The sequence below is a fragment of the Panthera pardus genome, unplaced genomic scaffold (genome assembly GCF_024362965.1).
Source record: "Panthera pardus isolate Hobbes unplaced genomic scaffold, ASM2436296v1 HiC_scaffold_2, whole genome shotgun sequence".
Classification (NCBI taxonomy): domain Eukaryota; kingdom Metazoa; phylum Chordata; class Mammalia; order Carnivora; family Felidae; genus Panthera; species Panthera pardus.
In genome coordinates this window covers 58,785,040-59,734,807 of record NW_026526765.1, presented here as the reverse complement: position 1 = coordinate 59,734,807, position 949,768 = coordinate 58,785,040, and the positions used below count along the sequence as shown (strand labels likewise).

At 42.5% G+C, this 949,768-nt stretch overlaps 2 protein-coding genes, 2 long non-coding RNA genes, 2 other non-coding genes and 1 pseudogene across 10 annotated transcripts; 2 read left to right on the top strand and 5 right to left on the bottom strand.

The window, feature by feature from the left end:
• Positions 1-30,856: 30,856 nt before the first annotated feature.
• Positions 30,857-53,003, bottom strand: SPDL1 (spindle apparatus coiled-coil protein 1). Of its 4 annotated transcripts, XM_019450256.2 has the most exons (12): positions 52,789-52,998; positions 48,017-48,199; positions 45,746-45,922; positions 43,271-43,465; positions 42,562-42,711; positions 42,364-42,462; positions 42,175-42,285; positions 39,847-39,987; positions 39,312-39,415; positions 38,501-38,688; positions 36,018-36,360; positions 30,857-33,439 (listed from the first exon to the last, which is right to left on the bottom strand). In XM_019450256.2, the coding sequence occupies exons 2-12, from the start codon at positions 48,173-48,175 to the stop codon at positions 33,292-33,294; spliced, it is 1,815 nt and encodes a 604-aa protein (XP_019305801.2). In that variant the 5' UTR covers positions 48,176-48,199; positions 52,789-52,998; the 3' UTR covers positions 30,857-33,291. The 4 variants fall into 4 exon arrangements, with proteins under 4 accessions (XP_019305801.2, XP_053763061.1, XP_019305799.2 ...); XM_053907086.1 differs by lacking the exon at positions 30,857-33,439 and having other exon boundaries at positions 34,132-36,360; positions 48,017-48,196; positions 52,801-53,003; XM_019450254.2 differs by lacking the exon at positions 30,857-33,439 and having other exon boundaries at positions 34,132-36,360; positions 52,789-53,002.
• Positions 53,004-53,185: 182 nt separating this feature from the next.
• Positions 53,186-58,087, top strand: LOC109267472 (uncharacterized). The gene is made up of 2 exons (XR_002080120.2): positions 53,186-53,409; positions 58,028-58,087. It is a non-coding gene; the product is annotated as an uncharacterized LOC109267472 (long non-coding RNA).
• Positions 58,088-96,574: 38,487 nt separating this feature from the next.
• LOC128778400 (U6 spliceosomal RNA) lies at positions 96,575-96,681 on the bottom strand. The gene has a single exon (XR_008423991.1). It is a non-coding gene; the product is annotated as a U6 spliceosomal RNA (small nuclear RNA).
• Positions 96,682-248,790: 152,109 nt separating this feature from the next.
• On the bottom strand, positions 248,791-248,897 carry LOC128778422 (U6 spliceosomal RNA). The gene has a single exon (XR_008424012.1). It is a non-coding gene; the product is annotated as a U6 spliceosomal RNA (small nuclear RNA).
• A 16,704-nt stretch (positions 248,898-265,601) lies between these two features.
• LOC109267469 (60S ribosomal protein L5-like) lies at positions 265,602-266,555 on the bottom strand (annotated as a pseudogene).
• Positions 266,556-312,591: 46,036 nt separating this feature from the next.
• SLIT3 (slit guidance ligand 3) lies at positions 312,592-905,625 on the top strand. The gene is made up of 36 exons (XM_019450253.2): positions 312,592-313,227; positions 358,352-358,423; positions 365,150-365,221; positions 414,514-414,585; positions 715,607-715,678; positions 752,302-752,373; positions 772,881-772,952; positions 778,999-779,162; positions 788,317-788,458; positions 798,518-798,589; positions 803,382-803,453; positions 807,086-807,157; positions 818,850-818,993; positions 820,147-820,310; positions 830,252-830,402; positions 831,370-831,444; positions 838,777-838,920; positions 839,609-839,752; positions 842,542-842,705; positions 843,810-843,942; positions 855,423-855,491; positions 857,224-857,295; positions 857,918-857,989; positions 866,037-866,108; positions 867,855-868,018; positions 870,248-870,372; positions 876,288-876,385; positions 880,358-880,497; positions 883,464-883,557; positions 889,104-889,241; positions 890,790-891,030; positions 892,924-893,054; positions 900,687-900,841; positions 901,987-902,272; positions 903,082-903,290; positions 905,022-905,625. The coding sequence occupies exons 1-36, from the start codon at positions 313,022-313,024 to the stop codon at positions 905,255-905,257; spliced, it is 4,581 nt and encodes a 1,526-aa protein (XP_019305798.2). The 5' UTR covers positions 312,592-313,021; the 3' UTR covers positions 905,258-905,625.
• On the bottom strand, positions 568,338-591,294 carry LOC109267467 (uncharacterized). Of its 2 annotated transcripts, XR_008423741.1 has the most exons (4): positions 591,025-591,294; positions 590,549-590,678; positions 578,903-579,055; positions 568,338-568,656 (listed from the first exon to the last, which is right to left on the bottom strand). It is a non-coding gene; the product is annotated as an uncharacterized LOC109267467 (long non-coding RNA). The 2 variants fall into 2 exon arrangements; XR_002080117.2 differs by lacking the exon at positions 590,549-590,678 and having other exon boundaries at positions 591,025-591,280.
• Positions 905,626-949,768: the final 44,143 nt, after the last annotated feature.

The following is a 949,768-nucleotide window of genomic DNA, read 5'->3' as shown; positions in this document are numbered from 1 at the left end:
TCCCTCCCCTGGCTCCGGAGCAGGAGCTTTGGTATCTGATGTGAATTCAAATCCACACTCTTTTGCTTATCAGCACAAGATGGGATATGCCTACTATAATTATAGGATTGTTGTGTGGATTAGAGGAGATAATGTACACAGCAGATGACCCATTATGGTAAATATATACCTACAGAGGAGGTCATTTGTGGTTTTTATCCTGTTGGTGCCACGGACTCATATGAAAATCTGATAAAAGCCCAGAATACTCTCCTGTAAAGCTTGGGATTTACCAACAATGCCAGAAGGTAAGGGTGCTCTGAAAGCCAGCAACAGGGCCCCCAGGAAAAGAGTCCTAGAGGTAAGCTAATGAAGACATTTCTTGGAAAAATCTCACTTTTGCTCTGGGAACAGATTCTATCAAGAAACAAAGAAGTAAGGGAGCCTGGATACCTCAGTCTGTTAGGCCTCTGACTTCAGCTCAGGTCATGATCTTGTGGGTGCCTGAGTTCGAGCCCCCGCAATGGTCTCTGTGCTGACAGCCTGGAGCCTGCTTCAGATTCTGTGCCTCCTTCACTCTCTGCCCCTCCCCCACTTGCACTCTGTGTTTCTCTCAAAAATAAACATTTTTAAAAAGTTTTTTTATTAAAAAAAAAGTTGCTTTGACCCAAATTTTAAAGTCTTCCCAAATTTTCTTTATTCATAACTCTCACTACCCTTTCTGCCTTAAAAAGTCAATTAGATTAGGCAATAATATCACAGCTGACAGGCAGCTATGGCAAAATATTAATTTCATTTTATATAAAATTATTTCCTTTTTCAGGCATCTGGGTGGCTCAGCCGGTCAAGCATCTGACTGCAGCTTAGATCATATTCTCACCGCTTATGAGTTCGAGCCCCACATTAGGCTCTGTGCTGACAGCTCAGATCCTGGAGCCCGCTTTGAGTTCTGTGTGTGTATCTCTCTCTGCCCCTCCCCTGCTTGTGCTCTCTCTCTCAAAAATAAATAAACATTAAAAATAAAATAAAATAATTTCCCTTTTGGTTTTCTAGCAGCACAGTTTAGGTGGTATGTTTTGTAGTGAGCAGCTGAATCAGTCAGGATTCCACCAGAGAAACAGAACCAGTAGGATAAGTATATAAATATAAAGAAATGTAATGTAATGTAAATATAAAGAAATTGGCTTATGTGAATGTGGGGCTGGTTTGGCACATCTCAAATCCATAGGGCAGGCCATCAGGAAGTGCAGGCTAAAAATTTTCAGGCAGGAGCTGCTGTCCACAGATGGAATTTCTTCTTTTTCAAGGAAAGCTCATTTAAGGCCTCTCAACTGATTGGACCAGGCCTTCTCAGACTATTGAGGACAGTCTCCTTCACTTAAAGTCAACTGATTGTAGATGTTAATTACATCTACAAAAGGCTTCCACAGCAACACCTAGATTGGTGCTTGATTGAATAATAAGGTCTGTAGTCTCACCAAGTTAACTCATAAAACTAATCATCTCAGCAGTATGACAAATCAGACTGTACATCAGAGGTTGGTGGACTTTTTCTGTAAAAGGATCAGATAGTAAATATTTCAGTCTTTGCAGGCCAATAAGCAAAATCGAGGGTATTATGTAAGTACTTATATAACAAGAGGGAAAACAAATTTCCACATTTTTTATTGATAAAATTCTAAATTTGATATTACTAATTGAGTATATTCTTTTGTGAGTAGGTCTAATAATGAGAAAAATAAATTATGGGGGAAGATCACATTTTACTTCATTGGAGTTAAAAATTAGCATTCCCTTTAATCAAAACAGATTGCAAATATTCATGTTAATGCTGATCTGTAATAAAATTTTACAGGTTTCATCTTTGAAAATGTCTTTTCCCACAGGTGGTATGTAGTGAAGCATTAATCTTACCCAGTAAGAGGTCTGATATTTGTCCTCAGCTACTAGGAAGTGATCTTAGGCCCTTGGAATGTCATGGTTTGCTTGGGAAACTTCGATCACACTGAACAGTCTAAAAATGTGATTTAGGGAAGGGGCTGACCATGCCAAAAAGACAAAATGTGATATGGGCCACATGGTATCAGTTGACCTGGAGGTTGATCAACTATTGTGGGCAATCAATCAATCATGCCTATGTGATAGAGCCCTAATTCTACTCTATGTACTTCTTCCCTAGACTATGAAATCTGTATCCTTTCCCAGTAATAAATGGTAAGTGAGCATAATAGCTTTCGGTAAGTTCTGTGAGTCCTTCTAATGAATTATTGACTCCGAAGGTGGTTTGGGAAATACCCCAAACTTGCAACTGGTGTTGAAAGTGAGGGTAATCTTGTGTGGAGTGAGTGCCCTCTAAACTTTGTAGTTGGCTTCGTCTCACAGTTGGTTAAAACTCTCAAAGGAAGGTACTGACAAATACTGATTATCAATCCATGAGCATAAGATTTTATTAAACATTTTCACTGCTTGGAAGCCATCTATAGAATTTTATTAAATTTTCCTTTTAGCATGTCATTATATTGCAGATTAATCACTTCCAGTTGAAGGTTATATGGAAGCTCCTCAATTGCTCAGATAAATGGATTTTGAAATTTAAAAGTTTCTTTTGTACTTGTATTGAGGTCTGAAAAACATTGTTAGAACTATAGTTTGAGCTGGGAAAATATGTTCACTGAAAATTTGTGTAGTAATGGAAATCTTATTTTTTGTTTTAAGTTTTGACAGCATAGGAAGTTTTTAAAGCAGCTTGACATTACTTGTGATTTCATCAAAATGACTTTACTACTCTGTATATAATCGTTGTTTTGTTTTAAATTTTGGTTGAATCCATTAAGAATCATTATGACATCAGGGGCACCTGGGTGGCTCAGTTGGTTGAATCCGACTTTGGCTCAGGTCATGATCTAGTGGTTTGTGAGTTCGAGCCCCATATCGGGCTCTGTGCTGACAGCTTGGAGCCTGGAGCCTGCTTCAGATTCTGTGTCTCCCTCTCTCTCTGCTCCTCCCCTGCTCATGCTCTGTCTCTCTCTGTCTCAAAAATAAATAAGCATTAAAAAAAATGTTTTTAAAAAGAATCATTATGACATCTGAAGAAACGGCTAATTTCCAAAGCCATCCAGTGTTCAACAGTAGTGATTGAAGACTGTTCTCTTTAAGAAAAATGTCAGTCTCGACCCTGAGCTCAAAGTCACAGGGGACTTATAACTGTTAAGCGATCAGCAGTATGAGTTGGTAAGGCAGGTCAGGATATTCAGCTTCTGTTTTTGACAAAAGTTCACAAAAACAGATAATGGTTAAGTCCAGAAAAGCTAATGAAATTCACCTTTGACACAATTGGTTCAATAACACATGATAGATTCAAATACTTTCTACAAAGTACCTTCTGATGACTATTGTAATAAATTAGCATAGGCTATGTAAATTGTAAATTCATCCAAAAAGCCATTCTGTGCTCCACACATATTTTCACCAAGAGTTGTAACACATCTTAGCAGATTCCACTTCAGTTTGTACTGAATTAGTGTTTCCTCATTTTCTTTGAAAATATTTTTGCCTATAGTTTTTCTACATGGACTATTCATAGAAGCTAATTCATCATTCACTTCAAACTCAGCATGAACTCATCAAATAACACCTGAGCTGTATTGGCAGCAGCTTTTAACTTATCAAGAGCCAAAGAAAATCACTAGGAATCATTTGCCTTGTTTTTAAATTGATTATTGATGTTGCTCCCAATGTCCTCAGCTTTTCGGGCAACCACTGTTATCAGAAGGCTAATGGTCTTAAACTACTTCATTTTCAAAGACACATGTAAGATGTGTCTTTACTGGTGTGATAATAAATGAACCACTTAGAAAAGCACATCAGTTGTTCATTTTCATGTTTTATTTTCATGAAGAAATTATGGTATGATGACATTCTGTTTTAAATTTTCCAATTTTTCTGGCCATTGCTCTCTTGTGGTTGAGTGTTGTGATGAATACTTACTCTGTTATAACTGTATTCTTTTAGCACAGTTGTGTCACTGCATAGTAAACACACTGCTTTCCTGTCTAATTCAATAACAAAATAACTCACACTCCACCGTGTCTTAACACCGTGACATTTGGATCCCACTACTCTTCCCTTCTTTTCCTTCTCCTTCTGAAATGATGGCTATTGTACTGGTCATTAAAATAAAATAAAATAAAATAAAATATTGCTCTACAGAAATACACATGGCACTTGAAACACTGTGGAGTTATAACCACATACTTGAGATTTGTAGGTTGCTGAACACTACTGCAAAGCAATGAGAGCACCATAAATCTTTGTCACAAGTTCTCACCTTTGCCATCATAACATGAAAGCTCCTATTGATGTTAGGTAAATGAGTGGACAAGACTGTGTTCCAATAAAACTTTATTCATTTATGGACAATGAAATTTGCATTTCATATAATTTTCACATCATGAAATATTCTTCTTCTTATTTCTTTGCAACTATTTAAAAATATAAAAACTATTCTTAGTTCATGCTCCATATAAAAACAGCTGGTGAGCCAGAATTTCGCCAATGAACCATAGTTAGTCACCTCTTGCCATACACAATTCTATCATCTTCATAAACCCATATCCAGGTGTTTTAAAAGACACCTATTTTTTCACCTTAGGTTTCTGATATATACACAGACAAGTCCACATCAGCAGTATGATAAAGTACTTGGTGGGGGGATAAGAGTAGGTGCTAATGTCAGAAGGTAAATAAGGTTGAGATCTGAGGAAGACTAAAGCTTGTGACACAACCTAAAGTATGGGTCTTTCTTTTCTTTCTTTCTCTTTCTCTCTCTCTTTCTTTCTTTCTTTTCTCTTTCTTTCTTTCTTTCTTTCTTTCTTTCTTTCTTTCTTTCTTTCTTTCTTTCTCTCTTTCTTTCTTATAATGTTAACATATTGAAAGAGTTGAAAAATTGCTTGTAGTCCAGAGAGATGACATTTGGGAAGTTATCCTTTTTTTTTTTTTTTTTTTTTTGGGAAGTTATCTTGACCAAAGATTAATTAACTTCTTAAAGGAGTGTTTTTTAATACAGAAATCTTTAAACATCATACTGATTAGGATATGGCTTTTGTATTTCTGAAATATAGGCTTTTTATTATAGTTACTGATTATATGGCATCCTGAAAAATTTTGGCAAGTGAGACTGATGGTCAAATGTAAAAATCTAACTAATACCACCTAAAGAATTTACAATTATCTTGATCACATAATTTTATTAAACACGCTCTGGCTATTTATCAAAGCCACAAACCTGGTTATTAGGTGGTGCACTATTCATGACTATAATTTCACAGACTGAGATATGAACAAGGACTTCTCTGCCCAAGACCCTCCTGAAGTCCAGATCCATGTGTCCAACTTCTTCCTGGACTTCCTCTCCCCACCCCACTTTTACATCTCCTTTTCCAAAACCAAGCTCATCATCATAGCCACATCCCGGACCTGTCCCTCTTTTGATGGTTTCTATCCTATGTAACAGGTAAAGTGACCAGACACTACTCCAACAGATATGCTAGAATCCCAACTCTATCAGTCACCTAACTGTGTAGTTTGAAGCAAATTACTTAACTTTTCTAAGGCTGTTTCCTGAAGAAAAAAATTGCTAACATTTATTGAGTACTTACTGCATGCCAGTCCCATATTTAACATTCTACGTGCATTATTCCATTTAGTCCACAAAGTAATCCTATGAAGTAGGTACCATTATTATCTCATTTTGCTAATAAGTATTCAGAGACCAGAGGGATGAGACCCCTTTTATAGCCACCAACCACTATGACTCCCTATGAGCAGTATCATTACTTTCTCTTTCGCTCAGGTCAGAAACTTGACTCATCTTAATCTCCCTTTTACTCCATATGATCATATCAAAAACAGCTCTTGGATCTGCCCTCTCCTCCACACTGCTACCTTGTCAAGATTCTCATTTGAAACTTGGACTCAAGCTCCCTGCCTCAAGTCTTGCCTCCTTCCAATCTCTTCATCACGTTACTTCCAGGACACTTTGCCCAAGCAATTGTGGTCTCCTCAAAGTCTTGAACCACACTAGAAAAGATAAACAAAGCAGGCTTGTGGTAATGTGGGAGATTTTACTACCTTTGTAAAATCAAGACATTGCACAGAAAAGTGCCATGCAAAGCTTCAAGTGAAGGTCAAAGAAATCCATCTGGAACTATGTTTAGGCAAATTGTAGAAATGTCTTTCCACAAGGCACAGCAGAAGGGGAAGTTTTTAATGTCTATTTTTCTCAGAATCATAGATTTAGGTCTCTATTTTGCTACATTTCACTAGTATGGCTCTAATGACTATTAAATATTGAAATATTCCCATGTTAAGTTGCTAAAAAGCCACTGTTCCAAGCCCCTGAAGTGGCCTCCTTCTATTCCTTTCCTTGGGAAGTCCTCAGTGGGTACCACTGGGGTCACTGGTGCCTGCCAGCTTGTCCCCTATAGATCACAGGGGTGGGGCCTCTTCCCTGTGTGTCTCCCTAGTTCTCAGCCAGAGTGCATCTGGACCCAGTATAGGGAGGTAGCACTGGAATGTCAATTGGTAAATGCTGGGAGTCTTCTGGCCCATCCACTGGTGTCTTTCATGTGGCTGCCTTTGGGAACTTCAGCCTCCAGGGTATTATTCAATATTTTTACCATCATCTCTTCTTGTGTTACTCATGGCAAATAGCTTCTATGAGCATGTTCTGATCAGTTCAAACAATCTGGAGTGAAAACTTACACTACCCAACTTTCCTTTACCAGAGTAAATCCTAGGTCCCTATCAGGACCAGAAAGAAAGACTCTAGGTAAGAAGGATAAGCATACTCAAAAGTAATTAGCTACACTAAAGGAAGCAGCAATTGCAAACATGAAGATTTTATGTGATAAGGAGGCACTCAAATAATTCTGCCACAAGGCAACAGTGAAGTCTCTAGAAGTGAATGTGGGAGTGGGGGTTGGAGATGAGGGAGGATCAGAAGCTTTCCTGCTTAACAGGATCCAGTTTATTTCATTAAATGTAAATAGCCTCAAACCTTACTGCTAATTAACACTCCACAGGCTGCCTGGGAATCTGTCCAAACTGCAAAGCTAAGATGTCAAAGCCCTAGTTAATGTCCCTCAGTGCATCCTCCATACCCTTTAGGACACTAGTGAAACTCCTAAGTAGAACATCATCCAGGCCCCTCATGATCAGATTCTAGCTCTCCTTACAGCTTCATTTCCTGCCTCCTCTGCACTGCCCGTTCCTCCACCACCACCTCTCCCTCCCTGTACCACACACACACGCACACAGTCACTCTCCACCACACGACACCATAGAACAGAGGTAGTGTCTTACCACATGTAGTATTTGAAGTGTCCCCACAGTGCCACAGGTTCTCACATCTCTGTATGCTCTTGTCTTTCCCCCAACAATAACACCCCTTCGTCTCTAGGCTAACCTGTTATGAGAAGACTTCCTCAGTAACACCCTCCCCACCTCCCAGCTCCTCCTCCAGCCACAGCCAGACAACCCTCCTGGGCACCCACAGCAGCCCATGCTCACTGCTATCCTTACTCCTTAGCTGCCTATTCTGTCCAGAAGCTCTGGGCAAAGCTGCCAAGGCTCATATTGTGCATACAGGGACATCAATACTCTGTTCCCTGTTCATGTCTGACTGGCACCGACTGGTTGCTCATCTAGAGACAACTACTTTCAAGAGTTCCAGTGCCAACAGCCCAAGTGCCAAATCTGGAGGGTGGCCTATTTGTTGAATAAGCTCATTTGGTTCTCAGTGTTTAATGAAAATTAAATATTACCAAGAACTAACAATCAAGGGATTTCACCTAAACTTCTAGATTTTGAGTTTTTCTCGGAATAAATATGAAAATCTAGCAACTTGGGTTTGCACTTCCACAAAGCCAAAATCATCCAGAGCAAAGTCCCCAGAGCACATTGTCTTACCAACCGTGGTTCTCAGCACCCTCTTTTCCCCATCCAGTACCGAGGCCAGGTCTCCACCACCATTTGTCATTAGATTTACATTATTGATTTTCTTAATAAAGACAAAAATGATAAACTATTTGAGCTCATATTCTATCAGAAGTGGGAAAACAAGAGAGACTGAGAGGATAGGTTTCAGGAAACATGGGAGAAGGGGTATAGGTTTTGAGATGTGAAGAACAGTTCTAGATGGAGGTCTATGTCCAAAGAGTCCTTAAGTTGCCATAACCCAGTTTACTTCACTCACTTAAGGTGCCTGCTTAGTCCCTATAGACATTTGAGTTATGACTCTTGGTAGGTGTGCTGGAAATGAGGTGATAGCAAACCAATACAATCAGGTTCTCTCATTTCGAAAGTATAAATGTAGGTGTTCCTAAGGAAAGCAAATCGCTAGAGCCAAGAGTATCTCTTGAACAATGTCAATCTTGCAGAAATCAAAACCAGATCAGGTATATGGCTTAACAGGAGACAAGAGATTCCTCATAAACTCTTGTGTTCTGGCAATAAGCCTCCAACAATTTGGGTGTGACTCATCCCCAAGAAGTCCAGTGTACACTTGCACACCATGTTGTAATTGTTGACCTACTTGCCCTCCACCCATCCCTAGAGGTTGAGAGTTCCTTTACTCCACAAAAATCTATTGACAGTCCCTTATGTGAAGTACTATGATAGGCACTGAGGATACACCTTGGTGAACAACACAGACAAAATTCCTGCTCTTACAGATCTCATAGCCTAGCAGGGACGGCAGAAAACCAACAAGTACACCATAAGGTTTAATAAAGAAAATAAAACATAGAAATGATACAAAAAATGTCTTGCGGGTCTGGAAAAGGGAAGAGTCAGGGAAGAACTCCATGATGAAGTAATATTTAAGAAGTGATATTTGGGAAAAGAATATTCTAGGGAGAATTAACTGCAAATATAAAAGTCCTAAAGGGAGAACAAACTTGGAGCATTCAAAAAACCAAAAAACAAAAAAAAAAAGGGGGGGGGGCAGTGTTAAGGGAATGCAGTGACTGTGTGGTAGGAAATGAGTTTGGAAATTAGGTAGGAACCAGATCATGGAGGGCCTTGAAGGCCATGGTAAAAAGTTTGAAGTTTAATCTAACACTGGGAAGGGAGAAAGAGACAAGCAAGCAGCCCTGTACCATCAGGAGCTGGCCTGGCACTCAGTCTATGGTGTTGTTCCCACTGAAGATCAACAATTTCTCAAAAAATTAACATCAGATGATCTATGGCCATGATGGATAAAAAAAACAAAACTACTCTGTAATCATGACTAAACACAGAAAAAATATGAACATTGTATAAACCAGAAAATGACCAAACATGTCCCTATCATGGCTAATATGAGTGGCTAATGCTTTTTTTTTTTTTAATCAATTTCAGCTTTAGCCTTATTCTAATCTTCATCCTTCTAGGTGAGATTTATTAATATATCTAATAATAGAATTAACCCTGCTTCCTTCAACACTACCCAAAATCACCAACACAAGCCCAAATCCTATAATAGAGTCCCTTGTAACACCTATGGCTCCCTACAGCATACAGTTACAAGCACTTTAGGTGTGTTGCTGGTGGTATTTTGATAGACAGCATTGCCAAATGTCACTGGAGGATTTTAAGTAGGAGGTGATATAACTTTTTTAAAAATCATTTTCATTGTGAAAAATAACAACAAGCCCTCTAGGTAAAGAATAGAAGAACAAGATGAGTGTGAGGCTGTTTAAGCAGTCAGGGAAAAATAATGGTAGGTTGGACCAAAGTGGTGCAACAAAACAGCCAAATTCAAGATATATTTCAGAGATGCTGTCAGTAGAACTTGCCTGTGGAGTGGATGGATATATAAAGTAGGAAACCAAAGTCAGAGATCCAAAATAAAATGAGCTCAAATAAGATAAAAGCCTATCTCTTTTTCACGTAAAGTCCTGGTTATGGCATTGCAGCTCTGTGAAATCATCAGGGGTACAGTCTCCTTTCTTGCTCTTCCACTATCCTTAAGGTTTACAAACACTAAGTGCAGGATCCAAGATGGCTCATTACTACATTCCCATTCCAGCCAACAGGAAGGGAGACAGGGATAGAAGAGGGCATGGCTGAGAAGTATCACTCATCACTTTTGCTCATATTCCTCTGGCCAGGATTTGGTCCTGTGGCCACACCTACTTCAAAGAAGTTTGGGAAATATACACTTTACCTGGGTGGCCATATGTTCAACCAAATGGTCTGTTTCTATGAGAGAAAACAGTTATTGAAGAAAGACAAATCCTGGTTGGATTTAGTTAAGGAGGGAATATAACATAAAAGGATAGAAGCAGTGAATATAATCAACTCTTTTGAAGAGTTTTATTAGAATGGAGGACAGATAAATGGGGTAGCAGCCGGCTGGAGACCATAAAATCAAGAAGTTTAGAGAGGTGTGGTGACAGTGAATATGAATCTTTCAAATCTCCTGTGAAGAACATAATTGCCTATGGTCTAAGGTGCTGTTATGAAATCCTTTCCTCCTCATTCATACCGACGATATGTCCCATGGCCTACTCAAGGCAGTAACTAGGGGTGGCAGAGAGATAAAGGTATGTATGTTCCTGCATGACACGGGACTTCTCTGACCAGCAACTTTGGCCTGAGGACTCAACCTTGGCATTGCTAAAACTTTCTTAGAATTGCAATGCAACCTAAGACCTTCATCTGTCCCTCCTTCCCTCCCTCCCTCCCTCCCTCCCTCCCTCCCTCCCTTCCTTCCTTCCTTCCTTCCTTCCTTCCTTCCTTCCTTCCTTCCTTTCCTCCCTCCCTCCCTCCTTTCCCTCTCCTTCACAGAGCTCAAATCTGCATCATGATCTGATCAGCTCTCCCAATCTTCTTCCCATTTCCCCTCACTAGTGTCTGAGAGAAATGTCTCAATACATTGTTTACACATCTATTTCTGTCTTGGAATCTGCTTCTTGGAAGACCTGAACTGATGCAAGACTTGATTTCAGAGCATGTTTGTAGCCTGATGAGAATGATCCAGGCATGAGGGGAAAAAGGGAACATGGTTAAGAGAGAGGGAATCCTTACAGGTGACCAGTCCTTGAGTATATGAGATGGGATGGGATGCATGTCTTTAGATGGGGGTATCCAGAGTCACTCATTCTAAAAGGAAGGAAGGCAGAAGACATGGTGAAGATCCAGACTTATAAGTAAAGGTGATAGAAGGAAACAACAGTTGTTCTTTTCAGAGAGGTAGTTGTTTCAGCATACAATAAGAGGTGGGTGAAAGCTGGATTCTAGAGCCAGCCTAACTAGGTTCAAAGGAAAACTCATTCCATTACCAGCTGTGTTACTTAGTCCCTCAGTTTCCTCATCTTTAAAATAGAGATGTTTTGCAGCATCAACTTCAGAGAGTTGAGAGGACTAAATGAGTTAATACTTGCAAGCATGTGGAACATTCATATTTAGCATATAAACATGCAACGAATGTTAACTATTTTCTCAGTAAAGTATGAAGTCATCAGCTGAAATTAAGGAAGGAAAGAAGGTACAGAAAGAGAAGTGAAAGTCATCTTGGAGAATCAGAAAATGAGTGCCCGCTGGTCAAAAGGTTGAAGTGAGAGAGTCAAGATGATTGGATTTCTTCTGCCACATTCATCTATTTAGGCACAGATAAGCTTGTGATTCTCTACTCTGGCTGCTATTAGAATCACCTGGAGAGCTTTTAAAACTTACTAATGTCTCAGGTCCTCCTCTATCCCCCAGATTCTGATTAAACTGGTCTGAGATGAGAGTTCAATAGACTTTCAAAAATTCTAACGTGTCACCAGAGCAGAGAAGCACTGGAGTAAGGGGAAGAGCTCACTCAGTTATACTAAGTTGGGTTTAACTGAAGTTTGGAGGTCTTTCCAGGGGAATTCAGAGGAGAGATCAAGGGAGGGGTTAATTATGGATAATAGAATATAAGTTAGCTAAGGAAAAAAATGAAGACTTTCATGATGGACAGTAGAATAATGGTAGAGTGAAGGGTTTGGTGTTTCCACTGGAGTAGAATTGTTGACATGGGAAGGACTTTGAGAGCAGAAATATCTCACGATCATATATATCTTTATCCCAAGTGCCAAATACATAGTAAGCCCTCAAATGTTTTAACACAACACAATTCAAGTAATTGAAGTATACCATGAGAATTATTCTTTTATTTTTTAAGTTCATTTATTTTTGAGAGAGAGTGAGAGACAGCGAGCAAGCAAGCATGAGCAAGGGAGGGAGACAGTCCCACTGACAGTGCAGAGCCCAACGCAGGGCTCAATCTCACGAACCGTGAGATAGTGACATGAGCTGAAATCGAGAGTCGGACGCTTAACCAACTGAGCCACCCAGGTACACCCCAAGAATTATTCTTGTTCTGGTGACTTTTTCAAAGTCCACCCTAAGAAGTTATTATTTGAATCTAGTTGACCTAAAGTGGTTTTATTCTAAAAGGAGCTTAATTACAGAGAACAGAATCTACTATGACTAATTTAAGCAGGAAGCCATGTATTATAGAGTATTAAGTGGGTCACAGAATTGATGAGGGGGCTGAAGCAACAGAGACAGGATTTCCAGAAATAACTAACTACCAAAGCTACACTATGGAACTGGACTTAGTAATTGTTACAACTGCCATGGTTGATATCCTCCTTCCGTAGTAAATAAGCAAGACAAAGAGAAAAAAAAAAGCCATCAAATAAGTTTGGTGCCAAATATATACCAATACAATCTTAAGCCTTTTTGCATGTTGCTACTTAGGTAAAATAGAAAAGTGTTAATAAATGCTGAAAATTATGTTTTACTGTACAAGGTGTCCACAAAGTCAAGAAATAGGAAAGAAACTTATTTTTAAAGAGTTATTGATTACTTTGTCAAATAATATGCTCAATATATTTTTCTTCATCATTTTGATACCTTTTCAAGTGAAAGACCTCTAAGTATAAGACAAGGGTTCAACTGTTAATCCTAAAAAAAATGTACAATAAACATGATTTTCCCTGTTATACTTTTTTTTTCAGGTTAGCAATTAGACCTATTGCTTTATAGTATTTTGTATGAAAACTTATGGAACAATATTACTTAAAAATGTAAAGTAATATATAGTTTAAACACAAGTTTATCTTATGTTTCCCAACTTTGTGGACAGCTTGCACAGTTAAAACAGCTGAAGCCAACTTTCTTCTCTTCACTTCTAAGGCATAGCTCCAAAATGAAGTTTGTTTTCTTTCTTTTTCCCTCTCTGTCTTCCCTTTTTTTCTTTTTCCTTCCTTCCTTCCTCCCTTCCTCCCTCTTCCTCCCTCTTCCTTCCTCTCCCTTCCCTTCCCTTCCTCTTCCTTCCCTTCCCTTCCCTTTTTTCTTTCCAGAAAGAAAGTTTTACAACCAGAATCTAGAGGAAAGATAAATAACAGATTATTCAGGGTAAATAATCCATTGTAACCAGATAGGAAAAAGATTGTTTCAAAGGGCCATCCCTTCACAGTTAGGATACAGAAAAAAGTAATTGATATACAAGGCCAGTATCAATTTCACAAGTCCCAATGTTCCTAATAGGTCAAATTAAGTTAAAAACGTTTCAGGTTTTCTCATCTATATCTTGTGTCTCACAAACTTCTTGTATATTTTATTTTAGTTAGCTGTATATTACTGTCTTAAAAATAACATGTAAATTTTAATATCCTATCTGGAAACAGAATAAAACATTTACAAAGATTTTTAAAAATTTATTTATTTTAGGTGGAGATGGGGATTGAAATTTATTTTTTCTTCATACATTATACAAATCGACCCAGAATTATTCTTCAAAAAGGCCATCCTTTTCCCATGTGTCAATTTTTTTTTGGTCACAAATTAGGGAAGCAATCTCACAAACCAAGTGATCATGACCTGAGCTGAAACCAAGAGTCAGATACCTAACCAACTGAGCTACCCAGATGGCCCTCCCCAGTCATCTTTTGTTGTAATGATTATTCTCTGGAGACTCAAGAAGGGTCCATGGGTACAAAAATTCCTAAACCTTACCATGTTTAAACTGTTTTCCTAGAGCCTTGATGTCTGAAAAATAGCTTTAATACAAGTAAAATCCTTTCTCTCCTTAAGGTGTTTTGTTTTGTTTTGTTTTGTTTTGTTTTAAAGGCTGAATCATTAATGCCTTTCTCTGAATGTTGTTTTAGAGAAGTCTGATGTCTGACTAATTCTCTTGCCTCTGTAAGTTATTTTTTTTCCTGGAGTTTATGAGATTTTTATTTCTTTCTTTAAAAAATCTAATAGTTTTGGGGCGCCTGGGTGGCTCAGTCGGTTAAGCATCCGACTTCCGCTCAGGTCATGATCTCACAGTCCGTGAGTTCGAGCCCCATGTTGGGCTCTGTGCTGACAGCTCAGAGCCTGGAACCTGCTTCAGATTGTGTCTCCTTCTCTCTGACCCTCCCCCATCCATGCTCTGTCTCTCTCTGTCTCAAAAATAAATAAACATTTAAAAAAATTTTTAAAAATCTAATAGTTTTGAGTGTTCTAGATCAGTTTTCCCTGTTTGGAGTGCTGTGTTATCATTTGCTTCTCCTTCATAGAGCTTTTGGGGCAGGAAGCAGGGGGTTCAACAGTTCATAATGTGGTCTTGTTTTCTGTTTCCTTCATATAATTGGTTTGCATGGTTTTAGTCTGTTTTTGCCTATTTATGTCATGGAAATTCAGTGACTTTTGCAAGGGTCCTAGTCAGAGAGCGCCCCCTCCTGTCAGTGCAGAGAAGTATGGTCTTTAATTAACTTTGGGGGCTTTGGGAGAGTTCTGAGTCCTTTGATGTTATGGTTCTTTTATCTTATAAGATCCCACATTTTCCCTTTTACTTCTTTTCCTTTTGCTTCCCAACCTACAAAGAAATTCTCAGTAAGAAATTACTGGTTTCAATTTTTGAAATTAATAAAGTTGTTGTTTTGTGTGTGTTTTAAGTTTGCATAAAAATAGAGTAGAAAATACAGAGTTACCCTTAATTTAGCATGCATCTAGAAGCTGACTGTGTTCCTCTCCAGAGAACAGCTAAGTCTGTGGCTACCTTCCCTGCCCTCTCCCTCTAGCTCACCCTGTCACCAGTATCTCCCTGGAAGAAGCTTGTACACATGTCTATCTTTTGCAGTTGCCACACAAGAGCTGGGCCCCTGGAATGTCTGGCTCTGATAGCCAAAGAAGCTTGTATTCATGAGTCCCACAGGATTGCAGCAAACAAACAGTGTCAACAGGCACAGGAGTACTCACCTGTGGCTATACACTTGGTTCCAGGGCAGAGGGAGCAGGCAAAAAAGCCCGTCTTCTAGTTTCTCCATGGAAGGGACCTAACTACATGTTTCCTCAGCTGCAGCCTGAGGGTCTAGGTGCTGGTGGCAATCCTCTCCTTTGGGACACTGACAGGTCTTGGCAAACCCTCAATTACTAGGAGCCGCAAGAAAAAAGAAGGTAGCTTGGACAATTACAAAGGATTGAGAGACAACCAAGAGCCCAAGCTGCCTTAATCAGTAAGGTTAATCTCTTATGTGAGACCACAAAGTCAAGACTAGAAATGGTGGCTATTTTATCTAATGCACAGAAACCAACACAGAGTTGAGAAATATGTTCTGAACAAACAAACATAGCTTAATGAAACAGATAAGTGACTTGCCTGATAAAGAATTCAAAACAACAGTCATAAAGATGCTCACCAAAGTCAGGAGAACAATGCATGAATAAGTGAAAATTTCAACGGAAGATAGAAAATATAAGAAAATACCAAATAGAAGTGACAGAATTGAAGAATACAACAACTGAAATTAAAAATTCAATAGAGAGGTTCAACAGTAGACTAGATCAAGTGAAAGAAATGATCACCAAACTCAAAGACAGGGCTGTGAAATTCATCCAATTAGAGGAGCAAAAAGAAAAAAAAAAGAATGAAAAAGAGTGAGGATAGATTAAGAAACTTATGGGAAACCATTAAATAGACCAATATTCACTTTATAGAGGTCCCAGAAAGAGAAGATTGAGAGAAAGGGGCAGAAAGCTTATTCAAAGAAATAATGCATGAAAACTTCTTCAATAAGGGGAAAGAAACAGACATTCAGATCCAGGAAGTACAGAGAATTCCAAAATTATAAATGCATGGAGGCCCACACCAACACACAACATAATTAAATTGCATAAAGTTAAAGACAAGGAGAGAATCTTAAAAACTGCCAGAGAAAAATAACTTGTTACATACAAAAGAAACCTCTGAAGACTATCCCCAGATTTTTCAGCAGACTTTGCAAATCACAATGGGGTAGCATGATATATTGAAAGGGCTGAAAAAAAGAAAAAATGTCAATTAAGGATACACTCCACTACCTGGCTAAGTTGTCCTTCAGAATCGGTGTCCTTCAGGGCACCTGGGTGGCTCAGTCAGTTGAGCATCCAACTTTGGCTCAGGTCATGATCTCACAGCTTGTGAGTTTGAGCCCCTCAACAGGCTCTGCTGTCAGCATGGAGCCCACTTTGGATCATCTGTCTCCTTCTCTCTCTCCCATCCCCTACTCGCTTTCTATCTCTCTCTCAAAAATAATTAAAAATAAAAAAAATCAAATCCAGAATTGAAGAAAGATAAAGAAGTTTCAATACAAGAAAAAGCTAAAGGAGTTCATCATCACTAGACTAACCTTACAAGAAATGTTAAAGAGAGTTCTTCAAGCTCAACCCAAAGGATGCTAATTAGTAATAGGAAAATATATGTAGGTATAAATATCACTGGTAAAGGTAAATACATAACTTAATTCAGAATATTCTAATGTTGTAATGGTGATGGGTAAATCACTTGTAACTCTACTATCAAGGTTAAAAGACAAAGTTATATATTTAAAAACACCATAAAACTACAATAATTTGTTAATGGATATACATGTTAAAAATGTAAGTTGTGATTTCAAATACATAAAATGCAGAGAGGGAGAGAATAAAAATGTAGAGCATTAGTATGCATTAAAAGTTAAGTTGCTATCAACTTAAAATAGACTGTTATGTTACATGTAAGCCTTATGGTAATAACAAAACAAAAGTCTATAGTAACACAGAAAAGATAAAGAGAAAGGAATCTAAGCATATCACTACAGAAAATCATCAAATCATAAAGAAAGAAATCAGGAGAGGAACAAAAGACCAAAGGAATTAATCACAGCCAGAAAACAAAATGGCAAGAATAAGTTTAAACCTATCAATACTTATTCTAAATGTAAATGGACTAACTTATCCAAAGACATGAAATAATTAAAAAAAAAAAAAGCAACACCCTTATATGCTGCCACAAGAGACTCACTTCATCTTTAAGACCACACATAGTGTGAAGGGATGTAAAAAAAAAAAAAAAAAAAAAAAAAAAAGTCCAAGCAAATGGAAACCAAAAGAAAGCAGAGATAGCTATACTTATATCTGACAAAATAGACTTTTAGCCAAAGACTGAAGAAAGAGACATTGAAGGTCATTATATAACGTCAGTCCAACAAGAAGATAAAACATTTGTAAATATTACACACTCAACATATGAGAACCTAGATACTGAAAGCAAATATTAACAGACTTAAAGGGAGAAATAGACAGAAATACAATAACAGTAAAAAGTTTCATTATCCCACTTCAACAATGGTTAGATCATCCAGACAGAAAATACATATAAGACCAGAGAGATTTAACAGACATTTAAAGAATATTCTATAAAACAGTAGAAGAGTACACATCCTTCTGAAGTACACATGGAATATTCTCCGGAAAGATTATATGTTTTATCACAAAACAAGTCAGAATAGTTTCCAACCACAATGATATGGGATAAAAAAAACCAGTTTACAAAAAGAAAACTAGAAAATTCATAAATATATGGAGATTAAACTATGTGTTACTGAAAAACCAAAGAGTCCAGGAAAAAATCAAGAGAGACATAAAAAAAAAATCTGGAAACAAATGAAAATGTAAATACAACATACAAAACTTATGGGATTCAGCAAAATTAGTTCTAAGAGGGAATTTCATAGCAATAAATGCCTGCATTAAGAAAAAAGAAAGATCATAGATAACAACCTAAATTTACACCTCAAGGAGCTAGAGAAAGAAGAACAAACTAAAGCTAAAGTTAGTAGAAGGTTGAAATGTAGAAATGACAAAGATCATAGTAGAAATGAATAATATAGAAACTAAAAAAAATCAATAAAACTAAAAGTTGTTTTTTTAAAAAGATAAAGTCGACAAACCTTTAGCTACTCTTACCAAGAAAAAAAGAAAAAGAGGATTCAAGTAAATAAAACTAGAAATGAAAAAGAAGACATTATACTTAACACCAGAGAAATATAAATTATCATAAGAAAATACTATGAAAAATATATACCAACAAATTGGAAAACCTAGATGCAATGAACAAATTTCTGAAACATACAACCTACCAAGACTGATCATAAAAAAACATAAGATCTGAACAGACCAATTACTAGGAAGGAGATAGAATCAGCAATCAAAACGCTCCCAACAGAGAGAAGTCTAAGACTAGATGGTTTCACTGCTGCATTCTACCAAAAATTTAAAAAAGAATTAATAGCAATGCCTCTCAAACTCTTGCAACATATAGGAGAGGAGGAAATACATCTAAACTCCTTTTACAAAGCCAGCATTACCTTGATACCAGAATCAGACCAGGTCACTATAAGAAAAGAAATTATAAGTAAATATCCTGGATAAACATAAATGCACAAATCCTCAATAAAATACTAGGAAACTAAATTCAGCAGTGCATTAGAAGGATCATTATACCAGGTTTCTAATGGGACTTATTGCAGAGATGCAAGGATGACTTGAAATCTGCAAAACAGTCATTGTGATACACCACACTAACAAAAAGAAGGATAAAAATCATATGATTATCTCAACGATGCAAAAAATGCACTTGACAAAATTCAACATCCATTCATGATAAAAACTCTCAACAGATGTAGAGAACATATCTTAACATAATAAAGACCATATATGACAAGCCCACAGCTGACATCATACTGAACAGTGAAAGGCTGAAAGCTTTTCCTATAAGATCAGGAATAAGACAAAGATGCCCACTCTCACTACTTTTACTCAACATAGTACTGGAAGTCCTAGCCAGAGCAATTAGGCAAGAGAATAAAAATAAAAGGTATCCAAATTGGAAAGAAAGAAATAAAATTGTCTCTATATGCAGACATGATATATAGAAAAAGTTAAGTACTCCGCTAAAATTTTGTTAAAACTAATCAACAAATTCAGCAAAGTTGCAGGATACAAAATCAACATGCAAAAATCTGTTGATTTTAATGATTTAATGAACTACCAGAAAAATAAATTAAGAAAACACCTCCATTTATAATAGCATCAAAAAGAATAAAATGTGTAGGAATAAATTTAACCAAGAAGTGAAACAACCGCACATGAAAACTGTAAGACACTGATGAAAGAAATTGAGGAAGACACAAATAAATAGAAATTCCACACTCATGGAGTGGAGGAATTGATGTTGTTAAAATGTCCACACTACCCAAAGCAAGGTACAGATTCAACACAATCCCTATCAACATTCCAATGGCATTTTTCATAGAAATAAAACAAACAAAATTTGTAAGGAAGCACAACAGAACCCAAATACCAAAACAGTCATAAGAAAGAAGAACAAAACTTGAGGCATCATGCTCCCTGATTGCAAACTGCACTATAAAGCTATAGTAAAGAAACCAGTAAGGTACTGACATAAAAACAGACACACAGATCAATAGAAGAAAGTAGAGAAGCCAGAAGTAAACCCATACATACATGGTCAATTAATTTAGAGAAAAAGGGCCAAGAATATACAATGGGGAAAGGACTGTCTCCTCATAATGATACTGGGAAAACTGGAAAGCTACATGCAAAAGAATGAAACTGGAACTCTATCTTACACCACACACAAAAAATCAACTCAAAATGGAATAAAGGCTTAAACCTAAGATATGAAATCATAAAACTCCTGGAAGAAAGTATAGGGGGTAAGCTACCTCACACCAGTCTTGGAAATGAATTTTTTATATATAACACCAAAAGCAAAAGGCAACAAATGAAAAAAATCAACAAGTGGGACATCAAACTAAAAATCTTCTGCACAGAAGAAACCAGCAACAAAATAAAAAGGCAACTAGTGGAATGGGAGAAATTATTGCAAAATATGTATCTGTTAAGGGGTTACTATCCAAAATATATAAAGAACCCAAAAATTCAATACAAAAAAATTAAAAATGGGTAGACGATCTGAATAGATATTTTTCCAAAGAAAACATACAAATGGTCATCAGCTACATGAAAAAATATTCAACATGACTAATCATCAGGGAAATGCAAATCAAAACCACAATGAAATACCACCTCACACCTGTTAGAATGGCCATAATCAAAAAGACAAGAAGTAACAAGTGTTGACAAGGATGTGGAGAAAAGGCAACCCCTGTGTATTGTTGGCAGAAATGTAAATTGGTACAGCTACTATGGAAAACAATATTAAAATTCCTCAAAAAATTAAAAATACAACTACCATTTGATCCAGCAATTCTATTGCTGGGTATATATTCAAAGAAAATGAAAACAGTATAACAGATATATCTGCACTCATATGTTCACTGCAGCATTACTCATAATAGTTGAGATATGAAAACAACTTAAATGCTCCTCAATGAATGAAACGATAAAGATGTAACATGTGTGTATATGTATATGTGTATGTATATGTATACATATATATACATGTATACATATATATGTATATACACACACAATGAAATATTGGAATGGAAGACAAATACTACATGTTATCACTTATATGTAGAATCTAAAAAAAAAAAAAAAAAAAGGCAAACCCATAGAAACAGAGAGTAGAAAAATGGTAGCCAGGGGCCTAGGGGTGGGGAGTTATGGGGATTAGGGAGAGGTTGCTAAAAAACACAAACTTTCATTTGTAAGGTGAATAAGGTCTGAGGGTCTAATATATAACATGATGACTGTAATTGATAACACTGTTATCAAATTATTGAAATTTTCTAAGAGAACAGAACTTAACTGTTCATGTATGTATGTATATATGTATGTGATGTGATAGATGTGTTAATTATCTAGACAGGAGGAATCCTTTCATAATGTATACATACATCAGCTCATCACAAGGTACACTTTAAATATCATACAACTTTGTCAATTATACCTCAGTAAAGCTGAAAAAGACTGACTTCTTTCTGTTAGCAATATGCATTTAAGTGTCTTCCATATATTTTTGTGACAATAGCTTATTTCCTTTTATCGGCCAATAATACTCCATTGTTTAGATGTACCCAGTTTGTTTTATCCATTCACCTATTGAAGGAAATTTTGGTTGCTTCCAAGTTCAGGTATATGAATAAAGTTACTATAAATATTTATAAGTCAGATTTAAGTGGATATAGGTTCTCAATTCATTTGACTAAGTAACAAGGAGTGCGATCACTGGATTCCATGGTAAGAGGATACCTAGATTTGAAAGAAACTGCCAAAAAGTCTTCCAAAGTAACTGTACAATTTTGCATTTCTATGAGCAAAAAATGAGAGCTCCTGTTGCTCCATATCCTTACCAGTATTTGCTCTTTTCATTGTTCTGGATTTTAGCTATTCAAATAGGAGTATCATAGTACCTCATTGTTTTAATTTCTAATCTTGTAATGACATATGATGTTAAGCATCTTTGCATATACTTATTCATTATCTGTATATTTTCTTTGATGAGATATCCATTCAAATATTGGGAACATTTTTTAAAAGATATTTTTAAGTAATTTCTATACCCAATATGGGGCTCAAATCCACAACCCTGAGATCAAGGCTCTCATGTGCTACCTACTGAGTCAACCAGGAGCCCCTCTTGTGTTTGTTTTCTTACTGTTGAGTTTTAAGAGCTCTTTATATATTTGGGTACAAAACCTTTAACAGATATGTTGTTTGCAAATATTTTTTCCCACTCTGGCTTTTCATTCTCTTAAAAGTGAGTCTTGCAGAGCATAAATGTTTAATTTTAATGAAGGGCATTTTTATTTTCATGGATCATGAATCATGCTTTTGGTGTTGCATCTAAAATGTCATCACCAAACTCAAGGCCACCTAGAATTTCTCCTGTTACCTTCTAGAAGTTTTTATAGCTTTGCACTTTACATTTAGATCTATGATCCATTGTTATGGAGTTATTTTCTTGAAATATGTAAGGTCTATGTTTAGGTTTATTATTATTGTTGTACATATGGATGTCCACAGAAGTCCCAGTATCATTTGTTGAAAAGACAATTCTTTCTCCATTGAATTGTCTTTGTTTCTTTGCCAAAGATCAGTTGACTTTATTTCTGTTTATCTATTTCTGGGCTTTCTATTCTGTTCCATTGATCAGTTTTGTCTACTCTTTCCTCAGTAGCACATTGTTTTGATTATTATGCCTATATATTAGGTCCTGAAGTTCAGTAGTATCAGCCATCCAACTTTGTTCTTCTTTTTCTTCAATACTGTGCTATTCTTGGTCTTCTGCATTTTCACATAAACCTTATAATCAGTTTATCAATATTCACAAGATAACTTGCTGGGGTCTTGATGTAGGTTACATTAAATCTATGTATCAAGTTGGAAAGAACCAACATCTTAATAATACTGAATTTTCCTACCAAAAAATATGAACTATTTATTTATATCTTCTATGATTTCTTTCATCCAACTTTTATAGTTTTCCTCATATATATCTTATACATATTTTGCTAATGACCATGCATTTCATTTTGGGGAGTGATAATGTAAATGGAATTATATTTAAATTTTAAATTCCAATTCCTTATTGCTGGTATGTAAGAAAGCAACTGACTTTCATACATTAACTTTTATCCCACAATCTTGTTGTAATCATTTATTAGTTCCAACAGGGTTTTTGTTGTTGTTGATTATTTGGGATTTTCTAAATATGCAATAATGTCATCTGTGAACAAAGTTTTATTTCTTCCTTCCAAAGCTGTACACCTTTTATTCCCTTTTGTCTTATGGCATTAGCTAGAACTTCTAGAACATGTGGAATAGGATGGTGTGAGGGGACATTTTCCATTATTCTTCATTTTTGGGGGAAAGCATCTAGTTTCTCACCATTAAGCGTGATGTTAGCTATAGCGTTTTTGCAGATCTTCTTTATCAAGTTTTACTCTGTTGCTAGTTTGCTGAGAGTTTTTATCATGAATAGGTTTTGGATTTGTCAAATAGTTTTTCTGCATCTATTGATATGATCATAAGATTTTTCTTCTTTAGTCTATTGATGTGACAGGTTAGTTGATTTGTAAATGTTGAACCATCCTCACATAGCTGGAATAAATACCATTGGGCATGGCATATAATTATGCGATATAATTATGGACATTACTAGATTCAGTTTGCTCATACTTTTTTGAGAATGTTTGCATTTACGTTCATAAGAAATATTGGTCTGTTCATTTTTTATAATGTCTTTGTCTGGTTTTGGTATTGGTGGTAATTGGTGGTATTGGTATTGGCTTCATAGAATCAGGAGGTAATCAATCCCTCTGCTTCTTTTGTGGAAGAGATTGAAGAGAGTTAGTATAATTTTTTCCTTAAATATTTGGTATTCACCAGTACCACCACCTGAGTATACTTCTTTCTGTTTTTCAATATTATTTACTACTGATTCATTTTCTTTAATAGATTTAGGCCTATTTGAATTATGCATTTCTCCTCATGTGGGTTTTGGTAAATCATGTCTTTCAGGGAACTGATCCATTTCACCTAGTTATCAATTTGTGGGCATAGAGTTGTTATAATATCCCTTTACTATCTTTTTAATGTCCATGGGATTGGTAGTGATGACTACTCTTTCATTTCTAATTTTTTTTTTCTTAGTCTGGCTATAGGTTTATCAATTTTATGTATCTTTCCAAAGAACTACCTTTTGCTTTCACTAATTTTCTGTATTAGTGTCCTGTTTTAAATTTTATTGACTTTAGCTTTTATTATTTTTCTTCTGCTTACCTTGCATTTAATTTTTTTCTAGTTTCCTAAGGTTGAAGCTTAGATTATTTAGATCTTTCTTCTGTTCTAACATACACATTCTCTGTGACATATTTCCCTCCTTTACCACTGTTTTTGCTATATCCAATAATTTTGATAAATTGTTTTCATTTTCACTTAATTTTTTTTTAACATTTTTGAGAGATAGAGTACGAACAGGGAGGAGCAGAGAGAGGGAGACACAGGATCCGAAGCAGGCTCCAGACTCTGAGCTGTCAACACAGAGCCCGACACGGGGCTTGAACCCACTGACTGAGAGATCATGACCTGAGCTGAAGTTGGACGCTTAACTGACTGAGCCACCCAGGTGCCCTCATTTTCACTTAACTCAAAAAATTTTTAAGTTTTTCTTGAGACCTCTTCTTTGACCTACTTGTTATTTAGAAGTGTGTTGAATAATCTCCAAATATTTGGGAATTTGTTCAGCTATCTTTCTGTTATGGATTTTTAGTTAAATTCCATTGTAGTCTGAAGGTATACTTTGTAGGATTGCTATTTGTTTATATATGTGAAAGCATGTTTTATAGCCTAAAATGTGATCTATCTTGGTGACTGTTCCATGTAAGCTTTAAAAGAATGTATTCTGCTGTTGTTCTATAAATGTCAATTACATTCAGTTCATTAAAGGTGCTGTTCAGTTCAAGATGTAATGATGGATTTGTTTCTCCTTGCAGTTCTATCAGTTTTTGCTTCATATATTTGACACTTATTAGATGCACATACATTAAGGATTGTCATATCTTCTTGGAAAACTGACCCATTCAGCATTATGTAAAGACTGTCTATTCCTGATAATTGTTCTTAAAGTCTGCTTTGTCTGAAATTAATATAGCTATTCTAGCTTTCTTTTGATTAGTGTCAATATATCTTTCTCCATCCCTTTAGTTTTAATCTGTCTTTAAAGTGGGTTTATTCTAAATAATATACAGTTGGTCTTGTTTTATTTTTATGTACTCTGACAGGCTGTCTTTTAATTGGTGTATTTAGACCATTAACATTTAAAATGATAGTTGAATATCCACCGTATTTGTAAATGTCTTCTATTCATCACCCTTGTTCCACTTTTTTGTCTTTGTCTTCCACTTTTTCTACCTTTTATAGTTTTAATTAAGCATTTTATGATTCTATTTTATTTCCTCTTAGCTAATCAATTACAATTCTAAAAAACATTAGTGGTTGACCTAAAATTTACAATATACATGTGCAACTAATCTAATTCCATTTTCAAATAATAATATACCACTTCATAGGTAATGCAGATAGATACCTTATGAAAGAGCATTCTCAATTCCTCCCTCCCATTTCTTAGTTCATTGTTGTCACTCATTTTACTTGGCTATAAGCTCTAATCACCCAATTCATTGTTGCCTCACTGTTTTCTATTAGAGCAATTAAAAATAAGAAAAATAAAAAATTTGGGGGCGCCTGGGTGGCTCAGTTGGTTAAGCGTCTGACTGGCTCAGGTCATGATCTCTGGTTCATGAGTTTGAGCCTCGCGTCGGGCTCTGTGCCGATGGCTTGGAGACTGGAGCCTGCTTTGAATTCTCTCACTCTCTCTCTACCCTCCCCCACTCATGCTCTCTCTCTCTCTCCTTCAAAAATTAAAATTAAAAAAAATTTTTTAAAGAAAAAAGAAAAATAAAAAATTTTATTTTACCTTCATTTATCCCTTGTCTAATGCTCTTCCTTGTGTATATCCAAGTTTTTGACCCAGATCATTTTCCTTTTCTCTGAAATATTACTTTTGACATTTCTTCCAAAGCAGGTCTACTGGTAAGATTCCCTCAATTTTCATTTTTCTGAGAAAGTATTTCTCCTTCACTTTGGGGGAAAATTGCACGAAGTACAGAATTCTAGGCGGGTGAGGTTTTTTCTTTCAATACTCTCTTGCTTTCAGGCTCCTGAAAATAAGTCTGATGTGGTTTATATTTTTGTTTTTTGTATAGGTAGTTTGGTTTTTATTCACATTTTCCCCCTCTGTTTTCATTCAAGATTTTTTTGTTTCTTGATCTTATTTTTTTTTTTTTTTCTTTTGCAGTTCATTATACTTCTAGCTGTAGATGTTCTTGTATTTATACTGGTTGGTGCTCTCTGAGCTTCCTCAATCTGTAGTTTGGTATCTGTCATTAATTCTGGAAAATTCTCAGCCATTATTAATATATTATTAAAATATTTTCTTCTGTTTCTTTACTTCTTTTTTCTCATTCAAGTCATTTTCTTACAGGCATTTTACACCTTTTCTAACTGAACCTGAGTTCTTGGATATTTTGTTCTAGTTTTTAAAATTTTCTTTCTCATTATTTTTGTTTTTCAGTTTTAAATGTTTCTATGGACATACCTTCATGTTCACTGATTCTTTCCTCATCTATGTCCAGTCTGACACTTTTAGACTTCAGCCTCCAGAACTATGAGACAGTCAATTTCTATTGTTTTAAGGCACTCAGCTTGTGGTAATTTATTATGATGGTCCTTGGCAACAAATACAGTAATATTACATTGATTTTCATCTTGATTCGTTCTTCATTTCTGGGATAAATCTCAATTGGTCATAGTGCATAATCCTTCTAAAATGTTTCTGAATTGGGTTTGCTAATATTTTGTTGTGAATTATAGCATAATATTCATAGTATTCATAAGTATATTGGTCTGTAGTTTTCTTATGATGTTTTTGGCATTAGAAAAATACTTCATAGAATGAGTGAAGAAATGCTATCTCCTATTTTTTGGAATAGTTTCAGAAGAATTAATGTTAACTCTTAGCATTTACTATTGAAGCCATCTGATCTTAAGCTTCTCTGTTGAGACTTTGATTACTGATTCAATCTTTCACTTTTTTGTTATAGCTCTATTTAGATTTACTTCTTCTTCAATAAGTTTTGATAATTTGATTCTAGGAACTTGATGATTTCATCTAGGATGGCTTATTTGCTGGCACATGATTGTATTCTCTCATAATCATTTTTATTTCTGTAAGATTAGTAGTATTGCCTCCAATTTAATTTCTTACTTTAGGAATTTGAGGTTCTCTCATTTTTTCTTGGTCAGTCTAGCTAAAAGTTGGTCAATTTTGCTGATCATTTCAAGAATGAACCTTTGGTTTCATTGATTCTCTGTTGTTTTTCTGTTCTTGGTTTATCTTTGCTCTAACCTTAATTTCCTTCTATTACCTTTGAGCTTAGTTTTCTTTTTCAGCTCTGCAAAGTCCTGCTTTTTGATTTGACATTTTTTTTTTTAATGTAGGCATTTACAGCTATAAATTTCCCTGTGAGTACTGACTTTCCTATACCCAATAAGTTTTGTTATGGTGTGTTTTGTTTTCATTCATCTTAAGGTATTTTTAAATTTCCCTAGTGATTTCTTTTTTGATCTACTTGCTGCTTAAGAGTGTGTTGGTTTATTTCTAAATATTTACAAATTTTTCAGTTTCCTTTATGTCACTGATTTCTACTTTCATTTCACTCTGATCAGAGAAAATACTGTGTGAGTTCAACTTTTCAAATTTATTCAGATTTGATTTGTGGTCTAACATATAGTCTATGCTATAATGTCCCATGTGCACTTGAGAAGTATATGTATTCTGTTGTTGGAGTCTTCTATATTTCTGTGACGTCTAGTTGGTGTATAGAGTTTATTCAAGTCTTCTGTTTCCTTGTCTATATTAATTCTATTATTAAAAGTGAGTGTTAACATCTCCAACTATTATTGTATTATCTTTTTTTCTAGTTGTGTTTTTTTAAATATGAAATTTATTGTCAAATTGGTTTCGACACAACACTCAGTGCTCATCCCAAGAGGTGACCTCCTCAATGCCCATCACCCACTTTGCCCTCCCTCCCACCCCCCCATCAACCCTCAGTTTATTCTCCATTTATTATTGTATTATCTATTTCTCCCTTCAATTCTTTCAGTTTTTGCTTCATGTATTTCAGGGCTCTCTTGTTAGATGCATGTTTACTATTGTCCCATCTTCTTGATGGACTGATCCTTTTACCATTATATAATGTCCTACTTGGATATGTAAATTCATGTTTGTAGGGTGTTTGAGAGATTTGGCGATTGATTGAGAAAAAAGTGATATAACCATGAGAAGGAGTTAACACACAGTAAGTTTTACTGGGTGGCACTAGGACAGGGTTTTCTGAGTGACAAAGTCCCTCACAACATGAGACTATCCAGAGGTCACAGGGGAGGGGCCCACCATCAAGAAGGGGAGCACAAGGAAACTCCTGGCAGAGAAGGGGACTGAAGAGACAGCTTACATATGTAGGTGATACTGCTCAGCAACATGGTGGGAGTCTCCAAGTGAGAGAATTCTGGAAAGCCGCAGTAGTTTCGGATCTGTTAACTGCAAGGCCCTCTCTTATTAGGCAACAACTAATGTGGTCAGTTTTGCAGAGTACACAAAAGAAGCAAGTTCAAAATGACTAAGAATCTGCTTGTTTAGGCTATTTTTTAAATAACTGGATGTGTTAACATTTGAGGTTGACACTGATGGGCTAATAGGTCTCTGCCTGTAGTAAAGAAATAAAGTAGGAGCCAATTCACAGAGACCATATTTGGCTCATTTATATATTACCGTCTTTTGTATTTTGGAAAATTTGTAGCCGTGATTTCTTCAAATATACTTTTTGCACCATTCTCTCTTTCTAGGATTCCTATTACACATATGTTGCTATGCTTGATAGTGCCCTACAGATCTCTTATACCCTGTTCATTTCTCTTCATTCCTTTCCCTTTCCACTCTTTAGGCTAAATCACCTTAGCCAATCTTCAAGTTCACTAACTCTTCTACTTGTTCAAATCTGCCGTTGTACCTCTCCAGTGAGTTTCTCATTTATTATTGTACTCTTCAACTCCAGAGTTTCTTTCCAGTTCCTTTTATTATTTGTTGATAACCCCTATGTGGCATTGTTCTCATGGTTTCTATTAGCAATTTAAGCATATTTGTAATTATTGATTTAAAGTTTCTATTTAATGAGTCCAATTTCTGGGCTTCCTTATGGATAGTTCATTATTTTTCTTCCCCTATATACAGGCCATACTTTTTTGTTTCTTGGCATGCCTTGAAATTTTTTACTGAAAACTGAACATTTCAAGTATTATAATGTGAAAACTCTGGAAATCATATTTTCTCCCCTCCTCAGAGTTTATTGTCACTGCTTTAGTTGTTGCTGTAATTTTAAAATGACTTTTCTGCACGAATTTTGTAAAGTTTTGTGTTGTTTGTTGTATGTGGCCACTGAAGTCTCTACTGCATTAGTTTAGTGGTCAGCAAGTGATTCATCAAAAATTTTCTGAAATGTCAAGACTCAGCTGTCTTTTCTTGAATAATTGCTCACCTGGTTGTTATAAGTCTTCGGGTCCAGAGTCCAATACATTTAATTCTGATAATCCTTGTCAAGTTTATTGGCTGATTTTTGTGGGGAGATTGGCTTTTGGCATTTCCTATCCACAATTTTTCTCTGGTATTAGTATTCCACTGTATTCTACTTTTATGTAAGAAAGAGGATGAAGATTATACCAACCTACGTATCTATACCTCCTATGTAAAGAAAAAAAGGAAAAACAAACTATAAAAGGTAAATGGCTCCTAGTGGGAAAAAGAGGAAACAGGAACAAAAGACAGATTTCTTTAAATACACGTTATTTTGTAGATTTTACTTTGGATCCATTTATTTACATAATTATTAAAAAATTAAAATATTAGGGCACCTGGGTGGCTCAGTTAGTTCAGTGTCTAACTCTTGAATTTGGCTCAGCTCATGATCTCACAGTTCATGAGTCTGAACCCTGCAGCAGACTCCATGCTGACAGAACAAAGCCTGCTTGGGATCTCTCCCTCCCTCTCTTTGTCCCTCCTCTGCTCATGCTCACACGCTCTCTCTCTCTCTCTCTCTCAAAATAAATAAATAAAACAAAGTTTTTTTAGAAATTAAAATATTTAAAAAAAATTACCTAAACAAATTATTCCCAGAGCCATACACTTGCCCACATCTAATTAACATTTATGTGAAGTTGAGACTTTAGATACTCTACAAGTGCTACAATATTAACTATTATGCTAAACTACATAGTATTAAGAGACGTAACATAGGTAAAACACCTAGAAAATCAATAAAAAAATTAGTTCCCTTTCACCAACACCTTACTTGGGGAGACAAAACATAATTCTTTCGCCATCTTTTTTCTCAGCTCATATACAGGGCTCATTTTGTCTAATTAGTGAAAACTGAATAAACCAAGGTTAGGAGTATAAACATTTGACCACAAGGTTACTTTCTGAATAATGATGAGGAAAATAAATGTCTGTTAGAATAGTTACGTTAGTCTTACATTTTCCTTACAAAAATAAAGATTTAATGAACAGATTTATTAGTTTTGATTACATAAAGAAACAAACATATCCCTTACCCCCAACATGGACACCCTATAGGTACTTCAATAAAACTATCCTCAAAACTAAAAAATCTCCTACTCCTATTTTCTGTTAACACCACCATGAGTTAACACTCATCCATTCATATCAGATGTATCCTTTACACCAGCGTTCCACATCCTATTTGGTCTTGCTTCTCTAAACAGTATCTTGAATCCAATGGCCAATCTTCATTCCCACTGTCACTGCCTCAGTTTGCATCTGTATTTCCTACTTGGAGTAACCAAATGGTCAAACTAGTCTTTCCTGCCTCAATATTATCTTTTGCAACATCCAATTTTCCATTATGCTTCTAGTGTTTTTATTAAAAATAAATTCAATAATGTATTCAACCTTATCAGTTTATTCAATAATTGCTTTTTTATATCAATTATTCAGTTGCTTCCTATCATCTACAATGGTTTTCAAAATACATTCTTAAAAGATTCAAGACTAAGGGGCGCCTGGGTGGCTCAGTCAGTTAAGCATCCAACTTTGACTTAGGTCATGATCTCATGGTATGTGAGTTCAAGCCCCGTGTCAGGCTCTGTGCTGACAGGTCAGAACCTGGAGCTTGCTTCAGATTCTGTGTCTCCCTCTCTCTCTGTTCCTCCCCCGCTCATGCTGTCTCTCTCTCTCTCAAAAATAAATAAACATTTAAAAAATAAAAAGACTCAAGACTCAACAGAACACCTAAGGGTGATAAAGCAGAAGGTAGATGGATAAGGTTCTCTTCTCATCCCTATTCTTCAACCTTTAATCACAGTTGCTCAGTTTGTCTATAGGATTAGAAATGTTGTTTCATGCCTTTACTCTTTGAACAGCTATTTCTCCCACCTGTAGTGCTATTCTCTCCATGCCTCAGGAAACCTCTGAGACACTGTAAAAGATGACAAAGATACAGGAAGGCCACAGGCAGTTTCTTGTTTCCCTCTCTGTTATTACAGTACTTTGTATACTTTGCTATTAATAACCTCTACCACACTTTTCATCACTTACTAACACCTGTGCCCTTGGATTAATAACTTCTCTGACCTTGTTTTCTTCATCTATAAAATGAGGATAGTAAGTACAAATATCTAACTCTCAGGGATGTTGGAAGGTTAAATGTGGTAATACATGAAAGGGCTTAGAAGAATGCCTGGACATTAGGTTTATTCAAATGTTAAATATGATTGTTATTACAAGTAATAACAGTACTACCACTACTCATCTATGTGGGTCTATTAAACTGAGCTCTAAAGGGTTATTTTTGCACCCCTAGCACACAGCTTCACATAACAACTCAATATTGGAAGGAATTAATGTATATTTTATAATATGCAATGAATATGGTCAATTATTTGTTTATTATCCTCAGGTTAAAATTTTCATTCCCTGGTGCCTTCAGCTACTTCTTTTTGCAAGAGTTATTATTTAATGTGAAACCTCTAAATTGTTTAGAGTATGCTTTTTTCAGAAAATTAGAATTAAAAGTTTATTTAATTTCTTAGAAGTGAGAGGCAAGTTCCTTCTATCTAATATATTTCAATAAACTTAAGTAACTGACTGTGATGGTTAATGGTATGTATCAATTTGGCAAGGCTAAGGAGCCTAGATATGTGGTCAAACATTATTTTGGATGTTTCTTTGAGAGTGTTTTTGGATTAGGTTAACATTTAAACCTGCAGACTTTGAGTAAAGTAGTTTGCATTCCATAAAGTGAATCGGTCTATGTATCCAGTTAGTTCAAGTCCTGTTTAGAACAAAAGACTGAGCTCCCCAGAGCAAGAGAGAATTCTGCACCAAACAGCTTCTGGATTTGAACTGTAACACTGGCTCTTCCTTGGGTCTCCAGCCTGCTAGTCCATCATGATGATTTTGAACTTGCCAGGCTTCATAATCACATAAACCAAGATCTTAACTCTCTCTCTATATATAAATAAATACATCCACCTACAGTATATGTATATATATGACATTAAGTTGTAGACAAGATTATAATCATTTAAAGGAAAAAAAAAGACTTTATTTGGAAAGTTTAGAATTAAAAATATATATTATATATGTATATAATTATATAAATTATATATATGTGTGTGTGTGTGTGTATATATATATATATATAAATTATATGTACCAGGGAATTAAGAATTTCTGAAGTTTCATTTTACTTCCTTTATCCCCTTTTGATAACAATGTGTTATCTATACAGAGTAAAAAAATAGGGGATCATTTATGGCAGTTTTAAGTTTCAAAATTATATTTTTCATATGCTTGAGACTTAAAATTTAAATCATGTACATGAATACAAAGATAAACATAGATGCTTTAAACACTGATAAAATCCAGTTACAATATAATATATTTTTTTAAACTAAGTTTTCTATTTTTATAATATAGTGAAAAACTAAGTTCATTAAAAAGTACATAGGAAAATGTAATCGTTAATGATTTGTGTTCTTTCCAAATATGTGACTTAGAAGGTATGTGTTAATGACACTTAAAAAATCCATATACAATGCAACAAATAATTTATAATAACACTTTCCTTCAGTTATTAGTTTATTTACTGTCATTAATAGAAGTTCCATGAAGAGTCATCATTTAAGGAACTCTCCTGCTTAGAATCACAACCAAATTTTAAACATTTGGTCAGAGGAACATGAAAATGCCAGGTCTTGGCACAACAGGTAGAAAGAAATAACCTACAAGGTTGTATACTTCTGATAAAGACAATCTTAACAAAGCTCCAAATCAACCTTTCGGGCAAGTGGTACCTTACTCTCATTAAAGAAAAGTCCTTACTGCTGAGGGCACTGGGTCTCTGGAGTTGATTTGGAGGACACGTATACAATAGGATGTGATTTCTTACAAGTTTCCTTTTCCAATTTGCTTGCAGTTTCTTTCCTTTCTTTAACTTCTGTTTGAAGCCTTGATTCAGCAGCTAACCTACAGGCATTAAAGCATCCACTCTGAATTCAAATATGGTTAAGAAAAATTACAGAAGAAACAATCTTCTCATATAATGGGCCTCTAATGAGACATAATTGTTTGTATGTATACGAGGAAAAATTATAGGTGACTCCAATACCATTAAGAAAACTAAGTAACTGCCTCTCTAAAAGAGACTTTTTACGTCAACAGACTTAATATTTTAAATGTCCAAAGAAATATTTTTAACGCCTATAAAAGTCATGGCAAAGCCTAAATTTAAGAATTAAAATATAATGGGATGTCTACTATAAGCACACCTAACAAAAAAATTTAAATGCTAGAGCATAACTTTAATGTTAACATGACCTACAAAAGGAAAACACAAGATAAAAATAACATGGAATACTGAAGTGCATGAACACATGGCAATTTGTCTCATAAAAGAAACACAAAACTTAAATTGAATTTTAACTAGCAGAATAATCATTTATGAAAAAACAGTGAAGATATATTTTAAAAGGTTTATAAAGATTTAATAGCAAGATTATCAGTTAAATTTATAAAGCATGCAATAGTGAAGTCCCCAGTAAACCCATATTTACTATTGTAATATTATCATAGTATTGTGTGTCTAAGTTAATCATGCAACGAGCAAAAGGCTGGAAACATATTGAGTTAGCAGATGGACTCACACATACACAAAAACAAACGTTTTGTGGTATTTTATTTGTTTTTGTTTCAGTAGCCAGACAAAATTCCAACGTGCTACTTAATTTGAGTCAAACAAGTAGCTAAATACATTTGCTTAAGTAATTTTTATCAAGCAAAAAAGAGCAGAAAAAGAAATGAAGACAACACAGGTAGCAAGGTCTGCACTGATTAATTCTGGAACTGCACCTCCAGAAATATACAATGGTCAAGCACACTTACACAATGAATCACATATATACAAACATAACCTACTGACTTCATTTCAAAACTACTTGGAACTCTGTGTGTGTGTGTGTGTGTGTGTGTGTGTGTGTGTGACTTATAATTTATTTGAAGTTACTTTTTCTTTGAGAATATTAGGCTTTTACCTTATGAGACTTATAATGTTACTATATAAAAATTCAAGGAATGGAGTAATAAATTATAGATGACCTGTGAACAATGCTGACCCCTGCAGTCAAAAATCCTCATATAACCTCTGACTCCCCCCAAACTTAACTACTGATAGCCTACTGTTGATTGGAAGCCTTACCCATAACATAAACAAGTGATTAACACATATTTTATATATGTATCAAATGCTGCATTCTTAAAGTAAATCTACAGAAATGAAAATGTTAAGAAAATCATAAGAAAAACACATTTACAATAATGTATGGTATATATATATATATATGAAAAAAAAAATTCGCATGGAAGTGGACCTGCACAGTTCAAACCCATGTTGCTCAGGGGTCAACAGTCCTTCTCTTAATAATAATAGCTGCTCACATTGTTGAGGTGCTTTCACTGTACAGTACCTTCAGTAGCACTGAAGACTTACTAAAAAAAATCAGGCAAAACATACAAAACAGCCCTTTTACAAAGGTGGGCTATGTCTTACTATCTTAACTCAAATACACACTAGTAAAATGTCTTATTCTGTACCTTCCCATCAAAGACTCATGTAGCCCTAGTAGCACCTTAAAGATCATTTTAATAAGTAGACAATCCAACCTGTTTTCACATCAATATGCTTAATTTTTAAAATGTCTAAAGATACTCATTTTAAATGCATCTATCATTCCATTGCATACAGACATCCTTCATCATCTTTTTATTACCTTCTCCATTCTCATTCCTTTTTTCCCTACTCTTGGTCCTGCTACACTTGCCCTGAGCTTGTATCTTATTCTATCCTAGCTTCAGTCACTGTTACCTACCTTTTCCTTTCACTCACTTTCTCTTACCTCCCAATCTCTATTATTTTAATTTGTTTTAAAGATAAGGCCCTTAAAATGTTAATTCCTATAGACACATGTCTGACACTTCCTCTTTGAGTCACAAACTCAAACATGTAGAAACTAGAGGCTTTGAAGTTTTGATATAAAAATGAAAATAAATTACCTTTGATATTTAAAAATGTCAAAATCAAAGCTGTTTCTTGTAGACTTAGGATAAACAATTTCAAAAGCCATAAAAAAATTTCACCTAACAGTTTCTAGAAGGCTGAAATTTCTTAGACTACTAGAAAGCCCTTTTAGGACATAAGTTAATTTTTCTTTCATGGTCACTCTTGAACTAGGGGAAAAATAACCAACTATACATTTCTTGAAACCAACAAAACATTCAGAGATGTACTAGACTGTGGTATTTCTGTTTCTTGAAATAGCAAAGTGTAACTCTCGAAAATAATTCCCTTATTCAGGAGTCCTTTCCCTTTGTGATCATTTTAGTTTTTCTTAAAGTTTTAAAAAAGTTGAAGGTAGGCAGATGAAATTGGGGAATTATACTACATGCAATACTAAGAAAATAGATAAAGAAACAGATAGCACAGTTCATGCAGCGATAGAGAAGAGATGGAGAGGTCTGCTGGTTGCCCTGAGGAAAATAGGCCACTGACCTGGGAGAATTCGGGGTGTTTCCACTTCTTTCACTTAAGACTTCAGAGTCTGCTGAAACTCCTATAAGTTTTACACACTTCTTTTCCTTCCTTGGCTGAGTATCCATGGGCAGACTCTTATGAGGAGACAGAATGACTTCTGGTGTATTTACAGAAACTGTCTTTTCTATCTGCAAGTTGTTATTTTCTGAATTGCTGGGACAGCACTGTGCCTCCTCTTTCTGAGGTGGTAATCTACAAACTTCTTCCTCTACTGCACTTTTGGCACACACACTGTGAGGGGTGGTTATATCCACAGGCAGGACCTCACGCCTCTTTTTGGCCACAGGCACTTCAATTTTCTCTGAGGATAAAAACATTAAAAGTATATTCAGTCAATAAGTCAAAACAAAGACACCATAAACATAAAAAGATAGAACTAGTTATATTGGTTTTTCCTTTCCTTTTCTTCATTCTTTTAAAACCCACTTATCTCTTTATTGAAATATATTGTTTCTGTCTTTTATCCTTTCTTTTTCATAGACTTCACTAACTATATCTTTTAAAGGTTATCTGGCTATAAATTTTCCTTGGGAACTCAAAAGATTTGGCTCTCAGAAGTAACACTTATATGTTCTCTTCTGATATTGTGATAAAAGTTACACAGGGCTTTATAAGACTTCAGCATGGAGGTGAGGAAGGATGCAGTGACTAAGAGTCAAGGAATCCAGATACAAATCCTCATAGTAGTACTCTGTAGCTGGGTGACCTGGAGGAAGTACTTAACCTCTTGAACTTTATTTTCTTTGTAAAATGGGGATTAAAAACACTTACTCCACTCAATATTGTGTGTTGTAATGACTACATGCAAAGAACAAGTCAAATTCTCTATGGCAATTTGTGCTTATTAGCCCCACCCACAAAGTATGTTCAAAATCTGAGTACTTCTACTGTGGATACCTCCCAAGTTCAAACCATAGTACATCTCACTGCAGACTACAGCAATAGCCTTCTACCCCCACTGCCTAACATAGCATCATTCCACCCCCTTTGCAGGCCTACTTACAGTCACTAAATTAATTGTTTTATCTTTTCCCTATCCTCTTACCAATGTGTTTTTCATTTTCAAAATCAAAATTGTTAGTGAAGGTGGGAGAAACCATGGGTGGACATGGGGTTGGTGTCCCTGCTCTATCTACACTGTTCTTTTTATATCATTATCTTCCCTTTCTCTTGCATCAGCTAGATTCTCCCTGAATCAACTAGATTCACGACACTTTCCTCTGTTTGCAGTGTTCAGTTCAGCAGACCTTTGAAATTCATAATGTGTAATTTTTAAGTAGGAAAGCCTATTAGAATCAGCAAAGAGAAAAAGGATGAGAAGAGCAGCCTTTTTAAACTATAAAAAAGCTTACTATTACTGACAACCTCCCCATTACTATTGAGAATGACATGAGTCATGAACAATAATGACAGTCTTAGGTATGTGAACAGCATAGGAGCAAAAACTGGCTGAAAATCTATAACCTAAAACATGTAACAACACTTTTTTTTTGCTTTAAGAACCATCACGTTATTAGGCTTTGTTTTATTTTTAGCCTCTTATTTTTTAATTTACAAACAGACAGTAAAACTACTCTTTTTTAGTATGTGAGATGCAAAGCCTATATATTAAGGCTATTTTCTACCTCAGTGATCAGACTTGCTAGTTGTCCTCTAATATCTGTCCCACTAGTCTTCCTCAATAATAGATCCCCCAAGAATATACTCAATAATATTGTAATAACTTTGCATGATGACTTATCATGGGGGGGTATCATTTTATTATGTATAAATATTGAATCATTATGATATACCCCTGAAACTAATAAAATATTATATGTCTATTACACTTAGGAAAAAAAAAAAAAATCCCAAGATGTAGTTGGGAATATGACCCCTGAGAATCAAGATTGCCTTTCTCAGCTTTTCTTGTAGGGGAGTCATGTGACTCAATTCTACTCAAGGATTATACTGATGAACAATGCAAATGAAGCCTAGATCCTGACACTCTGACCAGTTCTGGAATGTCTCTTCCAGACTTTTGTAAGGGGAAGAATTAATACCTATCTTTTTTAAGTCTCCATTTTTAGGTTTTCTATAAATGGTATTAACTAATAAAGAGCCCAAGCATCAGTTGCCTCAACAAAATCAAACTCTTTGGTATTATGTAAGGTGTCCACAATCTTAAATGGAAAAATCTCTAAGGTTTTCAAACCTTATCAAGGCTCTAATATACAGATATCCAACAGAATACCTATCATATTCATACATACCCAGTATCCAGTTCTCTTAGAATTTTCCTACATCTTTTGTAGGAGTAAATCTGTTTTATTAGATACAGATACATAACCATAAATTAGTTTGTAATGGGATTTGCATAAAGCTGTAGTAAGAAAAAAACTTGATATGATTTCTCAGGGTGTCTCATAATTTAAAAGACAACATAAATGAGACATGCATACCTTCAGGTTCATACTTCAGTTTTAACTCATCTAATTTAGCTCTCAGTTTCATATTTTCACTTTGGGAGAGCTGGAGGCATCTTTCATTTGCAAAAAGTTTTCTTTCAATATCCAAAGCCCGTTGGCTCTCAAATAATGCTTTCATTCGCTGGATGGACAATTCACCTTTAGTGCTTTCATTTTCTTTGCTATATAAATACAAAAAGGAGAATCAAGGAATATTAAAATAACACACAATATACATACATGTTTTATACACACACACACACACACACACAAGGTATATTGTTACTGCAAGATCTTTTACTATATACTTGAACTCTTAGACAAAAATACATTTTTGGGGGGTTTTAGATAAGAAAGAAACAATAAACAAAATAAGCTTTAACAATAGCATTTTCAAACAAAAAAAAGTCATGCATTCTTCAAAGGAAATGGACAAAGGGGCAAAATATTATTTCCGCAGTAATGCACGTACAAATAACTTTCAAGTTTTAAATTAGGTGATATTAATCTTGAAAAATTTAGAGTATAAGTACATTTTCTGTATTAAAGTTCTTTTCACTTACCAGTCTAAAAAACTAAACTCAAAGAAATCAAAATCTTTAATTATTCATTGAAAATATTTTTTCTTCAATAACCAGCACTAATTATATCTTCAATATATCTCATCTGCCACCAATATATTTTTGTTGCTTTTCTTTTCCGGAATTTCTTTTGGCAATGTGAAAACAAAAATTTGTAGTCACTAATACTACTTATTATAAGCAAGTCAAGAGTGTGTCCATCTTTCTAACCACCCAACACTTACTTTAAGTTGTCAAGCTTTATCTGAAGTAAATCTGTATAGTAAGTGTTATCTTCTGGAGTGTCAGAGTTGACGGACTGCCTAGATTCCGTACTTTCATATAAACTCTAAAGAAAACAACAATTCTTATTACTCAAAATGAATAGCATATTAGGTTAATACAGTTGTCCTTTGAATAACACAGGTTTGAGTGGTATAGGTCCACTCATATGTGAATTTTTCACAGTAGAGTACTGTAAATGTTATTTTTTCTTCCTTATAATTTAATAACACTTTATTTTCTCCAACTTATTTTATTGTAAGAATATGGTGTATTATACATATAACATACTAAACATGTGTCAATCAACTGTTTATGTCATCAGTAAGGCTTCCAATAAACAGTAAGCTACTAATACAGTTTTGGGGGAGTCAAAAATTATGCAGAGTTTTGACAGCACAGGGGTGAGCATCCCTAACCCCTGTGTTACTCAAGGGTCAACTGATGTTAAGATATTCAAACCAAATCTGGCTGCACTATTGAAGGGGTTACACATACCTTAAATTTCTCCAGGTTTCTGATTTCACCTAAGAGGTGTTTAATTTCACCGTTCTTCTGCTCCAACATGGCAAGCAGCCGCTCCTGTTGCTCAAACTCAGTTTGAGATCCTTTCATTTGTAGCAATGTCGCAATTTGTAACTGGGGAAAAAAAAAAAATTACAATTCCACCCCCACCCCCCACAGATCTGAGTTGGGGAGAGGAAAATTCTAACAATAACATTTTTGGTATAATGCATATTTTGTACTATATTACCCCCTGAACTCAGTTTGGAAACAAAACTAGCTATGTCTAATTTAATAATCTAATAATTTGAAAATATTTATATCAATAAGTTTAGTTATAGATATAACTCTGAGTACTTATCTGAATACTTAGGAGTAATATCTGATAATAATTATTTGTACTTTGGTGAAACATAATATTGAAATGAATGGCTATGATCCAGAAGCATCACTTAACCAGTAAATAAACCTGCTCAAATGCTATAATGTTATACTTTATTCATCACATCCACTGTCATTAAGGGTCTGCTGGGGTTTTTCTAAAATTTTGATTAACCTCAATAGTATTAAGTGGGAGAAATTATGAAGCTACTTATATTTATAAAGGTGGGATTCACAAATGAAAAGGATAGAAAGCAAAGGTAAAAGTCATCTAAGGACACTGAGGGAATCTTCAATACAAATATAAAGAAATTTATTTAAGAGCAGCACCTAATTATGACTCCACCTAAACCTGGAGTTGCATACCAGCTGAAAGGAAATTAACTAGAATCTAAAATTACCATTCCTTTCTGCCTTCAGAAAATTTTGAAGTTCTAAAAAGTATCAGTTAGTTTAAATATAGTTTGAGGAAAGCAAACAATGATATTACGTTGCAGTTATGGTCACAAAGGCAGAAAGATGACTTCTAACATTTTTAAGGACCCATATTTTGTTCCACTTCAGACTAGAGTCTAGACACATTTAGCCTAAGAAGATTCAGAATGCTACTTGTTGTCCCAATATCATGGGAACACTGGGAGATTAATAGTAACCCAACAAATATGGAAAGAAAACAAAAAGCAAATGTGAGAAAATTTACAAAAAGTGTCATTCCTGGATTGGGGAGAGCCTCAGTAAACCAGGCAGCACAATCAAAATCCTTAAAAACCACAGATCTTTATTAAGTCAGTACTTCCTTCTACGCCAAGCACCATGTAAGCATTTTACTATACTTTTATTTAATTCCAGGACAATTTAAGAGGCAGGTTCTATCATATCTACTTCATAGATGAGGTGACTGATGTCCTGAAAAGTAAAAATACTTGTCTAAAGTCACACAGCTAACAATGGACAGAACTAGGATTCAATCCCAAGTTCATCTAACACCAAAGTTTAATTATGACTTTTCATATTTCTTTGTAAATCTCACCATCCTAAATAAAAGGCAGGAAGCCCTTCGAGACTTCCAGTTACCAGTTAAGCAAAACAGTTTAAGGATCAGGATTCTAAAAGCTGGGTACAATACTACAATCTTTATAACTTCCACATGTTTTTCTGTTACTGCCTGTTTGACTAAAATGACCAAAAACTCCTTAAATCAAAACATGCTTGACTTGAGGAACTGCAAGAAAAGGAAATCTAAATCCCACTCTTTAATAAGCCTTTGCAGGAGAACTGAAGAATGGTGAGAGAGCTAGCTTCCATTGAAGTAGGAACCTTAGGGCTGTGCTAAGAGATGCCAGGACAACAGCAGGAAATAAAAACTTTTCAAGTTCTTTTCCCTACTACACAAACATTTATACATTTCTGGCAAAGTTATTGAGCAACCATTAAAAAAAAAAAAAAATCAATGGATGCTAACTGTATTACTACTAAATATTTACTAAGGAATTAATTTTTTAAATAAAATACAATAGATCTTTTAGTCAATTTTAAAATGTAGATTTTTGGGGGTGCCTGGGTGGCTCAGTTGGTAGAGCGTCCAACTTTGGCTCAGGTCATGATCTCACGGTTCGTGAGTTCTAGCCCCGCATTGGGCTCTGTGCTAACAGCTCAGAGCCTAGAGCCTGCTTTGGATTCTCCTTCTCTCTCTGCCCCTCCCCACGTGTGCTCTGTTTCTCTGTTTCTCAAAAATAAATAAATGTAAAAAAAAAAAAAAAAAATTTAAAAAAACTTCAATTAAAAAAAATAAAAAAATAAATATTTTTTTCGAAAATCATAGAGTTCTAGAAATAACTAAGTACATTCTTTGAATGAAAAGATGCTTTCTTTGATATATTTGTACATGTAATATGGATACAAAATAGGTTTAATAAGCCTCCAATGATGATAACTCGATACCTTCATTCTCTGCATCTGTTCTCTATTAAATGCATTTTGCTTCTTTAGTGACTGATACTTGACTTTCATACTGATGAACTGACGTTCCATTGCTGCCCTTCGATCTTCCACCTAGAAAATATTAACATGTGTAATTATTCTTGTATTAAGTGAAATGCCAATTTAATCAATGGAGTATTTGTTAAGTACCTCTGCAAACAAAGAGTTGCCTTTACTACTGGGGTCCAAGGCTTGCTGGAGGGCCTGGTCTAATTGCACCTGAAGATCTTGATTTGCTACACGAGCTTTCTAAATTTAAAAGAAAACAATTTAGCTGATAGGGGTTAAGTTAGCAGGGAAACAACTTATTATAAATTGGAAAAAATAATGTTACCGTAATCACAGTACCTCTAAGGCATTATAGTAAGAAACTGCTTCTTTCTCTCGCTCCTCTTTTTCTTCTTTAAGACGGTCTACCTGGCGCATTAAATTAGTACTAAGAAGTTCTAGTTGTTCTTGTCTATACTGTAATTCATTCACTTCTTCTTTGAGGGTAGTCTATTCAACAGGAATTGAAAAAGAGGAAATTCTCCTCAATAAACCTTTCATTTAGCAGCTGCTCAGTTTATCAGCCGTGGTTCAAAACTAAAACTAAAGAACTAGTCAAAGGTTGTAAGGTGCATCATAAAATAATAAAATTATATTTTTCAGCAGGGAACAAAATGAAAAGGTATCTTTCTCTCCTATGAAGTCAAGACTTTAATTTTTAATTAACCTCAGCCTACAATAAAAAAAACCCTACATTCATATGCATATCAATTTCCATGAAACCAACATTTATATAGGGTTTTTAGACACAAACTAGGATCAGTTAATGACTCTAAATTCTTCCAGAGGTTTCATTAATCGGAAGGTAGTCTGCTTTACATAATCACATAATTTAAAGCTTTACTATGCATGAAGTAATCCACCTAAAAACTCTCTAAAATATTTTTTAATTAGTTACATCAAAATGAAGCCAAAAAGTATTTCAGCCTTAAAATTATAACAAAAACATGTAACAAAAATATGCAAGAAAAAAAAAAAACTCTAAGAACATACATGCCATAAATATTACCTTCATACTTTCCATTTCAGTCAGCTCAATTTGAAGAGCCAGCATCTCTGAAGACATACTTTCGTGTACACGCTCAGACATTATTCTCATTTCCTCTGATTTACATGAAAGGAGTTCCTTCTGATGATCTACTTTGTGCTTCAGCTGCTTTTCACTAAGCCTAGCTTCGTCTAATTCTGCCTTTAGTTTTTCTAACTAAAGTAAAAAAAAAAAAATTGAAATCTTAAAAAATCAAAAGGTAATTGAAGGTCATCAGAATATATAGCTGCAGTACAAATTATTCTGGTAACTGCAGTATAACTATTTTGGAAGACAGTTAAGCTGAACAAAACAAATTACATTTTCATATAGTTCTAAATCTTGAAAAACTGAAAATATATAGTTTAAAGGGAACAAACTTATAGCAGAAGGATGAATTTTTAAGCTAAAGCCTAGATTTAGCCTATTTCATTCCTCCTATGTAAAACTGGTAAATGATTGTATCAACCATTCCTGGGTTACTGTGAGCCTCTCAACTGAGATCAGGTGGGTAAAACATATAACACAATGCCTAGTATTCACTACACAATTTCTGTTACCAACAAAAACTTTTGCTTGATGTCCAGGGTTACAATTATCATCTATATTGAATTATCTTCAATTGGGTATCAACTTTCTTAGATTATATCCTAATATTTTCTATTCAAAATATAAGAGCCTTTGACTTACTTTCCCTTTCCTATTTTCATAATGTGAAAAAAAAAAAATTTAGCTGAATGATCTATGTTGGAGTGACTGACTGACCCAAATTTACTACATGATGAGACGATTAGGGTTTCCTATTTGGCCAAGGCTAGGCATCTTTTATAATAGTGATAGGCTCTGTCTTACAAACATACAAATAGTCCATATTAGTAATCAAAGTAAGTCTGGACTTGGCCACTTTGGCTACTGTGTGAAGAGTGAATGTTATGAATAGCAACGATGGAGGCAGGCTACCTGGATAGAAGGTTACAATAGTAGTCTGGGGGAGAGATGATGGTGATCTGGACTAGAATGGTAACAGCACACATGGATGTTTTATAGATCAGGTTCTTAGAACTTGTTGATGGATTATATGTGAGAAAGAAGTGAAAAATTTCAGATAAAATGTGAAAATTTTGGCACAAGTGACTTGAGAACATCCATTAAGACTGAAAATATTTTTTGACTAATTTAGTCTTTGCTCCACCAAAAAGCCGTCTCTTATATAGGTGGCTTTGCCTCAGACTCTGAGTATTTCCTACATTACTCTTTTATTCTTTTTTGTTTACATAATGAAAGCCACTGCTAAAATGAAAATAACATGGCGAGGAGCGGGGGAAGAAGAATGCATCATTATCAGCCATTGGTGTCTCAACTTAGATTAGTTTCAGACAAGGTGGATTACTGTTTGCCTGAATGAATGTAAGATGATTCTAACTATTACCATGAAAGCATATTTTGATAGTCATGTTTTTCTGACAACATTTTAGGAAAAAATATAACCAGCTCAAATATATAATTTCAATGACATCATTACTTAAAATAATAAAACATAAAAAGAGAGTCAAAGAAATTAATTAACAGTATAGGTGGTACAGATACATAGAAATCTTGAAGGATGATACACGAAACAATGAAAATTAGAAAACAGGCTTCTGAGAAAATAGGCAAAAAGTCAGGCGAGGTTTTGTAGAGAGGGGTCTGGGAAGTAGGGACTCTATACAAAGAGGAGCCATGATAAAGGTTCTGGATTCCTTAGAAGTAACCTGAAGGCACTGGATAGTTGGGGGTACCAGAAAAGAATGGACAACTTGTATTTATGCATGAAATGAAGCCAGTATAACATGTCATTAGACTAAGAACAGCAACATGGACTTTAAAATCAGACAGCTTCAGTTCAAATCTCGACTGATTTCTGTGGTTTTGTCCAATTTACTCACTCTGTTTAAACATTGATTTTCTCATCTGTTAAATGGAGACAATCATGGTATCCTCCCTAAGGAGTTGTTGTAGGAGGCAGATCATATGTTATCAGTTAACCTTCAATAAACAAACTAGAAAGTATCAATTCTAATGTATGTTATTTTACAATAAATAAACTACTGGTTTCTTCTGTAGAATTACAAAGTATATCACTAGTTGCAGTGAAAACTAGGAGACCAGTCTTTCTAAAAGGGGACTGCCATACTATGCACTTTAAAAAAGGTCATGGTGGTTAGTAAACTAAAACTCCATTCAAATACCCAGTTAATAAAATTAAATAACTGTATTCAATTAGTACAATGTTATTAATACAAGTCCCTCAGGTAAACTTGTTTCTCAGTGTTCCCACTCCCAACATTATGATGGAACCCTTGATCTCAGCTATTATGAATAGACAATATCAAGAAAATCATCATCACCTAACATTTACAGATTGGTAATTCCATAAGCATGAAATATTTTTGTTTTGACATACATAGAAATCCAAACCTTAGTTTTTAGTTCATTCACTTCCTGTCCGTGGCTTCTGCTTAGTTGTTCTTTTAATTGCTCCAGGTGTGTTTTCTGTTGTTGTTTAACAGCTTCACATTCAGAGCTCAAACTTTCTAACATTCGACTCTTAAGCTCAACTTCTCTCTGAAGAGTATATTTTTCTTGTTCATAATTCTGAAAACAGATTCAATTATAATCCAATTACGTAAAACTAACTTAAAGCCATCATATATAAGCACTTCTCACCTTGAACTGTTTCATTCCTACTTCACCTATTTGCTGCTTTCTACCTAACCAGCACATGTTAGATATGGAGTAACTTTGTAGCTAATCAGTCCTAAGAAAACCCAGAGGCTTTCAACCCATGCTACTCATGTGGTAATTGCTTCTATGCCCTGTTAAGGAAAAAAAAGGTGTTCATGGAATGTCAACATGTCAAGTAATCTCTGCTAGGGAAAACAAAAACAAAAATAAAAACAAAACAAAACATTTTATAGCACTTCAGCTTTCCTAGTGAGAATTACTTGGTTTCATAATGATGTGCTCTACTTATGACTCTGAAAATAAAATAGTGGACTAGGTAAAAAATGAAATACTAAATTAGACCTTTCAGAATGTAGTCATCTGAGAAATGTTCACAAGTGACTTCTCAAATGAATACAGTGCAGAGATAAAAGGAGGATTTAAGAGGGCTTTTGCTTCTGACAGGGAAGTTTAAAGATTAAAAAAAGCATTAGTTCAAACTCCTTCAATAAGCTGTTAAAAATAAGAGAAAATTAAATAAGAGAAAAATAAGCAAGTTATTTTTACTTGCTGTACTTAAATATTGAGATCAAAGTTTAACCATATTACTGAGCACTTACTACATAAAACGGAAAACAGATTAATTCATTCTTTCAATAAATGTGTGCCAGACACTACAGATACAGCAGTGAACAAGACAAACAAAATTCCTTCTCTCATGGAGCTTAGAATCTGATTTAATTAGCTGGATCAGTGAATGATGGCAACTTTACAAAACAGTCAGGGAAGGTCTCTCAAGCTGAGGTAACATTAAACAGAAATGTAAAGGTTGAGGACTCAATCCAAGGGTTGGGACAGGGAATGAGCAATGCAGATGAAGGCAACAGCTCATGTAAAGCCTGTAAGGCAGGATTAGTATAGCTAAGAACAAGGAAAAATAGTTAAAGATGAGGTCAAAAGTAGTTAAAGATGAGTAAAGTAGTTGCCATGAGTCAGATCACATACAAATCTGCAAACCCCGGTAAGGAGTTTAGATTTTGTTGTAAATATAATCGGAAGTCATAGGTGGGCACGTGTGTGTGTTTAATGTTTATTTTTGAGAGAGAGTGCACACAGGAGCAGGGGCAGAGATAGAGGGAGAGAGAGAATCCCAAACAGGCTCCATGACACACTGTCAGTGCAGAGCCCAACGCAGGACTTGATCACTTGATCCCACAAACCATGAGATCATGACCTGAGCCGAAATCAAGAGTCAGATGCTCAACCAACTGAGCCACCCAGGTGCCCCCATAGGAGTGATTTTAGCAGGGCTGTAACATGATCTTTTGTTTCTCTTTCAATGGCCAGTTGGCTGCTGTGTGAAGAATGAATAGTATGAAAGGCAATGAGGGAAGCAGGCAACCTGGTTAAAAGGCTACAGTAGTCTAGGGGACAGATGATGGTGGTCTGGATCAGAATGGTCAGTAACATAGATGGATGGTCAAGTTCTTAGATCTTCCTAATGGATTAAACATGAGAAATAAAGGACACAAAGATATTGAATAAAACTCCTAGAAATTTGCTTAAATTATTTACGTTTACTAAGTAAGCTAAATTGCAAGAGAATGTTTTGTTAGCAGGCAGAGAATCAATGATTCTGTTTGTTACATTTGAGATGCCTATTAGTAGGCAATGGAATATACAAATCTAGACTTTAAGGGTAAAGTAAGGACCTGGTATAGTGTCATAGGACATTTAGGTATTATCTAAAGCTATGAAACAAGTGAGGTCACCAAGGAAGACTGCAGACAAAATAAAATCTAAAATCCAGTATGAGAACAATAACTTTCCAAATTCAGAACACACAGGGTCAGAAAGAATATTAGGAATTCATTTACTTCAGTTCCTTTTATTAGAGATGGGGGTGAGTAGGAACTAGAACTAAAATCTTCAAAAAGGAATCAAACTAATATTAATAATTTCTAGACAATACAAATCTTCAATAACTAAGCACACCCTTATAAACAGAGGAGTCCAGGGTCCTACCTCAGTCATGGTCATCATTTCATTACGACATTTATCCAACTGATTCTGCAACTCATTTTGGCTCTCTACTAGTTGTAAACCATACTGTGCAGCTTTTAGTCGCTCTTCTTCAACCTCTTTGAGCTTGCATCGAAGATCTGCAATGATATCTGCCTCCATGATTTTTTTTTTGCTTCTGGTCTACTGTAAACAGAGGAAGTGTAAGTACTTAAGCTTAAACAAAATACTCCATACAATAACAATAATAAAAAAAAATAGATATATCTTTTCCCCTAATACTACTGACATACAGAAAAACATAGCATCAAAGATATTATTCCTGACTTTTAAATGGTCAAATTCACTTGTTCTAAAAGAAAGGTCTGTTAATTCCATTACCTGATTTGAGACCAAATCACAGAGGAAAACAAAAACAAAACCTGAACACACTTGTTTCTAAGAAATGCAGGGAACTGTTCAGTTGTGTGCTAAGCTTCTTAAATACTAAGGTTGGATGGGTCTCATACATCACTAAACAGGTAATCAAGTTAAGAGAACAATGAAAGAAATCAAGAAACTTTATAGTAACATGACTGCTAACTTAAAATGTAAGAAGGCAGCTTTGAATAAGGTTTGTAAGGCAAAGACTCTCAGGCCCACAATTTTTTGAAACAGTGTTAACTTCTTGAACACATTAAATATGCTTTATTGACAACAGGCTCCTAGTATTTTCCTAGTTATTCATAAGAAGACATGCAAAACAGAATCATGTTCAGAGTAACTAAAGAACATTTCTCATTCTAGATTTCTAATCAATGACTGAAACATTGTATATAGAAACATTCCACTGTAACTGGACCTTACTCATGATCCTTTCCAAATTGGTCCCAGTCTCTCAGACCAGATTTAAACTCAGCTTTGCATTCAAAGAGCAACAGGATTTTAATAAGGTGTTTCCCCACTCTCCAGTCAATGTAGTCATTCATTCACCAAATATTTTTTTTTAATGTTTTATTTTTGAGAGAGAGACAGAGACAGAGTATGAGCAGGGGAGGGGCACAGAGAGAGGGAGACACAGAATCCAAATCGGGCTCCAAGCTCTGAGCTGTCAGCACAGAGCCCAACATGGAGCTTGAACTCACAAACCGTGAGATCATGACCTGAGCCGAGGTTGAACACTTAACCAACTGAGCCACTGAGGCGCCCCCAACAATATTTCTTAAAGCCTGTGTGCTGAGCTCCATTCTGGGCATTTCAGATCCATCAGCATCCAAATGGACCAAAAGAAAAAGCACTCTTCTTTCATGAAACTTAACTTCCAGTGGGAGGAGATAAGCAAAAGTAGTATAATAATTAAATGCATTAAAGTGGAAATAAAATTAAAAAAAGAACAGGATAAGGGAACTTAGAAGAGGTAGGAGTATTGTAAGTAGGATGAAATCTAAAATAAGCATTGGGGGAAAAGCCCTCAAGGGACTTAGGAGCAAAGCCTTGCAGAAGGTAAGAGAATTAGCCATGTACCTTTTTCCAGAAAGATAAAGGAATAGAGGTAGAAGGGTAGCATTAAAGTGGAAGGAAACCCAAGGAATGAACAAGAATGAATTTAGATCAGAGGAGAGAATAGGCTAATTGGGCTATTGTGAGGACTTTGGCTTCTACTATGGGTGAAATTGAGATTCATTACAAAGTCTGGAGTAGAGATCTGATACATTTAAAAGGATCATTTTGGCTGCTATGTTGAATAGTTTGGAGGGGAGCAAGTGAAAGACCAAGTGAGATGATTGCTCACATGAGAGTGGTTATATAAGGAGTACGGAGAAATGGTCAAATTCTGCATGAAGCTTGGACATAAACCCAACATGATTTTCTAACAATTAAATGTGGGGTATATAAAAAAGAGAAAAGTCAAAAATATCTCCAAGGCTGGCCTGAGCAACAAGTAGAGCAGATTTGCCATCAGTTGAAGCCACAAAAATTGTGAGCAAAAATTGTTTAAAAAAAAAAAAAAATCGGGGGCTTGGGGTGTCTGGGTGGTGCAGCTGGTTAAGCGTCATGATCTCACGGTTTGTGAGTTCGAGCCTTTCATCGGGCTCTGTGTGACAGAGCCTGCTTAGGAGTGTCTCTCTCTCTCTCTCCCTCCCTCTCTCAAAATAAATAAACTTAAAAAAAAAAATCAGGGGCTTATGTTTTGGACATCATATATGTCAAGTAACCAGTTGGCTATACTAGTAGAAGGATCTGGGCTGGTAATATAAACCTAGGAGTTATTAACATAAATCCTTGAGCCTTGGTATCTCCAGAGTACAAGCATAATTAAAAAGAAGAGGACCAAGGTTTGAGGCATTAAGAGGTGGAAAGAAGAAGTAAAGTGTACTTAGGCATGACCAATGAGGTAGGAGGAAAACCAAGAGCATGTGTTATCCTGGAAGCCAACTGAAATGGGTGGAGAGAATGGTGGGAAAATAGGAAAACAAGTAGTTTTGCTGCAAAGGAGACTACTAGATAAACAGGGCAGTAGCTGAAAGGGGAATAGGTTTGTCTTTTAAAAACAAAAAAAAAAATTAAGAAAAAATAACAGCATGTGTACACGTCATGGGATAGATTCAGGAGAAAAGAAAAACTGATGCTAGAGAGGTCATGGCAAACTGCTAAAGAGATGAAAAGACAATGAGGTCTAATGTACAGGGACTGATTTCAGAAAGGAGCATGAATATTTCATCTAAAGTAAGGGAAAGCAAAGTATATGGGTACAGACATTGATAAGTAGGTAGATTAGTGGTGGAAGTCTGCATAAGTGCTCTTCTAACTGCTCCAATTTATCAGTGAATCAGGAAGCAAGGTCATTAAGAATGAAGATGAAATGGGAGACATATGATTTTAGAAGACAGAGGGAAATAAAAGGTATCCTACGTTATCCAGGGCTGGCAGTTACTGCTCTAAAATAGAAGACCTTTCCATGGGTGCCTGGATGGCTCAGTCGGTTGAGTGTCTGATTCTTGATTTCAGCTCAGGTCATGGTCTCATGCTTCATGGGTTCGACAGCTCCATGTGCTGTCAGCTTGGGACCTGCTTGGGATTCTCAACCCCCCATACCCTTCCCCTGCTCACTTGCAGACACTCCCTCTCTCTCACACACAAAATAAACAAACTTTAAAAATAAAAGACCTTTCCAAAGCCTGGCGATGGGGCTAGGCACTAATTATTGCATTGTTAGTAATAACATATACTCTGTGAGGATCTACTATTTGCCAGGCAGAGTGCTTCAAATGAATTATCTCATTTAACGGACCTAAGTTAAATATTATAATCGACATTTACAAAAAAAAAAAAAGGGGGGGGGGGAACTAGCCCCAAGACATCCTGGCCAACAATGTCAAGGAAGCCAAAAAACTAGCTCTCATTCATTCAAAGACTTGCTAGAATTCTTACTGTGTGTCAGATACTATGCTATTACTGAGGACACAATGATGACCCCAAAACTAGACAATATCCCTGCCTTCTTGAATGTAACAGTCTGTTAGTGGAAAGGCATTAAATCAAATAAATGAACTGTAAAGATTTATAAGTGTGGTAAGTGCAAGAGGGAGAGATGTATCAGGCTGTAACATGGAGGTGCTGTCCTCAATTGGGAAGTGGGGTGGGGACAGAGCAGGGTTAAGTATGGGCAAGAAAGATTTCGCTGAGGAAGTAACTTTCCGGCAAAGGTCTGATGGATGAATAAGAGTTAACCTATAAATCTGCAAAGAGGTAGCCAGGGTTGAATAACTACAGCTAACAGGTGCCAGACATCGTACTTGGTGCTTTGCATATGGTATCTAATTCTCTCAACAACTCCGTGAAGTATAAGGTATTTCCCCCATTCACACATGTGCAAACGGAGGCACAGAAAGGCTTAGTAACTTGGCCGGGGTAATCAGTAAGTGGCTGAGATGGGAACGAGGGTCCAGCTCCGAAGCCTGGTGCTCCTAACCACATTTTAACCTCTCAGAAACATAACAAAGCATTCAGGAGGCAGGGAGCTCAGGGATTCCGGCTGCCTTAGCTCTTATTCCACTTCCACAACTCACTGGCAGCATGAACTTGGACAGTTTAAGGTCTTCTTTGCTCACCCATAAAGTAAAGACAGCAATATCGACCTAACAGGGCTTTTGAGAATATTACACCAGCTAAGGGATGAAAAGCAATTACAACCTGACACGCAGCTGTCTGCGGCTGCGCTGTCCAACGGAAATAGAATGCGAGCTACATCTGCGATTTTTAATTTTCTAGGAGCCAGGTTAAAAAAAGTAAATACGGTGAAATTCATGTTAGTAATATTTTATTCAGCCCAATACATCCAAAAACACTATCATTTCAACATGTAATCTTTATAAAAATTATCAACGGGCCATTCCTCCTTTTGTGTAGTCTTCGAAATTCAGCCTGCATCTTCCATTTTACAGCACTTCTCAATTCAGACTGCCACTAGTGGCTAGCGGCTACCGTACTGGACCGAGCGGACCCGGTGTTTGTTATCACCCGGAGGCCCAGGCGAGCGACCCCGTCTTCCGTACAGAGGCAGAACACCCGGAGGTGGCCACCCGGCCCAACGGAAGATTGAGACCGGCTCGGAACCTGGTTGAGAAGAACTCCGGGTTCCGCTGAAGAAGTTGTTCCTGCTAAAGGCCTCCGCCGTGACCCGGACCCCAAGTTTCCCTAGGCCCTGCTTTCCCCCACTCCCCAGAGAGCACTCCCCTTTGCCGCTCCCACAGCTCCTCTCCACACGCACCTCCCTCCAGGACCCTTGCCCCTACCTCTCTCCTCACCCTTTTCCCCCGCTGCTGCAGCCAGCCGCTTGAGACGAGGGCTCACGGCGCCCAGGTTCGCGATGGCAACCCCACTTCACGACCAGAGTCGTCTACACATTCATTCAGCTAGTTCTCAGGTAAGCGCCAGGGCTTTTTGAATGCTGTTCCCGCGAGAACTCACAGGTATCGCGAGATGTTCCCCTCAAGCCGCGCGTTAAGGAAAAACTGGCAGGAACCTCCAATTGAGCGCCCCGCTCCGCCTACTGCGACTGCGCACATGCACGTGGCCAGACTGGGGCTTTGCGCAGGCGCAGACGTAGTTCTTTAGCTGATCGGCTTTACTCAGAGTTGTTCTTCTGCGTGTCTTCGGCGTCCACTTTGAATTGCCATATTGTTTGTTTATTCGCCATTACCTTCGGGAGAGACAGTGTCACTAAAAGGCGAGACAGTGGGAAAATCTGTGGTGTGCAGAAGCCTCCTGCTTCCTACCGCAGACTGGCCGGCTTGCGCTCCGAGGGCCATGCCCTCACTTATCTCCCCAGGGTTCCAGGAGTCTGAATCAGTGTGACAGTGCCTAAACTCATCAAAGGACAGAAGCACAGTTACTGTTATAGAACAGGATGACAGGTATCATTATAATGGCATTGACATTTGTCAGTACAGTGTTAAATTCTATGCGGATTATATCAGTTAAGTCCACAAACAGCCTTAGGAAGTAGGTAGTACCCTCTCTTTTCTGTAAAGAAAACAGCCCCAAGAAGAAAGGTATATTGGTCAAATGGAAGAGCTAGAATTTGAACTAATGCAGTCTGCTGCTAGAGGCCAAGCTCTTGCGTACGTGTTTAAATAACGAATTTATGTTTTGTAAGCGTGATGTCTATTCATAATTCAAAAATTTAAGCAATCAGAACTAACAATAGCCAGAATATACTGAGCAATTCTGAGTCCTAGTAATTGTTCTAAAGGTCATGTGCTTTGAGATCATCTTTCTTGCCTACTTGAGCCCTTGGCCATAGCTCCTCTCTTTTTCATCATCAGTGTTTTTCTTCCTTGGTGGATCTTAGCAGCAAATAAGCATGCTGTAAGGACTTACATCTCAAAAAATAATTCTAATCTTCCTTGACTCCAGCCAGCTATTTGCTTCCCTTGATCACAAAATTCCTGGGAAAAAAATTGATATTGACTATCTTCATTATCTTACTTTTATTCTTACATTTTTTTCCCACTTAAGGTTTGGGTCCCCACAAGTCCAGTAAAAATGGCTGTTCTCAATGTCACCAGTGAGTTCTGTCTTTCAAAATTTATTACTTAGTCCTCATTTCTCTTGTATTATGGCAGAGGTGATCAGTCTTATTGAGTCTGGCTTTAGGTCTTAGGGTGCTACACCCTCCTTGCTTTCCTCTTTTCAGTTTCTTTTGTGGACTTCTAGTTCTTTTTTTAAATTTATTTATTTAAATTCAAGTTAGTTAACATACAGTGTAGTCTTGGCTTCAGGAGTAGAGCTCAGTGATTCATTCATCTCTTACATGTGACACCCAGTGTTCATTCCAAAAGGTGCCCTCCTTAATGCCCATCACCCATTTAACCCATACCCCCCACTCACCTCCCCTCCAGCAGCCCTCAGGTTGTTCTCTGTATTTACGAGTCTTTTATGGTTTGCCTCCCTCTCTTGTTTTTATGTTATTTTTCCTTCCCTTCCCCTATGTTATGTTATGTTTCTCAAATTCCACACATGAGTGAAATCATAAGCTATTTATCTTTCTCTGACTTACCTCGCTTAGCAGCATACCCTCTAGTTCCATTCATGTTGTTGCACTTGGCAAGATTTCATTGTTTTTGATCGCTGAATAGTATTCCATTATATATACATACATATATATGTATATATATGTATGTATGTGTGTATATATATATATGTACGTATACACACACACACACACACATCTTCTTTATCCATCCATCATTTGATGGGCTTTTTGGCTCTATCTGTAATTTGGCTATTGTTGCTAACGCTGCTGTAAACATTGGGGTGCATGTGCCCCCTTTGAATCAGCATTTTTGTATCCTGTGGACCTCTAGTTCTAACTGAGTGAGGCCAGACAATGAAGGGTTGACATAGGTTTGAAGACTGGCAACAACTGATACCTTCCAGTTGCCTAGCAGATGCACTTTGGGTCTGAATGAGCCAGGTGCTTGTTCATTTGTCATCACTCCCGTGTTCTTGAGTAAATGAAATTCCATTTTCCCTATCATTTAACAAAGATTTCTCAACCCAACTCCATAAGTAAGACAACATTCTAGCCTAGGTCAACCATGATCTGAACTTCATTTTTTTTTTTTTTTTGTTACATGAGAAGGTAGACCTACATTTCACTAATGTTTATTCCAAATCTAGGTTTTAATATTTTAAACTATTAACTGAGTGGCCACAATGTGTTAAGCATAGTGGAAGGAATTCAGAGATGTGATAATCCCTACCTCTGTCTGAAAGATGTTCAGAATACAGTAGGGGACTAAAAAATAAAACATAAATAACTGCAGGGCTATATATTAATGCCATGTGAATAGTACATACCTTACACTAAAAGAGTTGTGTGAAGGGAGAGGTCAATTTTGTGTGGGTGCTCCTTTAATGTGTCACAGTGCAGGTGACGCTTGAGCAGGGCCATTAAGGATGGCTGAGCTAAGGGGAAGTGCATTCAAGGGGAGGGGACATTAGCAAAATCATAGAAGTTAGCTATTTCATAATTATGGTCATTCCTTAGGAACAGTCTGGATAAGTTGTTACCACTACCACCATTGGACACTAGATGTCACAATTGAAATAATTCTAGATGGTCCCTGCTTGTTTGGAAAACTTGATTAAGATTCATAGTTCCAAATACAGATGCACATACCCAGATGAGGTCCACAGACCATGCACTAAATGCCATGGGTCAGAAAAAAAAAAGCATATTATCTGTCATTTTCAGTTTACATAATGTGAGGTGAGATTTTGCTTCCTCACACAGGTTTTGGATTCACCAAGCATAGGCAGGGAATTTAAATGATGGGAAAGAACAACCCTCCTTCCCAATACAATTTTTAATATTATAGCTGTTCAAAACTAGAAGAGACTGCTATTGTGAACTGGCCATCATTCCTTCACTATGACTGTTCCAGTGGAAATAAGAGGATTGTTTACCAGAAATGGTGTTGAAAGAGTGTTGCATCGTACTGAAAGCTGTGTGTATTTTGACATGAACTAACTGAATGACTAAATTTGCTTTTGGTATTATAGGGGAATAGTCTTTGTCCTCAAGGAATTTAGAACTTAGTGAAAGAGGCATTTACCAAAATGAACTCTTACTGAGAGTATGGTTTAGACTTTCTTATTCATTTATATTATTAAGTAAAGTTCTCAGCTAGTTTGGAGCACTAGACAAACAAGAACAATACCAAGGCTCTATGACACAGTTTGCAAATAGAAACTGGATAATTTACAAAGCTCCATAATTCATAGGATGGGCCAAGAAACGAAGTTTTAGAAGTTACATTCAAGGTTGTGGTGATTGAAACCCAGAGAATGGCTGAGATCAAGAAAAAGTCTAAGAGAGAGAAGAGAGGGCTGTGTGTAGGACTTTGGTGATTGTCTTAATCCACAGAACAGGAGAAGAGTAAGATACTATAGCAGCAACAACAAACAACAACAAAAGAACCATTTTAAAAGTGACCAGGAAATTTAACCGTCACAGTTATTGCGTTAATTAGTTATCTACATGAATGACTGTACCAGGCAGGTGGATTTGACTCTTTAATAGTAATAATAATGATAGTGGCAGTCTTCCTTGGCTCTGCTATGTGTATCCAGCTTCAATTTTTGATAAGCTCTATTGCTATACTCCTTTTCCTCCTCAACAGATGCAGTCCTCACTTGGAGCAAAGGTGCATCATCCTGCCATTGTTGACATTTATTGGTTAGCTTCCCAGAACCAATTCCATACTCTTTTTCTTGTCTGAAGCATTCCAATTATTCTTTAATAATTCATCTTTCTCTCCATTTTCAACCATGTGGGTTGTTTGATACTACCCTTCAGTTGTAAGGTAGCCCATCACTTTGGTTATAGTAATTTGTTCAAAGATGGGCATGCAACTGAATCCAAGTCAGTGAAACAGAATGGAATATCCACTGAGACTTCTGGAAAATGGATTTTGTTAACCCACTTTGTACCTAAACTTTGTAGCCCAGAGCTGCCAGCTGCTATCCTAGTTCTATGAAGCTTAAGTCTGTTAGGAATAAACTCAGAAGCAGAGCTAATAATTAGAGAAGTTGAAAAAGAGTCCAGGTAATTTTGTTTGTGCCTTACATCAAGCTAGAGATATCCATGAACTATTTAGTCTTTGCTCAAGTGTCTTAATTTTTGTTTTCTGCTACTTGTAACATGAAGGGTTTTAACCAATACACTCAATAATACTTAAGTCTGAGCTTGAGTGAAGTAATTAACTTTTCATGTTCCCACTTTACATTTAGGATGCTATGAGGCCAAAACTGGAAGTTGCTAACATCCAGAGATAGGATCTAAGATGGCTTCTCTGAGAAAAATGCATTGGTTGAAGGAAGACTTATCCTAAATGAAGGGGCCTAGTGTATAGTGCAGTAAAATAAGGACCCAAAATAGTTTGTATGTAATCCCCTTCTTGGCACCACTTCATGTTACCATTATGCCTCTGTTAAGCTAACTTCAGGTGATTTTAGCACCCAAGACAGTTAGAATTAAGACTGAAGTGTCATATCAGCTATAGTTTTTACTTGCCCAGAATAGTTCCCAGTCTAAAGATATATATGTAAATTAAAAATACCAGTTTTAATTTTTGCACCTATTCACAAGACTGTAGTTGCTATTTATCATATCCTATCTTTCAGTGCCCATTACATATTTCTTTTATTTTCTGTCAGCATCCCAACTAGTTGAGGCTCTTTATCCAGTATAGTGACCCAAATCTGCACCGCAAAATAGAACATATTCACTAGTTATGATTTATATTAATTACTGTTCTCTTGGCCCTAATTTATTTGGTCTGATTCAGAGTGAGACAGGATAAAACTTAGGGTCTTGTTCTTTGAGAGCTTGAAACTGTCACACTGCTTTTCTGTGTGTGTGTGTGTGTGTGTGTGTGTGTGTGTGCATGCGCACATAAATTTGGTGGAAAGAAGTGGAGATTGTCTTGATGTTGTAACACTTAGTTTCATATATCTTATTCCTAGAAAAAAACAACTTGGGAGTGTACGCAGGAAAAGGAGAAATGGATGAGTCAGCGTCCCCAAGTAAGCAGCTGAGTACACCTGTTCAATAATCCTTGCCCATGAACTACCTCCTGCGTGTTGCCACTAGGTGACAGTCTTTACAAATATTTTATCTGAAAGAGCGTCTTTCTGCTACAAAAATTAGATTCTGTTGGGAGAGATGGTTACCTTGCTAGTTTCAGCTAGAAAATTAAGCAAACACATGTATTTGTTATGAAACTATATTCTTAAGTTATGTGAGGTCATAGTTATTCTTCATCTGGAACACTCTTCTCCTATTATTTAGTTTATTCTATTCTGCAGACTGAAATTTTCCCCCTAAAATTCATATGTTGAAGCCCCAACCTCCACTGTGACTGTATTTGGAGATAGGCTTTCGGAGGTAATTGTAGTTGGATAATGTCAAGAGCGTGGAACCCTAATCTGATAAGGTTAGTGTCCTTATAACAAGAGAAAGAGAAAGATCATGGAGATCTTTCTCTCTCTCTCTCTCTCTCTCTCTCTGTCTCTCTCTCTTTCTCTCTCTCTGTTTCTCTCTCTCTCTCTCTCTCTCTCTCTCTGTCTCTCTCTCTCCCCCATGTCCCACAGAAGAAAGGCCATGAAAGAAGGTGGCATCTACAAATCAGGAAGAGAGCCCTCACCAAGGAATGGGCCAGCACCTTGATCTTAGACTTCTCAGCCTTCAGAACTGTGAGAAATAAATTCTCTGTTGTTTAAGTATGTTGTTATTGTAGACTGGCACAGACTGTCCACAGCTGTAGAGACCCTATGACTCATGGTTCAGAATACAGTACATGTTCTAGAGTCAACATCTGGGTTCATTTGGAGGCTGTGTTTCTCCGTAGCAGTGTTACCTTTAACAAACTTCTTAGCCTTTCTAAGACTCAGTTTCTTCAAGTACAAAATGAAATAATCAAAGGAGCTAATTCAATAGGTCATTGTGTAGTTTAATACTTTTTAAACATTTAGCATGATGTCAGTAATGTCAGCTATTATTAAGAGCATTGTCTTAGCCAAGATGTCACTCCCTCTGGGACAGAAAAGAGTTCCCCTTTTCTGAGTCCTTATCCTAGAGCATGTCTTTTATGTACAGTTTTATAGCACCCTGGGCTTATCCTTTTGGAACACTTACAATAGTTTACAGTAATTTGTGTCATTTATGTCTGCCTGCCTCACTAAACTGTAAGCTATTTGAGGCTAGAAAGGCCTTTATATGTTTTACTCACTGTGGTTTCTCTTGGCAAGGGTCATAGTGCATGGGAGAGCTAGGTGCTAAAGTCAAATTTCCTTAATGAATGAAAAATGAAATTCATTAATTTAAATGAGGACTCTGTAAATGGAGAGAACTAAGTAACTTGTATTCTTAATTCTGAATCAAATATGCAGAAAATGTATTAACTGTGAAACAAATTAAATGTCTCAGAGATGGTATGCCAAATGTGTAGTTTAGGATATTTGATAACCTTTGAAATTTTAATCACTTCGTTCACTTATGATAATATGTGTCCCTCACTTGAATCAGTTTTTATTCATTGAGAATTTACATATTGATGTAATTTCTTTAATTCAGGCATTTTAAATTATACTCAGGAACCTGGTGTAAAAAATAACCCTATGGGAGGGCCTGTAAAGCAAAGCATTTTTGGCCAAAGGAAATGTTCACTTTTATGTAAATGCAGACTTGTATTAAATTATTTTAAAGGAAGATCCACCCTTGATTAACTTAAAGTTTTAAAACTCACGTTTTCCTGATACTTTATCATGTCATGGACAGGTTTATCTATTTCGTGCAAAACAAAATATGTTGTCTTATTAATTTTCCAAAAATAGAAAATATTAAAAAGGGTGTATAATTGCAGTAATTCTTAAAGTCTTTTGGTTATGGAATGCCCAACTAAGCAAGATAGCCCAAAAGCGTAATAATGAGAAATGTATGAGAAGTATTAGTTATTCATATTTAAAAAGCTAATCTTATGTTTACAAAGTTTTCTTAAAATATGAGGAATGAGAAAGTGTTTTGTGGGTCTTACATACCTTAGACAGATAGTAAAACTCCCTTTTTCCTACCATGGTGATAAAACTTTAGGAAGCCTTGATATGGGATATGATCCTTTCTTCAAATATTGCTTTACCATTTTATTTGCCTCTGCATTATCAGGCAGGATGCTTGGACCCTGGCTTCATCACAGATGAACCCCATCAACTCCCCTATGACATACTACATGCTGGCAGTACTTGGCTACTTTTGATAAATTGGTCAGTCTTGTGAAATACTTCTCTGAGCTGAAGTTCTGGAACTTGTCAGGTGTCCTCTCTGACACTCATGTCTTCCTTCGGCTCTCAGATTACCCAACCAGCTGGGGCAAAGCCCATTTTCTCCCACAAAGCATGCTTCTTTGGAAATTTGGATCTATTGGCTTTTGGCACTAAAAAGTAACACTCTTGCACTTTCTGTCAGATCAGTACTGAATAATCTCTCTGGGCTGAGTAACCTTTTAATGTTGGAAGAGTAACAATTCCATAGACCAATGTGCATTTACAATTTGTAAGAAAACTCATAGGAGTACAGTGTACCTTTTGACTGCATTTGAATATAGCAAGGCCCAAATCTCTATGAACAAAATAGGTATGTCTTATGAATTACATCGGCATGTAATTATTATTATTATATATGACTGAAGGCAGGGAGTTACGAAAGGGTCTTGGTGACTGTTATCCTCCTACCAATAAAACTCCTGCCAAAGGGATTAATAAGCGTCCTATAAACAGGCAGAGTTAAGTTCTTGAAAACAGCATATCTTTCACAGGATTTAAATCTCCCAGTCAAAGGGAAAAATAGGTTAAAAAAACTAACATCTTGTCTATTCTTAAATATGATGGGAAGGTCTGATTTCATTCCAACTGCCACAAAAATAAGCAGTGCTACTCTCAGTCTAAGAAATAGATATACGTATGTACATTTCAAAGAGTGGTTTCCAAACTTTGTTCTACATTAGAAACACCTAATATAGAACATTAATGAGGAGCTTTTACAACTCCTGATGCTCAGGCTGTACCCAACACTAATTAAATTGGAATGTCTGGGGGTGGGTGCCAGGCATCAGTAAGTTTTAAAGATCCCTGGGAGAATGCAACGTGCAGCAAAGTTTGGGAACCTGGGTTAACACAGGCATGCACTCGCTCCTGCACTCCAGCTTTTCTTTACTGCCTCTTTAGCTCAATGGTTCTCAACCTGACTGCCCATTAGAATCACAGAAAATGTTTTTAAAAAATCCCATTCTTATTCATTTGGTATAAGAATCAGAAATGTTTGGCTCTTTCGCAGGTGACTCTAATGTACAACCATGGTGGAATCACTGGGCTAGCTGATTATATAAAGAGGTAGGATAAGGTGGGTCCTTTAGTCTTTTTCTGGCAGTTAAGAGCTTTCTACATTTTTAAATTATTGTTCACGTGCTTTGTTGAATGAATTTTTTCTTCAGTTCACTAGACTGTAAAGTCCAACCATTTTCCTGAATCCATTGGTGGTAGGATTGTCCAATAAAATACAGGACAGCCAGTTAAATTTGATTTCAGCCACACAATGAATAATTTTTAGTACAGGTATGCTCATGCAATATTTGGGATATATAATAAAAAAACATTATTTATCAGAAAGTCAAGTTTAACTGGTGTCCTGTGTTTTTATTTGCTACTTCTGATCATGTTAAGTAGTGGGAGAACATGGCTCATGCTTGGGAAAATCAGCAGCTGAATTTAGTGAGACTTTCATCCTTTTAATCTTCAGGGTTTATGGTCTCTGTCTTTTAGCTCTTACCCTTCTAGCTGTAGAGGTGGTAGATAAAAAGGCAGGAGCAGTTTGGGAATTAAAAGCTGCTTAAGGGGCACCTGGGTGGCTTGGTCGGTTGGGCATCCGACTTCGGCTCAGGTCATGATCTCACGGTCCGTGGGTTCGAGCCCCACGTCGGGCTCTGTGCTGACAGCTCGGAGCCTGGAGCCTGTTTCAGATTCTGTGTCTCCCTCTCTCTCTGCTCCTCCCCTGTTCATGCTCTGTCTCTCTCTGTCTCAAAAATAAATAAACGTTAAAAAAAATTTTTTTTTAAAGCTGCTTAAAATCCTGCAGCGAGCCAAGTATTTACCCACCATTCCTTTTGCTTAGGGTATCATCGAGTGACTAACAGGGGGGGCAAGCATGAGCACTATGCAAGAAAATAGAACATGGAAAGTGGTAAAGATCTGAGTCTTCAGTATAAGCTTTAGTTTCAGGAACCCAAGTTCTTCACGTGCTCTCAATACGATTGCCATTTTGAGCCTTTTGTATGACTTTTAAATGGTTCAGAATTGCTTCTTTAAAAAGTATTTCTTCTAATCTACCTGAATATCAGATGCTTGCTGCTTCAGCTGGTGTTGAGATAGTTTACAGGTGAAACTGTTCTCAGAGCATAGCTTACTGAGTCTGAACTAATGGAAACTTTAGATTGTCCCCTGCAATCTTGTAAGAACTCCGTCATCTCAAGCAGCTTCCCAAGTGGTCTGGATGCCTTTCAGCCCCATCCTCTAAGGACTGTGCACCATAAGCTGATTACTGAAATTTCCTTCCTCCCCACTATCCCAAATAGGCCTTGAATTGTAAATAAAAGCTGTGGGTAGGTATATTTCTTGGCCTATAGCAGGCTTTATACAAAGGGGAAAGGAGCAAGATTTCACGATAATTCCCAGAAAGCAGGTGTTGTAATGATTTTAGCAAATCGGAGCCTGACATTTTGATGAACAGCTCTTGAGCACCCCTCATAATTTCCTCTATTGGAGAGATAGGCAAAGGGGTAATATGTCAAATCCCCATTTTTCTGGTCCAAGTTTACTAATAGAAGGAGGTGAAACAGGTGAAGCACATTAACTTTTAACCTGTTAACATTGATTTTTTTCACTAAGCGTTAGATGTTTAAAAGGGAAATGCACGCTGGCAGAAAGGAGACAAGACAGAGGGTGATAGGAAGGGGCTGAAAGCTGGCCTGCATCATGGAACATATTTGCAAGCCACCTGGGCCCATGTGCAGATGTTTTTATAGGAATAAGAAGGAGGGACAAGTGTTCTAATATTCAGTGCATTAATGAAGTAGTGGAATTTCTCTTTCTGTGATGCTGCTCCTTTCTGTGGCTGGAGGTGAGGTTAGAGGATCAGAGGCTTTGAGATAAAATTATTATTCAAACTGAGTTCAAGGAAATTGCTTACAGTGATAGTAATGCTTTTTTCCAAGTTCACTTAAAACGGGTTAATTTTTTAGTATGCTGACTCTGAAAACCAAAGAGCCACATGTTAATTTGCCTATGGATAAAACAATCAAATCATCATCATATACTTTTTTCATAGGTGGGCAGACATGTACCTAGTTGGAGAAAATGGTTTTAAAATTGATCTTCTTGAGTCCAAATGTTGAGCATGTTTTAGGGCAATAGAAGTTAAGTCCTCCCTTACCCAAATGGTTAGCTTGGTCTTCCACTTTTTGCCTGAATGCTTCAGTACCATGTCTATGCAGCATGCATTCCAGAAAATGGAGGAAGTCAACTTTTCTATGTTAGTTGGAGGTTTACAAATTGATGGCCCACTGTTTGGCGCACATAGTGCAGGAAAAGGGGGGTAAAACACCTTTGAGCCAAAATTAGGAACCAGAGAATTTACACACACACACACACACACACACACACACACACACACACACACACACATACAAACACTCACGCACATAGAAATTTGGATTGCCAGCTTCTCTTGAAAATTCAGATTTGGTTATGCTGTGTCCACATTCTCATGGCAACACCTTTGTATTTTTCTGGACACATGTTTTCCAGTTTACTGTAGTGCCTGTCACTGAATCATTGGTTTTATTTATTCAGTGAAATAGGTGAGATATAAGGAGACATTTATTGTACCTTTATTTATGGTTCCTATATATATTTGAATTTATCATCTATGATATGAGGCTAGACTAGATTATATTATTGCTCCAATGTCTTTCAAGTTGATTCTGTGATTCTTATATAAATGTTTTTTAATATTGTTGGAGATTATCTGATACTTTGCTTGAGCAAAGAACTTGACTGTATTGTAGCTCTAAAAGTCACTTCTGTCCTATGTCAATTTAGTCTGCTTAAAGTGTGAATGAATTTATGACTAACAGAATAACTCTTAAGTTAATTTTCTTCTTTGGCTGTGTTTTCATTGATGGGAATTAAAGAGATCATCTGGATAAGCTTATTTATAAATGGACAACAGAACTAAATAATTTGAATGTTCAGAAGTGATTGCCTGTGAAGGTAAAATCTGGCAATGAGATGTTCAACTGCTGACTCCACCTAGTATCAGACAACTTAACACAAGGAAGTACCTTAGGGATAAAATCCACCCCCTTTGTTTGACAGATGAAACTGAATTTAAGAGAAGTAAAGCCATTTATTCTTAATCACGCTATAGATTTGTGTCAAAGCTGGGCCTAAATCCATCTCTTTTGACTTTAACCAAAGCCAGTGTTATTTCTTTTATGCTTAATTGCCTCTAATTATATAGATACAGTTTTGGGTTTATTTCTCAGTTTTCATTGTTATTCTAATAAACATTATTTACAATAAAAATTATTACAACTTTGTCATACCTATGCACTTCATAGTTATCAAAATTATTTATGATGAAATTATAAATCATTTCATAGGTACTTTACTTGAAAATATGAAAATGACCCTTAATAATAAAAAGTTTATAATTCATAGTTTAATTTTAAAAGACTTCCAAACAATAGGAAATGCTAACAATATTTGTCTTTGCATAATTTTAGATAGCTTCCCTACTTCTTTCCTGTTATTTTCTGTTTGTCCAAATTTTCCATAATGAATCTATATCATTTTTATAATTGTTAGAATTTTAAAACAGTTATATAAAAGAAACAAAGGCAAATACAGCTTAATAAAGACATGAAACACTTATATGAAAGTAAAATGTTCTCACACCTCATTCAGTCCTATGAATGGGATGTAAAGACCATTTCCTGTGACTCAAACATGCACACACAAAGAGAAAGGATTTGACACTTTCCCACAGTGAAAGAAAAATGTCTGGTGGCCATGATTGCAAGGGGCATGTGCTGAGGGCTGTGACCTAGAGTGCATTCCAGGCTGAGTAACGCTGACTTTAAAATTGAAAATCCAGCAGTTCCAACCCTCTGAATCATGATCCTTTACAGTATCTGGCTAATTGACTTAGCCCAATCTTCTAGCATGGACTTGTCAAAAAAAAAAATTTTTTTTTTTTTGAAATTCTGAAAGCTAAGGAAAATTCAGATTTTGATTTACTTTTGTCTAGTGTTAGGAAATGTAAAGGAAATTTGCACCCAACATCTAAAGGCTACTGCAACAGCTGCATGGTTACCAGGGGAAGAATTTACTTGGATGGAGAGAGAAAATACTTCTTTATAAGTAACCTGTTTTTATGACTCCTGTTTCTGGGAAACCTGATATATACAATGCACCTATGAGTATTAGAGGTCAAGTTCTGACTGTGTTTTTATTAAATATTTGACTGTTTTATGTTTTATTGTAATCACTAAGTTTGAGATCTGGGTGATTAAAGAGCTTGTCTGTAAGGAACTTGCCACTGTCTCTCTTCTCCCTCTCTCTCTCTCTCTCTCTCTCTCTCTCTCTCTCTATATATATATATATATATATATATATATCCTTCTCCCTCCCCTTTCCTTCTACCTCTCTCTATATATTTTGAAAATACTAAGTTTAAAAATAAGGATCAGTCTACTTTCTCACGCTTTTTAGTTTTGATTTCTTAAGAAGATGAAGCATCAGAGAATATTGCATAGCTCGGTGTTGATTGAACAATTACTGTCCTCAGTCCTTTAATGTCCTTTCTGCAAAGGCAGGATGCTTGAGAGAATAGTATTGAAAAATACATCCGGTGTTTTTTGTCTGCTAGAAAAGCACCATTTTACTTACTTTCCCTTTATCATGAGAAGGGACACACACCCATCTTACAAGACGATATTTTAGGACTCCAGATAACCTATTTTAATTATGAATCTCAATAAAATAGTGCATCAAGTTTTTCTATCAGCAGTTAGCTCTTAGCAAGACTGTTCCCTTTTTAAATTTTTATTATGTTTTCAGATAAATCATAACCTCTTTTAATATCTAAGTCAGCACTAACACACACACACACACACACACACACACACACACACACACACTTACCTCTAATCTGCTAGCTGTATCTATAAACCTTCCTAATATAGTTGGGATGTGGAACTGCTTCTGCTTATAGAGTTGGACAAAAGAGCCCTTCGACAAGGCCTAGTGATACTTCACATAACACAGGCATGAAATTTCCTCCCTCCTGTTTTCCCCACTAAGTATAATTTACCAAAGTAAATTTCATATTTTCTTTCTCAGAGTCAGAGTGATGAGCTCTGGCTGGGAATGCTGAGGCTCTGACACACAGCCAGGAGGGTACTTAGAATCTAAGTGACAAAAGAGTACTTCAGTTTAGAAGGAAGAGTAATTGAAAAATCTCAGGCTGTTCCATGCAGTTCTTCTTAAGTGATTCCTGGAAACAAACTTTTATAGTCAAACTCCCTCTCACTCATGAGTCTTCTTGCTTCTAACCCTACAATGACATAGGTATAAAATAAAACACATTTACAGTTGCAGATGTGAGTAAAGAAAATTCCAAAGAGCAACCTTAACACAAGTTTTGGCTTCTTTTAAAAGTCTTTTAAAATAACTTTTCAAAAAGTTGTAGGTTTAAAATGCTACTTAGGTTGGAGAATAAGTAAAGTTTTTGTATTGCCTTATACTTTATGAAACACTTACAGGTAGATTACATTATTTAGCAGAAAAAAATAAAAGAGTCTCCCAAGTAGAAAATGGGTTGTGCAATTTAGTCAGATCCCTGAGTGAGTGTGAGGTATTAATATTCAGCACAATGTGCAAACTTGGGAGGGAGAAACTTGGACAGGCAGTGGAATAAACGTGACTGGGGAAGCACCTAGTTCTGAAAGCTTCAGCTGGTGGAATGGGTAAGTCCTGCCACCAGAGACAGACAAATGTTGGTTCTAATCTCTACTTTACTTCTTTATAGAGAGTGGCCTAAGAGTGGAGGTTTGGGTGACATTTCTTGGATCCAAATCCTGCATTCATAACTTATTCTGTGACCTTGTTATCCTCATGGTGTTTCTGTTTTCTCATCACAGAATAGAGACAATAATACCAACTAGTACATAGTGCTGTGAGGATTGAATGAGATCTGATATGCATTATGATTGGAAAGGTGCTGGCACATAGTTCATCTGTAATAAATAACAGTGAGCCACTGTTAGTTAATGTGTAACCTTAATAAAGGCCAGTCATGTGACTGCTCCCTATCTCAATGTCCTCATATAATAAAAGGGGAGAGGAGAATTATTGTAAGGATTAACTGAGAGCATGTTAATTTAATTTTAACCTTTTTATTAAAAATATTGCAAACAGACACAAAAGTAGAGACTAATGTGACCTTGGTTCCTGGTTCTGCATGTAAGGAACTTGGAAGTTGCCTCTCTTGTTCTAACAAGTAAAAGTCAAACAAACTTAAAAAATAATAACTCTTCTAGGATATGTAAAAGTGGGGAAGATGCAGGACATACCACTGCCCTCAAGATTGGAGAGTCAGAGAGATGAATACAGGGAGGCATGACTTCCTGGAACAGAGACTTATAAGCAGGTACCAGTGGGGGAACAAGTGCCAGGTAGGAAAACCCAAATCATAATTGACGAACTGCTGGAGGCTCAATGCAGACAAGTCTCAGAGTTAAAAACAACAGGGAGGGGGTGCCTGGGTGGCTCAGTCAGTTAAGCGTCCGACTTTGGCTCAGGTCATATTCTCACGGCTCGTGAGTTCAAGCCCCATGTCCGGCTCTGTACTGACAGCTCTTACGGCTCAGAGCCTGGAGCCTGCTTTGGATTCTGTGTCTCCCCACCACCTCTGCCCTTCCTCTGCTCGCTCTCTCTCTCTCTCTCTCTCTCTCTCTCTCTCTCTGAAAAAAAGAAAAAAAACACACAACAGGGAGATGCAGGCATAAGGGGACTACCCCCCCCCCCACACAACAATATTGTGAGATTTACCAGATTCCCATGGTAAATATGGGAGAAAAATCCCATCATGCTTCTAGCAAAAGGAGGGGAAAATAAACAAGTTTGAAATATGCTGGAGCACTCTCTTCTTAACAAGACCTGCCATCAGGAGCAGCTAGTTAACCAGAGCCTAACCTGGCAAGGTATCATCAGAGCCTAACTGACCTGGGGAAGGGAAATACCCAATTTCAGCTGGCTCCAGCCACCTTGTGCCACCTAACAGGGGAGAAAAGAAACTGAGAAAGACTTGTGAAGTTCACAGTCCTGACATAGGCTCACTAAAAGACTGAAACCTGATCATAGGACTATAGAGTATCTCTCCCCAGCCACTACCACATTATGAAAGACCTATTTACAACAATACCTTTACCCCAAAACATATCTGGCTATCAAGAAAAAAATTACATGGCATACCAAAAGTAAAAAGCAAACAAACAAACAAAACATATCACACAGTTTAAAGAGATAGAGCAAGCATCAGAACCAGACATGGCAGGATGTTACAATTATCAGACTGAGAATTTAAAACAGCAATGATTAATATGCTAAGGGCTCTCTTGGATAAAAGAGACAGCATGCAAGAACAGATGGGCAATGTAAGCAGAAAGATGGAAATCCAAAGAAAAAAATCAAAAAGAAATGCTAGGGAGACTGATGTAAATAATTGCATTTGCCCATCATCAAGTTTTAACAATGATCTCTTTTTGCTATTTCTGTTTCAATTACTACCCCATCAATTTTTTTCTGAGACTTTTTGAGAAAATGTCAGACATTATTTAACCATAAATTCTTCACCATGCAGATATAGTAGATTGTTTGCAGAATTGCCGCAATGATTCTTCTGTGTATAATGTGAATTGCGATATGACTTGGTGTCTCCTCCAGTTAGGAAGTAGAGTCTGTTTCCAGTCTTGGGACGTGCCTTGACTAATGAATGTGAAAAACGTGATATTGTAGGATTCCAAACCTCCAAAAATTGCCCACCTGAGCCCAATCCAAGTTGCCGACCTTACAGAATCATGAGTAAATAACACTACTAAGTCTGGGGTGGTTTACTGTGCAGCAATAGATACCTAACACAGTGATGTGTTTTTAAAAGTGCCTAACATAGGTCTTCATGCATAATAAACATTATTTTGCCATCCTGTCCAGGAGACTGAACTCACAAGGTTTGAGACGTTTTGTAACTCTGAGAGAGATTGTCAGCATGCTAGGATTAGTGTGGCATTAATTCCATGGCATTAATGCTAACTAAGATAGTCTTTCGTGGCTGAATTAGATATTTCAACTTAAGGTACAGGAGGCTGATCCTTGACCCAAGCTTTACTGGGTCACCGTCTCCTTTGAGAATCTGATGAAGTCTATAGAACTTCTTCCTGGAAAAGAATTCCCATGTACACAGATCACCTTGCATGTGCATCCACATTTGTATGTGCCCACATGCACGTGAAAGTTTACTTACATTGTAGGGACTCATGAGCCAGTCACCTTAGGTGAACGCTGAATCCCCCTGGCTGCATTATCAGTGCTAATGGCCAAAGAACCGGTTTATGACTATTTCCTAGGCATTTGCTTCCATTGCGATTGCTGTTACAGCTACTAGTGAATGAGGAGGAACTGTTGGTAAGGGTCTGGCTGGATTTCAGATTTAGAGTCTAAAAGCTTCTTCATCAATGCTTGGTTTAAACAGATCTGTTTTAAGGCCCTTCAAAGATTTTAGCTCATTTGTCCCACTCCTACCCAGACCTTGCTTTTTAGACCAAGCTCTGGATGACAGAATGCTCAGGAAGTTGGCAGCTGCCCACAGAACCTCAGCAGCTGCATTTTACCATGCTGCTTGCACTGTCCAGTGAGCTGGATGCTTCCATGTGACTTTTGCTGTCCATTTCATGAAGATTGTAATTGGTTATTTATTAGTATTGTGCAAACTATAAATATTTGTTCATATTTTACACTGTTTAATTGTTGTCAACACTAGTGTGTTCAAGATCTTATTGATGGAGATGGCCAGCTCTTCGGCCGTTGAGTCCATCTCTTGCTAATACTCCATAGTGTCCAGTATTCTCCAGCAATAGGTAGAGCTGGATGGAAACAAGGACATGCTAAAGACTAGAGAGCCATCCCCAAACTCAGGTGCACTGAGAAGTTGGAATGCCTGTAATTCAAAATTAAAGTAACTTGATTGTTTTTAAGAAATATAAATCAAAAGTGTTATTAATAAACATAAAGTAGTACCCACCCCATATCACTTATTAGTCTCTTTCCTCTTTGCTTTATTCTTTGTAACAACACTTACCACCTTGCATAATAATACACATTTATTTGGTTATTGTTTGCCTTCCTTTATTTTAATGTAAGCTTTATTAGAACAGGGACTTTATATTGCCAGCACAGTGACTGGCACATAGTAGGTTCTCAGTAATTATTTTAATTTTCTTTTGAATAAATTAATTTAAAATTGATTCAACAATTCTATACATTACTTGGTGCTTATCACAGTAAGTGTACTCTTAATCCTGTCCACCTATTTTACCCATCCCCCTACCTCCTCTCTCTGACAGCTACCAGTGTGTTCTTTATATTTAAGGTCTAGGTTTTTTTGTTTGACTCTTTTTTTCTTTGTTTTGTTTTTTAAATTCCACATATAGTGAAATCATATGGTATTTGTATTTCTCTCACTGACTTATTTATTTCACTTTGCATTATGCTCTCTAGATCCATCCATGTTGTTGCAACTGGCAAGATTCCATTATTTTTTACGGCTGAGGAATATTCCATTGTATATATACCACATCTTTTTTTTTTTTTTTGAATCAATCTTCTGGTATTTATTGTCTGTATCAGGGAGGGACCATTTCTTTTTTTTTTTTTTTAAATTTTATTTTTTTTAATTTACATCCAAATTAGTTAGCATATAGTGCAACAGTGATTTCAGGAGTAAATTCCTTAATGCCCCTTACCCATTTAGCCCATCCCCCTTCCATAACCCCTCCAGTAACCCTCTGTTTGTTCTCCATATTTAAGAGTCTTTTATATTTTGTCCCCCTCCCTGTTTTTATATTATTTTTGCTTCCCTTCCCTTATGTTCATCTGTTTTGTCTCTTAAAGTCCTCGTATGAGTGAAGTCATATGATATTTGTCTTTCTCTGACTAATTTCGCTTAGTATAATACCCTCCACATAGTTGCAAATGGCAAGATTTCCATCTTTTTCATTGCCGAGTAATATTCCATTGTGTGTGTGTGTGTGTGTGTGTGTGTGTGTGTGTGTGTGTGTGTGTATATATATATATATATATACATATATATATGTATATATACGTATACATATATATATCACATCTTCTTTATCCGTTCATCAACTGATGGACATTTGGGCTCTTTCCATGCTTTGGCTATTGTTGATAGTGCTCCTATAAACATTGGGGTGCATATATCCCTTCGAAACAGCACACCTGTATACCTTGGATAAATACCTAGTAGTGCAATTGCTGGGTCATAGGGTAGTTCTATTTTTAGTTTTTTGAGGAACCTCCATACTGTTTTCCAGAGTGGCTGCACCAGCTTGCATTCCCACCAGCAATACAAAAGAGATCCTCTTTCTTCGCATCCTTGCCAACATCTGTTGTTGCCTGAGTTGTTAATGTTAGCCATTCTGACAGGTGTGAGGTGGTGTCTCATTGTGGTTTTGATTTGTATTTCCCTGATGATGAGTGATGTTGAGCATTTTTTCATGTGTCAGTTGGCCATCTGGATGTCTTCTTTGGAGAAGTGTCTATTCATGTCTTTTGCCCATTTCTTCACTGGATTGTTTGCTTTTTGGGTGTTGAGTTTGATAAGTTCTTTATAGATTTTGGATACTAACCCTTTAATCTGATATGTTGTTTGCAAATATCTTCTCCATTCTGTCAGTTGCCTTTTAGTTTTGCTGATTGTTTCCTTTGCTGTGAAGAAGCTTTTTATTGTGATGAGGTCCCAGTAGTTCATTTTTGCTTTTGTTTCCCTTGCCTCCAGAGACGTGTTGAGTAAGAAGTTGCTGCAGCCAAGATCAAAGAGGTTTTTGCCTGCTTTCTCCTTGAGGATTTTGATGGCTTCCTGTCTTACATTTAGGTATTTCATCCATTTTGAGTTTATTTTTGTGTATGGTGTAAGAAAGTGGTCCAGGTTCATTCTTCTGCATGTCACTGTCCAGTTTTCCCAGCACCACTTGCTGAAGAGACTGTATTCCATTGGATATTCTTTCCTGCCTTGTCAGAGATTAGTTGGCCATACGTTTGTGAGTCCATTCCTGGGTTCTCTAGTCGGTTCCATTGAACTGAGTGTCTGTTCTTGTGCCAGTCCCATACTGTCTTGAAGCTTTGTAGTATAGCTTGAAGTCCGAGATTGTGATGCCTCCTGCTTTGGTTTTCTTTTTCAAGATTGCTTTGGCTAATTCAGGGTCTTTTGTGGTTCCATACACATTTTGTGATTATTTGTTCTAGCTCTGTGAAGAATGCTGGTGTTATTTTGATAGGGATTGCGTTGAATATGTAGAATTCTTTGGCTAATATCAACATTTTAACAATATTTGTTCTTCCTATCCAGGAGCATGGAATCTTTTCCATTTTTTTTGTGTCTTCTTCAATTTATTTCATAAGCTTTCTATAGTTTTCAGTGTATAGATTTTTTCACCTCTTTGGTTAGATTTATTCCCAGGTATTTTATGGTTTTGGTGCAATTGTAAATGGGATTGATGCCTTGATTTCTCTTTCTGTTGCTTCATTGTTGGTGAATAGGAATGCAACCGATTTCTGTACATTGATTTTATATCCTGCAACTTTGCTGAATTCCTGAATCAGTTCTAGCAGTTTTTTGGTGGAATCTTTTGGGTTTTCCACATAGAGTATCATGTCATCTGTGAAGAGTGAGAGTTTGACCTCCTCCTGGCCAATTTGGATGCCTTTTATTTCTTTGTGTTGTCTGATTGCAGAAGCTAAGACTTCTAATACTATGTTGAATAACAATGGTGAGAGTGGACATCCCTGTCTTGTTCCTAACCTTAGGGGGAAAGCTCTCAGTTTTTCCCCATTGAGTATGATATTAGCATATGGCTTTTATGATCTCGAGGTATGATCCTTCTATCCCTACTTTCTTGAGGGTTTTTATCAAGAAAGGATGCTGTATTTTGTCAAATGCTTTCTCTGCATCTATTGAGAGAATCATATGGTTCTTGTCCTTTCTTTTATTGATGTGATGAATCATGTTAATTGTTTTGCAGATATTGAACCAGCCCTGCCTCCCAGGTATAAATCCCACCTGGTCATGGTGAATAATTTTTTTAATGTATTATTGGATCCGGTTGGCTAATATCTTATTGAGGATTTTTGCATCCATGTTCATCAGGGAAATTGGTCTATAGTTCTCCTTTTTAGTGGGGTCTCTGTCTGGTTTTGGAATCAAGGTAATGCTGGTGTCATAGCGTTGGGGAGTTTTCCTTCCATTCTATTTTTTGGAACAGCTTCAAGAGACAAGGTGCTAACTCTTCCTTAAATGTTTGGTAGAATTCCCCTGGAAAGCCATCTGGCCCTGGACTCTTGCTTTTTTGGGAGATTTTTGATTAGTAATTCGATTTCTTTACTCGTTATGGGTCTGTTCAAATTTTCTATTCCTGTTTCAGTTTTGGTAGTGTATATGTTTCTAGGAATTTGTCCATTTCTTCCAGATTGCCCATTTTATTGGCATATAATTGCTCATAATATTCTCTTATTATTGTTTTTATTTCTGCTGTGTTGGTTGTGATCTCTCCTCTTTCATTCCTGATTTTATTTATTTGGGTCCTTTCCTTTTTCTTCTTGATCAAGCTAGCTAGTGGTTTATCAATTTTGTTAATTCTTTCAAAAAAACAGCTTCTGGTTTCATTGATCTGTTCACTGTTTTTTTTGGTTTCGATAGCATTAATTTCTGCTCTAATCTTTATTATTTCCTGTCTTCTGCTGGTTTGGGGTTTTATTTGATGTTCTTTTTCCAGTTCTTTAAGGTATAAGTTTAGGTTGTGTATCTGAGATCTTTCTTCCTTCTTTAGGAAGGCCTGGATTGCTATATACTTTCCTCATATGACTGCCTTTGCTGCATCCCAGAGGTTTTGGGTTGTGATGTTGTCATTTTCATTGGCTTCCATATGCTTTTTAATTTCTTCTTTAACTTCTTGGCTGGCCCATTCATTCTTTAGTAGGATGTTCTTTAGTCTCAAAGTATTTGTTATCTTTCCAAATTTTTTATTGTGGTTGATTTTGAGTTTCCTAACATTGTGGTCTGAAAATATGCATGGTATGATCTTGATCTTTTTGTACTTGCTGAGGGCTGATTTGTGTCCCAGTATGTGGTCTATTCTGGAGAACGTCCCATGTGCACTGGAGAAGAATGTATGTTCTGCTGCTTTAGGATGAAGTGTTCTAAATATATCTATTAAGTACATCTGGTCTAGTGTGTCATTCAAAGCCATTGTTTCCTTGTTGATTTTTTGATTAGATGATCTGTCCATTGCTGTGAGTGGGGTGTTGAAGTCTCCTACTATTATGGTACTACTATGAATGAGTTTCTTTATGTTTGTGATTAATTGGTTTATATATTTGGGTTTTTCCACATTTGGCACATAAATGTTTGCAATTGTTAGGTCTTCTTGGTGGATAGACCCCTTAATTATGATATAATGCCCTTCTTCATCTCTTGATACAGTCTTTATTTTAAAGTATAGATTGTCTGATATAAGTATGGCTACTCTGGCTTTCTTTTGTTGACCATTAGCATGATAGATGGTTCTCCATCCCCTTACTTTCAATCTAAAGGTGTCTTTAGGTCTAAAGTGGGTATCTTGTAAACAGCATATAGGTGGATCTTGTTTTCTTATCCATTCTGTTACTCTGTGTCTTTTTATTGGAGCATTGAGTCCATTGACGATTAGAGTGAGTACTGAAAGATACAAATTTATTGCCATTATGTTGCTTGTAGAGTTGGAGTTTCTGGTGGTGTTCTCTGGCCCTTCCTAATCTTTGTTGCTTTTGGTATTTATGTATGTGTGTATGTATGTATGTATGTATGTATATATGTATGTATTTTTTCCCCTCAGAGTCCCCCTTAAAATTTCTTTCAGCACTGGTTTAGTGGTCACCAACTCCTTTAATTTGTGTTTGTCTGGGAAACTTTTTATCTCTCCTTCTATTTTGAATTACAGCCTTGCTGGATAAAGAATTCTTGGCTGCATATTTTTCTGATTCAGCACATTGAATATATCCTTCCACTCCTTTCTGGCCTGCCAAGTTTCTGTGGATAGGTCTGCTGCAAACCTGATCTGTCTTACCTTGTAGGTTAAGGACTTTTCTTCCTCTTGATGCTTTCATGATTCTCTCCTTGCCTTAGTATTTTGTGAATTTGACTATGATATGCCTTGTTGATGGTCAGTTCTTGTTGAATCTAATGGGAGTCCTCTGTGCTTCCTGAATTTTGATATCTGTGTCTTTCCCCAGGTTAGGAAAGTTTTCTGCTATGATTTGCTCACATAACCCTTCTACCTCCATTTCTTTCTCTTCCTCTTCTGGGACCCCCTATGATTCTGATGTTTTTCCTTTTTAATGAATCACTGATTTCTCTAATTCTTTTTTTTTTTATTTTTATTTTTATTTTTATTTTTTTTATTTTTTTTGCCATTTTATAATGTATTTTTATTTATTTATTTTTTTTTATTTTTTAATATATGAAATTTACTGTCAAATTGGTTTCCATACAACACCCAGTGCTCATCCCAAAAGGTGCCCTCCTCAATACCCATCACCCACCCTGCCCTCCCTCCCACCCCCCATCAACCCTCAGTTTGTTCTCAGTTTTTAACAGTCTCTAATGCTTTGGCTCTCTCCCACTCTAACCTCTTTTTTTTTTTTTTTTTTTTTTCTTCCTTCCCCTCCCCCATGGGTTTCTGTTATGTTTCTCAGGTTCCACATAAGAGTGAAACCATATGGTATCTGTCTTTCTCTGTATGGCTTATTTCACTTAGCATCACACTCTCCAGTTCCATCCATGTTGCTACAAAAGGCCATATTTCATTTTTTCTCATTGCCACGTAGTATTCCATTGTGTATATAAACCACAATTTCTTTATCCATTCATCAGTTGATGGACATTTAGGCTCTTTCCATAATTTGGCTATTGTTGAGAGTGCCGCTATAAACATTGGGGTACAGGTGCCCCTATGCATCAGTACTCCTGTATCCCTTGGATAAATTCCTAGCAGTGCTATTGCTGGGTCATAGGGTAGGTCTATTTTTAATTTTATGAGGAACCTCCACACTGCTTTCCAGAGCGGCTGCACCAATTTGCATTCCCACCAACAGTGCAAGAGGGTTCCTGTTTCTCCACATCCTCTCCAGCATCTATAGTCTCCTGATTTCTTCATTTTGGCCACTCTGACTGGCGTGAGGTGGTATCTGAGTGTGGTTTTGATTTGTATTTCCCTGATAAGGAGCGATGTTGAACATCTTTTCATGTGCCTGTTGGCCATCCGGATGTCTTCTTTAGAGAAGTGTCTATTCATGTTTTCTGCCCATTTCTTCACTGGGTTATTTGTTTTTCTGGTGTGGAGTTTGATGAGCTCTTTATAGATTTTGGATACTAGCCCTTTGTCCGATGTGTCATTTGCAAATATCTTTTCCCATTCCGTTGGTTGCCTTTTAGTTTTGTTGGTTGTTTCCTTTGCTGTGCAGAAGCTTTTTATCTTCATAAGGTCCCAGTAATTCACTTTTGCTTTTAATTCCCTTGCCTTTGGGGATGTGCCGAGTAAGAGATTGCTACGGCTGAGGTCAGAGAGGTCTTTTCCTGCTTTCTCCTCTAAGGTTTTGATGGTTTCCTGTCTCACATTTAGGTCCTTTATCCATTTTGAGTTTATTTTTGTGAATGGTGTGAGAAAGTGGTCTAGTTTCAACCTTCTGCATGTTGCTGTCCAGTTCTCCCAGCACCATTTGTTAAAGAGACTGTCTTTTTTCCATTGGATGTTCTTTCCTGCTTTGTCAAAGATGAGTTGGCCATACGTTTGTGGGTCTAGTTCTGGGGTTTCTATTCTATGATTTCTCTAATTCTTAAATCATGCTCTTTTGTCTTATTCTCCCTCTATTTGTCTGCTTTCTTATTCTCCATAAGTTTGTCCTCTATATTGCTGATTCTCTGTTCTGCCTCATTCATCCTTGCTGCCACGGCATCCATTCAAGATTGCAGCTCAGTTATAGTATTTTTTTATTTAATCCTGACTAGCTTTTACTTCTTTTATCTCCACAGAAAGGGATTCTAATCTATTTTCGACTCCAGCCAGTATTCTTATTATCGTGATTCTAAGTTCTGGTTCATACATCTTGCTTGTATCTGTGTTGGTTAAGTCCCTGGCTGTCATTTCTTCCTGCTCCTTCTTTTGGGGTGAATTCCTTCATTCTGTCGTTTTGAAGGGTGAAAAGGAATTAATGAGATAGAAAAAATTAAAATTAAAAAAAAATAAAATTAGGGATGCCTGGGTGGCTCGATTGGGTGTCTGACTTCAGCTCAGGTCACGATCTCACAGCTCGTGGGTTTGAGCCCCATGTCGGGCTCTGTGCTGACAGCTCAGAGCCTGGAGCCTGCTTCAGATTCTGTGTCTCCCTCTCTCTCTCCACACCTCCTCCACTCATGCTGTCTCTGTCTCAAAAATAAATAAACATTAATTTTTTTGTAAAAATTAAAATTAAAAAATATTAAAATTAAAAAATTAAAAACACACACACACAAAATCAAATAAATGATGCTAGATCCTAGGTGTGTTTTGGTCTGGGTGTTGAAAGTGGCTTGATAGATTAGAGAAAAGAGGGGAAAAAAGAAAAAAAAAAGAAATCACTTGAAAATTTGAAAAAATGAATACACTGAAGTAGACTAAAATGAAATGATGGAAGTAAAATAGAATTTGAAAAAAATTACACAAAAGTAAAAAATATAGTAGAATAAAATTAAAGAAAAATATTTTTAATAAAAATGAATTTTTTTCTTTCTGTATTCAAGAAAAACAAAAGTAATGAAAAAGAGAAAAAGAAAGAAAAAATAAGAGAAAGAAAATTGAAGAGTTGGGCCGGCAAACAGTGAAATACGACTGAAATTACTTCGTTTTCCCCTAGAAGTCAAACTATGAAACTCTTTATAGTCCATAAACTAAGCTGGTGGTGAGACTTGGGTTCTTGAACAGCGACGATGGCCCAGTTGGGTGGGGCTTAGTGTAATGGCTCTGTTCTCCACTAAATGGTGCTGCTAGCCTACTGGGGTGGATTGTTGTGGCGCTTGTATGTGCATATGCACATGTATGGGAGTGGTGAAAATGGCGTTGCCCAGCTACCCAGTCTCTAGTATCGGAACTCTTTTCTCCCTGATCAGCAATCCTCACCGGTCCTTCGTATTCAGCTTCTGTCCACTCCCCACTTCCACACTGTCTGTAACCAAGCTCCAGGCAGCACCTACCTCCTGAGTTTTGTCTCAGATGCGGCTGCCTTCCCCAGTCCCCCACTTCTGAGGGAGTTCGGCTTTGACCTGCTCCATGCCTCTGTGGAGTGTCTCACCGAGCAATGGCTGGGTGCTGGCTGCACCCAGGAATGCTTGCAGGACCGTGCTCCTGTGATGCCCAGAGACTACGGCCAGGTGTCAGCCTGCCCCAGAAAAAGTTTGCCAGACAGTGTAGCAGCAGCATCTCAGGGATTATGGAAAATCACAACACACATCTGGCACCAGGCTTAACCCCCAATGACCTTGTTCCAGCACCAGCGAATGTGGCTGTTCTCTGTTCTCTGGGGTCTGCTGGGCCCCAGTGGCCTCACAGCGTCTACCAAATGGCCTTTCAGCAGTGGAACCATTTCTCCCTGTGTGACCCAAGAACCTCCCGGGCCCCATTCGGCTCCTGGGGATTCACTCTTCCCACCAGAGCCCTGCCAGCTATCGAGCTGCGGGGTTTCAGACTTTGTGCTCCCCCTGTTTACAGTCTTAATGGAATTTAAACCCTCTCCTTTCTCCTTTCTCCTTTCTCCCTTTTTAGTTCAGTCCCTGTGGCTGTTTCCAATTTTCCACTTTCTCTCCAGCTGCTTTTGGGGAAGGGTGCTTTTCCTGTATTCTCCCCCCACCCCCATCTCTGTCCCCTCTCTGCATGCAAAAGCGGCTCCCTCCATGGCTTCTCTCTCCCCATGTTCACCTCTCCATGCCATGTACCTGCTGAATTCTGTGGTTCAGGGTATGCAGATTGTTGTGTTAATCCTCAGATCAGTTTTTTAGGTGTGCAGGATGGTTTAGTGTTGGTCTGGTTGTATTTCATGGACATGAGACACACAGAAGACTTCCATGCTGTTCCACCATCTTGGCTCCTTCCCTATACCCACATCTTTTTTGTCCATTCATCTGTTGATGGACACTTGGGTTGTGTCCATATTTTGGCTTTTGTAAATAATGCCGCAATAAATATAGTGGGGCATATGTCTCTTCCAATTAGTGTTTTCATTTTCTTTGGGTGAATATGCAGTAGTGGAGTTACTGGATCATAGGGTAGTTCTATTTTTAATTTTTTGAGGAACCTCCATACTATCTTCTACAGTGGCTGCACCAGTTTCCATTCCCACAAGCAGTTCCTTTTTCTCCACATCCTTGCCAACATTTGTTTCTTGTGTTTTTTTATTTGTTTTCTATAGGTTTTCCTGAGATATACATCTCAGAAAGGCTGAAAGTTTCTCCTGATTGTATTTTTTTTCCACCTGAGAAAAATTTGGTAGCATTCTTAATAATGTAAAAAAAAAAAAGTTTGAAAAATGGGTGGACTCACTCTTGCCTCTGGTCTTAATTTAAAGAGTACATAGGCCAACTAATAACTATAATAAAATAATCTGTTAAGCCTCAAAGAATATAATTAAGTAATTCATTTTAAAAGAGGAATATGAATAACTTAAAATATTTGTGAATCTTTAAACTTTTTTACTGATGAAAGAAATGCATATGAAAAGAGTAATGAGATTTTTCACTGACTTGTTTGGCAAAAATTAGTGTCTGGTGTGGGAAATGTGGAAAAATAGCCAGGCTTGTACGCAAAAAGAAGCACTCCTGCATGACCTGGAATAAATTTTCTAAGGGGCAGCTTGGAAGTAAGTGTCAATTTTAGGTGTGGATATCCTTTGGCCCAGCAATTATATTTGAGGGAATGTATCCATAGGAAATTATTGGACATGTGTTCAAAGATATATTTTCAAGGATATTAATGGATGGGCCATTTATAAAATAAAATATTTTAAAACAATACTAATATCTACTAGCCAAGATTAATGAAATTAGTTGACATATATCCATAAAATAAAAATAGCTGACATTTATTGAGCACTTACTATTTGCTTGCCACTGTACTAGTTCATTATAGGGATTAACTCATTTAGTTTTCACAAGCATTCTCTGTATAGATAGTATTATTATCTCATTTTAAAGATGAGGAAAGTGAGACACAAGGAGGTCGAGTAACTTACCCAAGTTTACGCAGCTGCCAAGTGGCAGAGTAGGGGTGACACCCAGGCAGTCTTGTGTGAGTCTGTACATGTGGAATATAACACAACCAGTTTATGGAAAGGGGCATGGGTGTCTTTAGTAGAGGAAAGTAGATTTCAGGAGAATCTAGCATGATTATTGGAAGAATAGAGTGGAGGAAGGAAGAAGATATGTGGAATGCTTAGAAAAAATTGGAAAGAGTTTATGCCAAGATATATCAGGGATTACTTGTAGGTGACTTCCACTTTCTTCTTTATAATTCCTTATAATCTGAGATTCTTGTACAGTAAGCTTGTATTTTTTTTAACAATTAAAAAGGTGTTTTTTAAAAATCAGCGAACTTTTGGGGCACCTGGTGGCTCAGTTGGCTAAGCATCCGACTCTTGATTTCAGTTCAGGTCATGGTCTCAAGGTTTGTGAGATCGAGCCCCACATCAGGCTTTGCACTGACAATGCGGAGCCTGCTTGGGATTCTCATTCTCCATCTCTCTGTCTCTCTGCCCCTCCCCCCACTCTCAAAATAAATAAATAAACATTAAAAATAAAAAAAATAAAAATCAGCCAAGTTTTAGCCTTAATTTGTTTTGAGACATTCCTTTTTGACTCAAATGGTATTGGTTTTCTCGTCTAACGTTTCCTACAAGCCAGTACCTTCCTAAATTTCAATTATTCAATAGTTTAATGTTGGCTATACATCTATATTTTAATAAAACCCTATGTAACTATCCTATGAGTCGTAATTAAGGAGATTGTAGGGATATGAAGATATAATACTGAAATGATTATAATTGACACAGTTACTTGGCTGACCAAATAGCCATTGATGGGATCTCCACTTTTTGCAGATTGGAGAAGCTGGATACTCACTTTCATAGCCATCCTTGGACCTAGAGTTGACCATGGGACAGAAGAGACCAAAGGGGCTGGTGGCTTCATAAGCCCCTACAAAATGTTTTCTTTTCCTTGTAGGAAGAGCAAACCTAACTGGCACTGCTTTCCTCTTCAAGCTTTTAGCCTGTTGTGAGGGCATGATTTTTGCAGTTGTAGTAGCCACTTTTTGAACTTCAGGTTACATATGAGGGCCAAATCAAAAGATATTCTGACCCTAACATGTGGTAGTATTGAACCTAAGACAGCTGAAGCTTATCTCCAGACTTCTTGTTCTGTGGGAAAAATAAAACCTTATTTGTTTAAGCCACCATGAACTCTTTCATAACTTGAAGGCAAGCATATTCCCAATGGATAGTCTATTCAAAATGCTCAGGTGTTATTTTATATTGCATTTAAGAATGTTATAAGGGCACCCGTGTGACTTAGTCAGTAAAACGTCCAACTCTTGATTTTGGCTCAGGTCATGATCTCACAGTTTGTGACACTGAGCCCTGCAGTTGGACTCTGTGCTGACAGCATGGAGCCTGCTTGGGATTCTCTCTCTCCCTCTCTCTCTCTCTGCCCCTCCCCCCTCTTAAAATAAACATTTAAAAAATGTTTCATATCTTACCTTGTGAAGAAATGTTTGAATCATTTCCATAGAGTCCTAAAGGACTGTATGAAAATTAGAACTAAAATTAAAACTTATTTAGAAATAAAGTTCATCTGGTTAAATTTCTTCTTTTTTATATACAAAAAAAAGTATTTAAAGAGGGTAAATTACTAGCACAAGTTTATATGACTAGTTGTTCTTTTCTTTTATAAACATTTTTAGAACTTTGTATGGTGACACCTTCAGGTGGCTATTTCTGTTTACTATAAGTCATAAGTCACAAGGTATATGAAGTGCAAGATGATAAACTATGAGCATCCTGCCACATTTCAGTAGATAGACTGCCTGACAAGAAATACATCTTCTCCTTACCCTGAGCATGGGAACTGCTGGCTGATGAATTCACAGAAGATATGAATGAAGAATGCTTGCCTGGGTGTATTAGTGGGTGTTCTTCATCATAAGCACTTCAAGAGTCATCTTGTTGGATGATTTTGGTCACTGATAGAGGCTGAGATGTGCAAGCTTATGGCAGCCGGCACAGCAATGAACTCATTATTTTTTTCTCAAAGGCCAGCTCAGCCTCTGCTAGAATGTCTTTTTGGGATTTCTGTATCACTCACAGCTAATGAGTCTGGACTTGCCACTTACATTTCCAAAGTGGATTCCAGTGGTATAATATCATTTTAGAATGAAGCTTATAAAGGAAGAAGGTTGACACTGAGAGTATACTATAGAGCCCCATCCACAAGATATTTATTATAAAACTGCATTTGAATGTGTACCAATAAGGTCTTTTTCTCATGGCCAAGCTATAAAATAGCCCCACAAAATCAGAAGACACAGTTGTATCCTAAACACTTGTAAGCTCTCAGCTCCAAAATCACCTCCAAGGGAACATTCCCTAATTCTTCAGTCTGAGGCAGCCTTATAGCTACTCCAAGATATAACTCCACCTTAGTTTCTTCTAGGCTCTTATTATCATCTGACCATTATGTTATGAATTCTTTTCCTTGTTCTCTGTATCTCTCCCCACACTAGCATGTTATATCAGAAGCAGCGGGACCCGCTCAGTCTTGTTCACTGTGGCATCCTCAGTGAAGATGCAAGGCCAAAGAGCAGGAGTTCAATAAATTATTGTTGAGAGAAGGAGAGAGTGACTGTGATGCTGTAGCTACTTTGGCTATTTAGTGAAGTTAATAAATTTTCTTTTAAGGGTGAGATGGAAGATGAATTCTCTCTTTTTAGTTTTGGTGAGGGTATTGATTTGTATGTTAGCCAAGTACTTGTGTATCTTAGCCTGAAGAGTTACAGTATAAATAAGTAGAAATATACAGGAGCAGTTGCAACTAGCATATGTCTTAGTCATGATAAAATTTTTGTGTGTGTGTGTGTGTGTGTGTGTGTGTGTGTGCGTGTCTGTGTGTCTGTGTCTGTGTGTGTATGCATATAGGTTGGTTAGCTTTATATAACTTGCTTTAGCCTGAGTGGCCAAGGGTCTGGGTTACTGGGGAAAATATATATTTTTTAGATTGTGCCAGAATTATACATATATTTTCATAATTCATTGCATAATATGTTAAACAGATATTTTCACAATCTTCAACTGATCCTATTCTCTAAGTATACATACACGTTGGTTCCCCAGTATAGAACCCAATATAAAAAGCACGAAAACCAGGCCAACATTAGCCTCACTTAGGAAACCTGCAGGGAGTTTGATGGAAAGGAAACCTGGGCGTCTGCAAGAGGTTGACACTGGGCCCAAGAGAGAAGAGCCCATAGAAAATCATGTAGCACCCCACCTACTCTTGGGATGGAAAGTCATGTAGGATGTGATATAGCAAAAACATTATTCAGCTCCAAAGAGCAGCTAAATCTGCCAGCAAACTGAATTTTCAGAGCAAGATAAAACATTAATTACAGATGACAAGATTAGCGTTTGCTTTTTCTGCAAATTCCATGGGGTCTCTAAGCAACTTGATCTTTGAATTCCCAAGGTACTAAAAAATCCACACAGAAGAGTTTGTTGTCTTAATGTTGCAAGAATCCTTGAGCAATTTACTTGAGCACTGCCAAGTAAAAATCTAGCTTAATGACACAGACTATAAGGAATATTTTTGAACTTCTTTTAGAGGACTGACATTTAAAACACAGTTTAAGCTGATAATTTTAAGTATAAATTCTTCCAAAATTCTGTGAGTACTCAAGGTGACTTGCCGGAGCTTAAAGAAACAACTGTGTCATCATCAACATTGGATTTTCATTTTAGAAAGCCTTTCCACACACTACTTTTTGAAAGTATTTGTCACTTTGAAAGTGTTTGTAATTTTAACAGAGAAGCACTTCCCAAAAGAGAAGTTTGGCTGCTGGAAGGCAAAAAGCTGAGGCCTCATATTTGATATTCATAAATGTGAAGTCACCTTTCCTCTCTTCTTGGCCCAGTCCATTAATACCGACCTCAGAGAATCCTAGGGAACACAGTACAGATTAAATTACCAATGTTCAAGGTTTGGAATAAGTTACCAATGTCCAAGCAGTATCTGTTAGAGAGAAAATGTTGCTGTTGTGGGTATAGACTCTCAGACAACAAGACAAACACAAGTGTACAAGAAATAGAATACTTTTTTTTTTTTTTTTTTTTTTAGCATGGACCCTCATCTTAATGTCAATTCCCCATTCTGTTGAATGGCATAAAACATAAAGTTAGTTGTGGGTACATTCAGTCTTTTCAGGTTTAAACTTCGTAAGTTGAGAGTTTCTTTTTCTCCATCATTCTTCTTGGAGTAGCAGGTAGCATCGTGACAATTTACAAATCCCTCTGAAGTACCTGGAATGATGCAGAGTTTATTCTGCCTTGGCAATATGGTTGGCTATCTTAAGGTCACTAGGCCTTCAACAATCCATGCAGCCCTCTTTTCCTTATTCTTCCAGGCAAGACCACTGCCTCCCAGAAATCTGGCTGGGAACTACAGTACAAGTCTCCTCTATTTTATCTGAACATTATATCATTTCCCCTTTTGCAACAAACATTAGCCCCTTCGCTGAGAGCCCCCCCATCAGCATCTCACTATTTCGCTCTCTTTTCTGATTTTTTTTCTCCCATCTCAAAAAGTGTGTTAATTCTGAAAAACAAAAACTCAACTTTCAGAAAAGTTGTAAGACTAATATAATTAATGACTGTATACCTTTTATGTAGCTACACCAGTTAAGATTTTGTATCATTTGCTTTATCTCTTTCTGTCTACACACAGGGATACACACACGCACACTTTTTATTCTCCTGAATCAATAGAGAGTTGCTTACATCATGCCATTTCACCCTGAAATAGTTAATCATGCATCTCCCAAGGTTAAGGCATTCTTCTACCTTGTCACATTTGGGAATTTAATATTGACACAATGCCTTTACTAGTATTACTAATGTAGCTCTATATCTAAAAGTTTCCAGTCATCTCAGCAAGGTCCTTTATACATTTTTCCTTTATAATAATAATCTTTGTATAATGATCTGTGATCCAATTTGGGCCCACTAACTGCATTTAGTTATCAGGGGTCTTACCCTTAACTGAGATTATCAGCTCAGAGAATTATCTTGTAAGAGTACATGTAGGGAGAAGGGTTGGGAGTGGAGAAGGAAAAACTCACTTTGTTCTTTAAGCCAGACCCGTGGTTTTTAAAGCTCAGAAACCCAGAGATCACTTCTTTTGTCATTATTTACATCCTTGCTCTTAGCTGCCTACCCTGTAGGCAATGAGGGCCAGTAAAGGAAAACTAGAGGCAGGAAAACCATGCCAGTTAATATTACACTTCAAATTATTACCCTGACCCAATGTTATTACAGAAAAATGGATTTGTGCCTCCCATTAAGGTGGATTTTTCTCCTTGGGGATTTTTTAATAGTCCACAGTGTCATTTTGTTCCGCCTTATAGAACTCAGTATCTGGAGGACGATGTTCTTCCTTCTCGCCTTACTTTCTCTTTTCTGATTCCCTTCTTAGTGTCATATTGTTGCAATTGATACCAGAGAACAAATACTTATAGTTGCCTTCTTGGAGGGAAATTTTGGCCACTGACTAAATTTAGAAGGGCAGTCGCGTGGACCAGGTATGAAATCAGTAATGTTATAGATGAAAATTTGCAGGACCCTGGTATGAAGTAAATTGCTTTCACATAGGCCTCCTATAGCTAAAAGCATCAGTAGCAGCCTCAAGTTAAGTATAGTAAGTTAAGAGTGTCTTTGCTTTCTGATAGTCTCTGAAACTGTCATTTGGACGATGAGCTCAGTTTATTAATTAGAGCTGATAACTTGTGAACTCTAAATCAGTTGTAGGTTTTCAACATGACAACCTTCTGCATTTGAGAGGCTTATATTATAAAGCCAACAACTTTATGACAATGAACCAAGGGCCTTTTGTGCTGTTCTAGGCAGTATTTTACTTGACATCAGGAAGATGTTATATAAATACTCACTGATTGAAACACAGAAGAGTAATTATTCTTATTCAAATGATAACATAAACAATTGAGCTCAGATTCCAGGATTTACTCAACTAACCCTCAGAACATGCTTTGCTGCTACTAAGATGTGCAGGGGGTAAAAAAAGAAACCAACCAAAAAAGAAAAAAAAAGAACTACTTTTATATTTTATATTTGAAAGACAAGTCATAGACTGCAAAAAAAAAATATTCACTATGCACTTACATGATAAAGCAGTTGTGTGAGAATATAAAAAGAACTCTTACAGTTCAATAATATGAAGGCAAACAACCCAGTTAAAAATGGGCAAAAGATAAAAACAGACACTTGGGTTGAAACGCAGGCCAAAAGGTGCTCAATAGCATTATTCATCACGGGAATGTGAATTATAATGAGATACTACCTCATACCCACTAGAATGGATAAAGTTAAAAATACTACCTAATACTAAGTATTAGCAACCCAAATATCTATCAAGATGTGAATATGTTATACGCGAACAATGGGATACTCTCAGAGAAATTATAAAATGGAATGAGGCAACAGCCTGGATAAATCTCGAAATGATTATACGGAGTAAAAAAAATCCAGGCCAAAAAGAGTACATATTATATAATTCCTGTCATATGAAATTCTAGAAAATGCAAAATAATTAGAGGCAGAAAGCATACAGAAACAGTATCTTGATTGTAGTGACGGTTTCATAGGTGTATGGATAGGCTAAAAACTCATCAAATTGTACACATTAAATATGTGCAGTTTTTGTATATCAATTATACCTCCATAAAGCTGTTTTATATAAAAAAAAGAAACCATAGATTGGGAGGGAATATTTATAATATGTAAACCTAAAAAAGGGACTAATATCTAGAATATTAAAAATTAAATTCCACAGCCCAATAAAGAAAAAATATAACCCAATAGGAAAATGGGCAAATATCTCTAATGGGATATATATCTGACCATGGTAGCATGAAAGTAAGACAAGAGGAGGAAGGTAAATAGACTTAGAGTGTTCTAACGTCCTTGAATTTCTTGGGAATTGGCAAAAGTACTTACTTATATTAGACTTAAATATGTTAAGGATAAATATGTCATTTCTAGGAGAACCACAATAAGATAATATAAAAATACATGACTAACAAGGTAATAGAGAAGGGAAATGTAATAATAAGAAAACTTTGTTAATGCTCTCCATTCCAAGAACTCTGAGCTTAAATTTTTCATATCCCTCTTTAACCCTGGTTCAATGTTCAAAATAGGACAAATTTGTAAATTCTTCAGGTTTTTTTTTTCTTTTTTCCTGATTTGGGGTAAGAGTTGTGTGTGTGTGTGTGTGTATATATAATTTTATTTTATTTTTTGCTGCTGCTAGTTTTTACTGTTATTGCTATCATTATTATTACTATGACTAATTATTTGCCCTATGCCAGAGGGAAAGTAATGAAAGATAATTTAATCTTCTACTTAAAACCCAGATAAAATACTTAGCTGAGAAGGAGTCTGAAACTCATAGTTTAAATGCATAATTCATGTCTCCTATAGTTTTGTCTGTACTGTCACAGTGTCCTATGCAAGCAGATAATTGAAAGTTGTGATATTTTGCTTTCAAATGTGTCTCAGGGACAACAATAGAGTCCCATCACATTTATATATATAAGCTACCTAATGCAGGCATCAGCCCTTTAGCCCCTACACTCAGAAGTTTTCTTAGTCCTTTTCCCACTGAGTCATGACTGTGGAATTGCCAGAGTGTCAGATGAGAGATTTTAAGTTTGTGGACTAATCTACAGGAGCTCTATAATAAATTATTACTGTTTATGAAGTTAGTATTTACATATATTTATTCACATATTTATGTTGCTCTTCATTACTTCCCAGATATCTGTGCTTCAATCTAGGATCATTTTTTCTTCCCCATCCCTTTACTGTTTGTTTATATAAAAATGTCTATTTTTCCTTCATTTTTAATAATATTTTTTGTTGGAGATTGAATTAAAAATTGACAGGATTTTTTCCCAAGTGTTTTCCTGATCTGCTTCCATTGTCTTCTGACTTCCATTGTTTACGTTGAGAAGTCAGTATCAGTGGTTTTTTGTCTTGTTAACAATGCATCATTTTTCATTGCCTACTTTTCTCCCCTTTTTATTTTGAAAAAATTCAGAGCTATAGAAAATTTGAAAGAACAGTACAATGAAAAATCTATATATACTTTACCAATATATACCAATTTTAAATATTTTTCCACATTTGTCTTCTTTTTCACTCTCTCTGTCTGCCATACACATACATATGTATGTCCTCACTATCCTCACTCAGAATACCTCCCAATATCTGTCCTCATTCAGAAATTCATTGCTCTTAGCAGTAGAATCTATCTTTCCTAATTCATCTGACCAACAATACTGTCCACTGTTTTTGATTGAGACAGTCTCTAAACATCTAGCCAAACAATATAAATATTTAAAAAATTTCAAGCATATTAGTTTTCTATCACTGCATAAGAAATTACCATAAACTTAGCACCTTAAAACAACATATATTTATTATCTCAAAGTTTCTATGGAACAGGAGTCCTAATATGGGTTATCCAGGTCCTCTGCCAAGGATCTCATGAGCCTGAAATTACAATGTTATAGCTGGCACTGTGATCTCATTGAGACTCAGGGTCTTTTTTCCAGCTTACTAGTTGGTAGGATTCAGTTCCTTATGATTATAGGACTGAAGTCCTCAATTTCTTCCTTGCTAGAAAGAGGGACAACTCTCAGCTCCTAGAGGCTACCCTCAGGTCTTTGCCACATGTTCCTCTCCATAGGCATTTTAGACATACTGCTTCTTCAAGGTCAGCAGGAGAATCTCACTCTTGTCTGCTATGACAGAGTCTCATGTACAGGAGTGATTATCCCATCATAGTTACAGTCCCTACCCACACTCACAAGGAGAGAATTACACAGCACAAATACACCAACAGGCAGGAATCTTGGGGGCCATCTTAGAATTCTGCCTACTACAGCAAGATTTAATGACATTGATGACAATGATGTTTGGAGAACTGCTTGATTCCTACACAAATCATAGATAAATGAGTAGATCAATTAACAAGTGAAAACAAAACAGATGAAATTGATAGCATTTCCAAAGAGAATGATTGGTTATCAAGGAATTAAGAGATACTCCTGGAAAAATTGCTAAATGTCATAGAAATTTTTATAAAAATATGCTTACATAGTAAGTATTGAAACTATGGGTATTGTTTTAGGTTTCTAAAACATTTGTTAGAGAAATTTTGTCTCTCTAAACTATCAAAATGTGATTCATTTTTTTGTCCTAATAATTAGAAGATAGTTATGATAATTTAAATTTTATAAATTATAAAAACAAAACTGGAAGTACATTCATTAAAAAGTGGTGGGTTTTTTTTTCATTTTATGAGATAAATCCAGAATCACTTTTCTCTCCCCATTTGATACTGAATTTTGGTCTCTATTTAATTTATCTATCTATCTATCTATCTATCTATCTATGTTTATTTTTTTATTTTTGAGAGAGAAAGAACACAAATGAGACAGGGACAGAGTGAGAGGGAGACACAGAATCTGAAGCAGGATCCAAGCTCTGAGCTGTGAGCAGAGAGCCTGAAGCAGGGCTCGAACTCATGAACTGTGAGATCATGACCTAAGCTGAAGTCAGACCCTCAACCAATTGAGCCATCCTGGTGTCCCTTGGTCTCCATTTTAAATTGATTTACTTTATGTGGCTTTATCTGGGATCAACTTCCCTGGTGTATTGAATCCCTGCACTTGAAAAATGCATCATGTTTGGGGGGACTATCTGGCTTGGTATATGAAATACAAGAACTATTGTCAGCTAGTAGTATTGCCATGCAGTGAAGTAGACTAAACTATCAGTATCTACAGTGGTTAGCTCAACTTGTTGGAGTACATATGAAATTATTTATTGAACCATGGTCTTAGTTTTTCACAGTTATGGTATTCAAAATTATTTACAAATAAGAAGGCATGGCCACTGACCAATCAGATTGAATGTCTTCCATAAACAAATGATAAGACCATACTAGGGCATTTCAGGCAGATAGGCAAATACCACTCTGTTTTGTATATTTCATTTCATTATGGGCGAGTATCATATTGCATTCCTAAGCCTAGATAATTTTACAAATGATTATACAGATATGACACTAGGAAAAGGAAGAGACTGAATTCCCTGTCCAACCATTTGAGAGTCCAAAGCTTACTACTCAAGCATTTAAAGAGACCAATGAAATCTCCCCTCACAACTCCCAAACCACAGAAACAATCTTTTTTGTAAGGATGACATTGCAGAAGGGAAAAGTGAATAGTTACAAAGAGGGTGGGGCTTTTGTTCAGTGTGAATTCTGGGACACTGCACCTGGGTATGTCAGACTTAAACTCCAGATGTTAATAATCAAATAAGTTATTATTTTTTTTCTTTAAAGTAGGGGTGGAGAGAGAATGAAGTCTATGCCGTATAGTTCGGGACATTGGCTTTGTGTGATACTGTCTGCTAAGAAGCACATCCTTTGGAGGGTGGTTTTTTTCTGTTTATTTTTTTTATTTTTTAATATAATTTATTGTCAAGTTGGTTAACATACAATGTATACAGTGTGCCCTTGATTTTAGGGGTAGATTCCTGTGATTCATCACTTATATACAACACCCAGTGCTCATTCCAGCAAGTGCCCTCCTCAATGCCCATCACCCATTTTCCCCTTCCCCCTGCACCTCCATCAACCCTCAGGTTTTTCTCTGTATTTAAGAGTCTCTTATGGTTTGCCTCCCTCCCTCTCTGTTTCTAACTATTATTTTTTCCCTTCCCTTTCCCATGGTCGTCTGTTAAATTTCTCAAATTCCACATATGAGTGAAAAATTATATCTGTCCTTCTCTGACTGACTTATTTCACTTAGCATAATACCCTCCAGTTCCATCTATGTTGCTGCAAATGGCAGGATTTCATTCTCTCATTGCCAAGTAGTATTCCATTGTATATATAAACCACATCTTCTTTATCCATTCATCAGTTGATGGACATTTGGGCTTTTTTCATAATTTGGCTATTGTTGAACATTGGGGTACATGTGCCCCTATGCATAAGTGCTCCTGTATCCTTTGGATAAATTCCCAGTAGCGCTATTGCTGAGTCATAGGGTAGTTCTATTTTTGATTTTTTGAGGAACCTCCACACTGTTTTCCAGAGTGGCTGTACCAGTTTGCATTCCCACCAACAGTGCAAGAGGATTCTCATTTCTCCACATCCTTGCCAGCATCCATGGTTTTCTGAGTTGTTAATTTTAGCCACTCTGACTGGTGTGAGGTATCTCAATGTGTTTTGATTTGTATTTCTCTAATGATGAGTAATGTTGAGCATCTTTTCATGTGCCTGTTGACCATCTGGATGTCTTCTTTGAAAAAGTGTCTATTCATGTCTTCTGCCCATTTCTTCACTGGATTATTTGTTTTTCAGGTGTTGAGTTTGGTAAGTGCTGTATAGATTTTAGATAGTAACCTTTTATCTGATATGTCATTTGCAAATATCTTTTCCCATTCCATTGATTGCCTTTTAGTTTTGTTGATTGTTTTCTTTGCAGTGCAGAAGCCTTTTATCTTCATGAGGTCCCAAATAGTAAATTTTGCTTTTATTTCCCTTGCCTTTGGAGATGTGTCGAGCAAGAAATTGCTGCAGCTGAGGTCAAAGAGGTTGTTGTCTGTCTTCTCCTCTAGGGTTTTGATGGTTTGCCATCTCACATTTAGGTCTTTTATCCATTTTGTTTTTGTGTATGGTGTCAGAAAGTGGTCCAGTTTCATTCTTTTGCATGTTGCTGTCCAGTTCTCCCAGCACCATTTGCTAAAGAGACTGTCTTTTTTCCATTGGATACTCTTTCCTGCTTTGTCAAAGATTAATTGGCCATACATTTGTGGGTCCAATTCTGGAGTCTCTATTCCATTGTTCTATGTGTCTGTTTTTGTGTGAATACAATACTGTCTTGATGATTACAGCTTTGTAGTAGAGGCTAAAGTCTGGGATTGTGATGCCTCCTGCTTTGGTTTTCTTTTTCAACATTACTTTGGCTGTTCGGGGTCTGTTTGTGGTTCCAAACAGATTTTAGAATTGTTTGTTCTAGCTTCGAGAAGAATGCTGGTGCAATTTTGACTGGGATTGCATTGAATGTGTAGATTGCTTTGGGTAGTATTAACATTTTAACAATATTTGTTCTTTCAATCCATAAGCATGGAATGTTTCTCCATTTCTTTGTGTCTTCTTCAATTTCCTTCATAAGGTTTCTATAGTTTTCAGCATACAGATCTTTTACATCTTTGGTTAGGATTATTCCTAGGTATCTTATGGTTCTTGGTGCAATTGTAAATGGAATTGATTTCTTTATTTCTATTTCTGTTGCTTCATTATTGGTGTATAAAAGTGCAACTGATTTATGTACATTAATTTTGTATCCTGTGACTTTGCTGAATTCATGTATCAGTTCTAGCAGCTTTTTGGTAGATTCTTTCAGATTTTCCATGTAGAGTATCATGTTATCTGCAAAAAGTGAAAGTTTGACTTCTTCTTTGCCAATTTGGATGCCTTTTATTCCACTTTGTCATCTGATTGCTGATGGTAGGACTTCCAACACCATGTTAAACAATGGTGGTGAGAGTGGACATCCCTGTTGTGTTCCTGATTTCATGGGAAAAGCTCTGTTTCTCCCCATTGAGGATGATACTGGCTGAGGGCTTTTCATATATGGCTTTTATGATGTTAAGATATGTTCCTTCTATCCTGACTTTCTTGAGGGTTTTTATTAAGAAAGGGTGCTGTGTTTTGTCAAATGCTTTTACTGCATCTATTGACAGAATCATATGGTTCTTATCCTTTCTTTTATTAATGTGATGTATCACATTGAATGATTTGCAAATATTGAACCAGCCCTGCAGCCCAGGAATGAATCCCAATTAATCATGGTGAATAATTCTTTTTATATGCTTTTGAATTTGATTTGCTAGTATCTTGTTGAGAATTTTTGCATCCATGCTCATCAGAAATATTGGCCTATAATTCTCCTTTTTTTGTGGGGTCACTGTCTGGCTTGGGAATCAAGGTAATGCTCACTTCATAGAATGAGTCTAGAAGCTTTCTTTCCATTTATATTTTTTGGAACAGCTTGAGAAAGGTAGGTATTAGCTCTTCTTTAAATGTTCAGTAGAATTCCCCTGGGAAGCCATTTGGCCCAAGACTCTTATTCGTTGGGATATTTTTTTTTTAATTTTTTTTTAACGTTTATTTATTTTTGAGACAGAGAGAGACAGAGCATGAACGGGGGAGGGGCAGAGAGAGAGGGAGACACAGAATTGGAAACAGGCTCCAGGCTCCAAGCCATCAGCCCAGAGCCCAATGCGGGGCTTGAACCCACAGACCGCGAGATCGTGACCTGAGTTGAAGTCGGACGCTTAACCGACTGAGCCACCCGGGGCGCCCCTCGTTGGGAGATTTTTGATAACTGATTAAATTTCTTTGCTGGTTATGGGTCTGTTCAAATTTTCTATTTCTTCCCATTTGAGTTTTGGTAGTGTGTGGGTGTCTAGGAATTTGTCATTTCTTTGAGGTCCAGTTTGTTGGCATATAATTTTCTGTAGTATTCTCTGATAATTGTTTGTATTTCTGTGGTGTTGGTTGTGATATATCCTATTTCATTTGTGATTTTATCTATTTGGGTCCTCTCTCATTTCTTTTTGAGAAGTCTGGCTAGGGGTTTATCAACTTTGTTTATTTTTTCAAAACCAGCTCTTTGTTTCATTGATCTGTTTTATTGGTGGGGTTTTTGTTTTTTGGTTTTTTTTTGGATTCTATATTGTTTATTTCCTCTCTAATCTTTTTTTTTTTTTTTATAATTTATATCCAAATTAGTTAGCATATAGTGCAACAATGATTTCAGGAGTAGATTCCTTAGTGCCCCTTACCCATTTAGCACATCCCCCCTCCCACAACCCCCTCAGTAACCCTCAGTTTGTTCTCCATATTTATGAGTCTCTTATATTTTATCCCCATCCCTGTTTTTATATTATTTTTGTTTCCCTTCCCTTATGTGCATCTGTTTTGTCTCTTAAAGTCCTCATATGAGTGAAGTCATATGATATTTGTCTTTCTCTGACTGACTAATTTCACTTAGCGTAATACCCTCCAGTTCCATCCACGTAGTTGCAAATGGCAAGATTTCATTCTTTTTGATTGCCAAGTAATACTCCATTGTATATATATACCACATCTTCTTTATCCATTTATCCATCGATCTACATTTGGGCTCTTTCCATACTTTGGCTATTGTTGATAGTGCTGCTATAAACATTGGGGTGCATGTGTCCCTTCAAAACAGCACACCTATATCCCTTGGATAAATACCTAGTAGTGCAATTGCTGGGTCATAGGGTAGTTCTATTTTTAGTTTTTTGAGGAACCTCCATACTGTTTTCCAGAGTGGCTGCAGCAGCTTGCATTCCCATGCTCTAATCTTTATTATTTTTCTTCCTCTGCTGGCCTTAGGGTTTCTTTGCTCTTCTGCTCCTAGTTCCTTTAGATGTGCTGTTATATTTTGTATTTGGGATTTTTCTTGTTTCTTGAAATAGGCCTGGATTGCAATGTATATTCCTCTTAGGACTGCTTTTGCTACATCCTAAAGTTTTGGATTGTCATGCTTTCATTTTCATTTTCTTTCATATTTTTTTTTATTTCTTCTTTAATTGCCTGGTTGACCCATTCATTCTTTACCAGGATGTTCTTTTGATCTCCATGCATTTGGAGGTTTTCCAAACTTTTTCCTGTAGTTGATTTCAAGTTTCATAACATTGTGATTTGTAAATATGCATTATGTGGTCTCAATTCTTTTATATTTATTAAGGGCTGTTTTGTGAGCCAGTGTATGATCTATCTTGGAGAATGTTCCATGTGCACTCGAGAAGAATGTGTATTCTGCTGCTTTTGGATGAATATATCTGCCAAGTCCATCTGGTCCAGTCTATCATTCAGGGCCATTGTTTCGTTATTGATTTCTGTCTAGATGATCTGTCCCCTGCTGTAAGTGCAGTATTAAAGTTACCTGCAATTATGATATTCTTATCAATAAAATTGCTTATGTTTGTGAATGATGTATATATTTGGGTGTTCCCAATTGGGTGCATAAACATTTATAATTGCTAGCTCTTCTTGATGGATAGACCCCATAATTAGGATATAATGCCCAACTTCCTCTCTTGTTACAGTTAGTTTAAAATCTTCTTTGTCTGATATAACTATGGATACTCCAGCTTTCTTTTGATTTCTAGTAGCATGATAGATGGTTGTTCATCCTGTCACTTTCAATCTGAAGGTGTCCTCAGGTCTAAAATGGGTCTCTTGTAGACAGCATAGATGGATCTTATTTTTTATCCATTCTGATACCTTGTGTCTTTTGATTGAAGCATTTAGTCCGTTGGCATTCAGCATTATTATTGTAAGATATAGATTTAGTGTCATTGTGTTATCTCTAGGTTTCATGCTTGTGGTGATGTCTCTGGACGTTTGTAGTCTTTGCAACATTCCACTCACAGAGTCCCCCTTAGGATCTCTTGCAGGGCTGGTTTAATGGCCATGAACTCCTTAAGTTTTTGTTTATCTGGGAAAGACTTTATCTCTCCTTGTATTGCGAATGACAGATTTGCTGGATAAAGGATTCTTGGCTGCCTATTTTTCCCATTCAGCACATTGAATATTTCCTTCCACTCCCTTCTGGCCTGCCAAGTTTCAGTGGACAGGTCTACTACTACCTTTAAAAATACAGACACTTCAAGAATTTGCGTGTCATCCTTGAGCAGGGGCCATGCTAATTTTCTCTGTATTGTGCCAGTTTTAGTAAATGTGCTGCCGAAGCAAGCCCTGGAATGTTTTCAATGTAATATTAGACCAGAGCCATATCTAAGGATTGTGTGAGTCATGGCCCTAAAAATCAGCTCCTTCTTCAGTTTTTTGGTACTAGCTATTGCTTGCCATGTCTTAGTCCTGTGCTTGTGTTAGACCTATGACCATAGACTGAGAAGTCCTGTTTCCCTTTTCCTTAGAAACTCAGAATGTTAAAACACTGTAGACATTCACTTGTTCAGAATTGTTTTCACTATTCTTATTGCATCTTTACTTGGTCGTCTTCTTACTTTATTTTCTGAAGTATATACAGTTGACCCTTGAACAATGCAGGGGTTAGGGATGCTGACCCCTACAGAGTTGAAAATCCATATATAACCTCGACCCCCCCAAAACTTAACTACCAATAGCCTACTGTTGACCAGAAGCCTTACCAATGACATAAACAGTCGATTAACATATATTTTGTATGTTATATTTATTATATATGGTATTCTTACAATAAAGTAAGCTAGAGAAAAGAAAACATTATTAAAAAAGTCATAAGGTAGAGAAAATAAATTTATGGTACTCTATTGATACTTTAAATTTACATCATCTGCAAGATGGATTGTCTGTCAGTATCTGTTTCAATATTGTCTTGTATGATACAAAACACTGTAGATGTTCTGTGTATTAGTAACCCTGGACATCAAAACTGGAAAAGCAATGTGAAAAATGTTTATTTATAGGTATGGTAATTCATGCATTGATAATAAAGAAGCAGCAATATGATTGCTTTATGGTAGCCTAGTGTAATCAATATGATCACTTAAGGGTAGCCTAATCTACACACCAATGAATGAATAGTTATAAAAATTCTATTGCATAGAGTATTATAGTCATATTCATAATACTGTATTGGAAACATTGCTAACATTTTCTAACAACACACTTACCTGTAATGATACACAGTTTCTCTAATTAGGGAGAGAGAGAGAGCAGGCATACTGTATAGTAATATAATTCTTGGAAAGAAAAGTTATAAAACAGTAAGAAACACAAAAATCATTAATCTTATATTAAATGTCACTCACCTTACGCCTATGTAAGGATATGCCTATGTAAGGAAATCCATTTCCATACAAGTCTTGCACACAATGTTTTACATGATACTTAGGCGGTGATGATGACACAAAAACGTCTCTTGCAGTTCTTGCCATACAGTTGTTAGTTTTCACATGAAGACACACACATGGATACACAACAGGTACGTTTATTAACTGCATGGTGTGATGATTACCTGCTATTCACTAAATGAAAGTGGATCATCATAAAGGTCTTCATCCTTGTCATTTTCACATCGAATAGGCTGAGGGGACAGAGGAAGAGGAGGGGTTGGTCTTGCTGTGTCTGTGGTGGCAGAGGTGGAAAAGGTGGAAGAAGTGCAAGGGAAGGCAGAAGCAGAAGGCACACTGGCTATAACTTCACAGAAATACATTGTAATTTCTGACTTTTTGCTTTATCATTTCTCTAAAAATATTTCTATATAGTGCCAATTCTTCCACCGTTTGCTTTAGTTTCAGTGCCTGTTTCATAGAAGGGTCTATGTTGTAAAAGAAGTCAAAAGCAGTCTTAAATAATCAGAATCCTTCTGCCAGATTGTCTAATGTCAATTTGTTTTCTGGCACTGCTTCTGCTTCTTTTCCTCATTGTCTGGCACTGGTTTAGAAGCACTCATCTCCATCAAATTGTTTCTGTTCATTCCTTTGGTGTGGTGTCTATTAGCTCTTGAATTTCTCCAAGATCCATGTCTTGAAACCCTTCACCTCCCACCTTTTTTGTCATATCCACAATCTCTTTCATGATTTCCTTGATTGACTCTGTTGTGAATGCTGTGAAGTCATGAACAACATCTGGACACAGTATTCTCTAGCAGGAATTTATTGTTTCAGGCTTTAATGGCTTTCACAGCTTTTTATGTAACAAGGATAGCATCTCTAATGGTGTAATCCTTCCAGATTTTCATGATATTCTCTCTATCGGGGTTCTCTTCCATAGCTTGACATTTCTTTCCATGAGGTACCATGTGTAAACAGCTTTAAAGGTCCTTATGATAACCTGATCTATAGGCTGAATTAGAGAATTTGTGTTTGGGGGCAAATAGAACACTTAATTGCTTTCAATGTTGAAGCCATGGAGTTCTGAATGGCCAGGAACACTGTCCAATATAAAAAGAACTTAAAAAGCAGTCCCTTACTGGCACAGTACTTCCTGACTTCATGGAAAAAAACATTCATAGAACCAATCCAGAAAAAAAGGGTTCTCATTGTCCAGGCCTTCTTGTTGTACGATCAAAGACTAGCAGCTTGTGTTTATCTTTTCCCTTCAAGTCTTGGGGGTTAACCACTTTATAGATAAGGGTAGATAAGGATAGTCCTGATCATAAAACCAACTGCATTTGCACAAAACAGTAGAATTAATTTATCCCTTCTTGCATTAGATAATGGTGCTCACTTCTTTCCCTTAGTATTAAATTTCCTTTGTGGCATTTTGTCCAAAATAGGACACCTTTATCTGCATTAAAAACCTGATGCACATGTCCTTTTTCCTCAATGATTTTCTCATGGCATTTCATCTGGGAACTCATCTGCTGAGTCTCGATTGGCAGAAGGTGCTTCTTTTGTTATGTTGACATTTTTTAAGCCAAACCTCTGTAAAATTATCAAACCATCCTTTGTTGACATCATATTCTCCAACTTCAGATCCTTTACTTTTTTTTTTTTTTGCTTACAGTTGTCATATAATGATTTTGCTATTTTTCAAATCATATCAGAGTCTGTAGGTATGTCTTTCTTATAATAATCCTGCACTCATGTAAAAGTTGCATTTTCAATACAAGATAAAAAAGGTATTTCACAAAAAGTGCAAGGTTTTTGCACCTGCTCGTGTGGCCACAGTGACAGCTTTACACATTTCCTTTTCTTTTTTTACTATGTTCTTACACTGGATTCATTTATCTTGAAATGGCAGGCAACCACAGCTACAGACCTCAATCTATGCTACATATCAAGCAATTCATCTTTTTCTTGTAATGTCATGACTTTTCTCTACTTCTTGAGAGCACTTCCAGCATCACTAATGGCACTTCATATGGGTCCCGTGGTGTTATTCAAAGCTTATGGTATTTCAGTCAACACAGTGAAAAATATGCAAGACCTATGAGAAATCACTTTTTACTGCAGTACACAATTTACCAGAGAGATGAACTGCTCGCCCAGAGATGATTAGCATCATATAGCATTTTAAGCTGATAATCCTAGCACTTGAGCTCACCGCTATGACAGTTTTGTAGTGTGTGCTACAATTAATTTTATGCAGTTATGATTTAGTACTGCATCTTTACATTTGTTTACATTTCTCTGGATTGCAAGTGGTTCCATGTACAATCTGTAAGTGTGTGTGTAAGTTTTGATAAATTTTAACTTTTGGTAATAGATTTGTATATACATTTTATGGTAGCAAGTGATAAAATAGATTAGCACCTACATATAATTTATGTATTCATGACAAGCCTAACTTTTTCATAATTTTTCAATTATTTCTAGAGCACACGATTCATCTTCAAGTTGTTTCAAATTGTCACAAATATAAAAAAAATGTCCAATATATTTATTGAAAAAGTCCACATGTAAGTAGACCTGTGCAGTTCAAACCTGTGTTGTTCTGGGGTCAACTGTATTTTTAAAAGTACTTAACTAAAACAGAAATCTATGTTTGTAAAAAAGCTCAAGTGCAAAAATATAAAGAGGAAGAAAGTGATCTTCTTTCGGTTCCTCTCTCCATTCAGTCCAGTTCATTTTCTAGAGATAATTGTTGCTATTGACTCGTTCTTCCACACTTTCTTCTCCATTTATATGCATACATATGCATTTTGCCTATATACACTTAAATAATTAATGGAATCATCCTTTATTTATTGTTTTGCAACCTTTTTTCATCTCACGGTATATTTTGCAGAGTTTTCTATGGCAGAAGCTACAGCTAGATTCTGTTTTTAAATGCTGCATAATTGTGTGTTCAAAATAAGAAACATGCTAACATACTAAGTACCTGCTATGTGCCAGATAATATTCTGGCTGTTTAGAATGGTATCACATTTATTTCTCACAATAGCCCTATAAACAAGGAAATCTTGTCTTCTTTTCTTACCACTGGGGAATACTGAGTCACTGAAAAGTTAAGCAATTTGGCCAAGGTCACATTGCTGGTAAACAGTGGAGCTGAGATATGAACCCAAGCATTTTGGTGCTGAAGACTTTATTCCATTACACTCTGCTCCTAGTATAAATATATCAAATTTTGTTTAGCACTCCCCTATTCCTGGGCATTTAGGTTTTTCCAATTTTAGAATATTGTAAGTGATGTTGAGTTGAAAAAATCCTCATTTATATGTCTTTGTGTGCATGTACAAATATTTCTTTAGGATAGAGCCTTAAAAAATGTACTCTCTGGGTAAAAAGCCATGCACACATTAAGGTGTGATAGTTTAGATAAAAGGAGGCCCATTGCATTTGGTTAATTATTGGTCATGACCAAGATCAAATTCAGGGCAAGTTATGACAGGTACATCTATGACAGGAGTTGAGAAATGTCTGGGTTCTCAAGCCTGGTTTATCCTTTTATACTGTGATTTCATCCTTTGATTCATGGACCCTCCAAAACTCCTGCAATCTGTCTCTCAGGAGAAATTGCCTAGTCCACATGTTGCTCTGCCCCAAATTATTGTTTATTTCATTTGCATTTGGCTTGTCTCATAATGATGCAATTAGCATGCAGAGGAGGTCTAATTGCCCAGGGGATTGTGAGTGGGGACCAGAGTTCCATTTCATTGGGACCTCCTCAGGTCTTTTTGGTTGGTTGGACTCTAACAGTGCTCTTGGTTATGCTTATTCTTGTGGTCACAGGAATATAAACATCTTTTCTGCATTTCTTTGTTTATAAAAGGTCTCATCAGCCTATTCTTTTTCTTTAAGTTTTCTAATTTAACTCTTTATTTCTACTTATCTTGCTACCTTTCTCTTCTCCACTATAACATATTCACTTTCTGAACAATTTGGAACACACAACATAGATATCGTTGCACACTTATGTTAAGTGTCTTATTTAGATGGGTGCCTTAACTGAGTCTAGAAACTGGAATTTCCAAATGGTCAAATATCTTTGCCTTGATTTACTGAAAATGCAAACAAGGGTTCACATTTGAGTGCCCTGACCATAGAGTAAGCAGATGATATGATACAGAGAGTATGAAATCATATTTAACATAAACCTTTACTTTCTGGGAACTACATGAGCATTCCCCACTTGAATAAGCAAAAAAGGACATTTTTATAAGGGTCTGATTCTGTGAAAATTTTTAGAGAAGGCAGAATTTTAGAGATGACAGAATTTTTAGAGAATACAGAGAAGGCTGTGCTTGTTGGTGGAATGGTATTTGCTTTCCTGACAAATATTCTCTTTCTGCTTATACTTTAAAATAATCTATGTTACACCAGGACTTTAATAAATATTTGTTATTGTATTTTGTTTCTTGTATCTTGGATAAACTGATGGTAGAAAACCTAAATCAGGTGTTTAAGAGAAGTTCAGTTATAACCTCCCTTCATTTTTATATATACCATACAACTCCCTCTGTCAAATACATTTTTTTTTTAACTTGAAGTCTCCATTGCCTGGTTAAGTAATGGTATTTCTCACCTCTGTGAAGATAAAAATTAATATGAAAGTCTTATCACTGAATTAAAGTCAATTCCTGAAATTGAGGCTGGACTTCAAAACTATTTCCATTTGATTGCTGAGAGCTCCTGTTTTCCACAGGAATGAGAAAGTGTCCTGGTAAAAGGTAAGATTACCATTATTATCATCCTCATTGTCATCACGACCATGCATTCTCAACTGAGGAAAGAACATTTTGAGGTTGTAGGTGTTTATGAATTTTCATAGCTCTGCCTTGAAGTTTCCATATATATTTTTTTAAAAAGACATGGACATTTGTGTAGAAAAGGCTAACTCTACTCATCCTTTTGATGTGATAGGCAAGCACTTTGTAGGAACTGCTTCCTTTCAGACTCCATTGTCAGAAAAATATCATATCCTACTTTTTTGTGGGATATGGTTACATGGAAAGAAGCCACAAGTCTCTTACCGTACATTGACATCATGAGCTATACTAATCGTATTCATGACTCACTATTAGTATCCTGCTCCCAAATCAAGCTGAATAAAAGAGGTGTCTGAATAATTCTAACTACAGCTACCACTGAGATTTCCTTTTAACTCACTTCTGTATATTTATGAATTAATACATGTTTTTGCTGGGTTGCCTCTGGAAAATATTATTAAATAGAGAAGGAGCTTGTCTGGGCTGAATTCCTTCAGCCTGAATTCCCTGAACCCTTTGAATATGAAAACATATTCAAGTCCTTGTAAATCCTGAGTTGGTAGTATTTTTCAGCCTAAGATCCATGTAAACAAAGATGAGAAGATTTCTATTCCTAGTTCATTTAAGTGTGAGATTTTATGATGAAGTTATTTGTTCCTTTGACTATTCTATTGAAAGAAAGAGGAGAATTCCAAACACATAAAGAGTTTCTATGTTTTTTTTTTCTTGAGGTATTGTCTATACTAGAATGAGATTGACTTCCCAAACCACACATAAAAATCACCTTCAACTTCCTGCATTGTGTCATTTAGAATGAAGCACCATCCTAAACTTGAGGTTCTTTGGTTGCTGCCCTGACTTTTTGCTGATCTCAGGCTCCTTAGCCTCAGCTTTTGGCTCAGACTTCTCCTTGAGAAGCCTGATCCCCTGAGACCATGTTTAAAGAGCCTGCCCAATTCTAGATGTTGCCTCTATCTGGAACCTTGTGCCAGACTAGACAACTTTAGGTATTAGTTCAAATCTGGATCTAGGCTGAGTTTTCCATACTCTGTTTTGATCCTGAATACTGAACTTCTGGTCTTGGGAGTCAGGTCTAGAACTGGTTAATGGCTAATACTCCCAGCCCTACCTGACCCCAATTTCTTTCTCTGCCCATCAGTTTGTGTCCTTGGCAGACATCACCAAAATTATGACAGGCATAAACTCAATAGTAGAAAAAATGCAAATGAACTTGGATATGAGATTTCAAACGGTTAATAGGCAAATGCACTTAAGCAATCTCTCAAAATAAAGCTAACAGTTTTAAGTTTCATCTTTTGTTTAGGGTTTTATATATTATGCCCCTTCCTATTCATATTAATCATTGAGAGCTGATTAGATTTCTAGAGGCATTACAATAAGTGATTAAGTTATAAGCCACCGGATGTCACTCTTAAGCTATACAAGTACGGCTGCAGTAGAGATTTTTGATAGCAAATTGGAAGTGGATAGTTAGGAGATAGAGCCAGGGATAGAAACCATTTGAACTGTTTGGGTAGGTACATTTACAATGTCAGTGAACTATGGCAGAGTTTGCCCTTAGGTTCTTATATATTTTCTTTAGTTTTGCTTCTCAATGGCAGTTAAACTGGGTTAATAATCAGAGAAAATTCCCTCAGCACCAAAAAGCCAAAAAGACATTCATTTTTCCATTCAATATGTACATTAATCACATGCTATAAGCAGGATATTGGGCTAATGAACTATGGGATTCCAAGAAAAAGTGAATTGGCATCATGAATACATTTGACTTACAGGGATTCAACTATGGTAAAAGAAAATGAAGGAAAATTCTGCTTTTTATTCCACTCAGTGAGTTTATGCCTGATAGTAATTTTACCTACTCTGTCTCAGCCTCAAGCTCAGGCTTTTTACACTCCACTCTGTGACACTGGAGCTGGGACCATGCAAACTACATTTCCCAGACTTCTTTGCTGGCTAGCTTCTGGTTAGGTTATACTGCTGGAGGCATGATAGGAGAGCAGAAGGAGTATTTCTGTTTTTGGTTCTAGCTAGCTTCCTTCCAGCAGTAGCACTCAAGTAGGGCTCCAGACTTCAACTTATTCCAGCATTTCTAGCACCAGTTCTCTTGTGGCCCCTGCAGAGCACCAGTAACAACTGTGCCACTCTTCCTTTTAGAGCTGTCTATCAGAGTCCACGTAGCAATCACGTGATGTCCCCCTCAGAGGTCCTGGAACCAGCTGAGCTGTGACACCTTGGGGGTCTGACCATCTGCTCTGTAGAGACACTTCCCCCAAGATCCCAAGTTTTGCTAATAGCATTTATTCTCTTTCACTCTCCCAGCCCAAAGAATGGTAGCTGTTTCCTGAGCTACTAATACCAGGGTGGCCTTAGCAACTGGTTTTGCTCTTTCAGCTTTCTAAATGCTGTATAACTGACCCCCTGTATTAAATCACCTTGTGAAACATCGTGTATGGTTTCTGTTTACTTAATGGGATTCTGACTACATTGAACAAGAGATGAGAGACATGAATGTTCTCTGTCCTCATTCAGTATCGGATCCTTGTGTGTTTCTTATGGTTGAGACATCTTATAACAATGAGATTCTAGTGTTTATATTTTAGTTATATTTTTCAAATACTATGGGACCTAATCACAAGTCTACTAAAAACATTAGAATGTAAGGCATCATCCAAATAAAGGATGTAATGATACACTAGCCTATTCCAACACAAAAGGAAACCTGATGTTGAACTTAACAAAACATGGCTTCAAAGTTGCCCCTTTCTAAGAGCTTCCACAGGTTTGATCATATAAGATTTTTGCCTTTCAAGTTGATTTTAGAAACTGAACTTCTCACAGTACACATCTCCATAGTACAATCTTACAAAGTTGAATAGGACAATAGTTCTTGTCTTCAGGAGCTTTCAATCTGGTAGAAGAAATAAACAAACAGGAAGAAAATACATGGCAACGTTTGATAGAAACAACATTATAAGGATAGACCCAGTTGTCACGTTAGTGGTCAGACTTCATGAAATAGGTTGGAGAGTGGAAGGAAAACAGGGAACTTGATGCATAAATTCTGCTAGAAATTTTAGTCACTCCCTTGCTTAGAACATTATTATTATTATTATTAATTATCCCGTTTATAACAAGAAATTATTACTTAATATTATTTCAATTTTAAAGACCTATTTGGAAGAAGATGCTTGCCTAGTCATGGATTTTGCTTAGTGTATAAATTTCTTTTTATATATTTCAGTGCCATTTTATTTTATTTTTTTTCAGTGACAGTGGAGAACATCTTATTCCTTCCTCAATGTCTCTCAATAATACACTCTTTAGAGGTTTACTAGACCAGTGTTAATTCTTCATTTTATATTGTCAGAGTTTCTTTTTCAATTTGTCTCATTTCCCCCCTAGAAAACACATGATTATATTTACTAGCTCTAATTTTTATCAGCCTCCATCCTTCTTTATGTCTCACTTCTGTAGATGATGAAGTAATCATTGTTCTTTCAGCACAGAACTCCAGGTTTAGAAAGACAAGGAAAGAAATCTTCCATTTCTAGTGCTGGGACCATCACTCCATGGGCACTTTTGAACTTCAGCCTGTGCCGTCCTCATACCAGGTCATTTATCTTTGAAGGTGGTGACATACTAGGGTGAGAGATGACCTAATGATGAGAGATGCCTTCAGAAGTGATCATTTGAAGAAGTGGTTTCTGAAGAATAAGGAGGGCATGTGGGAGGGGGGTTAGCAGTTAATTTTTTTCTTAACTTCTAATCTTAACTGTTAAATCTTTCAGGACTCAACACTCTTTCAAAATATATTTGCCTATAATTCTTCAGGGATTCCTTTAAAGGAGAAGAGTAAGAGGGAAAGATAGAGGTTCAAAGCTGAAGAGAAAATTTTTGTTGCTTAAATAGTGGTTGTCTTGCCAAATGACTTAGTTTGAGGGGTTTTCTTCTTGTTTTGAACACTGATGAGAGTGTAGAAAAATGTTTTTTTCCTGAAAATGCCCCTCCTATTACTTCAGAGCACACTCTGTGCATAATTCTGTACATTTATCTCTTTTTATTATGGCAGCTCATTCTAGATGAATGTGACAGCCTGAGAGGCACTAATACAATGGAAGTAATAAACTTATTTAAAATGGGGCGTGCTCTACCCTAAAACAAAATATCTATGTAACTATAGCTTGCTGAGTAAAACTTTTTACAAATGGAGGATCTAATGAGATACTGGTATGTTTTGAATATTGATCCATGTGATTGTTAGAAGAACTTGGCTGCCTTACAGCATTACGTTATGGACACACTTCAGTGTGGGGTAATACAATTCATGTACACCTTAATGGGAACCTCCTGGCTCTGACTCACAGCAAGAAAGGAAGCCAAACACTCCAGTCTGTAGTACTTGTTCTGTTCAAGTTCCTGGATTTAAATCTGGAGTCATATTTACTTTACATTTATTTTCTAAAGTGAATGATATCATGGTGGCCAGGATTCCAGGTATGGAACACTAATAGATAGTTAGGAGATGCTTCATCTTTCAAAAAACAAATGTCAAAGATTTTCATAAGATAAGCCAAAAGAGACTATTTTTAAACAGAAAAGATGTAGGCAAGAGCCCATAGAGAAAAAGCCAATGGAGGAATTCAATTCTATTTAGAAGTCATCTAACTAGGATATGTGAAGAAGAATGTTAGTTTCTAAAACAGGAAAAAAATAATTAGGTGTCTGTAGCACCTGACCATAAGAGTGTGTAAAGGAATTTAAAACTTGCAGCCAATTAATTAAATAATAGTGTCAAACCAGCACTGGGTATCATTTGAGCTAGTTTGGTTGATTGACTAGTCATTTTGGTGTTTCATAAAATAAAACTGGGAATAAGTTTAATGTTAGATCTGTGTAATGTGATTAAATTGCTTTGGGACAACTAAATTAATGTGTTTTACTCTCTCCACAACTGATTGTGTTAAAGGTAACTTGATCCACAGTGATGCAGCAAAATTTTTGTTTTTGAGATAGGCCTCCATGGCTGGTTCAACTATGGTTATTTTAGTTGTGAAAACACAGTCTCAATCTCCGTGACCCAAGCCATACAGGTGGTTAGGGCAATTCTCCAAGTACTCTAATTCAGAGAAAACATTGGCTCTTCTGGAAATTACCTGGGTCATTTGACATATGTTTTGCTTGAACTTATTCAAGAATTTTTCCAATCCTTTACTTTGCTTTTGCCAAAGAGACACAACCCTATCTTGTCTGGACATAGAATATAAGCTAGAGATGGAGAATTTTCCTTGCTATAGGCCTTCAATAGGATTTTTCTGACTTGGCAGGTGCAGTCTCATCTAAAATTAGGAAAAAGGTTGTTTGTCTACGTCATTGTGGCACTGGAAGTGTCTGGAGTGAAATAATAGAGATCTGTAGCTGTTCAAGATCAGGAACTATAAGGCCACAATACTTAGCTTTGCAATCAGGCTTACAAATAATAGGATATTCCACACCGGTGGTTTTCAAAAGTTATTACTAATAATTCTATCTAATAATCAGGATTCCATTATCTTAGTTAGAAAAAGCCAGTATTCTAAAGAAGGAGATTTATGTGATTATAGTAGGAAATACAAACTTACATGTTGGGACAAAATGACAAAATTAAATACCTAAATATAAGTAATATGGAGTGCTGAAGACTATGACAAATTGGAACATTCATGCCCCATCGAAAGGTGGCTGCCATTCATTACTCAGCTCAGCTAGTGGATACTAGGTGCAAATATGGAGCCAGTCTTGCCAGTCCTTCCATTTTTTAATAAAAGTCATAAACCTTGATCTTTATATGAAATTTCCCAATATTTAGATGGTGGCAACCTCTTGGGGTTTGTGGAAGCCAATTTATAACACCCTCTCCCTTCTTCTCTTGAGTTCATTAGCAGTTGAGAAATGACACAGGAGTAAGACAAATGGAAATCAAGATGTCAGCATTATTACTGATAAAGCTGATTGAAGAACAAGGCTGATATCTGTAGCCAAATGTATTTTCTAATTACCTCTTTCCTCAGAAGAAACCTTAGGTATGCAGAACTGAGGGCTCATAGTGTTCTCAGATTGTTAACAGAATAACTTTACCCAATTAAGAAATGAGGAGTAATAAATGTCAGATATAGCCTCCTGTATCTCTTCCATCAGGGAGAGAGATCAAAGGGTTCCTAGAAAGGAAGTCCCCCAACATACACTATCACATACACATGAAAATATTAGGTATAAGGCCAGGGGAATTGTAGAAGTTTCACCATAGTGAGAACTAGTTCATTTTTAAAAATGCTGTGCAAGGCAAATACAACTGGACTCAGCACACGGATAACCAAGTATAACCTCTGGTTTATACTTATACCATTTTTTGGTCAGTTAATGGCAATTTTATGACTAAAAAAAATTCAGTAATATTATAAGCATAAATACTAAAAGTAATATTTACTTTTATGAGAAATTCAATATATTAGGATACTTTTTGATAATTTTATACAATAATTGTTGTGTCTTTTTTTCATTGGCTAAGTTTTCCCAACAATGTATGTCTGGATATAGATTTTAGTTGATGTCCAACTCTATACTCTTTACTTATTTATCTGACCCCGTAAAGCCAGTGTTCAAAGTTCATGGCCCCAGTTATGATTTCACATTTCTCTCCCACTTACACTTTAGTTTCATATCTGCTAAGACTCACCTTCTAATTTTGTCCTTGCCTCACCCTTCTTTTTAAACATTTGAAGTTGTTTTCTTGGTGACTGTTTTAACTGCTCCGTGATTCTGGTTTCTCCTCCCCCATCCATTTCTAGCCATGCTCCCTTGAGGTGCTTTGAGTAAACACTCTACTAGATTCAACAACAGAGACCCCCAAACACTGCATGGTTCTCCTCTTACACTTGCTCCAGACACTTCAACAGGAAATGGCATTCATAGGTTTTCCATTCTTGGTGGTTCTGGAAATGTTTATTAAATCATTTTGCAATGAGTGAACCATTGGCCAGGGCAATGATATTTGTCATAACAGGATCAGTTCTGTTGTAATGGCCTGGCATTTTAAATGGGTTTCTTATTCAACAGAGCGAGAAAACAAAGTCGTCTTCAATGGAAATATCTTGATGTTTCCTCCCTAATGTGACTGAATCTCAAAAAGTGATTTTAAAATCTAGCTTCTATTTTTTATAAAACCCCTCTCTTAGAATCATAATTGACTAAAAATGTCTCTTTAATTTCATTGTAGAAGTGGTCTGGGGCATTTTTGATGTGTAGCCCTAATTCACTGTTTGTTTTTTGGTGTGTTTTTGATTATTCAAGAGCTGTTTTTTAGGAAAATGACACCCACATTTAAAATGAGGACTCTTTCTTGCATATTAACCCTGGAATTTTCCCACTGGGAGCTTTCTTCTACTAATATTCAAGGGAGGTCTGTCTGGTCAGAGTGCTTTGAAGGAGGCACTAAACTGGATGCTGGAATCCATGCCTGGTATTGTCCTATTTTGTTCTAAGATGGCCCTGTAAGTGAGATTTACCATCTGTGTGGGGGTACAGGGGGAAAAAAAAAACTCAGCCCTGTCTTCTCAGCCTTCTAAGCTATGGGCCTTGAACTTCTGCTATTGCTTCCAGTATGGAAGTTATTCTCAACTCAGGCAGGCAGAAGGCCGGAAGACTTGGGTCGACCAGCCATGAGCTATGCAATGAGTTGGCTAGAAGTCATAGGTTCCAACTAGGATGAGCCCTAGGCATATGGCATCCACCAAACCTCAGTAACCAAATGGCTGCCATTTACTGAGTATCTATCATGGTTCTGGAGCTATACTAAGTGTTTTTCATATATTATCTCTTCTAATTTAATCCTTACTACATCCATGAGATAGGGATCCTCATATGTGAAGAAACTCAGGCTCAGAATAGTTAAAGACATACACAAGGTCACATATCTAGTTAATAGCAGAGCTAGAATTTCACTCAATGCCTGTCAAACCTTGTCCATTGCCCACCCCCACTCCCCACCTACAATGTTTTTTTGTTTTGTTTTGTTTTGTTTTGCCTAGACATCCTGTTAAGCATTCCAGGTCTCCTTTTGGCTGAGAACTGCAGCATTTGCCTTGCTTTTAGTAAACCGCCCAGGTAGATTTAGAGCTGCCATCTATGGGGTGGCTCTGACTATATCTTTTATGCTGAACTCTCTGTTAGAGACGGTCTGTCTTGACTTTCTTCCCTTCCCATCCAACAGAAAGAGGGGCCTCAAAACACCTGTCATTATGCCCATGACTGAAAAGATTAATGTTCAAGGCCATTCTCTTAACATAAAATTATTCCATGGACTCCAGTTATATTATAGATTTAAGCTATATCCTTACTTGAGGCTCTTACTTTTCACCTTAAGGCTACCTTTTGATCTTTACACCATATGTTGAACCTGATCTCTCAGGAAGACAGTTTTATAGCTGATGAGTATTGAAAAGTATCTTTTGGAGAGGTCCTAGCAATGGAATATAGTAGTTATGCACATAAGCTCTGGGATCTGATTGCCCTGGTTAGTATTTGAGCACTACTTTACTACTAAGTCATCTTGGGTGAGTTTCTTGATCTCTTTATGTTATGCTTTCCTCATATAAAAAGAGGAAAATATAAGAACACCTACATAATGGATTTGTTGTTAGGATTAAATAACTTAAAACATATAATGAAGTTACAACAGTGTCTGGCCCACAGTAAGTACTCAAAAATCTTAAATCTAAGTTATATTGATAGTGTAAGAGTTTGTAGAATTGTCTTTATCCTTTATTTTATCCTGGGTAATTTTTACAAAATGTGCATATGTATATAATTTATGGAGATTTTTAGTTTACAAAAGAGAAAAATTCAACCAAACTGGTTTATAGATGGAAAAGAAGTTATTGACTCTTAAAGATCAAGCAGTTCACAGACAAACCAGCTTCCAATATGGCTTGATCCAGGGACCAAAGGTGAGGACTCCAGAATTCAGTATGTCTCTCTACATTTCTCAGCTATGTTGCCTTGGTGTTATTTCCATTCTTGGTAGCTCTTTTCTTGTGTTTGAAAGTTGACTTTCATCAACCTTTGGAGCTGCATGCTTCTATGTTGAAATCCAGTGAAAAAGAGTGAGCATCTTTATCCTAGCATTTCCAGAAAACATTCTAGGGTCTACTCTCATTGGACTAAGTCAGTCTATGTGCTCATCTTTGATTTGATATCTGATGCCATTTTGGCCAGATCTGGATCATTCACCCCATTTTTGAATTAAGGGTAGAGTTGACTCCACTGGAAGCACATGAACTGAATGTGGGGGGAATTGGGGAATAGCTACCAGAACAAAGATAAAAAAAATATTCCAGACAGCAAAATAATAGATGCTCACAGCATGAATGCTTTTAAATAGATTTGGAGTACTTTGTACCTATGGGGACTCTAGTACATATTACTCAGTTCACTGAGTGTCCAAATACATTATGTTTGATGACTAATTATTTCTAGCATTATATAAAAGATAGCACTAATGTAATAGAGATAGTGGGTCTCCTAAAAGAACCAAGTAGACATATGGTAACATATACAATGGTGAGGTATGAAAGATGTTCACATTTTGGTTTCTAAGAATGGAGAAGAATTCTTAAACTCTTCCTTTATTTATTATAATCTCTACCCTCCACCTGCAAAAGGGGGAGTTATGGCTACCGTTGGCCACATTAGGTAAAGTCCCTGTACACAGATCATTAGGAATTTTTTCTCCTCTCCTCTGGGGTGGTATACTGGCTTAGTCCTGCTACATTGGGAGAAGGCCTAGCCATCTCTCTGGGTGCTTATTTTCTACTAGAGCCTAAGAATGCCAAGTTAAGCTTTGGGTACTGAAAAATTTGCAGAGATAAGCATTAAAACTGGTTAGGCTTGGGGCACCTGGGTGGCTTAGCTGGTTAAGCATCCGACTTCGGCTCAGGTCATGATCTTGCGGTCTGTGAGTTTGAGCCCCATATTGGGCTCTGTGCTGATAGCTCAGAGCCTGGAGCCAGCTTCAGATTCTGTGTCTCTCTCTGCCCCTCTCTCGCTTACACTTCTGTCTCTCTCTCTCTCTCTCTCTCTCTCTCTCTCTCTCTCAAAAGTAAATAAACATTAAAAATAAACAAAATTTAAAAATCTGGTTAGGCTTTGTTGAGACAGAAAAGCCTTTCTACTGACTTGTATTCCATTCAGAGCTGCTTCATTTTGTTATATAGGAGCTCTCTCTAGATTCATTCCTGGCTTCCTTGAATTCTGCTTTGGCATTTGAGGTCAAAGCCCCAGTACTTTATCTTCTTTGTTTAATAGATCCCTTGTAGTCTTTATAAAATAAGTAGTGGTATACTCAGGGCAAGAATTCAGGTAGTACTAGAGCCTCTGGTTAAAATACCATCATAATATCTTTATACCACCACTTCATTGCACCTAATTATACATTCCAAACACAACTTTTGAGATCATTTAGACGTAATATTATTGTCTTTAAACTCCAGAATTAAAGGCCCAAGGAATGAATAAAAGGGAAATCAAAGGCACATTATATTGCTCATACACTTGAAGAATATAGATCAGTAGTCTGAGCTGGGCTGTCAAAACTTCTTGTTAAGAACAAAGGAATCTGTCTCAGAAAACCAAACTTGAGTAAAACCACTTAATGGAACAAACTGTTTACTAATACGATTTTCATGGGAGGAATCTGGCCCTAGCTCAAAATTTTATTTAGTACAAACTAATCTACTAAGGGGATTTGTTTTCTTAACCCAAAGCCTGAAAATAATTTTTGTGAAGCTCACCACTGTATATAGTGTGACTGTTGTGCATTTTCCTCGTTAGGAGAAAGAGTGGAAAATATCAAATCTTGTCAAATGAAGCAAAGGAAAGAAATTAGACTTTCATTTGTAGGAGAGAAAATAACACCCCAGGGATTGAAATGCCTGCTCTGTATTACTAGGCAGTCTCTAATTGAGCCCTCCTTCAAAAATCCAACTTCACAACTTATGTCTTAGAAATTCCCTTTAATTTAAAGTACTCAACAGTTTAGCATCTGAGAATGTCCCCTTCTGAGCTGTAAGGACTAATGATCAAAAGGAAACCTGTGAGGTATAAAGATAGTTAACTTCTCTCATGTGAGTTCAGTGATTTAGAAGAGATTGATATGCCAGGTTTCTTTTTTTTTTTTAATGACCTTTCCCGCATGTGGCCTCTCTGATTCCCATAATAACACTTTGTTTATACAGATAATTTTCTCTCCAGCAGGAGCTCTTACATGCTTTAATAACCCTTTCTCATAAATCAACTCAGTGCCCTGTAAAGTTTGATGAGGTACAGGGGCTAGGAAGGGTTTCCCTCAAGTCTGTCAACTGGGGCTCTGATTGCTCTATTGCCCCCTCCTGGACTTCCAAGTGGGCTGATGTTGGTGTAGGGACCTAGAGGAAGGGTTTAACTGGACAGGACAGTCATGCCACAGTGGCCCAGGGGTGAGTGCAAGCTCTATGATAAACAGAGTGTCTGAGAAGGTCCTGTGTGAAGAAGCCAAAATCTGAATTTGGGTTCATATTGAGGAAACCTTGGATCAGAGATTCTCGGGTTGGGTGTTGGTTATCTCTTAGGAATGCCATACTTTTTACTGACCCAAGCCTTCATTTAAAAAATAAAATATCTTCACCAGATGATTCAGGTGGATTAGATAGTGTTCTTTTGGTAACATAAGAAAGAAACAGAGCTCAAATTAGCATAGTCACACAAAAAAATAGTGAATGATGTTATTGGGACACCCAAAGAAGGGCTTCAGGTACAGTCTGATCCAGAGAGCTTTTTCTTTTTCTCATTTCTTGGCTTTGGTGTTCTCAGCCAGGCTTTTTACACATAATGAGAAAAAAGGCAATTAGCAGCCTCCTTTTCTGAGATCTTAATAACTTAGGATCCAAAGGAAGAGAGAGACCTTTTTTTCTCTTGGCATGTCTGTATCAGGCTTCAAGGAATACAGTGACACTGTAATTGATAATCCCAGCAGAACTACATGGACTCCATGTGAATGAATTTCCCCAAGGCGTCAGACAAAGGAGATGCAAAAATCTGCTAGACTGACCCATCTCTGTCAGCTCTATACTTCTCTTTCCTGTAACCTGCTCTGCCCTGTGACAGCCCTCTACACACACATATGCAGGTGTGCATATACAACACACACATACACAGCAAGTATTTTTACAGTCCTGGCTAAAATATTCTGAAAGGAAAGCTCATATGATAAAAATAAAAAAAAATAAATAAATGTGGCATAAGCAACAAATTACAGTTCTTAGGGGTCTCATTGTAGTACCACAAGAAATTCTCTAGTACCACTTACCATGTCTGTTTTATTTCACAGATGCTATTTTATATGTTAGGCACTATTCTAAGTATTTTATAAATATTAACTTATTTAATCCTTATAACACCTGGAAATTGAGGCACAGAGTGGCTAAAGCATGTGTACACAGGTAGTGGGAGTCAGAGCTGGGATTTGAATCTGGGTAGTCTAGAAAAAGTTCCTTTAAAAAGATCTTAAATGTATTAAATGCACTATCTCCTGCTCATTAGCCCTTGTCCTATTAAAACCACTTCATTAATGGCTGCTATGTCCTTTGTTTGAACTGCACTTCAGAGTTACCAGAAGGTACATGTCATATGCTGTCCACTCCCCTCACCTAGTACATACAGTAGGATTGGCATTGCTTGTGACCCAGACAGACCACAGAGATACTATGCAAAGAATCTAACACACAGCAGACTCTCAATATGAATTCATTTATTCTACTGTACCTAGTTTTGTTTTAGCTAACCTTTCTTGGCTGTTTTATTTATTTATTTTTCTTTTAGTAATTTCAGTCTTTAAAAATACGGATATCATTGTATCCTATTTGGAAGAGCCAACACCTTGAGCTTTGAGCAGAGTCAGGAATAGCTTTATGTTCTCATAGAAATATAAATGCCTTTCTTCCCTGTATCCATTAGATCATGGAGTACTTATTCAGGTAGATAATCCAGCAACTGATATCTCACTCCAGCCCTGAGAGCCTCCCAGACTATAATCCTATGATAAAGGAACTAAACCATTTGTACTGGGTTGAATAATATTACCCCCACCCCCACCCCCACTGCCAAATTCATGACTATCTGGAATCAGAACGTGACCTTATTTGGAAATAGGGTCTTTGCAGATAGAATTAGTTAAGAAGAGGTCATACTAGATTAGAGGGGGCCCTAAACCAAATAACTGGTGTCCTTATAAGAAGGCCACGTGAAGATACAGACGCAGAGAGGGAGGAGGGCTATGGGAAAACAGAGGGAGTGATACAGCTACAACCAAGGAATGCCAAGAATCTCTGGCAACCACCAGAAACTAAAAGAGGCAAGGAAGGATTCCTCTCTAGAATCCTTGGAGAGGGTGTGGCCCTCCTGATGCCTTGATTTCAGACTTCTAACCTGTACACACTGTGACAGGATAAGTTTCTGTTGTTTGAAGCTACCCAGTTTGTAGTAATTTGGTATAGCAGCCCCAGGAAGCTAATGCACGCTTTGTGCTAATTATTTTCTCAAAGTTTCAAGTACTCCTTCCTAGACTCTGCTCTGTGATGCTGGGACTGGTACTCTGAAACCAGGTTTATGCTTTGCCAGAAGCTTCCTGTTAAGATCTGCCAATGTGGGCCCTAGATGGAAACTTCAGAATTGGGGAGAGTTATGGGGTAAGGTTCTTCTGTTTGGTCCTCTTCTGATCTGTGTTAGTACTGTAATGCTTCTTCACCCTAGTGTGGACAGTTGATTCCAGTAGCAGCAGTTTTCTCCATCCTGTCCTCTCAAAACTAGCCTCATTGACCTCCCCACCCAAGAAATCAGTATCAGTATTCTGACTTCCCCACAGTAATCATGGGGGTTCCAGGTTCTAGGAGATCCTCCTCTAAGCTTCTACATTGTAATAATCCAACCTCCCATCTTTCTTTGTTCCCGCAGCCCTACGGGTGGCAGATGCAGTTAGTATCTGTGTCATATTTAACTCTTCTCTTTTTGCTCTTTCAGTGCTTAGTACCTAGCTAACAAGTCTTTATATTTCACTCTTAAAATCACCGATGTGGTTTCTGTTTCTTAACTGGACTCTGACTGATGCAGCCTATAGTCCTTGGCTTAATCCTCCCTGTTTGTTCAAATTAGCTATGGGGAGGCAGACCAATCAGGAGGGTTGGAAGCAGTAACACTAAGACCTGACTATAATGCCTTAACCCAAAGTATTTCTTTTTTTTTTTTTTCAATTAGGACTTTTTTAAAAAATGTTTTCTTAATGTTTATTTATTTTTGAAGGACAGAGAGAGATAAAGCATGAGTGGTGGGGGGGAGGAGCAGAGAGAGAGGGAGACACAAAATCTGAAGCAGGCTCCAGGCTCTGATCTGTCAGCACAGAGCCCAACATGGGGTTCAAACCCACAGACTGTGAGATCATGACCTGAGCTGAAGTTGGACGCCTAACTGACTGAGCCAGCCAGGCACCCCAAGACTTTATTTTTTTAGAGCAGTTTTAGGTTCACAGTAAAACTGAAGGGAAGGTACAGAGAGTTCCCATATACCTCCTGTTGCCTCGCACACAGCCTCCCCCATTACCAACTTCCCACACCAGAGCAGGACATTTGTTACAACTGATGAAACTGCATTGACACATGGTAATCACACAAGATCCATAGTTTACCTGAGGGTTCACTCTTGGTTTTGGACATTCTGTGGGTATGGACAAACGTATAATGACATATATCCAGCACTAAAATATCATACATAGTATTTTCACTGCCCTACAAATCCTCTGTGCTCTGCCATTTATTCTATTCCCTGCCCACCGCCATCCACAACCACTGATCTTTTTACTGTTCCCATAGTTTTACCTTTTCCAGAATGTCATATAGTCGGAATCACAGAGTGGCCTTTTCACATTGGCTTCTTTCATGTAGTAATATGCATTTAAAATTCCCCCATGTCTTTTTATGGATTGATAGCTCATATCTTTTTGGTGCTTAGTAATACCCCATTGCCTGGATGTACTGCTGTTTATCCACTCACCTACTGAAGGACATCTTGGTTACTTTCAAGGTTTATCAATTATGAATAAGTATGCTATAAACATCTTTGTCCAGGTTTTTGTGTAGACGTATGTTTTCAACTCCTTTGGTTAAATACAAAGGAGCACCAAAGTCATTTTTTATGAGGATATCCAGAAGCCGGCTCTCCCTATTGGTTAATTCAGTGACTCAAGGCTATGGTATCATGACTGGCACAAAAGCTTTTTTTCTTTTTTGCCTCTACAACTTTGGTGAGTTGGTAATACCAGCTGTCATGGCTGTGGGATGGCTGCAAAAGTTCTAGATGTCACATGGAGAAGTGAGGACATGTAGTGAGGAAAAGTGGCATGCTTCCTCCTGCATACCTTTTTAAAAAATGTTTATTTATTTACTTTGAAAGAGACGGGCAGGGGGAAGGGGCAGAGAGAGAGAGGGAGAGAGAGAATCCCAAGCAGGCTCCACTCTGTCAGCACAGAGCCCGATGCAGGGCTTGATCCCATGAACCATGAGGTCATGCATAACCTGAGCCGAAATCCGGAGCCAGAAGCTTAACCGACTAAGCCACCCAGGCACCCCCTGCATACCTTCTTTAAAAATGTTTATTCATTTATTTTTAAAGGGAGAGAGTGTGTGTACACATGAGCATGGGAGAGGCAGAGAGAGAGGGAGAGAGAGAATCCCAAGCAGGCTCTGCACTATCAGCACAGACCTTCTGCATACCTTTTATTAGGGAGTAAAATGTTTATAGAAGCCCCTAACAAATCCCCCTCAGGGCTTATTGACCAGAATTGGAACACACATCTGCACTCTATCTAGGATAGGTGTCAAAAGTGAGCACTTGGTATTTGTAGCCCTGTATACGAATGAGGGGCAGTCACTTCCATCTTCCTTCACCTGACAAAACTTCTCTAAAATGAGCCTCATTTTCCTTGTCTATTAAGTAGGGATAATAATAACTATCCATACAGGGGTTTTACAGGAACTAAATGAGGTAGGGGCTAAAATGTTTCCACCATAACATGTGCATTTAGTGCACATTCTATAGAAACAGACTTGCCCTCCTATTACCTAACTTTTGTCCCAGGGGTACCCTATACAATCAGGAAGCTGCTCTTGGTTGACTGAGGTATATTTGGGAAGTCAGAGTTCAAAACTCCTGCTGTAGCTCATGGGTGTTCCATTTACATGGCCCTTCCCCCCCCCCCACTTTTTTTTGAGTGCTGTCACCTGTGGTATATTATTAGTCACAAAAACTGTGTGAGGAAACCATCATCACCCTCAAATGTAGGGTTGAAGCACTGAGAAGGAAAGAGTCTCTGATGAGTTTATCAATATGACTTTTAAGTCCAGAGTTGTGGGGACCATTCTTCCTTTGAGGATGAATCTACATGTCCACAGAGATTTTACCACAAATAACATAGATCCCCATTCTATGGTAATGGAGTTTTCAGCTCAAGTCTGAACCAGTAAATTTTTCTTAAGGCTTCCTGGGAGAAACATGTCTGCACATAGTTGCAAATGTATTCATCTGTAGCCTAAGGCATTGTATTTCTATCTCTGCATTTTTATTTTGACTTCTACTCTCCCCAGCCTTGTTCATCCACAAAGGACCTCTTTGAATCCTTTCTGCTTGTGCTTAATTCACTAGCATATTAGAAGCATCAAGGAAAAAAAAGGAGGCTGTTGGATCTGGGACAATGCATTCTGAGTAATGGAGAATGTGCTGTGTTATGGCCCAGGGCAGCCCCCAAGACAGAAAGCTCCTCAGCTTGTTTCTAGGACCATTGGGGCATCTTCATGCTATAGCATGAAGCTATAGAAGCATCTTCATGCTTCTTGTGGATGTTGGGAGAATTTCTCCTCCGAACAATCAGGAACACTCAACCTTTTCTCCATTTTGCCCTGTTTGTGTTACATAGTATCCTTCCTGACATGGACTATTAAGTATACAATCTTCTTTACCATAGTGTATCAGGAAGCAAAGAATATTCAAATTGGTTAAGTAAGAGGTAAATTGCCAATCGCCTTGACTTCAAACCATCTCTCTGAATCTCGAATTTTGCAAGAGTTCTATAAGGCACTAGTTTCCTCTCCTTACCTTTACTGTGATGGCGGAGACTTCTGTTCTGAGAAACACTGTTTTTCCTTTTTAGCCAGGCAGACAGTGTTACAATGGAGTGGTTCTTAAACCACAGTAAAGTATTAGGTTCTGCCACTTAACATCCTGAAGAACTGTTTAAATCCATTGTGTGTGTGTGTGTGTGTGTGTGTGTGTGTGTGTGTGCACATGCACGCGTGTGCATGTGAGTGTGATTGCACAGATGTATGATGAGTTGGAGGGTAGGCAGTAAATGTCACATTTTTCCTTAGGACAATCAGAATTTCTCATTCCCTTACAAATCCTCCACAACAAAAGAGCTGAAATACTCTCTTGCAATTTTTCATGGGGTGGGGTGCTTAAAAACCTGTTACTAAGTCTCTGGCTATACAGAGAGGACAGGAGGTGAAGGGCCCCAGGTTTGTGAGAAGCTTCCCTTCAGTCAGCAGGAAGCTGACTCGTCTACTCTGTGGAACTTGGAGCACTGCCTGCTCCCTACAGTAGCTGTATGCAGTGTTATCAGGAAGGAAGCTATTGACAAATGGAGATCAAACTGGCCTTATGGGTGGTAATTCTTATTTTTGCATGTATTCTTGCATGGTGGGTTATCTGGTGAGCTGTCACACCTCCATTTAATTTAATGAAAATGCAAACAATGTTATGTGAAAGGCAAATCAAAAGCCTTTCAAAGTATTTTGAGGAATGATGGAGACAGAACAACAAATAAAAACAAAGTATTTCCTTTTCAGAGAACTGTATATGGAAACTTCTGGAGAAGCAAGAAACAGCCTGACTAGGAACAAAGATTTTCCTCAGGCGTGGATTCTTTTCCCATCCCTGAAACTTACCCAGGGATCATGCACAGGTCACTTAACCTCTGACACTTCACAGGGTTAGCTGTCCTTTTTTTGGAATTACAGGATTAAATGCAGGTACATCTTGCTGTGACTGCAGGGGCAGCCTGGCATTGGGGAAGGGTGAGAGCCAGGTGTTCACTAACAACTGAGTTTTATATTTTGTTTTGTAAGTTGGAAAATCTTTTCTACTTCAACACATGATATATTTGTACATGTAAATCTCTGACGTGCATCTCAACATGGGGTGCATATTACTCCAAAGAAGCAGCATATTTTGAAATTCTGCGCATATGTGGCTTATTTTTAAAGAATCTGAAATGAATTATTCTTTTTTTATATACAAAATAATTTAGGGGAAAAGGTCAAACCTCAAATTTCTCTGTTTTCCTTCCAAAAAAAAAAAAAAAGACCCTTCAAAGTTGAATATGAAGTCAAAATTTCTATACTTCTAAATAGGTAACAAGTGCCAAAAAAATTAATCTAATAGGTTTTCAGACTCAAAAAACATGGTTCTCTGTACAGGAGACAAACTGATGCTCAGTAGATGGAGGAGGGGTAGGTGTAGTGATCAAGGGATTGATATCTATAAGGTTTTCACTTATCCTCAACCTACCTCTGCTATCACCATTCTCACCCCCTGAAACCTGTGACAAATGAATTTTGCTACTAAATTATGACTTTAACTTTGTTGATTTCTAATGTTATGCCCAGAATTCGTGATCCCCAAAGACTGCCAGGGAGCCGAGTCCGATGTAAAAGCAAAAGAGCCTTTATTCGAGCTAGCTCAAGCTCAATCCCCTACCTGCACCGACACAGCGGTGAGATACCAGGGAGAGAGAGCGAGTTTCAAAAGGACAAAGGTTTTATTGGGGCCTAGGGGCAGTTGGTGAGGTAATGGCTATGGCCTCAGCCGATTGGCTGGGGAAGGGTCCGAGTCCTGTTAGGCAGGTGAGGGGGGGTGTTACTCAAGGGGAGGAGGTGTGGTCAAGGTGAAGGACACAGAACAAGATGGAGTCGGCTGGCGTAGGCCCGCCCTTTCACTAAGAGTTAAAAATTAGCATTTTTAAAATATTTAGCCTAAACGTATGATGCAATCATAAAAACCGTGTTTTAGCCTAGCACTAATCTAAGTTGTTTTACTACTAATAAGACAGATAAAACTGCATTTTCATGTCTTATCCTATAGCAAATAATCTGTTGCCTAGTTCAAAAATAGTTTATTCAGAGAAGGTGTATAGGAATGATCCCCAGGATAAAAAATACTTGATTTTCAGTATTTGCTATTATGACCAATGCTGCTATGGACATTCTTACATGTGCCTTCTGGCGCAGGGATACAGCAGTTTGGTGTATCAGCCCAAGAGAGGAATCGATGGGAAATAGTAAATGCAATTGTTTAGTCTTACGAAATAGTGTCCAGTTGTTTTCTAAAGTGTTTACACTAATTTACACTACTCAAGCAGTTGAGGTGGGTCCACGTCCTCAGTGATTCTTCATATTCTCAGACCAGTCAATCTCTGCTAACATCCATCTACATATTGATGCAATAATACAGTGAAAAAAGTCAAAAAGATGACATAAGGTATACTATTCTCATAAAGTTCATTAAAAAGACAAAATGAAACTATTATTTAGGAACACATCCATGAAAGAGTTTTTAGAAAGAATCAGTCTAAAACTCAATAATGGTTACTTTGGGGAGTGAAGAGAAGGACAGGGACAGGATTGGACAGGAGCACACAGATATTGGTAATGTTCTAGCTTTGCTATTCTGCTTCATAACTTACAATACTTTATGTATATTCCTTTGTGTATAAAAACTATTTTATAATACTTTGAGAATAAAAAAAAATTTCCCTCCAGCTGGAGGTGGGATACTGAAAATGGCCCAGTGATGTAACAGTGCAACCAAGAAAGGGTGCAGACACAGGGAATGAAGGATCAGAGCAATAGCATGAAAGGGTGAGTGAGGCAGCTTATGTTGGACATTAGCCCTTTTGAATTTGAGTCTTGACTCTGCCACTTACCAAGAGTGTGGTTTTGGGGAAGTAATTGAACCACTCAGGCCTGCATTCACCCTCTCTGTAAAATGAGGCCAGTGAAGAATTCAAATTTCCTAGGGTGGTTGTGAGGACTAAATGACAAAATGCAAATAAAGCCCTTATTCTAGACCTGATACCTTTCAATATTTTAGTATTTGTTTTACAAGAACTCTTGTTGGAGCTTGGAAGTTTAGAGAAAAGCATGGGTAATTTGCATTTAGATCTTAGGCACCTTTGGAAGGGAAGCCTTTGAAACTTTTCCTCCCAGACACCCAGAAGAATCACAGTCCATCTGGATGTGTATGATGGAGTGAAGTTGGTGTTTGTCAAGTCCATGGGGCAGGATTATACTCAGAAATCACATCATTTTTGTGGTAGAATGAGATGGTGCCTGTGGGCTGGTGGTTAAAAGGGTCTGCAGAGTTGCAGGCACACTAAAACTTGTCCCAATTTATGCATCTAGGTGTCAAGCCACAGTCCTAGAACAAAAATGGTGGCCATGAATCTAAACAGACCAGAATTAGACCACCACTATCACCTTGTATCATTAATTTGCAATAGTTGCCACATTAGCGAAGTTACCAGGACACTCAGCCCCAGTCATATTTCTTTGTACTGCTGGAATTTCCTTGAATGTTGAGTTGGGCTCTGGCTTTGGTGCATACAGCAGCAGTAAGTAGGGCATGGAGACATTCCAAGCTTATAACCCTGTTGGGGTATGTATTTCCAGAAGGGCTAGGATTCCAACCAGTCTTCCAGCTCCAACTGAGGCATCTTTGGCAAACAGGTATCTTTTTGGCAGTGACAGGGAGACGTCAGCCTCAATGTGAGTTTGCAGGTGAGAGCAAGCAGGTCTGTATCTTGGAGCATGATGAGTAAGCACCACTGGGTTTGTACTTTCTGGACTTTGCAAAGTCAGGGGGAAACCTGTGTGAGGAAAGACAGGGTTTCTCCTCTAAGACTGGCCATGAGAGGTCTGAGTGTTTGCTATACTTTGGCCCACAACTGGTTGGTGAGCTATCATTATTCAGAACCCAACCTGTAAAACCAGACACTCCAATGAAAATATTTTCATATTGGTTACAATAAAATGACATCTGCAAAATGTGCAGGCTGTCATCAGTTGAAAACAAGGCCTGCCTTATGCTCTGTCAGCAGGGAACATATTTGTGTCCTCATCTTGCTTAGATCTTGTGAGATGGAAGAGAAACTCTTTTTGCATGTACGCTGGATAACACAGGACCTAAAGTGATAGTTTAAATTTTTTTTAATGTTGTTATTTTTGAGAGGGAGACAGAGACAGAGACAGACAGAGCATGAGCGATGGAGGGGCAGAGAGAGAGGGTTACAGAATTTGAAGCAGGCTCAAGGCTTTGAGCTGTCAAAATGCGAGGCTCAAACTCATGAACTGTGAGATCATGGCCTGAGGCTAAGTCAGATGCTTAACTGACTGAGCCACCCAGGTGCCCCTAAAGTGATAGTTTTAAGTCTTCTAAATTGCATTTAGAAGGGTTTTTTTAAAATTATGTTTGTATAATTTTTTAATCAGATAATATAATAAGCACTCTTATTCCTACAATATAATATTAATAATTCCAACATTTGTTCTACTTGCTAATTTTTTTTTAAAAAGGAACAAACCATTATAAATAGATCAAATTGAAGTTCTCTTTGCTTACACATTCTGTCCCACTGTTCTCTTGCTCTTCTGAACTGTTCAGAGACAACTGATAATACAAATTAGGAGCATCCTTCCCCTGCATTTTTAAAAGTATATTTCTTTATTTTGAGAGACAGAGAGAGAGAGAGCGTGCATGTACTCACAGGGCAGAGAGAGGGAAAGAGAGAACCCCAGGCAGGCCAAGTTGTCAGTGCAGAGCCCAACATGGAGCTTGACCTCACAAACTGTGAGATCATGACCTAAGCTGAGATCAAGAGCCAGACGCTTAACCAATGAGCCACGCAGGAGCCTCCCTGCTGCTTATTTTTATACATTTACCATACTTGATATATATATATATATATATATATATATATATATATATATATACACACACACATATATACGTATACATATACATACGTATATACATATATACGTATACATATACATACGTATATACATATATACGTATACATATACATACGTATATACATATATATATATATATATATACATATATATATATATGTATATATATACATTTTTTAGGTTTGGTTCTTTGTTTTTTAAATCAATGTAAATTGCATCATCTGTACACATTTTTATGAAACTTCCTTTCACTATTTTTTTTTTTTTTGAGATCTATCTACTTTTGATGCATTACCATTGTGGCATAATATGAATTCCATAATACAAATATTCCATAATACAAATATATAATGTTTTATTTATCTATTTTTTTTTACCTGTGGATATTTAGATTTTTTAAAATATTCACAATTTTAAATAGGCTATAATGAAAAACCTCTTAAAGGATGTTCTTAACATGTTGTACCAGCTAGACTTGTCTGCTTTACAGGAAACATGGGTTATTGTAACATCAACATTAACATCAAGGGCAACCAACTGCTTCTGTGATCACACCGTGGCCAGCTCGTTTTGTTTTGTAAGAGGCAATTGTTAAAATTTTATGAATTTTGCGAGGCAGTTAAGAACAGCCATTATTAAAAATGCAATCTGTACTTTTACAATGTAATAAAATTATATTTTAAAGGTAATAAGTACTCAAAACTCAACACTTTCTAATTATTTTACTAGACCTTGTGATTATGCTCTTGAAATTATATCTATCATTTCCATGTGGTGGAAATACTGTATAATGGTGTGTGACTCTACATTTCCTCTCAACTCTGTGCTGTATTGTTAGCTTGAAATCAGCCATAGAGGGAAGATTTACACTATAGAAATCAGCAGTGCTACCAAATCAAGGCTTGATTGATTGTTTTGTTGATTATGTAGACCAAGAGTTGGCCAATTTTTTCCATAAGATCCACCAAGTAAATATTTTAGGCTTTGCTGAGCACATTCAGTTGCTTTCCTACCCCCTTCTTCCTCCCCCCAGCACTCTTCCTCCTTCTTTATAATCCTTTTTAAAAACATTTTTTAAGTTTATTTATTTATTTTGAGAGAGAGGGAGAAAGTGTAAGTAGGGGAGGGTCAGAGAAAGATGGGGGGAGAGAGAGAATCCCAAGCAGGCTTCATACTATCAGTGCAGAACACAATATGGGGCTCAAACTCATGAATTGTGAGATCATGACTTGAGCTGAAGTTGGATGCTCAACTAACTGAGCCACCCGGGTGCCCCTATAATCCTTTTAAAATGGGTCAAAAACAGTCAGCTAATGAGATTTACAAAAACAGGAGCCAGTGGTCTGTAGTTGGCTAGCCCCTGGTCTAAACATAAGAAAGTGTTAGGGAAAATGTTACTGCAGATTAATTTAAGAGTGCATTGTATACATAGTATTCACATTTGTGAATAGTGGAAAAAAATTAAGGAAATGTTCTTCCAATGTTTGAAAACTGTTACATGATTCAACAACAACAAAGTTATTCACATCCTTCACAAATGAATGAAATTTTGACATGTTCTCATTATTTATCTCATTTTCACCTTACTCATTAACACAAGTGAAATATCAACCAACATTCATCAGAAATACACCTGGAAATCTTGTTGTTAAACATTCATCAATATGTCTGGATCACACTCATTCAATTTATGAGGAAAAGAAGCACTGGTTCCTCTGATTGAGATGCCTTATTAACACCACACCCACACCCTGCCCCCTCCCACACCCCACACCTCCTCACACACATACACAAACACAAACACACACCACCCCTCCTCATACACACACCTCCATACTCCCTACACACACCCATACACCCACACCCCATACCCCTCACACACTCCCACACACACATCCACATGCACCCCACACCCCTCCTACGTGTGCACACCCCCCCACAAATGCACACACACTCACACCCATCCCCATACGCACCACACACACAAACACACACACTACCCCTCCTCACACACATGCACACACAACACACCCCACACTCCCTACACACACCCATACACCCATACCCCTCACACACTCATACACCCACACCCCACACCCCCTACATGTACACACACCCCTAAATGCGCACACACACACACCACACCACTCATACAGTTGGCACATCTTCTGTCTTATGTATGATCTTCTAGTTTTTTTCTTAAAGCAATTTAAATTGCTACTAATATTAATATTATGAACATCATCATCATCATCACCCTTCCACAGTCTGACACCCTACCAGGTGCTGATCTACTCAAGTGCAGGGACTGACTGTGTTGCAGTTATTCTCTCTAAGCCTCAGTATTCTCATTCAAAAAATAAGCTTAATAGTAGTAACCACCTAATAGGAAGTCTCTATGGGGATTAAATGAGATAATATATATGAAGTGCTTTTGATGCTACCTGGCATATTGTAAATACTCAGTAACTATTAGCTATTATAACCATTATAAATGTTAGTGGTATTTGTATTATTCTCAGCAACCTCAATATCAGGGTAGCTTCAAATCCCAGAATAATTCCTGGCCAATTGCATGTACACTGAAAGTGTTAAATTCATGAATGTGACCTCTTCTTAGCATATGGGATGTACTAATAAAAAAAATGAACTATGTTCTCCTTCTAATGTCTCTAGGACAAAATGCTAGATAATGTGGTAATACTAATGTGTGTAAGACATAAATGCAATGACAGTTAATTGGGGAGACTAACCACCCTAAACTGTAGAAGGAAAGTCCAGTGGAATGGAACAGGCTCTAAGCCCCAGATGCATAAGAGGTCAGGGAAGCTACGTCACTTTCTGTGATGATCAGGGAAGACTTATGCGTGAGATGGGTCATGGGCTGAGCTGTTTCAGAGGGGAAGAATTTCCTTTGTCATGGCCACCTAATGACACAAATTAATGTAGATCCTTAAAAAATAACATATCTATTTCTCTCTCTCATTTTTTTTCAAATCTTTTTCTTCACTCTATAAAATGTCCTCAGTCTCTCTAACTTATGTATTTTGAAAATTATCTCACATCTTAAACCATAAAAGCTAACCCTGACATACAAACAGCACAAAGTACATCCTTGCAGATGCTGGCAGCCTCCATATCTAAGAGCATTTGCAAATTCCTAACAACTATAAACAAGACTCCCACATCCCATAAAGTGCTGCAGCAAATCACTCTGGGAATATTCCACTTTCATGTTAATATTCTCAATATCTGATGGGGACATCTTGCAAGAGGGCCTGACATCCATCTTAATGGTGCTTATCCATAAAGCTGTCTTATGGTGAGCCAGGCTTTCTCTGAAATGACCTCACCCATTCCCCCAGGACTTTCCTCTCTATGTTTGTTGTGATGTTTCTGATATACAGGGTGTCCTAGGGCTCTCATCACAAGTTTAGGAAGAGTCTGAGGAGGAAGCCTAATGCCAGAAGAGTGGTGTTGGAACATTTTGTTGGCCTGCCAAAAAGGCCTGCATGTTCTATCAGCTGGGTTTCTAGCATTGCAGAGTAGAGCTGGTAACATGAAATACCTTTCTCTTTACCTACTGGGTTTTGCGAGGGGGAAATAAAACTCACTCTTCACCCCCTTTGAGTTCTAAGCCTTTTAAGAAATAGACACCCAAGTTAGATGGACCTCACAATATCCATAACATAATTGGCAAAGCTGGTAGAAGAATGTGACTTCGGAGGGCCTAGTGGGCATCCTGTTCTTTACCTCCAAGTCTAGACCTTAGGATGAACACGGAGAAAGTGTTTCTGCATAGCACTCTCCTCCAGCCTGCCATGCAGACAGACATGGCCAACCTCATACCCTCCTGACACCAGAGGCCTGAAAGAGAGGCACAGAGATTGGGCTCCAGGCAAACATTGGCTTAAAATCATTACCCTGCCCATAAAGACTTGCAGACAGTGAATGCCAGAGTCTGATCACCTCACCAAAAAGATAAATCACTCTTTGTCATGGAGAAGGACCAGAAACAGGTAGAGTGGGGGGCCGCAGTCTCCCACTCCTTCCCCACCCCTAAGGCTTCTGAGAAAGGGACATTCTTATTTGGGAGGCAAGATTCTGAACAGAGGAAAAATGCTCCATTTTATGACACACCCAGAGGAATACCTCACTCCCAAATAAACTGCTGACCAATCACTATGCATCTCCATGTTGTGACCAGTTGTTGGTGGCCTAGGGGAAAGGCCCTGTCTCTGCTCCCCTCCCCTCCCCTCCCTGCCTTCACTCCCCTTTCCTCCACTTTCCTCCATTCTCCCCTTTTTTCTTTTCTCTCCTGTTTCCTTCCTTTGTTTTGTTTTATTTTCTTACCCTTTTCTTTATATTTTCCTTTCAACAAATATTTATTGAGTGCATAGTGTATGCTGGTGATAGAGTGGTGACCAAGACCAATGCAACACTTACTTTCAAGGAGCTTAAATTCAAGTGGGAAAGACTGTTAAAAAAAATAAGCACATAAGCAAATAGAAATTGTAAGTCATGTAAATGATATGAGGGAATCAAAGTAATATCTGAGATAGAAAATAATGGGAGGCATTTAGGCATTTATTTAGAGAGCTAAGTAAGGTCTCTATGGAAAGTCTCTTTGGAGAGGTGTGTTTTGGCTGATTGGGAGGGTAAGAAGTCAGGTGTGAGAAGGGAGTAGAGGGAAAGGGAGAATAGGGCAGGGAAGAGCTTTTCCTAGGCTTCTTATAGGATTGGGCCTTTCTAGAGGTCAGGGAAAGCAACCTCTACTACAGATAGGAGCTGACCTGTTGGTTTTCTGTCTGTATGCAATGCTGATAAGTTGGTAGTGGCTTCCTGGAATGTTGTGTTGAAAAGGATTTTTAGGTCCTTAAGGGCCCAGTAGTAAAGAGGTCCATGGAAAATTGGTTGTGACTGCTGTGAAAGCCCCCTGGGTCAAAATTGTCCCTCCTGTTCTAGAGGATTTTTCCAGTGGTCTGATGTCTTGGAGGTGAGCTGGGAGAACTGTGAGGATGATGTATTTACCACTATTACCCTTAAAATCAACTTATTCCACTCCAAGCCTTTCATTGAAGGAGGTTTAATAACTAATTCAGAAAACATTTAGTGAATGAGCTGCAGAATTGAAGGTATCTGACCCCACCTTAGTTTATCTCTTCAAAATTATTCCATAGCTCTATGTGTCACTTGCAGCAGTTGAGCAAATTCCTAAAGAGAAGAAAAGTGAAGAGTATATCCCTCCCCATCCTGCTTTCCCATTTTAAAATCTTTTTGTGACCCTACCATACAGAAAGTTAGGTGGACTATTTCTGTAAGACTGATGAGATGCTTTAGAGCAATTGGAAATGTAAGGACTACCCCCTAAATGGGATTTGCCTCATTCAATAAAAACCTATAAAACCCCATATCACATGGAATATGTACACACCTGCACATTTATGAGCCATTTGGATTTGTGTTTCTCAAAAGGTGGTTATTCATACCAGTGGTAGTACATGAGATAATGTTATGTGGTATTTTTATTTTTAATGTTTATTATTTTAATATTAACTAACATTAAAATTACATTAATTTTAATTAACATTAATAAAAAGTATTTGAAATAAAAATTAATTAACATTAATATTAAAATAAATTAATATATTAATTAATATTTTTAATACTTTGTGTTTTAATGTTAATGTTAATATATATTAGAAAAGCATTAGATTATTATTTATATGAGAGAAAATCACCTTTTACAGTAAATCTATGTTAGTACAACAAAGTGATTTTTAAATAGTAAATACTCATATACAGGGTATATGAATGTAGCAGATATATGATGATAATATATACACACATGGCTAAAATTTGGGAAACACTGATTTTGAGTTTTGTATGGGTTCAGTTGTTCCCCCCCAAATTAGTATGTTGAAGTCCTAACCCCTGGTACCTTAGAATATGACCTTATTTAGAGGTAGGTTCTTTTACTAAGTGTGAGCCCTAATCCAGTATGGCTAGCATCCTTATAAAATGGGGAATTTTGGATACAAATACAGGCATGCAAAGAGGGAAGACAGTGTGAAAAGATACATAGAGAAGAAAGCTATCTATAAATCAAGCAAAAAGGCCTAGAACAGATTCTTCCCTCACAGCCCTCAGAAAGAATGAACCCTACCCCGCTAACAACTTGATTTTAAACTGCTAGCCTCCAGAACTACAAGGCAATAAATATCTATTGTTTAAACCATCTTGTTTATTTCATTTCAGTAGCCCTAGAAAACTATTACAGAATTTATTTTCATATGATTGAGACCAATTGCCTCCTGGATGATTGTTGAAATCTCAGAAGTGTGGACTTCCAAAGGATGGGAACTTCCAAAGTGCCTGTAATGCCCACCAGCAGGTGCAGAAGATGGCTTAGTAAATCCCATTTTCACAGACGATCAATACTCTGTTAAATGTAGAGAAAGAGGGAATATATTTCTCAATATCTATATCTTCTAGTAGAAACACTGGCCTTCGAGTCCAAAAACCTGAGCTCAAGGTCTTAATATGCCACAGACTGGTTTTGTTTTTTTTGTTTTTGTTTTTTGGAACAAGTTTCTTCATTTATGAACGCTCCCTAATGGAGTTCTACAGTTCCCATTAAGTTCTATTTTCTCACTTTAAGAACCCATGTTTAGAAAGTATATGTCTCTAAGCTTCCAAAATGTCAGTCATCTCCACAGCTGGAGAGAGGGAGAGTCAGGGCAGGGCTCATGGGAGATGTGAAGAGGTTTGAATAGCTGTCTAGACAGACAATCTCAATGTTTAAACTTGACTGAACGTCTGTTAATCATCTAAGATGCTCCTGATGCTACATCAGCCTGGTCACCTGGCCGCCAAAGATGTTTGATTGTGGCAACTCAGGGGCTACAAGATAATGAACTAATGAATGGGAAAAAAGTCTATCTAGTCTACACAGAATCCAGATCCTAAGTGATACTAGGAACTCAGTTAGGCTACTAGCTTTGGTCTACCATGAATGGAATTTAGTTTTCCTCATAATTGGCAGGATTCCAGGACCCAAAAACCCTCATTTCCAACTGTTTAGTCTGCCTATAAGAAAGTGTATAAATTTTATTCTCAAAAAACAAGTTAATCTGAATTGGACAAAGCATCTCTTTCTTTAGTCTTTACTCCAACAGAGGTCCCTTTCTCTCTAGCTACTACCAAACAAGTGAGGGAAGGGCACTTATTCTGACATTGGAGATTGTCTCCTACCATGTGGGTTGTTCTCTCTCTTTTGAATTTTGGGGAACTTGGAATGAAAATTCAAAAAGAATTTAAAAATCTAATCAAATGAAATCAAGTTAATCAAATCATATCAATCCAATCAGGGCATGCTACTGTCTTGCTGAATCTGTCTGAAGGAGCAAGAATCAGACCAAGACTCCAGCCAGGTTGTTGGAGGTTATTTAGTTCCCATCTTTCTATACAGTGATAGTTGCTGACACTGCAGGAGAAAATGGAATCTTTAGATGGGAAAGACCTACGCTCACCCTCAAAAATGTATTTATCTGGCTTCAAATGAGAGAATCTCTCTTTCTAGGGAGAACGAAGAGGGTACAAATGTTTCTTCAGTCTCTTCTCCAGTATCACAAGTGTCAATAATGGCAATAAATATTTTATGAGACACTGTTAGGCAGTGATCAGCCAATAGCAAATGTAGCACTGGTCCTTTCTGAATCTATGTGTTAGGAGGGAAGCCCATCATTTTTCAGACCACTGGCTACACTAGTACTTTACATGGGATTTTCTCATTAAATATTCCAACAACCCTACTGGGGGGCTATTATGATACCTGTTCTATAGTTAGGAAAGTTGAGAGTGTGCATAGTTTATCTTTGCCTATGGTCATGTATCCTAAAGGTGGTGATGGTGGCATTTGATTCCAGGCACTCTGGGGTGGAAGACAGTACACCTATTCAGCCTTCTCCCCAACTTCCCAATGCGGTCCTGTAAACAGAGTTACATGTCTTACCTCTATCCTGTTTACATGTGTGATGGTGCCCCAGGAACCAGGACACATCTCTGGCCAGGCTTTGGCTTACTCACCAATATCTCTCTTTCCCCTTAGATCCTGGAGTCTAGAATTCAGCATTTTTATTTTAACTCAGCTCTGTCTCTCAGAAAGCACAGTTGCAGAATGTTATTTCAGTTCTGCAGTGTACTTTTTTTTTCCCTCTGTCTTCTGACCCCTTTCTCATTCTCGTTCTCTCATAATTATAATAACAGTTTGAGAAGGAGGTTATACTTGATTTTGGACTAGTATTTCTTCCAGATTTTGGTTCTGTATTCGAGGTTTGAGGATGCTAATTATCCATTCATTTTCTGTTGTTGCTTTTTGTTGTTTTTGTTTTGTTTTGTTTTGTTTTACCAGTGGCAGACAGATATAATGAGATTGGGGAAGACCAAATTCTAGGATCAGTTTTGTGAATTCCAGATTTGGGGCTGCTGGCACTCTGTGCTGAAATATACAGATTGGCCTTGAAATAATAATGGTTCTTCCCACTACTTCCTCTTCCCTATGCCCCAAATGTAAACTTTGGTACCCTCTCTGGGGTCTGCATGACTGACATTTAGCTAGCCAGTTACCTGAAAGGCTGTACCTGGTAACTGGCAGGATAGAGAGCTGAGGAGGGGACTGAGTCTCCAAGTCTTCTCTTGGAGGCAGATCCACAGCCTGACCTAGCATGCTTTCTGCCTAACAGCAGGAGCACAAAGTACAATTTGGCCCCCTTGCTGGCAGGTGGGATGAAGTGAGAGTGGACAGAGCCTGTTTCCCACTTTTGTGGCAGAGTATCTCCATGGACTAGAGCCAGGACATGGTCTTCCAAATTTACTGGGCAGGAAGGGAGTGATCATATTAGTGGGTAGAGAGAAGAGTAGAAGTGTTGGTGAAAGTACCCCCTTTTCTGAAAGACTAAAAGTAAGAAGAATAAGCACTTCATTTAATACTCAGACATCTGACACATGATTTCTCCCATTTAGCAGACTGTAGAATTCTTTCTGTGTGGAAGAAAGAGCCAGGGAAACACTTAGTGCTGGAAGAGGCAAGCTCGTTCGTGTTGCAGACGAGAAAACTGAGAACCTCGGCGACTCGCCCAAGGATACACATGTGCTTAGGAACTGGACCAAGAAACCCAGAAGTCCTGACTCCCCTCCCTGTGTTCCTCTGTTCATTGACTCAGGCTGGAACTTGGAGGCTTCTCCCTGAGAACATCCACAACACCCACAAACGATTTTCAGCTTGCTCTCAAAAGCTTCATATGATATCTAAGTTCTCTTTGTTCAAGAGCTTTAATCAAGTGGCCTTAGGCAATACATGGCTCATCCCAGTCCCAATCCAATTGTCTCTATCTGTTGACTGTCACCCTCTTCCCTGCAGTCTTTTGTTCTACACTAGGAACCCTAAGGGCAAGCTTGGAAAATCAAAGAGCCCTTCTAGTAGGTGCCCTGTCAGTCTGGACCAGACAGGAACAGGAAAAGGTGTTTAGTGACCCATCTTCTGTATCTTCTCCTTCTTGAGAAATTTTTAATTTGAATTTCTGTTTATTACACAAGTAATATCTTGAGAGCTATGAATAGAAGATGGTATTTTCATCTAACCAGAGAAGGACATGAGAAGAATACAGACTTTGAAATCAAGAAGGACTGGATGCAAATTCTAGCTCTGCCACTCTATTGATTTATGACACGAAACAAACTTAACCACTAGAATTGCAGTTTCTTCATCTATAAGTGCGAATAATAAAAGCTGTGTGTGTGTGTGTGTGTGTGTGTGTGTGTGTGTGTGTGTGTGTTAAAATAATAATGTTTATAAGGTCCTGGACATGTACATTTAATAAGTTTTAGTTCTCTCCCACTCTCCTTTACTATAACTGTTTGTAATTTTGCTGTACTTCTTTAAGTTCTTGTCCAAATGCAGATATACTTTCACTTCCTGTAGATGTAATTTTGCTTCTTAAGATTTTCACCTAATGTTACACCATCATTTGTTTTCCTCTGTTACTCTTAAGTTTGGATTAGATGAAATTGCTCATATTCATCTGTTTTGAGCCAGATAGAAGATTTTGTATATTTCCACCTACTACAGACTTTTCAGAATCATCATTGTAAAGGAATGAATAATATTTTATTGAGTTGATATATCATGATTTGTATAAGAACTCCCCATTGTTGACTCCCCATTTTTGGTTATTTCTCATTTTCCCCATTAAAAAATAGTTCTAAGTAAAAATCTTCACATAGATTTTTTTTTTTCCTTCTTTGAATTATTTTCTTGGGATAAATCCAGAAGTAGCTCCAGTTTTTATTTTAAGGCCCAATATTTTGCCCATGTTTTGCCCATATTTGTCACTTCCAAAATCTGTTCCCAAAGTCTGTCTAAGGAGTTAAATCTTTGACAAGAACCACTCAGAAAACAATGGGAATTCTAAAAATCAGCACCTGGTATGTGTCAGGGCTGAGGCAGAGGGGCAAACAACAAAGATACAGTGGGAATTCTTCTCTGGAAGCCTGGTCAATCTCAGATAGAAAAAAAAAGATATTTCATTCATTTTGAACTGTCAGGAAAGTCAGGGGGGAAATGCACAAAAAGGAGAATCTTGGAAGCCACTTTAATGTTCATCAGTAGGAGAATAAAAAAATAAAATGTAATATAGTTCCCTGATGGACAATTATAAGCAGTTAAAAATGAACTAAATCAATATATAGCAATATGGAAAAATTCTCAAAAATAGTTAATGAAGAAAAGTTAAAGTACAATATAGTATACACTTATATCAACTTAAAAACCAAATGTTACAATATTTTGTATTCTCATGTATACTAACATATTCATTTAGAAATAAAAAAATAAACTGGAAAGATGCACATCAAAATCATGATCCTCTTTACTTTTGGAAAGGAAAACAGAGGTGATTTGAATTATACCTATATTTTTTATTAAAAAAAACACAGAAGAAAATATGGCAAAAAGTGAATGAGAGTGAATTCTAGGAAGAGGACATCTAAATGCTTGTTTTATTATGTTTGGTATTTGTCTGTATTTGTTAAATTTCTCAAATCATCATTATCATCATCATCAATAACAAAAGATCTAAAGACAAGAAGTGGTGGAATTGTTGGAGAGACCACCCAGGTGGAACCTGTATCTCTTCAAGGTGGTCATGAATCAGCATATTAGTTACTCTTGTTAAGTTACTCTTTGTTACTCTTTAAGTTAGTTTTCCTTTCCTTGCATTAAAACAGCTCTACCCTATTGTCTGCTCTGTGACACTTTCAAGTGTTTGGTCAGCTGGTGTTTCTGGGAAGCACTGAAACCCCAAGGCTACTTCTCTAGTCTTATCTCAGATGGGATCCCACAAAGACTGAATCTTCACTTGAGATTCTAGGAATCACCTGACTGAACAACTACTTATCTGATTTGAGAGATTTGAATACTGACCAATTGCTAGTTCAGCTGATAAGTAGTTTTTGATAATTTGTTTCTGATAAATGAAACAAGAAACTGCAAAGAAGGAAGAACTTGTGATGAATTAAAATTTTGATCTACAATGAACATGTTTTAAGTCAGGTCAGGCAGGTAAAACATCATAGCCAGAGAACGGGTGGAGCTAGCTGAGTGCCAAGCATAGAAGTTTAGCCGAGAAGGCCAAGAGATCATATTGTCATGTTACCCAACTGTAGCAGATAGTGTGGTATACCACCAGATTCTGCCCAAGGCACTTACTCTACCAGTTGCTAGTACTGTTGACTCCTGACAGCTTACAGCTGCATCCCTTTCCAGGAACTGCCAAAACCGGTTGCCTTGCCTAATGTTATTCTTTATCCTTAGGAATAAACTACATCCAAGGAATGGTCTTAGTGAACATGCAAATACCTGGCTCTTTTGCTACAATTGGGACAATTTAAGGGGCATTTCAGCACCAGAGCTCCCTACAACATTGACTGAAGACTATTGTTAAGTATAGCACATTCAGCCTCTTACTTCTTCCTCTACCCAATCTTCATCCTTACCTCTTGCCCCTCATGCCCCAGAGGTGTTGTTGATCTAAGAGCAATGACTTCCTGAATTAAAATCTCAGAATCTGGAACAATAGCAAAAGTAAAATTGAAAACAAAATAATGATAAAAACCCTTAGAGTTCTCATGGTCTATCTTACAGGGAGCCTGATCTATCACCTATGGACCTTGAAATCCAACTTTTTCTTACGCTTGGGTTGTTTGGGTTGTTTAAATTAGTTTTATAAGTTGATATTCCTTGTTCCTGTCATCCCTTATAATTAATTAATCAACTACTCTGCTTGCAAGAAGAAGAATCAGATACAACCCCTGGTCTTGAGGAATTTGTAATTCAGATTAAAAACTAAGACATCATTTTAAAAAATAGTCAAACTTCCACCAAATGAAATAACAATACAAAAATCTCGCTAAGAAATACTACAAATTTACTTGCTTGGTGAGTGGAACAGATGTCTTCTCTCTCAAAAGAGAGAGAATGTGGTGAGTTAGAGAAGTTAGGAAAGAGATTGGAAAGTTAGCAAACAATAAAAGAATTAGAAAATTGGAAAAGAGCAAGGAAGTTCACAAATATATTGTCCACAGATACAATGATGAATTAGATGGTTAAGAGGAGAATGGAGGTAATTCTGTATTAGAGTTTGGACTGATTGAAGCCGGAACAAAAAGCCTAGCTGGAAGAACTGTGAGAAAAAGGAGGACAAAGGTATTCTGGGACATAACTGAATGCAGTTCATTGTCAGATTGCGAAGAGCATCACATATTGGGCTAAGGAGCTTGGTTTTACCCTGAAGATAGTGGGATGGGCTTAAGGATGGGGGAGACACTGAAGGCTTAGGAACAGGGGAGAGACAAGAGGTCAGCAGTGTTGAAAGAAAGCTGAACTGGTGGAGGGTGTATAAGATCCACTGAAAGGATGAGCCCAGAGGCAGCCTGAGGCTTGTGCAGAGGTCTACTTTTAAGCTGTAGGTCAGAAAATAAGGGTGATGTCAAGCCTCCTTCCTGGGCTGATCACTGAAAACTAGTCCAGATGTCGCAATAGTCCCCATCTCCCTGCTTTTGATGCTTTTCTCTCAATAACCTCCTATCTGTCTTCTCATCTACATCCTACTTGTTCAGTGCAGCCCAGGACAAGAGCCCATGCCTCCTTCATAGAGTCTTCTCTGTCCCCTTCAGCCCACAGTGATCTCTCTCTTCTTTGAACTCCTACAGTCCTTGAAGCCAAACTATTTAACTGTTCTGAGTTTAATCTAAGTCAGCACTGTCTTATAAGTTATTGTTGAAGCTCATCATTATGTCTAGACAAGAGCTAGGAATCCAGTTATACACCACTGTGTTGTCTGGTTTCTTAATTCTCTTCAAAAAATTTAAAGATATATGTTTTTTTTAATTGATATGTAACCTGATATTTGTTTCAGGTATATAACATGATTAACATTTGTTAATGATCACCACAATAAGTGTAGTTAACTTCTGTCACCTTACATTGTTGGAAAACATTTTTTTTCTTGTAGTGAGAACTTTTAAGATCTGTGTTCTAGCAACTTTAAAATATGCAATTCAGTGTTATTACCACATAGTCACTATGTGGTACACTCCACCCCATGACTTATTTATTTTATAACTAGAAGTCTGTACCTTTCGACTCTCTTCACCCATTTCTCCTACCCTCCATTCCCCACCTCTGGAAATCTCCAATCTGCTCTCTGTATCTATGAGCTTGGATTTTTTGTTTGTATTGGTTTTATTTTCATTTATTTATATTCCACATATAAGTGAGCTCATATGACATTTGTCTTTCTCTTTTTGATTTCTTAATTCTCAATTAGTTGATGGCTTTCTCTTCTTTACCCTCATTTATAAAAACATTCTTTTCACCTATCTTTTCCTCTTCTGACTTTAAAACATTAAACCCTCATTGTGTGTCAAACCCTGGCTTTTCATTTGTAGCTCTCTAACTCTCACAGCAATCCTGAGAGGTAAGTCTTATCATTATCCCCATTTTACAGATATGGACATGAGGCACAAGAGGTTAAATAACTTGCTCATATTTATACAGCTAGTGAGTAGTAGAGTCAGGGTTCTAAAGTAGGCAGCCTGACTCTACTACCTACCCATTTAATCCCTACCCTATTCAACAAGGGACTCAAAAAAGGGTTGATGGATGCAGGAGGGAATGAGAAATGGATCATGTATGACATGTTCAAGTCTTCTTGCACAGTAAGAGATTAGCTTCTCAAAGAAGGCATTCTCTGAACGTTTGTAAGGAAAGAAACATTGCTACCAATCCCAGGTATTCCCATAGTGGATTTAGTGTGTGTATATAGGCTACTGCTGATGGGGCCTCTGAGGTCTCATTCAATTCTTAAAGATTAAGAGACTATAAAACTCTCAGAAAAGGTATTGAAACCAGGAATTTCTACAAAGCATGTTTGGTTGACTTAGATGTGTATTTAAAATTAAGGTGCTAAACAAGTCACAAACCCTTTAAAGTATATTGTTCATCTTAATCTGTAGCTTCAAATGCTCATAAACCTCTCCAGATATTAGATAGGCCTATAGGGCTTGGGATTCCTTTGGGGCTCAGTTAACTTAAAAAGACCAAGGCACAAGCACAGCCAGGGGTGTTTATCATTAAGGCTCATCATTGTTTCCCACTTTCCTCTTCCTTTATCAAAAGTCAAAGGCAATGTGAAAGATATGTGGCTATCAGAGGGTTATCGCTTGTTGCCAAGTGAAAAAACACAGCTGAGTTGGATTTAGCTTGATGGCCCCTCTGTTGAAATTCAGGATCTCTTATCTTTGCTTCCACTTCTCCTGTCTAGACACTTGACAATGATTTGCAGGAAATTGAGGCACTTACCCTGCTGAGAAGTCAGCGCTAAAACATTTCTGAATATAATGTGTGTGTGTGTGTGTGTGTGTGTGTGTGTGTGTGTGTGTGTGTGTTTGTGTGATGCAAGTTAACGACAATTCAAAAGGAAAACATCGATGTTTTTATTCTGGGTATAGGATTAGCAGACCTTCACTCAGGCAGAGGAATGTGACTTTCCATACTCTAGTTTTTCTAGGCTGGTAAATTTGTCCATTTATTTAGGGCACAAAACACTGGTCTGTCTCATAGGACAAAAGAAAATTAGAAGATCTAAGATTCTTATTTGCAACTACTTTTTCCTTATTTACTTTCTATTTTATTTTTCTTACAAAAACAGGAAAATAATTTTATTTTCTCCACAGCTGGTATCAGAACTTCTTACAATGAAATTTGGCTTTTGTTGAGAAAATGCACTCATAAATTCACTTTGGGGTTTTCAGGGCCTAGGTGTTATCATCTGGCATCCAGGTTTTGAGAGGAAAGAGGTTTTGCTGCTGGATGGATTGGAGAAGAAATTTGGGATTTGGCTTTCCTGTGAGCATCTAGAGGGGGTAAGCCTGTAGGGTGAATGTTGTTGGAAAAAGAAAAGAGAGAAGACTTCCAAAGTTGTCAATTCTAAGGAAAATATTTGAGGGAGTATGAAAACGTCTAAAGGCCAGTTTTAAGATTTTCTCTGTAGGATAATTAGTATAAACTACTCCCACCTCACCTCTCATTTCTCTTATGAAATCTAATTTTTTTGGAGGAAGAGAAGGTAAATTGTGTGTTCATGTTGATGACCAAAATGCTTTCATGGATTCAATAGCCAGAGTTTAGGGAGAAAACAATTGTCTGGGTCACATTTTAGGGTTATCTAAATGATTAATTTTTGCACAGTGGACCCAATTGGCTGCAGATTTGATCTGATTTAGTCAAGATGCTAACTCTTCAATAGGCAGTGCTCAACCACATTATCTTTCATTCTGCAATACATTCAGGAGAAAGGAAATGAGGAAGAACCAGCCATTTGTAGAAGGCCAACCTTTCCTGTAAGAAGCATTTCAGAATGCAATGGAAATTTATTTTCTCACAGTTCTGGAAGCTAGTCTGAGATCATGGTATCAGCAAGGTTGATTACATTGTGAGGTTTCTCTCCTTGGCTTGTAGATGGATGTCTTCTCCCTTTTGTTCACATGGGCTTTCCTCAGTCTGTGCGTCTGTGTCCTAATCCTCTCTTAGAATACCAATCCTGTTAGGTTAAGGCCTACTCATATGACCTCATTTTACCTTAATTACCTCTTTAAAGGCCTATTTCCAGATACAGTCACATTCTGAGGTATTGGGGGTTAGGACTTGAACATATACACTTTTGAGGGGATACAATTCAGTCCATAACAGAAATTGGGGAAATTTCTTCACATATGCACACATAACACACACACCCTACATCTGAAGACACACATGTTTTTAGCTGCTACACAATAACACACATGCATTTTAGCAAAGTTTGAAGGATTTCTGCCATGGCTGGAGGCATGTAGTGGGGGATATGCAGTAAATTCTACTGAATACAGCATGATGTAGCCCACCAGGAATGTTTTCTGTTTTGCAGCACTCTTTACAATCACACTGGGGCTTTTTTTCCCCATGTCTGTAAACTCCAAATGGTATTATTTTAAACCGTGCTATACTTGTGAAACTCAGACCTTAGCTCTGTCTTCTGCAAGAGCCAATGCTGTTTTGTTTGTTTGTCTCAGCTCTGTTCCTAGCTTTCTTTAGTATTTCTACAATTGATCTAACAGAACACTTCCAGTATCTACCAAGGGAATTAGCAATTCCTTTAAATATCTCCAGCCTGCCCACCTTGCTTTTTTGAGAAACCTATCAACCTTGCTTGAATGTGTCTATGGGTGTTCCTTTTATAGCTGGAGATGGAGAAGTTAGCTATAGCATCAGAGCCCAGCTTTTGTTCTGGTGTTTGTGGCCATGTTCTTGAAGAAATGGGGGGCCTCCACTCTGGAGAAGCTTGTGTGAATCATGATTTGCTTAAGATAATTGTAATAATTTTCATTCCTCTTGCTGGTGATTAGTTTGAGCATGGAACCTTAGAGAAAGTCTGCTCAGTGGCTTTTTGGAAGAGGTACATGGTAGACAGTAACAATACCCATTCCATTTATTACTGATTGTGCTTTTATCTGCTTTAATATTTGGCTTTTTGCAGCTATCTTATGTCCATGAAGACTCTCTATCTCAGTAAAACAATATCCATCTCATAGGAGTTTCGAGAGGACCAGCTATGTCAAAATGCTTGTAAAACATTTAGAACTGCTTAAAACTTACAGGCATTCAACATATGAAAGTGAGGACCATTTTGAAGGCATGCTGAAGATGGCAAGGGACCAACCCTAATGATACTGCTGAGATGCTGAAGTAACTAACTGCAACTCTGAGTTAGCTACCACTGGGCATCTTATTTTGTGAGATAATACATACCCTCTTTATTGCTGAAGTTACTTTTAGTTGGGATTTATGTTACTTGCAACAAAAATAATTCTTACTGATACATATCAGTAGATCCTTCTGAGTGAAGGCCTGGTTAACATCACCAGGTGGTTCCATTGTTTCCAGTGCTACTAAATGTGCTTGGGAAATTAGTCATTTGTTAAAGAGTTAACTATGCTTCATAGTCAAGAGCAGTATTTTTCATCTTCCAAGTAATTCGTGCCAGGTACTCTGGGATTTCAAGAGCAATAGACCTTGTATTCCTTGGAGTAATACTATAGAAAAGAGCCTGGATTTTGTAGTCTCTAAAAGTTGGGTTTAAGTACCTAATGTGCCACTTACTGGTTCTATGACCCTGGAAAATTTGCTTAATCTGTATGTGTCTGAGTTTCTTTATCTGTAGGATGGAAACAAATAATCTTCATGTCCCATAGTTACTGAAGTGATTTTTAAAAATTACACATGTAGTAATAATATTGAGTTTTTTCTGTGTGGCACCAGTCACTGTGCTAAAACACAGACATGTTATTCTCCCATCCGTGAATCTGCCTAAAACTGTATTAAAGAATTCATCAAAGCAGAGTCCCATTTTATTCACAGATTTTAAACTGTCCTGGATGAAGATCTGGACATTAGGGCTCTTGAGAATTGGAGTGATACTAGTTATAGATGAGCCTCTTCATAGTTATTGCCATTTGTGAAACATTTGGAAATGGGCATTGGTTTTCAGGGATGTGCCATGAGAAATTATGACATTCCGCCCCCCCCCCTCCCGCTTGACTCAAAACCTTAAAATCATCTTGTTTCATTTTTATCAGAAATGCACTTATTTAATTTCAGTGTCCTCAAGACTATTCCCAACCAAAAAGCAGTGGATCAGAACAATTCACATTGAATAGAGCCTTTAAGAGGCCAAAGAACTGCTTGCCAAACACAAATGACCTGAGAAAAACATGTGCCAAGGCAGGCTTGCTGTCAGATACCCGAGTAACTGATGTGTTCCGAGTTCAGGTTCCATGATGGAGGTGTGTTGATCAATATTCCTTAAGATACCTATAAAAAGAATCTTAATGTCATGTTCTTCCCTTTAAACACAGAACAGCATGTGTCTTTTATATTTTCATGATGATGTTTACTTTTTATGTCTTAATTACCAGAAATCCCAGAGGTAAAATTTTGTGTTTAATAGTGATAAATAGCTTTAGGTAAGCGTTCTGGTGGAATTAAATTTCCCTTCTCCACCATTACATGGTTCTTGATCCAATGTCCTTCTTAAAATGGTCCCATATATGGTGAGTCACCTCAACTCTTCTTCTAGGAAGTAGTTATTATCCATTCATTGATTTATTCACACCAGCATGAACAGATACTTTTGGGTTAACTGTGCTATTTGCAGAGAAATCAGAGGTAAATTAGAACCTCTGCCTTCATCCCCATGATTCTCATAACCCATTGGGAATGATAGACATTAAATAATTTTTTAAGTATTTTTTAATTACTAAAAATTAGAAACACAGGTTCCAATGAGAATGTGAAATAGACATTGTGGGAATACATGGTCATCATATGCATATTCTATAAAAAGGCTTCCTTGCACTCCATGAATCTGAGTTGCAACTATCAAGATCTTTAGCTGATATGTATAGACAGAGACTGAAGGGGATATTTTACACATAAAGAAGTGGGTCCTCATTATTATTTGTCATTTAAAAAATTCATCCACAGGACGCCTGGTTGGCTCAGTCAGTGGAGCATGCAATTCTTGATCTCAGGATTGTGAGTTTGAGCCCCATACTGAGTAGAGAGATTACTTAAAAATTAAATCTTTATTAAAAAAAAGTCATCCATATTTAGCTCATAATTATCCCATCAACAAATATAATCTTCAAATTCCCCAAACTATAACATACTGTAAAAAATTTACTTGGCATACATTTTCTCAACATGTGGGTTCTGTTGTCATTATCACTTTTTTCTCTATCTCTGCTGACAACAGAATGAATTGCAAGTTCCAAGAGGTGGGTTCTACATCTTTCTACATTGTTTTGCAGCATATACTGCACCCAATCTACAAGCCCGTTTTAAATAGGAATTTTGGTTATTTTATTTTGAGATATTTGTCTTGTCCATTTAGTCTTTGGGAATTTTGTAGGCAGAATTCAGAGCCAAGTATGTATATTGAAAGTTGTATAGGGGAAATTGTTCAAGAATTTAGAAATGTAAAATCTCAGAGTTGGAAGGACTGAAGACATCATCAAGGCTTACCACCTCATTTTTGATGGAGAAACTATGACCAGATAGAAGTAGTATACATAAGTGCTATATCTCACAGGGTACTGCTTATATATCTTATTCTTGGTAGACTCCAATTTCATCATCACTTGTGATATTTTTTACTATAATTTCTGAACTGGTAAAGGGGCAGCTTGGAGTGGGGAAATGGAGTAAAGAGCAAAGGCATCCAAATGACATTAGGCCATCTAAGAAAGTCACATTTGATGGCTACATTTAACTTCTTTTCAGAACAATTTCTTGCTCTTTATCCATATATAAAGCAGCATCCAATAGAGTACAAATGTAGAAACTGGAAATTTGTGGAAGTACATATCTAGGAAAAGCCCAAGAAATCACTTTATTCATGTTTTGGTTTCATCCGGATACACATGGTTAGAACACAATTTATGTGGAAAAAATAAAACATGACATTGTTCGTTTTGAGGAAGGATGTGCCCCGCAAATCCAAGGCAGTGAACTGATTTTTTTTTTTTTTTCAAACAAAACCTACTTAGCCTGACTGAGGAACCTGCTGTTTCTACCTTTTGCAAAATCGCTGTTTAAATGTAACCTAATGGTAAATTTCATTGTTTTGCATGAAGAATTTCTGTTGCCTTTTGTCTGACAGGAAGTCAAGGTCATGAAGTGTTTACACCTTCCAGAATCTACTCTGAAATAACATAAGCTTCTGAGGTGTAATGGCTTTCTAAGGTGTCCTTCTAGGTAGCTCCGCCATTTTTTAGTTGAAAGGAAAAAATAGGGTACCACGATATGAAATTTACTCCTCTTGGTTTGTTGTGATGGATGCTTTGGGGTAGTGTTTTTCAGTGCTGGCTGAACATTTAAATAATCCAGTAACCTTAAAAATAATGCAAGTTCACAGACATTCTTAATCAGGAGTGAGGTAGGGTCAGAATTACAAAGGACATGTGCTTTATGCACCTTGTTAGCTTTCCTTCATCTCTTCCATCTTTCTAAAGGATCTTCTTGCCTCTCTGATCATTTTCACTGTTTCTCCTTTGCTAGACCCTTGCTTAACCACCACCCCCTCCATCCCACCCCCACCCCCACATGCAGACACACTACTCCTTAACTCCCACCTCTCCTGAGCTGGCTGGAGCTCAAACTCCAAGCAGCAAGAATCTCAAGAACCAAATGTTGATGTTAGCTGCTAAAAGTCATCTCTCTTTTTATGTAGATTTGGATAAAATGCTATACCCCATGACATGGAATTTGATTTCCTGAGAGTAGCCATGGGCTAAATGATGCCCAGGAAGCAGCTTGCTGTGAGGTGAACCTTGAGTAATGAGCAATAGAGAGGGAATTGGCAGATAAACCTCTTCCCTCTTTCTCTCTTCTGTGGACTGTTCAGATGTGTCACTGTTCCTTGCATTTCTGGAGAGGTCCTGATGAGTGCTGGCCATCAAAGGAAAACTACATAACATTACTTTGCATCTTTCTTTGCCCACTTCCCTTATCTCTTCACCTTCTTTGTCCTGGGCTTGCACCACCCAAATAAAGTGTCAAGCATTTTAATCTTTGCCTCAGGCTCTGCTTCCTACAGAACTTGAATTCACACCATTTTTTTTTTTTTTTCTATTCCCCAAGTGATTCTACCTTATAGCCAGAATTGAAAAGCACTCCTGAGAAAGACCTAAACTCCCATCTCTTCAAGAATATCACATGGGAATGAGGTTTTTCTTAACGTTGTTTCCTTTTATTAACTTTTCAAAACAAGCATAGAATTAAATTTAAAACTGTCTCTTTACATTCCTATTTTTCACTATTCCCTATTCATTCACTTTCTCAGAGTTCCAACATTAACTACTGTAAATGGTTTGATGTGCTGCCGTATAGAAATGTGCTTTATAAACAGAGTCCCAAGGTTCTTTTATTTTTTGCATGAACTTGATTATCTATCCATATTGTCTTATAATAGTTTTTGTCATTTAACAGTATCTCTCAAAGATTGTTATAATACCAAAGACTTCTTTATCTTTTGAGTTGTGGTATAATATTTTATTTTGTTTTATTTTATTTTATTTTATTTTATTTTATTTTATTTTATTTTATTTTATTATTTAAATGTTTACTTATTTTTGAGAGGGAGGGAGGGAGGGGTGGAGAGAGAGAGAGAGAGATCGAGTGAGCATAGCAGAAAATCCTAAGAAGGTTCTATGCCCAGTGCTAAGCCTGACTTGGGACTCTATCCCATGAACCATGAGATCATGACCTGAGCTGAAATCAAGAGTCAGATGCTTGAACAACTGATATACCCAGGCACACCTGTGGTATAGTATTTTATAATGTGGGTATATGGAATAACTTTTTCTTACCCTTATTACCAGAGATTTAGGGGCACCTGGGTGGCTCAATCAATTCAGCATCTAACTCTTGATTCCAGCTCAGGTCATCATCTCATGGTTGGTGAGATCGAACCTCACATTAGGCTCCATGCTGACAGCACGGAGCCTGCTTGGGAATCTCTCCCTCTCTCTCTACCCCTTCTCACCGTGTGTTCATTCTCTCTCTCTCTCTCTCTCTCTCTCTCTCTCTCTCTCTCTCCCCCTCCCTCCCTCCCTCTCAAAATACATGAATGAACTTAAAGATATAAAAAAAACAGATTTAGATTGCTTCTAACTTTTTGATATTAAAAACAGTGCTGAGTTGATATCCCCTGGTGTGTACCTTTGTGCACACGTGAATGTAGTTCTCAAGGATAGATAGTTAGAATGGGAATTGTTGAGTTGAACGGCAAAATAAATTTTGATATATTATCCCCAAGTGCCCTTTTAAAATGGTGTCTCAATGTATACTTCCACCAAGAGTATAAGAGAACTACCATTTCTTCACACCTTTGCTAACACTGGATATTTTCAGTTAAAAAAAATTGTCAATTGGTATGAATAATGATATCCCATCATTGTTTTAATTTATTAAACATCATATTTTAATCTTTATTTTAAGTCTCTTTTGGCCTTGCATCTCCAGTATGGAAATTTTTATTAAACTTTATTAGAACAGGATGTGAGTATAGTGTGGTTGCTGAGAAGTTGGACTGTTCTTTATAACAATAGTCTTTAAGGCAGGTCTAATTACTTCATACTCTCTATAACACTGGGTTTGGGAATTTAGAGAGCTGACCCATCCCAGCCCCATCTCTGAGAGGAATCAGACCTAGGCACCAGAAGATGTTTGAAAAGCCTTCTAATAATTGACTTGCTGGAAGAAGCCTTCACTCCTGCCTGGCCTGCTCTCCAAATCCCCTGTTGACTCTAGCTCTAAACAGCCAGTTTGAACAGAGGCAGAGCATGCTGACACTTTCTCCAAAGACAAACCAACATGCTCTGCCAGGGAGTCTGCATCAGAGAAGCTGGGCCAATATTTCTTTGATAAACAAGCTTTAGGCAAAGCTGATGTTGACTTGCCAATGTGAAACATCCCAGGTCCTCAATATGATTGAAGCGTGGTTGTTGTATAGATAGGGAAACTGTGGTAAAAATGAGCCTTATGATCAGATATGGACTGTAGACACCAAGCCAGCCTTGCATCTCTACTCCTTATATAGTCATTATTTTTGTGTATTAACTTTCCCTGGATGGGGGTGGGGGGGAAGGCATGCTCCTAACCTTAGGATGCACGTAGTCTGATAAAGAGACATGGTCTTTGCTCCTAAGCTCTCCCAAACTTACTGAGAAAATAGGTAGTGTTATGTCTAGTTAGAATTTATAATATAATTGGTGAAATGAAACATCTTCACATAAAATGACTCAAGAACACTTCAAAAAGCAATGCATAATGAATTTAGTGTAAGCACATTCAGAACAGAAGGGAGCAATAGGAGTGGTTAATTTGGACACAGTTCTAAGAGGCAATGTTTAGCATTTAGGAGCCCAGAAATTTGGCTCCCTTCCATTCTTTCCACTTAATTTTCCATCCTTTGCTTATCCCCAGGTATATACTTCACAGTGGCCTGAAATGGAAAGCCAGTCAGTGCCCCAGACTGGCTCTGCTTCTCAATCCATCCTTCAGAGAGAAAGACCAGGTCCTGTTCAGTGTAATAGCTTTTAGCTTAGACTGTTTGTCTCCCCTGTCTCTGAAGATCCCCTTATATGTGGAATTCAATTTAACTGAACATACTTATTGAGAAGATATCTACTGTTAGGAACTGTGCTAAGTGTCGGAAAAACAGCAATGATGAAAACATAATCTCTACTAACAATTTAAGGAGAGAGAAATACAAACAACTAGCTGTAAATAGTGTGATGAATACGACAGGGAGATTTACATAAGTGTTTGTGGGAACATGTAGAAGGGGCTGTTTATTTTGTATATGTTGAGTTCAAGCAGCTTGTGGGACATCTAGCAAAAGATGACCAGTAAATTGTTGGCTAGATAGAACTAGAATTTACGAGTATGGACTCAGATTATGATGGAAATTTAGGATGAATTTAGGATTCATTAACACATGGGTTTACTTGAAACTTTGGGATGAGATACCCCAGAGAGAGTGATGAAGGTGAAGAACAAATGGATGGAAAAACACCGTGTTTTAAAGAGTGAACAGAACTAAAGCCCATGAAAAACTAAGGAAACACAGTCTCATCAAAGTGTTATAACCAGGGACTTCCACATTCACTTAATATAGAGCAAACGTGATCAGATTCATTCTCCCACCTGAAAAAAAAAAAAAAAACCCACCACCACCACCACCAACAAAACAGAAATATTATACAACAAGAATTTTCAAAATACTGGACATTGAGTAACAAAGGATAGTGATTCATGTGAGATTAGGAAAACATGAGGTAAGCCCTAAAATTGCCCCAGCTTACTGCCTTGAGAGAGTTTCCAGGCTACAGCACAGAGGGAACCCTGATATTGCCTGGTGGACTCCATGAGCTGAAGAGAGAGAGAGAGAGAGTAGAGACTCTGGGGAGACCAAGACAGCTAGGGTTCACAGGATAGGATATAGGAGGGAGAGAACTGCACAGAAAGAGAACTTCAGAGATCTGAGGATGGTGTTTCTCTAATATTCAGATGAGTACTAGTGCATGCATATGAGGAAACTATTCAAAACCAAGGAAACAATCACCTGAGATTGATAAAGAGATAATCTAGGGCTCCTATATACAAGACCAGGGTTAGTGTTTGTTTTTACTAGCTAGATCCTTAATTACATGTAAGGGAAAGTACTCAAATGGATTTTCCATTAGTAGTATGGTAAAATTAGCCCTAGAGTAAATTCACCTAACAAAACTTATAACCAAGACCAAAAGGACCAAACTCTCTCCAAGTAATATAAGTAATAGGAATATAAAAATAACCAACAGCCAACAATGTAAAAATCACAATGTCTTGTATTCAACCAAAATTACATTTAATTGAAACTGCTCCAAAAATAAAACAGATAAAGTGAGCATTGCATAATGCATAGAATTGTTGCATCACCATGCTGTATACCTGAAACTAACATAGTATGTCAACTATACTTCACTTAAAAACATAACTTAAAAATTAATAAAATAAATGATAACAGTAGACAAAGATATTAAACATTGTTATAATTGTATCCTCTATATTCACAAAACTAGGGGTATGAATATATTAGAGTCATGGAAGATAGAAAAAAGAGCCAACTCAAACTTTTAGAGATGAAACTACAAAGTCTAGGATAAAAATACCCTGGAGGGGATTAATATCCAATTACACATTGCAGAAGAAAATACTGATGCACTTGAATACATAGCAATAGAAATGATCCAAAATGAAACACACCAAAAAAACAAAACAACCCACAAACAAAACAAACAAACTACATCATGGCACATAATAATGAAATTGTTCAAAAATAGTGATAAAATACTAAAAACAGCTAAAGGAAAGAAAAGCACACTATATACAGAGAAACGAAGATGTGGATGATAGCAGATTTCTTATTAGAAACAATTTAAGCAGGAAGATGGTGGAACATCTCTAAGTACTGAAAGAAAAAATAAAGTCATAATTATATACCCAGTGAAAATAACTTTCAAACTAAAGATTAAATAAAGACATTTTCAGACATGTAAAAACTGAAGGAATTCATGATCAGAATTACTGCACTACAAGAAATGTTAAAGACATGTTAAAGAAAATCCTTTGGACAGAATTAAAATGTAACAGATAAAAATTTCTACACAAAGGCATGAAGAGCCCTAGATGTGGTAATTATATGTACATGAATATAATTTTTTTCATATTAAGTAATGGTCTCTAAGAGAAAATTGTTTAGACAATGACTACCAATATATTCGGGGATTAATTACATAGGTATAGGTATAGATATAGGTATAGGTATAGATATAGATATAGGTATAGGTATAGGTATAGGTAAAATGTATGACAAAAATAGCAAAAGGCCTGAAAGGACAGAAATGAAGTGTAGTATTTATTACAAGGTTTTATGTATGAAGTATTATACTATCACTTGAAGCTAGATTTTAATGTTATAGCTGTATATTAAAAACTTTTTTAAAAACATGTATTTTTATTTTTGAGAGACAGAGAGAGAGAGAGAGAGAGAGAGAGAGAGAGCGCGTGCACAAGCGGGGGAGGGGCAGAGAGAGAGGAAGAAACAGAATCTGAAGCAGGCTCCAAGCTCTGAGCTGTCAGCAGAGCCTGGCTTGGAGCTCAAACTCACAAATCACGAGATTATGACCTGAGCTGAAGTTGGATGCTTAACCAACTGAGCCACCCAGGTGCTCCTGTATATTACAACCTTAAAGCAACCAATAAAATAAGAAAAGAGTTATAACTAATAAGCCAATAAAGATAAAATGAAATAATAAAAAATACTTAATGCAAAATAACTCAGAAAAAGAGGGAAAGAAGAACAAAGAACAAAGGAGACCTATAAAACAACTAGCAAGATGATAGACTTAGACTAACCAATCAATAATCACATTAAATGTAAATTTTTTAAACACCCTATTTAAAGTCTGGGACTTTCAGATTCAGTAAAAAACAACTTGGTGTTGTCTACAATAAATATATTATATAAAGACAAAAAAATAGATTAGTGGTAAAAAGATGGCAAAGATATCCTGTGCCAACACTATTCAAAAGGAAGTCTAAGTTGCCATATTAATCTCAGACAAAGTGTCATTCAGAGCAAATAATTTTACCAAAGATTAAAAGGTCATTTCACGATGATAAAGGGTTCAATTTGTTGAGAGGATATAACATCCTAAATGTATATGCTCCTAATAACAGAGCTTTAAAATACATGAGGCAAACCCAAAAGAACTATAAAGAGAAATAGAAAATCATCCCATTATACTCAGAGAAATGACTCCTTCTCAGTATTGTAGAACAAGCAAACAGAAAGTCAGCAAGTATGTAGTAGACTTGAACAATCCTAGCAACCAACTTGTTCTTTGTTGTTGTTGTTGTTGTTGTTGTTGTTGTTGTTGTTGTTAAATATAAAATTTATTGTCAAATTGGTTTCCATACAACACCCAGTGCTCATCCCAACAGGTGCCCTCCTCAGTGCCCATCACCCACTTTCCCCTCCCTCCCACCCCCCCATCAACTCTCAGTTTATTCTCAGTCTTTAAGGGTCTCTTATGGTTTGCCTCCCTCCCTCTCTAACTTTTTTTTCCCCCTTCCCCATGGTCTTCTGTTAAGTTTCTCAGGATCCACATAAGAGTGAAAACATATGGTATCTGTCTTTCTCTCTATGACTTATTTCGCTTAGCATAACACTCTCCACTTCCATTCACGTTGCTACAAAAGGCCATATTTCATTCTTTCTCATTGCTAAGTAGTATTCCATTGTATATATAAACCACAACTTCTTTACCCATTCATCGGTTGAGGGACATTTAGGCTCTTTTCATAATTTGGCTATTGTTGAAAGTGCTGCTATAAACATTGGGGTACAAGTGCCCCTATGCATCAGCACTCCTGTATCCCTTGGGTAAATTCCTAGCAGTGCTATTGCTGAGTCATAGGGTAGGTCTATTTTTAATTTTTTAAGGAACCTCCACACTGTTTTCCAGAGCGGCTGCACCAGTTTGCATTCCCACCAACAGTGCGAGAGTGTTCCCGTTTCTCCACATCCTCTCCAGCATCTGTAATCTCCTGATTTGTTCATTTTAGCCACTCTGACTGGCGTGTGGTGATATCTGAGTGTGGTTTTGATTTGTATTTCCCTGATGAGGAGTGACGTTGAGCATATTTTCATGTGCCTGTTGGCCATCTGGATGTCTTCTTTAGAGAAGTGTCTATTCATGTCTTCTGCCCATTTCTTCACTGGATTATTTGTTTTTCGGGTGTGGAGTTTGGTGAGCTCTTTATAGATTTTGGATACTAGCCCTTTGTCCGATATGTCATTTGTAAATATCTTTTCCCATTCCGTTGGTTGCCTTTTAGTTTTGTTGATTGTCTCCTTTGTAGTGCAGAAGCTTTTTATCTTCATAAGGTCCTAATAGTTCATTTTTGCTTTTAATTCCCTTGCCTTTGGAGATGTGTCAGGTAAAAGATTGCTGTGGCTGAGGTCAGAGAGGTTTTTTCCTGCCTTCTCCTCTAGGGTTTTGATGGTTTCCTGTCTCACATTCAGGTCCTTTATCCATTTTGAGTTTATTTTTGTGAATGGTGTGAGAAAGTGGTCTAGTTTCAATCTTCTGCATGTTGCTGTCCAGTTCTCCCAGCATCATTTGTTAAAGAGACTGTCTTTTTTCCATTGGATATTCTTTCCTGCTTTGTCAAATATTAGTTGGCCATACTTTTGTGGGTCCAGTTCTGGGGTCTCTGTTCTATTCCATTGGTCTATGTGTCTGTTTTGTGCAAATACCATGCTGTCTTGATGATTACAGCTTTGTAGTAGAGGCTAAAGTCTGGGATTGTGATGCCTCCTGCTTTGGTCTTCTTCAATTACTTTGGCTATTTGGGGTCTTTTGTGGTTCCACACAAATTTTAAGATTGCTTGTTCTAGCTTCGAGAAGAATGCTGGTGCAATTTGATTGGGATTGCATTGAATGTGTAGATAGCTTTGGGTAGTATTGACATTTTAACAATATTTATTCTTCCAATCCATGAGCATGGAATGTTTTTCCATTTCTTTATATCTTCTTCAGTTTCCTTCATAAGCTTTCTATAGTTTTCAGCATACAGATCTTTTACATCTTTGGTTAGGTTTATTCCTAGGTATCTTATGGTTCTGGGTGCAATTGTAAGTGGAATTGATTTCTTGATTTCTCTTTCTGTTGCTTCATTATTGGTGTATAAAAATGCAACTGATTTCTCTACATTAATTTTGTATCCTGTGACTTTGCTGAATTCATGTATCAGTTCTAGCAGACTTTTTGTGGAGTCTGTTGGGGTTTCCATGTATAGTATCATGTCATCTGCAAAAAGTGAAAGATTGACTTCATCTTTGCCAGTTTTGATGCCTTTGATTTCCTTTTGTCGTCTGATTGCTGATGCTAGAACTTCTAACACTATGCTAAACAACAGCAGTGAGAGTAGACATCCCTGTTGTGTTCCTGACCTCAGGGGGAAAGTTCTCAGTTTTTCCCCATTAAGGATGATATTAGCTGTGGGATTTTCATAAGTGGCTTTTATGATGTTTAAGTATGTTCCTTCTATCCCAACTTTCTCCAGGGTTTTTATTAAGAAAGGATGCTGAATTTTGTCAAATGCTTTTTCTGCGATTGACAGCATCATATGGTTCTTATCTTTTCTTTTATTAATATCATGTATCACACTGATTGATTTGCGAATATTGAGCCAGTCCTGCAGCCCAGGAATGAATCCCACTTGATCACGGTGAATAATTCTTTTTATATGCTGTTGAATTCAATTTGCTAGTATCTTGTGTAGAATTTTTGCATCCCTATTCATCAGGGATATTGGCCTGTAGTTCTCTGTTTTTGCTGGGTCTCTGTCTGGTTTGGGAATCAAAGTAATGCTGGCTTCATAGAATGAGTCTGGAAGTTTTCCTTCCCTTTCTATTTTTTGGAACAGCTTGAGAAGGATAGGTATTATTTCTGCTTTAAATGTCTGGTAGAATTCCCCAGGGAAGCCATCTGGTCCTGGACTCTTATTTGTTGGGATATTTTTTATAACTGATTCAATTTCTACACTGATTATGGTCTTTCAAATTTTCTATTTCTTCCTGTTTGAGTTTTGGAAGTGTGTGGGTGCTTAGGAATTTGTCCATTTCTTCCAGGTTGTCCAGTTTGTTGGCATATCATTTTCATAGTATTCCTGATAATTGCTTGTATTTCTGAGGGATTGGTTGTAATAATTCCATTTTCATTCATGATTTTATCTATTTGGGTCATCTCCCTTTTCTTTTTGAGAAGTCTGGCTAGAGGTTTATTAATTTTGTTTATTTTTTCAAAAAACCAACTCTTGGTTTCATTGATCTCCTCTACAGTTTTGTTTTTTTTGTTTTTTTTGTTTTTTTTGTTTTGCTTTTTTTGTTTTTTTGGTTCTGTATTGTTTATTTCTGCTCTGATGTTTATTATTTCTCTTCTTCTGCTGGGTTTCAGGTGTCTTTGCTGTTCTGCTTCTATTTCCTTTAGGTGTGCTGTTAGACTTTGTATTTGGGATTTTTCTTCTTTCTTGAGATAGGCCTGGATTGCAATGTATTTTCCTCTCAGGACTGCCTTCACTGCATCCCAAAGCATTTAAATTGTTGTATTTTCATTTTCATTTGTTTCCATATATTTTTTAATTTCTTCTCTAATTGCCTGGTTGACCAATTCATTCTTTAGTCGGGTGTTCTTTAACCTCCATGCTTTTGGAGGTTTTCCAGACTTTTTCCTGTGGTTGATTTCAAGTTTCATAGCATTGTGGTCTGAAAGTGTGTATGGTATGATCTCAGTTCTTTTACACTTATTAAGGGCTGTTTCGTGACCCAGTATGTGATCTATCTTGGAGAATGTTCCATGTGCACTCGAGAAGAAAGTATATTCTGTTGCTTTGGGATGAAGAGTTCTAAATATATCTGTCAAGTCCGTCTGATCCAATGTATCATTCAGGGCCCTTGTTTCTTTATTGATTCTGTGTCTAGATGATCTATCCATTGTTGTAAGTGTGGTATTAAAGTCTCCTGAAATTACCATATTCTTATCAATAAGGTTGCTTATGTTTGTGATTGTTTTATATATTTGGGAGCTCCCATATTTGGCACATAGACATTTATAATTGTTAGCTCTTCCTGATGGATAGACCCTATAATTTTTATATAATACTCTTCTTCATCTCTTGTTAAAGGCTTTAATTTAAAGTCTAGTTTGTCTGATATAACTATGGCTACTCCAGCCTTCTTTTGACTTCTAGTTGCATGGTAGATAGTACTCCATCCCCTCACTTTCAATCTGAAGGTGTCCTCAGGTCTAAAATGAGTCTCTTGTAGACAGAAAATATATGGGTCTCATTTGTTTATCCATTCTGATACCCTATGTCTTTTGGTTGGAGCATTTAGTCCATTTACATTCAATGTTTTTGTTGAAATATATGGGTTTAGAGTCATTGTGATGTCTGTAGGTTTCATGCTTATAGTGATGTCTCTGGTACTTTGTGGTCCTTACAACATTTCACTCACAGAGTCCCCCTGAGGATCTCTTGTAGGGCTGGTTTAGTGGAGATTAATTCCTTCAGTTTTTTTTTGGGGGGGGGGAAACCTTTATCTCTCCTTCTATTCTGAATGACAGACTTGCTGGCTAAAGGATTCTTGGCTGCATATTTTTTCTCAACCAACTTGTTCTAACTGACATTTAGAGAACACTTGATTCAACAACAGCAAAATGCACATTCCTTTAAAATGCACACAGAATATGTACCAAGATAGACCATATTCTAGGCCATGAAACAAGTTGCAATAAATTGTAAAGGACTCAAGTCATAACAGTATATTCTCTGATCACAGTGAAATTGAATTAGAAATCAGCCACAGAGAGAAATAGAAAACCCCCAAATAATTAGAAACTAACTCTTCTAAATAACCTATGAGACAAAGAATAAGTAAAAAAGAAATTAGAAAGTTATTTTGAACTGAATGAAAATGAAAACATAGCATATTAGCATTTGTGGGATGTTACTAAGGTAGTAATGAGAAAACGTACAGCAGCAAATGACTGCATTAGAAAATGAAAAAAAAAAAGGTGTCAATCAATGCATTCAGCTTCTTCCATAACAAACAAAAAGGAAGAACAAATTAAAGCCAAACTAAGGATAGAAAGGCACTAATAAAGATTAAAGCCGAAATCAATGAAATATAAAACAAAAAATAATGGAGAAAATCAATCAAATAAAAGTTGATTCTTTGATATCATTGAATTCGATAAGGTGTAGCCAAACTGCTAAGAAGAGCACAAAAATTACCAATATCAGGAACCATTGAGGTAACATCACTACAGATGTTCACTATAGATATTAAAAGAATATTAAAAGAATATATTAAAAGAATAATAAAGGGATATCATGAACAACTTTATGCCTATTAACCGAACAACTTAGATAAATTGGACAAATGTCCTTGAAAGACATAAACTACCAAAGCTCATTCAAGAAGAAGTAGATGACCTGAATCGCCTATTTAAGAAACTGAATTTGTAATTAAAAATTTTCCCATAAAGAAGCTATTTAGACATGGTTGGCTTCACTGGTGAATTCTACCTAACAATTCAGGAAGAAATAACACCAATTCTACAAAAACTCTTCTAAGAAAGAAAAGAGAGGGAAATACTTTCCTACTCGTTATTTGGTACCAATATTATCCTGATTCCAAAGTACGACAAAGACATTATAAAAAAAGGAAACTACAACTTGATAAATATTTCACCAACATAAAAACTTCTGCTTTTTGAAAGACACTGCTAAGAGAATGAAAAGACAATGCACAACTAGTAGAAAATATTTGCAAAACATATCTTGATAAACTACTTGCATTCAGAATATATAGACAACCTTATAACTCCATAATAATAAAACATCAATGCAATTTAAAAATACATGTACATTTGAAATGACATTTTATCAAAGAATATATCCAATGACAAGCACACACACAAAAATAATATTATTAGTCACTGAAGAGATACAAATTAAACACAAAATTATATACCACTAAATACTTATTAGAATTTCTGAAATTAATGACTAACCCTTATCAAGTGTTGGTGAAGGTGTGGAGGAACAGGAACTGTCATATACTCCTGTTGAGAATGTGGAATGATAACAATCGCTTAAGAAAAAAAGTTTGGCATGTTCTTAAAAAATTAAACATGCACATAGCATATTATCCAACCATTCTGTTCCTAGGTTTTTACTCAAGATAACAGAAAACATATGTCCATATCAAGTCCTGTACATGAATATTCACAGTAGCTTTGTTTGTGAGAGCTCAAAACTGGAAATAACCCAAAAGTCTATCAACAGGTGAATGGATAAACAAATTGTGGTATATATTTACAAAGGAATACTACTTAGCAATAAAGGGGAATAAACTATTGATGCTGGAAACAATCTAATATATTTCAGAATAATTATGCTGAGCAAAAGAAGCCAGACCAAAACCAAAATACCTTGTATATTTCCTTTTACAAAAAACTCCTGAAAATGCAAACTAATCCATAATGATAGAAAGCAGATCAGTGCTTGCTGGGAATGAGGGGTCAGAGCCTGAGAAGGCAGGATTACTGTGGGGCATAAGGAAATATGTGGGGGTGATAGATACACTTATGCTCTTTTGATTGTGATGAGAGTATCATGGGTAAAGCTTACATACATCAAAACTTATCAAACTATAAATGGGTAGTTTATTAATTATGTATAGTTTATTGTACATCAATTAAATCTTAATAATTCAGTTTTAAAAATCCTATAATCATTTTTCCATATTGCCATATATGGAATTGATTTTCTTGGTGGAATGTTAAACAAAAAACTTTTCAGGGGCCTTACACTGTTTCAATGCCATCATAAACCCAAACAACCTAAGTCATCTTTACCATGATAACTGAAATGCCTTTAAGAGGTAGCAAAGCCAATATACCAACTTAGATAAGGTTTAAAATATCCAGCTTAATTTGTAATCTTCTACAGATCTTCCACATGGGTGTGCTTCCTTTATATGTGTGATATAAATAACTTGAGATGATTTAAAATAGTAGGCAGGAGATGGCCACTATGAAGAGATTCCTATCTTTGCCATTAACTAGCTCTGTATCTTCAGGCAAATCACTCGCCCTCTCTGTTCCTTTATGCAGTTTTAAGGTAAAGTTGGACTAGATGGTCTCTAACTTCTTTCAGGCTCCAAGATTAGTTTATTTTTAACCTACCCTACCATCACACAGAGGTTTTTAACACTTTTTCCAAAATATGGAGGACTAATTTCCCAGTTACCCTTTGATAACATGATTCCACATTCAGGTAGATTTATTGCTATTATAGCCACCTCCTAGAGTATTGCAGTGCATTGCAGTGTACTTTGGCATGTTAAGTGCCCTGGTATAAGTTTGTTTTTACTCTGTCTTTCCAAATTTTGACCACAGCATCATATGTTTCACTAAACACCTAATAAATACCTCATGATTTGGGGGATGGTGATGTTACAGATTGTTTTCTAGAGAGCAGGGATTAACTGGGGGAGGATGCCTTTGGATGGCTGGTGTGCCAACACTCTGGAACCAGGAAATGGGGAAGTTGAAAGGGATGTGCATGAAAGTGACCAAGATGTGGAAAGAGACAGCTGGAAGATGATGAAAATGAGTAGACATTTTGGAGTGGGTTCTGGGGAAAGGAGGGGCAAGTGACTTCCTTTGGGATATGTATTCCAAGACCCTCCAAGTTGCCTTCATTCTCTCCCCACCCTCCCCAGCTCCATGCAGAGTCACTGCAAAGTACTTTTCTGTGTATCCATCAGTCTGCATATTTTGCTTGGCTTTGATTCTCTCTAATTAAATTTTTAGCAGATGGAAGTCTATTGACTTGGGTCAATATTTCCCATTGTGTGTGGAAGAGGGAGGTTTGGTGGAGGTGGGATTCGGTAGGACCAAAGTTTCTCTGAGGCTGAAGCTCCCCATCCAGGGCCCAGTACTTCTGATATTTGAGGGTATTCAGATTACACATCAGAGTAAAAGTAATCATTTTCACCAATGAAACTAGCTTTGTTGCTTTTATTCCATACATAGACATAAATATTCAAAAAGATAAAACTCTATGTAGAATTTTGAGGGAAAAGGTAAAGAACTGAATTTTACTGCTTGTGATAACCACTATCATTTGATGACCATCTTCCATTTGTCATAATATATACACACACACGTGTGTGTGTTTGTGTGTATGCATCCACATTTTGCACGAATGGGATCATAATTTGTGGTAGGCAAGTTCTCGCAGATGTTCATGTCCTGATCCCCAGGACCTATGACTATGTTACATTAAGTGGCCAAGGCAATGAAGGTAGGTAGCAGGTGGAATTAAGGTTGCTAATCAGCTGACCTTAAAGTAGAGAAATTATGCTGGATTATTCTGATGGCCCAATAAGGTCATAAGGATTTTCAACATGAAAGTCAGACACAGAAAAGTTACTGTCAAAGTGATATGATGTAAGAAACATTAGACCAGTCATTGCTGCCTTTGAAGATAGAAAAAGGAGCTTCCAGCCAAGGAATGTGGGTGGCTTCTCGAAACTGTAAAAGCATTTTAAACTAATACATGATGTAAATACTGTTATTATGAAGAACACTTTCCCCCCAGTCTTTCTGTCTCCTTTCTTGGTTTCTGCCTCTCCACCCCACATAAACAATTTTAATGACCTGTTATGTACCCTTTCATGCATTTTCATGCTTATACGTACACACACAGATACATAGCTTAGAAAATATTTTATAAAAATAGACAAACAGTTCCCATTTGGATCATATTTGAACATTTTAGATTGATTTTACAACTAAATATGGCTGCACTGACACAGTTGAGGCAGGAGTCAACCTCCCTTATGAGGATTTTCTTGGTTTCTGAATGGAGCACAAGGATATGACTGAACCATAGAAGGCAAAAAAAAAAAAAAAAGTGATGTAAAGGGTCTGAACTGTTGGGGACAGTGCTTGAGCTGTTAGATTGAGCATGGCTGTCTATTTGTGAGAACCACTTCTGGACTTTTTAGCTGCATAGGTCAATAAATTTCCTTTACTTTTTTTTAGCCATTTTGAACTGTTTTTTTTTTTCCAAGTAACTTAACAACACATGGTCCTAAGATATAAACTCCAAAAGTCTGTTCATCTTTGGCTACTATACTATTACAAGCTTTGGGTGACTAGATGGCTTATCAGCTCCTTTCCCTACCCCACCACATTTCAAACCTTGGCAATTATTTTAGTCAAAGGACCAAAACAGCCTGGCTTATACTATATATATATATATATATATATATATATATATATATATATATATTATACACACACACACATATATATATATATATATATATATATATATACACACCAGGAAGTAGAGAACCAGGAAATGCTACAGAAGTTGTTATCTTATTATCTTTCCATTTTCTCTGAGAAGCTCTCTTCGGTGGTCTGGAACTATGCCAGGAAGTGCTTAGCTCGTATCCTTAAAGTATGCCAACCAAATAAGAAATCTTTGGTTTCTTCGGTTTAGAAAATTCAGAGAAAGTTTTCTGATCGGCTGGCTTGGATCATGTGCACAGGTGATGAGAAGCTATGATTGGTCATCCTGGGCACCAGTCTACCTCAGTGGCCCTGGTTGGGGCCAAGGTCTGTTACCAGTGAAAGAGTCATAGCATAGACATTTCCACAGTATTATTGCAAATACATTACAGGCAAACTTGACAGTCAATAGAGACTGAATCAAAGAAAGGTAAGTCAGAGAACTCTCAGATTTTGAATGTGTCCCTCTTGGGTGTATAGGGTTTCTTGCTAAAATATGAGTAAAATTTAGGACAAAGTGGAATAGTTATGATGTATCACTAAGTGAGGAAAAAGAAGACTCAGAGAAGTGACATGGAATGTATGATCTGTTCCATATGTTTAACTTTTAAGGCAGGTTGAGGCCAGAGGCTAATACTGAAGGCCCCTAATGCTCAATGAGATAGTCCCTGATAGGCCGGTAATTTTCAGAGGTCATAGGCCCACCTCTATGAAAGGTGAAAGAAACACCTTTCAGATGCTCATGTTCCTAGAGTTCTCCTGTGAGGAGGATTCTGGCCATCATCTTTTCTGTCCCTCCCTGCTAGACAAGTCCTAGTCCTCTCCCTGGCATAGGACTAGATGACATTTTGAGTCAAGCTGTCTCTTGGAAACTGAAACCATTATGAGAGGCTGGGTTGGGATGGTGGGACAACTGGCATTCAGCTGAGTGGGAGGATGAGAAACAAACAGCTTGCCAGATGCTGAAGAAAGTGTTTGCAAAGTATATGAAAGAGCGATGGAAGAAAAATTGTGGAAATTGTGTGTGTGTGTGTGTGTGTGTGTGTGTGTGTGTGTACAAATGTCGTTCTCCCATCCAAGGCTAGAGAAGAGACAAATGGCATGAGAGCCCCAAACTTCCCACGGATTGTGTAGGACCCTTGTGTGACCTAGAAGGTGGAGTGGATGGTTTCTTTCTCCCCGAGGCCTCCATCACACCATTTAAAGCCTGTCAGTGCTTGCATTACCTCTGTGTCTATGGAGGACTCATTGCCTTTCACCCATTTGTACACTTTAGGTGGGTAATTTAAGCTGCTTTGTGGGTTGATCCCAGTGACTTGCCCATCCAAGGTTCTCTTCAGCTACTATCCCTTATGATGATGAAATAGGCACTGTTTATTGATCTCCTATTATGTGCATGGACTGTGGAGTCAGACACCTTGACTTCAAATACTGACCCTTCTAAGCTGTTAATTTGGATGTATCACTTAAATGCTATCAGCTTCAAATTTCTCACCTGGAGAATGTGACTAAAAAGTAGTACCCAGTTGCACAGAGATGTTTGGGGCAGTGAGATAATAAAAAAGGTGTAGAACAGTAAATGCTCAACAAATGTTAGCTATTGATATTAATCTTCATATCCTTCTTAAGAAGGGGGGTATATTATCTGCATTTTAGAAATGAGGAAACTGAATGTCAGAGAATAAATTAATAACTGGCTGCAGATCACACAGATTCTGAGAGATGGAACCAGAATTCATACTTTTCCTTCCAAATGGAAAAACTATACCTTGTGAAAGGGGCACCTCCTTACAAAGTTCATGAGCATGTAGGAAAGCAAATTCCTTCTTTTTTTTTTTTAAATTTTTTTAACGTTTATTCGTTTTTTGATATAGAGAGACAGAGCGTGAGCAGGGGAGGGGCAGAGAGAGAGGAAGACGCAGAATCTGAAGTAGGCTCCAGGCTCTGAACTGACAGCATGGAGCCCGACGCGGGGCTAGAACTCACGGACCTTGAGATCATGACCTGAGCTGAAGTCGGATGCTCAACCGACTGAGCCACCCAGGCGCCCCGAGCAAATTCCTTCTTGTAAGACTGAGCAGTTTATGTAATGTCTCAGGACCTGTTTCCTCATTTATATGAAGTGGGTAACGTTATGCTTGCATAATAGTTGTTATGATGGCTAAATGAGATAATGTCACAGAAGTAGTAAATATTCATTTCTTTTCAGCCTCCTTTCTTTTTATTGTAAGCAGAATGAAATATGATGGAAAAGGTATATTTCCTACCTAAGAAAATATTCTCAAGTGATAAATTCTTTTTGGTTTATTTCATGTTGTAGATCATCTGCATTCCTGCTCTCCTCATGATGATGGAGAATCAGCTGATAATGACTCAGCATCTTCTTACTCAAAGTGTCTCTTTTCTTTGGAAAGATGTGAGATTTATGTGTGGCAGTAGATGTACAGGGCAGTGACAAGTATTGCACAGGCATTCAGAACATTGGCTCCCCAGCCTGGCTCTGCTCTCACCCACCATGTATGTGACCTTGTCAATCACTGAATGTCATTGGGACCCCATTTCTTCATTTTAAAATATAGGCGATGGTATGTTGTCTGATGTCCTCACATGATTATTGTGAAGGACACATCAAAGAGTGAAAGCAAAATAAATTCAATGAGTGACATGCTGTAAAAATGTAGGGATTTTAATTGATGTCATACCCAACTTGATCACTCTTCTTGGGAACTTCTGACAGTGCCTGCTTGTTAGTAACAAGGCACTGTGGAGGGCTGGACTTGGCATCTACATGCCACAGTTCAAATTCTACCTTCAGAACCTTAGCAAGTCACATCTCTTCTCTGGACTTACGTCTTCTTTTCTGTGAAACTGGAATTATCACTTCTGCCCTGAAAACCAAAATATTTGTCATGAAGATCAGATGAGATCACATATATGAAAGAGTTTTACAATCTGCGTGACATCATGGAAACTGTATAGAACCCAAATGGAATCATTCTAGGAATTTCTATTATGTGAAAAGAAGGCTTCTGGATTTTATTCTCACCCTGAGAACTTTACAGATCCTACCCCATTCCATATTCTCTCAGGCTTTCCATCTTTTTCTTCCCCAGCTCAGAGATGGTACATCTTCCCACTAGCTTTGTTTGTCTTGAGTGGTGGCCAAAGGCAAGTTGCTGGTAACATCCAAACTGGCCTGGTGTCTGGTGTTCTCAGACTATCAGATGCTCAGCCAGAGACAGCTAGGGGTGAACAAAGCAATTTAGGGGAGGAAAACTTTTCCTTTCTTTCCTTCCTTGGCTGGCCTAATAATTAAATTGAGATAAGACAGATTAACAGAAGGAAAAATAATTTAATTTTGTCTATACAAGAGCTCATAAAAAATATCAGACTTAAAGAAGTGACCAAAGCAGGCAGCTTTCATACCTTTAGACAAATAAACAATGAAATTATGAAGAATGAACAAGACCTAAGAAGTCTAGGCCTGAGATAGTGAAGAAGTAACAAGGTTTAAAACTTTCTTGGCTCTGAATTCCATCTCTGTGATAACGATGCCTCTTTAACTCCTGGTACAGGGAGGGTAACTTTCATATGGGAGATTCATTTCCTGTTTCCGGGGGGACAAAGGAGGGCCAGAATGTCCTTTTTGCACTGGCTCTTTCTTAAGTAACTTTAATTTCTAAATTATCAATATGCCAAAATGACATCTTTTGGGGCAGCTTGCCCTGAACTCATCAACAAGGAATGGTTTGGATAATAGCAACCCCATTACAGGCTGCAGAATAGAAATTTCTGCCTTGGGGGTGATGGTCAAAATATTTAATGACCTATAGGACAGAAAGATTGGGCAATGCCACCCTGGTAATGGATCAGGTTTGGAGAGACCCCTGCAGTGTTAGGAGACACCCATTTGTTGCTGGGTAGTGTGGAAGTGTGGATCATAGGGGGTGGACCAAGCACCTGATATGATAGTAGAACATTCAGGGGGTTGGAAGCAATTGACATTTACTAACCAGTTTGCAAGTCAGCATTTTTAGTGTGTAACTATTTTTCAGTACTGCCTTAGCTGAGACTACCAGATGAGTATCAGATTTGCTTTTTACCCAGATATAACAAACATGAACCTTATCTTCAGTATCTTCAAAGACTAGGACAATATGCTTGAAGCTGCTTCTTCCTCCTCCTTTACCTTCACCCCTCTCTCCTTCATCATCTCCACCTCCCCTTCTACTTCTGCCTTTTTCCTCCTCCTCCTTGTTACTTTCAACACAGTATGAAAGAAAAACACAAACATATGAAAAAAAAAAAAGGTGGATGCACTCCTATACATTTGGAGCCCTGGTCAGAGTTTGGCCCTGTCCCTTCTAAGTCATTCATTAAAACAATTTCATTCTCTCTTTAGTCTTAAAAAAAAAATCCATTTATAATTCAGCTATGGGGTTAAGTAAACACTTGATTCAAACAGGAACAAGATTCTTCCTTTTCTCCCCCAACCTTCCACTTAAGGCAAGACTTGAAGGTTCTCTTTATAGACAGGGAACCACAAAGAATAATGGGAAACACAAAACGATGATTAATTAGGCCAGGATGCAATAAGAACATATATGGAGAAAATGCAAATATATTAACATGAAAAGGTTGAATTTAAAACTGTCTTTGTAACACAAGAAGTGATGTTTGTTGTTGTTGTTGTTGTTCCCAAGATGAGAGGATTTGAGATCTAAAAGGTCACCTAAAGAAGTTCTGGGGAGTATGGCAGCTTTATTGGGACACTGTGTTTGAATTCATTCTCTACCACTTACTAGCTATGTGAACTTGGGAAAATAGCTTAATCTCTGTTCCTCAGTTTTCTCATCTGTAAAATGTGAAAAAAGGAATTGTTAGTAACTCAGAGTTGATGTGGGATTAAATGAGATCATTCACTAGCATTCTTAGAACATTGACGTGTAGTAATTGCCGAATAAATGTTTATATTAATTGAGCTTCTCCAGGGAACAGAACAAATAGGATATCTATCTCCATATATCAATATCTATCTCTCTACATATGTATGCATATGTGTGTGTGTGTGTGTGTGTGTGTGTGTGTGTGTGTGTGTGTGTGGAGAGAGAGAGAGAGAGAGAGAGGAGGGAGAGAGGGAGGGAGAGACAGAGAAAGGCAAAGAGAGTGACAGAAAAATATTATGAAGAATTGTCTTACACAATTACAGAGGTTAAGAAGTCCCACAGTCTGCCTTCTGCAGGCTGGAGACCCAGAAAGTCAGTGGTGTAATTCCAGTCTGGGTCTGAAGCCATAAGAACCAGGGGAGCTAAAGGTGTAAATCCCATTCCAAGGACAGGGGCAAAATGATGGCCCAGCTTAATTAGTGAGGCAGGGAGAAAAAAATGGGCAAATTTCTCCTTCCTCCACTTTTTGTGCCATTCAGGCCCTCAAGAGATTAGATGATGCCTACCCACAATGGAGAAGCCAAAATACTTTACTGAATTCATGGATTCAAATGCTGATGTCATCCAGAAACGCCCTTACAGATACACCCAGAAGCAATGTATATAGGTACCCCATGGCACATCAAGTTAACTTAAAATTTACTATCACAATGTTCACTATGTGTTCCAAATCCTTACTATGGTAGAGACAATGCTATGTGTTCATCAAAACCATGTTTTCTTTTCCTCTTAGTCACATGGCTCGACTTTCCTTATAGTTTTGTTCAGACGTATAACTGAATTCTGCCAGAAGTGATAGTAGAAGTCATGTGACACCTCCAGGTCAAGATAGTTAAGAGATGGGTAGTTTGTCCATGCCCTTCTCAACACTTGAGAACCTGAGGTAACAATGTGAAGACATCATGGTCTCTGAATGACTGTGAGGAGCAGATCACCTCTCTACCACCATTCTCTTTTGAACTGTGACACCAATAATAAATAAAATTTTATTGTGTTTTCCACTGAGATTTGTGCAGGAGGGGGATGTTTGGTATACCAGTTAGTATACCCTGACAATACAAAGTGAGTCACTTCACTTAAAAGTTATGTAGGGAATGATTAAGACTCTGTTTTTCCTTCTTGTTTCCTGAGGAATGGGCAAGGATTTAAGAAAATATTGTCCTCAATTTAATGGGCATTGGCTGTAGTTCAGCTCTGGCTCTTCCTGGATAGCATGACATCATGGAAAACACATAGGACTTGGAATCAGATATCTTGGGTTTAAATCTTGGCTCTGTCAGTCTCCAATTATGTGACCTAGGATAAACTTCTTAACCTCTCTCAATATGTTTCCTTATCTTAAAAATTAGGATAACACAAAATTTAAAATTCACTGCTCTTGACCCAGAAATCATACTTTTAGGAATCAGTGTCATGGAAGAATTCCTACATGTGTCCGACAATGTATGTGTAAAGAGACCTGTTGTACTGATGTATGTAATAACTTTAGGTCCATCAATTAGGGAAAGCTACATAAGTCATATGTGTATCTTTATCGTAGAGATACCTAAAACTTTTTAAAAAGCAATGAGATAGCATTGTATATGCTGGATATAGAAGAACTATCCACAACATATTATTAAATGCAAAAGCAAATGCATGATACAAAATTATCTGATCTCATTTATGTTCTTTAAATGGGTGTATACACACGCACACACACACACACACACACGTATGTATGAATATACACACACATAGAAAAAGCTCTTGAAAGATGTAGAACATCAGTGGTACATCTATGAAGTATAGTATTCCAGTAGGTACTTTTGAGATATTATGTTAGGTACTTTTGAAATGGGATGAATAAATTAGTTAGATAAGGAAATAAAGGGGAACCTTCATTTTTACTCTAAGACTTCTAAATTTAAGAAAAAATTCATGAAGAAACTGTAAGTCTTTTATAATAGTAAAAACTAAAAAAAGTAAAAGGTGATAGAAAGGTAAATAACCTCACAGAGTTTTTGTAAAGTTAAATTTACTTAATATAAATGGAAGTTTGGGGCACATAATGTCCTTAAGGAAAACAACTTATTTTTTAGTTTTTTTTACTCTTCTTGGGGATCCAAACCTATAGTGGTTTGGATTTTAAACACTTTATTATATTACTTATGGATGTATCTCAAGTGGATGTGTTGTTCATTTTACTCTGTTCTCTTTAATTCCACTGTTGTGTGTCCTTTTTTTTTAAAGGAGGCTTTTTTTATGCCATGTGACCCTGATTTCCTGCTGCCACTGTAGTCTTGACTGTCCCACTTTATGTTCCCTTAAGTACTTTCTTCTAAAGAGGCAACATCTCACTTACCAAGCATGACCTCAGAATCCTTGAAAAATCAACTGCAGTCTTCTTTCAACCAGGGCTAACTCCTCTGGTCATTTTATTAACAGATTGTTGAGGCCAAAATGACTATGATGGGAAACCAGCAGAAGGGTTTCAGAGCACTGGAGATCTTGGCCCTTGAGATTCTTGAGATTCAGAGTACTAACTCTCTACTTTCTTATAGATTCAGTGGGTTGGGAATTCAGATAGGGCAGAAAAGGGACAGTTTGCTCTGCTCCGGGATGTATGGGGTCTCAACTGGAAGACTTGTAGGCTGGAGGCTGGAATCAATCATCTGAAGGTTTATTTACTCACATTTTTAGTGGTTGGTACTGGTTGTTGGCTTATGACCTCAGTTACTCTCCTTGTGGGCCCCGTGAGACAGTCTCCTCACATGGGCTTGATTGGGCTTCCTCATAGCATGGTGACTGGGTTCCAAGCTCAAACATCTTGAGAAAGATAGCCTTTTATAATTTAGCCTCAGAAGTCACACAGTATCATTTCTACTGCACTGTGTTCATCAGATTAGTTACAAAGATTTCCCCAGTTTCAAGAGAAGGGAAAATAGATTCTACAAGCTTCTGGAAGAGCATGTGGAACCAGAAATATTGCTGTGGCCATTTTTGGAAATTATGACTTTTCATAGTTTATAAGCTCTAAAGTTCCTGAGATGGGAAAGATCATCATATACTTGCAGCTTTGGGGATTACAGCTAAATGAAGTTATTCTGGGGGCTCTTGGGTTGATGATTTGAGCTTATAAATTATGCTGAAGGCTGAGTATGGCCTTGTTCTTTTAGAGTTTCTCCAGTTATTTGTTTGTTTGTAGCTTTTCTGGTTAGAAAGTGAAGACCTACAGCAGCAAATACTTTTACATGTTTATTGCCTTGCTCCAGGCCACAAACCTTCCACAGTAAATGCTGCCCATTAAATAAGTTAAAGGATTCAACTGACCATATCTTCTGCCTTTTTGTTGAAAGTGTATTTAATTGCTACCCCTCAAATCCCAACATTTGGATACCAAGGTCCTACAAAGTTGATGATAGGGAAGGAGTCCAGACTAGGAATCTGAATTAGGGATCAAGTTAGAAAAGCAGTCATTTTTCTTGCAGCACAGCTGCGTGTAAGGAGCATTCATCTCTGTCCATTTGCATGCTCGGTTCTTTACTCAGAAACATCCCACATAAATATTTTAATGTGGTGATGGTGATAACACATTCTGGTTTTTTTCTGCCATTAGAGTAAAGTATTCTGTCACAGTGGCCAGTTAATGTAGGTTTCTGTCTTTGGTCCTCAAGCTACTAAGGATTGAGAAGTAAAATTAATTTATAATGGATTTGAATTAAATGCTTCACTCTTTTTTATTTTATTCTTAAATCAACTGCCTCTGGTCTGCATCTGCAGAGAAGTCAGGAAATTTGAATGTAGTTACGATTGTGGTGGTGGTGGCAGATCATGGGGGTGAGTTGGGGTGGGGATGATGCTCTCCCTTTCTTGAGGTTGTACATCTTGTCTAGAATACCATGGTTGTAGCTTCCCATCTTCAATCCATTGTTATTGCCACTGATATTCTTATCATTCAAGCTAAAGGATCAACAGCAACCCAAAGGAAGTTCTTCCTAAGACAAGGACAGAATAGAACATGGTGAGTGAAAACCCAAGAGGTCTCCTAAGGCCTTAGCTCAGAGTTTTGCAGTCAGTTCTGCTCCATTCTATTTTTCGAGCAACTTTCATTGCCAGGCCCATGTCAAGGGCAGTAAAGTACACTTCTTCCACAGTGAAGCCATGCCATGGGTATGGATGTAGAAAAGGGTAAATAATGGAGGCCAACATGTCAGTTGATCACAGTTTCCTTTCTTCATTTTTTCCTGCTTATAATTTATTTGTTGAAGAAACCAAATAATTTGTCCTGTGGAATTTCCCACATCCTGTATTTTTCTGATTGCATATCCATAGTATCATTTAACATGCTTCTCAGTTTTTGCATTTCTGTAACTTGGTAGTTAGATATAGCAGCTTCATCTGACATGAATTTTTACAAGGATCTTTTATAGGTAGTGATGTGTCCTTTTATCAGGAAGAACACAGTGTCTCTTTTTGTGTTAGTTGCTATCATTGATCTTTACCTAAATCCATTAGTTAGTTGGGGGTTTGCAAAAGAATAATAGCATTTTTCCTTCATTTATTATTGGGAACCCTTATATAAAGAAAAAACTTTTCTTCATCAACCCTTATCTGAGGTACAGGTCCTACAGGAAATCAGGCCAACTGCTTAATTCTTTCCTTTACCAGTTTCTGAGTAATGTGGTACTGCAGCAAGCTCCAGAGAAGACATTGAGTGTTGTTTTTAGTATCTTATGAACTCATGGATTTTAATACATTTGAAGTTTTTGGGGGCACCTGGGTGGCTCAGTCAGTTGAGCATCTGACTTCAGCTCAGGCCATGATCTTGCAGTTTGTGAGTTCAAGCCATGATCTTGCAGTTTGTGAGTTCAAGCCCCACATCAGGCTCACTGCTGTCGGCCTGTCAGTGCAGAGCCTGCTTCAGATCCTCTGTCCCCCTCTCTCTATGCCCTTCCCCTGCTTATGCTCTCTCTCTCAAAAAAATAAATAAATCATTAAAAAATATATGTATTTGAAGTTTTTTCCTTCCTTGGTATATTATTCATGTCAGTGCTTGACTTGCCTTGTTTTAGTCAATGGAAGCCATTTTGAGCTAATTCTTGACCTTCTGACTTGACTACCATTGTCTTTGATGGTGTCCCTGCTTTCAGGTGTGATAAGACATTCCAGGGTCATCTTATACATTCTCTGCCTATGTTTTTGTTGTTGTTGTTCTGAATGTTCCAAGGTAACTCAGCTATATTTGGGTGCTAAATTGAAGAAAGATATCAGACTTTTTTGGAATAGTGCTTCAGCTAATATATTTAGAGGTAGGCAAGAAGATTCAATGAGGAAATGGACATTGATAATGGATAGGACTGTATTTGTTGACTGAGCCACTGAGGAAAGTGGCAGATCCATACTAAGAGCAGTTTTTGTGGTTTCAGGACTCTGAAATTCCTGTTTACCTCTTTGTAGGTCTGATTACCCACAGATTCATGACCCACTGTTCTCTGGGAGCTTTTGATCAAGACAAGAAATTTGTGTATCAGCAATTAATGAGCATAATGGCTTCATCTCAAGGCAATGCCATCTCTGGACAATAAAACATAGCCTTTAGGCCCTGAGGAACAGCCTCATTTTGAAGCTGTCTGCCTACTTGTTCAGATAACCATTTACAGACCAGCCCCTGAGTCTTGGGTTTTGAACAGCTGGTAGTAATTTTCTTGCACTAAATGACTGCTAATTATCCTATGCACCACACTTAATTTATGTGTTGTTGGCTGAGTTGTGAGTTCACCTACTCATTATAATTACTTCTTGCCTTCATCCTTTTAAAAAAATTTTTTTAACATTCATTTTTGAGAGACAGAGTGTGAGTTGGGGAGAGGTGGGGAGAGAGGGAGACACAGAATTTGAAGCAGGCTCTAGACTCTGGGCTGTCAGCACAGAACCCAACGTGGGGCTCGAACTCATGGACCCCAAGATCATGACCTGAGCTGAAGTCGATGCTTAATTGACTTAGCCACCCAGGTGCCCCTACTGCCCCCTTCTCTCTTATTCCAGCTTTCATTTCCAGCACCACAATTCAGGGAGTTAGATACAACTGAACAAAGGTTTCATAGCAGTAGCCAGTCTTAGTGGATCAGCAGATGAACTCTGGTCTCTGAAACAGGCCACTAGATGATGAGAAAATGAAAGCTCCAAGGAGAAACTGTCATTTCAGCATCATGGTGACCTAGAAAGCGTCATAACCAAGAGGCTGACAGCCTGAGATCTAGTGCCAGGGACTCTGTTGTTAGGCTGTGTTACTTTGATTGTGTCATTTAATATTTCACTCTGTTTTTTCACCTCTAGAATAAGGATGGTATCTCTTGCCCTGTCCATTTCACAGGCTAAAGTGGGATAACGTATATAATTTGGATTTATACATTATAAAGTCCTAGTAAGTATTAATGTTGACAATTCATGTTTTATGAAATATTACTATCTCTTCACAGCAAATAGTAAAGGGGAGAAACTCTTCCAGGCATGTGAATATTAATATATCATTTCAAAAGTCTTTTTCCATGAAGACATTATGTCTAAAGACATTGGCTTACTGAGTCCTCATAACAAGTGATGAGATGGATTAGAGAGGTGGAATTATCCCTGTTCCAAGCTGAATTGTGTCTCCCAAAAAGATATGTTGAAATCCTAGCCCCCAGGACCTCAGAATGCAAACTTATTTAGAAATAGTATATTGCAGAGGTGCCTGGGTGGCTCAGTCGGTTGAGCGTCCAACTTTGGCTCAGGTCATGGTCTCACAGTTGGTGAGTTCAAGCCCTGCGTCGGGCTCTGTGCTAACAAACAGCTCAGAGCCTGGAGCCTGTTTCGGATTCAGTGTCTCCGTCTTTCTCTCTCTGCCCCTCCCCTGTTCATGCTCTGTCTCTCTAAAATAAATAAATGTTAAAAAAAAAAGTTAAAAAAAAAGGAAATAGTGTATTGCAGGGGTGCCTTGGTGGCTCAGTCAGTTAAGTGTCTGACTCTTTATTTTGGCTCAGGTCATGATCTTATGGTTCATGAGTTTGAACCCCTCATCAGGCTCTGCACTGACATCATGGAGCCTGCTTGGGATTCTGTCTCCCTCTCTCCCTGCCTCTCCCCTGCTTACTCTCTATCTCTCAAGATAAATAAAAATTATCTTTAAAAAATTATTTAAAAAAAGAAAGAAATAGCGTGTTGCAGATGTAGTTAAGGAATAGGTGGACCCCTAACCCAGTAGGACTGGTGTACCAATAAGAAGAGGAGAAACAAACACACAGAGAGAACACCATGTGACAACAGAGGCAGAGGTTGCAGTGATGGAGCTCTAAGCCAAGGAGTGCCAAGGATTGACAGCCACCACCATAAAAGGAAGAGGTAAGGAAGGATTCTTCCCTACAGATTTCAGAGGATTGATACCCTGACATTGGATCCATACTCCACAAATGTGACAAAATAAATTTCTGTCACTTTAAACCACCTAGTTTGTGGTACTTTGTTATGAAAGTCTTAGGAAACTAATACAATCCCCATTTTCTGACCAGTATTTTGAAGTTTAGAGAGTTCAATCAGGAAGTATTTGTCAAGAGTCTGCAGTGTGTCAGGTACTCTTCCAGTCCCTATGCATACAGCTCTAAATAAAACAAAATTAAAATCATGCTTTAGGGTATACAGCTTGTTAAAGACAAATAATATGATGACACCCAAGTGCCAGGACTTCCAGATCAGCATTTCTGTTTTGGTTTATTTTCATTATATCCTCCAAAGTAAGGACTGACTTTAATATTGGCAGTGCTGGGGCACCTGGGTGGCTCATTCAGTTAGGTGTCCGACTTCAGCTAAGGTCATGATCTCACACTTCATGAGTTTGAACCCCATGTCAGGCTCTGTGCTGAGAGCTCAAGAGCCTGGAGCCTGCTCCAGATTCTGTGTCTCCCTTTCTCCCTCATCCCTGCTCATGCTCTGTCTCTCTCTGTCTCTCAAAAATGAATAAACATTGAAAAAATTTTTTTTAAAAATTGGCAATTCTTATACTGCTTGTGAATGTGCCTGGATTGTTTTGCTATTCTCTAGGGAGCTCAATAACCTGTTTCCTTACTGGCAAACTTATATTCTCCTTTAGACACGATACATGCATTATCACAATCCTCTCTAGCCCTGGGGATGGGCACCCTTCTTTTTTTCCTTGACTCTGAATTCAGGATCAGATAATCTGATGCAAGAACAACTTTGTGATGGGGCATTTCTGAACAAAGAGAAAAAGCGGAATTCCAAATTGCCACATTTCTAGTTATGTAAGTAGGTATTTAAAACACTATGAAGGTCTAAGAGTCACTAGTCAAGGGACTTGTTAAAAAAAAGTCCTTCTGGAGCACCTGAACTCATTCTTCCAGGTATGAGGAAGTATAGCAGATGGTGGAGTATGGCCTGACAATAGCCTCCTGATGGAGAGAACAAACGTTGGCTTTTGAGCTCCCTGGTGAAGGTGCTAACGGACTTGGTTATTTCATCACTTAAGAGTAAGAAAGGGTAAAATAAGTGTGTACAGGAACCTTACTTCATAAATAAAACCAACCATGGCAATAGCCTTGAAAGACTTAATTCAAGACCTCCTTTCCTTCCCACCTTGACATTTTAATGGGGTCGGCAGCTTGAGCTTCATTGTAATGGAAACCAGAAGACAATCTCCAAAAGTGAAGGCTACAACAGAGGCCCAGCAGCCTTTGTGTCTGAATGTATCAACTCTGTCCTCAGCAAATGGCAATGTTGCCTGACAGGCAATTACTGCTGTTCCTAATTGCTTCCATCAAACCCGGCTGTTTGAAATACCTAGAGCCCCATACCACCTCGTGTCTCAGCCAACAGTTTTCTTGGCTTTGGTTAATGCTTTATTTTTGGCATGCTGGTTTTTGTCTGGCCATCAAGTCCATTCTGACCCATTAAACTTTCCAAAGACCTTCTCTGATCAAAGCTAGAAGACAATCTAATTAGGTTGATTTAAGTGGAAGACTGGCAAGGCAAAGTGTCTCCTGTTTGGCTTGTCGGTACACGGGGAGAAGATGAAAGCTCTACTTAGGACTCTGCCTGCAGATATAGAGTTCATGGTAGAGCTGCCTGATAGTGGCATTTTCTTGAATGCCTATAGAAATGGGTTTTGTGTGGGGAACTCTGAGCATCATGAGAAAGGGTGAATGGGTTTACATGTTAAAGTACGTAAGTTTTGGGGCACCTGGGTGGCTTAGTCGGTTAAGCATCCGACTTCAGCTCAGGTCATGATCTCTCAGTTCATGGGTTCAAGCCCTGCATCAGGCTCTGTGCTGACAGCCCAGAGCCTGGAGCCTGCTTCAGATTCTGTGTCTCCCTCTCTCTCTGCCGCTCCATCTCTCATGCTCTCTTTCTCTCTCAAAAATAAACATTAAAAAAATAATAAAGTACATAAGTTTCATTAGTGTGCTATAGGAAGCATGATTTTTTTCTTAACCCAAAATGTTTCCAATGTGATTAAATTAGAACTTTTGATATTTTTCTCTACCAGTAGTATCCCCAACTCAGGAAAGGCCACAACCACACAGATAATTATGAGTCATCTTTGGTGTTTCCATGGCCCTAATCCCCTATTACTTTGAGTTCATTCTCTATCTCCACTCTTATATTGTTTTTCAGTTCCCACCATCTTGCACCTGGACTAGGAAATAGCTTTTTAATGATTCTTACTGATTCCTATCTTGACTTTCTCTAATTCATTCTCCACAAGGCAGCAGGGATGCATTTTTTAAAAATGTACATCCAGGGGCACCTGTGTGGCTCAGTTGGTCAAGTGGCTGACCATTGATTTTGACTCAGGTCATGAACTCACTGTTCATGAGTTTGAGTCCCACATTGGGCTCTGTGCTGACAGCACAGGGCCTGCTTGGGATTCTCTGCCTCTCTCTCCTTCTCTCTCTCTCAAAAATAAATAAACATTTTTTTAAATGTACATCCAACAAAAGGCTACTTACTGTATGATTTCCTGTATATGACATTATAGAAAAGGCAAAACTAGAAAGAGAGAAAGAAAGAAAGAAAGAAAGAAAGAAAGAAAGAAAGAAAGAAAAAGAAAGAAAGAAACAGTATTTTCCAATGTCTAGGGAGGGGATTAACTCTGCAAAGGGGAAAAGGGAAACTTTTTGGGGGGTGATGGAAATGTTCTATATCTTGATTGTGACATTGGTTATATGAGTATAGGCATTGCCAAAACTCATCAATCTATGTACTTAAAAAGGTCGATTTCATTGTATGTAAGTCACAATAAACCTGACTTAAAAAAAATGTCAAAAAGTGTAAAAATCTCCAGTCTTAGGGCTTGTCTTTATTTGGCTGATGCAAAGATCTGCTGTCTTTGAACAACCCTATCCCTAGGAAATTTGTCAAAAACAGTGACAGGGCACCTGGGTGGCTCAGTTGTTTAAGTGTCCAATTTCGGCTCAGGTTACAATCTCGTGGTTTGTGAGTCCCAGGCCCACATTGGGCTGTCTGCTGTAAGCACAGAGCCCATTTCAGATCCTGATCCTCTGTCTCCCTCTCTCTCTGCCCCTTCCCCACTCTCTCTGTCACTATTTCTCTCTCTCTCAGTCTCTCTCTCTCTCTCAATAATAAATAAACATTAAAAAAATCAGTGGCAATTGTTTAACATGAGAGTTGCCTGTGGTGGAAATATCCGTTGAGGCTAACAAGAAACTTTCAGACAAAAAACTTATCAATCCATAAGGAATAAAATGTAAAAATTATAAACATATACACCTAACATGGTTAGGAGCTGAAAATACATGAAGCGAAAAATTGGGGAATGAGATGTCCATGAAAGAATTTGAAAACCTGAGACATATTCCTGGGAATCTAGAAGGACCTGCATATATGCAGGGCAGTGCACATACCCAGAAAAGACATTAGAAGACCTGAATCACACCTCTGAGGAGATGTTAATCACACCTCTGGCTGATCTTGAGGACATGTACAATCAGAAAGTGAAAATTAAGGCAGAATTGTCAGCTGCCTGTTGGAGTGTTGAAATCATGCCCCCAATAAACACAGAAAACCTCTTGATAAAGGCTGAGAAATACATTGACTCAAGACATTTAAGTAAATATGTGTCAAACCATTAGTTGAACACTAAGTTAACCAAGCAGAGACTTCAGCAGCTCTACACAATAAAGAATAAAGACTTTATAGAACTAGTCCTGGAAAGCTACTAAACAAATAGCAATAATGACAAACTCTGGAAGGGGGATGGATCTGATTTTTAGAGTTGTTAGATGTATTATTGAAATTGTTCCTTTTTCAACAAAAGAAATGATGAATGCAAAGAAATGGAAAGTACGGCCCAAAAACAAGGAAAAAAGAAGTTAATACAAACTTCCATGAGGAATCCCAGACATTGGGCTAACTGGTTAAATACTTTAAATCAGCTGCTATGAATAAGTTCAAAGAAATAAATAAATAAAATAAAGGAAACCATGTAAAAATGAAGTGTGAAAATGATATTTTCTAAATGGAGAATATCAATAAGAGATATAAATTATTTTTAAAAATAAATATTCTGGAGTTGAAAGATACAATAACAAATGAAAAATCCACTAGAGGAGCTTAAAAGCACACGAGCTAGGAGAAGAAAGAATCATCAAAACTGAAGATCGATCATTTGTGACATTAACTAGTTTGAGGAACAGAAAGGAAAAAGAATGAAGAAAAAAGAACAGAGCCTCAGAAACCTATGGGAAATATCAAGCCTACAAACATACACAAAATGGAATCCTAGAAGGAGAGGAGAAGGAGAAAGGGAAGAAATAGTATCTGAAGCAACAGTTGCCAAAAATTTTTCAAATGTGGTGAAAACCATGAATCTACATATTCAAGATGCTCAATGAATCCAAGTAGAAAAAAACTCAGGGATATGTACCTAACTATATTATAACCAAACTATTGAAAGGCAAAGAGAAAATCTTGAACGAAGTAATAGAAAAAGAACTCACCATGTACAAATGATCTTCAATAATAATTAAAACTGATTTCTGTTCAGAACCTCCTATGGAGGCCAGAAAGCAGTGGGATGACATATTCAAAGTGTCAAAAGAAAAGACTGTGAACTAGGAATTCTATAACCAGAAAATTATCCTTCAATAATGAAGAGAAGTTAGATAATTTTCAGATAATAAAAACAGAGAATTTGTTATTAGCAGATATGACCTACAAGAACTGCTAAAAGGTGTCCTTTAGGCTGAAATAAAAGGACACTAGAGAGTTACTTGAATTCACACAAAGATATAAAGTTTGTAATGTATATCAAAGCTAATACATGTATAAATGTGTAATTTTTATGACCATAAAAGCATGAATAAAGGGAAAGAAATGAAGCTTTATTGGAGGAATTTTTTTGTATGATATTGAAAATAAGTCGGTATTACTCTAATTTGTTTTAGGTTAAGATGCTACGGCAACCACTAAGACTAACTTAAATAAATAAATAAATAAATAAATAAAATGATACTATATATTATATATAATAATAAATACATAACATCATGTTTATATATGACAATGAAATTAAAATGATATGTGAGTAAATATGTATTTAACACAAAAGAAGGCAATAATGGAGGACTAGAGGAACAAAATGAACATAAAACATATAGTAAACAAAGAGCAAAATGGCAAATGTAAATCCTAGCTTATCAGTAATTATATTAACTGTAAATGGACTAAACACTAATTAAGAGGCAGAGATTGACAAAATGGATTTTTAAAAAATACAACTGTATACTATCTAAAAGAGACACATTTAAACATAAAATACATACAAAATAATAAAAAAATGAAAAGAGATATCATGCAAACAATAACCAAAGAGAACTGAGGGAAAGGATTATATTAAAACAAGACAAAATAGACTTTAAGACAAAAAGTATCACTAGAGACAAAGAGGATTTTGTAATGGTGTAAGTGTCAATCCATAAGGGAGAAAATGTAAAAATTATAAACATATACACCTAACAATGGAGCTGAAAATACATGAAAAGAGACAATTATAAAGAGAAAAAGATAATTCAACAATAAGAGTTGGAGATTTCAATATCTACATTAATAGATAGAACAACTATATAGAAAATCAAATAGATATACAAAAATTGAACAACACTATAAACCAACTAGATCTAACAGATATCTACAGAACACTACCCAACAAGAGTAGAATAGATCATCTTCTTAAGCACAGGGTAGAACATATTTTAGGCCATAAAAGAAGTAAAAAATTTTTAAAAGGATTGAAAACATACAAATTATGTTCTCTGACCACAATGGAATGAAATTAGAAATCATTAACAAAAGTAGATTTGAGGATTTCACAAATATGTGGAAATTATACACTGTGCTCCTAGATAACCAGTGGATCAGAGAATAAGTCACAAGGAATATTAGAAAATTATTTGAGATGAATGAAATAAAAACACAGAATACCAAAACTATGGTATGTAGTAAAAAGCAGTACTTAGAGGAAAATTTTACCTTTAACTTTTTATATTAAAGAAGATCTTAAATCAAGAGCCTAAACTGCCACTTTAAGAAACTAGAAGAAAGAAGAGCAAACTAAAACCAAAGCTATGAGAAGGAAAACTATAATTAAGATGAGAGTTGAAGTTAATAATTAGAAAAACAATAAAGAAAACTCATAAAGCCGAAAGTTGGTTCTTTCAAAAGATCAATAAAATTGACAGACTTTTAGCCAAACTGATCAAGAAAAAAAAAAAAGGACTCAAATTATTTAATTCAGGAAAGAAAATAGGAGGCACCACTACTGAACTTACAGATATAAAAAAGTAGTATAAGAGAATAGTGTGAACAATTGTATGAAATGAAGTAAAAAAAATCATAGAAAGACACAAACTACTAAAACTGGCTTAAAAAGAAATAGACAATTTGAATAGGCCTACAGTAAGTAAGTGGAATGGATTACTAATAAAATGTGTTTTGTTTTTTTTTTTCACAAAGAAAAGCTCAGGCATGGATGATTTTGCTATTGAATTCTACCATATGTCTAAAAAGAATACTAATCATTTGCAAATTCTCCCAAAAAGGAGAAGAAGCAGGAACACTTTCTTATGTATTCTATGAAGCCAGTATTATTCTGATACCAAAACCAGACAAAGACATTACAAGAAAACCACAGAGTAATATACCTTATGAATATAAATGCAAAAACTGCTCAACAACATACCATCAGACTGAATCCAGCAACATATTTAAACTATTATACACTATGACCAAGTGTGATGTATCTTAAGAATGAAAATTTGGCTTAACATATAAAAAGAAATTAATGTAATATATCATATTAACAGAATAAATAACAGAAATGTAACAATACCTTTGACTCAAAAAAGGCATTGACAAAATAGTACACATGATAAAAATACCTAACAAAGTAGTAATTGAAGGCAACTTCCTCAGCCTGATAAAGGACTTCTATAAAATACACATTTCTAACATCATATTTAATGATGAAAGACTTAAAACCTTATCCCTAGGGTCAGGCATAACAGAAAGATGGTCTACTCTTTCCACTTACATTCAGCACTGTTTTAGAGATTCTAGTCTGGGCAATTAAAAAAAAAAAAGACACACACACGCACACACACACACACACACACATACACACACACATCCTTATGCTATTGGAATTAAGAAAAGAGTTCAGTAAGATTACAGGTGTAAGATCAATATATAAAAATCAGTTGTATTTCTGTAAACTACTAATGAACAATCTAAAATGAAATTTAAAAATCCCATTTGCAGTGCCTCAAACAGAATAAAGTACATTAAGCGTCATCTTAACAAAAGAAGTACAAGATATGCACACTGAAAAATACAAAACATTTTTGAAAGAAATTAAAGAAGACATAAATAAATGAAAAATCATGCTGTATTCATGGTTTATAAGACTTAAGATGGCAATACTTTCCAAATTGATCTACAGATTCAACACTATCTCTATCAAAATTCCAGTTGGCTTCTTTTCAAATATTGACATGCTAAATCTAAAATTCTTGTGCAAGTGCAAGAGAACAACAATATTCAAAAGAACCCTAAAAGAGAAGAACAAAATTGGAGGACTCACACTTCTCAATTTCAAAATTTACCACAAATCTACAGTAATCTAGACTGTGGAGCACTATCATAGGATAGACATATAGATAAGGGAAGGGAATTGCAAATCCATAAATATACTCTCATGTTTTTTATCAAATGATTTTTGACAAGGGTGCTAAGATCATTCAATGGGAAAAGAATAATCTTTTTGATAAATGGTATTGGGGCATTCAAAAGATGAAGTGGGATTCCTCATACCACACACAAAAGTTAATTCAAATGGAACATAGACCTAAATGTAAGAGCCAAATCTATCAAACTCTTAAAAACAGAAAATATAAGAGTAAATCTTTTTGACCTTGGGTTAGACAAAGCCTTATTAGCTATTGCAACAAAAGCACAAGGAACAAAATTTAAAAATAGGTAAATTGGACTTCATAAAAAATAAAGCCTTTGTGCTTCAAAAGACATCATTAAGAAAACTAAAAGACAACCCCCAGAATGGGAGAAAATATTTGCAAATAATATATCTGATAGAGGATTGTATCTAGAAAATATAAAGATTCTTCAAAATGAAAAATAAAAAGTCACCCAATTAAAAATGGGCAAATTATTTGAAGATTTCTTCAAAGAGCATGTAAAAATGGCCAATAAACACATAGAAGATACTCAACATCATTAGTCATTATGGACATGTAAATCAAAATCACAATGAGATACCACTCCATGCCCACTAAGATGGCTAAAATTAAAAATTAAACAAGGCAGATAATAACAAGTGTTGGTGAGGATGTGGAGAAATTGGATCATCATATATTGCCAATGGGATTGTAAAATGGTATAGCCATTTTGGAAAATGGTTTGGCAATTCCTTGAAAAGTTTAACATAGAGTCACTCATATTACTCAATAATTCCACTTTTAGTCATATGCCCAAGATAAATCTAAAAAAATTTCCACACAAACTTTTATACAAATGTTTATAATAGCATATTTCTACAGCCAAAAAGTAGAAACAACCAGAATGTTCATCAACAGATGAATGGGTAAATAAAAAATTCTATCCATACAATGCAATATTATCCAACCATAGAAGGAATGTACTGATACATGCTGCAAAATGGATAAACTCTGAAAACTATGCTAAGTGAAAGAAACCAGACACAAAAGGCCACACATCAGATGATTCCATTTATAGGAAATATCCAAAATAGGCAAATCCACAGAGAAAGTGATCAGTAGTTGCCAGGGTCTGGGAGTAGGAGAGAATGGGGAGTGAATACTAACTGGTATGGAGTTTCTTTCTGAAATAATTAAAATGTTCTAAAATTAGGTAATGGTAATGGTTGTACAACTCTGTGAACATACTAAGACTACTAAATTGTACACTTTAAAAAGGATGAATTTTGTGGTATATGGATTATAGTTTAATAAGGCTATTATTTTTTAATATAAATTAATATTATTCTGAATACATCTTTTAAGCTGCTCAATAGCTCTCTTCATTCTTAGGATAAAGTCCAAAGTTTGGCCATGGTCTACACTGTCTTGCCCACGCTTCTGAACTGTCTTGTTCCACGTGTTTCTTTCTGAGTATATGCTAGTCACCCTGACCTATAATCTGTTCTTTGAATACATGTAGTTTCTACTGCAGTCCTGGTTTTTGCTCTTCCTTCTGCCTGGAATGTCCTTTCCTGCTTTGCCCCTGGCTTTCTCCATTTTGTTTTTTCTCTATATAAAGTAATTGCTTCTCCTTCCATACATTTTATCACATCATATTTAAAATTTGTCCTTATACACTTATAATCCCCAATCTTGTTTATATATGTATTTATTTGTGTATTTGCTTATTGACACTCTAGCCTCATCCCTCTACCACAGGATATAGCTTCCTTGGGGAGGACCATCTCTGTCTTGTTCTTCACTGTATATCTCATTTTGAGAAAAGTGTTTGTCCAATAGTTAATGCTCAATGTATGTTCCTTGAACAAATAAATAAATTCTCAGGTATAATGAGTGACATATTTGACTCCAGACTTCTCAAAAACAGTACATTTTACACAAGGGCCTTCTCATAAACAAACTTTAGAAATGGTTCCTGAGGAGCCAGATGAGTAGTCATGTTTTTCCTCTTAATGGCATCAGGAAACCTAGAAGTTCTTGCTTCTTGCCCTTGTTTGACATTTCATTCACTGAGCCCCACATTCAGGTATTCTTTCAGGTGGTAGGAATGCAAAGATGTGGAGCCTGCTCTTGAGGAGCTCACATTCTAGGGAGGGAAACATACCTGAACAATTATGAAATAATGCAATAAATGCTAATAGAGAGCCACAGGACACTAGGGAAGTACAAAGTTGAAGCTTTAAATTCTTGGTTGTAGGAATATGGCTTTAGGGAAGACTTCACTGAAGAGGTTAAATTTGTAACCAGTGATTCTCAAATTGGGGGTGGGTGTGGTAGGAGAAGTGGTTTTGCCCTGCAGGGCACATTTGGCAATGTCTACACTTTTTTTTTTTTTTTTTTTTTTTTTTTTGCCACAGTTGAAGGCAGAAGAGGTGCTACTACTGGAATCTAGTAGGTAGAGACTGGGATGTTGCTAAACCTCCTACAATGCACAGAACAGCTCCCACAACAAAGAATTATATGGTCCAAAATGCCAATAGTGCTGAGGCTGAGAAACTCTGATTAAGACATTAATTATTAATTGTTGCTTAAGCTGTTATGTGAGAGGCTGCTAGGTAATTTTAGACTGGATGGGTCAGGCTGATAACACTGATCAATCTTACCTGAAACAAAGAGAGATAACTAGTTGTTCTATGTCCCCTCATGTAGTAGGGTATGAAATATTCTCACCAAAGCATCAACTCTCAACCTGACCAAGCCTCTAGTATAGCACTGGCTATGTGAAATATGTGAGCCACATATGTAATTCCAAATTTTCTAATAGCCATGTTAAAAAAATTAAAAAAGTAGATAAAAATTAATTTTAATGATACAGTTGACCCTTGAATAACACAAGTTTGAACTGTGTGGGCCACTTTACACAGATTTTTACAGTACAGTACTCTAAATATATCTTCTCTTCCTCATGATTTTCTTAATAACATTTTCTTTTCTCTAGCTTACTTTATTATAAAAATATGATACAGAATACATATAACTAGAAAATATGTGTTAGTCAATGGTTTGTGTTTTCGGTAAGGCTTCTGGTCAACATTAGGCTATTAATAGCCAAGTTTGGGGCAAGCCAAAAGTTATACATGAATTTTTGACCATTAGTGGGTCAGCTCACCTACCCCCTGTGTTATTCAAGAATCAACTGCATATTTTGTTAAACCCAATATAAACAAAGTGCTATTATTTCAACATTTAGTCATAAACATTATTAATGAGATATGTTACTTTTCTGCACCAAGTCTGGTATGTATTTTTTATTAAGAGAACATCTCCATTCAGACTAGCCACATTTCAAGTGCTTAAAAAGCAGCAGCTAGTGGCTGCTGTTTTGGATAGAACAGCTCTAGAATTAAACACCAATTTGTAGGACAATTAGAGAACAGAGGCATATGTTACACACACTCCAAGGATATAATCAGAAAAGATCTGGAATGTGGGAAACATTTTAGGACAATGATCTGTTTTCTTTCAAAAATGAAAAAAAGGAGGGGGAGGGAGGTGTTATCAATTTTAAATGACTTATGAAATATACCTGTCAAATAGACTGTGTGGATTTTGTATGGATCCTAATTTGAACAAAATGACTGTAAAAAATTACATTTTGAACACTAGCTATTTTATTATTTTAAATAGTTATTAATTTTATTAGGTGTGAAACTGGTATCATGATTACAGTCAAAATCAAACTCCTCTTAAAGACACATACTGAAATATTTACAGATGAAATGAAGCAATGTCTGTGACTTGCCTCATGATAATCCACTGGGAAGGGAGAAATGGGTGTGAGTATAGAGGAAACAAGGTTGGCCATGAGCTGGTAATGCTTGAAAGTAGGTGATGGGTATGTGGGTATTATACTGTCCTCTTTACTTATGTAAATATTTTAAAAAATTAAGATTCAGGAAATATTTTAATAAAAATTTTTTTATGTACATCATTTTAACAAATATTGCCTGTGGATATGGTTTGTTGCCCTGGTCCATGGTGTGCACATGCCTCTGACACTTGATGGTGGCTTTCCAGAAGGGATCTCTGTCTTCTCTTCTCCCTTATTCCCCTACAGAAGCCACTTATAGACAGTATTTTCAAAGAGAATTGAAAAGAATCAATGGTTGTACTATTTATTTTCACTTGGGAATCCTAAGCTTTAAAAAAAAGAAAGGGCATTCTGGAGATTCTGCATATTCTATCATTGAGATCAGAGCAGCAATTGAAAGTTGGCATAAAAGTTTATGTCAGGAACAAAAATAAAAGAGAAACAGAAAGAGAATTGCTTATATTGCTAACCTTCTGAGACAGCATGCCCCTATTCAACTTAGGAAGTGGGTTTTTTTCCCTAAAAAAAATTTACCCATAGGGTATGATTTTAGGTGGTATAAAAATTGGAACTTTTAAACCTTAATATTATATTTAGTTTATGTGTAGGAAAACAAAAACTAGCTAGCATACCAAACTCACAATTATATGGATGATATCAATTAGAACAGATAGAAAGAAGTATGAAATAATAGATAAGTTTAAGTGAAAACATGAAATAAAAATAGTAGCTGGGACACATATATGGCATAAACTCTGAAAGTGATTCACAAATAGGTGAATTTTGGGAAATGCTCAATATAGAGATTTTCTTCTGCTAACCTGGATCAGAGGGGATGAAATTTATTGAAAAGCCCATGGAGAAAAAAATAATACAAAACAACTCAGGCTGAGACATCATTTTAATAGAGTGATTTTCATTATGAGAGTGACATATTCCTGGATTAATCTCTTTGTGTTGTGCCAAGACATATTTTTCTATATCTTGTGCCTCCCAGAACGCAAATCTGGTGGGAAATATAATGAGAGAAAGGATGGTGGCTTTTGTTTTAGGGACAACATGTGCTAGGTAAAAAAGTTCTGAGTAGGAGTGGAGACCTGTGCTTATGCATGCTGTATCAGATATTAAGTCAACTAGTTTCTTAATTGTTGCCTCCTTATTATCCCAGGGCCCTGTGTGACCTGGTCCCTGCTCTTCTCTAGCTTTACCCTGTAAACTACAGTTTCATGGCCAGCTTTCTGTTCTCCAGCACGGGAGTCTTATTCTATCTCAAAGCCTTTGCACTTGCTCTTTCCTCTTTGCCTTCCCAAAGATCTTTGCTTGACTAGTTTTTTATTACTTCATCTCAGGTCCAATATTGTTGCTTCCTCTCAGGGTCTTTCTATTGAAAGAACCACTTCTTTATCACATTATCTCGGTTTGTTTTTTTTTTTTTTTTGTCTTCTTCATAGAAACTAACAGGCCCTGAAATTATGCTATTTGTTTACTTGCTCCATAAAAGAGGAGCCTTGTCTGCTTTGTTCCCAGTATGTCTCCATCATGTTGAATGGTGTCTGGCATGTAGAAGGAGCTTGGCAAATATTTGTTGAATGAATACATGTATTAGATAAGCTGGGGTTTGGACTAGATCATCTCTGAGGGTCTCCTTCCAGCTATGAAGTACTATGATTTTCAAAATCCATCACCAAAAGCATTCATCTTTCCAACAGAGAGGTTTTCTCCACAAATTGGCCAAGATAGGATTTCCCAAGGCTTAAGTGAAATGGTGGGTAAGCAAGCCGAGTGAAACAGATGCCTCCGGGTGCCGACATATCATTCTCCGAGTTTAGCAACAGAGCAAAGAGCAATCATCGTAATCAGTAAAGAGGTGGATGAGAGAGTAAGTCAGTCCTCTGCCAAATTGCCTTTGTGGATGTCAGAGCCAGCTTCTCTGAAAACAGCCCTTTATTTAAAACATTACTCCAAGTGGAGCTAGCCCCCAACCCCACCCCTTCCCTCTTACTTGGGCCCTCCAACTTGTCACATATGTGTTCAATTGCTTTCTTAACATCAGTTTGGGTAACCCTGATGTGAGGGAGATGTGAGAGTCAGCCATTAGGTCTGTGAAGCCCTGATGAAAGCAACTTTAACACATAACCATTTGCTTTGGCAGGAGCTCAGGCCAAGAGCAAAAGTCCTCTTGATGTGTCAAATTATAGATAAACACAAGTTTCAAAAACATTTGTGATATAACTGCAAATAAATGCTGGTAACTGGCAGGGTGCTCCGTTTACAAATAGTTTCTGTCAACCAAACAGTAAGAAGATAAACTTGAACACGACTGACTTCCCAAACATTTGAAAACACTTTAATAGCAAGACTCTGAGGCTGCAAGTATAAAACAGAATAATAATTAAGGCTTAGAATACCATCCAGCCAACAGAAAAACTGCACAGGGCTGTGCCTTGGGTTCTGGGGTTTATCATGATGACTTAGTGTCTGATTCCTTGAACCCCTCCCATTTTTTGAAGACCCTCTGAGATGTCCACGTCCCTGATTTTGGTTTGGGTTGTCCTATCTTCTTCACGTCCCCAGTCTGAGAAGCATAACCCCTGAGAACTGACTGGAAGAGTTCGTACTTAAGAATAGATGGTGCATTTCTTCCCTAGGTGGGGAGTTTTAGGCCTTAATAAAGTAGTTTCATTTGGAAGATTGTTTCTAAAGAGGAAAAGTCAGGAGGGACACTTGCCCTGTCTGTGAAGCTCTTTGGTGATGGTTTTAGTGGTAGGAGGAGAAATGGGGGTATACTTCCTTCTGCTCATTGGCCACCATGAGCTTTTATCCATGAGCTGAGAAATAGGTATTGAGTTCTTCTGATGTGTTAAACACTGTGCTAAACACCAGAATACACTGGCAAGAAAAACTTGGGTGCTGGAGTCTGATCTCTATGATACAGTAAAGCTCTGAAAAGGGAAGTCATAGGTTTAAGTTCAGGTCTGCATTAACACTAAATCTGCTGTCTTAGTGCTATATCAGGAGCTTCAGATTCAGTACTTGATCAGGTAGCAAAAGAATGAAGCACTCAGGGTGGGCACCATGTCCATTCTGGAAATGTACAGTAGTTGGTGAGCCCCACCTCTGGTTAACTCTCTTTGTGCTGGAAGACAGCACAGGTTCCCCTATTTTCAAGACAAGCAGGAAATCTTGACCTTTAAGATGCAAAGTTTCCAGGGGCGCCTGCGTGGCTCAGTTGGTTAAGTGTCCAACTTCGGCTCAGATCATGATTTCATGGTTCGTGGGTTTTAGCCCCATTCTGTGCTAACAGCTCAGAGCCTGGAGCCTGCTTCGGATTCTGTGTCCACCTCTCTCTCTCTCTGCTCGTGTTCTGTCTCTTTCTCTCTCTCTCAAAAGTAAATATTGAAAAAAAATTTTTAAATACAAAATTCCCTCATGTTAAATATTGATGATTTCGTTTTTAAAAACACTGATCAGGGCAAAACTAAACAAAATCTAGGGTATGTGTCTTCTCAATTTGTTCATAAATAAGAGAAAAGTCCTATATCTATGCAGTCTGATGGTCTGTGTGGTGATTTACAACCTGCAGTTGGGGAAGAGAGAGGCTGGATCTGCAGGGCACTGCCCTCCACCTAATTTCAGTCAGTGAAGTGCTGTTTCCACCTGTGTTCCCAGTTGTCATTTGGGTCTTCTTTGCCACCTGTGATCCAAGTTGTATTGCCTAAAATCCATCAATTTCAAAGTTCAGTACCCTGCCCAAAATTCTGAGAAGTCCTGGAAGTGGGGTGTATATTTTCATGGCTTCCTCTATCTCCCAGGCTACCACACCACCCCTTGAAGTGGTACTGTGCCCAAACATGGCACTTGGCCATTTCTTTGCATTCCATAAGTAAGTATCTCAGGCACCCAAGTGTTTGTAGACTTTACAACAGACATTTTTGGTAGAGGTGGGGGCAAAGTTAGGGAAAGCAGAAGTTTTATTTTGCAGCAAGCCAAATTAACTTCATGTCAAATAGCAGACTTGAGTGTTTTTAAGATGCCATTTCGTCTGCTTCCTTCCTGCTTCATGTTTGCTACTTGTAGGATCTGGTTAAGTTGTTTAGCCTTTCTGTTCTTCAGAGTAACTTTTAAAATGAGAACTACAATAATATCTACTCACAAGATTGGTATGGGGATGAAATGAGTTAATATAAGAAAAATGATTAGAACAAGGCGAGATATGTGTGTGTGAGAGAGAGAGAGAGAGGGAGGGAGGTGGATGGATGGAAAGATGATAGATAGATACATAGATAGATAGATGATAGATAGATAGATAGATAGATAGATAGATAGATAGATAGATAGATAATATCTCTATTATATTATATTCTATTCAATTCTATATATAAAATAAGGTTATTGTTATTTTAATTTCTAGTTCCTTTCACTCCTGCATTCTTTTCTCTCCTCACTGACCTCTCCTTTTCCCATTCAGGAATAACAGCTAAAAATTTGCCTATGACCCTTCTCTATTTTCACCCAGAATAGTTTGTCTTCTTTCTCCTCTGAGGTCTTGGCTCTTGCTGATGTCATATCCCAAGTATGTTTATCAAGGTATTTTCCAAATAATGATAGTTTCCTCCCTAAGAAGGATTAAGATGTCAAATGTCAAGATAATAGTTTTTGAACTTGTTATATTTATTATATACACAAAGGGTTCCATATTTTAAAAATAAATATTACAAACACTGGCTAGGTCTTCAGGGTGTTTTCAGTTTCTAAAATTATGTGATTCCATAGAAATAAAATTTTCTGGTGGAGTGGGATGCCTCAGTACATGACTCCTCATGATGGATCAGGGAAGGCTGGAGCACCCAGCCTGGCAAGATCTCCTCCAGGCACATACCTAGGAGCTTGGAGATACTGTTGGCCCTTGCCTAGGAGTCGAGGATGCTGCAGTGCCAGAAGGTCGGAACCCCATCCAATATTCATATAATATGCTTTTCCTCTCACACAAAAAAAATTCATCCTATTACTTTTAGAGTATTTCTAACCTCTTTAATCTACCCAACCTTCAGATGATCAGTCACACAGATGATATATATGGAGACAGTCTTCTCTCAGTGAAGACAAAGAATTAAAGATTTTATCAATCTCACTTTTATGTTTTGATATTGGCTTGTAGCTAGTATTAGCAAACACAAAATCTCCAAAGATCCATTCATTTCTTATTCTCTAATAAAGCTAATAATCATATATGTATATAATTTTAATTTATAAATTACATATATATGTATGCTTTATAATTTATAGGAAGCATTTTTGCATTTATTACAATACCCATAGAAAATAACAACACCAAAAACAAAACCCTCCAAGATTGATCTCAGTTTCTAATCTGCATGTGAGTCCTTCTTTTCTTGCTACTATGGCTCAGATAAGAGGATGGCAGTCTGATTTTTAAGCCACTAGTTGCTATCCTTGGCATTTGTCAGGTTGAGAAGTTGATTTTGGAAGCACTATAACAGAGATGTTCTATCGTAGGTTCAGGAAAGAGATATTAACAAAGTTAAAGAAACAGGAAAGGTGTGTTCTGTAATCTCTTTCTCACGGGCGTGTCATGGCAATTGTAGAGCAGACTTGGCTTTGTGTCATGGCAATTGTAGAGCAGACTTGGCTTTGAGTTTTAGCTCTGACACTAGTGCTGTGGTCTTGGGAAAATGTAAAATTAACCTGTCTCAGTTTATATTCTTCATCTCTAAAATAGGAATGATAATATCTGTCTCAGGAGTCTATGTGATAACACACATAGCAGCGGTTGCTTCTCCTTTGTGAAACACGTTCTTCTCCTGGTGGCCTCCATCACCATCGTTCTAGCATTTTATTCCTACCTTTCTGGCTCCTCCTTGTCAGTCTCCTTTTCTTTCCTCTAGGCTAGCTTGAGTTGAATGAAGCTCTTCAACATTTGTTTCTGAAAACAATTCTCCCTTGATACTCTTATCCTGGATGATTTCACACATACTATATTTATTTTTCTTCCACTAGAAAAGATAGGAAGATGGTTTCTCATTACTTTATGGAGCAGAACAAGAGGAAGGGGATATATAGTAACATATTGGCATTCCAGGTGGTTTTCAGGTTTGGATTTTTCCAGAAGATACCGCCCGAGGTACAGTAGAGCCTCCCAGGGGAGCAGCTGGAGTGGGCTGGAATGGGGTCATGCTCAGCTGCCCAACAAAGCCAACACCCTATATTCATAACAGCAGTATCCTGAAAACATGGAATATTCATGAGACACTAGTAGTGGGTCCCAAAAATTATTTGGGGGAATTCTGAAGCCTTGCTGCCATGCAGGGGATGGTGGAGGGCACTGAGGTACAAATGTGGTTATACATGGCAACATGGCCATATTTGTATCCACAGGCTAGTGAGAACATCAAGAACACCTGTTGCAGATGTAGAATGCCTAACCTACAGTGGGTTCCTAATACATTTTAAATACATTTTAAATAATCTCTCTCCCGTTTATTTAGATGCAAGAGGCCATAAGTCTTGTTTAGAACTAGTCACTTTTGCTCTAATAATTGGATTTTAGATTAAAGATTTCATGGAATTTTATAGTCAAAAGGGACCTTAAAAGGTCAGGTGATCCACTTCTTCCAGTGGGATTAAATAAGCTTGAAGATTCTTTCAGTATAAAATAAACCATTTAAGGAAAATGAAAGCTGGGAATATCCGAAGGACTCAAAAGGAGTTGATGTCTTTAGGCACCTGATTTGGGCTAATTCTAACACTTGGGCTAATATATTTTTGGCACAAGCTTCCTGGCAGTGAAGGCAAAGTGGAAACATCTTGGGTTATTTAGTTTTGGTTTTCTGACGATGGAAAGCATACACATTTTTCTTTAGAGACAAACTTTTTCCTGGAACCAAACTTAGGCATTTATCACATGAGTCACTGTGGGACAGAATGGACAATATCTCCCTCCATAGCTTCTTATATAATGTGCAGTTTTTCATCTGGATGGTCTCATCTTGACCATTTATGAAATCAAACATTCTAGTCACTGGGAATCCCCTTTCTAATACGCTGAGAGAGCCTGAAATAAACCAAAAAAGGAATCACTTATGCTGACCTCCTCACCACTATGGAGAAAACCTATGGAGAAAAACTTTGGAAGCAGTTCTGTTTACAAATAAACTAAAGGCAGTCATATTTTTCATCATCACCATAACTACCTTTTATCAAGCACAAGTGCATTTCATATGTATAAGCAAGTTAACTAAAGCTTGAATAACTCTTCCAAACCCACATAGCTCATCCTGGTTTCTAACTACATTTGATTGGTGGTGTTTTCTTGAAGCATTGTGTTGAGGAGAATTCTGAGGTCACATTGTTTAATAACGGGAAAGAGAGGGGCACCTGAGTGCCTCAGTTGGTTACTCATCCCATTCTTGATTTCAGCTCAGGTCATGATCTCATGGTTCTTGATATTGAGCCCTGTGTTGGGCTCTGCACTGACAGTGGAGAGCCTGCTTGGGATTCTCTCTCTCCCTCTCTCTCTTCCCCTCCCTCACTCACACACACTCTCTTTTAAAATTACTAAATAAACTAAAACAAATGAACAAACAAACAAACAAAAAAAACAATGGGAAAGAGAGCCTTGACCAATTCATGATGTTTGCATGTGAGAAGGTAGTGAGACATGCTGGCTATGCATTTGCCATCATTGTGTGATTACATTTCCCACTAGCAAAGCAAATTTCACATGGTAGTAATTAGCAGATAAATGTGTTACCTATAATTCCTCTAAATTTGTCGGCGGAAATATCCCAAGATGTATATTACTTCACTGCTTTTCATTACATACCACTGGGAACCTCAGTATGCACAGAAGCTGATATAAACTCATAGGAACCAAACCAAATGAAAATTCCAACCTCATCACCTCCCACCAAAAAACACCCAAACCCACACTGCAAATAAGAATTATTTATGTGAATTAAACATATCTACATAACCCAGTTTACAAATATATTAACTGTTTTTTTAATCTTATCCCATAGCTAGGGAATTGTATGCATGTATGTATGTATGTGTGTATCAGATTTTATTTATTTATTTATTTATTTATTTATTTATTTATTTATTTATTCAACTAACTGAAAGAACCCATTAAGAGTTGCAAACTTTACAGGTTCTCTGTGTGACACTTTGAATGATTCAGCAATTGCAGCCTACATGCAGCAGTTGAAATGTGTGTCTATATCCTGAAGGGTTGTGGTCCCTCAAAATGAAACACTTATTCCAAGTTTGCTTGAGGCAACTGATTGTTCTGAGTAGGCATCTGCTGCCTTTGCCTGACCTCTCTACATTTGGTAACAGACCATCCATCTCTTCCTTCATCCTCAGAGCATCAAGTTCTGGTAGAACTGACTCTACTTCCTCACCCTGGCATCATGTTCCCCTGACCAATGAATGATGCAAGGAGGTACATGCTATGAAGTCAGACAAGGTAAGCCCTACCTGTGACTTTGGCTGGAGCTACAAGATAAATGCCCTCACTATCTTTGGGTTGCTAGGCTGGTAGAATACACACCCAATAGCTGCAGGTGGACATAGTCCCTGAAAATAAATCTAGCTCCAAAGCAAGTATCGGTGAATGGAGAAAGAGGGATTCAAGGCTTTGAGTCTATACACAGAGTTGTGCATCCATAACCACAATCAATTTTAGAACATTTTTATTACCTAGAAAATAGCACACTCCTGTTAGCCATCATCCTCAAACTCTCCAAGTACTACCTCCAGTCTAGGCAACCACTAATGTACTTTTTCTCTCCAGATTTGCCTGTTCTAGACATTACTTATAAATGGAATAATAAAATATGTGGTCCTTAGTTCCCTTTTTAAAAATTTTTCATAGTTCCTTTTACTTCTTCTTACAGTCCTCATTAAAACTAAAATTTTAAAACATGTGTTATCATTTGTTTAATGTTTGTCTCTTCCATTATACCATACATTTCCATCAGAGCACAGACTCCGTGTGTTTAATTCATATTGTACTCCCAATACCAGTGCCTACCCCAATACCTGTGCACTGCAGAATAGACACTTAATAATATTTACTCAATAAATGGATGAATGGATAATAAAGGGATGGCTGAATGAATAAATCAGATATCCACCCTGCTGTCACCACCAAGATTGATCCAGAAATACCAGTCTACTTAGTACAGTGAAAGAGGCTGATCTGGTTAACTTCAAAACCAGTTCCTCATGTTGGGCAGAAAGAGAAATAAATATCTATTTAACAAGACAGAGTGTGGTTACACATACAGATGTGTAATATTTGTAAATGAGAAGTGAATTGTTTGTGTATAGGGGTAGAGAAGCGAGAGACTCAGTAAGCTGGAGCTGAGTTAAAGTAAATTATTTACTGCACTAAGCCACAATATGGCCACAGCCAACTGGTTACAACTGCTGTTCCTTTTTCTTAAAGGCCTCAGTCTCTGTAAATATACTCTGAGTAATAGGAAAGAAAGCATTCTGTTGCTCAGAATTTGCTCATGGCATCCTCAATTGTTTAAGGCCTTATTCCGTGAGTATTTAAGTCTGGTTGTTTTCTTCCTGTGCCTGTAACCACACAGGGAGAGAATGGGATGGGAGAGAAGTCAGAGATGCCTGCTCTGTTCCTTGGACAAGCAGATCTTAGAGTGGGAAGCACACTCCCTTCTTAGATGGCTTCTACACTTTGAGGCTTGGCAAAGCAGTTGCTGAAAACACTGAACAAAATAAACTACAGAATAGAGAAGGAATGCAGAAAAAGTCATGAAAAACAAATTGGTGATTCATAGAGATTGCAGTCTAATGGCTACAAGATTTTCCCGTCTTTGATTTAGAATTTTTCAAGAAATCAGTTGTAGTAGAGTCTCCCTTGATGGTTGGATACGAGAGGGGATTTTCTAGAAATAATGAGTTTTTGTTTAGGGTATTTAGTTTATTTTTAATAAAGCCAATATTGTTTTTATTCCCTTCTCCACAAGAAATAAAATCTCTAAGTAATCCCAGATCCTGCATGCCAGCAGCATAAAGAATACACACACAGAGATCATTTCAGAGATGGGATCATTTCTTTGTGTGTGAGTTGTGAGCACTTCAACAATTATATAAAGAGTTATAAGTGGCAGATGTGGCAGGTGTGTGTGTGTGTGGGGTGCACACACGCACATGTGCACCCATGTGTTTTGCCCCTTCTCTTATGCTGAGCAAATCCTTGATTAAAAATGTAGTGAGATTGATTTCTTGAATTATGATCTATTATGATGGTCCACAAGGTTATAATTGATATTTTAAAAAAGATTTAAGATTCAAATAAATAAGTAACCAGGATAATTTTTGATATTTAATAGTGGGATATTTAATAATATATTTTTTGGAGTATGTACTCCAAAGGTTAAATGCCCAGCCTAGCTTTGCCCAGTGAAGGGTTATTCACATGCTTACCTGGTGTAATAAATAGGAGGAGCCCTGTAGAGTTTTCTTCCTTGACCTTGCCCCCAACCAAATATCTCACACTTTTCTGTAGGTCTTGCTGTTAAATTCATCATTCGTTCCTCATTTCTTTCAGATAATTCAGAACCTTATAAATTCTTCTAATGGTAAAAATCACCTGGGACGCTTGTTAAAATCACAGATTCCAGGTCCCACCCATGGAAACAGACTTTTCAGACAAATCTCTCTTTTTAATAAGTATCCTAGGTGATTTTATGATCAGAAGAATTTAGGAATATAAGGTTAATAATAGTTTTCCAGTTTCATTTTAGGATAATAAAGTACTTTCATGAAACCCTTTCATGAGATTATCATCATGAATTTGTGACAAAAAATATTATTCCTGTTTTACGTAAAAGGAAACTAAACTTTTAAAAGGTAAAGTACCCTGATTAAGGTGATTCAGGGCTGGAACTTGGCTCCAGGCCGTGTGGCTTCTAGTCCAGGCTTTCCCCACCAAGCCCCACTGCCTTTCAGGGGCTTATGATAATGATGGTGATGTTGGTATCCAGCAAGTCTTGTTTGAGCAAAGAAAGGAGAGGAGGGAATTATGACAGAGGCTCTGAGAGCACCTGAAGAGCCTTGAAGGAAGAGAAATCCTTTAATAGTTGAAGATGAGAGAAGAGAGTAGATGAACAGTCATGGAAATGTGAATGTCAATCTATTGTTGGTTAATGAGATGGTGTTGAAAATAGTGGGACCCTAAGAGTTTTGTAAAGTCTCCTCTACAGAACACTTCTTCCTCAAGATACTCCATGAAACGGGGGTTCTTGATTCAAATAAATTTGGAAAATGTAGTGAACTTTACTCTAGCGAATAGATTCCGAAAGTACATCAACATATTAAAGGTCTGAGAAGTCCAGCAGGAAAACAAAAATTAAAACTTTAAGCCTGCAATATCACAAACTTATTTGACCATGGAACCCTTTCCCCTTCTTTCTATAAAATATACATAAACATCTGACTGAGCCCACTTTGGGAAATGCTGGCCTAAGGCATAGATTTGGAGTTGGGAATATATAACTGGGGGTAATTGTAGTATTAACACCCCCAGAGATTGTTGTTGTTTTTTCTAGTGTGTGTTTTCTCATTCTGGAGAGAAACACTACCACACATAAAATAAGTAACAGAATATTTATTGCTCTGAAGTTTGTTGATACTTTCGTATTGCTAACACAAAGCAAATGTATGGCAAGAGAATCAATCAGGAGCTGAGCTAAGCTTTGTGATGGAAAAACATGGTCTCTTTGGACCCCCTGCCTCTCTCCAGGCACCTGGATTGGAAGCCCAGTTTATCTTCCTTTCTGCCCTCACCAATTTGCCTCTTTGGGAATGAGAGAGTCTAATGATATCTCCTCATGGACATGCTTCCTGCACTTTGTGTTTAACTGTATTGATTCAGAGGAATTCTGCATTCCAGAGGCCTCTTGGGCTCCAGAACTGCCTAAGCAAGATCTGGGTGGCCTCTGGTCAGAGAGAATAGCAGCAGGAGCATAACTACTCAGGCTTGCCAGCTGCATCAGTCTTCCCAATATGAACACCACTCTGGCAAGAATGGAAATGCTATTGACTTGTGGTTGTAAGTTCCATATGTCAGAGCCCGATGGCACCCAGAGATGCCTTCTTAGCTTAAATGGGTAGTCAGGTAGAGATGGACATGGTGTGTAACAGTTCAGATAATTGGGATGGGGCTCACAAAAAGAGTGGAGGGTTAGGGAAGAAAGATCTTCCTTCTTCATTTTTTTTTAAACTTAGCCTTTATACAGGGAGAGAACCTATTTCTTTGCTTGTGTTTATATGCTTTGGAGATGATTGATTTCTCAAAACTGTGAACTCTACTGTTATTATTCAAGTGGGCCCTGACCTTGACCTGTCAAAGGTCTGACACAGCAAAAATGGCAGTGGGAAGAGGGTAGAGTGAAGAAGTTTTGTTTAGAAGGGTAGTGTTTATATGCATAGAATTTTATGCATTCTCAAGTGATGGTTGATTACCATCTCAATGTCCCAGTTGTTTGTTGATGAATGTTTAATGACCAGTTCTCCAAAAAATAATAAAATGTGTGTATATGGGTATATATGTATACACACACACATACATTACTGATAAAAAGGATGTGTAGCATAAAATTTGTAAATAATAATAAAATATACAATATTCTTCATTGTAAATTTCATAAAGCCAATTGATTCTCACAGGATTATTCTATACCTTTCATCAAACTCTTTTATCCATAGCCAACTGCAACTGACAAGTACATTTCCAACGTGAATGTTTGTTGATATTTTTATCTATGTTAACACGTAAGATAAAATTGCAACAATGAAGATATATGTCTAAGATTGCCAGATTTGACAAATAAAAATACAGAAGGCTCAGTTAAATTTAAGTTTCAGATAAGCAAAAAATAGTATAAGTATGTTCTGAACAATAGTTGAGACATACTTAGGCTACAAATATTTGTGTCAGTTTAAATTTAAATTTGACTAGGCTGCCTGGCTGGCTTAGATGGAAAAGCATGCAACTCTTGACCTCAGGGTTGTGAGTCTGAGCCCCATGTTGGGTATAGGGATTACAAAAATAAATAAATTAACTTAACTAGACATCCTGTATTTTACCTAGCATTAAAGAACTTCACTGGTTCTTCAATAACACAAGTGACTTCTTTACTGAATCACAAACTAGGTTCTGAATACTAGAAAACTATTGCCTCGATTTTTTATGCTACTCATCATGTAATGACTGAAACGTAATACAGTTTTACTTTTATCATCATTAATGACATTTTTGTCATCACTCTCTTCAGTAGAAAATCAACAAAACAATAGGCCAAACACTGATTTGTAGCGTTAGCCAATTTCCTTAATGTCCAAACTCCTACCATAGCCAATTTCAACCAACCAACTTGACATCACTGGGTGAGGACTGGAAAGAGATGCACAGGAACACACACTATGGCATTTCCATCATACTAGTACAATAGACACAACCTCAGAAACATAGCTAAGGCAACACATTAAAATAGTTAGGAAGTGATGAGTTTTTAGTATTTATTACCTTTGTTTTCTAATATAATTTATGTAGTGGTAAGTTATTAAAGCTTTGTTTAAACTGGCCCACAGAAGTCCTCACAGTATAACAATTGGCTCTTAAACAAGCTGTAAAACCACTGCAGTGTACTAAACCTGTCCAAATCACCCTATACCCAGCCTGTTTTATTAATTAACAAGACCTGCTTGGTTCCTAGAGATGTTTGAGTTTGTGACCTTTGTTAAGTTGTTGAGATTTTAAAGACAAAAAAAAAAAAATGATACATCCCTTCTCTAGGGAACTTTTAACTGTTCAAGGGAGGACTTAACATTTATTGAGCATCTTCTCTATTTGAGACACTGCTCTAGAGCTACCACAAATTTAAGATTACAACCTTATAGGATACCATGCTATATAAAAGCTAGAAAGGTAGACGGGGCATGCACTCTAGACATAAAAATGTCACTAACATTGTAAGGTAGAAAGTTAAAAGATAAAGTCAATTTGCTTTTTCACCAACAGTACATAAGTATTCCTTTTTCCCACATCCTTGCCGACACCTGTTGTTTCTTCTGTTGTTGATTTTAGCCATTCTGACAGGAATAAGGTGATATCTTATTGTAGTTTTGACTTCTGTTTCCCTGATGATAAGTGATGATGAGCATCTTTTCATGGACCTGTTGGCCATCTGGATGTCTTCTTTGGAGAAATGTCTGTTCATGTCTTCTGCCCATTTTTTAATTGGATTATTTGGTTTTTGGGTGTTGAGTTGTGTAAGTTCTTTATATATTTTGGATACTAACCCTTTATCAGATATATCATTTGCAAATATCTTCTCCCATTCTGTAGGTTGCCTTTTAGTTTTGTTGATTGTTTCCTTTGCTGTGAGAGGCTTTTTTTTATTTTGATGTAGTCCCAATAGTTTATTTTTGCTTTTGTTTCCCTTGCCTCAGAACACATACCTAGAAAGAAGTTGCTATGGCTGATGTCAAAGAAGTTACTGCCTGTTTTCTCTTCCAGTCTTTTTATGGTTTCAGGTCTCACATTGAGAATTTTTAATTTATTTTTGTCTATGGTGTAAGAAAGTGGTTCAGTTTCTTTCTCTTGCATGTTGCTGTCCAGTTTTCCCAATGCCATTTGTTGAAGAGACATTCTTTTTCCCATTGGATATTCTTTACTGCTTTGTTGAAGATTAATTGACCATATAATTGTGGATTTATTTCTGGATTTTCTATTCTGCTCCATTGATCTATGTGTCTGTTTTTGTGCCAGTACCATACTGTTTTGATCACTACAACTTTGTAATATAATTTGAAATCCAGAATTGTGATGCCTCAAACTTTGCTTTTCTTTTTCAAGATTGCTTTGGATATTCAGGGTCTTTATGGTTCTATACAAATTTTAGCATTCCTTGTCCTAGTTCAGTGAAAACTGTTGCTGGTATTTTGATAAGGATTGCATTAACTGTGTAGATTGTTTTGGGTAGTATAGACATTTTAATAATGTTTGTTCTTCTGATTTATGAGCATGGAATGTATTTCCATTTCTTTAAGTTTTTATTCAAATTCCAGTTAGTTAACATAAGGTGTAGTGTTAGTTTCAGGTATACAATATAGTGATTCAACACTTCCATACATCATCCTGGGCTCATCACAGCAGGTGTACTCTTTAATCCCCATCACCTGTTTAATCCATCCCCAACTCATCTCTCTTCTGGTAACTGTCAGTTTGTTCTCTATAGTTAAGAGTCTCTTTCTTGGTTTGCCTCTCTCTCATTTTTTTCTTTGCTCATTTGTTTTGTTTCTTAAATTCCACACATGAGTGAAATTATATGGTATTTGTCTTTCTCTGACTGACTTACTTTGCTTAGCATAATACTCTCTAGCTTTATCCATGTTGTTGCAAATGGCAAGATTTCATTCCTTTTTATGGCTGAGTAATATTCCATTCCATACATACATACATACATACATATATACACACACAATTGTATATTGTATATATACCTCCATGATGTTTTGTCTTTTGATTTCTTTGTGTCATCTTCAGTTTCTTTCATCAGTGTTTTAGTTTTCAGAGTATAAGTCTTTCACCTCTTTGGTTAGGTTTATTCTTAGGTATCTTATTATTTTGGATGCAATTATAAATGGGATTGTTTTCTTAATTTCTCTTTCTTCTGCTTCATTATTGGTGGGAATGCAAACTGGTACAGAGATGGTGAACAACAGTACAAAGGTTCTTCAAAAAGTTAAAAATAGAACCTACCCTGTGATCCAGTAGTCACACTACTAAGTATTTACCCAAAGAATTCAAGAACATTAATTCAAAGGGATACATGCACCCCTGTGTTTATAGAAACACCATTTACAATAACCACAATATGGAAACAGCCCAAGTGTCCATCAGTTAATGAATAGATAAAGAAGTTGTGGTACATATATAATGGAATATCACTCAGCCATAAAGAATGAAATCTTGCCATTTGCAACAACATGGATGGAGCTAGAGAGTATTATGCTAAGAAAAATAAGTCAGTCAGAGAAAGACAAATGCCATATAATTTCAGTCATGTGTGGAATTTAAGAAACAAAACAAACAAGCAAAGGGGAAAAAAAATAAGAGAGAGCAAAATCAAGAAACAGACCCTCAATTATAGAGAACTGATGGTTACCAGAGGGGAGGAGGGGGGTTGGGGGCTGGGTGAAATAGGTGATGGGAATTAAGGGAGCACTTGTGATGAGCCCAGAGTGATGTATGAAAGCATTAAATCACTACATTGTACTCCTGATACTAAGATAACGCTGTATGTTAAATAATTGGAACTAAAAACTTAAAAAAATAATAGAGGCTTACTTTTTAAAAACTGATGAAATCAAAATTCCTAGCATAGTTATAATATCATTGATTATCTATACTCATAATTAAGGATTGGAAGGGATTTGTGTAATTGTTCCTTTAGGACAATGGTCTTAAGGAGTGATGCATTTTCTTGTATATTTTTCTTTGAAGTTTTGTGAAGAGTTTTTGGACAATAAGTACTAAAGTCTTCAATTCAGACAACAAAGACATTAAAGTAATTTAAGGGGCATTTCTCTGTGCTGGGACAGCTTTGAGGGAGCACATGGAGTATAAGTTAGGCCTTAAAGAATGGGAAGGATTTAGAGAAGTACAGAACGCATTCCAAGCAGGACAAATGGCATAAGGGTTAGAGACAGGTATTTCAAAGGAACAATAAATAAAATAGTCTGTCTGGAAAAGGTTCAGATGTATTCATGTATGTGTCAGCTGTATAAAACCAGGCCCTAGAAAGCCTGCTTTTGGCATGAAATCAAATTCAAATAAGTAATAGTTGGAAAAATTGAAACTAATTTAAAGCTTTACTACAGTTGTTTAAGGGAACACTAAGGCTGGAGGACTTCTGCTCCTCCTCACCAATCTTTCTCTCCTCTTAGGTTCTCATTTCTTCTGGCAAATTATTCTCTCCCTGTTTCAGCCCTTCTCTACTTCATTAATTACCTCAGTCTTCCCATTAAGTTTCAGGACAGAGTCGAGTGGCAACCAGAATTTTCCTTAGTAGGCTGGGGAGAGAAATGGGCTGGATACTAATGCAGATATCTTTTGTTTGGTACACCTGGTAATAATAGTCACACCCACACATAACAGTTCTGTCAATAAGCAGTTTCTCTACACTTCCTTTCCTTTCCAACTCTGTAATATTAAATTATGTTCATTTCTTCATTTTTTGGTGTGTTCTCCCTTGCATGAGGTCTTATACTTGCTACCAACCTGCATATAATATGCAATTCCTCTATCTTTTACCTACCCAATTAGTGTTAATCCTGAAGGATTAATTTTAGAAGTGACTTCACCCAGAAGTCTTCTCTGATCACATGAGCTGGATTAGTTGCCTCTCCCCTTTAAACCCATAGTACCAGATACTACCTCCTAGTACCTTACCTGGTACCTGGTACCTGGTACTCCTGGTACTTTAGCACTTATTACATTATCTTATCATTGCCTATTTTACCTGTTCTGTCTCTACTGGACTGTGGAAGATTTGAGGACAAGCCCTAAGTCTTATTTGGGGCATGTGTGTTTGTAATTATATATATTTATATTTATATAGGCATATATAACAATATATTTACGTTTATGCATGTAGCATACATTTCTGATGCATTTATATACATATATATTTATTTTTTAGTGTTCCTTTTATATTTTTGGATAAATTAATGCATTTATAAGCAACTTCTATGTAGCAGGCACTATATTAAGCAATTTGCAAATATCTCTTTTCCTGCTCTGACCAACCGTATAAAGTAGAACTTACCCTTTATTATCAGAAGAGAAATCTGTGGTGCTGGGGTTAGTTAAGCCTCAGTTGGCTAAGCCTCTGACTCTGACTCTTCATTTTGGCTCAGGTCATGATCTTGAGGCTTGTGAGATTGAGCCCTGTGTCAGATTCTGCACTGACAGTGTGGAGCCTGCTTGGGATTCTCTTTCTCTCCCTCTTTTTCTGTCCCTCCCCGACTTGTGCTCACACTCTCTCTCTGAAAATAAATAAATAAACATTTTTAAGAACACAAAGTACAAAAGAGAAATCTAGGGCTCAAAGAGATGTGGTGCTTGCCCAAGGTCACACAACCAGGAAATGGCAACAACAAAATTTGAACCCCAGACTGTGATTGGTTCATGTGCATGCCTCAGCATAAAGCTAAAAAAGTCCATTATGAGACTGCCTTCAGTGGGGTGGAGGGAGAAGATGTGTTATCAGATCAGAAGGTAGGCTCTGCTTGGGACTGTCAGCCAGGCCTTTGGTTGGCCGTAGGAAGAAGAGCTTGTGCCAGCTAGCTGTTGCTGATTCAATCAAATGCTGCAAAAAGATGGGTGGAGAACGGATGCAACCACACATTCATCACCTGTGCTTAAGGGACTCTTGTTTATTGATTTTTTCACTTCCCTTATGATGAGACATTTAAATATAAACAGCACTTTTTTTCAATAATGATCTGTCCTCCCTCAAAGGACTGTGAATGAGTCTGCATAGTGGGTCTCTGAAGTGACAAGCATATATTCTCTTTTAAAAGTTATAACAATTGTATAAAATAGTATGAGCTTCGTACAGTGGCTGTTACTAAGAACCACATACTTAGTGGCTAAAACAACACAAATTAAGTTCTGTAGGTCAGAAGTGCAACATGCGTGTTGCTGGGCTAAAATCAAGGTGTCAACAGAGATGCATTCTTTTTTAGAAGCTCTAGGGGAGAATCTGTTCCCTTGTCTTTTCTAGTTTTTAGAGATGACGTGCGTTCCTTGGCGTGTGACCCATTCCTCCATCTTCAAAGCCAGCAACATTAGGCCAAATTCTTCTCATGCCGCTATCTCTCTGGCACACTTCCATTGCCACACTGCATCCAACAACAACCAGGAAAGATGCTCCACCTTTAAGAATTCATATGATTAGATTCCTACCCACCCCCCCCCCCCCCCCGATAAGGCAGGATAATCTCTGCATCTCAAGGTCCTTATTCTTAATGACATTTGCAAAGTTTCTTTTGCCACATAGGGTAACATATGCCACAGGTTCTGGGGATTAGAATATGGACATATTGGGGGGGCTATTATTCTGTTTGCCACAATGTAACCCATTCTGCAAATGAGGAAACTAAGACTCAGAGAGGTGAAGTTACTTTTCCACAGTCCCAGATCTAGTTAAGTGACAGATTTGAGGTTCAGACTTGCGTCTTTGTGACTCAAAAGTGCTCACTCTTTCTGGAACAGCAAGCTGCCTCTTATAACCTTTCTGTAGAGGTCATAGAACTGTGTGTCAGTCTTGAAGAGGTGGCAATTTATAGAATGTAATGAATGGATGTCTTTCTAATTGGGAGCAGGGAAGCATCCTTGAATAATGAGAAAACAGAGACCCCTTACTGATCAAAAGGATAATGTTGCATTTTATCTCAGGGGTCTTTTTACGGTTTCCTAGCACAAGTTACACTGGGGGTGAGCACTACCACGTATTAGCTGTCAGACCATGGCACATTTATTAGTCAGCTTGGGCTGCCATAGCAAGATACCACAGACTGGGTGGCTTAAACAGAATTAGTTTTCTCAAAGTTCTGGAGGCTAGAATTCTAAGACCAAGGTATTGTCAGGGTTGATTTTTGTGAGGCCTCTCTTCTTGGCTTATAGATGGCCAACTTCTTGCTCCATCCTCACAGGGCCTTCCTCAGTGTGTGCAGAGAGAGAGTGCTCTGGTGTCTCTTCCTCTTCTTACAAGCACACAAGTCCTGTAAGAATCGGTCTCTACCCATATGCCCCCATTTAACCTTATTACCTCCTTAATGCCCATATTTCCAAATACAGGGGGTTCAACTGATACAGATTTTGAGAGGACACAATTCAGTCATAATGCATTTAAGATAGTCAGTAAGTATTGGCTGAATAAAAGACTGAATTAGTTAATTCATAAATTTATTGAGCAAATATTACATACCAGATATTTATGAGGACTCAACATTTGTTGTTCTTTCAATCCTTAGAAAAATGTATGGTATAAGGCTTATTATCCATACTTCTCTAGGCGTTGATACATTGAGCTGTAATCCAAAGTAGTCTCATAATTTCCTTTCATATTTAAGAATCTGTGATCCTCTTAATTGCCTTCTGTGTCCTGTTCAGGGCCCTGTTTTCCAGACCAAAGATCATGATTTTTAAGAGCCTTGGCTTCTTTTAGACAAGCCTTATAAGTTATTTTCCCTTGATCTTGTATGTAGGTCAGCCTTCCACAGGAGGTATAATAATCCCTGAGTCAGCATTTTCATTGACCTGAGGTCAATAGAGCACATTACCTGGAGTGCATTACCTAAAGAGGTTACGATGGAGGAGGCCTATGTAAGCAGAGAAGTGTGCCACATATACCCCTGCAGAGCACCAGCCTACTCAAGTGCTTGCTTTGCATTGACTCAGACCAACCTATTGAACATCTGTTATATCCCAGGTGCCAGGATTATAGAAATTACTCTACCCTAATGTGTTTCTAATCTAGCCAGATAGACATACAGGTAAATTAGCGAGTGCAATCTAATATGCTATAGAGTGAAGACCTAGGGCTATAAAAGTATAGAATAGGGGCATCTAAACAAGTCTGGAAGGGTTGGGAAAGGCTTCCTGGGAAAGGTGATGCTTGAACTGAGTATACAAGGATGACAAATATGTAGCCAAAGGAAGAAAGTGGAGGGAGGAAGAAAGGGTGATTGAATTATAACTGTCATTCCTGTGTGTGCACAGCAAGAAAGAGGGCAGTATGTATCGAGGTACTTCAAAATGAATGTAACTCTTCATCTGTTAATTCCACTTCTATGAATTTACCCTGAAGTTACTAGACATGCATGTAAAGATTTATGTGTATAGATGTTCTTTTCTGTATGATTTATAATAACAAAAATAGAAATAGCCCAAATGTTTATAGTGAATTGGATAAATGAACCCATATGATAGAATATAATGTAGCTATTAAAAGCCATATTTAATAAGAGGAAAGTGCTCAAGCTGTAGTAAGTAGGGAAAAAGTAGTTTGAAATATGATCTCAATATTGTGTTAAAATTGGATGTAAAGTAGGACAAATGCATATTAGTTATATAAGTTCTGCATGAAAAAATATTGGAATGAAATACATCAAAATGGTCAGTGGATAGTAGAAATATTGATTTAAATTTTTTCTCTTTTTGCTCTTTTAGATTTTCTACAGAATAATTCATTATAACTATAATTTTAATGTAAATTTAACCCCTCAAAACTGTAAAGTGGTGTTATTTGCCACTCACGCGTCCCTTCACATCCTGTCAGTGCTATATATCCCACTCATGCTGGGGCCCCAATCTCTATGTCACCATCTCTACCTGGTTTTGTGCACATGTCTGCAAGAGAGACTAGAAACACAATTTAGAAATGGTACTTCTATTCCAGTGCCCACAGCTTTCTTTTTTCCATGTCCCTTTCCACCTCTTCTCGATCTCTTTTCCCCAGAAGTGTCCCATTCTGCCCACATGACTTTCTTGATCAACCCTACTTTTAGGGAATAAAATAGAGCTTTAAGGATAGCTAAATATCCCTAGATATTATGTAACCTCCATTTTACTGATGGGTGCACCAAGGCCTGAGGGAAATTCAAGAACAGGCCCAAGTTCACCTGATTACTAAGTGCTGGAACATGGATTTGAGTGCAGGAAGTCCCTGTGCACACTACAGACTCCTGAAGAGATGTTGATACGTAACCAGAAGCAGAACCTTTCCCAATAAGGTGTGTATTTTAGTAGAAGACAAAATTTTCAACTGACTTAGACCAGTGCAATGGGACTGAGACAGAGAAGTTAATATTAGGGAGTGCTGGGTCTCCCATTCCGATGAGATTCTCAGGGTCTTCTGTAGACCTGTTGACATGTGGATCTTTATGTTCCTATTTCTTTGAAGCTCACTTCTGGGCAAAACGCCCACGGAATAATAAGAATTAGGCTCCTGCATGTAGCTGAGAGGGTGTGCCTGTAGAAAGGGCACATAGAACTGTGTTCCGTGATTCTGCAATTTCATGAGCCTCCCTGTTATTATTTTTCCTCATGTCATGGAGGGGAAAACCCAATCTGTAAATAATGATATGAAAAAAAAAAAAAGAAGAAAAAAAGCTAGCTTGCAAAAGAGCCTAGCCAGAGCTTTTAGCAGGTTGAGTACCTTGGATGGATCAGTTCCTGTGTGAGCAATCCTGAAGAGGTCCCTCAGTGGGACAAACCCTTTCTATTAAGGTCAGCATGGGCAGCAAAGGCAGAGGCCTAGGCCTGAAGGCAAAGTTAGCACCCAGCTTTGTATAAGCTGGGGTTTCAGGGAGCTCCAGCTTATTGGCATTCACCAACTCTACCGAGTCCAAGGTGACCTTTTATATTTATGCCATGTGTTCTATCCGGTCAGAGTGCATGGTGGTTTATGCAGCCCTCTAAGAGAACTTTTTGGACTGCCTGAAAAGGAAATCAATTGTTAGAGGGCCAGGCTTCTGGCCAGGAGATGTCTTTTCAGCTTTAATGTAGGTAGCCTGAAGCCAAGATAATGGCTGCAGTAATATTAATAATACCCAGTTCAGTTTCACATACATTGATTCAGGGGCAAATGAAGCATTTTAAAGCCTACATTGAGGTGCTTGGCCTATTGTTTTTGTCACAGGAAGGCATTGCTTTATCAGTCATTTTGATTTCCTCTCCATGTTTGCGTTGTACCTTCAGTCAACAGGATGAGTATGACCCTAAAGGCCTGTCCCCACTCCACCCTGTTTCTGATACAAGGCATGAGTCACCCACTACAGAATCAAGATACAAAGGCCATAAGCCCATGCTATCAATTTCCAAAATATGAAACAGAAGGAGCATTCTAATGGATACCTGCAAAATAGTTGCCCCACCTTTTGACTAGAAAAAAGTCATTGGGTTGAGAAAAAAGGAAGGAGACTCAACAATGTAAGACTGATAAACACAGCAGACTCCATTTATCAGAAGGAGCCAGGTGACAGCTAAAATAGCACCCATTTCTCTTTGTCACAATCAGTGAGGATGACCAACCATTGGCTGGATGGTCCCCAATAACCAGGAAATGATTTTCTGGGCTTAAGAACCCCATACAACCACCCCATGCAGACAGCCCTCATTTAATGGCCCAGGATTCTCAGCATCCTTGAATGGACTCTGCACTCCTAGAGGCCATGTCTTAGCATGAGAGGGAAGCTCCTGTCTCATGCTGGTGGGACTAGATAGAACCAGACCTGGAATTCATATGATACCAGAGGCAGAGGTGGAAATCACAGACACAGCACAGTTTTATGTGTGCGTGCGTGTGTGTGTGTGTGTGTGTCTGCGTGCGCGCGCCGTGCGCTCTGTTATCCTCCCTGTCTCAGCAGCGATGAGTAGTTGGAAAGAGTCCCAAGCAGGGCATAGAAACCTCACTTTTGGTACTTATTCAAAAGGACTAGCCTATGCATTGGAGTAAGTCCTTCCAGTTTCCTCTCTGCATTTTGGCTACCTTAAGCAAAAATATCAGGCCAAGTGATTTCCATCAGCTCTGCAGTTAAATCATCTGCTCTCCTTTTTCCTAACATATGCCCTTGGGCAAACTGACCTTCACCTCTATGAACCTCAGTTCCTCATATATGCATTGGGGATTGAAATACTTATTCAGAAAACAAAATAAGACATACATAAGACAGTTGTTGTCAACTCTGGTGCATGTTGGAATCCTCTGCAGAGCTTTAAAAATACTGATACTTTGGTCCCACCTCCAAAAATATAATTTAGTTGGTGTGCAGTACAGCTTCCAGGTGATTCCAATGTGAAGCCAAAACCGAGAACACCTAATATAAAAAGAATAACACATTTTCTGGCCCTCAAATACACATTTGATGTTGGAAATTCTTCGATAATGCCCCCCAGGAAGGTTCCTGATAGTAGAAACTTCAGGCTTGGTGAAGAAATCTACGGCCATTAATGTGGCCACTAAAGTCATGGCAAATGCAGCCAAATGTGTCCACGGCAGAAGGGTTCAGATGCAATACTATGTGTTTAAATCCTGTTTTTAAAAAATAAGTAATACTTGTTCTCAATGTAGAAAACTTGGAAGCCACAGAAAATTATGAAGAATTCCATCACTGAGGGCCAACCACCATTAATAATTTGATGTATCTTCTAGGTTTTCCCCACCATAGCTAAACTGAACAATTAATTTAATCAATAGATATTTACTAGTGCTTATTATGTATCTACAATATACCAGCACTTTTTGGGCTGCTAAACTAATTTATCACAGTGAACAAGACAAACTAGAATATAATTTTGCATTCTACTTTTTTCACTTGACATTTTAGTTCAAGTGTGTTTTACCACCTTATTAAATATTCTTTATAAATCCATAGTTGTTAAGGACTAGATCATAATCCATTTCATGATCATACTACAATATAGCCACTGTTGGACATTTAAATTATTTCTTATAACTGCTCAGATCTTGGAAATAAATTTTAAAGCATTTCATTGGAGAAATTTTAAAATATTATTGCTACATCTTAGCTATCTTTTACCTTTTGAACTAGGGGTAGAACTCAGCCACTTTTCGTGAAGCTTGTTTCCCCTGATATCCACATGGCTCCCTCCCTTGTTGCCTTCAGATCTTCACTCGAGCTTCACCTGTGGAGTAAGGTCTCCCTCTGGGTCTCCCTACCCATATCCTGCTTTATTTAACTCCGTAGAACTTGTGTCATACTGTCTATTTTGCTTTTTGAATTTTGTTTATTATTTGTGTGTGTCTGCCTGAGCATAAACTCCACAAGAGTAGAGATGGTTCTTCAGTTCTGTTCACTACTATATCCCTGGTGCCTAGATAGGGGATTTGCTGTGTGAATCAGAACATTTGTCATAGACCATGCCCAGCAAAGATGGGAAGGATGGAACATATGCTGTTGGAGGTACTGAGAGAAGGCTTGTGTGGCAGAAACCCAGAGAACAATAGAGCCCAGTTTCAGAATAATGGTTGAGAGTAAACTCTCTTCTACATTTGACTGTTCTCTTACCAAACTTGTACTGGGACCTAGCATTAGAAATGCCTTGCTCTGGGAAGCTGAGAGTAAGTTTCCTGCATCAGCATTAGAGCCTTTCTTTCTTCAGAAAAGTTGCCCCTGAGATTGTTTACAGTGATTGGTTCAGCTCAGTATCCATGGATAGAAGTAACTCGCAAGAATTAAATGGCCCTAAGCAGCCACAAAGGCCTGGGCTTAAGATGTCAACTGTTGGTAGGAAGTGTTCAATATCAGCCAAATAGAGACCTTTGTCTTTTTGGCACATGGGTCCCTGGCAAGGGTGCCAGATGCCTGTAGCCTAGGTGAAAGGATGGCGCCTGTTCCCTGTGCCTGAGTCCAGCCTCCTTGGGGAACCCTTTGTTATTTACACGCAGAATGGCAGGCAGATCAATGAAATCATTCTTAATCCCTAAACCTTGTTAAGCCATAACAATGACCCAGCCTAGGACTGAGGCATTTAGTGAAATGTTCTAAAGACAGCAAAAGGGCAGGGAAGGTGACCGGTAGTTATGTTGTGTCTGCCAGAGCCAGGATCTGATTTATTTATTTGTTTATTATTTGCTTATATACTATAACTCAAGATAAAGCACACACAATTTTTTAAAAATCAAATAAGGTAAAGGATTAAGAGTTGAAATTTTCCTTTCCCCACAGCTCTCTGCTCTCCTAGCTTTCCCCACCCAAAGGAAACCACTTTTACAATTTTTTATACAATCTTTTCAGAAATGTGTGCTTGTGTGTGCATGTTTATGCAAATGGAAGTATACTGTATGTTTTATTCACCTTGCTTTTTTTCCTTAATGTAGTGTAACAAATGTACCATAGCAGATGAAATAGATCTTAATTTTTAAGTGTTTTATCATAATCTATTATTTAACTGAACTATAATTCATTTAACCAACTTCCTATGATGGAGTTTAGATGTTTTCAATTTCTGCAGTTATAAAAATTGCTGTAATGAATAACCTTACATATGTTTTTAATAATATTTTTTCCTGATTATGAAAAAAAATACTTATCTGTATAGATAAATAAATACAGATAAACAAAGAAAATAACATTTGTCTAGAGACCACCATCATTAATACTTATTTCCTTTGCCTTTCTTCTTAGTACTTTGTTTTCATGTTAATTTGTACAGTATAATATTCTAGTCTTCACTTAACTTTTACTTGTTGTGAGCATTTTCCCATGTCACTAAACACTCTTCAAAAACAACATTTTGGAACACTACAGACTTTTCCATAATATGGGTATATTTTGATTTATTTAACTATTGTCCTGCTATTGGACATTCTAGTTGTTTTTGTTTGTTTGTTTGTTTGTATATATAGCACTTCAACACACACATTTATTCATAATCTTTGCCTGGGTTTCTACTTCTACTAAGGGAAGGTTACTTGAAGAGGAGAATGAACTTCCCTTTAGACCCTTAGCACACATTTTCAATTTGCTTTCTAGATAATCTGTGTCAATTTACACTGCTATCAAGGTGCCAGTGAATGTCCATCTCACCTACCTCTTGCTAATGTTGTATGGTAGTCACTAGGCCTGCTCGCAAATATTTTCCTTCTCCTCCTTCCAGGCATGTCAAATGGCACTTCCCTGCTGCCTTAAAGTTAGAAGTGACTGTAGCTTGGTTTGGTCACTGAAATGCAAGTGGAATTGACATGTGTCATTTCTAGGTGGAAGTTTATGAGGCGGTGTGAAAATCACTGTTTTTCCCCCTGTCACAGCAACCAGAGACATTCTGGATGGTGAAGGCTCTATCTGCCTCAGTTTCTGAAGGAGGAGATGTGGTGCAAAATTCCCAGCCAACCGTCATTAGATACTTTGCATGAATGAGAAATAAACCTTTGTTTGTTTGTTTTTTTGTTAATATAGTTTATTGACAAATTGGTTCCCATACAACACCCAGTGGTCATCCCAACAAGTGCCCTCCTCAATGCCCATCACCCACTTTCCCCTCTCCCTCACCCCCATCAACACTCAGTCTGTTCTCAGTATCCAAGTGAGTATGGTTTGCCTCCCTCCCTCTCTGTAACTTTTTTTTCCTCCATTCCTCTCCCCTATGGTCTTCTGTTAAGTTTCTCAAGATCCACCTATGAGTGAAAACATATGGTATCTGTCTTTCTCTGACTGATATCACTTAGCATAATATGTTCCTAAACCTTTGTTTTTAAAAGGCACTAAAACTTAGGTTTTTTTTTTTTTTTTAAATGGGGTTCATCATGAGAATTAAGCCTTCATGTCCTAAGGATCTGTTGTATATGATGAATTATCTTTTCTCCTATTTATCTAAATGGTACTAGTTATGCATTTTCCACAAACCTTGTATATGCCTCTATAAATAGAACAATTAAATTCCTTCAGTTAATATCTTTAAATGTACATCTTTTTCCTGCCAGGACCTCAACAGTTATAACAATTAACATTTACTGTGCTCTCACTATGTACCAGGTGTGGGTGCTACACACCTCTTATTTATTGCTCAATGCAATGTTTCTATGATTTTATTCCTGTTTTACATAGAGTGAGATTAAAATTTAGGAGCTTAACTAATCTGCTTTTAAAAAGTAACCTTATTACACGTTAGTGGTCAATGGTGAAGCTAGTTTGCAACCATATCTTTGGTTGGTTTAAATCCTATCTGACTCCAGGATTTATAGTTGATTAACTCTGCTTCTCCATTCCCAACCGTCTCCACTGGACATCAAGAGCAGGAATCATAAGTAGATCTTTTTCAGATAGGACCTAGCCATCAGATAAATTTAGTTTTATTTTTTCTGGGTTTTAAAAATTGGAAATTCTCATAGAAATCTCTGTTTCTGGCTTCTACTGATAAACCAGGTCTGAAAGCAATGAACCTGAATTGTGTGGAAACAATTGTCTGGATCCAAATAGCAGCTTCCTCCTTTAGACGGAGTATGAGATCTGCTGTCTCTAGAGTCCCCACCACTCTCTTTAATCTTATAACTAAATCACTGTGTTCATGGCTGCTACCCATTCAGCCTCTAGAGTCATTGGGTTTGTGAATCCTGACCTTGAATCTCATTATGATATTATGCAAAGAATGCCTCACTAGAAAGTATGCTCCCGAAGGCAGGAATTGTCTGTTTTCCAACTGTATCTCCAGGACTTGGAATAGTGCCTAGACGATTCTAGACTTGCAATAAATATTTGTGAATGAATGAATGGTGTCTTTGTGTGGACCAGGTGTTTTGAGGGTGGAGCTGCAATCCAGTAGGAGGCCGTCAGTAGCAGTAGTCAAGAAAATTCCTCTGATTAAGAAATATGTGCAGAGCCATCTCATATTAAATCTCTTTCTTTGTCTGACTTCATACCATGGAGGTTCCAGCTCTTCTGCCGGCTGAACTTGAGTTTGGACGCAGATGCGCTAAATGTTACAGACTCCACTTCCCTTACCTTCCCTTTTCTGCCCACTGGACTATTCTACTCTGTCATCCTGAGGCCCCTGCAAGTATAAATTGTAACATGTCTGAATTACAGACAATTTTCATTATCTTTCAAGAGCTCTTTTCCCCCATCCTCCTATGTGAGATTCTACCATCCAAGAAAACTGCTTTGCGTTCAGAACTCAAGATGCATTGGGTGGGTTCTTGCAAAGAAAGGATATTTGAACCTAGATGAAAAGTGTTAAGAATAACTAGGCTTGAAATCACTGGGCTGCTGCATTAGTGGAGATAGGACTTTTTTGGATCCAGAGGCAGGGACAGAGGAGATCTTTGGAGACTTTCTCTTCCTCTACTTAGATCCACGCGGAGCCCAGAAGAAGTGAATTTCATCCTCCTGGCTCTATTATGACTCCATCAGAGGGGATTCAGGCACACTGGGACAGTGGATCCTCTATGTCGCCTCTATAGTGTGACCCACACAAAGCATTTACCTTGACTTGAAGTGGCAGCACTCATTCCTCAGCATGCGCTTGTGGAAATAAGTTTTCTCTGCATGTGCTGGCAGAAGTAAGTTTTGCTGCAATATAGTAGCAACTTTCTGTCAATAATGCCGAGCCTTGCTTGGGAAGAAGTGAACCGCAGTCACTGGAGCTTCTCAGGGGAATAGCAACCCTCCATAAGCATGTGCTATATGCTTGACAGAGAGCTAGCTGCATATCTGTTATCTCTTTCAATCCTTATCCTATTTCATAAATAGAGAAGCAGAGGCTCAGAGAGTTTCAATGACTTGCCCAATGTCACATAAACAGTAAGTAGAAGAGTGTCAGAATTTAATCCCAGAACTCCAAAAATGCTTGCTCTTGGTGTCTGTATTTGCCATAGAGAAGAAGAAAGGGCCATCTCGGAAGAGATGCAATTTGCATGTGTAAGACAAATATATGAAAGGATGGGATATTGAAGCAAGTGGGGAGACTAGATTGCAAATTGCACCAAGGGTACCTGTCATGGGGAGAGGGGCCAGATTTCTTTTTTAAACAACTTTTATAATACTTTTAGAAATATGAGAACCGAATACATAAGCTGTTCTTCTTGGGTATTACAGTAAAAGAAGCTGAAAGATTTTTAAGATCCAGACAGTGAATAAGGAGCCCATGTTCACTTAACATTTTCACCACTTAATCCTTAAATCTTCCCTCACCCGCCCACACTCTTGCAGCTAGGGCCAAAGAGGCCTTGGCTTCTCTTACCCAGAAACTGGAGCTGCTTCTGTGGTGAGCCACAGCTCCCTGGGGCCTGGCCTCTGATCAGGGTTAGTGACGTCATCTTCAGCAGGAGTTTCAGATGGAGAAGTCCCCAAGGACCTTACAATCAATATGTCTCCTGCCCCCGTTGCCTTCCCAGACAGAAAATATGTTCATTCCATAAGTTTTATATGTTGTTGTAATATCTCAGCTTGCCACCAAGCTTGACATCCCTTCTTACTCTCAGCTACACCCTAGCCCCACCCTATTTCATTACAGCCGAGCTCAAGTATGGTGAACTTCAGAGCATTTCAGCAATAGAAATGCCTGAAGTTGGAACATATTCCCTTTGTCCTGTGTGGCTTCTTCAGTGACCAGGGAGGGGAGATGGGGCTCCAGAGTACATCCTCCCTCCTCACCTCTTTTTAAGGACGGCAGATGCTCTTTTATCTGTTTTAGATTTTGAGCTTCTGCATATAATTAGTTTTGAACTGAGACTGAAAGAATTCAAAACCTACCTCCTTACAGAACATCTCTGTAGAGGTGGTAGGGGTTCTTGGGAAGCTGTCTGATTCTACCATATTTCTCAATCTTCCTTTCCCTCCTGTTTTTCCTTTTCTGGACAAAGCTGTATGGGACCCATCTGGCAGGGCAAATGGGAGCCATAATGTGAGCTCATGGAAGGAGCATGAATAACTGTCACTTCCTGGCCCCACTTGCATTACTGAAAAGGTGGATGGAGGAGAATTATCATGCATCTCATTAAATCAATATTTTATTTCCTCCCTGCCCCCAGCTACTTTCCCAGCTTTGATCTTTTTGCATCTAGAGCAAAGCTGGACAGGTGACTTTCACAATGCAAATTAGGATCACTGGGCTCTCTGCCCAGTCTTTGATCTCCTACCTAAGGAGAAGGCTGGTAGGGAATGTCATGTGCCCTGGTCCTTTCTCACCCACTATAACCTTGGGTTAAGGTGGAGCCTGTGGAAGGACTTTCCTTTCATCATGTAGAAGACTAATGTGGCTCATAGCAGCAGTCATTAAACTATCTGAGTTATGATAATTTACACCATATGAGGCACTGGAGGGGCTAGAGAGGAAAGGGCATCTTGTTGAAAAGATTTTATCTATTTACTTATTTTTACTCAAATACAGGTTAAGAAGCTGAGTTTAGAGCAAGCCAAGGGCATTGGGAAATAATAGATTTCCCCACCTGTCTTATATTGAGGGTTGCTTTATTGAGTCTGATAAAAGCTATATACCCTCCCCCTTTTCCCAAATGTTTGTACTTCCGATGGTCCATTTTATACTATCTGCCTTGGTGCTTAGCCATGAGTCTGGGGTAGAAGAAGGGCAGGACATAGAGGGAGTGGGAAGTCTGCAACCACCTTTCCCTAAGGGAAGTGCATGTTGATCGAGAAAGGGAGATAAAAGCAACTCCTAACCTTTTCAGCTCTGGGGCTTGTGGGGAGAAGCAGAGAGATGGAGGAGAGTGAAGGAGAGAGGTACGAATGTTGCCAACTCTTGATAACTGGGAATTTGGTGATGAATGCTTGGGAGGTGGGGGATTTGATACCATCCTACTTCCCATTTCAGACTCTGAGTGCATCTACTTGCCTTCATTGACTTAATTTAGGTTCATGAACAAAAACTCCTACATTGTGTTTATATTTCTAATTACATTACAGAGTTGTGAAGACCCTATTATTTCAAGTATTTATCCATGGACTAGCTTCTGGAAACCCCTGTCCTCCACTATTACCAGGTATTTACTTCAGTCTCTTTCTAGTTGTGGTTTGTTTGATTGATTGATTAGATTTTTAAAGAAAAGAGATCTTAAGCTTCTTCAAGTAAGTGGTATTTTGAAGATAGATGTGGCTCTGCTAAGGGCTAGAAGTCTTGGACACCACAGAAGTCCTGGGAACTGACACTTCTCTTGGAAACTACTTCTCTGTGTCCATCTTCATCCTTTTCTGTGGAACTGCTCTGGTTATCTATTGCTGCCCAATCCACTCTGAAACTTAGTGACTTAAAATAACAATAATCATTATCTTTCCTGGTTCTGTGAGCTGACTACACTCTACAGTTCTGACCTGAGTTATTTTGTGGTTGCAGTCAGATGGCAGCTGGAAATAGAGTGATCTAAAGGCTCAACTGGGCTAGACTTCCAAAATGTCTCTCTCACATGGTCTGCACTTGATTCTGGCTGCTGCTGCTGGCAGTTCAGCTGAGGCTATTGACTGGAAGAACTACATGTGGCCTCCCTATGTGGCTTGGATTTCTCTTTGCATGGCATCTGGGTTTTCTAAGAGACACCATCCCAAGACCCAGCATTCCAAGAGATGTAGGTGAAAGCTTCAAGGCTTCTTGTGGTCTATCCTTGGAAACCATGTTCTATCACTTTCACCATGTGTGACAGGTTGCAGGGTCATGCCAAATTCAAGGGGAAAAAGACTACAACAGAACATGAATATCAAGTTGGTATTGGGGTTGACTGGGAAGGCCATTTTTGAAGACCAGTTACCATAGGACCATTTATTTGCTTACCCATAGTTTCTGCTCCCTCATAACTTTGGTTTGCATGTAATCCCTCCCAACTGCTGCTCTGCTTTTCTAGACTTTTTTCAAGACATTCTTTCAAGTTCCTATCCCCGCTCTCACTGGTTTAATCACCTAGTTCACAAATTCCAAATTTTTTTATAATGGTTTTGTATTGTGCTTTATTGGTCCCAACACATTTTTGTATATATGTTTTTTATTATTAAAGTATAGTTGACATACAATGTTATGTAAGTTTCAGGTGTACAACATAGTGATTTGACAATTCCAAACATTACTCAGTGTTTACTGCAATAAGTGTAGTCACCATCTGTCACCATACAACATTATTATAGTATTATTGATTATATTCCCTAGGCTATACATTTCATTCCCATGACTTATTTATTTTGTAATTGGAAGTTTGTACCTCTTAATCCCTTTCACCTATTTCTCCCATCCCACTACATCCCATATCCCACACATACATTTATCACATCTTTTATATCAATTCATCTGTTAGTGGACACTTAGGTTCCTTCCATACCTTGGCTAATATAAATACGCTGCAGTGGGGTGCCCAGGTTTTGCTCAGTTGGTTGAGCATCCAACTTTGGCTGAGGTCATGATCTCATGGTTCATGGGTTTGAGCCCCACGTTGGGCTCTGTGCTGACAGCTTGGAGCCTGGAGCTTGCTTCAGATTCTGTGTCTCCCTATGTTGTTTCTTCTTCTTCTTCTTCTTCTTCTTCTTCTTCTTCTTCTTCTTCTTCTTCTTCTTCTTCTTCTTTTCTCTCTCTCAAAAATAAACATTAAATAATGCTGCTGTAAACATAAGTTTGCATATATCTTTTTGAATTTTTTTTCATTTTCTTTGTGTAAATACGCAGTAGTAGAGTTACTGAATCATATGGTATTTCTATTTTTAGTTTTTTGAGGACCCTCTATACTGTTTTCCACAGTAATTTTACAAATTTACGTTCTCACCAACAGTGCATGAGGTTTTCCTTTTCTCCATATCCTCACCAACACTTGTTATTTCTTGTCTTTTTGATTCTAGCCACTGTGACTGGTGTGGGGTGTTATCTCATTGTTGTTTTTATTTTCATTTCCCTGATGATTTGTGATATTGACAAATTCCAAGTTCTTGATGGAGCACTCTGTCCGAAGTTTCTCTGGACAGCCTATGGATTTCTTGTTTAATTCCTGTCCTATCAGTTGTAGCCAGCTTTGTGTGGGGCCCAGTGGTGTTAACATAGCAACCCGGGTTTGCCTTCTCATTAGGGTTATGGGTAGGACAATCACTCTAGAAGATACATCTCATACAAATTGTTTTTGCTTTTCGCTTGCTCATAGGATTTGATAATTAGCTTTTAATAACTCTAAAGGGACCAAGAGTCCAGAGAGCCTCTGTCTTATGTCTGACATACAGTTTGCAGCTCTTGAATTCTGCCATATAAATCTATTATGATGGCCTCTATAAATCATAGCATTTAACTTTGGCCTTTGTTGTGTCTTAGTTCTTGAGTAGAAGATGTGGTCATGAATTCTAGACCCCTCCTTTTACAGATGAGGAAATAGTGACTTCAGAAGCATATTGATTACAAATTCCCTAAGTACATAAAGGCAGAGACAGATCAAACTCATTTCCCAAAACTCCAAATCTAGCATTCCCAGTGTACCCTGATGCCTCCCTGGGAGGAACAAGCAACTAAGGGACCAGCAAAAGTAAATACACAGAGCAAAAATGATAGCAGGTGGGCCTATGTTTATGCCACCTAACCCCATTCAGACAGAAAATACTACTCACTTTCCTCACAACCAGGTTTCTACTCTGTGGTTGGACCCTCACTCTTAAGTTGGTATGCAAGTTTTGCTTAGCTCAATTCTCTACCCATCCTGGTGACCAGCATTGGCTCTGAATCTCCCATATTTACCCATGCTTCTCAAAGAGAAAGAAGTCAGCATCTTGGCACATCTCTTTAAAGCCATTTTCACGTGCTGCTGTAGGCTCTCTGGGGATTTCAATAATATTCTGGGCTCAGTGACTTCAGCCTATATAAACTCATGGAGTATTTACTTATATGGGATTTTTCAACCCCACTTTCCACTCTGGGCTGAAGAATTAGGCAAAATGCCTTGAATTTATCCTGGGAATCATAAAATGGATTCTGCAGAGCGGTATTGGTTAAAAAATAGTTCTCCATATGGAACATAGAAGAGTGCTGGAGAACAACCTTCCTTGAAGATTTTAAGATAAAAACAACAATGTTTATGGTTTAGGAATGAATTGGGTGACAGGAGGAGCAAGATTTGTCAAGGTTCTTTCCAGGTACAGCTCTTAGGAAATAGTGTTTTTCTTAAATATAGTTAGAAGAAGATACTACAGTTCCCAATTTGATATATTTTTAAGTCCTTGAGGCAGAGCTGTGGCTTTAGAGTCAATCAGCTTTAAGGTCTACTTGGACAAAATTGTGAATTCAACTGATCTACTATTTTACCATTCCTTTAGGCATGTTTTCACTCCCATCATGGAAATCCTTTTCTCCCCCTTCCAGAGGAATTCCATTCCTTTAATCTATTATCAAAAACTGCTAAATTTCAAGCATAACCTAGTGTATATTGAGTGATGATCATCATCTAATATATTAACTAATTTAAGAGAGGGACTTCTCTGGTATTTCTAAAACTATGAAGGCAGAAAGACTCTTCCACTTTGTTGATGTGTTGACGCTGGACCTCTCTGCCTGGTATGGTATCATGGAAATAGCCAGACAGACCTTGAGTGAATTTGAACAGTTATCAGTTCTTAAGCCTCACTTTTCTCCTTTGTAAAACAATAGCTATTAGGGTGAACTCTGTGAAATTGTCAGTTTAGTGTCTCAACCTGATATTTCTCATGGTTGTCATGAGTTTTAAATGAGATAATGTCTGGCAAGTGTGTAGCACATGGCTGGTCACATGTCAGATGCTCCTCCGGTGTTAGTTCATTCCCCTTGCTTATTCAGTCTGTTCCAAAGCCATGACAATGGTATTACTCTTTCTTTCTAAAAATGAAAAACAGGTCCCACCACTTCTCTATGTAAAGTCCTTTTATCTTTCACTTCTGTTTGTGGTTCACATGTTGAAACTTTGCTCATCTAAATAACAGAGAGCTACTGAAGTGGTAGGATTTCCTTATATCCAGAATTTTCTTATAAAAACTGATAATGGCCTCTTCCCCTCCCTTTCCCTTGCTTTCCCCCCTCTCTTGAAAATATGCTTTGACCCAGAAACTGGTTATTTACAATAGGTATGCTCCAGAAATCCCTTGTAATGAACCATACAAATCTATTTGTCCTGCTGCTACTATAATTGCCTATATCTTATTATAACTTAATATGTAACAGATTTTTTTGGTGAGGCCAGAAGCAACTGAGCATTCACTGAAAATGCAGACGCTGAAGGTTGTTGAGGAGCCAGTGAACCCACTAATTGGATAAAGGGGGGATGGTGTGGAAATTTAATTAAACTGGCATTTGCTCTAGCTGCTGAAAATATTAATCAGAAAATGAATTTCACAAAAAAAGTAAAAGGTGGGGGTGGGGAGCAAAATGAAAAATGCCATAGGTGCCAGGCTTCCTAGCATTGATGAGAAAGTGATTCTTTTTTTCCACGAGGCGTGGGTCATCTGTCCAGTGAGCTCTGCCTACAGCTTATTTGGGCAGAGATCACAAAGAAAGGCGCTTGGAAAGCTGTGAGTTGGGAGGAGGAGTGTGAGATTCTTGATTTGGGGACCAGATGCATCTCTTGGCAATCCTTGATACAAACATAAAGATAAAATATGTGTCTGGAAAAAAAAGAAAAGAAAAAGAAAGAAGAAAAAAGACAATTTCCCCTTTTCTTCTAAAGAAACACTCCTCCCAACATGAGATGAGCTGAACATCTGCATCCATTCAAGCAATAATGCTTAAACAATTGTCAAATTTGAGAGGGGTGGATGAGGATTTTGAACAAGGCATTTAAATACATTCCATAACCCAGGAGCCATTGGGAAGACATTGCCCTCCCTAGGCTTGCAAACAAGAGTGGTGGAGGGCAAACACAGATGGGGACTCTTGTGTTTGGTTTGAGCTGCTCTCATAGGTTTGTTTAAGTGCTGTGAGTGGCCTGGACAGTTGTTCCCCTAGAGACACTTGCCCCATCTCCACTGGGGACAGCTGGGCCCTACAGGAAATTCTGGGTTAGCTAGAGAAGCAGAGGAAGATAATTCTTCACTCAGAAGGCCAAAGACCCCAGAGCTTTCTCCTCAGACTTGGCCATTTGGACTTCAGCTTCTAGAAGAGACTTTGTGGGCAATGGATGCTTCAGCTCAAGATTTAACCTTGCTCCAAGAAAACCTATTATATGAAAATGAGAATGTACAAAAGCACAATGTTCTTGCTACTTTGTCATAGTTGCTTTAAACATTTTTTTTATCAATTGGGAAAACTATGATGACCAATGCTGATCTGGGACAGAATGTGTGGCCATACTTTTACATAAATTTTTGACTATTCTTGTGAGTGGCAAAGGCCCTGAGAACCACAGCCCTCAAATGAGCAACTGCTGAATGGGGCGTATTTTTCTATAGCCTCTGATGTGCAGATCCTCTGTCACCTCCCCTGCCCTTTCTTTGGCCATGTAGCAAGACAGCAGAGCCAAAAACAAGGAGGAGAGGAGATATTTTTCCTTGGCTTCTTTCACTTTACCCACAATAGGCTCTGTATTAGTTTTCCTAGGGCTGCTGTAACAAAATACCACAAACTGGGTAGTTTAAAATAACAGAAATTTATTGTCTCACAGTTCTGGAGGCCAAAAGTCCAAAATTAAGGTGTTGACAGGGCCAACCTCCCTCTGAAGCTCCTGAGGGGGTAATCCTTCCTTGCCTCTTCCTAGCCTCTGCTGGTTCCTGGCAATCCTTGGCATTTCTTGGTTTGCCTCCATCTCCACATGGCCATCTTCCTTCTGTGTGTGTCTCTGTATCTGTGATGCTCTCCTTCTTCTCATAAAGATACCAATCCCTGGACTAGGGCCCACTGTAAGCCATTATGACCTCATCATAACTTGATTGCATCTACAGAACTATTTCAAAAAAAAAATCATATTCTCAGGTTCTAGGAGTTGAGACTTCAGCATATTTCTTTGGGTGATACAATTCAATCTACCACAGTCTTTACTGAAAGAAATGGTATTAGTTATATTGTTTCCATTTGTGTGCACATGCTTAAGTCAACCTGGATTTTAAATAAAGTCCATGATAAATTTTTTAAAAAATGAATGTTTGAACTTTAATTTGTGTTCTCCTGGTGAATGTACATTCCTAACTTGACCAAACTTGTACCAAAAATAACATGCAAAATAACACCACAAATTTAGAACATATCCTGCAATTCTTCAATATTTAAAAGGTGTTTAAAGAATCATTGTATTGTACTATATACTCCAATCTAATATAACACTGTATGTTAATTATACTTGAATAAAAAAACAAAATAAAAAATAAATACATAAATAAAATTTGATGTAAAAAAATCTATTTTAAAATCAGTACATCACTGCCAACTGTTGTTAATTCTTTGCTAGTTTATGGCCTTTTTGCATTTTGGTGTTCAAATGTCCCTCCTGTAATAAGTAATGGTGATTCTAAATGGTATTCATTTAAAAACTTTTTATAATGTCATTACTTGGTAAACTAAAGTGTTGACAGTCTTGTCAATTCCTAAAATACTTTGGGCCATTTTGTCTTAAATTTATATTTATTAACTTTTTAAATTTTGTATAATTTTTTTTAATTCCAGTATAATTTATATACAGTATTATATTATTTTCAGGTGTACAATATCAACAATTCTGTACATTTCTCAGTGCTCATCATATTAAATGTACTCAATCTCCTTCATTTATTTCACCCATCCTCCACCCACCTCTTCTCTAGGCAACCACCAGTTTGTTTTCTACATGTAAGGGTCTGTTTTTTTTTTACTTGTATCTTTTTTTCTTTGCTTGTTTTGTTCCTTAAATCCCACATATGAGTGAAATCATATGATATTTTTCTTTATCTGACTGACCTATTTCACTTAGCATTATACATTCTAGATCCATCCCTTTTGTTGCAAATGGCAAGATACAATTCTTTTTTATGGCTGAATAATATTCCATTACATATATACCACATCTTCCTTATCCATTCATATATTGACAGACCTTTGGGTTGCTTCCATATCTTAGCTATTGTAATGCTGCTCTAAATACAGGGATGAATATATATTTTCAAACTAATGCTTTTGTTTTCTTTGGGGGAAATACTTAGTAGTGGAGTAGTAGAGTCATATGGTAATTCTGTTTTTAACTTTGGTCCATTTTACAACCCAGTAAAATCCCAAAGTATGGGAATCACTGTAATAGGAGATTCATATTTTCATTTTTATGTTTAAATTGTTCTTTATTAAAGTAATCTCTTAAATAGAGGCCATCACTAGTTCCTTAAAGCTTGGATTTTTGTTGTTGTTGTTGTTGTTGTTGTTGTGTTGTTGTCATCCAAAAATTGTCTAGGGATAGGATGGGGTGGGAATTTAGAGATAAACCCAAGACTGGCATATTGAATCAGAAATTGAGGATTGTTAAAATGTAGTTGACAATACATATGGAAAGTTAATTCTGGTTTACAAAAATTCTGCATATTCCTGGCTTTTCAGAGACTCATCTTCTGTATCAAATGTACTGTGTCATTTTAAAATTGTGATGCTGATGCCTAAATGTGTGGCAATGATTCAGTATGTCTATAAAAACTAAAATGCCACAAGCCTCCATGTAAGTGGTCTGAACATCTCTTACAATTAGTCATGAGATTGGAAGGCCCAGCATGGTTATAGTCTTGAATGGTCCAACAAATAAGTAGGTCACAGGTAGGATAGCTGAACTAATCATATAAAATAGGTCTATAGATTTTTTTAATGTGAAAACTAATTCAGATGTACACACTTCAGCAGGAACAGCTTCTCATCATGAGAAGGAGGTTAGGCAAACATTAGACCTGATTATTAGACAAGATTGACTCTGGATATCATCACTTAACCTTATCAGAGATCTTTAGAGCTCTCAAGAGAGGTTGATTAATTATTGACAGGCAGGATATGAAGAAATCCTGCTGATTGTGGTTACCTAGTGACAGAAATAAAAGCTAAGGAATGACTTAACAAAGTCTGTCATATGACCTAAAGAAATAAAATGGATTCCAACTGTAATGAGGGTGGGGGAGAGATAGGACAACTGGAAGAACTTCCTACCAGGACCTTGAGGAGTTTTCAAGTTTAATTGTGGTGTTATTTTCCCAGACATCTTTTAGGTTTAAATGAAGTGACACATCTGGGATGGGTAGACATTTTCTCCTATGTGGGCAGGGGAGTATCTCTGAGCTGTATACCACTGTAATGATAGGGCTGGGAATTCTTTTTTCTGTCTTTTTCCATGGTCTCTATTATGTGTTCCTGTGAATACAGGAAATTATGACTTGGCTGTCTCCATCAGGGTTCTCTCTCAAGCTATGTTCATTGACTGAGTAAGTGCATTTAATGTGTAGACACATCATACCTCACCTATACACAACCCAGGGTCAGTTTTAACTTCAGTGAATGATCTTTTCAAGATTAGGTCATTCATAAATGGCATAGGTTTGTTTGGGACAGCCTAAATTGAGAAAAGTCCTTTGTATAGGGAAGTTGATTTTCTGTCCTTTCCCTCCACAATTCTGCCTAAGTCTGGAAGGGAGAAAACTGCATCCTTCTTCCCATCTCCACTTATATATTCTATCCTTCCCAAAGAAGTGCTAGTAATTCCATTGATAGAATAAACAGCATTCACTGGGCCACCTGATGCTAGTGGGTGAGTTAGCAACATCAGGCCCCAGGTATAGTCTTCCTTCTCTTTCTGCCTCCTTATGCTACTCACAGAGGCCTTGCTCTTTTTGGACAGGCTGGTCATCCCTGGCCATACAGATTGTGGTGTTAATAAATTAGGAATCTTCTCTGCAGACCTAGCTGTATCTATTAAAGGAGTAAGTAGACAAAGCCACATTTTCTAGCATCATCCACCAGCTATGTCCCAAATTGTGGGAAAGAAAAGGAATGGAAGGTAAGAAGGAAGTGACTTGGTGGTACTTTTCTACATTTCACCCACAAGTTTGCAGTTAGTTTCTTTGTAAATAAACCTTATTAAATGAGTGTGCCCCTGGGGTCCTAATTGATGGAATAACCCTTGTATAAATGTCAGTGTTAGAAGATTGATTTTTGTATATTATATCACTAATTACTTTTCAAAGGAGATCTATCTTCAAATTTGACTTTTCTTACATTAGTAGCTTCATAATTCCTCACCTTTCTCTAACTATTACCTTTGGATTACTGAATGGTAGACGTGCTATGTTGTTTTAGAGAAGTCAGTTTTCAGTGCCCCACCCCCTGACACACGACTTTGGAACCTCTTGGGGAAACAGATATAGAAGGCAGAGAGGAATCAAGATTTTACTTTTATTGCCTATTGAGAATAGACTTCTCCCTGGGCGCGGTGGCACATGCCTGTAGTCCCAGCTACTTGGGAGGCTGCGGCAGAAGGATAGCTTGAGCCCAGGAGTTCTGCGCTGCAGTGCGCTATGCCAATCGGGTGTCCACAGTAAGCTTGGCATCAATATGATGACCTCCCCGGAGAATGGACTTCTCCCTTTCCACCTGAAATTAATTATATGCCCACCCATATGTATGGAGGAGAAGCCCTGCTCAGGTGAGTTTACATTCCATGGGACTGTAGGAAAGCAAGGAACACTCATGTTCTGTGGGCAGGTCCCAGGGAGCCAAACCAGAAAGGGATGAGCCTCTGCAAGTTTTGCTCTGTTTTCTATTTCATGAGTCAAACCATTCCTTCCTGATTGGCACGGGGCAGAGAGGGACTTAAAAGCAGAAGAACCTGTTGTCTTTCAAGTATTTTGGAAAAATGAGGAGTTTCTATTTTATGGAACAAGGTAAGAATACTGGGAGCATTATACAAAAATAGTCATCTGTGGGTGGGAGGATGGGCTAAATGGGTGATGAGCATTAAGGAGGGCACTTGTTGGGATGAGCACTGGTTATTATATGTAAGTGATTCATCAGTACTCCTGAAATCAATGCTATACTATATGTTAACTAACTTGAATTAAAAAAAAAAAAAAAGAAAGAAAGAAAGAAGAAGAAAGTCTTCTAAAATCAAAACCTCCATCTGGGTTGACCATAGGTGGCAATGGTGTGACTTTCCTGATGTTTTAAAATGAAGGTTTCCTCCCCAGTCTGGTCCCCATATGATGGGGGAGAGAAGGGGAATGTATCATGCCCTGGGTTGCTATCATACTTCTATTCCTCAGGCACTTTTTGAATAAATTTAGTATTATTTTTCAGTAAGAATGAATGAATGAGATGCTCTTTAATTCAACAAACTTCATTGAGTGTCTGTCATATGCTAGGTTCTATACTAGATGGTGATACCCTATACTGAAGATGTTCACAGATCAATGGGAAAAATTGGTGTGTAAATATAAGGTGACCATAACAAATGATAAGAATAATGGTAGCTCATACTTATTGAGTGTTGAATGTGCCAGATATTGATGTAAGCACTTTACATGTACTATATCATTTAATCCTCATCCAAGCCTACAAGGTGCATAGTTTTATCATCTCTATTTTACAGATGAGGAACCTGAAGCACAGACTTACTAAGTAACTTGTCCATGGTAACAGTAAATGGCAGAGTTGGGATTTGAACTCAAGCAGTTTGACTAATGTCCTGAGCTGCTGATTCATATAAACCTGCTATGTTTGCTATGGGTAACTCTGGGTGTGCAGAGGAAGGGTCCCTAACCAGGACCACGGAGGTTCAAGAGATTCTATCAGGGGACCTCTGGGGTCACAACTTGTTTCTACAACCTTTGGGGGCAGCAGGAGCTTACCACGGAGAGGAGAGCTTCTGTTCATCCTAATGCAAGGTCCAGGGGAGTCAGAGTCTCCTCTGAGATCCACTTGGCTTTGTCTTCACATCTTTCCCTTCTAGAGATGGACTCAGGGACTGAACCAGAAGAACCAAGCTCCCCTTCCTTCAAAACATCCCCAGGGGTTAAGTCAATGTGTCTCTATTAGGAATCCAGAAATGGATCCTCTCTTTTTGCCATCCTTTGTTACAAAGAACAGAGTTTCATGAGCAAATCTGGCTGCTTCCTGCCTAATGACAAACTTGTGAGCATCTCTCTGCTGTAGTCAAATGTGACCTTTGTGTGATTAAATCCACTTATGCCATTGTAAGATCTTGGACATGCAGAGCACTCTGGAGAGTGTCTTATTGTTCCAAGACTTATTGCTTTGGAGACGGGTTGGGAATCCTATGAGGAATTCCATTCAAATTCCCCCATGGACTGCAGAGTAAATGCTCTCTGTGCCGACACCCACAAAGTGACAGATGTGGTTAGCAACTGTGTAAAGTCTCTGTTTGCTCCCAACTCAGCTTCCTGGAATCCCTGCAGGCCAAGGCTGTTGATTATCTCCAGGACACACTTTCTGTTCTCACACTTTCCCTTAACACTGAGGTGAAGAGAGTAGGATTTGGAGTCTAGGAGCCAGGGCTTGAGCCCCTTTCCTCCACCTATATTGACTGCTGTACCTTGTAAAACAACCCCATACGATTGGCGGGAGTGTCAGTGAGCATGGCAGGCTGTGTTCAGTATGTTGTCAGCTTCCAGTAAGCGATGGCTAGTATTATTACCGTTACTGTTTTAGCTATTAAGTATTAAAAAATAAGTGTACATAAATATCCTAAACCGAAGACACACCTTATCCTCTAGAATTCTCGGAAGCCTACCTTTCCCAGTCTCATTTTTTCATGGCTGTCATCATGGGACAGGTCGTCAAGGACCAGGCTACCTGGGGCCCAGGTAGAAATTGATGTTCTTGATGCCAGCTCTATATCCCAAACATACTTCTTTTTATCTAGGAGCTTACCAAAATCATTCTTGGAGTTATTCTTAGTTGTATACAAAAGCTAAAGAAGATTCCCGTCTGATTTGTAAAGTAGCATTTTAGCTGCCACTGATCTGATCCTATGAGGTCTAGTTTTCTAGGACTGCATAAACCTATCTTTGCTTGCTCTATCCATGCCCAGTATGATTTTACACACCTGTATTTGGTTCTTTCCTCTAAGGAAGAATTTCTTCACAAGTACCGATGCCCATTTAAAGCATTCACGAGACGCCTGGGTGGCTCAGTTGATTAAGTGTCCAACATGAGCTCAGGTCATGATCTCACGGTTCTTGAGTTTGAGCCCTGTGTTGGGCTCTGTGCTGACAGCTCACAGCCTGGAGCCTGCTTTGGATTCTGTGTCTCCCTCTCTCTCTCTGCCCTTCCCCTGCTTGCGTTCTCTCAAAAATAAATCAACATTAAAAAATTTTAAAGAGCCATTCACACATCTCTCTCTTCTAATATCTTTGGTGTCCTATAAGAGGCAGAAAGACTCTACAATTATGGATTATCTTTCTTATGAATTTTAACTCCATTCTTGACTGGGCTGCCTACATCCCAAAGGACAGGATAATTTAGTGGCCAAACATATACTTCACTAAGTAGTTTCCTTCAAGTACCAGCAATATGAATTCTCTAATCACACATCCTTATCTGTAAATAGGGATGATAATAATAATTTCTACTTTGTAAGGCTTTTATAGGATTTAAATAAAACAAAGACCTTGGTACAGCACCTCACTCCTAGTAATCCTCAATAAATGGAATATTAGGATTAGCAATGCAAATTGGAATTGGGATTAGTATTAGGATTAATATTAGTACTCCATGTCTTCACATATTCTATGCCTCTGTCTGGTTGGCCCTTCCCCTGTGTTCTTTGTAGATACCAAATCATCCTTCAAAATCCAATTTATTTTTTTTCCTTTTCAGAATCTTTAATACTAATTAATATTAATTATTTTTAATATGAAATTTATTGTCAGATTGGTTTCCATACAACACGCAGTGGTCATCCCAACAGGTGCCCTCCTCAATGCCCATCACCTACTCTGCCCTCCCTCCCACCCCCCATCAACCTTCAGTTTATTCTCAGTTTTTAAGAGTCTCTTATGGTTTGGCTCTCTCCCTCTCTAACTTTTTTTTTCCTTCCCCTCCCCCATGGTCTTCTGTTAAGTTTCTCAGGATCCACATAAGAGTGAAAACATATGGTATCTGTCTTTCTCTGTATGACTTATCTCACTTAGCACAACACTCTCCAGTTCCATCCCAAATCCAATTTAGATGCTGTCTCTTCTAGGAACTTCCTTACTCTCCCAGGTAGAATTTATCCATTCCCTAGTACCTTTTAATCTTCCTCCATTGTAATACTGATGTCTCAAGATGGCATTCATGTATTAATGTGGACTTTCTCCAGCTAGTCGGCTTCCTGAGAGAGGGCACCGAGTCTAGGTCATGTCAGCACGACCCGTCAGAAAATCTGTTAGAACTGTTCTTTCTTAAGTGCTCTATAATTTGAAAAGAACTGTAGAGGCTGCTCAGGAGATAAACAGACCCAGAAGTGCCCAGAGATCTAATGACTATAAGAAAATCAAGATGGAACCCTCCAACCCAGCTGCATTGTGCAACTTCCAGATAGTGTTTTTTTTCACAGGAGCTAGGCCAACTGTACCAGTGTTGGGACCCAACAAGGAAGTTTCCAAAAGTTACACCAAGTCTCTGCCTGCCCTGAGAGACAGGACCTAGTGAGTGACTGCCTTGTCATGCTGTTAGATGCAGTGAAGACACCAACCAGGGCACATGATGGAGTGTGGAATGGAGGCACATCACTCTTAAGTTGTTGGCATTGCTTTATTTATTTGCTTTGTAGGAAGGCGAGTTGTGTGCTTCATGGCAGTCTCACTCCTCTTTTATTCATGAAGGGCTTCTTTCTTCTTGGTATTTATTGCTGTGAGTCACTTCTCTGTGTGCCAGATGGAAGATGCAGAAGGCTCAGGCTCCTGTGAAGAAACATGAAGTTTGGGGGGTGGGGGGGAGGCGGGGTTTCAGGCTGAGAGTGGGGGATGGAAAGAGAGCTGGGATAGGGACATGCAGATTTGTTTTTAGATGGAATGATGTTCCCAGTCTCCTCCCTCTAGTCCCACAGAATTTGATCAATTCTCTAGAGATGGTTATTTGCATGTGTTTTTTTCTTGCTCTTTGAGCCCATCTGCACATTGCAGAAAAATTTAATCCTTATGGGCTCATTCATTAAACTCATTAAGCTGTTGTTTAATGAGAACAATTTTGTGACTGTGAATCCTTCAAAGTTGACTTCTAGCAGCTATGATTTCCTGTCTGTGAAGAACTTGGGCACTCAGGTCTGAAATGGTTGTTCCTCAGGCATCTTGTTCCAGAAATTAGACCTCTCTATTCCAGAGAGGGCTGGAGAGGCTGTGTCTCCTGATTACCAGGTACAGCACTGGCACCATATCTGGCCTTCTAGGTCAGGATGACCACATATATCTAGACCTGAAAGATTTTAGAATCTAAAAATCCAGGGTCTTTTGGATTTATGACAAGTTACATAACTTCTGTGAAGCTTGCTGCACTAATTGGGCTGAACATGATTTCCTCCTTGGTTTGATTCTCTTTCTACCTTTATCTTCAATTTTAGTATATGTGCTGCCGAAGCAAACACTCTACCTTTATCTTCAAATTTAGTAGAAATACAAAAGTATTTCCAAAGTGTACCAAATTATAATTCTATCAGTGTATGAGAATCCCATTACTTTCCATCCTTACCAACACTCGATATTATCCATCCTTTGAAGTTTCAGCCATTAGACTAGGTGCGTGATAATATTTTATTTTGGTTTTAATTTTCCTTTTCTTGATTATTGATAGATTTTGTACCTTTATTTATGCTTATGAATTATTGGATTTTCTCCCTTCTGAAGGACCTGTTAGGGTCTTTGCTCCATTTTCCTTTTATTAAAACTTTTCTTTCTTTGCCTGTTTTTCTGCTGGATTGTCCATAATAATTTTATCAACTTATAAGAATTCTTTATATCTTCTGAATATGAGCCCCTTTGGGGTTATATGTTTTGCTACTATCTATTCACACTCTGTGGTATGCCTTTTTATTTGCTTACTAATACATTTTGAAGATATGAAGATCTTAATTTGAATGTAGTCAAATTGATCAATGTCATGCTTTTTACATCATAGTTAGGAACTTTTGTCTCAAACTAAAGTCATAAAGATAGTCTTCTCTATTATAATCTAAAATGTTATTGTTTCCTTTTCATATTTAAGTCTGTAATCCACCTAGAATTGTTTTCTTTTTTGTTGTTGTTGTTTATGGTGTTAAGATAGTAGTCAAATTTATTTTTTTTCCCATGTGCATACATAATTATCCCAGCACTGTTTATTAAAAAGACCATCCTTACCTTACTTCTCTACAGTGACATTTTAGGATAAATCAAATGTCCCTTTATTGTGTAGATGTGCTTCTATTGTGCATTATTGATCTATTTGTCTAAACTAATACTAATAAAATATTGTTTTAATTATTATAACTTTATAATAAGTCTTGATATCTAGTACAGCAAGTCTCCCCACCTTGTTTTCTCTATTTAAATTGTCTTTGCTATTCTTATATGTTGACATTTCTATTTTGAAATCATATTGCAAAATTCCACAGAAAAAAATTTGGGATTGATTTGAAAGCAGAATCAATCTGGAGAGTATTGAATACTTTGCAATAATGAGTCTTCTACTTTACAATCAAGATATATCTGTCTGTTTAGGACTTTTAAAATTTTATCATTATATTCTATTATACTCTAGTAGGAAGTTTTTCACAGATTTTGTTAGATTAATTCCTAGGAATCTAATATTTTGAATCTATTATGAATGGTTTCTGTTCATAAAATTTATTTTCAAACTGCCACTTGAATTTAGAAATGCAGTTGATTTTTGTATCACCTTTGTTAATTTTACTTTGCTTAGTCATTTCATTCAGATTATTTCCCATATTGAACATTTTAATTGCTCCTTGTTCCTTCCTGCACCTCACTTTCCTTCTGTCTTAAGAGCACCCTTTAGTATTTAGTATTTCCTATAGTGCAGATCCACTGGCAGTGAATTCTATCACTTTTCATGGTCTGAAAATGACTGTATTTAATCTTTTTTTTTCCAGTTTGTTTGAATTGGAATTCTAATAAAATCTATATACATGGTAACTTCTTAATAATATTTTAAATTATTTTCACCTATAGTTTCTCTTCATGTCTTCTTTTTTATTGCATTTTAATTTTTGAAGCTATCATGATTTGTCCTGTAGAATTTCTCCATAAACTTAGTTTTGCTGATAGCATCCCTGGAGGGCTGCTTAACATGCCCGTCTCTGCCTCTATTTCTCACAACTTAGTAGTTAATGGATTTATTGCATGCATATTCATTTGGCAAGACTATTCAGATATGCTATTGAATCCTTTCATCAGGAGGCACATGATACTGATTGCTTTTTTTTTTTTTTCCTGATGAGAGCGGTTATCCATCAAGTATAATTATATTATGTCAATAACTCTCACATTATGTTAGAAAACTCACTTTGGTTGTCTGAAGCCTTTCATCTAATGCTTTCTTCCACACGTGCTAATGAGAATAATAGTCCTAATGTTCATGGTTTGTTTGGGCCTTTATTCTTAAAATACAGTGTGAATGACTAAATGATCAGCCCACATTTCCCTACATAGGAATTTTAAACATGTTACATCATTGTCCTCTGGCATAATGTATAGCTATTAAAAAAATCAGATAACTATAGGATTTTTTTTCTTATAAGCGACTTGGTAATTTCGTCTGGATAGCCAAAAGATTTTTTTTTTCCATTTCTATAAAGTTCTGCTGTTTTTTTTCTAGAATGTGTTTGGTGTTGGTTGTTCTGGTTTGATTTTCCCAGCCAAGAGATGAATCGTTTCAATATGTACTTTCATGTCATTTCTTTTCAAATTCCACAAATTTTTCTTTTATTGTAATTCAATATTTTCTCCATTGCTTTATTTTTTAGAGACTTCAACTATGCATTCAGAGATCTTTGCCTACCTTCTTTATCTTGTATTGTCTCTCAGTTAATTTCAGTCTCTTCATTTCAGTTTTTTATTCTTTCCATTTCACTTTCCAAGTCATAATTTATTTTGTTTATTCCTGTGCTACTTCTAGTTTAATCTTCATTTCTGAAATACATTTGTTTTCCTTTTCTTTCTCTTTCTTTCCTAAATTCCATCACTTCATTTCTGAGTTTTTAAATTTCTGATGTATATTATCTTTTTATATCTTTGTCAACTTTCTTAATCTCTTTTAGCTTGGTTTGATATATAACTTTGCAATCTTTAGGTGTGGGTTAAAATCTTTATCTTTATTTCTGGGGTAGTTTCCATGTCTGTGGGATGTTATTATGCTCCTCATTTTCTTTTTTCTCATCATATCTTCCAATGGGTAATGCACAAAGGTCTTTTCAGTTTCTTTTTTTTTTTTTTTTTTTTTACACATAAAGTTAGTGTTATTGGACTTCCAGAAATGAGGGTGAATAGTTTCTCTAGCTTTGCTACTCAAGAATTTGTCCTTCTATTATTTTTGTAAAGTGTTTAAAAATATGGCATCATATTTTATGAGACCTCCTGGCATTTTCCCCCTTCTCCACTTTTATCTGGCTCTTTTCTTTTCTTTGCCCCTATTAACCCTGCCTTACTCAATTTTTAACTCTTTTTCTAGCCCTTTTCCTACAGTGGAGGGTTTTATGCTGAAAGGAAACTTGAGTGGTTAGTTTTGAGAATTGGTAAGGCCCTGGCTGCTTCAGCCATTCACACCTTCCTACAGATCCCTTGCCCTCAATTGTAAATTGCAATGTAAAAAAAAAAAAAATCCCTCCCAGTTTTGGCTCCTCAGTCTCAGTTTGGACTCTTAATGCTTTTCAGAGAATAACTGTCAAGGATTTTGTAGTTCTTATTTCAGGACAGTAAATGCCCTGTTGCTTCCCTCTGCTGCCATTCATATACATGCTGACAGTATTAATGTCCAGTAGCTGCTGTCCAATGATTCATCTAAATCATGTATGTTTGGATAGGTGGAGATACCTTAATCTCTATTTCTCTTATAGATATTATTCTTGGTCTCTTTTTCAATCTTAGTTGCTCTGAATATTTTTATGGGGTGATTCAGAGAGACTAAAAAACAACCATCTCTCATCTTTATTATTGAAGAATATTTTTTGCTGTCAATTGTTTTCTTAAAGCAAATAAAATGCTGTCATTCCACTCTCTGCTGGCTTTCCCTGCTGATGTGGAAAGTCAGCTGTCACTCTCATTGTTACTCCTTTGAAGGGTAACTGCATTTTCCTTTAGCTACTTTAAAGAATATTTTCTTTAAAAAAATTCTATATGATATTTTTAGGTGTAGGTATATTTTTATGTTATGCTTGTTATTTATTAGGTTACCTCAAATCGGTAGATCAGTACTTTCATCAATGTTGGGCCATTCCCAGTCATCATCCCTTCTTCCATCTTCTCTTTTCTCCTTCCTGTTCTCCAGTTACAGGTATGTTAGACCTCCTCATTGTATCCTTTGGGATCCTACTTACTCTACTCTGTTTTTATATACATTTTTCTCCCTGTGATACTTCCTGAATAATTTATTCTGACCTCTCTTCTAGTCTTATTTTCTTTATATCTATTTAATAAACTACTGAATCCAACCAATGTGTTCCTTTTTTAATTCTAGAATTTCTAGTTATTTTCTAAATCTGCAAAGCTAGATTTAATAATTTCTAGTTCTTTGCTGAATATACTAAGTTCAACTTTTATATAGGTAAGAATAGTAAGCTAATTCTTTTCATAACTTATGCCTAGAATTTCCACTATTTGGAGCATTTATCTATTTAAGTTATTTTTACTAGTTTCCTTTTATGTTGTCTGGTCTCCTATTAGTCTGGTTATCATTGTATACTGGCTATTGTGTATGAAAATTAATTTTTGAAAATAATTTTATGGCTATTCTGTTCCTATCTTTGTCAAGACAGCATTCTCATTTGCTTTTTGTAGATACCTGGGGTCACTAGCATCATAGGATCATCTGAATCCAATTTCAGGGCTTGAAATTTTTCTTGGCCATCCAGATGAATTAAAATTATTTCATATGACTGTGATTTCTGCATTAGTTCTTCCAGGTTCTAGTCCTTAATGTAGCATGTTTTCTTAGGACCCCTAAGTTTGGCAATCCTGGGATTTCAACTTTTATTTCCCTAAACCTGTATGATGCTGTGAAAAGTATTGCTCAGCCTCTTATCTACTTCTACTGCATTAGTATATATGATATATATATTATATATATTATATATACTATATATATATAGTATATATTACATATACTATTACTAATTAGTATTAGTAATTAAGTAATTAGTATATATGTTAGTAATTAGTATATATATGATATATATAAAATATATATTAGTAATATTAGTAAATGTCCTCTGGGATAAAGTGGAACCAAATGTAGTCTCCCTTTTCCTGATGTTTGTTTTACTCCATATCTTTGCTTAGTAATTCCACTCTCTAACTTGATTCCTCTTTAATGCTTTTAGAGGAAGATGGTTTACATGTTTCTTCCAAAATTTTTAAAATTGCCTTCAGCAAGAATATCAGCTTGAGCTACCTAATCCACCAATACTCAAGACTTTATTTTTTCAAGTGTATGAAGAATTCATAAATACTGATATTATGGTATGGCTGTGAGGCCCAAATGATACATTGATAAAATATTAAGCAAACTGTTTCACACATAATGAACTCTCTTTTTAAAATAGCTATTATTGTCCTTCTGTCATTGGCAAGGACAATGTCTTACTAATTGTTACACCTATGCAACAACTATTAACTCTCTCCGGCAGGAGGGAAAATAGTCATATAATTGGCAAATTATTGAGAATTTCAAAGTATGTGAATGCAAAGAATATTTTTCCAGTCCAAGATTAACCTTGTAGCTAAGATAATCAGAAATGGATGGGCAGAAATCATTAAAGAATAGTTAGAATACATTCTTGCTTCTTAAACATTTCAACCAATTGTCCATTGATTATGGAAGGGACATTGGTTAGTATTTTTTATCTTGTTTGCGTTTTATTCACTATCTTGCTGGAAAATAAGCTCCTTTGGCCTTTCTAGTCTTCATCTACTTAACACTCTGTAAGATTACATGGTAGGTAGGAGAGACAAGAAAATGCATTAATTTCTTAAAATATGGAATGAACAAAAGGTCATGAAGCCTATAGAGTAATTTAGTTTCCTCCTGTGATGTATTTCTGCTGAAAATTCTTCATTGGCAGGAGTGACTGCTGAGTTTAGTGACACTTGAGATGATATCAGTTTGGAGATTCAGATGCGTCTCCTTCCTTATCCAAGGGCTCTAACGGCTTTTGGTTTCTCGGTCAGGAGAAATAAAAGGACACTGAACTCTCTTGCCCCATTTATCTGAGTCTAAAGCTTTCTTAAAGTAGCAATCCTGTGTTCCACTCAGACCCATTACTGAAAGCTATGAAATAATGACAGTAATACAGCTATTACTGTAATCACTGAATTACTAAGCACTTTAAATGGTTTTCTGTTTGTATATTTTTAAAGTTTATTTATTTATTTATTTTGAGGGAGAGAGAGAGAGAGCAGGGGAGGGGCAGAGAGAGAATCCCAAGCAGGCTCTGTGCTGTCAGTGCAGAGGGCTCAATCTAACACAGGTCTCAGTCTCACAAACCGAGCGATCATGACCTGAGCCAAAAATCACAAGTCAGACACTTAACTGATTGAGCCACTCAGGCAACCCCCTTACTTTTTTTTAAAGTTAGCACTTTACATGTTTTAGCTTGCTATACTCATCACAAGAACTCTAAGCATTGAATGTTATTATTATATCCATGAAGAAATGGAAGCAAATAAAGTGTGATCATCCAAAGTCACATATTGAATAACTTCTTGTTAACCTTTCTGACTTTATAGTTTACATCTCCAAAATGGTAAATAGTAATTAGTGTTGATAGGATGGTTGGATAAGGTAATTATGTAATATACCTGGCTTGTGGTAGGTACTCAGTATTGTTAGTTGCCTACATAGACAGAGACATGTCATAGAATTATAGACTCCACTGAACTACTTTTCGCTTGGGTGGGTTATTTGTATCATTATAGTATCTCAGTGCCTACCTAACACAGTGCCAGGTACATTATTTGTACCCAATAAGTATTTGTTAAAATGTAAGCACACAAATGTTAGAGTTAAAGGACATTAGAAGACATCAAATCCAATCTGACTCATTAAAGGAATCCTTTTTTAGGGAACCTCCAAAGAGAAAAGGCAACTAATTCACCATTTTTATAAGCCAATCGCTCGATTGTTGAAAAATTCTTATTCTTAGAAAATTCTCTCTCTCTCTTTTTTTTTTATGTTAAGGCGAATGATCAATAAATGTAGGGCATTAGCTCTGGTTCTCCCCTCCAGCAGTGCATGGAATAAATTTGCTTGTTTGTTTTAAATTTTATTTTATTTTGCCTGAGATACTGCACTACAGTTCATAGATCCACTCGGTATCTTCCATTCCAGGCCTATATGTCCAATAACTTCCATCACTCCTCATATAAACCAGATGTCAATTCAGGACAGTCTTTCCTTTGAGATTTAAATAAAATTGGCTAGAACCTTATATCCCACATCCTGTGGGAAATCCAGGGCCCAACCCAAGGTTTCTGTGAATTCCTGGGAATTTATATTCTTAAGGTAATCTCTGGCTTTGAGTTTCTGGTTCCATAGAACTGTCTTACTCATTTCTTTGTCTTGGATTTTCTCAATTCTCTACCCAATCATGATCTTGACATAAGCTCATCCTCTTGAACCCTTAAAACCACACACGTGTCATACTTGGGTGCATGAGAGAATTTACTGATAGTGATGATAGAGGCAATTTCCACTGTTAAACACGATTTGATGATATAATTCTTTAAATCTCTTATTCATTATGCCAGTGGAAATTTATTATTTGCCCCCTTTTTCCTTGGATTATGTCTTTTAGCATATTGCCCTCATTCCCCTCTCTTCATTCTCTCCCCATTTCCTACTCTTTTTTTTTCTAACAATATTCAAATTTCTGTTTATTACTTATGCAGTGCTCTCTCCTTTCAAGGTATGCCCATAGAGTCTTCCATACGAAAGCTATTTATCAAAATATTTTCCTAAACAACAAGAGTATCTTCCTAAAAGGGCTCCTGCTTAATAACCCTTCTTCTGTCTCCTAGATGTGCTCATTAAACAAGCTTTGCTTCTTAATATCTCTCCTGGAATAGAGCTCCCAGATGGGACACAAGAGGTCTGAGAAAATACCTTCAATAATGTAAAAACTGCACCTGATAGAGTTCCAGAATTGTGCCTAGATAGGGCCTACATGTAATATAAATGCCAGACATGAATAACATGGTGTCTGTTATTTCTTCTCCCTCAAGGTATTTCAGCCAGCTAGAGATTTAATTTACATATGCATGCACCAGTAGAATCCTTAGTTGTTACTCCAGCAAATATTCTGCACTACGAATGGGATGCAGACAGGACACCCTAGGCACATGACTCCCATTCTGAGTGATGGACATGTTTTCTTATCACTATGTATCTGGGGAAAGTTATATTAATGTCACATGCATACTTTTAAATCTACATTTGATTGCTTCTGGATGTCAAGATGTGACTTGGACTTTTTAAAGCATAAGAAAGCAATCAGAGAGATCCAGAATGATAAATAACAACTTGGGAAAGCCCCAATTTTGGTCCACCAGTTATCATGTCTGTAGACAGTTTTGCAGTTCCCTAGAATGCTAAGTTGAAGTTCTATTCATAAGTGGTGGTTTGAAGGACAGAGGAACTTGGGATTCTTTCAGGTACAGTTGTGTGTATTTCCTAAGTACCTACTTTGAGCCAGGTGCTGTGCTAAATGCATTATATCTATTATCTCATTTCTTCCTCACTAAAACCCTAGACTATACGTAACTTTATTCTCCCCATTTTATAGATGAGGAGCTAAGGTTTAGAGAGGTAAAATAGTGTGCTCAAGGGGACACAGCTAAGGAGCAGGAGAGTGAGCTGTCGACTCAGCCTAGCTTGGCTCTCTGCACTGTTCTCCCACCCCTCCTACCCGGAGAGATGGGAGAACAGAGATCAGGTAGAACATTTCTCTTTTTAGTTTTAATTTTTATGCAGGGTGTCTCAACAGCCTCCTTTTGGGTCTTTTACATACCATTATTGGCACATCTAAACCAGGTGGCTAGTTGATTTTTTAAAAGGAGCCTGGAAGAGGAATTGCTTTTTTGTCTTTCCCTTGTGGGAGACAGAGCTGCACAAGAAGTAATGGGAAAGTTCACTGAATTTTAAAGAGGAGAGAGGCTTTGGCTCAGAGGGGCCATGAAGAGGTTACCAGGGAGATGCAGGGGTGACAGCTATCAGAGATGAACTGGCCCCATCTTGGTCTCTGTGGAAATGTCAGTCCCTTTCTGAGAGGATTATTTTGCATCTTTATTAAAGTGTCTCAGGAGATGAACCTTATTAAACAGAGCCAATGGGTTGAAAGCATGTAATTAAGCTAAACCATTTTTGTTCTTAATGCCTTAAATACCTGTTTGTGTGGGGGACTGAACATCAAATAGCTTCCTCAGGCAAAAGACAGTGGAAACCATAGAGTTACAGTAATAAGAATTCTCTGGACAATTAAGAGTCCTCAAAAAAAAAAAAAAAAAGAGGCCTCATATTTCTTCAAGGGCTGAGCTCACTTTCTAAAACTTACACAGAAAACACATACACGCTCACAGTCTGGAATATCAGAATCAGAGACCGTTCTTGGGACATCACCTACCTCATTGATTTGCTTATTGACTCATACAGTATTTACTAAGGGCCTAATGTGTATCAGGCACGAGGAACCCAGGAGTGAATAAGGCATATTCCTGGTCTCAAGGAATGTATACTCTAGTAGACAACAAAGCAGCCTTCTTTTAGTATTCTTTAGGAATCCATTCTATGTTTGTTTCCTTTTCTTCTACTTTCACTTTATATTCTCACCTAGGTGATCTTAGCCATTCTCACAAAATCACACCACTTTTATGAAAATGATTCTCCAATATATATATCCTGTCCACTCTTCTCTTTGGAACTTCACATCTATATACTTAACCATCTATATGTTTTTTCAACTTAAATGACTCATATGAATCTTAAAGTTCACATGACCAAAACACAACTTTCAGTTGTCCTCCAAAATCCTTCTCCAACTGTCCTCCGTCTTGATAAATGGGCCCATAATCCACCTTGGGCTTCAAATCAGAAACCTGGGAGACACACTGAACTTTCTCTCCTCTCTTACCCTCCAGTCCAATGGATACACAAGCCTTCTTCCTGCTCCTTTCAAAGCTTATCTCATTAGATTATGTCTCCTCATCCCTCTTACCACTTCATTACTCTAAACCTCTAGTATCTTTCACCAGAGCTACTACAATAGCCTCCTAACCAGTTTCCTTGCTTCTGTTCTTATCCATCTCCAACCTGATCTTCACACAGCAGCCAGAGTGGCCTTCTCAAAGTATAAATTGGACTATCCCTATTCTGCATAAATTAGCATAATGTTCACAATAATTACAATGTTCTACAAGGCCTCTCAGATATGGCTCTACCTACCCCAAAACCCTTCTTAGAAATCTCAGCCCTCACAGGCCTAGTTTGGCTTGATAGTGGGTTGCAGTGGGGGAGTATATGTGAGAGATTCTAAAGTCCTTATTATAATAGCTACCATATGCCCAACTTTGTACTAAATGGTTTACTTATAGAATTTGCAATCTCAAATCTCACTCCCCTGCAAGGAAGCATTAATATACCCATTCTACAGATGAATAAATATAGATGTGATATCATTCAGCTAGTGATTGGAAGCACTTGGACTCAACCCTAGGCCTCTCTCACTTCAAAGTGGACCCTACATCTAATTTATCTCTGCTGTGCTGCTTAATGCTGCCTCAAATTGTACAGTATCAGTAACTCTTTGAAATAAAATTAGAACCCAGAACTCCAAAGCCTGTGCTGTTTTGATGCCACTGGGATAACTCTTCCTCTTCTACTAAGAAACTTTCCATGGAGACCAGGAAGCCACTAGAATCATGCTGGCTGTGCAGAAGAGATTTTAAATGTCCCTAGCAGTTATAGTCAACCTTAGCATCATAAGCTCGTGGAGAACTTTCATAAAATAATGATATGCAGGCTGCCTCTTCAGGGAGTCTGATTGAATTGGACTCTGATAGAATGTGGGCTCTGGGTATATTTTTAAAATGTGTTCTAAGTGATTCTAACTTGTATTCAAGATTGAGAAGCTATTCTAACTTGGTTGGAAGGTGCCTGGTTCAAGTTGAGATGATCGTCATAGGCTGTTTCTCCCATTTTAAGCCCACTGGATAGTTCAGGTGAGCAGGCAGCTTCAGCACCTGACTAACTAGAGTCAGACGGAGAGCCCACATCACTTCCTGGATAGTACTCTTGGACAAGGAACACTCTGAGAGGCAAATATGATAAAGGGGGTTTCTAGAGCCTATTTGGTTATGTGGGATCATTTGAACACTAGTTTCAGATCTCCTCCAAAAATTCATTTCATGCTGAGCAGCTTCTGAGGAAATGAAATCAATGTCTCTCTTCCTGCCATCCTCCTGCTATTTCTTTTCAAGTAGATGAATGGTTCCTAAAGGTTGAGGCTCCATTCATCCCTCGGGGTAACTTTGAAAGCTTTGTTAAGATCTGCAGGGAGTTTGGGAGAAGGATGAAGAATTAAGGACAAGGCTTAGGTAGAAGGAGACATTAGTAAGCTCTCTCACTTTCCTATTCCACTGAACTGCCCTCATGGAGATTTAAGATGATCCCTCAGCAGGTTAAACTGGGAGTTTAAATATACTACTTTTCACCCTAAGGAGGAAGACGCATCATATTGTTTCCAGTCTGCAGATCTTACCTTGTAGTGTGAAGATTACCTCGACAATGGGTACCTTCCTCTTTTTTATCATCATCACATCATTGCTGAGTACTATCAACAGAATCAAAATAATTGAAGTCTCACTTTACTCCCTTTATAATGGTAGAGCTGTATGACTAGAAGCCTGAACTCTGGAGCTTGATTCTTTAGCAGATTAGATTCTTTAGATTCAGAGAATGTACTCTTTACTAATGGATTACTTTAGGCAAATTACTTTGCCTAGTTCCTCTATCTATAAAATGGGCAGTCTCGGGGCGCCTGGGTGGCTCAGTCGGTTGATCATCTGACTTCAGCTCAGGTCATGATCTCACAGTTTGTGGGTTCGAGCCCCACGTCGGGCTCTGTGCTGACAGCTGGGAGCCTGGAGCCTGCTTCGAATTCTCTATCTCCCTCTCTCTCTGCCCCTCCCCCCGCTTGTGCTCTGTCTCTCTCTGTGTCTCAAAAATAAATAAAAATGTTTTAAAAAAAAATGGGCAGTCTAATTTATTTGGATTAAAATAATCAATACGTGTGGAGTACTTATAATTGTTCCTGGCACTTAGTAAATACTACATAAATATTTATTTTAAAATATCATAAAATAAAGCTCACAACCACACAGATTAACTGCTAGCTTGTTAAACTCTCATGAGAAATCTAGGAGAATGTTCAGTCTTTGAGTTTGGTGGTATTCCCTATCTTATATCTATTTTATTATGAGGTAGAGAGTAGAGAATACTTCTCTATGTTATTCTTGTCATCTTTCAGCTCATAAAAAAAAGCCTGGGTTATTAGCTGTGGCCTTCTAAGATGCTCTATGCACCATTGCTAATGTCAGTAGAGACACCTAACATCCCTTCTTGGGTACTATTTCATCTGTCTGCTCCTACGCTTTCTTAATCCTTTCAATTCCTTTGTTTCCCCCAAACTCCACTCTTTAGATTCTGCCTAATCATCTGCTCAGGCTGGAATAATACATCATTTGTATATGTCCCTTGCTTCCAACACTGCTTAAAAGTTGGAGGTTAGATCTTGAGAATAGAGGTAGGAAGACAAGAAGATGCCCTCACCGTGGTTTGGTCACAGAATGAGTCTCTCCATGACAATCAGACCTTTCATTCTATCAATATTACATGCTTGCTGGAGTATTTTTTTTTATTCAGCAACATGCTAAATTTTTTTCTCTGCCATTTATTTTCTTGGATTGTTATGTGTCAGCTTCCATGGCAAATCTATCCATCTCACTGTGAAATAATAAATAATAGCTGCCATTTATTGAACACCTACATGTACCGCACACAAACTATATTGACACTGTGTATGCCAAGATGCCTCAAAAGTAGGCAAGTGTTATTATTCTAAGTTAGAGTCAAAGAAATCAAGGATATAGGGACTCCTTCATCTACATAATGCTGCTTTTCAAAAGCTTAAAAAGGTGAGTCACTTTAAGCACCACAGGCACTAAAATATTTAAAGACTGCTTTAACCACATTTTAACATTTATTCTTTGAAACATCACAAGGAAGCATTCATTATCTTTCCCATTTTTTAAATAGGAAAACCAAATTTGAGAGGATTTAAAGGGCATGCCCTAGGTGACACAGCTAGTACAAAATTGGGACCAAAAGCCGGGTCTCCTGACATGAAATCCACATCCTGACCACTGCACCAGTTGTTGTCATTTCTTTGTGGCTTTTCTTAGTACAAGATTGGAGCCTGGCATGCTGTAGATTATCATCATATATTTTTTGAATAGATGAATGAAAAAGTAAAGCCTGTCTTTAGTCCCTTCTTCACCTCTTTTCCATGTACCCCCTAGATGGCTAATCTTAGTTAATACTTAGGAATTTCCAACCCTGTGGCTCTCAGGTAGCTTCCTGTTCCCTATGCCCATTAAGAACTTAGCCATTTTTGGGATGCCTGGGTGGCTCAGTCGGTTAAGCATCTGACTTCAGCTCAGGTCATGAACTCGAAGTTCATGGTTTTAAGCCCCACATTGGGCTCTGTGCTGACAGCTCAAAGCCTGAAGCCTGCTTTGGATTCTGTATCTCTCTATCTGTGCTTCCCCCACTCATATTCTCTCTCTCTCTCTCTCTCTCTCTCTCTCTCTCTCTCTCTCAAAATAAATAAACATTTAAAAAGTTTAAATAAAGAACTTAGCCATTTTTAAATCTCATTCTTTCTAGTTTGTAAGAACATAAACTATAAGACCAGTTAACATTGAGTGTGCACTATGCATTAGGTACTTACTTATATCCTTAAAGCAAATTTAAAGGATTTTGGATTATTATTTCCATTTACAGATGAAAAGACTTAAAAATTACATGAGTTAGCTAAAAAGTGTGGAACCTCGTATTCTATCCCAGATTTATCTGACTCCTGAAGTTGAAGGCCATACTTACTGAACTCTCCTGCCTCCACACAAACCTGACAGTGACTGACAAGAGTTTATTTTTTCGCTCATCCTTCCCAGATGACACTTGCATTTTAATAAGGTCTTTCAACACTTTATCCCAAAAGTTCTCAAAGTGCACTCCATGGGCCTCTGGGGTCCTTAAGAACCTTTCAGGAGGTCTACAAAATCACAACTATTTTCATAATAATACTAAGATGTTATCGGGCATTCTCACAGAGTTAACATTTGCACTGATGGTACAGAAGCAACTGTGGACATAACTGATGCCACTTTAGAGCAAATCAAGGCAGGATACTCAAGTATCATTGCATTCTTCAACACCACACACTCATGGGAAAGACAAAAAGGCAGTTTTCTTAAGAATATTTGTGATGAAGCTGTATTAGTACTTTTATTAAAATCCCAACCCTTGAGTATACATATTTTTAATATTTCCTGTGACAAAATGGGAAGCATACATAAAACAGTTTTGAGACATACCAAATTCTCAAGAAAAAGCACTTGTGAGATTTTTTGAGCTGTGAATTAAACCAGTCACTTTTTGCCATGGAACACCATCTTTTTTTTTTTGAAAAACTGACTGACAGACAAACTGGTTATTCAGACTTGAGTATCTTGGCAGATGTTTTCTCAAAAATGAACAAAGTGAGTCTGTCACTTAAAGGAAAATAACTGACAATATCTGATTTCAATGATAAAATTTGAGCTTTCAAAGTGAAAATTAGAATTAAAAAAATTTTTACCTGCTGCCATGAGCTTGACAAGTTTCCAATACTTAAAGATTTTTTCTGATAAGATCAGTGGTGTTATTAAGAGATGTGAGATTTTTTTTATATTGTATAATGAAATGTACCAACATTTAGCAGATCTGTATACCTCAGTGAATCAATATTTCCCAAATGATTAATGAATAATATTACAAAACCATGCATTGGTAAAAGATCTATTCAAAGTGCAGGACAAATCAATAGATTTTAATGTAATAGAGTATGTAAAGTTCATTGATATGGGGTCAGATTCCATACTACAACTAACCTGTTTTGATGTGATAAAAAAAAAAATAAAATCACCACAGTTATCTAAAAAGGCTATTGCAATACTCCTCCCTTGCTTAATTACATACTGTGTGAAGTGGGATTTTCTTCATAACCTTCATCCCAAATAACATATCACAACAGATTGAAAGCAGAAGCAGATCTTAGAATCCAGCTGCCTTCTATTAAGCCAGACATTAAAGAGATTTTCAAAAATGTAAAACAGCGACAGTCTTCTCAACCAAATATTTTTGTTTTGTAAAATATATTTATTTTTCAGAAAAATATTGTGTTAACTTAGGATAGTGTATTGTTATTTTAAAAAGAATTCATGAAGTTTAAAATTTTTCTCAGTTTTAATTTTCAATGTGATAAATATTGAGAGGTCTAAATCACATAAACAAAAGCTCTTTGGGAGCCTATATTATTCTTTTTTTAAACTTTTTAAAAAATTTATTTATTTATTTTGAGAGACAGAGATAGCAGGGGGAGGGCCAGAGAGAGGAAGAGAGACAGAATCCCAAGCAGGTTCTGCACTGGCAGCGCAAAGCCCCACTCAGGGCTCGAACTAACAAACTGTGAGATCACGACCTGAGCCTAAATCAAGACTTGGGACACTTAACCGACTGAGCCACCCATACGCCCGTATTATTTTTAAGAGTATAAATGAGATTTGAGATCAAAATGTTTGAGAACCATTGCTTTAACCCAAGGAAGTGATGATTAGGTATTTCTGACTGACCAGCGGGGTGGGCATTGAGCAGAAGGACTTGTTCTCTCTAAAAACCAAATGTACAATCTATGCATGTTCCTCTGAGAAAATTTGCTTCCAGGGAAGCCCCAGTCAAGATTTGGGTTACATTACCATTTCACAGTGCCAGTTAAATCTGTGCTCAGGCAAAAGCTCAGCGTGGCATGCATTTAATTCAGATCTTTTCATGGATCATGACCTTCAAACTATAGGAGTGAGTGAGGGAGGGAGTTTCTATGTAGTACCACTGGGAGGGTATCTTTCACCCCCAGTGTGAATCTTAGTCTGAGAACATTTCTTGGCGGGTCCTGAGAGTCTGTGTCTAATTAATCACCTTTTCAGACACTCAAGTGGATAGCCTTTGGGGCAGGAAGGGAGAAGCCTGGGAGGCAGAGCAGAATAAACATCTTAATCCAAATCAAGACCGAGGCCAGCTGTCCAGGCTGTTCTTGTGGCCACAGCTTGCAGGGCTACTGCCCACGGCTGCCTCTACTTTATTCTGCTTCCCCTTGAAAGTGCCTCCTTCCTTCTCCTTCCCACACAAGCAGCCAGTCCAGTGCATGAATTTGTGGGTTGGACTCTAATTGCTAGCTGTGCTGGGAAGCCCGCCTCCCTCTAATTCAGCCTTGACACAAATAGCTAGAAAGTTCACTTGCAAAGCCACAACTCCCACAGCAGTGCACCGAGGGGTTCCCTTCTAGAGAGAGGACTTCTATTCCATGCAAATCAACAGATACTTACCAAGCACCTATTTGGTACTTAGCACGTCCTGTGAAGAATGAATCCAAAAAACGTATTTGACAAAATCATAGTAGCTTGGAGTTCCCAGTCTTCTCATCACAGTTCTACCCTCACACAGTGCCCACCAGCTTCCACTTGGACTACTTCAGTGATGAAGACCTGGCCACCTCTTGTAGCATTTTTAGAGAGCTATAGTTGGTAGATAATTCTTTCTGCTGCTCTGGGAGAGCCAGCATAGCACAGTGGTTAAGCCACATAGACCTGGGTCTTAATCCTATCTCAGTCATTTATGATCTTGAGCAAGTTTGCTTTATCTATCTATGCCTCAGTGTCCTTATCTGTAAAAGGGAATAGCAAAACCCATCACAAGCCATTGTGGTATTGAAATAAAGTATGCTTGTAAAATGTATTGCCCAGGTCCTGGTACAACTTAAGTGTTTATTAAGCCAGTTCCACCATTTAATTACCTTTGACCTTTAGCAAATTTGGTAATTCAGGTTTTTTTGTAAATGAAATTGTACCTACATCATAGGGTTGTCAGGATTCATCCCTGATTAAGAACTTAATGGTTTTAGGACCTTGGGCAAGTAATTTTAATTTTTTCAGCTTGGATTTTTTTTAAATCTGTAAATAGAGGTAGCAGTGCTTGTTACTTAAAGGGGTTTGTGAGAAATAAAGTATATAAGGTACATATTAGCTTTGTGCTTGGTAAACAGTAGGTTTCATTGTCATTCACTTCCATCACTTTGCCCTGAGAGATGTCTCCCTTGCATGGTCTGTGGTCCACTATTTGGATCTACAAAGACTAAGTCAAATCTTTCTTCTAGTTGGACCTTTCATTATGTTTCCCACATGTTTTCTTTCCTCTGGTATAGACTTCCCCAGTATCTCCAAGGCATTTCTTGCATAAGATTTTGAGCTTTTCACTACCCTGGGAATGTTTCCCAGATGGCCTTTGGTTTGTCAAGGTTCTTTTCAAAATATGATGTTTAGATTTTTTTTAACGTTTATTTTTTTCTGAGAGATAGAGAGGATAGAGCATGAGTGGGGGAGGGGCAGAGAGAGAGGGAGACACAGAATCTGAAGCAGGATCCAGCCTCTGAGCTGTCAGCACACAGCCTGACACGGGGCTTGAACTCACGACCATGAGATCATGACCTGAGCTGAAGTTGGTCGCCCAGCCAACTGAGCCACCCAGGCACTCCTGATGTTTAGATTTAAATGTGAAATTCCAGGTGAAGATTGATCAGCCCAGAACACTTTGAGACCATCATCTTCATTGTGTATGATGCTGAATTTTTTTTTTGAATGGAGCCAAGTTTAAGTGAAAGATATGCCAAATTATCGATTCATATTGAGCTTGTAATCAACTTAAATCATAGAATTGTTTTCATATTTTCTGCTGTTAAACCATGTATCCCCAATTCTCTACTCGTGACGTATAATAAAAAAAAAAATTGGAACACTTCACAAATTTGTGTGTCATGATTGCACAGGGGCCACATTAACCTTCTCTGTATCATTCCAATATCAGTATATGTGCTGTTGAAGTGAGCATGTTTAATTTTTTAAATCATAAATATGGGATTTCTTTTTTTCTTGATCTCTGGTTAAATTGGTTTCAATATTTTGACTCACTATTCTTATCTATTTATTTTAAAATGACTTTGGATTTTGATGTCCAGCATATTGCCCACTTGTTGCACTCTCTGTTTTCATATTTAATCAGAATTCCCTTTATTTAAGTTAATTAAACTGTTGAAGAAGATAGGCCACTCCGGAGCTCTATGGGGTGAAAGAGTGTACCCCATCCCCAACCAGGTGAATTTTGATGAACATTATGGAGGTCTGGTCAATTAAATGCTATAAACTCTCCATACTGTAATATCATTCAGTTCTTAGTTCTTTATCATTTCATATAATCTGTGCTTAAGAAATGAAGAAATGAAGTTATCTCCCTCCTCCATGGCATAGGGGAAAGCATATAGCCAAGAACAGGATTCATATCTTTGTTCTTTAACATACTTGTTGGGTGTCATATGAAAAATCACTTAAATTTACCCTGGATGTTCTCATATGCAAAAAAAGATAACACTGTTACATTTTGCACTGCTTACTGAGAAAATTAAGAATGGTAATAATTAGAATAAGTTCTCCATGAAATGAAGATATTGTTTATTTCAGTAACTGGATCGGGAAACAGATCATCTTTTATTATTGTATATGTTTTAAACATGCAGATGAAGAAAAGAGGCTCAGAGAAGAAAGGTATCACCAATATTCAAACTCATATCTGTTTTGCTTAAAAATATATTATCTTTCCATAATGCTATGGTACTTCACTGAGAATTACCTGTTTAAAGTGCTTTGTATTTTAAAGTCCCAGATTAATATGAATTGTTGTTATAATTTAGTTTACCAGTTAGAAAAGACAGTTAGGTTCATTTAGCATAATTTATCCTTTGTGAATGCAAGTAGCCTCTTGATGATTACAGATTCACCTTTTGTATACTCACAAATCACCTTTCAATAATTATTGTTGCTAGTTGTTTACTTTAGACACAATAAGGAGTTTATAAATTCTAGAATCATCCCTTCTTTTTCAGAAAAAATCTGACTATTTATCCTTCTCCAGGTTTCTGGTACTTCTGACATTGAGAAATATGCTATGTTATTGTATGTGTGTGCGTGCGTGTGTGTGTGTATGTGTGTGTGTTTTCTACAAACTGCTTACATGTAACTGTGGAGTTGCACAAAACGTAGTCAGGTATTAAAATGAATAACAGAAGGGCTCTGGGGTGGCTCAGTCGGTTAAGCATCAGACTCTTGATTTCGGCTCTGGTCCTGATCTCATGGTTCAGTTCATGAGATCGAGCCCTGTACAAGGCTCAGTTGTGGACAGTGTGGAGCCTGCTTCAGATTCTCTCTCTCTGCCCCTCCCCTGCTTGCACGTGTGCACTCTGTCTCCCAAACTAAAATTGAAACTAAAACTAAAACTAAAACTAAACTGAATAACAGAAATAGAGAATTATCCTAGATGATCAAGAAAGTGAACAGTGTGAATTGCAAGTATCAGCAAAGACCTCATAGTAAGGACTGTAATTCTAGACTCCAAAAGATCAGTCCTTCATTTTTGAATTTTCCCTGATCAAGCAAGGAAGCATTGATTGTGTTCCTTGGAGATTTCAAGAATCTGTTTATACTTTCCTGTGCTTTTTGGGCTCCTTCTGTCTGCATTGGTACCCAGAAGCAGTGCTGACTGTCAGAGCTGTCTGGTTCACTCCTCTCAGCCTGTGGTCCATGAACTGAGATACACTGAGCTGAGGGAACCATCAGAAGAGTCTGGGGGAAAACTTGTGTTGACTGAAAAGCAGGGGGTAGTTATTGCCCACAATGTGAGAAGATGGAGCTGCAACCAGCCCAGGCAGTTTTGCCCAAAATCTGTAGGTTTGTAATTTATTTATATTATAAACATGTATCTAACACTTACTCTATACTGGGCACTGGGCTAAATGTTGGAGATAAAAAATCAAGCCAAATGTGTCTTCTAGGAAGTTTCTCATAGACGATGAAAATTGAACTTCTTAGTTGAGTTTTGAAGAGACACTAGCTATTAGTTGGATGAAAATGTTAACAGAGGTAAGGTATACCAGAGAGTGAAAACAGGTCAGGGGAAGCAAGTAGAAAAGCATGAAATAACCTGTCAAATCTGGGAAACTGAAAATGCTTCTGGATGACTAGACAATACATTGACTGTGAAGAAGTGATGGGGGCAAAGTTGGAGGAGTGGTCAGGAGCCAGATGATGAAGAATTTTTGTTGCTAAATCTTATCCTAAAAGCTGTGGTGGCCTACTGAAGGAATTTAATCAGCATAATAAAATGATTAAAGCTATGCTTTTGGAAGATGTCTTTTATGAGATGTGTAGAGAGTAAATGGGAAAAGAACCATTTTGAAACCCAGAAAGTCTAGTTAGGAGACTATGGGAGTAATCAGATTAGAAACTATGGCTACTGACTAGAGCAGTGGCCATTAGTGGGAGTCAAGTAGAAGGAACAAATGCAAATGATATTAAAGGATGTATAATTTGCATCCTTGGGTGTTAAGAGGGACGACATGGGAAGAAAGGGATAATAATACAGTGAAGAGTCTGGGTTAATTCTCACATTTCCTATATGGCTCAATGCATTGATTATGATTCCTTTCATTGAGATAGGGTATGAAGCAGGAGGATCAAGTTTTGGGTGGTCAGATGATGAATTCAGTCTTTGACATGTTAAGATTTGGGTCTACAGGATTTCTAAGGAGATATTTCAGTTGGAAGTTTTATATAAGAATCTGAAGCTCATTTAAAAAAAGGGAGGAGAAAGAAATTCATCAATATATAAAAATGGTGGTTTGAAGCCATGGATTGACATGGAAGGAGGAGATACCAATAACCATTATTTTGGAAGATCTGTCCAAACATATACTTCTTGCCATTTGCAATGATGTGGATGGAGCTAGAGTGAATTATGCTAAGCAAAATAAGTCAGTCAGAGAAAGACACATACCACATGATTTCACTCATATGTGGAATTTAAGAAACAAAACATATGGAAAAGGAGGGGGAAGAGAAAGGGAAATAAGTGATGAGAGGCTCTTAAAGGTAGAGAACAAACTGAGGGTTGATGGAGGGAGGTGAGTGGGGGATGGGCCAGATATATGATGGATATTAAGGAGGGCACTTATTACAATGAGCACTGGGTGTTGTATGTAATTGATGAATCACTGAATTCTACTCCTGAAACCAATATTGCACTCTATATTAACTAGCTAGAATTTAAATACAATTTTGGAAGGAAAAAAAAAAAAAAAAACCATGCACTTCTTCTCTAAGAACTCTCCCTCACCTGATCCACAGGTGGACATATTTGAACTGTGTGACTTTGCCATACTGTCCTAATAGTCATAACTGGTGGGTCCAAACTGGACTAATCAGAATATGTCATCTAGGGGATCTGACATTGAAACATCCTTGCACAATATCTCTGCATGTTGTTTGGCTGGGGAAATGTAAATGCAGGAAGTATGGGGCAACCATATTTGGCTATGAAAAAGCTAAACAAGTTAAGTTGAGAGGAATGGAGGCAAGCCTGGGGAGGTAAGAGAGAGAAGTTCCCTATTGCCTAATGGTTTTTGAGACTCTGAAAACTCTTCAAGAAGCCTTGGTTCCTGGAAATACCCCAAAAATTCTTCCAATAAATTCCAGTCCACCCCCTCAAACACCCTTTAATCTTGTATGGAATGAACATGTTACTTACGAACAGAGGGAGAATTAGACTATAACTACTTTGAAAGCCTTAATGAAAGTATGAATCTAGGCAGTAAATAGTGATAGCTGCTAACAAAACAAAAACTAAACAATCAAATGTTATGTGTCTCCTAGGTAAAATTGGACAGCATTACTTATGGTGAATCACTGCTAGAAAATCAACCTTGGGTCTGATCAAGTCTCTAAATCTAACTAACAGTTTACAGGAAATATAGGGTTAGAGGAGCATGTTAAACTCTACCATGGGGATAAAACTGGTAAAACCTAGACAGTGGCAAGCATTACTAAATTATCTTACTTTTTTCATGCAAAAAAAGAGATGGGAAGAGGTGGAAAGGTGATCCAAAAAGTTAAATGAGAGTTAAGGGACACATGAATCAATTTTAATATATAGACCTGATTTTGATCTTGAGTCAGATTTTTTAACTAAAGAAATTTTTTCACTGGACATTTTATTATATTAAGGAATTATTTTAATTATGATGATATTATGACTATTTTTAAATAGTCTTACACCCTTTGAGATACATACACAAATAGTAACAGATGAAAAATATATTTTTTTGGATTTCCCTCAAAATTATTAGAATGTGGCAGAGCTAAGCAAGGAGTATAGATGAATCAAATTGGTCCTGGAGTAGATAATAATTGACACTGAGGGTTCACTATATTATTCTACTTTTTATGTGTTTGAAATTTATAACAACATAACAAAAAGTTGGTTGCTTTTTTAATAATAGCTTGACATACCCAGGAATTGACATCTGAATATCAATGTAATATACACTATCAATAAAGGATAAAACCCACATGATCCTTTCAATAGATGAGAAAAAGCATTTGACAAAATCAACACCCCTTCATAAACACACACACACACACACACACACACACACACACACACACAAACTTACCAAACTAGAAATATAAAGGGACTTTCTCAACTTAATAAAGGTTGTCTACTAAAAAAAACCCAATAAATACGATACTTCATTGCGAAAGACTCAATGCTTTCACTCTAAGATCAAGAACAAGACCAGGATGCCTGCTTTTGCTGTTTATTTAACATTCTGCTAGAAGTTCTAACCAGCACAATTAGACAAGAAAATTAAATAGACATTTAATTTAAATTTTAAAATAAGAAATATTTAAGTTTAAAAAGACATTTAAGTTTTAAAGGAAGAAATAGAACAATCTCTATTTATAGATGATATGACCTTCTATGCAGGAAATCCTAAAGAATCCACTAAAAAACTATTAGAATAATAAATAAGTTCACTAAAGGTTCAAGACATAAGATCAATATACAAAAATCAATTGCATTTCTATACATTAGCAATGAACAATCTGAAAATGAAATTAAGAAAACAATTGTATTTATATTAGTATCAAAAAGAATAATAGAGGGGTGCCTGGGTGGCTCAGTCAGTTAAGTGTCTGACTTCAGCTCAGGTCATGATCTCACAGTTTGTGAGTTTGAGCCCCACATCAGGTTCTCAGATGTCAGCACAGAGCCACTTTGGATCCTCTGTCTTCTTCTCTGTGCCCCGCTCCTGTTTGCTCACGTTCTCTTTCTCTCAAAAATAAACACTTAAAAAATAATAAATGGAATCCAAAAAATAACACACTTAACAACTGATTTAACAAAATACTACAAAACTTATAATCTAGGGGCCCCTGGGTGGCTTAGTCAGCTAAGTGTCCAACTTTGGCTCAGATTGTGATCTCAGGGTCCGTAGGTTTGAGCTCTGCGTTGTGCTCTGTGCTGACACCTCAGAGCCTGGAGCCTGTTTCCGATTCTGTGTCTCCCTCTGTTTCTGCCCCTCCCTCCCTCATGCTCTGTCTCTCTCTCTCTCTTAAAAAATAAATAAACATTAAAAATTTTTAAATAAAAATAAAAAACTTACAATCTGAAAACCATAAAACATTGATGAAAGAAACTAAAGAACTGAATAAATGGAAAGAAATGTCATGTTCATGAATCAGAGGCTTAATATTGTTACGATAACAGTATGTCCCCAAATGATTGACAGATTCAATGTAATTACTATTCAGATCCCAGTTTGCATCTTTTCAGAAATTAACAAGCTCATATAGAAGTACAAGGGAATAAGCATGGCCAAAACAGTTTTGAAAAAGAACAATGTTGGAGGACTCATGCTTTCTGATTTTAAAATTTTGTACAATGCTAAGCGAAATAAGTCAGAAAAAGATAAATATATGATTTCATTCATGTGGAATTTAAGAAAGAAAACAGATGAATATTGGGGAAGAGAAAGAAAAGTAAGATAAAAACAGAGAGGGAGGCAAACCATAAGAGATTCTTAAATACAGAGAACAAACTGAGAGTTGCTGGAGGGGTGTTGGGTGGGGGGGATGGGCTAAATGGGTGATGGGCATTAAGGAGAGCACTTGTTGGGATGAGGAAGCACTGGGTGTTATATGTAAGTGATGGATCACTAAATTCTTCCTGAAATCATTATTACAGTATATGTTAACTAACTTGGAATTAAATACAATTTAAAAATTAAAAAAAAAGCAGTACATATCTATGCTAATCAAAACAATGTCATACTGGCATAATGATAGACATATAACTCAATGGAATAGAATTGAAAGTCCTGGAATAAGACTCTCACTTTCAAGAATGGAAAGTTCTTTTTCTACTAAACAGTGATGACTATAAGAACAGAGTGGTTGCTTTTTACCAGGGGAGAGGGAAATGTAGGCCATTTGGCCCTACTTAATTTTGATGGCTTTAATATATAGGTCATTAGAAAAAACGTAAAGTCTTGTGCATATGTAAAACAGTTCATAAAAATCAGAAGACACAGAAAAAAAAGGAGAGAAGACACTAATTACAACTACAATGGTGATGCCAATTACAGCCAACATTTATATAACATTTACTAAATGCCACTCCTATTTCCAAATATTTTAAATTTATTAAGTCATTTAGTACTCACAAAAATTATAACTACCATTATTATTCTCATTATGTAGATGAGAAAACTGAAGCACTAAGTGTTTGTATAACTTACCCACAATCAGAGAGTTGGAAGTGTTAAGACAGGGGTACTCAACACTGACTGCACATAAGAATCATGTCAGGAGCTTGTAAAACACTTAATGATCTACCCATACCTCAGACCAATTAATTCAGACCCTGGTGGGTTTTTAAATCTCCCAGATGATTTCAATGTGCAGCCAAGGCTAAGAACCACTGTATTAAGGCCCAGTTCTTACCCAATGACCAGAGTAAGAGGCCAACTCACCTAATATTACAGCATCCTCTGGGTTTAAAGACTGAGTTTTCAGAAGGTAGTTCCTAGAGCATTGCATGAACATTGAAATGCAAGTGAATTGAAAATTGTCATGTCTCCATCAAGACCTTGGATCTGTGTTTTAACTGTCCTACAAGGTAATTCTGATGCTTATTCAAGTTTGGGAACCAGTAATATAAGGATTAGGACAAGTTTCTCCTCCTGTCTTATATCATGGCCTAGGAGACCAAAAATCTGAATTTAATGCAGAGTTTTGTCTGTAGATGTTTATCCACCAGCAAGTGTTTTGACCATGAAGTCCTCAGATTTCTTCAGTTGTGAAGAGAAAGACAAAATCTCTTTCTTTTTAAAATTTTTTTAATGTTCTTCTTTTTTTTTTGAGAGAGACAGAGTGCTAGCGGGGGAGAGAGGGAGACAGAATCTGAAGCAGGCTCCAGGCTCTGAGCTGTCTGCACAGAGCCTGACATGGAGCTTGAACTCACTGACTGTGAGATCATGACCTGAGCCAAAGTCGGACACTTAACTGACTGAGCCACCCAGGCTCCCCTGAAGGACAAAATTTCTAAGATAGTCTCTGAGGTTAAAAGTCTGCATTCAGATAATTCTTCCATACGTTTCAGAACTGATTCAAGTTCCCTGGTGGAAGGAGATTTTCCTAAACCATAAACAAATGTATAGCAAAGTGATTAAGAGCATGGCCTCCTGGCTCTATCTAGGTTTGAATACCATTTCTACTTCTTCCTATCTGATCTTAGAAAAGTTTTTAAATCTGTGAGCCTCAGTCTTTATTATAAAGTTGGATTCCTATTCATACTTAGGCTTGTATCAAGGGTTAAAAAAAAAGTGCTTATAGAACACTTAACATCAACTCAGGCACACAGTGAGCTCTCAATAAATGAAAGCTATACTTATATTTATAATTATTTTTTCATACTGGTTATTGCACAAAATTTGAATTTCAATATTGTCCCTATTTCCAGGCATACTTCAGAGGCAGGTATGAAATGAGAAAGCTTTGGAAATTAGAAGAGAAAGTGACTGTAGAGGACATGGGGCTATGAGCAGAGATTATATAACAAGAATGAAATCCTAGGATCATTTAGTCTTACAGCTGCCTCATGTAGGCCTCAGTCTTAGCTGACAGTTAAGACAGGGACCTTAACTGTCTTCTAGATCAACCTTCCAACCCTGTGGATCTGGGGAAAGAGGCCATGTTAGAGTAGAGTCTTGGCCTTGGAGGGGCATCAATTTATGAAGCCTTAATGGGTGGGGTCCTATTAATGGATGTGACTGGGATTGGGTTCCTCCAGAGGCTTTCAGCCTACAAATAGACTACTTTTAATTCAAAGTGAAAAGAAAAGCCAATGTAGGAGACAGAAGATTTTGTATTGAGGAAGACCCACATTGTCTTAACCATCAAACCAAAATTTAAGTGTCTTCTCAGCTCACCAGAATGGCTCCTGGAAGTATTGCACCTTGCATACTGACACGTGTTTCACCTATCAGAAAATTCTATGTCAGACACCTACAAGATTTACCACCTGTGCTACAAAATTCCCAGTATCTTTCCAGTGCTAAATACTAATTTTACACACACATGAGATGAAGGCCAGTGAGAGGGGAGGATGCAGAATGGAATTAAGGTTGAAAGAGTAACACAGGGCTGAGGAGGGCACTGGAAGGTTTTCTTGGCTATGAGAAAGCAGAGTGGGGTGCTGATACCTGAGGCCAGAGGCATGAGAAGGAATTGTCAGGTGTAGAAAGCAGATGTGAGAGAGTGTTGAGGGCAAACTGTACTCTCTTAACAATCATGTATTTTTGATCCCTGGTCTGTGATAGTCTGCTACTTTATCAAAAGCAGAGGAGGGTGGAAAGTAAAAGACCCTGAATCACTGTAGCAATATAGGTCTTCTGGGAAACAGCCTCTAATAGTTTTCTGGGGCTGCTTAAACAAAATTCAGAGGCTAGAAGTCCAAAACCAAGGTGTTAGCAGGGTTGGTACCTTCTAAGTTCTGTGAGGGAGAATTTGTTTCATGCCTCTCCTAGCTTCTGATGGCCTCAGGCATTCCTTGGCTTACAGATGGTATTCTCCCTGGGACTTCACATTTCCTCCTTCTGTATATGTCTGTCTCTGTGTCCAAATTTCCCCTTTCATAAGGACACAGTCATATTAGATTATGGCCCACCATAATGACCTTATATTAATTTGACCATCTGCAAAGACCCATGATTTCTAAATAAGGTCACATCCATAGTTACTAGGGGTTAGGACTTCAATACCGTTTGGACAGAAACACAGTTCAAACCATAACATAGCCCATGCTCTGCTCCCATCTTCTGGTTAACATGAGGCCTACAGAAACTTCCCTTGGTCACTAGATTTCTTGAGTCCAGTTTTCTATCTCTAATTCAGGGCTGCATGTCTTTCAGGCACATTCCCTATTGTCTTCCACGTGGAGAAGTGTAGGGGGTCCTGTACCTCCCTGAAAGGTACTCTGTCTAGCAGAGAAAAGCCTCAAAGTCCTCTCCCTATAGCTGTTGACAGGCAGCTGTTGCACAAAGAAAATGTAGATCTGGGAGGAACCTCAGTACTCATGTGGTCCATACTATAGAAAAGTGGAGTGGGACCCAAAAAGTCATTTTTGTTCAGGTGCATGGCAGAACCAGTTACAAACTCAGTTTCCTCATTTGAAGGGCAACACTCTTCCCATTCCACTTTTGACCAACTCAGTATTATGTTAGGCACTGTAAGAGAGTCACAGGAAGTATAATATTCCATTAGTTAAAGATGTGCATTATTTCATGTTTTTAAAATCTTTGGAATAGAGATGCTATTTATAATCAATGGCAAGTCTAATTGGCAGCATTTTCTCCTTATTAGTGGAATACAACAGTAAACACACATCTTATTTAGATATCTTAAATCCAATAAAATATAGTTTAAGAAATAATCCCAGCCTTCATGGTGTCTCCCCTCTAGTTAGGAAGATAATATTTTGTCATTTGATGTCATAATAAGCATTATTAAGACAGACTGTAACTTAGAAATTCACACTAACAGCTTTGGCTACAGAAAAAGAAAAACATAATTGAAAATTCACAACTCATCATGTCCCTAACCACTCCCTTTTTAAAACCCTTCCAACAGCTTCTTCTTGCTCTTAGGATGAAGACTAAACTCCTTATGTGGACCATGAGATTTGGTATGTCCTGGCACTTGTTAAGTTTCTATCCTCATCTTGCACCACTCTTCTTCTTTCACTCTCTCCACAGTGGTCCTCTGTTTTTCTTTTCTTTTCTTTTCTTTTCTTTTCTTTTCTTTTCTTTTCTTTTCTTTTATATTTATTTATTTATGTTTGTTTGTTTGTTTGTTTGTTTTAGTCCATCTTATTTCTATGCCTCCCCCCCCGCCCCCCCGGAATTTTCCCTTGCTGTTTCCTCTTCTTGGAGTGTCTTCCTTAACATTCTTCAACCAGATAACTCTTAATCCTTCTTCTGATTTCTTTAAAAGAGTCACTTCTTTGGAAAAACTTTCTCTAATTTTCTGATTAAGTCAAATTGGTTCCTTATATGCTCTCAAAGCAATGTGTATCCTTTTCTTTGTAGCCCTTGCCATGAATACATATAGTTACATATTAATTTGATCATTTGAATAATACCAGTTTCTCCTATTAGACTTGAAGCTCCTTGGGGATGGATTCCTGTCTGTTTTTCTCATTATTGTGTCCCAGGACCTAGCATAAACCCTGGTACATGGATGATGCAAATACATATGTATTGATGAATAAATGATGAATCTGTACATGTTCACAGAAGATGTCATGGTAGCTTTGTGATTTGACCCTCATCTTGCAAATGGTGGGCAGTGAGCATAGAGAATATTACAGTCATTGGGTCACACTAACGTGAAGTAAAATCTCAATTCTGCCTTCAATGGAATTATTGAGATCATTAAATTATCATATACAAAACACTTGTGCAGTATCTGGACTGCAGATAACACTTAATAAATCACAGCCTTTATTGTTGTTACTACATGCTTATGTCTAAGAGGCTGTTTGGAGGTTGGGGTCATGCCCGATTTTTGTACATTTGTAGTACCTTCTGCCTGCCACGTGTCCATAAACATCCATAACTGAACACATGGCATAAAGGTTAAAGAAATGTTTCTGGGAGCAAGTATAGGAATGATTGAATTTGCTTTGTGTCTAGGTCCATGTCTAAATAATTACTGTAAAAGTTGCCTTTATGTTTTTCAAGAAATCATTTATGAATGGTAGGAAATCCTTCTGAATGGTAGGGAGCTATCTAATCTTTCTCAGTGCAAATGTTCCTCATGCAGCATCTGTGATTCAGTAGCATTTTCAGGTTTGGCACGAGTACATGGTTTTAAAGGGGAATAGAATCCCTAAATCAAATCATGGGGCAGGGGCTTATTAATGCCCCTGGCTTATGAATTCCCACTGTGGCACCCAGGGCTGTTCACAAGCTCCTGGCTCCTAGCTACTTCATCTGGCTGTCATTTTTGGCTGCAAGCCTCATAATATAGAAAGTATGTCACAATGTGTTTAAGAATAAATTTATTTTCTCTCATTAGGCCTAGATTTTGAGGAGTCCTTTAAATCCATTAATATTGGCATTTTTCAGCAGAGAAACATTTTCATCTGTTTTTACCTTTGATCATTGATTTTAGTTCCATTTTATAACACTATTTGTCTGTGTATTGGTTCTCTATTCTCTTATCTCTAATTCTCTCTAAATGTCTTTATAGTTTTGGGGTGTGTGTGTGTGTGTGTGTGTGTGAATTAACATTACTTTGAGATCATTGTAGATTAACATACAGGTGTAAGAAATAATATATAAAGATCCCATATACCTTTTGTTCAGTTTTCTTCCAGGGTAATATCTTTCAAAAATATAATAAAGCATCACAGGCAGGATATTGACATTTCTACAACCTACCAATCTTATTCAGATTTCCCCAGTTTTACTTGTACTCATCCGTGTGTGTGTGTGTGTGTGTGTGTGTGTGTGTGTGTGTGTGTGCATACTTAGTTATATGTAATGTTGTTACATGTGTTGGCCCATTTTCCACCTCCATAGTCAAGACACAGAATAGTTCCATCACCACAAATATCCCTGACATTGCCTTTTTATAATGACACTCAACTCCTTCTTGCCTGACTCCTCACTTTGTTCTTTTTTTCTACATGACTTTTATATTTGTCTACCATATTACTGATTGGATTTTCTGCAATATCAATCCTGCTCTTCACTGCTTCCAGTATAAATCGTAATTATACAGACATACTCTTTTTCCTCATAGTCCTTTTTAAAAAATCTTATTCATATCCCCTGCTTTGTTATTCCCTTTTCCCTTTGTAGCTATTTTCACATGAGCATAAAATTGGGCAGGATCCTGGGGAGTCATCTAATCCAGGGAAGCAAATTCTTGGAAAATATGCTGACATATACTTCTGTACTTCATATACTGCAGGCTTATGGCTTGCAGTTCTCCAAGGCAAATACAACTAATCAATTGGATATGGCATACAAAAGCAAATCTGTTTGCCATTCATGGTCTTTTCCAATCTTTCATTTCACAAATGAAGAAACTAAGGACAAATATAAAAGAGTCTGTAACAAAGTATACAGATAAGATTGGGAAACAGATCCATATCTGAAAATGATGAAATGGAAAACCAATGCCATTTGCATTCTTATAGTTCCAAGTCTTTGCTTGACCTCAGGGATGTTTTGCATCTAGGCTGGATGTATGGTACTTCTGGATGACAAAGAACTCTCAGGAAGGATCTGCTGATAAAGCTATTTTTCAAAAGTGTTCTGTGCCTGAAGAATTTCCTGCCTAAATAAGGCAAAAGAACGAAGGACTGTGGATCCCACCTCTAGTTATATGTATGTTATTTGAGACTTTTCTTCCCACCTTTCTCTTCAGCCAGTTAAAGAGCTTTAAAAGCAAGTGGGATTCAACCTGGCTGTGTGTAACTAACAATGTAAAATAGCACTGATAAGAATGGATAATAAAGGGTAATTTTCAATCTTGAACACAAAGGATGTGGTCATATAATACAGACCTCACTTCAGAAGAGAGGCAGTATTATTTAGTGGTTAGGGCCATACACACTGGGTCCAGCTTCTGAGATTTGAAGCCAATCTCCAGCACCTATTAGCTGGTGACTTTGAGCAAGTTACTTAACTTTTTTTTGCTTCAGCTTCTTCATCTGTAAAATGGGGATTATAATATCAGTACCTACTTTACAGCAATGTTGTGAAGATTAAATAAATCAACATATACAAAGCACTTGGAAGGGTTCCTGACATATAGTAAGTGATATATTCGTGTTTGCAATGGTTATTTTCACCACATCTAGACATAATGTATGTATCTTATGAAGTATATATTGCTTTTCCCATAAAGGAAATAAAACTGAGGAAGTTACATAATAAATAAGTACCAATTTTGAATAGAGAAAAGAAAACTAATATTTCTAATTTGGGGAAGTCATGGATGCTTCTTAGAAGAATAGGCTGATGAGGGGCACGTGGGTGGCTCAGTCAGTTAAATGTCCATCACAGTTTGAGGTTTGAATAGGTTTGAGTCCTGAGTCGGGCTTTGTGCTGACAGCTGAGAGCCTGGAGCCTGCTTCAGATTCTGTGTCTCCCTCTCTCTCTGCCCTTCCCCCACTCATGCTCTGTCTCAAAAATAAATAAACATTAAAAAAAGAAAAGAATAGCCAGATGACTACATATGGGAGGAAGGAGACTATTAAAACAGGAATAGATGGAGAAAAGAAGAAAACATGTCATATCCTGGTGTCAGGTCTCCTGGGGGAGGGTACCAGATGCATAAGACCTAGAGCAGCAATGTCATTTCATTCCTTACCTATTTATTTGGCAATAGTTAAATATATACCATGATGCAATTATGATGAGGAACAAAAGACAATAAAGAAACTAAACCCCAGCCTCAAATATAAGTAACGTGTTCTTCCAGGAGAGAAGATGTAGAGGGTAGAGATTGGTCATTTTCATGCCCTTTTATTATATTACTTTCTAATAAATTTTTTAGCACTGAGTAGGTGAAATTTTCCAGAGAGATAATACTTTGAGGTCCTTTTCTATTACTGAAAATATCATCAGAGTTTGTCCTCTTGATGATGGCTTCAGAATAGGGGTTGCAAACTCAAATCCTACAGGGGCCATAAGGGACAATAAACCAATGAAGCATTCTGAGTATAAGTGTAGGAGCACCAGAATGTAAAAGTTGGGGTCTAGACCATGGAAACTTTGGGAGCACACAGACTATATAAAGGGCATCCATTCTGGAGTAGGTTATTGCCAGGTCTTTTAAATCTTTGAGAGAATTCAGAAATACAGAATTTAACATGAAAGCTCTTTTTTTATTTAAAAATTTTTTTAATGTTCATTTATTTTTGAGGAAGAGAGAGAAACAGAGTGTGAGTGGGGGAGGGACAGAGAGAGAGGGAGACCCAGAATCCAAAGCAGGCTTCAGGCTCTGAGCTGTCAGCGCAGAGCCCGACATGGGGCTTGAACTCATGGACCTTGAAATCATGACCTGAACCAAAGTTGGACGCTTAACTGACTGAGCCACCCAGGTGCCCCAAAAGCTCTTTATTTTTAAATACTGCATCAAATACTGTAAACAAAATAGGTGTGCCAAACAAAGTGTGTTTGAATATCATTTTTTAGCCTTTGGCAACCAGCTGGAATTTAAACAAGCAATGACATATAGTGGGTGCTGTTGTCTTTCCAGCTGTCTGAGAAAACCCAGAGTTCCTGCTCCAAAGCCCACCCCCCACCCAGATACCCTCTACTCTATCCTCTCACACCCACTGGCTCTCCAGACAATAAGCTGGACAACTGAAACCAAGAGTCTTACTGCCAAGGTATTGCTGCTGAGATTTTCAAGTTTCAAGTCCCTGGTTTAGAGTGAGTCATCTCAGATTCAATTAATGGAGAATTCCTCTGGGTTTGTCACCATTGGCAGAGGGGGAAATGACTCAGACAGAGGAGTATGCAGTGCCTAATGGGTCCAGCATGTGAGGGCTTTTGAGATTGCTGGGTATGGTGCTCATGGTGCCCAAAGGGAGCACAGAGGAGGGCTAGAGGTTACAACATGCTCTCAGCTAAATTCACTGCTGGCTCTTTTGGACTAAAAAGAATTTGAGATATTTGCATCTGACCTCAAACATAAAGTAGGTCCAGCATCTCAAGGAGATGTATTATTACAAGCTCTCTGTTTCCTTCCCCAGCCTTATTTCCTTCTGCCTGCCCAAACTGTGCACTTTGCATCCTGGTATCACCAAACTACTTACAGTTCTCCCAACCCCCTTTCTTGCTTTTATACCTTTGTAAATTCCATTTTGCCTTTCTGGAATACCTTTGGCCTTATATTTATATTTTGCCTTTATTCCACAGTGCCTTGTGCATGGACAAAGGTTTATAAAACTGTATTGAATTGAATACAGTCACTACACAGCCCTGAAGTGACCACAGTGTGACCTGTCTCAATCCTGTGGGTCAGACCTAAAGCATCATTGACTCAGGCTCTGCCATCTAAGCCCTTCTGAGTTATCTGCGGGCATAATTGGGGTGATTAGAGCACAGAAAGTAAGAATGCACAGATAACTGAGAAGCCAGTAGTTTCACCTTACTGCTATCATTCACTCACATTTAGGAAACATTCATTGAAAAAATACTTTGTCAGGCATTGTTCTAAGCACTGGGGATACAGCAGTCAGGAAGAGGAATCTCCTTTTCTAAAGTTTCTATTATATGTGGCAGGGGAGAAGTAAATCAGTAAATATAAACACTAGAATACCAGGTAACATTAAATTCAATGAAGAAAACCACACAGAATAATCTGATACAGCTAGAATAGTTGGGGTAGGATTTTCAGATAGAGTAGCAGTGTTGGTCTTTCTAGGAAAGCATTTTTTTGTGTGTGTGCTGAGACCTACATGATTAGGACTCATGGTAAGACATAAGGGAAGAAAGTGCATTCCCATAGAGGAAGGAATGACTGGAAATGTTCAGAGCTTGGAATGAACTTGGTGTGTTCCAAAAAGAAAAGGGCAAGAATGGCTGGAACAGCGTTAGAGAGGGCAAGAAATAAACTCTGAAAAGTACTCAGGTGCCAGAGAATGAAGGGCCCTGTGAGACCACAATAAGGAATCTGAACTATTGTGAGTGTGATAGCAAACCAGTAGAGGGTTTTATGCAGCTTCCTGTATGTTATGACTTTCCTTCAGTTGGTATGGATTGCTGCATGACAAGAGGAGAAACAGTAAAATAACTGAGACTGAGATTGAGGACTGGATGCCCCTTTACTTATGGACCCAATTTCAGACCAAAAGGCCTTTATTAGTCGTATTGAGAAAAATGCCTTGGCAGTGATATTAGGAACTTGTAGACTCCATGAGGTGCAGTATTATTGAAATGATTGGACATGGACTGTGTCCTTTCTTATGCATACAAATATCTTTGTGGGCCTATATTCCTCCTTTGCATATATAATCTAGTAGTATAGTGTTTCTTAAACCTTAGCATATGTATGAAACACCCACAGATCATGTTAAATTGCAGGTTTTGATTTGATAGACTTGGGGTGCTGCATTCCCCCCTTTTTTTAGCTGCCTGGTGAATAAGTTTATTATTGTCTTTATCTGAAAAATCTTCATAGAAAATTGTGGTTTGGTTTATTAGCTCTCAGCAGCCTGCTCCTAAGCTCTAAGGAATCTTGCCTTCTGAACTACCTAATCTTTCTTCTGGACAAGAGACATTTGGGGGGACGGTTTCACCTCTTCTTCTTAACTTATTTCTTAGGCTTCTTCTTATAAACTGGATTCTCTCATATAGCAGTGTGAGCTTTCTTAAACACCCCCATCATGTCTGGAGTTATGTTGTTCCTTATGTAATGAGAGAATTGTTTCTTGTAAGAATCTTCATCTTTTCCCACTAGGTAATGCATATAATCTGCAACTTTCTGACCCAGGATGTTCTTCCAGTATACTTCTACATTGAATTCCTTGCTTTCTGAACTATACCAGGGAATTGTTTGAACTGTGAAGGATAGACAAGCCTCCATCCACAGCTCCCTTGAGGGCCCCATAAACTTTATTTCTAGTAGTAGTTCTGGCAAGCCCTGTATCCAAATAGCAGCTGAAGGTACCAGGTTGACCATCAGTGCTTTCCACATTGTATTCATCTCTAGTCACCTCCATTTGGCCTTCATAGGTCTTGTCCATACCAAATGAGTTAAGAAGACTGCAGGCCAGCAGCAGGCTGGTACAATATGCTGCAACATAATTTGTCAGGCCAACCTTCACACTTTGGGAGCTCAAGAGCAAAGCTACACAAACTATCATATCTCCTTCTCTACAGGCATAAGCAATCTGACAAATGATATGCATGAACTATCATCCTCTATTTAGATGTGTTGTACTTATTTTTATCCTGAATTACCAAGTGTTTCCAAGCATAGTAATCATTTTACCCTCTCATCTGTTTCTAAATTTCATTTGGTATCTCTTGAAATAAGCCTTATTCTTGACACTTTTAACAAACCCCATCCTGTGGAACAAAGGCCAGTCAGTGTCTATGGCTCACCACAGACCAACTGGGGTGCTGCATTTCTAATAATCTCCCAGGTGGTGCTGAGGTATCATGTAATCAGATTATGCAGTCTGAGGACTACATTTTGAGAAGCCCCTTTGACCAGGATGCAATCAGAGTCCTTCACCTGTTTTCAGTTTACCTGTTCAGATTCAATCTCCTTGGTTCCAGGGTTGGAGTGACCTTGTATAAAAGGAGATAGAAGATGAAAAGTGATGTTGAAATCATACCTAGGCCCATGGGATCCTGAATTAAGTAGCGAGGCCAGATGGACTATGTCAATTCAAAGTCCTCTCCATTTTAAGTGGTCATTCCAGATGCCCTCCTAAGGCACCAGGGCCATTTGTTACAGAATCTCCTAGAAGACAGAAGGCAATTTGAAACAAACCTGAGCCCTGAGCCCTGAGCACCCAGGACTGGCCAGTGGGGCCAGCTGACCATAATCTAATGGCACCCCATTTCTGTTTCCTAGAAACACCAGGCTCCCCTAGCCTGTTCCTTCAAGGAAAGCTCTTTGTATTGCTTCAAAGTCTTGCACAGGATATTAGCCACTTCCTTCTCTATAATTCATCCTTCCACTTTGCCATCTGGAATATTTCTCTTTTACAAGTGCCTAAGTTGTTACAGTTTGAGGCAGTTGAATCTTAAATTTGGTAATTTATTGTTTTTAATGCTTTCTTCCCCAAATTCATATTTTGTGGTTTGAAACAGACTCCAGCCAGGATTTCTGCTTCCTAGCTAGACATCTGGTGGTCTGCCCTTTCCAGGTCTTCTCTGGGTTTATTTTTCAGCTTCCCACTAGTGACTATCAAGGGTTTCTTCAGTTCACTCCTCCCATTGCATCCATTAGTTTCTTTCATCTCATCACTGCCCTGAATGCCTAGGACAGACCCCTTATGGTGGGAGCTAAGATAGAGTTACTGGGGACCAGTAGGCTATAATTTCAATTGCAACACAAAGCTCTTGCTGTGCCTGAAATATCTTCCTACTGATACTTGAAATCCTACCTTTAAAAACCATTGGGGTTATGGGTCATATAAATAATAGGTAGAAATAAGTACAAGGTAAACAGTGAGATTTGAGAGGAAAGGGACCTCACAATTGTTGAATATTTACTATGTGTCAAACTCTGAACTGGGATAGAATAGGTAAAATCACCCTTACTCTGCAGATGAAGAAACCAAGTCTCCAAATGTCCCAAGGAATTCTGATTACAGAATGGTGGGGTCAAGACTTGAACAAGATCTAACTCAAAGCCCATGTGTTTGTCATCAGGTTAGTATTGAAGAATTACATGAGGGACAGGACACAAGGCAGAGGATGTAAACCAGATTCTGGGAGGTATTTAAGGGTGGGATAATTGAGTACAATCAAGCCAGGAGGCACAATGGGCACAGAATTTCCAGAACAAGGTACCAGCTACTAGATATAAACTTCATATTGAACTAACCTTGGCATTACTTCAAGATTTTTTGAGCTTCTTATTTATGGCAAGAACTGTACTTCCAGTCTGGTTAGCTTGAAGCTTGTAAGTAAAAGTGAATGGCAGTAATCTGCTTTATGGAAATTCTGAGTAGGAGTAGGACAAGATTAGTTGATCCCTGGAACTTTTTCCATGATTTTCTTTGAAGAGGTGCTTTTAGGTAACAATACCCTGGTGGTTCTCATCCCATGGAAGTTTTAGCCCAATACTTGGGCCCCATCCAAGACCAACTGTTGGGTTTCTAGCTGTAGGACCCTGACATCTTTGCTCTCTGAAGATATCCAGGACTGATGAGAAGCCACAGTTAAAACCACAGCCTCAGGATAAATGAGCTTACTATTTTTCCTTGCTCTGAAAAGGACAAATCTAAAACACAGGACAATTCTAGGAGGCAGAGGAAAATAGGGAAAGTTTTTTGGTGCTGAAAGCTAGAAAACTGAATTTTTGTCATTCGGAAGGAGAAAAAGACAAATTTTGACCATTTTACAATTTTGCCAAAAGACCAACCACCCAGAAATTCCCTTCATCTCATGTTTTGATGAGTCCAACTTCCAATGTTTAACCTTCATGGAGTCAAGAGTCAGGAGTAGGTTCGATTCCGACACCCACCTGAAAAGCTCAATTTTAAAACTCCTTATACTACATACAGGGTCCCCTATTTGTCTAAAGTACTTGCAACTAGGAAAAGCCTGCTTCATTGATTTTAGATCCAGAAAATCTAAGAGACACAGTAGTTATTTGTCCTGACCAAGGTTGCTTACTAAGTCATCAGGGAGCCAGAGCTAGATCTGTGCCCTCCTAGAGCTGTCTTCTTTAAGTGTGGCAGCATTTAAGACATTACTGGAGGGGTTCCTGGGTGGCTCAGTCAGTTAAGCGTCCAACTCTTGATTTCAGATCAGGTCATGATCTCACGGTCATGAGATCTAGCCTTGCGTTGGACTCGGTGCTGGGCATGGAGCCTGCTTGAAATTCTTTCTCTCCCTCTGCTCTCTCTCTCTCTCTCTCTCTCTCTCTCTCTCTCTCTCTCTTTCTCTCTCTCAAAAACAATACAAAAGTGCTCCTGGAATGTGATGAGGAATACAATCATCCCTACAAGATTAATAGGGGATGCTGAGAGAAATAGTCTGTGTGCCCAGCTTAATACAGCCTTGTAACAGTGGCCTAAGGATCCATGGGGCACCATGGTTACAGTTACAAGTTTTTAGCAAGTCTCTGTCTTTTTGGAATTGCTACAAGACCCCAAGATGAACTATGTCCCACGAAATCAGAAATGAGCTGTAGAAGATGATGGAAACTTCAGAGCAAGATGATCCCAGCTAGCATTTATTCTTTCTGGATTTGTCCTCCATCTATTTCTGCGATTTATTAAAATCCAGAAGAAAATAAATGAACTAGATTCACGATATGTAAATGAGCTTTTTGCCTAAGAAAAGGTATGGCCAAGAGAGAAAACATAAAAATCCCAAAGAGTTGAAGTAGACTTTTATTTTTATTTTTATTTTTTTTAAAAACTTTATTCATTGTTGAAAGACAGAGAGCATGAGCAGAGAAAGGGCAGAGGGAGGAAGACACAGAATCTGAAGCAGGCTCCAGGCTCTGAGCTGTCAGCACAGAGCCCGACGTGGGGCTTGAACTCACAAACTGTGAGATCATGACCTGAGCCGAAGTCGGATGCTCAACTGACTGAGCCACCCAGGCGCCCCGAAGTAGACTTTTATAGATCATCTAGGTCAGTGTATCCGTCAGGATTGGGAAAGAAATGAAAATGTCTTCCCCATCTCACATGAGTGAGTTCATCTTATTGGTAGAGTGTAATCCAAATGCAAAACTCACACTTCAGGAGGTCTGAGAAGTACAGTTTTTGTCCCTAACCACTCTAAATAGAAGGATGGTAAAAAGAAGGTTTAGAGAATCAATCCAACTATTAGGCAAAAACAGCAGTTCAACCAATAAACCATAGAATAGTGAGATGTAGCTACATGTTATTTTTTAAAAAAGAGATTTTGTTCTCAAATGAATTTGAGCCATGCTTGGCAAAACAAAGTTGAATATGGTTCTTTACTGAAATATGTCTCAGGATCTTCAATATCCACTTACACAGCCCCATTCTTCATATTTTGGAAAACATGAATTAGGTAAACACTTATCTAAGCCCATTTTGCAGATGGGAAAACTGGAGTCCAGAGAGATTAAATAAGTGCCTGAAATTGAATAGCCAGTTGTTGGCAAAGCCTGGACCAAAATCTATGCCTCTTAACAAGCCAGGAGTGTTCTTTCTGCTAGGAGAGAATGAGGAGGAGGTAAGGGTGGCAGGCAGGCAAGAAAGAAGAAAGAGGAAACTGACAGGAAGGTGAGAAGAGCTAGAAATCTAGAGGAAGACTATGCATCTCTGTCTCCCCCAGTTACTGAGAGTAAAAAGTACAAACACTGCATGCGTCCTGACCCCAGATGCAGAATGAATTCATTAAAGAAGGTCAGAGCCCTGAACCCACATCTCATCCCTTCCCACATGTGCCTGGAATATGTTGATGCTTTGGCCTCGATTAGTAACAGGGAAAACTGGTTCTGTGGAACATGTCATCTTTATAAATAGAACCAGAGGCCAGCGGTTTCTAAACAGTCAGGAGACACTCTGTCTTCTGGTGTCAGCTATTTATTTGTATTTCCGTTTCATAAAATGCACCTTCTCTGGTTCTAGGCTTTGCCCCATTAGACGTCTGCTCTCCTGCCCCAGATGTGCTACACAGATTCCTGGCCTCTTGACTCAAACCCCCGGGAACGGGGCCAGTGGGCACTTTCTCCTCTGGTCCCTGCCAAGGTTGTCACTGTGGTGAGGATGTTTGCATTTGATAGTAATTCCTCCTTTAGATGGTGCACTTAGGGGAAAGAAGAAAAAGAAAAATATCTTTCTCAGCTGCTATGCCTCAGTGGCCACATCTCTTTCTTTCAACCAACGTGCACATTTGTTAATTCTTTTTAACAAAACTTTTGGTGGGTTAGTTCTTTCTGGTTTGTCATTCACAAGAAGTAGGTAGTAATTCTGAAATGATGAGCAATCTGGTGATGTTATAGTGCAGTCTCTTCCCCACTCATGTCTTTCTTCCTTCCCTCCTTCCTTCCTCCTTCCCTCCCTCACTCCCTCCTTTCCTCTTTCCCTTCCTCTGTCCATTTCTTCCTTCCTTCCTTCCTTCCTTCCTTCCTTCCTTCCTTCCTTCCTTCCTTCCTTTCTTTTTCTTCACACTATCTTCCTCAGGTAAATGGACACAAACCTATCCTCAATCAACAAGGCTAAAAAAGGATTTAGGGTTCTCCAGTGATACAGCATTTCCTTTTCTGATAGACTTAATTTTATATGAACCATTCTGGAAATGGGCAACTCAATCCTCTGTGAAGCAACTTATACTGTGGATAGCTATTTATCTCCCTTAGCCAACACACGTTTTGCCACAAGTAATAGAAGAGCCAATTAAAACTGGCTTAAATCCCACCCCACGCATAGCCGCCAGAAAAGGTAATTTAAAGATCACCCAAAGAACAGTTAAGGAATAGACCTACTTCTTGTATTTTTGGATCCAGGAGCTAAAACAATGTTACCAATTTCTCTGTTTCTTCCTCTTAGTCCTGCTTCCTGTATGGAAATTCACCCTTAGAAGACTTCTCTTCACCAAGACACCCCCAGATGCCCCAGACTGAGGAAGAGAGATTCTATCCTCCGACTGCTCAAACAGGTCCTGATATTTGTCTCACTGTACCAAGTTCAACCATGTCCAGTCTCCTGAACCAGTCACTGGCCAGGGCTGTTCATTATTTGATTGCCAAGGCTGGGGTCATGGGCCCACTTCTGGAGCCAGGGGTCAGGTGCTATTACCAGGAAGGAGGGCAATGCATGCTGATCAGGAGAAAATACTCTCAGTTACACTCTGTTTATTTATCATTTGTTCATTCATTCATTCATTCATTCATTTTGCAGAACTGAATTGAGGGCTTGTTTTGTGCTGGAAACTAGGGATAAAATCCTGGATAACTACTACTTATCTGTCATGATGCAGCTGAAGAATCATCAATTTTATGAGGAATTCCTTCACTGACACCCTGTCCTGATGCTCCTTCTTTTCTCAGTAAATGCCTCCACTATAGCACACACCATTCAGAACTATATTAATGTCTCCTCATCTTTCTCTCTAGTTTACATGAGCTTCTGAAGGATAAGCATTGTATCTTATTTATCTTGGACTCCCCAGGTACCAACAGTAGGCACAAAGCACTCAAAAAACCTTTGTTGAGTAAATATATGAGTGTTGAGTTATTTATTTAATTATGAATTAATATATATGGCCCCAGTCCTTGGAGATTTTGAAAACTCTCAGGGGGAAAGAAATCCATACATAACTAACTAGAATACAGTGTGATCAGTGAGACAATAGCTATATGAACAAAGGGCTGGGAAGCACAATGGAAGATGACATATAACAGAATTATTGAAAAGTTTTAAGTTATCCTTTCGTATTACAAATTTATTTTTTTATTATGAAATTTATTATTGTCAAATTGGTTTCCATACAACACCCAGTGCTCATCCCAACAGGTGCCCTCAATACCCATCACCTACCCACCCCTCCCTCCCACCCCCCCATAAACCCTCAGTTTGTTCTCAGTTTTTAGGAGTTTCTTATGTTTTGGCTCCCTCCCTCTCTAACCATTTTTTTTCTTCCCCTCCCCTATGGTCTTCTGTTAAGTTTCTCAGGATCCACATAGGAGTGAAAACATATGGAGTCTGTCCTTCTCTGTATGACTTATTTCACTTAGCATAACACTCTCCAGTTCCATCCATGCTGCTACAAAAGGCCATGTTTCATTCTTTCTCATTGCCATGTAGTATTCCATTGTGTGTATAAACCACAATTTCTTTATTCATTCATCAGTTGATGGACATTTAGGCTCTTTCCATAATTTACTATTGTTGAGAGTGCTGCTATAAACATTGGGGTACAAGTGCCCCTATGCCTCAGTACTTCTGTATCCCTTAGGTAAATTCCTAGCAGTGCTACTGCTGGGTCATAGGGTAGGTCTATTTTTAATTTTTTGAGGAACCTCCAAATTTTTTGACGAACTGTTTTCCAGAGCGGCTGCACCAGTTTGCATTCCCACCAACAGTGCAAGAAGGTTCCCGTTTCTCCACATCCTCTCTAGCATCTATAGTCTCCTGTTTTGTTCATTTTAGCCACTCTGACTGGCGTGAGGTGATATCTGAGTGTGGTTTTGATTTGTATTTCCCTGATGAGGAGTGACGTTGAGCATCTTTTCATGTGCCTGTTGGCCATCTGGATGTCTTCTTTAGAGAAGTGTCTATTCATGTCTTCTGCCCATTTCTTCACTGGATTATTTGTTTTTCGGGTGTGGAGTTTGGTGAGCTCTTTATAGATTTTGGATACTAGCCCTTTGTCCAATATGTCATTTGCAAATATCTTTTCCCATTCCGTTGGTTGCCTTTTAGTTTTGTTCATTGTTTCCTTTGCTGTGTAGAAGCTTTTTATCTTCATGAGGTCCCAATAGTTCATTTTTGCTTTTAATTCCCTTGCCTTTGGGGATGTGCCAAGTAAGAAATTGCTGTGGCTGAGGTCAGAAGGGTTTTTCCCTGATGTCTCCTCCAGGGTTTTGATGGTTTCCTGTCTCACATTTAGGTCCTTTATCCATTTTGAGTTTGTTTTTGTGAATGGTGTAAGTGGTCTAGTTTCATCCTTCTGCATGTTGCTTTCTAGTTCTCCCAGCACCACTTGTTAATGAGACTGTCTTTTTTCCATTGGATATTCTTTCCTGCTTTGTCAAAGGTTAGTTGGCCATACTTTTGTGGGTCTAGTTCTGGGGTTTCTATTCTATTCCGTTGGTCTATGCGTCTGTTTTTGTGCCAATACCTTGCTGTCTTGATGATTACAGCTTTGTAGTAGAGGCTAAAGTCTGGGATTGTGATGCCTCCTGCTTTGGTCTTCTTCTTCAAAATTACTTTGGCTATTCGGGGCCTTTTGTGGTTCCATACAAATTTTAGGATTGCTTGTTCTAGCTTCAAGAAGAATGCTGGTGCAATTTTGATTGGGATTGCATTGAATGTGTAGATAGCTTTGGGTAGTATTGACATTTTAACAATATTTATTCTTTCAATCCATGAGCACAGAATGTTTTTCCATTTCTTTATATCTTCTTAAATTTCCTTCATAAGCTTTCTATAGTTTTCAGCATACAGATCTTTTACATCTTTGGTCAGGTTTATTCCTAGGTATTTTATGATTCTTGGTGCAATTCATATTACAAATTTAAATCTATCTCCCTATAATGTCTCCCTGCATTTTCTTAGTTCTTCATTCTTGAATAGCTCCAAATATGTCTACCTATTTTTCTAGCACCTGGGACAATTCCTGACAACACATAGACATTTAATCAATATTTCTAAAATAATTAATTGCATTTTTTCAGCTATGTAACAATATCAGTTGTGTAATGGTAGATATCTTATCCTACTCTTGGATATTCTCTGATAATGGTTGTATCATTGTAAGCAAAATTACTCTCTTGTTGATAATCCCCTGTGTTGGTATGTCTGCAACCAAAAGTCAACTTCAAAATTGGTTGTTTGAAACCTGAATTACATTTTCTTTTAGGTAAAATATGGTCAATGCTGCTTGCTTTCCAAGCTAGTACACACTAGCTAATTTGGTGGATTTTGGTACTGGTCTAGATCTCAGGAGTCAGAAACCTCTAAATAGTCCAAACCTTCATTTGAAGTATGAGTTGAGTTTTGAGCAGAACTGGGCCAAATCAGTCTTGGCCTCCCTTACCTGGCGGTATCCCTCTTCCTTCCTCTATTGTCCTATTCATCCATCGCCTTCTGCTACACTAAGGCTTCCATAGCTATGGTGGCCTTAAAAATGCACCACTTAGAATTCCTGCTGTGTCATGGGGACCATATTTAATAAATATCCCTAGATGCTGTGCTCCAAATCCATGCCATCTGCTCTGAGGCTTTGCTTCCCTTGAGATACTCTCAGCCAATGATTGAGCACAAGGGGGGTTCTAAGGCAGGCCCATACCTGTGAGATGCTAGATAAATTGGTACTAGGGCTCTCTATCAACCTAGCCAAAAATTTCCTAGCACTGTGCTGCAGTCTGAGACTGCTAACCCAGCACTCTGTCCTTCTTTCCCTCTTGCCTTCACAGGGTCAGCCCTGTTCTATGGTCTGACAGCTCTCCTTGTCTTCTCTGACTCCACCTCTGTTTCTCTCACAGACATTTTCCAGTAGATTGCTTGCATGTCTAATTCCATCTTGGCTTCTGCTTCTTGCAGGATGAGGTGTAACAGATTTGTGACCTTGAGATTGCATACAGGAAGCATGCAGCAGGGAGGCTTCTTCAACCCCAACAACTGATGAGCATTTCCTTGCTTGGGGTACAGAAGAGAGTGGTTGGACAGTGCATCAAGGAAGTATTAATTTGAACAAGAGGGGTTGGATCTACCTAATGGAGCTGGAAAAGATCTTAGACTCTTATACATGCAGTTAGCACCCAATCTTCCTCAAAACCCTAAGGTCAAACACGTGATCTGTTCTTCCTCATTTCCTGACTTATATTTCAGACTGTTTCTTGTTTTTACATTATTAAAGTTACTTTGAAGATTCACTTTGATCTGATTTAAATGGAAACAAATAGGAGTAGAAAGAAAAGGTTTCCAGTGCAATTTTCTGCCCCTTCACTCCAAGCACTATGTGTGCATCCAGTCCATACTGAGACGTTGGGCATGTCAGATGAGTAACTTCGGTCCTTTTTACATGATTTTGTCTATTCTTTACATTTCTATTCAATATTTAATAGGAATGGGAAAAATAATAAAAGTAAATGCTTTTTACATTCAAAATAAAGGTATATTTTCCATGTACATATTACATGTGATTTTCTGAACTAGACAATTTATTGAGAGGCATAGTAAACTCTTTAAATGTAGACATGCTAATAAATCATCCCCAGGAAAGAGCACATACAGCATCATGAATTTTTCAGTTTCAGAATTTAAGCAGGCTGGACTGTTACAGGGAACTCCCAGAAGGCCAGTCTCAAAGTTAGTAGTGAGACCTTATACACACCATGTAAATTTCATGTATTTGCCATAAAAAAATATCAACAGAGAGAGACTGGCAGCAATAGGGAGTGTTTAATTGCAGCCAAATCCATTCATGTCTCATGAGTTTTGTCAGCAGTCATGTATGGAGACCTGAATTGACTGGCTCCCTACTCTAGTTTTATGCCAGTAGCATTTTGGTGGCCCCTATTGACTGGTGCTCTGGACAGCTGCCTAATGGCTCACCCATGAATCTGGCCTGTATCATCCTAATCCTGGGGTATAGAATGGACTCAGCCTGAAACACTGTGTCATTTCTATGAAATGCCCCCTGGAGAGCCTGGGTGCCATCTGGCCAGAGGAAGACTGGGGAGAGGGGAGCCTGCTGGAGCTAGATGAAGGGATTTGGTTTTGGTCATGTAGCTGGAAGGGTGAAGTATAGTTGTGGTAGAAAGTCACAGGTTTTTCTCACCATCTGAGAGGGAAAGTCTTCAGAGAAATAAGGGAGGTGGCAGTGCTTTTCAGTTTTGCCATTCTTACCACCTGCAAAACATTTGGCAAAGTATGGAGACTTTTTTTGTGGTTGTCACAAGTGGCAGATAAGTGCTACTGGCATCTAGTGGGTAGAGGCCAGAGATGCTGCTAAATATCCTATAATGTTTGGGACAGCCCCACAACAAAGAATTTTCTGGTCTAAAATGTAAGTAGTGCTGAGTTTGAGAAACCCTGCTAGACCCAGGATTAGCTCTAGTCCTGGGCTAGGATAGATTATGGGTGTTTTCTTTCCTTTCTAGGATAAAAGCTTTCCTGCAAGGCCCACACCTCCCTTTGCTTCAACCTTGGCTTACCTTCTTCTCATCTGAGTCTTGCAGCATCTACAGTCCGTTCCGCATCCTCACCCCATACTGGTGGAGAACATGCATGGCCAGAAGTTGGGAGGGAAGGGAAGGCAGAGAGCTTTGATCTAAGGTACTCCCCATCTTCACTGGCTTTCATTTGTACCCTGAGGCATTCACAGGAAGGAAAGGTTTTATAGACTAACAAGGAGACTGGGCTCAAGAATTAGTGGGGTCCGGATTTGTGCAGAGGAGGGAAAGATTCCAAGAAAGAGGCTCCTTATTAACAGTTATGTGGGAGAGGGAATGTGTGTGGTATGCTTATGTTCCATTTGTCTAAATGTTTCCATGAAGTCAGAAACATTACCCAATATTCTGACTATCCATAAATGCATAACAAATCACCCCCAAATTAGCAGCTTAAAGCAATTTGTTAGTATCTCTCACAGTTCTTGAGTTGGCCTGGCTCATCCAGGTGGTTCTTGCTTGGACATCTTACATGTGGTTATAATCAGATGGCAGTTGAAGGCTGTAGTCATCTGAAGGCTCGACTGCCCTGGATGTCCAAGACAGCTCACTTGTATGGGTTGCACTTACTGTTGGCTCTTGGCTTAGAACTCAGCTGAAGTTGCACCTGGAACATCTCCATGTGGCTTCTCCATGTGGCTTGGGTTTCTTACAGCAGGGCATCTGGCTTCTAAGAGGGAACATATGGAAAAGCAAGCTGCAAATCTTTTTGTGACCTAGCCTCAGAAATCCCAGATTTCAGATGGTTAAAATAAAGTCACTGAGGCCAGCTCAGATTAATGAAGAGGGAAATTAGACAACTTCTCTAGATGTGAAGAGTATCATGTACACACGCAGGAAGGGAAGGGATTGATTGTTGCCATCTTTGACTGTTTACCACCTCCTACTCTTTGATGCCTCAGACTCTCCTTCCCAACTCCAACACCCCAAACAAGAAGGCCTAGCATTATGCTGTGCCAAGTAGGTGAGAGCCAGTATGGAGTAGTGGTTAAGACCATAGATGTTTAGAGGCAGGGAGACCTGGGTTTGAGTATGGGATTTTCTACTTAACAGCTGTGGATCTTGGACAATTTGTCTAACCTGTTTGAGTCTCAGTTGGCTCATTTGTAAAAGGGTATTAATATATATGTACCTCCCTTCTTTGTACCTAGTTGGGGGTGAGAAGGGTGTTGGCCTCAATGGATTCCTTTGGCTTTCTGGCTTATATTTAGGTTCAGGCATTGAAGGATCCAGCAGGAGACTGGAGAACACAAGGCAGGAGAGTTTGAAATATTTAATCCCAGTGGAATGCTGCAGTTCTGTCATTATCTGTGACATTTCATGACCACAGCTTCTGCAGGGCAGCTCACTTTCCTGGCTCCAGCTCTCACTGTTCCTCCCCTTGCCTCTACAGGCCTAGAGGTAAAAACAGCTTCTCAGTGTTGCTTTTCTTGGGTGCCTCAACATCCCTCCTTAGTTCCTTTAACTCCCCCCATCCCCATGAAAAGAATTCCTTCTGTAAATTACCCCAACATTTAACCTCAAGTATGATTCAAGGAAACCAGCAGTTTCCTCCTGAGGCTGTAAGGGCTACATCCACCAATGACTTCCTATTGGTCTCAGGGTGGAGCTCAAGCTCCTCTTCACAAGACACCCACAGCCCTGCCAGATCTAGACCCTGCCTGCCTCTGCAGCCCCACTGTGCTGTTTGTCTCCTTCTTTGTATCTGGTACCTGACCCTAACTCAGTTCTTAAAATGCTCATTCCCACCTCTCAGCTTTTGGATGTGCCTTTATGTCTTCCTGGAAATCCTATCCTCATTATCCTTCTTCCCTTGCAGAGTTAACTCCACTTACCCTCAGCTCAAATGTTGCTTTCTTCCAAAAATCTCCATAAATCACTAGATTGTGCATTATATTAGTTCTTTAGATTTCCTTCATACTTGTATCACAATTGTTGCATTTGTTTGATCAGTTTGTCTCTCCTACTAGACTATAAGAAGGAAGGGATTGAACTCACAGAAGCAGAAAATAGAGAAGTAGTTACCAGGGGCTGGGAAGTGGAGGAAATAGGGAGAGCTGGTAAAAGGGTAAAAATTTGAGCTATAAGATGAATAAGGTCTGAAGATCTAATGTATAATATGGTTACTTTGGTTGATAACATTATATCATATAATTGAAATTTGCTAAGAAATATGTGAGGTGTTGGATGTGTTAATTAACTCACTGGGGGGGAATCCTTTCACAATGTGTATGTTTATCAAATCATCACATTGTACACTTTAAATATCGTACAATTTAATTTCTCAATTATACCTCAATAAAGCTGGGGGTGGGGCAGAGTTAAGGAGTGGGCACCGTGTCAATTTTGGCTTACTTTTATATCCTCAACATGTAACATGGTACGCTAGTACATTGCAGAAATTGTTAATCAATATGTATAATCCAAAATCCCAAATCTTATCACTGGAGGATAGAAAAAAATGATTTGGTGCTTCCAAGGTCATTTTAAGAAATTAGACACTGTGTTAAGGACTTGAGTCACCAGATTGCATATAAGTTAAATTGCCCCTCTGCACCTCCAATTCCTTTTGGATATTTTTAGAAACCATGTGTCCAAACAAAGCTCTGCAAGGAAAATTTATACCCCTACCACCACCACATGTGTGGTATGCAGCAGAGCAGAAAAACAATCAGAAATGCACTTGATGAAGAAGAAAACAGCAGAATGTGAGTCCCTGGGCAAAGCATCTTGGAGAAGCCAGCCCAACAGCTGCTTGCATTAAAAATGATTGCTTTATATTTATGGCGGACAGGCAACAATAAGCAGTTTATAGCCTATAATCTAACACAAATGACTTGGGAAAATAGTCTTAATAGATAGTTTAGCTGAGTGTCCCAGGGCGTTAGGAAGCCCAGCAGGGAACACTCAGAATTGGCCTTTATTGATCTGACAAATCCTCCCCGACTGGCTGCATGTTAAACCATTTCTCTGCACAATTTTGTATTCTCCCACTTAAGGAAACTGCAGAAGACCTATCAAACGCCGGGGGCACAGACTCTCCTAGGTAGTCATCCCCAGACTATCTTCTGGCTTCTTAGAAACCAAACCCTCCTCCCTGGGCTGTATCAAACCAGGGAAAATGAAGCGTGACCTTGTAAAATATCAGTCCCTGGCTGTTTTCCCCCCTAATTGTGGGGATGTTATCATGGCAAAAGAAAAATATCATTTTCCGCACTCCATTCTGGAAAACGATATCCATCTGTGGGAACGCTGAGTAGGCATGACTGTTGTGGCCAGGCGTGGTATCAGACTGACAGGTTGAATGAGAGTTTGGTTTCCATAAGGGGTCAGCAGAAAGAAAAGAAGTAGGTTCCAGGGGAATTCGAGTTCTCAGTGCCCTTTCTTCTGGCCATCTGTCTTCCCTTGGGCCTTTTTGCTGTTCAGTGATGCCCATTTGAGCTCAGAACACCATCTTATATCATTGGATCCTATGTTGTACACACGTATTCCTAACTGGACTGCATCCTCCTTTTTTAGGCATGCCTCAGACCTCTTTGTCTCTCTTGGACCACATTAGGACAATCCTTTCTATTAAAAAGGACTAGAAAATAGTAGTTCCGTCTATGAGAAAGAATGCAGCCTCCTACTTTTAACCACAGATAATATTTTGTATTGCACCAGTCCCCCCCACCCCCGTGTTAAACTGGTCTGACCTAAACTCCTGTTTCTCTGTCCCTTTAATGATTAAGAATTTAAGATCCAGTGCTAAGGAATTAGGGGCCAGCATTCCAGCTGTCTCATTCCAGTGGTGTGGTCTTTGGACAGTTATTTAACCTCTCAGAGCTTCACTATTCTTATGTGTAAAATGTGGATAAAAATGATATCTATGTCACGGCGATGTTATAAAGCCTGAGTGTGATGTGTGTTAATGTCGTTTGTACAGTGCATACAGATAGTTAGCACTCAATCAATGTTAGATTCTTGCTGTAATTTGAATGTTTATGTATCTTCAAAATTCAGTTGTTGAAATCCTAGTGGCCAGTGTGATGGTATTAGGAAGTAGGAGCTTTGGGAGGTGATAGGGTCGTAAGGGTAAAGCCCTCAAGAATGGGGTTAATGCTGTTATAAAAGAGACTCCACAGAGCTCTCTCACCCCTTCCAATGTGTGAGAACACAGGGAGAATGTGATATCTATGAACCAGGAAGAAGAGAGACCTCACAAGAGTGTGACCATGCAAGTGATTTGATCTTGGACTTCCCAGCCTCCAAAACGGTGGGAAATAAATTTTCTTTTTATAATCTGCCCATTCTGTGTTATTTCGTTATAGCAGCCAAATGGACTAAAACAATTCTTCTCTCCCTTTCCTTCTTTTTCTTCTTTTTTATGAGGGTAATCTCATCTTGGCCTAAAAATACTTACAGAATGTTTAAAAAAAAAGTAGATATTTCTGCTGGAGATGATTGTCCTAATGAAGTCCAAGAAAAAGAGTTCTGAGACATGGATCTTTCCTTGAGGAGCTTGTAGTCCAGTTAGTGATAAATGTGTACAATACAGGAAACAACAATATAAGACAGTGAGCTCTGAGTTCACAGCAAAAGATCAAATGCTGTGAGCACAGAAAGAATGAGCTCTGTGAGCATGAGAAATCTTACCAGAGAAGCAGTGTCTTCAAGTTCTCAGAAAAATTAACAGGAGGATAAATACTCTGGATAGAAAAATGACATCAATAAAAATCTTTAGGTAAGAAATAGAGTAGTAAGTTCAAAGGACAACAAATAGACCATATGACTGAATGGTCCTACATATGTTTGGCCAGTAGTGAAATATATGGCTAGAGAAAGCCTTTGCTCCATTAACCATAGCTCCCATGGGTGTTTTTACACGTGAACTTGGGCTGTTCAACGTCATAGGATAAACATAGTATTTTTTTCTGCAGCTTCAATTTACTTAAAAATTAAATTTTAAATGCATCATGTTTTCATTAAAATAAATCCAGATATAATGTGGGGTAGACTAAAAAATTCACATAAAAATTTAGGATAAATAATGAGAATTTATAAGTACTTTGCATTTTATTTTATTTTATTTTATTTTTTATTTTATTTTATTTTATATGTTTATTATTTTTGAGAGAGAGACAGAGAGACAGAGAGCAAGCAGGGGAGAGGCATGAGTCACAGGGAGACACAGAATCCAAAGCAGGCTTCAGGCTCTGAGCTGTCAGCATAGAGCCAGATGCGGGGCTTGAACTCACAAGCTGTGAGATCATGACCTGAGCCGAAGTCAGATGCTCAACAGACAGAGCCACCCATGTGCCTTTATAAATGCTTTGCAATTTATTGTATCTTAGAGCTATGTCGCAGATCTTATGGAGACTCTTCGTGAGAGTACTTGGTAGTCAAAGTTTGAGATTCACAACTAAACCAGTGGTAGACATTGCATGGGACAAAAAGGGGTATATTTTGGGTCAGAGGAAAAAAAAATGATGACATGTTAGATACCAAATCCTTTTTCCTAATTTTTGTATAGAGAGAATGAGGTTTCAAGAGAAGGCAGTTTTTGCCTGGGGGTGCACAGGTAAGGCTCACCAACCAAGAGATAGCTCATATGTGGGGTGACAGTAATATAATTTGTTTGCCTGCTTCTGAGATGCTCTCTCAAAATTAAACCTTACAAGTTGCAGTAGAAACCTTGTACAATGGTTTTGATAGCTGGTAAGTTTTCTATGTGAAATGTAAAGTTTCCCATTCAGGGATACTGACCTAGGTACCATTTACAGTCTGTGAAAGGCATGTAGGAAATCTTTCCCTGGCAGCATGTCATTTGTCGCTGAAATTGTGACATTTTAGATCTCCAGTCTTTTTAGCTTTCATTCTGATGGTGTCAGGTGAAGTGGCTTCTGGAGGTCTAGGGTGACCAGTGAACGCTGAAACCTACTGACAGTCAAGAGTCCTAAAGACATAAGTCAGTAAGGAAAATCAACCCAGCTTCAAGAGCAGTGTCTACATGGGTCCCAGAGGAACATGGAAATGTCACCTACTCCTATGGTGTCCACACCACACTGTAGCAAATGGAAAAGCAGAAATGATACATTTTAGCAAATAGAGACTACAGAAATCTCAACCAAGTAAGGTTTTCTTCAGACTCTAAGGAAGTTTTACAAGCCACAAACTAGAAGAAAATACTTACAATTCACTTACAATTATATCCAGAAATTACAAAGCTTCTTCATAAATCAATAAAGGAAAGATTAACTCAAAATATAAAAATGGATAATTCACAGAAGAAACCTGAAAAACCATTATCATGGGAAAAAAATCTCAACCTCATAGTAATCTTGTAACCACAAATTGAAACCATAATGAGAGAATATTTTATATCAGATGGAAAAAAAAGTAAAAGGTCTAACAAAACCAAGTTTTGACTTGGATATTGAACTCAAGATTGGAACACCTGGGTAGCTCAGTCAGTTGAGCATCCAACTTTGGCTCAGGTCATGATCTCACAGTTTGTGGGTTAGCCCAGCATCCGGCTCTCTGCTGACAGCTCAGAGCCTGGAACCTGCTTCAGATTCTGTGTCTCCCTCTTTCTCTGCCTCTCCCCCACCAGTGCTCTCTCTTTCTCTGTATCTCAAAAATGAATAAACATTTTGAAATGTTTTTTTAAAAAAATAAAAGAAAGAGGGGTATCTGCGTGGCTCGGTCAGTTAAGCGTCTGACTTTGGCTCCTGCCATGATCTCATGGTTCATGGGTTCGAGCCCAGCGTTGGGCTCTGTGCTGACAGCTCAGGGCCTGGAGCCCGCTTCAGATTCTGTGTCTCACTTTCTCTCTGCCCCTCCCCCACTCGCACTCTGTCTCTTCTATATCTCAATAATAAACATTAAAATAAAAATGAAAGTCAAGATTATATTCTCTATCAAAATGTTTATGGCTATAAATTAGCACAACCACTTAAGATAGTAATTTGTCAATACTTAATAAAGTTAAAGATTTCCAAATCCTATGATCCAATAATTGCAAAACAAGCATAAAGCTCAAATAAACTTCCACAAATGTGTGCAAAGAATATTCATGCATCAGTAAGTTATAACAGTGAAGAACTAGAAACAACCTATACTTACAATAATAGAAAAATCATAAAATGTTGAGTTTTTGAGGTTTTTTTGGTAATGGAATACTACACAGCAATTAAAATGAATGAGCCTGATCTGTATTGATCAGCATATTTAAATCTTCAAAATATGTTTACTACAAGAAAACAAGTTGTTGGGGCGCCTGGGTGGCTCAGCCGGTTAAGCGTCCGACTTCAGCTCAGGTCACGATCTCGAGGTCCATGAGTTCGAGCCCCGCGTCGGGCTCTGGGCTGATGGCTCAGAGCCTGGAGCTTGCTTCCAGTTCTGTGTCTCCCTCTCTCTCTGCCCCTCCCCCATTCATGCTCTGTCTCTCTCTGTCTCAAAAATAAATAAACGTTAAAAAAAGTTTTAAAAAAAAAAGAAAACAAGTTGCAGTGCATAACCACAACATGATGCCATTGGTATAAACTTTAAACCGCAGATCAATAGTGTACAGTAGTTTTAAACAACCCAAAGTATAAATACATGAATGGGAAAGATATAAGCCATCTCCAAATATGAATCACCTCTGGGGAAGAGAGTTGGGAAGGGGTAAGAAAAGTTTTAACTGAATCCTCTATGACTCAGAGAGGTTAGAAATTTCCCATGAGAAATCATACCCTGGGCTTGGTGCTGGACAAGTATGAGCCTAAATTTACACAGCTTGGATGACATACAAATCTCCACCTGAGAAATTGTTTAGAAAAAAAAAAAGCAATATTGGACTGATGAATCCCTGAAAGCACATGATAGAAATACTTCCACAACTTGGGGTACACAAGATTGACCTACCATAGTTATGCACACATAAATCCCTACTGATAATCAGCTCACAAACAAAAATTAAAAAATACACAACCTAGAATGTAGTCCATCATGAGGGAGAGTCAGGAGACACTACTAACTGGAGAATGAGCCTTCCAAGAAGCTGATATTGTAGAACATTCCTAAAGAAACTAAATAATAATCAAGAAGTTCCTATCCCTATTGAAGTGGGCCTTCTCAATATCTGCCCAGTGCCATTTTAGAATGGCTATCGACCAAAGACTGCTCTGCATCTTCCTTTCTCCCATTTCTGAATGGATGTGTTCACTGAAATTATCCTGCTGGTATTCTACCACAGTGTTGGGGAGAGGGGCAGAATTTGTCTTTTTGGTGTATCAACCTTAAGGCAAAGAGGAACCATGTCCAGATCTGAGGGAGTTTGGATGAAAGGACTGGATAGACCTTTGGGTAGCTTCCCTTGGGGGAGGGGAGGGCTTGAATGTGTTCTACAACTGGGAGGAAGAGGGAAAAAGAGTATTCAGTGATTTAAAAGTAGAAACACTTCCCCAACAATTTTCTGGCCACTTATGGTTTGTCAGGACCATGCGACTATTTCTAAGCAATGGATTGTAAGTGGAAGTGACATGGGTTACTTCCGGATTGAATCATAGAAGAGAAGGCATAAGATCTCCTGCCCTTCCTTTTCATTCCTCAATGACAGTGGCAGCTCCACCTTGAGATAGTTTAGCCACTAGATGGAAACAGCTGGATTGCCAGATCACTGCTTAGAAGGAGCTGCAGACTTTCCATGAGAGAAAAATAAACTTTCATGTGTCAAGCTAAAACTCATATTGCATGTGACTCTTATACATAAATGCACACACACACACACACACACACACACACACACACACAGTGCTCATTGAAAAAAAGATCACATACAAAAAAGAAAACTACGCTGGGAGGCAATCCACTGTGAGGAGAACTGCAGATATAACAAAATGAGAATTAATGCCCTGAAAGTCTGAAATAATGGAACTATATGATAGAGACTATATTAAAAATTACATTTTAAATATTTGAATTGCCATTTACAGAGATATAGGTACTATTGGGAAATTTTTTAAAACTATTTAAAGACAAAATCAACAGGCCTTAAAAAATTTTTTTTAAGTTTATTTATTTTTGAGACAGAGAAAGACAGAGCATGAGTGAAGGAGGGTAGAGAGAGAGAGGGAGACCCAGAATCCAAAGCATCAACGGGCCTTTTAAAAAAGGAAAAGCATTACATTTGAAATTGAAAAGTCAGTAGAAGACACACACATATATGTTTACTCATTTTATGACAAAGATGAAACTGAAATGTAGTAGGAAGTGAGGTTTCTTTTAAATAATTTAATTTTTCATTAATTGGATACCTATATGAGGAAACATTTTGATTTATACCTTGCATTATAAAAAATTCCAGATGTGTTATACATCTAAATATAAAAATAAAGTTTCTACATGAAAACAGGAAATATTTTTAGGCAAAGATTTCTTAAGTAGAATAACCATAAAATACTAACAATAAAAGACAGTTGGACTGTGTTAGAAGTAAGAAATTGTTTGTCAAAACATACCACTATGAAAGTGAAAAGGCAAGACATAGGATGTGAGAAGATATTTATAGTACATACATCTGATCAAGGATTGCTATCCATAATATCAAAGCAACTCCCACAGATTAATAACAAAGACATAAACCCAATAGAAAAATGGGTGAAGGACTCAAAGAGGCATTTCAGAAAGAAAGCTTTCCAAAAGCCAGTTAGCACTGAAAAAGATATTCAGTATCATTGGTAACTAGGGAAATACAAATTAAAACTTCAGTTAAGTTACCAATCCAATATCATCGAAATGAATAAAATGAAAAAATAAGTATTGGCAAAGATATCAAACAACTGGAACTTTCCTCTACTGCTATAGAAGTGTAAATTGATAGAGCCACTTCAGAAAACTATTACATAGTAAACTGAAACTGAAAATATGCATATTCTCTGTAGTAGACAGAATACTGGATCCCTGAAGATGTCCATGTCCTAATCTCCAGAACCTGTGTTAGATTACCTGGCAAAGAGGAATCAAGTTTGCAGATGGAATTAAGGTTGCAAATCACCTCATCTTAAAATAGATTAATGGGATGTTCCCAATGTAATCACAAGAGTCCTTAAAGATGGAAGAAGGTATGAGAAAAGACAATGGGTAAAACAAGAAGTATTCACATCAAAGTTACTGGGAGGAAGGCAGACACAAGCCAGGGAAAGCTGGTGGCCTCTAGACGCTGGAAAAGGTAAGGAAACGGATTATCTCCTAGAACCTCCAGGAAGAAAGGCCGCCCTTCTAAAACCTTGACCTTAGCCCAGTGAGATTCATGTTGGACTTATGATCTACAGAACTGTACATTATTAAATTTTTTTTTAGGCCACTATGTTTATGACAGTTTGTCACAACATCAAAAGAAAACTGATGTATCCTATGGCTCAGTAATTCTACTCCTAGATATATACCCAATGGGAATGCAGAGATACATATATTTAAAAAAAAAAAACATGTACAAGACTGTTCATACAGCCTTATTCATAGTTACCTCAAATGAGAAACTACCCATATTTACATAAATGTACAATGGATCATGTGTAATATCTTAATACAATGGAATACTAAACCACAATGAGAAAATTCGAATGCTACATACAGTGGGTATGATGGCTCTCACAAACATAAAGTTGCATAAAAGAAGTCAAGAGTTAAGGTTGAAAATTCCATTTATATTAAGCATAAGACTAGCAAAACTATTCTATTGCGTTATAATCAGAATTGTGGTTGCCTTGGCAGGGGTCTAGTGACTGAAAAAAGGGTGCAAAGGGGTTTTACTGGGCGCTGGCAACACTCAATTTCTTGATCTGGGTGGTGGTCTCACAGTGTGTTTGGTTTGTGGAAATTGGGCTGACATTTATGATTTATGCATATTTTGCATATTTTTGTATGTATTCTTTATTTCAATAACTAGTTTAACTTTAAAAAGGCAAGGGATTGGTTAGAAAACATCAGACACAACCAAGGTGAAAATTGAAAATTGAGAAATATACCTGAAGAAATTCTCTAGAATGCAAGTAGATGATAAAAAGATGGAAAATGTGGAAAGGAATGTAGGAATGAGAAAGATCAAATTTATCTATAATAGATGCTACGTAAGGAGAGAGTAGAGAGAATAGGAGAGGAAACATTCAAAGAGATAATGCTAAAAATTGTCCAGGCCTAATAAAAGATATAAGTCCTCAGATTTGAAAAGCAGGATAAATAAAAATGAAAATAAATACATACCTTGATATATTGTAGTTAAGCCAAGAAATACCGTTAACAACAATACAGGATAAAAACAGTGCAATAATAATTTCAAAGTTCAGAGGCAGAAACAGAGCAGTCAGCCTAGATTTTTTTTAAACCTAGGTGTATTAAATATAGTTTCCATAAGGCAAAATTCTCTTTTTAGTGTATGGTTCTATGAGATTTGACAAATGCATACAGTTATGTAATCTCTAATGTTATCAAGATATAGAATGGTTCCATCACACACACAAAAATTCCCTCATGCCCCATGCTGATCAACCCCTTCTCCCATTCAGTCCATGGCAACCACTGATCTATTTTCTGTCCCTGTAATTTTCATTTTCCAGAATATCATATAAATTGAATCATACAGAAGTTAGTGAGAAAGACTGATTTCACTCAATATAATTCATTTGAGATTTATCTAAGGTGTTGTGTGTATCGATTCGTTTTTTATTGCTGCATAGTATTCCATTGAATACATGTACTATAGTTTATTTACCTATTCACCAAGTAGAAAGGCATTTGTGTTGTTTCCAGACAATAAAGTTTGTGAATAAAATTACTATACATATATGCATACAAAGTTTTGTGTAAATATGTTTCCGTTTTGGGGGTTAAGTACCTCCAAATGCATATTCAACTATATGAAGAAACTGATGGTTTTCTAATGTGTCTGTACTGTTTTGCATTCCTACTAGCAATATATGAGAATTTTGCTTTCTCTAGACCCTCACTAGAACTTTGTAGTATCCATTTTTTCTTCTAATATGTGTGTAGTGATATTTCATTGCCATTTTAATTTGTATCCTTTCATGTGCTCATTTATCATTTATCACTGGTATACAGTTTGGTTAAGTGTTCAAATCTTTGCCCAATTTAGTTGGTTGTTGGTTTTCTCTTTTGATTGTTTTAACTGTGTTTTGAAGAATAGAAGTTTTTAATTTAAATGAAGACTAATTTGTGATTTTTTAAATACATGATGCTCTTGATGTGATGTCATATCTAAGAAATATTTGCCTAATCTAAGATCACAAAGAATTTTTCCTTGGTTTTCTTTCTAAGAATTTTGTACTTTACCTTTAGGTTTATATCCACTTTTTAAAAAAAAATTTTTTTTTTAAACGTTTATTTATCTTGAGACAGAGACAGAGCATGAATGGGGGAAGGTCAGAGAGAGAGGGAGACACAGAATCCGAAACAGGCTCCAGGCTCTGAGCTGTCAGCACACAGCCCAATGCGGGGCTTGAACTCACAGACCGCGAGATAATGACCTGAGCCGAAGTCGGACGCTCAACCCACTGAGCCACCCAGGCGCCCCTAGATCCACTTTAAATTCATTGTTGTCAATGATATGCGTGGAGGGCTTTTGTTTTTTATTTTGTTTTCTTTCATGGAGATGTCCAATTATTCCATCAAAAATTGTTGAAAAGAGCATCATTTTCTACTGAATTACCTTTGTGCCTTTGTTAAAATCTATTGTGTATTTATGTATGGATCTTTTTCTGGACACTGTCTCTATACTATCAATCTATATGTCTACTTTTTCACCAATACCACGCTGTCTTAAATACTATAGCTTGACACTGAGTTCTGAAATCAGGTGGTATAAGTCTCCAACTTTGTTCTTTTTCTAATTATTTTGACTATCCTAGTTTTTTTTTTTTTGCCTTTACAAATAAATTTTAGATGCAATTTGTCAATTTCTACCAGAATGTTGGTTATCTTAAATCTATATACAGATTTACATCTGTAGAATATTGTGTTTATCCATCTATAATTCTGATGTATTTATTTTAAGTCTTTAAAATTGTTTAAAATTGTTTCTTCAATATTTTGTAACTTTAGCATACAGGTCTTGTACAAATTTTATTAGGTGTACATCTACTTACTTCATTATTTTTGGTAATATTATAAATTACACTGCTGTTTGAAATTCTAATTTTTCATTGCTATTTTTCTAATAGAAAAAATTATTTTTGAATCCTCTATCCTATAACATGTTACTATTGGTAGATTTTTGGAGATTGAGATTTTCTATATAGCAATCATGTTATTGGTGAATGTAGACAGTTTTGTTTCTAATTTTTTAATGTAAAAGCTTTTTTTCTTGCTTTCTGGAACTGGCTAGTACCTCTAATATGGTGTTGAATAGAATTCATGAGAGTAGATATCTTCACTTTATTCTTGAGGAAGCATTCAGTAACAATACATCTTACATTTTAGTAACAATACATCTACAAAACTCTACAACTAACATCACACTGTAACAAATGCCAAATACTAACAGTATAAACCAGCACCCCTACATCTATTGAGTGTACCATGTAAGTGTTACTGTACTAAGTTTTGCCTATATCAGAGAATTCATCTTTTATAGCTGTACAATGTAATAGATAATGCCAGAATCCTTTTTCATAGATAAGGAAAATGAAACTCTTATTTATTAAGTCACTTTTCTTAGGTCACACAGCCAGAAAATGGAAAGGCTGGGTCTCTAATCCAAGTCTGATTGATTCAAAGTCTGCACTATAAGGGACTAGCATGCTTTCTTTATTGAGTTCAAGGCTTTTCTCACTAAAGTTTAGTGTCTCATGGGTCTAAGATTGGAAAGGCAATCTCTCATTCCAGTCACCATAAGATATTTTATGGCTTACACCCCACCTCATGGACAACCATTCTCACATACCTATAGTTCAGAGATAAATGGTCAGTATAGTATAATATGTTCCTTCCTACATATGTGATGTAGCTACAAGGATCTACCTTCAGAATCATGAAGCCTAAACCCAGAATTAAAGACGGTAGGAGACTTCCTCAAGGCACATTTGGGAGGAGAGCAGAGGTCTCAAATGATCTTTTGACTTTTTTTATTTATTTAAATTTTAGTTAACATACAGAAACACAACATGCTTTTTAAAATTTTACTTCAATAAATGGTTTTCCCCAAGCATATGAATAACTTATATTAGCTAGCATGGGTTGAATGGAAAAGCTTGGAGTCAGACAGACCCACCTCTTTAACCTACCATGTGAAATTAGGCAATTTGCTTATTAGTTTATTCATTCAGTGATACTATTTTGAATATCTACTACATTCCAGGCTCTGTTCTTAATCCTGGGTTATATCACTAAACAAAGTAGAGAGTCCTTCCCTCAGGAAGCTCATATTCTATCACAGGAGGTAGTCAATAAATAATAAACATGAAAAAATGAGTGACTTATACCAAAAAAAAAAAAAAGGTAAGTTCTTGGCAAAAAAAGGAAAAAAAAAAAATAAGGCAGGGCAAGGAGGAGTCCTGAGAATAGGTAGGAGGGAATGGAAGTAGATGGCTATATTAAATAACATGGTCAGCATAGGACTCATTGAATAGTCATATATGAGCAAAGACATGAAAGGGGAAAGGGTGAGACAAGGGGATATATACGGGAAGTTTGCTCTAGGCTAAGGGAAAATGTGGAGCAAAGCAAGGTTTAACAGTGTCTGACATATTCAACAAACAGGAAGGAAGTCAGTGGGGCTGGAGTGGAATAAACAAAGCAGGGAATAATAAGGAAGGAGGTCACGGATATAATGGGGGTATGTGTCCGACTATGTAGAATTTAAGACATTACAAGGACTTTGGCTTTGAGTGAATTGGGGTGTCCTTGAGGTATTTTGGACAGCAATGATAGAAACAGCCCAATTAAGGGACTATTGCAGTACCCAAAGAAAAATGTGATCATGGCTTGGAGAAGGGTCATGGAAGTGGTGAGAATTAGCCAGAATCTGAATGTATTTTGAAAATTAAACTGACAGGATTTTCTTATATATTAGATATGGGGCGAGAAAAGGAAAGGAATCAGGGATGATTATAAAGTTTTTGGACTGAGAGCCTGGAAGGATGAAGTTGCCATCCACTGAGATGGGGAAGGCAATAAACAGAAAGTTTGAGAGGAAACACCAAAAATTCAGTTCTGAATTTGCTAAGTTTGAGATTTCCATTAAGCATCCAAGTAGAAATGTTGAATAGACAGTTGGATATTCAAATCTAGAATCTAGGATAAAAATACACATTTGAGAGCCATAAGTATAGAGATAGTGTTTAAAGTCTTGAAATCAGATAAGATCACTGAGGGAATTTGTAAAGAAAAAGAAGAGATGCAAGGACTGAGTTCTGAAGCCTGTGAACATGAATAGGTTGGGGAGAAGACAAAGCAGAGAACACTGAAGGAGACTATTCAGCAAGGAAGGAGGAAAAGCAGCTAAGTGTAATGAAAAAAAATGTAGTAAGAGAATGATTAACTCTGTGAAATAGATCAAAACGATGACTGAAGACTTAGAATTGACCATGGATTCAGAAACACATGGAGGTCATTGTTGACCTTGGCAAGGGGTTTTTAGTGGAGTGTTGGAGGAGGAACACTGGTGGCAACTGGTGGCAATAGAAAACTTCCTTTCAAATTGGAGCAAAGTTGGTGATGGATGTTGAAGTGGGGTCAAAGAGAATTTTCTTTTTTAATTGGAGGCAAAACATGTTTTGTGCTGAGGGAAAGGCCTGGTAGAAAAACTTAATTATATAGAAGAAAGAGGGGAGAATTGCTAGAATGATCATAGAAGAGAGGGGTTAGGATCTGGTGCACAGGTGGAGGGGCTTAGCTTTAGATGGGAACGTGGATGTTTCACACACAGGTGAGAAGGCAAAGAGAAATCTTTGGATGGAAATTGTAGCAGGTGGCTAGATGTGGTGGTGGGATCTATAGAAGTAGAAATTCTCCTGTGGTTGCTTCAGTTTTCTCAATGATGTAGGAAGCAAGTTCAGACACAGAGACTACGGAAGTGAAAAGGGGAAAAACAGGACAGAGAAAAGGAGAGAGACTCTTGTGGTGGTTTGAGAACAGAGAGGATGTGAAAATCACATATATCTTTGAGCCTCAGTTATATTGGAGATAAGAATTCATGAATTGCACAATAGTATATCAAAAGCCAATGTTCAAAAACTTACAGTTATCATCATCAAATCTACTGTCTGTATCTGCTTCTTGCTCTCAGGCTCTCAGTTTGGAGAAGATGAATCATGTAGCACTTTTTTCTTTAGATGCTACCTAGAAAAGTATGAACTCCATTTGATATCTGAATTTTTTAAATCTAAGGAAATTGGAACAAAAAATTGCAGAGAGAGGAAAAAAGATAAATCACCCATAATTCTACCACTTCTCTAGTGTTATGCTTTTATTTATGTCAGTGTGTATTCCAATCTACTCCTAATTAGATATCACATATACATTACACATTGTTTCTTTAATATTATATATTAAACATTTTCTGTAATGTTAATCTTCAAAGCCATTGTCTCACTGGTTGCATATTTTTCATGTGTACATTCATGTGAATGACTGTATTTTATACAACAGTTCATTATTGGACACTTAAATTGCTTCAAATATGTTATTAAAATTTATTATTATGAATGTATTTGAGCATATTTAAGAATAATTGGTGAGTTTATAATAAAGGTACCTACCATTTAATCACTAATTATCTACTACCAATTATAGAGCAGTGTGCTAATGATTTTTCATACCTCTCATTAGATTATCTTAATGGCAGAAAAGTGATTTTATGTTGAAATACTTTAGCATATGTAAAAGTTGGAAATTAATATAAACAAACATTCTTTAACTGCCTCATCATCTTTACTAGATCTTAATATTTCGCTATATTTGATTTATAATTTTCCAAAGAAATAAAATATCGCAGGTAGAGTTGAAAATTCTTATTCCATTGCCCTCCCTTCTTCACCGTAAGTCACTACTATCCAGAATTTAGTGTTTACATTTCTACTGATCTTCTAATGACTTCATTCATATAAATGTGTCAATAAAGAAAATTTAGTATTAAATTTGCTTGTGTTAAGCTTTATATATATGGCATAATTCTTCACATGTCATTTTTGAACTTCATTTTTTACTGAATTGTGTTGTATATTTATGTTGATACACAATACTCTCATTGATTCAAACAGCTGCATATTTTTCACTGTATATATAATCACAATTTATTTAACCATTATTTTGGTAGACATTTAGGTTCTCCTAATAATTTACATTTGTGAGCAATGCTCTATTAGCATCTTTTTACACTAAGTGTGGAATTGTCAAATTCTTTAGGATGTATATCTAGATGTGAAATTAGCTGCAATGGTGTTTGGGAATACATATAGTTTAAAGTTTTTCCAGGATGTCTAGTGTGTGGCCTGGGTTGAGAATGGCTACTCTAGATTTTATCCTTCTCAGGTACAGTTAAATTATTGCCTACCTTTTTGCGTTATAAGTGTACAACTAGATGCATAAAATTGTGGCCACTGAAGGTGCTGCCTCAGTGTTTTGGGGCTGACAAATCTTAAGAGCAGCTGTAGCTTTCTGTGTATATGGTCTCTCAGAAGAGAGATTCCAAAGCAGACTGGTCGGTCACTAGATGACACCTTTGCAATTCATCTGCCACCTCTGTCTGTGCTTTCACCTGTAGAAGGGAAGAATCAATACGCAAGCCAAACAAGCTCAGCTAAGACAGGGATGGAAAATGATTCTTCTCTACCATTGAAAATCAGTTGATGGAAGCTTCCTCAGCAGAATAACAGGAATGATTGGAAAGCCACTTAGGAACTCTGTGGAAGGTTGCTGTGATTGATTAGTGATGTCTGCCATGGGTTGAATATAAGGAAGTGGTCATATGGGTGCATAATTACCAACTCGCCCCCCATGATTTGCCTACCAGCAATCAAGGAAAAGCAGCTCTCTGGAGATTGGCTCTGTTATAATAAAAGAGGAGATCTAAAGGTTGTCAATGGCTTAAAAGGAAAGTTTTGCCAAGTTTTTTTTTTTTTTTTTTGGAAGTCTCATTTCTTTTTCTCTTTTCAAAAGTTTGGCCTAAATTTACCCCTGGGCCAACATGTTCTTGCTGATAGGCAGGGTGAACTCTTGATCCTTCTCACCCAGGGAAGAATATAGGTTTTGGACAACAAACATAGGTGCTGGAGCCCAGATCTTCAAGTCACAGGCTGTGTGGCCCAGGAAATGCCATTGGGATGCTCTGTGCCTCAATTCCTGATTGTAAAATAGGGACATTACCTATGTCACATGTTGTTCTGAGGGGGAATTATAGGTGTTTAGTATTTTCCTGAGCCAAATTACCAATGAATGGTAATGATTGACATATTATTATAATTATTGTAATTGTTATAATTTTTATTAAAAAGCAAAATAATGATCATGGTGGTGCAGTTTGAAGATAGGTCTGGTATAGAAAATTTAACTATGGGTAGGTTTAAGGAGTCTGTCTCCAGTTACAATGAATGACTAGAAATTGGGCCCATACAATGGGATACACCAGGATGGTTGGGGGAGAAAATCTGTGAAGGCAGTAGACACAAAGGTCAAGCAACAAGAATTCCTGTTAGAGTTGTAATAGGACATAAACACAGGCAGAGTTCTGAGGCCAAATGAAGGAATACCCCCACCTCCAGAGGAAATGGAGGAAAACACAAAATGGATTCAATTACTCTGAGCATAATTATGTCAGCTATGAAGATGCATTTACATGTTGTACTGCTGTATGTCAGAACTCTGATACCTCCTAGGCCATGAGAAATAAATACAAACATTTCTGAGAAATTCTTCCTTCAACCCAGTCAACATTCCAATGCAAACTAAGAAAAGAGGTCAGGGTGTGAATTCTAAAAGCAAAATGTTCCCACTACAGTTTGGAGTCTAGCATATCTGCTTGGACACTGAAAAGATTGACTTTCACTTCCTCTTTTATTAAATATCATGCTCATTTAAGTATTGCACAATTTACTAGTACATATGAAGCATAGTGAAAGATGCTTGTCATAAGTATATTTTAATTTTATTTCAATGACACAAAATGGCAAATAGTAATCAGAGCATTGACTTAGAAATCAGAACCAGAATGATATTTCCATGGAAAAGGATCATTAAAAAAAATCATAACAGTGGCTACAAATGTATAAATGAAGAAACTGAGGCTTACATGTAATTTTGGGGGATCAGGTTTATTGAGATATTTATAGACAATAAAATATTCCCTTTTTAAGAGTGTAGTGCAGTGAGTTTTGACAAATGTGCATAGTCCTGTAACCCAAACCATTATTATGTTAGAGACCATTTCTATTACTAAGAAAAGTTTATTTGTGACCATTTGTAGTCAATTATCTCCCCTCACCTAGTAATCAGTGACCTGGTTTCTGATCTGTTTTTTGCCTTTTCAAAATATCATACAAATATAATCATAAAGTATGTAAGTTTTGTGCCTTCTTTCTCTGGCATAGTGCTTTTTTGAGAGTCACCTATTTTTTTTTTTTTGCCTGTATTGATGCTTTATTTTTTATTTCTAAATTATATTCTATTACATTAACGTACCACAAATTAGTTATCCATTTAGCAGTAGATGAGCATTTGAGTTGCTTCTATTGTTTGTTATACATAAAGTTTCCATAAAAATTTACATACAGATCTTTTGTGGATATAGGTTTTCAATTTTCTTGGTTAAAATATGAGGGGTGGGATTTCTGGGTCACATAGTAAGTGATGAATGCATTACTTTACTAGAAAGTGCCAAAGACCTTACCTTTTGCATTCCCATGAATAATGTGTATAAGGCTTCCAGATGTCCTATTCTCAATAGCACTTTTCAGTTTTAGCTATTCTTATGGGTATGTGGTGATATCTCAATATGATTTTAATTTTCATTTCCTCAGTAACTAATGATGTGTTTCTTTTCATGAGTTTGTCATCTATATGTCTTCTGTAGTAAAGCTTTTACCCAGTTTTTGCTTTCTTGTCTTACTGAATTTTGAGAGGTGCTTTATATATTCTGGACATGAACCCATTATGAGATATGTTGCTTATCTTTTTTATTTATGTCACCATGTCTTTCAAAGAAGAGATGTTTTTAATTTTGATTAAGTTCAACTTATTTTCTGTCTGTTGTGGTCTGTGCTTTAAGTATATTATCTAAGAACTCTTTGCCTAATTCAAGCTCAAAAGGATTTTATCCTATGTCATCTTCTAGAAGTTTTTATACATTTAACACTGACATTTAGATATAGACCATTTCAAGTTAATTTTGTACATAGTGCAGGAAAAGATCAAGGTTATTTCCGTATTTAGCATATAGATAGCCAATCGCTCCAGTACCCATTGCTGAAAAGATGATCTTTTGTCTGTTGAATTATCTTGGCACTTTGGTTGAAGATCAGTGACTATATATATATGTGGGTCTATTTCTGAACTCTTGATTCTATTCCCTTGATCTCTGTGTCTCTCTTTTATCTAATACCACACTGTCTTGATTATTATATCCTTATAGTAAATCTTCAGATCAGGTTATTTGAATCCTCCAACTTTATTCTTTGTATTCAAAATTACCTATTTAGCTATTTTAGTTCCTTTGTTTTTCTGTATAAATTTTAGAATTAACCTATAAATTTCTACAAAAAAAATCATGCTGAGATTTTGATTGGGATTGCTTTGAGTGAATAGATCAATTTGAAGAGAATTGATATCCTAACAATGTTGAATTTTCCAATCCATGAGCACAGGTATAGCTATCCATAGATAACTTCCTCTTGATTTCACTAATCAACATTTTGTCATTTTCAGCATTTAAATCCTGTACAAACTTAGTTAGTTTTGCCTCTAAGTATTTCATGTTTTTTAATGCTATTATAAATGGTACTGTTTTTGTAATTTCAGTTTCCAGTTATTCTTTGCCAGTATCTGATGAAACAATTGATTTTCATATATTGACCATATATCCTGCAACCTTACTAAACTCACTTATAAGCAGATTCTTTAGGATTTCTTATGTAGACAATCATGTTGTCATTTATATAAATGTAAGTTTATGCCTTCCTTTCACATCTGCATGCCTTTTTACATTTTTTCATATTACTGCATTGGCTAGGATCCCCAACATAGTGTTGAAAATGAGTGGTCAATCAGACATTCTTCCCTTGTTCCTAATTTTAGGAGGAACACATTCATTTTCATCTTAGCTAACTAGTTTTTTTTTCTAGATGCCCCTTATCAGGCTAAGGAAGTTTCCTCTTTCCTAATTTCTGAGAATTTTGTCATGAATACATGTGAAATTTTGTCAAATGCTTTTTCTCCATCTATCTAGATGATCATATGCTTTTTCTTTTTTATACTCTGTTAATGTAATAAATGACACAGATTAATTTTCAAGCACTGAACCAACTTTTCATACTTGAGGTAAACTTCAGTTGGTCATGATGTATTATCTTATTAAATACTGAATTCCATTTTCTAGTATTTTGTTAAATTTTTAAATATTTATGATGGGCATTGGTATATAATTTTTATTTTTTATAATGTCTTTGTCTAGTTTTGGTATCATGGTAATTCTGACCTCATTAACAAGTTGGAAAGTGTTCTCTTCTATTTTCTTGATGACTTTGTGTAAAATTGGTCATTTTTGCCAGGGAGACTATAACCTGGTTTTTTTTTTGTGGGAAGGTTTTCAAACTATGAATTCAAAGTTTAATAGATATAGGGTTGGTTTGGTTATTTCTTCTTGAGCTTTTGTAGTTTGTGTCTTTCAAGAAATTTGTCCATTCCATCTAAATTATCAAATGTTTGGCATAAAGCTTTTCATAATATTCTATTATTCTTCCTTTAATGTTAGTTGGCTTTGTAGAAATGTCTCCTGTTTCGTTCCTGATATTAATCATTTATGTCTTCTCTTTTTTATGATTAATCTTTCTAGAGATTTTCAATTTTATTTGTCTTTTCAAAGCACAAATTTTGATTTCATCGGTTTTCTCCATTGCATCTCTGTTTCACTTTTAGTGATTTCTGCTCTTCATTATTCTTTCCTCCTCTTTACTTTGTGTTTGACACGCTCTTCTTCATCTAGTTTCTTAAAGTAGAAAATTAGGTTATTGATTTTCATCCTTCCTTCTTATCTAATACCAAAACATTCCCTTTAGACACTGCTTTAGCTTCATTCCACAAATGTTCACATGTTGTATTTTCATTTTCATTAAATTAAAAATATTTTCTAATTTCTCTTGTGATTTCTTCTTTGACCATGGTTTATTTACAAGAGTGATGTTTAATTTTCAACATTTTAAATGATTTTTGTGTGTCTTTGATTTCAATTTTAGTTCTAATGTAGTCAGATAATATTTTTTTTTACAATTTGAATCCTTTAAAAATTATTGAACCTTATTTTATAGTCTAGACTATGGTTTATCATAGTGAATGTTCCAAGTGGATTTGAAAATAATGTATATTCTGCTGTTGTTGGGTGGAGAGTTCTCTAAATGTCAATGAGTCTTATTTGGTTACTAGTGTTTTTTTGTTTGTTTGTTTTGTTTTTTTTTAATTTTCATATGTCTTTAGTGATTTCTTGTCCACTTGTAGCAATTACTGAGATAAGAGTGTTGATAGCCACAGCATAATTATGGATTGGGCTATTCTTTTTTTTTAGGCCTACTAGGTTTTGTTTTTATGTGTTTTGAAGCTCTCTTGTTGGGTACATCCACATTTAGGATTGTTATGTTCTCTTGGTGAACTGACCCCTTTATCATTATAAAACATCTCCTCTTTATCTGGGGAAGCAATGCTTATTTAAATTCTACCTTGTCTGATAATAATATAGCTACTCTAGCTTTCTTTGAGTAGTGTTTTCATGCTTCATTCTTTTCCATCCTGTTATTGTCACCATCTTTGAGTCTATTTATTTATTTATTTACTTTTTATTTACATTTATTTATTTTTGAGAGACAGAGAGAGAGCACAAGTGGGGGAGGGGCAGAGATAGAAGGAGACACAGAATCCGAAGCAGGCTCCAGGCTCCAAGCTGTCAGCACAACGGGGCTGTGCCTGGCTTGAACACACAAACTGCGAGATCATGACCTGAGCCGAAGTCGGACGCTCAAGTGACTGAGCCACCCAGGTGCCCCGAGTCTTTATATTTAAAGAGGATTTATTATAGATATCATTCAGTTGGGTCTTGCTTTGTTTAAACAAACCCCATAAGTCGCTGGCTTTAAACTGAATTGTTTAGACCATTTATATCTGATGAAATTACTACCACATGGGTTTAAGTCTGCCATCTTGCTATTTGTTTAATATTTGTCCCCTCTGTTCTTTAATTTTTTTAATGTTTATTTATTTTTCAGAGAGAGAGAGAGAGAGCGCAAGCGAGCATGAGCAGGGGAGGAGTAGTGAGAGAGGGAGACGCAGAATCTGAAGCAGGCTCCAGGCTGTGAGCTGTCAGCACAGAGCCCGGTGCGGGGGCTGGAACCCACAAACTGTGAAGTTGGAAGCTTAACCAACTGAGCCATCCAGTCACCCCCTATCTGTTCTTTCTTGCCTTTTTTCCTATTTTCTTACTTTAGATATAGTGAGAATTTTTCATCATTTTATTTTATTTCTTCTGCCGTTTTGCTATATGTTTTTGCTTTACTTTTTGATAGTTTCCCTAAAATATTGTTTACAACACATATTTCAAATTTTCATAGTTTGTCTTCTACTCTCTAATAATATTATACCATGTTCCCTATAGTGGAGTAATCTTACAAGAGTATACTTCGGCTACTTTCCTCCTGTCCTTTTTGCTATTATTTTCATATCCTTTATTTTTGCATATATTATAAACTCATTGATACATTGTTGTTATTTTACTTTAAACAATTGTCTTTTAGCAGATTTATTGAGGTATAATTTAAATACAATAAATTTTTTAAGTTCAGTTGACTTTTTGAGTTTTAGTAAACTTATATAATTGACTGACTATCACCAAAATCCAATCTTAGAACAATTCCATTAACCCCAAAAGTTCTCTTATACCTGTTAGCAGTTAATTTCCACTGTCCACCCTACCCCATCCCCAGTTCTAGGAAACCACTGATCTGCTTTCTATACCTATAGCTTTCCTTTTCTTCATATTTAATTAAATTGATTCACACAATATGTAGTCTTGTATTTGTATCTGCCTTATTACAATTAACATTATGCTTCTGAGCTGCGTGAGCTGTATCCACATCATTGCATGTATCAGGAGTTTGTTCCTTTTTTAAACATCTATTTATTTATTTTGACAGAGAGAGAGAGAGATACAGCACTCACATATGAGAGGGAGAGGAAGAGAAAGAGGGAGAGAGAGAGAATCCCAAGTAGGCCCCATGCCAGCACAGAGCCTGATAGGGCTCGATCCCACCACTGTTGCGATCATGACCTGAGCCAAAACCAAGGGTCAGATGCTTAACTGACTGAGATACCCAGCCACTTCACTCTTTTTAATTGGGGAGTAATATTCCATCATATGGATGTATCATTTTTAGTTTTAGTTTTTATCCCATCATCAATGATAGACATATGGATGGTTTCCAGTTTTGAGCTATTATGAGTAATATTGCTATATAAGACTGTGTAGACATATATTTCCCTTTCTCTTTGGTAGGCATTTAGAAGCAAAATTACTAGGTCATATGATAAGTGTGTGTTTAACTTTTAAGAAACTGCCAAGCTACTATCCAAAGTTGTACCATTTTTCTTCCTATTAGCACTGAATGGGAGCTCCAGTTTCTCTACGTCCTTTTCAAGGCTTAGTAATTCCAATCTTTTTAATGTTGGCCATTCTAGTGGCTATATAGTGGTATCTCATTGCGATTTTAGTTTGCATTTCTCTTATGATTGATTTTGAGCATCTTTCCATGTGTCTACTTGTTATTTATATCTCTTCATCTACCTTCTTTGATGAAGTGTCTCTTCAAGTCTTTGGTTTATTTTTAATTTGGCTATTTGTCTTTTAATTATGGAGTTGTAAGAGTTTTCTTTTTTTATAAATAAATTTTGGGCACAAGACATTTTGGTGAATTTTACCTGCTGCCAATACCATCCAGTGCGTTTACATGTTAAATATTCTATTTTGCATTTCTAGAAATTCCATTTGCTTCTTTTTATATCTTCCATTTTTTTCTACTTCCTAAATATACAAATTATGTTTATAATAGCTGTTTTAATATCCTTGTCTATTAACTACATCATTACTACCATTTATGTGTCTGTACTGGTTTTCTTTTCTTCTTTTTTTTTTTTCTTTTTTCATAAGGCATATTTTCAGGCTTGTTTGCATTGCTGGTGATTTTTGACTGGATGGCAGTCATATGAAATTTACATTGTTTGGTGCTCTTGTGTATCTTTAAACAGTGTGGGACTATGTTCTTGTCACAGTTAAGTTACAAAAAATCAGTTGGAGCCTTTTGCAACTTGTTTTTAAGCTTTTCTTAAGGTGGGTCCAAGATATCTTTAGCTCCACTGCAAAAGCAATACTCTTCTGAGGTTTCTATTCAATGCCTTATGTTATTATGAGGGTCTTTCACTGTGGCTGGTGGAAACACTAACCATTCCCAGTATTGTGTGAACTGTGGGAATGATTCAGCCTATTCCTGTCAGGTGGTTCTTTCCTCAGCCTCCTGTATTTTTCTCTCACAAATACTCAGTGAAAGACTCAAAGGAACATCTCAATAGATTCTAGAATTCTCTTCTGTTCAGTACCCACCTCTTAGGTACACAGTGTTACAAGTCTAGACACAGTTGTCTTTCCAGTCTCTGTCTCCTCAACTTAGAATGCTGAGTTCGCATCCCTGGACTTCAGCCTAGAAATTATCTCTTGGAAGTAAGGTGGCATAATTGTACAACTTTACCTCATTTGTTTCACATTTCAGGGAGCAGTCGTATACCTCCTATTTTCCAACGTTTGAAAATCATCTTTTTTATATATATTTGTGTCCACTTTTCTACAGGCTTCAGGTAGAAAGGTGAACCTAGTTTTTGTTATTCCCTACAGCTAGAAGCAGAAGTCTCTATAGGAAGCTTTGGATCATAAGAATTACATGATCAGATGTATATTTCAATAATGTGGGGCTGCTGAGTTAAAGGTTGGCTATAGAAGGTGGGGGGTAGTAGAGGCAAGGAGTTAGGAGATGACTGCTAGGATCCAGATGAGAAGTGACAGTCATTTGTTGTAATGGTAGACATGAAACAAAATGATTGAATTCTGGACTTGAAGAAAAAATATAGGAATTGCTGATTACTGGGATGTTGTGTATGAAAAGAACGGAGAAATTAAGGATGACTAAGACTTTTGGCTTAATTAGTTAGAAAAATGGAGAGGTCTTTGAAAACAACAATTTCACTGTTGGGGAGAAATTCTGAAAGGGGTGTACTGAAGAAAGAATAAGAGAGGAATCAGACACAGTGAGGACAGACAGCTCTCTCAAGAAGTTCAATCAATTACATTCCATCTGTCAAGAGACCTACAATCTAGTTGGGCAGGAGTATTATTCATAAATAGATAATTATATTAGTGTAAGGAGTATAGAATAGAGATTTCTACAGCCACAAATCAAATGAAAAAATCTCTAATATAAGGAGGGTATTAATGGAGGAAAGTATAAAATGCTTCACAGAGGTGGAGAGGCTTGAGCTGCATGGCAAAAGACCAGGACAGTTTCACCAGAGGAGGTGGGCCAGGGCATTGCATAAAGTGTGAAGAACATGAGGTAACTTGACAGATGGAAAACACATCACCACTTTCAGGAAATTATTTTTAATGTTTATTTATTATTGAGAGACAGAGACAGAGCATGAGCATGGGAGGAGCTGAGAGACGGGGAGACACAGAATCTGAAGCAGTCTCCAGGCTCCAAGCTGTCAGCACAGAGCCCGACACGGGGCTCGAACTCACAAACCACAAGATCGTGCCCTAAGCCAAAGTCAGACGTTTAACCAACTGAGCCACCCAGGTGCCCCAACGCATTCAGGAAATTTTAATTCTCTATGGCTCAGCTTAAGGTGGGAAGGATTTGTGAAAAAAAAGAAGCAAGAGACAAAGGCAGAGACAAGGTTGATTGACAAAGACCCTTCTTTACCATGTACATACTTTAGACTACTTTGTAAGTAATGGAAATGCCTCTAAGTATCTGGAATGTGACTGGAGGTGGTGAGCAGTGAAGTAAGTGGGTTGAAGGGCCTGGGTGAGAGGCCTTTATGGCCAGAACAAATCCAAGGAGAAGGAACATTTGGAGTAGGATCTCACAGTGTTTGAAGTTGAGGAGTCAACAGGTCTTGGTCTTGGTGAACTGATGGATAGGGTGAATTAGAGGATTAAAAGGGGAAAGTTAAAGATGATGTTTAGGTTTTTGGCTTGGCCATCTGGGTAGATCGTGATACCATTAGCTAAACTTGGGAAATAAAATATTTTACAGAAATTCACACTCCTCACCCAAGACTGAGTAATCACTCATTAAGGTGGTAGTTCCAAGAGTGGGTTAGAAGGTCCTTAACCTCCTACTCTAGTGGTTTTCATCAACTCCACCCCTTATCCCCTAGCCATACTGAAAACTTAAAAGCTGTGGGAAAAAAGAAAATATGATGCTGCCTATACAAAATAGCTTTGCTACAAATCCCCTAATTAACATGCCTTTTGTCAGTCCCTTTATCTACAAATATCCCTGGAATTGCAATTGACTCTGCATCAGGTCAGATTAGTCCAAAACATTAGACTTCTCTTCATACACACAAATGATAGTATTACACCAAATGATAGTGGTATTACCACTCATGGTAGTACTTCACATAGACTAGGCTTAGTACAGTGGTGAAGAAGAAATAATTCTGACCTTCTCAGAAGGGGTCTCCCTCACGTTCTAGGATCCATCTACAGAGCCCTTTCTTATGTTTCTCCAACTAGCCCACTCATACCAGGGCTTTTGCATGTGCCATTTTGTCTCTTGGAGTAGTGACCTATCCCACTACATACCTTATTATTTAAAAAAAATTTTTTTAATGTTTATTTATTATTGAGAGACAGAGCATGAGCATGGGAGGGGCAGAGAGAGAAGGAGACACAGAATCCGAAGCAGGCTCCAGGCTCTGAACTGTCAGCACAGAGCCCAACACGGGGCTCGAACTCACAAACTGAGAGATCATGACCTGAGCCAAAGTCGGACACTTAACTGACTGAACCACCCAGGCACCCTTCTCCATACCTTATTATATCATAGCCAGATTCTTCTTGTCTTTTGAATCTCCTTCTATGGCCATTTTTCTGAGACCTTTCCAGCCTCAATTAGTCTTTATCATATCACCCTGTTGATTCTCTTCCCAACACTTTATAATTTTTATTCATATATTTATTCTCTTGCTTAATTGATTGTTTTATATCTATTGCCCAAACAAGACTCCATGAGTAGCAATCATGTTTTACTTTGCGCAACTTCACTATAATGTGACCTTCACCCAAAAAGTATACAGTAAACACATGTGGAATCAATAAATAATAAATAAAAGGCAGATAATTAGGGCTACTATTTAAAAGCATTTCATTAATTGACCAATAGGAAAAGGTATTTATTTTGGGAAGGGGAGAATTTCCTGTTGTTTCTGAAATTATACCACATAGATAACAGCTTTCCCTAAGATTCGTCTTGTGTGATTTGGAGAAAATATAATTTCAAGATTGCATTGGTATATCATCCTGGGCAAGTAATGCCAATGACTATGATAAACAACCTCCAAATCTTAGTTGGGGGGCTTAGGTTATTCTGTTAAAGACTGTATGGTCATTGCCTTCTATGTGTTGATTCAAAGATTCCAGTGTCTTCCTTTCTGTGGCTCCACCATCCTCTTAGGACCCTGTGATTCTTCAGTGGATCCCCTCTATTTGTCTAGCCAACAGGCAAAGACAGAAGACCTGCCTGATTATAGGGGTTTCAAAGGCCATGTCCGGGAGTGATATGCATCACTTCTGCATAAGCTCCATTGGTCAAAATGAAGCATATGGCCCCAACTTAACTGCAAAGGAGGCTGGGAAATATAGTCTTCCCGTGTTCCAAGAAAGAACTGTATCTGTGAGCATCAAGCTAGCCTCTGCCACAATAGGGGGCTTCATTTGGTTGTTATCAAGATTAGAGAGTTTATATACATGAAACACTCAGAACAGTACCCAGCATATCAGGGGCATCAATGATGCCAGGTAAGTTGCAAGAGGAGTTTCTTTGAGTTGGCACTAATTACTGCTTGCTAAACAAGGGTGGTATTCTAAAGTTTCTTTCAGTCCCAACAGCTGGCTGGAGAGTTTTGTGAGCCCCAGTGCCCAAGGAAGCCAGCCAAGAATGCAGATGCCACCGCCAAGTCTGTGTGGCACATCTTCATGCTTTGTTTAATTTGGTTCCCTGGGTGGGATGAGTTTTATGAGCAGGTGTTCTGGTTAATTAGGTGATTAATACTCCTCAAATTGGAGAGCCATTTCCCCAGTGACAATTCTTGATCTGCTCAAATATGAGACAAATCTTCATTGCACAGTTTGGACAGACCCATGATTGCACTCACCTGTCTGCTAGGCTTCTCAGGTCAGCACTCTGGCACTGAGAACTAGGAGCCTGACCTCACATCTGGCTGAGTCACTATCTTGATGCACCAGTTTGGAGAAATAAGAGCTCCCCAATTCATTTGCTGTTCTTTCAGACTAGGGCAAAGTCGATCTGGGGCACATTTATGGTTCCTTTCTGGGGATTCCAATCCATATAATCTCTGAAGATCAGAGTCATTGTCTCTGCACAGAGCCCTCTAGCTTCTAAAGCAAGGTGGCTGACCCACATCTAAGGGGAAATCAGGCATCAAAGCTTTTACTCAAATTTTCTCTCAGACCAATAGAAATCTGCCCTAAATTCTCCTATATTCCACATTCCCAAATCCCTTTCCTCACACTCATATACCATTCTATTTCTGTCTCCTTGTCTTTGCTTTCCTCAAGATGAAGACCCTTTTCCTCCCATTGAGATCATCAATTCTATATATCCTTCCAAAGCCAAATGGCATTCCTCAGCACTTCCAATCCAGCTTGAAGTGATTTCTCCCTTTTTAGAATTTTTGTAGCACTTACTACCTGACTCACATTAATTAGCATTTAATCATATACCATATCTTTTATCTTCTTTCATGTATCTTAATCTTATCTTCCTAATTGGATTATTGGCAGCTGTGGGCTGTGTCTTCTAGGCATATATAAAGTTCTCAGTAAATCGCTGTTAATTGCTAAATTAAGCTAGAATGCCTCTTATACTTCCAGAAAATGGGTCAAATACCAGCTCGGCCACACAGCTGAAAATATGGCTACTAATTTTAGTTCCTCACATGCTCAAGCTTTACAACCACAGAGGGACTGAATCTCTTCCTCCAGTTCCAGTTGGAAAAAATTCAGGGAAGACCCAGATTGGCTTATCTCAGTCATGTGCTCACCCCTAGAAAATCACTGTCTTGACGAGGCGAGATCTGTAAGAACAAGAAAGTTCTAAGTTATAATCACATAGTTGGAGTGGAAGATCAAGTAAGAGTTGTCCACTACAGAGGGATCTGGATTTTGGAAGGTTCTATTCTATCTTCTTCTCCAGGATAAGTTATTTATTTAAAATTATGTATTCATTCATCAAACATTTACCTAGTCAGAGTAGATCCTGCCCTTTGGAGAAGGTCAATAGTTTAACTGGCAATAAACCTTTACTATTCTTTCTTTCTCAAGGGCGAGAAAAAGAATCATTTGCATAGAAAAAAAAAATAACCTTCCAGGTCCAGCTGATAGTACCTTTCCTTAATCCTGTGCTCCAAAAGTGACCTGAAATTCACATATGTGAATTCTTCCCTCTCCCAGGAAGATTTAATAGGAATCACAGTCTTAATCTCAAATTAAAGTTTTCATCCTCTTTCCCTCCCCCTCCCCATTCACATACTCCTCAGAGAGCTGCCTTGATGGCTCAGTGAGGTAGTGTTTCAGTTTCAGGGCCTCAGATAGGAAACAGACAACACAACCTGAAAGAGTCATTTGAAGAAGGGTTAGTAAAGGGACTATTTAGAAAAGTGAGGCAGGGTTAAGGAATCAATAAGAGATGAGGAGTCCCTAAGGTTTAGGAATAGTGGGAAGCCATTCCTATTCCTACCCTCTAAAGAGAAAAGGGGATGGGAATGGCAGCTGGAGGCCAGGGCTGGAGAACATGAACTATGACCTTCAGTAAAGGAAGGCAGCCGCTGCCAAACTGCTGTCCTTATGGAGGAAGCCCTGGTTTTTCCTCCAGATCTCTGGGCTAGTTCCCTACATTGGCAGACCCAAGAGAATACGGGTGATACAGTCCATAGAGGTCAGCTTTCCAGTGAAGATAATGGGGTGTCAGTGGGCAGAGCGATCTGGAAAATTCACTGGAGAATGACTAGCACAAATGCTAAGTTTCAATGAGATAGGAGCAAACATACCAGAATGGAGGTGTGGGGCAGGGAATGTGTATAGTTAAAAAAAAAACCCACTCAGAGATTCTAGAAGAATATAGTCTCATCATCCTCCCCCAAAAGGTCGAGTAACACTGATCAAAATAAGTAAAACTGCAGCGAAATAATGTCAAATAAGCTAGCTGATTGGGTGGATCATTCAAATATTTGTTAATTAGTCCTTCGTCAACCATCACAGAGGTATTTGTACCTCTAGGCATCAAGTATGCAAAAATGAATTAGATACTTCTGTATGTTTGAAATTTTTTATAATAAATGTTGCCTTAATGGATTACACAGGTTCACTGACTTTGAGAATCCAACAGATTGGACCAGCAAGGTTTCCTGGAGGAGTGGACAGCTCAGCTGACTCTGGGCTAGTCAGATAGGAAAGAGCCAGGAAGAATGCTCTGGAGGGATGTTGAGAGATGGGAGAGTGGGGGGAGATGAGGTATAGAGGTATAAATCAAAGTTCAGGATTGCATTGTCAGGTGTGCATTTTAGAAAAACCCCTTGATCATCACGGCTAAGGCTGAATTGGTGGAGGAAACCAGACAGAGACTTGGTGAGGTGGGGGGAGCGGTATGAGCATTGGCCATGCATGAAGCCAGGATCTGAACAATAGCAGGAGATCCAAAGATGAAGAGGGGCAGATCAAGTGATAATCATGAGGAAGAATTAATGGGACTCAGGAACTGAAAGGCTGCGGTGGGAAGCAGAGTCAAGATGCTTTGGTGCTGTTTGGCTTCTCGTCATCCCCCTGCTTTTTTCACCTAACAGCTCCCCAGTTTTTCTTTGAGAGCACAGCTGCTTACCTGCCCAACTGAGTATAGTTTCCATGGAACCGTTATCCACACATTCTTGTCTTCTTTGACTAAGAGGACGATTACATGACCTAAGCCAGGCCAGTCTTTCCCTCTTGGGAATTTGGATACCTTGGGCTTGGGCTTGATCCTAGATCCAGCCTTGATTTGTGTCTTTTTTAAAGCTTCCTTCTTTAGTTTCTTCCCCCTTAATTTTGTATGCTACCCAAAGACTTTCTTTAAAAGTATTACTTTTTTACTTCAATCAGTTATTTTCTATTGTTGCAACCAGAAAACCTCAACTAATTATAGTGGCCATGTAAATGGTGGTGCCTTTTCCTGAGAGACAGAAAAGAGGTAGAGGAGAAAATTTGAGGTGGGTTTCTTGGTAGGCAGTTTGCTTTTGAGAAGCCTCTAGAAAACCAAAGGGAAGAATCCAAAAGTTTGCCCCAGAGGCTTATGTGGAATCTGAAAATCACACCACAGAGTGTAAAAGCCATCTCTGGCAGTTAAACATAAAAAGTCCTACCCAACAAACTGACCTCTGAAGGACTTACTCATCTTATTCATGCTCCTCTGGGAAGAGTAATGCTTCCATGTAGAGGCTGACATATTCTAAAGATGCCTCAGAATTAGTGGGGGAAAGTGGATAGAGCCTAATTCTAGGCACTGGGAGCCCTGGGTCTTGGCTCTGGTTCTTTCACTAATTAGCTTGATAAACTTGTACCAGTGCCCTTCCCTCTCTGAGACTCAGTTTGTGTGTTATTGAATACAGGGGCTGATTGATATTGGGTGGTCTCCAAAATATTCAAAAGAATTTTAAGTTTACATGTAAACTGGGAAACTGGGTTCAAAAAACCTTAAACCAGTTTCCTTACTACAAGACTTCTCAGGGTCATAAATATGCTCATCGGAGATGCAGATCTCCAAGAGAGGTGAAAGTGAGCATTTCTCACCCTGTTTTTGCCCAAGATCACCCCCCACCAACATTCTTGAAGAAACATGTAGAACTAGTAGTCGTCAGAACACACATGCAGAGATTTTGGATTAGGTGGTAGCTAAGATTGTTCCACTTACACTCCCTGATTCTGTATGGCTGGTGTCCTGTGTACCTCCTGTTTTTCCCACTTGTCCCTTCCTCAGGGATGCTGGACTCCCAGGCTCTGTTCTAAAGTGTTCTCCCAAGGAAAAGCAAGCACGCTTGAATGCCTATGAAGTCACTTAAAGATCTAGTCAGACTCATGAAATCCCCCATCAGCTTAAATGGAAAACACAGTCCCTGCCCCCCCTTTGCCCCCGCCCATCATACTGTGCTCAGAGCTCAGACCCAGGCCCAGCCTAAAGGGATTGCAAAACATGCTCTAGCGTGGACTTGGGAAAACAAAGAAAACTCTACTCTTTTCTCCTCCAGACAGTCTGAGACGCTTTTGTGCCCTTGGGCTTTTGCCCAGTTCTCTCATCTGCCTCAGTCCTGGTACTAAATTGGTTCAAGGTTTGGAGGAAAGTTTCAGAGGAAAGGATGTTTAGAGTTCTTAGAAGCTGAAGTCACTCTATGGACCAGAGCATAGACCACCTATGGCCACCAGAGGGCGATGACAACAGCTTCGTGTAGAAAGCTGCTCCCAAGAATAACAGCAGTAAATTACACCTAATGTGTTTATGAATGATGGAGGGGCTGAAGTGTGTGCGACCATACATGTATGTGCAGTTGGATGCCTGCAGCTATGAGTCTGAAAACATGCTAAATAGAATAAAATAAAAGCTGTACCTCTACTATATATTCACAGGATATGGCCAAGTCGTTGAAAATTTCCTTGAAGGAAAATGAGGTAGAAGGAATTAGAATAGCATTCATAATTGTAATTGTGGTATGCGTGATTGTGTGTGGTGTGAGAGTATGCATATACACGTGTGTATTTGAGTGTGAATGTGTAGATGGATGTGTGTGTGTGAGCCTGAGTGTAAGCATGTGTGTGCACAAGTGTGTGTGCACACGTGTGCACACGTGCACACGCATGGTCAGGGCTTATTTAGACTTTGCCAGTATGAGCAGACTTCAAGGAAGTCTGGGCAATGTTTCCTACAGTTCCTGCCCTCTCCCTCCAAACAAACAAACAAAATCATTCCTACAAGTATTTATGGAGCCTGTAACACACGCGCCCCTCCCCACCAGCATCTGGAAAAGCTCAGACCTGGCCAATTTAGAGCGCTATGGAAGAATGAAGGCTCTGGGGGCTGAAGGGATGCCTCACATGCGAATGACTGTTTTGCAAAAACACTTTCTCTTCTTTGATGCTCGAAACATCCCAGTGAGGTGTTCCCAGACAGAGCTGTGGCCCCTTGCTTTGAGGAAACCAAGGCTCAGAGGTGATGTGATTGGCCCAGAGTCATCCAGTCAGGAAGCAGAAGCTGACTATGAACAGGCATTGTCAATCCAAGTCCCTGCCATCACTGCTTTGAGCAGCACAGCTGGCACTGGGTCTAGGCAGAGCAGGACAGGTCTCTGAGTAGGGGTTGACAGCAGCAACCTAAATAACACGGACAACCATTTTATGTGACACATGTGACTGTGAAGTGTGTTAGTATCAATACAATAGGTCCTTTAGGAAGAACTTGGGGATCTTTGCCGAGATGAGGTAGGATCTTTGCCAAGGTGAGGTAGGATCTTTGAGGATCTTTGTAGATGAGGTAAGGACGAAGCTCCTATCGGCTGTGATGTAAAATATGAGTGAATGTGAGTGCTGCGGTTTGGGGTACCTAGCAGCTGTGTGGCCTTGGGCAAGTCACTTGACTTCTCTGAGCTTTATTTCATCTATAAAACACGGTACTCAGATGCCCCCTTGCGGGACGCTGTTGGAATGGAAGGAAAGACTAGGAGCAGAGTGCCTAGCTCAGTGTCAGAATAAAGGAAAAGTGCCACCAGCGAGAACAATCCTTAGCTCCTTAAAAGTTAATGGATCTCAATTCTGGGGCCCTCCTGGCGAAGCCCCTTTCCTTCCCTCATCTCCTGCCTCCTCCCCTCCACGCTCTCAGTTGCTCCAGCAAAGTTCCCAACTTAGTCGACATGACGCGCGGCTCAGCCAATGGGAGGCGGAGCTGGCGGTTTTGGGGGGGCGGGAGGGGTGGGCCCCGCGTCTCCGGTGTCTGCCCTGCTCAGTGAATGGAGAGAGCGAGCGCCGGCCAGCTCACCCGGCTGCCCCGTGCCCCAGCCGCCGCCGCCGCGCTCCCGAGCTCAGACTCAAGCCGGACCTCCCCAGGCGCCGTGCCCCAGTGCGCTCGTCCTCAGGTCCCCGACCCGGCCCACGCACTGGGCTGCGGGCCACCGGGGCCAGGAGGCGCTCGGCACCTGGGCACTCCGAGCGATGCGCAGCGGGGCAGCGCCGGCCCCGCGGATGGAGCTGCTGCCGCCGCCGCCGCCGCCGCCGCCCGGCGCGCCCCGCTCCGCCCGCGCCCCGTGCGCCTGAGCGCCGAGCTCGCTCCTCCTCCGCGCCAACTCCGCCGCCGGCTCCCCAGGCCGCTCGGGCTCCGCGCGCGCTTCCCCAGGCTCCACGCGTCTTGCCCCGCCGAGGCAGCCTCCTCCAGGCGCGGGCCCATGCACACCATGGCCACCGGGCGGACAGGGGCCGGCGCCGCCGTGCGCGCCCGCCTGGCGCTGGCCTTTGCGCTGGCGAGCGTCCTGAGCGGGCCCCCAGCCGCCGCCTGCCCCACCAAGTGTACCTGCTCCGCCGCCAGCGTGGACTGCCACGGGCTGGGCCTGCGGGCGGTTCCCCGGGGCATACCCCGCAACGCCGAGCGCCTGTGAGTACCTCCGCCCCCGCCCAACCCGGGCCACCCACCTGGGTCCACAGTGGGGCCCCAGGCACCAGATCTTTCCTTTCCCTTTGGCCACACTGGATGCAGTCTCTGCTGTCACCCTCTCCTGGGTCGGATCTTTCCTTCTCTGAGTTGGGGTCTCTGGCGTTGGGCACGTCTAGAGAGAGGTCTTGAAGCCCACCGGGATGGGCAAAGAGCAGTGCTTCTCCAGGGGTGAAGGCTCCAGACGTAGGGCCCGGTGACAGCTTCCAGCAGAACGCTGGCAGGAAGCGAAGGGAGTAGACAACACTGCAGCCAGCGAGGTCTTAGGGTGAGAGCATGGGGTCTGCGCTCATGAAAGAAGGGAGGCGAAGGAGAAAGCTGAAGGGTGATGGGGCGTCAGGGCACGGAGAGGGGAGAGGGCCGAGACTGTGACCAGCTTGGAGATCAGAATGGGCCACTTTCCGGCTGCCCTTGCGAGCGAAGTTGGGTGTGTGTGTGAAGGTCTAACTTCTGAGGAACCAAACGAATTCAGAGTGGGTGCTTGCAAAACCCGCCCTGCCTGGAGTGCAGTCTCAGAGATGCCAAGTTGCAGCCCGGGTGAATTTTTTATGGCTCGGTTATAAATGCCTCCCCAAACGGGCCGGAGAATGGAAATGCTGACAGCCCTTTAAATGAGACCGAGCGCTATAATCTTACAAACCGCACTCAGCCTCGGATCCAGGGTTTGGCAGCGAGAGGAGAGGCGTTTGGAGAGTGGGGTGGATTGACCCTCGTTTTAACCCCAATTGTGCAACCAAATATTTACTTTTCATATGTCAACGTTTTGGAAACATTTATCATTTTGATCCTCGGACCAAACTCAAAACTTGGACTCCGAGGGTGGGCTCTTCCCAGCCCGCAGTTGGGGAGTACGGAAGGAGGGAGAAATGGTGGAGGGGGTTGGAATCGGCCTGGGAACACAGCCCAGAAGTGGGTGAGGGTTTGCTCCAGTGTAATAGACTTCTCCACGTCTTGCTCTCCTTGTGTCTCCCTTCCCCACGTGTCTTAGGGGTAGGTGCGTGGGTATTCCATTCTGCCTTCTTGACTTTAGGCTGGCAGAGAGAGAGTGGCATGAGACTAAGTGGATTGTCCTGGGGTGTGTTATTCCTCTTGATCACGTCCTGTCACCCCACTCTCTTCCTCAAACTCTATGTGTCCCTGGGCAGAGACTCAAAGGTACTACCCTCCTTTTCCCTGGAGCTTTCCTGTGGCTCAAAACATCTTTTTTTCAAGTGCATTGATTATTCTGTGTGGTCGTGAAATTCTAGAGGGTTGGAGCTGAACCTTCGTTAACACATGTAGAAAAGGTTCAGAAATGTGAAACAACTTGCCCAAGGTAATACAACAAGTTAATGGCAATAAAGGGGCCACAATCTACATTTCCACAGCTTAATTCAGACATTATAGTTTACCGTACCAGTTACAATTTTGTTTTAGTGGTATTTTGGGGTAGCTACCACTGTGCTAGCCATCTTTGGAACAAGAGTCAGTGTGGGCCAAAGTCTGTAAACAGACAGTCTTGGGAGGGTTCTGGCTGGGCTTGGGTCTTCGAATAGGGTGCTCTTGCTACTGTTTCAGGTATACCCTGCAAACATTCAGTTTGCTTTGACATTAGCTCTCCTGTTGGGAGTTTTGAGACTCCCTCTCCTCCATTGTAAAAAAACATGGTGCATATTTGGGAAGCCAGGGGGAGTGAGCCCTTCTCATGCTGTCATGGAGGAAGTCTTCAAAAGCTGCAAGCACAGCACAGCAGCCAATATGCCACCCACCTACCTTCCCCAAGAGACCCAGGCAGCTTGGGGCTGTCCATCTGCTCTACAACTGGAGAAACTGGGTGGAGACTGAGTCCTGGGCGTTCACATGGGGCCCTGCTGCAGTCACGGTCATTCGCAGACCTTGGCAGAGTGGGCTGTACTTTGGAATAGTCTCCGGTCACTGGTGCCTCTTCGGCTGGGGTGCATTGGGTGACACGGCTACCCAGTCTAGCTCCTCATTCTGTTCTCCTTCCTCCCTGGGAGAGGGGGCAGCCTTTAGAAGAAAGCTGGGCAAGGAGTGCTGCGGGGCTAGGAGCAGCCGACCAACAGTCCTTCACCACCTCTCACCCTCTTTTGGTCAGCCCAGCTGTAACATTTGAATTCTGCAAACTCTCGGGTCCAGTGTGTGTGTGGGGGGGGGGGGGGGTGATGTTTGGCATTTCAAAGCTATGGAAAGGATTTCTTTAGGGAGGAATTTCTCATTCATCCCTCTCTTCATTCATTCAACAAACATTACTTGAACCCCTACTGCATTCCAGTAACTGTATATAAAATCATTGCATATACAGAAGAAAACTGGCAATTCAGCTTAAGGAATGTAAGCAAAGGACCGAGCAAAGGGAACTTCCTTTAGTGAGTCTTCTAAACTTTCCAGGACTCATTTCTTCATGGGGCATATGTTTTGTCAGCATCAGCATCATATGCTCGGGACCTTCCTAAAATCCAGTTTTCTGATCTCAAATGTTTCTGTTCTGTTTTATAACAAAGAAGAAGCATTTCTGCCTTCTGCATTCCTGCTACTTTACCTCCCAGAGAGGCTTTCCTGAGGAGTGTGTGTGGTTGGTTTTCTGGGGGTTTTTGAGTTCTGAGGCCTCATTTGCTCATGCTACCCCTTAAGGAAAATCTGCCAGGGGATAATGTGGTCACCATTTGGACTTTGCTTCAGGCCTGAAATGGGGTCTATTATATTGTTCATAATTAAGCTGGTATCAGAGTTGGGGGGGGGGGTGTCTGTGTTCCAGCTTCTTCTCCATAATGTCAGCACATTGCACAGAAAGAGAAACTCTATGTCGTTTATAAACTACCAACAATCTTTTTCCCTCAATGAGGAGGTGACACCCACAAGAAAGCTAAATAAACGCAGGGGAGAATTCAGTGTAATTTATTATCCGTGCAGCAAAGATAGAGGACAAGAGGAGAGGAAGTGAATGGTGGTGCCTGAAACAAAACATTTACCATGGAGCACAGAGTAAACAGATGTCGCATTTACCCCTCTGAGTACAAAAGGAGCCCACAGATGTAATTCTTCTGCAACCACAATCTCAGCCTGGAAGAAGAGGAGACAGATGAAAATGAACTCTCACGAGGGGCCCCTTCTCTCTGTGCTGCCTAAAGGCAGGCAGAGGCCTACTTCTCACCCACGGCGAGGTGGTGGCCCAAACAGCAGAGTGGGGCAAGAGTGGACATCTTTGGTTTTTCACTTGGCTCCGGAACATAATGGAGACTGCTGTATTTAAATAAACATTTCCTGTTTGCGAAGGAAAACGGGCGAAAGGCTGAAACGTGAGAATGTGGTAACTTAATTTTCTCCGTCACTCCAGATGATGGCAAGCTTCGCCGGTGGTTGGGTCCAATAAAAACCAACACCGTGTCACAGGCTTTCCCTCACTTGACCACAGAGGTCTCCAGGTCAAGTGGGAGGCTTTCCAAGATGCTCTGTGGCCAGGCCCTGCATCCTGGTATTCTTAGCCTCAGGGCCAGCCCAGAGTACTAGGGGCAGTTTGGTGAATCCTGGGGCCTCTCTGAACACAGTGCTCTCCTGGTGAACCTGTGGGTTGGACACGAGCAGTTAAGTGCACCTGCCTCCAGTGTACTGTGCAGCTGAACAGATTGCTCTACCTTTCGGGGCTTATTTTCCTGAAAGCAGAATTCTAGTGTAGTCCTAATAGTTTTCCTTGTATGGGCCTCTTCCCCTGTGCCTAGAACAGTGCCTGGCACATAGTAGTTTTTCAACCAGTATGTGTTGACTAAATGAATGCATCTCAAAAATACAAGTTTTTCTTTAGTTCTTGCACGTGAAAGATGGGCAATTAGAGCTTTGCATTTTTTATGTATGGCCAAGGGCAACTTACTAGTAACCTATTACATGAGTTATTAAGGGTTCCTGAAATTTAGCTTTCATGAACTAAAATTATTGCCTTACTAGAGTTAGCAAGGACTCCTAATGAGTGACACAACTCTGGAGTCTGGTTGCCAGGCATTGCTTAGCAACCTTGCAAAACTCCTACTGTGCACATGCCCCTGAGAAGAGCTAGAAATCCCGAACACTTAAACTGTAGGCCTTTCTAATCAGGAACTCATCAGCATCATCCTGCGCTCTCTGTGGTTTTTGATTGCTGCTCTTCTTGTATTAATTGATGTATTTGTAGGATCATTATTAAGTTTTGCTTTCGCGGATCATCTGGGTCTTGTATATTTCTGCATTTTCTTTGCATTTTAACAGTTATTTTGTTTCTCTCTGGTTCTGTTTGTTGTCACTGAGTTCGTCCTCCCCTGGAAAGTGAGAATGGTAGATCTGAGAGCCATGGAGTCTTTTCCACCGACTAAGTAGACTACATGGGCCGTGGCAAGGTTTCAGAACCCTGTGCCTATTAGTTCAGGGTGTCGGCTCTGGAGGCAGAAGGCTCTGGTTTGAATTCTGGCTCTGTTACATCTTTGCTGTTGCACCCTGGGTGGGTTACTCCACTTCTCTGGGCTGCAGTCTGTTTACTCCCTTTGTACTGTATTTCCACAGCTCTACTACAGGGATGACGATCACTCTGGCCCCCTGTGTGCATGTTGTGAATGTGGCCCGAGACAGATCACATCATACACTCAGCACAGCGCTTGGCACTTCGATTCTCCAGCTACCTCTCCTTACTTGGAAAGTATGCATAGTAAATGTTCCTCTTGGGGAATCAAATGAAATAATGGACAGGAAGTGCTTAACACAGTACCTAGCACTTAGGCCTCCATCAGCCATTGATGGTAGTGACCATGGCCATTATTTCTATGGCTTCATCTCAGGCCCCATCCAGCTGGAAAGCTTGAGATGCCCACTCTAAATGTACCCCATGGAGGCAAGGTCTTCGCCAGCACGTAGGCTGTGCCCAGCAAGCTCGTGCCTGGTCCTCCTCCCCCTTCCTCTCCAGTTAAGCCCAGGTTGGCCTCCGTTCCATAAAAAGGGGATTACAGTTGAAGTGGTTTATATCTTTTCCATGGGCGTGCTGCTTTGTGGTATATTTAAATAAGGAATGCATTTTATTTATTTATTTTGGGGGGTTAGATTTTCAGGGGGAATTTTTGGCCCTGACTTTTTTTTTCAGTGCTCATTCCTTCTGTCTTTCCCTAAATACCTTTTACTGACTTCCCATGTCTGCCTCTGTTACTGCTTTTACTTGAAACAGCTGTATTTACTAGTATGCTCCACCCTCATTATGTAAGGTGGTGTTAACCCTTTTTAGAACTGCTGAAAAGGAAACAAAACAAAACAAGTCATGGGAGGCTTTTCCAGAAAGCTGTTGTGGACCATCACTAATTCCAGATAGGATAGATGCAAAAGGTGCCCTGCTATGGTGCACGGTGTTGAGTTTTCAAAGCTCTTCATTATTTGTCATTCTCCAGCCTTAAATTTAAATCAGTCTTGCCCAGGTAGGAAGAGCTCACAGTGGGAATCTTCTGCTTCTCTGTTCTGCAGACCTGGATTATGTTTTGTAAGTAGTGCTATTGCTGGTCTGCCAAAGGCTGTACTTTCTTCCCACTCACTGTGGTCTTCATAGTTCTGTCGCCAGCACTATATTTGATACGCCATTCTCTGGGAAAAATTCCTCAAGAGTGTGTGATTAAAAGTCCTCAATAGTGAGGGGAGAGGGAGGTGAGAAAAGTAAGGATCTTTGGGTAAAGGTATAGACTTCAGAGCCAGATAGGGTCCGCTCCTGGTTTCTCCATTTACCAGCTGGGTGACCTCAGTTTTCTCACTTGTAGAATGGGAATAATAAAAATACTGCTTCCCCCCCCCCCCCGCCTTCATAGGGTGCTATGAGTACTGAATTTACTCGCATAGACTGCCTAGATCATAGTGCAGCCTTCATAAGTGTGGCTGTTATTGTTATCATCATAATTCTTACCAACTATAGTCCTTCCAGAGCTCCAGATAAAGCCTGATTTGAAACAATACAGATTGTTAGGGTTGAAAGGGCTCCTCTAGTCCAAGTTCACAGGCAGCTTGATCTTCCACCAGCATAATTTTGGAGAGAGCGGTCATTCTCCTTTGCTTGGTTACATCTAGTGGTGAAGAACTCAGTTCTTTCTAAAGCAATTAATTCCATTTTAGAAAACAGTTTTAACCTGAAAATTTTCTTTGCCTGGGGGTTGAGCTTATCTCCCACTGACTGTTGTTACACAGAGCAAGTATAATCCTTCTTCCAAATGGTAGGATTTCAAAAAATTTATTGCCGTTGTGTTTCTCACTACCCACTTATCTAAGTCTTCTCCTCTCTTCCATACATTTTTATAATTACCTCAGCGGTTCTGTATGTGTTAGACTTTGAGACAGGCCCCCTCCCCATTCCCAGTTGTCTTCCTCTAAATACGTTTCACTGTTCTTTGCTTGTATTAGTTTGATTGAGTCCTTCCACTGCCTTGCTACCTTGACTTCTGTTGACATCCTAAAGGGACATTTTCAGTTTAGACAGGCACACCCCTAGGTTGCTCATTTCTACCAGGCTATTCCCTGCCTCCCCCATGTCTTCCAGCCTTCCCTGCTGTTGATCCTATTTTCCCCATCCCAGATTTGTGCAGTTGGCTTTTTGGAGTCTAAGCGCAACACTTTGCATTATCCTAATTAAATTTTGGCAAATAGTTTAATTTCATCAGCTTTTCAGCAACATTTTCTATTTTGATTCTCCCATCTAGTGTGTTGTGACTCCTCCCCCCACTCCCTCTGCAGTGAGGAGCTTGCCCTGTGGATCTTTATCCAGGTTGTCAATATAATCAGCACAGTCTTCTCTGCTCTCTTGAAGTCTTTCTATGGCCGGGATGTGGATCATGTAAATATATTGTCCGGTTCTTTCTGGCTGGGAAATTTTGAGGTCTTATTGGCCTGTAGCATCTTCTTTCCCTGGGGTTCTGTTGTTCATATTTTCTCTGGAATGATTTCCTATTAATGCTTAATTCCTCTGTTTGTTGAGTATTTTCTAAACTGTTGGTTTCTCATAGCACTTTCCATTGTGATTTTAGCTTCATCCTTGTTGTAGTAGTCTGATGCCAGAAGCCCTACCAGCATAGGATGTGGCGTGTGTGTGTGTGTGTGTGTGTGTGTGTGTGTGTTATTCTCTCCTGTAAAGCATTGTAGCCTGAGAAATGGGGCTCTTCTGTCAGTAGCAGAGCCCAGCTGAAAAGCCTCACTCTTGTAAAGTGATTTCCTTTAGCATCTTTTAGCACAGAGCACATTCTTTAGCACAGAGCACATTCGCTTGAGTAGTGCTGAGAATGAATGTGTTGGAGGATGAAGCATAGAGGTGCACATGCTTTCCCCAAATTGCTAAACAATAATAATGATAATGACAATGACAGTCACTGCCACCGCACCAGCTGCTGTTTATTGAGCCCCTCTTTGTGCCTGGCACAGCTCTCCCACTTTACACACTTGCTCTCACTTAATCTAACAGTCATGCAAAACAGAAGCTCATCCTGTCCTCATTTTACAAATAAGGAAACTAAGAGAGGCAAAGTGACTTCCCCAGGTTGGAGCAGTAGAGTCAGAGCTCATTCACGCAGGCTGGTCTCAGCTCCGTGCCCCACCCGCTGATCATGCCAGTCTTCAGCAAGCCTTTGAAGTCGGCCCCCTTTCTTGTCTTCCAAAACCAATTCTCAAGTAAGAAGAAGAAGGAAAGAAGGAGGAAAAAAGTGAGTCCCAGTTGAAACAGGGAGCACCTGTTTGAAGCAAGGCACCCCGAGAGGAATGGCAGTGCTGTGTTCTGGACCTCTGGTGGTACAGCCGTCATGTCCAGTTTGGGGAAGTAGGCGGCATTCAAATTAGAGCTTGAAGGATGAATAGTGTTCCCGGAGGTATTAATGGAAACATGGTAGAGATTTGCAGAAGTTCATCGTTACCTGGAACGAAAGAGAGCCTGCACCCATTTTAAAATGATAGGAGCAAAGGTGGGGTCTGGGTGTCTCAGTCAGTTAAGCGTCCGACTTCAGCTCAGGTCATGATCTTGCAGTCTGTGGGTTCAAGCCCTGTGTTGGGCTCTGTGCTGACAGTCCAGAGCCTGGAGCTTGCTTCAGATTCTGTGTCTCCCTCTCTCTCTGCCCCTCCCCTGCATGCTCTCTCTCTCGCTGTCTCTCTCTCTCTCTCTCTCTCATAAATAAGTAAGTAAATAAATGAAGTTAAAATGATAGGAGCTATACTTGAGGAAGTTTCATCTAACAAGGGTGTTTAGAGATAGTCAGGTCTTAGGAAAAGTATCACCGTGGTTATGTGGCTAATTATTATTTTTATTTTGGATTTTAGGGGATAAACCCTCCAGGAAGGGTCCTGATGAGGTTTCTTGACCAGTATTCTTCCCCCACAAGGATCTGTTTAAATTTTTGTAGGGACTGCCTTTCTCTCCAGTTAGAGGTACCACTTGCCTTCTCTCAGCCATGATCTCTGGGCTCCCCCACCCTGAGATCAGGTCCTGATAGAACAGGACAAGTATAAGATGCATCCTGGCTGGAGTGAAGATGACTTCACTCTTCACAACCTTATCACTGCTTGTGTGGCCTCAGACTCCTCTTGTCCGAAACACCAGTCTGGGTTCTCGACCCCTGATTCATTCTGCACTTTGGCAGTACTGTGAATTGTGGTTCCTGAAAGTCAGCCAGCACATTTAACCACCCACCTTGACTCCCTCTTGAGTTTTTCGGCCTCCCTAGTTCCTGTCTGCTACCTGGCATACCCACTCCTTGCTCCCCTGCACTCCAGAATTATTAGTGTATGCCTTGACTCTGGCTGTGGAGTTCACGGTCCTCTTCTGACCTGAGTTGTGTGTGGGCTTAACCATGGACTTGTGTATTTTCTGCATCTCTCCTTGAGCTTGAGCTGCTCCTGGCCCTTGCCTTGACCCTTCCAGCTTGGCTTCTTGCCTCCTCACCTTCCCCTGCCTTCCATGTAGCTCTCCATAGCCTTGGCGCTGAATTCAGACATTCATTCTCTAAGCCTCAGGTCCTGAGATTGGATTACAGGAGCATCTTTGTGGCCTGGACCTTCCTTGGAGACTGGAGACTCGAGACTCCAACTTGTGCTTATGTCCTGGAAACAACCTCAGACTTCATCTTCATGGCCACCTGAAAAGCCTTTTATGATGTCTAGCGTGAAATGTAGAGATGAAATATAGAGATGTTCCAGGGCTGGACTCTGTGAATGATAAATTGCTTGCAACATGCTCCCAAGTTATCTGCAACCCAAACAGAGGGTAGAACATGTTTTTCTGTATTGAAAAGCCCAGCAATGGTGATTTCATTGAAGAGATGTCCTGTTCATAAATGTGTTACAGAAGTTTCTGGACTATCTAGTACTTTGCTGATATTCTTTCTTCTCCTCCGCATCTCTGCCCAGCCCTAGAATGTAGTTAGAGAAGTGTTTTATATATGGGGTTTCTAACTGGTATTAATGTGAAACCAGTAGGGAGTCCAATTTGATATAACTTAAAATGAGTAAAAAGAGGGTGCCTGGGTAGCTTGGTCGGTTAAGCACCTGACCCTGGATTTCAGATATCAGTTTCATTGGTTCGAGCCCCCCATTGGTCAGTGCAAAGCCTGCATGGGATTCTCTGTCTTTTTCTCTCTCTGCCCCTCCCCCCCAATTGTGTGTACATGTGCTCTCTCTCTCCCCCCAATAAATAAATATTTTTAAAAAATGAGTAAAAAGACCCAGGCAGAATCCTGGTTTCCATCCCCCTCCCCTTTTTCTTTTAACTGTGGGACTTTGTAGGAGCATCTTTCTGAGTCTTAGGTGCCTCATCTGTAGCCTTTAGAATGGTAGGACTAATTCTTCTCTCCTGGGGCTGATGCAAGGTTTATATGAGATCAGATGTCTGCAGATACCTCCTAAATTTAGTGCTCTGCGAATACCTTAATGAGTCCACCCACGATATCTGATTTTAACCACTAAATCCTGTATTTGAAAGATGATCAGTGTGAATTTTCAGAAGAGGAAATGCAGTGAGTTCCAAGTCACCCATGCCTTCACGCTCTTGTTGGGGGTTCCTTTTCACTTACTAAGGTGCATTGTTTACAAAAGCAAAGAAAGCGCCTCACTAGCCAAGTCAGCAGCCCAACCAGGTGGAGCTTAGAGGACTTTTTGTCTAACAGAGTAATGAATAAGTGGCAGTTTCCAAAAAAGTAGAACCCCATAGGGGGCTGTATGAAGGATGAAGTTGTTTAAAGGAACTATTTATTGAGTGCCTACTATGTGCCAGGAATGGCGATGCATAAAGCAAGCAAAATGTCCTCATAACTAGGACAGCTCAAAATAATATGATGTAGTCTGGGCCGTTGCTTCCCACAAAATGACTGACAAGGCAAAGGCCACCATGCTAGGTTCAGAGAGGAGATTCATAGGATGGCAGGGGAAATGCTAGAACAATGAGGGAGGCGGGACACCAAGCCCTCAGGAACCACTGATGAAAGCGAGTCTCACTCATCCCTTTTAGTGGGTACAAATATGCAGAAAAACTCACACATCATAAAAAAAATAGTACAAGTGGAATTAAAAAAACTCATGGGGAAAATATTAATCTGAGAACAATTGTATCCGAGAAAGCATTCAAGTATGCCTCTGCAGCTAGCTGGCAAACAGCACAAGTTCTGCATTTTATTAGAGCCCTAACTCTGTGTAGAACACTGACCTTATTTGAGAAGCATTTCATAAACACTGACACACAGCACAGCAGCATTTGAGGCTATGAGGAGATACAGGGCCTCCTCTGGGCGGCCAGCTTCCCTTCCCGGACGCTTGCAGCTGTAACCAGACCACTGGACGTTGTTCCCCTGTGGTGTTATTTCACTTATTCTCTCTCAGGTTTAACAAGCAGGTAGGAATTTTCTCAGGGGAAAATGAAAGAGGGGGCTTTGGACTGAAATGTGCTCTTTGGGCAAGTTTTCCTGGGAGTGCAGTGGGCCATGAGCAAGACTAAGCTTTGGAGGGAAGGGTCTGAGAACTTAGATTTGGCCCAGTTTCTTGTTGGAGAGCTCATCCTGTGCCTGGAAACCAGTGATGTGTATGTGTATAGGAGGGTGGTTCTCAAGCAGCTTTTACCTGGTCCTGTGGAATAGAAGACCCGTGGCTTGCAATAGCCCTAAGAAATGTGTGCACCGCCTTTCCTCCTACTACAAGTTGGCAGTTTTCTTTCCATCTGCTGCCAACTTGAAAGTCCTGAATTTCTGCCATGGAACTCGGTTCTGTCCCTCTCCCTCTCATTTCCTTCCTTAGCCAAGAGATTTTTAGGCTTTTGAGGCATGTTTGGAGATCATCTGGTCTGCCCCTTCCCCACTGATCTGACCCACCTGGACAGAGAAGTGTCTCAGAAAAATCGTGGGAGGGGATGTCATCTTTGTGGTGGGAGCTTCCCTTCTGAGAAGCTTGCCTCCTTTCATTTCAGCCTTGCTCACAGCATTAGTCCTGAATAAAGATCTCTCAGCCTTAGGAATCCTCTGCCAATCTGAGAAGCTAGGGAGAGAGAAGAGGGACCAAATCTAGTACAAAAATAAATAAGTAAATGAAAGGGATAATGTGGAGCTAGAGGGGAGAGGCACAAAATGGGTGACTTGGGATTGCAGTCCCAAGACCCTAAGCACCAGGTACAAGCAAGTACCTAAGCTTGTGTAGAGTCTAGAAAGGGAAGCCCTCAGATAGGAAAACTGCAAGGGAAGGGACGCGGGGAACCAGGACTGGAGTGGGAATCCAAAATGGGAAGGCCAACTACTTCATGGGAGTTTTTAATGAGTCTAGTGCCCCCCGCCTTCTAATTACTTCTTACTACAAGATGGTAACCAGTCTGTTCTGTTTACTCTGTTTACGCATACATTTTAATACTTTCTGAAACATTTCCCATAAGCTTCCTCCTGCCCTGTGTCCTCCTTGTATGTTCTAGAAATTTTGCAAAGACCTAAATCTCCTCTGTGTTCTTTCCCGACTGGAGCTGCATGCTGATTCAAGCCATATTCAGCCAGGAAGCTCTCTTGCCGTCTTTAAAACAAGAAACATCTTCTTCTGAGAAGACTGCACTACAGTTTTCTTTGTCTGTGTTGCTAACGAACAAAGAGGCCCCGTTGCAAAACAGCATTTCACGAGCAGAGCGGGGCTGATAGCACCTCTTGCCAAATGTGACTGTGTGTAGTTGTGTGTGGGGGGAAAACAGCTTTGTCAAGAGGAGAGCCGACGGAGGCAGCTCTGGGGAATTTTTAGCAACTGCAGCATGGTGTAGTGGAAAGAATGCTTGCATGGGAATTTGGAGACCTGGCTGTGCCTCTGACCCACCGTGTGACCTCGGACAAGTCACTTGACCTCTCTGGGCCTCAGTTTCCTGGTCTTTAAAGGGGATGAAGGGAGCAGGCTGGATGATCTCCAAGGATCTTTTCAGCCCCATGCGTCCTCACTTCTGGGGGCTGGGATTTGAGGTTTAGACCTGAGCCAGCATCCATCCAACCCAAGGGACTTTCTAGAAGCAATAGAATGGCCAGGACAGCTGCTTCAGGGAGTGGCTGGTCCTTGATTAAGGCTCAAATAATTAGCTCAGCTCCACAGTTAGCCTTCTGAAATTAGGAAAGAAAAAGATGTTTAGGTTCAAAAATAGCAGTTGGGGTTCCTTAAAACCGATTGGCTTTGGGCTTTGTACACTTTATGCACAGACATAATTTCCCTTCTTCCTCTATAGAAAGCTGTTTAAAGTATTGATACTGGAGTTAGTGTGACCGGGCTTAAATGCCATAGCTAGGTAGGTAATCTTGGGCATGTTCTTTGATAGTAACCTGCTTCATTGGGTTGCTGGAAGGTTCAAATGAGGTAATACATTTCAAGCTTAGAGGGCAGTGTTTAACCTTAAATAACCACTCAGAAAGTCATTTTTCTGATTACCTATTTCTGCTTAACAAATCATCCCAAAACTTAGGGTTGGAAAGCAACAACCGTTTCATTGGTTGTTTCTCCATGCTTCTTTGAGTCAGGATTTGGGACATGGCTCAGAGGGATGGTTTGTCTCTACCTCCTGATGTCTGAGGCATCAGCTAAAGAATGTGAGAATGACTAGGGGAGATTTGAACCGCTGGGTGTTAGAATCATCTTCAGGCTGTTCTCTTACACATCTGGCAGACAGGCTGGGCTGACTTGAAGGAAGGTTGGCCTTAGGCTGGGATCGTTGACCAGAGTCCCTCCATGTGACTTCTCTGTGTGGCTTGGGCTTGTTTGCCACATGGTGGCCATGAAGTGTTCTAACTTCTTACATGGAGACTCAGAGCTCCAAGAACAATATGCCAGTAAATAATCCAGAGGTTGCATGACTTTTTAGGAACTAGCCTTAGAAGCAACAAAGTGCCCCTTCTGTTGTATTTTATTGTTCTAAGCAGCACAAGTTAGTTAGCTTGCATTCAAGTTAAGGACCACCTGTCAAAGAGAAGTCCCAAAGAATTTGTGGCCATGTTTTAAGACCTCTGTAGCCATACAATTATCATTGTTACTTTCTGTACTGTGTATATAATCTCTTAACTAGATAAGAAGCTTCTTGAAGGCAGAAGCTATACATTTCTCTACAGAGGTTTAGTACAACACTTATGAATGTAGAGCTAAGTGAACACATTTAAAAAAATCAAATTGACTTGGATAGGCAGGAGGTTTAGTGGAAAGACCCTGATCATTAAAGCCAAAGAGAGTTTGGTTAAAAAAATGAATTAAAAAAATGTGCCCTTTGGCAAATCACTTGTCTTTCTAGACTCAGTTTTCTCACTCCCCGCTCAAATGGAGACATTATACCTATCTCAAGGATTGTTGTAAGAATTAGGGATAATATGTGCAAAATGGCCAACACATATTTGATGCTAATGAGCATTGTGAGACGTTGTGGCACTGTGGCAAGCACATAGATGCTTAAGGTGACAGAGTGGTTTCAAATCCCATTGCTTTCTTTTCTTGGAGGGCAAAATGGGTATAAAAGTATATTATGTCTAGGTTTATTGTAAGGAAGATTAATACATCATGTAAAGCTTCCAGCTCAGTCCCTAACACATAGCAGGGACTTAATACCTGTAAGGCCTGTAAGAGTACCTGTTGAGTAGCCACAGTTAAAATTGCTGTTCTTTTGTTTGTACACTGATTCATTTATGAATTTATGCATCGAACAATTATTTATTTAATGCTCATATCTCATAATAGCTTCATTTCTTAAGTCCTTGCTTGGTAGGGCCTGTTAATGCCTAGATCTGGGAAGATACATTCATGGGTGGAGAATTGGCCCTTCAGCAAGGAGCTCACAGGTGCAGGCCAGCTGCTTGGGACAGTATTCTATTTGAACACAGGTGCAATTGAGTTTTAATTGTCCCTGTTGACTTTTGACCCGAGAGTGCCTCCTGGCTTCCTCCAGTTATAACCCTTTTTGCTCAGATATCCACATGTGTCCTTTCCTCTTTGAGCCTGTCTTCTTATTTTTTTTTAAAGTTTATTTATTTTGAGAGAGAGAGAGAGAGAGAGAGAGCGCCAGAGCACATAAGTACATGCATGAGTTGGGGAGGGGCAGAGAGAGAGGGAGAAAGAGAATCCTAAGTAGTCTCCCCACAAGGGGCTCCATCACACGAACTGTGAGATTATGACCTGAGCCAAAATCAAGAGTCCGAGGTTTAACCGACTGAGCCACCCAGGCGCCCTCGGTGGGTCCGTGTTCTTTACTACTGTGTAACTACAGGCAACATGTGAGCTCTTTGTGTCTGTTTTTGCTGTTGTCTTTTTAAAAAGCATTGTTTTCCTAGCTCAGATGTGTCAAACTATACCAATCTGGTCTGTGTGGTGCCAAGAAGGACACTCAGTCATTTCTCCAGGTGGTTCCTAGGACCTGAGGCTCTATTAGGAACCATTGACTAGGAGCTCCTCCCTTTCTTCCTGAAGATCCCTCCCCAAAGCCCTAGCCTTAGCCTTTTTTTAAAAACGAGTCTAGAGAATCTGATAAATTGTCTTTGTCTTTAGAAAAATACACAGACACAATACGAACACAATGTATTTTGTAGACGATTTTGAGGTTATTCATGGCCACCTCACCAGGTGGCATATTTCTTCGGAATGATTCTGTTTTAGTGATTGTGATTACACCATCTTCTGGCCTTTTGCTGAGTTCTACTTGAGGATCATAGTGTACCTGTGAGACTTAGGTCTCACTTTTCCAAGTCCTGCATCAGTCCATTGCGGTAGACATGTGATGTATTTGGCTGCCAAGAACTCGGCTTTCCTTCCTAGCCAAGTATCATCTTCTGCGCCCACAGGATGCAGTTGACTGGGTTTGTCACCAGGGGCCTTGCCCTCCTCTAGTCAGGGGATGAGCTCATGCCCCAAGTCAAGTCCTTTGGGTGCTTCCTGCCTGGAAATGGAATCTTGACCAAAGGGATGAAGAGATTGGACATGATGGCTTGCCATTTCATCTAAGCACTTCTGCAAAATGGCCAGACATGCCTGCTTTTCTTTTCCCCAGACCTGTTCTTCAGATTCCCATTGAATCCAGAAGTTCCTGATAGCCTTCTAGTGAATTCCCTTTTGCTCAAGCTTATAAACTTGCCACCAGATAACACTAACTGAGAAAGCAACAGACAACAAACTTGTGGAGGAGAAAGTGGCATAATGAGAAAGATTATGACTGGCGTTTGGAGAAAGGCAGACCCAGGTCTGAATCACAGTTTTACCATTCACCAGCTGGGTACCCTGAGGCAAGTTCATTCTTCTCTTAGGATGTCAATGTCATTGCAAAACAGGGATAATGAGTCCTGAAACCTTGATTCTCAAACTTGGCTGTGCATGGAAATCACCTGGGGAGATTTTAAAATTACTGGTGCCTGGGTCCCATCCCCAGAGATTCTCTTGAATGATTTTTGGGGTGCTTTCCTGGGTGTTGTGATTTTATAACGCTCCCAGGTATTTCTGATGTGCAGCAGCGTTGGAGAAAATTGACCTAAAGAAATTCTTCAAATTATAGAGGAGATTAAATGATGATAAGCACAGTGGAGGGATTGATAAAAGTCATTCTCCTTTCCTTTCCTTTCTTAAGGTGAGCCAGAATCGCTTGCCTTTGCTTCTAGTACAATTTTCTTTGTTTGGAACAGTCATCGCCATGCATGACAAGCACGGTGCAATATAACCCTGCTTATTTATACCATTTGAGGTGAAGGCCAATCGTAGATGTATCCAGAATTATAGAATATACAAAAATGTGACTACTGGCACATCTGGGGAATAACTAGGACGAGTTCAACAGTGTTTCGTGAGAACGTTCTATGGAGTAACTGCTTTAATGAGAGATGAAATTGATTTATAATTACCATGGCAACAGCAAAATAGAGTGATGTCTCCCCAAGGGACCTGGACCAGGACCCATGAGGATTCTCTCCCACGTCTTCCCTGTAACTTGCTGAGTGGCTTTGGCTCAGACAGTTCATCACTCAAGTCCTCGGTTTCCTGAGAGCACATTTTCTGATGGGTGCAACTTCAACAGAATTTTTTAGGAAATCTGTTGATGTGACTGTTGTTAAGACACTGATGAAAAGATTCTATAGGAAGCAGAGTGAAAGCAGGGCCTTGAGCCTCTCAGAAAAGATAATTATAGATATCGGTTCTCCTATCTCCCCTCTTCCCCTACCCCACAGCCTCTCCCACATCTTACCATGTAGGAACCTGTCCAAACCTCTATCTTTATGAAGGGCTTTCTATAGAGAGGGTACCAAGGGAAACTCCTATCTTAGCCCAGGGCTTCTCTACCTAGGAACTATTGACATTTGGGGATGGGTTTTTTTTTTTTTTTTGGTTGTGGGGAGCTGTCCTGTTCGTTTTAAGATATTTAGCAGCATCCCTGACCTCTACCCACAGATTCCAGTATAAGCAAGCCCCTCTCCTGTCTGACATCCAAAAGATGTCGCCAGACACTGCCAAGTCTTCACTTCCAGTCTCAGCGAAATGGGTTTAAGTAAACAAAGCAGCATAAATGTTGTGGGTGCACAGTGGTTAACCTCCTTAGTGCCCTCAAATCCCAGGGAGCCAGACAGCTATCAGGAATCCCTACATCCATTGTTACAGATGGGGGTTCTGAGTTCCAGAAAAGTTAATAGTAATCATAATAACCACCGGCTACCATTTATTGAGTGTTTATTATGTGTTATGTGCATGGCTAAGTGCTTTATATATTATATTGTCTCAATTAATAGTTACATTGACAGAGCTTGCAAACCAGTGGCCAGTAGGCCAAATTCAGCCTTCCAGTGTGTTGTACTTGGCTCACATGGTATTGGCTCATAGAGTTGTTATTTTTCTTTTGAATGTCCGTTTCTTGCCAACATTTTAAGATTGAGTGAATTCATATAAAAATCTACGTCCAGCTTCTTTTTAAGAAATTGGTAAATTTGGGGGTACCTGGGTGGTTCGGTCACTTAAGTGTCTAACTCTCGATTTTGGCTCTGGTCATGACCTCATGGTTCGTGGGTTTGTGCCCCACGTTGGGCTCTGCACTGAAAGTACAGAGCCTACTTGGGATTCTCTCTCTCTTTCTCTCTCTGTGCCCCTCCCCCACACGCAGTATGCTCTCTCACTCTCTCAATAAATAAGTTTTCAAGGTAAATTTGGCAGTAGGGTGTCAGATTGGCTCAGTGGTAGTAATTGTCTGGATTTTAGATGAGGCACATCTCCTTTGCACTGCAGTCCCCACCACTCCTGGCTGGGACTCCCAACTGTGTGTCAGATGCCATTTGGCATCATGTTATTTTTCTTTTGCTTCCCTTGTTGATGTCGCGCGCCTGGCTCCTCTAGGTTGTTGCTCCTTCCTTATACCTACCCTGTGTTGCATATATTACTGTTCCAATTTTAAAGTTTATTTATTTATTTTGAGAGAGGGAGAGAGAATCCCAAGCAGGCCCTGTGCTATCAGCGCAGAACTGGATGTGGGGCACAAACCCATGAAATGTGAGCTCATGACCTGAGCCAAAATCGAGAGTTGGACCCTGAACCGACTGAGTCACCTGGGAGCCTCAGTTCCCATTTTAAAGATGGGAAAACAGAGGCTCAGCCAAAGGAAAGCTCTTGTCCAAATTCACACAACAAGTAAGCTGGGAGAGAAACCCGAGCCCCGACCTTGCCAGCAAGCATACCCGTTCCCGACATCACAGAGTAGCTGCTGGGAGAGCCTCCCTGCATCCCAGGATGCCCCAGCCAGATCTTCGGCAGTTTAGGGTTTCCTTGGAGAACCAAATCTCATTGCCCTTTTGCTCACCAGGAAACCACATGTCACCAGCATAGGAAGAGTGTCTTCTGAGTGTAGCTCCCAAGCTGCGTTTCCCCTATGTCTGTGCCACTCTTTGGTCTGTGTCCAAGGGCTGCTCACACACTCCCACGTAGCTGAGGGGCCAGCTGGTGTGTGTGCTTCTGCCTAAGATGAGGCTGCTTGCCTGTGGGGAGGCTGTGATTGCTTTAGGAAATTAAGTGGGAGTGATTAATTAGGAAATGTACTGAGGACTCTGGAAAGAAATAGCTGAAAAAGAAAAAAAAAATTGGAACTCTAAATATGGAATGCTTCTGGCCACATGGCTAAGGATGCTGTGTTCAGTGGAACTGAAGGCATTTGATTCTGTTATTTCTGCTGCTGCTGCTTTGATATACCCCCCTTGCATAAGGATGCTGGAAGGAACCACAGAATCAGCTGGCTCAACCTCTTCTTTCACCAAGTGGCAGTGAGAGCTCAGAGAGGCCACCAGGGGAAGCTGGCAGCTTCGAAGGAACAGCAAGGCTTGAGACTCAGAAAGACCTGATGTATAATCCTGGGCAAATCTCTGAGTCTTGGGCTTCTTACTGTGAAACCAAGGTAGCACTGGCCATTGCCAAGAGTTGTTGCAAAGAATTAGTGAACAAAAGCATGAGCACTGACTGCTTCTAAGTAACATGTGCCAGGCACTGTTCCAGCATGTTGCTGTGTTTTCTTACTCTACGACAGTCCTATGAGGGGGGTACTATTATTAGCTCAATTTATAGATGAAGAACAAAGGCACTGAGAGGATACATTATTTACTCAGCGTCCACAGCTGGTCAGCAGCAGAGCCAGGTTTCCTATGCAGTCTAAGAATCCACCTTCTCAACCACTAAGCATTCAGCCTCCTTTACATATTGTATAATGTGTAGGTGACATTATATAATCAATAAAATAGGGAATTTATGTATGATACAATTTATTGTGTATAAGATAATTAGCATATAAGTAATTAATATATAATGTGTTATATTAGGTGGAAACCTATGAGATTGCCTTTTTTGTTAGCAGGAAATGTTTAATAGTAGTAATTTCATAGAGTTCATCCTAATATATGATACGTAAGTCACAGAAATTTTTCCGTCTCTCACCTTCAGTGAATTCCCAACTTTGAACCTTGGTTTCTTCCTCCATAAAGTGGGGCCAGCATCCCCACTGATGCTGCTATACTGTATCAGTCAGACCATGTGTGGAGAGTACCTAGCACAGTGCCCAGAAAATAGGATCCATTATTTTTTGTTTGTTTGTTTGTTTTGCTTGTTTCCAGTCACAGCCATGGCTCCCTACACACCTGCAGAGTCCTGATATGTAATAGTCCTTTCACCCCCAGTGGTTTGGCTTTTGGTTTGAGGGTCTCCGTGTCCAAGAAAACTTGTAAGTTATAGGTAAAGTATTGGGCCCAGGGACTGTTTTTCATTCCATGGACTTTGATATTTTCAATATGCTTCAGTCTAATATAAAGCTTCCTGTCAGGCCAAACTGAATGTGTTGCCTTCCACTCACTTAAGAATTATGGTGCTGCCTGCATGAAATACCACCCCGCCTAGGCTCGTTCCTTCTCTGTTTCCCCTTGGGTCCTTGTGGTAAAGCCCCTTGCTATAGTTACTGAATTTTTGTTAGTGAGCCTTGTCTTTGGAAACTCTACCCAACTGGAGTCCTCTCTGTGGGTTTTAATGAAAGTTCTCTCTGATCCCTTGGGGTATGGGCTTTGTATCCTTGCAGGAGAACCATATGGTGATGGCACCACTCTCTTTACCAAAATGAGAAATAAGACTGAGTCCTCATCTCAAATCCTGGCTGTGACTCTGGATGGGTATTCTGAGTCCTTCCAGTCAGCCTGGAAGATCATTAGGAGACTAAGTGATGAGTCCGCCCTCATCCCAGAGCTCTTCTGCTTTCCCAGGGGTCTTGGAGACTAGAGGAAGTAGCTGAAGCAGGGTGTGGAAGGAGGGTTGGGTCTGTGCAGTAACCCTAGAGTAACAATAAGAGCTTACTTTCATGGGGACATTACATTGTGTCAGGCACTGTACTAAATGTTTCTTATTGTTTCATTTAATCCTCACAAGACTAGGATTAGGGCCTGACTGAGGCACAGAAGGGATGAATAGTTTGTCCATGGTCATACATGTGACAAACAGTAGAGCTGAAATTCAGGCCCATCTGTTTGACCCGTAACTTTGGTTTCTTAGCCACCATGCTCTATAGCTTATAGTCTTCTTTACTTTTGAGGAACTACCAAGTGGGCTTCCTTGATTCCAAAGCAGTAAGTTTTACTGATTCCTAAGTGTGAAAGCAAAAGCAGAAAGATGGTGCAGATGGTCCGTGAATTAAAGCCCTGAGCTACTTGTCATCTCAGTTGCTGCTTGGGTCTCTTTTGTGGAGCTGTGCTTCCTTGTGCAAGTTTCAAATCCTGTAAACAGGAGACTCAGGGAAGAGTTGTATAGGACATCAGGTACCAACATACTATCCATTCGTTCATTTGGCAAAGCTGTACTCAGTACACCCATATGCACCTGTGATGCTCTGATGACCAAGCCATTTCTTATCTCCTCAGTTTGCTCTTCCGAAAAACAACCACACATCACACCTACCACAATGGCTGTAGTCAAAACAACAAAACAAAGACCAAAAACCCAGCAAGTAACAAGTGTTGGTGAGAATGTGGAGAAATTAAAATACAATGTAAAATGGTTTCTGTGAAAAGCATAAAAATAAAACGGTTTCTGTGAAAAGCAGTATGGCGGTTCCTCAGAAAGTTAAACATAGAATTACCATATGATCCTGCAGCTCCACTACCAAGGTTACACTCCAAAGAATCGAAAGCGAGGACTCTAACAGATACTTATGCCACTATTCACTGTGGCATTATTCACTAGCCAAAAGGTAGGAGCAATCCAGGTGTCCATCAACAGATGAATGAATAAGCAAAATGTGGTGTATGCACACAATAGAATATTATTCAGCCTTAACAAGGAATGGAGTTCTGACACACAACAAGGATGAGCCTTGAAAACATTATGTTAAGCAAAATAAGCTAGACACAGAAGGACCAATGTTGCATGATGTCACTTAAATGACATATAGAATAGGCGAATTCATGGAGATAGAATGTAGATTATAGGTTATCAGGGGCTGGGGGTAGGGTGGGGAATAGGAAGTTAATGCTTAATAGGTATAGAGTTTCTGTTTGGGGTGATGAAAAAGATTTGGAAATAGATAGTGACTGCGGTTGCGTAATATTGGGAATGTTCTTAATGCTACTGAGCTATGTACTTAAAAATAGTTACAGTTGTAAATTTTATGTTACATATATTTTACCAAAAGATGATAAAAAAATAATCTCATCACAAGAGAAGCAAAAAGTCTTCTCTGTAAAGGAGCAAAATCTTACAGACATCTCTTATTCATCTCAGCACCCAGGCCTTACACCTAGCACAGGGCCTGGTATATAGTGCATGCATATTCCTTTTTTTGCTGAACCAAACTGGGAACAGACTAATTCCATTTGTAGTTGAAAATGGCAGTGAGGCTGTTGAGTGTAAATTTTACTACCATGGCAACTGTGGAACACAAAGACAATAAATATGAAAATGCAGTAATATTTTTGGCAGGTGGGGTCAGCCGGAGGTAACATGGCCCATTGCAGGTAAATATAAGATTTGAGGGAGAGCAAAGTGTTAGTGATTGTTACAAAAACTCAGAAAGCACCCAAGCAGTGTCCTCTTTGTTCTGGTTGGGAGCATTCAGACAGCTTTCTGGGCCAATGGAACCAAAATGGGTAAAAGGTTGGAATCCGTGTTGGTGTTAGACTCCAGGAATCTTTGTTCGAAGCTCTCAAGGGCAGACGAGAGGCCAACCATACTTCTCTCCATTTATTCATGACATCGTTCAAATCCTCAGGAAGAGGCGTTGTGGGTCTACACATCTCCTTGGCTGTTGGCAGAATGCTATCCACTATCTAAGGGGAAGAAGACAGACCACAATTTGGCATTTAAGGAAATAGACTGGGAAGAGATGAGAGGGATTCATCTTGCTGCGTTGTCTCATGGGCCAAAAGCTTCGTTTCGAAGAAAATGGTTTCTAAAAGCTGGTGTGAGTTTTGTGTTACATTTAGTTGTGCTCCTTCTGTGCACAGAGGCTTAGATAACCATTTTGGGTGGGAAAGAAAGTCACTTCTCCTCCTCCCCTCCAACACCCTTTCCCTCTTGACTGATACACACATTTAATCATTATTAGCAAGTGGGGGTCCGTCTTAGAATCCAAGAGCCTGATCTCCTGCAGTGTCCACCGTCCTGCTGTCAGCCCACCTGTGACTTCCTTTCAGACTCAGAGTTGGGAGCTGTATTCCCTTCTTATGTTTTGTGTGACACAGTGTCACCATGAGAGAGTCTGGCCCTCTGACACTACTCGGGGGGTAGACCCCATTTGGAAAGATTCTTAGGCAGCCTGTGGAGGAAGTCCGGAGCTGATTTCATGACAGTAGAAAGACCGTGGGGTTTGGAATTAGGGCTGCATTCGAATCCAGGTTTTGACACTCGATAGTTGTAAAACTGTGATGAGTCACTAAACTTCAGTTTCCTTATCTGCAAAATGGGCACAGTGGTAGTTAGGTCTTAGGGTTCACTGTACAGCCCCTATTCATGAGAAGTACCTGCATACAACCTGCAAGTAAGCATCTGTCCAGTACTTGGCAGCTACTGCTGGTGTGAAGAAACCCAACAGCTATTTTGTGTTGTTTGGATCTGGCACTCAAGCATAGTGATGCTGGTCTGCTGGAAAAATCCCAGCCAGTCGTAATTTAGTAGAGGTCAGGGTAGCATCCAGCTGCATGCCGTGATACAAAGAGCTAACATTTAGAGATGGCTCGCTATATTTAAAGCACCAAGCTGATTGCTTTATGCAAGTTAATCGTGTTCAATTCTCACAACTCTATATGTTGGTCCTATTATTATACCCATTTTTCAGAAGACAAAACTGAGGCTTAATGAGGTTAAGTGACTCATCTGAGACCACCCAACTAGTAAGCACTTGAGCCCAGATAGTTTGACTCCAGAGCCCCAGTGCATAAGCAACACATGGCTGCTATGGCGGGAAAACCTTCCTTGAGATTGCTTTGCAAGCTGACCCAGGAAGATGCCAGTCTCAAGATCTGTCATGTGTTATGACCACTCAGTCTTAGAAGCCTGTGTCTCATCTTGAAAATCTCCCCATTTGCCCAAGAATGAAGTCCCCATTCTTTGTTGCCTTTCCAGGCTTGCCAAATCCAGTCCCCATCAATCATGCATTAATTAATTAGTTCATTCTTTCATTCACTCTGTCAACATTCATTTGCTCAACAGCTCCTTTGGACCATGACTATTAGTGCTGGAGATCACTTATGGAGTACTTACTAGACCCCAGGCACTGTTGTGGTGACTTTTACACATTACCCAGGTACTCATAATACAACTCTACATGGTAGACCTCATTACCACTTACTGCTTATTACTACTTTACAGATGACAAAATAGAGGCCATAAGGAGGCTAAAGTAGTTGCTTAAGGTTCCAAGAAGTATGTCAGAGCCAGGAGTCAAATCCTTTCATCAACCCTTGATCCGAGGAACTTTCTTCCCTTTCTCAATGCCTGTAGCATTAACTAGTTCTCTAGTTCCTAAACTTGAGGAGGCATCAGAATCACCTGGGCTTGTTTAAAAATAATTTTTTAATATATATTTATTTTTGAGAGAGAGAGAAAGAGAGAGAGGGAGAGAGAGAAACAGAGCATGAGTGAGGGAGGGGCAGAGAGAGGGAGAAACAGAACTTGAAGCAGGCTCCAGGCTCTGAGCTGTGAGCACAGAGCCCGATACGGGGCTCGAACTCATGAACCGCGACATCATGACCTGAGCCAAAGTCAGACGCTCAACCGACTGAGCCACTCAGATATCCCATGGGCTTGTTTAAACACAGACTGATGGGCCTCACCTCCAGAAGTTCTGATCTAGGAGGTTGGAATGAGGCTGAAGAATGTGCATTTCAAATAATAGGTTCCCAGGTGATGCTGATGCTCCTGGCTGGGTGACCCCACTTTGGGAACCACTGTTCTAGTCCAAGCTCTTTGAGGACAAGGATCCTATCTTTGTTGTTCTCCTTGCATTACAGTACCTGGCACAAAGTAGATGCTTGATGTGTCTTTGTCATTTTGAATTGTTTGATCACATATTCATTTCTCCTTCATATACCATGTTTTTATTTCTCCATGTGCAAATAGGCTTTGCCATGTAGGATTTAAACTCCTGGGGGTCAGAAATTTCACCTTCTTAAAAAAAAAAAAGGAATTTCACCTGATATTTCATAGCATCTTTTACAGAGCCAGCCTCGCACACACTGGGTGTTAGGTAAATGTCAGTTGGTCGGTTGGTTGATTCAGAGACCAGCCTTGCTAAGACCGAATTTACAAGCCACTTGAACTCTGCACGTATAGCTCTTGAGACAATCTCTAGATACCTAGAAGAGGTCCCAGTATATAGTTCGTGCTCAGTAGTGCCTGTTGAATGAATATCCTCAATCTCTGTGGCTTTGTGACCAAAAACCTCAGGTTTCCCTCATATCTTGAGCACAGTTCCAGCTTGGGAGCTCAGCCTCAAAGTGTAGTTTGGAGGATGGAATTTTCCAGGGTTTTTGGTTTACCCAGGGCAATGATTCTTAACATTAGCTACACATTGGAATCACCTGGGGGGCTTTAAAATAATATTGATGACTGATACCTACCCCTGGAGATTCTGATTTCATTGTTCTCAGTGTGGCCTGGGCAGCAAGTTTTGTATAGATCCCTTGGTGATTCTACTGTGCATCCAAGAATGGGAACCCTGATCTAGAGCACTTGGTGGCATAAATTTCTCTTGAGCATTTGTAGAAGGTTGTGCATGTATGTGAACATGAGTGCACATGTGTGTAGAGAAGTGCAGGGCTATGCGCTCCTGGAGTGGCACAGAGTGATCCTCTCTGACGCTAGAATAAGGGTACAGGAACTAGAAGTCAAGCCTTGGGTAAAACCCTGGCAAAGCCAGAGGGTACTTGAGAGTGCTGAGCAGGCCTGCCTCTGTCTCCCATGGCTGCCTTTAGCTGACTGTTGGTTGCCACATTCCGTGGCCAAGGAGGCTCTGTTTCAAGGCTGAATGCAGGTGGTGTGGCTTTTGCAAGGCCTTTTTGTTCACTCTCAAATCAGAAGGGGCTGTCCTCCCAGGGGCTGAGGTGTGGGGCTTAGTATTTGGCATCACGCACATCAGTGCTGAGCTTATTCTTAGGTTTCTCAGTGGAAATGCACCCGGCTACTTGAGACCCAGGAGCTGGCTGAGAGCAATGGGAAAGGTCATGCCTGGGCCCCCACCCTAACAGGTTGCTTGACTCAGCATAATCCTGGTGTAATTAAGCATGACAAGAAGAAAAGGGGGAAAGGGCTAGCGGTTACCAGTGTGCACTCAGCCCAGGCCCCCAGGGACTAGGGTATTCAGAAGTGCCAGCTGTTCTCAATTTTATTGGAGCTAAGACTTGGCTCACCTACAGCCATCTCCACCAATTTGTCCCTGGGCATTTGGGGTGTGGTTCAGTGGACCTGTAGCATCAAGTATCCCAGAGAGATGGTTGGGTGAGTAATTCTTCCCTTCTCTTCTCTCTTGTCATATCCTCTCAGAAGCTGTGTGTGAGAGACACAATCACGTTAGTACATACAAATCACCCACTGTTGTCTGAGTGGTTGTATTAGGTAAGGCAGGCACTGTGCTGGGCCCTGGAGCAAGGACTAGTTCCTGAGACTTGGTTACACTAGTGGGAAAGCATTTAGTCAGGATAAAGTCTGGAATCAAATCTAATCACGTACTTGAGCCAGATAGATAATATAAATGGGTGAATTGGGCTGCCTGTGAAGACATAGGGAATGATGGGGGCTCATAAGGGCATACGTGAACGGGGGACCACACGCTCAGCAAAAACTCATTATTTAAAAACCCTTGTTTTCCAAGCAAACAAAACAGGGTCTGTACAGTGGGATTCAATGGTGGGGAGCCAATGTGACACCCACTTCTAGCCACTTAGGGTGGGGAGTACTCAGCCAAAAGATTGCAGGCTCCCTCATGTCTATGTGCAGGTCTAGAAACCTAAATTCCAGAATGGACTCATGATTCTGGAGGTGTTGTCTTTTGGGGCCAGCTGCACCCACAGTTGCTGCTTAGGGAGTCTACATTGAGCATCTGTGAAAGCTTCCAGAATGCAACTGGCCAAATCAGGAATTGACCAGGAATCAGGAATCAGGAATTGGTCTGGTGGAAACATCTAATAAGACTGCAAACATGATAGGGAAGAAATTGCAACGACTCTGTCCTCACTCTCCCTTTATGTTCCCTTAGGAACATGAGAAGCAAAGGACAGAGGAAGGAACAGAGAGGGATCCTGAGCACACTTACCCATGTTTCCTTCAACTTAGACTTAGGAGAGCTTGGTAGATTTCTGTCCTGTTCCCACCCAGTTTCCTTCTGGTCTCCTTCTTCCTCACCTGCCTACCTTACCCAGCACTGTGTTCATTTATCCATCACTGAACTATGGACCCAGATTTCCCAGGGGGAAGCCCCAGAGGCTTTTCCTGTGGTCTCAGTTTCCTGAGCTCTACTCTGCAGTACTAGGGTCAATGGCAAGGTTTCTGTGGATCACGAGGCCTTCAAAGGTCAGAGCCTCAAAGGTCCTTCCAGCAAGAGGCTTGTGAAGAAACAAGTCACTTGTGTTTATGGAATTTGAATGGCAAGTCCCTTTCTCTGGGGTTTGAAGCACTACATAGCTTCTAGTGCTTGCTCGCTTCTGACATGGAGCTATTTTTAGCATTGTTCTCCAGATATATGGGACTCTCCCACTGTTGTTCTCTTTTTATTTGTTCATCCATGTGCTTGTATTTTCCACAGTGAGTGTGCTGCAGTGAAATGGTTTCTGCAAAGCCCCTTGCCTCCTTCCTAAAACAATTTACCCCTTTGCAGTGCCCCACACACCAACACCATGGCCCCAAGCCACGTCAGAGTGAACAAACCACAGACTGAAATTGCAACCATTCAGGAAAGAGGAGTCTTTAATTTGGGCTTAAAATAGTCCACAGCCTGAGAGTTTGGGGGACCAGGAGCAAGGTGTAATCGTAGGAGTGGGCATTGGAGACCCACCCTGGAATGACTGGGCAGAGACTGTGGGCAGAGCGAAAGACAGGCATAGAAGTTGGGGGTCTGGGCTGGAGTCCCCCACAGTTCATTTAATACTGTCTTCTTGAGTCTCTTTTCATAATGGAAAAGTGAATGACATGGCAATAAAAATACATGGCAACCACCTACTCCATTTGGAATGGTGTGTCTGCTCCCCTCTTTCTTCAAAACTCTGTGCAGGCATCATTGTAATATTAGCTGTAATCAGAGCCACCATATTGCTGAACTCCTGGGTAACTATGCACATTATGTCCTTCAGGGGTGCCATTCTCACTGTATGCTCTTGAACAGCATCTCCTGAAGTTGTGCAAGCAGCAGGAGTGGTGATAATAAGAGTAAAGGGATGTTGAGTGTTTATGGGCTGGGCATTGTCCTGTCCTCTTGATATGCATACACTAGATTAATTCTCAACCCATGAAGAGGACATTGCAATTGTCTCCATTTTACAGATAGAGAAATGGAGGCACAGAGAATTTAAATAACTCCCTGCATCATGATGCTAAGTCAGCCACGGTGCAGAATAAGCTTCAGTCCAACCCTGGTGCCCATACTTAAGCATTATGCATCACCCTCCATGTTAATATTGTGGTTTTTATTCTTCTGGTTATTGTGAATGCTGCCTGTCTTAGCTCAGGATGCTATAACAAAATGCCATAGACAGGATGGCTTAAACAGCAGACTTTTATTTCCCATAGTTGTGGAGGCTGAAAATCTGAAATCAGGGTACAAACACGATTGAGTTCTGGTGAAAGCTGTCTTCCTGGCTTGGGTATGGCTGCCTTCTCTCTTCCTCACATGTGGAAGAGAGTGGTCTGATGTCTCTTCCTCTTCTTATAAGGGCACTCATCTCCTCATGGGGCTCTACTCTCACGACCTCATCTAAACATAATTACCTTCCAAGGCACCCCCTCCAAACATCATCACACTGGGGATTAGGACTTTAACAGAAGAATTTGGGGGAGACACATTCAGTTATAACACTGATATTTCCTTGTTTTCAAACCTGCCAGACTTTGTAAGCTCCTAGATCAGGGGTCAGCAAAAATTCTCTGTAAAGTACATATTTAGGCCCTTGGTACCAGTCTCAATAGCAGCTACTCAACTCTGCCCGTGTAGCACGAAAGCAGCCACAGACAGTCTATAAACAGATGAGTGTGGCTGTGTTCCAGAAAAACTGTATTTATGGGTACTGAAATTTGAATTTCATATATTTTTATGTGTCGTGAAATATTATTCTTCTTTTGATTTTTCAACCATTTAAAAATATAGAAGCCATTCTTAGTTCATGGGCCATACAAAAACAGGCAGTGGGCTTGATTTGGCCTGTGGGCCATAGCTTGCTGACCTCCATCCCAGAGTACAGGGATTTGGAAGGTTATGTATTTATTTTAATCCATGGCTTCCCAGGATCTCTCTTGATCCTGACCCTCAGTTTCCACCCATAAATGCTGATTGAACGAATTACTGCATAGTAGGCTCTCTGAGGTATACTAGATGATTCTGGGATACTGATTTTCGGAAAATGAGTAAAAAGTTCCCTTTACTCAAAGCAAGGGATGGAAATCCAGTCTTTGTCACAATTGCTAGAAGACGGCAGGAGCCTCCCTTCAGGGATTTTTGTAGAACAGCGAAAAGAGAATTTTTTTTTTCTGCATGAAGTGTAGAGATTTATTCTTCGCAAATAGACCTACAGAATGTGATTCGTAATAGGAAACAGATTTTCCCCTGAAGATAAATGGAATGTCCCCCACCTCCCAAACTGAGAAGAGAATTGTTTCCTCTTTACAAAGGAAACAAATTGGATTCTCAAAGGAATCATCAGAGAAGTTTTAAAAATTGTCATAATAAGCAAGATATGGTTTCATGAATGATGAAAGGGATATTTGCCTCTTTGGGTCTGGACATGCAGGACTGGTTGGAGAATCAGATGAGCCCTTCTCTCTCCCAACCTAGCTCTTGTCCCTAGGCATTTTATTGGTGCCAGATGCAGGAAAGTGGCTCCCACCTGACTGGGGTTGGTGGGTCCATCACTGCCCCGCTGGTGTACTATAAAGGTATCCTCTTCCTTTCTAGCTCTTCTTCTTTAGCACACTATTAAAGAAGGTCCTTATTCCTCAGCCAAGCTTCCTGTTAGCTACATTCATTTTGGTCCATGGGAGAAGGCATTACAAATGGGAGACTTGCCTGAGCAAAGGCATGGTACTTGAGATGAGCCTGGTGTGTATGTGGGGTATGGGGGGGGGGGGCAGTGGGTGGTGTGGAGAACCTGCCTAGATAGATGAGCTCTTTGGGCTACATTTCAAGGCAGCCAGGGCACAAGGCTGAGGCCTCTTGTCTTGCTGAGAGCAGAGAAGCACAATGATGCTTTTGGTTATGGATGCCAAGAGTTGGTACACAAGAGTGGCTGGGTGAGGGAGGAGCTAGTCATTTGATCCAAAAGCCTTAATTTTCCCATTCTTTGCTGGATCCTGGAGATGTACAGGAGACTCCCACACAACCCTTGCCCTCTGGTTGTTCATGGTAAAGTAGACAGATATAATTCGTTTAATTCCTTCAATTCCTTGTGATGTAGGAGAGCAGAGAGCAGGGAGCCCTGACAATCTAGCCTGCCTTCCAAAATCATTACTTCGTGGATAATACTTAGATGTGCGAACTGGGGGATGTTGCATAACCTCTAGGGAGCTCAGTTTTCTGTAAAACAGGGCCAATAATAGTACCCACCTCTTAGAATTTCTGTGGGAACTCAAAGGAGATGAACAGTACCTGACACATAGTGATAAATCAACACATGCCAAACTATTATTATTATTGTTTATTATTATTATGCTTTCCAGCAGTTATACTTTCCAACATTTGTACAACTCTTTTAATTTATCAGGCCCTTTATCTTGAATATTTTATCATCTTGAAAGCCTGCTAAGGTTCAGTAGGTGCTATTAACCCCATCCTCACATGAGCAGAGCGGCTTGCCCCAACCACACAGTTATACTGTGTCGTGATCCCTGATGGTACACAAGAAGATTCTGGGTGTCATCTGATGGTTCCATTAGAGGACTCTTGGCCAGTCCATTTCTGGCCTGGAGAAGAAATGCTTTCTTGCAGGGGTACGGGGCCATGTCAGCCTGATGGGTGATTCCAGATAGGTGAGAAGTATTCTCTGCTCTCAAGGAGCTTATAGTCTAGTTGAGATTTGAAGAGCCTTGTTCTAGGAAGTAGAGTCCACATACAAGTAGAAGCCACTTTTGCTGTCTCCAGCAAGAGAAAGCAGGCCAGAAATGGACTGGCCAAGAGTCCTCTAATGGAACCATCAGATGACACCCAGAATCTTCTTGTGCTGAACCTGCAAAGACCTGTCTCTGATTTCCTGCATGTCACTCGGCAAATTCCCTCCATGTGTGAAATGAGCAATGGAGCCAACTCTCTGGTAGATGGTGTTAGCTCCAAGTTGCATCACATTCCACCCCCTCCTCCTTCGCAACAGACCTTAACATTATTCTGTGATTACTTCGCATCATCCTTCCCAAATGTGCATCAAATTAAAGAGTTATTAGGGCATGGCAGGACATGTTTATGGGGAAGAATTTCCTTTAAAGTCACAGCTCAGCCTGAACTCACTTTATTAGTGTTTATACAAAGTATGTAGTCTGTTCCAATGCAATCCATGTTTATATTCCTGTAGCAATCATTGCATTCCTGGGGCTGCTCCTTCCTGTTTTCTTAAAGTGATTACTGCACCTATATTAAAAGTTAATAGTGTGTGTGCTCTATGGCTGTTGGGTTAGGAGATGTGCATCATTTGGAGAATGACACTTAACCATGACATGTCCTGCAAATGGTATAAGCTTTGAAGTGTTTGCCGCCCAAGTGGACAAGAAGGGACATTCCTTAAGAACAAGGACATTGTGAACAGTCAGGCCCCTTGGGAGTACTTCCTTTGTCACTCACCTCTGTTGTGGGTTTTTGTGACTGTAGCTAGGATGACCACTTGTGCTGAATTGCTTAGAACAGTCCTAATTTCTGCCTCTTTGCCTGAAATAATCATTAATGGCATCTCCTTTGATTCACAAAAGCATTCAAGTTTGGATGAGAAATTATATGATCACTCTAGTTCTAACTGGTGATCAGATTTACTGGTACAAATGAAATACTGATACTGAATTTGGATCACAAGTCATTGTCAATGAAAGACAAATGTAACTCAGTTAAAAATGTCAATAAAGAGCTAGGTTCAGATCACTCAGCCATTCAACAAATGTTTATTTGTGCTTTTTATATGTCAGACATTGTGCAGGACCCTGGAGATTCAAACATAAGTAAGATACAGCCCCAACTCCCAAAAAGTTGGAGTTTACTGGTTTAGCTAAAATTGTGGGTATGTTAAGGAAACTCTCTGATCAGACCATTTCATTTTGCCTTTCACCCCTCAGGACTCTATTTTTTGCAAGTTGATTGATTGCTAAGTTCTCAGGCACTGACCTCTAACTGTCTGAATATAAATGCCCTTGGTGTACTTACCAGCTTGTAATCATAGATAAGGGTCATAATCTCTCTGTGCCTCCATTTGTTCATTCATAAAATGGGACTAATAATAGCACCAGCCTTGAAGGCTGGTTGTAAGGATTACAAGAGGCACTGAATGTGAAGTACTTAGAATAGTGCTTAGTACATGGTCAACACCCAGCACACATTGGCTCTTGCATAATAATTACTCCACAAATATTTATTTAGACTCTAATGTGGGCTGGCTGCAGGTTTCCTACCTCTGTTGACTAGAACTTAGGTGGCCTTCTTAAAAACATAATTTAAGGTAATGTGTGTTAATGGAGTCCAAAGCCTGTGAGAATTTTCATGGGTGAGAATTCAGGGTCAGTGAGATTCTGACCCTGGGGATCAACCAGTTTATTTTCCTCCTTTCAAAGGTTGGGGGCAGGTAGCTTTTCCAAAATCATGCTATGGGTTAGAAACAGAGCACAGAGAAAAATCATGGATACTTAGCTTCTTAGGCCTTTCTTTCCCACTCTGCCAGACGCCCATGTGTATCAGTCAGTACGGACAAGACTATGCTGCAGAAACAAATCCAGATTAGCAGTGGCAAAACACTATAATATTGTATTACTTTTTTATATCAGAGTCTAGTGTAGTTGGTCTTGGTAGTAGGCTGTGACCATCTTGTCACTCAGGAACCCAGGTTCCTTCCATCACAGGACACTATCATTTTTGAGACATGGCCTACACATGTCAAAGAAGGCAAGAGAAGGGAAGAGAGTATAATGTGAAGGATGTTTTATAGCCTTGCCTGGAAATGGCTTGTATCACTTTCATCCACATTTCTTCAATCAGAAATCAGTCAGGTGGTCCCACCTAGATATAAGGGGTGCCCAGAAATTTAATCTTGCTGTTTACCTAGGAGGAAAACAGAATTGTTTGGTGAACACATAGCATTGTTCCTGCCATATCATGTGCCTTACATTTCTTGCCACATTTTCAAAGGCTGATCCCAATCTCTTCTGAGATTTCTGTTTCATAATTTCCAGCGATTTGTGGAGCCTTTCACAGATGCCCTCCTCTATAGGGTAGAGAGGGGTTTTAAGAATGGGCCTTCTGGGAAGAATTTGGAAGGTTTGAGATTTCTGGACATGTAGTCATTACCTGGAGGTTACTGCTCAGAAAGAAAGAAATTGTCATATGTCATTGTAGGAAGAATTGGGGAAGGATTTATTCTTTTGTTTGTTTCTGAGAGTCAGGACTGGGATGCCCTGGGGTGTGTCATGAAGGGAGAGATAATCCCTCTGGATGTTTTATTGAAGGGTGTGCTTGAGTGGACTAGGAAGATCTGGGAAGAGAGCTGTGGATTGGAGTATGCGTGCCTTTGAGTTTAGTTCAGCACTGAGGTCTCACTAACCTATTCTCCATCTTCCTGTGCTCATGTTTTGTACGAATAATAATCAACAAATTAATGACAATGTTTACATATTGGGTATTTACTAGATGACCGGTCCTGTGCTAAATCACTTTCTCATCTCATTTAATCCTCACAACATCCTAGGAAATAGGCACTGTTATTATACCCATTTTACAGACGAGAAAACAGAAACTTAGGGATGAGTTTGCCTAAAATCATTACCACTGTCTGGTAAAATTTGAGCCCAGGCTGTCTGATTCTAGTGCCTGCTTCCTTAAGCATTATGCTCTGGAGCAGGGAGAAGGATCTCAAACTGCAGTGCCTGTAAGGGCCAAGCAGGTGGCATAAGTGAGGAAGCAGATGAATGAGAGTCCATACCTTATCCAAAATGGGCACTTGCCTCTTAGCTATAGTTTCCGGTGGCCATGAGAGCCCAGTGGGTCGGATCACCTGATTTTTTGGAGACAATCTAGAATTCCAGATTTGTTTGTGAAATGCTTCCAAATTGGCAATTAATTAATAAATGTTAAAAGTATATCAAGGGCCAGACTAAACATGTCTGCAGGCCAGAATTGGCCCATGGGCTACCAGTTTACAAGTTCTACTCTACTGCCTCCAGCAAAGAGCTAGATATGCCCCCTGTATGCCCTTTCCTGCTGGAGCATGAAGCTGAACAGAGCAAGACAGGGGCCAGCCGGGAGCCCTCCTGCTGCAGGGAGAGGAAGAGCAGAGACCCATGCTTGCCCGTCCTCCTTGTAGGGCCCTCACCACCCCCACATCCAACCATCCAGGTTGCCCCTCTCTCTGGCTCCTCTCCTCCCTGCAGGTAGCTGTCTGTATAGCACTGGCTGCAAACTTCTGCAGGTGTAAAATTATATATGCGAGAGTGTTGCCAAGTCAGAAATTCAGCCCAGGGAGGCTTAGTTCCCAAACAACTGAGGTAGTGTGAAGCCAGTTTTTTAAATCAAATTCAGTCATTTCTCTCCCGAATGCGTGTATGTGTTTTTAAACTTGTATGTAGTTATGTAACTGATGAGGATGAAGTGAAAAAGTCAGAAAATAAATCAGTAATGTCTCTGTTGTACAGGTTGGGGGGGGCGGGTAGCATGAAGGGGAAGCTCTGTGAGGGTGATCCACAGTGAAATGTGGCCACGTATGACCTAGTGGGGTGGTGATTTGATGGTTCTTGAACACATACTGTTTCCTCTCCTCTATCATGAAAGATGAATGGATGGCTGGGGAGAGAAAGCAAAGAAAGAAAGACACATATAAGCATAGGGCCATCTGAGCAGATTCTAAGAACTGCCCTTGGGCTTATCAAAGTACATCTTCCTTTGGCCAGATTTCCAGCTCTTAGATGGCTTTAGCTCTGCTGGTCACTTTAGCCATGAGAAAAGTCCTATTTCAGCCAGGCCACTTTTTCCAACATTTTGCGGGGGAGAGAGGGAAGGGTGCGTGAGTAATACATATTTATTGCAGAAAACATTGGCAGTCCTAAGAAGCAAAATGTAAAATATTTAAGGAAAAAAACAACAAAACTCTTCACCCCAGCATCCAGAGAACGCTAGTGTACATTTCTCTGAGTGTCTCCAAGGGACCTCACTTCATCCAAGGTGTCTGGGAGGAAGTGAGGGGAGTGTGATATGTGGTTTTGGCTCCCACAGAGCATCACAGTCCTTTGGGAGACGAGACAAACACACAGGAAACAGGCAGCACACACGAGGTGGAAGGAAATGTGATGAAAGGCCAAAATGGATTGTGCAGAGGCTAAATGATGCAGAAGTTCAGAAGTTCAGAGAAGGGAGAGTCAGTGTGGGATGGAGAGGCTGGGAAAGCTGCAGAGAAGAGGCTTGGGGGGGCCTTGCAAAGCCTGAAGAGAAGCCATATGTTTCCTGAGGTGGCCAAACCAAAGTACCACAAACTGAGTGGCTTAAATCAACAGAAACACATTCTGTCACACTTCTGGGGGCTAAGAGTCCAAAATCAAGGAATCGGTATGGCCGTGCTCACTCTGAAGTGTATAGCGGGGGGATCCTTCCTTGCCTCTTCCTAGCTTCTGGTCCTTGGTGGTCCTTGGCATCCACTGATGCAGTGGCTGCCTCACTCCAGCTCCTGCCTCTGGTGTTTGTTCCTGTCCTCCCTGTGTTTGTCCTGTTGTCTTGTGAAGACTCTAGGCATATTGGATTGGGGCCACCCTAATGGCTTCATTTGAAACTAACTCCATCTGCAAAGACCCTATTTCCAGATAAGGTCACATTTACAGGTATTGGCAGTTAGGACTTCAACATATCTTTTGAGTAGACATAGTGGTAGGATTTGGAGGGAGAAAGGATGTTGAGGGCTTTCGAGGCTAGCAGATAGCGGGGACGTATGTGTTGATAGAGTGCCTCACAGAGTCCCAGATCTGTAAGATGTTCAGTAAAGGTTTGTGGACTGAAAGAAGAAAGAATTAAACGTGACAGGCTGAGGATAGCCATGATGCCCACCTGGCTGCAGTGCTGCTGCACTGTGAGAGACATTGACATCTTGGGGACACAAATCTGGTTGTGGGGGTAGGTTTAATGTCAGGGGAAAGAGCCGAGGGCTGTTAAACCAGTTGCTTCCCTGCTTGACCTCTTCTGTGGTTCTGAGTGCTGAAAGCATGCAGGCTGCCCCATGGATGCTCCACAGCCTGGGTGCCCCCTGCCTCTGTGACCCCATTTGGTATCTGCTCCAGTCACTCCCATTCTGCTCCAGTCACCTGACCTTTCTGTTGCTTAGACCCTCCAAATGCTTGCTCTACTCAGGGCCGTTGTGATTCTGTTCCTGTATTTGGAAATATCTCCCTTCAGCCTCTCCCTTCACCTGGCTCCTCCTTTCCCTTCAGGTCTCAGGCCAAATGTCTCTACCAAAGAGAGGCCCCTCCCACCACCCTTGCTAGAGCCTTCACTTCCTCTCATGCTTACTTTCATTCTCTTAGCCTCACCCTGAAATGATTTTCGGATATTTATTTTTTGTAACCTGTAGTTCTGTCGTTTATTCGTGGTTGCCTGTGGCCCCCTGTGTTAGTTTTCTGTTGCTGTGTAACAGTCTTACCACAGACTTGGTCGCTTGAAACAACTCCTGTTTATCACCTTACAGTTCACCAGAGGCTTCTGCTTCAAGATCTCACAAAGCTGTTAGTTGGGGAATGTGGTCTCATCTGAAGGCTGAACTGGGATGGAACCACTTCTAAGCTCTTTATGTTGTTAGCAGAATTGCAGTCTGTTAGATTGAAGACTTCAGACTCTTGGTGGTTGTCCTCAGTTCCTCCTTGGTTCTTTTGTGGGGACTTCCCTTAGTTCCTTGTCATATGGGCCTCCCTAATATGGCCACTTGCTGATCACAGGTAATAAGAGTAAAGGTCCCCTAGCAAGATGGGCATTATACTTGTATGTAATATAATCACAGAAGTGACATCCTGTCACTTTGCCGTGTTATATTGGTGAGAAGCAAATAAGTAGGTCCTGCTTTGCTCAAGGAGAAGGGATTACATAAGGGTGCTAGTACTAGGAGACAGGGATCATGTAACCTACCCTATAGTCTATCTGCCATGATTACTAAGAGAATAAAGTTCCCAGAAGGGAACTATTTTTGTTGTTGTTCAACACACTATCCCTAGTCATAAGTACAGTACCAGGTCCAAAGTAGGTGTGTAATAAAGGCCTATTGTAGGAATAAAAGAAGGATGAAGGGAAGGACAGAAAGAGGGATCGAGGGATGGAGGAAGGAAGGAAGGAACAAATGGAGGGAAGAAGGAAGGAAAGATGGAGAGAAGGAATGTCCTGCTTTCTCCTGTAACATGCTTTAACAGCCCAACAAATCTGCTTGCAGTTATCCTCAGGTAATGCCTCTAGGCTTTTATACGTGCTCTTTCCTTTACCTAGAATCCTTTTCCTCCCTCTCACATAGTCCTATGCCAGCCAACCTGGCCATGGCCAACTCATCCTTGAAGTCTCGATTAAAACATTACCTTTTCCTGGAAGCTCTTCCTGACCCTTAAAACATGATTTTTCTATACTCTCCCATAAGCTTTTGTTTATACCTCTGGCACAGTATAGAACAGGAGTCTGTAAACTGTAGCTTCCAGACCAAACCTGGCCTTCAGCCTGTTTTGTAAATAAAGTTTTACTGGAGCACAGCCATACCCATTAGTTTGTGTATTGTCTATGGCTGCTTTCATGCTACACAACTGAGTTGAATAGTTGTGATAATAAATATGGCTGGAAAAACCTAAATTATTTACTATCTGGCCCTTTACAGACAGCGTGAATCAACACTTAGTGTAGACTGTTTAGCACAGCCTGTGGTAATTGATCCTATCTATTTTTCCTACTAAACTCTGAGTTGCTTAAGGTCAGAGACCATACCAGTCTTGTTTACACCTGCATCTCAACATTTAATATAGTAGCTGAAACTTAAGGGTTAAGACAGTTTATTGAATGAATGAATGAATGAATGATGTATCATATCAGTCAGAAAAAGAGAGCCGGTAGAAAAACTCAAATTAGAATTATTCCAGAAAGGTTGATTTATAAAGGGACTATTTCAGAAACTGGGTGTGGCTCAGGGAACCAGGACTAGAAGCAGTAGGGCTGTTACCGCCCCTGAGCCAGAAGAGATGAGAGGAGGCAAAATGTTCTGGAACCAGGAAGAGGTCAGTCATGAAGAGGAACCGTGACATTTGGTAGAGATAGTAGCTAACCTGGATGACCTCTCAGGGAGGGAAGCAGGAGAATAAATACACTGTCCTCACTCTGTTCCCTTCCTCTATCTGCTGCTCAACTCAAAGCGAAATAAGACACAAGAGCCAGCCCTATAATGTGGTCCAATCAGGTTAGTTTCCCAGGGTAGAGAGTGAATAATTGAAACTGAGGTCAGAGCCCCTCCACTAAGTTATTCTGGTTTGGTTGGAACCTGTTCTTTGCTAGTGGTAAACAAGGGGTCAGGCTGGACCACAAGACATCTTAATTCTGCCCCCCACCCTTACCACTTTCCTAATCCCCAGATTCGGCTTTGGGATCTGGAATGTGAATGCATCACACCGTCTGAAGGCTTGTTCAGAAGCTTGTTTTCCCTGTCCTCAGACACTCCACTTCTCTGTGATTCCTATCATGGCCCTTGCTGTCACCACCCCATCACAATGCACTTGCTTCCCATCTGCTCCAGGTCTTTTGAGCTCCTGTTCTCACAGCAGTCTCAAATCTTTGATTGTTCACTCTCCATGGAATCTAAACCACATCTCTTAACATCTAAATTTTGCATATTCTTACATTGTTCTCTAAGTAGCTTGCAAGTCTCAGTTCATCTCCTCAACGAGACTCTAAGCTGACGGCAAGGTCTAAGCCATATTTTTTAAGGCCACTTGGTTCTGGGCCCCCAAAACACAAGAGTTATAGATCACAAAATTATTAAGACTTTATACGTTATGTTGTCCAGTTTCCTACCCATCACAAGTACATCATGTCTGGCGTGAGTTAACTACTAATCTCTGCTTATATACTCCTGTAAGAGGGAATTAATTCATTGTGAGGTAACCCTTCCAAGTTCACCTTATACTGAGATCTTCTTTCCTGAAACCCAGAAAGCAGCACTCTGTAGATACTTGTTGTGCAGGGGCAGATGGTCTTATCTGAACTGATGGTATGTTCTCTAACTCCGTACATTGTACCATCACACAGAAACATCTTTTTTTGACACCAGTCCTAACTTCTACCTCTGCATCCTCTTCCAACAAGTTGTTGGCTGTGAGTGAAAAATTAACCACCCCAAATGCTGTTTAGAAAGTGTTTCCTCACACAGTTTATCTCTTGAGCCTTAGAGCTGGTGTTCTTGGTCATATTTTATAAAAGTCTCAACAACAATACCAACAACTGGGGTTCAACAGATTTAAGTGATGTTCCCAAATTCACACAGCTAAGAAGGAAGAGGGGACTCAAATCTACATCTTATGGGTTTGGTGTTGAAGCCCTTTTCTCCACACTATGCTATTTTACTGGAGGTTGTTTTTACTGCTTCCTCTTCCCAGATGTGCCATGGCAAAAAGAATGTTTTGCTGGAATGCCGCAGAATGAATCAAAAGAAGGATGTGAATATACATATGCCAAGTTAGGGACAGTAGTCTGCCCTAGAACATTTTTGTTTCATTTTTTCCAGTGTTGTTCTGAATTCCTTGCCCTCCCTACCCCACCCAAGGTGTCAAGCAGATGTGAAAATACCACAAAGCTGCGACTCATAGCATTGGTTTGTGATTCACTGATTGGGATGGGGGAAAATAATGCTGGAGATTACCATGGTGATGCCTGTTTATGGAGGCAATATGGTAGATGATGAGCATCATGGCAGAAACCAGACATGGGCAAAAACAGCAAGATAGCACTCCCCCCTGGAGTTTGCAGAGGGGCTCAGCACTCCCACTGGCCCAGACCTCACTGGAAGACAGAAGAGGAAATGGGCTCTGTTGGCTGGAGAGGGGAGCAGCCAAACCACCAGGAGTGCCCTTTGCTTTCTTCAAGATGGGATGGGAAATTCTACTCTGTACTGCTCTGTTCTATTTATTTATTCATTTATTCATTCATTCATTTTTCTTCCTGCCAGAAGTTCACCTGATGCAGTAAATGCTTAGACTCTAGATGTAGATGGACAGCATGATGTGATTTAAAACAAAACAAAACAAAACAAAACAAAAACACAAAAAACACTTGTCTTCTGCATCCAGAGAGCCCAAATTCACATCCTAGCCTTTGCCCCTTACTGGTTGTGTGACCTCATGGCAAGTTGCTCTGTTGGTAAAATCTAAGCTAGACTGGTGATGGAAGAGAGGATGCTTCAGCTTCCTCATGTGAAAAATGGGGTAATAATAGTACCTACCACATATGATTGCTGTCTGGGATAAGAGAGAATGAACATACAGTTTTTAGCACAGTGTCTGGTGCAGAGTTTGGGCCCCAAAACATCAGCTTTTGTTAATTCGTATCTTCAGTATTTTTATCTTGAAGGAAGATCGTAACACTTATGTTTCAGAAACTGTTGCAAAGAAAAAGGAAAAAAAAAGATGGAAAGTTCCTGACTCAAAGATACTGCATTTGTCCATGTAGACTGCTATAACGAATAGGCCCCAAATTTCAGAGGCTTAAGAATTATTTATTGAATATGTATTATGAATGTGAATTATTATTTATTGAATGAGTTTTATGTGGGTAAATGGAGAGACAGGGGAGGGAGGGTCTCTATTCTGTGAAGTCATTCAGGGACTCAGGTTCTTTCTGTCTGCCAGTCTTGGAGTCCTCCACTGGATTTACTGAATTCAGCCCAAGATGAAGGAAGAGAAAGAGCATGGAGGACTGAGCAAGAAGTGTTATGGGTCAGGCCTGAAGGCAGCACATATTGCCTCTGCCCACATAATAGTGAGAACTCAGTCACATGGTTGCACCTACCTGCCAGAGAAGCTGACAAATGTACACTATCTGTGTGTACCAGACAGGGAAAATGGTTCGGTGGACAGCTTGCCAGGCTCTGTTCAATGAATGGTACCCACTATTGTGATTACTAATAATACACCAGGGTGATTCTCATGGTGTCCTAAGGCCCACTTGGTGGGATGGACAACCTTAATTACACAGTCTTTACTCCTGAGAACCAGAGACGAGGGCCAATTCTCACTTCATTCCTAGGATGACAGGGTATCTTTGGCCCCTTGTGATCCATCCTTGACCATATGACAGGACTGAGGATCTCAAGAGTGGCAGTCAGGGGCAGAAAGGACATGCCTTTGAGAGTTATCTGAAGGGCATTCCATTGTTAATGGTAAATTAAATATTCAGAAAATGTCTTTCTCTTCCTTTCTCTTCCATATCTGTATTGTGCCAAATGACTCATTTCAGAACTTAATGGCTTAAGACACAGGACTCACTTTAGTATTCTTCCTCATAGTGTCTGTGGGCAGGAATTCAAGAGTACTTCAGCTAGGTGATCTGGCCCAGGATTTCTCATAAGTCCTACCCAGATGGTGGCTGGAGCTAAAATCTCAAAGGTGTTGCACTTACGTGCCTGACCTCCAGGCTGGAAAGAATCAAACAGCCAGGGTGGAACCACCAGGGCTCCTTCAGCACCTCTCTGTCTCTCTCTGTATTCTCTTTCTGGTCTTCTTACGTGGCCTTAACCAGTGGCGACTCTAGGTCTTCTGGTCTTCCAATGTGACAGCTGAGGACTCTCATGCAAGTGCTCTGAAAGAGAGCCAGGCAGTCACTTCTTACCTCTTTTAAGCCAGCCTCAGAAATTCCACATCATTCCTACCCCAGGCTTGTCTAAGCAGTCATGAGGCCCGCTCAGGTTCAAGGGAGAGGGACACAGACTGTACATGTCCATGGCAGGTTTGTCAAAGAAACAACTTGCAGACATGTTTTCCTGCCACCCCAAGTCCCTACCCCTCATCTAGAACCATAGTGGCTTCCCATCTCATGAGCAGGCTTGCAGCTGGTTTGGAACTCATGCTAGGTAGGCTAAGATATACTAATTCCCTCAAAGCCCAAAGCTGAAGGCTAAGAAATCTGGCTAAAGTTCCAGAGCAGCCTGGACTGGGCCGGGGGGGGGGGGGGGGGGAGGGGGGGGCTGGGGGAGTGATGGGCACATGAGGTACCGCAGCCTCTTCTCAGTGTCCATTTAATGAATTCTTATGTTCAGCCAAGCATGCTGGCAGTCTAGTTTGTGTTTCTTGCCATTCGAAGGTTGCAAGTAGGAGGGGCTGACATAGAGCATGGAGGCTCAGCGAAGTTAAGTAAAATACTGAAACTCACCCAGCTGGGAGTGGGGGGGATGGGGAAGAGATTTGAACCCTGACCTGTGCCACTTCAAAGCCCATGAACGTGTTCCCTGACCTCCTCCCTGGCAGTCAGAAGGATATGGAAATAGGTGTCATAGAAATGTGAGAGAGAGGCAGCGTGAGGGGCCTGCTGGTAGTGCCATCCTACCACTTATTGGTCACAAAATGCACCCCTCTTTCATCTGTAGGAAGATAGTCTCTTGGGGATCCCAGGATTCATCTGTAGGCACAGAGTTTGAGGTGCTGCAGGCAGCAGCTCTTGGTGCACTGAAATTTCAGAGTGGAAGTGGGGGGGTGCAGGTAAGAGGGATGCAGTTCAACTGATTACAGTAGCAGTAGCTGCCACGATTGAGTCTTTAACAAGTGCCAGATAAGCACTGGGATAAGCAGTGCGTACGTATCATCTCATTTGACCTTCCTAAAAGCTCTGGAGGTTGAGGTGATTACCCTCATTCTGTGGATGGAATAGCTGAGCCTCAGAGATGAAGTGAACTACCGGTAGGTCACTCACTAGGTGGCAGGGCAGGAAGTCAAACTCAGGGCTGCTTGCTTCTGAAGCTCCGCCTCCCAAACATGGACTATGTGCCTGGGGCAACCCTATGACCCGTCCCTGCTGAAATCCTCAATGTTTCAGCAGAGCACACTATGTGCCCCTTCACATAATAAATATTAATTGAAAATATTGGTGCGATAGCCACCAGCACAAGCTGCTAAGATATCATGCTGTGTCCTGGTAATTAAACCCTGAGATGCATTGTCATATCTGCAATTTTCAGTGTCCCCAAACATCAGTCCCAACTGAGACTGGAGGTGAGAAGAATACTTAGAGTGAGGATAAGCATGAGATTCCTGTCTATGTGCTCGTTTCTAACCCTCACACGAGCAACTTTCTTCATTTTCCTGTGTAATTCTTGCTCTTCCTTTTACCAGCACTCGACTACATCTGAAAAGACTGTATACTGCCTCACTCCATCACAGGCTGGCTAAGAAACAACTTGGTTGCTATTTTTGGTAGTGGAAAACTGGATGAGGAAGGGAGGTGGTTCCCAGGTGAGGTTACCCAAGGACTCACTTGATTTTTATTTTTGATATTATTTTCAATACTAGGAGAATAATCCCTCCTCATACCAAGTATGAGAATCTGAAGATTGTGTCTCCATTCCCTTTATGCAGCTGTAGAGCTCCCAAGTCCCTCTGAGGCATGACTGATGGATGGCAACTTTAGGACTTGGATAGGTAAACCAAAGAAATAGTGAGCGTGTGCGTGGGGATCTGTCATGGGGAAAATGGCTTCTTAGTTCCTGAATGTTCAGGAAGGAGCAAAGTCATTTTACAAATACCTTGTTGAGGGGTGCCTGGGTGGTTCCGTCAGTCAGGTGTCTGACTTTGGCTCAGTTCATGATCTCACGGTCATGAGTTTGAGCCCCACATTGGGCTCTGTGCTTATAGCTCAGAGCCTGGAGCCTGCTTTGGATTCTATGTCTCCCTCAGTCTCTGCCCCTCCCCCACTCACGCTCTGTCTCCATCTCTTTCTCTTTCAAAAGTAAATAAAATATTTTTAAAAAATCTTAAAAACAAAACAAAACAAAACAAATACCTTGTTGAAACTACAGTGTGGCCAAAACCTGAAAAGTTTCTCAAAAAGGCATAGTAGATAGGAATTAATCACTCAGTATCTATTATTAAGAATTGTAACATATTATTCCTGGTCTTACTTGTTTATTTATTTTTGCATCTAATCTTCTTAGATAATTTTAGTAAACATATAATATATATATATATTTTATATATATTTTATATATATATATTTTATATATATATATTTTATATATATATATAACTTGTTCATAAGTTCATTTTTGACTTTGATTTTCTCTAACCCTGGTGTCCTAAGACCCATGGTACCCTTTTTCGCCAACACAAATATCACCATGATGCTTTCAGTTCTTCCATGGCAAGTTCTTCTCTTTGGGACCATTTTTGCAGGAGCAATCCATGTAGCTGCCTTTACCTAATGTATGAGATTAGTAAAATTACCTCCACTCTCTGCCAGGCACATACTTTCTATATTGGGGTATGGAGTTAAATGAGATATTATCTTTGTCCTCAGGGACTTTACAAACTAGCTGGAAAATAAATAGTTACCTAGGTAGGTACCAAAGTCAGTCGAGATTCTTTTGTTTTCAAGTCGTAGAAAATTCAACTCAAACTGTTTAAAGATAATAGGGATATGGGATAGACGGGCTCGTGTGATTTTGAAATACAGAAGTATTTGGCTTCAGCATGGGCAGGTCCAGATACTCATAAGATAGCACCAGGAATCAGTCTCTCTTTATCTTTTGACTCTGGAAAACTCTCTCTTCATAGTGGCAAGTTGGCTTTTGGCAGTGCTGAACAGCTTGGAAACCTAGTGGGGAGAGAGCTGTTAGAAATTTGAGTCATGTACGCATTTCTGAAACAATTCCTGTGGTCAGAGGGAGTGAAGATGCTTACAAGCCTAGCCTGGAGCTGGGAAGAGGGGCAAGCCTCACTTATGTGACATGATCTGAGAGTTGGGGGAGGGGACTTCCAAAGAAAAGTTGTTACCCAAAGAAGGGGCAACAGAAGCCAGGAAGCTAAATATAACAGGGCTCTACTACATATATAATGGATGGCTTATTCCATACAGTATCCTTAAGTTGGTTGGGCATGCTCAGGGGATGACATTAATCATTGGAATTACCTTTTCCTTGACAAGCAGCATTCCTTCAAGACTGTCTGGGTTGAATAGACCATAAACGTAACCTGCAAAAATCTGACCTAGATCTGCTCTCCATTGCAGTGACCTGGACAGAAATAATATTACCAGGATTACCAAGATGGACTTCGCTGGACTCAAGAACCTCCGGGTCTTGTAAGTAACGCATGGCTCTCCAGTGCATTTCATTTTCAACTCTTAGGCCTTGTGAAAATGTTCTGCTGCCCTGACATCACACCGTATGCACTAGGTGACAGGACTTACCATTCTGCAGCAGAAAGCACTTCATTAGCGTACCCAGGTTTTCACAGGTATCTCATTCTGTGTCTCCATGCTGCTGGCTAGGCTAGACCGATGGAAGAAGTCAATTCCAGTGACAGGGAAAACAGAGGGCTATTCACAAATAAATCAAAAGGCCCAGCTTCTAGGATGACAGCAATGTCAGGTTGACTGACCATGCTACTCTTCCATAGAGATTATAATTTCTTCTCCAGCCTGTGCATTAAAAGAGCAATCAGAACAAAAGTTATTTATGTTGTTGCCTAATGGAGAGGAGGAGAGGAGGGAGGGGGAGAGTCAGACAGGGTCAGAGCCCTTGTTATACACCCACAGCTGTATAGACAGGTAGCAAAATTTGGGACGGGTATTGGTGCAAAAGGGGAGCAAGGATATCAGGTTTCCTTGCTAAATATTGAACACTTTAACCCATCCCTAAATCTGTCAGTGGTAAGAATGTGCCTAAAGGCTTGTCTATTGGCAAGTCTCGGACATTTAGAGGTATAGGAGAGGAGCAATTGGAGCCTCTTTCCTACTTTATTCAGAGGTTGATTTTGACCCATAAGTGTGGCTCCAGACCTGGAGCACCGTTTGGGCAATCTGGCCACTGCCTTGGTGTTTGTTGTGTTATGGAATTGTGGATGGCAAATGTCTACTAGAAGCAGCGGCTAAAGTCTTGGTATCTGAAGCCACCTCCTTTTTACCAATAGCCCTTTGTAATACAATGAATTTTGTGGTAGGGACAGGAAGCACCAGGTTCTGGTCCTGCATCAGAATTAACTGCCCATGGGATCTTAGGTGAATCACTGTACCTCTGTGGGCTTCAGTTTTCTTGTGTGTAAGATGAGGAATGGCTAGTATACTAGTTTGCTAAGGCTGCTGTAACAAAGTACCACACACTGGGTGGCTTAAACAACAAAACTTATCACCTCACAGTTTCTGAGGCCTGAAATCCAAAACCAAGGTGTCAGCGGGTTTGGTTTCCTTTTGAGGGCTGAGAGAGGGTGGGGATCTGATCTAGGCCCCCCTTCTAGCTTCTGGTGGCCTTGGGAATCCCTGGTTTCTAGATAATTGTCTTCTTGCTGAGTCTCTCACATTTTCTTCCTTCTATGCAGGTCTCTGGTTTACATTTTCTGTTTTTATAAGGACACCAGTCAGATTAGAGCCCACTCTAATAACCACAATTTCAACTTATTTACAATTTCAACTGAATTACCTCAGTGAGGACCTTATCTCCAAATAAGGTCACATTATGATAGCCTGGAGGTTAGGACATCAACATATGAATTTGGGGGGCATAAGTTCTTCTGACTCTTATAATTGTGCATTTAATGCTTTATGGTTTTAACATTTTCATGTAGTCTATTTATTCTCACTGCAACCTGTGGAATATTACTTGTGCTACGTTGTTTTCCTGATTGAGAAGTAGATAGTACTGGAGTGCCTGGGTGGCTCAGTCGGTTGAGCGTCCAACTTCCACTCAGGTCACGATCTCACGGTCGTTGAGTTTGAGCCCCATGTTGTGCTCTGAGCTGACAGCCCAGAGCCTGGAGCCTGTTTCGGATTCTGTCTCCCTCTCTCTGTGCCCCTGCCCCCATTCATGCTCTGTCTCTCTCTCTGTCTCAAAAATAAACATTAAAACAATTTTTTTAATTTAAAAAAAAAATTTAGAAAAGAGAAGTAGATAGTAGTAATGATGGTGATGACAACCAATGTATATATGGTACCTTTCACAGACCAAGCTCTGTGTTATGTGGTTATTAACTCCTCTCTGCCCAGGAGAAATAAGGGGCATAGTTGGTTTAGTTGTCCCAGCTTCACATGGCAGGTAACCATGTGGAAGAGAAATCAGAACCCTGAACATGTTCTTTCTGACCTCTGTGCAGAGCTGCTGTCCATTTACATTATAGAAATTTTAGAAAACCAAGAAGAAACAGCCTACCCATTTTGTAAATGCAGCCCTGATGTGCAAGTAAGTTGCTTATGTGAGTTTCCCTGAACACCAGTGTGTGGGGGCACTAGGATCTGAATGTCAGGCCTCCAGATAACAGATGTTTTCCCCTTGATGTGTTCTCCAGTCTGTGACATGTTCGCGCTCCTCTCACCATCCTCTGGGTGGGAGTGGTGGGGGATGGGGAGAGAAGGTGGAGGGCAGAAGGGGGAGACTCCACCCTCTGCCCAGTCTTTCTTTTGTCCTGAGGAGTCACATGTCTGTGAAATGACCAGCAGCTCTCACAAGATGTATGTGGGTCAGAACTGAGACTGGGACAGGTTGAGGGAATTCTATGGCTCAGTTTCAGGGTAATTTTATTGAAGAAATAGAGGTAGTAAACTCCTGATTCCAGGTCATTTGACAGCTTAAAGAACAAACATGTAACTTCTGTTTCCATTTCCGCCCCCTGTATCTGTTAGAGATTTCCTTTTATATAAGTCAGAAATTTTGCCTAATGTTTCATTTTCTAACCAAGTTAGCAAAGAAAACCCTTTGATTTTGTTACCATTACATCAGAAGACTAATAAAAATTCCAATTTCCATATCTGCTCTCTACAAATAAGAAAGTTTAAAATAATCACAAAAGATCGTATTAATATCTTCTGTATGGTCTACAGCATTTCTTTGACTCCAGTTTATCTTTTGTTTAATTGGCACGTTCTTCTTATTTTGATAACCAATGCCAAAACACTGCCCCTCCCCTGCTTTATAGACACTGTTAATATACTGTGTTTCATTACCTTCCTTATCAACTCAAAGACAATTCCATTCAAGTGGCCCTTTATTACTGTGAAAGAATCTGCTAGGTGGGATAGCTGAAATGCTTTCTAACACCAGTAAAATACCCAGACATTTAAACCATATTTTCCCTCACTCTATTCTTTTCAGCTGAGTAACCTAGACAACTATCTTTTTTGAAAAGCTTTCATCACACCTTAGCACATTCCCTATGTCTGTTTCTTATTTACAATTTATAGTGAAGCCAGAAAAGACTCAATAGTCCTGAATAATTTGAGTTTGCCACCTATTTCCATGCAGAACTGTTAATACAGTGCAGGTGAATGGGCAAAAACAGATAAAATGGAGATTAGGGAACTTTGGTCTCATCGAAAGGCAATTTTCCCCAAATAAAGTACATTCAAGAAGATATAAGAATTGCCCATAACAATCCTTTGTCCCACAGAGTGGGAGTAAGGAAGGATCTCTTCTGGTGGTATCAATTATATTCCCTTTCTTAGTAGTCTGTTGCAAGAACTCTGCTATGCCCACAATGTGGGAACCAGCTTTACCCCAAATGGGGTTAATAAAAGAGTTAAAATCCACCCAGCCATCATCACAAGGGGCGATTTCCGATTCTGATCCAGTGTTAAAACTAAAAAAATAACAGTGCCAAAAGAGCTGAAAATGAACACAGTCTGTGTGTCTTTAACTCAGAACAGACTCAAACCATGGGCAGCCTTCTGGTCTTCCAGCCTTTCCTGGATCCCTGACCTCCTGCATCTGGTCAGTAAAATGAGAGTGATATCAGTGGCATTAGCACATTCTCCTGAACTGCATCCCAGCCTAGAATTCTGGATGGAAGGTTCACAACGTCTGCATTCACTGATTCATTGATTCATCAAATGTTGATTATTCATTGAGCCTCTAAAAGTCAGGTACTAGGCTGGAATCTGATAGATCTAGGAATTAGATCTAGAAAGGAACCCTAGCTACCTTACCAGTCAGGATGCCAGCAGGAAAAAGATGGCACTCAGAGCTAAATAAAGAATTATTTACCAAAGTGTGGGCAAAGTTAAGAGAAACCAAGGAGACATGGTGCAGTTTCCTGGGTATAGTGACAACAAAGAGCCCCAGCAGCCCTCTGGGCCTCAAGGAGCAGTGGGAGGAAGTGGTTATCTAAGCCTACAAAGGTAGGAGCTACCTGATAATTGGACCTATGGTCTTAGGTAGAGGGACACAATCAACCTGAAATGACTTGGCAGGGAAGGAGGTGGCAATAAATCCCTCAGTCTCACTTTTGTCCTGCCCTCTCATCTCTTGCTGGTGACTTCCATTGGCTAAACCCAACTGGAAGCCGAAGTCAGAGAAGCTTCTTGAAGTGATAAAAGTTAGATTCCCAGAGCCTGAGCAAAGTGGAGAAGAGGAAGATATCTAACAAAGATATATTTGCATTTTTTTTACCCCCCTTTCTGAAAGAAGCAGAACTAAAAGATTCATCATAGGAGGTTGGAGTTAAACTCCTTCAGAAACCCGGTGAGAATATGACACTCGGTCCCCATCGTGTTGCTCCTTGTTATTATTGGGAAGTAATCACAACAAGCTCTGTGATGGATTGATTGATAGTAAAAACCCAGCTAAACAAACCCCCAGCCACTAATATTGAACTAGCTCCCTGGTTAGCAAGATGTGCTAGTGTGAGTCTGTTAGCATTCCAAGGCACTCCTTGCCATATGGCAAAATGGAGAGGGAGAGAAGGGAAGAAAAAGAACATTTATTAAGCCTCTAATTGTACTCCAGATCCTGGGCTAGATAATTTATACACTCGGTTCCATTTTTATTCAGACAAGGACTTATGTGATGTTTTATTTATTTATTTATTTATTTATTTATTTATTTATTTATTTATTTATTTTAATTTTACAAATGAAACAGAGTCCCTGAGAGGTTGACTAGATAGCCCAATGTCACACCATCAGCCGGTAAGAAAGCAGGAAAGGGATTTTACACCAGATTTGGCAAGCACACCAGACTGGGAGTTAGGGAGTCTACCCAGTATACAAATAATTTTTCCTTGGGTGAGTCTCTTAGCCTCCCTGCTCCATGGTGTCCATATCTGTTAAGTAAGGAGGGCCAGCCTCCAGAGACAGAGTAACATGAATGTACAGACTGAAGTAGGTGAGGACGGTGGAAGACTGAGGAACCTGTGTGCCTTGCCTGACCCCATACTCAGTTCCCGCCAATTGTTGGTATTTGGAAATGCAGGAGCTGATTTTTCAAAAGGAGTTTCTTTTGTGATGTGATGTGATGTGATGTGGTGTGATGTGATGTGATGTGATGTGATAGTGATTTTTAATTATTTGTAAAAAAAAAAAAAAAACCTCACAAAAATGTAGAATGTCATTGAACCCAAACAAAATACCCTTATCATTCTGATAGTCTCAGACACCTCATGCATCCTAGACTAGACTTTTCCTTGATATAAAATCAATATGTTATGCAGCCCAAAGTCTTCTTTAGCTTTTCATTTGTCAAAAGCCTTTATTAGGTGGCTGTTGTGCTAGGCAACTGTGTTAGGGCTAGGAATATGATGACGAGCAGAAGTTCTCACCTTCTTGGGCCGCCTGGGTGGCTCAGTCGGTTAAGCATGCGACTTCAGCTCAGGTCATGATCTCACAGTCTGTGGGTTCGAGCCCTGTGTTGGGCTCTGTGCTTACAGCCCAGAGCCTGGAGCCTGCTTCGGATTCTGTGTCTCCCTTTCTCTCTGCCCCTCCCCTGCTCACGCTCTGTCTCTCTCAAAAATATAAAAAAAAAAAAAAAAAAAAAAAAAAAAAAAAAAAAAAAAAAAAAGTTCTCACATTCTTAGTCCTTACACATAGTGGGAAAGATGGACTTAAAAATAAATGCAAAGACCCAAGTGTTAAGCCCAAGAAGTACAGGGGTTATAAAATGCCTTGGAGGTGGTGGGCTAGCATAGATGCAGTTGTTTTGAAATGAAGGCCAAACCTTCCCTAAAGTTTCCTTCTGTCCTTCTGATTTTCCTTCAGGTGCTTCAGGGCACCCCTCCTCCTGCCTAATCCAGAGGAACCCTAGACTCTACCTTCCAAACAAACATCCTCCAATCACAGATGCATCCTCCTAAGTCTCATTCAGTGACCAGGGTTAGTCCTAGATGGAAACTGTGCAGCCTCCATATTTCCCTTCCCTACTGTTCAGCTAATCCATTTTAGGCTGCCATTTTTTTTTAATTAGGAAAACAAATGTTTCATTGTATACTCAATTCTTAGGATATGGCGTATGCAGGAATCAACCTCGCTTAATTAGTGGAGGACTTTGGAGGTCAGCAGAGTTCGTGGCTGGACTAGCTTTTAAAACCATCACCCAGATGTTGGGAACAGCCAGGCCCTGGGCAAGCAGAGTTCCTGGCATGGGCAGTTGTCCAACAATAGGGTCACCCTTCCTGCTAGGTGACCCAGAGACAGTGCACAGAGAAGGCCCTTTTTAATGAAGTATTTTTGAATCCTTAGAGGAGGGAGCTCCAAGGGAAGAGATGCTGAATATATGTGTGGTTTTCATAAGAAGCTGCTTTTACCTCTTCCTTTTCTGTGCAACATCCTGCAGTGCTTGGGGGGACATTTGCTGAGAACATTCTTAAAATAGAGGCATGGAAACCAATCTGTCAGGTAGAAGTGTGCAGGCGGCGAAACCCTGGTTACCGTGACACCAAGCTGGCATGTGAATTATCTTGTCCCACCAGACTGATCCCAGCTGGGGGGCGGGGGGCAGGGCAGAGTGTTGTGGGAGGGGCTGAGTGACCATGCCGGCTGGGCCTGATGCCTAGCATGGAGACCCCTTAGACCGCTTGTCCTTGACCACTGCTGTCTCTGTGGTTCTAGGCATCTGGAAGACAACCAGGTCAGCGTCATCGAGAGAGGCGCCTTCCAGGATCTGAAGCAGCTGGAACGATTGTAAGTATAATACAACCTCCTTTCTTGAAAAGTCTTTTTTTTTTTTTTTTTTTTTTTTTGTAAATTGACTTCATTGCGACCTTGCCAAAAAAAAGTCTCCAATGTTTAATAAAATGTTTGCTATTTTATTTAAAGCACATCAGATGCATGTTAAAGAGACATGGAGATCCTTTTAAACTCTTTTGCTTTATTTTATTTTTTTAAAGTCTTTCTCTTCAAAAGATGCTAGATTTGGCATCTGGGCTTTGTTTTTCTTCTTCCCAGGCTTGAGCCGTTGCTATTGGTATCTGTACATGGGGGTCCTTCTGGACCAAGCCTCAGCCTTCCCTTTTGCAGAGGAAGGAAGCCAGAAGCCGGTTATCCCTGCCATGGAGGCCAGTGTCAGATACGCTCTATTCCCCTGCATGGGTAGCAGGCTCCCTCGTCAGGCCCTCTCCTCCCCGAACCCCCTCTGCCCTTCACGGGAGAAGGATGGGAGAGTGGGCAGTACTGCTGGTGTGCCTGTATCTCCTCTGAGCATCAGCCTGTGTCAGGGAGCCCACATGTTTCCAGGAGAGAATGTGGTGCCAGGGTTTAAAAATAGGCTGCTGTTCTGACTATCAGAGGGAGAGATGAAGAGGGGTGGGGATGGAGATGGATGGAGCCTCCATTTGTTTTGGTGATTAATGCCTTTGCAGAAAACTCTTGGGTCACTTTGATGGGGTGCTGCTCAGATGGTTAAGTGGGCAGCTTCACCTTTCCTCAGTTAATCACATCTGGCAGCTCATAACATCTGGAGATTTGCTTCCTGCGCTCTAAGTGGGGATTGTCCCCAGGAGCACTTAGTCATGCTGGTGGGCGGCTCTCTTCCCCGTTTCCCTCCACATCCTGGTTGGCCTGACATTTCAGCCTCTTTCTCCTGCAGTTGGGGAATAGGGCTGCAACAGCTCCCTGCTCCATCATCCTCCCTAGAAGGATCCTGTTCGATTTACCTGTTGCCAAATCTCGTCTACAGAGATGGGGTTGGGTGAGGTGGAGGGCCTGCCACCACCACGTTAGCTTTGTGATCCTCCATCTTTTCCCTTGGAGTCATTGCATCTGGGGCAACACAGCTATTATCCAGCAAAACCCTTTACTGCTCCTCTTTTGTGTGAACCGTCCCATTTATTGCTCTCCTTGTAGGTCATAGGTCAGCATATGTTCTGTTGTTGGTTTAAAAATGTGAGGCACCTGGGTGGCTCAGTCGGTTAAGTGTCCAACTTTGGTTCAGGTCATGATCTTTTGGTTCATGAGTTTGAGCCCCGTGTTGGACTCTGTGCTGATGGCTCAGAGCCCAGAGCCTGCTCGGATTCTGTGTCTCCCTCTCTTTCTCTGCCCTTCCCCTGCTCATGCTCTGTCTTTGTCTCTCTCAAAAATAAATAAACATTTAAAAAATGTGACATTTATTTTTTTATAAAGGAAAAGAGTTCTAAAAATAATGAATGCTGCCTCTGTTTACATTTATATTTTTAAGTTTCTTAAACTTTAAATTCTTCTCCTTATTTAGACCAATGGAAAAATAAAAGTATTTATTGAACCTGGTTCCTTTGTATGAGATATTAAACATTTCTATGGAAGAGTAAAATATATAGTCCCTTGTGTTTTATGTTAATGTTTATTGATTTTGAGAGGGTGGGGGGAACATGAGTGGGGGAGGGACAGAGAGGAGGAGAGAGAGAATCCTAAGCAGGCTCCGCATTGCCAGCAAAGAGCCCGATGTGGGGCTCAAACTCATGAACTGTAAGATCATGACCTGAGCCAAAATCAAGAGTCGCACACTGAGCCGACTGAGCCATCCGGGCGCCCCTGTACAGTCCTTTGTGAAAAGGCCACCTCTTGCTTAGTCTTCTGATTAGAAGGGTAAGCAAACTCCTAATTTATTCATTTCATGATTGTTGGGAGGGAACTAATTGAGTGCCTTAGACATGCTGGGAACTATGCTGATGTTTTATGTGCTATCTGTTATTTTATCCCCATAAAATTCCTGTGAGGTGTTACTACCCTCATTTTGCAGATGAAGAAACAAAGGCTCAGGGAGGTGAAGCCAAAGAAATGTCAAGGGTGGGGGGCAGACAAAATTCAAAGCCACATCTGTCTGACATCAAAGTCCTACACCCTTTCATACTTCTGTGCTCGGACATTAGATGAAGTGTGATCTTTAGCAGTGGCCCTGCAAATGGCCTCTCACATACGCACTTAACTCCAGGGAATATCAGTGAAATATGCTGGCAAAAGGCACTTTTCTTTGGCATGGTGAACACAGCTGAAATACTGTGCATGTCTGGGGGACTGAGGGGATTACAATTGCAGGGTAAACCTGGCTGTTTCTCTACTTTGGTGTATTAAGAAGCTAATGCTAGCTGCTGTACTAGATAAACCCTCAAATCTCACAGCTTAACACAGTGGAAGTTTACCTCTTATTCATATCAAACCCAGTAAGGGTGTTCTTGGTTTCTGGGCCTCTCCCCTTCAAGGGGAGAGTTGGGGACACAGGCTCCTTTTACTCTTCAGGTCCGCTATCATTAAACCTTGGCTTCCAAGGTACCAATGTGTGTCTGAATCAAGCCACTGGAAAACAGCATGAAGGGTTGCACGTGGAAGGTTTTCATGGGCAAGACCTAGAAAGAGTATATATCACTTTCACCATTATATACCTTGGATTAGAAATTGTTCATGTGGCCACAGTAATCTGCAGGAGAGGCTAGGAAAGGTAATCAAGCTATATGCCCAGGAAATAGAGGAAATGGGGTTAGTGAAAAGCTAACCAGTCTCTGACTTATAGTGCAAGTGATCTAAAGAAATCGTTGGGCAAGAAGGAGAATGGAAGTAGAGGTAGCTGGCTCAGTGTGCACAGTTAGATGGGCCCCTTTAGTTAGGGTTTCCCGGTGTCAGTGAGGGGGAGGGTGTATGTGACATTATCCTGATGTGTTATTCTGGTGTTGGTTTTCCAGTCTGCTCCCAGACAGATGAGAGCTATAGAATGGGAAAATGTAACATATTTGTTGTTAACAGCTAAAGAAGTAGACGGCTGATTGTGCCGTCTGTAGCTCTCACTCCTGGCTTCCCTTACCTGTGTCTCCGTATTTTGTGGTAGATTCATCTTTGTCATACTTTGAAATACAGCCTAGAAATGTTATGGGTTTTGATAATTCATTTCTGAAGTACTGATTTTCATTATGAATGGTCTTTATTGGTTCGATCTCTTGAGCCTTAATGAGGAAGGAGAGAGAATTCTGTCCCTCACGTCTCAAATCTGAGTTCTTCATTCTTCCATGAAAGGCCTCTGCTGTAGACTGAGTAAGGTGCTTCTCCTCACATACAGCAATGATTGTCCTTATGACAGCACTGATCATACCATGTGTTAATTCTCTATTTGCCTGATTCTTCCTCCCCAAAACCATAAATATGTTGAAGTCAGAAATCCTGTTTCATTAGGTCTTAATCTCAGAGCTTTGCACAAGGCATGATGGTTAGTGCTTGTGGAATACTTATCAAATACTTGGGTTTTTGTTCCTTACCAGTGGTTCTGAACTGGGACCAATCCCCCCACCCCCCATCCCCACCCAGAGAATACTTGGCAATGTCTGGAGACATTTTTGATGGTCACGACTGGAGGATGCTACTGGTATAAAATGGGTGGAGGTCAGGAATGCTGCTAAACATCCTACAATGCACAGGACAGTTCCCACAACAGAAAATTATCTGATCTAAAATATTAACAGTGCTGAGGGTGAGAAACTGTGCTCTTTATTTACTATGTGTCAGGTAGCATCACAGACACTTGACGTATGCCATCTCATTTAATCTATACAATATTATGAGGTTAGAATGACTGTGTCCCTGACATGACAATATAAAATTCAGAGCATTGCCTTTAAAGTTGTATTTGTAAATATGTCTTCCCTACATCTAATTTAGCTACATCTCACTTTTGGTTTCCCAAAAGAGGATAGGGTAGAGGACCGAGTTAAATGAAACCAAGAAGCATAAACAAATCCCGTAGGTGGGACATTCTACAAGACAACTGCCTTGGTCTCTTCAAAAATCAATGTCATGAAAGACATGGGAGTTGGCAGTTGCAGATTAAAAGAAGCTTAAGATATAAACAGTAGCAAAAAGTTGGAAGGGTCAATAGAGTATAAGTGTTCTAAGATCTTTGAATTAACCAAGAAGTGATAATATCACTAATGTTTATTGCTTTATCAAATCAAGGATGCATGTTGCAATCTGTAGGATAGCTTCTAGAAAGAATGGTTTAAAAAATATAATAGCCTAGTAGAGGGAGAAAGCACATAGAATGACACAAAGAGAAATACGATTCATTCAAATCAGGGATAAAAGGAAAGAGAAAGGAACATAGGACAAATAAAACACAGAGAAAACAAATAGAGGATGATCTTAAACACAGAAATATCACAATTATTTTGTATGTAAACAGGTTACTCCTCCATTTGAAAGGCAGAGTAGATAAAATAACAAACAATAATTATATGCTTTATACAAAGACAAACATTAAGCATGAAGATAGAGACAAATTGAGAGTAAAAGGATGGAAAAGATACCATGAAAATATGAACCAAAAGAAGGTTGGTGTGATTCTGTTAATACTACATAAAATAGACTTTTAAAAAAGTAACGCTGTTGGAGATGAAGAAGGCTATTTCATAATGATAAAGGAGTAAATACACCAGAAAAATAGAGAGAATCTGTATTTGTATGTGTCTAAAAACATAGCCTAAAAATACACAAAGCAAATATTGACATAATTAAAAGGATAGGTAAGTTTATATTCATAGTTAAGATACTGTTATTGTAATTAGTGGGATAAACAGATACAGTTATTAGTAACAACATGGATTATTATGATATTAGTAACAATATGAAGTATTATTCATAACAATGTGGAATAATATGACAGACTTTGCAGATCTGACCCAAATCATATGTAGAGAACACTGCAACCAAAAAATGTAGAATAAACATTTTTTTTCAGGTGCATATGAAACTTTTATCAAGCACTGGTCTACAATCGGGTCTCAACAAATATCAAAGGGTTGAAATCATATGGAATATTTTCTCTGACTACAGCAGCAGAAATTTTTAAGTCAATAAGAAAACAATAACTGGAAAGTTCAATATATTTGGAAATTGAGAATTATACTTCTAAATAAAATCTTAAAATATCACATGGAAACTGGAAGGTATATTTTCTGAATGTTAATAAACACACTGTATATCACACAATGGATTATAGCCAAAGCCATGCTCAGAAGATAGTGTATAGTCTTTAAGCTATATTATTCAAGTTATGATATATGCTATCATATACTTAAATTGAAGTAAGGATAAAATCTTGATGAAAGAACCCATCTTAAGAAGCTAGAGAAAGGACAAAACAATAGAAGAAAGGAAGTCAGTAAAAGCAGAAGTATATGAAATATAAATATAAAAAAAAAAATATATATATATATATATATATATATATATATATATATATATATTTTAAAACTCTGAAAAGCCAAACTTTCATTCTTACAACAATAAAATTATAAAAACTAACAAGACTGATCATAAAACAAAAAAGAGGGGCACGTGGGTGTCTCAGTTGGTTAAACATCCAACTCTTGAGTTTGGCTCAGGTCATTATCCCAGGGTCGTGGGATCAAGCACTGCGTAGGGTCCATGCTGAGCATGGAGTCTGCTTAAGATTCCCTCTCTCTCCTCTTCCCCTACCCCCAGCTCTCTCTCTTTCTCTCTCAAAACAAAAATAAAACAGAACAAAGGAATACAAAAAGAAAGAAGTAGTCTTTCCAATTGCCAGTATGAAAGATAAAAAGGAGGACATTTGTATGAATTTTACAGATTAAAATGATAAAAGAGTAGTTTTTTTAAAGTTAATTTATTTTGGGAGAGAGCGAGAGAGCACGTAAGCAGGGGAGGGGCAGAGAGAGAGGGAGAGAGAGAACCCCAAGCAGGCTCTATGCTCAGCAGGAGCCCAGCACAGGACTAGATCCCACAACCCTGGGATCATGACCTGAGCCAAGGTCAAAAGCTGGATGATCAGTCAACTGAGCCACCCAGATGCCCCAAGAAGAAATTTTGAACAACTTTAGTTCAATGATTTTAAAGATTAAGTGAAATTAAAAACTGAAGCAAGAAGGGATAGAAAATCTATATAGTCCTGTATTAAAGAAATTAAATCTTCAACTGAAACACCCCACCCAAATCCATTTACACTCAGATGGCTTAACTAGTGAATTCTACCAAAGTTTTAAGGAATAAATAATATCAACATAAAATTATTGTATAAAAAGAATGGACATTTGTCATTTGGACAGTATAATTTTTATGGCAAAATCCAGCAAAAACATTTCAGGAAAAAATATAAATCAACATATTTTATTAATATTTATATGAATTTCCTAACAACATATTAGCAAAGAGAATTTAGTGGTACATGAAAAAGATATATTAACAACCAAGCTTGAATTATTCAAGGAATACAAGGTTGGTTTAATATTTAAAGATCCCTCTCCTATATAAAAAAATGTGAAACAACTAGGATAGCAAAGCCAAAGACACACACATCTACAATAAAACTAGTTTACAAAGTATCTTAGTAAACTCTTGCACCCCTGATAAAAGTAGACAGGGAAAAACAATCGATGTTTACAAAACCATTGTGTTATCTCATCTGTGTAGGACAAAGCAGAGGCAAGCCAATTGAAATTCTTATGACTCTGGGAGCAGGAGATCACTTAAATGACTAATATGTAGTCATTGGAAAACATAGTGGCCAGCCTGAAAAAGGCTGCCAAAAATGGAGGGGAGCTGGATTAGATGCATTTCATGGTAAGTACAGAGGAACCATGATGTGATAATGACTTATATAGTAGTTGGAGTATTCTGGGCCCTATAAATTCTTTAACAAAAACAGGGCTCTTTTTCAAAGAAAGGCCTAGCATTAATAAGTAATTAATAAGTAACCTGAGGGTAGTTGATCAGAACAGGAACAATAGTAGAAATGAAAAGAGAACTTCTTCGTGAAAGTGTTAGAAATCACCAGAAGAGTTAGATCTCAGAAAATACAAGGCCGTGGTTTTCATTATTTTGTGCAAAAAAAAAAAAAAAAAAAAAAAAAAAAATTAAAAAAAAAATTAAAAAAAGCAAAGCAAGAATGAACTCTAGACTCTTGAAGCTAAAAAAGCTATCAATTCCCACCCCTTCCTCATAAAACTACAGGAATTTATTTCATTTAAGAAATAACCAAAAAGATTATGGTTGAAGATCATACAAAGTGCTTTTTCATAAGAAAAATTAAAAAAGTAAGAAGTATAATAACCTTTCTAGAAACAATGAAAACATGCAAGAAAGTGGTACCCACAAAACAGATGAAAACTATAATAGAATAGTTCAAAACCAGCTACACAAATTTAAGGTCTTACAAACTATAAAAATAAAACATAAATTTGAATAAAAAAACTCAGAATTTAGATGATTAGAGAAAAATAGGATTTGAAAGGAAGGATAAAGAACGCAGGGAATGATTTTGAAATAAAAGAACTAATTTAAAAATAAATGCTGTCAACTCTGAAGAAGAAGAATGAACTTGAACTTAGAGAATCACACTATCCATTTCAAGACCTATTGTAAAGCTATAGTAATCAAGACAGCATGGTATTGATGAAGCAATAGACATATGAATTAGCAGAACAGAATAAAAAAGACAGAAATAGACTCATTCAAATATGGTCAACTGGCTTTTAACAAAAGTGCAAAGACAACTCAATGGAGAAATAGTCTTTTCAACAAATGATACTGGGACAATTAGATGTTCATATGTAGATAATTGAACCTAGATATAAACCTTATATCTTACACAGAATTCAATTCAAAGTGGATCATAGACCTGAATGTAAAATGTAAAACTACTAGACTTCTAGGAGAGACAAGAGAAAAAATGTACATGACGTTGGGTTTAGGGATATGTTTCTTGACATAACAACAAAAGCATGATCTATAAAAGAAGAAAAAAACTTGATCAATTGAACTTTATTAAAATTAAAAACTTATGTTCCACAAAGAACACTGTTAGGGGAATGGAAAGACCAGTCACAGACGGGGAAAAAATTTTTGCAAAATGCATATCTGACTTGCATACAATATATACAAAGAACTTTCAAAAATTTAACAATAAGAAAGCACTTCTACCCCCACAAAGAGAAAGAAATGGGCAAAAGATTTGAACAAGTACTGCATCAAATATATGCAGATGGCAAGTAAGCATATGTAAAATTCTTGATACCACTTTTTTAGGGTAATGCAAATTAAACAACAATGAAATATCACTCCCCCCCCCTTAATTATAATGGCTAAAATACTAAAAACTGGTAATACTAATTGGTGGTGAGAAGGTAGGGTACTAGGGACTCTCATTTATTGCTTGTGGGAATGCAAAATACTATAGCCACTATGGAAGACAATTTAGCAGTTTCTTACAAAGCTAAATATAGTCATATCTTACAGTTCAGTTCAGTGTTTAGGGGTGCAGAGAAGAGGGGATGGAGGGTTGAATAGGTGAAACCATGGGAAAGGAGGGGCTTAGGGTGGTGAAATTATGCAGTATGATACTAAAATAGTGAATATATGACATTTGCATTGATGAAAGCCCATAGAATTTTATAGCACAGAGAGTGAACCTTAATGTATGAACATTTCTAAAAATCATTTAGAAAATTGGAGGATCCCAACATGGAATACAGACTGTGACGATGAATGTATGAATCAACCTCTTAAAGGTAATGGGGAAAGTTGCTGACCTAAATGGATTTGAAAATGAGCAGAGGGAACCACACACATGAACTGTACTGTGGTTGATAAAATTTCCCACAGGAGTATGGGTTACTCTGAAATCGCTGTACATGTGTATTGGAATTGAACAATGGATGGTGGATGGTAGAGACAGGTTTCTCATTGCTGAAATGCATGGTTACAGACAAGCAATGAAGAAAACTATAATGATCTTTGTGGCAATGGATAAGAGTTGGAGACATCAGTATGAAAAAATGTTTAGTCTGATAATGATATGTTCACTTAATATAGATGGATATATATAGAAATATATAGATATAAAAAAAAGAAATATATTGATATGTAAATATACATAGGCTTGTACACAAGCAGATACGTCCTTGTTCTCTTAGCAGGAGAGCCTAGAGGCAGTGACACCACAGCAGCAGTGAGCATACCTAGTGTCCTGATCTTGGTTTCTAATACCATTGTCCAATGAAAGGGAACTAAGACTCTTGGAGAAATGGGTTGATTCTAGGACTTGGTATGAGATAGGTTGTACCAGAAAGGAAGTGCTCAAAACAAAACAAGACAAAACCCACAATTAGGGGATATATGAAAAGAACATAGAAGCAAACCAAAAGAGCTAACTGCCAAAGCTGAAACCATTTCAGCAACAAAGAAGCAAATCAGTATTGGGTTATAACCAAAGTGTAAAATATTCATGAGTCCATACTGACATAAGTAAATGATTGAATAAATAAATGAATGGGGAGAGGAGAAATCTCCCATTCAGGAGAATTCTAAATGATTTATGTAGATTTTCTGTTCTTAAGGAGGAGGAGCATAACTCTCCACTCCTTAAATGGAGGCTTTGCACAGTGACTTCCTTCAAAAGAGTACTGTATGAAAAATGGCAGAGCATAGTAATTTCACAGTGGAGAAATGTGACACACACTACTATCTCAGCCAGATGATCAAGACCAATGTCCAAAGTGGTAAGTCATGTTGATAGTATGTACCTTTGATATGATGTAATGAAAATAGCAGTTTACATCTGTGATCTCCAGCTCAAAAACCCCTACCTACATTCTAATGAGAAAAACATCAGAAAAATTCCAGTTGAGGGACATTCTTAAAAACATCTCAACAGTCCTCAAAACTGTCAAAGTCATCAAAAACAAGAAAAGTCAGTGAAGCTGTCAGAGCTAAAAGGAACATAAGGAGACATGATGACTAACTATAATGTGACATCCTTGATAGTATCCGAAAAAAGGGGAAAAAAAAACCATACAGGTAAAAACTAAGGGAATCGAAATAAAGTATTGACTTTAGTTCATAATAATGTATCAATATTGGCTCATTAATTGTGGCAAAGGTACTAATGTAAGACATTAATGATAGAGGAAACTGAGCAGGGGATATATGAGATTGCTCTGTGCTATCTTCCCAACTTTATGTACATATAAATCTATTCTATAAAAAGGTTATTTTTTTTAAAAAGTTGACTATGCCAATCCCTACTTGAACAACAGATTCATAAGCAAAATAAATGTGGTTATTGTTTTACACCAAAAATATATACATACATATTAATCTAGATATAATTCAAGGGCATATAAATGTAATGGATGATGTCTTAAGAGAAATGAAAAATGGAAAAGAGTAGTTTTTTCAATCAATAAGAAGTTAGTACAGAGATTAAGAGGATTAAATACAAAGCGATAGATACAGAAGTCAAAGTCTTTCTATCACATTTATAATACAAATTTCTGAGGAAGAAAACTAAAGCAATTACTCTGAAAAACTCTTTGGCAGTATCAGCTAGAGCTGAACATACACATACCCCGTGACCCAGCAATTCCATTCTTGGCTATACATCCCATAAAAAGATATACACAAGAATGTTCATAGGAGCACTATCCATAATAACCCCAAATTGGAAACAGGCCAAACGATCATCACCATGAGAAAAGATAGATTGTGGTATATTCATATAATGGAATAGACTGATGGAAAATGAAAAGTTACACCAACACAAAACGACTGCAATATGTAACAACACGACAAATCTCAGAAACAGAATGAGTGACAAAAGCCAGACATAAAAGAATATATATTACCTGATTCCATTTATATAATCTTCAAAATAGGCAAAACTAATTTATGGTATTAAAAGTCAAGGTAGTGTTTATCATTGGAGGGCTATAAATGGAAGAGAGCATTCGAGGGTTTCTGGGGTGTGTCATCATCTGTTTCTAGATCTGAGTAGAGGTGTTGTGGATCTGTTCCACTAGGTGAAAGTGCTTCTAGCCACAAAATTTACATTTGTTTATTTTTCTATGTATATGTTTTACTTCAAAACAATTATTTTAAAAGGAGACTTTAGAGACAAATATAACAACCAAATTCAGTGCCTTGCTCTTAATTGAAGCCTGGTTTGAAGAAACAAATATATAAAATAAAATTTTGAGACAAATGGAGAAATCTGAACATGGATTAGATATCACGAACACAATGTCAGGGAATCGTTTATTAATTTTGCTAAATGTGATAATGGTACTCTAGTTATCTGGGAAAGCCTCTTAAGGTTTTGAGATGCATGCAGAAATCAAACATCCTGATTTCCATAATTTACCTTACATGGTTCAGAGTAAAACAAATACAGCAAAAGGAAAATAATTGTGGAATCTAATTGGTGGGCATACAAGGTTCAAAATACATATTTTTTCTTTACACTTGAACATTTTTAATTTTTTTGTAAATTTTTTAAAGTTTATTTATTTTGAGTGAGAGAGAGAGCACACACGCTGGGGAGGGGCAGAGAGGAGAGACAGAATCCCAAGTAGGCTCCACGCTGTCAGCGCAGAGCCTGATGTGGGGCTCAAACTCACAAACTGTGAGATCATGACTGGAGCCGAGATCAAGAGTCGGACACTTAACCGACTGCGCCACCCAGGCGCATTTTTTATTAAAATTTAAATCTTTTTTAATTATCATGTACTTTTCATGGAGAAAAAACCCTGAAGCTCTAAAATTAAGGTAACTTGCCACGCTGAGATTTAAATCCAGGACTATTCTGAATTTAGGTGCTAGGAAAAGAAAACATAACTGTCAGGAATTTGGAGGAGATTATGATGTTGTATTATCCAGTTTCCTCATTTTACAGACAAGGAAACAGGCTAGAGAGGAATTTGACTTCTATGAAATGTTAATGCAGCATGCAGTATTTGAGGGGTTGAGTTGCCTTGGTGTTAGCTCAGTTTTTCCAAAGAGCAGAACACAATGGTGTTCTTAGCCCTAAGCCAGAGTTCCCATTTACTCTTTAATTAGATGTGAAGTCAATAATTAGATTATATATTTAAATGCATATGTGTGGCAAATATATATTTTTAAATTATTGCAAGATTTATTTTGTTTCTGGTAGGATAGAAGTCTGCTTGTCCCACCAGAACTAAGATTGTGTTATGTTCCTTGAGCCAATCATTTAGAGGCCAGACATTCAAACAGCCCATGAATGTGGCTTTTTCTTCCTTTGGCCTCATTTGTATCAACATCAAACACTGACCATTGTTACTAACTCAGAATTATGGACAGGGTTTTCTTTGTGCAATTTTATCGCCTGCGGTGTCTACACTTAAATTACTCTACGTCCATGAAAAAAAACCCAGTGCCTGTGTGGGTGTATAAGCTGCCAACACCAGAAACACCACTGTTGACAGATTTTTGATTGGTTTATGTTTTTATTCCCTTAAGAAAAAAAACTTCTATCTTGGAATATATTCTCCATTGGTTCCTTAAGAATTGCAAAACAGTGTGAAGGGTATGCCTTAAGACTAGGGAAATGTTAGGGGAAAAATAAAAACTGGAGACTGTGTTCACCATCACGCCTGGAGGCCTGCGATCATAGACCAGCCTGCTTGATTCTCTCCCACCAAGCCCTTTCCTCTCTGGTTGCATTGAAGGACCAAGACAGATGAGGAGGAGGTTGTTGGAAGACTCAAACCTAAAATCTTCAACTATACCTTATAACCATAACCATAACCATAACTATAACTTCGTATAATGGGCGTTGGGGCCATCTCCCTAGAGAACAAGACTCAGGATTATAAGCTTAGTGATGGCAGGAAATTTAAGTGAATATGTAGGAAGTGTAGCAAAGTAGTAAGGAATGTGGGCTCTGACATCATGGCCCACACTTACATGCTGTTTGACCTTGGACAAATTAATGAGCCTCTCCTAGCCTCAGTTGCCTTATCTATAAAACATCTGTATATCTACCTCATAGGGTTGCTGGTAAAACTAAATAGCATACATGAGAAGAATTTAGAACAGGGTCTGGTTCGTAGTAAATGCTTGTAAGCATTTCACTGCAGTCTCTGGGGGGAAAAAAAAGACTGATTATGTGTTCCTGGAGATTCCTTAAGACCAGCATTTTCAGACTTTTTTCCAGCGACTTCCTCTCCCACTCCACCCTACAGCAGCTCACCCATCTGCAGACAATTCCAGATTAACAAACATCTGTTAAGCATCTGCTATGGCACCAGGTACTATGTCAGTTCAAGAGTTTTTGAGAAGAATACAGTGGAACCCATGCCATCAAGTTGCTTACAGTCTATTTAGGAAGGCAAACGTGTAATCACAAACCTTTCAACACGGCAAATAGTGAACCCTCAAGAGTACAGAGGAATGGCCATCTCTACCAGTGAGGCCAGGGAAAACTTTACCCAGGAGGCATTGCTTGAACTGAGTCTTGACTATCAAGGAGTACAACTCGTGACCACCACATCGGCAAAGGATTATATGATCTGGGGTCATTTGGAATAGAAACAAGAATAGCAAGGGCCAGTCTCTAAAAGTTTCCACGGGCCCTTAGATCTGCCAATTTTGATAGAGTGAGTGTGTGATAGATATTTAGTCTAGTGATTTAAAGATTAAGAATGTGGACTCAAAGTTAGGGTAGACCTGGATTTGAACTGGGGTAAGTCTTTCCATTTCCCTTACTAGCCATGTGTCCTCAGGCAAGTTTCTCAATAGTTCCAAGCTCCATCTGTGAAATGGGGATAATCATTGTTGAGTAGCATTGCCTTTTAAATAGAAACCCATTTCTAAAGTTGGCATGAAAGATTAAAAATGGAAAATATTCAAAATTCTTGACAGTTCTGTCTCCCATGAACAAGACATGTAGGGACTGTTTTATACTGAAAAGCACTATTGACCACTGGAATCCCCATCAGCAAAATGCTCAGGGTGAGTGGCACAGGAGGACTGAGATTGAGGGAGGGGCAGATTCTTGTCTCTCATCCGAGTCATTTGGGGGCACAGGTTCATTGAGAAGAATGTTGGTAGGACCTGCTGTACCTTGTATTTCTTATTGTCTTTTAATCTTTGCTGAGTGCCTGTACTTGGGTTCACCCATAAATTACAGGCACATGTATTGTGATTCCACTAGACCACTTCATGAGGCGCTCACGAGATGACCCATGTGAAGGGCTTCATTCACACAGCGATTGGCACAATTGTCATTCAGTGTATTGAGTCATCCTTGCAGATCCTCCTCTTCTTCTTCATCGTCCATCATGGGCTAAGAGTGATGGATAAATAAAAAGAGCAGTTTATTTGACCAAATGAGCCAAATAACTATATTTTTATGCATTGCTTTGTTTCCAGCTCTTAGGCCAAAGACCCCGTGCTAAATACGTGCCAACTTGGCTTCCTGTTCTTATTTTCCCATTAAAAATCATCAAAGCATGTTTTCTCATATGGAAAATGAGCCTAATAGTATTTTCTGTCTGATAAGAGTAAGGCTGTTGTCAGAAAATATGTATCTGCTAAAGTACTCTAAAAAGGCAGACAAAACAAAGCAAATTGTCATGATTATTTCTATCATCATGTGGGGGCACAGCAACATAGCCGGGTTAGATTGTACCCACTTCTTCCCCTGAATGCCTTGAAGATCAAAAGAATTAATACTTTTTGGTTCATTTGTTTTATTCTCTTTCTTTATATTATACTATTTTGTGGGAAGTAGAGATCTATCTGAAAGATTGGTCTTCTAATTTCAAAGTGTAACAAGTAGAGCGCTCTAAGTCTGGGAATATGTCAGCCAAAGTTTCAATCTCAAAATGCTTGTGTCTCTCTCGCTCTGCCTCTCTGGGGTGAGTGTGTGTGTGTGTGCACATGTGTGTGTGTGTGTGTGCACATGTGTGTGTGTGTGTGTGTGTGTGTGTGTTGGGCTTCTCCAAGACGTGGAGGTTTGGAATGAAAATGGTAATTGACCTTTAACAAGAGAGCTGAGAGCACTGCTTCTGTGTGTTATATGACTGTGAGCTGGATTTTAAATGTTTGATTAAGTTATTAGAGTGTTTTGCTTTGGCATAAAGTACTGTAAATTTACGATTGCTGGCCAAAGCGGTTAGTCAGTGGAGAAGAATAAATTGTTTTGAGAGGTGCTTCAAAACCTGGATTTTATTCTCTTGGAAAGACAGGGTTTTAAATAAATCATGTAATACAAATGAGAATTTCCATAATTGAGGTTCAAACCAGGAAGATCCCTAGGAGCTTTGGAGTAGTAAAATGAAAAACAATATTCCAAGATGCTTTCTTTCTTTTTTCTTTTCTCTTTAAATTTGTGTTTTGAAGGTGCCTGGGTGGCTCAGTCAGTTAAGGATTTAACTCTTGGTTTCAGCTCAGGTCATGATCTCATGGTTCGTGAGTTTGAGCCCTGTGTCTGGCTTTGTGCTGACAGTGTGGAGCCTGCTTGGATTCTCTCTCTCTCCTCTCTGTCTCTGCCCCTCCTGCTCATTCTCTCTCTCTCCCCCCTCCTCTCTCTCTCTCTTGCTCCCTCCCTCTCTTTAAAAAATAAAGAAACACACTTTAAAAATAAAATTTACGTTTTGAGTGTGCTAACTTTGTTTTTAGGGATCCAGAGACCAAAAAACACAAAACAAACACACATTAAATATATGTTGTCACACAATTTTTGTCTGAGATGTGAATGCTGTAGAGAGACTTAAAAAAAAAAAAGTTTCCGGGACACCTTTGCTTATAGTGATTCACACAGTTAGAGGCCCCTGTCATCTGCACCCATGTCATTACCTGGAGAATTTCTGTCTGGCAGTCCTCACTCCCTGTCACCCAGTAATTTCATTCTCTGACAGCTTTCATGTTTTCAGAGCATGTTCTCTTCTGTCAGTTAGGAAATCTATCTTAAATGGCAACTCCCCTCTCTTGGGGGCCTTTTTTGGCTTGTGGCCTCAGACCTTCTCCCAGGATCCTTCCACCTGTTTCCTCAAAGTCCCCAGCCTTCCCCCAGCACAGCTAAGCTTCTCCCAGGAGCACCAAAGTAAATAAAACATGATTAAATGTATGTGATTGGTTTTTGTACTGCTTTATGTATTTGATATAGGTATACACTAGAGAACTTTGTACCATACAGTGTATAAATATACCACATATAATTGATTAAGTAGGGCAATTGTGGCCATTTCTAGAACAGTATGCCATCAACCCTCTGTTTGGAACCTGGGCATGTATTCTGATATTTGTTTTTATGGGGTCATGTGAAATAAAGTTAGGGCTGCAGCCCTTTGTACAAGATTGTAGAGCGCTACCCAAATTGTACTGCTAAAACACTGATTCTCATAGGAGATTAGCTCAGTGATTAAGAGCACAGGCTGTGTCCTCAGGCTACCTCCCTGGGAATCTCAGGTTCTCCACTGGCCAGCGGCACAGCCTTAGGCAAGTACCTTAATCTCTCATCTGTACAAAGGGGTAATAGAATTACCTACCCCAGAGTTGTTGAGAGAATTGAATGAAATAATGCATGTTTTGGGTCTAGCAAAGCACCTGACACAAAACAAAGTAAGTGGTGAATACATATTAACTATTAATTACAACATCATCATGATCAGATTTAAGTGGTGTTTAGTATATAAAAAAAAAAATCTCTCCTCAAAATGGAAACAAATGTAAATGTGGGGATGGTCTGTTCAGCTGTTCCCTCACTCATGAATGCTCAAGTATATGCTAATGCCCACCCTGGGTTGGACACCCCAATCATCTGTACCCAGCAACACTCATCTCCTCAGTGGCCTCCATGCCTCCCATTCACCCATGATCTTGTAGACCTGCTATTGCCTGGGAGCCATCCTTTTCCCAGCTGGTCCTCACCTCCTGTAGGGTGAGGGCTATTTTGACAGGACTGAAGGATGGAGAGTCCACAGATGTGGAAAGTTCAGTAAAGTCACTGGCACTCCTCCAGCCTTAGCATCTATCTCACTGAAGCATCCCCTGGGCTCAGAATGTTAAAATAACTCTTCCAACATCCACATTGTAAGATATCAGAGAGATTCCAGGCCTGGATCGTAGCAAAATTGAAGATGATCTTGAGTCTTTGAGCATCCTGAGACCTACCATTACTACCTTTAGAGTTTGTGACAGAGTGAGAAAAGGGACTGAGGATAACAGATGTGTTTGTGATTTTGGCCTTTACCTTGCCCTGAGAATAGTGAATAAGTACTGGCATTTATTAAACACCTTCTTAGTCAGACACAGTGCATGGTTCTGTACAAATACTGGCTCACTGCATTCTCTGAGCTATCTTCCAAGGCAGAGGTTATTGTCAGCGTTTTACAGATGAGGTCACTGAGTCTCCGGGAAGTTAAATCACTTGTTTTCAGCCCCACAAAGCAGAGACCGGAGGCTGCAACCTAAGTTTAGACCAAAGCCAAGTGCTTTGGTCTCTATGGGTCTTTGGTTTTGTGTTAGGCACCAAATAGGTGGGAAGTGGTTATAAGGCCACTTTCTTTCCACCCCAGGAGTGGGGAAGGAGCAGGGAGAAGACAAGGGCTGAGGAGGAGTCCATCCTGTCTCCCAAATGCATGTCTAGAAAGAAGTTGTCCCCCACAGAGGTGCAAACATTCAGCCCCACTCTCTAGTCCTCCTTCTACCCCTTAAGAGTTCTCAGATTTACCTAGCTCTATACCTCTGGAGCTCCCATTGCTCAATGATGAGTGGTTAGCAGACATGAGGGTGGGGATTTCACATCCATGTTGATATTCCTAGGGGGTGGCAGGGCCTGGAGAGGATTGCAGAATGACAGGGAGATGGTGGGGGCTGCGTCCAACAATGGCCTCTCGTTTCTCCTCTCATCTTCATCCCCACCACTGCTGAACTCACCCATGTCATCATCAGCTCTTATTTGAAGGACCACAGTTCTCCTCTCTTACCTGTCTGCTTCCATTCTGGCTGCAGAGAAAGTGTTCTTCACTCTAGAGTAAGCCAGAGTGAGTTTCTCAAATACATGTAGTGCTTAAAATTTTTCGCAGTCTTCCTTTGGCTCTTAAAATCCACTTCAATCCCTTGTCCCATCTTCCTTCGCCCCCTCCTCAGCTAGGAACCACCAGTCATCCTTTGGCTCTTAGCAACAGGGTCCCTTCCTCAGGTCCCTTCCCTTTCTGTGCCCCTCCAGCCTGCTCAGTTCTTCTCTCACACATTCTTACAGGACCCTGACCTTTTGTTCATCTCAGTCTGTATTGAAACATTCCTTAGTGATGCTCAATTGATGTTTGTCTCCCTCACGAGACTGTAAGCCCCCTGAGACAAATGTGTCAGTGCTCAGCACAGCAATGCTAGCACCTAACATTCAGGTGTGCCTAGCCACACCCTGAATTTGTTAACATTTGTCATGTGTGTGAGTAACATCACTGGTGAGTCCTTGCTTTGGAAACCTAGGAAGAACACACATACAGATGTAGCCACACTATGGTTACCCCTCACCGCTTCCCTTCCATTTCCAGTTAGAGAGGCTCTGCTGGGCTCTCCTCCGCCCCACCCATAATGAGAACTACCAGCAGAACTTCCTTTGGGGTACCTTCTTGTTATACTCATTATTTTGTGAAGCCCTACACTGATCCCAGGGAGGAACCCATTTGTGGAACACCTCTACCTTCACCTCTCCTGTGGTTGTGAGAGAAGACCTGGCACATAGTAGGTATTCTGGGAATATTTGGTAAATGCTCAGCAGCATATTTCTTTGACCATTCTGTATAGCAAATATTTTTTATTGAAATAGGTATGTATGTAAAAGAAAATGTATACATTTTGAATGTTATGTAATTACTTGTTGGAATCTACATTTTATTTAAAAACTGGGTGATCCATTTGGGGCCTGGTCAAGTAATTATAGTATGTCAGTAAGCTGAGCAATGTCGTATCATAGTAATTTTCTCTATACCATCTAATTTCTGTAGTGATCTCCTGTTATGGATCTGGCATTCATTCATTATTTAATCCTTACCGTAATGTTAGGGAGTACTTACTATTAGCCTCCCATTTACCAGTAAGGAAACAGAGAGGGTCCAGAGAGGTTAAATAATTTGGCCAAAGTCTCAATGCTGTGAGAAATGGAGGCAAGGTTTGAAAGCAGCTCTCCCTGCCTCCAGAGCAGATGACATTGCCATTGTCCCATCCTGTGCATCTCCTTAAGATCTAAGTAGTAAGGACAAGATGTGGTTACAAATCAAAAGCCTGCTTGTTTTGTGCGCCTTGTAAATAGACTCTGAAGGGGCTTCCTCCACCAAAGGTGGAGGACTCCTCTCTCAGCCCTTCCCATTCCCTGCAGCCTCCTCCCTTCCCTCCGAGATATCTCTGCAGATGGTCTGGGAGACATGCGCAGGCCTTGCTACAGAATCAGATCTCTGAGTCAGCCCTTGAAAAAAAGAAATCTCTTTGCTGGTTTTATTTTTCTTGGTTGATTTATTTGACAAGGAACCATTTTGTACATCATTTTGGAATTTCAAAATCTTTTTTTATCTCCAAAGGTCTGTCTTAAAAAGCTGAAGAAATAAAAGAGAGGCTATGTATGCTATTCCCTGTGTGATGCTTTCTAAACCAAGGCTCTGCCTTTTTATTTTGTGACCCTGAGAGCACACAGGTTGCAGGATAGGGGCTGAGAAGAGCTAAATCCCAGCAGGTAGGAGTCCGATTTTCACTAATCCCTAAAGACACATCTCTGTCACTGTTGTTTGACTTGTCAGGACACCTACGTTGCTAAACCCCACAGAGGAAGAGCAAGCACATGAATTATTCACTTTCTGACAGAGCTTCTCTGGTGAGATTAGGTGTTGCAACCAGCCAGCAAAAGGAAATGTTCCCAGCTCTGGCTGGCTGCAGATACAATCACTGTTGATCTTTACCTGGAGGTCCATGAAGCCCCACTCTGAGGCCTTCCGTAGATATTCTAGCTTGGTGTTCCTGGGGTCACAGTTTCAGCAGCAAGTCATTTCCAGAGGAATCCTTTATCCTGGCACATGGCATGCCAGATGCAACCAAAAGAGGCACCAAGCTTCCCTGGAACTTTCTCCACTTTCACATGTGTTTCAGCTGAGGGAAAAGCACCAGGGGCAGGGGGCTAGGGGAGGTTGGGAGAGCCTCTGACTGAATTTATAGTTGCATTTAATTACCCATGCAACTCAATTTATTAGGTCACAATGCCCCTTTGAACTGTGGCATGAAATTTTGCATGCATAGTCTGGTTTCTCCAGTGAGAAGCAGACCTTCCCCATTCAGTTTTGTGTCCTTGTTGAATGAAATGTCCATGCCTTGACCATTTTGGTTAAGAACAAGCTTTGATCAAGCGTGGACTGGGGCATTTCACCATGGCCCTTGATGCTTATGTCTGCTGACAGTGGCTAAAGCACTGTACCCACCCATGTGGATTACCATCCGTGTACCAACTCTGCATGAAAGGTCTGCATCTGCAGACATTCTTCCTCCTAAAGACACTTAAAGCAGAGTTCTGTGTCTTTTTTTTGCAAGCTCTGCTTTCTGTTTTGCTAAGAATAAGTTATGGCATAACTTTGTCTGTTTCCTTAGACCCTTCTAATTGAACCAAGAAGTTCAGGGCGATGATGTTTTTTGAGCAGTTTCCAAATCTCAAGGCGTGGAAATCAGGGAAATAATTTGCTTAGATCGTGGAATATCTTTTTTTTTTTTTTCACCACAATCCTGAGAAGTAGAGTTTGGTTAAATGGCACCTGAGATCAATTCAAATGAGCGAATTTATATTGAGCACTTATTGTGTGAAAAATCCCTTGCTAGTGATGATGGGAGATAGAGTTCAAGACAAAATGGAGTCTATTGACTTCTGAGTCATGATTTGCCTTGTAAGAGTGCCAAGGTGTAAGAGACATAACATTTTCATTTTTATGATTTTTTTGTGATGTGTATTAGATAAATAGCTCTTCAAATGCATGGCCCTGTGGGTGATTTCACTATGAATGAGAGTAAAGCAGGCATTTAAGGAAAATAAAAAAGGTGAGTTAACTTAGGAATACATTAAGTAATAATATAGATGATACCTAGAAGTGATAACAAGGTAGTTGGTGATTTATTAGAATATCAAAAGCCACTATCCTAGATGTACTGAAGCACACATCTCCAAGGAAGCAAGTCAGTTTATTATTCAGGAAGGTAAGCCAAGGGCCTTTGAGTATTTGACGATACCTGGTCATTAGCTTGCATGGCTCACTGCACAGCCAAGCCATGATGGATTTTAATGAAATTGCTCACACATGTCCTTGTGTACTTCCCATCATCCACACAGCAGTAACATTGAGATGTAGACCACTTCCTGCCATCTTGACTATCCTGATGTGGAGGAGACATGGTAGAGAGAAATGAGCTTCCCATTAAGCTTTGCACATCCCATTCCAAGCATTTGCATTGGAAGGGAGTTGCTGGAGACATGATGAAAGGCGGATACAGCACCACAAGCTAGATGGCCCAAGGTCAGAGGAGAGACAGAGGGAAAAGGATGTCTTGAGGCATGGGGACTGCTGGTCTGATGTGCCACAGCTAGTGACATCCCATCCCCTGCAACAGAAGCAATGTATAAACCCCACCACACACCCCTCTGAGGAGCCTTAAACCCATTCAGATGTGTAATACTGTTGAGTGCAGTGAATAGACTAATATCGTCTTGGCATCTCTGCAGTGACTAATTTGTGGGCTCTCTGATTTTGTTCTGAGTTAAGTGGTCTTTATGTTCCAATTCTGGCTGCACTGAACAGTGATATATTGTGTCCACAATTCCGCCCGGTTTATTGGCGCTCACATAATGACAGCCTGTTGAATGGGAAGAAGTAGTGCGTAAACAAAACAGCCTGAGCTGGAGGGGAAGCACTAATTTTCTGAGCCGTGTTTGTTCTGAGTTAGGCGTGAGATTTTCTTCTATCTGTGTAAGTTGGGATTTTGAAACTTGATATGTATATAAGTTCACATTTACACTTAGAGTTCCAAAAGAGCTTAAGTTTGATTACATGGGGAAATCAAAAACTAGCATAAAGCCATCTTTGCCTGATAGAAGAAGTGAATTCTGGAGTCCTGACTCCTCACAGTGCCTGGGAGAATCCCTCTAGGTTTGGGATCTCAGGAGTCAACACAAGACACCCCACACTAAGGAGAACCCTGAGGGCCTATCATGGGCAGAGTCCTTTGTCCTAAGAAGACAGATCAGTTGATTAATACAAAGAGTGGGAGCTGGAAATAGAGGCCATGTTCCGGGTCACACACTGGAAGGGTCTGGTACAAAAGAGGAGCCACTGTTGGTGTCAGGATTGAAGTGGATGCTGTGTTTGTCTTGAAGTGTGTTTTTCATTGTTGACATGTGTCTAGTGTGCTTTGTCGGAAAGGAGTTGGTTTGAAGAACCAGTTTAGAGTGGACACATGAAATGATTGTATTTCTCACTAATTCCATATACTTTTTATTGTTATTATTGGCTGGTTTTGAAATTGAAATTAGCAGATACTACGTATTCATGGTACAAACTATTAAGGACTAAAAGTATATAAAAGAAAGTGTCCCTGCTTTACCTGATACCTGGTTCCCCTTCCCAAATGTAGCCGTTGTCTTGTTTTTTGTTTTTGTTTTGCATATTTCCAGAAATTATTCTTATACAGGGTCATCTGGGTGGCTCAGCCGGGTAGGCTTCTGACTTTGACTCAGGTCATGATCTCACAGTTCATGAGTTCGAACCCTGTGTCAGGCTCTGTGCTGACAGCTCGGAGCCTGGAGCCTGCTTCAGATTCTGTGTGTGTGTGTCCTCTCTCTCTGCCCCTCCCTTGCCCACACTCTGTCTCATTCTCTCTCAAAAAAAAAAAAAAAACATTAAAAAAATGAAAAAAATTATTCTTATAGATACTTAAGCGTGTGTGTGTACATATGTATTTATGTATATATGTGTGATTTTCTACACCAATCAGAACTCTATCCATAGATAGAGAAGATAATCATTTACTTGGTGTGGTTGAAGGAAGCCAGAAGGTCCCATAGCCAAAAAAACATATGCCCAGGGCCTACCATGGATCCAAGGTTGTTGTTGTTTTTAAATTTTTTTTTAATGTTTATTTTTGAGAGACAGAGACAGAGCATGAGTGGCAGATGGGGAGCGGGAGAGGGGAAGACACAGAACTCATAGCAGACTCCAGGCTCTATGCTGATAGCCTGAGGCAGGACTCAAACCCATAAACTGTGAGATTATGATCCGAGCCAAAGTCTGATGCTTAACTGAGCCACCCAGGCTCCCCTGTTTGTTTGTTTGTTTTTTTTTTTTTTGAACTATTTGAAAATTATTCTTTAGATTTTAAAAAATTATTAAGACTATTTTTTTAGAGCAGTTTTAGGTTCACAATAAAATTGAGGGGAAGGTACAGAGATTTGCCATATGCCTCCTTCCCCTGTACGTGCATAGCCTCCCCCATTGTCAACGTCACCCACCAGAATGGGAGAGTTAAGACAATTGAACCTACCTTGACACATCAAAATCACTCAAGAAAACACAGTTTATATTACTATTCATTCTGGGTTGTACGGTCTCTGGGCTTGGATTTAGATTTTTTTTTTTCTTTTAATTCCAAATTAAGACTTCTCTTGCAGTTGACTAGGATTCATCTGCGCGTTTGTGAATGAAGAGGGCCTGTTTGCAAGTGGGTTGATTTTAGTATCTTTTCTCTGCCTGTGGGGGCCACATGGGGGCACTTGGCCCACTGGGCACTGTGGTGTGCAGAGCAGCATGGGGTCCCAAGGACTGGCAGGGGCTGAATGGGAAAGCCATGAGTGCAGCAGGACCAGAGGCGGGGAGTGAGGCTGTGTCTCACTGTCACAGAGGAGGAGGGGAGCCAGGAGACACTACTGGAGAATTGGGGGCTGGGACAAGAGCCCCATACTCACTCGCATTGGCCACCTGGTGCGTGGTGTGTAGGCGGTGAAGAGACAGCACGGAGGAGAAATCACAGCCTCCATGCTTGCGTCTGCATCTGTCTCCGCACACACACAGAGACATTGAGTCTCTGCAACCAGAGACTTCTTGACAACTCGGGGTCTCAAAAGACTTCTGAGAGCAGCAGGGAAGGAGCCACTCAATGAATGCTCACCTATAATCATATGCCTTTGTTGACAGATGCCTGTCTTTGTACTTAGTGTGATAAACTGCTTCTGTGATTTCATCTTTTGAATTTCCATGTTGCTATTCCTTGGGATAGGAATAGGCATCCCAGAAAGTGTCACCACTTGCTTGTAGCTGAGGCTGAGTAAGATGAGAAGCCCTCCCTCAGGCGTGGTGTGGAATCCATCCCTCCCAAGATGGGGCGAGCTCCTTGTTGCATGCCTCAGTCAGCCCACCCTTGCCTTTTGTGGGCAACACAGGATGTCCCGGCCACATGGACAGATGGCAGGAGAGCAATGGTCAGTTAAGGCACAGATGAGGTGCAAGGGGCATTGGGCACCCTGCCAAAATCCTAGTTCTGCCACTTACTAGTGGGGTGATGAATCATATAATAAGTAACTTAAGTTCTCCAAGCCTTGGTTTTATCATCTGTAAAATGATATAAGTAAATAACGGTCTGGACCTTATAGGGTTGTTGAGAGGATTCAATTAGTTAAAACCTACAAAACCCTTAGAACACTGCCTGTGAGCACTCAAAAGAGGTTAGGTGTTGCTGCTGTTAATCTGGAAGCTTGTTCTGCTTCCTTTGTCAGTTGATAGCACTGTCTGTAACAAAGGTGGGTCAGTCCAATCCTATGGCCTTTCTCTTCCTTTTGGCTATAAACCACTGCTGGGCTGGGCCTGAGGTTGACCCAATTTGTATCTGCATCGGTCCTCTGCGAATGTGTCCTCTGGAGGCCCGGGTGTGTTAGCTGATCTAATCAGGGGAGGGATTCAGGGCCCATTCCAATGTTTAAGTTGGCACTCAGCCTAATCTTGTCTGTCTTGAACTGTAAGTCCAAGAAGATGGGCCAGATCTGGTTCAAGTACTCTGCAGGGTGGAGCCTTTCAAACATTTGGAGTGATAAATAAATGTATCTGGGGAGGGTGGCTGGGTTGGTGGTAGCTTAATCATAGTTTTACTGTTTCATTCCTTTGAGACCATCTTGTTACCTGAAGAGAGTGGTCAGTTGGACCATCATTCTGCCCCCTGTCTTGGACACTGGGTTTTTAATAACCATTGCTGGCATTAATTGGGCATTTACCAGTTATAAGCTTGTGTTAACCACTTCCATATGCATGGTTTGGGGCAAGCCTCAGAACTACCTGATGAGTCAGCTTGATTGTTTTTTCCTCTGCCTAGATGAAAAAAATGGAAGCTTGGAGATGTTAAATCACTTGCCTAGGTCACAGATGTTGTAAGTGCAGAACCAAAATTTATGCAGCCTGTCTATAGAGCTCTAAACTCTCAGACCTTAATGTTCAACAAGTCACCTGGAGATATGGCTAACAGGCAGAGTTGGTTTAGCAGATCCCAGGCATGACCTAAGAAACCGCATTTCTTACAGGCTGACCTGTTGGTCCCTAGACCATGCTTTGAGTGACATGGCACCAAACCAGGAAGTCACATAGCCTTGACCTGACATGTTATCTTTTTGGCTGGGTCTAAGGGTTGACCTCACACACAGTTTCCTGAAAGCTATCAGCTCACCTCCTCATGGTGAAAATGATGTCATAAAGGGCTCTCCACAAGTGACGCAATAAACAATACACTCTTAGAGTCTTTGGCAAAGGTACTTGTTGAGACCATTGCTCTGCCCTTAAAAGGTCTAATAATGCATCCTACTTGACTGACTGAGGGCCTTCTGTGCCCCTGAATGTTTCTTTTTTTCTAGTCTCAGCTGGGTTTCTGGATTTGAGACCTAGGGGAGGCTACCATGACCTTAATTTTTTACCCAGACCTCTTTCTCTTGTGCTCCCCCCGTCTCTGATCATCGTCTCATTCACCCTTTCATTCCCCCCAGGCTCAAATATTTTCAGGAGTTTGAATCCTTCCTTAACCCCAGCCTTCCTTCAGTTGTCAAATCTCAAAATAATTCAGCCCGCAGAATATCTCTGACATCTCTGCCTTCCAAAACCTAGAGAAAGGGACAAGGCCCTGATCACCTCCTGATAAAAGAAGCTGGTATTTATTAGATAGCCAGTATGTGCATTATCTACTTCACTGAGCTCTATCACTATCTAGCAAAGGCATTATCAATTATTGCCATTGGTCTGATGATATATACAAGAGTTAAGATACCCAGTCACTCCAGGTCACCCGGAAAGTAAGTTTTGGCTCCAGGACTGAACGCTGAGCATCCAACCCAACCCTCTCACTCTTAACCCTATGCAATACTGCCTCTATCCTTTCTGTCCATCTCCACTACAGCTAGAGGCACCACGATCAAACACATTTGGCCACTTGTTCATTCACCAGCTACCTATTAGACCTCCAGTATGTTCCAGCACTATATGAGGTACTGGTGATTACAATGGCTAGTGATACAGGTATACTCCCTACCTGTGTGGAGTTTCATGTCAGTAATCACATTATTGCTACTTGCTAGCCATGTGACTTTTATTGGGTAATTCAACTCCTATGAATCTATATGGCCCATATGAACCTCAGTTTTCTCATCTGTAAATGGGGATTGTTACAGTACCTACCCAACTGGGATGCTGCAGATATCAAACAAGGTCATGTATGTAGCAGTTAACACTGGCATATAGTAGATGGACAATATCTTACCTGAAATTGCATGTGAATGAAATCTATGTTCCTCGGCATGCCATTCCAAAACTTTCATTCCAAGCACCCATGTATCACCCAAGATAAAGCGTTGTTCTTTCCCAGGTATGGCACACTTTTTCCCGATTCCATGATCCTACTCAAATACTACTTTCCTTTGTTGTGATGGTATCTTACCTCTTCTCCACTCTCAAACTCCCACCTACTCTTCAAAGCCCAACACAAATGGCACCTTCTCCACTAAGCCTTCAATCTCACCTGTGTAAGAACAGCTCTCTGTCCTGTGATTCTCTTGTACTCTGTCTCCCATGTAGTATGGAATCATGCTTCCTTGTGTTCTAGTTTTTGAGTCTGCCTCCCTGGCTTTTCACTCATTAGCAAATATTTCACGGACATTCACTGCATGGTAGGTACTGTGCTACCTGTGGAGGTATATAATGGAGCTAATAACTGTCATGATACCTCTTTTCACAGAGTGTACAGTCTAGCACAGCACTGTCCAATAGAATGTTCTCTGCATTGTCTCTGCATTGTCCAATATGATAGCCATTAGCCGCATGTGGCTATTGAGCACTTAAAATGTGACTAATGTAGCTGAGGGACTGAATTTATTTATTTTGAGAGAGCGAGAGAGAGAGAGCGAGCACAAGCAGGAAAGGGGCAGAGAGAGAGGAAGAGAGAATCCCAAGCAGGCTTCACTCAGCATAGAGCCCACTGCAGGGCTCAATCTCATGACGGTGAGCTCACAACCTGAGCCAATATCAAGAGTTGGTCTCAGTATTTAAGAATCTCTCATGGTTTGCCTCCCTCCCTCTTCTCCTCCCCCTGGGTGTTGTATGGAAACCAATTTGACAATAAATTATATTTAATATAAAAAAAAGAGTTGGTCTCTTAAGTGACATCCATCCAGGTGGCCTTTAATTAAATTTTTAAGTGTATTTATTTGGCGGGGGGGGGGGACAGAAAGAAAGGGAGGGAGAGAATCCCAAGCAGGCTCCGCACTGTCCACATGGAGCTGGTGTGGGGCCCGATTCCATGAACTGTGAGATCATGACCTGAGCTGAAATCAAGAGTCAGATGCTTAACAGATTGAGGCACCCAGGTGCCCCAATTAATTTTAATTAAACTAGTCACATGGCTAGTGGACACTGTATTGAACAATGCAGGTAGTGGGAAAAAGCTGTTAAATAATCACACACACACACACACACACACACACACACACACAAAACAATGGAAGGTTACGGTTGTACTAAGTACTCTGCAGAAGGAATGCATGGTTGCACAAAGGCATACTAGGACATCTGACTTAGTATGGGCGGGGTGGTAGTCAGGGAAAGTAATGATTTCCTGAGGTAGTAATGATTGAGCAAAGATCTGAAGCTTCTCAAAAGAAGGTTAGGAAGCATGAAGGGCATGCATGCAGATAAGCAAGCAGCATGTACAAATGGTCTGTGGTGGAAAAGAACATGTCCTATGAGATGACTTCTGAGAGTCCAAGAGCAAACACCATCTCCCTCCTTTCCTCTTATTTGAAATCTCCAAAGTACTTAGCACCATGCTTTGCACACAGTAGGCATGGAATTAAATTTCAAATTCGGATGTGTGAAGCCAGGGCCTCACTAACTATGCAACCTCACCCATTTCCTCCTCAGAAATGCCCCAGCTGGAGAGCCAGGAAACAGGAGCCTCCTAATCCATCTCTGCTGTGGTGGCTCCAATCACTAAGGAATCTTGGTTTTTGTCTCAGAGAACTTTCTTTACTATATATATGGCTGGCAGCCTGCAACCTCCCACCTGTTAGTATTGTGGGAAATTATTCCAGGTGTTGTTTGGAGGAGATGTGGCCATAGGCAGGGGCTGGAATCACAAGGGAACCTGTATTTTGTACCATTTGTTCATTATTGGACAAACATGTGTGAGTACTTACTACAAGCAGATGCTCTGCTAGGTGTTGAGGATGTGGTCAAGAAAAAAGCAATAGTGTCCTTGACCTCACAGAGCTTGTATTGTGGCAAAGAACCTCAGGAATCCCAGCCTATAGCAGCCAGGGCTACTAGCTCTTGGTGGAAACAACAGAGTGTTTGTGGTATTCTTTCATGTTCTCCTGGGTCAATGCACAACTCAAACATGCTCTCCAAACCCAGTCATCCTACACTGGGGTCCCAAAAGCCTTGGACACAGAGTTGAACCTTCAGATTGCCCAGTAATTGAGCTGTAGACTTCTGAGACCTATACATAATTTGCTATATATTCTCCCCAGGAACTCTGCCTTGCCTACAAGTTGGGAGTGTGTGAACTCTACAAAGTCATCATCTTCTAATAAGAAGAAACAAATAACTCCTTGTTTACACCCCAGCTTGCAGTCCCCACACCAACTTCTTATTCACACCCTTGGCTCACAAAAGAGCTTAAACAAAGTTTAGTTCCCCAAGGCTGGGGGAAGGGTGGAAAGTCTAATTTTTTTTTTAACCTACTCAAGGTCTTGTCCAAACGAGTTGTCACCAAAAAATGAAAGCCAGATGTTATTTTAGTGAGAAATAAATATGTGGCCAAGCTGCAGATTGAACCTGAGGTCCCCCTGGATAGTTTCCACGTGTGTCGGTAGCTGGACTCCCAGGTATCGGCAGCCCACATTCTTTCTCTTGTCTTTTAGCTGAGGCGCAGCTCGCACAGATGGCTAATGAGCAATTAACATCTCAGCCTCACATCCTGCCATGGTGATACCCATCGGTTCATAAGTTAGATTCAAACCAGTGCCGTGAGTTGCCAGGGGCTGCTGAGTTCAGGGTGAGAGGCAGAGACCCATGTCTGGAAAGGGGGGAGAGGACAAATTCAGGCTGAAAGTGCTGCCTCTAGCTTCTCAATGAGGGATCTGCTTTTGTTGGGAGCCCTTAAATCCTCGCAGGGAACATACTTCTGATAAACATCGAGGAATTACAGATGAAATCAGGGCCTCGGAGCAAAGAGCGGCCCTTTGGGGTTTAACATTACAGTGTGTTCTTCCTCAAGTCTGATTCAGTGGTGAGCTTTTCAGCCAAAGGAAGTGTTTTTGGTAATTGGCCGAATCTCCGTAGGAAGACCGCTGAGCTTGCTACTGCTTCTATCAGAGCAGTTTTCATCTCTTGGATTTTTCTCACACTTTTCAAGTTCTAGATGCAGTCGTTTGTGCCCTGGACTTTGAAATAGGGCATGCTGGTATTAGAACTTCCTTGGAGGACAGAATCGAGACGAGAGAGGGGAAAAGTGAGAGAATGGAGCTCAAAGGGTCAGTAGGGCCCAGAGTAGTGCCAAACCCCTGGGGAAAAGGCCAGCAGTATCAGACCCAGAGATTGTGGGTGAGGCATTTAGAGGGTTAGGCAGGCAGGCGATCCAAATTAGGAACGTGTGACCTCAGACTGGGTGCATGGCACATAGGCACAGCAGGCCAGGGGGAGGCAAGGCTTCAGGCCCACCACAAAGACAGTGGGGGAGGAAGCCCAGTGAAGGTCTGGATCACTGGCACTGAGCAAGGGTCTCTAGAGAAGGAGGGCTCTGCTGAAGGCAAGGCAGACCTCTAGCTTTGAGGAACCTCTCTGAGGTTTCTTCCTGCGTAAACTGAAGACAAAATCGTTCATAGCTCATAGGGTTATTTTGAGGATGTAATAGATTCATCGTTGTCAAGTGTTTAAAAGGGTGACACTCAACAAATATTATTTCATGACAGAGTTTCAAACATGAGGGAATAAGAAAAGGGACAGTTCCTAAAATACAAGTTTAATTCTAGGAAAGATATTTTTCAAACTAGGTCAGCTTGGCCTTTAAAACAGCATTCATTGGGGCACCTGGGTGGCTCAGTGGGTTAAGTGTCTGACTCTTGGTTTTGGCTCAAGTCATGATCTCATGGTTCATGAGTCTGAGCCCATCATTGGGCTCCATGCTGACAGTGTGGAGCCTGCTTGGGATTCTGTCTGTCTCTCTCTCTCCCTGCCCTTCCCTTGCTCATGATCTCTCTCTCTCTCTCTCTCTCTCTCTCTCTCTCTCTCTCTCTCTCAAAATAATAAGATTTAAATTAAAAAATTAATAAAACATATCATTCATTTACTCATATATCCTTCATTCAGTCTTTCCTTCTTTATTCAAGAAATCTTTATGGATCCCCTTGGGTGTATAAGGAATTCTTCTAGTCCTAGGGATACAGTGTCAGTCTAGAACAGGGTTTGGCAAAGCATAGCCTTCAGGCCAAATCCAGCCCACTGCCTGTTTTTGTAAATAAAGTTTTACTGGAACACAGCCATGCCCATTCATGGATGTGTTGTTGATGGCTGCTTTTATGCTACATTGGCAGAATTGAGTGGCTGTGACAGGTAGTGTAAAGCCTGAAAAGCCAAAGGTAATTGCTACCTGGCTCTTTACAGAAAACATATACAGACCTTGGTGTCGAGAGATCTTTTAGTACAGCACTCACTCTCCAATGAAAGAAGCCAGCCAATGGGAAGTTTCAGTATAGTGAAATAATTTCAGAGGACTGTAGGAGTAGAGGAGGGTCAGATAGGATTCCTAGAAGAGATACCTTCTCAGTTGAGATCCGGAGGCTGAATTGGAATTACTGAAGTAGAGGAGAAAGGAAAAGAATTCCAGATAGAGGGAATCTATCTGCGGAAGCCCAGAGATGAGGGAGAGCAGGGTATGTTCAGGAGCTAAATGAAATTCATCACAGCTGGAGTGAGAAGGGACAGATGACACCAAGCTTCCCAGGTAGGATGAAGATATTTTAATATTTTTGGAGAGCAGTGAGGAGCTATTGAGGAATGTTCAGCACGGGAACAACATAATCAGTCCCATAAGGAGATAAATTCACCTGGAATATGTAGAATCACTTTAAGAGTTGGGTGGGAGGGGGGCGCCTGGGTGGCTCAGTTGGTTGAGTGTCCGACTTCAGCTCAGATCATGATCTCACGGTTTATGAGTTCGAGCCCTGCATTGGGCTCTGTGCTGACAGCTCGGAGCCTGGAACCTGCTTGGATTTTGTGTCTTCCTCTCTGTCTGCCCCTCCCCCATTCACATTCTGTTTCTCTCTCAAAAATAAATACTTAAAAAAATGTTAAAAAAGAGAGTTGGGTGGGAGGGTGAGGAACAAGAATAGAGGCAAGAAGGCTGGCAGGGGGAGCCCCTGGTAGCCTGAAGTATGAAAGAGGCAGTGGAAGTACAAGAAAAGCATGGTTTGAAGACATGCTTAAGAGGCAAAGCTCACAGCACATAGTGATTTGTGGCACATGGGGAGTGTCAAGTGAAAAGGAGTGAAGTACGAGAAAGGATCACTCCCTCAGATGGGGATCATGTGGGCAAGAGCAAGTTTGGGGTCGAGGGAGATGCAATATCCACATTGGACATGCCTATGGGATGCTCATGAGAAGTCAAGTTGGATTCTTTTCAGAGCAGGCCATGTCATTTATTGTACTGCTTGAGACGAGATGAAGATGTTAGCTCTTTGTGTATCTGAAGGAAGTGTTTTCTAGGAAGAGGACAGCAAGGGGATGTCCTGAGGATGGGAAGACCCTGATGTGTCCCAGGAGAGGCAGGGAGGCTGTGTAGCTAGAGCAGCATGAGAATGTGGGAGAGTGGAAGGAGCTGAAGTTTGAGAGGTAAAGGGGGAGGGAGGTAGACAGATCATGTGGACACATGTGACCCATTGCAAGACCATCGACTTTCACTGAGTTAGATGGGAGCCACTAGAGGATTCTGAACAAAGGAATGACTTGATTAATGTGTATTTTGAAAGGATCTTTCTAGCTGCTAGAGGTGAATAGGATGTAGGTGGGCAATGGTAGAAGCAGGGGGACCAGTCAGGAGACTACTGCAAATCTGAAGGCAACTCCTCCTCCTCCCCCGCCTCCTCCATATTAGTCAATTTCCCTTTTTATCCAAACAATCTCAGAATCTCAGTGTCTTATAAAAATAAATGCCTGTTTTTCTTGCTTATGGGTCATAAGTTGGCTGAGTTTAGCTGATATCAGCTGACTTCAGCTAGGCTCAGCAGGGCTTGGGTTCAGGCTGTAGACTAGGTTTAGTATCCTTCATGTGATTTCTTATTCTCCTCTGGCTCATGACTACCAGAGGCCTATTTTCTCAAGCACGTGGAAGAAGAGATGAGATCCAGCCAAGTCAGAGAAGCGCATTTAAAGCTTCTGCTCACATCACACCCGCCAACCTTCTATTCGCCAAATCAAGGTACATGTCCAAGTCTGGCACCAGCAGTGCAAGGAGATATACACTGCCCCCTTTCATGGGAAACACTGCAAAGACACATGGTCCAAGTCTTAGGTATATGATTCTATAGCAGAGAAGGAGGGAAGAATTAGAACCCATCTACCATGGTAGGGTAAACCCTATCTACCATGTTCTGTCTGTATTCCAATTATCCTCATCTTCTGTCATCACGTTTTGCCTTGTCATCTTCCTGTTTGTCAGCCAGTTTTCACTCTGGTCATGTTTGACTTACACAATGATCACCTTCATTTTCTCCCCCATCAGCTCTTGCTTCTCCCCGATAAAACATCCTGCATGCCCTGCCTGAGTCTTCTTCCTACAGTGTTCCTTTCTTCACGTCAAGCCTGGTCATGAAACTTGAGTGACCATTTAGCAACACAAATTTCCCCCAATGCGAGTCATTTCTGTATGCCCTTCATGGTTTTGGTCAACCTGTGTAACACCTGAACTGTTATTAGTTAATATTTTCTTTCACTTGACTTTAAGTCAACTTACTTTTTTTCCCCTTTGCTTCATCTTTTTAAAACAGATTTTAAAAAAAAAATTTTTTAACTTTTTTAAATTTATTTTTGAGACAGAGAGAGACAGAGCGTGAACGGGGGAGGGGCAGAGAGAGAGGGAGACACAGAATCGGAAGCAGGCTCCAGGCTCTGAGCCATCAGCCCAGAGCCCGACGTGGGGCTCGAACTCACGGACTGTGAGATCGTGACCAGAGCTGAAGTTGGACACTTAACGGACTGAGCCACCCAGGCACCCCTTCCTTAGCTTCATCTTAAGTAATAACTACCATAAGAGAGTTGCACATTATTCTAAAAACATAAAAATCTGTGCTGATTAAAATAAACATACTTACTCATTTACTGTCTGAAATCACTTAGAAGTCTGATGACTGCATCTTGGGGACCCACAGGCCTCCCACCAGCCCTAGGGCCTTATCCCCATCCATCTACTCTTCTGTCTCATCCCTATGTATTTCTACTGCTGGGACCATGATGGTTGCCTGTCTCTGCACCTGTTGTGGAAAAGCATTTGCCCCTGGCTTTGTTCATACTGCCCTCTGAGCTTGGAAGACCCTCCCTCCCCCTTTCTCTCTATCTGTCCTTGAAGACTTGCCCCATCCACAAGTCCCTAGTCCCTGGTTGGCTCTCTCTCCCCACTTCCCTTCCAGTCTGTGCCCATCATCCAGGGTTCCAGCTCATGCTTCTCTCATTGCTTCATGTGTGTTTGTCTTACCAGCTCAGCTCACAAGTGCGCCTTGCCTCACATGACTATATCTGCCAAGTCTTAGTCCACCCACCCACAGGAGATCCTCATCCTTCACTCTTGCACGTTGAAACAGATGCTGGTTCTATAGTGTCCTATCACAGGTCTTTTGACCAGGTACTCTCTCTGGCCTTTTTCTGTTTTTCTTTTTCTTTTTTTTTTTTAATTTTTTTTAACGTTTATTGATTTTTGAGACAGAGAGAGACAGAGCATGAATGGGGGAGGGTCAGAGAGAGGGAGACACAGAATCGGAAACAGGCTCCAGGCTCTGAGCTGTCAGCACAGAGCCCGACACGGGGCTCAAACTCACGGACCGCGAGATCATGACCTGAGCCGAAGTCGGCCGCTCAACCGACTGAGCCACCCAGGCGCCCCAACTGTTTTTCAGTCCTTTCCTCCTTCTCTTTCCAGATGCTAATCAAATATCGCCTCCTCCAAGAAGCTGTAAAGACTTCTCCCACAGCTTCCTAGATTTCCTTCTCCATCAGCATACAGCACATTTGCCTGTGGTCATCAGTGAACTTATCTTCCTTCCCTACTAGACTGTAAGCTCTTTAAGGAGAGGATCTCGCTGGATTTTGTGTGCCAGAGCATGACATAGAATAGGCACTAAGAAGATGTGATGATATAGGTATAGATATAGATATAGATATATAGGAATACAGTTACAATTACATTTACATATACATATAGACACAATGGAATATTATTCAGCCGTAAAAGGAATGAAATCTTGCCATTTGCAAGATTTAGATGAATCTAAAGGGAACAATGCTAAGTGAAATAAATCAGAGAAAGACAAATTCTATATGATTCCATTCATGTGGGATTTAAGGAACCAAACAAAGGGGGAAAAAAAGAGACAAAAAAACCCCAGCCTCTTAAATATAGAGAATAAACTGGCTGTTGCCAGAGGGGAGGTGGGGGAATGAGTGAAATAGGTAAAGGGGGATTGAGTACAATTATTTTTGGAACACTGAAAAATGAATAGAGTTGTTGAATCACTATATTGTACACCTGTAGCTAACACTGTGTGTTAATTATACTTGAATTGAAAAAAGGGAAGCATCCAAAAAATGAGTAAAAATAAAAAGGAATAGGCACTGAGTAAACATTAAATTTCTCAATTTATGAATTAAGTCACTTGAACTTGGCTGTTTCAGCAGGACTCTATGTTCATTAAGGCAGAGATCTTGCCTTCTCTCTTTTTTCCTTCCCTATATTGCTTGTCCCAGGTAGGCCCATGGTAGGTGCTTGTTAAATTTGCAATAAGGGGAGTTTCATAGGAAATGCAGGAAGTGGCTAAGATGGGCAATGAAAATTGATGCCAATTAAGATAGTTCAGCAATTCTAAGCACCTTCAGGCCTAACCCGATTTTGAACATCAAATGTATTATGCTTTTGATTATCGAAGGCAAGGGGGATATGTTTGGAGCCCTTTGCCTTTGTCCATGATTGAAAAGATGTAATTCGTGTTAGGTAACTAGTCCTGTCCTTTCTACATCTGGAGATGGTGTCGAATTCTTTTTCAGGATAGAACTGGTGTGTGTGTGTGTGTGTGTGTGTGTGTGTGCGCGCGTGCGCGCACGCATACACATGCGTGTGTGTGTGCGTGTATGTAAAACAGAGAAAAAGATAGCAATCCAGATGCCAACACACCTGGAATCTATTTGTGAGGATCACTGATTCAGTCCACAGCTTGGGCCATTCATTTATTTCTTGCTAAGTGAACATCTGGGATTCAGTTTGAGACGCCAACAAGTTTGGAAGGGATCTCAAAGCTGTGGTTGGGATGGGGAACTGCTCGCCTGAGGTGGGAGTGAGAGAGGTGAGCAGGGGCTCTTAAACTATTCTGCAGACTTTGGTTCAAATGCAACAGCCAGAGGGTTGAGAAACCATTCCCATGCTGGAAAAGCATTCACAGAAAGAAAAAACCAAAGAAGATTCAATCAGATTAAAGCAATAATGCAATCTGAAAAATGCCCCCTTTCCACTTTCCCCATTCCCTTTCCACCTCACAGTTATAAATGTGTCCAGGTATCTTCCTTTTCTAGGAAAAAAGAAAAAAAAAAGAAGAAGAAAAAAACCTTGGACCTGGACCAGGAAGGAAATGCTATGAGAAAGTAAAATTCTAATTAGTTATAGATGAGAATTGGTCACAGATAATTACTCTGCATTCCTTGGCTCATGCCTGAGAAAGCCTCAGAGATCTTTTTTGTTGCTTGATGTGTAGACATATATCTAGATACCTAGATAAACACCCAGGAAAGCGCACCGTCATTAACAAATCTTGCAGAGCGAGAGTGTTTATAACAGAAACGAAAGGGAAATTTGTCATTCACAAGCTAGGAATGTTTGAATGATTTTGCTGTCAGGACTCTTTTTTCCTTTCTCTCTCTCTTTTTTTTTTACTTTGAGCTTTCTTAAACCAAAAGCAAAGGCCAATGGGTTCAAACAGGACCATTTTAAACAGTACACTTCCAGAGGATTTGTGCTGAGTCGTAGGCGCCCCCGTGACATCCACCAGCTAGAGTATTTCTCCTTCGATTTGCATCTGTCATTTTCCTACCTGTGGGTCAAAGGGGTTGGAGACCCAGATGACGGGCTGAGAATAAGCCAGAGAGAACATGTGAAGTCTGTGATGGGCTGTGCTCATGCCATCCTATTTAGAACCAGCTTTGCTGCATTGTTTGGGGGATTTTAAGTGGGGAGGGGGGTACTCCCATAGCTGCCTAAAGTATTTTTCTCTTAAATCCTAGTAGAAATAACTTAACATTAACTATAGGCTGCTTGAGGCATGCTTAATGTCTTGATGGAGTGTGCTTTTACAGAGCAATACTGACTTCTGGGGAATTCTCAGTCCTTCTCCTCTGCCCCCCAACATGGCTCTCCTATATTCATTCCCAGACAGATAAGAGAGAGTTAGCCTTTGGGGGCCTTCTACCTTTTCTCTTTAGCACCCCTCATTCTGCTGTTATAGAGGCCCCACTCTAATGCCCCATGTGGTATAAGGGACCTTCACCCTCCCTCTGGCTTTCCTCGATTCTGAAACTGTCCTTGCTTCCCCCTCAGCCCACTGTATAAATCAGATGGCATGTGCCCAGTGCTCCGTACTCTTAGGACCCTCCTTCCGGGACTGTGACCCAGGGTTTTAGTCTCTGCTATTATGATTGCAACTCTCCAGTAATCTGGTTGCAGTACTCCAGCAGGTCCCTAACAAGATACTCTGGTTTTAATAACCAGAGTGAAATGGGCAGCACAGGGGTGCTTGGGCATCATTGCATAGCAACGTACAGCACGGCAGACTTCTTACAAAGTTTACCATCTCTGTCTCATTTGTTCCCCAGTAATTTTGTGGAATAGGTGAAGTGGGTATTCACTCACTCACCCATTCATTTCATTTAACCAACCAACCAACCAACCAACCAACCAACAAACCAATCAACCAACCAATCAACCAAATAGCCAAACAGCAAATATTTGTTGAGCACTATTGCTTGCTAGACTAAGTTCTGAGTTGCAATGAACAAAATTGGCCAAAAAAATCCCTCTTTTCTCATGGCACCTCTTATTTTTGTGGATAATCTAATAGGTATCATTATTCCCATTTTTCATGTGAAGAAGCCAAGAGAAAGAGAAGTTAAACCCAAAGGACTCTAGAGGTGGATGTAGAATCCAGGTATCCTACCCATCTTTCAGAAGAAGGAGAGTTATATAGGGATCTTAGGAATCATCTCAGTAACCCACCGATTCTGTTGATGTAGAAAACCAGGGTACTGTGGTTTACACAGACCTGCAGCTCTTGGGGATAGAGCTAGAACCATCACCCAGCTTCCCAAAGCCCATACCCTGTCCATGAGTTCTTGGCCCTTATAGGCTCTGTCATCTTGTCACTGTCCCTCACCCACCTAATGACCTCAGTCTTATTCCATTTGGACTGCTACAACAAAAGACCACAGACTGGGTAGCATAAAGCAACAGACATATTTCTCACAGTCTGGAGGCTGCAAGTCCAAGATCAGGATGCCAGCATGGTTATGTACTGTGGAGGGCCCTCTGCTGGGCTGACTTCTTGCTGTGTCCTCACCTGATGGAGAGGGCAATAGATCTCTCTGGAACCTGTTTTACAAAGGTATTAATCCCATTCATTAAGGCTTTGCTCTCAGGTCCTCATCAGCCTCCCAAGGCCCCATAACCTAAATCATCCCATTGGGGGGTAGGATCCTAGAATATGAATGTGTTGGGGGCAGGGGAGACACAAACATTCGAACTGTAACAACCTCTCCCCCCTTACTCCTTCAACTCCCTTGTCCATCTTTTCCAACATTGTAGTTCCTGGAAAAACCCCAGCTTAGGCTGAATTCAATTTCAGTTGTTTGCATGCCCTCACCCAGGCAGCTTGGATGTGTCTGGAGAACAGACACATGCTTATGTAGGCAGATGTCACAACTCAGGATCACTAACCTCACTGGCTGCTGTCCCACCAGCCTCAGCCTTTCCTGATCAATTCACTCTCCTGCTCTTTCCTGAACAATGGTTTCTTATCTCCTCTCCTCAGTCACTCAACACCTCCTTCCCCTCCTCAGTCTCTGCTGATGATCCAGCTTCCTTTTTCAGTGAGAAAACAGGAGTAGTCAGAGGAGACCTTCCATAGACTCCCATAACTGTATCTGCCATACCTCTGTCCCCTAACCTCTGCCTCTCCTGCAGTTGCCACAGGTGACCTGTCTTCCGCCCTGTCAAGGGCCATTGCCATCACTTGTGCATTGGAATTTTCCCTGTCACCTATTCAGGAGCCTTGGTCTAAAAATTTCCCCCTCAATCCCCTGCTTACTTTACCCTGTTTTCCAGATCATTCTCATCAGCATATAAAAATGTTGCAATTCTCCCCCATCCTAAAAACTAAAAACAAAAAGCCTTTCTTGACCCCATGTTCCCTACCAGCTACCAGCCCGTTTCTCTCCCCCTTTATAGCAAGCCCCCTCAAAATCAGTGTTTCCCCTTGATTTTCTCCTCCCACTTTTTCTTGAGCCACTCCAGATAATAGTCAATTCCTACCTCTACACAAAGCTGCTTTTTCCACATCACCATTGAGCTGCATGTTGCTAGAGCCAATGTCATCCTCATCTTTCTATACCTCTCAGCAGCAATCCCACCCCGCCTTGGAACTCTCTCCCCTCAGTTGGCTTCCACTATTCCACCCTCTCTTGATTCTTCTTCTACCACACTGGTGGCTATTTCCTCCTCCCTCTGCTCTCCAGTGGATGGCACAGCCCATGACTGTCCTTATTCCTCTTCCCCTTTCTTCATTTCCCATGGTGGGGCTGTAGTTAGTGCATTTATTTATTTATTTTTGAATATTTATTTTGGGAGAGAACGTGAGCATGGGAGGGGCAGAGAGAGGGAGAGAGAGAATCTCAAGCAGGCTCTGCACTGTGAGCACAGAGCCCAAAGTGGGGCTTGATCTCGCAAACCATGAGATCATGACCTGGGCTGTAACCAAGAGTCAGACGCTTAGCCATCTGAGCCACCCAGGTGCCTCAGTGGTTCATGCATTTAAGTATCATCTACATCTCTATCATGGTCTTATTCCTGAAGCCCAGGTTTGCGTATCCAACTGCCTACCAGGTATCTACACTTAGGTATTTATAGGCATATCAAATTTAATATATCTGAATCTGGTTCCCAGACTTCCTCTGTCCACCCTCCTCTCCCTTCTCTAGTAGCAGTAGTTCTACAGTTTTAGATGCACAGGCCAAGCCTCGGTGTCAACTTTCATCACCCTGTCTCTCCAGCTTCACTGCAATGCATTGACAAATCCTGTCTGCTCCACCTTCAAAACATTTCTGTTAACATCTCCACGGCTGCCATCCTGGTCACAGGGTAAAAAGAATTCCCAGGGAAGGGAAGAATGTGTGCAAAAACCCTGAGGCAGGAGAGGATGCAAGGCTGGAGTATCTCAGAGGGGATGAGTCATGATTCTTGAGTCTGGGGAGCTGCCTGACCTTTCAGAATGAGGACATCACTGTGCAGATCCAAGCTTTGGCCATCGTCAAGTAGTCTGGCTGGCTGAAATGGATCTGGTCAGCTCTGAGGGATATACATGGCCCTGTGGCATGCTCAGCATGTCTGCAGTGTATGTTGGATGCACATGTGTATGTATGTGCATTGACATGCATGCACAAATGTGTGTTTTCTCCCACCCTAGACATGTTTTCCTGGAGTCTGAGCCTTGGTGTACTAAGGTGGTTCCATGTACAATCCACTGGGAAATTCCCAGAGACCCCTGCTTGTGAATTTAGTCCTAGATAAAGCAGCATGTTGGTCACAGTCTCTGGGGTTCCCTGAATTGTTCTAGGCATGGTGACTTAGGTGTCATGGGTTAGCCACCCCGGAACAAGAGGGCTCTCAGTGCCTTTTGGCTCATTCTCTGTAGAGTCAGTGGTATTCTGCTATAGCTGCACACACAGGACTCTTGCCCTTCTTTCTCTCCACCCCCTCTCCCCTCCTGAAATCAAAGTTTTCTGGAGGGAGGGGTATTTGGGCATAGGGGTCAGAGACAAGGCAGGCTCAGGCCACTGATGTGCTCTGCTTTCTTTCTGACAACCGTGTAATTGGAGGAAAATTGGTCCAATGTGAGGTGCGGGGAAGTTCAAAACGGGTTGTTTGGGAGTCTTTGTGCTTGTTTTCTTTTCCTGCTAGCATCCTGAGTTGGATCCCAGCAAGGTGAGATGTTGGGCAAGCCCCAGAGCTCCCTAAAACAGTACATAAACCCCAGTACAAAGTCACGTACAAGGGCAGGCAGGGAAGTTCTGAATGGACAGATCCTTTACATCTGAAAGGGGAACGAGAATAAATGTCCTTTAGAAATGGCTCTGGATTTCCCTCCTGCCCTGGGGACAGTGATTCTGGGACCCTCAGAGCCTTCTGAAACCAGAGGGAAATGATCATTATATAAGCCTTGGACAGTAAGACCAAGAGAGCACAGGCTCAGCTTCCTAGTCTGCCTTGACTCAGTTTGTCTCGCTATAAAACGGACAGATGCTCTCTATTGCTGACCTCCATCTTGGGATTGTTATAAGGCCTGCTGGTCAACCAGCACGAAAGTGTTACTCGGAAGCAGAATGGTGAATGGATTCAAAGACAGCCTTTGGTATCAGAGAGACCTCTTTCTAAACCTTACTTATCAGCTGTGTGACTTTGGACAAATTACATAATCTCTCTGTTGCCTCAGCTTCCTTATGTAAAATAATGACAGTAACAATGTTTACTTCAAGAGTCACTCTAAGAGTGAAGTGAGATAGTACATATAAAACATCTCACACTGTCCTTAGTACAGCATAAGTGCCCTGTCTTAATAGAAAAAAAGGAAGGAACAGCAAAAACAAAGAGATCATCATTGTTGCTTTAATGTAAAGACAGCTGGCTATTACCATAGTTCTTACCAAATATCCAAGATCCCTGTAGATTTCCCACCTTCCTTTACAGTTCTGTTCATGCTGTGCCGTTAGTTCTGGCCAGTAGACTGAGTGCAGAAGTGATAGGAGTCCCACTAGGTGGAGAAAGCTGGGAGCTGCTGGCTCCTTGTTTCCTCTCTTCCCTAGCGCTGTGGCCTTGGAGGCCACATGTTCCCTCTGTCATCTGGCAAGATGGAGCAAGTCCTTTATGAGAGTGTAGAGTCTGTGTTTAGTGTGTTAACCCAGTGGGATTTAGGAACTCATTTGTTATGCTAATAGCCTTGCTGACCAACACAGTCATCTATGGAGAAGTAAATCTATATTTCTGGGTCCTGGGGCATCTAGGGATGGTGATGCTGATAAGAACAGTTGCTGCAACTGCCATCATTTATTGACTCTTTGAGAAGCACTACGGGGACCTTTGCAGTTGTTAAACCCTTCCTCCCTCTCAGGTACCTCGTGAGGTACGTGTTTTGCTATTACATAATAATTGTGTTCCTAAAATACACTTTAAGTTATTTTTAAAATGGGTTCTCTCAAGCAACTTCAGTGAGGAAAAAAAAACTGCTTAGGGGCAAGAATTTTAGATGATGAAAACAAAGTTATTTCTCCCACAGAAATGTCAAAAATAAAGATTTTTAATTGCTATTAAGGACGTTTTGAAGTTACAAACTAAAAATAACAGATTTTCAAAATTGGCATAAGCCAACCTAAATGTCAATGAGCAAATGCTGAATTCTGTGGAAGATGAGACTCAGGTCAACTTGCTTCATTCAGAACCATCAAAATAAATCGTGGTTTGGACTAGAAGTGCTTTTAAAAGGAAGCCCCGTTAGATCTCAAGAAAGCTGCTAGCAAAAGAAAAAAAAGAAAAAGGAGAGAAAGAAAGATTAAAAATGGAAATCCCACTGGCAAAGAAGAGTCAGTCACCCAGCGAAAAGAGGCCATGGGTGCTGAGGCAAATAGGCTTTCTTTCCACACATATGGGAACCATTTCTGACATGACAATGATGTAAACCAACAACATCACAAATCAGTTTTCTTACTGAACTGATCAGGTTACATCCAGTTTGCATTATGAAATTTGCATAACAGGAAAAAAGCCTGAATTTGATTTGTTTGACCAGTAAGGAAACCAAAAAAATAAGAGGCCATTGTTTTTATAGGGAGCAACTGTAGAAATAACCCCAAATCAGGGCTGTCTGCTTTTTTCCCTTGCCAAAGTTCAAGTTTTTTCTCTTATGCTCACAGAGTTCCCCTGATGTATAGTGACACCCGTATATCCTCATGGATGATGGTGCCACCTCTGAGTTTGGTGCTGCCCTTCTTCTGGGCTTGCCTGGAGCCCCAGCTCCATGGGCCTCTCCATCTATCCACTGGGGGAGGCTTGGAGCTTCTGCTCTGAATAACAAAGCCACTTTAGCCCTGTTGCTTAGACATGTTGATGCTTCTGAAAGTACCAGTAGACCTGGAGAGCATCCAGGCTGCCTAGCAAAGTGCCTGGGGCTGAGGAACCAATTGATTTCATTACTAAAGTAAGCAATCCCAGTGACCTTTGGGAGTTAGCACACTGACTTTTTCCCTCCTTCAGGCCGTAGCTGGGCAGCTGGACAGGCCACTGTTCCCTGAAGAAAGGAAAGGACTTGGCAAGCCTTGCCCTGGCTTGCTGACATACATGCTTCTGGCCTGGAGGCCTCTTGCACTGTCCTTCCCCCGGGGGGTGGGGGGAAGTACTGAGTGAGCCCCCATAGTTCTTACCTTGCCTATCAGTGAGGCAGGTGAGTCTGCAAGAAGTTTCTGGAGAATGCAGACAGACAGGTGGGCCCTCTGGGAGTTTTATTCACCTCCAAACAGGATGACTTCTGTCACCTAGCCCAGGAAGGTCATTGATCTTTGAGGCTCCCCAAATTTGCCGTTCCTCCCTTATGATTTATTCATGAAACTCAACAGACCCTTCCTGAAGCACCACCCGCTTGCATGCCTGGGGCTTTGTGGGCTAAAGTTGGGATCGCAGGGAGACATTAGATGCATATTCTACACTTGAGGACCTTTAGAGTTTCCTGGGAAGATGATACTCATACATTAGGTGATAAGACAGTCTATAATGAAGAGCTAAGCTAAATACTATCATTATCCGTGGCAGCCAGGAGCACAGACTTCACATCAGGTGCCTGGGCTCAAATCCTGTCACCATCATTTTGGTCAAGTTGGTCTTTGGGCAAGTGCTTTAACCATTTTAGGCTTCTGTTTCCTTATTATGGGGCTACTGAGAGTACTAGCCTCAAAGCATTTCCGTGGGTAATGGGAAGCCCAGTGCTTCATGGTGGGATAGTTCATGTAAAGTGCTTAGTACAGTGTCCGAGTCATGGCTTTACTGTTATTACTAGCTACTGATACTAGTTGTCAGAACATATTTGAGAGATCCCAGTAGCATAGAAATCTTGAATCTGAACACAGCGCGTTCTGCATGCTGTCTCCCTTCTCTGTTCCTTTTGGCAGTGATTGGTAATCTCAGCTGATCAGTTACCCACTTAGCAGGAGCCCTGGGGGCCTGTTTTAACACCTCCACCCCTGGAACTCCTTTGGACTGTCAATGATGCCTCACATGCATCTCCTACACTCCAATACCATTCTCATCCTTAACCAGGTCCTCACACAGTCATGTGGATTATGCAAGAGCCCTCATAATTAGTCTCCTTGCTTCCTTTTTCACTCTGCCAAACGAGACTTACTGCTATTCAAGAGGACTTTCCAAAACCCAAGCCAGGTGATCATTCCCTTGCTTACCCCTCTCCTGTGGCTTCCCATTACTCCCAGGAAACAACCGAACCCAGATCCTTTATCATTACCCATGAGGGCCCTTGCTGTAAGACCTCTGCCTGGCTCTGCAGCTTCATTACTTCTGCTTCTCATGTCCTCTCTGGAATCCAGCGGTGCAGCCTACTTCCCAGGGGCCCCTTGGTGTCGTGGCCCTCCGTAGACATACAAAAGTGTAGAACTCTTCGTCCCTGTCTCTTAAAGAGTTGTACTCCTGCTTCAAAAGTAAATTCCAGCCACTTCCTTTTGGAAGCCCTCCTTTACCAGGTCTGGGTTAGCTGGCCCTCCTCTGTACTCCCATGATACCTTTGTTTTCCTGTCTTCTCCACTAGCATCGATATTCGGAAGGGAATATTCTTACTCATCTTCATACATTCCTACTTAGAAAGGACTGACGAGATGAATGGATGGGGGTTGGATGGAAAGGTGGGTAGATGGATGATTGAAGGGATAGATGAATGGACAAATTCAACAAAAAAAGTGGCAAAATCTCGAATCAGATCTTACACCCAGGTACCTCCAGAAAGGTGATCAGCAGTACTGCAGTGCTTCATGGTTCAGGCTGAAAAGCAGTATGACCTTGCAACTCACAGCCTGTGGGCTTTTGACATTGATGCTGCCCATTGTTCTAGCAGGTAAAGCTGAAAAAGAGTGCTGATCTCCGAGGGACAGGGGATAGCCAGGAGGGCTTTATCTTATCACTGACCTGGCCTGTGGTTGGTGTCAATCCCCTCAGGTCTGCCCTCATATGAGTCCCATTTGGTCCTTTTCATCCAGGCCTGATGGATCTGTTTTCAGCTTGAACCACAGTAGGAGAGTTTCACCTCTGGATGCAGGGTGACAGAGCAGTGGATGACATGAGGGATGAAGGGCATCATGGCCACAGCCCCTGTCTGCAGCCCAGTGCTTCCCTGTTCCTCTACCAGGAGAACGGCACATTGTGTACTATTCATTTTCCTGCTCAGGAGCTGCTCTACAGCAGCCACGTGGGAAATGCACTTTATGCAGCTTGGAGCCTCCATCAGCCCTTCAAGGAAGACCTTTCAGCTGGCTCAGTTTGCTAAGTAAACGTGAATAAACCCTGGAATGAACTGGAAATGAAATGGAGCATCAGACTCCTTGTGATAGGGAGAACCAGCATGAGGCCCGCCCAAGCTGAAGCGGAAAAACCCAGAGGCTCTGGGAGAACAAGCCGGGTCCAGCTGCCCTGGAAGCCTCATCAGGGTTTATGAAGCAGCAGGCAGAGCACAATTGGCTCACTTTGGTTGTGTTTTTATTTTTGTCCAGCCACAAATACTGAAAAATGATTCCTTCCCTTCCTGGAGCTTTGGAGCCAAGCTGGTTTTATTTTTAGCTTCAACTCTGGTTTAGGGCTTTTAGCACACTAAACACCCTACCCACTGCAGGCCTCGGTGGGCTGAATTTTAGGATTTTTGCCTAGACTGAAGTGTTGGTCGTCTGAATATAACCGTCACCCGGCTCTGTGCAGCTGTGACAATAGAGGGTGGTTCCAGACAGACACATAGAGACCCAATTCTGGCCTTAGGGACCTCCAAGAGAGTTCTTTTCAGGGAGGGAAATGTATTCAGGATGGATGGTTGTCTGAGCTGGGGCTGAGGAGGTGGTAACCCTGAATGAAAGGAAGGAAAGGGGGGAGGAGAAAGAAGAAAGGAAAAGAGGAAGGGAACTGTCAGTTATTACAAGGCTTTGAGAGGTTAGTGGTTCAGAACTTGGGCGCTGGAGGCAGACTGCCTGGGTTCAGATGCTGACCCTACCACTTCCTAACACTGTGGCCTTGTGGAACGTACTCATCCTCTCCAGGCATCAGCATCCTCATCTATGAGATGTGGGTAGTAATGATGCCTGCTTCCAAGCTCTCCTGCCTGTGATTGTGCCCATCCAGCATGTAGCATAGCATCTGATGTGCAGTTAGGGCTGCATCATTTTTATTATTATCTCCATGCTCTTATTGCAGTGCTAGACACTTGGGCACACACTGTGTCATTAAGAATTTCTGTAACCCAATGTATAGGGTTATTTTGAAGATGGAACACTGAGGTTCAGCAGACCAGGTAACTACCCAAAAGTCCCACAGGGAGATCAAGACATAGTTAGACCTGAACCCAGCTTTGGCCAAAGTCATATCACCGCACCTTCTCTGGGATCAGTGCTCCCATATGACATCAAAGGACATATCACAAACTTATGGGAGCTGCTCTGAAGAGCAACTAGATTACCCATTACCCTTCTCTCCCCTGGGCTCCTCCTGTATTTCCATTTTAGTGACAGGAACATGAACAGTGGATACTGGGAGTGATCACTGGTCACAGGGCACCTGGGTGGCTCAGTTGGTTAAGCGTCTGACTTCGGCTCAGGTCATGATCTCACAGTTCGTGAATTCAAGCCTTGCGTTAGGCCCAGTGCTGACAGCTCAGAGCCTGGAGCTTGCTTCAGATTCTGTGTCTCCCTCTCTCTGTCCCTCCCCTGCTTGTGCTCTGTCTCTCTCTACCAAAAATAAATAAACATTGGGGCGCCTGGGTGGCTCAGTTAAATGTCCATCTTTGGCTCAGGTCATGATCTCGTGATTCGTGAGTTCAAGCCCCACATTGGGCTCTGTACTGTCAGCTCAGAGCCTGGAGCCTACTTTGGATTGTGTGTCTCCTCTCTCTGAACACCACCCCCCCCACCTCTCATGCTCTGTTTCTCTCTCTCTCTCTCTCTCTCTCTCTCTCTCTCTCTCTCTCTCTCAAAAATAAATAAACATTTAAAAATTAAAAAAAGAAAAAGCAAACACTGGTCATACTCATGGAAACAGAAAGTAGAGTGCCGGCTATCAGGGACTGGGGTGGGGAGTTGTTCAATGGTGATAGTGTTTCAGTTTTGTGAGATGAAAAAGTTCTGGAGATCTGCACAACATTATGAATATACTTAACACCACTGAACTGTATACTTGAAAATGGTTAAGATGGAAAATTTCATGTTTTTGTTTTTTACCACAATTAATAAAACATTACAGAAGAGCACTAGTGTGGGAGTCATGCTGCTTTTGGAGTGTCGCTGGGAACTTGAGCTTATCCGTCCAACTTCTCAGCCTCTTGTCTGGTCTCCTTGCAGTCAGGAGGCCCACAAACAGCATCACTGGACCACACCTGCCCACACACACCGTGAGCCCCTTCAGGGCTGAGCAGCACACTTCTGACAGGAGCCTTATTCTGGGGTCTTCAAAGCTCCTCTCTCACATGCTTTGCCCTTTCTGACCTCCTGCTTGTCCCCTGTCTCTTAGAAATTTTTGGCCATCAACCTGGGACAAAAGGGGGAAAATAGCAAAATCCCCCCAGGGAAGCATGTCTGCTTGGCGTGGTGGAGAGAGTGTGGGCTTTGGGCAGAAGCAGGGAAGAAGCTCATCTTATCTTTTCTTCAGCTTGCTTAACTCTAAGATAGGATAGTATGGTTGTCCCAGGTAACGAAATGGGCAGGTCACTCCAAGCAAAAATTTCAACCAGGCTATAAACTGTTCTTTTGCTGCAGGAGATTCTGAGGATTCTGGGGACAGGTTTGGAGACACTGGTTTGGGCACTCACTGATGAGGCTGTGTAAAGATGCTAGGACAGAGAGTCATGGGACTGGGCAGGGATGAGGGTCTCCCTCTTGGCCTCCTCCTCCCCAGAGAACAGCCTTCTTGGAGGCCACAGTAAGGGCTTGGTGTCCCTTGAAAACTCATGTGGACTTCTTCACTGTTGGCATTAGCATTGACCATTCTCAGGAGAGCATGAGATTGGCTCTGTTGCTGCCATCCAATGTGGGGCATCCCTTCTGGGAGGAGTTTACCTCCAGCCACATGGCTTGCCCAGACTGTGGTTTTTGACCCAAAGCTGACTGCTCCATTAGGCACAGCGGGGACAGTGCTCAGGGCCAACAATACTTTCAGAGGCCCATGAAAATGTTTTCATTTCTTTTAAAATTAGAAGGAAAAAAAAAGCCTTTCAGGTCAAAGTGAATGTTATAATATATAATATTAATATATTTTTATACCAACATAGTTATAAAATGTGATATTAATTTTTTATATAGAGTTAGGGGCATGCAAAGGCAAAAGTGCCAAGGGCCCATGAAAGTTATAATACAGCCCCACTCCAGGCTGGCAGGGATTCCATTTGGCCCCTCAACCCATGGCCTCTTCTGTTTCCATAGTAACTGCTATCTCCCTACTGCAACCACCACCACTATCTAGGATGAAATACTCTCTCTGGTATTTTATTTCTTTTTAGGGACCCATTTTGCATATCAGTTTCATCGCTTGGCAATTGCTACCTGGAGCACATGGCCGGAAAATTTCAAAAGCCTTGTCTGGAATCTGTGGGAAAGAATGGTGTGATCAATTAGTGATGTCTGTCCTAGGCTCTTGATGGGGAAGGGACAGCACACATGCTGTGTTCTTGCCTTTGACTGACCTTTGCTTTATATCTCCAACTTGACTGCAAGCCTTGCAAAACAGAATATGCCTTAACATGCTGTGCATCCCATGTTGAAATATCTAGAAAGTCTCTTAATACCTGTTGATTGATTGAAGTGAGTATCTGTGAATACTCTTAATCCATTTAATGTCTCCTGATACCCTTTCATTCTGTTCTTTATCTCTAGGCGCCTGAACAAGAATAAGCTCCAGGTCCTTCCGGAATTGCTTTTCCAGAGTACACCAAAGCTCACCAGACTGTAAGTAGAGCCGAATTATGTTCTCTACCTGGTGTCCTGCCTGGCTTTGGTGATATGGATATTGTGGTTGCCTTTGTGAGTGGAGCCTAGTACCATGCAGAGCTTGGTAGTTAGGCCATATGTATGGAGACTAGGAGCTGGGCTTCAATATGGCGTGCCCCTACACTCCCCTCCACACCCGACTTTTGCTCCCATTCTTCAGATATCAGTGGCTTAAGTGGCCAATGAGGGCTGGTGGCTTGTGGTAGTAGATCTCTTCTTTGCAAAGAAGGACACACTGCCATTTAACATGGTCTGACCTCACCTCAGGGAAATGCCCTGGGGATGGGATTTGAGGTAGGTTTACTCAAAGGAGACACCAGTGGTCTCAGAGGGCATTGTATTGGACTGAACACTTTAACCTCACCATTCTGCAGACCAGAACAACTCCAGCCCTTTGCCTGCTTCCTACCTCCGCCAGTCTGAGAACCCTGGGTCTGGAGATCTATGATTTTGTGGGAAAAGGAAGAAACATCTTAAATTTTGCTTTATCTTCTGGAATGGTCCAAGACATAATGCAGGGGGAAGATTGGAGATGTTTCTGTGCATTTATTCAGTATGAGAGTTTGGAGGTTCAAGGAACTTGAGATGCACGTCAGAATGGAGATTGCGGTTGGCATATTGTGGGTATTAGGCAAGTGTTAATTAATTGACAGTGAATGGCTCTATGATTCTGAGCCTATAAGTCATACTGGCAGTGACTCGTGTAGCTCATGGGGTGAACTGGGTTGGCCCAAGCCTTGATTTTCTGAATGGAGTGACAGTGTCTGGCTGCTTAGTAGCCAAGCAGTGAGATTTACAGCCTGGGTGGGAAGACTGTAACATTACTGGGGAGGCTCCAAACTTGTGGCCACCATTTACATTCCCAGTGGCTGTGTTTAATACCTATTTATGCAGTCAAACAATGCATGTAGGCTCCAGGATACATTGAGAAATACAAAACACATGTCAGTGTGTGTGCTTAAGAATGAGTTCTGAATTAGGAGTCTGTATCTATATCTATATCTGTGTGTGCATACACAGAAAGAGACTATATACATAAATGTATTTTAAAGGACACTTTGTTGGAACAGGAACCACAAGGGTTGGCTGGTGTTTAAGTGGTACAGCAGCGTCGTTTGCCTTCTCTAGGACACACCTGTACCTTGTCAAGGTCTTCTCGTGCTGTGTACTGCATTTCTCTGGCTTGGTCCACCTGGCTGACTTTGCTATTTGTGGGGAAGAGTATGCCCCCCTTTTCGCCCTTCCACATTGAATCCATCTTGATGGGCATGAGGATGGCTAAAGTGATGTTCAGCAGCCTGAGCGTCTAGCTGAGCTGGATAAACAATACTAAATGGGCATATGGGGAAACAACCTGGTTTTTAATTTCCTCTTCCTATGTAGTTCTTTCCTTACATGCTCACCTAATAGCTGTCTTTCCACCCAGCACCACATTGTGCCTTTTCAACCTGCTCCTAAATAATGCTGACTCTAAGCTCTTCATCTGGAATCTCAGCATCACATTCTAAGCAAACAGAAGGTGTCTGTGGGGCTGGGGCTGCTGGAAAGCTTTGAGCAGGTGGGGTCTGAGTGTTCCACTTGTTGCAGGGTGTCAAGCAGGCTGGTTCTTGCTCATGGAACATGGCCTCATAGCCGCTCCCGTCAGATGATGCCCATTTTGTGCGAGGCTGCTTTTGATGCAGGCAGAGGAGGAATTTCAGGCAGTGATAACAGGTCTCTGAGATGCTGGGGGCCAGGCCCAGGCAGGCAGCCTAGGGCATGGGAACCCCCAGGGTGGTATCCTGTCACTTTCTGAGAGAGGTTGGGGGAGTCATTTTCCCTTCTGTGCCTGAATATCCCCATCAGTATAAGGCTGACACTCCTCTTCCCTTTTATCTTCCTCGCCAAGGAGCTGTGAGTATCAGATGAGATCATAGTGTGTGTGCATTTGTTTTCTAGGGTTTACAGTGCGGTGTGAGTGTAATTACCAAGATAACTAGTGTTACTCCCGCACTTCCCATTTCCTCAGCTTTGGTCTCTGATCTCTTTCTTCCGGATGCACGAAGACACTGGCAGTTGCTATGGGCACTGAGGTGGATGACTCTGAGCTTTTGCTTCAAGCCAGAGAGCTGCAGCTGGGAAGGCAGGCACGACATTTGACTCAGTCTGTTATCTGTCCTGCTCCAGGTCCTAGCCAGGCACAGAAGTGGGCACACATAAGCACTCAGTGAATGGATAGATGAATAAGTGAAGGATATAGGCCTAAGTATTATAAACAGTACCCTTAGGGAGCTTTGGTTCTTTTATCCTTCATTCATTCATTCCCTCATTCATTTATTCAGTAAGCTCTTCCTCTGTGCTTGTTCCAACCTGGCCTCTGCTGGGTTTTCAGGTACAGACATGAAGGATGCCCACTTCTCGGTATGCCTCATCATGACACATTCTGAATGGCTGCCAAAAAGCTTAGAGCTAAATATAATTTTTTTTTTATTATTTAAGCAACTATATTAACTCAGGTTTTGGCTATAATCAGCAATCTCTTTTTTCTCTCTGGGCTTGATCTTTGATTTTTCTTAATGGCCCTATTGTGTCTTTGTCTTATTTTGCAGGGTACAAATTAGAAATCAATAAATGTGCAATCATGGGTGTGTATACATATGTCACTAGCTCTGTAAAGGAGTGTTGCATCTCAATAGACACAGTGAACCATTTTCCAGGGAATGCTAAATGTGGGTACTGTGTGGCTGTCTACTCCGTAGCATGCCATGTGGGATAAGTAGCAATTCTGGACACGCCTTTTCCTTTCTTATTAGATCTGTAGACAAAAACTGCTTAATACTCACTATTTATCCAAAGAATACCTTTTGTTAAGGCTATGGATGTGTAATAAGATGTTTGGAGGAGTGATGGGAAAGGGAAATAATATTTGTTGGAAACCTGCTATTATAATAACACTACTAACCACTAAGTGACAGAAATGTGACTAAAATTAGTTTAATCCAAAGAGGAAAGATACTGGTTTATATGCCTGGAAAGTTCAGGGACAGTTATGGACAGCTTCAGGAACAACTGGATCCAGGGGCTTGGTGAAGTTATTGGGACTTCATGTCACTCCTTACATCTTTTGTAGCAGTGCACGTGATGGTGAGCAAAAGCAGAAGACCCAGGGTACTAATCTGGCAATCCGGGTGGAGTCAACAGTCCTTCAGAAAAGAACCAGTGGTAGATTGCTTAGCTTGGTGACATGTCCATGTCTGAGCCCATCGCTATTGCCAGTGAGGTGGTGTCCTCTGACCAGTCAAGTTTTGGAAGTGGGTTCATCCCACTTGTTTGGGGATGAGAGTTTGCAGGGCTTGGGAATGGGTTTCCCAAAAGAAAGAAAAATTCTGTTATCCAAAGATGGGGGAAATGATGCCAAACTTGAAAACAACAGATGTCTACAAATTCATTGAGCAATGACTTTGGTCAGTCTGCTGTGCTTTAACTGAATGCGTTGGGTCCTCAGAAACACTTCAACGTAATAACAATTGCAAACCCATTGGCTGGCAGATACTGTTCTGAGCACTTGAGGTATAATTCATTTGATACTCCTTACAGCCCTGTGGGGTGATACTATGACTAACATTATTCTATAGATGTGAAACTTAGGCTTAAAGAAGTTAAGAACTTGCCTGATATCCTACAACTACTTAGTGACAGAACCAGAGTTCACATTTGGGTAATCTGACTCTGGAGTCTGTGCCGTTTTTCTACTATAGGCAGCAACCTGCCTCATTCCTCCCATTTTATAGTAGAGGCAACTAAAACTCAGAGTTTAAATTACTTACTCATATAGCCCACATTTCTAAGAAGTAGCACTACCCTGGGGACTTTGCCTCAATGCTCAGACTTAACCTTTACACTAATCCTATAGAGAGAATCATTATCACATCTACTTCTGAGGCTGAGAGGGGTTATCTAACTTACTCCATTGCTGTACAACCAGGATACAATGGAACTGGGACTCAGACGTGTGTCTGTGTCACTGCAGAGTCCTTCAGTTTTCTACTATGCCAAGCTAGCTATTGTGGAGACCTAAAATGGTGATAAAAAGGATTGATAATGGACCTGTCATATGTCCAAGTGCTTCTGTCAGGCCTTGCTGACCACTCTACCCCCATCCACCCTCAGATCCAGCACCAGTAATTCATTGATCCATATGTATATTAATGGTGTATCTGTCCTCTTCCTGTTTTCAAGCACACAGAGAACAGGACAGAGAATCCTAGAGCTTGGGAGTGCCCTGAAGATTAGGTAACATCACTGTGGTCTGTAAAGGGCCAGCAAGGTCTCTGCCATGCCTTGGGCACTCAATAAAATAAATATTAGCTTCCCCCCATCCTGACATAGATCAGAAGGTTCTCAAGTGTCGGGATTATGTTTCTGCTCCTCCTAAGTTCCCTACCACTCCTGACTCAGAGCTGGGCATAGGAGGTGGCAGTAGAGTGGAGGGCTTAAGGGGCTGTGAGCTCGTGGACAAGTCACTTAACTTTCCCAGGTCTCAGGTTCATCATCAGTACAATAAACAAGAGAACCTACTTCTCTACATTGTTATGAGGATAGATGGAAGTGGCCCATGGACAGCCTTCAGCATTGACTGTAGCACATAGCAAGTGCTCAATGAAAGATGTCTGTGGTCGACTATGCTGGCTGACTGAGGCGAGCAGTGCATATGCTATGGCTCTGGCATCGGTGGTGTCAACACTTCAGCACCTGACAGGGTTCAGGCTCCGAGAGAGATGAAGATGAGGCGGCGGTGCCCTTGAAGTGGGAAGATCCTGGTGTTCAGACTGGTCCTCCACCACCCACAAGCTCTGTGGCCTAAGACATGTTACTTTCCCTCTCTGGGCCTCAGTTGTCTCATCCAGACAGGATGGCACAGAGCATGGTCTGTTACATGGTCTATAGGTGATTAGTTTCTCCTTTTTTGTGTCCCCTTCCAGCTTTCTCTTTCACCTACCCATGGGAGAGGGAGTGAAGGATTTCTGGTTTTTTGGAGGTTAAAGGGTTAATGTTACCAGAAATCCTTAGAAGGAGCAGAAGACAAGGTGAAAACAGTGATTGAATGTCCTCTGCATTCTACTCATTAGAGAGCTTTAAGGAGATGAGGGGCACAATGGTTCACAGCCGGTTTTTAAGAGTTGGACTTTGCCATATGAGGATGAGCGGGTCCTGTTGGCCCCTCTGTTCTGGATTCATGTCCAAAGAGCCCATTCAGTGTTTGGTAGTGGTTTTCAACCTGTCGCTGAATAAGCAGCTTGATAGCAGCAGCACAGAGGCCTCCAATTATTCTCCACTCAGTTCTACGAGGTATTTGACAGCTTTAAAAACATGCCACTGGGGTTAAACCCCCTGGCCCTCACTCGCATCTGCGGAGTTGCAAGAGACTTGGAAGGTTAATCCCTCAGGCCGCTGAAAACACTCTGAAGTGTGGCCAGCCAACTAGCCCCAAGTCACTGGGGCTGTTGTTGTGGTGGAGCACCGTCCTTCCCAGAAGTAAAGGCTGTAAAACCTCAGTTTCCAGGGAACTTCCTTCCAATGAGGGAGACCTCCTCTGAACTCTCCTCTCTGCTTGCTTGTACCTCTCCTTCCTTTTCTCCATCGTCCTGTCTTGTCACTGCCTTGTGTGTAAGTGCCATGTACTCCCCCACACACAGAAAGTTGCATTCAGCAAGGTGGTCCAGTGCCTCTTTGAGGCAGCCCAGTGCTAGAGTAAAGAATGTGGCCTTTGGAGCCGTACACACCTGGGTTGGGGTCCTACCCTCTGGTGACCCTGAGCAAGTGACTTCAACTTTCTCTGCTTCGGGTTGATTCACTGTGCAACAGAGGTCACAGCCACAGCTCCTGTCTTTGTTTGCTTGGGCTGCCATAACAAAGTATCTCAGATGGGATGGCTTAAACAGCAGAAATTTGTTTTCTCATAGTTTGGATCCTGAAAGTTTGAGATCAGGGTGCTGGCAGGGTTGGTTTTCTGAGGCCTCTCTCCTTGTCTTAGAGCCAGCATCTTCCTGTGCCTCTACGTGCGGTTGTCCCTCTCTTCATGCTCAGCCCTGGTGTTTCTTCCTCTTCTCATAAGGAAACCAGGCATACTGGTTTAGGGCTCCTCCCTTATGGGTGTGTTTTAACTTAATCACCTCTATAAAGACCTGATCTCTAAATACAGTCACATGCTGAAGGAATGGGTCCAAGGGCTTCAATTTTAGGGGGACATAGCAGTCCACAATAGTTCCCAAGTGCATATTACATCGGGTGCTTTGTGACCTGCTTCTATGTGAATCCTCCTTCTACATCTCAGGTCTAGGAGGTGAGATACTGTAATATTTCCTTTTTAGAGATGAAGAAACAGAGTCCTAAAGATTTGGACAGCTTGCCCAAGGTCACAGAGCCAGTAACTGGCAGAGCCAAAATTCAAACCCAAACTTGCCTGACTCCAGAGCTTACATTCCTTACTGTACTTATGAGAAGTTAATAACTAGTTAATGTGCTGGGCACTTAGTAGAAGCTCAGTTAATGTTTGTTCCTTTATGTCTTTGAAGCCCTCAGTGGGCCGAGACGTGTTGAGTGACTGGGGCCCCATAACTCTAGGTAGTACCTTTTGCAGTTCGTAGATCCTTTTGTAGCCAGCCACCTTTAGTCTTCCAGTTCTACACTAAACTTGAAAACATAACTACATGCAATATGTGTCACCATAAAACTCTATATCAATGTGAAATAATACTATAAAAGTGAAACACCAGTGGAGAAAACAAAAACCATACTACCCAGTTTTCTAGCAGAGTTGTTATCTGATGTGGTGAAATGATAATAGGGCGATGGGGAAACCAATCCATCAGGATGGTGGGGGGTTCAGAACCGCCTGCCTGCCAGGAGCTGCATCCCAGAGACCCGCTCCCCCTGTGCCGGCCTAGCCCTCAGAGGCCAGGGACGGGCCAGCCTCACCGTTGCAGACGTGGGGTCATTTTTTCCAGGGGCACAGCCACTAAAAGCTCATGGAAAATCTCCCTGCAAACTGGAGCTCCATCCCTACTCCCTCTCCATTCCCCCACCCCCTGAACACTGCAGTGAGGCCTCAGCCTTCTGTTTGTGTTATGCCATGCTCTGTCCCCTGCGGTTTCATCATGTGCTTGAGGACAGGTTAGCTTTAATCTGCATGTGGACAGATAATGGATTACAATGGGTGCCGTGGCACTCTTGGGATTTCTGTTTTACGTGATTTGCTCGTGCTTTAACCTAGAGCCAGGAAAGAAGGCATGGAAGGTTTCTTTTCTCCTCCACTGAGGCTTTATCCAGCTGAACACAAGTCTGTTGTCTATCCACAGAGTTGATTACAAGGCTAATACTTTGAATTGTCCTGTAGACTCTTAAATGATAGAATTTTAGAGGTAGGAATTAAAGTTATCCAGGCCAGAATTTCTCAAACTTCTCTGAGCATCTGAACACCTGGGAATCTTATTAAAATGTGAATTCTGGTTCTGTAGTTCTGAGGTGGGACCTAGGAGTCTGTTTATAACAAACTTCCAGGTGATGCTCCTGGCCTAGGACCACATTTGGTGAGCAAGGATCTAAGTTCCACTGCTTCTCAAGCTTAGCACATGGGAAAAAAAAAATCTCTTGAGGTGCTGGTTAAAATGCTGATTCCCAGTCTGTGTAACCAAAACATCTAGTTCATGAGATCTGGAATGGACCCAGGATTCTGACCTTATAAATAGGCAACCTACACCTTTGGTGTATGTCACCCATGGGTATACTTTGAGAAATGCTGATCTATTACAAACCCTATTATTTTATAGATTGGGGAGCAGGCAAACAACCAAACATTTCTTGAGCACCTACTGTGTACTAGGCACCTTATGCGTATACAGTCTTCTTTAGTCTTCCTGAAGTGTAGATATTTTTATGCCTACTGTACAGATGATAAAACTGAGGCTTAAGAGTTTAACTAAGTCACCAGGAATAAACCCAGGCTTTTCTGACCTCCAGTTCTGTGGGTTGTTTTCTACCTTATCATGTGCCCCTGTGCTGAAACACACCTTAAAGAAGAGAGAGGAAAAACAATCATGGATCTCTGAAGGTTTCAAGGTTCAGTATTTTGTACTTTTATGCTTATATGAGCCTCTGTGAGCACGTGCTCATATCTGAGATCTAAAGTATTAAGACTTGAAATATTAAAACAGAAAATTTATAGACTCAAATGCATGTGTGCGAGTAGAACTTTCTAAATTCCCTACAATGTATCAAAGTTAGAGTTGGGTTTTATATTTTAAAACTCTTTGGCCCTTTGGGCCAACAGAAGAACTTTCTAAAGTGATCAGGTAATACTTATACTGAGAACATTCTACCAGCTTGAAAAGTTTTTTGTTTTTTTTTTTTCCAGAAAGAAAGAAAACCAAGCTGTGACTTTACAATGCTTTGGAATTACAGAATATGCTTGTAATTTTTACAATTCTGCACAGACTTCTTTGCCACATCTGGTTGATATTACTGGCAGGGATATATGGGGGAATAAACCATAGGCTGGAATGTGAAACATCCCACAAAATGAGTTTCTTATAGGTTGCTGCATAAAACATTTTGATTCTCCCTTTCTTTGGAAGGATGGCTTAAGTGATTTCATGGATTTAGTATTTTCTTTGGTTTGAAGGTAAGAGGTTTTGCTGGTCTACCTGGTGGGGGTTCCAAGGTGGCTTTCTGAAGATGTGTGCAAAGGGTTAACTATTCTATAGTCATGCCATGGATCACGGTGAGGAAAGTAACCCTTGAAGGTCAGACCGACACTGGACACTGGTGATGATGGTGAAACCCTGGGGCCAGCTGAATTGCTACAGAAAAGGGGAGAATGTCGAAAGAAAAGGTTATATGTATAAGGGCTTCAGAAAACCTCTTGAATTTTAGTTCTGATGGTGCATTAAACAGCTCACAGCAAGAAGAGCTCAGCTCCTTGCACATACAGCCGGAAGCCTTCATATGTCGGTGTGTTCTCTGTGCTGTATGTGAAAACAGTGAGTTGAGAAGGTGGAAAAATAAAACAAACACCCAGCTGATACCTGGCACATAGTCCATTCCCTGTTGGGGACATTCCTGCCCAATTCCTAGGAAGAGAACTGTGTGACCAGGGACAACTAAAACATTCATTAAACACCTACTGTGTGTGTGTGTGTGTGTGTGTGTGTGTGTGTGTGTCTGCAATGTGCTGGTTGTTGGGATGCTGAGTATAGAATGCAGACATGTCTAATCTGAGCCCAGAGGGTGTGAGGATGGGCTTCTTGCCACCTGGCTTCTTCTCAGACTTCCTTGGCTGGGACCCACCTGCAGAGTTGGAACCTCTCTGTACAACACCATGTGCTGCTCTCAGCACCTTGTGGCATGTGGTAGAGTCAGCTAGCCTCAGCGGGTCTGTGTGGCCAGCACCAAGGGTGCTCACATAAAGACTGTGCTCTCAGTGGCAACTTAGCCCATTATTGAGAATGAGAACCAGAGGCCAGCCTATGTGCACACCCGGGGATCCTTGTTCCCCTTATCTGGAGTTAAAAACTGTCAAGGGAATTGAAAATTTCTGGGAAATATCACATTATATATAGAAAAATATAAGTCTTTTGAGGTGGGCAGACCCCAAACACACGTTCTTCAATTGCCTGAATGATGCAAATGTACCCACATCTAATAATCGTGAATTATTTGTTCTTGAATCACGTTCAGCATCAACAGAAACATTTCTGAGAGCCTAATTATCCCTCATTTCCAACCAACATTTGGGAATCTTTCCAGGGGACAAATAGTGTTTTAATTTGATGCCCAAATTCTAGCATAATTTCAAATTATCAAAAAAAAATAATAAAAGACGTCTGTAACTTTGACTTTCTTTTATCTTTCCTGTGGGCTCAGTATCGTATATGTTGAACATTAATCTTCACTTGTAAGGTTTTCAGTCCATTTACAAAGTCCTGGAGATTGAAGATTGTAATGAAAATGTTTATGCCTTATTAACAACAAAACTGTGCTAACACAGTACTGTCTAAGCCAAATAAAAAATGGAGAAGTTTGAGGGGACAGTTCAAGAAGGAAGCATAGGAAGATCCTGAACTCACCTCCTTCCATAGACATGCCAAATATATAGCTACATATAGAACAATCCTCTATGAAAAAGACCTGAAAACTAGCTGAACAGCTCCTCCACAACAAAGGATAAAAAGGCCACATAGAGATGATTAGGAAAGAGAGAGATATGGTCTTGCCAAAAGCCCCACCCCTAGTTAGGAGTAACCCACTACTGGGAGGGGTCCTATAAATATAGATTGTATCCATAAGGAGCAAGGGGTTCAAACCCCACATTAGGCACCCCAGTCATTGGGACCTGGGCTGGAGAAATGAGCCTCCAAAATATATGGCTTTAAAAACCAATGGGGCTTATGTCCAGGAGACCTAAAGGGCTGTAGGATACTGAGACTCAACTCTTAAAGGGCTCACACAGATTCACTCACCCCAGGACCCAGCTCAAAAGCAGCAAGCTGAAAAGCACCTAGACTATATGTGAAGGAAATTCACTGGCTAAGCTTAAAGGGTCTGCCAGAGGAGTAGAGGTCTGTTGGAACTCTCTCCAGGAACAGACACATGGGAAGGCACCATTTTTGTATTCTCCCTCCACCTTGCTACCTTGTCCCACCCCCCGTGCTGTCCTGCAGCCCTGCCAAACCCAGTAAGTGGGCTCATCCCAGCCTAGCATGCCCCCACAGCCCTACTTTGCCAAACCTGGGGGACCTCTTGCCCTAGGCCACTTCTCTGCCATGACCCCACCTTGAAAAACTCACTTGGCAGGCTCATTACAGTCTGGCACTCTCCTATAACCTCAAAGTTAGCAGGTGTGCACATTCCACACAGGGAATGCCCCTTGAATGCTTGGCTTTGAAGCCAGGTGTACTTGCATTTCTGGGCCCCACAGAACTGAGATAATAGAAGAGTTAGTTCTTATAAGGCTATGACACCCAGGGCATTGCACAGACATCAGACTGAAATTTACCTCCAGGCTTCCTGTGGCCACTTCTTAAAATTAGGAGAGATATCTGCTTTGCCTAATACACAGAAAAAAAACACAGAGAGTCAAGCAAAACAAGGCAACAGAAGAATATGTTCCACATGAAAGAACAAGATAAAACTCCAGGAAACATTCTTAATGAAATGGAGATAGGTAATTTACTTGATGAAGAGTTCAAAATATGGTCATAAAGATGCTCACAAAAAGAAATAGAGGAAGAAAAGAAAAGAAAAGCAAAAGATGCTCACCAATCTCAGGACAAGAATGGATGAACACAGAGAGAATTTTAAGGAAGAGATAGAAAATATAAGAAAATACCAAACAGAAGTCACAGAGTTGAAGACTATAGTAACTGAACTGAAAAATACACTGAGGGGTTCAACAGCAGACCAGATGAAGCAATAGAATAAATCAGTGACCTGAAGACAGAGCAGTGGAACTTACCCAGAGCAGCAAAAAGAAAAAGGAATTTTAAAAAGTGAAGATAGCTTAAAGCACCTATGGCACAAATCAAATAGATCAACATTCACATAATAGGGAGTTCCAGGAAGAGGAGAGAGATAAAGGGACCTAAAACTTATTTGAAGAAATAATGGCTGGAAACTTTACTAACCTGGGGAAAGAAACAGACATCCAGATGCAGGAATCCCAGAAACTCCCTAATAAGGGAAATCAAAGGGACCCACACCAAGGCACCTTATAATTCAGGTGTCAAAAGGTAAAGATAAAAGAAAAAATATTAAAAACAGCAAGGAAAAAACAATGTTTTACATACAAGGGAATCCCCATAAGACTATCAATTGAGTTTGGGGCACCTGCATGGCTCTGTTGGCTAAGTGCCTGACTTCAGCTCAGGTCACGATCTCATGGTTCATGGGTTCGAGCCCTGCATCAGGCTCTGTGCTGACAGCTCAGAGCCTGGAGCCTACTTCAGATTCTGTGTCTCCCTCTCTTTCTGCACCTCTACCTCTCTGTTCATTCTCTGTCTCTGTCTCATTCTCTCTTTCAAAAATAAATAAAAACATTTAAAAAAAATTTAAGACTATCAGTTGAGTTTTCAGCAGAGATTTTGCAGGCCATAAGGGAGGGGCATGATATATTCAAAGTACTGAAACTTCCAACAAGAATACTTAACCCAGTGAGGTTACCATATAAAAGGAGAGAAGAATTTTTCAAACAAGCAAAAACTAAAGGAATTCACCACTAATAAGCCAGACTTACAAGAAATGTTAAAGGGACTTCTTTTTAAGCCAAAAAGAAAGGACACTAATTATTAACAAGAAAAATTATGAAAGCAAAAATTCTCACTGGTAAAAGTAAATATATAGTAAATGTAGTGGACAAATCACTTATAAAGCTACCATGAAGAGTAAAAGACAAGGTAGTAAAACTATTAAAAATTAGTTAAGAGATAACACAAAATAAAAATATGTAAAATATGACATCAAAACATAAAATGTAGGAGAGAAGAGTAAAAATGTAGTTCTAGAATGCATTTAAACTTAACTTTCTATCAACTTAGAATATCTACATCTGTATGTCTGTATATCTATATCCTATATATACATACATACACACATACATACATACGTACACACATACATACATATGTGTGTATGTGTGTATGTTTGTGTGTGTGTGTATACAGATACACAGAAGATAATGAGAATGGAGTTGGAAAATAACACTAAAAAATGGCATCAAGCCACAAGGGAAGAAAGCAATAGGATAAAAGAACAGAGAGGAACTACAAAACCGCCAGTAAACAGTGAACAAAATGGCAATAAGTACATACCTATCTATAATTACCTTAAATATAAATGGACTAAATTCTCCAATCAAAAGACATAGAGTAGCTGAATGGATATACATACATACATACATACATACATACGACCCAATATATGCTGCCTGGAAAAGACTCAACTCTGAAATAAGGACACCTACAGACTAAAAGTAAGGCATGGAAAAAAAAAAGATGTTTGTGCAAGTGGAAACCAAAAGAAAACTGGGGTAACTATACTTATATCACAAAATAGGCTTTAAAACAAAGACTGTAGTTGAAGAAAAAATGGGCATTACGTAATGATGAAGGAGTTAATCCAGCAAGAAGAAATAACATTTGTAAATATTTATGAACCAACCTAGGAGAACCTAATACATAGAAAGTAAGTATTAACAGACCTAAACATAAATCAATAGTAATATAATAATAGCAGGGGATTTTAGTACCTACTTAAATCAATGGATAGATCACATAGATGTAAAATCAATAAGGAAACATCAGCCTTAACACATTAAATCAGTTGGGCTTAATAGGTATATACAGAACATTTCACCCAAATGGAGCAGAGTGCACATTCTTCTCCAGTGCACATAGAAGTTCTCCAGGATAGATCATAGGTTAGGCCACAAAACAAGTCTCAATAAATTTAAGAAAATTGGAATCATATCAGGTATCCTTTCAGACCACAATAATATGAAACTGGAAATGAATCACAAAAGAGAAAACTGAAAAAAATCACAATTATGTGGAGGTTAAACAATACTTTACTGAACAACCAATGGGTTAATGAAAAAAAATCGAAGGAGAAATTCAAAAATACCTTGAGACAAATGAAAATGGGAATGCAACATACCAAAATCTAGATGCAGCAAAAGCAGTTCTAAGAGGGAGGTTCATAGCAGTACAGGCCTACTTCAAGAAAAAAGAAAAATCTCAAATTAACAATCTAGCTTTAAACCTTAAGAAACTAGAAAAAAGAGGAACAAATGAAGGCCAAAGTTAGTAGAAGGAGGGAAGTAATGAAGCTCAGAGCAGAAATTAATAAAATGGACACTAAAATGACAATAGAATCAATGAAATGAAGAGCTGATTGAAAAGGTAAATAAATTGATAAAGCTTTAGCTAGACTCACTAAGAAATAAAGTGATAGGGTTCAAATAAATGAAATCAGAAATGAAAGAAGATATATTACAACTGATACCACAGAAATATAAAGGGTCATAAGAGACTGCTATTAATAATTATTTGCCAACAAATTGAACAACCTAGAAGGAATAGATAAATTCCTAGAAACATACAATACTTCACAATCAATTCATGAAGAAAGAAGATCTGAGTAGACTGATTACTAGCAAGGAGACTGAATCAGTAATCAAAAACCTCCCAACAAATAAAAGTTTATGCTTCACTGGTAAGTTCTACCATACAAAGATTTTATACCTATATATCTCAAAGTCTTCCAAAAAACTGAAGAGGAGGAAATCCTTTCAAACTCATTTTACACAGACAGCATTACCCTGATACCAAAACCAGACAAGAAAACCACAAAAAAAGGAAAATTACAGGAATATATCCCCAATGGATATAGATGCAAAAATCCTCAACAAAATATTACCAAGCCAAATTAGATAATTCATTGACAGGATCATACACCATAATCAAGTGGAGATTTATTCCAGTGGAGATTTATTCCAAGGATGCAGGGATGGCTAATATTCACAGGTCAATTAATGTGATATACCACATCAACAAAGTGAAGGATAAAAATCATATGATTATCTCAGTGGATATAGAAAAAGCATTTGACGAAATTCACCATCGATTTATGGTAAAAACTCTCAACAAAGCAGGTATATAGAGAATGCACCTCAACATAACAAAGGCTGTTTATGACATACCCACAGCTAACATCATACTCAATGGGCAAATCTGAAAGCTTTTCCTCTAAGATCAGGAACAAGACAGGATACCTGCTCTTGCCACTTTTATTCAACATAATATTGGAAGTCCTAGCCAGAGCAGTTAGGAAGTAAAAGAAATAAAAGTCATTGAAAACAGAAAGGAAGAAGTAAAACTGACACTATTTGTGGATGCCATGACATCATATATAGTAAACCCTAACATCACCACTAAAATTGTTAGAACTAATAAATTCAGTAAAGTTTCAGGGTACAAAGTCAATATACAAAATTTTTTTGCATTTTAATACACTAACAAAAACTACCTGAAAGAGACATTAAGAAAACTGTCCCATTTATAATTGAATTAAAAAAATAAAATGCCTAGGAATAAATTTAACCAAGGAGGTGAAAGACCTGTACACTGAAAGGTACAAGACATTAGTGAAAGAAATTAGAGAGGGCACAAATAAGTGAAAAGGTATTTCTTGGTTATGGTGTGGAAGAATTATATTGTTAAAATGTCCATATCACCGAAAGCAATTTACAGATTCAGTGCAACCCCTATCAAAATCCCAATGGCATTTTTTCACAGAAATAGAACAAACAGCCCTAAAATTTGTATGGAACCACAAAATATTCTGAATAACCAAAGCAATCTTGAGAAAGAACAAATCTGGAGGCATTCCTGTGCTCCCTGATTTCAGTCTATATTACAAAGCTATAGTATTGAAAACTGTATGGTATTGGGGAAAAAAAAAAAAACAGACACATAGATCAATGGAACAGAATAGAGAGCCCAGATACCCATTCATATATGGTCAATTAATTTATGACAAAGGAGGCAGGAGTATACAATGGGGAAAGGACAGTGTCTTCAATAAATGTTATTGGGATAGCTGAACAGCCATATGCAAAAGAATGAAACTGGACCATCATCTTATACCATATACAAAAATTAATTCACAGTGGATTAAAAACTTAAATATAAGATCAGATATCATAAAACTCCTAGAAGAAATCATAAGTGGTAAACTTCTTGACATCATTCTTGGAGACATGTTTTTGGATCTGACTCCAAAGGTAATGGCAATTAAAGCAAAAATAAACAAATGGGACTACATCAAACTAAAACACACAGTGAAGGAAACCATCAACAAAATTAAAAATAAAACTAAATGGGAGAAAATATTTGTAAATCATAGATCTTATAAGGGGTTAATATCCAAAATATATTTTTAAAAAAGCACAGAACTCAATAACAAAAAACAGTCTGAATAATAAATGGGCAGAGGATCTAAATAGACATTTTTTTAAAAGACATACAGATGGCCAACAGGCACATGGAAAGATGTTCAACATCACTAACCACCAGGGAAATGTATATCAAAACCACAATGAGGTATCATCTCATAATGTGAGAATGGCCATTACAATAAAGACAAGAAATAACAAGTGTTGGTGAGGATGTGGAGAAAAGGGAACCCTCATGCATTGTTGGTGGGAATTTATTTATTTTTATTTTTTAATTTTTTTTTTAATTTTAACATTTATTTATTTTTGAGGCAGAGAGAGACACAGCATGAACGGGGGGGGGGGGGGGGGCAGAGAGAGAGGGAGACACAGAATCGGAAGCAAGCTCCAGGCTCTGAGCCATCAGCCCAGAGCCCGACGTGGGGCTTGAACTCACGGACCGCGAGATCGTGACCTGAGCTGAAGTCGGACGTTTAACCGACTGAGCCACCCAGGCGCCCCTATTTTTTAATTTTTTTAATGTGAAATTTCTTGTCAAATTGGTTTCCAAACAACACCCAATTCTCATCCCAACAGGTGCCCTCCTCAATGCCCATCACCCACCCCGCCCTCCCTCCCACCCCCCATCAACCCTCAGTTTATTCTCAGTTTTTAAGAGTTTCTTATGGTTTGGCTCCCTCCCTCTCTAACTTTTTTTTTTCCTTTCCCTCCCCCATGGTCTTCTGTTAAGTTTCTCAGGATCCATGTAAGAGTGAAAACATATGGTATCTGCCTTTGTCTGTATGACTTATTTCACTTAGCATAACACTCTCCAGTTCCATCCACATTGCTACAAAAGACCACATTTCATTCTTTCTCATTGCCAAGTAGTATTCCATTGTGTATATAAACCACAATTTCTTTATCCATTCATCAGTTGATGGACATTTAGACTCTTTCCATAATTTTGTGGGAATTTAAATTGATGCAGCCATTGTGGAAAACAGTATGGAGGTGCCTCAAAAATATAAAAATAGAACTACCATATGATCTAGCAACTCCACCTCTGGGTATTTATTTGGAAAAAAAACAAAAGCACTAATTTGAAAAGATATCTGCACCCCTATGTTTACAGCAGTGTTAGTCATAGTAGCTGAGATATGGAAACACCAAAGGGTCTACTGATGCATGAATGGATAAAGAAGATGTGGTGTTTATATATATTAGAATACTACTCAGCCATTAAAAAAGAGAATGAAACCTTGCCATTTGGGACAACATGGATTGGCCTCGAGGGCATTATGTTTGGTGAAATAAGTCACAGAAAAATACTGTATGCTCTCACTTATATGTGGAATGTGAAAAGCAAAACAAATGAACAAACAAAACCAACCACATAGATGCAAAAAACAGAGTGGTGGTTGCCATAGGGGAGAGGAGATTAGGGGACGGGTGAAAAGGGAGAAGAGGGTCAAGAGGTACAGAATTCCGATCATGAAATAAATAACCCATGGAGATGTAATGTACAACATGGTGACTATAATCAACAATGTGGTATTGCATATTTTATAACTTTATGGTGGCAAGGAAGCTAGGCCCACTGTGGTGGTCATTTTGCATTGTATACAGGTGTCAAATGGTTATGTTGTACACCTGAAACTATTATAATGCTATATGTCAATTATACTTCCATAAAAAATAATAAATAAGTAAAATCTGTTTTAAGTTAAGAAGAAGAAGAAGAAGAAGAAGAAGAAGAAGAAGAAGAAGAAGAAGAAGAAGCAGCAGCAGCAGCAGCAGCAGCAGCAGCAGCAGCAGCAGGGGGAGGGGGAGGGGGAGGGGGAGGGAAAATGGAGAAGTTTAAGTAAATTTTATGCTCCTTGCCTGAATGTGGTGTGCTGGACCTGAGTTTTGGTTCATGGTTTAGAAAAATATTTTGATCTTTTATTCATGATGTTTCTTTCTTCCCATCCTTCCTTCTTTAATTCTACTCACTTTGCTTATGGTGATGAAGCCTATTTGGAAGTCTGGCCTCATCTTGATTGGGGCTGCCTGTTGTATAGCCAAAAACTTACCATGGTTGGCTGAATGGAGTAGTTAGCTATTAAACTGATGGTTTGGCCTCTCATTGGTCTGTCTAGGACTCTGGATGAGAATTTCTCATGAGTGAGTCAGCTTTTGATCAAAATATACATACAATCATGCCAACATATCTCCTAGCGAAAACATCTCAACTTTTGGAGGTCAAAATGCTCTAAGGGAAAAAAAATTACATCTCTAAGAGGGTTAAAGGGTAACCAAGGACTAATCCCCTCCATCTCAATTTCATTTAATTTTAGATGTATGAGATTCTAAGATGTATGTGTGTCAAGATGCTCAGAGAGATCTAACTTCAATAATTTTTTAGAATGTTTTGCATGGGAATCAGTGATAGGTATAGAAAGAAATGCTAGATCATCCATTTTATTAATATCATGGCCTTAATCATCTCCTTCCTGTGTCTCCACATCTCCTACTCTGTCCTTTCTCTTTCCCAAAGTACTTGCGCATATACATAACATACCACCCACACATACACATAAAACATTCTCTCTATAGCAGAATCCTAGACAGATAAATGAAGCTCCCTTCCAGGCTGTTACATCTAAGCACAGATATAATTTCACTTTAGTACAAGATACTGACTTTTAAATTAGCTCACATTGTTGAGCAACACTGTGAAAAGATATCAGGGGTCAGAAAGGCAGCACTGGTGGTGGAGGGGAAAGATGCTTTTTCTCCTTGGCTCATAATTGGTGTTTTAGGTGCATAAAGATGGTAGTGGCAGATCTGTGTCAGAGACAGTAAATTATTAGTGTAAATGTTTTCCAGTCTCCAGAGAGAGCTTCTGTCTTCCCTGGAAGAGACGTGCATGGTCAGGCTTCTCTACCCGAGACCTTCCAGGGTTTTCATCCCATTTTACAACACAGAACAGAGGATTGTCAACCACCAGTTCCCAAGGGTTCAGTCATTGGGCAAAATTATCTTAGGGAATAATTGTTATGGCTTCTGTCACTAATGGTGTTTTCTGCAGATCCTGTTCTGCATAGCACTTCCTTTATTTAAATGAGAGTGAAAGATGGGAGATCATTAGGCCTAATGAGGCCAGGAAAGCAGTAGCAGGGGAAGACGGGTAGCCCAGAGACTACTCTACTCACAAGTCTCTCCCCAAGTGTAGAGTCATTGACAGGACGATGAGGAGATTGGGTAAAATTCGTCAGCTCTATCTTTACCAGTTTGTCCACCACCTTCTGTCTCTGCTGCTGTCACCCTAATACAAGCCACCATCCTTTCTTGATTAGATGACCTCAGGGACCTCCTCACTACATCTTCCTGCTTTTACTTATGTTCCTTCATTATCCAAGGTCCATCCAACAGATGCCCAGATCGTTTTAAGACAAAAATCAGATCTCCTCATTCCACAATCAAGCCTTCCAATGACTTTCTGTTGTTCTAAGAAAAAACACAAGCTCCTATCTTACACAGTCTAACCTCTGCCACTCTTCCTGGTGCCATCCTAGGCCACTGTCCCCACTTCCACCATGGCAGCTTTACATGCCTTCTTCCTGTTGCCCCAAATCTCCCCTATCTTTCTCAACTCAGGGTCTTGGACTTGCTATTACTTCTGCCTGGGACTTCCTGACTCTAGATGTTGGCCTGGGTAAGTCCTTCTTGAAATGCATATCCTAGCTCAAACATCACTTTCTCAGAGAGCCCTTTTCTGATACCTATAGCATTGTGTCTTCCTTGCTGGTCATTGTACGTAACATGATCCTGTTTTCTTCATGGTACTTACCACTACCTGAAATTCTTTTGCTCATTTATTTGTTTAGTTGTTTATTTTCTGCTCTCCCATTCCCTATTAGAATGTAAGCTTCTTAAGAGTAGAGGTTTTGTCTTATTGACTCTATAATTGCCTAATACTGCATCTAGCACATACTGGGCACTCGATAAATGTTCTGTAAATGAGTGAATGAGAGAAGGAACTTGATCTTTCCAAAATCTACTTTTTTTCCCTCACTGTATAGTCAAATGCACCTTCTCTTCCAAATCATTGCCCTGAAAAAGCCCCAAATCACTATTTAATAGCACATGTGCACATACAATGCATACATGCACACTCAAAAGTGAGGTAACACACCAGATTTTCTTCCTCAGTTTCTGATCTCTACTTTACTTTTGGCAAGAAAAATGACTTGGCTTTAAAAAACAGAAGGTTCCTGCCCTGGAGTTTTGAGAGGGCCTTCGTAGGATGAGCCCATCCACACACAGGTGGGGCCATGCTGCATGCAGGGGAGCTGACTTCAAGAGCCAGCAGGTGGATTTCATACTCCCACCAAAGAGAGAGAAACAGCCTATGCGAGATCCTCTGCTGGCAGATGTGAGCCAGTGCCTGAGACCGAGAGCTGGGGAGGGAATGCTATTTTTTGATGCTTATTTCAAAGGCCTGGGAATAATATTCTGTGATACAATGAAATGAAAAGATAAACTGTGTTTGCTTCATCTCCTGGCCTCATTGATTTTTTACTTCTAATGGGCATTGAAAGGGATTGTGTAGCTATTGGGAGCCTCAGCTCAGTGAAGGCTTTACAAAAAAGGAAAAAGAAAACTTGTGGGGGATCAAACAAAAACCAAGCCTTAGTCTGGAAGAAAAAAAAAAAAAGAATAGATTACACTAATTTACTGAACACTGACCTAAACCTCCAAATTATTCTTCTCTTGATCTGAGATCTAAACCAGAGATTGTTTGAAAGACATCTGGTGAATTAGTCCAAACCTGAAGTGAACCCTGTCTTCTAAAACAATTGAACCAGAGCCATACTGGAACATCAAATTATTAATGTTTTCCAAACTAACCCTCTCTGAGTGTCTGGCTGGTGTTGTATAAAGCTGCAATACCAATGGCCCTTTATTCATCTTTGCTCCCATCCTGCCTCCTGCTCCTATCCACCATTTCTCCCTTCTGTGCGGATACCAGCCTTCAGTAATGGGTCTACCCTCCATACTGCACTGTAGAATGTGGACTGTCTGTCCTGCTTCTGTGATCGTGAGGGATGCTGCTGTTCTGAACAGCTTGGCCCAGTCACCAGCTTTGATTTCACGTCATGGGGAAAAGAGGAGTATCTTTTCAGTGAAGGCAGACTTACTAGATAAATTGGGGGAAAAGGGACTATAGAATGGAATAAAGGAAGAAAACCTGGAATAAGGAAGAGAGGGAGGAAGACCAGAAAGCAAACGTGGAGCAGAGGTAGTAAAGATGGGGACTCGGTGGAGGACAAAGGAAAGGAAAGAAAGAGAATAGGAATATTTGGGATGGCATGTATTTCAGGTTCATTTTTGTCTTTTTCTCATTCCTTCCAAGGTAAATGGAATAACTTTTGGTCACACGTGTCCCTCTTCAATCTGTGCCAAGCTCATTGTGAGTTCTTGTCTGTACAGTAACCCCCCAGGAGGTAAGAAGCATCATCTTCATAGATTACCAGAGTTGAACCCTTCTGGAACTTCTAGACCAATGCCCCTATTTTATAGCTGGAGGACCTGAGGCACCGAGTAGTAGGGAATGCACAAACCCCAGCCCTCAGATTTTTGGTCTGGTGCTGTGGACCCAGCTGGAAGATACATTCTTTACCTTGGCCATGATTTTTCATTAGGTGACAGAGAAGAGAAACCATGGAAGAAGGATCATTGGCTTATAAGGAATCAAGTATTGATGCCTGAGAGGTCAGGCTACGTAGCAGTTACCTTAATAGAAAAGGATATTTCTTTGAAAGATGTAATACTGGTAATAGATCTGCTGGATAAGTAAGGATTAGTGATTCTTGTCTATGATAGGATTGTTGGAGGTTCTATGGAAGCATTATGACTACTTTCTAGTAGTTATGTCATGACATATCTGAGGAAGGAAATTGAAAGGTCAAACCCCACATGAGAGCCATTCCAAGGAAAAAAGCACCAAAATAGGCAATCAGAAGGCATGAATAGAGGCTAACTCCCTAGGATGTCCACCCTGGTGTTGGAAGAATGGACGAGAAGAGGAAGTCTTCTGGAAGCAGGGTGATGGAGACTGCTTCTCGGAGCCTGCAGGCTTCCCAGGGACAACAAGCCTGGTATATTTGAATTTCCACCCCGTAGGAATTTTAGAAATTCAGAAGCTGAAGGCAGCTTGGTATCAGCCTGAGCAGCATTTTCTTTCCCTCTTCTTTCCCTCTTCCTTACTTCTATAAGGACACATTCTTTATAAGGAGCCTGTGCATTTAAGAAAAAAGACTCCAGCCTGTTACTTATAACCCAGCAGACACTGAGGAACTCACCAGGTTTTCCTAGTGGGCAAGGGCACTGCACCCTGCTTACCTGTCATAAATAACCCATTTACCTGGAGCTAATTAGCTAGACTTCAGTGTGGAGTCCCAAATTGCTATGCTAATGATGGCAGCCCTCCCCTCCCAAGCAGTGCTGATTTCCCAGCTCAGCATGAGGGCCTTCAATAATATCTCTTTCCAATGATATAATTTGATTCCTCCATGGGAGACTGCTCTGGTCCTAGCTCACTTAGCACTAAATCTCTTGCTAGATAGTCTCATTACTTAATCTTTTCAGGCCCCAGACCAGCCCCGGCCTCTTATTTATTTATCTGGGGCCCTGTTTACTTCCCTCTTGTAAATTATTTCTGGCTCCTGGCCGTCTGATTGCTGCAGTGATAGACTAATAGCTCGGAGCTACCGCATTTGCCTTGTGTGATGAGGCAAATAATATGCTTAACTTATGGGAGAGAAGTGCACCCTCCATTTATTTCAGTGGGGGAAAATATTACTCAGGGGAAAGGGCCAAATCATTTACCTAATGGCTGCTGGTGGAAGTCGGTGTAATTACTGACAGAATTATGTGAAACAAATTGCCACGTGCATAAATCTAAACTTCCAGTTTCTCAAAGGCAGAGAGAATTTCAGCAGTTGGCAAGGGTTCTGCATTTCTGATGGGTGGGTTTCTGAGGGGGTGTTGGCAGAAAGAGGATCTTGGCCCACTGGTTCGCTTGGCAAGGGGGACACTCTTCCTCAGCTCCAAACTCTTTAAACATCTAAGGCCCGGGTGGGCAATCTACAACCTTCTTGCCTGTGCAGCCCACTGCCACCTGCTGTAGTAAATAAAGTTTTATTGGAACACAGCCACACCCATTTATTTACATAGTGTCTGTGACCCTATCTGTGCTATAGTGGCAGAGTTGCATGGTTGTGGCAGAGACTGTATGGCCCCCAAAGCCAAAATTATTTACAATATGGCTCTATAGAAAGTTTGCTGAGCCTTGCTCTACCAGAAGAACCTTCGAATATTTTATATGGAGATGGAGGGATTAAATTGGATGACTCCCCTTAACTTTACTTCAGACAGTTCAGTCCCATGGCAAGGAAATTTGAAGGGAACTAGAACGGTTATCTTGCTTTGTAGGACTTCTGAAACTATTCATTGACCCTTCTCAACAATTGTGTGGTTTGGTAGGGATCGTGAGCCCAGTTGACAGAAGAGAAAACGGAGACCCTGAAAAGTGAGGTGTTTTGCCCAAGTCCTTCAGTGAGGAAATTGCAGAACTGGGATTCATGCCTTCACTGTCTGGCTCCAAATTCTGTGCCCTTTCAGCTAAACCTCACTTCTTCCCAAGGTAAAGAAGGACAGAGGCCTCGGCAGTGGGAGAGGATGTATCTAGGCAGAAGGGCTACTGAAAGGGGTCACATGAGCCGCCAAGTCACAAGGAACACCAAAGCTAGAGGAGAAATGAGGGGGCTCTTGCTTTCTTCAGTCCACCCTTGCAGTGGGGTAGATGGTGGAGCAGTTGTAAGAGTACCTTATCATGAAACACAACAGCCACTTGTCAGGCAGCAAGAGAAAATCCAAAAAGAAGAAAGCCTGGGTGATAAAAGTTTATTTCATGGCCTGTGTTGCCCATGCAATGCCGGTTGCTGAAGAAAGAGCCTGGTCCATATGGCCTCCTTCTGGGGGAGGTGAATGCCACCAGCTGCGCTGCAGCCAGGGCTGAAAGCTAGCCTTGGCTCTTGGAACCCTTTGGAAGCAGTGCTCTAGGCTTTGGAGCAGCATGGAGGCAGACTCTGATGCCCCAAACTTCTGCTCTGAGTGTGAGAAGGGTGGGGTGTCCACAGGCCTGCAGGCATCAGCAGTGTGCCTGCTGCAGGTATAGACATCTCTGGTTGAAAACGTGACCTAAAACTCCTGGCAAAGCAGTCTTTGGGCGCTGCACCTAGGAAGACAGGAGGGCACAGTGGAAATGATAGTAAATAACACAACCGTGGAGGAGCAGCTACGATTTGTTGGGTGCTTACAAAGCACCAGACATTGTTCTAAACCCTGTAATCTTCAAGAGCTCACTTAATCCTCATAATCATCCTGTGAGGTGGGTGTAACTGTTCCATTTTATCAGAGAGGAAATGAAACTCAGAGATTATAAAAAATCTGCTCAAGCTAATGTATAAATGGTGGAGCTGAGAACCGAATCTGCCTGACACCTTAACCGTTCCACACACCAGGGGTGGGAGGTGCGAAAGCCACACACACAGAGCCAAATGCCATAGAGTAGCTCAGCCATGTGGATACATAATTTTGCTCCTTAGAACCTCAGTGTCCAATGTTTGAATGTATGTAACAGCCAGGGGCGTGGAGACAACCAAAGGTGATGGTATATTTTCAGCCTAAACCTGCTGTCTGACTCATAAGAGCTAAGCAGGTTCCTCTTCACTTTCTTCCCTCTTCCTGTGCCTGATAAAACACAAATCCAAGCTTTTCCATCACTACCATTATTATCCATGATATTCTGCCGAGCTCCGCAGGGAGTGGGATACACAGACCCAGCCTCTCCCTTTAAGGCATTTTCTGCGGAGATGGACATATATTTACCCATGTATAAATGGATATGCATTTATGGACTGTGCCAGGGGTGTGGGGGAGAGAACATTCCGCCACATGTGAATGAAGCAAAAGGTTTGTGTATTGCATGCATGTCAAGGGAAGTTGTGTTTTAGAGGAAGACGTTTTTACAGTTCATTCATCCTTGCTGAGCTGCTGCTCTGGGAGATAGAAAGCAAAGAGCAATTTGAAAATAGGCAGATGGGACAGATGAGGCCTTGCTGTTACTTGTCTTTTGATCAAGCCACAAAGGCTCTTGGTTCAGTCCTCTCTTCTCCTGGAACTGGCATGGATTGTGAGTACTGATGGGTTGCCTTCAGTAGGATATCTTGACACACAAGAGAATTAACATTGTTTTGTGTTGTACTACATGCTGGGCAAGTTCTTCTCTGGAATTTTCATTTTTTCCTTCCATCCCTGTGAGGTGGAACATTTTATGTCCATTTGATGTGGAGGGAAGAAGTTTAAAGCACTTATGGTCTTACAGTTAAGGAGAGATGGAAACAAGATCAGAACCCGTATCTTTCCAACCCTGGAGCTCATTATACACTACACATCAGGTCATGTCTTCACTCTGAGAAGGAGAGGTACTGTCTTTGTGCCCTCTGCCATTTCTCATGATATCCCAACTGTCTCCAGAGAATTTCTAGAAATTATTACAGGGTCTGTGTATAGCTTCTTGGGGTGTGACTACTTCCAGCTTAAAGAAACTGGGATTTTTAGGACTGTCTCAAGATTACCACTGATAGAAACCTGAAGCAAAGTAGAATAAGGAAAAACTAACAAGCATCAACAATGACAACACAAAGCCATGAGATGGGACTGGTGTTAAAGATCCCAAGGTTCTAGGCCTAGAGCCCACTGGGTCTTTGTGACTCTCCAGATGTCATCTCTGCAGCTCTCTGCCTGGCAGCTCCATTCATTCAGGTGCTCCCCTGTGATAGAGCCCTAGCAGACTGGCGCTATATCCTTACAGCTTTGGTCTCTGGACCAGTCACCCTGGCCAGAGCCTGAGCCTATAATCAGCCCAGTCTGGGTCACATGCCCACCTTCTGTTGCTGGAAGGAAGTTGGATTGATTCTAGGCAGACAGAGCTGAGAACAAACATGCCTCAACCAGGTGGGGTTCTGACTATGATTCCAAGGGTCATAGTCACCTTATATGCAGAACATTAGGCCTGTTCAAGTCAGCAGCCATGTCGAGAGAGCCTTGTTATTTCATTCCTCGTCTTCCCTAAAATAGGGAAGGCACATCTGCAGCTCTTGCCAGGACTCACACAAAGGGAGCTAAAGAAGCACACTTAATAGGATTGGGAAGACATCAAGGCTGCTGGAGGAACAGTGAACATTTGAATTCCTAAGGCTGGGGAAATCATGGGAAGAAGGGAGGCAACTTGGGAAGGCCATGGCCTTGTTTCCAGAGCTAAGAGACAGCATTCTTGGAGCTTGGCAGGACTTTAGGAGAACAGAGGAGACTTGATGCAAGTCTAGATCTCTCCTCTGCCTCCCTCTCCCCCTTTCATTCCTGCCATGCCCTCGCTCACTTCTTCTAATCCTGCCATTTCAAAACTGCCTTTTGCAGTTCAGAAGTTCACCAGGTTTTATTTTCTCTGCATCTCTGTGCCTTCTTATTCATATCTAGAAGGCTCTTCTCACATCATATTGTCTAATTAAATGTCACTCTTTAAAACTCAGCTATCATTTCACCTCCTCCAGGAAGTCCTCCCTGATGTCACTGGTTTTATGTATTAGAAAGAGTTCCTCTGGCCCTAGCCTCCTGGGCGAACTATTATCTGAGGATCAACCACACCTACTCTTGAGACTGATGCTTTGCCTGACCTTCTACCTAACTCTAAGCCACTTGTGAGTGGGGAATTGTTTTTGTTTTTTTGTTTTTTTTGTTATCAAGGTTTAGTACAGTGCTAAAATATTTTTATTGGAAAAACTGAGTAAATGATGTCTTAGCTCAGACTGTTACAACAAAATACCAAAGACTGGGTGACTTATAAACGATAGATATTTATTTCTCACAGTTCTGGAGACTGGAAGTTTGAGATCAAGGTGCCAGTATGGTTGACTTGGGGTGAGAGCTCTTTTCCTGGTTTGCAGATGGCCATCTTCTTGAAGTATCCTTACATGGAAGGAGAGAGACCAAGAGATGGGGTGGGGAGGGGAAGAGGGAGGGAGGGATGGAGGGAGGGCGGGGGTGGAGAGAGAGAGAGAGAGAGAGAGAGAGAGAGAGAGAGAGAGAGAGAGAGAACAAGAGAAGAGAACTCTCTGGTCTCTTAGAAGGGCACTAATCCCAACATGAAGACCCTACCTTCATGACCTCATCTAATCTTAGTTACCTCCCAAAGGCCTCACCTCCAAATACCATCACATTAGAGGTGATGGTAGGACACAAACATTCAGTTCATAACAAATGGGAAGTAGTGCCATAGAGCAGATGTTGATTTTGTAGAACTAATTACCTCAGAGGTATTTGAGGTGGAGGATTTGAACATCACTCTTAAATGTCTACATATGCATTTTCCAGATGTGTTCTGTCTTAATAGATCTTCAGCAAAAGAAAAAGAAAAAAAAAAGTGTCCTGGTCAAACCAGTTTGGGAAATGTTTTAAAGGAAATACGGAAGGCTTCATGATCGCATGACTTATTTGGAACTTTATTTCGTCAGTACGCATTGTGAATTTCCAAGAGGTGAAAACAAGCACGCAACTAGTTCCCATTTTTTGACTGTGGAATCTGTTTTCACGGTGCATTTGGTGGGTCTTGAGGTTTATAGGACTGGTATTGAGATGATATGAGGTTAGTTAAAACTTTTTTATAAATTAGGTTAATCCATAGAGCCTGAAAAAAATTCTGAGGGCAATTCAGTATTTCCTCTGGGAATGCCATGGTGATCAAAGCAGGTTGGTGATTCTAAGGCACCATTTAATTGCAATCTCACTGTGGCCCTGGAGAGCCTTCTCATTGTTGGTTCTGATACGGTGCTAAGGTCCCTCTTCAGGCACTTCCTTCCACTGAGGTCCAGAAGCATTTCAGAGGCTTTCTGAACATCCCACCTCTTTCTCAAAGCTTCCCCTGATTTGCTAGAGGAAAGGTGTTCTTTTCCCTCTGTGCCACTTGTCTAAACTTCCTGGTCCTCTCTTTCTCTCTCTCCGGGGCCTACCACCCTCAACATTTCCCCCTTTGACTCTATCTTTGCAGAATTCCTCTTGCCTCAAAGGAAGAGAATATCTGTGGCCTGCTGAGGATTCTGAGTGGGTTGTGGGAACCCAGATCCCTGTCTGAATCCACTATCCTTACCCCAGCCCGCCCAATCTCCCTCCAGAGGTGGAGTGAGTTCTTCCCAGCTGAATCCTATGAGATGGGATGCCTGCAAATATTCAGCACATTCCCCAAAGCTATTAATATTTATGCATTTACAGGGTGGGCTACATTCTAGCCTAGGGTCCTTTCCTGCTGGGCCACCCTGTCCCTCAGGACTGTAGTCTGATCCATGTACCTTCCGTGGGGAGAATGGCAATTAAGTGGAGCCTCAGAATCACCAGCCTGGATTGATCACCATGGAGCTCCCAGAGGAAATACTGAATTGCTCTCAGATACTTTTTCTCTTTCCTGAGGCTTCAGATCAGGGGAGGGCTACACCACCTCAGGGCTGCTGTCACCTCTGGAATCTTGGTGTCAGACTCTTGCACAAAGCACATAAGCACAAAGGAAACCTTCAACACATGCCCGTACCTCCCCCTCCCCTTCTGCCCATGCACTTGTTTGACCAATTACTACTCCCCACGCTTTTGTTCATGCCCATTTCTCCTGCCTGGGATGCCCTACCTTCTCTTCCAAGACCTATCCAAGGCTAGAGATGGTGCCATGTGGTTCTTAAGAGTAAGCATTCTAAGTTGGAAGATTATTGCAAACATTAAATGAAGTATTCCTTATAAAGCGTTTAGTAGACTGCTTGGTGTTCAGTAAATGTCAGTTACTTTTATCTTGTCCACAAGCCTCAACACCCCCCCCCATTCAATGAAGACCTTGTGGGAATCTCATCCCACATTGGTCCCCCAGATTCCTCACTGTGATCTCCAGAACCACTTTGATCACACTTCTGATGATATCGTTTGCACTGTTTTAATGGACTGCTGTTCATCTTTGGTGTTATTAAACAGGGTCTTCCCTCCATTTCTGTCTTTTTCTCCCACCTGCATGGTTGACAAACATGTTGCCTTCTGGAGTAGACTGCACACACAGGCTGGTTAATTTACTTGTCTGTTTAATTCAGACACCTGAGTGGCTAAAGTCAAAGATTTGGAAAAATCACCTTTGTTCTTCTGGCAGCCACCCTTTCATTTAAAGAGCTTGCAAAATGGCAGTCCCACAGATGGAATCCTGCCCACAGATCTATTGTGTTTGGCCTGCATAATTAAAAAAAAAATGGACTACATTTAAAAATTGAGAGTTCATATAAAAATCCAGATTGCTTGTTCCTTCCAGCAAATCAGGAGCTCTGGCAGCAATACAGGGCCCCGATTCCCATGTAACAGCAGTCCTCAGAGCCAAGTCTTGGGAGCCCCTTTTGAGGAACATGCTTTCTCCAAATTGCTAAAATCCCATCACTGTCACTGCCCCACATGGGCCTTGCTCATTTATTTTCCTAACCCTTGTAGTCTTTAAAATCTGGGTACAAGACCACCTTTCTTCTCTAGCAGCATTGTACAGAAGAGGCACCTGAGGCCGACAAAGCGAGGGCCACTGATCGGGCAGTGATGGCAGAGATCTTTGAAGGGGGATGGCCATCAGGCCACTTCTCCATTCCCCTAAATGAAAAGCAGGTCCCTAGCAGGATTTCACACTCCTTTGCTGGATTTGGAAATTGTGGAAGACCCTGCTGGGCGTTTCTTTGATGGTTTCCACAGTCCTTTCACTCTTGAGCAGTGGGTAGGGCAGACCTCATGATCTCCATCCCATAGAATAGGGTGCCCAGCAAAGTTGACGTCCTCAATGCTCTTTTGGCCCTCTGAAGTCCAGCATGAGAGCCTCTCAAATGTGGGAGTCTGAGGAATCTGCCACCTCCAGTCCGGCAAGATCAGATCTCCCACTCTGGGTGCAATCATGCAAGCACAGAGAGGATCCCCCCTCAGGGCATCCCCCTAGGAAGTACTCCACCTGTACACACCATTCCCTGTCCCAGGAAAGGCACACCTGAGCTCCCTGCCCCATGTTACAGAGCTGTCCCCCGGGGGGAGGGCTGGACTCAGTCTGTGTGGCTGGTCCATGCAGCCACTAGTGGCATCACATGGTCAAGATCAGGCCTTGGAGGTCCTCTGCCTGGTAGGGCTTTGCAAATAGGGTGTTTAGAGAAATGGGAACGTCTGTTTTTAATTGAAACAATTGCTTCACTTCATCTCAGAGTCCCTGGGTCAGGGCTCTGTTTTTGCGGTAATGCTGCTTCTCTAAAGTTCAGGCCTCTCTGTCTCCAGGTCTTACTTATGTTGTTGCCGGCAAGTGATTTGGGGTGCGCTAATTACTACCTGAACCGAGCAGCAATTCTCTGTGGTAAGAGAGACTTCCCGTGCCAGGGATCCCCTCTCTAATTTTCTGTACCGTGAAAACTTCCATTCTCTCTCATTTGACATCTCTAAGTTCCTGGACTCAGGACGTTTTTACATGGAAAGGTTTGGGGGAAGCCAGCTAATTTATTTTCCCAAGTTATGTCATTGAAAGCTGATTCCATTATTTATTCCAGAAAAAATGTGTGTTTTCATACACTTCGTGTGTAGACATACCATAAAATGATATATTCATCTGGAAGGGTCCTTTGAGATCTTCTCGTTTAGGCATGGCAAATAGATTACATCTTGAATGCCAACTGTGATTAGATAAATAGCATGCAGGGTAATACGTTGAAAAGGATTCTGGGGCCCATCCAAACTCGGGCAGGCACCCTGAGATCTATTACGCCTGGTTGCCCAGGAGTCAGTACCGGAGTGGCAGCACATTCTCTAGGTACAGTTACCCCCAATGAGGGTCAGACTCCCCATTTTACAGATGAGGAACTTGTGCCCGAGAACTGAAGGCAGCTGGGGTTCTATTAGCTCTTAACAACACCCCAATGTGAGGGGCACCTGGGTGGCACAGTCGGTTAAGCCTCTGACTCTTGATCTCGACTCAGGTCATGATATTACAGTTGGTGAGTTCGAGCCCACATCAGGCTCTGCCCTGAGTGCACAGAGCCTGCTTAGGATTCTGTTTCTCCTTCACTCTGCCTCTCCCCCACTTGTGGGTGCTCACTCTCTCTCTCAAAAATAAATACATAAACTTAAAAAAGAAACACCCCAAAATGAGTTGGAAGAGGAAACCTCTCCTGGGCTGTCAGTGCTCCGGGATCACGGATTTGGAATGTATCTTAAATGAATGACTCCTAAGAAAAATTCCCACTACCATGGTGGAGGGAGGAGAGTCACAGAGCTATCCCAGCAGGGTCTCTGGCCAGTGGCCACATCCTGTCACCATTTCCTGTGGTCTCTACTGAAGGATACAGGCAGGTCGGACATCAGACATCAGCCATCAGCCGTTAGGAGCATTCCTTATAGTTGAGAGCTCGAAGAAGATTCTGTACAACGAGTGGTTCAAGACTGTGAAATCCAGACAGACATAGGTTTGAATTCTGACTTTGACACTTTGGGGTCCTTGCCAAGTTACTTCATTTCCCAGAGATTCAATTTTGCTTTATTTTGTTTTGAAGTAGTGATACTAACACCTACCTCATTGAGCTGTGTAAAATTTAAATGAGATGATACATGTAAAACTTCTAGCACAGTGCACAGCATTTAATTAACACTGTCCCAGTAAATGTATGCTATTTTTATCATCTGACTCCATGGAGCACATGTTACCCTGTCAAAAGGCTCTAAGGCATAGAACTTACCAGATTATTGGGCAGTCCCAGGGCTCTGAGAATCTATAGTCCTGCAACAATAGAAAACAAGATGGCAGAATACTTATTATTTTCTAAAGTTATTTTTTACCTAATTAAAAATGATTTGAGCAAACAATTTTGGAAATAAGTGCTAAATCACAGTTTTGCAAGACATGTAGCCTACTGTCTAGAAACTGTTTTCATTACCATGAGGTTGTAGAAAGGGGCTGACCCTTGCTCAGAATGAATGGCCCAGGAGAATGTGTGGGACTCTGGTTCTGTTGACCTAAGGTACAAGAGAAATGCTTGAAAAGGATGAAGAGGAGCTCCCACAGGAAATTCCCTCATTAATGCCCATCTTCATTGCCAGGAACCTCAACAGAGCATTAAAATCCAAATCCTCACTTTGGAGATATTAGGAAGTTCTCCAGTAGTGCTCCAAAAGAGCTGTGTGCTCCCCTTCCCCCAGGTCAAAGCACTTTCCAGAGTTCACGCACTCCCTGTCCCTCCTCCCCTCCCACCTCCTCCTGCCTGTGAGGAGGCAGGTGGGGTGAGCAGAAGTGCCCAAATTCAGCCAATCTGGGCTTGAATCCTGTGGTCCTTATCTCAGGAAGATTATTTCATCTCTTGGGGTCTCAATGTTGTCATCTGTTAAATGGGTATGATAATAGTTCCTAGCTCACAGGATTGCTGTGGGGATGAAATGAGTTAATGTATATAAGTGCCTAGAACAGGACCTGGAACTCAGTAAGCATTCAGTTCATGTTGGCCAACATCATTGTTACTAATGCAAGAGTAGGGGAAGGGAGGTGGGAATGTCACTTTGGAGAATGTCCCAGATTCTTATGGACTTTTGTAGACAGGAAGGATCATTTTCCTCATTTCTATCTTTCCTGAGTTTCTCCTACCTGTACTTTCAGTACTATTGCTGGAATAAACCAGAAACTGGAAAGGATGAGACCTGTAGCATTAGGGAAGTTGATATTGGCGGGGAGGTACCCACCAATTCCCCAGCCCTCTGTTAAGTGCTTACTGGATTAGCCTAACCAAAATGCAAGGGAGTGTTTCTCTATCAGTAAGGAGATGGGTGCCAGGAGAGGTGAACTGACTTGACAAAGATATCACAGCTCTGTTATAACAAGGTCTCACTAGGAATCATACTGACGTGTATGGCTCTGGGACCCAGGCTGTTTCTGCCACCTTTACTTCTGCCCTGTTGCTCAGGAAGATTCCCGTCACCCTGCCAACAATAACACCACTATCGTGTACCTTGATATGTCCGCTGCTAAATGAAGCATCTGAGCATGAACACACTGAGTGAATCATTTACCGGGCAGCAGTTTTCTCATTAAGAACACGTGTCAGCAAATGAGTCTGTATCTGGGGATGAATGAGTCCTGTGGAGGGGGAGGGGTGTCATTGGTCTCTATGCAAAAGAAGGCCAGAAACAAAAGCAGTGATCCCAGAAGAGGAGAAGGAGGAGGAAGAATAAAAAATAAGGAACAGACCCTGACCTTAGACAGAAAAGTGAAAGAATATAGTGTGTGGTTTCTGAATTTGAATCCTGGCTTTGATCTTTACTGTGTGACCTTGGATTAGTTATTTAACCTTACCAAGCCTCAGTTTCTTTATCCGCAAGATAGACATAATGATGCTAATACTACTGACCCTGTAGGTTTCATTCAGTCAACAAATGTCTGTTGAGTACCCACTCTGAGCTAGACCATTCTGTTCCAGTTGCTGGGGACACAGCTGGGAATGAAATAGAGCAAAATGGAGGCACCTGGATGGCTCAGTCAGTTAAGCATCTGACTTTGTTTCAGGTCATGATCTCACAGTTCATGGGTTCAAGCCTTGCATTGGGCTCTGTGCTGACAGCTCAGAGCCTGGAGCCTGCTTCAGATTCTGTATCTCCCTCTTCCTCTGCTCCTTACCCCACTTGTGCTCTGTCTCTGTCTCTGTCTCTCTCTCTCTCTCTCTCTCTCTCTGTCAAAAATAAATAAACATTAAAAAAAAAGAAATAGAGCAAAATGCCTGTCCCCAGGGATCTTATGTTCTAGTAAGAAGTGCATATCATAAACAAGGTTAATAAGTAAAACAACTAGTGTGTTGGATAGTGGTACATGCTAAGAACAGTTACACAGAGATGATTGCAGGTGGCAAGGTGAATTTTAGGTGAGGTAGCCACAGAAGCCCACAGTACAAAGGTGACATTTGAGCAGTGACCTGAAGAAGGTGAGACAAAGAACAACGTGGGTATCTGGGGAAGAACACTATCGAATGAATGCATGCATACATGCACGTGTGCATGCATGGGGTTATGTGGATGAAATATGATTGCCATAAGTGTAAAGCACTTAAAACAGTGTCTGATGTGTAGTATGTGCTCAATAAATGTTGGCTATTCTTATAATTTATCAGATTAATCACTGAAGTTGCTGCTGTACCTTTTGTTTCTGGCTTTCTGAAAAGTCATTTTCAAAATAGGCAGAAAGGAAGGCTGCAGAAACCGCTTTCTGATTTGTTGGGAGCATACAACACGACCCCTCTTTCAGGTTGGCCTGGGCACAAGTTGAGACTCATCACACATTCAGGGATTGTGCTCATGTTTCCTCACGCATGGAGCCCTTTGGAGATTCTTCATACTTTCTCATAGCCTGCATTACTTCCCACAGCCGCCTGGGGTAGGAAAGGCAGGCGCTTCCCCACAAAGGGGATCTAGTGTCTCCTGAGTAGCCTCTCTAGAGCCAGGTGCTCTGTAGTTCCTTCATGCTTATGTGTCCGTCACTTCTCTTAATCCTTCCCGGAGTCCAGTAGGACCTGAGTTATCACTGCTATCTGACAGGTGAGAAAACCAAGTGGGGCTAGGGCCGTGGCTGCCTCAGAGAGGCACAGCAGTGAGTGGCCTGGGGGGAACCCCTGACATCCTGTGGCAGCACATCTAGGGTAGCTCATGTAGTGTGCCTGCCCCCATCTTTCTCCCTGGTGCCACCTTGGGATGGCCAGCCATGCATGGGAATCCAGGGGACAGGGCCTGTGGTAGGCTTGCAGTTGAAGTGAAGTGGAAAGCAGCCCAGTGAGGCAGGCACACATCTGCTAATCCTGATCTTAAGAATGTCAGAATTCAAAGCAACCGTGGGCCCAGAGAACAATAGCTCCACATACCAGCAGAAAGGGGCATGGGTCACTGCCCCCCCACCCAAACAACTGTTCTTTATCTAGCAGAGCCAGGGCCTGGAGGGTTTGGCTGGGTCCAGCCCAGGAAAAGGCTGACTCACAAGAGATGAGAGAACTGTCCGGAGAGAATGGGAAAATGCAGAAGCCAAGTTTGCCCCTAGTGACATATACTTTGGGGCTGAGTAATGTGGCAGACAAATCACTCCCTTTACCATCCCACCCAGAATGGAAGCACACCCTGAAACCTCAAAGATAATTTTTACTACAACAATAAAGTAAAAGGGAACCACAGACTCCACTGCTTCTTCAGGAGAAGATGCTATGGTCCTGAGCCCTCCCCCTACCCCTCCCGCCCCGCCACTGCTTTCTAGAGTGGGATCTTTGGAAGTAAACATTCCTCTAAGGGAATTGAATTAGCCAGAAATATTTCCGATCACATCTTCCCTCCCATTGACTTACAGTTACTGGTCTTGGTGGGGAGTCTGAGGGTGGTGTTTAGAGGGCCTTCAAGGGAAATTCTAAAACAATAGGCTAGACTTTCAAATATGTGGTCATGTTGAGATGTCTTGGGTTGTTTAACCCTGGCTTGGAAAAGGAGCAGCCAAAACATCTTGACTTTCTAAAATCTCTCCAGAACATAAGTCACTGGGTGCTCTTAGAGCTCATCGTGAGATGGGCCCAGTGCCCGTCTCCATAATCTTCCAGTTGGACTCTGCCCTCCGCCTCAGAGCCGGTCTCTGCGGGGCCAGCAAGCACCATTTCTGCCCAGGCCCCAAAGGAACTAACAGGACAAAAGTCTGAGAAATGTGTCTTGGTAAGTTTTACAGGAAAACTAGCCTGAAAGTCATAAGATTGGAAGAGGACAAGAGTGACCGTGTCACATCCTTCCATTGTCCTGGGGATTGTTCTTGGACATCTTTAGTATTTCCTGATATGCCCTAGGCAAAAAGGTAAACCAAAGTTTCCAGGTCTTTTGCCCTTGCTCTGGGCTAATAGGTCATGCTGTTGAGGTTTTAGGACTCCAGAACAAGGAGGAAATACATGGGACAGAATCAAAACTTAAATTTTTTTCAAATATTTTTCCCAGCACATGAGTTATATTTTGGATATTCCTCCAAAGAATGTCCAGAGAAAGAGGAATAGCTATAGGAATATCCACATCCCTTTTCCTGAACACCTGGTGAATTAACAGAGAGTGGCTTAGAGAGCCTGTATCCAGCTGTGTCTAACACACTACGAGATCTTGATTCTGCATTCTCAAGGTGAAAGTCATGTAGATCAGACTGCTTTGGCCTACTGTTAGCCTGGCATGCTTTTTAATTTCCTTCTTTAATCAATGGTACCAGGGGTGCCTGGGTGGTTTAGCCGGTTAAGCATCTGACTTAGGTTCAAGTCATGATCTTGTGTTCCATGAGTTTGAGCCCCGCATTGGACTCTGTGATGATAGCTTTGGAGCCTGGAACCTACTTCAGATTCTGTGTCTCCCTCTCTCTCTGCCCCTTATCTGCTCATACTCTGTCTCTCTCTCTCTCAAAAATAAACATTTAAAAATTTTTTAAAAATTAAAAAACACATTTAAATAATCAGTGGTACCATTTTCTTCTTTCCCCTTATGCCCATTTGCTGAGATTTTCACCCTACGTTGAAAACAAGTTCAAGTTCCTTTCTCTGTAAGCCTTCCTCTCTCAGCAGCCATCTCCTCACCCCATCTTACCTTTCTGTCATGATTTGGCAATGTAATCTGTATCATCTGGTGACAAATCTTAATGATGACCCCAGCCATTTAATAATCAAGCCCTATACCCTGTGCCAGCCACCATGAAAGGTGGTTGACCTAATTTCATTTCATCCTTAAAGCAGCCCCAGGAGTCAGGGAGAGAAGCCGGCCCCATGAGGTCACATGACTTCATTAAAGTCCCAGCTTGTGAACATGGAGACCAGAGTTGGCACCAGCTCTGTTTGACCTCCCAACCTCTGAACACTGATGCTTTTGACTCCTAGCGTGGTCTGCGCTGTTGGATAACTCTGTGCACATGCTTGTCTGGGCTTGATAATCAGGGAATACTCTCCACAGGCAGGAAGCTCACATTTCTTTGTGTCCCCATGGCATCTAGCACAGCACCTTGCACCCAGAAGACCTGTGTTTCTGTGTATTTTTGAAAGGTGTGTGTTCTGTTCACTTTGTACCAATTACCAGGAGACAGGAAGAAAGGAAGCTTCTTCTCTTGCTGTGAGGGGAAGGTGGTGATAGGGCATCTCAACCTCTCGGCATCACACCCTCCTGAAGAGCTGATTAAGATATCACTGAACCCACCCCAGAATTCCTGACTCAGTAAGTCTGGGTGGGGCTGAGGAATTTGCATTTCTACCAAGTTCCTAGGTGGTCTGGGACCTCACTTTGAGAACCATTGTCACAGTGGGAAGTTTAACCCAAGTTCAAATCCCAGGTTTGCCACTTACTGTCTGACCACAGACAAGTTTCTATAACTCAGGGATGCAGTAGACTTTTCTCTAAAGAGTTTCTCTAATAACCTCATCAAGCCATTGTGAAAATGAACTGAATATCATATATATACACATATATATATGTATGTGTATATACATATATATATATGTATGTATATACACACATGTACATGTATAAAGTATACATATATATAGTTGTTGTTTTTTATTTTTTTTTTTAACCAAACATGGACATAGCTCTTGCTATCCTTTATAAATATGAACTCATGTAATAGCTATAATGAGCTTAGGAGGTGATCCTCTTATTTTCTTCATTGTTCAGAGAGATGAATGAGGCCAAGAGAAGTTCTGTGACTTGCCCAAACTCCCCTAGGTAAGTCTGTGGAGCTGGGTTACAACCCAGGCGGACTAGCTTGAGTCCATATGCTCAGCACTACACAATGCACCATACCTGGTCCATCGTTGGCACACATTCTTTCCCATTCCCAGGTAGGCTAAGAACAGGCTCTCCAAAAGGGCAGAGAGACTGGTTTTCTAGTTCATAGGCATATTAACCAGAAATGACAAAGAAAAGACAACTGTTTTATGACCACAGCTTGAAAATCACATGCTTGACCTCACTTCTGATACCAATATGTTTGGTAGGGAGTGGCTGTTTCTCTTTAAACTTCTCTGGCACCAAAGTTTATCATTGCTCAGAAGGAGGGTGCTTGAAAGAAGCCTTGTGGGCTGAAGGAGTGTAGGAGGTGGGTTGCGGGTCAGTAATAAAAGCAGAGAGAGGTTTGCAGCTCCCCTGCTGAGGGCCTCAGGATTCTGGTCAGCAGGCGGGTGCAGAGGCGCAGCCTAAGGAAGGGGCAGTGATGGACAGAGTGGGAGGGGAGCAAATAGTTTCAGCCTGGCCGGGTAGCTGACTCCAGAGAGCAGGCAGTGGGAGAATTCCAGCTATGTCATGGGAAATGGCTATGGCCAGGGCTCTGATTAGCAGCCGACCACAAATCCTCTGGGACCCAGCCAGGGGTCAGGAGACTGGGGCACACTGAGATGCCAAATGATTGCTGTATTTTATTGTCAGAGAAGAAGGAGGCGATTTTGACTGTTATCCCTGAATGTGAATGCTGGCACTGCCAGGAGCCGAGAGCTGGGTGGGGACGTGGGAGTGAGAAGGAAGCTAGAAAAATCCACTTTTCATTCCAGGGAACATAGAGGAAAGACCAAGCCATGCTGCTGGGGCTTGGCATGATCTCAAAGCTTTTTGACCACCCTCTCTGAAGCATCTCTGCCCTTTCTTCTTCTGTCAGCAAGGTGAGACGTCAGAGTCTCCCATTGCCATGTTGGGGACATTAAAGGGAAAACTTGACCTAGATGCCTCAAAGTGTAGGGGGGTTGGGACAGCAGGGCTTCTGGGAGAATGGATGGCACCAGTGAACCCCCATAGTCTGCTTGTTTGACATGTTAGGCTTGGAGCTGAGCAATGAGATGTGGAAAATTCCACTTTCAGAGTAAACAAGCTCAGTGCCCAGGCTATAAATGGGGACACCTATGGGAACAGGATCAGGTCACCTAATTCATTCTTCTAGCTTATCTCAAGGCCCAGTACCATGAAGCCTTTATAAATGCTTGTTGAATGAATGAAGAGGCTGATTCATTAATTGATTGATTATGTCCAAAAGGATAATAGATTTAGCAAGAATATTAGCTAACTCTTTTTTTAATTTTATTTTTAATTTTTTTTAAAATTTACATCCAAATTAGTTAGCATATAGTGAAACAATGATTTCAGGAGTAGATTCCTTAGGGCCCCCTACCCATTTAGCCCATCCCTCCTCCCACAACCCCTCCAGTAACCCTGAGTTTGTTCTCCATATTTATGAGTCTCTTCTGTTTTGTCCCCCTCCCTGTTTTTATATTATTTTTGTTTCCCTTCCCTTATGTTCATCTGTTTTGTCTCTTAAAGTCCTCATATGAGTGAAGTCATATGATTTTTGTCTTTCTCTGACTGACTAATTTCACTTAGCATAATACCCTCCAATTCCATCCATGTAGTTGCAAATGGCAAGATTTCATTCTTTTTGATTGCCGAGTAATAGTCTATTGTATGTATGTGTGTGTGTGTGTGTACATGTATATATATATATGTATATATATATATATACACACGTATATATATATATATATACGTATATATATATGTGTATATATATACACGTATATACATATGTGTATATATATATACATCTTCTTTATCCATTCATCCATCGATGGACATTTGGGTTCTTTCCATATTTTGGCTATTGTCGATAGTGCTGCTATAAACCTGGGGTGCATGTGTCCCTTCGAAACAGCACACCTGTATCCCGTGGATAAATGTATTAGCCAATTCTTTAGAAATGTCTGACAAATAAAAGCCTTCTCTGGACTCACATGGTCCCGTGTGACTGTGAAAGAAGCCTTTCAGCCACAGGGAATGGTACAAGCCTCTTTTTAAAGGGGATTTTACAAAAAAATAAAAATAAAAATAAATAAAAGGGATTTTACTTGGTTTTACAGTACACTGTTTAGATTAACATCCCAGGCCCTGCAGTTAGACTTCTTATGTTTGTACTGGGCAGATGAAATGTGTGACCTTGGGCAAGTCACTTAACTTTTCTGAGCAGTAGTTTCCTAATCATTATCAAATGAGGAAAATAGTTCTTTCCTCTTCAATTCATTAAAATAATCTCTTTGAAGGACTTGGTATAGTGATAGACCCGTAGTAGCTCTCAGTAAGAATAACTCTTTGATATTAGTGAGCGTTGGGTTTAACTGCAAGAAATAGAAAAATCCCATAGTAACAGGGTTTAAACAAGATAGAGATTTATTTTCCTCTGAACTAACAATCCTTGGATAAGTCCAGAGTTGGTGTAGCAGCTCTGCTGTAACAAGTATTCAAAGAGTCAGGTTGCTTTAGCTTTTACTTCCATTTTCCCTATGTTGTGGCCTTACCCTGACAGTCTAAGTTGGAAAGACAGCCATCACCTATAACTTCTAAGAGACAGAATGGAGGAAAATTCAAGAAGAAGAAAGGACATGTGCCAGTTGCCTTTTTTTTAAAAATTTTTTAATGTTTATTTTTTTTTTGAGAGACAGAGAACGAGTGGGGGAGGGGCAGAGAGAGAAGGAGACACAGAATCCAAAGCAGGCTCCAGACTCTGAGCTGTCAGCACGGACCTAATGCAGGGTTCAAACTCATGGACTACGAGATCGTGACCTGAGCCAAAGTTGGACACTTAACCAACTGAGCCACGCAGGTACCCTGTGCCAGTTGCCTTTTAAGGGAACTAGCCAAATAACAATTTTGCTTACGTTGTATTAGCATATACTTGGGTCATACATCTTTTATTTTAACCCATCAATCTCTGTCTTTAAATTGGTGTATTTGGGTTATTTACATTTAATGCAATTTATTGTAATTATTGGCTTCTTAAGTCTGCCATTTTATTTTCTGTTTTCTGTTTGTTCTTTTTTTTTTCTTTCGTTTTCTTTTTCTTGCCTTATGGTGGGTTACATGAACATTTTTTTAGAATTCCATTTTGATTCATCTGTAGTGTTCTGAATGTCTCTTTTTTGTATAGCATTTTTAGTTGTTCATCTAGGTATTACATTATATATACTTAATTTATCACATTCTACTGGTGTTGACAATTTACCAGTTTGAGTGAAGTGTAGAAATCTTCCTAACCTCCATTTATATCCCTTTATCATCCCCAATTTATAATAATTGTTTTAAATATTTCTTCCGAATACACTGAGAAGCACAACAGACAGTGTTATAGTTTTTGCTTCAACCACCAAACATAATTTAGAAAACTTAAAAGAAAAGGAAATAAAATTACCCATATTTTTTTTTTACTCTTCCAATTGTTCTTTCTCTTTTTTTAATGTTCATTTTCTTTCTGTTTTGAGAATTTCCTTTAACCATTCTTTCTTTGTAGGCTATATCTGCTAGTGACAAATTCTTAGTTTTATTTACTAAACTTTATTTACTAAAATTTATTTACTAACCATTTACTAAATGGTTTCTGATGAGAAATTTGCTGTTATTTACATTATTTTTTCTCTAATAGGTAAGGGGTTGTTTCTCTCTCACTGCTTTCAAGATTTTTTCTTTTGTCTTTAGTTTTCAGAAGTTTGACATATGTGTCTTGGCATAGATTTTTGTTTTGTATACCCTGGTTGAGTCTGCTCACATTTTTGAATATGTGGATTTATGCCTTTTTCCAAATTTGGGAAGTTTTCAGCCATTATTTCCTGAAGAACTTTTTCAGCTCTGCCATCTTTCTTTCCTTCTGGGTCTCCAATAACATGTTAGGTCTTTAAGGCTATGTCCATTTCTTTTCAGTCTGTTTTCTCTCTGTTGTTGAGATTGGGTCATTTCTATTGTTTTATCCTCGAGCTTATCAGTTCTTTCCTCTGTTCCCTCCATTTTGCAGTGGAGCCCATCCACTGAATTTATCATTTTGATCAGTTTATTTTTCAGTCCTAAAATTTCCATTTGGCTCTTCTTCTTTTATCTTCACTTCCTTGCTGAGAACTTCCAGTTTTTCATTTGTACCAGATATCTTCTTTGTTGCTCATGGAAGCATTTCTCCTGTGGCTGCTTTAAAATCCATGCTAATATTGGCATTTTTTATTGTCTTTTCTCATTTAAGTTGTTATTTTTCTTGTTCTTGGTGTGACAGGTGATTTTCAATTAAAATTGAATAATTTGGGTACGTAATGGGACTCTGGATCTTATTTAAATCTTTTGCTTTAGCTGACATTTGCTTGGCTCCTGACATTGCTCTGGTGGGGGAGGAGTTGGCATGGCCTTATTACTGCCAGGTGGGGGTAGGAATGCTGATTCACCACTTGGACTCCAGTGATACCTGGAAGAAAGGGCTCTGTGTTACAGCTGGGTGGGACTGGGAATCTTAGGTCCCCACTAAACTTCTGTTGATGCTATCTAGCTGGGAAGGCAAGAATATCCTATTACTGCTTCCCACATGGCCTTACCAACACCACAAGGGTAGAGGGTGTAGAAGTGGCCTCATTACCACTGGGTATTGGTAAAATTACTGACTTTCCTTGAGACTCCTCTGATACTACTTCAATGGTTATTTCGTTGGGGAAAGCCACCATGTTACCTACCACCAGGTAAATCTGGAAGACCAAACTCCCCCCATGGTCTCCACTAATATTATGGAGAAGAATTTCTTTACTACTCAGCAAGGATAACATGCCCTTATCTGAACAAGGACTTGGGGTAGTAATGAGGCTGATGAGGGTAGAGGTCTAGCTTCCCCACTCAGCCAGTGCTGGAGGAGGTGATGGCTACAGATTTTTCAGTGTGTTTGGTTGGAGTAAAGTCATTATCATCTGGAAGTTTCCTGTTTGGTAGGCTGCCTCTTTTCTACTCCTTAGACTAGGAAAGCAGGCTTTGTTTGTGCCCATTGGCATGCTGGGGCTGCTGGCTTCACTAGCACTAGGTATGGGATACATGAAGCAGAAAGATAACCCAGAGAACTCACCACAATCCTATTTCTTGGGTTCCAAGTGCCTGGCCAGACTACCTTCTTCTATCCATCTCTTAGAGTCTTCTGATACTTGTTTTATGTCATGTCCAGGGCTTTAAATTAAACCCAGTGGAAAGAATAAGGAAAAGTGTCTGTATCTATTCCATCTTCCCAGAAGAGGATGTCCTGTAAATGGACTTTTCAACCATTTTATCAGGTATCTCAGTGGTTCTGACAGAGTAGACCTTTGATGATTTGGGCCATGGTTTGTTCATATATAAATCTACCTTTAAATCCCCTGTGATTTTCTTTTAAAGATTCTGCTTGGTGCCCGTAAGAAGTGAAATAGAAGATTCTCTCTATTGAACTCTTGATAAAAAGCTGCCCTCAGTGGGAGAAAACAGGCCAAGACAGGGCAAAGGAGGGGCAGAGATGGGCCTTCAAACCTCCACAGCCTGGGAATGCTTCTCCTCCTGCCGATCCCAGGACCAGGCTGCTGGAGCAAGAAGACTTGACTGGCTGAACAGAACATTTGTTATAGTAGCCACTGGGGGTGGGAATCAATCAGGACATCCTCAGTTTGGGTCATAAGGGTCATTAAATGGGATGTTGCTTGGCCTTGTGTGTGTGTGCGCTCACACACACATGCATATGTGTTACAGCTTTCTGCAAGACATCCGTCTTGGAGGAAACCATTTTTTCAAGGCTTTCCCTTTACCATTATGTTGATTTCCTACTCCCGTCAGGGTGGAATGATCCAGGATGAGAATTGTTGGTTTTTAGTTAGCAATCAGATGAATGAACTAGGTAGCTTATAATAAGCTTGACATTTCTTGAAGCTTCTATGGGCTAATAAATTACAAGGTCTCTCAGTTATAGCCCTGTATCCACATTAGAAATGAAAATTCTCATTTAGGGGCCATTTTGCTTCAATGATTTGATTTTAACCTAAGACAAAAGGTTTCTACCTTAGCAGCTTCTGGGGCATTGAGGTTTTCAATAAGTTAATTTCAGATCCAAATTGTTCATGATGTTGCTTTATGTAAACGTGACTTGGGCCAGGAGAAAGGCTCTGATTGCTATCAGTTGCAGACACCGAGGTGTTGACAGCGGTTGGAACAGTCTTGCTTTGTCTGAGTAGGAATGCAGCCTCCGAGAGCTGACCGCACCGATAGGGAGAACCTGAGTGAATTGTCCTTTTGTTGAGGCAAAACTGTGGATGTGCTTTGTAAATTAGTTCTTATCTGACTCACAGACACAGGGTTCAAAGACTCAAACACCAGCCACGGACACTGGGTTACCAAAAACTGCCACCACATGTGTAAATTGTAGTTCCTTTAACCAGGTCCTAGTTGAGGCCTAGTAGGCCAAAATGTCTTTCTCATCCTATCTTATCCTTAGAGCTGAGTTTTAGACGACTTCCTCTGATAATGTTCCTAAGTAAAGCATTCTTTTTGCCATGAGATAGACCCCCCAAAGGACTTGGTCTGAGGTTGCTTTGAAGGTGAATTTGGAAAAGCCTTGGTGCACTTATACATTCCAAAGAAATGTTCTAACCAGTCATGTTGATTTTCTCTGATTCTCATTCTCGGTTTGCTTCAGACTTCATAATAAATTTTAGAATTCCCAAGTGTTGACACCACATAATTAGTATAATAGCTAATATTTAATGTGTACTTAAAAGTTACCAAGTATCATACTATTCTTTCTATTCATTATCAGATTTAATTCCCACAACAATTCCATGCGGCTATGTTGACTTTACAATGAGGAAAGTGAGGCACAGAGTGATTGAGGAATGTGTCCATGATTGTACAGCCAATGAAGCTCTGGGGCTGGGATTTGAAGTCAATAATCTAACCCCAGAGACTATGCATCCTCTTTCAGAACAGGCTTGGGCATGGTCCAGTTCCTGGCATTGAGATGAGACAGGCAGGCAGAGGCTGGACCTGGAACCTGAGGAAGAAGCAGAAGGGGCATAGTGTAGGTGATGACAACAGGAAGAACCCAGGAAGTGGAAGGTATGGCTCAGGTAATGCCAAGGAGCTGTCAGCATGGGGAGGTGCAATTAGGAGTAATTCAAGCAGAACAAAGGATGAAGTCAGGAGTCTGTGTTACCCAGAGATCTGGAAGGACTGGGAGCATCAGGTCTCAGCTGGGTGGGTAGGGTTCAGAGGCAGGACCCACACGTGAAGAGACTCCTGTGCCACCTAGTTAATTTCAGTGGACCTCAGGCCAGAAGAAAATGTCTGGAACCTATAACCAGAACCAGAGTCCAAAGTGGAGACTGAAGGCAAGATCTGATCTGAAAGGTCACGGTTAGAACCAGAGTCAAAGCCATATTGATGATGGAGAATCCCAGTATGTGAGGCAGAGATCCCAAAGTCCTCTCAGACCAAATGATAATTAACTCCTAGTATTGATTCAAGACATACCCCCCCCCCCCCCCCGGTAGAATGCAAGCGAGCTCTGCCTGACACACCGCCTGTCCTGGAGCCAAAGAGAAAACCCAGGCCTGGGCGTTTCCAAAAAAATGCCAAGTATCTGAATGTTGTCTGACAGTCTGTTAGTGGAGATAGGAAAACAGCAGACTTGGGTGTTGCAATACCACCTAGCTGCTCACTCAAATAAAACACTGTCTGCTGCCACAGTAGACAGCATGTAATATTTGTTGAGAGAATGGGAATTCTACAAAGGGACCTGTAAACTGCGCAATATAATTTCCATTGCTTTGTAAAGTCTGGAAGTTGGAAATGAAGTTTCTGGACTTCAGCGGTTGTTCAGGGAGATAAAAATCATTGTCCATTTGCCCGATACTGGAAATTCGACCTGGTCCTCCTGCGCTCCTCCTGGGCCTAAATGGAGTGAGGGGTAGGCCATGTAACTTGGTTTGAGGCAGCTTGTCAGTACTCAGCTGTGAATTCTGAAACCTGGCCCACATCAGCGAAAGTGATGTCTTATCCAGACACACGCCATAGGAGATATGAACTGGATTGAAATCAGAGCAGGGAAGGCTGTGGGGACCTCAGCGCCTTCTGAAGGTATTTTTAGAATGCTTTTAACCTGAAAAAGGGAAAGTGCTACCCTTCTGGAGACCATGAAGCTGAGAATGGCTCATAGATAAATCAGGCTAATACTTAATTGGGGGGGAGCCCCTGGGCTGCTCGCCTGGGATTGGGGTAGGCGTGTCTGTTGTAATGCTCTGGGAATGTGACATGCAGAGGTTGGTTGGCTGTCATCAGAGCCACCCCTCCCCCTCTCTTTAGCCTGAGACTGGGACACCAACAGTGTCAGGGAAGGAAATAATTATTCCCTATATTTGTAAATGTGGTTTATAGAACACATGGGCAGATTTTATACCAGTGACAGCACTGGATACACAGGCTACTGCCCCCACTTTTCTCATGAGGGTCTCGAGGATCACACCACATGTCCACACAGCTCTACAGGAGACCCTGCCTGGAGACTCTCAGCCCCTACATTCAGCACATAAAGCAAAAGATTATATATAGTCAAAGTTACTCTGAAAAATCACACAAATCGCCCTCCGAAAACGGTGCCTGGCCAAGTTTGCCATAGTTGGATGAGATCAATCTCTTCCATGGACTACTGGCGCTATAGTTGCCTTGCATTTAGAAGTCATGTTTTATGGGGGGAAAAAAGAAAAGAATTTCTTTGTGCTCAGCCTGCTGAGATACACACACAGGAGAAGCATGTAGAAGCTGAGACTGAGTGAGGGGCAGCTTTGAGTCCTTTGTGCATGCTCAGTGGGGGCATTTGCCTTCTGAGCAGTGCGGTGGCCAACAGTTCAGTAAGTGACTTTCTCTCTCTTCTCCTCCATGACAAATGCATGAAGTTGAATTTTCCCAGTTTAAATGTGTGTGTGCTGGGATTGTACTGTAAGACACAGAGCAGGCGTTCCAGCCAAAGGTCCCCACCTCAGACCTGGTACTCTTTGTGCCATTTTCCCTGGCCTCCCATGGTCCAGTGTCACCTAGCTATGGGAACTGTTGTCTGCTAACCTTTTAATAATAATAATAATAATAATGGTAGAAAGTATTGAGATCTCATCTTGCAGTAAGTGTGGTACATGCTTTATCTTCTTTGCTCTCCAAACAACACCTTGGGATAGGTGCTGTGATTATCTCCATTTTATCGATAGAGAAACTAAGGCACAGAGCGAATGAACCAAGTCACTCATCTTATAAGAGCCTGGAGCAGGATTTGAACCCAGACTTAGGCATCACCAAAATCCATGCTATTATATCACTTGGCTCTTCTGCCTCTGTCTTACCCTTTTCCTGACCACTGAGCCCTGAACCCACATACCCTGTTAGGAAGGCAAACCCTCTAGAGGCCAGAAGGATCAGGCCTGAGCACCTTACCCTGGGCTCTCTGGTTTGCTCTTTTTTTTTTTTTTTTTTAATTTTTTTTTTTCAACGTTTTTTATTTATTTTTGGGACAGAGAGAGACAGAGCATGAACGGGGGAGGGGCAGAGAGAGAGGGAGACACAGAATCGGAAACAGGCTCCAGGCTCCGAGCCATCAGCCCAGAGCCTGACGCGGGGCTCGAACTCACAGACCGCGAGATCGTGACCTGGCTGAAGTCGGACGCTTAACCGACTGCGCCACCCAGGCGCCCCTCTCTGGTTTGCTCTTGATCATGGTCCTGGAAGTTAGTAGCAAATGACCCTGTCATCTGACTAAAGTTCCCAGGAAGTGTGACACAGATGGCCAGTGGAATCCCAGCCAGCCCTTCTTCTGCCCATACTGACAAAGTTCCTCAGACACTACACACTGTAATCTCCAGAGGGGGCTCATCTGGGTCCCCAACAGGGGGTTACCCAGCATTGGTTTTTCAACTGCTAGAGCTGTTATTCCAGACTAACTTTTAAAGTTATTTCACTCTTTGGAGTGCCACACCTTCCATTAGAACCCCTTACATCTGATGGCACTGGCTGGAACTCAGGGAAGTCTCAGAAGTGAGGTCAGGAGTTTTGATCACAATAAAGAGGGAAACAGGGTCATGTAGGGCAGACGGAAGTACACTCTCAGTCTGCTGATGGTGCACTTAATAAATGGCCACCGCTGTGCTGAGAGAGGGGGCCCCAGCCAGGCCAGGAGCCCAGGCTCAGTTGAAACAGGGGTGATAGCTGCTTTCGTTCAAAACATTGATCTCAAGTGTCCCTTTCACTGACCTCTTTCTCCCAGCCCCAGTTCCTGGCCTGCCACCCAGCTTCCAAGTCCCAAGTTAATGTTGCTAGTGTTTCTTCTCTCATCCAGAAGTCCAGGAGCAAAATGTTTAAGGGCTCTCTTTTCTAGGGAAAGGGGAGTTTAAGTTTTCCTTTCCTCAAGTTTCTGGGGACTTGTTTTCAGTAGATATTTCCAGCACCTCTGTCATGAGTTCAAATTGCCTCTTCCCAACGCCACATTCTTCTGATTCCCAGGCCAGCCTTCTTACCCTCTACATTCTGGTGTCTCCATAAGGCAAAGAAGTTCCAGAGTGACTACTCCACCTGAAATTCTTAAATTCCTATGTGAGATAGGTGTGTGTGTGTGTGTGTGTGTGTGTGTGTGAGAGATTGAGAGAAGTACATGTATGTGATATGTGTGTATGCTCACACCTGTGTGTATGACAGAAGTGGTGTATGTTTGTGCATGATCACACATGTGTGTATGAGAGAGATGTGGTGTGTGTGTGTGTGCATGCGCTCGTGCGCACAAAGTAGGATGGGAAATTATTCCTTGATCCCACACTGGGACAGAGACCATTTACCCTTCCTTATTTAGACCTTTGTTTAACCCAAGTGTCATTTGCTTGTCCCTGAGAACCTGCATAGCCTCATGGCTTTATCTCTATCTTACTTTATATTTAACCTCATTAGCTATTGGTGGGCCTCGCCTGGGCCAGATCATAATGGCAGACACACAGGATAAGGGGCCCTGATGTTTATCTCTGCTATGGAGTGTCTGGTATAGTAATTAACTTTGAGGTCTTGAATACAACAGGATATGGAAGGAAACATCAGAAAAGCCCTTGCTAATTTGCAGAAGGCTTTATAAAACAGAAATCAATTATTTATTTGTTGCCTGTATAAGGAATATTTACAGTATCCAATTGCACATCAAAATATAATGGAGAAGAACCTGGTTTTGGCCTGTAGCTGCCAGGGCTGGAATCCTACCCACTGGCTGCATGATCCTGGGTGAGATACTTTATCTCTCAGAGCCTCAGTCTCCTCAGGTGTGAAACAGCAATGATAAAATGTGGATTAAATGGAATATACAGTTAAAGCACTTTGCATTTTCCCTGGCATGCAGCAAGGTCAACAAAAGTAGGAGCTCCTATCCAGCCTGCTGTAGCCATCCAGTGACCAGTTGTACCCATCATGCCTGCAGCTCAGATTCCGGCTGATGTGGGGCCACCTAACAGTGATCATTCCAACATCACATTCAAAAGTGAGTTTAATTTAATTATTAAGGGAGTACCCCTAGACCTTCCTACTTTGGGATACCATTGCAAAAAGAGATTTTAAAAATCTCAGATTTAAAAAATTATTCTATATTATTCATGTGCTTGATCCCTCAGGTTGTACAGTATCTGGTAACTTGCCCCTCTTTGCTTTCACAGGAGCGCGCACCCACACACACACAAATGTTGAATGTCTCCTTGATTTGTGGAAGCTCCCAGTGTCTTGATTCTGTGGATTTGTCCTGATAGCCACTAGAGGGTGCCCCAGGGGTCTCTGGGGTCTGGGTCTCCTACTGATAGGCTGAAGAGTCAAGTCAGTAATAGCAGAACCCTCCTAGGGAAGAGCCAGACTGCAGTTCAGATGATGGGAACAGGATTTTGGAGCTGGAATTAATAAAGGATTCTTGCTACATGATGAAAAAAAGCCCGTGTTGTATTCCTTTGTGAAGTTGTAGGCCATATCTTTTTCTAACAAGACCATTTACAATGATTTTACCCCTAAACAATCATTGAGTACAAAACGCCTATCTATAAGCAATCAAATAAAATCTGTGAGTATCATTTCCTTTTAATTAGTCATGCAATTAGTGTGTGATTAGAATTTCCCAGGTTGTCTTTCTTCTGTTTTAGGAGGCTAGGTGGCTGGTGATCATAGATTTCAGAGTTAGATCTAGCTTCAAATCCCAGCTTCTTCCATTACAAGCTGGGTAGCTTTTGAGGTCATGTAACCTTTCTGAGCCTCAGTTTTCTGCTCTTTAAAATGGGACTGATGAGGGACATCTGGCTGGCTCAGTCGGTAGACCGTATGGCTTTTGATCTAGGTGTTGTGAGTTCGAGCCCCACGTCGGGTGTAGAGATTACTTAAAAAAGTAAAATAAAATGGGACTAATTATATTCCTTTAAAGGACTTCTTTGCCTGGGTGGTTCAGTTGGTTAGGCATCTGACATCAGCTCAGGTCATGATCTCACGATTTGTAAGTTCGAGCCTCACATTGGGCTCTGTGATGACAGCTTGGAGCCTGGAGCCTGCTTTGGATTCTGTGCCTCCCTTGCTCTCTGCCCCTCCCCCGCTTGTACTCTGTCTCTTTCAAAAATAAACATTAAAAAAATTAAAAAAGAAGGACTTCTGTGTATAGTAGATGTATAGTGAGTCCCATATTGATCTGGGATGTGGTAGCTTTGTAATAAATGGCAGATATTATGCTCACTTTGATTCTTTTAAATGACACTGTTAGTCACAAACATCACTGGTCTGCCTTGGAGAGCAACTTCATGATATAATGACATGTGTCAGCTCTTCGGCCATCACGGTTTAAATTTGATCCATCCTATTTCCTTGTTATGTGTTTATTCAACTATTTAAGAAATAAGCATTTTACACAGCACCAATGCCAAATCACAATTAGTGACAACTTTTATACAACACATAACAGAGGCCGGGAACTGTTTATGCAAGACGACAACAGCCACTGAGCAATGTGCAAAGAAAATATTGTGCCTTCCTGGCCATTCCTAACATTTCAAGTCAAGGTGTTGCATTTAATGAATCTCCAGAAGGTTTAATCTTAGACTTATTAAGAGCATTATTTTGTGCAGGCAAACAAACAGCCCTGCTGGCGGCACCAAACATGTTTATTCCGAATAGTTAATTACATTGTGTCAGTTCCTGCCCTGGAGCCTTCAGGCTATTCTGTTTTTCTACCCATGTGGACATTCCGTCATCATTCATTTTTATTTCCTCTCTGGCCTTTTAAAAAGCCAAGCGGAGAGGAAGCGCATGCATGGGTATAGCTGGAGCATCTTGCAAAGTGAAATAGGCCAAATACAGTCCCAGTGGCTGTTGGGAGCTGTCTTCAGTGTTCAAAACTCATTGGGGTTTTCCAGCAACGTCAAAAGATTCCTGAATGATTCTGACCTTGAAGCCTTAGCCCCAGTGACCAAGGCTTGGGAGTCTTTGGAAGTCCCTGGAGCTTGAAGCTGTGTGGAAAGAGGAGCATAGATTGGAATCTGGGAGCAAGAAGATATGGCGGTTGGCTTACAAAACTACTAACCCACATCTCTTTCTCTTTCTCTCTGACTTGCAAAAACAGGATATATCAGCTTAGGATCTTTCTCTAAGAAGTATGGGGGCCTCCTTGGGACGCCTGGGTGGCTCAGTTGGTTACGTCTCCGACTTCAGCTCAGGTCATGCTCTCGCAGTTTGTGAGTTCAAGCCCTGTGTCTGTCTCTGTGCTGACAGGTCAGAGCCTGGAGTCTGCTTGGGGTTCTGTGTCTCCCTCTCTCTCTGCCCCTCCCCCACTCGTGCTCTGTCTCTCTGTCTCTCTCTCTTTCTCTCTACCTCTCAAAAATGAAATAAAAGCATTTTTAAAAAAATTAAACAAACAAGTATAGGGGCTTCCTTTGGCTTCAGGAAAGCAGAGTGCCAGCCCTCTGAAGGGCCAGGGGGACACGGAAGCAGAGGGAAAGGCACATAGCTCTGTTTGCCTGGCCTGGAGTATATGGTGAGTCAGCAACAAGGAGACTCCAGTTCTTAGACATCCAAGGCCCAGGGACACTGGATCTGGGGCAGGCTGGACCAGACACCCATCACTGAGAAGCAGGAGGCTCCAGGTCTCTCCACACTCCCAGTCTGGCACCTCCAAAGCAGTTAGAAAGGAAGGTGTAGCGAGCTAAGCACTCCCAAAATAGTCCACAAGTAGATCCGTACTCACCAGTCATACTTGCACATGAGCATCAGACATGGTTCCATCCTCAAGGAGCTATAATTCTCTGTGATAGGGAGTAACAATGGACATTTATGGGGCACTTAACTGTGAGCCAGACACTAGGCTAAGTAGTTTCCCTGCATTAACTTCAAACACCTCTATGAGGCAGGCACACTCGTTATCTCCATTCAGCAATCTGGGAAACTAAGGCACAAAGAAGTGAAGCACCTTGCCAAAGGTCACACAGCTAGTAAGCGGCAGCTCAGGGATTTTGTTGCATGAAAGGATAATAAATGGTGTCATAAATTAAAACACATGCATATACCGGCTTGGCAAACTTATGTGCCAAGTAAGGCCTGAAAAACTCCAGGTCAGGAGGTTTCAAGGAAGAAGGGGTCTCAGTGAGCTGAGTTTGGCAGAGGTGTCGTAAGACATGGAGGGGTGCACCAGTTGGGTTTGGAAGGACCTACAAATGTAGAGAGAGGCAGGAAGAACATCCCGGCTGGAGAAAGTTTTGCAGGTAGCCGAGGAGGCAGGAGGAGCTGGGATGATCCGAGCAGGTGGCAGAGGAGGATGTGTGAAGGGCAGGAGGATGGCTGGGGACAGCTGGCTCATAGAGGGCCTTGAACTTGAAGCCATCGTCATCAAACCAGAACCAGAGAAAATGAAGTGATTAAATCCCTGCAGCTGGCAGAGTCCTGGTGGGGGCGGAGGATGGCACTGGGCTCCACAAGGGCAGTCAGTCCCCTTGCCAGAAAGATGGAAACTGCCCTCAGTTAGCAGGGTCATGGACCAGCCACCGCATCACTGCTATTTTACAGCACCAGCCTCTGCTTGAGAGGGAATATGCTTTGTGGTTAGGAACAAGTGCCCAGGTTTGTGTTCTGGTCCTGCCGTGGAGCTCTGTGTCAGTGAAAGAGTGACTCAGTTTCTCTGTGCCACCTCAGTTTTCTCTGCACTATAAAATGGAGTGACGCATTCCTGGTGGGATTGTTGTAATTAAACTAAAGTCCTTGACACGTAGTAGGTACTCAGTATGTGTTAGCTACTACTGTTTCTGTTGGTGGTGGTGCTGGTGGTGTTGTCATTGTCATCTCCAGCTTTGAGACATGAGCATCATCCCAGAGCCTAGAAAATGGCAGGGACAGACTATGACTATGCAGGTTCACTTATCTCGCTGTTTCTCAGCCATGTGAGGTCGTTAGCGCTGCTAAAGGGTGACAGGGAGACCAACCAATGTGGTCTGGCCACTTGGGTGTGACCAACTTCTTTTTGGCTGCCCTACCACAAGGCTAATAGCATAGGTATGGTTCTTTTGACACACAGAGCCTCAGCCGGTGGAGGTCCATGCACGGGGGCTCTGCCTGTGGCTTTGAGCTTCTCTAACATCTGCACATTCACGTTTGTACCTTATGAGCAGCATTGATGGGGGAGATGCTGACATGCAGTGCAGTGGCTTTTCTAGGAAGGCCTCTTGTCCTCAGTGGACCTAGTGTGCATTGAGCAATAATAAATTGTATTTCCTCTCCAGTCCAGGAGGCAGGAAGCTCCAAATGGGACTCTAATTAACTCTGAAGGAACAACAGATTTCTCCAGAGCCTGGCAGTTCCGACGGGGTCTGAGAAGGTGTCACACAGCCTTGGGAAATATTTACAACCATAATGACGATGCCTCAAAAGTCGGGCTCCTGACGCTACACCTCAAACAAATGTGTGTTTCTCCCTCCTCACAAGGTTCGCTGCCCTTAATTGCTACCCTGCTTCATTAAGGGGCAATTAATTTTGTGACTGGGTTTTAAAAGGCCGTAATTATAAGGCGAGGACAAAAAGCCCATGGTTAAACATAATCAGCTGGATGTAAAAGGTGTTCCCTGGCAGATTACAGAAGGAAAGAGAGAAGGATCTTATGTCCCAGGCAGCTGACACTTCTTTACGGTTTTTCTTTTCTCATTTCACAACTGCCTCTGCTGTTACAGGGTCGGGTGTAGAACAAGCCCATCTTTTTGAGGGTATGAGACTTAACTATCTTATAGATCTTTGATTTTGAGATATTGGCCCAGTGGGCTTTCTCCTGCCATAAAAGTCGACTAGAAGGCCTGGGCCAAGGTCAGTGACCTGAGGTCTTGAGTGGGGGGCCTGGCTTCCCAAAGAGACCAAACCCCTTTTTAGGATTTTTACATGTTAGGAGTACTTTTTATTTCAGGATCATTCTGGACACACATCCATTTCTTCATTCATCACTCATCAAACGTTTGCTGAGAGCATCATAGACACCATGCTAGACTCTTGGGATGAAATGGTGAGTGCAACAAGCATGTTCCATGCCTTCAAGAGTTTATAGTCACGGAGGCCAGCTGAATGTTAATGAGATGATAACCCATATACATCATTAGAAGGAGGATTTATTTATTTATTTATTTAAATTCTGGTTACTGAACATACAGTGTAGTATTGGTTTCAGGACTAGAACCCAGTGATTCATCACTTCCATATAACACCCAGTGCTCATCCCAACAAGCACCTTCCTTAATGCCTGTCACCTATTTAGCCCATCCCCCACCCACCTCCCTTCCAGCAGCCCTCAGTTTGTTCTCCTGCCATGAGACAAAGGGGGGCTATGGGAGCAGAAACTGGAGACATCAGAGTGGTCACAGAAGATGACCCCAAGAAAATACTTCTGCACTGAGGGAGTGGAACTCAGTTAGCCAGGTCATGTGGGAGGGAGGGAGTATTCCAGGCCCAGGGAAGAGCGGGTATAAGGGCTCCCAAGATAAGAGTGAGTGTGACACTTCCAAAGAAGAGAAAATACAAGTCAGTGAAGTGCGGCACAGAGGTAAAGGGGGATGGGTGTCACAAGATAAAGGGAAGAAGCTGGGTAGCTTAATGGGCCTCACTTTTCCCATTGAAATAAAAATGGTATTGCCTTCTCTTGTCTACACCAGAGAGGATAAAGTGAGAGAATAGCTATATGATTGTGTTATCTGTGCAACAGTATTTATTAAGCTCCTGCCATGTACCAGCCTATTCCTTTGAAGTGGATAGAGAGTTAAGGCCTCAGCTTAATGTCACTATGTAATGTGAGCCAGGTGACATAATAGGACCTTCTCCTTTGGTATTTCTGTATTGTTGCCCCATTTTCACCATGGACCCATGTGATCCTGCCTGTCATGAGCCTTCCCCCTCGACCCATCTCTCTTTCTCTCTGTCTCTCTCTCTCCCTCCCTCTCTCTGTCTCTGTCTCTGTCTCTCTCTCTCTCTCTCTCTCTCACACACACACACACACACACACACACACACACACACACATACACACACATTTTTTATGCAAATAAAATTGCAATCACACTGCAGCAAGATAGTATGGGGGTTAGGATGGGGGCATGGGCTTCAGTGCCATTGAGTTTATATCCTGGCTATACTAATCAGTAGCCATAGAACCTTGGAAAAGGTACTTAACTTTAAGCCTCAATTTCTACATCCGCTAAATGAAGGTGAGAACATCTTCACTGGTGGTGTTTGGATTAGATGCAACGGTCCTGGAAAGCCTTTGACAAACTTCAGGCCCTCAATAAAAGTAACAATAGTCTTAACATTATTAGCACCCAATGGCTTATTGCGATGTTTGCTACCTAGTGGGTGCTCAATAAATGATACAGTTATTGAAAGTAGGGTTAATGAAGACTCTTTGGGATAACGAGCAGGGACTTAACTTACACAAAAATGAGGACCCCCTAGTCATTAGGACTCATCTTCTTTTCCTCTCTGCTTCTTTCTGCATCTCAGTTTCATTCTGCCTTGGGCAAGTAGGCTTTCTTTTTGTTTAAAGACTTTATTTTTTTTAGAGCAGTTTTGGTTTTAGAGCAAAATTGAGAGGCAGGTACAGAAACTTCCCACAAGCCCCTGCCCCTACACATGCACAGCCTCCCCCACGATCAACATCTGTCACCGGAGTGGACATTTGTTACAACCGATGTGCCGATACTGATACATCACAATCACCCCAATCCCATAGTTTATGTTAGAGTTCAGTCTTGATAGTGTACATTCTGTGGGTCTGGACAAATGTACACTGATGTGCATCCCTTCCCTTCCCTTTCCTCCTTTCTGTTTTTTGTGGAAGGTGGGGGTGGACCTTTGTGGAGGTGGACCTCTGTGTGAAAGTTTGCTCTTGGAAAGAAGGAAGGAAGGAAGGAAGGAAGGAAGGAAGGAAGGAAGGAAGAAAGGAAGGAAAGAAAGAAGGAAAGAAAGAAGGAAGGAAAGAAGGAAGGAAGGAGAGGGAGGGAGGGAGGGAGGAAGGAAGGAAGGAAAGAAGGAAGGAAGGAAGGAGAGGGAGGGAGGAAGGAAGGAAGGAAGGAAGGAAGGACGGATGGACTGCAGGGTATCATAGAGCATTTTCACTGTGAATTGGCTTTCTTCGTGTAGCAAGAAATGTGGTCTCTGGTAGCTCCAAAGACGTGTTCTTCCATCGAGTAAGCAACCTGGAAAGGGATGCGGCTATAGTATGAACAAGCCCGAACGTGGGCTCTCACTGGCTTTCCTTGGATATGTACCTCACACTCGGAGCAGTCACTGTGGCCCCTGGATCCAAGGTGGGTGACTGGCAGCCCCCAACCATATGGTTGGGTTGAGGGGTGGGTATTGGGGGATGGGAACAAAGTGTCCCAGAGAGGGTGGGGCAGTTTAGCAGAGACAGCCCTTGATGAGGGCCCATGTCCACAGTGTAGCACGGTCGCAACCTACTGACACTCCTGCCCTGACCAGTCTGGTTATGTGGGCTGAGAGGATGAGGGTGTTGGGACCTAGACATTTCATGAGTCCCAGTTTATACTCTGTCTGAGAGCTAATGAACTGCTTTGCCATTTCTCTCTGTCTCTGGGCTGAATCCAGTGGGCAGTGACCCAACGCCCAAGTGATTTGTGGGCCTGAAGGAGGAGGGGAGAAGCTGATTATGGAGTCAGCAATTACTCTGCCCAAGCCCATGCCTGGCAGGGCCTTATCTTTATTTATAGCTGGCTGAGCCTCCCAGAGCCCAGTTTTTGCCCTTGAGTGACTAGTGCACTGCAGTTTTAGTTCATAAAACACTGTTTGTTTATAATCCTTAACGGATTCTGTTTTATTAAAAGAGAAGGCTCCATCCAGAGTATAAATAAAGTTAACTGGTTAAGTTTTAGTTTATATCCACAGTGAATATGCAATGGATGGGCATTCACCACAGAATTATGCACACTCATGACCTAACTTTATTAATTTTTTTAAAGGTCTCTGTGGCCTGGACAAAACCTTTTCCAAAGCAGGGCGGGTTAGAGTGGAGGAATTTAAGAACCTAAAATCAGCTTTGTGGCAGTGGGTTTTTTTTTTTTCTTTTTAGTTACTTGTGTTTTTTGTTTGTGTATCGCAGGCAATATGTCTTCACGTCCAATTCTGTGATTTGGGGGATGAAATTGGGGTAGACTCAGATATGTTTCTATTTTACTGTGTGTATGAGTATAAGAATGTGTGTGTGTGTGTAAGAGTGTGTGTGGGGGGGGGGGGGAAGGGAGGAAGAGAGAGATTGAGCGAGAGAGCACAACCCAGGGAATAGTGAAGGCTTCTTGGAGCAGGTGGCATGGAGCTGAATCTTGAAGGATAGATCAGATTCTGACCAAAAAGCAAAAAGGAAGGAAAAAACCATGAGTCAAATTCATGCTCAAGGGGGCAGTTGAGGTTGTTTTGGTATTGCATGAGGATTAATCTGTCAGGAGCATGAAGATGACACAGGGGAGACTGGATTCAAGGATAGGGTCTCCTGCTGTCAGATCAAAGGTTTTTATACTTGACTTAGAAGGCAGTGGGAACTGCTGATTTTCTGAGGTGGGGGAGGGGCGTGGTTGGCCTTACCCTTTGGCTTGTGTGACTCTTCCAACTGGCACCATCCCTCTTCCCTCTTTTAACCAGTATCTTTCCTGAACGCTGGAAGAACAGCCCCACATCGCTCTCCTGATTGCCCCTCACCCTAGCCTTCCTTCTCTTCCTCCTGGTCTTTGTGGTTGCTGCAGCCCCAGGTGCAGGTGGGCCTCTGTGTGAAGGTTTGCTCTTAGAAGGAAAGATGGGCAACTTCAAGGTCTCTGCGAAGTGAACGGCTCTGAATTTCTTACCCAAGACCTCCCAGGGCTCCAGAAGTTTCTGAGTCAATTTGGCCACTGGCAAGCAGAACAATGTTTCAGGTCTTTCTGCAGCAGCCTTGACGAGGGCAAATAAGCCCAGGTGTGAAGATGGGATTTTTCAAGGCAGTGAAGCTCCAGGGGATGAGGGGGGTGTCCTGCCTGCATCCTCCCTCCCTTCTGGGTTTTCTTCCAATAAATATATATTTATTAAGTGCCTGTTATATACTTGCCATTCTGCATCGCATGCTCCACTTTCTCTCCTTGGAGGGACCTGGAAGGGTTTCTTGACAAAGAGAAAACAACCGCAAGTATCATCATTACCCTTATACACTCAGGAAGGCATGGCAAGTAATTGGCCTGTTTGTTGAGACTCTCCCCCTGTGCCCATGGTAGACATCACAAATAGATCACAAGACACCATCTCATAGAGCCTGGAAGGTGCCTCCGAACCACTCTTGACACAATGCTCCAGGCAGCAATTTGCAGTTAGTATGACTGGGCTTCTAGGATTGCCCCCTGCATATCTGACATCCTCACTCTATACCAGCTGGGCATAACTGACTTCCTTCACACAGGGCTTCCTGGCATGCCTAGAGGTCCATGTATGCCCTACTCCTCTTGCCCTGCGTCCTATACTGTTTCTGTAGACACAGCGGCCTCCCCTAGAAACTGGCAGTTGATATTTGAGCTTGGGGAGGCAAGTGTTGTATGCAGGGTTTACTACTGCAGAAAACAGAAGCCTGGGCCCTCTTCTGGGCTTGGCTTTACTGCTTAGGACCTTGGGCAAATCAGCTCACCTGCCTGGGTCTTGGTTTCGTCATCATTAAAAGGAGAGAGTGGATGAAGTGGTATCTTGTGTCCCGTCCAGCTCTGGCATTTTCTGATCTGATCAATGAAGATACTTCCCTTTCAAATCTAAGAAACTAAGTTCCAGTCTTTTCTTTAGTGACAGAAAAAATAACAAGGGGAAAAAAGGCAAAATGGGTTTCTGGTTTTTATTACTATCTATGAGTCATATACATAAATATAACTAAGATCTCCATCACCCATAACTGAGCAGAACTCAGTGCTGGGTCTCCACTTTGACTGTTGGCATCATTATTACATCTCTTGAGCTCCTTGTTCCCTGGGTCCCTGTTCCTGGCCTAATTTACATATCCCTGAAGCCTGCAGAAGAAAGTGATGGGAGTCCCTGGAGCTCTTTATGCACAGACATGGCTCCATCCCCAGCCTGCCCGTCCACTTGCCTGTCATGAGGGTGGCAGGTCTTAACATCCCCTGGACTCTTGTTCCTGAGCCAGCCCTGGTTCAAGAGCCTTGCAGACCCCCCCACCAGGAAGGAGATCCTGTTTCTGGCTCTGATGAGGGCCACGGGGGAGGTGGCAGGGGGCCAGGCTCCCCCTCCCTGCTGAGGCATGCTCGCTGCATTCGCAGTGTTTGAGCTGTGGTTAATATATCAATATTTGCTCGGGAGGGTATTTGGCACAGAGTGGGTCCCTGGGAAGCCGGCAGATAGATTGCCTTCTCTTGTAGCATTCTTTGTTTTCTGGCAGGGGTGGAGGGGTCCCTAGCTGCTGACAAGAGGCATGGAAAAGGAGCCCCTACTTTTCTCATGAACACTTCCATCTCACAACTTGGCACTGTATGATGTTGTCAGTGCCTCATGTTGTCCCCATCATTTACTGTTTCCCCGTGTACCTCACTCCCCCCGCCTCTGCTAGAATTCTGTTCCTTAAACTCACAGTTATTTCAGCCACTCCACTGAAAGCCCCTGGGGGTCAGGCTAGTGTTAGGAGGGGTGGAGCTTAGTAGAGGCGAATGTGGGCCAGAAGCAGTCTGCCTGGGATGACTCCTGCTCCCTTTGTCTAGACACACACACTGGGCAAGCTCCTTGCTCTCCCACAGTCTCCTATATCCCTCTGGGAAGTGACAGGGAGGATGATAGAAGAGCTATGAGGATTAACTAATATCACCTATGCAAAGCAGTTAGCAAAACACCCCATGCATAGTAAGTGCTCAGTAAAGGTTGGATCTTGGTAATCATTGTTTTTCTTTTTCAGTAAATGTCTGATGATTCTTGTGTCCTTTTGCCTGCCCTAAGTTTCTGGAGGACAAGGACTGAAACCTTGATTCCTTCTCTAGTTTTTCTGTCTCTCCTAGAGCAGGATTGGCTCCTTACAACTTTGGGGTTTTAATCTAAATGTTCCTTATCAAAGGCTGGTGCCCTCACAGCCCTGGGAAGTGGCATCCACAGAGAAACCACCAGCACCAAGGAGAAAACTTGTCCCTGAACTTGGGACAGGGCTTGCCAGTGGAAGATGAGAGGAGGAACCTTCTGTCTATGATCTCTTTAGGAAGCACATTGAAAGAGGACCCAGGCCTCCTGGAAGGCCTGGGATAGTGGGGCCTAGATGTAGGCAGCCATTCTCAACTGTGATCAATGTAAGAAATCTGCTATTTCTCCTACTCCTGGGGCTTGCAGGTGGTTACTTCAAAACTCAGAACAATATCCTCTGTAACAAGGTTATAGGGACATTTCCATTCTAGAATAGAAGTTGTGAGTCAGGGGTTGCATAACAGCTTGGGGTACCCAGCATTTGGTACACCTAGGATATGCCCGTGCACCTGTGTCATGCATGGGGGTGTTAGCAACTGAGGTGCCACAGGGAGGCAGGGGGAGACAAGACTTGTGGTACCATGGGACAAGACTAACTCATACAGGTCAGCACAGAACAGCTAGAGTACGGGAACTTACTATGTGCAGGCTCTGACAAGACTAACTCATACAGGTCAGCACAGAACAGCTAGAGTACGGGAACTTACTATGTGCAGGCTCTGACAGGATAAGCACTTTATCACAGTCTCTCCTTTAGTCTTTCCAGCAGTTCTATGAAGCAGGTGTCTCAGCTCATGCTCTCTAGGAGCAGAGCCTGAGCCAGGGATTCTTGGACAAGTGATTTGTTGAGAAAGTGAGGGAAGCGGGATAGGATGGGGGAGGAAGCCAAGCAGAGATGTGGCTGCAGGAGAAATCCAGTCTCTGCCTGACCCCACAGGGAGCGCTGGCATGTGAATGGCACCACAGATCTGTTCTCACTTGAGGCAAGGCGGCTGGGCTTCTGTTCTCTGGTGTCAGTCACTGGCTATAGGTCACACTTCCCAGGAGGGTGTGTGGCATCACTTCCTATGCATTTCGGGAGTGACTCCTGTATTCCAAGGGCAGCTTTATGCTATTAGCAGCCAAACCCCAGCTGGGGGACCAGTGTACCAACCAGGAAAAAGGGAACTGGGTGGAACACCCAACAGCTTGCCGACCATCTACTGGTCAGTACAATTAATAGCCCCATTTTTCATATCAGTAAACTGAGGTCTAGAGTGTTCATGTAATTGGTCTATAGCTGTGTAGAGCCAGAAATCAAACCTAGGCATCTGTCTCCAAGCCTTTGGTCTGGCATGACTTGTATTCCCTCTCCTGTTAACTCCAGTGTCCCTGCTGTGGGCCAAGTAGGAATTGGTAAACCAGAGATAGATAAGACATGTGCTCAGGAGGCCTGGAGAAAGGTCATCAGAGGAGCCCAAGGGGGCAAGACCAGACTTTAGGGTTCTAGAGTATGACCAAATCATCCTTCTTTGCTCAGGACTTTCCCAGTTTTGACGCTGAAAACTCTGCATCCTGGGAACCCCGTCACTCCTGGGCAAATCAGGTGGGTGGGTCAGCCTGGCTTTCTGGATGGGAGAAAGGTAAGAATGTGAGGGACCTTATAGTGCTTGGTGGTGTCAGGTGAGGCAGGGTTAATGGTAATTAGAGCTACCATTTCCTGGGCTACTAAAGTCACAGCCACCTTACCTAGAGGCTGTTTGGGGAACATAGGTATGGGGGACTAAGCCAGGAAAAGCCCCTGGCAGGGGGGTATCCTGTCCAGGAGCTAAGCAGAGAGGGTGGTCTGAGATCCAGGGTGGGCTAATGAGAGGAGAGACTTGGATGGCTCAAAGAAGGGGAAGGGAGTGAGTTACCAGTCCCCTGAGGCCTCCTCGGGGAGCTTGCCAGAAATAGATACCGTTCTCCTGCCTCAAAGCAGGCTGTGTGTTTGCTGTGTGTGTGTGTGTGTGTGTGTGTGTGTGTGTGTGTGTGTGTGAGAGAGAGAGAGAGAGAGAGAGAGAGAGAGAGAGAGAGAGAGAGAGATTGAGAGAGAGAAGGGGGTGATGTACATTTGAATTTATTTGTGCATTTATTTGTCCCATTAAGTTCCTACCCCATCCATAGGGTAAAATAGGCTCCTGTGCTTTTGAAAAACCCCATCACCTGAATCTGAGTAATATTCTGTAGACCTAATAAGAAAAGCTATCAAGAAGCCAGGAGCCAGGAAACTCATGAATAATCATGTCCTTTGGTGAAGCTTCCTGGGGAAGAGTCAATGAAGGTGATTAAGACCTGAGGTCCAGAAGTCTAAAGCAAAAAAGTGGGTTCTGGATCCCCAGGGTTGAGCCCTGGGCTATAATGGGTCAGCAGTTATACATAATACACATTATACACACACACATACACTCACACATATGTATTCATGTATGTGTATACACACACCTATACATGTACACACACACACACACACACACACACACACACACACACACACACACACAATCTCCCTGTAGCCAGAAAAACATGCTGGCCCATTCTCCATATGGGAAAGCTGAGCCCAGGCCCCTACCTATGGGTTAGGCTTGTTTTTCAGAGTTGAAAGGAAGGTCCAGGGGTCACCAGGTTTAACCTCCAAGGTGGTCAAATTGCATTGTTGACACATGGTCCAGTCTGACCACATGATGGGACTGCTCTCTCCTGCCACCTTAGGAATGAAAGTGCTCACTTGATTTTCCAGCAGCCTAGGAGTGAGAAGCAGCCCTGCCTCTGTTGCAAAATGCCCCACCTCAGTGTCAGGAAGCCCTGCCTTGGTGGCAGGTGGTGGAAGGAAGTGTAAGGCGTGTCCAGGATATGGCAGCATGGGTTTGGAGGGATGTTGGGAAAGTGGCAAGCCAGTACAAGAGGCAGTGCCCACTGGCTCCCTTTTATTTGGAGTCTTTGGGTTCACCATGGGTATTTCTATCTCATGCTGCTTTTCTAACAGTCCCTAATCAGCATTTCCTCCTGAGTGGTCTGCCACTTTGGAGGAAGACTCTGGGGAAGGGGCCCCCCTCCTCCCAGCCCTGGCCTCTGACTGTGGTGTCCAGCCTGGCTCCTCTCCATACAGTAGTGAAATGGAGAGAGATTATTCCTAGTTCTCTCTATCTGGCATTCTGACCTCTCTGTTAAATAAAGGTGATAAAGGCAGGACTGACTGAGACATGCCTTCCTGGGGACCAACTCTAAAGTCTCTTCTTGGTCTCCGGGGTCAAAGAATGCTGTCCCATTTAGACAGATCTTCCCAGCTTGCCCTAGGGGTGAAGGGGGAGTGGGGAGAAAGATCCTGGAAGGCCAAGGCTGGGAGCCAGCTTCAAGGTCTTGGAGCTTCTGTAGTCCAGGCCTTTCCCAGCGTCCCATGTTTGTAAAACTTGTTGATGTTTTTTGTCTGTGGCCCACAGGAATACACACATATCCTTGACATCACAACCAAGTGAACAAATGCATGCAAATATATAGGTGCCAAAAAAAGAATATCATGAAATGGTACTTACCCTTCTGGTTTTCCTGGTGGTGAGAGTAAGCATTGTTTCCATGTTTCTGGTCATTTCTATGCGATTTCATGTTTCTGTGAGTGTTAGTCTTTGACAACCACTGAATTGGTCTCATGAATCCAGAAGTAGATAACCACCCACAGGTGGAGAGAGCAATGATCCAGTATACACTCTCACTTTGTAGAAGAGAAAACAGGTGCACAGTGAGGGAAATGACACCCAAGGCTGGATATAATCACCTAGGTTTATTGAGCAGTTACTACATGCCAGGAACTGCCTAAGGTGGATACATAGTAGTGAGCAAAACACATGTGATCTGTATCCCCCAGATGCTTAGAGTCTCATAGGGGTGGTACACATTGAACAGTTAAAAGAACAAATTGGCATATAAAATTATAGCATGAAATGTGATCAACTATGGGAAAGGAAGCCGGGAGCTTTAGTGGAGACCAGCTGGGGTCAGGGAGGGGTAGGGACTCCTTTTTGTAGGGTGGTCGGAAAGCTCTCCCTGTGGCTACGAAAGCTAGGTCCAGTCCTGTGGAAGAGACAGTTACGGAGGGGTGGGGGATGGAGGAGAACAGGAGCCAGAGGAGTGGCAGAGGAGTGTGCTGAGCAAGGGAAGTGTCCAATGTGAAGACCTCGGGTAGAAGAGGAATTGAACCTGAACTGAAGGAAAGACAGTGTGGCTGGAGCTCAGTGTCCCTAGGCGGTCAGGAGGAGGCATAGGAGCGCTTTTGGCCTTTGGATCTTATTCTGAGGTCACTGGGAACGTTGAAAGATCTTAAATCACGTATGTGACATGATCTGACTTATGGCTTTAAAATATTCCCTTGGCTGCCATGTGGAGAAGAGATTGGATGGGGCAAGTGTGGAAAGAAGGAGAGATCTGTCGATTTTTGTCTGCAAAGTCTCTAGAAGGAGGCCAGTGGGTCTGCCTTTGTAGTGGCCCAGATCTATGCACACTTAAAAAGACTGCACTATTAATGAAACGTTGGCATCTTAGGAAATGATAAAACAGGCTGCTACATGTAAAAATTAAGTAACTCAATTTGTTTTAACAGCTTGTGCTCTAGTACAGCAATTTGTTTGGCATATACACAGGCTCCATCTGAACAGTAATTATGCCATGCTAATTATTTTACTGCATTGTGTACATCTGACATTTAGTTACGGGCAAGTGTGTGAGAGTAGATTTTCTTCCTCCCTCCACCTGCGTGACAGGTAGTTTTGTTTCCCGTACCTCTTTTCCACCTACATTGTCTTTATGCCAACTTGTCATCTGCAACGAAATCGTGTTTCCATGACAGCTTTGCTCAGCCATGTTGCCTGCAACTAGCAGACAATCACCAAAATAAACAGTTGACACAGATGTCATTCTCATCCTCCCATTCTGCCTCTCCCTCCCCCTTGATCTAGCTCCTACTATAAAGATTTTATTTTTTTTTCTTCCACGTTGAGAAAGGAAAGTGATCCCTGTCAACCTGCAGCATATCCTCTGCTACGTCGGCATGTCTCTCAGTGGCTTCTCTTGTGACCTCTGCCCTTCTCCATGGAGACTGCTGGCAAGCTGACTCCTGTGGCCCTGTGCATGGGTGACGCAGTTCAGCAGCTGTGGGTGGTAGACAGACAGGCTCCAGTCTTTGCATCCATGGGGTGGGGATGGGGGGTGACAAAAGTGGGCTCATGGTTCAAGAAGCTGGACCAAGGCTGCAGCGTGCCCTTCAGATGGTGCCATTTATGAATACCATAAAGCCACATCAAGCTTGGTACTGGCCCTGCCTGCAGAGATGGGCCGAGGGCTGGAGGGGGAGGGCTGGGGAATGACATGAGAAAGGACAGGAAGCTCCTGCCTATGGACAGAAATGCAACATCTCTGCTGGGATAAGGGCAGGAAAAGGAGGGAGACACAGATCAGCACCTCCTGTTGGTCTGTCCTCTAGGCTGGTGTCTCTGTAATGGCCTTTCCACAAAGAGGAAACACTGTGCCTCTCTGCTGGAGGGAGGTAGTTGAAAGGAGAGGGGGGGGAGTTGTGAGACCAGAACAAGAAAGAAGAAATGTCTTGCAAGAGAAAGCTACCAGAACCCCATAAGGCATTTTATAAAAAAATGAGCCTTGCTATAGGACTCTAAATCTCAACATATAGCACATGCACATTAAAATGAACACGCAGTCTTGTTAAGGGTAAAAATAAGTGTCCTAGGGGTTTAGAGATCACAGAGCCTTCCCAAGGCATTCTTTGTGTTCATTATATTTCCTTGTGTACTTGGGGTTAGCTAAGATATGTGGTGTACCTTAGGGAAATACAGACAATAGACATGAAGACCTTCCACTTGGTACAGAAATGTGCTCTCTGAGAAGTACTGGTTCCTGCTAAGTTCAAGCAAGCTTAGATTTGGATCTTTCCAGCTTACATTTTGCTATTTCAGACCTAAAGCTGCAAACCCTCTGGCCATGAATTTGCATAATCCAGCGCTCCCTGTGAGTGCCAGGCAACCTTCTGTTGGTTCACGAGATGATTTTTGGTGGCACATGAGCCAATATATATGTGTGTGTGTGTATGTGTGTATAAATTTTAAGAGTTATGTATTCATTTTAGTGTGCATTAAAATATGTATAACCAGCACATCAAACCCATGTTTTAATGGATATAATAAAGTTTCTTGTATAAATACAGGTTTGGCATGCCTTCTTTTTCCTTTCTGCGAGGCTTGTTCTCACTTTACATACTTGCTCAAAACTTACTCCTTTTAGGCATCCTGTCCTCAGTAATTCCACCTGCTCACTGTAGCCCTCAGTTCTCTCTCTACTTCTTGTCCCAGAATGACATCAAAGTCTTCCTGATCCTGCACCCTTCCCGTGTGACCCTCATGTTTGCAAGAAGGCCGCTACACAGGACTGATGCCTATGTAAGACCTCCTTCCCTCCAGACTGTATTTTATATTTAGAAAGCTCAACCCTTTCGCTCACATATCCTAGGGGGATCTATTTCATACGGGTGTACCTACCGCAAGGGAAGTGGAGAGTGCGTTTCAGCTTTACAGTCTCAGTAGTAAAGGAAGGCAAGGGAGAGCGAGGTAATGGATGGATTAGGGGTAGCTAAGCCACAGTCAGCCAATGGAGAAGATAGTAAGAAGTACAGATAATGGTCTCTGGCCTTATATTCTCCAAGGTGAAAAAGTCTGATGAAAAGTTAAACTTAAAATCGTTTATAAATTTCATATTAAAAAAAACTACAGAGAAAAAAACAATAAATAACCTTTCTTTAAAAAAAATAGTTTAAGTCAGTTTATGGTCATAAACTTGGAGAATTGAAAAGGAATTGGGAGATCATTTGGACCTGATCAGTATTTTAAGAAATGAAGAAATAAGTCAGAGATAAAAGGGCTTAGTTTTGGCTAAGCAGGTCAGGATCCCTTCTCGGCCCACCCTGCTAATCCAGTGGTTCTCATCTGGAGCAAGCTTCAGAATCACCAACAGGGTTTATTAAAACACCCGTTGCTCAGCCCTACCCCTAAAGTTCAGAAGGTCTGGGGTGGAACCTGTGAATTGCATTTAAAAAAAAACATTTTAAGTTTATTTATTTTTTAAAAAGAGACAGAGCACGAGTGGGGAAGGGGCAGAGAGAGAGGGAGACACAGAATCTGAAGCAGGCTCCAGGCTCAGAGCTGTCAGCACAGGGCTCGAACCCACGAACCGTGAGATCATGACCAGAGTCAAAGTCAGACGCTCAACAACTGACTGAGCCACCCAGACACCCCAAATTTGCATGTTTTAAAGTTTATTTATCTTAGGAGAGAGAGAAAGAGAGAATGAAACAGCACGTGAGCAAACGGGGGAAGGACAGAGAGAGAGGGAGAGAGAATCCCAAGCAGGCTCTGTGCTGTTGGCACAGAGCCCAACCTAGGGCTTGATCTCAGGAACTCAGCCTGAATGGAGATCAAGAGTCGGACACTTAACTGACTCAGCCACCCAAGTGCCCCGACTTTGCACTTTTATAAAGTTCCCAAGTGATGTTGGTGCTGCTGGTCAAGGAACCCCACCTCGAGAACCATTATGCCAACCAATTGCAAGCATGCAATTAAACCAGTACTCTCACAGCAGGTTTTCCTAAATTATGCTGTTTTAATTTGTGTTTCTTTGTGTGCTCTTTAGCAACTAAGTAATATAGTAGCAGATAATCAATGTGGTTAACAGGCCTGCTAACTTCATTCTTGGAATTGTCAGTGGTCGCACTGTTCGGAAGCCAGAGTCTCTCTGCTAGTATACCTCAAAACGGCTGAAAAGTGGTCCATCTCAGTCACTCTGCTCTTGCCCTGCAATGACCACTACGACACATCTAAGGAACCTTTCTGGTCCACGTTTCTTGATACTTTTCACCATGCAAATAAGTATCTAGAATCTGTATATGGCAACCTTTTATGTATTCTCAGGCATTTTGCATAAATGGTATCACATGTACTGTTGTGTAACTATTTAACATATTTTATTCAACATTATGTCAAGCTCTGGTTGTAGTGAAACATCTCAACCTACTTTATTTTAATTGCTTTGTGGTGTTTCATTTGCATATACCCAAGTGCGTTTACCTCCCCTTATGTTTCAAATTATTTTCAATAGGGTTGGTAAGGTTTTAATATTGCTATTAATAGAACAATAAATTGAAGTAAGATTACCATTTTGAACTTTGTTCATATATTCACTCACATAACGATCATTTGTCAGGTAGCTAATTTGTGCCAGGCACTGTTATAGGCACGGGAACTACAGCAGGTAATGAACTAAATCCCTCCCTCCTGATGAGTACTTCATAGGATACTTGAAGCAAGCCTGCCCCACACATGTTACTACTCATATTTCACAGATGAGAAAACTAAAGTTCTCTGATGTTAAGTGACTCACTCAAGTTCTCATTGAAAAGAGCAGGGAGTTTTGAATCAGATCTTTTTTCTGTAATTCCAACCGTCTTTCTAGCATTTCACCCAGATTTCTGGTGAACCTACAATTACCATTCCTCATCTTCATTCTCTTTGGAGGCCCTGGTTCCTTTTTTTAGCAAACTGTTAATTTGGAAGTAATTTTAGATTTACAGAAAAGTCTCAAAGACAGTACAGAGAATGCCTACATACCCCTCATCCAGTTTCCCTCATTATTAACATATTACCGTGATATGTTTGCCAAAACTATGAAACTGACATTTCTGTATTACCATTAATTAAACTCTAGACTTTGTTTGGTTGTCACCAATTTTTCCATTAATGTCCTCCCTATTTCAGAATTGTGTCCAGGTCACCCCATTGCATTTAGTTCTCATTGTCTGCCTGGCACCCTTTGGTCTCTGACAGCTTCTCAGTCTTTCCTTGTTTTTCATGACCTTCACAATCAGTGTACTGAGGCGTTTAGTTGAGTTCATTACAAGGTCCAATTAAGGCAGTATCAAGAGGTTAAGGGGCTGTAACCAACTCACCTGAGAATTAGTTTTGTGGGCCCTGGCAGTAAAGGGAAGTTGCCACTTCAGCACATCAGAAAGGGACATCTTGTCGACCCTGCTGCCTGATGCTCTCCTGGTGCAAAGATGCAGGGAGACAATGGAGTGACCCAGTGTCTTGAGTGAGGGTAGAGGGGCTGGATGCTGGCCATCTATGGCTGATGATAGGTTTCAGTGGCTTACCAGGGGATTTTAACCTCCTGCCCCTTAAGGTCCTGTTCCATTTCTAAGTATCATGGAACCTCAATGTGACATGATTGCATCTCCCCCAGCTCTGCCTTTTTTTATGAATATCTGTATCTCTCATAAGTGTGTGCTTACTTCTGATGACTCCCAATAAAAGACCTTCAGTCACAAAGGGATGAGAAGGAGCTTCCACTGTCTGGGTTCTGTGATACTGTCACCAGAAGGAATTTGATTATTACATTTTCCAAGCCCACTGTCCATGTTGGCAGCAACATGGAGGGATCAGAACTCTTTGAAACAATGTATAAATTATTGATTAAAATTATTATTAGGCTCAGGATGGGAGAGCCCAGAAAGGGTCAATTTTTAAAGCCCACTAAATAGCCACCTACTTTCTTAGAAGGGCAGTGTTTGGGACAGTTTCCATTTTAAATTTATATATGTAAGTATATATATTTTAAGTTTATTTTATCTTGAATTTATATTTATATATGTATATGTATATATATGTGTGTATATACATAAGTATATATATAGATGTGCATATATATGTGTGTATATACATATATGCGTGTGTGTATATATATATATATACGTATATATGTGTATATATATAACTTGTATGTATATAACTTGTTTACTTCCACCACATTATAAAGTGAATGTTCAATGCAAAATTTTTAGAAAATTTTTGGAAAATAAAATCTAAAAATGACTATCTGTGATCCACTTCCTGGAAGACAATTACTGTTGGTATTTTGCTTGTTTCCTTCCATACGTTTTGTTCTCAGGACGTATTATGTAACATACTTTAAAAATATTTTTCTTACGATACGATCATAAGCAATTTACTTGTTTCAAGTAACTATAAATAAATACATAATAGTTTTATATTTAAATAACCTTTAATTCACTTGATCATTCTATGATACATTTGGTTAATTTTTGATACTGAGAGAAATGTTTTTGAAAGTAGAGCATGTCCTTTCCTTATATATTCAATTAACTCCATAAAATAGAGTCCCAGAAGTGGGACTACTGGGTCAAAGATTATAAACATTTTTAAGGCTTCTGATACATTTTGAAGTAGAGGGGCAATTCAGCTTATTAGAGCTCTATGGCAGCCAAGTAATGGTGCTACCTTTCCTAACTTTGTCCTATGTCACGGCTTGCTCTCTAGACTTCAACAAACTTTGACTTGTTCATAATAACTAAAGTTCTGATTCTTTCATTCCTTCATCAGTCAGTGTCTGTGTCAGGCTATCAGATGCTAAGGATGAGCATAGCAAAACCAGAGCCCCCCTGCTGTTGTGTCAGAAGCAGCATCTGGCTCTGGAAGACCCTGATTTGGTTGAGAAGAGAGTTAGATAAACCCTTTTGAAAGCATCTCTCTTTACCAGAGGCTTGATGCCTACTATCTACTTCCTGAACCTGAACTGTTTTGATTTTAGAGAAAGATGGCCATCCCATGTTCAATTTGAGGGGCATTTGATCTGAGCCCAGGAGACCAAACTAAAGTATCTTGTTTATGGTGGATAAACCATTTTAATTGAAAGGCTGATGCTGGGGCCTTGCTGTTGCTGCCTCCTTTTGACAATTGAAATACACCTGGATTTCTCATAACAATTGAAAGTGAAGTCTGGAGGGTTTCTTCACTGGTTTTGCAGGCGGTACCTACTTTACTGTTCTCTGAGTAAAGTCCCTGGTTTTATGGCTCTACCCTTTAGATCTTCCTCATTGGTCATCTTAACCTCACACAAAGGGTCTTCATTGGACTTTTTCCTTTTTGTGATTTTGACTGGGTGGGAGAGTGCCATCTTGAAGTGGCTTCCCAAAAGGATTGGAGAAACAAATGTCTGCGTCTTGGCAGCCAGTAACTGAAGTCTACAGGAGTAACTCTCAGACCAGCTCTCTGATGATGAAGCCGTGGTCAGTTGTCTGGGGAACATTTTGTCTAAGTCACTTGAATCATTGAAATCAGTGTAGACTTTTCATTGTAATTATGTGGATCATGAAGTCCTGATGACTCCCAGTGGATGTCAGTAAAGAGTGACTAATGGATCATGGGGTCATTTGGTTAAGTTGGCGGGGGAAGAATCTGGGCAACCAAGGACAGTGCTTGAGGCGGTCCTTATCTGTGGCCAACCTCTGGCAAGTGCTCTCTCCTTCTGTCACTTAGGAACTCTGACTCATCAGGGCCTGCCTCCCCAGCCTCATTACAGGAAAGCCGGAGACACATGGGCAGGTTTGTGCCTCTCCAGCTTTGTCCCATGCCCCCTGGTGCCTCGGTAGTTGATATCACTGTGTCAAGAGAGCAGAGCCTGTGTCTGTGAGCAAAGCTGCCATGGAGTGCTTGTGAAAGGCAGTGCCCAGTGTCAACCATGATGTCATTTGAGAGTCAGCCCAGCCCAGGCCGTGCTCTTTATGATGTCACCACTAAAGTCTCTTGGCTCTGAATTATAGTTGTTTCTCTTATGCTAGCTTTTTGTGTTGTTAGAGAGGAAATCGTCTCTGCAGATATTTTACCTTTACCTCTAAATACTTTAAATATTTTATCTCTCGCAACATCCTGATGTTCCCTGGGTGAGGTCTCGCATCTCTTTCTCTCTTCCCCATTTCTCTTTCTCTCTCCCATTCTCTCCATCTCTCTCTTCTTTTTTGTATACATTTGATTTTTAATTGGTCAGGGTACCTGTCACTTCAGAACATAAATAGAATATCCAAAGTGGATGAGTGTTAAAAGAAAAGGTTTTAAATAAAAATCTATCATAGATCTTGCATGGGAGGATATTCCTACAGGGTCTTTTGAGGTCAATTTTTGCCATAGGAGAGCTAGAATCAGGCTGTATCAGTCTTCCTATGGTTTATGGGGCCATGGGGCCCCTTCTCTCTGTGGGCTCCAATGCAAATGTGTTGTCATGAGATGAACTAAAGAGCAAGTTAACCAAAATGAAGTCCCTAAGGAGTGTCAACTCTGGGACACCAGTCGATGCTTTTCCAACATTCAGGCTAGAAGCGCATTTCATCTCTTGGCAAGCTGGTTTCATCTCTACCTGAGGAAAAATTAAGAATTTTGCTCAGGAAATGTAAGCCCCTGTTCCCAAGCCTTGTTCCTCTCAAGCTGATGGACAGGTATGGAAGGAATGCGTTTGTTGGCAGGTATTAGTTCATACTCAGGCACAAATGGAAGTCATGTTCTCATCCATCCTCTCTGGGCTTTGGGGAAAAAAGTCATGGTGGGGGAGATATTGTGCAGGGAGAGGGTGCAGAACAAGCTGTCTTAGTTTCAGCCAGCTGTCACTTGTCAGTGGATTCCAACAATGGCGTCTGGCTCAGCAAACATGGAAGCCAGGAATGTGCCTAGTGATGGAAGCAGAGTGACCAGTGGGAGGCAAGATAAACCTCCACTGCAAGTCAGGAGCAGGCTACGAGGACTTTGCTTGCCCTGGATATATTCTCCCAAAGAAGGGTTTTTCCCCACCCTGTGCTGTTAATCAGTCATGGCTCCATCCCAACTGGGAGGCTTGGTATTCCCTTTGCTTCTGTTTCCAGACAGATGGCTTTTCATGGCAAGCAGGTGGCTAAGACAGGAATTTAGAGACCTAGTTAACCTGAAGTTCCAACCACAGGCTTGGCCAAATGCATTACAGTTCAAGAGGATGCTGCATGGCTGTTGCAAGCGATGCTGGAGATCTTAGCTCCTGTGTAAGGATGTGCAGGATGTAATAGGCAAAAAGCAAAGACCATAAAACAATAGGTACAGAACATTACCATATTAGTAATCTCTATTCTCTCTTTTTTCAATATGTCTTTGAAAAAGAAGAATGGAAAGCAAACATGCCAAAGATTTAAATAGTCATAATTTCTCAAGGTGGTATTTTTTCTGGTGGTTATTTTTTCTTTGAGTTTTTTCTGTTTTCCAAATTTTTTTATTTCCCTTGATGACATATGATCACTATGTCTAACAACCTCTACCTATATCCATAGTCCATATCCATGTATATTTTTCTCCAGGGTCGCTGTACAGAGGGGTAGGTTGAGCACTGCACCAGCACTGGCTTAGAAGGGGTTAGTGGGGTCTCAAATCTGTCACTTGATTTAATTGTCAAACTATCCCTGGACTATGTCTTCCCAGAGAAAAGGAAGCCTTTTTCTAATTTATCTGTGCAGAAGGGATGCCTTTTTCTAATTCATAGAGTGACACTGGATTTCTTGGAGCAGCCCTGCGTGTGTGCGTGTGTGTGTGTGTGTGTGTTCATGTTAATAATTTTGGCCATTCCATTTAATCACCATATTGTTTTATAAAGGGGTAATTATTCCTCACTCTAAATGTGTCAGGAATCTTAATACACAGATTGAGAGTTTGGAAATTGCTTCCTGGAGGGGTAAAGTTCAAGAGTTCTTCAGAAGGACCAGTTTTCTTTGGGCCTTATGACTATGCTTTTATGTGCTTAAATCCATATTTCTTAGGGGTCAGAATGGGTTGGGGGAGGAGCACGAATATGTCACTTTAAATTTGTCAGTAACAGACATTAACCAATAAAAGCTCAGGTAAACACCCAGTGTCGTAGGGATGTAGTCAGCGTTCACTGTTCCAGGAGATAGTGATGGTGTCACCAGCAGCGTGAAATAAAGGGACCATGACCATGTGGCTCTGCTGGGGAGTGGGAGATGCAAATTCTTTCATCATCTTTCTAATCTATTTGTTTGTGTAGCCTCGCCTTTGTTATGTTGAGGAAACTGAGCTAGCTTAACATAGAGAGCATATAGTTAGCATGAAATATCCAGCAAGCATGAAATAATGGAACCAAATGGCTCCTAGGGTTCTTTCCTCAAGTCAGAGAAAAGTGTGACGAACTAAGAGGATGCTGGGCTTTGATACACATGCTCAAGGCAAGCTCATTCCAGAAATAGTATCCCTGACCCCAGAGATGGGGGAGGCCTTGTTTTAATTTCAGGGTTGGAATAATGACAGTTTTATGAACAACCAAATAGTTATTCCGGGTTCTTCCCTTGAGAGTGTGGTCTGAGACCTTGGCTTGTGTAGTCTAAGTGTGTAATAACATCTGATTGTGCTCCCAATGATCCTGTGACAGCCTTCACTTTGAGTTCTATTTCGGAATGCCCTCCTATCGGGGAGCACCTAAACATAGGCCCTAGTGGGGCGGAATTTAGAAGCAGCATTATCTCAGGACAGTCTGGGGCCAAGCTGGTCAACTCCCCACTCTCAGCTCGGTGAAAAGAAAAAAAAGTCACCCCCAACATTTTGGGGATGGTAAAAAGAGCTACCATTTGGTAAGCAGAGGGATTGCTTGTAGGGTGGCTTACGAACAGCTCTAGAATTCTCTGAGGAATAGCTAGAATTGGCATGTCAGGTAAGGTAGGGTAGAGGGAAATGCACAGAATTGGAATTACAACAGCTCCTGGGTGACTCAAATTCGTCATTGTCCTTGATGTTATCTCCAGTTTGCAACTAGAGGAAAAGCTTTCAAACCAGAAAGGAATGTTGATTGGTTTTCCCTCTCTTTGCAGAATAAATGCTTCCAATTTTTACTGACAGTGGGGTCTTCAAAAATGTTAATGATGAGATTGTGTTCACTTCATAGAATGGCTTCCAAAAGTAAATACAGAGCAGCAAGGAATATCAAGATGAGTGATCCCTTGATTAGTGGTTGATTATGAAAACCAAGCCCCTTCAGTTCTGAACACTAAACATCAACAGGATAGGACAGCCTTGGTGTCAGTCAGTAGTTGAGGTAGACAGGCCATCAGGGGTCATGGGAGAGTCTCTCTATGGAAAAATCAGGTGTTTGAGGCCCAGACACAATAGACACAAGCCCATGGGGGGCATCTTTTGCATCACTGTGGTTGATAAATCTAAAACTATATAAAGTATGATACTCTAGAACTTGGATTTAGTCTTGCTCTCTCTTGAATGCACTTAGGTAGAGATTAAGTCAGTTTCAGCACTCACCAGAAAGGTGTAGGTATTGAAACTCCTAAAGTTAATTCTGAGCCATTGGAGTTCAGAGATAAGGTCCTGGGCCACAGCTCCTGGAGTTTCCCATAGGGGTGGTTCAAGAATGGCCATGCTGAAGAGTCCTTGAGAACACAGATGTGGAGTTTGGCATCTGGACTGCAATCCTGGCCTTACCAGTTAGTAGCTGTGTTAATAGTTCTCTAACTTCAGCCTCCTTGTTGCTAAATGGGGGGAAATACAGTATTTCTATATATAGTAAATAGTTATGAGACATTAGAGATCTCATGGCAAATTCCCAAGGAATCGAAGCTAGGATTATAAGAGAGGATCCTATATGAATCTTGAGACAAAAAACACTACGTTTATCGTTTACTTATTTTATAACTGGAGGGTTGTACCTCGTCATTCCTCTTATCTATTTCTAAAACAAGTAGGTCTTGAGGTTGTAATGTACGACTTAGGGAATATAGTCAATAATATTGTAATAACTTTGGTAACTAGACTCATTGTGGAGATCATTTTGTGATGTATAAAAATATCAAATTACTATGATGTATGCCTAAAACTAATAGGATATTGAATGCCAATTATACTTCAATTAAAACACACACACACACACACTATGAGCAGACCAGGCAGCACAAAAACAGGGAAAAAGAGGCTATCCAGCTTCTGGGATGTGGGTGTTGGGTCAGAAGCAGGTAAACCAAGACTGTGGTAAATAAAAAACCAGTGAGAAGCTAAGGGCAGATAGATGCAACAGTGAGGGTGGATGGACACAGAGCAGGTACGTGTGCAAGGTAGCAGAAGTCTTAGATCACATGCTGTGTTAGTTTCTTAGTACAGCTGTAACAAATTACTACAAATTTAGTGGCAAACAGCAACACAAATTTATTATCTTACAGTTCTGGAGGTCAGAAGTCTGAAATGTATTTCACGGGGCCGAAATCAAGATGTTGGCAGGGCCACACTCCTTCTGGAGGCTCTAAGGGAGAATCTACTTCCTTGCCTTTTGCAGATTCTAGAGGCCACCTGCATTCCTTGGCTCATGGTACCCCCTCAATTTTCAAAACATCAGCATAGCATTTAAATCTCACTCTCTGTTTCTGTTATCACATCACCTTCTTTCTTCCTCCTGGGCTGGAAGTGAATTCTGATGGATGGCACTAGACAGAAATCACTTCTCTTAGAAAGGATTTCTCCAAAGCATGTGTTCCCAGAGCAACTCTCTGAGGAAGATGGGCAAGGCTAGAAAATCAGGTCTCTGTTGCTTCTCTTATTTATGTCTTATACCATCACCCCCAAGCCAAGCACTCTGACATTGTATCTGTGATCAACTGACTGTGTTTCTTGAAAGATCAAGTTAAGTCCAATTTTAAATGGGAAGAAAGGTAGGACTCTCTTTACATTCCTACTTAAGCAGATATTCTTCTTGGTTCTGTTCTGCCCATGGAGTAGTTTTAATAGCCAGAATCAAGGCTGGTTTTGGAAGCTGATGAGCGATGAAGAGCTTTATAATAAAAGGGCTTTTATTGGCCTCCCATCAGTTAGCTGATTTTTTTTTCCTTTCTTTAAATAATATGACAAATTAGTGTTCTGATAAGGTTGCCTTTGGTGTGGTTTCATGAGTTGACATAATTAAGAGCCATTCCACTTGGCAGTGTTGCAAGAAAACCATCCAAGTCAGATGAACAAGGAAATTACTTAATTAGCCACTCAGGTGAAGACTGGCTCTTGAGAAAGTGGATGTTAAGATTGGAGGGAAGACAGGAGAGGCACACAGAGGCAGCGTACCGTGGTTGGGTGGCCTGCCGAAGACAAACTCCCCCATCCCTTTCCTGCTGCCCCTGCATGAGTACTTGCTGACCGTGTACCTGAAATGGGACATGGATGCATTCTGGATGTACTGCTGCTCACCTGTCAACACCAAAGAATGATTGCGATTTTGGTTCCCTCCACTTCTCATGAAATAAACATCACCTGGAAATTCCTTTGAGATTGATTAGTCACTATTTCTTTCCCCTGGGTCCTTCTTTCTGAGTTAATCATTGTTCTAAACAATGGCAGCATTAATCAGGATGATAACAGTTTTTAGTCATTAACAGCATAACCAGCTTTTGTGCCTATTGGAGGTGCCTTTATCAAACCATCATGAAGATCGGAAACTCATTCTACAGTGGGCGCTATTTCCCGGGAGAGCCACCTGTGCCCATATCAGGAATGTGCCTGTGGGAGACTTAGTTTTGGATAGTTTCCAGGGGTCAACTGCAAGGCAAGCTGGAGAAGTCTGTTCTGGTGGAACTCCAAGACCTTTGCTGTGGGTGAGCCAGGGTCTTTGACTTCCATATGTATCAACTTGGATGCTTTTAGTAGCTGCAGAGGCAGTCCAAATGTCGTAGTTCAGTAGAATGGGTTTGGGATCTAGACAGACTTAAGTTCAAATATAAGCGTCAGCACTAACAGGTCATTGGACCTTGGGAATATTTTAACACAAGAGTAAATATAATCATCTATGTGGAGTACTTTTACATGGTGCCTGATACATGGTAAGTGCTCGTAAATGGTAATTTAAAAACTGAGACCACTGAAATTGTTTAAAAAATTCATGAGACTCCAGTCTGTTTTCTGGGACTTTAGAACCATGGAGTATATATCCTGAGGGGGCAGAAACAAACCACAGAATGTCATAAATGCCATTCAGGTGAAAAGATGGCTAGAGTGTTCCCTACTCTCAAAGTGAGTCACCATCAGAGTGGCAGACTAGTGTATAAACAGGTTCCTACAGGTGCCAAATGACACAATTACCCCTTTTAACAAATGTTCAGTTTCATCTCCTATTGATGGCCAAGGTCCTAAATCCCTCAGAACTATATACCATCCAAATTCCTGGGTCATCGTTTCTCTGGAGATCCAGAGCTGACCACTTGGGTGACTACTCTTGCACCTTAAGCTTAAAGTGCAGACTGAGGTCTGCTCCTTGACCCTGTTCTCCTGGGTTAAAAGCTTGGCCTTGGGTGCCTGGGTGGCTCAGTTGGTTAAGGATCCAACTCTTGATTTTGGCGCAGGTCATGATTTCACAGTTAGTGAGATTGAGCCTCACGTTAGTCTCTGCTCTGACAGTACAGAGCCTGCCTGCTTCGGATTCTCTCTCTCTCTCTCTCTCTCTCTCTCAAAATAAATAAATACACTTTAAAAGAAAAAGAAAGCCTCGACTTGGTCTGGCTCTGCCTAAGGTTTCAAGAAGAACAGTTAGTGAAACCACTAACTCCAAATCTTCTTTCCATTTCGTGCTCACATCTGCCCTATCAAAGGTGGGGCACTGAAAGACTGGATGAAACCTCCAGGCCAGAAACAGCTCCAGGCACTGTCACTAGGGAGGCAAACTCAGAGCAGGCTAGTGCGTGGTCTTAGCGCCATCTGCCAAAGACTTTTCCACCAATACATGCAAGTCTTCCATTTAAGACCTCATGTGACACACAACTATCTAACATGAATTCCTGGGAAAATAAAGACACTGTCATATGTACACATCAGAAAGGTACATGTTTCACAAATATTCACAAATTCACAAAAAAAAATCAGTTTCAGTGGTCTCAGTTTCTAAATTACCATTTATGAGCACTTACCATGTATCAGGCACCATGTAAAAGTACTCCACATAGATGATTGTATTTATTCTTGTGTTAAAATTTTCCCAAGGTCCAAGTGGAAAGCATGTATCATAGAATCAAAGAGCTACGGCCACTGTTCTGGGCCCATGTCAGAGTGCCATTTCCTTGTTATGTCAACTCATGCTTAAGAAACACTCTGGAGGGTTCTCAGGTGCTATTTAAATGGCTGAAAGAGAAAAACTCTAAGTTTTCAAATTTATTACATCTATTTCTGACTTCACTGGCAATGTTCAGAGCTCACCTTGCATAGGCAGACAAGAGAGTTCTTCTGTTGAGAATAGAGACCTCTGGGTGCCATGGAATAGTATTTGTCAGATATTTCCAGGGAATGGGAACCCTTGACTGTGGGTTGCATAAGATGTTTTAAATAAACAGGAATTGGCTAATACCACCCACGAGTGCTTAGAAATCCTGCCTTCCTCTTCCCTACAGCAAACTTGAGGTGACGTTCTGGTTGGCAGCAGCTTGGCTCTGCCATCATGTTCAAATTCCACTATTGCTGGCCTGAATTTGCTTTTTCTGGCAGACTTGAGCCCAGTCCCAATGAAACATATCCACGGCTTGCAAAATTACTGGCAAAATTGGGCTGGCAAGAGGTGAGGGGGAGAGGAGGGAGGTTGGGGGGGAGAGCGTCCAGGGTAATTGCCATGAATGGCCCAGTGATGAGTATCTACATCCAGGAAGTAATTTCGTGAGATCTCTGCTCACTCACTTCTGGTTTGGCTCTCCCAGCTCACTCATGCTGGTCACAGAGCAGTACTTTTTACAGACCGTAAGTCCATTGTGAGCTTACGTATCCTAGCAGTTTGTAAAGTGGTATTTTCTTCATTTTTAATGGTGGAATAGTACAGGCACACATATTTATTGGTGCCTTCCCGTTCCACACTGTCCCCAAATAACTGAGAAGGACTGTCCCCCTTAAGCCATTCCTAGCAAGCCATGTTTCTTCTGGGCCCAGGACAGCTTCTGATTTGCTGTATGTCCCTGGTTGAGGGTCCCCCAGCCCATCCCAATGTCGTGGGAATGAAGGAAGCATACGGTTGCAGCCCTTCCTGAAGGGTTGTATAAATCTGAAAGATTTACTTTGATCCCGGCCAAGGGAAACTTCAGCTAATCAGCAATCCCTTGCTTTTTGTTAGACTCCCCATAAACCACGAGGCCACAATTGTGAAGGAATCAGAGGACGGTAGGTGTTTGATGCCTGAAGCCTCTCCTCGAGTGCCAGTGCCAAGCAGTTGGAGCTTCTTCTCGTAATGCAGGCTTGATTAGCTGGTTCTCCCTCCGACCTCAACCTTTTGTGGAAGCATTTGTGGCCAAAGGAAATATAATTAGCAGAAAGATCCTGTACGCAAACTGTCGTCTTATCAGTGATGATAATAACAGGCCTGGTTTCCTATATTTTTCCGGTTAGCCACCGTGTTCTGCCAGTATGGCATTCATAACTCCCCCCTTCATTCCATTATCGATGTCTTTGGACTCCTAGTCTTTCCCTCTACAAATCCATCCCAAATACCATAACCAGGCCATTCATCCTGGAGAGGTATCTTGGCACGTTGCCCCCAAACATTCAATAGTTCCCTATTTCACAAAGGTAAAATCTGAACTTGGTATGTGACATCCAAATCCCTGCACGGTGTGGTGTCAGCCCGTATTTATGGCATCATGCCCTGTGCTGCCTCTGTGTGTACCATACCAGAGAGCTCGTGGTCCCTCAGACACCTGCCTTACCACATCTCTGCTCAGAAGGGCCTCCTTTGTCTGGACTTCCTGCAGTAATGCTCCATTCAGATCCTCATTCCTCACAAGCATCTGCGACAGCTCTATCCCCAGGGTCTCTCTCCTCTCTCTCTCTCCCTCCCCTTCTCCCTCACTGCAAGCTCCTTTAACACTTGTAAACTGGGAACGTATTTTTCACCACTTTGTAGAATACCTGCCCCAAGTGCAGGGACCACCCTCCACCTCTCTGCAGAGCCCATTGAGCCTGCTCTGCTAGATGGGCCTTGTCCAAAGCAGAGGTGGACTGACACGGAGGTCTGGAGCACCAGCCTGAGTCAGGAGCACTAAGCCTTGAATCCCACCATAGTGCACAGCCCTGGCCCAGTCCCTTAATCTCTCCGGTCCAGAGTCTCCAGGTTTGCAAAGTAAGGAGTGATGACTCATTTGACGGAAATAGTTGTAAGGATTAAATTAGCTATTCTGGGTTAGGCACTTAGCATGGTGCTCAAGGCACTATTGGTATCATTCTCATTATCGTTAAGTAGATGTGTGTTGATGAATAGACTTCTGGTCCTAGGACCCCGGGCCTTTCTGAGGAGTTGGACACATGGCTTGGTCTGCATGTGGAACCCCTGGTCTACTTCTGTAAGTTTGACTAAATCTCAGTTTCCTCGTGTGTAAATCGGGAAGAAGAGGAGTCCCCATGTCCCAGGTTGTTGTGAGAACTGAATATGATGATGAGTATAAGATGTCTGTGCTTAGGAAAGGCTTGGTTAGTGAATAAGCTATGGAATCCTGAGAATGGCTGGGGTTAGCAGTCAGGAATCATGACCTGTGTCGTGATTTCTTTCCTTGCAAGGCTTTCCTTGCAAGGGGTCGGGGCAGGGTGCGGGGGGGCTTAGTTTCCCTAGTCCCTACATTGAGTCACATTGGGGTGGGCGAGGGAAGCCTCATCAGACTCTGAATTGACGTAATTCTCTTCTTCTGCCACCCTTTGCCCACCCTATCTGACCAGAGCCGGCAGAATTTGGGGATCTTAGAAAGATGGTCACCTTCAAGTGGCCATGGCAGACAGGTCACCTGTGTGCCCCCCAGGCAGCTCATCCGACCCCGCAGATGCTTCTCAGTGAACACTGAGCACCCCTGGGACGTTGTGCTCTGGGTGGCTGTGAGGGCTAGTGCAGACATATTAGCACCCCTCCTCTTCGTCCCTGCCCTCTCCTTTTCATCAGCTTTATCCTGAGGTGGATAATGTTTCTCTAACTGCCTAATTGGGAGAACTTAGCTGGAAAATTGCCATCATGCTCTCTTTAAAAGGGTGCCAGCAGCCGGAGGCTGCCAGCTGTAATGTCAGTAGGTAATCCTGGCTTTGCTGCCATGGAGCTAGGAGTACCCCTCTCTCTTCAGTCTACTTTCCTCATGGTTGGACCATGCCACAGGCTCTAAGAGAAAAAACCGAACATGGAAGAGCAGGACAGAGGTAGCCCAGGAAGCTGCTGCAAGCACTGATCAGTGTTCCTCCTGCCCCCCCCCCCATGGCCTTCTGCTGCCTGTACCAGTGGGGGATGAAATGCCATCAGTTGGACAGCCAGGGCACCTTGGCACCACACCTTGGTGCGCTGGTTAGCTCCATGGACTCCCACGGCAGCAACCCTGAGTTTAGACTGTGTCTGAGGGCCGTCCTGGAAAAGGAAAATCTAATCGTGAAAACTTGTTCCTGAGTTTGAGAGAGTATGTACAGCAGTGTTTAGGAGTGTGGAGCCTGGAGCCAGACCGCTTGCTTTATTTCAAATCTAGGCTCTGCCACCTGCTCGACAAGTTACCAAATCGCCTGATTTTATCATCTGTGAAATGTGGGTGATAATTCTAGCACCTACCTCTGCTCCACACATCAAGGGACCCTGGCTGATGGCAGCACTGCCACCCTTACTTAACACATGGCATCCAGGGTCATCCTGCAAGGTGGATGTCTAGCCCACACAGAGAGAAGGCACAAAGGATTGGATGTCAGAGGTTTCGATGGACCAGGCTTAGAAGGGGGGCGCCTCACTCCAGTCACATTCCACTCTCAAGAAAGAATGTAGTCATATGGTCCCAGCCTAACTCAGCTAGAGAAGATAGTTTGCTGGTGCTGAAAATGAACAGGCACGGCACTCTAGTCTCTGCCCCACAGAGAAACCTTCCCGGTAACAAACAGCAGGCATTAATTGAGCACTCGCGTTAAGTGCTTTACACGTATTAACTAAATTACTCAACATGACATGATGAAACTACACACACATACTATATATCAGTGAGGGTCTTGCTAGAAACCCAGTGGAACCCTCAGAGGACCAATTAGAGAGGGTTTAAGGATATCTGTACGACATGTTCATAACAGTATTATTCTCATTAGCCAAAAGGCAGAAGCAACCTAAGTGTTCACCGACAGATGAATGGATAAGCAGAATGCAGCATGAACGTACATAGAATATTACTCAGCCTTTTTAAGAAAGGAAATTCTAGTACGTACCATATAATACAACATGGATGAGACAGAAAGTAGAATGGTTGTTACCAGGGGCTGGAGGGAGGGGGAAGGAGGTCTTACTGTGGATACAGAGTTTCTGTTTTGTAGGAGGAAAAGAGCTCTGGAGAAGGGTAGTGGTGATGGTAGCCGAACAAGGTGAATGTATCTCATGCTTCTAATCTGTAGGGTTAAAAACTATTCAAATGGTAAGTTTTATGCTACATGTATTTTACCACAATGAAGAATCATTTTAAAAGAGGGCTTAGGGGCACCTAGGTGGTGCAGTCAGTTAAGCCTCCGACTTCGGCTCCAGGTCGTGAGCTTGTGGTCTGTGAGTTCGAGCCCCATATTGGGCTCTGTGCTGACAGCTCAGAGCCTGGAGTCTGATTCAGATTCTGTGTCTCCCTCTCTCTCTGCCCCTCCCCCGCTTGCATGTGGGCTCTCTCCCTCTCAAAAATAAAGATTAAAAAATTTAAAAGAGGGCTTAAGGAAGGGGCTATTTGCAAAATGTAAATGAGTCCTAGGTGCCAATGAGTGATGGTTAAGCACAGAGGGAAGAGCAACCATGGGAAGCTACATCCACCCAGAAACCTGAGGGGTAGAGGAGGGAGCAGTTACCAGAATGAGGTGGGAACAGTAGCCATGGGAGAAGGGCCACTGAACAGAAGGTGGGGCTTTAGGTAGAGGAACTCAGCACTTGCAAACCACAGCCCAGCAGAGTGGAACCAGTAGATAAATACCCAGATCCCTGTCCTCCTGCCCATGACCCCTCTGGCTGTACCCAGCTGGAATCAGAGGGCACGCCCGGGAAGCTGGTGATGTCTTCCAGTGACTCAGCCTCCCCAGGGCTCAGAGATGGGCTGAGGGTGGAAGAGAACCCTTGGGGGTAACCAAAAAAGATTGGGTTCAGCCACCATATTCCCATTCTATAGATGGGGATACTGAAGTAAAGTAACTCATCCGAGGTCACACACTTAGTGAATGCAGAGCAGGCTTTCAGCCCTGCTGGCCTCAGAGCCTCCTGCAGGAAAGGGCAGAAACTAAAATGTCAGGAAGGTCTGCGAAATACCCAGCACTGTGCTTTCTCCTCAAATGAGTGAGAAAAGAGAGACTCAGAGAGCTTAATTTAGTAATTTTCCCGGGTCAGGCAGCTAATAAGCAGCAGATCCAGGATTTCTGACTCCAGAGCTAAGCACTTCCCACCCACTACAGGAACCTTCAGGCAGGCAGTCACTCACTGTCACCACCATTATCACCAGCATCAGGACGCGGTCCGTGAGCAAGGCTTTCAGTGTGCCTTGTGTCTGGACAAAGGAAGCCACTATGTACAGACCCTATGCCTCTCCCACCCCCACTAAGCCTTCAGGCCAGGGCATCTACTTTGTAAAAAGCCACACTAAACACGAACCCAAAACACAGTCCCTCCCCTGTCAGCAGACACCAGAATGTTGAGCTAAAAGATATGTTTGAAGCCATCTATCAAACCCCCTCATTTTGCCTGGGCTGAAATGACCTGTTTGTCCAGTGTAAGTTCAGGTCACAAGTTCAACGTTTACTGAGCACCTGGCTAGTGCCCAGCATGAGTTAGATGTGAGAGTGACCCAAGATGCAGACCTGGGTATCTCACATACCATCTGCTTCTTTTAATCCGCACCACCATCGCCTAGACCCAGAGTCCAAAAGCTATGGCCCGTGGACCAGCCCCACCTGTTGGCTGTTTTGGGGCATCAAGGGTCATTGGCACACAGTAACACCCTTTGTTTACCTATTGTCTATGGCTGCTTTCACATTATGACAGCTTAGTTGAGTAATGATGACAGGGATATTATGGTCCCTCAAGCCAAAAATATTTATATCACACCCTTTAAAGAAGTTTGCTGACTCCTGACCTAAGCCAAGTGCGTTAGTTTGCCGTGGCTGCCCTAACAAAATTCCGCATGTTGGGTGACTTAAAATAACAGGCCTTTATTGTTTCACAGCTGGAGGCTAGATGTCCAGGATCACTGTGTCAGCAGGGTTAGTTTCTTATAGGGGCTGCGAAGGAGAGTCTGTACATGCCTCTTCTAGCTTCTGATAGCCTCAAGCATCCTTGGCTTGGAGATGGCATTCTTCTGTGTCTTCACATCACCTTCCCTGTATGCATGTCTATCTCTATGTCCAAGTCCTCTCTTTTGGATAGTCATGTTGGATTTGGACCCATCCTAATGACCTCATCCTTATTTGATGGATCCAGGAAGGCCATTTCCCAATAAGGCTATTTCCAAGTAAGGCTACTTTCACAGGCGCTGCGGGCTAGAATATCAACTTTTCGGGGGACACAATTCAACCCATAGCCCCAAGCTACATTATCTCTTCCTGAACTATGGCAATAGCTTCCTAACTTGTTTCCCCCAGCCATTTTTGCACTGCACCTCATCCCATCCTCAAACCCTTATTCCACAACCCACTGTCCATGTCTCAGATTAATCATTTCTCAGCGTCATTGGAATATGTCATTCTCATGTTCGAAGCCCAATGCACACTCTGTGGGTAAAGGCTGAACTTTACTATCATCTGTGATGTGCTGCTGCCCCTTGGGGGACCTTGCCACTTGCTCATACCCCATGTACCTGTACTCTCTCTGTTGCTGCCTCGCTGGCTTTCCTTCTGGTATTCAAACTTGCTATGCATCCTTCCTAGACAGGGCCTGTGTTTAAACCATCCCTCTTCCTGAGCCTTTGTTCACCTCACATCTGTGGGTTCAACTCTTACTCATCCTTCATAGATCATCATAACTATCCTTTTCTCACTCGCTAGGTCACATCACCCATTAGTGGCTTAGAGCATTTCTCTGACATTTATCCACAGCCATAATGCTCTGAGAGATGAGTCCTTTGTCATTAGGTCCATGAGATAAGAACAGGATCTTTATGCTGCTGCTATTGTTTGCCTTTGTATCCTAGCAACTAGCATACTGCCCAGCCCACTGTGAGCACTCCAAAACCATCTGTCAAAGGTAAGAAGAACGGAGGAAAGAAAATGGAAAGACAGTCAGGACCCTTGCCCCTGAGGAGCTCAGGGCCTAGTGAGTGCAATCAATGTGCAAACAGAAAATGACAATATAGTGTCAAAAGTTATTATAGAGCAAACATAGGTAGCATTGGGGGAGGCACAGATGAGGGACTTCTAGAATGGGAACAGAGTAAGAATAGGGAAGGTTTCCTAGAAGGGATGATGTTGAAACTTAGTCTCGTGAGTGCCCTTAGTCCCACCTTTGCAGATGGAGGAAGGCCATGATTAAGGCCTGGAGGCTTTGTTGCTTTTCCATTGTTGTGTAACAACTTACTACAAACTTAGAGATTTATAAACAGCATACATTTACTGTCTCATGTTCATGTGGTCAGGAGTCTGGACACAGTTTGGATAGAGCCTCCATGCAGGGTCTCACAGTACTATAGTCAAGCTGCTGGCTGGACTTCATTTCATCTAGAGGTCTGACTAGGGAAGAATCCTTTCCAAGATCCTTCAGGTTGTTGGAAGAATTCATTCCTTTGCGACTGTATGAATGCCTGCTTTTTGCTGGCCATTGGCTAGAGGCTGCCCTCATGTTCTAGAGGCCTCCCACACTTCTCTGCCATGGGGGCCTCCCCAACATGCCTTGTTTCATCACACCAGCAAGGAGAACCTCTCTCCAGTCCACTAAAAACAGAGTCTGGTGTAACTGCAGGGAGTCACAGGAATGACAGCCCATCACTCTTTCCATATACATAAAGCAATCGTGGGAGGCTCATCTTACCTCCTTTGCTATGTTACTTAACTGAGTTGAGGAGTTACATTCCATTACCTTTCCCATATTCTGTTGGTTAGAAGCAAGTCACAGGTCCTTGCCTCACTCAAGGGGAGAGATCACACAAAGGCATGAACACCAGTTGGTATAGAGTCATCAGGGGTCACTCTAGGGCCTGTCCACCACAGAAGCCTGAGAGGAAATTGTGTGAGGACACCAACTATTCCCTCTTTTACTCACGTAGGCTTGATGGAGGACCCACTGTGTAGCAGGCACCATCCTTGGTGCTGAGAACACAGTGGAGAACAAGACAGACCAACCATCTACCTTCCTGGAGCTTCTCCATTCAGAGTAGCTGAAGTATGCAGGGGAGGGGGAGATTACTTTCACTGGCATGGTCTTGGGGAATCTTCCATTCAACAGCCTGACGAGTAGAGGACCTTCCTTATGGAGAGCTGCTGCATCCTCTAAAAGCATTAGGCGGGGTCTTTGGCCCAGCCATTGGTTTAACCATCCCAGAGACCTCATGGGTTATTATGCCCCCAATCATTACTAGCAGGTGAAGCTGTCATTGCTCACTCTTACAATATTTGAGCCAACCCTCTGTGGCCTTATGCCCTTTCTCTGCCCCTACCATTTTTCCAGCCCTGCTTCTTCCCAGCCTTGAAGAGATATCTCTGAAAAACCCCTCTGGACTTCAGACCAGTGGTAGGATGCTTCCCCTGGGTCTGTTTTTCTGCTGGTCCTTAGAGTGTGCTGTGCCAACTGCCTCTGAGTCTGCCAAAAACCTGCTCTTAAATGTGGAAATATAAGCATCCAAGTGTCCAGGCCAGGACTTGAACCCAGGTCACCTGGACTTGAAGACCCTTCTCTTCCACTGCAACTTGCTGTCTGAGACTGAGAGCACCTGATCCTTGCCCTCCATCTAGAGAATTTTTGATCTCTTGCTTATCCCAGGGGTGTTCATTGAGTGCCTAATCAGTGCCCTAGGCTGAAAACAGGCAGAGTGCTCGCCCTTAGCAAGCTTACAGCCTAATGGGGGAGACAGGTATAGATTGAAGTATCACACACATAAATGGAAAAGGCATCTGATTCCACCTGTAATAAATGTTAAGAGTGACCAGAACGTGGTGATAAGAGAGCCCATGGGACAGCATTAGAGCTGGTCAGCAAGGACGGGAAAGGCACCCCTGCCTCACAGGTTCTTGACCCGAAATTAGGAAGAAGAAAAGTCAACTAAGCCAAGGGCACAAGGAGAGGCAGTTAGAACAGTAATCCAGGCAGAGGATATAATGTGGGCAAAGGCTGTAGACTGGGAGAAAGTTTAGTTGGGCTGGAGGGAAGAAGGCCAGGTGGTTGTTCTTGCTCAATCTGAAGTCAGACAGCTAGACCCAAACAGAGAGAGTGCAAAGGCCCTAAGCTTGTCTCATTCCCAGGCTCCCTGTGATCCCGACATGCCAAGGCCTCCCATTTATCATTCTGAAGAGCCCTGCCATGCTTCCTCCCTGGGGCTGTCACCCCTTGGGAGAGGTTATCACCACATAGAAATCCAACCAATCCCTTTACCATATTTAAGGCACACAACTTAGAATAATAACCTTTTTTTTCAAGCCTTCAGAAATATCAAACCCACATATATTTGGAATGTAAGATGAATAATACAACTCTTAGCACCAGGGAAGTATGCAGGCCGCAGCTCTTAGGAAAATGAAACCAATAAGCACATGCGCATCTGTAAAAGGGGAGAGAGAAGCTTGGTTTTCTACACCTTCGGGTTTGGGAGTGCAAGGTTGCACTGGGAGGACAGCAAGCTGCAAAGACTCATCTGTGAAAAAGGGAAAGGGAGACAGACAAACCCACTCGTCTTGTCCATGAGCAGCAAGGAGCAGGGTCCAGCCATATGGGCAGTCATGAGGAGGCAGGACTGTGTGCCCTGCTCAGCACTAATTAGAAGCAAACTAAGGCCTGGCTGGAGTGGCTGCAAGGACACCCAGCAGGGACCATTTCCTGCACAGGGCGGGCTGCCCTGGACGAGGGGGCCGACAGGTGCTGCCTCCTCTGACACTTTTGGCAGCATCTCCCCTGCTTTCCTCCTGCAGCTCATCCCAACAAGCGCGTGACCTTGGAATGCCCAGGGAAGCTGGGTTTGGCTAAAGGTTCTGGAGGCTGCTTTCTGCAGGCGATTACTGTCTCTCCAGCTCTCTCTTTGGAGGGCTTATCTATAAACACTGAAGGACCTTCGCGTCTTCTGAAGTTCAGCACAGGAGTGGGTGGTAGTTAGACCTGGCCATCTTGACACAGGGTCATTTTGACATGACCTAGAAATCAAGCCAGTAAATTGTCAGTGTGTATTACGATGCCTTGATGTGCCACAGGGAGACAGGGAGGGGGTGACGGGACATGTGCAACAGCCTCAGAGATGGGGAAGCTCAGGACTGAGGCAGAGAATGAGAAGAGGATCAGAAATAGTAAAAGGTCCAGGATACGACAGCCACACTGAATATCGGTAATTTTTAAAACCGTATTTTGCATGTTGAAGCAACAGTTGTAACATTGGAACGATTGTGTCAGAAAGCTCAGATCAACATGACCCACTTTGCATTGGTTGTACAGAGGAAGTGTCTATTTGACAGACTCTCGGAGTTCTTCCCTCTCTCCTTTTCTTTCACACCCTTGGCCTAGACTTCCGTCATCACTCACTCATACTATTGCAGCAGCCCCAACACCGATCACTCTGTGACCTACCCTCCATGCAGCAGCCAGAGAGATTTTTTCTGAAAGGCATCTGATTGAAAAGGATGCTTGGCCTTTGAATCCTGATACCAACTCAAGGCTGCTGACCCTGGTCCCTGAATCCTGTTCCTTCTACTTCCCTCTGCTCTGGAACCTGTTGATTTATCCAAAGATGATCTTGAGGGGCATTAACTGGTAGACAAGTCTGACCTTCATAAGCCTGATGCCTCCCAAGGCTGCCCTCTACCCAGAAGGTGTCCTCAAACCTTGGTAACACTCAGCACGCCTTCGGAGGGCCAGGGGACAGTGTTGTGGAGTATGGCCCTCGTCCGCTCCTTGGCCTATGAGCTGCTTCTCCATGAGGATGAAGAAGGGACAAGAAGTTGTACCTTGGGTATTTCCCTGGTTTAAAAGGAAAAAGAAAAGCCTTCTCAGTCTGTGAGCACGTGCATATACGTGCATTAGAATTGTTAATGTTTCTTTGAAGAGAGGTAAAATTTATGTGTGGTTTAACCAAACGATGTGTCTCCAGTGGGGGAGAAAACCGCCCCTGACCCCATTAAACACTATTTGTGATGCATGGGGGCGGGGGGGGGGGACCTTGAACTCTATGAGCGTGAGAAAACAAAGGGGAAATCGAAATTGTGCATCTGCCAGAAACCTGCCATTCATAGAGCCCACAAATCACAGGGAAACAAAGAGAAATGGAAAGATTTGGTATTAAAAACCCATTCTTCCCTGAACCTGTGCCAGCATCTATAAAACAATTACATGTGATCATACTTGAGGCTTTTCTGAGACACTAATTCTTCTCTTGACATTAAAATGTTGTACATGCTGCTTTCAAAATGTCGCACCCAGTCAAGAAGGGCACACATCAGAAGGGCAGACACAGCATGCAGGCCAGGTTAGCCCCGCTCCTGAAAACTGGGAATCCTCTGTGGTTTTCTTCCTTTTCTCCCCTGGGAAGTTTCCTTGGAGCTGCTAATTTGTGACCCCCAGGGTGTGATATCCTTGCCTAGCTCCCAAACGGCTCCCTTGTTGCCAAGAGACCAGACAAGGGGTGGTTGGTTCCCTAAGTTCCCCCCACGCTCCCTCCTCCAAAATTTGAGAAAACTCACCAAAGCTCATGACCAGGAGAAGGTGAGGAGGCTTCAAGCGTGGCCCAAGGTGGAATGAATGCACATGCTCAGTTACTGTGAGAAAGCTGACCCCCAGGTCCATTTGTGGATGCTGAGTTCCTCATTGTGTTCAATGGGTCTTTGATTTAAGATTAAATAGGGCCCCTGTGTGAAATCGGCTGTTAGTTTTAAAAGCCTTTTCATTTTGACAGGTGAAAACTTCATTAGAATTACCCTATGCAAAGATGTCAGGAAAAGTATACAAAGGGAAATTGGAAAATGTGATTGAGTCGAGCGTGCGCTTCCTCTGTCCTGGTGTTTCTGCACGGGCATATTTATTTCTCATGCACTTGCTGTTTGGCATGTCCCCTAATTGAGGCTTAGATGTAAAAATGCACAAAAGGCAGGTGATTCCACGGCTTTTGGCTCCTTGCTGGCATGGTTTCACTGGCTCATTTCTTGGCAGGGGACCCATCTTTGGATCAAATGTGGGGGTATTTCCAAATTGAGCTTTGAGAGGAAGAGCCCGGAGAAGGAGAGGCAAGAAGAAAAATAGGTGAATTAAGTGAAAAGCATGTTGTGGGCCAATTTAATTAGGGCTAATATATCAGGCCCCATATTGTTTTTGGAACTGGATTCGGGAGTAACAGGATCCCTGACAAGTTGTAGCCAGCCCTGCTAACGAGTGACTCTGGAGTTCACAGACCGGTCTTGAGGAAACCCCAACACAGAGCAGAAAGTGGCAAGTCCTCTCTGGTGGCAGGGGTGGGACACGGGGCCAACCATGGCTCTTTCTTCCCTTGGTCTCACTGCCCTTCCTGCTGAGGAGAGACAAGGGCTGGGAGCAAGGGCTTCTGGCAGTGTGGCTGGCCCTGGGCCGTGCAGGCCTGCCCTGGCCAGAGGTATGGGCCTGCTTTCAGAAAGCTCCGGTATGGAGAGCTGCACATGTTCCATCTGGGCCTAGAAAACGGGCAGACCCTTCCATCTCCCAGTCACAGCATGGGGACCATGGGGAAGGGGCTCTGAGGTATGTAATTTAATCCCCGCATTTTGTGAATAGAAAAGGACTGGCCCAGAGTAGGAAAGGGTCTCACTCCCCACGTACACTGCTGGCTTCAGCCCAAGGGAAGACTTAGGAGACTAGCAGCCAGGCAGAATTGACCTTTCTTTTGCTAGGGACCACAGGCTCCCATATCCTCTGCTTGGTTTCCCTCACAGACTTTGAGGATCACTTGAGCCATGGCTTCTCAAACCCTTCCTCAGAGGCTACAATCCAGGGACACTGCTAGGAGGAAGGGGCCACATGTCCACTTCCAAGAAAATAAGCTTGATTTGTCTGTTTTATGTAACGTGCTGAGGAGAAACCCTACTCCTTGTGGTCAAACACAGTCCTCACTATTTGTAAGCTGTGTGACTGAATATGTTATCTTACCTCTTCTTTGTCCCCAATTTCCACCTCTGAGAAATGGGAGTAGAATAATAGTACGTATTTAACAGGATTTCTATGGAGATTCAATGAGCCAGTGTATGTAACACACCAAGAATGGGACCTGGATGTAATAATCACTCAAAAATGTTACTACTACTACTACTGTTTATTTGTATTACCATGGTTATTATCATATTAGAGTTGTAGGAAAGATTCAGTTTGAAGAAAAAGGGGGTTTCCTGAAGGATAAAACAAGTTTGAAATCTATTGATTTGGAACAGAAGTAACCTGTGATAGTAAGTTAAATATGTCAACTTGACAGGGCCATGGGATGCCCAGATATTTGGTCAAACATTAACCTGGGTGTTTCTGTAAGGGTGTTTCTGGATGAGATTAACATTTGAATCGCTAGACCAAATAAAGCTCTCTGTGGTGTGGGTGGGCCTCATCCAATCAGTTGAAGGCCTGAATAGAACAAAAAGGCTGACCTCTCCCAACTAAGAAACCATTCTCCTGCCTGACAGCCTTTGAACTAGGACATCAACTCCTCCTGGTTCTATAGCAGCCTAGTGGCCTTTGAACTCAAACTGATTTGTCTGTTTTATGTAAGGGACATCAGCTGTATAGATTTGGACTTGTCAGTCTCCATATAATAAATCTTTCTTTATATGTGTATCTGTATGCATATAACCACACGCTTATTATATATGGAGTATATAGTATATTCTATATGTAACATGTATATATAACAGGATATATATACATATATGTGTATGTATACACACATACACACACATAATATGTATCTCCTATTGGTTCTGCTTCTCTGAGAACCCTAATACATGACCTAAGGACCACACTTGGCCCTCAGTAATGTGTATGTGTGTGTGTGTGTGCGCGCGCACATGTATGCATGATTGTCTACATGTTTTCATGTTAAAAATAATCCACATATCCAGTTTCTTTGAAAAATCATAAGGTATAGTAGCAGTAGTCTCAAATTGGCTGAAAGTGATTTCAGCTTATTCCCATTAGGACACGTGATCCCCAGTTCTCACCCAGACCTAGACATATATACTCCTTTTTATAGCCAGCTCTACATAGGGAATAGAGAAAAATTTTGAGGGATACTGGGAAAGTTGATTGCCCTCTAGAATACAAGATTCATTCATATAGTCAATAGCACTGGTAGGTGGCATGGTGAATTAGACATAACTTAAGGAGCTCATTGTCTTAGAGAACAGACATTTGAGTGGAAAACTGAAGTGCTGAATGGTAAGGGGTAGATCAGATGAAAGGCCAAGTTCTCTGGGGTTATACAGTCTGGGATATAGGAGATGTTGAGGAAGGCCCCTGGAAAGTGAGGAATCCTTGAATTGAGTCGTAAAGGTTGCATAGACATTTAGATAACTGAGGAAGAAGATAAAAAAATAGCTCTAAGAAGAGGGAATGGCATGTGCAAAGACCCTGTGGTAAGAGAAGCAGAATAGATTTAAAGAACATTTTGCCATAGCTGGAGCATATGGTGGCACTTAGATGTTGAGGCCAGAGAGATAGGGAAAAGAAGAATCATCAGGATCATTTTTCTTGAAAATGATTCAAGACCATTAAGGATTTTTAGTAGAGAAATAACAGATATATTTCCATTTTAGGAAGATCTCTCTAGCTACATTATGGAGAACGAGTTGGGAGGAAAAGCTGTAGATAAGATGACCAAGGAGTTGCCATGGAAGATGTCTGAAAGTCTAAGATTTCCATTCTAGTAGTTAAAGCTTGTATCCCTGTCATATTATATATGGGATAAGAACTTAATCTCTATCACTCTTCATTGTGAATAAGTTCAGGGACCTTCTCCAGGAGGGGGTTTCCGTAGTAGGAGGTGCAGAAGGTAGTACGGCATTAAAAACAAATGTCACTTATTCATGATTTTGCCCAGGTCGTATCCTATGAAGAGGGACCATTCAAGAGCTCAGTAATGACCTTTAGGGGGATGTTTATAGGCTGTTCTTCGGGACAAAGAGACAAAGGTCTCTGCCCCCTGATGTTCACATTTACGGCTTTCTTCTTGGAGAATGATGACCAGTTTTCCTTTGTTCCCTAAGACTATCAAAATGAAAACACTATTTTCAGACATCCATGGGACTCAGGGTGAGACTGAATGCTCGACATTAACTTTTCCTTTATAAAAACAAACAGAACTCAAAACCAGTTAGCCAGGATGAGTCCCTTGGGATTAGGACTCTGATTGTCAACTTTTACTTAGGCTCCCACAGTGGGCTGTTTGTTTAAACATCAGGAGGACATTTGGAGAGGCAGCAACTAGCATTTTCTTGCCAGCAGATATTGTTGATAAATGGTGTTTCCCTGTGTCAGCTTATCATCAGTAACCATGGAGAGAATCCTAATGAGTCAGCCTGATCCTAAACCTTGAAGCACCCCTAGCCCTTTGGTAAAGATGGAAGCACCTAGAATTAGCCACAAGTTCACTAGAAGATGGAATGAGTCAGTATCTGCTCTGGCCTCTCCCCCCATCGCAGGCTTATGATGGAAGTTCTGGTACAGGTCATCATGATGAAGGTTGTAGATCATGTTCTTGGTGTCTTTGTATCCCTGTTTTCCCTCGGTGTCTAAAGAAATGATCCAACATTGAAAGGGATCTCACACATCATGTGTTGAGTGACCAATTTCTGCCCTCTGCCTAGGTGAGAGCATGGACCCTCTTGCATTTTAGAACATCTTGCCTGCTTTCATTTACAGAGCACTTTCTTGGCACTCTTCCCTTTGTGGCTGAAATAACCCTATGAAGGTGCAGTTCATAATCCCTATTTAACTAATAGGTAGACTGAAGTTTGTCTACTTTGAAGATCTTGACCCAAGTTCACAAAGCTTCCATAATTGCTCCAGGACTGAACCCAGCTGTTAAATCCAGAGCATTTTGCTGTCCCATCTTCCGCATCCAGCTGGTGGCTGTAACATTGTCTCCTCGGGCCCAGGGGAATCCTGCAGTGCCACTCTTCCTTGGCTTTCCTTGTTTTGAACTGGATCCCACACTCTGCCCAGCTCTGCTGCAGGCCTGCACCTCCCTGCTTCTACTCTGTTATCACTGAATCCTGAGCACTCAAGGAACCAGAGGAGGGCTTGACAGGGTGATTAGATACATTGGAGGTGAGGCAGAGCAAGGCCCTCCGAGCTCAAGGCCAGTTGCTTCTCTGACATCTCCCTGGGGAAGAAGCTGCTCTCTGGCTCAAGGTCAGTTGGCCTTTGTTTAAGTAAACCCAGTAAGTAGGACTGGACCTCTCTCTACCAGCTGGCAAAAGTCCCACTTGCCTTCAGCACTCACCTTAGGTGAGTATTACCTGGACACCTTGTTCATTGTACCATGAGCCACTGAGGCTGAGACCAAGGTTATGTGGCAGGCCACTGTTACAGTTAGGTCAGTAGCCGTATGACCCACTTAGAGGATGTTTTCATATTTGTGAAATAGAGCCAATAATCATACCTGATCAAAAAGTTATTATGAGGATAAAATGGCATGATGTCTAGAAAGTATTCAGCATTATGGAGGGCACACAGTAGGTGGCCATCATGTCAGTTGTTGTTGTTGTTATTTTTTTTATTATATTGTATTGCTAGTGTCTAGAAGGTACATATGAATGGGAGAGAGGAGGAGGAGGCAACTTGGAAGAAAGAATTGATTGGATTAAGAAATGATGAATGATTGAATAGCTGATGAACAAGTCATATGTGTGTATTAGTCAGGCCTTTCCAGAGAACAGCCAAAAGGAGATGATAGGCAGGTGGATGGAGATTTAGTGTAAGGAATTCGCTTTTGCAACTACAGAGGCTGAGAAGCCCTACAATCTGCCGTTTGTAAACTGGAGACCCAAGGAAGCCAATCGTAACTCACTCTGATGCCAAAGGTCTCAGAACCAAGGAGCCGATGGTATAAATTCCAGTCCAAGAGCAGGGGGAGATGAGCTGAGATGTTCCAACTCAATCAGTGAGGCAGGATAAAAGGGGTAAATTCCTTCTTCCTCTGCCTTTTGTTCTATCCAGGCCCTTAACAGATTGGATGAAGCCCACCCACACTAGCTAGGGAGGGCCGTCTACTTCCCTGAGTCCATAGATCTAAATGTTAATCTTACCTGGAACACCCTCATAGACACCCCTAGATGTAGTGTTTAATTTGGGCACCCATGGCACAAAATTAACTGTCACATACAAGCATGAGGATAAAAACAAGGCCCAACAGTACCCTGAATCCTTCCCACCAGCCTGATATGTCAAGGGCACTGTCTTTGGGGGCTGCTGTGCCTGTGAATCACCTGTTTTGTGAAAACACAAATCATAACCTGAGAGGCATATTCCACACTGATCAGAGATCCCAAAAACTAGGAAGGGCAGTCCAAAGAGATGGCAGAAGTCTAGGGAGAAGGCGTGGACCAGGGAAGATGCTTGCTTAGTGTTCAGACCATCTCTGGAAAAGGTCAAACAGAGGGAGTGGGTTTTTGAAACCTTCACCAGGCCATGGGGAACAGGCCTGAGCTCCTGAGCTTTTGTGGTGGTGGGGGGTGGGGTGGGCAGACACCCGAGATCTGACCTCTGAGCTCAGTGCTCTGGCCTCCTCTTGCCTGCCCAGGTGTGTGACCCTCCTACCCCCCTGGAATGCGGCCGTGCTTGAGATGTAATCAGCAGAATTCCTCTGACTTCTCAAGAAATGCCCCTTTGGGAGGGAAAAGTACAAACAGGCTGGGAAAATGCGAATCCTGTTTCTGTGGCTGAACAATTGCTCCATTGTAGTGACCGTGTGCCGCAAGGTAGAAGTCTAAGATTTCAAATGACATCTTTGTCAAAAGCCATCCACATGTAACTTACATCGTTTGATGCATTTGTAGGAGGGCACATCAGCTTCATCCACCCTTGCTGTTGTGTTTATTTGCTGAGCTATTTTATGTCTACCAAATTATATGCAACATCTCTCTTTCTGGAATTATTGGAGCTGGAAATATCCAGAACTAGACTCATGTGATGTGTGGAATGGTAGATGGTGAATCTATCAATAGATGGGATCCTCTGTGCCTACCAGCATTTGTTCAGATTCTGGCTTAATGTCATCTAAATAGCCTCCCCTGAATCTCTGGGCTCAGTAAAGAAAACCTCTGCATCTGCTAGGAATGGATTCACACTCAGGCCAAAAATGTGCCTAAGTTTGTGCTTAATTGTTAGTTGCATGTGGAGAGGTGTATGTGCATGGGCCTGGTGTGGGCAGGGGATGCCCACATTGAAAAAGATGAGGTTCTTTTTGTAGAAGGAAAGACACTTGGTCAGTCTGCTCCTTGGAAAGGAGAGTTCTTCCTTGAGTAATTTGTGACCGAATACTGGTCTCCAAGCCATGAAACCCCACGTGTGAGAAGATGTCAGCTCTCCAAAAGAAATAAAACCAAGCTGGGCCCAGTGATAACCATCAAGAAGGCATGGGCAGCCTGCCCAGAGTCAGAGTTTTCCTTTGCTCTGGGCATCCCTTCTGACGGGTTTTCCCCAAACTGGGAATAAGCACTTGTCAAGTATATTAAAACATTAAAAAGGAGGAGAACATTTAGAATGGTCCCTGATTCAGGCCCCTTGGGAGTTCCCCACTTATATTTTTAAAACTCGGGCCTTGGCAGGTCTTGGCTTTCCAGTTGGCATGAGATGGAGTGGAAAATACACTTGATCCTCCAAGTTGTGCCTGGGAGTTGAGTTTGAACCTAACAAAGGGCAGATGACGGGCAGCACTTGGGAAGCTCTGGGGCTCCAGAGCAAGCTGCAGAACACCAGTGTCAAGTTGGCAGCACTCCTGGTACTGCCACTTCACCTGGCTATTCCCCCTAAACCACCTGTGGCTGAAACTGCCCATGGCTGCTAAGCTCACATTATCCATAACTGCTCTTCTTGCAGAATAAACGTCTCCCTGGTAATCTGCCCTTGATAGTCCCCAAACTGTCCCTAAGAGGTCACAGCACATGGCTAAACACAATTGTAAAAGCGCATATACCTTTAACAGTAGTATTCTTGTATTCCCTTCTCTTGACCTCCCTTCCTCCTTCCGTCCCTCCCTCTCTCTCCTCCCCATTCCCCCTTTTCTTCCCTCCCATCCCTCTGTTCCCCCTTTCATTCACCTAGTCATCCATCCATTCCCTTGTCATCCTTTTGTGGGAAGCTAGTTTTTTTTTTTTTTTTTTTTTTTTTTTTTTTTACCGTTTATTTATTTTTGAGACAGAGAGAGACAGAGCATGAACGGGGGAGGGGCAGAGAGAGAGGGAGACACAGAATCGGAAGCAGGCTCCAGGCTCCGAGCCATCAGCCCAGAGCCCGACGCGGGGCTCGAACTCACGGAGCGTGAGATCGTGACCTGAGCTGAAGTCGGACACTTAACCGACTGAGCCACCCAGGCGCCCCTGTGGGAAGCTAGTTTTAATGTCCCTTCTCAAACTTCCTGGACCAAGGCGGAAAGAAAAGTGAGGATCTGAGGATCTCTATCCAAAGAGGGGAGCTAAGAGCTACAGTGTCTCAGTGCTATAGGCAAGGTAAGGTGAACACTGCTGGTAGAGCAGGCAGGTTGTAGTGTTTCAGCATTGGGTAGATGCCCAGCCACATTGAGTGCTACTATAGTGAATCTTAACCTAAGGCTCATGGGTGGCACTTGAGGGCTCTCTGAATGACCTGAAATTATAGGCAAAATGTGTGTGGATATTCCTGGGAAGACAGTCCAGTAGAACCATCAGATTCGCAGTTGTAAGAACCATCTGGGACTTAAATTACTGACTAGCTAAGTTTTAACCCATCTTCATTCTACCTCTTCTCCCCTTAGTAGAAGGAAGACATTGTGGTTTAGTAATTAAAAAAAAAAGAAAAAAAGACAGAGACATGCTACCTGGATAATGCCAGCTCTACCAATTACCAGCTAGCTATGTGACCTTGAAGAATTATTTAATTTACTGAGCTTCAATTCTGCTACTTCATAGGAATATTCAATGGATTAAATGAGATAATGTGGGCAAAGTATGTAGTAGTGGGCATACTGCATCTAAGGGGCTCAGGAATTTAGTAATCATCGGTGCTATGGTATCGTAACCTAGAAATACCCATAAGATGCCAGTGTTCTAGTTTGAAGGTATGCTCTAAACCAAGGGATAGCAAACTATGACTTGTGGGCCAAATCCTGCCCAATGGCTGTTTTTATAAATACAGTTTTATTAGAACACAGCCACACCCAGTCATGTACATATAGCCTGTGGCTGCTTTTAAACCACAAGCACAGACTTGAGCAGTTATGATAAGAACTGTATGGCCTGCAGAGCCTAAAATATTTACTACCTGAGGCTTTACAGAAAAACATTTGCCAACCCCTGCTATATAAACAGTCAGAAAACAATAATCTACCCTGGAGATTACCCTGTACTCACAAGTACACAAGGAGGCACAGACAAGGATGTTTGTAACATCATTATTTTACTCTCAAATAGCTGAGACCAATCTAAATGTCAACCAGAGGAGGAGTGCTGTGCTCATACTGTGGCAGATAAAAAGAATGAATTTTATCTATATTGAGTAATGTGGAAAAGTCTCCAGTAGGGATTGTTGAGCAAAAAAAAGCAAGGATGTTTTCATTTGTGTAAAACATGCCAAACATATTGTATATTTTCTACTAGTTCATATGTAAATATGCAGATGCTTAGAAAGGACACTGGAAAAATATGCAACAAATAGATAATAACGCTCGCCTTTGAGGAAGAACGGAGCTTGGGGTTTTTGTCAATAGAGACTTTAACCCTCTCCATAATGCTTTCATATTATGACCAGGAGAATGCATTCATGTATTTCTTGTTTAATTAAAATGTATTGAAAGAACAGTGTATGTAAAATGAAAGACACTTGGGCAGAACATTGAGGGATGGGTGTGATTCTGATAGGTGGAATGATGAGGGAAGAACATGAGGCCAAGCAGAAGGAGAAGGACTACAAGAGCAAAACAGTGGCAGGGAGGCAGGGAGGCACTGATGTCAGTGGGCAATGAGGACAGTGACCAGTGTGGCAGGTCACTGAATGGCAGAAGGTGAGGCTCAGGGAGGGGAGGCAGACAATTAGCATGAAAGGAAGTCATTTATCACAGTAAAGGTCAGAAAGGAGAATTAAGGCATTACACCTAATGCCACCATGGACCACTCCAGAGAGGCAGCAGGCTGGAAGGTCACAGATACTTACAGTGAGACTGGACAGAGCCCTGGGGTCCACCTGGCCCTCCAGACTCGGGGATGGGAGCTTACTCTTCTCAATTCCTCCCTTTTTTTTTTTTTTTTTTAATTCCCTCAGACTATGTTCTAGGGGAAAGAAAACATAATTCACTCTGCTTCTCAGGGCTTCGTAAAACAACGGGATAGTTGGATAGTTAGGTTTGGTTTTTAGCATTAGGAGAAAAAAAAAATGCCTGTTTCTAAAACAGGTGCTGTAACACGTAAAAGTTCCAGTCAGATGTGGTTTGGGGCAAGATGACTCTGCATTGATATTTTTAACATAAGGAAATCACCCAGTTGGAGGACACCTTAAATGTGCTTCCTGGGATGAGGAGCAATTATACAATAAACAAGAAGAAACTGAGTAAGGGGCCAGATTTGGGGCTCTCGTTTGAAATGAGGGTAGGCCCTGGCTATGAGCATTTGGTAGAAATAGGAAGTAGGGCAAGGAAATAAAGTTTCAAGGCTACAGAGATGATTGTCAAACTTTGTGCCATTAGATACTAGGGAAGCAGTCATTTTTTGCTGCCCCTCGTCAATCCACAGTGGTCCCTGTGGTATAAGGTGCAACTAGTGAGACATGAGCCATCCCGGGTCATCTCCAGGCAGGAACTGGTTGGCAAGCTGTTTCTGTAAAGAGTCAAATCGTAAATACTTTAGGATTTGCAGAACAGGGGGTCTCTGTCACGGCTGCTCAGCTCTGCTGCTGTGACATAAAAGTAGCTGTAGATAGTATATAGATGAATAGAGATGGCTGTGTTCACATAAAACTTACAGATTTGGCCCATGAACCATAGTTTGCCAGTCTCTGTTCTAAAGCAGTGATTTTACACCTTAGGGTATCAACACTATGTTTTCTCCCTTGGGGATTTGCCGTATGTTGGGAGGTGGTTAAGAGCAGAGGCTTTGAATTCTGGCCCAAAGGCCTTATTACATCTATGATCTTGGACAAACAGTGTAACATCATAAGCCTTAGTATCCTCATCTTTAAAACAGAAATAATGCCTACGTCATTGGGCTCTTTTTTTTTTTTAATTTTTTAAACTTTATTTTGAGAGACACAGAGCAGGAGCAGGGGAGGGGCATAGAGAGGAAGAGAGAGAATCCCAAGCAGGCTACATGCCATCAGCACAGAGCCTGACACAGGGCTTAAACCCATGATACTGTGAGACCATGACCTGAGCTGAAATCAAGAGTTGGGCACTCATCCAAGTAACCCAGGCACAGCTGGGCTCTTTTGAACAATAAGTTAAATTATTGAATGGAGACAGGATAACATAGTGGTTAAGAATATAGAATGCAGACTTACTGGGCTTACACTCTGGTGCCAGCATTCATTAGCTCCATGATTTGGGGCCAGGTTCTTTTCATTTCCATTCCTCAGTTTCATCATTTGAAAAATGGGATTAGTAATGATGTCTCCTTTGTCATATATTAAGACTGTGATTTGAGTTCATAGATAGGAAGAGCTTAGAACAGTGCTGGAAACATAGTGCACTCTTAATAAACATCAGATATGGTAGTAAGTGGTAGTAATTACTCTTATTATAAATATTTTGTTTTACATAATAATAGAGTTTTACCTACTTACAAGTTAATTAAAGCTGATTTAAGGCTATCCTTATGATAAGGTCACTTTACTTACAGAGCAATGTAATTTTTTTTTGAGAGGGTAAGAAACAAATGGACCATCGTTTTATAATCAATAGCCTGTCTTATATCTGACACAACCAGTGGAAAAAGCAACTAAATTCTACTAATCATACGTTAAGTATTGTAGAATAATTTTAAAAAATTAAAAACATGAGTTACTCTATTGTAGAACCTTCTTCCCATAAATTGGGGAAGTAGGAAGGGTAGCAGGGTCAGGGTGTTCAGCAAAATGTCAGAACATTTAACTGAATGACTGACTTAACCCACAGTATAATCCAGGTCTGGGTTAGTCAGCTTCTGGCCCTCACCCCACTCAACCCTGACCATAGGTTAGAGTGGACAGGTGACCTGAATGTGCCCAATTGTACTTCCAGGATTTTGCTGGACTTTGAGGAAAAAGAAGCCTTTTTCTTTCTCCTACTGTAGTTGGTTAGCTGTGGGCTACAAACCTGGAGGAGCCAGAGACCATTAAGTGAACAGAACCTGCTTAAGAGTGAAGCCAGGAAAGAGGAAAGCAAGAGAGTTAAATTCTTGACGTTACTTACCTCACAGATCCAGCTGTACCTGGATCCTGTTAACCCCCATACTGTACAGTTATAAATAAATTCCCATTGTTCTTAAATCAGTTTCTGTCACTTGTACCTCATAGAGGCCTGACAAATATATCCAACTTATTATGCTCTGACAGAACAAAAAAAAAATTGAAAATCATTTTCCAGAGCTCTCCTCCAGATAAAACACGGCAAACTTCCTCCAACTCCTTAGAAATAAACCAGTCAACACTCTGGATTGGTCAAGCTTAATAGTCCTAAGGAATAGAAATCCACACTGGCTGAGGTAAACAGCAGCTTCATTTATAGGAAACAAATCAGGTCTCAAAATTGCTAGAGATCTGCAGAGCTGTGCTCAGGATAAGGGTGTGAACAAGGGTGCACCAGCACCACGAAGGCCAGGACGGAGACGCCACAGCTACTGCCAGCACTGGACACTAATCCCAGATAGAGATGGTCCTATCTGGCACCCCAGAAGTGGGCTGTGCTGCCCCGCCCCGCTGCAAGAATTCTGCATGCCAACTGACACCATCCCAGGCAGGTGCATCTGAGCATCTGAGCCGGGGTCACATGCCTGCACCCTTGCCACAAAGGAAGCTGGGAAAGTGATCTGGCTATTCTGACTTCTAGAGAGGAAGGCAGACTACACCCTGCACTGAGATTTTGTGTAGAAAAAAAAAAAAAAGTGGAGTGGAGTAGAGTAGAATAGAATAGGAGTAAATAAAATAAAATGGCATATGTCCACCATGGCTCATCTTCCCTTTCCTAGAAATGCTGCCACCCTGCGTGGGTCCCTGCTCACCATCCTCAGTCTATAGCAGCTGCCACAGCTCATCTCCTACCTGCTGTGGGTCAACCGGAACCCATAACGTGATCAGCACTGCCCACCTCTGAGACATTTTTCTGGGCCACTCGGTGATTTCACTGGGACATGTTACCTCCCTGGGCTGTCAGCCTGGATGGTGTGATTTCCAGAAGGCCCTCAGCCCAGCTCACGCCATCTGTGAGCAGACTCTAAATCCGCCCACAGCACTGAGTAATAACTAATTATCAGGCCAGTCCAGCCCTGCCATGAGGCTCTGCACACTTCTGCTCGGCATTGTGGCAGAAGGAGAGCTAGGCAAGGAACAGCACTGAGAGAGTCACAGGTCCCAGCAAGCCTGCCCTCCTTGTCATTTCCCTATTGTCTCCCTGGAAACTAATCCTGTCCCTCTTGACAACTGCATGGTGAGGCTGCTTGCTTCAGTGATCGTCAAGGTAGCTTATCCCCTTGTTAATTAACTACTCAGGAAAATGCTGTACGACACTGTGCTCTTGGGCTTCTAGCTTGTTAACACGGGGGACTCCGGAGAAACTTTGACCTGGCCTGTGGCTGTGAGTTGGATGACTCAAGAGAAAGGCTGGATGGAGGGGTGCTTGCTTCCTGCATAGCTCACCATCACTTTCAGGCACTGTGGTTTGGACATAGGTAGGATGACTGGGACCACAGCTGCCACTGGGAGATTTTGCTTTCTGCCACCTAAAGCAGAGAGTCCCTTGCAGGGCCTTGGGCCATGGAGGCTGAATGACAGAATAGAAAGGCCTGCAATGTAGAATGTAACTAGAGGGCTAGAAATTAACCTCTTCATTTGGGCAATACTGTCCAAAGGAAGAGGTCAAAGATCAGGTGTGGCTTAAAACCCAAATTCAATTTACTAACATTTTTTTGGTCATCCATTACATGCCAGACACTATGGTGAGCACGGGGGAAAGAACTACCCAAGACATAGTCCCTCAGGGAGGTCAGTCTATGAGGACAGATCAGACAATGGAATAGGCTACGTGGATGCAGAGGGGCAGTGGACCACGGAGGTGAGCAGGGATGCTGATGGGAGCATAATAGAGGGGCATGGTATTAGCTTCCTGAAGCTGCTATAACAAATTGCCATGAATTTGTAGCTTAAAACAACAGAAACATATTCTCTCACAGTCCTGGAGACCAGAAGTCTGAGATCAACAGGGCTTCCCTCCCTCTCCAGAGGGAGAAGAGAATTGGTTTCCAGCCTCTTCCAGCTCCTGGTGGCTCCCAGCCATCCTTGGCCTGTGGCTGCATCACTCTGGTCTTGTCTTCACGTTGCCTTTCCTCTGTGTGTCTGTCTCCCTCTGCCTCTCTCTTGTAAGGATACATGTAATGGCTCTTAGGGCCTGTTGAGAAAATCCAAGACAAGCTCCTTCTCTCAAGATCCTTAACATCTTTGGGGGTGTAAAGTAAGACTGTCCCATAAGGTAATATTCAAAGGAAGTGAGTGTATCTTCAGGGAACCATTTTTCATCTTGGGCTTGGGGCAAGAAAAGCTTCCTAGAGGAATTAAGGACTGCTGGTCTGCTTAGGGTTGTTTGCCTTCAGACCCATTCCCCACCCTTCCCTGCTCTGTTCTATGCCTCTGGGGGCCATCTCCTGCAGGCTGTGGTTCCTGTGCTCCTGTGTCAGCTGGCTCCTGAGTCCTACCAGACAGAGCCATTCACAAGAGACATGAGGAGAGGGGGCTGGGAGAGAGAAGCCAAGGTACTCTTTTCCTTCTTGTTTCCCTAACTACTCCTCTGGTAGTGACTGTGTCACTGTGTCTCCTTCATGGTTGCCTCTCCTGCCATTTGGGTCCCTGGACTCTGGTCACATTGTCTGCTCACCTGTGTTTCTCCAACATAAGAGTGGGAATAGCTTCTTATTGCTTATCTGTGGGATAGCTCAGCGTCCTCTGTTAGGCTCTCGGCTCTGCTCTCACCTGCATAGCCAGTTCGCCTGCATTAAATTCCTTCTGTAGAACATACTTACAGTGGCTTCAGTTCTCCTGGTAGGCCCTTGACCAACACCAAGTCCATTTGGAGGATAAATCATTTAGGAGAGGGTGGAGGAGGACTGGTGTGCCAAGGGCTAATGGTGAGCAGGGCAGGCAGACCTTGCCTCTTTGGAACCCTCAGTCAGATGGAAGAGGCAGACATCAATCAATTCACCACCCAAATACCTGTATGATGACAAACAACGGTCAGTGTATGAAGGGAAAGTAGGATGGCTTTAGAAAATGCAGTGAGGGGACATCAGTCCAACATAAAGTGTTATTAGGGCTCCCTGAGGAGTGATGTTTGAGCTGAGCATTGAGACCTGAGCTAGGAGGTAACTCAGCAGAAGCACTCCAAAGACAGGATGAGTCATATGCAAAAGTCCTGATGTAGGAGGGAGCTCTCAGGGGTCTGAAAGAAGGTCAGTGTGACTAGTACCAGCAGCCTTAGTACAGGGCTTCCACCCTAGTATAGGAGGGGCGGAAAGGATAGGCAGAAAGCAGGTTGGACAGGCAGACTCTTGTGGGATTGGGGTTTGGGGAAAGCAGTCAAATGGTAGGTTTTTTTGGGAGCAGAAAATATAGTCTAGGCTAGAAGCCACCTAAGGAAGGTCTTAGCTGGGCCATAGGCGATCAGGAACAGATGGAACCCCACTCCCAACCCTGCCATGGGTTGCCATGAGCAGCCATTGTACTTCTCAAGAAGTGAGGTAGCACATGCTCAGAGGCCATGAGAGAGAACTGCAGGATCCAGACACCAGGAAGAAGTTTCTAGAAATTTACAGCCACAGAGGGGCCTGCCATCCTCAAAGAAGCCCTTGAACTCAATGATGGATAGCCAGAATGAAGGATGAAGAAGACTCCAGCTGTGACTGGACAGGGGTCCTTAAGTTTCCTTAGCACTTACATGCAGGCCACAAGTCCAGAGCTGGTTGCATCAGAATCCTAGGCACATTTGCTCAAAACACAGGTTCTCTGGCCCCACCTCTAGAGACTCAGATGCAGTATTTCTGAAGAAGGGCTTGAATCTGTATTTGTCAAAGCCCCCTGGACTTTTTTATGCACAGACATGTTTAGCAACCAGTGCTCAGTCTGATTCTTCAGTGGATACCTGCCCCATGTCTTATTTGGGGTGTAATCCTTACTCCCTCCACACTACATCCCTCTCTCTGCTCGTGTTCACTCCTGGGGCCCGTTATAAATCCCTGGTTCAGAAATGCTGGTTTTATGCTGTGATTCTTTCTGGGATGGCTGTGCCAATGCCCATTGCTTCTGTTGTTGTTAATGTTGCTGTTGTGATGGTGGCAACAGCTTCTTGTAAGAAAAAACTGGGGCAGTTTTTTGACAGGGAGTATGGGGCCTGCGGATCTCAGCATGTTGCAAACGCCCTTCTAGACCCTCTGTAACCCATATTGTGGCTTCTGAAACTTCTGAAGCACCAGATACCACCTGGCTAAGATGAGAACAGCTTAGGAAGGCAGACAGGTTGTTCTCACTCACCAATGCCAGACAGTCGGACGGCTCTACCCAGCCCGCCCCCAACTGTAGGAGGTAGAGTTGCTGAGTTCCCACCTTACCTAAAGCCATTGTCCTTTGTTTCCTACTTTAGAGAACCTGGGGAAGAGTCATGTAGAGGGGCATCAGTGTTGGCATCTGGGGGCACCCCTGCCCCCCTGCCTCCATTGCCCCACCTTCTTAGAAGCCAGGGAAGTCCCCACTTGTAAGTGGTCTGGGAAGAATAGGTGGTGGGAGAATAAAAGAGGACATGCCCAGGGACTGGGGCAACTTTTAGAACTCAAAATCATGACTTTGGACTCCCGGGTCCTGATCTGAGCTGTTTGTTCTCCTGCAAGTCATTTATGTTTTGTTCATGTGTAAAATGGGGTGGTTGGCCTGTGTAACCTCTAAGCTTTTTTTTTTTTTTAAGTGTTTGTGCTTCTTGGCCTTGACCATTCTCACAGGAAAATAAAAATCGATTATACAGAATGCTAGAGCTTCTGAAGGACACCCCGTGGCTGGGAGTGGAAACGTCACTGGCTTTAGAGGTGGGTTGACATGTTTTGCTCAGGAAGCTGACTGCGTGAATCAAGGTCTCTGAGAAATTTCGGGAGTACCCGTGTGGAATAAAGGTTGGTGCTGACTCCCTGGGCTTCAGGCTAGTGTGTGGTGGCCAAGTCTGCTGTAGATCAAAGATGCCAACGTTGGACCAGCTAGCTTTTCAAGAAGGCTAAATGGTGCTGCCTGGCAAAACCCGTGTTGTTTCTGTGCATGGCTTGGCCACACTGTCTATCTGGCCATGAAAATCACAGAAGGAATTTTCATCAGCTCTTTCATTAGTCCAGAAACTAGGGAGAGGATGGATCGGTATTAGGACTGGGGTGAGCATCGCATACCACTTGCTTGTCCCTTTAAGACCGATCTGCCTTGCTGCGCTGGGGCTGGCTGTGTTTGGTTTGGGTATTGACACCAGGCCATTCTGATTCACAGCAGTCACCTCCTTCTTGTTTCCGTTTCATTAATTTTCATTAAGGCTTAAACAGCCATGCATGTGGCCTGGATTTGGGGAATCGGGTGGATCTGGACAATTAACAGCTCTTTAAGTTTTGCAGGTTATCTCTGAGTAGAGAGAGGCCAGAGAGAAAAACTCTTCCCCCCGCCCCCTCTTTTACTGCTGTGTTAGTTGAAGCAATTTCAGTGGGATTAATTGACTGCCGGAATGATTTGCATTTTACTGCCCAGGTCTGCTCATTGGGTTAGAAGATGTCTTAAAAGCAGAAGGCCAAGGCTGCTGACAGCCTCAGAGACAGCAGGCCGCTCCACAAGGAAAGTGGACCAGCCATTCTCATTCTTTATAACTCGGTGGTGTAATAAGCCCCATGTGTTTCCAGCCGTCCTGCTGTGGCTCTGAGAGTCAGGTTTTCTGTTTTTCCAGGGCCCAGGGAAGCAAGTAAGCCTGAGCAGAGGGGGTTGGGGGTGCTGAGTTTAAGAAAGCAAGAAAACTGGGGTCTAGAAAAGACTGGACTTGGATAGCAACCCAGTAAGAATTTTCTCTGAAGGCTGGGTAAAAATCTAATCTATGTGTTGGTGCTGTTGAACTTGTAAAAAGTTTATAGCTGTAAGGTGTTGTTGTCTGTAGCAGGGATTAGACCCTCCTACTGGGAAAAGCAGGTAACATGAATGGGTAAAGTCGGTCAGGTGGCCAGTGGAAAGAACTGAGCTCCTCTGGCCCATAGTGAGGCTTTGTGTGAATTAGGAAAAGGGGCCCCTTTCTCTCCATGGAAGCCAACTAGACCAGCTTTGATTTCATCCCGTCTGGGCCCCCTCAGCAGACACAACCAAATGCAGTGTCTCCCCAACCTAAGAGGGGTGCTCCACTCAGCTCCAAACAATGTTTATCAGGCAGGCATGTGGACCCAGCTTGCCAACTGCTTCTGATTCGTTTTTGTTTGTTTGTTTTGCTTGTTTGTTTCAGAATAAACTGGAAATCTAATTTGTGTGTGTGAAATGTCACAGGTTTAAAATGTATGCCACAACTTCAATTTTCTGTTTCACCTGAGGAGTGTTAGAGGGTACCACCAAGGCATGTGCGAGGGGTGGACTGGGCTGCAGCTTGCAGGCTCTGGTGCTATACCATAAAGGAGTTACTAATACTCTTGACTCCTACACACACACACACACACACACACACACACCTGAAATGAAAAAGAGTTGAGGATTCTGGGATTCTTTTCTTTGATTCTAGTACGCAAATGAGCACACTTTTGGAAAACAAATGCCAAGCATGAGCATGTTCAGACCAGTAAGGTGGAGAGTGTCCTTGAAGAGAGTAAAATCCCAAGGGAGTGAGATGCAGTGAATGTAAGAAAAGGGGTGTGTTAAGTGAGGCAAGCAGAGTTAACCAGGAGGGACAGTTCTGCTCCAAGGTGGGTATTTTTGATAGCCCATAATGAGCTTTACCTCATTAATTGCCAGGCAGGCTAGAAAAATTCCAGGTGTTCCCCTGGGCATTAAAACTTGGGAAGGGGAAGGAAGAATTCCTGGAGGGCAGCTGGCATGCCTGCTTCCTGGTGGACAGAGCTCTGGGCAATACTGTGTGCTTCCCAGAGGCCTGTGATGGCCGATTCCAGCCCTGACAGTGTTTGGTCTTCCCTGCTGAGCCCAGATTGAGTGCATAGAGATGGCTAATTAAACTCTGAACTGACAAACACTGGAGAGGCTCCCCTTTGAAGAGCAAGAGATCACAAGGACAATTTCCTGTTTGCCAATTTGCAACCCCCAGTCTCATCAGTATGGGATTGTGTTAAATTTAACTAAGGCATATGATGGCACTCAACACCATTTCCCATTTGCTGAAAGTTCTCATTCATAGATTGGTGGTGATCTCTTTTCTTCTCCCATTTCATTTTCAGGTATGTGTGCTTTGGAGGGGATGGGGAGGTAGGTCAGTCAAGCTTTAATGGCCCAGTTAACCCCGAGTCTTTTCATAGGAATCTGTCTGTTAAAGGAACAGATATAGGTCCTTCTGTCCATATATGTATATTCACACATGTATCCAGATTGCCATAGGCATTTGATAGGTAAATGCAGATGCACATAACAAATACAGAAGTAGAGGTACTGATGAGGTTAGTTTGGTTTGGAGCCTTTTCGTGTCCTCTTCCCTCTCTGGGGTGGCCAGTTGGTTCCCAGATAGTACTCACAGAGTGCATCTCACTGGCAACCAAGAGAACCAAATTCTTATCTTGGCCAACTTATGTCACATGTGGTAGTCATTCAATAAACATTAGGTAATTTGATTCTGAGATCACTGCATTTGCTTTCAAGCTGTAAGAAAAAATGGATAAGTTCAAATTGAGAATTTACCCTGTATTGGACTGCAGGAACACCCCTACCAATGACTCAGTGACTGGGTAAGTGGTGTTATTGAGGCAAGGAGGAAGCAGGGATAAACTTAGCTGAATGGAGCATGAAGTTGCATATGGTTGCTGATGAAGATACCAGGCAGAGGCAAAGGATAGTGGGTCTCATGGAAAAAGAGTGTTAAATAACATCACTTTCAGATCTGTCATCTCTCCACTTTTCTCTGGGAACCTCTGGACTGATTCAGTGGCAAACTGTGGTAACTCTTAGCTCTGGTGCAGTCTTCTCCCATTCTGCCACGTGATTTTACACACACAGTACACACGCACACAGATACTTCCCAAATTCCTGGGCACTGGGGTGGGAAGAGCAGAATATAGAGAGCCAGTAGACAAACATCCAGCTTCGAGGAGTTTCCAGTGTGGTGGACGAAGGAGGCTTATGTGTTACTTTTTTAAATAAACTGCCTCATTACTCTTTTGGAAATAGGCAAGGCAGACAGTATTAAAAAAAGTGATAATTACTCCAACATTATCTTGACGAAATCTTTGTCAAAAACTCAAACCAGAAGCTCTGTAGATTAAAAAGAAATCAGAGGATAAAATATGAGCCCTATATCTTTGATATCTATCTGTGAGCTTCCTTAGGAATATAGGGGGGGAAGAGGGAAGAAGCTAGAAAAGATTGAACGTTTTCAACCACCCACAGAAAGCTGTGGCTTGTTTAGCATGTTTTCCACTCATGGACCAGTTTGCTGGAATGGGCAGAGGTTGTCACATTCTATCTAAGGACATTTTACTGTGTTACTCTGTGCAAATCCCTATGCCTCTCTGAGTTCTATCTTCGTCATTTGCAAAATGTGTTAATAACAGGAATCTTATAAAGAGTTGTTCGTGTTAAAAGGGAAAACAAATACACCTTACCTTGTACAGTACTCCCTGAACCTTACAGTGTGGGGTCTGGAGACCCACTGACCTAGGTTCAGATGCTGGCTCTCCAGTCCTCTAGCTGTCCATTTTCTCAACTGAAAAGCTGTGCTGATACCGCATGTCATTGTGAGCAGTGAGACAGTGTATGCAAAAGAGCATAGTGCAGGGTCCGACTTAGAATGAATTTTTTTAGAAGTCTGGGATGTCATTAGCTGCCTTAAACATAACTCATTCTAGCCAGCCTCTTACTACCACCACTGCTGCCCACTACTCAGACCTCCCACTAGCTGACAGATGCTTCCAGTAACTTTCTGGGACCTTCCCAGAGCAGACTCCTAAGTTCAGTATCCCCTCTCCTTGGAGACCCTGATGGGAGAAGGTTCTGAAACATCCAGTCACTCCAAAACATGCCATAACCCCTCCCCGCCAGAGGAAAGAGCCCCTTAGCACTTGAACAATCGGAGACCCGTGTCAGGAGAATGGCCAGGAGCTTCCTGCTGAATGAAACCCGAGGGCATGGCAGGTTTACAGAGGCCCTTCATTAAGATGAGTTATGAACCTGTGGGTCTCTCTGGCTCTATTTGGCCCAGGCTAGGAGTCTGAGGCCCAGCTGGCCCCCTGCCGGCACTGCCTGAAACCCTCTTCCTCTCCTCCCCCTCCTGGTCTCCTTCCCACCCTGCTGTGTACCCCTTACCCTTGTTTAGTGAAAAAAGAAAAAAAAAGCCGTCAACCCCTCCTGGAGGTCCCCAGAGCAAGAGGTAGAGTTCAACCTGAGAAAATTCTTTCTTATAAGTGGCAGGCACCTGGCTGAGGAGGCCTGGCCCAGACCCTTTGTGATGTGTGCTGAGACCTCTCCTGTCTTCCCTCTCTTCCCCCAGGCCATTTACAAGTCCTCACAGCCAGGGGGGGAGGGGAGCCAGGGGGGTGGGAGGAAGCAGGCACAGCCTTCGAACTGTCTGTGTATTTCCCATCCTAAGCCACAGGTCAGAGGCTATCCTGTCAGCTCCTCCAGTGTGCCTGGCTTTTTATGGTTTTGCTTTTTTTTTTTTCTTTAAAACCGTGAAATATGATAAATCGTTGTTCAGAGAAGCCAAGCACAAATGCTCTCTGGAGCAGTGGTTCTTAAATGTTAATGGGCTTACAAATCACCAGGGAATCTGGGCTTCACAGGGAAAGCCTCCAGCACGAAGGTGACATTCAGTGGCAGCCAGCTGAGGCCTCCGAGGGCTCATCTGCAGCATGAGGGATGGGAGTTAGACACTAACAAGGTCTCCCCACCTGGCCACAGAGTTGGCTGTATGGCAGAATGGAGAGTTGCGGACGGATCAGAGAGCTGGGAGGTTTGTGAAAATAACTTCCCCAGGAGAGTTTTAAAAATAGAAGAGGAAACTAATATTTACTGAGGGTGAACTGTGTATGCGCTTTATAGCTTTTGCCAGAATGACACAGTGGTGCCTGTGTGGTTTTGGAGCTGGACTGCCCGGGATCAAGTCTAGCTCTATCACCTTCTAACGGGATCTTAGGCAAGTTATGTCATGTCTTCCAGCCTGAGACTCTGTCTTTATAAGGATCATAGTGATAGGTATGCGTATGTCACAGCATTATTTTATTGGGGGTTAAATGAGATAGTATGTAAAAGCACTTAGCAGGGTGTTTGGCACATAAACACTCCATAAACATTCTGTGCCATCAACATCATCATCATCATCATCTTCATCATCATTAACATAATCGCCTAGGACTTCAAAGTTTGCGATCCTGTCTCTGACTCTACTCTCTCTGGTCAGTGGGAGCTTTTTTTCCAGCTGAAAGAATTGAAATTCTGTCAGGGACTAAGGATAAGAAGCAAAGCTTCTTTGTTTAGCTGGAGGCTGTGAGAGCTGAAAACAGAGACGCTGAAAGGAGTCAGGTGCCAAGAGGCCTCACCCTTTACTTCTCTGGTTTATACATCCACCTGGGTGAACCCTAGCCTGACAGTCTTGGGTGCTGTGAAGTATGTGCTCTCCCTCATGGAAAAGGAGGGAATGCATCAGCGAGTCATTGCCTGTTATCAGCAGCATGAGGGACAAGGACCTGCCTTTCTTTCCCCATCACCCCCCACCACCACCACTCTCCTTCCCTTTTCTTTCCTGTTTAGAGTGTCAAAAATAAAGGCTGATTCTGGAAGCTGTGCTTTTTCTGATATTCCCAGAATCCCATGCAATTAAGCTTGAAATCTGGAGCCGAGGGGCTCTCCTGGGTGGCTCAGTCAGTTAAGCGTCCAACTCTTGGGTTTCGGCTCAGGTCATGATCTCATGGTTCAGGAGTTATATAGTTCGTGAGTTCAAGTCCCCCATCAAGCTCTACACTCTCAGTACAGAGCCTGCTTGGGATTCTCTCTCTTTCCTTCTCTCTGTGTCCCTCCACTGCTTGTGCTCACTCTCTCTCTTTCTCTCTCTCTCTCAAAATAAATAAATGAACTCAAAAAAAAATTTTTTTTTAAAAAGAGAGAAATCTGGGGGCGCCTGGGTGGCTTGGTCGGTTAAGCGTCTGACTTCGGCTCAGGTCACGATCTCGCGGTCCGTGAGTTCGAGCCCCACGTCGGGCTCTGTGCTGACATCTCGGATCCCGGAGCCTGCTTCGGATTCTGTGTCTCCCTCTCTCTCTGCCCCTCCCCTGTTCATGCTCTGTCTCTCTCTGTCTCAAAAATAAATAAATGTTAAAAATTAAAAAAAATAATAAAAAGAGAGAAATCTGGAGCCAAGAAGAAGGATTTTGGGTTTGAACTATGACATTGAGGCTAATTAATTCTTCCAAGCCTCAGTATCTTTATCTTTTGAACAGAAATGGTAATGAGAGAATCCACTAGACCATAAGCAACTTGAGGGCAAGGAATGGATCTTTCTTTTTTTTTTTACTCATTTCACTCAGAAAGTCTAGTGCAATATGTGCCATGCCACACCATTAGTGTTCGATGCCTATCTGAGAGAATGCAGGCTGCCGCCTTGCTGAGTTGCAGCTACCTGTGGAGATGCTGTGTGTGAAAGCCCTTTGCCTGCTTCTTTTTGCTGCTGTTAGGGAAAGAGGAAGGGTAAAGAAAGGAAAGTGATAGGAAGGGGACCTCAGAGAATAAGGAAGGAAGGAAAAGGACAGCAGGCTGAAGCAGGGAGGGCTCCAGGTTTGGAGGAGGCCTGCCTTTTATCGCACACTAGGTCTGTGGTTTCCGAAAGCTTGGCCATTTGACTGATCTGAGTCTCAGGCTTCTCATCTGAAAGATGGGAGTAAAAACATTCACTTTACTAGTAGTGTGTATCTTAGGAGAAACACATTTGTGGAGGCAGCCCCCAGAGGTCCTTGGGTGCAGTAGGTACAAAATACTATGAAATCTGAGGGGGGAGAGGAAAAGAGAAGCAAAGAAAATAGAAAGAAGGGAAATATGAAACGGGAAGCAAAAGGAGAGAAGAGGAGAGGTTTGGATCTTTTGCTTCAAAATACAGCCAGTTCCTGCTGCTTCTGGCCAGTATGGGTTGGCCTTGGACCTGAGAAGTCCTTGACTTGGACACCACCTATTGTTGAACCCTGTATTTTTAAACCTGAGGTGATTCGAGCGAAGCAGTGGACAGTTGTGGTCAGGAGTGGGTTATGTATGCACAGGTTGCAGTTCCTATGGAGGAAGCAAAATGAAGGGAGGACCCCAGACTATGCTCCTAGAAAGTTCAGTGAGGTTTCCTGGCATTCTGCACCTTGCACATAGATCCTACCTGAGCTGGAGGCCGTGATTATCAGTTGTCCCAGCAACTGTGTGGACAAAGAGACATGGCCCAAGAAAAATACACCTGGGAAGTACTGTTATTTGTTTTAAATAACTTTTAATATTTTTATGATAATTTCATTATTAATAATTAATAATTAAGGAAGGCACTCAACCTGAAACTTTTGGAAAATGTAGAAAAGAATGCCTAAGCTCATCACTAGCTAATCCACAATGGACTTTTCGCTGTACATTTCTTCATATGTGTACATGTGCACCTTGCTTTTGGGTGAGAGCATATTTTTTATTATCCTCTAAGGACTTAGATAGGTTTCCCAAGACCCATCCATTCAATATTATTTCTTTGAGTATATATGAAGTCCTGAACTAGATTCTGATTAACTTTTCTACAGTCTGAAGTCAAAAAGAATAGTCTTGGGAAATGTTGTTAATTGCAACATTCTCTAATTTATTCTAGAATTTCCAAAGACTAGAATTTCTTCCAGGCATTGAGTTATAATATGTTCCCTATTTCTGTTAACCTCTCAAGACAAATTTCTTCTGCCCTCTCTCTTCGCTTAGAGTAAGTAAGAGCAGGAAAAACCTGATTTTGACTATTTTATTTTTCTGGGTGTGTTCTATAAAAGAGAGTTTTAGTAAGCTAGAGAGAGGGGTAGGGGAATAAAAAGGAGAATGTAGGAAAGGAAGGAGGAAGGAGAAAGAGAACGCAAAGCTGGTAGAAGAAGGCAGGAAGCGAGGTGAAGGGGAATCTGTGGTGATACCTTCTTCTGCTGTGGGACTTGCATAGTCCTTTGTCCAGCTGATAACTTACGGCATGTCCGTCATTTGCCAGCCCTATGTAATAATCACAGCCTCCTGAACAAACCCTAGCCCTAATATATGCTCTCTTTGATCTCTCTGAAGTCTGAAAAAGACTCCCAATCCCCTTGACCTTTGAATAACACTCTTCATAAACTATTGGAGAAATTCAATTTATCTTCTTTCCTGTAATCCCCTTGCAACTCCCTGTGGCCAAGGTCAAACCAACCCAGCACCAGGACCAGTGCCAGGTCTGTTCTCTTCTGAATGAAAACTTCCCTGAGGGTCCTGACCTTGTTGGTGGGCCTTCTGCAGGGAACTCTTAGCCAGAGCACAAGCGGACTCCACTTTGTTCAGCAACCTTCCTGGGATATCTCTCACCACACTGCAGATTCTCAAAGAGCAGGGTAGAGTCACCTTCCTACCTGAAGATGCCTGTGCCTTTCCCTTTGCCACTCTGATGGGGATTTGTTGTAGGAAAGCCCACAGAGACTAAATGGATAGAGCAATGGATCCATCCAGAGAGAGGGAGGGAAGATTGCATCTTATGGTAGGTAATTGACTAGTTGACTCTTTCACTCGAGAAATTTCTATTGAAAGAAAAAAGATACATATGTGAGGGTATGGGGGTGTTGATTAACTGGATGGAGGAGTCTTTTCTCAAGTGTGTTTATCAAATCATCACATTGTACACCTTAAACAGCTGACAATTTTATTCATCCATTATATCTTAACAAAGTTGAAAAAAGTCCTCATGCTTGGGCTGCTGACTGGCTCCTCTGGGTTTGGAACCAAGGTGAGCCTTCTTTAAAGGTGCACATTTACACTATCAAGTGTTCTCTGCAGTGAGGCTGAAACTTCTTCCAGAGGGACTAGACTGTGGCCTTTTCCCTTGATACACACTGTGAGAGTGAGGACCCAACATGGGTCCCCAGAGCTCTCTGGGTCCAGAGACACCATGGGGATAAGCTAGCTGCTGGGAAGACAGAGGGTGTTCTCTGGAAATGTCACTGTTGACCTCTTAATCACCATCCCATGATTGGATTAATTAGGCTGAGAGCTCTGCAGATTGAGCTGTTCTCACACAGGGAGTGGTTTCATAATGCACGAAACCCATCGCAGAAGGCCAATGGTCAAGAAGGAGAGTTGGGGGGTGCCTCGTGGCTCAATCAGTTAAGCTTCCAACTCCATTTGGATTCAGGTCATGATCTCATGGTTTGTGAGTTCAAGCCCCGCGTTGGGCTCTGCACTGACAGCTGGGAACCTGCTTGGGATTCTCGCTCTCCCCTCTCTCTTTTTGCTCCTCCCACCATGCACACTCACTTGAGCTGTGCACTCTCTCTCTCAAAAATAAATAAGTAAACTTAAAAAACAAAAAGGAAGAGAGTCAGATATAAGCATAACACGTCACTAAGAGGCTCTACTTATGGTCAGGTCATGATTCGTCACCTGGAAAATGATTGGTTGTCTTCTCTTTGTTCTGATTTTGGACGGGACACTTTGAGATGTTGGTTGGTTTAACATTTTAATCATCTTTTCTCATTCCACGAGGAAATCTGAAGTAACTGTGATTTGGCTAGGAGAGGGAGGGAGGAAGGGATCGGCTGATGCCAGGATTTTTATGTTATTTTTCTTGAACGAACTACAATAATCACATACTTGAGGAATAAGGTCTCTGCATCAGGGGTGAGTGAGGACCTGGAATTTTCCCTGTTGGTGTGTTTTTGGTGCTGCTTATGTATGTATGTTTAAATCCTGGGAAATAATACAAGCTGTGTCCTAAAATTTTGTGAGGCTGAACACATTTTGTTAAGAAATTCTCCCTTCCCAAACTCCAAAGCAAGGAAAGTTGTTTGCTTAAATTTTAGCTGTGTAGAGTGGGCTATATGAATGCTTTCTTTGCAGAACCCCCTCAGTTCTGTGAAGGGTTGCCTGAGCTTGGTGCTTGCCCAGAATAGTCCAGGCAGAAGCACAGGGCAGACTCGGCTTCTTATATACAGACAGAACAATGGAGGAAAAAATTATCAATGACAGTACTCTCTTCAGAGTTCCCATTGCCCTTCATGCAAAGCCCTACATGATCTGGCTCTTTTCTGCCTCTTGGATCTCATCTAGCACTTTCTTTAGCCATGCTAATCTGCTTTGGACCAAAGCAGATTGGTCTGCTTGGACCAGCCAAGCTGGTCCTCATCTGCCTTCCCATTGACTCTTCCCTGCCTTGGCCATTCTCATTCCACATGCAGGTCTAAAGCAACCCCACCCCCACCCCCCAAAAGTGAGGCAGGCTCTGCCTTCATTGGCATTTAGAGCTTTGCTACTAAGTGTGGTGCAGGGACCAGCAGCATCAGTATCACTTGGGAGGTTGTCAGAAACACAAAGTCTTAGGCCCCACTCAGACCTTCTGAATCAGAATCTGCATTTGTAACAAGATCCCCAGAGGATTCCATTCACGTGCAAGTGTGAGAAGCCCTGAGTTAGAACTCCAGCTTGAATGTCACACCTCCCTGTCCCCTTGGAGACCTTCTCTGAGCATCCAGTTCCCCAACCAGAACCCCCCCCCCCCCCACACACACACACTGCTAACCATCACTTCTCTCCTGCCTTGTCCTAGCTTGCTTTCTGCAGAGTACTTATTAGAATGTGACATTTCTATTTTACTTTCAGTGTGTCTGTGTGTCTGGAGCCTCTGAAGTCTCGGTAGGACCATGGAAATTATCTTGTTAACTCACCTGAGTGCTCCCAGGGCCTAGACCAATATCTGGTGCGTAACCAGAGTAGAACTCTGGGGACCCATCCCACATTGGGCCCTCACTCTCGTGGTTTGTAACAAGGCTAAGGGAAAAGGCCTCAGTCTGGTGCCTCTGGAAGAATTTTCAGCCTCACCACAGGGAACACTCGACAGTGTTAATGTTCCCCCTTAAAGAAGGCTCACCTCAGTTCCAAACCAAGAAGAGCCAGAGTCAGCAGCCCCAAGCATAATGACTTTAATTCAGAATTCCATACTTCAGCCAAACTCCTTAGGAGGTGGTAGAGGACAGGGTGACCCTGAAGACCTCAGCAAAGTTACTTATCTCTCCGACATTCTACTTCCTCAACTGTAAAATTGGATTACTGATCATACGTACTTTTGAGGGTATGTTTTAGGAGTAAATGAGTTATTATATAAAGAAAAAAACCTTTGAGACAATGTCTGGAATGTGGAAATACTCAATAGATGCTAGCTATTAGTAGTAGTATTACTGTTACTGTTATTATTTGTGTCATTTGGTGTATTACTCAGAATTCCTAGTCTCAAGCTATAAAATCAGACTTAGCTGATTTGAGTAGAAAAGGAGCTCATTAAAAATGATATTGGGTGGCCTACAGAATTTCCCAGAGAGATGGGAAATGAGACCTGGAAACCACCCAGACAGGAACAACACCCCAGATCACCCTTGAGTGCGACACTGCTGCCCAACTGCTGCCCACACTGGGCTGTAGATGTGGGTGGTACATACTACTGCCCACTCCAGCCACTGCTACCCCAGAACTCCATCTTGCCCAGCCTCTGAAAATGAATCTTCCAAATCCCCGTTTCTTCAAGGAACACACTCCTCATTCACTTGTGGATGACCTCTGTCTGATCAGCAGAGCCTCGATGACATGTCCCTATAATTACTGCAAAGAGGTCCAGGAAGCAAATATCTGCCCATTGTCTGGTTCTCTTGTAGAAGGGGGCTTTACCTCCCAGCGAGACTCAAAATAAGGAGAATTCCTCAAGTGTTGGAAGAAGGATGGGCTTGGGCATGGTTGTGACCATCATGTATACAGGCCTCAGCCCCCCACCCCTTTTGACGTGCTGGTGCTTCTGGAAGTACAGGAGAACTAGGAGATACAGCTCCCAAGGGGAAGGCAAGGGACCTGAGAGGCTGGGGGAGGGGAGGCTGCAGTGTAAGAAAAGGAGCTTTAGAATAAAAGCTTAATAGGATGTGAAGGATCAGGTCTGAGGATAAATTTCCATTGTTTACATGCCCCCTGCACTGCATGAGCATTTACGAATAAATAGTAAATGAATGTGCTGTAATTACTGGATGAGCCCTCTGGCCACCTGGAGCCACCACTGTGTTGGAGGTATGCTGGGGTCTGCCGTGGGGGTTGGCAGTGTTTTAGCAAGAGGCGGGTCCCTTCGCTAGAGCAGTTTGGGCTGCTTGCAGTGAGCCCTGCGGAGAAGCAAGAGGGAAGATGTTGGAGGCTGAGAATGGCCAGAGGCAACAGGAAGAGCATCCAGACACTCACACTGGGGTAGGGCACAGTGTTGCTTAAGACATTATTCTGGCCGGTGACCCAGCCTCATAGGTGATCTGGCATGAGTTTTATCTTCCCTGGCTGGACTCCCACTGCTCTGTGCTGACCCCTGCCCAGCTGGAGTCTAGAAACATCCCTAACCCTCTCCCTGGAGGGCTACGTCAGGATAAAACCTCTACAGACAGGCTAGACCTAGCGTGGTTTCTCTGCTTGATCCACCTGAGAGTCTTGAGCTCTGAATAATAAGTCACCTCTTCATTTGTACTCACCTTTCATCACAGTCCCCTTAGAGCTGAAGAGACCTGATGTGAATAATGGAAGAGTTGATTTTATACAGAGCCATACATGCCTTAAGTCATTTGCTCCTTTCAACCCCTTGAGGAAGGGCTAGCAGATATTTATATACCTCATGTGATAGATGAGGGAGACACCTGGGGTTCAGGAGGCTTATCGGAGTTAAAGTCACACAGCAGTAAGTAGAGACTCAGGTGTCTTGTCTCCTAGTCCAGGGCCAACACACCTTGTGTGGAGACACATCAGTGCAGGAGATAGGAGAACATTGTCCTTGAGAGCCTTGGGACCAGACTCAGACAGCCAAGGTTGCTGTAAAGGTTAAAGAACAGTTAGCATGGAGCAGCCAAATGACAGCACTCAATAATGCTCTTATTCTGCATTTTTTTAATTAAAAAATTTTTTTAACGTTTATTTATTTTTGAGAGAGAGAGAGAGACAGAGCATGAGCAGGGGAGGGGCAGAGAGAGAGGGAAACACAGAATTCGAAGCAGGCTCCAGGCTCTGAGCCATCAACACAGAGCCCAACATGGGGCTCGAACTCACAGACCATGAGATCATGACCTGAGCCGAAGTCGGACGCTTAACCGACTGAGCCACCCAGGTGCCCCTCTTATTCTTCATGTTTATTGTTATTATCTGCTGTTTTCTGGCACATGCCCAGTTGTCTGCACCCCCGCCACCACCACACCTCCATACTGCAGAAAGTCCCCTCTGTCTTGATCCAGTACTTCCACGTGGGGACCATCTTCCTCTCCCTCTCACCAGTTTCTGGAATCTGGAGGTAGTAATTCTCATACCTGTTAATAAATGACTCTTTTTTTGCTCTTTGGGGATCGAAAGTGAGCTATTGTTCTAGTCCCAACTCAAGCCAACTTAGATACAAGAAACATCAAAGGGAGCTTTTGTTACCTTCTAGCATTTCCCTGTGACATTCTGAGAGCCCTGCACCTGTCATTTCCCCCTTTTTCCTCTAAACACAGTGACCCAACACCCCTCCTCTGCCTGCCCCATCCACCATTCCACTAGCTCACACCAGAATGGAGAAGGCAAGAATAGCTATTTCCTGAGCAGGAGGCCAAGTCAGTCGTAGTGGTAACTCAAGAACACATAGCCCGTGCGGTGGAAAGAGACAAGGCAGGCAATTTCCATTCCAGTGGCAACCCTGGAGTCTAGCTCACCCCCGGCCATGATTCCCAGTCACAGGGATACTGTAGAAACCCCTTCTAACCTGGAGGCTCATGTTAGGGGAAAATGGAGAGCACCGAGTATTCTAAAGGCATGGGGATTTATCAGAGGACTGAAGCCTACAGAATATGTCTAAAATGAGAACAATCCCTCCTCTGATGCCCTTTTCTAGGATAGCCATTTGTCACTCTGCATGCCCTCTACCCAGTAATCAGTGTCTTACGGACTACCTTTCTAGCAAAGGCTCCTTCTCCTTCCTTATGTTACACAAAAGAAGAGTTTAATTAAACTCTGGGTTTCTCCTGCTGCTACTTCACAGAGCAGTGAAATATAGCTGGAGGTATTAGATTGTGCAAGAATGATTATATCTGTTGTTTCTGCTTATAAGGAAGAAGAAAACGAGCATAATCCCTCGTTTTGTGTCAGCTACATGGGCTCCCCATCGGTGCTGAAATGAACATACGCCTTCTGAGAGATTAAGTGTACTAAAGACTTTTTGACCATGATGGCCATGTATATCAAGAACTACCTATGTGACATCACTGATAATAAGCACCATCTCAAGACCCATTTCATATCAGCCTCACAATTACCTTACCTGTAACACTTACCTAAGTGCTCTTAGAAGTAGCACTTTACAGATGGGGAACTGAGGCTTATGGAGGTTAAACAGCTTGCGCAAGGACACACAACTAGCCAGGATTCAAACCCCGTGTGCTGGCTACAAAGCCCAAGTGTCTAATTGCTAAACATGCTTCCTCTTATGGAAGCAGGTTGATGATGGGTGGCTCAGCAGCATGGTATCCTAAAAAATATGTAAGGACAGTTTGAAAGTGGGGACATCAGGCTTTTTTTTTTCTTTTTCTTTGGAGGAAAAGATATGGAGAAAGTCCAGGCACATGTTGGTGGACATAACACAATGGCATTCAGGCGATGGCATTGGGAACTCAGGTGATGAATCTGGCCTTTGCATCTTTAAATACCTCAGAAGGTCAGATTAGCACAGAAACCCTGATGCTGAACCAAATACTTGGTCTTCCCAGTTGGCAAACATTAGCTGGTTGAAATACTTCCTGATGGAAATACCGATAACACGCTGACAAAAGTTCAGACTTGTTTCTAAAGGTCATCTCAACCAACGAAGCAATTAGTTCAAGTTTGCCTTTTGCTTTTCCCTGGCGAGAGTTTTAGCCGAAACCTCAAATTTTAGTCCTCCTTGCAACATATGGTCAGTGGCGGGAGACAGCCTGACAATGTACCTCATACAGAACGTACAGTGATCAAAGTTTCTCTTCTTCTGGGCCAGAAGCAGAGTTACACATTCCGACAGGGTCACAGAAACAGACAGCAGCCTCTCCAAGGGAAATCTCTTTCCTGGGATGTTCCCTGAAACACAGAGACATCCAGTGCCCTCCTGCACATAGTGTCTGAATACTCCAAGCCCACAGTACCACTGTGTGGAAACCCCCTAGAGCCTCCTGTCCCCTCTGCATTACCTACCATCTTCAGCGTGGAATCTGCTTCAATTTTCATCTTACCCACATCTCTTTTCCCTTCCTTTTCTTTTCCCACTGCCCTTTTTCACATCCCGTAACCTTCTGCCTAGCCTGTTACAGCTACCCTGTCTTCATCCCACCTTTCTGTGTCTCCTCCATATGCAGGTGGAGGGACCTTTCTAAGACCCCCATCTGACCTTGACTTAATCCTACTTGAAATCTTTCATAATTTCCCACTGCTCTCAGAATAAAGCCCAAATTTTTCTCTGGACTGGACACATCCCTATTTGCTTCTCTGTTCTCCTGTGTTACACACTCTTCACATACTTTTTTCCCTTTCACTCTGTCTGCCTCCCTTGACTCTTGCCAAACCCCGGATAGCCCATGCTCTCTTACACATTTGTATGCTATATTGCCTCCACTTGTAATCATCTTAACTACTCACTGAGTATGCGAAGTGGAAGTTGGACATCTTCTCCCAGGCAACCAAGCCTTCTGGGACCACTCCTACAAGTCGGAGTTCCTCAGGGACCCAGGGCAGGGGCCCTCTCTCTGCAGTGAATTGCATAGCACCTGGTACACAGTCAGTGCTGCAAGCCACCAATAGAACAGATGAGGACTGAATACACCTTCGACATCGCTGCTCAGTCTGCTGACTCTGGTCCTAAAGTGATTCTAATGGCAAATCTGCCTAGAGCTGTCTGGGACCCTCCATGGTATTTCCTCTTCATGTGCCTCACCTGCCAGCCGTATGTGACTCTTCTGCTCCTTGTTATATGTCCCCAGCTGTGATAGGTGGCCTCTGGAATTGGGCTTGCATTCATCTCCAGTGTCTGACACTGAGGATTTCCATGCCTCCTGATATGTACCTCCTCTGTCAATCAGGGGCGGTGGTTATAACTCTTTCTAAGGGTTGTTGTGAGGATTCCTTGATGTAATTTGCATAAAGCATATTTGGGTCTGGCTAGTCAGTCGAAAGGTCGCTGCTCTTCTTGCTGTTTCCTATCTGTGCCTTCTACTCCATTGTAGCAGAGTTTATGCTGTCCGCTTATTTCTCCTGTATGTTGTAGACGCTAAAAACAAACCCAGCAAACTTATTAATTGAGACTGAATTGGCCCTGAGCTACTGGATGTTAGAAGGTAACCTTTCTCTATGGGATCATAAAGAAAGGATTGTGCACTCTTTTTTTGAAACTTTTAAAATTTGCATGTTTCATAGGACTTTCCCCCTAGTAACAGGGTAGAAGCACTATGGTAACTCTTCTCCAGCTGGGTGGGCTGTGAGTGTGCTGTATGGACATGTGTGTGCTAGTTGTGCTCTGACACAGTCCCCTCACTTGCCTGTCTCATCAGACACCTAGCTGCCTGGACCTAGTTGCTTTAGACCTTTAGAGACTTGTGTTTGCTGCACAAGGGGCATCCTAAGAAGCAGTCTTGAAACTTGCCAGGACAATAGCCTTTCAAAGGGTATTGTCGGGACATTGTTATTTTGAAACTCCCAGAAGAAATTCCTTCCAGCTTTTGATTGTCAGAAAGGACTTTATTTCTGTAGAGGAGATTGCTATGTTTTGAACGTTTGTATCTCCCTTTACTTTGGCCACTGGGAAGCTCAGAGTATAACTCACAGTCAGCTTTATATAGGTCCATCTGGTGCTCAACACTGCCTTCTGACTTTACCTGAGGCTGCATCTTGGTGCCTTACCTTAGTTTCCTTTTACTTTAGTCTCTTTACCTCAGCACCTAGCTCAGTTCTGGGCCCATCATAATTAATTATTAACCATATTCTGTTTTCCAAAGTCTGCTACCAATAGACTACTCTTTGTACTTTTTTCTATGAAAATATACATATGGGACTTCATTGGAAAAAGGCAAGATATAAATGAAGAAACCTTGTTATTGACATTTTTTTCCTCTCTCCCTTGCTTTTTTCCTCCCTCATTGTCTCTCTTCTTAAAACATAGTGAGAGTTCCCTTAAAGTAGGATTTATTGTACTTTTACAGCTGAACAGGGAATATTCCTTACCAGCTTGACTGGTGGAAAATTTCCAAGCTGCACAGTTCACTAGTTTATATTACCTAATAGAGAGATAAATAAGCCATGATTCTTCTTAAGGACTGGCTTTTAATTAGATTTTTAATGGATCCTCTTTGACTTTCCCAAGCGTAAGTACTGCTGTATTAGTTCATTATTGTGATTAAAAGCGGCTAATAATGATCATAACTAAATAATTTTCCTCAAGTGTTCCAGCCCGGTTTTCTGCCCTGTGTGTTCACATGAGCTGGCCTAAGCCTATCTCTTTTTCTATGCAGTGCACAACAGAGCCACTGTTTTGTGTTGGAGGCAGGAAGCCTGCAGACACAGGAATGTGCAGGGGACAGAGAGCGCGGTCTCTCAGAGCCATGTCTTTGTGTTTTATGGAGTGCTGCTCAAAACACCCTCCACCACATTCCTCTGACATCAGAGGCCCCTAACAAACTTAACCCAACTGGAATATTTCCCCAGGACTCTAGTTAGGATGTAAGTTGGGAGGCCCAACCAGATAGAGGTGTGTGAGCTTGCAAATGGCTACTGTGAGGCTCAGCCGCCATATTGGCCATGGGGCTGAGAATTAAAACTCAAGGCCTCCTCCCGCTGCCTGCCAGCTCTTCTACCTGAGAAGTGTAGACATGAATGAATTGTCCCTGTATGTGCGGTAGGGAGCCCCCTGGCCTATGTGGGGTAATTAGTTTTCATTCTTCATATATATTAAACAAAGACATAGTCATTGTGGAAAATTTTGAAAGCTCCTAGGAGGGACAGAATAATGATCACTAGTTCTTGTACTATTAATATTGCATGTTTGTTCTTGCCTTTTACAAAGCGTATATTTATCTCTACGTTTTTTTTTCAGAAATGGCATCATGTTGTTGCCTTAGCAATATATCATGACCATTTTCCCATGTCATTAAATCATCTTCTATAAAAATTATTGTTTAAGATCTGTAAAGTATGTCATTACATAGATATATCATAATTTAGTAATCTGTGACTATTGTTGGACATTTGAACTATTTTTAAGACTTATATTATTATAAGCAGCTCTGCTATTAATATCTTTTTAGAAATATATTTGAACACTACCATGATTTCTTCCTTGGGTAAAAATTTTAGATCCAGTCAAAGGGAGTGGAGAATTTTTTATGGTTTTGCTAATGTTCTCCAACATGGAGAATTATCATTTTTATGATTAATATTCTTTTCTAAGTTCCAAGGCACAGAGAATGGTGGTTGATTTAATTTAAGCTTTTGTCCTTCCATACAAGTCAGATTGAACTTTTTTTCACGCATGTGTTGGCTATTTGAATTTATTTTGTGGATTGCTTCTTCCTATCCTTTACCTATTCTGTGTTATGATGTTGATTTTGATATAATTACCATTTAAGGGATTCAGAGTGTCCTAATTTACCAAAAAGTAAAGTAACTCACTGGCTATATCACTTCATGCTTAAGGCCAGGATAGGATCAACTCTGGGTTTGGGATTGGGAAAATATGATACCACTGTAGTCAAGTCCAGGAAAGTATATGCACCAAATTACAAACCACCCAAAGATATTTGTAAATGCTATTGCCAGGTGATATTGTATTATTATAGTTATACCACATCTTAGTCCAGCCTGCCTCTGCCATTTACTTGCTTTGTGAACTTGGGCCAAGGTCACTTCACCCCTCTGAGCCTGTTTCCTCATTTGTCAAATGGGATGATGGCATTTATCTCACAGTTTTCTTTGGAAGCAAATGTGCTAAACCTTATAAAACACAGTGCCTAGCACAAAGATGGCAGTCATGAAAAACACTGTTATTATCATTTAAATGTGCAGAATGAGGTCCGATTTTCTGTTGAAACATGTCACTTTTTAAAAAAATTTTTTTAATGTTTGTTTATTTTTGAGAGAGACAGATACAGAATGCAAGTGGGTTAGGGGCAGAGAGAGAAACACTCAGAACCCGAAGCAGTCTCCAGGCTCTGAGCTGTCAGCACAGAGCCCAATGCAGGGCTTGAACTCACGAGTTGTGAGATCATGACCTGAGCCAAAGTTGGATGCTCAACCAACTGAGCCACCCAGGTGCCCTGAAACATGTCACTTTCGAGTAGTTTGTTTTTTTTTTTTTTTAATTTTAATGGGTAGCTTTGATGTAACTATTGGGGCTGCCCTCACCCTCCTTCCCTCTTTGCTGATAGCACAAGCAGGGAGAGGTACATGCTGTGTTAGAAAGAAGTTTTCCAGATCCCATGGAATGGCCCCTCTTGGGGGATTTGCAGATATCCCACCTTCATCCTGACCCACAATACCATGGGAATAGAAGTATTCCCAGGACCCAAGGACATCTTGGAGGTTAGGGGGCTACTTGGCCTCCAAATGCCCCAGCGATGAGTGGGATGCCTGATGTGGCCAGGTCAAAGGCCAAGCTAAAAAGAGAATTGCTTTGGTGGTCAGCGCCTCCAATTCGTTCCCAAGGGACACAGTCTTAGAACTTCTGAGGATACCAGGACATTGGCCCAACTTGACAAACACTTCAGAGGAACCACCCAAGTGGAAGGTAATGGATTTATGAGGACTCTGTCATGAACCTTGGGCCCTGCTCTGTGTGATGGTTTTCACATTATTCATTTGGGTTGAAGTAGAGAGAATTTGTTTTGCCATTTTTTTTTATTCTAGCACCCTTTATGATACACTATAAACAGTATCAGTTGTGTAAATGATGCTGAATGTTTACCTAGTAGTCAAAGAGGAGATTTGACTGTGTTTGAAGCTGGTTTGAGAGGGACATTAATTTTACTTCTTATGAACATGTAAAACTGTCTAAGGGATCCTCTTTGAGAATTTTAGGTAATACTGATAATTCCAGCTTTGAACCTCTCCACCGGTACCATATACAACTTGTAACCATGTGAATTTTGCTCCTCCAGGCTTCCATTTCTTCAAGGACAATAGTAATCATTTCCACACCTTCTTCAAAGAAGATGTTTTGAGAATAAAATTAAATAGTAGGAGCAAAACGTCAAAACTCATAGTGTCAAGATGAGCAATTAGTCTGGGCTTGAGTTGCAAAACTACGAGGAAGAGCCTCTGAGGCTTTTATGTCACCATCTTTAAAATGAAGAGTTTGAACTGGGTCCCTTATAGCTATAACATTCTGTGAGTCTATATGAAAATGTCCAAAAGGATTCATCTATAGCAAACCCCTAGAATATAGACAGTACTCCTAGAACTGAGTTAGTATTGAAGGAAATCCAGCCTCACAAGACAGACTATATTCACAGAGGGAAGAGACTGCCCACCCTTATACCTGCATTCGGGTAGCAGTAACGCTCAGAATACAGGTAGCATTGCATAAAAAGTACATTAGATTTGGCAGCAGAGGATCTAGGTTCAAATCTTGACTATCACTTTCTAGCTCTATAACTAGAAATAAGTCATTTTACTTCTCTGGCCTCAGTTTCTGTCTCTGTAAAAAAAAAAAAAAAAAAAAGAAGAAGAAAAGAAAAAAGCAGAGTACATTTGCTGGGTTTTTGTAAGTGGAAAATAAGGTCATGTGTCCAAAAATACTTGCATATTATAGGGCCTCACACATAGTGGGCATTCACTAATGTGATCACCATTGCTATTATTGGACTAAAACAAAGAAGACAAGTTTTCTATTTCAACCACCTAAAGAATCCAGAGGCAGTGGCCCAGAGCCAAGAAATATTCCAGCGGGCAATGATTGTGTTCTGTCCCCCTGCCTTCCCTTCCCACTTCGGTTAGGGTCCTACCAGGAAGTCACAGGTGAGTTATAAGAGTTAAGTTTGACCTTTAATAATCCAAGAAAGTGCATCTGCTTATCTTTTTAAAGGAAAGCAACAGAATCCTTTTTTTTTTTTCTTCTTGACACCAACCAGAATGGAAAGGTGTTCCTTTGTAATGGGCTGGTTTTATGCCTTAAACCCTTTCCTTATGAAAATAATTTACCCTGCTAATTACATCACATTAACCAACTACTCCCGGTATAGATTAAGGGGCTGATTTTTAAATCATTCCATAAATTAAAAGCAGTCCTCCCAGATACATGATTTCATGGATAAATGCTGCATTTGTGTTGTCAGAATTTATGTTGAGAGGAAATGGAGGAAATGTATCCTTAAAGAAATATTTTGCAGTAGTTGTTAACACCTTCCACTCCTGCTCACTGCTTCTGGTACCGTAATATAAATGTGTAAGCTGTTAGCGTGAGATGAACATTCCGGAGCTTCAGGGGCCACCTGCCTGCGTGGCTGGCTTGTTATTTAAATTCCCTTTGCATTTCACAGATTTAAATACTGCCAGCGTCCTGATTTATGATGTCCACATCACACACATAAAACTTTCACTTGGATCTCCCTCTTTCTCACACATGAGAGGAAGTCAATTGTGGCCACAGGTGGAATGGATTGTGGAACTAGTTGTCACCAGCAGGGTGTAAAGACCAGGCGAGAGCATCCAGAAGCCAGCTGGAATGTGGCACCGTTTGGGAGCCTAGTTCTGACGAGTCTGTCTCTACTCCTTCAATCAGCCACAAGAGAATTGAAGGAACATGGAAGGACTGAAGGGGCAGAGACATACGCTAGAAAAAATCCTAAGGGGTATCATCTGCCCCTGGTACAAAAGAAATCCACAGCCCCTCCTCCCAGAGATGGAGCTCATGGGATGCTGGAGAGCAGTCCTCTAAAAGGAGATTAAACTAAGTGACCTTGGAGAATACACAATTGACAGTTAAGGCCCCACATCTGGCACTATGCCAAGTTGTGGCCCTCCATGCTCAGCTGGCTCTGGGGTTTTATCAGCCCTGAGAATTCCAAAGCCCCCTCCTCTAGGTATCTGCAGCAGCCAGTGTGCTAACCTATCCAAGCATCAAGCTTGGGAGATAATCCAACACCTGCTTTTTAAAAGCAAACAACAGTTTGTGCAAGTAATATTTCCATTCTGAAATGTAAAGGAACATCTTAGCAAAGGCTTGATTTTAAAGAGGTTTATACACATGCACGCACACAGACTCTTTATGAAGGTCTTGTTAATCTTTCTGGTCCTTCACATTCATAGCTGAAGGTCTTTCTCCCTCTGGCTATGTTGAGAACTTCTCTATAAGGGTAAGGCAGGAAGGGCACATTAATGGTAAAATGAGTGCAACAATAACACCTTATGGGGCCTGACTCTGTCAAGGGGACTCATAGGTGGCAAAAATTCACAGACAGGGCCTCTGCTCTCATGGAATTTACAATATCTTTGGAAGAGACAGACTGTAAGAACCAAACACATGAGTAAATGAAATAATTTCAAAAAGTAAAAAATAATTAGAAAACACAGTCGGATGACAGAATTATGACTGGGGGCAAGGACAAGAAGAAGGGGATGGACTTGACAAGGGGTAGAAAGGAGATAAGTGTGGTGAGGACACAGTGAGTAGGGGAGGGGGAGTAAAGGCAGATAAAATCAGAGAGAGAGTAGAGGCCAAATGGTATAGGATCAAGGTGGGGACTGGAAGATGTGAGTGCTTGTCTATACCATGAAGGTAAGGAAAAGGATGAGGCAGTTACCAAAGTGTTTCCCTAGATATCTGTATAGACTCAGTGAGTAGTAATATGGTTCCTAAAGCTTTAGCGAGTGCTGAATGAATTGGCTGGGTTTATATTCCAGCAATAAGAATTCAGCCAAAAAGGATGACTGGCAAATGTCTGTCAAATGAACTGTCTGGAGTTTTTTCTGGGGTGATCTAGATTCTAACTGTCCCCAAAGTAGAAGGATAGACTCAGCCTCCCTGGGCACCTTCCTGACCCCAGAGGGTAAAGGGTGGAGGTGGAGAAGGATTCTATCACCATGACACTGGTCTGCAGCTGGAGAGAAGGGAGGGTGTTTCTTGGGGCATAAGTCATGATCCATAGACGAATGATGTTCCAGCATCTTCCCAGGAAGGTCTGGCAGCATCTCATTGATTCTTGCTTTCAAGTCTTCCTAGTCCACACACTCAGGGTTTCTTGTTCCATTGTCAGTGACTGATGGAACAGAAATGAAGCCAGCCTTGGCCTTCCCAGCCTCTATCTGGGACTCCATTAGAGCTCTGTAGTAAGGTCAGGTGGAGATGGGACAGGGAACCAAATGCTACATAGGAGTGTCTCTCCATCTGACCTCACATGTGTGCTTAACAGGATATTCTCTGTAGCCAGGGCTATAGGGTGGACAGTAGGGAGCCAAATGGTAGGTAAGTGGGCCTCTAAGTTATGGGTGAGGGGAGAATTACACAGAATGGTTGGAGACCTGAGGGCAAGCAGACTGGTGTTCAGTTCAACACATGTCGCCAGTCACCATCCAATTACACGTACAGCATATGGGCAGCATCAATTCAGAGCCTTTCTCTCCTTGGCCTTGTGGACCAAACTGCTGACAGAGTCCTGCAAAGACGCCACTGAAGCCACACACAGCATCCACCCCATCGGAGCATTCTCCTCCCTGGGTTGAACTGAAAATCCCTCTAAGTCATCTAGGAAGGAAACAACGGGAAAATAAGAGTTGTTTCTGTTTATTGAATATTTATTCTAGACACTGTGCTCAGGAATTCTCTCATTGAATATTCACAGCATCCCAGTGAGGTAGATTCTGCTACTATCCCATTTGCAGATGAAGAAACTGGGGTGTAGAGAGGTTACAAATTTGTTCAAGGACATAGGTTAGGAAATGACTGTGCAAGACTTGAGCTCAGGTGTCTGTGACCCCACAGTCCATTTGGGCACCACTGCAATTCCCATCTAAGGGACACAAGCAGTTCATCATAAGTAGGCAGGTGGAGGGTCCCAGTGGCACTTGGACAGCTGTCCGGATTTTTAGCCCAGGCCCCGTGGGTCAGACCCAGCCAGGATCAGTGCCTCGCACAGCCTGGTGAGCACTACTTTCATTGTGTCTTTGGAGGCTCTTCTCTGCACGCAGTGGGGCTTCTGGTCAACCACAGACTAGAACCACACCAAGGAGCAGGGGACAGAGCTGCATCATGTGGTGCAGAAGAGAGCAGGAGACACACAGAGTCCTGATCCAGGATGCTCAGGCTGCAGTTATACCCAAGGTGGTTGTGACATAAGGCCATACGCAAAACTAGAGAAACTCACACACCTGCGGGCTGGGCAGGTCACCTAAGGGACAGAAGCCAGCCAAATGCTGCCAGCTCTCACCTCTTGGGCCCTGTGGTAATGCATGACTGGTATACTCAGGTCTCTGAATTGTGTTTTAAGTCAAGCTAGAAATTTGGATTTTTAAAGGTGAAATCTCCCATCTTTAAAATACTGGCAACTTATTTAAAAAATTGTTTTTAATGTGCTGTGCATACTAGGCATGTCTGTGGGCTGAAAGAGGCCCAGGGACTGCCCATTTGAGACATCCACAGTGTAGTAGGGGATCAGAGTGAACAGCTTTGGGACGGACTGCACCGGGTTCAAATCCCTACCCTTCTACTTCCTGGCAGTGCCACTTAAATAATATGACCTGGCATCTCCATCAAATGCCACCCTGCAGGCTTGCTGTAAGATTAAATGGATAATGAAATGCCTGGCTTTTGAAATGCCAGGTCCAGTGACTGTCAGGTAGTAAGTGCTTAACAAATGTTGCTATTGTTATCCCTGTTGTCAAGTAGGTATGAAGGGGGAGCTACCTGACTCTGCTCCTAGGAAGCAGGAAAGGGGCTTTTATTATATTGTGTCCTTCAAAGAATCTCTGTGGTCCTCTAGAACTGGAGAAATGGCAGCTCTCTGTTTGCCAGGAGGATTCTGACAGTGAGTTCCCTACCAAGAAGGTAAAGGATGCCGTGAGCTTGTGATCAGTGAGACAAAAGCAAGTGCTCTCGGGGCTTGTGCTTTAAAATGAACCCTCTTATTCAAGATTTCTCACAAGATTTCTCTTGTGGAAAACTCTCCAGCATCTGTGTTCCTCACTCTGCATTGCAGCATCCTCACAGTGTTTGGTCTGTGCCAAAGGGACCTGAAATGGCGGCTCCTGGCATGGAATATTCTGGAAGCTCTTCCTTCCCCGACCTTCTGGAGCAGCAGAGAGTCCTTTTCCCTGGGGAGATGCACTTTCTGAACCTGAGGTCGTCCTACTCTCTCCTCTGAGTTCAGCCTACTGTCTGAATCTCATAGAAGGAATGAGAGATAGAGGAGGGCTCCCTCACCGAGGTCAAGAGGTGTGGTGTGTCACCAGAGTAGGGAACAGACTCATACATTGTTGCAATCCAGAGAAAGCCAAGTTGCTCCATAGCCTGTCCAGCATAGTGAAACCTTCAAACAGAATCACAGACCAGCATCCCAAAAGAATGCCCAAGATCTCAATCTTAAAACACTTTCTCCAAAGTTACAGCACAGAATTGCATTCATGTCACACAACAGAATTTCTGTGAATTCTCTCCATATCTCACATGTCAGGCAGCTGCCGCCTACTCCCCAGTTCCCCCCAAATGTTCTTCCAAATGTAGCCTGAGCTGTTCTGGCCTCCTTGACCTGCTTTTCTTACCTTTCAGATCTAATTTCTTCCTAACTCTGCCTTCCCACGTGACTCAGGCTCACCTGCCTGGCTTCCCCAGGTCTGTGCCCCTGGCCAGAACTCCAATAAAAGCAAGCAGGCAACAAAAAGGTCTGCATGTGAGTGCTGCTGGGAAGGAAGGCTGTGAGTACATATGCACTCACATTTGGCCCCATCACATTAATAGAGTGGATGTCACAGGCTCGGGAAGAAGCCATTTGAGAGACAGCTCTTTTGACAGGCAGAATGTTTGAGAAGCAGTATGAGGAATAGACTTTTCATGTACGAACAGGGAAGTCCCTACATCTGCAATAATACTCATCTCATTTGACACTGAAGGAAATTCCACTCTTTATACCTCATGGAATGGAGCTGATCTTTTGATTTGCTACACAGAGAGGCAAGCAACCAGGTAACTTATGTTCTGTAGCCGATCTGATTGTGATCTCAAGCTCTCATCCTGCTGAAAGGGGAGGGAGAAATCCCCAACCATTCCAATGAAAAGAGAAGCCATATCTTTTTGCTTAAATAGTTTCTTGTGGGCTTAAAGAGAAACTTAAGTTCTTCTAATGGCAGGGGTGGACACAAGATCCTTGGTTCCATTCACTGGCTCCATCCTAATCATCCAACATCCACTGCTGGAGTCCACGGTGATGAAACTTGTGGTCTCTTCTCTTCACACAGTGGGGAGTCTTGATGACCTGTCCCACCCACTGCGGAAGCTGGGACCCACCTACCTCCTGCATCTTCTCTGTGGTTCAGACATGTTTTCCTTCCAGCCCCCAGGTGTATTCCTCCCTCTGCTTCTGCTAAGCAATCCTTTTACCCTTCACATGATAACCTCATAATAGGCCCACCAGTTCCCTCAGCCACCTTCCACCCCCCATCCCCCACAAGGAGCTCATGGGCACTCTTCACTTTTCCACTCTTAAAACTCTATTTATGCCTAAGCCCAGCATATCATTTCCAGGCTTCACTAGCTGCCCATGCTGGTGCCAGGGCACTTGGCAAGGCAATCTCCTCCTGGAAAAGGGAAGACAGGGTAGGGCCCCACTGAACTTAGCCTCTCCCCAGTCTAGCTCAGGTAATTGTTGTTGACCTGTCCTCTGGGCCTCAGCTCGGTGAACTTTGCTGAGTACCCTCAAGACTTGGCCCCTTTGAAGTTCTCCCATCTTGTCCAAAAGAACGTTCTTTTCTTTTCCTGATTGAAGGAAGCTCACTACTATACCATATCCTCCTTCTCACCTTCCCTGGGTTGTAGGTGATAGCTGTTGTTTTCTTCCCTGGAATATGAAACCTCAATGTGGCTTCTTGTTTACTAGAAAATGGGAAATAGATCAGAAACTATTTTTAAAATATCAACACCATTTCACTTATAACATGCTTGCTTTTGTCGTAATGAAGACAGGTATGGTAGATAACATTTTCCTATTTTCCACTTGAGAAAACTGAGGCTCTGAGAAGTTAAGAGACCTGCCAGGGTCACACAGCTTGTTGTTGGCACAGCTGGGAAGAGCACGTGGTTGTTTTGACTCTGGGTTGACCCCCCTTCTGTGACACTGCACCACTTCCTCTGGTAGGGCACCCTTCTCCTCCGTGAGGCTGTGAAGTCAGCCATGGGGCACCATTAGCTCCACCAGTCTGCTCCCCTGTCCCTTAAAGTGATTATAAAGTGGAAACCATTGAATCAGCAACCATAAGAACGGCAGGAATTCTGCCTCAAATAGGCACAAATCCTGGAAGCCAGCAGTTAATGCTGAAGTCACTGTGAGCTTCATTTAATCTTTTTTTTTTTTTTTTAAGAGATTGCCAGCTATCAATGTCTGGGAGGTGGCCAATGATCTGTTGTAAGCACTTAATAATTTGTAAGACAAACCCCTGTATTGATGGCAATGTGATGTCGAAATCACTCAACTTAACACACATTAAAAAGACAAATCAGTTATCCCTGGGTCTCTCGAAAGGTGGTTTGGGATGGCAGCACATGGATATGTAAGTATGTATAAGCATATATATTTAATGGATTTCAGAAGGAATAAAAACTGGCATAATAATTGAGGAATCTTTTGGATTCCGTTTCTTCTGGCTGGGAAACCAAGAATCCACAAGGCCCCTGAGTCAAGTCAGAGCTGTCTCCTTATCCCCTGGGTTTAGGAGGAAGTGAGGCTCCCTCTGCACACAACAAAGGTGCTGGAGTTCTGCACAGTACTCTTACACAAGAAGAAAAGATGGGACATCTTTGTCTCCTCCAAGGTCCCTACAGCTCCACTGTCTCCTCCAAGCCCTCTACATCTCCTACCTAGAATTTTATGAAAGCTGCCTAACGAGCCTCCTTGACTCTACTCTGCCCTGTGCAATCCATTATCTGTGGAGAAGCCAGGACAGTCTTTTGAGAACCAAGGTCTGATCATGTCCTGCTCAAGCACACTTCCACTGGTAGCCCATTGTATCCAGAATAAAATCCCAGTTTTGTACCATGGCCAATAAAGTTCTACATGTTTTGACCACTGCCTACTTCTCTGACTTCTTCTCATACTTATGCCCAGCACCCTCCCTAAGCTGAAGCTTCTTCTGGTCTTCTGGTTCTGACTTGAACAAGCCAGGATGTCCTTTGGGCCTTTGGTCAACCTCTGTTCAAATGACCAGCTTTTGATTTGGCACATTATTCGAGTCTGATTTCCAGTATTATTTCCCCTTCAAGGCAAAACAAGTTACGCTGTTTTATTTCTTTTAGCACATATTTTTATCTGAAAATGTATTGGAGTCAGTTATTCATCTGCCTACAGTGGAAGGTTCCAGAAAGCAGAGTTTTTCTGTCCAGTACCTGGAGTGCTATTTGGCTTATGGTTGGCATCCTTGGGAATCTTGATTGACTGGACTGATTCCTTTCTCCCCCTACCTTTACCAATTGAGAAACTACCATATTGAAGTTTATCAGAACTCCAGTCATTCATTTTTTGAAATTTATTTGCTCAACAAACATTCACCAATTCCCTACTATTTTCCAACTACCATATTGAAGTTTATCAGAACTCCAGTCATTCATTTTTTGAAATTTATTTGCTCAACAAACATTCACCAATTCCCTACTATTTTCCAATCTGTATGCCAGCCACTGGGGCCAAGGAGTAGTCTGTGACCTCAAAGAAATCAAGATCTGGAAAACTCCATGATATTTGTTCAGTATGATGACATATATAACAAAGATGTGCATCATGTTCTCAGAAAATGGACTCCTAGATGAGAGCTTTCAAAGAAGAGATTTCAGAAGGAAATAAACCTTGAGATATACCTTGGAGGATGTGTGGGAGTTAGGCAAACAAGGGGTGGAAGCATTCTAAACAGAGAATAAGCAAATATAAGATGTCCCTCCATATGGCTAAAGTAAATGATGCTCATGAAGGAGAAGCAGGAACTAGGGAGGCAGTTAGGGGCCAGATTAAGAAGGACCTTTATAACATTAAAGAGTTTGGACTTGATCTTGAAACTAGAAACTTTTAAGAAAATCACTTTAGCCCCAGCAGAGAGGATGTGTCTTTCAGAGGAAGAAAATATTAAATCTTGAGAGACCCTGTGGGCCTGGATTCAGGGAGTGTAACAGTTTCCTAAGGCTGCTGTAACAAATGACCACAAACTGGGAAGCTTAAAACAGAAATATATTCTCTCACATTTTTGGAGGACAAAGGTCCAAAGTCAAGGTGTTGGTGGGTCATGTTCCCTCTGAAGTCTCTAGGAGAGGGTCCTTCCCTAGCTCTCCCAACTTCTGATGGCCCCAGGTGTCCTTTGGCTTATGGCAACATCACCCCAATCTGTGTCTCTGTCCTTACATGGCTATCTTCCTTTGTGTGTCCTTATCTCTGTATGGCATTTCCCTCCTCTTATACAAGAACACCAATCATGTTGGACTGAGGTCCACACTAATAACCTCATCTCGATTCTCTCTCAAAGACCCCATTTCAAAGCAAGAACACATTCTATAGAACTGGGGTGTCTTAATCCTTTCAGGCTGCTTTACCAAAATCCCACAAACTGGGAGGCTTATAAACAACAGAAATTTTTGTTTCCCTTCCATTACTTACAATCATCTGTTTTGTCTCTTAAAGTCCTCATATAAAAAATAAAAAATAAAAACTGAAAATAAATTAAAAAAAGAAAATATAAACTCGTCAAATTATCCTAAATAAAATATGTTTAAGAGAATAAATCTAAAGACAAAAACAAAAACAAAAAAAACAACAGAAATTTATTTCTAACAGTTCCAAATGCTCAGAAATCCAAGATCAAAGCACTGGCATATTCAGTGTCTGGTGAGAACCCTCCTCCAGATTTCAGACTGCTTACTTTTCGTTGTATCCTCCATGGTGGAAAAAGGGCAAGGGAGTTCTGAGGGGCCTCTTTTATAAGAGCGCTAATCCCATTCATGTGGGTTCCACCCTCATGGCCTAAGTGCCTCCCAAAGGCCTCACTTCCTGATACCATCACATTGGGCATTAGGTTTCAACATATGATTTTTGTGGAAGAGCACAGACAGTTGATACATAGCACGGGAGTTTGGATTTCAGTATATCTTTTGGGGGGACATAATTTAACCCAAAACAGTGAGTAAATGGAAGAAGGGGAAAATTCCAGAGTGGAATAGAAATGGATTCAATTAAGTCTTGGAAGCTAAATGAATATGAAAGTTAGAAGGAGAGGTGGCTACCTAGAAAGATTCCCACGTTTTTGGTTTACGTGATCAGGTGGAGTGTGGAGCCATTCATTATAATATAGACTGTATCAGACAGGGTTTAGAACACATGATCCCTCTTTTTCTTCTTCAGATATTTAGCCCATTATCCAATGTAATCTTAGTAGCCTAAAGGACATCCCTAGAGAGGAAGAAGTGGAAAAAATAAAAAAGAAGGTAACTGCATGAGTAAAGCAAGAGGGAATGTTACCTTTCTCAAAATTCAGACCAGTAGCTAAAATGGAAATCAAATTACTGAATTCAGTTGGTTTCTTAAAAACTAGAGCCACATACACAACCTGAGTATTCCTTCTGGAGGAAAGGCAGAAGCCTGTTTTCCCAGTCTAATCTATTGACCCTTCATTCATTCGGGACCCAAGCCGAAATCAATAGTGTCTTGTTTGGTTGGGAAACTTTAGGGAAGAGAAGCCAACTCTTAGCCCAGAGCTTACTTGAGAAGAGCATTCACATGCACAGGAAACAGCAGACTCTACAGGGGTAGCACCTTTTGCTTCGGCCCCAGTCATACAGGATCTTGTTCTGACATGGTTCATCCGGCGCCTATTGCCAAGCCTCTTTGATGTCCAAACCAAACACAACCCGCATTCCCATGGGCATTGGTGCCTTTTAGCATGTATACCTGGAGGTGGTGGTTCTGTGCAACAGCCATCTATGCTTTGAAATAGAGTGGGGCAGAGGTAGGTAGGTGATCCCCGTGAAAAGGCTGATTGAATCTGTAGACACCAGACAGAGACGATGATGCAGTATTTCAGCAGTGGTCTGAGAGGAAGCTTGGATGGTGTGGAATGAAATCTACCTTCCTTCTACTTAGAACCCGGTTCAATCTTGGAAGACCTCAACAGTGTGATGGCTTATTGGGACTGAGACATTACCGGGTCAAGGCCAAAGAGGCTGTGACCTACCACATTACACAGATTGTTGACAGAAGGGCTTACTGGCCTTCACACTCTGCATTCTTCTGGACATTTTCCCTCCCTCTTATTCTTCTGACACTTGGAAAGTCTTGTATGGCTTAGCTATCCTTGACAAACTTTCTGTTGCCTAAGGCCGGGAAACCACCTCTGCTCTTAATCTGACCCAGCTAATTGGCCCTGAAGAAGTAAATTATGTAGAAAGAAGAGCTGTCTGCGACTCTTGCCACATATATCACCTAAGTATAAGATACACAAAGAGTGACCACAGCCTTCTTATAAATCTATTATGGCCTCTTGACCTCTGAGCAATAATAAATAGTATTCTTGCAGGCTGTCCTGAAGATATGAAGACGTTTTGTTGAGAACATCTGGCATTCATTGACTCAGGAAAAGGAAGAAAAAAATCACAAGCCCTGGGACAGAATTTCATTTTCTTTTCATGTTGCCATGTGGGTGAAGGAGCCCTCTCTGTCTTTAAGCAAATGTGTGTGGGGGGATAAGGGGGGGGGAAGGTTGGTGGTGGTATGTGAGCTCCCTTTCAAGTTTTAAAGGGGGCATAAAAATGCACATGCATTTCTGTGAAGAAGTTCTCTGGCAGGGGGAGCATCTTTTTGAAGGGGGCTGGGGATGTCCGGTTATTGTAACTTGCTGTCAATATGTCTTCTTTCCTTCTGCTCCTGTGAAGTTTTCTCTGTGCTGCTCTCCAGGGAGACTTGAGTCACAGAGTATGGATTCTGTAGGTTTGTCAGGGGACACCAGAGTGTGCAAGCTTGAAATGGACAAGAACCCAGAAGGCTAGTATGCATGCTCCCTCTCTTTGTCTCTACCTCCTTCCCTCTCTCTCTCTGTGTCTCTCTCTGTGTGTCTCTCCAGTTCTGTAGAATAACCTGGCTCTTCAGCTCAAAACCAACAAATTTAGATTCCCCTTGGAATGCAGTGGAAGTTCACTTCTGAAGCCTGGATTTGCCTCTTTTCCCACCGGATAAGCATATGCTCTCCTTCCCCCACACAAAAGTTGGCCTCTCTTTGATCAGTGAGTTTAAATCAGAATAGCTCTTAGGTAGCCAAAGTGGCTTAAAATGTTAGCAAACAGTGGGATCCCTTTTAATTTTTAAAGGGAACTCTAATTCTACCCTTTATGACTTGCTTAATTATCCTGGGCCCCTGAACAGCTGTCTATTGATTCCAATTAACATGATTGACATCTCCTCTGGAAGGTAAAAGCTAATCAACTACAGGGTCCCCCACTGAGAATTCATTTCCTTCTTGGAGTCACTCCTGGGCAAGAGGAAACTTAAATAGAGAATTGAGATTCGGCACCCACAGCTCTGATTTACTCTTTTATATACAGTCCCACAGTGTCTTGTGCAGGAAAAAAAAAAAAAAAAGGCTAGAAATAAAAAACAAAAAATGGCAATTTATTTTTGAATCAAACTAGTGTTAATTCTGTTGGCTTTCCTTTTCCTTCTTTTCTATTTTTTATGAATCTAAATTGATCCCTTGGATTTTGATTTCCTTTTCCTTTCGAGTTCTTAAGGACCCACAAAATCTACTCTTGATTACTTCTGACAAGTTCATAAGTTGGCACGAATTTTCTGGTACAGTCAGGTCTCTGTTTTCCATCTTTTAGATGGAGATCTTGATGGTTTTCTAGTGATATTCTCAGATTAAAAACAAAAAGCAAATAAGAGAGAGGTTATGTTAGATAACGAATCAGGCTCTATAAAGATAGCAGAGGGCTGGAATGATGTTGAACCCAAATATGAAACATAAAATAAGTAAAGCCAACAAATTCATTCAACATGTATTTCTGCCTATTATGTGCCAGGTACATGGAAGCTTCTAGAAGGGGTGGGTGTGATCTGGCCATGATACCTGTGGCATCCGCTTCCCTCCATGTGTATTCCTTCTTGTCAGAAAGGAAATCTGAGTGTTAACAGTTGGCAGCAAGCTCAATATGAACAGTATTATATGGTTGCAAAAAAAAAAAAAAAAAAAGGTGCCATTATGGGCCTCAGAGTATCCAGTTCAAAGGGGGGCAGTGGTTAGGCAAATCCTCACATTGATTGGCATTTTATTTGACTATAAATTTCATTAGAGCAGACACAGTGTTGGTCTGGCTGATCACTGCATTCCAATAGCCTAGCACAGTGCTTGGCATGTCACAGATACTGAATGGAGATTTGTTGAATGAATGAATTCTCTGGGCACAGACCCAATAATTTCAAAGAAATGTAGACCAACTTTGTGCTCAGAAAGCTGGGTAGAGAGAATGATTATTGGATGGAGAGATGGACAGGCGGATGGATAGATTAGATAAGGTGAGATTAGAGAAAAACGAGATGAGATTTTGTTTTGGACAAAGAATGTAGGATAACTGACAATGCTCAGTGTTGACTCTGAAGAAAGAAGTGGTGGACTGAGGATTTGTACGTAAGAAGACCTAGCCTTGCATCCCTAACTCTTGAGTGCCCCTCGCTCAGTTGGGTTGGGCAATCAGCGAGAAGAATGGCACAAGAACCCTTGACAGCAAGTAGCATGGTCCAGCAAACCCAGGTCAGCCACTATGTTAACTTCACTCTACTGACTGGAGAAAATACTCTCCTGACACACCCCTTCTTTTTTTCTGTCATTCTGGAGCCATGTCATTTACTCGAAGGAGAAATGGGGAGGAAGGGAGACAGCCAAGAAAGAATAAATGGTTCGACTATGCTGGGAAACCAGTGTCCAAGTCTGACTTTGTAGGCTGCTACCTCCCTGGTGCAGATGAAACAATTGTGGCAGTATTTCTTGACCAAAATGGAACCAACAACAACAAATAAAAACAATACCACAAACCCACCCTGGGAGCTGCAGAACACTTTGATTTTGTTTCTTGTTCACCCATTTCCGAATGTAGGTTGTGTCTAACAGATTAAAGTGTGTTGGCTATCATTTGTCAACCCCAAATGCCAGTTTCTGGGTCTTAATGTCACTTCCTTTTACCACTACAATAAATCTTCAGACAGTGAGAAATTTCCTAACTTCCTGCAAGGAGTCCAGAGCCCTAAACCAGACGTCCTAGAGGGAAGCAAGTACTTCTGATGCTTCCATTTAAAGCACTTTGTATAATTTTGCTTCTTATATTTGATTTCATGCTTTTTTGTATATTGGGGCCAATATATTTTTTCCAAACATTTGCCAAACACTTGCCTATACCTTGAGAAAGTTTCTGTGATGAAGATGTTGATAAACACGTAAAATGACTTCACCTGCCATAGTGTCCCCACTGGCTCCTGACAGGCAGTTGGCTTCATAAGACACCTGCCTGACTGTCATCTCTGTTGAAGCTGGGTTTTCAGTCATCCACTGAAGGTCTAGCTCTATGCTGGTCACAATGTCCTTTGACTCCCAAGGGCCCCAAGCTCTGGCCTGTTCTTTTCTCAGTCTAATCTGGAACTCCACATTTTAAGAACAGTATGTTAATTAAGTGGAGGATTTTTTTCTGAGCAGCTGAACCAATGGGGCAAGGGAGCTGGGTTTCCCTTTCCAGATTGTTATTCCTTCCAGAGGAATCCCATACCACCTGCAGAGATGAGGTAGAGGCGGTCACTATAACAACTGAAAATGGCTATTATCGTCTGAAGCAAAAATGTTATGGCATTTAACGTGCATTACTGTTATTTGGATCTGGAACTCAGAACTTGGATCTGACTTTGCTTTTTATACTCAAAGACTCAAAAGTACAAACAATTTTGAGTCCTTGGCAGCAACACTGGAGGAAGTCTGTAGGCAAGCTAAATAACTCTTGCTTCAAACAACCATATCTGTGGTGATGTTTGAATTCTGATAAGTTTGGGTAAGAAAATCCCTCTCCTTTTCATTGTCTCACCTCATCTGTCACCCCAGCTGGACTACCAGCTTCACCAGAGCAGAGAATTTTACAGCTTGAAGAGCTGTAGTCAGTAAAAGATCACTAAGGACCGTAATACAGACAAATAATAAAAATTGTCATTCATTGAATGCTTACCAAATGCCTGGTTCTGTTATTGAAACGTTTTGTACCTTATCATGTTGGTCAAAGGTTAAGGCAATCCATAAACCAGCTGATGATTCTGTTTAAGAATAAGGAAACTGAGGCTTTGAGAGGTTAAGGGAGCTGTCTGAGAGACCACCATGGACAGAGTGTGAATATTCAAACCTTGTCTGCTGCAAAAAGTCTGTGCTTTGAGTCCTCTCAGCTTCTCCTTTCTGGCTTGAGTTTCATTCAAGGGTCATTGAAAAAACAAAAATGAATTTTGGAGGCAATATGCAGATGTTAAGAGCAGTGAATTTGACTTTTGTTCCATTTTGTTTCCTTCTTTCCTTTCTTCCTTACAAAACCACTTACTAGACATTGTGCTAAGCTGACTATAAGTTGGCCCTGCTCTCAAGTCACTGGTCACTTACAGCATGTGACAACATGTGACAACACAATGCTTGTGGCAGAATGGGCTGAGGACCTTCACGGAACCACCCCACATTTGCTATAGCACAGGGGAAATAGCAACCGTGGAATGGGGGCAGATAGTAAGTATCCCCACACAGAAGGAGACAGCATTGTATGGGAAGACCTAGAAGCAGGAAAACTCACAACATATGCAGAGAGAGACAACAAATCCGGGGGAACGTGGTCAGACCAAATGGATTGAAGGAACTATCATGGAAGATGATGGTCATAAGACTAAATGGAAAGGCAATTCAGAGCCATACTGTGGAGACCTTTGGAGGATGCTAGAGGCAAGAGACCCCAATAAAGATGGTTGCCAGTGGTGTTAGGACAGAAGATATCCAAGATGAGGTAAGGGGTTGTATTCAAATGATATTTCGGTTGTAAAACCCATAGGGCCTCGAGACATATTTGAAAAGGGGGAGAGGGGTATAGGGGAAAATGAATCTGAGGGCTTCAGCTAAAGCAATAGGGTGGTTGGGGAGCATTGTCAACCAGTATGAGGATGAAGAAGTGGCTTGAGGTGGTGGCCAGGGAGTCATCATGAGTGCAGTTTTGGACATGTTGAGTCTGAGATGCCTGCAGGACATCCAGGTAGAGAAGGTTTTTTTGTTTTTGCTTTTGTTTTTGTTTTGCAGTCTACAAATAGAACTAGAATCCTCCTTAAAGAAGTGAAGTTGCCAGTAAAAATAATGTCAGCATGAATGTGTCTTGACTGTGGCTGGGGTAGACCCCCTGTGGCAAAGCCCGGAATATAGAAAGCAAATGGTGTTTTTGGCAGTCAGGGACAGGCACCCAGCTGCTAAGTAGGGGTTTAGGCCTGGAGAGGGGGCCAGAGGGTTGAAGAAGGATGGAGAAGAGGAGGGGGGCCGGCGAATTATCTCTAAGAAGAAATCACTTTTGTTTTTAATTTTGCACACATGGGGCTCATAATACTTGCAAGAACAGGGCTTAGTGATGGAGAGAGATGGAAAGATAAGAATGAGCCTCCCTTCCCGAGAGGCTGGGGGGCACTGTTGTTTTCTGCTGGACAGATTCCGGTGCTCACAAGAATGGATTTTTGGTAAAGAGGGAGAAGAAGGTGATTCCCAGCCCTCTCATGGCTTTCTTCATGCTTTCTTAAATGTGCAGTCCACCTCTCACTCCTGCTCTGCCCAAAGTATACCCGGGAGATTGTGGGTCTGGAGAACTTTCAAATATACAAAAGAGTATTTCTCTCTGGTGTGCCTTATTTTTACTTACTTACCTAGTTACTTTAAAGCAGTGTCAAAGGGAACCAGTATCTTCTGCAGTGTATCGGATTCTGGGAGCCTCACCTCCCTTCTTGTATTAATTTAGGAATGTTTCATTTCTGCAAAAATGGTGCTGTGATCTTTGCTTTTCTATGCATGCCTTTCATCTGGCGCTCACAATGTGCTGTACAGATGTTCCACTGCCAGACCCTGGTGCCCCCTAATTTGCTTTGAGATCCCTGGCTAGTTACAGTCCCTCTAGGCAATACCTTTACCTGTAGCTAAGCGCACAAACAGGACACCTTAGTGGGGGAAGGGCTCTCCCTCCACGTACTACTTTCTACTGCTTTCCTTTGCCCATCAAACTCTTCCCATATTCTGCCTTCTCTGTTCAGGCTATACAGCTCCCTCTCAAGTTATGTTCATTCGTTAATTCAGTATGTCTGCATTGAGTGACATACTAAGTACTGTATTTGTGTCCCTTGGGATACAGCCAGGAACAAACACAGTCAATCCCTGCATCTAGGAGCTCATAGTATAGTGGGGGAGATGAAAGAAAAGTGAGCATAAACTTACGATCTGGTTTATAGATGCTAAGGTGGGGGCAATTGTAGGGTGCTATGGGATCACAGAATATGGGCCCCTCACCCTGGTGAAGCAGAAAATGCTTCCTATAGGAAGTTAAGACCTGGCTTGCTATTGTCTGGATCCTGAATACTGTATCTACTATTTACAAGTTGTGTTACTTTAGGCAAATCACTTAATACTTCTGTGCCTTTACAATATGATAATGAATTTAAAACAGTAAATACCTAGCACATAGTAAATGTTTAATGAATACACTTCATTCACTCCATTCATTCATTCACTCCTTCAATCAGTAAGTACTCCTTTATTCAGTAAATACTCCTTCATTCAGTGGATATAGGCCACTGAGTACCTACTGTGTGCTAGGCAATGTTCTTGAAGGTGTGGAGAGGTGTGCCCAGGTCTTGGAAAATCAGTTCTTCTAGGAAGTAGATACTTCTTCTCAGCCCATTTTATTCTACATAGACCGTATTTGGAGAAAGTCTTAGAAGGTATATTAATGGACGTTCTCTTTTGCTGCCTGTCAGGTGGCAATCAAGAGGCCTTTCCTAGGGGTGAGGGAAAGCCCAGGCAGTGGGGAAGTATCAGGTGTTGCTGTGCCCAGCATCCACATTTCAGGTCCTCAGCAATTGTACAGCTCCACTGGCTCCAGCCTACAGGAGTCCCCTTCTCCGGAGACTACCTGGCTCCCGACCCCCATCTCAAATATAGGTCTACTTAGCATGACAAGGCACATAGGAATACATTCTCATCTTTTGCTGCTGTCAGAAATAGTCTGAAACCCAAATCTGTTGCCTTAAAGTTACCAACACCCACTGCGGCCGAATACTTGAAATTCTTGGAAATAAAATGCACTGCCCTCAGGGGCTCTTCCTCAGGGAGAACCTGACCATCGCATTCAGCTGCAGCTGCTTCAAACCCCTCACATGGAGGAGGACACTGTAAACCAGTGCTGCCCTGAGACCTTAGCGTGACCCAGCATCTCTGCGGCTGCCTTGCCCGAGAGCAGCTCTGAACCGTGGAGGGGTCCTCCCCATGCTGCGATGGACAGGGACTGACTCTCCAGAGAAGATAAACATGGTACAGAGCTAAGGAAGCCTATACTTAGTGCCATTGTGATGTTCCAAAAATGCAGCAGTAACTAGTCTCCTTTTCTGGAAAGTCCAGAACACAGAGCTGGTTCTTCAGCCCCACTGAATTGAAAGACGGTAAAGCACCACTGTTGGGGGCCCTTCTTTTTCCAGAAAACCTTTGCCCTGTTTTTCCCCTTGAGATATAATTCAAAGAACATAATATTCACCATCTTAAAATATATAATTCAATTTTTGGTATATTTGCACTATTGTATAACTGTGACCACTATCTAATCCCATAGCATTTCCATCACCCCTAAAAACAACCTGCTATACATTAGCAGTCTCTTTCCCTCCCTCGCAGCAGCCCTGGCAACCACTAATCTACTTTTTGTCCCTATGGATTTGCCTTTTCTGGACATTCCACATAAATGGAATCATGCACTGTGTACCCTTTTATGTCTAACTTCTTTTGCCTAGCGTAATGTTGGCAAGATTCATTCATCTGTAAACATGTAACAGTACTGCGTTTCTCTTTTATGGCTGGGTAATATTCCATTATTTGGGTAGATTGTGTTTTGTTTATCCAGCAATCAGCTGATGGGCATTTGCATGGTTTCTACCTTTTGGCTATATGATAATGCTGCCAATGAACATTCATGTGTAAGTTTTTGTGTGGGTGTATGTTTTTAACTGTCATGGGTATGTACTCAGGAATTACTAGGCCGTATATGTTAATTCTGTGTTTAACTTTTTGAGGAACTTCAAAACTGTCTTCTACAGTGGCTTGTCATTCATATTCATACCAACAATGTATGAGAGTTCCACTGTCTCCACATCTTTTTCAACGTTTATTATTGTCCTTTTTTTCTTTAAGTGTAGCCACTCTACTGCCTACTGGGTATGAAGTGGTGTCTTTTCTTATGCATGCTAATTTGGTCATTCTAAGCTTTTTCTACTTCTCTCTACCCATAGCTATCCTATCAAAGATCCAGAATTTTTCCTAGAACAAAAAGAAAGATGATGGACAACTTACAGTGTGTTGTATCTCTCATAGTTACATCATTCTTAACGTTAACCTGGCCAGAATCCGCATAATCCCAGTCTTGAGCCCCCAGTACACATGCCTTCCAAAGACCAAGCTCTCTTTTATTCCTGTCCTTTGCTAATTTTAAGACCTGAATTTGATAAACCAGAGATAGCTACTCCTCATTAAATCAGCCACCTTTTCCTCTCTGGGCACGTAGAGGGAGGAAAGAAGGAACGCATTGTTTTCACATGCTTCTCTTTGTTTCTAAACCAAAGGGTTAATGAAATACACAGCTTTGGTTTGGAAGAAACTAAAAGCTAAGCATAATCATATCAAGGCTTACTATTCAAGACTTTGTGTTTGAACATAACACCAGCTCAAACGTAGCCAGTGTAAAGTGTCTTCAAAAGAGAATTTAATATGCATATTATCAAGTTACCCTAAACCAACTTCAGGGAACAGAGTATTTTCATGGAATTTAGTTGTGTGTTCCTGTTACCTCTATGTGTTGGGGTTATGACTTATAAATTGTTCTTATCATTAAAGTAAGTCCTGAAGGATCTCCAGCAACCAGGAAAATCACCAACTCATTGTGTATACTCATAGGTAATCTGTGCATATTTTATAACTCAAACTTTTCTAGTAAACTTAAGTAGTCATGTGTGTCAACCAGCCCATGTTAATGGTGTTTTATTTCAGTCTGATTCCTATCAGGATAGTGAAAAGCAAAGCAAAACAGACTTTAGTTTCAATCCCGGGTCTGCTCTGGCTGTATGACCTTGGGCAAGTCACTTTTCTCTAGTATAAAAGGAGATTCCGATATATAGGTTACAGGGCTGTTTTGAGAAGTAAATGAGATTACTTATGTAAAGTGTCAGCCCAGAGACAGTCACATAAGTATCAAGACACTGAGTAGAAGGAAGCCTTTAATAGCAGTACCTTTAAATAATAGGTGTATTCCAGAAATGGTACAAGTAAACACCTTTTTATTTTTGTTTCGTGGACAATGAAACATATTAACTAGATTAGGAAACTGATTTTTAAGGCACACTATGGTGAGTCCTCCTTTGTACATGGATGAATCACTTTGGGTTTTATCAGGTTTATATACATTTTATTTTTTTAATACCAGGATTTGGTATTAAATCTCCTGCCTCTGATTGAAAAAATATCACCATGATTCTCATGTTGTCAAATGCTGGTGTGGCAAACAAACATCCCACCCCACCCTCGATGTAAGCAGACTGTGTGTGAGAGCCCAGGGTCTATGGACTGAAGGAGGTACTGGCTCCTGGGAGAAGAAGACCAGTTTCACTAATCTCATTCTCCATTGGGCTTTTAAGGGAGATCTTACAAAGATGTTTTGGTTAAAATGAAAGCAAAGTGCTCAAACCATAATAAGGATCTCAATTACAACCCTGGGAGAGCAGATGGGCACCCGACTGATAGAGAGGACCCTTTTAGCACATCTGTCTTTGATAACTTCTAACACAGAGAGTGGCGCCTTTGAAATTAATCGGTAACTCCAAAGCAGTGTTTTTATTAATGTGACTGAGAACCTTTTGTTATGTGGAACAGTCCTTACTGGTGCTGACTTTGAGGACTGAATTAATTTTTCATGAGTTCATAGTGCTTTGGGCTACCATTCCAGCCTCTCCTAGTTTCTGAGGATTTTTTTAATATATAATGTGATTTGTTTTAAGCATCTGCATATGAAGGTATTTGAGGGGCTCTATTTTGTCCTTGGTCACTGTCTGGAAGAATGATTCTGGAGTTTGAAAATTCTCCAGTAGGCCCTGTAAACTGGTCTATCTCACTTTGCTACCAAATATTCTTCCTCCATCTTCCATTTTTCTTGTATATGCCATGTACCAGCAATGTACACACAGCCATTGAATCAAAAAGGCAAGTGGGAGAGGCAAGCTTCCCTCTTGGAGAAAAGTGCCTTCTTTAGAACTGCAAGATTTGAATAAGGGATGAGATCCATTGCTTACTTTTTCCTTTTCATCCCAGAAGGATTCTTAACACTCTTTAGCAGCCCCTTGGGTTCCTAAGAGGTTATGTCCTCATAAGTCTGGTTGCTGGAAATGAGGGTCTCATCTAATAGATGTAAAAAGCACTTACTTTATTGTTAGCCTATTTTAGAAAGCAAGCTCCGCCTCCTCATTTTCGAAGTATCTTCCAAATACTCTACTCCACACAGATTGCCCCCATTCTCTGAAGTCCTACAGCAGCCATACTGTCTGCAACATTAGGTATAGCATTTAATCATCCATAGCCATTCATCAAGTAATATATATTCATGGCATGAAAAAAATAGAAACTATCTTTTTGCCTGCCTTTCTTTCCCAACATTTTATAAATATGTCATATTTCACCAACTTGTAAGCGCAAGAATTGAAGCATGCCTAAGAAGGAAGGAAAGTAGGAAGGGAGGGAGGGTAGGCCCATAGTAGTTCTGTAGTTTAGAAGACTTGATCTAAGTGCTGAGGCCACTGCAAGTGTAATGAATAAGGAAAAAAAAAAAAAAAAAGCCTTCCCTGTGTATCCTCCTGAGTCTGAGGTAGACATCACTCCTATGTATCTCCACAGTATCTGGTACTTGGTTCCTTCTAGCATTGCTCACACTCAGTTGTTATTACCCGTGTGCATGTCTGTCACCCCCAATATTCTGTGTTCCCTAAGAACAAGGAACTTATTCTATGTCTGTATTGTTTGAAGATCATGCCTAGTGCTGGGCACACAGCCTACACCCAGCTCAGTAAATGTTGAATGAATGAATAAATGAGTAAATGAATGGAAGTGCCATGTAAATTAGTTGGGGCTTCTTCTCAAAAGAAATGATACTAAAAAATAATATGTACATAGCCAAGATATTTAGAATTGATTCTAAGAATGATGCAGTACTTCTGTAATTTAGTTTGGGCATAATGGTACCAGGAATCATGGGAAGAGTGACAAATATTGGAATATTGGTCCAGTAAAGAAACTGTGGGCAGCTGAAGGTTTTGTACCCTTTTTCATGTTGTATTGACAGTACATCTGTTAATCACCATCTCCATCAGTTTAGGAGCCACACATTAATGCACCATCCTTTGCAGAGGTGGGGAGTAGGAGAAAGGAGCCAGCTGTAAGAAAGATTTCCATCCTCTGAGGATAGTAACTAAGCAGCAAAGGTAGGATGCCTATTGGTGGGATTCTTCAGGTCATAATGTATGCACAAGACCTCTTTTTCCCCCCTTTATTAAGGGATAATTGATTGAGGTCAGAAGTTTTTGAGAGTCCTGGGAGATTTTTAATCCAGTGCCATCATGCAAAGCTTACTACATCAATAAGACGGTTCCGTAGGGGGATAGAGGAGTAATTGAGATGCCATACCAGCTGGAATCCAGATGAAGATACATTTGGAAGCTTAATCACAATCATGTTCTACACTAAATATTCATCCGTCTGTCTCCCAAAGAGGACAGGAAATTAAGTTGTCAAGGGCAGGGGGGATGAGGGTTTAGCTGAAAGAAGAAACCCACACCTCAGCCTTAATCTCTAAATATGCAAGACTGTCTTCAGTGGTTGAAGCAAAATCCTCTTCTTTCCAGTTTTATTTTCTGAGAAATATTTGAGCTGTTTATACACAATTTATCAGCTTTACAGTTACCAAAATGGACTGTTAAGATAGCTCAGGCTTCTCGCTGTGGGATAAATACAGATGAACAGTGCCATCTCAATAGAAAAATGCTTTTACTGAGCCAATATAGGAAAGTATTAAAGTTGTGTAAACACGCAAGGAGGAGCAGGGGAATTCCTAAACAGAGCTGACGGGCTGTGATTGCACATGCCATGAGGTTCTGTGTCCCGAAAGTTGGACCAAACCCTGCATGTAGTCAGTAGGAATTACGTCACATACTGTGAGTTTTCTTTCATTTCTTTTTTCTTTTTTTTTTTTATTTCCAAGTTAAACTCTTATGGTCCCTTCAAGGCATCTAAATTTCATTTCAAAGGGTGATTTGAAAAATGTGTGTTGCCACCATAAACTAGATGATAGTTTCCTTCACATTTTCGTCTGAGATTATGAATCAAACATTGGCTTGAATTAAAAGTGGCAGCGAAGCCCAGTGATATTATCATGTGAGGAGGTTGTATCAGGCAGGGTGTCTTTGGGTGCAAGTAACAGAGCAGTCCCCACTCAAATTAGTTTTAGTAAGGGAACATGCACAAGTTTCCCTTTTCTCTGGAAGTTCGCCTTATGCCACATCACTTTTACGGAAGACCTACGTTTATACCTGCTTTTGCTAAAGAAACAAAATCCAAAGAGGATTTTCACTTTTACAAAATGGTGTCTTCCTCTTTGCTTTATTCCACTTCAGCTTACAAAAGTGAGCTTTTGGTTCGCAGGGGACATCTGTATTTCACATGACGGAAGTCTTTAGGTGGGAGATACCCCAGGTGCAGGATGTTAGGGCTCCTGCTCTGCTTCTCTGTGGCTCTCTTGGTGCTCTGCCTTCCTCAGTGTGTTGACACCATCCTCAAATTGGGTCTTAGATGGCTATAGGACATCCCAGCCATCATGTCCTGATGCTTCAGTCCAGCAAGCAAAGGGGCCATCCCTTCTCTATGCCTTTCTCTTAAGGAACAAACTTCCTAGAAGCTCATTACTAGGCTTGCTTTCCCTGGAAACCTACCTCGGCCAGCCCACTGGTGATTTTTTTACAGCCATCCTTTCTTGGAAGTGGTGGTAAGAACACACCCATCCTCTTAGTGCTCTCTGTGATGTGACTAAGACATAGCTACCCATGACATCACCAAATTCATGTGGTGCAGCAGAAGGAACATGGGCTGTGTGGAGTCCGAACTACATTTGAATCCCATTTTCACCCTTAAATAGATGTGTGACCTTGGTGAATGACTTACCTTCAGTGAGCATCACTGCCCCTTGGGTAAAATATGAGGATGACCCACCGAGAACTTGGGAGAATTCAAGCATGGCACACAGTTCTGGGTAGACATAGCTCAGTCATTATTCCCTTTCCTTGCGTGCCTTTTGATCGAGTGGTTCTTGGTGCTAACTTGCTAGCTAGTTTGCACCATTCCTCCTAGGTATAGGTGTCCGTTTTGCAACCCTATCTTCTAATTACATGTATGGTATAAAACATAATTTAATTGAATGTATGCGCCTACAGCTATGTTTGATGTGAATGCATCACATATAGACATAATGTGTGTGTGTGTGTATATATATATATATATATATATATATATTATATGTACAGCACATATATCTTCAATCAACAGGTACATATTGAGGCGATATCTTAGGTTCCACGTTGTTCCAGGCACCCCAATGTTTTGCCATGGTGCTACTCAAAGTGTAGCATGCAGATTGGTGCCGGTTGACGAACTGTATGTTACTCGTCTGGGACAGAGAAGGAAATTGAGAGTAAACATTTAGACACATCATACTTTGACACTGCTAAGACATCCGTACCCGTGTTCGTCCTTGTGATCCTTCATTTTGATCGTATTCTCCAAAAGTACTGGTGCATGCCAGATTGAAAACTAAAACAAAAAGAAAACCAGCCAGCCCTTCGTGGAGTCACCAGAGGAGTTTGCTAAAACAGACACGTGCTCAAGCTGCTCCCCGCCTGCCAGGTGCTGCAGTTTATTTGTGGAGTGAGAAGAGACCATTACACAAAGTCCTCAAACAACAATACAAAGACAACAGTGAAAAACAATGTCATGAGGCAGTCATAAATGATCCAGTGCCACACCAGTGGTCGGGATGACACTTGCCACAGATGTCCGTAGGGGGACGAGGTGTCGAAAAAGTCTTCCCTGAGCAGGTGGATTTGTTTTGATTTCCCCTGCATTGCGGGCCTCCTGTCAGGGTCTGCTCCGTCCCTTCTCACTCGACAGCCTGACGGGTTAATCTCCTGGTGAGCGAGGGCCTGTGAATGAAGCTGGATGGAGTTATATGTCAGCCTACAACGGGCACACTCTAAGTATCCTGCTTCATTTTCCTTGACGGCGCTTTGATGTTAGCCTAAGACACGTCAGATTACAAGGGACGTCATGTCATGTGTCAAATCAGTGTTGGGGCTCCATCCTGACACTTTAATTAGTACGGGTGGAAGGAAAGGATGTATTGTTTTTCTGTTCCAAGGCAAAGACCCTAACACCCACTGAGAACTGTTAGGTTCTGCCCAAGCCCCTTTTAAAAACACAGCCTGTACCCCCTAGGATAATGGCCACAATGTCAAGCTAATGAAAAGAGCCCCCAGCCAGGAGATATAAACCTCCCTTGACTCCAGTCCACCAGCAACGCCTTGTGTGAGCTATGTCCCCCAAGTGTCCTGTTCAGTAACACAAATGCTTGTTAATTATTGACCTTGCAGGCTTCCCAGCCTTAAAAAGTAGCTACTAATGCTTTCATATACCTCACAGGAGTATTAGCTGTTGAAATCATGCCTCTGACAGTGTGTCAGATGCCACAAATGATGCCAAATGGGGGGAGGGTAGGCTATTGTGTGTGTGTGGGGGGGGACGCCATTGGAGACCTTTGCTTTTAAGAACCATTGTCAATTACCAGCAGTTTACTCCACAGCTGGAAACACCTGCAAACACCTTGCTTTGCTTGTGCCACTGCAAGCAAGTGGGGGTGTCAGAGTTCAGGGACGTATTCTATCCAGAAAAGTGCCCAGGCATGAACGTAGCCCTTTGCCATTTGCGAACGTGGCCCTGAGTAATGAGAAACCTGCACTTTGCTTTCTGCTCCCGGAAGAAGGTCGTCCAACTTAATACTGAGTGAAATCTCTGAACGTCAATAAGCTGCATTCACTCTGACATCTAGACTCCTGTGTAATTAAGACCTCAGGTCTGGCGCTTGGTTTATCAGTGTGTCACTTCTCATTTACATAAGACTTTGGTTTTTCCCACATCTCTGCACAGACGCCGCCAAAAAAAATACTATTAACAATGAAAGGGCTGAGGATAGAGTTACACAGCCCATCGTGTCCTTAATCCCTGCTTAACATTTCCCTTAAAAAGAACATTGCCCTATTCGGAAATTAAACGCAATGTGTTAGATGTTCTTTATGGAGGGAGAAGGGAGGTGGATTTTCCACTGCTTTATTTTGAGCTTGAAAACATCCGATTTCATGCCCTTTATTCAACTGTGAGGCAGAATCTGCTGCATAATTGGAGGGTGGTTTCTTCATCTCTCTTTTAGAAAACAACAGACTCTTCTCACCTCCCTGTAGCTGGATGCTAAAAACTCAGACTGGACTCAAAGATCCCCTAGGTGTGTTAATCTAGTTTTGTTTATTCAGACTGAAGTCTGTTGGGGGAAACTGGATCCTACAAAGGAGAAAAGTGACTTCTGGGCTGCTGGAAACCATCCTTCCCTCCCCATGCAGCTTTCTCCAGGGCAAGGAGCAGTGGGGACCCAACACTTTGGATGCCTCCTCTTCCAACGTTAATGGCTGTGAGGCAGAGTTCATTGTTGCAACTCAAATGAGAAAAAGCGCATCCAAGAGAAGTTAGGGGACTCTCCCAAAACCACACGTGGAGTTGGTTATAGGACCTGGGAAATACTGCAGCTTCTACAGGCCTTTATTTGCATGCCAATATAATGTACTCATCTGCCAAATTAGGGATAGGGAAAGGAGTCTAATAAAAAGGTACAGAGGGGCACCTGGGTGGCTCAGTCAGTTAAGCGTTGGACTTCAGCTCAGGTCATGATCACACGGTTCATGAGTTGGAGCCCCACATCAGGCTCTCTGCTGTCAGCACAGAGTCTGCTTCAGGTCCTCTGTCCCCCTCTCCCTGTGCCTTTCTCCCGCTTGCATTCTCTTTCTGTCTCTCTCAAACAAACAAGTAACTTTTTAAAGAAGGCACAGAGATAGGAGATTCTGGTTCGTAGAACAGGATTCCAGGCCCTAAGATGTCTGTTTTAAGTAGCAAGCCATGAATAAAGGATGGAGACTTGGGCTTGCTTTCAAGGGTCCTCCATTCCAGCTCTGTCACTTCTACTGTGTGACCTTGGCCAAGTCCCTACACCACTCTGGGCTTCAGATCCCTCATCTCAGAAGCAGATTATTATGGTGCCCCCTTTGCAGCATTCCTATGAATACTAATGAAGTAATTCTCATAAACTACTTGGAGGAGTAACTGATGTAAACTTAGCTTTCAGTGAATATTGCCTATTAGTAGTAGCACTGCTACTGTTTTTATCCAGATGGTTAGTCCCTTCTGAATGAGACAAAAACAGTGATTGACTCCACTGCTGCCAGATTTTCCCCATGTCTGTCCTCAAAATCTGGACAGTCCTAGGAGGCCCAGGCAGCCCTGGAAGGCACCCAAGAATCTAGGTCAGTTCTCAACCTGGGCCCTAATGAGAATCATCCCAGGGAACTTGGTAGTATACTGAGGGTCCCATGCCTGAAGATTTTTGTTTACTTGATCTGGGGTCCAGCTGGGCATCAAGAGTTTTAAAAACTCTCCAGGTGATTCTAACGTTAAGAACCCCTAGGCTAGCAAAAGGCCCTATTAATTTTGATACTGAAAAAAAGTCCCTGAAATATGAATGGTACAAGCTATTATTTCCCAAGTATAGTGTTTACTGCTGATGTTATGTGAGATCCTGATAGTTCAGATTATTTGTATGTTGATAGCCTTCCAACTATTTTAATGTGAATTAGGAATCAATATTTCACAAGTGATATTCTTGAGATTTAAATTCAGTAAAGCTAAAAGTGGAAGGGAATATATATAAATTCAATTTAAATAAAATACCAAGTATCTTTATGCATTTATGGTTTAAAAGTATGACTTTAAAACATAAATGACTAAGGTTTGGGAGATATAGTATGAAGCAAGTATGGCTATAGTCATAATTTTGAGAAAATATGATAATTCTAAAGAATAAAATTGAGTAATTGTACAACTTTATCATTTGAAAAATTAAAGGTAGATTTATGGTGGAATATAATGAAACTCTGAACCCATCTAAGAACACAAATTCCTTGGTGGCTAGTAACTTACTTTGGGGATGCAATTGGAGGTAAAAATGTTATTCCATATTTACTCAGAACTATAATTATAATTACTGTGTATATACTGACATGGTTAATGATAATGGCATCCTGTATTTTAAGAATGCCTTACCATTTACAAAGTACTTGCACTTACATTATGTAATCGGATTGCCTGATAACTTGCTGTGGTTGGGCTATTGGACCCTCATCACAGCTGAGGAAAATGAGGCCTAAGGGCTTGGTTAAATGGCCTGTCTCACATTACAAATAAGATGTAATAGTGCAGGGCTGGGACCTTGTCATCCAAATCTAAGGTAGAACTTCTCATTTTTACCACTCTTGTTCTTCTAAAGTCTTGTCCATGTTGCCTGCTCTCTCCCTTCCACGTTAAATTATAAAATCTCCCAAGGGCATCTCTGTGTGACCGTGGATTTCCTTTCTGATAACTGGCTCCACTCTCAAGAGCATCCAGTGTTACTTCCAGTATTAGAAATTAATTGGGCCAGTTAAGTCACATATATACAAAACCACCCTAATGAGGCTCCTAAAAGTCTCTTCGCTTTATACCCTTGACCAACCCCATTTTTTTTTTCCAGACAGTAGCCAAAATCATCTTTGGAAACATGTCAATCCATCATAACACTCCTTACTTAAATATCTGCAATAGCTATCCATTTTGCTTTGCATAAATTCTAAGCCCTGCACCACCTGACCCGTCTCCCATCTCCTGGCACTCTGGGCCAGCTCATGTCCTTGATATCCCTCAAACAGGCCACACTCTTGTTGCTTCATATCTAGACAATATTTTGTTTTGTGCAGCAGAAATGGTCTCCCTCTCCCTCTCTACCCTGCCTAGAAAGCCTCGCTTCAGTATTGTCTCCACAAAGTGGAATTCTCTGACCTCCTAAGTGGATGAGACCCCCTCCCCCACCCTTACTCTTTCGTACAGCAGGCAGATCTTTCCTTCCTATTCCTTATTATGATTTGGAATTATTTATTGGTGTGAAGCTGCATGAGGGCAGGGCATCAGTCATCTTCATACTGGTTTTCTATTATTCTAGTTCCATACTCTAGCACGGAACTTAGTACATGGTAGTTGCCTAACAAATTTTGTTGAATTGATGAACAGAATATGAAAAGGCTGTGGGGTAGCTTACCCCCTCTGAGGACAGGGCACAGTTTTCACCTCCCATACTGACAGCAAGCTGGGAGGTCAGAAGTGTTTATAAGATCCTCAGGACTGATCAGGGCCGCCTGCAACTGTACTATCCTGAAGCCACTGTCTATACCTGACAAGTACTACTAGCTGGGTACTCCATATAGGAAATGACAACTTGCCAGCAGCTTCCAAGCTGCTTTTTAAGGGAGAGAACATTCTAGTTAAACCCAGGGTAGGAGACCCAGAGCGCTGCCAGCCCCACCCTTCCATGGCTCCCCTAGGAGTTCCCAAGGTGGCATATAAGAACCCTGCAGTTTTCAGAACACAATTTTAAAACCATGCATCTAGTAGATAAATACAGCACCAGATGTTAAAAGTCTGTATTTTGTTCCCAATGATACCACTTTCTATTGCTGAGCCAGGAAGTTGCTTTTATTGGCCAACTTTTAGTTTCCTTACCATTATAATAGATATAATACTGCTTATCCTACTTGTTGGATTGTTTTGTAGACAAAATAAGAGAAAATGAAAATATTTTGAATAGGTAGGAGCACTTTATATTATTATTTGAGCCTGAGTTACACAGATATGATGTCTTCTCTATAAAGGCTTTTAAATGAAGACACACTTATTTTCACAGATACAAAGGCGTCCTAAAGACATAAACACAGTGAAAGCACAAATGCATTATTCATTAATGTTATGGGTTTAGGTGGGTAGTCAGAAAGAAACAGTGTTCTATAGCAGGAAGGTCTTCGCCTGCGAATCAGGAGACCTGAGTTTGAACCTACCTTGTCATCCAGTTGCTATCTGTGGGAATTTGATAGGTTATGTAACCCCTGGAAGCTTCTATGACCCCCATCTGTAAATTGCAGGGGGCCAAAGTGGGTGGGAAAGCGGAGAGGGGTAATGATATTACAGTAGTTTGGAGGATCCCGTGAAGCAAATAAGAAAGGCCGCTGGAAACAGCAGAGCGTCTTAGCAATGCAAGGCATTAGTATTATCCAAGCTCTTGCATTGCTTAGGCAAGGAGAAGTCAAGAAGTTGTCAGGGAAGGCTGCCCAGAATAGCAAGGGAGTACCAAGAGCGACTTGCGTAATGACAGGGAGAGGCCAGGTCTAGCCAGAGAACGTGTGCTTCGGGCGAGGGAGCAGCCTGGGAGAGGGCTTATTTCCAAGGAGCTGGCAGGACCCAGCCAAGACGGTGAGTCGTCCCCCCTTCCCAGAAGCTGAAGTGGCTCCTAAAAGCTCTGGATTACAAGGCAGAGGACAGCATCCAGGTGGGCAGAATGTGTTAAAAGGATCCCAAGCACACTCAAGGATGTTTGTTTTTGATTGGAAGATAAGGATTAACTGGATTAATGGAGCCTCATGGATAGAGAATGTGCAGACGCTAATTGCCCCTAAATTACAGTGGATTCCATTGGAATTGTGTATTCTCCTCTACAAGCCTAACCGCTGCCCCTCCTTCCCTCTCTCCCTTCCTCCCCACACAATGCTAAATGAACATGTCATGGTAACTGAGATGAAAGGCCTTGAAATTTATTTTCCACTTCCCTCCAAGATCTCTTGTTTGCAAAATACAAGAGGAACTAGGTTACTAATCTAGTTTCAGTTTATTCCATACCAAAAAAAAAAAAAAAAAAAAAAAGTGTATTCCAGGGTCTCAAATTTCTGGAAGATTTTTTAAAGCCCTCTTTCCTTGTTATGTTTCTCTGCCACACCGATGGCCTAAATAAGTGGTTCTCAGAGTTGAGTGTGCTTCAGAGCCACCTGGAGACCCTTTTGAAGCACATTCCTGGGACCTACCCCCAGACTTTCTGCTTCAGTTGTTCTAAGGAGGTCCCCCAAACTTGCATTTCCCACAAGTTTCCTGGGAATACTGATGGTGGTGGTCTAAAGACACACTTAAGAACCACTGAACTAGGGAAAACGAAAGCATTTTGAAGAACCTGGTCAAAGGAAGAACAATGCAAACCTCAAAATCCTGGGGCTGCATTTCCTGGGAAATGGAGGTACAATCATTCAGAACTCGAAAACTATTTATTTCCTAAGTCAAATATGCATATTATCTTGCATGTTGTAAAGCCTGTAGGATAAATGTGCTTTTTTATGCATGGGAAATGCATAAAAGTCTGTAACTGGAGAAAGTTCTGGCTGGTGGCCTCCACCTGCTCCCCCCTTCACTCTGGTTTGCCCACTGCCTCTCCTGTGGATTACTGTTGTCAAGAGTTTTTTGGCATCTCCACAGCCATCACACCTCCAGACCCCTGAACATCCCCTCTGCCTTAACCTTGCCAATATGTGTTCAGTCCTGTTCCACATTTATTCATAGATCACTTCTTCTGTGCACCACTGGGTAAGGTTTGGGCTCCCTTCGCTAATGCCTTCAGAACTTTGCAAAGCACTGGACAGTGAATCAACAGATTTGGGGGTTCTGGTTCTGGCTTTGCATCTGTCTGGAAAGAACACTCTAAACCTCTGAGCATGATTTTACTCATCAATTAAAGGAGAAAGTCTAGCTAGATTAGTGGTCCTTCCCCTTTAGGAGAAAATGAAAATTAAGTGTATAGACCTATTCCGGGAAAATGCACATATGCATGACATGCAAAGTGTTGCTTACAATTTTTAAGCTGCATAAATAATAGTATAGTAATAGCAAGCAATAATAATAGCTGGCATTTATCAAGTGTCAACTTTATGCCAGACACTGTGCAAAGCACTTTACATGTATTACCATATTTAATCCTCGCAACAACCCTGTGAGGGCATCAGGCCCAGTTTCTAGATGAGAAAATCATGGCAGCAACAGGAAGGAATGCATCTCAGGTCACCTAGTAGTACGCAGCAGAAGGGAGATTTAAGGCAATTTACATTGTCCTGAGACTGATAAATGGTCCTCCGGGTTAAGAAGGGACCCTGTACTAGGTGGTATTTCAAGTTCCTGAAGCTCTGAAGTCCAAGGATTTGCATCTTGCCCCCAATTTTCCTAGTCCTGAGAACCAAACATCGGGGAATGACTCATGGTGTTCTCAAGGCTTTTATGCATCAGAAGTGATCACGAAAGTTAGAATATAAAGGAGATTTGGGGTTCACACTCGCAAAGCAAGTCACTTCTGTCCTTTGTGTCTGTCTTAAAAATGAATGCTTTCTTATCACGACTTCTAACCAGAGGCAGCCTCCTCTCAAGGCAAGGGGAAATACCCATCTCGGCTTGGGCAGGTCAGTGATGTGACAAGATAAAGGGCAGATCCTTAATGAAAACCACTCTGCCTCCTGCCAGCAAAGGAGTTTTCTTAGTGCATTTCAAGTCCACTAACACCTCTTCCCAGATCAATGGCTTTTCATAAATGCACCAGGAGATCTTTGAACCACTAATGCTTCAGGGGCTGTTTAGGTTTGGAGTCAAACTGTTTAATATAACTCTCCTCCAAGTCTGGCTCTATTGAAAGGTCTCAGGAAACAAGGCAGGGGGATGTATAAAAAGCAGAACTGCCATAGCCAAGTGACATCCCCCCACCTAGGCCTCCTGTTTATACAAGCAAATTGGACCAGGCTGATTACTTGCAGGAGGGGAAAGAAGGAATGAAATGACACGTGGGTCATGGTAGAGAGTTGAGTGAAAAGGAATCAGATTAAAGGTGCCTTTCGATTGGAGGGGAGCAATTCATTTGCTTGGGGATGGAGGGAGCCATTGATTGGCTTCATCAACAGATTAAGTCACCAACAGATTAAGCACTACAATGAATACTGCGCTGTGCCAGGGAGGCGTGGGCCAGGCTTCCCTGTTCCTGGGAAAATGAGTGCCATTTTGTTTAAAACTTCTTCAAGCACTTAAGCTAAAGGAAGGATCTTTCCCAGAAGGTAGAGGACTGTCAGCATCAGGTGATATTATGCCAAAGGGCTGTCTTCCTTGTGTCTGTGCTGTGCCCATACCTGCTTTCACAGAGCCCTTGGTGAGAATGGTAATGAATAGTAATGGTAATAGTTGGTATTTCCTGAATGTCCCTGTCGGCACTGTGTTCTGTCTTTACCTCATCTAAACAGCACAGCAGTCTTCTGAGGTGGGTCTTCTGCTGTTACCCCACTTTTAGATGGGAAAACTAGGTCTCCATGCAGATAAACGACTTGATCAATGTCACATCCATCTGGGATGGGAATCTAGATAATCTTGTCCACTTAACCACCTGTGTCTATCTACATGTGAGAACATGATCCACCATCATTGAATGTTTTGCTCATTTACTCCTGAAGATCTGGGACCTAGTGATTATTTCATGTATCACCTTGTTTAGACTTCAAGCCCTGTGAGGGCAGCGACCATGTGGTTCCTTTAATTTACTTCCCACCAGAGTTCCTGGTAGAGTAGAGACCTGATCCCTATCTTTTATCCTTGAAAAGTCACTTTTTTTAATGTTTATTTATTTTTGAGACAGACAGAGATAGAGTGTGAGCTGGGGAGGGGCAGAGAGAGGAGACACCAAATCTGAAGCAGGCTTCAGGATCTGAGCTGTCAGCACAGAGCCTGATGCAGGGCTTAAACTCAGGAACTGCGAGATCATGACCTGAGCCAAAGTTGGGTGTTTAACCGACTGAGCCACCCAGGCACCCCGAAAAGTCACTCTTAACGCTACTTTAGAGTTTTATGGATTTTTTGATATAATATTAATATAAAATCACCACATAAAATATTGCTTTAGGCACCAAAATTTTAGAAAGATAAAAAGGAGAAACCACAAGAGGTAACAGTGATTAACATTTTGCTATACAGCCTTCTACTCTTTTATGTGTATAGGCACATAAAAACATACCTTAAATAGGATTACACTAGGGGTGCCTGGGTGGCTCAGTTGGTTAGGCGACCGACTTCGGCTCAGGTCATGATCTCACAGTTTGTGAGTTCGAGCCCCACGTCGGGCTCTGTGCTGACAGCTCAGAGCCTGGAGCCTGCTTCAGATTCTGTGTCTCCCCCTCTCTGTACCCCTCCCCTGCTCACACTCTGTGTCCCTCTGTCTCTCAATAATAAATAAACTTTTTAAAAAAAATTTTAAATAGGATTACACTATATACGTTGTTTTGTAGCATGATTTTTTTGCTAACAACATATTGTGGACATCTCTCCACATCAATAAGCCTAGATCTTCAGTTGTTTGTATGTCATAATCTTGCAGTGTTCCAATGTGTGGCCAGGTAAGAATGCAGTAATCTGCAGTCAATCGACTGGGTGCTTCCTAGTATTTGCTTGTCCCTACAAGATGCAGCAAGCCTCCCTACACCTACAGCTTGCTGCTTCTGTATTTCCATCACTGCTCTTGGCCCCACTTCTTGAAAACGTCACTCCCTCAGCAGTTGCTTGGATCACAGTTCTCGAAATGGCAAAATATATATGCTGTCTGTTTCAGGATGCCTTGGAGACTTATACGATCCAGTTTTTAATATAAAAATTTGGCTGTGGCATAGCCCTTAGAACAGAAGGAAGTCACAAGTGCCATTTCTGACTCAGTCCCTCCGGACATACTAGCCTTCTCTCCTGTGAATGTTCCATCCCTGGAGTAGACGCAACCTGGGGCTTGTAGCCACTTCCAGAAATACCCTGTCTGTGAAATTGCAATGGACAGCCAATAAACCCGGGGTCAGGGGTTAATAAATGCCAGGAAGAGCATGGGAAGAGGAGGCAGGCTGGAGGTTTGGGAGTTTGGGGAATGAACCACTCGTCTTTTAAGTTCCTGGGCTCAAGAGCATCATGGGGAATCAGGTGGCTGTAACTGTATGAAGACCTGGCCAGGTATGAGGGTGGAGCTGGGGGAGAATTCAGGGTGGCAATGAGAGTTAATATAAGGTACAAGCCTGGGAGCCCTATTTATTATTTTTCATCAGCCAAAGAAGGCAGTTTTTAGATTTAGGTTTTTTTTCTTTGATGAGCTGTCACCATGGTGATAGAATTGGAAATTCTTTTTCTGACAGCATTGCTGTTAAGCCATTTGTTGAATTATTTGCATACCGTGACTCTAGAAGGCCCCCAGAGCTGTGTGCTTCCCTCTCTGTCAAGAAGAAAGTTGGTGTCAGCATCTCTTGGGTTCTTTGCCACAGAAATGTCCAGGTTTCCTGCATGCCTGGTCTCTAGCAGGTATTCCTGGATTCCCCATAGTGCAGCCTGCAGAAGGAACTCACGAGAAAACAAAATCAAAGAGAAGAAAAAAGTGAAGAATTTACCATCTGTTCCAGGGAAATTTGAGTCTCTCTACTTTTTTCTGGACCCATGTGGTTTGGTCTCTGGTACATCACATCTACAGAATCCACCACAGGGCAGAAGTGCTTGGAGGAGACATGCAGTAAGTATGACCTTCCAGAATGATCCAGGCACTTAGGAGCCCAAGTTGCTGCTTCCATTACGGGGCTGGAACTATCTGAATTCACTCCTGTTCTTCTGTGAGTGATAGTTTCTTTAAGATTCCAGATGGATCCAAGATAATTTTTGAAATTCTCTTAACTTTCTGACTGATTTCAAAACTGTGTCTGGAAAAGTGCCTTCTTCACATCCTTCTCTGACTTGGGCTCAGTAAAAGGATGGATTGCATTCTGAAACTTGCAGCACTTTTTGCCCTGACTCACACTTCCATTCAGACCTCTTCTCTGCAAAAGCACCAGCCACAGTAATGAAGAGCCATATCCTAATGAGAAGAATTGAGTTTACTGATTATCTTCTAATTCAGTGAGACTTGGATGTGTCTGGAGACTTCAGGAGTCGCAGTTGGCCTCTGATCCCATGGCCCTGTGAGAACTCTATATGCCTAGGTAGGAATTTTTTGAAGCTGCCCCTATGTCTTGGGTTTGTGTGTTCTCATTTTGTCTCTTCTCTGCCCCCATTCCTCTGCTACTCTTCTTTAAAGACAAGTAGGGGGTGGTGTATTCTGGGTTGCTATCAGTTTGCTTCTGGAGGATGGGGTGCGTGTGACAGCTTGGGCAAGGCACGGAGCCCAGGCTGTTTGTGTCACACTCCGTTCCCAGTGACAAACACTGCTGCTCGCCTCCCTGTCCAAATCTAATAGCACGTATGTTCTCCCAGTTCCGTGCTGTTGCTCAGGAAACGGAAGCAGCAGCATGATCTAGAGTAGGATTATGGCTTAGTCAACCTTAAAGCCTTGCAGCCCTTCTGGCAACTTCTGGCAGGAAAAGCCTATCTGCTCCCACTGCCCAGGGAGAGGTTTGTGATAGACAGGTTCCTCTCCGTACTGGGAAGGTTTGCCTCCTGAAGTTAGAGAATATGTGTCTGCCCACAGCTCACACTGGGGCAATGTAGTTCTCAAACTCTAGGATCTCAGCCAGATCCCAGTCTTGCTGCTCACGAGATAAGGCACATGAGATAAGTGCTTATTAAGCACAAGCTGTTATCATAGCCCCTTTAATGGCTCTCCTCTTCCTCCCTGGGTGGACTGGCCGTCCTGGAGTTTCCCAGTTGCTAGACCTTAGTGTTGCTTTCCGGATTAAGTTCCTGGCTCAGAGGCTTACCAGCTGGATGATTGGTCATGTTCTTCACCTTTCTGATCCTCCCGTTGGTTATTCATAAAAGAAGAATAATTATGCCTATGTCCCAGCTGGTTTTGAGGATAAATAAAATAGCACTCATGAGGCCCATAGCTCAGGACGCACCCAATGTGACCTTCTGGCAGAATCTAATTCTCCAAATTCAGGATATAAATGTTTCCACTGGGGAGAAAAAACAGTTCTTTCCCTTTCCCTGTATTCAGTCCTTGGTCCCTTTCAGAAAATGCACCTGCCCCTTGTATATCTGCTCCCCTCTGTCTGAGGAGATGGGTGAAGCACAGGTGAAAACACAACCTCTGGCTCCCTTACACACACACTGACACACTCACCCAACTTTTCTATCTCTGCTAGCACCTTGCAGAGAAGGCTTTTAATATGGTGGGGGAGCCCAAGAGTTTGGGGCACAGGAGGCAGGGTGAAGATTCTAGGAGACATCCGTGGGAGAAGGTAGCTAGGAGTAGGATGGAAAGAGAACAGAAGGTAGGAATGAGGAGGAGGAGACAGAGAGAGAGAGGAGATCTCCCAGTGAGCTTAGAAGCCCCCTAGTTTCCTAGAAGGCTTTGGAGAATTTACCATAGCTTCTTGTCACTGCCAATGGCCTCCAACCCAGAGGTCTAGAGCTGTCCCTAAAGAATACTAAGGACCTGTGAAAACCTTTAGTCTTATAGTCATTCTTCTTTTTAAAAAGTGTTTTTAATGTTTTATTTTTGAGAGAGAGAGAGACAGAGCATGAATGTGGGAGGGGTAAAGAGAGAAGGAAACACAGAATCCAAAGTAGGCTCCAGGTACTGAGCTGTCAGAGCCTGACACAGGGCTCAAACTCACAGACTGCAAGATCATGACCTGAGCTGAAGTGGGACACTTAACCAACTGAGCCACCCAGGTGCCCCATAATCATTCTTCTTTAAATGAAAATTCCACTGCCTCCAGTTTTTAATAGAACCCTAATATAACACCTTTTTTTTTTTTTTACAAAGAACAAACCATTTTCTTATAATAATGGAGGAAATGAAACCCCAAGTCCATCTCTGCCAAGAGACTCACTGCTGTAGATGCCAACATGTGGACCTCATGGAAGAACTCACACTAAAGCCTTCTTTGGTTCTCAGGACCTTCTTTGGTGTGCTTGCATTATATGCCTGTGTGTATCTGGACACTCATGCAACTCCTCACCATAAGATGGCCATCCAGAGTGATAAAAATGTGGCTGGTATGACAATAAATAAATTGATTAGGAAGTTTTCAGGAACTCACAGAGAGTATGCTCAGATAATGGAAGTCAGAGCTTTCATTTTCATGGGCCCCTTCATATAGCCAGAGAATATCATTTAAAAAATGTTTTTAAATTTTTTTTATTACTGAGACACACACACACACACACACACACACACACACACACACAGAGTGTGAGTGGGGGAGGGGCACAGAGAGCGAGAGGGAGACACAGAATCTGAAGCAGGCTCCAGGCTCCAAGCTGTCAGCACAGAGCCCGACACAGGGCTCAAACTCAAGAACCGTGAGATCATGACCTGAGCCAAAGTCGGACACCAACTGACTGAGCCACTCAGGCACCCAGGGAACATCATTTTAGACTGGGCGTCTCTAGAAGTACAAACGCTACAGTGCTTTCACTAAGAAGCACATTTTTGCTTACTACCTGTTCATCGTTTGCTCATTTTCTTGTGGAGCAAGGCAGAGCTTTAAGCTTGGATGGGGTGTGTTTCCTCTTGGTGAGTTTTTGTGTTTAAGCACAGAGCACATACTCTATTGTTTACTTGTCATGGCTCTTGTTCCCTTCGGGAGGGGAGTTAGGGCATGTGCCAGAGACTTTTGTCTCCTTTACACACCCTATGTTTCATCTAAAACAGTGACAGGTCTGAAACCACTTCCTGCATCTTCCTGTTACCCCAGACACATTTTGTCCAATAGGATACCCTTAGCTGCAAGAAACATTAATCTCTGACTCGTAGAACTGATCAACCTTTCATTATTTTCAGTGGCAGGATTGTGTTTGTACAAGGAAAATATAAGAAATACATAGTGTATATAAACGCAGTCTGCAAACATCAGTTTATATAACAATTTCTCACTCATTCCCACTTTCCACAAAAGCTAACCCTCACACACTGCTGGGGCTGTGTCCATGCTCCTGGGTGTTTAAATGGTGCCCACATAAAGAAGGAGGTGATGGGCATCTAGTTCAGAGCATTTAAGTCTGTCTACCTGGGCACCCAATAAGACAACCCCCTCTTTACATCCACCTTCCTTCTTCCCTGCAATTCTGCCCAGCACAGGAAATTATTCTTCTACTTCCTTGCCCCTCAGAAGCTCTGGGAAACTCTCAAAGACTGTCTCCCCTTCAAGACTGCTAATTGCCACCATGAATCCATTCTTCTCTAATGCCCCCGCACCAGGACAGAGCAAAGGTAATTCTGAGAGGCTTTGTCCCCTCACTTGGCTCCACCTGGCACAGTTGGTCTCCTCAGACCTCAGCTTCTATCATTCTTCATCCCATCCACGTCCAGTCCTGCTGCTTGGCAGAGAAAGGTTAAGAAAGGGGTCTCTACCATGTGCCCATCTGTGTCTCAACTCCCTTCACAATCCTTTTCAATATTTTTCCCAACTGGAGAAATCTTTGGATCAGAGAATTTACTAATTCTGACTAATCCAGTATACCCCAAGTACTTAGTGCTTAGATCAGCACTGTCCAACCGAATTCTCTATTATGATGGAAATGTTCATTATGGTAGCCACAGCTACATGTGACTGGTATGACCAATGAACTGAACGTTTAATTTTAATTGACGTAAATTCACATAACCACATGTGGCTAGTGGCTGTCCTGTTGCACAGCACAGGTCTAGATTTTTCAAACTTAAAAGCCACGAGTTAATTTCTTTGTTCTCTATGTTGTATAGGACAATCCATCCCTAAGGCAAAGGTAGAATATATCCTGTGTGCTTGGGTACAAGAAAGTATATGGGTATTGGTGGGTGTGGTGTGGAACATATCAGTTATCGCTTTAAAATACTATCCCCCCATAAATAAATAAAAAGCCATGCCATACTGGTTCAGTCAGTGGGAAGCCCAGAATCTACCCATTGCCTATCCCTTAAACCTTATAGAAGATACTGAGAGACCTCTGAAGGATCACAGGGATTCTTGGAACTTGCTTTGGAAACCACTGAGCTAGCTTATATTTGAAATCCAGTATGGTTCTGACATTTTAAAGATGTAGACTTGTTTTGATGAGGAAGTCATGCCTTCAAAGGGGTGGTGACTTACCTTAAGGTACACAGCTAATTCTTTCAGGAAAGATCTGAAAGCCAAGTCTGCCACACCTTATCAGAACTCTTTCCCCTGCACTTTGTGGCTTTCTATAAGATATTAACCTGGATGCTAGACTTTTCCATCTCCCCTGAAGGTACTTATTTCTTGGAGAAAGGGACCAGTCTCTTCCTCTAGCACTGTGAATGACAGGGCTTCTACCTGTCATCAATGGGGAGAACAAACTCATTATGCTGGCATTACAGGATGTGACACTAGCCCTCAGGCCAAACAGTTCCCACAACCACTGCCCTGTCTTCTCTAACCTTCTCTTTCCCTGTAAACAGGTAGCAACCCATTATTTCCCATCCTGCATTTGAAAATGCAAAGGACCTCCCTCCTTAATTCTTTTACCTATGGAGAGAACTCTGTGTTTAAATTGAATTAATTGGGCTGCTCTAGCAAGTGAATTCAATATAATGTATAATGACCCAAATTGATTGAGATTTATTTCTCTTACATAAAGCCCAAAATGCGTTTTCCATGCATGAGTGGCTTGGTCCCAAGTAATGACTAAGAGAGACCCAAACTCCTTCATGAATCTCTGGAACCTCCAATAGGATGACACCTAGGTTCAAGGCTAGGCTTGTCTGCAGCTAGGAGGATCAAGTCAGGGAGATTTAACAGTCCAGGCCAGTCTCAATTCCTTTCCTCATTTCCTTGGCCAGAACTCAGTTACATGATCAGGCCTAACTGCAAAGGAGGCTAGGAAATGTAGTCTAGATACGTGCCAGGAAGACAAAGAAATGGATTTGTCCAACAACTAACCATTCTCTTCCACCCTTCTAAGCCATAGAATCCTTTATATGCAAAAAGCCAAATAGGAAATATTTTCAGCTTTACAGGCCATACTGTCCACTTCTGCATTGCAGTATAAAAGTAGCCATAGACAATATGTGAACAAAATGGCATGACTGTGTTCCAATAAAACTTTATTACACAAATAGGCAGTGGGCCAGATTTGGCCTAAGGACTATAGCCTGCCAGTCTCTTTTCTGGACCAGGGAACATGTGTATTCCTAAACAAAACACAGAACAGGAATATTTTAGACTATTTACAAAGAACTGAAAAAAAGTATGTGTATTTTCTGTGGACGCTGGAGGCAGCAAAAGCAAATGGATTATGAGGCTATAGGAGGTGTCGGGGGACTTATTTAATTAGTCCTTTATAAAAGTGGAATATTTTCAGCTATGCTTCGAAGGAAAGGCATGATAGGTATGAAAAGAACATTTATTTAAAATGTAGATTTCAGGATTCCACCCTCAGTATTTTGGGACAGGGCCCAGGAATCTGCATTTTTGGCATGCTCTCCAGCTTGTTTTAAGCAAACGGTAGAGGTGGTAGGTGATCACAATTTGCTGAAAACTGCTAAGCCATTAGTTTTTCTGATTCTCATGGATGTAACAGTTATGACATAACTATGGGCCTTCTGAGTACATAGGAAATAAGATGCAAGGCATAGACAAATTCACTAATCTAGATAAACCTAATCCCCTTTTCCTTCAAGGAAGCTATCGGAATGTATGGGAGTGGGAGTGATCCTACAGGTCTTTCTAGTTTAATTTTTTTAACTGAATTAGCTTGGGACAGTAATTAGCGACAAATTGCATATGCCACAACCCACAATTGGTTGTGAAGCAAGGAATAGAATCAAGACTTCCAATGAGACTGTGACTGGCAGGCAATGTTGTTTCATTTAGGCAGTCCACCACTTGCATCCCCTCCTCTGAAAAATGGCGGCTCCCAGATCTGAGAAGCACCAGTGTTTGCACTGGTGAGAGAGTCACAGTCGTAGGGAATGAGTTGACACAGTTGGGTGATTCTGATTCTTAACACAGTATCCCTTCCCTTTCCCTCTCCATGATGCAGCTCAAAGTTCTGTGAAACAACCCTGGCCAGCACTTCCCCTCCTATCACCCAGCAGCCCAGAGTAGGAGGAGGCAAATCGGCCTGGGAGAATCAGCAGAGGCTAGGCATCAAGGCTGGGTGCCAGTGGACACCCAGCAGAGAGAGGCAAAAATTCGCTCTCTGCAACCTTGAGGAAGTCACCACAAGAGTGCCCAGGAAAAGGAGTCCCTTATGCCAGCCTGTGTGTTCATGTTGCAAAGATGTAGTTGCAATAGAAGGAAAAAGAAAACTGCCTTCTATAATACTGTATGTTAATTATACTTAAAAAGAAAAAAAAAAGACAAGTTAAAAACAAAACAAAAACACTGTGTAGGCCAAAAAAACAAAACAAACAAACACATAAAAAAAAGAAACATAAGTGCCTTCGAGCCCTCCCCTTTCCCCTGGATCAGCAGTCACACACCTCAGAATGGGTGGAGATGTTTTCAGTCCCTTGGCAAGAAGACTGCCCTGCGCCCAGGAGCGAAGAGCAAATCAATATGTGTGTTTGCACAGTTCAGCGCCTAACTCAGAGATAAGAAGAGGGAGAAAGATAAATCACTGTAAGGTTTCTTTCTCTAGTAGAGGATGGGAGTGCTGCACTCAGATCTGATTTCTAGGCACAGGAATTTGCCCTTAAGTGACGTTTCCCACCCCATCCCTCCAGGACGAGGCCTGGCAGCCCCCTGTCAGCTGTCTGTCTGTAATCAAGGGTTACCGACTGAACCTGTATCTTCAGCTCATCAGCTTGGCTGTGCCCTGGGGTCAGGGTGGTACTCTAGCACTGAGCAACCCCATCTCCCTGGGAAAGGCACCTTTCATTTTTATTTTAGTGCCCTTTGTAGCAGCCCTCTGATGACTTTGATAAAATGCATACACTCAGAAAATTCAAGGTGGAAGGCACCTTGCCTTGGTTCACTCCCTGATTTCCATGTAAATAGGAATCACCTTGGGAGCTTGTCAAATTGTGGTTTATGGTGCACCCATCTCCCAGAGATTCTGACTCAATAGTGACTGAGGTGAGGCCTGAGAACTTGTATTTATATAAGTTTTCCAGGTAATTCTAATACAGATGGTATAAATGATGCTGGTAATACTGGGACAAATGGTGTAAGTGGGAGACATAAAGGACTGGGGAGGAGAGGGAGGGTTTGGGGAGTTTTGGTTTGTTTGTTTGCTTTTGAATTGCTTTTTGGAGATTTAGAACCATAACCTCACTCAACAGTGAAACCTAGCAATCTTATCAGCCTTGCATTCAAAAAGAGCTTTGTTTTGTCCGACTGGAATTTTTCTCCAGCTTAAGCCCTTTTTCCTTTCTTTGATCCTCATTGGCTCCAGATTGTTTCTCTGACTTCTCCCCATATAAGCAAATAAACGAAATAAAACTTGGGAGCTGCTTGAAGACACTAAGGCATTCCTTAGGCTTTTCTTTCTCTTACTTTCTTCTTTTCCTTATAGACAAAATTCTTCTAGGACTGCCTCCTAGGACCAATTATCTATGCCACTTCTTCCATGCTTCCTAGTTACTGCTGTAGTACATGCCTTTGAGGTCAACCAGGAAATTTGGCCCCGTTGCCATATAGAGGCTTATGGGAAGCATTCAGTGGACTCTGAGGAGCTGGCTGCAGATGATATGTAGTTTGGCCCGCCCTTTCCACCATGCTGCAAGCGAGGACTGGCATAAGTGTTATGAACGCCCCCCAAGGTAGCTGCTTTCCTTTCCTTAAAAGCTTTTTGTGAGAGCCTCCAGCATTGCTGGGTCTATGCCTTTCCAGCCCCATTTCATGCCATAGCTCTTCTTGGCTCACTCCTTGACTTTTCTGTGTTGGGGACCCCCAGTGCCTGGGGTGAGCTGGGTCATTAGGGAAGAACAAAAGGGAATGTTCCAGAAGAGTCTGGAATGGGGGGGAGGGGTGGGCAAAGAGGAATCACAGATGATCATGAAGCACCTGATCTACTGACCTCAAGGTAAAGACTACAGGCACCTCTAACTCTAATTAAGGCCCTACTGTATATGCCATATATTTGCATGACTTTTCCAAGGCAAGATTAATTGACCTGCAGATCCACAATGACTTTTTAAAGGTAGATTGCAGGTCTAGTTCCAGAAGGTGCAGAGTTTACTGGAAAATTTAAAGAAGTTGCCATCAAGCAGTGATAGTTTACATCACAAGGGATGACAGAGTGTGGTGACATGCAAGCCATGTGACCTCAGAGAGCTCACTTACGCTCTCTAGACATTAGTAGGTATATATGGAAAAATGATTCCATCAACAATAAGTAATGTTTATGGAGCATTTACTACATTCTTAACATTGTATTAAGTGCTTTATATAATATTTAATTGAAAAATCATACTAACCCTATGTGGTATATACTATTCTTTGTCCCATTTCACAGATGAAAAAATGGAGGTACAGAGAAAGCCAGAATCTGTGTGACTAGCAACATGCTCTTAACACTGTGCTGACATCAATCTCCTGTTTTATTATGGACTGAATGAGGTGTGTATGAGGAGTTTAGTGCAGTTCATAGCAGATAGCACTCAACAAATGATAACTACACATACTATGTATGTTTAATGGATGGGTCCATCCCAAATGATGTGATTTCTCAATTTATAGGAGTAGATGCACTTAATGAAGAATGAGGATATTATGTTTTGCTCACCTTGAACATTATCATGCCCTCTCCTAGGAAGGCTTTCTGGATCCCCAAAAGTCACTTCTCCCACAGTCAGCACGATGCCTTAGTTGCTAGATTTCCCCCATGAGCCTGTCTTGATTTCTGCAGCAGAAATGTTGCCATTTGGGCGCACCTGTTTCTGTATTAGACTAAGCTTCTTGGTGCAGTGACTGTATTTATTGTTCCATACCACCAGGACTCAGTCAGGAGACTCTCTTTTGCTGACTGGCTGGTATGTCTTATTTAATGCTTAATAAGAGACTTGGGGATTTGTCTTAGAGCCTAGGAGCTGGATAGTTGAACCATAACCATGGGACATCAGCTACTCCAAACCTTGTGAAAACAGTTGCTGATTTGCTGGCTTTCCTGGTTGGCTGCTGGGGGTCACTGGCCCCTGTGAGGCAAATGAAGGGCACTTGGCCAAGAGGAAGAAAAGAAGAAAGGCAGAAGATGAAACAGAAAGAGCAGGGGAGAGAAAAACAAAAGAGCATAGAAAGTAATGTTTGCATAGAAGTCTAAAATTTTTAAACTGAAAAATCCTTAGAGGGTACCTATTCCAATTTCTTAATTTTATCAAAAAGGTTTGAAGGCTCTAGACAGGTTATTACACAAAGTTACACAGCTATGGATTATGTATCACTTTTGGACAATCCTAGCAGAAACCATTCTTGCCTGTGTGTGTGTGTGTGTGTGTGTGTGTGTGTGTGTGTGAACATGCATATTGCCAGACTCTGGCTTCTGGGACCCCATTGCTCACTGGCTCCTGAAACTCAGAATTCCAGCATTCTTTTGCAGATGTACCCACAGCCTTTAAATGCACACCTGCAGGAGTTCTCCCACTGGATTCTGGGTCACCAGGAAACATGCCCTGAACCTGCCCTTATAGCAGGAGCATTCCATCCTGCTCATAAGAACAGCTGCTAAGAAGGGGCAGGTAGTGGTAGTTGCCATGACAAGGAGGGTGGCCAGAGCTGCTCCTGTTTTATTCTTTCATAATATATAGAAAATCTGGGGGCGCCTGGGTGGCGCAGTCGGTTAAGCGTCCGACTTCAGCCAGGTCACGATCTCGCGGTCCATGAGTTCGAGCCCCGCATCAGGCTCTGGGCTGATGGCTCGGAGCCTGGAGCCTGTTTCCGATTCTGTGTCTCCCTCTCTCTCTGCCCCTCCCCCGTTCATGCTCTGTCTCTCTCTGTCCCAAAAATAAATAAAAAAACGTTGAAAAAAAAAATTTAAAAAAAAAAAAAAAAAAAAAAGAAAATCTGCACTGGGCCAAATCTATCTGTCAAGGGTGTTGCTTTGTTCTCATTTGGTTAGGTGGTGTGCAGTTTATTTTTGCATGGATGTGCGGCCCCCCTCAATAACTAGGTTTTACTTTTTGCCCTTTTGGCAGTTTTGTTCTGTAGCCTACAAAGTCATTGCAGCCTTGTGAGGTTGCTTCTTAATCCTCCTGTGAACAAGGCTTCCCCTTCTCTGCCCTGTTCCCCATCCTTCCCTGCAGCCCCATGTACAGAGAAAGCTGTTGCCAGCTCAGAGAAGCAAAGGGAAGCATTTGTGGCTACGTGAGGGAAGCTAGCTTGACATGAGTCTCGACCTGCCCCTTTTTGTTGACCTGTTTTAGACTTCGCAAAGCCGCGACTGTTCCTGTTCTTTCTCTTCCAGACCCCATCTCCCCAGCCTCCCGCCCCCACCAATACTTCAGATTTCTTGGCTCTCACCAAATTTATACTGACTTACCACTCCATGTCCTTAGATATCCAGGCCCTCAGCAATTTGGGCTCAGCAAATTCACTAGATACAGCAAGAGAGAGTATGAGAGAGAGACCATGTGTAATATATAATGGCCAGCCATACTTCCAGAGAAAACGACCTTGAGTTTCTCAGGCCTTGTGTACGATGTCAGAGACTATAGTCAGTTCGTGTGTGTGTGGTAAATCTTTAGAACATCAAAAGTAAAAGAACATTACTGTCCTTCCTTCCTTCCTTTCTAAAAAGAACATTCTCTGTACTCTAAGCCCCAATGGCAAGCAGGAGTCTAGATTTTTGTGTGGCATCTTATAAGTCTTTTGTTCTTTTCCCTTATCTCCTCAGTGCAAAAACTAGCACATGCTGGGCCCGTAGCATGAACAAGACAGGTAGAGCTTCTCTTCCCAGGGATCTGACAGTCTAGGGGCAGCAGGCAAGCGCAGGTAAGCAAATACATACGTGAGATGCTTTGGAATAAGTGGCATGAAGTCATAGAAAAGGAAAACGTGCAGAGGAGACAGGATGCATGGGACTTTATATTTGGAGGTCTGGCGAGGACTCTCTGAGGGGTGGACACTTGGGCAGAGACCTGAATGAGTAGAAGGAGTCAGTCTTGCTCAAAAAATGTCCATCAACCCAGGAACTGCTTCAGGCCCTGACTGCCCTGAACTGCCTGTATAGCCCGGGTTCAATTCTAGGTGGGTCTTTGCCTCAGTATGGGCTTAGGGAGGGGTCAAGCAGCCGCTGAACACAGAGTAACCCAATCTTGGCGACATGTTGGCCCTTTGAAAAATGAAACCTGTGTTCAGGTCCCCCAGAGCACAGGGATTTCAGTTTTAAAGAGATGCCCCTGCCTGTATCCCATTTTGCAAAATTTCAGTTTCTCCTGGAAGAGGGCTTCCTGCCTTGGATCCTGGAGGCCCTGGTATGCTTACCTCCTGAGGATACCGGCTCTCTGAGTATCGCTGGACACGGAATCTGGGCAGTGAGCTCACAGGATAGTAGGGTGGAAATAGAGTCCCCAGATGTTGTGTGCAAGTGGGTGATGAAAAGTGTGTGGGAGGTGGGGACCAGTTACAGGGCTGGTTAGTGTTCAGATTTGTGGGCTGCTGCTCGAATTATGACATCACAGAAGGATGGGACAAGTTGTGAATCCAGCAGCATGAACATGGCTTTTCCTCTCCTTAGTTCCCCATGTAGCTGGCAAAAATTCTCTTAAACACAAGATAGAGCAATGCAGCCTTGCGGGGGGGTGGGGGGGGGTGGGGGGGGGAGGACGGGACCCCTGTTGATAGCTCACATTTTTGGCACCTGCTGTGTGCTCAACACTGGGGTAGGCAGTGGACATGCATTACTTTCCTTAACCGTCTCAATATTTGACACAGTAGGTCATAGTACTCGTCTCATTTTATAGATGCAGAAAGTGAGACTCCCAGAGGTTAAGTAACTTGCCCAAAGTCATCCCAGTCGGATTCAATGGCCAGGATTTAACTCAGGCCTGATTTAAGAGTCTGTATCTCTCTATCCTTCACCATAGTGTTTCACTGCCTGTTGGCTTAGGCGCCAGACCTGCCAGAGTAAGACAAATGGAAAGAGGTGACCCTACCTTCCTAAAGGCGTTTTCTGAGGTGATTTCTAAAGCTATGTGATACGGGTAACTTTCCCGGATTCACTGAGTAGTTAGTTGCTTAATGGATGAATAAGTAGGATCAGGGGTGGGGGTGGGAAGCAGGGAGAAGGAGAGACATGGATGGAGAATGATTTCCAAGGCTGGATCTTTTCTTTATTTGACTCTAGTAAATTTTAACAAGGCCCTTAATAAAATCCCAGTGCTTAGCAGAGCCTCCACGTTTACAAGTCACTGGCCTGGGGCGGAGGAAGGGAACTTGGAATCCTTGGAATCCTGGCGCAGAGCTTAGACCTGCTGACCTTTCATCAGATCAGGTGAACCGGACTGGTCAGAACAGGCACCATACTCTGAGTGCATCACTCCTGCCAGATACATGGACCAGGAGTCCTGATGCTGGCACGAGAATGGCCCCAGCTCCTTGGAGCTGGCTCCTTAGAGGACTTGCTCCAAGCCAGTGGATGAGATGTTTGAAAGAAATTCTCAGATACAGTCATCACAGGTCTGCAGAGCTTCATGTCATTGTGCTTTGGAAATGTTACAAAATAGTCGTTGGTAATGAATACTGTGGTGATCGTCAGAACCCGTGTCTCATTCCCCAATCTGTAAGATGCCCTTTCTCACACCCCAGAAGTGACTTCCACCAATAAGGAGGAGTTATCATTGTTGGTATTAACTATTTAGTGGGCAATAAATAATATGTATAACATATCAAAGTATAAAGAATAAAAAATGGCAATAAAACTGGTTCTTGTCTTCTAGCACTTAAAGAAAAAAAAAGCAAAGCAAAGAAAAACATTTTCCTGCCATTGAAATCCTCTGTATAGAGTGAAAAATGAAATTTTAATCAAAGTGGGCAGTGGTATACATGGGGCTTCCCCAGGATCATATTCTTTATTTCCTACAACATACTTAAAAAAAAAAAAAAAAAAAGCACCAGCTTTTGTAATGGCAAAAACAGCTGCGGCCCATTTGCCGACAGCAGAACCAGGTAACTTTTCAAGTCTGGTTGAGTTTTTTTCCCTTCCCTTTGACCTGACATCCATAAGTAAAGATTTTAGGATGTGTAAAACCCTGCGCTCTGACAGAGTGGCCCCTCCCCCCAGGCAGCAGCTGTCTTGAGCTGCTGGACAGAGCATTCCTCCCGCTGCTCTCAGGCTCTGCAAAGCATCCCGAAGTCAGGCCTCCTGCTCTGCTCAACTTTCTTCCCCAGAAATCCCCATCCACACCATCCTTGCTGAGTCCCAGGGGAATCAAGCCATCTTATTTGTAGGCAGTTGTCACCTGACCTGGAATATGATGAGCCCAAAGGATTAGTAGCTAGACCTGTTACAAGTCTTGTCATCCTGGAACCCACAGATGACAGAGACTTCACTATGGACACCTCACCAAGTAAAACCATTTTCTAGCTCTGGCCCTTCTGCAAACCAGAGAGAGATCATCTGGAATCGGACACCTCTGAAACTTCATGCTTCACAGAAGCCTGTGAGAGGCATTTTGGAACTGAATGGAGTGCTGTCATGTCTGGAATGCTGGAGCCTGGGCCAGGCTGGGACTCGGGGGCAGTGCAGGGTCCCAGAGCAGAGCATCATGGGAGCTGAAAGCCAGTTTGGGTTATAGCCTTGGCCCATGTGGACTTAGCAAGTCTTCGGCAGACTTAGCTTCCCTGATCCCTGTTATCTTTTTCTGGGAAAATCAGACCCACATTTCTCATCTCCCCAGGTTATTGGGAAGGTCAAATGATACAGTATATGTGAAGGAACCTTATAAACTATAATGTGCCCTAAAAATAAAAGGTGTTATATGTAAATGAGTATAAATCACAGTGCACCATTTCAGTTCTGCAAACTCAGATAAGAATTTTTGTCCACATCATTTTTGTCATCTTAGTTTCTACTTCAAGCCCAATGTAGGGTTGCCAGACTTAGTGAATAAAAACACAGGACACCCAGGGCAGGGCATCCTAGATTGTTTCTGGCAACTTCACCCCATCCGTCCAGGCCACCAGGAAATTGTGGTAGAATTGCTTGGGTTCCACCCTGTCTGGGCCATTGTTCTAGGGATTTGTACAGAGTCAAAGTAAGGCAGAAACCAAACAAGTTACCTCCGTGTTTCCCCTTACCTCCTCCATATGGCAACACTGGGACTGGCTGCTCTCTGTGGGCACACTGGAGACCTGAGAATTATTTTTGCAGAAAAACAATTTGCCTGTATTTGCCTAGACATACAACATAGCTACTGCCTTGTGGAAGTCTTATTGAGACAAGAATCATGAGGTAGAGTCCTCTTTGCCTAAGCACCCAGCAGTCTAAGCCTCAGTCTCTCTGTCTCTCTGTCTGTGTCTCTCTTGGTGTCTTATGCTCTCATTCTGCCCCTAGCCCCGGGGTATTTTTTTCTGTTCTGGGAGAAATCTCTACTTTGACTTTCTCCAGTTCACTTTGCCTCTTCCTCCATCCAGTTCTTCTTTTGCCCCTTTGTTCTCCACAAACCATATTGGTTCAACTCTGGGCATCAGCTTTTGGAATACCAAAGCCAGGGAGCCTTGCCAGTAACTTCTTCTTTCTCTCTGCAATGGACCATCTCTGAGGCAATGAAGGCAAGGCTGATTGGCTACTTGCTTAAGGAGAGAAGACAGGAAAGGAGAAAAATAGATGAAAAATAGATACAAATTAATGGTTCAAAATGTGTTCCAGCCATAATTTAAATGGTGCTCACTCATTTAGCATGTATTTAATTACCCTTATGTTGTAGCATTTCTCCAGTAGTCTTTTCCTGCAGTACATTTATAATTTGGGGGAGGGACAGGCACTGTATCATGTACGCTATCTGATCCAAAGTGAGTGCTCAATGTAGGTTGAACTTGTTTACTGGCTTAGAGCTACTTTGTGGGATGTTGGGATGCACACTATCAGATGCTAAGCAACTTTCGGGAAAGCTGGCTGCTTTTGATGACAACAGCAGACCCAGTATTACCTCTGTGGGTTACTGTTGGTTTGTTCTTCATCAGCATAGACAGCTGGAAGAGGAGCATCAGCCCCAACAGGCTGGAGGAGCCTGGCACAGAAAGGTGATGTGGAAAGGAGCTGGTAGCTACAGGAACACTTGCTCTTTGGCAAGAAAGGAGGAGAGTGTTTGCAAATGGACTCCCCAGGTGACACTTGGCATCATTTCGAATTAATGATACCTTTCCAAGAGTCTTGCAGACCTTGTCAGCTGACTCCATCAAGTTATGATCGCCCAGAGACACAGCTACATGGGATCTGGAAAGTGAATTAGCAGGCTGTGGGTTTCCAAAGTTGGAGGGGAGTACATGCTGTAGAATGGAAGTTTCAAGAGGAGGAAGACGATTTTCTGCTTTGATACCTTCTGAGGTCCTTTTGCTTTGTGTTCCAAGGCGACCCCTCTCTCCTGATTTACATTTCCTGGATTCTTCTAAAATGAGCAGTAATTTTTGCTCATGCTGAAATGTGACTTTGGGTGCAGAAAAATCAAGCTGCCTTAGCTCAAATCCCAGCTCACCCACTTACCAGCAGTGTGACCTCAAACAAGTTAGCTCATCTCTGAACCTCAGTTTCCACATTGGTAAAATGCAAATAATAGCACATACGGACCTTCACCATGAGGTGGTACGAGGGTCATGTGCAAAAACATGTGAAGGTGCTTGCTGTATTTGACAGATAATTAGGGCATAGTGAATGTTTGCTATTAGTGCTTTTGGAATAATTTATCTTTGAGGCAAAATAAGACCTGAAAGATTTCCCTTTTGAAAAAAGGGATGGCAAGTTCAAGTGGTTTGTTCAGACTGCAAGGGAAGTCAGCAGTTGGGTTGGGAGCCCCTCTTCCTCGGTAAAAGGTGGACTTGGCCAGGACCACAAACTCTATGGGTTTCTGTGGCTCCTGCCAAATGCCACCTCTAGCTGTGACTGTGGTCTTTCCTTCAAGGCTCTGTACTCCTCTGCATGGCTGAGGAAAGCAGGTGCCATGCTATGCATGCTCCCCCTCACAACCTCACAGCTCTGTTGCCACAGATGATGTGCTGACCCAAAGATGAGTCACCACAGAAATCATTTGCCTTGTTTCGTAAGAGTCTAGAGACCTTCTTCTCCATGAGACCCAGAGTTTTTCTACCTCACATCCTGCCAGAGATTATTTCTTTCCATCACAAACAATTAATCTTTTTTGCTTCTTAATCTCTATCTTTTCTTGTGTGGACTTCACCCTGGAGAAAGATAAAGTTATCATCACTTTGGGGCACCTCCATGGCACAATCGGTTAAGCGTCAGACTCTGTATCTCAGCTCAGGTCATGATCTCATGGTTCGTGGGTTCGAGCCCTGCATTGGCTCTGTGCTGATGGTGCAAAGCCTGATTGGGATTCTGTCTCTCCTTCTCTCTGCCCCTCCCCCACATGTCTCTCTCTAAACAAACTAACTAACTAACTAACTAACTTAAAAAAGAAGAGTTATCATCACTTCACCAGGAAACAGAGCTGGGGGCATATGCCCAACATGGCAGCAGAATGACCTCTTTCACCTGGGAATACTGAAAGCAAGTGGCAGTTCTCTGAAGACTGGGCTCCATGAAGCCCCAGAACCTCCTGGCAGACTGGCTGCTTTGCAGAGGTCACTGTTCAGTACCCCATTAAGGCAACAGAGAAGAAGGGAGTTTAGTGGGGAAGATTAACATCCAGATTAACACCCAGAGATGATATCATTGTCTCTGAGTGTTCTAGCTAGAGAATTCATGGAAAACCCAAGATCTCTAAAGGCAAAGTGGGGGCATGTACTGGTATATGTACAGTATAACTGCATTGGGAAGAGACCATCTTAAGCTCTGATAAATCTTAGGAAGAAAAGCTATTGAGAAGTTCTTTCTACTTTTTTTTTTTTTTTTAAATTTTTTTTAACGTTTATTTATTTTTGAGACAGAGAGAGACAGAGCATGAACGGGGGAGGGTCAGAGAGAGGGAGACACAGAATCTGAAACAGGCTCCAGGCTGTGAGCTGTCAGCACAGAGCCCTACGTGGGGCTCGAACTCACGGACCGCGAGATCATGACCCGAGCTGAAGTCGGCCGCTTAACCGACTGAGCCACCCAGGCGCCCCAAGTTCTTTCTACTTTAAGAAAGCCAGGAGAGTTAAAATTGTAGCAAAGCCAGTGGATAGGTATTCAGTCAAGCCGGCAGACTGCAGTGTATGTAGGCAAACACACATAGACTGTGCACCCCAAAATATACACTTTTAAGTACACACACACATGCACAGGTGTAATTTAAACACATTTACACCCCTATGTAGAGACTCCCAGGCCCTCTCTACCTTAATCTCATGTTAAAGTCTATTATTTCTGAGTCAAAGAGTACATATAATACTTTGGCTGGGCAAAAATACTTTGCCTTGATGGTCAGGGCAGGTCCCCTGAATTTGCCAGGGAGCCAGGATGATAGAATAGTGGAACATCCACATTCTGAGGCCTGCAGGTGTGCAGGTGACTGCTGGGGAGTAAATGAGCAGAGCTGTGTGACAGGAGTTCTGTGACTCCCCCAGTACCCAGGCCACTGCCTGGGCACCATGCTGCCTCCTCATCCTTTGCCAGGGTGTGACAGCTGAGAAGGCCAAGAGGGTTGGCTTTGTTCTCTAGTTGGCTTGGGTGGGTGGCACTCATGGTTGCTGGTAGAGCAATCTCTTACCTATGAAACTTTGTGCAGGAAAGAAAACAAGTAGAGGTGTAGGGCTGGGTTTCTCTCATTGGGTTTTCAGATCCTGTTTCTAATAGTAAACACCAGGCTGTCATCGGCTTTTTGTGCTCAGAGAAGTGGGAGTGTGTGTGTGTGTGTGTGTGTGTGTGTGTGTGTGTGTGTGTGTGAGAGAGAGAGAGAGAGAGAGAGAGAGAGAGAGAGAGAAAGTGTGCGAGCAGGGGGGAGAGGGGTGGGAGAGAGAGTCTTTAAATTTTAATTGGTCTGCAATGAAAGATTTAACTGTTTAAAAAACAAGACCCTCTTAGTCCCAGACCACAACTTATGTGCTAATGTGGGAGGTTAGGAGCTAGTGAAGAGAGGAGGAGGGGAGGGGCAGATTCCTAATGGATCCTGTGGGGAATCATGCTGTTAAGGGACAGGGGAACCAACCATATGGATAGTAGAATACAATCCGCATCTACTACTAGCTGTCTAACTGTTGTCTCATCTCTTAGGTAGGGAAGGTAATCTTTGCTTTCCTTCTTTTTAAGAGTATTGTGTAAATGAAATAAATGATTAGGGCATGCAAAGTTGGTTTAAGGTTTAGCTTATACCCTGCTTCAAAAGATGGTGGATAGTTTGGTATAAATCCCTGAAATACAGTGATGTAGCAGATGCTTTGGGGATCAGGCATTGCCATTTGCTAAGATGATTGTTTTCTTATCTATCTTCTCTTCCCCTTCACTTAGATTATACACCCTAATCCCATGGCATCCCTGGGCCCAGCACAGTGCCTGGCACTGAGGAGATGTGTCAGCAAATACCTATTGGATTTTCTGTGGGCATTTGGAGAAAATATAGCCCCTAAGTTCCTGTGGCCCTGATGATTTCTGTACCCTGCCATTTGTTTGCAGCATGAGCCTTAAGTAATAATTTCAGATGGCCTTTAAGGCATCTTGCACTGTCTGCTAAGGTTGTGTTTCAGCCCCACCCTCCCCCTCCCCCACCCCCACAGCGGAGATGATTGTGCTCTCCAGAAGGACAAGGATCATGTCTTCCCTGCTTATAGCTATATCTGCCAATCTAGAAAAGTGTCTAGAACATAGTGGGTCAATAAATATTTATTAAATGAATGACTGATTGGATAAATGAATGAATGAATGTTATAGCTGCAGCTGCATTTGTTTTTTTTTTTTTTTTTCCTGTTTCTTGATTGTCCAGCTGAAAAATGACAGTAGGGATGTAAGTACTGGTACTATCACAAGTGCCATTTGCAAATCCATTCTAAATGGCCTTGAGTTGAGTTGAACTTAATGCCTCTGTCTTGCTCAACAGGTCATCAGGGAAGATTGTGATGGTGTTGGTGATGATGATGATACCTGCCATTAATTGAGAGCCTGCCATGTGCCAGGAACCCTCTGACACATTTCACGTGTATCATCTCACTGACTTTTCATAGCTATTCTATAGTGCAGTTACTCAGTTTCTATTTCACAGTAACCGGAGCTCAGAGTAGGTTAACCTCCATATCCAAAACCACAGAGTTAGGAAGGTGTAGAGGCAGTATTTTAACTCAGGGCAGTTGACCAACCCCAGAGCCCCTTCTCTTACCTCCCTGTCTTGCTGAGCGATGTCAGACTCAGCATTGGAGGAAGGCCCAGAAGGGTTAGTAAAAGCAGCAGAAGAAAAACAAATTGTAGGGAGTCTATTATGGTTGATCTTAAAAGTCTTGTAATGATCTTATTTTCTCTGGAGGACATTGTGAAAGCTAGTGATTTACCATACTCCCTGGCTAGGGGAAGATGTCCAGGCAGCCGTCTCTCCCTACCTGTGCCTCAGGGCTCCAAACCTAACCCAACAGGGATTCCAAAGGAACTATTCCCATCCACTTTTATTTCCCTTTGACACGCAGAGTATCAGCCCCTCCAATTTTGTGGGTTTTTTTTTCCCCAGGCGGATAATGGGCTTCTAGCCAAAAATCCTTTCAATTAATGGACTAGGAACAGCACCCATGAAGAAAATTAGAAACAGATAAGAAGAGAAGGGCCTCTGTGCTCAGAGCAGAGGAAGGGAATAATTCTTGGATTATGCTGATGATTTACCAATGTTTTCCTAATGTGAGAATCGGTCAGTAGGGGCCTGGGTTTTTTATGAGGGAGGAACCTCTTCCAGACAGCTCACTCCCCAACAGCCCCGATAAATCCCCACACCCCCACTTCCAGTGAGAACGTTGCCCTCTCCAGAGTCACGGTGTCAAAGCCTGTTTAGCTGTTCTTTACGTATCAGCCACAACCCCAACATTAGTTCATGCTTGGAATATGAAGCCATTTCATATTTATTCTTGTTTTATCTGGCAGGGAGCCTTAAAAAAAAAAAAAAGTCCCCTGCTGGTGCTGTTCAGCTCTTATATCTTTATAGTCTCTTGAATTGATTTGACAGAGCAATCATAGGCCATGGGTGAGACCAAACGCCTCTCTCAGCAACAGGCTGGAAGAATGGACAAGACTGCACAGCTCACTTCCCTGGGGCTAGCCAGGCCACATCCATGTTCTGCCCTGAAGGGGTTATGTGCATGCCCTCACCCACTCTGGCCCATGCCAACCAATACCATAGAAAGAGTTTCCTGTGGCAGTTGTTCAGTGGGAGTTTCTGAAAAGAGCAAGGGTGTCTGGGGAGCCATTAGGAATGGGTTTCACCTCAGAACATTCTAGAAGCTGAGAGGAATCTGACTTCCCCAGAGGAGTTGCAGGCTCTTGAAAAGGCTTCCCCAAAGCCACAGTGAGCTTTGGGAAGATTTATCCAGTGACCTGGCCTGCTGAGAAGATAAGGTTCACGTTTTGCAAGCTCCAGATAAGTCAAAGGGTTTTAACACAAGGGACAGTGACTTGAAAGGGCACACAGAATCGTATGTACACATAGACATACACTCAGTTTTCTGGGAAAAGAATCTAGATTTTAGTGGGTAAGAAGAGCAGTCTGTGACCCCAGCAAGCTTAAGAACCTATGAACTAAGGCAACTTTCACTGATAGTCTGAGATGATGTTAAGTACATGTCAGAAAAATTTATTTTACTATCTGTGTACTTGTTTTCATGTGGGTTAAAAAACTAATATGTCACATTTATGATTTTACAGATATAACAGATTATGTTAAGTAAACCCAATAGTCAAGTTATTCACGGATGAGGATAAAATAAGTAAATAGCGGTACAAGTTCTGTACCTCCATAGTAAAATTCACTTTTGGTGAATTGGGAAATACTTTGATCCAAGAAGAAAAACATGGAAGATTCTAGCCCTAACAACCTCTTGTCCCAGTTGTGGAGATGTTTCTCAATTAGACCCCGATTTTAGTTTCTCCCACCAGCTGCCTGCATGCCACCCTGCATTCTAATACACATCAGAACAGAAGGCTGTGCTCTTCCAGAACACACGATGGCTCCCTGTGGCCACTACATTATGTCCCATATCCTCTAACTGGGTTCGCAAATCCAGCCTTCTATCTGATGTTAGCCCCACTATTTCCTGCTCTGGAAACTCTTCTCCAGCCAGACCATTCTTTTCACTGTCCTCCCCAACTCCTGAAAGTCCGTATTTATTTCTGCCCTGTTGCTTTTGCCATGTAATTACCTCCATAACCTGTGCTTCTTGTTTTCTCTTGAGCCACCCCACCCCCTAGAAATCTGTGGTTCCCACCAGTGTTTTCCTTCTCTGAAATATCGCTGCCTGGCGATTTTGCATGTCAGAAAAAAAAAGGGGGAGACTTTTGGTTAATTCCTCTGTTTGGCACCAGTAAGCCTAGACATGGAGAGGAGCCACAGCCAGGAGTCTAAACCTTCCCTTTTGGCTTGTTGAGCTTGTTGACGAAACAGGATAAGTTTGGGATTAATCATTGAAAAACAAGTGAGATAAACTCCTGGGTTCCAGAGATATTAACTCCTTGGTCCTCGTCCCAGCTTAGGTTATCAAAACCAAGATTTGTTCATTTTTCACAGTTTATGAGGTTTATCTTTGGCCTGTCATGAGACGCTGACAGAAAGATGAAATTGGTCTGTTTCCAGTCTATTTCACTCAGTCATTCCTGCTTATAACAAGTTGAAATGCTCCATTGTAAACACTTGAGGAGGAAAAACATAGAGACATGAGCAGTGAATGGTCATGTACCTCTTGCAGTCATCTTGCATTTTTATCTACATGTTTTTTATCATTAAAGCCAAACTCAAAAGGTAGAGGGCCTCCCCCTTCATTCCAAGCAGAAGGTTAATTTGAAGTGATTTAGTAGGGGGAGTGGCTGCAAATGATACATGGGGGTAGTTTGAGAACTTTTTGTTTTCTCAGGATTAGACAGAGAAGATATAGGTTCAAAACACTAACGATGAAGGAGGTGCTAGATATGAGAACCTTCTAAAAAGTGGTGACTGACAAAGCATTTGGATAAACGTGAAAGTGATTTGAAGTGTGAGAAGTACTGTGTATGTGCAGAAAAACACTTTTTCAATTGAATGGGATTTTTAATGTTCCTCTGATGTATCACAAGTTTACTGACAAATAAGATCACAGTAGACTCGGGCACCCTGCTCTGTGTAAAGTCCACTAAAAAAGGTTTCAGAAACAACTCAAAAGACGGATTAGCAGGAAAAGTTACTCAAGAGAGGTGTGGAACTAAAGCCTCCAATAATGAGCATCTAGGATAAAATAAAGACTGACTTAAAAAATTGTTTCTCATGACTGTTATTATTAAACAGTAGATTAATATTAATCAGATGTTTACTGAATTCTTAGAGGGTTTTTATAACTGGCAAGTGTGTGTCTTTCTTTTGGTGACTATGTTTGTATAAAGGTAATTTCTGACCATTCTTTAGTGAGGTTGAACCAGGCCAATAATGTTCGACTCTGTATTATATAATTCATCTCATGCTTTGACTTCTAATACCATAAAGTCTCTGTTATTCATTCTTACCTAAACGTTTTTTATTGTCACTGGTGTTTTTAGATTGTTGAGCATTTTCTGTGATTTCTTTATTGTGTTTCTCTTTGTGTAATTCTGAATTGTAGATTTCAGGATTAATGTAGCTGAAAGAACTTTCCAGTTCTGGAAAGGGTCACAATGCTGTGTGTTCTTAACTAATTTTTATAAGGCAAGGCACACATGTTTCAGAATTCCCAGTGTCGCCCCAGCCAGCACAGCACAGTGGCTAGGGACACAGGCCCTGTAGGATGACCACCTAGTCTTGAACTTGGACCCTTACTCACTGACTATGTAACACCTTGGCTACTGGCTGAGCATCTTGTGGCTCAACTTCCTCATGTGTAGAACTGAAGTGAATAATATTACACCTACCCACAGAGGTATAAGAATTAATGACGTAATACATTGTACACACCTGGCCCATACTCAATTCTTCACGTGTTTACTGTTGCTATACCTGCCTGACAGGAAGCATTCAGTGTTACCTTTTTTCTCCACATAGCAATCTGGAAATACTGTATAACTTCTTAGTAACAGCCACAGCATTTACTGAGCACTGATTTTTGTAAATCATGGGAAATGCTTTACCTCCACTTCCCCTATTTCCATAGAGGGGCAGGAGCATCCAGGCCCCAAGAGGAAAAACTATGAAGGTCCTTCAGGCTGTCTTCTCCTCTCCTTCACTCACTTATCCCTAATACAAGTCCTAAGCTACAAAATCTTTGAGGTTAAGAGCACCATTTGAGCCAGGAGACTCCTTTTTGTATAGATCTGCCAGCACGCAGATGGGCACCAGCTCTGCACCTGCCACTGTAGGGCCCGGCCTGCCCTTAGTGTGGGGCCAGGACTGCCTTTGTGAGGCCTGTGGATGTATCTATCCTCTTGGGGTTTGTCAGTGGGAGCCTGTGATTCATGTTAAACATGGCACCTCTGCATATCCCACCCTCCAACCCTGCTGCCAGACACGTTGTCCAAAGTTCTAGGAGGCAACTAAGAAGTCTAGTGGTCAGTGGTGGCCACACACCCGAGTCACATCTTTTATCTGAAGACCTTTAGGAACAGTAAAGCCAACGTTTTCTATCTGGTTGATTCACATTAGTCTCAAATTTGGAAGGGTTGGGGGTTGTGATTAGTTTTCACAGAGTACTCCCAAATACCCGCACTCACTTGATCTGACAACCCTATGAGATAGGAATTATTAGTATGTTGACCAGATCAGAGAACCAGGCTGAGAGCGGTGTAACCAGCAGCACAGCCTGGTGCTTGGTGAACAGCCTGGTGCCTGAAGGTCTGGATTCAAACCAGGTCTGTCTGACTCCAGAGCTCAGTGTCTTGAACCCCCTCACCAGAGGTTCTTATACTCGGAAGTTTACCCAGCATCCCCCAAAGGACTCATTAAAGCAAGGTTGCTGGCCCCCACCTCGCAGAGTTTCTGATTCCATAGGTCTGGGGTGGAGCCCAAGAATCTGCATTTCTAACAGGTTTCCAGCTGGTGCTGAGGATGCTGGTCCAGTGACCCCACTGTGGGAACCATGCTGTATACCCAACCTCGTACTGTCCAGTGGCTGTTTCTTAGCTTCAAGCTTCAGAGTCCACTAGTACATGAGGTGGTATCAAATTTTGGTGTAAAACATTAGAACCAGGAAAGTAAGCTTATTTGAATGATTAACTAAGATGTCTACGATCTTGCATAGAAGACAGATCCGTTTGAAGGCATTTTAGAATTTGTTGTACTTTCTAAAGCTAAAATGCATCAAGGAAGGGATGAAGGGATGTGTCACTTTAAGCCATGACAGAGTATTTTATTCTTAAGATACATTTTCCAGTGACATTTTATTCTAGAGACAATCTGAATGACTTTCCTTCTTGTAACTGTGAAACCAGGAACCATCCCTATGTCCCAGGTGATTCCTAGAATTTATTACTGAGAGCTTCCACCTGGTTTTGAATATGAACAGTAAAGAGGGAGAGAGAGATTGGAAATTGGTCCCAAATTCAGGGAAAAGTGATTATGTGAAGAACAGAGCCCCTGGTCATTCAATAGACACCAAAGACAAGGCCAAACAAGGGTTATAAGTGGGTGTGAAGTGCCCAGGAAAAACTCGGATGTGCAAGAAATACCATTCCCACAAACCTGATTTTGACCATTGAGACCTTTAAGTTGGAAATTCCATGTCAGTCACTATCTGGATCTCCCCCGTTCTGTCTTCCAGCATCCCACCCAGTACAGTTAGGAGTTTGCATGTGCTGAGACACCACAGATGGCTAGCACTGCTCCCCCACTGTTGCGCTGGACCACTGAGGGCCCTTGGAGCATAGCAGCTCTAATTTTTCTGAGTTTTGCTGGGAAGGGGAATTTTTGGCAATTTTGGCTTCCAGATGGGCCAAGAGGTGTGATTCTTGGGGTCTTTCCCCCTCCCTGGGGCACAACAAGGAGTGAAGGCTCTCCCAAATCTTTGGGCCCGGTGCGTCTTTCCTTCTCTAATTCCTTTCTAGTTTTCGGGAAAGAAGCCAGTTCCCACCTTTTTTTGATGCCACTCTCCCTTCAGTCCCATCCTTCTCCAGTGGGACTCGATGCCAACTGTTTCCAGGAGGTGCAGAAAAATCATTTCATTCTATCCTTCTAAAAGGAGAGAAGGGGTAAGAAAACCAGCAGAACTCAGATTTGATCCTAAAACAACGTCACTCACCTCAGATTCAACCATGGTTCTCGGCGGAAAGGTGTCCGTCTCCAAGCCTCCCCACTCTTGAGGAGTAGCACACCAGGGGCACCGAGCACAGCTTTTGCCAGATGGTGATGTGAACTCTCAGGGGACTAGCTTCCAGGCCCTATGTCCTGGGGCATGCAGATGTCACTCTGGGATGGGGCTGGCATTGTCCAATCCCCTCATGTATGGGGCAGAAAGCTAAGTCTCACTAGGATAGAAATAGAGGACAGCAAAGACACTGAGGAATCTTTGCCAATGAGGCAATCAGTCCCTCCTTCCCGCCATGATTTCCTGGGAGGGGCTTGCTGTTACCTTGCCTCACAGCTGTAAGGATGACCTATTGACACAGCAGTCACCTGATAGTCCTACAGTAGCTTAAAGCTTCTGAAACCTGGTCAGACCATGAGCCAGATTCTACTCTTCATCAGCTCCTCCCCAGCTCAGGGTGCCCTTCACGAGGCAGGCCTTAGTCTCATACTGCGTCCTGGTGGAGGCCATAAAAACATAGGTGGCTGGGACCCCTTACTGTCAGGAGTCCTACTTCCTACCACCCTGCCTGGGTACTGGATGGACTAGCCTGAAGCCAAGTCACTGACCAGCCCAGAGTGACTTCACCATTTAAGAACCTGTTGTAATAACTTTCATCAGGTCAATTCCCATAAGCCAAACATTGTTTAGGGTCAGAGTGGACAGAGTTTCTTACGGGGTTTTGAATTCACTGTCTTTAAGAAACGAAACAGTGGGGGCACCTGGGTGGCCCAGTGGGTGGAATGTCCTACTCTGGATCTTGGCTCAGGTCATAATTTCACAGTTTCATGGGCTCAAGCCCCATGTCGGGCTCTGCATTGATAGTGTAGAGCCTGCTTGGGATTCTCTCTCTCCCTGACTCCCTCCCTCCCTCCCTCTCTCTCTCTGTCTCTGTCTCTGTCTCTCGAGGTAAAATAGATAAACACTGAAAAAACAATTTTAATTAAAAATAAAAGAGAGAGAAACCAAACAGTAGCATCGTGAAGGGGTTTGACATTGTAGCTGAAGCCCCAGGTATAACTAAGCAAGCCTAGAAGTCACAGATTATTTCTCTTGCATAAATTTGGGGGTATAAGTACCTATGAGAGAATACTGTATTGTGTCTGTTAAAAATGAAACTTTAGCTCCAGGCCTCCCTCTTCCCATCTTTCATCCACTTAAAATGGAACCATTTTGTGTCCCTGTGGTGTGACATGGGAAAGGATATTTGCAGCTCAGATGTCCCCATGTTGACTTCAGCCTAGGGAGGAGGACAGTTCTGGAAGGGCTCTGCTTGCAGACCCGGGACCTCTGTATTTGCTCCTCCATCTGAAAGGGCAATGGCCTCTCTTGCAGGGAAGAGCTTCCCCAGAACAGAAGTCTAGTGACACCCACTCTCCCAGCTTCCCCCAGCCATGCTGAGCTTTGGTGAGCTTTGTGCCATGCCTGCTCTGTGCCTGGCACTGTGCTGAGTACTTTTGTGTCTGCTAATGATCTTGGCAGTCACCAGTTGAACGTTTGAGAGTGTGAGGGTTGGGGAGCGGGGAGGGGTGCAGTGCTCGTGGTTGGTCAGCAGTAGCCAGAAAGGATAATGCTGAGGGAATTGGATTCAATAGCAGTCTTTCTCTGGGAAGTCAAGCATAGTTCTCAAGCTGTGTACAAGAATGCAGGATCAGATGTCCAGTGTGTTTTGGCTTTGCTATCTGGGAGTTGGGCTGTGTGCAGAGTTGACAGGTGCCAGCTTGATGCTGGTTTGCCATGCAAGCAATTATGCCACAAAAGGGGGCAGGAAGTAGGGGTAGCAAAGGAAGCCTCCATTGGAGACCACAAGTTCCCAATCCATTGGAACCATTTCCATCTGACTAATGAGAATAATCTATTTTGCAAATGTGTCAAGTGGGCGCTCTCGGGGGAAGAGACTTCTTGACACTGATGATTCTCAATTTTCTGACAGATTAGCCAAGGTTTTTTCTTCTTCTTCTTCTTCTTTATCCCCTAACACAATTCCAATAATTTTCTTTCATCACTTTGTCATTGAGACCCGAGGAAGACAAACTAAGTTTAGTATTAGCTTTAGTATTTAGTGTTAGCTGTGCAAACAATGAGTAAGGTATCACAGTTAAGAATGGGGGGAGTATATTTTTAAATTGTATAATTAATTTGATAGCAGAATCAGTGACTTTGAGTGTCCATCCTGTTGGATGATCAAAGTAGCTACTTTTTTCCTTGCTCTGTCTACATGCCCCCATTTGTAGCCCAGCCCTAAACAGCTCATTCGTGAACCTTTTTCTGCTGTGTGTGAAAGAAAGCCCTATGTGCTCTCACACGGTGTCAGTTTGCTTGGTTGCATCGTGAATATCCTGAGGCATAGCATCCACACTGCAGTTGAGGGGGGTACACAGGAGATGGGCTCTTAAGTGAGATTGGATTGAATCTTGCCTCTAACCCCTACCAACTGTGTAATTTGAGGCAGGATACCAGATTGTTCTGGCCTCTGTTCCCCTCTGTATAAATGGGGGTAATGATAGGTCCTAACTTTGTAGACTTCTTATAAGCATTAAATAAGACAATTTGTGCAAAGTAGGAAGCCTGATGCATGGTGGATCTTAATAGCACTTACTATTATTATTCTCTTCATCCCCATTTTGACCACGGGACAGAAGGACTGTTAATCTTGGAGGCCAAGGTGGACATATAGATAAATAATTTTGTTGGGCATGGGAGGACACCAAGATGGACAGATAACTGAATTCTGGGATGTGCCTGTCACCATTGTTGGAGTGTGAACAAATCTCAGGTGAGAACGTGTGGAAAATAAAGGTCAAGGACCGTGTAAAAGTTGGGGCTGTTTTTCTGTACAAACCCAGAAGATGACTTTTGATTGTCTGTGTGTGCCAGAAAGCCCTGAGAGAGAGTCTTAACCAGCCACAGCAGCTGACCATCACACCCTGCCCAGCACCAAAGGACACACTTCCCCTGCTTGTTCTTTATTCCATGGGGCTCTGGAGCCTTCCAAGGATCCCACACAGCCTCCCACTCCAGTGCCTGTCGGACAAGGGTGTCTTCCTGGTAAAGTCATTTTCTTCTCCTTCATCTTCTCTCAAGGCTACACAGTGAGACTTTTAGGGGCAAAGTCAAAACAAGAACCCCAGTCTCTGATTGCCCGTCCACATCCCCAGATGCCGTACAATCCTAGCTGATTCTAGAAGCCCTCAGTCAGCTGCCGCTAGAACCCTACATTTTGCAAATGTTATGTTTTGCTTTTGTTTTATTTATAATATGGCATCAAGAGGACTCCAAGGGCTCTCCTAGAATGGGGAAAAGGCAGGATGCAGCAGAGAAGGTGGGCACTGCCCAGGAGCGAGGTGATGGCTTCCCATGCCAGTGGTCACTTTTTCTTATTCTCATTTTCTGCCTTTCATCACTGATTCAGGATATTTTTTCCTCATTACTTAAAAAGCATATGAGCAAACAAAACCCTTTCCATGAATCTTGGAGAAGCATGTAGTCACTTAAAATAGAGAACAGTCGGAGGACTAAAACAGAGCAGGGCCTGAGGGCACGACGAGCTAATAGAGGGAGAGTGCCCACCTGGGGGATTCTTTGACCTTCTGCTCACACTGCCTCAGCCTTGATATCTGTACAATAGGCTATTATCTGTCCTGCCTGCTTCAGAAGGATTACAGGAAAGGTCCCTGAGAAAGCAAGGGCAGCATCTCGCAGGTAGAACACCATGCACAGGGCTTATATAAGTGAAGGCTAACATATCACAGCTCTTTCACCAACCCCAGGAGCCTGGGCCAGAGCACAGAGCCCCGAGTCCTGCTCTGTCACAGCAGCTTGTCAGAAACTTCCTAAGGACCCGGCCATTCTTGCACTTGACTGACATCTCAGGTTTCCTCAGTCCCTTTGGAGATGGAGGGGAAATGTGTATTTTCAGTTTGAGAAGCAAGATAAATCTCAAAATGTCAGACCTGAGGCTTAGAGTGAGTACATAAGGGCCGTTTTCATTTGGGGCCTGACAGAACTGCGTGGGTTTCCTGGCCTCCAAACACCCACCTACTGAAGTCCCAGAGGCTGACCCTCCTTGAGAGGCTCGAGGGTAAATCCTGCACCCTGTCACCCTTTCCAACAAAGGGAACTCTTTGAAGCTCACACCAAGCTCTGGTGGTCATTATTCCACATGTAAAGGGCCTTTGCTAATACCCACTGGCACTTTCGAGTACAAGGAGGGCACTGTATCAACCCCCACAAAACGGAAATGCTATTGACACTGGCATAGGAGACCGCAGTTCCCTATGTTCAGCAATCCTGGGAGGCACCTACTAGAAAATATGTTCTGAGGAGTATTCACGCATAGAGAGCAGTGTTTCTCAAACTGTATCCTTCAGAACCTTGAGGTTCCATGGACTGTGTCTCAGACTGAGGCAGAAAGTCTGGAGGAAAGGGGAGGGAACTTGGGAAGCCCAGCGGGCAAGGCTCCAGGCCTTCCTCCTCCAGAACTTCTGCTTTCATCTGTCTTTTATGTCATGGTTCTGGATGCTGCTTCACTGACAGAAGGTTCCTCTGCTTTTAAAAACAGCTTGAAGACCACTGGCTGATTTCGAGGTTCTCTTCACAGGATTCAAGCTATAATTATATCCATAGAAAATAAATAAATAAAAACCATTGACAAATCTAGGCGAATTAGCCCTGGCATAAAGTGAAAGTAAACTTCAGTAGAGTTTTACAGGATTCTGAAGCGTCATAATCTTCTGGGTGTACTTGAGGGTCCTTATATGTGTCCTCAAGCCCCCCTGCTCCTAACTCATGGGGTTGCCTTGCACTGTCTGTGAGAAACTTCCACGGACTCTAGCCAGAGAGTGAGCAAACGTGAAAAATCTTCAGCAGTCTCCACAAAGTGAAGCAAATGCAGAGGGTCACTGTCTTTTCTGTAAGGGGCAACTTTTCAACCACTGAATGGTGGCCCAGGAGAGGGGAAGGGGGTGGGGGTGGGGGGTGAGTCCAGAGGCAAATGCAATGGCTTTGGGCCAAAAGGTAAAACGCACGTTTTCAGGAAAATTAGAAAAATTTGCCTGAGGCAGGTCCTACTTGCACACTGAGTTCTTATATGGGCCCTTTTATATTGCTGTTTGCTTTGCTTTTAAATAAAAAATGAGGGCCTGCCAACCAGGGGGCCCCTCAGGCCCTGAAAGCGTCTGCACAGAGCTGTCCCCACCCCCACTCCCAGGCTCCTGGGTCAGAGGCAGATGGGAATTGCAAACCAGTGTCTATGGGGGGTGTGGGGGGAAGAGGCAGGCAGGAGTCTGGGCTGGCTTTGTCCCATAAAGGAAAAGCAGGGATGGCCACTCTGAGAAAGGGGCTTTCTCCTCTCAGGTTTCAGGGGCGGGCCCTTGAAAACAATTTGCCTGCTAGAAAGACTAAAAAGGATCTTCACAGGGTCCCAGGCAAAACCAGGAGAGAATGGCAAGCCTCTTCCAGGCTCTCAGGACAGACCACCATAGCACTGGGTTTTCCCAGGCCAGCATTCCCTCAGTCCTGCTGGAGGAAAAAAAGCCAAGATGGACAGCATGATTTATGATGCCTGTGATCCTCCTCCACACCCAGGGCGTAGTGTCCTTCCTGAGAGGGGGGCTGCAGGCCCACAGGCTGCCAGGCAGGTGGCAGGGTGAGGCCATGCACTTGCTGGTGAGACCAGGAACCTGGGAGTACTTCAGATCCCAACTGACCACTTCCTCCTGTTGAGCCCTCCCAGCCTCGGGTTCCTCACCTCTCATGTGGACACAAGAACAGAACTGCTTTCTAAGGCTTTTTGGAAGGCTGAAAGGAGACAGTCTGTGTGGAACGCACAGCTCAGCCCTTGACACATAGTAGCCACTTGTGTGAGTGTTAGATATCACTAATTTAGCCATGCTTGTTGGGAAGCCAGCACCCTAATGTAGTATCTAATAAGGGCATCCCTTTTGTGATAAAAAAAAAAAAAAGATCTCAGCAATGTCATTGCTTCCTGTGTGATTTTGGATCAATTCCTTGACCTCTCTGAGCTTCACTTTCCCCTTTGGAAGATGAGATGGTAATGTCTATATCACAAGGCAGCCAGGATGAATGAAAGGATGTAATGAAGATAAGTGTTTAGCACAGGGCCTGGCACTTACCACACAATGAATAATGATAGGTATCATTATTAATGCTAGCTCTCAGGTATGGTATTCACCAAGGAGAACTTAAGTGCTTGCTTTTTTCCCCTAAAACCTCTGTTCCCCAAACTGAACCGGTAGTCAGGAGAGGGACATAAGCACTGATCCACCGGAGAGCATCAATCTCCCCATGGGCCCCGCACCCTGGTCCCTTTGTGTCTCCTTAGAGAGCTGTGCTGTTGACAGCTCTTGGCTGGGACAGGGACGAAATTGTTTTCAGTGTTTTGATTCTCATCAAATTTAATAAAAATCACACTCTTTAAGGCTGTGAGGTGATGGTCAAAGGTATATAGTGAAAGATAAAGTCCTAGCTATGAAAGTGAAGCAGGGGCGCCTGTGTGGCTCAGTCAGTTAAACAACCAACTCTTGATTTCAGCTCAGGTCATGATCTCAGTTTGTGAGTTCGAGCCCTGAGTTGGGCTCTGTGCTGATGGTGCAGAACCTGCTTGGGATTTTCTCCCCACCCCTTCCCCTCCCCCACTCACTCTTTCTTTCGAAATAAATAAACTTTAAAAAATTTAAGAGGGGCGCCTGAGTCGCTCAGTCAGTTAAGCATCTGACTTCAGCTCAGGTCATGATCTCACAGTTTGTGAATTGGAGCCCCGCGTCGGGCTCTGTGCTGACAGCTCAGAGCCTGAAGCCTGCTTTGGATTCTGTGTCTCCCTCCCCAACTCATGCTCTGTCTCTCTCTCTCTCAAAAATAAATAAACATTAAAAAAATAATAGTAAATTTAAAAATATTTAAGAAAAAAAGGAAGCGAAGTAGAATTAACAGGACTTCACAGGATTTGAATCACTTAAAACAAAACAAAAAACATGTAGCATGAAAACAAAGGTTTTCCCTGCCTGAGCATTTGGAAGCTGGGGTAGGACTTTCTCAACCTGTCCTATCCCCAGCTCACCACCCCCATCCCCCACCCACCTGCCAGTACAGTTACCAAGGGCAGAAGACGGACATCCCCCCGCCACACACACATCCCGAGATCTCCTGCCTCCATTGGGCTGTCCTCAGAGCTCACCCCCTTCACATCTTTTGGGGAAAGTTGCTTTAGGATCTGCCAACTTGGTCTGAGCACAAGGAACTCAAGACCCTGTTCTGAACCCAAATAAATAGCAGGAGAGGCTGCTGTGGAATTTTTATGGAATGGGTCTGGACTTTCTTGTCTCCTCAGCTTAACCTCTAAACCGTTTTGTGCCAGCTACATACCTATTCGCAGAATTGTTAGAAATAAAAGGGACCTCCGAGGACACTCAGCCTGACCCCATCGCTTTAAAGGAGAAAGATATCGAACCTCAGGTGAATAACGTGTTCAGGATCCCACCACCAGTTTCTGGCCGCCCAGGGAGTAAAACCCAGATCTCTCGAAGCTGATGACCTGTTTCTCAACTCACTCTCTCCTGCCCTCCCATTTCTGTAGAGCTGTGGGGGCAGTGACTCTGCTTCCTTTTCCAGGGCTTTTGCCCACACTGTTTCACATTAGTGTGTGTCTGCCTTTTCCATTCTTGTGGGTGTTGGTTACAATTCAGATTTGCCTAAATCTTTTAGGGTTCAGCTGTTCTCCCACAGAGAACTTTTGGAATTATATTAGGTGCAGAGTGGTTAGCTGTGACTTGTCCTGGGCCTTCCCCCAGTCGGGCTCTCCTTGCAAACCCTGAGGAGCAAGACAAGAGTGGCAAATCCCACAGGAGATTTGCTAGTCTTTACTGTGTTCTTCGTAGATTCCTTTCAAGTAGCCGAACCCGGGTTTGAGTCCTATTTTGTGGAAGAATCACTTGGTTCGTTCCTTCTGCATGTAGATACTCCCATTTCCTGCAGAGTTTGTTTTGAGAAACCAATTTCTCAATGTTTTGTTACTAGTAAGAATTCTGTTTTGTGAGAATTTTTAACAAACAAAAAAAGTCCCTTCTTGAAGATGTATGCTTACCGTATTCAGTTATTAATGGATTCACCTGGTTTTCATGACTTTGGAAGAGAAGCATTCTTTCCCTCTTGTTTTGCAAAGCTTCCCTGCATTCAGTTTACCTTTCTTTTTTTTTTTTAATTTTTCTTAACGTTTATTTATTTTTGAGACAGAGAGAGACAGAGCATGAATGGGGGAGGGGCAGAGAGAGAGGGAGACACAGAATCGGAAGCAGGCTCCAGGCTCTGAGCTGTCAGCCCAGAGCCCGACACGGGGCTCAAACTCACGGACCGCGAGATCGTGACCTGAGTTGAAGTTGGACGCTTAACCGACTGAGCCACCCAGGCGCCCCAGTTTAGCTTTCTAATAAAAAACTTGAATTCAGGGGTGTGTCTCTGAGCAAATCCATTCGGTAGTGCCAGGGCTGGGACTGTGGAGATAATAAATGTCTGATAACATTGAGGGCAGAGGTTGGCTACAGCCAGATTGGTTAATGAAAATATATCCAGAAAATTTTGCTTTCTGAAGTGAACAAGGAGGGCAGACGGCTGGCACAGCTGAGATGGGGAAGTACCAAAGAGATAACAGGAGAAAGCTAGTACATTCTTTGCTCTGGAAGCAAAATGCAGGTAGGCTTGCACGGCTCAGTTCGTGCCCTGCTGGCCTTTGGGGGAATCTCCTAGTTAATCCTCCTCCAACCTACCCCACCATACCAAAGTGAGGTCTGGGCAGGTGTGCCATCCAGTAAATTTAAATCCCAGCCCTTATTACCCTTGTATGATGTGTGCCAGTTGAGGAACACATTAATAATATCCCTGAGCATGTGGTGTGAAGTTTGCTGTAAGTTAGATCTTTCAGTCTCCCTGGGTGTATCCTGCTCTGAGTTGCTGTTTTCCAGAAGTTATTCTGAGAGAGTGGCCAGGAAGCCAGACACCCCTCCTTCTGTATCCTGTGGCTCCAAGTGGACGGGAAGCCCATGGAAAGAGCTGTGTTTCCCATGCTGGGAAAACTGGATGTTGTCTATGATCTCTTCCAAATATACAATTATAGAATTCTAGGGCTTTGGCAAATTGTATGCCCATGTCACTGTGAAGGAAAAGAAAACCACGTGGTCAAGTGAGAAGAGCAATGTGGCAGAGAAATGTCCTAGAATGACCAACCACCCCGGTCTGCCAGGGACTGAGGGAATTCCCAGGACCCAGGACTTTCAGCTTTAAAACCAGGAAAGTTCTTAGGGCACCTGGGTGGCTCGGTCGGTTAAGCGTCCAACTTCAGGTCAGGTCATGATCTCATGGTTCATGAGTTCGAGCCCTGCATCAGAATCTCTGCTGTCAGCACAGAGCCTGCTTCGGACCCTCTGTACCCCTCTCTTTCTGCCCCTCCCCACTTGCACTATCTCTGTCTCTCAGAAATAAATAAACTTAAAAATATTTTAAATCAAGAAAGTTCTGGACAAAAATCAGTCACCTCAGGTTCACTTAGGTGCCCCACCTCAGCCTCCCTGACGTGTTATGGTAGATATGGGTTGGGGAAGCCCAGCCTAGAGGGGATTTCTAAACCCAACAGGCTTTCTGGTGGAGCATGGCTAATGGAGGAAGGGGGGGTGGGTGCTAACCCAAAAGGATGCCAAAAGAGAGTGCCTTGAAGTGCTGGTGACTTGTGTAATCTGCTTTAGCTGTGCCTATTTGGGCTGTTGTGTACCGATAAAAAACTCACAGACAATGGAAACAAGAGCTTATGAGGATTCTGAGTTCACCCCTGCCCCCACTCCAACACCATTAAAGGAAAAAGAAAAGTCATCTCTATATTCCATAAGAAATCATTTCATCTTCTTCCTGTTCTGGGAATGGAAGCTTCCTCTACAATGGATAGGCTGCCACCTTGTGGCCATAGGGGAATGTGGGACAATGCAACTAACCACAGAGAAGGCAGTGCCCCTGGGTTAGAATCAATTCAGCTCCCAACTACTAGGAGGCAGCAAGCTAAGTTCTGTGCAACTAAGGCTGTAATGAGATTAACAAGGGTAGAGCATATTATGTGCATACGAGAAACAACTATGCCTAGCACATTCCATGCAGTTTCTCTGAGAGCGCTCCCATCATCCTGAGAGGTAGGTGTTATCATCACCATTTTACAGATGAGGAAACAAAGCCAGGGATTGTCACTTTTTTAAGGTGACAAAACAAAGAGCTAGTGCTTGAAAGCAGGAGAGCCTGGCCCTAAAACTCATGGCCTCAACCACTTGTCTGGACAGAGGGTGAGATTAGCATGAACAGAAACAGCACAGCACAGAGTCTGGGTGGAAGAGATGGGCCATCCTGAATATATGGGAGAGACTCACCTGGGGGACCTGAAGGTTGGATGCAAGGCAGGGGGTGGCTCTGATGTCAAATGCAGTGGGATCCAGAGTACAGGGAGAGAACTAGAGTTGTCAGAATTACGGGTTAGGCAGAAGGCAAGATGGAGCAGCCATAGGAAGAAGGGTAGGAGTCAGGTGAGCACCGTTATCTACTGCTTAGTGACCATTAAATGATGTGCTGACAGACCCCCAGCGCCATAAATGTTAGCTTCTATCACCGATATTTGCTAGCGTGAGACCCATGCTAAGCATTTTGAACATATTTCATTAATTTGCAAGAGCTCCGTGAGATCTGATTTATTATGAACCCCGTTTCGTAGGTGAGGAAACTGAGCCTCGGAGAGGTTGTCACTTACCCATAGTCATAAGGAGGATAAATGAGAGTCACGGCTTGCACCCAGGTCCTTCTGACTCAGAGCCTGCACTAAAACCTCCACGTGTTTACTGGTGGAGGAGAACAAAACCAGTGCAGACATGGAGGGCAGTGCTCACAGCATGTGCGGAAGAGTCGAAGCCAGGCAGCAGCAGAGAAGGGTTTACGCGGGGCAGATGGGCGAGGGTCTAGGAACCGAAACAAGGGCCCGGCTGCCTGTGTTCTGGCTGGTGAATGTGCTGGGAGCCCTCTCCCTCCACCTACTGGTGTGGGTGGAGAGCTGCCTTTGTACCACCTAGGGGAGAGGAGGACCTCACAGTAACAGGGTTGACTTGTCCTTATTCACACCACTGGGAAGTGCATGGTGTGACACCTGCACTTATCAGTCGACCCCAAGCAATTCACCTCTCTGAGCCTCAGTTTTCCTACCTATAATATGGGGATCACTGTGTTTACCCTACATCATGGTATTTACCTACCTAGCAGCTAGCACCATGGGAGGGCAAATTATGAGAATTAACCGTAAGAAGAGATGTGAAAAGGACCACAGGAGAGTATGAGTCACAGGATGAAACTGAATGTATGTGCCTATGGGAAGACTCGGTGTCAGCATGGTGTATGAAGAATCCGAATGTAGTATGTTCTTTGTGAGGCTGGACAGCTCATTAAAAAAAAAAAAAAAACCTTTTCTAATGTTTGTTTATTTTTGGTAGAGGCAGAGCATGAGAGGGGGAGGGGCAGAGAGAGAGGGAGACACAGAATCCAAAGCAGGCTCAGAGCTGTCAGCACAGAGCCCAACGCGGGGCTTAAATTCATGAACCGTGAGATCATGACCTGAGCCAAAGTCGGTCGCTTAGCCAACTGAGCCACCCAAGTGCCCCTGGATAGTTCACTTAAAAAGCCCTACTACATTGGTTAGGTATCTTTCAGTTACAAAGTTTTAGGAAAAGCCAACCAAAATTTACCTTATTAAAAAAAAAGAGTGACTGTATCATGGATCTGAAAAGCACCCCTAGGATGTTTTAATCAAGGATCTGGATACAACCTCCATATCCCCAATTCCTGCCTCTCTCTCTCTCTCTCTCTCTCTCTCTCCCCCCCCACCCCACTAGTTTTCTCTGCATTGCCTCCACTTGCAGACAGGTGCTCCCCTCACTGTGGTAAGGGGACCACCACAGCTCCAGACCTCACATCTTCTAGGCTCAGATTGAGTGGAGAATAATACCTGCCTTTGTCTCTGTTCCAGCATTTCTGCAAACACACCCTCCTCCCGTTGGGTGCAGCTGGGGACAGAGGAATGAGAAGCTATGGCTCAGCCCCGGGCCACATGCTCTGCCCACCCAAGCACAGGAACCGACACATAGAGAAGGCTGGCTGCACAAAGGAAGATGGGGGCTGTTGCAATAAAAACCAGGGAGAGAAATGCTGGGGAGATAAGGCATCAGTCAACACATGTTCCCCCTCTTTGCCTTGCCCTTTAGTTTGGGATAGACTCCTTCTGCTGAACCAAAGCCGCTACTTTGTTCTTCTGATGACTCGCTGATGAACCGCAAAGCAGAGATTGCTGAAACGTAATCTCTTTCTGCTCCCTAAGACCTTGCAGAATCCAAAAAAAAAAAAAAAAATGGGCAGAGTGACCTTGGAGCAGGATGGCATATACCTGGCTCAGCTCCTATGACAGCCATAGATGGAACTGGGTCCTGACTTCTATTGAAAGAATTCAAGTGTACTCAGGCTGCAGTTTGGTCCCCCTTCTGAATTGAAGTCCTGCCCAGGTGGCTGGCTATAGGTGCAGCACCAAAAATCCCTGGCCTTAAGAAATTTCATCTGGTAGCCTGAGTGGCTCAGTCGGTTGAACATCTGACTCTTGATTTCAGCTCAAGTCGTGACCCCAGGTCATGATATCAAGCCCTGTGTCAGGCTCTGTGCTACGTGTGGAGTCTGCTTAAGATTCTCTTTCCCTGGGGCGCCTGGGTGGTGCAGTCGGTTAAGCGTCTGACTTCAGCCAGGTCACGATCTCGCGGTCCGTGAGTTCGAGCCCCGCGTCAGGCTCTGGGCTGATGGCTCAGAGCCTGGAGCCTGTTTCCGATTCTGTGTCTCCCTCTCTCTCTGCCCCTCCCCCGTTCATGCTCTGTCTCTCTCTGTCCCAAAAATAAATAAAAAACGTTGAAAAAAATTTTTTTTTTAAAAATATTCTCTTTCCCTCTGCCCCTTTCCGCCACTCACTCTCTCTCACACTTGATCTTAGCCAAAAGGCTGAGAAGCGATCACTCTCTCTCAAATTAAAAATAATATTTCAAGTATTATTTTTAAAAAAAGAAATCTTGTCTGGTAGGGAAGGCACTTAAGGGGCAAGCCACTATAATTCTATGCAATGACTTGAAAATTTTAGCTAACTCCTTTGCAGCTTCTTATAACATTCCTTCTGTTGTTTCTCTCATATGTGATGTTTCTAGGTCATGTCTCAAAGTGTATCATTAGAATAATCTGGGTACTTGAAAGTACAGAATTGATCCTATAAGAGACATCATGATTCAGAATGGGGGTCGGTGGGAGAACAGGAATCTGCCTGTTTAATAAGCACCCTGGGTTGCTAAGTCCGCTGAGGTTTGAGATATTCTTCTATTATGTGTAAATTTCCCCTGTAACTCACATTTCATCTGTGCTTAACTGAAAATCAGCCTCATATTCCAGTTACTTCCCTCTAAATTCCGGAACAGTCCATTAAGGAGTAGAGAACATTGTAAATGGGGCCCTTCCTCTTGGAACAGTAGGGCAAGCAAGGGGTTTGAGAGTTACCCTGACATTTTCCCAACGAGAGGTCATTAGACCCCATATAGTCTAACCTTGGTATTCCACAGGGACTAGAAAAAGAGCGTTCTTCTGTTGTTGGCTTTATATAGACAGTGTGGCTGCCCTAGCTTGATGATCAGAAGCCAGAACAGTTAAAAGACGAAGCCAGCTGAGAGAGAGAGAGTATTGACAGGAAGCATGCCAGGTGACTTAATTGAATTTGGGCAATTCAGATGGGGTAGCTGGTTCTCATTTAGGAAATTCAGATTGAATAACCAGTTCCCCTGTTAAATAGGGGGATGCAATTTGAGGAGTTCTGCATGAGACACAGACAACCCCAGCCGGTCCCTACACTGAGTTCTTGCTCCTGCTCATGTTCGCTGGCTTTTTAAATTCACTTGGTTTTTGTTTTCCTCCTTCCCTGGGAGTTTTCTGTTCTATCATTATGGTTCTTAATTTTATGGTAGTCAGTTTCACAGTCTGGTTTGTCACAAGTGTATTTTACAATGTCTGCCCTCCTGTCATCCATTCTTTTTCCTATCAGACTCTCCATTTCTCTTTCCCTCTTTTCCTTCTCCTTTCTTCCTTGGCCTCCTTTGAACATGGTAATGATATCCTCATGGAGTTTCCATCCAAGACTCAAATTTGAGGGGTCTGGTTCTTTTGACAAAGGAAACATTTTCTGTGATTTGTCTGTCTATATCACGTACCTCAAAAAACCTTTTAGAAATAGCTCATATCCTCTTAAATAAGTAAATAATAATGCCAGCTAATATTTACTATGTGCCAGGCACTGTTGTAAGTACTTCATAATTTAATTTTCACAGTAAGTCTAGGAGTCAGTTCCCCCCATTTTGCAGATGAGGAAGCTTGAGGCACAGAGAGGTGAGGTGATTTCCCTCAGGGCCCACAGCTGAAAGGTGGTAGAACAGGGAACAGACCTCAGACCTTGCCCCTTCTCCACCACCCTGTGCCACCTCCCAAAAAGAATTTTAGCTTCAGAGGAAGGAAGCAACATCAAAGCCCCACTTAGGATTTATAATATTCTGATGAAGAAGATATTTTCTTCCATCCTGGGGAAGGGATTGCAGGGCTTAGGTGGAGAAAATCACAGCACTAACCTACTATTGATTTATGTGAAAAGATAAATTGGCACCAGACAGGGAAATCCCTGGCTTTAGATAGTCTTGGGGAGTTTACCTGGGGGATGAGACTTGTAAGATCCCTACGTAGTGAGGAGCACTTTATTGTACAGAGAGTGATGTTTTGATCACGGAGTTTTCTGGAGCCAGTAGCTACCAGGAAGTCTGACTTAGCCTTTTGACGTTCAAATTCATCTCGAGTACAAGTGGAAATGTCACTTGAGACAGGGGCCTCAGTTCACCCAGGCCTTCAGGACAACAGTGTGACTGCTTCTCACCTTCCAGTTTCGATCCTTCAATAGCTTACATGGCATGGCTGAAAATGCATGATTATTCTTTCACAAAGGAAACAAAGCTAGTAGGTTAAAGCTGTGGGCAGTATCTTAACCTCCCCCATTTTCTATATACATTTTCTTGTAGCCGAGGTTGTTTTAAAGAAAACTTCAACGTTGCTGAGCACAGCTGCATAGACCAGAAAGTTTGAGTGAAATTTCAAGAAAGCAGGGTGCAGTGAGGATAATGACGATGTATGAAATAAGGAGATTAACAGTGGGAGTCCCTCGGAACAAAATAAGGATGTTATGCTCCAGAATTGTCTTATTCCATTAGCTTGCTCATCAGCTTAGTCCAAAAAAGAGTCTTAGAAGGCCCTGATGATCCTTCCATCCACCACCCAGCTGGGGATCTACTCAAAGATAAAGCTGTACCCCAAATGCCGGCTCTGTTCAATTCTTAATTATCTCCATTAAAAAAAATCTGAGAAGACAAAGCTCATACCTACTTGGTTACTTCTGAAACTATCTATGGAGGTGGATTTTTTCCTTTAATAAAAAAAATCATTCTCGGGGCGCCCGGATGGCTCAGTCGGTTAAGTGTCCAACTTAGGCTCAGGTCATGATTTCACAGTTTGTGGGTTCAAGCCCTGCATCAGGCTCTGTGCTGACAGCTCAGACCCTGGAACCTGCTTTAGATTCTGTGTCTCCCTCTCTCTCTGCCCCTTCCCTGCTCATGCTCTGTCTCTCTCTCCCCCCCACCCCTCTCAAAAATAAACATTAAACAATTTTTTAAAAAAATATTCTCCAAACCACAGATTAATGTATTTGTAAAATATAATTAAAATGACCTACTAGAAAAATGACATTAAAAAGACATACAAAATGGGGGCACCTGGGTGGCTCAGTTGGTTGAGTTTCCAACTTCAGCTCAGATAGTGATCTTATGGTTTGTGGGTTTAAGCTCCATGTCAGGCTCGCTGCTATCAGCACAGAGCCCACTTCAGATCCTCTGCCCTCCTCTCTCTCTGCCCCTCCCCCTGCCTCAAAAAATAAAATAAAAAGACATAAAAAATAGAGGCCCAAATATTTGATTTTTAGATAAAACAGGCATAGAATGACACTTCAAAAAATATAATCAGAAAAACAGGAAACAATTACAACACTGCACATTGGTCATGGAAAAGATGTGTGGAGGTGATGATTAAGATCACTAGGATGTGGCAATGTGAAATGGTTATAAAATTTTCTAAATTACTTACTTTCAGCTTCTGTATTTATGTCTTCAGGGGCCAGTAGTCAACAATTTGTGGACTGGCAGCGATCCCTTGAGAGTTAGTAGGACCCCACTCTCAGCTCTAACCTTCCGTGCCCCTAAATAACCAGGGTCCCAGAAGCTTCTTGGGAAACCAGAGTCTTTTGATAGAGTAATCCAGGGCTCTAGGAATAATGCTTCTGATATTGATTCAAACCATTTATCAGAGGAATATGAGAGCAGATGATGTATCTTTAGAATTCAGGCATAGAGTTCTTGATCAGAGAAGAAATGAAAACTTATGGCTATTCTCGTAATGGGTGGGTGGGGTAGGGGCAGCAGTGCCCTAGGGAATTAGGTAACCTTTCAATTCCATCAGTAATAATTAAAATCAGCGAGTGTTGGCTGGGCACATTGCCAGCTGATTAGGCCTGCTCTTGGCTCTGCTGGCCCTATCACCTAAGGCTTTATTTGTTTTATTTTTATGGGCATGGGGAGGGTCTACGTATGGAACACCCACCACATGCATTGGCACAGCTGTTTATGAGGAGGGAATAATCCCCGTACCTCTTTCCCCGACGCTTCCCAGCCTTACCAGGTTTTTGTCTTCTCCTCTGTCTATTCAGATCTGACTCCAACCTCCCTCAGATCTCCCCGTTACCAAAATGTGACTTGTACTGTCAAATCGCTGTTAGCCTGCACCCCACAGGGTGCCAAGTACATACCGATAAATAAACCAATGTGTGATTCAAAGTACATGTATGTTGATAAACAAAAGCAACTTGCTAATGTGTGGTATCATCATCACACACATAATGACAAAACCATATTATTGAGACAGTTTCTAAAACTAATGCCTACACCTGAGTGTTGAAATTGTTTTTAATACTTTTTTTTCTTATTAAGAAAAATAATATGTTTTGAGGGAAAAAATACTGGTTAGCAAAAAGAAGAAATCCTTCTAAGGATATCAGTACTTGTACAGAACTCATTCAGATAGAGAGAGAGAGAGAAAGAGAGAGAGAGAGAGAGAGAGAGAGAGAGAGAGAGAGAGAGAGAACAACTCATTATGTTCCATGGAGTCACGGTACCCTATTGCAAGGCTATACCAGAATGGATGTATCCTTTAGTTTGTGGATGGACATTTGGTTACACATTCATTTTTTTTTTTCACTTGACATTACATTGTAAAAACTCTCATGTCATTAGAAGACTATCTATCTTAGTCATTTAATGACTACATAGTATTCTATGGGTATAATATTTTATTTAGCCAATGCCATATTTTTCTCCCAAATTTCTGCTATCAGTGGTGAACATACATCTTTGTCTGCCTTCACAATTATTTCCATAGATGAAGTCTGTAGCTTTGTAGGCAGTGGATCAAAGGGCATGGGACCTTCCCGAAGTCCTGCCATATTACTCACATCAATATGGAAAGACAAGACCTTAGACCGTGGAGAGGGCTTTGGTCCTAATTCTCACTCTGCCACTTACCAAGCTGGGTGACCTTTGCTAAGGACTAACATTGTCTGAACTTCAGTATAACGTAGGGATGGAAGTATAAACATTGACTTCACAGGACTGTTTTGAGGTTCAGACAAACTCATGCATTTTAAGCCTTGAGCACAGTTCCCCACCTAGAAAGTGGCCTTCCCCTTGGTCAGATGGTGTACGAGTGAGGACTCTGTCTGCCATCTCCATCAGTTTTTACACAAGGCTCAAACTCAGGCATCGCTCCTTAGTACATTCTAGGCGGAGAGAAGGGTGTGTGGGTTGGAATTTGGAAGGCATGCAGAGCTGGTCTAGCCCTTCTAGAATGTGAATAAAACCTCATGTGAACAAATGGTTACTAGATAAAAAGTGTTTGGGGTTTGAGTCTTCTGAGGATGGTGCCCCATTCTCTACAAGCATGGAACCTCCAAGTTGTGTGGTTTTGCTCACTTGATGAGCAAGGCAGTGATGTCAGGTTCTGAAATCCCAGGAGCTGAGAGGAGGCCATTTTTGCCCAGGTCCTGCTCACCCAGGGTTCTTTGTGCAGCTTGCTGAGGGCTCAGGAGAGAGAGAGAGAGAAATGATACCCACTGATGCCCAGCAGAAATACATGCACTTCACTTTGATGTGCTTTGGTTGAAACCGACAAAGGATAAAATGGAGAAAGCCCCCCGGGAAGGTGAGTGGTATGCAGTTTGCTTTGTTTGGGACTTGAGTCCCCACGTCTGCCCTTGCTTTTACAGCAGGCACATTTGTATGTTTGGATTTTCAAGAAGGGATAAATCACACAAACAGAGCACCTTGAGAATCCTTCAGGGAGTCCAAGTCTGCTCCAGCCCCTCCTGTTAAAAACACATGCCCCATTCTCCAGGCTGTGGAGAGTGTTGCACACACCGCCCTTGTCTGAAGAGGTTTTTCTGGAAAACTCATTCTTGGAGAGAACTTTCTTTGTGCAGCAGTTCAGCATTTTAGACTAAACAGATGATGAGAAAATAGCGAAGCGGGGGGGGGGGGGCAGGGAAAGAGTTCCTTGTGGTAAATAGAAAAAGGAAGGAGTTACCTTCAGTCTGATGTTCCCTACTTCTCTGATTCATGTACTCCACGTTGACAAGTGGCACCCAAGCCAAGAAAGATATTGAGAAACAGACCCTCTATTTCACTGTGTCCTGCTTTCTCTTTGTTTTCTCATTGCTTGGATGGTGCTGTGAGCCCGTCTGGCCTCCAAGTGCACATCTTGTCCTCTCTGGGCCCCAAAACAGGCCTGTGGTATTTGGCCTGCAATGCAGCATTCATTTAAAATCAAAGCTTTGAAGGTCGGTCTGGTTTGAGAACAATCTGGGAGCATGGGATTCCTTGGCATGTGGGCCTCTTGGGGCTAAGTGGAAAAAGCAGAGTCTCCTCAGGAGGAGCCCCAAGTGATGTTCAAGAAGTCTCGAGGATGATGGGTCTGGCTCTGAAACCAAAGCCGGGACAGTTTCCCCTGTCCTACATCCCTGTCCTCCCTCCATTTGGGCTGGTCTGTGGCACTCACATCCTGTTTTTATTATGAGGTGTATTTTGCTTCCAGCCCCCTCCACTCCAGCCCCCACAGCCCCCCACCCTCTGAGATGAACACTGGTTCCATTAGCGTGCTGACGGAGTCGGGGCACATGACAGCACGCCCAAGGTTGACTTTCCAACTAAGGAGGGAGGGAACTTTGGACTGGCAATTTCGGGAGACAGTTAAAAGATTAGATAGTAAATTTACTTAACAGAGACTAATCGCCTGGGACTGGGTTTCATATCCTGTTTTGAAATAATGTATTTTCTTTTGTGCTCTGGTCTGAATCTGTCATCCCTCCTCTAATAATGAGAGGCAGTGGATTTTTAATCTTTGACCCTCTTCCACATAATCTAATCACAGTGGTTTTCGGCTCCTCTTCTCCTTATTTGGTGAAGTACAGGAAAGAGAAAGAACTCATTTCTCTGGCATCACTGGTCATTCTCTACTTCTTGTAAGGAACTGGGATGACTGGGAGGATCAGACTCTACCTGTGAGATGTTCAGCTCTGTGTCCTTCAAATGGGGGAAGGTGGGGAGAAGAGAAGAAGAAAGGAAAGGAAAGCCGAAGGCTCTTCTGAATCAATGAGCGACAGGGGCAAATAGAAAGAAGGTCCAGTAAAACAGTCCTGACATCTGTTTCATACCAAGACTGCCTCTTGAGCTGTGAGTCACAAGACGGGAGTGGCCTTAGGTGAGGCAGGCATCCTCCCACAAAGTCTCTGAGTTTTAGTAGAATTACAAATGAGACCCAGGTAATCCTCCAATTGTCTACACATGGAAATTTTACACATGTAGCATGCTCTTTGTCCCTTTCAAGCTGGGAGGTCTTTGGGTGCCTCTCCTTTTCTCCTGGGGTTTTGCTCATAGGTGGAGGCTTGACCCCCCGGCAACCCATGCTGAGGTCTTCCCTTCAGGTGGGGTTGCCAGATGGGGTGTTTCTCCAGGCTCTCTGACTTGGGAGTCGCTCCGACAGGAATCCTGGAGGCTGGGAGGTTGGGTTTAGTTGGAACAAGAATTGGAAGAAAAAGAACAGAAGGATTCTTTCACTTTCCTTCCTGCCCTGCTCTCCCCGTCTGTGTGGCTGTTGCTTGACTGGGGTTAGAGACGTGGACAAGATCTCTGTCACTTCCCTCTCCACCTTTCCCATCTCTCAGGGCTCAGTGACTTCCAGATAAAGTCAAGTCCCTTAACAGCTCAGGCAGAGTTCTCTGGTTGAAAGTAACAAAACACAACCAAATCCAAATGAAAAAGGATTTTTGAAACCATATGGGGGTGGGGCATCTCAAATCAAAGAGAAGGTTGAAAAACAGAGCTTGCGAAGACAGGCACTGATCATCTTCAGAGGATCTTAAGAGCAGTGATCACTTGACAGTTATACCCAGGCATCACTGCTAATGAATACATGCCAACTACATTCAGATTTTTTGGTTCCTTTGCCTGTAATTCAAATGCCATTTGGTAGGGAGAGAATCTCATGGGCCCAGCTTGGGTCATGCGTTTGGCCAGGGAAAGGTAGGGCATCTTGAGTAACAGCCCTACCAGATTGTATGCAGGAAAAGACAGTGCTTCAATAGGTAATTGGACAGTGTGCCTCTTCTTTATCCAAAGAAGATGAAGGTGATGACGGGCAGCCAAAACCAACTAATTTCAGCCATACTTCTGCCATTCCATGTCTCACTAGGATATGACCTCACTTAGTAGGTCTTGCCATGGAGCACACAGAGTAGAGCAGTGTAAACACCTCACAAGAAACACTGATGATGCTCTCTTCTCTTGCCCCATTCCCTTCACTGTACTGCCATCATACACCCACACCCATCCTCCTGCTGGCATCACAAAGGGTAGAGAGAGATGTCCAGAACTTGACCTTCTGAGTTGAGGTTATCTTATTTCTTTTGCATCTCCAGGGTTCTACTCTTCACTTGTCTTCATTAACTTTCCTCCTGGGCCCCTTTGTTCCCCATTCAGATCCCTGCCACCACTCAAGATCCCCGTCCCAACCCCCTCCCTCAAATTCAGAGCTGAGATAAATAATTCATAGGCAAAATAAATATCCAGCCCCCCCCCCCAGCTTGGTGTAATTACCTCCCTGGTGTGCCTTGGCTTTGCCTTATGGGAAATGTGAGAAGGGAAACGAGTCCTTTTAGCCCATGAATGGTGCTTTATTATTTTGATGCATGAATGCGGAAGGAATAAGAGACAAAATAAAGTTAATAATACATTGCAGTGTAGATAATTCATCACTTAAATCAATAGGAACTGCAGGGCACTGAACTGGAACTGGTGTTACTGTGATCCAAACATGGAATTAATAATTGAAACTACACTGATCTGTCTTTCTGGAATGGGAAGACAGACAACCCCAGGGATAGATACGTACAGCACAGGAGGAGCAAGGCGATCGAGACAGACAGATGATTCATTTAATTCCTACAGCTGTCACATACAGTAAATATGAAAATCTGCTTTCTATCTGGAATCAGTCTCATTTGGGAGTGAGGTTAGCTGAATTATATCCTTAGCCGTGTGTTTATTTTTTCATTTATTGCAGGAATTTAAAATGATTGGTTAGCATGGAATGCCACATTCTCTGAGGTTGGACAAGCTCTCTAGCAATAACTAGGCAGTGGTGTGGACAGCATATGTGGCCCCAGTACCTCTTCTTCACTTACCTGGAAATTCCAGGACCTCAATTTCCCAGGATGCTCATTTCTGCAGCCATGTTGAGGACAGTGGAATCAGTTAGTAAAAGAGCATAACAGAAGAGTCAAAAAGATGAGTTCTGAGCGGAAGGCCTCAGTCCTGCCATCTTGGGCAGGTTACGTAATCTCCCTGAGTTTCAGCTCCCCTTCCTGCAAAAGGAGGTAAGGCACACCTACCTCATAAGGCACGTGAGGAGTAAATGTGTATGAAGGAAGAGTACTTAGAGTCACAGCTGGAATGTGGTACCCACAATGTTTGACATCGTTCTTGGTTGTTGGCCGTCAAGTCTCTAGGCCAGGGTAGGGTGAAGTTTGTGGTTTATGGAGAAATATTTATTGTTGCTGGAAATTAAAAATCAACCCTAGCTGCTGTGGCTCTTAAAGAAGTAGTAGCACCAGTTGTAGAAGTTAATCTGTGCCCTGTTGCCTTCTGCCTGAGAGAGTGAGGATGAGTGGGACCCCGAGCAGGGGTGCACAGCTAGGTCTGGACACATTCCAAAAGTAGGACTTCTATCTGGAGTGGGGAATTTGGCAGAATTGAACTGTCCTGCCTGATAAAGTGGGAGAAAGTGGGGCAAAGGTCAGGTATCCAGAGGACGCTTTTGAGAGAGGAAAGCAAAGGAGAGAATCCAGGGAAGAATTCAGGAAGTAGAGCCTTGCAGAGAAAGGTAGCTAAAAGTTTTAAGAACAGAGATGCTTAAAATTAAACCTCCCTGCATCCCCTCAGTCTTCCCTTAGTGGGCATCCTATACCAGTGTTCTGTGTGTTTGTATATGTTGGGTTGGGGGTGGGGAATGATGATAACAGATAGAGGAAAAGGGGTTGGTTTTCCTGGCTGAAGTGACATGGTACATGTCAGAACGACACATCTGAGATCAGCCAGATGATTCATAAACTGATGTAGTTTAGAAGTAGGACTTCAGAACGATAGCCGCCTAGGAAGAGCCCAGTTTTAGCTTCTATTCCAGGCTCTGGAGAAACCGGATGAGCACAGGGCTTCCTCAGCAAGTGAGATGAGTCTTGCACCCATTTCACTGGCTCCTGTGTAGGCTGACGAGGGTCTGGCAAGCGTCATCTGTCAGGTATGCAGAAGTCCTTTTTCCAGGAAGTCCCTTGCTTTGTTTACCTGCATTTCTGGTGAAAGTAGGGTCTGCTTCTCCCTTGTGGTGACTTTTCTACCTAAATGGAGCACACATCTGAGAAGGTCCCGGGGATGTGTGGCCAGCCGTGGGAAAGAGAATGGCAGGAGGCCAGCCCCCTGAGGCCACGGAGGAAGTCCCAGCAAATGAGTAGGATTTCTAGAAGGGAACTCCCAGTCCTTTCCCCATCCTCAGAGGAGAGGCCAGAGTCATGTTTACAGGTAGAAGACCAAGCCAAGTCTTAGTCTCTCAGGCCCAGAGCTCAGGGCAGAGTAGGTGGGTAAGGGGCCCAAGTTTGCCCAAGGCTACCCCACTAACCGATACCAGAGTTGGAATTAAACCCCATCCAACTGGCCTTAGAGATGCATCTCCTTGCACTACACTGCCTCGCTGTCAGGCTCTCCACCCCTGGGCCATGTCTGATACAAGAAGGCAGAGCATCACCTGGGTTGACCTCAGCTGGGAACCTGTATATGAGGCAGCTCAAATTTTTTAACTCTCTGTGCATGTCCACAAATGACTGCAAAAGCAATACTATGAGTATTGATTTGGGGGTTATAAATAAATTTTAGCAAGCAAGCGAATTTGCAAGGATGAAATCTGTGAATAATGAGGATCTGCTACTTATGTAATGCCAGCCATTTGCATTCTAGTCAAAGCTAGAGAAGTTGTTCATTCTACTATTCTGCTGTTCGTGTGCCCGATACAATTTATGTATCTCTTTACCTTGGTAAACTATTGGTCAAATTAGCTAGGGTAGGACTCCTTGAACAAGTCAAAATCTTCTCACTCCTACTAATGAAAAACTAAAGTGAAAAATGTATGCATTATAAAAATAAAGTGTAATTTATGTAATAGTTCCCTCCTTCTCATTCCTACCCCTATTCTTCTCTGCCCCGCCATTCCCTGCTGCCTCCCCAACTCCCACCCTCCGAGAGAGGGTCCTGTCTTTACCAGTCTAGTTCCTGAATGTCTTGTGATGTAAAGTCTGGAAAATGGACAAGAGTTGGTAAAATGGCAGGGTTGATTGAGCGATAGGGGTGTGTTAGCAAGTAGGAGTGTGCACAGCATCCATGAAGTATGAGTATGACACATGGAGATCAGGAAGGTGTCTGAAAAGTCCTCTTCCAGGTAAGTGTAATTTAAGAGGTTCAAATAAATATTAAAATCCCTTTTTAACCATCTGTATGGCCTAACTTCTTTACATATAACTCTATGTAGAAACGACCATCAGGGTTATGGGACAAGCCTAAAATCTGTGTCTATTAATGGGTATGTTTATATAGTCTTTGCAGCATTATTTTTCTTTTTTTTCTTTTAGAGAAAGTATGCCTGCAAGCAGGGAAAAGGTAGAGAGAGAATCCCAAGCAGGCTCCATACTCAGCACGGAACCAGATTCAGGGCTCATTCTCATGACCCTGAGATCATGATCTGAGCCAAAATCAAGAGTCGGATGCTTAACCGACTGAGCCACCCAGACGGCCTTGTGGTATTATTTTTCTGTATTGAAGTCATTAGAGGACAAGGAGGTGGTTTTGGATGAAAAACTATGAAGGTGAATTTTACTTCTTTTCTGAAGAATGAACATAAAATTGGAAGGGGGTGACTAGTATCATCAGAAATATGAACCTTTGGAAGAAAAAATGTTCAGGCTCAATATAACTATATCTTTCATGTTTGGTTCTCTTAGGAAAATCAATCATGGAAAGTATCTAGGAGTTTCTCTTTCCTTTTATGTTATTTAGTTTCTGTAAGCCTCAGATTCCACATCTGTAAACTAGGGGTAATAATAGTACGTATCTCAGGCCAGTTGTATGTGGATTCAATGAGATAAAATCAACACACTTCCTGACACCAACTAACAACACAGTATGTTATTTGCTATTATAATGGTCATTACCATCCTACTGGTGGGAAAACTTATTTTAAAAAAAGTTTTAAAAAGTTATTTCTTTTTTTTTTTTATTTTTTTAACGTTTTATTTATTTTTGAGACAGGGAGAGACAGAGCATGAACAGGGGAGGGTCAGAGAGAGGGAGACACAGAATCTGAAACAGGCTCCAGGCTCTAAGCTGTCAGCACAGAGCCCGACGCGGGGCTCGAACTCACGGACCGCGAGATCATGACCTGAGCCGAAGTCGGCCGCTTAACCGACTGAGCCACCCAGGCGCCCCTAAAAAGTTATTTCTAAAAAGAAATGAAGACATGTCCAGACATGTTGTACACAAATGTTCATAGCAGCATTCATAATACCCCAAAAGTGGAAACAGTCCAAGTGTCAGGAATGGACACATGGATAAACAAAAATAAGGTGTATTCATGCAACAGACTATTATTCAGCCATAATATATAAAGTAATGAAGTATGGGTATATGCTACCACGTGTGCATCTTGAAACATGCTAAGTGAAGAAGCCAGTCAGAAAATACCACATAGTATATGATTCCATTCATATGGTAATGCAGAATGGGGATATCTGTAGAGACAAAAAGTAGACTAGTAGTTGCTTAGGGCTGCGGGTAGGGCAGAGATGGGAGATGGGGTGATAGTTAAAAGATACAGAATTTCTTTTGGAGCAGATGAAAAGTATACACATTGGCCACACTGATGGTTGCACAATCACTTGCTTTAAATGGATAAATTAAAAGTATATGCATTATGTCCTGATAAAGCTGTTTAGACATTTTTTTTATGAAGAACGGGGGGCGGGGAAAGTTACTTCCAGATGATTTCATTTCTGACCAGGAAGGAGTCAGAAGCCAACAGTCAGAAAATTGTCATCCTATTCATGGCAGACATGGAAACAAGACCGAAGGAACCTGTCTGCGTCCCCTTATCCCTTTGGGATCTGCAAAGACAATACTCAGAATCAGTGTTAAGCTCAAGCTTAGCATCCTTAAGTTGGAAAGAATTTCAAAGGTCATCTGAGGGGAGCATGCCCCAGTCACTGCCAGCATTTTGGCTCAGCCAAACACTTCTTATCTCTGCTTGCACCAGGAAATTACACCTACAGAGGGGAAGGGAACGTAAAAGTCCATGTGGGGGATATTTGTGGCACAGCCTGGGGGGAAGAAAGGACTTGGGAAAGAATGCATTTGATCCCGCAAATGGAAGGAGAGAGCAGAGTGACAACAGCTGCCCTGAAGTGTGGGAGAGATGTTGCACACTGCTCACACCAAGTGCGGGGCACTAGCAAACACTGAGTGAAAACAGGCAGAGACAGGTATATGAGCGTACAGAAGACAGCAAAGGGAAGAGAAAGAAAGGGAGCCAACAGTCACGGAACCCTCATGATTAGTCACCACACCAGGTGCCACACAAAGGTCCTCTCGCTTACTGCCTGCAACATCCCTAAAAGTAGGTGCTAGTACACCACTTTTAGAGGCATAGAGGGGGGTTCAGAGACTACCTTATCAGAAGGTAGTCAGTTAACACATGGGGAAACTGAGATTCAAGCGTAAGATCTAGAGTGTCTTTACCAATATTGCCCTCGGAAATGGGTCCACCATAATCCACTCAGGTACTCCAGACAGAAACCTAGGAGTCATTCTTTACGCTCGGATTTCTTTTCCCACTTTGATTCCCAGCCAATCCATCAGCAAGCCAGGTTGGATCAAACGTCCCCCCGCCCTCCGGTCTCTCCAGGTCCTGCACAGCCCGGCTCCACCTTCCCTGTCCAATCTCATCCTGTACCATTCTCTTCCTCTTGCTCACTCTTCCCCCCAGTCCATGGCGAGGCAGCCATGCTTCCTCTCTGCCTGGAATGCCCTTCCAGGTCTTCTTCCCCACGTGGTCCTTTTCATTCTCCAGATCTTAGCTCAGAAGTTGCCACCTCTTCAGAGAGACCTGTTGGCATCCCATCTAATGCAGCCTCCTCCAAATATTTGCTGTCCCATGGCTACGATGATTTCCTATGCAACATTTACTAAACCTGCAGTTATTTTTGCAGTTTATTTACAAGTAGTCTTATTTGTTCCCTATGTCCCCAACTACAACATTAAGTCCAGAAGGAGAGATTCAATTCTCTCTTTCCCCAAGATAGTCCTGGCACCTACAACAGTGCCTTGTACTTCGCAGGTGCTTGAGAGAGATAAAGGGTGAATGGAAATGAAGGGGTGCTCTTTGGAGGCACCCCAAAGAGAATGGAACCCCAAAGCAGACATTTCTATACAGCAGAGGGCTCTGGGATGCCCTGGTCTTCTGCTTATCTGCTGTGAACATGTGAACACCTATCTCTCCCGTGCATTTGTTTCTACAGATATTTATTGAACACTTCTAATAAAAAAATAAAATCCAGTACTTGGTAATTGAAAGCAGATATCCTGGAAGGCAGGAAATATGGTTGCTAACGTTTAAATTTGTCCATGAGGTACAGTTATGAAGTCTGTGTTCCCTGGTTAGGTGTGGGAAGGGTCAGGACTGTCTAGGAAAAGCAAAGCTCCCATCTGTTTTAGCACACATTAGGTACAACTTCATTGAAAAGGGAGAACTGAGAAAATGTCTCTCTGGTCCCTGCAATACAGCAGAACCTCCACTGCCCTGGTCAGGTGATTCACATGTGATGATAATGAAGATGATGATGATAGCCATGGCCACCATACAGAGCAAGCCTTTGCTTTATGTCATATAGGTCCCATGTGATTTTGATACAAACTTAGACTCCATAAGAGCGGGAACATTGCGTTTCTTAACCATTGATCACCAGCACCTAGAGCTGTGTCTGGCCTATAGAAAATATTTGGTAATTATTGGTTGGATGAACAAATAAAGGATGTGGGTCCTATAATTACCTGCCAGCAGCCAAGCCCTTTTAATGCAAGGGGCTTTTTTGGCTATGGTTCTTCTCCACAGATGTGATGCCTGGCACAAAATAAGCACTTAATAGTTGCTAAATAAGCAACTCCCCATTTCACAGATAAGGAGACTGAGGCCTGGAGAGATTATATAACCTGCCTATGGGCACATAGTGAGGAAGTGGTGAAGTGGTGACAATCCAGGCTCTTAAGTGTTACAAATAAAGGGTACTTCTGCTTTAGGGGTGGGAGTAGGAAACTAGAAAAGAATAAGTGAGGGGGGGGAGGGAGTTTGAGATAGCACCTCCCCCCCCCACACACACACACACAAATGCAATAACTTGCCACAACAGCTTTATGTGATGTAATTTGTGGGCAGACAGCAGCTTAAGTGCTGGACTCCTGCAGAGAGTCCATTTCTGGGTTTTCTTACCCAGTTTACTGTAGAGAGCGTGTATTTGGTTTTGTTTGGTCTTGATTTTAAAGGAAAGGATGGCAAGGAAGAATTAGGATGGGAACTAACCCTACGTCACCAGAAGAAATGTTGTCTCAAGGACCCTAAAGAAAACCCCAGGTGTGCATTCTCTTGCCTAGGAACCAGGGCAACCGCAGGGAAGGAAGGCAAGTTCACGGAACTGCACCTGTAACTGACAAATTTAGGGCGTCTCATTCCCATTTATCTAGCTGTCAACTCCTCACCTGTCAGAAAATCATCTAGATGTGTTTGAGTTTATCAGGCAGATTGAGCAGAGCAGCCCCATCCGGTGGCTTTTCTTGCTGATAGCTTGATGGCTGTTTTCAGAACGACCTGAGAGAGGGAGGGAGCTTCTTCCTGCTGCTGTTTCCCTGAACAGGAGAAAATCAAAAACAAACAGAGCCCCACAATTTGGGGTAATGTCGAAGCCAACAGTGGACTGCCTGTGGCCAGGGATTGCACAGGTTAGAGATGTCCGTGTCTGGTGGCACGCTGGTGCCTGGGCAGTAAGCAGCTCAAGGCACAACATGTCACCTGAAGATTAAAAGCAAAGCTGAAAACCTCCGTGTGATTTATTCCTCACTACCTAAAATTGACTCCCTGTTTGTCTGCATTCAGGTTGAGCCCATTTAACTGCTTCCACTGTGTCTGTTTAAAGACAAAACAGAAGAATCAGCTCAGGGGGTAAGATAAACCAAAACACCAACTACAACAACAGTTCTTTCCTTTTACTTCTCAAATGACTTTGTTCCTCTCTGCCGGTTAAGATGAAAATGACTCTGCATCAAAAATGATTAATTATTATGATTATTATAAGTTTGGTGTCTCATAAAAAATGCACTGGATATTTTTTTTTGAGCCAAAGTTCTGTAGACAGGGAATGCAATGCTTCAGTCAGACTCCCAACTGGGTTTTCTTCTGCTTCTGAAAACATCAGTGCATAGTAGACATTATTGTCACCATTTTACAGATGAAGATCAGAGATATAAAGTGATTTGCCCAAGGTCACACAGCTAGAAAGAGTCAGAACTATGACAGACCTAAGTCAGTCTGAGTCAGAGTCTTGAAATTTCCCTGAGTTTCATGTAGGAGACTGTGGTCAGTAGGGCAAAGACCTACAGTGGAATGTAGCCAAGAAACTATGAAGTAGGAGATAGATTTGGTAAACACGAGAACTGACTCTAACTTCAGAAGAGTAGTTGTGATTGACAGGTGAGGTAAGAAGCAGATTTCTATGGATGAGCAAGTTAAGGTTTATATCCTATCTCCCACTGAGATTTATTGCTACTTTTTTTCTTTATGTATTTACTTAGAGACAGCTAGCAGGAGAGGAGCAGAGAGAGGGAGAGAGAGAATCCCAAGCAGGGTCCACACTGTCAGCACAGAGCCCGATGGGGGGCTTGAACTCATGAACCGTGAGATCATGACCTGAGTCAAAATCCAGAGTCAGACGCTGAACCGACTGAGCCACCCAGCCCCCCGAGATTTTTTTGCTCCTTAAAGACAAGTACTGCAAAAGTATATACAGTTAGATCTGCAGAAGGATTCCCTTTGTAATGCGCTCACAGAGCCCACTACAAAGACAGCTTCCAAAGGTTACAGTGATGCTGTTGACAATGATGGCAGTGGAGATGGCATCTGCCAGGTTGATGGCATCCCAGAGATGGGATTCTGCCGTTGTGCACATGTGGAGACAGGAGCTTCCATCTCAGCCATATTTGGGGAGAGAAGAGTTTGAAATTCCAGGAGAACAGGGAGAGGTAAATGAGACGATTTACCTGTTGCCCTTGGAGACACAGGAAGAATAACAGTTGAGCAGGGCACAGATTGGGGGAAGCCGAGAACGGGTAGGCTTGCTGATAACGATGGCGATGAGCAATACCCCCAGTCCCGCTGACCTGGGCAAGCAGAGGAGGAGATCAGCTCTGAGACAAGAATGCCATGTTTAACAGGAGGGCAGAAATAAATAATTCTTTATGTTCAGGGAGGAGTGTGGTGAGGAATCTTAAAAACCCACTCTCTTTTCCAAGGCCCAGGGAGTGCAGTGAGGAAGGAATTTGAACACCTGCCAGAGCAGGTGAGCAGGGCTTGGGAAGAGAATCCAGAGCAAGCACGCGATGTCGGCAGAGGGAGAGTGTCTGAGAGCGCAGACCTCATCTTTTCTGCCAGCTTTGCCATGGCAGGAAGAAAAGTGGGAAACCACATTCTATCCTTTCTGCAGAGGCAGGCTGACCACATCAGATATCGTGGTTGTAGAGCCGTGAGAGGGACAGGTGCAACTGAGGTAATGAAAACCCCTCAAAGACTTGAGACAGGGGTTCCAGAGGAATGCAACAGTTTTTAAGAGTTGTTACGCAAGTATTATATCACATGATATCTGCATCACATGATGCAGAGAAGCCAAAAAATAAAAATTATTTACTCATACTACCTCACCTAGAAAAAAAATCACTATTCATACTTCGATGCAATTTCCCCCCAGATCTTCTTTCCCCATACATGTACACACACACACACACACACACACACACACACACACGTACACACACACTCATACATGTGCACACGTGCACATTTCTATTTATAGCATTGGGTTACACCAAGCAGATCTTTGGAAACCTCCCTTTTCACTTAAACTGTATCGAGAGAGCACTTGTCTATCAACAATCTTCTTCCTTTTAAATGGCTATTGGTTTTCCACTATAATGATAGGCCATACTATTCAGCTCCTACGGTTGGGAAGTTTAGGTGGTTTTCAGTTTTTTCCATCTTCAAAAGTGCTCCAATGACCAGTCTTGTCTATATAATTTTGTGTGCTTTTGTCATACTATTTCCTTATAAGTAAAGTTGCTAAACAACAGGTTATACACATAGTAAGAGTACTGAGATGTATTACCAAGTTGCCCAATCAAAAGGTATTACCAGGTTTTATTCCTTCCGGAAGTGAGAGCATCTGTCTCTCCCTATCCTCATTTTCATAAGGTATCGTTTTTTAAAAATGTGTTAATGCTGTTAAGTTTGCGAGGCTGTAGGGAACATCCTGACCTAACTCCTCCTTGAACCCCCACAGCGCTCTTTAGGCCGAAAAGGTTCAGGCGTTGAGGACATTTAGAGCCCTCAGAGATGGATTTGGGGGAAACAAGCCACATATAGAGGAAGACATTTAACATATCCACAATGGTGGTGACTAGGGGGTTCTCTCTGTCAGTTTAATATGTAGACGCAAGAGACAGCTTTTGCCATCAGAGTTGACAGTTTAAAGAGGTGACACTGGTAACAGGGAAAACATGGTGGCACACAGAATGGCCTTCTCTTACTCCTCTTCCTGGTGATGCCAATGAAGGGCCCAACAATTTGACTCTCTGTTATAAAAACCACTCCAACTTTAAAATTAAAAAAAAAAAAAAATCCAGTGCTCTCCTCAGGCTCCTCTAAGCAAAAGATTGGACTTCATCTGCGTCCCATTTGAGAAGAGTAGGCATATAAAAGTCTGACATAAATGGCTCAGATAAGATCGAGAGCTCACCTGGGGAGACTTACAAGTGTTTCACATTCAAAGCACATGTCTCTAATGCTAATCAGATAACCGTAGCGTTTAGTTCTTACATCTGGCACAAAACTCTTGCTTTTATGTTTCCTATTTTTTCCCAGAAGGTAATAAAATTCACAATTGTATCTCACAATCAATATAGCATCTCTTCAGGCACTTCTGCACATTATGAGCACCGAAACCCTGGCCCGCCTCAGTTAGGAGAACCATATGCTATTGCTTATTTTTCTTTGTTGAGATGCTCAGTTCTAAGATGTTGTCACTGGAGGACTTCGAAGGCAGATATTGTTTCCTCAACAGGGTAAGGTGACAGAGTGGACGAGTTCATGGTTGGGAAGGTAGACACATCACTGCACATTTCAGTTGGGGTTATTGAGCTATTCACCTAGAAACTATAAGCACCAACTCAGAAACAAACAGAAGGTTTGCCTTCAGAAAGACAGTGAACTTTTTAGGTGTAAGTGCTGACAAGTGATAAGGGAAGAATTCGGTCTGTACTCAGAGTTGCCGTATAATATCAGCTTGTAACACTGGTGTGTCAAAGTGCTCTTAGCATGAAGTTCCTTTTGGATGACCAACAGGAGATATGTCATAAGGGCTCCAAGCTTGAATAGGCAGAACTTATTTCCTTGAACTAATTTAATATTGGTCAAAATGCAGTGAGAGTCACAATTATATACATATTGGGACTGATGAGAATGGACAAAGTATCTTAGTATCTTATAGCTGTCTCAAGTTCATATTAGAACTTCCTCACAAGAGGAAAAGCCCTATTAAAGTTTGCTTCTGGGGTATACTGCTCAGAAACTTCATCTTCCTGTTCCAGCTTTACTTGAAGTTTTACTATCTTTCCTTATTGAAGTAAACAAATTCTCACACCTAATTAATGTGTTACTTATCTCCTCAATGTTTGAGAATACAACTAATGCCCTAATTTTGTTCTTCCCATTTTGTCTTCAATAGATACTTTATCATCTTAAAATGTTTCTCTTTCACAAAATTCTAAATGGAGGAAACCTCCATTTCTTCTCTTGGAGAGTCAGCCATTCGGGCTCAATTGTTCTGAGAACAAAAAGTCCTTGTCAGAGCCTAGACCAGGAGAAGACAAGCACGGTGCCCAGGGTGAACCATTTGAGGAGGCACTCACTCTGAGACATGTGTACATGCAGGATTGCACCTGCAACTGAGCACCTCCTTAAATGGTGTCCTGTGTGCCTTCACTAGCCTCACCCCAGTCCTGGCTCTGGGCCTGGTTATGATCTCCAGATGTTTGGGGGACACATCAGTGATATCTAGCATTTAGGCCTTCTTCAACAGAAATGTATTAAGGGCCCTACTAGATGTCAGAAATTGTGCTTTGTGGTGTGTGCAAATAATAAAGAGCAGACGTGCCTTATGGTAAAGGGGTCCCTCTTGGCTGATCTGCAGGTGGCTCAGCTGCTAACGTAGGTTGACTGCTCTTTCTTCAATGCCCAGCCTGGTTTATGTTACATCTTTGCCTCCATTACCACATTTGGGCCAAAAGATTTGAAATAAATACCACTAGGTGACCAGAAGTCTCAAGGGTTGAGCATACTCAACTGGACTATATCTTTTTCCAGTTTTTGCTTTGTTTATAAACAGTAAAGTTCACTCAGTTCACCTGACTTCTTACCTTTTGTTCAGCTTAAAATATGAAATGAGGTTTTTGGGGGGTTTTTTTGGCAGTATGTATTCCACAGCCTCCTAACCTCCCTTCATACGTCTTACTGGCCGATAATATGTGAAACTGTGCTCCAGGCTTTCTGTAAATGCATGTCAATATCTGCCTCTCTCTTATCTCCCAGGGTAGTAATTTATCCAGGAAACTTATTTATAACAGGTTAGGTACTAAAGTCTCCCTTACATAAACCCACATTGATGTCTCTGATCAAATTATAACTTTCAAAGTATTCCATCACGGAGTCCAGTTAAATTGTTCCTAGTGTTTTCCCAAGACTAGGCGATTTTAAAAATCTTGACTGTGCTACAAAAGTGTTTTCCCAAATGCTTTATTAAATTAAGATTTGCACAAATGCTCACCTTTTATCAGCAGAAAGTCTTGGCCCACTTGGAGAAAAATCAAGCTAATAATTTTTTTTTTTCTTTTACCAACCCTCTTGCATTTCTCTCCATTCAGGCCGCCTTCTTTGAGCTTGCTATTGTAACTAGGGACAACCCTCTGTGGCCTCATAAATCAGAATTGTTAATATTTATGGCTTTGTTGGTCTTTTAAAATCCAGTTTGAGGATTAGGGTTCCCCCCGCCTCTTGAAACTTTACTTTTTGTTCTTTTTTAAAGGCACTAATTTATGGAACTAAAGTATCTTCTCCTGGTTTTTAACCTCAAACTAAGTATAAGGCGAGCCCTAAACAAAGCAACCACCAACAACAAAGCCTGAAGCTTGAAAATGAACATTAGCCCTTGGCCATTGACTCAGCAATCCCAACGTAGCATTTTTGAGGGTGTGTCTTTTGACAAATGCTTATCAAGTGCCTATTAGGAGCCAGACTCTGAGCTAGAAACCAGTAATAACCGGATAAACAAGACAGGCCTAGTTCCTGCCCTCATGGAGTTTACTGTCTAATACAGGGGTCACTAAACTTGTTCTGTAATGGACCAGGGAGTAACTGTCTGAGGCTTGGAAGGCCCTATGGTCTCTGTCACAACAACTCAACTGCCGTGTATTGCAAAGCAGCCTCAGACAGTCTGTGAAGAAATTAGCATAAATGATTGTGTCCCAACAGCAACTTCATTTACAAAAACAGGCAATGGATCAGATTTGACTCGTGGACCATAGTTGGCCAACCCCTAGCCAAATGAAGGAAAGAAGTGAAAATTAGTAAGGAAGTGAATATGGTTGCAATGTGCAATTATTTCTATAAAAGATAGAAGCTGGGCACTGAGCTATGCAGTGACAGGGAGACTGGCTTTGGGTGGGGTAGTCTGGGAAGGAAAGGTGGCTCCGCAAAGGTGTCCTTCAAGCCGAGTCCTCAAGGAGGTGTGTGATCTGCATGGTGAAGTAGGGGGTTTCAGGAGTGAGAACTGCATGTTCAGAGGCTCCTAGGAGTGGGGCCACCTTTCATCCCTCCCCACCTTCACTGTGCTTCAAGTGGGGCACTCCTGTGAAACATGGAGAGTCTGTTGGTGTGCCCCAGAATCTGACCACGAAAGGGGTGGCCCAAGCTGTCCTGGGGGATTCCTCAGCACTTCCAGTGTGTGGATAATGACCTCTCCTCTAGCCACCCAGGGAATATGGGGGTTGGGTTCACTTTTGCTTTTGCTTTTTTCCCTTCTACTTCTTAAGGGAGGACCTTTCACCAGCACATGGAATACAGAAAGCTTGCTTGGAATGTGTCAGGCTAAGCAAAAACACATGGTCTGGATATATTCTCCTAAAATAGAGCAAGAGAGAGGCGGGAAATAGAACAGCCTCCCATAAATCATCATTTGTCCAGGGAAAAGGTTTCTGACAGATATGCAGGGTATCAATGTGTGTGTGTGTGTGTGTGTGTGTGTGTGTGTGTGTGTGTGAGAGAGAGAGAGAGAGAGAGAGAGAGAGAGAGAGAGAGAGAGAGGAAGAGGGAGAGAGGATGTTGTTGTTTGATTGCCAAGGCAGAATTTCATTGTCCGGTCCTGTGTGGAGAGCAGAATGCTGGTGCTTTCTACACCTGGAAACTGTATCTCAGTGTGGCCAGCCACTAGAGAGAGATGTCCTGAACCCTTTGGAATATTGAAACTCCTTATGGGTGCTCCAACTGTCCAGAGATCCCCGGTGGGGCAGGAATAAAGCAGGTGGGGCAGCCAGGGATTCTAGAACATCAGAATCCATAGTTCTGCCCAGTAGAAAATGTGGAAACGCCACAGTCCTGTGCAGTGGAGGTATCCAGGGGAATCACAGGGCTCTGTGGCCTTGTCACACCTTCCTGGCCTTCCCCATCCACGCTCCATACAATACCCAGACTGATCTTTTCAAAGCACAGCTTTGACCAACTCTTTCTCTCCTTCTGTCTTGTCTCTCTCTGTGTGCCTCAGTCTCTTTCTGTCGCTCTCACACATGTATATGCAGACACACACACATATGTACACATGCCTTAAATCGGTGTCCTATTGCTCTTAAGATAAAGACAAAAGTTCCTAACATGACACAAAATATCCCAGTGGTGAGGACCTCAGGTTCTTTCTTCTCTGGATTCATCTTGTGCTGTTTTCCAACCACATCAAACTTTTTATTAACTCTACCAATCCATCCTATTTCTTTCTGCCACAGAGCCTTTGCACATGCATGGGAAGTTCTAGTCCATGTTACCTCTTCATTTTGTTCTCAAGTCCAGCATCTGGCCTCCTACTTAGGTCTAGTTTCTCTTCTCTAAACTCCTAAAGCACCCTGTATTTCTCTTTCAAAGCACTTGTTGCTACTGTAGATTTACATGTACTTGTATTATTTGACTAATATTGATTAGTCTTTGATTAATCTTGGTTCTTACCTCCCACCCCCACCCTCCTCATCAGTCCTGGGACAAGAGACAGGGCAGAATCTGTGTATAGGTTTTGGTTGTGTTGATTCCATTTTTTTGTTTTGTTCTGTTTGTATTCCTCATTGCACTGTATCTGGTATGAAAACAGTGTCTGGTACATGGCTGAAACCAAAGACATTTTTTTTAATGAATAAGTGAATGTCCTGGCTATTCCTTTCTATAGTGGGCACCTGAGTATCTTTGGGGTTCCCCTCTGCCTGGGCTGTCATCTAATCAAAGATGCATTGGTCCCTGACTGGGTATTTCAGCACTGAATGGGGAAGGGGTAGAGGGAAAGAATGACAACCCTTTCTGGAAATAAAGATTTTTTTGAGTGAAAGGTGATTGTAGAGATTATCCACTGACTCCTCATTATACAGGTGAGGAGATAAAGTGTTTCAAGGTCAAGGGCTCATTACATTACCAGCCATATTTACAGCCCAAATTGTCTGTACTTGAGACACCAATTCTTACATAAAGTCTTGCTGCCTGCCCTCGTTCATAGAGCATGATCCTTCCTGAGTGCATTGCCCTTTTTTCCCTAAAGCTAGGTTAACCTTCAGCAAATTAATAAAGCTCCAGCATCTCTTCTCCGTTCCTTTTGGATTCCCTCTCTTCAGTCTCAATGTCCTCCTCCAACTAGGTGCAGTGACCCTTTCCACTCTAAGGGTGCCCCCTGTGCCCACCTTTCCTGACCGAATTTCATCCTTAAAACTTACCTGTTCTATATGCATTATACATTGGTTTGTAACTTTGTTGATTCAACTGTCGAACACCCCACCTTGTTGTGTTCCTGGGTTCATATGCAGCACAGCTCAGTTAACACACACATTCAAACTGGGACCTCCTGGAGCTATTTAGCAACAAGAATTTGGGACACTGTTATTAACCAATATGTGAGTTTATATCCCACTTGCATTAGGTCAGACCTGTCTCAGCAGAAAAAGCCGTAGATTTTACCTCTCAAACAGGGATTCCCCCAGGGATTCCCCCAGCCAGGCATATGTTAAAGACTGCTTGGAGTCATCAAAACTGAATTGACTTGGTTCTTCCATCACTTGCCATCTGTACATGGACTGAAGGTTAAACCTTGAGTGATTTGTGCCCTCTAAGTGTACCATAAGTCATTCAGGTCCATGTGGATAGTGTAAGACACCCTGGGTGCTATCATTGGCTCAGCCATGGTTGTTGGAACTAACTGTTCCTGCCCTGACTTGCAAGTGTGGAATATGTCCCAGGTCTTAACTCCCCCATCTGTAAAATGATTCTGACTCAACAGCTGCCTTTTGTATGTTTCTGTATGCATACATGTTATTTTACTTAATTGGGGAAAGGGAGGCATGACTTGCATTTATTGTTTAATACCTGGGAGGTATGGCTAATATAAGCCTGGTGTCAGACAATAGAGAGTGGTGGAGAGCATGGTGCACTGGGCATGTGTCCACCAAGAGGGCAGGATGGCAGGATCTGGTGGATAATGAGACTGTCTCTTCAACCTCAATCCTCCCCCTCCCCAATTGGGTAGCAGCAATGTGCTTAGGATGGAACCCCTCCAAGCCAGTTGTTATGCTCCCCACTGGTATAAACTAATCAGAAGAATTCTGTACACCCATGCTATCATTATTGTTTCAGGTAATCCAGGTTTAAACCAAACCACAGCACAATATATAAAGCCGTAAGTGTTAGTTCAAGGTGACTTGATTAACCCAAAGCTCTGATCTTTGCTGGATATTCTGAGGCACATAAAGTCTGATTGCTTCTCAGTGATACAGAATGAAATTGTAATGTCTAGGACCACAATGGCCATTTTGCCCCCATGAGGGGAGCCAGCCTTTTGATGAAGTCAGCATCTTAGAAGGAAGAATGGAGGAAGTAGAAAGAAATTGGGTCCTCTATGACCTTATTGAGCTCTATCTCTAACCAGCCTTGCCTTCTGATCTATTTCTGGACTTTTCAGGCATTTAGCTTGGGTTTTTTTGTTTGTTTGGTTTTTTAGTTTTGTTTTTGTACTACTTAGATTCTTACTCAAGTTAGCTCCATCCAATATTTACTAGATGAGAATACAGGACCATGGTTTTCATATCTTCCTTTTTTCCCCCCAATAAAATCTGGAAATTTGGAGTTTTAGCTTAAGTTACATTATTAAAGTACCATATAGGCCAAGTAAACATCTCTCTGAACTCCCATTCCACACATCCTACTGCTCTAGCGATCTGACTTTAATATTCTCTGGGTCTGTGACTACAAATCCTTGCTGGACCCCAGTATTTTCTCTCCAGTAGTCTTAACCTGGCTTTGTGTGGCCAGCTGTGTGTCAGAATCTTAACATTTTCTGGAACACTGAAGAATTAACCCTTCAGTTCCCACTGAGCTAATGAACGTTTGGATAACTTAAGGACTTTGTGGTTTCATAAGATTCAGGCAGAATGGGGAAAATTAGAAAAAAAAAAACACCTAAGGGTATCATATCTACCTTCTCACTACTGTCCTCTTCACCACCACCTCCAGTTGGCCAAAGAGAAAGCACCTTCTCCCAGCTCTAGCAAGACCGACTGCTATGTCTCCTGACCCTGCTCTGGGCTCTGTCTCTTCCATTGAGTCACAGACCATCAGAATAGGGAAGAATTATCTGCTTGAGCCTCATCATTTTGCAGATGCTGGAAAGAGTTCCCAGACATGAGATAACCTTACCTATGACTACATAACTAAATTAGTAAAGCTATGCCAAGCTTTAAATCCACAAATCTTGACCTTTACTTAATTTTATGTTATCTACATTTTACTATGTTGTGCCTCTTTCTTTTATCCCAAACCAAACCATCTAAGCCAAGAATCTATTTTTGGTAGAACACATTGTCAGGGAATGTTCATGATACTTTAGAGCCAGTTGGCCATGAGTTTGAATCCCAGCTCTACCATTTAAATGTACGTGATCTTGGACAAGATATGTGAGGATCCCAGAGCCTCAGTTTCCCCCATATGTAAAGAAAGTATGAAATCGTACTTCTTTTGGTTTTTATGATGATTAAAGAAACCAATAATGTAAAACATTAAGCACAGTATCTGGCATGTAGTGGGAATTGAACAAATATGCTTGACTTCTTTCTTTTCAGAAAGCTTATACTTCTAGGGAGGAGGCATTACTGCTTAACTCTTGTCTTCTGGATTTTACACACTCATCTGATTATGCAAGCATTGACCAGAGATTAATGCACACCTACAATGCGCATGCATTTGCTAGACAACATAAGTACAGTAGTGAATAAGTAAGGCATGGCCCCTGCCCTTCTAGCATTTGTAATCCAGCAGGGAAGATAGTCACTTAAACAAGTGTGTAGAAAATGTGCAACAGAGTCCCTGATTCTCCCTAGAGCCAGAAGCCATGTTAGGAGATTGATATATGTGGCCAAAATGTAGGTCTCTCAGTCTCATTGTGCAGGATTGAGTCCTGGGTTGGCCTTCTACTAGTGTGTCACCTTGGGCAAGTTGCTTAACCTCTCCATGCCTTAGTTCCCTTACCTTTGACATAAGGATAATAGTTCCTGCCTCATAGGAACGTTGCAAGGGTGCAAGCGTATATAATAGTGCCTAGCACAATGAGAGTACTCAATAACATCCCTTGTTGTTATTATCTGGGTGGCATTGTTCTCACTAATGCCAGACATCTTGATGTTCACTGGAAGCCACAACTGCGGTCCTGCATATCTGAACTTAACAGAGAAGAAACATCTCCAAGCTGACTGCCAAGCACAGAGAAGTCAGAGCTAGGGGCCTGGGGGCGCAGAACTAAGCAGCCATGTCCTCAAGGCTCCAAAGCCCTCTGCCCACATCACTAGAACAGATTCTTGGCCCCCACCTTGGGTTCCATTCCAGAGAGATCACCTGCTCCAGACAGCCTGGGAGGTGAGGCCTCTGCCAGGTTGTCACTCATAATTTGAACAAACGATATCGTGTTTGCTTTTTCTTCTACTTACAGACACTTTATCCCACAAAGTCAAAGACAGTGTGGAATAGTGGCCTCTGCAGGGTGGTTCTCACATGTGCAGGGGGGATTTTCTTATACATGTTTGATTGTGCAGTCATATTAACACAGACAGAAGCTTTCTTTCCCCTGATGAGCTCCACCTGGCTTTGAATACCTACCTGCCAGGACATTGGATGTTATTTTTGGGAGAGGCTTTAGATTCCCTAGGGCCTAGGCCAACTCCTTCTTTTATGGATGGGTAAACTAAGGCCTAGGATGAAACATAACCTGTATGAGGTCACAAGCAAGGTAGTATAGGAGCCAGGATTAGAACTCAGGCTTCCAGATCTATGTCTATTTCTAGTGTTATTCCTATTTTGCCACAGTGCCAGTAAGGCTTAATGCTGAAAGGCAGCCACTTTCTTTTCAAATCTCAACCTGAATCAATTGGCTATGCCTGCCTGGAGTCGTCTGCAAGGCAGAGTGGTGAAGCCACATCAGCCTCATGAAAAGAGTTGTGATGGATTAGCAATGTCTGCCACGGACAGGAGCGTGAGGCCATGTTCTGCACACATTATTATTCTTGACTTCTTGTAAGCCAAGAGAGGCACCACTCAAGGTACAATTTCAGTCAGAAAACCACAGGCAGGAAGGAGAGTCTGAAGTGTTAAGTTAACTTGGAGTGGAGTGGGGAATGTGGAGGAGAGAATGCCGGTTCACCACTTCACCCTCTCTCATCAACACGTGTGGTCCAGTTGCCCCCTGCAGGCAACCGTTTAATCTCTCTGCACTCCAACTCCCTCCCCTTCTCTTTCCTGAGGAAAAAAATCCTCCCTAAGTCAAGGAATTGTCATGGGTTGTAGATGAAAAGTGGGTGTGTACACGGTGGTTACAGGCACAGACTGTGCAGGCAGAGAGTTCTGGCATTGAATCCCAGCTTCCCACTTGCTAGTTAGTTTACAATGAGCACCTTATTTAATTTTAGGGGGCTTCAGTTTCTTTCTCTGTAAAATGGGGATGCTAATGCCTGTCTATCCCATGGGGGTTCATGAGGAATAAAAGCGAGAATGCATGTAAAATCCTAAGGACCATCCCTGGCATGTTATTAATTCTCATGTAATGGTGGCAGAACATGAATATATCTTGAAACTGTAGAGTGCTGTGGCCATAGCAACTTCTTTCTAGATATGTGTCCTGAGGCAAGGGAAACAAAAGCAAAAACAAACTATTGGGACTACATCAAAATAAAAAGCCTCTGCATAGCAAAGGAAACAATCAGCAAAACTGAAAGACAACCTACGAAATGGAGGAGGATATTTGCCAATGACATGGCCGGTAAAGGCTTAGTATCCAAAATATATAAGGAACTCATAAAACTCAACACCCAAAACACAAAGAATCCAATTAAAAAATGGGCAGAAGACATGAATAGACATTTCTCCAAAGAAGACATACAGATGGCCAACAGACACATGAAAAAATTCTCATCATCAATTATCAGGGAAATGCAAATTGAAAGTACAATGAGGTATCACCGCACACTTGTCAGAATGGCTAAAATCAACAACACGGGAAACAACAGGTGTTGGTGAGGGTGGGGAGAAAAAGGAAACTTCATGCACTGTTGGTGGGGATACAAACCGATATAGCCACTGTGGGAAACAGTATCTGGATGCCTCAAAAAGTTAAAAATAGAACTACCCTATGATCCAGCAATCACACTACTGGGTGTTTACCCAAAGAATACAGGGGCGCCTGGGTGGCTCAGTCAGTTAAGTGGCCGACTTCGGCTCAGGTCATGATCTTGTGGTCTGTGAGTTCGAACCCCGCGTCGTGCTGTGTGCTGACAGCTCAGAGCCTGGAGCCTGTTTCAGATTCTGTGTCTCCCTTTCTCTGACCCTCCCCGTTCACACTCTATCTCTCCCTGTCTCAAAAATAAATAAAACGTTAAAAAAATTAAAAAAAAATAAATAAATAAAAAATAAAAATAAATTTAAAAAAACAAAGAATACAAAAACACTGATACAAAGGGATACACGTACCCCTATGTTTATGGCAGCATTATTTACAATAGCCAAGATACAAGAGTAGCCCAAGGGTCCATCAATTGATGAATAAAGAAGGTGTGTGTGTGTGTGTGTGTGTGTGTGTGTGTGTGTGTGTGTGTATGCATGTGCGCATGGTGCATCCCCAGTGGAATATTATTCAGCCATAAAAAAATAATGAAACCTTGCCATTTGCAAAGACATGGATGGAGCTAGAGTATGATGCTAAAAGGAAGACAAATACCATATGATTTCACTCACATGTGGAATTTAAGAAATAAAACAAAGGGGAAAATAAGAGAAAGACAAATCAAACAGATTTTTAACTACAAAGAACAAATGGATGGCTATCAGAAGGGAAGTGGGGGTGGGTAGTGAAATAGGTAATGGGGATTAAGGAGTCCATTTGTGATGAGTACAGGGTGATGTATAGAATTGTTGAATCACTATATTGTACACCTGAAACTAATATAACACTGTATGTTAACTGTATTGGAATTAACATAAAAACCAGGGCACCTGGGTGGCTCAGTCAGTTAAGCATCTGACTCTTGGTTTTGGCTCGGGTCATAACCTTACGGTTCATGAGATCAAGCCCAGTATCGGGCTCTGTGCTGACAACTCGGAGCCTGCTTGGGTTTCTCTGTCTCACTCTCTCTTTCCCATTCTCTCTCTGCCCCACCTCCACCTCTCTCTCAAAATAAATAAACATAAAAAAAAATAAAAAGGGGTGCCTAGGTGACTCAGTCGGTTAAGGGTCAGACTCATTTTTTTTTAATGTTTATTCATTTTTGAGAGAGAAAGGGGGGGGAGGGGCAGGCAGAGAGGGAGACACAGAATCTGAAGCAGGCTCCAGGCTCCAAGCTGCCAGCCCAGAGCCCGACACAGGACTGGAACTCACAAACCCTGAGATCTTGACCTGAGCCGAAGTCGGACGCTTACCCTGAGACTGAGCCACCCAGGCGCCCCAGGGTCAGACTCTTGATTTCAGCTCAGGTCATGATCTCACCATTTGTGAATTCCAGCCCCGCATCAGACTCTGTGCTAACAGTGGGGAGCCTGCATGGGATTCTCTCTCTCTCTCCCTCTCTCTCTCTCTCTCTCTGCTTTTATCCCTCTTGTTCTCTCTCTCTCTCACAAAATAAATTAATAAATAGACTTAAAAAAATTTTTTTAATGTTTATCTATTTTTGAGAGAGAGAGAGAGACAGAGACAGAGTGTGAGCAGGGGAAGAGCAGAAAGAGAGGGAGACACAATCCGAAGCAGGCTCCAGGCTCCATACTGTCAGCACAGAGCCCGATGTGGGGCTCGAACCCACAAAGTGTGAGATCATGACTTGAGGCGAAGTCAGACGCTTAACCTGAGCCACCCAGATGCCCCAAATAAATAAACTTTAAAAAAATAATAAAAATAGAAAGGAATTAACAGTGTTTAGATAACCAAACTGCTATTTATATCAAACCCCCACTACAGTGCTTGAGACTCAGTGTGGTTTAGGGACTGATATAAGGTTACACAGCGAGTAACCAGGACTAGAATCCATGGCACCTTGATCCCTCTCCACTTCCACATATACACAGCAGAGGGTGCAACAGAATCATCTGGGAAGCTTGTTAAAACATACACACCTAAAATATATATATATATATATATATATATATATATACGTATATATATATACGTATATATATATATATATATACGTATATATATATACGTATATATATATATATATATCAGAGCCTCTGGAGTGGGGCCCAGAAACAGGTACCATTAAATCAGCTGTGATTCTGGGGCACAGTCAGGTTGGGCAACCATTGCTAGGCCTTGGCTACTCAAAGTGGGCCCAGGGAACCAACAGAATTGGTATCACCTGGGAGCTTTTTAAACCTGAAAAGCAGCCCAGGCTCTGGTCCAGACTTCCTGAATCAGAATCTGCATGCTAACAAGATTCCCCTGGGTGGCGTATTTGTACTGATGTTGGAGACGCCAGGTCTGTAAGACGCACAGCCACAATGTCCTCGTGGCCAGTCCCAACAGTAATGTGCTTTAACAGGTGCCAGAATTAACAAAAATATCTGCCTTACACTGAAGAGAGTATACAGACCTGGGATGAAGTAAAATTAAGCCTTCGACCTTGTAGGTATCAGCAATATTTTCAAAACCCAGCTACCTCAAAGACGGGCTTCCTCTGTTTCTTCGTGGATCAGTTGATTGAAATTTCTCACAGCAGGTCAAAGGTAATTCGATGGGGTTTTTTGTTTGTTTGTTTTTTAGTGAACCTTAATATTTCTTCAAATGTCTTGGCATCCGTCTTACTATCGTCTACATAAACGTACACCAGTTTCTCCAAGTTGTTCTTATCTAACATACAGAAAACATCTTCAGCTGACTTTCTTACACTCTGACTTCTCAGAGACCCTAATGGCTTTTTAGGTCTTTTGGCATATGGTGGATTGTTTCTGAAGAAGAGTTTTGTTCTGATGTTACTTCAAATATTGGTATTCGTGGAGTGCATGATAAACAGCCTTTATGTTTGAAATAGGCAGGAAGGAATTTCTCTCTAGGAAGAGATTGTTTGATTTCTAGTTGGACAGGCACCATTTGTGTGTGTGTTTCCCCCCTTTAAATCCCAAATGAGTTTCCCTTGTGCATGGTGTGCTTGCATCCAGGATCTGTGTTGCACTAGACCAGCAGATCACTGCCCCCTCTGTTTTGCTGGCATGGACAGAACCCAAATGTTTTGTTGGCTGGTCTTTCCTCCTATTTCTTGAGCAAAGTAAGACCAAACTCAGGGGGATTCACCTCTCCAAACCTGAAATCTTAGCCACTAATGGACATGGTCCTACAGAATTAATTGGGGGGGGGGGGGCGGGGGCGGGTTGGAGGGTGGCTATCAGGGGCAGGAGGGAAGGCTCCCTCGCATGTCACAAAACCGAACTTACACAGACTCGTCTTTCGAGCTCTCTTCCCTGCTGGTACTCATTTAGGTCTCCTCCTCTCCCTCCCTCACTGCATCACACAGTCCTTAAAATCCCCTCTCTTACCCTAAACCTTTCAGCAGTGGCCCAAAGCCCAGAGGTTTGGAAGTGGGTCCAACAGTGACCTGTCTCCCAAGCCTGCCCCTTACAGGCAGCAGCTTGAGCACCTGGCCATATGGCCGATACAGAAGCGTGTCTTCCAGGGTGTAATCAGAGCCAAGGATTTTGAGCTCCAGCCTTCCCATCTCTTGGTCTTCAGAGCGTCCTGACCCAGGGCAGGAGCTCACTAAACCAGCAACCTGAACTAACGAACAGGCTGGAATCTGTTGGCTGGAAGGGGGAGATACGGGCGGGAGAGCAGGAAGCAGTTTAGTCCTGACCATTAGTATTCTCAACTCTGAGAAAGCAGCCATACAGAGTCCCTCTTGGGGGAGCCTCCAGGGAGTACTGCTGTCTAACCTGCAAAAATAGAAAAATAATTTTCTTTTCAAAACGCCACACTACCCAAGTGATTTGCTAATGGGTTCTGGCAGGCTTTGTATTAGCTTGAGAAGCCATTCAGACCACCACTGACAATGTCAAACTTATAAATTGCTCTTGTTAAAACCTGCACATCAAAATTAAATAGGAAACACCTGGTAAGCTGCCCCCCCCCCCCCACCACAGAGAAGGCCAGGAGGGCCACTAGGTGGTCAGAGAAATGTGGCCAACCAACAGGCCTTCCTGTAGAATGCCCAGAGACATTCTGAAGTCATTGAAGGCAACAGCGGGAGATGGGGTTAGGGCTTTGGGCTTTGGGTCACATCCAACACAGAGGTGCAGGTAGGGTTTTTCTTCTTTTTGTGACCATTAAATATACAGTTTTTGTTTTGCTTGAAAATGGGAAGACCTGGCCACCCTCGCCCACATTCTCTCATGGCAATAGTCAACTAGAACAACTGTGCTCTTTAGGTAATCTCTTTACTTTGCATTTTACCAAACAATTGCTTTCCTTCTGGCCTCTTCGCTCTCCTGCCTTACCTGCTATATCCTACCTGCAGACCTTGGTTTTCTCATCTGTAAAGTGGAGGTGATAATGCCCACCTGGTAGTAATAGCTCAATTAGCCAATAGAATAATTATTTATGGTACCCTACGTCTTGAAGCATCAGCCAGCTGAAAACTGTAAGACAGGGATCCTTGAAGCCATGAGAGATGCCTTTACTCTCACGGAGCCTCTTTTACTCTAAAGGAGGACTTTTTCCTCCCCGGCCCCCAACCAAAACAGCCAGTATTTCTAATGAACAATTGTAACATTTACAGAGAGAATCTTGTATGTGCCAGACACAGTTCTCTCACTTTGTGTCCATTATCTGTGTTTCTCCACACCCAGCAAAGCTGGAACAATTATTCCCAGTTTATTGATGAGTAGGGAGGGCCCAAGAGGCTGACTAACCTTCCCAAAGCCACCTCCTTCAGAGAAGCTGTCACCAAAAACATCCTACCTCCTCCTTCCTGTGTTTGATCACCTAGAATAAGACAATTTTCAGTGAATTGCTGGGCTCTGGAGTGACACCTGTTTCCCCAGAGCAGAAATGACACCTTTGAAGTAAAATTTTCTTAGCTCCCAGCTCTACAGGAAAAACCTATTTGGGGGCCCATTATGGCTGCATTCTGGAAGCCGTCAACTCGGATGCTTAAATATAGCAGCTTTTCAGTTCCCGGGCGCTGGCGGCAGAAAAACATTTTGAAGGGCAAATAAATATTTATGTATGAGGGCTCTTTGTGCACAGTAAATGTTTGATTCTGTTGCCCCAATTCCCTGGGCTGAGAGTCAATTATGGAGCCCAGAAGAGAGCTTGCAAGTAAATATGCATTCACCACCTAGATTCCTGCAACCAGGTTAGAGTGAACATCTATATGTGGGCTCTGCGCCCTGTGTCAGTGGAAACAAGCTATGAAGTGCTTGCATGTGCCTGGAGACCTGCCTAGTGCTTCGCACTAATTATCTCATTTAATTGTCGCAACCCTTCATTTTGTAGATGAGAAGCAGCTGAGGTTGTTTCTGACCTGTTGTGTGTAGACATGGGCCCAGGAAGAAAAGCTAATCTCACTTTTCTCACTTTTCTCCCTTTCACACTAACCTGCAGACTCCTTGGAGAGTAGCTGGGGTGATAACAGTTGCAAAGATACTCCTGGGCCCTTTCCAGAAGGCAGCCCCTCTAAGCACTTGCTGTTGCTGCAAATCCTCAGAACTGCATGCTAAATGAACGAGTGAAGGTATACTCATCTACTCACAGTCATGGTAGTGGGAGGAGAAACCTCCATGTGGATTATTCCTAAATCTGTGGAGAAGATATCAGAGCAAAGAATCCTCCAACTGGATCTGATTGTTATGAGAAGGAATAGTGTTCTCCAGTGGATTTGACCTTCTCTCGTTTTCCTTTTCTTTCCCTTGTCTATTCTTCCTTCTTCGTAATCTTTTCATTTTCCTTTTGGTCTCATTTTTGTTCTACTCTTCCATTCTCTCCTGTTTTGGGGAGTTCCTCTTCCTCCTCCCCCCTCCTTCCTCCCCTCTCTTCTCTTCCTCTTCTTCCCCACCCTCTTCTTCCCCACCCTCTTCTTCCCCACCCTCTTCTTCCCCACCCTCTTCTTCCCCACCCTCTTCTTCCCCACCCTCTTCTTCCCCACCCTCTTCTTCCCCACCCTCTTCTTCCCCACCCTCTTCTTCCCCACCCTCTTCTTCCCCACCCTCTTCTTCCCCACCCTCTTCTTCCCATCCTTCTTTCTACTCTCCTTTCTCTCCTTCTTCTTCCTTCTCTTGGCCTTTCTCCTCCCCACATAGTTCACCTTCAGACACCCAAGACTGCAGGGGAAATATTTGCAAGGACTTCTGGGCTGAGGGAGCCAGGGGGGCATGCAGCCACTTGGGGGAAGTAATGCCAGATGTGTTGTCGGTGCTAACAATCAGCCTGAAATGTAAACGTGGGCCGAGCTCCAGTAATAAAGCCCTTACAGCTGGAGGGTTGGCAATGCCAGAAGGAAGGAGAAATGAGGCCTTGCTTCTTAACCAGAGATGGGTCAAAATCTGGTCTTTGCATATATTTATGCCTCCACCATCCCTTTTTGCTTTTGCAGAAAGGTGATCCATCTTCCCCCAAGTTTATTAGAGGCGGTTTTCCAACACCGCTTATAAAATATTACAGGCAGCCCCATGATTCATGGCCTCATTTATAACCCAGAGCACTTGGGAAATTTGGGGGAATATTTCTCATTAAATCTATTTCCCAACTCTTTGGCACTGCCTCCACCTCCCCGAGAAACACCAGGAAATTCAAGACCAGTTTGAGCAGAGTGGCAAGGTGGATCTCCTGGTGCTGAACCCGGAAGGCTGAGTTGCAGGTGATACACTGTGATCTTCCAACTGGGCTTCTCAGGGCTGTGTGGTGTATTTCACACATCCATAGAAGCCTCGTGCACCTAAGCACTTCTTCGTGGGCCTGTTTACTCGTGCCTCTGCATCTTTCTTTAGCAGAGGTGTCTCTCCATGAGATGGTTTTGTAAGAGTAGAGAAAAGGAGTGATCTGTCAGGCCAGGGGTCACGCTATTGGTCAGTAGGAACCCTTATTATAAAGAGGGTTCCCTTCTATAAGGAGTAAACTGTACCTCATGTCTTGGGCTTTGCTATCAAATGGTGCAGCTCCTTACAATCGCTTTTTTTGATTTTTTTTTTCTTAATAGTAAGCGTTGTTTTACTTAGTAGTGATACTTTTCTTAATAGTAAGCGTTGTTTATAGCTGGTAATCAATTTCTTTAACCAGTGTCAGCTTAAGTCACTCTGCCTTAAACACTAGACCAGGTATCTGTAAGGCTTTCATGAGAACTTTTACACATTGACTATTATTTTTTAAAAATTTTTAATAATTTTTGTTTTAAAATGATATTATCTTGCTGAAACTTGGCAGTGAGGAAACCCAGAGCTCTTATCTCTCATACCAGTAGCTGTCCCTACCTAATCTTCTGTCCTGGGGCCGATTTTTTTCTTGGTGATGGCCATCTCTTGCGATAAGGGATAGAACCAAACTTTTACAATATTTTCCCTTCCTGCCACCCATGGTTTAGATATGCCAGTCTAAACCTATAGGATACAGCATACCTCCATGAAATTAGGAAAAAGATAAGCAAGCTTGGTGGTTTTTATATTTATATATTGGGTTGCAAAGGGCAATAGTCACCTTATGGAAATCAACTCTGTGTTGAACAGCCGGAGGCAGATAAATCTTCCAAATATTGGGCAATTTCATCTGCCATTCTGGTCAATGTATGCCCAGGGAGACTGTGAGATAGAAAACATGCATCTGTTTCTTACTGTCATCCCCCACATCCTTGTGTAGTAGTGTTTTCAGACCTGATTTTTGTAAAACAGGTCCTTTATCATATTCTGTAACTAAAAGTGACAAAGTATGGCCTGGGAAATTGGCTAGAGGGCCAAGTTTGACCCACTGCCTGTTTTTGTAAATAAAGTTTTATTGGAACACAGCCATGCTCATTTATTTATCTTTGGCTGCTTTTTTGCTACAAAAGCAGAACTATTGCATAGTTGTGACAGACACTATGTGACCAACAAAGCCTAAGATATTACCCTTCTGGCTCTTCAAGGAGTTCTGAACAATTACATATTACTGTACTGAGCTAGATACTCAGAGTCATCCAATGTTGTGTTTCATGGGTGATTTAAGGGCTTTTTAAGGGCAATTTTAACTAGCTGTGACTTTGTCTTACACTGACTTCTGTTTGCCATTCCAGCAAAGATCCCCCTCTACTATGGGCATTCTGCTGTTGTTGTTTTTTTTTAAACCCAATTCAGCCAGCCATTTTTGGCTTCATGTGTGTATAGCCATGGCACTTACTTTTGGAGGGTTCTGAAAGGGAACCTTCTCTGGAGTATGGGCTGGCTGTAACAAGAACATCCCTGTGATGTGTTTTAGGGACTGGGGTTTCACAGTCCCCCATGTGTGGGGGACATTCTACAGATATGAGCCTCCAATGATGACCTGATGCTTTCTCTCTGTGGCATTTCTCTTAAAGTGTTTGCATATGCCGAATGATCCCCATAACTGCCTGGATTTTCTGTGGCCTATGCTCTGGGGACACGTTGGGAGGGAAACTTAGCTTACCCAAACCCAGTCAGGTTTATTGAGAGTTAGAAGCAAGGCTGCAGAGCCTTGGAACTCCTGCCAGTGAAGAGAATATCACAGGTCAGCTTCCTGTCCAGGGGCTTCCAGTCCCAGGCATCAGAATCTCCAAAAATCCTTTTGAAAAATACAGATGCTTAGGTGTTACCCCAGGAAGTGCTGATCTTGGAGATGTGGGGTGGGGATAGTTATCTGTGTTTACAAATTCTACCAAGGAGTCTGAAGAACATCCAGGTGTGGGAGCTGCTAATCTGGTCCACATGCCTCCTTTGAGAGCTCAGGAAGTGGGCCCAAACATGTCCCAGCAGGTGACCAGCCAAGACCAAATTCTGGGGGTCTTGAGTCCCTACCAGTGGTTTCCCAACCAATGTCAGCAGAGCTTGGGGTTTTCACAAAACACCTTTGAGGCTACCCTGGGGTAAGAATGACAACCAGTGGGGAGTCCAAAGAACAGGGCTCTAATTTGTCCATGTTCAACCAGACTCCCTTCACTCACATGTTTTATGTATTAGGCTCACATTAGATTTTGTTTCTAGAGCAAGAACAGGCAGGAAAAAAGTATCTGCTAATGGGGCCCCAAAAAAGGAAGGTGTCAGCCCTGCATCTTGTAGCAAATCAATCTACCTTTTCTACTAGAGTCTCCTTTTTTGAAAAATCTCAAGGGACACTTTACTATCTAAACCTGAAAAGTGTCACCAATTCTCATGATCATTTCTCTCAGAAGTGGAGAGAAAACTGCTTTCTGTTCTCCACAGATCCCAGATCTGAACTTGATTTGTACCTAAATCCCACCTACTCCAAACTGAGCCCTTCCTACTCTCTCTCTCCTCTAGACCCAGAAGACAGCTCACCTCAGCATCATGACTGCAAGTCACATAGTGTTTGAGCACCTTCTACATGCCAGACAATGTGTAAGGCTCTGGCCCAGGCAGGCTTCCTGCTCGGGTGCACCATCTAGGCTGGGGAGAGGACAAAAGGAGGAATGTGTCCCTCCACACCCTTCCCCGGGCAGCAGTTTCCTCTCCTCTCCTACTTTTCCTTCAAGATGATGCAAACTGCCTTTCAGGCCCCTTCCCTATTGCTCAGGCCTTGGGTCCTCACCCTGCCTCAGGCCCTGGCTACGGGACACGTGCTTCAAGAAGGATTTCACGAAACTCAACAAACTGTGCAGAGAAACTGGCCCCCCGATGGCTATGCTGGCAGCCCTGGAGTTGTACTGCCTGGACAGGCAGTGTCCCTGCTCCTTCCCTGGGCAGGGATGCAGGGTGTAGATGATCAGGGCATCCCAGTCTGGTTTTCCTTTTATACCACCTCTTTGGGCTTCAGTCTTATACAGCATCTCTGCGCTGCCACCTCCTGGCCAAAATAAGGAGTGAGCAGGGGCCCGAGGGAGCAAAGTCCTGCAGCCCAGGTTGCAGACAGCAGCTGCTCCCGCAGCTCCTGAGGGATCCAGGGAACATCCAGGAGCACAGTCTGCGGAGATGAAACCTACAGGCCATGGACAGGTGATGGGATGACACCAGCCCAAATGCTCCCCCAGAAAATGGTCCCGGCAGAGGCAGGGGTCTGTTTTCTCTCTCATTGCCTTTCTTTCAGCCTTTCAGCTTGTCTTCCCCCTGGTGTCTGTTTAGATGTTTAAATGCTTGCATATTTCTGTGTATGTATGCGTGTGTGTTCAGGTCTAATTCTCTGTGTGGTATATGTTCCTTGCTTCCATAGACAACCTTTATACTCTTTATAGTGCAGCTCAAAACAAGGGGAACAGCCCGATGAATATGAATAAGACAGTAGTGAGGGACATAATAGTAATAATAGGACACCCAGCCCACTTGCCATTTGCTTGTGAAACTTTTCTCTTTGAGGGAAGGACTGAGCTCATGTTTAGTTCTAGAAACAGCTGCTGTATCATCAGGTGGTGCTGACAAGATTTCACGAATAGAGATGTGTTTAGGGAGTGGGGAAACCTGCTTTCTATTCAGTTAGGTCAGATGAGAGCCACCTTCCCTAAATGCTGGTCACTGAGCCAAAGGCTGGAGGAGTGTGGGGGTGAGGACCAGGCCAGGGGGAAGCCATGCAGTCTGTGTAGAAGGACCCCCAGCAAGCTGCAGGGGGGTAGGGTTGCTGACTGACAAGCCCCAGATGCCCAGCCCCTGATGATTCAGGGTCTTGTGTGTCTGCAAGTCAGCCTGAAACCTGCAGAGATGCTGGAGCCTGGCAGTCCCTGCCATCACCCAGCCTCTCCCCTGGATGTCACTGTTGTGCTATGTAAGCAATGCTGGGGAGCACTTTATGGGACCATGGAAAACCCTCCAGGGCAGTGCCTGACCCTTAGGGCTGGAGAAGACCCAGTAGGAAAGGGCAGGGCCAGGCCTATTTGCAGGCTTTTGGGAGAGTGGGGTTCAGTGTCCCCCAACTGGATGGTGCTGCCCGTGATAGCAGCTGTGGGCGACGCCAATCACGGGTCCTGAGGCAGGACAGAATGTTCAGTACAGAGAGGCTTTGATGGCTAAGAGAACTGGGCAGCTGAGCCCCACCCCCACCAAGGCTCTCAGGCCTGTCCGTGGTCACCGAGTCAGAAGCAGCGAGAGAGGTTTCCAAGCCAGCGTGGTTGGTTAAGAACATGGACATGAGTCCAAATCCCAGCGTCACTGTCAACAGTCCAGTGACTTTGGGGAAATTGTCTCATCTCTCAGAGCCTCTGTTTCCTCACCTGCATTAAATGGAACTCCCTCATAGCATCATTGTAAGAAGTAAATGGGCATAACGCACGCAAAACTTCTACGTAGAGGACAGCTGTTATAGCAAGGGATTTAGAAAGAGTACACCAAGACCTTCCAACCCTTAGCCTGGGAGGACAGTTTTGTGTCTGATCCAATCATGAAAATCAGCACTAGCTCAGAGATTAGAACAAATCAGGAGATTTGGCCCAGGCCTAATAGACCGAGTACCCTCTTTTTTCTTGGTTTTGAGTTTCCCTAAAAACCTAGCTGCCTCTTCGCAGAGCCACATATGCATGTGTTTTGATCTACGTGTTGAGAGAAAGCACAGGAGTTTACCCCTAAAGCAGTCAAAGGACTTTTTTTCTGTATCGCTGCTGACATGTTTGGAATAACTGAAAGCAGACTCAGGACACACTAAAAGCAAAGCATGTGCAGAGAGTTCCAGGCAGGGTCTCCCATGGTGATGAGCAAGAAGAGCATAGACCCTCTGAGGTGCAGCCAGGCCAGAATGTGTCAGCCTCTACCCAGTCCTAATAATGCAATCCAATCAAGAAACCCATGATGATCTGCCGATTTTCTTCCCTGGAATGAGATTTCATGCTGTAAAGTACTGAAACAACTCTCTGATAAGAATCAGTGTGGTGTGGCTTTGGGTGGCATAGGCTGGTTTTACTACCAAGGTCTCGCTCTGTTTATGGAAGTTGCCAGTTTCACCAGGGTCCCATTCACTTTGCACAAGTTAAGCAGCATTCCTAGGATCAGAGCTGGAGAGAGGTTCACCCGTGGAGGGCCATTTCTTTCCTCCTTCACCATCCTTTCCTCCAGTAGCATAGAGTTGTCCCAGTTGGGGTTCTGACACTCCTGCTTCACCAGCATCTTCCTCTAAGTGTTGAAATGGGTCAATTAAGTGAGACCACCACTCTCAGTTCAAGGTAACTGAAGGATACAAGTGAGAGACCCATGTGATATTGAAGAACCATCATTTTCCCATACAAAATAGCTTGGGAATGGCCAGTCCAGATTTGCTAACGACTTCTACCCATAGACAAAGAAAAACTAGGAGATGGAAGGTGCCCTTTTGTTTTATTGTGCATTTGAATTCTCTGTGTTTAGGGAGCCCTTTTGACGTCCTAGTTTCACAATCACTGACTCAACCCGAACTTCCTCTTTCAGAGTATTTTCAGCCTAGTGCCCCCAAAGAAGCTTTGCATCTTGGTGTCTGAAAGGTAACGGAGAGAGCAGAGGCGAGCATGGCATGCTTTCGTGGGGGGAAGGTAAATTGGAAAAAGAGGAGGGAAACCATGCCTGAGCAGCTACAAAATTGTTCAAAACCATTTGCTCAACTCGGTTAATTGTTCTTCCCCATGGTGCAGAGACACCTACGCCTTGCGAAGTCTGTGTTTCTGTATTACAAGGAGCAGCCTATTAAAGAGAGACAGATAGTCTACCAGGAGCAGCTGACTCTCCGCCCCTGCCCCTCTCGGCTTTCCCTCTCTCCCACTTCTCTCTTGCTAACACCCTTGCCTCCCAACACAGAGCTCATGCGACTCTCTCCCCCTTGGCATCCGCTTTATCACTGGGAAGAGTTGTCAGTGATGGGGGGGGGGGGGGGCGACTCAAACCAGCTCTGCTTGCAGAGTAGGAATAATTACAAAATCTCAGGCCGTTATCCAATTACTTTGACATGTGGCCATTCTAGGGAGTTCTAACTGGATTAAGTTCATTATAAAAAGATTAGTCCTAGGATGGGGACTGTGCATAACAAAGTGAACCTTCAGAATGTGTGCTGCTGAGCCACCAAGGACTTTGGGGGTAAAACCAAGTGAATGGCTTTGTTTATTGAATTACTGTTTAGGGATTTGCCAAGGAGTTTTGTTCAGATAGAGTTTGTGGCTTAAAACAACGGTCAGCAGTTTTCTGTTTGTTTTCCTTTTTTCAACAGCATTCTTCAATACCATTAGAGTTATTGTCAAAGCACTAATCCAAGATGTTTGTCCCCAATGTTTTATATGAGCATGGAGGTGAGATTATTGAGCTAAATGGGTCTGAGCCACACAGAGCTTATATATTATTCATAAACTATGTGTATATGGGCACATGGAGAGAATGTGCCTATATGATACCTTACATTTGCATAATGCTTCAAAGTGGTGCAGAGCACTTGCACGTTTCTCATTTGACCCACACAGCAGTACTTTTGGATAAATAGGCATTATTATAATGATTTTACGTATAATGAAACTGAGACTCTGAGAGGTTAATCTGTGGTCATCCAGCTCGATAGTCCAAGGACTGAGATTACAACTCAGATCTGCTGTTCCTAGCCTAGCATTGCACAAACACATGGGAACTCAGTTTATATATCTATTTTTTTTCTAATGTTTCTTTTATTTTTGAGAGAGAGAGAGAATGCGAGCAAGGGAGGAGCAGAGAGAGAGGGAGACACAGAATCTGAAGCAGGCTCCAGGCTCCTAGCTGTCAGCACAGAGCCCGATGCGGGGCTCAAACTCATGAACCATGAGATCATGGCCTGAGCCAAAGTCAGGCGCTTAATCAAATGAGCCACCCAGGTGCCCCTTTATATCTATTTTAAACACATAGTATGTGTTCAGCTAATGGCAATGGAATATTTGGATTAGCCAAGTTGATTGAGTCCAGTTTTCTTCCTCTATTTCCCATGAGAATTACAGCAGCTATCAGTTTCGAACAGCTCAATGTAATTGCTTAAAAACTTTCTCTCTTTCTTCTGAGCTCAAGAAAATTTTGTATGCAGAAAACATCGTGGAACTATTCTTTGGGGGTCACCCCAAACCCTTCTTCTGATACATTCCCTAAAGTCTGTCTTCCTTTAGGGCAATTAATCATCACTTCATCTTCCTAGAATAAATGTCCAAGCCCTTGAAGATCCTGAGTTTTGACACATAGATGTAAAGGTCAGTGGAAAGATACAAATTACCAATCTCTTATAATTTCACTTAGCATGACTTAGCTGTTGAAGGTTCCATACCCTTCTGGATGAACTGGTGAGATTTAAAACTCTAGGTAGGTCAATAGGAGACCCCCAACAAATGTGGATCAGCAGTGCTCCGCTTCCTCCTCCTAGGCCCACTGTGGATGCTTCCTATGGATCATCACACACTTCTCTACTTAGCCTGGACTTGCGCTTACAACACATCTCAGAAGTCACGAGTTGGCTAGCAAGATGGCATCTATTTACCACCTCAATCCTAGACTTTGGTGACCCCAGAGAACTCCAGAGGCCTTGAGAGCCTCCATCAGACCAGCCCATCAGCCTCTTTATGTCTGATATCATCTTTATGGCCTCGTTTCATGATAAGCAATTGGAGATACCCAGGGAAGGTTAAAGAGAATGTAAATAATCAAAAGCCTTTAGATTTAGGTAGTAAATATATTCAGAGTACAATTACAGTAAAAATTAGTGCAGAAGTTAGTGTGCCAGAAAAGAAAGTTTGTGCATAAAGCAGAAATCTAGATTGCTGCAGACCAGTAATTCTATATATCCCCTCTCCCCAAAAGGAAATACACATGAAAACAATATGTTGTACAAATTTTTATTCCCTAAGCCCATCTAGCTTATAGATCAAGGTTAAATAACAAGCAAATAAGCAAAACCAATATAGACTGTTGAAGTACATAGTCAGGATTCTCATTTGCAAATAATACAACCCAAGTTCAAAATGATGCAAAAAAAAAAAAAAGGAAAGTTATTGGCTCATAAAACTCAAGATTTAAGGGCTTCAGACACGGCTGGACCTAGTGGTTCAATAACATCATTGGGACTTTTTCTGTGGTAGCTCCCAGCATTTCCAAATTACCCCTTCAGCATGGAGTTTGGCAGAAAAAGAAGCGTTTTGGTTTTTTGCTTTGTCCTGCCCCCCCCTCCCCCATAGTTCCTGTAAAAGTTCTGGAACTTATTCTGATTGGATCTGGTTTGGTCATGTGACCACCTCTGAGCCAATCACTGCTGCCAGGGGATGTACTATTTGCATTGGCCCGGCCTGAGTCATGTGGTGCCTCTGGAGACTAGCCCTACTCACTCCTCCACCCCTAGCACATGCACACCAACTACTTACACTGAAAATGTTAGAGATAACGGTGACTAGAGGGAAAGCTCAGTTCATTGCTTGCTGTGTACTAGGTCCAGTGCTAGATGCCAAAAGAAAACTTTACCAATAGGCCCGAAGCTTAGCAGCTTGCAGGCTCTTTTCCTACAGATAATCTTATCTGACCCTGACAAACACAAGATATTTTTATTCTTACCTTTGTACACATGAGGAAGGTTATGTTCAGAGGGGTTCAGTAACCCACTCCAGTAGACGCGGCACTTGACCTTCCAATTTATCCAATTCCAGATTCTGTTACATTTCTATAATCCCTGTTTCTGGATAGGTGACAGTAGGAATGTGAATATTTGAAATTTCTCACTCATTTAACTGAAAGAGGCAAATCAGAGACAGGATTTCAGTTTCTCCACTTAGGAACAAGCCTTGAACCCCAAATCAACAGGAGAACTGCATTCTCCACTGTTCGTCAGCACTTAGGTACAATGTTGAAACAATATCAGCTGTTGTTTATTGAGCACTTACTATGTGCCAGGTACTATGTAAGCACTCAACAAAGAATATCCAATTTAATGGTAAAAAACAGCCCAGTGGACTAGCACTTCTTATTCCTATTAGACAGCTGAGAAAAGCAAGTCTCAGAAGGATGAAATGACCTAACCTAGGTAGTGTGTGGAGCCAGAGTTTGAATTCTCCTCCCTGTTCTTCCTACCAAGAAATGAATGAGCCCCATGTCTTTGATTTCAGTCACTAACTGGTTAGAATTCGTTAGAAAATTGGGTAGAGATGGGAGATGAGAAAGGCATCAATCCTAAACTTGGGGGGTGGGGGGGAGTGGGTAGGAAAAAAATGGAAGAAAATCAGATTGTAGATGAATTCCTGGTGATTCAAAAGGCCTCAAACCAAAATAATGAGAAATAAGCAGACAAACTACAGGCCAAAACAAGAAGATCATTTTTCAAGGATTTCTAAAAGTTAAAACTGACTAGGTTTTAATTGTTCAAGCCCTGTGGGCCTGTTTGCTTTCCGTAGGAAAGTCTTGTGTTTCGCTTGCTCCTGTAACTCACTCAGGAACGACAATAGTCCCTGGGGGATCCTGAGTGGTTCCATCTGGAGATAAGGGCAAACCAGCCAGAGCTTCACCAAAGCAGTGTATACGCTCCTCTTCACAAGCCCATCCTTTGCCATGTCTGTTTGCTGCAAAACCCGTATTTCCTCATCATTTATACTTTTCAGGGTGCATGTCTCATGACAACACTGGCAGCTTTCAATTTATTAGGCTTATTAGCAAATAAAACTGTCCTGAAAAGCCCAGATTTGATATCTGGAAGATTCATTTCAGGATTGATTTAATGCAACCTGCCTCGTAGTTTATTTCACATCTCCAGATTGGAACTAAATCACCCTCGTCTTGTTGATACCCTTAACATGATGGTGTTTGCAAAATAGACCAGGCTGTAAAAGAATCCGAAGACTCCACTTTTTTTTTTTTTTAACAGAGATGATAAAAATACTTTATAACTTTATATGTCTAAGAGATTCTGAGGTTTTTCTTTTTTTTCTCCTTCTTTGCTATCAGTGATGGTATTTGAATGTAAAGAGTGGTAAATATATTCAAGGATGTGGTCCTCCTTAACTGTTGATTTACAACAGTGGGAAATCACCTACTTTCTCTGGAATCACCACTCTGCATGAAGGACCAGTGACACTGGCATTCAATATGAGTGAACCTATAGAAGCACCATCCAGAAACATTCCATCATTTAAGTCTCCTTGTTCTTAAGCCCTGGGCAACAGCATACTTCTTCAAGATGAAGACTTGAACAGAACAAACCTGTTATTACCAAACCAGCCAATGGCACTTACCAAGGGCTATTACCCTCTGTTAGCGTTTATCACCCGCATCTCATTTGACACTTATCATTTATTGCCTGACAGTTTTATTTAGCTTTTATCCTCCCCCACTGTATTCCCATCTGCTGAGGACATAGGCCCCAGAGTTAGTCCAATCCAGTATATATTCCATCTCTGCTACTTCATACCTGGGTAACCATGGCTATTTTAGCCCTGAATCTCAGTTTGCTCATTTGTAAAAATAGGATAATGGGATTAAATTAAGTAATGTATGAAACATCTCTAAAAGAGTGCCAAGCACATGGAAAGTGCTTAATAAATGGTAGCTGTTATTATGATGATTAATATAGGAGCAATAATACTAATAGCATTAAAACATGGTCTTAAATGTTACTTTCCGTTTCGTATACCAGAGTGCCTTACATAAAAGTAGATAATGTGCTTCTGTAAAACGTCCTGATTATAGAACACTTATGGAAAAAAGATCCATTTCACTAAATTTTATTTATATAGATGTAGATACAGATATACAGATATATAAAATCTCCTTAAGTGAAAGAGAGTGGAGATGCTGGCAGCTTACTTTACAAGAGAACACTTGAAACTGTCCAGTGTGCTTTGAATGTTGGGGTTTTTTTTGTCCGCATAAGTCTCCCTCTATCTTGTCTGCTTTTGTAAATTGGTTAGCCAAGCCTTCCTTCATAGAACATACATGAATCATCTCAAGCCTTTCTTAATTAGCACAAATTCCAAATTTCTGAAGTATGAGAATCCACGAGTTTTGGTGTATTCCTAGGATATACTATACTCAGTAGACCACAGCTCTAACTGAAATTCCTGAGCCAGGTACACATTTGTGCTCTTGTCTGTTACCTATTTTAACATAGTAAATCAGAGGCCATGTGACAGTGGTCGCCCATGTGCCCAAGCACAGCAGTAACACCTGAAGACCCCCACTCATCAATCCCAGCCTTCACCGGCAACAGCACTGGACTCTTTTAGGCCCAGGTGCCTCCATCTGGCTTGCTGCTGCTTTGCCTGCCTTGGGTTCTCCTTTATTCTGTATTTCTGGTTCTTTGCATGCCTGCCCCTCAGTGTTCATTCCTGTGTCATCTACAGGGTTTCATATACCCAGCGAGGACCTTTTTCATGTCCTTGTCCTGCAGTTGATCTAGAAGTATGTCTTGTCTTCCAGTTTAGTTTGTTTTCTTTTAAATGTTTATTTATTTATTGAGAGAGAATGCGCGTGCCCACACACAAGTGGGGGAGGAGCAGAGACAGAGGGAGAGAGAGAGAATCCCAAGCAGGCACACAGGGCTCAATCTCAGGAACCATGAGATCATGACCTGAGCCTAAATCAAGAGTCAGATGCTTAACCAACTGAGCCACCAAGGTGCCCCTCACGTCTTCCATTCTGAGCAAGTATCTCTGTTTTATCAATGGGGATAGATTGGCCTCTGCTACAATTATTATGTAGAAAAGTGGGTAAAATAGAATAGAGGGGATTAAAAATTAAATTTATTAAATTATTGAATTTAAAGCCCTGGCATTTAAATTTAAGATATTTAATAAGTGCTCTGAAAGGGTTCTTATAAATTATGTTCAGATATCAAGGTTTATTCTAGAACACACAATATCTTCATTAGCAACATCACAATCGTGCCACCATGTATTTGTCACTAGGTACAAGACAATGTGCTAAGCACTTATGTGCATTTCTCACCCATTTCCTGTTTAAATGCCCCTTTCTCTCACACTATAAGGTCTTGTACTGGAACAAAACATTCTCTATAAGAGTTAGGTGGTAGATTCCATCTGTTATAGCAGTAAAAGCCAATAGGAGTTTTTAGATGCTTTTTAGTCTAGTGTTTAGCCAGCACACACTTCATGTTCTCTCACATGGACAGAATTGCAGCAAATTGTATGCATTAGAAGAAGTTCACCCTTCCTCCAAGTAGTTGACTCCTACATTTCAGAAAATTGTTATGATGTACTGGTTTGTTAGGACAAGGATTTTATGGCCATATTCTGGGGAGGAAAATGTATTAACTCTACAGATGTACAGTGTCTACCTTGTGAATGGACCCCCTAGGATAATGACCATATTGTATACTTGCATTCTGGAAGTCAGAAGTTCCAGCCAAGATATTTTAGGAGTTTTAGTGTGGATCTGATGGCTTGCGCTGGGAAAAATTACTAATGATGATTATCACTACTGTAATTTATTAGTCTTATTTACTGGGCACTGTGTTAGACACCATACTTTATTTTACTTCTTAAAAAATACAAGATAGCCATTGACATCTATGAATCAGAAAAGGGAACTAAGGTGCAGGAAGGGCTACGTGACTCACCCAAGGTCCTACAGCTAGGGAGCAGCCAATCCAGGGTCCTCACCTATGTCTGTGATCTTCCTCCTCAACTCCAGTAGCTTCCAGTGTCCCAGGCCCAGAGAACACCAGAAGCTCCCATCAGCTGTTCAGGCTGGTGCCATGTTGGAAACCACCCCATCCTTTCCCCACCCCCACCTCATCAGTCTAGTTGATTATACTTCCGAAACATGTCATCGACCCACTTCATCTTTTCCCACTGCTTCCACCCGAGGCCAGACTGCCACCACTTTTTGCCTGGACTGCTACCTCCTAAATGGTCTCTCCTCATGCATGTTTCTCCCTGTTCAACTCCTTCTCTGTAAAATCAGTGTCTCTTCCAAAATACATGTCTGATCCCCTCACTGGCCTGCTTAAAACACTTTCACGATTTTCCCTATTCTCTTAGGGTAGAAATGAAAATCCTCCCACATGACCTATAGGGACCCTGCCTGGCTTCAGGTGATGACCCAGTGTCATCACCACACTCTGCCTCAGCCCCTGTCCTCCAGACACACTGGCCTTCTCCATGTCCCTCCATTGTGTTGGATTCCTTCCTACCCCAAGGCCTCATTTGAAGTTTCCTCAGTCCCCTGACTCTACCTGGTTTAGTCCTACTCATTCTTTAAACCACTGCTCCTCCAGGAAGACTTCTCTGACTGCACCCTTAACCCCATATATACCTCTGTGTATGATCAACTCTCTTCCATAACACCAAGCCCAGTTATAATTAAAGAGCCTAAAGAGCCACTTGTGCAGTTGTTTAACCTCTAGGTACCACCTCCAAATGGGAAGCTCCAGGAGAATAGGGATTACCTTTTCATCTTTACCACTGTGGCCCCAGTTCCTAGCACAGGACAAGACCTAGTAGGTGCTCAATAATTATAGGATGATTAACTAAATGACCTACTGATTCCAAAGCCCCCTCCTTTTGCTGACCACCCACCTTGCATCCATTAAGGATCAGCATCAGCATATCACCTGGGCTACGAACAGGGCATTACAAGAAGTCAAATGACATGGAAAGGTGTGTGCTTGTTATCCTGGCATGGTCTAGGCTGTTCATGAAGTTAATTTCCTCCCTTCTGTGGACATTTACTCTTTCAGGGTAGAGACCTGTGGTTTGGGAGGTCTCTAACCACTTGCTTTGAGTGGAAAAGCTGTGGTCCAGGAGGGGCATGGGAATGAGCTGGCCCCATCTTTGGTCTTGGCCTAATGATTGTTGATTTCTCATCCACAAGTAATGGGATCCAAATACCTTAGTGCCAAGGGGCAAATTTCTTGAGAATCTCTTTGTTCCGTTTCACTAACTTCGCATCCATGTGGTCCTCCCTAGGCTAAGCATCCCTAATTGTGTGGGGAAAACTAATTATAACTATGAGATTCCAGAGCCTTTATTTGCTAGGCCAGGTTCAGTTCATTGTTTGAAATTTGCTTTCAGTCTGATACGTTTTTTTAGTTGCCAAATATAAACAGATTTGCTTCTTTAATGTTTGCCATCTTGGAAATAATCTTTAAACAAAAATCAGACACAAATATAAAGGATGATTCTCAAAGAAACCACACCACAGGGTCTGTGAGGGCTGTGATGGGATTTCTCTGAATTTCTCCAGGGCCTTGGGAGCTCAGAACAGAATGTGCTGAAGCTCTCTTTCCTTGCTTTTCATCGTAACCCTATACATCTCTATTTAGAAAACACCATGAAAGCTGAAATGCTCTCAAACTTCCCTTTTGGCTGGGAGTTAGAGACATGTGTAGACCCAACAGGCTTTTCCATTTAAAAAGATCGTTTCATCAGTATGGCACTGGAACAAAAGAATGGTCAATCAACAGATAATTCTTAAGGTGCTATGGGAGAATTAGAACAAAGGAATGAACAAACCTGCCACAACAACAGAGTAGAAGCTGCACCCCCGACCTTGAGGAAGGTCCTGTCTGGTTGTGGAGATAAGAGGGAATCTAGTGCTAACCAGAGAAAGAACAATCATCCTTGTAGACTGATGAAGTCAGGAAAGGCTTCCTGGAGGAGGTGTGTCCAGAGAGGCCCTCCATGCACAGGGAGGTGGCTCTGGTTTCAGGAAGAAGACCTGCAACTGAATCCTGACTCTATTACATTTAACAGGTAAACCGGGACCAATTATCTACCCTCTCTGAGGTAATTTTTCATCTGCAAAATGACAGCAAGACTTACCTTGTAAGGTTATTCTTGTTGTTTTGTATTTGCAGATCTGTGAAAAAACGTGCATAAGGCATTAGCCTAGGGCCTGGCCCACAATAAGTGCTCAAAAGTAGTTAGACGTTTATTGTTGTGTTCATTCCCAAAACAGGCTCTCTTGCCTCTCCCTTTGCACAAGCTCTCTGCCCTCCTAAACCACTCTTGCCCTGTCTCAGAGGCTTGCTTCACTCTCCTTTCGGGACTGAGCTTGAATGTCATTCCCTGCAGGAAGCCTCCCCGTCATCCTCTGTGGCTCTGGTAGCCTCATGCCTTTGCGGTTATCACAACGTGGTATCAGCCTGACCTCTGCTGAAGGCAGACACTGTCACACTGACCTCTGTTTCTTCAATAATTACGAGTGGAATGAATATATGAGAGAATGGGCTACTTCTCTCCTGTAATTTTGCTGTATGCAAAAAAAAAAAGTGAATCCGGAAGTGGATCATCTAAAGACTGGCTATTTAAGGTAGAATCCCAACAAGCGGGAAGGGAAACCAGGCTTGGGTGCCTCAAAATCAGTAGTCTGTCAGCTCTCTAGCTTCATTCCTTAATCAGGAGCTTCCTGTAGGTTAATTGCCCCTTTGGGAACCCCTAGCGAGTGATTATTGCTGTGCCATCTGCCAGCAGGGCTTGGCCACTTTGGCAAGCGGATCTCTTTAGAAGAGGACCAAACCAAAGTTCTGGTAGGCTTCTGGGAGGCAAATCAAGCCCATCATGCCCTCGGAGTACTGCAAGTCACATATTTGTCGGACTCCAGAGCCACTGCTGCCTGGTACAGCGGAACATGAGCTCCCAGCCAGAAAGGGAGAAGATGGACAAGAGGCACCTTCTCCACACCACACCCCATAAACACGGGCCAGATAACGATGACTTCCTCCTTGTCCCTCACCGCTCCGTGTGTCATTCGACTTGCCCCAGCCAGGTTCATCCTCTTAAAACATCCCTGTTCTCATGACCCCCTTCTGCCGCAAGACCTTCCTTCCCTCCCCGTTGCTTCTCCCATGAAATCCAAACTCTCCTGTTGGGCCTTTGATGACCTGGGTCTGGCCCCAGATGATCCCAGTCCTTTTTCTCTCTCTTTACCCACACCCATGCTTTGGAGTCAGAGGCCCTGGCCCAAGTCTGGACTCATTCGCTTACTAATGGTGCTCTCTAGGGGAAGGCACCCTGCCCTTTAGAGCCTCAATGTGCTCATCCCTAAAAAAGGAACCACGATCTTTGCTTCCTCTACCAATTACAAGAATTAGCAGAGACGCTGGTCAGAAACACTTGGCCAACTGCAAAGTCCTTTCTAATGTGCCAGTGATTATTCGATACCCTCCACTTCAGCCCAGCTGTTCTGTTTCACAACCCCTTGGCTATCTCGGAGTCTTTGCTTATGCTGTTTTCCCCTCCTATCCTGCAGGATTCTCTGTATCCATTGACGGTGAGTGTTGTCATCTTTCTAAGCTGGCAGTCTTCCCACTTTGCCTGGTAGGCTTGGTGGTGGTATTCATATGGAAGGCTCCCTTATGGTGTCAGCTGCCAAAGGCTAGGATCTTGTAACAACAGCTGCCACAGCTCTTGCTATGGGAGGCTTCTACCTATGGTTATGCATGTTGCACAGAGTTCAACTCTAGTGAGTGCTACCCAAATCATGCTCTGAGCTGCCAAAGTCTTTGTATGTGTGGGGCTGGTTCAGAAGTGTATGGCTTTACTACAAGCAGACCTGGGAGGGTCCCCAGGCTCCCCCATTTTACAGGTATGGAGACAGGGTACAAACTGGCCCCAGTCACACAGCTGGGATGTGAAGGAGCTGGGATCTGACCCCAGTGCTTTTCCCTCCAGGTTTATTGGTGACTATGATGCCCCCCAGGGTGTCCCTCAGCCACATGTTGATTGATTGAGATGAATACACTAGGGCTTTGTCTGCAAACAGGAGGAGGAATTTTGCCACCCAAAAGTGGGAGGTGGGTGGCCAGGAACTACTGTTCTGTCTCCTTATAAAAGGAGGGGCCCAGGAAGAGAGAGGACTTATAGAGAAGAAACTCATATGTGTATGTTTTTTTCTACTCATTCCCTTCCTGCTCTTCTTATCTAGTCTGGAAGAATAGCTTGAAAAGTTATGGTGCCTTCTACGAAAAAGAAAAGTGTCAGGAATGGAGTAGGGAGTTGTGATTTGGAGCTGAATTGGGAGAAACGGTCCCAACAGGTCCTGCCACCTGCCAAGGAGCTCCAGGCATATGGCAGCCAGGCTCCCCTGCAGCAGGCAGCTTCCCCTTCGTCGTCGTCTGTGGTTCTCAGCGGTAAAATGTAGTCCCAATTCTACCATATTTGAAATCATCACCATATCACTGGGAACACTGTGATGGCTACAGGCCAAGCAAACAGGTGGATCTCCTAAAAAGGCAGGATTCTGCCCCTCCCTACACCCTCCCCGCCCTGCCCAGGTCTGTGCCTCAGAGTAGAACTGTCAAAAACATTTTAAAGTCTGGCCCAGTGCTTGGGTACGTGGTGAAAACATGTCCCGGAAGCTATTGAGCCAGACTTTGAAAGGGGAGCCCTCAGGAGTCATCTCAGGCCAGCATGTCCTGGGCCGTTCTCCTTGTACAGAAGCATGTGCTGACATACACTGGTGCCACGAACCTTCTGGCCATACATCGCTGCTTTGTTTGCTGACCCTCAGCAAAACATAGAGGTAGGGCTACTGAAGCCCCGATCACCCAGTACCACCTGGCCCCACCGAGCCCAGGTCTCACCCTGCATTACATGCTTTCAGACACACTATGCCTTTCCTTCCCAGAGAACTTTTATCAAAACTCTCAACTTATGACTTGAATTTTTGTGGAGGGGCAGATGGGATCAAGGTCTCTTTCTTTCATTTCAGCCTTAAGCTCAGTGATGCCAGGGACTGTTTATTTTGCTTATCCCTGTATCCTCAGATCCTCACATGTTTGGCACATAAAAGATGCACAGTAATATTTGTGGGGTGGATGAACGAGTCAGTCAATCAGTCATTTGTTTTTCAACTCCATCTGATTTTTTTTTTTTTCCTGAAAGGCCATTGCCAGGTAAGGGGCAGTTTAAACTCCATGTGTAGCATATGAGAAGGTGAAATGGAATGCAGTCTTTCTCTTTAAAAAAAAAAAAAAAAAGTTTATTTCTGAGAGAAGGAGAGAGAGAGTGCGAGCATGAGCGGGGGAGGAGCAAAGAGAGGGAGACACAGAACCCAAAACAGGCTCCAGGCTCTGAGCTGTCAGTACAGAGCCCAATGTGGGGCTTGAACTCGCGAACTGTGAGATGATGACCTGAGCTGAAGTTGGATGCTTAACTGACTGAGCCACTCAGGCACCCCAAGGAATGCAGTCTTTCTTTTTGGGGGGTGGGGGGTGGACACATTTTTGGTGTCTGCTGCTCTTACTTGCCTAGGGAATTTGATCTGTGCCCATGTTTCCTCCCCACCAGATCATGGACAATACTAGTAAGACTATTTGTGAGGGACTCCCGGACCTTCTGTGACAGGGGCATGGAGGGCAGCGGGCCTGGGCTGGCTATCACCAGTCAGAGCAGGAGGCTGTATTTGCAGAAGGAGGCAGCAGCTCTGAAGCATTTATCCCCAGAAATAGGCTGTTCCATTTTCCCCAGGCACAAAGCACATGGGTTATTGACCAGGAGGCACATCACTCACGGCACGCGGCACCGTGAAACAGGACAAGAGACTCCGTGCCAGGTGGATCAGGCCTCTGGGGGCTCCTGGTGTGAGAATTTCCAGAACTGGAGTTCCACTACCTCTATGAACTAAGCTGTAGGCGTCAGCTGCGAACTCTTTCCCAGGGTTCTGTTTGCAGACATGAGCTGGGGAGGAGAGTCCCCCGGAGTCCCTTACTAATCCCATTAGTAGGGGTAACAGTGCTGAGGCCTTGTACTTGCTGAGTACTGACTATGTGCCGGCCCCCAGCTCCGCTCTGTCCGTGCTGTCTCCTTACAGCGCTGGCACCTGGAGCCCCATGGGAACGGTTGTCTCCCCTGTGGAGACAGGAAGCTGCGGCTGTGGGAGGTGTGAGTAACTGGCCCAGAGTCACCTCTGGCAGGTGACTAAACAGGCTAGAAGTGGCAGGGTGCATATTGGAAACCAGATCCCTTGACCTCAGAGCCCCAAGTGTGTCTGCCTGTTTTATTGTTTGCTTACTTATAGGCCTATATATATCCCTGGCAGGCCTGTGTGGGGGAAAGCTGAAAAGGGTGTGATCCCCTCTACACCGATGGCCCTGCCTACAGCGGATGGTCCTCCCCACTTCAGAGCCATCTTTTCTTTAGGCAAAGATGCAGCCATGGGCTCTCAAAGCTGAGCGTGGACTCTGAAATACCCAGTCCTCACCCCCATAAGTACTGTTTCATCTGGGGGCGTACCCAGGAATCTGTGCTCTCACCTCTGCCCAGAGATGTGGGTGGTAGCTTCCCCCCTGCATCACGCTGCCTGAGCCCTTGTTTCTGTCCCCTGAGGGTGACTTGTCCTACAGGTCCCTGGACTTGCCATGTGTCCTCCTTGCCTGGCTGAGTTACGTTTAGGTACCAGGCCCAAAGGTGACTGTGGTCCTCAGGGCACCCTGAGGAATAAACCAGACCAGAGCCTAACTGTAAGGAGGCATCTACCTCTCCTGCCAGCCTCAGCCACTTCCCAGCAGTTGGTATTCTACCCAGGCACCCGTGTGAGCCATCGGACAGTCTTCCCAGGCACTTTCCTCCCTCATGGGAGCCAGACCTTGTCTGCCCATGCATGAACAGACTCCTCGGGGAGGCTTCAGATAAATAAGCTGCCAGTCAGGAGACACAGCTGTCCCTCCGGAGTAACTGAGGGAGATTTAATCCCAGGAGGTCTTCCAGTTGGACAGAATTTTCCCACTCTGCTCTTCCCTCACCCGTACCAATCCTGGTTTCAGAACATGCCTATCTGTGGTCCTGCCTTTCCCACTATCTGCTTGCCCACACAGCTTGGAATGGGCTGGTTAAGCACTCTGTGCCTCAGTTTCCTCATTTGTAAAATGAAGGTTCTGATAACACCTACTCATAGGATTGTTGTGATTATTTAATGACTTAAATCTCATAAAATGTTTAACACAGTATTTCGCATGTAGTAAGCCCTCAATAAAGGTTAGCTATTATCATCATAACAGCAACAATAGTAATAATGCTTAATATTATTATAGGACATTGGATGGGGCTGGGAATCGCTTGCTGGTATCATCTGGAACAGATAACCTATCCTCTATTAGCCTTGGTTTCCATATCTATGAAATGGACAGAATAATAGTACCTAAGATAGGATTGTTGTGAGAATTGACTAAGTTCTTAGAACAATGTCTGGCAATATAAGCACTTGCCAAATATTAGCTATTATATTATCATTGTTATTACTCAGTATTTTTAATGAATAATTTATTTTTTGTCATTGGGCCCAGGCCAATAACATATAACCTGATGGAGAGAGTCATGTTAAGGATCACAGGCATGTATCACCAGTCCAGGGACTTTTGGGCAGAGGTACTTTGATGACCTTAGCCAGGGTTATTACTCTCTCCATCTATAAAATAGTGCCCATTTCCCAACTTCCTTCCAGAGATATTATGAAGAGAAAACGGGAGAACGGGTGTGAAAGTGTTTTGGTTCTAAAAGTTCTATTTTAAGTAAAGTAGTACCTAAAATATTAATTAGATTCACTCCTGACTGTTTAAATGTTAAAAAATAAATAAGAAATCCTCTAAAGGAGAATGTCATGGCAAAAGCTAGAGATTTTTAAATTATGTTTGGCATTTCCTCCTTGTAAAAGTTGTGAGCACCCATCAAGGAGCAAGAAGTGGCCCAGAGGCCAGGTTTCTAAGCAGAGGGAGGACCATTGGGCACATATGATTTACACAGCAGCTGCTGCTGCCATCTTCCCTAGGCGTGGTCCAAAAATCCAGTCCTTGCCAGAGATCTGGAGGGACACCAGAGTGGCATAGAAGCCAGGGGCTAATTCTTTACACCTGTGTTTCTCAAAGAGTGATAGTTAACACAATATAAAGATACATGGGAAAACTTTCAAAAATTCATTGTTAATTTAATGGATAATAGAGAGAAATAGAACTCACACATTAAACTCTTGATTTTACTGATATTACTGTTTTTCCTCTTTAAATAATTTTTTAAATGTGAGCCAACTTAAAAGGAAGTGTAAGTAAATATGACCAAAATCTTGCAAGTGGGGAAAAAAATGAGAAAAGTTTGGAAAATGCTACATTAAACAAACCTTTATTGAGTACCTATTACACGCCAAGCACTCTACTGGGTCCTGGAAGTGTCACACTTAATAATGTATCATCCCTGGCTTGAAGCTTTCCATCCAGTGTGAGAAACAGCCACATCCACGCTAACTATAACACGATGTGATAGGTGATGTGCCAGCAGTTGAAGAAAGTGCCAAGCAAACCAGATACAGGAGGGATCCATTCCACTAGGTAAATGAGAAGGGCTTCAGAGAGGAATGACATTTGACTGGGTGCTGAACGTGCCAAGTACTCCAGTTAATGGTTGGTGAACAGTACTGTGGTTAACGGTGTCCCTATTGTCACAAAGCTTACATTCTTGCAGGCAAGATAGACTAAGTCCTAACAGTCAAGGAAATACATGATGCAAATGCAAGTTTCAATAAGTGCCACAAAGGAAATGAGCTACAGAATAAGGAGGGGCCCTTCTATGGGGCATTGGTCGGAGAAGGTTTCTCTCAAAGGTAAAGCTGAAACATAAATGATAAGAAGCCATTAGCCATTGGAAAAAGTAAAAGGTTTTAAGAGTTTTAAATTGTGGTATAACATACATAACATCACATCTTAACCATTTTTAAGTATGCAGTTCAGTATTATTGAGGACATTTACATTGTTCTGCCAGCAATCTCCAGAACTCTTTTCATCTTGCAAAACTGAATCTCTATACCTATTAGATAACAACTCCCTATGTCCCCACCACCCTCAGACCCTGGCAACCACCACTCTGATTTCTGCCTCTGTGAACTTGACTACTCTAGGTACTTCATATAAGTGGGATTATACAGTGTTGGGGGCTTTTTTGTGACTGGCTTATTTCACTTAGCATAATATCGTCTCAAGGTTCATCAGTGTTGTAGCATGTGTCCGAAGTTTTTCCTTTTAAGCAAAGGGCCTTTTAAGGGCCCAATAACAGTCTATGTACATACCAGGATTTTGTTGATCCATTCATCCTGCAATGGACCCTTGTGTTCTTTCCATCCTCTGACCTGTAAAACATGTTCCTGTGAACATGAGTGTACAACATTTCTTCATGACCCTGATTTCAGTTCTTTGGGTTATATACCCAGAAGTAGAATTGCTGGATCATATGTTAATTACATTTTTAACTTTTTGGGGAATTGCCATACCAATTTCCACAGCAGCTACACCAGTTTACATTCCTACCAACAGTGCACAGGGGTTCCAGTTTCTCCATATCCCCTCTAAAACTTATTAGGAATTCTTTTTAAAATTGTAGTCATCCTAAAACAGAGATGGTGTGGTATCTCATCATGGTTTTGCTTTTCATTTCCCTAATGATTAGCAATGCTGAGCATCTTTCCATGTGCTATTAGTATATCTTCTTTAGAGAAAAATCTGTTCAAGTCCTTTGTCTGTTTTTTAATTGGGCATTTTTGTTGTTGAATGGACTTTATGACATAGCAATGAAAAGCTGAAAGGCTCTTGAGCAGGGCATTAACATAGATCAGATTGTAGAAATATACGTCTGGCAGTAGGAAAGACGAATTGAAGGGTAGAAGCACAAAGTGGGGCTCCCAGGGTTGGTGCTGTGATGGCCCAGTGGAGAACTGTTCAGAAGTAGCACCAAGGCAATTGTTATGACCAAGTGAATAACTGTTTGTGTCTGCTTATGCCTGAAAACCTCATCTCCCAAATCAGAGATCTATGTTCTCTCAGAGAGATGAGCTTCTTCTCAGGACCTCATAGGCTGAGTTGGGTGGGTGGATGGACTTAGTCTTCTTGTGTTTTGGGGAGCTATGGGTTTCCGTTTTATGATGATCCTGATTCCTGAGTCACTGCTCCCAAACAAAAGCACTGTTGTCATTGAGTGACCTGGTGGATGGAATGTAGTCTGTGCAAATCACTTCCTGAATAGTGAGTTGCTGGAAAAGCCAATGGAGATCCCACCTGGGTTTACAGCCAACCCTGTCAGCTGACTTCTAATCCGTTTTCCAGCAGCTAGCTGAGCTCTGAAATGTGTCATTTGGGGCAGTAAGGGACCTAGACTTCACTTGGTTACTGTTTTTAAATATAACAAATGACATTCTCTTTGTATTAGAACAAACAAGCTTAGAATTGACAAACCTGGACTTGACTTTGAAACCAAGCACATCACCTTCAGAACCTTGGTTTCTGCTTCTATAAAATCAGAGAAATAGCAATCCCCCCCCTTTATGCATTCTACATATTGCCTCATTCCATGTTCATTCCAATATCTTCCTTGTGTACTTTTCTATAATGTAGAGACGGGAAAGCTAAAGATGGAAGCTCCCAGACCCTACTGCAGCTCTGGGGTGATTTAATATCTGCCACCTGATACGCTTGTACAAAACTAGAATCCAGAACTAAGTTTACTGGGAAGAGACGAGTCCTGCCAGGGATCCCTCTTGCTGGTGTGGATACAGAGCCAACTGTTCTGGATATAGCTTTTAAAATCCCCCTCTGGCAGCTAGATGGTCTGACTCTGGAACCGGCTCTTGGGGCAGTTGCCTCCTGCTTCCCCAGCTTGTGCACTGTGTAATAGCTCTCTTGGCTGGCCAGTTCTGCAGTATTGCTCCCTGGAGCCATCCGACAAGTTAGTAAGCATTTAATCCCATTTGCTACAATATCGATAGATGCTTATAAAAATTGTTGGTCGTCTTGTTCAAACTCTCTAGAGTAGCTCCTATTAACCTGTAACGAATCCCAGGCTCATTTACATGGTTTAGGAGCACAGCACAAAATAACAAGCAAACATTCCTCACACTGTTCTTGACTCCTAGAAGATGTTCAATCAATACTGATTGTCTCTGGCTCTGAAATTGGGAGTGATCTCCTCGGTGGAAGATACCACTGCTTTCCTCTACGATGGAACCTCAGGGATATGAGGAAGGGCTTTCTCTACCTTTTCCCTCCACTCTGCCAAATCCTCCCACCTGCTCACTGATCTTGAGAAGGTTTTTTTTAAAAAGGAAAAGACTTTCTCATTTAGACTAAAGACTCAAAACTCAAATGTTCCTGTATTCATTACACTGGCTTGAGTTGAAAAGAGGTGCAGTGGTTGATTTGGGCTCCTATGCTAAAAGGGGGATTTGAGGATGAAGGAGGGAGAGGTGTGGAGGGTACTAGACCCCGGTCTACAGGCGAGAAGCAGGACAAAGGAAGGGAAGCCAGACAAAGACGGGAGCTAGGGATGCCCTTCATCCTAAAGGCCTAGAGTTAGGATACTCACGCCAATACATGGCCACTTAATCCCTTTCTGTGGCCCCTGTGAACAGCTGGAAGTTGGCCAGAATGGCTGAAGTGCCAAGAACAAGGGGATCAGTGACACGAAGGGAGACTGGAGAATTAGGCAGAGGTCCAATCAGGCAGGGTCTTGTGGACCAGTTTAAGGACTCTTATCCATGGTTGACCAGTGTTTTCTGTAAAGGGCCAATCTCTATCATAACTATTCAACTGTGCTATTGTGGCACAGAAGCAGCCACAGACAATACATAAACAAGAGGCTGAGTTCCAGAAAACCTTGTTTCAGGCAGCAGGCTGGATTTGGCCCATAGGCCATAGTTTGCTGACACCTGGCCTAGTCTAAGGGCACTGAGAAGCCTTTAAAAGCTATAAGGAAGTTACCTAATGATGTTTATGTTTGTGAAAGAGCTCTCTGGCTCCAGGGAGGAGAGCTGATTGCAGGGAACAGAGGCTTTGGAGTAGCCCCAGAAGAGATGGTGATGGCTCAGGTGAGAATATGGCCAGTGGATAGACAAGTGGATTGCACAGACACTTGGAAGTGTAAATGATAGAGCCTGGTGATTGGATGGGTACAAGAATCAAGGAGAGGGAAGCATCAGGACTGATGCCCAGGCCTCTGGCCAGTAGAATGTTCTGAGTATCAGTTTGTTTTACCCTTCCTTGTTTCTTCCATCTAATGATCTGTTAAACCCTTTCCCCAAAACATTCTCAATCCCCTCCTTCTGTTTCTGCTTATGGGCTCTCTATCATTGTCCCAGTCATCAAGACTCCAGGCTGGAATCATCCTTGACTCCTTCTCTCCTATGAGTCCTGCTCTTTCCTAATTAAGTACATGAGCTGTCATCTCAGCTCCACCATCTGCAATTGCAACCACCCCCTCTCTGTGACCTTGGTCTCTCACTCTTCCCCTTCCAAACCTCTTGGTCTTGGTCCGAGCACATTCCCATGGTGCACATTCCCACCTCTGCAGATTTGAATTCATATTGGTTCACACACTCCACTTATTGTGCCTAGTAGGATTGATCTTCTTTGCAAAGACCAAGACCTCCCTTTGAAACCTTGCTCCTTGACACAGTAACACTACAGAATGGGGCCAGTTGCTTAACTTCCGAAATCCTTAGTTTGCTCATCTGTAAAATGGAGTTAACTTTATTAATATGAGTATTAGCATATTGCTATGAATACTAACAAAGAAAACTCACAGAATCCATTTAGAATATGACAGATGTTCAGTAAATATTACTTTCCTTCTCCCACACTCCCAAAGGGGGTTAAATAATTTTGGGGGGTTAAATAATTAAGCAAAGGGCACCTGGGTGGCTCAGTCAGTTGAGTATCCAACTTCAGCTCAAGCCATAATCTCGTGGTTTATGAGTTAGAGCCCTGAATCAGACTCACTGCTGTCAGCACAGAGCCTGCTTTGGATCCTCTAGCCCCTTGTCTCTCTGTCCTCCTCCCCTACTCACACTCTGTCTCAACATAAATAAAACATTTTAAAAAATAAATGAACAAGCTTTTATGGATAAAATACTTAGAATAGTGTCTGACACGTAGTATGTGCTCAGTAAAGATTGACCAACTTTTTTCCTATTTAATGTAAACATCAGGCAGAGTTATAAACTGTTGTCCCTCTGCTTGTCATTCCATCATTATGCTAATCAGTTTGGGGAACTTGCAGATCAAGAGTGGGGGTGGGGAAGCAGCTTGGAGCAGGGACGGAAGAAGATGCAGCTGGAGACGAGAGTAGGGCACTAATGGTGTGCAGTTCCCAAAATCAACTTCACCTAATTTTTAATTTTGCTAATGGCTAGTCTTTATTTGAGATGTCATGCTGAAATAACTCTTTTAATAAAGGAAAACTAATGCACTCATTCCCCCCCCCCCCTTCCTCTACATCAGCAAGGACTTGGTGCAATGATGTATATCACCCTTTTATTTTAATTAAGCATATAGCTGTGAGAGGCTTGTAAAAATGTTGCCAACAGAGAAATGCTTTAACGGACGTGAACTTGAGGTTGGCTTGTCCCATATATCTTTACTACATAAAATTGCCCTCTTCATCTTGCACGTGAGGTGAATAGATGAGCCCCAGTGAGCACCTCTGGGGTGGAGGAAATAGGGTGTTTGGGAACATGAAGAGTGTGCTGTTGCTAGCATTTTCAGGAAGACTGAGAAGAGAAGAAGAAAAAGGAAAGCTGTTTTCTGTGCATGATCACATGCAGGGAAATATCCCCTTTGAGGTTTTCTATCATTTGCCCTCCACGTGTCACATGACAGATGGTATCTAAATGCACAGATTTTGAGGGGGGCGGAAATCGAGTTTTAAATCTGAGACCTGGGATCAAATTCCAGCAGTCCAGTTCCAGAGCCTCTGTGTTCAGTCATTGTGCTAAGCTACTCCCCCACTGACAGGGCATAGCCAGGTGTCCTGGTGAGAAGATTGCAGGTATTCCATGAACTGTAGATGAGTGAGTGATGCAATGTGCAATGCTTTGTAACTAGTAGATCAGTGAGTGCAGCACGGAAGGCTGAGTGTGGGGTGTCTGTGATTCCTATTTAAAAAAATATACAGGGAGAGAAACTCTGTTTAAGCCAGGAAAAGAGAGAGAGACCGAGAAACTGACTTACACAAAAGAGGTTTTAAGGGAAGAGACCACACACACACACACACACACACACACACACACACACACACACACCCCTCGTAGAGAAGTAAGCTTGTCCTGGAGGAGGGAGAAAGAAGGCAGCAGTTTGGGAAGCAACGTGGAAACCCCCTGAATGCCCACACTCTCCACTCACAAGGGCTGGAAAGCGCATTAAAACTGAATAAGGAAGTTGGTGAGATGTAGCCCCACAGGGGGCATCTGTATTCCCTCTGTGCAGCCACAATTGTCTCACTGGTGAATAATTCATTCTGAGATTATCCTCCCAGGCTCTAGTTAAGTTGTTGTGCTTGCTCTCTGCAAAATCGGCTGGGTGTACGAAGCTGTTGTGCAGCATCGTGGAGAGGGGAAGTTCATAGAAGCAGGGTCTCCACAGCTGTGGGGGCTCCGGGTTGCTGAAACCTTTCACTCCCAAAAAGAAGCCAAGTGCATCCAGTCAGCATGTTTATCTTCCCCGAAGGCAGGTTTGACTTCCTTACTTTGTAGCCTTTTATTTTCCTCTTCTAGAATTCTGTCCAAATGGAACTAGACATCCCAAAGCTGTTTATCTTCTAGAATCAAGGTCATTGTTACAGAGAGTTTGCTGTTCCAGAAACTGGGTTCTATAGATTCATGCTGGAAAGAAATGACAGTCACTTCCGTGTAGTAACAGCCAAAACCCCCATTTGATTTTATCCGTTCTAAATCATTTAGTGTGTACTACTGATTATGAACATTGACTTTTCTCAAAGTGAAGTCCTTGAATAGAAGAAAGCATATTAAGTAATATCATATTGAGAGTAGATCACCAAAACATGGCATGGGAAAAAGTTCTTGGCTTTTATGTTCCCACTTTTTATCAATGAGGAAGTGACTTTTTTTTTTTTAATTTTTTTTTAACATTTATTTATTTTTGAGACAGAGAGAGACACAGCATGAACGGGGGAGGGGCAGAGAGAGAGGGAGACACAGAATCGGAAGCAAGCTCCAGGCTCTGAGCCATCAGCCCAGAGCCCGACGCAGGGCTTGAACTCGCGGACCGCGAGATCGTGACCTGAGCTGAAGTCGGACACTTAACCGACTGAGCCACCCAGGTGCCCTGGAAGTGACTTTAAACAATAATCTATAGAATCCAAAATATAATTTATTGTTGAAAAGTTAAGGCACTTGGTGGTATTTAACCTGGAAAAGAAAAGCCTAGCATGTTGTTCAATTTATCTTTATTAAATAAGGCACTTTCAGAAAACAAAGAACAGTATTATTTTTATAAAAATCAGGTATTACCTAATCTTACGATATAAAAGTTCCTCTCTACAGAGATAGCCATTATTAAAAGCTTGAGTATCTTTCCAGAAAGTTTCTATCCTGTTCAAATGGAATCAGATTATATATTGTTTGCAAGTTTGCTATTTCACTTAACAACATATCATGGCAACATTTCCATGTCTGAACAGAATTCTCTTTGAAAAAACTGCTTGGTATTCTCCTGTCAAGATGCACTAGAATTTAGTTTAACATTAACCAGGCAATCACTGATAGAGATTTAAGTTGTTTCTAGCATCATTGAGACAGTATTGTAGTAAACATCCTTATGCATCTATCTTTGTACATTACTCTGAGTATATTTATAGGATAAATCTCTAGAAGTGGAATGGCTGGGGCAGAACATTTTTAAGAAAAAAATGAAATGGGCACAAATTAAAGCCAGGGTTCTTTGAGCTAGACAAAAGTAGAGTTTTGCCGTCCCTATGTAACCTTGGATGCATCACTGAGGCTGTGACGTCTTCTTTTCCAAAGAGCTTTAGGAAGAACCACCCCCTGTCCAGGCCCAATGCAGCATTGCCGCATCAATGCTTGGGGAAGCTGTAGCCACGCCACACGTCTGTCCATGGATCCACACCGCTGAGAGCTCAGTTCTTCCACCTGACTATAATTAATGGCAAGTGCAAGGAAGTTGTTGGAAACGCAAATCGGGTTCACAAACCTCTTATAAAATATCTTCTAAAAGCCCTCACCTCACTGCAGCCATTGACAACATGGCTGGGGCCTCAGTGACAACTGATATACGAACTTCCTTTACCAAAGTATTCCTAGCCCCAGGGACCCTTTAAATCTCATTTTCTTTTGCTTTTACCCAAGTCGGAACACTAGGCAGAAATGCATATATATGTAAGATGAATACAGTGCACAGTTGAGATTTCTCCTGCTATGAGTCTCTCCACACCTTGAATTTTGGACTCTCAAGCCGTTTTTAAATGCGGCTTCATTTTTCTTCCCTGTCATTACCTGATTTCATCTGAAAATCTCAGCATGTGGTTCTCTTTTCCTTTAATTCAGTAGATTTGGCATTGCTGTTTATTATATCAACGTGACATCTATCTAATATAACATCTTTGAAGCACCAGGATGTTTAAAAAAGGGGGGGGAGCTTAACTCTTCAAGGCTAACTGGAGACTTTAAATTTATAGAGGTGACTTTAGCCCTTTGTAGATCTTCCTCTAGATAGAAATATATTTGTAATCAAAATGATAATCCATATTCCCTCATTCCTCAGCTGAGATGAATGGAAAGAGACTTGGGGGAAGGCTGAGCTATTTATTCACAGATTGTTTAAAGCCAGAGTTAGTCTGTCTTGGGAGAAAAGATTGTATTAGCTTGATAAAGCTAACCCTTTCAGCCTGGGGGAGAAAAATTACACAATAACATCACAAAGGTTTCCTTGGCGTCTCTCAAGAGGAATTAGATTTTCACACACCAAAACCTTCCATATTGGAGGGTATGCTTCTAGAGATAATATGGACATAAAAGCAATACCAGATTTTTCTTCTTTTGATGGGAAACAGGAGACATTACAACAGACCCCAGGATTTAGAGAGAAGGCTGGCAGGGAGCCACAGGGGCATGGTGGAAGGGCTATGGCCATCTTTCTTCAATACAGACAGTATCTTGCAAAAACCTGTCATTAGTGTCTCTGGCCAGAGGTGCCTTGTTTGGAGTTCTGGTTGGGATTCTTCAGCATGGAATATCAATAAGAAACAAATAGGGGGCTTTGACTATGATTTATGTCAGGAACCAGTCCTTTCGTTTCCCGCCGTGCCACACACAGATTGGGAAGTAGGCAAGGAAGCAAGCTGATGTATACAGCCAAGGCACGAGGCACAAGACAGAGCTAAGCAGGAGGGGTTGGAGCTGTTAAAATCTGGCTTGTAAATCTCAAGGTGTGAGAACACTACGACTTAGCTAGAAATTGCTGTTGACTCTGACCCTGGAACCTAAGCTCACTCTACATTTGACCTTAGATAGGGTGTTGATTTCAGTTTTTTAGTCTTTCAGGCCCTCAACCTGATGATGATTAAGCAATTATGCTGGGGGCCGTCTGTTCCTAGTTACTCATCATCCCACTGGAGGGATAGAAAAACTCCTATTTAGCACTCCCTTCATTTATTTCTGTCTCCTTTGTACCTCTGAAGCTGAACATATTAGTCATGTTGTATGACAAGGATCGCAGGAATATTCCCAGCTGTTTGGAAGGAGACAGGGAGAAATGACAGGCAGAGAGGCCACTATCAAGAATACAAAGCACCACAGGTGAGGTGTGTGGCATTTTGGTGTTGTCAGCAAACTAGCCAGATCCCAGTCAATCTCTTGTAGGAGGTGTGCCCAGTGGACTTGAGAAAAAAGTTGCCTGGAGAAAGAGTTGGGTAGAGGGGCAGGTGAAAAACTCCACATAAGACTGAGAAATACATTATTTCTAAAATTGACAGTCCTTTTTGATGAGTTAAGTGGAAGCGAGTTATGATCTAAATCAATAGAATTGATAATTTTTTCATCTTGAAAGGTTAACCGTATTTTTGACACTCCCCTATCTCCCAAGCAACTTGGCTTTTAAGAAAAAAGAAAAAAATCCTCTGGGCAAGGAGCCTCAGATACACTTAATTTAGGGCTGATGTTTATGACTGGTCATTGACCTTGAAATTCCATTAGTGCTAATGAAGGACAGTGCTGGATGCGTCCTGCCCAGAGACGGGAGTCCGGTAAGTGACAGGCTTGGCGCCTGGAGGGCCCCACCCCCCCCTCCTCCAACTCCACGCTCAGCTAGATCTGACTTCCCCGGGTCCTTCTGCCTCAGCCAAGGCTCTGTCCTGCAGGCCTTCCAGACAGCCTCCCCCTGGCTGCGGGTCCTCCTGGACCTTCCTCCCAGAAGAGAGGAGAAAAGTCCTATTAGAGTGAGTTTATTGTTTGCTGTATCTGCTTCTCCTTTCCCAGAGCCCTGGAATTCAAATGCAGATATGCAGCTGGCATCCTAAAATTTTCCATCTGAAAGAGACAAAGATAACCGTTGTGAATATTTTGCTACTGGTGGGGTTGCTGCTGTTGTTTTGCCAAAGTATTTTAAAGTAAATTATGGACATTGTGACACTTTTTATTCCCAAATATTTTAGTATGCCTCATTAAAAAGTAAAAATATGCTCTTCCACAACTATAACACCATTATCATGCTTTTAAAAAATGAATAATTCCTTAGTATCATCCAATATCCAGGCCATATTACAAGTCCCCCATTATTCTAAAAATATTTTTTTTAGCAACGGGTTTGTTCAGATTACAAACCAAACGGTATGCCTGTTGCATTTAGCTGTTATTCCTTTTTAGGTCTAGAACTATGCTGTTCCCTACAATAGCCTCTGACCACAAGTAGCCTCTGGCTTACAAACACTTAAAATGTGGCTAGTCCAAATTAAGACATGCTAGAAGTGTACAAAACATACCAGATTTCGAGGACAGCACCAAAAGCAAATGTCAAATGGCTCATTAACAATTTTATATTGATTCTGTGCTGAGATTATAATATTTTGGATGTCGTGGATATAATAAAATATATTAAATATATTTCAGGTGTTTCTTTTTACTTTTCTAACGTGGCTACTAGAAAATCTAAGATTCTGTAGGGGCTGGCATTTGTGGCCCATATTATGTTTCTATTGGATAGCACTGGTCTAAAAGATCACCTTCTGCTTTTAATCTGGAAGAGTTTCTTCCTCTGTTTTTCTCTTGCCCTTGACTTATTGAAGAAACCAGGTCCTGAGGTATGCCCCATCTTTGGGATACTTTTTTGATGGCTCCTGTATGCTACAGTTTAACTTCTTCCTCTAGCCCTAGATTTCTAACAGCTGGTTAATTAGGCTTGCTTAGATTCAGGTTTCAATTTTTCCCCAAGAAGCCTCCACGAGTGACACTGTACTTCAAAGTACCACCTCAGGATGCCCCTAATCTTTGTCTCCTTGCTAAGATTAATCAAGGAGTTAGGTGGTTACTGTCTGATCCCTTTCTTGAAAAGATGCTTTTCCACCCTCATTACCAGCAATAAGCTGTGACCAAGTATTGGGCGCCCTGAATCTGCCTTTAACTTAATGATTTAACATTCATTGGTGATTGTTGCCTGAATTAATTATTTAATTGGAGGTTAGGTTGCAAAATGACTTTTTCTACCATCTGTTTAGGTCTGTTAGTTATAATTTACATGTAAAGAAAAACTCAAAACCTAGACCATTTGGTTACTGTGAAACACAGTTCCTACAGGGGAGACCAGATAAGGTGCTTGATGCCTTCTCTTTACCAGTTTTCAGAATAAAGAGTTGTAGAGTGGTGACAAGTGAATTTTTTTTATTTCTCTTCTTGAGTAGTACTGTGTACGTAGGGATTTTTGTATATTAAATATCAAGTAGGATTTTACATTTTTAAATTCGTTCCCAGCACCTAAAAATCCAGAAAAAGAAATCTAGAAATTTTGCTTTAAAATCTGTAGTTCTGGGGCTCCTGGGTGGCTCAGTTGGTTAGGTGACTGCCTTCGGCTCAGGTCATGATCTCGCAGTCTGTGGGTTCGAGCCCCACTTTGGGCTTTGTGCTGACAGTTCAGAGCCTGGAGCCTGCTTCATATTCTGTATCTCCCTCTCTCTCTCTGCCCCTCCCCAACTCACGTTCTGTCTCTGTCAAAAATGAATAAACATTAAAAAAAAAATTTTTTTAAGTCTGTAGTTCTGAATTCCCATGGGAAACTGGGAGCTCAAGCAACAGAGGGCTCACATGTTCACCATGCCCTAACCCCCACCCTCCACCCTGGCCCCCCGGAGCCATCTGGAGGGGAAACTCAGTCCTCACACAGGCCATCTGCACCCTGCCCCCAAGTTAGGTTCTCTGCCTCATCCCTGTAATTCGTTGTGTGACCCTGAGTCCACCTGATGTCATGAATAAAGAAATTAAAGTACAGAGAGAAAAGCCTGGCTGAGGGTTAAACAGCACGGTGAGGGGCGGAGGAACTAGAAGCCAGGTTTCCTCCCTCCCAGGAGGGACCACTGGGTTCATACTCTGTAACCAGGAGGCTGTTCCCAGAAAGCCTAAGTAACAGTACAGCAGCTAGAGGAAGGCGCCCATTCGGTGTGTGCTCTGTGTTGTCTGCATGCAGATGACAGCTTAATACTGCTGCTACTGTGGTTCTCTCTGACTGTGATTAAATTTTCCCAAATCCTGGGCAGACTCTGATGCTGCCCACAGCATTAGCCCTCCTTGGGGACCATGACCTGTGGAGTCTATGTGAACTACTCAAAATAAATAGGATTAGTACAACCTCTTTGGAGACCCCTTGGGCAATATTTATCAAAATTTTAAGTGCATATACCCTTTAAGACCCAGCAATTGCACTGCTAGGAATTTTTCTAACAGATATATTCACAAAATATTCCAAGATGTGTGTGCCTTGAAGTTCACTGTCCTCACAGAGAACTGGAAGCTGCCTTCACTAGGGGACCAGTTAATAGTTTATGGCACATCCATATATAAAGGAATAGCACGTGGTCATTTAAAAGAGTTAGCTAGACCTGCATGTGCAGATATGGGTGAGGTACAGTGAAGTTTAAAAGGTACCATTAAGTTAAAAAAGGAAAATGTAGAATAGTGTGTATATTATTTTCTTATTTGTGCTTATTTTAAATAATATGTATAAATGCCAGTATATGTAGAAAGACATTTTCAAGAAAGATACACAAGAAAATATTAAAATCTTCATAGGTAGAGACTAGAGGTCAGAGTGAAGGCAAAAAATAATTGGTTTTACTCTCCATTTTGTATCCTTATGGATTTTTTATGGACATGTATTAATTTTTTAAATATTAAATTTATAGGGGCACCTGGGTGGCTCAGGCAGTTATGCATCCGACTTTGGCTCTGGTCATGATCTCACAGTTCGTGGGTTTTAGCCCCGTGTGGGGCTCTGTGCTGACAGCTTAGAGCCTGGAGCCTGCTTCGGATTCTGTGTCTCCCTCTCTCTCTGCCCCTCCCCTGCTTGCACATGCACGCTCTCTCTTTTAAAAATAAAAACATTTAAAAAAATATTAAGTTTATAAACAAGTTTGAGTATTCAACTCAAGCAGCTGGGTTAGGGGAAAACCAGTGGGTGCCATTCTTTAAATCTGGTCTTCTGGTCAGAAGGGTAGTCGTGTTTCTCAAACCAGCAGCAACCATAGATATACACTGAGCAAGATGCAGCAGGGGAGGTATTGGCAAGTGGTAAGGAGCTTGCTGTCAAATTAGGGAGGAAAGACTGATGGACCTAAAGTGATTCAAACAAGGGCATCCAGTCTGGAATGAAACGCTCATCTTGGCTTCTAGGCTGTTGGTGCTTCAGAATACAGAAGAGAATCTGTTATCAGGAGATAGGGCAGGTCTGGGTGGAATCCCAAAGCCAAATGTTCAGTAATAGGTGCATCCAGGCTGGATAGGCACAGAGAAGTGGGAGGAAAGTCTGGGGACAGGGTGGGTAGGACAAGAGCAGTGGAGCTGAGGATGATGGAGTGTGAGGGGGGGCCATTCAGAAGGTTCAAGGGCTTTGGTTTGGTGGGACATGAGTTTACAGCCCAACTTGGTCACTTGTTGAGGAGCTATAAGCAAATATTGTAAAGTATATAAACAGTTGTAAAGTATATACAGTTCCTTCAGTTGTAAAGTGTGGAAACTCTATCCTAGAGTCAGAGGAATGGAAGGGTCTGATGTACATTCAGTGGTCAGTCCATGTGGGACACACACCCCAACTTCTGGTGGGGCACGTGGACATGGAGGAAAAGAGGGGGGCTCAAAAAAGGGGGAAGTGAGAGGAAGCATGTGGTAAAGACAACTCAAAGCCTGAGGGTCTGGCTCCAATTCCTCACTCTACTGCCTTCCTGGCTGTACTGTGGGAGGCTTCCCTGACCTCTCAGATCTCTGGTTTTCTTGTCTGTTAAATGGGGAGAAAGTGAAAAAACTGGGACATCTTAAGTACTTGATAAAGGGGAGTGTGGTTGTGCAAATGAAGATCAGTTGGAAAAGTTGAGGGTAGTCTGGCACAGCCAGCCTTGATTTTTACACAGGCTAGGTTTGGGGGCAGTTTCGAAACACTGTTATAGAAAATCCTCCCTAAGACCGTATAGGGGCACCAGGATGGCTCAGTCAGTTAAGCAAGCATTCAACTTTGGCTCAGGTCAGCGTCCAATATGGGCTGAAGTCATGATCTCATGGTTTGTGGGTTCGAGCCCCACATCAGTGTCTGTGCTGTCAGCATTGAGCCTGCTTCAGATCCTTGGCCTCCCTCTCTCTTGGCCCCTCCCCTGCTCATGTGCCCTCTCCCTCAAAAATAAAAACACTGTCTAAGACAGGGCACCCGGGTGGCGTGGACGGTTAAGCATCCGACTTCAGCTCAGGCATGATCTCAAGGTTCGTGAGTTTGAGCCCCACATGGGGCTCTGTGCTGACAGCTCGGAGCCTGGAGCCTGCTTCAGATTCTGTGTCTCCCTCTCTCTGCCCCTCCACCACTCATGCTCCGTCTCTCTTTCTCTCCCAAAAATAAATAAACATTAAAAAAAATTTAAAAATAAAAAGACTGTCTAAGATAAGTGTGGCAAGAGGGCTAAGACACAATGAAGAAAAAGGTTTCTCCAAAAAGTGATTCAGACGTGAATCTGAATCGGCTACAGCTCTGAACTGCCGCTTTGATCGCTCTAATCCTGACGACAAATGTGCCATCTAACATAAATCTCCCTTGTTCTGAAATCAGGCTGGAATTATTTAGAAAGGCAATCAGAGGATGGCTAAATGATGGCCACTTCTTATTGCTAGAGTACATGGATATGTTTTCATTATGCTAACAAGACTTGGTGTGGTGAGAGTGTTTCAAGAAAGAATTTCCTAAGCCCTGCATTTAATTTACATTTTGCAAAACCCCATTTTTAATCAGACTCTTTATTAAAAGCATACTCATTGGGAGCTAATGGTAAGTTAGAGAAAATAAGTTTAAATCCACAGTGCAGCTGTTCTCCCACGTGCACTAGTTACATTACACCAGCATTTGGAGATTGTACAGAAACGGGAGAACCTAACAGGACAGCTACTTCAGCTCAGATACCCCATAAATTATTCAAAACGTACGCACTGCGGTCTAACGTACATATATCTGCTACGTACGTAATAATTATTCCCTCACAAGTGTTTTTAATCATTTGGTATTTAATTACTGCGCGCTATTTGTCTTGGGAAGGCAGTCTGAGATGGGAGTTAGGGCAGAGAGAGGAGGCTGGCTTTCATCAAACCAATGGAGAAACCGCTTGATTTTAAACACAGCTTTTTTTGCTTTTGTACCTGGTGCAAAACATTAGGCTGTATTCTCTGTTTCCCAGAGTCTAGGATTTTCATTGGTGTTTTCTTTACAAAGGAAGGATGGGGGCTGTGACTTCCCTCCACAGTCTCCCAGGCGGGGCTCCAGATGCCCTTCTTAAGGAGACAAAGCATAAACTGCATTTTATAAGAGGTTCTATTTGCAGAGGTCATTTTGATCAAGTGTACAGACCCACTTGTTATTACCATTTAACTTTGCAACTGTCATGGGATGGTTTAATCCATCATCAATGCATGGCCAAATATGTATGTGTGTAAGCATACGGATATGCATAGGTGGTTATATAAATGTGTGCGTTTGTGTGTCTTTGCGGATAAAAAATTTTCTTTAAACAACCGGAGCAAGCTAATGTAATGGAAATTCTGCTCATTTAGATGTTTTAGTCTTGAAGTTGATTTTCCTATGACAGGAGAGTAAGTTACATTGAACCTTTCGTCTCATTACCGTGTAAGTAAACAGACCTCATCTATATAGCTAGACCAAATCAGCCAAAGAGCCAAATACTCTGTGATCCACCATCAAGGGGAGAAAACAATTATTTTAAGAAGCTTGTTTTCAACCCAGATGGTTTGGTTCTGCACAAAATCACTTGATTATGTGCTTCTCTCAACTTTGAAACTATGGACCTATCTGTCCATGTTTAACAAGAAAGTAAATGCCACACATTTGTAACAAATTAAGTTAATGGGTTTAAAGCACGTAGCACAAAGGGGGAAGTGGGACTTCTTTTGGGGTACAACTGGAGAGTATGGCCAAGTCTAGGTAGGCAGGTCTGGAGTCTTGGCTCAGTGGACTATGAGCTGCAGTCCCTTGGAATGCACTCAAACCCAGACCAGAAACCTGTTTGTTTGGGTTTTTTTTATTTGATATTTATTTATTTTTAAGAGAGCAAGAGTGGGGGAGGGACAAAGAGAAAGGGAGTGAGAGAGAATCCCAAGCAGGCTGCATGCCCAGCACAGAGCCTACTCTGAGGCTCGAACCCACAAACCATGAGAACATGACCTGAACCGAAATCAAGAGTTGGATACTCAATCGACTGAGCCACCAGGTGCCCCAGAAACCCGGTTCTGATGCAAGAAAGAGTGAGGGGAACCGCCATGATGCAAAGGAAAGCTAAAGGCGTTGTTTTGGGTTTTTTGTGTCTCTTACTTTTTATAATGCCTAAATAAATCTTCAGGCCATATTCTCAGAACTCTAGGCCAGGGATTACAACTCAAATGCCTTCAAGGAAAGTAATTGAGTGAAGCAGGCGGACATAATAAAATTATTTTTCTATGATGAGAAAAACAACAATGTAAGTCCAATGACAAATGGCAGTGGACACAGGGACCTTAATGTTAGGAGGCAACAGGGACTTCTGTGGACAAAACCAAATTCAAAAACTGCCTGCACCTTCCAGAGAGGGCTGCTGCCACTAGCTTTATGCCATGGAAGAGAGGGCCTAACTTGATGGATATTTGGAGTTTTCAAGAGTAGCCACAAATTCAGATGTTCATATAAATGTTCCAATTTTAAAATGTTGGCTCAGTTTTATTTTTAAGAACATGCAGTTCAAATCAAACACCAGTTTGCATCATCTGTAGGCAAAGGAGGAATCCACAAGAAGTAAAATGATGCCCTAAATATTGGTCCTCTGTGGGAGAACAAGTCAGGGATTATCCCTTGCTATCTAAGGTGCTATTTATTCACACATACACACGGACATGATGGATGTATGGCTGGAGGACAGACATCTGTGTGTATATACAGGTGTGCATAGAAAAGCCCTTCGACATATTGGGAGAAAATGCAAGAACTGGGTGTGTACCCTGATGTGGTTCCCATGACACTTCCAATCTGTAAGAGAAGTTGCAAGTCAAGGTAGGGGTTAGGTGGGTGTTGTGAGCATGACTGAGGAGTCTCATACACAGGGTTCGTGAAATGTGTGCCTCTATATAAGAAATAACTGCAGTTCCTCCACGGGTCTTACATGGGAAGCAATTTTGGTTGAAACAGAGGTTGAATGAACACCTTTATCATTCTTTATGAAATAGGGTAATCAGGTTTGGAAGAATTGCGGTGAACTTTATTACCTGGTTTGCTGTTTTGTATTATTTCAGGCCAAGAAAGATCTGTAATAAGCCATGTTTGCTGGTCTTCTCAATGACTTTTTTATCCTGTTTCCTTGCACGGTTTGTTACTCTGATTGTGGGTGTTCCACAATCCCTTGTCATAAGAGGAAGAACTCTCTGGAGCCACCTTAGGAGCAATCCATCAATAGCACTGTGTCCCTTCTTGGTTTAGCAGTGTGGTCCATGAAAGGTCTGGGATTTGGAGATGCTGTTAATTCAGCCTCTTCTTAGTCTCCTGCCCTCTCCACCACTCATGCTTCTTGACAGCAGGATTCATTCCCATAAAGTGACATCAGCTTTGCTGGAAAACTGCCCTCAGCCCTCCGCAGACCAAGCCGTGGGCTGCATGCAACATAGGCAGATTAGGAAGAGAGTTTGGGCAAGAGTGAGAAGGCCAGAAGGAAGAGGTGACTTGACCGTCACTGATGTGACTGACATGGTCACTATTCCTTCCAGCACATTCACAAGGAATTTAGCACAGCCACTCAAAAAATGACTATGAAATGTGATAATACAGAAGTGCTTACTACAGTAAGAAATATATATATTTTAATTTTTTTTTTTTTTTTTTTTTTGCGAGCGAGCAGGGGAGGGGGCAGAGAAAGGAGAGAGAGAATCCCAAGCAGGCTCTGTGCTGACAGCACAGAGCCCAATGCAGGGCTTAAACTCACGAACTGTGAAATCATGATCTGAGCTGAAATCAAGAGTCAGACACTTAACTGAGCCGCACAGGTGCCCCAAGAAATTATATGCTAATCTACTTTCAAAATAGGCAGTGCATTCAAATGGTTCAAAATTCAAAAGATTCCAGAAGTATACAATGAAAAGTTTTCTTCTCACTTCTATATATGGCCACTCAGGTTGTGATGTGATGTTAAGTGAAAAAAGAACAGCGTAAAGCCAAACGTTTCTCCTTCTCTTCCCCCCTCCCTCCCTCTCCCCACCCCCTCTCAACATGTATATTTATTTATAAATTTATTTGCAAGCATACACACACACACACACACACACACAGATGTATCCATAAAAGACTGAAAGAAATAAGCAAAATGGTTTCAGTGGTTGAGAAGGAGGATTATAGATAATTGCTTCTACCTTCCTATATTTTCAAAAGTGTCTTTCTTGTGTGTGTATTACTCTAAGGAAATAATAAGTTTTTTTGTTTCACATATAATACCATCACTGAAGTCTGTAAAGCAAAATTGGACATGACCGATAATCAGTAAAGAAAGAAAGAAAGGTCACTCATTTCGTTGTAACCCAGAACTCTCCATCGATGGTAACTAATGTTTTTGCACACTGCTTTCCTGGCCTTTGCATTTACATGATCGTACTTGAACACTGCTGGATAACTGGCCTTCTGATTAGCAAAATATTCAGGATATCTTTTCTGTTACACAAGAGAAAAATTACCCGAAGGAAGAATGTTGCATGTACACTCAGACAAGTGGAAAAGCTGTGGGTAAATTTGCACCCTGATAAACCAGCAACAGAGATGAGGAAAAGGACAGTGGTCAGTTGTGTTCCAGTGATTCCCCCATTGGGTATGAGGTCCTAGCACCAGACTGCCCTCCTCACAGCCGTGGTTCTGCCAGGACATGGGGCTCGGCAGAACAGAGAGCCTGGCATCAGCCGCTTGGAGCACAGAGACTTAAAATAGTTGCTGAGAAAGTATAAAAAAAATCCCTCCCTTGATCCCAGGGACAGTAGAAGGGGGCTCTGAATGTATAATCACTCACTTTAATGTTAACTTTCAAGTATGCATAAATAATCTATGAATACTTTACTATAAACATTACAATACAGAAATACCAAAATTATAAAGTATATGGTTTGGGCCATGTATTTTTTCTTTTCCTCTATTTTATTATTGAAAAAAATGTAGATTATTCCCCTTAATTCTTATCTCCCAATCCCACTCCTCACTGGAGAGAGAACCGTTTGGGATCTAGGCAGAACTTTTCTGAATGTTGGATTTGCATCCAAACCTATAATCACACACAGATACATAATGAATGGATGCTTTTTTTTTAATTAAACTCTGTTTTTTTATCCTCATGGGCTCTAAATCTCACTTATTCTAAAGCTCTTTTCCAAAGCAATAATGTTTCCCACATATGAATCACCAAATGCTAAATGTGCTCTTCTCAGCAAATGCAATTCATTTGAGAATAACTCCCAATAAATTGCCTGTGATGTTTCTTTATTGCTGGAGACAATGGACAACGCCACGGCAACGAGGGGTGCACACCAAACCAGTCATTAGTTTTAATGTGGTCTGGCAGTTTTAATCCTTTCTGTATTTTTAAGTGTAATAGCATGGTGTGCTGTGTTAAGATATTTTTTTTTCATTCTTTTCTTTCTTGAACAGTAAAATACAGAGGGAAGGTGGGGAGGAGAATGTGATATTTTCCTTACAAGAAAACACACTGCCTACCCCATTTCTGCAGACTCTGAGCGATGTGGGGCAGAAATTAGGACTTGCTGGTAGTTAGGGTTCCGGGCTTGCTGTTTCCAGTATGCCCACTCAGTCCTCTCTCACAGGACCTTATATTTCTTTAGCTCCAATCCCCTCTGAATGCTTTGCTGCCTAACACTCAAAGCCTCAGCCCAGAACTTACCAAGAAACTAACTTCCGTATGCAAGTTTATGCTACGTGATGTGGGATGTCAGTTAAAATCTTTTCAAAAGATGGGGTGCCTGGGTGGCTCAGTTGGTTAAGCGTCTAACTTTGGTCTAGGTCATGATATCGCGATTTGTGAATTAGAGTCCCGTGTTGGGCTCTGTGCTGACAGCTCGGAGCTTAGAGACTGCTTCAGATTCTGTCTCCTTCTCTCTCTGCCCCGCTCTGCTCATGTTCTGTCTCTCAAAAATAAATAAATGTTAAAAAATTTTTTTTAATCTTTTCAAAGGAGAGTGTCTCTTCAAATTCTGTTCTACCCCCATCACCTCATCACAAATGCTAAGCTTCAGTGTGACCCCAATAAATGAAAGATGTTGAAATAAAATAGTATTTAACTCCAGAATATTTTGCAATATTAAACCAGGAAAATGCCATCTTCTTTCTGAGTCAAAAGGTCTAGACCTCATCTCCATGTTCATGGGTACCAAAGTCTGTCCTCCTTTCTAACTGTGATACAAGAAGAAGTGGGGACACGAGACGGATGGGATTAACCAGGCCCCTCCAAGTAACTGTTGGAGTTTCACAAGGGCAGGACAAGGCTCTGGAGTCAGACATGTTCAATCCCAACCTCTCCTTGCCTTGTGCCCCTGGGCAAGTTGCCCAGTACTTGTCCTGTGGTCTCCTTAACATGTACGATTAGAACAGTGGTATTTGTCTCAGCATTTTGGAAGTGGAAGTAGACACATAGTAGGTCCTTATCAAGTAAATGTTCATCTCTCTGCACTAAGTGCAGACATAAGCTAGGTGCACTCAGACATAAGTCTAAGTGTAGACATAAGCTAGGACTCCCAAGTATCTCCTGGTTCTCTGTGGCTACATCCCTGTTGGGGAGCAGAGTTTGGAAATCTCTTCTTTTTAAAGAAGGTTGTGAGATTAGAACACTGAGGGACCCCAGGATTATCTAGAACTTCTGTGCCAGCCCAGGGCACCCTTGTGCTACCAAAACTATGGCACCAAGGAACTGCCCTTTCCCAGAGATCAGAGATGTGACCCCTTTCACTATGGGTTCTTCTAATTATGCACATGTGTCTATCTGAATGTATTATCTCCATAGCAATTCACCCTCCTGCCATTATGCCTGCCCCCAGAGCTGGAATTAGCATTTTGCAGAGATGTCTGGGAGTTTTTCCTGCATTCTCCTGATAGGAAAGAGAAATTGAAACCTATGCCAAAATGCTTGAAAGAATACTAGCAACAGATAAGGGCTAGTTAAGCATGTGCAAAGTGTTTTTATCACGATTACTATTTCTAAAGTAAAGTTTGCTGGATTAGCCCCCCAGGGGAAGTAAGGGTCAGAATGTTTAAAGTTTCATAGCTTTCCTCTCTGAGGGGAGCTCTGATTCACTGCTGTGAATATACACAGACTGATTAGCAGAAATGGAGCATCAGGCAATTTGGGGTTTTTTTCCCTTCCCTATTCAGCTTCTCACTAATCTCCTCCTCCAAGCAAGCCTAGCAGGACAGGCCTGGAGGGAAGTGAAATGCATTTTTTTTTTCTTACCTAGAACATGTAGCCCCCAAGTCAGTCAACTGGAAGCAAATAGATGAGGTCAGACTTTGAGTCTTCATGGAGTACAGTCTTCCCGCTCTGAACGTTTGTACGCTTCTGGAAATGGAGCGCGAGGGACAGAGTTCTGGAAGCAGGCGTGATGGGGCCTTGGTGGTAGCCCTCTCTCCTGAGTTCTCCGACAAGGCTTTGATCCTCGTGCCTCAGCTTGGAAGCAGTTGGTAATGCTCAAAACCTGTCAAAGCACCCTGGGTTATTGGGGGTGCAACAAAGCCTAGCTCCCCATCACCTCACCACCTCAGTCAGAGAAGATCCAGTGTGAGCTATTTTGTACTTCAGGGCACTACGGAAATCACCCATTGGACAAAACAATTCTGCATGTAAATAGCAGTTTAAAACCCACTGAACTAGCTTAAGGCATGCTGGAAGGCACCACCGTGACTCTGATATTCACAGAGAGTAGGGAGGGTTAGATAGTAGAGGTGGGGTCAAGGGCAATGACAAGAGGTGAAGAGGGGAGAGAGGTGGGTGGGGACCTTGAGGACCAGCAAGAGAGTGACATGCCCCAGGCATGCCCACACAGCAGGGATGACCCAAATGCCCTTTGACCCCCAAGTCGTTTATTCTATGCCCCCCACAAGTGCCACCTTTTTGCTTGGGAAGCTAGAATAAAGCAAGGGATTCGAGGATCCTGCCCTAGCTTTCTGTGACATTGGGGTTATGCGGCAAAGCCTTGGCCCTCTGGTCTGGAGGACAGGACCCAGCATCCCCCTCTAATGAAGTGCTGAGGTGAGATAGATTTATAACCCATCAGAAAATGCCAAAGCATGCTGGGGTTCCTGGGGCACCAGGTTCACACCCCGCCCCCCCGCAGGGAGCCCAGCTGCTTTTGAGTTCTTTATCCTTGCATCTGCCACCCCTCCCTTCCATGTGTGTAGACTTGGGGCGTGTTCCTCCCTGCAGAGCTGAGTGAGGAAGAGGCTCAGGGTGACAGAGTGTCTGTGGCTTCTTAAGTGAAAATCCACATGTAAATGTGAATTCGTTAAAGTATCAGTTATTTTTTAACGCAAGAGCATAAAGAAGACCTATTCCTGTTGGTCTGCTGGTTTAGTTTTGAAAGTCTCACCAGCATTCATGAAGAGCTGTCCCCTCCCTGCTTAGTACTCTCAGTGGCTCTTGTCCTGAGACCCCTGTCCAAACCTGATCCCATCTGCCAGCACCTCCTCTCCTCCCCACCAGTTTCCACTACGCCACACCCTGCTCTCACCCCATTCTGGCCACTGTCCTTGGTCAGCTTCTCAAGCCACACCATCCCCCTCCCAGCATGCTCTACACCAGTGGTCCTCAACCACGGGCATGGGCCAGCATCATCTGAAGGCTTGTTTAAAACTCAGGTGGCTGAGATGTACTCCTGGGACTTTGTTTAGATCTCAACTATGGACTGTTAATTTTGTTATGTGTAATAATGCCTGATGGTTAAACTTAAAGTCCTTATTGATTAGAATTGCATACTGGAATACACACACACACACACACACACACACACACACACACGTGTATGTGTAAAATGAGTTGATGTCTGAGATTTGCTTTGAAATTACTCCAGAAAGAAAAAACAGTGTGTACATGGAAGGAGGGGGTGGGGAAAGAAGAAATAAAATTTGCAAAATATTGATAATTGTTCAAGTTAATGTTTATTATACTGTTCTCTCTACTTTTGTGTCTGTTTTTAAATTTCTCCTAAAGCACCCAAGTGGCTTTTCCATACCCCTAGAGTTTCTATTTTAGTATGTCTAGGATTGCATTCGAGAATTTGCATTTGTAATAGTTTCCAGATGATACTAATGCTGTCGGTCTGGAGACTGCACTTTGAGAACCACTGCACCGTTTCCTTTGCATGATTCCTGCTCATCCATTTGAATTTCACTTCCCCTGGCTGCCTAGTATGGATTGAGCACTCTTATTATACACGTTCCTATCATGTAAGCATCTTCTACTTCTTCATAGTATCTAGCTGAATTATAAATGTCCATCTGTACAATTGTTTGCTTGTGTTTGTCTTCCCTATAATTCTATGAACTCTGTGAACGAAGATCCTGTTCATCACCTATCCCCTGTGCCTAGTATGTAATAGCTACTCAATAAATGTTTGGCAGGTGGATGAATCTAGAAAGAGGCAGGTAGAGCATTAGGAACGCTGTTCAGATGTTGCAGAGAGATAACAGAGGGGAGAGGGCACCTGCCCAGTTAGCCAGATCAGCCAGGTGCTCCCTGGCAACCAGGGAAATGACAGCTACTGCATCCAGACCTCCCTGACATCCTTCCCTTTTCATATTAAACAGAAACAACACATGTGGAAGGCAGAAGCCTTCTCCACAGAATCTGGGTCCTGCGTTCTTGCCCCAGGCTCTGTGACATTGGGCAGGCCCTTTCTCTCTTGGGGCTCCAGTTTGCCATCTGTAAATCAAGAAGCTTCAATCTTATAGCTCTAAAATTTGTTGGGAATCAACATTGCTCATTCTGAGCAAAGAGGCTTTATTCTGAATAATAATATCCAATAATGGTTGGGGTGTTTGGTTCTTTTCCCTAAGTTGGCCAGCTCATGTCAGCAAAGGGAATCAAATGAGGAGGACCGGCTGGCTCTTGCTGCCCTCCCTAGGAACTGGCAGGGCATTGGCTGTGAAAGGGTGAGAGGCCACAGATACAGCCCTCCTACACCAGAGCCTCAGAGGAATCAGGGAGCACGAACGTTTGAGGGGTACCCACTTCCTCCTTCTTGTCATTCTCCTTTATTGAGGGCAGCGTTCCAACCGATGGCCTGGTTTAGGTTTTAGGACTTGTGTATTTTGAATCAGTGCTCCAGAATAATTTATATTTTTTCTTTTCTTTCTTTTTTTTTTTTTTTTTCGCAATTACAGTTTTCGATAGTAACTCCGAACCTCCATTGTAAAACATACAGCTTTGCTCGTTCTGCCTGGGACTTATCTGGAGGAATCCACTACAGCAGTACAAATGCCTCCTATCATTCAAGTGTCTCGCCTTCACTCTGTGTGTGTGTGTGTGTGTGTGTGTGTGTGTGTGTGTGTGTGTGCGCGCGCGTGCGCGCGCACGCGCTTGTCTAGAAGGCCTCTTTGTTTTCTATCTTTGGGGACATAGACTACAGTTATATACAGAAATAAATTGATTAAGAAAGCTGAAGCCAAACAAACATAAGAAGAGAGAAGCAAGAATCTTGGCTTGCTTTTGCCACATTATTTAGTTAGAGAAAATAGGCTTTTAGCCTAGCTTTTACATAGGAGATTAAGAATACTTTTACCCAGATGTTTTGATGTTCTGGTAATAGCCTTCTCAGTAATCATGCCTTTTAACCCTATGCCCTGTTTGGGGTTTTGTTTGTCAAGGCAGAGGGTATGCTTTCCTCTCTGCGGGTGTACCAAGGAGGTCCAGCTACAGACAACTGAAAAAGCAAGCTTCAGAGGACCAGAAGAAAGTGAGGGTGTTCGCAGGTTCAATGGTGTGAAGCTTAGAAAAGTTGATAAGAAGGATTAGAATTGAAAAATGAAAACGACTCTTAAAAAACCAATTCATTATAGGGTCCATTACTTTATATATATCATCCAAAATCACATGAATAAAGGGGAAAGAAAAGACGGGAGAAAAAAACTGGCTTCAGTTCAGAACGTCAATTTTGTCTTTTTTTAATCCTCTTTTTACAATTTATTTGACATTTTGAACAGTAGCCAGAAAAGCTATTATAACTATAAAACATATTCATTGGTATAAATCTCATTAGGTTGGGTGATTTAATTAAAGTATTGACATGCTTAATTGATACGTGTAAGCCAAGACCATTTTCATATCTCATTTCCATATGCTTTCTGCTTTAAGAGAATCAAGGAGCTGGAACTTTAAAAAAAAAAAAATCTCCCTCCATAAAAAATGCTATAGATTCATCAGTGCCTGACATCCCAGGGGACCACTTCCTGCCACTCTTCTTGATTCTGAGCCAACTACTCCTCTAAGTGGCGCTGCTCAGAGGGAAGGTGATGTATACCCAGCTTGAGTGCCTGTCAGGCCCTCTTATGATCAATAGGAGAATATTTATATTAATAAAGCACCAAGTTAATTAAATAAAATGGTCCTCTGGGTAAACTTAAGATACTAGAGGATGGGCAGGGATCGATATATTCTGCCATTTGAACATTAAGTATGTGCCTTGAAATTTTATGGAGCTTTTAAAAACTCGCTTTGTAATGTAAAAAGTTTGAAACCTTCACAAGTTTCCTCTGGCAGAACCTCTAGTGCCTGCCTTCTGGAGCTGAGGGAGGCAGGGACTGGGGCAGTTTGTTAGAGATGGGAGCTCTAGGAGACCTTGCCCTGGGTAGCTCCCCTCCTTGTGCGGGGCTGGTCTCCCAGACAAGGTTTGGGAGGGGGTGGAGGCCTGAGCTCAGTGCAGGGTCCAGACAGTGAGGATGGCACTTCCTGGTCTCCAGAGCAGTCTCCTAATTCAGATGTGAGAGAGGCCTTAGATCCCCTCCCCTTCTTGGTGCCCTCATCCTGAGAAAGCCCAAACACGATGGATCCTTTGCAGAGGAATCTCTGTGGGCCAGCATCACAACCCCCTGGCCAGGTTCCACCTGATCTTTGCCTCTTGCTTTCCTCTGCCCCTTGTCCTCTCAACCCGGCTCTTTCTGTGTGTCTCTTTTGTGTGTGTGAACCTGTCTCCACCCTGTTTCCCTTGTCTCATATTTGTGCTTCTTTCTCTGTGTGTTTCTGCCTTTCATGGTCACTTCTGGGAAATAACTCTGTGCATGTGTGTTTCTCTTTGACTTTTGCTTTTCTTTGTTTTCTCTAGTTTTATTCTCTGTTTCACTGTGTCAGACTCTCTTCCTCTTTGTTTTTGTGTCTCTGCCCATTTTTCCCTCTCTCTTTCTCCATTGCTCATGCTCTCTCTCTCCGTCCCTCTGTCTGTCTCCATCTCTCTCTCTCTCTCTCTCTCTCTCTCTCTCTCTCTCAATCTCATCTATCTCTGTCCCTCTCTGCTTGGGTTCTCCCACCCATCCACAGCTGACTTTACAGATCACAGACTCAGCCCCTCCACACCAGCACTCAGAGAGTGACTTTCTGCTTACTTCCTCTCACTCCTTGAGCAGCCTCCAGGATGGGTTTGGGAATAGGAAAGAGAACAGAGGCCCGATGTGTCTTGCCTCATACAGCCAGGTCTGTTTGCTGAGGTGACTTTCATTCCCTAAGAGGTGACGTCATACTTGCTGTCCCCCTTTGTCCTCTTCCCCAGACTGTGTCTTTTCATTTTCTTAGCTCTGACCCATAGCACCTAACTCCATGGGTGCACTGTAGTCACCTTATTAATGAGGACCTTTCTTTGAAACGTAAGCCCTAGGACAGTTTTCACAGAGTAGGAAAGACAGCCAGGGAATTTGCTTTAGTAGCAAATTCAACTCACCTTCCATCTTGAGTGATCTCAGCCTCTCCTCTTCTGGCTGTTTCCTGCATGGCTCTGCACCCAAGGTAAGCTCACTGTTCCCCAGCTTCCTTTGGAAGGTGGAAGGCTGCCTTGACTTGTCCTGAGTGTGTACAGAGATGAGTGGTCACCATCCTGCTCTCAGCCCCAGAGTCTGTGTTGGGTTGAGGCCACTCCCCTGTCTAAACCCTGCTGTCATACCAGTAGTCCCACCAGCTGCCTCCAGGCCTCCTTCTTGTCCTTCTTCTTTGTGGCGCCTCCTGCTGGCTTCCCTGCACAGCAGTTGCTGTTCAGTCCGAAGTTCCAGCCAGCTTCCTAGGGCATATACAGAGAGCTGTGGAGCTTTGAACTCTATGCCCATCTTGAGCATCCATCCAAGGACAGTCTGGTAGATTCCGTGAGGTCGGGCCTCCCTGCAGGGCCCAGAGAACCTTTGAGGCACAGCAGGCTGAGTAGAACCCAAGTATTGCTTTCTTTGGTATTAAATTTGACTGGGAGTTGCTGCTTTACAGTTTGAGTTCCTCTGCAATATTCTCTGGGACAAGGAATTTGTGGGGATTTTCTCTTCTAGCCATAGTGTATGAATGCACACTTGAACAGTTACAAGCACTCATAATAATTGGTTTTTATTTAAAGTGCTTATTATCAGCCAGGTAACATACAGACAGCTCTAAAGTCATTAGCCATTTTATAATAATTCCCTGACCTAAGTATTTTCATTGTCCCTGTTTTGCAGATGAGAAAACTGAGGCCCAGACAGGGTAATAAACTACTCATACAAAGTCACATAGCTGGCAGGAGGCCAAGTCTGAACTCACACCAAGATCTTCCAGGCCCCCAAGCCATGTTTCCAGCACTGTGCTTCACTGTGTCCAGGAGTCTTGAGCATATGCAGGACCTGTGGGGTCAGGTGTGAAAGAAGGGGACTTGAGTTACCAGGCAGAGTGTGGCTCAGGCTATAGTTAATGAACAGTCTCAGAGAGGCAAGGGAGCTGTTTCAGAAGGAGTGGCCCTTCTGTCCCTCTGTGCCCCCACCTCCTGCTGTGGAGGTCCTTCCCTCTTTGGGACAAGCGAGTTTGTTGTACTGGGCATAAGACTAGTAGCAGCAAGCGCACATTCAACACCGATTACTCTCATCTGTGCAGTTCACTGGGTTCTCCCGGCACGCACCCCTTGTCCACTGCCTTTCAAGCTAAATGGCCAGAAGCAGGTCTGGGATTAAGCATTAGTGTTAACTTCAAGCTTGGTGTAAACCTATTGAACTGCATCCATTTTTACATAAATAAGCAAGAAAACAGCATCTATCCTGCTTTAGTCGATACCAGGACACCCACAGGTGTGAGTTATTAGCAATAACTGTAATTGTTTTGAATGGAACAATAAATAGTGCAGGGGGTCACAAGGAGAAATGTTCTATAGTATTAACATAGCTTAATAGCTTTTGCCGCTATATGCTTCATCCAACACTGGGCTTTGAGAGGCTGGCCTTGCAACTCAGGATATGAAGCTCTTGCTGAATTGCTTTCCTGCTTGGGGAGAAGATAATTTTGAGCCTTTCTGAAGCCGCATTGATTTTATCAGCAGATGGCCTCAGGATAGCATCTCACCTTCATCCCTGAGGTTTCACTTATTTAATGGGGTTCTGAAAAGTTACAAGAAAGAACAGGCATATACAAGCCCCATTTTCTTGAGCCTCAGCTCTGCATTCCAGACCCCAGCCACAAGGCAGCTACAGCCCAAGGCATATGTTATCCCTCCCCTCCCCTGCTCCTGGGAGCTCATGTTTCTTCAGTGAAATAGAATGGACGGCAGAAGAGGGACCTCAGTGGCATATTCCCCAGTGGAGGAAGGAGGGGTTGCTCAGTCCACAAACATTAGTCTTGGGGTCAGGCACACGCAGGGTACCCAGAGGAGTGTTCTTCATGGCCAACCTGAGCACTTAAGGTTACAGGGGATAGAAATCAGGAAATGGCTTCACCTGCTCCCAGACTACAGGGCCTTAGCCCTTTGGGCTGCCTCTCTGCTTCCCACCTTCCCCAACTGGACTTTTTAATCCACAGCTTTTAGACCCTTTGGCAGAAAGGAGAGTGATCACAGAGCAAATTATCACACAGATAATCTAAACTTTCCATGCCTTTCTAACATCTCCTTAGCTTGATGCTAAAAGTGTCTCCTGGGGGGGAAAAAAGTGTCTCCTTTTGCACCCAGAGTTTCATTATCTGTATTCTCCTAGTCTCAGTGAGTTCCAGAATTTAGAAATGGCAGGGAGGAGGAGGAGAAGATGTTCTTGGAGACATGTTCTTGTCGGCACACAGCCCTTCTAGATGGAATCCATTTTCCAAATCTGTTGTACCCTCTGAGACCAGGTTTAAACTCTGTTCCAAAAAACCAAATTATTTGTCTGCTTAGCCTCCCTCCCCAGGTAACTGCTCATTCCCATACTTCAGTTTAGCTCACTAAACCCTTTTCAGTTAAAGGCTTTATCTGTGGCTCTTTAGCATGCAAGCCTTTTCTAGTGACATTACTCCTCAAGCACAGTACTCCACCGAGAGGCAGAGATAGAAGGGTAGGGGCAACAGGGGGAGAGCTCTTTATAATCTAAAGGGACAAACTAGACTTGGGTGGGGGGAAATCCCTATATCTTGAGATTTATTCTCGATCATCCATGAGCCATATGCAATAGCATGAAATCATTTTCACTTACTTTTAATCCATTCAACAAAAATGTTTTTCAGCTGTATGTCAGGGCCTTTGCTCAGCAAAAGTTTCTGACCACACAAAACTAATAATTTACGAAGAAACCAGCAGAAACGACCATGTTTCCATATAAACTGGACATAGATTAGCAAATGAGCAATCTGTCTAGGTCAAAACTCACTTTTACCTGTGCCTAAATCCCTAATCTGCCTTTAGCTTTTTGGTAAGGTCAGATTTAGCAGTGCCCTGGAATAGTCACTGAGTTAAAGGACCACCAGTGTGGATGATCCAGCATTTTGTTAGAGCTTTCTTTTTCAAAGGCAGTAAGAGGTACTTGGAAAAGAGATTGAGTCAGTCACAGATACTCCCTCCTTCCTGATGCTAACAGGAATGGGCCCAAGTGGTAACTGAAAATATAAATTTCGAATCCACCGAAAGAACATGTCAGAAAGTATACTTTCCACCCCCCTGTAATTTTTGCTAATTGTACAAGCAGATCTTCACCTATGGGATATTATGCCTCAGAACCTAGGCTACCAGACCACCATCTGGGAGGCAAATGAAGGTGCCCAGGTCAGCAATTAATCATGAAGCAGCCCAAATGCACATACTTCATTTCAGAACAATTCCACAAACACTCCCCCAACCCCTCTGCCTCCCCCTCGCTCACAAGGTTTCATCTCCTAATTGCAAAAGCTTTTTGGCATGGGAATGTCTTTGTGAAGAGGAGAGGACTCAATTTGGGCCATCTCTCTGAAGAAGACACGGGAACAAGGACGCTTCTCCAATTAATCAGCAAATGCTTGGCTCCAGCTTTCGGCCAGAAGATCGATTTACATAAAGCTATTCTCAAGATGAATTTGCCTCCCCCTCTGCTCCCCGTGCACTCCCCTTGTCCAGCCAGCATTAGACGTGCTACTGGGTTTCAGATTGACAGTGTCAGCTACGACAATCAAATTAGGGATGAAAGCCTCAGAGGGATGCCAAGGGAGAGGGACGGAGGGAAAGGAGGGGGTGGGAACAGTATGTCAGCCAGGAGGAGGATGGAATGCAAAAAAAAGGGCTCCCTTTCCCCAACTCTACTGGGCAGACACATAGCTTCAGACAAGGGAAAAAGAAAACCCTGGTCCCATGCTTTTGAACCAGGTGGATACCCTACACCACATACTCACACCAGGATTGGTAAATTAAATCAAATCATTTCATTGGGCCTCAAAATTGGCAGAGGACTATCTCAGGTATATAATTAGATCCTTAGACTCTAATGATTTTCAACATCAGATTTCTGCCTACGATGTAAAAACACCAAAATCTCAGTTATACCTCCTGAATGGTACATGGCAATGGACACACAAGCTGGAGTCAGATGATGATAGTGAGAATCCTAATGATGTTTCCTGAACCAGTTAGTTAAGCAGGGATGTCTGGACCAGAACAGAAGGCACAATTGGACTGTTGAGAGCTCCTCATACCTGTCTAATGTAACTACCTTGTCGCTAAATTGTGATAATTCTAGGAATTAGTGAGCTGTTGAGCAGCTCAGCCTCTGTACCATTTGCTGGAGATGGTCAGTTATAAAGCTGTCTCATGAACACAAAGAGCCTTAGTTGGCATTACATATGATAATTAAATTAAGGAAGCTTCTGTTTGGACTGGAAGCATTGGTTAACCCTGCCAGCCCTGGAGGGGTGTTGGTTCAGAAAGATGCAAATTAAATCCTAATGGCTGGAAGGAGGTTCTCTGCTCATAGGAGGGATGGCTGAATGACTGGGAGATTTCAAGCCAAGGTTTGCTTCCTTAAATCTAAAGGTTTCTATCTTGAATGGTTCCCTTTCACATTTCCTATTGTATACCCACCCCCCATCCCCAAGGAGGTCCACATTGTGCTCCTTTAGATTGGTTCCAACATTTAATACTCTTTTCCTCTCTTGGCAGAGAGTGGGTGCAGAAGTACAACATCCAGCTCCTAGCCTTATTCTAGAGCTTCACTGTCCAATGTAATAGGTGCTAGCCATGTGTAGTTATTGAGCACTTGAAATGTGGCTGGTCTGACTTGACATGTATATAAAATATACACCAGATTCTGAAGATGCAGTATAAAAAATAATGTAAAGTATCTCTTTAATATATTTTTATATTTATTACATGTTGTAATAATATTTTTGGATATATTTGGTTAAGTATAATACTTTACTGAATTCATTTCACCTGTTTCTTTTTACTGTTTTTAATGCAGCTAATGGAACAAATTAAATTGCTTGGGTGTCTCATGTTATATTTCTGTGGAGGAATGCTGTCCTAGAATTAGCAGATCCTTTCTGGGGGGGTGCTGGCCTCTGTACCCTTCAGGCCCTGGGATGAAGTGTCCTGTTGACTAGCACAGAGGGATATTTGTTTTTAATTGGGAAAAATTCATTGGGGTGGGCCCTGCATCCCCCATTTCACCCCTCACTTCCTTTGTGTCCACAGTCAGCCTGTTTTGCTCATTTCCTTTAACCTGCATGATCCTAATGCATTTGAATTTGTGATTTTTAGAATATCTGCTCATAAAGAGACAGGAAGGATGTACATTAGTGACTAATCGTAGAGCAAACCAATAACCCTAACCTTACATTCAGCCCTCAGTCCCTGTCTACGTGATACTTAGCTCCATGGTGCTCAAACACCAGGCCTTCATCTGCTTTGGAATGGTCACAGCTTGAGATCTGCCTCAGGGCCTGGCTGCTCATTACCTACCTGCCCTCCAGTGCTCTCTCCCCTCTACTGCAACCCTCCTAGAAACCTGGGAAAATATTTGTCTGTGAGGCCCCACCAGAATGTGCTAATCCCAATCGACAGAGTCTTCCCTGCACGTTTAGGAGAGGCCCGGGACAAAATGCTTGGTTTCCTCTTCCTGAATTGCTGGGGTCCTGGGGGAAGTTTTAAGCATCCATGGACTCTTTCCCTCTGCTAGTTCAGCTTCCAACTGGGCCCCTGGGTGGCTTTGTCAAGTGTGGATTAGATATTGTCACCCTGTTCCCCTTCAGCCTTCTCCTGTGACACTAGTGTCCTGTAAGCATTTTGCCCAAATCCAACAGGCTCACACCTGAGACACAGGAGACCTTTGCATCTTGGACCCAAAATTTCCCCTAGACGCTTAAGGTAGTAGGATGCTATATTTGTTAGCTTTCTGCTAAAAAAATGAAGATACTGATTTGCCTTTCTATACTGCATTCAAGTATAGAAGAAGCACTTGATTTTTTATTACTCTTGATGCTTATCTGGATTTCACAGAAGCACAAGTTGAGGCTCAGAATTGATTGATGCTCTTAAAGACACAGCCCATTAAGTAGCACAGCTGGGGTGTGAACTTGCCACCTAACCCCATGCACAAATCATCCTACCCACATTCTCAAACTTGTTCAAAGTTTACACTCTAAAGCCTATCCCCAGGGTTTCTGATTCAGTAGATCTCGGATGGGTCCCAGAAATCTGCATTAATGTTTTTTTATTATGGAAAATTTCACACATACATAAAAGTCAAGCACAAATTATAAATGAACTTCCTTTGCACCCAGCACTCAGCTCTTCAATAAGTATCCATTCATGGCCAATCTTAGTCCATCTATACCTCCACCTACTTCCCCCTCTTCTACATTATTTCGAAGCAAAATCCAGACATCATCACTTAATCCTTAATTATTTCAGTATGTATCTCTCAAAGACAAAGATCTAAATGAAGGGAAACATAACCCACAATACCATTATCCTATCTAAATTATTTTGAAACCAGGGATCTGTATTTTTTTTTTTGAAGCATCATCAGTAAGTTCTGATTAGGTAGACCATGAGCCCCACTGCAAGAACAGCTGCCCCGTGCCGTGCCAACTCTTAATAACATCTTCAAACTGTCATGATTTTTATCAGACTGTCCACTTTGAAAGACAGAATCAAAGTACTTGAGGAAACAAGACTGGATCCCTGCAAGTCCCAGTGATTCGATTGGCATCTTTCCCTTCCCCTTCCCCTGCACTGCCATCCCAAAACTAAAAAGATTTTGAGCCTTGAATAGGTAAAACAAAGCTGTGAATTATTTTCCTTGCTGGTTAGCAATAATCCTCAGTGTAACTTTAGACATAGGATGTCTTCTTGTTGAAAAGGAAAAAACAGTGAAACTGCAGCTCTTACTTTTGGGGATGTCTAGGTATTTATTTTCCAGTCATTTGTATGAAAAGGTCTGTTTATTTGTATCGGGGGCCGAAGAGAATACAAGCTCCAGGAGAACAGAAACTTGGTTCCGTTTGCATCTGTGCCTCAACATGTGACATAGAATAGCATACAGTAGGTGCTAAATTTATTTTCTTGTTGCGTGAAGAGTCTGAGCTGACATTTAATCTGCCAATCGTAGACATCTGAATGGTATGATTAGGACTTTTCTAATGAGATTGTTGGAGAAGGCAGAATGAAAGGAGCTCTTACTGATCTCTTTCATTCAGTGACTTTTTAACATCAAGGAAACAAGCACATAAACTGGTGTGATGAAATATTTAGAAACTAATTGGAGCAGTGGAAAATAAGTTTTTGGTCATGTTTTGGTTTTCTGTCCCCCATTGATACTTTGATCCTCTGGATCCCTGAGGCAGGTGGCAGTTCTTTCAGGAAATGGTTCAGTTTTTCCATCATAATCTCTCTTGGACAAAGGATACCATTGACTAGACACCCAGCCAGAGGTACCAGGACTTCTCAGCTGAGACATATGCTTGGGGCTCACCTGGTTTTGACAGTGACCCAACTGAAGACATACAATCTTGCTTATTAAGATAAATTGCCTGCAGAAGAGATTTACCTTTTAAGATAAATCCTCCCCAAAGTTCACACTGTAGAATCCCCAGGGAATAATTTTTCCTGCCTGTTTGTCCCTCCCTCCCACTGTATAAAATAAGGTAAGCAAAACAACATCTTTCTCTTCTGTTCTGAGAGCAAGAGTGATAATGTCACAGTTACTATAGGAGTTGGGGCTAGGGGGAGCAGGCCTTGTATAAGAAGGCAGCAATTGCGAGTACAAGAACTTTTAGACTCACGGATTATCCATCAGAAATGTTTTAAATCCCTAAATGAGTTTTGATTGATACCTACTGCATCAGTGGGCAGGTTTCCTCCTATTAGGCAGTGAGTGGGAAAGTAATTTTAATACATACTCAGGCCAAAGAGAATCAGAATAGTAATCCACTTCCCTGATCTCAAATCCAATAATGGTTCCAAATAGAAATGCTTTTAGATCATCCCCTCATTTACTTTGGCTAATCAAGGGTTGGTAGTTTTTTTGTTTTTGTTTTTGTTTTTTTCTTTTTTAAGTTACTAAAAAAGTGCCTGTTGGTCTCAGTGCAAGGTCTGGGGAAGTAGACAAAGAAGGCATCAGATTGCATTGTTCTAATTTCCTTTGGTCACTAAGCTTCTCCCTGTGGCCTCCTGATCTTTGGTCCTGGATATGTCATCTTTCATGAGTGATTTTTTTTTTTTTTTTTAATCTTCTGAGAACTTCCTGAATCAGGAGAACTGTCCTTGAAGCCTTCTTATGAATGCTTTGAGATGGATCCCTTGGGTCCCTTTACTGACTCTGGCTCCCATCTCCTGCTTCTTTAGATTTTGCTGATAAAGGTCATGACTGGGAACCTCCTCAGCAATCTGTCGTTGAGTCTTGGAGTCACCGTGTTCAGCCTTATGGAGAGCAGGCAAAGCCCAGCAATTTGTATTTCTCTTGGGTGATCCCTAACCAAGGACTGTCTGATGCAGGGCTACAATGACCCAGATCCCTTGGTTAGAGACAAGGCCAGGACTTTACCTAACTGACCTATAATTATTTCCCTTGTTCATCCTGCTTCCTGCATCCTTTACTAGTCTCTCCCAGGATGCAAGTGTGAATCCATCACTTGGCTAAATGTCAACTTCTTTGAGAGCCCAAACTGAGACAGACCTTCTCTCCTGAATCAAGCTCTCCTCTTTCATTCAAAAGACTCTAGAATCAAATAGAGATACTCCTGTTTAGATGATAGATGAGGGAAACTTCGATCCCTCGCTCAGATTTTATGGAAAGAATATTAGTTAGCATTTATGTGTTTTATTCTTTGCATAGTTGTAGGCATATATCCTGAAGAGGATGATAAAGGATGTTTTCGGCAATGTAAAATTCAGGGCTAACTGGGCAGAAAATCCAAGAAATAAATGCAGCCATTCGTTGAATGCCTACAGGATTCCAGGTGATTTTCAAGGTGCATATATATCAATTCCTTTCATCCCCATGATTAACCTAGGAAGTCAGTAAAGCCCCTGCCCTAAAGATGGGGAAACGGAGGCATAGAGCATTTCAGTACCTTGCATGATCATACCGCTAATAAGTGGCCCTCCCCACTTCAGAAACAAGAATTCACCAAGGTTGGGGGAGCTTCTGAACCCCTTCTGGTACATTCAGAATAATTCAAGGTTGATATCTAGGAACAAATTTCACCTCCCACAAACTGCCATTTAACACAGACAAGACTTCCAGGTAGCGTGAATGTGACTGAGACCAGTGCATTGTCCCCACTGAGCAGAGGAAACTGTTTTCCTGCTTCTCGCCTTGCCATCTTCCCTGGTAAACATGGGGTGGGCAGGGGTGGGGGTGAAGGTGGGGACTGTCATTCACTGTTGCTCTGAGAACAAAGCCTGCCTGACATTGCAGAGAGAGCACTGGGAAGCATTTCAAAGCTCCACTGGAACTAGACAACCTTTCAATCCATTTATCAAAGTGTCTGCAGTTCCCGTTTCAAGGTAGATGAAGCAATAATAAATTTGCGAAGAAAGTTAATCTGTGTCCAAAGCATTTTAGTAAATTAAAAAAGGGGGGTGCTGGCTGGAAGGGGGATATATTGGTGCTTGCCAACTCCTATTTGACTTACTGTCTCCTTAATAAGTCCTCTTTGGTCTTGTGTTTTTGGATGGAATAATCCCTCGGTTAATCATTTTCCGGAAGCAGGAAAATGCACTTTAGCTAATGCAGTCCTCCTTTCTTTCAGAGTCCTAATTATTTAAAAAGGCATCCCAATCCATAGCCCTACTGCCAACCAAGAAAACCTTTCCCACCAGCCATCTTCCTTTATTTCCCCCAGAAAATTTCAGCACACGCCCCTTACCCTCTCACTGTGCTCCAGCCTCATACCTTATATCTAATGTTTTTTTTAAAAAAGTTCCCTTTCCCTGGTTATTTCTGAACATTTTCCCTCAGGAAGGGCAAGGCACTAAACCCCCAGCAAGCAATTGGCCGGAACTAGGCTCTTGGGCACTACGGATAGATTTTGTTATTTTTACTTAAGTGTCAGCTGAAAATGGTGGCTCTTGTGGCTCTCATGGGTGGTGCTTAGCAATAGCTCCATGCTCTGGCATCACGCTGAGATAAACACGCTATTAGGAGCCCTCACAAAGGCCCCAAGATAATTGTGAAGGGACAGTTACCGAAAATGAAGCACCCAGCCCTGAACCCTCCTCCACGCCCCATCAGTAACACCATTAAAGCTGTCAGTTTGTCAGCCCACTGGAGGTATTTATGAAATCAATATACAATCCTGCAGATGGATGGCAGTGGTATTGTTAGCTGGAGAACAGAGGCTCAATGGAAAATAAAATTAATAAAATTTACAAGCAGATTGTCATGGGGAACAGATAAATTCCCTACAATCCACTGTTTTCCTCGGTTACAGCAGGAGGAAAGCCATGGCAAGGAGGTGGAAAGAAAGCTGTGCTTTTAAATGGGGTCCCTTAAACTGGGAGCAAGACTGGGTGTATTTCCAGCAAGAAAGTAGTGACCAGAAACCCGAGAGGCTGCCCCGTGCAGTTGCAGGGTTTTGCCTGTGCGATGGCTTTTGTGGAACGTCTCTCAGGAGGTGGGCCAGATTTTTCAGCTAAAATGCTGCTCTCCTCTTTTCAGCCCACCATATGGCAAGTTGGAACCTTTATACAATTGTTATTTCTTCAGGATGTTTGAGGCTACATGTCAACTCATTAAACTCAAAGGCTACATTAAACTCAAAGGGTTAATGCATTACGGGAATAGGTGCCCCTTCACCTGGCTTCCAGACATGGTTAGAGCTGACAGTCCAAACCTCTCTCCTGTTTGCTTCCCCTGCCCCTGATTTTGATCATTCCCCCTTGGCCGGCACAGCGGCCTGAGCTGTTTCCCAGAGTGGCTGAAGATAGCGGCCAAGCCTGGGAGGATAGTGGGCAGGGGCTCACTGTCCTGGAGACCAGCCTTCACCTGGCAGAAAAGACTAGACCCATTGTGGTTGCTGGAGCCTTGAGTACAGCCCAGATGCCTGGTGGAAATTGCATTAGTCAGATGACAGGACCTGCACCCCCTTCCCCTGGAGTCTGATGGAGAGCAGAGGAGTGACCTTGGTGAACCTGCCTGACCTCTGCTGTCACCATAGGCTTTGTTCGGTGCCCCGACTCCAGGCTGGAGCCCTGCTCATTGAATCAGGCCTGGCCGGGGGAGCCTGCAATGGGGCTCCTTGTGCATCTAAATTTATTTACACCGTTGCAGACAGAGGAAACTGGATTTGAGATGGGGAATACCCTGTTATTCAGCCCCAGAAGCCACTGGTAGTTATATCTGCACCCTACCCCAACTCTGAGCCTTGCGTTGGGGCTTAACAGTGGCCCCAGACAATCCCCAAGTGTCTGAAACTCCAGTCACCCACTCAGAGTGTGGTAGCTCCTCTCAGCAGGTGAGAGCAGGAAAGTGATGCCTCTCTTCTGCTTTCTGTTTTTCCTCCTGCCCCTTCACAAAATGTTAATTTAGATGGCCTAAGTTTCAGTGAAGGATGGTTGTCTGACCTCTCTTTATTTGGAATCCTCTTTAGCTTTTGATTAGGTTCCCGTGGAAACCTAAGTGTAGGAGTGTCCATTGGTACAATCTCCCTCTAGGACGACTCAGCAGTTAAAGACGTTTACCCTGTGACCCAGCACATGCTCCTTATGGGACTTTATACCAAGGAAGTGGCCGAACAATTGTCCCAAAAATGTCTGGGGAGGAAAACCCATCCTCATGTTTCCTTAAATGGCAAATACCCAACAATGTGGGATCACATAGCCCTCTATACAATTGGATGATACACAGTGATTAAAAATGTTGGCATACATGTACTGTTAATGACATGAACAGATGTTCTCAATATAATAAGTGAAAAAAGAGTTTATGACTGACTATATACTATGAGATCATATTGTGAAATTTATACATATTGCTGCTAATTGGTAACAGTGGTTATGGTCTGGGTAGATGATTTTGTACCTTAATATCTAAAAGTTTTTGTGTTATTTTTAAAATAATTGAGATATATATCTGTATCTATAGATACATGTCTGTATGATTGATATGTATGTATATGTTTGTGTGTATGTGTGTAGAGACACGCAGTTATGACTGATTACTCACTGAAATCCCAAGCAAGCTTGGGGTATGAATGAAAACAAGTGTATGTGTTTGTTTAGGGGGAAAAGGGGGAAGCAAAAAGGAAAAAAAGCTGCATAGGTCTTAGGAAAGGAAACTGAGGCTTTGGGGATTCTTAAAGAGGACCCTGGTACGAGACCCGGGTTTGAGCCAGCTTCAAGACCTGACACTTTGTCCCTTACCTTTCCTCCTCAAAGCAACACATTAGCACCCTTAATGCTAGATGGGGTGCCCATGGGACCCCCATTTTGGACAGGTTTGTGCAAATGCAATTTGAATTCACCATGGCTGTCACTTAGCTGATCTAGGAGGCCCCCAGGGTGTCTGGGTCTCTAGAATAAACAGAGATGGTCATCCCCCATCAGAAAATCAGGGTTGCCAGGTTCCCTTCCAATCCCAAATGACAAAGGCAGAGAGTCCCTGAGAGATGGGAGACTGAGTGCTGTTGACCCTGAAGTGGGGGAGGGACGGCCTGGGGAAGGGGGGCCAGGGGTCTCTCTGGGAGGTGGCAAAACAGAATTGGGTGCGGTCTGTGTGCAACAAATAACCCAGCGTCTTGGCTCGTGGCCTGGAGGTGCGAGACCACCCACAGAGCCCGCCCTGGAGGCGAGCTGCTCCCGCCTGGTAACCATTTCAGCAAAGGCCATCACTAGAGGAACAATGTGAAGGCTCATAGCAGCCTGGGGCCTGAGACTAAACAGTGCCTCCAACACTCCTGACCGCAGAGGCAGCCTGTGAGAGGTTTTGTTGTCATAATGAGATGCAGATAAAGCCGGGCCTTGGTCGTTAATGCATGTGCCTCTTCTCTTCTTGTTTAGAGATCTGAGCGAAAACCAGATCCTAGGGATCCCGAGGAAGGCATTCCGTGGCATCACCAACGTGAAGAACTTGTAAGTGATGTTTTTTTGGTTTGTTTTTTTTTGGTTTGTTTTTTTTTTTTTTTTTTTTTTTTGCTTCTCTACGGATGTGGCTTTCTGGCCAGAACAGGGGTGAGGGACGGGACAGGAAGGTGGTGTCACTGTGCTATGTGCTGCCTTGGTGCAGACGCCTTTGAGACAGATTGAGGGATGTGCCTGAGTGGTTTCCAGGGAACATGCATCAAGTGCCACAACAGCTCCACAGAGTCCTGTTCCTCTCTGGTTTTTCAGCCCCAAGTGTGAGCACTAGAGTCCCGGACCTGGGTCAGAGCTTGGCCTACAGTAACTCTATGGCCTGGGGCTCTACTCAGCTCTTCCCAGGGTCATGATCTTCTGCAAAATGGGGATGATATTCTGGTGGGGGTGTTGATGCCAATGAGAAAGTGTGCTTAGTACATAGTAAGTGTTCCATAAGTGGGAGCCTTGATGATCATGACCATGATCCTGATGGTAAAGGGGTGGCTGTTACTAATAAGATATTGGAGAGGGCATTGGCACTTGTGTCCCAGGCTGGTGGGGAGACATAGCCAGATCCACTCACCGCACTAGGTGCTTGGTTTTGGGGGGTGTTTTTAGTTTTATTTTGAAGTAATTATTGACTCACAGGAAGTTTCAAAAATACTAGATAGGTCCATGTGCCCTTTTACCCCAGTTTCCTCCCAATGGTAACATCTTACATAACAGTATGATCTCAAAACCAGGAAACTGACATCGGTACAATCCACAGACCTTACTCTTCAGATTTCAGAGTATAACACACACTCATTTGTGTGTGTACATGCACATGCAGTTCTGTGTAATTTTATCACATGCAGATTCTTGTGCCCATTGATAGAGTCAGTGCAGAACTATTCCATCACTACATTTTTTTAACCTGCCAAATAACCCTTGCCATTTTTTGTCTGGTCTCCACTGTTTGCTGTTTAACAGTGAATCCTGGACCATTACTTTCACAAGGAGTGTGCCTTTCAAGTTTTCCACCCATACCACTGTGTCCATGCGTTTAGAGCATGTGTTGGGAGATGGTTTGTCTGGGCAGGCATTTCTGTCCACTGGCCTCCTACGCAGGCTCACATTCAACTTGAGAAGTCTTGGAGGAGGTTTCTTTAAAACTAACTACTTTAGCTATCAGCTTTCCTTATAAGGACTGCAGGGATATTAGTGTCCTGGGATGCTGATGATGGCTTCCAGATACAGGCTACCTGCTTCCCCTGTCCCTGAGAACTTACAGGAAAGCCTTTGGTGTTTAACATGCAAAGTACACAAGAGGGCAGAGGCATCTCAAGGTGAAGGAAGCCTAGGGCAGAGAGGACTTTGCAAGGGGATCCCACATAGGAAACTTCCCACTGCTTCATCTGGGGGCATTTGCCCAGAAGCAGGAGAGAGCAGGGTGGAGCAGACAAAGCCATGGAGAATGTGACTCAACATTGTACATATAAACCAAAATTAAGAGGTTGTGCTAATTAGCATCCCAGAAAGGCAAGGCAAGAGAGGAACTTAGAGATCCTCTAAAACCCCACAAGTCAACAGTGAGAAAATTGAGGACCAGGAAAGGGCAGTGACTAACTCAAGTTCAATAAGGTTCATGATGGTTGAACCCCAGATTAACATTTTACATATGTAAAGTGGTATATCTGTTCTGTCTCATGGCTCTGATTTTAAATGGGCCAGTTAACAACAACAACAACAAAAACATTGCAGTGATGTGTAAGCAGGGCTGTGTAATTACCAACTTCATTTTTGGTTCTCAAGAAAGTGATTAAATCTCATAGTGGTCCACGATAGTTGTTGAATCTGGGGGTTGTTGTTGTTTTCCTGTAATATGTCTAACTTCACAAAGGCCTCAGGAGCTCAAAGATTCAAGATTCTGCAGACACAGATTCCTGAATCACTCAGAAACTACTGTCAGACCCTCCTTCTCCAGGCCATGCATATATTTGTTACTCGAAGGCCTGAACTCAGCTCTGATCTTCTCTTTTATTTCTACCCAGTGTCAGCGTGTGGTCCTGGGGCGAGAGGAGGGGCAAATAAACCCACTGCTCAAAGGATGAATTAGCCAACAGAACTAAGTGTGTGTGTGGGGGGGGGGGGGGGGGGTGATTACTTTATACTTCTAATCAATTTCATCAGGATACATTTATTGGGCAGAACCTATAAGACCCAAAAGTATAATTTATATTCTCAAGTGGCTTATGGTAAAACTAGGGAGAAGAAACACATGTGTACAAGAGAGTTTTTAGTGATTTAACATTCCACATGAAAATTGGCAAATGGGGGGAGAGGCACCTGGGTGGCTCCGTCAGTTAAGCATCCAACTCTTGATTTCAGCTCAGGCCATGATCTCAGTCGTGGAATTGAATGAACCCTGCGTTGGGCTCTGCACTGAGTTGGAGCCTTCTTGAGATTCTCTTTCTTTCCTGTGCCACTCTCCCCCTACTCGTGCATGCTTGCTCTCTCTCTAAAATAAAAATTAAAAGGGTACCTGGGTAGCTTATTTGGTTAAACGTCTGACTTTGGCACAGGTCATGATCTCACAGTTGGTGGGTTCAAGCCCTGCATTGGGCTCTGTGCTGGCAGCTCAAACCCTTGAACCTGCTTTGGATTCTGTGTCTCCCTCTCTCTCTGCACCCTCCACCCCCACCGCTCGTGCTCTCTCTCTGTCTCTCAAAAAATGAATAAATGTTAAAAAATATTTTAATAAAAAAATTAAAATTTTAAAAAAAAAGAAAAAGAAAATTGGCAAATGAATGGCCATGATGCACAGTAAAGGCTTGAGAGCTCGGAGAAGAAAAATGGCTTTAGGGAGTCTAGCCTAAAGGTTAGAAACATAGCTTTGGCAACCTGATAGATCTAGGTCTGATTTTCAGTTATTGTGCATACTGAGTCTATGAACTCAGGCATATTACTTGATGCTTCTGAGCCTAGATTTCCTCACTGTAGGATGAGGATAAGAATTGTACTTAACCTCCTAAGGTTTTTGTGAAAGTTAACAAAATAATGAGTATGAATAACTTAGTACTATGCTTGGCACATGGGACATAAAGTTCTAGCTACTGTTACTGCTGCATTTCTTTGTTGCTGTTATAATTGTAAAGACTTTACCTGGGCCTAAATGATGATTGGAATTCACAAAGTCAACAAGGCAAATAGTATGTGCAAATACAGAGGTAAACCTGTATAAGGTGTATTTCAAGGACACAGGCAGAGCCATCTTGTGGAGGTGTGGGATTGTGAGGCAGAACAACAGGTGATAAGATCAGGAAGAGTTGGCAAGCCTTGCCTGAAAGGTATATGGATTTTAGATGTAGGTACTGAGAATGTAGATGGCTTCCAACACAGGAAAAGTCATGATGAAAATATTTATTGTGGAAGAGGAGCCTAGGATGGGAAGAGGTGGAAAAAGGAAAGGCTGGGGGCAGGAGATGAGGCTGAGTCCAATGTAAGGGGTCAGGGCTCATGCTTGTAAAAGAGAGCAGTCAGAAGTGAAGGAGGAACCAAAGATGCCAATAGGGGCCAAGTCAACAGAAATGGGCAATCAGTGAGGTATTAGTGGCTGGGGGAAAAAAACTAGAAAATGATGAGTTTCAAGCTCAGATGATACAAGGAATGATGGCAAAGCTCCATAGTCATTCATCGTTGCAGCCATCAAAATGTTTTTTGAACCTACTAAATGCCAACTCTGGGGGAAGCCATAGGAAGTAAGATACAGAGATCTGTGAGATTCTTAGAGCTTCCAGTCCACGAAGACTGAAAGGCCAGGAGGAAGAGCCAGACATGAAGATCATAAGTTGGCTGTGAAGTGATGTCAAGTCCTTCCACGGGCTGTGTGGATGGAGCATCTTCTGTGTGCTTGGAAATTGGTGAGCCTGACATCCCATCCTCTTGACCCTGCTGGTGAAATGACTTTGGTCTTTGAGCCACAACCATGTCTACAGTCCCCATCTTCCATGGTTTTAATAAGAGGGATATAGGTGAAATAATCTTACAGCCTTAAGAGAAAATATCATGTGGGTAATTGGAGATATAGGAGCTGAGCTGAAGAGCAAGTTCAAGGAGGGAAAGCATCTGCCTAGAGGTGATAATTGAAGTTATACATTTAAATATGCATTGGTACATGTAAAATAGAAGATGCTTTGCAGAAATTAAGTTTGTATAAAACCTATTAAGGAAACACTCCTCCTCCTACCAGACCTCAATTACCCACATGTAGATAGTCTCTCTTGTGACAAATTTTAAATCTCAGGAATGTACATCCCTGTCATCAGTCTGTTTGAGAACCCCCTCCCATACCCCCATCCCCAGCCTTCTCTACTGCCTTGTGTGAGCTCAGGGAATATAACACTGTTCTATTCCTTAAGTAACATAGGAATAGAAGATAAATTACTGGAATATCAGGCTACAAAGTGACAGTAATTGGGCCTAACCATGATACCATATGTTAATAATAGAAAGGGGGTGCCTAGGAGGTTCAGTCAGTTAAGCATCCAACTTCGGTTCAGGTCATGATCTCACGGTTTGTGAGTTTGAGCCCCGTGTTGGACTCTGGGCTGACAGCTCAGCGCCTCAAGCCCACTTTGGATTCTGTGCCTCCCTTTCTCTCTGCTCCTCCCTTGTCTCACACTCTGTTTCTCTCTCCTTCAAAAATAAATAAACATTTAAAAAAGAGAGAGAAGAGAAAGTCGAGGATTATCTACTTTTTTTTTTTATAATTTTGTAGTTTTGACATGGATTTTCTTTGCTTGTCCTGACATTACCCTTCAAGAAGGAAGAAACTGTGATACATCCATTTTCCAGATGACAAGATTAAGTTTTGATCAGTGTGTCATTTGGCAAAAGTCAGCAGACAACAGTTGGGCCTAGGCCTCCCCACCTACCCTATCCTTAGTAACAGACCCAACCAGGTTTTAGACACTGTCCATAGACCTTTCTGTCTACCCAGATTCCTCTCCCCTCAGCCATGCTAGCAACAGGAAGAAAGGAAAAGTAACCAAAGAGGCTGCTAGAAGATGAAGGCAAAGAGGCAGGTGTGCAGCTTTTATCAGAGCCAGAGGGCAGGACACAGGTGGTGTTTGAACCCAGTGGGAATGGGTGCTAAAGGGACTTGGCATCCTGCCCCAGACCCAGCCAGGCAGTGGAAGGAAATCCCTAATTGCTTCCTGCTCCTCAAGAGAAGGGAGACAAGGTAATTAGCTGGGGATACCACTCTATGCAATTACTAAAAGCTGGTTTTATGGGATGGTTCCACTCTGTTGCCTGTCTGGAAGAGGGAGAGGCGGTATATTTAAAGAGAAGCAGTCAGCTGGACAAACCGATCTGGAGAAAGAACTCTCAGAGAGACCGACCTGTAGATAGAGCAGCATTTAACACAGCGGTAGCAACTGCCTCCCGTTAGCAACTGCCTCCCGTATGCACATGCCATAACAGGTTACGGGACAAAGGCATAGTGAGGGAGAGAGAGAGATAATCAGGAAAACACAGAGATAGGGAAAAAGGAAGAATTGGGAAAAAACAGAGATGACAAGCCACAATCCAACAAAGCATAAGAAGAAAAAGACAAAATCCAGTACAGATTGTTTTTTTTTTTTTTTAAAAAAAAAACGTCCCCTTGCCCTATCTTTCTCAGCCGTTGTGTTTTCCTCTGTTTTTCAGTTTCTATTTGCGAGGACTCTGTAGGACATGCATTCCAGAAGGGAAAATCAATAAGCCCTGTCTCTGCCAGCTAGTGGAATTTGGAATTGACGGTTTCAAAACAAAGCTGGGCAGGCGGCCTTTGTGTTCTCTAGTTAGTCTGGGTTGCCGCACTGCCCGAGTCTGCCCTCCTGCTTCCTGAGATTAATGAGGGCTGTCTCCGCCCGCCCGGTGAGCAGCCAGTAATCTTGTGTGAGGGTGAGGGAGGTGTGTGGAGGGACATGAAGCACCCATCCGCTGGTAGCATCCCTGTCTGCGAATCTCGGTGACCATTCATTCTGTCATTGTGCCTGGAACAGAGTTCACGCTCCTGGTCATACCCTGCAAGGCTCTACATGGCTGGGCCCTCCCTCACCCACATCATGCTTCCTGTGCTCCGTTTCATCCCTTGAACAACCCAAGCTCCTTCCCTGCATGGGACGCCAAGCCCTTGGACCTCTGTAGGGTCAGTTCCTTCAGATCCTATAGGTCTCAGCTTGAACATCACCTCTTCAAAGTAGCCTTCACTGACCCACCCAAAGCAGCTCCCCCAGCCCCCACTGTCCCTCCTCTCTATCCCATTACCCAGTTACATTTCTCCAGGGTACTTATTGCCCTCTGAAATTATCTTGTTCATTTATTTGTCAACCTGTCTCTGTATGTCACACAGAATGAACATGTGTAGGCAGGGACCCTGCTGCCTCTATCACCATGGAATCCCCAGTGCTTCAGCGGTTTGTGGCAGAGAGTAAGGTCGACTAAAATGCATCAAATCAATGTTTGTTCATTCATTTCTCAAGTATTTGCAGTTGACCTATTACATATAGGAAATCATACATGATCATTATAACATTTAATATGAAAATAATATTATAAAATAACGAGATACCATTCTTGTACTCCAACAACTCAGTCGGATGAGGGGACAGACTAGTAAATGAGCAGTTGCAGAACATGGGCCAAGACTCCATTGGAGGTAAGGATGAAGAGGTGGGAAAGCACCCAGACAGGCCTGATTCTGGCTTCACTCAGGAAGTGACATGAGTTGGGTCTTGAAGGATGAGTAGGAGTTCATGCAAGGGAAGGACTTTGCAGACAGAAGGGGAACCGCATGTAAAAAAAATCACCCACCTGTGCAAAGGCACAAAGGTGTGTGAAAGAGTTGAGGCTTGTCAGAGATTGACGGCTGGAAAACGAGCAACGGAGGCAGTGGAGAGAGATGAGGTTAGTGAGGCAGGGAGTTGGGGCCTGAGGTAGGGAGGACTTCGAATGTCATGATCCATAGCATGAGATCCATGGAAGGGCTTATAATAAGGGAATGGCAAGATCAGATTTTAATTTAAGAAAGATCATGCCGGTGACAGTGGGGAGGACAGACTGCCAAGGGGAGACTCAAGTCCAGTCACCTGTGGGGATACTTGTGCAGTTATTAAGAGATGACAGGGCCCTGAAGCTGGGCTCAGTGAACCCAAAGAGGGAGCAGCAAACTTCAGAGACCTGCAGGGACTGACTGGGTGGGTGAATTGAGTGTGTCACCAGGGCCTAGCAGGCCAGAGGCAGAGGCGGCTTTCAACACAAGGCATCTCTGCCAACTTGTACCCAGGAGTAGTGCCTGCCTCTTGTGAGGAAAGCCATGCTGCCTTTGGAAGGTGGGTTGGGAAATCTGCTCACAAGGGGGCACACTGATACTGCTCTATCACCTCCCCAAGGTACAGCCAGTTTTCCAGCCTTTCCTCCTTTGCATTCGTGGCTCTGAGTATGTCAGGTTCAGAAGTGCTGATGGAGGAAGTTGGACTGGACCCCAGTCTGCTAAGTGCTACCCAAATAAGCTGTCTTTAAAAAGGGATCAGGGGTTCCTGGGTGGCTCATTTGGTTAAGTGTCCAACTCTTGATCTCAGCTCGGGTCTTGATCTCAGGGTCATGAGTTCAAGCCCTGTGTTGGGCTCTGCGCTGGGCATGGAACCTACTCAAAAAAGTGGGGGAGGGTCATGGTCAGCCCACCTCCCTTTCTTCCTTCCCTTCGTTTCTTCCCTTCGTTTCTTCCCTCCTGCCTTCTGTCTGCTTTTCCATCTTTCCATTCTTCCTTCCAACATTCATTGAGCCCATACCCTTACCAGACCTGAAGCAGCTCCTAGAAACAAAAAGATGAGTAAGACATTGTCCCTGTTCTTGACAGATTTCATCTTCAGAGGGAGGGAAACATATATAAATTCTTCCCTAGAGCACTCCTTCTTATCTGTTCCATGGCCAGCAATGCAAGTGCTCAATAAATACCAGTTGATTTATTAAAGTAAATCCACTGAAATGAGAAAAATAGTAGAAGACACTGGTGAATTAGATCCCATTAGTCTGGAAAAGATATGTTACTGGGTTGTCCAAAGGCAAGGAGGTGGTGGTGGTAAGTGCCCCGTCCTGGAAGTATACCTGGAATTGGCAATTGTGTAAGTGACAAGTAGAATCCCTTCCTGGCAAGATCACACAGCTTTATAGTCTGTGTTAGCCGTCCTCTATTGGGCTTTGCATATTTCTTATGCTCACTCTAAGTTATAACTGTCTGCTCAGTTGTCTTTCTCCTCCAATGGCCTGAAGCTATGTAGACAGAGAGGTCAAGTCTGTCTTGTTCACCGTCTGTTTGTTTGCAAGAGTCAGTCCTGTGCCCGGCACCTATGATAGGTGCTCAAACAATGGAAATGAATAAGTGGATGACTTTCAGAACAAAAAGACTCCAGCACTTGAAGAATTACTAAAACCCTGAATGAAAGAGCATGATTACATCTGGGAACAAAGAAAAATTAAAGCAAAGCACCAAGAACCACCCAGAGAAACCCTCATGTTTTTTTTCCCCCTCAGGATAATGGAGCCTGCTATTCTGACTCCAGCACTGAAATTTACTATCTGGAGTATTTTCATTTGTGGATAATATTCTTTTTTAACTCACCCCAGATATGTAACCCTCCCTGCCCCGAGCATTAAATCCACAGGAAATAAAGGGTTTAAACAAGCATGTAAAATAGAATCTCATCTTTCCTGCACACTGGCAAAAGGCATAGTGATTCTGGGCTCCTCAGAGTAGGGCTTAGTGGTCTTATGAGAAATTCACCATCGGGCTGAGCTTTTGCCTGGAGATTTTTAGCTCTAAAAAGAAATGAAAGGGTGTGATCAGAAGAGTCAAGACGAGTATTTACAGTAAAGATTACACTTTGAGACTCTAGTAACTATTGATGTTCTGACTCTTTGTCTCATTGGAGTCAATGTAGTGTTTTGAAAAGTATGAATATAAGGTATAAATGGAAAGTATGAGTTTTGGAATCAGGCTTGATTAATTTATTGTTTATTATTATTATTATTATTATTATTATTATTATTATTACAGCTTTGCTGCTTATGACCTGTGTGGCTTTGGGCAAGTTACTTAACCTTTCTGAGCTTCAGTCTCCTCACCTATAAAATGGGAAAATACTAGTGAGGAGTTAAACAGGGCAAGTATGTCCCTTACCTGTATGAATAATAATGCTTTATCATTTGCCCAAAGCCTTCATAGGTATTATCTTATTTAATTACCACAACAGTCCTGCCAGATCATTAGGGAAAAGTTTATTAGCCTCTAGGTATAGATGAGGAAGTTGAGGCTCAAAGAAATGCAGGAATTCTCCCAAAGCAGCAGAGCTGGTCGGTGGCAAGGCTGGGACAGGATCTCAGGATGCATCATTGCTGTTCTGAGAGGTTAAGTCAGGAAGAGCTCTGAGATTTGGTGAGCATGGAGTGATGTCTTGTAGGAAAACAGCAGGGACAGATCAGTGGGGAATGTTGTGAAAGCATTTCTGGCTTCCAGCACCAGCCAAGACCCTGGGTAGGAATAAGCTGTGATGGTCACCACTGGGAAAGAATTTCTGAGAAAACCAGCAAGAATGTCTGAAAGTGTGAGTTCATTTTTTAATTAATAGACTTAATTCTTTTAAGAGCAATTTTAGGTTTACAGAAGAATTAGGCAGAAAGTGCATAGTCTCTATACCTCCTACCCCCACACATAGTTTTTCCCGTTAACATCTTGCACTAATGTAGTGCATTTGTTACAATTGCTGAACCAATATTGATATACTTGACTAAGATCTGTAGTTTATAGTAGGGTTCACTCCTGGTGTGGGACGTGGGTTTTGGCAAATGTATAATGATACATATCCACCTTTGTAGTAAGGTGCAGAATAGTTTCACTGCCCTAAAAATTCTCTGTGCTCCCCCATTTATCCCTCCCTCCATTCTCTCAAGCCCCAGAGTGTGAGCTTTTAAATATACAAGGAAATCCCTTCATTTTTCACAGCCTTTCCCAATGGCTATTCCCCACAGCTATTGCCAATATTTATTCAGACCCAAACAGCACAAGTCTTTTTTTTTTTCCTTCTTTGAGAGAGGGTAAGTGACACCCTGCAAGTTTAAGTGCCATAGAGAAAATCAGCAAGAAAGCCAGGACCAGTCCCAACTTCCCCACCCATAGCCTGAGGTATGAGCATTAGAATTGCCTCCGGACAGCTCTCCTTCACAGAAGACCTGTAATTCAAAAGACCTGCCCAGGCTTCATGTTCTGTATAGACACCGCATGAACTCTGAGGGTGTTTCAATAATGGTTGAATTCTTAGGTTTCCAAGTGAGACTTCCTGGAGTCAAATGAGCCCTGGCTCTTACCACCTATGTGATCTTAAGCAAAATATGTAACTTTCTTAGTCTTGGTTTCCCATTATGTTAAGTGGAAATAGTACCCTCATCATAGTGTTGTTATGAAGATTAATAATAATTATTGCTCCTTTATCTCATCTCTGAGATTCTATTTGAATCAGACCAACACCTCTAATGAACTATCTTCTCCTCCTAGACAAAATACTTGCCTGAAGAAAAAGCGTAGACTTCCAGTGTTCTGCTTCAGACTCTTAAAAATAGTTAACTTCATCACGCCTTCTCTTCTTCCTTCCAGTGGGGCTGTCCTGTTCTGGTCTATGGCTTGTAATAGGCAAGTTACAAAATGGGTCAGAGAAAAAGAGGTGTACCTTCCCCACCCTGATCCCTCTTCCTGTACCCATCAAGACACAGAAAGTACCAAAAGAGCCCAGGGGTTCTGGTCTCAGTCACAGCTTTCCTGTTAACTGCTGCCTACTTGTGATGGGCTAGTAATGGCTCCCCAGAGGTGGCCACACCCTAATCCTGGAATATGTTACTATGTACCCTCCATGGCAAAAGGGACTTTGCAGATGTGATTAAATGAAGGACCTTGAGATGGATAGACTATCCTGAATTATTCAAGTGGGCCTAATATCATCAGAAGGGTCTTTATGAGAAAGAAGACACATACTGAAAGCAGAGGGAGAAAGACCATGTGATGCAGCAAATGAGGACAGAACCACTCCTGGAAAAGACAAGGAAGCAGATTCTCCCCTAGAACCCCCGGAAGGAACACAGTCCTACTTACATTTTGATGTTAGCCCGGTGAAACTAACCTAGAACTTCTGACCTTCACAATGCTAAGAAATTATATGCATATATTAAGCCTCTAAATCTGTGATAATTTGTTATGGCAACAATGGGAAACCAGTACTGATACTACACTTAGGCTGCTACTTAACCTCTTGGTCTTGGCTTCTTCATCTGTTAAAATAAGTAATTGGTGTGTTGTGATCAGTGGATTTCAGTGTGTAGTCTGAGACAAGAGCCTACAAATAAAAAGTTACTCTTAAAATATGTTCTTTAAGGGGCACCGCCTAGGTGGCTCAGTTGCTTAAGCGTCCGACTTCAGGTCATGATCCCATGGTTTGTGGGTTTGAACCCTGCATTGGGCTCTGCGCCGACAGCTCAGAGCTTGGAGCCTGCTTCGGATTCTGTGTCTCTATCTTGCTCTGCCTGTCCCCCACTCATATTCATATTCATTCTCTCTCTCTCTCTCTCTCTCTCTCTCAAGAATAAATAAACATTAAAAAAAATTTAATATTTTTTTAAGTTTATTTCTTTATTTTGAGACAGAGAGAGAGACAGAGAGAGCATGCATACACTTGAAATGGGAAGGGGAAAAGAGAGAGGGAAAAAGAATCCCAAGCAGGATCCCTGCTGTCAGCGTAGAGCCCAATGCAGGGCTCAGTCTCACGAACTGTGAGGTCATGACCTCAGTGGAAATCAAGGGTTGGATGTTCAACCGACTGAACCACCAAGGCACCCCTAAAAAGTTATTTTTAATAATGATAAAGTTTTAAATTCTCCCTTTTAGACTTTGGTGTTCCACATGAGATTTTGTATAGCCAAGAGACCTACTTTAAAAAAACTTGAAAAATCACTGGACTGGATAGATGATCTTTCAGGTAGGTTCAGATTGTAAAGTGTAATGATTCTTTCAGACCATCATCCATCAGAGAGGAGCTAGGTTGTGTCATTTGAGACAAAACTCAGCAGCAGAGTCAAGAAGCCAGGGTCTGGTGGAGACCAGCAGAAAAGAAGATCAGAATAATACCATATGTCAGTGTCTGGAAACTGGTTACCCAGGTTGAGGGTCTGGGATAGGCTCACCTTCAGAGAAAAAGAAAAGGTAATGTTGGATGTTGACTGGGAGAGATTTTCTGGAACGGGGCTGAAGGTCTCTGAAATCTTTGGGGCATCCTTGTGACTGGTTACAGATTTCTGCAGCAGGTCTGAGTTCAACCAGCTTTCCTGCACAGCCTCTCTTCCTACTTGCTGCACCAGTTAGACTGGTTTGCATGTCAGGGAAACGGCTGCTTCAGGAAAAAGGATTCTTTAAGGACTTGGAGGACAGAAGACTTGGTCAGCCACAGCGCTCAGGAAACATTTGCTAGATAAATAAAGAAGTCCTTTGTGCAGCGGGTGAGAATGGTGGTTTTCAGAGCCTGAGAAGTCAGCCTCAACACTCACACACTGATGATTACGGGTGTGTTATTGGAGCTGGTGTTTCAGAGTGCCTTGTAGTATCAGAACTGACAAATCCACATGCACAGCGCTTGCCACGTGAGAGCAGAGCAGTTCTGTGTCCGCCACCATCGTTCAGCTCTGTAAGGGGACAGTGTGTTACAATGTGTCCATTTAGAATGACAGCCATTATTTGCCATTGTTAACAATCTTCTTTAAAGCCGTCTCTATAACCAGCCCGCAGGCGCAAGTGCCCAAAGCTAAATGACTTATAAATGCCAGTGATCAGCTCTCAGGTACTGTGTCTGCCAGGAAAACTACCTAGCCAGACAAATAAGTATCCAGTAGATAAGATTTGGTTTATACAGCACACGGCCCAGCAGCAGTTCTGAGATTTTATAGCTAATTAGCATTTTATTATGGAAGTTTGCACTTCTTTTTCTGCTTTCTGAAGGAATACCATTTCTTGGGCTCAGCAATGAGGTATATGTGCTGAGATCCCTCTAAAGCCTGTGACTTAACTGAAATGCTTCTATCTACTCTCCACTCCTTCACAGAATAAACAGAGGCTGGTTCAAGAAAGGGGTAGTAGCTTCAAACAGACACTCATTGTTCTTAGTAACTAATAAGTTCTTAAAGAACCCTTAATCTGATTAATTTCTATCTATTATCTCACTTAATGCCCATGACAACCTTATGATTATTATCCCCAGTTTACGGATGGTAAAACTGAGGCACAGAGAAAGTGATAAATCGCAGGGTCATATGCTAATAAGTGGCAGAACTGGGACGTGAACCCAGAGAGTGTAAATCTAGCACCTGTAACCGCTATGCAGGGCTGCCAACACTTAGAAAGAATTTAATGAAAATCAAAACCAATTAAACACATCCCACTTCCAGACAGGTTTTGTTTCTTCTTTGTGGAGTTTCAAAGATCTATACATTTTGCTGGAGAAATCTGGATTTCCAGCTTCTTTAGAAAAATCAGATGTGTTAATATTGGACGCTGAGTCCTGCATGGCAAACAGTAGACTGAAGCTTCCCTCTTCGAAACAGTGTGCTCTCCTGTCCCCTGAAGGCCTGCTTCCCCGGTCTTGCAGGCTTCTGAGAATCTCATGGTTGTTTACGGCCATCTCTAAGGAAGAGTCACCGATCCACCTCTTCCCTTAGCAGGATCTCCAGTCTCCAGGGGTTGGCAGTTTGTGCTTTGCTCCTTACGTATGCTACTTCTGTTCCCTGAGCCTTCATTTCCTTTTCAGTAAAAATGAAGATAATAAACCCTTAACCAAGCCATACATTTTCTCGTAAAAGTTAAATGAGAAGACAAGTGGAAAGGTCCGAAGGTAGAGCTTGGCACAGAGTAGATCCTCAGTAAATATTAGTATTCCGCACCCCATTTCCCCACGTTCTTCTTCTTCACCTTCACTGATGCGAGGAGAGATAATCCCACAGCTGGCCTATTGGCATGAAGGGTTGGAGGAGATGGAGGGGTTTGGGGACTGGGTTGGTTGTCTTGGGCATTCTCTCTGTTCCTGTATCTTGAAGACAAGCCCTTCAGTAGGGGATTGTAAGCTCACATACCAGGAGTATGTTGATGGACACAGCCTGAGCACTATTGAAGAAGTGACCGGAAGTCGTAGGCACTATGGCTAACTGGAGAGTGAGTGCTCCAGCACATGCATATAGGCCCACCTTTAACAATTTTTTTTTTCATTTTCCTAAAAGAAGCAAGAAATTTAGACTTCTGTGTAAAATCATCTGATTTCGAGATGCTGGCATCTAATGCAAAACTCTTTTAAATACTGAATGTCCACACTGTGCAGGCTAAATAACACCACCTGTGGGTCAGATTCAACCTCAGATATCTGGTGCCTCCCACTCCCTGAGGAGAGAGCCTGCTACAGGAGTGGAGTGAATGGAAGGTTCTAGTGGTTTGTCCCAAAGCCCCATGTGTCAATAATTTGATCCTTGCTAATGTGTTGGCAGGCCACAGTGCCATAATTCCTTAAGCCAGTTAAAGTCCACCAGTTTCCAAAGGCCCTGAGAGAGTGACTCTGATAGTGGCAGTCAGTATGGCTAGAGAGGGATAAATTTGAGAACAGTAGTCCTGTAACCACATCACACAGATCACTGCTAATCATTCTGAGCAGAGCACTGTCCCTGGACTTGAACTTTCCTTCTGACCACAATCCATAGTGTTTTCAGGCCGAATGCCCTGCCAGGAATTGGGTTTTGCTGCATCAGAGTATGGCACTGGCCCATTCCTGAAGTGAGTGACTTTGCCATGCTTCTTTCAAAGTCACACCCCAGTGGTCATCTTCACTGAAGCATCCCAAAGCTTCCAAACCTCGAGGGACTGACACATTCTTTAGCTTGACTCTGGGTTATTTATTTGGATAGACTGTTTACTCAACACATGCAGATCCATCTGTGTGCCTCCACTGGCACCAGCATCATCTCAACGCTGTCATTGATCGCCTGTCCTCTCAGGGCCCATGAGTCCTGTAGCCCCGCCTCCTTCCCCTCTCCCTAGCCAACCCCCATAATTTCTCTCCGTTTGTTTTTTAAAATCATAATTGTAAAGTAATCATTGCCTTGCTTCATTATGGCCATGTGTAATGTCTCCCAAATGTGACATGATGACCCCCTGCTTCCAGATCTGGACCTCATTAAGAATGCAGATTCCTGAGCCCTGTTAATGACTAAATGCATCTTTATTTCTGGTCAAGTCCCTAGAATCTGCATTTTAGCCCACTCAGGGCTGATTCTATAAGGTTTAAGAACCATGGCATGCTGGATAAGAACTTGGCAGTGACATGAGAGAAATCTGGGTCTGAGTCCCAGCCTTCCCCACTGATCTTAAGCAAGTTGCTAATTTCTCCGAGACTTTTTTTTTTCCATGGAGACTAAAGGCAGTGCCTGTAGAACCCACACATAGTGAGCACTTCAAATATGAGTTATTATCTCATGGAATTGTTGTAACAGCCCAGCGAGGTAGGTGGGATTATTCCTCTTTTCAAGATGAAATTTACACTCAGCAAGGTTCAGCAGTATGCAGAAATCACACAGCAGAGCTGAAATTTGAACCTAAATCAATCTGACTCAAACAACTAACTATTCTTAAAACAATAGTATGAAGTCAGTCCAGAATTAAAATAAGAACTAGGGGCCTGGAGCATAAAGGGTGGGGATCCAGCCTTGCTTGGGAGATGTCTGTGAGAGGCACTGGTTGTGGCTCCCATTGACTCCTTTGTGTCTAATGCCCTGGCCTTTGTTGCTCTTAATTTGTCAACCCCTTGGAATGTTGTCAGTGGAGGAGGTGCCCTGTCCCGACAATGTATTGGAGAACTGGGAGGGCCTCATCAGGATGGAACCCAGAGAACAAAGCCTCCTTTCAGTTACTTTGAGGCCTTTGTCTCCCCAAAACAGTGTAGAGTGGAGGACCTCTGGCTTTCTTTGGAGCCTTTCTGGGCTTCTCCCTGTGAGTGCCATACAAGCTGGGGGATGAGTCTGGCCAGTTTTAAGTTTATGCTGACTACACTGCACCAGTAAACTGTGACCCCGGCGGCTGGGCTGTGAGAGGTTTGCCATCTGCCTGAGGCCGATATAATGCACACATCTTGTAGGGAGAAGGAAAAGGGCATCTAAAAAAAAAAAAAGATGTCAAAACTCATCATGCTTCCTCAAACTTGGTTACTCCATGAGGATGATTTTTTACCTATGGTGGGTGGTGGGAAGGTGAAACCCACTACTATTGCTGTTAGGAAAGAAAAAACAGCTTGAGATAAGGAATTAAGCTAGTAAAGAATCTAGTTAATATATCATTAAGACTTCTTGTAAAATTAGGTTACCAAACCATATGTTCTCATTTTTTTTAAGAAGTGTAATGAAAGGTACATTTAGAAGTATGAATACAGTTTTATGTATGTGCATGTTCACATGAGAAGTAAAGCCTGAATGATATAAACCAAGATGCCAACAATGGTTATCTGTAAACGGTAGGCATTTAGGTGATTTTAAATTTTTAGTCAATTTTATCGAGGTATAATTTACTACATTAAAATGCATTCATTTTAGCTATACAGTTCAATGCATTTTGACAAGGATATAGTCCTGTAACCATCCCCCAAAATGTGCTTTGTGTCTGTATACAGGCAGCCCCCACTCCCCCTTACCCACACGTCGACCCTGGCAGACACCAACCTGCTTTCAGCTACTAACATTGAGGAGCTGAACGTTCACATAACTGGTCTCATACAGTGTGTTGCCTTGTGTAACTAACTTCTCTCACTTAGTATAATATTTTGAAATTCATCTTACGTTGTATTATCTATTGGCAATCTGTTCTTTTTTTTTAATTTTTTTTTTTTAACGTTTATTTATTTTTGAGACAGAGAGAGACAGAGCATGAACAGGGGAGGGTCAGAGAGAGAGGGAGACACAGTATCTGAAACAGGCTCCAGGCTCTGAGCAGTCAGCACAGAGCCCGACGTGGGGCTCGAACTCACGGACCGCGAGATCGTGACCTGAGCCAAAGTCGGACACTTAACCGACTGAGCCACCCAGGTGCCCCCATTCTGTTCTTTTTGATTGCTGAATAGTACTCCGTGGTGCGGATAGACTACAATATGTTTATCCATTCTCCTCTTGATGGGCATTTAGGTTGTTTCCAAATTTGGATTATTATGAATAAAGTTGCTATGACCTTACACTTACATTTTCATTTCTCTTGGGTAAATACCTAAGAGGGAGTTTGTTTTATTTATTTATTTTTTTACCTTATCTATTTACCAATATTTCTACAGTGAACATACATTACTTAACAGCAATCAGAAGAAATACCAGAGTAGTATATACACCATATCCTGTTGTTTTAGAAAGGTGACATAAGTTGGGAAAGCAAACCTTAATATATTTAAACCATGGCTGTCTTGATTCCAGGGTGGTACATCCAACTGCTCCCTATGAGACTTAGATGTGATTAGAGAGATTCTTGAGTGCTTGCTAAGAATTCATGGGGCACTGAACTGGCAAGGATGTTGAGCAATATTTTACACTGACAGAGGGAGTGTCACCAGTATAACCCCCTTAACGAGCAATCTGGCAGCCACTATCAAACATGAAAATATGCATACCTCTCAATCTATCCTTTTAACTCTGATGAATTTGCTTTAAAGATAAACTTGCACAAGTCCCCAAATGATGTATAGGTAGGCGTCATTTGCAATGAAGATGTCTTGGAAGCCACCTAAAAGCCCATCAGTAGGCCACTAGTTAAATGAATCATGGTATGTCATTCACTGGACTGTTACAGAGTAGTTACAAGCAATGAGATTGATCTTTGTATATGATACAGAACAGCATCCAAAGCTGATAAATGAGAAAACAAGATGCAGGAAGGTCAGTACGGTTTTTGTCATTTGTGCTTTTAAAACCATATGCTTGTATTTGTTCTCATATGCTCTTCTATATGTGAGGTATTTGTGGATACATTTATGGGAAACTCTAATAGTTGCTGCCGGGGAAGCTAAGTTCCAGAACAGGAGGGTTAGGGCAGGAAGGGTATTACATTTCACTCTAGACTTTTTGATGCCCTTTGACCTTTTCTTCATAATGTGAATATATTTACATATTTAAAAAATTGTGGGTTAAATCCATCTGATCTCAGCCCAAAGAATGGGAGCTCTCCCATTTCACTTGATTCCGTGGTATGACATAGATAATAGAGAGTGCTTTTCTGAGCAAGAACTCACAAGACTATGAGCCAGCCATGCCCCATGCCACCTGTCTCTGTCAGTTGACCCCCCGTAACTGGAAACTATGATCATTACCATTTGCATAAGTACAACCACATTGACCCACAGTTCTGGCTGCCAGTTTTGAATGAGGGGAATTATTTGTATTCCATAGGCATCTCTGATTGTGGCCTTGACCAGCCCTGAGATATCTTTCAACAACGAATCACCAGCAGCCAACCCCATGACCTTTGGAAAATGAATTTGTCCGCCGTTGGGCCGGCCCCAGTTCTCTTGCCCAAGTAAAATGTCAATTAGATCACTCGCTGAATATCGCTTTTGTCTAGTTAAGCATATTCAGCTCACAAACCTGCAAATGTTTGCTTGATTCCTTCTAAAAAAAGATTCCACACCCAAGTTTGAAGTGTGCTTCTGGCTCTGTGTGGTCACTGAAAGGAACCAATGTATTGATTCATTGGGAAGATACAAATATTGAGTCATTATTCAATTGTCAGGCAAACCAGATGGTATGGTGTTGTGAACAGCCTGCATTTAATTTGGGTTTGTGAACACTCTGGTCTCATGGCATGGGGGTCTTCTGTACAGCGTTTTTCTCCTTCACTCCCAGCCTGCACTGCTATCTAAACCACATGAATGAAGAAGATAAAACCCAACTTAGATGATCTTTAGGAGTTATAGACAAGAGAGAAATGAATGGGGAAGAGGAGAGGGCTGAGCAAGGGAGATTCACCCCAGAACCATAGAGCAAGAAGACACTGCCAGGCAGTAAAACCTTAATTAACTGTGACCAGTTTCTGGAATCTTCTGCCCTAGACTCCAGCACATTTCACTGGGGTTGAAACACAAGGGGTTTTCCTGAAATTTCCTTAAGCAGAATATCCCTGCCCACATTCCCTTTTATCTGCCTTTTACTGCTCATGCCTTATTTTAAATAGCCCAGGGGATTCCTTTGGTCCCGAGTCAGCCTTAGGCCTGTTTTTCAGCTAAAGGGAAAATATATAGACCACAAAGCCAAGATTCTGAACTCGAACTCTACTTTAGAAATGGTCCCATTGTGTCGTCCAGAGAGAAGGCCAGTCTCCACTAGTTACATCTCTCATCCATAGCCCATTAAGCGATGTTCTCACTGTCAATAACCAGCTGCTACTGTTTAAAAGGGCTCATCTCTGCCCTGTACACAAAAATCCCAAGGGCCCCAAGCTAAGGACTTCTTCTTTGAATTTTGAGGGGCTTCCTTACTGTGTGTCTCAGAGGTTAAATGGTTGAGTCAAGCCTTTCCGGGTCCTCTTCATGTGTCTTGGGCCATTTTAGAATGAGCACTGGCACTCAACTTTCTTTTGGCTCCGCTCTGAAATTCCTTCATAGCATTTGCACCTTCCTAGCAATTAAGATGGCCCATGTGCAGTTGGGGGAACCTGCTGTCAACCAGTATAATTGAGTTGTGAATGTGCAAATTTTCTCTGCTGGATTGTTCATCACAGAAGACGAGCCTTCTCAGTAGACTATTAATCCAAATGCCTTTTCTGGAATCAGCTTCTTAATGCAATTAGATTTCCTAAAATGAATTCCTTTCTTTGCCCATTTTACCACTAGACAAGTATGAGCTGTGCTTTTATAAAAAGTGGTTTGGCTAGCACGCAATTCCTCTACTGCAGCCAGCCTCTCTGCCTGTTGAATTGAGGACCTGAAATTCAAGTGGCTCTACTTAGACTCCTAGACTTAGCCAAGCTAGAAAGGACTTGAAAACGCAGTCTACACGTCTCCTTTTTTAAGAGGTGATGATTTAACTTGTCCAGAACCATTCAGACAATGAGCAGGAATTGTGACCAAAACCTGGGTCCCTTTGACCTCTGCCTGGATCTTGGTTTGTAAAGGTGGGTGAGTGATAACACAGGGAGGTTCAGTACCACTGGGAAAATAGTTCATTGCTACTCAGAGCCATCCTAGAAATGAGAGGCGCACCATGCAGGGAGAGCCACATAGGGAAGCACCAGAATCAGGAGGCAGAAGCAGGAGCAGAGGGGAAGCAGAGGCCTGAGCCTTGATTGAGGTTTGCTTGGGAAAGGCAAGTCAAGACAGGGTAAACACCTTAGTGTGCCTAGTTCGAATCATTCCAGTGTGCCTTGGGGTATGGGGGCTGTCCCTAGTGGTCTGCTGCCTAGCCCTGGGTGATTAAGACAAGGGGATATTGGCCTGGTATGTGAGAGAGAGAAAGAGACAGAGACAGAGAAAGGCAGCTGTTGCAGGGGTGGACTCAGGATCAGGTGGTTTGTGTATGAAAAACAGGCTCCCCGACAAGTTGTTTACTACCTTCAGGAATTAACTAGCTCTGGGAGAGGCCATCTCTCCTCAGTCAGCAAGATTCCCCACCCCCCCACCCAGATGTCAAACAATCATAAAATGCAAAAAAAAAAAAAAAAAAAAAAACCATGATGGCTATACCCCTAAGTCCCTGGGACTCCAATCCTTTTTAGCCCCCCACCTCCTCATCATACTTGAAGCCCTGGATTTGAAAGGGCCTTGGATTGAAAGGATCAAGCATCCCTGGATTCTAGGGGCCTTCAGACTTGACAATACAATTTGATCATCATTCACTGTCTTATTTTTTTCATTCGTGTATCTTATATCACTCTTCTCGTCCCAAGTAGTGTGACCTAAGGAGTTTGTGATCAAGCCCTGGCTATTCTGAAAGTTATCTTAGGATTTAAAACAATTATTTCTCTCTGATCCTGTCTGTCCTTTTCTTTAAAAATGATGGACTTGGACTGGATGGTATCTAAGATTGCTTCCAATACGAAATTCTACGATTCTATGGTTGTCCTCACCCAGAGAGCTGGAATCTCCTTTGGCAGGGTGGAGGGCCGGTCATAGTAGGTGATATTGTTAATGACCTAGAAGCAAACAGTGATGCTCTGAAGTTAGGGGGATGGAACAGTAGGCAGGTAGATGTTGCCCGAGAAATAATGTTACAGTTTGCTATCAAGGTGCAGAAAATAACTCGAAGGAAGAGAGCTCATTAGGACTGAAAGTCTTGGCGATCCCATTCCCTTTCTCCCCCACCTCCTCCTGCCCCCACTCCCGAATAAAACAAAAAGGTCATCTTCTCCTACACACACACACAGATTCTTTTCTGAAATATGTGGGATGCATAAAATAGCAAATGCCGTCAGATCTCAAGTTGGGCAAATACAGAGACAGCATTTTCAGTCTCATTGAAAAGTAGTTGTCAGAAATATGCCATTCATTCAGAGTCTCTAAGTGCTCTGTCAAGCTTTAACTTGATTAAAATTGAAAACCACATTGCTTGAAAACCAAACGCAAAATCGAAATCTCTTTACTCGGTGCTCTTAGATTCTGAAGCCTGGGCTTATGGATTATCCTCAGTTAATTTATGCCATCTTTGTGCCATACATTAATTTTGAATATATTTGTTGAAAATTTCCTGTAGCTTGCATTTATGGTTGTCAAAGGGGCTTTTATCTTGAAAAAAATGGTGCTGGTTTTAATTACAATTCTAAATAGCTTCATAACCATCGTGAACCCTGGATTTACATCATCTTTATGACAGCCACGCAATTCCCGCTTTATTGATTTTGTCATTTGCTTCATTACAGTTAATGCAAACCTTTTGTACAGACACAATTCTGGTGCTGCGCTCTTCTTGGAGGGGTTCGCATAGAACATCATGACCGAAGGAGACCCCATCCCTCCACCCCTGCTTCCACTGCAGTGCTGACCAAAGGAAAAATCAGGACGGGAAATAGTTCCAAAGTGGCTATCCATCACAGACAAAGGAAACCTTAGCTCTGATTATCCAACCCTTTCCTCTGATCCGATGGGTTCTGACTTTTCTGTTTTGAAGTCCTGTGAGGTGACATCGCTCACTGTGGAAGGACTGTTGGGTTCACCCCACCCCAAGCCACACGTGCCCTCTGTTCAGAGAAGACCTGTAGCAGCGGTGACCGCCTTCCACATTTCACACGCGACCCTGCTGCACCCAGTCCAGCCAGGGGCAAAGGGGCTGAAGCGTATTGGGATGTAAATGTGTTGTGTCCTATGCTGAGCTTCGTCCCAGGGTGTGAGTACCCAAAGAGTGAGTGTGGAACCTAGGATGGAAAATTGAAACCTTGGCTGGTGAATTTGAAAAGGAATTTTTTAAGGGAAAAAAAAATAGAATGAGAGAGCTCAGGGAAATGTAAAAAGACACGAGCTTATCCATTTGTATCCATCAGGCACAAGCTTCAGAAAGCCAACAGCAGCTGAGGGAACAAAGATAGGTCCTGGGCACCCCATAAGTAAGGGAGTTTCTTTGCGGCAATTTGTGGACAAAGGCCAGGACACTATCTAGGGGGAGTTGGGACAGTTGAGAAAACAGCACTTTTGACCTAGGAATGAGCATTTTCCCTTTCAGGTCCAGCTTCAAAGGACCCTGCTTTTCCCAAAGCAAGGGTTGTAAGAGAACTGGCCTTTAGGCAGGATATAAAATAGGGTGAAGTTACCAGAAAGAGCAATGTGAGTCCAAAGATCCTTTCAGGAGGGGAGAGGGGTCCCATTTCTAATGTGCTTTAGGGGCAAATCCAGGAAGGTCCTAGATGGCTTGTCTGCCCTGGGACCTCCCAGGGACTTATCAGTGAATCACTCAACTGGAGGGTGTCACCAGGATGGCCTTGTCCTCTTCTGCCTTCACACACTGTGTTCCCACTTCTACACTCTCACTTTGCCAGTCCCCAATTTCATGGGGGGACTCTAGCCTTAGCTTTCTGAGGCCACTCAGAAAAATTAGTGAAAGCTTTTCAAAAGTTGCCTCTGGGACTAACAGGATGGGAAAAGATGCCGTTTCTGACCAGGAAGAAGAGACGTTTCACAGAGATGAGGTAGAAGGAGCCACAGCAGCCTGATCCCTTATTTCTAACCCCGTAAACATGCAAAAGCTTGAAAGAGCAGGTCTTTTTCTAACTAAGAAATGCTACGTGAATCTCAACCCGTTAGTTAGGCACTGTTGTGGCCTTCTAAGCTCAGTGGGTTTCCCGTGGAGCATTTTGGCAGAAGTTAATACCACTTTTTGTTCATTCTTGTATTTTTTTTTCTAACCTGTTCAGACCTCCAGGGCCCCCATCCTAACTGCTCCAGGCAGAGGAAACTCATATTTGCATTCTCAACATGCTGCATTAAAAATAAAATCAACTCCTCAGATAGTACCTGTAACAACAAAATGAGAAAATTCTCATGTGAGGACTTCAGGGGCTGGATTAAAATTCTGCAGCCCTGAATATCAGCTCTGGAGGGGTGCACAGAAATCATCTATTTCACAGCTTTGTTCTACTGATAGGGAAATTTTAGCCCAGAGAAGTTAGGCCACAACCCAGCAAGGTCAAAGATCTTTGTCATTTGATTCCCAAGCAACCTTTATTTTTTCCCACTCAACCATACCATCTTAGATAAAACTGTACTGCTGGCAAATGAGTAAAAGAAAATCATTCTTTTTCCTTTTTCCCCTAGCACGGTACTTCTTATCCTCAGTTCTGAAGTGTAAGCCATGCTCTCATTTCCCATTCCTGGAATCAGGGAGGAATTAGAAGCTGATTTCAGGTTTGACATGACCAAGTGGCAGTAACCACAGTGGAAAACCAGAAACCTTCAATCCTGACGTGGAAGCTTGTTGATAGAACTGGGCCTCACCATGCACCCGGGTGGGAACTGTTTCAGTGGGGTCCCTCTGGCTTCTAGCCCTTTCTGTCCTCTGTTTTTCTGGCCTCTTTCTTCCATTCCAGCTTGTTTAGTTTCATTCAGCTCCCCAAGACCATGTGGCTGCTCCAGAGTCCAAGTTAGAGAGGGAAGAGTAGGGAAAATGAAGAAGACTCCCCATTTCTACCCAGCCTTCATCCTCCTCTCTTTCCCCAGGAGCCTTGCCCGGGGCTCCCAGAGGCTCCAGCAGAGAAGAACTTCTGGTCAGAGACACTTCTCTTTCTGCGCCAAGGAGAAGATCATGGCCTCCTTGCTAGCCTTCTTAGGGGCACTAAAGAACCAATCTGAGGAATGGGAAGAAAGAAACTCAATGCAGCCTACTGAGTTATCTGTGCTGGGTACCAGTGGAGAAGAGGGTGCAGTGGTGTGGACAATACAAACTAGTGGCCAATCCCACAACATTTTATATTTGACTTGGGAATTGAGCAAATGATCTCTCCCCCTTGCATCAAGTTTGCCATCCTCATTCTCTTTGCTTAAACTGTTTTCTTCTTGTTGTTTTTATTTTTTTTTTGTTTTGTTTTGCTGAGTGCAAAGTGACAGGTAGTGTCCCCAAAGCCAGCTAAGAGAGTTTTTAAATTTGCTATAAATAATCCCCAAAAGTAGGTGGATTAAGTCTCCCCATGTTTCTTTCCTTCCTTCTCTTTGTTCTTCAGATGCCAAGATCCTTCTTTCCACGTGAGGTGGAATTGGTTTGCCTCCTGATGGTACCTAGTATGAGCTCTGGCCCTGGGCTTCCTTGCCTCTGTGATGATGTCACAAGAAAATTATCGTCACAGTGTGATGCTCTCTTAAAGCTCCTCCCTGCCACAGGAAGAGCAAGCCCCTCTTTGGTGGGGGGTGCAATTCACATAACAGAATTCAACATTTTAAAGTATACACAATTCAGTGGCATTTAGTACATTCACAGTGTTGTGCAGCCATCATTTTTATCTAAACCATTTTCATCCTCCCAAAAGGAAAACCCATACCCATTAAGCAGTTACTCCCCACACCCCTCTTATCCCCAGTTCCTGCCACATACCAATCTGTTTTTCTGTTTCTGTAGATTACCTGTTCTGATTATTTCACATAGAGTCACATAATATGTGTGCATTTATGTCTGGCCCTTTCACTTAGTATAATGTTTTCATACTTTCTCCATGTGTATTGCAGCATGCATCAGGGTCCCATTCTTTTTTTTATGACTGAATAATATTCCATTGTATGGATATGTCACAATTTGCTTACCTGTTCATCTTCTGATGAACATTTGGGTTGTTTCTGCCTTTTGGCTATTGCAAACTGCACTTCTATGAACATTTTTATACAAGTTTTTGCTTGAGCAAGTTTTTAGTTCTTTGGGGCACACACCTAGGAGTAGAATTGCTGGGCCATCAGATAACTCTATGATTAACTTTTGAGGAACTACCAAACTGTTCCAGGCTGCACCATTTTACATTCCCACTATCACCGTGAAAGCCTCCCTGTTTCAACACATCACTTTCTAGCTTTTTGATTCTAGCCATCCTAGTGGGTATAAAGTGGTAGCTTGTCGTAACACCCCCAGGGTTGTGTACCATGTACTTCCTGTGTGCCAGGCACTATGGGGCAGGTGCAGCTGTGAGCAAGACAGACCTTGCCCTGCTCTCCCATTGCCAGTGAGTCCAGGCACTCATTATTCATTAAAAGTAATGGTAATGAAAAAAGAAGCCAGCCTTTTCCTAGAGTATTTCAGTTTGGTGCATTAGCTGGATTGAATGTGGTTATCAGCACTGCCCATGTTGCTGAGTTTTGGTGCCCCCTTTTTCAGCAGTTAATTACAGGGACCTTGATGTCCCATTACAGTGAACTTACAAGACATATTTTAATTGGCTTCTGCTGCCACAAAGACACCTTTGAATGACACCTCACTAATGGCCACTGACCCTGCACATCCCAGTACATGACCTGGTTAGTACTGCTCAGTTGTTTCAGGTTGTACAACTTTAGAAGACAAGCCTGTGTCACCACTGGGGAAGGCCATGTCCAGGAAAGATTGATTAAAATCTGTGCAATTTGCCAGTTGCCTGGAGCAAAGAGAGCCATTTCCTTGAATGTGCCTCAACCTTGCTCAAGAAAGCACTAAGCTGTCCCATCGTGGTCAGAGGCCACCTCCCAGGTCCCAATAGGCAGCTTGAAATTATAGCATCTCCTTAAGCTGTAGGTGCCTGCCCATTATCCTCAGCAACTGGAACCCAAATCAGTCTGCTTCCCCCAGTTAAATGGCATGGGACTTCCAGGGAATCTAATTGAGAGACACACAGGGGACAGTGAGGGGAAACCATTGAATTACTGCCCTTACATACCATCTTCTGGGTAAGAATGCTTGCAGGCCAATGAAAGTAACTGGATTCCAGTGACATATGCCAAGACCAAACCTTCACTCTTCTCACTAGCCTCTTCCCAACTGAATATAAATGAGTTAAGTCCACATGGTCCTAATACATGCCCCCTATCTTTGCACTTTGGAAGGCAAAGAGAAGGATGGCAATGGAGGGTAAGCCCTGAGTCCCCTGGATCAGGAAGACAGGTTTGACTCTGACTCTCTGATGTATTAGCTGAGTTACCTTGAAGATGCTATATAACCTCTCTGAACTTTGGTTTCCTCGTGTGTTTACAATTAGCCCTACTACTGTGAAATAAGTGTTTTAATGGAAGGATGACCAAAGGGTCAGGAGGTTTGGAGAGAGTTCACTTCGCTGAGTTTGCACAGGAAGGTTTCCCAGAGGATGTAGCCTCTGAGGAGGGCCTTGATGGATGAGAAGGGATTCCCCAAACAGAGGAGGCAGGAAGGACCAGCACGATGAGGCATGGAACCATGCAAGCACTTGGTACACTCACATATTGCCTGCAGAGTGGGTGGAGTGGTGCCATGCTGAGGAGTCTGAGCTGTGTACAGAGAAACAGCACCACCTGTATCATTATCATTATGAGCATGGGCAGACCTGGGTTCAAGGCCAAGCTAAGACTGAACTCTCAATGTCTCACTTGCTTTTTCTGTAAAACATGGATCATGATGTTTTTAGACCCAGCAGAGATAAGACATTGAAGATGCCCAGCTCAATAAATGGTGACTAGGTGCTATGTGCAGTTATGATTGTGCTTGTGTTATTGTTATAACTTGTAGGCCATGAGGAGTCATTAAAGGCTCATGTCCAGATGAAAGAGTGTCAAGATTAAGAAATTATACATCACTGGGTGCCTGGCTGGCTCAGTCAGTGGAGCATTGACTCTTGATCTCAAGGTTATGAGTTTGAGCCCCGTGTTATGTAGAGAATGCCTAAAAATAAAATCTTAAAAAAATTATAGACAGTAGTGTGGCTTTTGGCTATTTTTGGTGCTCAGCAGGTAACTTGACTGAATATTGATTTAAAATGGCCACCAAGGAATGGGGCTCAATTTTGTAATCACTCTCCCTAAAGGTTCTCACCTATGGGAATTGTAAGTATGGGCCCATGTTGACGACATTCTCCCAGTAAGAGAAAAATTTGTATTTTCTTTCATGTAGGCTTTTGATGGCTTCTCATATTTCAATCTCCTATCAGCTAGAGAAGTACAAAAAAGCATATGAGTCTGAACTGCTGCCCTCAGTCCAGAAAAAAATATATTGAATATCTCAAATAATAGATTCTTTGGTTTGGGACAGAAGAAGAGGGGATAAAGGGATAGGCTCAAAGCACAGAAGGATCTGAATAAGATGAACAGGAACTTTTTCTTAAGAATCTCATAAGAAATTGACCTCAGGCCACGTAACTTCAGATCTGAAGGAGACTTTAGAGATTATATAAGATGAATTCCTGTATTTACTATTATTTATTTCAAAGGAAAGAAAACTAATGCCACAAAGACATTTTCAGAGCGCATACATTTCATTACTTTCATACTCAAAACTTCCTTTTGGGCTAAATGTTATTCCCTCCATTTTACAAATGAAGAAACAGACGTGGGAACATGAGTGCTGTACATAAACGGGGTGGTTTATAAACAGTCCAAGATCAGGGTGCCAGCAGATTCTGTGTCTGCTGAGGGCCTGCTTCCCAGAGGGCCGGCAGTCTTTTTGCTGTGACATCACGTGGCAGAGGGGGCAAGGAATCTTTTCAGGGCCCTTTTGTAAGGATACTAGTCTCATTCATGAGGGCTCTGCCCCATTTCCTAATAACCACTTTAGAGGAGAGTTTTCAACATATAAATCTTGGGAGGGGGGAAGACACATTCAATCTATAGCATTCTACCCCTGGCCCCCCAAAATGCATATCTTCTCACAAGGAAAATATGTTTCATTCCATCCTAATAGACTCAACCTCATTCCAGCATCAACTTAAAAATCTGAAATCCGAAGTCTCATCTAAATCGAGGCTCAAGGTATAACTCACTTGGAGCAAATTCCTCTCTAGTTAGGAACCTGGGAAATCAAACATGTGCTTCTAGAATGCAATGGTGGGACAGGCCTAGGACCAACATTCCCATTCCAAAAGGGAACAATAGTAAAGAAGAGAGGAATGACAAGTAGGTCCAGAGCAAGCCCAAAACCTTAAAACTCAAGAATAATCTTAGGCTCTGTGCTCTGCCCTCCAGGTCCACTGAGACAGGTGTGAGTCACTTCATTCATCAGCTAGAAATTTATGGGCACCCCAGTCTTCTATTTTATTAAAAAAAAAAAGGATAGCAAATGTTGAGACCTTCCAAAAAGTTACTTCATATGGGTTGGAAATATGAGTAAATTCAGAACGTTTTAAAGTTCTACATGAGAGATTCATGTGATTCTCCTAAAGGGAGACAAAGGTCTTTGGAGGTCTGAGAAGGCCATTTCTGTGCTTCCTTGATATGGCCTTGACGGACTGTCAGGGAGAAATCCTGGACCAACCCAGAGTAGAGCTGCTTACATCCTGTATTTGAATGGAACCCAGCATCCCGCCTGGGCTCTTATGCCTGAAGCTGTTTCGGTCCAGGAAGAAGTACTCGGCTCTGGCTGCCGTGTGTTGCTCATATTCACATGGCTGGAATAGTTTCTCTAGAGTCCAATGGGAAAATTTCTGAAACCCCTGTGGGGGTGAAAAAATTTAAAAATTCCCAACAGTTTATGCTGATTGACTTGAAAACAGAAATAAAAAACCAGAGATGTGGACGGTAACTTTCAAGCCTGTTAACAAAAGTACTTTTCATCTTTCTAGTTTCTCACTCCCTTTCTCTTCCACCAGGGAGGAACCCCAGATGGTTATCACTCCAGAGTGTAACTAGGGAAACCACAAACCTGCCCCAATTGCTATGGAGACAACCTTTTTTATTTGTTTGGCCTCTGAGTATTCATGACATCAGCAAGGAGGCCAAGAAAAACACGGGTGCTTCTTACAAAGGCATTTTAATTCCCAGTGAGGAAAATTAAGAATGCACACTAGGACCTCTCAGCAACTTTCAGGGCTCCCACCAGCCCCGCTGTGGGTATAGGTGTGTTTGTAAAGGGACAGCCCATTTTACAGGAGATGCAGTGAGGAGCCTTGAGTTGATGTCATTGATGTGCAGAGAATAAATCTGTTTCCAGTGGAGTCAGCCCCAGGGATACAACCGGGGAATGACCACCACAGTTTGCTGGGATGGATGAGTTCCCCAGGATGGGTGTCAGAAGTTTCAGTGCTAAAATGAGAAAGTTCCAGACACACCTTGGCAAGCTGGACATCCTAGGTATAAAAGCACTTTGTTCCTAGTATCACAAGAAAGGGACACAAAAAAAGGACGGATTTGAGATCACCCTCAAAACAGGAGAGCACATTCTGCAACAAACACCAAACTTCCTTGATCCCGTGGTCTAAGAGTGGCCACTAAGTGAATGAAACTCTCCTCCACGTGAATATAGTGTGTTTTTGTTTGATCTGCTTTTGTTTGGTCGGTTGGTTGTTTTTGTTGTTGTTTTATTTATCTAGAAATGCTAGAAATTGGTTTCAAATGGATACTCGTCCAAATTAAATGAGAGCTCAGCTTCTTCCTAGCAACTATCCTTCATGCTAAATTGGTTTGCAGGGATTTTCCCCCTGCATTTTTCAGCACAAATTCATTTGCCAAATCCCCAACAAACCGGAAACTATGTAAACACAGAAGTGGAGTTATTGATATTTCCCAGTGATGTGTAAAACACCCCTTTATTCTCCAAGGTCTGGCGTGCCTCTTTGGTGCTAATCCATCATCTGTGTTTGCATTATTGCAGAGCTTGGTTTCAGGAGCATGTACTGGAGTGGATGCAGTTATTCTCCTGCTGAGAAGTTGCATGTGTTGAACAGCAATATGATACATACTTAATAAAAGGTATTATGCTAGGCATGTGGCAAAGTGTGCATAAGGATGCTTGTTGAAATAGATTCTGCTTCAATTTTTAAGTAAGTTCTAAGCAGGATGTTCTGATCAGAGAGCTTAATTAACCTAGAATTCTGTCCTTTACAGAGTAAGTGTGGTTGGTTAAAATCTTTAGAATACTAACAATCACTTAATTATCTAAATATATCTGTAAATATGACTGGAGATGGGCACATTAAATTTCAGAGGTCAGCAGTCACTTTACCCATTTTACAATATGCATTTGCATTTATATGCATACAATAAGGAGATATTACATGTAATAATTATGTAAGAAAAATAGACATAAAGTTGTCATCTGTAGACAGGAATCTTTGTGGATACATAAATAATGCATGGATCGGTAAACATATCAATATGCATGTGTTCTTGGGTCTGGTGGACAAGTGTACCAAATGTGCAAAATAATAGATTCACCTCTTTTTGTTCATTTGAGATGTCATTTTAATGTGGAATTACAGTAGCTCCTTAATGATGAGAAGTAGTGACAATTCATTAGCAGACTGTGGCTTAGATCAAGTGTTTGATTTGCCTACAAAGTGTGGCCAGTACTCAATTATATGGAGTGTATGCTTTCCTTTTGAACATATTTTTTCCCCTTTGCCAGTTAAAATAACCTTGAGCTTTTTTTTTCTTTTGAAGACCCCAGCCAGCAGCAGACAAATTGTTCTTCAGTAATGATTTTTTTTAGAATCTTAAACTGTCATTAAAAAAACAAAAAAACAACAAAAAAAAGCCCTTCTGAAGCGCTACTAGATTTCTTGTTTTCTGCTTAAAGGACAATCGGATAATGAGAAGAAAAGAAACAGCATGTCAGGGCTACTTCATGTTTTGTCTTCTGGCTTGTTTTAAGAAAGCAGGGATTCCCTGGGGGGTTTTTGTTTGTATCTCTCTTTCTTTTTAATAGTTGCAACACTTTGAGTACACTCCCAGTACGTATGAGTAGGAACATATATTTTTCATCAAAAATAAATTTGAATTGGTTTTTAGAATCCTCTTAAATCTTTTAAGATAGTCAAGATGTGAAAACTGCATGTGTCGCTTCTCCCAAATATTTTCAAAGGATGTCGTACACTTTATTTTGTATCCTAGGCACCTAATACAGTATGAACATCTACGAACACTCAGTTGCTCTTATGGGTTAATTAATTGTTGGATTCTGAGACCATAGGCTTGCTTTGAATTTCTCTTGTGAATTTCATGCAGAAGTCCTTCTACTTACTGTGCGCATTTTATGGAGATAGTTTTGCTCGGAAATTAGCAAACCGTTTAATTCCAAAGAGCGCTGAACCTTAGCTACTTCTCCCATTTAACGTGAGGGCTGCAGTGACGGCAGCTGCAGTCCTGGAGCAAACACTGCGGCTGGATTGGGGGCCGGAGCAACAGTGCCCTTAAGCTAAGTTTAACCATCCAAGGGCGGAGATGCTGGGGTCGCCCAGAACATCTGGATGAAAAGGAAACATCTGGATGGATGTGCCTTGGTATGTAGACCTTGTATCTAGATGACTAGTTGAGAATTCTACTTTTCTTCCAGATATCCAAAGCCTGTTTCTGGAGATTTCTGTCTTCGAGGTATTTCTTCCTCATGGGGACTCAAATGCATCAGGGAAATCATGAGATTTTCTTTCTGCCTTTGTTCTTGTTGTAGGATGGTGGTGGTGGTTAGGAGATAGGTACATTGCTCTTAATATTGTAATCAGTTTTTTTAAACCCTTTTAAAAGGATTTAGATCTGCTTCTTTAAGTTTTTGAAGTGCAAAAATATTTCTGTCCTGCCTCAATTGTGAAATTTGAAACTGTGATTGAAAGAGATGAATCGTGATAATGTTATGCTTATGAATGGGAATTCTTACAAAAGCACTATCTCCCTGTCTGCTGTGGGTGAAGATTATTTTAGGTCCTCACTCACGCTGGCTTTCCCTTCTGACTTGTTTATATTCTCAGAGTATAAAAATACAGTAGTCAGAAAGCTCCTCTCAGGGAGTCTGCATTTAGTTCTTGTCAGAGGAGTCCTTTCTAAATGGACTCTGGTATCATTTTAGCACACATTGTTTGCTGAAATCTGAGCTGCCCAGGGAAATTAGAGCAGTTAATTTAATATTGTGAACGTTTTGGGGCTTCCAGGCTTAGTCACAGGCAGAAAAGTGTAAATCAAATTGAGTTTTCTGTATAAAGTAGATGACAATGAAAGTTGCTTCCAAAAACCAGCCCAGCTTTCCCCCATCTGCTGCCTTCCCGCTCCTCATCTTCACGCTGGGCCCACAGAAATTCACGTTATTCCAACCTTCTCCTCAGATGCTCCCTCAGGGGAGGTCTGTGTGGCAGAAAGCTCCCAGTGTGGTCGTAGAGGGAATGCTCCACCATTACCCCCTGTTAATAGGGCCATAGGGCCGCAGCCAGGACTGTGGAGCTCATGGCTTAGCGTCTCCCACCATGTAGTCTGAGCCCAGCCCTGCTGTACTTCAGGACAAGGACTTACCCCTGCAACCACGCGTGACCAGCTGGGAAGTCCCTGGCACTGTGCTAGGCACCAGGGCAGGCTGTTTTGTATGGTAAAATTGGATTCAGTAACAGTGCAGTATATACCTCTTACCGCCATGGGAAAAACAGAGCGCCATCAGACATCCTAAGACTGCCGAGTTCTCTATGCTCCCCTTTCTAAAGTTCCTTTTGCACATATAAGCCTCCTGAGTAATGGAGTAGGGAGTGAGCAATGGGCTTTTTGCTTTGTTATTGAGAGGATCTTTGAAGGAGTCCTTTCAAAGCCATGAATTGGACCTTTGACCTGAGAGCTTAGAACACAGTTCAGCAGCCTCCATCAACCCCCAGAAACAAACTGCTAGCTAAGTCAAAGGCTTTGGCCTTAGCTCTGGCAGATTCTCTGTGTGTTTAGTCGTGCTCCACTCCTAACACCTGCAAAGAAATGCTGGGCTTGCATTTATTTTGTACTCCCTACTCCATGCTTCAGGACTAACTTTTGCATGTCTGAGATGTAATTTTGAAAGAAAAAGAACCCTTATCTGAACCAAGCGTGTATTTACTTTGCTTTAGGAGCTATTTGCATGAAATACCAGGATTGATTACAGACAATTAATGACCTTTTTATGAGCACTCTGATACTCGGTGCCATAAAGATATTATAGCTGGACAGTGAAGTAATTCTCAGGTTTTCGTTTGCTTGACGTGACCCTCCTAGGTCTTGTACCCCTGTAAACTTCCCTGATGAACAATGCAGATGGGGAACGACTGACAACTGAGGCTGGGAGACTGTTTATCTGTGAGTAGAGTGAAAGGACACAATCTTGGTTATAATAAATGTTTTCCAGAAGAGCACACTTCTGCATAAATATTTGAAATTTTGATACATTTCATACATTCTAAACCAGTCTATAAAAATACACGTACAGAGATGCTTCTGATATTAAAGCTCGGTTTTCCCCATTACTAATAAACGACTAGGTGCCAACTTGTGCCACCCACTGAACCTGTTTAAACATCATGGCACACTGATCATTTGTGACACCTCTCTGCTTTCAGCCTCACAGCGACCAAGCCCCACCTAAGACTCTGTCCCCACTGTGCCAGTACCCTTGGTGGCCAGGCTCCAATGGGACGCTGACTAGTGGGTTTTGATTTTCATCTTTCGCACGTGTCCTTTCCCTCACCCTTTTTAATCTCTTTCCACCACTTAATTCTTTCCCTTCTTTCTTTTTTTTTTTTTGTAGTTTTTTACTTATTTGAGAGAGAGAGAGAGAGAGAGCAGGGAGGGGCAGAGAGAGAGGGAGATAGAATCCCAAGCAGGCTCCCCACCAGCAGCTCTGAGCCTGACTCAGGGCTCAAACTCAGAACCATGAGATCATGACCTGAGACAAAACCAAGAGCTGGACACTTAACTGACTGAGCAGCCCAGGCACCCCTCCTTTTTTTTTTTCTAGGAGTTTCTCTTCTCCCCTGTAGATTGCATTCTTTCCATATAACATTCTGTATACTTAGAGCATCCTGTTTGGTTTCTGGTGCTCAAAAAGAAAAGGAATAGAACACACCTGACAGATCCAACAAATAAATAACATTCTAAAAGCAAGGACCTCTTTCTGAAATGTCTGCCCCAAAGCAGATAGATGCACGACAAACTGCCATCTCTATGACACTCTCCTAGACTTCTCAATGTGATGATTTAGAAACTTTTCTATTTAGGAGGATGCGGCCATTTTTGCCGAATTCAGCATATTTATTGAACAATTTCTTGGAGCCAAAAGCCAACTCCACTGTATTTCTGCTTGGTAAGGTTTGGTGGCCTTGGTATGGGGCGGGGGTTGTTGATTCATCGACCCTTAAACTGATGATAAATCTAGAAACTGGGCAGCAGTACTAGGCTGCCTTAATAGAACCTTTTCAGGGAATCAGCAGCCTCAGTACTTACGGGAAATCTTTGGAAAGGATATCCAGCAAACTCATGTGAAGAAAAACTCCGGAAGAATTCCGGGTAGCAAGAACACCGAGATTTCACATGAGTGGGCATCAGCGAGAACTCTGAACACTCGATGTAGAAGTTGCCGACCTAAAGAGTGCTTCTGCTTCATGAGATACCCATTTCCTGTTTATTTTTAAGGCCTAAATGTCTAAGTCTCATATCGTGAGCATTTATTGGGATGATTCCATTCCCTGTAATATCGTGACAGAGCCCATCTGTTGTAACACACGACATCAGTCTAATTGTATGTGTTTCATCCACGTGCACGTACAGAATCCTGTATCTATCTGGTTTCTCGATGAGAAAAGTATTTTAAATCCTCCTTCCTGCCGCAGAATATAAAACCCTCTGTGAGGGTTACCGAGTGTTATCATTGATACATCTTTTGCATGGAGTTGTTGGGATAAATGAGTACAAGTCATAAGTGAAAATTCCAACATCAGGCAATCCCTCCACCTGAGAGGGGCTGATTTTTTCTAAGACAAAAGAAAAAAAAAAGTCTATAAGGGAGTTTTCTCAGTACAGCCATACTTCTTTAGGCCATTCCCCCCAAAGACCGTGGTATGTTCTATACACAAAATGCAATAGAGAATCTGGTGCTAATACACATTTTCTATATCCTGTCTTTTAGCAAACAAATTACTGATATATAACATGATATTTGAGTTGGAATGTGGTCTTGACTTACACATCAGATCTATTTTGATTTAGAGATAATGGTGTATATTTGTTATCCTTCAACTAAAATACCTCAATTGCCAACTAGAATGTATACTAGTCAAGACATCCTTTTAAAAGACATTATTTTCATGCTCATAAGATGGAAAGGAAAATTTAAAAAAAGGAATCCTGAAATAGGTGCATTTAATTCTCCCCAATTTAAATTTAAGTGGTACATCTTCAAGGCAATAACAATATTCCTTTTTTTCCCCCATCAGGAATGCTTCCATCAATGGATTTCTTTAATGTTGATGGTGGTTGGTGCAGTTTGAGGGAATCTGTATTTAGTCAGAAAATGCTTCAATAGAATGACCTACCAGATGGGTCCCATAACAAAGCACGGAGGCATCAAACCACCACAGACATTTGGTGCTTAGAATAATAAAAAGACTATAAAATTAGATTAGTTGAGTCTAATTTGGAATTGGTATATTCCCCATGCACCCTCGCTGCTCTTGGGCAGATAAAGCCTTGAGATTTAGCACTGTGTCAGAGCAGAAGACTGCAACTTCCAGTAAAGGGAGACGAGGGAGAGGGAGAGAGGGAAAAAAGCATTCTGGGAGGTCGCGGAGGGCAGAGCAGTGACCTCCAATGATTTACAGGCCTTTAGCTTAATGAAATTGTTTCAGTGACATGACGGTAAGAGCTCGTAATGGATTGGATGCCCTAATGTAATGAAATTACTCCCTTCTGCCTTAAAAAAAAAAAAAAAAAAAAAAAGCGCAATTAATATTTACTGAGACCTGACAGCCTTTGGTGCGCTCGTCTGTGTAGTTCTCTCAGACAGTCAGAGAGCAGAGACGGAGCAGCGTGGCAGACAAGCTGGCTCTGCGCGAGCTCCTGGCGGGGACGAGCAGAGCCTGCCAGGGGTGGAGGGACAGGCGCTAGGGTGGCCGGGGACGCCCGGCCCGGGCCGCCCGGCTCCTCGGCGCTGCCCCCACTCAGCCTTCATGCCCTCCCCTTGCTTTTCCACAGGCAACTGGACAACAACCACATCAGCTGCATTGAAGATGGAGCCTTCCGAGCGCTGCGCGATTTGGAGATCCTGTGAGTTGATTTTGCGACCGCTGCCTTGTGTGCGTGTGCGTGTGTGTGTTGTCCGTGTGAGGAGGAAAGAGGGGGAGTGTGTGTGCAGGGGGGTCCGTGTGGATGCCTTTCTGTGTCTTCTGCTGCAGTGCTATTAAAATTGGGAACCGGGAGATCCCTCTGGCTCACCTTGGCCAAAGTGTTCGCAGGCAGCAAAGTGTGATTTCTCACCTCCCACAAACTGGGGTTCCTGCTAATTAAGTCTCAATTGAGTCCTTTCTCCCCCAGTGCTCCGCGGTATTTGTTGCTGGGTGGAACAGATGGGCTGGAATAGCCCCCCAGCGCCTGCCAGAGCATTCAGGGAGAGTGTGTTTGAGTGTGGGCATGGGAAAAGACAGGTTACAGGTCTGGGAGATGAGAGAGGGGTAAGACCAAGGGGTCAGTAGGAATCACCCAGAATCACAAAGGGACCTTGGCACAGGGCTGGGGGCGGGGGGCAGGGGGGAATGCCAAACAGCCTGGTGAAATCTGGTCATTGCCATTGCTCCTGGGATCTCATCTCGGGTTTAAATCCAAACTTTAAGCAGTAACCTTAAAGTGGCAGGGTGGGAGCAAGATGAGAAGAGGTGGAAACCCACCCTATATAGCTTGTCTAGAAAAAAAAAATTTGTAGGTGCCTTTGTGTGCCCAGATTTTCAAGTGGGTCCAACCTGATTTCCGGGGAGTCAGTGGGGATGGGGGTGGGGGGAGGGTGGAACTCAGCTAGGAATCATCTTGGGGTCATTCAAACTAAAGTTGAATGTGTAAGAAAACATTTTGATTGTTGTCCCCAGAGCGACACTTCTAGCTGTCCCTGATTTGGAAAAGCCTGGAAAGGAAGGCAGTAAAGCCTAGTAGAACTTGTGTCAAGAGATGTGTGGTTCAGTCCCGACTCAGCCCCTAATTAGCTGTGTGACCTTGGGCAAGTCCCTTCTGCACTTGGGATCTCAGTTTTCCCGTTTGGAAAATAGAGGGTTTGTTGCTATATCTTGCAGGCGACTTCCCTTTTCCAAGCTCTGTCACTGCTTGGTTCTAAAAATAATTCTGATGGTACAGTTCTGTCCAGTGAATGATAGGGTAGGATTTGTTGAGCATCCCCCTGAAAATCAAAAATTACATAGTCGCCAGGTTACAGATCTCTGACTTCCAGAAGAATGAATAAATGTTGAACAAATGAATGAGTGAATATGTAAAAACATCCCTTTATACGTGAAGGAAGGTCCTCCTCCTACCTTCCTTTCCACCTGGCCCCTGCAGACAGTAGGCACGGGTTGGAGAAAGCCTCTCCACGTTGTGTGAGAGGAAGGTGATTCCAAGAGGAATCACGGGAAATCAAAGGGGATGCTGATGCTGCAAGGTGCCGGAAATCTGAGGAAAGCCGCGAATTCCTGGGACAGAAACGGCAGGACCCACAGCCAGGGAGGTCAGGTTGTCAGTCCTAAGACAGATGATGGCTTCTCACCCAAACTCTGACCCCGGAACCGGCAACAAATGCAGGTCTGCTAGGGAGAGGGTGCCAGCCCAATTTAGTGACTTAGGACTTCTCTTATCAAGAGGCTGAGGCTGAGAAGGGTAGGCGCAGTTTTCCCAGCCTGCAAAAAAAGCATTTCGGGAGAGGGCTGCTAGGAGCGTTTCACCCTTTTCTTGGGAAGGATGAGAAAATTCCTTGGGAAGAGACCAGGAAATGGAAATCACCAGCTGCCATGAAACAGCTGTGATGACCTGACAGCCTGCATGTAGTTCTCTGCACTGGGAGTGGTGATGCCTCGTCTCAATGGGAGACCTGTCTGGGGCAGAGGATAGGGCTGGACAGTCAGATACCCTGGGTATGGGGTCCTGGGTGCAGTGGGACTCAGGCCAAATGGCTCAACTTCTCTGAGTCTGTTTCCTCAACTTTAAAAAGAGTCAGCTTTTGTACACATAGAAGTGGCTTTCTGAATGCCGTCCCATCCACTCCCCTAACTCTCCATCATGCCCGCACCCCCATCAAACCCCGTCTGGGACAGAACAGAACTGCTCCTCTCTATGCCAGTGCTTTGCTATTTTTAAAACATTGGTATATTATAGCAGGTTGGTACACCAGGTTTCTCAAACTTGAAGCTTAAAAGCCTCTGGTGGGGGGGGCGGGGGGGGGGGGAAGTAGTTCTCCTTCTCTATTATTGCAAAGAGCCCACAGCACCTGATTAGTTTATCTCCTCAATTCCAAACAAAGCCAGATCAATAGCTTTGTTTTAAAGACGCTCTGATTTGGCTTCACATGGCTAAGTACTTAAAATTAATCATAATCATTTATTCCATGGGTTTTTAATTTCCAGCAGAGGCACACGGCTTTGGAACCATCTATCTTAATGGTGAGCCATTCTGAAATTGGCTGGAGCCGACATCTCCATTTAAAGAATCTCCTCTCCCCACCCCCAGACCTTCCAAATCTCATTTGCACATTGACATTTTATAATACTTCTCCATAATCACAACTTAGCTATCATAAAGAACCTTGACAATGAAATAATAAATAGGAACTAAGTGAAGGCATCATATATTAACTTAATAAGTTTTTGAGACAGAGAGGTTCAAAACACCTTATCCCCAGAAAACTCATCTTTAAGTATCAAAAGCTTTAAAAGTCTGCAGATTAAGAAGACAAAATAGAGTAACTTCAGGTGTATTTTCTCTCTGACATTAGGCAAAAACAAGGAAAGGCCCCATGATTATTCCATGGAAAGCTCTCTCAAAATTAAGGAAAGTTTGTGGATGTCAACTAGTGGAAATATTTCACAAGGGATCCCCCTGTTATTTCATCCTTTCTGTGGATGAAAATGCTGTAAAACTTCTTCCCATCCAGGCTGGGGTTGGTCTCACAGAATACACTGAATGGGAACTTAGGAGGTGAGCCTGGGAGGAACACTGGCGGTAAGAAGAGAGGAATGGGCACAAGGCTGGAAAAGACTGTGACACCTGCTCTCTTGATCCTCATTTTTGGCTCATACCCCTGGGGGAAGTCTAGCAGAGAATATGGTGAACAAAGGAAAAGAGCCACCACCCTTCTCCCCTTTACAGGTAACCAGAAAAGGGGCTAAGGAAAAACAAACAAACAAACAAAAAAACACAGCGTGAGTGAAATTTCTCAAGGCTCCAGTGCCACCAAAGAAGAATCATGGTGCACATGATACTGCCTTTGTAGCATTTGTTGTGCAGTTATCCGTGCCCAACCGTGCTTTTACATACCTTGCCTCTCTGCATCCTCACAACCCTCCATGAAGCTGCCAGTGTCATCTCCCTCCTTCTGCAAAGGACCCATCTCCTAGAAGTCAAGTAACTGCTTAACTAGTAAGCAGCAGAGCCTGTGTGATTAACCATTCTACCAAGCTGCTTTACTGATCTGTGTGGCCAAGGCCCTTGTGGTGTTGGCTCTCTGAAGCATGGCCAACATGTGGCACTCAGTGATGTGAACCGGACCCCAGAGCCAGGCTAGGCGAGCTATCAGAGAGTTTGGAGCCTCCCACATGCTTGTGAAATTGTCTTTTTTTTTTTTTTTTTTTTTTAACCCAGTGAATGGGTCCCCACAAAGTTGAAGGTAAATCAGACTTGCCAGGGAAAGAAAATAATCCCACTTTCTCACCGACTCACATTCTGGTCCCAGGTGTGATTTATTCTCACTTCTGGACATCACCATTTGACTTTGACACTCAGTGGTTTGTTGGCGCCATTCTTCAGACCTTCCCACGATACAGCCCCAGCTTTCTGTATGGCTGTAAGGTCCTTAACTGAGAGTTTCTACGACTCAGACACCTTCTGTTACCCAAATCACTGGCCTTTCATTTCCACCTGTTCTATACATTTGGCGATTCACTTAGTCCGTTTCTTTCTGGTTGTGTTTACACTACCGTCGAATATGCCAAGACTGCATTTCTGACTCTGTGTGGTCAGGAATCATTTGTTGCGGTACCCTGAGCCGTGGGTTTCCCTGACTGCCAGGTTGAGGACAGCCAGGCATTTCGCCAGTAATACCAGTCACCTCCCTGCCCAACATGCCATCCTGGGTCAGAAATCTGTTTAATGAAAAAAAAAAAAATTAAGCATATGGAAAAAGGAAACAAAATGAAAAAACCTACTTAATAAAGTAACTTTTTTCAATAGTACTGTGGGAGAGGAAAAAAGATTTTCAGACATTGTCTCCCGACTTTATGCAGCAAATCAGAAGTTTAGTAGATGTGCTGCCAAAAAATGCCAAACCAAAGATGTCAGGAGCACAGCCCGAGAATGCTCATACATCCCAGTGAGTAGCCTGCCCTTGATAAACCCCTGGTACCAGCTAAATTGTATGCAGGTCCAGCACATCTGCAGATAACTAATGTGTGCTGTTTGGAAGGGCTCGCTCCATTTATGTCACTTGCCAGTTTTTGAAATTCAGCGAAATTATTGTAGGCGGTGCCAGGAAGGATCTTAGTTGTCTCCAGAATGACCTTTTATTTTGAGATAAGGCACAGAAAGATTGAGAGCAGGTGAGAGCGAGGACCAGGCCACATAACGTTTGGCCCGGGAACCCCGCTTCCCTTACCCTTGTCCAAGCTCGGGCTAGGACATTTGCCGAGGGAAAACAGCAAGTTAGTGGCAGCAAAGGGTCGACAATCTGGGTCTGCAGACCCCTGATCCTATGTTCTTTTTCCACATTGGACACCTCCATGCAACTAGGCTATTCAGAAAAAAAAAAAAAAAACAAAAAACCCTCAGTAAGATCAGGGATCCTAAGCATAGCTGTCCTTTCAAAACCATTATTAAGTGTTTGCTGTTATTTAGGAGATTGGGGCTAGGGGGCAAACTTTAGTACATGACAGAATCAAGGAATGATTCTGCTTTCAGCTCTCTTAAAACCAGAGGTTGCAAACTAGATAGATCACAGACTATATTGCAGCCACAGATGAGTTTTTAAAATCCCGTTGAGTAGTTTTTCATTGAAATCAGCATTTTGTATTTTAAAATTACAAAATTCTTCATAAAAGTATAGATTTCCAGCTTTGGATTTCTGGCAAGCCAAAAGCATTGGCAACCCTGGGCTGCCAATGTGACAATACAATCAGTTGTGGCTAAAGAGCACGTTCCCTCCCTAGATGGGATGTATAGACTCCACCTTCCCATCGACCTCCATTCATTTCAGTTCCCCACCAGCCCAGGTGGCCCGTGCTTTAATCCATCCAAGATGCAAGGACACACTATGTGCCAGCATGGCACCAAATGCCAGAGACAATAAAGCTTTAGAAGAAGAGTCTCTGGCGGACCAAACACTATGGGCCAGAGCTTACCAGAATTGTTGAGTGGACATGTACAAGCAGAGCTAAGTGATATGGAGCCCAGAAGTCCCAAACCGAGCAGGGACACTACAGAAGCAAGCAGGAATCTCTCATTTCTCATCTTCTGGGAAGGTCTTCTCAAAAGTTGAACTAGCTTCCAAATTCCCTTTGACTTTAAAGCAGTGGTCATTGGATTTATGCAATTGATGAGAAATAAGAGATAAACACCCCCCACCCAATTTCATGCTCCCTAGACCCCTTTGTCATCCCATGTACTGAGCTCTTGCTTAGCCCACATTTAGAGAAGAGAGATTCAAGACTTGAGATTCAAGCAGTGGTGTGTGGAAATTGGCCAGACTTTCAGGGTAGTTTTAGTTCTGCCACATCTGGGCAGGTACGACATGGCTTGTGACCCCAAGTCCCACTTGTAGACACAGAAGAATAGAGAACAAAGTCCTTTGCTGGTATAAGAAGAAGGCAGTGACAAGAAATTGGCAATCCTGATACCCATGTCAGGGTGCGCTCACTTCTCTAGCATGGGGTTGTTGTCCTGGCTAAAGGGTGCAGGGCATTGGGTGTAAGGCCTTTCATAGACACTGTTGGCCCGGTAAAGAAAACCCAGAGCTGTATACAAGTGGAGGTCTATCCTCCACTTCAACTGAGCTTCCTCTGAATGTAGAACTAGATGCTCTGATTAACAAATAATAATTAACAATATATAATACAATGATATTATAACAATTATTAGTATAGTCACTATAGATATTATAATTACTGTTACGGCCTCTAGTTCTTAGTGTCCGCTATCTTCCAAGTGCTATGATATTAGGCTGCAGCATTTTATGTAAATCCTCACCACAACCTTACAAGGTAGAACCTCTTGATCTCGTTTTTCTCATGAGGAAACTGAGGCTTAGAGAAGCTGCACGGCTTGTCCAGAGTGACACTGGCAAGTACACGGGACTGCTCTTCAAGTAGCAAATCCAGCCCCTGCACTTCCCTGCTCTGCTACAAAAAATTAAAATTAAAAAGTGCATTCTGCAGCACCCATACCAGAGAAACAATTATATGCATTAGTAAGATTACAGGCTACTGTAAATGCCCACAGTGATTCAGGAATGATAGTTTTTCCTTTTGAAAAGTTGACCCATAGGGCACTCAGATCTATACCTATGACCTCAGCTTAATCAGACTTACATCCAGTTCTACAAAACTGCCCCAGACCTGGAAGCATGAGGCCACATTTGACCTTGGGGGTGTTAGAGTCCTCCCATAGGACTGGCCTCCAGGCCGGCTTCACCAAACTGGGTGGTTTGGGGTTCCTTTACTCACTGAAAAAATAGTAGCAGTAATACCAACCCCTTAGGCTACTATGTGGATTAAAGGAGATACCATAGGTGTCTGTCTAGCAAATAGCACACAGCCAACCAGACGCTCGTCACAGCCAAGGTTGAAGGATACACCTATACTGTTTCACTGCCTTATCTCCAGAACTTTACACGAACCTGGAACATAGTAGGTAGTCATTTAAAGACAGAGAACCCAAATCGAGTGGAAATTAACTGAATTGAAGCCTACTCCACCCTATTATGTCTATGTTATGTCTCGGTCCTACTCAGAACTAAGGTTGTGGTTGTCCCAGAATTATTTTAAATATTGAACAAAACAGTGTCTTTGGCTTTTCATTCCTCCAGCAATGACAATTTTTTTTTATTACCAATGAAAAAATTAGAGCCGTAGTGAAAATTGGTGTTTCTAACAGACAAGAATTGTTTTCGCTTATTTACAAAGTGTTTCACCTGGGTTTCTCTGGGAGCTGGAAACATTTGTTTCAACTGAATTTTGAATCAGGGTATTTAGTCATGACATACCTTTGAATATAGAACTGTCATTGCCTAATGAAAGTCTTAAAATACCTACAGAATATGATTTTTTTTTTGGTACTGTGCTACAAATTGTGATTTGTTCAGGTAATCAGAATTAAAATTGTACTTTGTGGAGGGCACAGTAACTTCCGTTCAGCTCCCAGAATACTAGGAAAGGAACCGGGTTTTCTATAAATGCTCACGTGGGCCACACAACACACCCCCCTCCTTTGTAGTCACCCAAACTCAAGGCTCAATCATAGTCATGTTCTTAAAATGACTAGCTTGGTTTTGAGAACATCAGCTTAAGGAAAAAGTGAAATTTTCTCTGAAATACAGGATAATTTTTTCCATTTAAATAAGCAGCCCTTGAACAATTCAAGTAGCTAGAATTCAGGTGGGGGAAGGTATTCTAGTGGTTTCCATTTGATTTCATGTTTCCGTTAACTAAAGGCTAGTTTAGTCTCTGAAAAGAAAATGTGTTGGTGTACATTCCTGGGTTAAGAGGATGTGGTGAAGGTCACTGAACTATTTACTCTTGATCACAGAGGATCTGTAAATTGATAGGAGTACCATTTTCAGCTTCTATGAGCACCACTTGGGTGGAATCGGGTGTTGGAAGTCTTGCTGCTCAAGGGAGCCACAGACTCCAGCCACCAGGACCCTGGGCTGAAATTCTGTCTTGACAAACTAGATTTGAGAGCAGCCTTTTGGTTTTCTTTATCCCACCTAAAACAAACTAGAAAAATAGCCCTGCATCTTTGAAAACAGAAAGATAACAGAGAGGTTTTTTCTCTGGGACAAGATGCAGAGGCCAGTGGGGTCAGTTCACTTCTAAAATACAGCTTCTACACCGATTTGCAAATGTGCTCCTATGCCAATGGTCAGCCTCTGCCTTATCTCTATCCCCCAGCAGCCAGCAATGACTTTGGTGACCAGTGTGTGAGCACTTTCAGTGAGTATCTTGCCCTTTGTTCAGTTCTCATCTCGTGGCTCTCAAGGGTCTCCCGGCCAAGAACCATGATGCCTTGAAAAGCCTAACCTGCCTCTTGGCTGGAGCTGCCACTTCCATCCAGAATGCAGAATATCGGATGGTTTGGCTCACCTATGGCCAAGAGCCCATTACTCTGCAAGAACTGTGTCCTGAAAGCCAAGTCCTAGGAACTCAAGCAGGATATTGACCCCTTCCTGTTAGCTGGCTTTATGGAGGAGAGGATGGCATGGGGAAGACATGGCGATGCAGTACTGGGGAGAATCAGAACATCCTCCCTTTCTCTGAGCTTCCATTTGCTGTATGCAAAACCACTCAGGAGCAAGGGATGAGGAGGAGGGAGGGTGGAAGGAATCTGATTCTGTTTCTCCAGTGTCATGTTCGTATTCTTTGGACTCACAGAAGCTCTAGCGTGCCCATTCCATCTTGATTTATAACTAAATCAGAGCACCCCAACTATTGATTAATAGTTGATTGAAAACTTCAGCTGTGGAATTTGATTTTTTTTAATTGTTTTAGTCTTTATGGTGTTTTAAAAAATTAGAATTAGTTGCCAGTGTGTAAAACTCAGGTAATTATTTATTATAAATAAGACACTTATTTGTAAGTGTCTAAATTCAACTTTCCCAGAATATCTGGAAGCTGTGGCAACCCTGGGCATGCTTTTGTCTCTGATTGTCTAGAGCCGCACTGTCCAGTAGGACTTTGTGTGATGCAAGAAATACTTATGCGTGTTATCCAATGTGACAGCCACTAACCACAGTGTGACTCTTGAGCACTTGAAATGTGGCTAGTACAACTGAGGAACTGAACTTTTATTTAATTCTAATTGATTTAAATTGAAATCACTACCTTTAGCTCATGGCTACCTTATTGGACAGCACAGGTTTAAAGCTGAATGCCGAGTACCCCATTTGGACAGGGATTGCCCTCTACACATCTCCATCGCTCCCACGGGGCCTGCTTTCCTATTTGCTTTGTTCCAAACCACTGGAGCCATTTCACATTCATTAAGAAGCACATTTAAACAGTGTATTTTCTGAAACTAAATACTTTAAGATATCTGCCACTCCCCTCACCCTCCACTCTGTCCTTTCTCTATCTGAATTTAACCATTTGGATCTTGTGCCTGCAAAAGACCCATTTTCATTGAAACCCAGGAGTATGATTATTAAAACCGTCTCCCCCCAAAGTGAAATCTCTCTCTGTGAAAATTAGTTTCCTGATCCCAATTATACACTTCTTTCAGCCTTGCAAATCACTTCCACGAAGTCAACTGGGTAGGAAAATCACTCCCATGTCTGGACCCGTCCCTTCTCCATACATAAGCTAGATATGCGGCAGCTAGTTGGGGAAGCCAGCCCATTAACCCAACAGAAGCTGAAGCTTTATTTCCATAAAGAGAAAAAGAAAAAGAGCTGACCCTGCATAACTTTTCAAATGCAGTGGGGGTTAGTTGTGACTTTCAGAGTCGGGCCAGACGTCCTATCTTTATACAGATCTGGACATCCACAACCTCTTCCACTGCTGTCTGGAAAACAGTTCCCATTCCAAAATTGCCATTTTAGAGCCAGCACCAGCCCAGTGGGAATCGGAGAGTGTAACTGTAGTTGGAAAGACCCTGGAGATCAACCAGTCCTACAATTTGTCTTAAAAGAAAGAAACACCCAGAAGGTTGAGTGAGTTACACATAGCCATGGAAAAACTTCATAGAAGAACAAGCCGGGAAACAAGTCTGTTGGCTCTTTGTCTAGTGCTCTGTATTACCGTCTACCTTTCCCCTGTATTAGCAAAAGGGAAGCAAAGACTAGTGAAGCCAGCCTCTATGCTCTGTCCAGCCCATCATCTCTTAAACTCTAGCATTTTTCCAGAGAGAACAGTGTACGTTCAGTATGGGGACCAACACCCTCCCTTTCTAGGGCCTTCTAGTCCTGCAGGCACTGCTGGGGTGTTGACCACCCCAGTGTCCACCAGGTTGCTATCTGTTAGGAAGGCAATCTGGGAAGAGATTGAATACTACATCGTTGATCCTGGCTACCAGTGGTGACCAGAGGCCTGATGAGTGAGCACAGGGGTCCCTGCCCCTCTTTGAGCCCAAATAGCCCAAGTAAACTGTGCCTAGCTCCCCAAGAGAGCCCTTTCCTTGCAAACATCACAGGGTGAACCCAGACCTTGCCAGCATCTCCACTGAGAAACAGAGCCCCGTGCACACTGTAGCTTAGTTCCAAACTGTTCACAAGAAACAACTTACAGGTTTAGCCACAGGACTGATGCATGGTGTGTGGGAAGCTGGCAAGGGCACACTTGCCTGGTGGGACACAGTCTTACCCTTAGAAACAGAAACTTCCTCAGGGCTCTTTGTCTCCAGATAATGATAGTGGGACGGGAGATGGGGGGAGGGAACCTTGAATAATTTTCTATCATTTAAGATAGTTCATTTAAATAGTAGGTTCCCAGTGGCTGTCCTCCCAGAGATGCAGTACAGAAGGAAGGCGTTAACTACGTCTCACTATTAAAATACTTATTTTTTTTAAGTTTTTAATTTTTATTTATCTTAAGAAAGAGAAGCCTGAGTGTGAGCAGGGGAAGGGGCAGAGAGGGAGGGAGGGAGAGAATCCCAAGCAGGCTCCACACTGTCATCGCAGAGCCCAGCATGTGGCTCGATGACCCCATGAACCGTGAGATCATGACCTGAGCCAAAGTCAAGAGTTAGACACTTACCCGACTGAGCTACCCAGGTGCCCCCAAATACTTTGGATTTTATATATATATATATATATATATATATATATATATATATATATATATACACACACACACACACATATATATCAAAGTATGTTATATATGTGATATGTATATTTGATATGTGATATGTATGTGTTAAATATGTGTGTGTATGTATATATATGTGTGTGTGTATATACACATATATATACATACACAGACATATATGTGTGTGTGTGTGTACATATATATATATATATATATATATATATATATATATATTTGGTTCAGATTGTTAAATTGATCTTTTTGGTTCAGAGACTAAAAGCTGGCATCTGTAATCCAAATCCAAGGTATGTCTCATTTGTGACTTTTGTTGCCTAAGATGATCTATTCACCAATATTAAAAAACCAGGAGACTTCATATAAGAATTCTAGATGTCTGGCTTTCTCTTGAAAAAAAAAAAAAAAGGAATAAGTGGCAGCACTTGCACCCACATTCCAGCATAGCGACAAGCCTTTGAAACAAGAAGTGACCATCCCATGTGGCAGAGGTGGGTTTGTTGCAGACTCCATACAACCCACTTACTCAGATGTAAAAGCCTGGCTCCTGCAGGCAACTGAGTTTACTCCTGGATCATCCCAGGCGGCTGTTCAGAGCAGAAATTTATTTTTATGAAAAGATGCCAAAAGCATGACCCTTCACATTCTAAAACTCATCCATCCATGCAGTAAATATTTATTGAGTTGTCCTGTGTGCCAGACTCTGGGCTGGGCCCTGCCTATACAACAGGGTGCAACACTGGCGTGTTCTCTGCCCTCTCACTGCGCACACATCAGTGGGCATTCCAAGACTTCCCGTTCTTCCCCTCTTACAGGCTGAAATGCAGCTGAGGGGGAAATTGTCCATTTCTCCCCCTCTCGCCTGCAAACTCACCTGTTCGGTTATGTAAGTTGGAGGCCGTTCTTCCATTCTCAGTCCATTGCAGACATCTTGGCACACTGGCAACTTCCTGATTTCTAAATAATGTAGTAGACAAGATTGATCGTCCAGATTCCCAGCTTATGGATAATGAAACAGGATCGGCAGAGGCCACCTCATTCATGTTGTCGTTTAAGTACATTTTACAATTAAATCGGTCATTGGGAGACAGTTGAATGCTTCTGAATCACCACTAGGCAGTGTCTGTGATGATCTCAAAAAAACTGGGTAAGGAGATCTTCAGAATTAAGGGATGTAAAACACTGGAGCATCAGGAATGCCTGCACTACCAGCCATCTGACTGATGATTGGCACAATTTGAAGATCCATGTTTCCCTTTTGATCTTCCACTTTTTACATTTATTTTGGAGGCATCTTTTCTTTCCTCCTTTTAACACTGAAGCTCTGCCGGGTAGAAGGAGATGAGTTTCTTCCTGTCACAATATGAATATATAATGAAGGAAGAACCAAAGACAAGCCCTTTTGTTAAGGAATCCGTACCATCAAAGGCTCAAATTGGCAGCTGATTGTTTTTATTTATTTCTGTAGGTTTTACATGACACCTGGAGACCATTTAAAATGTTACTTGGCGGTGAGAGCTCTGTGTTTAAAAATAACACTCACCCGGTGCCAAATCACTTTAGAGTCGGGTACAAATATTGAGACAAAAACCCCAGCTGTTATTGCTTTGGCTGCTAATTTGAGGTGTCAAATGAGAGCTCGCCTGCTATACGTCAGTGAATAAGGCCCCTTGTGAGATCATTATGTTTTCTAACAGTTGAGAGTAATGGACTAATCAGTGCAGCATCAGTTGTTTTCATTATATGCCCACACAATGGTTATGAGCTTTAATTTAAACGGTCCGCAGGGAGATCAAGGAAATCAGTAATTGGCGGCACCCAGGATAGTCCCGGAGAGCAGGTGATGTGAGAAGTGGCTTCCCACCATCCTTTCTCCTCTCTCCCTTCATCCCTCCCGCCCCATCTGCCCTCAGAGACTCACTACCTGCTGCAAATAGCCAAAAGATGAGCTTTGCTTAAGAAGCAGACCTGTACTCTTAGTTCTGCGGGGGTATGCTTAAAAATTCCAGTCCACCCATCCAACAGTAAAGGTGGCTTCTGGCAGCGATTAGACTTGTTAGCCAAACCTTGACCTCAGAAGGCTTTAAGACCCAATTTCTCTCTCTTCTGTGTAGGCTCTACCACTGCCCTCGCTCTCCATGCTGGGCTCTCTGTTCTGAGGACAAGAGGAGGGTCAGGTAATGCTGTTGTCTTTGAGCAGCCTTGGCAGTGAGGCAAACTCCACAGTCACTGCCACATGGAAGTCTGTGAGGGCTGAGACCAGCACTAGCCTATAGGACTCATCTCTGCCTTAGGAAAGACATGGAAATTGGACAGCCAGCATCTGTTAGACGATCCTGTAAGAGGCAGTTTTGTGTAACAGTTAAAAATATAGGGCCCTGGTGTCCCTTTTGCCTGTATTTGAACATTGGCTCCACAACTTACTAGCTGTGATCAGGGCAGAGTTCGATCTCTAAGTTCAACTCTTTGAAGAGTTCATCTCTAAGTAAGTTCATCTCTAAGTGAGTTCATTTCTTAGGCTCCAAAATGGAAATGACTACCTGAGGATTGGTGCCAGCACATAGCAAATACTTAATAGTATTGTTATTGCTATTACTGACATCTTTACTGGAAGCTCTTGGCAAGCTCACACCCAAAGCAGCATTCTTTACTAGTCTCACTCATTAGAAGGCAGAGTTTGTGGAAGAACCTATAATATTCAGTTTAGGTTTTCTCAAAGGGCGTGTCATTATACATTCTTCCTGATTTCTGGAGTTTCCTAGAGCCTCCAGCCAAAGCAGAACAGTGCGCAGCTGGGTGAGAAAGGCAAGTTCAACCTGGATGGGAGGGGGACATGCAGAGAAGCTTCAACCAGAAATGACTGAGTCAATCAGTTGGGGAGCGATTCTGGGCTGGGGGAAAGGCTTGGGGTTGCCTCTCTCAAACTTAGTGGGCATTTGGCATGTGTTCTCCTGCAGCCAAGTTCACAAAGAGACACCACCTACACACATCCTAGTGGGCTGAGCCAGCCAGCAGCATTCACATTCCCAGGGCTGAGAAGGATGTGGAAGGGCCTGGTCATCAGCAATAGGCCTTGATTCCTGGTGCCATGATGGCTGTCCAATCAGCAGCCACTAAGAAAGACCAGGACAGGCTAGTCCTGCTTTGACATGTAAACCAGAGAAGAAAGCAGGCACCTAAAGCATCCTCAATTTCATTCCTCCCTCCCTGTCCGAGCCAGCAAAAGGGAGAGGGAGAAGTGAGCCTTCAGTCCCTCCCTTTGAGGTCCACGTGCTGCCAGAATCCCTCTGTGCTTTTCATTCCCCATGCCAGCAGTTTAGATATTTCCTACAGGGTCTAGCCACACTGTTTGCACTCAGCTGCTCTTCAGAAAATGATGCTGTCTACTTTGGTTTGTGTTTGCCCCTGTAAATTCAATATAAGCACTGTTGGAGAAGTGGTATCTTCAGGGCCTAGAGTGCTGGCCATTGGGACCCTGGTGTCTGTAAGTACAAGTCAGGGCATCTCCAAGCTCACTTTAAAAAGATATTCTGCTGCCATGGCTGCCAGTGACTCACCAAGAGTCTCCTTCCTGGGGGTTATTAAGGAGGGAACCTAGACTTAAGGAACAATTAACCTGCCTTGAGACAAGGGAAACAGGCCAGCCTTCCAAGAGGATTTATCTAGCCCAAGGAGTTTGGATTCCCAAAGGGGAATAGGAGGGGCTCAAAGAGTATCCCAGGAAGGTTGGCATACTGGGAAACTGCAGTGGCACTTATTGTGGATGCCTGGTTTTGTAATTATGTGATACATGCTCACAGATAATATTGCTGCATTAGAGCCAATTACATAGTGTTATGGACACACAACACGCAGATTACACCCAGAGCCAAGAAAGCACAGAGTGATAAAGCGATGGCCTAATCGGAGGAGACAGAGGGAAATGTCAGCCTTATTAAGGTTGCCAGGGTGGTGTGGCTACATCTGGACTTAGCTCCTCCAGATCAAAGATGGCTATCTTGAGGGATGTGAAGGAAAGCCACACTCCAGCACTCAGCAGAGAACAGTAGGGAGCCAGGGGCAGATGCCAAGTTGGAGCTTTCCCAGGGTGATTACAGCTACCTCCATGGAGGACTGTGTACTGTTTCAGAGCCTGGGCCTCTTTCTAAGCAGGAAAGCACCATGCCCTCCACAAAAGAGGCTTTCAAGTCCCAGAGTCAGCAAGAAGATAGCCTATATTCTGTCCTCTACACTTAGGTAAAGGCTCTATTCTTAGCTATGCCTCTAGCTCAATGGTTTTCAAACTTGAGCTTGCATGAGAATCCTCTGGAGGGTTTGTTAAAACGCACATGGCTGCGACCCCCCTCTCCCCCAGAGCTTCTGATTCAGTGGTCCTAGGTAGGGCCTGAAGATATGCATCTCTAGCAAGTTCCCAGGTGATGCTGCAGGTCTGAGGACCACACTTGGAGAACCACTACCCAAGTTTTCATCCCACACCCAACCCAATCTGGGTACACCTGCCCTGTCCCTTGAACAGGGCCTTCTCCTTGGCTCCGATTTCATCACAGCATTGTAGCTTCTGGATGCAGTGGGAGCCATTTTCCAGGTGGGACCGTGGCGCAGGCCAGATATGTGTGGATTCTAGAGTTAGACCACCGGCTTTAGATTCCCAGCCCTCCCGGTTGCTACTTGGGCTTTCCTACCAGTGTTTTGACAGTCTCTGACCTAATCCCCTCTTCTTACAGAGCAGTTATGCCACTTGCCAGCAGGTCACAGTTAATTACTGACAAAGGCAGGACTGGAATTTCCCAGTTCTAGAGCAGCCAAGGGTCGACAAACATTTTCTATAAAAAGGCAGATGTTAATATTTTAGGCTTTGTGCCCTGTGGTCTCTGTTGTGTCTCCTCGGCTGTTGTGACACGGAAGCAGCCATAGACAATACATAAACAGGTGGGTAAAACTTTATTTACAAAAAACATTCTGTATTGGATGGTGTTTGACCTGTGGGCAGTAGTTCGTCAATCCCAGTACGTGCACAGCTTCCCACGCATTCTTCATTACTGGGAGCCCTTGTCTTGCCACAGTGCCCTGGTATTTAGCTGAGGAACACAAGCACATTTTTTCAGGGTAGCAGGGTTCTAGTTGGGCTCTACAGGAGCAACAATAAGTTCACTAATCCCTTAGTGCCCTGGGGGAGAAAAGTTTAAAGCCCTCCTCCTGGTGCTCACAACTGAGAGAGAATGGGATCCATTGTTAAAACTAGCATTGTCCACATGGATCATTTTAATAGGGAGAATGATCCTTTTTCATTAAACATTTATGTTCTGATTATGACAAAATAGAAGAGCAACTACTCAGTATACTGGCCACACTTAGTCTCAATATAAACATAGTATAATGGGGTAATGGGTTTTATAAAAGAGAAATGGGAGGTAGACAGACTGTCTTTAGATCTCATGGGCATTGGGAAGGGAATGGCTTTATTTCTAGTTTAGACTCAAATGCCCATTCAGGAGCTCTGACAGTGCAAAAGGGGGAGACCAGAATAGTTCTGAAGTCTTACAGAATTGATCTGAGCCTGGCTTGATCTTGACACCTGATGGAAAATGCTGAATTGAGAGCATTCATTTGGGAGTAGCCTCCAACCTGGGTGACTGGGGATAAAGTGTATTTTCTCAAAATCTGTCCAAAGGAGCAGAGCAGTGAGGTTGAGACTAGACTATGGAAATGGCAGAACCCCTCCAAGAGATGGAAGTAAGAAAGACAAGGGATGAGGTCACCATAGCCTAGTTTGGGCCAGCCATGCAGTAGGCATGGGGGGCATTGTCAGACCCAAACATTTATTTTCCTGTTAGTTAATTTTCAAGGAAGTTTACAGAACAGGAGACACTTGTGCAGTTCTTTCTAACTTTGGGTGCCAGGGTAGACACGACAGAGAATGTCTATGGTGGGGTAATAAGCTTGCCCTGAAAACAGGAGGCAGTGGGCAAGCTGGGAGAAACTGTGGTGTAAAAGAGAACAGTAATTCCTGAACCCTCCAGGAGCTGATGTGCTACCCTGGGTGTCCCTCTCATAGCTTAAAATTGCTCATCTATACAGTAAGGGTAAGAATCCCAACCTCAGGGTTCTACAAGCATCAAATGACAGGAATGTGAAAGCATACTGTAAACTATAAAATACTAACAAACCCAAGCTAAAATAACAGCTGATCATTACTGAGCATTGCATGTGAGCCTGGCTGTGTGTAACAAGTGCACTTCCCATGCCTTGTTTCAGGGTGTGGTAGTCAGCTGGGTAATGCCCCTCTCTCCAAAAAATGTCCTTGTCCTCATCCCAGGAATTTAGAAATGTTACCTTATATGGCAAAAGGGATTAGGGAGATGTGACTAAGGATCCTGTGATGGGCAGGTTATCCTGGATTATCACTTGGGCTCTGAATGTCCTCCCAAGAGTCCTCATAACAGGAACGGATCACAGTGAACAGTGGGAGATGTGGCCACAGAAGCAGAAGCTCAGAGTACTGCAAGGAAGGGAAGCACAGGCCAAAGAATGTGGGTGGTCTCTACAAGTAGCAAAGGACATTGAAACATTCTCCTCCTGATGCCTCCAGAAGAAACATGGTCCCACGAACCCCTGTTAGACTTCTGACCTCCAGACTGTGAGAGAATAAATTTGTGTTTACGCCACTAAACTTTAGTAATCTGTTATCCTAGCAGTAAGCAACAAATCCAGGCATCATTCCTGGAGTCAGGCTAGTTTGGATTCATATCCTGGTCCTACCACTTGCTTCATCCATGAAACAGAGGTGATAACAAAAATGCCTTCCTCATAGGCTGTTTGGAGCAATTAACTGAGATGGTACATGCAGAACCCTCAATTCAGTTCCTGCCTGGCATACATTAGCTCTCAGTCCATGTTGGCAATTATTAGTATCATCTTATTTAATTGCCACTAAAGCTCTGTGAGATTGGTGCTATTATTATCTCTGTGTTACAAAGGAGGAAACCTAATGAGATTAAGAAAACTTCCTCATGGTTGCACAGGCTATAAGTGGCAGAGCCAGAATCTGAACCAGGTCTCTGCCTTCCAGGCGTATGCTCCCCCAGCCCTGCCCATCATGTTGGGGTTATGACCACACCACTTCCATTGAAGGCCAGCTACTTAGGGATGCGAGAACCAGATAGAGCACTGTGCTCCATACATGGGTAAAGGCCACCAAGACTGGAGATCAAATAAATCTGTGTTTATTAGGGAAACAAAAACTGTAACTGCAATGGAGATCAGCATCCAAGAGGTGACCAGCCCTCTGACATTCCTGGGCTGCCCAGTCACATGCAGCAAATCATGAAAGTCTGAATACTGTGTTTAGTCATTTTGGTTCTGGAATAATTGCTATTATCGTAAATGTTTTATAGCCCTCATTACAGCTCACATTTAAATATCAGTGTAGTAATACATTAATAAGTCATTGCTGCCGGACTACTGCCGGATGCAGTTAGAGTCGAGCCCTGCATATAACTGCACTGTGTATTCAGCTAAATTAGGGCTGGCTGTGAACTCAACCTGATGTGAATGGCTGGGCATGGTTGGAAGGAAGCCTCTTTTCTGCAAAGGCTTCTTGCTTTTTACCTTTGAAAGAAAAAGTCTGGTAGTGAGTCAATGATCCTAATAACTAGGTATTGCCCCAAGAGTGGAGCCTAGAACTGTGGGACAGATAGAAAGGGAAACAAAGGCCATGATTTCTGCCCCAGAGGCATTCCTAATCCTATGGAGGACTGGAGTGAGGCATAGTCCCTACTTCCAGGAAGCTTCCTACCAAGGAAGTGGAGTGATGGATTCTTCAGCCTTGTCAGATAAGATATTCAGAAGGTTCCTGGGTGTGTGGAGACAGGATGGGTTAGTACACTTCACAGAAAAGTTAGGCCACATGAAACAAAACAACTACTTAGGTTCAACTTCATAAAATGCCAAGTGTCTGCACTGGAGCGTTGGTAAAGTATGGAGGAGGCAGAAGCAGGCAACACAAATGTGGTCTACTCCTTGCTCTTTACCATGTGCCTAAAATAGTACTGGACACATGGGAAATATGGGAAGGGGGGAGGGAAAAGTACTAGGTTCTGTGTCTTGAGGTAAATAGATTTCCTTCTGGCCCAAGAGCCAAACAAATGCTAATAAGGCCCTAGGGAATTGAGGGATAGCCTGGGGCAAGGGGGTGTGATCACTGGAATCCTCCTGTGGCCTGGGGTGGGGGAAGAAGGAATCTACACAGGCCCCTAGGGTGCAGTGGGTTTGGGGGCCACTGTGCTGAATGCAGCTGTATTTTTGCTTCCATGGAGGTCCAGGTAGGGGGAAACAGGAATGACCAGGACAGGACTACATTCTCTCCACCAACATCAGTAAACTGGTAGCCTCCATTTACTGAGTATATACTGCACACTAAGCCTTTTACCAACCTGTGAGGTACCATTACCTGCCTCCTGCCAATGAATAACCTGTGGATAAGAGATGCTGATAATTTGCCTAAGATCACACAACTAGGATATATATGACTCAATTTGAAACACGTATGGACCAAGTCATGGGGCTATATAGTAAGGCACAGGACAGAAAACGTTGGAGGTCATTTTAAGAGAAAGGCAATGTGTTTACCAAGAACCAAGGACAAAAGGAGTCTGCTTAGTTTCCAAAGAAAGGCTTCTTTCTGGGCCAGTGCGGGCCTATGGCAGAGTAAGACGAGGTGAGCTACTGAGAAAACACTAACAATGAACTGTCCACATAGACCCTGTATTAGGCAGCATGTACAATGGACAGAGCAGGGAAATTGGAGCAAGATAGTGCTAGATTCACATTCCATCTCTCACGCTTAGCAGCTAGGGGTCCTTGGGAAAACCCCTCCGTTGCTCAGCTTCCCCATCTATAGCACAAAGATAACGCCCACCTGGTAGGTACGTGTGTTACTAAAAAGATGATATGTATATGTTTTCTTCTTTCTAAAATGAGGACACTCGTATGTAACTGGCACTGTGGTTGTGTGAATTAGTGATGCCATAATGAGGCACTCAGCACATAGTAGAATTTCAGGAAGTGATACTATGGCTCCAGATGGGTAGGTCCATAAGTATGGCAAGGACAACAGAGGGGAGGAAAGAGCCACCTGAAAAAAGGAACGGGGGGGAGGGTGCCTGATTAAGCATCTGACTGGCTCAGGTCATGATCTTACAGTTCGTGAGTTTGAGCCCTGCATCGGGCTCTGTGCTGACAGCTCAGAGCCTGGAGCTTGCTTTGGATCTGTGTCTCCCTCTCTCTCTGCCCCTCCCCTGCTCGTGTTCTGTCTCTCTCTCTCAAAAATAAATAAACATTAAAAATTAAAAAAAAAAAAAAAAGGAATCAGGGATCCTCTTATCATCTGGAGATCAGACCTCTTATCTCCAGCTGCTCCATAGCTGTTGACTTATGATTCTTCTGGCAGTCACACCTGTTCCTCCTGCCACCTTCTAGAAGCGTCTTGGTGCTGCCTTCCCCCCCCCCCCATGTTACTTCCTTGTTAACCATTTCCCTTTTCCTCTACCTTCACAGCACACTCAACAACAACAACATCAGCCGCATCCTGGTCACTAGCTTCAACCACATGCCGAAGATTCGAACACTGTAAGTAAAGATCGCTGCTTCTGCCCCCACGCACTACCAGCCTCACTCAGCCCTACATGCTGCACCCTGAGCTGCTAGTAAAACCTATTGTGCTTGCTCTGCAGATAGGTCCTGGAGGAAACACTGCCTTTCTCTACTGTTAACTAAGAGGTGTTGGGGAGCAACAGAAGAGGGGGAAGTGTGACAGTCCCATCCACGGCTCTGAACCCCCATTCCACAGTGGACAGATTCATTTCTCTTTGCCTTAGGACGTGGGGATTCGTCCTTGTGTTCTTCACCCTGATGGAAAGTCTATTAGTGTCACAAAACATATAGAACTGGGACATAATGACTTACTATTTTTTTAGCTAATGTCGTGTACCATTGGCAGTTCCATCATAGTGCTGTGGTTATGTTTTCCCGCTATGTCCAGTGGAGGAGAAGGAGTCCTAGTCCCTGCTTCTCCCCATCCTCCCAGCCCACACCCAACACGCTCTCCCCTGCTCCCTTGATGGTATTCTGATATTAGAATGCAGGAACTTGATTCTTTTTTTTTTTTTTTTTAATTTTTTTTTTCAACGTTTTTTATTTATTTTTGGGACAGAGAGAGACAGAGCATGAACAGGGGAGGGGCAGAGAGAGAGGGAGACACAGAATCGGAAACAGGCTCCAGGCTCCGAGCCATCAGCCCAGAGCCTGACGCGGGGCTTGAACTCACGGACCGCGAGATCGTGACCTGGCTGAAGTCGGACGCTTAACCGACTGCGCCACCCAGGTGCCCCTTGATTCTTTACCTTTAATTTGGGGGTAGGCTCAAGCCTTCCTTTTCTGTGTAGTCAGAAAGCAGATCCCCCCATAACACCCCATACCAAGAGCAGTTGCTTATTACCTGGGAAGTTCTTTTCTCCTCTCAGCCAGAAACCCTTTTGTGAGTTACTCTGCAAATGGACTCCATTCACCTTTCCACCAGAGGTTCATATTGATGGTTGTCTTGGTGGAACCTCATTGGTGTTTGTATTACAGTAATAGAAGAGAGCCAGCCCCCAAGAGTTTTCAGCTAAATACATTTAAGGCCAAGGCAAAGGGCTGCAATTCCTGCTGCACCCTTTGTGAGCTCTGGGACCTCTGTTCTCTCCTCTATAAATGGGGGCGGTGGTGAGGATCAGATGAGATGATGAGGTATGTGCAGTGCCTGAGGAGTGAACAATAAATGGTACTGACTGTTACTGTTATAACTGCTCTATCCAGAAATCTGGACTAGAAGTACCAAGCAGCCAGCTAATCGATGGCTTCTGAACAACATGGTATCCACAGAGATTTAAAAATCCTTAGAACAGTTGTTCCCAAAATTAGGTCCTTGGACCAGCAGCACCAGCATCACCTGGAACTGTAGACCCATGGAATCAGAATCTCTGGAAGTGGGTCTCGCCTTTGGGTTTTAACAAGCCCTCCAGGAGCTTTTGATGCTCATAAGGTTTGAGAACCCCTGCATTAGTGAGAAAGTGACCTTATCTTGGGGGTGGAGAATGAAGCAGAAGCCAGTGAAGGCACTGTGTAAGGAGACAGTACAGAGAACCTGAAGCAGACCCGAGTTAAAGGTGAGCTCTGCCACTTTGGGCAAGTTTCTTTGTCTCTCCGCCCTGCAGGGACAGTGAATTAAATGCTTGTCTCACAGTTGTTGTGAGAATGAAGTGCACTAGCATGTTAAAGGGCCCGGTCATGGTGTGCACTCAACAAATGCTAGTTATTATGAAGAAGAATCTGAGCCCGGTGTTCATCATTGGTCCCCGTCTCTCCCTCCGATCCCTCGTGTGATAGCATAATTCAACCAAGAAAATCTACCCTTTTGCTTCCGCTTTAAAATGGGATGGTGCAGTCATGGAGTTTTAAGGAGAAACCATGGGGTCTTCAAAGACCTCTTCAAAGTCCACAGCATGCCACAAATGAGCCTCAGGAGAGTGAGCCGAGGGCTCCTGGCCAAGAAGCTGAAAGCGAGTGTCCAGGTACAGGGCCTGCATTTCCCCAGACAGGTTGGTTGAATAGAAGAAAAATGGCCCTCGCCTACAGAAAGCCAGAGTCCAGCTCCCGTGGCTACTCTTCTGTGATTTCAGTCCCTCTTGTTGTCAGTCTAAGAGTAGCAATAACAGAAGCTGGGCCAGGTCCACGGGATGGGGGCCGGGGGTAGCTAGGTCTGGATCTCAGGTGCTTTATTCGGCTGTGTCGGGTGGGAAAGGAGGGCAGAAGAGTTTCTTCTCCTCGTTTCTGTTGTCATCCTTGCCTGTGGTCCTGAACACTCATCTGATGAGTTCAGATCAATCAATCAATCTCATCTGTTCTCTTTGCTCCGTGCCTGCTGCCACTTTCTCTTTAGTTTAATTTCAGAGACGGCTCTGTACAGAACTCCCCAGAGACTTGCGCTGACTAATCCCCCTTTGCTGTAATTAAGGTGGGGGTGGGGGGAGACTAGTGAGGGGAGATGGGGGAAGAGGGGAGAGGAAGGAAGTCATAAATGGGATTTCTAAAGGAAAGCTTTTATATTTAATTCAGAAAGCCACATTTTATAGAAAATGAACAGTGACCCTCTCTAAAAGGATTTGCTGGAAATTTAATTTAGCGCCTGTGGCTAAAAGGCACCTTTTACAAATTGGCATTAGGATTCATTCACCTTATCTTTTGTGAAGGTGGTTTGGCCAACATGGAATATGGTGTTTCCAGCGGCAAAAGACTGCAGAACATGCGGGAACCACCTAGGCGCCTTGATGCCTTGGTGTCTAAGTTAGAAATGGTAGCCTTGTACAGGGGAGGGCCATGGGTTGGGAGGAGACAGAAGTGTGGACCTAGCATCCTCATGACAGTAATGACCACAGACGTCACTGTGGTGGCTCATGGTTTGCAGGGCCTTATGCCAAGCTTGTCTCATGAATTCTTTCAGTCCTTACAACAGCCCTGGAAAGGGGGCACCGATAATATCCCCATTTTACAGATCAGAGCATTGAGGCCCAGAGTTAAATCCCTGCCCAAAGTCAGAGTAGGAAAGCAGAGAGGCAATGTCAGATTTGGGCAATTTGGCATCAGAGCCAGAGCTCATTCCATTCGCCAGAAACTAAGGCAGAAGGGTGTGTTCCAGGTGAGGCGAGGAAGGAGAGAAGGGCCACTGGAGGCCACCTTCCCCCAGGTCATTACTATCCCAACTCACCAGAACTATGGGAAGTAATTAAAATAATTTTCTGTCTCAATCAAGGGGATTAGGAATACTCCTGGCAGTGTCCAGGCTCATGTTTCATGATAAATGTGATTACTTTTCTTTCAATGTTACTATTTGGGATCATACTGCTCAATTCGATCTCCCAAACATAATAGGAAAGGCTGCACTTTGGAAGAATCTGCCCAGTTCAACTCTGCCAGCGCTTCTGGTGGGTAAAATTCCAAGAGTGGGGATCTGAGCCCTTCCATTGTCCTGGGCTTTTGACAAGAGCCTTCAGGTACCTTCTGAGTCAGTTCTGGTCACCTCTTTTCCATGGTCCCACGTGGAAGGGGAAAAATTCCTACAAAGGTGGACAAACGGTTAGGAACCATCTGTAGCAAGGTTAGGAAGAGAGGTAGCTTGGGGCCAGCCAGCAGGGATTGAAAAAGAACCATCCTAATGTAATTTTCCAAAAGGAAATCTTCGACATTTTCATTATCCCAGAAATTAATCAGCTAAGGATCTGACTTACTTAACCCTCATTTTTGTCATTCCATTGATGTCTTACCCCCGATGGGAACTGATGGGGAATTGGTTGACGTTGATCTGCCTTGTGGGCCCATGCTCAGTGCTTCATGGGAATCCTGTTTCCTCAGCTTGCATACCTCACTGCCAAAGAAGGCAACTGCCTTTCCTCATAGAAGCCAGACTCTCATCAGAAGGCTCTGATTCTCCTGGCACATGAAAGAGCCCCAACGCCTCAGCCTGTGCTACCATTGGAGCCTACCTCTCTTCACCTTGTCCCTAAGAACCAACCCACCTTTGCTGTTCTCCTAGGCAGCCTTTATACCCAATGGTCTATTCCTAGCCATAAAACCAACACTCCATGCCTCCTTCTCTCTCCGCCCCCTTGCCTCTCTTTCTCTCCCTCCCTTACTTTCTCTCCCTCCTGTCTATCTTTCTCTCTCTCTCTCTCTCTCTCTCTCTCTCTCTCTCTCTGTGTGTGTGTGTGTGTGTGTGTGTGTGTGTGTGTGTGTCTATGTATCTGTCTGTCTCTACAACTCACTGATAGATCAGGAAACAAATCATTTTCACTCATGCTGAAATTTCCCAAGAAGGCCCAGTATACAAGAGAAATTCCCTCCTCTCCCTCATGTTCTTCCCCTAGTTTAGGATTTTGCCTCCCCTTCCCCTTCCCGCCTACAGCACTTCTTTCTGAAGTGCCACACGAAGAGAAGGCAGCATAGGAGTCTGGGCTTTGAAACTCAAAGGGGAGAATTTCTTGGAGCCCATTACAGACATAGCATCTTAGGCTTAGGAACCTATGAAAATGTGTTCAACCTTAAAGTATTGGCTCTGAAATCCAAAAGAACATTACAACATCAAAATTCATCATTTTGAAACAAAATCATAAACACCATTTCAAATTGTTTTTCAGCAGAAGAAATAATTGCATTCTACATGGGATATAGGTTCATTTAGTCGGCAGATATGATGGGATCTTGGGACCCCCTGAGGCTGTCAAGGCCCCTAGTGGCCCTGGCCTGCCCAAGGTTTGCACCTGTGCAATGGCAGGAATGCTTGGCCGGCACACCCCTCAAGTTAGCTGCACTTGGCCGGTGTTCAGCAATGCTGACTTTATACTCAGTCAAGTGTGGTCAAGAGCCCTTCAGCGTTCTCCATCTCGGGCATGGAGATAGCCCAAGCCGCTGCTTCAGGCTGCCACTCAATATTAACCAACTTGACACAGAGCACTTGAAAGTCCCAAGATATCGCTGGCTGATTAGCATGTCCAGGATTGGGCATTTGAAATCTGCATCAGAAACCCAAGTGTGTGATAAGCTGATGTAACTAAAACTTTCCTACCACCACTTCTAATGACCTAGGGTTGGGGGGTATGTGCTAATAGGAAGACCCTGATAAAGAAGCCTTGGGGAAAAACCTGTATAAGCCCCTACATATCCTTAGTTTGCCCCTCAGTTGGTGGAAAGTAAATTCAAGTCATTTAACCATATGGGATTCCTTTCAGAAGTAGAACATACAGATCCCTCTAGGAAATCTTAATCACACAGAGGTGAGAAATTGATCTGGAATCACAGCTACTGCAGGAGGAAAAGCCAAAGAGTCCTGGAACTGGTTAGGGGGTCTTAACAGGGGCACCTAAGCCAGAATAGCAAATACACCTGGTAGAATTTAACTTGGGAAGGAGAGGAGGGCAAGGTGGAGACACTGCTGTGGGCTGCAAGGGTTTGGAATGGACAGCCCTTTATTTGAATGGGGGTGGGTGGAAAGAAGGTATAGGACCCTTGCCTTCATGCTTTGCTCACTGGGCTACTGCACACAAGCCCTCCAGCTTTCCATGTAGGGGTTCATTCACCTTAGGGAGGAGATGAAGGAGAAAGTGAAGGCAACGGCAGGTTTTGGCCACAGTGCCACCATAGACTGAAGCATTGAGATTGAGAAGCTGTTTGAAGCTATCTGGAACCCAGGCTAACTACAGTACTAAAATTTGCAAGTCAGTCACCCCTTTGAAAAATTTGACTCAAATCTGAAGCATTGCTTTAATAATGTCACTCTCCTCCTCCTACATGTTGAGACTTTCTTGAGTGGGAAAGAAAAGGGTGGAATTACTATTAAGAAATGGGGAATTGTTCAGAACCCTGGAGGTATCAGTTGGATGTGGCCTGCATGTGAAGATAACAAGTCATTTGTGGTTTGGCAATAAAAGGGCTGAGGCTCCCATGGTAACTCACTTGTACAGCGGGAAATGCTTCCCTGGGCTCCGGAGGGTTATTACACTGGGCAAAGGGGCACAGAAGGTTTGGCCTACTCTGTTCACTTCACTCTGTGACAGCATCTTACCTCAGTCCCTCCCTCTCCTAGGCGCCTCCACTCCAACCACCTGTACTGTGACTGCCACCTGGCCTGGCTCTCAGATTGGCTGCGACAGCGACGGACAGTTGGCCAGTTCACACTCTGTATGGCTCCCGTGCACCTGAGGGGCTTCAATGTGGCAGATGTGCAGAAAAAGGAGTATATATGCCCAGGTGAGGCTGTCCCACCCTCCTCCCCTCTGTACTGTGACTCACCCACCCCTGAGCTCTCCCTGACATCACCCTGGGCATGAACCCACACTTAGCCCAGAGCTTGGTGTGCACTCTCCTGGGTTCCTCAGCACTCTATAGTCACTTGGGCTCTGGGGTGCCTCAGAGGCTTCTGAAAAAGCAGCTCTTGTCATCTGGTAAAGGAAAATGCTCAAGGAAGTAATGAATCACTTTCTGTTAAGCTTCATCATCCATTGTTGCTAAGAAACTTAACAAGTGTTAAGTACATTGTTTAGCATTTCCTAAACATGTGCCTGTCGTCTGATTGTCATAGAAATTGAAAGACAAGTTAATGGAGGCGGTAGGGTCAGCCTGCTTGGCTGGAAACCCTAGATCTGCCCCTTAGTAGTGTGTGACTTTGGCAAGTTCCCATATGTTTGCAAAATGGGAAAATCATAGTACATAACTCAAGGGATGGGTGGGAGGATTAAATGAAATAATGCATATGAAGCACTTAGCATAATACATAGCACTTGGTAAGAGCTAATAAGTGGAGCTTAATTATTATAGTTTAGTGGGTCCACAAAATGTGCTGAGCAAACATAAGAGTTTGATCTGTGGGTAATTGAAGTGTAATAGAAGCACAGATCGCCTGCGTAGTATAGAAAACAGAACTGTGCACAGACATAACTGAACACAGCGCAGATCTCCAGGGATGGGAGATGCCTGACTGACCTGAGAAAAATCTTCTCAGTTGATGTAGTGGCTTTTAACCGAGTCCTCATTTTCACGCTTGCTTTTTTGTTTTTACTTTTCATTGACACCCTCCATTCCCACCGACTCCCTCTTTCTGGGAAATCCCTGAATTTCCTCAAAAACAGGAAGTATTCAGTTCAGGAGTTTTCCACAGAAGCATTCCTGATTTCCAGGAACCCAGTCCTGGAACTGGGGCTCAGTGGCCTCTGAAAGCTGATGTTGGGAGTCAGCCTACAGGAAAAAGGACAGATTGCTCAACACTGGTTGGGGCTACAGTCCTCACATTTCTTGACTGTTGGTTTTCAGTATTGAAGATCACCTAAGCTCCATGTGTGCTGCAGGGAGGGCTCAAACCAGTCAGCAGTGTAGACTGGCCCCCTTCTGCTCTTAGGCTGCATTTGCAATATGGAAGACTTTTTTTTTTATTAATTCAACTTCATCTCGCTCCCTGCCATTCTCTCTTGTCATGTTACTACTTCATCAAGTTATTTATTATCCAAAAACATTTTAACATGTCTCAGAGCAGTACCTTAATAATTTCCTATAGACGCCCACTTAGAAATCACTTCCCGTCAAACACATATAATAAAACCGTTTATCACACAGGCACCAACCTCACATATAGTGACTATAATTACAGTAATTATTAGGCAAAGAGTACAATATCGGCATAAGTGCCAGTGAAAGAAATAATTATAGAGTGCAGGAGTCATCCAAGAGCTAGTGAGAAAAACTAATTAGACAGAATGTTAAAACACACCATTATAGGTGGGTGCCGGGCTTAATGCTCTGCACGAACACAAATACGACTTCGTCAGAAAAGCACCTTCCCGTCAAAGGAGAGGCGAGACATTGCTTCCCCAACAGCGGTTAGGATCCAAACCCCAGGGAGGAAGGCTGAAGCTCCTAGGTCCCAGAAGTGCCCGTGCCCCAAATCTCCTGCCTGGAAAAGGCTGGATCTAGCGGGCAGGTTAATACTTAACATAGAAGCATCCCTATCACCTCCTCTGTTTATGTCATTTAAGCCTGTGGCTTGTGATAATCCCTCACACTTTTCAGTACTAAGCCAGGTGTCTTCTGAGGACACAGGAATCAGGTCCACGGACTCCAGACATGACTGTGCTATTAATCTACACCCTGCCTCACCAGTAGTAGAAATTCAAGAGAGCGACAGTGGAACCCCTTTGTGGGAGGGATTCTTCGATGCTTTCCAGGCTCTCATGGGTTAGGGACAGAATGCTGTGCAGCGTTGCTTTCTGTAAAGATCTAAGTCAGATATAATGCTTGGCCAAACTGAATATCCCTGACGAATGGGGAACTATCATCATTAGTGGGGTGCAGGAGTAGCACCCCCTCCAGAAGGTACTACTCCTTTAATAACTGTTAAAGGTGGTTTGTGAGGCCATGTTAAAGGGATGCCAGAGGAAGCCATGTGGAGCGAGACTCCACACTTGGGAGGTGGAAGAGGACAGCTGTTTTCACGCACTGACTATCCTTCCCACACACCCCACCATGTGCAGGCTCTACCCATGGCAGAGTCCACAGGGTATCCTCGTGAGGCAGTTTTGTATGGATCACATTGGTCGTACGCTGCAAAATTGTCAGTGTTCCTCGTTCCAGCTCTCCCCCCAATGACTCACAGGAGGAGGGCTTCAGTCAAGAAAGACAGGAGTAAGAACATCTCTGTAAAAGGAGAGGTCATCTGCTCAGGAGAAAAAAAGGCATGGGGTACCAATTAAGCCATCCCTGCATGTAGTTTCATCACCAGTGGCCCCTGTCAGGGAAGCATCAGAAAACCTCCTGGGGCCCTTAAACCATATCAAAAAATTCACCAAACACATGACTCCAGACACAGGAAAGAGTTTTATCTCGCTCAGCCTGTGAGGGCCCTGGCTGCCCAAGTCCCTGCTATCTCCCTGTGAATTAAATCCAGCCGGCTGGAGCCCATCCTCTTCTCCCCAAAAGCCTTGGCTGCAGGCTCCTTATCACTCCAGCTAACCCAGAAATTTGCTAGCAGCACACTTTGATAGAATTCATCTCCTCTGTCACCCGTACCCCGCCAATCAAAGGTATTTATTTTCTTCCTCTAGAGAGGCACCTGAGAATTTTTCAAAGGGTGGGAGACTATATCTTTATTTTATTTTTTATTACTGTTTTTGTACAGTATGCAGCTAGACTTCTTTGTTTCCTTCAGCCACTGCTGCAAAAATTTCCGTTAACTTTTCTTGTTTTAGAGAGGAAGGTTAGGGCCCTATGACTAGAAGGATCTGTGGTCCCCACTTGTTGCCTGTACCAGACGGGGACTTTATCAAGTTCATGATAGTAGACCACAGAAGAGGTTCTACTATGGCCACTACTTGACTCATGTGAGTTGCAAGTTTTGGGTTTTTGCCCATCCTTACCTAAAGGGTTTATGCTGGGGTTTAAACTCCAGGATTTATTTTCCGTGTGTCAATTTTCTGGTTACCTTAATCTGAAAAAGTTTCTTCCAGTCACAATTCGTAATTCAAGGGTATTAGTTAAATATTTGACCTCCTGAGTCAGTTATCTCTTTCCTTTAAACATCTTTGTATCCACTGGCTTGTCCACCTATTTTACACTTAACTTCCCGTAGCCTTTGAGTGTGAGATACCCTTTCATGAAGATCGATCTTGTCTTCTAGTACTAAGGGGTCACGTTTTTAAGGTTGCCCCAATGCCTGGAACAATGCTTGCTCCTAAAAGCCTCTCAAGAAACACTTCCTCATTTATTACTAAAAATTAAATCGGCATATAACCCTGGAAACAAGAAATTTTCACCACCACCCCCCCCCTTTTTTTTTTAATTTGGGACTAGTTACTAAGTATAAAGATAATTAAGGTAAGCCATGACTAGCCGCCCATCTCCTTAGGAGGTTTTAATTAAAACACCATAATTGGACATTGCAAGAATGAGATTATTAGGTTTATTTAGCCATTCCTAAAATTATCATGCCTCTGGTATTTAAATCACGTTCATTTATATTCTCATCATAATTGCTCAAACCCCATTGTCATTGCAGTCTGTTGTTGGCTTTTGAAAGGCCAGAGGCCAACAGGGATGCTTAATTTGAATGCTGGAATTAATTTATTTCCACATGCTCACAAGGCCATTGGATTTTTTGGTTCTGTGCACTCTGCTGGGTGGGATTCCCTTTAAAGACGGAAAGAAATAAACACAGCTCTAACAAGAGTGCCCTGCTATCTCCACTGTAGCTTACACAATCTGTGTCTTGGCCCCTGAGGCTCTTCTTCCTACCTCCTGAGATTCCCAGGCTCTGATGGCTTTCAAAGTCATGGCAATAAAGAGAGGCATTTGGGGTATCTTCTTGGCAAAGGAGATGGTACAAAGAACACTGAACCAGAATTTAGAATGTGTGGTTCACTAGTTCCATGATCTTGACCAGTTTGCTTGACTCCCTGTTCTTCCCTTTCCTCATCAGTATAATGGAAATAATAATAATAAAAGAACGTACGTCATGGTTTTATGAGAACCAAATGAGCTCACACATGCAAAGCCCTTGGTGCAGCATCTAGCACTTGGGAAACATTCCATAAACGTTAGCTGCTGTTATGACAATGACATCATTCTTAGTTGGGCCACCATTGTGTCCCTGGGCAAGTTCTCTCCCTCCAAGATGTCTGTTTCCTCATCAGCTCCACGGCCCTTTCTAGGTCTGAAGTTCAATGAGCTTTTCCCCCTTTAATTGGACACACCAGTTAGGACTTTCCACTTCCAGCATGATGCCAAATAGAAGAACAGAGTTGAGGAGGCACCCTGGCAGGAGCCAGTGTCCCTGGTCATTGCTCCTCCTCCTTGTCTCTCAGACTGGAGGGGGTGTCATGCAGTCACCAGAGACACGATGACGTGATCGCTGTTCGTGCCAGCCATCACAGGCACTTTGCCATGACAGGTCTGGCCGGGGACACATTCCTGCCCTGCCCTTGTGCTCATTGAGCACCACCCCCCCATATGAGGGGACAGCAGCCTGATAATCAGGGAGGGGAGGATCAGCACCTCAGTTGCCCTGTGCTCTGCCCTGCCCTCCCTCAAGACATCAGGCCACAGTCCTGGGAGTGGGAGTCAGGGGACATCAGAAGGCTGGACATCCCAGTGTCCTCTTTGGGTGACACGGAGGTGGCTCTGGCTCCAAAGTGAAATTCCTGAGCTGAAGTGGTGATTCCGGAAAGGGGAGACAGGCCCCGAGAGGGGAGACAGGTACTTGGCCCATATCCTCGTCTCCCTGTTCTGGATGAGAACTAGCTTCCACCTCAGTGCAGCAACATTTTGTCCCACAGGAAGAGTTCCAAGGGCAGATAGCTTGGGCACCCATTTAAAAACAAAGAGCAAGTCCACATCCACTTCAAGTTCCTCACAAAACATCTCAGAACATGGATTACAGGGGTTCTGTGTGCTAGTGCATCACTACACTCTGATTTAAGCTGCTTTCTGTGCCAGGAAAAGGAGGAGATGGTACCAGCAGGCAAGCTTGCTTGGGGATAATGAGTATTCACGAGCCCTGTGAGCACGTGTTATACAACAGGAACACACATGTTCATGTAGGCACAAGCCCACATAGTCCTCTCCCCTCAAACATGTGTGGAGACTTTCCACCTCGATCAAAACACTCTATTCCCATTCATCTGCTTCTCAGCTTGTACAGTGCTCAGAGAATTTCCTGGGTAGAACCATGGGTTTTTCCTCACTTTGCCCCCCTTGGAAATTCTCTGTCACCTGCACCACCCCCTTCACTCTCAATATGTGTGGACAGGAAAGGCTGAGAGGAAGGGGTTTGCAGACAGAGCTAAGACGAGTGCCTAGGACACCCTGAGCTGTGCAGGTGAGCAGGGCTCTGCAGGAGCCTCAGCAGAGTAGCAGATGGCCTTTGCCAGCACTGAGCTGTGGTAGAAAGACATGAGCTTCAGGCATGAAAGTCCCATCCACCCATAACCGCTTCGTTCCCTACCCACCCACCCCCACACACACTATGGCTGGTCCTAGCAACCAGAGCCCAGGGCACTCAGAGCTCAGGGGTCTCCCCTTAAGGCCCTTCTAGAAGGATTACTCGCCCCCATAGCTTGGTGACATTCAGCCCCCACTCTGCCAGGCTTCTAGACGAATTCCATTCATCTATTCATCCTTCCGCTGACCCAAGGTATGTTTACAGGGTTTTGTGCTTTGGCCCTGCTTTAGGCACTGGGGACATAACAGGGAATAAGACAGAAAAGACCACTGCCCTTGTCAAATTTACATGTTAGTCTCAGTCTATCCAAAGACAAAAAGCAAAGGGGAGGGACTTCTGCCACCATAGCACTCAGAGGCTCAAAGGGAAATGCACTCGGTCCATTGGGCATGGAGCAGAGGGGAATGTTTCCGGGGAAAATGAACCTATCTTTCAACCCCATCTTAAACCTGAAGTGTTTTGTTTCAACAAGAGGATAACACCCTCACCACGTGTGAATGCCTGGCTGGGGAGCCACCAGCCCGGGATGCTGACAGAGGCTATAATTACCTTTGTTACTCTCTGCGTAATTAAAGGTGTTGTTAGTGACCTGGTTATGGAATCTTTTTCAAAGGCTTTTTTTACCTTGACAACATCCCTTGAAATGTAGCACATACTCCCTACAGAATCAGAGCCACCCTGTGAAAGACCCAGCTCATTCCCAGAGGGATTCAAGGCTACAACCTGGGGCTGGTTTAAACAGAATTAATTCTAGCACAGAAGTCAAAGGGGCATTTTTGAAAAAACGCCCATTTCAGAACTTCCTGTTGCCCGTAGAAGCCCTGACTGTAATGTCTTTCTCCCCCTCTCCCTTCCTGACACACCCCAACCAAGTAACAATTTGACAAATCAGAAGGACAGCCATCCAATTACTGTCTGCCTCAATGGATGGAAATACAGGAGGAGCACAGACTTAATCCTTCCACGGAATCCCTGACATTTCCCAAACAGGAAGGTGCCTGTGGTGTGGCGATTCTCCCTGGCTTTGTTAGGCACCCTAGCCCCTTGATGTGGAGGGCCAAGCCTGGCAGTTTTCTTTGGGGAGCGTCATAGGCACTTCAAAAGCCCTGACATCTGAAGCCATACCACTCCCAGCCTCTCTCACATGTGGGGAAAGGGTGGGAGCTCTTCACACTGTATATCCTCTTGGCCCCCTGCAAAGAAGCAGAGCCAGGATGGACAGGTGCTGTTGGGTGTTTTACTCCTTCTCTGCTTCGATTCTTCTGAAGACCAGGAGTAATTGATCTTTTCAGTCCAAAAAGGACTTCAGAAGTCATGCAGTCCAAATTTCTTATTCACTGAGATGGTAACAAAAGAGCTCAGAGGGATATTATGATTTGCAGGCAATTCGTGGCAGAGGTAGACTCATTAACAGTAATAACAGCAACTAAGCTCTGACTCTGTGCCATGCATTCTTCTAAATACTTTATATGCATTAACTTTCTTTGTCTTCACAACAAAACCATGCTGTGAAATAAGTATTGTTATTTCTTCCCATTTTACAGATGGGGAAAATTGAGGCATGGGGATATAGGGATGAAATGACAGATCCAAGATTCAAATTGAAGCAGTAGGACTCCAGACCCCACTCTGTGAGCCACAACACTCTCATTCCTGATCTGAGGCTCTTATAAGCTGATTCTCTGGGGTTGCCATTTCCTTAGAAATGGAAAACTTCCCCAGTTTGGAACAAAGCTTGTATCACCTCTCCCAGAGAATGTTCCGGTTGGGGATTTTAGTGAAATTCATCATCACTCTGGCATTTTTCATGGTCTCCATGAGATCTGCTAATGTGAGTAACACTGAAGAGTTTGAAGTCCCTATGCCCTAAACATGAATATTTTCTCAAACGTCCCAGAAGGGAGGATATTTTTAATTTGGGGTATGTGTGTATGTGTGTATGTGTGTCTGTAGGTGTGTGTGTGTGTATGACAGAGACAGAGACAGAAAGGGAGAAAAAGAGAGAGAAGGAGATGGTGAGGCCAAGAGAAGTAATCTTTGATTACTGAGTCGGCACTTTCTGGCAAGGTAAATGTTCCAAAACGAGCCTTCAGCATCCATTTGAGCCCTTGCAGAAGGACCGTCCCCAGGCACAGGGACTGTTGAGCATGAAGAGGGGAATCCTCCACTTTGAGTCTCAATGTCCAAACAAGCATTTGCCCAGGCCCCCTTGGTTCTCTGATGTATCCACTTTGGCTGGACCCTTCTGACTTCCCAGACTCAGCTTCTCCAGTGAACAGGGGCCAAACCAAAGTCAGTGTTTCCCTGCAGACATTTTCAGGTTTCATATTGAATCTCTGTCCAAGGGCTCCCAGTCAGAATCCCATGTCCAGGCAGTGAGAGATCGGCAGAGTTGGTCTGAGCCTGTGGTCCTCCGCTCTGGGGATGGGCATCTGGAAAGACATCAGGTAATCCCTGCTGGCTAGATCTCGCAGGCAGTGGAGAGGTCCTGAGGAGGCTCTGGGGTCGAGTTTACCTTTGGGACCACAAAATGTCCACATTTAGAAAAAAACCACAGGTCTGAGATTCTTACCTTACTTTGAAGAAGTAGTGATAGCATGAAAACTTTTATGTGTTTAAAACATTTGAATGTACTTCTTGTGACTCTTTGAATCCTGGGTTAGTTTGCTAATATATATCTTTATCTTTGTGTGGTTTTCTAAAGAAGTTCTTTAGATGCCATTTACTTGGGTTTTTACCACTTTGCTTTAAATTCACACAGGTTCTCACCTCAAACAAAATTAAAAGCTGACTCCAAAATACATAATAACTTATTTGCCTTTTTTCTAATAAGATAGGTTTTATTTGCGTGTTCTCTGGACATAAAAATTGCTTGAAAATGCTTTGGATGATGTCACTGCTGATGACTATAGACACTTTGAGAACATCAATGCCCCAAATAATGAAATTCTGACAGCTTCCCCTACCCCAACTTGGTTTTAGAGTGTGTTCAAAACTCTAGAGAAAAGAATGAAAGTGTGCCTATACCTAGCATCCAATCCCCAAATAAAAGCCAAAAATCGTAGGTGTTCAGACATTGGGCACCCTGAGCAAATAGTCCCAGTGTGCCTTTTTTTGCATTCTGGTGGCATATTTTCATGTGGGACTGACTCTGGGAGCAACCCTTTCTCTGAAAGACGAGGATGATGTGATGACAGAGCCAGTAGAACAATCCAGAAACAGGTCAAGGTCAGAATCTCTCCTCTTGGCTAAATATTTAGCCAGTTGCAGCCATGTCTCCCAGATGAGAGGAGATGTCAGCTGGTGAAAATTTTGCAGGTATTTTATCAGGTGCTGCTTCCTTGGAAGCTGGTTAAGGGGCGCAAAAGCTCCAGTGGCTCCTGACACTGTCATGATTGACCATGTGTTCTGGACCTCCAGGACCCCACTCAGAACCTCCGTCCTGCAATGCCAACTCCATCTCCTGTCCCTCGGCCTGCACATGCAGCAATAACGTCGTGGACTGTCGAGGGAAGGGCTTGACGGAGATCCCTGCCAACTTGCCAGAGGGCATCGTCGAAATGTAAGTGCCCCATCTGCTACCCTCTGTCCCTGGTGAGTTTATCTCTCTGCCTCAGCCAATCCCTAAGTAGTCTGGTGGCGCGTGGGCCTGTTACCGCTAACTATTAAAAAACACTCAGAGATCCCTTTGCTAACTGTCCAGGCTTTCCCAGGTGTGATACCTCAGTTGTCAAGAGCATAGATTCCAGAGCTCAGTCAGCAAACTTCTCAGTGGTCCAAATATGTCCACCATTTATTTCTATAAGTAAAGTTTCATTGGAACACACCCAGAGCTATTTGCATACGGATTGTCCATGGCTGTCCTCGTAAGGCAGTATTGAGTAGTTGTGACTTAGCCCACCAAGCCTGATATATGTGCTATCTGGCCCTTTACAATAAAAGCTTGCCAGTCCCTTCCCTGGAGTCACCCTGTGATTATATCCTAGCTCTACCATTTACTAGCTGTGTGACTTTGGGCAAAATAATCGCTCTTTTTCATCTCTACTTCTCTCATCTATAACAATGTGATAATTACAGTATTGTCAATGGGTCATCGTGGAAACAGAATGAAATACTGCATGGAAGCCCTTAATAGGGTCCTTGGCACGTGGGCAAATGCTCTATGCACTGGTGGTAGTATTGGCAGAAAGTACACGAATGATGAATTCATTTCATAGCTACCATTATCTGAGCAAGAGTGAACTGTTAATCATTTCAAATCAGATCGTTGTCCTCTAGATTAGAACTGTAGGTACAGAGATTGTGTATGTCTGTGTGTGTGCACAGATGTCCACAATACCACTAGAAATTTCTTGACCGTATAGTTCAATCTTGTCCACTCTTGCCTTATACATTAGAAAATGGCCAGTTTCTCATTCTGGGTCAAGTAGAGGGGTCAGTCAACACCAACCTCAAGATCACTCTCTACATGACCACAAATGTTTTCATTTTTTACCTTCACCTTTAGGTGGCTTTATTAAAAACATGCTTAGATAGAATCTTCCTAGTCAAAATATCATTAGATAAAATCCCTTCAAATAAGACACGTGTTTCCCTAGCCCCTCTGCTCATCTGCTCCTTCTCTCCCTCTTCCTCCTCCTTTGCATCCCTTCTGTTCCTGATGCATTCCAATAGATGGCCCATTAACTCTTTCAGCCATTCACACATTCATTCAACACATGTCTGTTGTTAGCCCCCTATGTTCTAGTCATAGTTCTGTGCTCCAGGAGCATCAGTGAATAAAAGATAAAATTTCTGCCTTTATGGTGCTTACATTCTGGTGGGGTGCGGGGAGGTAAGAAACAGTAAACAAAGCAATGTAAATTATATGATATGATAGAAGGGGGTAGCTTCTGTGGAGAAAAATAAAGCAAGGAAAAGACTTGAAGTCAGTTAAGGGGAAAAAAAGCAAGTGGATACGTGGAGGAAGAGTGTTGCAGGTAGAGGGCACAGCATGTGCAAAGGCCCAGAGGGAGGAGAGTGCCTGCTATACCAGAAGGCCAGTGTGGCTAGTGTGAAGCAAACATAAGGGGCAGAATTAAGGGATAAAAGTAGAGGGGCAACGAAGGGCCAAATCATGGGGGCATTTTAAGGACTCTGTTTCACCCTGATTGAGATGAGAAGAAACATAGGATTTACAACAGTGGAGGCTTCATTTCTTCTTTCATTGGTTTTGTCAACTTTTCCCTGATTCCCTTTAAAACTGTCTTCCCAGCCCCAGTAGACACAACTCATGCCTCTACCTCTTCCTGTAGGCAGGAGCTCGTCAGCAGAGCCTCCTTTTGGCCTGACAGCCACACCTTCTGTAGCCTCCATCCCTCTTCGCTCACCCTTCAGTCTTCCTTTCGTCAAGAACCAGCAGTTAATTTGTTCACGTTTTGCTGTTTTCTCTTTGCTCCTCACAGTCTGTTGCTCTAGACTTGAAGATCCCTTCCTTCATGAACTCGCTTCAACCTCATGCCTCTCCTGCTCACCCCCTTGCTTCTCTTCTTCTCCCATTTCCTTTTGTTCCTGGCCTTACTCTCTCCCCTTTCCGTACCATTTCCCCCCTGTGTTTATACTCCTCCCCTCATTCATTTTCTCCCTTCTCTCCCCACCCATGGTCTTCCCATGTCACTTCCCAGTGCCATCTTTCTTCACCCAGTCAGCTCTTCCTTCCTTGTTGTAAGAGCCCCTCCACCTTCCCTCTCCATCCATGACAGGGTAGGACATTGACTGTCTCAAACAGATGTGCAAGACGGAATTCCTGCCCACATTCATCTCCTTTCAGATTCCCACTTTTTCTGCCCCACTTCATTCCTTTCTCCCTCCATCTGCCAGGTTTCATCTTCTGTCTTTGGCAGCTATAGATCTTTCCTTGACCAGGTCTCAAACCACAACATGATGAAAGAGGCCAGTCTAGTAGATAAGCTATAACCATTGACCCGCACCAACCCCCGACTCACCCTCCTCTCCTCCACATCATTATACCTCCAACTTGGGCCTCACAGGCACACAGCTTAGGTGTCTAGGAGAGAGGAATTGCAGACGGAAATTGTACATTGGAGGTGGGACCCATGCAGGCCAAGCCATACTTGGACTGTTGGGCTCATACCTGGACATCAAATTTTTAAAGGGACATTAACAAACTAGAATAGTTTGATTCAGTGATTTCTGAAAGGCTGTCTGATTACTGGAATGTTTTTCCCAATGTGAGGTAAAGTGAGAAAAACAAGAACAATGTGATTTTTTTCTGATGAGCAAAAATATTCCATTTAAAGGAGACTTTATTTTAAATTCTTGAACTTCCTTATTCTATTGCTGTTATTAAAAATACCCTTCATCACTTGTTGGGATGAGCACTGGGTGTTGTATGGAAACCACTTTGACAATAAATTATATTTTTGAAAATGCCCTTCATCTTATAAAATGATGGCCACTAGAGGCAGAATATATATGTTTGGGTGTGCATGCACATGTATGTGCTAAATATGTGCTTAATTAACACGTGTATAAATGTATGTCTCTATATAATATACATTATATATAACACACAGAGCACTTTCACTGGCAAAATAAAAGGTCTATAACCACCTAGCCTGTGAAATCTAAAAGTCTGGGAATGACCAACCTAGCTACAGTGCTTCTAAAAACAGCCACAAACAGCAGCCATTGAGGGTAGATTATGGATTCAGGGAGACCCACATACTAGCTCTGGCCATGCCTTTTGACTCTGGACAAATAACTTTTCTGTGTCTTGTTTTCCTCAACTGAAACATTCACAGGCCAACTGTACCTTCTGAACAGCTCTTGCAAAAGTTAAATGAAATGTATGCTGTCAAATGCTTGGCGTTGTATCTGACACATAGGATATACTCTGCTGGCCATGATTGTTATTATTTTACTACTGCTAGTACTTGTGTTGCTATTGTTGCTGCTGCTACTACCATTTTATTAGGCTCCGTGAGAAAGGTTGGAAACCATATCATAGGAGCTGAAGCTACCTGCATTTGGAGATCCTTCCATAGAACTAAGTCAGGACTTTAAGGGTGATGGTTGACAGAAGAGGTTCAAGAACCGGGCTAGCCACTTGCATTATGAATTGAGCCTGGCGGTAGCTCATCATCATGCAAATGTATGCAGACATGGAAATAAGGCCGCCCCTGCTTGTGGAGCTCCCACGGCCCACCAGACAGATTGCCCAGGATTTCTCTTGCTGTGCTCACCTCCTTCTCCTCTGTGATGAAATGAAGCTGAGACATTAAAGCAGACGAAGCAAGACTCTGTGGTTAGGAGGCTACAGGCAGAAGTGACATGTAAGAGAGACCTTTGAGGAAGAAACCTGCTTGTTCCTCAAGGCAACAAAACCTGTGGCTGGGGACTTGTGTGTTGGTCTGAAAGTCTTGAAAGCAGCTGAAACGCAGCCTCTTAGGGAGAGAAGACCAGCAGGTGGGGGAGGTTGAAAGATGAGACAGAGAGTGGAAACTGCAATACACCCCCCCGGATGAATAGAAGTGTCTGATTTATCATCCCAAAGACATCTGAATGTGACTTTTCCTTTTTCCCATCAAGAATTTTGACTCGTGTCCATGGCCACCCATACAATCCAGACTTCCCCTTTCTCCTTAGGGATGCTTGGCACCATATCAGGTTCTTCAGACCCCGTGGGCCATCCTTAGCCAGTGGTGATGCGTTAACACCTTAGGAGGGGTTCTGCACTCGCCAACATTTGGGGGGAGGAAGGACTATCTCTCATGCAAAGCAATCTGGCAAACTCTTTTAGAATGTTTTTCAAAGCCAACGCAGCTCAGAGGAGTGTCTGCTGGTCTCCCCGCATAGCAGAGCCAATTCCTCTAAAAATAGCTTTCTTCCAGAGAACCCACAGTGAGACAGTTCCCTGCAGATTTTCCTCGAAACTGAGCTCCCACCATCACCATTCTTGCTGCTCCCTGTTGATTCTCTGAACCAGCTCCAGCCTCCAGCAGGGATAGATTCTGGGAAGAGCCAGAGGCTCACACCTTCCTCTCTTCTGTGGTCTTCTGTCTTCACCCCTGAGTCCTCAAGCCTCCAGAGGGACCATCTGTGCCTAGAGCCCCATCTTAATCACTGCCCATCTTCTTCCAGTTTGCTCTACACCCCCACATAGTGCCATCCAGTGTGTCTCATGCCCTCTGCGGTAGCACATAGATTCAGGTGATGGAGAAGGGCTGTGTGGATGCACTGAATGTCAAGTCATAAGTGAAAGCATCTGGGGGAGAGGAACGGTAGCCCCACTCTCCACCTAGTCTCACCTCACCCCTGTTGTTTATCTGGGGTGGACAGACAAATAGTGGTTTATCTGCTTAACAAAAGCAAATATTTTCCCATGACACAGGTCACCAGGGCATATTAAAAGGAGAGAACTAAAAAACAAACCAAAAAAAAAAAAAAAAAACAGTCAAAAGAACAAAAGGACTGGAGGATTCTGGAAGCCGTCAACAATCAGGATTCTTAAATGTTCTGAGAGCACCAGGTTTCTGAGGGATTGCCACGTGGAAGGAGGGAGATGGGGTGGATTGGGGCAGTAGTCTAAAGGGGAAGCCGCTGAAGCATAGAGAATAATGAAGAACAGAGCCTTAGGATAAATAGTTCAGGGTTTGAGTCTCAGTTTCGCCTCTTACTTTGCGCATCTTTCTTAACATCTCCTGCTTCACTTGGTCCGCCACTGCCCACCGACCCCCCCCCCCCCGACCCTTGCAAAATGGGGCTCATCAGACCTACTAGAGATTTTCCATGAAGATTAAATAACACAATTGCACAGAAAATTAGCACGATGTTTGGAAGGCACTGAATGAAATCTAAAAAGAAAAGCCTATGCATGTGTTGCATGGACAACATGATAGAATGGTTTGGTCTCAAGTTCCCATATTATTTTTCATTCATTGTTTTCTAAGATGATAAAAAAACAAATTCTGTGGTGGAGGCATGTGGGCATGTGCAAATAGTAAGAAGAGCAAATCTGGCTCTCTCTCTGCTTTCTGCAGGCAGTGCCAGGTATTCTGCAGAGTAGGTTAGGAGCGGCTCGTGTCACATATGCCTGCATCCCTCAACTTCGTTGTTACTATATTATTAGTAACACTTGCTTTGTAGTTTTGCTGAAGGAATAAAATGAGCCAGTATGCAAAGAGCACAGTGTCTGACATAGAAAAAGCCCTCGATAAATGGTAGATGTTCATCGTTATTGCCACCTCAGCCACACCACTACCAATATTCCAACCCAGCTCCAGGACGTCTTTATCAGGTGACTTGTAGCCGTGCCCTCGCACTAGCCATGCCCCTGCCAGTCTCTCTGGCATCATGTTGACTTATGCATTGCAAGAAATATATTGTGTTCAGTCGCATGTTTGCAAATGACAGATCATTAAGGAAGCACCGAGAAACTAGGGCAAATCAATACAGAGCGCAAACGGCTGAAATCCCCATCAGATGTTCCCATTGTTTTTACTGGTGCCGGAAGATGTTCAGATGTTTGATTTGTATGTTTGTTTTTATGCTAGTTCTATTAAATCAGTTTGCAGCCTGAAGAATGTTTGCCAGACAAAGAAAGACACATGTGCCATTTAAGAGAGACCTAAAACAGCTGTTGGCTTCAGACACCTCTCTAAATGTGACAGTTTTTTGCTGATGCTAATGCTTCTTTTTGTTCTTCACACTGAATTCTTGTCACTGGGAGTATGGATCTTTGCATGCTTGTTCCAGGCTATGTAAAACCTACCAGGGGCTGTATGCTACATAGAAAGTTTGTGTGTGCACAGGCACTGTAGTCTTACTCCCTTCACAAAGGGGCCATTTCTCTGAGGATGAGCTGCCGGCAACTAAAAATGGAGATGCCTCAGCTACAAATGGGATTCAACAAAGCTTAGTGACTGCGGGCTCAGGTTTTCGAATTGAATAAACTTGCCTGCATTTCCTTCCAGCTGTAGCTCTTCCTGACTTTGTGAATTTGGACAAGAGACTTAACATCTCTGAGCCTCCATTTTCTCACGTTTAAAGCAGGGATGGTAACGATGAATAGGACCTGCCTCACCGTGGTGTAAATATTAAGATAAACAAGCCATGTAAAACTCTTAGCCTAATGCCTGACTTACAAAGCACCTGACACCTCATAGCTCTTACTATTGTTATTACCCCTTCCCTTGCCTTTACCTCACATTCGAAGGACACTGACTATTCACAACTGTACCACCCCAGACAAACTCTGATCCCCCCTGGAGCGAGGTTAACCCACATCATGGCATGGCCTTGGCACTCCATAAGGGATCGGGTATCTAGCCAGGACCCACAGCAGCATAAGAAGCAGAGAGACTGCAGAGACAAATACCATCCCCAGAGTGTACTAGTCTGATGGGTACAGGATGCACAGAGCCGTCCCTGCTAAGATTGAAGTTCTTTGCTCAAAACCACACCTTTGTACTCTGTTTGCATATTTGTATGTATTCGCATCTGTATTGCATCTCCCTCAACTCCTACAGCCTTTTTACAAAATGCCTACATCTTTTTTTTATTCCCTTATGAAATTTTATTTTAAGTTTATTTATTTTTTAAAATTTACATCCAAGTAAGTTAGCATATAGTGCAATAATGATTTCAGGAGCAGAAGCCAATGACTTCATCCCCTACATAATAACACCCAGTGCTCATCCCAACAAGTGTCCTCCTTAATGCCCCTTGCCCATTTAGCCCATCCCCCACCCACAACCCCCACCCCCAGCAACCCTCATTTTATTCTCTATATTTTAAGAGTCTCTTATGGTTTGTCCCCCTCCCTGTTTTTATATTATTTTTGCTTCTCTTCCCTTATGTTCATCTGTTTTGTATCTTAAATTCCACATATGAGTGAGGTCATACAATACTTGTCTTTCTCTAACTTCGCTTAGCATAATCCACTCTAGTTCTGTCCACGGCGTTGCAAATGGCAAGACAAAATACCCACTTACACAGAGGCTGCATGATGTCTCAGAATCAGCATTGGGGTCATAACCTCCTAAACTCTTCTGTGACTTTGGGGAGGCCACTTTAGCCTCTAGGCCTCAATTTCTCTGTTTTCAGAAAGAAAGGCAGTATGTCCGATGTGTAGAAATAGGTGTCAGTTCTGCCTCTTGCTAGCTCTGTCACTCTGGATGGGCTATTTGATCCCTGTAGGTTTTATTTTCCTCATCCACCAAATGAGGCCAACATAGCTTGCCTCATACATGTAAGGATTAAAAGAGATAATAGACATAAATCAACTTGGCCTCATAAATGATAGCTCTTCCTGTTTGTTATAATAGCAATAGAATTTGGTTCTGTGGTGGACCATCTTGGGCTGTCTCTATCCCCAGATGATTAAATTCCTCAGGGACAGGTACCACATACTGCTCATGGATTCATCCCTCCCTTGAATCTTACACCCCTCACTAAAATGGAGGTTAATTGGTTATGAATTGCACTGACAGCCGGCCGACCGCACACCACTGGCTGGCCTGACTTGCCTAGGTTCTTGGCGTGCAGCTGGAAGCAGTGGGTCCTCTTGCAAAAACGGAGGGGGTTACCATCGTTACAGACAGTGGCTCTCCCCAGAGGCATCATCCAGCCGCAATCCCTTGCCAAAGTGGCAGGTGAATCACAGGATTCCTGGAGAGCATTTTCCACCTGACTGACAGCCCCAGAGACCCATGGAGCTGTTGCCTGGGCTGAGAAATCCCTGCTGAACTCTGCTCAGCTGGAGAACAAGAATGTCCTTGGAGTTTCCCTGCTGCCTCTGCGGCTGGCTGTATCGGGTAGCCCACAGTCTCTGAGACCTTGTGGCACGCTCTTGTGCCTTACCAAGAACCAGCCAGGCCCCTGTCTGGCCAGCCTGTGCCCATGTGCCCAGCAGAACACGCTCCCCACCCCCTCCAGCAGGCCACAAAGGCTTTCTTAATAGACCGTGGCAGTCTCATTTGTAGACTCTATTCATCTAGCAGCCAAGAATGATCTGTCCTGATGCTCCCTCCCTCCTCCCACCCGCCTTTCCTCTTTCTCTCTCCCCCACCCACCCTTCCTTTGGCCTAGAGAGTGATTTGTCTGTGTTATGGGTAGGCCTGACAAACCATTCCACATTAGCAGCTGAGATGTTGTTTGAAATGGGAAAATTGCTGGCAAACTGCTCCATTAGCGGTTCCAGTAACAAATACTCTCTTCCCCCAATGAAGATGAGATCGCAGAGGCACAAATTAATACGACTGTCTCCCCGACTCTGCAGCGGGGATTACTCTTCAAGATGAATGGGTTCATCCCAGCCAGAAATGTGCAGCCACTGGATGTAGCCTCTGAGGGAGCCACTTCCGCCCGTCTGTTCCTTCTGCTCCCCCCACCCCCCGCCCCCGCGCACACCTTTTTTTGTGTCTTCCCAGCTGAGAGGTTAGGGAACATCCGTGGCAAATGAGAAGGTGATGAAAAGACCCGTGCCTTGGAGACAAGGGAGATGGACGAGAAGGAGATGCTGAGTCCTCAGCCGAGGCCTGAGGGCATCACTCATCACCTCTAATAGAGGGCCCTGCCTCCTACTCAGGCCTGTTTCCCACCACACCTGTTCTTAGTAACAGGCAGTCACCTGAGAGGCGAGAGAATAGAGATGCTTACTCACTTCTCTTCAAGAAAGTTCTCGGCCCTGGGCCTGGGGCCTATGACATCTTTTGTCATTGCAGAGTTACAAGAGAGGAAGGTCTTCAGGAAAGTCTGTAACATAGTAAAGCCACAGATTCTAGCAGCATCCCAGGGGAGTGGTCCGGTCGGGGCCCCTAGGGTCCTCAGGGTGTCGGAGTCAATTTGATGAATGGCAGGCTAGGAGCCTAAAGACTTGAAGGCCATTTCTCCAGCATATTAGAACAGCCCATTGAAAAACCCAGAAACAAATAATCAAATGTTATTTATTGTATGTCGTATTCCTGAAACTAATATTATATGTCAGTTATACCTTAATTTTAAAAAAGGCTAGGAATGAAGTCAGCCATTGTCATTTCTGCCTGTACAATACCCCAGTGGCAGTGTGGTTGAGATTTTTTTTTAATTTTTTTTTAAACGTTTATTTATTTTTGAGACAGAGACAGAGCATGAACGGGGGAGGGCCAGAAAGAGAGGGAGACATAGAATCTGAAACAGGCTCCAGGCTCTGAGCTGTCAGCACAGAGCCCGATGCGGGGCTCCAACTCACGGACCTCGAGATCATGACCTGAGCTGAAGTCAGACACTTAACCGACTGAGCCACCCAGGCTCCCCAGTGGTTGAGTTTTTGACAGAATGGTGACATGCTTCCAGGGCAGATGGGCATTGCTGGCCCATAGGCCACCTCTTTTTCTTCTCTTTATCCCTTTGACTTTTTCAGCATGCCAGTTACTTCCCACAGCTTTTGTGAAGAAGACATCTGCCTTCAAAGACCACTTAGAATAAGCAAGAACCAAAATCCTGCAGAAGTTTGCCCAGTGTCCTGCGACCAGTATCGGGTGCCACATGATGGGAGGGGCCGTCCTGTCCCCCAAGGCCCTCAGCAACCGCCTGTTGACAGGTGGATGGTTAACTGACTGTTCTCTGCTCTGTTTCCCAGACGCCTGGAACAGAACTCCATCAAATCCATCCCTGCTGGAGCCTTCACCCAGTACAAGAAACTGAAGCGAATGTGAGTTTCCCCTGGGGAGGAATGAACCAGATGTTTTCAGTTTGGGGGGTAATATGCCCTATGTAGTAGGCGACCTGCGCAGATGACAGCCCACATCACATTCCTCATGGAGAGCTCAGTGTCGGGCCTGGAATGCTTTCCTGAGATTGCGAGGTAACGTTCAGGAGTGTTGCTTTCAGATGGTGAGGTGTAGTGATGTAGACACCTCAGAGCTGAGGACCTCTCCAACTAGAGCGAAGTAAAATTATCTAGGTGAGAGGTGCAGCTGCATTGGCCTAAAAAAAGCCCATGCTACCATGTTTATTGTCCTCTGGCTTTCATGATGTGGACCTGAAGTAGGAACTTCAGTAAAAATGAGATGGCAATGGCCTTGTATCAATCTCCAGCACCCTAACATGGTGGCTGTGGTACATGCCTACAACTGTGCACACATTCACCTAACAAAGAGTATCCACCACCTGCAAGGAATTGCAGGGTCTGTGGATAGAGCATGCTCTAAAATAAAGTCTGCTGTCATGGAGCTCACACATTTGAGTGGGCGAACACAGAAAAGAGACAAATATCAGAAATTGCTAAGTACTAGAAAGTGAAACAAAGGGCGGGCCCACGAAAGCCTCTCTGTACAGGTGATCCAAATGAAGGGTGGGAATGAGGAGCTCTTGAGAGAGAGCAACTGAAAGGCCCTGGGGAGGGTGCATGGATGGGTTGCAGAGCAGGGAGGGGGACAGAGGCAGGGCTTGTGTTGGAGAGGTGGGAAGGTAGAGGCCAGATCCTGTGACCCTTTAGACCATGACAAGGACTTTCTGTTCTTTCTAAGTGAGATAAGAAGCCTTGGGCCCTTCCTTATTCTCCAACCACGTATGACTTGCCTGTGATTATCCCCACCACCCCCATTACCGCTGCATCCGGTATCACTGCTACCACTGCTACTACAACCTATCAGTCCCTGGTTACGCCAGTGCTGCCATTCCTTCCCTCTCACGGCTCCACTGACGGCATCCTGTACCATGGTCCTCATCCCCGCCATTGTGGTGATGTCATCATCACCGCCTTCCCCAGCCCCATGACTGCCCTGAGCACGACTCTGTGAGTCATGCAGAGCAGGGCACTCCGAGAGGACACCAGTAGGATTCGGAAATGGCCCAGCCATTGCCAGCTTGGATATTTAGAATCTGGGAGGGAGATTCCTTTCCCTTTTCTGAGCTGAGAAATCATTTCTTACAGTCCAGTAATCAAAATGCTGCTCTTATCCCAGTTACTTACTGTCTCTGGCCTCCCACGGAGGAAAAAGAGAACAGGTAGAAATATGCACAGGCTCGATCTTGTTCCCTTCCACTGAAGGCTGATTCATCGGTTTCCCTTGAGTAGGAGGGCCTACATTGAAGAGGTTAAGTGTCTGCTGACTCCTTTTATGTTAAAAATAAACATCCCCAAGAAACAGTGGCATGGGTTGGCTTTACCCTCAGATCTTGGGAAGGCAACTTCCCATCTCCCTGGAAATCCAAACCAAACAAGATTTTCTCCTGGTACAATTCCAGAAGTGGAAACCAACCTAATGAGCCAGCCCTGAGCACATACTTTTCCCCTCCCCTTGGCAGCATTCTTGCTGGAGGAGCTGTATAAATATAGGCCTTAATATTTAAAACCTTAGGCCATTAATCTCCTGGTCTCCCTGCTTCCCCAGCTCACTCCATACCCCCCCCCCCCAATTCATTTTTAAAGCCTAACTTGATTATGCAGCCAGATAGTAATTTCAGTGAAAAATGACAAGTTCAGTCACTGCCCCAACCTATATCTCTTGCATGATTTAAGTTACTGCTCTAATTTTTTGTGAGGTCCAGGTAATTTAGAGCTTGGCTATGTTTTACTGTCCTTTCTTCATCCCATTGGAGTTGCCATGATCTGTGCATTCAAAATTCATAAGACCTTCTCAGTCACGACCTGGGAAGTGAATTTAATTTTTGATCACTTCTGATGTTACTGATATTTATTATGATGCCCCCTTACCTGCCCCCCCCCAAAGGGATGGCGGTAGGGAAAAGAGACCACTTACAGATTTTTCCAGCTAACAGAACCTCACAAATCAAGATGGAAGTATGACGGCTTGGGAGAAGTAGGGCCCCTGGTCAGAATGGGTTTTAAAACTCTAAGTGTGAATTCCTCATAGGTGTACATGAACCAGTCTCTCTCTCTCTAACAGAAGTTTCCCCTCAACTATGAATGAACCACACGCTCCTCCTCTCTTTAATAATAACAACAACAACAACAACAACAACAACAACAAGCCCCTGGAATGAATGACTTTGTCCCTATTTCTCGTGTCCAGCTTAGTAGAAAAAAATACTTCCAGGTAAAAACTAGTATCAAGGTAGAGCCATTTGAGAAGAGAACAGAGGGCACTAGAGAGAAGCCCTCAGTTGACAGGGTTGGTTAACTGATGGCACTGACACATGGGGACCAGAGCTGTGTGGTGTGGCTGGAAGGGCGTGTTCTTTCGTCTCCATGCTCTGAGGTAGAGTAGAATCCACAGGTGCCAGCACCTCCCCACTTGAGCCTTGCCCACATGGAATTTGCCACCTTGGCTCCGAAGAGTCTAGAAAGTCTGCTGCCTCTTGTCCATCGAGTTTGTAAGCCCCAGGGGACTGGGGTGGGTCAGAGACCAACCAGGCCATAAAATGCTGTGGCCTAAAGTATGACCCAGGGATCACGTGCATGGGAATCACATAGAGATGTGTTACCTATGCAGACTTTTTAGCTCCCTTCCCCAGGCTAGCCAAAGCAGACTCCCTGTGGGTGCACTTTGAAAACCACTGATCTATAGTGACCCAGATGCCTGGAGTCAGCTCAGGGCCACCTGCTATGGACCGGGAGGGGTCAAGCATGGAGACTGGTAGGCGGCAGAAGCCTTTCCCAGCCTGCCTTCTGTCCAGTGCCACTACCTTTTGCATCCATCTTTGTGAAGTGAGGGGAGACTTGAGATGCCAGCCCTCTACCTGAATAGCCATGTCAAGTCCCCTCTGGCTCTGGGTCCTTGCCCTCAGAGGGTTGCTGTTTCCTTCCTGCAGTATTAAGAACTAAGATGAAGTGACCCTCCAGGAGCAGTTCCCAGCTAAACTATCACTTGTCCAGTTCTACTCCCCATCATCTCCAAAACCACAAGACATCCCTCCTGTGCTGCAGAGAGGAGTGCATCCAAAAGGCTAGCTGTGGACTGAATACCACTTTGCCCTGACAAGGCTAAAGCAGAGGGCTTTCCCTCCACCCCACGTCCCAGAACTTCCTCTGGCATACTGGGGGGTCTTAGTAGCTTGAAGAGACGTCCCGTGATCAGGAAAACAAAATAAAAAACCCAGGCTTGCACGCCTGCCTGGAATGCCTTGCTAGGCAGGCAGGCCAAGGGCGAGCAAGATTAGGATAATCCAGGGCATTTGCTTGTTAAGACCCTTCTACAAAAGTGGAGCGCTGAAGAAAAGCCTGGTGTAAACTGACGAGTTTGTGAGCACAATCTGTGGATTTGTAAGAGGCGATCTTGCCAGCTAAAGGGATAAGCTCGACAGCTGTGCCTAAGAAGCCTTAACCTGTGAAATATCTTTCAACTTACCGGCTTCAGAAGCAGGGAGGGAAGAGAGCAGAGGCCTAGGAAAAGTGGTTGCGCAACGCTTTAGAAGGAGGGGAGAAACAGACAGGGGGAGGATGCTTAAGAGGCTGGGGGCTGGGGTGTCTGGCCTCGCTAGAGGCAGTTGCTTAAGGATCTGCTTAGATGTGCTTTCTTCTCCGTATCCCCTTATCTCCTCCTCATTGACCCTCCAAGACCTCAGCTCTCTCTCTTCTGAACAAAAGGAAAGATCCATTGATTTATTTTGTTAAAGGAAAAGAACTGGAGAGGTACGTTGTCTCTGGAAATTGGAGCATCTCACCTTCCAGTGACAGGAGCCCAGAGGTCGCCTCTGAGCTAATGGCTCAGAACGTCTCCCCCCTCAGAACTGAGGGCCGGGTGCTCACAAGTCACTGGGATGCGGGAAAGGGGACAGCCTCTGGGCTTTGGGGAGGAGCCGGGTCAGGGAGATTCCTCTGCGCCAGCCCTGCCAGCCAGAGGAGCTGCCTTCTATTACACAGCGTCCCTCTCATCCACGTTACCCCAAAGCCCTAGGCATCACTCCCCAGGCTTGTGCCTTTCTGAGGAGCACTCCAGTGACAAATCCACATCTCAGAGGCATCCCGTGAGAATCGCGTGATGTGCTTACATCACACGACCTGAAGGATGCCCTGAACCAGACAGAGACTTAAGTCCCTGCTCAAAACCTCTTTTCAGGTCAGGAAGGAAAGGTCACTGGGGAGGTGAAATGACTCAGGACTATTTGGGGGAAAAAATAAGCATTGGCTGAGGCATGAGACAAGAAGATGATGCTTGCAAGAACCCTGGCCTGTGTTTGGGTGAGGCAGGCTTCTGCTTCATTTATGCTATAATTGCTTGGTAATGCGACAAGGCCCTAATGTGACTGAGTGCAGTCTTCCCTACAAAGTAAGGGCTCACATGTGCAAAGCCATATGTCAAAGTCAGGGTGCCGTGGGTGGGCGTTCTTTGAAAGCCAAGAAGAGTGAAAACATGTGGCATATTTTATGAAGAGACAGTTGAACTGAATGGTCTTTAAGCCCCTTCTCTTGTACGATGAATACATAAATTGATTAATTCTCACCATTTTCAATATCTGAAATGCTTGACTCACACTTAAGAATGGTCGTATCACACCTTTGAGCTATGTTCTCAGACTCTCCCATTAATGTTTTTTAGAGACATCAGCAAGAATCAGATATCGGACATTGCTCCAGATGCCTTCCAGGGTCTGAAATCACTCACGTCACTGTAAGTGGGGAGCAGAGTCATGGGGGAGTGGCGGGCGGGGCGGGGGGGAATGTGTCCATATTTTTCAGGAGGTGTTTATCAAGGCTTTATGTTCCCTTACACACTTGTGGCAACCTGGTAAAAGAAACAAATATTTCTTCAGGGGAAATTGATCTTAGGGAATATTTCTACAACCCAAATGCATTATTTTTATTGATTAAGTGCCCAGCAGCCTTCCTAGCTATTGGCTTCTAATTCAAATGCATCTTCAGCTCTACCCGCACGTCCCCCTCCTGCCCTGCGTGCCTCAGCAGCGCTCTCTAGGGAGATGGAAGGACAGAATGGTAATGTATGTTTATTACCAACGTGCCCATTTCTCCCAACTATGTGACCTTGTCAAGGGAGGAGCTAATTTTCTTCCCCTGATTTTCAGGCTTTTTCTCCAAACCAACATCATGGCCTTTGTTCTGAGAAAGCACACTTGCCATCCTGTAAAGGCTTCTTTTCTTGGGTTTTGCAACCCTAGGGCAGCCTACTGGATGGAACCACAGCCTCATCCACCAGAGACTCAGAGACCCACAGGGGCAAGAAGGCATGGGGCTTTGTCCTGTGGCTCACCATGTGGCATGGGTAATGTGACTTGAGCCTACTGTGTATTTTCCTCACAGACAAAACAAGGATAGTGATACCTTTTCTGCCTACCACATATTCAATGGTGACCACGATTACAATAATTGGCAGCACTTATTAAGCACTTACTGTGTGCCAGATACTGTTCTAGGAGTCTTGCAATTTTAATCCTCATAACAACCTAATACATAGACTCTATCCACTTCCTTCTTTTACAGTAGAAGGAATCGGGTGATCTAAGCCCCACACAGACAGGGACTTTTATCTGTTTGGATCCTGGCTGAATCTCTGGCACCTCAAACAGTACCTGGCACATGATAATTGCACAAAGCTAAAGCGTGTTGAATGAATGCAATTATCTGAAATCCACAACTGGGAGATGCAGGATTGGATCCCAAGCAGTATGACTCCAGGACCCATGCTCTCAATCCCCAATGCTATGCTGCCTCTCGAGATAATGTGAAAGAAAAAGTATACAGTAAGATACAAGAAAAGCATCCTCAGTTGATATTATTTATATCATTTGGTGACCTGCCCACTGAGTAAGAGTGAGGACGCTCAGAAGCAAGCTGTCAATGCTTCCTTCTCTCTGTAACCTGTTTGCTTAATTTATGAGTGGGCAGGTAACAAGATCCACATTTGTCCCCACCTGGCCCCATCCCACTGGGAAGGGGCTGAGGACAGGGAAGTGTCTTGATTCAGCTGTTGCCGGCTGCTTGCAGAGTAAATTAGTTTCATTTATCGAACAGAACATCTGGCTGGGATATCAAAGACAGGATTGTATATGAGATTAGTGTCTGCGTATTATGCCGAAGATCACAGAGGAGCAGGGAGAGTGGCTGTGTGCTGCCAGGATCCTGTCCCTGCCCCCACCCTCCTATTCCCCTTATCTAGTTTCCCTCTGCTGGGACTTGGGAACAATCCGAGGACAGTGAGATGCTTCTGGTCCTACAGGAAACAAAATTCAGAATCTGTTTGTCATACGTGAAATGGCATCCCACTAGCCAGTTCCAAAGTACACACTGGGGCATTAAGTGAAGTGCCCCCTGACCTCTAACATATGCATTCATCCTTCCAAGTATGCCTGCTAGGTACTGCATCGTCTTACAGGCATGGAGAATGTGGCAGTGAACTGGACGGACAAGACCCTCGGTCTCATGGAGCTTGGAACACAAACATACCCAATCCAAACTCACCAGGGGCCAAGCTAAAGGGCAGGAAAGCCTTGCCTGTACTCATTCATTTATTCTTTCAACAAATACTGTGCTGAACCCTGTTCAGCTCTCAGCTCTAGGGACCCTGCCATGAGCAAGCCACATAATATCGCCACATGCATGGAGCCTATGTTCAAGTGAGCTGAGAGGTAGGGGCACAGAAAATGTTTAAAATAAAGAAATACATGAGTAGTAGAACATGACATAATGAAAAGTAATGAGGAAATAAAAATAAAGTGACAGGTGGTGAAAAACTTTAAAATATTCTGGAGAAACTTCCCAAGGATGAGATGTTTGTGCTCAGATATGAAAGGTGTGAAGAAGGCAGTCAAGGAAAGATTTTGGGGGAAAGCCAGGTGGGTCTACACCCAGATTGCTCCACAGTAGACCCACAGCCCTCTTCAGTCTGCCGGAGGGTGGTTTGGACCCACGAGGTTAGAGCTGTCCCATAGGGAGGTCTGATGGGTCATGTGAGGATCCCCTGACCCAGTCCCTGGCCCCTCCGCCCCACCAGCTACTGCTGCACCACAATTTCTGACATCAGCCAAGACAAGCAGACAGGGACACTACTACATTTGGCACAGTGAGCAGGGGGACATTCATATGAATTACAAATTGAGCCTGAGCCATCATGCTGACTTTTATTTACTCATTAATTTGTTGAAACATTAATGAAACCCACCCGCAGGCTGAGTGAGACACTCACGCTTTTTCCTGGTGGTGTCTGGACAATAGGGGGTTTGGTTTAGCATTCCCATTTCCTATTTCCCCACCCTAATATTTTGTCTCCTCAAAGACATATAACAGCCTGAATTTGCGGTCTGAGTGGGAATTGAATATTGCATTCATTCAGGATACTTCAGGGCCCAAGAAGGAATTGAAGGGGGGAAAAAAAAAACCAACCCTCCCAAATCAGTTCTCTCCATCTCAGAGGAGGCTGGGCCCAGGAGAAGCAGTCTGTGCCGTGGATGAGAGCAGAGGGCGGCCAGCAGTGTCTTTAGCACCTACATGGATGGCCAACAGGACCCCCTGGGCGCTGGGCTGGAGAAGCAGACAGTAGAATTCTTCCCCAAGCGCTCCCAAGTCACCAAAGCCCAGCCCACCAATAGGAGGCGCAGTATGAGGGACCTGTACACCTACTAGAGAGGAGAGTAAAATAATTCAGAGTTTCTTGGTTGCTAGAGCTCAAAAACTAGGAAAAGGGGCTGGAGTGTGGGGGCCATTGCTCTGAGGTAACAATTCCTTGCTCTCCAGTTTTTCCTGTGAGCCAGTCTTTGACTCTGTGGTCCCTGTGCCATCTGGATAGGACCCCCAAAACTCAAAGCCCTGCCTAGAGGGATGATTAAAGAACTCAGCTCAGGAATTCCTAGGATACAACGGGATAGTAAAAGGAAACGTTCTGTAGGCTGGGCTCAGCCTGATCAATATCCATTGAAGACAAGAAGACACAGGGCCGGCCAGCTTCCTACACATCTTATTTATTGCCGAGGTGTGAGTCATATTAGCAGCTCAGGGAGACACTACAAGGGGACTGCTGTGCCCTATTGTGGATTATTTATTAAGCTGGGCTGCCCAGTAATGAAACAGGATGGAGCTGATTTCTCCTTGCCTCCCAGACAGCCTGTCTCTGCAGCCCCTGTGGCACTTGCCTGCTGTCTCACTGGTAAGGAGGAAGGGTAAGGCCGGCCAGGGAAGGAGATGCTCTGAGAAGTCCCACCCACCTACGGGAGTTGGCAGAGGTGATGGCCTCTCACTTGAGTGGGCTTCAGTGGCCTCACATCACAGAGACTGCTGTCTTCTCTTTTCTAGGGTGCTGTATGGAAACAAGATCACCGAGATTGCCAAGGGACTGTTTGATGGGCTGGTATCCCTACAGCTGCTGTGAGTAGGCATATTGTCACTATGTATGTCTCTAGGAATGTCTACAGGCTCTTCACCTGCAGACTTTGAGCCATGCTCAGTTCAGTTCTTTTGACTTTACACACACCAAAAGCGGTGGGGGGGGGGGGGATTCTGAGCTGTCCACCCCACACTTCCACCACCTCTTTTTGATGGAAGGACAGCCAGGGAGTTGGCAGAGGGAGACCAAGGTCAATGTGAACAAACCTACATGATACATTACAGCTCAGGAACCTGGACGGGGCATGAGTCACTAACCATAGGTCTGGAGGCTAGAAATTAAGGCTGAATGGAATCCTACAAGGGGAAGCATCTTGCAGGAGCATGCTAGGAATTTAGGGAACTAAAACATTCACACCTTATTCCGATAAAGCTGAAACAGCTGCTGATAGACATGTGACCTTGAAGAAGGGTTGGGGGTGGGATGGTGAAATAATTATAGAAGAACATAATCAGTCACCAATATGATTCTATCTGGGTAAGATATAGCTGAGGGGGTAAGAGTTTATTTAACTATTTATTAAAATTTTTGTTAATGTTTATTCAATTTTTGAAAGACAGGTAGAGACAGAGCACAAGCAGGGGTGGGGCAGAGAGAGAGGGGGACACAGAATCCGAAGCAGGCTCCAGGCCCTAAGCTGTCAGCACAGAGCCTAACGCAGGGCTCAAACTCACGAACCGTGAGATCATGACCTGAGCCGAAGTTGGATGCTCAACGGACTGAGCCACCCAGGCACCCCAGAGTTTATTTAATTTAAAGGAAGACTTGTTGCCTCAAATTTTAAGCTCTAGGATTATTTATTTGCATTTATTTCATTCTGGTCATTTGAGCTTTAAATGTTTGAAGAAGATAATTGAACTCTGATGTGGAAAGGCAAGGAAAGGAATTTAGCTTGTCATATATTTTAAGATTCTATGATGGGGGAGAGTTATCTGTAGTTTGTGATTAGGTAGCCGTGGGATCTACGCACATGTGCCGTGGGCATTGGAGTACATGTGCGCACATACACATCCTGCTCGGTGACCATCACAATTCCTAGGAGTATGAGGAATTGATCTTGAGTATCCTGGGAACACTGGAGAATGCCAGGTCTCAGAGAGGTAAACGCCTTACCCTCAATCACACAGCAAAATAGGTGTGGAAACTGGAGAAGAGTTTACATGGCCCTGTGCCTCAGAAGGCTCTCAGCCTTCGAATAGAGGTGTATATCTGAGTAAAGATGAGTGAGTGAGTGTGTGTGTCTTTGTAAAACTATCTCCCAAATCACAGGTAGTGAGGAAGGGGCCCAGGGCCTCCGGACTTCCTGTGTGCAGTTAAACAAAGCTGCAGCAGGAATTTGCAGACCAGGTAGGCAAGCTGGGTCTCCGGGTGGGTGGGAGGCCAGGCACAAAAATAGAGAGAGGAAGGCCCGGTGACTCCCAGAGACTCTTCAAGAAAGAGGAAATGAGATTTGTCCTCAGCCTTTACCTTCTCACATCTTTACTCCCTCCCCTTCCCATGTCCTGTAAGACTCAGGCCTGGACGGTTCTCCTAAGACAATGCAGTCATGTAAATCATGCCCAGCTAGTTTCCAGGCAGCATGTCCTTCTACAAGCAGCAGTCAGGTTTGTTTCAATGAAGCTGAGAGCAAGAGAAAAAAGATTCTTTTGTGTCTTTTCTTCTCTGTATCTCCTCTCACCTCCATCTCCACGTCTGTCTCACTCTGTGAATCTCTGTGTGGGCATCTTTGAGTTCAGAGGTCCCAGCCCTTGGGTGAGCCTTTAAACCTATTTGTTACAGTGACCCACCAGGGCTCTGCAGGGAGCTGGGTGTTTCACAGATGGTATTCTTTGCTTGTAGCAAAGAAACTGTAAATCGTAACCACCTCCATAAGGCTAGTTAACTGTAGCTATTAATCCCTTGAAAGAAGAGTAACAGTAGCATTGGCATTGAGGTAGATTTGGGGGTGGTTGTGTTGCACTGGGCTGGGGTGAGTATCCTTTTACAATCTGCGTGTCTAGTGTAGACAGAAAAATGTCATTGCATGCATTAAGGAGAAATCTAGCATGCATCAAAGTGCCTAGCAGAGCGCATGGCATGTTGCAAAGATTCAATAAATGCATGGGTTTGGGGGGAGTTTATTTCTGGGGGGGTTGCATATTTTTTAAAAAAGGAAATGTCTCCCAGCTTGGAGCAGACAGCAGTGACGATATTAATAGAACTCACAGGATTTGCATGGGCCAGGAACTCTAGTTTAATCTCACCAAAATTTTGAGCGGATGGAATGGAATAGCTGGGAGTAAACTAGGAGTAAAGACAAAGCATCCCTGCCTTGCGCGTGACCAGGAGTTGACACAACTCAGGCAAGCTTGCTCTCCAGAAAGAAGCAGCAACTGCAGCCGTCATTGGGCTTTGACCTGCCGCTGAGCTGTTGGAAAGCAGGTCCTGATTAGATCTAATTTAGCGTTCAGCCCGCTGTAGATTGGATTTCTCCTTGTTAGACTGGAGACACTCTGATAAGAAGGCTCTGATTAGAATACCCTGGTAGTCTGGGTAATTTCCTCTCCTTTGACTCCAAGGCTTTTTGTAAGAGGTTCGTGTTTATTTCTCTCTCCCTGTTTCTCAAATTATTGGTGCATCACAAAGCCAAGCTGTCTCTGCCACGTGAAGCGATCTCGGATATTTCCTCTCTGGCACAACTCACGGTGTTGTCGGTAGTAAAGGGGGTACACTGTAGTTGTTGTCCTGCCTGCTCTCCCTTGTCCCATTGTTCCACATTTTCCAGTCATCCTGCCAGATTTTCCCAGGCCCTGCATGTACTCAGTCCTCCTGGGTCCCGTTCTTGAGATGCTTATTGCAGCAGATGGTCAACACTGAGAATAGAATATCTCAGGCTTCAGAGTTTCTTGGAGGCCACCAAAAATGGGCTACATGGAAACACTTAAAAGTCCTGGGACTGACCCCCTAAACCCAATGCCCTGTCCTCTGGGTGTCAGCCTCCAAAGAGTCACCTCCTTTTGTTTAAGTTCCAGAATTTTAGAGGTCAAAGGAACGTCAGGGCTCCAAGCACAGTCTCCTACCCAGCTAGTGCAGAAACCCCTCCCACGCCCTCTGTGACAAATTTTTCTATCTGTTCTTGCTGATGGTGTCTGTGATAAGTCATCATTGTGTACTTAGAAAGTTAGGCAGTTCTTTCTTATACTAAAGCTCAGTAATGGCTTCTGGGGAAACTCAGAAAAGGCTATTCTCAAAATCTTCAAAGGTTTCAAAATAACTAGTATGTAATTAATCCTAAACAGGTTCCGTTCCTGCAAACATTCATGGTATAAACACACATTCATTGGTCATTAGTAACAGTCCTTATTTATCTTTGGGGGTGTGCGTGGTGGTCTGTATGCCCATCCCTCCTTAAAACAGAGTGCTGGGAAGCGAGTCCCACACCCATTTGGACAAGAAGTATGTTAGACACTCCCTCCTAATGTGCTGAGAACTGAAATATCCCATGTGAAGATGTCTCAGAATGTAAGGTTAGGACAAGATATGTCACATGCTCCCAAGTCCAGGGATGGGAGCAGCTGGATTACCAGAGAACTGACCCTTCTCCTGGCTGTGCCCGTCCCTTTCCTCACCAGAAACTTTAGCTCAGAGGTCGACCTCTCCCAAAATAAGAAAAGCCATCAGTGCGTCTCTAGAGCCATCACTTTCCCCTCTGACGGGCAGCTGCAAGGTGTGCTGTCCCAGCTCCCCCAGGAAATAAAGAGCATTCATTTAGTGCTCATTGATTGCATGGCAGATGCGTAGGAAAGTGGCCCGAGTAGGGCAGGCGGTCCTTTGAGGTAGAAGCTTTCACGTAAATGCTGGGCACGGTCAATGTTAAGCCTGCTCCAAGAGGTCTGAACCCAAACCAGAATGCCTTTGGGCTGGAATAAGTTAAGACAACCCAGGCACCTGTTGTTTGATTTTCTTGGAAGGCAGACAAGACCCTTTGAGAATCTTGGAGTCTGCCAAGCAACATGCCAATTACAGGGCAGTGAGCAAAACTCCACCCCTGTAGCTCACTTTTCCTCACCAGCTGTTTCGCGAGTATTACTACTGCTGCTAATTACTTAATATGCTCCAGAACCCGTGCCAAAGCAATGTTATGTGCTTGTATGCTTCTCTGGTCTACGCAACAGTGCTAAGAGGAAGGTATTGTGAAAAGTCCCATTTTACAGATGGGGAAACTGAGGCATAGAAAGGTTAAGTAACATGGCCATTGTCTTTCAGCGTGTAAGTGACGGAGCGTTGGCACCCAGGCAGGCTAATTCTAGAGTCCGTGCAAGAGACTTCTGCTTCAGGCCCTGTCACAGGCAGATCTGCAGAACTAGTTCTGTGATCCACAGAGCAAGAGTTCCTCACAGGCTCGTGCCAAGGAGGAGGTACTGCTGAACCGACTGTTTCCGGTTCCTTTCGTTATGCCTCAGTATCCGTCACAGGCTGCTGTCTCCCTGGGACTTCCTCTGGCCCCTTGTCATCCCACTAACCCCTGTGAGAGGGCATGAAGGAGCTGCCCGTCTGTAAAGACTGGGTTGAGGGCAGATGGTGAGAACTCCCCAGCAGTGGAAGCAGACTTACTTTGTGATGCACTTTTGAGGGAGGGCTTCTTCTCTTCCTTGTGCGCCCGGGGCTTCCCAAGGGAGGCCTTCAGGGAGATGTAAAATCTGGAGTCATCCCATGCGTGGCCATTGAGTGAATGATTCACCCCTCTTAAAGGACCAGTTGGTAACCAGAAGGCAAATGACCACCCTGGTAGATGTTGAGGGAGGGAAGGAGCAAGCCAGGTCACACTAGGGGAGGCCTTTGATCCCCCAATAGCAGGTGATAGCTGCCGTGTCCAGTCTCTCAGAATCTCCACTTCCCTCTGCTTGTACCCTGTTCCTACAGTTCTCCTCTGTCCATGGACTCCAGGGAGGTCCTGTTTTTCAGACAGGCCATCCAATGGCATTGCTACATTTGCAGTTTCCCGTGCATTAGGAATCACCATGACAACCCACAGCCTGTGACCAGCAGTGCAGCCATTATTGGGAGGGAATGGAAGAGTCTTCTTTGTCCCTAGTTGGGCCTGGGATGGTTCCTCCTGTTTCCTCTCCTGAGTGTTGAGCCTGACGTGGCCCAGAGCAAGACTGGGCAGCGTTAGGGTTTCTTGACCTCGTGGCACCAGGTATCACCAGGCTTCTCCCCATGTCTGGCCTCAGTAGGTTCCTGAATGTCAAAGTAAATCCCCCATACCATATGGTAATGATGAGAGCATAGTATCTGTGCTAAGGCAAGAGAGTAGGTCTTATTAAAATTAATGTGTAAAAAAAAGTCAGGAGCACCTGGGTGGCTCAGTCAGTTAAGCGTCTGACTTTGGTTCAGGTCATGATCTCACGGCTTGTGGGTTCGAGCCCCACGTTGGGCTCTGTGCTGACAGCTCAGAGCCTGGAGCCTGCTTGGGATTCTGTGTCTCCCTCTCTCTCTGCTCCTCCACCTCTCTCTCTCTTTCTCTCTCTCTCAAAAATAAATACATTAAAAAATCTTTTTTAAAAGTTCAGGATGACAGAGGGTTAATTCTGGAGAAATTTAAAAAAAAGAAAAAAGAGGAAGACATTAATGAGAGAGGTTTGACTCTGTGTCCTGCAGCTTAATCAGGGGTCCAAGATGCCTCCCCAGATTGGTATCCTCACGAATAGTTTATGCCAATGCATAATGGTGGTAAATACTCACAGGGAGAGACCTTTTTCTGAGGAGGAGCAATAGAAAAAATGCCAGACAGTTATTGGTACCGTCTTTCTCCTCCTCCGTATCTACATCTGAGTATTTATAAAACAAACTGACTCCCCAGCCTTGTGTTAGGAAAAGGAGGCTCCCCCAAGCACCTGCCCCCTTGGCAGGAGCCTGGGCCAGCTTTCCATCTCATGGTCTTTCCTGCAAGGACTTGACTAATTTCCAGGAAGGGGGTCACTACGCTCTCTCTTGGCACCAGTTTTCTGAGCAAACCTTGTACTCTGGAGTTTAGAATATGCTTTTGGCATTTCCAGACAAATACCACTCAAGTAGGAGGGGCAATGTAACTGCTGTCTTCCACAGACCCACGGGCAGGTGTGGAGAGTATAAATACCACCCAGAATGTTAGCGCTGGGCCACTGAATCAACACGTGAATTGCTAGAGTTGCCAAGGTGATTTTAATGCAATTTATCATTAAAGCTGACTCCCAATGTTTGTGTTTTCTGAACCGTGCAGCGAAGGCCTGTGAGCTCTGTGGGAATCTTCACTGAGGAGGAGATGTGGGCAAGGACAGTAGCTAAAAATGGGGTCTCAGTGGCCTTCTGCCCTGTTGGCCTCTTTAGAGAAAGTGGGTGTGGTAGGGCCTTTTCACTGACGAGGGTGGACCTCATCTCCCTCCTGTGGTTCTTCTCTATCTCCTGGACCTTGAAGGAAGGAAGCTGCCAGCTGCTCCTGTGTTGAGAGAATCTGGGACCTTTCTGGCCGGGGCAGGCCGGGTCCCCGAGCAGGAGGACTTGAGTCACAAGAGCCCTCCTTAGCCCAGACCCAGAGTATTTCACTGGCCCCTCTACAAGCTCCAGCTCTGTGGTTCTCTGTGGCTTATTTCCTGCCTGGCCTTTTCTGAAGGCAATGGTTCTGGAAAGGATTATCTCTTAGCAGCATCGTTATGTTGGTTAGTCAGTGGACTGAATGCTAATACCTCTTGACATGGAACATATGTGGAAGCTGCACGTGCTCATGGAAGAGGGGTTGGGAGAAGGCCTTGTAGGGCTGACACTTGGAAGTAAATATAGAAGGTGATGTCTGTGCACTGCTGCTGGATGTGCCATTCTCCTTAATCCCCTCTGAAGGGAGCGTGGTTTTTTGTTTTGTTATGTTGTAGAATCGTCACTAGCTTAATGGGAGTAGCCACAGAAAACATACTGCCATCTCCTCCCATCAGCATTGGGTGATTCCCAAGGTCCATTAATGGGCATCAGGGTGGTATAATGGGTGGGAGCAAAGCCTTTGTGCTAAGATAACATGGGTCCACTTCTCAAACTGCCACTTACTACTGTGCAACTTTGGTCACCAGTACTTAAGTTTTCTGCGTCCCAACAGTTTTCTGTGTCATCTGTCCGATGGAGATAACACTTACTCTCTAGTGGGGACATTCAGTGGGTTAGTGTTTGTAAGGTGGTTGGTGGGTGTTTGATCATACAACATGCTTGTTACATGTTACGTCGTGTGGTCCTGCTGTTCATCTGGCCTGTCCATCTCAGCCCTTCTCTCTCCTTTTGCTTATAAAACCTTCAAAAGAGGTTCTTTGGGAGGTGGGTCTGGGAGTAGGTGGCCCCAAAAGATGGCTGGATTTGCTTCTGGGGGAAATATTTATGAGCACAAGATGCCCTCAACCCCCAACTCACTGGATCCAACAAGAGATCAAGCTGAAGGTCTAGTTGGGATGTCAAAGTTTTGGCTTTGAATACCAGGCAGCCTTTCAAATGAGGCAACCTGGAGCATCTCATCTTGCATGAGGGTTGCTGCTGTCTCTGCTTCATCACTGTCCCCTGATCTGCCCAGGGTAGAGTGAGAATTCAGAGGAGCCACGCATACTGCTCCCAAGTCAGCATGTGGTTAATGATCGCTGAAGGTTGAAATGCTGCTTCGTGTGTGTGTGTGAGCCCCTCAGTGAAGAACCTTCCACTTTGTGCCAATGGCAGTTTGGTGAGCATCCCAAAAAGCATCCCATCTCCAACAACTTGGTGCCAAGTCCTTCCTAAGAGTTGGCAGGATTCCTGATCGCTCCAGACAACCAAACGGCGAGCAGTCTTCCTGACCCAACCAGACCTCTGCCCACCTGGTGCATTCCATGCCCAGGTGCTTCCAAAACTAGCAAAAATAACCACTCCCAGAGACCAGGAACATGCTTCACTGGGCATGGAAGAAAGAGTATGGATTCTCTGTGGTGGATAAAAGCTGAGGTCTGGAGTCAGGCTGGTATGTTTCACTTACTGCTTGGTCAAATCTGCCACCACTCGGACCCTCAGTTTCCACACCAGCAAAATGAGGACAATCTTAGTGCTGCTGTGAGGCTGAAATAAAATACTGCGTGGAAAGTGCTTTGGAAAACGCTTGGCACGGGGCTGCACAGAGCCATGGTCCCTAGAGATGTCACTGTGTTATTAGTATCATTTCAGCAGCTGCACTGCTGTTGTTCCTCAAAGGGAGATGAAATAGGACAGACCCAGCAGCCTTGAGGAGAAAAAGAGGGAAAATCGATCTCTCCAGGGAAAGAGACAGAAGGCCTGTCTTCAGGAGTTCTTATGGAAATGCTGAACCCCATTACAAATAGTTGTTTACTCTCTGTTTGCTCCACAGCATGTTTTTTTCAATTCCCCTCCAACTCTTGTCCATGTACCAGGTAGCTCAGGGATCCTTTCGTGGAAGACAGATGGAGTTGAGTAGCTGCCAGCCTTCCTCCCAAAGGAGAGAGGACAGAAGGACGGGCTGTTAGATCTTGCCGGTGCTAGGGATCAGTGAGGCTGTCCTCAGCATCTAAATCGGGATAAGCAGCTTAATTTTATCTCTCCCTGCACCTACGTGTCTTGCCTTAGGGAGCCAAGCATCCTGGGAGGGAGGGAGTGACCAAGAGACTGTGCCCTTTTGTATTTCCTCTTGCTCCCTGCTTCATGCACTCTGCACCTCATGCTGTCTTTGCCTAGTAATTCCGCCAGCCTGGGGTGTTTTGATGCCTTCCATCTTTGAGATAACACCCCATGCTAAGACATTTAGAAGTAGGGAACAAGGAAAAGCATTTGGATCAGAAAAAGAAGCCTCAGTAGTTCTGATGAGTGAGGAGGGTTGCCCCCAGGAGCATGCAGATTGGCTACCCTTTCAAGGCAGGTCAGAGTCACCACTGCTTTCTCCCTGGGGGTTCCCTCTTTGTCCAGGGTCTAGCGTTCCCCAGAACTGCAGCTGGGCTCTTTAATCTGCACTAGGGTCTCAGGTATGAGTGCCCACTCAGGCAAGACAGGCGAAGAAGCTGGTGAAAGGCATCGCTAGGGAAGAGTGAGGACTGTGGCAAACAGGGAGCATGGGTCCTATCGAAAGGGGACAGCCACCCCATAGCTGCCTCCAGTGGACTCCATGTTGCTAGAATTTCTGAAATTTTTTTTCAAGAGGAAATAGAAATCTGGCATGTGTGTGTGTGTGTGTGTGTGTGTGTGTGTGTGAGAGAGAGAGAGAGAGAGAGAGAGAGAGAGAGGGAGAGGGAGAGGGAGAGAGAGGGAGAGAAATTTCCCAATTTTAAAACACTGGGAGGGTGAATGAACAGAGCATGTGGGATGTCACAATATATTGCAGGGAAGATTCTTTCTTCAGGGCATCAGATTGGTACCTCTGACTTGGTCTCTTTACTGAATTGTTCAGTATTTCCTAGCAAAGGGATCCCCTCTTAAGGCCCTGAATATCAAGGTTTGGAATAAATCATTTACCATGCACTTTATTTTCCTTTGTAAACAAGCACACCAAACACCCGTGTGTGAAGGGTCCATTCCTGCCCCATGGGTGCTTAGCCCTGCTGGGTCCCTCCGGCTTTTCTCCCTGTTTCTTTGCTCCTTGGTGTCCTCCTTGGAATGTCCCCAGAATGGATTGACCTTGACTAAAATGCAATCTATAAAGCACAGGACATTCTTGGGGGGGAATGCCACCGGGGGATAGACAGATGGGTGGGGTATATAAGGTGTTCATAAAGAAAAAAGTGCACCCTCCAGAGACATCAGTTCTCGTAACTACCTCCAGCATGTTCCCTGGAAACACATGCAACCTTGACCAAGCCACCACATTCTCAGACTCAGTTCTGTCACCTAAACTTGGGAGGCTGGCTGTACCCATCTGCCTAGGTTACCGTGAGAACAATTGGATGTCAGGAAAGCACTTTGGAAAACAACAAGAGTATTCTAGCTTTTCTCTACTGCAAGGCAGGAGGACATCTGTGTGAACCCTTGGGAGCCTGCCCATTATTAGCCAGATTAAACACGCAGCTCTTGTACTTGTCACTGCCACAGCTGCCTGCCTGCACGCAGGCTGCAGGGGCCCCACTGGGAGGACGGGCCTCCAGCAAGGGAGAGGTGCTATAGAAGGCTGAGCTCCCAGGGGCAACCCCCCATCACCAACTCAAGTCCCCTAGACCCTGGCATCAGAGCCTGTGGAGGCCAGCCCGTTATGAGTCTCCTGGGCCACTCTCCACGAGAGAAGCTCTGAGCCAGCCTTGAAAGAGAAATGTTAAAAATTTAACATTTTTATTGGTTTGTCTAGTTTTCCTCTCCCCTACGTTTATTGACGAGGGAATGAGAAATGATTTTATACTAGTTAAGAGGGTACAAACAGTTGGTCTAGGATCATAAAGGAAATTCTCAGGACTCAGATTCGCTTGACTTGCCAGCCCCATGCTGGAGAACTCTTCTATAACCCTCATGGCATCACCTACGCTGGACCAGAGTTTCACCCGAAAGGCAGCTTCTTTTGATGCTATTTTTTTTTTTTTTTTTTTTTTTTGGTGGAGGGAGGGGTATGCAGATCTAAAACCAGGGAAGACAGGTGCCACCTTAGAGTGTGGTCCCCTGGAGTTGTGTACAGGGTTGGGTATATTTCGTAATAAATGCTTGTTGCTGAGCACCAAGAATAAAGGGAATGAAAGTGATGTCATCTGTGACATCAGGGCTTACAGTCATCATAGGTGGGAGGCCAGTGGTAAACAAGGACAAACACCCTGTGATCACAAATGGAGAGAAGTACTACAAAAAAAATAAACTGGAGCTAGGAGAGACAGTCATGGGGGGCTGGGGGTCTTGCTGTAGGTGAGGGGATCAGGGCAGGCCTTTCTAAGGAGGTGACATTAAGCTGATATGTAGGGGAGGAGAAGGAACCACCTTATGAAAGGTGGTAAAGAACGTGTTCAAAGGACCTGGGCCAAAATGCTTATGGGGGCGTTTGAGGAACGAAGTGTAGTGAGCAGGGATGCATGGAGGAGGGGCAAGGGGTAGAACTTGGGTCACAAGGGGCTCCATCCATGTTGCGTGTGTGGGAGCACGTGCATGTGTGTCAGAGAGAGAGAATGTGTATGTGCACACACCCATGCTTGCCGGTGGATGTATCTTTTCCCGGGAGGATTGGATGACCTATAACTTCCATCACATTTCCAATGGGATCAGTGATTTCACAGAACTCAAGAAGACTTCTGAATCAAAATTGCCCTTCGTCAGTCAACTAAAGCTTTGAAGCAGTTGTGCCAAATGAATTTTTTTTCCCCCATTCCTGGAAGCTCTGTGTTCTAAAGCAGAAAGTCAAGCATGTGTGCTGCCATTTCCAGGCTTGCTCTGAGGGCCTGGGTACCAGGGAAGGCTGCGGGGGATTTCAGTATGTGGCCCAGTATCCTCGGTAGCTGGTGTACAAGTGCCTGGACATGTTTGGAGTTTTGGTGGCCGCGGGAATGCAAGAACCCCCTCGCCCCCCCCCCCCCCCCCCCCCCACACACACACACACTAGTGGCAGGGGCCCATGGCTCTCAGGAGAGCATTAGGCTGTCTCTGGAGGAGAGCTCTGAAGCCTGTCTCCTGCATGTGCAGCCCTTGCTCCGTGGGTGACTCCCAGGATCAGTGAGTCACTGGCCTCTCTTGTGCTTGCAGCCTCCTCAATGCCAACAAGATCAACTGCCTGCGAGTGAACACGTTTCAGGACCTGCAGAACCTCAATCTGCTCTCCCTGTATGACAACAAGCTGCAGACCATCAGCAAGGGACTCTTTGCCCCTCTGCAGGCCATCCAGACCCTGTGAGTATGCCCCCTCAAATGCCAGCACACGCGCAGGCAGCCAGTGACCCCAAACACCCAGGCACAGACAGCCCCCAAAACGAAGGCTAGGTGAGCATGTCCCAGAGCATGTCTGGAGACTGCGGTGAGAATGGCTGTAACCTCACCTGTACTGAGCACCCACCCAGTGCTCGACACTTCGCTGAGCACTTTCCCCGTGTTCAAACCTTTAGATCTCACAGCAACCCTGTGAGGTAGGTGTTGTGAGGATCCCTCATTTCTAGGTGAGCAAACCAAGGCGCAGAGAGGTTAAGTAACTTACTCAAAGTTGCACAGCTAGTAAGAAGCAGGATTCGAACAGGCTCCCCTGCTCGCTTAACCACTGTACTCTGAGCAGGCCCCATCTCTGCTAATAGCCCGATCCTCCCCACCAACACCCCGCACCACCCTGCAAAATCAAGCCTCTGCTACAGGCACTCGGAATTTTTCACCTTCCCTTCAGGAAGCACTTCCTCACTGCAGAGGATCATAAATAACTCCGTTAGATAAATAACACCTGAGGACAGATCTCAGCCCATCCCAGGCCTGACCATGAACCTGGGGCTTCTGGATGCCTTCTAAGTCACCTGGCACTTACTGCCCCTAGCCAGAGACAGGCGCCGATAAAGAGCTGAGAACAGCTGCTGCGTGTTGAACACTGACCATGCGCTGAGCACTGTGCTGGCCCTGTGGAGTTTTCTTATAAGCCGGGCAGAGCCGGACCCACGGTGCTGCCCTGGTGATGATGAGGGTAACAGCAATACCCACTGCTGTATGTGGAACACCCACCATGTGCCAGTCACCCTGCCAGCTGCTTTATGTGCCTGGCGTTGCTGAGCTTAGAGAGATAAAATCCAGGCTACTGTAAGCACAAACCCTGAGCCTGTGACTTTGCCCATCACAGCTGGTGTCGGTCAGAATCGAGGTGAGTGGTGGGTCCTGCCCCAGGTCAGGAGAGCAAGGAGATGACATCAGCTGATGCCAGCCGCACCTGTGACCCTCTCTGGCACATAGCAGGCCTCAGGCCCCACCCGCTCTGCGTTCTGCCCGATGAGGAGGGGCCCAGTGCCAGGCACGGTGGAGGTGGAGAGTGGCACCCCGGGTCACTCCTGATCAATTCTCATCCCTCTCGCAGCCACTTAGCCCAAAACCCATTTGTGTGCGACTGCCACTTGAAGTGGCTGGCCGATTACCTGCAGGACAACCCCATCGAGACGAGCGGGGCCCGCTGCAGCAGCCCGCGCCGGCTGGCCAACAAACGCATCAGCCAGATCAAGAGCAAGAAGTTCCGCTGCTCAGGTAATCAGGTTACGGGGCTGGGCCCCACCTTCCGACTCAGTACTGCAGCCCCAGAGAGGCCAGTAATCCAATCTGGAGGACAGCAAGCGCTGTAATGGCTCCTAGGGAGCATCTTTGCAAATTAAATTGGGGAAATTCAGTTAGTCCTGCAGAAAACCAATTACCTTATGGATTTAAAATAAAACACACACACACACACACACAATAAAAGCATGGGGTGGGGCGGGGGGTGGTGCACAATTTCAGGAGAGACAGAACCCAGGTGGCAGCCTATCTCCAGGGTCAGGTGGAAGCTAGGGGAGGGGCAGCCTTTACACACGTGCCTTTTAGAGGCTGCGATTTATTTTCTTTGAGTCTCCAAAGCATGCTCCCCAAGTGGCAGATAGGGAAAGAAATGTGTCCCAGGCCAGGCTGCAAGGAGCATGTAATGTTGGGAGGCTCCCATCCCCTCTAAGACCGCCTTTGGTACAGCCCTCAGACCACAGTTTGTTACAGACTTCACAGACATTTTAGCTAGCTGTCTCCTCCACCCTAGACTGGTATAGTCTGTTCATGGAGAAAACAGCAAAGAGTTGTGCTCTCTAGGAAAGCAAAGCCTCACTTTCCAGTTTCCAAGCTCTTTCTGGAATCCTTCCTCCCTACTGCACCCAGGAAAGACACTGGGGGTGAATGCCAGAGGGGTTCTCAGGTCATCTTGAAAAGACAAGTAACTGTCCTTGACCTGATAGCTAGATAAACAGGCAGTTAAAAATGGCGAGCATTTGTGCCATTTGCTACTGGAAAAAAATCACCACACTGCCTTGTGCTCCCAATGGTGAGAGATTGATAGTATAATGTGCTGAGATGGGTTGGTGCCAACCATCACAATCTGTGTGTCAGCAAGAGCCCTTCTTCTCCCCTGCCCAAGAGCATCTTATGTAAGCGGCTTCTCCCAGGGAGAATGACAGCATGGTCACTGGTCGCTGGGAGAAGACCAGCAGACAGACTTCTGCTTCTTTCATGTTGTTCTTGGCCTCTAAGTCAAATCCTTTAGTCCACGTCTCCAGAGTGATAAACTTTAGCTATTTTATCTTCTTCAATAGAACCTAATACCTCGAGAGGGCTTGGAGATACCACAGGGACTTTGTGGCAAAATGAGGCGTTGGTCCCAATTTGTCTGCCTCAGAATAACAATGTCAGTTTCTTACTTGTGATGAACTCTGTGCTGAGTGCATCTAGTTTGACTTGGTTCTTCCACTAGTCCTGTGAGATCACCCGGAGGAGTCCTCATTCTGCAGCTGAGGGAGCCAGGGACTCAGAGGTAAAGGGCACCCCATGGTCACAGCAAGCAGACAGTGGAGGCAGCCCCCAGGTCTGGCTCACTCCTCGACACCATGCAGCATGTAGGAGAGAAGGAGCATTGGGAAAACAGTCCAACTGTTTGGATGACTCTCTTCCTAGTCTATGGTCCTATCCCCACTCCCCAAAACTCTTTCCTTAAGTTCCTTCTTGGGCCAGCAGCATCTCTGGGAGGGAAACCCTCTCCCAGCCCTGGAGTGTCACCTGAGGCACAACCATCCTTCCTCAGGGCCTTTCTCATAATGCACACCTCTTCTTCCCTCTGTCCCCTCTGTTCCTATCCAAGTCTGGGGGTGGGGGGAGCTGACTTAATTAGCTGTAACAAGCAGTTGTGCCCCAGAAGAGGGGGCGATAAGAAGCAGGGGAAGGCAGAGTGCCATCTCCCAGCCCCAACCCCTCAGGCTCATAGGGGACCTGTCAGGATCTCAAGGATTCGTGTTGATGCCAAGACCATGGGGCCACACAAAACAGGAAGGGGATCGGCCCAGGGTCTGAGGATGGCATCTCCCAGAGACAAAATCTTGGCAGGTGCCTAGGAATGACTGTGGGCTGGGACTAGGGGTGGCAGGATGAGGGTACAGATGGAATGAAGTAGGAGAAAGAAAATAGCAAGCTGACCTAGGGGACAGTAACACATAGTTCTCGTGCTGTGCCACTACCTGCCTACTTTTGCATGGGAGAGATCCTGGCTGCTTTTCCTACGGAGGGCAGGAGTGCTTGGAAATTTTAAAAAGAAACAGAAGCACAGGGTTCTTGGATTGACCCTGTCTAAAAGATTTTTTTTTAAATCAATACTAAGCAGATTATTCCTGTAAAGGTAGGGAACGTCAGAGCTGATGCCTGACAGATAACATTCTATGTGCTATTATTTCATGTAGCTGCAGAGAAGAGAGGTAGAGAGACCTACTGGTGAGTATCAAAGGCCTTGGATTTGACAGACACTGGGGCCCAGGCCTGCCTTGGCTTTAGGGGATACAGAAGCCATAGGTCTAAAGCTTTGTGTTTCCAGGAAGCTCCAGAAGGAGGGTCAGGTGATGCGTACTGGAGTTGACAGATAATAACTCTGCATTTTACTTTCCCCTAAAAGCACCCCCATTGCAAAGACAGCTGATGTAATTAGAAGCCAATTTGAGGGCTGCTCCTGCAATGCATAAAGCCCCTCCTTAGGCAGGGCGTCTGGCTCCCAGCTGCCCTGTGTCTGCCTCTATCAGCTGCATCCGCCGCCCTGGGCAGCAGTATCTGGTTAGAGGTGAATGCTGCCAGCTGGGGTAATCTGACCATCAGATTAAGTCCCCCTGAAAAGCCGCTGTCTGGCTGCCTGGGACCCGAGCCCATCCTCAGGGGAGCACTTGGCAGTTGGAAGATATCTTCCATCACACCTCCTTCCTTTGTGTGTAGCGATCTGTTGGCAAGAAGAAATTCATGGTGAAAAGTACAGAGGGTGATGACACAATATGAGAAAAGATGGCCAATAGCAAGATACTGCTCAGGGCATCACAGAGTTTTAGAGAACTCAGAATTCACACAGTCCCTGCTAGAAATGAAGAAATTGAGGCCTACACAGCAGGAAAGTATTGTCTGAGGTTATAGAGTAGGATTTTCAAGATGAGATCTGAAACCCAGGACATTCAATGTGCTGCGAAGATTTTCTCTCTTGTCCCTCCTTTTTGTTGTTGTTGAGGGAAATCAAGGAGAAGGGTTAAAGGCTTGGGGTCAGGGGCACAAAAGGCATGGATTTTTCCTGCTCTGGTACCAAGGCCCTGATCCAACTTGAATGTGAAATCCCAACAACCAGGGTGTTACAGAGCCCTGCATGTCCAGACATCAGAGCAGAGTTGAGACTAGAGTACAACGGCCACTCTAGCTGGTCAGATGGGAGGGCTTTGAAAGAGGTCAGACCTGGGGCTGTGGAGTGACCTTCACTCAGTGGTCAACCATTGCAGATAACCTATGCACTGTCAAGATGCTGTGACCATCTCGCCCCAAAAACACATTGTAGGGGAACAGTGACTCCGTTCCTCTTGTCAGAGGCCAAGAGCAGGGAGGATCCCAGTCACCTGGCCCTGACTTCTGGTCTGTTCAAGAAGTACATATCTCCTCCCAGTGGCTTGGGAGGAAGTTCATAAAAACTGTCGCTGATCTATTGCAGATAGGGACATGGAGTCTGGATGCCCTCACCTGGGCCCATGGCACCCAGAAAGTTTGGTTGTTGGTCCCTCCACCCACTGCCATGATTCACAACCATGGAGGAAATCTGCAATCAGGAAGGACCCTAGAATCTGGTGTCTTCCCCCTTTCCTTCCTTCTCTTAGTCTGAAAGAGACTACTCATCATGATGGGAACTGGTCACTGTTCTCAGACAGTTGTGACTGTAGGTTTCCCAGTCCCAAACGTAGGGCCCCATTGGCTTTCCCATCTTTCTCCTTGGCTAGGGACGTGTATTTTCTTTTGATACCGTACCCCCCTCCCCCCGCCTTCTCCATTACATGTTGAGTCATCTGGAATGAATGTCTGTCAGCCAGAGGGTTTCTGGGGGTCCTTGAAGGATACTGAGGAGATTTCTGAGGTATGGAATATGAAAGGGGCTTTTCCTAAAGAAAAGCTTTCCAGCTTCGTTAGGCCACTGGGAGTTGTGGCTTGTCTCTTCATGCAAGGGGCTGGGGGGACAGACTGTTATGGATCCACTGTGCTGTGGGGATGGGCCCCAGGATGCAGAGTGTGCAGAAGCTGCTTCTGCTAAGTGTGATGTCTTGGCAGATCAGTGGTACAATCGAGCGGGATTTAGAGGTTCTGTTCAGGCCCGTGATATGACCGGAGACATCTGCGGCCATAACCCATCGTGCCCTGATTCTCCTGAGCAGGGGTGTCCAGTAGTCTCCCGCCCGATCTCCTCCCTTTCCCCTGTGACTGCCCCAGGGCGGGGTCCAAGGGCGGTGGGGCTCCTGTCTTCAGAAGTGTTCCTGTGGAACCCTGCTCCTGGTACTAATCACGCTCCGTGGGGGCCTGCTCCGGCTTCCGCTTCTCCACGCTGCTTCCTCTGAGCGCTCCTGTCCTCTCTCTGACGCTGCTTCCTGACCTTGATTCTGACCAGTCGCCGCGGGGCTTTCCTTTGTGCTTGATCTAACCATGTGGTGGAACGATGGAAACGGAACATGGTTCTGTCAAGCACCGCGGAAAGCTCCGCGCTCTCCTGCAGCATGGCCCGCCGCCACCCGCCACCACCGCCGGACACCTCTTCTCTGCTCTGGAGCACCGCAGCCCGCCATCTGCCAGACCCACCTCTCCTGGTCTAGCCTCACGGAGGGCGGGGGGCGGGAGCCTCGGAGGATCCGCAGAGACCTCCACCTCCAGGTAGCGGATTCGGGCTGAAATGGGTTTGGAGGAGCACACTGGGGACAAGCTAAGATCTAGAACCACATCTCCTGCCCCAGATAGAGTCATCACCCCCTCCCCCAGGCTACTCTGGATGCCGGCCAAGGGGTAAAGTAGCTAGGCTGAAGCTCAGAAACCACTGTTTTTCTTCTGTTCAAAGAGAACAGGTACACCCAAGGCCTGTGCCCCATCATTTCATGGAAAAGTCCCAGTGCAAGGTCATCTTCCCAAGTGGTAGCTAACCCAAAGGTCATACTGCTTTGTGACCTACTCCCTCTCCTCTATCTTTACCAGAAGCATCGGGGATAAATGTGAGCATGAGAATTAGTGAGAGTGGCATGAGTCTGAGACTTTGGATTTAACTCGCACCTCCTCCTGGACCCAACCCCCACTCCTCATGAGTACATTGGCCCTGGTCCCCATGTAGCCTAAAGTCCAGGCTGTTGCCTTGACCTTCCGGGAACAGTGAACATGTGGCCCAAGAGCTGGGCTCCTCACGTGGAGCTAGTCCAGTGCCACGTGAGGGCTGTGCAGAGATCTGCTATCTCTGATAATCAAGAGAGGGATCTTGGCAACCCCCATTCTGTTTGTTTCTTAAGTAAATCCTAGGCTCAGTGTAACTAGAAGATTGTGGTTTTGGTTCATGCCATGAAGTCTGTGTCCCACCCCAGATGAGAGAAAGCCATGCTGGGAACCAAATCCTGGCATAGGCCTGGAAGCCAGCTCTGGCCTCTCATGGTAACATGTGACTTGACTGTCTCCTCTCCCTCAGGTCACCCCTCAGAGCCAGGGCCAAGCCGTTGCTGAGTAACAGAGTCCTGTTGGCCTTTCTGGATGCTTTTCCATTTACTGAGTGCTTACTCTAGGTCAGGTGCTGAACTATTTCGATCATTACCTTGTTTTAATTTTTACAACAACCTTATAAGTCCCATTTCACAGATGAGGATATCAAGTCAGAGAGGTTAACTAACTTGCCCAGACTCAGATGGCTGCTCTTTCCAACTATAATACTCACCCTTCCTAGCTACGGACAGTCTCATAGCCTTGAATTAGAAAATGAAAAAGAATGATAAGATTGACTTGAATCGATAGGGAGTTGAAAAACATTTTAACACTCCCCCTCAAGCTTGCTTCTGTTAATGGAAAAAAAGTTGAGTAAGCACGTGAGCAAGCAGTGCTGTTTGAATGGCTCCTCCCTCCAGCATGGATATACCAAGATCCATTTGGTACACAACAAATCCCTGAGCCTGGAGCAGTCCCCTATCCTGAACAGAGGGGGCATCCTGAGTGCCTTGGCACTGCCCCCACCATGACAGGGGCCAGGCCTCTGGTCCACAATGGCACCTTCACGGGCACCTCCCTGGTCCTGCAGCAGCAGGCTTGGGACCAGGCAGTGCCCAGCTGCAGGCCATGGGCATTTCCCTCTGGTTTCAGGCAGATGGCTGCATTCATAATAGACTGTGATGGGGATAGCTTACGAGGACAGCTGTCTGCCCAACTGATCACCAAACTCCTGGTAAAACAGTTGACATTTTCTAGTCACTGGTATCTAGTCCCCTAGCCTTTGCCCATGAGTGGATAACTGTGTGCCTGGCAATGTTCTCTTGATTCCATTTCTTACTTACGACCCTTTGCTTGTCCACGTGGCTCTCTCTTCAAGCTGACGATCTCCCCCCTCCCCCCCCCCCAATTCCTCTTTCTGCTCTTTTCCTCCTTTCATCCCACCCATGTTAGGGATATTGGAGGTAGAAGAGGAGAGCTCTGGACACACGTGCATTGGCAGGGCCATGGTCATCAGATAACAGTGAATCTGTGACTTTCATTCAACAAACTGGTTGCCCAAAGAATGACACAAATCCAGACCACTAAGGACAGCAGCCATCCTGGGCCCAGCACTGGCCTCTGCAGCCAAGCCCATCCACAGAGTGGGAGCTGTGGCTCCCTACCTGCCCCAATCCCATGACCATCCAGATGTTAAATACATGCTGTCCTGGGAAGTGGCCACAGGGCAGGGATTCATAATAAAATCGCATTGCTATGGATTTCTACCCCCTGGTCTATTAAAGCTCTCTGTGATCATGTACCAAGTGTCGTTGTTCTGAGCTGCCCGCGTAGAGGGAGGAGGGCTACAGGGGCAGGAGCAGGCGAAATGCCAGATGACATCAGCTCTCCCATGACCCATTTCAGCCGGGGTTTTGTTTTATGGTCCTTCTTCAAGTCCTCCGAGATCTCTGCTGTCTGAACTCTCCCCAAAGAGAAGAAGCAGCGGCCTCTTCAGTTACTCCCCTCCTCCTAAGTATTTCTGGCAGTGACAAATATGCATTGAGATTGAAATTGACTTTTAAAGCTCTGGAAAAGTTAAAAATACTTTTGGGTAGTTATGAGCATTAGGCATAACAAATGGCTCCGAGAAACCCAGGGTAGTTTCGGTAATGAAATATGAAGTGATGGGGTGGCATTTCAGGCTGGCTCTGACTGGGGAAGGAACTCTTTGGGTTACGTGCAAACGCCGTTATTAACATTTCTGGCTGCCACTCAAATAAAATATCACACTCTGACCCCCTCATTACTACAAACCAGGGCAATAACAAAAACAGCAGGGGGGGATGCTGGAAAGAACATATTAGTCCATTGAATCTAATTGCAAAATCATTTCATTAAAATGGGTCAGCGGTTCCATCGCAGAGGTCCACCAGTTATAATCTAACTATACTACAGAGAGCGATTCCTGCTAACTACAGACGCTCTCACCTTGATTAAAACGAAAACGCATTTAATCGGCGGCAGTCCCCGGCCACAGCCCAGCCAGGGTACATCTTCAAGCTCATCGTGTTGAAGAGCAGCACACTGTGCTCCCTCCTGTCTTTCAGAGGCATTTGATCAGTGCCCAGGGTTCCTCCACTTTGCAGGGATTCCATTGTAGACACCTTCTGAAAGAAAAATATATGCATATGTCCAAAATGCCCCTTCACGCCGTCACCATGTAGAACCACTGGCAGGGAGCAAGAGAAGATTGTCATTTAGCAGGGTTTGCAAGATGAAATTCATCCAGGACACAGCATGCTGATGTGTCTGGAGGAAGATGGCCCAGGTCAGAGTTATTCAGTGGGAGGGATGCTGGCAAGCCAAGGGCAAGAGATTTGCATAATGCATTGGATTAGGAAGCAGCCCAAATAACTGCGGGGATACGTGCACAGATTGTGCTCACACAAGCCTGGGAGTGGAAGGGTGGGATGAAGGAGGGGGACAAGGAGGGAGCAGAGGGAAAGGTCCAGGCCTCTGATCCTCTGTCTTAAGTAGAAGACACTTCAGAATCAGAGACTTCATTCCCAGTCAGGAATTGGCATAGGTTGATAAGGTGAGGGGGAAGAAACCAAGAGCATGGAAGATGTCTGCTTCCTGCCTCCCATAGCCCTCTGCAGGAAAATGCCAATCAATCTACCTCTGCCAAGTTGGACTCTATGATCAGTTCTAGAAGAACTGGAATAAAGGTTTTGTCAAAATGCACATCTGCAGGAAACCATAGTATTAATCACACAAGCCTTGGCTTCAGCCTGACTGGGTTCATCCCTCTGTCATATATCAATTGACCTGAGAGCCTCAGTTTTCTCTTCTATAAAATGGAGTCACAATGATCTCGAGAGTGTTGCAGGGATCAAATGGGTGAGCCCATTTGAAGTTTGATGAATAGTGCCTCGTTCATGGTCTGTGCTCCATAAATGTCAGCTATTATCACTAGCTACACTGATATTTTAATGGCCTCTGATATGCCAAATATTCCACTAAGTTCTTGAAAACAATTGTAGTAGAATCATAAATATTTATACGATTCTTTACCCTTCCCCAGAGACTCTTCACTGCCTCGCTCTTCCTTGCATTTTCATGACCACCCCTGTGAGATAGGGGCAAATACTAGATTCCCATTTTACATGTGGACAGACTGAGGCTAGTGAGTGCCAGAGCCTGGACAAACCCACTACTGCTAAAACTTCTGAGCTGCTAGTGCCCCACGTTGCCTCTAATGCAGATAAGATCACCAAGGTCTGTCTCAACCAGTTAAGCACTCCAGTGATGTCCATGTTCTCTGAAACACTTTCAGAAATACTTACAGGACAACTGATGTGCTAACGGCACATCCTGTTTACACCTCGGGCAAACATGGACCAAGCCCACGTTTTGTACCTAGCATGGTGCTAATGAAACGTTGGCCCCTGCCAACTAGCTGGTGGCTGGTAGGAGAGCCAGGGTTTCCCCAGTCACCTCCGCTGTGATTGCTGGTCTCACGAAGTTTGCCCAGGTACCAAGCAAGGGAGTATTTCCAATCAATAAAGCAATACCCCTGGACATCTTGTGAGACATCACTTATTGATACTGTTGCCATTACTGTGTGACCTCAGGAGAAAGTCAATGTCAAAAAAATAAATCTTAGTTCCAGCTAAGAACTGGCCTTTCACTGTGGTTGAACAGAGCTTATTCTCAAAAGATCGGGCAAATCATTCGGACCCTCACAAGAGCTGTGCTTGTCTTGACAGTTTTTAAATGTTAATTTATTACTACTGTGTTTTTAAAGAGGATCATCAGGCAACTCTGAGCCAAATTCCCGAGCGTTAGGGCAGTGGGCTTCAAATCCCAAGGTCCCCAACCCTCGTTATTGTTTTCAATGCTGAAGTCTAGTGTCAACAGTCATTGACCACCATATGCTGGGCCTCCTTTATTGTTTCCTTACTTGCTTGAAGATAACTGAGTGTGAACCCCCCTCTCTTACCTCATCCTCGCCCTGACAGCCCTCATCAAAACCCCATCAGAATCTCTTCATTTGGACTTTTCATGGACATTTAGACAGTCCACAGATGATGGGCATCATGGACTAAGTACTCTCCACCCCAAATTATAGGACAAATTCTGCACACATGCACCTAAGAGCATTTCTCTGAGGAGAACATAAGTTTGCATCATCTTCTCAAAAAGGTCCGTGACCCACCAAAGCTTAAGAGCCCACAGAGCTTGAGCCTGGTTTCCCAGAGGACTGAAATCATGAATGACAAAGACTAAATGGAAAGTGGGGATCTGGGGTAGAGAGGGCACCAGCAAGGTGGCCACGCATGAAGGCAATGCTGTCACTGGGCCCTCCCCACCACCCCCCCCATGTGCCTCCCCATCCCCCTGCCAACAACCTCAGCTGGGCCGGGAGCCCCGGTGGTCCTGACGCCCCCCTCTTTGGCCCCGCCTAGGCTCAGAGGATTACCGCAGCAGGTTCAGCAGCGAGTGCTTCATGGACCTTGTGTGCCCCGAGAAGTGCCGCTGTGAGGGCACCATTGTGGACTGCTCCAACCAGAAGCTGGCCCGCATCCCAAGCCACCTCCCTGAATACGTCACTGATCTGTAAGTACTACCTGGTCTGGAACTCCCTACATGTCCCCACACCCCATCACCCTGAGCCAGCCCAAGCAGGGTCCTCTGGAGGCAGCCCCCTCCTGGCTCAGTCACATGGGCACTCCGTGGCTGTCCTCTGCATCCTTGGCACAGGATAGACACCTAGGCATCCCCTCCCCGCTCCCCAGGAATAGCTTCCTCAAACATAAAGACAGTCCATTCGTTATACAAATATTTTCTGAACACCCTCCGTGAGCCAGGCACTGTGCTAGGCCCATCAGCCTCCACAATGAACAAAGCAGATGGTCCCCCCAGGTCCTTACTAAGCTTACAATATAATAGAAAGATGGCTATAAGTAATTGTCAAAAGCGAGAAAACACTAAAATGATTAGATCTATCTGAGCCTCCAATTATCCATGCTAATAAAAGGATGTGTTGGTTGGTCCACAAATGGAAGAGCTAAAAAGCTACAGCATGGTCGGGGTGAGGGCACAGCATGTGTGGAACCAACACACCTGGGTCTGAGTCTGGTCTTCTCTGAGTTTCCTCACATCAAGCATGTTGCTTCTCAGGTCTGAGCGTCCAATTCTTAGCTATAAAATAGAAGTGATGGTGCCTACCTCCTAGGGGGGTTAAGAGGATCAAGTAAGAGAATGCAAAGCACAGAATTCATATTGAACCATGCATGGCACGGGCAAACCCGGCATAAATGATGGTGGTCTTCATTATTAGTGTTGTTAGTGTGAGGGTTCTCTTTGACTTTACACATCCCAGGGGCACACAGTGAGGCAGCACCTTTCGGCCCCTCCTTCTCTCTGACTTTCCCCAGCTCCGCTGACCTCAGCTGAGTGTGAGGTCCTGGTGGCAATTCAGCTCAAGCCATGGGGGAGCTGTGGGAGGGTCCCATGGAGGGCAGCAAAGGAGGCGCCCCATCCTCAGCCACCCCACTACCTTGTCTGCTTATTTCCCATGCAGGCGACTGAATGACAATGACATATCTGTCCTAGAGGCCACTGGGATCTTCAAGAAGTTGCCTAGCCTGCGGAAAATGTAAGTCAGCCTCGGGAACTTAGCAGCAGCCTCCAGGCCCTGGCCAGGGTCTGTCCTGCAGACTAGAGCCGTGTGCCAAGGCATTGGTGGCCCCCTCACCTCTGCTCCAGCCCTTCTCAGCCTCCTCCTGACCCCACACTGGACATGTATTTAGAAGTAGGACAGGAAGGCATAGCCATACAGAGACAGACCAAAATGAAACTTCACTGTTTTTACATTGTCAGTTATTCTGCAGATCATGCATTCTACAGCATCCCGAAGTCTCCAGGTCCCCTCTGTTCATCCTGATCCCCCACACCCAACACCTACCCCAAGGAGTGTTAAGAGGGACTCAGGTAAGGTCCAGCAATGGAACTCAGAGGTCTAGGATACACATCACTTCATACTTTTTACAAGGTGACAGGTGAAAGGTCTGTTTTTAGATGGCCTCTAGAGGCTTCTGCATCAGACCTTGGAGCAGAAATGCCAGATGTCTTGTATGTTGAGCTGCAGTCTCGGTGTCCCCGGGCCTGAGTGAAGCCTGACCTCAGGCAAAGGGTCCATGTGCTTACGCTGGCTTCTCCAATGCCATGGCTGCCTGTCCTGATAACCCTCTCCCTGCCTGGGAGTTTGGGCCAGACAAGAATAATGTGGCTGAGCTAAGGGAGTATTTGTCTTGGGCCAGGGGCCACATTCCCTGCCTCATGCACATCATCTCATGAAGTCCTTATATACCTGCCTGCTGCTGCTTCACACTCCTCTTTGTGTGGCTGAGGAGGCTGTCAGGGCTCAAAGAGGTTTTATGACTTGTCTGAGACCACACAGCCAATAAATGTCAGAGCTGGCACTCATACGTGGGTTCATCTGTCATCGCACTAGTGTGCAGGTGGGCTCGCTTCCCTTCATCCTCCCTTCCCACGTGCCCTAGCAGAGGAACCAGCACCCATGGGGACTCTCTACCATCTAACTCCCTTCTCCTTGGCCTCTTACCCCAGAGTCCACATCTCCTGGCCCCAGAGTTGGGTTTGCCTGTGGAACAAAGGAAATACAATTAAGCCTCATTACTCACAAATCCCATATTTGCTAATTGGCTTACTCACTGAAACTTATTTGTAATCTCAAAATCAATACAGTGCTTTCATACTCATTTGTAGACATGGACGGAACAGCAAAAAACTTTGAGCCCCCTACACGCATGTTCTCAGCTGAAATCAAAAATGGCCACGCATGCTCTGATTTCTCGTTGCAGCTCTCAGACTGTAAATAGGTGTCCTTTTCACAGCATATTTGGTGCCACATCCTTTCACATGTTTATGCTTTTTGTCAGTGATTTTGCTATTTAAAGGGCCCTAGTTTTAGATCTTTGCATAGTGCTGAAGGGCTATCTAGCCTTCCTAAGCACAAGAAGGCTGTGATGTGCCTTATGGAGAAAATGTGTGTTACATAGCTTTGTTCAGACATGAGTTATAGGGCTGTAGGCTGTGAGTACAATGTAAATAAATCAACAGTGTATATTAAAATAAGGTGTCTTTAAGCAGAAACACATATCAGACAATGTTATGTATTGATCAGCTGATGAAAATGTTGTGACCAGAGACTCACAGGAACCTAACCCTGTATTTCCTCTAGGAGCAATGGTTCAGCATTCCCTAATTCATTTTTCCCCAGTGACTTTATAGAATATAGCCACCATGAATAATGGGAACTGACTGTAACCCTTAATTTTTGTCTTGTTCTTCAGTCTTCCCCCCCCCATCAGTCCCCTGCAGGCAAAGAGGAGAAAGACCTTCCCCTGCCCCGTGCAGTACCCTCCTCCTTCCCTCCCTGCCCACGGCCACCACCTTGCCCATGGCCTGTCAACTGCTCTGTAACTGGGAGCAGCAGCACTCTGAAGGGACAGATGAGAGAGGGACACATGTGGGTCCTGGTGAGGATTGTGGCTGCCTGTGTGTTAAGCTTCAGAGGCCAAGCATAGACATCACCCATCACCTGCAAGGAAATGCCCTTTTGAATTCAAACTTGAGAAAGGTGTGCTTTTTTAAACCTCAAAACAGAAACTTCCATGTATATGGAGATAAGGCAGGTATCAAAATGAGTAAGGCTGGCCAAGTACATATCTGCACAGTAAACAGGATCAAGTAGTATTTGCTTCCATAAAGCAATATTACCCCCACACACACCATGTTCAGTGGAGTTCATGCACTTTGAGTCTATCTTTCATCTTCCCATTTGTAACAGGGATGGGAGAACAGAGAACCATTTCTGTGCACCAAGAAAACAATAGCACAAACACAATGATAAGTGGCAACCAACTCCCAGCATCCACATCCAAGCAACAAGAGAGTGGTGGGGACTGTGGCAAAACACAGACCCAGTTCTCGCCCAAGGAGGCACCGGTTGCTTGGCTTGTCCCAGTATTTGCCTTGCTGGAATGAAGGTCAGGGTTGCCAGATAATCCCTTCAGCAGCCAGAAATCCATGTGTGGGGAAAGAACAGACCTATGTTTCTTCTGAGTTCAGCTCTGTCCCTCTCCTGCTGTGTGACCCTAGGAGTGTCCTTAGCCTTGCTGAGCCTTAGTTATATTATTTACATAATAGGAATAAATCCGCCTTCCTTGTAAGTTATGATGAGGATCAGAAATAAGTATGGGAACGCCTGGGTGGCTCAGTCGGCTAAGGGGCCATCTCTTGATTTCAGCTCAAGTCATGATCCCAGGGTTCGTGAGATTGAACCCCATGCTCAGCGAGAGCTGACAATTCCTGCTTGGTATTCTCTCCCCCTTTGCCCCTCCCCCACTGATATTCACTCTCTCTAAAAATAGATAAATAAACATTTTTTAAAAATAAATAGGGGTGCCTGGGTGGCTCAGTCGGTTAAGCATTTGACTTGTGTTTTTGGCTCGGGTCATGATCTCGGGGGTTTGTGGGTTTGGGCCCTGCTGTCAGCACAGAGCCTATTTAGGATTCTGTCTCTCCCTCTCTCTGCCTCTCCCCCGCTCACACTGTCTTTGTCTCTCTCAAATAAATAAAATAAAATAAAATAAAATAAAATAAAATAAAATAAAATAAAATAAAATAAATAAAACAGGAGTTGCAAATTCAAATACTTTCAGGACCCAGGAAGTAGCACAAATGTGGAAAGGAGCTGGGTACAGGGCAGTGTTAATAATAACAATAATAATAGCTAGCCATTAATGGTTACTAAACACTGTACTCTGCCCCAGACTGTACTGATACTAATCCATTTAACTCCCACCAAGAGAACCAAAAAAGCTTTGAGATTGTTTCCTTTTACAAATAAGGAAGCTGAAACATAGAAAGCACCTTATCCAAGGTTAAAACTCAAGCAGCAAGGGCATCTGGGTGGCTCAGTCAGTTGAGCATCCAACACTTGATTTCAGCTCGGGTCATGATCTCATGGTTCATGAGATCAAGCCCGTGAGATTGAGCCCTGTGTCTGGTTCTATGCTGACAATGCAGATCCAGCCTGGGATTCTATCTCCCTCTCTCTCTCTGCCCCTCCCCCCACCCGTGCTAGTGCTCTCTTTCAAATAAACATTTAAAAACAAAAACAAAAACTGAAGCTGCAACACCAGCAGTGGTAACAGTGGGGAATGCATGCATCTCTGAAGGCAGTAAATGCATGTGTGCACATGTATGTGTGCATAAATGCATATGCATAGTGCTAGCCAACCAAGCAAATGACCCATGGAGCAGATCTGGTCCCAAAGACCACCGGCTACAACCAGTTATTTAAAATAACGTGACGGCAACTCTTTTTGTTAAGGCCCTTAAACTGGGACCCATCACCATCCCTATATCCCCGTAGAGGTTGTGGCTCTCAACTGGATCAGAGTAAGGTTAAAGCCAGCAGTGCCTGTGCCCAAGTCGGCTAAGCTTCCCTAAGGACTGTGGGGTTACACTCTCAACCTGACCCTGACAGGGCACAGGGGCCAAGGAGAAGGAACATAAAATCAGGTGTTTAAGCTCCATGGTGCGTGCCTTTCCAAACTCTGTCTGAAGCTCTGTGCTTTTACCTGTCCTGTTAGAATCATGAGATCTCCATGAGTATCACATGTACTAAGTATACCAAAAAGAAAAAAAAAATGTATAAGCCATTACCCAAAAGGTTTATTAATACTGTGATAATTCAAAGTGACTCTTCAAATGAAGGAAGTCACATGGACTACAGTCCTCAGGCAGACTTCTATGTCAGTCCTTATTGTGAAGGAGAATCTCAGCCACAGGCTAATGCCCAGCAGCCCTCTAGCCTAAATCAGGTATACACAGGTGGATTTGTTGGCACTAGTTGTGTTTTTAATAAGAATTAGTTGCCCACTTTTAAAAATCAGGATCGTTCACACAAACAAAAATCCAAATTTCTGGCATCTTTTGGAAGGTCAGAAGATCTGGCAAAACATGGCCTGCATTCCCAAATGGCTCCAGTGGAGTTGAAGTGAGGGACAGCCTCCCCCTTAAATAGGGCCTGTGCTTTCCTGGTCGCTGGGCTTGTGGCCTGTGCTGTCCCCACTGGACTTGCTTTCTACTTTAAGTCACCATCCTGGGCCCTGGGGACATTTGAGCTTGTGACCCCAGCTTGAAATAGAATTTCTACCTCAGGGGGAGGGAGAGGTTAATAAAAAGGTGGATAGGACCTCCCTGACCTGACAGTGTGCCAGAGTGCTCTTTCATTATGACCCAGTATCCTCAGTTTCTAGAAAAATCCACATAGCTCTCTCCCCACTACGTTTTCGTCTGGGACTGGACTTTAAACAGAATTACAGACGCTTGCCTGTTGCCAGAGTTTATGCACTGTCTTACGAACCATGGGCTAGAAGAGGCCTGGGCTTGCCTTCTCAGACTCAGGCTTCCCAGGGGTAGCTAGACGAACCCCAGCCTACAGGGGCCTCAGTGTTTCTTGGAAAGATGAGAAGAAGGTCTGAAAGGTACAGGCTCACTGGGGCTGTCCTGCCTCTGCCCCTCTGAACAGACCCCAAGTCTGCATAGTGTCCAAGGCTGGACCCTTTCAAGTGTAATATCCCATCCACATCAGAGTCAAAGCCATGATGTAGCCATATTCCTTCAGGTCCATTGGTGGAGACAAAAATGGAGAGAGGCCTCCTGAGTGGTCCTGGTTTTACATCTTGGGGTTCCTGGGATCTGGGGTGTCTTCAGGAAGATCCTGATCTGAGAGTAAGACAGAGTTCCTACAAAACCCTGATGTCCTTGTTTTGTGTATGGAGTGCTTGCCTCAAGCTGCCTACAGGTTTGAGCAGTGCTTTGATGAATGGAGAGACAACAGCAGCCTGGTCTTCTGGAAAATTCTATCCCCTCCTTTTGTGCTCTCCTTATGTTTTCCCTTCTCCCAGCCTGAGGAAATCCAATTCACAAACCTTACAGTAATGTGATGTTAATTTTGTTCATTTAAAGAAACAGATGTCAGGAAATGGGAGCCCTCCCCCTTCATGGCTGCTTTAACTCATCTTCATTGCCCGTCCTGTGTACTTTAATTCCCCAAGGAGCCTAACTCTCTGGAGCAAACTCCCGCTCCTCTGGCATTCAGATGAGTTATAGCTGCTGGGAGAGCCTTTATCTCTCCTCCCATGTCTAATTTGGGGGTAATTTGCAGTCTCCCCAGTGCATTACCTCCATTCCTGGGTTATCCTGGACCAGGACTACCAGGATTTATAAGAAAACAGGCTGAATTTAAGGAGAGCCAGTCAAGGGTACAGAGCAGAAATCCAGTTAGAGTCTCCCAGCTCTCTCAGACCTTGGGGGAAGGATGCTGAGGAGTATTGCTCCTGGTTCCCAGGCAGGGCAGAAAGTGGGAGGAGAGCAGGGCTATGACAGGAGCACCAAGGGAGCAGTCAGAGTACCAGCTGTTCCTTCCGCACCTGTGCACAGGTGTGAGTACTGCCATGCCTTGCAGGACCAGTCCCTGCCTGGAAAGAAGGCAAGGGGCTGGCGTCAAGCCCATGGGTGCCCAGTTCCATCACTTGCTCGGAGCCAGCTGATGAGGGAGGCTTCATCCCCTGGGGTTGCCATGGGTGAGCCCAGAGCTGCATGAGACCGGTGCAGGAGAGAAACACAAGTACCAGGAGCTCAGGGTGCTACTCCGGGACCTGGAGCCACATCCTCACCTGTCTGGGCCTCAGTTTTCCCAGCCGTAAAATGCGCCAGCTTGTTCATTTCCGGTGAGCCCTCGGTCCCAACCACATCAGTGTGCTTAGTGGGTTAGTAGGCTTCTTCTGCACCTACAGATGTCACTGTTCACAAAACACTATTCCCTGTGCCAGGCATTTGCTCTAGAGACTGGATTCTTCCCCCAGTTTGTGTAAACACCATCACTTTCCACTCCATCCATCCTGCCCTGAATGCATTTCAGGCCTGACCATTTTGGGTGGTCCATGGAGACCCCCTGCCAGGAAGAGCCCGGAGGGACTCCCAGCACCAGCGGCCCTGCAGGATCTCTCATGAGGCCTGGCATGTGGTGATTAGACATCTGAGGGAAAGACCATCTTTCAGAGCTCAGGGGCAGACTCAGAAGGGGCAGTCCCAAGACTTGATAGGACCAAGGTTGCTAGGACTGTAAGAAAATCCAATACCCCAAGCTCTGAATTCTGCAAAGCAGTAAGGATGGGTGTGAGTATCCATATCACCAAAGGAACATTCACTCGAGAAAGAGGCAGCTCCCTGGAGGACTTTTTATGCACCAGAAAGCGGGGACCCAATCTCTTTTCTATCAGCGCGTGACTTTGGGCAAGTTACTTAATAAATTCTCTGAACTTCAGTTCCCTCATCCATAAAGTGAGACAATGATAATATACATTAATATTCCTCTGAGAGGCATTATTTTAAGGATTCGATGTGATTCCGTGGTCCTAACCCCTCACACGGAACCTAATACATAATCAATGCTGAAAAAGTAGTAACCAGAAGGTATCTATTTACATCGAGGACATTTACATCGAGGATCTCAACTGTAGAGCTGGAAGTTCTGCAGATGTCCCACCCCCACTGAGGGCACATTTTGTGTTTTTGTCCTGCCCCCCACTTGAGAAGCACCGCTTGGCTAGAGCTTCTGTTGAAGGGAGAAAATCAGTTTTAGAAGCACCATTTTAAATCTGCTCATCCCCAGGGAAGAGGAACACCCTGAAAAGACTTTAAGTTCTGCACGGCCCATTTCATACAGCAACCCCACCTGTGTGGATTAGGGTCCCTGCTCCATGGCCGCAGGTGCTGAAGACCAAACCTCAGGAAGCCCCACCATCCAGAGGTGCCTGAGAGTCCCCACTGGCTGCAGAGCTGACGATTCCCTTCCTGCACCCTGCCCCACTCTGTCCCCTCCTTCTAGAAACCTGAGCAACAATAAGATCAAGGAGGTGAGAGAGGGTGCCTTTGATGGAGCAGCAAACGTGCAGGAGCTGATGCTGACTGGGAACCAGCTGGAAACGGTGCATGGGCGCATGTTCCGCGGCCTCAGCAGCCTCAAGACCTTGTGAGTGCCCAGGGCCTGGGCCAAGTCCCAGAAGGGGATGGGAGGGCAAGGGCATCAGAGGGGGATTACAAAGGCTGCCGGGCAGCTCCTGGGCCCGGGTCTGTCCTGACCTGTTGAGTGCCTTTCTTCCTAGAGCCAGAGAGGCGCTATACATTTCCCAACCCTTGATGGGAAAGAACTTAGCACCCTCAACACACACACACTGAAAGATACTTGCCCTAAGCTGTACACATATATAGATTCGTACTGGAAACATGCTGATAGAGGCACATGCACGTTTACCCACATAACACATACACACATATGCATAACAATGATACACACACAGTATGCACATAAGCACATACACAAATAAGCATGTACATACAGGCACACACACACACTCAAGCTGATGTCCACAGCCACATCTTGACACCCAGTTTCACTGTACACAAAGCAAGCACAGGCAAGAATGTACGTACACATTTACATACATGTAGCCCCGGTGGGGACCCAGACCCTACTATCACAGAACAAACCTCAGCAACATGACTAGTCTGGGCTTGGAGTTGGCATCCCACCTACACACACACACACACACACACACACACACACACACACACACACACACATTGTGTGGTGGTGGCTCTGTGGTGGGGAGGAGAAGATAATGCCTGTGCTCCCCTCATCTCCACCCCTCTTCTTGCAGGATGCTGAGGAGTAACCTGATCAACTGTGTCAGCAATGACACCTTTGCTGGCCTGAGTTCAGTGAGGCTGCTGTCCCTCTATGACAATCGGATCACCACCATCACCCCTGGAGCCTTCACCACACTTGTCTCCCTATCCACCATGTAAGTCCCCCTGTGCCCACTGCACACTGACTCTGGGCCCCTCTCCTGCAGACCTCTGCCCTGGCAGCTCCCTACTATCTTTGGCCAAGGTTATTTACCCATCTTTCAACTTAATAACCATTTGCTAGGCTCCCTCCATGTGCCAGGCACCGTCTAGGTGCTAAGGATTCACAGACATGGTCCCTCCTTCCTGGAGCTCACAGAATAGTAAATTGACACAGAAGGGAGGTCCACAGTGATATGAAAACCCACCACAGGCTTTGTCAAGGAACACTGGAGCTATGTTCTGGAAGGTGGGTAGGAGTTAACTTGTTCAAGAAAGTGGGAAGTGCTTCCATGGAAAGTGCTTTCCTTCCGTGGAAAGAACGCATGCAAAGGCCCTGTGGTAGGTTGCTACAGAGCAAATGTACAAGACTGAGAAAAGTCCAACATGGTCCAGAGCACAGAGTAAGAGAGGGTGAGATATGGGGCGCCTGGGTGGCTCAGTTGGTTAAGCGTACAACTCGGTTTCAGCTCAGATCATGATTTCATGGCTCGTGAGTTTGAGCCTCATGTCAGGCTCTGTGCTAGCAGCGTGGAGCCTGCCTGGGATTCTCTCTCTCTGCCCCTGCCCTGCTCTCTCTGGGAGACCAGGCTACAGGCCTGCCATGGACTACTTTTATCTTCATCCAATGCATGTCAGGAAGCCACGGAAGGTTTTAAGCAGGCCAGTGACATGACCTGACAGGGATTTTTAAATGATGCCTCTGGCTGCTTAAATGTATACCAGAACCAGAATTAGACTGTAGCTCTCAGGACACCTAATGAGTACTCCTGCCCAGGAGCACTTTTACTATATTGGTAAAAGGGGCTGTTTAGAATAATGATAAAGTGATGGGCTCTAGAGCCAAAGCTCCTGGGTTCAAATCCTGGCTTTACCTCCTATTAGCTACGTAACCTTAGAAAAGTTACTTCACCTCTGAGTGTTTCAGTTGTTCCTTCGGTAAAATCTGTCTGGTAGGATTGTTATGAGGATCGAATCTGCTAATATTTATAAAACACACAGCAGGGGCCTGAACACGTTAGCCTTTATGGTTGTTCCTAGTACTTCTATGTGGCTCCTTTAACCTCAGGTGCTGGTCCATTCACTCTTTCCTTCCCCAGTGACTCTGGAAGTCAGAAGAGAAAGGCTTTTGCTGCATTTGTATTGCTGCCCATTGTTATGTTCCCATACACCTGCCTCACTGGGAATAAAAGCCAAATTGTAGGGGTCCTAAAAAGCCCACGCCATCCAGTCCCTCCAAAGCTCCCTCCAGGCCAGCCCCACCAGCCTCCCTACTGCCCCCACCCACCCACCGCACCCCGGACCCACTCCCGCTACCTGAAACGGCCTTCCCCTGGCCTCCCTCCCCACCATCCATTCTTTGCTTAAGTGTCCATCGCCTCGCCCCACTCTCCTCCTGTGCCATCACCCCCAGTTCCTCAGCCCTGCTCTCCTTAACCTTTTCCGTAGCACTGACCATTCCTAATATACTATTACAACTGACCTTTGTGTTGTTGGTTGTGCACTGTCTGCCTCCCATCAGCTGGAATGTAGGTTCCAGGACAGGGATGTGCAGCTCTTCTGTGCACTGCTATATCCTCAGTGTCTCTATCTGTGCCTGGCAGTCAGTAAATGCCCATTATATAACTGGCGAATAAACCGATGCATTGAATGAATGAGTGACAGCCAGACCGGGGACTGTAGGTTAGGAACTAGCACCAGCAGGTTGGTTTATTTTAGCCTTCTTTTTACTCCTCCTGTTTGCCTCCAAACTGGGAATCCAAAGACACAAAAGATGTCAAGAGAGGTAGAGTCACAAAGCATTAAGGAAACCAGCTTCGACATGAGAGGAAACTTGCCTGACTTCACGCAGCTGCTGAACATCAGCGCCAGGATTCAAACCTAGGACGTCTGACTCCCAAGCTCTTAATTGTCCTGTCAGACCACAGCCACTCAGGGCTGTCTGGCCTCTTGTGTCACCTCCCTAAGCTTTATTTTCCTCATGTGTGAAATGAGAATAATGTTGCCTCCTCCCCTGGGCTGCTGTGACAAATCTGCATGGGAGAACAGCTTTATGAATTGCTTAGCCCGGTTGCAGTCCTCTGGGCTACACTCATAGCCTGACAGCTGCCCTCCCCGATTCCTCCACCAGTCCACTCACTGCATTCCATAGGTACCCGTAAAGAGGCCGTCCTGGTGCCATACTGGATCCTGGAGACATCGGGCAGACAGACAGGGCTGACCCCCACCTGGGAGAGCTGAGAGTCTAAGGAGGGAGGCAAACATTGCCTGTGGGTTCTGTGCAGGCACCAGACAACTGGGGGAGAAGACTGGGACAGGCAGCACTCCTCATTTCCTTTTAGGGGAGGGGCCGTCTGAGCCAGGAATGAAGCCAGGCCAACACAGAGAGATTTATGCCAGGAGAGGGGGCAGCAGTGTGGAGGTGCTAAGTGTAAGAGAATCCTGCCGAGGGATTGAAGACAGCCAGCAGCCCGAGCCCAGGGAGGAAGGGAGGGCGTGTCAGGAGACCGAGGTCGCGTCTGTGTGTGGAGGTCCGGAACAAGGCCCTTGCAAAGACTGCATCTGGATCTTAGAAGAGAGTCTGCACTTCCTTCCCCAGATCTCCTTCCTCCTTTAACAGAACCCAGAGCCGGCCTGCCTGGAGAGCTGGGCCCCAGGCTTGCAGACCTGGATCCCAAGTCCCACTCCCATGGGGGTGGGGGGTGGGGGTGCTGACCACTCAAAGAGAGCCCTTCTTTCCTCTCAGAAACCTCCTGTCCAACCCCTTCAACTGCAACTGCCACCTGGCCTGGCTGGGCAAGTGGCTGAGGAAGAGGCGGATCGTAAGCGGGAACCCCCGGTGCCAAAAGCCTTTCTTCCTCAAGGAGATACCCATCCAGGATGTGGCCATCCAGGACTTCACCTGTGAAGGTGAGAAGGCTGGGGGCGGGGTGGAGGAGGGGCAGGGACAGGGAAGGCAAGAAAGACACCAGAGAGGGCAGGTGCAGCAGGGGACTGAAGGTCAGGACCCCCTGAGATCTCACTTGCCCTCAGGCATGCATCTGTGGCTCTGAAGGCCTCTGCAGGTCTGCTGCTAGCCATATGGCTCCTTCTTACAGATTAAGAAAAGGAGCCTCTTTCTAAAGACATTTTACTTCTGTCAATCAGAAATGTGTTGTAATACACTGATTTTGTTAAAACAAGATGACTTATGACTATCTATGAGAACGCTGTTGTACTCAATATCCTAATCTATCATGTCAGTGAGATTAATGCCCCTTCAATGATGAGGCACCCTTGTGCAGTATGTAACCTACACAGCTGTGCCTGGGAGCCCAGGCCCTCAGTTTTCCTGTCTGCATCGTGATGAGGCTCCGAATATCAGACTTCAACATGGGCTCCTGGAAATTTTCTGTCACTGGCTAGGGAGTTATGAATACCTGGAGATCCAAGGCTTTGAGTGTCAGGATTCCAAAGGGCATATTTGCATAAATTCAAGCCAGTACTTGGGTCAACTATAGGTTATCTGGAGACAAATTAACAGGTTTGTAGATTAACTGAGGTTAAGGTATAATGGGGGCTGGGGACACATTTACCACTCCAGAGGGATTATGGCAGTGGAAGGAGTGAGAAAGGGAGGAGAAAGAGGAAGGAAGGAGACCAGGCTCTCCCCCTCCCCCAGACCTCTCCTTCAGTAAGGTTGAATTATTCCTGATTCAGTTAACCATGACCTCTTTCCTGCCTAATACTCTGGTTGGTCAAGTTTTGGTTTGGTTTGTTTGTTGGGGGGTTTTTTTGAGCCTTAATTTTATGTTGAATGTGGTAGAAGACAGGTGACCCTATTCCCCGACCCAAGCACACATTCTTTTCCCTTTAACCCTGGGTGAGACCAGCAGGCTCCTTGTTCCTGGTTCTGGCTCAAAATGGAGGGCTTCCCTTCCCTGAAGATGGCGCAGTGCCTGGTGCCTGGCCTTGCTCACCTGCCTCTGCAGAGAGGTTTGTCTCCCGCCCTGCTCACTCTGGGGCTCTCCACAGGCAATGACGAGAGTAGCTGCCAGCTGGGCCCACTCTGCCCGGAGCAGTGCACCTGCATGGAGACAGTGGTGCGGTGCAGCGACAGGGGGCTACACACCCTACCCAGAGGCATCCCCAAGGACGTGACTGAACTGTGAGTACTGCCACCCCCCACTGAACACCCTTAGATCCCCCCACCAGCAGCTCTGTCCCCAGTGTCTCAAGCAAGACTGCCTGGGATGCCCCTCTTTGAGGGGGTCCCAGCAAGATGGCAGCAGGGCCTCAGCCAAGAGTGGGTCGGGCAGCAGCGTGGACTTGAGAACAGGAGTAACTCCTCCCCAGTGCCTCTGCCTGGCAGGTGACCAGAACCTAGCCCTCCAGAATGCAAGCGGGAGGGTTCCTGTCTTGTCTTTTAGATCACCCCAGGCCCCCTGCTCTGACTCCACCTTCTAGATTCCCCAGCAGTCTCTCAGTCTGACACCAGAAATGGCACAGGATCATCGTAAAAACACTGCCCAGCTGGCACTATGGCTTACTGAGCTCTTCCACCAATATGATCCTTTTCCACCTTAAAGCTACTCATGTTGCAGACGTCATCTTAGTTCTGTATCCTGTTCATGCTCCAGCCAGGAGCCATCTGACTCCAGAGCCCAAGCTCCTGACACTAATTCCTCAGGGTTGTTCCTGCCCCAGAAGCTCCCACTTAAATAAAAAAGACAGATCATTCCCTTCCTGAAGGGCTCTTCCTATGGTGCAGAAAACTGCATTTCTGCCCCCCGGAAAGCTCAGCCAGTCCCTGGGCAGGGAGGCCTCTCTCGAGCGTGCAGAAGCAGCCCGGCCACAGCAGGTGAGCACAGCCAGCACAAGCCACACTCACTGTTGCGTGCGTTCGTTCATTCACTCAGCGTGTGTTTATTGAGTGCCTGGTGTGTCGGGTGCTCTGCTCACACCGGGGAGCCAATGGTGAGCAAAACAGGTGTGACCCCCACCCATGTGGGGCCCATGGTTCACTGGGGAAGGTGGACATTTGTTCCATCATCTCAGCAGCACATGTGAGATGACAACCTTGAAAAGTGCTCCAAGAGAGGAACAAGGTAGTGATGCCCGAAACTAGAGAGGCGTCACTTGGGTGTGGAGATCAGAGAAAGCTTCTCTGGGGAGATTAAGCCGGAGCTGAAACCTACAGGGTGAGGAGAAGGTAATGAGCAGGGGAGGGGGTGCCCCACACGCCCCACGGCAGTTGCTGCAGGTTGGGGCAAGCAGAGCTGGGTGACATGTGACGGGACCCAGGCTGCCTGAGTGAGAAGACACACTCACACGCCATCACCCACTCACATCTCAGGCTCGTACTCTCTCCCTGGATCCCAGACACCAGCAGGGAGTGTGTGTCTGGCACTGCCCGTGCTTGCTGGGGAGGAAGCTGAGTAGGGCGCCGTCTGTGAAGAGCGGGTCGGTTCCTGGGTGTGAGTTGTGGCTCCCCCATCTCCTGACACCCAGGGAGGTTGCAACCAGGCCTGCTGATCCCAGGGAAGGAAGGAAGTCTTGGCAGTCACTAAGAAGTCCACAACAGCCCCGCATTTGGGCCCTGGCTGTGCTGCTGGAGGTCTGCATGAGCAACGCCACTCAGTGCAGTGAGCTCCGAGCCCTTTCCTCAGCCAGCAGTGCCGATGGGTGGGGGCTGCCGAAAATGACCCAGGTCCTTGCCTCCTTCTTGGGTCAGTTGAATGCCAAGTGACATGTGCTAAAGAGAAGGAAATGCCATGAAAACAGGCCCACAGAGGCTTTTCCCCAGAGTTCATGACACAGAGATTGAAATAACAAAGATAATTGGCTGTAATTATAAGTAAACTTCAGAGCTTGGGGAAACCTGATTTCCTGCTTTGGAAATGATGGTGCTTCCCTTGGCCACACTGGTTTCCAAAGTGCACCAAGGACGGCAGCCCTCACCTCTGAGCCCAGACGGCCTCCCGGAGGGAGGGGAGGGGAGGGAGGGGAGGAGGAGTGTCCAGGGAGGGGAAGGCAGGAAAATTGATGCCAGAGAAAGTGAAAGCTGCCAGGCCCAGAAAACAGTGGCTTGGAGGCCTCTGCTTTCAAGGACTAGATGCAGTGTTTGGATCCAGTGCTGGCTTTCCAGCTCCCTCAGGCATCATCCGTGGTCTCAGGCAGAGCTGCCAACTTACAAAACAAAATTAAGGTTAATTCATTGAGAAGAAAAAAACAAAAACAAAAAAAGCTTCGTAGCATTTCTCCAAAGGGCAGGGTGTGGGAGTTCAGTGTAGGCACTAGTGAGCAAGGCAATGAGAACCAGAGGGAAGTCAGTTCTCCTGCCAGCCGTCTGCAACCCCCTGGCCCTTCTCTCTCCTTGGGAGGAGGGCCGCCCGAGACCTGTAGCTCTCCCCTTTGCTCATTCAAGCTGTCACCGAGCTAGGCCCTCACTCAGTATCCCTGACTCACCTCACTGGTGAGAACTAAGTCACCCCCCAAGCCTCACCCCTGGTAAGCAGCCGAGTCACGATCAGAAGGCACTTTGGTCTGACCCCAACCCCCTTCTCTAGCCCCCTACCCCAGAAGCTCTTCATCTTTGGGGTCTCAGGACCCCTTTATGTTTTTCAAAAGCAGTGAGGACTCTCATTGAACCTTTGTTCACGTGCTTAAATCTGTTGATGGCACATTGGAAACTACTACTGAGAAATATTTTTAAACATGTGTTTATTAATCCATTTAGAAATAAAAATTTACACATTATATGTTTGTATTAAAAAAAAAAGCATACTTCTATGAAAACCAAACCAAAAGACATTTAACTGAGAAGTGTGACATTTTTAGAAATGTAGTTGAAGGCAACTGGATGTTCATTTCCTACTTCAGCACTCACTCTGTTGTGACAGGGTTTTGGGTCAAGTACGAGAAGAAAATCCAGCTTCACATAGACACATAGTTGAAAAAGGGAGAATTTTAATATCCATTCCAAATAATTGTGGAGATTCTTCTTTGATAATATGCCAAAACTGCATGGTGTTACAGGCTAGTTGCTGTGTGGAACCTAAAAGTTTATCAATGAACTTTTTATACTCTGTTACAACCCATGGGTCTATCTTGTGCTTTGAATGGAGCTTTCCCTGCCCCCGTGCATGATCTTGTAACACTGTGCCCTGGTTCTTTAGTAAACACTGGTTCACAGAGTTACACAGATCTTCGGATGCTGACACATTGCATTATACCGTATCAAAAATGTCGGATCCAAAATGTCATAGCCATTAACATGCATCACCAGAAATCTCAGCAGAAAAGTCTTTCAGTAAAGGGATGCTGCTCAATGTAGCCGTTATGGGTTTTCTAAAATTTTAATTTTCACTTGGAAGCAAGCTTGAATTTTTATCATTGCCAGTAAGTACTAGTTCGTTGTTTTCCTTGAAGTGACAGATTCACTCTGTTCACTTTTGAGAAATTACTTACTGAATACCTATCCCTGAAAAACCTGTTTGCTAGTCATTCTTTTAAGTAACAATGGTGTTTTATGGGGGGGGGGGGGGGGGGGGGGAAAGGCTAATTCAGCTTGTAAGTCAGTGACACCAGACCTTTTTCTTAAGACAACCAAAGCAGAAAAGCTTTGTGCATGCCTCCCATTTTGCCACACAGAATATTAAAAAAAAGATGTATGCTCAAGCGTTGATATTTAATGCAATTAATAGTTTTTTTACTGCTTCATGGAGGGCATTCTTCAGTGAAACTGGCTTTTTTTTTCCCCTTACCGTCATGTGCTTGAGGGGGAAGAACATAATGACCACTGATATCATATGGTGCCATGGCCTTGATTCCTACTGAGGTGCCAGCAATTTTACTCACACAGTGAAAATGGAAAAAAATGTTTTAATCTTATCACAAAAGTAGTTCCAGCCTCAGAGAGCCCTGAAAAAGTCTAAAGGACCCCCAGTGGCCAGTAGACAACACTTTAAGAACCGCTCGGGTAATTCACACACTAGCAGGCAAACAATACAGAGACATCTGCTAAGTTCCTGATTCAAAACCAAGCCTACAAGGGCACCTGGGTGGCTTAGTCGGTTGAGCATCCAACTCTTGATTTCAACTCAGGTCATGATCCCAGGGTCCTGGGATCGAGCCCCATGTCAGGCTCCATTTTGAGAATGGAGGAAATTTTGAAACTGATTTTGGTCTCAGGGCCGTGAGCATGGATTTGTTGTCCCACCACTGATATCCCAAGGACAGGAGAGGGAAGGATGACATGTGTCCCCCAGGCACCGCTGTTGGAAGAAGGGATTTCTGCTGGGATGCAGAGTCTGAGGACATCAGGCTGGCAGTGTGTGCATGCACATGCACACACACACACACACACACACACACACACACACACACACACACACACATAGCACTGATAGGAGACTTGAAAGGGTTTGGGGCTTGACCAGCAGAGCGCAGGCTGAGACACAGCTCTGTGAGATTGAGTGTGGCAGGAGGTGATGATAAGAATGCATTGCTTGATGGAGACGGTGGGACCTGGCCCTGCACTGGTTAGTTCCAGACCATCAGGATGGGGCTTTGGGGTACAGCAGGCAGCTCAGATGAAGCTTTCTCCTCATCTCAATTGAGTCTAGGGCAATGGAGGTGCATGCCAGAGAAGGGGCAGAGCAATGCAGGAGGTGACAAGCACAAAGGAGTGGCATGGAGAGTATGTGCTCTGGGATAGGGAAGAATCTAGGAAGTTCTGCCCACGCTGGCCTTTAGGAAAGCAAGGGAAGGTGTCCTGTGTGAGTGCAGTCCACCACAGCCAGCACTCCCAGAGCATTTACTGGGTGCCAGGTGCTATGCTAGATTTTTCTCCTATGTGATCTCATTTAGTCCTCCCAGCAATCCTGTAAAGTAGGCATTGATAATCCCATTTTGCACATGAAGTAACCGAGGCTTGGGAAGGTTGAATGATTTCTTAAGATCACACTGCCAAGGAGCAGCAGAGCATTAGGCTCGAGCCCAGGGCTGTCTGACCCCAAGGCCCATCCTTTAGCAACTCAACTACTTTCTTCCTTTGGCAGAGGCCTGGGTCCCTGTGTGCTCTGGCCGGTGGCCTGGCTCGTCGGTGATTTGCAGTAGACAGTCATGGTCTCTTTGGAACCTGCCATCTGCCCATAAGCGGGGAGAAGGCAAAAACGGCACCCCTGCCATGATGCCGTAGGTACCTGTCAATGGTTCTGGCTAGGTGGGTCCTGACAGCTGGATCTTCTCTAGCAATGCCAGCTGCTGCTTTCTTTGCACACTTGCCACCCCCCACCCCCACTCACCAGGCAGGCTCCCAAGAGCACTTTCTAGAGAAACTGCCCGGCACTGACTGTATTCTTGCCTTTCTTTGGCCCAGGGAGAGGGACAGAAATTGCCTGCAGCCAGCTGGAGGGCAGCTGGCTCTGGGCACATCAGCACTTAGGAGTCCTGGCACAAGCCTTGGCCCAGAGAAGACCTCAGCAGATGGCTTCAGTAGAGGACACTTCTAGGCTATCAGGCAGTCATGGCCATCTGTGGGAGGGACGAGGGGAGGCTGGAGCACAGACCACAAGCTGTGGGAGCCCTCTTCATTCAGTCAGGTGTTCGCTGAGTTTATTGTGCCAGATAATGTCATAGGAGCTGGGAGCACAGCAGCTAATGTGACAGATAAGCCCCCCTGATGTCAGAAACTTACAATGGGGGAGAAAGACAATAAGAAAGCTAATCAGTAAATTAGGCATTTCAGATAGAATAGTGTTTCCCAGGGGAAGCGGGTGGGGGTGGGACATGGAAAACAGTAAAAAGAAAGAAAATGTTCTGTGAAGACCCGAAGGTGGAAAGATCCTAAAGTCGGGAAACCACGCAGACTGTGAGATGGAGCAAACAGAATGGAAAAGAGACTGGTGTTCACTGAAAAGTCAAGGAGGGATGTGCAGTTTTTGTCGGGCCGTGGTGAGGGCTGACTCCTCATCCCCGGAGAAATACAGACGCCGAAGAATTGTAAGCAGGAAAGTGCTGTGGTCCAATTCGCATTTTAGAAATATTACTCTGGGAGAAGAATAGAGAATAGACAGCAAGGGAATCATCTGTTTTCTAATATTCATATGTATTATTGGATGGAAGGGTGTGTGTGTGTGTGTGTGTGTGTGTGTGTGTGTGTGTGTGTGTACGCGCGCATGTGTATTCAAAGCACGTTAAACACTACTGTGCCAAGCAGTGCTTCAAGGGCTTTCCACTGAGATTCATTGAATCCTCAAAATCACTTCAAGGTGGTGATGATGATGAGCCTCCTTTTGCAGGTGAAATGCAAGCTCAGAGAGGTTAAGTGACTTGCCCAAGGTCACACAGCTGTTAGTGGAGCTAGGATACAAGCCTGGGTGGCTGCCTGACTCCAGAGCTACAACCATCATTCCAGGCCCCTGGTGGAAACCCTGGCCATGGTGGGGGCTCCTGGAAGGTGGCTGCCAGTCTCCTTCACCATTCAGCAGGTTTGAAAGTCCCTGGGGCACTTAACAGCACCACAAAGCTGCTAACAGAGATGGGGAGCTCTGTGTGGATTTTCGTGTGAGGCAGACACTTCCTCATGTGCTCATGCTGGGGCTGAAACAGAGCATTTAAATGCAGATCAACGCAAAGGTTGACCTGCTAGAGATGCTCTGATAGTTCTGAGGCTGGAGGGCAAGAGTGCAGTTTTCTGAAAGGGTCCCTCTGGGGCCTGGGCTGCAGGCTACAGGCAGCTTTGGAGTTCAGAGTCTTCATGAAGGGCTTTGCACAAAGAGAGTTTTCCCACACAGCCACATCTGTATTTGTGAAGTGAAGCCTTTTCATTCCACGTCTTCTGGGCTGCAACACCAGGTTGTCAGGGACATTGTGCACTTAAAGCGGCTGCCACACGGGTCCCATTCAGCCCTGCAGTGGCACACACAGCTCCACCTGGGGACTTCTGGGGTTTGCAGCATACAGATGGTGTTTCCTGAATATCTACTGCTATCAGCCTGTGCACTGGGCTGCTGTAGTGAGCAAAGCAGACACAGTCCTGCCCCACTAATCACAGAACCACACTTGGATGTCACATGGGGGTGGAATGCTGTGAAGAAAACACGCTGAAAGCTTGGATTGAGCAGCCTGTCACGTCCCCAGGGGGTGTGGGAGATGGTGTCGGAGGCGGTGCTCGAGCTGAGTTCTGAGCCACCGTAGGAGTGAACTAGGCAAGGAGGAAGGGGAGGGACATATGTGTGCTGAGACCGGCTGCCCAAAAGGAGCATGAGGCATTCAGGGAGGGCTGAGGCCAAGCAAGAGAGAGTTTGCTGTGGGGGTGAACAGGAGAGGGAGGCAGGGACGGGGATGGTTAATTTCATGGGTCAACCCACCTGGGCTGTGGTCCCAGGTTTTTGGGCAAACACTACCTACATGTTGCCCTGAAGGTATTTTATAGATGCAGTTAAGTAAAGGAGATTACCCAGGATAATGTGGAGGTAGGCCTCATATAATCAATCGAAGGCCTTAAGAACGAAAAACTGGAGTTTTCTGTAGAAGGGGGAATTCTGCCTCAAGACTGTAACGCAGAAATCCTACTTGAGTTTCCAGCCTGCTGGCTCTTCCTTAAAATAAATTCTCTCTCCCTCTGTATATATATTTATATGTGGGTCGTGTGTGTGTGTGTGTGTGTGTGTGTGTGTGTGTGTGTGTGTCCAATTGGTCTGTTTCTCTAGAGAACACTGACTGATCCAGGGCAGACCACAGACAGCTTGGCAGGATTTGGGCAGGATTTGGGTAGTCCTTCGCTGGCAAGCAGTAGAAGCCAGGAACGATTTTAAGCAGGGAGCAAGGTTGATCCACTCAGCATTTGCAGAACATCAGTCAAGCCAGGTTGGAATCTGGGGAACTGGCACAGCAGTCCCAGAGGCTCCAGAAGCATCTGTGACATACCGCTCATCCTCCAAGGCCCCCTGAACCTCCCCATCTCGGATGAGGACACTGTTCGAATCCCTGAATTCCAGTGGTCTTTCTATGCCTTCATTCAATTGTTGAGCAAATACACGCATCTATAGAGCATGGCCTGCCTTACGGGTGGACGTGGGCCAGACCCAGGGCATTCTTCGAAACCACTGCAGGTTTTTGTTTAATCCAGGGTCCTATGAACAGCCCTTCTCTGCATTCATTCATTAATTCATTCATTCAAATATTTGAGGTCCTGGGGCACCTGGGTGACTCAGTTAAGCACCAGACTTTGGCTCAGGTCATGATCTCACAGTTTGTGGTTTGAGCCCCGTGTCGGGTTGTGTGCTGACAACTCACAGCCTAGAGCCTGCTTCCATTTCTGTGTCTCCTTGTCTCTGCCCCTCCTCCACTTGCGCACACGCTCTCTCTCTCTCAAAAATAAAACATTAAAAAAAATTTTTAATATCTGAGGTCCTACTATTCGCTAAGCTCTACAGTATGGTCTGGTGATGCAACAGGAAACAAACCTAGCCCGAATCCCTGATCATCACGTGGTAGAACATATCCTGTCAGGACAGAGATGGCCAAACGTCAAAATAAAGAGCTCCAGGTGGAGAGAGGAAATAGCATGTGTTTGACTTCTTGGGCTGCTCAGCCCTGCCTCCTGGACTCACTACTCCCCTCTCTGAGCCTCAGTGTTCTTGTCGACAAAAATCACAAAACACCCAGCAAAATATGGCCCCCTGTTTAGAGAATTAGATGAGGTAACAAACCAGAGTCTGTCTCATCGCACTGAAGTATGCACCTGTTGTTTCTGTTTCATTATTTTCCTTGTCACCATGTTGTCTGTGAGGTTAGGTAACATGCTTCAGATATGCTTGTCACAGGACCTTCTGTAAATATCCCAGCAGGGAGACTTGGGGTTTTGGTGTCTTATTCTGGGTTTCATCTTAGATGCCTCAAGTTTGCTAAGTAGTCGTAGCAAACAAACAAGAATGAAAGAATAAGCAGCATGGGAGAGGGTGAGCCATCACTGCCAGCCTGAGGCCAGACCCCTTCAAGTGGCTCCCTCGTGGTTAATTAGCCTCCCTCCAGCAGAGATGCTCCCTGGACCAGTGCCTCCCCACTGGGCCTGTTCACTCATCCAGCTCCTGCCTCCCTCCCTCCCTCCCTCCCTCCATGCCACACTATCCACAAAACACTTCCTGCAGGCAGTGGCCCAGCATGGCTTGCCCCTCCCCCCGCCCCACTCCATCAGCCTGCACACATGCCAGAATCCTGCCATCTCCACAGAACCTTGCTGCCCAGCAGAGAAAGCTGGAAGGTCTCCTTCACAGGCCTGCCCCTGGCCACCACTGTTGAGGCACAGGGCCAGTGTTCAAACGGAATGTGAATGTCCTACATCCTGTCCCTCAGGGCACAGCAGAAGGGTGAGTGCAGGGTAAGCTCTCTGCAATACCAGCACCCTGCACCTGTCTGAAGTCACTTGTTGCACTTGGAATGAGCCCACCTCCAAGGCTTCAGTGTGATCCACCCATCTCCCTTTGCCCCCCAGACTGACCTCCCTGGCCTTCTTTCCCTGCCTCAACAGCCCCAGAGCTCAGGGCCCTCCACAGGCCTCACTCTTGCCAGACGGCACCCCCCCTTACCCTGCTCCTGTCATCCTGAACATCCCCCTCAGCTACATCTTTCTGCACTAAGTCCCTGGGCATTCCGTATCCTAGCACCTTGCTCCTTTCCTTCAAAGTGCACATCACAGTTCATCATTTATGTGGCTTTCTGTGTGTGTCCTCTCCTTCTGACCCCCTGCCTCTTCCCCTCTCCCTCCCCCTCCACATTAGATTTTTAAATGCCCGAAAGTAGGCATCACTCCTGTCTTCTTCACCAGTATATACACTACCTGGCACACTGCAGTTGCCCAATAAATATTTCTGCCTGAATAACTGAATGCATCAGTGAATACGTTTCAGCTCCTCTGCCCGAGGGCATGATCTAAGTGTATTATGTGGCTGAATTTTAGGCCAGATGATCAAACTCCCCGAAGGCAAAAATGCGGTCTGGTTCATCTTTGTATCTACCCTCCGCCCTCCCCACCCCCCCAATCTAGCATAGTTCTTGGCACATAATGAGTATACAGCAAGGGATTAAGGACCAAAAGGACATTAATCCAACATGCCACGGCAACCTAAGACCATATGCAGGCCTGCCCGGTATTCAGAGCCCTGAGGATTCCCAGGGACCAGCCCTGGAAATAAAGTTGCTTGGCCTTAATTTACAGTAATAACCATTCCAACTTACCCTCAAAGCTAAGCCTGGTTTGGTCATTGACAAACTGACTCATATCCTGTTTTAACCCATTTCATCCCATTCAGTCATTTGGCGGTGGGTCTACTGGATGCCAGGTAATGTGCTAGCACCTCATTATTCAAAATGCAGCCTGCAGACTGGCAGTTCCCACCATCACCCAGGAGCCTGTTAGAAATACAGACTCTCCGAACTGACACAGACCTACCAGATTAGGATCTGCTTTTTAGCCAGATCCCAGGTGATGTGTACATATGTTAACGTTTAAGAAGCACTGGGCTAGAGATAGAGACTGAGAGTCTGCTGTCTTGGAGTTTAAGGCAAACCCTGCACCGGTGGACATCACCGCTGGGTGTTGACCACTCCAAGAGGAAGCTATGGGAGGCTTATGTCAAGAAAGTTTCACCCAGGAGACCAGAGGCAGTGTTGTAAGCCATCTTAAAGGTTTTGTAATGTTGACCCAAAAGCAATAAGAAGCCCAGGTGAAGGGGTTTCCAGCAAGGATGGGAATAAATAAATTGGCCCATGTCACCCCCTAAAGGTAGTGATAACTTTTGTAATTCATGATTAAAACGAGACTTCCTTCTCTTGTTCTCAAGCTCACTCAAGTGTCCAAAGAGGTGGCCTCTTCCTAGGTGAGCAGGTCAGTGCAGGACCCTGAAGTACAGACAGGTCTAGGTTCAGCCTTTGCCTGTCCAGGAGGAGTCTCCATCTGTTGGTACGTCCCCAGTCTGAACCCCTGTACCCTCTCACAGGCAGTCATCCCACTGGGAACCTTAGCACAGTGCTCCAGGAACATACCCCCTTTCCTCAGCTTTCAGAGGCACACTAGAGAACAAAACAATGAATTAGAGTTCTTAGCATGAATCATGGCTCAGGAATCCCATGCCCTCCAGTAGCTAAGTAGAGGCCATATGGAACTGTGGTAAGATTATAGTCAGAGGGACCTGGGTTTGAGTCCTAGCTCAGCCACTCACTCACTGTGTGACCTTGGGCAAGTGTTTTAACATCTCTGAAATTCTGTTTCCTCAATTGTGAATCCAAGAGAATTGTGAGGGCTGGGTACAGAGTGAGTGCTTTATTTATTTAACAAATATTTATTTGACATCTACTGTGTGCCAGCTCTGTACGTACTCTTGGGGGATCCAGCACTGGGCAATTTTAGACAACAGCCCTGCCATCAATGGAGTTTAGCAGTCCAGTGGGAGAAAATGTCATTAGTTGAATAATCACGCATATAAATATAAATGACAAACGTAGTATGTGTTTTGATGTAGGGGAGAAAAGAAGCTGAGAGAGTAAAACAGAGGCCCAACCTAGCCTGGGGGAGGTGACTCTGAGAAATGACAAATTGTGCAGTGTCTCTTGGCCAAGCGTCACTCTGCCCCTCTCTTTCAGGTACCTGGAAGGAAACCACTTAACAGCCGTGCCCAGGGAGCTGTCCGCCCTCCCACACCTGACACTTATGTAAGGAGCCCGGCATCGGGTGGGACAAGTAATTTTCTTGCCTGGGGGAGCTCAGGAAACTGACATGGAGGGTCAGGGAGGATGATCTGCAGGCTTCACCACATTCCTGCACTTTCTCCCCGGGTGGAGCAGAGAGAGGCAGCTGGGAGGAGTGAGCCGGCCTGATGGGCCAGGTCTTACCAGTGAGAGCTACACAAAGAAATACCCAGAGCCTGGCATCACTGACTGTCCATCCACATCAACTTCCTCCTTGGCATAGAGAGAGGTGGGACAGCCTCTGACTTTCTGGTGCCCCAGTTAAATCCCAAGCCTCCTCAGTCTCCAATTTCTTGCAAGCTGTGGCTGCACTGAGGTTTGCCAAAAGCTTAAAGGGGCGTTTTTTTCTTCCTCCTCTAGTTGCCCAGAAAATGTTCCAGGTAGATGGTTGAAATTGAGGTTCCTTTGGGTGGTTACTGCCACTGGCTGCAAGTCTGCCAAGATCCAGGAAAACTCCCGAATGAGGAAATGTGGGGCATGGATGAGGCCCAGGAAACCGGGTGGTCTGTAAGCTTTGTCCCTTGACCGCCTCGCTGCCTTGCCAAAGTGGGACCCGTGAGAATACAAAGTAATTCCTTGGGCGAGTGGCCATTGGAAGATCACCCTGGCTGATTAGGGGGTGGGGAGCTGGTCCACAGGGGGGAATTGAGAGTTCTTTCACAACGAAACACTGTTTCCCTTGGAAAAATGGGGCTGCTGAAGAAAGGTGGAAGAAAGCCACCTGTCACCTCGTTCAGCCTCACTTCCTAAATATCCCCCAAACCAGCCTCTGGATGAGATCTCTCAGCTTCAGCCCTGTGGGCATTTAGAGCCAGATCATTCTTGGTTGTGGGGCTGTGGTGGGCATTGTGGGATATTTTGCAGCAACCTGGGGCCCCTACCCACTAGACACCAGCAGCACCCCTCCGCCAGTAGGAACAACCAAAAATGTCTCCAGACATTGCCACATGTCACTGGGGAAGCAAAAGTGCCCCGAGCTGGGAACCCCTTCTCTAGAGCAATGGCTCTGAACCTCAGCTGATTAGTCTGTTTTGTTTTTTTGTTTTGTTTTGTTTTGTTTTTTTAATACTGATGCTCAAAACCACCCTCAAGCAATTAAATCAGAATACCTGATTTACAAGCCAGAATATCTGGGCATGGAACCCAGGCCTCAGAGGCTGTAAACATTCTGCAGGTGATTCTGATGTGCAGCTACTATTGGAAACCACTGCTTAGGATATTTATCCCTGAAGAGAAGCTGGAGGTTGTAATTGGCAGAAGACTATACCCCTACCAATCTCATTCCCCCTAAGAGAGAATCTGATAAGATGGAATGAATGAATGCCAGAAGAGAGGGAGGAACAGTGAAAGGAAGGATTGACCTGGGAGGAAATGGCACTGGCATAAGGAGAGATCTTATGTGTTATGTTTTGCTGGAAGAAGGAAATGGACAGATAAACTTGTGATTGAATGGTTGAATAGGTGGATGGATGGATGGATGGATGGATGGATGGATGGATGGATGACCAACAAATGCTTGAATGAGCGATTGAAGAAATCTTGAATGAAAAAATGAACATTTGGATGAATGGGTGGGTAGGTGAGTAGATTGGTGAGTGGATGGATGGATGGGTAGATAGATAGATAGATAGATAGCATGCACAAATGTATGAAAGTTGCCACTAACAGTAAAGTGTTACTCTTCTATTTGTCCTAGTGACCTGAGCAACAACAGCATTGGTGTGCTGACTAATTACACCTTCAGTAACATGTCTCACCTGTCAACCCTGTGAGTACAATGGGGCACTGTGTTCAGTATGGGCCTGGCAGTCAGTGGCCTGGGGCCATCCTTTCTCCCTGGCCCCTCAGGCGTACGTTCTCTGCTCTAGTGATCCTCTGGGCTATGGCTGCCCCCATGTAGAGCAGACCTTAACCAGCAGAAGGAAAGTAAAGTAGGTCAGAACTCTACTGTCTGGGCAGTTAGAGAGGAACTAACACCTAATTACTTCTGAAGAAGGCCCTCTTTAGCTTACCTTCTGTGATTTGTGAATTTTCTTTCCCAGTGGAGGGTTTCCCTACACAATTATATTTTGCTCAGATCCATTTATTTCCTATTAGCTCTGCACATTGTGAGCACTGACCATTTGACAACAGAGGGAGGTGATGGCAAAGCTGGTTAGGAAGCCAGCCTGCTGTGGAAGATGAGAGGAAGCTGGGAAAACGAAGCCAGAAGCCAGTGAATGTCCTAGAGTGGGGGAGGGTGTCCCCCTTCCCTTTATTGTTGGGAGGCTTTTTGTCAAAATATTAAAATTGGGAAGATAAATAAATCATTTGCTTTGAGCGGTCCACAGTGTGGACCGTACGCCCATATGTATGTGAGAATAGGAATGGCCGTGTGTCTTTGTCCACAGGATCCTGAGCTACAACCGGCTGCGGTGCATCCCCATCCACGCCTTCAACGGGCTGCGGTCTCTCCGAGTGCTGTGAGTACCCAGAGCCCTGAGTTCGGCTTCTGCTTCACCATGTAATAGCAGGCGATACTCAGCACAGTTCCCACACACACTTCCCCAACCCGGCACTCCTACTGGCTCAGTGGGGTGGGGCGGAGGGGGGAGGGCAGAGAGCCAGCTGCTACCACTTGTGGACCTGGATCAAATCACAAACCACTCTGAGTTTCTACTTCTTTCTGTGCCCAGTGAGATCACTAGCACCTCCCTAGTGAGGATTAGCATATGCAACTGTATTCTGCACCCTAGTAGAGCACAGTGTGTGGCTTATGGCCACTATCTTGATGATCATTCCACTGTTGGTCCCTCTGACTTTAGAGCGGCAGGGTAAACACTGTGAAACTCTGCAAGGAAACCAAACGCATCTATCAGAGGTCACAATCTAGAAGCCCAAAGACCTGGCTCAGCTCACAGACAGCTATTACTTAGCAATTGTAGAGTTAGTTGGCTCATAGAGTATCTTTTCAAACAAGCAGTTTGGGGGCACCTGGTGGCTCTGTGAGTTGAGCATCCGTCTCTTGATTTCAGGTCAGGTTGTGATCCCGGGGTTGTGGATCAAGCCCTGCATAGAGCCCTGCACTGGGTTCTGTGCTAAGCTTGAGGCCTGCTTGAGATTCTCTCTCTCTATCCCTGTGCCTCTCTCTGCCACTCCTGCTGTCTCTCTAAAATTAAAAAAAAAAAAAAAAGTTTTAATAAGTTGCCAACAGTTAAATATCAGGAGGCTTCTCATACAAAATCCTAATTTCTATTCTCTCTTAGAAAATGGAGAGACCTGGTCATTCCAGGGCTCCCATCTACATTCTTGCATGGCTGAGCAGCCCTGCCCCTTTAGACCAGACTATATAGTCTGCAGCCTCCACAACTGCCTCCCCATCACCTTATGACACCTGCCTCACCCTGTCCTACACAAGGTAGAGGACAGCCCACTGAGGCAGATGAGCCCCAGCAAAGGCACGATGACCATGAAGTCTACCTGCTTTTCAATCATGGCTCTGCCCCTCCCTAGCTGTGTGTCTTCAATAAAATCCAGATGGTAATTACCTCACAAGGTCTTATAATGATTAAATGAGATGCTGTATATAAAGCATTTAGCGTAGCTCTGGCCCACAGTAAGCACTTTATAAATATTTGTTTGTTATTACTGTTATTTGTTATTACCTTGCAAGAGCAGGAATGGCACCTCACTGCCACCCCCAACCCTTGGTCCTGTTGTTGCCTGATTTTTGTGCCTTCTCATCTTGAACATTTTGTCGGGAAAGGAGGATTCTCTGGATGATATTCCCATGAGAACAGAAATGCCACTTTCTGTGGCCGTTGCCTCATATAACCCTTTGCAACAGTGCTGTAAGACTGAGGGGATTAGGCCCATTTTAAAGATGGGAAAACTGAGGTCCAGGTTGTAACTGGCCCAAAATCCAGCAGTCAGGAGCTTGCAGAATCCAGCCTCCTGACTCAGAGCCCTGGACCCTTCTCAGGACCCAGAAGCAACCAGCAAACAGCACCCAATGAGCCTGTCCATTTCAGAGCCTCCAGGCTGGTGTGATTTATCGAAGCCCACAAAACACTGGTGTCAGCGACAACTCCCGCCACATGTCATCTGCGCTGTTATTAAAAATCAATTCTCTGGAGGCAAAGAAGTGCCCGCGCTGACAGTGTGCAATCTGTTATTGTCACTTATTTATTATCCACCTTCTCTGGGGAGTTTGAGAATGGAAACATCAGCAGAACCATTTCCCTGTTTCCAGTTGAACACAACGGGAGATGGGCTTGTCTCATTGGCCAGGGCTGCGGCTGGACCTGCTCCCCCCTCCCACTTCCCACCATCCTCCCTTAGTCCCACCTTGTCTCCCATCCTGGTCTTTTGGTTCTGTGCATGGGTTTGCTCCCAGGGGCTGGGCCTGGGACCCGTGTGTATATGTTTGTGGTTAGAGAGGATCTGGCGGGGCAGCTCAGCACGGAAAAGGGAGGACGGTGGAGAATGCTCGCCTGGCCATTTGTCTGGTCTCCCATGGTGTTGGCATGAACACCACCAGGTTTTCTGCTTCCTAGCCACCTTGTCCGCCGTGTTCCAGATCACTGTCATTAGTCCACCAGGAGCACACCTCAACATACCATGTGCTTGTGCTTGCTTCTTGAATTAAGAATTAGTAGGCTTTTAACATCATCATTTTAGAATCATGGGCTCTTAGAGATAAAAAGGGGTCTTAGAGGCCCTCATTCCACCCACCTACTTCAGTGGGGAGCAACTATTTTCTGCATAAAGGCCAATTCAGGAAAAATAAAAATGTTTATGGAGTACGTTTCTTTTATGATATTTGTATCCTTTCTCCCAGTAATTGCACATCTAGGAATTTATGCCTAAGAATAATCCGATATGAGGGAAAGATTCTCTGTGCTAAAATATTGGTTGCTCTGTTATTTTTAACCTCCATTTTAAATATTACCTACAAGTGCCACAGTGGGGAAATGCTTAAGGAAAGCATAATGCAGCCAGTCAGTGAAAGGCAATTATTAAAAGAGGTAAAGACGAAAACTAGATAGCAGTGTGGGGAAGTGTTGACCACATGGCCTTATGTGGAAAAGTAAACCTAATTTTTTACGTTATAATTATAACTTGCATACATTTATAATTATGAAGTTCTAAAGGAACATAGGAAACTTTTAAAAAAATCATTGATAGCTAACTGCTAATGTGAAGTTATTTATGTAATAAAAGAAGGCAAAGTTAAAGATGACTGAATATAGTAGGATAGTCACAATTTAGAGGGTTAGGGGGGAAAGGTAGGTTTTTTTGAATCAGTATCTACAACTGCGTTTGAGCATTCGTGTATTCTTTTCTCAATTCTAAAGGGTTTCATTATTTTAGTGAAAATTTCAGAAATGACCAGAGGTCAGGGATGCAGGCAGTTTGGGATGGGGGAAGAGAATGAGTATCAGGTTTAGCCATAGACAAAGGCCAAAAAGTATTCTAGAAAGACCTGACATTTAATAGTGAGTGAGTGAGTGAGTGAGTGAGTGTGTGTGTTGGTGAGTAGATATGTATGAATACATTTCTGAGACAGGAGGATTATCAGGGACCCCTGAGTACAAAACATTGGGTGAAAGTATGTGAGATTTCCCAGTTTGCTCTTAATCTAAAAAGAGCTAGAAGGGAACATTCTCAGGGACATTCTAGTTCTTCTTTTCAGGGATCTGTGTGTTCCCTGATCGTTGCCCCACACCGAGCCACATGCCTTGTGCGTGTGTGGTCCCAATTGTCACTCCCCAGCCCCAGCCACAGGAGGGCCACCTGGAATCAGTTAGCTGTGGGAGGGCTATTTCAGTGTGTGCTCAAGAGATGTGGGGTGGGATTATCATTCATCATCCTCAGTATTTTTAGCCCCTCATCCCTGAAGTAAGATTGTGCTTACTATTTATGTATATGGGGCTGTTCATCTCTCCCTGCTCTACCGATCGCATGGATCCTCCTTACAGCATCCCTACAAAGGGCTCCATTGCCCTTTGCTTGATTATGTTTAGATACCATGAGCTTACTCCCTTCCCAGATAATCCCACTCCATTTTTGACCAGCTGTTGAACATTAGACAATTATGGTGAGCCAAAAGGTGATTCCTTAGGGACTTAAACCCTGGTCCCGGTTTGGCCCTTTGGTGCTACCAAAAAATAGAATTAATTGTGAATTTTAGAAATGGGAAGTGAGTGTTAGAAATTATCCTATCCAACCTTACATTTATAAGGTAAGGAGACATACTCAAAAAGGTTTAGTGACTTGCCCACAATCATTCACTTATTTTCTAAATGCCAATTGTGGGTTCAATGCTAAACACTAGACAGGAAAATAATGAAACAAGTTCTTGTCCTCAGAGAGCTCACAGTCTAGAAGAGGAAACAGACAAGTATATAAGCTACTGCCACATATGGCCATACCTGTGGGAGAGCCATGGGACCCAGTGTGGGCCCTCAAAAAGGCTTTCTGAGACAAAGATGGTAATCACCACTGACATATATTAAACCTTGACCATGTACTACATACTGGGCTACATACTTTAGTTACATTATCATATCATATCCACTTTTCATATCAACCCTATGAAGAATGTACCACTATTAGCCCTATTCCCCAGACGTGGAAACAGAGGCTCAGCAAGGTTGAGTCACTTTGCCAAAGGGATGTAACCACTACAGAGTAAAGTTGGGATTTGAGCCCAAGACTGTTGGCTCTTAGAATCACTGCCCTGAGCTTGTACTCCCAAGGCTGAGTCTGCGCAGCCAGGGAGAGTTACCTGTGTGATGGGAGTGGAGAATATTCTAGGCAGGGAGAATATAAATTCCCTAGACAGAGTCCCTGAAGTCAGGAAGGGCATGTGCACAGGGACCACAAGGAGCTACAGGTGTGGCTGGATGTGGCTTCTGGGAATGGGAGCAGGAAGCTGTGCTGCAGACATGCCACAAGGTGGGAGCAGACACAGGGCTGGACCCTGGTTTCCAGCTCCTAGCCCAGTGCTCTTTCCACCACATTCCATCCTTCCCACCAGAGATTATCTCTTTTCGTTGCCACCCATTTCAGACTTTTCTTGAGGATTAGAAGGATGTGGCCCAGAGACGCCTCTGATGAGAATTAAGGAATGTGGTGGAAAGACACCTGAACAGGAAAGGTGACAGGCACGGGGTCACTCTGCCGAAACCCAGTGTTCCTCTTCTCCAGTCCTGGAGTCTGTCACAGGACATACACGCTGCATAGCTTCAGGCTTCCCCTCTGTGTGTGGGGAAGGCTTTGAGAGGACTAGTCCCAGAACACATCCCAGAACCTAGAGGGAGGAGTCATGGTGACCTTAGCCATGGCCGCAGCTCACGTGAAGGAGTCTGCATCAAGTACAGGCCCTGCATGTAGCCCTGCGCCATCTGAACCACTTGCATTGTGTCTTTTAAGCTTCACAACTAGCTTATGAAGCGGTACGTTAGATCCCTTCCTGGCTGAAGGATAGGAAAATCAGCTCAAACCACATTAGGCATGAAGAGAATTTATCAAAGCATATTACTGAAAACTTCAGTAGTAGATATTACGTTCTAGGGCTGGGTGCAGGGACTTCCAGTGGTATCAGAAATGTGCCTCTTTCTGCCTTTCAAAACTGCCTCTGTCCTAATAGTTCCAGAGAAAGTCCCAGAAATATCTCACTGGCCCACTTAGGTCACCTGCTCAGCCTCAAACCAATCTCAGTGACTGATTGGGCTGACCTGGGCCATGGTTCTGCCCCTGAGACCAAACCAGTTGGACTGAGGGGAGGGAGGGGTGAGTCCCCCTTGGAAAAGGGAGGAACTGTTACAGAAGACAGATTGGTGCCAATTAATCCACATTCCTAAAAAGATATCTACTGCAAGTGGATCCTGAGAACTCCCATTTTAGAGATGAGAAAACTAAGGTACAGAAAGATTGAGTCTGTTGAATCAGATAATCACACAGCCGGCAATGACTCACACCCAGGAGGTCTCATCCAGGGTCATTTAACCCTTAGGAGTGACCTAGCCCGCTGAAAAGAGACTTCACCCACCCCAGCCCACATCTGGGATGAGGATCTTCCCTGCCATCTATCATACACACTGGAACGCCTGTGCAATATGCACATTCTGTGAGCACCTGGGGATCCAGAGACCCAAGGTTCAGGCAACCCAGAATTAACATGAGATGGTTCTGCCTTCATGTTGCTCTAAATGATGCCCTCATCCACATCCCAACATTCCCAAGTTTGCTTTAACACCTATTAAGAGTCAGCAGGGAAAAGGAGTCCCAGGCGCTTGAAGATGGGTCATTCTGAGTTGGAAATTGCTTGCCATCACCAGCCCCATGAGGTGTAAGGGGAAAGGGGAGGAAAAGCAGCGGTGGGGGAGGGAGGAGGGAGTGCTTCCTGGGAGGGAACCTTTGTCCCACTTCCCTGGCATCCTTTAGGATGGTGGTTGGACACGCAAGAGTCTTTCTTTGGGGGCAAACCAGGAGAGAGAACCTGCAGTGTAGGCAGATTTCTTTTCGCGTTGTCCCAGTAAATTACAGCTCCAGTTACTCTGCAGTTTATGGAGATCTCAGCGGCTCAGCTCGTAATAAATGGGAGCGTGACTTACAGGAGTCACAGCGCCAAAGCTGCCTTTGGGTCATTTGCTGTTTTTAAATTAGGGCTTCGTGCCTCTCCAGGGGCCCAGGCCTCATTCAGAAATGATTAACAACAGGGCCGGGTGCATTTGCCAAACAGCAAGCAGCCATGAAGTCATCCAAGCTAATAGCAGGCAGGAGCCGGTGTGATTCATAAATAACCACATGCATTCGAGACTAAATGATACTGATAAGTGTTAGGAAGTACTTCTAGCTCCTTCTTACGCAGGCTGGTGAGAAGCTACCTCCAACACTCTCTAGAGGACTGGTTACCTTCTTCCTGCTGTCCTGGGGAGCGAGAAGGGCAAGGAGCTTGAGGTGATGAGGATGACAGCCTGGGACAGCTAAATGTGGTCCGGAGGACCAAGAGCATCAGCATCACCTGGGAGCTGGTCAGAAATGCAGCGTCTCAGGCCCCACCCCAGACCCACTGAACCAGGGCCCCTGAGAATGGGTGTCAGGAATCCACCCATGTGTTGGCTCCAGCACTCAGTCTGTGTTACATGTAATTAAGCTCCTGTCTGTATTTCAGCTCAAAACCCAGGGCAGGCTAACATCAGCCAAAAGGAAAACAAAAGGACAGATTCATTAGTTATTATCCTGTTTACACTTCCCCAGTCAACTCTAATCACCCCTTTGTTTTACTAGGGTTCCTTCACAGCACAGGGGACAGTGAGCAGTAGTCACTAAAGAAGGCTTTGAGTGTCTATGAATTTCACCTACCTTGCATTTCACAGCTCAGACCCAAAGTGAGTCATCGGTGTGGGGATATTTTTGTATGCAGTTGAGGCTTAATCCTTCAAAGGAGGGTACAATCCATGAATTGTGGATTTACTAGCATTGTTACTTGAGCACCGGAGCAGTGTTCATTTGGTATTTTTCTTGTGGACCTATTCTCCAGGCATTTATTGGAAGGGCAGTATATGCCACCACTCTGCAAGTGAGAATAGCTCCCGGCCCCTATACCACAGGGTGGAGAGAGGTATAATTAATACCAAGTAGGTTGCCTGGCCCCTTGGACACGCAGTCAGAAAATGCCCTCAGATGCACACAGTGCCAGATACATACGTGTGTGGCCCAAACCCTTCCCCATAAAGATGAGGGTCCAGCCCCAGGCAGTCTTCCCAGGACCTGAGTGCTCTCCCCATCTATCACCTAAGCTGGGATTGATAACATTTCTCAATCTTCCCAGAATCTCTCTAGGTGAATATGAAGGGAACTAATTTATTGATCTGGCTGGGCCAGACATTCTTTGAGATCCTTTCACAAATATTGATAATGGTTGGTCATTCAGCGCGTAGAAAATGCCAGACTTTATATGGATTAATGCACCCACAACCACCTTCCATGACAAATCTTTTTACTTTTATTCCCGTTTTACAATAGGAAACTGAGGCACAGGCAGGTAAATAACTTTGGCCACAGTCACACAGCTTGTAAGTGGCAGAGTCAGGATTTGAACGCAAGCAGCCTGGTTCTAAAACATACAGTCTCAGCCAGTTCTTCACATTCTCTCTCAGATGCCTCCGTTGGGTATCTCTCTCCATGCTTCAGGTGCAAAAACGGAGGCTCGGAAGAGTAAAGTTAACTTACCTAATGTTCCACAGTTAACAGGGGCTGGTTTCTGATTCCATCCCAGGCCTGTCAGATTCAAAAACCCATCCTCTTCTTTCCCACACCCTCTACCCCCAACATCCCCACTGCTGAGCTGGGCATGGAAACATTCACACACCTGCCGAGAAGGAGGACACACCCCCCACTGTGAGCTTTGGGGCTCTGAGCACAGCTGAAAGGCATCTGGGCCAGCCTGGGACCCCAAGAATGTACTGAATTCAGAACTGTTACTGGGGGGTTAACCTATGACCTGTGTTTCTGCTTCAGAACCCTCCATGGCAACGACATTTCCAGCGTTCCCGAAGGCTCCTTCAGTGACCTGACATCTCTTTCCCATCTGTAAGTAGCCATATTTCTGCCTGGTGTGGATCCATTCAAAATGCAATATCATTAGAGTGCCAGAGATGATGCTGTGACTGCTAACATTTCAGTATTCATTCTTTCCGTATGCATAGGGTATGTTCCATGAAAATGTGCCCACGTTGTGCACGTTGTGTGTTCTCTACTTCAGATGCCTTCAAAGGCATCATCAATTATGTAAACAATGTAAATGTTTAATAAGAAGAACTAACATAAAACTCTTACTGTGTGATAAACACTTTAGATGAATTATCTCATTTACTTCTTATAGCAATAAAGCATTTTTATCCCCTTCTTACACAGTGAAGCTTAAATGGAGAAGAACCAAAGAATTGGTCCAAGGGTCACACAGCTAGTAAGCAGCAGAGCCCTGGTTCCAACCCAGGTCTGCCTTGGCTCCAAAGCACATATTCTCTGCCACTCTGCATCAGGGATTCTGTCCCCATTGCACACAGGGGAAACCGAGGTCTGTAAAAATTAGGTGTTACAAACCTTTGCCAGGAACATTTCTGAGTCTATATGTATACAGCTCTATGTATATTTGATTGTTTTCAGATTGCATGCATATATTGTGATACTGATACATTATGCATACACCTTATAAAACATCCAAAAAATAGAAATTCTAAATGATACGATTTTTAAAATAAGCAAAAATCCTTGTATTTTCTCTCTGGACACCACTGTTGAGAGGTCTGCATCAGCCCATGCCGTCCCCCAGCTGTGCTTTTTTAAAGCTAAGTGGTGTAGCTGGAGGAAAAACTTGCTTCTACCCCCTTAGTTTCTGTGGCTGGTCTAAGAATTAGACTGACATAAGACAGAGCAACCGAAGAAAAGGATATAAATATATTTAATGTTTTTGTGTGTATGTGGGAGTGTTCAAATGGAAAATGAAGACCCAAAGAAGCCATTGGACCCCAAAACTTATATACTTTTTTATACAAGGAATGATAAATTGTAGGGATGTAACAAGACAAAGGGCCTTGGGCTAGGGCAGCAATTGTGCAGCAGTGACTAGGAAATATATGGAGAGGGACCACTGGAAGGTCAGGGTTATTTGAGCAGGTTGGTTTGGCCTGATCCATTTTAGTATTCATTCCCAGTCTCTAGTGATAAGAATATTTTTCCCTTCTTGGTGCAGGGAGGGCATCTTTCTCACAGGAAACTTTCTGACTTGCTTTTAGGTAGAGACAGGGAGGTCAGAGAGCCCCTTCTGCACCTGCCATTTTTCAAGTACCTTTAGCTTGAAATAATCAATATGCCAAAGCAGCATATTTAGGGGTGGAGTGCTCTGAACCCTTTCTGTGGCCTGAAGCTTCTCCCTAGGTTGCTGTGTATCAAAGCCTTCTCTGAAGAGTGCATCCTTCAGTGGACCCTTCAGTAGGGCAAGGGAGCCAGATAATCAGATGGCCAAAGGTCCAGAAGCATCTGAGAGGGGCTAGGATTGGATTGAGTTGAGGATTAAATTTTACCGGAGTACATGAGAGCAAAACATTTTTTTCAGAAGTGGGAGGGGGTTAAGCAGGGTGGAAACATCTGGAGGGACTGGAAATACAGTCTGGAGTCACTGACTTTGCCCCAATGGAAACTCCTTCTCTGCTGGTCCTCATGTCAGATACCCCCAATCTAGTCAGAGTCTGAAAATTCTGTTTCTCCAGAGGGCCAAGCGTATGGAGCCTATGGGCCAAGCTGGGCAAGGGGGTGACTTCCTGCTCTGCTTCCTAGGGCGCTGGGAACCAATCCACTCCACTGTGACTGCAATCTGCGCTGGCTGTCAGAGTGGGTGAAGGCAGGGTACAAGGAGCCTGGCATCGCCCGCTGCAGTAGCCCTGAGTCCATGGCTGACAGACTCCTGCTCACCACCCCCACCCACCGATTCCAGTGCAAAGGTACATGCTGACTCTCCCCCACCTCTCGAGGGGTCTGCTCTGTCTCCAACAGCCCACCAGAGCTGGGTGTCTCAACAGACGTGACTTCTAAACCACTGCCCTGTCTCTTCCATGAGCTGCACAGAGAGTCTCAGGTGCTGTTATCTCCTCCAAGTTTCTCTGCTGGCGTCCCTACATGCTCCTCTCTGACTTCATTCTCTATATCATTTTGCACAGAGAAAAATCTTTAACTTGCATTTTTTGCACCCAACATTCTTAAAGCCTAAGCCTTTTCCCATTTTTACTACAGCAAGCTTTAGGTACATGAGATTTTAACTGACGACAACAAACTGCTACTGGGTTTTTATGTGCTGGACATCATTTTAAGCACTTTTTTGTGTGTTATTTCATTTAATTCTCACTTTCCAAGTATTTATTCAGTTCCCCAACCCTCTCTGGGTTAGACTTCGGTATCACCCTTATTCTTAAGAATGAGAAAGCTGAGGCTTACTGAGGTTAAGGGACTTCTCAAGTCCACAGTTAGGATGATTCCAGGTCTTTCTGATTCCCCTGTACCTACTTGTGGCCACCAGGCTTTAATAATTCCACCATAACGTCTTTAGCCAGTTCCTGGCCCTGAACCTTTAGTCTTCACTGGGTATTTCCAGTTGTTTTCTTACCACTGATGCATAAAGGTCTTTCTCTATTGAAAATTATTCCTTAGATAAGATTCAGAGAACAGAAACTACTGAGCCAAAGTATGTGATCATTTTTAAGGTCTTTACACATATCGCCCTGCCATTTGGTGTCTAAAAGAGGGTTATAAACCACTTTATGCTCCCAGTAAGCACCATTTGAGTGCATTTTTCACCAGACTCTTACATTATTTTATCTCATTTCATCTCATTGCTAATTAGATAGGTTTAAAAAAGTATGTCTCCTATTTTGTGTCTTTGCTTATTGGGGAAACTGCATTTTTTTCAAAAATTTACTTTCCATTTATGTCATACATTTGTCTGGTAGTGGTAGTGTCCTTTGCCCATCTCTTAGAGCCTTGAGTTTATTTTGATTTATATATATACTTTTATTACCCTATAAACTTCCTGTGTCTCACATTTCTGCTTAAAGCAGGAAAACATTCTTTTGGCTTTAAGATAATTTTTCATTTTCTCCTGCTGCTTCCAAGTCATCTCACTTGATTGATGCTAAAGAGGCCCAGATCAGTCTAAAACAATGTTTCTCAATCCTAGCTGCACATTTTGGAATCACCTGCAGAGCTTTTTACTGGTTCCCTGGCCCAACACTCCAAGTTTTGATTAAATCGGTGTGGGGTACAGCCTGGCCGTGTTGAAGATATTTAAAAGCACCTTCGCTGTTTCCTCTGTAAGGTGACCAATTCATCCCGGTTTGGCTGGGGCCTTCCTGGTTTTATCACTGAAAGTCCTGTGTCCTGGGAATCCCTTCAGCCCCTGGCAAACAGGACAGATAGTATCCCTGTTCTAATGGAAGCCAGGGTTAAGCCAGCTTGTACAGATTCTTAGGCCATCCTTTCTGTTCACCCGACCCACAAACGGTCAGACTTGCCCTGAGGTCATTCTCAACCCAATCTCCAAAGCTCTGTTCAAGGACCATGACCTCCACCCCTCCAGCCTTTGTAGCTGAAGAGAACAGAACATTGTCAAAACTGTCATAGATGCACAGTGTGCCTGAGCACAGTTTACCATCTGTCAACAATATCATTGCTGTGTCTTTTGGGGCCACTTCTTACTTCCTCCTGCCAGTCAAGGGTTCCACAAGACGGACTTCCTATGTGTGTCTTTGGCCCAGGCACCCTGCCTTCCTTAGCCTAGCATAGACTATTCCATGGGGAGGGGTGTTTAGGGGCAGAGGAGTGGGAGGTCCAAATGGAGCCTGGGACCAGAGCTCCCCGAACATGAAAAGATACACAAGGGGTTTCTAATTATGGTGTATTGTTTATAGATTAGCTCCAAAATCGGATCAGGCTAATTACAGTAATTTATTTGACTGTAGAAGTGCTTCTGAATGATGTCCCACTGTGATTTTTTCCTCACTGGACAATGGCTGCATTAATGGGACTCAGCTAGACTGGATGGTGCTGGCTGGGGAGCCACCCTCTGTGTGTAGAGATGGAGAGGGGCCGGCAGCTGGCTGAGGAAGGGGCCAGAGAGGAGGGAAAGGGAGGGAGGGGTGACAGTGACCTGCTACCAACATCCTGGTTTTGCTGTCCAGGGCCAGTGGACATCAACATTGTGGCCAAGTGCAATGCCTGCCTCTCAGACCCGTGCAAGAACAATGGGACGTGCAGCCAGGATCCTGTGGAGCTCTACCACTGCACCTGCCCCTATGGCTACAAGGTAAGATAGGAAGCCCCGCCCCCACCATTCACAGCCCAAGGAGGGCACTGTGCCCTGCTGACCCTCCCTTCTCCAAGGGCAGCCTGGAGAACTGCATTTCACAGGTCACTCCAGAGTGGCACTTGGCACTTGCCAGTAACACTGCTATTCTACTGGTGGGGGCTGCCCAGTCGTGTCACACTCATGCAAAGCACAGAGAACCCCATCTTGGCAGTGACACTCTAAGGAGGAAATGTAATATTTATATTTTCCTTGTTAAACATGAGGAAATAAGTCTCAGAGAGTGAAAATGCTTCCAAGTAGAGGCATCCCTTGAACTTACTATCCTGGCTTCCTTTCAAGGGGATTTCCAGACTCTCCCCATCCCCTCCCTAACTCTGCCTCAGGAGGGCCAGTGCAGAAAGTGGGTTCCAGTTTGAGAAGGGACAGGGATGAGGGATTGAAAGGCCTGGGAGCTGCCAAGCTAATGCACTGTTGACAGGCTCAGGTCAGCCAGGAAGGGGATGGAGACCCTCGTTCTCCTGGGTGTCCTCCCCAGAAATCCAGGCTAATTCCAAAGCAACTTTTCTTCCTTTCTTCTCACCCAACACTATCTATCCTAAGTCCCTACTAACATCTATAGAGTATGGACTACATGGCCAACAATCTGCTTGACATCCTATTCACCTTTTCTTTTTAAACACCCCTTATGAGGAAGGCTCATTACTTCCCATTTATAGATGTGGAAACTGGGCCTCAGATTGTTGAAAAGGCTTGACTCAGTGTCTCAAAGCTCATAAGCAGTAGGGTTGGGGTAAGACCAAGAGCTATATGATTCCAAAGTCCCCACCTTTACTCCTGGATAGCCAAGCCCTCCGCCGTGGCTCGCTGGGGTCAACAAAACAGTGGTTCACTCTTCCCCAGGACCTTCCCAGCTTCCAGCCTCGCCAAGGCACCCATCCGCATACAGTGGGCAAGCCAAGCATTCCAACACCACCCCAAAGCCCATCTACTGCACATGCCTAGTACAGGCAGAGCGGGAGGGAGCTGGATCACTGGTCTCCTGTCCCCAAGGGGACTTGCATGTGTAGTGACAAGCTTGAGGGGCAGAATCACTCTGGGGAACAGGGCTCCCTGGTGGTTTTTCAGCTGTAGCTGTGCCTCCAGCAGATAGTGTCACAGTGCCACCTATGGGCCTGCCACAGGAGAGCCCAAGGATTCCCTTTGCAGCCAGCCAGCCAGACGGCCTTGCCCCAGGCAGCCACCCCAGATCCATGCATCCTACATGTGCACACGCACAGACATTGCAGGGGAAGTGTAGAAGTGAAGATACCATACTCAGGAGGCCTAGCTCCTCAAACCCACTTATATTAATTCAGTGGAGAAAACTCAGGCTGTGGAATTATACAGAGGGCACATGTGAACTCCAGCTTTGCTGTTTACTAGCTATGTGGTGATGGCCAGTGGCTTTGCCTCAGCCTTCCCGTGGACAAACCAGGGCCTATCTCACGGGGGTGCTGTGAGAATCAAATGTGCAATAACATATGCAAGGCACCTAGGACAGCTGTTCAGTATGCACTCTGTACACTGGCACATTGCTACGTCTCTCTTTACCCTTGCATGCTGGTCCTGATACCAGGATGTGGATGGGCCGCCATTAACAGGCAGTATGCTGCTGGTCTCACTAGGGATTCTCAGTCCATGACACTGTGAATTGCCAGAGATCATCAGTTGCTCTCCTGGAACGGTGATATGTGCATTTATAACATCCCCAATACCATACCTATGCGTCGACTGTGGATCAGGCACTCAGCTGGACATTGGCATTTATTCCCTTCTCTGAGTTGTATAATTAACCTTTGAGGTGGGCGGGATCATCCCTATTTGAAAGATAAGGCCACTTGTTCAGACTTTGCTCATAAGATTCTGAAGGTCTAGCAGAAGAATCTGAACTGAGATTTTGACCTTTACGAAGCTGTCGGGCTCATGCAGGCCTGGAGTACCTTAAGGAGGAGGATGATAATGGTGGTGATGGTATGTGATGGTGATGATGGTGATGATGGTGATGATGGTGAAGGAATATGAGCAGCCAGCATTTACTGAGTGCCTATTACATACTGACAGTGTACTAAACAAGGTACAAGCATTATCCTGCATTCTCCTCATCAAAGCCTAAGGAGACAGGTCCTAAAATGACTTTAATTTTCCAGTTTAGGAAACTGAGATAGTAGGTGAGGGAGTTGGGATTCAGAGCTCAGAACCAATGGATTCCAGAACCCATGTTTTTGACCATTGTATTCACAGTCCATTGAGAAGCACCATGAATGCAGGGTCCCTAGCCATTTGGGACCTAAGTCTCCAGAATAGGGAAAGTAGTTTATGCTGGTGGAAAGAACACCAAGCAGAATGGAAAGAACACTGTGGAGCTTGTCCCTACCTGACTGTATGGCCTGAGACAGCTCCTCCTCTCCTCCCCATATCAGGTTCAATCTCAAAATGCAGCAGGTAGAAACGAAGAGGTCCTTTAACCTTTAACCCTGGGTTGCATCATACCCCCTGCTCTGCATTTATTCCCTGGCTTTCCCCTCTTCCTGGATTGGAGCCCACCCAGGCAGAGTGACTGAGGTAGTAAGTTCTGGGTGAGTTGCTAAGTTGACAATAATCACCAGACACCCACAAAACCAAGTTCAAAGTTCTGGCATTTCTCCATTTATTTCCAGATACCGCAGCGTTTCCATTGACTAGCTGAGTGACCTTGGGAAGCCACAATATTATCCAAAACAGCATGACCCCCACTGTTCAGTGTTTGGTGGCAGCTACTGGTCATCTATAATGGCAGGCTTTTGTGAAGCAATTTGAGCACATTACCTCATTTAGCACCCTCAGTCACCTTCTGAAATAAGGTCTGTTAACCTCTTTGGGCAGATAAGGAAACTGAGGTTCAAAAAGATCAGATAACTTACCCGAGCTCCCACACCTAGGGAAGCACACAAACTAAACCCAGAGCCCTCCTCTCTCACAGGAAAGTCCCCACACTCAGTGCTCCACTAGGGACCAGGTCCCTCAGAGCCTCACTCCCCACCTGGAGATGTGAAGCATCACACTCACCTGCAGAGCTCCTAGAAGGATTCCGAGTGTCATGTTTGTGCTTCGCCCGCCTTGGTGCCAGGATTCAGTAGGCACTTCACAGAGAGACCTGTTTTACAGCTGTTTTGCGTTGGGGGAAATAAGATGTATGTTTGGGCTCGTTCTTTTTCAGCCATTTAGCTTCACGTGTGCATGCTCAGCGTCTACACGCAGTGCTTCTCACGCTGTACTGTGCGTGAGAACTACCTGGAGGTCTTAGTAAATGCAGCTTCTGATCCATTAGATCTGAGGTCAGGCCCAAGTTTGTACCTTTCTAACAAGCTCTCAGGGAATGCTGGAGCTACTAGCCTGAGGACCACACTCTGAGTAGCAAGGTCCTGGAGCAGCCCTCCTGGCTGTCTCAGAAAGAGGTTTCCAATAGGGACAGCTACTCCTCGGCTCCTTTAAAAGAAGCCAGAAGCCCCAGCCATGTCCCTGTCTCCCACCTTCCCTCCCTCTCTATTTCTCTCTCTTTCTCTATTTCTCTCTCTCCCATACACACACACACAGCAGTGGGGACCAAGGAACATCATAAATCTAGTAGATTTTAGCAAAATGAGGCTGAAGAGAGTTGAATTGAGCTAATTAACCAGGTTTGAGAATGGTGATTATTTCTCAAGGACATGTAAGTGACAGAAATCCTTACCTCCAGGCCCATTTAGCACATCATCAAGAGCTACGGTCTGCCTCCTGGTTTCTGAGCTCAGTATAAGTGACCCGAGTAGACATCACCAACCCCACCCCCAGGGGAAGATCCCAGCTGCAGTCCCTGATACTCAAGAGTTCCCCCAGAGCAAAGAGGCTGGCCCAGGCAGGGGCCAGGGAGGCCCTGCCTTGACTTGATCAAGTTCTCTTGTCCTGATCTTCGTGGCTCATCCATCTAACACACACAAAAACTCCTGAACAATTCGGTACCAACCAAATGCCTGAAAAAAAGTCTTTTGAGCTCCCACATTCAGCCCTGCCTCAGACCCCTGTAGTAATCCTCCTCCTCATCATCCAAATAGCTCTTATTTAGGTTGCTACCATACATGCCTTGTGCTTTATATATGTGTGATTTCTAATATTCATTCCATAGGGTAGGTATTATTCCCATTTTACAGATGATAAAAACAAGGCTCAGAGAGAACTGGTAGTTTCCCCAAGGCACACAGCAGCCAGACTGGAGTGTGTGCTCCAATGTGCTACCCCTGGAGCCCATGTTTTGAGAGGGCAGCATCAGTGACCCAGCAGAGGGGTTCCCAGTGCTGGCTCTGGACTGGATGCCTGGGTTCAGCTGCTGCCTATTCCACTTAACTGCTGTGCAATCTTGGACATATTAGCTCACTTTCCAAGTCTGCCTTCCCAATCTGAAAAGGGCAGTAATAACAATCCTACCGATCGCATAGGGTTGTTGTGAACATTATATGTGATTGTGAATATAAAACACTTAGCGTGAGGCCTGGAATGGAAAATGTTCTCAATAAATTGAGAATGAGTATTGCAGTTTCTGTTGCACGCAATGACTTTGTGTAAGGGATCCTGTGTTGTTCTGGTTTAGGATAAGCCCAGATCCCACATCAAACTGCATTCTCCTACTCCCCCTCAAGAAAACTCTGACTGGCCGTTAGCTGTGAGGGGGCATGAGGGGAGTCAAGACAGACGTGGCCATGCCTCCTGGCTGCTGGATACTGCAAGGGCTTCAGGGTTGGAGACAGTAGGGAGAGTCGTAGGCCCAGTTGGCAGCGACCTTCGAGCCAGGGAGCCCAGCCCCACTCCGTCACAGGCACTGGCAGCAGCAGAGGCGGGAAGAGGATTTTCTCAAGCAGATGGCGAGCAGGTGGTATGGCAGTGGGAGGGCTCCCGTGATCACCCCCGCCTGGCATGGTGCCCACACCAAGTCCACAGCCCAGAAACAAATACAACGGATGCCTCCCCAGACCCCGCAGGTCCTCTAAGGGACTGCTTGCCAAGACTTGGGTGTAGCGCTGGTGTGTCGGTCCCAGGGGAGGGGGTAGTTAGAGCCAGAGGGCCAGCGGGCTGCTCCCCAGTCTTAATGTCCACAGCCTCTGCCTTGGCCTCCCTCCTCAGTGCCTTCATCTTCACTGTCCTTCTGCCTGGCATGCTCCTCCCCACCTACTGCAGTTGACTCCTCAGCTGAAACGTCCCCTCCAGAGGGGCCTGCTCCAGAGGAATGCCACCGCACACAAAATTGTCTGTCCCAGAGGTCCTCAATCTGGCCTAACATTAAAATCGCCTGCAGAACTCTAAATACCAACACCTGGGCCCACTTCCAGACCAATTAAAGGTAGATTTCTGTGGAATTATCACCCTATAGGGGCAAGGTCCTCTGGCCACACTTCAGCCCCAGCCCTCCCTACTCAAGTTGTGGATTATATTGAGGCCTCAGTGCAGCTAAGAGTACCGTGTCCTCTGCTAGGTAGCTCTGTGAGGTAGGCTGAGAGTTAAAAGGCTTAGATGAGGTCATGGCCAGCCAACCAGGAAGAGATGAAGCTGGAATATGAAACCAGGTTTCCCTGTACCCAAAGCCCATGCTCTTGCCCTGCACTTCAGGATAAAGAAAAGGATGTGAATTCCAGGAAGTAGGGAAGCTGGGGCCTGAACTCCTGAGTTCTCAACCTTCTCTCAGTGTGGAACGGCCAAAAGCAAGGGCCCCCTTTGGCGTCCTCCAAGCCACACAGCAGAGGCCACAGAGAGGCCTTCTGCCCGGCCTCATCCCAGAAGACGCTGGGAACTCCAGGGGGCCTCCTGGTCAAGTCAGCCACTGAAAGCCTCCCTAACCAGGTGCTTCTCCCTTTCCTGCTCCTCAGGGCAAAGACTGCGCTATGCCCATCAACACCTGCATCCAGAACCCCTGTCAGCACGGAGGCACCTGCCACCTGAGTGAAAGCCACAAGGATGGGTTCAGGTAACAGCTCACCCTTAGGCCTTCCCTCCCTCAGGGGGCTTTATAGGCAGACCACTGGGGCAGGCTGATGCACAGCTGTTCACTGAGGGCCTACTGTGTGCCCACACTGTGCCAAGTCTGTTATGCATATCATCTCAAGGCTCTTCCCACCCTGTAAGGGAGCTACTGTGATCCCTACTATACAAATAAGAAGATTGAGGCACCAACAGGAGCTATCCTTTGCCCACAGTGACACAGTTAGTGAGCGTTCCTATGGGGAATTCAGAGAGTCTGTCTCCAGAGCCAGGAGGATACCAAGGGAGGCTAAAGCTGCTGGCACAAGTCAGAGAAGGATGGCATGATGGCCCAAGCCCCCCCCCCGCCCCGGCAGCATGGCAATTCCACCTCTGTTTCCTGTGTGCTAAAAACAATGATCATAGGTGATATTGACTACATGTTCATCATGTGCCAGGCACGAACTAGCCGTGCAACCTCTAATTTAAATGCTCACAATGAGCCTACCCACTGCGAGCTGGTACTATCCCCACTTAACAGATGAGGAAACTGAGGCACAGAGATTTACTTGCTCTAGGTCACATATCCTGACACATTCCTGGATCTTCCAACCCCACTGCTTTCCTCCCAGGAATTCAGAGCTCAGGAAGAAAAAGGGATAGAAGCCACTTAAGTTTTCCCCATCCCTGTCAATTAGGTGGACTTTCGAGGCCTCTGCCAAACCTCAGGCTCCCTTCCTGGTTCCCACCCTTCCCAGCTGTTTTCACGTGCCCAGCTTGCCGGCCCGTGGCCCTGGCAAAAACAGACCTGTGGAAACTGGTTCCTTTAGCACCCCAGTGAGCGAGTGGGTCAGGCAGTAAAGCAGGGGCACCCAGTGCAGAGCTGTGTGTGGATGTCTTAAGCACAGGTTGCAAACAAGTAGCAAAGGCACTCTGGGTGGGGGGAAGGAGGGGCTGCTGTGCCATCTGTGAAAGAAATCAGGTTCTGGGCCCTAGTTCTTCCGACAGAGCCCAGCCTGCCCCCGTGTCCACCTGCCAAGCCAGCCCCATCAAACTCTGGCTCTTAAAAAGTGAAATAAATTCAAGGCCAGGTTTGCTTTCCTGCCTGGAGTCGGCCAAACCACCCACTCCCACCTTCTCGCTGGGAGCAGGGGTAAGGAGAAACCACACAGAAATTTCACAGAGGTGGCCACATGGCCCCAGCCAAGAAACACACCTCCAGGGTAAAAGCCTGGCTCTGCCCACCCTGCCCAAAGATGGAGGTCTGCAAGAGTGAGGAGTGCCCCCTGCAGGCAACTGTCTCTCCCCTCCCTGTCCCCCTCTGCATGTGCCCCCCTCTCTGTCTCTTTTTGGGGTATCTCTCTTCATCTCTGGAACTGCAGGTGAGCAGAAGGATCTTTCCTGGTTTCTACCTTCCGTTGTTGAGATTTGAATGAACTGGAAATACTTTTAGAATTTAATTTTCGAGGAAAAGGGCCCAGATCTACAGGATTAGGGAAATGGGGTAGAGGATTAAAGCAATGAGGCCCACATGCTGGGGAAAGCATAGTTTGTGTGGGCCTGCCAAGGGGCAGGAGCACTCCCCCTCACTAGGTTAGCACCTGATAGGTTGGCAAAGGGAGGGACACCTGTCAGGGAAGCTTTGCTCCCTTTTTCCCTCCTGTGTCCGTTTGCTGGGGCTGCCATAACCAAGCAGCGCACCAGGGCGGCTTGGACCAACAGAAATGTATTCCCTCACATTTCTAGAAGCCAGAAGTCCAAACTCAGGGTGTCAGCAGAGCCACACTGGCTTTCAAACCTGTAGGGGAAGATCCTTCCTTGCCCCTTCCTAGCTTCTGGTGGTGGCTAGTGATCTCGGGCCTTCCTCACTGCAGCCTTCATCCTCATGTGGCATTCACCCTGTGTCTCTGTCTCCACATGGCCATCTGACAAGGATGGCAATAGATCTGGGGCCCACCCTACTCCAGTATAACCTCATCAGAAACGACATCTGCAAGGACCTTATTTCCAAATAAGGTCACATTCTGAGGTGCTGGGGGTTAAGACTTCCAGATACCTTTTTGAGGGGACACAATTCAACCCATAACATGCCTTGTGAGTAATAATTTTAGAAGTTTCACCTACCTCTTCATCAGATGCTTTGCTCATCTTGATGCATTATCTGATCACAAAAAGAGCAAAGACTGGCAGAACTGGCCGGGCAGGAGACTAAGACGGCCCCACAGCTCACTGGGTGCCCCTGGAGTTTCCTTGACAACCCCCAGCCAAGGTTTCCAGGGAGGGCAGAGGAGACTTTAGTCTCCTTCCCTCCCTCTGTCTACTCCATGAGCAGCCCAACCCCTAAGAGCCATCTGCATCCCACTTTCATGCAACCCTAAGACTGGGGACAGCCAGAGTAACTCCTTTCAGGAAAATAGGCAACACTATGGTTTCAGAACCTTAAAAACCTACTATCCGTCCAGCTCTGAAGAAATCGCTTTTCCTGAACTTCCAGGGTCCCTCCTAGAAAAAAGAAATACATCATTTTGCTCCACCCCAAGAGCTCAGACCGAAGAACCTTTTGTAGAAAACATGACATGGTGAGCACCTGGGTGGCTCAGTCAGTTAAGTGCCCAACTTTGGCTCAGCTCATGACCTCACGGTTCCTTAGTTTGAACCCTGAATTGGGCTCTCTGCTGTCAGCACAGAGCCTGCTTTGATCCTCTGTCCCCCACTCTTTCTGCCCCTCCCCTGCTTGTTCTTTCTCTCAAAATAAATTTAAAAACTTAAAAAAAAAAAGAAAAGAAAATGTGACATGGTTTTCAGGTTGTAGAGGAAAGGAGGTTAAGTAAGATTCCAGAAATCCACTTCCTATTAGTTTAGTTTTATAGCTAAATCCCAAATCGGAGGAATCTGTAAAACAGAGGCCTGGAAAGCTGGAAGGTATGTTCGTGAATGGGGTGTAAATCCCTGACCAGGGGGCTGGGCCACAGAGGGAGTAAGTAAGCGCCTGCAGCTCATTTAGTCAGCATTTGTCTCCCGCATGCCCCTTCCTAAACTCCCCTGGCCCCTTCTCATCTGGTCAGCTTTATCTATCCTGACTTAGTTTGCAGGCCTAATCCTGGGGTGTGGCCAGGGTTGGGCAGAGGATGCAGGAAGTCTGAGGTTTGTATCTAAGAGCTGTAGCTCTCCAGGTCCTCCCACCCCATCCCCTTATCTGGAAGAAGCTGGAGGGAACAATGGCATCTCTGAGAAAGGTCAAGGAGGCTGAGTGTGGAAGTCATCTAGAACTGAAGCTAACACATTCTGAGTCTTTTCTATGTACTAGGTCTCCTCCTAAGCCTTTTACTTATATAATCTTCTTTTATTCCCCACAACCAACCTGGAGATAAATGATATTACCCTAGTCCATAGATGTGGAAACTGAGACACAGAATTTAACTAATTTTCCTAAGATCGAATACCTAGTGGCAGACTCAGACTTCATTCCCAAGAAACTTGGCTGCAGATCCTGATCTTGGCCACTTTGTCCTATTCCTGTTCAAGGTAGAGAGGCTTTCCTGGAGTGGGAAGTCGCTCAAAGGGGGGTGTTTGTTATGCCCTTTATCCCTTTGTCTACAAACCACTCCCTGGAGAAGAGGGGAAGGAAGACAGCTGGAGGAATTTAAAGTCTATCCCGGGGAAAGCACTTCCAGCTGGGGGGATGGTGAGGGGGCATTGCTGGTGAGAACTCCCCAGAGCTAACGCAGCCATTCTCGGCCAGGGGAGATGGAATTCTGCCCAGAGATAGGGGTCTAGATGAAATGACCTCTCGGGCTCCTGAGGGTCTTCCTGCTCAGGACCCCAAGGCTTCAAGTATCCAGAGTGCTGCCTCGGACCTCCATCCAGAGAGAAACTTGACTAATTATATCCCCCCAACATTCTTTTCTGCCACTCCAACCCCACCCAACACTCCTTATCCCCTGGCTCCCCTTCTTCCCCACCCCACACACCCCCAAAGCTGCTCCTGCCCTCTGGGCTTTGAGGGGCAGCGGTGTGAGATCAATCCAGATGATTGCGAGGACAACGACTGTGAGAACAATGCCACCTGTGTGGACGGGGTCAACAACTACATGTGCGTCTGCCCTCCTAACTACACAGGTAAGGTCCCCTGGTGCCTGTGCATGGTGGCAGGCCAGGTGTCATGCACTAAGGAATGCTGTTATCTTAGTTTTCAGGGCCTGCACCCACTCCCCTGTGGACAGAGATGTGAATCCCCAAAACCTGGTGCTGTGCCATGACGGGCTTCCCAGAGGCCCTCTCTGTTTGCTTGTCCACCCTCACCACCTACCCCAACCCTGCACGTCTCTGGCTCCTCCCTACTTTGAGACAGGTTCCCAGGGCAAGTTTGCTGTCCATTCCATTAGCCTTCCCCTCCTCCGGGAACTGGAGACCCAGTGGCGATTGAAGCTAGTGAGAGGGGCTTGCATTACATTTAATCTTCATTCAGTTCTAGTCTGCTTCCTCTAGAAATTTACTTTCCAGACACTTTCCAGCTAGGAACTGGAGACACAAAAATGACCAAGACAAAGTCCCCTCTGATCAGAAGGCTCATTGTCAAGTAGAGGGAGACGTGTATTCAGTAGAACGAGACTATAACACCTGGAAGCCTGGGGGGTTGTGGGGTCACAGAGGATGAACCTAACCCAGCTGGGGAATAAAAGAAGGCTCCCCACAGGTTACTCCTCAGGATAATCATCCTACCCACCCACCCCCAAAACACAACACCTTTATTTCCTATATTAACAGCTCCTAATGAGGACAGTTAAATATACCACTAGATTATGAAGCAAAATGCACCTCAGTGGTGCAAGCACAACCTCCTTTGTTATAGGATCCACCTAAAGTGGCATATCCCAAAATGGAATTCCATGAGTTCTTTGAGGAAAAGGCTCCATAAACAAAAAGTTGGGGAAACGCTGTATGTAATACTAGCTCTCTTCCACATGATACAAATGAGCCTATTAGAGGTTTTCACAATTCCTGTTTGAAACAATGCTATTTAACTTCTTTTAACCCAGTAAGTTTCAAATTTATTTTAAGTCAGAACTTCCCTCCTACCCTACCCCCAAACTCCTTCCCAACCCCAGACATCCTGTGTTGCAAGAAACATATTTTAGGAAATACCAACCTAAGGTGAGGATGAAAATAAGGACCATGCAACCCAGGGACTGCCACACCCTACCCTGCTGGCACCTGGCATGATGTCAAGAGTGAGGTAGGGGATGGGATATACAGAAGCTGATTAGAAGCCTACAGAGAAGGAAGCCAGCTAGCCCCCATTGCTCCTCAGGGTCCTGTGGCTGACACAGACCTCAAGCCCATTAGCCATGTATTCCCCAAGCACATTCTTGGGACTGTGGTGGAGCGTGCCAAGACCAACTGAGAAAACCACCTGCTCTGCTTACTCCTTGCCTCTTGCGGTCCCAGAGAAGGCTTTATGCTTGGGGAAAGTGCAGGGAAATCTGCTGAAGGTCTACTTCCCTTACCCCTTATATCTTCCATCTTTGCAGAGAGGAGTTGTAGCCAAGAGTTAAAGTAGCAAGAGGCAACACTTATTATGCTCCTACTGTATACAGAGCACTGAATTAACTAACAGGGATACCAAGAAGTCTAAAGTATACCCTCCAGCCACAAGGGGCATCTGGTCTACCTAAGATGAGAGGAGGGGTCATGTAGAGCCAAATCATTGGTCCAGAAGAATCTGCTCACTGCCAGAAGAGAGACAGTAAAAATCCCAGCAGTTAAAAAAAGAAGGCAAAGGGACTCAGAATAGGCTTTGGGGCAAATGGGCAGTGGAAGGGGGACTGAGGACACATTTGTTGAGGTGGTTTCCTGCCCCAGTGGAATAGCCTAGCCTGTGGCTGCAGGTGACTGAAGTGCACCTCTGCCCGAGAATGGGTTGTCATGGTTTTCTCTGTCCCAGAAAATGTTGCCAGTCCCACACAAACACCTGTGTGCCTCTCTGGGTGTCTCCAGGAAGTGAGGAAGAGGAAAAGGCTTATAAAGAACACAGTGCCCTCTGTGGTCTTGAGAGGCTGGCAAAATGAGGACAGGGTCAGGGTGGGCTTGTCCCCACCACAGCAGAGAACAGACTCTGGGGCTGTGGATGTCATTCATCTCCTCCCCAGCCACCCTCAGGACCTTCCTCTGCCCTGTCCCTGCAGCCTTCTCTGCCCCTATTCCCACCCCGACCTCTGAGAGAAATTCTGTGGGTGAAGCTTTCCTCTCTTATATCACTGTCCACCTGGCCAGGTGGAATTTAAGGGAACCCAAAGCTCAAGGGTGCATCTGCCACTGCCCTCACCCCTGCCATCCTGTCTCACTTCCCTCCACATTCCCAAAACCCATCTCCGATGGCGTGAGCTTTGGGGAGCTTGGACATGCAAGGACCTCCCTGGGTATTTATGACCTGTTCTTCATTTCTTGGCACGATGAATTTCAAAGGGAGTGTATTCAGAGACCTAAACATTAAATTCCTTTCATATTTTCTTCTTTGAGAAAATCCAGGGTGCTTACTTATCTACAGCAGGTGCACTGTGCTGCTAAGCCATGTCCACTCCTCCAGGAAGCCTCTGGGCTTCCACAGAGTTTATCCCTGTGGTCACACATCTCTGTGTTACAGTCACCTACTGATTTATAGATCTCCCCCACTAGGCTAGGGGGAAGACAAGACCTGGTCACTGTTGTGTCCCTAGTACCCATCACAGTGTCTACCACACAAGAGGTGCTTAGTAAATTGATGGGGAATGAAAAAAACAACTAAACACAGCCCAAAGTCAGGGGCTGATGTCCTACAGTTTCAGCTGCAGCAGCCCCTTAATGGTCAGGTGAAACAGCCCAATGATGGTGCTGTGACAGTGCCCAGGGAAAATCCCAGAACCTTCCCATTGTTACCACTAGGGAGACTGAAAAAGAGGTACAGCAGAAAGGATACATCGAGAGAGCAAATGCAGGGTGCCTGAGATCCATGACCTCCCGACAGGGGGCTGGTTGGACCTGACCTTCTAGTCAGGGTATCCCCCAGGTCCTCCCAGGTGCCTGAGCTTTCTACCCACCCCCACCAGGTGAGCTGTGCGATGAGGTGATTGACCACTGCGTGCCCGGGATGAACCTCTGTCAGCATGAGGCCAAGTGCATCTCCCTGGACAAAGGATTCAGGTGAGGCTTGGCTTTGTGTCCCCAGCAGCACAGGCTCCTGAGGACTCTGCCTCAAATTGGTCCCTTTCCATTCTCCTCCTTCCCTCTCCCGATCTCTCTCTCTGCCTTTTACTTGTACATTACCATGTGCTTCACTGTGTCTCTGACTAGTCATAGTCTAATTCTCTGTCTCACTGTCTCTATGCACGTGCCTCTGTCTCTTTGTGATTATCTCTCTTTGTAAGTCTCTATCTCTCTCTGTGTGTTGATAGATATATAGAAATAAAGATATCCCTCTTTCCTTTATACCTCTCCTTCCTACTCTCCCCACTTCTGCTCCTACCCCCACACACCAGCATAGCTTTCCTTTCCAGAGCTAATATGGTAGAACAATCCCACTGATGAAGCTGAGTCCAAAGGTTAGTTGGTCACCTTCCTTGTGTGCATCCTTCCCAGTGTTGTGCCCTCTGTGGCTCCAGCAAGTTTGCCAGTTTATGCATCTGTGTATGTTAGGGGGTCGGGGAGAGTGAGCACTGACTCAGTTCAGCAGCCATAGCCATTTGTGGAGCTGTCTCTGTGGTAAGCAGCAGAGCCTATAGCAGCCAGGGGATTCCAGGAACAATTCTAAGGGTGGAAAAAGAATTTGCCTCAGGAGAAGGCACCAGTTCCAGAGCCTGAGACTCAAACAACACCCCTGGGAAATCACTCCTGGGCTCTGTCCCTACTTCTTCCCTCCATTCTCCTTCATGAAAGCATGTGCCATTGCCTCTTCTAGAGAAAACCCTGAGACCCTTGAGTCCTGGGATTTTCTGATATCAGTAGGGACATCCCAGGGAGCCAAAATAGTCTCCCCTAAACACTCTCCCAAAGCTGCTTTTCACACACAGTTGCTTCCCCTCATCTCTAACAGGCTCAGTCCAACATTGAAGGGTGGGTGGAAGCTTCTAGCACCAGAGAGTTTGGGGGAGCAGCTGGGGAAACCCCAGATGAGCCTTCAGCAAAGATACCTGAAATGACTCTACAGAGTCACCCTAAAGATGAGGGATGTGGGTCTGAAGCTCGATGCCTATGCTGAGAAGTCTTTAATGAGAATCCTGACCAGCATTTCATCCAGTAGCCTCTTCAGCCTCTGAGGGATGAAGCTCATGGTCTGGGTCTAAAATGTCTCCAGGATCTGTCATCAGTTTGAGTCTGTCTAGCTTTCAGTCATAAGGCAGAGAGTTCCCAGATTCCGGGGTTTTTGAGACTATGATGCTATACTGCAAAACTTAGCACTTTATGGAAAACAAGGATTTTAGAAAGCCTGAGACTAATGATATCATAAAGTCACAGAATCTTAGGACTCTTAGATTCATAAATCTCTAAGACTTGAACTTGAGAACTCTTAGGATCCTAGAATCTAAGAATGATGGGTCCTAGTTGTTGTCCCCTGGTGAGCCAACCCTTCAGTCCTCAAATTCTCATTGTGGTGAGTGTAGTGGGTACTATAAGAGGTTTTTGATTCCCTCCCTTTCAAGGCCCTTGACGTGGACTTGGGGGGGGGGGTATTTGACACAAAACAAATGTTTAGAAATTTCTGGAGCCCTCAACTCTGGCTCTGAGTGCTGCCAGGGTGTTGAGGAGGGGAGGGAAGAACCTGCTGAAGCAAAGAGAAGCCCTCCACATACTTTAGGAGGTGAGCTGTGACATTAACATCAAAGGATGGGTGAGATTTGAATGAGCTGAGAAAGGAGGGAGGGCCCCACCAGTGGGAGAAGAATCTAGAGTAGGTGCAGGTGAGAGGGGGACATGAGCACTTCTTGTCTGGTGTTTTCCTTTCCTATTTTGACATCTCAAGTCTGGAGTTCATCACCAGGGAAAATGCAAGAGGCATGTTAGGGGCTCTGGTTTTGCTGAGAACAAAGGAAACTTCAGTGTTTCCATGCATGAACCGTCATTCAAATCTCCCTTATCTGCCCTGGTCCCCTCTGAGAGGGGTTAGGTGGGCTCTTAGGCAGTTGAGCTACTAGAGTATAAGTAAGGGCGAGGGATGCCTCCCAACCCCATTTTCCCACTCCCAGATTTGACTTCAACTCAGGGCTGCTCTTTAACTGAAGGAAGAGGCGAAGGGGGGGAGAAGAGATGCATGGAACACAAACTTGAACCCAAAGCACAGCAGGCTGCACTGACCAGCAGCATGCTTTGGGCATGCCTACGAGGGGCAACAATAGTGACCAGGCATCTGAGCTGTGAAGAAGTGGTAGAGTATCCATAGCTGGAAAGGTGATCAGTGGCATTGTTCAAGCTCAGCGGATGCTGGCCTGACAGAGCACAGTGAGCATGAAAACTGGTCAGAAGTGGTCCAGGGTATAGGTCTGGGGTCGGGGTGCGAGGAGCTTGGGACCAGACACATAAGCAGGGCCAGAGATCATGATCCTCTGGTACTTCTCCCTAGAAACCTCACTCTACTTGAGTTCTAGGGGAATACAGAATAGGATACAGAATAGAAAGAATATAGAATGTAGAAGGAAACCAGTCTTGCTTTCATATTCTTGAGAGAATGTATTTATGCACAGTGTCTCCTAGAATCCTGAAGAGGTCTACAGGCCAGCTCAATAATGTGAATTTTGTTTTATTAAAATACATTTAGGTAAAAAAATTCCTTCTCCCAATGAAACATTTCCTGATTTTATCCCCCTCGTCTCCCCTCCCCTCTCATCACCTACATCCCAAGGCAGGCTGCAGGGACAGTAACAAGAGACAGTCAGTTGGTGCAACCTTTGCCCAAGTTTGAAGATGTTTATCCTTGAAGATTTCCTTATGTATGTTTTAATGAGGCTGCAACGCGACATAACATAAAACTGTATAACTATCCATGATATAAACACTGAAATCATAATATACCAAAACCCTGACAATAATGAAGAACACTCCCAAGAACACTGAAAGTGACAGTGACAAAAACACAGATCACGATGATTAACATGCACTGAAGACTTACTCTGTGTCAGGCACACAGGCCTATCTCCTGTAACGCTCCACAATCTTAGGCTGTAGAAACAGCGGTCTGCTTTCTGGATAGGGGCTGAGGCACGGCGAGGTGAAGCAAGCTCCCTGTGCACGCACACACAGAAACAGCTGGGGCTGCAAGCCAATCCCGACCTGACTCTGGAGACTCCCAAAGTCCTGGAACCAAGCACATCACTTGGTTACACCCCCTTGTCCAGAATCAATAGGTTATATATATAACAAAATCGTATAAGCCTTATACTTTCGAGGAAAGGTAAGGGGAGAACATTTGAGAACACCAGGGAAGGCAGGTTGTACCAGCAGATGCTTCTCTTTAGCAGATGAAGAAATGTAGGGTAGATCCTTGCTTTGGGAGGGAGGTGCAGGAACCAGCAGCATCACAGGGCAGCTTGTTGGGAGTGCTAATTCCCAGACCCCACCCAAACTCCCAGATCAGAAGCTGTAAGTTCACAGAATGCCCAGGGGCTTTGTTTGAAAAGCAAGGGTGTGAAGAGGGCTATAGCATTGACAGTCTCCACACCTCCATTGCTCCTTCTGCATATCTGTGTCTGCGAGGAACCAGGTCTTCCCTGATTCCTCATGAAGACCTCCTCAGCCACCTTGACTCCATGCCTAACAGGCTAGATTTTACCCTGCAAGCATTGAGCAGCAATTGTTGCCTTGGAGAGGCTCATAAGGCTTGAGTTGCTCTGCAGGTACCTAGAATTCAGGAGACACAAAGACAAATGCCTACAGGGGCCAGGCTTACCACTAGCAGAGTGTATTGACCACATGCCCTGACAAAGCCTTGCCCAATCTGTTTCTTTAATTTTTTTTAATGTTTATTTATTGTTGAAAATCAGAGTCAGAGCGTGAGCAGGGGAGCAGCGAGAGAGGGAGAAGGAGACACAGAATCTGAAGCAGGCTCCAGGCTCTGAGCTATCAGCACGGAGCCCGATGCGGGGCTCCAGCTCTCAAACTGCGAGATCATGACCTAAGCCGAAGTTGGACGCTTAACCGACTGAGTCACCCAGGTGCCCCCAATCTGTTTCTTTAAAAGACTAGGGTGGAGGGGCGCCTGGGTGGCTCAGTCGGTTGAGCGTCTGACTTCGGCTCAGGTCATGATCTCATGGTCCGTGAGTTCCAGCCCCGCGTCGGGCTCTGTGCTGATGGCTCAGAGCCTGGAGCCTGTTTCAGATTCTCTGTCTCCCTCTCTCTCTGACCCTGCCCCGTTCATGCTCTGTCTCTCTCTGTCTCAAAAATAAATAAACGTTAATAAATAAATAAATAACTAAATAACTAACTAAATAAATAAATAAAAGACTAGGGTGGAGTGTGGGCTCTGACATGAAAGTTCACACCTTCTGGTGCAGCAGTAGGTCACGTATTTCAAATTTACCCTTCAAATAAGTAAAGGTGAGGGGCGCCTGGGTGGCTCAGTCGGTTAAGCGTCCGACCTCAACTCAGGTCACAATCTCGCGGTTCATGAGTTCAAGCCCCATGCTTGCTCTGAGCTTGCTGACAGCTCAGAGCCTGGAGCCTGCTTCGGATTCTGTGTCTCCCTCTCTCTCTGCGCCCCCCCCCCCCGCTTGTACTGTCTCTCTTTCTCTCTCTCTTTCAAAAAAAAAAAGTAAACATTAAAAAAAATAAGTAAAGGTGAACAGGTCAGATCTTAGCAGGTATCAGTTCTGAATGCAGGCTCAGTAAGTCCTCTGATTCTAGAACTTGTCCTTCTCCAGGGATACCCCACCCCCCAAGTGTCTACCTAGCCATGAATCCACAGCACAAACTATGCTCTGCCAACCAACCCCAGCAATGCCAGGATCCACTTATGATTCCACTCTATCCACAACTGCAGGGAGAGGAGCAAGGCGGGGGAGGAGCAAGGAGAGGGGGGAGGGAGGACCATCCCTTTGTCCCGATGCCTCCCCTGTCAGTCTCCTCTGTCCCATGTGTATTCAGAGGTCTTCATCCCTCTCCATCTTGGCCACCTGTCCCACCTTCCTCCTCTGCCTCTGCTGTAGTTATTATTTCTATTCTGGCCAGTAGAATTCAGTGGGTGGGCCCAGAGAGGTGCGCAGGCTCCAGCCTGCAGGAGGCAGAAGAGCCAGGAAGTGTTTGTGTCCACCTGTGCCCATAGGTAACACGGTGCCTTCAGGTCTGTTTCTTGCTGGAACTTTGGCACAGTGTCACCCAGGTGGAGGAGCCCAGGAATGCGTATTCCGGGCTCATGCTCAGGGAGTCCCCATGTGAGGTGCACCTCTCGGGTGTGCACCTGGGCCAGCAGGGCCGGTGGGGGCAGAGAGAGGGTGCTGCAGCTCCCATCCTCTTCCCTGAGGAGCAGCACATCAGCAGCCCCACCACCCACTCCTGAAAACAGGAGTCACCACATGAAGCAAGCAAACGTCAACTTGCAGGGACCCAGAGCCCATGAATGGCCAGTGAAACCAACTGTGGGCCAGGTTTTGGGGAGTCCTCAAGAGTTGAGAGGGACTTAGGAACATGGGTAGACAGAGACGACACAGGGCCACCTAGAAGCCAGCCTGGCACATGGACAGCCTTGCTCTGCTGTGTTCCAGGTGTGACTGTCCCCCTGGCTACAGCGGGAAGCTCTGCGAGGTGGACAATGATGACTGCGTGAACCATAGGTGCCGCCACGGGGCCCAGTGCGTGGATGCAGTCAACAGCTACACATGCATCTGCCCCCAGGGCTTCAGGTATGGTGGAGGGGCCCCTTGGGAAGGGGCCTGCAGGCTGGGGACTGGTGAGCTAAGGCAGGCTCACCCATGCCCAGGTAGCCCTAGCCCTGGGCCTCCTGAGTTTCCTTGGAAGGTCAGTCCTTCCTTGTCAAAGACCAGATGTTGTCAACCCCGTGTTATAGACAGAAGAGCCATCCAGGGCACCCATGTGGAAGTTGGACTTAGGGTCCAGCTCACAAAATGTCAAGCTTGGGCATGATTCCTTCTAATGGAAGATGCTACCATCTTGGAGCTCAGCTTACAGGATAGGGGTAGCCACATGGCCACACTGGAAGGAATCTTATTTTTAGGCTGGAGAACAAAAACCTTGTGCCCTAATGGTAAAAAATGGAGGCAAATAGGAGAGCTTGGGGTTAGTCACTGGAATCACTGAAGCCAGAAGAGAAGGAGGGGATGGGAAGCACTGGCCAGGGGGTCAGGAGAGGTCCATGGGGTATATACAAGGAGAAACTGGGTTTCAGCCCTCACACCTACACTGCCTGGAAGGGAAGGGTGTAGGGGGCACTGGAGGGGGAGGCAAGGACCAGACCTGAAGTGGCGGGGGAGGGGGCGGCCTGGGGACAATTCCATGTACATCAGTACTTGCTGCATGACATAAATCCAACTATGCAAATGAGCCTTGGTCATGGACTCTGAGAAGGAACCACTCTGCAAAGGCCAGTTTTTCCAAAGCCTGATTGAGACCATGTTGAGGCTTGGGAACATATAAATTCCTGAGGCCCACCCCAGAGCTACTAAATTAGAATGGGGGCGGAAAGAAGGGGCTAGAAATCTGCACTTTTTTTTTAATGTTTTCAAATTGTGGTAAGATATACATAACATGAGATTTACCATCTTAACCATTTTTCCATGTACGGTTCAGAGGCATTAAGTGCACTTCCATTATTGTGCAGCCAATACCACCATCCATCTCCAGAACTTTTTTAATCTTGCAAAACTGAAACTCTGTCTCCATTAAACACTAACTCCCCATTCCCCCTCCCTATGGCCCCTGGCAGCCACCATTCTACTTTCTGACCCTATAAATTTGACCGCTCTAAGTGCCTCATAAAAGTGGAGCCACACAGTATTTGTGTTTTTGTGACTGCTTTATTTCACTTGGCATAATGTCCTCAGGGTTCATCCATGTCGTAACAGGTGTCAGAATGTCCTCCCTTTTTAAGGCTGAATAATATCCCATCGTATGCATGTGCCACATTTTGTGTATCCACTCATCTATGGATGGATGAGAATCTGGGCTTTTAACAAATTCATCCAGATGTTTCTGATGACACTGAAACTTGGGGACCAGCACTCTCATGCAACCCTATTATTTTAAAAATGGGGAAACTGGGTCTTAGAGAAGGAAAAGGCTTGCCCCAGTTGGTGGTAGGACTGGAACAAGTCCCAGTTACCATCTTTCTTCCCTCTCTCTGCTGGTGGCTCTTTGGCCCAAATAACTATGATTGTCTCCCCACACTGTTCTTTCCTCATCCCTCCTCCGTCCCTCCTCTCCCCTCCCCACAGCGGGCTCCTCTGTGAGCACCCCCCACCCATGGTCCTGCTTCAGACCAGTCCCTGTGACCAGTATGAGTGCCAGAACGGGGCCCAGTGCATCGTGGTACAGCAGGAGCCGACCTGTCGCTGCCCCCCAGGCTTCGCCGGCCCGAGGTGCGAGAAACTCATCACTGTCAACTTTGTGGGCAAAGACTCCTACGTGGAACTAGCCTCCGCCAAGGTCCGGCCCCAGGCCAACATCTCCCTGCAGGTGCGCCCCGCCCCTATGTGCCCCCCAAGCTCCAGTTGTTCTGAGAACAGCTGTTGTTCTACAGACAACTCTTGACTGGCTTTCACTGCTAATAGCAGTCCCCACGTGCAGCCTTTTCCATTCATTTATCTAGAAAATATTCACTCAAATATTATATGTCAGACACTGTGCTAACAATGGGGATTCAGTGATGGACAAGACAGAGCCCCTTGCCCAGGGGAAATTGACAAGCAGAGGAACCAGTGGTAACTCTGGGTGTTGTGGGAGCACATAGGTGGGACAGAGCTCCCTCGCCCGCTGAAAAGAATAGGATAGGCTCCCCAGAGGCAGTGGTAACTAAACTGAGATCTCAAGGATGAGTAGGAGTTTGCCTGGAGAAGGATAGAAGAATGAGGGGCTGGCAGAGCAGGATGAAGAGGGGATGCCATCTAGCCTGAGACATCAGCATGTACAAAGGCCCAGAGGCACAAACAAGCAGGGCCTTTTTCAGGGAATGAAAAACCACTTAGTAGGAACCAAATTCTTTTCCAGCTAACTTCTTTCAGGTTCCTTACCTGTGGACCTGAGCAAATTTATTCCAAAATGCATTTCTGGGTGACCCAAATGCAACTGGGAAGGGTGGAGCAAGGATGGTATATGGCTGAGAAAGAGCAGGCTCTGGCCCCTAGGCATTCTGGGGAGGAAGACCCCAGAGACACAGCTAGAGGATGCAGCCCAGTGAGTGGCCCCTGCCACATGGCACTAACTATGGCCCTGCTCTCCTTCTGCTCATGGACACTCTAGCTTTAAGCTTATGGTGAAAATACTTGTTCAACACAGATCTGTTGCATGCCTCTGCATGCCAGGCACCATTGCAGGTACTGGGGCTGCAGAAATGCACAGAAAGCTCAAACTGCCTCACCTTGTGGAGCCTCCAGTCCAGTGGGCAGGCGTCTGAGATGAGGGTTGACCCTGAACACACACACACACACACACACACGAAGGAAGCTCTGGGTGTGTCAGCCCCTTCTGGGTCCTCCTCATTGCCCTCCTGCCTTCCTCCCTGCATCCCACCCACCCAGGGACCTGAATGTTGGGTCCCAGCTAACCAGAGCAGCACCTGTGCCCCAGACATCCAGAGGGTCCATCAGACCACCTGCTCCACATCCATTCCTTTAAGCTGCACTTGTGCTGGGCGATGGGAGTGGACAGGCTAGTCAGACAACCCCAGCCCTGCAGCGGGGTGTGCCCTCTGGGCAGCAACTTCTGAAACCAGTGTCTCTCGGCCTTGGCAACACATTAGAATCATCTGGAGAATGCCTAAAATTGTCTTTGCCTGCCCCCTCCCCGACCTTGAGAGTCATATGTAGTTGGTTTGGGGTGAAGCCTAGACAATGATTTTTTTTAAAAATTCCCCAGATGACTCTTAACACAGCGCCTAGTTCATAGTAAACACCGAATGAAACGGTAATTGTTAGCATTTTGTTTATGATTGAGATTATACAGAGAGACGGAGGCCTTGAGAGGGGCAAGGATTTGAGTGGGATTACATTGTATGCCGGTGGGAGAGGCTAGAGTAGAGCTTGGGGTTCCTGACACACACATACACACACACACACACACACACACACACACACTAAAATAGTGTGTGTTATATTTATCTTATGAGTGTATACATAAACAAAGTGGCTCACAGTGGGTGCTCATTAAATAGTTATTGAATTGAATTGCACCATCAGCATTTGCTGGAGTAGAAGTATATGCCCTCTAGCAATTTCCAGACCAGACAAAGGAAAAAATAGGGAAATGAACTCAGATCTGGGGTCCATTCAGATGCCTCCCGGAAGAGGTCTCTGTGAGGGGGGGTTGGGGAGGCTAGTCCTCAGGGGAGCCCTAACCCACATGCCTCTCCAGGTGGCCACTGACAAGGACAACGGCATCCTTCTGTACAAGGGAGACAATGACCCCCTCGCGCTGGAGCTGTACCAGGGCCACGTGAGGCTCGTCTATGACAGTCTGAGCTCCCCACCAACCACAGTGTACAGGTAAGGACCACAGCCCCTCCCGCCAATGCTCACAGGTCCTGCGTCTTCCCTCCTGCTTCCTGCCCTGAGAGAAGATGCCAGGGCCACTCTGATGCCTCTTCTCCCTGCTGCCCTCCAAGCACACACACTCAGAGTGGCTGGTGGGAGGGAGAGGGGCGGTGCTGGAGGAAGAGGCAGGAGATGAAGGCTGACCCCACAGGGAGATGACACCTCATTACCATAAGATAAATGGCCAGCTGGCTACCGTGCAGAGCTGTGTGTGCCAATGGGGATGAGGCTGCTTAATGAGGTGCCCTTTTCAAAATGTCATCCTCATCTTTTATTAGTTTAAGAAAGAAAACAGGGGGAGATTAGCATGCAACTCAAGGGGAAGAAATTCCAGAGCACCGAGGGAGCAGGACTATTCCTTAAGTGACTTTCAAACTGTTCTGAAGGATGGTTTTTCCTAAACTTCAGTCTTTCCAACAATCGCCCTGATTTTTACAAAAAGCTTGTAAAAATATGGTATGTCAGCTATACTGTTACTTAGCAGGTTACCTTACATGGCCTTTAAATGTGCTCACTCTCTACCCTGAGCTTCATCTCAAGGAATATCGTCTGTGAAATCACAGATATGCTAGCTCAACGTTAGATTTGTTTCTACTTCTCAGCGGAATAAGTACTAAACACAAAAAATCATTTTAGTCATAAATATTTTGTAATAATTATAAAAATAACCATTGAGATGAGAAATGTTTGTGTTACACCTAAAAATCACATAAAACTGCCCGAGGCAGGAGAGCCATTCCTTGGGGGGAGAGCACCATGCGTGAGAAGGGCCCGCATCCCAAGGCCAGCATTTCCCCTCTGCAAGCAGGAGCACATTGGTTAGGATTGGGGAAGAGCAGCAGTTTTCAGACTAAATCATTTATTCAATCAAAACTTTTCTATTGAACTCAAGAATATTAAATACACAGAAGCAAAACTGTCCTGCAGGGGCTGGAGAGAGCCAAGCTTCTTCCTTCACACTTCCTCTCATGAAAACCCCCAAAACAGCACCTACAAACCCAGTCGAGAACCATTGGTTTAAACCAGTGGTTCTCAAAGTGTGGTGCCAAGGCTGCAGCAGCAACGCACCCAGGAACTTGTGAGATGGGCACATTTTCAGACCCCACCCCATACCTACTGACAGAAGCACTGGGGTAGGGCCCAGCCATCTGTTTCAGGGAGCTTCCAGGTGATTCTTTGCACGAGCCTGAGAAGTGTCAGCTCACGCAGGAAACATTCCTGGAGAAGGAACCATTTATGCTAGGTCTTGATGAGAGGGAGAATTTATATGAGCAGAACAGGTGGGCAAGCAGGCTGAGGGGACATCACTGGCAAGCCTAGGGGACAACACAGGGGGTTCGACCAGAGCAGAGGTTCACAGCAGGGGTGGGTGGAGGGATCACTGACCAGGCTAGGACAGTTGGGTACAATAGATGCCAGGAGAAGGAGCTGTCACCAGTGGCTTCACGAGTTCCCTGGAGTCAGGGCCTCCCAACATCTGTGTTTCTGGAGCCGCTGGTCATGGGCCAAGTGGACAGAGAGCCTGGGTGCAGGGCCTGGGGCAGCCTGTCACACAGCCTGTGGTATCAGACACATCCAGGTTTGAACAAGGTATTCGACCTCTTGCCTCAGTCTCCTTCCCTGTGTACTGTGGATAACAGGACATACTTTTGCAAGAGGAGGGCAGGATGGGTGGGGGGGGGGGCGTTTGGATATTGAGGGTTGGCAGATGAGAAAGTGCTTGGCAAATTGAACCTTTACATGAGCATGTCAAGGACAGAAGGTGGCAGCCAGGCTTGGGGAGGGGGCTGGGTTCTGTCCAGAGCTCTGTCCAGAGCCCTGTCCAGAGCCCATCCCAGCAGAGCCTAGCCCTTCCCTCACACTGATGTTAGCTGCTGGGGGGAGGGGGGGGTTGGTAAAAGCGTGATGTTGTTGGTAAGAATGTTGGAATGCTTTTCTGCTGTCTGAACCAGGTTGTGAAATAGGAACCCAGAGAACTACTTTCCCCTATAGAACTACTCTCTCTCCTTGTCAGGGGGTCAGTCGGCTGAGGGTTAATAGGGGGCCCTGGGGAGACCCCAGGCTCTTCCTTCTATCCACAGGAAGAACCCAGTGAAGTATGCCCATGCCCACAGGCGAAGCCTAGTGACAGACTCTTAGTGCCCTTCAGCTCACAATCCCGAAGGGCCCAAGTCTCCAGAAATCCCATTATTTAAAATGGGTTTCTTCCAGTCTTCTGTGTGGCAGCACTGGCTTTGCCCCAGTTGTGCACTCTTTCACTCAGCAAACCTCTCCCCGGCACCTTGCATGGACCAGATCCTGGACTAAGTGTGGGGGACCCAGAGTTAAGCAAAACACAGTCCAGGGAAGAAGGCAGGTGTGTAAACAAGCGATAGTCACATGGGCAGAATAAAATAGGTCTTGCAGAAGATACGGGTGCATGCTATGGGAGCAGACATTTCTGCTTGGAGGACTAGGGAAGGCTCCCTGGAGGAAGTGGTAATGTTGAGCTGAGGCTTCAGCGGTGGCTGACAAGCATTTCCACAGGTTGCCTTTCCAGAAGGCACTGGGCTGGGGGAGGCCCATCAGTATGCACAGAAGCCATACTGTGTGGGACTGGGGTTAATAGAGGGCACAGGATCACTGTGGTGACCCCTGGCCACCTAGGAAGGCCTCCTTAGCCTCAGGGCCAGGGTGCCAAACCAAAGGTAATAATCAGGGGAGTTGGCAGCTTGCAAAATTCTGCCCACTGAGGCCCCATGGACAGCCCCAGAGTGAGAATGAACCACCGGTGCCCCCCAGCAGGGAACCACAGGTCTGGAGCAGCAGGATTCTGAGCCTCCTCTATGTGGGAGCCTGGTTTGATTCATCTGCCTAACTATAGCCACAGGGGAGTGCTGGCACTTCAAGGTCTGACCCCAGGTTCCAGGGCAAATACACAGAAAAGCCTGTCTTTGCCCCTGCCTGCCTGCCCCAGAATGGGAACAGGCTGCACTGTTCTGTAGTTCTGAGACTTGTCAGAGGAACTTCAGGCACTATTTCCTACCAGAGAGGCCAAGGGGCCAAGTAAGGGAACGAACCTGGGGAAAGCGGACTGAGGTCTCCGTGGGAGTGTGAAGAGTGTGGTAGCCTGGGGAGCACAGGCCTTGTCCGAAGGGACAGCTGACCTCTGCCCCAGGAGATGCTGCCCCGTGGGAATGCAGATCATCAAGGAGCACTAGAAACTCGGGGTTTCTATGTGAAATAGCTCAATGTTCAAAGGTTGGCCAAACACCACAAGAGAGCTCTCTTTGGACCATCACACATGCTCCCTGAGTCTTATTTACCATAGTCCCATCCATTGCCAAGGTCTTTGTCTCACTTGCTCCTCACCACAAGCCCTAGGGTAAGCGTCATCACTCCTGTTCTAGGGATGAGAAACATGATGCTCAGGTGAAGTTTTTGGCCCTAAAGCACACAAACCAGTAAATGGCGGAGCTGAGATTCAAACCCAGGTCAGGCTCCCACCAGAACCCATGTTCCCACTGTGCTGGGGCATGAAGGCCAGAGCAAGAGAGAGTTGGGGCCATGGTGGTCCAGGAGTTGGGGAGTTGCTGCCCTGCAGTCTTTGAAGTCTCTGACTTTGAAGTCTCTGACTTCGGCTTAACTGAAATCCCAGGGACTATTTGATCCTGCGAGGCTCTATTGCCACCTAGTGGCCACAACTCAGCACCCAGGTGAGCAGGCCCAACAGCACCTGGAGGAATGGCCCACCAACCGTTCACTCCCCGGGGAAGTACAGTCCCTGGTTTAGGAGCTTGCGTTTCAGTCTGCCTCCACCACTTCCACTTTAAGTCTTTGAGCTGGACACCTTAAGTCTCCAAGCCTTAGGCCTCTTATCTCTAAAATGGCAAAAAAATTGTATGTCTCATTTAGGGGCTTGTTAGGGTTAAATGAGAGAATGCAGGTCAAGTGCTTAGCACAGAGTAGCACAGTGCATAGTCCTGTAGCACCCAACATACTCCCACTGTTGATATTAAAAGCAGAATAGAACTCCACATGTCCTCATGCCGATCCCACACAGAAGCCACCCAGCTAGCTCTGACACCTCCAGTGCTCTCTACCTCCCACTGGATGCTGGTTCATGTGGCCCAGTGCATACTGGGAAAGACTCTCAGAGCCCCACTGAGTCTTCCCTGTAATCCCCAAATCTCTCTCCAGGAGACAAATTAGGAGGCTTGGAACCACAGTGGGATCATTTCTTTTAGAGTTAACAGCAGGTGGTTTGGGTTGGAGTTTTTTGTTTTGTTTTGTTTTTTTACCCCAATCTTTTTTCTTATAGCAGCAGAGTCATTTTTCTCGTTATATACTTCAAAGGCCAAGATTTAAAAGGTGGGGGGAGGCAGGGAAGTAGGTAGAAATGGAGCCATCCTGATTTGTTAGATGGCGGTGAGAAATCACAGCCTGCAGTCCCCTCCAGGTACCTACAGTGTGAAAACCATTGGCTTTAGCATCATTTCCAGGAGACCCTAATAAAGATGTGCCAGGAAGGCAGCCTGTCAACCCATGAGCACCTACTGGCGTGGGTTATGGGAGGTTTAGATTTGGAATCCATACTGACTTTGAACCTCAGTTCCGCCACTTCTAGCAATGTGGCCTTGGTCAAGTTACTCAGGTTCCCTCTCTGTAAAATGTGGCTCTCATGAGTGCCTTCCTCAGAGATGGTTATGAGCCAGTGGAAGCAGACAGAAACCCAAAGGCCTGGGCATCTGGAAGGTTGAGAATCAGTAGAAGAGTTCCTCCAGGTCCAGTAACCTGCTCCCCAACTTCGTCTCTCCTGCCACACCCAGCTCCTCCAAGCCCAGGATCAGGGTGGAAGAAATCATCATTCCACCTTTGAGTGCTTGCCAGGTGTCAGGGGCCCTGTGTTGTCAATCAGAACTCAGGTCAACATCATCACCAACCCCATAGCATGTAAGTGGGCTTGCCAAGAGTCCCTCAGCTGGAGGACCCAGTGTGATACCAGATCTCTCCAACTCCTGAGCACGAACTAGCTGAAGGGTATAGCTGGAGGAAGGGACCTGCCTTATGGGAATCAAGAGAGGCTCTCCACACAGCCAAGTGGCTAGGGCACTGAGGAGCCTAGCACTTAACTGGGGGCAGGAAGGGTGGTCTCACAGTCCTCTCTGCTCCTGCGGCTCCTGCCAAACCACTGTCTCCAGGCTGGGACCCTCCATGGAGGAGCACCAGGGCCCGGACCAGCGCATGGAGTGCAGGAAGGAAAAAAGGAACAGACTTGGAGCAAGTGGCCAGGAAGGGGTTAGTGGTATGTGTTTGCTCACTGTGTCTGTGGGTGTTTATAATGGGATAGCGGCTGCCTCAGACTCCCTGAATTTTAATATTGGAAGGGAATGCCAAGACCACCCACCCAGAGCTGCAGCCTCTCTACAACTCCTCTCTAACAGGTGGCTGCTCAGCATTAGTTACACACTTCAGGGGAGGGGGAGCTCTTTCAGGACAGCATCAATTTACCAAATGGTTTAGGGATACAGCTGCATGTTCTTGCATGTATGTTTAAAAAACTGTGTTAGGGCTCAAGGTCAGAGTTTGTGGTCTCTGCACACCAGCCCTCATTCCCCCACTGACACCATCATCAACTCATCTACAGGAACACAGGTCTCTGCCTTATCCTCAGCTCACTACTTAGAGTAGCTGGAAGCTACTGAAATAGAACAGCTCCATCTTCTATGGCTTCTTGGCTCCCCATCACAAATGAGATCCTCCAATGGACTCTTAGCTATCACTCCACCCCCCACTGCCCTATTTCTTGACCTGACCTGACACTACTATGTTGGTGGTTTGATTTAAAGGAAAGGCTAAGGAAATGTGGGCTCATGATGGTACATGTCTGTACTGTTTGCCACTGGTTTCGGTGGGCGAGTAGGTGGATGGATGAGAGACAAGTGATTGGAAGGATAGATGATGGTTGGATGATAGGTAGATGGGAGAGTAAGAAAGTTCATGATGGGTTTGGGAAGGTCTTGGGCTCCTGCATGCCCCCTTCCACCAGCACTTTCTCCCAGAGATCAGAACAAGAGCAGGAGTCAGGAGGTTTGCAGGCAATGGTCGGTTCTTATCGTCGTTAATACTCTGACACTAGTGATAATGGGTCACATTTTCTCAATAATTTACAGTGTAAATTACAAAGTCTTGAAAGGACTTTCAAGTACCTCCTCTGATTCGATCATTGCAGTAATTCTGTCAGGTTGTTCTCCCCCTTTTACAGATGAGAAGACCGGAAACCCAGAGGGGTTCTGTTTCTGAGTGGCCACACTCGCTGAGTGGCCACACCCACTGAAAAAGGGGCTAGGACAGACTCCATGCTTTCTCCACCCCACCCCAATTTATCCTCTCTTCTCCCAAGCATTTCTCTCACCTCTTGGCTGAGATTTCTAACTCCAGGTCAGTCGTTGAAGCTGTCCCTGCCTCCCAGGTAATCGGTGCCACCTCTGGCGTAGGATCCTCTTGTTGGATCCAACTTACTGGGGATTTGCCAGGGAGAACTCAAGGGGAGAAGGAGCCTCCATATTCACCACCCACATTTGAATGGTTAAGACAGAGTTCAGCGTCCTTCTCAGAGAGCCATTTTCAGGGAAGGAGTACCATATCCCCCAATACCTATCACCTGCACTCACTTCTCTCTCCCAGGCCCAGCCAAGAATCAAGTAATGGAAAGAGCAGAACTTTATGGAGTCAAATGTTTTGCCTATGAATTCTGTCTCTGGAACATACTAGCTGGATGACCTCAGACAAACCCCTTAACCTCTCTGGGCCTCAGTCATATTAGCTGTGAAATGGGATATCTGACACCACTTCATAGAATGATGGTGAGGCTCAAATAATAGCAGAGAACCATTTAGCCCTGTGCCTAGCTCTTGTGTCTCATAAGCCCTTGGTGACTGCCTGCTGGTACTGAGGGAGGCGATGGGAAACGGGCATGCATGTGGGCTTTGATGCTAGATGCACCTCAGTGTACATCCCTAGCCTATGGCTTATTAGTTGTGGGGACTTAGGAACATTATTTAACCTCCCTGAATTTCTGTTTCCTCGTTTCTATAATTCTGTAAACACGTGAAGCAGTGTTGTGTGGTAATATTAATCCAAATATGGCGTGCATACTTCTGATGGTGCATGAGACGAATTTAGGTGGGACAAAGACACTGGTGACATTTTAACTGAGAGATCACTCTTTTTCATATGTACTAGGAAAAATATATACATCATACTGAAATAGTCTTTTCGTGGACAGTATTCCTTCCAAGAACGTTGGCCTTATTATATCCTTACTGGTGTTTAAGGGGGAAATGGAGCAACTGAAGAAAAATTTAATGAAATAATGGTTCCAGTGGCATGCAGTAGAGCAAAAATTGAGAAGGTGGTCGGAGGATGGAGTTTGCTTACCTCTGTAAAACACTGGAAAGGAATGCAAACCAATAATGATAACCATGAACCACTTGTGCTTCATGGTTGGCCAAGTTCAAATGCTGGCCACGTTCACAGCCCAGGGCCTGGCTACAGAAAGCATAAAGCAAACCCTCTGATTCTCACCCCTTTTCTCTTGCCCAGTGTGGAGACAGTGAATGACGGACAGTTTCACAGTGTGGAGCTGGTGATGCTAAATCAGACCCTGAACTTGGTGGTGGATAAAGGAGCCCCGAAGAGCCTGGGAAAGCTCCAGAAGCAGCCGGCAGTAGGCATCAACAGCCCCCTCTACCTCGGAGGTAAGGCTTTTCTCCCCTCCCATCCCCACCACCTACACCCCCCACCTATGCTCAGGTACCCACACCCAGGCCCACTGGCTGGGGTTCCCCTGCTCTCAGCATCCACTGCCAAAACAAATGACATAAGGCTTCTTGGAGGAAGTGGCAAGTAAGCCAGATCATGGGGAGGAGGAGAGGAGAGAAGACAGGGCTCCTTCTGGGAAGCACAAGTGGTTCAGGAATGATGGTGGGAAGAGGCAAAGATGGAATGGGGAGGGAGGAAATAGACACAGAGTCCAAGCCCCATGATCTGCAGGGGTCATGTTCCCTCTGTTCTGCCACCATGTCAGACACTGGGAGGCTCAGGTGATGCATTTAGAACATGTTTGAGATTAAAGTCGTATAAAGGCCAAAAAGAAGTAGCCACCTGTCTGGCAGAGCCTAGACCTGAAGTGCAGCCCAGGACCTGTAGATGTCAAAGGGTTATGTGCAAAAAAAAAAAAAAAGTCACCAGAGCAGCTTGTTCAGCACAGAGATTCCCAAGACATCCCTGCCAAGGAGCCCAGGAATCTGTATTAACAGCCATTCCAGGTGCCAGGGGTCCAGGGAAAGCCTTCAGTCAAGGGCAGTCCCAGAAGGGACACAGTTTGTCCCCCTGTGAAGACCCCCAAGGTTCCACAGATCAAGGCTGCTTGCCCAAACCCCTTCTCTCCCAAACTCTAGCTCTCCAGCCTGGTGCTGTGCAGGGCTAGGACAAGGGATGGGGACAGGAGGACCTGGTGGGAACAGTAGAGGAATGGGAGGCACCATCCCTTCCCTGCCTAGAGGGTGGGCTTCCTCCATCCAGCTAGTTGTGGCCCTGTGACTAGCCAGCTCATCTTTTTTTCTAGACAAGCCCAAAATAGAGATTTTAGAAATTTTCTATATTTAAAAGGTTGGCAACAAATTCACATTTTTAAGAGTCAAAGTGTAGGAAAAAGGACACAAGTCCTTCTGTGTCCAGGTCCCAGGTTTTGGGTCCATTCCCTCAATCTGAACATCGGAGGCCCAGAGCTGTGAGCACTTAACTGTGAGCATATAGAGACCTCCTCCTTGCTCTGAGGGGAAGTCTGGGCTGGTGGGCAAGGGAGGGTCTTCAGGCGGCTGTGCTGGCGCCCCTCCCCCAGGCATCCCCACCTCTACGGGCCTCTCAGCCCTGCGCCAGGGCACGGACCGGCCGCTGGGCGGCTTCCATGGCTGCATCCACGAGGTGCGCATCAACAACGAGTTGCAAGACTTCAAGGCCCTCCCACCGCAGTCCCTGGGGGTCTCACCAGGCTGCAAGTCCTGCACTGTGTGCAAGCACGGCCTGTGTCGCTCTGTGGAGAAGGACAGCGTGGTGTGCGAGTGCCACTCGGGCTGGACCGGCCCGCTGTGCGACCAGGAGGCCCGCGACCCCTGCCTGGGCCACAGGTCAGTGTCCTGAGAGCCTAGACTCCCTGCCTGGATTCAGTCCCTCCCCCCACCCCTTCCCCACCCAAGAAGTGGCACCGATAAAAGCTGGAGGAATTGTGGTCAGACTGTCCACAGGTCCTGCTTAAGAGGTCAGGAGCTTACACAGCCAAACAGCAGGTCCCACTTAGAGACCTCGGTGTGTGAGGACCTTGCTGAGAACACCAGTCTCTGGCAAGTGACCCTTTAGAACCTGTCCAGAGCCACAGCACATACCTACATGACTCTGGGCAGATGCAGCCCCATGAGCATTTGGCTTGGCAAGTGGAATGAGGGTGAATTTCAGCCTCAACTTCTCCATCTAGGAGATGTGGATAAGACTGTCTTCTACATAGAAGCAGCAGAAGAGAGGTGATTGTAGAAAATAAGAATGATGCCAGGTATACAGCACTTAGTCCCATGCCTGGTACCGTTGATGATGGTGTTGGTAATAGTTCCATTGCTATCAGTTAAGATAGGGCAATTAAAATGTTCTGAACTGTGACCTGCCGCTTGGATATGTGAGTTCTAATGCCTAGAGAACAGCAAGCCAGCCTCATGGTCACAGCTGGCAGTGGAGTTTGGGTGATGTGAGCCTCCAGCTGTGGCAGAGTAAGACAAGACTGCTGCTCAGCCGCTGGGCTAGCAGAGGACAGACCATGGGATGGAGAAGACCTAAGGTTCCACAGCTCTGGGCCTGCTGGTCAGAGCCTGGTCCCTGGCTGGGCTGGACAGAGAAAGCCTCCAGCAGCACCGTCTCTGCCCCTTCTCATTCTCTCCTCTGCCAACAGTTGCAGCCATGGGAAATGTGTGGCAACTGGGACCTCGTATGTGTGCAAGTGTGCAGAGGGCTACGGGGGGCCCACGTGTGACCACAAGAACGACTCCACCAACGCCTGCTTGGCCTTCAAGTGTCACCAGGGGCAGTGCCACATCTCAGATCGAGGGGAGCCCTACTGTCTGTGCCAGTCTGGCTTTAGTGGGGAGCACTGCGAGCAAGGTGGGTCTACTGTGTGCCCAGGAGGGGGAACCAGAGAAGGGTGGAGGGGTCAGAACTGGACCCCAGAGCCAGACTGAAGTTTGAATTCTGGCTGTGCCACCTGGAGGCTGCATGACCTTTGTCAGCTGCTTTCTAGAAAAGCCTCTGTTCTTTCATTTTGAAAATGGGGGCAATAACCTACATTGGTGCAGCAGTTGTCTATTGCTCTGTAACAAATTAGCCCCCCAACACAGCAGTTCAAACCCTCCTTACTCTCTTCCCCTCCCCCAGCCCCTGTAGTGCATTTAAAAAATTTTTTTAATGTTTAAGAGGGAGAAACAGAATGCAGGTGGGGGAGGGGCAGAGAGAGAGGGACACACAGAATCCGAAGCAGGCCCCAAGCCCTGAGCTTTCAGCACAGAGCCTGAGGTAGGCTCAAACCCACAAATCATGAGATGATGACCTGAGCCAAAGTTGGATGGTTAAACAACTGAGCCACCCAGGCACCCCTGTAGTGTGCTAATATTGAAGTAAACAGGAAAATTAAGACTAGATTGTATTAGAATTCAAATCCACCTCCCCACAGGGGGTTATTTTCCTGCGTGGAAACTGAAGTCTTCCTCCCTGCCACTGGATTCCTAGGCAGACCACCTTGTCTCTAAGGGACGCTCACATTTATATCTAGTTGAAATACTATTCAACCAAAACTGATGTTTTTATAATTTTTATTAAATATTTTGAAACATGATGTACAGAAAAATTGCCAGAATATGAAGAGCTCCCACCTTCCCTTCACCAGATTGCCCAATTAACATGTTGCCACATCTGGTCTCTCGCCAACCACATTCATACACTCGTACATTCATTATCTTGTAACAATCTCATAATTTAGAAGAATTATATCAAGCTTAACAAAATTCATTAAAATGCATAAAGCCCTTTCTCACTCACAGTCTCCTCTGAGGCTCATAAGCTGTGAGGCATAGGAAGGACAGGGAAATGTATCACCATTTCCAGACAAGGAGACAGGCTCAGGGATAGTGAGGGTCTGGCTGATGGCCAAAGCCAAACTCTAAGCTCAGTACGGTCTTCCTCAGTGCCTTGCTGCAGCCCTCCTCCCAATGTCGTAGGGACAGTGCAGTCAGAAGATGAAAATCCAAGCAGATCTCACCTCCAGCAGCACTTTCCAGAGCCACATCCCTGGGCTGCAGCAGGCTGTTTGCCACGTACTGTTCCTATAGAGCATCCACCTCTGTTTATCATTACTTATTCTGTCATCGCTGAAGTGAACAGACCTAGATGCTGCACCAGTGGGGACTGGGGCAAACCAGACACTTCCTGGTTTTCTGTGAAGCCAGAAATCCCAATATTTAATCTCCTGGGGTTTTTAATGGTGACATTTAGCTCAGTTTCTAAGTCTAGGTGGCACATCAAAACTGAGGCACAGGAGTTAGCCCACCATCTACTACTTTGCCACATCGAGTTTGGTCTTGGAGTTCCTTGAAGGAAAGGATGGGGCTTGTTTTTGTCACCATTAGATCCTCAGGGCTTAGTCATAAATCCGGTAGAGAGCCTGGCCCAGGAAAGGCCTTCATAGTTGTGGAATCATTGGGCAGTTAACAGGTGGGAGACAGAGGGATGAGTGAAGACGTTCAAATGGTCTTTACATCTCAAACAGCCTACCCAGGAACTGGCCCTGGCCTGTCGTCGATGCCACCAATGCCCTGACCTTACCTTTTCTACCCTCTGCAGAGAGCCTGTGCCTGGGGGAGGTAGTCCGAGAGGTGATCCGCCGCCAGAAAGGCTATGCGTCTTGCGCCACAGCCTCCAAAGTGCCCGTGATGGAGTGTCGTGGGGGCTGTGGGCTGCAGTGCTGCCGGCCCACCCGCAGCAAGCGGCGGAAATACGTCTTCCAGTGCACAGACGGCTCCTCGTTTGTGGAGGAGGTGGAGAGACACTTGGAGTGTGGCTGCCGCGCATGTTCCTAAGGCCCTCTGCCCCCCCACCTCTCAGACTTCAGCTTCGTGGGGCTGCGACAGCCACGTGGGACCCCCTCGAGACTCGAGGTGAAGAAGTGGATGCTGGAGAGGAAGCAGAAGAAGAGAATATTAAGTATATTGTAAAATAAACAAAAAATAGAACTTATTTTTATTATGGAAAGTGACTATTTTCATCTTTTATTATATAAATATATCACACCGTCTGAGTATATGTACCATATAGTGAGTTATTTTTACCAAGTCTTGTGTTGTGTATTTGTCGTGTTTTTATAAACCGCTGTTAAAAATTTTAAGAAAAAAAAGACTAATAAAAATGTTTTAAAACAAAAGGATAAGAATAAAGAAGTGATAGCCTGTCCGAGGAAGAAGGAAGTTTTTAATGTGATGAAACAGTATCATGGCAGCAGAGATACCAAGACCTGCTTACTGAGCTCAGGAAAAGGAATAAGAGGAAGAGAAGGAAAAGATTTTTCTTTGTTTCTTCTTATCTTTAATGACTGTTTTCTCTTCCCTAAAAGCACCCAGCTTTTAAGTCCTGTTTGCTGAGGCCCATCCTTCCAGGACAAGCTTTTGCACCCCGGCCACCTCAGACTCGCTGTTGCCGCCCCCATCTGCCCCAGGCCACCAGCGGGGTCTGGGCCCTCTTCTCCCTCCAGGCTGGCCCTGGCTTCCACCACAGGGCTATCCGAAACTCTGCCACAGCCTTCATCTGAGCCTGTTTTGCCAAATTTTAAAACACCGCCTCTTTTCCTGACCCTCTCCAGGTGAGTCAAGGGAAGAAGGGATTATGCCGTCTCCTCAGGCCCCAACCACTGGTCCTTCCTTTGGAAAGTTGTGCACCATCCTCTTCCCTCCAATGTCCCACGAATTTCACATTAGAATGCAGTACTGGGAGAGCAGGCAGCCAGGAGCCCAGCCTGCCCACAGCCTGGGTACAAGTCCGACTCTGGAAAGTTCTTGGGGGATCTTCCTATGGGAAGCACAAGCCTCTGCCACCAGATCCTCCAGACCACCGTCATATTGATGACAAGTCCTTGCCCATCTGCAACACTTCCCAACACATATCCATACCGCACCATATTTTATCCATATGAGAAGGGTAAAGCCATTTAGCCCCATTTCACAGACAAGGAAACCAAAGCCTCTCTCAAACTCTGTGTCTTGTCTTAAGCCACATATCTGATAAGTAGAAGAGCCAGACTCAAAAGTTCTAGATTCCTTCTCCAGAATGGTGTAAACAGGAGAAATTCAGGTAGTTTAAGTTCATGAGACAAGCCCTACCAGGAGAAGAAAGTAGATATTCTCTACTGCTATTTTTCCTGCTCATGTCCATTCCTTGTTCTGTTCCCCCAGTATCCAAAGTTTCTAAACAGAGTTCTAGGAGAGCAAAGGCATACCTCCTGATGGAGACTTGCCCTGGCCTCTCTCCCTACTCAGTCTAGTGCAGAGGGCTCCAGGGCTCAGCTGCCCATCTCTCACTCATCCCTCCTTTCCCCTGGGAGCCTCCCTTGCAGAAGTGTCAGGGAGGAGAGTGTGGGGCTCAAAGGACCTTCCAGCATTGAGTGTCCTCAGAGGAGCCTAGTGGTTCTGTGAGTACCAACAGTGGGCCAAAGGCTCCAAAAATCAGGAGGGAAAAAGAAAAGATGGAAGAGCACAAGGCAAGTGGCAAATAAGGAGGGAAGGAGGAAGAGAGAAGGGGTGGGGAGGGAGGGAAGGAAGGAAGAGAGGGAGAAATTAAATGGAAGAACTTACTTAAAAATATGCATACTTAGATTATATTCCAGGTACTTAGTGTACCTCATGATGGATTTGTTTCAAATAGTAATAGATTCACTTAGTATTTACTACATTATACATCAGATACCATTCTATATTATATATACACACACACACACACACATATATAGGTATATGTGTGTATATGTATATAATATTCATTTAATTTTCAAAACAACCCTGCAAAGACATTACTAACCCATTTTCCAGTTGAATAAGTTGAGGCACAGAGAAGTTCAGGAACTTTCACAAGAGCAGGCACCTAATAAACTGTAGAGCCAGGATTTAGGCCCAGGTAGCCTAACTCCAGAACTTACTCCTCACGGGAAAGAAACATCTGCCTTTAAGAATCCTACAATCCAGGGCAAAAACAATCATGGGACAACTGCTTTATTATAGGAGTTCCCTGATGGCAATATGAACAAGGGAAGTGGATGTCCAGAGTTGGAAGTCTCCAATTCTGGATCTTTAAGGATGAATAGGAGTTTGCCAGGGGGTTGAGAAAGGGAGTTAATCGCCCAGGGCATAGCCTGTTAAAAAGCAGTGAAACAGGAAAAGACCCGGTATGTCGGGAACAGTCAGAGGTCGGGGTGGGGGGGGGGGGGAGCAGGAGGGTGGGATGCTCACTGGGGAATAGGAGTCAGTGGGGAAGATGTAAAGGCAGAGGTTCAACCACTAAGAGCCACGTGTGGCGAGCTAGAATGCAGGGACCCAGCCGGGTTTTTGAGCAGGGGGAAGGTAAGACATGCTGTGTTTTAGGAAGAGAACTGGGGGCAAAGTCAAGACAGGCTTGGGAGAGACAGGGCTCCACCACCCAGAACGGCTTGGGGGCTCCCAGTTGTTCAGTTTCTTGTGGCTAAACAATGCTGCTTTCCAGGTGGGTCCCCAGAGTCTTCGTGGTAGCTCAAAAGTTCTGTCCTGAGATCTGCCCAACACCCCTCCCTATCCCTCATGCTCTGCCAGCCCACCCCACCCAGGCAGGTAAACCCTAGGCTTATTCTACCACCAATACTCCTAGCTGGCCTCTCTCCACATGACATAAAGCCCACTCAGCCTGCCATCTTGAGAGCCCACCCCAGGGTCACTGACTTCTCCGGGAGGACTCACCAGGCTGCAAGCTTTCCCTCTGGCTCCCCCAATGAACCCAAGTCCTGCCTCTGTCAATCATGCCCCGGGCCCAATCCTGAATCCAGCAGCAGTCAGCCACAGAGGACCAGGTTCTTAGTGTAGCTTGAGGGGATTTTGAGTCTTCCCCTTAGTTTTGGAAACCCTGACTTTATTAAATGCCTAAACAATATCATTAAGAAAATTGTCCCCAAAAGGAAGTTTTTCTAACAAATAGAGATTAAAACTCTTATTTCAATGGCCAAATTCTAGAAACAAAGTCCCAGAGGGCAAGAAACATTTAGTGAGGTAATTTGCATGCTTAAAAGTATGGTTCAGTGTTTGTGTGTGGATACGTACACATGTGAAAAGGGGGGTTAGGCTCTGTTTCGCCCTGAGCAGGAATCAGGCAAAGGAAAAGGGAGAATCCCTTTGACTCAACCAAGAGATCCTAAAATGGCTGATGAAATGATGTATTTAAAAGTTATTTGTAAAGTGTAAACTAAAAACCTTTAATGTAAGATGTTATTACCATTGTTGTTGCTGCTATTGACATGCCAACAGGCTCCATGTAGAAGATGGCTTTGCCTTTTCAATTTCAGAAAGGAACCGGAGTCTGACACTTCAGAAAGAGGACAAGGAAGAGGGGGCAAGGAAGGGGAAAGAGATTACCTAAAGCCAGAGAATGAGAGGTAATCCCCCAGAATGACCCTTAGGAACCCAGGAGTGGACAGGATGGGGCTGGAGCTAACCTTGCCTTCCACCATATACAAAGCTACTTTGAACCCTAAGGCCAAGCAGCCACCCATTGACTTTGCTGTAAGAAGCCCCTAGCATAAATGGGCTTGCCCCTCAAAATTCACAGGGTCTCAGTATTAAAGCTGAAGGAATCTGAGGGAATCCCTGATGAGTGATAAACCTGAGAATCAGAGAAATGGAAGGTCTAAACCAGAGACCAAGGTCATCGAACAAATTAACACCAGAAACAAGAAGAGACCCTGGTGTCTACCCAGGCCATCATTCTTCTTGCTACTCCACCATGGGCATCCAGGAAGACTGAAATTTGAGAAAGACCCTGTAATACCTTCTAGGTGGCCAGGAAAGTACCCCCCCCCAAACCCTTCCCATACAGTGCACTCAGATGTCTGGGAAGCTGGGGCATGGCATGGTTTGGTGACACTTACCCATATATTCTAGTCTGGATTAGTGCCAAAGGAAATGCTTGGGGAAAGTTGGTGAAAGATGCCAGCTACCAGAGAAGCAAAGACAGAATTGGGCATTTGGCAAAGCTTATTTCTCTAACCCAACAATAGATTCTAAGAGGAAAATTTTTTAAGATGTTTTTAAAAACAATGCTATAGTGCCACTTCACCGCTATGGGATAAATAATGTACATTTTTTATGCAACAGACTGTCATATTCTGATGTCATTAAAATAAATGGATGAGTCACAGGAGAGCCTTCAGATGCTCTTGTGAATACCAGAAGTTCAGCCCTACTCCCTGGTGTGTGTTTTATTTTTACTGCTGACCTTCACTCCCTGGGGCAAAGATTACTGTAATTCATGGGGTTTGGGCAAGTCTGGTGTGGAGTTAGTGAAAACAGTTGGTTTCTTGAAGCATGAAGTGGGGAAAAAGAGATCCAGAGTTCCCAAGAGACATGGGAGAGAAGGCCCAACACATGGCTTAAAGTCTGCAGGGCATGTGATTTGTATGGTCACAGACTGCCAAGGGTCATGGGGAAAGATGCCACTCCAGTGCAGAGAACACTTATTAAGATGTGGAGGAAGATTTGTCCTGGGCACTCCAATGCCTAATTAAATCCCCTCCTTTATTCATTCTTTCTCAAGCATTTTCTGAACATCTATGTGCCCAGTACTGGTCTAGGCACTGAAGACTACACAAAAGATGATCAAGACAAAGTCCTTGTTCTCCTGGAGCTTAACTGAGTGTCAATCAACAAATAAGTAAAGATAATATCAGATAATATTAAGAAGTAGAGATGTACTGGTGGGTACTTTCCACAGTGAAGTCAAGGAAAGCCTCTGTGACAAATTGATACGGGGGGTGGATGAAGTACCAAGAAATGGAAGGAGGAAGCCTGACCCCATAGTGCTCACTAGATAATCTGCCCTCACACAGGTGTATCCAAGGGAGGTAGAGAGCTTGAGCATCTTAGTAGGCCAGAGGTGATGACGTGAGTGAGACAGCACTATGAGAGGGCTTTCAGGGGTGAGGGTGGAGACAGAACCCACCCTTCAGCCTCCCAGCCCTGGGACAACCTTGGGAGCCAATGGCCTTTCTAAATAAAGAATGTCATGGATCTAGAGGCCACTACCAACTGACTGAGGACCATTTCTGCTTCCCTAGAAGATAGACCTATATCTCCATGAAAAACACAATTAGGAAGCAAGACGCTGGTGGGCAGCAGATGCACCAAATATAGGAAAGGACCCAGGCCTGTTGTTCCTGGGCCATAGCAAGCAGGGCCATACAGTCTGGAGGCCCTGAGTGTCTACCAAGATGCCCTTGATATTAGCTTCAAAGCTTTCGGCTTGAAAGAATCTGAAATGAAAGCGGGGAGATTTTGTGCTGACACATATTATGTCAGGCTGCCTGGGCATCTCTGCCAGAAGAAGCTGCTGGCCAGGAACCTACAGCTTCCACTCTCCAAGCTTAGGCAAAACAGCCCCTCCTCCCAGGTTTGGGACCTATAGTTCTACTGATCTGTCATATTTCCCTTTTGTGTCAATTGCAGAGCTTCTCAACTGAGAGAGATATTGCCCCCAAGGAGACATTTGGTAATGTCTAGAGACATTTTATATTGTAGGACTAGGACAGGGGAGCTACTAGCATCTAGTGGGAGGCCACAGGTGCCACTAAACACCCTATGATGCCCAGAATGGCCTCCATAACAAAGAATTATCCTGCCAACATATCAACAGTCTTAAGACTGAGAAACTCTGGCTTGGACTAATCAGCTCCTTCCTGTAACACCTGAATGGAATTGTTTACAAAGGAAGAAGGGGGTAAAAAAAAAAGGGGGGGGGGGAAGAAAGGGGCAAAAATGCTAAATAGGTAACAAATAGGCCTCCTCAGGGGAACATGGTCTGTTGGTGAGAATACGTAGCAAGCTAGTGATGTATACTTGTATTTAAAACACAGTTATTGATGTGGGACCAAAACATTCCTGGCAATGAGGTACCACCATCATCCTTCCTTTGCCACTCTGTCCTTACCACTCAGTCACTGCAAATGGGTGAACAGTGGATTATGGATTTATTATGCTTAGGTGACACATAAAATATGGCAGAGCAGGGGACATGCACCTTTGGACCTGCTATAGGCAGAAAAATGAATAGGATTAATAAAAATGTTTTTTCTATTTCTTGGAACTCTATTCCTCAGCTGAGTCCCAGCAGGAAGAACAGCAAAGGTTATCAAATAAAGACATGAGGACCATGGATATGTCTGTGGAATGTCAAAGGTGAGCAAAGAAAGTGTGGGTCAAAAGGCTTAAGCAGCCCAACTTCAAGATGGGGCAGGGGATGTTGGGCCAACTCCCAGTAAGGATGATAGGATTAACTGGTTGTCAGAGTAACCTTGCTCACTCAGAGTAATCTTATAAATTGCTACAGGGATAGGACAGGCTCTCCGTCCAACCAGAGCTCTGTAAATGGACCCTGTAAATATCCACATTTGCAGGAAGAGAGGAGGAGAGGCAATCCTTGAGAGCAGAGATTGGAGTAGGGTCTAGGTGATAAGAGCAGACCTCTGTCCAACTCCAGCTCATGGCCCTAGAAAGCTCCACATCTTCTCCCCTATCTTGCTGTTTGATTTTAGCAATATCAGTGTGAGATTCAGTTTGTCCTTCTAAAAAAACAAAGATGGCAATACTTGACATAATCAAGGCTCTGTAGATTACAAGTGGCAAAAAGCAATTCAAATAAACTTAAGCCACAAAAGGAATATGTAGGCTCAAGTCATTGGAAAATCTAAGATCATTCTCACTGAATCAGACAGAGATGTATGTATCCTGGAGCTCAATACAATCTCATAAGGGCTCCGGTCTCTCATGCATGCTTGGCTTTCTTCTGTATTGGCTTCATTCCCATGAAGGTCTCCCTAGAGAGTTGGCAAAGTGACTCTCAACCACTGCACAATGAAAGCAGTACAAACTACTAATTTCAAGTCGAGAAGAAAAGGGCTTCTCTTTTCCAATAATCCCAAGAGACATCTCAGCAAAGTCACTGCCACTGACTGGCCTGGATTCAGGTAAATGTCCATCACTGAACCAGACATTATGGGCAAAACAATAAGACTTCTTGATTGGCCAAGCCTGTATCACATGATCATGCCTGGAGCCAAAAACAGGTAGTTGAAGGTGAGGACAGGTGTTTCCCCCAAAGAAAAGAAGTAATAGATGCTAGGTGGGCAAAAATTGCAGATAATAATTACTCACAAGGAATTAGTTAGAAACTATGACAAGTTTCCAGTTCAAGATGGCAACACAGAAGGATCCTGAACTCATCTCTTCCCACAGACATAATAAATCTACAACTACATATGGAACAATTTCCACTGAGAGAAACCCAAAAATTACTTGACCCACTCCTTCACATTAGGTGAACATGAAAAAAACCCATATCCAAACAAGTAGAAGAGGCTGAGACACAATCTTACCATAAATTCTACCCCTTGGCACAGAGACCCACAATCAGGAGGAAAGTAACAACCTTGAGCTTCTCACTGAGGCGTGAAGGGTTTGAAATCCACATCTGGCACCCCAATTTTGAAGACCTGCACTTGAGGGGTGAGTCCCCAAAACATCTAGCTTTGAAAAGCATCAGGGCTCACATCTACAAGACCCACGAAGCTATAGCAAACTGAGAAATAGTTCTTAAAGGGCTCATGCCTGTAGACCCACCCACCCCAGAGCCCAGCACAGAGGCAGAAAAGTGACCAGTTTTTCTGTGTAAGAGACTTATGTTAAAGCATCAGCCTGAAGGGCAGACATCTGATTTAACACATGTAAGGGACCTACTAATATATTCTCCAAAGACAGAGGCCAGTAAGTACCATCTTTGCACTCTCCCTCTGCTTGCCTCCAAGTCACCAGTATCTACTGGAAAGGAGTTTATGCACCCATCTGGTACCCCAGTTCTGCGGCTATTGCCCAGGGAACAACTTGATCACCTGACTCTGCTGGCCAGTGGGGCTTTCACTCATGGGTCCCACAGGACTGTAACAAATGGAGAAAGAGTTCTTAACTGGCTACACACTAGGGCACAGTGGGAGGCAATAGACTGAGGCTCCCAATCTTTCTATGAAAGAGACCAATTAGCTTATCTTCATAGCTTTAGTCTCAAGGGCAAGCTTCTAATTAAACACACATCTAAGGGCTGACTATAGTCCTTCTACAGAGACATTGGAGGGCAGGTGCTCCAGACCACCATTGTCTCCCAGAAAGGAGCTGGTGCACATGTCTGGTGCCCTGTTTTTTTTGTGGCTACCACCCAGGGGATGATCCTCGATCACCTGACTCTGGTGGACAGCAGGGCTTACATTTGCAGTTCTATCAGTGCTGAAAGTAACAATCTGCCAACCGAGAATATTCTACCTGGCAAAGTTGTTCTTCAAAATTGGAGAAATAAAGTTTTCCAGACAAGCAAAAGCTAAAAGGAATTCATTATCACTAGACTGACTTTACAAAAAATGTTAAAGAGATTCTCCAAGTGGGAATGAAAGGGTACTAATTAGCTACAAGAAAACATATGAAAGTATAAATTTCATGGGAAGGATAAATATATGGAATTCCAAATAATGTGATGTTGTAAAGACGGTGGGTCAATCACTTATAAACCCAGCATGAAGGTTAAAAGACAAAAGTAATAGAAAACCTATAACTACAATAATTAATGGATACCCAAGATAAAAAATGTAAATTGTGATATCAAAGTGATAAAGATGGGAGCAGGGGGAGTAAAAATGTACAACTTTAGAATACATTCAAAATTTTTCAGTTTAGATTATAAATCACTTTATATAAATCTCATGGTAACCACAAAGCAAAACCTATAGTAGACAGACAAAATAAAGGAATCTAAGTATAACACTATAGAAAATCATCAAATCACAAAGGAAGGGAGCAAGAGAAGAAAGGAACTACACAACAGCCAGAAAACAAAAATGCCAATAGGCATCAATAATTACTTTACATATAAATGGACTAAATTATCTGATCAAAAGAATTTTTTTTATTCATTAAGCCACTCTGTCTATCTATACAGAGCACACACACAGTGCAGGGAATAGAAAAAGATATTCCGTACAAATGAAAACCAAGGGTTAGAGTAGCTACACTTTTATCAGACAAATTAGACTTTAATGCAAAGATTGTAATAAGACACAAAGAAGGTCATTACATATAATGAAAAGGGTAAATCAGACAAGGTAGAACATTTATAAATATTCTGCACAAAACACAGGAGATTTAAACATATAAGGTGAACATTAACAGACTTAGTGGGATAAAAAGTCAGCAATACAATAATGGTTGGGGGATTTAATACTTCACCTTCATCAATGGATGGATCATCCAGAGAGAAAAATCAATAACATTGGCCTTAAATCACACATTAGACTAGATGGATCTGACAGACATATACAGAATATTCCATCCAAAAGCAACAGACTATACATTCTACTAAGGGACTTATGAAACATTCTTCAGGACAGGTCACAGTTTAGGCCACAAATCAAGTCTTAATAAGTTTAAAATACTGAAAGCATATCAACCATCTTTTCTAACCACAATGGTACAAAACTAGAAATCAATTACAAGAAGAAAATTAGAAAATTCACAAATGTGGACATTAAGCAACATGCCACTGAACAACCCACAGGCCACATTATACAATCAATGGAGAAAATAGAAGAAGACCTTCAAACAAATGAAATTAGAAATACAACATGCCAAGACTTAGGGATGCAGCAAAAGCAGTTCTAAGAGGGAAGCTCATGATAATAAATGTCTACATTAAGAAACAAGAGGGGGAGGGGCCATGATGGTGAAACAAGATGGAAGTCTTTTTTGCATCTCTCATCTCTGACTTGCAGCCAGATCAACACTAAACCATCTTGCACACCTAGAAAACTGATTTGAGGATTAACACAACAATCTGCACAACCTGAACCACAGAACTCGGCAGGAACGCAACACCATGAACTGGGAGAGAAAGAAGCCACAGAGTGCAAGGAGTGGATTTTGCTTGCGGAGAGAGGAGGGAGATGGGGGAAAGTACAGGAAAAGCAGCACCTCCCCCCAAAACCAGCTAGAGAGAAAAAGTAAGAGTGGAAACAGCCACAAGGCAGGGGCTGAACAAAAAAGGGAGAAAGGAGGAGAAAGGAGGAGAAAGGAGAGGGTTTAAATTCCACGAAGACTCTATAAACAGGGGAAGTGCAGAACCTGGAACTCCACAGCTCAATACATGGCAGCGCTCTGGTAGGAAGAACAAATCCCTGAAAGCAAAGTGTGAGATCCGAGAGGTCCTCGAGCCACATGGGGAGAGGCGGTTCCCCTGCTGGGAAGACATTTGGTAGAGGCAGTGCAGCCTCCCAAAGGCAAAAGTCCCAGTGGACCCCAGAGAATGGCCACATTCACTGGTGTTGGAGTGAGGACATTAAGGGTGAAGCCTGGCACCAGATGAGTGTTGTGATTTGCCGTAGTCCCTGAAACACTGCTGCTACACAATCACATGAACATTTTCTGGGGCAGGATGGTGCCTGGCCACAGTCTCTGGGCATCAGCAGCAGCACAGTCTCCCAAATGTTCCTGGGGGCGGGCCCGCACCTGGCCATTTCTCAGTAAGACCCTCCCCCAGAGGGTCAGAACAGGTCACAGTCCCTCAGAAGTGAGGTGTTGGGAAACGCAGCCTCATCTGAGATAAAAATCAGGAGGGAGGCGCCCCCTGGCAGCCTGAGGGCTTGGTTACAGTGTAGAAGAGGGGAGTGGATGGAAGCTGGAGACAAAGGAGGGGTGATTAATTGCCTGTCGGGAAGAGCATAGAGTCCATACTAGAGACTGGGTAGCTGGTTGACAATTTTCAAACCTCTGGCACATAAGCATACATGCCTACAGGCACCACAACAATCCACCCCAGTAAGTTAAGCAGCGCCACCTACTGGAGAACGGAGCTGTTACACTAAGTCCCACCCAACTGGGTCAACCGCGATCTTGAAGAACACAAGTCTCTCTGCCTGCTTAGTTTATGGACTATAAAGTGCTTCATAGTTTGACTATGAAGGGGAAACCAGATGTAATTTCAATCATATTTGACTCTGTTTGCTGGTCCATCTGTTTTTTTCTTTTCTTATTCTTGAATACAGAAAGAGAAAAAATTTTTATTTTCCATTTTTATTAAAAATTTTTATCTACTATATTTTTTATTGTTTGTAAATTTTTTATATTCTATTTTATTTCCATTTCATTTATTCTATTTTATTCTACTCATTTTTTCAAATTTTCAAACGTTTTCCTTTTTTCCTTTTCTTATCTTGCCCTTTTTTCTCTAATCTATCAAGTTTCTTTCAACAACTAGACCAAAACACACCTAGGATCTAGCATCCTTTATTTGATTTTTTGTGTTGTTTTTGTTTAACTTTTTTTAACTTTATTAATTCCTTTTCTTCCTTCAAAATGACAAAAATGAAGGGATTCACCCCAAAAGAAAGAACAGGAATAAATGACAGCCAGGGACTTAACACAGATACAAGCAAGATGTTTTAACCAGAATTTAGAATCATGATAATAAGAATACTAGCTGGGATTAAAAATAGATTACAATCCCTTTCTGCGGAGATAAAAGAAGTAAAAGCTAATCAGGGTGAAATAAGAAATGCTATAGTTGAGCTACAGTCTTGATTGGATGCCACAGCAGCAAAGATGGATAAGGCAGAGCAGCAAATCAGCAATATAGAGGAAAAACTTATGGAGAACAATGAAACAGGAAAAAAACAAAGAGGGAGACTAAGGCAAAAAGAGAATGATATAAGAATTAGAGAATTCAGTGACTCATTAAAAAGGAATGACATCAGAATCACAGGGATCCCACAAGATGAAAAGAGAAAAAAAGGGGTAGAAGGTTTATGTGAGCAAATCATGGTGGGAAACTTTCCTAACCTGGGGAAAGACACAGTCATCAAAATCCAGGAAGCACAAAGAACTTCCATTAGATTCAACAAAAAACAACCATCAACAAGGCGTATCATAGTCAAATTCATGAAACACTCAGGCAAGGAAAGAATCATAAAAGCCGCAAAGGAAAAAAGTCCTTAGCCTACAAGGGAAGACAAATCATGTTTGCAGCATACCTATCCACAAAAACTTGGCAGGCCAGAAAGGAGTGGCAAAATATATTCAATGTTCTGAATTGGGAAAATATACAGCCGAGAATTCTTTATCCAGCAAGGCTGTCATTCAAAATAGAAAGAGAGATATAAAGTTTCTGAGATAGACAAAAATTAAATTAAAGGATTTTGTGACTACCAAACCAGCCCTACAAGAAATTTTAAGGGGGACTCTCTGAGGGGAGGAAAAAAAAAACAAAACAGAAATAAAAACAAAAAGACCAAAAGCAACAAAGACTAGAAAGGACCAGACAACACCACCAGAAACTCCAACTCTACAGGCAACATAATGGCAATAAATTCATAGCTTTCAGTACTCACTCTAAATGTCAATGGACTAAACACTCCAATCAAAAGAGTAACAGAATGGATAAAAAAAACAAGATCTATCTATATGCTGTTTACAAGAGACCCATTTTAGACCTAAAGACACCTTCAGATTGAAAAGGGGATGGAGAACCATCTATCTGGCTAATGATTACCAAAAGAAAGCCATAGCAGCCATACTTATATCAGACAATCCAGATTTTAAAATAAAGACTGTAACAAGAGATTAATAAGGGCATTATGTCATAATTAAGGGGTCTATCCACCAAGAAGATTTAACAATTGTAAACATTTATGCTCCAAATGTGATACACCCAAATTTATAAATCAGTTAATCACAAATATAAACTCATTGATAATACTACTATAATAGTAGGGGACTTGAACACCCCACTTACAGCAATGGACAGATCTTCTAAACAGAAAATCAACAAGGAAACAATGGCTTTGAATGACACATTGGACTGGATAAACTTAACAGATATACACAGAACATTTCATCCTAAAGCAGTGGAATACACATTCTTCTTCAATGCACATGGAACCTTCTCCAGATTAGATCACATACTGGGACACAAATCAGCCCTCAACAAGTACAAAAAGATAGAGATCATACCATGCATGTTTTCAGACCACAGTGCTATGAACCACAAGAAAAAATTTGGAAAGATAACAAATAGTTAGAAACTAAAGAACATCCTACTAAAGAATGAATGAGCTAACCAAGAAGTTAAAGAAGAAATTAAGAAGTACATGGAAGCCAATGAAAATGATAACACCACAGCCCAAAACCTCTGGGACACAGCAAAGACACTCATAAGAGGGAAGTATATAGCAATCCAGGCTTTCCTGAAGAAGGAAGAAAGATTTCAGATACACAACCTAACCTTATGCCTTAAGGAGATGGCAAAAGAACAGCAGATAAAACCTAAAACGAGAAGAAGGCAGAAATAATAAAGGTTAGAACATAAATCAATGCTATCAAAACCAAAAAAAAAAAAAAAAAAAAAAAACCCACCCCAAAAACAAACAAAAAAAACAGTAGAACATATCAATGAAACCAGAAGTTGGTTCTCTGAAAGAATTAACAAAACTGATAAACCACTAGCCAGTTTGATCAAAAAGAAAAAGGAAATGACCCAAATAAATAAAATCAAGAATGAAAGAGCAGAGATCACAACCAACACAGCAGAAATACAAACAATAAGAGAATATTATGAGCAACGCTACACCAATAAAATGGGCAAATTCCTAGAAACATAAAGTACCCAAACTAAAACAGGAAGAAATAGAAAATTTGAACAGACCCATAACCAGTAAAGAAATTGAATTAGTAATCAAAAATCTCCCAAAAATACAGGAGTCCAGGGCCAGATGACTTTCCAGGGGAATTCTATCAAACATTTAAGGAAGAGTTAACACCTATTCTCTTGAAGCTGTTCCAAAAAATATAAATGGAAGGAAAACTCCCAAACTCATTCTATGAAGCCAGCATTACCTTGATTCCAAAACCAGACAAAGACCCCAATAAAAAGGAGAACTACAGACCAATTTCCCTGATGAACATGGATACAAAAATCTTCAACAAGATACTAGCTAACTGGATCCAACAATACATTAAAAGAATTATTCACCATGACCAGTGGGATTTAGACCTGGGATACAGGTCTGGTTCAATGTCTGAAAAACAATCAATGTGATACATCACATCAATAAAAGAAAGGATTAAGAACCACATGAGCCTCTCAATAGATGCAGAGAAAGCATTTGACAAAACACAGCATCCTTTCTCGATAAAAACCCTCAAGAAAGTAGGGATAGAAGGATCATACCTCAAGATCATAAAAGCCACATATGAAAGACCCACCACTAATATCATCCTCAATGGGGAAAAAGTGAGAGCTTTCCCCTAAGGTCAGGAACACAAGAGGGATGTCTACTCTCACCACTGTTATTTTACATAGTATTGGAAGTCCTAGCCTCAGCAATCAGACAACACAAAAGGAATAAAATGCAACCAAATTGGCCAGGAGTAGGTCAAACTTTCACTCTTCGCAGATGACATGATACTCTATATGGAAAACCCAAAAGATTCCACCAAAAAACTGCTAGAACTCATCCATGAATACAGCAAAGTCACAAGATATAAAATCAATGCACAAATACCGGTTGCATTCCTATACACCAATAATGAAACAGAAGAGAAATTAAGGAATCAATCCCATTTACAATTGCACCCAAAACCATAAAATACCTAGGAATAAATCTAACCAAAGACATGAAAAATCTACACACTGAAAACTATAAAAACTCATGAAAGAAATTGACGATGACACACACAAAAAATGGAAAGATATTCCATGCTCCTGGATGGGAGGAATATCGTTAAAAATGTCAATACTACCCAAAGCTATCTACACATTCAGCATAATGCCTAATAAAATAACACCAGCATTCTTCACAGAGCTAGAACAAACAATCTTAAAATTTGTATGGAACCAGAAAAGACCTCGAATAGCCAAAGCAATCTTGAAAGAGAAAACCAAAGCTGGAAGCATTACAATCCCACTCTTTAAGATGTATTACAAAAATTTAATCAAGACAGTATGGTACTGGCACAAAAACAGACACTCAGATCAATGGAACAGAATAGAGAACCCCAGAAATGGACCCACAAACGTATGGCCAACTAATCTTTGGCAAAGCAGGAAAAAATAGCCAATGGAATGAAGACAGTCTCTTCAGTGAATGGTGTTGGGAAAACTGGACAGCAACTTGCAGAAGAATGAACCTGGACCACTTTCTTACTCCATACACAAAAATAAACTCAAAATGGACAAAAGACCTGAACATAAGACAGGAAACCATCAAAATCCTAGAGGAGAAAGAAGGCAAAAACCTCTTACTCAGGCAGAAACTTCTTAACACATCTCCAGAGGCAAGGGAAACAAAAACAAAATTGAACTATTGGGACCTCATCAAAATAAAACTTCTGCACAGCAAAGGAAACAATCAGCAAAACTAAAGGGCAGCCAACGGAATGGGAGAAGATATTTGCAAATGACATATCAGATAAAGGACTAATATCCAAAATCTATAAAGAACTTATCAAAATAAACACCCAAAAAACAAATAATCCAGTGAAGAAATGAGCAAAAGACATGAATAGACACTTTTCCAAGGAAGACATCCAGATAGCCAACCGACACATGGAAAATGCTCAACATCACTCATCATCAGGTACATACAAAATCAAAACCACAATGAGATACCACCTCACACTTGTCAGAATGGCTCACATTAACAACTCGGGCAACAACAGATGCCGGCGAGGATGCGGAGAAAGAGAATCTCTGTTGCATTGTTGGTGGGAATGCAAGCTGGTGCAGCCACTCTGGAAAACAGTATGGAGATTCCTCAAAAAATAAAAATAGAGCTACCCTATGACCCAGCAATTGCACTACTAGGTATTTATCTAAAGGGCACAGGAGTGCTGTTTCAAAGGGACAAATGCACCCCAATGTGTATAGTGCGCTATCAACAAGAACCAAAGTATGGAAAGAGCCCAAATGTCCATCGATGGATGAATGGATAAAGAAGATGTGGTGTGTGTGTGTGTGTGTGTGTGTATAAAAATATATAATATATGTGTAATATATATATTATATACCTAGTGTACGTGTGTGTATGTGTACATGTGTACGTACATGTGTACATGTGTATATGCACATGCGCGTGGTGCGCATTATGTGCGTGTCTACATGTGGGCCTGCGTGCGTGTGCGTGCCTGCGTGCGGGTGCACGTGTATGTGCGTGTGTGTGTATATATGTGTATATATGTGTATACATGCGCATGTGTGTGGGGCGCATCGCACGCGTTTGTGTGTATATATACATATGTATACAAAACACACACACACACACACACTGGAGTATTACTCAGCAAGCAAAAAGAATGAAATCTTGCCATTTGCAACTATGTGGATGGAACTAGAGGGTATTATGCTAAGTAAAATTAGAAAAGAAAAATATCATATGACTTCACTCATATGAGGACTTTAAGAGACAAAACAGATGAACATAAGGGAAGGGACAAAACATAAAAGACTCAAATATAGAGAACAAATAGAGGGTTGCTGGAGGGGTTGTGGGAGGGGGGATGGGCTAAATGGGTAAGGGGCATTAAGGAATCTACTCCTGAAATCATTGTTGTACTATATGCTAACTTGTATGCAAATTTAAAAATTAAAAATTAAAATTTTAAAAACTAGATCTCAAACAATCTAACTTTCCACCACAGAGAACTAGAAAAAAAAAAAAAAGAATAAATCAAACCTGATGATAATAGAAAACAGAAAATAAGTCCAGAGCAAAAATAAATGATACAAAAACTAAAACAACAGAATATATTAAACTAAGAGCTGGTTTTTAAAAAAAAAGATCAACAAAATAGGCTACCTTTAGCTAGATTCACCAAGAGAAAAAGAGTGGACTCAAAATGAAATGAGAAATGAAATGAGAAATGAGAAATGAAAGTGGGCACATTACAACTGACACCACGGAAATACAAAGGATCATAAGAGTCTAGCTACTATGAACGATCATAAGCCAACAAATTGAGCAACCTAAAAAAGAAATGGTTAAATTCCTGGAAACATACAGCCTACAAAAGAGTGCATCAAGAAGAAATAATATAAAATTTGAACAGACCAAGAATTACTAATAAAGAGATTGAATCAGTAATCAAAAACATCCCAACAGACAAAAGTCCAGGACAAAATAATTTCACTGGTAAATTCTACCAAACATTTAAAAAACAGCAGCAATCTTCCTCAAATTCTTCCTAAAAACTAGAAGAGAATGGAACACTTCCAAACTCATTTTACAAAGCCAGCATTACCCCGATACTGAAACCAGACAAGAACACTATAAGAAAATTATAGGCCATTATTTTAGATGAACATACAAAAATCCTTAATAAAATAGTAGCAAACCAAATTCACATATACATTAAAAGGATCATACAAGAATGTCATCAATGTAGAGACATAGGTCATTCCTGACTTCACTCCTCATCACAAGAAAATCAACCAACAACTATTCATGAACAAGATACTACTGAGACACCATGTAAAACATGGGGGTGAAGCTAATGCATCTTCCTCCACCACAGAAACCAAGACAGCATTAGAAGGGTAGGAAAAGTGGTTACATGTTGACTGCATTGCCACTTCCCCAGGCCACTGCAACATCCATTAAGAGGTCTCCCCAGAGCCTACAATTCCTCCAGTAGGAAAAGGGAACACAGCATAAAGATCTAGCTCCCTTAACATTGTAGTCTGCTTCTTGGGAACTCCCATTTTAGTCTCACACCATGGGGATTTCAGGGGAATTTGCAAGCACTAACCACTGGTAACCTGATTGTGAAGAAGAAAGTGGAAGGGGCTTGCAACAACAGCACTCAAATGCTTGCAGACCAATTTCCCACCTGCAGTGCGCAAACAGATGTCCCAACCAGCACCTTTGCTGATCGGAAAAGCCAGGACAGTAGCAAAGTCTGATCAGGCACCTCAGCAGAGCACAGGTCCTCCTGACCTGGCACCTTAAATGAAGAGCCATGCAGCCTCATATACTGGCCCCACCAATCCCCACCCCTGCAAGCCCCTGCAGGCAGAGGAGTAAAGTCATATCCCCACCTGCTACTAAGTGTAGCTCCTGGCCATGCTCAAGCAGAAAGGGCTTTGCTGGACTTGAAGCCACCTATCCTGCTCAGACAAGATAGGTGAGCTAATTCAAAACCTTGCCCACTATTTGAGTATAGCTCCTAATCCCTCCCAACCACAAAGCTTGACATATGGATCTCCTTGAAAACTTCTTGGATCTGGCCCTCCCAACCTGCCAAAGCAGGGTAGCTAAGTCATAGCCCTGTCCACAGCTGAGTGAAGCTTCCAGACCCACCCAAACAGAAAGACTGGCCAGAACACCTGGAAAGCCATGTAGCCCAGCAATGCTGAAGCAGAGAGTCTACCAGGCAGGACTAATGGTCTCTAGAGCAAAGCCAGTGGCCTAGTTAGGCCAGGGAAATTAGGGTGCAGCTTGCCTAGAGTCAAGACCATAAAGAGTCTTTCCAAGCTTGAAACTAGTTTTCTTGCTGTGTGTGGGCAGGGAAACTAATCTGTAGCCCCATTATTTGCTGAATACAGCAACCTGAACAGAGAACCTAACCCACATACACAGGAAACTACATAGCCCACCCAACAGCACTGTTTACAGAGGCTTTGAACACAGAACATAGCCCATGGCTTTCACTGTCTGCTAAGCAAACCAGGGGCTCTGTCTGATCAAGCAATTCAGTGCACAGTCTTGTCTGATTTGGGTCCCCCCAAAATAAGCCATGCAGGCCCTCAGACCCATCCTACTGCCCCAGCAGGGCAGAGAAGCAAATTCATAGCCCCAACCACTACTGAGTATATTACCCCATCCCAACCATCTATTAAGCCTGAGTAGAGAACCCAGTCAACAGCAGATTAACATCCTACAGTCTCACTTAGGCAGGGAAACAAGACAGCAATGCTAGCCAACTATTCTCAACCAACAACACACCCACCCCCTGACCTTTGAGCTTGGGCAGTGGCCTTGCCCAAAAACAGACCCTGACTGAAAGCCTCACATATCCAAAGACATTACCAGCAGACATGTCCAGAAACCCAAACATATCTGACTGGTGAAAAAGGGTCTCTGCCAAAACAAACCTGTAAAATCTGGAAATGGAGACTACCTACTCAGATGTGCACATACCAGGGTTCATGGCTGGCTCGGATGGTGGAATGTGTGATTATTGATTTTAGGATTGTGAGTTCAAGCCCCACAATGGGTATAGAAATTACTTTAAAATAAAGTCTTTAAAAAGAAGTGTACATGAAAAGATACTCAACATCACTCATCAGGGAAATACAAATTAAAATCACAATGACACACCACCTCATACCTGGCTAAAATTAACAACTCAGGCAACAACCGATGTTGACACTGATGTGAAGAGGAACCCTTTTGCACTGTTGGTGGGAATTCAAACTTGTGTGGCCACTCTGGAAAATAGTATGGAGCTTCCTCAAAAAATTAAAAAATAGAACTACCCTATGACCCAGCAATTGCACTACCAGATATTTATCTAAGGGATACAGGTGTTTCAAAGAAGCACATGCACCCCAATGTTTATAGCAGCACTATCAACAATAGCCAAATTATGTAAAGAGTCCAAATGTCCATTGACTAATGCATAAAGAAGATGTGGTGTGTACATATATATACATACATACACACAATAGGATACTACTCAGTGATGAAAAAGAATGAAATCTTGCCATTTGCAACAACGTGGATGGAACTAGATAATATTATGCTAAGCAAAATCAGTCAGAGAAAGACTGATATCCTATGATTTCACTCATATGTGGAATTTGAGAAACTCAACAGATGAACATAGGAGAAGGGAAGGAAAAATAAGATAAAAATAGAGGGAGGCAAACCATAAGAGACTTAAACACAGAGAACAAACTGAGGGTTCCTAGAGGTGCGGGAGATGGGTTAAATGTGTGATGGGTATTAAGGAGGGCACTTTTCAGGATAAGCACTGGGTGTTGTATATAAGAGATGAATCACTGGGTTCTACTCCTGAAGCCGAGACTACACTATAAGTTATCTATCTTGAATTTAAATTTTAAAAAAATATACATATACCAATAGAAGAAATCAAAGAGCCTAGAAAACTCTAACAAACATGAAGCCATCAAAGGAAACTAGTAAAGCTCCAATAACTAACCCTAAATAGAAATGTATGAACTATCAGATAATTCAGAATAGTTCACTTAAAGAAGTCTACCAAAAAAAAAAAAAAAAAAAAAGTCTAGTGAACTACAAGAACATACAACCAAATGAAATTAGGAAAACTGTGTGTGAATAAAAACGAGTAGTTCAAGAAATAGAAAACAAAATAAAAGAACGAAAGATAAATTCTTAAGCTGAAAAATACAATGACTGAAATGTAGAATTCAATAGAGAGCTTCAAAAGCTCAGAACTGAACACAGAGAAGAATCCATGATCTAGAAGAAAAAAATATTTGACATTATCCAGTCAGTAGGTAAGAATGAAAGAGTGATGAAAGGGTAAGAAAGAAAAAAAAGAAAGAAAAAGAGTGATGAAAGCCTATGGGATTTATGGGACATAATCAAAATAAATAAAATCCATATTATGGGAATACCAGGAGAAAAAGAAAGAAAGGGACATAAAGTATATTTAAAAGTAATAATTGGGGCACCTGGGTGGCTCCATTGGTTAAACTTCCCACTTTGGTTCAGGTCATGATCTCACAGTTCATGAGTTGAACCCTACATTGGGCTTTGTGCTGACAGCTCGGAGCCTGGAGCCTGCTTCTGACTCTGTGGTGTATTCCTCTCTCTCGGCCCCTCCCCTGCTTGCATTTTGTCTCTCCCTCTCAAAAATAAACATTTAAAAAATTAAAAATAAAAAAAATAAAGAAAATAAAAGCAATAGTGACTGAAAATTGCTTAAACCTGAGGGAGTGAACATCCAGATCCATGAGGCCCAAAAAAATCTCAAGTAGGTTGAATCCAAATAGGGCTAAACCAAGATTCATTATAATTAATCAAAATCAGTCAAAAGTCAAAAACAAAGAATTTTAAAAGCAGCAAAAGAGAAATTAGATAAAAGGAACTTCATAACACTATAAGCAGATTCCTAACAAAAATGTTGCAATCCAAAAAAGAATGGGATGATATATTGAAAATATTGAAAAAAAGTTGTGAACCAAGAATTCTATACCCACCAAAGCTATCCTTCAGAAATAAATGAGATAAAGACTTTCCCAAACAAACAGAAGCTGAGGGAATTTATGACAAGATCTGCCCTAGAAGAAGTGCTAAAAGTAGTTCTCTGACCAGAAATGAAAGGTAAAACCCTAAGAAAGGAGTGTAAAGTTTATTGGTAATGGTAAATATATACTCAAAGTTAGATTCTATAATACAGTAATGGTGGGGCATAATTTACAAGTCTAACTTAGAAGTTTAACAGATGTAGTAAAAATATCCATAACTACATTAAACTATATTAGTTACACAATATGAGAAATATGTAAATTCTAATATCAAGTCTAAAATGTGAGGGAGAGAAGTAAAAAGCATAAAGTTTAGGAATTCTATTGAAGTTATAAGTTTAAAGTTGGAGTTATAGTTTTAAGATTTTCTGTAAGCCTCATGGTAACCACAAGAGAAGAAAACCTGTGGTAATTACACAAAAGAAAATGAAGTCAAAGCATATGGATACCAAAAGATATCACAACAGAAACAATACAGGCAGATAAAAAAAACAAGTCACAATGTATCTACAAGGAAGCAGTGGCTTTCAATGACACATTGGACCAGCTGGATTTCATAGTTATGTTCAGAACATTCCACACTAAAATGGCAGAATACACATTATTTGCAAGTGCACATGTACATTCTCCAGAATAAATCACATAACAGGCTACAAAACAAGTCTCAACAAATTCAAAAAATCAAAGTCATACCATGCATATTTTCTGACCACAATGCAGTAAGACTTGAAATCAACCATCAGAAAAAAATCTGGAAAGAGCACAAATACATGAAGTTTAAGTAACATGCTACTGAACAACGAATGGGTCAACCAAGAAACCAAAGACATCAAAAAATATATGGAGACCAATGAAAATAAAAAATACAATGGTCCAAAATCTTTGGAATGCAGCAAAAGCAGTTCTAGGAGGGAAATTTATAGCAATATAGGCCTAACTTCAGAAGCAAGAAAAATGTCAAAAAATCTAACTATATCTCAAGGAGCTTGGAAAAAAAAAAAAAAAGAGAATAAAACCCAAAACCAGCAAAAAGGAAAGAAATAAGAAACATTAGAGCAGAAATAAAGGATACAGAAACTGAAAAATAAAATAGATCAATGAAATCAGGAGCTGGTTCTTTGAAAAGATCAACAAAATTGATAAACCGCTAGCCAGAAACATAAAAAAAAAAAAAAAAAACCCAAATAAACAAAATCAGAAATGGATAAATAGCCACCAATAGCACAAAAATACAAAAGATAATAAGAGAATACTATATAAAATTATATGTCAACAAATTGAACAACCTACAAGAAATGGATAAATTCTTAGAAACAAAAACCTACCAAAACTGAATCAGGGAGAGAGACAGAAAATTTGAACAGACTTTTAATCAACATCATACTGGAAGTCCTAGTTATAGTAATCAAACAGTAAAAGGCTTCCAAATTGGTAAATAAGTAAAACTTTCATTATTTGCAGAGGACATGACATCCTATATAGAAAGCCCTAAAGCAAAAAACTAGCAGCAAAAAACTGGCAGAACTGATGAATGAATTAAGTAAATTCTCAGGATACAAAATCAATGTACAGAAATCTGTGGCATTTCTATACACTAATAATGAAGCAGCAGAAAGAGAAATTAAGAAAAAAAATCCCACTTACAATTGCACCAAAAATAATAAAATACTTAGGAATAAACTTAACCAAGGAAGTCAAAGACCTATACTCTTAAAACTATAAAACATTGATGGAATATCAATTGATATTCATTGATGAACATGACACAAAGAAATGGAAAGACATTCCATGCTCATGGATTGGAAGAATACGGTTTCTTTTTCAAATTAAAAAACAAATTTTTTTTAACATTTATTTATTTTTGAGAAACAGAGTGCAAGCAGGGGAGGGGTAGAGAGAGAGAGGGAGACACAGAATCTGAAGCAGGCTCCGAGCTCTGAGCTGTCAGCACAGAGCCAGACATGGGGCTCAAACTCACAAACTGCCATGACTTGAGGCAAAGTCAGATGCTTAACTGACTGAGCCACCCAGGCACCCTGGAAGAATAATGTTACAATGTCTATACTACCCAAAGCGATCTACACATTTAATGTAATCCCTGTGAAAATACCAACAGCATTTTTCACAGAACTAAAACAAACAATCCTAAAATTTGTATAGAACCACAAAAGACCCCAAGTAGCCAAAGCAATCTTGGAAAAGAAAAACAAAGCTGGAGGTATCAGAACTCCGTATTTCAAGTTATATTACATAGCTGTACTAATCAAAACGGTATGGTACTGGCACAAAAATAAACACACAGATCAGTGGAATAGGATAGAAAGCTTAGAAATAAATCCACAATTATATGGTCAATTAATCTTTGACAAAGCAGAAAAGAATACACAATGGGAAAAAGTTTCTCCGTAACAAATGGTGTTGGAGAAACTGGACAGCTACATTGAAAAGAATGAAAGTCAACCACTTTCTTACATGATATACAAAAATAAAATTCAAAATGGCTGAAGGATCTAAATGTGATACCTGAAACCATAGAAATCCTAGAAGACAGCATAGGCAGTAATTTCTCTGACCCTGGACATAATGACACCTCTCTAGATAGGTCTCCTGAGGCAAAGAAACAAAAACAAAAATGAACTATTGGTACTACATCAGAATAAAAAGCTTCTGAACAGCAAAGGAATCAATAAAACTAAAAGATAACATACTGAATGGGAGAGGATATTTGCTAATGACATATCTGACATTAGAGGATATTTGCTAATGACAACCAAAGGGTTGGTATCCAAAATATATACAGAACTTATACAATTCAAAAGCAAAAAACAAATGATCCAATTTAAAAGAGGGCAGGGAGATCCTGGGTGGCTCAGTTGATTGATTGTCCATTTTGATTTCAGCTCAGGTCATGACCCCAAGTAATAGAATCAAACCCCACAGCAGGCTCTGCACTGAGTGTTGAGCCGGCTTAAGATTCCCTCTCTCCCTGGGCCCCTCTCCCCTGCTCACACACTCCCCCGTCTCTCAAATTAAAAAAAAAAAAAAAAAAAAAAAAAAAAATCATTACTTTTTAAAAATGGGCAGAAGACATGAACAGACATTTCTCCAAAGAAGACACATATGGCCAACAGACATATGAAAAGATGGTCAACATGATTTATCATCAGGAAAATGCAAATCAAAACCACAATGAGATATCACCTCACATCTGTCAGAATGGCTAAAGTCAAAAACACAAGAAACAAATGTTGGTGAGAATGTGGAGAAAAAGGAACCCTTGTACACTGTTGGTGGGAAAGCAAACTGGCACAGCCACTGTAGAAGATAGTACGGAGGTTCTTCAAAAAATTAAAAATAGAATTACAATATGATCCAGTCATTGCACTAATGGGTACTTAACCAAAGAATACCAACAAAAAACACTATTTTGAAGGGATATATGCATCCCTATATTTATGGCAGCATCATTTACAATAGCCAAATTATCAAAGCAGTCCAAGTATCCACAGACAAATGAATGGATAAGATTTGGTATATACATACAATAGAATATCATTCAACCATAAAGAATGAAATTCTGCCATTTGCAACAACACGAATAGATCTAGAGTATTATGCTAAGTGAAATAAGCCAGAGAAAGACAAATACCATATGACTTCACTCATATGTAGAATAAAAAACAAAATAAAGAAGAAAAAAAAGAGAAAGAGAGAGAGACTCTTAACCACAGAGAACAAACAGATGATCATCAGAAGGGAGGTGTGGAGGACGGGCGGTGGGATGTGTAATGGATGAAACAGGTGAAGGAAATTAAGAGTACACTTATCACAATAAGCAGTGAGTAATACATGGAATTGCTGAATCATTATTGTACACCTGAAGCTAATAGAACACTATGTTAACCAAATTAGGATTAAATTTTTTAAAGTTTTTTTTTTTTAACTATTGATCTGGTTTTAGTAAGATATTATAAATATTTTTATCTTTAACATTATCTGCCCAGAAAACAAGGATTCTGTATTTTCCCAAAATAATTACCTGTGTTTATCAGGTCTTTGATTTACTTTACAAAAAAAAAAAAAAAAGTCTTAATATTCTAAAAAAGCTAAATTTTGCTCATAGAAATATGGTCTGATGCATTTGTCTTTGATATCTTTTATTGTTACTTTGATTAAGTGGATAATTGAATATTGTTTCATACTAAAAACAAATCAAATTTACAAAAAAAGATCATATTTGTGTTTACCAGAGGCAGCAGGTGGGTGGATGGGGGATTGGATAAAGGCTGTCAAAAGGTACAAACTCCATTCTAAGATAAATATTAGGAAGGTAATGTACAACCTGATGATTATAGTTAACATAGCTCTATGGTATTTACGAAAGTATAAATCCTAAGGATTTTCATCACAAGGAAAAATAATGTTCATGATTGTAAGTCTTTACAAGATAATGGATTTTAACTAAGCTTTCAGTGATGATCATTTTACAATATACGTAAGTCAAATCATTGTTCTGTACACCTTAAAGTTATATAGTGCTATTATCAATTATATCTCAATTTTTTTTTAACGTTTATTTATTTTTGAGACAGAGAGAGACAGAGCATGAACAGGGGAGGGTCAGAGAGAGGGAGACACAGAATCTGAAACAGGCTCCAGGCTCTGAGCTGTCAGCACAGAGCCCAACACGGGGCTCGAACTCACGGACCGCGAGATCATGACCTGAGCCGAAGCCACCCAGGCGCCCCAGTTATATCTCAACTTGGAGGGACGGGAGGGACGGGAGGGACGGGAGGGACGGGAGGGACGGGAGGGACGGGAGGGACGGGAGGGACGGGAGGGACGGGAGGGACGGGAGGGACGGGAGGGACGGGAGGATCATTATAATCAAGTGGGATTTATGCCAGAGATAAAAGCTTGGCTCAATCTCTTATCAATTGATGTGATTATCCACATTAACAAAATGAAGGATGAAAATCATATGATCATCTCAATAGATGCAGAAAAAGCATTTGACAACATTTAATGTCCATTTATGATAAAACTCCCAACAAAGTGGGTATAAAGGTAACATATCTCAACATAATAAACGTCACATACATATCTACAATTAACATCATACTCAAAGCTGAAAAGCTGAGAGGTTTTCTTCCAAGATCAGGAACAAAACAAAGATGTTCACTCTCCCCTTTAGTTCAGCACAATACTAGAAATCTTTGCTAGAGCAATTAGGCAAGAAAAAAAAAAAAAAAAAAAGCCCTCCAAATTGGAAAGGAAGAAATAAAACTGTCACTTTGCAAGTGACATCATATGTAGGAAACCCTGAAGACTCCACCAAAAAGAAAGAAAGAAAGATCCAATCAATAAATTCAGTAAAGTTTCAAGATACAAAATGAACATACAAAAATCAGTTGTGTTTGTACACACTAAAAATGAACTATTAGAAAGAGAAATAATCTTGTTTACAACTATATCAAAAATAATATGTAGGAATAAATTTAACCAAGGAAGTGAAAGTCTGTACACTCAAAACTATAAGACACTGATTAAAGAAACTGAAGACCCAAAGGAGTGGAAAGATATTCCATACTTTTAGATTGGAAGAATATTCTTAAAATGTCCATAGTATCCAAAGCAATCCACACATTCAATGCAAGCTCTATCCAAATTCCAATGGCATTTTTCACAGAAATAGAAGAGTCCTAAAATTGGCATAAACCACAAAAGACCCCAAATAGCCAAAGCAATCTTAAGCACAGAGCTGGAGGCATCACACTTCCTGATTTCAAACTATTATAAAGTTATAGTAATCAAAACAATGAGATTAGCATTAAAAACAAAGGTCAATGGAACAGAATTGAGAGCCCAGAAAGAAATGCAGGCATATATGGTCAATTTTAGCAAAGGAGCTAAAAGTATACAATGGGGAAAGGACAATCTCTTTAATAAATGGTGTTGGGAAAACTGGACATGCAAAAGAATGAAACTAGATTACTATTCTATGCCACACACAAAAATTAGCTCTAAATGGATTAAAGACTTGAATGTAAAACAGGATACCATAAAACTAGAAGAAAACATGGATTATAAATGCCTTGATGTTGATCTTAATCATTTTTTGGATTTGACACCCGAATCAAAGGCAGCAACAACAACAAACAAAAAAACAAGGGAGACTACATCAAAACACTTCTGCACAGCAAGGGAAATCATCAATAAAGTGAAAAGGCAACCTGCTGAATGAGGGAAAATATTTGTAAGTCACATATATATGGGGTTAATATCCAAAATATATAAAGAACTCACAACAACTCAACAGTAATAAAACAATCTGATTAAAAAATGGTCAGAGGATGGGGCGCCTGGGTGGCTCAGTCGGTTGAGCGTCCGACTTTGGCTCAGGTCATGATCTCACGGTTCGTGAGTTCAAGCCCCGCGTCAGGCTCTGTGCTGACTGCTCAGAGCCTGGAGCCTGTTTCAGATTCTGTGTCTCCCTCTCTCTCTGACCCTCCCCCATTCATGCTCTGTCTCTGTCTCAAAAATAAATAAACGTTAAAAAAATATATACTAAAAAAAAAAAAATGGTCAGAGGATCTGAACATTTTTCCAAAGACAACACACAGATGGCCAACAGGCTCATAAAAATGGGCAGAGGATATGAATAAACATTTACCCAAAGACAACATACAGATGGCCAACAGGCTCATAAAAAGATGCTCAACATCACTAATCATCCGGGAACTGCAAATTAAAACCACAAGGTATCCCCTCATACCAGTCAGAATGGCTATTATCAAAAAGACAAGAAATAACAAGTGTTAGGATGTGGAAAAAAAGGGACCCTTGTGTGCCATTGGTGAGAATATAAATTGGTGCGACCACTATGGAAAACAAAATGGGGGTGCCTCAAAAAATTAGAAAGAGACAGCTGGGTGGCTTGGTCAGTTAAGCCTCAGACTCTTAGTTTCAGCTCAGGTTGTGAACTCATGGTTCATAGGTTTGAGCCCTGCATCAGGCTCTGCACTGGCAATGCAGAGCCTGCTTGGAATTCTCTCTCTCCCTCTCTCTCTCTGCCTCTCCCCTGCTCTCACTCTCTCTCAAATAAACTTTTTTAAATTTTTAATAAAAAAAAATTAAAAGTAGAACTCCCCTAAGATCCAGCAATTCTGCTTCCGGGGATTTATCAAAACAAAATAAAAACACTATATTAAAGAGATATATGCACTATCCCATGGTCACTGCAGCATGACTTGTAATAGTCAAGACACAGAAATAACGTAAACGTCAATCAATGGATGAATGGATAAAGAACACGTGAAAAAGAGTATCATTAATATATAATTACTAATATAATGACTAGTAATTAGTAATTACTATTATAAATATATAATATTCCTTTGTGTGTATATGTATATATATGTATATACACACACAATGGAATATTATATGGCCATTAAAAAGAAGGCAATCTCACCATTGCAACAACACATATAGACCTTGTGGGCATTATGCTAACTGAAAGAAGCAGACAGAAAAGATAAATAACATATAACATATGGTCATACATGTAGAATCTAAGGAAAAAAACCGAACTAGGGAACAGACTGGTGGTTCAGAGCAGGGATTAGCAGCTATCCTGTCACCACCATCCCCCCTCCAAGGTAGGATAAGATACATTTTTAGGCTACTGAGATGGGGGTGGGTGAAAAGGGAGAAAGTGGTCAAAAGGAACAAATTTTCAGTTATAAAATAAATCTAGGAATGCATTGCACAGCACGGTGACTATAGGACTGCATTGTTTATCTGAAGTTGAAAATAATACTGAAAGTTGCTAATTCTTAAATAACTCTTATTACAAGAAAAAGTGTAGTAACCGTGTATGGTGATAGCTGTTAACTAGACTTGTTGGGGTGATCATTTTGCAGTATATGCAAATATCAAATCATTATGTTGTACATCTAAAACTTATGTAATGCTATATGTCAATTACCTCAATAACAAATATGATAAAATATCGATGTGATAAGCTAAGGTTAGGAATCCACTTTGTGAATTCCAGCTCACCAGGCAAATATATGGCAGAGGCCAACATTTAGAAGCTAAAAAATAACATGAAGTTTCTTACTAAGATTTTTGAACGTCTCTAAGTTTCATCATTGGACTCAGGGTGCTATTTTCACGTAGACTTAAAAATTAAATTTAAAAATGCAGCCTAAAAATCCATCTTTCCTTACACTGGAGTGGGGGTGGTGGTGACAGAACAGCCACTGACCCCTGCTCCGAGTCCTAGAATAAAATATAATTAGCTGAAGAGGGAGGCTCAGGCTGACCACTTCTCCAGTGACCCTGTTTTGAAAATGACCTCATCTTTCGTCTCCTTGTGATGGCAGCTAATAGGTTGTAGGAGCAGTGTTTGAAGATTGCCTAGTCACAGGTGAGAAGGTAGATTCACAGAATGAGGTGACAAAACTGACATTCAGGCAGCACATGCCCTTTATCACACATTTATACACATCCTTTTGTGTAAGCCCCAAGCAATGCTGCCTGCAGGTTCTGTTCTCCCCACTTCACCAATGAATAAGACTTGAATCCCACACGTAGGAAGTGGGAGGGGGGTGATTTGAATCAGGTTTGACTAAGAACAATGCCCATGTCCTTTCCACTATTACACCATGATTTGCACGCCCTTGGTAAATGTCTCTTGTTGGATGCCTTCCCACATACAGGGGGTCTTGTGCAAGATGCTGGAGCTCATGGGATTAAGGAAAGCTGCAGAGCTAATTAATCCAAGACTGAAACCCGACCTTGTGTAAGTGTTGGAGTAAAGCCAATGCAACTATTAGGAGGAAATAATGGGAACAGTTTTTATAGAGCGGCGGCTGTGGGCCAGAGGTTTTACACATTTATCCCCAATTCTCACAAAAACTCTACATGGTAGGGATTGTTATCTCCGTGTCGTAGCTGAAGAACCTGAATCTTGGAGAAGTGAGGTCATTACCCAGGGGTTCCACAGCTAATAAACTGCAGAGCTGGGATTCAAACCTGGGCCTGCTATGCTTTTTCACTCCACCATGCTATCCCACCTTTGGCCTAAAGAACAGAGATCTCTATTTACCAGGGGTGGGGGAAGGGACTGCAGGAAGTGTTTCTGAAGATAGGAGGAAGCCATGAGTCCAAGGAAGCTGTGAGTCCCTGGAAGCTGAGTCCTGAGTCTCACTGGCAGGCCTCAGCCATAGTAACCCAGGTGTAGCTGGTAAGGCTGGTCCTTCCCCCAAAGAGCTTTCAGCTTAGGCCTATGAGAGGCATTTCCACATTCATTCTCGTGGACTCAGAACTTTTCAGCTGAGGGGGACTACTGCACTAGAGAAAAGCACACAAACTGGAGCCCGAGGGCCACCACTGACTTGCTAGGTCACTTCAGTAAATAGGTCATCTTTCTGAGCACCTGCAAACAGGGGAATGGGTTGGTAAAAGCTACCCGAAGCCCAGAAAAGTTACCTGGTTAATAGGTTCTTCATTAACCCAATTTCCAATGTGGGAAGAGGGGGATTTGCCCACATACCACCAAAAAGTCTTGGACATCAGCTGTGTGTCCAAGTCAGTTGTGACTCTACCCTGCAATAGCATCAGATTCCACAAGAGTTCAGTCCTCCAAGACTGCCCCCCAACCACTGTTTTCTAAAGCTACTTTTAAGTCCAGGTTGTTACCAATAGGCTATCGACTGAAAGTTCTAACGACCTCCTCCTCAAGCTCAATAAGTTTGCTATAGTGGCTCACAGAACTCAGAAATACGTTTTACTTACTAGAATATCAGTTTACTATGAAAGGGTGTAGCTCAGGAACAACCAGATGGAAGAGATGCTGAGGGCAAGGTATGAGAAAGGACATGGAATCACCATGCTTCCTCCGAATATACCACTCTCTCCAAATCTCCATGCGTTCAACCAACCCAGACGCACTCCAAACCCAGGCCTTCTGGGTTTTTATGGTGGCCTCATCACTTAGGTGTGACTGATTACGTCATTGGCCTTTGGTAATTGAACTCAATCTCCAGCCCCTCTCCTCTCTGTGGAGGGTCAGGTGGTGAAACAGAAAGTTCCAACCCTCTAATCACTTGATTGGCTCCACAGGCAACCAGACCTCATCCTTCCAAGCTCTCTGAAAGTCGCCTCATTAGCATAACAAAAACCACCTTTATGGCTTTCACTACAGGGAATTTCAAAGGTTTTAGGAGCTTTGTGCCAGGAACAAGAAAACCAAATGTGTAATTCTTACCGTAAATCACAGTATCACACCCGGCAAAACATTTACCATGAGAAAAAAATTATGTGCCTACACTTTGTAAAAACTACAAACACCATGAAGATATGGATTAATCCTAGAAACAGTACCCAATCTGTATCAATTTCCTAGGACTACCATAACAAAGTACCACATACTCACTTAAAACAACAGAAATCTATTCTCTCCACACTTCAAGAGGCCAGAAGTGCAAAATAAAGGTGTCAGAAAAACGGATTCCTACTGGAGGCTGAGAGAAATTCCCTGCCTCTCACCTAACTTCTGGTGCTTGCTGGCAATCCTTGATATGCCTTGGCCTGCAGACTTATCCCTCCAATCTCTGCCTACCTCACCTTCACAAGGCCTTTCCTGTGTGGCTGTATGCCCTTTTCTGTATCTTAGTGAAAGAGGACTTCAACTACCTTCATTTTGACCTCAAACTTTCTAATTGATTAAGTTATTTGCAGCTCATGTCTTAACTCAGGCAAAAGAGCCCTGTGGGCAAAGCATGTCATGAGGGAACAGATACTACCCCATCATGCAGTAGGAACCCTCCTGAGCCAGCAAGGCCCAGCCAGTGATGACCCCAAGACAACAATGGACCTGACCTGTACTGCCCGCCTGCATGTACCCACAGACCTTTGTCCCACATTTTCCTTACATAAGCCTAGAAACATTTTCAGCACTTTGGAGACTGTCTTCCTGGTGTCGACCTCACTGAAATAAATCTTTGTTTCCCCACCATTCGCCTCTCTCTTTTGGATTTTGTCAGCGGCAACTGGCCGAACCTGGTCTGTTTGGGACCCCCACTGCCAGGTGCACCCCAACTACATAATAAGGAGACTCTCCTTTGGATTTAGGACCCATCCTATCCAGTAGGATCTCATGTCAATCCTTACCTTAGTTACATCTGCAATGACTCCAATTCCAAATACAGTCACATTCTAAAGTTCTGGGTAGATATGATGAATTTGATGGGAGACTCTATTCAACCCACTACACAATCTAATACATTGATTTACAGCTGAGAAACCTGAAGTTTTTTAAAGGGAAATGACTAACCCATGGCCATACAGCTTCACATGTGTAACAGATGTTGGAGGGAGGAGAGGCATGGGCACTATGATTTTCATAAGTGGACAGCCCTTCATAGGTCAAGATAAATAAGCCCATCCTACATGAAGACAACCAGAGGGAGTCTACTCAAAACATGGTCTATAATTTCAACCCATATCTTCCCCTCCTAGGAAACAGAAGTAGGCATCTCACTCCACAGAAAAACCATTGAAGCCAGAGAGAGAAACCACAGAACCAGCCACCAGCCAGCTCTCTTACCAGACACAAAGAGAGAAACCACCACCTCCCATTTCCTCCTCTACAATTTCCTCCACTTAAAGTTTCAAAACTCCACCATAATATTAATCAGAGAAGTGACGGACCTGGCCCACAAGTTTATGATGTGCGTCTCCATGGCATCCGTGGTTCTTATGGCCAGGTGCAGCCACGTGGAACGTTAAGGAGCAACTTGAACCGTAGCTGTTTCCCCATGTTTTTCTGTCTGATTATAAATACAGCTTGGTGAAAATCCAGCCACACCACAGTTTCAATAGGGCTGCATTTTTTCCAAAACCCAACTTGCCTTCAAGGGCACAGAGCATCTGTTTCAAGTCAGAAGCCAGGGCAAGCCTGTCTCACACGTGGCATGGCTTAGAAGCCCCAGCCATGGTACTTAAACCCTAAGTGCCCCGAGATAATTGGCCTCCAAAACAAATTCAGCGGCTGGGACCTGATCAGAAATTGCTGGTGGCTTTTTTCCTAACCTAATTTCATTCCCACCGCCCACCCCTGCCCTCTGACCTTCTTTCCTTTCTCTGGCCTAAATCCTGGAAAATAGAGTTTGGAAATGCCTGGGGGATTTCTTGGGTGGGCCCCAAATCTTCAGGGAGAAGAGATAGGACTGAAAGTTACCAGAGGGATAAGGAAAGAAGCCAGACACGAAAGGTCACATATTGCGTGATTTGATTTGTAAGAAATGTGCAGAATAGGTAAATTCAAACAGACCAGAAGCAGATTGGTGGTTGCCAGGGTCTTTTGGGAGGAGGCATGGGGAGTGACTTCTTGAGTTGGGGAGTCCCTTTTGAGGATGATGAAAATGTTTTGGAACTAGATAGAGGTGACAGTTGCACAACAGTGTGAATGTACTAAAGGACACTGAGTTGTTTACTTGTAAATGGTTACATTTCTGTTTTGTGAATTTCACCTCAATTTTAAAAAACATTAAAAGAGGAAGGGTAGAAGGGTGGGAGGAGGAGGAGGAAGGAAGCCCTGCAGCTGAGAAGAGCTAGCCTCAAGAACAGCCAGGGGCCAAGTCTAAGTTAACCCCTCCCTTTCCAGGACAAAGCTGCTAGCTGAGTGCCTGCTGCAGTTTCCCCAGAAGCTTCAGCTGAGAAACTGCCCTGAGCCAGCTGGTCAGCCCCTTAAAGCTAAAAGGTTCTGCCTCTTCAATGCTTCAGCTCAATCACAGGCTCTTTTCTCTAATAGGTAATGTTTTGAAAGAGAGAGAGGAGGGACCCTACCTATTTCAGGAGCTTAAAATGAAATTAAGCGGAAAGACACGCAATGGGGGGGGAATTTTTTTTTTTTTTTTTAAGTTTAGGATTCTCTGCCTCCCTACTCAGAAGTGCCTAAAATGCACACTGCCTTCTCTAAATTGAACGGAATTGCTGTTTTGAGCCCCCATCCTGTAGCACTGCAAAAACTTTATCTCACTTGCAAAAACTTAATCTCGGTTTAGCATCTGGCCGTTGCTGTCTTCATGTATTCCTGTGAGGTGCCAAAATGTGCCCATACTCTGGACCTCTGGACAACTGTCCTGACTACTTTTGTTCAATCTGTCTGGCAGGTCTCCTCCAAGTTTGCAGGTTCTCTATGCCACTTCTCTATGCCACCTGTCTGTTCCCCACGAATGTCTGGGAATTTGCCAGTATAAGAAGTTAGGTGGAGCTAAGACTGTTCACCTACTTGCTTTCTACTCTTAGCCACACAGAAGAGTCGTTTCATTGCTCCCCCACTGCACAGAGGTTTGGGAACTCTTCAAGGCTGACTCAGTCATGGTGACCAGCAGCTATTTCTACTCTACTTCCTTTTGCAGCATGTTATGGCATATGCAATATCCCTAGGGATGTGCCCTTTTCCCGGGCTCTGCCTCCTAAATGGACACAGGTCTTCTCTACTCTGGGATTCCCCAAACCTATATGCAGTCTCTGAGGTGGAATTCAAATCCAATTTGACTTTAAAACACACCTACTTCCTCCTACACAACACTACCTTGTAGCATTTAACCAGGTGCCTTAGAAAGACATCAATCTTTTGACTGTAGTCAAGATGAAAGGACTTTCAGGAAGAAAAACTGAATTAGGTACTCCTACAGAAGAGCCTCAAAGCACTGTCAATGGGGTGTAGAAACAGAAACTTGGCAATGGGTCAATGTGCCCCACTGTGGTAGGGTCCCCTCCCTAAAGAAAGAAAGAAAAACAAAAAACAAAACCAAAAAAAAAAAACCAAAAAAAAACCCTCAAGGTAACCTGGCTATAAGCTTATGTGACAACATCCGTCATGACCTTGTAACATGAGACCACTTAATCAGTGTGTTACCATATATGGGAGACAAAGAAGTAGAAAATAAATTTAAAAACCTAGGCCACATGGCGTTCGGGGCTCAGTTTTTTAGGTACGAACCCAACTGAACAGTGCCGGCACAAATAAAGTTGCTTCCTGGAAAGAAAAGCCTCTGTCGAGAACCTGCTACACTTCAAGGTTCCCTGTTCCCTACAGGAAACCCTCATGGAGTTAACTTGAAAAAGTCGAGAGACAAAGGAGTTTATTCAAAAATGAATGTCTAAAAAATTCCCGGCAATGGGCGAAACTTGAAGACATTATGCCAAGTGAAAGAAGCCAAACACAAGGAGTCACATATTGTATGATTCCATTTACATGAAATGTCCAGGGAGATGAATTCATAGAAACAGAAAGTAGACTGGTGGTTGGCAGGGGCTGAGAGGAAGAGGGAATGCAGACTATTAACAGGAATGGGTTTTCCTTCTGGGGTGATGAAAATGTTCTGGAATTAGACACTGATGAAGGTTGTATAACATCATAAATGTATGGGAAATCATTGACTTATACACTTTAAAATGGTTTAATTGGGAATTTTCTGTTAATTTTACATCAATAAAAAAATCTTCCCAGACATACTTGGATTTGGTCATTAAGACTGCTTTATGCTTGGAGGGCCTGGGTGGCTCAGTCAGTTAAGCATCCGACTTCAGCACAGGTCATGATCTCATTGTTTGTGAGTTCAAGCCCCGCATTGGGCTCTGTGCTGACAGCTCAGAGCCTGAAGCCTGCTTCACATTCTGTGTGTCTCTCTCTCTGCCTTCCTCTGCTTGTGCTCTCTCTCTCTCTTTTAAAAATGTATAATAGACATTTTAAAAATTAAGAAAAAAAAAAGACTACTTTATGCTGGTTGGAGTGCTCAGGAAAAAGACCTATATTGGAATAGGGTTTGGGGGAAGGCATCATCTCCTAGCCTCTGCCCTTGATATGCATTTCCACCAGCTTCTTGTTTAACTCCATCATCTCTTTAAATTTCCCTTTAAAATTCTTGATAGATTTATTTCAGACCCCCCCCTCCCCAGTCTTGATAGCTTTACCTGGAATGCAAAAATGTTCTAATGTTTGGGACTTTGCTTATTTCCAAACAACTGTGAATGTCTACAGTTGGAGGCATAGACTTCTAGTCTGAAAAGCCCCAATAGAAGTCATCCACATACTGTCTGGAAGAGAGATTCCTCTAGCTTTGTCCCCTCTCTTTCAAGCCCTCTGTGAAAGAACACATTGTTCTCTTAACAGTAGTGACCACCTTTGGTTATGATTATATGCCAGATATGGTGCCCTCACTCCCTCAAAAACTATGAAAACAACACTATCATTCTGATTTTGCAGGTAAGAATATAGGGACCCAATCAGTGGAGCATTTTGTGTAATCTCATACAGATGATAAGTGGCAGGGTTGAGATTAAACCCAAGATTGTCTCCACAGTCTATGCTCTTAATCATTATATCATACAGCCCGTTTCCTATTAGCCCTGTTGAGTGTACCTCAGCGCTTTGTGTCATTGCTTCCCTGACTTCTTAGTTCTTCCATATTCACTCATGTTGAGATTAGCAGAAAGAAAAGTGAGGAAAAGATTCTGGTTCTGGTAAGAACAGAATAGCCTGTATAAAACTAACCCTCCCACATAACTTTTATATACTCCGGATAAATTTTTTTAAAAAACAATTGCCTTAAGGCACTAGACGGCAGCCAAAGCAGGCGGAACCTAAAGGGATCCAATCCTTGAAATAAAGGAAACACATTGAGTGAGATATTCCCCTAAAGGCACATCCCTTTTTTACAATGTGCAGAGGGCTTGAGTGACTGGAAATTGAGGCATGAAATCCAGCAAATGATGGAAGCACAGAAGAGTTTCCCTAAAATCTGTGTGCTGATTCTCCTCCAATACCTGTCTGACTGCTTACAGTTCATACATAGGGTGAGACTGTAAATTACCCATAGGTTAAGAGTAAGGACCACATCCTAGGACTAAGGTCTACACCCTAGGAATAGGATAGAACTGGAAGGGACAACTCTAATAAAGGCTGAAACTACACTTCCACAGGATTAAGGTGATCTGTTAGCAACTGAATCATTCACTAGGACAAAACTTAATACTTTTCAGAGAAAGACCACAGAATCGAAAGACAGTCTTCTATTCTTAGAGCCATTTCACTCACTCAGCATAGTGTTACCATGCTTAGCATGAAGCCTGCTTAGGATTCTCTCTCTCTCTCTCTCTCTCTCTCTCTCTGCTCCCTCCCCTGCTCACACGCTCTCTCAAAATAAACATTTTAAACATATATTTTATAGGAAAAGATGAATGTAACAGCTAAAGAGCTGGTGAATTTCAAGATAGATAAGAAAATTCTAAAAAGACAAATGAAACCTCACAAACAAAAAATACAATATTTGAAATTAAAAAAAAAAAACACTAGATAACAGCATACTAAATACTGAACACTTTAAAAGTAGAGGTAAAAGTAAAGACACATCAGCAGAAATTATCCAAACAACTACAAAATAAAGAAATATTTTTCAAACATGAACAGAGTCTCAATAAGAAACATTAAATAATCTGACATCTGTGTCATTGGAATCCCAGAACAAAAACAGAAAACTAGGAAGAAAACAAATATAGCAAGCAATAATGGCTGAAAATTTTGCAAATTCAATAGAAGAAACTGCAATCTACAGATTTAAGAAATTCAGAAAACCACGACCATGATAAATACACACCCACATCCACACAAAACCATGCGTAGGCACATCATAATCACATTAATAATGACTAAAGATAAGGAGAAAGTCTTTAATATATCCAGAAGGAAAAAAAATACATATAGACAAATGAAATAAACACAAGAACAAATAGAAATACAGCTTACTACTTATCAGAAATGATGGAGGCCAGATGACAATGGGATGACATCTTTAAAATGCTTAGAGAAAAGTGGGTCACCTCTGCAACACCTGTGAAAAACCTACTTACACATGAAAATTATTTTCTGTAAGCATCTGCTCTCAATAGAGTTAAAGTTGAATGTTTTATCATTGATACAAAGGCAGCCCTGAATTTTTACTCTAAGGCCCAGTCCTGGAAGTATACTAGGTAAGTGCTATCTAACCTTTTTGACCCAGAGTTCTCATATGTAAATGGCGATGATAATAGTACCTTCAGCTCATAGAGCTGCTGTGAAAATTAAATAAAGTTGTAAATGTAAAGCACTTAGTACAACGCCCAGTATATAATGGGCTATAGACCACAGGGCGACTGGGGATGGAGAAAACGTAGACAATGGGGTCCAAGACTCCCAAAGTCCTTTCCAACCAACTAGGCAACTGAGCTCTATGGCTAAGGATATTGGATATGATGAGGGCCCAGACTGTGGTCACAAGCACCTCAATGAATGGGACCACAAGTGAGCTACCAGGACTGAGAGCAGGAATGGTAATTCCCTGGATTAATACTAGGGGCTGTCACTAAAAAAATGGATGATGGAGGTGGAAGGTAAAGAACAAATGTTTACCCTAGAGGCTAAAGGTGGGTCACAGTTTTCCCTCAAAGAGCTCGCGTATAAGGAAATAATTCAGTAGGAGACAGAATACAAGGCACTAAGCATTGTGATAGAGGGATGCACGGGTTCTAAAGGGGCAAAAAGGGAGAGGAGAAAGGGGTGATCAGGGAAGTCTTCTTAAAAAAGCTATTCATTTGAAATGAATATTCAGGGAAAAGTAGGAGTCCACAACCAAAAAAGAGGAAGAAGATTTTTAAGGCAAGCCAAGACCTTGAAGAGACGGTGGGAGTTGAGGCAGTAGAGACAGAAGCGGGTTGGGTCCTGCTTTGTGAGCCATGCTAAGGAATTTGACTTTCTCCTCTAATGAGTGGCTTTCATTGTGTGTATTGTGTATGTGTGTGTATGTTATACCAAGATCCACAATAATAAAATCATTTTACATGGCCACCTGAACCATAGCAATAGACATTGTATGTGTATGTGAACATATGCACGTATAAATCTCAAATGTAACTATTCTAAAAAAATGGAAGTTTTAGGGGCTCCTGGGTGGCTCAGTAGGCTGAGCATCCAACTTTGGCTCCGGTCATGATCTCATGGTTTGTGAGTTCGAGCCCTGCATCGGCCTTTGTGCTGGGAGTACAGAGCCTGGAGCCTGCTTCGGATTCTGTGTCTCCCTCTCTCTCTCTGCCCCTCCCCAATCACGATCTGTCTCTCTCCCTCTCAAAAAAAAAAATAAACATTTAAAAAAATGCCTGGAAGTTTTAATAGTTATCATACATCTACCCCGAGGCTCACAAATTTTACTCCGATTAGCATGGCTAAAAGAAATGAGTAGAAATGAAAAGACAGGTATAAGATTATTCCCAGGAGCTTTGTTCATAATAGCCAAAAAGTGGAAACAACCCAAATGTCCATCAACAGAAGAAATGGATAATGAAATTGTGGTGCATTCACACAACAGAATAATGAAAGCAGACAAACTACTGCTACACACAACATCACGAATGTATCTCAGACATACTGAGCTAAAAGAAGCCAACCCCCAAAACCCCATTCAGTTCGAGAACCAGCAAAACTAATTGATGATTATATCAGTCAGAACAGTGATGAACTCTCAGGGAGTGAGGGGGGTTAGTTTGGATTGGGAAGGGGCATGAGGGAGCCTTCTGAAATACCAGATGTGTTTTATGCCTTGGTCTAGGTGGTGGCTAAATGAGAGTATGCACATATAAAAATCCATCAAGCTGCACACTCAATACTTGTGCACTTCACTGAATATGTTATAGCTGTTGGGGAATGTCATCAAAAAGATATGACTGCCAGTTGGCCCATGAGCTGGACCTGGGCACTTGGAGGCTCCTCACCTGCTCCCCTGCCCTGGGAATGTGGGTTCCACTTGCTTTTTCCCTCCTGGAGGCTGCTCCTAGGGCATAGCCTTAAGATGATGAGACAGTTGATAACATCTGTACCGTACATGTGACTGAGCCCAGTTAAGTCCTCTCTATATGCTTTTAAGATTTAAGGGGTGGATATGGGGGTCCATTCATCTTGCAGCTGCCCAAGAGAAGCCTCGTTATATAAGATCCCTTTGCTTGTTAAAAGTGCCACCTACCCACCTGGAAAAGCCTGCATTTCTTTGGTCCTCCCTGTCCTTCAAGCATGGAGGCTGAGAGGTTCAGATTATACTCAGCTCCCAAGAGGAGCTACCATTTAAATGTAAATGCTTACATTTAAAATAATCTGAAATAAATGTTTCACAAAACAATACTTATATATGACTGAGGCTTACATTTAATCCGTTCAATTTTTTTAATGCTGATTGCAATTCACTAAATTGATTTCAGAACTCACTAAAGGTCCTTTTTTCATTATTTGAAAAACACAGATTTAACCACGAGGGAGCCACTGAGGATTTTGAGAAGAGGAGGGATGCAAATGAGCTAGCGTTTCAGGAAGTGCCCTCTGGTGTAAGGTGGAAGGTGGGTTCAAGGTGTGAGACTGGAGCTGCAGGGCCAGGTGAAGGCCCGTTAGGTTTGAGGATGGGCACTTGAAAAGAGCATTGTTGAACTGGGTCTTTCTTTCAGGTTGTGGGGTTTTGTCTGCACTCTGCACAGACCTCTCACCCTGCATCACCTGGCCCCAGTGTTCACAGAGTTGACCTCCTTCCCGCCCTGTCCTGCAGGTGGCATCCCCCCAGGGAGTGGGTGGCTAAGAGGAACAGGCCCAGTCTCCCCACCATTACAGCCAGCATACAAGGGTGTGGACAGAACCTGCCCTCCCTCTTCCCAGCAAGCAATGCTCGCCCTATGTGCACTATTAGTGTAGTAGGGTTCTCTTGCATAGTCGTGACACCGAGGCTTTTCTTTGCAGGAAGCAACTTTATTCCTGCCGGCACCACTCTGTTGGGTTTGTACCGAAGAACTGAGCCCCAAATGCCACATGGCGTAGTTTTTTATATATTTTCTACTTCTTTGTCTTCCATGTATGTTAACACACAAACATGCAGTCTGATTAAATGGTCTCATGTTATAAGGTCATGAGGGATGTTGTCACGTACGCACATAGCCAGGTTACCTTGAATGGTTTTTTGTTGTTTTTTTTCCTTTCCTTAGAGAGGGGACCCTACCCCATTGATGCTCGGACCCCTCTATTTTGGATCAAAGAGCATCATCTTGGTTTAGAGGTTTATATTTCTGTAACATAATTACATGAATGGCCATCCTTTTTTTTAAAATCATGGCCTCAATGAGACTGGAGACAGACCAAGGGAGCCAAGCAAGGGAGGATTAAGCAACCTCCCAGAATTAGGAGGATAATTTTACGAGAGTTTGAATCCCCCAAAAGTTGAAAACCATCCTCCAAATAACTCCCCAGGTTTCAACTGTTCCAGGTCTGGATGGGGACATGAACAATCCTTTTTATTTGATTTGTGATCTCTTTTATGACTTTTTCCCCCCTTTATCTGAAAACAGCAGTTGCTTAGGTTAAACTTTTTATAAACCTGTTTTTTTTTTTTTCCAGAAGTAAGCAGATAATATAAGGCCAAGAGATTTTCATAGATAGTATTGCACATTTTGGTTTGCTGCTTGGCTAGTAAGTTAAGAGCTCTGGCAGTTTTATTGGCAGTTATAATTTTTATAACTGCTTGTAGTCTGATTATGTGGTTTAGCATGTAAATGGGAGTGTGGTAGCCCCAGGACCCATCCTCTGCCCAGGTGGCAGGGCCATAGTATTGGATTATACGCTTGGGAGGCCATTTATCGTCTTTTTAATTGCCAATTTGTAAGGCACACTGTTTCCTTTAAGTCTCCCTGTTCCCATACATTTGGACTCCGAAATGTTTCCCTCTGGCAAGTGGGAGCAGGAAGAAAGATGGACGAATGGTTTCCAGCACATATGACCCTGACCAGACTGAGGGAAGTACCATATAGGCTGTCCTTCCACATATCTAGTATAGTCCACCTGGGGCCCACCATTTCATGGCTGTGTTGACATTGTCCCAGGCCTCTCAGAGATGAGAGAAGTTAGAAAAGGGGTAGGGACCTGGCTCAAGGTAATTTGGGGTCCCCCACCATTGGGTTTTCTGAGCAGTTCAGTTATAAAATCTTTGGCCTAGGCATGTTAAGTTTTTAATAGAGATGATGATGAATTTTTACCCCACCAGACAAGACAGTTTTTCCCAATAATTGAGCTTTTGAGAACCCAAACCCCAGTAGTAGGACTGGGGTATTTTGTTTTACTAGAAAATTTGTGGGGATCTAATTTTCTAATCTCTTATGGCCATTGTTTCCCCATGTTGGTACCAACGAAGTATCCTATCCACAAAAGGAAGGTGAGTGCTCACAGAAACCTCTCACCACTTTTCTAGCAGGCCTGGGCAGCCTCAGCCAATCCTATGGCAAAGAGCAGAGCAAGAATCATAATAGTGAGAAACAAGGTGTGACAGTGCATCACAGTAAGGAAACAGATATAGAGAACAAGGACTGTCTTTTGTTTTGCCGGACTGTCGATTCTTCAAGCTTCTGCCACATGAAGATTAGTCAGCTTCTGGAGTGACTAAAGCAGGCCTGCAGTCTTCCAGAGACTCTGGAGTTGCAGATTGCTTCTTCGGTATGGTCAGCTTACATGGTGTTGATGGATCAGGAATGCACTCCCAGTTTCGAGATGCTAGCTTCACTCTGATGTAATGAATCCAGGGACCCACTTCGGCTAAACTGCAGTAGGGGTGGCCAAAATGACAGTGAACAGGCCCCTCCAATAGGGTTTCAGGGGTTGGACATTTCATTCCTTTATTTATATTGCATCCCCTGGTTTAAAGGGGTGAGTGTCTGTGGTCAGACTCACAGGTAATTGCTCCCTGACCCAGGGGCATAAGGTGGTTAGGGTAAAAGCCAAGGGCCCACATCTGTTGTCTTATTGCCTATCTCATTTAGATACTCCCTTAGGCCCTTAATAATGGGGGGAGGGTGCCCATAAAGGATTTTATAAAGAGAGAACCCCATCTGTTCTTTAGCATCCCACTTGCAGCTGCCTCCCTGAAGGTTCCTATCTCTCCCTGCCTAATGTTAACCCTTTCCCTATTCATTTCTCCCCCTGGAATAGGGCCCCTAACTCCCATTAGGGTACAGGGATTATGACTGTTCTGGCTTCTTCAAGCTGATAAGGGACGATATAGAGGTACAGCAGTTTGAGTCTACCCAAGGGTCGGTCAAGTGGCCCACAGTATGGTTCTACAGGAAGGCTGGCAGGCATGAGGTGGCATAAACATTAGCAGACACAAGGAGAAAGACACAAAGTAAAGATTATATTGACCAACAAGATGGCATTTAAGATAATGTCCCCAGTTCCCAAACCTGTCAAACAATCTAGGAGAGACCCTGACTTTGTAAACAACATGTGTCAGGGAACCTCTCATAACCCAGGTGATGGAGGAGGAGGAACAGTAAGTAATCAATGGTGGCTCTATTGCCAAGTGTTTGGCCCTAACTTAATTTAAAAAAAAAAAAATTTTAAGCATCTAATACCTGTGAGGTGTTATTTAGAGTTTTGCTGAGTATAAGCAGGCAGTTTGCTTTATTTTGAGGTGTAAAACTTTTTCAAGAGCCAGGAGTTCTACTAGAGAAAGAGTTAAGGTAGCCATTTACCATTATTAATTTGCAAATCTTTAGGTAAGCCAAACCTAGGTATTATTTTATAGAGCAGAACTGTTATTACTTTTTGTGCCGTTTCTGTCTTGTAGGGGAAGGCCTTTACTCGATTAGTAGAAGTATCAATCCATACCAACAGACGTTGGAATTCCTTTGACCTTGGCATAGGAGGGAAACCTAATTGTCAGTCTTTCCTGGATGGCCTCCAGTTTCTTGACTGCCTGGGAGAGCAAGTTTGTGGTTGAGAGGATTGTTTCTAAGACATACTTCACAGGCTGATACTACTTGTAGAACTGTCCTTGACAAATTTTTTCCAGTAAATATCCTTTGGGCCATTTGATAAGTTTTGTCCCCCCCTAAATGAAAGGCCTGATGCTGTGTTTTAA

Excerpts from the sequence above, each read along its gene's own strand:
- SPDL1 (XM_053907086.1), bottom strand. The coding sequence starts at position 48,175 with ATGGAGGCAGATATCATTGCAGATCTTCGATGCAAGCTCAAAGAGGTT. Across the intron at positions 39,988-42,174 it reads AACAGATGCAGAGAATGAAG|TTACAAATTGCGACATTGCT; the intron begins GTATCGAGTTAT and ends TTTTTTCCCCAG. Across the intron at positions 36,361-38,500 it reads ACTGAAGTATGAACCTGAAG|AGAAAATTGAAGTGCCTGTG; the intron begins GTATGCATGTCT and ends TTTTATCCTCAG.
- SLIT3 (XM_019450253.2), top strand. The coding sequence starts at position 313,022 with ATGCACACCATGGCCACCGGGCGGACAGGGGCCGGCGCCGCCGTGCGC. Across the intron at positions 891,031-892,923 it reads AGGCCAACATCTCCCTGCAG|GTGGCCACTGACAAGGACAA; the intron begins GTGCGCCCCGCC and ends ATGCCTCTCCAG. Across the intron at positions 900,842-901,986 it reads CAGCCCCCTCTACCTCGGAG|GCATCCCCACCTCTACGGGC; the intron begins GTAAGGCTTTTC and ends CCCCTCCCCCAG.